Raw genomic sequence first — 1153433 nt, forward strand, 5'->3', positions numbered from 1 at the left:
CTGTTGTTATTTATTATATTTTGCATTATCCTTATGATCTTTCTGGGTAAGAATAAGAATGTATCCTAGGGAAAAAAACCTTATAGATAAATTAAACAGTTAAAACTTTAAATACTTTCCATAGTATTTTAAAACAAATAAAAATGTGATATCTATACTATATATATCATCATGTTATCTATTCTTCCATTTTATAATGTTATGTATTTATACTGCACTTGGCAATGAGGAATACTTTTTTGGTGTTCCACAGTAAGCTGCAGGTTTCAAAAGCAGAAGTCCTGTACCTCTGAAGGCAGCATAAGAAAAATCTTTGTCTGAAACCTCAAGGTGAATAGAGAGCCCAGAAATAAACCCACACACCTACGGTCAATTAATCTTCAACAAAGGAGGCAAGAATATACAATGGAAAAAAGATGGTCTCTTCAGCAAGTGGTGTTGGGAAAGTTGGACAGCCACATGTAAATCAATGAAGTTAGAACACACCCTCTCATCATACACAAAAATAAACTCAAATTGGCTTAAACACTTAAATATAAGACATGATACTATAAAACTCCTAGAAGAGAACATAGGCAAAACATTCTCTGACATAAATTGTACCAATGTTTTCTTAGGTCAGTCTCCCAAAACAATAGAAATAAAAGCAAAAATAAACAAATGGTACCTAATCAAACTTACAAGCTTTTGTACAACAAAGGAAACCATAAACAAAATTAAAAGGACAACCTACAGACTGGGAGAGAATACTTACAAATGACGTGACCAACAAGGGCTTAATTTCCAAAACATACAAACAGCTTATATAACTCAACAACAAAAAAACAAACAACCCAATCAAAAAATGGGCAGAAACCCTAAATAGACATTTCTCCAAAGAAGACATACAGATGGCCAACAGTCACAAGAAAAGGTGCTCAACATCACTAATTATTAGAGAAATGCAAATCAAAACTATGATGAAGTACCACCTCACACCGGTCAGAATGGCCCTCATTAAAAAGTCTACAAATAACAAATGCTGGAGAGAATGTGGAGAAAAGGGAACCCTCCTACACTGTTGGTGGGAATGTAAGTTGGTGCAGCCACTATGGAAAACAATATAAAAGCTCCTCAAAAAACTAAAAATTGAACTACTATATGATCTAGCAATTCCATTCCTGGGCATATATCCAGACAAAACTACAATTCAAAAAGATACATGCACCCCTGTGTTCATAGCAGCACTATTCACAATAGCCAAGACATGGAAACAACTTAAATGTCCATTGACAGATGAATGGATAAAAAAGATGTGGTACGTATATACAATGGAATATTACTCAGCCATAAAAAAGAATGAAATAATGCCGTTTGCAGCAACATGGATGGACTTAGAGATTATCATACTAAGAGAAATAAACCAGAAAGAGAAAGACAAATACCATATATCACTCATATGTAGAATCTAAAATATGACACAAATGAGCCTATCTAAGAAACAGAAACAATGTGGGCGGGGTGGGGAGGGAGATGGATTGGGATTTTGGGGTTAGCAGATGCAAACCATTATATATAGAATGGATAAACAACAAGGTCCTACTGCATAGCACAGGGAACTGTATTCAATATCTTGTGATAGACCATAAAGGAAAAGAATTTTAAAAAGAAGGTATATATATATATATAACTGAATCACTTTGTTGTACAGCAGAAATTAACACGTTATAAATCAACTTTACTTCAATTAAAAAAAAAAACGGAAACCTCAAAGTAGTCTTTCAGCAGTCTATGTTATATATATACTTAAAAAAAGAGTCAAAATGTTTGCTTAGTCTATTTATTTTTGGTGGGGGAAGGAGAAGAGGAGGAGGTTAAAAAGAGTTAGGTTTCTGCTTCAAAGCGCTTTCCCAAGGAATGGTGATTCATTCGTTACACATCATCATGGATGCACACTGTTCTCCTGGCTTTCATGATGGTCTGAGTTCAAGGTAATATGTGTAATGTGTGTTTTTCTGAAAACCAGTGTATTCATTTGGATTTATGTGGGGTGTTTCTTGCGTCCCCATTCTCATATGAAAGGTATTGGCACTTTGGCTTCAAGAACAAATAAAAAATAACATAAATACAACTTTTGTTTGATTTGGGCCTGGGCTAATTACTTAAGGAACTATTTAGCAATAATGATCTCAGATATTTAAATGCCTTATGAAGCTGCAATTAATTAAGGGACTGCTGATCCTAAGAACTATGCAACCAAAAGGGAATGAGGGAAGAATTCCAAATCTGGATGCCAAGTTCAAAGCCAAATATCAATAACCTCCTTCTCACACTTTTGCAATATCTATAAAGTAGAGGGAAAGGATAATAAAAATTACATGAGTAATGATAAATAAAAAGTGCATACAGAACTGGGAAAATATTTTTGCGTTAAATTTGTCACTTATTCCAGTTCAATAAGATGTTTGTAAGGAAAATAAAAACTTAAGGCAGAAAACTAGTTACACTGCTGCTGTTCAGAACTTCTTGAGAGCAAAAAAATGAATACCAATCTACTTCCCTGGTTTAAACTTGTCTTAAGACATGTTATTTTGTAACTTGAACATCTATATTATGCCTTGAAAATTCAAGCAAAAAGTAAAATCATACGGAAAGCCAGAAACTTCAATACATCTAGACAGACGTTTGCTTGTAGTTTTTGGTATCCAAAACCTTTTTTCCACACATAGAGCAGATGCCTAAAACAAACAAACAAAAAACTCATGTAAGTAATCAAATGTTAATAACAATAATACTAATCAAATAGCTAACCAATACAAACTATTTGGTTTATTTAAGTCACTCCTGAAGCTTAAAACATAATTTAACAGCATCAGAAAAGAAAAAAAGAAAATATATACTTTTAACTATGACAAGTTCTAAGTTTATTTTTGCCTTAGAAAAAAGACCATTTGACTAATTTATGAAGGGCTACTCCTTTACTATGTTATCCAAATCAGTATCAAAAGAAGTAGGTTTGATATGAATTCAAAAATGGTATTAAAGGAAACTTACCCTTTTTGTAGGCACAGCCCTGGCAGTAATGAGAACCTGGCTGGTGCACAGAACTTTTACAAATTCTGCAAGTGGAGAACTTATTCTTTCCATATGGATCAAATCTAGAGATTTTTTTTTTAAAGAAAGAAAAATGTACAATAGAAATACTCTTAAATAACCTCACTTAAGTAACAAATGTGATTAATTCAAGCTCTCTGTTCCCTCTATCAAGCTCTACAATTGATAGGCATAGCACTCTTCTAACTGGCTACTCTCTTAATATGTCTCCACACTTCTGCCCCTCCCATGTAAGCTGTATGCTTGTAAAGAGTCAGCTGTACTTAATCCCAAACCTGTTTATAACAGTTGTATTTGTCAATCTATTCATGTGATATAATTAAATATTATGGAAACTCATGAAATGAGAGTACAAAAAGAGTGATTGATTCTATTAAAAACTAAGTGAATACTTTAGGATGACCAGGTAAGTGTGAATCATTAAAACTGCTATGGAATTAGGCATGGGTAAGAAAACTTAAAAATTGAGGAAAAACCCTAAGTGGAAGGACTTGGTACTTTACAAGTGTCAGTTCTTGCTCTACCTTAAAGATACTGGAAATATATATTCTGGTTATGATTTATGTAAGGAAAATTATAAAGTAGACTCATTCAAAAAGCCTTGTCTCAGTGCCAAATGACTGATGAATGCATGTACAGTTACGTGCTTTGACTTAAAATAAGGTATGTGTATCTTTTAATGATTGCCCACTTTAACTGACATTTTCAATTAACTGATGCAATCCCTTTGGATAAAAAAGTTTCTACTAAAAAAAGTGACCTTACAGTGACTGGAGGGCAATATAACTTTAGAGGAAATACTTCCCATTAAATTGGCAATAACTTTTTGTAACCGTACTCATATACTGAATACCAACACTGTCCTAGACCTGGTTTCTTCTCTTGGGTATGATACAACAGCTCATTTTTAAAGGTTAATTTTTCCAAATCCAAAAGAATGTCACTTTACTTCCCACAAGAGAAGTTAAGAGTGGACACTATTCTTCCTTTTAATAATAAGCTCAATGTGTTTGGACCTACATGTCTAGAGATTACTTTTTCTTAAAACCATATTTTATTCTAAAATGTACATTTTAATGTCTCAGAAATCTTACGTACACTTTCCAAAGTGAGATATTTAAAATACCCAAAAGTAATAGCTACTTATTAATGACACTGAAGTAAGTTTGGGAGCATAAAGGAACTGGAAGTACTTAAAACTATACACTCTGTAAAAAATAACAACTTGGTCAATAATAACTGCATGGTCTTAGAAGACATCAATAAGTCAGTCAACAGTACATAATGTGACAATGCACTGAAGTTTAAGTCTATCATGCTATTTTATACCCACTATTTAATAAGCACCTTTATGTGTCGGGCACTTTACGTATTAAAAGCTTTATTATTATTATTAAATACCAAAGATGAACTTGACAGACAAAGCCTCTGCCCTCATCAAGCTGACATTCTAGTGAGAGGAGACAGGTAATAAGAAAACAACCACACTTTTAGGATAGTAATACCTGTTGTAGAGAAAATTCAGAGAGGATACTGTGGTGGACATGAGGGGAAGGAAGGAAGACATTAGTTTAGATGCTGGTTAGGGACCTCTCTGAGGAGGTGACATTTCAGCTGAGACCCAAGTAACAAGAAAGAGCCAGCTATGTAAGCTCTTAGCGATGCATTCTAGGAAGAGGCAGTAGTAAGCACAAACCTCTTCCAATGGGAGTGGGCTTGGCATATCTGATGCAGGAGTTGGCACAATAGGAAGTGAGAGAGGTAGGAGGGGCCAGATCACAGAAGACCCTGTAAGAACATGGTATGGGACCTAGCTTTTATTCAATGTAAAAAGAAAACCAATGCAAGGTTTTGAGCAAAGGAGTTACATGCCCTTTAAAGGACCACCCTGGTTATTAAGAGAATGAACTATAGGGAACCAGAGAGGAAGCAGGGAGACAAAGTTATTAGAATACCCAAGTAAGAAACAATGATGGTTTAGAAGAGGGTAATAGCAGTGAGATGAACAGAAGCAGGTGTATTCAGGCTATATTTTGGTAGTACAGCCAAAGAACTCGCTGGTGGATATGGGAAGTGAGGGAAATTAAGAAATCAGTGAGGGATTCCAGTTTTGCACAGCTAGCTCGGACCATAGAGCAATGATGAGAAGACTATGATTTGACTGAAGGAAAAAGAGGTTGCCTGTCAGACATCAAATTGGAAAAGTCAAGGAAGCAACTGGATATATGTTTGGAGCTCAGAAAAGTCAGGACTGAGATATACATGTGGAATTCATTAACATACAGTTTGAATTTAAAGCCATTGGACTAAAGTCACTTGAGGAGAGATCATAAATTTATAAATAGAAAAAAAACAGGTCTAGGATTGAGACCAGAAGCACTCAATTGAGAAGGAACAGCTAGTGAGTTAAGAGGAAAGGAGAGTGTAGTATCTCAAAGCCAAGAGAATAAAGGGTTGCAAAAAAGAGAGAGTTTTCGAAAGGTTAAGTAAGGTAAGAACAGAGAAGTAGCCATCAGTTTTAAAGGTCACGTGTGATCTTGACAAGAGTAGGTTTAGGAGTGTGGTGGAGATGGAGGCCTGACTAGAGTGGCTGAAGGAGTGAATAGAACTTAAGGACAATGAGAAAGTACTATTTAGATAAGGCTTTTGAAAACTTTTTCTGTAAAAGGACGCAAGGAAATGGGATGGCAGCTGGAAGGATTCATGGAATTTTTAAGACTGGATATAACAGAGCATGGTGTCAAAAATCGTTTTTATGGTGGGAGACATTTTTATCTCCATTCCTAGGTAAAAAAGTAACGTTCAGAAAAGTTAAGAACTGGTTTAACTTGCTTAAGGTTACAGAGCTAGACAGTAACAAAATCTAGATTCAAATTTAGGTCTGACTCCAGAGCTCATGACCTGTCCACATTTCTCTGCGGCCTCTGATTTGCAGGAAAATTAAGAACTAGAAAAAATAAGTCATGCTTTCTGGTGAAATTATAAAAATAATATATAATATCTTTATATATTGATACAGTAAAAATGAACAGGGTGAAATCAGCAGGTTATAACAGACAGCTTGGTTATGCATGCTTGGAACTATCTAACTCTATGTTTTATCACAACAGAATGAGGCAAAACAAATTCATTCCAATACACTTAATATTAAAAAGAGTGGAAATTTATATGACTGCTTTATAGATGCTCTTATACCTACCTTGCTTTTTTTGAGGTCAAAGCTTTATTTTCATTCAGCTTTCTTCCACCACTTTCTGCATTGAAATATACATGTATTTTAGTGTGTTACGTCTACACATTTCACACATGACACATACATGAAACACTTAACAATTAGTTAGAAAGTTCATTTTTTGACCTCCTACCAATAGACTAGCCTATATCAAAATTTTAAAAAAATTTCATTTAGTAGCCAGGTTTCAAAGACACTACTTAAAAAAAAAAACACAATTATTTACTAGGAAAATAAAAATTTGGATAAAAGGCAATCATTTTATTTCTCAGACTCAAAGTAGGACTTTAGGAATGGGTCTATATTTACTCTATCTAATGTAAAATCTAGATGCCGCTACTTTGGTGCCATTGATCTTGAATACAGTAAAAATGTTTCTTTTTCTTCCCTTTGAAAACATCTTCACTGTATTTAATGATTATGAAAGTGAAAACATTTAAATAATTTGTTCAAGAATATAAAAATCAGGTGAGGAGAGGGGGCTTTCAATACTAACCCTAATTAAGCTGAATCAAATCAATTACTGTGATATACTCATTGCTTAAAAATCATTTAAATATTTTGCTATCTCCTGCCTATCAAATTAGGAACCCTGACATGTCACTGAGAGAACTAAATAGAAAAGATATTAAATTGTTGGGGTATCTAGTATTCCTTAATGTTTAACAGATAAAATACATTGTACACATAACAACATATTTTACAAATAATGTAAAAGTGAAAACATTATTCACAGGAAGTATCTGATTCAGTTTCCATGTTCTAAAAGGAAAAATACCTGTGGTATTCCTTGCACCATCTTTCCATGTATCTGGAGTGATAACAGTACCAAGTTTCTTTTCACCTGTTGTAACAAGACAGTAAAAGTAAGGGGGATTAGTGTTTACTATTTAATAAATACACTACATTGTGCCTAAAGTTCCCAATGGCATCGCCAGTCATATTACGTACAAGCCTGTTAATGCTGGGGTCAGGGCCAGTGAACTGAGACTTAAGATATTAACTGTGGGCAATGGATAACTGATTCTTCAGTAAAATTTGTGGATAATAGTATGGCTTATAATAGGCTTCCTCTGTACATGTAGCCTTTAAACAAATCTGATACATCTATTCATTCCATAAATATTTACTAAGCATCTCTGATGTATAAGCCAGTGTACAAAGTACAGATAAAAATAAAATGAATTAGATAAAGCTCTAGATTTCAAGGAATTTATAGCACACTGATTTCTCTAATAGTAGTCCTTAACCTGAGTTTCACAGGTAGACCTTAGGAGATATATGAACAAGATTAAATTGTACACAAACCTTTTGTATATCCATTTTTTAATAGATTATGTTAAGTCTACAGCTTTCATCACATTCTCAAAGGGCTCAGAGAACCAAAAAAAAAAAAAAAGTTAAGAATTATTCAACTAAAATATAAGCTGGAAAGTAAATAGTATGACAATTGAGAGCTCAAGTACTAGGAGAAATTCCATGGAGGAAGAAATAACCTTGGCTAGGGAAATCCAGTGAAGCTTTGTGGGGAAGGCAATAGAGAGGGTTAGTGGCAATGAGACTGTGAAGAAAGAGGAGAAAAGAGGATGAAGGTAAACTGGATAAGGGACACATCCTGCGGAAAGGCACTGAAAACTCAGGGTACATATGGGCAAAATAATTGTTTGGTTTGGCTGAAGTGAAAAGGGTAAGGGTCAGTGAAAATGCAGTTAAAAAGGTAAGCTGAGGCCTCATTGAGGAGGGTCCTCCTGAATGCCAGGTTCCAAATATAGAAATCCCAAATTATTCTCTGCACCCTGAGAATTTATTCAAGTAACCATCCATGGTCATTCTTTCACTTAATATAAAAACTGTGATTCAAACTCAAGGGCATCTGTGTTCAAAGTTTTATATACTATAGGGATATAAACAAAGTGGATCACGTTAATTAGATAATTATCAGGATAAGAGGACTTGAAATTGTCACAGAAGAGTCAGACATATCTAGCTGTAGGAAAAAGGGATTTGGGGATATGATAGCTCTTTTAAAACACATAATCAGTTTGTGAGGTCAAAAAATTATAAGATATTTTCTAGAAATCTCAAGGGTTGGCATTAGAATCACTGAATGGCAACTATAAGGAGGAAAGACTTTTCTAAAAGCCAGTGAAATCTACACAAACTGCTTTGAAGGTGGTGAGATTCTCCTACTCCTGTGCCTCAATCCTCTATGCATTCATGCAAAGAGCATTTAAGCCATTGGATGGGATACTGACTTAGGTTTGTTAGATAAAATACAGGACACCCAGTTAGATTTAAATTTCATATAAACAATAATACTTTTTTTTTTTTTTTTTTTTTTTTTTGGTAAAGAGTGTCCTAAAAGTGCATAGTTTGGGACAAAGCACTTACAGTAGTGAGGAGCAGCAAACAGAGCCAAGTCTCAAATATTGCACAGGACATACTTACACTAAAAATTATTTGTTGTTTTCCTGACATTCAAATTTAACTGGGCGTCCGGTACTTTTATTTGCTAAATCCAGCAACCCCAAATGCTGTGGAAGTGACTTTTAAGATCCATTCCAATCCGGCGGGTTTGTGAAGGGAGGAAGCCCGTCAAGAAGCAGTACAGGATGATACCCGGGGTTGATGGGAAGCAACGGAAATAGACAAAGAGGCGCAAAACTGAGACCACTCTGAATGCAAATACAGGACGATACGGTCGTTGGGGAGTGCAGGAATGGTCAAAGGGCAGGATAGGAGGACAGAGGCTAGAATCAAGGACCTGTGGCCGAAGGAAAAACAAAGAAAGAGCAGAGTTCCCGGGGAACTCCAGTTAGGTTCTCCCAGCCTCCTTCTCCCGCAGAAAAGTCTCCTTAACTCACATTTTTCGCACACCATCCTTCCGCAACGATTCCCTCAGCCGCAGGACAAGAGGCAGCTGGAAGACGTTAACAAAACAGCCAGAGAAGCACTCCCCTTCCGGGTTACGAAAATCCACTTCCGGCCCTTCCGCCCTCCGCCCCGCCTATCCTACACCTGGAAAGCCGCGGGAGGAATAAACGCGAGTGGGGAGGCGGGGCTGCCTTTTTGGCCCGCCTCTCCACTTCTGCGATTGGCTGTGAGGCCTTGGGTCTCCTTCCCACAGGCCTGCGCCTGCGCGAGGCACAGGATTCCGAGTCACGCCTGATGGTAGGAGGTGGTAACCTTCCGTTCTCTTCCGCGGGCGGGAGAGTTAGGTAAGCCCAGCGCGAGCCTCCCGGCGCTGCAAGCCACTTCCGCCAGCTGCCCAACTGGCCGGGAATCTCTGCCCCCGGCTGGTCCGCGCCTGCCGGCCCCTCCAGCGCCGCCCTTCCTGCGTGACCCAGGGGCTGCCCGAATGGACTGGCCTCTTTCGGATCCGACTTTCTGTGTCTGTCTCTTCTTTTCTCTCGATGTCCACGCTTGTGCTCTTTGATTATGCTTCTCAATTCGTCCCTCGTTGCCCACACTCCCGTCGGCTGAGGCTTGGGCAGAGTTCGGAGCTACCCACTTTGGGCTGGAGCCGCAGGTTAAGGTCCGCGATTCCCGCGAAGGCTCCTCTAGGAGCCGCTCAGAAGAGCCTTCTCTCCCGATGCAAGGCTTGAGGACTCGGGCCAGGTCAGACCGTGGAGGCCGGGGCCCTGGCCACCCGAGGAGGCACCTGACGGGAGTCCTCCTGGGCTCGCCAGGGCCTAACACAGGGCTGGTTTCTCAGGAGGGGCAACACTGGACCAACTCTTCGTTCGTTCATTCATTCATTCAGTCATTCAGCAAGCATCCGACTTTGGGTACCACTCACTGTCTTAGGTCCAGATCTGCTTCTGTCAGTTGCGATTCTGAGGGTGGCCCAGAAAAATATCTGAAGGTGTGTCTATTGAGAGAATATATTCTGGATTCCCTTCCCAGCCCCTCAGCTGAGGCTAGGACCTGTGAGAAACATTTCCTTTCTCCTTTCCTGCCATGCATTCTTTTCTCGACCCCCTAGTGCGTATCTTTGTATCAAAGAGGCTAGGTTTTGAAATGGCTTTAGCACTTGGGAGGTTGGGACCTTGGAGTGTTTCCTAATCTGTCTTAGCCTGTTTCCTTATCAGTAAAGTGTTTGCCTTGTAAAAATACAGTGTGAATTAAACGAGGAGAGTGTTAGTATAAGGCGTGGATTCGCCCCTTTGCCCCAGTGGGCGCCCTGTGTGTGTCTATAAAATATACACATATATATATATTTTTTTTTTTTCTGGAATATTAACCACAGTGTAACATGTGGACTACTACTTTAATAAAGTCATTACTTAACATTAGTCAATACTATGTATAAGCTATCTGTTAGGTAATTTGTAAATACATATATAAAATAACATGTTTTATATATAGAGAGAGAGAGAGAGACAGAACGTAAATATTTTTCCACCTTCCATTCATGTTCTGCTTTTGATTGGAATCTGGCAGCTGTAACTGACATTGTCATTTTGGTATTTTTGCAGCACTGGGACTCCTTAGTTTAGCATAATGTTCTTTGAAGCTTCTTGGTAACACTGGCCACCATTTGAGTATTCCAGTGTGTACCTGGTGTTACTTGGCATTTGTTAGAAAATGTGAACTACTGTGATGTTAGATAAGGGTCCATAATGATAAAAAATGCTAGCAGTTCTGCCAAATTGTATTATGGGGTTTCTAGAAAGCATAGCTTATGTTTCCAACAGGGCAAATCATTAACACATGCTGTTTGTTTTCACCTCTGATTTTGGCAAAAAGAAAAAAAACCGAATCACTTAATTAGTCCTAGCACATGACTGTTTTACAGAACTAGACACAAATATTTAAGAAATTAGTAAATTTGTCCTTTTTCAGGCTGAAAGCTGTTTATACTATATTAGTCTATTAGTTTTTACACATATGCATCTTCCTATATTCTAACACTAAGACATTATTGCCCATAGAAAATTGACTTTGGTTCATGTCTTGTTTTTAGACGTTGGAGCATTTAGGACAATGGGAAAAGTCATTATTGCCTATGCTCTTTTCTTAATTTGTTTTTCATTAGATAGCCACTCAAGAAAACACCATGAAAGATACTGACATCAAGAGACTACTGTATGTCCATCTATTATGCATATTTTCAATTATCCTAAGCATCTTCATTCCATCATTCTTCTTGGAGAACTTCTCAGTACTGGAAACACACTTGACATGGTTGTGCATCTGTTCTGTTTCTGTAACTGCCGTCAATTTAGTATTGTATTTAGTAGTGAAACCAAATGCATCTTCTAAAAGAAGTTCATTATCATACAAGGTAAGGCTTATTTCTTGACAACTGATTTTTCGATGTAGGTAATGTTTTTTTTACTGGATGGATAAAGTATTAGTCAAGTACTTATTGGGTTATTTACAGTGAATAAAGAAGCTGATTTTTTTTTTTTTTCTAGTCAGTAGCCTATTGCTTGCTGGAAGACTGTCCACAATGTTTGATAGATTCTTGCCATGTATTAATTGAATATCATAGCATTGTGAACCTATATAGTCATGTTTTATGTCATCATTGAAGATAAATATATCTTCAATGTAGCAATATATATAAATATAAATGTAGCAATCACACCTTTAAATCTTACTTTATAAGACATTTCAGTTTATTTTCATTCATCTTTTGCATTTCTGAAAGACACAATGGGTTTTTCAGAAATTACAAAATAAGCTCTTGTTTCAAGCTTGGCCTTCCTTGACTAAATAGTAGTTGAAGTTTTCAGACATTGGAATCTATTTTCTGGAATATTCACTACAGTGTAACACTTGACTATTATTAAAATTAATAAAGTCCTCACATAACATTATTCAATACTATGTGTATGTTCTTTATTAGGTAATTTAAAACACATTTACTGCCCTATGATTTAAAACACTCATTGTGTGTTTTATTATTAGATCTTGAGCTCGAAATCAAGTAGGTCCCACACACTGATTTGCAGACATGCAGGCCTTTTTTTATGTGGATCATACAGTAACATGAATATGATTTGGGGAATTATTTAATATTGTGCTTTTTTTTGGTCCAATTTTCCTAGGAATTTTGTTTTAAAATGAAAAAAAATTATTATAATCATTATTTTCTATAAATATTTCATGTATCATCACACAAGAAGGACTGTGTTTGTGTTTTTTTGTATCCTAGCACACTTATTGGTAAATATTTCATAAATACTGATTAACAACATAGTTCAATACTTAGCATAGAAACAAAAACATTTTCTGATTCTACTGTTGGTTAGGTGAGTGGAACATGGGGGTCGATTTTTGTCTTGTGGCTTTTTTACAGTGCTGTGCAAAGAACATGTGATCTGACTTCAGGAGCAGATCCAAAGAATATTCAGCTGTTTCACACATTATAGGACTAAGTTATACTTGTAGATAAAATCAAAGCGTTTGCTGTCCTTTAGTCATTCTCTTGATTCTTTAAGTTATTCATTTCTTTTTTAGGTAACCAGATTTTTGAAATGCTGTATCTACTTTCTTATGTCTTGTTTCTCCTTTCATGTAATTTTTGTTCTATATGGAGCACCACTAATAGAGTAAGTCTGAAGTTTTTTACCTTAAGCCAACTATATTTTAAAACGGTCATTTATTAAACCAAGTGCTAATTCTATTGGTGATTAGAGAAAAAACATGGTGTGTTTAATCAGTGGATCACAGAAAGATACTGACATCATTGCCCTTGGCAGTGTTATTTTTTTAAAAGACAATGGAATAACTTAATTCATTAAATGCTTCTATTACATAGCCTTTTGTCACACAGTTGCTTAAAGGGGGAGGTAGATGAGAAACTGTCATATACCAATAGGTGTGTGGCCCTTAGAACCTCTAAGGAAACTGACTATAATGATACATATAAATTAGTTATAAATAGTAAATGTGATTCTGAAGTGCTTGAAAAGAGTTTGTTTTCTTAAGAAAAGTCAATAGATTCTTGTATTTAATTACGTAAAAGCTAATGTTTATAGTTTAAAGGTAAAATTTAACTCAACACCTTTTCAAAACTGAACAATTTTGAATTAGTGAAAGCCAAATTCATTAATATGTCTTATATAATGTTCCATTATAGTTTGGGAAAGTTCAGTTTAGCAGTGATAAATGATCATGTTGAAATGAGTGATGCAATACATATATACACACACACACACACATAGCTATATATATAGTTTTACATATATATATATACCTGGTTATATATACACATACTAGATTAACAGGTAATTATTTTCTAGAGTTGGGAGGACAAGACCTTTGTAATGGGAAATGATAATTTCTCTGTAATCCATTTTAGAGTAGAATGAATGTCTGGAGCAGTGGGTTTCCAAGTGTGGTTCTAAAACCTACAACATCAGCATTTTATCGAAATGCAAATTCTCAGTCCTTAGTCAGAAACAAATTTACCTAGTTCTCCAAGTGGTTCCGATATAAGCTAAATTTGAACCACGGATTGCAGAGAAAGTTCCAGAGACTATTGAGGAAAAAGTTAATGATCTAGAAATGGGTTTTCTTGCAATGGACAGTCTCAGTATCGTATGGCATTTAACACTTCTGAACTCTATCATCAAAGCCAAATATTTGCTAGATTGTTTTTTATAGCTTGCATTTTGGTAGTAACATTTCTTATAGTCATCGTTTTGGTAAGACTCATGTTACCTTTCTAAGTGTAAGAAAATAGTTTTATACTAAATCTATTTAAGTAAAAAAGATTATGCATGTATGTGTACATGCACCTTTAACACTTTAAAAAAAATTAATACAGTGTTTTTTTTCTAGGTTGGCGTTGGAAACATTTTTACTCGCAGTTACTTTGTCCACTTTTACTACTGTACCTTGTTTATGTTTGTTAGGACCAAACTTCAAAGCATGGCTAAGAGTTTTCAGTAGAAATGGGTAAGTTTTAATTTTATATTCTAGTGATGTTTGAAATTTAAAAAAAAATTAACGAGGTACTTTTCTATTCATGGCAGCTTGCTGATTGTTCCTTGAGTGTTTCTCAGCACTGTATCGTTCTTGGTGATGCTGTAAGGGCCCACTGCAGCTGGGGACTGGGGCCAGGGAAGGGTGGCATGCACTTGAGGGGGACCCAAGCAGGCAGAACTATAGGCCTCTCCCTCCACGTTAGCAAGATCAGCTCTGCTTTTTTTTTTTTTTTTTTGTATGGTAGAATTCCACTTAGCCTTTTGCTTGAAAAAAGGTTTCTGTTACCAAAAGAAAACTTTGAAAACCACTCCTCGGGGGTGATTTATCACTGTGATAAAATTGCTGCAGATCAAATTGCTTCCGTACATCTTATAATGTAGAATTGGGGTTCACCATCTAAAAATGTTTATTGGAACAACTATAGTTTCTTGTTCAGCCTCTTTTGTGGTGAGACATCCGAGTGCAGCTTTTACAGGATTTTATTCCCTTAGTATGTATTTTCAGCATCGTTAAGTTAAAATTTTAGCTTCTTGAAAGGCAGTGAAATTATTTGTATCAGAAATGGTTGAGTTATAAAAGAAAACTAGAAAGTTATTTGGTGCCCATGATTTTGCCTTGTTTATCACCCAGCAGCAAAAACTTCTTGAGCCCTTAACTCTGTGCTCTATGTTATGCAAACTCTGTGTGGAGTCTGATGTATTAGCTGTGCTTCTCTCCATGAGGATCTTGGACATTCAAGGGGCAAGGATGAGATGAACAAAAACATAAGACTAAATTTGTGTAACTCAAACAATGAAGTTTTAGGAACTCAGTAGGGTAGGAGACCACTGAAGAATGAGCTGGATGGGGGGATGATCTATGAAGGACTTGGATCAGGAGTAAGAGATCTGGTAAGACTTAAGGGGGAAGGGGAGGCACCCCGCGCTAGCGGGATGAATGAAACTATAGAAACTGAAATGAACATGGTATTTTTGTGTGATTTGGAAGAGAACAGCCCAAGTGGAGCAGAGGATGCTTGCTGGGTAACTAGGCTCCATAAATTACTGACTTTTTCCTTTTGAAATGTTTGTTTGTTCCCCTTCAGAACCATCTTCTAGTGTTCATAAAGTCTCAAGAAAACAAAAGTGTCACATTGAACACTTTTTCCCACATTGTTACCATAGTATCCCAAATGGCATTAATTTCTTTTAGTATTTTAGTTTGACATTTTTAAACAGTGAAAATCAGTTGAAACCTTATTGGTTTGGATTGGTGATTTATCCAGCTTTGAATTCTGTTTCTGATGATAGCATTAATGGTGTACTTGGGGGAGATACTGTCATCTGATTCTATAGTCAGTTCTGCTATAAGATGGCATATGCATTCCTAAAAATCCTTGCGTTATGCAAAACTGGGCAATAAGAAACACTGAACTTATGGGAAAAATGGGATGGGGCATAACACTCAAAAACTTCGTCAGTAACACATTAAAAAAGGTAGGAACTTAATAAAAATGGCAGGACAGTTTAATACATGTTAAATGGTTAAGAATTGCATAAATATTATAATAAATACGGCACTTTTCCTTGGACAAAACCTGAAATTTGCTTTTGGAAGTAAATGTGGGAAGGGTTGCCTCTTGTAAGTTATTATGAAGGAGGGTTGTTGGAAAGCTAAGACAGATGTGGAAGGTGTGGCTCATATACGTGAAGGGAACTGAGATAGCTGGGAGATGGGTTTTTAAACAGTATTGAGATATAGTTCAAACACCATATATGTCACCTATATAAAGTGTACAATTCAATAGTTTTTATTATATTCACAGATATGTACAATAATCATTACAGTCAGTTTTAGAATATTTTCATCACCTCAAAAAGAAACTCCATGTCCTTTACCTGTCACTTCCTTACTCCCCCTCCCCTAGCCCTAAGCAACCACTAATCTATTTACTGTCTGTAGATTTGCCTATTTTGGACATTTCATAAAAATGGAATCATATAATATGTGATCTTTTGTGATTGGCTTTTTTTGTTTAGCATGACGTTTTCAAGGTTCATTCATGTTGTAACGTGTATCAGTACATTATTCCTTTCTACGGCTGAATAATATGGATGGATATGTACCACATTTTGTTTATCCATTCATCAATTGATGGACATCTAGATTGTTTTCACTTTTTGCTATTATAAGTTGCTGTAAGCATCTGTGTACAGGTTTTTGTGTGGATATATGTTTTCATTTCACTTGAGTATATGCTGAGGAGTGGAATTGTTGGGTCATATGGTAACTCTACTTTTAATCATTTGAACAACTGCCAGACTTTTCTAATGTGGCTGTACCATTTTACATGTCCACAGCAGTGTGTGAGGACTCCAATTCCCCTACATTCTCACCAACAGTTGTTATTATCTTTTTGATTATTGCCATCCTTATGGGTGTGAAGTGTTATCTCTGTGTTTTTTATTTGCATTTCCCTACTGACCAATGAGATCAAGCATCTTTTCATGTTCCTATTGGCTGTTGTATATTTTCCTTGGAGAAATATTCTCTTTAGATCCTTTACTCATTTTTGAATTATTTGTCTTTCATTACTAAGTTGTAAGTGTTCTTTATATATTCTACATACAAGTCCTTTATCAGATACATGATTTGCAAATATTTTCTCCCTTTCTGTGTGTTGTCTTTTCACTTTCATGATAGTGCCCTTTGAGGCACAAAAGGTTTTAATTTTGATGAAATCTAATTTATTTTTTTCTTTCATTGCTTGTGCTCTTAGAGTCATATCTAATAATCCACTGCCAAATCCAAGGTCTTAAAGATTTACTCCTGTGTTTTCTTCTAAGAGTTTTATAATTTTAGTTCTTACATTTGGGTCTTTGGTCCATCTTGTGTTAGTTTTTGTGTATGGTATGAGGTAAGGGTCCCACTTCATTCTTTTGCATGTGGCTACCCAGTTGTCCTAGCATCATTTGTTGAAAAAACCTTTATCCCTTTGAGTGATCTTGGCACCTCTGTTGAAAATCAGTTGATCATAAACACATGATCAGCTCTTATTCCATTAATGTCTGTACTTATGCCAGTATGACACTGTCTTAATTACCTGGTAGATGTTTGAGGGATGTGCATGTTTTGTGTATTCATATGCTGCTCAGTTCAACTGGGTGCAGTTTTTGTGTTCACTCAGTGTTTCTCTCAGACGAAATCACTCCTATTGTTCCTTAATATAGCCATCAAATTGGAACAAATTCGAATTTTCAAAATAAGCATTATAGCAGAACTGACTGTATATGTAAATTCCTAATATTTTAAAATTGAAAAAAATCAAACTTTAAAGCTCAAGGGAAACAGTAACTATTCCTAGTTTCTCTTAGTAATTTATCGTGAATTTCATATGTGGACATTTTCTTTCTTTTGATAATTAATTTCTTTTATTGAAATGTAGTTGAGGTACAGTATTACATGTTACAGGTGTACTGTAGAGTGATTCACAATTTTTAAAGATTATACTCCATTTATAGTTATTATAAAATATTCACTGTATTCCCTGTGTTGTACAGTATATCCTTTTAGCTTATTTTGTACGTGATAGTTTGTACCTCTCAATTCCCTGCCCCTATATTGCCCCTCCCCACTGAGAACTGAATGAGATGATGAGTGAAATCAAATAGTAAGTGCTCAAGAAATGTTTGTCAACTGGATTAACAATTGTCAGGGGACATTTTTATATGTCATACTCCCAATCCTGACAGCCATTTGTCTTAGTACTTTTCCTGGTTTAGATAACAGACCAAGGAGTGCTGGGCATGGACAACCACAGAGAAGGAGGAACGGTTTTTTCAGTTCATTTAATGTAAAATTGATTTGAACTTTGTCATGAGAGGGGAACTTAAATCTTCGTGTCTCTACCATACATTAGTGATAGTTCAGTTTCTTCCCTAGCAATTTTTTTTTTATTATTAATTTATTTTTGGCTGTGGTGGGTCTTCGTTTCTGTGCGAGCACTTTCTTCTAGTTGTGGCAAGCGGGGGCCACTCTTCATCACGGTGCGCGGGCCTCTCACTATCGCGGCCTCTCTCGTTGCGGAGCACAGGCTCCAGACGCGCAGGTTCAGTAGTTGTGGCTCACGGGCCTAGCTGCTCCGCGGCATGCGGGATCCTCCCAGACCAGGGCTCGAACCCGTGTCCCCTGCATTGGCAGGCAGATTCTCAACCACTGCGCCACCAGGGAAGCCCCTTCCCTAGCAATTTTATCACACTTCAAGAATTTAGTATAAACATGTCAAAGTTTGAATGAGTTAGGAAATAATTTATTTGATACAGTAACTTGTTTAATGTTAGAGTTAGCCTTAAATGCTCACTTTTATGCAAAAATATTTTAAAAATTCAAAGGTCTGGTGGTTCTGCAGTGATAATATGAAATACCCATGAAAAACAATGACTTGTGTGTTATTTCAAAATTATTTGGGACTTCCCTGGTGGTCCAGTGGTTAACACTCTGTGCTTCCACTACAGGGGGCACGGGTTCCATCCCTGGTCAGGGAACTTAGATCCCACAAGCCACATGGCGCAGCCCAAAAAAAAAAAAAAAAAAGAAATTATTTGAATATATTAACATCATTTATATTGAGTCACAACTTTAATTTAAAAGAATTTTATTATTATTTAAGGAGTTTATACAAAACGTATGAATAATACCTTTCTTCCTACCCAGTAATCATTTACAACAGAAATTAAAGTTCTGATTTGAAGTTCTTATGCTATAGTTCTAATTCATTGAAAGTATTTAAAATACCTTAAAGTACTGATTGAAGATTTTAGAACTTTAAATATTTTTGTCATTCATCCTGTGTTTTAGTATATAAAACACGGTAGAGTTTTTTTCTTCTGTTTTGCTTATTTAAAGCTGGCCCTTTTAGTGTTTTTGAAATATGACTAATTCAGGTGTTCAGTATGAACAGCCCAGTTTTGAATTGGGCTGACATCTTGCTCAGTACTGAACTATTTTTAAGTGAAATATTATTACATCCTAATTTTTAGTGTATTTATTTGCATGTTTAATATTGAGTAGATGATAATCAAATAAAGACTGTGAAACACAAAACCTTTGATTTTGAGAACTGTGCGGAAGATGCATGCCAAGAGTAAAGGACCAATTCTGATACTATTCAGATGTAATATGCAATTAAATGACACTATTTTAACAAGACTTTTTCTTAAAGTCATGTACAGTTATTCCAGATTTTTTTAAAAAGAATGCTATTTTAAAGAAACTTGAAGATAGAAAAGTCATTTGGTTTCCTAAAAAATTCTGCTGACTTTTTGTTTTACCTTATTACTGAATATACTCAATTTGTACTAGGTTACTTCAGTTTGTTGCTTTGGTGTTATAATTATTGTGGGGCTTTTTTTTTTTTTTCATTTGTTGACTTTCTTATAAAGCAAAATAATAATCTGACTACCTTAGTCCTGTATTTTCATTGAAGTTTGCTTTTTCATTTATCAGTTATTTTATGCTATTATTTCAATGTTTAAGTCAGAATCTGATCACTTTTGGTGAAATGAAAAAATTGAATTTCTGAATAGTTTCCTGAATCTGTGGTTATCTTGCCAAGGTAAAGACAGCCTGTAAGCCTGTGTAGCAAAAACAACAGATCTCTTTTTGCCATCTCTGTATTGAAATGGATTTTTTATTGAAAAAACCACTGTGGACATTAAGAGTGAGAGGATGGTGAATGACCAAAAATTTATACATATTAAAATTAGGTAATTTAGCCTTAGTGTGGGTACAAAAATTTAGTGGCAAAGAGGCATTGGTTTTAATATTTATTCAGCGGGGAAAGGGGAAAGTTTATGTAAGAATTCTGTATAATATCTTTAGCCACTAGGAGTTGTTTGGTGTCTCTTTTTTACATAAAGAGATCAACAGTGAAAAAGACCAACTCCATCTAAACAAGTACTGTTTTGATGACAGCCTATCTGAACCATAGTACTTACTGTTAACTATCTCAGGTACCTGATACAGTGTCTGGGACATAGATAGTAGGTATTCAAAATGGTCTATTTATTTCAATTAAGATTTGATAGAATGAATTTCAGTGGAGTCAAATATTGTGGACAGTTACTTAGAACTCATTGTCATGAAGATTGATCTGTAATATTTAGTCACTTCTAAGTTTATTCACAGAATAGTGAACTATTTATTCTATTTTCAGCCCTATTAACTATATGTATACATTTCTTAACTATGAAGAAATTAGCCATTAACCATAGAATTCTGTTGGCTTTATTATGGAAATTTATAAAATGAGAATAAATCAATATCAGTGCTACTGTAAATCAGTGAATAGAAAGGAATTTATGCTTTATTTCTTTTTATTGTGTTTATTACAAAAAAATATATATTTATTATAAAAATTCAAATAATAGAAAAACATCAAAAGTTAAAGATCTTAGAATGCTATGTAAAGAGCAGCCATTACTAACAGATTTTATATATTCCAATTTTATCTATACAAAAACATATGTAAAAAAACAAAAATGGTTATACTAGTTACTGCTTTATAACTTCTTTTTTCACTTATTGGGACTGTCCTTTTCTTTAATTAATTAATTAATTAAAATTAATTAATTTTAATTAATTGGGTCTTCGTTGCTGCACGCAGGCTTTCTCTAGGTTGCGGCAAGCGGGGGCTACTCTTCATTGCGATGTGCGGGCTTCTCACTGTGGTAGCTTCTCTTGTTGCGGGGCATGGGCTCTAGATGTGCAGGCTTCAGTAGTTGTGGCACGCAGACTCAGTAGTTGTTGCTCTTGGGCTCTAGAACGCAGGCTCAGTAGTTGTGGTGCATGGGCTTAGTCACTCCGCAGCATGTGGGATCTTCCCGGACCAGGGCTCAAACCCGTGTCCCCTTCATTGACAGGCGGATTCTTAACCACTGTGCCACCAGGGAAGTCCCGGGAATGCCTTTAATTGTATGTGTGTATAATCTACCCCTCCTTGCACAGTATTCTTAGTTAGTATATCTTCATCTATAAGTAATGGAGATCCACCAGAGGGCAGACAGCAGAAGCAAGAAGAACTACAATCCTGCAGCCTGTGGAATGAAACCACATTCACAGAAAGATAGACAAGATGAAAAGGCAGAGGACTATGTACCAGATGAAGGAACAAGATAAAACCCCAGAAAAACAACCAAATGAAGTGGAGATAGGCAACCTTCCAGAAGAATTCAGAGTAATGATAGTGAAGATGATCCAGGACCTTGGAAAAAGAATGTAGGCAAAGATCGAGAAGATGCAAGAAATGTTTCACAAAGACCTAGAAGAATTAAGGAACAAACAAACAGATGAAGAATACAGTAACTGAAATGAAAACTACCCTGGAAGGAATCAATAGCAGAATAACTGAGGCAGAAGAACGGATAAGTGACCTGGAAGACAGAATGGTGGAATTCACTTCTGTGGAACAGAATAAAGAAAAAAGAATAAAAAGAAATGAAGATAGCCTAAGAGACCTCTGGGACAACATTAAACACAACAACATTTGCATTATAGGGGTCCCAGAAGGAGAGGAGAGAGAGAAAGGACCCAAGAAAATACTTGAAGAGATTATAGTCAAAAACTTCCCTAACATGGGAAAGAAAATAGCCACCCAAGTCCAGGAAGCGCAGAGAGTCCCATACAGGATAAATCTAAGGAGAAACACGCCGAGACACATAGTAATCAAATCGGCAAAAATTAAAGACAAAGAAAAATTATTGAAAGCAGCAAGGGAAAAACGACAAATAACATACAAGGGAACTCCCATAAGGTTAACAGCTGATTTCTCAGCAGAAACTCTACAAGCCAGAGGGGAGTGGCATGACATATTTAAAGTGATGAAAGGGAAGACCCTACAACCAAGATTACTCTACCCGGCAAGGATTTCATTCACATTTGATGGAGAAATTAAAAGCTTTACAGACAACCAAAAGCTAAAAGAATTCAGCACCACCAAACCAGCTCTACAACAAATGCTAAAGGAACTTCTCTAAGTGGGAAACACAAGAGAAGAAAAGGACCTACAAAAACAAACCCAAAACAATTAAGAAAATGGTCATAGGAACATACATATCGATAATTACCTTAAATGTGAATGGATTAAATGCTCCAACCAAAAGACACAGGCTTGCTGAATGTATACGAACACAAGACCCATATATATGCTGTCTACAGGAGACCCATTTCAGACCTAGGGACACATACAGACTGAAAGTGAGGGGATGGAAAAAGATATTCCATGCAAATGGAAATCAAAAGAAAGCTGGAGTAGCAATACTCATATCAGATAAACTAGACTTTTTTTTTTTTTTAAACTAGACTTTAAAATAATGTTACAAGAGACAAGGAAGGACACTACGTAATGATCAGGGGATCAATCCAAGAAGAAGATATAACAATTATAAATATATATGCACCCAACATAGGAGCACCTCAATACATAAGGCAACTGCTAACAGCTATAAAAGAGGAAATTGACAGTAACACAATAATAGTGGGGGACTTTAACACCTCAATTACACCAATGGACAGATCATCCAAACAGAAAATTAATAAGGAAACAGAAGCTTTAAAAGACACAATAGGCCAGATAGATTTAATTGATATTTATAGGACATTCCATACAAAACCAGCAGATTACACTTTCTTCTCAAGTGCGCACGGAACATTCTCCAGTATAGATCACACCTTGGGTCACAAATCAAGCCTCAGTAAATTTAAGAAAATTGAAATCATATCAAGCATCTTTTCTGACCACAATGCTATGAGATTAGAAATCAATTACAGGGAAAAAAATGTAAAAAACACAAACACATGGAGGCTAAACACTACGTTACTAAATAACCAAGAGATCACTGAAGAAATCAAAGGAAATCAAAAAATACCTAGGGACAAATGACAATGAAAACACGACGATCCAAAACCTATGGGATGCAGCAAAAGCAGTTCTAAGAGGGAAGTTTATAGCAATACAATCCTACCTCAAGAAACAACAAACATCTCAAATAAACAATCTAGCCTTACACCTAAAGGAACTAGAGAAAGAAGGACAAACAAAACCCAAAGTTAGTAGAAGGAAAGAAATCACAAAGATCAGAGCAGAAATAAATGAAACAGAAACAAAGAAAACAATTGCAAAGATCAATAAAACTAAAAGCTGGTTCTTGGAGAAAATAAACAAAGTTGATAAACCATTAGCCAGACTCATCAAGAAAAAGAGGGAGAGGACTCAAATCAATAAAATTAGAAATGAAAAAGGCGAAGTTACAACAAACACTGCAGAAATACGAAGCATCCTAAGAGACTCCTGCAAGCAACTCTATGCCAATAAAATGAACAACCTAGAAGAAATGGACAAATTCTTAGAAAGGTATAACCTTCCAAGACTGAACCAGGAAGAAATAGAAAATATGAACAGACCGATTACAAGTCATGAAATTGAAACTGTGATTAAAAATCTTCCAACAAACAAAAGTCCAGGACCAGATGACTTCACAGGTGAATCCTATCAAACATTTAGGGAAGAGCTAACACCCATCCTTCTCAAACTCTTCCAAAAAATTGCAGAGGAAAGAACACTCCCAAACACATTCTATGAGGCCACAATCACCCTGATACCAAAACCAGACAAAGATACTACAAAAAAAGAAAATTTCAGACCAATATCACTGATGAATATAGATGCAAAAATCCTCAACAAAATACTAGCAAACAGAATCCAACAGCACATTAAAAGGATCATACACTATGATCAAGTGGGGTTTATCCCAGGAATGCAAGGATTCTTCAATATACGCAAATCAATCAACGTGATACACCATATTAACAAACTGAAGAATAAAAACCATATGATCATCTCAATAGATGCAGAGAAAGCTTTCGACAAAATTCAACACCCATTTATGAGAAAAACTCTCCAGAAAGTGGGCATAGAGGGAGCCTACCTCAACATAATAAAGGCCATATATGACAAACCCACAGCAAACATCATTCTCAATGGTGAAAAACTGCAAGCATTTCCTCTAAGAGCAGGAAAGAGACAAGGATGTCCACTCTCACCACTATTATTCAACATAGTTTTGGAAATCCTAGCCACGGCAATCAGAGAAGAAAAAGAAATAAAAGGAATACAAATTGGAAAAAAGAAGTAAAACTCACTGTTTGGAGATGACATTTTACCATTGCAACAAAAAGAATAAAATACCTAGGAATAAACCCACCTAGAGACAAAAGACCTGTATGCAGAAAACTGTAAGACACTGATGAAAGAAATTAAAGATGATACCAACAGATGGAGAGATATACCATGTTCTTGGATTGGAAGAATCAATACTGTGAAAATGACTATACTACCCAAAGCAATCTACAGATTCAATGCAATCCCTGTCAAATTACCAGTGGCAGTTTTGACAGAACTAGAACAAAAAATCTTAAAATTTGTATGGAGACACAAAAGAACCCAAATAGCCAAAGCGATCTTGAGGAAAAAAAAATGGAGCTGGAGGAATCAGACTCCCTGACTTCAAACTATACTACAAAGCTACAGTAATCAAGCCAATTTGGTACTGGCACAAAAACAGAAATATAGATCAATGGAACAGGATAGAAAGCCCAGAGATAAACCCACGCACCTATGGTCAACTAATCTATGACAAAGGAGGCAAGGATATACAATGGAGAAAAGACAGTCTCTTCAATAAGTGGTGCTGGGAAAACTGGACAGCTACATGTAAAAGAATGAAGTTAGAACACTCCCTAACACCATACACAAAAATAAATTCAAAATGGATTAGAGACCTAAATGTAAGACCGAACACTGTAAAACTCTTAGAAGAAAACATAGGAAGAACAGTCTTTGGCATAAATCACAGCAAGATCTTTTTTGATCCACTTCCTAGAGTAATGGAAATAAAAACAAAAATAAACAAATGGGACCTAATGAAACTTAAAAGTTTTTGCATAGCAAAGGAAACTACAAACAAGATGAAAAGACAACCCTCAGAATGGGAGAAAATATTTGCAAACAAATCAAGGACAAAGGATTAATCTCCAAAATATATAAACAGCTCATGCAGCTCAATATTAAAAAAATAAACAACCCAATCCAAAAATGGGCAGAAGACCTAAACAGACATTTCTCCAAAGAAAACATACAGATGGCCAAGAAGCACATGAAAAGCTGCTCAAAATCATTAATTATTAGAGAAATGCAAATCAAAACTACAATGAGGTATCACCTCACACCGGTTAGAATGGGCATCATCAGAAAAATCTACAAACAACAAATGCTGGAGAGGGTGTGGAGAAAATGGAACCCTCTTGCCCTGTTGGTGGGAATGTAAATTGATACAGCCACTATGGATAATAGTATGGAGGTTCCTTAAAAAACTAAAAATAGAATTACCATATGACCCAGCAGTCCCACTACTGAGCATATACCCAGAGAGAACCATAATTCAAAAAGACACATGCACCCCAATGTTCATTGCAGCACTATTTACAATAGCCAGGTCATGGAAGCAACCTAAATGCCCATCAACAGATGAATAGATAAAGAAGATGTGGTACATATATACAATGGAATATTACTGAGCCATAAAAAAGGAACAAAATTGGGTCATTTGTAGAGACGTGGATGCATCTAGAGACTGTCATACAGAGTGAAGTAAGTCAGAAAGAGAAAAACAAATATTGTGTATTAACGCATATATGTGGAACCAAAAAAATGGTACAGATGAACCAGTTTGCAGGGCAGAAATTGAGACACAGATGTAGAGAACAAACGTATGGACACCAAGCAGGGAAAGTGGCAGGGTGGTGGTGGTGGTGTGATGAATTGGGAGATTGGGATTGACATGTATACACTAATATGTATAAAATGGATAACTAATAAGAACGTGCTGTATAAAAAAATAAAATAAAATTCAAAAATTGAAAAAAAAAACTGTACATGAGTGTTCATAGCAGTCTCATTCATAAAAGCCCCCCCCCCAAAAAAAAGTAATGGAAAAGTTCAGCTTATATTGGGTTGAGCAATAAGGAAATTGATGATCTCACAGAACACAGGTTGTGTCATTCTAGATACAGATACACAGTGGCTGGTGCTTCTTACTGATCCTCCTAGTTCTTGTCCTTGGGCTGGTAGTGAGATGGCAGCAGCTTGTCCTTCTTGAGTCTTCATAAACTAATTGTTGGGAAAGAGAATGGGATCACCATGATTTAATTAACCTAATCATCAGAGATGAGATGAATCTTGGCAATTAATCATCATTATAAGTATTTCATGTACCATGATTTATTTAACTAATTTCCTATTGAGGGTTATTATCGAATTTTCATGATTATGAATAATGTTGTTATTAACATCTTTGTACTATATCATTTTTATACTTGTGCAGGGATTTCTGTATACTAGATTTCTGGAGTAAAATTCCTACGTCAAAAGAAGTTGATAAATGTTGCCAAACTGAAGTTCTGATTTGAAATATATATATATATATATATATATATTTTTTTTTAATTTTATTATGTACATATTTTTAATTTAATTTTATATATAACACACACACACATATACACACACACACACACACACACCCCTCGACAGTGTGCCAGTTTCCCTGAATCCCCATCAGTGCTATTTATACTTTTTATCAGTCTCCCAGGGCTGCTGCCTACTGGGCTCTACCATGGAGGCAGACTGTGCTACAGTAGTTTCATCTGATTTTTAATGGGATGCATAGCTCTGGTCAAAAATATTTTAAAGTTTAATGTATAGAACCACCATTTATTAAATTTCAGCTGAATATTACCAATTAAATCTCAAAGACAGCATTTCCCTTACCCTGGCTCTCTGCCTCCATTCTCTCCTTCTGACTCATGTCACAGAAAATTTGATAGAAAAGAACATCCATTCCTCAAAATGCTGCTTCAAGACAGGAAAAATTGATGTTGGTTAAGATGGGAAGGCACCTTCAAAGGTAATGTACTCATTTTATCCCAGCAAATGGGTAGTTTGGGCAGCCTGACCATGTGAAGTGTGGGCAAGATGAAGAGAAATGGCATGGCAACCCCTAAAAACACACTATAAAGGAAGAAAAGGCATGTAGAAGATAAGGAATCCAGCCTGGAAGAAAATACTACCCAAGGAGCAAAAACAAACAAAAAAGCTCTGCACAGTTTACCACAGAAAAAATGTTATTAAGGATATGAATGCAATAAAATAAGAGCTCAAAGATGAGATAATTAAAGAAAATGAGGTGGAGAAGGAAACTGCAGAACTAATGAAATAAGTTGAGAATCCAGATCATAAATTAGAAACATAGATACATTAGAAAATCAAGTTGTAGCATAGAGGAAAGGTTTGAGCTAATCAAAATGAATGAAGGCTAAGGGGGGTTGGGAAGAATAAAGCAATTAGAGAAGAAATGATAAATATAGAGGACAGACAAAGGAGATCAACTTAAGACAAGTTAGTGCCCCTAAAAAACAAAACAAAAAATAATTCAATGATATGATAGAAGACAGTTTCCCCAGATGAAGGAATTATTCAGTTTGTACATAAGGGGGCTTACTATATCAAGAAAATAGTTGAATGAATTGGGGTTCAGAACAGAATATAAATACTATATGAATATTATAGCAATGGAAGTTATACAGGGGGAGAAGGGAAGATGGAGAAAGGAAAGATGTACCCCCAACCACTCTGGCTACCCCCAGATCCTGAGCCTATTTGCTACAACCTCTTCAGGAAATAAGGCTTAAATGAAATTCTACATACTAAGCAATGAGTCTTCACCTTATGCCTAGTCCTTTTCACCTGCTGGGCCCAGAACACTGACAGCCAGGCTTATACCATCTAGGCAGAATATTGAAATGATTTCCTTCTGGGAAAAATGGTACCAAAAAAACCTACAGATACTGACATTTGTGGTTTCTCTAAAAGGCAGGGTTCCTACCCAGTTCCTGGAACAGTGAAGCCCACCAATTGAATCATGCTACTTGTGTACAGTGAACATCTAGTAGACTGTTTATAGAGTTTCACTTTTTTGTTGTTTTTAAAAAATAACTTTATTGAGATAATAACTTCATCCCATAAAACTTACCCATTTACAGTGTACAGTTCAATGGTTTTTAGTATAGGTAAAGTTTTGTAACCATCATCACAATCTAATCTTAGAACATGTCATCACCCCCAAAAGAAATTATGCCCATTAGCAGTTGTCCTCCATCCCCACCCTTCTCTCCCACCCACCCCCTCAGCCCCCATCCCAGACAACCACTAAAATACTTTCTGTCTCTACAGATTTGCCTTTTCTGGACATATCATGTATAGTGTTTTACTTTCAAGTAGAATGATAATGAAGAATCACTAGACATTTGAGGAACACCTCTAAAGTGAAATCCAGAAATGAAAACAACAAAAAAGAAACCCCAGTAGAAATGAAAGCAATATAAAGACCAGAAGATAACCTTTAAAAATGTATAGTTTTTACATCCATAAAACATGAACAGGAGGTCATCAAAAGGAATATTCAGAGAAGAATAAAGCTCTTGGGAATTAAAAAAATATGGTAGAAAAATTCAACAGAAGTAGAGGCCGAGTTGAAAAGATCCCTGAGTCAAACAAAAAGGCAAAAATATGGGAAATGAGTTAAAAGGTAAGGAAATCAGAGAATTAATTCATAATGATAATATTCCCAGCAAAAGAGTAAGAAAAACAAAATTGTTAAGGGATCTGAGCATCAGAAAGCAAGTCTTTAAACAAAAGAAAATTTCAAGAACTAAAAACCTGAGAGTCTAAATTAAGAAAGCCCATGTATTTCCAGCATAATGGATGAAAAGACCCACTCCAAGACACATTATTGTGAAATTTTAGATAACAAGGAATAAAGAGATGATTCTAAATTCTCCCAGAGAGGATGATGGGGGTATGGGGGGGGTAGGGAACATGATACTTAATGGAGAACTGGGAGCCAAAATGGCTGTGAACTTCTCAGGAGGGAATCAGAAAACAACGGAGCAATTCAACATTCTGAGACAAAATGATTTCCAACAATTATAGTAAAGTCATTTTCAGACTTTAAACATCTCTAAAATCTGTTTTCCACATACCCTTTCTCAGGAATCTATTAAAGGGAGGTGCTTTAAAAAAAAAAAAGAAAAGGGAAGACAACAGGAAGAAGTCTTGGAATTCAGGAAAATGGAGACCCAAAAGCACTGAGAGAGGCAAAGGGAATGCACAAGATGGTGTAGGGCACTCACAGGTGATGTTTGGTTTCTCTGGAATATTTGACGATGACTTAGTGATAGGTACGTAAGCAAATGGAGGGTAAAAAAGAGAGGCATTCTTTTTTTTTTTTTAATAAATTTATTTTTTGGCTGCCTTGGGTCTTCGTTGCTGCGCGCGGGCTTTCTCTAGTTGCGGCGGGCGGGGGCTACTCTTTGTTGTGGTGCGCAGGCTTCTCATTGCAGTGGCTTCTCTTGTGGAGCATGGGCTCTAGGTGCACAGGCTTAAGTAGTTGTGGCATGCAGTCTCAGTAGTTGTGGCTCGCAGGCTCTAGAGTGCAGGCTCAGTAGTTGTGGCGCATGGGCTTAGTTGCTCCGTGGCATGTGGGATCTTCCCAGACCAGGGCTCGAACCCGTGTCCCCTGCATTGGCAGGCGGATTCTTAACCATTGCACCACCAGGGAAGTCTGAGAGGCATTCTTAATATCCAAAGAAAATTAAAAATTTACTCTAAGAAAGGAATGTAATTATGGTTTGCTGTGTGCTTCAGCTATGATGAATATTTCCATAATCATAATAATGTAGATACTGTGCTATTGATCCAGCTGAGAAGAGGCGATATTACCATCAAAAAGGATGAGAGTTATAGAGAAATGTGTATGTGGGGATGGGAGGCTTGTGGGTAAAGAGTTCTAAATCCTCTTCTTCCATTGTAGAAAGCAGAAAGTAAGTAAATCTGGAAAATCTACACATGTATGTTCTTTTAAATTTGAAGTACATAGAAGAAACAGTGAAGAGTTGAAAGTGTCTGCCTCAGAAGCAGAAATCAGGAGTGGGGAGGGATTATTATTATTAGTCTAATTGTGATCTTTGATTTTAAAGATATTTATATAATTTTAATAAATGTAAATTTTTAATTTAAAAAGATAGGCTACAGATTTCTTCTAATTTTAAAACTAGGTCTTGGCTCCATTTTTTCTATGTTTATTATATGTAAGATTATTAACACTCTTAAAACATCTAACAAAATAGAGAACAGCCTCTTGGATATTTGCACTTATTTTAACAAATATAAGATGGCCACAAGTGTGCTGTAACAGTGAAAAATGTGAAGACATAGATCTTGCCCCTTAGTCCGAGGAACTTGGAGCTTAGGGATTAGATAAGACATGTACATAAATCTTATTGAAACTTAGCTCTTATCATATTGCTGCCTTGATTAAAAACCTTCAGGGACTTCTTTAAGTTTGACTTTTAAGGCTTTTCTAAAATCCTAACCCTAAATCTACCACAATGAGATACCACTTCACTACCCACTAAGATGGCTGTAATCAGTAGTAACAAGTGTTAGAAAGGATGTGGAAATTGGAACCATCATACACTGCTGGTGGGAATATAAAATAGCTTAGCTGCTTTGAAGAACAGTCTGGCAGTTCCTCAAAAGGTTAAGCATAGGGTTATCAGCAAGTCTATTCCTTAGTATACCCCCAAGAAAAATGAGAACATATGTCCACACAAAACTTGTACATGAATGTTTATAGTAGCATTATGTGTAATAGCCAAAAAGTCAAAACAACCCAAGTGTCCATCAACTGATGCTTGGAAAATATAAAATGTGTGGTATATCCATGTAATAAAATATTATTTGGCAATAAAAAAGAATGAAGTATTTTTACATGCTACAAAACTGATGAACCTTGGAGACATTATGCTAAGTGAAAGAATCCAGTCACAAAAGACCTCACATTGATTTCATTTGTGTGAAATGTTCAGAGTAGGCAAATCCATAGACAAAGTAGATTAGTGGTTGCCCAGGTCTAGAGGGAAGGGGAAACTAGGAGTGACTGCTAATGTAAAGGGTTTTGTTTTGGGTGATGGTTGCGCAACTCTGTTAATATACTAAAAACATTGAATTGTGCACTTTAAGTGAATTGTATGGCTGGAAAAGGGTTTTCTGTGGCAAGTTTTTACTGTATTCAATAAAGTTGTTATTTAAAAAATCCTAACTCTAACCTGCTTTTCCAGTTTTGTTTCCCATTCTTCCACTTGGCCTCAACCAATTTTACTTACGTTCTCTTTACCTGCTGTGCAGTTCTTTCTCCAGTTCTTCAAGACCAAATACTCCCCATTCTTCCAAATTCAGCTAAACTTCCTCCTCTTTCATAAAATGGAAAAAGTAAACTCTTCTTAGCAGAAAGTAAACTCTGCTCTCAACCTCTACCAGACTTTATATCTCTAGGCACATCACTTTACATATTGCAACACAAGGAAGTTGTGTGTTAAGTGAAAGGTAGTCAACATTTGTCAACCACATAAAGTCAAAAATTACCTTAGAAAATGCTTTAAATTGCCTGAACAGTACAATTCTCTCTTTACATTCAACTCACCAGTTTTTTCTCTCCAAGATTGGAACAGATCTATGTTCTGTTGAACGCTAGTTGAAGAAATTGACGTGCATTTTTAAGTGTATCACAAAATAAAAAAGAACAATAAAGCCCAGCAAATAACACAAATTTGGATGTATGGTGATTGCCTCCAATCTTCTTCCAGCCCCAGTTTTCAATAGAAACAGGCTAAAGCTCCTAACTTGTGTAGTGGGGGAGGGGTGGTAATGAGATGGACAGGTGATGGGACATTGGTTTATGCACTGACTTGTCATTCAGGATTACTTTAATTCAGTGTACATTTTGTGTGTAGTAATTGGCCTATTTCTAATGAAAGCAGTCATCTAACAAAACAAGTGTTTTCCCCTTTTTGCACACTAGCTGGAAGAAACTGCTTTTCATAAACTTCATAATAACTAAACACTGCTTTTGAAACAGTTGAATATTTGGACTCCAGTTACTGTATGGTGGTGGGGTTTTACTCGACTGTAAGTAGACTCTTATTCCACATGGTTAAGTGATCACACTATGAGGGGCAGGCTGAAACCAAGACTTATTAAGAGACTGACAGATGTCTTTCTGCCTTTACACTCTAAGATGTCTTTTATGTCTACCTTTACACTCTAAGATGTGCACTTAATAAATTAGAATGATAGGCAGAATCACTGGATCTTTTGTAATATTTTGTTCTCATTCTCTATTCCTTCCCCACCAAGTAGAGTTGATTTGCTTTAATGAAATGTGCCGTAAGGGACTAGTTGAATAAATGATGCTTCCTTTGGACAATGGAATACTAGTAAAACTGTTAACAAGGGAAATCACACAGCAAAACTGGGTTTATAACATGGTGCATTTGAGTTTTGTTTTGAAGGATATATACATATATGTGTGTATATATGCAGATGTGCATATATCATTCGAAACAAAATTGTGTGTTTATTTGTGTATGTATAAAATATTTCTGGAAGGATATGTAATAAGCTGGTGATAGCAGTTATTTCCGGGAAAAGGAATCAGAGTTGATGATAAGGGTGAGAGGAGGACTTAGCTTTCATTGCAGACACTGTTTTGTATTGTTTGATTTTCACTATGTGCATATATTACCTTTCCAGCTGAAAAACACTTGTATCTTCTTACCAATTAATTGTTAATGATTCATGGCAAATATTTATGTCAATTTGAGATGCTTATTTTAAATGAACAGAACATATATATATGTATAGTGTTAATTTATGCTGTTTGTTTGATTCCCCAGCAGCTAAGATATATACCACCAATAATTTATATATTTGTGTTTTATAGGGTTACATCCATTTGGGAGAATAGTCTCCAGATCACTACGGTTTCTAGTTTTGTAGGAACATGGCTTGGAGCCTTTCCTATTCCACTCGATTGGGGAAGACCATGGCAGGTTGGTTTCAACTCTTTAAAGCAACAAAGTAGATGTTTGTACAGTGATGGTAAAACTGATGAAGCTAACGAGTATGTATATTTAAATTGTTTTATCGTTCAGTTAAGTAGGGATGCCAGTTCCCTCTGTCACTGTAATCTGGGTGATTTATTGGGGCCTGTCTCAGTGCCACAGGCATCCTGATCAGCCTGTTTCTATCTTCTAACACTATTTTTTTCTACATGTATAGGTGAATAAACAAGCTTAGTTTGAGAATATGTATAGGAGTTTAATAGCCTAGAAGTTGCAGGAATTCCCTATTTTTAACATTGATATACGTTGCCTTTGTAGTCTTAGATTCATATTTTCTTAGCTTGATTGATAGCCAAATTGAATGTTGATTTTGAGATTTTTTTTCTTGAAGCATATAGCAAAGTTGGTTTTGAAATAGGGGTTTGTGATATTAGAGGAAGCTCATGAACATCAGGTTTTTTGTTTTCTATGACAATAGGATATAGCTAATAAGCTAGGGGAAACACTATAAGTGTTCTTTTTATCCCCATTTTACAGATGAGGAAACTGATACCTAGAGGACATGTAATATTCCAAGGTCACTGAGCTAGTGATGGATACATCTTTGTTGTAATTTTTAATGGCTTCATAGTAAACCTTTATATAGTTATTCCAAAATTTACTTAACAAATTCACTATTGATCATTTCGTACTATTTTTACTATTATAAACAGTGCTATGATAAACATCTTTGAATCTATATCTTAATGGATTTTTCCAATTATTAAGATGATTTCTCCCAAGTCAATTATGGTATTAAAAAATAAATATACTTTCTTTTTCCAACATGAAGAGAATTTTTCTCTGATCACAAAGGCAGTATACATTTATTTAGAAAATTTAAGCAATACTAATAATTATAAAAAGTAAGTAAAAATTATCAAATATCCAGCCACCCAGAGACAACTCCCATTTGTGTTTCGGTGGTAATCTTTGCAGCTCTCTCTTCATGTGTGTAACTATTCATAATACACATATTATTTTTAATCTTTTTTTTCCCTTCAACAGCATATTATAGAGCTCATTCCATGTCAGTGAAAATTTGCATATATGTATTATAATACTCCATTATTTGGGTAAAATCATATACGAATTTCTTATGAATGGACATTTAGATTATTTATAGTTTTCACTATTACTAATTTATTATGAATTACTGTGATTATCATAAAACATACATCTTTGCAGATTTGTCCAGGTTTTTAAAAATAATTAATTAATTAATTTATTTATTTGGTTGCACCAGGTCCTAGTTCCGGCTCTCCAGCTCCTTAGTTGTGGCATGCAAACTCTTAGTTGTGGCATGCATGTGGGACCTAGTTCCCTGACCAGGGATCGAACCCAGGCCCCACTGCATTGGGAGTGCGGAGTCTTATCTGCTGCGCCACCAGGGAAGTCCCTCCAGTTTTCTCTTTAGTGTAAATTCCTAGGTAATAAGTGGCTGGGTTAAATCTCTGATATGTATGTCACTTTCCAAAGGCCCTTGAGAGATCTGAATTATATGTCCTGCACTTAACTGCCCACTTTTTAAGTCCATTCTTTGTGCTTTCTATTAGATGTTGTGTCTCCTAGACAAATGCATTGTTCTTTTACATTCAGTAAATCTGGTAGGTTTGCCCTTCTGTATGATGGGTCTTTACCTACTATATGTTATAGAAATCCCTGGAGGTTTGGGGTGTGTGGTGTCACTGATACCCTTCCCAAGGTTATAATATTAATAAAGGTTTCCTTTATATTTTCTTGGCCATCTCAGTGATCACTGGGAAATGGGGATTCATTTGTACTCAAGTTACAATCTTATGGAACTTAATTTCATTCAATAGTGTCAGTGATTCCTAAATTGGAAGACAATCAAAATCATTGAAAAGTATACACAGGAAATTGTATTTTAATTCCTTACTTTCAGATGTATGCAATTAAGTCTAAATACAGAGTATCGATATATAAAGCACCATTGGCCATCAGCTTATGAGTTGGTAAGGTAATATGTAATTAACATGTTAGTTTGCCTATAGATGGAATATTTTGGAATGTAAAAGTTTGATATGTTACACTTGTATAAATCTTCTCTTTATAAGACTATGCAGAAATAGATGTTGAATTATGGAGAGTAGATGCGCCTTTGTAAAATCTGGGTTTAGGTTTCCATAGAAAATATATTTTTTGATTATTTACAACTCAGTTATCTATTTTTGATTGTTTAGGCTTTTAGCTACTGACTGTCATTTTTCTACCTCAGTTCTTGTTTACAATAATAGGTGAGCCAGATCCAAATTAATGGATCAGACTTTTAAAATTAATATAAAATTTCTATTTGAATTATTGACTTTAAAAAAGATTTTCTAACTAGCTAATTTAATATGTAGCAAATGTTGGTCTTCATTAAGAATGTTTCATTCGGGGCTTCCCTGGTGGCGCAGTGGTTGAGAATCTGCCTGCCAATGCAGGGGACACGGGTTCGAGCCCTGGTCTGGGAAGATCCCACATGCCGCTTAGCAAATAGGCCCGTGAGCCACAATTACTGAGCCTGTGCGTCTGGAGCCCGTGCTCCGCAACAAGAGAGGCCGCGATAGTGAGAGGCCCGTGCACCGCGATGAAGAGTGGCCCCCACTTGCCGCAATTAGAGAAAGCCCTCACACAGAAACGAAGACCCAACACAGTCATAAATAAATAAATAAAATTAAAAATTAAAAAAAATTTAAAAAATAAAAAAAAAAAAGAATGTTTCATTCGACTGGAATATTAATGGTTGTTTAATAATCTTTACTGTTGAGTTGTTTTTAAAGTATTCCAAGTTAATGACCCACTTATTCACTATCATCTTTTAAAAATTATGATAGATACTGTTGGTGAAATAATAGAATTGATGTATAATTAATCATCTTTTATTCATATAATAATCACCTGCCCCTCTCCCTTTTAGCAATGATTTACTGATAAACTAGAGAAATGATGAGGTGTCTTTTTTGTTCACTTTTTATTTTCAGTGAACAAGTTTTTTATTCTGTTTTGGTTTTTTTCTTCATAAACCTCACAACAGAATAAGTACTCAGTGTGGCTCATGGTGCTGACAGAATCTTCCAGAGAAACAATAAACCAAATAAAAGATCATGGCGTCACCTCAGAATGGAGATTTTTCTAGAGTGAAATTTCACGAGAAGATAACTACTATATATACTTCATTATCTAAACTGTAATATTATAGTATTAGGAAGAGAGGTTAGTTCTCTATTCCTTATAGCCCAATAAAGATTTGATATGTTTGTGGTAAAGCAAGCTTTTCTGGATTGGGATCTGGTTTTACTGATGTTTCAGTCAGAGAAACAAGGGTATCTGGTTAAGCAATTATACTTTCTTTAAAAACACATACACACCATCCACCTCACAAAAACTTTTGCATGTTTAGTTCCATTTTTTTCTACTTTGAATTCAAATCTGACTTTGTATAAAATTTCCAGAGGCCAAGCATAAGATTATAATGATGTGAGTTCTGTACTGAGCAATTTCAAGAATATTTATATGTTTTAAATTGTTTCATCATTAAATGACTAGAAAGGCCCATTGAAAATATATAACCTCAATGAAAAATGTTATTCACTTACTAATAGGAATTTTAAATAATTTTAAGTAATGACAAATGACGAAAGAGACCAGGCATCTTTATAGTTGGAGGAAGCCTTCCCTTTCTAGGAGGCAGCAAGAGAAATTGGTGAAAGAGAATGTGGTCGGTGGCTGCCCACTATGTTGTTGGTCATCTTTATTGTTTTCTTTAAAAATAATTGAAAGTCATCTTGCTTTTCTTCCTTGCCTTAATTATTACATTATAAACATTTGAATTGTCGATAACCCAGACAGACAGCCTTCTTCAGCCCTAGAGAAAGCTTATAGCTATAGTTACTGACAAAATGAATATTTTGACCATGGAAGATCTTTGTACATTATAATTTGATGCATTATCTGCTGTAAAAAGAGCTAATCAGTAAATATTTGTTGAGTTCTTACCGTGTACAATATACATATTCTGTGTAAGTTATAACAGATACTTAAATATTACCAGGACTGGAATTTAATTGTTTGGTAATGATAATTTAGATTCATATTGTGATTTAGATTCAGATTTAATATGCTCTAAATATTTTGCAGAATAGATGGTTATGAGCTTTTCATCTGGAAAATGTCTTAATTATCAAAAGTCGGCTAGTATTTCATGTTATTAAAAAAATTAATGGGAGGTTAGGAATTGTTGTTGGTTATTCTGAGCAAAGGAAATTTACCATGAAGTTTTTAAACCCACATGTTTTATTAATAGGTAGACAGATAACAGGATGATTAAGAGCTCTGGCATCAGATTACTGAGTTCAAATCCTGGCTCTGCTACTTGCTAGTGAGGATTAAATAATATAATCCTTCTAAAGTACTAAGTTCAGAACCTGACACATAGTTACTGCTTTATTAATGTTATAGGCATTTATGACCTCTAAAAGGAGTAGGTTAATGACTATTTTTTTTAGCATTACCAAAAAACCCTGCAAATTCCATTATTTGAGTTCTCCAAGTGTTAGAGCATGTTAACTGTCTCAGTTTATTGTATTCATTCTGCCCGATAATCCTTAAATTGGTAGGGTGGATTGTTAAATCATCTTTTTGTTTCCCTGGTATTTAGGTATTTAGGGTATTTGGATTTCATGTAATTTTCAATTCTGTCTGACATTTCGGATGGCAATAGAAAGAAAACGTCATATCTGTCTGTGTATGTACCAGGCATGGGCTTGGCACTGTCACACAGGCAACTTAATCCTGGTAACCCTAGTGCAAGGTAGGGTTCAGTCCCACTTCTACACATAAGAAAGCAAAGTGTGAGGAGAGGGGTACACATCTTTTTCAACATTTCTTGGCTGATTAGAGGAAGACTCAGGATCCAGCGCCCCAGGACACCATGATTCTCTTTATCCCTGGAGACTCTGAAACATAGCTTTTCTTTTTAAAAAATGGCCATAGCTTAGATGTTTTGGGGGAAAGGTTGAGTAGTTATTATATTGCGTTTCTTTCCTCACGTGAGAATTTCATTTAAGTGCCATGACCACTCTGGTAGTGTTTGTATCTTAAACCATAAAATTTAATGTATTTGTAGGAGAGTATTTGAAGCTAATATGTGAAGCTTTTGTACCTAGAAAACCAACAAATACCTTTAAACTCTGGACTTCCATGCTACTGTCTCCAAAATGGAATTGACCCAGAGAATCAAATCTCTTCTGAGCATACTTATTTCTTATAAAGTTAAAAAGCAAAATGGATTGAGATTGTCTTTAAAACAATTTTAAGTTGTTTAAAAATATTTGTACTTATTCCTGTCAGATACCGGATAAATGAGGCATTGTTATATTTAAAAACTCTTTTTTGTTTTCTCTGGTTTTATCAGGTTAAAAAATTAATATCTGTGAAACATATATGTTCATTTTTTAAAGTCACAGATGCCACAGATAATACTTTCATAAATTGAAGCTGGAGATCATAAGGATAATTAAATGAATCATTGCAGATAATGACAGAGTGAGGGATAAAGCTAAGATTATGGATTTAATTATTGAAGGGTGCATATTTTTAGGTTAATTGGTGTTTCTGTTACTAAATGTGTTATACAGTATTTTAGACAGACCAAAATAAAATATTAATTTATATGAAATATGAGTTACATATTTCGAGCATGGAAAAAAAAACTATAATACTTAACTGATAGAAAATGGTTTTGGATTTAAAAGGTGGGTTCACTGTAGGGCAATGAGGTTGAAAATGATCTGCTAGCAGGACTTTCATGTGAGGGAGAAGAGTGCTGGCTAAGGTAACTCATTTGCATGGTCCTGCCAAGGACCATTTATCGTCACTTTGACAAGAAGTTCCAGCCTGGAGACTGTGGACCTCTCTACAAATAGCTCTTCCTAAATCTGTGTTCTTAGTCACAGGAGAGTGGTATGGTATACATGGCACAGGGAAGAGTTACAACTAGAGAAATGTATCCAGATGAGTAGATTCATCTGTACATGTATTCCTACATCAGACAATAGCATTTGCTTTAAGGACATCTGGAAAAACACATCACTTAAAACCAAATTCAGAGGAAAATATAAATAATCATTTAAAACCAGTAGAATTTTGAAAGTAGGTTTTTAAAAATGAATTCTATCAGTCATGCAAATGTAAATTTGTGGTAAGCATGATAAACAAAACATATTAAAAAGTAGTTTGTGTGAAATTTAGAACTGCCTGGGTTTTATCTCCCTTTTTTATCTGAAAGAGCCAGTAATCCTAATGGTTGTGAGTTGTTCTAAGTGTTTCTAGGTTTTTTGATCTTCAGATAGGTCAGTTTTCCCATGATATCTATCATAGTACATACCTCTCCAAAAACTATATTGCAACATATTTTTTAAAGTTTGTGTTATTAAAATTTATCTTAAAAATTAAATAATCTTAGTTTGCCCCTTAACTGCTTGGTTTATAGTAGGGGCTCTCAATAAATAGTTTTGAATAAACAGAGCCATTCAAATGGAGACTCTTAAAAATGATAGAAATGCCTACCAGTGGTTGGTTTAAAATCAGTTTCTGTACTTATACTTCTTAAAAGTTATGAAAAATGACAGCTAGGAGCAAGAATCACCCATCTATTTCAGTGGTAAGGCTACATATGGTTAATACAATGCCATATGCTATATAGCTCTTGAGAGTTTTCTCTTGTAAGCTTTATGCTCCCCAGACATTTCATGTGAAGAAAAGCAAGTACTAAAGATGCTTATATTACAAGGGCAAGGGAATAGTTCCTATAGCACAATATAACATTGCTCATAAACTATCAATATTTTATTTGTTCTAAACTGCAGGCTCTAATTATTACCTATTAGAATACCTAAGAAGTACTTCCATTACTGATCATATAAGTTTAATTCTTTTCAAGTTAAAATATATAATATACAGAATGATACTGATGCATGGTACTTTACAGCTTTCATGACAGATTTTTAAGTATTACTTCATTTAATACAAGAGCCCCATGTTTTAAGTACAAGAGGTATTATTATCCCTGTTTTGCAGTTGGGAAACTGAGGCTCAGGTGTTAAGTGACCTGGCAAAGGTCATATGGCCAGTAAGTGGCTGACCTGGCCCTGCATCTCAGATCATTCTCACTCCACTGTCCCATGCCATTTCCTAGAAAAGCAAAGTAAAGCTCCCAAGTAAAATATAAAGTATTTTTAAAAGTAGCCTAATGTTTTTATATAATTAGCTTTTTAAACTTTTTGTTGAATATTTTGAACTAATTTCAAAAAAAGTCACCATTATCCAATCCCAGATACCTGATGAAACCTGCAGCAGCTTATAAACTGCCATAGTCAGTGATACACCAAACTAGCTGTTTTATGGAGTAAAAAGGTAATCTATTTGCACTTGATATATTGTGCATATTATAATTAAAATGTATTTAAACTGTTTACTCTCAATTCACACAAATGCCATCTACATCATTGAAATTGATCCTTAAAATTCTGAAACCAAAATGTGAAAGGTCATTGTATTTCTTTGGCCAACTAGAACAGTTAATAAAAATACTTATTAGGGTAGAGTGATGAGAAGAGTACAGGGATTCTTTTTTTTTTTAATTGTAGTATAGTTGATTCACAATGTTGTGTTAGTTTCTGGTGTACAGCAAAGTGATTCAGTTATATATATGTATCATATTCTTTTGCATTATGGTTTATTACAGGATATTGAATATAGTTCCAAGTGTAGGGATTCTTAACTAAGAGTCCATATATGGGCTTCAGGTCTGTGAACCCTTGAAATTATATGGATGTGTGTATATCCACATCCAACTACCATCTAACGGAATTCATGCTTCCTTCTCGTCAAACATGATCCATATATATGTAGATGTAATTTTTAAAAAATACTTTTAAAGTACTTAAAATTTGGGCAGGATTTTTAAAATAGCTTTAGAGATGGTATATTTGAGGAATGATGGTATTCTAGATTGTAATGACAACTTATTTCATATGTGCCTATTAAAAATATGAACTAAAAGATTATTATCAATTATAACTCACATTAATTGGTCACTTGTACTATGTGCCAGATACTGTTATAGGTATGGTTATAAGTATCACACAGCACATTGTCTCATTTGATCATTACAATAACCCTATGAGGTGAGTTTTACAGTGATCCTTATTTTGTAGATGAGAAACCAAGGCACAGAAAGGTTAGGTGACGTGCCCAGGGTCACATTTTGGTAAACTTTTTTTTTTTTTTAACATCTTTATTGGAGTATAATTGCTTTACAATGGTGTGTTAGTTTCTGCTGTATAACAAAGTGAATCAGCTATATGTATACATATATCCCCATATCCCTTCCCTCTTGCGTCTCCTTCCCACCTTCCCTATCTCACCTCTCTAGGTGGTCACAAAGCACCGAGCTGATCTCCCTGTGTGATGCAGCTGCTTCCCACTAGCTATTTTACATTTGGTAGTGTATATATGTCAATGCTCTCACTTCGTCTCAGCTTTTACCCTTCCCCCTCTGTGTCCTCAAGTCCATTCTCTACGTCTGTGTCTTTATTCCTGTCCTGACCCTAGGTTCATCAGAACCATTTTTTTTTTTTAGATTCCATATATATGTGTTAGCATACGGTATTTGTTTTTCTCTTTCTGACTTACTTCATTCTGTATGACAGACTCTAGGTCCATCTACCTCACTACAAATAACTCAATTTCGTTTTTTATGGCTGAGTAATACTCCATTGTATAAATGTGCCACATCTTCTTTATCCATTCATCTATTGATAGACACTTAGGTTGCTTCCATGTCCTGGCTATTGTAAATAGTGCTGCAATGAACATTGTGGTACATGGCTCTTTTTGGGTTGTTGTTTTTTTTTAAAATAATTCTAACCATATATTGCTTAAACAGGAAAAATTTTTTAAAAAGAATAACACCAAAAATATATCTGTTAAAAGAGTGTCATTGTCTCATACAGTCCCACCCTCTTCTTGAAATTGTAACACAACCTCTAGATTTCACAAAAAGAGAAATCCAAAATGTGGTATCTTCATAAAGAAATGGCACACAGATCTATATGTTTAACCCAGTGGCTTCAATAATTTCTTTGTCTGGGTCAGTATTGGTTTCTGCAGAATTGGAATGCTGTCTGGGATAATGACTGTGGGTCATCTCTCCACTTATACGTTCAATCATATGACACACTTGCTTTTCGAATAACTAGCAAAGAAGAAATTAACAATGAAATCCAGTATTTGCTGGATCTGAGGGGATGACTCTTTTTGAATTATGGTTTTCTTAGGGTATATGCCCAATAGTGGGATTGCTGGGTCATATGGTAGTTCTATTTTCAGTTTTTTACGGAACCTCCATACTGTTCTCCATAGTGGCTGTATCAATTTACATTCCCACCAATACTGCAAGAGGGTTCCCTTTCCTCCACACCCTCTCCAGCATTTATTGTTTGTAGATTTTTTGATGATGGCCATTCTGACCATTGTGAGGTGATACATCATTGTAGTTTTGATTTGCATTTCTCTAATGATTAGTGATGTTGAGCATCCTTTCATATGTTTGTTTGCAATCTGTGTATCTTCTTTGGAGAAATGTCTGTTTAGGTCTTCTGCGCATTTTTGGATTGGGTAGTTTTTTTTTTAATATTGAGCTGCATGAGCTGCATGTATATTTTGGAGATTAATCCTTTGTCCGTTGATTCGTTTGCAAATATTTTCTCCCATTCTGAGGGTTGTCTTTTCATCTTGTTTATGGTTTCCTTTGCTGTGCAAAAGCTTTTAAGTTTCATTAGGTCCCATTTGTTTATTTTTGTCTTTATTTCCATTTCTCTAGGAGGTGGGTCAAAAAGGATCTTGCCGTGATTTATGTCAGAGTGTTCTGCCTATGTTTCCCTCTAAGAGTTTGATAGTGTCTGGCCTTACATTTAGGTCTTTAATCCATTTTGAGTTTATTCTTGTATATGGTGTTAGGGAGTGTTCTAATTTCATTCTTTTACATGTAGCTGTCCAGTTTTCCCAGCACCACTTCATTGAAGAGGCTGTCTTCTCTGCACTGTATATGCTTGCCTCCTTTATCAAAGATAAGGTGACCATATGTGTGTGGGTTTATCTCTGGGCTTTCTATCCTGTTCCATTGATCTAAACTTTTTTTTTTAATTGAAGTAAAGTTGATTTACAATGTTGTGTTAGTTTCAGGTGTTCAGCAAAGTGATGCAGAATATATATATATATATATTCTTTTAGATTCTTTTCCATTATAGGTTATTATAAGATACTAAATATAGTTCCCTGTGCTATACAGTAGATCCCTGTTGTCTGTTTTATATATGGTAGTGTGTATATGTTAATCCCAAACTCCTAATTTATCCCTTTCCCCCTTTCCCCTTTGGTAACCATAAGTTTGTTTTCTATGTCTGTGAGACCATTTCTGTTTTGTAAATAAGTTCCTTTGCATCATGTCGTATCCTAGATTCCATCCAGATTAATTTCCCAGGGTCAGATATTTAACAAGGGGCAGACCTGAGACTCAAATCCAGTCTAATACAAAAATCAGTGTTCTGGGGTTCCCTGGTGGCGCAGTGGTTGAGAAATCTGCCTGCCAGTGCAAGGGACACGGGTTCGAGCCCTGGTCTGGGAAGATCCCACATGCCGCAGAGCAACTGGGCCCGTGAGCCACAATTACTGAGCCTGCGCGTCTGGAGCCTGTGCTCCGTGACAAGAGAGGCCGTGACAGTGAGAGGCCCGTGCACCGCGATGAAGAGTGGCCCCCGCTTGCCACAACTAGAGAAAGCCCTCGCACAGAAACGAAGACCCAACACAGCCAAAAATAAATAAATAAATAAATAAATAAATAAATTTAAAATAATACAGACATACACTTAAAAAAAAATCAGTGTTCTTTTTTTTTTTTAATTTAATTTATTTTTGGCTGCATTGGGTCTTCGTTGCCGCTCCAGGGCTTTCTCTAGTTGAGGTGAGCGGGGCCTACTCTTCGTTGTGGTGCGCAGGCTTCTCATTGCAGTGGCTTCTCTTGTTGCAGAGCACAGGCTCTAGGGCGTGTGGGCTTCAGTAGTTGTGGCACACAGGCTCAGTAGTTGTGGCTCATGGGCTCTAGAGCACAGGCTCAGTAGTTGTGGCACATGGGCTTAGCTGCTCTGCGGCATGTGGGATCTTCCCAGACCAGGGCTCGAACCCGTGTCTCCTGCATTGGCAGGTGGATTCTTAACCACTGCACCACCAGGGAAGTCCCAAAAATCAGTGTTCTAATCACTATTCTTTACTACTTACAACATGCTTTGAAATATATCAAACTCTTTATATTGGTACATTTTCCTTTCTTAAAAAGTAAGCAGAGTTTTTATAGTGATGCCTGATCAGAAGAAAGCAGTGTGGTCTTCAGGTAGAAGTAAGCTTATATAATTTTGAAATGTCTTTCAACCAGCAATAATATTGATTTTTTAACAGAAAAATAGTTATATCTATATCATTTAAGAAGTTTTTTAAAGCTTATTAGGGTGAAATTGTTTTATTTCTAAGAGAAAAATAACTTATTGGTAGTACCATGTACCAAGATCCTATATATCAGGGCTTTGTTAATGCTGATTATTTTAAGAGAACACTGACCTTTTTTTAAGTGCTGAAACATATAAGGAATCATTTGATTTAGAGAAAGGATAATAGTAATACTCTAAGCAAGATACTTTCTTCACATGATGCAGCTACTCAGTTTTTTAAAGTTTTTCTTTTTGACAGTAACTGTAATAATTTTACCCAGTTGCATTATCTTTTGTTGCATTATCTTTTGTCCATATTATCTTTTATTATGCAAGAGGAAGTTTTTCTTTTATTTAGTGATTTAAAAAATTTTAAATTTATAAAAAACTGGATAAAAAGAAGATGGTTGTTTGGTGGTAATCACTTGTGACTTCCTTTACATGAATGTCTTTGAGTTTTCTATTTTCCGTAAACAAAACAAGATAATTATATAGAGCCATCTCAGATTATCATAATTTGGAGAAATGTTTATAGCAACGCAGTTGAATTGTCTCTTCAATAGATGATACCATGTGTGTTTTTTTAATTCTATTTGTGGCATGAGGAACGTTAAATAGAAACATCTCCGTATGTGAGACAATAGTTTTAAATGGAAAACTTCAAGATCTATTTATGAAAATATGTGATTAAGCTAGGATTGTTTGACAAGTCAAAATGAATTGTTGCCATAGGATAGTTTTAATTTTTTTAAAGCAATATTAAGGTTAGCAGGAAATTGCTTGAGGAAAGGTTGTTCGTTGGCAACCTTCCCCAACTCCCTTCAACAGCTCCTTTTGCCATTCCCTATTAAGGAAAGTTGCCCTTATATAAAGAAATTCTCTTTTAGAAAATGACTATGTTACAGTTAAGGACTACTTATTTCAGAAAAAATCAAGCAGGAAACCCTTCTCCATCACTAGCAAACAGTCTCCAAAGCCAGTCCAACATTTTAATTTGCTGATGGCATGGATTCCTTGACATGTTGAATAGCAGGTGTTCCAAGCCTTAACCCCTCTTAAGGCAAAACTTTCTAACTAATATTTACTTCATTTTTGGCATTCCACTGGAGGTGAAGTATAGCAGCTGTTTAAAGAATGTGTGTGTAAATGTGTATATATGTGTTTGGAAACAAAGAGCCACACTGAAATTACAAAGTGATTAAAATAGAATTTAGAAACCCAAATTGGAACTTGGCTGGATTCATGAGGGATTACGATTCTCCCTACACTTTGACAATGTCCTTTACCAAAGTGCAGATGCTCACAGTTGGCCGATGATGCGGAGATCCACCACATGAGAAACAGAGGAAAGAATATTATCCCAAGTGTTTACATAGAGTGTTAAATAAAAACTACTAAGGTAAGAAGGTCAGTGCTTTACATAGATAGTAAACTATGCATATTATTTTATTTGTAACCCCATGTGTTAAGATGGGACACTATTAAAGCAACAATCACTTAAAAAGCAACAACCAACAAACCAGTATTTAATTTGGTACTTAAAATTAATAATTAAAACCAAATGGAAGCAATGCCTAAAGTAACTAAGATAATTCACAATAAAAACCATTAGTGCAGGCTCTACTTATTGGAAATATGATAATTCAACATAGGCTAACCTAAAATGTACCTTTAGAGATAGATAGAATAAGGATATAAGCAAAATATTAAATAAGATTTCAGGAAGCCCCTAAAATTATTTTTAAGAACTTCAGAACTGATTACCTATATGCAAAAAAATATTAACTATAAGTTTAAGTTCATTCATACATGACCTTATTTGAAGCAGTGTATTTTCATTCACTAGCAAAATTCATGTCAGTAAGATATTTTTGAAGTATTTTATTGTCCAGATATTTCACTACTTTGAACTAGTTGTTCCAGTGATTAGCCTGAATTTCAATGGAAACCTAAGTCTTAAATGAAGACATGCTTCTGAAAATAAGGCAACTTTTCTACAATCTGTTTATGTACAGAAAAAAAAATCTTTGGTTTTAGTTAAACTAGCAGGAAGGATTTTGCAAAAAAGAAATACTAAAGAACCAAACAACGAAAAGGCTCTTAATAAGCAATGGGAAACTCCAAACCCCATCAAGGTCAATAGAGTACCTAAGGCACCTCAGGTTCAGATGATACAATCATCTTTGCTTAGAGTTCTAATAATCTATATACAGGATTTTTACCATCTTAAGAACATGAAGCCGAAAAGGTAATGTCCAACAATGATTATTTTAAGAAAGAAGAAAATCTTAAGAGTTGATAAATGGGAGAGATTAGAGATCATCTCCTCTACCTCCCAGATGAGGAAAATGAGGCCCAGTCAAGAAACAGAGGTGACACCAGAGTTTGTGTTTCCAGACTCCTGGTCCATTTCTCTTAGGGCAGGACAAATTCTAGATTTTAACTTTATTGGCTAGGAAACCAAGTGTGAAGAGTTTCAGAGATGTGAATTTGAGGAAGAAAAAAAAAAAATTCCCATCAAATCCCCAAAGGCAAGTTGGAAATAAATGTATAATACTTTACTGTCTTAATTCCTTTATACCATGTGTTGGACAACTTAGCTAATATACTAATTGAGTTATACAGTTCTTTTCAATTCTATCTAAAAATAGCAGACCAAAATTAAATGAGAAAGTTACATCAGATTCCACTTGAGCATACATAAGGCCATGGTACTTAATGCGAACCACCACTTCTTGGGAGAAAGAAGACATCCACTGTCCAATTCAGGAGAGAAAGCTCCTGACCAGTTATCCAGTAGACTCTCTGCACGTCAATGGGGAAGATGATGCTTATTATTTTTTAAAAAATCTCTACAAAGCTCACATACAAGACAGTACATCCTAGATTTGTGACTGCTATGAGCATTTAAGGCTGTCATTTTCAAGTATCAAAGTTTAGTGTTCCATTACCCAATCTGTGCAATAGACATAGCTATAAGCTCAAGTCATGGAAATTAACAGAAGCTCACCAAAGACATAAAGAAATCATAATTTAGGCAACAGCATTTTTAAATGTAGGAAAGGCTGGGAAAAATTTTATGGATTAGATTATGCTTCTCTGAACTGCATTAGTTTGTTCACACTGAAACTTTGTCTAACACTATTGTCTGTTGCATGGCATTTGGAATAAGGTAGATCAACAGCAGACCAAACAAGAAAGCTTAATTAGGTAACAGAACTAGTCATTAAGATGGTTCACCTCTACCACAGTTATACGGCCTGTTTCCCTAGAGAAAGATTAGAAATGGCTCCAGTATACCAAATAAGATTCATAGATAAACATGAGAAAATTTTTTTAAAGCAGGACCTTTCAAAATCTAGGGACTACCATGCACTGCTCGAGGATGAAATAAGTCAACGTTATTTACTTCTGGCTTGATGTAATACTGTGAAACGTAATATGGCTGGAGAAAATGGGTATTTGGAAGCCAGTACGTCATTTAACTTATACTCTAGGTGTGTACATAAGCTGTAGTTCTGTAACTTCTACTGCGGTTCCAATATCTATATCTGAAAGGTGAAATCAGTTTTATTATGAAAGCAGTTGCTTTGTTATAAATTCCATGTAACATGCTTGAATTGAAGGTCTTTTCTCTTTAACACAATTTAAAGTTTCTTGTGGTTTGGTCAGCATACACCCTTTTCGTTTCATTTGATATACAAGCCAATGTGGAAATTAGAAAAACAAAATTACCAACTAGTTCAGAGAGCTAAATTGAGTCCAGGATTATGGCAAAGTCTGACCCAAAGTTTTAATTTGTAATTTCAGCATGTTTCTCATGCAGTTTGGGGAGCATCAAACTAAATCTACAATCGCCAGAAACCTTTGTTACAGTTGAATGCACGTTAACTAAAATGTGTACATTTTTAGTGTTCATGATAAATGCAGATATGACCTTATTACACTTTTGGCATTCTTTAAGAAAGCACATTAAGCTTTAATATAGAAATATTTAGGTTACACTTGTGCTCAAGTAATAATAAAACATTTGTTCTTTTTGATCTCATACATTCTCTCCTCAGGAATGGCCCATCTCCTGCACGCTTGGAGCAACCTTTGGCTACGTGGCTGGCCTTGTTACTTCACCACTCTGGATATACTGGAATAGAAAGAAACTTACATACAAGAACAATTAATTGGAGCAAAGGGAGAAGATATTTCTTTGTGCAGATTCCATAAAGACTGTGCAGACATGTATATGGTCTAAGCCAGGCAGTTCCACTTAACAGCACTGTTTTTTATGTAGTTACAACATGATGTGATTGTAGCTTTTTAAACTATGAAACCCCTGAGAGATTGTACCTTCTAGTTGAAATAAAGTATTTATAATAGATTGTGGCTTCAGATGCTGTTTGTTGCTTCTTGGACCTTTAAGAAACATTCTTAATCAACTTTATAGAATTCTGAGGACAGGGTTTGTTTTTTTTTTTTTCCTTTCAAGTTTTAAATTGCTTCATTATTTATAAGAGGTCTGGGTATAGCTTTAGCATTTCATATGCTTTCTGAGAGAAATGGACAGTTTACTTGGCCACTGAAGACGTTTCTCACGTAATTAAACAACAGTTTATACATCTTGATCCTATTCTTTTTTTTACTGTGTGTTTCTTTGGAGTTAAAATGGCTATGATAGCCTCATCAAAAACAGTCTTCAATCCCTTCTGGGTTAAAGCTGAACATTCCACATAGCAGCACGCACCTATCTGGGAGGGAGAAAAAAAAAATCACAAATATATACAGTCTTTTTTACAACAACTGATACCACACAAACACACCATTACAAGGAAAATCATAAAATGCAAAAAGAATGAAATCATTCATATTTATGATACCCAGAGACAGCTAACTGTTAAAATACTAGTGTATATTCTTCCAGACTTTCTCTATGGAAAATTCTTTCATTCATCACATATTTACTGGGTACCTACTATATGCCAGGCTCTGTTTTTAGGTGCTGGGGATCATGTCAATGAACTGAGCAGAACAGCAAAGTCTCCGCTGTGTGATGCTTACGTTTGCTTAAGTTCTACTGGGGGAGGAACACACAAAGGAATATAGAGCAGATGGTGGCACATGCTACAGGTTAAAAAAAAAAAAGCAGAGTGAGGGAGGGAAAGGGTGCAGAGGACAGTGGTGGTGGTCAGAGAAAGCTGCTCACCAAGGTAAAGTTTGAGCACTGAGGGATACCTAGGGGAAGAGTTTCCAGGAGGACAGAGCCACAGATGTAACGACCCTGATGCAGGAGCATGCACGAGCATTCAGGGGGTGGGAAAGAAGCCAGAGTGGCAGGAGAGGGTGAGCAGGGGTAATGGCAAGAGAGGCAGTCAGTGAGGCAGCCTCGAGGTAGCGACCTCGAGTAAGGACTTTGGCTTCTACTGTGAGAGGGGACCCATCCATCCATCCATCCATTTGTTCGTTCATTGAAAACTTACAGAGCACTCTCATTTGCCAAATGTGAGAATATAGCAAGGAACAAAATTAAGTCCCTAAGCTATTCTCATGAAGCTTATATTTTAGAGGGAGAAGACCATGGACTAATAAAGAGGTAGAATATGTGGTCTGGAGAAAAATGGGGAAGGAGATAGGGAGTGGGGAGAGGTCAGGCAAGGCCTCACTGAGAGAGTGATATCTGAGTGAAAGAATGAACAATGTCTACATCAGGAAGACTATCCCAGGCAGAGGGGGCGGTGAAAGGACAAAGGCTCTGAGGCAGAAGATTGGGGAAACCGCACAGAGGCCGAGTGCCTGGAGCACAGTGAGTGAGGCAGAGAGGGAGCGGGGCCTGTACGCCAGGGTGAGGACTTGGGCCTTTATTTATTCGAAAGATAATAAAGCCACTGGAAGATTCTGAACAGAGCAGGGAGCTGATGGAGCTTCTATTTTTAGTCTCACTCTGGCTGCTGTGTTGAGAAAAGGTTAACAGACACAGCCAGAAGCAGAAAGGTGAGTGAGAAGCTGTTCCAGTAATCCAGGCCAGAGAGGGAGGGGGCCTGAGCCAGGCTGCCAGAGGAGGGGACGGTGAGGAGCGTTTGGATTCTGGGTATATTCTGAACGTAGAAAAATATATTTTGCTGGAGGGTTCACTGTACGGTATGAGAGAAAGAGCAAGGTCAAGTGTGACTTCAAGGTTTTTGACCCGAGTAACTGAGAAGACTAAGCCTAGAGGATAAAATTGGGAGTTCTGTTTTGGACATGTTAGTTTTGAGATGCTTACCACCCGGATGGACTTGTTGCATGACCAGTTGGATAACCAAGTCTAGAGTTTAGGGAAGAGGTCCAGGCTGCAGATAGATATTTGGGAATCTCAGTAGCAGACTGTTCAAACCACAAGACGGATAGAAGCTTAGCAGGCTTAAAGACTGAGTGTGGATATAGAAGGAGAGACATCCCAGAAGCTGAGTGCTGATCCCTGGACCCTCAACATTCAGAGATGGGGAGATGAGGAGATGGAGGAGAGGCCAACGAGCGGGAAGAAAGCCCAAGAGAGGGCGTTCAAGGAAGCCAAGTGAATGTGTTTCAAGAAGGGACCAACTGTGCCAAATGCTGCTGACAGGTCTAGAAATGGTGTTTTGCAACCACTTTTTTTCCCCTTAAACTACATAATAAACATGAACATCTCAGTAAGTAAATTAGTATAAATTTTTAATAGATGCAGGGTTGTTTTTTTTTTTTTTTGCTATTATAAACAAAGTAGCAACTTTATGGCTATCTCTTTAAGCACATCCCGAATAATATTCTTAGGATAAACTCCTCCCTGTGAAATTGCTTGATCAAAAGTGTACATGACTTTAAGCCTTTTGCATGTTGTTGAGGCTGCTTTTACTCAAAGACCAACAGAACAACCGAGTACCCATTTCCTTACACCCTTGGAACAGTGGGTATTCTAATTAATGTCTCTTTTTTTGTGTGCCAATTTTATAGATGGAACTTACATTTGACTACTAAGGAATATGAACATATTTTGTATCTTCAATGGCAATCTGCATTTTTTGGAGAATCCCCCACTGATGTTCTGAGTCCCTTTTCCTACTGGGGTATGCACATGTCTTTTTCTGATTAATCCATATGCAAGGGGTTCATGTCCACTAAGGATATTAACCCATTTTTCTGCCATAAATGTCAAGTTTGTTATACGACTTTTAATTTTATTTCTGGTATTTGATGTCATTAAATTTTTATGTAGTTAAATCATCAATGTTTTCATTTATGACTTTTACCTTTATGAAATTTAGAAATTCCTTCTCTCCTAAGATGACAGAATTTAATATGTGAAATTCCTTGTTAGTAGCTTGTTAGTAAAGCTATTTATCTTTTGCTTTAGGAAAAACTGTTCTCCAAAAAGTTTTCTTGCTTTCTTCTGCCTCCTGATAGTATTTTTAAAAACACCTTATTATATTCCATTTCCACATAAGTCCTGTTAAAGTCATAACATCTAAAAAATAGAATCCAATCATGTTAGGGGCAAATGGAGAAAAAAGTAAGCCTCGCTTTGGGGAGAGGAAGAATATAAGTTAAAAGGTATTTTGTGCATCACAGTTATATTTTTTAAATGGTAATATTTTCCACCTTTCATAAAAATTCTCTTGTGGAAGAGAATTCAACAACACATTTCTTCTCCAACCTAGCCATAATTTTTTGTTTTTAACTGCACACTTAAATTGTCCTCCTATTCCACTCCATTGCCTACTCCATGAGCCTTCACTGAAGACAGGGCCTGATTCAGCAGCCCCTATTTGTGACGCCTCTTTCTACACATGACTTACTAGGAAAATATTGTTGGCAGTGTAGCACAGGTGTAAAGGCCGGAGTGAGGCCTTTACTGAAGCCCAGCTCTGCCATTTACTACCTGCGGGACCTTACAAGTTACCTGACAAGTTACCTGACAAGGCTATGCCTCTGTTTTCTCCCCCATAAAACAGAGGCACTAGTAGACCAACCTCACCTCACTGTGTCGAGGCAAGGATTAAATGATCTAATGCATGTAAAACACTCAGCACAGGGCCTGGCATACAGTAAAGCACAGTAAATATTAGCTTCTATTATTACCTTAGCTTCATTTACATTTATTTTTAAATTCTGTAAAGGTTGCATTACCTCTTTTGCTAGTTTCTGTCCTTGTTCCACACATATAGGTTTTTCCTTCATATCATTCAGTCTTGCTAAAGTTTTGGGGTCATCTCGGAGATCAATCTAGTTAAGAAAGGTTAATAATGTCCCATAACATTATCAGTCTTTAAAGATAAAGCATGTAGTCCCATTTAACCCCACGTATCAAAAAAAGATTACAAAAGAACCTAATCTTTAAAACCAACTAATATAGTAATTGCTTTCTTTGACACTACTTTTTCCAAAAATGTGACAGAATTTATTATAACTAACAACTGAGATTAAACATATATTATCTCATTTGCTAAACCTTAGGGCCATTTGTCTGAGAGCAACACCACAGGCAGGCCACAGAGGTTATTCTTAAATGGGTAAAATCAAAGCAGACATACCTGAGTTCCTATTAATAAAAAGGGTACATTTGGTGCGTATTCCTTAAGTTCTGGTACCCACTCCTCTTTCACATTTTGAAATGAGGCTGGATTTACCACAGAGAAGCATATAAGGAAGACATCAGTCATTGGATAAGATAAAGGCCTCAGACGATCATAGTCTTCCTAAGGAAGAAAGAAAAACCTCATTATTTCCATTTCTAGAGTTTACTAACAAACATGTACATTAGAGTAGATGGTCAAAGAAGCAAAGTCAGGACTATTCCACAAATGGAATGTATGGCATACTACAAAAAACAACATAATTCCATTGGTCTTTGCTATTCTTCCTTTGGAAGCTCTGAACACCACTGGGGTAAAAATATGACAATATCATTAACGTCTACAATGAAACTTTGAGAAAATACATTGTGATGACGAGAGTTGTCACTGGAAGCATTTTTAACTGAAAAGTTTGCACACAGAATTGATTGTAGCTAGATGTTTAAGTATAGTCATTTATAATAATATTATATACTGAATGTTCACTATGTTATTAAACATATGATCCATATGCTCTCTCATGTATTACTTATTTAATCCTTGTAAAAACTATATGACATAAGAATCATTATCTCTATGTTGCATTTGTGTAAACTGAGGCAACAGAAATTAAATAACTTGTGTAAGGAAGTATATAGCAAGTAAAGGAGATGGGATTCAAACCCTGGCAGTTTCACTTCAGAACCTATGCCTTAACCACTATACATCTTCACTGAGACCTTAAATCTTTGCTTTCCCTGTTTATATAGTTTTCTTAATTTTTTTTTTTTTGTGTGTGTGTGTGTGTGCATATGCATGTTTGTGTGAAAATTTAACGATAGAAACATACTGAGTAAATCCACAAAATCCCCCTTCCTCTCCAATTTCCATTCCTTTCCTGAAATGTAGATTTTTCATATGTATCTTTCCAGTTATTTTCTGTGCGTGTATATGCCTACAACTGTACATATTTAAACATCTGTACACAGACGAAAACCGTGCAACCCATGTTGTTCTGCACCTTTCAGTATGTCTTGGACATGGTTCCAGAACGGAATACGTTAGACTGCCATATTATTTTATTTTTTTATTTAAGTATAGTTGATTTACAATGTTGTGTTAGTTTCAGGTGTACAGCAAAGTGATTCAGTTATATATATATGTATGGGTGTGTGCATATATATATATATAAAATATACATATATATATATATATGCACACACACATATCTATTCTTTTTCAGATTCTTTTCCCTTATAGGTTATTACAAAATATGACTTCCATATTTAAACTGCTGCTTCACATTTTATAGAAGGGCTGTACTATTGATGGCTGTTTTAGCATCTCTCCATCACAAAAGACAGTGAAGATCCTGTTTCATTTAGATTATTTCCTATGACACAAAATTCTACTCGCTTACATTTTTGTGAGTGAATAGTCAGGATTCCATTTTTGTCAGGGCTAGCCTCTCATCTGGTTTCAAGGAAACTTTATTTTTGGCCTAAGCCACCACCCCTCTTAAATGACCTGCTTCACTACTAGAACTGCATGAATGTGGAATTAAAGGCATATTAAAAACATCTTCCACTCAGAGTTTCAGGTAGTATTTCTCTCATGGGACAATTTTCCTTTCATGTCATCTTCTGACATTTTTCTTACTACAATGTTACACTCCAATTCATATCATTATCTCAAACTCTTGACTTTGGAGTTAACCCTCCTGTTTTTCTGCGATGCTTTTGAAGGGCACATCTGCAGTTTGGAGCCAAGGGCATTGAAAGATTTCTCAAGTGTTGGCTCAGGACAAGACAGGAAATGCCATCCCCAATCTTCTTTAGCGTTTATTTTTAAAAGTGGAGGCCTCTAATTGGTTTCGAATAAAGCAGTGCTCTGGTGTTAAGAAATGATTAATAAAGAGATCACGCAAAATGGGTATGAAACATGCTGGCACCCCAGTCAGTTACAAGAGGACTATTATCAAAAGTATAACATGTTTTAAAAATAAGTTTGAGTGTTAAATAGTACAATTTGGTGAATTAAGTATACTTCTTGTACTCTACTGCCTATTTCAAACTGCATGCCGAGAAGAATAATTAAAGAGACAGTATTTGATCTTAGCATTCTACCTGGCAACTACCTAGCAGTTTGTTCCTGAGCAAACTTGCACACGGCACGGTCAGGGAATGGGGGGCTCTTACTACAAACCTCTCCTCATCCATATTTCGAGATCCAGTTTTCACAGAATTAGAAATGAGGATACTATCTCATAGGATTATGAGGAATAAATGAGATATTGCAACTAAAGCACTCAGCAGAGTGTCAAGCACATAAAAGAACTCTTCCAACTCTTTAACGTAAATTCTTCATCCCACGGGAAACTCGTTCTCCTATTCTCTGCCAATCCACGCAGGGTCCCATCAGTGGCAAATCAGCCCTGGCTCTGCATTATTCTCTCTCCAACCACAGGGAAGAAACTCCTTTAGTGAAAAATAAAATTTTCTACTCTGGCATTAAAACACACAAATCAAACTGAGGTCTCTTGAGGACAGTATAATTTTCAGATTTATAAAAGAGAATGATATATTATTACTGTACTAATTAGTCATTTGGGGGACTCGAGAGCCTTAAGACTATTTAAAATGTAATAAAAAAAAAAACCACACATTTTTTAAGAAAATCAAATTGGATTTTTTTAATGAAAATTTTACCTCATCAGGGAAATAGAAAGTGCACTCTTTCTCTGGGAGGGTATTACAAGAAATAAAAAGCAAGTGAATGCAAAGTTCTCTAGAAATGCTTAATATTCAAATATTCATCCAAACATTCTATAGAACATAAGTCTATTGTACAGATTCCTTTCATAACCATAGTGCATACTGATTTTCCTTGAGAGACATGTGGGCACAAAGGAAGGGAACTAGACTAATCATTTCTAGATTTGTTAAACTGTAGATTTTTGTTGGAATAGTTAAAATGTGAAGAATTGGGGTTAAAAAAAAAAGACAAGTGTGTTTAGAACTCCTTGGAAAGAAATGTTACTTCTTAAGTCTGAACCATCTAAAATGAACTCCTTCTGCCTGTAATCTCCAGCTAAACAATTGGCAGTGATTATCAGAATGAGACCTTTCTGCTTCCATCCAGCCTGAGTAATTAGAAGTCTAATAATAGATAGCAAATTAAAAAAATAAACAATCCCCTGTGCATACTGTACCCTGCATCATATACAATTGTTTATATCTACTGTGTAATATCTTGAGTGAACTTAATGTGAAATTTTAGATTTGGGGATAAATAAATTGAGGCATACAATTCTTTCCTCCCCAGCTATATATTTAAAATTTGACAACACAAAGAAAGTTAAATGCGGAACTGCCCTTTCTTTTAAAAGAATTCCTCAAAGCCAATTCCCTAGTGTCCTCCTAATTAAGAAATCAATTGTATTTTAGTCCAAAAAAATTTTTTTAAAGGTAGATATTTAAACATTTCAGCCTGGTAACTGAAATGTTCTCAGTGTATTAAAGACAACTGTCTTACATCAAAACCATAAAAAACAATGGTGAATTTGGTCAACAGGATTGTTGAACTGCTTAGTAAAATCTTTAGCTTCTTAGCAATTGGCTAAGTACCAGCGGGATCCATTTTTTTACAGTGTATCCTGGTAGCTTAGTGATTAGGCTCTCCGTTCTCATCAGGAGTGCCTGATCTGTGAGGATGACAAGCTTCACCCTTCAACAATATCACACGCTGACAATCTGACAAGAAGAGTCCACAGACAATAAGAGACCAACGAAATGTGCACTGAGAGGAGACAAAACACCTTCAGGTGCAACAGAGAACTGTAGCAAATGGCCATCAGTCAGGAGACCCCTTTTATGCCCAGCTCAGTCAGCAGCCCAGAAGTGTGCCCATTTCTGTACCACCTTTGTTCCCTTGGCATGGACCTGGGTGCTCCCTCCCACTTTAGTGACTTCTGTTTAAAATACATGTTTTTGTACCACAATATTCATTGCAGCTCTATTTACAATAGACAGGACATGGAAGCAACCTAAGTGTCCATTGACAGATGAATGGATAAAGAAGATGTGGCACATATATACAATGGAATATTACTCAGCCATAAAAAGAAACGAAATTGAGTTATTTGTATTGAGGTGGATGGACCTAGAGTCTGTCATACAGAATGAAGTAAGAAAGAGAAAAACAAATACCATATGCTAACACATATATATGGAATCTAAAAAAAAAAAAAAAAAATGGTCGTGAAGAACCTAAGGGCAAGACAGGAATAAAGACGCAGAGATGCAGACCTACTAGAGAATGGACTTGAGGACACGGGGAGGGGGAAGGGTAAGCTGGGACAAAGTGAGAGAGTGGTAGTGTATATATGGACATATATACACTACCAAACATAAAATAGGTAGCTAGTGGGAAGCAGTCGCATAGCACAGGGAGATCAACTCGGTGCTTTATGACCAGCTAGAAGGGTGGGATAGGGAGGGTGGGAGGGAGGGAGATGCAAGAGGGAAGAGATATGGGGATATATGTATATGTATAACTGATTCACTTTGTTGTAAAGCAGAAACTAACACACCATTGTAAAGCAATTATACTCCAATAAAAATGTTTAAAAAAATAAAATACATGTTTTTAGAACGTGTACACCTATTTAAAATACTTATCCAAAATATGTACTTTAGGCAAAATCACTCACGTTGGGTGGTACAGGCCTTGCCATGCTTTTTGTGATATTCTATCACACAACTGGTCACTGAAAATCAATTAGCGAAGATGTTTTGAGATCACACTGCATGGAAGATGTTCTAAGGACACGTACACACAAATAAAAGAAATGATCGTCCCCTCGTCCCCTTTGGAGCTTATAGTTTAGTTGGGAATTCAAGACATGTACATAGAAAAAGACAGATACAACAATGGGAGAGTGTAAATTGGAGCAGGTGAATATATAAATGCTTAATCAAAGAAACATTAATAAGCACCTACTGAGACAGGTTGGGACCTGGGAACCTTTGCTACAGTGCTGCAATGCTTGCGCCTGAATAAACCTCTCCTGGAGCAACAAGATACAAAGAAACTATATGAGACTAAAAATAACTGTGTGCATGTGCAGTTGGGGCAAATTCTGGACCCAAAAGAGATCAATACAAAGAGACCAAAAAACCCAACTGCCACTTTTGAAGAGCCTGGAGCAAAAACAGGGGGTCAGGAGGAAAAGCAGGGTACTGCGCATGCCCCCTGCACACACCACCACCACCAGAGGGGTGGGAAAAACACCTAAGCCACCCCTCCAGCCCAACCCCTGGACACACCCCTACCCTCACCCCATGTAAGGAACAAGCTCGCCCCTGCTCAGCGAGTGAGCAAGCAAGGAAACCTGTTGTTTGTTCTCGATAGCTCCCTCCTGCTGCAGCAGGGGCCCCAATAAAGCCTTGCCTGAATCTCTTGTTTGGCCTCTAGTCAATTTCTATTGATTGGGGAAGGCCAAGAACCCTGGTTGGTATCACTACTATGTGCCCAGAATGTGCAACCATCAGGGAAATGAAGGAAGGCCAAGATTCAGATCCTTTCTGACTTGTAAAACAATTTAAACATTTGCAAAGCTCTCATAAGATACCTGTATGTTAAAAATATGGCAACGAGCACGAATGAGCAAGAGTACCCATGGTGTGCCCGTGCACCTCACTAGAACTTTGTAGACCTCAAAGCCACAGCCTAGAACAGAAGAAGAAACTGTGGTGCTGATGAGAGAACATGCTTAAAGTTGGCACTGAGGAGGAAGAATTGATAAGTTGGAAGAGACAAAAACATAACGGTTTCTGCTCTTAGGGAGTTCACAGCAAGGGAGACAAATGTATGCAGACATTGTATTACAAGTCAGAATGTGGTGAAAACCAAGGGTAGTAATTAGGGGACTCTAAAAAAAGACTTTTAGAAGAGGTGGCATTTGGGTTGGGCCTTACAGAACGGAGAGGATTGGAACATATATGACCTACTAGCATGTGGCCTTGGTCAAGTCACTTATTTCTTAGAGCCTTTGTTTATCAGTCTGTAAAATGGGAGATTATCAACAAGTGCTTTGAAGACTATAAAGTGCTATAAGAATATATCATGCCTCCGAATAATCCAGGACGTTACTTTGATTCAGAAAGGTTATTATCAAAACCTGTAAGAGTTTTCCTCTGTAACAACCTAGAAAAAGTGGGACCACAATTGAAAAATTCTTTAACAGACAAGCCCCAGACATCTAAAGTCTAAAACAGCTTCTGACTACTTTGAGATATATAAAATGTAAGGCAACTAAGTAAGAATGTCCCTGACAACTGGTGGCTTGTGGTAAATGAATGAGTAGTAATCTCCATCTGAAACATCTGTTTCTGGTGAGAAGCCTAAAATAGGTATCAGGCATGGCTTTTGAATCACTCTAACCCCTAAAAGGTGCTATACTAAAGCCAAGAGGACACATGGACTGAAGCTAGCTTCTGAAGATGAAGTGTTTTGTCAGAAATCTTATAAATTATCAACATTTCTTCAATAATTCTTGGTAACAGTAGTCTATGAAACCTCATTTTTTTGTGTTGTCCTTTTGTCACTTTCAAGTTCATTTTTCATATTTAACTTTGTGAAATATCACCTTTCACCCCCTTAAAAATAACTGTTTTTCAAGGAAGCTGGGTTGGGTTCTTTTGTGGAATATTTTGGTAAGTTTGGTTCAAAATGCATCAATGATGAGTTTATTGAATTTACCTACCACTCTCCTGCTACAGGTGGACTAAAGAAAATTTGGGGAGGAGAATTTTTTTTAAGTGCTAGAAATTCCTAAAAGGTCATTGTTTTTCAAAAACTTTAAAAATATTTAACTTTTTTTCCTTCCTTTTTTCTTTCCTTCCTTCCTTCCTTTCCTTTTTTTAAAATCTCTGTTCAGTTGTGAGATGGTATTTACTTATCATGAGCCTGATTAGCTCTTGGTAAAAGAATTCTTGAAACTGAAGGTTCAGCTTCTAACTTTAAGCAACTGTCATCTTCATATATTTTGATTAGAATAAGTCCATCTCCCAGTTAATTTATTAATTATTTAGCAGCTAGTGGACCAGATCTTTGCCTTCTTTTCCATTATTATCTTCCTTTTGGCTGCCTGACTTATTATAACTCCTGTTTAGGTTAGCTGGAGAAAAAAAAAAAGAGAGAGAGAAAAGTTTAAATGTGCGGTAGCAGAAAGACGACCAGCTGGAGAACTGGTTCTGCCATTATCTAACCGTGTCTCATGAACCTGCACTTCCTCATCTCTAAAAGGAGAGGACTGAACTAGATCACCACGTCACATGGTCAAAAACGCTCAAACTAACACTTTTTACCCTTGTGAGCAGCCCTAGTAACAGATTTAATGTGGGTGGAGGTTTAAACTACTGCATAAAAATTGAGTTTTAGGATACTGTTTTATCTAAGCTGACCCCCCAAGGCAGAGGATCAAGACTTAGCTAAATATGGCCCTTCGGCAAGCTTCATTTCCCCATCTGTGAGGGGAGAATAAATATAGCATACACATGTTAAGATAAATGAGAGAGCTGGTCAAGTGTTTTGAGCTCTTCAACAGACAAGCCTGACTTTCCAAAAAAAGACAAACCACAACTTCAGAGCCAGTCCAATTTCTTTTGTGCATGGTGAGATGACTTCCTTCATTGTAAAGGATTTAAGAGCTGCAAATCTACATTGTCTGGAGCTATAATTGCAAGTCTCTTTCACTAAAACAGAGGTCAGCTGGCCTAAGGCATGCAGAAGGAAGGTCAATGTCAGGTCACACTTCTGTGCAGTGTACTCCTTTCCTAACTTTTTTTGGTACAAATTTCATGTTGATGGAATAGTCATGCATTCTTTTATTTCAACAAATATATGCCCACTAGGTGCTGAACACAGTGTACTCCAGTGAGAAACAGACGTGGACCCTGCCCTCGTGGAATTCATGGTACAACAGAGGAGAGGCAAGTGCCTCCCCACTAGGGCAGGACTACTCTAGGTCCAGGGGACACTGTGGAAATGCGGGAGGTATTTTTGAGCGTCAACACGAATGGGGGAACTCTACCAGCATTTAGGGGTGGGAGCCAGGGTGCTACCTGACCTGTGTAGTGAAAAACAGTCCTGGGTCCTGCATGATTGATGAGTGTACCTCTAGGCACTGAATGACTATGAAAAGCCCTTTTATAATGACCTGAATCTAGGATCTATCTCTGTTGTATATTAGTAGAAAGGTAGATTTACTTGATGTTGTTCAAACATTACAGGAGTTGCTTACCACTGCAGAAAATTGCACACCACTGGCAATATTGCTCTTAGTACCCTAACTCACTAAAACACAAACCCGTTGGTCAACTTTTAGAGCTATTGCATTCGTGGTTGTTCACCTGACTACTTCATTATGATTTCTGAGTACTCAGCCCTGGGAACTTAGGAATTTAATACTGAAATAACTATTTTTATTATGAATTACTTTCCTTTTATTTTTCCTTCCTATTACTGCCAGGATGTTATATTGATTTAAAATGATATATACAGAAAGGTTATATTAGCTATAGATTTCATTTGAAGATGAGTATAGGAGAAACATGTTATAAAAATTGTTATCAAAGGGGGGAATGGATCTAATATACTAGAGGCACTGAGTCAGGTATTTAACAAATTGGGACAAAAATGATTATAAATGCAAACTGGGATAGGTGCTGTGAAGGAAAACAGCCAGGAGAGAGAGAATAACCAGGACGACCAGCTTCAGTCTGGGTGGTCTGGAAAGACCTCTCGGAGGGAGCGACGTCTAACCTGAGATGTGAGGGATGCTTTGAGAAGCCAGATATAGGACAGTAGGGGCAAAAGGCCCAAGGCAGAAAAGCCCTGACAGATGCCTCCAGGGAGACTTCTGGAATAATCCAGGGTTCAGCTTGTGCAGCTGGATGGATAATGTCTTTTACAGGGATGAGGAAGACTGAGGGTGGAGAAGCACATTAGGGAGAAAACTCAAGAGGCCAATTTTGGGCATGTTAAGCTCGAGATGTTGAGTAGACAGTGGGAAAAGAATATCTGGAGGAGCTCTCTGCCTCTGAGTTCCAGACCCAGCTCTAGATGCCTCCTCTTGGCTGAACCAGAAGTATCTCAAATTCAACATTTCTAAACTAAAGTCACTTCTTCCCCCTCAAATCTGCAAGTCCTGTTGAGTTCACCGTCTCATGAAAAGACATCACCACTCCATCAGGATCAAACCATAACCCTGGGAGTCCTCAGTATCAACCCCAAACACAAAGTAAGTCAATCACTTGCCCAGCCAGTCTGTTCTTCCCTCTCCACACTCCTCACCTGGGCAGCTCCTACTCATCTTTCAAGCTTTGGTCTAAAAATCTCTTGGTCCAACAAACCTTCTCCAAACCCCCAATTCAGATCAAGGTCCCTCTGTAACACCTTCTCCTGTCGTCCCATTTCTTACACTGTAATACAATTGCCTCTTTTCTTATCTGTATCCTCCACAGGACTCTGTGAGGGCAGAGGACTACTCTTCAAAGTCTGGTTTATAGTAGCTGCTTATTAAATTCTTGCTGAATGAATAAGGGTAGTGTGTGGGAGATGAAGTCAGAAGGGCAAACCGCAGCCAGATCACGGTGGCCTGCACCTCCTTTACCGGCTGCAAAGCTGGAGATGGTGGATAAAGCGTCTGAATCCTCCACTAACAGATGAATTTCTCAGGTTGTAGTTACCACTTTCAGCCAAGATTCCAACTGCCTCCTAAGATCAGGGCCCTTTCTCTGTCCAACCCACCTTCCTGAATAATAAGGTGAGCTCTAAGGAGCAGAGCCTCAGACTGAGCAATTCTTCCAGCATTTTAGTTCCTGCTACTGTTTTTCACCACCACGTTTTTTCCATTGTCTTGACATTTGTTTTACCTAGGATGGAGGATATCATTGACTGTCTACCTGGCATCATTCTCCTACTTGTTCTTTCTTTCCAAAACTGATTTAGTTCAAGACCCACCACTCCTCTATCCAGACACATACCCCTGGGAACCCTGACCCCATATTTAGCTTAAAGAATTCCTGGTTGGATTTAAGCCAATCATGGAGTTTCATTCCCTACCCACTGGCCAAAGTCACTGGTTCCTAGGTGGGCACATGATCCAAGTAGTCCAATCAGAATGAAGTGGTCCCTGGATTATCCAAGGGGCTCATTCTCTGCTCCCTGGCCAAAGCACAGGCATACCTCATTTTATTGCGCTTCAGTTTATTGCACTTCGCAGATACTGCATTTTTTACAAATTGAAGGTATGTCGCAACCCTGCAGTGAGCAAGTCTGTCGGTGCCATTTTTCCAACAGCATTTGCTCACCTCATGTCTATGTGTCACACTTTGGTAATTCTCGCAATATTTCAGGCCTTTTTAAAAAATCGTTATTATATTTGTTATGGTATCAGTGATCTTTTTTTTTAAAGATTTTTTTTTTGATGTGGACCATTTTTAAAGTCTTTATTGAATTTGTTACAATATTGTTTCTGTTTTCTGTTTTGGTTTTTTGGCTGTGAGGCATGTGGGATCCTAGCTCCTCCACCAGGGATTGAACCCACACCCGCTGCATTGGAAGGTGAAGTCTTAACCACTGGACCGTCAGGGAAGTCCCTGATCAGTGATCTTTGACGTTACTACTATGAACTCACTGAAGGCTCAGGTGATGGTTAGCATTTTTAAGCAATAGTTTTTAATTAAGGTATGCACTTTTTCTTTAGACATAATGCTTTTGCACACTTAATAGACTACTGTATAAACATAACTTTCACATGCACTAGGAAAGCAAAAAATTCATATGCTCACTTTATTGCGATATTCACTTTATTGCATGGTCTGAACTCGCAGTATCTCTGAGGTGTGCCTGATATTGGTTCCTGGGTGAGCACAAGATCTAAGTAGTGCAATCGGCATGAAGTAGTCCCTAGATTACTGAAGGTAGCTCTTTCCTCACCCCTTCTTCTCCTTCTGCTGTTCCTCCTCCCTTTCTCTGTCTCCCTCTCTCTCCCTCCACCCCTCACTCAGTATGGAAGGATTTGCTACTCACTGGCCCCATCTCTGCAGCTCATGGAGACTATTCAGGGATCCCACTACATTGGCCGGTGCTGTGGTCCCTGTATCACAGGGGAGTAGATGCTGCCCAGGGCCAGCTATTTGGAGGCAGGCATATATATGTACCAGGCCTGACACTTCCAGGGGAACAGCCCTCTTACCCTTTTAATGCTTGAGCTACAGAGGACCCTTGGGCACTGTGGATTCAGGTCACCTGGGCTTCCCATGCAGCGAGGGCACCAACATAGAACGAGGAGTTACAGATGGGCCAAATGCAGAGGAAACACCATTTTCCTCCACTGTGGACTAACACCTACCTTCTTTGCCTCTGAGGCTGAGGAAGAGGCTTACAATGACTGAAGTCTCTCACTGGCAGACACCCTTAAACACAGACTTCTAATACACTAAGAACAGGCAGTCAAGCGGCGAGAGAAGCCTCAGGAACTACCCTCTGATTAAGTCTGAAATGCTGGTTTTCTCCATGCCCACTAGAGAGAGCCACACTGCATGGAGGAGTTAACCATGACTAGCAAACCCATTTGGAATCTGAGGTCTTGGACCACACTCCTTGGCCAAAGACACAGGACAGGCAGACGAGGGAGGGAGGCTTCTGGGCAGGTAGGCAAAATCAGGATGACCTAATGCGGTTCACAAATACATTTTCACAGAACAGACCCTTTAGAAAGTACACACAATTTCTGTTGGGGTGATGAAAATGTTCTGGAACTCGACAGAGGTGGAGGTTGTGCAACATTGTGAAAGTACTAAATGTCACTGAATTGTACACTTAAAAATGATTAATTTTATGTTGTGTGAATTTCACCTTAATTTAAGGAAAATACACATAGGTCCACAAGTATGCCAAGTTGGGTCCTCATGGGCACCCACATACATGGCGTGCACAAACACACACACACAGATTTCTTTGAAATTCAGAGAGGTGCTTGCACGTGGCAGAAATACCCTTTCCCTGAAGGGAGTCCCTGGCAGAAATACCCAAGCCATCCACTCCTCAGGACCTGCATTCATCACCGTGACACGCTTCCACATTGTGGAGCACGGCTTACCCTCCTTCGGGCATGTCTCATACCCCCTACTCTGCCTCTTCTGCATCACCCACTTCATCTTCTCCCCTCCAGCTCTGGCCTTCTTGTGCTACAGGAGGCTCCCAGCAGAGCTCTTTTCCAGGCTTATTAACGAGTCACCGCATTACGTTACTCTAGCCTTATTTTGCTTCACAGCACAGAGAGCCTTGCTCCTGGCTTTCACGCTAGCCCAACTTTCCCACCAAACCTTCACCATCAGCCTATGAGATAGGGCAGCTCCCACTTTACTGATGAGGAAATTGAGGCTCAGAGAAACTCATCCAACTTGTCCAAAGTTACAGGACAGTTGGGCAGAAGTGAGGCAGGAAGGCAGTTCTCCAATCAACTAGTTTAGGACCCCCTGGCCCCTTTGCTCTAAGCAAGCAGTAGGTCATAGGTTTTAGACGCAGACCTTTTAAATAAATCTTTGAATCATAGTTTTACTGGCTATGTGGCTCCAGGCAAGTTACTTACCGCTTCCGTTTCCTTCATCTGTAAAATGGACTAAACTATTGGAAGATGAAACGCGCTAGCGTGGAGCCTGTGTGGTGGCTGCGAGCTTATCGCCACGCCCAGTCGTGCTCCTTAGCTCTTAAGTTTCAGCAGATGCGGCAAAGAGGAATAAATTGGTGGAAAAGGAGGACTGAGGGTAAAAGCGACTTTGTGAAAAACACTGAGAAATGTGGTTGCTTACTAAGTGCGTACGTTTCCATGGCGGGCAAGGACTGAAGTCAGGAATTTTATTAACACAACTGAAGAGAACTAAACTAATATACCCCAAATGTATTTTTGTGAAACAATGGTTCACGAGACCTGAGAACTGAAAAAGAATCATCATGCACGTGGGCTTTGATGTGGCCGCCCGGCCCTCGCCGCCAGGCCCGCCCTCTCTGCCCAGTGCTGCACACAGCACGGGCAGTTTTCAGCTGCTGCCTGTAAAAGGTTCACTGGACCCACGTTTGTACGAGCATCCCCGTGCTCCCAGAAGCTCAGCCAATCCAGGAGCTGGACTTCCCACCACAGAGAACCTGGCTAGGAAGATGTGACATTGACCAAAACAAACTGGGAGCCCATGAAACAAAATCAAAAAGAAGCAACACTATGGGCAGACAAGGAAACAATGACCGCGGTCATTCCAGGGGTTTCGAACGTCCATTCTCTTCTGCGTATCCTCATAAAACCCTTGGAGGCAGTGTGGGGACAGCAGCTATCATCCCCCCATCTGGGGTGGAGGGCAGCAGCTGAGGCCAGGGCCGTCGGTGAAGTGCAGGCGAGACTGTGGCTGGAGCAGTTGGGCGGGTCAGGGTGGAGGTGGAGGCGGTTTTCAACCATAGCAGGTGTGGACCATAGAGCCCGGTCAAGCTGCACAGGAACCTGTGAGGTTCCAGCTCTCAGCCCTGCCCGGTGTAACCCAATAAGCTGAGTCCTTTCCAAGCCCACACAGCCCCTTTAGGGAGTCTGCTGCTTCCTGGAAAATCAAACAGCACACATCTCCCTTCAGAGAGCCACTAGCTTAGTTAAGCAATCTAGTAAGACCCTGGCAGCAGGGGAAGTCACTAATTCAATGACTTACAGATCAGGAGCCTGCGGGCCTGGTCTGAGGTCCAGTGCAGCTCTCATGGGCTGCGCGTGTAACTCATACAAGTAATTTCAGTGTGCCTGTTTTCTCATCCGTTAAAACAAAGGCAGGGGGAGGGGTGGATAATATCACCTACCTCAGAGGTTGTTGTTATGATTAAATGGGATAAACAGACCCAGAGAAGGCCTCTGATGTAGGCACGAGATTAATGACAAGAGACACATATGCTAAGTGCCACAGGAATTCACAGGAGTATGTCTACCACCTGAGGACTAGAAAAGGCTGCATGGAATACCTGTTCCACCCATGTCCTGTCCCCACCCCAAACCCACACACTCATGCCACCTCCTCACCTAGGAAAACAGTCCTGACCCTCCCCCACCCCCATCCCCAGAGCTGGAAGTGCCCCTTCCTACCTCCCAATGTCAGTATCTGGAGGTGTAGTTAATAAATATAGGGGAACTATACTAGGACACCCTAATAATTTGACATATGGCTACATGTTGAGAATTAAATTCATGAAAATGAAACCGTAATCGTCATTAGTCATCTGCGATATGGGTCATTACTAAGAGATGACTGAGATTCTTGAAAACACCCAAATCTAATCAAGGTGATTAAAATGTAACTAAAGGAAGCTGTAACCTAATAGAATATGTTTTGGCCTGTCTGAAAAATGTTGACTTAAAAGTTATTGTCTATAGAGACTCTAAATAGAGTCTAGCAAAGGAGAAACTGCCTGATTAGAATATTTGTGTCCATCTAGCTTTGCCCAATGGTAAGACGCTAAATGTGGTGGACAAACAGATCCTGAACACTAGAAAGCCGAGCTCTCGTGTGGGAGGGGCAGTTGACCATGTGGTTCCAGGATCCAGATGAAATTCACATCTCCTCTAAGACCTTTTGCTCCAAAGCCTGAATCCCAAGAAAGCTTCTAATGAATTCATTTTCCTGGGTACCTTATGCTAAGGAAAGGCACACTGGATAACAGGCACTGAAAAGGTATCTATCACTATAGCTTTGATCTTCATATTTATGTTTTCTAACTATTAAAACAAATTGGAGAAGAATTCAGTTAAATGCTAGCCAGTTGAACACATGAATTTATCTTGATCTTTCCAAAATCCTCTGACATGTACAGTCATTAAAAAAAAAAAAAAAAAAGGCATAAAGCCACAGGAAAAGCAAACAGGGAAGGAGATAACAGCCACACAATTTTAGAAGCTAGAAAACCAAAGAGCAAGTACGAACTGATTTAGCAGACCCTGGGAGCCAGATCCTGGGCCAGCAATGAGAAGAAGTTAAGAAGCACCCGGTTCCGCACAACAGAACCCCCTAAAGGTGTGGGAGCTGGAGCAGTGTGTTCTGAAAGTGGGTTGAAGGTGGAGCCACAAACAAGAGGGCAGACTGACAGTCTGCTTATGAAGCAGTTAAACCCCAGATCTGTTTTCTATCATGATAAATACTCTCCCCGGCCCTGATGAAAGGCAGAGGATATTTATTCCCTGGAAAGGGTGGAACAGAGGGTTCCCTGGGTGGGAGGACACAGGGCCCAGTTGAACATACTGAACACACAAGGCCAGGGTACACTGAAAATTGAGATCCTTAACCTGCTGCCTCCCCTCACCTCCCAGAACAGTGGCAGCCCAGCAGGAACCACTCAGGCAGTAGAGTGGAAGATTCTTTTCTGGGGAATATGAACAGTGCAAGAGGAAGGACCAGGTTCCCCAATGAAAAGACCCAGATGAATCACCCTACAGTAGTGGTCCTCAAATGGGGGTAGAAGGAGCAAAGGCTGACGTTGCCCCAAGGGAACATTTGGCAATGTCTGGGACATTCTTGATCATCATGATCGGGGTAGGGAAGACAATAGGGATGCCGCTAAACATCCTACGGTTCACAGGACAGCACTCACAACAAACTGTCCAGCCCAAAATATCAATAGTGCTGAGGCTGAGAAACCCAGACCTTCAGTAAGGGCTAGAGTCACCCAGCCCCATGTATACACAGAGTTTCCCATTCTCCAATGCCACTCTTGTAAATATGAGTAGACACTTGAGGAACTGCCACAAAAGGCAGAGATCAAAATGAGAGACTATGCAGGGAGACAAAAATTTCAAAAAGCTATCATTAATACCCTCAGAGAAATTAGAGAAGATATTCAAACCAAAAGCAAGCCAAACCAAACTTAGAAGATGATAAAGAAAAAAAAAAAAAAGGAACATCCAAAGAACAGGAAAAGGTTCTTGAAAATTAAAAATAGAATCACATTAAAAAAAAAAAATAGAAGGGGTAGATGATAAAACTGAGGAACTCTCCCAAAAATAGAGCAAAAAGACACAGAGAAGGCAAATATAAGACAATTAGAGGACCACCCCCAAACCTCTAATATCTAAATACTGGAAGTTCTAGTGTAACAGAAGAGATTAATTGGAAGTGAAGAATAAACCAAGAAAATAAACCAAGAAAATTTCTCAGAACTGAAGGATACGGGGCCCTAGAATGAAAGGGCCCACAATAGCCAGCTACGCCCTACCCTGAAGACCATGAGTGTGAAATTCCAGAGAGGAAAAACAGGTTCCTAAAAACGAATCCAGAATCAGATTGGCATCAGACTTTTTAATAGCATAAATTGAAGCTGGAAGATGATGGAACAATGCCTTCAAAGTTCTGAAGAAAAAATGATTTCCAATCTACTTTCAAAATGTCAAGCAGGTATGAAGGAAATAAAAACATTTTCAAACATACCAGGTATCAAAAAATTTGCCTACAATGCATCTTTTCTCAGGAAACTAATAAAAAATATACTCTACCAAAATGAGGAAATAAACTATGAAGACATGAAAAATAAAAATAGGCATCTAATACAAGACACAGAGCCAAAGGGAATCCCAATAATGATGAAGGAAAATCCTAGGATGACAGCTGTGCAGTAGGCTCGAGGCAACTAGCCCAAACTGAAGCAGGTCAGTAGGCTCATGACGAATGTCTCCAAGAAGACACTGACAGAATACTTGATATGCTGGAATGCATGGAAAGGTGCGTTTAGGGTGAAATAGACAGGTGGTGAAAACTAAGCAAGGGAAGAAGCAAGATAATTAGTAACTCCAGGGAAACAAAAAGTGGCACAAAGAGGGAAAAAGTAATTATAGTACACTACATGGCTCAGCTATGCTAACACAGTGATAAAAATATAACCACTGATCAATAATCAAATGGAAATTACAATATAGCTACTGGGGATAGATGGATGGGAAGTGGAAGACATATTCAAAAGACAGCTAAAGCCTCATCATTCATGGTGTGAAGGCAATAGAGGATTTCTTTTACCAACATAAACAGCTAAGAACTGAAAGCGGTTGCCTTGGGGGAGTGGAAAAGGACTTCTCTGTAGGAAAGTGGAGAGGGATCTTTTGTTTCTCCACAACAGGATCATATAGAACTGTTGACTCTCTAAACCATCTGCATATATAACTTCAATAAAAATAAAGTGACTTTTTTTTAAATTGGAGAAAAACAGAATAAAGTATAAAGAAGTAAATTTCTACAAGTATTCAATATCACTACCTAGAGCCAACTGCTTTAACATTTTGACAATTTTGTACCAATTTTTTTCTTACACATTATACATATGCAGATTTTTCAAAGTTGTAATAATGCTATATATAGTTTTGATTCCTGTGTTTTCACACTTAACACACCACTAGCCTTTTCATATATCTTTAAATATTTGTTGAAAGCAGTTTTTAATGGCTGTGATTATTCTAATACATATCATGCTATCATTTAACAAATCCTTTTTTACTATGCATTAATGTGTTTATAATTTATCACTATTATAAATACGGTTGTGAAGAATATCATTTTATGTACATCTTTGTGTACAATGAATGTTTCCTTGGCATAAATTCATAGAAATGGATCATTGAAAATTGAAGTGTCTTTGCCAAATTAACCTCCAAATGGATTGTGTCAGTTTTTACTGAACGGTACATAGAGCATCCACTTCCCTGACTCCTGAATATCAATTTTTCCCATGTTGTTCAATTTGATAAGTGAAAAACAAAGTTTTAATTTGCATATCTTTGCATACTGTGTGTTCAGCTGGCTGTTTGCTTTTCTTCCTTGTGAGCTACTGGTTTATGGCTGGAGTCCATTTTTCCACCAAGACCACATGGTAAACAATCCTTCCACAACCTTATTTATATCCAGATCTCTATGAGTTAACACAGATCAGACCGGTGGACCTGATGATATGTGAGTGCCTCAATAAAATCAAGTCTCTGAGTCTTGATGGCCCCACTGAGGCCCTGGCTTCCTGGGAGGCTCCAGGCAAGCAGGCTAGCAATCAGGCACCCTTATGACACTCCTCACACTTTACCTTTTCTTGGCACGCCCCATATTGTTTGCATTTTGGTCATCTGTATACATCTTCTCTTCCCAATGGACTCTAAGCTCCTACAGAGAAAGAACCCTATCTGATGGATCTTCGTGTTCCTCACCTCACCTGTATTTAACAGATACTCACATATTTGATGAATAAAGACATAAGGGTGTGGATGGGGGTGGGGAGGATTATGAACAGAGGCAACAGGAGAACTGGAAGACTGAAAGGGTAGAGGGAGACCAGCCCCTACCCCTACTAGAGCTGGGGTGAAGACAGCACCAGAAGTACATGACCAGTGGTTTCCAGGGTTCGGGCAGAATGTCCATGTAATGAAGATTGACGAAAGGAATAAAAAGGACAGACAAGGATTATTCAGCCACAAAAATAAATAAAGTACTGGTATATTCTACAACACGGATGAACCTTGAAAACATGATGCTAAGTGAAAGAAACCAGACACAAAGGCCACATATTGTATGATTCCATTTATATGAAATGTCCAGAATAGGCAAATCCACAGGGTCAAAAAGTAGATTATTAGTTGCTAAGAGCTGGGGGAAGGGGAGAATGGAGAGTCACTGATTATAGGTACAGGGTTTCTTTGGGGGTGATGAGAATGATCTGGAGTTAAATAGTGGTGATGGTCGCACAACTTTGTGAATATATACAACCCACTGAATATGAATAATAATATCTCAATTTTTAAAAAGGAAAGAGGAGTAAACAAGCAGTCTGGCCCACGAGGAATTTCTGAGGAATTGCTTTGTTTATAACACCAGCTTGCCTAGACTCTGATGCTTCCACACTGCCTGGCCCAGCAGCAGGATGTCAGGGCTCCCGCTGCTTGTAACAGAGGGACACCTGACACAAAACACACTGAAGGAATCCTACAGATCCAGACTTGCTGGAGAACAGCACACATCCTGGCCAATATTTTATCCAAAGAGACCTGGCAGCCTTTCTGCTAATGGACTCCCTGAGTTAAGAAATGAGTTCTACTGTGCCTCAGCAGGCAACGCATTACACCGACCACCTATAACCTGATTTTAAAAACCTTCAATGACGTCAAGACAGAACAGAATTCCCTTTAAAATGAGCTGATGAGAAAACCAATATGGAGGTGATGTAAAGTCATGGGAGATGTTCTTTTCATGATCATCTTTCTAACAGATTCTCCTAAATCCAGCACACACCTGGTTGTGAGTTGTGCTAAGCGCTACGTGCCACATGCAGACCCCCTCTGAGGGCTTACAATCTGGGTGCTGAATAAAGATTTACACAAGAATAAAACAAAATGCTAGACTGTAGCCTATAAACGATTTTCTCAGCTGAAATTCAAAGACGGGCTTCAACCCTAAGAGGGCTGGAGTCTCAGAGGAGGAGTTCACGGGATGCCTCCTCCTCAGGACTGCTCACTTTCTGCAGGCTGGATGAAGACCAGAAGCTCCCTGCTGCTAGACAAGGCCCCTGTCTGAAGAAAGCAGGGACCCTCTCACCTCTACCCCATCCCCCATACCTGCAGAGCCAGGGAGGCCACAAGACACACCTTAACTGTGAACCCTGAACCAGCTAGCTGGGCGGGACAGCCCTTTGAAAATTACGCTGGGGTAAGTGGAATTTTAATTGAGCTGGACAATCAGAATTAAATTCCTTCTCTCAGTGGCAGCTCTTAAAGGGGGGCATACTTTGAGCCAACTCATTTATAATCCCAACCATTAGGCCATTTGAAAGAGGATGGCTTTTCTACACTGGAACAAGTTTTGAATAAAGAGAGAGCAGTAGAAAAAGAAGAAAGGAAGGAAGGGAGAGAGGAAGGGAGGAAGGGAGGGAGGGAGGAAGGAAGGAAGGGGGAATTTAAAAGTGGAGGGAAGGCAGGGGAATGGAGGAGGAGGACACTTACGCAGAAAGCCACGGTCAGCCAGAAAAGTAATCACTGCCGAGAAGGGTGTCAGTAACAGCCCTTCCTCCAACCGTCCCAGTGGGGAGTTTTAATACAAAAGGACATCATTGCCCATCTGTTGCTTTGGAACTAATTTAGCACAAACCAAACCAGCATTGTCCTCAGGGGCAGGCCTGTCACCTCCCAGAGTGCTAACCTCAGCTACGGTGAACAGAGCAGGTCTTGCGTCTCAAGTCCGTCTGGCTGCTTAATGTACGGGGGAGGACATGGCTTGGCACTTGGGCCTCTTCAAGGAAAACCCCTGGAGCCTATTGTGTGCATGGCCTTGGGCCAGACAGCACACCAGTGGAGCCAAGTGCAGCTTAAGAAGTTCTGCTTCCATTTTCTCCTGATAGTGCCTTGGCCCCATCTCCACCAGGCAGGCGAGGAAGGCAGCACCAGTGGTTGAATAATTCAGTTCATTCCAACAAACATGGAGCATCCCAACCACGCATAAAGAACTAGAGATGAGGGTGTGTGGAGGCGTGTTTGGATAGGCAGGGGTTAAAAGATGAATAAGGATTAAAAGATGGATAAGTTATGTACTTGCACTCTGGAGACAGTGTATAAGTAGAGCATGTATAGAGTGTGTGTGTGTGTGTGTGTCTGTGTGTTGTGTACTGGGGGAGGGGAGGAGGGGAGGTGGCTTGCTAAGACAAGGTATATTAAGTTCACATTCACTAATTTGGTGGCTCTGACATTTCGGCCAGTATCAGAATCACCTGGAGGGCTTGTCATACCATAGTTGTCCCAGATTTTCTGACTCCATAGGTCTGGGGTGAAGCCTAAGAGTCTGGATTTCTAACACGTTCCCAGAAGATGCATGTTGGTTTGAGGACCACATCTGAGAACCAGTGCAGTAATTCAAACCCTCACCGAGCATCTAGTACATGTAAGAATCCAATCTGAGCACTTTCTCCACCTAAAATCGACCTGGAGAACCCCAGGCTGCTGTGCCCATTCTCATCTCCTGGGAAGCACAGAACCCAGCCTCCTCTGTGCCCCCGATGAACAGGCACCCTCTCCCTTCCCCCCTCTGCTGAACTGTGAGCTCCTGGGGGCAGCGCCTGGGCCCGATCTGTCTCATAAGCCCCGCCCCTTGCACAGGTACAGGCCCAGATTTGGTGCTCAAGGAATGTTTGCTGACTGACTCAATGAGTGTTTTCATCTAGTCCTGGCAGTCACAGCGGCGGGACGCAGCCCAGGCTGTGGGACGTGGGATGTGGGAGCCCACGCGGAGGTGGTGTCAACAGGATGCTCAGGAAGGCAGGCAAAATGAGGAGTGGGTGGCAGAGGAAGTCTTTGGGTGCATATTCAGGGCATATCCCGTTGGAAGAGGGACAAACAGGTTGAAAATGGCACTTTTTACCTTAATAAGGAAACTCTTAAAGGGAGAAAAGAAAAGCCTGGGGCAGCCCCTATGGGGTGGAAAAGACATCTGCCCGGCAGCCCCCGCACAGCAAGTTCATGTCAAGTCGGGGCTGGCAGGCGGAGCAGGGGTGACAATGCAAAGGGGCGCAGAGCTCCTTCCTGGGAACAGGTGACACCTGCACCAGCATGAAGTTTCTTCCACAGCCTCATTGGCAATGCAGCTACCTGCACCACGCAGGAGAAGTCCTCTTTTTCAGCAACAATGGAGGTTAATGAACAAATGGACAAAGCACCCTTAATCTCCCAGGGTGGAGGTGGGGTGGAGGTATCTTTAAGGAGCCATTTCAGCAGCAGCCCCTAGTGTCCCATCTATAGACACCATTCCACCAACTCTTCTGTCCAGAAGAGCAATGTGCCCAGAATGTACTTTTTAACGAAATCGTCAGCAACAGAATATACGTGATGTAAAGGAGACATATAACACCATCAAGCTGATTCGTGTGAGGGGTTTAACACAGAGAACCCAGGTCTTGGAGTTGCGCAGTCTGGCCTGCAATCTTGGTGTTGCCTTTTACCAGCTGTGTGGTCTGAACAAGTCACTTAACCTCTCTGAACCTGCAAAGGAGGCAACCACGACCTGCTTCCTTTACTCAGAGCAGGTGAGAAGCCTCACGGAGCACCACGTGCAACGTGCTTCACACCCTGTAAAAGCGCCACTCAATGACAAGAGTGTCATTATTAAACCCCAGAGTCTTCCCTGAGTCTGGGAAGGGCTGGCGAGTGTGGGCATCAGGAGAGAGGCGGCTGGGCCTCTACTCCCACCAGTCACTTGAAAAGAAACAGCAACAATAATAGAGGCCCCTTCCCCCATGTTCTGTTCTTTCTATTAAAATCAACAAGCAACACAGCACCAGATTAATATCTCTCTAATTACTAAGTCGTCAGTTACTGGGTGAAAAACTCCATAATTTAGTTCTCATCCCTACTCCACACGTTGACACTGACAGTAGGGATCCGAGGTACCATAGAAAGACACATTTGGGACACCCCGTGCCTGTGCTCCCCATGCTGTTCCTCTCCACCCAGAATATCCGTTCTCCGTGCCCCTCTGCCTGCGTGATCTCATTTAGCCCAACGGTTCCCAAGCTTTCACTTGCTGGGACAGAGAAGAGAGATATGCGTTCAGCACACAGTGGGTGGGGTAGAGGGGCCATGGGCTAAGTGACTGAGGTTAGGCGGCTCAAGCTGGAAGGGACAACCTGAGCCCAGGGCTGTCCATCCCAGGCCCCACCCAGCCGCCTTGAGGCTAAGAAAAATCCCTTACCTGGGAGCTGGGAAGCTCTGATTTGATTTTATAATCCCCATTTTACACATGAGGAAACTGAGGTTTTGAGAGGTCAAGCCCCTTGCTGGAAAGTAGACCCTGGCAGTCCAATGTGGGGACCCACAGTGGTAACCAGTCTATTGTGCTGCCTCCCATCTCTTCCTGCAAGCCTACAGCCTTCCAGAGCTTATCCCTACTACCTCTTCTCAACTGGGATGGTGTACCACTCACTTTTACATGAGGAGTGTTCACCGTTGCTTTCTGCCATCTGATTCCCCCTTTCTTCTCCCACAGGAGGTTGCAACACAGAGGAGGCACTGAATCAACACCAGCTGAACTGAACTGGGGTAGAGCCCCCAAAGCCGGCCGGGACCATCACCCCTGACTGAGCGTGAGGCCATCTGGGACAACTACACATCATCTCTAACTAACCCTGACGGCAACCCTGCAAGGTGGCCATCATCTCCCCCGTCCACAGGGAGGGAAGAAGTTGGCTGCCTGATGGTCTCACAGCTACAGAGAGGAGCAGGATTCAAAAATGTTCCAGAGACTCCAGAACCCACACTGTCACTGCCAAGCTGCCTCCTCCTCAGGGCATCTGAGAGTGAGAGGTCTCAGGAAAGACGCGGGGGCCTGCACCTGAGAGACAGCACTGGGGGACGGGGCCACTGGGGACCACTGAAAGCCCCCAGGTTTTGGGTCGGGGGATAGCACCTGGCCTGCTGCTCACCTCCATGACTGTCACTCCTTTGAAACGTAGAGACTTCTACTAAATTAACAAAGCTTTTTTCCAAGAAAGGGGTTGTGCCAGAAGCTCTTATTTAACAGCAATAACCCTAGTCTGTGGTTAACCTTTTAGCAGAAATGAGTTGACAGCCAAATGCAAATCAACTCAATTTAAGAAACAGTCATTGTAGACCTACCACGCACCAGGCACTGGGCTACGTGCTGGAAACACGGTGGAGAAAAAGAGACACAGTCACCTGTCCTCATGGAGCTTAGAGAGAATCGAGCCAATCCAGCAGGCAGTGGATCTGGAAGAACTGTACCCGGACAGCTGGGTGGCCAGGAAGGGCTCCGATGACCCGCCATGGCCATCCTGCCGCCCCACGCAGCCTCCCTGGCTGGGTCTCCCCTCTCTTCCTCGTGCAAAGCAGCTGCCTGCCAGAAACTAAAAGAGGAACAGCAAACTGCTGAGGGCAAGGAAAGCCGCTCCTTGACCCAAACACACCAAATTAGGGCAAAACCAAGCCCTCTGAGTGAAAGGAAATTCAGCTGAGGCACCTGAATTTTAAAGACATGTGTGGTCTTGGGCTTAGTTTCTTTGTAACAGCCTCTCTTTCCTCCTCCTTGCATATTGCTATTCTGTACCTGAGGCCTCTTGGTAGTACCAGCTGCTGCCAACACGTGTCATTGCTAGAAACCGATAGCCCCATGGAGAACGGCTTTGTTTTTGTTTTGTTTTAATACCATTAGGGCTCATCTCTTGAAACCCCAAATTCCACAACAAAACCACAAACACCCAGTTCTCCATAAGGCCTCTAACCCATGAGCTTTAAAGCAATGCTTCCCACCTTTTTCACATCCTGGCACACATAAAAATGACCATATATGCTCAGCCCCCTGGAAACTACACACTGCCCACCCCCCACTCCCGAGCTGAGCGGATGGCATCTGGGCGCACCTATAACACCATTCCTGATACACCTGCTGGTAAGCTTTGGTTCCCAGAGCGTAAATGTCACCAAACCTCAAGAGAATCATGAGAGAAGTGAAGCCGGATGGATCAGAGGATCACATCCCAAACCCACATCAGAGTGCCAAGAGGGGGGACACAGGGCATTCGGCCACTGCAAAGGCTATGAAGCCAAGAAAGGCCATCCACCTTCCCCACGCGGAGGAGGAAACCAGCATTCCCTATGATGCAGTGCAGACTGGAAATATAAATAGCTTCTAAAAAGGTTAGCAGAATGCACAGATGACAAACCTACAGTAGGTTACTAAGGGAAACCGGGATGCTCAGTGCCAGCATCTCACCTGTTGCAGCTGACGTCTGGAAGGAACCCTGCGGCTCCTCCCAAACTCTGCTCCCGGGGCCCCTCAGGGATGCAGTGTCGGGCTGCAGGGACCTGGAGCCTGGGTGATGTGAGTGGGTACTTCCTGAGCCCTACTGATGCTCCCTGCAGGCCCCTCCAAAGTACGGAAAACCTTTTTCCTAATCCCATCTTGGTCTGGTTCTCATAAGCCCACTCACTCTCAATTTCCACACCTGGGAAGAGTCTACCTCGGAAGGTTTTGTGAGGATGCCTGCCTGAAGGTGGGAGGCGTTCTATGAGTGGCAATACCCTGGGCTTACCCCTCCCCCCTCCTGTTAAACTAGGCCCTGGGGTGCTGCAGGACATTCCAGAAGGCAGGGCATTCCCAGGCTGCCTCCCTGGAGATACCCTTCTGGAGGGGAAGCGCTTCCCTGGGCACCCAGAGGGCCTGCAAGGCAGCCACAGCGGCTGGGCTCTGTCAAGTAAGAAACAGACCTCGCTTGTCCCTGAACCAACCCCAGGGGACACCTGGGTTAAGGTATTTATAGCTCTCTTATATGCATCCTTGAACTTGTGTGTGTTTAAGTTAACAGATATAGCAACAGCACACCCAAAAGCACACATATGGACTTGTACACACTGAGGCAGTGGCTAAATCTGGAACTCTAGGGAACCCAAACTCACCCCCAACACACCCTCCTGAGTGTGGGTATTCCGGGACCTGGGATAAACTGGGCGTCCGTCCTTCCCTCTTCAGGGTATCAAGTTCTGCCTTCCTGCCAAGGATTAAGAGATCAGCCTGGAGCCCGCACCTCGAGAGCAGTTTGCCAGGCAGCTCCCACTGGCTCGTCTGCCAGAGCCAGAGCTCTTCCCACTTCCCCTGAGCTCCAAACAGTGCAGAGTCAGGAGGGAAAATCTCACCCCTCCAGCACCTCCCTGAGCAGACACTGGGGCTGCTGCAGAGCCGACCCTGAAGCCCTGAAAGCCAGGCAAGAAAACAGAAGCGCTGCAGAGGCCCAGACCGGAAGCCGGACCCCTCCAGCAGGCCACAGGGAGGAGGAAGGAGCGCCTTCAACTTCCACTCTGAAATGCTTGGCAGTAAAATGTCGGGCTGCTCCTGGGCCACCAGGGGCTTGGCCAAGAGAGGGGGGGCTTCCCTTTGGCCTAATGCTAGTGTGTCAGGGGTGTGGAGGGATGTGCCCAGGCAGAGAACGTGATGGGACTCAGAACGTGATGCCCGACACATTCACATTCACTATATATTCTCTCTCTCTCTGTCAATAGCAGCGGAGGTTAAGGGGGAAGCAGCCTGCTCCGGAAGGCAAGAGGTTATCTACTACAGTCATCTCTTGAAGTTCCCTAGTATGTTCTTTAATATTTAAATTGGGCCATTGTTACCTATGGCTTTGAACTCAACTGGGGTCAAAGAGGGGACCCATGAGTAAGCACACAGACTAGGAGTTCCAACCCAAGGGAGATGTGCTGTTGTTCAAATACAGTGAAAGCCCAAGTGCATGAGTGAACTTTTTAAAGTGCTGTGAGCTTCTCCCTCATTCCATCTTACCTCCCAAAGTAGAATCGACTGAAACCTACATACCGCACTTGGTTCTCAAGTTCTACGCTGAACTTTTCATTTTTCTGAGAGTTTCTCTTACATCACTGGGGATGCAGGTTCTGATCAAGAAAGGAAACCATCTGACACAACAGGGCATTTAGAGCAGGGAGCACTTGACCATGTCCATGGGTCCAGTGATGGGGACCATGGCAATTACGAAGTACAAAGCTAGCATCGTACCTCCCTAAAAAGGCTCTAGGATCTGGCATCCTAGTAGAATTTCTATCAACTCCAAGTATAATACACTGTCCTCTTCCACGTGTGACCTCTTCCCCCCATAAAACTGCCCACAGTGGAGCACAATAGTTTCTCGTAATATTTATTACACATCTACTATTATGAATGAAGAACAGTGTCAGCTGTTTTTATATACATTAAACAATTTAAGCCGACCTATAACACTGCAGTGCAGATTCTAATTAACCACATTTTTACTAGATCACAGAGAAGGTTAATAATATAGCTAGAATCACAGGACCAGTACAGCAAGGTGGAGACCTGGGCCCAAGCTTATGTGGTTCCAAAGCGCATGGGCTTTCCTCTGCTGCCCATCAGACTTGAAAATTTCTCTCTATATGTATATGCATGTGAATGTGCTTCTTTATCATTATTATTATTGTAAGATTAATCGGATACCAATTCATAGAGGCACGAGGTCTTAATGACCAAGTACAACACAGGAATCTCCTACATATCACACATTGCATCTAGTTCAGACACTTCCACCTATGCTGTCCTCAGACATGGCAGATCTCTATCTTAAATTTATTCTTTTGTACCCCCCTGGTGCTTAGCGCAGTGCTAGGTACAAAGTGGGCACTCATTTAATCTCATTGATGATTACGTTGCTAAGATTGCTTATTAGTCATAAACACTTGGATGCTGAAAGGTGAATTATTGCTAAGAAAAGTCTTAGACGCTGGGAGAAACACCAAGGGGGCCTAACACACCTCTTGGCCAATAGAGTAGGTGATCCACCATTGGGTAAAAACAGTAATATCTGACTCTCACTAATAGGTTGATCCCACTTGGAAGATAGCTTACAATCTCCACTGAAAACAGCACTTGACTCTTTGGACCTGGATTTTCTCCTCTGCAGGGGTGGCATACAACCCTCACTCAGAGAATGACTGTGAAAATTCCAAGGACCTTGTCTACAGAGACACAAGCAACCCAATCAACCCAGGTGGCACCTCAGCACCTCCCATGACTTCCTCTGTATATAACTGCCTCAAACTATGGCAGATTCAGACCCATGTCCTAGTCCCAGCAACACCCCTCCGTAGCTGTGACTTTAGATCAGCAACCTAGCTTCTCTGAGCCTAGTTTCCTCAACTGCAAAGATGGAGGATCACCTATCTCATGGGGTTGTTTAGTGGAGAAAATAAAATAATATTTGCATGTGGCTGCCCCAGGCCTGATATGTAGAAGGAAGTCAGTAGATATTAGCCAGATTTGAATGTGCACAGAACAGCTCTGACATACACACGTCCTGTTGAATAGGGCTCGTGGTCAAAAGATGGCCACGGTGACAAGTAACAAAGAAAAAGGAAGAGGCAGTAGTGAGAGAAGTTAAAATTAGAGACGATTCTTAACCTCTCTCCTTTCAAACAACAATTTCAACCTGCTGTTTACCAGCTGTACTGCTTAAAAGTTGGTCTTATTTGATTGAATGGGTTCTGCCTCTTGCCCTCCATACCGTCTGGTAATGATAGAAGGAGTTAACTACAAGGCAGGTAATGAAAAGGGGCCCTGGAAAGCTAAGAACTCGTACTAACCTGGTTCAGTTTGGTGAAAGTGGGCGGCCTCAGGCACCTGGTGCCTAGCGCTCTGCCAGTGGTTTCTCTATTCTCTGAGGCTCCTCTAACTTCACAGTATAGAAACCAGAGGCCACATCGAGGTGTCCCCCAACAAGACATTCTTCGGAATCTAACCTGGTACTACAATTCTGAAATCCAAATCTACAAGGGCTACAAAGAAAAGCTCCTCTTTATTGACCTAATGTGTGCCTAGTGTGTGCCAGACTCAGTGCTAAGCATCCAGCATATAATATATGCCGAGGGGAATGGTCTGAATTTTTTAAACCCCGCCTTACAGATAAGGAAACTGTACTACTGGACATCCCCTAAAGACACTCTCCAAGGCCCTCAGCCGCTCATATGTTCTCAAGGACTCAAGTCTGGATGACACGTGGAAACTTCCGCCCAAATTTTCAGGTCTAATCACAGGGCTGGATTTTGCAAAACTTCATCAAACAAATCATCTTAGGCCCACAGCAAAAGTGGGTTTGGGAAGAGGGTGGAGCTGGGACAGAGAAAGAGAGGAGACCTTAATCCTTCAGAAGCCACCTCTAATTTGCAAATAATGGTCGGAGGGTGCATTTTCTTTCTGCACAATAATCTCTACCAAAGAAAACCCAGACAAAGTCACCTGGCCTTCCTAGGGAACAACAAAAAAAAGCTCTTCCTCCAAGATTCACACTGAACTCCTAACCCCTCCTTCCCCTCCCTGCCCCTGGGAGTGGCTGGATGGTTGTTGTTTCTTTTCTTTTTTCCCTGTGGTCCTCTGGTAATACCACAAATTACGTTTTCAGGGACTGGAGTCCCAGAGTGCAATGATGTTGTAATAAACATAACCAGGACCAAATGCCTTCCCATCATATTAGATGATGCCATTTCCCACCAATCAGGCTCCTCGGGCAGGCAGACCACTCACCAATGAGGGACCAGACAAAGGCTGTGAGGGGAGACCTGGTCATCTGCAACTAAAAATAAGAGCGCTTCAGGATTGGCCACTGCCACTTTGCAACAGGAGTTGGGACCCACACACCAGGCACCAGACAGAAGGCACACACAGGCAGAAACTTTCAGCCCAGGGGTTCACATGGGGTAGGCTGGTCTGGGTTTGTTGCTGAGGTTTTTTTTTTTTCCTTTTCCTAATGTGACTTGAAAAAAGAAATACTTGATCCAGAGGGACCCTTGCAGACACACCCTCCCTCCTAGACATGTCAGTTTCCAAAGGCCCTTCATAGACACCCTGAATTGGGGAAAGGGCGGGGGGTGCGGCCAGGGGCCAAGACACTCACCTGTCCGGCTGTGTCATAGAGTCCCAGGAGGTACTGCTTGCCCCCTACGGTGACGCTGACTGCAAGGGCAGAGAAGTGGGGGCGGGGAGAGAAGCTCACAATCATCTAGGCTCTGGGGCAGTTTCGTTCCCCACCAGGACCCTTCCCTCCTAACCCAGCTGGAGGCAAGCGGGAGCTCCCAGGAAGATGCCACCCGTTTTCCCTTGTGCCCGGCTCACTGTGAAGTGGCGTGAGGCCAGGGCGATGTGGCCCCCAGCTGCCCACTCCTTTCTCCCAAGTCCCGTAGCCACGTTTCCCCCTCGGGGATTGGGGCAATACGGTAGGCGGCTGTAGGAAGGTCAAGGAGGTCGGCCCCGGGCGCCGAGGGGGATGGGAAATGCGGGGCGCCAGGACGGGGCACCGGAGTTGGGGGTGGGAAGAGGGCTGGGTCTGGCAGGCTAGGGGCTGCCAGAGGGAAAGCCTGGGGGTGGGGCCGGGCGCCCGGCGGAGGGCGCGGCGGGGGAGGGGTGGGGAGCGCGCGCAGGGGAGGCGGTGAGGGGGCTCAGCCAAAGTTGCTCCAAAGTTCCCGGCCCGGGGAGCGGCCCCTTAGTCAGCACTTCCGAGGCTTACCTGCGTAGTGGTCGAAGACGGTGGGCACGTACTCCTCCGGGAAGGCGTCGTTGGCATAGCTCATGAGTAGGCACGTCTTGCCCACCGCCCCGTCGCCGACCACCACGCACTTGAGCATCAGCGCGCCGGGCCCGTGAGCCATGCTGCGGCCGGCCGGCCTCCGGGCATGGTCCCCCCGGAGCCCCCGCCCCGGCCCCGGGCTCAGCCCCAGCCCGCCTGGGGGGTCCGCCGCCGCCGCCGCTCAGTGCAGCAGGGCCGACCCCCCGGCCCCATGCAGCGGCTCCCCCCGCCCGAGGGGAGGGGGCGGCGGGCCCGGGGCGCTGCCGCCGCCTCGGTCGCTGCCCGGATCCCCGCCCGGGCCCCGGTCGCCGCGCCCGCCCGCTGCCCCAGCCGCTCGGCGCCCGCGCCCTCTCCCCGGCCCGGCCTCCCCAAGAGGATCCGCCGGATCATAAGACTGGCCAGCCCCGGGGGAGACGGCAACTTTGGGGAGGGCGGCGGAGGGGAGGGGCCAGGCGGCTCTCCCCGCCCAGCGCCGGCCCGGGCCCCCTCCCCGCTCGGCCCCGGAGGAGGGCGGGCCCAGGCGACTCCCCGGATTGCGGGCTGCCGGCTCTGCGCCCCCGCCTGCCGGCTCCCGCGCCCCACGCCCCGCCCGCGGCCGCCACTCGGCCCTGCCGGCTCACCCTAGCTTGACTCCCCGCGAGGGCTGTGGGGAGGGGGCGAGGAGGAGGAGCCGAGGAGGAGCGACGGGGAGGAAGGTGAGACTGGGGGAGGGGGCCGAGCGACCAGCGCTCGCGAGGAGCCGAGGGCTCCTCGCGAAAGTGCGCGCAGCGCCCAGAAGCGTCCACAGGCTCCGATGCTGGGAGAAGACGTGGAGGCCTCTTGGGGAACCGCGACGACTCTTATGACGCAATAGTCATGAAAAATTATTCACGTATATTTAAACTCCACCCGGAAGGCAGTATCCATTCTGTCGGCCTCTAAGTGCACAACAGAACTAGAAATCGGGAAGGAAGAAAGGGCAAGAGAGTTAAAAAAAAATTTTTTTTTAAGGCGCACGGGGTGATGGGGGAGGGGTGGCGGTGGTCCCTGAGCTGGAAAGTAGGGACTCCTGGCTTACTGCTCCGTCCCGCCTCCCACCATCCCCACCACCCCATGCTGTTCACGGCAGAGCTTGAGTCATTTACTACGAAACTGGTGTCTAAGGGAGTTACAGCATCTTGAACCACTGACGCACCCCGGCACCAGCCAAAAAAAGGAGATTCTGCGACTCTGGATGCGGCGGGTGTACCTGTGCTCCCCCTAGAGGCGACATTCTCTGAGGCCCCTTTACAGTCCCAGTGTCCCTCGAAGGTGTTAGGTTGTGATCCCTGAGGAGTGATACACTCTAGAGCTCTGAGACGTGGCCTGTGATCCAGGCAGCAACCCCTGCCCTCCTGCCTGGGCGATGCTTGGAAACACCTGTCAGGCCAGGTCGCCTTCACTCGCCAACAGTGCTGGTTCTAACTTTAGGCCCTGGGGGAGGGGGGGGGGCAGGGGATACTTCGCACGTTGACACCACACCCTCCCTCCCCTTGCTGACAGGAGATAAATCGCTTCCTTTCGTCAATTCACAGGATCAGAAAATGCTGTGTTGAGAGGCACCGCAGAGGTCAACTGGACCACCTCCCTTAGATCTCCCTGAGGTTGTAGGTAAGCAAATTGAGACGCAGAGAGGTGAAGTGGTTATCTCAAAAGCTTCCAGCTAATTCCAGCATTCAAGGACTTGGAACACACTTTGGGAGATGCTCAGTTATGTCCTCACGCCACACTTCCCAGGCCTCAACTCTCAAACCCCAAATCTGATTTCCACTGTCCTGCAAGACTTCCTGGATTCTTGGAAGTTCCTTGTGGAGTCCCACTGGACGTCTCACCAGACCCCTCCATTTGTGTCTGAGTGTGGGTATTTACATTGCCAGCTGCTTTAGGTTATGCAGTGAATCTGGAAGATATTTTTTATGTACTGAATGACAGGTTAAGGAAGGCAGTTCAGTGCCTTGAAGTCAGATCTTGGTTCAAGACTAGTCTCTGCCACTTCCTTCTAGAGGGGAAGAAAGGAGGACTTGCCCCCTTTGCCTACAGGACTGCTTCTTCAGACAGCATTTGCTGGGACTGGAATTCTGAAAGGAGGGTCTATCAGGAGAGGTTAAGGAGCTACCGGATGCACTCAGCCTAGAGAGGGCATTTGGTTCTGGCTCTGACAGTACTTAGCAGTGTGACCTTGAGCATGCCACTTCTGTTCTCGGGACCTCAGCTTTCTCATCTATAAATGTGAGCTCATCCATAAGGGTGAGATCAGGGCTCACCTTTGAGAATGCTAGGGCTCTTCACAATGTGTCCTGAGAGATCCTGGTAAAAGCTTTGGGCCAGGGGAGAAGCAGTTGCTAGAGACATGGGGACGGCCTTTTTGAGGGATAATGAGGTCTGTCCCAGGACTGGAGGATGGAGGCTTCCCCCACTGAGGACTCCAGCCTCTCAGTTCTCATGCTGCTTTTCAGTGAGGCAGATATTTACCTGGGATCCAGAGAGCTGGAGGATTAGCTCTAGAACCTTGAAAAATGGAAGGGACTCCAGGTTCTGGATGCTTTGGGAGAAGCTCTGGGAATATCAGAACACTCCAAGTGCGGAACTGATGTCAGATGAATCATGCAGTGGTGACTTCATTGATAATGGTGACCTCATCCCTTTGGCACATAGAAAAGCCAAGACTGACTGCCAGGAGTACTTTGAGCTCTGGACTGATTCCACCAGTTGAATGTAGAGTAGGAGGGAGACGGGAGAATTATCCTGGATGCCCAGGTCAGCCCAATGATGGGTTAGCTGGAAGGACCAAACAGATCTCAACACATAATTACTATATAATGTGGTCAGTGCTGTGGTAGAGGATAAAGAACAGTCTTCGGGAAGTGCAGGGAGGCTGTTAGTACCTAGCTCTACATGTGCTGAGGAAGGATTTGCAGAAGGGTGTCACTGGCTTGGGGTTTAAGAGGCCAATAGGAGTAAGATAAGAATGCCTGGGAAAGACAGCCCTGCCCCCCAGCAAGAAGGAACAGCACACAACTTCTTGGGAATGGTGAGCCATGTAGGTGGACAGAGCGCAGGATTAGTGGTGCAGGGGAACTGATTTGTATGTAATTGAGAACTGTGTGATGCTGCCAGGCCATGGGCCTCTGGAAGCCACGTTAAGGGCATGCAGGGCCCCACCCGGGCATGCAGGGCTCCACCAGAACCTTGAAGAATGGAAGGGACTCACAGGATATTCGTGAGTTCCTATTTCTGGTTATCCCTGGGACCCTGTTGTACTACTGGTCTTCAGTTAGTCACTTGATTTAACAAGTCCCCCCTCCCTTTTTGCCTAGTGGGTGTGGGTTGGTTTTCTGTCACTGGTAACCAAAGGAATCTTTGCTATATTAGTATTATCACTACAGTTGAGATAGGTGATGTGCAGAGAAATTCAGAAATTTGCCCAAAGTCTTGTAGCTGGTAAGTGGCATAGCTAGCTTTCAAAATGATCAGTCTTCTGAGCTCATGCTACTTCCCATGTTCCACATGAAGGAGGCATTAAAAGTTTTTCAGTAGGAAATCACAAGTTTAGAGCTGTCTTTTGAGAAGATCATTCTGGGAGTGGTGTTAGAACATGGATTTAGAGGGGAAGAGAGTGAAGGCAGAGAAAGTGAGAGAGGTCACGAAGGTCTGAACCAGGCATGGCTGTGAAAATGAAGAGGAGGCCATGAGTAGCAGGATATTTTAATTAATTAATTTTTGGCTGCATTGGGTCTTTGTTGCTGTGCGTGGGCTTTCTCTAGTTGTGGTGAGCGGGAGCTACTCTTCGTTGTGGTGTGCGGGCTTCTCATTGCAGTGGCTTCTTTTGTTGTGGAGCATGGGCTCTAGGCACGTGGGCTTCAGTAGTTGTGGCACGTGGGCTTCAGTAGTTGTGGCACGTGGGCTCAGTAGTTGTGGCTCACAGGCTGTAGAGCGCAGGCTCAGTAGTTGTGGCACACAGGCTTAGTTGCTCTGTGGCATGTGAGATCTTCCTGGACCAGGGCTCGAACCCGTGTCCCCTGCACTGGCAGGTGGATTCTTAACCACTGCGCCACCAGGGAAGTCCCTAGCAGGATATTTAGATGACCAAGTCCACAGGTCTTGGTAACACAGCATGGGGAAGGGCTGGGATAACTCTGAGGCGTTATCCATTGACGTATGATTCCATTGATGTATTCCTTCTCTCTATTCCTTTGTAATCTCCTCTGTTTTTATCCTCCTTATTTTAGTTTTCTTCCTTACTTTTTTTTAAAAATTAATTAATTAATTAATTAATTAATTATTTATTATTTTTGGCTGTGTTGGGTCTCCGTTTCTTGCGAGGGCTCTCTCTAGTTGCAGAGAGCAGGCGCCACTCCTCATCACGGTGCGCGGGCCTCTCACTGTCGAGGCCTCTCTTGTTGCGGAGCACAGGCTTCAGACGCGCAGGCTCAGTAGTTGTGGCTCACGGGTCTAGTTGCTCCGCGGCATGTGGGATCCTCCCAGACCAGGGCTTGAACCCGTGTCCCCTGCACTGGCAGGCAGATTCTCAACCACTGTGCCGCCAGGGAAGCCCTTCTTCCTTACTTTTAAAAACTTTCCCATCTCCTCTTGGTGCCTAACTATGAGACCAACTGCCTCAATCAAGCTGAGAGTAGATCTCCAGAAGGACATTAAGTGTCTGTCATTTTGTTTGTGTTCCCTCACATTTACCCCCAAAATGGAAAACTGGATTCCAATGGATCATTTGGTGTCATGATGCTTTGGGTTGCAAGTAGTAGGAAAGTCAACCCAAACTGGCTTCAACAGCAAAGGGAGTATATGGACTTCTTTGACTGAAGCATACAGAAGTAGCTCAAGCTTTGGGCATGGCTTGATCAAAACTCTGGTTCTATTTTTTTCTGTACTTCTCTCAGTTTTTCTCTACTCTTTGGGCCAACTTCCTACTTAGGTTGCTTTCTCTCTTGAAAACAAAATGGTTGTGCCAGGTCCAGGCATTACCACCTGTACACCACACTGCCCAGGAGGAGAAAGAGCTTCTCTTGACTCACTGATTACACATAAGTCTTGGACTTCCTCTGATCAGATTAGCTGAGTTCATCATGGTGGCCAGCAGAATGTCAGATGCTCGTTGCCTTAGGCCTGGGCTACTGGCCATCCCTGAAACCATCACTGTGACAAGGGATTGGGACTATCCTGATTAGGCCTATCAGGGCCCACCCCAAGGCCAGGATTTTAATCCCACTTAGATTCTATGGTTCCTGCACAACGGGCGGTAGGCATGGGGGGAATATATGGTGGGGAGGCAACCAGCAATATCTATTACATCTGGATTGTTGCCCACCAGTCAAAGTTTCTAGGCCTCCCCAAGCTATACTAGAAATAAAGAACTTTAGGAAAAGCAGATTTCAAGGGAAGAAGGAAGTGAGAAGGATCGAAGTCAAATCTATGATTTGTTTCAAATTTCAGTCCGTTGGTTTGTCAGTACATGAATCCATGCTTGGTGTGAATCCCTAATTCTTGGCTGATAGTAGGTACACTTTCCCCCCTTGAAATTTCCTTCTTAGAGTTACTGGTAAGGAGGTAAAGTGGTTATCATCCTTTTACCCCGTCCCCTCTGCTCTTCAGTTAAGCTTCTTTTCTCTTTTCAGACTGCAGACTCTTCATTCCCCAGGGCTCTCTTGCTTCCCAGACTCCACCTGTCCCACCTTCATAGCATCATGCTATGTGCCATACCTATTCCTCTTTTCCTTCCCGCCACTAAAACCTCCCATCTGCATCTGCTCAGATGTAATATACATTGCACAATTTTTTAGCTAAGATACTAATGGCTTAAACACTGCAGCAATTTCTTAAAGGTCAATGGTTCCTAATGATCAGAATGATAAAAAAATCCAATAAATCTGGCTCACTTGTTTTTCATTTCTAGTTATGTTTCTAGAATGCATCTAGATCTCTTTTTTCCAGTTCATTACATACCAGGAACTCAGAAGTAAACACCAGCCTCTGAGAATTTGGGCTCAAGCATCTTTAATAATGTTTTCCGATCTTCATTTCTAACTATCTTTTGCTGCAGCCTAGGTCAGGAGACCAGTCATTATAACTGATGGCATTGCCACCATTGCTGAATCATGAAAAGGACACTTCTTTAGAGGTTGCTGGTGCAGAATACTCATATGATCTGGGAGTGACCACCTCTTAAAAGGTCCAAAGGAGGCTGGATCATAGATCCCTCTTCCAGAAATGAAATTAATGATTTTATTCCAGGCTTCAGTACTAAGAGTGCCAGAAAACTATCCAAGACTCATTTATGATTGTTCTTGCATAGTGGATGTTGTGGTCACTGAGTATTATAAGCACATTTTGAATTTGGGAAATCTTCCACTTTGTAAGTCGTGGTAGGAAGAAAAGATCACCCCTTATGGAAGCCGAAAGTTACAGACTCCTGCTTTCATTGTCAGACTCAAGAGCTGAAGTGACTAGAGTTAAATACAGGGCACACTTTCTGGAGGTTGCAGCTTTAGTGTTGGGTACACAACTCAGTACTAAACACAGGAAGTGGTACATAAGGTGGGTGGTGGTGTTGGTTGTGGTGTAACTGAGTTCCTGGTGCAGAAGTGACTGCTGTACACACTGACTATCTAGAATTTGGTGGCAGCAATGATACCAGAAGTATTTTTCTCATCAGAGCAGGTCCTGAGGTGTGTGTTGGGCGTGGTTCCTGTGAAGACAGTCTTGAGCAGCTTTTCTAGCCTGCCCACTATCTTGTGTGCTATGCATGATCCTTGGAGGTTCCTTTTCTGTTCAGTTAGCCACTGACAGCTTCTGTTCCTTGCACCGCAGCCTCTTGAGAAGAGGTTGGAGGAATGGATCACTATATTGAATGTGCTTCACGCAGTGGGAGCAGAGATTCCCACTTCTACCAGACCTACATCTGTCTTAGTCCATTCGGGCTGCTATAACAAAATGCCACACACTGGGTAGCTAATAAACAACAGAAATTTATTTTTCATAGTTCTGGGGGATGGAAATCCAGGATCAGGGTACCAGCATGGTTGGGGAGGGCCCTCTTCTGGGTTGCAGACATGGCAGAAGGGGCAAAGGGACTCTGTTGGGCCTCTTTTATAAGAGCGCTAATCCCACTCATGAGGACTCTACCCTCATGACCTACTCACCTCTCGAAGGCCCCTACTAAGACCATTACTTTGGGCATTAGGTTCCAACATATGAATTTTGCAGGGACATGTTCAACCTATATACCTTCCTAATGTAAGCAATTCAAAACGTGCACAAAATATATGAAATCACTGTTTTCAGATATTGAACATAGCACAGGACTGTGATTCCTGAAAGAAAGGAACAGATGAGGCAAGCTCTACTATTACCCTTTCTGCTGGAAGTACTTTCTGAATTGCAGCACAGTAAGGGGGAACCAAAGTTGACCATGGTGGTCTTGCTGAGTCGAAGAGACAGCTGAGGAGATAGCTGAGGAGACTTTTCAAGGCTGAGTACCAGAGAGGAGGGAGTGTCCTCTTGAGTCTGTTGCTGATACTAAGTTGCTCATGCATAGAGTGAAACTCCACCATCGTAGGCAAAGAACTGCCAGGGAACATGAGCTGATTGGTTCCCAGGGCTCACGCAGGGCTGGGGGATGTTTGAGTTTCAACCAGCCAATGTGAAGAGACCTATTGAGTGTCCAGAGAAATCAGTAGAAACTCCAGAAGGGTTATGCGTTAGTATAAGGGCTAAATTAGCCCTAAAGTAAAAGCAATTCTAGACCCCCAAGCCTCGTATAGAACGAGTTTATCCACTATTATGATAACTGCTGAGCAAAACAAATTTCATCATTTTTTTAAGGACAACAACAAAATAAAGACATTAAACAACATAAATTTCAGAAGGTCAAGAATCACTAGATATGTAAAGAATAGAGAACTGTAACCAGAAAAATCAGTCAATAGAAGCAAACCCAGAAATGACAGAGGTAATGGAATTAGCAGGCAAAGACTTAAAAAGGAATTAGAAATAAACCCAAAGATTTAAAGGAAAATGTGAACATGGGGAGGAAGGAAATGGAAGATATAAAAAGGAACCAAGGGCTTCCCTGGTGGTGCAGTGGTTAAGAATCTGCCTGCCAATGCAGGGGACACAAGAGAAGCCACCACAATGAGAAGCCCACACAACCCAACGAAGTGTAGCCCTCGCTCGCCACAACTAGAGAAAGCCCGTACGCAGCAACGTAGACCCAATGCAGCCAAAAATAAATAAATAAAAAAAGAAAGGAACCAAATCGAACTTCTAGAGTTTAAGAATACAATACCTGAAATGAAAAATTCACTGACTGAGCTTAACAGCTGACTGGACACTGTAGAAGAAAGTACCTGTGACATTGAAGACATAGCAATATCCAAACTAAAGAGAAAAAGACTAATGGAATAAAACAAAACAAAAAACACCATAGCTGTATCCTAAACTCCGCATTCCTGAGACCTTCAGTTAAAGATAGGAATTTCCAGCAGATGTCATTGGGGCAGGACTAACTGTCATCCCCTTTACAATGATAGTGAAATAATTTTTAAAAAATTAATTAATTAATTTTTATTTTTGGCTGCGTTGGGTCTTCATTGCTGTGCGTGGGCTTCTCATTAGGGTGGTTTCTCTTGTTGCGGAGCACAGGCTCTAGGCGCCGTTGTGGTACGTGGGCTCAGTAGTTGTGGCACGCGGGCTCAGTAGTTGTGGCTCGTGGACTCTAGGGCGCAGGCTCAGTATGTTACTCAGTTCAGTAACTATGGTTGTTTTCTAAGGAGGGTGGGTTCACTTGAAGTCAGTGTTTTCCAGATGTTTTGTACGGCAAATCACAGTAACCCATACATTTTCATTTTGAACCAGAATACGTATGTACGTATATATCATATATTTAACAAAAGTTTGACAAAACAACACTTAAACTTACTACCTGTAATGAACTCTGGGTTTTCTATTCCATTTGGTTTCACGGCCCACACTTTGAAAAACCCTGCTCTAGGGGCTCTGCTGAGTGGCTACCTGGCTGGCAGCTGGAGTTGAGTGCTGAGGACCACAAAGTTGTAAGAACTCCTACAACTAAACAACAAAAACAACTTGATTTTTAAAATGGGCAAAAGGCCTGAATAGACATTTCTCCAAAGAAAATATGTAAATGCCCAATAAGCATATGAAAAGATGTTCAACATCACTAATCATTAGGAAAATGCAAATCGAAACTATAATGAGTACCACCTCACACCCATTAGGAAAGCTGTTATCAAAAAACCAGAAAATAACAAAAATTGGTGAGGATGTGAAGAAATTGGAACCCTTGTTGCATTGCTGGTGAGATTATAAAATGGTGCAGCCACTGGGGAAAATGGTATGGCAGTTTCCTCAAAAAAGTAAACAGCATTGCCATATGATCCAGCAATTCCACTTCTAGGTAAGTACCCCAAAGAATTGAAAGCAGAGACTTGAACAGATATTTGTACACCCACATTCAGAGGAATGTTATTCACAATAGCTGAAAGGTGGAAGCAACCCAAATGTCCATTGATGACTGAACAAAATGTGATATGTACATACAATGGAATGTTATTCAGCCTTATAAAGGAAGGAAATTCTGACAAGTGCTATGACGTGGATGAATCTTGAAGACATTATGCCAAGCGAAATAAGTCAGTCACAAAGGACTAATATTAAATGATTCCACCTATATGAGGTTCGTAGAATTATCAAATTCATAGACACAAAGTAGCATGGTGGTTGCCAGGGACTAGGGGGAGGAGGGAATGGGGGTTAGTGTTTGATGGGTACAGAGTTCTGGAGATGTCCATTGCACAACAATGTGAATATATTTAATGCCACTGAACATTACTTAGTGGTTAAACTGATAAAAAACTTGCGTATATTTTATCACAATAAGACAAAGAAAAAAATAAATGGATTTTACTTTTCAAATGGGATTTCCGGCTTCTCTAAAATATCAGATCTTGTGCCCCCCAAGTCCCCATTTCCAAAAGGCAGCAGAAGCCTGGGCCCTTTAGGCAGGGATGAAACAGAAGGGCCTTTTTTTTGCATGTGGGGGGAACCACCACTGAAAACCTTTAGCTATGCGTTTTGTGGCAAATTGCTCTTGGGGGGAACTTGACTCCTTTGAAGTAACCTTCCTGCAGATGTTTGAAAAGGAGAAATCAAGTTGTGAATTCTTTTTTTTATATATATAAATTTGTTTATTTTATTTATTTATTTTTGGCTGCGTTGGGTCTTCGTTGCTGCGTGCGGCCTTTCTCTAATTGTGGCGAGCGGGGGCTACTCTTCATTGCAGTGCGCGGGCTTCTCATTGCAGTGGCCTCTTGTTGCGGAGCACAGGCTCTAGGCGCGCCGGCTTCAGTAGTTGTGGCACGTGGGCTCAGTAATTGTGGCTCGCGGGCTCTAGAGCACAAGCTCAGTAGCTGTGGCGCACTGGCTTAGTTGCTCCGCGGCATGTGAGATCTTCCTGGACCAGGGATCAAACCCGTGTCCCCTGCCCAGGCAGGTGGATTCTTAACCACTGTGCCACCAGGGAAGCCCTAAATTGTGAATTCTTAATGTAAATTATTTGGGGAGAAATGTTTCTGACCCTGCCTGGCTCTAGTGGGCATTAGCTTTCTCCAACCCCAACCAAAGCCTGCTTTGCCACTGGGATGGAGTTCTTAGATTAAAACTGTATGTGGCCCCTTAGTTATCAGCAATTGAAGCAGAGATAAAGCTTTGTGGACACTTCTCTGATTTCCGCTCTGGGTGTCTCCTTTTACTTTCAGACCACATGAACTCTCTGGCTGCTGCTTTCTCTCCCCCCAGCTGGCTCCGGAGGGAGCAGGGTGCATCACACCCGCTTTCCCACATCTTCACGCTGAGCTGAGCTGAGCTGCTCAGCCCTGTGGGTGGAGCTGCAGCAGGTGCTGCCAGGGCCGGTCCCTGAGTCATCAAACCTGCCGGCTCTTGTACCACATCTCCTTCCATCTCGTGTTCATGTCCAAGCCCTCATCCATGCAGTCTCGACCTGGGATTTACTTACAGCCAGGCTCTCCTGCCTCTACCACCACCAGGCTAATCTTTCTAAACCCAGGTATGGCCAAGTTACATCCCTACTGAGAAGCCTTTGATAGGGCTCCTTAGCCTAACGTCCCAGCTCTCAGTCTGACATTTCAAACCTTCCCCAGTTGAACTCCGTCTTTCTAGACATCACTCACTCCCACTGCCACTGCAGGCCTGTCTGCTGCTGCCACACCAATCTGTTCTCTGCACTCAGACCTCCTACACATTCCCAGCACGGTGTCTCTGCCCACAGTGTTCTCCCTGTCTAGACGATCTCACTGTCTCTTCCTGCTTCTCAGAATTGTTTGTTCTTCAGTGCCCATCTGTACTTCTCCCTCCCAGCTTGACCCGTTGCTCAGAGGACGACTCCTTCAGCTGAAGCCTGCGGCCACACAGCCTGTGTACTCTCCTGGCTTTTATCCCATCCCATGTTGGGTGCAGGTACCTTTCCATATTTCTGAACCAAAGTCCTCTCTGGAAACCCCAAGGCATTGCTTCAAGTCAGGTATCCATCACAGCTTGATCGATTCTTGCCTATTTGGATAAATCCTCCTTCATGAGTACTGTCTACTTGCTAACCTTTTCCAGCTGACCTGCCTCCAGTTAAAACATGTGTGGTCACTAATGGTGTGTCTCAAACCACCCACTACATGGTCTACCTGGTTGCAGAGCAGTTCATTATAAAAGCCCATGGTGAGCTTGGGAGGGGGTTTCAGGGATTGGATCCCTTCATTTGCTTAGCTTTCTTGGAACTGCTGATTCCTAACAGATCACACTGTAGTGTGATTTCCTGTTTACCTGTTCATCTCCTTCATGATGTCGTAGGCTTGGGAGGTGGGCTGGTGTCTGCTTGTTCTCTATCTCCAGTGCCTACACAGTGCCTGGCACATGGTAGATGTTCAACAAATATTTGTTGAAAGACAGAAGAGGGAATGCCCCCTTCCCACGTTTATTTATTTATTTATAAATATTTAATTAATTTATTTATTTATTTGGTTGTGGCAGGTGGGCTCCTTAGTTGTGACTCTCGGGCTCCTTAGTTGTGGCATGTGTGCTCCTTAGTTGCGGCATGTGTGTTCCTTAGTTGAGGCTGGTGGGCTCCTTAGTTGTGGCTCATGGGCTCCTTAGTTGCGGCTCATGGGCTCCTTAGTTGCGGCTCGCTGGCTCCTTAGTTGTGGCATGTGGGCTCCTTAGTTGCAGCAGGTGGGCTACTTAGTTGCGGCTCGCAGGCTTCTTAGTTGCGGCTCGCCGGCTCCTTAGTCGTGGCGTGAGAACTCTTAGTTGCGGCATGCATGTGGGATCTAGTTCCCGCACCAGGGATCAAACCCCGGCCTCCTGCGTTGGGAGCATGGAGTCTTAACCACTGCTCCATCAGGGAAGTCCCCCTTCCCACATGTTTAGTATTTAAATTTAGTATTCTAAATTTCCTCGCCCACTTCCTGGGCCCTGCAAGTTGCCCCATGCTCCAAGCTCTGGAAAGCCCCTTCCCTTCCTCACTCTGTAATCTCTAAGTGTCTGGAGGCCCTGATTTGGTGCTGCTTCTCTTTCAGCCAGGGTTACGGAGCCCATACCCAGACACATCCACCCTCAGACTTACTCACAAATCTCAGCTAGAATGAGGAACAGTTGCTTCAGGGTCTGGGCAGGGCTCCAGGGTGACAGACACATTTTGCCCACCAAGCATGCCTGCCACCCCTTCCTCCCTCTAATGGTGATGAGGATTCCCCAAGGTGCACACCAGATCACACAGGTAAGGCCGGGGAAGAGAGATTTCCAAGCCCACACTTCCTCTAAGAACGCCTCTTATGCCTACAAATACAAAATCATCAGTTTTGAAATGTCTTCTTCCCTAAGGTCATAAGAAGGGGTTTCTGGGGATGCTGGCAATGTCCTGCTGCTTGACCTGGGTGCTGGTTACAGGATATTTGCCTCATAATAATTCATTAAGCCATACACTTTTCTGAATGTGTGTTACATTTCACAATAAAAAAGAAAGTACTCCCCCTGCCTCAGCCTCAGGGCCTTAATCCAATCAATTCATGTTTAACCGGTGCCTGTCTGCATCCAGCCCCTGCTAGAGAAAGAGATTCTTGTCCTCAAGGAATTTCCTGGAGGAAGGAAGGTAACTAGAGCATCAGAAGACTCCAAATCCAGCTCTGAATTATATCTGGAAAATAGGCCATGCTGTCATTTTGAGGAGGAGTCCAGAGGTCAAGGAGGTAGTAGGGCTCAAACTGGGCTGAAGATGTAGGTGGGATTTAGGTAAGTGGAGAGAAGCAGAGGAAGGCATTGTAGCTGAGAGAACTGTATGATCAAGAGCTGTTAGGTAGGACTGAGCCTGATGTGTCTGGGGGGCGATGAAGAAACCCTAGTACTGAATAGTTTATGGGAGTAAGACTGTCTTGGAGAGCTCTAGATCTGCCCCCAGCCCCAAACATGGGCGGGGTGGATGCCACTTACAGTGCAAGCCTGCCTTATCTGAGTGGAGAATCCTGTGCCCTCATGCAAGAGCAGACGTGTGTTTCACATTTCTTAGTTCGTTTTGTTGTTTTGTTCAAGCCACAGGCTCAAGTGGGCTCATAATCCCCATCCCAGACAGACTGGAAGTTACATCTGCCAGACACATTACTCGGGCACCTGAGTTCCTGCAGAGACACTTACTTGTTCAATTCCTGACTTTTAGCCCTGCCCCACCCTGCAGCTGCCTTCAAGTCCCAGCACTGATAGACTGAGTAGAAGTGGGAGTCACAGAAGAAGCTTGAGAACTCAGGACTGCAGATTCAGAGACTGTGACAGGCTGTGGGATGACTCTACCGCAGCCTCAGCCCAAGAGCCCTGGAATTCCAGGACTTCACCTACCATCACCAACGATATGGCTGGCCACCTGAGACCACGGGTGAATGTGCCATGAAGTGCTGGGAGGTCCCCAAACTCCATGCAGGGCTACTAATTTTAATATAAGGAAGCAAGACTAGGATGTGTTTCCACTTATTTTAGGGAGTGGAAATCCAATCAGTCATAAGTACTCTGTACACAAAAAGAGTGACTGTGATGAGGCTTAAAGCGAAGGAGAAGAGCTAGTAATAATATAGTAGTAGTAGTACTAGTGATGCTGATGATGACAGTAACTACCAAGTGTGAAGATTAACTTTGTGCTTAGCAGTGTGCTAAACATTCACTTCTTTCATTTAAGCCTCACAATAATCCTATGATGTGCATGCTATTATTATTTCCATTTTACAGATGGAGAAACTGAGGCTTCAAGGCATGAGCTGCTTTCCCAAAGTCATACAAATGTTAAGTGCAGAAGTAGGATCTGAATTCCAGCAGTCTTACTCCAGCAACCATACTGTGGAAGCCGGCGATGCCTCCTTAAGCCCTGTCTGGGCTTGGAGAGGATGTCCTCCCTGATGGACCAGAGCATGCCAGCCCCTGTGGCTGGTGTGGTATTCCTACAGACTGTCTGGCAAGTTTTGCTTGCTCTGGTTTCTCACTAAAACAACCTTTGGATTTGGCTTCCCATGCGACTCACATACAGGAAAAGAGGGCCATGACCTGCCAACATGACAGCTGTATTTTTCACTAGTAACTTAATAAACTGGCTGCCTGGGTTCACATACGTATCTGTTTCTGAGAGCTTGGTTAAGGTGAGCCCACCCCAGAGCTGAAGCCCACCATGTGCCAACTTAATTGAGATTCTGGGCATGCAAGCGTAGCCCCCAGCTGAGGCCTCTGTGCCAAGGAAATTCCTCTTGGCCTCCTTTTGGCTGGTTTGGCCCGCCTTCCCCAGTGACAGTCTGGCTCTTTGGATTCAAGCTGCCTGGTCAAACTGTGAGGGTCTGCAGAAAGAAGGAAGCAACAGTGCCAGGTTCCAGTGCGTGTTCCAAGTTCCACATTCTGCCTACAGACGCCCGGTGCCAGAGCAAAGGCTGGCCCTTGTCAGCGGACTGGTAAGGATTTGTCTGGTACATTTTTTCCTTTACACACTTAACCTGGGGCTTCCTTCATCTCTTACTCTCTCTGCTTTCATTCATGGTGGCTTCCAAAGCTGGTGATTAGCAGGGTTACCCAGAGAGCCCTTTTTTTTAAAACATATTTAATGGACTTGTCTTATTTAGTAGCAGAGAATATTTTGCTCTATTTACAAAAGTGCAGTTTAAGAAAAATTACATCCTAAAATAATGGGGAATGGGTGGGCTAAATCATTTTCTTTTTAACGTCCAATGACAGTTTGTAAGGTTGAACCCGAAGTCTTGGTCTTTGTCACAAACACGGGGTTGTTTTTCCACCAAGCTTGGTGAATGGTGCATCTTTCTGGGACAGCATTCTTTTTTTTTTTTAATTGTAAAAAACACATAACATGAAATCTACCCTCTTAACAAAATTTTAAGTGTACAGTACAGTATTAACTGTATGCACACTGTTATATAGCAGATCTCTTTTTCACCTTGCATGATTGAAACTTTATACCCATTAAACACAACTTTCTAATTCCCCTCCACCTGGCCCCTGGCAACCATCATTCTACTTTCTGCTCCTATGAATTTGACTACTTTAGATACCTCATTTAAGTGTAATCATGCAGTATTTTTCCTGTGACTGGCTTATTTCACTTAGCATAATAATGTCCTCAAGGTTCATCCATTATGTAGCATATGACAGGATTTCCTTGTCATATTTAAGGCAAAATAATATTTCATTCAATGTATATACAATATTTTCTTTATCCATTCAATCATCAATAGACATTTAGGTTGTTTCCACCTCTTGGTTATTGTGACTAAAGCTCCAATGAACATGGGAATGCAAATATCTCTTTGAGATCCTGTTTTCAGTTCTTTTGGATAAATATCCAGAAGTGAGATTGTTGGATCATATGGGAGTCTTTAATCCATTTTGAGTTGATTTCTGTATATGATGTAAGATGAGGGTCCAATTTCATTCTTTTGCATGAGATATTTAGTTTTCCTAGTACCATTTGTTGAAGAGACTATTCCCATTGTGTAGTCTTGGCACCCTTGTTGAAGATTGTTTTACTGTATTTGTGTGGGTTTATTTCTAGGATCTCTATTCTATTATATTGGTCTATCTGTCTGCTAGTACTATGCTGTTTCGATTACTGTAGGCTTGTAATATATTTTGAAGTTAGGAGTGTGAAGCCTCCAGCTTTGTTCTCTTTCAAGATTGTTTTTGCTATTCAGGGTTCTTTGGGGTTTCACATGAATTTTAGGATTGTTTTTTCTATTCAAAAAATGCCATTGAGACTTTGATAGGAATAACACTGAATTTGTAGATCACTTTGAGTAGTATGAACAGTATTAAGTCTTCTAAACCATGAACATGGGATGTCTTTCCATTTATTTGTGTCTTTAAATTCTTTCAGCAGTGATTTGTAGTTTTTAGTGTTCAAGTATTTAGCTTCCTTGGTTAAATTTATTCCTAGTATTTTGTTCTTTTTGTTGATATTGTAAATGGAATTGTTTTCTTAATTTTCCTTTTGGATTATTCATTTTTATTGTATAGAAACAATTGCTTTTTATATGTTGATTTTGTATCTCTCCAATTTTGATGTCTTTTATGTCTTTCTCGTGTCTAATTGCTGTAGCTAGGACTTTCAATATTATGTTGAATAAAAGTGGCAAGAGTGGACATCCTTGCCTTATTCCTGATGTTAAAGGAAAAGCTTTCAGTTTTTCACTGTTGTGTATGAATGATGTTAGTTGTGCACTTTTCATATATGACCTGCATTATATAGAGGTAATTTCCTTCTATTCCTAGTTCGTTGACTGTTTTTTTTATCATGAAAGGGTGTTTAATTTTGTCAAATGCCTTTTCTGCATCTACTGAGATGATCAGGTGATTTTGTCTTTCTTTCTGTTAATGTGGTGTATCTCATTGATTGATTTTTGTATGTTGAACCATCCTTGCATTCCAGGGATAAATCCCACTTGGTCTTGGTGTATAATTCTTTTAATGTGCTATTGAATTCAGTTTGCTAATATTTTGTTGAGATTTTTGCATCTGTGTTCATCAGGGATATTGGCTTGCAGTTTTCTTTTCTTGTAGTGTCTTTCTGGCTTTGGTATCAGGGTAATGCTGACCTCTTAAAATGAATTTGAAAGGGTTCCCGCCTCTTCAGTTTTTTGGAAGAGTTTTCAGGAGTTGGCATTAATTTTTTAAAAAATTTTTGTAGAATTCTCCTTTGAGGCTATCTGGTCTTGGGCTTTTTTTTTTTGGTTGGGAGGTTTTGATTACTGATTCAATCTCCTTACTAGTTATAGATATGTTCAGATTTTCTATTTCTGCATGGTTCAGTCTTGGTAGGTGGTATGTTTCTAGGGATTTATCCATTTCTTTTAGGTTTTCCAATTTGTTGGTGTATGGTTGTTCAGAGTAGTCTCTTACAATGCTTTTTATTTCTGTGGCATCAGTATAATGTCTTCTTTTTCATTTCTGATTTTATATATTTGAGTCTTCTTTTTTTTCTTAGTCTAGCTAAAGGTTGTCAGTTTTATCTTTTCAAAAGCTAACTCTTAGTTTCATTGATTTTTTTCCATTTTTCTATTTCATTTATTTCTGCCCTAATTTTTATTATTTCCTTCCTTCTGCTAATTTTGGGCTTAGTTTTTCTTTTCCTAGTTCCTTAATATATAAAGTTAAGTTGCTTATTTGAAATCTTTCTTTTTAGATGTAGGCTTTTACCGCTATAAACTTTTCTTAGTACCGCTTTTGCCGCATCCCAAGTTTTGGTATGTGTATTTCATTTTTGTTTGTCTCAAGATATTTTCTAATTTCCCTTTAGATATCTTCTTTGATCCATTGGTTGTTCAAGAGCGTGTTGTTTAATTTCTACAGATTTGTGTTTTCCATTTTTCCTTCTGCTACTGATTTCTAGCTTAATTCCATTGTGGTCAGAAAAGATACTTGGTATGATTTCAGTCTTCTTAAGTTTGTTAAGACTTTGTTTGTGACCTAGCATGTAATCCATGCTGGAGAGTGTTAAAACTGTGCTTGAGAAAAATGTGTGTTTTGCTGCTGTTGGTGGAATATTTTGCTATGTCGTCTGTTAGGTCTATTTGATCTATATCATTGTTAAAGTCCTCTGTTTCCTTATTGATCTTCTCTCTGGATAGTTTATTCATTATTGGAAGTGAGATAGTGACATCTCTTAATATTACTGTGTTCCTGACTATTACTCCCTTCAGTTCTGTTAATGTTTACTTTATATATTTGAGTACTCTGATGTTGGGTGTATATATATCTATAGTTACTATATCTTCTTAGTGAATTGACCTTTTCATCATTATAAAATGTCCTTCTTTTACTCTTATGACAGTTTTTGACTTAAAATATATTTTATATAAGTATGGCCACTCCTGCTCTCTTTTGGTTACCTTTAGCACAGAATATCTTTCTCCATCCTTTCACTTTCAGCCTATGTGTGTTCTTAAACCTAAAGTGAGTCTCCTGTAGACAGCATATAATTGGATATTGTTTTTTTTTTAATTTATTCAGCCACTCTATAGCTTTTGACTAGGGAGTTTAATTTACATTTAAAATAGTTACTTATAGAGAAGGATGTGCTATTGTCATTTTGTTCATTGTTTTCTGTCTGTTTTGTAGCTTTTTTTGCCCCTCGCTTGATGTCTTTGTGTTTCACTGATTTGTTTTAGTGACATGATTTGATTCCTTTCTCATTTTTGTTTGTGAATCTGGATGTCTATTTCCTTCCTCAGACTTGGGGAGTTTGGAGCCATTATTTCTTCAAATAAGCTTTCTGCTCCTTTCTTTCTGTCTCTTCACCTTCTGGGGCTCGCATAATACATATATTAATCCACTTGATAGTGTTCCGTATGTCTCTTAGGCTTTCTTCACTTTAAAAAAAATTTGCTTCTCCAACAATAATAGATAATTTCAAATGGCCTGTCTTCGAGTTTGCTGATTATTTCCTCTCCATAATCAAGTCTGTTGTTGAACACCTCTAGTGAATTTTTCAATTCAGTTATTATATTCTTTAGCTCTAAATTTTCTTTTTGGTCCTTTTTAATATTTTCCACCTCTTTATTGCTAGTCTTATTTTTTTCATATATCATTTTCCTGGGCTCATTAAGCATCCCAGTGAGTCTTTTTTTTTTCTTTTCCATTATGGTTTATTACAGGATATTGAATATAGTTTCCTGTGCTATACAATAGGACTGTATTGTTTATCCATTCTATATATAATAGTTTGCATCTGCTGGTCCCAAACTCCCAATCCAACCCTCCCCCGCACCCCCTACCCCTTGGCAACCACAAGTCTGTTCTCTATGTCTGTGAGTCTGTTTCTTTTTTGTAGATAAGTTCATTTATGTCATATTTTAGATTCCACATATAAGTGATATCGAATGGTATTTGTCTTTCTCTTTCTGACTTACTTCGTTTAGTACAATAATCTCTGAGTCCATCCATGTAGCTGCAAATGGCATTATTTCATTCTTTTTTATGACTGAGTAATATTCTATTGTATATATATATATACCACATCTTCTTTATCCATTCATCTGTCGATGGGCATTTAGGTTGTTTCCATGTCTTGGCTATTGTAAATAGTGCTGCTATGAACATAGGGGTGCATGTATCTTTTCAAATTATAGTTTTGTCTGGATATATGCCCAGGAGTGGGGTTGCTGAATCATATGGCAACTCTATTTTTAATTTTTTGAGGAACCTCCATACTGTTCTCCATAGTGACTGTACCAATTTACATTCCCACCAACAGTATAGGAGGGTCCAGGGAGTCCTTTTTAAGATATGGATTCCCAGACACTACTGGCAGAAATTCTAATTCAGTAGTCTGGAGTGGGGCCTGGAAAGCTGTATTTCTGAAAAGTCCCCTAGGTGATTCATATGTACATCTAGGTTTGGAAACCACTTCCAGTTAAAAGACTACCTTCAACCCCTCCCACCTCTCAGTTCTCTCCAGGATGCCACCATCTGCCTATGAGTTTTCTGTCTCTTTGTATCATTTGAGGCTCTAAAAATCTTTCTGCTTCAAGGCAACCTTCCTGGATTTTGCTTCAAGGCAACCTTCCTGTTTAACCACAAGTTTCTTATGACTCTCTCCAGCCCTCTCCAACCCAAAATGTGCCTACACTTTCCATTTTTGTATTAATTTGGCATTTCCATTCTCTCCACTTGCTATCTGTGATTGAGTCATTGCTGACTAGAAATCTTCTGGAGGTCTGCCCTGATCATCTCATTATTATTTGATGACAAAAAGGTGGTGAGTGTAGTAGAAATAGAACTCTGGGAACCCAGGTTTTGGTCTCTGTTCTACTAGGGTATGACCTTGGACAGGCTGCTTTCCCTCTCTGGGCTTCAGTTTCCTCATCTGTCAAATGATTCATGAATAGATGGTCTCCATGATCCTTCCCTTTGGACTCTGACTATATCCTTCCTCCCCTCATGCATTCCACAGCTCAGAACGTGGAACTCTGGAGACACTCCTGAAACTCTGCCCTAAGTCAAAGGAACCAGAGAGTCCACCAGTTCTCCCTCCACCTCCCTTTCCAGGAGCAGCCATGGCCCTGAGTGATGTCAATGTGCAGAAGCAGATTAAGCACATGATGGCTTTCATTGAGCAGGAAGCCAATGAGAAGGCGGAAGAAATAGATGCCAAGGCTGAGGAAGAGTTCAACATTGAGAAAGGACGCCTTGTGCAAACCCAACGACTGAAGATTATGGAGTATTATGAGAAGAAAGAGAAGCAGATAGAGCAGCAGAAGAAAATCCAGATGTCTACCATGAGGAATCAGGCAAGGCTGAAAGTCCTGAGAGCCCGAAACGACCTCATCTCAGAGTTGCTGAATGATGCAAAGCTGAGACTCAGCAGGATTGTGGCAGACCCAGAATTTTACCAGGGGCTGCTGGATAAGCTAGTGCTCCAGGGTCTGCTCCGACTGCTGGAGCCTGTGGTGATTGTACGCTGCAGGCCACAGGACCTCCTCCTGGTGGAGGCTGCAGTGCAAAAAGCCATCCCTCAATACATGACAGTCTCCCACAAACGTGTGGAAGTCCAAGTTGACAGAGAGGTGCAACTGGCTACAGATGCGGCTGGAGGTGTGGAGGTCTACAGTGGTGATCAGAGAATAATGGTTTGCAATACTCTGGAAAGTCGACTGGATCTCTTATCCTGGCAAAAGATGCCAGAAATACGAAAGGCCTTGTTTGGAGCCAGTGCCAACAGGAAGTTCTTTATATAAGCCTCTAGGAAGTGAAGCTCATGTTGAACTTCTAAGCCCCAAAAGCATGAGTTATTAGGACAAAGGAAACCAGTAATATCTCCTCTTTTTTGCTCTGGTATTAGTCTATCTTCATGAAATACGCTTTGACTAGCTAAAGGCATTATACTTTGGAATAAAGCCTGACTTAATGCTTAGCAACCTATTTCCAATTTATCTATACATACTACAGCTTCTTGTCAGTTCTACAGTCTGGGTTGAAGGGAGTAGAGACATCTGCTCTTTAGCTTGTCCTCCAACTGAGATGTGAATGGTATTCTTGACCTATGGGTCTGGGTGTTCTAAAGCTCTTTAATATGTATGTGAAGTTTGTTTTTCTTCTTTTGTCTCAGCTTCTTGTTCTTATGTTATTTAATAAGGTCTAGAACTCTTTTTCATGTGTAGAGGGTCAACTTCATGGGCGTATGGTGAGTGCAGTCACACAGAGCTCCATGTCAGAAGAGCCTGGCACTTGGGGTCTAATGCCTTATAGCCACCGTCTGGAAATTCTTAATTTTATTTTTGCATGTGTGCTTTATAAGTGAAGTCCAATGGGACTTTGGAGCATGTGTCAGGGACTTGGACCTTGGCTCACACGTAGTACTAATTCCCAAAGCCTACCCATCTCCCTGGGATGGGTTCTTGACCACCCACTTCCCAGCGCCCTGGTGCTCCAAGACCCTGCCTTCCCTTCCCTCAACTAGTGCACATTGCTGCCCTCTGCCCCTGGTTAGGGCCCAGTGTGCATGCAGGGAGGGTCTGTATGCTCCGTAGAATCTTAGGGCTGGGCATAATGGTGGCCATCTCTGCTCAGGTTGGCAGCTCCATGGCACATTCAGCAGGTGACTTGGTGAGCGTGGGTCTCTCACCCACCAGATACTGGGCACATCTCAATGTGGAGGTTTAAAGACCCTGGGGTTCACCTGTCTCCTGTGGATTGGATCAGCCAGCCTATTGGAATGGGAGATGCCTGGCTTGGCTTCCCTGACCCCAGCCTCGGTACAACACATAGATCTGGGGGCTGGTGGGAAGGAGGGCCCAGCAGTTGTCAAGGTTGCTGGGCCTGAATCTCGGGGAGGGATCTTCAGGAACTTATAAGGGTCTGCACTTGCCCTGTAAAGTATCCTGTGCCTGATGGAGTCCTCCATTAGACAGCTCAGTGTCTGGGGGGGACTTGGGCTCATCTCTTGTGGCCAGCTGGATGCATCTTCTGGGAGAAGCCAAGAAATAGAGTCATTGTGGTGATTCTCTATATGGGCATTGCACAATATAAAGATAAATGATAAAATTCATGCTAAGGATTTTATATTGTAATTTTTATTTACTTAGATATTAAATAACAAATAAACACCATGACAAGCCAAAAGAGAGACTGCAGAAGAAAAGAAAAAGCTTTATAAGTATTTTAGTACCTTTAACTGTACTTTTTGAACAAAGGATTCCACAGTTTCATTTTACACTGGGCCCCATAAATTATGTAGCTGGTTCTGCATGTGTATGGTGATTTAAAGTCTAATTTATGCCCGAGTGTGATTTATGTATTAAAATAGAAGTTTTTTGAAGAAAAGAACCCCCAGGCAACTCTGCCAAGGGCAGAGGTTGGCTTGTGTGGTCAGGAATTTATAAGGAACAGAAATCCCATGAAGCTCAAACACAGAGTAGGAGGCAGGTTATTAGTAAACAGGGGTGTCTCATAGAAGCTCGGGACAGGAATCTGTCATGGTCTCACGGGAGGGCTGGAACTGGGCATCAGAAAGCTTTCTGAAGTCCTCTAGATGGCTAGTTCATTTTCTTTTTTAAGGAGTGACTTTTTCTACTGTCCATTTTATTTTTTTATTATAATTATTTTTTAAACGTAAGGACTGATACTCTTTTTTTATTTTATCTTTTTTTTTTTTGGCTGCATTGGGTCTTCGTTGCTGCGCGTGGGCTTTCTCTAGTTGCGGCGAGCGGGGGCTACTCTTCTTTGCAGTGTGCAGGCTTCTCACTGCAGTGGCTTCTCTTGGTGTGGAGCACGGGCTCTAGGCGCGCGGGCTTCAGAAGTTGCAACACGCGGGCTCAGTAGTTGCGGCACACAGGCCCTAGAGCGCTGGGCTTCAGTAGCTGTGGCACGTGAGCTCAGGAGTTGCAGCACATGGGCTTAGTTGCTCCGCAGCATGTGGGATCTTCACGGACCAGGGATTGAACCCATGTTCCCTGCATTGGCAGGCGGATTCTTGCACCACCAGCAAAGTCCTCTACTGTTCATTTTAAATGGTGGAGTTTGCATGGTCCCCAGAGTTTACATGTTGTAGTTCCAGAAACAAATTTGCTTTTCTTGGAGTCAGTTCCTCTTTTCTTAGAAGGAATCCATTTGTCCCAGTTCAGATTAGATGTCCACCTACAGTCCAGTTGGTGTCTGGGGCAGTTCTAAGAGAAAAGGGAGTCTTTGTCAGCTGGACAGACTCCTTAAAGGGTGTCTTCTTTGTGGGCCCTTTTGAGTTGTGAATTGCCTCATTCATTGAAAAATTTCTGAACGCCAGCAATGAGCTAGGTGCTGTGCTAGCTCCTGGACTGCAAAGAATACCATCTGGTCCTGTCCTTTCACTAATTATAGACACATACACAGATGATAACATGGTGATGATACAATGTGGAAGTGCTGTATTCAGCTTACTGTGGAAATACAGTAGCAGGTAGAGAGAGAGGTTCACAGAACGCTCTGGGGTGTTGGCAGTTGAGCTGGGAAAGACCTTCAGGCAGAGGTGGGGGATGGGGTGGGGAGAGCATATGCAAAGGCCCTGAGGTGTGAAAAAGCAAGTTTTGTTAGAGGACCTGTGTGTAGTTCAGTGTGATGGAGTGTGAGGGGCGAAGGGAAGTGACATGGATGAGGCTGGAAAGATGGACAAAGCCTGATTACGTGTGCTTCCTGCCCTGCTCAGGAATTAGATGAAATCTGATGTGGGGGGACGTGTGTAGGTGATGCAGGGTCATGGAAGGACTTTATTTATTTATTTATTTTTAAGTTTTTTGGCCGCACCGCACAGCATGCGGGATCTTAGTTCCCCAATCAGGGATCGAACCCACACCCCTTGCACTGGAAGCACGGAGTCTTAACCACTGGACCGCCAGGGAAGTCCCTGAGAGCTGGACTTTTAAAAGATTATTCTAGTGCCACTGTATGTGGAGGACACATCGGAGGGAGGGAGAGACTGCAGGCAGGGGCCTGGTTGGGGAACTGTTTATCAGCCCAGTTGAGAGATGACAGTCTCCCCAGCGTTTTGGTGAGGTAGGTCAAATTCTTTGATACACAGGCCAGAAGAGATCAGAATCAGTGACCTGTGTCCTATCCGCTCCCACCTCCCTGCCTTCCACCTCAATAAATCCTTTCACTTGTCCAGGGCTTGAGGCTTTCCATCACAGTTTCACACCACCTTACAAGGCCCCCTGGACTCCCCCTCAGATCCCCCCCCTTTCTCTCCCAGCCATCATTCCAGACCCAGCAAAGCATTTCCTTCCCACTTGCCTGAGCCCCCAGCCACCTCCCATTCTGGGAACTTGAACCCCACTTCAAGCTGTATAACCCAGGAGTATCTAGCCCCCTGGTCCACCCCAGGTCTGGCCCTCTGAGCTGGCCTCAATCCGTTATTGGGGCCCCCGACAATAATTCGTGTCCCCAAAATTGACATTACTTCATCTCCCCTGCAAAATAGTTTTAATGAAAGGTTTTCTGGGAAGTTGAGGAGAGCTTTACACAGTACATGTGGGACAAAATTTCCCCCAGTCGCACTTACAACACCTCTCTGTTTTCCCAAACTTGTCTCTCTCCCAGAGCTGCCCGATACTCTTTCTCCCCAGCCTCCTCCTCCTCAGCCTCTCAGCCCCGTGGGTTCCAGTCTCCACCCTCATAATGTCCCCTCAGCAAAACAAAAACTGGTGGTGAACCAAGCCTGCCCTCCTAGCCCCTGGCTACCAGGACCGCAGCCCCTGTTGATGAGGACTTTCCACGCATTGCCTTTATTTCCTGTCAGCTGCTTTGTCTACTCGGCCCATCTTTTTCGACACAGATCTTTGTTGGTAGGGACTGTATCTTCATTCTTCTCTGTGGTCCCAGCTGCCTTGTTCTTTTAGTGCTGACGCTGGGTGTGCACGTAGTAGGGTCTGAACAGGCATTTATGTTCATTACATTCTTCATTCCCGGCCTGGCTCTGGTTTCTGGATGGAGGCTTTCTCTTCAACCATGGATTGTGCCATAGAAAAGGGCAGTTATGTGAGGTGAGGACCAGGGGACGGACGCCCACCCTGCAACCCAGCGATGGTTCTTGACAAGAAAATCCCTCTCTACTGCTCCTGGGGGGAAGGCTGCAGATGGGTAGAGCCTGAACTCAAGCAGGACTCACTTCAGTCAGGGCTTATTGGATCCCTTCCCTCCCTGGGAAACAAACGGGAGGGGGTTTGCTTTGGACCTGGGTGTGAAGGCAGGGGGCTGTGGATGGGCTGGGTCGTCCTTAGGGGCCTCAGCCATGGAGAGGCAAATCTTAGCCCTCACCTTTCTGTAGCTCCCAGTGCCACCCTAGACCTGTGGGGTAGGCTGCTGGTCACCATCCTGTCCCTTCTGGCAGCTGCAGTCCTGTTGGGATCTTTGCTTTAGAAATGTTTGCACTGGGCCCTTTATGTTAGTTGTCTGGTACAAATGTACACACATTCTTTATTAGCGTTAACTGTCTTACCCTCAAGAAGGTGTGTTCCTTGTGTAAGTTCCTCAGTCCCCATGAGCCAAAAGGAGCAAACTGTCACAACCGCAGGCAGGCACAACCCTTCCCCACCGCTCTCCTCATTAACACTTCCTCCCGAGGTGCAAGGGAAGCTGTTTGCTGCTGACACAGACCCAGGCAGTGCTTATGGCGAGGCTGCTTCTGCAGGCTCACTCCCTGCCTGGGGAGGGCTGGGGGAAACCGAACATCGGGCAGCCAGGCCCTGCCCCTCACTGAGGCCAGCCCCCCCCGCCCCCCCCCCAGGAAGGCTGTCGGCAAAGATAACTCGGTGGAGGGAGAACGTAGATTTAATTCCGATCCTGAGCTGCCTGGAGAGCCAGAAATGGAAAGGATACTTTGAGCACGCGCTAAAACCTCAGAAAATGCTGCAGGGCTTCCTCTCTGTCCCTAGGGTCCCAAGGTCCCTGGAAGGGGGTCAGCAGACCTATGCTGGGCCAACCCCAACCTGCATGGCTCTGGGGAACCAGTGCAGCCCCTCACTGAACTCCCCAGGGAGATACTCAAGTCTTTGCCCCCTTCCTCTGCCCTCCCCTGTCTCCTTCTCTGTACCCTCCCAATTCATTACCTCATTTCTGACATCATGCCTCGTCATTGACAACGCTGGGAAAGGCTGAATCTCTCCTCCCGCCCTCACCTTCCTAAGCTCTGTTCTAAGGTATGATAAACCCTCACTTTCTCACAACACCCCAGCTTTCCCACACAACCTCACAGCTCACCCTGTGGTCCTTTCCTGCAGGACGGGACCCCTTTCACCGAAAGGCAGGCTACTCCTTTCTCTCCGCAGACGCAGCAGAAGGGATCCCCAGCTCAGAGTCTTGGCAGACCCTTGGCCCAGCTCACCACCTCTCTTGCACACCCGTGGAGTGATGGAATTGGGCACATGTTTTTCTTATCACTGGGAGGTGAGCCCAGAGAGGGTGATGTTTGATGACTCCTGGCTGTTACCAAGCCTGAGTGGATTCACATCCTGAAGATCACACAAGATTTAGAACATGAAGGGATCTTGAAAGCCAAATGTTCATTTGAATCTGAGGCTCAAAGGAAGCAAGGAAGCAGTCCTGGATCATAGCCAGCTAATAAGACCCTTGGGACTGCAAACAAAAAACCTGATAAGACTGGGTTGTTGTCATTCATTTTTATGAAAAACTTAATGTATAAAAGCTCCAAAACCTTGGCTCCCAGCAGGACAAATATGTTAGCAAATACTTGGCTATAGCTGGTTCCTTGGAGAATCCTTCATTTCTCTTTCCCAGGGTGTTCTGTCCTCAGGGCTCAGTCACAATGTAGGTCTACAGAGAAGAGGTGCCGGGGGGTGACTGTATAAGGGATATGACTTGAGGGGGCCCAGGGATAGACTGGGGTCCTGGATGAGGTCAGGGCCCCGGGGGCATGTTGGGGAGCAGAGTGGGTGCGAAGGTGGGCCCACCACACAGCACCTGCCAGAGCAGGTGCTCCTGAACCTCTGTAAAAGAAAGAAGAGAGGGAGGGAGGGAGGAGAGGAGAAAGTGGAAGCAAGTTGCACTGGGGCTCAGTTGGAGAAAGGGAAGCAATGGGGAGTGTGTAAAGATTCTTATTTTCTCCTTTGGAATTTGAGCTCTGGGTTTTCACTCAATTACATTCAAATCAGCAGACCTCTTATTCATTCATTCATTCCACAAATATTTATTGGCTGGTTACCAATGTCAGGCGCTCTGCCTGGCACCGCATCTCTTTCAGTGAACAAGGCAGTTAAGACCCCAGCTTTTACAAAGGAACCTGCTGATGAGGATGGTGGGCACAAGTGAGAGGGCTGAGGGCCCAGGAGGGGACACTCGCTACACTGGGCAAGTAGACAACTGGTGACTTCAGTTGATCTAAGTGCTGTGGAGAAGTAAAAGGTTATGGGCAGGGAGGCCTTCGGCGGCCTCTGCTCACGTAGGGCCCTGTGCACCTAAGGCAGGAGAAGGAGGCATCCACGCAAACAGCAGGGTGGGGGGAAGAGGGCGGAAGGGAAGGACGTTCTGAGCAGAGGGAACCCCAGTGTGAGGCACCAGGCGGAGAAAGCTCTGCTGGCTTGAGGAGCAGAGAGGAGGTCAGTGGGGCTTCACCAGGCGAGTGAAGGTGAGACAGAAGGGGCAGGGCCAGATCCCAGGAGTCTTGTGGGCGGCACTTAAAGGGATCTGAATTTATTCTAAGTACAATGGGAAGCCACTTAGGGCTTGCAAGCATGGAAGGGACATAACCTCATTTTACTGTGTCCCTGCTTCTCTGTTAGGTCCCCAACACAGCATTTGCCCCTCTCCTTTGCTCAGAAGAAACCCCACAGACCGCATGGAAATAGGAAAACAAACACCCCTTCATCATCAGCTCAGACCAGTGGACAGGTCTCTTTATAGGCAAGACTTTTTTTTTTTCCTGAAAAGCCCTTTGTAAATAGCATTTGGGGCCAATGGCATCCCTTTTCCTTTACCTTTGTCTTCAGTAGCAGGAACTGCTAATATTCAGGTATCCCATGCTTTCCACTCCAAGTTGAGGACAAACACTTAAATGTACTGTTCACAGAAATTACCCTATCCAAGCACTTCCACCTCCCTTTCTCCTTACTAGGGACCCTCCCCTGCCATCAGGATTTGTAAACCTAGGCTTCCCTCCCCCTCTTAACTTCTTGTGCATTACCATACCTATGGAATCTTTTGGTTTTCTTTTAGCTCTTTATAGCACACCTATCCTTCTGGACCACTCAAGTCATACCTCTTCCTGACTCCTCCTCCTGGAAGCTTTCCTCACTGGGCTCTGGAATCCTTGGACTTGTCATGGCCCTGGACTCAGCCCATTGGTTTGTTTTCGATGCTTTGGAGTTTGGATTTGTTTCTCTGGAGGGGTAGCTTCTCCCTTGCCTGTGACTTCTTTTTCATCTTGAGTCATGGGAGTCACCTGATCCCCCGGGAGCGTGGTGGGGATTGGGGACAGGGTACTGGGTCTGGACCCATGACATCAGGAAGATCTGGTAAGCTGGAATGGCACTGGTTGTATCTTGAATGAATGAATGAAGCCTGGCTCTGTGGAGTTTGGGCCTGGCCTTTGACTGGTTCCTTTGGGCTTTGGATTGGGTTTACTTCTACTCTGTCTGGCTGTTGTGTGACCCTGGCAAGGCACATCTCCTTCTGTTACATGAGGGACCAGGGCCTGATGACCCAGTTCCCTGGGGTTCCTCAGCCCCCCAGCTCCCCACTGCTGGCTTCACCCACTGTTGCTGACACTTGACCTCTTCTGATCTCTCTCTCTCTCTCTCTCTCTCTCTCTCTCTCTCTCTCTCTTTTTTTGATTGAAGTATAGTTGATTTACAATGTTGTGTTAGTTTCAGGTGTACAGCAAAGTGATTCAGTATTATATATGTGTATATAATATACACATACATATTTCCTTTTTCAGATTCTTTTCCGTTATAGGTTATTATAAGATACTGAGTATAGTTCCCTGTGCTATACAGTAGGTCCTTGTTGTTTACCTATTTTATATATAGTAGTATGTATATGTTAATCCCAAACTCCTACTTTATCCCTATCCCCCCTTTCCCCTTTGGTAACCATATGTTTGTTTTCTATGTCTGTGAGTCTATTTCTGTTTTGTAAATAAATTCACTTGTATCATATGATATTTGTCTTTTTCTGTCTGACTTACTTCACTTAGTATGATAATCTCTAGGTCCATCCATGTTGCTGCAAATGGCATTATTTCATTCTTTTTTATGGCTTATATTCCATTGTGTGTGTGTATATATATACACACACACACACACTACATCTCTTATCCATTCATCTGTAGATGGACATTTAGGTTGCTTCCATGTCTTGGCTATTGTAACTAGTGCTGCTATGAACATTGGGGTGCACATATCTTTTCGAATTAGAGTTTTTGTCTTTTCTGGATATATGCCCAGAAAAGGCATTGCTGAATCATATGGTAGTTCTATTTTTAGTTTTTTAAGGAACCTCCATACTGTTCTCCATAGTGGCTGCATCAATTTACATTCTCACCAATCCTGTAGGAGGGTTCCCTTTTCTCCACACCCTCTCCAGCATTTGTTATTTGTAGACATTTTGACGATGGCCATTCTGACTGGTGTGAGGTGGTACCTCACTGTAGTTTTGATTGGCATTTCTCTAATAATTAGTGATGTTGAACATCTTTTCATGTGCCTGTTGGTTGTCTGTATGTCCTGGTCTTTCTTTCTAGGCTTGCTTGTCTGGTGCCTACCTAGTTTGAGACTGGCCTTTGACACATGCTGGCCTGTAGGGCCCCTGATCCTTCTCCTGTGGGGGCCGTGGGCAAGGTTGTACACTAAAGAGTGTCAGGGAGGATACGCTGCACATCTGCTGGCCTCTCCATCCAAGAGCAAGGCATGTTCCCAGGTGGCCTGCTTTTGGGGACATGGTTGGCTCTGTGTTTAGGGAGTGTGTGTGTGTGTGGAGGGGTTTGGAAGGGCGGGGGAAGCCTTGGGCCTTAGACATTCTCACTCTGAAGACAAAGAGCAGAAATAGGGTAATGCATGCTCCCTGTCTCCAGGCTCTTGCTCATCGAGAGGATATACACTTGGATCTCAGAGTTTGGAGTCTTGTAATAGTAGTTTGTATTCTCTAGGCAGCGCCATGCAGCCCTTCACAGAAAGGAATTGGTGTGGTGTATAGGCCAGAGTTCTGGGGTAGGAGATTGCAGGCCTGGCTTCTAGTCCCAGGGGTTGCCATGCATTTGCTGGTTTACTCCAAGTAACTCATTCACCATTTCAGTGCCTTAACTTTTCTTAATAGATAAGAAAGTGCCTACAGTATTCTCATTGGGGTGTTTTGTCAATGAAATGAGATAAAACAGAAGGCATTCTAAAAAGGCAAAAAAAGATTCCCATGTGCTCCGTGCTAATTTTGATATGGAACCTTATTAACTCAATGAAAATAGTTTTATTAGTATACAAGAAATAAAAGACCTTATAGAAGTTCAGAAAAGTTTTAAAATCACATATAATTTTACCATCCTGATATAGTTATCTTTTTCTTTAATATTTTACAGTAATATTTTCAAATGATCGTGAATAATATGCCTACCATTTTGTACCTTGATTTTTCATATAACGGTATCACTTGATCTTTGTATCCATCATTTTCAATGCCTGCAAATTATTGCACCTAATATGTTTTATAATTCATTTAACTATTCAAACAATAATTGACACTTGAGCTACTTTCAAGTTTTCCTTATAATAAATAATCCCATAATTAGCACATGGCTCTCTAGTGGAATCAGTCTGTATTTAACATTTTGTCTACTTGTTAAATTAATACATATACATTGTATTAATTTAAAAGATTTAGAGTAGTATAAAGAGAGCTTAAATCACTGGTACTTGTACCACTGACAGATACCAGTGTGAAAATGTTGGTGTCTGTCCTTCCACTCTTTTGCTACTCATATATTGTGTGTAGGGGCACATGTGTGTATACATATTACTGGCCTGATGGTGTGTGTGCAGTGTTCATACTGATTTCTTGCTAATTCCTACTGGGCAGGCAGTTAAGAGCATGGGGGTTAAAAGACTGGACTCCAAGACTCAGATTCTGTGAGTTCAAATCCTGCCTCTGCCATTTATTTAGGTTAAACCCTTTGGATAACCGCTAAGCCTCAATTTTCACACTTTATTAGCTAGTCAACCTTAGGCAGCTTCCTTCTCTAGGCCACAGTTTTTAGAAGAGGGATAATAATAGTATCTGTCTACTTAGGTTTTAAGAATCAATCCATAGAAAGCGTTTAGCAGAACATCTGGCACATAGGAAGTGCTCAGCAAATACTCCCTGTGGTCATTTTTTCATACATTTTCCATGTCATGAAAGATTCTTGGAAATCACCATTTTTAACAACTGAACAATATTTTGTTGTTCTTTTATACCCTAATCTATTCAATTTCGTTATATAGTTGTTAATTTCAATAACAAGACAGTGAATTTTGTGTCCCGAAACCTTTGCCCCTGTTTGGATTACTTCCCTTACAAGCATGCTAGAGCTGGAATTAATGGGTTAGAGTATGAGGATTTTTAAAAGACTCTGTAATACATCTGCCAAATTGCTTTGACAGAAAAAGATTTTAAAGAACCTTAAGCACAGTTTTCAAACTGCAGAAGCAGTAAGTGCAGTCTTGGACTTTTTTTTCTCTCCCCCCCTCCTTTCTTTCTATCCCAGCCCTTTAAATTGTAGCATGTGGAAGCCAACTCCTTCAGGGTCCTAGACTTTTGAGACGATCCCTTGGTGTGAAAGGGACCTGAGCCTGGGAGAGGGAGGAGGAAGAGAGAACTGGTTTGAATGTCGCTAGCCCCGACCGGCTTAGTAATTGTACCACAGTTGACAGATGCGGCAGCGGTCACGTGACCCGAGTATGACCTCATAGCTCCCGGCTCCCCCCACCCCTTTCACCCCACCAGCCTGGGCTCGGGCACCCAGAGCGGACTCGGCGGCAGCAGCGGTGGCGGGAGGGGGAAGGCATTTCCATCACCCCTACTTGGCAAGCTATCTAAAGGAGACCTGGGGATTTGGGAACTCTCGTTGATTCCCTGGGTCAAGAAGGGGGACGCTAGGAAGCCCAGACTTCTGTAATCACTGCCCAGCGAGAAAATTCAACAGCACGATTAGCAAGTATTTGCTGAATGCAGCTGGGTGCCAAGTTCTGGCTGCAGGCCAGGCTCGGTGCCAGGCGCTGTTCAAATTTCATCGCGCTTAATTCTTTTTATCCGCCTCTTACTGCTGAGAAGAGAGGTTTGGAGACACAGATGAGAAAACTTATGGCTTAGCTGGGGAGTGAGGACTAGCCCAAAGCAAGAGAAAACTGGAGGAAGCAGTGGGTGCCGCTCGTGTACATGGGGTATTAGACTGCGGCCAGCGAGGCTGGTGGGGGTGGGTGGGGACACTGCCCGCCCGAAGGCTTCTGGGAGAAAGGACCGGTGAGGTGCAACACAACAAAGCAGAACAGATCTCACACTGACCTGACAGGGCATCTGTAGTGGAGAGAATGGGATTTTGGAGGAAAGCTGCAAACAAAACAAGTGAGAAGAGAAAGATGAGGGAGGAAGATATTGACAGGATGAAGGGGGAGCTCCTTGGCCCAGTTTCATAATAGTGAGAGCCCTCACCCCCATGGCAACGCTTTAAGGGTGCCCTCAGGTCCCTCAAGCTTTAGGGAATCTTCAAAGGTGCTGATTTTGCATTCATTGTAGGCCTTCCCCTTGCAGGCAAGAGCCAAGCTCTGTGACCCTGGTGCTCTAAATGTTTTTCTTGTAGACTCCAAAAATTTTTTTTGAAAATATGTGTACCCCTTTGCACATTTTTAGGAGCCAACACACAAAATTTTTCCATAGTTTAAACAGTTACATAGGGTGTACTTTCTGGTGTATGCAAATATTGACATTTAAAGATAAAAGTGTTGCAGTACTCTGAAAAATGTTTCTAAATGAAATACTATAGTGATTGGATACCCACTGTAATCCTTTTAAAAAATACATGAAATTCTCCCTTAACAGTTGGAAAAATTTCATCTCTTTTTCCTCCTTGAATTTATATTTCCTTCTACTTTCCCTACAGAATTTTATCCTAATACATTTTTGTGATTGCATATCTTTTATGCATCACCCTATCATACTTCTCTCCAACCAAGCTATGTATATAAAATGAATTTATTATTAAAATTTCTTGTGACCATACATTCTAGATGTTAGAGAATATTTTGTCTGGATTTGTACCATGACAACTAATATACAGTTAATCAAAACAAATGCTATTAGAAAATCTAATAGCTACTAAGGAAGCATAAAAAATAAAGATTAATTGAAAATACATCTCTTAATGAGAAGAAGCTTTTTTTCCCTACCCCAATTAGTTCATATATCCATGGATGAATATTACTCATCGCTAGAAGGGGTCAAGGTTCAGTATTAATTCTATTTGTTTTGTTTTGTTTTGTTTTTTAAATAGGTGCAAGAGCTGAGCTCAGAAATCTTTTCACATACATAAGTACAAAGGAATGTAAGGAGTTTTGTTGTAGCAATGTCACTCAGTTTTGTTTTTTTTTAAAATTAATTAATTTATTCATTTTTGGCTGTGCTGGGTCTTCGTTTCTGTGCAAGGGCTTTCTCTAGTTGTGGCAAGCGGGGGCCTCTCTTGTTGTGGGGCACAGGCTCCAGACGCGCAGGCTCAGTAATTGTGGCTCATGGGCCCAGCTGCTCCGCGGCATGTGGGATCTTCCCAGACCAGGGCTCGAACCCGTGTCCCCTGCATTGGCAGGCAGATTCTCAACCGCTGCGCCACCAGGGAAGCCCTGTCACTCAGTTTTATAAACTCCTTTTGAGTTAATCTCAAAGATCATATGGGTAGATCATTAAAAACCTATCAGCTGACAACTAGAATAGATTCTCCTTCACTTTGAATGAGAGCAGAGGATTGGAAGCTAGTTGATTTGCCCAGTCATTAGTCACCCCTTTTCTCCACGTGGATGCTGGCATTTAGACGGTCCCTTCATTGCACCATACATTTTTCCCTAAGCCAATGCGCTGTGGGAAGACTTGGGACAGGTAAGTAGTGTGCCTTTCTTTTGGGAAGTGGGAGAAGGGTGATCTTGCAAGCGAAGCAAGAGGGAGAACAAGCAGCATGCCTCGTCCATGTGCTCAGACGGGACAGCTGTATAAGAGAGCGCTTGTGGAAGTTGAGGACTCGTCATGTGAGGCTCCTAAAATGACTTACACCAAAGTACGTACCCTTTGGAGGGTCTTCATGTATTCCCAAGAGCACCTGTACCTTAGTTTGTGCTGGTCCATTACTGGATGGATGAGCAAAGAAAGGGAAGGTGATGGGGCGAGGGGTCCCTGCAGGGTCTGAAGGTCTCTTTGTAGGAGGAAAGGTGCTCTGGGCAGAGGCGACCTCCCTGAGGGGTGACCACCTCTCTGTAGGGTCTTTCTGAGGAGGGGATGGAAACAGCAAGGATCTGAGCCAGGCACACTGGCTGCTGTCTGTCTCAGACCCAGACTCTTAGAGCTTTCCTTCTCCTTTTGGTTCAACCTACTTTGAGCTCTTGAAAGACCTTCCTTCTCATTCTTCCATGTGGGGCCTCTGCAGAGCAGGGGGGCTGGGGGGCTCCCCACAGAGAAATCAGAGTGGAGAGGAGCATAGTGGGACCATCGAGGGCCCGAGAAAGCTAGAGTCCCCATCAGTCCCTGACAGAGGGCTGGCTACTTTCCTGGCTCTCTATCCTCTCCATCCCAAGGCGTGCTCATTCGTGGGGTCTTGGCTTGCTGCTGTGGCACTTTTGTCATTAGAAAAAGGCCTTCTTTGGGCAGTACAGCACCGTGAACATATGAGGTGGGGCTCACAAGTCACCTCTGTACTAAGAAAAATTCTCCCCTTCCTCTGGACTGATGCAGCCCGGTGCCAAGGGTCATGGCTTGGCCAGGGGAGGGTGGGCCGCATTTCAGTGCCCACTTGTCCCCTCGACTGGGCACCTTTTGGCATTGCACAACCTCATAACCATGTGGGGCACGCTGCTTGTTCTAGCCTCTCTGTCTTCGAGCATACTGTCTCCCCTCTTGGAGTGCTGTCCTTCTAGCTGGATTCGCCAAACCCTACCCACCCTTTGAGGACCAGTTCAGGTGCTGCCTTCTCCTCCAATAGCCAGGCTCCTCCAGCCCATGATCATCTCCCCCTCATGCGGCTTCTTGCAATTCTCTGTCTATAGACATTAATGATACTGGAAATGATGGGGGGGGTATTTATACTAGAGCAATGGTTCTCAACTGGGGGCAGTTTTGACCCCCACAGGACATTTGGCAGTGTCTGGAGATATTTTTCGTTGTCACAACTGGGGCCGGGAGCCTGTTACTGGCATCTAGTGAGTAGAGGCCAGGAATGCTGCTAAGTATCCTACAATGCACAGGACAGCTCCCCCTCTCTCCAAGCAAAGAATAATGTGGCCCAAAGTGTCAACAGTGCCAAGGAGAAACTCTGGACGAGATGATCTCCAGTCTTGAAAACGCTTTATGTCACACCCTAAGTTATGTTTTGGGGTTTTTATATTGTGTTTTAATGATCAGTGTCAGTGTTATTTTGCAACCAGATGGTAACTTCTTGGAGGGCAGAGACCGTGTGTCTTGCAGGTCTGTACCCTAAAGGCACTAGCACAGGATCCCCCAGAGTTTTTGGCCATCAGGAAGATACAGAGGAAGGATGAACAGATACTTTCTGGCCTGCCCCAGCCCTGCTCTCAGATGTTTCCCATGAGCCTCTGCTAGAATTCCTTGCCAGTTGGACTCTATTACATTATATCCTAGAGCAACAACAACAAGACTGAAGACAAGAGAGCCAGACAGACACGGATTCCTTAGTATGGCTCAGGGAACCACCCAGTCTCCAGCCTGCCCCTCACTACATGCCTAAGCCATGGGCTAAGCTGAGGAGACGTTGAGAGAAATCATTAAACTTCAGGGTTGTGGGCAGCCAAGTATCAAGCTTTCTCTTTAGCCTGGAGCGAAGAATCTATGAACTGTTTCCTAAATCAGTAAATGCAACCTGGGAAACCCCACAGCAGGATTCATTAGAAAGAAAAGCTCTGATAGATTTCTCTCAAGTGTAGCATCTCTCAGCATCAGATCTTTATATCTGAGGGGGTCCAGAGCACGAGGACAAAGGGAGGTCCACAAGCCATGTGTTTACGTATCTTACAACTATAAAGCGAGCTAACAAATTGTTAAATATTCCAGCTTCCTATCTTGAAAAATACATCTTCATAATGACCTAGAAGGTAAAGTTTGAATTGAGAATGCTCATATTCCTCTCATCCCCATGCTGGAACATGGTGGTTTTGGGGAGACCTGGCCCCAGGCCCTGCCCCCGCCGCCACCCTGCACTCATGGCCCATGGCCTGTCCCCTTCTCCTTCACCCCCCAGCTCTGCCTCACCCTTGGAGGGGCCTGATGTGGGCATCCAGCCTACATATGCAGGTTCCAATCACACCTCTTTTATGCTCACCACCATTTCAGTTTACCCTGTGGAGGATGGACCTGGAGAAGAGGACTGCAGGCTGGAGAAACAGGTTTGGGACCTTCTGGGCAAGGAGTTCCTTGGTCCTGTATGCCTAGGGTATGTTCTTGGAAGGTGTGAGTGTGGTGGGCACGTCCACTTGGCCCTACAGACTTTTCACCCTGTGGGGAAGGGTGAGACCAGATAAGAATCAGAGGGGAGCCCTCTTAAAGTGCTGGCCCAGAGTGAGGTCCCTCTTATTGGATCGAAGGGCACACTCTCTCCCAGAGTAGCAGGAGCTACATCATGTGCCCTGGGCCTCCTGGAGGCCAACCCCCCACCCCTACCCCTGCCACACGCAGACTGGGCAGGTACCTCAAGAGCCATTTTGGAGGGTAACAGCTTTATTGAGATATAATTTATATACCATACAATTTCCCCATTTAAAGTGTACAATTAGATGGCTTTTAGTATATTCAAGTTTTGCAACCATCACCACATTTAATTTTAGGACATTTCATCACCCTAAAGGAAACTGTGCGCCCCTAGCTCTCATCCCCCAATCCCTCTGTTCCCCTAGCCCTAAGCAACCACTAATCTCTCTCTAGAGATTGGTGTATTCTGGACATTTCATATGAATGGAATTATAAAATACGTAGTCCTTTGTGATTGGTTTATTTTACTTAGCATGATGTTTTCAGAGTTCAACCATGTGGTAGCATGGATCAATGCTCCATTCCTTTTTTTTTAAAATAAATTTTATTTATTTATTTATTTATTTTTGGCTGCATTGGGTCTTCATTGCTGCATGTGGGCTTTCTCTACTTGCGGTGAGCGGGGGCTACTCATCGTGGTGGCTTCTCTTGTTGTGGAGCACGGGCTCTAGGCCTGTGGGCTCAGTAGTTGTGGCTTGTGGGCTCTAGAGCGCAGTCTCAGTAGTTGTAGCGCACGTGCCCAGTTGCTCCGCGGCATGTGGGATCTTCCCGGACCAGGGCTCGAACTCGTGTCCCCTGCACTGGCAGGCGGATTCTTATCCACTGCACCACCAGGGAAGCCCCTTCATTCCTTTTTATTGCCAAATAATATTCCATTGTATGGCTCTCTAACACGGTAGTTATCCACCCATCGGTTGATGGACACTTGGGTTGCTTCCAGACCTTTCATGGTCTTTTCATGGAGCCTTTTGTGAGTGTACAGACTATGCTTGTCTGTGGTTCCCCACTGGCATCCCCTCTCAGCAAGGCCCTACCACCATTTCCCTTGGCACAGACATCAATACCTCAACCCCTCATGGGGCCAGAGCAGGGCTGTTTTCCCTCCAGAAGTGGAGAAATGGCTCCCTTTCCACATGTGAGTTCTCATGTATGCTCCTAATAGCTCCACTTCTCCCCATGTCTCTCACACTCCCTTGTTTAGGTTCATCCCCACGGCTTTCTCCGGAGGACAGGCTGGGAACAGGTGCCAAATCACCTCCATTAGCTATTGCTGAGCCCACGTTCCAACTCATGTAATCCTCTTCTCCTTAGCCAAATGGGAAAGCCCTTGCATGATTCAGAACTCTTGGTTCCAAGTGACAGAAACACAATTTAAATCAAAGTTAATAGCAACTGAAAAGCTTAGGGATGTCTCTATTTCAGGTGGATCCAGGGGCTCAAATCATGCCAACAAGGACTCACTCTCTCTCCTTCTCCTCCCTCCCTCCCTCTCCTTCCCTGAGTCTTCTCATCTCTTCTTGGCTTTGCTTTTCTTCACGTCAGCTTTATTCTCAGTGAGGCCTTCCCCAAGTGGAACAAGACAGCATCCAGTAGCTCTGGACATTTATTCTGCTTGCTTAGTACCCAGTGGAGAGTTTATCTTTCCCAGGAGTTCCAGCAAAAGTCCTCAGTCTGAGACTCATTGGTTAGGCTTGGGTCATGTGTCCACACCAGAACCAATCATTTGGCCAGGAGATGGAATGTTCTGATTGGCCAGGTCTAGGTCTTGGGTCCACCCTCGATTGGAAGTCAGCCCACTTGAACCTCATGGACAAAGATTGATGAACAGGGAGTTCCCCAAAAGAAAATCAAGGGGAAATGAACGTTGAACACACATAGCAGATGTCACTGGAACCATCCTATGAACTGGCCTGTCTGGGGTCTGCCCTACTAATTTATCATACATGTTTAGATATGCCTGAATCCTAGTAGTGGACATTCCTAGGCTGAAGCTGAGATCCCTACTACATGTGATAAATTAATTTATGAGATTCTAGAAGTTAATATCCAAGATATTACTGTTCCTAAGGAGGGTTTGTAATTGAACATGAACAAATACTTAGTCCAGGAAATTTTGCCCTAATAGTAGAATTGTAAGCTTTATATAGCAAGACAGTGGAGAAAATATTTTTGAATTCAAGAGGCCTTTTGGAGACCCAGATGCACCGTAAGTAGGTATCTGTCCAGACCACCCATGTATAGGATCTAAATGTCCTTGACGTAATTTCATAGTACTTTATCCATGCCAGGGATGAATGGAGTCAGGTGGGGGAGGTGGCAGAGGGCCCAGGGAGTCATAGGCAGGGGTCCTGGGTGGAGAGGAGAGAGCTGGTTGTAGCAGCACAATATAGCTCTTCTCCGAGATTCCCCCCTCACTCTTTCCCCCCCCTTTCCTTATTCCTTTGTCACCATGGCAACTAACGATGCTCCCTCATCCTCTTCCCCTCTCCAGCTGGCTCCGATCCCCAGGACCCACCTCTCTGTCTCACCAACTTCACAGAGCTGTTGCCAGCTTCTCTCCACGTCTCTCAGTGAGGGCACCCAGCTTTGCCCTCCACCCTCAATGCACTCTCTTGCCTCATTTCCCCACCCCCAGGCCCCTGCCTTGCCCCTTCTTTAACTCTGATCCAGGCTCAAGCCAAATTCCCATCTTCCTTCAAGAAGTTGTGTGAAAATTGGATTTTGGCCACTCTAACCTGATTTGAAATGCATTAAGAGATCTGCCTCTTGAAACACCTCAAGGTGAGGCTATTTGTGAAGGGAAGAAGCATCCTTTACTGCTGCTTCTGTGCTTAAACGCGGTGCTAGAGTGAATCACGTTCTATTTTTGTAACTAGGAGTGTTTTCTGTTTGAAGAAATCCCCCAGCATGTCTCTGAGTGAAACAGAAGACTCTATCATAAGGGAAATCACATCTCAAGTTCAAAGTTTGTGAACTGGTGGGCCCACAGACTTTTGTTAGGTCCATAGAGTGCTTAAAAAGATGGAACCAACAGTTAAAAGATGGAACCAACACATAAAAAGACTGGATTCCTGGATGCCCTTGAACAACTAGACAGGGAGCCTGCATCCTCACACGGTGGAAGTGGGAGGGAGGGAGGGGAGTGGGGGGCTGTCTTTTTTACACTGGCTCTTCCTTTCTTGTTAGCTACACCTGGCCAGCTCCCCTTTTTCACCTGCCCCACCTGGGTCCTTCTGGCATCCCAGTTTTTGACTCCCACCCTAGCTGATCTGTTTTGAGAATCAGGATGGTCCTGCAGTGTGTGGTTTGCTTAGGGCAGCTGTCTGGGGTTCCACCGATATTAGTCTGATATCTGAGAGCAGGTGGGCTTTCTACACTTCTCTGTGCTTCCAGAGTCTTCCAATCAAAGCTCATTGTTTTCTAGGAGCCCACTCGGGCCAGCTCTGATACCAGGGGAGGCTTTGTATATGTGAGGATACAGAAATTGTCCAGAAGTGAAGGCAATGAGAGTGAACTGTAAGATTTCTCTCTGGGTCCGACCACCTCCCTTTCATACACCTGCTATAGTATCCAGGTCTTCAGGATGAGCCAGGCATGGCTGATTCAAGAGGGAAGACCCCCCCAGGCCAGTTACAGACCCACTCACATGACTGGGTGAACCCAGCAGAGGATGTTGGGTGGGGTCCAGAGGAAGATATCAAGGGCTTTGAGTATGGATCTCCCTCTCGCCAAGAAAATGGCAGGTGTGTGGGGTTCCTGGACTAGTGAGTGAGGGCTTACGTCCTTGTCCCCTCTCAGAGACATTTCCCTCCACAGCCTTTGGTGGGAGGAAGGGAGAGAGTGGGTGGAATGAAACGGTAGATTTTTGAGCCAAGTACCTTTGAAGCCGCTACCCGTAGGTGTGCACAATATAGAGAGACAGAGCGGACCGCACAATACCATGTGAAATACAGGAACAGTACTCTTCACATACGTTATCAAAGCAGCTCTGAATCTTCATTCACAAATACAAATAAATGAGACATAGATTTCTTAGCTTTCTTTAAAGCAACTTTCAGCTCTGCGCCACACTTGGTCTCTGCCACCTTCTTGCTGAGGGAGCTCAGGCAACTCCTGAACCTCTCTGAGTCTCGTTCTCATCTGCAAAGTGAGGATGGTTATAGTACTCCCTCAGGGGGTGGCCGTGGGATGAGATGAGTTGACATAAAGTGTGTTGCACGGGGCAGAATATCCAGTAGGTACTGGGGAAGCGTGTGCTCCCTTCTCTCCTCTCCAGCACATCTTCACAGAGGCTTGAGCTCGGGATCCTCTCTCAGGTTGTCTAGTGTATCCTTTAGTTCATTGGTTTGTTCATTCATTTGCTCCCCAAGTACTGATTGAGCCCCCAGCAGTGGGTTAGTCCCTGCAGCACACAATTAGCTGCTCTGGCATCTCCTGGTCAAAGAGAGTGCTGGGAGGAGAGCGGGTCCATGGTAGAGAATGTCAGAGACTGCCCTCCCCCGCCTCCCTTCCTCCCCCCCCCCCCACTGCTTAAACCAAGGGTTGCCTTGCTCAGCACTTTCTGCCCGGCTTCCTGGTGGCTGTCTTCCAAGGCCTGCTTTCTGCCCCAGGACCCTACAAAGGCTCCTTTGATGAAAAGTTTGAGGCAAAGTGACTGTGTCATTTGATACAAATGAGGCTCATGAGGGTAAAAAGTGTAGCTTTATTCTCCTATTTTGGGATTTTCTAGCCCAGAGAAAAACGAGCAGCTGAATGGGGCTGGGGGCGGAAGCCAGGAAGGAGGGGAAACGCCAAGAGTTGGAGAGCTCTATGCTTCTGTTAGCCCTGGGATTAGCAGCTGCAAGCCTGGGGCGTGACCTGCACACCAAGAGGTGCCTCCCGCTCAGCCAGACTCTGCTTCCAGAGCCGGTGGGTGTACGAGGGGCACCCCTGCATTGCCTGGGAGGGGACCTTTTGTCCCCCCAGGCCACCAGACTCAGCATCCTCCGCTGCTGGGCCTGCTCCCGTGGTCCCCACCCCCTTTCAAAATGCATAGCACCTGCTCCCCTTCCTCCAGCTGATGAGGTGCCGAGGACCAGGATGGGATTTGAGGGGATCCACAAAAGCCCCCCACCCCAGAGGGTCTCCTTCATCCACCTCGAGGGCTGGCCTCATGGGCGGACTGCCACGGCATTGGCACCGGGCCCCAGGCTCAGGGGGACCCTGCGCTCAGGGAGACCTCACACTTGGTTTCAGGCTCTGCTGTCACCACCTTGGAATTCTCAATAGTTCTTGAGCAAGACACCCTGCATTGTCCTTTTGCACTGGGCCTCACAGACTCTGGAGCCGATTCTGATCCTCTCCACTTCTCCCAGTTCTTAAAGTCAGGTCGGTGATCCCTACACATTCTTTGCTCATCTTTTACTAACACCTCTCATTTGTATAGCTCTGCATTTTCCATGAGCCTGCACGCTGTTATCAGACCTGTCACCACGAGTCCCTAAATCACTGACTCATGCCAGAGTTGTTTGTGGGATTTGTCTCATGACCCCAGGTCCTTTGATGCCACCCTTTTGTTCTTGAGGAATAAAAATGCCTACCTCCTGACCCTATCTGCGATACCCTCCTACTTAAGTGTAGGAAATTTGCAAGTCCAAAGCTGATCCTCCACTTGGCTCTTCAGAGCCTCGGACAAGCCCTCTGGGAGCGCTTAATAAATACTGACTAATGAACCTGCAGCTGCTGCTCCTTTGGCTAATTAAATCTAAATAAGTCACAGGCTTTAAATTATGCAATAAGGCTTGGCCAAAACAGCTTAAAAATGCGGGAGCCCTAGTTTTTCTGCTCTGCTCTGTGGAAAAAAAATCTCATCTTTTAATCATGCTTAACCTTCCTGAAAGAACAGTGGCAACCTTTAAATAATGAATGAATGTATATTAGCGAGATTTTTTTTTTCCCCAAGCTACACACAATGGAGCTAGATCATAAAAGGGACAGAGGCAGAGATAGGCCTGGGGGGATTCCGGAAGTTTCTGGTGAATCGCAGAGTGCTGGGAGAAATCACTTGGTTGCTCAGAAGCCCAGAGCAAGGACTGGTGAAGAGCACGGAGGGAGGAGGGGCGGATGCACTGCCATCCAGCCTGCGCCTGCCAGCTGTGATGGAGGCTCCCACAGCACTTGTGGGGGCTACACACTCAGTTATCCTCTCTCCACTCCTTCCTATCTTGCCTCCACGTACCCTCCCACCCCCGAAGACCCTCCAGGCCAAGAGCAGTGTCTTCACAACAGAGCAAAGGTTGAATTGAGTCACATCACCTAGAGCAGTGCTTTGCAGACTTTCAGGTGCCCAAGAGTCATTGGGGATATTGTCAAAAATGCAAACGATCAGTGGGTCCAGGGTGGGGCCTGGGATGCTGCATTTCTAAGATGCCTGGGGCTGCTGGTCCTCAGATCACGTGTAGAGTAGCCAGGATTTAGGTTTTGTAATGAAGCTGAACATTACAATCAACTGGGACACTCTTCAGGTGCTCCCCGGACACCATCTCAGATCAGTTAGATAGGAATTTCTGAAATCAGACCCTAGGCTCTTTGGTCCCATTCTCCCCATTCCCCACCTTTTTTTTTTAAAACTGAGTTAGAGTCTAGATAATTTTCAGGTCACCCAAATAAAGCCTAGAAAGCTTAACCAATTTGCTTGCAATCACCGCCTAAAGTGGGATTAGAAACAGATCTGGCAGGGAAGTGGCCTTGGAAACCAAGCCTGCTCCCCCTCCCCCACTGCAGATCTCAGCATCTCCAGGACTCTAGCCCCGTCCCTGGGCTCAGGGTTGCAACCTATGTGATTCCATTTGGGGAGCAGGAAAGATTCTTCTATCTTTCTCCTCCTAAGCCTTCCTGAAAGTTCACTATTAGTGCTTAATTGCTTGGGCTGAAGCTGAGTGTAATGTGTAGGATCTGTTACACTCTGTCTTCAGCATCGCGGTGTGAATGGGATGACAGGACAGACATTGGGGGCACTGGGCTCTGTTCTGCGGGATCTGGGACTCAGGAAGGGGAGGGACTCTCAGGGCAGACTCACCTCCTCCTGCAACTTTGCTGAGGGCACCCAGCACAGAGGGGTGTGCCCTTCTAAGTCCCCAGGCAAGGCTGTGGCCCCAGTTGTGTAAGATACTGGGGCCTCAGGCAGAGGTCAGGAGGATAAAGGCAGAGCTGTTCCAGTTGTGTATCGGGAGAAAACCATGACCTTCCTGCTGTGGTATGTGAGCCAGGCCTTAAGGCAAAAGTGCAGCTGTGGGCCAGGCCCAGCTTGGCTACAGCTGTGCCCTACCCAATTGTCTCAACCTGGACCATGACTCTGGGGCAGGGAGTGGGAGCTGGGCTTAAGAAAGCAGCAAGGTACGGTAGACACAGTTATTTGCTTATTCAATATCCACCCCTCCCCTTCCCCACCCCCACCATATTATCAGAATCTTAATTTTGTTCAAGGCTGCAACAGTGTCCAGGCCAAAAACTTACCACACCTCGTATGTCCTGAAGCTAGGAGCAGCAACATGACCAGTCTGACCAATGAGATGTAAGCAAAAGTCTCTAAGTGGATCTTTCTGGAAAGCTTTTAAAAAAGATGGCCCCGTTTCTTTTCCCCCTCTGCTGACCTGGAGTTGATACCTGGAGCTATAGCAGCCATTTAGAGATTATAAGGCTAAAAGCCATGGGGTGAGGAGGATAAAAGCCTTATGCTAAGGATGGTGGAACAAAAAGAAGGATCCTCTATGACTGAGTTCTCTGTGACTTCCTTGAGAAGTTTCACCATCACGGACGGCCCAACCTGGGACTTCTTAGTATGTGAGACACGTAAACCCCTATTTGGTTAAGCCACTGTGGCTGGGTTTCTTTTACAGCTAAATGCAGTCTTCACACTGGGACCTTAGAAAGAATGTTCCGGGATTGGAAATGGGAAGAGAAGGTCAAGGCAAGAACATGGCCCCCAGGAGAGGGGAGGGGGGAGGATTTCCCCTCTTTTTGGGGGGAGGGTCACTATCTCACTCTACAATCTTAAGGGATTCCTTGTTTCCCAAGGGACTAAGTTCATATTCCTCAGGTCAATATTCAAGACTATAAAATTTGGCTCCAAATCAGTTTTCCAGGCCTGTTACCATTCACTGGAGCAAGGATGTGCCCGCTTCTTCTTTGAGTGTAGATTATACGCTCCCACCCTGATCTTAATTCACGGGAGTTCTCCCTACTCCTTTCTACCTGTCCCAGGCTTACCTGCCCTTGTGGGCTGCTCTTTTGAGAAGACTTCCTATCACCCTGGGCTCCAGGGACCTCTCCTTTAATCTCCTTCATCACTGAGGTCTATGTGCCTGATAGTTTCTTTATACTTTAGTGTGTATTAGCTGTATCTCCTCAGCAAGGCTGTGAGATCCTCCAAGGCAGGATTTTGGGAGTGTGGAAATACAGAAAGATCACTTTGGAGTCAGACGTGAGATCTAAGATGATCTTGGGTACATCACTTAACCTGTCTGAGCCTCAGTATCCTTGTCTGTGAAATGGGGATAATGTACATGTCTGCCTCCCAGGCCTCCATAAAGCATGTAGCCAAGTGCCTGCACATTGGAGGTGCTCCAGAAGGGCTTGTATGTTGACTTGTTGCCCGCTTGGTAACCCTAGGCTGTGCCTTTTTTCTATCCTTTGTATCTCTCTCCACTTTTGTCTCTTCCTTCCTTCTGATTTTCTGTGTTGCATTTGAACAGTGAGGTCTGTATCAAGTTTGGGGAGTGACCATGAGCTGTTTTCATTTTTGCTTAGGGTAGATCTTCGGCTACTGGCTTCAGTCTTCTATCAGAGTAGGAAGTAAGGATAGAGGGGAGATTTCACGGCCATTGCTAAGGGGGTGAGAAGACATGCTAACTTAACTGAAAGGAGTTTACTAATCTTTCTCTGAAGATTTGTAAGGAAAATGGGTGTATTTAAGTCCAGTTTTACCTGGCAACGGGATGATGAATTGAATGGCATTATAGCAGGTTTTTTTTTTTTTTTATAAACAAACTCCCAATTCTGTTTGTTCTAGTGAATTAAACATCTGGGCCTTAATCTTTTTGATATCCTGATCTCCTCCTTCTTTTGCCTCAATCCCACCCCAGAAACCCAGATCAAATTAGATTGTGAGAAGTGACCCATAGCAAAAAAATTCTGCCATTGAAAGTTTAATGAGAAATGACAGTTTTATTACTTCCAAGTAAATACCTGTCACGCGCAGCTATAAATGGGAATGAAAGCATTGAACTGGGTGGAAAATGAGAAGTCACCGTGGACTGAAATGGCATGATAATGTGTACTGACAATGAATCCCGCGGCGCTCTTTTCTTTTCATGTGTTTTCACTCTGCATCACTCAGAGAGCCCAGCAAGACAGAAACGTATTCCTTTGTTCCTCTTAAAGCAGAGCCTTATGTCCAGGAAGAGGAAGGGTCAAAAAAGACTTGATTGATTGCAAAGCTGTGTCCATTCAGTTTGCTGCGTTATCCTTAAAGTCTCCCGTGCTGGCCATCATTCCTGGGCAAGGCTGGCGAGGTGGGGGCAGCTGACAACCTGCTCTGTGTGTGTGTGTGTGTGTGTGTGTGTGTGTGTGTGTGTGTGTGTGTGTGTGTGTGTGTGTGTGTGTGCGCGCGCGCACGTATGTGTGTAGAGGATGGGGGAGTTGAACTCCTTTCCCTTGTTACACTGGGCCACTTCTGTGCCTCCTGTGAGTCCCCTAGTGCCCAAAGTCTGTTCCTTTTGGTTGTTGCTGCCTGTTGTGTATATCTCTACTGTAGACAACTATTTGCTATGTATCTCTGCGTGTGTGTATGTGTGTATGTGTGTGTATGTGATTTGAGGGTTGGGTGTGTGGCCTGTTTAGTTTTTTTTTCTCCTTCTATTTTTCCACTGGAGCAGCATTGCTGACTGCACCTAATCAATCAATGCCTCCTTACCAGTGCCCCTAGGAGTATGCCCAGATTTTGCCCCCGCCTCACCCAGGCATGTGCTGCTCAGTGATCAGGATATCTGATAGGCCTGTCCTGGGTTTCCTGGAGCTTCAGCATCTCTCTTCTTGAATTGCATGTTGCTGAGGGCAGGCTCCAAGCATGCATGATAGACTGTGTACAGTCCTGCTCAGGCCCAGGGCTAGATGGACCCTTGCCAATGCCTTGGTGATGCCATCTTGACATGTCTGCAGAGCTGGAAAGAGCTTGAGGAGCCTTGGCTCCTGTATTAGTTTCCTGTATTAGTGTTGCTGCTGCAATAAATTATTACAAATGCAGTGGCTTAAAACAACTCAGATTTATTCTCTTACAGTTCTGGAGGTCACATGTTTAAAATGGGTTTGGCAGGGCTGCATTCCTTCTGGTGGCTCTAGGAAAGAACCCATTTTCTTGCCTTTTCTAACTTCTATAGGCTGCCTGCATTCCTTGGCTCGTGGTCCTGCATCACTCTACCCTCTGCTCCCATGGCCACATCTCCTTCTCTGCCTCTTACCCTCCTGCCTCCCTCTTATAAGGACCCTTATGATTACATTGTGCTCATCTGGATAGTCCAGGATCATCTCTTCATTTCAAGGCCCTTAATTTAATCTCGAAGTCTCTTTTACCATGTAAGGTAACATATTCACAGGGATGTGGACGTCTTTGGGGGGCCTACTCTCAAAAGCCTACCACAGCTCCCCACACCTCAGGGAAGATCTATCTGAGTAGATGTGGTGGATCCCAAGTCAGCCTGGTCATGGTATGATTTCTGTGATTCTGGAAAGGCTTTCTAAACCCTTCTCCCTACAGATACTTCCCTGGCCTGCTACCTTCTGAAATTCTCCTCTTGGGGAATAAAGCATCTTCATCCACAGTGGGAACTCAGGCTTAGTACAAGGCCTGAACATGTTTCTCCACACTAAGGTGTAAATGGTTGACAGCAAACCTTTCCTAACAGCAAGTTCTGATGGGAGGGAGCCACAGGTGAGGGAAGGAGGTGCCCAGTGATGGAGAGAGCAAAGGCACTTGGAAGTATGACCATAAAGTTTTAATCAAACAGAGCAAAATGGCCGCGATGCAGAACAGGTAGTGCTTGGAGAAGAGAAAGAAGATCATCTCCTTGGTGACATAGATTATGTGTATGAAGATGAAGCAGTACAGGAACATGGCGAATTGGTTCTGGGGGAGCAGGAGGTCCTGCAGGCCTCCCGAGAACTGTGGGGGAAAGAAAAGAGTAGAAATGGCAAAACCAGGGCTTGGGTACCAGGCAGACCTGGGCTTCGATCCTGCTCTTGTCCCTTCCTGAATGTGACCTCGGGCAGGCTGTCTTCCTCACCTAAGGTGAGGGTAATCATGCCCACCTCACGAGATGATGAGGAGGAAGAGTGAGGACAAGAATGAAAATTCCAGGCAAGGTCACGGGCACAGAGGGGACTCATGAGTTTTCACTTCTTGAGCCTGGTCTTAGCCCTCCTGAATCAGGCCACCCCCTTCCTTTCTCGGTACACTCCATGCAGCCTCTGAGCCCACATGTGGGCAGTCTCTTTCCTACTCGAGATCCCCACATCTGGACGCCGGGTCTTGGGCGTGTTCTCTGGACAGTGTCCCCAGATACTCCACCTTGTTTTCTGGATGGTGGCACAATGAGAGGGGGTCCCTTGGGCACAAGTGACTGTGTCTGACTCTCTGGGCCCTAGTGCATGTCACATCAGGTCAGGCTGTGGTCCTTCAGCCCAGGGCGTGGTCTCTCCTGCAGACAGGTAGTAAGAGACAGGTGATGGGGCCTCCCTAAACTCTCAGGGTTTTGGGTGTGGGGGAAGGCAGCTTGAGCTGTCTGGCTGATTCTGCCTGTGTGCTGCTCTTTTCCAGAATCTATATAATTAAAGTTGAACAGACCCCCATTTTAACTGTAGAAAGCATCAACATATAAGCAGAGTAAAAGCTGATATAACTATTTTGATCTATAGTTAAGAAGGCATCACCCATGGTTCATTCTTTAAAATATCTTTTCAACTCATGCCACATTTTTTGTAAGCAGGCATATGGCAGGAACTGTGATGCCCTAAATTCACTAGAAACATATTCATAGAGATATTTTTCAATACAATGACAATTATCTACCCACCCACCCAGAAAAAGAGAGGTGGGAGGCTTAAAAATTAAGTCAACTCTCCAAGTTAATGCAGAGGAAGTAAAACACTTTTGTAAACTATTGTTAAAGACTGGGGTTTTGGACATACTATGGTTGAACCAACTACGTAAAATGTGAGGGTAACTAAATAAAACTGAGGGGGCAGGAAATGACTCCAGTGATGCCACCTCTAAAATGAATAGTAAGGAAGATGGAAGACCAGAGGAAGAAACCCAGTGTTCTGGTGGGACTGGAGGGCTGGACAGATCTTGTGTTTCTCTGCAGACTCGGTGTGGCTCTGGTTCCATGGACTTTCTGCCACTGTTTGTGGTCTACGTGCTAATGGCTGATATTTGTGATTTTGATAAAAAATTGTGCATTTGTGAAACCTTTTAGACTTTTCAAAACACTTTCAATGGTCTATTTTTTTTTAAAGCAGAAGACAGAGAGCAGATAGGACTATACACCAAGGATTTCCATCTCCTCCAGCAAGGAAAAAGATTTTCAAGCTAAAAAGCAGGTATTTTGTGAGCAAGAAAAACAAAAGATAATTGTTAAGAAGGCAGCATGTGTTCATTGAGAACAAATCATGCAAAACCAACCTAATTTTCTTAAAAAAAATGGACCAGTCAATTGGGGAAATGCCATAGCGTAATATCTTAATTCTGGGAAACCATTTGACAGTGTGTCTCAGTACAGTTTTCTGGACAAGGTAGAGAAATGTGAGCTGGAGATAATGTAACTCAAGGGTGCTGATTAATGGAACATTGCTAACCTGTAGGGAGATCTTTTAGTGGTATTTACTTTAGGTCATATCCTCCTCAACAATTATAGCAATGACTTGGATAAAGCCAGAAGGCAAGTTTCTCAGAACTGAGGATGACTCAGAGCTGGGAAGCGTAGCTAATACATTACATCCTGATAAAATTGAGAAGTGATGAACGTAAGTTGTTGCATTTGTGTCAAGAAGTGAATTGCATGAGTACACAAAAATGGTAATAGCTAACACTGAGTGCTGACCTCAACGTGCCAGGCTCACTGCAAAGTGCCTCACATGCATTCTTTCTATTAATCCTCACGACACCCCTGTGAGGTAGGTATTACCTTACAGATGAGCAGACCAAGGCCCAAAGAGGATCAGTAACTTGCCCAACGTCACACGATTTATATGTGGTAGAGCCAGGATTTTAACCCAGGACTGTCTGATTTTAAAGCCCAGACAGCGTTGCTTTAAACAATAACATCTTCCATTATTTAGTGCTTATGATGGCCCAGCCCGAGTGCTAAGCATTTCCCATCCCATTTAATCCCAAGCAGGCTTTCTTATCCCCATTTAGATTAGGGGAGAGTGGTCCATTTCTTGCCAAAAGATGTCTAAGTTTTAGTTGACAGCAAGGCAGCGTGATCCAACAGAACGCATGCAGTCCTGATCAGGGGAGCAGGGGATGACGGTTCTATCAAAATCCACTGGCCAGACTGCAGTGGGAGTTCTGGGTCTAGTCCCAGGCGTCCTATTTTAGGAGACGCAGAGAGGAGTGGAGAGTGGTGGAAATCCAGACATAGAGGAAATGTTGAAGAGTTTTCCCTGAGGAGGAAAGCCATGGACAGGCAAGTGGACGAGGCGGCTTCCGGGTCCCTCCTGGGGAGGGTTGATCCTTGAAGAGTTGGATCTCAGCTTAACATGGAAGCTGTAAAGCAGCGCGCCGGTGGGCGTAGGGCGGGGCAGAGCCGAGAAGCGGGTCAGGTGGGCTCCCCTCGCCCCTGGTTTCCCCGCCCCCGCCGCCTCCCGGTTGGGACCTGTCACCTACCAGGCGGGGCGTCGCCTGCTGCTGCAGCTGCTCCATCACCTCTTCGTGCTGCCGCTGCCGCTCGTTCTCCTCGTGCAGGCACTTGAGCCGCTTGAGCTCGAACTCCATGCGCACCTTCTCCAGCTCCATCTCGGCGTTTCGCTGGGGCCCTGGGGTCCCCGGGGCCGCCGCGGCTGGGGCCAGGGGCAGCTCTGCGCGCTCAGGTCCATCGCCCGCCTGGCCCTTGGTGGTGGCGGGGCCGGCCTTGGACGACAGTGACTTAGGTGGCCCCGGGCAGCCTCTGTCCTCACAAGTTTCCATCTCCTCAAGGTAGTCGTAGGACGAGTCTGGCTTGGGGGACTCTGCCTCCTGGGCCTGGGAAGGGGGAAGTGGGGGGTCGGGAGGAGTTAGCATGGGGCTGCCCACCCCCTACCCCACCAGGCTCCTGCAGCCCCAGGCACAGCGCACTGGGGTGCTTGAAAGTGGTGTGAATTGTAAACATCTAGACTGAGTTCTTCCGAGAAACTTCGACGGAGTTATCAGGACCTGAGAGTTAAGAAGAAGGAGAGGGCAAACTGACACAGAAGAATGGCGCCCTAAAGTTGCAAGTGGGACCTTTGGGAGGGTTGAATAGAAGTCTGTCTTCCTCGTGATCTTCAGATCACTGTTGGAGGTAACTTTCCCACCTCTCACTCTACTTTGAGGCCAATTAGACATCCAGTCCTCTGGGGGCCACAGAGGGAGGAAGAAACCCAAGGTCTGCATTGAGAGAACCTCAATATATGGGAACCAACGATAGGGTTATGGGGAAGCCTGGTCCCACCTGCAGGAGGAGGAAAGGGCCCCACATGGAGAGCTAGATGGGGGAGACCAAAGCCAGCTTCAAGTGACTTCACAATCTTACGAAGGGCTACCTGGTCCCCGGTTACAGCTGGGTGCCAGTATGGGGATAGGGTGCACGTCTCCTACTCTTCTTAGCAGTTCTCTGGGATCTAACAGCACTCAGCTCCTATCTTGTGGTGTCCCCATCATGCTCTTCCTCGCCCTGCTGGGACAGGCTGGGGCAGTGGGAAGAGGCATCCTCCTTACCAAAGAAGCCCTTGACTTCCCTTCGGACATGGGGTCATCAGGCACCATCTTGGGGAAGGTTGGGCAGCTTTCTCCTGCCCCCCGGCCTTCCATCATCTTCCCGTCCTCTGTTGCCATCCAGAAAACCACAGTACTGCCGGTTGGGGCCAAATGACATCTTTTGAGGTGTTAACATTTGGCCTCACAAGATTCCACCAGTTTCCACAAGATTCCGCCCGGCCACCATCACAATCCCCTGTCCTCATAATAACCCACATTCCACCAGTTGCTAAGGCCCCTTTGGCAGAGGGTGTGATACCTTTGAGGTGCCATTATTAAGAACTATAGGATGGGCCTTTGCCACCCCTAGGGACTGCTGTGAAAACTATAATTCCACCACTTGAAATTCAGAATTCCATCATTTGAAATCTGTTCTCTTGAGTTCCTCTTTTAAATGCAGCCTGTATTGAGATGAGTCACGATTAGCTCCACAAACCCTGTTATGGGCTGAATTATGTGCCCTCACCCCGCACATTCATTTGTTGGAGTCCTAAACCCCAGGACCTTAGAACGTGACTCTATTTAGAGATAGGGTCTTTACAGAGGTGATTAAGTTAAAATAAGGTCATTAGGGTGGGTCCTAATCCAATATGACTGATGTCCTTAGGAGAGGAAATTTGGACACAGACATGCACAGGAGATGATGTGGAGATGGGAGAAGATGGCCATCTAAAGACCAAGGAGACAGGGCTTGTATTAGTGTTCTCCAGAAAACCAATAGGAGCCCAGCCTTATAAATTCAAATAGAACTTATAAAGAACTGGCTCATGTGATTATGGAGGCCGAGAAGTGGCACGATCTGCTCTCTGCAAGTGGGAGACTCATGAAAGCTGGTGGCATAAATTCCAGTCTGAGTCTGAAGGCCTAATAACCAGGACTGCTGCTGGTATAAGTCCCAGTCCAAGGCCAGGAGAAGGCCAAGATCTCAGCTCAGACAGACAGAGAGAATCAGTTCAGCCTTCCTCCAGCTTTTTGCTCCATTCCAGCCCTCAAAGGATGAGATGATGCCCATTCACACTGGATAGGGGAATCTGCTTTATTCAGTCCACCAATTCAAATGCTAATCTCTTCCAGAAGCATCCTCACAGACATACTCAGAAATAATGTCTAACCAGATATTTGGGCATCCCAGGGCCTAGTCAAGTTGACACAGAAAATTAATCATCATAGGCCTGGAACAGATCCTTCCCTTACAGCCTTCAGATGGAACCAACCCTGCCGACACCTTGATCTTGGACATCTAGCCTCCAGAACTGTGAGAAAATAAACTTCTGTTGTTTAAGCCACCCAGTCTATGGTACTTTGCTATGGCAGCCCTAGCAAACTAATACAACCTCAATTATTCATTGAATGGATTCAATGGGACCAGTAAATAGATTGGGGGCTGGGGAATATACTTTGTTGTCTTCAGTTTTGTGGAAATGACAAAAAACAATTTTGGTAGTTGGAGACAAGGTTGCATATGGAAAGAGAAAAGGCTGCATTTGAATTCTAGCTTTGCTACTCTCTCTAGCTGTGTGTCCAAGGGAAAGTTATTTTACCTTTCTGCCGCTCAGTGTACTCATTTGTAAATGGGGATAAAGATTTGGCCACTCCCCTGCACTGCAGCACTGATGTGAAACTAAGATAGTGTCTTTGCATAGTATCTGCCTCTACAGGGGCTAAGTAAATGAAACCATCATCATCATTATTATAAGGGGCTTTGTCACTGGAGAGAAGGAAAGTGCTCAAGATCTATCTTCTTGCAAATTTTTTTTTTTTTTTTTGGCCACGCCGCATGGCTTGCAGGATCTCAGTTCTTTGACTAGGGATTGAACCCAGGCCACGGCAGTGAAAGCCCGGAATCCTAACCACTAGACCACCAGGGAACTCCCTCTTGCAAATCTTTAACTGAACCACGGATTTTCTCTCCCAGAATTATGATGGTGACCGTGGGAACTATCTCACAGTTTTTGTGTAAGATGTTGATCCTGCCTCAAGTACTGGGAGTAGGATTGCCAGATAAATATATGTAAGCGTGCCCAGTTAAATTTAAATTTTAGACAAATAAGTTTTAGTATAAATAGATTCTAAAAATTGCATGGGACACACTTATACTAAAAAATTCTTCATTGTTTATCTGAAATTCAAATTTAACTGGGGATCCTGTATTTTTATTTGCTAAGTCTGATGATCTTAATTAGGAGAGACCTGCCCAAGGAAACAATTATATATGACCAAATAATGAGCTGCTATTAAAAATCACCAAGTGCTATAACGTATAAGTTGTAGGGGTAGTTGTATCAGCTATATATCAAACAACCATAAAATCTCAGTGACATACAACAATAAGCATTTATTTAGCTCAGACGTCTAATAGTTGACTGATCTAGGCTGGGCTCATCTAGGGGGCTTGGCCAATGCAGCTTCATTTCATGTGTCCCTCTTCCTTTTCTTGGGGACAGTGGGCTAGCCTTAGCATGCTCTTTTCATGGCAATGGAAGAAGCACAGAGGTCTTGGAATTGGCATACCACCACTTCCATCTTATGCTATTGGCTTTGGCTTTGGCCAAACTCAAAGCCAAAGGATTCAGAAATGTTCTCCATCCTTTTAGTGGGAAGAACTGTGAAGACATAGGGTAAAAAGTACAGATATGGGGCAGTATGAAGAGTTGGGGCCCATAAAGCAATCTACTATTGTAGTAAGACCAACATTAGCTTACAGTTATTGGGCACTAACCATGTTCCAGGTATTGGTAATTTTTCAAGGATTATTTTATGTAATTTTTCAGAGCAACCATATGAGTTAGGTACTATGATTGTCTCTGTCTTCCTAGAAGTGGTAACTGAGTTTCAGAAAGGCTGAGTCGCCTGCCCATAGTGACACAGCTAGGATCAGGTGAAGCCAGGACTTAAGCACCAATGTCCCTGTATTAAATCCCTTCCTGCTGGAAATACTGAAAGTGTTTTCTGTTTTCCTGACTGAACCCTGGCTGATACAGTGGGTATTCAAGGGGAAGAGGTGACCTAAATGCCCAGAGGATTTGCTGGGGAAATCTGAGTAAGGAAGGAGCAAGGAGCTGCTTGAGGACAGCCCCTCCAGGGAGTATGCAGGGATGTGTGTGAAGGCATGTGTATGGTCAGGCCACTCGAGATGGCTGTTCTCTTGCTCTCTGTACGTCCCCTGCTCAACCAGTCTCTGCTTCGCCTGCACGCTACTCACTTGACTATCCGAACCTCTTAATCATAGAACTTAACCAGTAACTGCCTACGTGTTTGCCCCCTGCCCCAGCTAGTGACTGTTCTAATCCTTAGTCCAGAACGGCTCCAACTGCCAGTTTATTAAAGGGAAACGTCTGCCCTCGTGATGGTTGTTAACCAAAGGGGCTGTGAAGGATGAGCCCCAGCAGCTGGTTTTCCCGGTAACTGATGAGCCACCCTGACATCAATTCCCCCTATAAATGGTAGCCTCCCTGGCTTCAGGAGTGTCAGATCCCCTATCCAATAAACCATTGATAGCTCTGTCGCTGTTTCCAGCCTCTTCCTTTGGCCTCGAGGCTGGGCCATAATAAGGCTTGCAGGCCTGTGGCGTGCTGCCCAACAGCATGTGTATGAGCGTTGTATCAGTCAGGGCCTAATCAGGAGACAGAAATCACACAGTAATTCCAACAGGGAAGGTAGACTATAAAGAAATATTAACTAGTGACAGGGGATTGGCTATTTAGGGGTAAAGAGAACTCTAAATAATACAGGAGTGAATTTGGGAGAGGTGCTTCTTAGAGGCTGAAATTCAGATCTCACTGGAGAGAGTGTGGCTGGAGCCACTGAACCATGTAAAAGTTCACTGAGGTCAAGGTCAAGCAGGAAACTGTCCACTGTGTTGCCAACAAATCTCACCCAGAAGCTGCCTAGAAGTTGGTGTTAAACTTTCCGGAAGTCATTGGAGAACCTTAGCTGGGAAACTGGTTGGGACAAGCTGCCCCCAAGGTGCCCCTGAAACCCTCTGAAGACGAGTACCACTCCGTGTGCCAGCCCAGCATTGTGAGAGTAAGAAAAAAGGAAAGTGTACCAGAGCCGGGAAGAGAAGCCCCTTCTTCTTCTGATGTCTCTCCAGCACCCTCTACTGACAAAGCTTAACATCATGGGCTGGCAAGAGAAATGCTTATAGGGCTTTGCTTCTGTGTCAGGAGCTGGGCAATTAAGGATTTACAGCTGAGAGGCAGTAAACTGATAACTGACACAGCATGCATGTACTAGGAATTCAGTTCCCTTTCAACGCACCTGCCTCAGTGCCCTGGGCGAGCCTTTTGAGAAGTTCACCCAAAATGATACATCACAAGTCCCTTCCAGGTTCATGACCCTGAACTAGGTACTGAGGGGAAGACCAAGGATCGTCATATGCACTTCTTACCTTTGTGGAGTATACAGTCTAGCTGGAGAGAGAGAATGCTTCTTGATGTTCCCTAGGTACACCCTAGCTCACCTGCCTTCCTGACTTTTTGCTGGTGGTTTTCTCAGCCTACAAAATGCTTTCTCCATTATCTCCACCTATGAAAGTCCCTCCAGCCTTCAAGGCCCATTCCAGTGAAACTGTATGCTTTGTGTCTCTCTGGCCGCCTTGTGTTAAATGACCTGGTGCTTGTCTCATCCTCCCCTTAGAGCAGTGGCTGGATGAGGGCAGGGCATGCTGCCTCGCTCTCAGCAGGGACCAGTAAAGGGTCAGTGTAGCCGATGGCCCTGGTCAGGCTGTGACTCCCTTCCGGCTAGTGAGTGTGACATAGGCAGGCAGACCAGAGGGTCAAGGAGCTACACCTTCTCCTCTTTGTCCTTACACACTCCAAGTAGGACCAGAGGCCTCACTTTCTGACCACTTTCCTTGTTTGATCCCTCTACTCCGATGTGAGTGAATTAGCAGCAGATGAATTCCCACAAAGTTGGGTATAAATTAAAGGCTTGTAAGTTTAAGTCTATTTTAAATGCTTGGGAAGTAGGGTGATGAGTGTGAGAACCTTGCTATTTAAAGGAATTTTGTGCATCATTTCACAAAGCTGCTTTCCCCCAATCTATAATTTCTGTAAGTCCAAGGGCCATTTATATACTGGGCTTATTAAAGCAAAGCCCACCTGTGGTGAAGCCTGAATACAGGTGCCCTTATGCTCTACCCAGGTGGGAGCTCCTGATGGGAGGAATACTTCAATGAAGAGCCGGTGTAAGGCTGAAATTCTGGACTTCCATTATTCAGAACTGGAAGGGGGCATGGAGACCCTCTAGCCTGGGCCTCAGGGGCTCTCAGTAATGACTTTTGAATAACTCATCTGGGGTTAGAGGAGGGGCCCAGCAGAGTGCAGCAGAAAATGTTCTGCCCCGAGGATCGGGGTCCTGGGGTCCTGGGGTCCTGTGTTAAGCTCTGCCATTGGCTAAGCCAAAACCCAGGCAAGTCATTGGAACCCTCCAGGGATGCAGCTTCTGCACGTAAAACCTGGGGCCATGAAACTTGCCCTGCTTCATACTGGCCTGTTATCCTTGTTCCCACCTTACAACAGGTGGGCGTGGAGCCAGGTGGTACATCTGCCCTGAGCTGGCCTTCTAGAATGTGCTGAATGAGGTATGGAAGGTCTCCCCTATGACAATGCTGAAGTCGCTCTCAAAAAAATCCTCCTTGAATGTTTCATCTGAAACTCTTTTTTCATTTCATGTAAGTTAACATAAAATAAACTTATTCCTGTGAAGAACTTTACTCTGCATCCTTCCCTCTGCCCCTACAACAGGAGGGTGACCGTAACTCAGTGAAGCAATGTTGGCCGACACTGCCCCCTGGTGGTCCGGTTTGTCCTTATGGGGCGGCTCTCAGGCTAGGAGTTTTTCCCGAGGTTCTTGCTCCTGGTCGTTTGCAGAATTCTCAGGTCACCCCAGACACGCTAAATCCATAAGACCCCTGGGAGGGATTCCAGCTCTAAAAATGCCTGATGTTAACCCAAATCTGCAGAACTGGCTTTGTGGAGTCTGTGTTCCATGGAGGAGATTGAGGTGGGAGGAATACATCATAAACAGAAATACCCACCAGCTGAGCTTAGACAGAACCACGGGAATGAGACCAGCAATGGAAGGAGCCATAAGGGGGACCTTTGGCCGTCAGGACCTCTAGTGGGAAGCAGTTGGTCCCAGCAGGCAGGAGGCATAGGAGAGCTGTGATAGAAGCATCTGGCTTTGTCCTGGGCCCTGGGGTACAACTTCCAGTCCTTGCAGGGGTGAAGGGCCAAGGGATGCAGGCCCCAAGGTGGAATGACAGGCAGAAAACTAAGACACTAGGATGGGTGAATCTGGCAGGGAATCAACTTTTGGGCTTAGGAAATAAGGTGATGGGGCAGGACCAAGCACTCAGGTCTTGGACCTGGGGTAGCAGGTGGCTCGGTTTCCAGAACTGGGGGCTAGGTTAGAGCAGGCCTGGCCCCGAGTCTGACCTGTGCCTGTACATGCCACGTAATCCCGCAGTGACTAGAGGTCTCTGGATAGATGGAAGTCTCCAGAGGGGAGCGAAACCTGTGGGAAAGGATTAAGTGCCTCTAGCTGTGCATGAGGGGCCATCATTTCAGGCCTGTGTTTAGATTTTTACAGGATTCCAAGTAAGGCCTGGGCTTGGCAAATTCTGAAAGAGCTTAGCTTGTGTTTCTTCTCTGCTGGCCCCAGCAGGGCCCTGGCTCCCCTCTGATGGCTCAGGCCTGCTTCCCCCTTCAACTTGTGCACCTGCTCTGAGCCTCAGAATAACTTCCCAGCCAAGAAAACAAAGGTGCCACCAGAGCTGCCACCTGAGAGGGGTCCCATCTACTGACTCACACCACATGGGGGTGGCTGATGGAGGCTCACGAGCCAGTCTTTTTTTTTTTTTTAAACCCTACATTTGTTTATTTATTTATTTTTGGCTGTGTTGGGTCTTCGTTTCTGTGTGAGGGCTTTCTCTAGTTGTGGCAAGTGGGGGCCACTCTTCATCGCTGTGCGTGGGCCTCTCACTATCGCGGCCTCTCTTGTTGTGGAGCACAGGCTCCAGACGCGCAGGCTCAGTAGTTGTGGCTCACAGGCCTAGTTGCTCTGCGGCATGTGGGATCCTCCCAGACCAGGGCTCGAACCTGTGTCCCCTGCATTAGCAGGCAGACTCTCAACAACTGCGCCACCAGGGAAGCCCTCGCGAGCCAGTCTTTATAGGCATATTTGCACTTGAACTAGTATCAAGGCCTCCACACCCCGATGATGGAATTTTAGGTGCAGAAGCAGAATAATGAGAGAGATGGCTGGGAGTTTGGGGAAGGCTTCTGAGAACCCCTCACTGTGCCGCAAGACGATGAACACCCCATCAGCTTAAAATCCCAGCACTTAAAGTGAGAGCCTCCCTAAAAACCCACACGTGGGCCACGGCTATGCTATCTCTGCTGGTTAAGAGGCTGCTTGCATCGCTGGCAGGATCAAAAATGGTTCACTCTGACAGGGACTGGGTTAGCATCTGAGTCTTGCCTGTGGTTTATAGGAGTTTTTGATGTAATTTTGCTTTCAGGTGTCACCTTAGAGCAGCTTTTCCTAGAAAGCCAGCCCTAAGGGATGCATGTGAATATCAAGTTTCCATGACCAGATGGGAATTGGGAAGCCATCCCCCAAGTAAACCACCCCCCCTTCCCCCACTAGAAATCTCCAGTTCACATCAACATAATAAATGTCTAGCAGTGAAAGAGCCTGTTTAATGCGCAAATTTATTTGATCTAGACTCATTTTCCCCTGTGTGCTGTGCTTCCTGCCCTTAGAACTAGTTTCCTGCAGAACTCACAGGGACCCTGCCTTAGGGACTCTGGGATCATTATTAGAGAGTGGATTGAAATGAGCTTTGACCTGCAGAAGCTGCCTGAAAGTCTCTGACTTTGGTTTGCCTGAGTTCCCAGAGGCTTCCAGGGGCTTCCATGGCAGCATCAAACTACTTCCATTATCTGTCTTGGCTACTACCTTGGCTTATCCCCCCAAACATGGGATTGGAAGTGGGGTTGCCAGATTTAGCCACTAAAACTACAGGAGGACCAGCTAAACAACTAATTATCTTTTAGTATAAGTATGTCTCATGAGGTGCGCCAACCCTATTTGGAAGATGCCTGAGAGGTGTGGGGTGCTTCCGGGAACAGGCAGACACAGAGCTCCACGGAAGAACCACACTAGGGCCTCAGCGTCATGCCCCGAGGTCTCCACAGCCAGTCACTGACTAGGACCTCCAGGTGTTAGGCCCTGGGCTAGGGCTCCACGGGCGTTGCCTCATTTAAGTGCCCTCAGCAGGGGTTGCTATTACCCCTATTTATATGTGAAGAAACTGTGGCTCAGAGAAGTTAAGTGGTTTGCCCATGTCACACAGCTGTTAAAGTAGCAAAGACGAGATCCAAACCCAGTTTTCTTTTACTCTGAAGTCTGGTGTTTTACTTCCTCTTGGCCACAGCAGTTACTGTCTGTCCCACACCTGTGGACTGAACCAGTGTCTCTGCAGCCCCCCACAAGTCATCCTGAAAAAGATCCCACGACCTTTTGCCTCTCTGCCTTCTCTAGACCCTCCAAGGTTCCCACCAAGGTTCAACAGCCTCTAAGGTTCCCAGTGACCAGTGTTCTGCTAACAATGTTGCTGGCCAATACAGAGAGGGGAGGAAGTGGTGAGAGTTTTTGACTCTATGAGACTTACTTGAGCCTTCCCTGCCCTCCCTTTTGGCTGCTCACCATCAGTCGAATGTCACCTTGTCTGTTCCCCTTGGACCATTTCCCTTTCTGCCCCAGGCAGACTTCCTCTTTTGGGGCCTTATGGCACGTGGTACACCCCCTCGTGGCAGTGATCACATTGCAATGCTACCATTGGCTCACATGTTTCTGGACCTCTGGACTTCAGGTTTTGTTTTTTTTAACTTAATTTTTAAAAAAATATTTATTTATTTTATTTGGCTGCGCCGGGTCCCAGTTGCAGCAGGCAGGCTCCCTAGTTGTGGCTCGTGGGCTCATCAGTCTCAGCATGCATGTGGGATCTAGTTCCCTGACCAGGGATCGAACCCGGGCCCCCGGAATTGGGAGCACAGAGTCCCAACCACTGCACCACCAGGGAAGTCCCTTAACTTAATTTTATTTATTTATTTATTTATGGCTGTGTTGGGTCTTCGTTTCTGTGCGAGGGCTTTCTCTAGTTGTGGCAAGCGGGGGCCACTCTTCATCGCAGTGCGCGCGCCGCGCCTCTCACTATCGCGGCCTCTCTTGTTGTGGAGCACAGGCCCAGACGCGCAGGCTCAGTAATTGTGGCTCACAGGCCCAGTTGCTCCGTGGCATGTGGGATCCTCCCAGACCAGGGCTCGAACCCGTGTCCCCTGCATTGGCAGGCGGACTCTCAACCACTGCGCCACCAGGGAAGCCCAACTTAATTTTTTAGAGAAATTTTAGGTTCATCCAAAAAGACTCCAGGCTTTTTTTTTTTTTTAACTGAATTTTAAAGAGAAGTTTTAGGTTCATCCAAAAAGACTTCAGGCTTTCTTTTAAGACAGGGACTATGTGATTCATCTGTCTCTCAGCACCTAGCAAGGCATCTGGCTCATAGCTGGGGTTCAAATGCATGTTTGTCTAGTGGTAAGTGAGGAAAGACACACTGGAAATGATTAAAAAACAACAAAGAGCTGTATCTTTACATGCATCTTTGCTGTTGAAAATGAAGTCGGTGACTGTTTTCTAGGCATTCAAGTGTAGTTCTTTTTCATGGCCCTGCCCTGGTTGGTTTTCAAGTTTGCCCTAGAAGCCTCGGCCCAAGGAGAATCCTCCGTCCAAGAAGCCTCTCCCTGGTAGCAGTACCGCGTTCGTCCAGAAGATGGCGGGCGAGTCCAGCAGGCAAGCGTCGCAGGGCGGCCAGAGTCAGGCCTGCACAGGTGACCCCTTTTCACAAAAGATGCGGGCACCTGAAGCCTATTTGCCAACCCTATAAATGCGCATGGGTGAGAAGAACTGGTCTTCGCGGAAGGTTCTCAGGCTGACCTCTGGGAAGAGGAGCCTTTCTGGGAGAGTGTTTTGGGGGAAACGTGGCAGCAGGTGGTGATAAGCGCTGCTCCTCAAAAACCCCCCTTTGAGTAGAGAAAACACTGTGGAAAATGAACTTCCTACAAAGCAGACGCAGCCCTCAAACTCTGCGTGATTCAGGACGACATGCTTTTCGCCTCTTGAAGCTCATTTGCTTTGGAAATGGCTCCTAGCTCCGTGGCCACCTCCCCAGCTGACTGGAAGCTTCTCTCGGGTCATGTTCCCCCTTTGCACAGGTCTGCAAACTCCAAACAGGTAAGGAAAGAGCTTATGACTTGAGCTGACTGGCGAGTGGTGACAACCGAGCGAAATGGCAAAATGGGGAGTTTCCAGCACCATGGGAATTTGCCAAATAGCTGTTTTACAGGGCTGTTGAGACCTCCCCATATTTTCTCCTTAAAGTCGGCCGTAATGGCTAAGGGAAGGCCAGCCAGCCCCTGCCCCTGCCTCAGGGGCGCAGGTGTGACCGTGGGAAGAGGGGAAACGTCTCCCTTCTCTTGTGCTAGACCAGATTTTAAGGCTGCAGCCACCCCCGCCCCCATTTTCCTTCTGACCTAAATCTTCCCTGGAGCTGAGCTGGGCTCTGGGCCAGGGTGTCAGCTGTGGACAAAAGGGCCCTGTTTGGAAGGCCTGGCTACTGCGTTTTCCTACACAGCCTGACAAAGTGTGTCGAACTCCCCCAAGTCAATGTGATAACGCAGAAAGATGCAAAAATGGCAGCGGCCTCCCGCCTCCCTCCCAGGAAACCATAAACACTGCCCCCTCGTGTTTTTACCGTAAGGCAATGGGGCTGTTTATAGGAAGCGGGCCACTCCTCGGTCCCCGGGTCTGGCTGATCACGTGGTGTGTGCTGTGCCGGATGCTTCTGCAGGCAGGGCTTGCCCTATTTTTTCTGGCTGACTGGGGGAGCTGACCATTACTCACGGCTTCTCCTCCACCCCTACACTCCCCAAGCACGGCCCGCTCTCCCCTCCCCCCCGCCTCTTCCTCCTCCTTCCAGCCCCTTGGCTCCTCTGCCTCTGGCTTTGCAGGGGTCCTGGGAGAGGACTGGGCTGGAGACCTGGGCAAGTTCTGCTGAAGCTACCCGCTGCTGTGCGGACTTGGCAGATGGGCCTTTCGGCTCTTTAGGTGCAGGTTCTGCTCCCGCAAGACAGGGGTAATGACATATGCTCTAACTTGCCAGCTGTCTGCAGGCCGTGTTCACATAGACAGTGCAGATGACAAGTGGCGTGTGCAGTCGGGATGGGCGGGGCTCTCTGTGGACCTGGAAGGTGGAAGGAGGAGGGAAGGTCGCAAGGATGAGAGGGATTTCGTTCATATTATGGGGGAGGGAGTGCCAGGCTGGGGAAGTGGTGGGAACAATGGCACAATGACAGGAATCCATGGAACATTTCCTAGGAACGGTGGGGACGTCATTCAGGTTTAAAAGCTCTGTGTGTGCGTGTATGTGTATACACGCCCATGCGTGTGTGCCCATAATGGAGAGACCATTCTGCAAACTTGGTTGGAGGCCCAGTTATGGAGGGCCTTGAAGTCCCGGCTCATTTTTTTGGAGAACACTGCAAGTTTATAAGTGAGGGTCACGTGCGAAGGAGTGTGAGGAAGATGAATGTAGCCGTTTGTGTATGAGAGGGGATTGGAGAGACCACGGAGAGGGGCCCATTTTGGGGACCCCTGTAAGTTCCGGGCCAGAGAGGATGGTGTGGGAGACCAAGATGGCACCTGGGGGACAGACACAAAAGCCATTATGCAGAAAGGATCAACAGTATTTGACTGAGTTTAGGCCTCCAAGACAAGGAGGGTGGTAGGACCCTGGAAGAAACGGACAAGGCCATAGAGGAAAGGCTGGTGAGGGGAGAATGTTCAGCTTTAAAGGTATTCCACCTGAAGTGACTGATATCATTTGGCCAAATATAAGCAGTAACAGGTGAGAAGGAGAGTGGAAGCCCACAGCTGATGGGACTTCTCCAACAGGCTCTCCTCTTACTCTGGTCTCCTGGGCCTTTCAGAATGTGCTCTCCACCCTGCCCCTGCGTCCTGACTTGGCCTCCAGCTACCAGTCGGTTTAAGGAATGGAGAGCAGACCTGGGCCTAAGTGGAAAATCCCTGGCTGTGGCTGGGCTTCACTTCACCAGGGGCTGCTGTTCCTCTCCCTGCAGAACCAGGATGCAGCTGTTTTTGCTGGATAGGTAGACAGCTGAGCCGCATTTGGCAGGCTCTGTTTTGGGAGTAGAGACCAGGGGTTCCGCCTAAGAAGTGGGGAGAGAAACAACAAAGGTGGTAGATCCTTTTCTGGAAGGGCAAAAGGCAGCAGGAGGCATTTTCTTCCTCAATTCAGACCCTTTCAGACAGCTGCTCGTATGATTGATGGAGACGTTTATTTGCTGCAGTTTTCTTGGAATCACTAATCTCTGGTAAATGCTCAGCACCCTGCGGGAAAACACTGCTAGCATTGTGAGGTGTGCATTTTAATTCTAAGGGAGTTACAGATGCAGGCAAGACATTGATTAAATATAGAACAGGCAGGAGCAGAGAGGTGTAAGTGCCCACAGGAGGCCCTGGGTGGGGGAGGGACGACCCTGCTCCGTGGCTAACCAGTCCCTTCCTCCCTCCAGACCTCAGTTTTCTCACCTGTAAAATGCGGGTATTGGGCTGGAGGACCTCCAAGTTCCTTTTGTACCCTAACATTCTGTGATTTATTTAGTGTCATGGTCCCAGCCTGGACCTGGGCTCTGTGGGCAGTGGTGGAGAAAAATGCACAGACTTTGCCATCCGGAAAAGGCCACCTCACAATTGGCCACTTCAAGCCTCTTGAAAGCTTTTGAATCTGTCTTGATCAGCTCAACAGAATTCTGGTCTTGTGGGCCAGTGTCAGATTTCACATTGTTCACAGTTTGCCTCCTACCAAAAGCCAGTTGTAAGAAGTAACTTTTACGAGAGATGGTCAAAGACTAATTTTCAAACATTTTAAAAAGCAATTAAACGCTTTTCTTCAAAGGGAATTTTATGTGGACTTGAGATAAGACGGATAAAACTCTGGCTGTTCTGGTAGAGGGGACCGAGGGTCCCCAGGCTCCTCTGTGAACCCGCAGGCTCCACGGAGCACAGTTTGAAAGTGACCGACCTAAGGGTCAGACAGTCTAATGACAGCTACGGGGACAAGTGAAGTCCCTGGTTCCAGGTCCATGTTATACCTTTGCTTTTAGCAAAAGTGACGTAAGGACCAGCAAGCACATGAACGCCTCCTCTGTATCTACTATGAAGCTTCCGCCGAAGACACTGTATGTCACATCATACAATGTTCTCCATGGAATGTCCTCACGTGAGAACTAACTTTCAGCAGTTCATATGAGGAAAAACTTTCTTTCCCTAGGAACTAAAATGTCCTTCAGTTCTTTGTTCTAAAACAATCAACCAACCAATAAGCAAACACTGTGTCTTCCCTGAGAGGAACTTTTCCATAATAAGATGTGTATCCCTTATTGTGATTTCCTTTTTGTGCTGTGTGGTGGATGCTATGGGTTGGCACTTGGCATCCATTTCAAACTCCTTCTATGTGTCTTCCTGTGCCTGAGAGTCTGGAAAGCTAAAAACATCATTTCTCAGATTCCCCTGCTCCTAGGATTCTGGATTTAAGTTAGCTTCCACTACTAGATGCACTAATACAGTATCTGGAGGTGGAAGTAAAGGGAGGTCGTCTTCATGCTGCACTGGCTCTTGCTGGTGACCAGCGTGATTCTGGGTGTGGATGTTTCTGCAGCTGTGACATCATGTCTAGTCACTAGCTCCATGGGTGTTGGTGGGGTGGCAATGCCTCCCAGATTTTGAAACTGGAGTTTTGGCAGTGTGCTACTGATTCCAGTGATTCTGTGTGTTGAGATTTTATTCTCTGCCATCCTGATTATGGCAGAGGTGGCAGCTCCCCTAGTGGGCAAGTTAGGTGGCAGGTTCTGATTGCCATTTCTGATGGCCCAGCTTAGAGTTCTCTTCTCATGCTCTTTCCATGATCTATTCTGTAAGCACTGAATTCCCTATGTTACAGCATGGTTCCTTAACAAACAAGAATGGATTCTGTTTCCTGTACTTGAACCCTGATTAATGCTCCATGGTTACCAGGATGCTTAGATCCCAGGCTTATTGCTCCTTGTTGAAGCCTGAAAGGGTCTTTGAGCCTCAATTTCCACATCTGAACTCCATGGTAGTAATAATCTCATTATGTTGTAATTGTTTCCTTGAATCTCTCACCATTGGCTCCTGCCTCCCTGCATGACTAAGAGCTGTTTGAGGTATTACAGCTTACCAAGCCCTTTCTCCTATCATGACTTGACCCTCACAACTACCACGGGAGGTCAAAGGGAGGGTTTATTATAATTATAAGACCACAAGGTAATTGCCATGGTGGAGGCATGTACACAATATGGCCGAAGAATGAGTGGAATGCTCTGGGTTGCTTGGGGGAATCAGACAAGGCTTTAGCAGGATGTGGCACCTGAAATTTGAAGAACGAGATGTCTAGAGAGAGAGGCAGGGTGAGACTTTACCAGCAGAGGGAAAAGCATGTGCAAAGGCTTGGAGGCACGCGCAGGCATGCACGTTCAGGGGAGACTGCAAGCATGAGCTCAAGACTGTCCAAGTGGGCTGTGGGAGGGTGGTGGCTGGACGGGAGGCAGTTATGTTAGGGACTGGGACTCCTGCCTGCGGGGAGTTTAGGTTTTCCCCTGTAGATGGCTGAGGGTCAGGAAGCAGCCTGAGTGATCCTGCTGGGACCGCCCAGGGGAAGGGTTGGAGGGGCCAGGTTAGAAGCAGAGAGAGTGAGCAGCCTGTGATGGCAGTTCAAGAAAGGGCTGATTCGAGATGGCGGTGGGGATGGAAACAAGGGGACTGGTGACTGATTGGATGTGGAGGGTGAGAGAGAGAGGGAGTGATCTAGGACGCACCCCCCCGGGTCTCTGGTTTGGACAGTTGGGCAAGTGGTGCTCACTGAGAAAGGGAGCTCAGGAAGAGGAGCAGGTTTGGACACATGGAGTTTCAGATTATCTGGTAACCGGATGATTTACATAGGTCTGAAGCTGGAAAGAGGTCTGTCTGAAGGTGTAAGTTTTAGATCAATGTTTAGGTGGTGGTTGAAACCTGGAGTGGATGAGCTTGTTTAGGGAGAATGTGACGACTGGGGAGGAGGGAGGATTGAGAATGGAGCGGGAGGACCATCGCTGCTTAAAGGAAGAGAAACCTGTAAACAGGGAAGAGTGGAGAGAGATGTAGAAGGAAAATTAAAGGAGGAGAGGGGATTAAGGGGGATGCACTGGTCTACAGTGTCAGAATTGCAGGGATATCCACAAAGCCAAGGCCTGGAAAGTTTCCTTTGGATCACCAGTGACCTTGGTAATTCAACTCACTTTCAACAAACATATATTGAATGCCTACTATATGCCAGGTACTGTTCTTAGAACTTGGGATATATCAGTAAATAATTCCATTCTAGTGAGGGGAGACAGCTGATAAAGAATGAACATTAGCAAATAAGTGTATTTATAGCATGCCAGCAGGTGGCAAGTGCTATAGATAAAAAAGTCAAACATATTAAGAGGAAAATCAGGAACGTTGGGTAGGGGTTGTGATTTTTAATACGGTGGTCAGAAATTTACATGTGAGCAAAGACTTGAAAGTGATGAGAAGTCGACCACGTGAATATCTGGGGAGAAGCATTTCAGGCAAAAGGCAGAGCCAGTGACAGGGCCTCAAGGTGGACTCTGCCTGGAATAGCAAGGAAGCCAGCATGGCTTGAGGCGAGTGGCTGAGGGGAAAATAGTAGGAGATAACATCAAGGAGGTAAGGGGTAGAGTGGAGGCAAACCTTCTAGGGCCTGGCAGACCATTAGAAGGACTTTGACTTTGGGTAGCAACGGAATGTTTTGAGCCAAGGAATGATATGGTATAACTTATGCTTTAAAAATGCAGATTATTCTGGCTACTGCGTTGATGATAGACTGTAGGAGGGGAGGGTAGTAGCAGGGAGACCTCCTAGTGGAGTAATCCAGGCAAGAGGTGGTGATATCTTGAGTCAGGATGGTGGCACTGGAGGTGGTCAGAAGTGTCAAATTCTGGATCTATTTTGAAGGTACAGACAACAGAATTCCTGATGAATTGGGCTACGGGGCATGAGAGGAAGGATTGTTCTGAATTTCTTAGCATGAGCAACTGGAAGGAAGGCATTACCCTCAACTGAGCTGGTAAGGATTGTGGGTGAAGAAGGTTTGGGTTCAGAGATGAGCAGTTTAGCTCTGGACATGTTGAGTTTGAGCTGTCCATGAGACACCTGAGTGTAGATGTTGACTAGGCATTTTCAGAGGCCTGGGAGGGGTGGATGCCAGATTGTCCATGTTGGGGAGTGGATGGGAGGTGAGGAAGTGGAGACTGTCCTATAAGCTTGGCTGTGGAAGAAAGGTGTACTGTATGGTGAAAGTGAGAGGGAAGGGATGGATTGAAGGAGGTTTTTTTTTTTTTTTAAAGAAGAAACATGAGCTTGTTTACAGGAAGAAGTAAAGAATCCAGTAGGAATCCCTAGGCTGACAATTACAGAAGAGAAATTGTTCCTGATGGAGCAAGTCCTTGAGGAAGTCAGTGATAATGGATACATCTGAACATCCAGAATGTCTTGTCTTCTGAAGAAGGGTAATGCTGAGGGCAGACCTAGATAGATTTCTACGTAGTGGTCATGGAGGGGCAGAAAGTTGAGGCAGTTTAATTTATATTTCTCTAAGATAAGAATTAGGGTCAACTAAGAGAGAAGGGAGTTGAGTTGGGAACTTGAGGAGAAACACGAGTGTTAGAAACCTGAGGGGAGTGGGAGAAGTCCAGGAGTTGCTGAGAGTGGTGAGGGTACAGCTGATGCTGTGAATCTGTGGGGCGCCATTCTTCATTGTAGTGAGATGTTTTCCAGCAGTCCTAAAAGTAGCCCTAGTATAGAAGGTGGATATTTAGATTAACCCAGGTTTAGGAGTTTATGGGGTGTATGTGATAGAAAGACAAGCGGATGATGATAACACTGGGGTGAGAGAACAATGGAAGTGAAACCATGTAGATGGGGAATGAAGTGAAGTCAGGAGATGCCGACAGATATGGAGAACCAGGTAAAGTCAGGAGCTCAGAGGTCAGGATGAGGTCAGAGAGTAGGTATAGTGGGAAGACCTGAGTGAGAGCTGGAGGAATCAAAGGTTATGATCTGAGAGTGGAATATTAAGGTTAAGACTGTAAGGATGAAGTGGTTTTGGGTGGTTGTAATATAGGAGGTGGGACCAAGGGGATGGGCAGCCCAATAAGGAAAGGAGGTGAAGGTCACTGGAGCTGAGAGTGTTAATGACCTGGAGACTGGGAAGCTAGATATCGTTTACATGGATTCAGAATTCCCTTGAGATGATGCTGGGAATTGGGGTGAAAAGGAAATCAGTGGGTCTGGGTGATAAACTCCTCAATCTAAGTTGGGGAGAATTTAGGCAGCTCCTAAAGAATCATGATAATGGGGAGTTGGGGACAATGTGATGGTTGGCTTAACCACCAGGGAGGGAGGGAGATTTTTTTCCTAAAAGCTGAAGAGGAATGGCCTGGTAAGTTCATTCCTCTTTCTGAGATTCCTCTGCATATTTTTAGCACCTCTACACAGCGTGTACTTCATTTGGCCTCCTTCTACTGCTGACCTTTTCCAGTCTCCTTCTTTTTCAGTAGTGTTAGGTCCTTGAGGGCAAGTATAATATATTCTCATATTGGAGGTACTTAATAAATGTTAATTTAAAAATGGAAAATTGGCCAGATTATGACTGGTGTTGGGTACATTACTTGAAACAAATGCACGAGTGCTTTATTTTGCCTCCATCAGTGTGTTGTTTCAACACAAGCACCCCATCCCCTAAACTCAAGGTCAGGATGGTTGGCCTCACATGGAAGATACAAGAGCTATGAGATTCCCGTATGTGTCACCTCCTGAGACCTTGTGTCTGGAAGTGTCTTTGAAACCTGAGTGGTGCTTGGGCTCCTGGTGACCTGACAACTGATGGGGGAACACAAGGAACTGGAAAAGATGCCAAGCCCTGAAGTGGCTCCTGGAAACCGAAGACTCTACCAGAAGATCAGTTGTACAATGAACAGCAAACTGTACTCAAAGGCAAATATTTAATTTGAGGTGGGGCTTTATTTTCCTTATATCAGAGTAATACAGACTTTGGATCAAAGCCTCTGGGACTAATGACAAAAAAAATTAAATTATGTGTAATTATATGCCACTCAAAGACTCCTGGGAAGCCATTCAAATATGCAAGTGTCCTTTGTGAAAGGTGGTGTTGGTTCTTCCTGATTGAGAAAGGCAAGCTGAAGAGGAGGTGGGCTGAGTGGAGATAATTTCATTTGATAAACTCAATTACCGCTTCTTAGCAACTGTAATGGGTTCTGCTCAAACAATGGAAAAATGATTATGTGTCCTACCCCTTTGATGATCCAAGCGAATAAAAGAAGAAATAACAAAGTTTCTAGAACCTGGCAACTTTAAGGCAAGACCAGATCCTAAACTGTGAAAGATACTTACAGACGCATTAATACATATTGGATTGACCCATTTAGCTCCCTGGTGGATAGCAGATATTTGAATACCATGGACAGAGGGAGTTTGGTTGCCCCCTGAAGGCAGGTACCACGTTTAACACTCTTTGGTATCCTTCTGCACTCACTCGCCACAGGCCTTGGCCATGGTCAGTTTGGGGAACGCTCTGTTTTGCTGGTTTTTTTTGATGCCGTTGGCTACCTAGTTTTCTCTTTAGGGTGATTGTAAAAGGCAGTTTTATTTCCCACTGTGATTCCATGTTAACCCTTAGAGACTTAGATCTCTAAAAATTAGCAAACAAAACCATAGCTTTAGCCAAAAACTAGTTATGGGTTGAGTTGGATTAGCAATATTCTTTTCATATCACTATGCGTGCTAACAAATGTTTTGCCACCCCAATTTTTAGCCCCTGTCTTTGTCCTAGCCTTCAGACCCACATGCCCAGCAATTTACTGACTGTTCCACAAACACTTCAGATTCAATCCTTCTCTTCTCCTGTCCCCCTTGTCCCTTGCTATCCTCCCCAGTTCCCCTGCCCAACTCCTTGTAGTAACCTAGGGTCACCTCTCTCTCAGTGCAATGGTTACTTCCCAAGCATACCTCGCCCAACTTTCCTCTAAATCTGTCCTCTTTTCTCCAACTCCAGTAATACAGTCCTAACTCATGTATTTGTTACCCATCACTTGGATGGGGGCAGCCATTTCCCTGCTGGTCTCCCTGACTCTGTCTTCTTGCTGACCCATCCTCTGTGTTGTTGTTGGAATACTCTTTGAAAACAAAGGCAAATAAAACCAAACCTAAAGGGATCATATTGCACATGGCGTGGTGGTTGAAGGCACAGACTCTGGATTAAGAGGCCTGATTTGAACCCCAGCTCTACCACAGCTTGGCTGTGAACCTTAGTTGCCTCATTGGTAAAACTAGGACTAAAAATAATCCCTACTTCAGAGGGTTATTGTGACAATTCAGTGAGCAAATTGGTAAAGAACAGTGCCTGGTACAGAGTTAGCATTCAGTAGGGTTAGCTATCTTTAGCCTTATGAAAACCCTTCAGTGACTGCCCACAGCTCACAGCAATAGTTTTCACACTGTGCTTTAGGAGGGCTGGGGTTTGTGGTGTCATTGTGAGTTTTTTGTTATTCTGGGGGAAGGACGGAGCATTGACACACACACAAGACTATTCAGGGTCTACTTTTGTTTCAAAATTTATATTTACATTGTATATAACTCTTTTCCCCTAGGCTTTTAAGTTGAACCTGAAAATTTCATAATTCTATTTGTCACTCTAGCAAATATTTATTCAATAGAATCATGTTGAAGGGGGCCCACTCTAATTTACTCAAAAATATTCAAACTGCCTTTAACATTCAAATTCTATTTTTAAGTGCTCCAACTGTCCAGTTAATCAACACTATCTTCTGAAGTATTTATGTACTTGTTTAAAAGATATGAAATTAAACATATAAATAAGGTAATTCCTGATATTCTCTTTTTTAAAATTCCTGATATGCTACATAAACCTGATGCATCTTAGACATGATTTTAAGTTGAAAATTCTAATACACATTATAAATTAGAATCATAAGCTTAATTTGCTAGATACTGTAATATGTAAGTTCTCTTAAACATTATATGGGACTTGAGTATTAGACTTACAGAGATTGTTCCTAAATTTAACATCTTACCTTTAGTATAGATTTGATTTATTTAATCATTTCTATACTAAGTTTTAAATCTCCTAGTGTTAGAAAGGCACTTATCCAATAGGAAAACAATTGTGTTATTTCAATTTGAGTGACTCAGGGCTTCTGACACAAGTTTCTCATTGATCAGAGAAAACCCTGACCAGGCCACAGGGCTTGATTCTTGCCCATGACACTGGAACAGGGCTCTGGTCCCTGACCTCCAAATGGGCACTGTAAGCCCATTCCTCTACATTCAATATCAATGTACACATGGCCTAATTTTTGTGACAGTTTATTACTTTGCCAAGATTACAACACAGTCTGCCACTGCTTCGGTTAAAGTTTACATTTCTTTGACTTACTTGATATGTTTGAATGTATTTTGCTCTGGCTCTTTATACCCTCACAAAATAATGTTGTCATTTCTTTGAATTTTATCACCTGATTTAGGAGTGGATAAACCTCCTTTTTCTCCCCCATATTTTTCACTCTGGCATGGCTACCACTATAGCAGATATTAAAATGGCATCCACAGTCCTGACTTCCACTTCTGCCCAATATAGAATTACAAAAACTAGATTAACCCTCCTACCTAAAACACCTAAAAACAACAACAACAAAAAAAACCCAGACAAAATATAAAACTATAGCTCTCAAGACTTTGGATATCAAGCAGCAAAGAACAGTAATCCTTGAAAGACCAAAAAATGAGCGAGTCTTGCAGTTTCCCCAGCTTTTACTGCCTGGAGAAAAATTTCAGGCTATAGATTAGGAAAGGGGAATTCAACAACTGTCCACCAGTCTTGAGTTAAGGAGATGGAACTGAAGTCTGGGGAAGCCAGACTTCAAAAGCTAGACTTTTCATACTAGAAAACAGAAGATAACTGCACACAGAGTTGTAGAGATCCGTAGAGGGTTCCCCCTCAAGTATGCTGTTGAGTACTGATCAACGCATGCATGTGAGGAAACTACCTGGGAGGCCTGGGAAAGAACCACCTGAAGGATTAGAGGGGACAGTCACCAGACATCACATATAGTTTAGCATAGTGCTTAGTCCCAATAGCCAGACTAGAAACCTCATAACTTACAGGGTATTTCTTAGAGTAACTAAGAAGGGTTTTCCCTTGGTAATGGGGAAAATGAACCCTAGACAAAGTGCTGTTCTGGTACGTAAAAGAAAGGCCTGCGTGAATCAGTGTTTCCAAGTAACTGCATCTTAGAAAAAATCTTGAAAATATTTGTAAGACTACAAAGTATTCAGTACCCAACAAGATAAAATTCACAATGTCTGGCATGCAATCAAAATCTTCCAAGAATGCAAAAGAAACATGAAAATACAGCACATAATGAGAAAGATCAATCAATTGAAACTGACCAAAAAATGATAGATGATAGAATTAGTAAACAAAAATTAAAACAATTGCTGTAACTATATCCAGTATGTTAAAAAGCTACAGAAAAGATTGACTATATTAAGTGGAGACATGGAAGATATATTAAAAAGACCTGGACTGAACTACTAGAGGTGAAAACTATAATGTCTAAGGTGAAAAATACACTAGATGGAATTAATGGCAAGTTATAAACTGCAGAAGAAAAGATTAATGAACTTGAGACAGTAATGGAAGCTATTCAAAATGAAACAGGGCAAAAAAGACTGAAAAAGAAAAAAAACAAAAAAAAGGACAGCATCAATGAACTGTGGGACAGCTTCAAGTAGTCAAAGTATCCCAAAGGAGAGGAGAGAAGAAAAATCTTTAAAGAAATTATGACTTAAAAATTTCCAAATTTGATAAAAGCTATACATCTACGGAAACAACCCAAGTGCAAAAAACATGAAGAAAGCTAAAGCAATGCACATCATAATCAAATTGCTTAATACTTATGGCAAAGAGAAAACCAACTGGGCAACCAGGGAAAAAGGACAAAGGAACAAAGATAAGAACGATAACAGAATTATCACTGGAAACCATGTAAGTAAGACGACAGTGGAGCAATATCTTTAAAGTACTGAAATTTTTAAAAATGTTGACATAGAGGCTTTATCAGACCTAAAAAAAAGCTGAAACAATTCATCACCAGCAGACCTGTGCTACAAGAAATGTTAAAGGAAGTTCTTCACGTAGAAGGAAAATTATATCAGATGTAATCCTGGATCAACACAAGAAACAAAGAGCACCAGAAATAGTAACTATGTGGGTAAATGTATAGCTTTTTTCTTATTATTTAAATATCTTTAAAAGGTAGTAGAATTTTAAAGAAAAAATAACAATGTATTGTGAGTTTTATAACATGTAGAATTAAAATGTATGACAATAATAGCACAGAGAGCAAGAGGGGAGAAATGAAAGTACTATTGTAGGGTTCTCATTCTCTATGTAAAGGAGTAAACACTTGAAAGAAAATATGCTTATTGGAAGTAACCACTATGGAGTCTAGTGAATGAGCCATCAAAGGAGATAACAGGAGTCATAAGAAATACTCAATTAATCCAAAAGTGGGCAGAAAAAAAAGGAAAGGGAACAAAAGCAGATGGGACAAGTAGAAAACAAATATCAAGATGGTAAGTTGAAACTCCAGCATATCAATAATGACATTAAATGGAAATGGTGTAAGCACCCAAATTAAAAGGCAGAGATTGTCAGATTGGATAAAAAAGCAAGGTCCAATTACATGCTTAGAATAAGAAATTCATTTTAAATATTGATGATTTAATAGGGAGAGGTTGGTAAAAGGCTGTAAGAGGAATAAGGTTTGAGGATCTAATGTAAAACATGGTGACTGTAGTTGACAACATTGTATTTTACAATTAAAATTTGCTAGGAGAGTAGAACTTATGTGTTCTCATTAAAAAAAATAATTAGGTGATGGATGTGTTAATTAACTAGATGGTAGAAATCCTGTCACAATAAATAATATATATAAAAATATAAATCGGTTTATAGTAAAAAAAGAAAAAGATATACTAATTATAGCAGCTATATTAATGTCAGTAGATCTCAGAACAGTGAATATACCAGAAACTAAAGAGAGTCATTTCATAATGACTTCAACTCATCAAGAAGACAGCAATCCCAAACATTTATGCATCTAAAAACAGAGTTTCAAAATCTATGGAACAAAAATTGCTAGAACTGCAAGGAGGAGTAGAAAAATTCACAATTATCGGTAATGACTTCAACACCCACCTCCCTCAATAATGGATAGAACAAAGCAGATAAAAAATCAGTAGGGATATAGAAGACTTGAACAATATTATCAATCAGTATGATTTAATTGACACTTTATATAACACTCCACCCAACAACAGCAGAATACATATTTTTCTCAAATATACACAGAAAATGTACCAAGATAGAACAAATTCTGGCCTATAAAGTATGTCTCAATACGTTTAAAAGGACTTACGTCATATAAGTATGTTCTCTGATCACAGTGGAATTAAACTAGAGGCCAATAAATGAATGATATCTGGAAAATTCCCAAATATTTGGAAACTATGTAACACACTTCTAAATAACACATGGGTTGAAGAAATAAAAAGCAGTATTAGAAAGTATTTTAAACTGAATGGGAATGAAAACACAGGATTTCAAAATTTGTGGTATACAGCTAAAGCAGTACTTCTAGAGGAAATCATAGCACTAAAATGCCTCATTAGGAAATAAAAAGGTCTCCAAATGATGACCTCAGCTTTCAGCTTAAGAAAGCAGGATAAGAAGAGCAAATAAAACCAAAATGTAAGCAGAAAAGGGAAATCATAGAGATCAGAGAGAAAATCAGTGAAAAAGTAAATAGACTCAGACACCATAAATATAGAAAAATCAAAAGCTGGTTCTGTGAGAAGATCAAGAAAAATAAACCCCTTGTCAGACTTATCAGGAAAAACAGAAAGCATGGATGACCAGTATCAGGAATGAGAGGTGATACCACTTTGAAGAGAGCAATAAGGAAATATTATGAACAGCTTTATGTCAGTAAGTTTGATAACTTAGAGGAAATGGAAAATTCCTTGAAAGACACAAAGTACCTTTTTTTCCCCCCACTCAAAAGAAATGAGTAATTTGAATATTAAATAAATTGAATTTGAATGTGCCTGAATTATATTAGAATTATGTTTTTAACTACTTGCTGATTTTCGCTAGGCTGGCTTTCCAGATTTTCAAGCAAGTGTGCATGCTTCTGTGTTCATGTGCATTCGCATGTGCACATGAGAAATTTTGCACGTTTTCTGTAATTAAATATTTTCGAAGTTTCATGGAAAGGAAGCTTCCTTTCCACGAATGCCAAGTGCTTGAGGGGAAAGGTCTGTCCTTCTGACCTGAGCTGTAGACAGAAAACTTCCAAGGACTGAAAGTATGGACATATAAAAATCGAAATCACCGGAGTTCCCTTCCTGATTAGAACTTCATGCTTCTCAGTGTTTGCAGGGATTAGGAGTGTGTGTTGTCACAAGCCCTTAGCTGTGGAAAATCACGAGTACTCATGTTGTAAGGGATCCTCCAAGACACGTGAGAGGGGGGCAGAGTAAGCACACCAAGTCAGCATGGTGACTGGGAGCCCCTGTGTTTCCCGGGCTTCTGCTTCTGCCCCAAGGAAGGGCTTTCAGAGCTGAGGGATGAGGTTCTAGTGTCAGACACATGGGGCAGTTTTCCCCAGAGTCTTGGACAACTTGAATTTAGGACATCTTAGTCTGTCCCACTTTAATTAGAGGAGACTAAGCTTATGGCACTCCTCTTCTCTAGAGGGTCCCTGGCTGGAAGCTAGGAGACTGGGAAAATTCTCACCCCCTACTGCCTGAGAAATGTGTAAACAGGAAAATAGGACCATTAGAGGAAGAGGCCTGAAGGGAGACTCAAAAGGGACACTGGCAGTGAGAGAAGCAGGAGAACTGGAGACATTGGGGTGAGCTGGGGAGACAGAGTGGGCTTCAGGAGGGCTGTGTCTCTTGGGTTGTGTGTGCCCAGGAGGCAGGGAGAGAAGAGGCGGGGCCCACAGAGCCCTGGTGCTTTCTGATACACGTGCTATGTGATATTTTCTGTTACTTAAACTTTTAACATTCCTCTGCGGTTAGAGGATGTATTCCTTATTTCAGATATTCGTAGATGATCTGGCAAAGGGGACTCTGGCTGCCAGCCATATTCCAGAAGCTAATACCTTGGAGAATTTGTATGACAAATTGCTTGATTCGTGTGTTATGGATAAGCTCATGGATGGCATTCCTGTTGGATTATTAAGGGCTACTTAGGCTGTTTGGGAATACCTCTGCTTCGAGTTTAATCCCACAAGTCCCTAGGGAGCACACGCTGTGGGCCTGCATCTTGTGCTGGATTCCCTGGGCCTGGGTTCCGGGCCCTGCCAGCAGGAGCTTTCAGTCCAATGAAAGAAACAGGACGAATTGGAGGAGGATCAAAGGAGACAAGATTGACATTCAGAAGTATGACCCACAGAGGAAGGGCTCAGGCACCTGCAGAGGCAGGGCCAGTGTGGGCTGGAGTTTTGGAAAGGGCCGTTCTTAAGCCGAGTGGTGTTAGGACAGATATCAGAGGGCAGACATTGGGCTGCATGGTTCGTTCGGCCAACACAGGGTGACTTTCCCTGTGTTATGAAATGTTCAACATCTCCAGTGAAATTGACATGATTTATCCCCCAGGTGAATAAAGTTAGTGTCTAGGAGTTTAGGATTTAAGGGACTAGAAATGCCTGTGTGGCTCCATCTGGAAAGATGCCTTAGGGTCACTGTATGGAGGGGACATCAGGCCCTTTGGGGGGATGTGAGTGGCCCAGGGCCCCTGCACATGTATTTCTAGGCACTGTTTTCTCCAGGGAGATGGGAGAGAGGGGTGCATTGGCTTTGGTCTACAACATTGAGGTTATCATTAAAAGTTCTTTAGTTTTCCTCAAAGGTGGGAGGGATCTCTCCAACTGTCAGATTGTGGGGAATGTTCGTGAGGTGATAACTCAGGAACATTGTGGGGCAAGGGTCCTGTTTTGAAGTCCTTCTCTGGCTGTGTGCTCTTTTGTAACAACTGAGGACACCAGAAGATAGGGGTGGGGTCTGGGGATCTCCAGCACACGTTTGCTTCATGGATTTTAAATAATTCTTTCTCGGGGCTGCATAACATTGCAATGCATGAACAGTTCAAAGTTTAACAAGATAGTACTCTTTCATTGTAGAGCTGGGTTGTTTCTATTTATAAACAGTATTGCTATGTCAAATTTAATGATTTCTTGAAGAGGAACGTCTTAGGTGCAAATTATATAACAATTTAAGAAAGGAAATCTGAGCCAAGGACTCCAAAAGTGGGCAAAGAAACTTGAAACCAGCATAAGAGTGGCCGTAGTCAGTTGTCCTGCCTCCTGGGATGCCCTGGAGTTTGTTCTGAATCCCTGCCACTGACCTGTGTGAGGTCCCCGCAGATGCTGTGTAAAAGTGACTGTATTTTATTCTTCTCTGTACAGTACCAGAAGGGTGGGCCCCCTCTATAATAGTCTGATCGGAAAAATGGAAACTTACAATGGCATTTTTCTACTTTGTAAAAGGACAGTTGGCTTAGCAAAACCTTTAACTGATCATCTCTGTGCATCTAAACTTTTATTCCTGATCCCATTGGTGGGACTTCTGATTGGGAGAGGAGATGGAAATTAGGGGGCTTTAAACCAAAAGCCTGGAGTCCCTGCCCCCTCAATGGAAAAAGCAATGAGTACAGTCAAAGCACAGGATTCAGTATATAAGAACTCAGGCAAGTTAAAAAAAAAAAAAATCTAGAAATTAAGGCAGACAATATTTGCTGAGCTTCAGAGTCAACTCTGTGGTAGAATCACAGAATCTCAGCCTTGGAAAGAACCCTTGACCCCTTGCCATGCTGAGTGTATGAGGTCTCCTGGCAGATGGGCAAGGAGCCTTTGGGGCTAGAACATTTCCTGGGGCAGGGAGGTCACTACCCGCATGAGATACTTCTGGATGCTCTTATTGTGGGCAAGCTCTTCTTCCAGTGGTGGTGTCATCTGCCTCCCTCAGGCTTCCTCTGGTGGCGCTCAGTTCTGCCCTGTGGAGCAACATCAAGCAAACCTACCATCTCTGTCCACCTTTCAGCTGCTTGTAGCCGTCATTGTGTTTCTCTCAAGTGCCCTCATTCCTTCTTTTTTTTTTTTTTTTTTTAAATTTATTTAATTTATTTATTTTTGGCTGCATTGGGTCTTCGTTGCTGTGCACGGGCTTTCTCTAGTTGTGGCGAGCAGGGGCTACTCTTGGTTCCAGTGCATGGGCTTCTTATTGCAGTGACTTCTCTTTGTTGGGGAGCACAGGCTCTAGGTGCGTGGGCTTCAGTAGTTGCAGCATGCGGGCTCAGTAGTTTTGGCTCGTGGGCTCTAGAGCACAGGCTCAGTAGTTGTAGCACACGGGCTTAGTTGCTCCACGACATGTGGGATCTTTCCGGACCAGGGCTCAAACCTGTGTCCCGTGCATTGGCAGGCAGATTCTTAACCACTGCGCCACCAGGGAAGCCCCCCCCTCCCATTCCTTCTTGTTCCTCATTAGACAAGGGTCCCAGACCCTTGCCATCCTGGTCTGTGTCCTCCAATCAAAGTCCAGTCTGTCAATGTCTAGCAAAAGTGTGGTACTCGTAATAATGTTTTGGAGACTAGGACTTGATGAGCAATCCCACTTAAAGCCTCAGTGGGTAGGGGAAACCTCCCTGCAGTGACTTTTTCTTCTTTGTGGGACAGTGAGAGTAACAAACAGGAAAAAGCAGACCTACTGATTCCACCTGACTTTAGTTATTCGTTGGCTTTCTAATAATGGGGCCAGTTACTTTTCCAGGTCACGAGGGGTTGTGAGGGGGAGAACGGATAAAGGAGCATCAGAAAAGAAGAGTTGGGCTTGACCTGCCTCTTCCCAGCACAGAAAATAGGGTCTCTTTCATTTGCAGTCCTAGAATGTAAGAGCTGCAAGATTCTTGGAGGTCACTTCCATCAGCCTCCCCATGGTCATATGACAAAACGAATGCCCAGAGAGGTTAAGTGACCTGCCCAAGATCACAGAGATATTTAATGACAGGCCCTAGCCCAGAGCCCAAATCTCTAGGGTTCCTTCTGTTGATTTCTGCTGCCGCTACCTCTCTCCTCTGATGCTCTCAGACTCAACCTCTGTACCTCCCCGCAGGCCACGAAAGCTCTTTGTCCCTCTGACCATTATTCTTACCTGAAAGCTTCATTTTGAAAACGCAAACACCAAAGTCAGAAGATGCCTTGGCACCTTTTTTTTTTTTCCCCATGAGAATATTTTGTACTGTGGTTTGTGGAGAAAGCTGACTTAGCAATCTAGGTGATGTGGTGGTTATCAAGGGGGAGCGGTGGCCGTTGAGATAATGTATGTGTCTAAATACGTCAGCAGGTGCAAGAGCTGTCTTGTCCCACTGGGGCTACAGGAAATATATTCACCCAAATATACAAGTCACAGATAGGTCAGAGAGATAGCACAGTACCCAAGGGTCAAACCAGCCACAGTGTGGTTTCCATAGACATGTGGCCTCTCTAAGGTCAGAGGAACAGAAATGCCCATCTCTAGAAAATGCCTGAGTGTTCATGTGGGCACCTGTAGGGAGAAAACTCATTTAAACAAAATTTCTGCAGAGTCAAGGGCCATCTTTAATTTTAACCTTTGGCCTATCACTGTCTCTAGAATATATCGTGGACATTCCAATTTGTTCTTTTGTTTCTCTATGCTTTCCATTCATTAATTCATTCTATAATTATTTCTGAGCGCCTCTGTTATGCCAGCAACTCTCTCATCTTCGCTGACTATCTAAATTCTACTCTGATTCCTCTAGGATTCAACTGGAATCCCATATCCTTTAGGATGCCTTAGTTGTCCACCCCAGCCCACTGAATTCTCCCTCTGCTCTTGGTACTGCCTGTACCCCTCATCTGCTTTGTACACTTAATGCTCTCAATAGGTAGGCTTTGCCTTACCAATTGGATAACAAACCGAATATTTGTTTAGCCATTTGCAGTCAATCAAATTCATGTGTATTTTCACATTTCATTCTTACAACGTTAGGTTGGTATTATCATTCTCATTGCAAAAGCAAGAAAGCTGAGGGCTCAGAGAGGTTAAGAAACTTGCTTATCACGTGGCTGAAGGTAACAGTGCAAAACTCAAAACTCTGGTTTGCCCATCTGACTCTAAATCTCCTACTTTTTCTCTTTCACCCCATTATACTTGTCTTACATTCCTTTTATTCTCTGTTGAATCTTACACATTGTCAATAACATTCTCACTGATTTAATTGTTCTGAAGTTTTCTATCTAGTTTGATAGTTACAGAAGGACATATTCACTTGGAAACCATCACAGAAATATGGAAATGTTGGATTGTATTGTGGCCATTTTTGTTTCTAATGTTATTCTAATTGCTTGGGCTGAGCCTGGCAGAAGATGAAGAAGAAAATGAAATAAATTCATTACCATTATAAAGCATCTTATTAGTACACAACTATCACATCATGCCCTACCCTCCAGAACAGAAGTTTATTTCCAGGGTGGAGGAGAGGGAGAGTGCTACTGAGTTGGCCTGAACAGAACGGATGACTTGATACCTGACATCTAGTGAAATTCCTCACTTTTAATATAAGTGCCTTAGCATCTATATCAACACAGTTCAAGTTTGCTATTTAAATTGGGAATTTGGCCTTGTTTATTTGTTTTTAATGTGTGCTCTGACAGGTCTCTACTCTAGCATGAGCTTAAGAAATTAGTTCCACTCTAATCTAAAAAAATGATACAAATGAACTTATTTATAAAACAGAAACAGACTCACAAACTTCGAAAACAAACGTATGGTTACCAAAGGGGAAAGGTGGGTGAGGGATAAATTTTTGGAATTAACATATACACACTACTATATATAAAATAGGTAATCAACAAGGACCTACTGTATAGCACAGGGAACTCTATCAATATTCTGATATAACCTGTATGGAAAAGAATCTGAAAAAGAATGGCTATATGTATAACTGAATCACTTTGCTGTACACCTGAAACTAACACAACATTGTAAATCAACTATACTCCAATATAAAATAAAAATTAAATTTAAAAAAAGACCACTTCAGGTTATTTATGTGAAAAGAGCAAAATAAAATACATTAAAATTCTTATTTGTCACAGAACAGAATATAAACAATAGAGCTTTTCTTCTACAGGAGTTTAATTTTTGAAGCCCCCCCAATTTATTTTATCCTAATTTTTATTATTTATTTAGTACATGTTTTGCAAAAAAATAATGCATGTCAATTGTAGAAAGATTTAAAAATATGGAGACAGAAAAATGCTTCTTCCTCATCAACTCTAAATGGCTATATATTATTCCACTGTTTGATGTAGCATTTGTGTGATTCAACCATTAAGGGTTGGATATTTCTCCCCTAGCTGTTAGCCTTTATAAAGAATATTATAATAAACATTTTTGTTCAAGTAAAAAAAAAAAGACATTAGTTCCACTCTCTTGATTCAAAATTATGCCACCAAATTAGTAAGATTCCTTCCTATACTGAGTGCCAGATTGATCTATTTACATAGGTAATCATGTCATCTGTGAATAAAGAGTTTCATTTCTTCCTTTCCCATCAATATACTTTTTATTTCCTTTTCTTGTCTTCTTGCAGTAGCTAGGACTTCCAGTATGATTGTGAAGAGGAATGGTGAGAGTGGACATCTTTGCCTTGTTCCTGATCTTAGGGGAAAAATTACCCTCTTCTCACCATTAAATATGTTAGCTGACGGTGTTTGTAGATGTTTTTTATCAAGCTGATGAAGTACCCTTCTTTTACTAGTTTGCTGAGGGTTCTTACCATAAATGGGTGTTAAGAGTTTGTCAAAAGCTTTTTATAAATCAATTAATATGATCATATGTTTTTCTTTTTTAGCCTATTGACATGGGTCACATTGATTTTTTTAATACGTGGTTGGATTCTATTTGTTAATATTTTGTTGAGGATTCAGATTGATCTATTTAAGCCACAGTCATGAATAAATCACTCCCTTGTTCAAAAGCCTCAATGGTTCTCAAGTGCAATCAACTAAAATTCAAAGCCCTCTGTAATCTGGCCTACCTTTCTGTGCTTCTCTCCCACTACTTTCTTGAGGTACCCTCTGTTTCCCTAAATTTGTTCTATACTTTGTCACTATCTTGTGTTTGAACATTCTGTTCCCTTCATTTGGAACTAGGCATAACATTCAACTTTTCTCCACTCCCATTTTCTGAAATCTAACTTTTTTTCTAATACCCAGCTCAAACTATAACCCTTTTTCCATACTGGGAGTTGTCTTTTTCATCTCTGTCTCTTGAAACAGTGTCTCATATATAAGGTGCTTATGAAAGGGCCTAAAATTCAACTTTGACCTCATTCCTCAGAATCTTTCAGTCTTTGTTTTTGTTTTTTTTCTTCCAGATATTGAGATCATCTAGTTCAACTTTTCATGTAGAGTAGCAGTCCCCTCTATTATCTCAGACAGAAAGTTGTTTCTGTGATGAAGCATTCACTGTCTCATGAGCTATTCTGTTGCTGGATTTTGTAACTGTTAGAAGGTTCATGTGATATTGAGCCAAGTTTTGCCCATCAATGACTTTCATTATTGGTTCAACAGTCACTGGAAGAGCTTGTAGCTTTCATGATGTGCTTTTAGGGATGCAGCATAATGGAGTGGAAAGAACTTAGGTTTTAGCTTTGGGCAGTCTTGGGATCAAAGTCCACTCTGCTACTTACTAGCTGTACTGTCTTGGATGAGTCAATGGATTTGTCAGAGCCTCTGTTTTCCCATCTTTAAAATGGGGACAATAATATCTTTCTAGGAGAATTGTTAGAATGAAGGACAAAATGTTTGCCTGAAATAGATTATGTAAAGCTTCAAGTGCAGCACGAATAAAGTAAGTATTCATCAAATGATAGCAATTATTGAGCTCCCACTGTGTGCACAATACTCTATTAGGTATCATGGGGAATCAGAAGTGTATAAACTAATCCTTCCCACTAAGGCTAATTTGAACTGTGTCCCAAAATTGTTGCTCCAGGTAAAGTGAGGTGAAAACTTTGTCCCTTCACTTGCCCAGGAGATGAGTCCAGCTTGGCAGATGAGGGTTTGATTCCTGATGGGGACAATGTCACAGTTTTTTGGCATCAGGGCTGGTCTGATATATGATCAACTGAGTTGAAGTTTCCAGTGGTGGTTTGGAAAGGCCAGACTGTCAGTGTGATGCTTGTGTGGGAAGGAAAAAGTGAAACAGACTCTCAGGGTTATTGGGTGAGCTGAGTGAGTTGTGGACAGTGGGCAAGAGGGGGAAAAACAAATGAGAATCCCTTAGAACTTTCTTTTCATGTCATCAGAAGACTTTGTGGGGACAAGTATCTATTTTCAAAGACAATAATTCATAGTGATATCCAAACCTTTTCTTTTCTTTTTTTTTTTTTTACATTGGTATACTCTTCCCCCCCCTCTTTCTCATGCTAGCACTCTCATTTTGTGACTTGGAAAGATAACTGTATGTAGCTCATTTTGGTTAGGCCAATGCAGTGTTGTTGTTTTTTTTAATCTGTGAACTGGTTATTAAGAGTCTAAGTGTCCTGGGCACTTTATTAAATGTTTTGTGGACTGAGTGGGCAGTTGGTAATGGCTGCTTTGAACATTTTCTAGGCTAACATGCCAGTGGCTGATTTCTATGATGTACAGCTTTAGGAACTTTGCCGTAGGTTGGAGTAGATAGGGAACTAATTCCTGTGGGAAACTTTGCTGCTCTTCCTGGCCCCCTTCTGGGTGGAGGTTCAGTGGATTTTCATGCCAGCTCCAATGCTGATTAGGCTCTTTGGCAAAAGAGGACATTGGTCCCACCCTCCACTTGGTTTGTGGCCAAAGCATATTCAGTCTTCCTTTAATGGGAACAATAGATTATCTAAACCTCAGACTTTTGCCTGGTAGCTTTAAACTCTGCAGCTCTATTCTTATCAGAAGCTCATTTTAAAGAAATAATGTTCAAGGAGGATTACTTGAAGGAGAAGCCATTCATCTGTTTCTCTATATTCTAAATATTATCCTTGGGTCAAAGGATATCATCAGATGGCTGCAGACTTGGACTGCATTGTCTTGGTCTTTCAGATAATTCATTTGGATGAGTTGAACTTTGACCCATGCGATTAGTCTCTACTGAAGTATAGCCCCTTGAAACCTGCTGTTGTATTCATTGTGGGTCATTGTTGAACGTGGAATTCATTCCAACCCACAACATCGGGGCTGGAAGAAAATACTCCCTGGTTTCAGTTCCAGTGCAAGATGTGCTTCACCTGGGCACCTGTTTTCACCTTTTAGAATCCAGAAGACTTGTAACCAATATTACCCTCTGTGTATTTGCCCTGGGAAGCATACTGTCGGATATGTGCTTCTCTTCTTGCCTAGCATTGTGTCTTACTCTTTGCTTTTATCTCTTTTGCCTGCTTTATTTTTCCTTCAATCCGGTCTTCTCATTGAAACAAAACTCTGGTTGTACTATATGGATATCTGTAACTGGCGCAAATCCCTTTATGAGTAGATCAGGGCAAGTCTAAATTTGTAAAAGCCTATTCTCCCTTAACGAAGGTCAGCATGGTATGTGGGAAATTCCAGAGGAAAGAGCAAAGGGGAGGCATTCTCCTTAAAGAACAAAGGTCAGCATCTGTTTGCATCTCAGTTCCTGCAAAACTCTCCTCTAACTCTCACTGGTTGTGTGCAATACCCTCAGGCCACAAGCTTTAGTTTTCTCAGGAAATCATGGGAGATGTTCCAGAAATGAAAGTCTGGGCTCATTGACCAGAAATGGAGTCATACTAAGTGGATGATTGGGGTCACAACCAAAACCAAACACACCTTTTGTCAAGACCCCATGGCCCGAGTCTGCTTCACCTCTGGGGGGCTCAGCAGCTGTTCTGAACACCCACCCACCCACTGCATGGCAGAGCCTCCAGAGTTCCACGCATCTCTGGGGCTCTGCTTGTATCTATAGGTCTCTAATTATCTTTATTTCACCCACCAAAGAAACAGGAGGGCCAGTGAGCTCTGTATAATCCTGATGAAGAGGCAGGTACTTGGGATGACCCCTAGGAGAAGTCATGGACGCCTCAAGCCAAGAATGTCTTCCTCAGCCACGGCCTCTCCCCGCGAGGTGTCCTCACTCCTCGTGCTCTGTGCCCTTTTCTCAGCCAATAGCGGTCTCCCGAGTGCTGTGCATCCTTCAGGGCTCAATCGAGTCGTTGATGTTCTCTCCACACCACTAACAGTTATCCCTTCTCACCTGGAATTATGGCAGCCTTAGGTCTGGAGCATGCTTGGCCCTTAAATTCTGTTGTCCCTATGGTCCCATTTCATTTGTCCGTGGCTCCACTCCAACTAGATTGTAAACTTCTAGAGGGCAGCATGTATCTCCTAACCTTAGTCTTATGTCTCTCACAGACATTAACATGATTCTGAGCACCAATAGGTGCTCAAAAATTTCTTCTCCTCCCCTCCTATTGTTCTGCATCGTCCTCTTCCTGTTACTCCTGCTGCTGCTTCTGTTTGTGGGGCTCTATATTAATCAATTTCGCTGTGGTAACAGTAACCCCCAAACCTCAGTGGCTTAGAACACAGAGATTTGTTTCTGTGTCGTGAGCACTCCAGGTCAGCTGTGGCTCTGCTCCCTGTGTCTTCTCATCTGGGACCCCAGCTAAAGGGGAAGCCCTCATTTGAGATGAGCCGTGGCTGAAAAAAAGAGCCAGAGAACTGGAAGAAACTCTCACTGTCCCTAAAGCTTTTTCTCTGTCATTTCCATTCACATCCCATTGACTCAAGGAAGCTACACAGCCAACCTGACGTAGGCGAGGATGTGAACCCAACCTGTAGGAAAGCTCTTAAGTCACATGGCAATGGTATGATCATGTTTTAAGGAAGGGAGCCAAGAGCTGGGAACAATGAAACGTTTTACCACGGATTCCTACTAGGTGCTTGGCCCTGCTTGGAGCATAAGGCAATGTATGTATATCCACAGGTATAGTAGTTTTATGGCATGTAACAATTTTAGCCCTATTTTATAACAAGGAACTGAAGCTCAGATAATTTAAGCAGGTTTTTTTTGGTGTTTTTTTTTTTTTAATTAATTAATTAATTTATTTATGGCTGTGTTGGGTCTTCGTTTCTGTGCGAGGGCTTTCTCTAGTTGCGGCAAGCGGGGGCCACTCTTCATCGCGGTGCACGGGCCTCTAACTATCGCGGCCTCTCTTGTTGTGGAGCACAGGCTCCAGACGCGCAGGCTCAGTAATTGTGGCTCACGGGCCCAGTTGCTCCGTGGCATGTGGGATCTTCCAAGACCAGGGCTCAAACCCGTGTCCCCTGCATTGGCAGGCAGATTCTCAACCACTGCGCCACCAGGGAAGCCCTTAAGCAGGTTTTGAATGAAAGAATGCATGAATGAATGAATGCATTTCTTTCAGCTTTCCTTGCAGACTGCTAACGCCCAGGCCCCATCAGCATTTTCCTTCTCCAGATAGTGCTACTGGTACCACTTTTAAAGTTTTCCACGTGAGCCGATAGAAGAGCATTCACTAGGTCTTAAAGATTACTTATAATTTCTCCAGATTAAAATATTTACATTTTAAAGGGAACTTCTGGAGATGCCTCTGTTCCTAATGGTGAGTCTAATGGTGGAAAATTCAAGCACCACCCACATGTAGGACTAAGGGAGCCTTGTTAATAATACATGTTCAGCCTCTCTTAATAAATGTTCCAAACTGCTGTTCTTAAACCATTAGCGGGTCTTGACTTGAAATCAACTTAATGGGTCATTAAAGTATATTTTTAAAAATTAAATAAAATAGAATGGAGTAAAAAGTATTAAACTCTATCATGTGTAGTAAGGATAAGTTTTATTTCATCAAAGTTATGTCTCAGTTATGTGTGTGTATGTGTTATATAACAGATACACATATGCAGAGTTATAATGTAAAATGTGTTCTTTATTGAGTTGCCATCCAAAAAGTTTTAAAAGCCATTGCTTCAAATAATACCTCCTTCAGTTCACTCACTGGGTCCATTCTTAGATCCAGTTCATGTATAGCTTTGAAGGTCGAAGTCCATCTTTATGTCCCATCCTGCCATGGAAGGCTGACCTGGATGACAAGGATGGGCTCTCCCTTTCTTCCAGATATCCAGGGCCTTGCCTAGAACTAGACATGCTGTAGGCTTCCAAAAAAGATGTGTTTGTTATTTTACCTTTTGTCTACAAAAACAAGATGGTTGTCCGAAGAACATGAAAACAGTAATTCGAAAAGATATATGCACCCCTATGTTCTTTACAGCATTATTTAAAATAACGAAGATACGGAAACAACCTAAGTGTCCATCAAAGGATAAAGAAGATGTGTCTCTCTCTCTCTCTCTCTCTCACACACACACACACAAACACACACACACACACACACACACACACACACACACACACACACACACACACACACACACACACACACACACAATGGAATACTACTCAGCTCTAAAAAAGAATGAAATTCTGCCATTTTCTACAATAAGGATGGACCTTGAGGATTTTATGCTGAGTGATTTCACTCATATGTGGAATCTGAAAAAAACAAAAACCAAAACCAATCAACAAACAGAATTAAACAAAAACTGACAGAATAGATCAGTGGTTATCAGAGGGGAAGGGGGTTGGGAGTTGGGTGAAATGGGTGAAGGAGGTCAACTGTAGGATGACGGATAGTAACTAGACTTGTGGTGGTGATGACTCTATAGTGTATACAGATGTTGAACTATAATGCCATGTACCTGAAACTTCTTTTAAAAAGATGGCTGATCAAGATACTCTTTAAGGCCCCCTTCAGCTCTATGATTCCATGATCCTACCTCTTCTGTTGCAGAAAAAAAGCAGTCCACAAAGCTATCTCATTTTTTTGGATAAGGTGAAACCCCAAACATTTTGCATCTTTTGGGCTCTGTCCTCATACCTCACTCCTATATCTGTGTCAGTAGTTGTTTTCAAATACTTGAATGTTTGCTACTTCATGAGGGTAGTGGACACTTGCTGTTTTTGTCTGCTTTGCCTTCTTTCCTGCCAATTCGGCTCCTGCTTTCTACTAACTGCATTCAACCATAGCAGTTGGACCAAAGGGTAGATGTATGGCCCAAACACAGGCTACCAGAAACCTTCCTTGAGATTTTATCCAAGGAAGCTGAGATGGTGCTTTCTCTTTCTCTGGGTTCATAGCTGGATACTTGAAATGACGTTAAGTCTGGAGCCAACTGTGCCTCTTCTGTCGCCCATCTGCACGAGGAGGCCGTATACAGTAGAGAATGAGGGCCACACTCACAGAGTGTTTGTGCGGTGGTAGTTTGAGAGTGAAAGAGAGAGACTACAGAACATACCAGGTTGAAGGTAGCGCTGTTTGAGCTCTTGGATCCTGTCTGACCTAATGCCTGATCTACCCCTTTTTTTCCAAGTCACATGAACCAATATACTTCTTTTCTTATGTAAGCTAGTTTCAACTTGATTTCTGTCCTTTGCATCAGAAGGAGGCCTGATCCATACAATAGATATGACATTTGGATGGTTTTCTAAAAATGCCAGTTCTGATCCAGATCTGTTAACATAGCTTTTGTTTTAAAAAAAATGTGCATTCCTTTGTTCTTTCCAAAAGTATTTCTCAAGCACAAAAATGTGCCAGGTACGATGTTAGATCTGGAAACAACAATTGCAACTCATATCTGTAGCAAGTTGTCCTTCAAGTTTTTCCAATTTTTGTTTAGTGTAAAAAATATATATATAACTTTTCTCTTTGAAAATTCTCTTTAACAGTGTATTTTTTTCAGTTTTCTATGTTTTCATCTAGTGTTCCTTGATATGCAAGATAGTTTTCCATGGTTATAATCATGGTGTACCCCCAATTTAGAATTCTACTTTTTCTCTTAACATGAAATCATAAGGTCTTTATATTAATAACATTTAATTTCTGTTTCTCAGCACTATTGACATTTTGGGGCCTGTATTATTCATTGTAGAATGTTTAACAGGATCTCTGGCCTCTCCTCATTAGATAACAATAGAATTCACCCTCTGATCCCCAGCTGGGACAACAGAAAATGTCTTCAGACACTGCCAAATTTCCTTTGCAGGGGCAAAATTGTCCCCACTTGAGAACCATTGCTGTATAATATTCTTTGACTTGACACTAATTTTCTTAACCAACTCCTATATTTGGACATTTAGATTACTCCCAATTTATTGACGTTACAAATAATGCAGAAATAAATACTTTATGCATGTACCTTTTTATATTATAAAATTGTTTTCCTGAGAATAAATTCATCAAGGTCAAGTGGTAGGAACACTTTTAGGGCTTTGATACTTATTGCCAAGCTGCTTTTCAAAAGAATCCCACCGGTCTCCCCTATGAGGTACAATTAATGAACGTAATCATTTCCCTGCCTTCTTGCTAATATATAGTCTAACACGTTGTAATTTCAATGCAATTTCAGCTTCATGTGGGGAAAGGAATCTAGAATTTGGAGTCAAACTGGTCTGGATCAAAACCCAACAATTAGCACTGATAGCAGGTTGACCTCAGGTACTTTCTCAGTATCTCAGACCTGATGGCCTCCTTGTAAAATTGGTATAACGATCCCTACCTTGCAGGGTTGTTACGTTCAAAAGAAACTATTAACTGTCATTGTCCATTATCAGCTTGGATGGTCAGGATTCCTCTCCCTGTGAGGTAGGCACTGGAAAATATCATTCTTGCTTTATGAAGGCTGGAGAGGGGAAGGAATGTACCACAATCACACAGGAGATCTGTACTCCCCACAGAGGCTGAGGTTCATTGCATCAGAGAGGTTGTTGCTTCATTTTGACCATCTGTGTGTGCTTCCCCAGTGCCTGCCCTGCTGGAGGCTGTGGGGGCCATCAGAGAAAGGGGCGGCAGAGATTACCGTCTGACACCTGAAATTACAGGAGCAGCAGGCAGAAACCACAAAACTGACAGCTGACCTGAGTGGAAACCTGTAATAAAGGCTGTGGGTATACCCAGGAGGATGGGAGTACAGGGGCCCATAGGGTCAGGGGTAGAAGGCTTTATGGGGACTTAGGATGGGCTGCAGGTAAGCACTATGGAGGTAGAGGGGAAGACGAGGAGGCTTGTGGTTAATGAGTGTGTCAGTTAATGGGGACGGGGAGGAGCCAAGAAGAATGAGGAGCCCAAGCCAGCACTGAGGGAAGCAGAAGGGTGCTTAGGGGCAAGCAGTGAGGGGGTAAAGAAGGGCAGGGAGGATGGAGCACGGGTAGAGTCAGGACAAGGTGACAGGACTGGCCCTGCATCCTGCCCTGCTGCTGCCGCTGGGGTGTTTGGGACCAGGCATTTGCAAAGGAGTTGATGGGTTGCTGAATGGACCGGAAAGCTGATTTGACCCCATAACAGCAGTATGCTTAACGAAAGTGACATAAATACAATGTGTACAACTTTTTTAAGAAATTGAAGTATAGTTGATTTACAATGCTATTTTAGCTTCAGATGTACAGCAAAGTGATTCAATTGTACATATATATGTATATACTTTTTTTAGATTCTTTTCCATTATAGGTTATTACAAGATATTGAATATAGTTCCCTGTACTATACAGTAGGTCCTTGTTATCTATTTTATATATAGTAGTGTGTATCTGTTAATCTCAAATTCCTAATTTATGCCCCCACCAATGTGTACAACTTTAAGCAAAAAGAAAATACTACTATCGGCGGTTCCTCAAAAAGTTAGAAAGAATTACCATATGACCCAGCAATTCCACTCCTAGGTGTATAGCCCACAAAATTGAAAGTAGGCTCAAACAAATACTTGTACATACATGTTCATAGTAGCACTACTCACAATAGCCACAAGGTGGAAATAACTCAAATGTCCATTAATGGATGAATGGATAAACCAAATGTGGTATGTACATATAATGGAATATTATTCAGCCTCAAGAAAGAAAGATTCTGATACACGCTACAACTTGGATGAACCTTGAAGACATTATGCTAAGTGAAAGAAGCCAGAGACAGGAGTCACATGTTGTATGATTCCATTTATAGAAATGTCCAGAATAGGTAAATCCACAGAGACAGAAAGTAGATTACTGGTTACTGCAGGGCTGGGGAGTGACTGCTTAATGGGTATGGGGTTTTCTTTGGGGATGATGAAAGTGTTTTGGAATTAGGAGTGGTGGTTGCACAACATTGTGAACGTGCTAAATGCCATTAAAGAGTGCACTTTAAAGTGGTTAGTTCTATGTTGTGTGGATGTCACCTCATTAAGGGTCACTCCCACAGCCTCAGGAAGGACAGGCACGTGGCTGGTCCTCAGAAACAGCTAGAAGCAGGGACTGCAAGGCCTCTAGGAGGCTTCTCTCTGCTGCTTTCCATTCGTCTGAGTCATGCTCTCACTCGTGTAGGAACTGTGGCAGCTGACGGCGCCAAGGTGCGCTGAGCATGGCAGCCTCCCGGTCTCTCCATCTCTATGATGATGTTCCCTTATTGGCCCAGCATCCGTCAGCCGTCTACTCCTGGGTCATTCAAAGGCAGCAGAGAGAGGGTCATAAAAGCCTCCAAGGGATGGGGGAACAGATGGCACCAGTAATGCTGGGGTAAGGTCAACTCTGGGGCCCATACACAGATTAGATTTCCAAGGGAGAATAAGTCCACTTCATAAATGTAATACGAATGTTCAAAGTAAGTGCCACCTTTCTGAGAAGCACCCTCCTCTAGCCTCTGCCTCCCTGCCAAGTCATTACGACAAGTGATTCTCCTCCAGAGAGTCCATATCAGATTTGTGGAGGTCTTTGCTGCTGTGTCCCCATAGGGTCAGCTTTCACATCTGTCCTTCATTCTCAGCACCTCCTCCATCAGCAGATTCCATCAGCCCTGTGCCCCGTATGCATCCTTCTGCACTGTGCCCTCGCTCTCCAGTGGGCTCCCTGCTAGCACCCCTCCTTCTCCTGTTATCCCTCCACAGCCTCCACAAAGCATCGGCCTTAAACTGTTAATCGAATCACGTCACACCTTTCCCTAGACCCTTCAATGCCTCCCCCTGCATTTAGAATAAATTCAGACTCTCTACTAGGGTCTGCAGCTCAGTGGCTCTCAACCCTGCCTAAGCTTTCGAATCACTTGGAATGCTTTTAAACATACTGATGCCTCAGGTTTACACAGACCAATTGAATCAGAGTGAGGAGATGAGGGCCTGGGCATGAGTATTTTCTAGATGCTGTAGAGCCGATTGTATTTTGCAGCCAGAGTTGAGAGCTACTGCCCTATGTGGTCTGGTAGCTGCCTGCCTTTCTGAACTCTCTGTATCACTGTCCCTTCATTCCCACACTCCTGCCACATTGGCCCTCTTTCTGTTTCTCAAGCCCAGACAAGCTCATCCTGACCCCAGGGCATTTGTACCGACTCTTCATTTAACCCGGAATGCCTCACCCTCAAGTCTCTTGACTGGCTCCTTCTTACTTTTCAGATCTCTGCTCAAATTTCACCTTCTCAGAGAGTCCTTCTAACCCTCTGACCATTTTTTCTAAAGTTCTCTCCACCATTTTCTCCCCAGTTGCTTTCTATCAAGTTACCATGTTTTCCCCTTTTCACAGCACTTGTCACCATCTGAAACTTAAAAAGAAGCCTGTTCATATCCTGTCCCATAAGAATGTAAATTCCATGAGAAAAGGGACCTTTCAGAACAGTGTCTGAAATTTAAAATACAACTGAACCCTTGCATCCTGGGGTCCATATCATTTAGACCTGGGCTGTCCATACAGTTATTGAGCACTTGATATAGGGCTAATCCAAATTGAGATGTGTTGTAAGTGTAAAATACACGCTGAATTTTAAAGACTTAGTATAAACAAATAAATGTAAAATATCTTTTTAATAGCTAAACATTTTTTTCCTTAATTGAAGTAGTTAATTTACAATGTTGTGTTTCAAGTGCATAGCAAAGTGATTCAGTTATACATATATATATTTTTATATATATATATTTTTTCAGATTCTTTTCCATTATAGGTTATTACAAGACATTGAGTATAGTTCCCTGTGCTATACAGTAGGTCCTTGTTGTTTATTTTATATACAGTAGTATGTATAATTTAATCCCAAACTCCTAATTTATCCCTCTCTCCCCCTCCCCTTTGGTAACCATGAGTTTGTTTTCTATGTCTGTGAGTATTTTTGTATTGTAAAGTATTTTCTTTTGTAAATAAGTTTTGTTTTGTAAATAAGTTCATTTGTATCATTTTTTTAGATTCCACATATAAGTGATACCATATGATATTTGTCTTTGTCTGACTTATTTCACTTAATATGATAATCTCTAGGTCCATCCATGTTGCTGCAAATGGTATTATTTCATTCTTTTTTATGGCTGAGTAATATTCCATTGTATATGTATACCATATCTTCTTTATCCCTTTATCAATAGTTTTAAAATTTTTATATGTTGAAATGATAATATTTTGGTATATGAGATGAACTAAAACATTAAAATTAATTTCACCTGCTTTTACTTTTTGTAATGTAATTATTAGAAAATTTAAAATTATGTGTGGGACGTATTAAATTTCTATTGGACAGAAGGCAGTACACTTTGCAGTGGTACATTCCCACTAGCCGCCACAATTTCATAGCCCTACACTCAGAGTTCCAGTTCCAGGAATGTTTGGTGACCCTCACTGGTTTCCTTTTTCTGCAGACTACATCCCATGAAGTTGCCAGGCTAATGACCCTTATCTCCTTGGTTTGAGCACTCTCCCTGCTTCTGTTTTTTTTTCTCTCCCTTCCTTGACATTAGTTTATCATTGTTCTCTCCTTGAGTTTTTGCCTCTAATCTTTTACATCAACAATTGAAACTATGCTGTTCGGCAACCATAGTTGTTTCTTGTTATATCTTTTCAAAGAGCCACAAAAACCGTTCAAAAAGAACCAAGGAGTTGTGAGAGCTAGATGGAACCTTAGAGAACATTTTGTAAACTTGGAGACTTGATCCTCAGAGTGTACAATGGCTTTGCTTAAGGTTACCGGTGAGATAATTATGGAGTCCAAACTCAAATGCAAAAATTAATAAGGTGTGTAAAATACAAAATGATGTACAAGCCACAACCACCCCTGTGCTCAGGTTACCTACATTATAGGTGGGTAGACAAGGCATATAAACAGATGAGGACATAGCAATATATATGCTCCAGGACATGAAAGGAAGGGGAGATCCCAGGGAGCTGAGGGCTGGGGCTGGTGCCTAAAGTAGACTCATAATGGGTAGGAGGCTTGAGCTTAAGGTATGGAGGACATCTACTTAAAGCAACTAATTCGGCATCCTCCCAAGACCCATTGTGACCCAGGACCAAAGGACGGTGGTTTGTCCAGGTTTGGACAGCTCTCAGAGTTGGTCATCTTAGCATCCAGATATTTCCAAGGATATGAGTCAAGTCTGGTATTAAAATCCTTACTTTGTCAGGCTGATTGGACTTGTAAGTCTATGAAAAACCAGGAAATAAACCCATTCATTCATTCATTCAATTTTACAAGTACACTTAGAGAATCTACTCTGTGTCATGCACTGTAAATATAAAGTTGGCCAAGACACATGGTCACTTGGTACCACAAGGAGAAGTCATCTGAGAACAAGATAGAGCAGAGAGATGGAAAGGACCTGGGTCTTCCATGGCATTGCTGGGCCTCTGAATATGCCAATCTTGCAGTTTGCTCTGTGTTTGGATCTTATTTTAAGGCATTATTAGTCAAGGTTTCCTGTTGCTTGGAGCTGAAGGTATCCTAACGGATAGGACCAGTGTTCTTGAGGAGACATTTCTACTCCTGGCTATGTCCCTGGGAGACTTTATCACATCACTTCAAGGTCTCCACTGCCTCTGAGTGAGACAAGCTATAGGAAGGTGCAGAATTAGATGACAAAGATGAAGATGTGGTTTTCCTTGGGATATTCACTTTCCACTGATCCCTTTCCCATCTCCCACCTCATCAGCACCTCCATCCTTCTCATCCTACCTTATCCAGCTTAGATACTGTCATCTGCCATTTCAGGATCACTCTTGCCAGTATCTGAAAACCCCATCCCGCCTCAGTTTTACTGTCAGCTGTCTTTGTACGTTCATGCTTTCCAATCTCAAATACATGCTTGGGACTGGTCAGCAATTGTACCATGTTTCTCTTGTCAGCTGTTTTTCTCACATCCCCCAAGTATAATTTAAACACTTTACTGTTACGAACTTCCATTTCGCTCCTCAATATCACCTGTGTTGCTAAGAAAATTGAAGTTATCAGTTGGGAACTTTCTTCAATTCCCATATCAAATCTACAAACCAACCTATATTTACACCCACCTGTTCCTTCTGTCTATCCATTTGAATAGATGAGATGCTCCCTTTTCTTTCTAAAGCCATTCCTTCCACCTGGCTTGGATCTCATCCCTTGAAACAACCATCAACCATTTCTCACTTTTGTAAGCATAATTAAGTCTTTCCCATCTTAAAAAGAAATCCTTTCTTGATCCCATGGCCTTTTCCAGCTATCACCCTATTTTTCATCTCCCCACACAGCCGAACTTCTAGAAAGAGTTGTCTGTACTTGCTATAAGGCTCTTGGGATTTTGATTGGAGTTGCGTTGACTCTATTGATCAATATGGGGAAAAATTATATCTTTAAAATATTGTCTCCCTGTCCATGAGCATGGTAAAGCCTTTCATTTGTTTTCATCTTTACTTTTTCTTGGTAATGTTTTATATTATTCTATGTGAAGGTCTTGCAGAACTTCTGTTGAAGTCCTGGATATTTGATATATCTTTTTGCTATTGTAAATGGTATTTTTAAAAAAATTTTCATTTTCTGTTTCTTGCTTGTATATAGTAATGTAATTGAAACTTGTTTATTGACCTTGTAGCAGCAGTCTTGCCTAATTTGCTTTTTTTTTTGGTTTTGCAATTTTTTTGTATTTTTATTTGTTTGGTTTATAATATAAGTTCTATAAGTATAAGGCATTTATATATAGTTTTACACATATTCAAGAAACATTGTAATAAAAATAAAGATCAACCCTGGGGTCCATCAGAAAGTTTTTATTTTTATTTTATTTTTGTTTTTTTATTAATTTTTATTGGAGTATAGTTGCTTTACAATGTATTAGTTTCTGCTGTACAGCAAAGTGAATCAGCTATACATATACATATATCCCTTCTTTTTTGGATTTCCTTCCCATTTAGGTCACCACAGAGCATTGAGTAGAGTTCCCTGTGCCACACAATATGTTCTCATTAGTTATCTATTTTATACAGAGTATCAATAGTGTATATATGTCAATCCCAATCTCCCAATTCATCCCACCCCGCTTCCCCCTTGGTATTCATACATTTGTTCTCTACGTCTGTGTCTCTATTTCTGCTTTGCAAATAAGATCATCTATACCATTTTTCTGGATTCCACATATACGATACTTGTTTTTCTCTTTCTGACTTACTTCACTCTGTATGACAGTCTCTAGGTCCATCTATGTCTCTGCAAATGACCCAATTTCATTTCTTTCTATGGCTAAGTAATATTCCACTGTACATATGTACCACATCTTCTTTATCCATTCCTCTGTTGATGGACATTTAGGTTGCTTCCATGTCCCAGCTATTGTAAATAGTGCTGCAGTGAACATTGGGGTGCCTGTGTCTTTTTGAATTATGGTTTTCTCTGGGTATATGCCCAGTAGTGGGATTGCTGGGTCATATGGTAGTTCTATTTTTAGTTTTTTAAGGAACCTCCATACTGTTCTCCATAGTGGCTGTATCAATTTACATTCCCACCAATAGTGTAAGAGGGTTCCCTTTTCTCCACACCCTCTGCAGCATTTGTTGTTTGTAGATTTTTTGATGATGGCCATTCTGCCCAGTGTGAGGTGATATCTTACTGTAGTTTTGATTTGCATTTCTCTAATAACTAGTGATGTTGAGCATCTTTTCATGTGCCTCTTGGCCATCTGTATGTCTTCTTTGGAGAAATGTCTATTTGGGTCTTCTGCCCATTTTTTGATTGGGTTGTTTGATTTTTTTTCTGATATTGAGCTGCATGAGCTGTTTATATATTTTGGAGATTAATTCTTTGTCAGTTGCTTCATTTGCAAATATTTTCTTCCATTCTGAGGGTTGTCTTTTTGTCTTGTTTATGGTTTCTTTTCCTGTGCAAAAGCTTTTAAGTTTAATTAGGTCCCATGTTTTTAATTTTTGTTTTTATTTTACTTACTCTAGGAGGCAGGTCAAAAAAGATCTTGCTGTGATTTATGTCAAAGAGTGTTCTGCCTATATTTTCCTCTAAGAGTTTTATAGTGTCCGGTCTTACATTTAGGTCTTTAAGCCATTTTGAGTTTATTTTTGTGTATGGTGTTAGGGAGTGTTCTAATTTCATTCTTTTACATGTAGCTGTCCAGTTTTCCCAGCACCACTTACTGAAGAGACTATCTTTTCTCCATTGTATATTCTTGCCTCCTTTGTCATAGATTAGGTGACCAAAGGTGCTTGGGTTTATCTCTGGGCTTTCAATCCTGTTCCACTGATCTATATTTCTGTTTTTGTGCCAGTACCATACTGTCTTGATTACTGTAGCTTTGTAGTATAGTCTGAAGTCTGGGCGCCTGATTCCTCTAGCTCCATTTTCCGTTCTCAAGATTGCTTTGGCTATTCACGGTCTTTTGTGTTTCCATACAAATTGTAAAACTTTTTGTTCTAATTCTGTGAAAAATGCCATTGGTAATTTGATAGGGATTGCATTGAATCTGTAGATTGCTTTGGGTAGTATAGTCATTTTCACAGTATTGATTCTTCCAATCTAAGAACATGATATATCTCTCCATCTGTTTGTGTTGTCTTTGATTTCTTTCATCAGTATCTTATAGTTTTCTGCATACAGGTCTTTTGCCTCCTTTGGTAGGTTTATTCCTAGGTATTTTATTCCTTTTGTTGCAGTGGTAAATGGGATTGTTTCCTTAATTTCTCTTTCTGATCTTTCATTGTTAGTGTGTTGGAATGCAAGAGATTTATGCATATTAATTTTGTATCCTGCAACTTTACTAAATTCATTGATTAGCTCTAGTAGTTTTCTGGTAGCATCTTTAGAATTTTCTATGTATAGTATCATGTCATCTGCAAACAGTGACAGTTTTACTTCTTCTGTTCCAATTTAGATTCCTTTTATTTCTTTTTCTTCTCTAATTGCTGAGGCTTGGACTTCCAGAACTATGTTGAGTAATAGTGGTGAGAGTGGATACCCTTGTCTTGTTCCTGATCTTAGAGGAAATGCTTTCAGTTTTTCACCATTGAGAATGATGTTTGCTGTGGGTTTGTCATATATGGCCTTTATTATATTGAGGTAGGTTCCCTCTGTGCCCACTTTCTGGAGAGTTTTTATTCTTCAATTTGTTAATATGGTGTATCACACTGATTGATTTGCTTATACTGAAGAATCCTCACATCCCTGGGATAAATCCCACTTGATCATGGTGTGTGATCCTTTTAATGTGTTGCTGGATTCGGTTTGCTCTAATTCACTTATTAATTGTAATAATATATCTGTATATTTTTATGTACAGAATTTACATCATCTGCAAATAACACGTATTTCTTGCTTTCCAGTTCTTATTGGCTTATGTGCTTGTTTAGTACCTCCGATACAATAATGAATAGAAGTAGTGATAGTGTGAAAACTTGTCTCATTTCTGACTTTAAAGGGAAAGCTTTTAACGTTTCCTCATTAATTATAGTGTTTGCTGTAGATTTTTATTTTTAATTTTTTTAAAATAAACTTCATCATGTTAGGGAAGTTCCCTTCTATTCTTGGTCACTTAGAAGGTTTTTTTTTTTCCCCATCATGCAGGAATTGATGTTAAGTTTGTCAAATATATTTTTTATGCATCTACTGGTACAGTCATACTATTTTTCTCCTTTTATTCTATTAATGTGGTAAATTACATTAATTGATTACCTAATCAACCTTATATTCCTGAAACAAAATCAACTTGGTTATAATTTGTTGTCTTTTTGTATATCACTGGATTCTGGATTCAGTTTGCTAATATTTTATATAGGAAATTTTCATCTATGTTCATAGAGAGATTGGCCTGTAATTTTCCTTCCTTAAAACATCCTAGTCAACTTTTGGTATCAAGGTAATGCTGATTTTATAGAATCAGTTTTGAAGCTTGCCCTCTCTTCTGGTTCTGTGAAAGAGTTTGTGTACAGCTAGTAAATATAGTCACTAAATGTGGGCTAGAATTCACTTGTAAGCATCTGTGCTTAGAATTTCTTTGTGGGAAGGTTTATAGATTAAATTTCTTTAATAGTAATATGAATAATTAGACATTCCGTTTTGTCTTTTGTCAGTTTTGGTGCATTTCATTTTTCTAGGAATTTGTCCATTTCATCCAGATCTTCAAATTTGTTGGTTTTAAGTTGTTCAAAGTATCTTTTATGATCTTTTCAGTGCTTGCAGGATCTGTAGCGATGCCCCTTTTTTATTCATAATATTAGGATTTGAGATTTCTTTTTTTACTCAAGTAATGTCACCAGAATTTATCCGTTTTACTAGTATTTTCAAAGAATCAACTTTTGGCTGTTTTTGTCCTCTCTGTTGTAAAGGCCCATCCCAAGCATTTTTGGAGTCAAGGGCAAGAGTACAAATGAAGGCTTACGTTACATATTTTTACACTGTATACTTAAAATAACAAATATATATTCCTCCTTAACAAATAAAACTGTCTAACAATAAAATTGAAAAATATGTGAAAGCTATGGGTTTTTTGGGCTAAAGTTGGTAAAAGATCAAAGATAATTGAATTTCGTTTTTATTGGGCATATCTGGGTGTTCTGACTAATAATGTTTTGATTAAATCTTTATTTTTCTTCTTTTAAATAAAATTAATAATTATGTAGTTATAATCAAGGTTTTTACATGATTTGTGTTTGATTGACAGTAATGCCAAATTAGACATCCTTTCTTGAGCCTTTGTAGTTCTTAATCTTTAAAATTAATTTTACTTGGAGAAAGTTCCCTCTGTTGAGGCAGTAGCAACTGAAACTTTTAATGAGATACCTAAAGTATTAATTCAATTTGGAAATGAACCAAGAATTTTACATATAAGCGCAAGCATTGTAATGGGATTGTATAACATAAATTGTTACTGCAGAAATATAACAACATATCTTTATTTTATCAAAAATCCTTATCTCTATAAACTAAAGCAATATCTGGATCCCTACAGTTTTTAAGTTCTTCTTTTCTAACACTCTTCAATGCTTAGACATTACCCAAAAAACTGAAAGCAGCATTTATTGCTCATTTTTTTCGAATTGCCTTCAATCAAGATTATATTTTGACTATAATTGTCAAAAGATAGATTATAAAAATTGGGGGCTTATTTGTATGTAAATGCTTTTCTTCTTATTCATGCAAATATTTTTATTATTTCAATTTTTTCATACCTTATTGGAATGCCACATTTTTGCATATTTCTCATGCAGTTTCTTTTGACTTTGCAAAATCATTTTCATTAAAACATTTTAAGTTTTTAATCCTTTTCTTATAAAAGTGAAACAGCCAAATCTAGACTTGCCTGGATTTTTTTGGGTAAGTTTCTCTACATTATTAACAGCAAGCAGAAGTTCATACCAAATAACTGTGGATTTGCAAATTGAAATCATCTTCTATCAAAGACCACAATGCACTCTTTATTTGAGGATCTTCTATTGTTTTACTTAACTCATCTAGTATATTTATTATCTTGTCTAAATTAACTCTAAGAACATTTAGCTGGTGTTTCCATCACATGATCTGTCGTTACTGTGAGATCAAATTTGATCTGTTTCACCAAGACACTCCACGTATAATGTCACAGATAGTCTTTGAATTTTACCAGAAAGTATCATTATATTGGCACAGTTGGGTCCGTGTCTCCTAGAAACAAATTCTAACCATGTGCTGTATAGCACAAAGAATGCTTCTGGATTTTTGGCCAATATTCTGGCTTATATGCCTTTTTATTTACCAATCACACTAGTGCCATTGTCATACGCTTGCCCCTGACAATCTTTTAAATCAGTTCCTTCACTGAAAGCAGTTTCTGTAGTTCTTTCTCCTAAGACAAAATCTGTCCTTTTCGTAAGAGGTGAAAACATGTTCCTGGTTTCTCTCTTCTGTTAGTTCAACTATATACATTAAAGATATTGTTAAATGTAACTTTTGTCTTTGTTATAATCTAGTTGAATAAAGTCTCACTTTTATTTTATTATATGCATTTATTTTATGTATGATTTTTTAAAACTTTATTACCTGTTAACATAATCATCATCTTACGCTGATTTCTTCGTCTTAGATGGTGATTGTTTCTTTAAAAAAAAGATCTATCTTATATATCTTGCCACTCTAGCACCAAGTTTCTAAAAAATTTCTACTAAACCTAGAAATTTTCTTTAGCTTGCTGTTTATTCAGGCTTTTTTAAAAAAGTTTTAGTAAATAATGTATGCTTTTTGTGTGCAAATGATGTTTTATTTTTTATTAACCACAAACTTCAGTCTTTCCAGTCTCAAGTACTTTTATGGTCAAATCTGATCTTGAATATTGATTATAAAACATAAAATGGCAGTTACGTAATTTTTTGTCTATAGTCTCTCCATTTGAAATAATTTTGGTGTCAAGTGAAGAGTTTAGATCTTCTTCCATGTTTGCCCAATGGGAAATTGTAAACATCAGTTTACATCAGATTGTGTTTTGTGAGAAGTATTCTCTTGCTGTGAGAAGGATGAGTGCCATTTCCTAGGATCATTGTCCAACAAGTACAGTAAAGCTATAGAGGTTTCTTCTTTCACAGCTAATAACCTAATTTTATGAATGCAATTTTCTTCTTTTAGTGGGAAGGCCAGAGTTTAATTTGTTGCTTCCAAGTTATGAATTCGATCAGTTCTTTTCATTGTCATTGTTTGGAACAGTAGTCAAACCTTTGTTTGTTATGACATTGCAAGAGTTTCATCTGGTGTGTTCAGACTGTAGGTTTGACAAGAGTCATTTTCTTGCTCATTTTTATTGTTTTGATCAAAAAAGTAAGACTTCATTAAGGAAAGATATTCTAATGTTTTTTTCTAAAATTCTGTTTCAGGTCATGTTTGACAGAAATCTGTTAAGTTTCTAAATAACAAAAGCAATGAAACTAAAGCAGATCATCACTTTGAATATTTTTCTATGACTTTTTTTTTTCTATTTTTTTCCTGAGTTCTAATTTTCTATTTTTTATTTTTAGCATGATCTCAACTTCTACACATGCTCAAAGATTTAAAGCATAAAAATTTAAATGTATTCAAATGAAATACAAGTGTTCAATATATAAATATAAAATTGAACATATTTTCACCAAAATTATAGTTAATATTAAAAATTAAAATTATCTTTTATATGTCTTTCAAAAAGTTATTTTTTCTAAACTATGCTAAATTCTTTACTAAAAAAGCAAAATACAAACAATAATTCAACTATCAAAATTTTAAACAATTTAAAAATTGTTTAACTAAATCTGATATATTGAAATATTTTACTATTTATTTAGAACATTAAATTTTTATAAAAAGTTATTCACACTTCTAACGTTTAATGTTTATCTAGTTGCCCAAAGGAAAAATCAGAATTACATGTTGTGCATATTACATCTAGCCCCACATATATACAAATTTGAAAATAATATGAATGGCTTAAAATTGTAAAATGCTCCTCAGTCTTTGTGAACACCTATTGTGAAATCTGTGGAAATTTGTGAATACCTCCAGAACTGCTAATTGGAATATAAAAGAAGCAAGAAAATGTACACTCAGCACTACTGGAAAATAATAAATTTAATGTAAGAATCCATTGAATTCATCCTGAGAGTTAGGATTTGACAGGTTAATTAATTTGTGTTTTCTTTTACCTAAGTGCTTTGTTACTTAAATCCTCCCTTCACTCTAAAGACTTGTCCATCTCTGATGTTGGCAGTGGCAAAACCTATAAATCTTCCCGGTCATCTGATAGGAGGAAGGGATTCTCTGAGATTCTCTGGGAGCCTGAATGGTGTTAGTCATGATAGTGGATATTTAAATTATGCATTGTGTTGACGCTGAGCACCAGATCCTAAGTAACAGAGGTGACCATGCATTCTTTAATAAATTGTGTGTGTGTCGCAGTGTAGGAATGGAGATTCGCTTTTTCTGCACATGGATAGCCAGTTGTTCCAGCACCATTTGCCGAAAAGATTATCCTTTCTCAACTAAATTACCTTTGTATTTTTGTCAAAAATCAACTGACTATGTCTGTATGGATCCATTTATGGACTCTGTTTTGTTTCATTGATCTATTTTTCTGTCTTTACACTGTCTTTATTATTGGTATTTTTTGCAACTTTTTATTACTGTAGCTTAATGATTTCTTAAAATCATGTAGTTCTTCCAACTTTGTTCCTAGTTTTTGAGGCTGTTTGTATTACCATTTGATATTTAGAATCAACTTAATTTCTACGAGAAAGCAAATTGGAATTTTAATTGGAATTACATTGAATCTACATATCAACTTGGGAGAATTGGCATCTAACCAATATTGAATCTTTGGTTTATGAACATATCTGTTTATTTAGGTCTTCTTTATTTTTCTTTCAGCATGTCAATACATTATTTAGTTTTCAAGGTGTAGGTCATAAACATGTTTTGTCAAGCATGTTCCTAAGTATTTCATATTTTTGATGTATTAAAATATTGGAAAAATTTTACAACTGTTTACAGCATAATATATAATAGTACAACTGATTTCTTTTTACCTTCTATCCTACAATCTTGCTAAGTTCATTTATTAGTACTAGTAGCTTTTTTGTTGACTCTGTAGGATTTTCTACACAGATAATCATGTCATCTGTGAATAAAGATAGCTTTACTTCCTCTTTTGCAATCTGGAAGCCTTTTGTTGTGGTGGTGGTGGTGGTGGTTGCCTTATTGCAGTGGCTAAAACCTCTAGTAAAATGTTGATGAGAAGTGGTGAGAGCACTCATCTTTGCATTAAGTATAATCTTAGGGGAAAACTATTCAATTTTTGCCATTAAGATGTTAGCAGCAGGTTTTTTGTAGATGCTCTTTATTAGTTTACGGAAATTCTCTTCTACTACTAGTTTGCTGAGAGTTTTAAAATCAGGAATGGATGTTTAATTTTATCAAATGCACTTTCTGTGTTATTGATATGATAATATGATTTTTCTTTTTCAATATGTTCAAATGATGAATTACATTGATTTTTGAAATGCTAAACCAACCTTGCATTCTTGGGATTAAGCACCGTTAGGTATCATGTGTTATCCTTTATATGCACCTTTGGACTCAATTTGCTGAAAGTTTTTAAAAGAATGTTTGCGCCTTCATTTATGAGGAATACTGATCTATGATTTTATTTACTTGAGTATCTACCTGGTTTTGTAAAAGAATAATGCTGGATTCAAATAATGATTTGGGAAGTAGTCCCTTGTCTTCACTTTTTTTTTTTTTAAATGTAGAATTGATAGTATTTATTTTTTAAATGTTTGGTAGAATTCATCAGTGAAGCTATTGGAGCTGGGAGCTTTCTTTGAAAGAGACAAAGCTATTCAGGTTATTTATTTCTTTTTGAGTGAGCTCTGTATTTTATGTCTTTCAAGGAATTTGTCCACTTCATTTAAGTTTTTGAATTTATCGGTGTAAAATCATTCATAATATTCACTTACTATCCTCTTAATATCTGTAGAATTTGTAGTGATATCACCTCTCTCATCTCTGATATTGGCAGCTTCATCTTCTCTGTTTTATTCCTGATTCATTTGGTTAAGACCTTATCAATTTTATTGATCTCTAAGAACTTGCTTTTGCTTTCATTGCTTTTTCTCTATTGTTTTCCTTTTTCTTATTTCACTGATTTCTGCTCTTACCTTTCTTATTTATTTTTTTCTACTTTCTTTGGTTTAATTTTCTCTTCTTTCTCTGTTTTTTTAAGTGGATGCTGAGGTCACTAAGTTCAGCCATTTCCTCTTTTTTAATGAAAGCATTTCAGTACTATGAATTTTTCTTAAAGCACTGCTTTCACTGTATCTCAGAAACATTGATATATTCCAATTAATGGTTTGATATTTTGTGTTTTCATTTCCCTTCAGTTAAAAATACTTTCTGATTTCCTTTTTAATTTCTTTTTTGACCCATGTTTCTGAATATTTGGGGGGTTTTCTAAATATTTTTCTGTTATTCCTTTCTAATATAATTCCATTGTAGTCAGAAAACATACTTTATATGACTTGAAGCCTTTTAATATTCAGACTGGTCTTATAGCCCAGAATATGGTCTATCTTAGTAAATATTCTATGTGCACATTAGAATAATGTATATTCTATTTTTGGATGGACTGTTCTATAAACATCAATTATAGTTGCCATTTTGTCAAGTTCCTTGAAAGTGTTTTTCGAATATTCTGTGTTCCTGTTCTATCTTCTTGTTCTATCAATTACTGAGAGAGGGATGTTGACATTTCTGACTAAAATTTGGATTTTGCTATTTATTCTCATACTTTTATAAACTTTTGCTTTATGTATTTTGACTCTGTTATTAGGTCCATATACATTTAGGATTATGTCCTCTTTTAAAAAATTATTTATTATTTTCTTTTTCTTTTTCTTTTGGCTGCGTCAGGTCTTCGTTGCGGTGCGTGGGCTTCTCTCTAGTTGGGGGCTCCAGAGCACATGGGCTCTGTAGTTTTTGTGGCACCTGGGCTCTCTTGTTGAGGCACGTGAGCTCAGTAGTTGTGGTGCACGGACTAGTTGCCCCACGGCATGTGGGATCTTAGCTCTCTGACCAAGGATCGAACCTGGGTCCCCTGCATTGGAAGGCAGATTCTTTACCACTGGACCACCAGGGAAGTCCCAGGATTATGTCCTCTTGATAAACTGACTCCTTTCTTATTATGAAATATCCCTGTTTATTCTTGGTAATATTCTTTGCTGTGGTTATTGTTAGCATGGTGTATCTATCCTTTTATTTTTAACCTATTTTTGTCTTTATATATAAAATGCATTTCTTACAGGTAGTATATAGTTAGGTCTTGCTTCTTTATCCAGTCTTGACATTTTTTGTCATTTAATTGGGGATATTTAGACCATTTACTTTTAATGTTATTAATAATATGGTTTGGCTATCTTGTTATCTGTTTCTATTTGTTCCATTTGTTCTTTGTCTTCCATTTCCTCTTTTTCTACCATCTTTTAGATTTATTGCCTATTTTTATTATTCTATTTTATTTTCTTTGTTGGATTATAGTTATAATTCTTTGTTTATTTAGTGGTTGTTTTAAGGTTTATAGTATACATACTTGTTACAGTATACCTTCAAGTTATATTATACTGGTTCATGGATAGTATAAAAAACTTACAACACTTGCACTTTCCTCCTCCTGACCTTTGTGCTACTGTTGTCATACGTTTTAATTCTACATGTGTTATAAGCCTCATAACACATTGCTATTATTTTTGCTTTAAATATTTAATTATGTTTTAAAGACTCTAAACATAAGAAAATAAACTTTTTAATATTTACCCACATTAATCCTTTCTTTATTTCTTTGTATATTTGGTATCCTTTTTCTTCTGCCTAAAAGACTTCCTTTAACATTTTTTCGTAATGCAGGTCTGCTGCTGCTGATTAATTTTTTTCAGCTTTTGTATTCCTGAAAAAGTCTTTTTTTGTATTTGTGTGTGTTTTTTTTAAGCACATTAAATTATTTTATTTATAGCCCCACTGTTTTAGATGTACATTTATGGACTATCCAAAAGCAGTATTTTTTTTAGCAATCCTGGAAATTTTAAATACTCTAAGCAACTCCCAAAGATCAAGTTGTCAAGTTCCTCACCGAGGACATCCTTAGGTCATCTTTGTGCTCCCAGATAGTAAGTAGTCAGCTAGCAGCAGTCTATGCTTCAAGCGTCCATCTTTCACCTGAACGAAAATTAAAACCAACAATGTGGCGGAGGCCAGACCAGGCCTTTGCCCTCCACGTGTTCAGAGACCGGGAGCCTCGGACCCGGCCCAGCTGCGGCGCCAGCCTCACTAGACTCAGGGCGGCCGCGCGCTCCTGCCCTGCACCCCAGCCGTCGGAGGCCAGGCGGCCACAGGCCCGGGACCGTCCGAAACTCCTGCGCCGAACAGGCCGAAAGAGCTGTATTTGTTTTTGAAAGAGTTTCTAGATTACTGGGTTGACAGGTTTTTTCCTTCAGTGTTGTAAAGATTTTAGTCTGCTGATTTCTAGCTCCCATTGTTTCGGATGAAAATTCTGTGTAATTTTTATCTTTGTTACTCTTTATATAGTGTATCTTTTTTTTTGTCTGCCTGATTTTAAGATTGTCTCTTTATTACTGGTTTTAAGTAATTCAATTATGATATTCTTGGTGTAGTGTCCTTCATTTTTCTTTAGCTTGGGGTTTGTTGAGCTGTCTGTATCTCTGGACTTACGGTTTGCATCATTTTGGGAAAGCTTTGGCCATTATTTTTTCAAATAGTATTTCTGCCTCCCTCTACCTCTCCAGTTGAGTGTATTTTATTCACTCAGTTCACTGAGACTCTATTTTTCTGTTTTTCCCCAGTCTTTTTTTGTTTCATTTTGGATACTTTCTGTTGCTCTGTCTTTAAGTTCACAAATCTTTTTTCGGCAATGTCTAGTTTTTTTGTTAATTCTATCTAGTGTTTATTTTATTTCAGACATTGAAGTTTTCATTTTTAGAATTAGACTTGGGTTCTTTTTTTTTTTTTTTTTTTTACATTTCCATGTCTCTACTTACCGTATTCAATCTATCCTCTACCTTCTTGGACATATGAAATATAGTTATACTAACTATTTTAATGTTTTTGTCTACTAATTTTATCATTTGTGTTATTTTCATATTGATATTTCCCCCCTTATGTGTCATACTTTCCTGTTTCTTTGCATGCCTGGTAATTTTTTTATTGGATGCTAGATATTATGAATTTTACTTTTTGGGTGCTGGATATTCTTGTATTCCCACCAGTATTCTTGAATTTTGTTCTGGGATGTATTTAAATTATTTGGAAACAGTTCGATACCATTGAGGCTTGCTTTGAGTTAGGTGGAAACATCATAACCTTTAGTCTACGGCTAACTTTCTCCCCATTACCGAGGCAATACCCTTCTGAGTCCTCTACCTGATATAAGTTATGAGGTTTTCTATTCTGGCTGATGGGAATACAAAGTACTCTTAGCCCTGTGTAAGCTGAAGTGTTTTTTTCCTCTATTTTTTGAGTGGTCCTTTCACTAGCCTCATTATGAATACATTGATTTGTTCCCATCTGAAGGCTCAAGGGGGACCCTCTGCAGATCTTTGGATCTCTCGCCAGCCCCCATGTAGCTCTGTCCTCTGCCCTGTGAAGTCTAGCTGCTTTGGGCTTCCCAGACTCGCAGCTAGCTCTGTCTCCTCAGATTCTCAGAAAGACTGCCAGACTCTGCCCAGGTTCCCCACCCCACACTGTGGCCTGAAAATGCTCTCCAGGCAGTAAGCTGAGGCAATAATGGGGTTCACTTTATTTGTTTCCCATCTCCCAGGGATCCCTGTCCTGCATTGTCTGATACCCAGTGTCTAAAAACTGTTGTTGTTCCACAGTTTTTCTGTTGTTGAAGATGGGAGGGTAAATCTAGTTCTTATTACTCCATCTTGGCAAGAAACAGAAGCTCAACTGGATTTTAAGGCCTCAAAAAGACTAACCACTCTCCTTTGAACTCAGTGGATATTGCCTTTCTACTTCCTACAATGAGCTGTCCCAAACTTAGCCCAATACTCTAAATGACACACAGTAATTTGAGCTAAGGCCTATTTTAAAATTCTCATTGGTTCTAAAACTGTAGGTACAGTAAATCCAGTTGGGCTTCTTAATATGCCTTTAGATTCATTCAGTGTTGACTTATTGCCTACTGTTTATTGCCCTGTTCTAGGTACTGGGAATACAGCAGTGAACAAATCATATGAGAACTCTTGCCCTTCTGGAACTTACATTCTAGTGAAAGATTGATAGATTTGACCATGTAATAGCTAACGTTTATTGAGTGATTACTATGTGCTAGGGACTATATAGGTTCTTTATACACATACATTTATACTATCCTTAAAACAACCCTGTGTGGTAGGTACCATTATTATGCTTATTTTTTACAGAAAAGGAGAGAGAAATTAAATGCCCAGGGTGGCACATTTAGTAGGGGATGGAGCTGAGATTCAAATTCTGTCTTTTCCATAGTTTGGCCTAAGCATCATGCTGTGCTGCCTCTCTATGTACGGTAACTCTGATGGTTTCTGGGGTCAACTTACATCAGGTAGGCTTTTTAGCTCAGAACCTCCATTCATATGCAGCTTTACAAATCAAGGTCAAGAAGACATCTTGTCCCCAAGCCATTTAAGAGCTGCTTAGCATATTGGGATCCAGTCTCTCCTTGCCTTTATCATCTCTACTGACAGTCCTATCTGGTGCTGCCATGTCCCTTTTGGAAATAGCCACTCCCTACCTCGGCTCACCCAAGCCAGCTGACGGAGCATTGCTCCTAAAACGAATGTCAGTTTTTGTGCAATGAATTGTAAACTGGGGCTTCTCTGTCCAGCGTTTTACAAGAGGTGCAGGAAGGCTGCAGGCACAGCTTTTCCACTTTAGACCTCCATTGCCACACCTTGGTGGGGGAGGTGAGGTCAAGAGTGTTAAAAACAGGGCCGTTCGCATTTGATTCTGGACAGAAATCAATTATGGGATTAGGCTGAGCTGCTGGCCATGGCTGAAGAAAGATACCATCTGAGTTATTGAAATGGCAACTTTAAAGCTGTCGGACCTGTGCTACATTATCTTTTATTTTGCTTGGTGTACCCACTTCAGACCAAGCTTCTTGGGAGATGAATCCAGTTAACATTCAGTTAAGGAGAATTCTGGAAAGTGTACTTTATGTATTGCCTGCCATATGCGTGACTATAGCTGGTCCATTCTTGTCTGTTTATACTGGCTGTTTAAAAATCCTAAATAGAAAGACATATAAATAATTAAATATTATTTGCTTAATTGTAAATTATATATAAATTATATAGTTATGAATCAATTAAAATACAATAATAACGAAATACTAAAGTTAGTAAAACCATTTTGGACACTATCATCAACATAATGTGGTGACATGTTTGTCCGATGATTTATTTTATGAAATGTCAAAATAACTTTTGGACTCAGAAAGTCATTCTAAATTTGTAACTGTTGTTTGAAAGTCATAATTTTGATGGCCGTATATGACTTAGAGCAGCTTTTGGCCAATAACCACAAGTCTCTCCCTACCCAAGTTGTGGCTCTTTGAGCCAAAAACTTAAAGGAAATATCAATATTTGTCTGGAGAGTAAGGGTTGGTCTATTTGTTATTTGCACAGTGGGCATATTTATTTTATTTTTATGTTTTCAATCAGGGGCATGAGAACTCTGGGCTTTATTTCTCCCTGCCCTCTTTGGGCTGTTCATTTGGGCGCTTGGCAGAAAGAAGAACTTGGAGAAAGTAGCTGCCCAAATGTGTGATTTCTTGGTCTGCCACGCTGGTCACCAAGCAGGTGCTCCCGGGACATTCACGGGCTGTCCAGGTGCTTGTCGGGGTACAGGAAGGTGCGCACTCTGTCTAGACATTGCGGCAGCATCAGTGTCCGGCCAGCTCCAGCAACCTGGGCCAGTCCGGATTTTTCCAGTTCTCTGTGACGGTTGGCGGCTGCTGGTGATATGTGGGGCTGACAGTGACCCCTAAAATTTGGAGATGAGGGAAACAAGGACACAGGCAGTGCTGTGTGGCCTGTAGAGCGCAGAGGAGGGTGGGCGTGGCTCTGGGGCACCTCCAGGAGCAGATGTAGGGTTAGGCTCAGGGGCACCGTAGCCTCTTCCAGTTCCTCTTGTCTGGAGCCTGTGTGCTGTAGGGACAAGAGCACTGAGCGGATACTGAAGGCCCTGGATTCTGTCCCTAGCTCGTCATGGGGCAAACAGTTTCCTCATCTGTACAACGAGAGGGTGGAACAAATGAACGATCCGTCAGGTCCCTTTGAAGACACACGGTTTATGTTCTTATGATCCCCACTTCTCTGTGTTTTTTCTCTCTCTTTTCTGTCACCACTTTGGGGACCAAACATCGGCGCTGTGTGTGAGTAGAAATAGTGGGGGAAGGGTGGCAGTAGTGGGGGCAATTTCTCCCCCTTTTGACTCTCACTCTTCCTCCTTTATTCTCACTTTTTAAAAAAGAATTGAAGTATAGTTGGTGCTCAGTGTTACGCTAGTTTCAGATGTACTTCATGGTGATTTGACATTTGCATACATTATGAAATGCTCACCACTATAGGTCTAGGAACCATCTGTCCCCGTACAAAATTATTACACTATTATTTACCATAGTTCTTATGCTGTATGTCATATTCCTGTGGCTTATTTATTTTATAACTGGAGGTTTGTACCTCTGAATTTCCTTTACCTATTTCACAGCCTCCCCACCCCCTGCCCCCGAACCACCCGTTTGTTCTCTGTATCTATGAGTCTGGTTTCATTTTGTTTTGTTTTTCAGATTCTATACATAAGTGAAATGTGGCATTTGTCTTTCTCTGTCTGACTTACTTCACTGAGCTTAATACCCTCTAGACCCATCCGTGTTGTGGCAAATGGCAAAATTTCATTTTTGTGTGTGTGGCTGAGTAATACTCCATTATGTATATATATCACATCATCTTTACCCATTCATCTATCATTGGACACTTAGGTTTCTTCCATATCTTGACTATTGTAAATAATGTTGCAGTGAACATTGGGATGTGTGTATCTTTTTGAATTAGTGTGTTTGTTTTCTTTGGGTAAATACCCAGAAGTGAAATTCCTGGGTCATATGGTAGTTCTATTATTAATTTTTTGAGGAACCTCCATACTGTTCTCCATAGTGGCTACACCAGTTTACATTCCCACTGACAGTGTGCAGGGTTCCCTCTTCTCCACCTCCTCACCAACACTCGTTATTTGTTGTCTTTTTGATGACAGCCATTCTGACAGGTGTGAGGTAGTTCTCCCTCCTTTCTTATCCTCTCCTTTTCCTCAAGGTGAAAGTGCTGCAGAAATCTCAGAACTTGGAGCACCCCTTGGTAATTTAAGAAGCTCATTATGTGAATTATTGAACCAGGCGAGGCTCTTCTTCGCTGACAGCTCTTAGGTAGATAACCTGTTGTGCTGTGGAGAGAAATGCCAGGTGCTTCAGGTGAACTTGGCTGGGAATGAGGTGACTCAGGGAGGAGGCTCCTGGGCAGGGAGTAGGGTGTGTGTGTGTGTGTGTGTGTGTTTGTGTGTGTGGCCTCATCTGAGCCCATGACACACCCAAACGGGACCTGGGCCAGCAGCCATTAGGGTTGAGGTAAACATCTTGAGATGCTTTTGTCAACAGAGCCTCAGCCCTGTCCGCGTGTGGGCCTTGCAATAGCCCAGAGAGGGCTGGCGAACTTCCACTTAGAGGACTTAGTTTTGTCTCCAAAAGCTGAGCCTGATCCTTTCAGCTCTTCCCTACCGAAGCCTCTGGGGGAGGAAGGTAGTGCTATCCTGGCATCACCAGGCTCAGGGTGGTTACGAAACCCGTTCCAGGCACCGGGAGAGGGCCAGGCCCTCCTGTGTTCTCTGCGGGCTGTGGGGAGGACGGCAGGGCAAGAGGCCCAGGCCTAGGGCTGGATTCCCTCCCTGCGGGCTGGAGAGAAGGGAGAGGAGGGTGCCTGCTGGCTCCTCCTGGGGAGCTTCCCGGCTGGACCGCTTCCCCCAGGAACCCCCACACATCAGAGCCCCTCTCTCCACATTCAGCCCTTGCCCCTCTCCTCCCGCATTCTCATTCACTCCGGGCCATCTCATCCCCCCATGGCTCTAATGAGCCCTAGCTTCCAGCCCAGGCCCCCCTGCTAAGCTGTGGACATACAGCCAGCGTCTCAAAGGTCAACATGGAGCAGAGGGGCTAAGAATGTAGGCCCTGAAAACCACACCGTGTGGCTCTGATACAAGTTTTCAATCACTCTGTGCCTCAGTTTTCTCAGCTGTAAATGGGGATGATGACAGTACCTTCTCGAAGGGTCCATGTGAGGACTAAATGAAGTAATTCATCCACAGCTCCTAGTTCAGTGCCCGGCACCTCTTATTCTGTTATTCCTCCTCTTTACACCCCACCCCCTCAAGGGGTGTCTTCCTCGTCCTGATGGATGGCTTCCTCGTCCTGATGGATGGCTTCCTCGTCCTGATGGACGGCTTCCTCGTCCTGATGGACGGCTTCCTCGTCCTGATGGCTGGCTTCCTCGTCCTGATGGACGGCTTCCTCGTCCTGATGGACGGCTTCCTCGTCCTGATGGCTGGCTTCCTCGTCCTGATGGACGGCTTCCTCGTCCTGATGGCTGGCTTCCTCGTCCTGATGGACGGCTTCCTCGTCCTGATGGACGGCTTCCTCGTCCTGATGGACGGCTTCCTTGTCCTGATGGATGGCTTCCTCATCCTGATGGCTGGCTTCGGGTTGCCTGAAGCATCCCAGACTTGGCCTGTCCCTCCTGCATCCGGTCACCTCCAGGCCCCAGTGACTCACTTCCTCTCCATTCCTGCTGTCACCACGTTGGTTTTGGACCTCTTTACATCTCTCCTTTCTCTCCCACTAGGCTGCCAGCTGGGTCCCTTACCTCCAGTCTCACTTCTTCCAGTCTAGCGGCCTCATGGTACAGCCCCCAGTCGCTCTCTGTCAGCTCCAAGACCAAGTCCACCCTCCAAGGTGTGCATGGCCTGGCAGCTTCTGGCCTTTGCCCACCTTCCCGGCTTCCTTTCAGCACATGCTCCTGGGTAGCAGCTGTGCCACACCCCAGCCCGTGCTTCCACGTCCCTGCCTCTGTTCCTGCGGGGCCCGCTTCCTGGGACACCTACTTGTGCCCTTCCTCTTCTGCGGAATGCCTGCATTTCCATCAAGACAGTCATATTAATAAATACATTTACAGAACCTAATAGCCGACACTGTTCTAAACATGCTTTACATGTATTAATTCATTTCATCTTTTCAACAACCTCGTGAAATAAGTACCATTTCCAGACTGAGGAAACAGAGGCAGAGAGAGGTTAATAAATTGCCTGAGCTCATAGAACTAGTAACTGGGAGACCCTGGGTGCAAACCCACGCAGCCAGCTCTAGAACCTGTGCCTGATCGCTCCACCACCTTCAAGACCCTCACGGCCCTGCCCTCCATGGCCTCTCCCAGCCCGGTGGGTGCCCAGTACATATTACTAAATAAAAACCAAAGATCCACGGGTGAAGTATCCCCTGCCTTCTTGTTTTCACCAAAGTTTGGCGAAACTCGGTTTCCAAGACATATCTGGGAATTGCCTCCTCCGAGCAGCCTCGCCTACCCTCACTCTCTTCTTTTGCTTGGAATGTTCCTTTCCCCCTCCCCCCAAGGCCCTGGTGTATGTGGTCAGCTCTTGGTGAGGTCTGCTGATGGCCCAGGAGCCACGGGGAGCCAGCGGACTTGGGAGAAACCCTGGTTCTCTTTGTTTTGGGAGAAGGAGACTTGGTGGACTTGGGTCAGAACATGCTGAGCCGGAGGGAGGGCAGAGTGAGGAAGGGGCGGAGCGGGGGCAGGAGACACACAGACCAACAGTGGGTCCCGTTAGGACATCCCTCTGCCTCCACAGCCACCTTCTCCCCAGTTCAAATGACAGAGTAACAAGGAATCCAAAGGCAGAACTAGGGGCCAGCCTGTCCCCACACGGCTGTAATCAAGGTATCCATACACAGAATAAAGGAAATGTCTTTCTCGCAAAGTATTCATTCTGAAACCAAAGCTGTGAGTCAGGGGCCAGGCAGGGCATTTTGAAGTCAATGCAAATTTCCCACAGCACCCAGAAGCTTCCCTCAGTCTGATAGCCTGTGTTTCAGGGGTGCTGACGGGATGGCAGTGGGACAGCGGGGCCCTGCGACCGAATGAGCTCCTTCTGTGTGCCAGGCACTGGGCTGGACACCCTTTACACTTAGTCCCGTGCCATCCTCACTGAGACTCTAGGAGCTGGGTCATGCCCTGTGTGCAGAGGCAGAAACCAAGTCAGGAATTGGTTTGCCCACCCCCAAGTGTCCATCCCCTGGGACGTCTGGTGGCTCTGATGCCAGTCACTCAAGATTTTGGACATGTCCCATCAGGTGGGATGCACACCCCAGCCTTTGTCCCCCAGCTCTTGGGAGGAAGTGAGATCTGTGAGCTTCTGCAGTGTGGGCTCTTCCTCCAGGAAGCCTCCCATCCTTAAACGTGTGTTGTTCCCAGATGCTTCCTGCAGCCTCTACTTCACGCTTCCTGTGGAAGCTGAAGCTCAGAGAGGGCTTGACTGTTCTCTCGGCCACCTAGGTAGAGCCATTTAGGTGTGGATGCATCCAAGTGGCTGTGTCCAAATGTAAAGTCGCTGGTTATTTTTTTTTTTAAACATCTTTATTGGAGTATAATTGCTTTACAATGGTGTGTTAGTTTCTGCTTTATAACAGTGAATTAGTTATACATATACATATATCCCCATATCTCTTCCCTCTTGCATCTCCCTCCCTCCCACCTGCCCTATCCCACCCCTCTAGGTGGTCACAAAGCACCGAGCTGATCTCCCTGTGCTATGCGGTTGCTTCCCACTAGCTATCTATTTTACATTTGGTAGTGTATATATGTCTATGTCTCTCAACCTGTCACATCTTACCCCTCCCCCTCCCCATATCCTCAAGTCCATTCTCTAGTAGGTCTGTGTCTTTATTCCCGTCTTGCCACTAGGTTCTTCATGACCTTTTTTTCCCTTAGATTCCATATATATGTGTTAGCATACTGTATTTGTTTTTCTCTTTCTGACTTACTTCACTCTGTATGACAGACTCTAACTCCGTCCACCTCACTACAAATACCTCCATTTCATTTCTTTTTATGGCTGAGTAATATTCCATTGTATATATGTGCCACATCTTCTTTATCCATTCATCCGATGATGGACACTTAGGTTGCTTCCATGTCCTGGCTATTGTAAATAGAGCCGCAATGAACATTTTGGTACATGACTCTTTTTGAATTATGGTTTTCTCAGGGTATATGCCCAGTAGTGGGACTGCTGGGTCGTATGGTAGTTCTACTTTTAGTTTTTTAAGGAACCTCCATACTGTCCTCCATAGTGGCTGTATCAATTTACATTCCCACCAACAGTGCAAGAGTGTTCCCTTTTCTCCACACCCTCTCCAGCATTTATTGTTTGTAGATTTTTTGATGATGGCCATTCTGACCGGTGTGAGATGATATCTCATTGTAGTTTTGATTTGCATTTCTCTAATGATTAATGATGTTGAGCATTCTTTCATGTGTCTGTTGGCAATCTGTATATCTTCTTTGGAGAAATGTCTATTTAGGTCTTCCGCCCATTTTTGGATTGGGTTGTTCGTTTTTTTGTTATTGAGCTGCATGAGCTGCTTGTAAATCTTGGAGAGTAATCCTTTGTCAGTTGCTTCATTTGCAAATATTTTCTCCCATTCTGAGGGTTGTCTTTTGGTCTTGTTTATGGTTTCCTTTGCTGTGCAAAAGCTTTTAAGTTTCATTAGGTCCCATTTGTTTATTTGTGTTTTTATTTCCATTTCTTTAGGAGCTGGGTCAAAAAGGATCTTGCTGTGATGAATGTCATAGAGTGTTCTGCCTATGTTTTCCTCTAAGAGTTTGATAGTGTCTGGCCTTACACTTAGGTCTTTAATCCATTTTGAGTTTATTTTTATGTGTGGTGTCAGGGAGTGTTCTAATTTCATACGTTTACATGTACCTGTCCAATTTTCCCAGCACCACTTATTGAAGAGGCTGTCTTTTCTCCACTCAAAGATAAGGTGACCATATGTGTGTGGGTTTATCTCTGGGCTTTCTATCCTGTTCCATTGATGTATATTTCTGTTTTTGTGCCAGTACCAAACTGTCTTGATTACTGTAGCTTTGTAATATAGTCTGAAGTCAGGGAGCCTGATTCCTCCAGCTCCATTTTTCGTTCTCAAGATTGCTTTGGCTATTCGGGGTCTTTTGTGTTTCCATACAAATTGTGAAATTTTTTGTTCTAGTTCTGTGAAAAATGCCAGTGGTAGTTTGATAGGGATTGCATTGAATCTGTAGATTGCTTTGGGTAGTAGAGTCATTTTCACAATGTTGATTCTTCCGATCCAAGAACATAGTATATCTCTCCATCTATTTGTATCATCTTTAATTTCTTTCATCAGTGTCTTATAATTTTCTGCATACAGGTCTTTTGTCTCCTTAGGTAGGTTTATTTCTAGATATTTTATTCTTTTTGTTGCAATGGTAAATGGGAGTTTCTTAATTTCACTTTCAGATTTTTCATCATTAGTGTATAGAAATGCAAGAGATTTCTGTGCATTAATTTTGTATCCTGCTACTTTACCAAATTCATTGATTAGCTCTAGTAGTTTTCTGGTAGCAGTTTTAGGATTCTCTATGTATAGTATCATGTCATCTGCAAATAGTGACAGCTTTACTTCTTCTTTTCCGATTTGGATTCCTTCTATTTCTTTTTCTGCTCTGATTGCTGTGGCTAACACTTCCAAAACTATGTTGAATAATAGTGGTGAGAGTGGGCAACCTTGTCTTGTTCCTGATCTTAGTGGAAATGGTTTCAGTTTTTCACCATTGAGGACAATGTTGGCTGTGGGTTTGTCATATATGGCCTTTATTATGTTGAGGAAAGTTCCCTCTATGCCTACTTTCTGCAGGGCTTTTATCATAAATGGGTGTTGAATTTTGTCGAAAGCTTTCTCTGCATCTATTGAGATGATCATATGGTTTTTCTCCTTCAATTTGTTAATATGATGTATCACGTTGATTGATTTGCATATATTGAAGAATCCTTGCATTCCTGGAATAAACCCCACTTGATCATGTTGTATGATCCTTTTAATGTGCTGTTGGATTCTGTTTGCTAGTATTTTGTTGAGGATTTTTGCATCAATGTTCATCAGTGATATTGGCCTATAGTTTTCTTTTTCTGTGACATCTTTGTCTGATTTTGGTATCAGGGTGATGGTGGCCTCGTAGAATGAGTTGGGGAGTATTCTTCCCTCTGCTATGTTTTGGAACAGTTTGAGAAGGATAGGTGTTAGCTCTTCTCTAAATGTTTGATAGAATTCGCCTGTGAAGCCATCTGGTCCTGGGCTTTTGTTTGCTGGAGGATTTTTAATCACAGTTTCAATTTCAGTGCTTGTGATTGGTCTGTTTTTGTTTTCTATTTCTTCCTGGTTCAGTCTTGGAAGGTTGTGCTTTTCTAAGAATTCGTCCATTTCTTCCAGGTTGTCCATTTTATTGGCACATAGTTGCTTGTAGTAATCTCTCATGATCCTTTGTATTTCTGCAGTGTCAGTTGTTACTTCTCCTTTTTTCATTTCTAATTCTATTGATTTGAGTTTTCTCCCTTTTTCTCTTGATGAGTCTGGCTAATGGTTTATCAATTTTGTTTATCTTCTCAAAGAACCAGCTTTTAGTTTTACTGATCTTTGCTATTGTCTCCTTCATTTCTTTTTCATTTATTTCTGATCTGATCTTTATGATTTCTTTCCTTCTGCTAGCTTTGGGGTTTTTTTTGTTCTTCTTTCTCTAATTGCTTTAGGTGCAAGGTTAGGTTGTTTATTCGAGATGTTTCCTGTTTCTTGAGGTAGGCTTGTATTGCTATAAACTTCCCTCTTAGCACTGCTTTTGCTGCATCACATAGGTTTTTGGTCGTCGTGTCTCCATTGTCATTTGTTTCTAGGTATTTTTTGATTTCCCCTTTGATTTCTTCAGTGATCATTTCGTTATTAAGTAGGGTATTGTGTAGCCTCCATGTGTTTGTATTTTTTACAGATCTTTTCCTGTAATTGATATCTAGTCTCATAGCATTGTGGTCAGAAAAGATACTTGATACGATTTCAATTTTCTTAAATTTACCAAGGCTTGATTTGTGACCCAAGATATGATCTATCCTGGAGAATATTCCATGAGCACTTGAGAAAAATGTGTATTCTGTTGTTTTTGGGTGGAATGTCCTATAAATATCAATTAAGTCCATCTTGTTTAATGTATCATTTAAAGCTTGTGTTTCCTTATTTATTTTCATTTTGGATGATCTGTCCATTGGTGAAAGTGGGGTGTTAAAGTCCCCTACTATGATTGTGTTACTGTCAATTTCCCCTTTTATGGCTGTTAGTATTTGCCTTATGTATTGAGGTGCTCCTATGTTGGGTGCATAAATATTTACAATTGTTATACCTTCCTCTTGGATCGATCCCTTGATCATTATATAGTGTCCTTCTTTGTCTCTTGTAATAGTCTTTATTTTAAAGTCTATTTTGTCTGATATGAGAATTGCTACTCCAGCTTTCTTTTGATTTCCATTTACATGGAATATATTTTTCCATCCCCTCACTTTCAGTCTGTATGTGTCTCTAGGTCTGAAGTGGGTCTCTTGTAGACAGCATATATATGGGTCTTGTTTTTGTATCCATTCAGCCAGTCTGTGTCTTTTGGTGGGAGCATTTAATCCATTTACATTTAAGGTAATTATCAATATGTATGTTCCTATTCCCATTTTCTTAAATGTTTTGGGTTTGTTATTGTAGGTATTTTCCTTCTCTTGTGTTTCTTGCCTAGAGAAGTTCCTTTAGCATTTGTTGTAAAGCTGGTTTGGTGGTGCTGAACTCTCTCAGCTTTTGCTTGTCTGTAAAGGTTTTAATTTCTCCATCAAATCTGAATGAGATCCTTGCTGGGTAAAGTAATCTTGGGTTGTATGTTTTTCTCCTTCATGACTTTAAGTATGTCCTGCCACTCCCTTCTGGCTTGCAGAGTTTCTGCTGAAAGATCAGCTGTTAACCTTATGGGGATTCCCTTGTGTGTTATTTGTTGTTTTTCCCTTGCTGCTTTTAATATGTTTTCTTTATATTTATTTTTTGATAGTTTGATTAATATGTGTCTTGACGTGTTTCTCCTTGGATTTATCCTGTATGGGACTCTCTGTGCTTCCAGGACTTGATTAACTATTTCCTTTCCCATATTAGGGAAGTTTTCAACTAGAATCTCTTCAAATATTTTCTCAGTCCCTTTCTTTTTCTCTTCTTCTTCTGGGACCCCTATAATTCGAATGTTGGTGCGTTTAATGTTGTCCCAGAGGTCTCTGAGACTGTCCTCAGTTCTTTTCATTCTTTTTTCTTTATTCTGCTCTGCAGTAGTTATTTCCACCATTTTATCTTCCAGGTCACTTATCCGTTCTTCTGCCTCAGTTATTCTGCTATTGATCCCATCTAGAGTATTTTTAATTTCATTTATTGTGTTTTTCATCGTTGCTTGGTTCCTCTTTAGTTCTTCTACGTCCTTGTTAAATGTTTCTTGCATTTTGTCTATTCTATTTCCAAGATTTTGGATCATCCTTACTATCATTATTCTGAATTCTTTTTCAGGTAGACTACCTATTTCCTCTTCATTTGTTAGGTCTGGTGTGTTTTGACCCTGCTCCTTCATCTGCTGTGTGTTTTTCTGTCTTCTCATTTTGCTTATCTTACTGTGTTTGGGGTCTCCTTTTCACAGGCTGCAGGTTCGTAGTTCCCGTTGTTTTTGGTATCTGTCCCCAGTGGCTAAGGTTGGTTCAGTGGGTTGTGTAGGCTTCCTGGTGGAGGGGAGTAATGCCTGTGTTCTGGTGGATGAGGCTGGATCTTGTCTTTCTGGTGGGCACGTCCATGTCTGGTGGTGTGTTTTGGGGTGTCTGTGGCCTTATTATGATTTTAGACAGCCTCTCTGCTCAGACTCCCATCAAGAAGAATAACCCACGGAAATATCTGCACAGTGTAGGAGATGGAGAAACTGTGGAGTTTGATGTGGTTGAAGGAGAGTTGGTTATTTTTTAAGTTACCAAGTAATATGTCCCACAGGCCTCCCTCAGTTGCCTCTCCCCCACCTCATCTGTCCTTCTCCCTGTACCTCGATCCCCACCCCCATCCCTGACTTCCTCAACGTCCTTCAACCCCTGCTTAACCCTCAGATCTCAGATGATCCAGTAGGAGTCAGGGAGAGAATAGAGCATTTGTACATTACTTTGTAGTTTTTCAAAAGCAAAAAGTTTAGTGTGTGTGCGTGTTGCTGCATTGGTTTTAGGTGGCATTAAAATGTCCCCAACAATGGGACTTCCCTGGTGGTGCAGTGGTTAAGAATCTGCCTGCCAGTGCAGGGGACACGGGTTCGAGCCCTGGTCCAGGAAGATCCCACATGCCGTGGAGCAACTAAGCCTGTGCACCACAACTACTGAGCCTGTGCTCTAGAGCCCACAAGCCACAACTACTGAGCCCATGTGCCACAACTACTGAGCCTGCACTCTAGAGCCCGTGAGATGCAACTACTGAAGCCCGTGCACCTAGAGTCGGTGCTGCACAACAAGAGAAGCCACCGCAATGAGAAGCCCGCACACCACAGCAAAGAGTAGCCCGTGCTCACCGCAACTAGAAAAGCCCGTGCGCAGCAAAGAAGACCCAACGCAGCCAAAAAAAAAAAAATGTCCCTGACAAGACCCTCTTGCAAAGTGTTGAAGCTTGGGGATTTCCCTGGGAGGTGCCCTTGCAGAGGGTGGGGCTTCCTGGTCACAGCCTCAGATCAGGCTGGCCCACAGGTTGGCTGGGAGGTCAGTGTTTTCGGCCCCTGGGCCCTGCCAGCTCCCTTGTTGACAATGGGAGGAGCACTAGGAAACCCATAAGACACAGGGACTTCCCTGGTGGTCCAGTGGTAAAGAATCCGCCTTCCAGTGTAGGGGACAGGTGTTCGATCCCTGGTCCGGGAACTAAGATCCCACATACCGTGGGGCAGCTAAGCCCGCGTGCCCCAAACTACAGAGGCCACGCGCCCTGGAGCCTGAGCACCACAACTACAGAGGCCACACGCCCTGGAGCCTGAGCACCACAACTAGAGAGAGAAAAAACCCATGTGCCACGACTAGAGAGAAGCCCGCACGCAGCAACTAGAGAGAAGCCGGTGCGCAACGAAAGATCGCACGTGCCTCAACGAAGATCCCGTGTGCCGCAACTAAGACCCGATGCACCCAAAAATAAAATAAATAATAAATAAATCTTAAAAAAAAAAAAAAAAGAAACCCATAGGACACAGAGTGGGGCTCAGTGCACAGAGGGCAGGCCACCCATGGGGCCCAGGTGAGACCCTCAGCGAGTTCAGCCAATCCTGGCAGTGGCTGCAGGGCCTGGAGGGAAAGCACTTAGTGAGCCGTGCAGGCTTTGCACCCAGGCCACTGAGCTCCAGCTTTGCCACTTACTGCCGGAGTGATCTTGGACAGGCTCCTCAACCACGCTGAGGCACGTGTCCTCATTCATAAAAGGGGGATAATGGTACCTTTCCCTTAAGTTTGCTGCGAGGGTTAAATACCAGTACGTTGCTGCAGCTCTTTTGCCCTTCAATTCTCATAATTCTATTGGCCTATGTTATCTGCACACTTACCCTTATTTCCTGGTATTTCTTTGTCCTCCTTCACCCCTGCCCTAACAGGACTGGCCTGAGAACATAGCAAAGTAATAATAGTCTTTCTTATTTCCAAAAGGACTTTCTCTAGAACCGTGGTTGTTGCCTGGGTATAGGGATGGAAGAAGGGAGTGATTATAAAGGGCACAAGGGAGGAAACTTTTGGGACAACGGAAACATTCGCTATCTTGATTGTGGTGATGGGTTTGTAGGTGTATGTCAAAACTGATTCATTTGTATACTTTAAATAGGTGCAGTTTATTGTACTTCACTGATATAACAATAAATTTGGGGAGATGATTAAAAAGATATCTCAAATGAGCACAAAGGATGAAAATATGCTTTAATGCTACATTCACATTTCATTAAACTACAACAGAACATTAAAAAAAAAAAAAAGATTTGTCAGGAGTCATCTCAATAGACCATCACAGTTTATCTGTGACCTGGGCCAGTATGTGCTAAACTCATAAGCATTGCAAGGACTGTGCTTATGGTCATATTCCTCATGCCTAGCCCAGAGCGTTGTGCCTAGTAGGCAAGCGAAAAGATTGATGATTGAGTGATTGGTTGAATGAATGAATGGCTGTGGAAACTAAGATTCGGTTAAAAGAAGTGACTGGGCATGCAATCAGCTCCTCGGTTGATATTTCAAGACTACTTTGAAGCAGGAGAACGTTGTCAATAGTTCACTCCTGTGTCCTCTGCCTCCGGTCTGCCCAGGATGCCATGCAGGATCCTTGGTGATTGCCTTCCCTCCCTACCTTGTCACCTGCACCCTCCCCCAGAAAACCTGCTTTTCCTGTACACATTTCCTGGGGCCTTAGCTGCTATCTGACAGCTTCATCTGCACACAGGCAGAAGGGTGACGTTGCCTCCCAGATCATGTATTTTCCATTCTGAAGGAATGTGGACCATGGATATCTTAGTATCCTCATCTGCATGATGAGGAAGTGGACCTGATGACCTCTGAAACCCTGCCCTTCTGTGGTGTGCTATGGTGCTATCATTCCTGGATGCCATCGTGAGGCCAAGACCACGTTTGTTTGGATTGAGTTTACATCCTGACATGGTACAAAATTCAAAAGGTACAATAGGGTAATTCTCCCACCCTTGTGGTCCTGTCTCATGTTGCCAGGTCACAGAGGTGACCACCCCTGCCAGTTCTTCATGTGTCTTCAAGGGACATTCCAGCATATGTAAATCTAGAATGAGGCCTGAGGACATGGGCCAGATTGGGTTGACATTCGTTTGTTTCTAATGCTGAAATGCTATTATTTAGATGCCCCATAATTCAACCCCTGACCTTTAGGCTTAAAAATAATGCTGCAATAAATATCCTTGTACATGTAGCTTTGTACACATGTGGAAGTGTAACTGTAAAAATACTAGAGGTAGAATTGCTGATTCAAAAGATAAATACGGCATTTCATTGTGTATAGATATGACCAAATTGCCTTTCAAAGATGTTCACAACTTATACTTCCATCCACAATACAGAGTGCTCATCTCTCCACATGCTTGCACCAATAATATTTACCCAAGTTTTTTTTTTCCAGTTAATAAAATTTGATTGAGGTATAAAGTTAACGTAGAAAAGCACACAGATCATAACTGTATAGTTAGGTTAATTTTCCCAAAGTGAAACTGCCTTCTAGGTCATAAATAGAATATTAACAGCATCCCAGAAGCCCCGCTCCTGTGCTTTTTTTTTTTCCCCCACTACTGTTCTGCCCAAAGGTGATCAATATCAGACTTTTAATACCATAGGTTAGTTTTGCCTAACCTATGTTAGTACCAAACTTTTGCATGGAATTGTATAGTTTGTAATCTGTTGCTTCTGGTTTCTAACACTCAGCATTTATGAAATTCATCCGTGTTCTTGCATGTAGCAGTAGTTCATTTTCATTGCTGCGTCATACTCCATATTTTAAATATACTACAAACTTATTTGTCCATTCTACCAGTGACAGACATTTGGGTTATTTTTAGTCTGGGGCCATCGGAAATCATGCTGCTATGTATGTTCTTATACCTGTCTTGCAGGACAAATGAACTCATTTCTCTTGGGTATTTCTATGAGAATAGTCTGGTAAGAGAGTATGCTTATGTTCAACTCCCCTAAGTGGTTGAACCAATTTACCAACAGCCAGCCAAGAGAGCCATGTTGGACTTGGCTGAGCAAAGCAATGTGTCTCTCCAGCTTAGTAATGCTAACTGAGATTTGGGAAAGGGCTTGTACAGAAAGACCTTTTCATTTTGTTAGCACCTAGCTTATGCCTTAAAACATGACAGAAAGTTAAATATACTAATTAATTTTTTTTTTTTTTTTTTTTTTTTTTACTACACTCCAATTTATTTACTTCCACCAGTGTTGTATGAGAGTTCCAGCTGCTTCATGTCCTCTCCAGGGCTTGGTGTTGACAGCTTTTTTCAACTTTAGCTATTCTGGTGGGTGTGTAAGTGGTTTCTCATTGTGGTTTTAATTTCATTCTCCTGAGTTTGAGCTCCATTTTATATTTTCATTGGCCATAAAAACGTTTGTGAAGTGTCTATCCAAGTCTTTTGTTCATTTTTCTATTGCTTTTAAAATTGATTTGAGGAGTTCTTTATATATCCCAGACCTGAGTTTGGGGGTCAGATGTAAATATTGCAAATATTGTCTCCCATTCTGTGGCTGGCCTTTTCATGTCAAAGAAGTCTTGCCTACTTTGAGGTCATGAAGATGTTCTCCTATATTACCTTCTAGAAGCTTTATTTATCTTCCACATTTAGATCTCTATTCCATCTGGAAATTTTGAATTTGGTGTGAAGTAGGAGTTAAGAATATAATTTTTCCCCCATATGGATATGTTATTTACTTGGTACATTTGTTGAAAAGACCATCCTTTTCTCATTGCTCTGCAGTGTTACCTTCGTCATGGAGTGAGTGTCCAGACATGAGTGGGTCAATTCCTGGACTGTCTTTTCTGTTTTATTGGTCTATTTGTCTATCCTTACATAATACCACCCTGTCATAATTATTGTGGTTTTAAAATAAGTTTTGATATCCAGTAGTATAAGTCTTCCAACTTTATTCTTCAGTATTGTTTTTGGATACTCTCGGTCTTAGCATTTCCATATAAATTTCAGAATATGTTTCTCAGACTACAAACACAAATATACATGTAAACTAAATTCTAGTATTGTGATTGGGACTGCATTTAATATATAACTAAATTTGACAAAAATTGACATCTTAAATATATTGACTTTTCCAATCCATGAACATGGGATAGCCCTTAATTTATTTTAGTATTTTATTTTTCTCAATATTTTTTGAAGTTTTATATTTAGCACTCATGTACATCTTTTATATCTGTTCTTGGATATTTTATTTTTTATTGATTTAGTACATATTGTCATTTAAAAATGTAACTTTTTTTTTTTTTTTTTGGCTGCACTGGGTCCTTGTTGATGCGTGTGGGCTTTCTCTAGTTGTGGCGAGCGGAGGCTACTCTTTGTTGTGGTGTGCAGGCTTCTCATTGCGGTGGCTTCTCTTGTTGCAGAGCATGGGCTCTAGGCACGCGGGCTTCAGTAGTTGCCACATACAGGCTCAGTAGTTGTGGCGCACAGGCTTCATTGCTCCGCAGCATGTGGGATCTTCCCGGACCAGTGATCAAACCTGTGTCCCCTGCATTGGCAGGCGTATACTTAACCACTGCACCACCAGGGAGGTCCCTAAAAATGTAACTTTTCAGTTAGTTGTTGATAAATTAAAATAGTTGATTTTCGTATATTGTCTTTGAATTTAGTAATCTTGCTAAATTCACTAATAAACCATAATGGTTAATCTGAAGATCCATTTACATTTTTATATACACCATCATGTAGACTGTAAATAATGACAGAGTTTTGTTCTGGTTTTTCTTTCTAATCCTCATACCTTTTATTTATTTTTATTGTTGATTACACTGGTTAGGTCCCCTAGGATAATGTTGAATAGAAGTGATGATAGTTGGCCTCTTTTATCTTGTTTCTCTCAGGGGGAAAGCTTTTACTATTAGTATTAATTTCACCATTAAGTATAATGTTTGTAGTAAGTCTTTTAATTAAAACCCTTTATCATATTAAGGAAGTTACTCTCTATTCCTAGTATGCTGAATTCTTTTTTTTTTTTTTTTCCTAATAATGCATTTCAAATTTTATCAAATAACCTTTTCTACATCTGTTGAGTTTTTTCTTTATTCAGTTAAAATGTTAAGTTACATTAATCAGTTTTTCAGTGTTAAATTAGCCTTGTATTCCTGTAATAAACCCAGCTGCTCACAGTGCAGTTTCCTTCCCATATATTACTGGGTTTGATTGGATAATATTTTGTTGAAGGTATTTGAATTGATGTTCATGAGAGAGAGTGGCCTTCTGTAAGTTTTCTTTTTTGTTAAATGTTTCTCAGGCTTTGGTATCAAGGGTATGTTGGCCTCAGAAATGAGTTCAAAGCATTCCCTCTATTTGCTAAATGTGTTTGAGAAAGGGTAATTTTCTTTTTTTTTTTTAATATATTTTAAAATTTATTTGGTTGCGCTGGGTCTTAATTGCGGCAGGCAGGCTCCTTAGTTGCGGCACATGGGCTCCTTAGTTGCAGCAGGTGGGCTCCTTAGTTGTGGCATGCAAGCTCTTAGTTGCGGCATGCATGTGGGATCTAGTTCCCTGACCAAGGATTGAATTCTGGCCCCCTGCATTGGGAGCATAGAGTCTTAACCACTGTACCACCAGGGAAGTCCCGAGAAAGGTTAGTTTTCCTCAGACATCTGGGAGGATTTAATGGTGAAGCCATCTGGGACTGAAGTTTTCTTAGTGGGAAAGTTTTATTTAAAGATTCAGTTTCTTTAATAAGTATGGAATTATTCATATTTTCTATCACTTCTTGTGTCAGTAATTTTGAATTTTCAAGAAGTTAGTCTATTTCATCTGGTTTAATGGCAAAGTTTTTTCTCATATTCCTTTATAATCTTTTATTTTCTGATATTAGTAATTTATACCTACTATCTCTTTTTCCTGATGCATCTTGCTAGGTGTTTATAAATTTTACTAATCTTTTCAAAGATTAATACAACCTTAGCTTTGTTGATTTTTCTCTGTTTTACACTTGTTTTCTATTTCATTAAGTTTTTCTCTCATGTTTTTTCTTTATTTCTTTTTTCTATTAGGCTTAATTTGCTGTTTGTTTCCTAAATTCTTGATATAAATACTTATATCATTGGTTTTCATCCCTTCTTCTTTTCTAATATAATCTAATAACGCTGTACATTTCTCTGTAAGCATGGCTTTAACTGAATCCCAGAAGCTTTGACACATTGCTTTCACTCATACTTAAAATATGGTCTAATTTCCAACGTGATTTTTTTGACCCATGGGTAATTCAGAAATGTATTGCTCAAAATTCAACACGTGATTCTTAAACTTGCATTCGGTTACTGATTTCTAGTTTAATTTCACTGTGGTCAGGGAATATACTCTGAGTCATTTTAACCTTTGAAATGTGTTAAGGCTTGCTTAGTACTAATACTGTGCCCTCTAGTACATGGCTAATTTTAGTAAATTAGCCATTTTAGTAATTTTAGGAAGCCTGTGTGTGCTTTAAAGAATGTCTGTTCTCTAGTTTTGGGGCACAGAGTTCTGCATATGTCAATTAGGTCTTCTTAACTGTATATTTCAATCTTTTATACCCTTATCTACTTTATTTCTTATTGCAATATAATTCACATACCATAATATTCACCCTTTTAAAGTGTACAATTCAGTGGTTTTCAGTATATTAACAAAATTATGCAACCATTGTCACCAATTTCAGAACGTTTCATCACCCCAGAAAGAAACCTTCCCCATTTTCCCCTTCTTCCAGCCCTTGGTAACCACTAATTTACTTTCTGTATCTATGGATTTACCTCTTCTGAACATTGCATATAAGTTGAATCAGATAATATATGGCCTTTTGCGTTTGGCATCTTTCACTCAGCATGGTGTTTCCATGCTGTAGCACATATCAGTACTTCATTACTTTATATGGCTGAATAATATTGCATTATATACATACTGTTTATGTATTCATCAGTTGATAGACGTTTGGGTTGTTTCCACTTTTGGGCTATTAGGAATAATGCTGCTATAAACATTTGTGTATAAGTTTTTCTGTAACCATATGTTTTCAGTTTTCTGAGGTATATACCTAGGACTGGAATTGCAGGGTCATATGGTAATTCTGTGTTTAAATTTTTGAGGAACTGCCAGATTGTTTTGTGAAGGGCTGTATCATTTTACATTTCTACCAGAAATGTATGAGGGTTGCAATTTCTCCACAGCTTCATCAACACTTGTTATTGTCGTTTAGATTTTAGCCATCCTAGTGGTGTATGAAGTGGTATCTCATCGTGGTTCTTATTTACATTTCCCTAGTCACTAAAGACCTTGAGCATTTTTATATATGCTTTTATGCTTTTTTATATGCTTATAGGCCATTTGTATATCTTCTTTGGAGAACTGTGTACAATCTTTGGCCCATTTTAAATTGGGTTATTTTCCTTTTAATTATTGAATTGTAAATATGCTTTATATATGCTGAAATTAGTCCCTTATCAAATATATAATTTACAAATATTTTCTCCCATTTTGTGGGTTGTCTTTACTTTTTTCCTGCTTGTTCTGTTAGTCACTGAGAGAGGTGTGTTAAAATCCCCAACTATGATGATAGATTTTCTACTTTTCCTTGTAGTGGTATCAATTTCTTAGGCTTATTAGGTGCATACAAATATAGAATTATCTTTCTGTTGCATTGACACTTTTATTATTATGAAATGTCCCTCTTTATTTTAGTAATGTTTCTTCCTTAAAGTCTACCTAGCTAATATTAGTATGCCACACCAGCTTTTTTTTAGTGTTTGCCCTTTTTTTTTTTTGTCCTTTTGTATTCTCCCATCTGTATTCTTATTTAGAAGTCATGTGTCCTGTAAGCTGCTTATATTTATTTTTTAAACCCAGTCTGATATTTTTAATTTAATTGAAATGTTTAACCTACTTATATTTTATGTAATTACTGATATATTTAGATTTAAATTTAGCATCTTTTTTTAAAATTGGAGTATAATTGCTTTACAATGTTGTGTCAGTTTCTGCTGTACAATGAAGTGAGTCAGCTATATGTATTACATATACATATATGTATATGTATATAGGTCCCCTCCCTCTTGGACCTCCCTCCCCCCTTCCCCATCCCACCCATCTAGGTCATCACAGAGCACCAAGCTGATCTAGCATCTTATTTGTTTTCTATTTGTCCCACTTATCCTATGTTCATTTTTTCTATCCTTTTTTGTCTTCTTTTAGAATAATCTCATATTTTTTAAAGATTCCATTTCCCTGCTCTTTTAGCTTGTTAATTACACATTATTTTACAACACACATCCTTGACTTGTTAAAGTCTAATATAAATTAGTACATTTACTACTTCCTAGACAATGCAGAAACTAAAAGTCATTTTACTCCGTTAACCCTTTCCCACCTCTTGTACTATTGCTTTCATATACATTAATTTCACATTTATTTAAAACCCCACAATATATTATCATTGTTATTGTTTTAACTGTATTCACTTAGATTTATTCATTTATCCTTTTCTTTGCACTTTGTTTCCTCCTGTATTTCTTTGTTTTTATCTGGCATCATTTTTCAATTAATTAAATTAAAAACAAATAGTTTTAGGCTTACAGAAAAATTGCAAAGATAGCACAGAGAATTACCATTTGCCCTGCACCTACTTCCCCCTATTACTAACATCTTACATTATTATGGTGTATTTCTTACAATTAATGAACCAATTCTGATATATCATTATTAGCTAAAGTATATACTTTATTCAAATTTTCTTGATTTTTACCTAATGTTCTTTTTACCCCGTCCAGGAAACCACGTTATATTTAATCGTCGTATCTCCTTAGGCTCCCCTGGGCTGTGACGATTTCTCAAGTTGACTTATTTTTGATGACTTAGACAGTTTTGAGCTCTACTGGTGAGGTATTTTGTAGAATGTCCCTCAATTTGTCTGATGTTTTTATACAGTTAGATTGGTGTTATAGGTTTTTGAGAGGAAGAACCACAGAGGTAAAGTGTCATTTTTATCATACCATGTCAAGGGTACCTACAATTAAGAGGCCCCCTCAAAATCTGAATCTGCCCCTGAAGGTGGGTAACTATGCCCATTGCCCATTCCAAGAAATGATCACGCGTCCCTGGGATAGGATGAGGAAGGAGTTGTGGATTGGATGTTTCCTCAAGGAGTACGTAACCACACCCCTCTCAAGGTGTGAGCTTCGTTCAAAGAAGTGCCTTTTCTTTACAACATGGTCCCAAGATGGAAGCCAACTATTTCATCTGGTGCTCATCTGGAGAAACCACACTTGTTCCGACTGACCCTGGAGGAGAAACTGGCTGTGCCGGGCTCAGAGGTGGAGTGCTGGTTTCCAGCACAGTCGCACCTTCCATAGGGGTTCTCGAGGGTAATTTTGACTCAGGTGGTTTTTGCTTTACTCAGTGACTTCAGATGTGACTCCCCAGTATCTCCCAAAGAGAAGCAGTAATTCTTAGAGACCATGCATTATAAATCCATATGAAGAAAAATATTTTAAACATTTAAATTCAACATAATTTGCACTTTCTTCTGCCCAGACAGGAGATAACACTTAAGGGGCAGCGCCAGTTTCCCTCTGCCCATCTTGGGTTCCATGGGGCCATCTATGTCTGATGGCCAGCCTTTATTTACACAAAGACCTGAACAAAGATGTGAAATTATGATTTTTCTTTATCTTTGCCAGATAGCCTTCCCTGGCATTATCCTCTAAATAGCTTTCTTGGGTGATCGGAGTAAAGATGTTATTTCCTGTTATACCGAGCAAGCAAACACTGACACATCAGGAGAGGAGTGAGGTTTACTCTTGAGTATACTTGCATTGAGCTGGACTGTTTTTCTGAACCTACAGGCCTAGTTCTGTCCTATGGGGCCACCCAGAAAAACTCATCTGCAGATATTTGAAGGTGGTCTTTTGAGCTCCCCCAAATCTCTAGGATAATCTGTCCCAACTTCTCCAGTCTATTGTTGTGCTATGCTGCAAGTCCCATCACCATTTTAGTTGTCCTTCTTTGAACAAATTCCTGTTGATCTATATCTCTATTAGAGTATGGTGCTCAGAGAGGCACAGAATATATTGCGGTTGCTGCCTCCTCACGCTATTGTAGAACTATCAGCTCAGCAAGGTTGGTGCCTAACCCATGGGTCCTCGGTGAGTGGGATGGTGGCATATACCACCCCCCCCCCACCCCTCGGCAGAGGCCACCCTGGTCAGCACAGCTGCCACTCCACGTTTTAAGCTGCAGCAGGAGCAGATGCACAAGCCCTGGATTTCCCATACCCGTCCCAGCCAACCTGCCCCAGTCTGAGTCAGCTCTCTTGTCCAGATTTGAATCTTTAGTTGGAGTCCTGCCTTGGCCTTTAAGCAAGGCCCCCAAACGATGTCAATGTTCATGCTCAGCTGCCCTCGCCTCCACCAGGCTAATGAGGACAAGAAAACATCACTTTGTTTCAGGCCACTGGGTCCTCCAGCCGCACTGTCTTCCTTTGTTCCTGCAAGTGCTGGGCCCACCCACAGGGGTTAAAACCAAGGTCCCCACAGGCAGAAAGGGAGGGGGCCGCCCCCTGCACCCTCACACCTGCCTTAGAAAGCAACAAGCCCACCTTACGTTGAATGAGTGCATCCGTATGATGGTCCCTGGGTGCTGCGGGAGATGAGGAGAGCCTAGCCACCTCCGCAGACATGGCGGAGAAGCTGTGTGCCTCCCTGCTCTGCTCCTGAGGCTACGGGAGGGGTCAGACCCCAGCCTGCTGGCTTGAACCCCTAAGAGGCCCTCAGGAGGATACACCATCTCTCCCACTCCCTTCCCTTCAGTCACCTGTGGCAGACTAAGGCCTCCAGGCCACGTGTTACCACCAGGCCCTTGTCCCCAGACAGTTCTGCTCATCCATCGTTCTCTCCATCTCCCATCCCTCCCCACCCTGAGATCCTGCCATGCCCTCTCTGGAGCTCGGTCCCACATCAGCCACCTCCTAGGTCCCCTGTCTTCTCTGAACATGTCATCACTTTCCTCTTTAACTGGAGCCTGGCTCTCGGCTGAGGGCCCCTGCCCCACCAGCCCTCAGGAAGGGGCCGGATTCTCTCTCCTACAGGCAGGTGTCAGGCAGGGCCTGGAGGCAGAGGGCTCCTCCTAGCTTCGCCATGCTGCTTCCAAACCCCTTCTCCTCCCTTTTCCCTCCCGCTCATGGCACTGGACTCTTGCTTCGCCTCACGGCTCTCAGCCTCGGCTTTCGGTGATTTCAGTTCTCAGCTGATGTCTCTCCTTCACCTTTATGCTCCGTGTCAGCGTAACATCCACCTCGAAGCCCTGGCAGCATCCTGCCTACCCTACTTCCTCAGACTTTCTCCTCAGGGTTATTTTAGCTGCCTCTGAAATCTCAAATTTTGCTTTTATTTTTAAAAAAGAAATTTACGTACAGTAAGATTCTTTTTCTGATGTACAGTTCTGTGATTTTTGCCCATGTATGAATTCTCATAACCACCACTACAGACAGGATATAGAACAATTCCGATATTCCAAAGATTCCCTCTGTTCTCCCTTTATATTCAAACTTCTCCCACCCCTAGGCCCTGGCAAGAAATGATCTGTTCTCTGTTCCTATATTTTTTGCCTTTTCCAGAATGTCACATAAATGGAATTACATAGAATGAACCTTTTGATACTGGCTTCTTTCACTCAACACAATACCTTTGCAATTCATCCATGTTGCCGCTTGAATCAAATTTGTTAACGTTCATTGCTGAGTGGTATTCCATCATATCAATGAAATACAGGGGTTTTTTTTTTGTTGTTATTTTTTAAATCCATACCTCTGTTGAAGGACATTCAGGTTGTTTCCAGTTCTTGGTGATTACAAATTATGCTGCTATAAATATCGATGGGCAGATTTTGTGTGAATTAAAAAATTTCACTTCTTTAAGATAAATACCTAGAAGTAGTATTGCTGGGTCATATGTAAGTATAAATAACACCTCAATTTTAAGTTTCCCCTCCTCTGACAATGACTATCTGCATGGTTCCCTCTTTCTACACCTCACTCTGACCCCTCTTTGACCTCATTAAGACCTCTAATTCACTGAACCTACCTTTTTTTTCATTGGCCATCAACCTCTTCATATTTTTTCTTTCATTCTCACACAATTTCGTTTTCATGGTCCATCATAATAGTCATTCTCTCAGAAACATTCCTCTCTGCCGTCACAGTAGAAACATTCCCTAATATAGCTCAGCTTCAAAAAAAAATTTCCCCTAAAAAATCAGTAACTTTACAGTGGAAAAACCTGACAAACACTCCCTCTGCCAAGTGATAAAGATTAACATCAACAGTGATAAGTCACATTGATAGTATGCACCCTTGATATGTGGTGATGACAGTGGCACTTTACCTCTGGTCTTCCTCCCCCAAACCCATAACCTCTGTCTAACCACAAGAAAACCATCAGAGAAATCCAAATTGAAGGATGCTGTTCTGTAAAAATATCTGGGGCTTCCCTGGTGGCGCAGTGGTTGAGAGTCTGCCTGCCAGTGCAGGGCACACGGGTTCGAGCCCTGGTCTGGGAGGATCCCACATGCCGCGGAGCGGCTGGGCCCGTGAGCCACAATTACTGAGCCTGCGCGTCTGGAGCCTGTGCTCCGCAACAAGAGAGGCTGCAATAGTGAGAGGCCCGCGCACCGCGATGAAGAGCGGCCCCCGCTTGCCACAACTAGAGAAAGCCCTCGCGCAGAAACGAAGACCCAACACAGCCATAAATAAATTTAAAAAATAAATTAATTAATTTAAAAAAAAAAAGAATATCTGACTAGCACTCCTCAAAACTGTCAAGGTCATCAACAACACAGAAGGTGTGAATAACTATTATGATGGACGATGAAAACTGTCACCGTTTAGGGAAGCCTAAGGAGACATGACAATTAGATGTAATGTGGTCTCTTGGATAGGATCCTGGAACAGACAAAAAGATGTTAGGTAAAAACTAAAGAAGTCTGAATAAAGTACAGACTCTAGATAATAAAAGCATACCAATATTGGTTCCTTAGTTGTGACATATGTGCCATAGTTAAGTTAGCAATAGAGGGAGCTCAGTGCAGGAACTCTAATATTTTTGCAACTTTTCTGTAAATCTATAATTATTCTAAAATAAAAGTTCATTAAATGTTTTTTAAAAAAACTTCCCCTGACCCCTTCCTCCAGCTCTACTCCATTTCCCTGCTTCCCTTCATGGGGAAACTTTTTTTTTTTAATTTATTTTATTGAAGTATAGTTGATTTACAGTGTTGTGTTAATTTCTGCTGTACAGCGAAGTGATACAGTTATACAAATATATACATTCTTTTTCATATTCTTTTCCATTATGGTTTATCATAGGATATTGAATATAGTTTCCTGTGCTAGACAGTAGGTCCTTGTTGCTTATCTATTTTATGTATAGTAGTGTGTATCTGTTAATCCTATACTCTTAATTTTTTCTTCCCCTCCTTTCCCCTTTGGTAACCATAAATTTGTTTTCTGTATCTGTGAATCTATTTCATAAATAAGTTCATTTATATATTTTTTAAATTCCACATATAAGTGATATCATATAATATTTGTCTTTCTCTGTCTGACTTACTTCACTTAGTATGATAATCTCTAGGTCCCTCCATGTTGCTGCAAATGGCATCATTTCATTCTTTTCACAGGGAAACTTCTTGAAGAAGTTGTGTATTGCTGTGGTCTCTGTGCCCTCACCCCAGCCTGCTCATGCCTCAATCCACTCCCATCAAACCTCTGTCCTTAGCTCTCCACCAAAACCTCTCTAGTCAAGGTCAATGATGATCTCCATGTTGCCAAACCCCAGAGCCATTATTTCCTCCTCACTTTACCTGGCCTTTCAGTCTAGTGTGTGATCCAGTTAACTATTCCTATTTCTTAAGACACCCTCTTTTCTTGGCTTCTGGGATACTGAAATCCTGGTTCTTTTTCCTACGTGTTGCTGTTCCCACCAGCCTCTTTGCCGGCTCCTCCTCTCTCTGACTTCTACCAGCGCTGCCATGACCCAGGGCTCTATCTTAGGGCTCTACTGTTTGTCTGTGCTCTTACCTCCTAGGTATAGTTCATCCAATCTCAGGGATTTAAGTACAGTTTACCTACTGTCAATTCCCAAATTAATATCTCCAGCCTTGACCCTACGAGGTAGGGACGGTTATCATGGTCCTTTCACAGGAAAGCAGACACGGGCTAGCAGACATGAAGGGGTTTCCCCAAGGTTACACAGCTAGAAGCAGCAGAGCCAGGATTTGAACCCTGGTCTGTCTGACTCCAGGCCTGTGCTGTGAGTGGCCAGGCCGCCCCACCGCCCTCTCCTTCCATCCCAGCTCCTGACCCCGCCTGATCCCCAGGGTTTTCTGCACGTGCTGCTCATTCTGGCCTCATGCCTTTGTCCCCCTCGTCCATCCACATGTCCTAGAATAGCCCTCCCCCACCCCACCTCCCTCTGCATCCTCTTCCATCCCAGGGCTGGTTGGGAGGATTTTCCACCCCTGAGGCCCAGGTTGATCTGTCCTGGCCTCCTCTGAACGTCCCCAGGACCTGGGGTCCACCCTAAAGCAACTAAGGGCTCATTTGTATCTATAAGGTTCACGCTTTCTGAACCCAAGATGGGGTCCTTGGCCCAAGTACAAGCGCACCTGGGTGACACTGAAACACGATATCTGTGACTGGGACTGCCTGGGAAAATGTGGGCTGTGGGCCTCCAACACTGTACACCAGCTTGTACGGGCGTCTGAGTTGTCCAGGGTGGTTTTTATTTGAGAAGTACTTCAAAACCCTTTTCTCCTGGGGCCTGGGAGGCCAAGGAAGAGTCAGTCTAGAAGTGAAGTGAAGTTTAGTTTTCACCGAGGTCACAGAGAGGCCAAGCAGTTCCCATGGGGGCCACTGAATTCAAAGGAATATTTTGAAGAAATGGGGTGACGCTTTGATCATGATCATTTTAGAAGAACTGAAAGTGCCCTGAGGGAAGAGACAAGGCCCAGGCCTGTGAGGTGGTGGTGGGAAGGGCCGTGTGTGGGAAGGGCCTGTGCACTGGCTGAGAAATCAAGACCTGATGTCATGGGCCAAGGACGTGGCCCCTTTCACTTATGGTGAGTTCAGCCTCAGTCCCCGTGATGCCGGCCTGGGTTCTGCTCCCAGCCCTGCCACTTTGTCTCCCTGGGCCTCAGTATTCTCATCTCTAGAATTAAGAGGTTGAAAAAATAAATGACGGCGTTGGGCTACGTCATTTCCAGGTCCTTTTCAGCATTGAGTCCATCTGGGAAAATACATCCAGTACTGTCTTACTGGGGACACTCCTGACTCGAGAGAGGAAGAGCCCAGCTAACCTGGTCACTCTTATGCAGGCCTCCCGATAAAAGTTTTTTCACATAAAGCAGAGGATGCACAGGGGCCAGGAGAGCAGGGCTGTAGGTCGTTGAATCTTGTATGTTATGAAGGAAATGGTTCTGCATTGTATCTCCAGGCAAACCCACAGTTCACGCCCCCTGCCCAATTTGAAATGTTCATCAAAGCCCATGCTTCGGGAGCGGGTAAATCTTGGCCTACGTGGATCAGAGGGAGCCAGGGCTGGCCCTTCTCCACCAGGTGGGGCTGTCTCCTTTCTCAGCTCTGGGTCTGAGTGTCCCCACCCCCCCAAAAGACAGACTTCTCATCTGGAGGCTGCCAAGCAAAGCAAGCTCTGGGAAGGTGCCACGTCCCACCGAGGTTTGCCCGCCTGGAGGAGAACATATCCAGAGTCAGGAGGAACCCCAATGGCTGATCTATTGCTAATTCTACACAGGCCACTGCCCCTGCACACCTGGCCATGCAGGCACATACCTACTCCTAAGCCACCTGCATTTTTAAAAAAATTATTTTTTTAATTGAAGTATAGTTAATTTACACTGTTGTTAGTTCCAGGTGTACGTACGGCAGAGTGGCCACCTGCATTTTGGAAAGTGAAATATGAAATCAGGAGCTTTTAAATCAGAGTCTTCACTCGATTGCTAGAGACAAAACATAAAGGAAGCAGGATGACTTGGGTGGGGCCCATGTCTTGTGCTTGAGTGCTTTGGAGGGGCTGAGTTCCTCTAATCCAACAGGGACAACGGCCTCAGTGTGCTCCCCCCCACCCCAGCTTGCTGCACTTGGAAGCAAGAGGAGCTTGAAGCTGCCCTGCACCCCCAAGGGCTGGAGGACACAATCACAGCCTTCAGGTGGTTGTTCAATGGCCTCGCCTAAGGACACCTCATAGACCCACAGCCCACTTAAATTACTGGGGGGTCAGGATAGCACCCACCCGGGTCTGAGTCCTGAGCTTGCCAATGCTTTGAGGCAACTCTGCTCCTGAAAGACGAGCTAAAATATGTTATTCATGGAAGAGCTTCAGAAAAAAAACATGATGTTTTCAGGAAGTCCAAGATGGCGGGCAGAGCCCAGAAAATCCAATCTGAAGATCCAGGCAGTTGGGAAGAGAAGAGTAAGCACAGAACCAGAGGGAGGTCTACAGGTTAAAGTAATAACAACAGGAATGGTCTATTTGGAAACGAAAACAGAGCCCTGCCGTGAACTATACCTCCCAGCAGGCACGGTCGGTGTGATAGGAGAAAGCACAGCCAACACTATGCTTACATTTCTTTCTTCTGTTAGCAGGGTGTGACTTGCCTAAGCCACTTAACATGACCCTCAGTTTTATCTGTGAAATGGGTGCTCATGGATTGCTCAGCCCGAGGATCGAGTGAGCTAACAAGGTAAGTGTGAAACCACACCATGTGGACTGAACTCTTAGGGGAACTAAGTGTATGACTTGGGAACGCTGATTCTAGGACTGACCATTTTGAGCAGAGGCCACTGCTGCGTCCCTCCCCCCATCCCACCATGGAGATGGCGCCTCTTTCCAAGCAGGCCATGACTTGGAAAAGTAAAATTTGAATTAGGGAACGCATCACGCCCATGTCCAATTGGGGCTATTGCCGAGCTCCGTCTCCGTCTGAGGTTATCTTGGCCCTTCCCATGCACATTCTAGCTGGGAGGGCCCGCGTGAGCCCTGCCACCTCCAAACTGAGGTCCCCTCTGAGCCCCAGAGCCCAGGCTGCTCCTTTCCCCTGAGAGCCTTCATCCCAAAGTGCGGCGTGTGAATACACGTAGGCAGCACACTTTTCAGACTGCTTCCTATAATTTTCTGAAGACAGGAACCCTGACTTCTTTTCTCGGGTCCCTCACAGAACATAGAAAAAGGGGCCCGCAGAAATATGGACTATGCAGCATGGCTTCCTGGTCTTAGTTGCCGAGTTTTAACATTAGCTTTTTCTTCCTTCATCCAGATTCCTATCAGCTGGCCTCAGTCGTCTCACAAAGATCAGTGCCCATGTTCGTTTTCGGTAAACTGTTTAATAAACACCTCACTTTACATCAGTGTAGCCCGTGATAAACCCACAGGAAACAAGAGCCACCAGCAGTGGTAGGATCAGAATACTTTAATAAGATAGCAGTGTCAAAATACATTTCCTTATAAAGTTAAGCTCCCGTATAGTAATAATGTTGTCAGTAGGAATTTGACATTTATAATAATGTTCACGAAATCATTATGTTGATAGATAAAGTTAATATGAAGTTTGGAATATTTTTCAGAGTGTTTTAGTAAAACTGCAAGGGTAAAATGCCCTTCATGCTGAGGCAAACACACAGAGAAAATCAAACAAACACCAGCGCTTACATGTCAGTAACCCTTCAAGTTCTGCCGCCTGCCGTACGTGAGGCAGGCCTGTGGTGCTAAAGTATCATTTTTGGCAACACAGTGACTAGGTAATTTTTCTTTTGAAATTTAAATTTTATTTTGTTTTGGGCAGTAAGTCCATCCAGCCTTACCAAATTCTTGGCTTGCAGTGTTTTGCTTTGTGTGTTTCTAGAAACTTCTTCATTGTACCCATGACGGAACAGTTTCACGTGATTGCTATTTCGAACACAAATGGCATCGTCCCTCTTACCTGGTGAGTTACAAGACGCTCTGAGAACACGGTTTTCAGTGCTTCCTGCCTATACACGTCACTTCTGGGGACAGACAGACCTCAAGCAGGGCCAGGGGCTGTCCCCGGAGGTCTGCCTGCTGCACCGCGGCCGTGTAGGGCGATCTGATGGCGTGGCTGAGGAAGGGGCATGAGGAAGCGGCTGGTCAGGACCAGGAGCCCCCTTTGTGCATTCCCTCAGTCCAGCTCCATGGGCTCCAAGGTGGTGAGCTGGGAGGATGTGGACTGGGTCCCTCTACCATTTCCAAATCCTCACTTTCTTTCATGAATTCCCATCTAAACCATCTCATGGTAGTTCTGGAAATATCCAAATGTGCCCCATGAAAGACCATTAGAGTCACGTAGCTCAGTGCACTTGAAGGGCTGGCAATGAAACCTGAAGAAGAGTTTAAAGCGCTTCCCCTCCCTTAGATTTGTCCCTGCCCCCCACCCCTGACGTGCCGTCAGACCCTCTTGGCAGTAATAATAATAATACATACATACATAATACATACAGAAAATGAGGAGAAGACAGCTTGCAATGCTCCCACATAATGATTCCACTTTCTGGACTGTGTGTCACGCCTACGGCATGTCCCGAAAGCAAAAAGGCAACAGAGAGGGAGACCTTGAGCAAGGTTAGTACAGGCCCGTGGAGTTCTGTACAATTCTGCAGTGTCAGCAACACCAGGAAAAAGAAGATTAACAGCTTAAAAAAGATCTTAAAGTGATTTTGTGAGCAGGATTCCATTTCCGTTTCTAAGTTTTTAGATATTATAAAGTACCCATATATATGATAAACACTTAACCCAGATATAAATTTTCTTTTTAAAAAACTCAGTTATGTTTTTGAATAATAATTTAAAAAACTCCACCAAATGCAGGGGAAAAACACCAGTTTAGGAAAAGCCATACTGTGCAACTTTCACAGATAACCACATACAATGGAGTTCACCCTTCACATTTCTTTTTTTTTTTTCCCCAAAAAGTTGTATCAAAATTAGAGCAAAGAGTTGGCTTAAAAAAAAAAAAAAAAGATGACTGAAATTTACAATACAGTGATTAGTTTTACAAAAGAAAGGAGGAGGGCTGAGAGATAGAGGCCACAAATCAAGCTTAGAAAGCAAAATTATTTTGTTTCTCTTTGGCAACAACAACAAAATCCTTTTAGTTAAATGAAGCCAAAGCTTTCCCTAAAGGAGAACAAACAAACATACACCAAACTTGTTAGTATGAATATTGTTTGTATGTGTGTGTGTGTGTGTGAGAGAGAGAGAGAGAGACCCGTGAATAATATAAATTAGAAGTAATTGAAGTTGGGGAAAGAACAATCTTATAAAATTTAAGAACATTTCCATTGACAGAGCAAAACATAGCAGGTAAAACAATTGTATTTCAAAAATATGAATAATAAAGTGAGCATCTTCAGAAAAAGGCCACTACTTGGTGACCTGGGCAAGTTTGCCAGGTAAGTATATCTTGTAAAAAGTGTGTTGGTGTTAGAAATATCTAGTTGCAAAAAAACAGACGGAGACCGTGAAGCTGGTGGGACGGCATGGGAAGGGGTGCCTGTCAGTGGGTGGCCCTGGCTCAGGTGGCCTGGTCCAGGGCTCTGAGGAGGTCCCCTCCTTGGAGGAGCGTGGAGCTTCCTGGGACAGGAACGTTCACCTCACAGTCATATCTGGTCAATTCCGGCAGCAGGTAGGGCTCAAACGAGGGTCCGAGCAGCCGGCTTGTCATGCCTGCAAGAAGAGTTAGTGCCCTTATTTTCAAAACCCTAAATCAAACATTTGGAAAAGGGTGGCCTATTCCATAAGAGGCCAGCATGGATGAGACGTGTTCGGAGAGCAAGGGGCATTTCCAGTTTTCGTGACTCGGGGGCAGAGGTGGGGCAGCCCTCATTTCACTTTCTTCAATGTTGTGTTTCCCTAGTGACCCAGCCCATGCAGAGAGCAGGGACCCAGCAGAAAGCATGTCGTCTCCATCCCATCAGGTGAGAGGGGCTGAGACCCCGGCGGGGGGAGAGTGCACAGTGCAGACAGCAGGGAATGTTCAGGCGACAGGGAGGTTGGATGGAAGGAGCGCCCACGAAGGCTTCGTGGCCTGGGAGGTAGAGGCGTGAGCCAGCGCCTGGGCAAGGCTCGGGGTTGCCAGCTGACCCGTGCCCACTGTGCACTGGCAGCCAGAAGAAAGGCCGAATGGAGAGAGGGAGCTCTGAACCAGCTGGTGCCTGCACGCACTTGCACACACACATTTACATGCACTCATACCACACACACGTACACAAAATGTACACACATGCATATATACATGTGTGTGCACACACACACACGGGTCCTTCAAGGGCCTGACTTCCAGTTTCAGGATCCCCACCCTTGGCAGCCCCTCTTTCTCTCCTGCTGAGAAGGGGAGACTCCCAGCACCCAAAACCCCACTTTCCGGGAAGAGCAGGCCCAGGTTCCTGGAGGCGGCCCCACAAGCCCTTCCTCGGCCCCAGTAACGCGAGGTGCCCGCTCTCCCTTCCCCTGGCTTATTTGCAGCACCTCATCCCCGGTACCCCTCCCAGCCCCCCTGCCTGCCTCCCCCACTCAACCTCGCTCCCTCGTGGACGGGGCGGGTCTCACGCCTCTCTGCAGCACCACAGTAGCAACGGATACTTGCTCACCGGCCCTTTCTAATCCCCCCTTCTTTTACTCACCCTAAGAAACGACCTGAGTTTAAAAAAGAATACTATTCTCCCCCTGAAAAGGATGAGTTTCCACTCAAGGGAACTCCTGGGTGCACAGCAGCAGGGATAATAATGCTGGCTCCCACTTAATGCAAACATATCCACGAACTCTACACTTTGCATGCAAGCCTCTTGTTTAAATGTGTGGCCTGCTCCATCCTCCAGCTGGTAACGAGCAGAATTTTTAGCCCAGGACCGTCTTGTGACTCTAAAGCCTGGACTCGGAAGCAGCAGTTTGCCCCACACCATATTGCTGAGGAAATTACTCTTTTTTAGGGCAGGAGTCCAGCATGTTTCACCCAAACTACAAGTTATGTTCATGTTTAAATAGCAACCTTTCCGTGACAACATCTACATTTCACAAGATGGTGACAGACTAAGGTGGCCAGTCCTCCCAGAAAGCAAGGTCCAGGAGGGTGACTCTTCCCAAACCAGCCTGGCCCCGCTCCCAGCAGCACGTCCTCAGCTCAGAGTGATGCCCCCGGTAGGCGGTAATGTGAAGAACTGAGCATAAGGCAGGCATAGGCTCGGGGGCTCTTAAGGTGGAAAAGCCCCGGCTGTCACCTGGTTAGTGGAGGGTTCCTTCTCGAGCCCTGTGGACACGTGGCCTTCCAGCCCCTGCTGCAGTACTTGGGGGGAAAAGAGGGCTCGCCCTTCTCAAGGCAGCTGCCTTTCATGCATGAGCAAGTTCATCCTCGTGCTGAGCTGAGACCCGCTGCCTTGTCCGTCCCCTGGCCCACACCCTCCCAAACACAGCAGGCCCTGGCACAGTGCCCCCATTCCTGAGCACACCCACCTGACACCTTGTGAGCCGCTGGTAGGCTGTAGTCCTGATACTGGGGGGTGTAACAGTGCGGGAGGAACCCACTCTTGGCGGGCTCCCCGGGTCTCACGGCAGATGGCAGCTGTGGCGGTGTTAAGTGTCTCAGGGGCTGGCTCCCGCCCCTCATGGGATTTCGGATGAACTCATCTGAAAGGCCAACGTCAGACAGTGAGGGGAGAGACCAAGACGCCCGCAACGTCCCTCTTCCTTCACACAAGGAGCCCAGAGATCTGTGACGGCGTCACCCGTGCCAGAGTGGAAAGGGGGAAGGTGGGGCGGAGACACGCTCCTGTCCTAGCAAGGCTCGGGGGGGCAGGTGGGGAGGGAGTGAGGAGCCAGGGTGGGCCCCGAGTCCCCAGCGCCCCAGGAGGCCCAGGCCTGTGCTCACCACTGGGGACGGTTGCGCTCGGCAGCTTGTCCGGCAGCAGAGGGCAGCTCCCACTGCCCCTGAGACTCTTCATCCTTTTCCACATCAACTGTGAAGCGCTGCTGCCTGGCGGGTCCCCCTGGGTGTGGAAGTGCAGAGGTTGAGGGGAGAGGCCAGAGACCCAGGTCCTCAAACTGCGTCAGGGTGGGGCGGGCAGCGCTCACTCTGACAGGCCGCCCGGGAAGGCCCTCTGAGCCCTCCGCGCCAGCCTGGATCTCTGTGCTCAGCCCCAGCCCCCACCCGGCCTCCCCAGGGGCGGCGCTCACCCCACTCATGTCTTGGAAGGCTTGCTCCTCGTACTCCAGCTGTCGCTTCAGCTTCAGCTTGTTGGAGAGGGCGACCATGGCCGGGCTCATCACGTCTGGGCCCTGAGGCCCGAAGCCCTTTGCAGACCTGCCAAGCCCAGGAGATGGGCGTGAGGGAGTCTGGAGCCCCACACACCCAGGGCCCTCCCAGAATGAACACTCATGGCTGTGGCGGCTCTGAGACCCCGAGGGCAGAGTCCTGGAGGAGGGGCGGTGGGCCTGAGGCCCGGGCTCTCCTTCCTTCCTCAGTGCCCTCTACCTGGTGAGATGCTGAGGGTTCAGGGCACCTGCACCTCCCTCCACACGTGCCTGCCCGTACCCGGGCAGCCGCCTGGCCTGGCCTGGCTTGCGGCCGCCCAGCTCCGTGACAGCAGTCTTTGGGAGGGCTGCTGCTGCCCCGTCGCCCCTGCCCGGCCCGGACTGCTCCCCACCGAGAACCAGGGAGGGGGCTCTGTAGAAGGCAAGGGCCCCGAGGAAGCCTAATCCATGGGCCCTGGGAGCTTGAGGTGAGCTCCCAGTGGGTGGAAGGGACTTGTGGCGGCGGGAGACTGGAAGCAGCTGGGGGAAGGCAGGATGGGGAGGGTGTGCTGGACCCCGGCAGCCGACGGCAGGGGGAAGGCACGGGCATCTTTTCGCTTTTCTCAACCAGGCTGCCAAGGAACCATCCCTCTGTGGTGTGCGTATGGGTATTGTGCGGCTCAGCTCACGAGCTCTGCATAAAACGAGGTGCTCTGAGGGGTGGTCCGGAGAGCCACTGGTGCTCAGGGCCCTGGACAAGCTCCTTCTCTCCCTGGCCGCAGGCCCCTCGTGGTGTCCTCCAGCCCTGATAAAACGTGTCCCACTCGAGGCCTCACATACCTAGGGGCGAGTCCCCTAAAGCCCAAGCTCTCAAAGTTCTGAGAAGGGCTGAGTGGAGTATCACACCCCTGTGGAGTGGGAATTGGTGATGGGGCGGGGGGGCCTTTCGGGGCACCTGTCTGTCCCCTCCCTGTACAGCACAGCCTTTGCTGAAGCAGCCAAGTGTCTCTGCCACTTACCTCTTCTTGAACATGGAGAGATGGGGTGCAGTGATGGGGGGCCCCAATGGCGAGGCCCCTAAGGACTCCACGTGCTGATCTTCACCGGGCCACTTCGCGGGCCCCAAGTGTAATGGCGGATCAGGGGGCCACTGTGTGTTGGATCTGCCCCCCATGGAGGAGAGAGGGGTGCAGGTCTGGCCACAGCACTGTGGCAGGGACACCTTGCTCCCGCCGTCAAAGAAGATGAAGGACACAGGCCGCTGCTCGGGCTCTATCTTCTTGCTTTCCAGCTGATACTTGTCCAGGAGGAAGGGGCTGTGAGAGGCCATCGGGGCCAGTGGCTGGAAGATGTTCGACATGGTACTGAAGGAGTGCTGGGGGGTGGACTGGGGTGTCTCCGGCACGAGGCTCTCCTCAGGGCAGATGGGACTGAGCTGGAAGTCCTCCCCATCCATGGGGATGTAGGGCGCTAGGGTCTCCAGGTCTAGCTCATTGAAGTCCGTCTGAGGAGACACAGACCACAGGCAAAGCAGCTCAGCAGCTGGCGCTGCCTCAGGGATACTGTTCCATCTTAGTCCCTCATCCTCACCACCCCACTCCTGCCAGAGGCATTCCTCCCGCACAGCCTGACAACGCTAAGGCCTTCAGGGCCCAGGAGAAGAAAACTCAGATGTGTCCGCTGAGTGTGCAAGGTCTCCCGGCAGGCGCCGGCAGCTTCCCGTGCATTTTCTCCCTTGGTCAGCCTGTGCCACAAATCCCCAGTCATATGAGTCTCCACTCAAGCATCCTTCCACGCACCCCCTGGTGTCACCACCCCCATCCAGCCCAAAATGCTCTCCTGTCTCCCAGTCCGAACTCCGCCTTCACTCCCACACGCTGGGCAGGCACCACCTCTTCCACGAAGCCATCCCTGCCCACTCCGGTGAGCACGATGGCTCCCAGGGGGCCAAGGGCAGCTTTGTCTTCATCACCTCACGTGCCCAGGGTGTATCCGTGGACTGCTCATAGGGTAACCATGGCCCAGTGCTACCCGTGGGACCTTCATTCTGATCAACAAGGACTCAGACATGGACCCTCAGGTTCCCACTACCATGATGGGCACCGTAGGGAATTCTCACAAGCAGATGCAGAAAAACAAATGTTTCAGCCCTCACTGGGAGGATGCAACTGATTACAACCACCTGAAATGGTTAAAGAGCAGAAGCAGCCAGTGATAACCAAATACTAAGTAATAAACCTTACAGGAGTTCAGCGAAGAACGTGCAGGATAGAAATAGGGAAAGTTTTGCAGAACAAAGATACAAACTGAGGAGGCAAGGCAGAAATCTGGATGAATAACCCAGACTAAGACAAATGGGGATGAATGATTTTCCTTTGGGTTTTGTGACCCACATACCCATCCACCCACACCCTAGCCTGTTTGTTTACACAGGTTTTACAAGACGTTTGGCCTTATGTAATATGTTTCTGAAAAGTTACGTGTAAACAAAAATTTGTCAGATGTCATTTTAAAATGCATTTAAAATAAGTTATTTCAAAGAATCCTAAAATGGAAATGTTTGTAAAGGGAATAATTGTTCCCTATGCTTATAAAAGTCGTATACATCTGGGTATGCTTTTTAAATGCAGGGCTCCTTAAAGAAAGGTTCAGTTGTAGTTTTCGTTTTCATGAGCATTAATATCCAAGTTAGTAGGACATAAATATATCGAGAGTTAAAAGTAGAAGAGCTGGATTTGACATGGGTAAAGCAGAGGGCAGAAGTGGGAGAAGCAGACGACCACAGGCTCTGTTTCCCTGCACCCTCACTCAGTTAAGGGACTGTGGCCTTGGCCAAGCATTCCCACTAGTCTTTGCAACCAAGGGCTGAGGCTGCAAGAAGAGACTTCAGCCTTCATGGTAGGCCTGGCCCGCCACTCCAATCTTCCCCACGGCCACCTACCTGGGTGCTGCACGGGTCTTTCGCCTCTGTATCCATGGCAAAGAGCTTTTCGATTGCTTCAATCTTCAGATCATCATCCAGAGATGTGTAATAGTCTCCAGGGCTGCTGGGCTGGGGGCCAGGAAGGAAGGCAACCAGGTCAAGGCTACGGCACTGGTTTCCCCAGAAGTCCAAGGTGGAAGGAGAAATACATTTCTGGACCCACAGATTCAACTCTATTCCACGGAATAGGAATTTGTAAAGAAGCCACTCCCTACGAGCTGTGTGAACCTCTCTGAGTTCAGCCTCCTCGTCATAAAATGAGGCTGTCTTGAACAGCAAACAGGATCGAGGCATGGCTGGCCGGGCTCTGCAAACTGTGTGGCTCTGTGCCCCCAGCAGGATGGTTACTGCCCCGCATGGGGACTGAGCCCGGGGCTCACAGCTGTGTGCCATTCGGCCCCTGTCTTCAAGGACCTTATCACATAGATGGGGGTGGGATGGGTACTGACAGCAAGCACACAGCTCTAATGCGGGGCAAGTAAGTATCACAGCCCCCCTAGGGGGCTCCAGTATAACCTGAGTAGGAGGAGGGCAGGACTTGGGTCTGGCCTGTCCACTCGGCCATCCGGCAGCAGCCAGAGGAGGAGCCCACCCTCTCCATGGCCTCAACCCCAGGGGGCGCTCACCGTGGAGCAGCTGCTGCTTCTGCTGCTGCTGGCGGCACTGGGGGTGGTGCTCCCCGGGGCGGCTGCCTGGGGCACGGTGAAGGCGGGCAGGCTCCCGGCCTCAGTGTGGGCGCCGTGGCTCCTCGGCTCTCCAGCCCACTGCTGGCCTGGGGGCAGGATGGCCTTGCCATAGGCTGAGGACTCCTCAAAGTTCTGGCTCCCTGTGGAGACAAGGGCCTGGCTTGGTTAGCACCCGCAACTGCTGGGCTCACCCCAGGGCAGAGGAAGCAACAAGGACGCACAAGTGATCCGAAAAGGGCCTGCGGCGTGCCTGGGGCTAGGCCCCCCGTGTGCTGAGGCTTCGCTGGGACAAAGGGGCCTTCAACTGGGGCTGGGGTTCAATGTACAGACTCCCTTCAATGGGAACACCCTCCTGGAGCCTTTAATTTTCAGAGACTAAATGTATGAGGAGCCACTCTTCCCTGAAGGGCAATCCAGAACGTAGAGGAGGAGGTTAGGAAAACTGGGCAGTTTGCCTCATGACTGCCACAGAACTGGGAAGCTGCGTGACTCCTTGTCCCAGGGCTGCTCTCTGTGATTCTCTGGGATCACTGTTCCCCTGTGGCCTCTCACGAACACATCTAACGGGGCTGAGCCAGTCCAGAGCAAGCACAGGGAGGTGGAGCTGTTCCTTGAGCGGCCACAGCAAGGCTGGGGGGTGACCGTGGGTTGCAACATGGGGAAAAAGGGGCTTCCCGCGTTCAGAGCACGGGGCAAGAGCTGAAAACTCCGCTGGGGCCACCAGGACTCGCATCCCCGTGGGACAGGCAAATGTTTAAAGAGTGCATTCGAGGGCTTACTCCTGGGCCTGAATCTTTTCTCCATCCACATTTCTGGAAGGATTTCTCCCAACATGATTTCAACCTAGCAGGCCTCTGCCTAAACAAGCAATCTGTCCTTCAAGGCGCAGGTGGAGATCTGCCCACCCTGTGGAAAGATGCCCATGGCCTCGGAGCAGATCCCTTGCTGCCCCACTCTCTCGTCTCAGGCTCCCCCTCCCCACGGTGGAGGATCGACCAGAACACCCCACCCCCACCCCCGCTCAGCGCTTTACGAGGTCAGAAATAGAACGGTCTTATGCTGCGGTGAGTGCACGTGCCCAGCATGGGGTCTGGCCACCAACGGATGATCAGCAAGACTGAAGGCACATGGCAGCTCTGCTTAAGGAAAAGCTGTGGCCAGGGAGGCCTCCCCCCACCCCAAGAGGGTTCGACAGGCCCTGGCTCAGCTAAGAAGCACCCACCGAAATCCAGAGAAATGATGGCATCTCCTGCCGTGGGTGCGAGTTGGGCCAGCTCCTCGGGCTCCTCCTTCAGCTTGGTGAACAGGAAGTTGCTCTTCTCAGACACAGCCACCTTGCCACTGTTGTCAAAGATGCTGTTCATGGTCATCAGGTGCGGCTTGAACGGGGACTCCGTCTGGTCCATGGAGAACACCACGTCGTTCTTCTCAATCTCACTGGTGGGACAAGAGCGAGCTTCAGACCGTCCACATTTTCCAGCAAAACCCTTTTACTCTCCAGACACATGGAAGTCCTGATAGCTAAGCCTCTCAGACAAAAACATGGGTATGGACGGTGTGTTGGCATTCCGTAAAGAACCGTGCAATGGAAGTTTGGAGTCGTGGAGCTAGCGACGCGGGGAGCACCTGCTGAGTATGTATCTGTCTTGGATGCTGTGTTAATATCGTACGTGGGCTGCGTGGTATGCATGAGACTTGAAGGCTTTTGCTTTTGTTTCACCCCAGCAATGACTTTCTCTAGCTTTCTGCCCAGGTGCTACCGAGCAAAGGTGTTACATCTTCTCCCAAAAAGTAACCGTGGTTCTCTTCCCTTGGTTCCCATTCAGAAAGCACTTAAGTGACGGCTGTGTTCTAGCTGCCTCCCCACGTGGGTCAGAGGCATGACAGATGACAGACAAAGGGGGAAGGGGCAGAAAAAGCCTGTAAAGGGGAAATCCCAGTGGTCCACTGTTCCCAGGACGCCCACTGCAAAAGAGCTCGCCCATGTGGTGCCGGGTTCTGAAAGGCTGTGTCCTCAGTCTCAGGAGCACCCTGCACCCCAGCCTGTGGCCCCCTGGCCCTCACACACTCACCTCAGGACGTAGTTCACACACATGATGCACTGGGGCTGCAGGTTGCGAGGGTTGTAGATGACCGTCCCCTGCGTCTCCAGCCACACGTAGCCCCCATGCTTCGCAAGCATCCGGTACTGGCCACTCACCACCTGACCCTTGGTGCACACTAGGGGAGGAGAAATGGAGCCTGAGGTCAGGAGGCGGGGGAGGGAGACCCCATGGGGAGGGCAGCGTGCAGGGGAAAGATGGGGGAGAATGAGCTGGACGGGAGCTTAGAGCGTCTCGCCCAACTCTTCATGCTAAACGTGAGGAAAGTAACCAGAGGTTAACTGACTTCCCTAGGCTGGCTGTGAGGGAGTGGCCATCGCCAAGCCCTTGACAAGCTGGCTCACCCCTGGCTCAGCTGGGAGCAGAAACCAGGAGCAGCACCTGCCCTTCCTTTCCCCCCAAGGTCAATGAGAGGAAGCCTCTCCATGGGGGTGCCCTCTGGATCCAAACGGGCACGCAGGGAACAGGCGAGCCTCCTCTGCCTCACACTACAGGCGGCAGGGTACTTCCAAGCAGCGTGGAGAACGCCTGTCCTCGGGCAGCCACTGGTAGCAGACCCACCATCAGTACTCTGCTTGTGAATAAAAGCAGTTTAAAGAAACCCCCAGATATCCTCGATTGTTCCAGGTCTTCCGTCAGACCTGCCGCCTTTCGGGCCACAGCAAGTTTGTGACCCACAGCAAAGGCAGCAGCAAGCCCCCCGCCAGCCTCTACACACAGCCTCGTCAAAGCCCTGGTAAGTCCTGCCAGCTGCCCAGCTAGGCTGCCTGCGTATGACTTCTTTCCTCTTCCAGAATGTTCTAAATGTTCATTTAACATTTGTTTTACTCTATAAAAACATCGGGGAAAGGGCCCTGCATCCCAGATTGTCCTCTTCCCCAGTCCAGAATGCTCTATCTGCTCCCATTAAAAAAAGAATCAAGTCCCTTCAAATGAAAGTTTACTAACTAATGTTAGGATTTCTGATAGCTTTCTGAACTGCCCATTTACTTTCTTTCTTGGGAATTCATTCTTTTGAATCCCAGTCTCAGAAACCCCCAAATCACAGAGAAAGAAGCATGCTGGCAGGATTAGGAAATCTTGGTTTCGGTTTTCCTCATCTGCAAAATGGGGTATTGATGATAATAACAGTAATAATAATAATTATTAGTACCCAGTGGGGTATTGATGATAATAACAGTAATAATAATAATTATTAGTACCCAGTGTCCCATAGCTGTTTGTACTGAGGACCAAATCTGCCTGCCTGGTTTATCAGGTACAAAAATGTGGCTGAATGTCACTGACAAATGCTGTATAGGAAAAGCCCCTCTGCTCCAAAGTTACTAACATGTACAGTGCCCAGGCCCTGTCACGTCTACAGGACACGTCTGTAGATAATGTCACAAGGGGCCCTGTGGGAGAACATGCAGACACTCTGTAAACGTCGCAAAGCTCCCCACTTTTCCGTGTAGGCTCGGGAATCACTCCCCACTCACCACACTGTGTGGTTGAGGAATGCAGCCCCGTTCGTACTAACCATGCTTGTAATCCTTCACATTTATGTTTTTCTTGGCACATTTCCCCCTGTTCAGAAATTAACAATCCCCTCCAAGCTACAGGAAGCACTGTAACCGTGCTACACATAACTTACATGTGTATCGTGCTTTGCAGGGTTCAAAACCATCTCGTAAGATAAATTCATTTCTGCAAAGGAACTGGAACGGTGCCTGGCACATAAAGCATCCACGGGATTAGTGTCAGCATCACCTCGTTCACTGTACAGTGACACCACGAGGTATCCATTATTCCTGTTTTCCATCTGAAGAAACTGAGGCTTAGAGTGATTTGCTGAAAGGCCCTCTCAGTGGAAACAGTAGACAGGCTTATAGTCCAAATTAAAGGGTCCTAAGTTTTTTTGGTTTTGTTTCCATTTAAAAAAAATCAACTTTGGTGAGGTTTAATTTACCTTCAATAAAAAATGCACCCATTTTTGGGGCTTCCCTGGTGGCGCAGTGGTTGAGAGTCTGCCTGCCAATGCAGGGGACACGGGCTCGAGCCCTGGTCTGGGAAGATCCCACATGCCGCAGAGCAACTGGGCCCGTAAGCCACAATTACTGAGCCTGCGCGTCTGGAGCCTGTGCTCCCAACAAGAGAGGCCGCGATAGTGAGAGGCCCGCGCACCGCGATGAAGAGCGGCCCCCACTTGCTGCAACTAGAGAAAGCCCTCTCACAGAAACGAAGACCCAACACAGCCATAAATAAATAAATAAATAAATTAAAATTAAAAAAAAAATGCACCCATTTTAAGCACAGATCAATGAGTTCTGCCGACTGTATAGACCCTTGTAACAGTCACCACAATCAAAGGTATAGAACTTTCCATCATCCAACCTCCCAAACTTCTTATACCTCTTGACAGTCAATCCCCATTGCCACCCCTGGTCCCAGGCAGCCACTGATCTGTTTTCTGTCGCTATACATAGAAATGATCTTCTCTCCATTCACACGTAAGTGGGATCATACAAGAGCTCTTTCGTATCTGCCTTCTTTTCACCCAGCATGTTTCCCAGAGCCCTCATGTTGTTGTAGGTATTCCTGGTTTGCTTTTCATTGCTAAGTAATATTCCACTGCATGGAGATACCATAACTAATTTATCCATTCACCTGTCAATGGATGTTTGTATTGTTTTCAGTTTTGGGTTATAATGAATAAAGGTGCTATAAACATTTGTGTACAAATCTTTGTATGGACATACAGTGCGAGTGCAACTAGGGGTGCAATGGCTGGGTCATAGGGTAAGTACATGTTTCCTTTATAAGATACGGCCAAGTTATTTTCCAAAGTGGTCATATCATCATTGTCTAATCTTTCAATAAAATCCTGTGCTGTAGGGAAGACAGATACCATCTTTTTTTAACATGAGGGAACTAAGGCCAGAGGGATTGTGACCTGCTTTACATCACACAGGACAACAGTCTGGGTTACTCGACAGCCTGTGGCCCGGAGTACAGTGCCCTCCTACTACATGCCCCCGGGCGACACTTCACTAGGAGGACTGAATTGGTGGTTGCTGCTGTCCTAAACCATCATGGACCCTTTGGCCAAAGAAATAACTCTGTCCTCTCTCATCTCCCTTTATCTACCCCATTGAGGCTCCCGTGCCCGAGAGACATGATTCTTGCACAATTTCAAGTGCCTGGAGTTAACTTATTCATTAACTTATTAACTTATTCTTAATGCAGACAAGATTCAGGGATCTTATTCTTTTTGATTAAACAGTGCAGTGAGCAAAGGTTTTTAACTGCATTTCTAGCGATTGCAGGCGAGGGCCTGCTCTGTCAGTAGAATATAATTACGCCAGCTTTCTAATCATCTGCTCATTAATGCCAGCCTTGGTGAGGGGCCTGCTACTTGGTAGATAGGCTTTTTATGGCCTTTAATCTTGTTTTCCTAAGAGCACATAATGTCCTCACACAACAAAGAGAAACCAACCCCCCTTCCCCCAAACCCTTACCTTCCGAGGGTAACAATGTATAAATTACTAATCCATTTGGAAATGATGGCTTTCAATTATTTAAATTTGGTTTGAGGTCTGAGCTTCCCCAGTAATTTCAATGGTAAACTTTCACAGGCTAAGACACACATACGTGCATAAATTCGGGACGCTGGTGTGTAAACCTGGACGAGCCTCAAGCCTGGGCCTCCAGTTATTCCACAGTATGAGTGTGGGTCTGTGGTGCAACTTTATCTGCATAAACCCAACAAGAAAGACAGAGTCAGAGGGACAGAGAGAGAGAGAGAGAGAGAGAGAGAGAGAGAGAGACAGATAGATTGAGAAAGACAGAGAGAAAAGGAGAGGGAAAGAGAAACAGAAATAGATGCTTCTGTTTAGCTGGCGTTAACCCAATTTCCACCCCATGCAGATCTCCCTTTGCTGGATTCAGGCTGGCTGAGTAGAGGCCTCTGAGCTCAGAGCTGCTTTACTTGGCTCCATCAGGGGAAGAAGGGAACCTGTGATTTCCATTTGGGTTGGGAATTACCTTTAAGTGTGCCTAATGCTTAAAACCACAGATTCAATAAATCTGCACCATATTTCCCCTGGATTCAGCAGAAAACTAATATGACAATTTTTTACCCCAGCTCTTTTTTAAGGATCAAAGATTTTCTAAGAGAAGGAAAAAAAAAATCCTTTTCATAGGCCTAGTGAGAAGCCATCATTTTTGTTCTCTTTGACAGTAGTTTCCTCTACTTTCTCACCCCAGAAGGTAAAGTACAATACTGTCCTGCAAGAATTTCCAGAAACTTTTGCTATTGTCCTCTACTTTGACTCACCCTTGGCTGAGAAGGAAGGCTAGGCTTTTCCCCGGTTTTACATCTAAAGGAGGGAAGCCCCAGAAAGCCAGGCACTGGGAATCAGTGGGTAAGCTGGGCCAGAGCCAGGTCCCTGAGTCCCAGTACCAGGATGACTTTGGGAGCTGAAACCGCCATGGACCAGAAAAGCATGGGGAATCCCAGAGTGGAGGCTGGAGCCACATCCTACAGTTCCAAAGCTGGGGCAGGCTAGAGCTGGGCCACATCCATGGGCGCACAAAAGTACCTCCACCTCCCTCCCGCATCCCTGGGTCCCTGAATGGGGAATCTGGATTGTTTGTTTTTTTGCCGGAGAACACAATGAGAAACTTCTTTGAGATATCATTAGGGGCCCTGTTGCACTGTTGGATCAAACCCGAAAGCCATGAGGATGAAGCAAAGAAACCAATTAGAAAGAGATCTCATTCCTTAAGAGAATATTAACTGTGCTTCTATACAGCTTATGGCCTGCTGATCTGAACTTCAGCTGTCCTAACCTTGGGATAGATGGATGGATTTAGGAACAACGGACAAATAAATGCACTTCCATTTTCTTCATTGCCACTCCAAGGCCACAGCTAATCCTTGGAGTCCAAGACCAAAAGGGCCACTAGGAATCTTCTCAGACTTACCAATTTTAAATCCTTCTGTAATCCTCTCAGCACCCCGATCTGCACTGGGGGCACTTATTTTGAAGCATTCTTTCCCAAATATGTTTTTTTTGCCCTTGGGTGTATCATTCATTTAGTGCCTGTACTGTACCAAACACTATGCTAGATACTGAGGCAGAAGGTATGAACCACCATGCTCCCACGGAGCCCACAGCCCTCCTTCTCCCGCAGAAATGAGATCCCTTAGGGCAGGGATCAATCCTATCAATTTCTGTTTCCCCCAGTAGGCCAGGTATAGGGTTATAGACCCATAGTCCTTGCATGTTGATGGGCTGTACGGATTCAAGAAAATTGTCTTCGATCACCTGCAAATGGGAAGCCTTAATTGGGAACATAGTCAACTGAAATGCACTAGAACTGCCCTGTCCAATATGGTAGCCACTAGCCAAGTGTGGCTACTTAAATTTAATTAAAACTAAATTTTAGGGCTTCCCTGGTGGCGCAGTGGTTAAGAATCTGCCTGCCAGTGTAAGGGACATGGGTTCGAGCCCTGGTCCGGGAAGATCCCACATGCCGTGCAGCAACTAAGCCCGTGTGCCACAACTACTGAGCTCTGCGCTCTAGAGCCCGTGAGCCGCAACTACTGAGCCCACGTGCCACAACTACTGAAGCCCACGCATCTAGAGCCCGCGCTCTGCAACAAGAGAAACCACTGCAATGAGAAGCCCGCGCACCGCAACGAAGAGTAGCCCCTGCTCACTGCAACTAGAGAAAGCCTGCGCACAGCAACAAAGACCCAAAACAGCCAAAAATAAATAAATAAAATAAATTTATAAAAAAAAAACAAAAAAAAAACCTAAGTTTTAAAAATTCAGTTCCTCAGTTGCACTAGACATATTTAATATACAGCATAGGTCACCTATGGACTACGCAGATGAAGAACATTTCCATTGTAGAAAGTTCTATTGGACAGCCCTGTTCTAGAATCCTTTCATAATTCAGGTTTTCTTTCAAGCTGCAAGGCACAATTTCCACACGCCATTACTGGGTTGCCTGGACAGCCTTCCCCAACTGAGTTCTCTTGATTCAGCAAGCAAGCTCTTGGAAAACCAGGGCCCACCTCAACACGTCTATTAGGTTGGTATCGTGCAACCTCTACCTCTGTTTAGACCAATGCTCCCCCCCATCCTTCAAGGTCCAACTCAAGTGCCCTGTCTTTTTTCCTGAACTCTCCCAGCCCTCTTCTTCGAATGGATGTACATGTTTTTATAGAGCATAAGCCAAGTTGATTACATGCTGTCTTGTATTACACTCTACGGGGCTGTTCCATAAGGTTAAGCAGACTGTTAACTGCATAAGTGTGCTCAGTGAGGTGGTAAGTAGGGACTGAGATTCAGCCCACCTTCCACTCTCCAGGCTGTATGGCTTGGTGTGTTTGTGTGTCCCCTACCAAAAGTGCCCTTTTCCTAATTTGCATGAGCATGTCATACAGGATGGTGGCAGCCTTGGTTCTCTAACCATCCTGAGGGCATGAGTCTTGTCTGCCACACAAGATGATGGCTCTGTGAAGGAAGCGACTGGATCTTCTCCTTTCTCACCAGTCACACCCCACTCAAGGCCAGATTCCACAGACATATGGGGCACTCCTGGAACTTACAGTTCTGGTGACTTTTGGTCATGTTCTCTGAGTCCAGTGCATGGTAGAACTCGTAGGCTGAGCGGCCAAGCAGCTCTTCAGGGTGGTAACCAACCAGTTCTGTGATTCTAAATATTTTTTAAAAAGCAAGGGGGAAGAGAAAGACCATATGAATATGAGAAGGGGCTCAAGGACCTGTATGTAGAAGGTAATTCAAATGCACACATTCAGTGAAACACACTCCAAACATCCCGGTCGTACCATTCATCCAAGCGAAAAAAAAACAACAACAACAAACACGGTGGTCAACCTGCAACTATGGGTCTACCGAACCTCCACTCTTCCTGCCCTTCCTGGATTGTGTCTGGGGAGGAAGGAAAAGCACCTGTTCAGGGGCTCCCTACCTCCCACCCCCAAATAGACACATGTGCCTTGCTCCAGTGACCACTGGAAGGGGCTCTCATTGCCCCCCACCCACAGTTTTTGCAGACAAGGGAGCAGAGATGCAGAGAGGGTAGACAATTTGCTTGATGTCTACACAAGTGTCCGGGGACAGAGCAAGAACGAAAACGGGAACATCCTGACTATTCCAGCTTATTCTAGTAGAGGGCGATATAAATGAAAAGTGAAAATTATGTGGTCCCAAGTTGGGAAAAGCATGGAGGCGGCCTTTGCGTGTGTGTTAACCACGGATTGAGGAGGGACCCAGGCAGGTAGAGCCCTGTCTGTGCTTAAACCTTCTCCCCTCGGGTCCTGCCTGGTGACCTCAGATACCTCCTAGACATCAGGTTTGCCTTCATGGGTTCTCCTACTTGTTCTTCCTATCTCAAGGAAAGGAGGGAGGGCAGGAGGTGCCGAGAGGAACGGATACAAAATCATAGTCCTAGAAATGTGCCTCTTTGTTACACTCTGATGAATAGGCAGCTCCCGTGTAAGGTGTCTGCCTTAGATGGGAAGTGGGCAGAGAAAAAGCAAATGTGGAGAACCATGAAGAATCACTTAACTCTCTGAGGACCCTCTGCTCTGTGCTGGAATCATTAAAATAAACAAAGCCCTGCCCAAGAACCACCCGATTAACTGCTTTCCCACGTCATACCTAAACATTATTTCTCATCATCTTTGTTCTCTCACATTTTTTCTAACGGGCTCACTGTCTTGTTTACTTAGCCTATCATGAGCAAGAAGTGATGCTATATCCTCATGATTACAAGCTCTATTTTGGAATACATGACTCCGGGGGCACAGCCCTGTCACCTGTCCACGCTGGAGAGGAACAGTGTGGAGAGGAAAGCAGAAGCTGTGGCTCCTTGGTCTCCTGTCTCTACTCCTCTCTCCCGCTCCATACGGGTTTTGAACAGGTCAGACAAAATCATCCTAAAATATTATTTCCATTCTGTCACCCCTCTACGTAAGCATCTCCAGCTTACCTAGGACCAACCACATCCAGAGTAAATAAACTCCACCTAACTTCTAAGCCCCCAGAGTCTTGTCTCCATCTTCCAAGCAGTCTGATTTGCAGCTGATCGGCAGCATGGCGGGTCCCCCCTCCCCGGTAGACCCCTCTCCTCGCAGTTCCCACCCCTGGCAAACCCATGCTTGCCGCAGAGCCTTGAGGCCTTCTCTCCTCCGAGCCCTGACAATGACAGGGCCAGCTCGAGGTCTCGCCTTGTCCCTGGAGCTTTCTCCAGGTTCCCCTTCTCATCGAGTCCTAACAGGCAAACACAATGTCACAAGGAGTTATGTGTTGCTTCTCTCCACATCCTAGGCTGCCAACCCCTGAGCTCAGGGACCACATTATCCTTTGGCCTCCACTACAACGGGTGCTCAGTAAATGCTAGAGTAGCCGACCAATGGACTGATAGTCTTTGGGGGCCTAAGGTACAATCAGAGCCCTGTCTAGCCCAGCACTGCTAAGGAACCTGGGCACTAATGGTCCACTTTTCTTCCTAGAGCATGGTCACCTGTCTCAGTGCATGATGGTGCACACACACAGCCTTCAGCGCAGCCCTCATGATGTTCAATCCATCCTTTCTCCATTCCGTAAGGTGTGTCTGGTGTTGAAGTGGGCAGAGAAGAGGCAAATTCTCTGCCTAGGTGAGACTTGGGGGTTAAAGCCTTTGTCAAACAACGGGCAACACAACAGAGCTGAGAAGCTTAAATCTCAGTTGATTTAGCCCAGCGGAGATTTCTCCAGTGAGATTCCAGCAGCTCACCTGCACCAGCCAGTTGGTCTCAGACCAGGAGGATCTGTCCCCTCACTTGGCCCGGAGCAGAGAGGTCTCTGAACTCATCAGCAACAGACATGTTCCTCGGCGGCCTACCTCCAGGGCTGGCATTCATGGCACCTTAGCCAAGGTGGAGATTCAGGGAGAACAAGGAGATGGCCGTACAGTGCTGGCCCTTCCTTTCCTACACCCACGTAGCTTTATCTGATGGGTCCCATGCCTTTCAGCCTTAGCCTGGGAATCAGAATTGCACCGGTGGGCTGTGCTGGCAACGGGCTGGCCATTTACAGGCTCACCAATGTGCCAGATAAACTACTTCTGTTCCTGAACTAGGTCTAGAGTTTCCTAGAGACCCTCAAAAATGAGGCTGTTCTGGGAAAGATCTGACTCTACTCCGTGAAGAGATTACACTTTCTTTCAAGATTAGAATCTTTTAAAACGCTCAAAGTAAATGTTTATTATAATCAGCCTCAAATAAAATATTTCTTAATCTAATTAATGTACCATCCATTCAGAGGCACACAATGGGCATGTTTTGGAAGTGGACAAACAAACCTCGATTTCAGAATTGCCAGCTCTCTTCCCAGTAGCAGCCTTCATTTATCTTGTCAACTAAAATAAATATTTAACGTCTCCTTCTTCATGCCTTTAAACAGACGACTATAAAAACTGGGAAATACACATACCCCAAACACAATTGAAGAACATTCGACTGGTCAGACTTCACAAAACCAGGAAACCCCAACTCAAAGCTAATGGTCATTGCCCTCAATCTGCAGGCATGCCGACGCCAGCGGGGAGGCTAACGAACCCGGTTTGTTTATAGGGTTGGCCTCCATGGCACACAAGGGCCCTCCCTGCTCATTTCCCGCTGTCCCAGGGAAGCCTCCGGAGCTGGGCTGTGATAACACCATTTCATCTGCTCTCTTCACCAGGGGCAGGGGAACTATTTTTTTTTTTCTTTCGTTCTTTCTAATTAAGGGGCCCTGACTCTCTGGAGAAAAAAAAAAAATTAGTTTGGGGTCACCCATAAATTTCAAAAGTCAACTCAGTAGTGCTGTTCTCTTTGTAGAGCGGAAGAAAATATAAAAGGACTTAATTCAGCAGACTTCAGAAATGAGAAGCACAGAGGTCCCTGTTTAATAATAAAGTAGGAAAAGAACCAGATCAAGGATGAGGTGAGGAGAGAAATGTAGACATTGACAGGCAGCCCCAGGAGGCAGAGGCAGAAGGAAGAAAGAAAAAAAGAAACTAGAGAATGGAGAGGAAAAAAAGGTGGTTAAAATCTGAAGTTAGTGTCACCCCCAAGGAAATATGTGGGTCAGACAGCTGGGCCCTGGATTTCAGAGTCAGGTCTGCCTCACAATGTAATATGACAGTTACTGCTCGTCCATTGCTCTTTACCCTTAAAAATGTTGCGAGGCCCTTTTCAACATGGGCTACCTGTGGATGAGCGCTAGGAAGAAATGGACTCTCCGGCTGGGCTGCAGTGTCAGTGCCGTGTGGCCTCCTAGGCAGAAGGAATGCGGCGCAGGCCTGAGGCGGCCCCACCACGCGCCCGCCCACGAGGGACGAGGCAGCAAGCTCCCTACTTCACACGCCAAGCCTGGAGTCAAACAAGGTCTGGCTGCAGTTTTTACCCCTGTTCCCTACGAGTACAGGATTCACTCAGTAAACTAATCGTGGACGGTTAGAGAGCATTTAAACTATTTGAGAGGATAGAAGTTTTAAGTACTTCATAACCACCTATTTGTTTTCCAAGGAATGCATTTGCTAATAAAACCATCCTTCTATTAAGGTCTGCTTTCTTTCCTTCCTGCCTTCTGGCAATGCCCTCTCCTAGGCAACACTTAGACTCACCTCATTTTGGTTTCTGTATGTGCTTTTAGCTTTGAAACTGCATTTCCCCAATAATATCCAAACTATTCACTGACACAGATTTCAATGACATTTGTTTTAATATATTTCTATCCAGATTTTCTTGGCTTTAAACAACAATACTTTTGCTTTGTGTTTTCCTCCAGTAGTACACGGTTAAGTGAATATCTATACAACCAGCTGCATAGTTAATGGATAATGAATTTCCATCCTATCAGTGTTATGTGTTACAGTTGGGGTGAATTTATTCATAGTATACATAGGAGGGTAGCCCTGGCTCAATCCTGGACTGACCCTGAGTGCCACCACATGCTACAGCTGCCTTTCATTACCTTGAAACCCACAAGCAGGAAGGGGAAATTTGCCTTGAATTGTAGCAGGAGAGAAGCAGATCATGCAGAGGAATGATTTTTGAATTGTGAGGTCTATTACACTTTGAAATAAATTCCAAAGAGGATTTGTAGAGCTGCCTCTTCCAAGGAGTATTTCAAGCAGATTAGACAGGATGATATACAAGCACTTCTCATAAATCTGTTCAAACTTTCTTAGGGCTGATTTCAGAACATCGTCGTTTGGAGAAGACACAGATGCACAAGGAGAGCACTTAAAGTTTCTTCTAACTCAGGGATTTAAAGAAACACACTATACTGTCTTACATAAGATAGGTAAAGAAAGACTACTATGTATGTCTGCAAAAAAATTTAGAATACACTAAATATGAAACTAAAAATGACATGTAATATATCAGTCTGAAAGATCACTTTGAATTAAAGATGCCACTCATCCTCTAAAAAAAAGTAAAATAATTTGTTAAATGTATCTCAGTACACAATGAAAGTATATAATCTTTTACTATTAATTTGCCCGAAGTCAGTCTATTTTCTTCTCCGACTTTAATACTGTTGCTTTTCAGGTGTTTTGATGTGTGTGTTTTACAACTCATGGCTCTATAATGTTATTGACAGCCTCTTTACAATCCTCAACTATCTCCTCACTTTTATCATCATCACTACTACCAACTTCTTCGTATAAAAAGAATTCACCGCAGATTTGATCCACAGAATTTGAAATGCAGGCATCTTAACTTATCAAACTGTAACTCCTGATATTATTACACCCTACGCTGCCTTAACCCAATGACAAAACAGGGTTGCCCTCAAATTCTTTATCTGTAAAAATTACAGGACCCTCCGTGTTAATTTGAAAAATTTACTATTATGATAACTTTTCCCCCAGTGATACTTCTCTCATCCACATCATTTGCTTTTATAATTTATTTCTAACATACAGGAAGACTCATAAAACACACAAAATCACAGTGGGATTATATGCATTATAGATTTGCCCCACTCTCCTTGATGGCTTGGCTTCTTTCACAGTTATTCTCTTTCTCCACTAGATGGCGCCTCCACGTGAATTTAAGAACCACCGCATTTTATTTTATTTTTTTTTAATTTTAATTTTAATTTATTTTTTGGCTGCATTGGGTCTTCGTTGCCGCGTGCGGGCTTTCTCTAGTTGCGATGAGCGGGGGCTACTCTTTGTTGTGGTGCGTGGGCTTCTCATTGCGGTGGCTTCTCTTGTTGTGAAGCATGGGCTCTAGGCACATGGGCTTCAGTAGTTGCAGCACGTGGGCTCAGTAGTTGCAGAACACGGGCCCTAGAGCGCGCGGGCTTCAGTAGTTGCGGTGCATGGGCTCAGTAGTTGCAGCGCACGGACTCAGTAGTTGTGGCTCGCAGGCTCTAGAGCGCAGGCTCAGTAGTTGCGGCGCACGGGCTTGGTTGCTCTGCGGCATGTGGGATCTTCCCGGACCGGGGATCGAACCCGTGTCCCCTGCATTGGTAGGCCGATTCTTAACCACTGCACCACCAGGGAAGTCCCAGAACCACCCCCGTTTTAAAGTTAAACTACTTGAGAACAATTTTTGTCTTCCTTTTGGGGGAATGGTTCATTAAGTTGCTCATGTCTCAAACTCCAAACTCTTGGAGATCAGGAATCATCTCTTTTCTTCTTTGATATAATTAGTCTCTGGCACTGGGTTAGACATATAGCAGATGCTCAATAAATAACAGTTCATTAACTGGCTGCTCATTTTAGGAGACAGAGTATAACACCTCTATCTGAATTGTAAATGGAGATGAGATCATCCATTACACTGATAATCAGGATATTCTTCTTTAAACCTGCTACTCAACTTTACTCCCCCTATCTAGAGCAATTGACTGTATATACACATAAGTGTGACTGACATATAAATTGTTATAGAATTCACTTCTAACAATATTTGCTGTTTCAGATCATTAATACAGGACTTGACATGGTCCTCTGACCCTCTGTTAAGAGGAGCAGGATGAATGCATTTTGAATCATCTGCATTCCTTTATTCAACTTCAGATGTTTCAGAATAAGTTGTTTCAGGTTCAGTTGATTTTGGAAACCTGAGACTTAAACACAAGATTAGAGTACTCTTTTCTATTTTATTTGTCGCTCCCCCTCCTTTCCTCTCTGTTCTCCCCTTTTTCTCCATGATCCTTCTCTTTTTTTGTTTGTTTATGTCTATGGTCTCAATACATCTAAGAAAAAGTACCAAACAGCCTCAAAAGTGATTTTGTGGGTTCTACTTGCCTTACATTTTCATCAGATTCTTCCTAACTTTCCCATTGGGAAAATAATCCCCTTTATGGGAAATCGCAGCCCCTCATGTGTGCCAGATGTCATTAAATCTAGTGAATTCCCTGATTAAAATGGAATGCCCCCCACCCCACCCTGCTATGATATGTAAGTGTGGGTTTTTGAAGCATTGATCTTGGAAGAGGTGTGTGTGTGTGTGTGTGTGTGTGTGTGTGTGTGTGTGTGTGTGAGAGAGAGAGAGAGAGAGTATGAATATGTGTATATCCTTCCCCATCCCAATACAAAAAGTGTAAACAAGACAAGCTACCAAAACCAAAAAATCCTAGTCTTCATCAAGGCAATTGAGAAATAACACATAGGTATTAAGGACTTAAAACAGTCACTTTATAAACTGTCTAAGCCATGTCTGTGCCCTTGTTAACTAATCTGCTAATCCGTTAAACACAACTTCTGTGTGGCACAGCATTCTGTGTCTTTAGATGCCTCTGCATCCATCTTTCCAGCACCTCTGAATTCAGAGTTTGGGCCATGTAATTAGGTTTCTTGAAAGGCAAGATTCTGCTAAAAGTGCAATGTGTCTAGCAAACCTTATAAAGCAATATCACCCTCCACACTCTGAGTCACAAAGCCCTAAATCACAGGTTCCGTCAAGCCAGGATCGACTCTGCCTACCAGCCCTGAACCAAACTAAGAAGTCAGTGCAGGGCCCCTCCCCTTTCTGGGAAGAGGGTCTTCTCCACTCTTAGGCACCCAATTGCTCATGTTATTGTCCCCTCTTCCTTTTACCCAAAGGTTAGATGCTTTCAAGAAACGACCTGAAATTCATTCAAAACAAGATAATGAATGAGGGATAACTTCAAATTACCCTTTCCAGAGGATTTTTTTCCCTTCACATTAACAAGGATCAAAGTCTTAAGTTTAAAAAAAAAAAAATCCTTCTTTTCTGTTATCTAGGGATGAGGAGTGATTTTCTAGGACAGTAGGGTTTTCCCAGCGCTTCTGGGGTCACATTAGGGCTGTGCTTCACATGCAGCTTTCCCTGCCTGCACTGCTCCAGCCGCTCCAAGGTTAAGGCATGCGGAGCACCGCACCGCCCCACCCCACCTCGAAGCTGGAGACACGCGGGCTACGCGGCAGAATTTCTCTTGTCTCAGAAGATTACGGAGAGGGGTGCACATTACAAAACTGTATCTTCGGGCTTCCCTGGTGGCGCAGTGGTTGAGAATCTGCCTGCCAAAGCAGGGGACACGGGTTCGAGCCCTGGTCTGGGAAGATCCCACATGCCGCAGAGCAACTAGGTCCCTGAGCCACAACTACTGAGCCTGCGCGTCTGGAGCCTGTGCCCCGCAACAAGAGAGGCCGTGACAGTGAAAGGCCCACGCACCACGATGAAGAGTGGCCCCTGCTTGCCGCAACTAGAGAAAGCCCTCGCACAGAAACAAAGACCCAACACAGCCAAAAAAAATTAATTAATTAATTAATAATTAAAACAAAAACAAAACTGTATCTTCTGCCCAGGATGGTTCTTGGAATACAAAGACTACCTCTGAGAAATAACCTTACACACAGCATGGATTTCTCAGGTGCCTGCCTTTGGAATAATCTCTCTCTCTAATTATCCTTGTATCACAAAAATGACAATCTGAACAGCCATGATAAACGCTGACTGTGTCAAAGTTTCAGGACACAAGTCTTCACACGTGACATTTTCTCCCTATGAGGTTAGAGCGCTTCTTTCTACATCTGGAACTACGCACTACCTCCGAGAGCCTTGAATCCAGCACTCTGGGGACAGGAGTGACTCAAGGACACTTTTTCAAAAGTTCTTAAACCTGGAGTGGCACCAGCCAACACCAGGTCAGTCTAGAATCAGGGGAGAGAAACTCAGCTGAGCCTGGAAAGTAGGGCCGCACCCATGAAGAAATCCAGACACCCATGGGACATCCAGCAGAAGAGAGAAAGGTGGGCAGGCCTGGGGGGCGCTGAGCAGGAGCTCTTTCCTGGGGTCTTTGGCTTCCTGCTGGCTGGGAAGGTGAGGCAGTTTCCTGCTGGTGGGTCTCTCCTTCTCCCAGGCCCCCAGCCTCTACATGCCTCCAGAAGTGGTCTTGGCCCCTTGAGTTTAGTGGGGAGACTAGCTTTGGGGGAGGACAAAAACAGGGAGCAAGACATCAGCAGGAACAAAAAGCCTCCCATCAGTTACGGGGTTTGTGGTTTTCAAAGCGCTTCCATAGCCATCATCTCATCGTACACTGATCCTGTGAAACAGGTGCAGACAGTATTCTCATCTGCATTATAGAGAAGGGGAAGCTGAGATCTCAGGGTTTCTGGAGAAACCCTAGAAGGTGAGAGGGGAGAGGTTGGAGCAGCAAAGAGCTGCCACAAAAACTATGACTCTGGACAAACGTGGTGACTCTGGACACTGCTGAAATTGGGGTCAGGTGGCGAGATCCCTGAAGGCCACCTCTGGTCATGCACTAGTCAGCAGGCTGCAGTGGCAGCTCCTGGAGCCAGGCCTGCCCGGCCCAGCCACTGCTCCTGGCCTGTCCTTCCCTCTCTGATGGCAGCCACTGCCCACGGCATCTATCCTTCCCTGTCTTCCTCCTTCCACCTCCCGATCCGCCCATGTTCCCAATGCCCAGGCACAGAGGGGAGGGCAGAGGACAGGCAGGGGGGAGTCAGAACCATCCCTCCCGCCCCTTCCACAGCAACCCAAGCCTCTTCCCCACCTGTTTCGAGCCTCTCCTCAAGCTGAAACTAGAGGGACATGGATTACATGTGCAGCCTTAGGTGCTCTTTCAACTACTCTAATAAAGAAGCAATTTAGGGTGAGGACCACAGCTAACACCGAACACTTCCTATTGGATTGGATCTTAGGCTGTCTCACTGAATCAAGGCTCTTAACCACTACGTTCTCTCCTGAGAGAATCTCCAGTTAGGCCTGGCTTTGGGGGTTAGGGTCTGGCTGAGTTCCCTTCCTTGAAAAGCCTTCCAAAGTAGACTGGACAGTGGCTGGAATGGAGGTGACACAGGAAGAGCAAAGGCCGAGGAAAGAGCTCATTCACTGAAAAGAACACACACGAGCCACGCGGCCGTAGGGCAGCTTCCAGGCCAGAAACCAAAGCTCCCAGCTGGCCTCTGAATTGGGGGTGCTAATGGAGATCTCTAGACCCTCGTCTCCTGGGGAGGGAGAGTGGCCTGGAGACTTCCTAGGAGCCTGACACATATGTGGAGGAATATGTACACACCACCGCGATCCACCACGACAGCAGCGGCACCCCAGATCAGCTCTGCTGTGACAACAGGGGACAGCCCAATATGGTATGAGGAACCCCTTGGTGGCACTGATGGGATGCAACAGTGACCTGCACCCAGCAATACAACATTAATGCCGCAGACCCACACCCCGACCACAGGCACACACACATGCACACACGCATATGCGCGTGCCCCGCAAGGCCCCACCTGTCATCACAGTAGGTGAACTTCATGTCCATGCTGTGGCGGCTCAGGAAGGTCTTGCTGTCCAGGGGGATGTCCATGTGGGACGGGTGCTGGATGGGCTCACACATGATGATGAGGCAGGACAGCAGCGGCTCCTTGCAGCCGCAGAGACTGCTGTGAGGGGGGCAGTTGTTGTAGACCTTCACCTGGCCCGTGCAGTGCAGGACCTGGAGACCAGCCGCGGAGGGTCAGACGTGGAGCCGAGAGGCAGGGGCGGGGGGTGGGGGGCGCACTCGGGACTCCAACCCAGGCCTGACGTCCTACCTTCCAGGTGGCCGACTTGAGGTTGACGGTGCGGCCTCTGTTGGTGACTGTGCACTTCATCCTCATGAAGAAGTCCCGCTCTGTGGACATGTCTTTGCTTTTCTTCCCAAAACCAGAGCCTGGATAGGGAAGGGTAGGGGAGCCAGCTGAAGTTTCGTGTTTGTATTCAGAGGGGGGGCAGTTTTTCAGGGCAACACGTGTGTGTGTGTGTGTTCCCCGAGGAGCGGCTCTCTGAGCACGCGCAGCCTGCCCTGAATGCTCCGTGCCACCCTGGCTGTGGACCAAGGCTCGCTCATCTCCAGCCTGTCTCCCACTGCTGAAGGGTCGGGGCTGTTCCAGTGTGTTATCTCCCACTGCACCTCGCACTCCAGAGCGGCCAGGTGATGAGTGACCATCGGCCATGATCTCAGCAAACCTCTCCCGGGGCGGGCCCAGGTTCTGTAGACGGAATTCCAAGGGACAGTCTGGGCGAGACCACAATTACTCCAAGGGGATAAGCCTCTCGGGTTGGAAATGTCCCTTAGACACCCCTGTCTTTTCTTCAGTCCTGCCCCTCCAGTGCCCTAGTTTCAACCTGTAATGGCTGCATTCAGGATCCTGCACCATTTGCTTTCTCCCTAAAGTGACACAGGTCAAGGCTCAAGAGAGACTGCTGGTCCAAATCCCCTGTGGTGAGCAAGTTCACCTTGAGGATTAACTCAACACAGATCATATCCTTTCTCAGCCAGAATTAAATAAATCACCAAGACAAACAAGATTGCTTCCTTCCTTATAGTCTCCAAATAGCCTGGCCATTCAGAACCTCTCCCACTTTTTGTTTAAAAAAAATAAAAAGTGATGAATGCAGTAAGTGCCAGCTGACCCCCCTGTCCATGTCTAAATTCTGCCATCCTGGACCTTCCAAGGTACACTCCTGCCCCCTGCCCAGCATCTCAGAACAACCCAGAGCCTTGTTTCAAATAATCACACCCCTCCCTCTGGCATGGCCACCAGCTTCTGCACCTGAACCCCCAGGGGGCTGTGACTTATTTGGGTGACACAGCCCCAAACCACTGTGTGTTGAATGAATTGTGGCCCCTTTGAATTTATCTTAAACATCCCTACGAGAGCCCACTAAGTAATAGACCAGATGGTGAATTTTTTTTTTTTTAAAGAGAGAATATTCCTCCATCATGATTATAAAACCATCTCTCCCATACACAATTATGTTTCTTCCTACAATTCTAATTCCCACAAGTGGGGTGTGCACATCATGAGACATTCCTGTATCTTGGGGCCTGGACACAGCACCAGCACCAGCTCAGGTGCTGAGAAGTGGGCTGGAGGGACTCATTTGTGGCTGTGACATGGGTTAGGGCCGTGGCCTCCAGACCTGTTAACTTCTGAGTTTTCCCCATTCTGCCATTTGGTTAATCTTTCTAAACACAGCTCCAACCAGATTACTCCACCTCTGCCCCCAAACTTCCACCAGCTCCCCTCTGTCTACAAGGAAGAGGATTGAGGCCCAATTCCTGGCCTTCAAAGCCTTCCACAACCAGCCTTATCTTTCTCTGGGTGCTCGCACTAACCCTGTGCTTACAGATCATTCAGGTCAGCACCTTCAAAGGCTTTGCTGATTCACTGATTTGGATCCCAAGTCCTCAACACAGAGACCAAGAGATCTAAAGTTCTACTCGGATCAACAGAGTAGAGTCCTGCTGAATCATGGCACTTGGGAGCTGGAAGGTCCTAGACTTTGCCTGGTCCAATACTGTCACTTTGAAAAGAAAGACTCCCAGGAACAGAGCAATGAAGTGACTCGGTTCAGGTCACATGATCAGATTGAGACTAGGGTCAGAGGTTGAACTAAGACTGAGAACCCAAGGGTCCAAGGGTTTCCAGAGTAGAGAAGAAATAAAGAGACTTTTTGGTTTTCTCGGGCTTCCAGCACCTGTTTCAGAAAGGGATTCAGAAGCTCTGGCAGCCCCTTCCTCACAGAACCAAACAAGAGTTTCTCAGCAGCACAGAGAAGACAGTGAACAGCCCAGAGCGCTCCCCAGCCTGTGTACGCCCGGAGCCAGGTGGCCTTCGGGAGGGAGAGCAGAGGCGCTGGGCGGGGAGGCCGTGGTGGGGTGGGTGGAGGTGGTGGTAATCCTGCGCTTTGCAGGCTCTGTCTGTAACAAGGGTAGAAGTGGGCCAATGAAGTGTCTGCTTTTGCAGCATGTGCGGTAATAAGAGCAAAACCTTGCAGGCTTGATACCACTGCCTCTGTCATTCAGGTTGGACAAGCACACACTCCATGGCAGTGACAGGTGAGAGACAGAAAAGGGGATGTCTAGACTCGGGCACAATCTGCCCAGGGCAGAGATCGACTCTGAGGTTCAGAAGGGACCTTGAAAGTCATTAAGTCCCCTTCTTCTCAAAGCTTCAGTCCACTTGACAATATGCCCACCTGTGCTTTTGCTTGACTGTCCCCAGTTACAAGAGATGAAGCAGCAAGCTCTGATTGTCACTGCAAAGTGCTTTCTGCTTGTATAGGCCCTTCAATCCACCGGCATCTGCTGGAGGCCCCACAGGGAGGGTGCAATGCACGAGACCTTATAAATCTCTTCTCCATCAAAAACTACCTGTCCCATTTCTGATCACCAGGAGGCCAGATTCCTTCCTTGGCTCCCAGGGTAGCTAGTCTCTAAAGGTGGTCCAGATGAGCCACATCTCCTAGTATTCAGGGCCTCCTGTAGTTCCCTCCCACAGTGAATGGGGCTGGCCTGTAACTCACTCTAACAGCAGGATGGGGCAGAGTGGTGCTGTACCAGTTCCAGGACTAAGCCTTCAGAGAGCCTGGCAGCTTCTACTTTTGCACTTTGGGGGAACCCTGAGCTGCCGTGTAAGAAGTCTGGCTACCCTGGAGACCCCACGTGGAGAGGGAGAGGCTCCGATACCTCACGGAGTGAGAGGGTGGTCCAGCCGTGCCGGCATCCCAGCCGAGCCCCAGCCTCCAGCTACCGGCCACAGGGTCCCAGAGGTGTGGGTGAGCCCTCTGGTCATCCCACCAAGCCCAGCCTCCTGACATCACACGGGGCAAAAGAACCACCCACAGAACCCGCAGACTCATGAGAGCTAATAAAAGTACTGTTTAAGCCACTATGTTTGGGGCAGTCTGTTACACAACTGTCTTAGGGACAACCACAACAGTTCCCATGAACATTTTGGCACAGATGAGCTGATTGGTTTGGGTGGTGTCATTTGGCAGAGATGCTGGATGCTCAGGTGATGAAACCTTCTGGAGACAGTGTCCTAACCTGAAGGAGTGCCCTAGGAGTGTGACATCAGGCCCTAGGAAGAGCCAGCAAGAGATCCTTCTGAGTACTAGGTCCTTCCAGGGCCCTCGATCTCATCTCCTAGGCTCTGCTGGGTTTTTTATGGATGTCAGTTTTTTCTGGATCATGATGGCCATGTTCCAACCATCCTACATTTGTAGACAAAGGTAAGGCAGATCCCCTCCCAGGTGGTGTGAAAAGGAAAGAAACGCAATGAAGAATACATTACCATTTTTGAGACTCAGGTTCTCACGGATCTCCTCATGGTCACAGGGATGAGTGAAGTCAAAGATACTGTGTCCTGTTAGCTCCACCTGTTTCAAAAACAAGGTTGGGCTTCATTATTCCTAACACTGAAGAAGAGGTCTCCAAGAGGAAGCTGGGCCCCCTTTCATATTTGGAGAGAGGGAGGAGGCTAAATCAGGTCTTCTCATATTCCACTCCACAGGTCCACAGACACACCGGTGTAACAAAGTTCATGACGATGTGATTCACAAGGGTGGGTCTGTTAATCCAGTCGGCAGAGCCGTCCACCAGGGTGGCCATCAGCAATGCTAAGCCCAATGCCAGGGGTTCTCAGTGTGTTCCTGAGGTTTGAGGCTTGAAATCAGAGAGAAGCAGGGTGGGCACATGCAAGGAGAGGTCAGGAGGGATGTGATCAGAACCTTCCACTAATGTCTAACCCCAAGTGGAAACGTTTTCCCTTTCTGAAAGAGCCAGAGGAGGGTGTCACCTGTGTGAGTCCCATGAACTTGCTGATGTTTTCCGACAGAAAGATCATGTCGCCATCTTGGGTCACGACGGCAATGAAGCCCTCCAAGGCTTTCAGGTACAAGTTGTCCATCTGCTGGTCAGCCTCAGCTTCAGGCTCATTTTCAGAGCAAACTGGAAAGAGACAGGGGTTGGACGGCTTGCATCAATGAGCTAAAGCAGATGTGACTGGCATGGACGGATGTCTGCCAGGGATGGCTCAAAGGCATTACGTGGATTTTTCTGGAAACGCACACTGCCAACCATCTAAGTGCCCACCACAGGCTCAAGCGGGAGGCATTTGATGAACACCACTGCACAGAGGACACCCTGACAGGAGCTTTGCAGGCAGTACGGTTGTTGTGGCCACATACGTGTGGTACCAGTGGCAGTGGCAGCAGTAGTGGTCACAGATGCAAAGGCAGTTACAGGAGTAGTCAGAACAATAATTTTCCCTAATGGATGTTGAACAGTGACAGCATATCAGGTACTGCACTGAGCATGCTATATAATCTTCAAGACACCTGTGGACAAGTACTATTTTTTTGTCTCATCTTACAGATGGGGCCTGGAGAGGTTAAGTCATTTGCCCAAGGTTATAAAGGTTGTAGCTCGTGGACTCAGGCAGCTGAATCCAGAAGCCACACTCATAACCATTCATAGGCTTTGGACTATTCCTCCTATTAGGCTATTATGACTCTGAATAAGTAACAGCCTCTTTGAATATTAGTTTCCTCATCAGCTAAATAGAGATAATAATTCCCATCTCTGAGTTGTAAGGATTAAATACATATGTAAAATGCCTAAAACGTACCAACTATCATGAATTCTCTCTCCCTTCTGCCCCTCTATGACACTGTCACTGCCTTCAGATTGCTCAAAACCTGGACGGGGGCTGCGTGGCACACAGAGACACAAATCTAAGTAAAAAATTCAGGTTGACAGAACTGGGCACCCAAGAGGCATATAGACAGTAAGTGCTGAAGGGTTCATAGGAAGAGGGGGTCGCTCTGGGGTGGTCAGAGACAACTGTTTAAAGAAGGGCATTTGAAGACACTCATGAAAAACAGGGCTCTCACTCTGTTAAATGAAAGAAGGGCTTTCTGGGCCTAGTGGGTTGGGCCGACACTGGAAAGCATGGAGGTGGCAGAGCCCGGAGAAAGCTCCCTCCAGGGACGGAGAACAGGTCCACCTGGCTGAAGAGGAGGGTCCATTTCCCAGACTTATCGACTGGCCTCATGAGGTGGGTCCAGTGGCCTGGAGCAGTGGCATCTCAGACCACTGCTTTGGGGAGATTCATCTGGCAATGGCGTGCAAGGCGGTTTGGAGTGAGGACCAGAGGCGTGAAGCCACATGAGGAGGCTGCTGTGCTAGTGGCAGGCTGCAGAGGTGGTTGCCAGGGGCAACCTGGGAAGGCATCCACTCCCCAGCCAACCACTTTGAGGAGCCCTGGCCTATGAAGTATACCTCTGCTATTTGCAAAAGGTAGACTCAGCTCTTGTCCCAACAAATAAAGCTCTCAGGCCCCAGACCCTTGGCTGTTATGGCTCAGACCACAGACTTTATTTCAGCCCTGCTTCTCCTAGCTCATTATTTAACTCCAAATATACATTTACTTAATACAAATTTGTATTCATCCAGTACAAACATCAAGCCAAGTATGCCTCCCTTAATCTACAGAACAAGAGGATTAGAGAATAATTTGTCACTTATAAAAGTTAACATTCACTTAACTAAAAAAGGAGTCTTTCAAATTGAGACTGTTCTAGGGAATGTAAAATGCAATGCATTTATGGGCCACTTGGCAAGGGACACATGGATGCTGTGAAATGAGGTTCAAGGGCCTTTCTGCAAGGGCACTGGATTTATTTGGTTCTCTTTTCTCTTTCCCCCTGAGCTCCTAAATTTAAGTTCTGGGCCATATGCTGTTATTCCTCAAGAAGAACAAATCCAAACTAGGAGATGTTCCTACCAAGGGGCCTCAGTGGCACCACTGTGGACCATCCACCTTCAGGACACAGGATCAGTGAATGTGCCGAGGTCACTGATGCTGCCTAGGGACAGGCCAGCCTTTAGAGCCAAGAGTTGGGCCGTACAGAGTAGTAGCCTAGTGACGTCCCTCTGTTTTGCTAAAATGGTAGAATGAAATGAGGGACATTCTTTCCTCTTCATAACCTGATTCAGGTGGCTAGCCTATGGGAGGGGAGACAGTCTGGGAATGGCCTTTTTACCACACACATACCCACACTTGATCCCTGCTTCGGGTGCCTGCCAATTAACTGGTTAGCTGAACTGATGATAGTGAACCAAAGTTCCAGGTGTGGGTGGTGCCTCGGCCAATGTTTGCGCTCTGGGTTAACACCTATATTTAAACAAGGGCTTCAGGAGAGACCATGACTTGACTCAGTGCTTTCAAATTGGAGCGTGTACCAGAACCACCAAGAAAACTTGCTAAAACAAGGATTTCCAAGCCCAGTGCAAAGTAAGACTGTGGGGCCTCTTGTTGAAACACTAAACCATGCCCAGGGCCCTTCTGTGCGGGACCGCACAGGTCACACAGAGTCATGGAGCCCACCCTGGATGTGCCCCCTGTCCAGAGTTCCTGAGTCAGTAGGTCTCAGGTTGGGGGCTGAGAATGTGCTTTTCTAACAAGTTCTCACGTGATGTGGATGCTGGTGGCCCTAAGACCACAGGTGGAGAATCACTGCCTTAACTCAAGGTCCTACGAGTGACCCTAATGCCGGGAAAACCAACCAAGTTTGGCAGGTGGTGACCTATTTGGGGGATGGGTGAGGAGAGGTTTTCAGCACTGTTAAAAATCACACCAGAGAGGTGAGCACCTTCTCCAGGCAGCAGAGGCCAGCCCTGTGATTTCTGGCCTATTGAGATTTTCTTCTCTTCAATGTCTTTGATCTCGGTGGCAACACTGACTTCAAAATCTGGAGTAATCCCAAGACAACCCTATTTGGGTTAACTAGGCCCAGAGGAAATAGTTCTGCTTAAAATTTCCTGTTTTTTAACAGTTCCGCCACAGCCAAACTGGTTTCCATCCGTGCCCAGTACACTTGCTTCCAGGAGGTGGCGAAATTGGCTGTAGCAGCTGGCCAGCTGGCCTCCAGGAGGGAGGGAGAGGGGTGCACAGGGCCCACGAATGGAAACAGAACAGCTTGGAACTGAAGTCACAACGGCTGGGGGGCCAGGAAGCCAGCAGGCCGGCCCCCAGGAACCCTGGGACAGCAAGGCCTCTTTCCTCTGTGGAAGGCTGTGCTCTCGCAGCACCTGCCTATCCTCCTGGGGGCTTCGGACGGAACCTGGCCAGCATGCTGTCAGCTTGGAGCTGAGGGTGGAAACTGCGGGGCCAGATGCAGCCCTTCACCGGAGGGGCCAGGGGCTCAGGCACATCATCCGGCTGAAGACGGCTCTACCTTTTCCCCTGCTCTTTCTCGGGAGCATATCTTCTGATTGGATCATTAATCTCTGACTCAGTGCTAAGCACACAGAAAATTCCCTCACTCACTACGTAGATATTGCGCTCCTGCTACATGTCTGCCCCATGCTGGGCACGAAGCAGGAAATCAGTCAGGTCATCTGTCAACAGGTGACGCTTACTAGATGCTCAGTCCTGTCCTAGGGAAAGTCAGGTGTTAAGAGCATCCTTTCCCTCAAGGAATCTACAGACTGGTGGGGAAGAGAAAGATAAACCGCCGTAAGGCTGCACAACAATCCAGAAGAAACCCTTGGTGCCGAATAAAGAGGGACCCACAGTAGGTGCTCCATAAACCCTCAGCAGGGTCTTTAAATTGCTTTGGGCTCCAGGTCTCAGTTACTTGCTTCCCAGGACCCTTCAGGGTCTGACCCCAAAGAAGAGAGGTGGGTCATGCAGATCAGAGGCACTCTGCAGAGATGCAGCATGCTGGGCCCAAGAGCACAACAAGGTTCTTTAATGCTAAAAATAGCCCCGGTAAACAGGCTTTGATGACTCCCCACAGCCAGGATATGCGCGGGCTGAGGTTTCGGAGCACTTTTTCCGGAGCACCGCGCATTTCCTTCAGGCAGCACCACGCGGGGGGTGGAAGGGGGACGGGACCCGAGGGGCAGCAGGAGCTGGGCGTCTGGGGCGAGCGGGCAGGGTGGCAGGGCAAACGCTCCTGACTGGGCCTCTGGGACCAGATCATCCCAGGGCTGCTGGTCAGGGTGCATTTTTATTCCACCAGGGTTATTTTACCTCTGTTCCTAGTCTGAGAAGTTCCAGGAGTGTTTTGACTGGTCTTCGAACCACCCTGATGTGATCCTCCTGGTGCAGATGTGCTGTGCAGATGTGTCCCTGGGTAGTTATCAACGAAAGGGCTTTCCTTTTACACCAATTCTTCCCTCTGGCCCACAGACCCACAACTACACCCGGCCCTGGGTGTGCTGACTGCAAAAGCAGACCCAGTCAAGCCATGAGGAAATTATTTTTGAATCACTTGCTGGGTCATTAGCCCCACCTTTAAACTCCACCATTGCCTGGTAGTAGGCCTGGGCTACCCTCACATCTTTGGCAGAAGGCACTGTGTTTTATCTGACTTTGCAGGCCTCCCAAAGGGCTTTGAAAGTCCACCATTAGAAATTCATTTCTTTATTCTGTGCATAACTTACTATCCTATCTCACCCTCTCTGTGTTACCCTTCATAAGATGTCGCGCTGGGCTGGGGTCAGTACACACCTGCTGATTGACCAGACTTTTTTGGTTTAAGTTAAGGAAATGATCTGAACAAAGCATCTCTAGAAGAGATTGTACGATTAGCTGCTCTCAGCCATTAACATCCTAGCATGAATCAGCCTCTCAGCTCTTCACCAAACAGGACAGAAAAAGGCCTTGGTTTGGAGGATGAGTGGGGCAAGGGGGTGAGACAGTAAAAAAAAAAAAAAAAAAGTAGAGGTGAAAGCCTGGGAAAAGAAGTCCGAACGGGGGACCTAACAGGGCACCAGAAACCATATCTGCCTCCACAATTTTCCCTCTGGTCTCACTCTTTCCTGCATGAAAAGGTCACGGCAGAAAACTAAAATCACTTGTCCCACATTTTAATGTCTTTCCCTTAGTAGTCTAGAGACGAGGAAATCATAATCTCTTATTAAGACTGATGTCTTCACTAAGCAAATGCCAATGAATTAATAATAAACCTGACATTTGTCTTAGAAAGCTTGCTGCACATTGACCTCTAGCTCTCATGTAAAATGAATTTGATTTTACCTCATATGAGTATGGGGGAAGCCAAAAATCAATTTTATAGTGAAAAGCCAACTCTGCACATCTACCAGTGTTTAAGGCCGTCCGAATGCAGGAGTGAACCTCATCTGGTTACAGTTTGCGGAGCTCCTCTTGAAAGAGGATTTAAGACAATCAAGTGGTATTTCCACTGATGTTCCCGTCAGAGTGTGTTCTGTTCTCGGCCCAGCGTGGAAGCTAATATCATAAAGCTATTGTTTCAGTTTGCTTCCTGTGATACAAATCTCAATCGGCCGCCCAGACTCCCAGCCTGAATTTCTCAGCGTTGAGGTTTCCTCTCCAACATTCCCACACAGAACAGCCTACTGTGAAAATCAAAGGGAAACGTGTTACTAAGTAAAGAAGAAACTTTTCTAAAGCAAAACCTGGTCTTTTTTAGCCTTTTGAACTCTGAGGTATGCAACCAGCTATTTCCTATCATAAAGTGAGCCAACATCGGCACTCACCTTTGTTAGAAATGCTTCAATAATGGATCTGTGGTTTGTTTTGACTTGGGAAAGCTTGGCAACTCTGCATTTTGCTAGAAATTGCTAGAAGGTGGTAAGAGGACAGTAAGGGTTTACACTGGGTTTTCATTTACGTCATTTTTTCCAGAAGACTACTCTTATTATAAATCAATTTGCTTGTTCATAGTAAGTTTTATCTCTTAAGTTATAACTTACTGAGAGCCCATATGTGGCAGGCAAGAGGAAAAGGGCTTTCATATCCAATGTCCACAGTAAGTACTGGTATCCTCTTTGTGCAGATGAGAAAGTAAAGCTCAGAGGTAGTCAAGAGGTTTTCACAAGGCTGCAGAGAAGGAAGGCAGCCTGACTGAGGTTCCAGGGCAGGTCCAACTGTCCACAAATCCTGAACTCCTTTTCTCTGCATTGCATGTTTTGAAGAAGCAAAATGTGATTTAAAAAGAACAAGATCCTGTCTCGCATACAATTCCTAAAAACGATAACAACAATTGGTCTAAAGAATGTGTGGCAGCAGCCTGGAAGAGAAGGTACAGAAAGCCATCCATCTCCTCCTCCCCCAGGTGAAGCATGTTTTATGAGAACTGCTCCTTCAAGGACGCCTGGACCAGATGGCCAAATGTGGACACTTTTTATCCTTTTCTGTCATTTCTTTCCCTGGGACCGAGAGGACCAGAAGTGACACACTGAGGGCTCTGGTCAGTCCAGGGCCAAGCCCAGCCAGAGCACAGGCACTTTGCTCCCATACTTGCAACCGCCCTGGGAGGGGACATGTTGATGTCTCACTGTGGCCACTCTGGTCCTATCTCCCTGGGCATATCTGGCACACAAGGGGTTCACGCCAGCACACATGCAGGCAGATGTGCTCAGAGCCTCCAATATGTATCCTGTCCAAGCCAACCCTGAACCACTGAGGGGGACGGTTATGCATGGGAGAGCTCGGAAACCAAGGCCGTGCACCAAGAGCAAGGGTAGAAACAGTCACTGAGTGTGTGAGGACATCCTGCAGACCCCAATGCTCAGGGCTAGCCCCTGGTGACTCTGTTTAACTTTGGTTCCTCCTCCAAGGGAGAACCCTCCCCTTCCCCCAGTCCTCAGCCCTCATCGACATCTTTGCCTGACCAGGTTTGCAGAATGCTCCTGCCCTCCATGTCTCTCTTCCCATGGATTCAAAAGGACTTGAACTCCAGGTGCTAAATGTGTGACTTGGAGCAACCTTAACTTTGCTGTGCCTCACTTCTCATCATCTGTGAAATGAGGGGAAACATCCTACAAGTCCAAATTCAATCAGAGAGATGTCCCAGGATTGATGTATTACTCCTTTCGGGGCTCCCTGCTGGTGGAGGAACAGGGGTGGTGATGGTGGAAGGAAGCAGCGACGAACCCAAAGAAATCAGTGTCTAAGAGTAGAATCCCAAGTATTGTAACACGGAAGGTGAGATGCTTCTGGGTGTGGGGAAGGGGTCTCCATCTAGTCATTAAGTCCTCCACTCCCTACTCTGTGCAGATGTAAAGATGATTCCAACACTACCGGACACTGCCCTCACCTGTCCTGGAGGACAAGCTTCTTTAAAGGAAAGAAGTACACACGTGTCCTGCGATGGCATCTCCAAGCCTTTCTTATACTTCAGCCCATAGTTCCCTCTTCCTGTAGCATCTAGGATGACAAGTCTGCCATTGCCTTGCACTGTTTCTTTCAAAGTATTGATAGAGCAAGTCTTCGCCCTGGGTTCTCTCCCTCCTGTCTGCTCTTTCTTGAGACTCTTTAGATTTGCAGTCCAGGGTTAGCCCTCCAACCCTTGGACCCACTGAGCTGTCATCCTACTTTCTGAAAGTCTTCCCCCCATATCCTTCCTGTGCTCCAGGGCCCAGAATAGCACATGCCGGTCTGGCCTCCCCGCCTCACACTGGATTCCCTCTGCTCTGGGTTTCTTTCCCAGAATAGCCACTTCATAACAGGATGGCAGAGTCAACCGCACTCCAAGGCACACGGCTCACTCAGGAACACTGAAAAGCCAGCACAAGAGAACCTTCCCTTGCCCTCCCTCCTCCGCTCACCACCTTGGATGCTGCCACCTGCAGTGCCACAGCCAGGTGGGGTGCGGAGGGGCACTGCCCGCTGCCTGGTTTTGTTGAGAAACTGGCAGACTAGAGGGGACTGTCGCATCAGATCTGACACTGGCAGAATCCCCAGGCCACCTCTTTCTGGTCAGGACTAACAGGAAATGGTATTTTGAAGAAGGTGAACTCTGAGGGGAAAAAAAAGTTTTGTGAACTTGAGACTTGCAGAGGTTATCAGGGGAGGTGAGAATTAGTTGGTCCTGAGGGGAGACTATTACCTGTCAGGGGCTCCCCGGTGTGAGTAGCGTGGCTGGGTCTGGTGCTTTACAGACGTTCTCTCAGTTAATGCTTAAAGACACCCCATGCAGTAAGCATTTTAACCCCTTTTAACAGATGAGGAAACTAAGAGCAGAAACACTGAATACTTTGCCTGGCATCCTGGCTAGTAAGAGGGAAAGATCCTATGGGCACATCTCTGCTTTTGGAGAAAGTGGCCGGCGGATAAGCACTAAGATGCTTCCTAAGGATTCCTTCACCCTAGACTGGAGTGTGGGTCTGACAGCCAGAGCACGGGAACTGGGGAGCCAGCAAAAGCTGCTCTCATTCTCCCAGCCCTCTCTGTCCCCTCAGCTTCCAAGCACTCCCCTGGTCCTGCCCTTGCTCTTCAGCCCATGGCTGTATTCACTGCAAAGGCCACTGCTGGAAAGACGTTCAACGAAAGAGAACAAAGCGCCAATGACGGCGTTTCTATGGGTGGAAGGTTTGCAGAGTGGGCGTTCCTGGGGAGGAAGACCTTCCCTCTGTGCCAGTGGCCTTCCAACTCTGGCCCAGTGGCGCCTCCTGCGTGCGAGGACACGTGGGGAAGGGGCCCGGGGGCCGCAGCCTCACCTGAGGACAGGAGCTTGTGTGTACGCAGGAAGCTGATGGCCAGCCGCATGATGGAGGCCTTGTCCAGGTGGGAGCTCACGCTGTGAGGCAGGGGCAGCTCGTGGGCCAGCTCGTAGAAGACCTCCGTCTCCTTGCTCCGCCGGCACCTGGCAGCATCTCGGGACTTCTCCTTCCTCCTCTCCGAGCTGCTCCTACATCAAGAGGCAGGGGTTAGTCTCTGGCACGTCACTGTCATCCCATCACACCCCTGGTCACGACATCCCCGGGACTCCCCACCCACGGCACAGCCAGACCCTCCCGATGAGCTGCCGCGGGCTCAGGCCAGTCACCGGAGCCGCGGGGAGTCAGCTCTGCCTTCACGCGTCTTGTGTCTTCTCAGCCGCCTTCCCCTCCTGCGTGCCGTGGAGACCACAACAGGGCTTCACACGGGTGGGGTTTGAGCAAAGCCTTGCCGATTGAATCAATCCACTGGCAATGCCTGGGACCTGGTCCAGGGCTATCTGGGGACTGAGGTGAATGCCCAGGGACGGAGAGGGAAGGGTGAGGAAGCTGTGGCCAGGGCCCAGATGGCTGTGTCAAAGCCTCTGGAGAACAAGATGAAGATCTGCTGCTGGATAAAATGCTCTTAGAGACAATGAAGCCCAGTACTGGACCTTAGATCCCATTTCGTATCAGAGAGTGATTTCCACCGTAAAAATCGAAAATGCCACTAGAGCCCAAGAACCGTCAGCCAGACACCTGTCAGTCTGATGTCCCGACGTGCACACCTGCTGAGGGTTAAAAAGGACTGAGCACAAACACGATTCCTCTTTAATCCTGCCAGGACAGGCTACCAGCAGGCCTCATCTTCCTTCTCCTTGCAGGACAGAGGGCCACTCGCCAGCTCTGTACGTTTATATTATTTAACCTGATTAGCCTCAGTTTTCTCATCTGTAAAGTGGTAATACAGTACTTGCCCCACAGAGTTAATGTGAGGATTGAATATGATAACTTCAGTAAAATCTTTTTTTTAATATAAATTTATTTGTTTTTCATGTATTTATTTTTGGCTGTGTTGGGTCTTCGTTGCTGCATGCGGGCTTTCTCTAGTTGCGGCGAGCGGGGGCTACTCTTCGTTGCGGTGCGCGGCTTCTCATTGCGGTGGCTTCTCTTGTTGGTGGAACACGGGCTCTAGGTGCGTGGGCTTCAGTAGTTGTGGCACGCAGGCTCAGTAGTTGTGGCTCGCGGGCTCTAGAGCGCAAGCTCAGTAGTTGTGCACGGGTTTAGTTGCGCTGCGGCATGTGGAATCTTCCCAGACCAGGGCTCAAGCCCGTGCCCCCTGCATTGGCAGGTGGATTCTTAACCACTGCGCCACCAGGGAAGCCCTCAACTTCTGTAAAGTCTTTAGTGCCAGGCCTATCCCAATGCTAAGCAGTCAATGTTAGCTAATATCAATAACAAATATATTCATGAAAAGATAATCATGAGAGTAAAAATGTTACAAAAGAGTACAGTATAATCCTATTTTCATGGAAATGTATTATACATAACACTTATATAGGAAAAAGTCTAGAAATATAATAAATAACTGTTATTCTTACAGCTATCATGTATATGGTACTTATTATGTTCCAGGGACTGTCTTAAGCACTACTGCACTGGCTTCTTTAATTCTCACAACTACCCTTGGAAGTAGTTGTTATTATTACCCCTAATTTACAGATGAGGAAACGGGTCCATAGAGACTAAGTACAGTAGTCCCCCTTTATCCACGGGGGATTCATTCCAAGCCTCCCAGTGGATTGCCTGACCCCGTGGATACTACCGAACCCTACCTGTACTATGTTTTTTCCTTTACTAATGGGCAGGTAGTGTATACAGCACAAATACGCTGGACAAAGGGATGATTCATGTCCTGAATGGGATGTTGGGACACCTCATCATGTTATTCAGAATGGCATGAGACTTAAAACCTATGAATTGCTTATTTCTAGAATTTTCCATTTAATATATTCAGACTGGGGTTGCCTGTGGGGAACTGAAACCATAGAAAGTGAAACTGTGGATAAGGGGAGACTGCTGTAATTCACCTGCAGCCTCTCCGCAGGTAAATGGGGAAGTGGGGCTTTGCACCGGGCAGCTGGGCCCCAGAATCCAAGCTCTTCTCCATCAATGATGTCCTGCCTCCCCAGCCTCAAAAATGTTAGTGTCAGGTCAGTGAGGTTAGGAGGAATTTTTTTCTTAGTGCTTCTCTGTATTTTCTTATGTTTCTATAAAAAAAAATCTATATTGCTTGTTTAATAAACAAGTTTGTCTTTCTTTTTTTAAAAAGGTGTCCAATGCAGTTCACGGCTCTCAAGGCCTCACCCAACCCGCTCCAGCTTGCTCTGTCTATCCTCTCTCCTGAGACTTCCAAAACCAGGGGCTGCTTCTCCTTTTGTTTGGCTTTGCAGCCTGTTATCTGGACTGAAAATTCAGTATTTTGGGATTCCCGGAATGTTGACACGCCGCCTCTCAAACCGCCAAGATGTGGGGCAGAGGCACTGTTTTGACTTTACCACATGCTTCATTTTAGAAAAACATAACAACCAGCTCCTTGGATGGATCAAGCATCATAGACTCAGACTGCAGGAGGAAACTCCAACAGCTGTTGATGGTCAGGAAGAACCTTCAGAAAAATTGTGAAATGAGTGAAATTGTTTTTCTTGTCCTATCTGCCTTTTCTGTTTCCTTTACCCAACTCCCGTTTCCTCCTCTGCGCCTGACTTCCAGCCCTCAGAACTCTCGTCCCTGCACCCCACGCCTTCAGAACCTGCCCTTAGGATCATTCTGCTCTTGCTCCGGCCTGTAGTGGCAGTTTGTATACTAGTCCCTCTCATTTGCATTTTAATCCTGACCTCTGATTGTGGAGCGAAAGCAGTTGTTCGAGGTTTGCACGCATCCTGGCCCAGGAAGGGAGGGTGGGAAGGGGACAGGATGCTACAACTGTACCCATCACACCTGCGTGTCATGAGAGCCAGCGTCTTTAGGACACTGGATTCCACTCTCCAGCACAACCGTCGTGCTCCCCAACAGAAGCATCATGAACGCGTGACCAGCCGTTAGGGGCCTCTAGAGAAGGCCGCCTGGGTGAAAGAGATACCAGCACATTTACATCGATGTGACATTTACATCAATGACTGCATGCACAGCGCTTCCCTTTGCCATTGCCCCTTCTTTGAAGTGGAAGAGCAGACAGAGAGGAAGAGCCAGGGAAGGAAAAGGCCGTCTGGAGTCGGTGCTCTGTCTGCCAATGGCCTTTGAGATTTGGCTCCTACTACGTTCCCTTGGCCACACAAATGTTTATTGACACCCACTTTTGTGTCGGGTGCTGCACCGAGAACCTTACGTATATTACCTCATTATAATCCTCTTAACAACACAATTATGGTAGGTATTGTGAGCACATTTACACACGTGGGAACTGAGGCTCAGACATCATCCGTAACTTCTCAAGGTCACAAAGCAAGTGCCTACGTAAGCTCTTGGAGGGTGTACAGTCAGTGAGCAGACACTTAGAAGTCCTGAGACACGTGGGTGCCTCCCTGTCTAATTCCATCCTCACCCCCTGCATATGAGATGGGCAAGGCAGGCACTGCTGTTGTCCCCATTTCACAGATCTGGAAACTGAGGCCCGACCAGGTTAATTTACTTACTTAGGGCAGTTCTGCTAATTAGTGGCAGAGCTAGGGCTAGAACCCATCTCTTCTCAGGCCAATACATACTCTTTCTACTGCTTAACAGTAGGAGATAGTGGCTTTAGCAAGAAATAAAGAAACAGCAACATTTTAACATTTAGAAAAAGAAAGGTTGAGAATCTCATGCAGTCTCTTGGTTTAAAAGTCTGAGCTCCACTTTAGCTACCTTGTTTTTGCAGTTGTGCTCTGGGACCAGCGTGACTTTAATTGGATTATCTAGTTAACCTTGACACAGCCCAGAGATATCTGTCTAACGTTGACTCTGGGAAGAACAGACAAACATGTGTAATGCTGCCATATTGAATTAGCAACATGGAAGAACAAGAATAATTAATGCTAAGTGTAAAGGTGAGACCTGCCTTGGCCTAACTGATGCACCCAGTTGACTTCCTCACCCCATCTACCACAGGTTGGGCCTCTCAAGCCAACGGATCAGGGGACGGGAAGTTAGGAGGACTGGTGTTTTAACATGCTGGCCACACACTATCCAGCTATCTGATGTTGAACAAGAAAATGCATTCTCGGTGCCCTGATTGCCTCATCTCTGAAATGGGAGCCATCTCGTGTCTTCTTTGTCAGGATCAAACGAGATGAGGGTAGAAGGGTTGGAAGTACTAGAAAGCTCTCCACCAATGAAACCCTCAAGACAGATAGTAATGATCCCACTGCCAGGCTAATCTGAGCATTAGTCACAGTCAGACTTTGGCCCTACAGCTGCTCATTGCCAAGTCAATGCTGTCTCAGGGCTGCAGGTGTATTTGTTGGTCAGGCTGATTTTGATCAGTTTGTTGGGTAATGCAGCTGACCCTTCTTAGGTCAATGAGGCTTCATTTCCTAAAGTAATTGTGCCTTATTTTCTCTCCCTAGATGGGTGTTAGAATTCACTGCAATAGACCAGAATTTTTTTTTTAATGATAATTCTAGACATGGCATATTAGAATTCTCTGGTTTTTTGTAAAAAGATATTTTATCTAAGTTTTCTGGATCATCAGGAAAGACTCAGAAATGTATTTCTTATTCCAATTGCTCTTTCTACAAAGTCCCTGCTCCTGTCTTTCTTGGTGGTCCTCCTGAGACCACAGGGGGTTCCTGCACAATACGTGGTATACGGAACACACCACATGAACGTGGCCCTGGTTGACTGTGTCTTGTGTGGACCCAGAAGTGTTTACTGAGCTCCGTTCTGGACCTTGTGGAGGAGGTGCACGTTCCTTGTTCTCGAGGAGTACACAGTCTGTTTGGGGAGCCAACAACTTGAAACATGCCCATGAACCAGAGAAATAAACACAGGCAATAAGCACGATAGGTGGTTAAGATAAGAAACAAGCTGATGTCAGCAAACAAGGTCAGGGCAGGCTATCCAGTGAGGCAGGAGTCCAGCTTATCCTAGAAGGACAAGTGGCAATACCTTACAGTGTTTGAGGGGTGCAGAAAGCACATTTTTTACACTTTATCTCATGTGAGTCTCACAAAACCCCTGAGAGATAGAAACTCCTATCCCCATTTAATAGATGAAGAAGTGGAGATTTAGAGAGGTAGAGTGACTTGCTAAAAGACATTGTCTCAAACCTAGTTCTTCTGGGTCCAAGATCAAAGGTTTTCCCCTGGCAGCAAGGGAATTGCTATTTATTGTCTACCTTCAACATGGACCAGGCTGTGTTAGATACCTTCCCACCAACTGGATGTCCATGTATACTACAGGAAGAAGAGAAGGGTGACGATTTGGAAAAGATCCAGTGACATAAAGACTCCATGGTGGGGTGGGGGGGGAGATGCTGCCCTTAGGTGAGCACCCACTCACCTCGGAAAAAGACCTGGAACCTTACGTGTAGGATTAAGAACCAATACCCGAGCTCAAATGGAGTGCGAGTAGGAAGAAGGGGAATCGGTGCAGGATGCAGTCTGTGTCACGCAAGGCTGGGCGTGTGGTGCAGTGCCATCCAAAGTGACTCCACAGTGCCCCATAAAAGCTGCAGGTCCAGCCTGCGTGAATGTCTCTCTCCAAGCTACAGGTGGAGAACAAGCGGTCTCTCTCATTTTAGGGGGACATTTCATATACACAAATTTATACGTATTCTCCCCAAGTTAAAAACTCAAATTCTGAAACACTTGATCCCAACTAAGGGAAAAAACCACTTAGGGACCAGGCAGCCAATCAAAAGATAAGACAAAACTGACGGTCCTAAAGCTTCAGCATGCACATGCTATAACTCAACCAGGGAAAAACCGCTTTGCCCAGAGCTTCATTATCTTAAAATTTTCTCCTTAACTTTGGGGTTATTGCTCTTAGCCTGGCTTAGGGATCCCTACTAAAGTCAGTAATGGAACCATTATCAGCTCTTGGCCAGCCTGGCTTGCGGCCCCCAAGATGTCACCCACTGCCCCAATGGGGTCGCTTGCTTAATTAGCCATAGTCTCCTGATCTTTTGCGTGATTAGGGCTCTCATGCCTAATGCCTATGGGCCATCAGGGTATCAAAACAATACACCTGTTCCCTATAAGGTTCGAAGGCTTAGAAGCAGAATGGATTTCAGCAGGTTAAGGAGAAAGACTGAAGCTAATTAAGCCACCTTGGATCAGTCTATTGGCTGGTGGTGAAATTCTAAGCTGGTGCCAATTCGCAGAAGACTGTAAATGGACGAAATGAAGGTCAAATGCAATGGGGAGGGGGCTTTTGTGACCCTTCACTGAGGCTGTGCCACTGCTGCACGAGGGCTGCCTGAAGGACAGAACGTGCCAGCTTCAGGTCCCAGATATCAGGACGAGGGGCTGCCCTACACCTAGGGGTTGATTGCTTCATGGATTAAATTAGAGAAGAACAGGACTTCCCTGGTGGCGCAGTGGTTAAGAATCCACCTGCCGGGCTTCCCTGGTGGCGCAGTGGTTGAGAGTCTGCCTGCTAATGCAGGGGACACGGGTTCGAGCCCTGGTCTGGGAAGATCCCACGTGCCGCGGAGCGGCTGGGCCCGTGAGCCACAACTGCTGAGCCTGCACGTCTGGAGCCTGTGCCCCGCAACGGGCGGGGCCGCGATAGTGAAAGGCCCGCGCACCGCGATGAAGAGCGGTCCCCGCACCGCGATGAAGAGTGGTCCCCGCTTGCCGCAACTAGAGAAAGCCCTCGCACGAACCGAAGACCCAACACAGCCAAAAATAAATAATAAATAAATAAAAATAAAGTAGCTATAAAATTAAAAAAAAAAAAGAATCCACCTGCCAACGCAGGGGACGCAGATTCGAGCCCTGGTCTGGGAAGATCCCACATGTCGTGGAGCAACTAAGCCCGTGTGCGCCACAGCTACTGAGCCTGTGCTCTAGAGCCTGCGGGCCACAACTACTGAAGCCCGTGTGCCTAGAGCCCGTGCTCCGCAACGAGAGAAGCCACCACAATGAGAAGCCCACACACCGCAACGAGGAGTAGCCCCCGCTCGCCGCAACTAGAGAAAGCCTGTGCACAGCAACGAAGACCCAACACAGTCAAAATAAATAAATAAATAAAATAAATTTAAGTAAATAAATAAATTAGAGCAGAACCAAAGCTGGTGCTTCTCAATCTTGGCTGCTCACAGCAATCATCAGAGAAGCCTCAAAAAACTGATGCCTGGGTCCTACACCTACCCCCAGAGAGTCCTATTTAATAGGCCTGCGGTGCAGCCTATTAAGGGGTTTTGAAGCTTCCCATGTGATTCTCCTGTGCAGCCGGGGCTGGGAACCACTGTTGCAAAGCAGTCAGCTTTGAAATAAAAAGGCTGTTTTTTGTGTGTGTTGTGTTGTTTTGTTTTGTTTTTTTTGGTGGAAGGAAAAGGAAACTGATATTTACTGAGCACTGGGGCTAGGTGCAGTTCATAAACATTCTCATCTGATCCTTATTTAAATTATGCAGTGGTATTGGTCCCAATTTTGCAGAGCAATGGATCTCAACTTTAGCCTGCAGAAGAATCACCTGGAGGGCTTAGTAAAAGGTTTCTGAGCCTGTGATCACCTGTCTTTGGAGTTCTGAAACCCAGATCTACTTCTTAAACCTAACCACATCTCTCCCCCTACCATGCACTGTGTCCACACTCAGCAAATTTGGAGTCACCATCATAAACCAAACAGTTATTTATCTAGGAGCTCATGTGGCCATCACTGTCCCAGAGGCTATGACTGACAGAAAGAGGGAGGTAAAAATAAGGAGACAGACTTGAATCGAGGCCACATAAAAGGCAGCTACCCCTCAAAATAGCCACCTCGGGAGAAGGTACAAACTTTATTCTGGTGAAATGGCCACTGCTCTAAGTATTTTGGGAGGTCCTTTAGAAAGAACCTCAGAGTCACACAAAAAATCAATCATAATACTTCATAGAACATACATCATTTTAAACCCCAAAAGACATTATCCTGTGTAGCCACCCCCTTTAGTCACCAGACTTGGCTGTGGATGGGTCTCAGTTGTTTGAAAGAATAAAATATGCCCTCAAAGATAAGGCCTTGCCACAATTGAAGGTATTGAAAAGAAGAATGGTCTTTGGCTCTGAAGGCAGTTCCAAAGGAGTGGCAAAATATTTTAAAAGAGGGTGGTGTTGGCCAACTTTCTGGGATATTCTGATGTTTGCCGAAGACAGTAGTGATGCGTAGGGGAATCTATTATATAGATTATATATTATATAGGAGAGGAAAGGGCATCAAAGTTAGCCAGTCAAAATGGAAGAAATTACATTAGCAAATTCAGGAGAAACTGGGCAGATCAGACAGAACTCCACAAGGGGGAAAGGCATCAATATGCATACCTCTGTGAGAGGTCTGGTCTCTGCCCTGAAAGAGAGCACAGCCCAACTGAGAGATAAGACTAATACTCCAGACTAGTGTATCAAAAGCCCTAAAAGAAGGGATACAAAGAAGAGGTGAGGGCTGGAGTGGCTAAAACAAGAACAGATATTTTCACTCAGCCCTGCCCTGAAGGAGGAATCCTGGGAAGTGTCTCATTTCTCATCCTCCCCATCTCCCCTCCCCTGGGGCTAAGCCCCCAGCTCCCTGACCCACTCCGGTCGTCTGTGCTCCTGAAGACTGGCCTGGACTGCATTCAGAGCTGACAGTAATGTCTGAGGCCCACCCAACACGGCCCTCTAATGGTCAAATCTGCTCGGGGCCCACTGGAGATGCTTATCTGGTGGCCTTCTAGGCCCCAGGCAGCCTTGGGGAAGAGAGCAGCAGACCCAATTACCAAGCAGCCCCATAGGTATAGCCCATCTGGGGCTCCAGATAACCCAGCTCCTTACGTCATCTGAGGACATGTGCAGTCTCCAGCCCAGCTGGGAAAAGTGTGCATGCACAGGAGCGACAGTGACGATCTGTGTCTATGCTTAGCTTCACCAAGCCCAAACCTTAGCGGGGTTCTCTACTCAACATATTAATGAGTAATACGGCCTTACATTTGTATCACTCATTACACCTTATAAAGCACTTTATATGTTAATCTGTAAATCTCGCCCGGTAGGATACAAAGAGCAGGTACCGTTATTCCCATTTTAGAGGTGAGGAAAATTGAGGCTCAGAAAGGTAATGGGAATGTGTGGAGCTGGAACCAAACCCCCGAGCTCTGACTTTTTCAAGGACACGTGAACAGAGAGCCCATTGCCAAGCAGCACTAGATGTGTCACACAGTTGGAAATAGACCTTCATTATGCATTACCATCTCATAACCTAGTTTAAGATATCACTTTTTAAAAAGGCTTTGGTGGAATAAGGGTAATGCATATTTAGTGCAGGCAATTTTGAAAATACAGAAAGGTATAAAGAAAAAAACTGAGCTCTCATTGGATTTATGCTTGTTACTTAAAATTTTATCACATTTTAGAGAACTCTTTAAAAATATTCCTAACAGCCAGCAATATCATATTGTATGGGTGGATCGCAATGCGCTTGACAGATGTTCAGAAATGGTTTCTAATTTCCAGCTGTTATAAATAACACTATGATAACTACCTTTGTATCAGGTGTTGCTTTTTAATTTATTTTTATAACACAAGATGACACATATCCAGCTTGCCGCCAGCTCCCCATGGCTTCCTCACCGTGATCGCCTCTGAAAGTTGAGAAGATGAATTTGGTAACAGCATCTTCAGGATCATGGCCACCATTACTGAATGTGGAGCCCCAGAGAAGTGCTTCAGAGGGAGATACCCGGGGAAGGAAAGCGGGGTGTGCATACTGTCTCAGCAACTTTCCCTGCCCTCTGACCAGCTCTCTCGGGCTTCCTCTTCCCCTCACGCAGTGTCCAGGTTAAAACGTCTGAAGAAAGATGACCAACTGTACTGAACCTGGAGAATCCAGTTCTGCGAAGATGGCCACTCTTGTTGGTCAGCAGGACCTCATGCCCCAGTGTAAAAATAAGGTTTTCTTTCCACCTACCCCGATCTCAGCATGTCTACTGATAGAGAAGACCCCCCATGAAGAGGGGAGGAAAGCGCGCGTCCACAAGGAGCATTTGCCTGGCTCCCCACTGTTCTCTCCGGCCTCTGATGCCCGCTACTGCCCGAACCCCTCCACTGTGCAGACTCCAGCTGAGGGACTAATTAACCTCAGCATGCTGAAGGGCTGCTGCTGCTACAGCTAAGAAAGAACCACACGCAGTGCTTGTCGTTTGACAAAGAACTCTCATCACACTGCCTCTGACTGAATCCTGAAACAACCTGGGGAGGTAGGCATGTATCGTCCCTATTTCACACATGACGAAACAGACTCCAAGGATGTTAGTGACATGCCTGGTGTCACCCAGTGATGGAGCTAGCACTCAAACCTACCATTTGACCCTAAATCTTATACTTTTTAAAAAAAATTAATTTATTTACTTATTTATCTATTTTTGGCTGTGTTGGGTCTTCGTTTCTGTGCGAGGGCTTTCTCTAGTTGCGGCAAGCGGGGGCCACTCTTCATCGCGGTGCGCGGGCCTCTCACTGTCGCGGCCTCTCTTGTTGCGGAGCACAGGCTCCAGACACGCAGGCTCAGTAGTTGTGGCTCACGGGCCTAGTTGCTCCGCGGCATGTGGGATCTCTTCCCAGACCAGGGCTCGAACCCGTGTCCCCTGCATTGGCAGGCGGATTCTCAACCACTGCACCACCAGGGAAGCCCAATCCTATACTCTTGATGGCAATCAGGCAACCTTCCCCAACATGCCCATAAGCAGATCCCTCTCGCAAGTTCAAAGGGTTTAGCTGAGCCGGGTGTATCGGGGGTGAAACCCTCTAAGGATACTTAATTTGATGAGCTCTTGGTCTGGGAAGCAGCAGAGGGGACATCCTGGTCACCCTCTTGTCCTAGGTCAGCCCCACAATGACAACAAACCAGGCCCAGCGGGATCATTTGTCTCTGCTTGGAGATGTCTGTCTCACAAAGGAAAAATGTTCCTACTTTGCTCTCAGCATCTACAGACACCACAGGCTACAGGTTTCACTCTCACTAGACTCTTTTCCTTGGTGCCACTTCCCTGGGCGTGAGGGTGTTTCCCCACACCCAAGCTGGTACCCGATCTGATTTAGGGTTTTCCTTAAGGCTTCTATCCGTCAGCAGCCTACTTCCTCTGGATCCCACAAGCTTCCAACAGCACAATCTACGGTTTGGCTCAAGCCATTCTGCCTATGCAGCCATCCTGTTCCTACAACACTGCCTTCAGCTAAGAGAACTGACAAAGAAACTGCACAGCAAAAGGATAAAGAAAAAAGTGCCCTGCCCCAGATGTAAAATGGATTTCCCAGCATGAGGCAAGCACTTTCTCTAGAGGGAGTGGGGAGCAGCTTAGTGTCCCCTTGGTGGCTAACACCTAGCGCCCGCTCTTCCCCTCCCCACACCGTTCCTGGAGGACACAATCTTCATCCCTCGGCCTAACTGCACTCATCTTCCAGGACCTCCCACCGTCCGTCTTCTCCAGGAAGGCCTCACCTGTGCTGACCTCTCCGCATCCCAGTTCAGAGACTCTGTGCTGCACCATCCGGCCCTGTGTTGTTCTTCACTCACTTCACTTCTGTAGATTTTGTCCCCCTAACTAGACCATCTATTCTGGAGGGAAAGGACCCCATCATCTGTTCTTCTGGAGTCCTCTAAAGCATAATTAGTACAAAGTGGTACAAATTGGAGACATTAGATAAAAACCACTTAAATGATTTCTGTTCTGCGAATTCTTCAAAGTCGCTTGCTGTTCTAGATCATTCATAAAAATCTAGGACTTCCCTGGTGGCTCAGTGGTTAAGAATCTGCCTGCCAATGCAGGGGACATGGGTTCGAGCCCTGGTCCGGGAAGATCCCACGTGCCGCGGAGCAACTAAGCCTGTGCGCCACAACTACTGAGCCTGCGCTCTAGAGTCCGTGAGCCAGAACTACTGAGCCTGTGCTCTAGAGTCCGTGAGCCACAACTACTGAGCCTGCGCTCTAGAGTCTGCGTGCCACAACTACTGAAGCCCGTGCACCTAGAGCCCGCGCTCCACAACAAGAGTAGCCACCGCAATGAGAAGCCTGCGCACAGCAACGAAGACCCAATGCAGCCAAAAAATAAATTAATTACAAAAAAACCCAAATAAACAATGGAAGACATAAAAATTCTAATCCAATTCCTAATTAGAATAAAAGATTTCCATCTGGGAAGAGCTGTAGTTCAGAGACACTCAAAGATGTTTGTGTGTGTGTGTTTCCCCAGCTCTTTGAATCAAAGTTGGGGTCTGAACTAGCGCTGCTGACAGTTGCCAGTGGAGTCACACAGACTAGAACTTCTCAAACTTGACTCCGCCCACGAATCACCCCAGGATCCTGTTACAATGCAGTTTCTGACTCAGTAGGTCTGGGCTGGGGCCTAAGGTTCTGCATTTCTAACAACCTCCTAGATAATGCTGATTCTACTGGTCTGTGTCCACAGTTTAAATAGAAAGAGACCTGGGGACACATGAGATCTGGAGACCAAGGACATGAGGGAGATACCAACGTCTGGCTGGGTCAGTGCTACCCAGATGCTGTCCTTATCCATCCACAGCCACCCAAAGTCTAACAAGTCAGGTCTCCTCTCCTGCCAGGAAGCATCTTAACTTTTCATATTTCTTTATGGGATTTCACTAAGCCCTACTTTGGTGTCCCTCTCTCCCTTCACATCTTCCCCACCGCTATCATCTCATCCCTTCTTATCTCTTAAAACTCCATGCCTTGGGGCCAGTTCCAGCCCTACTTCCCCCAGCCACTTCCCTGGCCACCTTCACTCCCTTCTCCAAGGTGCTTCCTGCCCAAGTTTCTCACTGGCCCTCATTAAAGGGTCTTGCTGGCTTTTCTATGCAAACCTCCTGCTGCTATAACTAGACTGTAAGTACCTTGGCGCCTTGGTGGGGTGGGGCACAGACACAACATCTTCTACTTCTACGCATCCTTCGTGGGACCTTGGACCAGGGCAGACAAACTAAGTAAATATTTGCTGCTTGACTGTAAGGACAATTCAAGTGTGCCCTTTACTCTTCTCCTTTCCCTCTCAGGGAGGAAAGAAAAGGTGATCCCTGGTGCCTTGGCCTCCATTCCCAGCCCTGGGCCTTGCTCCTCTCCCGGGAGCTGCAGCTGGGTCAGCTTAGACTGTGTTTCGTTCTCTGCAGCTCCTCTCCCCTTCAGGGAAGAGTTAAAGCGCTGGGAAGTCTGCTTCCCACTTGGAAATCTCCATTTCCTCACGCAGCGTGAACAAGAGAACATCTATGGACAGAGGCCGAGTGAGCCAACTGCACAGGGAGTGAACTCACTCTGAATGGGGCTGTTCTAACGCCCGCCAAGTCAAGTCATTAAGATGCCATCCCTGAGGTGCAGCCCCCAGCGTCACCTCGAGATAGCCCCTCAAATCTTGTCGGCAGAGAGGATGAATGGTGAGCCCAGAGCCTGGTGAAAGCAGGCTCTTTCATGAGCGGTGGTGAGGGGGACAGGACCCCTGTGCTGCCACCCTCATCGGGGCCGGGGTGCTGCAGAGGAGGCAAAGGAGAAGTCTTCCTGTCTCCCACTCCCCCTGCTCACCACACGGAACTAAAATTAACCCCCTGCTTTACACCGAGTTGCCCAAACAATTGCTCCTCAAAAGGCAACCAAGGGCTCGGGGGGGGGGTGGTGGGGGGAGTAATAACATTAGAGAAAATATGTGCAGTGCCAAAAATAATCGCTGTGTCATGAGAAAACAGAACTGGGCTGCCTCAGGGGCCAGCGCTGGGTATATTCAGGAAGGAGGGGGCAGAAATTCCCCTGGCAGTGTCGTCAGACATTCTGGCTGAAAAAAATTTAAAAAGCCAAAACTGGAATAGACAGTTGTCAGAGGGAACTCTTCTCAAGTACTGAACATGATTTTAAGGGTCAGTTCTCTCTTCTTTATTTTAGACGCTTTAATTTCAAAGGAAACAACATTTGTTTAGTCTTTTCATCAGGACTGATGCCTGATCATATATTAATAGTGAAACACCCATAGGATCTGCCTTACTAATCCCAATTGGATGCCAGAACTTCTGGTGCCTGGTATTTAAAGTATTTCAAAACAGCAAGAGAAGGGTGGGATCTGAATGGGATCTCTCATTCCTCCCCCCATCCCATAACCCCTTCTAGCCTCCCTGTCTACAGAATGAAGAAAGCAAGCAGAGGCAAAGGCAAAATGAAAGGAGAGAGAAAGGAACCCAGAGAGAACTCAGAGACCCTTTCTCTCCTTTAGAATCACAATTTTCAGCCTGTTTACATGGTCACATGTCAAGCCTTTGCTTTGTCCCATTTCTGCCCTGTCATACTACGATGTGAAGTGAGATGTTCACACACATTTAAGAAGCTACGCTCCATTTTTTGGTAGAGAAGTCATCAAAAACCATGGGAAATGCCAAAAAGTCTTCCCCATATTACTATCACGCTCTCAAATGATAATATTGAGCAATCTGGGAAACAGGGTTGTGGCTTTTTTTCCCCCAGCAATAGCTTTTTCTCTCCACTCATTCAGCAAATATTTGTGAATCTCTTTTCATGTGCTGGGGCTGTGAACAATAGAGTGAAAGATGGAACGACCACTCCTGACCTCAGGGAGCTTGCAGAGAAGTGAAGAGTCAAGTCCCAAAGGACTGGCCCAGTGGTCAGTGGATGCCACAGGAGTTTGAACAAAGAAAGTCTGCAAGGCTGGACAACATGGGGGGAACCCGGCACCAGAGGGGGCATTTGGAGGAGGAGCAGGTATGGGGGGCAATCACGAGGGCAGGAGGAATGAGAACAAAGACACTGCTGGGGAATGAGCAGGGGCGCCGGTGTTCAGGAGACGGGCTGGAGGGGAGGGCGCAAGATGGGAAAAGTCAGAGTGGGGAGAATGCCTTCACTCAACACACATGGCTGAGTGACCACAAGATGCCAAGCACAGAGGAGGGCTGTCAACAACAAAAGAACTGGGAAATAAAGCTGATGATCAGGTAATTGCCTACCCCACTGACTAGTTAGTGGCCGAGGTACCAGGTGGTGGGCAGCGTAGAACCCAGCCTGGATCCCTCTTCTGCTGGCTGTGTTTTTGCCACATGGGACAGCAAATATGAGAACCCCTCTTCCTTGGGAGAAAAGCCAGGGGAAACAAGTCCCTTTGTTAAGAGCTCTAAATATGGCAGCAACCCTTGGGCCACCACAAGCTGGAGCCTCGGCTCAGCCCACAGAGACCTCAGCAAGGCATTCTTGCTGAATAGTAACTCAAAACACTACCCATGGGACGAAAAACAAACTTGACCAAGGGTGCACGCCTCCTCTGGCTCCAGTGGTGTTGCATTTATTTTCAGACTTTAGTCCCCGTCCTCTAGCTGTTTCCCCTTGCCCCTCACCTCCTTGACCACTAATCAAGAAGAATACACTTCCAATCAGACCTCAGAGAGAGGAACAGCACACCAGCCCACCCCCCTTTTCCCCCAAACCATTTCAGCATGTCATTCCCCTGTTTAAAAAAGAGGAGTGGCCCCCTACTGCCCTCACGATGAAGTTCAAGCTCTAGATGCCCCTCAAGGTCTACCAGCCCCGGCTTTGCTTTCCAACCCTAGTTGCCACAAGTCTGCAGCACACCCCCTGCTCCAGCCAGACTACACTCTACACCACCACCCATAACTCAGCTCCCCACCTGCCACCCAGCTATTTCTTTCCCATCTGAAATGTGATCCTTCCTTTCCTACATTCCAAACCCTATACTTTCAGAACCAACATAGGCCCACCACCATCAGAGGTTTTCCTGATCACACTACCCAGCCCACATTGATCTCCCCTCTCACCCCTGCCCTGAACGCCCGGAGAATTGAGCTGTTTCACTTAACTGCAAGGTAGCGTCACCTTAGTATTCCTCATCTCAAGGATCTTCTCTGAGGGCAGAGGCAACATTTCAAGCTGCTTATGTATGACAGAGGCTGGCACTGCATCTTACCCCAACAATAACAATTTCGTCTAGCTCTTTCAGATACACATGGCGAGCTGGATGAAGGCTAAGCCAGCCGTGATTCCCCCAGCAGTGGGATTAGGACTGCAGAGTTATAATGCTTTGCTGCTTTCTGGGTAGAAAGTGGGTTAATAAAGAGGTGTGATGGTGGCTGCATTCATCATCAGGTTACCTAATATCCAATGACTCCTCGCCGTCCCCGGGAAACAGATCCCCATACCCTAAGGATGTTTTCATACGAAGCTGCTGGCTGTGCCTGCTGTCCAATCACAGGGGGTGTTCAGTGAGCCAGATGCCAGTCAGCTTTCACTGACACTGGTGAACGAGCGCGGACAGCGGTGGCCCCCTCCTTCCCTACTCCCCCCCTTCCCCTCCTCTCCCTCCTCTTCCCTACCGTCCAGATGAGACCAGGGAGGTTTCTGCCTCTGACCCCACCTCCCTGACACAACAGAACAGTCTGTTGCCCAATACCACCCATTGCCCAAAGCCCTCATGTCATATGTGTAGATGACCTTCTGGGAGTCAGATTTCCGGCAGGGAGGATGCCAGGGCTTGGCCAGGGTTCCACCCCTTCGGTGATGTAACATGGAGGTGAGAAAATGGGCCAACCCAAGAAAAGAAAAAGAAAAAGAGCTACCAAACACAAAAATCCTAAGGGAAAAGAACCAAACAATTTAAAAACCCAATACAACCCTAAAGGTAAGCAAGTAGGGTTGGAGAATAACCCACACTTTGGAATAAACCATTAGCTAAAACGTCAATGTTTAAAAATCTAGTCCCCTAACCTCAACCCCACCCCCTAACACACACACACACGCACGCACGCGCGTACACACACACACCCCCAGACCAGGAGGGGGTTAACAGAACCCAGCTGCTCCCCTTATCTGACTAACCTGCTAATGGCAAATCTCTGGTACTGAGATTCTATCAGCGATTGCTGCAAATCACTTTTATTAGAGATAATGTCATTTTTACTTCATTATCCAGCCCAGCAGTCAAAGAGAAAATAAGTCGATATTATTTCTGTGAAACACCAGTTCTGTCCATTAATGCTGACAGGTGACAGGGAACTGAAACCCTTGCCTACACTTTTCAGGAGGTTTTGGTCAAAAGACTGGGAGGTTAACCCTCAGAATCCTGGGCCAAGCAGAGCGCCCCCAGCAGCCCTTTCCCCACAGACTCTAGAGCAAAGGCTGGTTTCTGTGTTTGGGACGCTGGCCCCCTGACTGCTCGGGAAAGGGCCGGGGGCCGCACAGCCGTATAACATCCAGGCGGGCGAGTGGGGCAGCGCTGCTAATTCCGCTCTGCGGAAAGCAATAATTAACATGTGAGTCAGCAGTAGAGAAAGACTTTAAGCCCAGGGAAAAAACAGCCCCAAAGTCCCTGTAGCCTCAAAGGCCACAGTGGGTTCGAGTAAACCATTTAGAAGATTAGCCCCCATGTGGGGAGACCTGAGTGGAGGGGCGCTGTGTAACCCTGGTGGTGGTTCTCATGACTTGTCTCTCAGCTGTGCCTGGGACACTGCAAATCCTGCTGCCGGTGCGAAGGAGGATAAGGTTCATTTCTCCAGAATCAACTAAGAAATGCTCTTTCCTGTGTTCCTGCTTGGTTGTTTCTCCTAATTATTTAAAACATGCCAGATGCAGCTCTGGTTTCACTGGAGTGACTTCTGATCGCCTTCGAGATTGTGACAAACCCATCTGTCCTGTACACACTACATCCCCTAACTCTGCGGCATGTAGAAGAAAGACCTAAAGCAACCAGGGTTCTAAAAAGGCACCATCACTGAGCTCAAAGAGCAAGTACTCCTCTGCATTTTAGCCTTTTGGCAAGAAGTCTGGCTCTTTGGAATTTAAATCCCATCTGGCATTTATGTTTGGTGATATTCTGCTTTCATTAAGTCAACATTCATTGAGTGTCCACTCGGCACTGGGGGATACAGAAGGAAAGACAGGTCCCTGCCCACGATGAGGTGACAGCCTAGTCAGGGAGATGGACAAGCAGGCCAGGGCATGGGCCAGATGGACCACCTGGGCTTGGGAGCTCAGACGCTTCCTCTGTGACCCAGGGCAAGTCACTCAGGTTTCTCTAAACCTCGGTGTCCTGTAAAACAGCTGCTCTCTAAGTCCCTGCCTCCTGGGCTCTTGGGTGGAATAAGTGCTACACACACGCAGTGTGCTTAGAACCATGCCTGACGTGTAGGATTGAAACTGTTGCTGCAGAAAGCAGTAACCAGAGCTCTGGGAGCACAGCGGGTGCCCTGACCAAGGCGAGGAGAAAGGGAGACTACAGAGGGCTTCTCAGGGAGATATTAAGGACAACAGGAGTGAGCCAGGACAAAGCGGGCGAAGGGGTTCCCAAGAAGATGGTGCAGAATCAGGCCTGGTGAGGCCTGGTAAAGAGGCGCTCAGCTCAGGTGTTAGGAGCATGGGCCTTAACCAATCAGGGCCGACCCAGAACAACGGGTGGGACTGTCCCTCCCGAGGTGTCCCAGGGTGCCCTCAGCCAGAAGCAGAAGCCTGGGTTAGCTGAACCATGGGGCAACCCTGTTGTGGCATTTCTTCTATTTTTGCATTCCTTGTGCTTTGACAATGAGATGATTGTGTGGTTATTACAGGAGGTGATTATCTCCATGGGCACTGCGCCTGTTTTGGCGCAAAGACCTTGCCTAGCCAGAGCCAAGGCTTCTGAGGTCACAGCTAAGTTGCCGATTCTAGAGAACCTCCAACAAACCCCAAGGCCACCAAGGGAACTTGCTCTTTGCAGGATGGCTTATTTTAAAAGCTAAGCTGCACTAAGCAGGTGCAGGACAGGAGGCAGCCTGTTCATGGGGTATTTTCAATTCAGGGTCTGTGTACTAAACTTCCCCGTGCGCAGGGACTGGGGGCTGGGGTGCAGAGAAAGGCAGCCTCTGCCACGAAGCAGTAACAGGTCAGCAACAGACATCCACATTGCTGGGCTGTGTTTATAAAGCCCTGGTACTGCAGATCTCTGTGGGACTAGGGGTGCCCGGTGCAGTTCATGCCATCACAGGGATGGGGGAGCACGGAGCTTATTGGTCATGATTAAAAGCATGAAGATAGAAACTTGGAGGAAAAGTTTCAAGAAAAGGGAAACAATTAAAATATCTTCTACGTGTTACAACAAACCCAGGGCAGCACAAATGTTCTGGGACCTCAAGCAGAATATGTTCAGCAGTTACACATTCCTAATTGGATATAAGTCCTTCTGTGAATGATGCACCTTGATGTCTATAGATGAACTTCTTGGCTTGTGAGGGAATAGCTAGGGAATTAAAATGTCTAATAGTCCATGTGAGTCAGACAGAGACTATAGAGATAGCCAGTGGTGTTTTATCCTCAGGAAAGTTTTTTTTTAACAGAACTCTTATTATTTTCTTAGAAACTGAAATAGAGATGAGCACAGGCCAATGAACAGGCAAGGTATCCAGAAAAAAAGCTCGTCTTAGTGGGAGGCCTCCTCGGCCCTATCACCTTTTAGCTACTGGGTTCCCTGAACATCTCCCTGTTCTGTTCCAGGCCTCCCCTTACCTCACCCTAGGATAGCCTACATGCTCCTCTCCTCCCTGGCAAGGACCCAGAGAGTAGGGGTTGAGACCTAGGAAAGTAGGAGCATTCTGGAAACAGTGCCTCCCATCCTGTTGTTGCCTAGCACCCAGATGACAATCCCCAAACCAGCGTCAGTAGTGTAGGTCTCCGCTTTTGGACATGGTCTAATCATCCAGGAAGGATTTCTGGAACTGCCCTTATTAAGGAAAAGAAATGTAATATGTAACTTGACTTAAAAAATCCAGGAAGCTCTAACACTCTATCAAGTTCTTAAGACATTTTCTTTCCTCCGTAATCCTTGGCCAAGTTCAAAGGTGAGCACTTTCCCAGAGGCTCATTAGGAATAATGTTTATTTCATACATTTGGAGGTTGCAAAGTTTGATTCCATCTTGCTTATTTGGGAAAAAATAACTTTTTATGAAAGTAAAGGAGTGGGAAAGGGAGAATGAGAGAGGGTACAATTTGGGAGAGAAGAAAGGTGCTTGGAAAACTGGCCTAGAAAGCAGACCCGAGTTCCAAACCGTTTTCATCTCCGATTTTCTCCGAAGGGCTATAACAGCAAGTCACTGCACCATTCACCCTTCTGAACCTCCATGACCCCATCTGTCCTCCCTACCTTGGTGGGTGCCTGTGTGGAGGTGTGTTTTTGATGGCAAATATGACATATACTCCTGCCTTCACAGAGGGTGCTGACATGTATCACAGGATTTCTGGGTGCCCTACTCTGAAGGAAATTTGGCCGAGAGCTCTGTGAGGGTTTGTGGTCTGCTCATCTGAAGCCAGGATGTCATGAACTGGCCTATCAAGCCAGGCCATCGCTGACCACTTGGGTGATGAGCAGAAATTCTCAGTGACTGGTTGAGGCCAGGGGGATCATGCTTGTGCCTCATCTGTCCTTTCTATCTCGCTTCCTTCCCCCACACCTAACTGGCTTTTCTGCCTCCCATGTTTGTTTAGCAAGGAGTAGTTGCGGGGGACACTGGTGGGGGAAATGGACGTACCTGGTGCCTCTACCCACCTTATCTGCCAACTTGACCTGGCCTCCACTCATTCTCCAAGGCCCACTCAAGCCCCTGGCTCACCCCTTCCAGGAGGTGTCCCCAGTTTCCTAGACAGGGTAAACTTACTGTCTATACCAGTCTTTTGGCACGCATCAATCTGCCAACTATTGTTAAGCGTCTTGTCACCTGTGTAGGCCAGGGTCACTAATGGTCTAATCTGCACGTCTACCTTGAGAAACTATGAGATAGTAGGGCTGCAGGAGGCAGGTTTCTCAAAACCTAAGTGCAAACACTGCTGGAGAGAGAGGGCCTAGAGCCCCTAAGGAGGAGGGTGGGGAACCTTAGGAGCAGAACTCATCCTTGATAAGGAGGCATGAGGAATACTAAGCTCTACCAAAGCTGTGGCTGGAGGGCTCTGCAGGGCCACCTCTGTGTGCTGCCCTCTAGAGAAGGGGCTGAGAACACTGCCGTATGCCCAGGCTGTTCAAATCTGAGGCATGCAAGTGAACTAACACTATAGGTTCTACCAGAATGACCATCCAGGAATACATGGAAAACCAGTGTGCGCCTCTTTATAATTTCAGACCATATTATTGCTTTAAGCAAGGAGTTTTACAGATCTTACTCCATCTAAATCCTAAATAGATAACTGTTGTTTTTCTACAGTTTAACTTTTTTTTTTAAATTAATTAATTTTTGGCTGTGTTGGGTCTTCATTGCTGCACGGGCTTTCTCTAGTTGCGGCTAGCTGGGGCTACTCTTTGTTGCGGTGCGCGAGCTGCTCATTGCGGTGGCTTCTCTTGTTGTGGCACACGGGCTCTAGACGCGCGGGCTTCAGTAGTTGTGGTGCACAGGCTTAGATGCTCCGCGGCATGTGGGATCTTCCCGGACCAGGGCTCGAACCCGTGTCCCCTGCATTGGCAGGTGAATTCTTAACCACTGCACCACCAGGGAAGCCCCTACAGTTCAACTTTAACTTAAATATTAATGCAATGTTCCAAGCTTCAGAATTCTGGGATTTGGTGAACAAGCCTGAGCTCCTGTCTACAGCCTTTCTAGTTCTATATATTGGACTGATCGTTGCTGTCAAATCTCTTGACTGTTCTGGTCCACCCTAAGCTCTCTATTTCTATTCTCTCATACCCATAAGACCAAGTTTTTAATTTCTAATATTCTCTAATTCTCCAAAACTATCCTGAATATTAATGTCCTCTCCTCATGTAGATTATAGCTTCTTGAGGGCTGGGAGCACATATTCTACCTTTTCTCTTTCCCACCGCGCTTAGCACAGTACTGGGTACACAGCAGGCACTTAATGTACACACAATCGCAGAATAATAAAATTTTAGAATAAATAAAATATTAGCATTTATCCAGTCCAACCCAGTCCCTTTAATGTACAGATGAGGAAACTGAGGCCTGGAGGTTGTCAGTCACTAACTTAAGGTCAGCACAGGCCCTCCTTTCTAGTCTTAGAGCTAAAACCAACTTTATGAGCATTAAAACATAGCCTCTGACCGTACTATAATGACTCCCACTTTGCAGTTGAGGGAACAGAGGTACAGGGTGTTTAAGGAACTTATCCCAGATGCCTCAACAAATAAGGGCAGATCCAGGGCTTGAATGCAGGCTATCTGGCTCCAGGGCTATGCTCAACACCATCTATCCCGCTTCTCCTCTGCAGAAGCCCTTGAAACCACATGCCCCGCTTCCCCGTCATGGCATTCATCATCTGCCTTGGCTGCGATCGCCTGTATGCTTGTCCTCCCCTCACCCAGCCCCCACTAAACTGTAGCTCCTATGGGCAGAAACAGAAATGCCTCACTTTCTCTTGATGCTCTAGGGTCTCCAGCCCACTGCCTTTGCTACAGTGGGTGTTTGTTGAATAAAACTCCAAGAAACTACAAATAAAGTATGCTAGGCTAGATAAGGCAATCGATTTCTTCCTCCTAAAGTGCTGTGCAGAACTTTAATACTTGTTTGCCCCATGGAGGAGATAGGAATCTATTAGGAGTGCAAACGCCTTTGCCAAGGCCTCTCCACCCTGGCCAAACGTTGCCCAACTCTTGCACAACCATGACGTCCTGTGGGAGGTTCGTCCCCCCAGGCAGGTGACCCAGCCACTCCTTTCCGCAGCCTATTCATGGTTTTTATTCCCTTATTCTTTCACTCTGTACAGAAGACTTCATCCTGGTCCACATACTTAAGTCTTGTTTCCCTTGATATTAGGTAGCTGGGACTGCAAGCCAATGTGAAAAGCAGATTCGCCACTCCCCCGGCTTCTCCCAGGAGCTGCCTGTGGGAGTCCTAGCAATGACTACTAGATCCAAGTGTATCCCAAACCCACCAAGGAGAGGAAACTGGGCTATCCCAAGGGGCAACTGATGCTTGGAGGGAGCTAGCCCAATCCCAGCAGCGCAGAATCATTTCCATTTCACATTGAATGTCACTCTTTTCTCAAATATTCAAAATAGCATCCATGCTATTCCAAGGCTGCCCCTTATGAAGACTAACTGGGCCCCATAATTATAGTTTTCTTTGCTGGAAATAATCTCTACAGCTCAGCTATTTTCTCTCTTCAGGATTTAAATGGGGTGGAGGTGAGGGGCTTTTATTAACCTTATACATAGCTGTTTTCTGTTTCTTCTGTATTTGGTGTCCTTGTCTTAAAAGTCAAAGGCCCTAACACAAATTCTGAAAATGATCATGCTAATAAAGTTTTAAGTTTTTCACCCATGCAGCAGCTATGGTTAACTGTAAATAAAACATTCTGGAAGTGAAGGTGCACATCCTGATGGAGTTTTTCTGTAACAGATGGCAGAACAGAGAAGATGGTTATGGAATCTTCCTCCAACGCCTGCCTGATACCACTGGCCCACAAGCCAGAATTCTCTTGCTGAGCAATAGAAAGGGTGACCAGTGACTGCACAATTACCCCCTACTGATCTGATTCACCTGGATTCTTAAACTGGTAGGAGGTCACCACCCGAGTGAATCGTGTCATCCTTCACCTGCCTATGGGACATTCTTACATTGAGACTATTAGGGCTTTTACCATGAAGGAAGCACACCCATGGTGCCTCTTCCAGTGCCTCACCCCAAGGAAACACCCATATTAGCAGAATTTTTCTTTATGCTCTGTCTTATACGCTCCTCTCCCATCTCCAATGGATGGGGCAAAACAGAACCCTCCCCCTCAAATAACTTTCTAAAAATGTCAAGAAACATTAATACTCTAATATAATACAATGCTTATTTTAAAACCCTTTATCATTTAAGACTCTGACTTAGAACATCCAGAAGCACTGCCCACTGGAGAGCACTGGGACAAAAAGGTCTAAGGAAGCCTTCTTCTCTGTGCTTTCTGGTAGGAAAGTAGGTTCTTCCCAGGGGCCTGTCCTTAGGGGGCTTCTCTGCTCCATCTGGAAAGGTCCACTTGACCCTAAGGATTAACTGGATCTTTTGTCTTCTCTTTCAATGTTATACGAGCTACAGAACATACCTAAACTATTAAGCAACTTCTCTGTCAATGGGGAATTCCCCAATCCAACACTATAGCTAAAGTCTCTACCCACACTAGGCAGGACAGATGTATGGCTCATACAGACTGCGAGACTGGCTCCAGCTAAATACATTCCCAGGGCAGAGCAGAAACATTAATGGGTTTTGGATTTCCCTACCCTTGCCATTTAACAAAATAGGCTCCAAATGGAGGACTCTGCCTCATACGTAAAGCCTTTTATAAGGTGCAGTTAGTTTCCCACTTACGTAGCTGGATTTAATACATGCCTTTAAAACTTATCCTGGAAAAATCTTGTCATCCAGAAGCTGCCCAAAGATGACCATTTTTCATTCTAACCAGCCTCAGTCTTGCCCACCGCAAGGCATCGTCACAACCAAAGTGGTCAGAGATGATGCCACTCCTTTTTTTGAGCACAATATCTATAGGCTATTCCCAAACCAAGGTGGATTTCTCAAGGCATGTATACTATTCAGCCAGAACAGGGGACATCATGAAGGAACCTCTTTTTTTCCTCTGGAGGCCCTATGTTCAAGTTTTTTAACCATTTAATAACCTGTACTTACTAATCTATTTCATTTGACCTGCATGGCCATGGTCATGGCTTTCAGTGGCCAGTTGAGTCGTCCTTGTGTGTCTGCATGAGACTGACTTCCAATCCCATAGATGGCTTCATCAAAGACCCATAGAGCATCTTGGAAAGTTTTCTTGTCTCTGGACATATTGTTGGATGAAATATTCCTTCCTCCTTTTGCCAGTTGGGCTACACAGGAAGTCTCATTAAACAAGAAAGAAAAAGAGCATGACTATAAGCATGCTCATAGAGAAACACAGGCATTAGGAATGTGCAGAGAGAGTTGAGTTTTCTATATAAAGGTGGGGATGCTAAATACCATAAAGTCTTTCCTCTCAAAACAATCCAGAAGGCAAAACCCAGGAAGGCCCTTCAAGGCAATAAATATAAATGCTCCCTGTCATTGTGTCCTGGTTTGGCCAGAGACAGCCCTGGACCAGTTTGTTCTCAGGGTTATTTTTCCCCACCTCCAACATACACCTTCCCTATTCATGCACTTTTCAACCCTGGCACAGATAAGCACATCTCTAATCTTCCTCTCAACCCCATCACGTGCGCAATTCAGATCTGAAATGCAAATCACTTAGAAAAATACATGCACACAAACACCCAGACACCTGCTCCCTCTCGTTTCAGATATATAGGGTAGATGCACACACAAGCACGCCTTACATGTATGCATATGAACATTAATTACACTGTTTCTTTTTCCCAAGGTTTTTAAAAAAGATCTGTAGTATTTTCAGATGATGAATATTTGTTGAGTATGTACTAACATAGGCCTTGCTAAGTACTTTTATACGTCTAGAGCGGGGCACTCTAGATGTATAAAAACTTAATTCATCCTGCTCTTGCTTTTAAAAAACAGCAGGTGAGACAAGAGATCTCCCTGTACACACACTAGCAACAGACTAAATATTTGTTGTTAGTGGTGATGAGGGTCAGACATTGTGTGGGCTAGCAGAAACATGAAAGATAGTGATGGATTATTCTAGAAGACAGGAGAATCACACCTGACACAATCAGCTTCCATGGGTCACTCACACACATAGTTTAGAAGACTCTTGACCTCTGTAAAACTCTGCTTTGTTGTCCATTAACTCCCTTTGGAAAATATATAAACAAGTGTCCAAGGGATATAACAAGGACGATACCTCATATAATTCACAATTTTTAGAGGAAAAAATTAATTATTCCCTTGACCAGTTTAATCAGTTTTCTACCAATCTCTCATTTCATAAAAACACAAGGAAGATATAAATCTGTGGATGACTTTGGGAGTCAGAGAAGCTATGTAAATTCAAGGTGTTATCCTGTTCAATCTTACTTATTTCTGCTGTCCATTTGTTAAAAGACTTCATCAGGCGAGGACACAGTTGCCTCTGGCACCTACTTTACCTTTCTTAAGTATTTATTGAGCAATATTTTCTATTCATCACTGAACTTAGTGCCAAATAATGGAATAATTAATTTTTAGAATAACATGTAGTAGATATAAATTAGAAAAATAATGGCAGCTTAAAAAAAAAAATCGCCTTATTAACGTCCTCTAGATTTAGAACTTCTTAAGGGTAAGGGCCCCTACTCCTGCCCTGCCTGAGTGCTGAATGAAGAATCTAGCTGATGACCCACGAGGTCCCAGCACAGTTTGGGACACCTATGCTTCCCATAGCTCCCAATCCACCAACCGCTTCCTTCCTAAGCAGAGCAGACTTGAGCTCAGGTTAGGGCTCTCTTTAGATGTTAATAGATTGCTTTTTGGTAATGTCTCTATTTTAGGGAGGATGTATTTGTTGGTACAATAACTCATTTCAGCGCCCACTGATTGGTAGGTATGGCTATCAGGAGCAGTGTAGGAAGGATTCCAAGGCCACCTCTGGGTTCAGAGGTCCTGTGATCGATTAATACTGCCTGTCCCCAGGGGTGGATTAGATGAGGGATGCTCAAGGGCTGTGCGTCTACCACTCCTGATATAACGGGAAGAGCAGAGGCTTTGGAGTGAGAGCCCCCAGCTTCAAATCTGGGCTTTGGCACTCTGTCTATAGGATCTGAGAAAAGTCACTTTGCCTCTCCACAATTCAGCTCTTCATCTGTAAATGGGAATAATTTCTATTTCATAGGGTCCATGTAAAGCAGTTGTTCTCAAAGTGTGGTCCTCAGGCCAGCAGCATCAACGTCACCTGGAAACTTGTTGGAAAGGCAGAATCTTAGGCCCCACCCCAGACCTCCTGAATAAGAAATTCTGGGGATGAGGCCCAGCAATCTGAGTTTTAATGAGCCCTCCAGGTGGTTCTGATGCCTGCTAAAGTTTGGAACCCTTACTGTAGAATCCCATACTAAATGATAAGACCCATAGTACTTATTTTAAGGACAGAAGTCAGGTCTTTCACCTGCTACACACTGTCCAGCAAAGTGCCAGTCTTACCACAGGTGCTCAATAAATTCTAATTTCTTTCCCTTTCTTGTCAAAATATAAGCTGCCAACACAAGAACCTATGGGGTGGGGAAGAGCAGGGGTGTGCATGTTGTTTCAGGTGGAGAAATTAGACAGTGGGGTGGTTCAAAGACCTAAGCAAGCCTGTGGCAAGATGTCTGGGGGATTTCCTCCCCACGGAGAGGAAGGAGGATGGGCTCAGGTCTCTGGAGCTGATGACAACAATGATATTCTCAGGGATGAGGGTGAGTTATGCCTACACAACACGCTAAAGCAGGAAGGATCATACACAGCAGGCTTGTCTTAGTTAAACCTCATCCAAAGAGTTGCCGTTCCTTCAGTCCCAAAGCCCTCTCTATTTTTTTTTATTGAAGTATAAGTGACTTACAATTTTCTATTAGTTTCAGGTGTCAAAGACCTCTATTTTAAAATTGTTTCACTTGTTCCACAGTACAAACTTTGACAACAGGTCTACTGAGGTGGCAGTACTGGATATAATAATCACACGGTGCTCCCCTCCCTCCCGCCCCTCACCCCCAGCAAACATCACTGCACTGACAGTTTCATTTGCCTCACAGGTATAAACAATGGTGCAATGATTTCCATCCCCACAGGCCATCATGCATGTGGCAACGTATTTATAAAGACAAATAAACTGCAAATCATTAGGGAAATGCAAATTAGAACCACAGTGAAATACCACTTCACATCCACTAGGATGGCTTTCATGTGAAAACAACAATAACAACAACAAAAACAGAAAAAATGGCAAGGATGTGAAGAAACTGGAACCCTGGCGGGAAGGTAAAATGGTACAGCTGTTGTGGAAGACACTAAGGCAGTTCTGTAAAAAATTAAACATAAAATTGGGACTTCCCTGGTGGCCCAGTGGCTAGGACACTGTGCTCCCAGTGCAGGGGGCCTGGGTTTGATCCCTGGTCAGGGAACTGAATCCCACATGCTGCAACTAGGAGTTCGCATGCCGCAACTAAGGGTTTGCATGCTGCAACTAAAGATCCCACATGCCACGACGAAGATCCCGCACGCAGCATCGAGGAACCTGCATGCAGCAGCTAAGATTCGGCACAGGTAAGTAAGTAATAAGTAAGTAAGTAAGTAAATAAATAAATAAATAAAATTACCACACGATCCGGCAATTCCACTCTTAGGTCTATACCCAAAACAACTGAAAGCAGGGACTCAAACAGATATTTGTATGCCCACGTTCCTAGCAGCATTATTCACAACAGCCGAAGGTAGAAACAAACCAAATTCCATTTATGGAAGAATAAACCAAATGTGGTATATACATACAATGTAATATTACTCAGCCTTATAAAGGAATGAGTACCATTTTCGGAAGCAGCAGCATAGCACAGGGAGATCAGCTCGGCGCTTTGCAATGATCTAGAGGGGTGGGATAGGAAGGATGGGAGGGAGGCTCAAGAGGGAGGGGATATGGGGACACGTATATGCATATGGCTGATTTGCTTTGTCGTGCAACAGAAACTAACACGGTATTGTGAAGCAATTATACTCTAATAAAGATCTATTTTTAAAAAAGGAATGAAATTCTGACACATGCTACAACACGAATGAAACTTGAAAACACTATGAAAAGTGAAATAAGCAAGACAAAAAAGGACAAATATAGTATGATTCCACTTATGAGGTACCTAAAATAGTCAAATTCATAGAGAAAAATAGAGTAGTGGTTACTAGCAGCTTGGGAGAGGGAGAAATGGGAGTTATTTTTTAATGGATATAGACTTTCCAATTTGGGATGATGGAAAAGTTCTTGAGATGGATAGTGGTGTTGGCTGTGCAACAATGTGAGTATACTTAATGCCAGTGAATGGTACACTTAAAAATGGTTAAAATGGTAAATTTTACATTTTATATATACTTTACCACAATAAACAAAAGAGTAGTTAACCACTCTCACCCCTCCACGGCCACAAAAGGAAAAAGACATCACAATATAAACCTTCTACATCTACAGTACTCCTAAATTCTCACCAAAGTAAATGTCCTGAATAAAAAGGACTCTAAAACCTCTGCATGCTTGAAAATCTAAACTGATTAGGGCAGCAACACCCTTTCAAGACAAACAGTATTCTCAATTTACTTTGGCTTGCCATGTTATGAGCACATCTGATGTGAAAAGGAGACACAGCTGAAAATGGAGATTTGGCTGTGACTCTCCGATGTGTTCACTCAGAGGCTTCAAAATCCCCATCCTTCTTCCCGTTAATGAAGGTTTGCTTCGACCTTTCCATTAGCCCACAAACTACTATTAAAAAAGCCATTTATCAGATTAACACTGAGTACTGCAAAAGTCATCTGCAAGCGGCGTGCACTTTTCCACGTAGGGGTTGCCATGCCAACGGCTGCTCCATGTTCATTGTACAGGAGTATCAACTTCAACAAAGTCCTGTTTCATAATTCTGAGGACCAATTCCATCTTACTGTCCCTCCGCACTTCCCAAATGTGCACACATGACAAAGACCCCACCAAAACCAGGTAATGACCAAGAAAGGGAGCAATTAAAAAATTGACTTGCTAAATGTCCACATACCGAAAATGTTGCAAGGCAGACAAACATTATATTATTTCCTCTCTCTCTTATCCCCATCCCAAAGAAGTACAATCAAAGAATTTGATGTAAGAACAGTTTAGCCAGTAATTCTCAAAAAAGGAATCCTGGGTGAATAAATTGAAGGAGAGACTATAATTATGCAAATTGTTATAATAGATTGTTTGCCTGGAGAGCACACAACTATCAACAAAATGGGGTAAGATACTTGGATTTTATTGGTGCTAAATTTTGTTGCAAATTTTTGTTTTAAACAATGCCTGCAAAATTTTAAGTAAATATATTTAAACTGACTAGCAGTATCAAGTGTTTTGATTTAGAAGAAATGTCTGAAACAGAGAGCTCTAGGAAACAATTTGTCTTGACTCAAAAGTAAACCTAACAAGCAATTTCCAACCACAGACAATGAGCCCAGCCTCATACCTAAAACTCCTGATTAAATCAAAGAAATATCCAATCCGGTTTAAAAATGATTCATAGGAAACAAACAAATGCTGTGTAGACAACAGATTCCCAAACGAACAGGAGTCATCGTTATGTTGAAGTCTGCTGTAAATATAATGCCACACTTCCAACCAGGATCAGCAAAGGAAGAGAAAAAGCTCATCACAACTCTTAAACATATACAGCTTTCAGGTATGGGATAGAAATGTATTAATAGCATCTACCTCAGCTAAAAAAAATTTTTGTTTTTATCTTCTGTCGCAACTCTGAATGATACTGTGTATGCATTAAAGTTTTCAGTATCATGAATACACTATTGTGTAAAGAAGGAAGGGTGCTTTTTACAAGATACGGATTGTGTCACAAAATTTGGGGAGGGTGATAACCAATTAAAATTTTAAATGATGCTTATTTGAAATCTTGGGCACAGGAACGACATCACTGAAGAAAAACTCGTTCTTCTAGCTAGTGGCTCCTGGCTCAGAGCAGACACATGGGCCACACTGGGAGATGATCTTACCCAAAGTGACACCCAGCCCTGACAGCCCTCGTCACCACAGCCTCTTCTATCTAATCTCGTGAATTACTCTAAGCCTAGAGAAAGGCCTATGTGGATACAAAACTTTTAATTTGTAGTTATTTCTGGGACACCAGAGCTGACACATTGGTCAGGCGTATACAAGAGATGCCGCTTTCTTAGTTTGCGAACATCTCTGGGCTGGTTAGAGCTTGTTTTCTGAACCAGGATGTGTCGATGAATCGGAGTTGTGTTATGATACATCTATAAGTGGAACTAAATACAGCTTTATTAAATCTATATACCGTGATAGCAAGAGAGAATATTGATAAGTTGCTGTATGAAAAATGCATTTTCCACAACAGTATATAGTAATGATTATACTCTGCAATTACACGTACTCTATAGAAGAAAGTATGTTCACCAAAGTGTTAACAGTGGTTATCTCTGGATGGTGGAATTTTGGTGATTTTTAGTTTTATCTTGATGCCTTTCTGTATCATGACTTTTTTTTTTTACAGGAACATGTATACTTTTTATAATCAGAAGAAAACAACTATTTTAAAAATAATTTTACAGGAGAGACAACTTATAGGGTCTGGGGGGTGTGTGTATGCACACATACTCTTGCATAGTCTCCCTAACTACCCTTATGCTAAAAGCTCCCTCCAAGCCACTTGGGGAGCACTTCCCTCCTCCCTCAGGCCCAGGCATCCCTGGGTGACGTTTGCACAACCCTATCCTCCCTCCACATCCAGCTCTCCGTCCAGCAGCGTCAGGGAGCTGCCCCCGCACTGGGGGCAGCCATTCAAGAAGCAAGGAAATATTATGCAAGAGCACAGGAAGTCAGAGGAGACAGGATTCTGGGCAGGCCTGGCAAGGAGTCTGTGTGAACTCCAGTGAACAAGTGGACTTTGCTCAGCAGGGCCGAAGCCAGCAGAAAGCCTCCAGGGCGGCAAGGGAGAGCCGTCCACCTCAGGTCTCTGGCCAGTGGGCGGTCATCCAGAACTTGATGTACCTGATGTAAGGCAGATAAACCCAAGTCCCAATATTTCTACTTTTTTGGCCCAAGTTCAAGGTGACTCCCCAACACTCACGCACCATGACTCACCTCTGTCCCACATCGCTCTCCTCCTCCCCCCAAACACAACATGACTCCATTCAGTAATTTCCAGGCCTGTTCCTCTCAAGGCCACCAGCTTTCTAACTCAGTTCTCTCTCTCACTGCCTCAGACTGAAGGACTCAGTACTTTCAGCTAGCTTGTGTCCATCATCTCATGTCAGTATCAACCCTGAGCACCCTGGATATGTTTATTTATATGCGCGCACACACACACACACACACACACACACACACACACACACACACATTTATATGTGAATCACAGAAGTAATAACCCCTTCTTTTACAGTAGTTTATATTTTCCAAGCCCCAATCCAACTGGCAGGGCAGGGATTACACCAGCCATCTGACAGTTGTAGAAACCGAGGCTCAGAGGGAGTGCATGACGGCTGCAGCATGATGCTATCAGAGTGCGGAGCCAGGTCTCCTGGTTAAGGATGCTCTCACTCACCCGAGAAGCCTGCCTCCTTCCCTGGCATTAGGAGATGAGACACCGCCCTGCCTGGTAACACAACTGCTCCCTTTTGTAGAAACTGCTGGGCAGCACACATTCTGTCCCACCTCAACCCACTTTCTCCTTAACGGGGGGGTGGGGAGGGGGTCCTGCTGCTGTCAGTGAAGTGGGTCCGGCCCCTGCTCTCTGGCATCATGCCATGTCCAGTAATGACTCGCAAGTCTCTGCCCCTCTCCACTTTAACAGAACCTCCTCTTGGAGAGGGGGAAAGTACAGGGGAATTGGAGATGCTTTCTCCAAATCTCCACTGATCACCTTTAACCTCCCATCTTCCTTCCCTAAGGAAGCACCTGGAAACAGGAGTCAGGACCAGGTTCCACCTGGACTTCATTTCACAATGGAACTGGTTCCCACCTACTAGCCCATTTTAAAGATGGAGAAACTGAGGCCCAGAGGTCACCCAGCTGGTTAGCACTCCTGTTTCCTTTCCACCAGGCCGCAGGAATTCTGCTAGACATACAACAGGACATTTCCCAAGCAGAAAGGCCCTAGATGTAAGTAGTGGGATGGACAGGACTGGGCAGAAATAGGACTAGGTACCCCCACTCCCCCACCCCCCTACTCTCTTTTGCCTCTGTCAGGAGCAGGCAGTGATATTTTAACACACAGAACCAGCCACGTAGGGAACAACTCCCACCCAGTCACTGCCCCTGGCCCGACAATTGCTAATTGTGGTGAGGACCGACAGTGGCATTCTCCTGGGACTCTGCTGTGTATTTCCAGTCGCCACCAACACACAATGGCCCCTACTCCTCTGGCGTAAACATTGCCAAATAAGACAAACAATAACATCACCACGACAGAAAAATAACGTGCCCAGAGAGACAGCACCAGCCAGTGGAGAGAGGCTGGGGTCAGGGCTCTGCTACCATGGGCTCTTCTGCTCTCTGACTTTGAGATCACATTTTTGTGCCTCGCTTGTTTCATCTATATGGTGAGAATTACAACTACTTTAACCTACATCATGAGCTTTGGGAAAAAATTAAGCACTGACTGAACAAACGCAAGAAATGATAATGCCAGGTTGAGGACAAAGACCCGGCAACCCTGGAATAATTATTTCACTTAACAAATATTTAAGGAGCATCTCATAGGTGCCCAGCACTGCCCCAAACGCTGCGGGTATGGTGGCAAGGCAGCACGGCCCCCGCCCTCAAGGAGCTTACAAACTAGGAAGCAGCAACAGATAATAAGCAGACAAGTGAATGACAGCATGTGGGGAATGCCGTCTTTCAAAAAAAAAAAAATGGAGAAGAGGGTTGGAGGGCTGGCAGTTAACTGAGGGAGGTGGGGATAGACTTCCCTGAGGAGGTGATATTTAAGCTGAGCCCTAAGGCCCCAGCAGCTGTCCAGCCCTGAGATGGGGCTGAGGGAAGGGCCAGCTCAGGCACAAGAGATGTCAGGGATGCTGCAGGTGACAGATCTGAGGTCAGAATGGAGTGACCTGTCAAGTTTCATGGTCACTATGTGGCAGAGCCAAGCTCTTCACACCCAAAGCCTCTTCCCACTACCAGCAAGACCAGGAAGCCCAGGCATCTCGAGGCCTCAGTGTGCCCCTCATTTCTACCTCTCCCAACAAGCTGCCTGACCTTTTGAACACCTTGGGCCCGGCACTTAGTCCCTTTGGGGGCCCACAGTTAATTAGGTTTTGCTTGTGAGAAACCGAGCAACAAGTGGGACCCGAGCAGAGGTGGTGCAGATACAGCTCTTTAGGTCTAGAGATCTGGGGGTGCTGAATTGAAGGGCAAATCCCCACTTGTAACAGGATGGCAGCAGCCACGGACCCTCATCTCCACAGGTGAGGGGGAGAACAGGCCAGGCATGGAAAGGGACACATCCACAGTCAGACCATTTTTCAGGAGTCCTGGAAGTTTCCTTGGTCTCCTGGTGTTATCAGATTTCCTCCCATCTCAGGAGATGGGAGAAATACAACTCAAACTTGAAAATCATGATTGGCAAGAGCACATAACCCTGGGGGCAGCTGTGGGTAGCGGCAGTTAAAGGCTGGAGAGCTAGCGTCTCCTTTCAGCGTCTGCTAGGATTCCCTCCCAATTGCAGTCAAATCGCTCCAACAGGTAGTGATGTGCCAAATGGTTATATTGTTGTTCTTGTTAATAATGCTGCCTTAATGGTCTGTACTTTATACTCTTCAAAGGTCTTTCCATTGAGATAATGGTTGCAAAAATTATTTTCAAAGTGCAGTACGCTCTTAAAATGCATGGTTTTACTGAAATTCTAGCTCATTTCAAACTTATAATAACAGTACTCGTAGAAAGCAGTTAGTGTATCTAACCCCCATTTAGGAATAGGAAACAGAGAGAGGTTAAGTTACCTTCCTAGGTCACACAAGTCTGAAAAAGATCTAGAACAGTCTCTCAGAGTCCTAGAGATTTTTGAGAACTCCTCTGAACCTATGGAGGCTGGCTTTGCCAGGGACACAAAAGAAGTAAAAAGTGGCCCTAGGGGCATTTACAATCTGTTTGGCAAAACAAAGGGTAAGAAATATGGAATGCTGTGGTCAATCCCCTGACACTAATTTTGGAGGCAAAGGAATTCAAGTGGGTGAAAGTTTGTCCCTTTCCAAAATAAACATGTACTCTGCCTCGGCCCAGAAAATCTAACTCCAGGAGAATTGTTACGTCAGTTACCCTTGTAACATTTGGATCCATACAAGGAGCTACAGGTGGCCCAGCATCCCAAGGCTTATGTTGATCTGAGTGTGGAAAATGGTTCAAATGTGCCCAAATGAATGGCTTAGGAAAGAACGAATCAACGTTCATGGTCATCTCAGACTCCTTTCTGCCCAGGTGCTCTGGTCACCAGGATTTCTCAAGGCCCAACGCTGGCCAGAAGCTTCTGTGACTACACCACCACCAAGTGTGCCCAGGTCCCATCACCGAACTGACCCAGGTGGGGCAAACAGTTTGCTAGGAGTTTCGCAGAGGCAAAACTGTTATTTTCAAAAGTACTTTTACTTTGGAAAGGAAGAGAAAAGAAAAAAAAAAAAACAGAGAGGAATAGACATGGTAAGTTCACAGGTTTCCTACCCTAATGGTGTCGTCACAGATTAGCTGGGTTAGATCACCCTCTTCTCCCTTCCGGGGGCCTATCTGGAGCTGTGGGCAGGTGGATGCTAGACTGGGATTCTAGCTCTAGCTCGATTAAGGTAAACACCACTTCCTGGCCTATGGGGTTTCTCAGGACATCCCTGAGGCCACTTCCCAGGGACTGCCCAAGGCCCCAGACAGCCCCTGTGTCTGGGCTGGCTGCACTGAGCTCTGCGGCTCTCCACCACCTGCAGTCCCGGGGGAGGAAGCCTCCATCCACCTGGCTCCAGAGGGTCCTTCCTGGGCTCAGGCCCAGATTTCAGCAGCCTGCACAGAGTAGGTGTGAAATGTGAGCACACCACTGAATAAAGCAATCCTCCCTGGGGGGGGGAACAATTTCCCAGTTCGACAACCATTTACGAATTACTGAGGGGCTGGAAAAGGAAGCAGAGACGGGACATGCAATTGTCACAATGACATTAAATTCCAAGCCAAGAGCTATCAGGAGTAGCGGCCTCCCTCGAAGTACCATTGGACGGGGTGCGCTAAAGTGACTTGCCTGGCCTTTGCTGGGCCCTGGTGTGGGAACTTCTTCAGGGATTCAGGATCTCTGCCAAGGCCCTGCTCGCAAGTGTCCAGCCATGACCGCAAATGCTTCTAAATACCTCCAGGAGAAAGGTTATACCTGCTGTGGGTATAACTACCCTACCCCAGCTACCCTACCAGGTGACTCCAGAAAGATGGCTCCTTTTATCTCTGGCTACATCTGTCCAAGAACACCAGAGCTCAGGCTTTAGGGAATGGTGTAGCCACACAACAGGAAAGGAGAAGCCAAGGAACAGCTCAGCTGCCACTTCACGCAGGGGATGCAATTCCCAGTGATCAGTAGAGACTGACAAAAAGCATGGCCATCTCTCTCCCTACAAATAGTGGGGCGTTGAAGGGCCTGTCCTATCTTTCTGTAATGATCAGACTCAAAAACCTAGAATCTACAATGACAAAGGGCAAGAAGGGATAGAACAAAAGCCCCTATCACGTTATTAAGGGGACAGAGGCTTCACCATCAAAATGAGAACGTGGAATGAGCACCACTGCACCCGTCCACAGAGCCCGATGGAAGCTATTTTAGAACACAGTAAGCTGTCCCCTTCCAGCCGCCTACTCTGGACACTGGGAGGCATTTATTACCCTGAGGCGTAGTACAGTCCAAAAAGAAATATATTCTAGAGTAATTTGGGCACATTTGCGGATGACTGATTTCCTAAGCAATACAGAGGAACATTCTTAGCCTTATGAAGGACAACCATGGCACCCTCCAACCACCCTTTGGTGCTTACACTAGAGCCAGCTGGAAGATAACAGATGTGCCCTGAGCAGCTCCCAGTCCAAATAACTCCCAAGAGAAGCAGGCACTGCTCCTGTGGCCCCAAGGCAGCCCTAAGATTCCATCACATCATGACTCAAAGAGGAATCATGATGTCCTCAACTTCCCAACACCAGCCTGGGCTTGGTCCCCCATCTCCCATCTTTTAACACAGCTCCAGATTCAGCTCTGGAAGGAGCCGGCTCACCAGCACTGGCCTGTACACCCTCATTATTCCTACCTCCTCATTTTACTCCAGCTGTTCACCCCCGCTGGAATGCCCCGAACCCATCTGCCTATCCAAATTCTACCTAATCTTCAAGACCTACCTCTTAATGCTCCTCCATTAAACCTCCCTCTAATCTATGCTGATCAGTTCCTTTCCTGAAACTATTCACAACACACAAGATCTGTTTACCCTTATTCGCACTCAGTTACTATCAATCTTCCACAGTTGCTCAATGTTTTATCTGAGCTAGTTCTGACTTCCTAACAAGATAGCAACATCGTAAAGATGGGGCTTAGACAACCATTAACGTAAACCATCTTGCATTGTTTTAAACAAATCATTTTAGGAATTCCTTGACTCATCAACTAGACTCTAAGCCTCCTGAGTGCAGGGGACTAGACTCTAATGCCTCTTTGTAACCTCACTACATGGCATGGCACCTGAATTTAGTAGGTAACCTAGAATGTTTGTACACGGTGATGATGACAGTATCCACACAAACTTCACTACATGCATGGTGGGTGACCAAGGAGGATGGGTAAGTTGATCTGAGCAAAGGTTTCTGCCTAAATCTCTAACCTGCTGCACTAAGCCCAAAGTTCATGACATAGATCGAATTACTGAGTCTACAAACAATTACTGGGCACCAAATGTGGGCCTCTGTTCTGAGGGCTGTGGGAAGAAAGAACAGAAAAAGATAACTGGGTTTCTGCTCCTGAAGGACTTACCACCTACGTGGTGCTCAGGGACAGATACACACACATACACACTGAAAAGCAAATCGTAAGAGCATCATACAAGTAATAAGACACAGACTGAAGACCATATAAATGCAGGGGTAACCAATGTGCTGCGAATCAGGAAGGCCCCGTAAGGAAGAGGATTTCTAAACTGAGAGTGGGTACTCCCCTACACACACTTTCCCACCTGGCTTTTTTAAACTTTAACCTAGAGCAAGTAAGTACTTTGTTGTTTGGCTGGTGCTTGCCTTGGTGCATTGGGCAATCTTGAAGTGAAGCACTGACTTCACAATACTAGCCTAATGTTTGCATTTGATGTAAATCATGTATCAACCAGACCTGCCTATGGTCTTGTGGGTATTTTTTTCTTTTTCCTCTCCCTTCTTCTTCTTTTTTTTTTTTTTTAAAGGAAAATAAAGGGCTCAAATCTACATGAAAAAGAAAAGCAGAGCCCAAGAGCCAAGCTTTCCAAGTGAACCAAGAGATATTGACAAAGCAATTGTATGATTTTTTTTTAATTAAGCATGATTTTGGGGACTCAAAATATGCACGGTGTTTACAAGGCACATTAGAAAATTAGACATCCTTGCCCTTGAGCAACATGTAATGTTGCTGGAAAGACAAGAACACAAGAAATGTCATTAGATAACAAGGAAATATAATCAGACGGGCTCTCTCGTGTAAGTCACCAAGAGCTAGAAAGGAGTGCAGGGGGAGGTGCTGGTGTGGGAACTACTGCAGGAGGTTCTGTAGGACTTGGGGGACTCAGGCTCATGCTAGGAAAGTGGGAGATACTCGAGTACAAAGAGAAGTCAGGAGAGCATCCTAGATGGAGGGACTGGGCTGAGGGAGCAGAGGTGGGAAAGGGACCTGTGACATGGAGTGAACCAGCCCTTGTGGCAGAGCGAGGAGAATGGCACATCTGGGGTTCAGGAAGCACACTGGGTGATGGGGAATGGGGTCAGAGGGCTGGAGTGGGGTCCCTGATTGTCAACGAGATGAATTCCCACAGCTGTGTAGGCTGCCCTTGGGAAGAAAACTGGACCAAGGATCCATGTCCTCATTCAGGTTTTGTGTGTGTCTAGCTAATCCTTGGAGATCTTTAAGAGAAACACTCAAATCCACAAAAGGAACCCCTTCCCCACCCTGAAGACTCTCTGTGCTCCAAGGACATGACAACCCTGCCTAAAATAGGGGCAGTATCAGCACCATGCAAACCTGTTCTGAGAGGCTAGGAAAGCTCTTTTAGCAGCCAGGCTGCTTCCCAGCCAGTCAGATAGCAGGGAAATGCACGGGGGTGCTAATTTCCAGAGAATATCAGAAAGCGCCAGAAAGTGGGGCAGCCACACAGTGGACCAGGATTTCCCCCTGACTTCTTGACCACCCCAAAGAACCTCACCAAATGGGAGGGGCTGTGTCGGCTGTGCCAGGACATGCAGAGTGAAGGCAAGGAAGCCAAAAAACTGTGAAGGGGCTGGCTCCCATGCCCCACCTACCACTAATTCCCCTGAATCCCTGGTATAGAAGAAAAGACAGACTCCTGTGGCATGGCGATATGGTTACATTTATAGAAGCTCCCTTGTCACCAGCAAAATGTGACCTTCATACTTTTCTTATCTTAATATCTGGATAAACATTTGTTGTGCAAGCACACAAATAAAGGTTCTAAGGGTGAAATGTGGTGTGTCCAGTAACACCACGCAGCTCTGAACCCAGGCACCAGAAAGTCCTTTTGGCTCTGGAGATGACTTCTCTCTCTCTTTACCCTGGGCACCAAAATTAGCTTCATCAACCTCAGCCACTGCTGGAGTGAAGGCTGCCATGCTAAAATAGTATCTGAGAACTCTTGGAAACACAGGAGAGAAACACAAGGTTACGGTGGTTTACAAACACCGAAGAAAGCAATTTCACTGGAGTGCTTCTTAAACCAGATATAGAGGGAAGGAGCATTATTGGGGTTTAGCCTGGAATCTTCACAGAGCGAATGATATTCTTCTAGCTCCCTGAATTCTCCACATGGCATATTTTATATACCGTGATATAGTCAATTAAACATGAGTATTTTCATTCAGAAAAATAGTGTAGAGGTTATATGTTCATAAAAGAGTGGTTATCAAATGATCTGTGCTTTACTTGCACGGTCCTATTATTTCTAGAACACTCTGTAGAAACATCACAGAGTCCCATTTCCCCATATATCTGACCGTCCAGAATTGTTTTTTTAAATTTTGTTTTGAAGTTCTGAAGAATGGGCCCTCGAAGAGCTCCTCATAGGCACTATTTTCTGCTGTTTCCACATGGAATTCATAAACAGAGACAAGCAACTGATTTTGTGTGCGCACATAAAGCCATTCTTTCCTGCAACTGCGTATGACGTATTTTCCAGGACAATCTTTCTCAATACTCCAAAGTGCTTCAGCAACAGGAAGCTGTAAAGGTAGGAAGGAGGCCTGTAGATATTTGCTGTAATTACTCATTAGTAATGAGAGTAGCTAGCACTGAAGTTTGAGTCACCCCCTTTGGGCTCATGCTCCTTCATTAGCTTATAACAGGTGCCCAGGAGGACACCTGGGTCCAGTTCTAGCTTTCACTGCAGGTGACAGGGTTTGCTTCTTTTCACAGCTCAATTTCTCAAACATAAAATTAGGATAATGTGTTACCCTTCCTTCCCCCTGCCCTCTACCCAGAGGCAGTCAGGACAAATCTTATTCCAAGTGGTAACAATATGAAAAATTTGTATCAAGGGTAAAATATACATATTTGTTAAAACGAATACAACATCAAGAGACAGAGAGAGAGAGAGAGACAGAAAGAGAGAGAGAACTGTACGACTAGATACCCAGCACAGTGATTTAAATGATTATTACCAGAAAAAAAAAAAAAAAACATACACTTTAACCAATGTATTTTTAAAGGATTTATAAAATGCTTCTGAACACAGATTGAGGCCATGTGTCCCCTTATTCATAGTGAGCCACTGACTCCCCAGTCATAGGTCAAGAGCAGGGAGACTCAGACTGAAAACGAGATCGAAAGAGTCAACTAAAGCTGTTACAGAATTGATGAACTTCTAAAAAGACTATCATATCAGCTGTACCCCCAGCATCTGTGGGCAGCCAACACCGCGATGGGGGTTAGTTAACCTCCAACATTACAAGTGTGAGTACAGAAAATGGAGTCATTTTCCCACTCGTGTGCTTTATTATACAGCTTCATCCAATAAAATCACTCATCTGTTATGATTCCTAGCACTAACCTCTCAGGTTTGATTTTTTTATTCAAAGGTACCATGGATATGGGATGCAGAAAGTCACTGGAGGAATATAAGAAGAGATTTCTAACAATCCACTTCCTTGGCTTTGTAAAATTGGGAAAACGCCAGATGGGGGCATGGCAAATCAATATATATTTTTTAATGGGGTCATTTTCCTTACTGACAAACCACCTTTTCTGAAATATCTTTCCACATGAGAAAAGGACCTGCTTCCCAGAGTCATTATCTCACATAGAAGTTACTTGTAACTTTAAAAGTGAAGACTTTTTCCAAGTGAAGGGGGGAAAATGTGCCTCCTGGGAACATGTAAAGGTTCTGATGGTCATGCCCTATTATAAGTTTGCTGATGTACAACTGGCCCCTGGAAACAGTCTAAGGAGGTCAAGCAAACCGGTACTCTTGAGAATTCAGGAAAAAACAAGACCACTTAGAGGTAGATAATATTCTGGTCCATTCCACACACCTGTCTTCTTGGCTCCAGAGAGCTCACAGGGCCCCAGCACTCTTCTTGATCTTATACTTGCAGATCAGTTCTGTGGCTTTCCATAGCGGGACCAGACCACTGGGGACAAACTGCACCAACCTCTACTCGAAAATCGCAGATACTGGCACGCCATGCATGGCCATCACACATACAGTGATATGCAATTGCCAATATGGCTTGCTTCTCTCTCCATTATGATATGTTCATGCAATTGTGTTTTACAGCACTAGGAAAACTCAACAAGCCCTTCGAGGTTCACAGTGCAGAGGCCAATGGTGTGATGGCTGTGAAAGCTTGGGGCTCATCAGAGAAGGGCTCTATAAAAACGCACCATACTATTATTGCAATGATCATAGCTATTCTTTATTTCCCCATCCATTCTCTCCTTCCTGTGCTCACAATTTCAAAAGATCAAAAGGGCCAGAGGCAGTCTTGTGCAACTTGATTTGGAGATGGCTCTCCAGAAGCCACGGAGGAAGAGCTTCGAACAGGTTCTTCTGCACAATGGAGTCTGAAGATTACAGGAATTACTTAAGTCTTGCCACCTGTTAAGAGTGGGAGGTGGAAAGCTTTCAACTTCTTGGGGGCAGTAGAGAGCCACCTCCTGCCACAGTGGAGGAAAACCCATGAAAAGTTAAGAGTTTCCAGGGCTTCCAAGTCTACCGTTCATATCTTCAATCCCTGTCTGTGTGTGAGGTTCCATACAAGTGATGAGTCACAAAAGAGAAAAGTAATTATAATAATTATAAATACAACAGCAAAAGCAGTTATCATTTATAGAGTACTTTCCATGGGTTGGGCATGGTACTAGATACTTTATAGATATCTTAGGTAAGGTAAGGCAGTGTGGATCACTGGTTAAGAGTACAGACTCTGGGGAAATCAGCTCGGTGCTCTGTGTCCACCTAGAGAGGTGGGATAGGGAGGGTGTGAGGGAGACGCAAGAGGGAGGGGATATGGGGATATATGTATAGGCATAGCTGATTCACTTTGTTATACAGCAGAAACTAACACAACAATGTAAAGCAATTATACTCCAATAAAGATGTTACTAAATAAATAAATAAATAAAAGTTTAAAAAACATACTAACAACAACAACAAAAAAGAGTACAGGCTCTGGAGGCATTTTGCCCCATTCGAATCCCAGCTCCACCCATACTACCCATTTGACCTTTGGCAATTCACCTTTCTATACTTTGGCTTTCCCATCAGTGAAATGGGGATAATGACAGGGCTTATCTCACAGGTTGTTATGAGGATTAAAAGAGTTCACCCATGGAAAGTTCTGAGGACAGTGTTTACACAAATATGTGTTCGAGCTTTTTTGTTTCGTCCTATTGCAGATATAATTTCTATTAAGGACACCCACATTCCTAGTACCTAAAAAGACCTCCAATAACTGTTTGAGGACGATGGAAAACATGAGGATAAGATTTCATGGCCATTTTAAGAAGCAGTAACAAAATGAACCACACCATACATGTACACAATGGAATATTACTCAGTCATTAAAAAGGAACGAAAGTGTGCAATTTGCAGAGATATGGATGGACCTAGAGGCTGTCATACACAGTGAAGTAAGTCAGAAGAAAAAAATGAATATCGTATAATATCACTTATATGTGGAATCTAGAAAAATGATACAGATGAACTTATTTGCAAAGCAGAAGTAGAGACACAGACATAGGGAATGGATGTATGGATACTGGGGGAGGTGGGTGGGGGAAGGGAGGGGTGGGATGAACTGGGAGATTGAGATTGACATATATACACTACTATGTATAAAACAAGTAACTAATGAGAACCTACTGTATAGCACAGGGAACTCTACTCAGTATTCTGTGATGACCTAAATGGGAAGGAAATCCAAAAAAGAGGGGATATATGTATAGCTGATTCACTTTGCTGTACAGCAGAAGCTAACACAACATTGTAAAGCAACTGTACTCCAATACAAATTTTTAAAAATTACTAAAAAGAATGAACCACACCAGAACTAAGCCTGTGCAGGGCACTCGGTTCCCCTTCCTCCCATTACTGAGGGTAGACATGTGGGTGGACAGACAGGTGGGTACAGGTAAGGTTAAGCTGCACTACAGAATCAGACATCCAAGAGCAAGGGCTTGCCTTCTCCAGATCACAGAACTTTGGAAAGCCTATTAGAGCTGAACTGACTTCCCTTGGGGAAAAATATGCTTTTATCCATAATACCAGCAGCCAGTTTCAGAGGCTCATGGACCACCCCTCTGAAGTCCATTCACAAAGCCCAGATTAAGAAACTCTCTCTCCCTTCTTGGTCTTCCTAGAATCATAGCTATCTCCACGATTATCCTCAGCAGGACCAGAATCTCTATCCCGAGCCTCCCTCCATGCCCCTCACCAAAGCAAGTGTTCAAAGAAGAGTAAACATTCAGCTTTGGGGGCCCTTCTGTCTATGGTGTCAGACAACACCACAGGGATACCCTTGAACCCCCCCACTTTTCATTACTCTCATTACCCTCAACACTGACTCCCCCTGTTTGACCTCCCTCAGAGCCAGTCTTTATGCTGGTGATCAGGGCCTACCCTGTGTGATTCCAGGGAAAACTAGGAACCCATTCTCCCACTCCCCAACACACAATACTTCTCAATAATTGTCTGTGCTTAAATGTGTAGTTACTGATTGAAATGCTATTAAGAACTTCTTATCTTTAGCTTCAAACGATTTGACCTCAACAGAAAAGTGACAGGTAAGCTGCCAGCTACTGTATTTTTAGTTAAGCTTCCTTGTGTGTCCTTCCCCTCCCCACAGACAAACTAAGCAACTTGAAGACCAGGACCACATTCCCTTATTTCTTAATATCTCTCCAGCATTTTATCCAAAGAGGGAGTAGGTGTTCAATACACATTTGTTGTCTTTATTGGTTTACATCATGAATAGCAGAGCTGGTTTTCATCATGAAACTAGACATTGGTACTGGGGACCCTGCGAGCAAACATTGCTAACTTTACAATATTGGCAAAAGCCCTACCTGCTATGAACTATCAATGATGGTCAGTACCAAATACAATAGGGAAGATTCATTAGGCTAAAATGAAAACTCATGTTGGTATGGGACAGAACTGAGGAAAATACAAACAAAAAAAGGCCAATACCACTGGAGAGATTTCCTGAGAAGTAGAAAAGCCTAAATCTTGAGATAATTAATGACAGCAAATATTTTCAAATGTATTGGGCTGAAATCCTGGAGCACTAAGAATTATCTAATTGGTTCCTTCTATTTGTAAACATTTTACAGAATAGATTCCTAGAAATTTGAGGATCACCCTACACACACACACACACACACACACACACACACACACACACACACACACAGAAAGAGAGAGACACAGACTGACTGATTTACATTCAAAGTGAATTAAACAGTTTTGGTCTCCTGGTTTTCACTCCTAGTAAAAATGCTAACTTATTCAATACAGGAATCAATCTATCAATAGTAGCTGCTTGAATGTCTCTGCTGACAGGTAGTTCTCTGCCTCATAAAGCAATTTGCTCCACCAGAGAACAGTCCTTGCATAAAATAATTGTAAGCTTCCCATCAGCAATGCTGAAAAAAACCTGTAGTCATAGCATTCTTTTGAACTCCATGAAAGCTGTGTGAATTAAATTTTATTCACCTGAAACTATAATGTGTTCCACCAATTCCTTATCACACCTGCATTCTGGTAATGCAATTGGAAAGAGACATCAAATGTTGAAGGAATATTTATAGTAAATATATTTAAATTGAGAAAAACCGTCCAGCAATACTTTTGCCTTCCGAATAGAAAAAAAGGTGGGCTTTGATTTTATTTTAGCAGAGGAACCACTACATCCAGTTGGCAGGGGGAGCCGGAGATAGAAAACTTCTGATCTGCTACCCCTGATCTTCCTCCCACCAAAGGCCCCACACTAAGCAATAGAAGCTTTCTGGAAAGGAGCTCTGAGCTGGGTCTGGCTTTGGGAATGGACTTTGATCCCTGATTATCCAAGGATCCAACTTATATTTACCCAAACCACTCTCCAATCCCCATGTACCTAAGAACTTCCAGACTATTTTCTCTTCCAGGGAAGGGGCTCAGAAATTGTTTTATCAGGAAGTGAGTAGCCCAGACACTTTCTAGCTCCTCACAGAACCAGGAACCTTGATTAATGAGACCTTCACTTCACTCCTGACAGACGAGTGCAGAAAGTGAGTGAGTGCAGCACCCTTAGCAAGCTCGTTTCTGGCCATCTCTGATGTCACTAGGAATTCCCACCACCGCTAAAAGAGCACACTTTGAAACCCAGTTGGCCAGCCAACGTTTAGAAAGCAAACTCTTTTTTATTAAACATTAACATCTCCATCGATGCATGAACGTTCTGGAACAAAATAATCCTGCCCACTTCTTGGAAGACTGTTGTTAGAAGGAACATTGCAAATGTTCCATGAATCTGGAATTTTGGGGAAGAAATGGCTCTGCAGAACCAGAAGAATCACATCTTAAGAACCTATACACAGAATCCTAATCTGAAAGCCCCCATAGCAGGTGTCACACCGAACTTGTGAGGCACTCTGGCAAAGCTAAGGACCGCCACTTACATGACACACCAACTTTCAATGCATTGGTTCACATATTTGAATTACACCTTGGTCCTGCAAGGAGCATGCCCCCAGCAAACAGAGCCAGACTAGAAAAGTAAATACGTCTCAAAACAATTAGCCCAACAGGAATTGGACAACCTCTCTTAGGACTCCGGATGGTGAGGGACACACTGTTTGCCCTGCCAGTCTGCGACATAAAACCAAAGGCAAGGCGCAGAAAGCAGACACGCGGGGCCACCGCCTCTGGCCTCCTAGGCATCTCACAGGCAATCCCCACAGTGGTTCTTAAACCTGCCGCTCTAGCGAATAATTCGGAGTCTGATTGCCCAACTTTTTCCTGCTCCGATTCTGGCTCCCTCTATCTCTAACGAAAGAGGCACTACAGCCAGGTATGTCGAAATAGTTCTGCCCCTGCTCCCAAGTTTCTTGCGACGATTAACATACATAATAGCACAGGACCCGCGCAAAGCCGCGCGGGAGAAGCTGACACTTCACACATCTGTCAAGATTACCATCAGGCCCCACCTCCGCGATTGCAACATTCACCGATAGGCATCACAGTTGTAAAATGTACAATAAGTTCCCTCGCCGGCTCCAGAGCCTAGCGCGCGCAGAGGAGCTGACTATAACTTTGTCTTCTAATCGTTCAGCCATTACTATTGGCAGGCTATACTGGTTTAACAAAATGCGTTGGAATCTTAAAGTCCCTTCCCTGCTTTGCTGTCCTTCAAAGACACAGGACTCCAGGGCTGCTCCGAGGCCCCCGGGGGCGAGCGACGGCTGCAGTCTCAGGGCCCAGAACGGCCAGGGCAAGACTCCCTCAGCCGTCTCAAACCTGGGGGCGCCACCGTGACGCGGGAAGGGAGCTGCGGCCTCAACCCGGGAGCCGGGCTCAATCCCCTCCCCCCAGCGATCCGGGAGCGAAGGGCCCGGGCGCTCGGCCAGAACGGGCGCGATTCGCTCCCGTTTATCAAATCCTTATCGGTGCCCCGAGGTGGGAACCGCCGCTTTCGACCAGAGGATACACGGCTTCTGGCTCCGGTCCCACAGTGGAAGTCGAAACAAGAGTAAATCGACCCAAGCACTGAACTCTTCGGGCTCCCCGGCTCGAGGCCGGTCACCCCAGCCCATCGCGGCTGGGTCCCCATTCCCCGAACCACCGCACAGCCTCCCAGCAGCTGATCTCCAGCGGCTCAGGCCCTTCAGCCGGCCGCGCGTTCGATTACAGTTCTCCGCACACCAGCCCCGCCAGCCGCCGTCGAAAACGGGGCTGAAAGCTCCAGCCCGCGGGGCAGCACGAACGGAGGTTGGGAGGAGAGGGGGGCCAGGCGGCAAGCCACGCACGACTGCGGGAGGCAAGGCGGTTCCCACGTCTGCGCGCCACGCCGTGCGCTCTCACCCTCGCCGGGAGAGGGCAGTGAGAGTTGGCCGGGGTTGCCTCTCCACCAGTGCCGAGACGCTGGAGAGGGCAGGCGAGCAGATCGTGGCTGCCCTTCTCTGTCCTCTTGGGAGAGAGACACCGGGACCTGCCGGGAGCGCCCGGTATCGCCATCCCCTCCCCACACACCAAGACACCTGCCTCCGCGAGGCAGCCCGGCCCACTACCCACTCTCCCGCCGAGGCAAGGTGCGGGATCAGGAAAGCGGCTTCTCCCATCTTCCGTGGGGTCTGGAACCCTGGAGTGTGGCCCTTTGCTGCGTCCTGGCCGCTCTACCGGGGCCCTTCCCAGCGCCGCGCTCCGCCTCCGGCCCCTTGCCAGTTTGGGGAGCAGCACGGGCAGAGCTCGTTTGGAAGAACCCCAAGGGTCCCGAGGAAAAGAGATGAGTGGGTGCTGCCCCTCATGCGGGCCGTGAGAAAGTCGAAAGTTGACCTGAGCCGAGTCAACCAAGAAACATTTCAACATGCTGGCCGCGGGGGTTTGGTGCGGGTGTGGGCTTGGGGGGATGGATTTTGGAAGGTACCCCGGGAGCACCTCCGACCTCTAGGGCCATCTCCCTCGGCCTCCTGGCTTCGCTGCCCGCGCAGATTCCCGACTCCTTCGGGTCACAGAACTCTCAACCGCGGAGCCGCAGCCGCGCGTCCCCAGACGGGGCACCTGCCCTCCCCTGCCAAACTTTCCAAATCTATCCCCCGGCCTCAAAGACCGCTCCGCGCTCCTCTCCCAGCGGCTCGCGGTCGCGCCGGTCCCGCGAAGCCCCGCCACTCCCACCCCCCACCCTGGACCAGCTCCGGACGCCCATTTACCTTTTCTTCTCCTTGTCAGCTGTCATTGTCGCGGGGGCCCTTTGAGACGCCGAACACCTGAGCTCCAGGGCCGGTGGGGGCTGCCGCCGCTACCTTCGCTGTGGCCCTAGCCCACTCCTGGAGGCCCGCGCCTGTGTTAAAGGTCCCGAGCACCCGCACAGTCAGGTTGAAGTTTGCGGGCGGCTGGCTAGGTGCGGGGGAGGGGGGTGGAGAAAGGTGACGGGGAGGAACCTGCACGCGGAGGCGGGGTCGGGGAAAGGAGTGGGAGGAGGCTGTCACACGCAAAAAAAGGGCAGCGAGAAGGGGGCCGAGGTTCCTTTTTCCTTGGAAAAGGAGTCGGGAGTCACTCTTCTGGGTTTTCAAAAAAGAAGAAGCGGCTCAAACGACGGGAGTTCGCAGAGTCTGGGGCCGAGCGGACGCGGAGGCTGAGATGACCATACAGTCTCAGGACACTGCCGAGGATTGTACGGCCGCCTCAGGAAAGCTGGGGCGGGAGGCGACGGGCGCCGGAGCTGTGCGGCGGACCGCTCGCGAATGTCGAGCTCGCGGGGCCGCCAGCCCACTTTAAAAACTCCGGCGGCCTGCGGGGGGGTGGGGAGGGCGCGAGGGGCGCGGGCGCAGCGGGCGGGGGCGGGCGCGCGCCGGAGGGCCCCGCCCCCGCGCGCCCCGCCCCGTCCCGCCCGCGCCGCGCGCCCGGGCAGCCCACGGCGTCCCGGCCAATAGGGAAGCGCGGCCGCAGCCTCTGCCCTGACCCCGGCCCGCCCCACTGCCCCCGCGCTCCGCTTGGTTGCGGCCCGCCCGCCCGGCTTCCGCCCTCTGCGGTTCCAGAAGTTGTTTATGAGGTCTGCGGGGTGGCGGGGAGCTAAGAGGGACTCCGCACCGGGGAGGCGCACCTTAAGTGGGGCTAGGCGGCAGCGAGGAGTCGGTCTCCGGGAGTGCTGCATGAGCGAGAGTACTCCCGTGCGCCGGCGTCCTCCCATCTCTGCCCTGCCCTGGGATCAGGGCACAACCGCGAGCGCCGAGGGTCCCGCGCTTCGCAGAGCCGCTTGGCGGTGCCGCGCTCCCGCGTCCTTCGCCTCGCTGCGAGTCCCATTGGGCCCGGTGACGGTAATTCCGAGGGCCCCAGCGGCTGCGCTCTCGGCCTGGGCGATGCGCTTATTTTTCCGGCAGAACGCAGCTGGCTTTGCCATCCGGAAAGAGAGAGGCTGGGAGACCGATCCCCTGCGCCTTTGGGTCCGCGGGAAACAGTGCAGTGAAATTGAGCTAGTGCTGCCTCTGCTCTTCTCTTCCTTCAGCTGGCACGTCGGTTGCTTGCGGGGTTGTGCTGAGCTAGCGGGGTTGCGGGAGAGGAGGTCCTTCGAGTGGTCTGGCTTGCCGCAATCCTGCTCCCAACACCTGGCCACCACCGCGCGGGTCCGGGCCGGTTCAGAATTGGAGAAGGCAGTCTGGCTTTACAATGTGATCTTGGGATAAGAGTTGACAGCGTGTCCTCAAATCGCAGAATTTCAGGGCTGCCCAGTGTATTTCCACGTTCCGATTGAAGCCCTGGTAAGGGACTGCAGGTGTTGGGTGTGGGGAGATCGTAGAGATCCAGGGGCAGGCCGTTAGAGCGCAGGGATTTTTCCAGCTGCTCTTTAAGCGCTGTTATGGACCCGCGCCCGTTAGGGAGCCTCTGCTCTGTCCTTCGCTGAGCTGCTCTCCCAAGAATCCCACCCTATTCCCTACCTACATGGCGCCGATCCAGCAAGGATATTTCTGGAAGGGACCGGGGGCTCTTAATCTTTGAAGCTCATTTGAGAAGGTCCCTGCAGGCTTCACAGGTATGAGTTGAAGAGAAAGCATGGGTGGCACCCTGAGACCCTAAGCCTTGCTGTTCCTTTTCCCCCTTAGTTTCCCCACACTTTATATAAAAATAATCTGCGTAATGAACCTTAGGACTGTTTTACTAAGTGAAATAAGCCAGTCACAAAAAGACAAACACCGTGTGATTCCACTCTTGAAGTTTCTAAACTAGTCAGATTCATAGAAAACAAACAAAAAAACTAGAAGGGGGTGGGGTGAGGGATTCGTGTTTAATAGGCATAGAGTTTGTGTTCTGCAAGATGAGAAAGTTCTAGACAATGAACAATGTGAACATATTTAACAATACTGAACTGTACGCTTAAAAATGGTCAAGGTGGTAAATTTATGCTTTTTTTTAACCATAATACAAAAATAAATGTAAAGAAAAAATAATATACATAAGAAGAATTTTTTTGGTATAAGTCTGTGTCACCACCAAAATACAAAATAAACATGTGTTTTTCCCTTGCATCCTGTAAGAGGAGTGGAGATATTTTTCAGGAGCTTTTGGAAGGCACTGGAAAGCAGAATAAGGATAGGCGAAAAAAGCAGCGGAGAACTGAGGAACCAGGCACATTTTCTCATTTTCCTAGGGTTGCTGAGCACTGTGACACAGACTTTGAAACCAAATATCAGGCCTGACAGTTAAGAAATTCAAACAAAAATTGCAAATCCCTCTAGGGAACCATTTCTTGGTGCCGGTGGGTTTCAGGAATGGGTTGATTTTGTATAGGGCTTCTCCAGCCAGCCAATCCTAATGGACACATTTACTTGTCTTAATGCAGAATTCAAATTTGTGAGACACAGTTCTCTATTAATTAGCAATAAGCTTACTCACCTCCCTTGGGACTGGAGTGGGAGAAGAAACAGGTGCTTTGATGGCTTTCAGGTGCCGAAGGCCATGCACTGCCAGAGCAAGGAGAAACCTCTGAGTCCTCAGCTGTGCTTGCCAGTCACAAAGCAACACCTCCAAACCAAAGAGAACATTTTAGCAAGGTTGAGCTTATGAAATTAACTTCTTAGGTGTTAAAAAAAAAAAAAAAAAGTGGAAAGGTAAAGTGTCAGTCAAGAACACATCAACCCTATTAACATAGATCCTTCTCATGGCCAGCCTGCCCATGTTTCTAATCGGGACTTTTGCCCTCTAAGCGAAAGGTCCCGAGCTAAAGTAAACAACCACGCAGATTTTGTGGAAATCCCAGTGAGTAACTTTGAAGAATCTGGGATTTTGGCAGTGAGAATTTCGCTAAAAGCCTATATAATTCTCAGAAGGATTGGAGCCAGCAGAGCTGAGGGGCCCAATGACCTCTTAAGATTTCTTCTAGGATTCAGTTCAACAACCTTTGCAGGAAGGAGCTGAGAGTGTAAACCAGATGCAGGCTTGTGGCTAGAGTGTCCCATCTTACTTTTTAAAGCCCATGGAGAACTAAAGGAGAAAAGCTTTAAAAGATGATGGCAGGGAGAGATGGATCCCAGGATTTAGTGTCTCTAGAGACCTTGATGTTTTGGCCACAGAGGGCAGCAGAGGGCACTGCTAGGCAAAGCACCCAAGCTGCTTAAAATGGGAGCAAACTGCCCATCTCCCAGCAAATCGTCCCACCTTCTCCCAACTATAGACCGAACTGCTTGGTGACAAAGGCTGTTGCAGCAGGGAAACACCCATCTTGTTTTAACAAGGAACAAGACTGGGTCTCTAGCTTCCTCTCCTCTATAGAGCACACGCCTAGGAGGATGGGATAGACACAAGGAGTTAAGTTACAAACTTGATAGATAGCAGGCACCTGGGATGCAGTGTGCAGATGGAAGAAATAAGACCTCAGTAATCCGTTAAAGTAACAGTATGGTCCAGGATGTGGTTGGAAATTATGTTGGAATGGTGGGATCTCCCAGGAGAAGAGATATTGGAAGGCTGGGCTATTTCTTTAGTATTTTACAACTTTCAGTGCATTATCATATATCAGGGCTGAAACTCAGGCAAGGCAAGAGAGGCTCTCAGAGTCATGCAAGACCCTGCACTAGTCCTGGTGCTACCAGGTATGTTGTGCTACCAGGTATGTTATCTCAAGGATTACCCATCTGGCCCTCATCTGGCCATTTAGTTGTTTGGGGGTTGGGAGAGCCTGCAGGCTTGGGAGCAGAGATGGGAGGAAGGGCAATCACAGAGGCCAGGGCTCTTTCTCTGTTGAAATAACACTTGAAATAACAAGTAACACTTGCATGTTACTCCCTCCAAACGAAACCAACTCTTAAGTTGTGACTTTACAAAAATCTATCCTCACACTTCCCGTCACTGAACTCCAGCACCAGAAAACCATACCCTACCCCTCCCGTGTCTGGCTTCAGGCCAAAGCTATGGGATAGTTCACACAGACATATGCCGTATCTAACATTAAATGTTGTGACTTTTGACACCCCCAATCCAGAATCTGTCATCTTTCAAAAAGAGTTCTGTGATTTTTATGGAGGAAAGGGTCAAGCTTTTTTTCCTACTTGAACTCGTAAGCGCTTATTGATAAGAAGGATCCAGTTTTAAAGAACCACAGATTCCCCAACACCTCAAGTCTGGATAATCAATGACTTAGAGACTAATGGCTTCCATTTCCAGGTCTAGGGATGAGGTTTTGCCCATGAAAGGTCCTGTCTGTCTATCATGCTGTCCTTAAACTAGTAGCAAAGGAGTCATTGGTCCATGGCTACCATGTATCCTGCTTCAGGGCATCAATCTGGTGGAAGAGGAAGAGCCAGTGGTTCCCTTCCCTCCAGGAGGGGACAGTCTATTTGTGCACACCCTGCATTTCCAGATAATGAGACACACATTTACTCACTTTTCAAGGCTTCTGAAATCAATAAGGATCTTTTAATGTAGTAATGATTATTGTTTTCTCCCCAAAACGATTTTTAAATTGATATATACAATTTATATATTCTCAAATTTTTTTTAATACAAGAATTGAGAGAAAAATCATAGAGTCTAAACAATAAGTGCTGTAAGAATTTGGTGATGGAGGGTGGGAGGGTAGAGAGACTGAGTGAAAAGGTAGAAAAATCTAGAGCCCCAGCCATGGAAGCAGCTAGGGCCCAGAGAAGCCCCACCTAGACTGGCCCATCTGCCAGGCTGGTGGGTGCCATCGCCAGGGTGGTAAAATCACACACATGTGGGAGGAACGGCCGATAGAAAGGACATACCAGCCCCACCTCAGAAAAAGGCACAAGCAGAAATGAAGGTGCTACTGTCACTAAAAATGATGATATTGGTCACCAAACAGCACTACCCTGGAGCCTGCATAACTAAGAATGACACAGAATGGGGGTCAGAGGCACCCTCCCCACTCCTGTAGTGTGGCTTTGGCCTATCACCGGGTGTTAAAATGGGACTTTTTCTAGCTCAGTTTCAACTGAGGTCCCAAGACAAGAGGAACCAACTCCCCTTCCTTCCAAAATACAGAACCGGAGAAAGAGCTTTCCGAAGATGGTTTTGCATGCTTTAGCCAATGCTTACCTCAAGGGGGCGCCTGGATTGATATGGATGAGGGCTAGACGTTGGGTCTTGAGGGTAGAGTTGTCAACGTCATGGAATTCCCCCTTCCCGTACCACGGAGGAAAGCAGGACCCTCCTGACCACTCTCTCCAGGTCTAGTGACTGGGGCTTCCTGGAGACCATGTACTGAGGTTGATACCTGTCCCCTAGAGCTTGAGGGACACAGGGGATTGCCTATGGGTGAGAGGCCGGCTGAAGTGGCTTGTTGCAGCCAGGGGGAGGGCTGGGTTCGGAAGTTCCTCCCTCTCACCTACATCACAGCGATGGTGCATGTTGCAGGTTGGATTCCCTGGAAGCCAGCGTGAGGGGGAGGTGAGCATAGAGGGAGGTTTACTAGGGAGTGGTCTTGGAATCAGCACCTGTGGGAGGAAAGGGAAGGAAGCAGAACTGGGCAGAGGGAGAAGTGGAGCCTCAACAAAGACCTCATCCAGTCCCTGCCCCCAGGAACCTCTGAAGCTGGAATGGCCCTTCACAGTTGCCCCACAGTGAGTTGGAGGGGCCAGGACTTTATACCTCTGCACTGATCAGCCATTGGTGCTGGCCGCCCTTGGGGAAGAGGTATGACCTTGGGCAACAGCACCTGGGGGAGTATGCCCTTCATTTCTGAAGGGGGATCTGGGCAGCCATCACTAGGTCTATTACCTTGCCCAGTATTTACAGATTGGATGTGGAATCCACAGGCTTAACCATCTAGAATTTTAAGGAGGATACTGTCCAGATGCACTTCTTCAAGGAGATCTCAGCAGAAGAAAGTGGAAGTGCCACTGGAGGAAGAAACTCTGGGAAGATCACAAGTGGCCAGCTGCAGGAGCCATGAGGGCTGCAATTGGAGGGGACCATCGGGGAATATCCAGCAAACACACAAAGATGACGAAAGGAGAACAGCTGCCACAGGGAACTACACCCATGTTAGTTAAAAAAAAAAAAAAAAAAGACCTTTCCTACTCTTTACTTTTCCTCCCTCCTATACTAGAGAGACAAAGGTAAGGTAGTAGGGGGATGGGAGTAAATGTGCCAGGTGAGGAATATCTTAGTATCCTCAGTACCTAGCAGGGCACCTGGCATAAAATGGGCACTCAGTAAATGCTGACCAAATGAATACATGAATGTATGAACGGACAAACGAATGAATCTATTAAGTCAAGATTCTACGTTGCAAGCAACAGACACCATCTATCCTCCGTCCACACAGGCTTCCAGGCTGAAGGAGGTCTGAGTTGAGGAGGACAGAGCTTTAACTTAGGATGAAGCTTGGAGTTTTTATTATTACACTGGACTTAGACTATTATTTAGTACGAGCAAAGGAATTTCCATTTTTACTGCTTAAGAGTGACTGGAAAAGTCTTCGGACCTAAAGGAGGTTTTACTCAAAATAGGAACTAAATAGTCCATCAGAAGTTTAATGGAAGAAAATAATAATGTCACCTTGTAATTGTACCATACAAATCCCACTTGTTCAACGTAACTGTTTTAGGGGTCTTTGGGTCCCTTCAAGGCTGTGCATGTGGATGACATCAAAAGCCACAGTAATGTTGGAGACTCACTGGAAGAGAGTCAAGAGGTGGCCCAGAAAAAGAAAGTGGGCCCAGGAGGCAGTGGCAAAAGTACTGACCCAATTTTGAAGGAGGACTTAACTATGGAAATCACAGGAAGTGCTGTAGAAGGCTAGGAAGAAAATGGCAGCGACAGAGAGAACTTGTGGAAAATGCTCCAGGGACTCCCAGAAATAAGTGATAGGGACATCTTAAAGCAAGAGTCAGCCAAACGGGGCAAACAGAGGCCAGAGTTAGCCAAATGCACCACACATTTTCTTAATTCATTCATGGTAATGGACATTCTTCTTTCTTCTTAGCCCCTTGGCATCTAAACCTTAGCATCTTTCTATGTTTGGGGAGTTCCTCATTTACCTTGTGAAGCAAAGCCTGCCTTTCACTATAGAAAGTAAAAATGCCAGATGCCCTAGGCCTCCCTGGAACTCAGGATATGGACATGAGACTCAGGTTCTTTGAATCAGACACATCCGCCCAGACTTTGAATCTAGTGGTTGAGGGAAGCAGGCACCTTGCAAAGTGGGTGCCACCTTGGTGACAGCATCTTGATGCTAGCAGTGCTGGCATCAGCATCCAGAGTCATGAGTTCGTGCAAACTACAGTCATCTGCAGTGGCAACTATGGTTCCAGTTTGAGGCTTTGTTTCTGGTAGCTGAACCTCTGAGGCTGGCTCTCCAACCCTCCCAGAGATTTTGTGAGGTACCCAGAACTTTTTAATGAACCATTTCTCCTCAGATTAACTAGAGATCATTTCTGTTACTTGCAGCTAAAAATCTTGGCTGATGTACTCATTCATTCATTCACTTATTCATTCATATGCAGTATTTACTTGATCAGCATCTCTTGACTGCTCACTGTATGCCAGGCACCCTGCTGGGCACTGGTAATACCAAGAGCAAAGAGACATATTCCATTCCTCAAGGAACCGACAGTCTGGTATGAGTTCCTTGAACAACTTTTCCTTTTAACAACTAGCTCCTTTTCTATCTCTGGGCCTCAGTTTCCTTTTCTTTAAAGTGAGAGGAGGGCTTCCCTGGTAGCTCAGTGGTTAAGAATCCACCTGCTAATGCAGGGGACACGGGTTCGAGCCCTGGTCCGGGAAGATCCCACATGCCGCAGAGCAACTAAGCCTGTGCGCCACAGCTACTGAGCCTGTGCTCTAGAGCCCATGAGCCACAACTATTGAGCCCGTGTGCCACAACTATTGAAGCCCACACGCCTAGAGCCCGTGCTCCGCACCAAGAGAAGCCACCGCAGTGAGAAGCCCGCGCACCTCAATGAACAGTAGCCCCCGCTCGCCTCAACTAGAGAAAGCCCGTGCGCAGCAACGAAGACCTAATGCAGCCAAAAAAAAATGAATAAATAAAATAAGTTAATAAAGTGAGAGGGCTGGATCTTTAGAATTCTTTAAGCTCTGCCATTTGATAGTCTATGCATCACTGAATTACATGGTGGTCTCTGCCCCATTAGCCTAGGCTGGCAGAGATGTGAGGCCATCTCTGGGCTGCTTAGGGTCAGGCCATAGACTGTATCCTCAGGGCTTCCATTTCCTACATGGGAAGATAACCATTCCGAGCATCTTGTCTAGGCAGATGCTCTGCTAAAATGTGAGTTGGCAGGAGTTGGTCTCCAGCATCTTCTTGCCTCACATCCTCTTGATCTCCTTGTCCTCCTGCCATCCTCAGAGCACTCCTGTGGCAGACAACGGAGCACCAGCAATGTCTATGAGGGAGCTTAGACACAGAGAGATCATAGTTATGTCTGGCCCACTCTCCAGGTTTAAATCTCAGAAAAGGAAAATGGGAGGAAAGGGCCTCACAACCTCAGAAATGGCTTTCCTTCCAAGTCATCATCATGTATTCCCAGCAAACCCCCTGCAGATCCAAGAAGTAGTTAGAGATAGCAAGAGACAACCGAGGCTTTGGACCTAAGCTAACTGAGAAGGATAGTTACGTGGCATTTAAGGGATCTGGACGCTGCAGGAGTTTGATTTTGAAATATATTAATACACAAAGAATGAGGGAAATTTTTGCCCCTTTATGATTTCCAGTGGCTGTGCAAAGGCCTTTTCTATCTGCATGATTCTGGGGTCTGGAGTTGGGTCCTTCTGTAGTGTTGGTGTTAGAGGGGAGAACTTCAGGGGCACCTCCTAAAGCACACATTAACATGCCCCCCAAATACACTCGCACGTACACACATATACATGCACGTGTACCTCCCCAGGTGCCAAGCCAAGAAATAAGTTCTCCATACAGACCTCATTTTAAACGTTTCATTTCTCTCTAGTGCATACCTCTGTCTTTGCCCTTTGAAGAAAACCAGGGATGCAATGCTGAGAATGTGCCTGTAAATACTTAAGATTTTAAACTCTGAGGATTTTCTCTTGGTCTCACTCAGAAGATTGTAGTCTCTAGTGCATGAGTGCTGGGGTCGCAAGCCTAGCTGTGATCAATGTGCTCAGTGATCTACCCCAATAGAAGGAAGAGGAAGCACAGATGTTTTAAAGCTTTTAGACAATGAGGCTTGGCATGCCCTATCTTAATTGTTATTTTTATATCATAGCAGATTAGCCCTCTTAATTATTCTATCTTAGGCTAAATTAAAGAGGCTCCTGATCAGATAGTAATTTATGATAGAGAGATGCCTTCTGACCTAGAAATATGCTGATGGTAAAGCTCTAAGTAAATGACTCCAAGGCAGACAGCCCAGAGTTCATTGTGTACGAGAGCATTACAAAGAGAAGCTCATCTGCCTGAGGTTTAATAATTAAGGCCAGAATTAGAAATGTACTGGAAAGACCCATAGACAATTCCACACTGACTTTACCTGTTAAGAGTAGAAAGCGTTTTAAAAGTTTTAAAATGTAATAAAATGATAGTGTTCACAAAATGCAAGTTTCCAAATTCCCTCTTCAAACTGCATTGCACTTGAGGCATCATCCTCGTTGGCTGTGTGTATTCTAACCTCTGTTTAATTAATTAATCTCATTCATTCATTCACTCTTCCATGCTTCAGCATTTATTGAGCATCCAGCTCATACTCATCGATGTGGTTGAAACCTAGCTTAGAATGATGAATAAAACACGGCCCTCCCCTCTATAAAGCTCACAGTCTACTGCTGGAGACCAACTTGTAAATAGATGAAATACCACACCTAAGAAGTTAAAACCCTGTTTTTCTGGGAGTTCAGAATGGGGAATGATCCCGTCTGCCTGGTTGCGGGTGAGGGATGTTAAGGAGAGCTTCCAGAGAAGGTGACATTTTGGCTGGATCTTAAAGGGTGATGAGGAATTTGCTAGAAAGAGAAGTGGCAGGAGAGCATTCTGGGCTGAGGGTAGGCACTGAGTCCTCTCTACAGTTCTCAAAGCAAAGGGCAGGGCATACGGAAGCAACACAAAAGACCCCTTGAGGAGGTTTAGTTATTCTTGTCCATCTGAGATTATCAGCTATTACTGGTTTTGCAGAGCACTTAGAACACATGAATTAGTGCCTCATAGGGCCTTTGGAGGAGGACAGTGACACGTGTGCTGGTGAGGAATGGGATGGGACCCTCACCTTTTAGCCATAACATGCCAGTTTTCCCACCATGCGTTTGTTCCCAATAATTAGGTAGCCATCATGGCAGTAATGACATCAACGTACGGTGGTGAGTATTTCTCTGCAAACTCTAGGAGCATCTGTGGAACGGAGTGTGGATGCCTTGACCTGGGTAGCCCTTGGCTCAGGTTACCAGGTAACTTCTTCCAGTGCTTCGGAAGAACAGTTTATCTTTCTTGGTCGGCCCAATTTTTTACAAAACCTTCATGCCCTCTTTATACTGAAATTTTGCACAATAGGCATTAGCATCAGAGCAAAATTCCTGTGGATTCTAGAATCTCCTGAGTATGCCCCTCTAAACAAGGAGCCAATTATTACAGCCCTGACATGGGAGGGAACCCTGGTCTGTATGTGTATCCCTGGAAGTACAGACAGGTGGCTGTGGAGGCCGTAGCATCTTGGGGATGTTAAATAGGGTCAAAGGCAAATTGAACTCTTCCCCACAGTCCAACTCGACTTATTTAGGTGGAAGCAGCATGAGGAGATCCCTGGAGCTGGGAAGAGTGGATTTAGAGGGAATCCCTGGGCCCTGCAAGTTTCCACTAAATTTCTTGCACTGGTCATTCCCATCCCCCACCTGCCTTCTGTGCCTGTTCCTTTTCTTCTTCTTCTCCTTTCCTCTCCTTCCTTTCTCTTTCCTGATGAATATATCTTTTTTCTCCAGAAGATTCTATGGAGTTTAAGAGAAGGTGTCAGGACAAATGGACCCCAAACTGAATCACTTTGCTATACACTTGAAACTAACACAACATTGTAAATTAACTATACCGCAATTAAAAAGAAAACAACCTAAATAGATAACTAATAAGAACCTACCGTACAGCACAGGGAACTCTATTCAATACTCTGTAATGACCTCTATGGGAAAAGAATCTAAAAAAGAGTGGCTATATGTATATGTATGACTGATGCACTTTTCTGTACAGCAGAAACTAACATAATATTGTAAATCAACTATACTCCAATAAAAATTTTTTAAAAAAGAAAAGATACATGCACCCCAATGTTCATTGCAGCACTACTTACAATAGCTAAGACATGGAAGCAACCTAAATGTCCATCCACCAATGACTGGATAAAGAATATGTGGTATATATATACAATGGAATATTACTCAGCCATAAAAAAGAATGAATTAATGCCATCTGCAGCAACATGGATGGACCTGGAGATTATCGTATTAAGTGAAGTAAACCAGACAAAGACAAATACCATATGATATCACTTATATGTGGAATCTAAAAAAAAAGATGCAAATGAACTTATATACAAAAACAGAAATAGACCCACAGACATAGAAAACAAACTTTTGGTTACTAAAGGGGAAGGGGGGGAGGGACAAATTAGTAGTCTGGGATGAACAAATACACACTACTATATGTAAAATAGATAACCGACAAGGACCTACTGTATAGCACAGGGAACTATACACAATATTTTATAATAACCTGTAGGGGAAAAGAATCTAAAAAAAATAGATACATATGTATGTATAACTGAACCACTTTGCTGTACACCTGAAACTAATACAACGTGTAAATCAACTATACTTCAATTAAAAATAATAAATTGTCTTTGCTTTGCATGATAGTGTGAGACTGTAAAAATTGATCATGCAACCTGAAATCAAGCAAAAAAAATCTTAATAATTAATGGAAAAATTATGATCATTCCATCACCTTTAAAATTTTTTGTCAAAACATTCAAAACCCTTTTACTGTCAGTTGTAAATATATAGGGAAATTAAAAAATAGTAAAACTAAAATTAATTTAGCACATTGTCACTTAAAACAGTAGAATCATCCAGAATTAAAGTGTTTTAATTCTTTGTAAAAAAAACAACAAAAAAAAATAACCTCAATCTTGCACACTAGGACACTACAAATTCTGTACATTTAAAAACTTAGTTTTTCTAATATCGTATAGGAACGCATATATGTGGAACCTAGAAAAATGGTACAGATGAACCGCTTTGCAGGGCAGAAATAGAGACACAGATGTAGAGAACAAACGTATGGACACCAAGGGGGGAAAGTGGCGGGGGGCGGGTGGTGGTGTGATGAATTGGGAGATTGGGATTGACATATACACACTAATATGTATAAAATAGATAACTAATACGAACCTGCTGTATAAAAAATAGATAAAATAAAATTCAAAAATTCAAAAAAACCCACCACTTAGTTTTTATTTGATATCATTGAAAATCAGATTATTTTAAATCAGTTGAGTCAGGAAAGACCCCTCTCCCCTGCTCTTTGCCGTTGTTAAATTAGCCTCCTTCAAGGGGGGGGGGCCGTCCTCCCCATCCACTAGCAGAGGGCTGCTTAGGTAAACGCCCTCCCCTCCTCTGCAGCAGATGGGCAGGGACGAGGTAAGCCTCTGGTTACATTTTTAAAATAGTGTTGAGAGAGAGGGAGGGAAGCCAGCAGGGAGGCCCACCTGACAGGAAGGGCAGGTTCTTCTGCCTCCCTACCTGCCTCCCGCCTCAGCTGAGCCCGTCACCCCGTCACCTCGTCACCCCGGGGAGCCATCAGCCCAGCCGCGCACATTCGAGGGCACTATGCTGTCCCCACACAGCCTTTCCGTGAGAACCTGTCCTTCCCACTGAGTTTCTCTGTTCCTCGGGGACCTCCCCTCACACAGAAAGAAATCCCTTCTCCTAGCTCAGTTCCTGCATCCAGGCCCTGGGCAGCCTCGGCCACTCAGCCAGTCATCAGCCAGGAGCTGGCAATGCCGAGGATGGCTCTGTGGGGAAAATGGACAATGGGTCCAGGGTCTGGGCCGGGGTCACTTGAGCAAGGCGGAGAGGTGGGTGCTGGGCCCCCCCAATGGCCCTTTCTTGGCCTTCTTCTATGCCCCAGAGGGATCCCAGGCCCTGGAAGGGAAGCAATCAGGCCCTCTGGCTTCCCGACAGTGGCAGCTGAGCCCATGGCACTGCCCTCTTCCATCCATCTGACCTGCCTCACCCTCAGCCCCTGGTCAGCTCCTTCCTCGGTGGCTGGCATTGCCCCTCCACTGGGCACAGACGTGGCTGTGTCTTGCTCTTGAATTATTCTCAGGCTTGCACACCTTCTGCCTCCCTTGCCAGACCTCTCACCCAGGCCCTCAATTAATGTTTGCTGGCTGATTATTTGTCTCTTGATGGATTGAATGACAAACCAGTCCCAAGAGGTCTGAGCTTGTCCTCGATCATCTCCGGCCTGAGGGGTTCCCAGGATGTCTGGAGTGCTGACCTTCGTGGAAAGAATGATGGAGAGGTACACTGAATGCTTTAGGACCGTAAGCCTGAGGACTGGGGCGCACAAGGCCTTGGAATCAGGCTGACCTGGGCGGACTTCCAGCTCTGCAACTCACCTGATAGCCTTGGACAAATTTATTACCTTTTCTGAATATCAGTTTCCTCATCTGTAAAATGGGGATGATGATACCCACTTGGAAGGATGCTTGAGGATTAAGTGAACTTTAATGCATATACAACACTTAGGCACAAAAGTCACCTAACTATCACCCAAAGTATATGTGCAGATGGAGTCTGGCTTCTTGCAGTTGTTTGTTTGTTTTTCTCTTTGTGCACGTGTGTGTGTGTGTGTGTGTGTGTGTGTGTGTGTATGTTTTTAAATGCCCTTTCATTCAAACTCAGCCTGCAGGGCTGGGCAAAGGGTGACATGCTGGAGGAGCACTAAGGTTTTTCGCAATGTGTCACAGGTCCTTTCCCAATCCACTAACAACAGAGGTAATTTCTCAGCAGCAGCAGCAACAACACTACTAACACTCTGACCTTTCCCCAGGGGTTTCTGTTGATCTTACTTCCCCCTGTGAGGAAGCCAGCACCAGATTCTTATCCCTCTTCTCCTTAAGGGGAAAGTGCCTTGGAGGAAAAATGAAGCAACTCAGCAGCAAGACAGCTGCAAGCTAGTCATCAGTCCCAGGTGTCGCTCTCGTTTCCTTGCACAGGGGCTGCCTCAGCAGTGGGGAAGGTCACCAGCAGTGGGGCGAGTGGTGACCAGTAACTTCCCATTAAAAGCGGTCTGATCAGGTCATGGCCTGGGAATGGAGGGAAAGGATCTGGCTGGCATTGGGGTTACTCAGTTGAATTTGGCCCCATGGACCAAATTAACTAACCAGCCCCTGTGCCAGTGAAGTCTCAGAAGCCACAGTGTTCGCGGAGAAAATGAACTCAAGTTACTACTATATAGACCCCACCTAATCAGTTGAATTTAGTTGAGTGTCTAATATACCGAGAGGCCAAGAAGATACCACAGGCTTTGCTTTTGTGGAGCCCTTTGTTCTTTAAAAGTAACTTTTTAAATGATCTAGCACCATCTCCATGTCACGATGACATAAATAGCATAGATACCACTATTGGCATTTTACAGACAGATAGCACGGGAGAGAGACTAAGTGAAGTAGCCAACATCACGCACAGCATGTCGAGGAATCCAGGGCTCCTATCTCTTGGCCCTTTGTTTCTTTTTGTTTGGTTTTCTCTTGTCACTGCTCCAGGCTATTCTTCACACAACAGCCGGAGTCGTCTTTTAGATCTCAAAGGAGACCATTCACTCCCTTGTTTCCAGCCTCCCATGGCTTCCATTAGAAGTAGAATACAACCCAGGAGCCTTACTTCTCTGCTGCTGGGTTGTATTCTCCAAGCTCCTTTCTTGTCCACCTCTCACGCCATGCTGCCTTCCTTCCGCTCATCCCCAGACCTCTGCCCATGCTATCCCTTCTTCCCCTTGGTTCTTCACAGCCTGCCTCCTCGTCGTCAATCACAGGATCTTCCCAGACTTCCAGGCCACTCTGACCCACTGGCCTGGTTTTATTCTCTGGACTTGTGTTTTTTTCTTGTCTCCCACCATCAGAATATTGGCCTGCTGGAGTCAGGGACTTTGTCTTGTTCACGCTGCCCTCCCAGCACCTAGAATGGGGCCTGATATGCAGCAGGTAATAAAGGTTTTTTGAATCAATGGATGCTATACTGCATTTATAAAAGAAAGAGAGAAAAAGTCCTGGAGAGAAAAAGTTCTGGGAGAAAGAGGTTATTAACTATGGGAAAGGATATGCCTTGAATAATGTGAATTACTGCCATGAGAGACTGCAGGAGCCCTGCTGGAACAGCCCATCCCCACCCAGTCTAATGTCCTCTCCCACCCTACAGATCTGCACAACAAACCAAATCCAGCAGTAACTCTAAGCAGACTCTAAATCGGCCTTAACCCCAGGCCTACCTGGTAGAAGTAACATCTCTAAATTTACCACACCCCGCCCCAGTCATCACCTGAACTTACTACTCTAATTGCAATGCGAACCCATAACCACAGTCTCCTCTACCTGATGGGCCCATTATAGAACCAGCTAACCCCACTCCCATCGCAGTTCTGCCATAAGTAACCCTAACTAACTATGCCTCAGTTCCATGACTGGATGCTGACATGAAGGTGTGAACTAAAATCAGAGACACCGAAAGCTGGGAAAGCCCTCAGGGATCATCTAATTTCTTCCCTCTGTGGACAATATTACAATTAATAAGTGCCATCATTGATTTTCCATTTTTCCCCTCGGTTCCTTGTTCCTTTTTCTGGCCCTCTTTTAGGTTAACCACTTATTACTTGGTATTCAATTTTACTTTCTTTTTTGGCTTTTTAGCTAAACCTCTTTATTTTATTCTTGAAGTATTTGTTCTAGGGATTACAAAATGCATCCTTAATTTATTACATATAAGAACTTAAACCAGTATAATTCCCTTTTACTATTCCCCCAGCCTTTGTTCTACTGTTTTCACGTACTTTATTTCTTGACGATGTTACAAGTCCCAAGATACATTCTTGTTTTGCTTTAGACAATTGTCTTTTAAAGAAATTAAGAACTGAAAGATTATTCTGTTAAAGTTACCCATATACTTATAATTTCTGGTGCTCTTCATCCTTTTCTGTAGATCCTGCAGAACTTTACAATTCTCTCCCCACCACCATGGATACTGTGGCCTCTCTACCCTTCCATCCCCCCTTTCACAAAGGCTTCAAAATCTTCAAGTTTCCTTCCAGTTCCCAGAGTGCGGTTGACTGCCAAGGTAAAATTTTAAGCATTTCCAAACTCCCTAAGGATGGGTCCAGATGGAGCCATGAGAGGAGTGGGCAAGTAACAAGGGGTTCCCCCTCTTCCTCCTTCCTATACCACCTCCCCCTTCCTTGCTTCTAACCTCGCTCTAAAGGTCATCTGTCTGATCCCAGAATGCAAGATTCAACTACTACATTTATTTATTGCTTTTACGTCTGTTCCTTCCCGGGGGAGGGAGGAAAGCAGAAACCCTTTCGGCAGAGTCTGGATCCCCTTCAGTCACCCACAGGCTCTTAGACAGCCCCGTCTCCGAGCAGGCCCTGTGCCAGGTGAACAGATAGGCGGAGGTGGTGAGGGCTGCGTGGAAGACAAGGAGCTAATACACTGGTTGGGAGACCACGTGCACCCGTCCTCAGGAGACTAGTAGCCCAATCTTCTCTGTTTTTCCTTCTTCTCCCTCCTCTTCCCCTTTCTTTCCCTGCCAATCAGCAAGGATTGGTAGAAATGTCGGTTGGAATAAATGTAACTGGGTAAGAAAAGAGAATCAAAGAAGTCCTCAGATTCTGGACTCTGCTGAGGATGTTGCCTCCAAGGCCCCTCTCACCTCTAAATATCATTGGGAGAGATAATAAGGAGTTTCTCAAAGCCTTGGGAACATACAGGTGAGGACAAACCAAAGGCTGTGCTGATGAGCAAGGATTTGGAGACGATACGGGTAAATGCTGGAGTGAGTCCTCTGAAGGGTTATGAAGGGATAAGGGATGCTAGGAGCATGTTCTTCTAAGCTTGGAGGCAATGAATGGAAAGATGCACAGCTGGCACCAGGCCAAGCCCCTTCCTGGCTTCCAAGTCCCCCAGCGCTTTGTTCCTCCTTCTCCTCCATATGTGTTCCCAACCCCTACAACAGCTGACTTCTACTCATCCCACAGAACATACTCAATACCACCACTAAGGTTTCCACAGTTACTGTTACCATTTCCTCTCCTCTTCTTATTTTTTTTCTGATCAAGAGTTCTGGAGTCAGTAAGACCTGTGTTCAAATCCCAACTAGACCACTGCCAGTTGGGTGACCTTGGATAATTCACTTTCCTCATTGAATTTGGGTTTACTCATCTGTAAAGATGGACATATTTTCTTCTTTATTTGGAAAATTCTTTATGAATGAATATAATAGGCATAAAATTCATATCCTTAAAATATAAAGAGTTCATCTAAAACAAGAAATACACAAAGACAAAAACAATAAGTGAATGGGGTCATGAACAGATAATTCCAAAAAATGAACTGAGTAGCTAATAAACATTTCAAAACATGTTTAATATCATTAATCATAAAAGTGAAAATTAAAGAAGTGAAGCATATTTTGCTTATGAAAAGCTATTGCAGTTTTAATCTAAAATAATATTTCACGGACAGACATGTGAAGATGGACAATCTCTGCTTGGTTGTTAGGAATGCTTTTTGGGACACAATTTGGCAATATGTACCAGTGGCTTTGACCAGGCTGGTACACTTTGGCCTAGTAATTTCACTTCTAGAAGTCTGTTTGAAGGATATAATCAGAGATGAGGTCAAAGATGAATATTCACAGATGTTCAGATATTCATACCAGAGTTATTAATAGGAAGTTTTTGAAAACAGAAATCTAAATGGCCATGAGTATAAGAATGCTTAAATTTGTATGGTGCATCCTTAAAGTGGAATTGCGCAGCTATTAAAAATAATATTTTCAAAGATAATTAATAATATAATGATTATCATACAATGCTTGCTCATAAGTAAGATATAGCATTGTATAAACTGTGTAATACCAATTTTATGCAGCTATATTTATTTACACTTATGTTGTATGTCATTGGAAAAAAGACTGAGAAACAATCACATCAAAATGTTATAATAGTAATTTGAAAGGTTGTGGATGATGTTATTTTCTTTCTTTATGCGATCTATATTTTTCACAATAAACAACTGTTACTTTTAAAATCAGAAAATAAAAGTGTTATTTAAAATCACAATTACACAGTTTGACTCAATAACTTCTCTTCTTCAAATCTATCCTAAAAATGAATCAGAAATTCAGAGAAAGATGTTGGTACAAAGATGTTATTGAACTATTATTTATAATTTCAAAAGATAGAAAAGCAGATGTCCAGCAGTTGGGGAAAAGTTAAAAAGCTAGCTGTATATCCATATAATGGGGCATCGTGAAGACACTATAGATGCTTTTTTAGAATTTTAATGACATGAAAATATTTGTTATACAGGTCAATAAAAAAATAGAAAATTGTATATACCATGTTATATCACATGTTTAAAATGAATTTTTAAAACTGCAATATACACACATAAATGCTAATCATCTGTTGTTACATGACAGATGATTTTTTTTCTTGTACTTTTTTATCATTTTCATATACCATGTCTATAATGAACACTAATTACTTTATGACCGGAAAAGAAAAAACAAAACAGGAAAAAGAACAATGGAGAAAGGGTGTGAGAGGAAATAAACTCCTGTGTTGGGGAATGCAGCTAATGACAATTATCTCACAAGATCGCTGGGAAGATCAGATGAGGTAACAGATGTGAATGTGACTAGCACAGTGCCTGGCACACAATAGGTGTTGAATCAATACAGATTCATCCCTTCCTCTCCCCTTATCCCCACACCCATCTTTCCCATTCTGCACTCTATGCGCCACTGGCAGCCTGTCCTGCGCTCCTCCACTCGAGTAACATTTGTCTCCCCAGTGGTCTGTTGGCCCAGCTCTTCCTTCCAGGCAAGGAGCTCCAGGCAGAGACAGAGGAACAGAGACAGAGGAACAAGGATGACCAGAGACAGAGGAACCAGAGACAGAGGAACAAGGATGACACCTGCTTCCCTCTGCCCACACAACCCACACATGAGGTCTCTTCTCAGGGATGACATCTAGGGAGGGCAGGTTTGCATGGAGTAAAGGTGTGAGAGGTGAGTTTCCTTGTAAATGGATAGTTCCTTTCTCCTCTTTCTACTCCCCAGTCTAGAACTGGCAGGCAGAACACCCAGGCAAAGAAGGTAGGGGAAAAGGGTATTGGTTGAATGGCACCAAGAAAGGTTGCCATGCCAACCATTCCTCCCTCGCCGATAATGCTGGTCCATCACTGGAGCTAAATGATGGTTCAGTAATGCTCTTTCTGGGCACCTGCAATGCAGATTCCCTTTGGGGGACAAATATATTAAGTCTCTAATCCCCCAATATGCATGTATTTATCAGCTCCCCTTCAGAAGGCACATGTGTGACAGCCTCAACGTATGGCGGCTGAGCAGGGAACTACCGAGGACAGGCATATGTGGGGATGGGGGTCTGGAAACTTTCCATCAGCAAACCTGTAATGAGTCTCCTGCCATGTGCCGGCCACTACTATATCATAGAAGATACAGACTGACAAAGGCAAGGTCTGGTCTTCAAGTGTCTTACTCTAAAAGTGAAGAAGGAAGACAAATTTGTGGAAAATAACAGCAAAAACACATGGTCAGAATAGAACTGCATGACTGACGGGATCTTCAAAGCTCTCAAGGTCGACTGTCTAATTGATTACTAAATGACTGTTATAGGTAGTAAGCATAAGTGATACAGGGCTCAGAGTTGGGTTGAGCCAGGACTGTCTAAGCAGGCTTCACATACGGAAAGATTTGTTAGCACTGGATGGGTGGAGAGGCTGGGGCTTCAAGACAAGTGAGGCACAGAGCTAGGCAGGTACTTGAGCAGAGGGGCGGCGAGCAGACTGTTGGCAGGAGGTCGGTGAAGGGGAGGTGGAAGAAAAAGTGTGCACGAGTGAGTTGGGGTCAATTTTCAGAGGACCCAGGACACCAGGTTTGGGTGTCCGGACTTTGTCCTTGGACAGTGAGAGGTGACTTGGAAAACAGAAGTTTCTGAAGACGATTCTAACACTGGCGGGAGAGGGTAGGAACTGATAGGAGGTGGAGACAAGGCGATGAGCCAGAAGACATTCCAGGCCCAAGTGTGAAGACGGGGGAGTGGATGAGGACTGTGGGCGTGGGAGGGAGAAGAGAAGGACAGGGACATTCAAGGGGAGACTGGCAGGCCTTGGGGGCTGAGGGGTGGCTGGGCCAGTCCACTGCACCCTTTGTAAGTGCCGCTGCCCCAGGAGGACTCAGAGTCCCCAGGGGCTGGAGAGGAAGCACACTTCTGACCGGGGTTTCCAGGAGTTGTGTAGCCAGCCACAGACTGGCACCCAGGGCAGGGGTGGAGTCAGGGAGAGGGGCGGCCTCTCCTATTCTCTCGGACAACAATACTCCTCAGCCAGCCATTTTCTGTGGTTGAAATGAGGGCCTTTCTCCTGCCAGTCCCTCACCCACAGGAAATCTGAGTCCCTGGAGCCCACAGCTGTGAATACAGTCTGGAAAATATCCAAGGGTATATTTAACTTAGGCCCCCTGGGACCCTCTCACCGGACCAAGGCAGCCAAGCACTGCTCAGTCAGTCAACATGGCTTTATGAGCACCTACTCCGTGCCAGGCAGGTGCTGACGGCTGAGGACACAGCGGTGAGGGAGACAGGGCCATAACCGCAACGCAGCCAGACACCTGCCAGTCAAGGTCTGTGCCAGGCGTCACACAGCAGAGGATGGGGCTGGAACATTCAAGGGGAAGTAAAAAAAAAAAAAGGCTCCATGGAGGAGGTGATGATGAATAGAATCTTGAAGGAAGAGTAAGGGCTTGTCAGGTGGACACAGGTAGGAGGAAAGTGGATCACATTCCAGGAGATGCCACAGGCCCAGACCTGAAGCAACACGGTGCACCCGGGGAACCACCAGTCCTGGGTCAAGCTGCAGGGGCGGAAATGGGACTGGAGAGGGGAACAAGGTCCAGATACAGAGGATACCTGTGGGCATCCCAAGGCGAGTAAATGTTATCCTGCAGATCCTGGGGAGCCACTGGGGCACAGACATGGCCACCTGTGCTTGGACCTGCCTCTGGGAGACTGTTTTCCCTCCAGCTGAGCTCTGGGAGTCCAGGTGAGGCACAGGTGGATGAGGGAGAAAACCATCTCTGTGTAACTCCCCCTCCCCCAGGCAAACTCCCACTTCAGGGCTTCACACTGCCTGTTTCCTCCACCTGGAATGCTCTTCCTCCAGATAGCTGCCCCTCCCCCCATTATTGATTTCCTCACCCCTTCTACTCTTTCTTTCCATAGCCCTTATCATCTCTTGCATAATATACTTCCTTATCACATCCATTATTCACTGTCTGTCTGTTTGCTAGAATGCAAACTCCAGGAGGTAAAGATCTTTACTTAACTTTGTTCCCAGTCTGCATCCCAGTACCTAGAACTGTGCCGGGCACACGCAGCCGCTCAATACGCGGAACCAGTGAATGAGTGAGTGAATGAATGAAAGCAGAAACTGTCTTTGTAATCCCGACGCCCAACACAGAGCTTGGCACTAAGAAGAGCTGGATGATTAGGAGAAAGATGTAAGGAAGGAAGGGGCCAAGAAGTGAGTGCACCCGGGGGGGGGGGGTTTCCACGGCAAACCCCAAGGCCTGGTTTGGACCCCAGCGTGGCGCCGCACCGGACCCCCCCCCCCATCCGCCCAGCGGGGCACTTGGCAGGGCCCGGGGCGAACGTGCCACTCGGAGAATCAAGGATTCCTCGGCGGGGCCGCCTTGCCAGGCTGCCCAGTCTTGCATCCCAGAAAAGCCCCTCCACCCCCTGAACGCTGGCCCGGCGGGTCCCAGCACGGGCACAAAGGCTCGCAGCAAGGCCGCGGCAGCGGAAGCCTGGGCGGGGTTTTAGAGGAAGCAGCCTCACCTCCGGACCTCCTCCCGATCCCGCCCGGAGAAAGAGAGAGAACTTGGGGTCGACTGCACCCGCCACCCATCCAAGCAGCTGGGCACGCAGGCCACGCCTCCACGGCGCTGCCGCTCTCTCTCAGACGCCAGGGACCCCCTAAATGGGGCCCCTAGCCCTGGAAATAGCACGGTGTCCCGGTGTCTTTTTGTAATTTTAGAACTACATTATTTTTATTTAGATAAACAGAAAGCTACATAAACTGAACAGAAATGTAAGAATAGGCTTGGGGCATGGATAGAAGGGCACTTGCCTCTATCTGAAATGTTTATTCCTTACAGAAAAAAAATGATTGGAAGCAAAGGTGAAAAAAATCTTAGCTTAAATGAAATTAGGTGGTGAAAATGTGGGTGCTGGTTATATTATTCTTTTTACTTTTCTGTAACTTTAAAATATCTCAAGATTCAAAATCAAATCAACATGAAGAGGAGCAACAAGATTCATATTTTCTTTTCCAGGATGACTATTTGGAGGTTTGCTGAATTAATGAATATCCTGGATTCCAGCCTCGGCACTGCTGTTTCACCAGTTGGGAGATCAAGGCACCCATGACAGCTTTGTGGGAAGACGAGATCTGTGTGTGTGTGTGGGGGGTTAAGGTCTGGGTAGGGTGGGAGGCCAAGGCGCTTTCTTAGGATCTTTCAAGTCTCCCCACACAGGGAACCAACTTCTCTTCCCACTGAAAGGGCAGGCCTACTTCCTTGGCTTCCTGCATGTTTTATTTTCTGCATCTGAGCTAGAGGTCAATTGTTGCCACATGAATTAGAGGGTGGAGGAGTTTGCTGAACAGAAAATGACACCTCAGAGGTGGACTCCTACAGGAGGGGTCCAGCCAATGTCATCTGGTCACTCAGGTCTATTTCTGTCACTGCTGAGTGAGTGGGGAATTTATGAGGATGCTAATGGAGTCCTCGGATATGGTGAAACCCAGCACCCCTAAATAGCAGCCTCCAGTTCCCAGGAAAACACATGAAAAATCTGCAGATTCCTATTCATCCACAATCCATTGAAAGTTTACAAACCATAGAAAGTTTTCTTCCTGTGTTTTTGAGGAGATAAGCGAGAAATCTTTTCTTGCTTTTTTATAATGTTCTGAGCATCTCACAGGGTCTCAAGGTTGGTGTAAACTCAACCCCCATCTCTTGAATCTCCATGAAATCAATGACTCTCTGGTGATGTCTTAGTCAGTTTGGGCTGCTATAACACAAACCCATAGACAGTATGGCTTAAACAACATAAATTTCTCTCTCGTATTTCTGGAGGCTGGGCAGTCTAAGATCAAGGTGCTGGCTGATTCAGTTCTTGGCGGGTGCCCGTTTCCTGGCTTGTAAATGGCCACCCTCTGGCTTCATGGCAGAGAGAGGAAGCTCTGGTGTCTCTTCCTCTTCTTATAATGGCACTAATCCTATCATGGGAGCTCTACCCTCTCTAAACCTAATTACCTCCCAAAGGCCCCACCTCCTAATATCATCACATTCAAGTCAGGGCTTCAACATATGCATTTGGGGGGACATAACTATTCAGTCCACAACAGGTGGGAAGTGACTTGGTAGCCAACCCTCATGGGTACATAAACATCCCCTCTGACTGATGCATATGCCTCCCTTTGAACTTGCCCAGCGGCTGGAAGCTCACTACCTGCATCCACCAGACACAGGTCTGCTCTTTGGGGTGTACTGTATCTGGCCTTTATCCACAAGGCATCCCTTCCCATAGTTATAGACTGCGTGTTACTTTCTCTAGGCTGAACGCCCTGGCTCCTCCCATCGGGTCTCCCACTCTCCGATTGAATAGGTCTGTGCAATGTGAATGATGCTCCCAGACTACTTTGAAATTCCAAAAGATTGTCAAGTGATCAATCCACTAGCCATGGAAATGATGGTTTGAGGTTAACTGGGCTATAAAACCACCCAGAGCTGTTTACTTCCTGCTCAGCTGGGTCATGGAGTTGATTGAAGATAGAGTTGAAGATAGACCTCCTAGAATTATTTAACTTGGGCCCCACATTGGGCTCAGAAATTTCAGCCCTTCTTTACAGGAATATTCATCCAACTACTGCTCCATGAAAGTTGTCAAGTGTCAACTCCTCAGGGCAATAGAAGGCAAAGGAATCCTCCACGATGAATTCAGAAAATGGACAATTTAGTCTGACCTAAATCCTTAAAATACACGTTATTTTTTAGGTTCAGGTGGCCCTCCGTATGTCACCATTTTAGGGGTTGGGCACAGAATTCAGCTCAAGTGAATGTTTGCTATGAACTGGAGGTATTGGCCAGTACTCCTGATCTCCAGGGAATTGGGCCAGAGCAGAGAGCTACATTGGGGTGGGCAGGGCAGGGGGAAACTCCAATTAAGAAGGAAGAATGGGTGCTGGGGGGCCCTGACTTCCTGCCTGAAACACCTCATCATCCTTCCTGCCTCACCTAGACTCTAGGCCAGCTCCCTGGTGGCTCTTCACTGTTTCCCCTCCCCTCCCCCCAACTTCAGAGATTTCCTTCAGAAGGCTGTGGGTACAGTGAGTGAGGGCCTGAGTCAGAAGCCATAGTTTTTAATCTGGGTTGCCTGCTGACTCAGCTTTAAGCTGGATAATTACACTGGGCAGGGCACAGTGTCTAATTCAACATTCCGAAGCTCCTGGGACCCAGCCAGGCATCTATACATGTCAGGAGGCCCTAGGGACATAGAACAACAGGGAAGGGATTTAAAGACCCAAACAGCTACTCCTTAAAATGGGGTGCTAGGCTCTGGGCACCCAGCTTACCATATGCCTCTAGGGCATGAGACACTTCTTGAAAAGGCCTGGGTGTTTTCTTTCTGGGCCTGATGGGGCTTGAGGAGGTCCATATACAACACCCGTGTTTTCCCCACCCAAGTTCTGAAATACAGACTCAGCAGATAGAGGGGGGAAATGTCAGCTCCATTACCTGCCCTACTTCTGAATTCTTTTCTCAATTCACACAGTTCCCCTCTGTGGGGAGGGATGATGGGTGGGGAGCAAGCAGCCAGGAAGGTACAGAGAACTAGTCATTTATTTCCAAGGAAAGAGGGTTGAGATGCGGGGTAAAGCATTTTGGTTAGGAATTGGCTGGGGAAGTTGGAAAGGAGTTGAGGGAGGCCATTAAGTCTCCTGGGCAGGGCAGGGACAGAGCATTTGATTTAATTCCACCACATTTTGTGAGCATCCGCTTGTAACAGGCACCATGCTCGTGTTCAAGGTCCCACCTTCTATGTTCCCCACTGCCATACTGTGCTGTCTGGAATGGAGACATGAACAAAGTGCAAAAACAGAGGAGGGACCAACATTTCCTCAGGGGGACATTGTAAAGAAGGTGAGCAGATAAAGGGTGGCCCTGATCAAAGGAAAAGCAAGGAAGCATAAACAAAAAAACCCACATAGCATAAATGACATCCTATCCAGAGGCAGGGGACCGCGCTAGTTAGAGCACACCTTACAATCCCAAATGAACCGTGGCGGTGTTTATGTTTAGAGAAATAATTCCCCAGGGAGAGAAAAAGCAGTCCCAGAAAAGTCCCAAGTCTGTGCACCTGCACCTCTGCACAGGCCACAGCTGCTTTCTGCCAGGCTGGAACTCTGCTTGTGTCATGCTGTCGCTGGCATTCTAAGATAATCTTCTCCCCAAGTGTCCTTGCAGAAGTTCTGGGGGCCTTACATCAGCCTCCAAGGAGCCAAGGTTGTCTTACCTACCCCTCTGTAAAACTGTTCCACACACGAGATCTTGAAACCAAATGGCAGGTCAGGTTTAGAGAAATTTCTCAATGTATTATTAGTCTTCCCCCGTGAGTATTAGAATTGTCTGCCCTTTGGGGCAACAAGTGCTTTCAGCCTTGAGAAGGGACTGACCTTTTCCAGCAGCTTCTCTCCATCACAACAGTCCCACCTGCCTGACAGCGTGACTGACCAGATCTCCCAGGTCCTGACAGCTGCTCTGAGCTACCACTGCTGCCACCATGCCCAGGCAAACCAAGGTGCTGGCTTCTGTACCCAGAACATGATCCTGCCTGGCTCTGCAGACGTTACCTTTACCAGCACTCACAGGCCAATTACGGTCCACCCTGATTTAATAAGACATTAATGCTAAACAATAACAAAGGATTAACTTTGTTAAATAGAGAAGCCCACAAGCTTCAACGCTCCGTGTGTCAGATTGATTTGGCCCCTTTGGGGCCAGGGCTGGGTCCCACAGGCCACAGGGTTGGTAGAGGGAGTTGTATCTTTTAAGGATGACTTCTGCGGGGAGGTATGTACGGATTGTTCACAGGGCCAGGGCGGCAACTGCGGCTTACATCTGCCCAGGGATTTGTCTGGTAGAGTAAGTCTGAAGCTGGACCTGAGGTGGTTTCAGCCACGGGAGTGTGGGGCAGGGCCAGAGGCCGGACCTCTCTGGGGCTTAGTTTCCATTTCTGGTCTTTGAGCAGAAAGACACACCAGAGAAGGTCATGCAAATGAATATGACCTTCGGGCCACAGGGAGTAAAGGGTGCTAATCTTTCCTTGAATCTTCTACACTACTTATCAGAGTATTCAGCTCTCAGAAACCACTCAGCAAAACAAATATTTGTTAAACAAATGAATGACTCTGTCTCCTCCCTGCCAGAAATCCCCCATCCCAAAAGGGAAGCAAGTTTTGGGTGAGTCACAAATATTCCAATTGTATCCAAGACCTTACATTTCCATATCGTCTCTAGTTCTAGGAATTTGCTGAGAAACATCAGCACAGCAAGGCTTTGCTTTATAATGAAACAATGCTCCCGAAAAGTTGCGTGGAAATCAGATTTTTGGAAAAGAATTAGTATTTTAAATGCACAATGGGAATTGGTTATTTTAGGAATGCTGTGAATTTGTACAGAAAGTGAGTAATTTGTTAAATTAGCGTAAGGTGAAATCAAGCTAAGTCACAGAAATCAGGCACACACATGGATACACACTCACTACACACTCCCACATCTTTCTTTGTTGCTAAGGGAGCAATCTTAAATAAAGATTACATTACTTTATTCAAAAAGAAAAAAAGGGAAGAAAAATCAGTGGTACTACTGCCCTTAAAAATGCAACCAAGTGATAGGGATTCTCCCTATCTTCCAGGATTACAGCCACTGATTCCCAGTAGGGGAAGCGGGGAAAATAGGCTGGTGCATCACCAATCACCAGTTGGCTGATTAGATTCTGGGAAGCCAATGAGTCACACTGTGGCCCCTGTGGGCAACCCACATGTGCTCCTCATCGATGACCATGAATCTGCTCTCAGAAGGAGAGGGTGGGACCCTTGCACCCCTAGGGGCAGACCCAGCCTGGAGCATGGGAATGGAATAGGAAATGAACAGACATGGAGAGGACCAACTCCAAACCCCAGACAAACTCCACTAATTGGGCTTTGCAGCCTCAACCGCAGGAGGTAGAGGCATTGAGGGTTCTTTCAGAGGGCAGCGTGTGTGGGGTGTGGATGGAGGTGGGGATGGAGTTCCCTCCAGCCCCCAAATTTCTTCCTCTAGTGGTGAGGGAAGTGCTGGGGGGCTCGGTGAGTGTGGTAGACTAATTTACTCTTTCCCAATAGTTAATGTTCTCCCTGAAGGAGGATTTTAAGTCATGCTGGGCCATCCCACATGCTTTAGACAATGAAATGTGAGCAGAAGTGACCTGGGTCATTTCCAGGCAAAGGCTGTAAGAGCTAGCACCCGTGGTCACCGCAGTGTTCCCGATAGTGACAGCGGTATCATCCTGGATCCCAGAGGGACCATGACACAGAGAAGAGCCCAAGCCAACTGGTGCTAGACGTGCAGAATAAGCAAGAAATAAACAACTGATGTCTTAAACCACTGAGATTTGGGGATTGTTTATTACCATGGCATAACCTTGCCTATACAGATGGGTGTATGTATAGATACAGATGAGTGAGCATGAAGCCTGTAGGAAGATCCCACAGAACCAAGGAACACACATAATTGGGCTGACCCCTCAGGGAGGTGGGGAAGGAAGATGGAGGGCGAGTGTGCAACTCCCAGGTTACTCCTGAGCCCCGAGGAACCAGACCTCAGAGATCTGAGGGCAGGCTTGTCTTGTCTCTGGGAGATTAAGATAACTTTCAATGGAACCTTGTTAATAGTTTTCCCCAAGCGAACAGAATTTTCGTTTTTGCACTCTGACCTTTCCCAGCTGTCCATCCATATCTGTGGATTAAGCATGAACTAATACCCAGTCCCGGGGCTCTGCCTCTCAAAACAAGCTGTGTTCCAGATGCAGATCACGTGAAGCCCTGTTGGGAAGAAAAGCCTAACATGCAAGATATATGTAGAAGCAAGAAAGTGCAGAACCGAATGATAAACTCTGCAGTCCTTGTTTTGGTTTTAATTATGGTAAAATATACACTACATAAAATGTACCACCTTAACCATTTTTTCAGTGTACAGTTCAGTGGCATTAAGTTCATTCAGGTTTTTGTGCAACCATCACCATTATCATCATCTCCAGAATGCTTTTCATTTTGCATAACTGAACCTCTGAACCTATTAAACATGAACTCCCCATCCCCCTCCTTCCACCCCCCAGCAACCACCACTCTGCTTTCTGTCTCTGTGACTTTTGACCACTTGAGGTATCTGCCATCTTTTTTGCTCAGGCTGAAGGACAGTGGTCTCCAAATCTTTTTAACCACGAACTCCCATCAGGTAAATAAGTTGGCACACACACCACCAATGTATCTATCATCATTAATTTATAAATTAATACATTTATATCATTCTACTAATGCATTAGATGTATTTTTTGGGGGGGTTGTGTTTTTTAATTTTTTAGTAGATCTTTATTGGAGTATAATTACTTCACAATACTGTTAGTTTCTGTTGCACAACAAAGCAAATCAGCCATATGCATACACATGTCCCCATATCCCTTCCCTCTTGAGCCTCCCTCCCATCCTCCCTATCCCACCCCTCTAGGTGGACACAAAGCATCTAGCTGACCTCCCTGTGCTATGCTGCTGCTTCCCACCAGCTAACTATTTTACATTCGGTAGTGTATGTATGTCAATGCTACTCTCACTTCCTCCCAGCTTCGCCCTCCCAACCTGTGTCCTCAAGTCCATTTTCTATGTCTATCTCTTTATTCCTGCCCTGAAACTAGGTTCATCAGTACCATTTTTTTTTTTTTTTAGATTTCATATATATGCGTTAGCATACGGTATTTGTTTTTCTCTTTCTGACTTACTTTACTCTGTTTGACAGACTCTAGGTCCATCCACCTCACTAGAAATAACTCAATTTCATTTCTTTTTATGGCTGAGTAATATTCCATTGTATATATGTGCCTAAACATATAGAGAGCAGGAAAGCTTTCAGTCCTTCTTTTTAAGAAAACATTTTACTTCGAAAAAAATTTAGACTTCAGAAAAGTTGCAAAAATAGTATGGAGAGCTCCGCTACTCCCTTCTCTCAGTTTCTCCTAATGTTACTATTTCACATAATCACAGGACAACTATCAAAACTAAGATAGCAACATGGGTACAAGACCATTAGCCAAACTACAGACTTGATTTGGATTTTCACTAGTTTTTCCACTAATGTGCTTTTTCTGTTCTGGGATCTTGTCTGGGGCCCCACAATGCATTTAGTCCTCCTGCTTTCTTCATCTCCTGGTCCAGAGTGAGATAGTTTCTGTCTTTCTTTGTCTTTCATGATGGTGACATTTTGTAGAATTTCCCTCAATTTGGGTCTATATGAGGTCTTTTGATGTTTACATTGGGTTATACATTTTTGGCAGAAATACCAATATGCTCTTTTCCCTGTAACCTATCAGGGGCTCCATGATGTCCATATATCTCACTCCTGGTGATGTTCACTTTGACAAGTTAGTTAGGGGGGTGTCTGCTGGGTTGTCCCACTGTCAAGCTATGATTTTTCCCTTTGTAAATGATAAATATCTTGGGATAGATACTTCGGGATTATGCAAATATCCACTTTCTCCTGGAACTTTTGCCCACTAATTTTAGCAGCTGTGTTCAACAACTATTACTGTGGCGTTCTAATGGTGACTTTTCTATTTCCTTCATTCTTTCTACATTTATTAGTTGGATTCTTCTGAAAGGAGGGGCTATTTTTCACTTCCATTTATCTATTTATTTGATTATTTATCCATATCAGAGTGAATTCATGCATAGTTATGTGGTGATAATATAGGATTATTATTATTATTAATTTTATTTCCCAAATTGTTCAGCTTTGGCTATTGGGAACTCCTTCAGGCCGGCTCCTGTGCCTTTTTTTTTTTTTTTTTAAACATGCTCCCAACCTTTTAACAGCATTTTCCTGCTCTCTGGCTCCACAAGATGCTTCAGGCTCATCTTGCATTTTCCCTGCCCCCAGGCCTGGAATCAACCACTTCTCCAAAGATGCCTGGCACCTTTTATTGGAGAATTGTATTTAGAAACCAAGATCTGGGTGCCAGGTGTGTTTATTTCTGTAGCTACCTCTCTGTACATATATTAAAAAAAAAAACCACAAGTGCCCATCAACAAATAAATGGATCAACAAAATGTGATATATACATACAATGGAACATGATTCAGCCTTGAAAAGGAATGAAATTCTGATAAATGCTACAACATGGATGAACCTAGAAAGCAATATGCTAAGTGAAATAAACAAGACCCAGAAGAACAAATATTGTATGATTCCACTTACGTGAGGTACCTAGAACAGTCATATCCATAGAGACAGAAAGTATAATGGAGGTTAACAGGGACTGGAGGGAGGGGGGATGGAGAATTATTTCATGGTTACAGCGTTTCTGTTTGGGTTGAAGAAAAGTTCTGGAAATGGAGAGTGGTCATGGTTGCACAACATTACGAATGTAGTTAATGTCACTGAATTTTACACTTACAAAAGATTAAAATGGTAAATGTTATGTGTATTATACCACAAAAACAAACACCCATGCGTTTGCGCTGATACCTCTGAATCCAGTCCAACACCACAGAGTTCATTTGGGCCTTCGCTCTCCCTTGTCTGTAACTTCTTTCTCTGACAGCGAGAACACAGGCTTTCCTTATCTATAATGTGTTTACTTATTTGTTCACTACAAGTATATCCATTTTCAGAATTGCTAATGCAGACCCCTGTGAGAAACAAATGACTAACCACATTATCTGTGTGGCTTATTTTTTCTTTAGCCTTATGATATCCAGTCAAAGTACTATTTTCCAGAATTATGTGGGTTAGTTCTTTTCTTCTCCACCCCCTTCAGTGTGGTGATCTTAATCATTTGTAACACAGTTACATTCACTTGTTACAATTTGTATTTCATTTTGAGTTCACCCCACATCCTGGTTGGTTTTTTTCTTAATTTACATACTGTAAAATTCACTTTTTATAACATTCTCTGCTGTGGGTTTTGAAAAATGCATAGAGTAGTGTATCCACCACCACAAGCACATGATACAGAACAGTCCCAACACCTCCAACTTCCCTCATCAACTCCTGTTATCAACTCCTCCTAAACTCTGGCAACCACTGATCTGTTCTCTGCCCCTACCATTTTGCCTTTTCTGGAATGTCACATAAACAGACTCATGATATGGAGCCTCTTGGCTCTGGATTCTTTCACTTACAAAATACATTTAAGGCTCATCCATGTTATTGTGTGAATCAATACTTTGTTCCTTCCGTTGCTGAGTAGTACTCCATCCATATTATGGATGTACCATAGTTTGTTCATTCACCAGGACATCTGGGTTGTTTCCAGTTTGGGGCAACTATGAATCAAGCTGCTGTAAGCATCTACACACAGGTTTTCATGTGAACATAGGTCTTTGTTTCTCTTAAGTAAATACCTAGGAAAAGAGTTCCTGGATCATATAAGTGTATGGTTAACTTTATACAAGACTGCCAAACTGTTTTCCAAAGTGGCTGTGCCATCTGCATTCTCACCAGAAATACATGAGGGTTCCAATTGCTCCAAACTCTTACCAGCACTTACCATTATTAGGGTTTATGGGTATTTGCATTTTTTTGTTTTTGTCTTGTTTTATTCTAATGTGTGGTGGTATCTCATAACGGTTTTAATTTAATGGTACTGAATTGAACTTTAGCGGTGAGGAATATGGGGTCAGGCAGAGACCAGCCCACTGCATTCTGACTCTCAGCTTCTGGGGCCCCCTACTCAGAGTTCTTCAGGTAAACAGGAAGACAGCAACAAGCCTAAGAAACAGTACTGTGTCTTTACCAATCCTTGCCTGATTCTCACAACTAACTCCCATCTATAAGGTGCTTGTACATTTGACACTCATGATTTTTAAGCTTCAAAACCATCCTTTTGGGCTTCCCTGGTGGCGCAGTGGTTGAGAGTCTGCCTGCCGATGCAGGGGACGCGGGTTCGAGCCCTGGTCTGGGAAGATCCCACATGCCGCGGAGCAACTAGGCCCGTGAGCCACAACTACTGAGCCTGCGCGTCTGGAGCCTGTGCTCCACAACAGGAGAGGCCGCGATAGTGAGAGGCCCGCACACCGCGATGAAGAGTGGCCCCCACTTGCCACAGCTGAAGAAAGCCCTCACACAGAAACGAAGACCCAACACAGTCCAAAGTGAATAAATAAATAATTAATTAATTAAAAAAACATCCTTTTAGGTAAATAATCGTTAGGATTGCTCCCACTTTACAAATAAGAAACTGACTTGGAGAGGTTAAATAACTTGGCCAAGATTACCCAGTTACAAGCAGCAGAACAAGGGCTCATGTCTGGATCAGCTCATTCTAGATCTTGGGCTTTTACCATTATCTGTGCAGGATGGAAGGGGGGTGCCATTGTTTTCACAACTCAATCCTGGTTTTACTTTCACAGACAAATATATCCACATATTCTATAAATATTTACTGAGTCTCTACTATGGGGAGGCAAGCCACTCCTAGGTGAGGTGAGGGTTCAAAGATTAATAAAATGTAGGTTTTGCCCTGATGGACCTACCCAAACACATATAATATAAATTTGATGACTCTCAAATTTAAGTCTTTGGCCCGGACCACTTCCCAAAACTGCACTCACATATCCAACTGCCTACCTGACATCCCCACCTGGATGTCTAATAGAAATCTCAAACTCAAAATGTCGAAAGCCAAACTCCTCCTCTTCCCCAACTCTCACCAGACCTCTTGCCTTCCCCCTCACTTCATGATGACCCCACCCTTCCGGTTGCTCAGTCCTAAAGGGCTGGAGTCATCCTTGACTTCATTCCTTTTTTTACATCCATGTTCAAAGACTTGTGGGCTTTGCTTTGGAACATATCCAGAAGCTGACCTTGTCTCACCAGCTACAACACAACTACTTTGGTCCAAACTGCTGTCATCTCTCCCCCTGCCCCCTACAGTCTCTCCTGAGCACAAGTGACCCTGTTAAAATGGAGTCGATCAAGCCACTCACCCTCTAAAAAAAATAAAAGCCAATGTTCCTACGATGGCCTCTGGGGCACTTCACGATGTGGTTCCCTATGGCTGCTCTGACCTCATCTCCCACTAACCCACCCCACTTCACTCCACTCCAGCCACACTGGCCCCCACTGCTCCCGCTGGCCTTTCTTGCTTTGGAGGCTTTGCACGTGTAGTTGCCTTTGCCTGGACCACTCTTTCTCCAGATGGCCAAGTGGCTCACTCTGCAACTTCCTCAGGGCTTTCTCAAACCCATCCTCACTGAGGCCCCCCAACCCAGCCCCTGTCCTCCGTACACACACACTTTTGCTCCCCTTTCCAACTTTGCGTTTCTCCATCGTATTCATCACCATCTGACACGTTATAAAAATAGGATGCTTTCTTTCTTTCCTTACATGCCTGTCTTTTTCCACCAGAATATAAGCCATATAAGGCTTATATTCTATACCTGTTTTGTTCATAATGTATCCCTAGCCCGTGCCTAGCACATGGCATGTCCTCAATAAATAAACACTTGTCACATGAAGGAAATAACTAATACAAGAAGAAAGAGAGTCTTGTCACACATGAGGAGCAGAATAGGTGATACAGGATTGCCTCAGAGAAGAGATCCCATCAGAGCGGGTCAGGTGGAGAAGGGGGAATGGTAATTATTTGAGGAGTAAAGGACTTATTTTGTAATTTTGCATGCATACCGACACAGCCTGCATTTTTCTACTACGTCTTCCCAACTCTTTGCTTGTTTTGAAGCATTTAAGATTAGGATTTAGACACTTACATGTGGAATCTAAAATACAACACAAATGAACATATCTATGAAACAGGAACAGACTCACAGACATAGGGAACAGACTTGTGGTTGACAAGGGGGAAGGGCAGTGGGGGAGGGAAGTATTGGGAGTTTGGGATTAGCAGATGCAAACTATTATATATAGGACGGATAAACAACAAGGTCTTACTGTAGAGCACAGGGAACTATATTCAATATCCTGTGAAAAACCATAATCGAAAAGAATATGAAGAATAATATATATATGTATAACGGAGTCCCTTTGCTATACAGCAGAAATTAACACAACATTGTAAGTCAACTATATTTCAATAAAATTTTTAGAAAAGATTAGGATTTAGAAAAAGTAACTTAAGAGTAAAATCACTCTTATCACAAGTGTGTGCTTACACACATGCAGAAAAGGGTTCTTAAAAAAGCTCATTTCAAACAACCACCATCTAATGCTCTATCCCCCTTCTCTGATGCTGCAGGAAGCCCCATGTGCTCAGGGGGCGGGGGCTGGGGGAGGGGGCTGGGTTAGGAGAGCCTCTTTCAGCACCCTCAGTGCCTGGTGCTACCCCCCGAGCCCCACGCCGACCACTCATTTTCTCATCTGTTTCTCACCTCTTTTCTTGTCGCTGGAGTGCTTTGCGGGCTTGAGAGTCTTTCTTCCTGTCCACGTCTTCCCCACACCAAAGAAATTTCAAACAAACCCGAAGAGTGAAATTGAGCGGCTTTAAGGTGAAGCTGTTTTCATTCCGCCCACTGAATCCAAGAGTGGTGGCTGCAGAGGCCCCTCCTATCAGGCCACAGGGCAGGTGAGGGGCTTCTTAATGACCTGATTACAGACCATAATGAACCCACTCTATGCTGCTCAGCTGGCTCCCAGGTCAGCAGGTGTGAGAGAATAGAAGCTGCCCAAACCAGAGGCTTCTCCACACAGCAGAGTGGAAGGCCTCTCTGTCCTTCAGCCCCAAATCCAGAACCTTCCTCTCTACCCTCTGCTGTGTAGAGCGTGGCTGCTGGTTCTTTCCTGTCTCCTTCCTTCCCCCACTCAGGCAGGGCCCACCTACATCCCTGAGTCACTCACTCATTCAGTCAACAAACATGTAATATGCTCCCACTTGGTGCCTGGTCCATGGCAGAGTCATGGGCTGGAAAGACGGGCAGGCCCACTCCTGCTCCTGTGGAAGCCTGAGGCTCAAGTGTCCTGGCCTCATCTGTACATGTTTCGGGGCTACAGTCTTCAAGGAAAGCCATTCCTGAAAGTTTCAGGAACTCCAGGATGGAGCAAAGAAAAGTTTGGAGTAAGGAGAGACAATGGCAAAAAAAAAAAAAAAAAAAAAAGGACTAGATGATCTTGGAGTGGGGACAATGTCTCTAGGGGGAAAAAAATTACAAATATTCCCTAAATAGTAAATAAATACATCTCAGTACTCCTATTTTCCAAAACCTTCCTACCTATTATTCTCTCATCACAACATTCCCTGTGAAGTAGGCAAGGCAGGGACAATTATCTGCAATTGATCGATGAGGCATGTGAGGGCTCAGAGGGGTTAAATGCCTCACCCAACCTTGCAGAGTGAGTCAGTGGCGAAGCTGAGACCAGCATCGGGATTTTCTTTCTCTTCCACCAGTGTCAAGGACATTATCCTATTATGATGATGTCATATGAAGCATGTATATGTGTCCCCTAATTAGATTCATCTTAGCCAATTAAATGTCATAATCTTCTGTGAGGACAGGAGGCGTTGCTCTTGCCCCAGCCTGCTTTGATCTGTGATTGGTTGGCCAGGACGATGGGTACCATGGTGATGGGTTGGCTACCAATAGCCCACAGGCTTTGGAGCAATATATTTTATTAGGAGTCGTCATTATGGATGTTGGTGTGGTTGAGATCCCTAAAATCTCAACCTGCTGAGATTTTAGTTGGGTGCCCGCTGTCAAGGCTACATGCCCTTATTTCTCTGGAAATAACATAAAGGCAGAAGCCTATGGTCTCTGCTCTCATGAAAACCCCTCATTTGGTGAGGAGAGGGCCCTGAGAGGACCCCCAGTCTGAAAGAGAGGCTCAGCCCCCATCCTCCATGAATCACCTGTCTGGGAGGAGGGCCATGATCATGCTGTTAGGGGCTTCCTGGTTTGATTGGCTGTGTTGGCAACCCCACCTACTCTGTAGGTTTCTGAGGGCTTCTGGTCCAGGATCCCTTCCTTCCCCATGTACACCTGGGTGTGCAAATTCCCCATCATCAAGGCTTTCCTGGTCAATGTCAGGGAGCGTAAGAGCCTAGGCATGCGTCCTTGGAGTGGGGAGACCCTTTAAAGTAGAAGGAAACCACTCAGCAGCACCAATTGCTGCCCTGTTGAGAATATGGGCTTAGTGTGACCAGATTTGATAGTTCTTCAAAAGAAACTGGAAGTAAAAATTTTAAGTGAAATTCCTCAATTTTTAAGTACTGGCTCAATTTTTAAAAAAACACTGCGAAGTTCACTTGTACCTTTTTATGGGCTAGATTAAATGATTTTTTAAGTTTTATTTTTCCCAACTTTACCATGTTGAAAAATTTTAAATCCAGGAAAGTTGAGAGAAGAGTAAGATGAATACCCATATTCCAACTTCACCTAGACCCACCTATTGCTAGCATTTTACATTTGTTTTATTTCGCTCTCTTTCTCTTCACATACATACACACTTTCTTTTTTGCTAGATGTTTGAGAGTAAGTTGCAAACATATGATCCTTCATCCCTAAATACTACAGCAGGTATCTCCTAAGAACAGGCTATATTCTTATGCAAACATAATATGATCATCACATTCAAGGAATTACACATGATATAATAGTATCTAACATATGGTCCATATTCAAACTTCCCCAATTATCATAATAATATCCTTTGTGACTCTTTTTTAAAAAAATACATGATCTAATCCAGACTCAGACACATCTTTAGTGTCCTTTATTTAATGGGTCCCCTGCCTTCTTTGTCCATGACAGGGCAGTGTAGAAGGGTCCCAGGTCCATTGTTTGGAGACGGTCTCTGGGTTTGCCTGATTATATATCTTTATGAGTAGAAGGTCAGATATTTTGGGCAAAAATACCACATGGATGACACTGTGTCCTTCTCAGTACATCACATCAGGAGGCACATGATGTCAGTTTGTCCCATGCTTAGTGATGCCAAGCTTGACCACGTTGTTAAGGTGGTTTCAACCAGGTTTCTCCATTGTAAAGTTACCTTTTTCCCCTTGTAACTAATAATTAATATGTGGAGTGATATTTTGAGACTACCATCTTTGGTTTATTTAGCATCTTTGCAGGTGTTTTGGGAACAGAAAAAGAGACGATGGTACAGCCTGGGTTCTCAACACTAGTCTGAGGCCAGGAGCTTTGGAACCCTTGGGGAACCCTGCAAGCTGCTGGCCTCTGGGCCTGAGGGTTGTCTGTAATTATTGGAACTGGGGACTGTATTTTTCACAAAAAGCAGAGCACTGTCAGTCCAAAACACACATGCAAACTAGCATAAGCTTGAATGCAGCTACTTTCTCCCACTTGGCCTTGGTTTCCTCATCTGTACAATAAATAGGTTGTACTACATTATTTCCAAAAGTCCATTTCAGCTGTGATATTTTTATTTTTAAAATTAGTGAGCATCTACTGTGTGCCATGAGCTTTCCCCTATTGTATCTCATTTAAGTCATCAAGAGCTCAGTTTTTTACATATGAGGATTCTGAGGCTGAACAAGGGTGAGTAACCTCCCTACAGTCACAAGCCTAGTCAGTGGGTAAATCAGGCTTTGAATCATGGCATTTCTGAGTACAAGGATAGTGTGCTTTAATCCATACAGGTAGAAAGCAGACTAGTGGTTGTAGAGGTTGGGAAGAGGCAGGGATGGGAAGTGACTGAGTAATGGGTACAAGGTGATGAGAATATTCTGGAATTAGATAGTGGTGATGGTTGCAAAACATTGTGCATGTACTAAAAGCCACTGAATTCCACACTTTAAAATGGTTAAAATGGTGACTTTTATGTTACGCAAATTTTTCTTCAATAATTAAAGAAAAAGAAAAGAAAAAATAGTGTGCTTTTCTCTATACTATGTTGACTTCCTGGTCAAAACAAAACTAAAAACTTATCAGAAATGTGAGCAGACCTGTGGACGGTTGCTAGTCTCATTATTCTTCATTAAAATGAAAACTTGGAAATAACCTAAATATCCAACAATAGGAAATCAGTTAAATAAATTATGAGACAGCCAATGAGGGAATGTTATGGATCCATTCCAAATCATGTCTTAAAAGAATTTTTGATGACATAGAAATGTGTTCATGATATAATGTTAAGGAAAGAGAACAGGATGCAACACTATATATAATCACACACGGTGCACGTGTGTGTTCTTAAAAAAGAGTTCTCTATGGATATATGCCAAACTCTTAACATTGGAAAGCTCTGGGCTCTGGGATTATGGGTTATTTGTTTTCTTCTCTATACTTTGTTGCATATTCCAAGTTTTCTCTAGTAAGCATTTGTTACTTTTATAATTAAAAAAAAGTACAGTAAAAGTTATTAAAACAAATTTAGCAAGTTTTCCCTGTACTCTCTCTGGCTCTGGGCATAGTTCCCAGGACCTCTGCTCCCCGCCCCCCGCCCCCCCCCCCCACCCCGCGCCCTGTCCAGATAAATAACAAGCAGATAAATATTTCAAAAGGTCTTGATCTCAGATGCTGCCCAATTCCAGCAGCAAATTAAAGGGACACTGCCCCGCTCCCAGGCCCAGAGCTAGTTATGGCCCTGGAATGCCCTGTTTTTCTGGTTGGAAGGCCTAGAGCGCCATCTCAGGAATCCAGATGGTCTTATTATAGGGGGCAGCTACTATCTGGAGCGATAGAATGGGGCATGGAGGCAGAAGGCCCCCAGCTCACGTTGAAGGCAAGGGATGTCCTGCCTACAGGCTAACTAACACTTGAATGTTACCAGTCATTGACACCTCAGTGTGACTGAGCTTGCCAGTTTCCTGAGAATAGGTGGATAAGAAGAGACGACAAAACCCCAAGAAAAATGACAAAACTGAAGTTAAATTTCTTTAGCTTCTTGGACGCTGACTCTGAGCAGTGACTTTTATAAATATACAAAATGAGCAAGGATTGAGGTCATTTTAGGGGCAGAGACACTTAGCCCTAGCTGCTCACAGAAACAGCTGGGAAGCTTTTTAATAAAGGGCAATTCCCAGCACCCTCCCCGCCCCCCATCCCCAAGATTCTGATACGATGGGTCTCAGGTGGGATTGGATCATCAGGATTTTCTTAAACTCCCCTAAGACTCCAGCCAGGCTGGAGAAGCACGGGATTTAGGGATCTTTTTCCAATGGCTGTTTGCTGTTACAAATAAAGTAATTTAAAGAGTGCTGCTAATAAAAGTATTCACAAGCACCTGACAATAAGTGATGCCTTCTTTTCTGAGAAGTAATTCAAGAAGGGGAAAAAAACCAAACACCTGTCTCACACTAGGGCATCATTGGGATTCACAGCCTTACACTCAATCATTCTGCTGTTAGGAAGAAAGCCAAAGGATATGATCAGAGATGCAAAGAAAGATTTATTTGAAAAGATGTTACCTGTGACATAAACATTTTGAGACAACATTATCATCGGTTGTTTTTGATTCCCTGAAACCTGGTACAAGTTGAGGTTGGTCAAGAAGTTAATCAGGCAAATAATTTTAAACTTAAAACTGAATTTTTAGACTTGGCATGAGGATGGGTCTATATCTCTCTGTATGTTAGGTCCTGTATTTGCAAAGAGAGGAGACATGTTTAGGCTTTTCAAAAAAACCTAATAGGAAACAACCTCAAATGTACTAAACAGCCAAGTCTCAGGGAGCCTGAACCATCTGCTGGAAAATATTTCATTGTTTGGGATACAACACAGCTGTAGTGACATGGTCATTTAGCCATCTCCTTAGCAAGGACGCTGAAGCTCCTTCTGTCAGACTCCATCATTACGGTGACTGGGCCATTCTCTGTCCTCTGGCTGTATTGAATTTCTGAGACTTTCCAGGGAAGATTCCCAGGAAGGAATCTAATGGGTTCTAATCCTTTTTTAATTCATTAATTCAACAAATATTTATTAAATATATATTTTGTACCAGGCTCTTTCTAGGCACCAGAGATATAACAGTAGGCAAAATACACAAAATCCCCGTGTTCAAGGTGTTTCCATTTTAGTGAAAGAAGACAAAAAAATTACACACACACACACACGTAACACACACATATATATGTGTCGAATGTCAGGCGGTGCTATGTGCAGAGACGAATAAAGCACTGTAAAGGGAGAGAGAGTGAGAGAAGGTGCCATGCTTCACAGAGCAGTAAGGGAGGACTTCTCTGACAAGGTGAACTTCAAGGTGAGATCTGAAGTCAGCAAGGGAGTGAAGCAAGAAGACAGCTGCGGAAGAGCTTTACAGGCAATGGGAAGAGTAGGTATTGATCCCTGGGCTGGGGAGGCAGGGAAGTGTGCTTGCTGTATTGGAGGAAGAGCAAAGAGGCCACTGTGACTGAAGCACGTCGAAGGGGTGAAGGAGAGGCTGATGGAGGAGGTTAGAGACCCCATTATGGGTTGTCTTGTGGGTTATTGCAGGGGTTTTGCCCAACCCTCCCCCTGCCCCCCGCCCACCCAAGGTGAAGTGGCAGCCCCTGGATGGTTTAGAGCACAGATGTGATTTACTTTTCTCCCCAAATTTAATAGACTGCTCTTTAGAGCAGTGTTAGGTTTACGGGAAAATTGATTGCCAATTACAGGGTTCCTACATATCCCATCCCCAAATTTCCCCTATTGTTTACAGTTTATATTACTGTAGTACATTTGTGACAATTGATGAATCAGTACTGATACATCATTATTAACTCAAGTCCATAGTTTATAGTAGGGCTCACTCTTCCCGTTTTGACAAATGTATAACATGATCTACATATTATAAAAGGATCTCTCTGGCTGCTGTGAATGGAGGAGGGGGACGGGGGGGAGCAAGGAGAGCAGTAGGGAGGCTGTGGCGGGTATCTGAGTGACCTGGGTCAGGGTGGTAGCTGTGGCGTTGGTACAAAGTGGTCAGGCAGAGCTGACAAGAGGTGCTGATGAATTACATGCACAGAATGAGAGAGAAGACTCAAGGGTGACTGCAAGGCTTTAACTTGAGCAATTGAAAGAATAAGGTGGCTAAGGCAGAAAAATAAGAGAGGGCATGGGGAATGTCAGGAGTGTGGTTTTCAACATATTTAGTTTGAGATGCCATCCAAGTGGATATTTTGGATGGGAATTGAATATACGAGTGGCATTTAGGGGAAAGGTCTGGACTGAAGTATACATTTGGGATGATCAGCTTATTCATGGTTGATTATGGGACTGAATGAGCTCAGCTGGAGAGCAAGTATAGACGGTGAAGAGAAAGCACTGAGGGTTAAGCCCTGGGATCTTTCAACATTCAAAGATCAAGAAAATGAAGCAGATCCTACAAAAGAAATCAAGAAGGAGCTGCCAGTGAAGTTGGAGGAGAACCAAGAAAGAGTGGTTTTGGACATCAAAAGCAGAAATACCGGGCTTCCCTGGTGGCGCAGTGGTTGAGAGTCTGCCTGCCAATGCAGGGGACACGGGTTCGAGCCCTGGTCTGGGAGGACCCCACATGCCACGGAGCAACTGGGCCTGTGAGCCACAATTACTGAGCCTGTGCGTCTGGAGCCTGTGCTCCGCAACAAGAGAGGCCGCGATGGTGAGAGGCCCGTGCACCACGATGAAGAGTGGTCCCCACTTGCCACAACTAGAGAAAGCCCTCGCGCAGAAATGAAGACCCAACACAGTCATAAATAAATAAATAAATAAATAAATAAATAAATAAATAAATAAATGAAAGAACATGAATTTCTTAAAAAAAAAAAAAAGAAGAAGAAGAAAAACCTCAAGGAAGAAGGATCAACTGTGTCATATGCTGTTGGGACTTAGAGGAAGATGGGGATGAGAATTGACCATCAAATTTGCAACATAGTGGCCACTGGTGGCTCCTTCGAGAGTGGAAGGATGGGAGCAGAAGACTAACTGGAATGAGTTTAAAAAATAAGGAGAGGAGTTTATTCCCAGGTATTTTATTCTTTTTGATGTGATTTTAAATGGGATTGTTTTCTGCTTTCTCTTTCTGGTAGTTCATTATTAGTGTATAGAAAAGCAACAGATTTCTGTATATTAATCTTGTTCCTGCAACTTTTCTGAATTCATTTATTAGTTCTAAGTTTTTTTTTAAACATCTTTATTGGAGTATAATTGCTTTACAATGGTGTGTTACTTTCTGCTTTATAACAAAGTGAATCAGCTGTACATATACATACATCTCCATTTCTCCTCCCTCTTGCGTCTCCCTCCCACCCTCCCTATCCCACCCCTCTAGGTGGACACAAAGCACCAAGCTAATCTCCCTGTGTTATGTGCCTGCTTCCCACTAGCTATCTATTTTACATTTGGTAGTGTATATATGTCCATGCCACTCTCTCACTTCATCCCAGCTTACCCTTCCCCCTCCCAGTGTCCTCAAGTCCATTCTCTACGTCTGCATCTTTATTCGTGTCCTGACCCTAGGTTCTTCAGAACCATTTTTTGTTTTTGTTTTTAGATTCCATATATATGTGTTAGCATACGGTATTTGTTTTTCTCTTTCTGACATACTTCACTCTGTATGACAGTCTCTAGGTCCATCCACCTCACTACAAATAACTCAATTTTGTTTCTTTTTATGGCTGAGTAATATTCCATTGTATCTATGTGCCACATCTTCTTTATCCATTCATCTGTCGAAGGACACTTAGGTTGCTTCTGTGTCCTGGCTATTGTAAATAGAGCTGCAATGAACATTGTGGTACATGACTCTTTCTGAATTATGGTTTTCTCAGGGTATATGCCCAGTAGTGGGATTGCTGGGTCATATGGTAGTTCTATTTTTAGTTTTTCAAGGAACCTCCATACTGTTCTCCATAGTGGCTGTATCAATTTACATTCCCACCAACAGTGCAAGACGGTTCCCTTTTCTCCACACCCTCTCCAGCATTTACTGTTTGTAGATTTTTTGATGATGGCCATTCTTACCAGTGTGAGGTGATACCTCATTGTAGTTTTGATTTGCATTTCTCTAATGATGAGTGATGTTGAACATCCTTTCATATGTTTGTTGGCGTTCTGTATATCTTCTTTGGAGAAATGTCTATTTAGGTCTTCTGCCCATTTTTGGATTGGGTTGTTTGTTTTTTTGATATTGAGCTGCATGACACGCTTGTAAATTTTGGAGATTAATCCTTTGTCAGTTGCTTGTTTGCAAATATTTCCTCCTATTCTGAGGGTTGTCTTTTTGTCTTGTTTATGGTTTCCTTTGCTGTGCAAAAGCTTTTAAGTTTCATTAGGTCCCATTTGTTTATTTTTGTTTTTATTTCCATTTCTCTAGGAGGTGGGTCAAAAAGGATCTTGCTGTGATTTATGTCATGGAGTGTTTTGCCTATGTTTTCCTCTAAGAGTTTTACAGTGTCAGGCCTTACATTTACGTCTTTAATCCATTTTGCGTTTATTTTTGTTTATGGTGTTAAGAAGTGTTCTAATTTCATTCTTTTACATGCAGCTGTCCAGTTTTCCCAGCACCACTTACTGAAGAGGCTGTCTTTTCTCCATTGTATATTCTTGCCTCCTTTATCAAAGATAAGGTGACCATATGTGCGTGGGTTTATCTCTGGGCTTTCTATCCTGTTCCATTGATCTGTATTTGTGCCACTACCATACTGTCTTGATTACTGTAGCTTTGTAGTATAGTCTGAAGTCAGGGCACCTGATTCCTCCAGCTCCATTTTTCTTTCTCAAGATTGCTTTGGCTGTTCGGGGTCTTTTGTGTTTCCATACAAATTGTGCAATTTTTTGTTCTAGTTCTGTGAAAAATGCCATTGGTAATTTGATAGGGGTTGCATTGAATCTGTAGATTGCTTTGGGTAGTATAGTCATTTTCACAATGTTGATTCTTCCAATCCAAGAACATGGTATATCTCGCCATCTGTTTGTATTGTCTTTAATTTCTTTTATCAGTGTCATAGTTTTCTGCATACAGGTCTTTTGTCTCCTTAGGTAGGTTTATTCCTAGGTATTTTATTCTTTTTGTTGCAATGGTAAATGGGAGTGCTTCCTTAATTTCTCTTTCAGATTTTTCATCATTATTGTATAGGAATGCAAGAGATTTCTATGTATTAATTTTGTATCCTGCTACTTTACCAGATTCATTGATTAGCTCTAGTAGTTTTCTGGTAGCATCTTTAGGATTCTCTATGTATAGTATCATGTCATCTGCAAACAGTGACAGTTTTACTTCTTCTTTTCCAATTTGGATTCCTTTTATTTCTTGTTCTTCTCTGATTGCTGTGCCTAAAACTTCCAAAACTATGTTGAATAATAGTGGTGAGAGTGGGCAACCTTGTCTTGTTCCTGATCTTAGTGGAAATGGTTTCAGCTTTTCACCATTGAGAACGATGTTGGCTGTGGGTTTGTCATATGGCCTTTATTATGTTGAGGTAAGTTCCCTCTATGCCTACTTTCTGGAGGGTTTTTATGATAAATGGGTGTTGAATTTTGCCGGAAGCTTTTTCTGCATCTATTGAGATGATCATATGGTTTTTCTCCTTATCTGTTAATATGGTGTATCACATTGATTGATTTGCATACATTGAAGAATCACTGCATTCCTGGGATAAACCCCACTTGATCATGGTGTATGATCCTTTTAATGTGCTGTTGGATTCTGTTTGCTAGTATTTTGTTGAGGATTTTTGCATCAATGTTCATCAGTGATATTGGCCTGTAGTTTTCTTTTTCTGTGACATCTTTGTCTGGATTTGGTATCAGGGTGATGGTGGCCTCGTAGAATGAGTTGGGGAGTATTCTTCCCTCTGCTATGTTTTGGAACAGTTTGAGAAGGATAGGTGTTAGTTCTTCTCTAAATGTTTGATAGAATTCGCCTGTGAAGCCATCTGGTCCTGGGCTTTTGTTTGCTGGAGGATTTTTAATCACAGTCTAAATTTCAGTGCTTGTGATTGGTCTGTTTATGTTTTCTATTTCTTCCTGGTTCGGTCTTGGAAGGTTGTGCTTTTCTAAGAATTCATCCATTTCTTCCAGGTTGTCCATTTTATTGGCACATAGTTGCTTGTAGTAATCTCTCATGATCCTTTGTATTTCTGCAGTGTCAGTTGTTACTTCTCCTTTTTTCATTTCTAATTCTATTGATTTCAGTCTTCTCCCTTTTTTTCTTGATGAGTCTGGCTAATGGTTTATCAGTTTTGTTTATCTTCTCAAAGAACCAGCTTTTAGTTTTATTGATCTTTGCTATCGTTTCCTTCATCTCTTTTTCATTTATTTCTGATCTGATCTTTATGATTTCTTTCCTTCTGCTAACTTTGGGATTTTTTGTTCTTCTTTCTCTAATTGCTTTAGGTGTAAGGTTAGGTTGTTTATTTGAGATGTTTTTTGTTTCTTGAGGTAGGACTGTATTTCTGTGAACTTCCCTCTTAGAACTGCTTTGCTGCATCCCATAGGTTTTGGGTCATCATGTTTTCATTGTCATTTGTTTCTAGGTATTTTTTGATTTCCTCTTTGATTTCTTCAGTGATCTCTTGGTTATTTAGCAGTGTATTGTTTAGCCTCTATGTGTTTGTATGTTTTACAGATGTTTTCCTGTAATTGATATCTAGTCTCATAGTGTCGTGGTCGGAAAAGATACTTGATATGATTTCAATTTTCTTAAATTTACCCAGGCTTGATTTGTGACCCACAGTATGATCTATCCTGGAGAATGTTGCATGAGCACTTGAGAAGAAAGTGTATTCTGTATTGTTTTTGGATGGAATGTCCTATAATTATCAGTTAAGTCCATCTTGTTTAATGTATCATTTAAAGCTTGTGTTTCCTTATTTATTTTCATTTTGGATGATCTGTCCATTGGTGAAACTGGGGTGTTAAAGTCCCCTACTATGATTGTGTTACTGTTGATTTCCCCTTTTATGGCTGTTAGCTTTTGCCTTATGTATTGAGGTGTTCCTATGTTGGATGCATAAATATTTACAATTGTTATATCTTCTTCTTGGATTGATCCCTTGATTATTATGGAGTGTCCTTCTTTGTCTCTTGTAATAGTCTTTATTTTAACGTCTATTTTATCTGATATGAGAATTGCTACTCCAGCTTTCTTTTGATTTCCATTTGCATGGCATATCTTTTTCCAACCCCTCACTTTCAGTCTGTGTGTGTCCCTAGGTCTGAAGTGGGTCTCTCGTAGACAGCATGTATACGGGTTTTGTTTTTGTATCCATTCAGCCAGTCTATGTCTTTTGGTTGGAGCATTTAGTCCATTTACATTTAAGGTAGTTATCAGTATGTATGCTCTTTTTACCCTTTTCTTAATTGTTTTGGGTTTGTTATTGCAGGTCTTTTCCTTCTCTTGTTTCCTGCCTAGAGAAGTTCCTTTAGCATTTGTTGTAAAGCTGGTTTGGTGGTGCTGAATTCTCTTAGCTTTTGCTTGTCTGTAAAGGTTTCAATTTCTCCGTTGAATCTGAATGAGATCCTTGCTGGGTAGAGTAATCTTGGTTGTAGGTTTTTCCCTTTCATCACTTTAAATATGCCCTGCCACTCCCTTCCGGCTTGCAGAGTTTCTGCTGAAAGATCAGCTGTTAACCTTATGGGGATTCCCTTGTATGTTATGTGTTGCTTTTCCCTTGCTGCTTTTAATATTTTTTCTTTGTATTTAATTTTTGATAATTTGATTAATGTGTGTCTTGGTGTGTTTCTCCTTGGATTTATTCTGTATGGGATTCTCTGCACTTCCTGGACTTGATTGACTATTTCCTTACCCACATTAGGGAAGTTTTCAACTATAATCTCCTCAAATATTTTCTCAGTCCCTTTCTTTTTCTCTTCTTCTTCTGGGACCTCTATAAGTCGAATGTTGGTGAGCTTAACGTTGTCCCAGAGGTCTCTGAGACTACTCAATTCTTTTCATTCTTTTTTCTTTATTGTGCTCTGCGGTAGTTATTTCCACTATTTTATCTTCCAGGTCACTTATCCGTTCTTCTGCTTCAGTTATTCTGCTATTGATTCCTTGTAGAGAATTTTTAATTTCATGTATTGTGTTGTTCATCATTGTTTGTTTGCTCTTTAGTTCTTCTAGATCCTTGTTAAATGTTTCTTGTATTTTCTCCATTCTATTTCCAAGATTTTGGATCATATTTACTATCATTACTCTGAATTCTTTTTCAGGTAGACTGCCTATTTCCTCTTCATTTGTTTGGTCTGTAGGTTTTTACCTTGCTCCTTCATCTGCTGTGTATTTCTCTCTCTTTTAATTTTGCTTAACTTACTGTGTTTGGGGTCTCCTTTTCACAGGCTGCAGGTTCGTAGTTCCTGTTGTTTTTGGTGTCTGCCCCAAGTGGGTAAGTTTGGTTCAGTGGGTTGTGTAGGCTTCGTGGTGGAGGAGACTGGTGCCTGTGTTCTGGTGGATGAGGCTGGAGCTTGTCTTTCTGGTGGGCATGACCGCATCCAGTGGTGTGTTTTGGGGTGTCTGTGACCATGTTATGATTTTAGGCAACCTCTCTGCTAATGGGTGGGGTTGTGTTCCTGTCTTGCTAGTTGTTTGGCATAGGGTGTCCAGCACTGTAGCTTGCTGGTCGTTGTGTGGAGCTGGGTCTTAGTGTTGAGATGGAGTTCTTTGGGAGAGCTTTTGTCGTTTGATATTACGTGGAGCCGGGATGTCTCTGGTGGACCAATGTCCTGAACTCGGCTCTCCCACCTCAGAGGCTTAGGTCTGACACCCGGCCAGAGCACCAAAACCCTGTCAGCCACACAGCTCAGAAGAAAAGGGAGAAAAAAAAAAAAAGAAGAAAAGAAAGAAAGAAAAAAGTAAAATAAAATAAATAAAGTTATTAAAATTAAAAATTAAAAATAAAAAAATAAAAGTAATAAAAAAAAGAAAGAAGAGAGCAACCAAACCTAAAAACAAATCCACCAATGATAACAAGTGCTAAAAACTATACAAAAGGAACCAAAACCAAACCAAAACAAACAAAACAACAACAACAAAAAAAGACAGACAGACAGAACCCTAGACAGAACCTTGGGACAAATCCCAAGTCTACAGTTGCTCAGAAAGTCCACCGCCTCAGTTTTGGGATGATTCGTTGTCTATTCAGGTATTCCAGAGGTGCGGCATACATCAAGTTGATTGTGGAGATTTAATCTGCTGCCCCTGAGGCTGCTGGGAGAATTTCCCTTTCTCTTCTTTGTTTGCACAGCTCCTGGGGTTCAGCTTTGGATTTGGCCCCGCCTCTGCGTGTAGGTCGCCTGAGGGCATCTGTTCTTCGCCCAGACATGACGGGGTTAAAGGCGCAGCTGATCTGGGGGCTCTGGCTCACTCAGGCCCGGGGGGAGGGACGGGTATGGAATGCGGGGCGAGCCTTTGGGCGGCAGAGACCAGCATGACTTTGCAACAGCCTGAGGCGTGCCGTGTGTTGTCCCAGGGAAGTTGTCCCTGGATCACGGGACCCTGGCAGTGGCGGGCTGCACAGGCTCCCGGGAGGGGCGGTGTGGATAGTGACGTGTGCTTGCACACAGGTTTCTTGGTGGCTGCAGCAGTAGCCTTAGCGTTTTATGCCCGTCTCTGGGGTCCGCACTGATAGCCGCGGCTTGCACCCATCTCTGGAGCTCGTTTAGATGGTGCCCTTAATCCCCTCTCCTCGTGCACCCCGAAACAATGGTCTCTTGCCTCTTAGGCAGTTCCAGACATTTTCCTGGACTCCCTCCCGGCTAGCTGTGGCGCACTAGCCCCCTTCAGTCTGTGTTCACGCAGACAACCCCAGTCCTTTCCCTGGGATCTGACCTCCGAAGCCCAAGCCTCAGCTCCCAGTCCCCACCCGCCCCGGCGGGGGAGCAGACAAGCCTCTCAGGCTGGGGAGTGCTGGTCGGCACCAATCCTCTGTGCAGGAATCTCTCCGCTTTGCCCCCTGCACCCCTGTTGCTGCGCTCTCCTCCATGGCTCTGAAGCTTCCCCCCCCGCCCGCCCACCCCCCACCTCCGCCAGTGACAGGGCTTCCTAGTGTGTGGAAACTTTTCCTCCTTCACAGCTCCCTCCCAGAGGTGCAGGTCCCATCCCTATTCTTTTGTCTCTGTTTTTTCCTTTTTCTTTTGCCCTACCCAGGTACGTGGGGAGTTTCTTGCCTTTTGGGAAGTCTGAGGTCTTCTGCCAGCGTTCAGTAGGTGTTCTGTAGGAGTTGTTCCACATGTAGATGTATTTCTGATGTATTTGTGGGGAGAAAGGTGACCTCCATGTCTTAGTCCTCTGCCATCTTGAAGGTCCCTCCCTCTAACAGATTTTGTTTTTTTTTTTTGGTGGAAACTTTAGGGTTTTCTATATATAGTACCATATCATCTGCAAATAGTTACAGTTTTACTTCTTCCTTTCCAATTTGGATGCCTTTCATTTCTTCTTCTTATCTGATTCTTGTGGCTAGGACTTCCAATATTATGTTAAACAGAAGTGGCAAGAGTGGGCATGTTTGTCTTGTTCCTGATTTTGAAGGAAAAGCTTTCAGCTTCTCACCATCGCGTATGAGGTTAGCTGTGGGTTTGTCATAAATGGCCTTTATTATGTTGAGATATGTACTCTCTATACCCACTTTGATGAGAGGAGAAGATCTCCTCCTCACAGGAGACAGCAAGTTTAGACAACTCTTTCAAGGCGTTTTGAAATAAAGGAGAACAGAAGAATGAGGCCATGGCTGAACAGGGTTGTGAGGTGGAGGGAAGATTTTAAAGATGAGGGATAGACCTGCATGTGTTGTGGATCACTCAGTCAGCATCCAGTAGATCACACCACTGTGGGGCAGAAATTTCATACTTACTACTTTGCCAGCCTAGGGTTGCCTACACTTATTTCTTGTCCTTTTGGCTATAGCCAAAAGGAATGTCACATGGCACCAAGCCTGATGACCCTGTAGATGGGAGTCTCTCAGGGTGAATACCTAGGCTTCCCTGTAGGGGACAGTATTTCTGACCAGCATCTTGTATGGCTAGTCTGGAATGATCACTTTCTTTAAAGGAAATGATATATTTTTAAATTAATATAAGCAAAACACCTTTTGTGTCCTTTCTTCTGAGGTATTATAGTCTCCTCTTCATAGCTGTAGAGCAATATCAGTATTGATCGTAATGCCTTGCTCTTTATATTCTTCCAAGTCCCTTCACAGTCATATGCCATTCAAATCTCTCAACCTCCCTGAGGTTACAAGGGTAAATATTATTTTCCTCATTTTACAGTTGAAGCCCAGAAACGTTAGAGACTTGACCAAAGTCATAGAGGAAGCTGGTATTAGGGCTCAGGGGTCCTGATTCAAGGTCAATGATCTTGATCTTATTGGGTTGCCTGTGTGGCCAGCCTACTCCAAAGTCTGAGGTGTAAAAGAAGATGTTTTGCCTACACTGAGCTTCCTGGCAGAGTCTGGGCCTCAAGAACCCTGTGTATGATCCATACACAGTGGTGTGACGGATGTCGTTCGGGGTCAAATCAGTCATCATCAGGAAACTCCAACCCAGGCAGAAGACCCTGCCCAGAGAGCAATCAGACCAACACATCATCTGCCACATGGGAACTTGGAGGCCAGAGAGTAGAGTGACAGCCAGCTCAGTGCCTCCATTCCCAATCCACTTGCCTCTTTTCACAAATTCTCCTCACTCTTACTGTGGAGTTTCTCAAAGTTTTGATAGCAGTGGTGGTGAGACCTTGACCATTTTTTGGTTCTTTAGGCCCTGTCACTATCTCAGGCCTTGAATCCTACCCTAGGGAGGTTTTCTCCCTCACAGGGGTCCAGCCTCCTTAACACTCTACGCTGGATGCAGTCCAGCCTCTGGTGTTACCTTCACCCTCCCTCTCCTTTCTAGGCCTTTCCAGCTTGCTTCCCAGGACTCTGGGAACTCAGGACCTGCCTTATGCCCTGAGGCCCTCCTGCACTAGCAAAGGGCAGCTGCTTTTTCTCTTGGGGGAAATCAGCGCTCAAAAGGGAAAAGCTCAGAAAGGGCATACTTTCTAACGAGGGCACTTTGGCTAGCTCCCAGGGGCTCTCTGGGGGCAGAGGGCCTTCACTGTAGGCTTGCATACTCTCTCTCTCCTCATACCTCGTGTACCGAGATCTCCTTTCCAGCTACCCGGTCGTCCTTTCTGAGCTCACTTTCTCTCTCTCCCCTTTCTCAACCTTTTCCCGGCACATCACCAATCAAACTAACTGAGTCACTCGGAAAATGTGAGAAATCACTTCATAAAGAACTGCCCTGGGGAAATGGACAGGTAAAAAGACTTTAAATGATTTAATCTCATGCTTAATTTAAGAAGAACTATGCCCACAGTATCTCCACTAGTGAGGAAGATAGATGGCAGATAAGTGGATGAACTGAGCAAGCTGTCAGCACTGGGCATGTAATCTCCATGAGTCCGAGTTTCCCGCTTGGGATGCAAATGGGGCCATGCCAAGGGAGGCGGCTCTCTGCCCGGCCCTGTGGAGAGGAGGAGGGACCGGGAATCAAGCCAACCTGATGTCATAGAGAACTGTGTGACTTTGGGTAAATTACTTATCTTCTCTGAGTTACATCTAGGAAATGGGGGTGACAATACATGTTTAACTTTATCCATTTCACATATTTTATATATATATACACACACACACACACACACACATACATACACACACACATACATACCAAGTGCCAGGCACCATGCTAAATTTGGGGGATACTCAATAGGACCAGTATGTCAGGAACACCACCGGGCAAGGTGAAATGGCGAGCAGACAGCCATGGTAGGGCACGAGCAGGTTCACAGAGGGGCTGGTCAACTTTTGCCATCAAGAGCAAAGAGGTGCTATTGGCATTTGATGACACTGTGGTCAGGAATTCTGGAAAGTCAGAATCCTACTCTGCTGATCATTTCTTCTCTCTTCCTCTCAGCCCCAGAAAGTTCCCAATGGAAGGAACAGGAGCCAAACAGGAATCAAAATGACAATTACTAGCTGTACCAGTGCAGATCTTGAACAAAAGCTGGGCTGAAGCATGAAGCTTAGACTCTAAGTTGAAAAAGACTTCCTGCTTCCCTCTAGGCCCAAATCCAAAGCTTGTAAGCTCACCAACTTCTGTCTTCTTCTGGGGCTGTATGGAGGAAACCAAGGACAAAGGGGAGTATATCGGCCAGGTTTGTGGAGTAAGATATGGCCAAATCTACTAAGCCAACTTGCCTACCCAGCTGGATGGAGAAAGACAAGCGGTGCACACGACCCACGAATGCATAGCACCTCCGCCCGCTTCTCTATGCTGCTAAATCAGCAGTTCTCCACTTTAGGCATTCAGGTTACTAACACTCCTCAGAGGAGAGCTAGAAAGAGGGTACACATGGAGGTTATAATTAATTCTCCTTTCTCCTAAACGAGTCAAGTTGGGAATCCAGAAGCCCAATGGGAAACCACTGAATGCTCTTCAGCCAGCTGAGTGACAAAGTAAGAACTGCATCTCTAAGCAGCACCACTGCTGGCTCTCTTCCTCCAAGATCAGCCCAGGGGAACTGTGAGATAGAAAACAGTGAGAACCCCCTGGGATGATAGGAGCTATTTTTATTTGTTGTGTCTGGTGGTGACTTTGGCCTGAGGCTACAAGCACTCTGGCTTCTAGCACTCCCTGGGAGGATCAAACAGAACGGGAAGTGTTGGCAGTCTGCTCTTGCTTCTCTACCACCGTTTCTTTGAGTCAGACAGGGCCTGTCCCTATCCTGGTGCCACAGAGGTGAAATCAGGGCAGTGCAGGAGCCCTGGGCTTGAGAGGAGCTGACAAAACCAGGTGGGGAACAACTGGCCTCCTTTCTTATCCCATCTCCTTCCAACCCCCAGGGCTGGTGAATTACTCTCTAAGGAGTGTCTCCTCCTAATGCACTTCTCTCTCTGGGGCTGGAAGAGAGGGAGAGTGAAGACCAGACTTGATCAGAGAGTTGTTTTGTAGAATGAGCAGTGATTGACTGTGTTTTATAGGTTGGAGATGGAGCTGCATTATGACTTCAGTGGGTCCTGGGCATCCTTCCTTCATAAAAAATAGTAAAAATTATTTGATGACCACATTACTATAAAGATTAATATAATCCAGACTAGATTCATTATTATGTAGTCATTATTATTATATTCATTTTTTCCCTTACATTAAAATAAATTAGAAATAACATATTTTTGTGGGCCCTTAAAAAAATCATGGACCCTGGGCACCTGGCCTGCTATAGCTATGGATAGGGAATTGTGGTTTCCTGGTGCCTGAGGCTCTCTCTACCTTGAGGTTTATTCATTAGCCATCCCTTGAACCTTTTGGAATCTTCCTGGACTAGGGTCTGGCCCACCCGCATAATTATTGCCTGACATAGAAGCCAATACCTCTAGGAGAAAATGAACCCCAGCCAAAATAGCTGGCCATTCAAAGATCTCATAAAAAAAGAACCAAGTAGAAATATTAGTCATGAACATACAATGTTTAAAATAAAGAACAGAATAGATGGATAAATAGCAGGATGGTTACAACTGAGAAATGAATTCAAAACCAGAAAATGAAATTGAAAAAAAAAAAAGCCCAAACAGAAAAAGGAAATAAATAGAAAATATGCAAAAAAAGTTAGGAGATAAAAATTTAAGAGGTGGAAATGCTAAGATCTGAATAATAGAAGATATCAGAAAGAGAGAGGAATAAAGAGGGGTAAGAGAAAATACTTTATAAAATAATAGAGATATATAACCTGAAGTTTAAAGCAACAAAAGAACTGAGAAACCTCAGATTAAAAGGATCTAGAGAGGGCCAAATAGGAAAAAAATGGAAAAGTTTAAACCTATCCAAGTGCAGCAAGATTTAAGGTTATTAAAGACAAAAGTTACAAAAGCCTAGAAAGTTGACTGAGGTGCCTGGATATAAAAGCAATACTCAAAAATCAGTTGCACTTCTATATACTAACAGCAAATAACTAGAAAATGCAATTGAAGGGAAGGTATCATTTACAATAGCATTAAAGAATATCAAATACACAGGAATAAATCTTAAAAAAATACTGTGTACTTATTTGTCAAAATAAAGATTCTCACATAATGCTGGTTTTAAAAAAAAGATATTGATGACCAGGGGAATATTATTAAGAGATATCTAAAAAGCATAAATAAATAGAAAAAAATACTACGTTTATTGACAGGAAAGCTGATTATCATGAAGATGTCAATTCTTCCCAATGTGACATATAAATTAAATATAATTTCACTGAAAATCCATTAAGAGATTTTTATGGAACTTGAGAAAATAATTCTATTTGGGTTTTATTTGAAAAACTATAGGGCCAAGAATAGCCAGGGCATTTTTTGAAGAAGATAATCAAGGAGGGAATTACCTTACTGGATATTAGGACTTATTTTGAAGCTATTGTGATTAGGACAGTGCACTTCGCCTGTGGTCCAGGGTTGGAGAGACTGACCAATGTGATAGAACAGAGAACTCAGAAACAGATCCATGCAGCGTGGGACTCTGGTATATGATAGATGTCATACATTCAACCAACAGGGAAAGAGGGCTTGTAAATAAATGAAACTGGAAAAAAATGTATTCTAATTGGAATAGATTAAATCCAGTCCCTTCTTTATAATTCATGTGGATTGAGGACTGAAGTGTCAAAAACAAAACTTTAATATGCTTAGCAGAAAATACATGTGAGTATGTTTTATACCTTGGAGTAGGGAAGGATTCTTAAAACACAAAAAGCATTGGCTAAAATATGAAAGATGAATACATTTGATTATATTAGAATTAAGAATTTCTGTTTTTCAAGAGAACACCTAAAGAGAGTGAAGAGACAAGTTGTATGCTGGGAGAGGATATTTGCCATATACACAACTGACAAGGATTAGTATTAAGAATATAAGCCCGTGTGCCTAGAGCCCATGCTCTGCAACAAGAGACGCCACCGCAATGATAAGTCCGCATACCGCAACAAAGAGTAGCCCCTGCTCGCCACAACTAGAGAAAGCCCATGCACAGCAACGAAGACCCAATGTAGCCAAAAAAAAAAAAAAAAGAATATATTCATATATATAACACAATCATTTAAAATAAGATGTTGGACCCAGTCAACCCTACAGAAAGTTGGACAAGAGACATGAACAGGGATTTCATAGAAAGGAAACATAAATGGTCAATAAACATATAAAGGGATGTTCAACATCACTGGTGATTGGGAAAACACAAATCAAGACCATAATGAAACACCATTTTGCACCTAATCAACTGGCAACATTTTTTCAAAAGTCTGACAATACCACTTTTGGACTATGTGTATCCACAGGCACTTGCTTGTACATTGCTGGTGGGAGTTTACACTGGTGAAAACATTTTGAAAAAACAGTCTTACGTGTTATTTCCTCAAGTTGAAAATTAACATAACCTATGCCCTAGATTTTCACTCACTCACAAATACTCAGGAAACATGTGCAAGAGTATTCATAGCAGCCCTATTCACAATAGCAAAAACTTGGAAACAACCCAAACGTCCATCTACAGAGAGCGGAAGCTTATGTTGTGGTATGTTCTCACATAGGGGTTAAAATAAAGAAACTTAAGATAGATAACAATATGAATAAAAGTCAGCAACATGATACCAAGTGAAAGAAGTGAGTCCCCCCAAATTGCATGCATTGTGACTTTTCATAAAGCTACAATTTTTTAAAACAGCATTTTAGGAATTATGTAGATACAGCAAGACTCTTATAAAGGAGTACAAAGAAATGAAGAATGCAGGATTCAGGACTATTATTTAATGTGGGGGGAAGGAAAGAAAGGTTATTTGTTAGAAGCAACCATATCATTAGACGTAAATTCGTAGAGACAGAAGTAGATCAGTGCTTGCTAGGGACCTGGGGGGAAGGGGAGGGATGAGGGTTATTGCTAATGCATATAGAATTTCTTTTTTTGGTGATGAAATGTTCTGGAATTAGAGAGTGGTGATAGTTGCACAACTTTGTGAATATATAAAATCCATGGAATTGAATACTTTAAAAGGTGAATATTATAACATGTGAATTACATCTCAATTAAAAAACAGGGAAAATCTTATAAAACTACAGTAATCAATATAGTGTGTATTGGTTTAAAGACAGACAAATAAATCAATGAATGGTATAGAGTCCAGAAATAAAAATAAATCCACAGATATGTGGCCGATTGATTTTTGACAAAGGTGGAGAAAGAATAGTGTTCAACAAATGGTGTTGGAAAAACTGGATATATGTATACAAAACAAAACTTTGATCAGTACCTTGAACCAAATACAAAAGTTAACTCAAAATGGATCATAGACCTCGATGTAAACTCTGAAATTATTATGAAAGTTCTAGAAGAAAACATAGGAGAAAATCTTTATGACCTTGTTGTAGGCAAAGATCTTTTAGATACCAACACTAAAAACATACTCCCTTTTATTTAAAAAAAAAAACAAAACTATTTTAAAGAGGGAGGAGAATAAACTGGACTTCAACAAAATTAAGAACTTCTCTTTAAAAGACATTTAAGAGTATGAAAAGATAAGCCACAGACTGGGAGAAACTATTTGCAAATCACATTTCTGAGATGGGACTTTTTTCCAGAATCTATGCAGAAATCTCAACACTCTGTAAGAAGCAACCAAAAACTCAGTAAAAAAAAATGGGCAAAACATTTCAACAGACACTCTACCAAAGACAATATATAGATGGCAAATAAGCATATGAAAATGTTACACTTCATTAGTCATTAGTGAAATGCAAATTAAAACCACAATGAAATGCCACTACTAATTTCAGTGTGCCTAAAATCAAAAAGACTGATCATATCAAGTGTTGGTGATCAGGTAGAATAACCAACTCTCATATACTGCTGGCAGGAATGTAAATTAGTAACACCACTTTGCAAAAGAGTGTGGCTGTTTTCTAAAATGTTAAACATATCCTACCATATAACTCAGTCATTCCACTACTAGATATTTACCCAAGAGAAATGAAATCAGATGTATATACAAACACTTGTACATGAATGTTCATAGCAGCCTCATTTGTAATAGCCCCAGACTGGAAACAATGCAAATGTACATCAACAGGTGAATGGATAAACAAATTATAACATTTCCCTACAATGGAATACTACTCAGCAATAAAAAAGAATGAACTATTGATACACACAGCAACATAGACGGATTTCAAAATAACTAGGCTGAGTGAAAAAATCCAACAAAGAGGAGTATATACTTTATGGTTTCATTCACGTAATATTCTAGGAAATGTAAACTATGTTATAATGACAGGAAGAAGATCAGTCGTTGCCTGGGGATGGGGTAAGGCTGCCTGGGGATGGGGTAAGGTGGGTAAGAGGTAAGGAATAGATTACAAAGGGGCACAAGGAAGCTTTTGGTCATGAAGGATGTGCTCATTAGCTTGACTGTAGTGATGGTACCATGGGTGTAAACATATGTCAAAACTTATTGAATTGTGCACTTTACATATGTGCAGTTTATCATATGTCATATATGCCTCAATAAACCTGATAAAAATATTGGCCTGGTTTCATAATTGTTCACAATCAGCAGCTGGATGATGGGTGTATAAGGGTTCATTATACCATTCGCTTTGCTTTTGCAAATGTTTTACGTTTTCCTTGTTAGAAAGAAAAAATGTCCATAACTGTGATGGCTTTAAAATATTTTCACAAATTCTCTGATACTTCTCCCTTCCATAGGTGAAGTCTAATTCCCCTCCCCCTTAAATGTGGGCTGTACCTATTGACTGGCTTCCAATGAATAAGAACAGAGGATGTGATGGTGTGCAACATCAGAGACTAGGTCGTCAATGGCAGTGCAGCTTCCTCCTTGCTCTCTCCTTCTTGGCCCACTCCCTTTGGGGGAAGCCAACCACCACATTGTGAGGACACTCAAAGACGCACATGGTAAGGAACTGAGGCCTCAGGCTAATAGCCAGTGCAGAACGGAGTCCTCCTGCCAATAGTCAAGGCAGTGAACTTAGAAGTGGATCCTCCAGCCCAATCAAGCCTTCAGATTACAGCGCAGCCCATGCCAACTTCATGAGAACTCAGAGCCAGAACCACTCAGCTAAGCCACTCTAGAACTTAAGCCACTATGTTTTGGCATTGTTTGTTAGGTAGCAATAGATAACTAATATACTAACATAAAAAAATCAAAAGATAAGCAGAAAAATCACCCATATGAAACATGATTGGACATCTTAACCAACCAAAAGTTCTATTCAAGTGCCAGCTTCTACAGCAAGTGTCTCCTGGCTAATCCAGACCTCAGTGGTGCCCCTTTGACAAGCTGCTGCAGCCCCTGCTGTCTGGCCCATGAAGTTAGTCCACACTGCCCTGGACTGTGCCAAGGCACAATCTTGTCTCCCCAGAGCCAATGTCCGTGTCTCCAGGGAGCCCTGCCCATTCCAAAGGCCCTGCTTCCCTTATGACACACAACACTGGGCAGAGCTCATGGAAATAAATATTTTTTGATAGATAGAAGTCAGGGAATCCAAACAGTACTGTTCTCCACTTCATTTAAATTAGAGAACGAATAGACATTCCCTTTGAGAATACTCTCTCTCTCCAAAGAACGATGAAACAAAAAGTCAACAACCTTCAGAGGTTAGAATTTTCATCGCTGTTTTACAGATGAAGAAACGGAGCCTCAGAGAAGTGAAGTAACTATCCCAAGTTCGCACATCTAGAAAATGGCAGTATCAACATTGGAGTCAAGTCTGGGCACTGGTGGCTTCTCCACGCCGTTGGGGGAGGTCAAGCCCACCCACCAGTTACGGACTAGTGTGTGCAGTATCCTCCCCCTGGTCGTGTTGCTCCTCCCCACCAAGGATAACCTACCCGATCCTCTGAGCCTCTCCCTGCCGAACTGCCATCCCCACTTCCTCTCACTGCGCTGCCTTCCGGGACCCCTCTGACCCATCACGCTCTTCCCTCCTGAACGTAATACAGCACTGCTGGTACCCAGCACTGCTTTCTGAAGGTATTACCCCTTTCCTTGTGTGAGCAGACTGGGTATATGTAGACCCTCCACCCATGGAGCAGGAAGTGCATCTCAGAGATTTACCCCCAGTGGCAAGTGCTTACTGTGCCCTTGGTTATTGGATGAAACTGCGGAGAATACGGTCCCATAGCCCCCCTCTTAGACGGTAGGACTCTGATTTCACATAAGTGGAGACGTCACAGCCCAGACCCTGTGGCTGCAGTCAGGCACCTCCAAGGCGGCTGTCAGGTCCAGACCATCTGGCTAGGCTGCCCGCAGGGCGTCAGTTCCACCTAGGCCATGCCTCTGTGGGGATGGGATTTCTGAACATACTGGAAGGACCACATAGTTTTGCACCAGAGCTGCAGAGGCAGGGTGGAAGGGCCCCCCTCCTACCGGCTTCCTCCCCACCCAGGCCTGCAAAGCCCAGGGCCCTGGGGAGTCAGGGGTGGGGGATTAGCCAGAATGCAGGCTCGAGGGGGAGCGAGGGAGGTGCCGTCTGCGCCGCTGTCCTCAGGGCTGCAGGAGCCCTTTGGGATCCCCAGGCCAGAAGCACAGACTGCCCAGAGCTTCTCCTCCCAAACCAAGAAACTCTCCTACAAGGGACACAGCTTCTCCAGGTCACACAAAGGAGGAAAGCACACAAAGCCGTCACTGTGACCTTGTGGCCCAGAGACAGGCAGGGGGGAATCACTCACCATCATCATCAACATCATCTTGTAGGTGTGAGGAGCTGGGGAAACAAAGGGATAAAAGGACACAGTCCCTACCCTCAGACACATAATCTAGTCAGGGAGGTAGGTGCAATGTTAAAAAAAAAAGAAAAGTATATATTTTTAAGATACCAGCTAAGGGTATGAATTCAGATGGCCACTGTGCCCACTAGGACACCAGGAGCTGAGAGCAGGGAAAGTAACAGCGGGCTGCAGAGGTCAGAGGCTGACCTGAGGTTAGGAGCATGGGAGCCTGAGGGGCAGGCAGAGCTGAGTCCAATCCTGATTGTCTCAGTCAGCTAGTGAGGCAGTGTGACCTTGGGCAGGTTCGTGGACATTTCTGAACTTTGGTTTCCTTGTCTCAAAAACTGGGATGTTAATAATGCCTACTTCATTAGACCGTTGTGAGACTTCAATGAGATTGTGTGTATGATAAGCATCTAAACACCAAGGTCCACGATGTGTGCAATCCACCCTTCTACCACGTTGGTGCCAGGTGAGTGCTCTGTAGTGGGTCACTGCTGCCACCACTTATAGCACAGGTGGCCCTCGGTCTTGAAGGATGGGGGAGCACACCGTGAGAGTGGGCTGAGCAAAGATGCAGAGGCAGGACGTATCTAGCAAAGAACAAACAAGCCCATCATGTTCCACGTGGGTAAGTCTTCAGGAGGGGTTAGGGATCTGCCCGGGGTCTCCCAGAGATTCCCAGGCAGAGGGAGTCTAAGCCCTCCATGTAACAGCTGTGCCCTTTTCCCTGGCCCATGTTGGTACCAGAGGGGCCCAGCCCTTCCTTCCAGAGAAGGGAAAAACAGAAGCAGAAGATTAGGAGGAAGGCTGGGCCCAGCATTGGTCCACTCACTCCTGAGGCTAAGCTCCACCCTGCTCTGCTGAGGAAAGGCTTCACAGAGCGTGGGGTCCAGCTGGGGAAGATGAAAAATTAGGTAAGCAGAGAAAGCCAACAGAGAGACGTGCAGGATGGTGAGGAAATAGCCGTCAGGGCCGCGGGTGCACACGTATACAGGCTGATACACATACGTATTGCCCCCCATGCCCAGGCGTGGCTACAGAGAGGTCCACCAGAGCACGGACACTTGCACAGAGGGACACACTGGCGTCATGTGTGCACACAAGCAGTACAGAGATGCACACATCTTCAAGATGCTCCTTGAAGGAGCTTGAGTGCTACCTTCAAGGGTAAGAAGGGCTTTCCTGGGCTGCTGTCTCGAGATGTGCGTTTTGTTCAATGCCCAAGGGTGGCTGGCTTAGCCAAGGGAGGTGGCATGGGGCTGAAGTCCAGCCCCTGTCCCCACTTCCGAAGCTGTGGACCTTCATTTAGGGCTGTGTCCACCAGGAAGAAAAGGCTCCTTTTTCCTTGTGTAAAAAGCATCATTTATTCAGCAAGCCGTACACCCCGGGACTGCACCTTCTGCTAAGGGTAGCGTTTCCTTATTTGCGCAGATTCCCAGTGCACTAGTACTGCTCCTGCATCTGCCTTGTTCACAGCTGAATCCCCAGCGCCCAGCGCGAGGCCTGGCAGGTAACAGGTGTTCAATACATACTTGCTGAATGAACAAAAGGTGCATTCAGAGGGTAGACCCAAGTGCACACACAACACACACACACAGACCTACAGACAGGTATCCTCACAGACGCAGGAACAGAGAAGGAGAGTTGCAGGCAGAGGAGCGCTGAGGGGGGAAGCATGGGCAGAACCTGACTATTCAGAGAAGGCGGGGAAGGCAGTCAGGGAGTGGGGATATTGGGGCAACAGGAGGAGAGGCCCAGAGTGGGCTAGGCACCCCAAATCCAGGAAGCTGCAGGAAAAATCCCTTGCTTGTGTGTCATGCTTTACAGTTCGTAGATGACTTTCCCAGCTCACTTCACGTTTGAGAGAATGAGGCCCGGAGGGGAAGGAACAAGCCTGAAGTCACAGTCTCTCCTGTCTGTGCCCAGTAAGTGTGGATGATTGTGCCAGAAAGGCCTCTGTGTGCCAGGCGTGGAGGACCTTGAACACCAGGCTAAGACATTCGCACTGAGGAATAGGGAGCCATGGGTGGCTTTGGAGCCCTGTGGACACCACACCCACAATTCACAACATAATCCTTGTGCCTCCAGATGCCTAGAGACTAAGGTACCCCATTTCCATGTAACAGACAATAAATCCTAGACAGCTTTTTAAAAAATAGATGCTCTGTGACATGGATGTACACACAGACACAGATCCACACGAGCCCGCACAGAGGGACACATACACAGAGACTCCCAGGAAACTGTGCTGTTGACCAGAACCTCCTCTGCCATCACAGAGAGGCCTCCGCCTGCACCCTAGCGCACAGACAGGCGCTCACAGGCAACACAGAGGCCCACAGGCAGGCCACAGGCAGCACAGCAGGGGGCCCTTTGGTTTGGGTGGATGGCGCATAGGGGTAGATTGACCGTTTGTCCTTCTGTCTCAGAGGGGTCCACGAGAAGCTTACAAGGCGGTCAGCGAGCCAGACCCTTGGCCCTGAGCTCTCTTGGGCGAGTCCAGACCCTTCCCTGCAGCACAATGTGCCTCAAACAATCCCTTGGGCTGAACTTCAGCTTCTGCTTTGCCAAGTCCTTTCCCAGTCTTGGTATCATCCGAGCCTCGGCCCAGCCCTGAGAGGCAGTAATATTATCTCCCCTGGCAGCGGAGAAGACAGGCCTGGCCTGACCAAGGTCAAGCGGTGAGCTAGCAGGCCTGCATCCCTGAGCTAAGCTCCCCAGTGCAAGGCCTCGCTCTTGAAGGGCTCTGCCAGACCCTCTGCTCTCCTGTCTCCCAAACCCCTCCGGTGACAAGCCTCACAGAAATGCTACAAGGACGTGGGGTGAAGTCTGTGGTGGGTGGAGCATTCCCAGGAGAAAGAGCCAGACACAGGGGTCTCTGCGGGAGCTGAGAAGAGCAGAAAGGAGGCAGCTCAGACGCCCTCTCTCGATCCCTCCTTTCTACTCCTCCATCCCCTAGCACTCACGTGCTTAGGACTGGGAGGGGACTGTGGCGACCTGCCCCCCCTCAGGCCTCAGCACTTTGGGGTGCCCTGCAGGGCAGAAAGCTGATGAGCACCCTCATGCACATCGTTTGTATAAGGCCAGTGGTGAACTTGATGTTGGCTATACTCCAGCAGGCGAGACTGAAGTTAGATGTGAAGAAGGACTTTCTGTCTCTGAAGCGGAAATAGTCTGTGGGTCCAAGGAGAAGAGGCAGGAGTCGTGATTCTGAAATTTATTAGGACAGACCAACTAGGGTTGGGGTGGGAGGTGAGGCCTGTGGACTGTCATCTAATTCTCTGGCTCTCAAAACTTGTTGATAGAAATGATAACAAGCACCAATTGCATTGCACATCTCTGTTAACAAACTACTGTCAGCTATAGCTCATTCTTGTCAATTAATGGATCCATCTGGGAAAAAGAATGGTATAGAGGATCAAGAGCCTGAGCCGTGAGCGGCTGCCTACAGGCAAATGTAACTCCATCATGTTCTCATTGTTTGGCTTGGGGCCAGTCTTTTAATTCCTCTGAGCCCCAGTTTTCCCGTTTGTAGAATGGGGATAAAAGGTAGTACCCACCCCCGGACTTGAGGGTTAAAGGAAGTTGTTAGCATGATGCCTCGCCCCCAAGAGAGTTCAGTACATGCTAGCTATTGGGTCAATCAATTAATTGATTGATGCCCTCTCTCCGTCTATAACGTTGGCTGCAAAATTGGCTTCAGTCCTCCCAGAGGCCCTGGGGATGTCGGGGCCGAGGGTGACCGTTACCATCCCCAGTGCAGAGCTACAGATCCCAAGACACCAAAAGAGTGAGTGACTGCCCCAATCACATCGCGTAAACCCAGGGCCCTCGCCCATGTCCTCTGTTCTTTCCCTGCACTGTTTGTTGATCCCGCTGTCCTGTCATGCAGCACCTGGGGCAGGTGTGGAGTGGGGATGCTGGGAAGGAGGGTGGGAGGAGGCCCCTTAGCTTCAGAACTGGGTGCTGCTTGGCAGTTTCTATACTCACACAACACAAAGTCTGGTGACATCTCTCTCCTCTGATGCAGATTTAAAAGCTGATCTATGGTTACATAAATGAGAAGGGTGTTGAAAGGGGTGTGAGGGAACTTTCTGGGGATGTGGGGGAGATACTGGACCATTTGGGTGGTAGCTGCAACCAACTTGTCAAAAATGGTCAAACTGAGATGTGCATTTTATTGCATGTTAATTTATCAAATGGTACCAAGTTTTGATATGGGGGCTCTTTGAGCTCTAAAGGGGCTCAACTTGCTCTGCAGTGGGTATAGAGACCCCCGCTGGAGTAGAGATGTCACCCGCATCTGCTGGCAGAATGCACACACAAGCACACATGAACACACACAAACCCAGATGTGGGAAAGTGATGGGGACAGGGCTGGGAAGCGTAGGACACTAGAAGCTGGCCTCCCAAGGTCTGCTCCAGGCTCCTGTTTGCCCCGTAGAGCCCAGCACCGTGGAGGGCACCAGAAGAATGTGGGGTGGGAGTGGGGGCGGAGAAGAACTGCAGCTGGAGTGAACTGGCCGTCACTCCAACTTCACTGCCCCCCAGCCATTTTCTGGGCCTCCCCTTCCTGGGAGCCCTCCAGAAACCCTGCTGGGCTGAATCGGCTCTCTGTCTAGGACCAGGGCATTCATCCACGAATTGAGATGCTGGAGCTGAGTCAGACGACAGGGGAAGCTTCAAGGACGTGAGGGAGAGCACGCTGGTGCTGCCCACGCCTCCCAGCCCGCCCGGGCCCCAGCAGCGGTCCAGCCACATCCCGGGCTGCCCTGGCAGTCCCTCCATGCAGAGCCCATGAGCACACAGGCTCCTGGGTGGCCCACGCTGCCCTCACCACAGCCTGCCCGCTGGGACAGAGGGAAGGACCCTGGGTCTGGCTGAGGAGGAGCTGGTGCGGGGTGAGATGCTGCCGGGGGTGTGGGGGGCGGTGGGGGCGCGGTGGGTGGGGATTGAGCTCTCAGGGTTTTAACATCTGTTCTTGGCGTTTAAAAAAATTTATAAGATGCATCATGGAGAAAAAAAAAATTGGGGAATCATCTGCTATGCTGGCTTATCCAGACCGTTTATTCATTTATTTTTCCAACAAAGTATTTAACTGGAAGCTTATTCTATGCAATGTTCTGTACTAAGCACTTAGACTATAAACAAAGATGGATAATAGGATCTTCATTTTCATGGTGTTTACAACCCAATTAGGGAGACAGACAGGTAACAACTCACAGTAGTTAAAGAAAAGGAAATCAGTGCTAGCTGAGCTCGAGTGCTGAGGAGGCAATGAGGTGGCCCAGGCTCTGAGCCCCTAAACTGTACTCCAGCCTCAGGGACCCTGACCCTGCTGTCCACCTTGGTCTTTCTTGATGGCTTTTCCTGGCTTCTGCCAGGTCTAGCCACATGGTTGAGGTTTGCGTTGCCCGATTTCCCTGTGCTCCTCACCCACCTCCCCACCCCTGTTGCAGGAGGCCACCTGATCCTTACAACAAACACCGTAATGAAACAAGCACCTTGGAGAGCAGGCTGAGAAGCTGGAGTGCTAGTCTGTGGGCAGCGAGGCACTTGGAATATATTTTGAGCTGTTTAGGATGCAGTATGGAGAGTGGGATAGAGCAGGGCAGGGCTGGAGGAGGGGACAGCAGTCTGGAGGCTCTCTCTGGGCCCAGCAGGGAGGACCTGAAGGGGAACGGGGCGGTGGCTGTGGGGTAGAGCCCCGTGCATGGACTTCAGAGACCTTATGGAGGTGAAATCGATCAGATCTGGTTATAGGCAGATGGGGTTTGGGGGTGAGAGGAAACAGTCAAAGACCCCTGGGTATAGAAACCATGAGGAGGAATGGGTTTGGGAGAGAGACTGGGTTGAGTGGCAGGACTTTTTATGACATTCAGATGGAGCTCAGGAGGGAGATCTGCATCAGGACATGGAAAGATGGCAGGTGTGACGAGCATATTTTCAACCACAAAGCATGACCAACCTCTCAGGTGGGATGAGATGAAGCCATAAGCTGAGTGACGCTGTTTGGAACTCTGCCCCTCCTCTTGGGTCTAGATAAGGAGTTCCCAAAGGGTAGAGGCACAAAGACATCCAAATGTGATTGAGATGACCCAATAAAAAAGTGGGCAACAGACTCGAACAGGAACTTCACAAAAGAGGACCTCCCAGCCAGCCACCAGTAAACACATGAAAATGCGCTCACCAGGCCCGCCTCTGACATTTACGGGACCCAGAGCTCATAAGTCTAGTGACAGCCCAATTAACATAAATTTCAATATTTTGGTTATAAACTGAGTCAACAAACTATTGAGTGAAATATATTTTATCCTCCTAACTCCACAAATGCACTTTCATGGTGACCTGGAAGACCAGGTTCCAATTGAGAACTTTCAGATTCCTGGGAGTTCATGCCCGAATGTGGTGGTCTGAGGCCCCAGTCCCAGGCCCTCAGTCCACTCTCGTCTTCTTGCTACTCCCAGCAACATCCTGCATTGCAGAGGACCTCACACTCATCTGGGGACACTCCAGCCTACATGTCCAATGTCCACCCACAGCCAGCAAACTTCTGCCCTGAAGCCAACCTTGAGACTAGAGATAGTGTCCATGCCTGGTACAGTCCCCCCTGGGAAAACAGGCCTGGGGAAGTGGCCCGTGCAGGTTCTGGAACCTGGTCTGGGGACACTGGGGCAAGAAATTCCAGTCCTAAGTACCGGCTTTATCCCTAACTGGATAATTTAACCTGTATAAGCCTCAGTCTGGTCATTATAAGGACTCAATAAAACCTCCTCTACTAGGTTGTTATGAGGTAAGAACATTATGTAACTCTAAATCCTCATTCAAATGTTATTCCAATAAATTTAACGGTGCTAGACTGGGCACTAACCTGACAGCTTGGCCCGGGCCTGCAGGGTGTCACCCGGCGTGGTGACAAGCTGAGAGGGGGCAGGGCTCCAGCCAAACGCCTCTTGCAGCCCCACTGGGGAAGGGAAGGAGGCAGCTACCAGCACCTGCCACAGCCCGAGGGCCAGATGGGCAGGAGCCTCTGTGCCCCCCGCCCCCCTCAGGCCTCAGGCTGATGCACGGCCTTGGCTAGGAGGCCTGACTGGACTTGGAGCTCTGGCCCTGGCCGTGTGTTCGGTAACAGGATTCTGGCCTCCGCAGAGTATCTGCCAACTGGGCTGGCTTACAGCTTGGGGAGGGCGGTGTATGTGCCAGAAGCGGGGAGACCTATTTTTGCTTTAGCCACAGGCCACTGGGTCGAAAAAAAGGTTAAATTAAGATGACTGTTTTTTTTCTTAGCGTCTGAAGAGTGCAACTCGCCTACTTTTTAACAGAAGTGATTAAAGAATCTCTTCAGGGAGAACAAGGAATCCGAAATGTGTGTAGGTCTGCATGAGGCAGGCGAAGTGGGAGACAAGGTAAAGGGTTGTGGACGGAAAGAGAAGGAGGCAGGGAAAAGGGAGGGAGAAGGACAGAGGGAGAGAGGGAGGGGAAAAGGGAGCGAGGAAGAGAAAGCCGGGACAGACAGACAGAGATACACAGAGAGAGAGGACAGAGGCAGAGACCAAGAGAGACAGCTGGACAGAGAAAGGAAAGATTCGGTGGGTCTGAGGACCGAATCGCAGGAGGTCAGGAGGTGATGTGTATTCAGACGCGACTTCATCCTGGATAAGCACTATTCTAGCTCCCCAGTTACTCCTCTCTGCAACCCCACAAAGGGTCCATTCTCAGTGAACGAACCGAGCAGTCCATCAAAGAGGAAGCTATTCTTTATCACCCCAAATACTGTCTCAAGCCAAGGGGCTCACTCTCCTCCACTGTCCCTGTCATTTCCATGAACAAGGGCAGGAAGAGTGTTAACCTGGGGAAGACTGGTAGACAGCGCCCAGCCCACCTCGTGGTGAAGATAGACAAGGAAAGGTATCTTCTTCCAAAGAACTTTCCAGAACAGCAGGGTCCCAGGCCCAGCCAGGGCAGACCTAACACCTGGGCCCAGGGGGCAGCTGCTTCCCGAGATGAGATTTGAGAAGCGCCAAGGAGACAACCTTACCCCAAAGGATCTCCTCCACTGCCTGTGAGGGCTTTGACCCTGACAGCAAGGTAACAGCCCCCAGTGGAGCCAGAGTCAGGAAGCCTAGCTGGGTGTCCCCAGCAAAGCTTTCCAAGTCCCGATTTCCCATCCTAAAGAGGGGTAATGTTCGTTTCTTGCCCATTTCCCAGCATTGCTGTGAGAACCAAGCTGCCAAAGGACGCGCAAGATCATAGCCCGGAGTTTGAATTTGACTCTGCCACTAACCAGCCAGGTGATTCTGTTCCCTCACATATAATAAGAGAGAAAACAGAGTTGTTGTGACAATGAAAAAAAGTAATGTTTGTAAATATCTTGCACGAATTGGCAGCCAATAGAAAGTATGTCGGTACTTCTCCTAAAGTAAGCTGTGAAACTAAAACATTATTATGATTCCTTTGTGTGTAGGGACACATATCACCCTCTGGACCCCAATGCATATATTCCTGGGAGGGAAACACACCTAACCTGTGGTTAACATCTTTTCACAAATATTTTCCAATAGGACGGGCAGTTGAGGGCAAGTTTCTGATTTTTTTTTTTTTTCAGGAAATGAAAATAATTTAATCATGAAATATCAGCTTGGTAGTGATTATCAGTATCGACCGGTAATTAACTGTGTTATCCAAAAAGCCTAACAAATCCTAATTAGTATGAAAAGGATATTGAATTCATTAATGATTTATACAACTATTTTGAGCATACAAATAATCTCTGGTTTTATACCCATGACATTTCAGAATTCTGTAAACCGTGAGGCATTCAATGTGATTAATGTGGCAGTAATGTGTACTACAACACAGCACAGGGAAAGTTTGATAAAGATGGGTCAGAAATTGGTCCAAGGTTGGGCACTGCCTGGGTTCAACCAGGTAAGCAGTCAATTCTTCGCCTGGCAAAATCTAACACATTCGTTAAGACTCAACCCAAATGTCACCGTTTCAGTGATGCCTTCCCAATCAGAGAATTGTCCCACCACTCTTCATCTATAACCATTCTATTGCATTTCTCACATTTTATGGCAATTATTAGTTGCATCCTCTACCAAACTGAATTCTTTGAGAGCAAGAATTGCATCACATTCGACTCTGGATCACCAGCCCCTGGCATGGTGCCTGGTCCAGAAAAGGCACTCAAGGTTAATTGAATAAATACCCAGGCTTGCCTCCCTTCTGGGGAAACCAGAAAATAGAAATATGTAACCTCTGAGAGGATCCCCTCATTATCAAAACAAAAGCCCTTTCACTTTTGTAGCCTTTACAAATTATGAGTTTGTATGCCTATTATTTCATTTACACCTCAAAATAATCCCATGCGGTAGATAGGAAAGGTACTGTGCCCCATGTGACAGCTGAGAAAAAGAACTAAGAAAGGCTAAAGGATTTACTCAAGGTCACACAGCTAGTGAAGAGCTGAGCCAAGATTGGCACCCAGGTCTCCTGAATTCTAGTCCAGGATAAATCTGCTGAGGTCTTATCGGGTCAGGGAAATCCAGGCCAGCTGGGGAAAGAAATGGGGGATATTATTTTCTAGGGTTTGTTTTGTTTTGTTTTTTAGCTAAAGAACTACATACTTTTTTTTTTTTTAAAGAAAGCATGGTTAAAAAAAAAGAAAAGAAAGCCCAATAGGTGAAACATACAAAACATCTAAAAGCACATGAGAATGTTATAGGAATTTATGTTTTTAAGTTCAAATGTATTCTATTTCATCATTAAGTCGATGAATGAGGACAAAAAAGCTGTTGCACATCACACAAAAATGTAAAGTCAAGATTAGACATGACCTCTGCAGCCAAGTGAGCCTCATTATCAAATGAATTTTGTATTTTGTTTTGAATCACAATCAAAAGCTGTTTAGTTTGACAGCTTATGTTAGAGAAGGTAGCTAAGTACTTTCTAATGACCATCAAGTAGGTGCCAGGTCATTACAAACATTACTTCTCTCCATCTGTCATACAATGGACTCACACTATAAATACTGCTAGAAACTTTTTTCTATATTAAAGTATCTTGCCCTCTTCGGTATGAGCACATACAGAGCAGTCTCTCTTCTTAATGGTGCAGAGTATTGCATGTGCTTATATGGACTGAATGTTTGTGTCCCTCCAAAATTCACATGTTGAAACCTAATCCCCAATGTGATGGTATTTGGATGTGGGGCCTTTGTGAGGTGGATCAGGTCATGAGGGAGGAAACTTGATGAATGGGACAAGTGTCCTTATGAAAGAGGCCCCCAGAGAGCTCCCTCACCCCTTCTGCTATGTGAGGACCCAGAGAGAAGACAGCTGTCTGTGAACCAGGAAGCAAGCTCTCACCAGACGCCAAATCTGCCGGTGCCTTGATTTTGGACTGCTCAACCTCCAAATCTGTGAAAATAAATTTCTGTTCCTTATAAGCCACCCAGTCTATGGTATTCTCTTACAGCAGCCCGAATAGACTAAGATACCATGAGAAGGATGTATCATTATTTGTCTAGCTAGTCCTGTACTGAGAGACATTTGTGTGATTTCCAATGAATACCTTTCAATACAGAATGTGTACTTGCGACGTATGTATGAAGAATAAACTCCCAGAAGAGGTGATGCTCAAACAGCAGGTGCATTATACATTTTCATAGATATTTCCAAGTTAGCCTTCAACAAATACTGCCCCAATTTGCACTCCCACCTCCTGCTGATCTGCCCCCACCTTCACCAATGATGAGTACAACTTTTTAAAATTCTGTGCCAATATGCTACAAAAATCAGCATGGCAATGCTTTCATGTGCATTTCTTTAATTATGAATGAAATGGAGCATTTCTTCCTGTGTCTACTGAGGATTACATTTCTTTTTTCTGTAATGTCTATTCATATATTCTTTGTCTATTTTCCTCTTGGTCTTATCTTTTCTCCCTTTTGTATTTATGCATCTCTTTGAATATTCAGGGGGTTTCCACCCGTCCTGTCAACCAAGACCTCTATAGCCAGCAAAACTGTCCTTCAAAAGTGAAGGAGAAATCAAGACATTCCCAGATAAATAAAAGCTGAGGGAGTTCAGTGACCATCTGAGGGGCCATCTTGTGGGCAATGTCTATGTCAAATTCTGGCATGAGGAGGATGCAGCTCAGGGAGTGGCTGAACTCAATAACCATTGGTTCAACAGCCAGACTGTGCTTGCCAAGCTGTCTCCTGTCACTGACTTCTGGGAGCCATGCTGTCGGCAGATGGGGGAATGTACCTATGGTGGCTTCTGCAACTTCATGCACTGCAACCCATCTCCTGGAACCTCTAGCAGCAGCTTCAAGGGTAGGGACCCAGGCACAGGTGCCTCAGGACCAGCCTTCCAAGACTTCTCTTACCTTAAGGTCCTTATACCCAGAGCTGAACCTAATTCTATGCCCCAATAACAATGTCTCAAACGTTTTGTACCCTAAGACTAGCCCTGAGCTCCATCCCAAGACTAGCACCTAAGTCCAAATTTAAAAAACCCTTTTAAGGTTTTCTATCTCTTTATTGATATTTCTATTTTGTTCACACATTGTTTTCTTGACTTTCTTCAAATATGCCTTTGGTTCTTTAAGTATCTTTAAGTTGGTTGTTTTAAAGTCTTTGTCTAGTAGATCTGCCTTTAGGTCTTTTGCAGGGATGGTTTCTGTTGATTTAATGTTTTCCCTTTGAATAGGCTATACTTTTCTGTTTCTTTGTATGCCTTGTGATTTTTTTTGTTGAAAATTGGACATTTGAATCAAATAATGTGATAACTCTGGAAATCATATTCTACCCCCTTCTCCAGAGTTTGCCACTTTTAATTATTATTTTTGTTTGTTGTTTTTCTTTTTTAAGCAATTGCAGGCTGTCTCTGTGCCAGGGATCTGCCTGAGGTATAAACTTAAGATCCTCTCAGGTCTCTTCTGAGCCTTCACCTTTCCCTGTGCATGTGTGGTCACTTTCTAACTTTCCTCATTTACAAAGTTGCTTTTTAATATCATAGTCTTTAATGTCTCTGGTGCCCAAGAGGGGAAAAGAGAAAAATGGAAGGGAGGAAAAAGAGGATGTCAGCCCTTTAAATCTCCTGGAAGTAACTTAAGTTGGAGGGAGAGGGTCTTGCAACAGTGGGAGGAGATGCAACGACAATGGGTGGCAGCCTCTTTGTCTGCACTTCTATGATCAAAAGCAGCAGTCAGCTATGGGGCACAGAACCCTGATGTTTGGGGGGCACACTCTTTTTTTCTCACCCTGGTTCTCACAAGCTACACGCAGGCTTCTCCTGGAATATGTGTTCTGCTGCCTGCTACGGGGCTGGGAGTCGGGGATGGGTCACTGCAATAGCCCTAAGAGTTGAACTTGACTGAAATTAACAGTAATTTACTGTTCAACCTTTTCCTGGAAGTTGCATGCCTTCAACAGACTCCAGAGTTCCAAAATAGTTACATCAGGCAGATTCTGCCAGTGCAATTGTTGTCCAGGTGGGGAGACAGATTCCTGGTGCTCCCTACTCTCCCATCTTCTCAGAATCCTTTCTATTTAGTTTTATTTTGATTAAATTTACATGAACATATTTGGAAGATTACACTAGTTATACAAAGCTTATCATGAAAATTAGCACCTCTACCCCCATATCTTCCATGAATTGCTGCTTCCCAGAAGCAACTAGTTTCAAACAACTTTAGTTGATTCATTTGGTATTTACTTCCACATTTCTGAGTAACATTCTTATACTGCTGTTTATTGATTTTTCAGTTCTAGATATTATCTGTTGATTTCCCACTACGGAAAATGAGGATTTAGCTCTTTTTTAACCCCTGGCCTGCCCCATCACACTTTTCATTCTTCTGTCCTCCCAATATAGTTACATTATAATTTAGTTAGGTCACTATTCTGTGTTTACATTTTTTGTGAGTTTGTAAATGCCAGTTCCAGCTGAGACATAAAGTAAACTTTGATTGCTTTACCTTTTCCTACATAGTGTCTTGTTTTCTCTGGGATTAATACTTGCTTTATCTTCCTATTATTTTACTTTTTGACAAATTCAACTTCAAACTCTCTCCCAGTTGTGTAAATCCCTTATTATGTTCAAACACATTTTGTGTTCTATAGATTTAATATTCTCATGGAACAATATTCTGAGTTCTCTGATCTGTTTAAGTCAGTCCTTTTTGCCCTCTGCACTTGGCACACAGCTGTTGTTCTTGGAATTCCTTTCTCCATCATTTTGGGGATTTCCTTCTCCTTTTCCTTGTATTGAATCCCTTGCTTCCTGGATCTTCTGTTTTCCCAAAGTTTCTGAGAAAGGGTGGGTGGGAGACAATTTTTTAAACTTGAATATCTAAAAATGTCTCTATTCTACATTAAAACTTGATTGATGGTTTGCCTTGGGTATAAAATGCTATGTTTAAAATAGTTTAATAGAATTTTGAAAACACTATTATATTTTGTCATACAAACTTGCTTTTGAGGATTATGAAGTCATTCTGATTCTAAATGTTTATATGTGACATATTTTTTCTTCCTTTCCAGAATCTTGGGAGATTTTCTCTTTGACGTTCACTATTCTGAAATTTCATGATATGCATTGGAGATGGTCTATTTTAATCCATTGTGCTACAAACTTGAAGAGCCCTTTAATCTAGACTCTCATGAGCTTCCTATCTAGGGAATTTTCTTCTATTAGTTATTTGATTATGTTTGCCCCTTCTCATTGATCATCATCTCCTGGTATTCATGCTCTTGTTTAGTCCCTCCAAAACTGAAAGGGATGACTTGTGTGACCTGCTGGATATTGTAGAAGTGATGAGGGATGATATCCGAAGCCAGTCATGAAAGACATTTCAGCCTTTTCCTTGGTATCTTGGATGACTTGCTTAGTGAAAACCAGCTGTCATCTCAAGAAGACACTCAAGCTACCCTATGGAGAAGCTCACATGGTGAGGAACTGAAACCTTCAACCAACAAAGACCACAAACTTGCCTATCCTATCAGGGAGTCACCTTGGAAGCAGATTCTCCAGCTATAGTCAAACCTTAAGAAAACTACAGTCCTAGGCAATATCCCCACGAGAAACCCAGAGCTAGAACCATTCAGCTCCTGAACTCCTGGCCACATAAACTAGGCTGTTCTCATTCATGGGATAAAGTTTGAAAAGTCTCTAAATTAGACATCTATTGTTTCACTTGTCCAGCATTTCTTCTTCTGATGAAAGAATATCTCTTCTCCTCTGGGGAACCATTTTTGTGGGTTGCAGGGCTTTCTCCCTCCCCTGACTCCAGCTCAAAGTCAGACCTGATCAGTGAGACTCATTTCCAGGACTTTGCTAGAACTATCACATAGTGAGTGATTACTCAACCCACAGAAGGTAAAAGCTTGGAGCTGCTGGTATCCACCCCAAACTGTGTGGAGAGAGCCTGCTCGAAAATGAAGTCAATAGAACAAAGCAGAGCCAGTAGAAAGGCAGTGTCTTGATGAACTGCTGGAGGCATGGAATCTAGCCAGTACTAATGTTATATCACCTCTTGAGCCTCCCAGTTACCTGAACCAATACATTTCTTATTGTTTAAAAAAAAAAGTAGGAGATCTATGTCTTTGAAGTGCTGTATCTGCCTCTTTCCTGCCTCACTTGTTAGGTGTTTTATTTTATCATAACTGATGTTTATTTTTAACAAACATTTTTCTGCATCTATCAAAATTATTATATGAGTTTGGCTTGTAATTATTAACATGATGAATTATACTGATTGATTTTGTAATGTTAGTTTTCAACCATGGACAATTTTACAGGAGACATTTTTGCTTGTCAGAAATAGGGGTGGTGGTGCTACTCGTATGTAGTGACTACAGGCCAATGACGCTGCTAAACATTCTACAATGAACAGGCTGGTTCCCCACAACAAAGAATTATCCAGCTCCAAATGGCAATAGTGCCCAAGCTGAAAAACTCTGGGTTAAATCAATCTCACATTACTAGTATAACTCAAATTGTTTGATATATTTATTTGATATATGCAGCTGGGTCCAGCTTGCTTTTATTTTGTGCAGGACTTTTGCATCTGTATTTCTTGAGTGAGATGGGCCTGTAATTTTCTTTTTCCAACTATGTTTATCCTACTTGGATATCAAGATTTTCTTAGTCTCACAAAATAAGATGGAGAGTATATACTCCTCCTGTTTTTCAGATGTATCTATAAGATTGCAATTATTCATTCCTTAGATGTTAGGTAGAACTCACCAGTGACATCCACAGTTTGGAGTCTCTTCTGTGGAAAGATTTTAAACCGCTGATTCAATTTATTTTACAGTTCTATGATTGTTCAGAATTTCTATTTTTCTTTAAGTAAGCTATATTTTTCTAGGAATTCAGTTCGTATAATTTTCAAATGTAGTGAAAAAATTTTCATAGTATCACTTTATTATTTTTATAATGTCTACAGAATATGCAATGATGCACCCTTTTTAATTTATAATATTTGTTATGTATGCTTTTTTCTTTTGTTCTTGATTGGCCTAGCTAGAGGCTTATTATCTTTATTAATCTTTCCAAAGATTAATCTTTCCACTTCTAAGTTTTTAACTCTTCTCTTTTGCATGTTTGTTTTCTATTTTATTAATTCCTGCTCTAATTCTTATTCTTTCTCCCTTCTACTTTTATTGTGTTATTTTGTCATTCTTTTCCTGACTTCTTGAGATGGATGGTCTATTTCTGTTGTCTGTTGTTTCTGTAAGTTTTCATTCACTCGTTTCCTTGTACACCTGATTATTTTTTTTTATCAAAGACTGGTAGACTGTATGTAAAAATTATTTTGAGGAACAGTTTTACTCCTAGAATGATGCTATCCTCCTATACAATGGATCTTTGCTTGTTGCTCCTGTCAAGGACCACCTTAATCCAAGTTAAAGACTTGAGATACCCTAACCTCCAGATAATGGGAAGGAGGGCTGCAAATTGGTGCCACAGCTGAGTTATTTCTGGTTTATTCTACCCTGAAGACACAGTGAGGAGTGCTTTAACCAGAGCTCCTGATAACTTCTGATAAGCTCTTGGCTCTGACTTTTGTCCCCTTCTCCTGACTTCATGAGGCAACTAGGAGTTCAGGTTGTCTTTATAGCTGTTTACCCAGGTATATTATCTCAAGGCAAACATGGCTTAAAGCGGCTTGTCTTAACTCTCTGGGTTGTCCTTGTCTCCCAACAATTCTTTAGTATTTGTCAAATTCTTTGATGCTTCTAAGATAGTTTTAAAAAATATTATCTTACTTCTTCAGCTGTTCTCAGCAGGAGGGTAGGTTGGAGATATCTACTTCATCATCAGAGGGGAAGTCTTACTATATAACTCATACCTTTTGATTTGTAAGCCTTGTGAATGCCTCATCTATGTAAAAAACTTTTAAAAATAGAGATTGCCACTTCTGGTGTCCTGTTTTGCATGTAAGGAGCTTGGAAATTGATACTCAATCCTAACAACAAACCAATCCTTGTTGGATACATTAGAGAGGTGAGGGCACAGGGCAAACCACTGCCCACAGATTAGAGGGACAGACAAGTGAATACAGGGAGTCTCTGCTTACCAGAATAGAGACTCATGAATGGAAACATAATGAGACCCAACGCTGGGGTAGGAAAACGTGAACTGTAATGAACAAATTGCTAGAGTCTCAGTGCAGACAAGTTTGAGGGTTAAAAAATCCGGGGGGACTCAGTCATGGGGTGATCCCACACTTTTGTAAATTTTACTTCCAGGAGCTTGACCAGGTTTTCATAGCAAATATCAGAGAAAAATAATATAGGTCAGAAACTCTGACCTACATAAAGAAAGGAAGTGCACTGAAGAAGGAATAAGTGAAAGTAAAATAAAAACTTACATTTTTCTCATTCTTAATTGAACTGACAGATAACACTTTGTTCAAAATAAAATTATATATAGTATGTATAATGTATATGTTACTCATGTATGCTTAAACATAAATGAAATGAATAACAGCAATGATACAAGGGATGGGAAGGAGAAAATAGGGCTATTTTGTTATAACATGGTTCTCATACTACCTGTGAAGCAGTATAGTGTTATTTAAAAGTGGAATTGGATTAATTGTAAATGTATATTGCAAACTCTAGGGCAACAACTAAAAAAAAGCATGCACACATAAAAGGGTGTGCTAAAAAGGGAGAGAAAATAAAATAATATAAAATGCTCAATTAAAAGCACAGAAGGCAGAAAATGAATAGAAGATAAAAATGGGGGAAAAGAACAAAGGCAACAAATAGAAAATAGTAACAAATATGACAGATATTAATCCAACTATATCAATATTCACTTTGAACATTAATGATATAAATGCATCAATTAAAAGACAGAGATTGTCAGAGTGGATCAAAAAATATGAATCAACTATATGTTGTCCAAAAGAAACCCATTTAAAATACAAAGATACGTACAAATTAATAATAAATGGATGGAGAAAAATATACCTTGCTAACACTAATCAAAAGAGAACAGGAGTAGCTATATTACATTCAGAGAGAGCACACTTCAAAGCAAGGAAAGTTATCAGGGATAGAGAAGTGCATTACATAATGATAAAGGGGTCAATTCTCCAAAAACAATAACAATCCTTAAAGTGCATGCACCTAAAAACAGAGCAACAAATGATGTAAGGCAAAAATTAATAGAATGGCAAAGAGAAATGGGAGAATCCACTGTCGTAGTTGAAGATTTTGACACCCCTCTATCAGAAATGGACAGAACCAGCAGGCAGAAAATCAGTAGGACATAGTTGAACTCAACAACACCATCAATCAACTGGATATAATGGACATCTATAGAGTACTTTATCCAACAACAGAATACACATTCTTCTCAAGCTCACACGGAACATTCACCAAGGTAGACCATATTCTGCACCATAAAGCACAACTTAACAAATTGAAAAGAATGGCAATCATATAATGTCTACTCTCAAACCACAATGGAATTAAACTTGAAATCAATAACAGAAAGATAACTGGAAAATCCCCAATTACGTACAGAATAAACAACACACTTTTAAATAGCACATGAATCAAAGAAGAAATCTCAAGGGAAAGTTTAAAATATTTTGAACTCAATGAAAATGAAAACCCAGATATCAAAATTTGTGTGATGCAGTGAAAGCACTGCTTTGAGGGAAATTTATAGTATTGAATGCACATATTAGAAAGAATAAAAAATGCTAAAAAAAATTGAAAACTTGAATTCATTTCTAGAACAATATAAATAGTAATAATTGATTCATGAAGAAAATTTTTTAAACAAATAAATAAGCCAGTGAGACTAAAAGAAGGTGAATCAGTAACAAAAGCCTCCTTCTCTCAAAAGATACCAGGCCCAAATGGCTTTATAAGGAAGCTTTGTTTCAAAGAACAGAAAATATACAATTTGTTTCAGACAGTAGAAAGAAAAGAAAGGGACTTCTCTGGTGGTCCAGTGGTTAAGACTCTGGGCTTCCATTGCAGGGGCCATGGGTTCCATCCCTGGTTGGGAAATTAAGATCCCACATACAGCAGGGTGTGGCCAAAAAGTAAAAAAAAAAAGAGAGAGAGAAAGAAGAAAAGCTATCCAATCTATTTTACCAAGCACATTAGTCAGATTTTGCTGTGATAGTGCCGTGCAACAAATAACACCTCAAATTCCAGTGATTTACAGTTATTTCTTACTCATTTGTCTACAGTCACTATATACCATATAGTTCTATCAGTCAATACAGAAAACATATTTAATGAAATCCAACACTCACTCCTGGTAAAACAGACAAACAAACCAGATCTCATAGCAAACTAATATTAGAAAGTAATATGAAAAGAGATAGCTTTCAAAAACCTATAGCAATCATTATATTTAACATGGAAGCTATAGGTTTGCTGGTAAACCAGACAAATCAAGACTGTCCACTACAATGAATTCTATACAAATTGTCCTAGTTGTCTTTACCATGGTAGATTTGAAGGTGGGAAGATAAGGAATTCTTTGACTAATGGCTTTTATTTTCTCCGTTAAGCAAAAGGCAAAGTCATAGCTGTAAGTGGCGGGGTAGGAAGAAGTTGTCAGGGGTTTGGTTGAGAGGGGAAGGTAATTAACTAATCATTTTCTAGAGTGAGGGAGCAAACCTATTTGGGAACCATCCAAGGATTGCCAGGAAGAGTTAAACGCCTACTGTGTTTGTGGTCATGAACATAAAGAGAAATTTGTGAGTCAGAGTTTGTGATTTTTCTCAACCAATTTTCAGCTGCTCAGGGGTAAGCTCAGTGAAATTGTTGGATTTATAACCAAGTTTGGGATTTTGCCAGACAAGTAACACTAAGTCCCAAGGAAGCTGACAGTGTTTGAAAGGTACAACGATGATGGAATCTAAGCTAGGTAGAAAGGAGTGGGAAGACAAAAGAAGAATGATAGTGGAAAAGTGATGCGCTCAGTGGATTGGAAGTCGAAGACTCCTTGAGGGGATATAAAAGTAGGTGTGGGCTTCCCTGGTGGCGCAGTGGTTGGGAATCTGCCTGCCAATGCAGGGGACACGGGTTCGAGCCCTGGTCTGGGAGGATCCCACATGCCGCGGAGCAGCTGGGCCCGTAAGCCACAATTACTGAACCTGCGCGTCTGGAGCCTGTGCTCCGCAACAAGAGAGGCCGCGATAGTGAGAGGCCCACGCACCGCGATGAAGAGTGGCCCCCGCTTGCCACAACTAGAGAAAGCCTTCGCACAGAAAGGAAGACCCAACACAGCCATAAATAAATAAATTAATAAATAAATAAATAAATTAATTATTTAAAAAAAGTAGGTGCACTTTGGGCTAGAAGGTTGTGGTGAGGGTGTGAGGCTTGTAGTTGAGTTTCAGAGGTGCTGTAGTTGCCGGTGTTGAATAGGAATGGGGTGACCATAGGGGTGAGGGTGGTGGCTGAGTTGGAGTTGGCGCCAAGAGGGGCAGGGAATGGGGAGATCAGCGTGTTAGATGTGGTGCCACATGGATGTTAAAGCCTCTTAGAATGAGGGCAGGAATGAGAAACAGTGAGCCAGGAATGAGAGTCTTCAGTGAACGAGGGGAAGCTGGGAGGTCAGCAGAGGGACAACGACGGCAGACAATATTGGTGAGATGGATTCAGTGTCGCAGGAGCTGGGATTTTGAAGGAAGGAATAAAAAGGCTTGGGAATGTCAGTGGAGGGCAAGGAAAACACCCACCCCAGTTTTAGACCAGTGGAAACCTGTCTCCACCTGAGAGGGCTGCAGGGGACAGGCAGAATTCTGGGAGGGCCTGAAGGGATAAAGGTTGAAAACATAGTGGAGCTCACTAAAGGTGGGTTTGAGGTGATGGAGGTCCAATGCGCGGGCTTGGGAAGGAAGGAACAGAAGAGGATTGGATAAAACTGGGCCCAGGAATAATCAGAGCAGGAAGACCCTTGAGGACCCTGGTGATGGCTGAGGTAAGCAGGGATTAGTGAGTGTCTTGGGAAGGACTAGCAGAAGAGAAAACATTAAAAAAAATTAAAGAAAAAATAGTTTTAACATGCCTTATTTATTATTTAAGTTATTTGGCCGCACAGTGTGGCATGCAGGATCTTAGTTCCCCGACTAAGATCAAACCCGTGCCCCCTGCAGTGGAAGCGTGGAGTCCTAACCACTGGACAGCCAGGGACTTCCCAAGGGAAGACATTTTAAAATACTCTCTTGATTCCTTGGCTTGGGGGTTTGGAGGCCTGAGGTGATAAGGGCTTTATCAATACAAATGAAGGTGGATGGTGGAAGTTGAGCTGGTTTGGGGGGATGATCCCCCCCCCACAGTGGGTCCAGAGGGAGAGAGTAGGCAGGAAGGGAAACTTCTTGGAGGTGGTGTGGGTCACAGGCTCACAGCCCAAACCACCTCTTCAGGCTGCGGTGGCTTCAGAGGGCAGCAGCCTCAGGGGCAAAAGTGTCTGGGCTGGCTGTTTTGAACATCCCAGGCAGAGATAAGCTCTAGAGGAGATGGTTTAACCAGCAAGTGGTGTCCTGTCCTCTTATCCCTGCTCATAAACAATAGATTCCAGGAACGCTGCTTGCTTGGGATGGGCCCAGAGGAGCAATCTTGGTGGGTCACATAAATAAGAGTTCCAAGGAGCCCCCTTAGGCCAAAGCTGGGGAGGAAAGGCACTTAGAAATGGTGGATGCTGGCTCTCCCTAGGTCCTGAAGACAGGCTGAGAGGTTTCTCTTTGCACACCGTTCTTGGGGACTCCCCTTCGTCCTGTGAGGGACCATCCTAGGAACGTTTGGCATCGCTGCCCTCCCAACAACCCTGCGAGGCAGGGGTGTGTCTCTACTTGGCCTGTGCAAGAAACTTGCCCAGTGTCCCATAGGAAGTGGCAGAGCTCAGAACCCGTGCTCCTTGCAGTTTCTCCCTGCCTCTCACTCAATTCTTCGAGCATTTATGGGGCACCTACAATGGCAGTCACTCAGCTAGAAATCAGGGCACCCTGTCCACAGGAGGACAGTTTCACAGCCCTGGTTGTGCACCAGATCACCTTTAAAACCCCCACCCTCAGATCTGACTTCACAGGTTGAGGGGTGGAGCCCAAGAATCCACATTTTTACTTGAATGATACTTGGAAATGACAATGCCACTTCCCATTTACATGGGGGCCTCTTGGGCAGGTGGAGGAGACTGGTTTCCCTTTCTAGGCAGGCAAGAAAAGTGGAGTGATCTGGCTTTGATCTCCTGCAGCTGGCCTCAGCCTTAAGCAGGGGTGGAAGAGGAAGCCATCCCCCATCTCCTCCAAGGTGCCTGGAAGTCCACACTCAGATTTATTCCTTTGGGTTAGGTTTTATCTCCAGCTAAAATGGTCATCTCTTTGTTGGGGGTTGGGGGGAGCACATCAGCTATTACCAGTTGAATATGGGTGAGTTTGTTGAATCAATGCACTGGGAGAGTAAACAACAAGAAAAACAAATCCTTAGTCAGGACCAATTGTGCCAGCTCACAGCCCAGGCAAGTAACAGCGAGAAAACCAGACTGGGACCCACCCTCGGGAGCATCTAGAGGAAAAGTGGGGAGAAAAAAGGAATAGGCTCAAAACCCAGGGGACTGCGCTGGAGTCGCAGGGGAGGGCCCACAGGCAACTGGAGACCCACTGGTGCACACAGGAAATCCAGAGGGTCAGAACAAGGATGGTTCAACCCCTGGACTGGCTACTGGGGCAGGTGATGGCAGTCCTGAGGAGGGGGTCCCAGGGGAGGGGGCATTGTGGACAAAGCTCTCCCCTTGGCCTGGGAGTGCCACGGAAGGCTTCCCAAAGACCTTTTGAAGGCAACTTGAAAGAAGACTCTGATTCAGTGGCGGGTGGCTGGGAAATGAAGGGCTTGAGCAGAGGGCCAGCAAGGGCACAGGCAAGTCTGTGCAGAGGCCCCTCCGTTTGGGGGAGGGGGCCGCCTAGAGGTGAGGCCGGGCCTAGCCATTGTCTGAATTCTTTGCTAGCTGCGCTCCCTTCTGCCGCTTCAGAGGTGGCAGGAAAGGCGGGCGGAGGGCAGAAGTGCTGAATCACTGGGCCCTGCAAACCTGGGGCACTGCCCTAGCCGGGCCCTCCCTGACCCCCAGAGAAGTCTGCCCCGAGGCTGCAGGGGCGGGAACATTCTCCCTTCTACCCTTCAGGTTTCTGTGACTGGTCTAGGAATGACACTGACGTAAGACAGATTAACAGGAGAAGAAAACACTTTAATTATACTGGTACCTACGCACAGGAGCCCCACAAACATAGGAGACTCACGGCACGGACAGTTGAGGCTTATATACCATCCTGAGCTAAGGAAAGGGACAGGGGCCTGGGGCTTTTTGGGGGGAGGAGGCAACCCGGGAAGGTGAGAGGGGACATGTAAGGAAAACTAAGTTTGCCCTGCTTTGCAGTTTCTCAGGTGGGAAAATCTCTCTCTGGTAAAGGCTCTCTTCTGAGTACTGAGAGTGGACACCCTCGCAAAGGGAGATTTCCTATACATTTCCCTACCAAAGAGTAACTTCTACTCTGTTTTTACAACTTCTCCCATGTCTCTGTTTCTCAAAATAATCAGGTCAACATGATCCTGGTGCCCAAGACACAAATTTTGGGGAGGCCGATTCCACTCCCCTTCAGGCCTCTTTCCCTCCCACCGCCCCTCACTCTGAACATCTACAAAATCAGCTGGGGGTTTAGAAGGATTAGTTTATCTTGATGGAAAGAGGAGCTGATTCCCCAGTCCCAACTCCTGGGCACTTTTAACTCCAGCCAAGCACCTGGCCTGCCCTGGCAGGTTATTTTCTCCCCCTCTCAGACGTAGCTGGGGACCACAGTGCCTCCCCGGGCAAAATAAAAAGTCAGATTAAAGAATTACAACATTAAAAAAAAAACTAACTAAAAAAGAAAAGTCCAAGAACAACAGGAAGCTGATCAGGAAGTTCCCATAGAAGATGATAATATTTGAGAGTCGTGCTGAAAGCAGAGGCTGAGGGCAGAGGGCGTTACGGGGACACACAGCCACGGTAGTGGTGATCGTGCCACCCAACCCTCTACTGCCCCTTCTCCTTTCGCAGGGTGTCCCTGGGCCTGCTGGCCAGGCCCTGCCCACCCCCAGGGGCCCCAGGCACACCCCTGCTTAAACAGGCACACGCACACAGGTATGGGCACGCACACGACAACTTTTACACGTGCTTGCACAGATCCACCTGTGCACACGTGCTCACGCCAGCTAATGTTTGTGCATGGGGAACCTATCTCTGCACACAGACGCAGAAAGGGCAGACACTCAGAGATGCATTGTGTGCAGAACTGTAAAGAAAGTGAAAGTTAGACGGTAGGCCCTTCCTCTCACTTGCTCTTTTTTAACCACCCCTTTCCCAGGCAGCCAGGCCTCTGATGGCGTTTGGCTGAAAGGCTTCTCACAGTGTGTCCTCCATCCCCTCCCCACCCAGGGCGGCCCTCCTTGGGCAGGATCCTAGCTCTATCTTTCCAGACCTGTAGTCCTCAAACTTTTTGATCTCAAGTCCTTTTTATGCTCTTAAGAACTATAAGGACCCCAACGAGCTTTTATTCATGTGGGTTATATCTACCACTATAGTGGCATTGTTTTCTATTTGTACAAGTTTCGTTACTGTGAGCTTGACACAGGACAGCTGGCTTCTTATATGTGCTTCTGCATGAAATCTCTTATGTGTTTTGGTTGAAGCATGGGAAGAAAGTCAAGTATCCCAGAGGTAGGAAGCTGGAAAGAAAGACTCTCGCAGATGCCCTGTGTCAGGCAGCCTGTAAAGTGTCTCCCAGGGTTCCCCACTGCCTGATCTTCATACCCTTTGTAATCCCCTCCCCTTGGGTGTAGGCTGGGTCTGATGACTCACTCCAAGGAAGTGAGTGGTACAAGTGGTATGGCAAGAGTGATGGCATGACACTCTGAAGATTAACATCCCAGAGAGACTGTGGCTTCCGTCTAGAAGGGACCCTCTCTTGCTCCCTTGCTCGGAGAGAAGTCAGCTGCCATGTTCCAAGCTGCAGGATGGAAAGACCCACTTGACAAGGGACAGAGAGAGGCCTCTGGCCAAAATCCAGTGAGGAACCGAGGCCCCAAGTGAGGAAGTTCCTCACTGAATCTTGCCAACAACCATGGCCTTGAGCTTGGAAGCCTATGCTCCCCCAGGTGAGTCAGATGAGACTGCAGCCCCAGCCGTCACCTTGACGGCAGCCTGTGAGAGACCCTGAGGGGAGGCATCCAGCTAAGTCCTGACTTACTGTGAGATACTGTGAGGTGATAAATGTTTGTTATTTTAAGCTGCTGAGTTTTGGGGGTAGTTTATGACACAGCAAGAGATAACTAACACATTCCCTGAAAAAAATCTTAGAGACCTCCAGGAGTCCTCAGACCTCACTTGGAGCACTGCTACTCTAGACCTATCAATCTTCAGCTGCTCCGGTGGATTTTCCCAGTCAGTATCTGCTCTTCTTTCAGGGTCCTGCTCTCAGCCGATGCAAGGAAGAGTGCTGGTAAAGGACGTAGGCCAGTGACAGGTGATATGCAGGTGATGTGCACATAGTGCCTGTTCTTGACGTTGCTACTTCTTCATAACAGTAGACTTTCAGGCAGTGGGCGGTGCATGAGAGATATGATGGCAGGTGGGGACAAGGTTTTAGGTAATAGTCTGTTCCCTCCACAGTCATCCACACTCTGCCCACCGTCATCCCAGTGCCCTTTGGGGAAATCAAACGGTGCCAGGCCCTGGGTGATCTTAATCATAAATCATCCTATTTCCTCTAACATTTAGGTTAACACAAAGACAGCCAGAATCTTTGCTTTCCAGTCAGTGAAAAGTCTTCTGTCTGAATCACCACATGTTCATACAGGCCCCTCTGTTTGCCTCCAAAGTTCCCGAACTGCTGGTGTCACAGCTCGTTTTACAGACGGAAAAGCTGAGGCAGGAAGAAGAACCAGTGGTGTCCAATCAGGGCCCCACTGTCTGTAGTGGAAGCAGGAAACCAGTGTTCAAACAGAGGAGGGATTCCGTGAATCCTCATCTACCACGCGGAAGGGAAGGTGCCTGATTGCCTGTATCTTCCCGAGTCTGGCTTTCCTACTCGCAAGAGTAACACCAACCCTAGTGATGATGCCTCACATCCTAGACGCTTAGGGTGGTCTAGGCTTCCACCATTGGCATGTGCCATTGAGGACTGGAATCCTGGACACCATCTAGACACACCAGCCCACTGCAGAGGAAGGCAGAAGACCCTGGCCCAGGAGGTGATGTGACCAACCCAAGGTCACCCAGCAAAGTTGGAGACAGTGCCGGGGTGTCAGACAAGCCTCTGCTTACCCTTCCCCCCAGCTCACAATCTGATTAAAGCTTGTGTGGGGCCCACCTCCTCCCCCAGGCTGTAGGGTCTGTGAGGACTGTGCTGGGCTCGCAGCACATGGAACTCCACAGAAGCTCAGTGATGACTGTGAATGGATGAGGAGGCTGGCAAGCACTTGAGTTTGGTCTGTGCCCAGGGTTAGAAAGCTTTGCTGTGGCTAGTATTAAAGGTTAGCTTCTGACAAGGTCAAGGTTAGAGGGTCAGTCTAGAGCCAGGATGGGGTAGTCAACTATAGGAGAGGGCTAGGAAGTCAGGCTTTGTTGGGGGTCAGCCAGTCTCTGACAGGGTTTAGAGATCCATCTGGTGGGGATCAGCGGTCAGCCTTTGGCTGGGGTGAGAGCTCCGTCCATGGTCAGAATCTGCTCCTTGCAAAGCTAATGAACCTCTGTGGTGCTTCGCGCTGTATCCCTGGAATCCCGAGCCCTCTTGCCTGGTCCAGAAGGTCCAGCGTCCTGAGCAGCGGATGACGTCAGCTCTGGCTCCAACAGTAGAGAGGGCTTTTGAGTGGCACCAAGGATCACGCTCTCGGTGCTGGGGGTTGGGATGACCTTGCTTCTAGGGCGTCGTCCTCAGCAGCTGGCCTGGGATGCAGACCCTGCATGGAGGGCGCAGGGACTAAAAAGACTTCAGACCCTTGGAGGCATTTCCTGTTTTCCAGTGAACTGAAAACTCGGCTTCCTGCTTAGAACAGTCCACAGGGATGGTTTCTTTTTTTGGTGGTGGGAGGGGTGTCTGAGGGTAGAGGATGTAGGCTTTGCTGGGCTTGAGGACCAGCTCTCAGAGCCCTGCTAGGAGGTGGCACAGGGAAAAGGGTGGGAAAGGAGAGTAACAAGAGTCCCCACATGCCTCTGCCCGATTTCCCAGCCGCACCTTCCTTAGTGCTCACGTCCATAGTCTTTAGAGAGAGCAACACACTCTAATGCCATCAAACAATCGTATCATTTCACAAGGAGGTGGAAATTCTTCAGAAGAGGGAAGCCAGAAGCACACAGGACCCGTGTTGGGACAACGACCAAGAGCCCAGTGGGAAGAGCAAAGTCTTTGGCCCCAGCTGGATGCAGATATAAATCACAGGCTTCGTCCTGGATCTGCCAGGGGCTGCCTGCATGGCTTGGAGAATTTCCTGACTTTGCTGTGCCTCAGAACCCTCACTTCCCAAACGGGGGAACCTAATAATGACCACCTCCCCAGTGGAATGGTGCCCAGCTGGCCCAGGGAAGGCACATCGGCAGCCAGTCTCCTTCCCTCCAATGGAGCACAGAGGGCAGAGGGGTACCCACGCAAGAGAATAGGGGCACATCTGTTCCCAAGCAATCTAATCAGCTCCACTTCTGCCAAAATAGTTCTCCTAGCAGCTGCTGTTGGCTCCTCCCCAGGCCCCTGCCTCCCCTCCCTTCTACCCCTGCAGGCATATCCTGGTCTCTAGCAATCACCCCGCTCTCCTCGCTTCTTTAACTGCCTGTTGCCTAGTGATTTGGTGATCTGGGAGAACAGACTCTCCTGCTTGGCCCCAGCCCCCTTGCCTGTGGCGGCATTTATCCTCACCAGGCTGGACTCTATCTGTTCTTCTTCCCCTGCCAGGGATCACCCAGGAGCCCTCACCTCACCCCAATATCCACATGAGAGACAGTTTAAACACCCCCAAGCACAGCTGCGATGGGTGGAATGCAAAGCAGGGCCATTTAAAGAAGGACATGAGCATGGACCACGATTTTGAAGGAGGTATTGACCAGAGAAAGGCCCTCTGATCCCACCCCTACGGTGGGGCTGAGCTCTGGGGAGAGGAATTGGCCTTGGCAAAATGGGAGGGCTACAAGGGGGGGACTACCCAGTCCCCCCCTTGCTCTGAGTGCATATGCTGTGTCGTGGGTCACTACTGTTGCCTCTTAGTGAACAGTGCCGACTAGGATGCGCCTTCAGGAGTGGGACCTCCTTAGAGTGGCTGACACGGCTGGGGGCACAGAGTCACGGACTCACGTTGCCAGGGCAGTGAGCCACTGCCCACTCCTCCCTCCGGGTCTTTCTCCTCCTTTACGAGTCCCTCTCCCCCCTCGTTATCTCCTCCCACTCTCCTCCTGCTCTCCAAATTCACACCTTGCCTTCCACGTTGTTAGGATGGTGTCTTTGTCAAGGGACAAGGCTAGAGCATATTTTATTTAACAATAGCTTGATTTATAACCAAAAATATTCAGCCCTCTGGTCTGGACCTCCATGTGTACCTTTGCTTCAAATCTTAGGGGTGGCCTGGATCTTCTAACACATTGTATAATTCACATTAATGGTCATGTTTCTTGCTTATTGTCTGTCAATAACCCACCCCCACATAAGCTCTGTAAGGATGCAGATTTTTGTTTAGTGATGTCTAGATGAATGGCTGGCATGTAGTAGGAACTTTATGAACATTTGTGGAATAAATTTATTGAATAAATGAGTGAATGAATAGTTCTGTCATCTGTCCTGTGTGTAAATACTATGTCCTGTCCAAACAGCTTCTACTGCATCTGAGAATTTGGGCAATTGATTTTATTGTAGAATGGGCATAAGAATACAACAGTTTCCTGGAGTTGTAAGGACTAAATAAGTTATATAATTTCTGAACCTCAGTTTCCTCATCTATATAATGGGGATAACTAGAATATCTATTCCATGTGCTTTTTTGTGAGGTTTAAATAGATGACTTACATGAAGTACTTAGCACAATGTCTGGAACAAAGAAGATAATACATGTTACACTTAAATGATTAATAACCTAAAGAAGGAAGCATGAAGGATGAAAATCTACAATTGGTGTCCAGAAAGGGCCCTTTCAGAGCCTCTCACGACAGCCAAAGAGGGTAGCTGCTCCAAAGTGCAGAAAGCCTGAGAAGCAGTGAGGTCTGCAATTGTTTACTCAGCATTTGGGTCCTAGAACTGAGGCTGGTCTGATCTCAACCCTCAGGCAGTGTCTACCTGACCCTGAGAAAGAGTAGGCAGTGAAAGCTGAACACCCCCATCCTACACAAAGACAAGGGGGTCTTTACGCAAGAGGAGGGCTGGGCCCTCTCAGAGATTGTACCACCTGCAGAGACCATCACACTACTTTAAAGGATTCCGGGACCTTGACAATCCCCTGCTGAGAAATGATGTGAGGGTTACTACAGCACTGCCCTTCTCGATCAGAGCACAGCCTGCATCCTGGGAAGAGCGACCTGGTATAGACAAGAGCCACCTTTCTTTTTTCTCTCTGACTTGTGTTCCCTTCATCATCCCAGCGTCCTGCCCCTCAGCACTCCTGGGCCACCTGATACACCCCATGCCATGAAGGACCCTGTCTGGGGCAGCAAGGGAGCACAAGCTACAAAGACAAGGTCCCCACTCTCAAACTTACAGCAGGAGACGAGACCGGGCCTGATACAGAAGAGCAGCGTAAGGCAGACACAAGGGACAAAGCCCTGCAGATGAGCCCAGGGAAGTCCAGAGAAAGGGGTCAGGTTTGCGTTATCCAGGTAGGCTTCCTGGAAGAGGCAGTGGTGAGAGGGCACTGAAAGATGAGAAGGATGGGAGGAGGAGGAATAGTAGCAATGAGACAGGAGGAGAGGGATCAGGGCACAACCTTGAAAAGAACCACAAAGCCATTGAGGACACGACATAAACTGGTTAGAATCAAGTAGGTCCAAGATGGCAGAAGGTTCGACTTCCTGCAGACCTTGAGCCTCATTATATGCTCACTGTAATGCATTAGCATATACTAAATGACACCCCCCCAGGGGCCATGACAGTTCTGAGGCCGACCATAAAAGGCAAAAAGTGGGCAGTGGCCCAGTTCCTAGAAATTCCTACTCCCTTCCCCAAAATAGTTGGAATAATCCTCCCACTCATTAGCCTATGAAATTACCCAGCCCATAAAACTAACCCCATATTTCGGGGCCACTCTCACTTTCTGAGACGGACCACATTCTGTCTATGGAATGTGTATCTCTCTAAATAAACCTGCTTTCACCTTACCACTATGACTCGCTCTTGAATTCTTGACCCTTACTTGGTGGTCCATCCCAGGGGCTCACCCAAGACCTGGGACATGACCATCCTCTCAAGCCCCGTTTTTTTTTTTTTCCTGCAAAGGCAACAGTACTAGGCACAGCGCTTTGGAGACTTTTATCTCACTGACATTTCAGAACAGGTCTTTGAAAATTCAGTCTTGTTACCGCCATTTTATAAACGTGGAAACAGGTTTAGAAAGGTAGTTACCTGCCCAAGGTGAAAGCAATGGAACCAAACCTTGCTTGTTGTGGACTGCCTAAGCCAATTTTGTGATGCATACCCTGGGCTCTTTGGGGTAGATCTCAGTAGCTGCCAAAGGGGAAGCCTAGCTGCCCCCTAATGACCTCACAGACCACATTCAGAGATATGTAGACATTTTATTAGCAAGCAGGCCCTGAAGAGTCTTGGGGCCACTCTGAAAGCTCCATGAAGTTCCAGCTGTCTGTTTGGATGTTTCCAATAGTGTATCGCAGGAAAGGTCCACCCAAGGCAAATGCCACTCTATTCCAGCCATAGGATCAGGCTGTCTACGGGAGTAAGACAACCAAGATGCCTCCCGGACAGCAGGGAGACGCAGGCAGCTTACAGATCCAGCCTGGGTGCCAGCCCTAAGGGTGACAGACCAAGGGCATTCTAGATTTGGGGGGGGAAACTTTTTTTACTGACATACAATACATACACAGAAAAGTGCGCAGATCATAAGGGGACGGCTCAATGATTGATCACAAAGTAAACATACCTGTTTGCCAGTTCAGAAAACAAAACTAAAGCAGCTCTCCAGAAGCCCTTTCACGCCCCCTCCTAGTCATGGCCTCTCCTCCCCCAAGGGCAACCACTAGACTGATTTCTAGCAGCACGGACTGTCTATTTTGTATTTTATGTAAATGGAATCACACAGTCTGTACTGTGCCTGGCTTCTTAAACTCAATACTGTGTTGTGAGGTTCATCTATGATGTTGTGTGTAGTTGTAAATCATTCATTCTTATGTCTACCTACTGCTCTATTGTATAAACATCGCAAAATTCATTTATTCACCGGATAAATTTTCTGTTGCATCAAGGGTATACATATTTAGCTTTAGTAGATACTGCCAAAGTTTTCCAAAGTAGTTGTACCACTTTATACCCAAACCTGAGACACTGAAAGTTCTGGTTGTTCCACATCCTTAGTAAACCTTGATAAGTCTGCCTTTTTGATTTAGTCATTCTGGTGGGTGTGAAGTGGTATTGCAGTTTGATTTAAATTTGCATCTCCCTGATTACTAGGGAAATTGAAGACTCTCTAGTTTCTTATATCTTTTTTTTTTTAATATGGAGATTTGTCTTAAAATATCTTTGCCAATCTACTTATCTCAAACATCACTAATGCCACCTTTCTGACATCCTTTATGCTAATTAACAAGCTACCGGTTTCTTTAAGAATCCTTTTCTAGCATTCTTTATGCTAATAACAAAACCCCCAGGAGTCGATGGGAGTTAAAAGAGAGCTGAAGCACTTGCAGTACCTTCTGAATAAACACTATTTATTCAATCAGCGGTCCATCCCTGGAGGGTGTATTCCTGATTAGGAGAGCTGATCATCCTTCAGGTCTAGCTTAAGACATACCACACAAGTTGTATCATTGTCTAGGCTAAAGACCTTCAAAGTGAAAAACAGACTTCATGATGTGGCTTCTATGCTTTCTTTTCACTCCATCTCTCTGCCACCGTAAGCACTGTGACGACACATGCTCTGTGGTTCAGTAATTTTATTGCATGGAGATCTTCAGGCTCCTAGTAATCCAAGCACTGGACTGTACTCAGGTACAAGGAAATAGAGGAGGACCAATCTTCCCATAGATTCCCTCTGCAAGAAATCTGTTAGACCTGCCGTTTCTCAGTTCCGGGGCAAAGCCACACAGACAGGCTTTCCTCAAGTAGCTCTGGAGCCACCTAACAACCCTTGTCAGGGACCAGTGGTCATGGCTTTCCTGCAATAGGCATGGCAGTGCTTGGTTTCCTCTCCCAGAACATGGTTGGGATTGAGGGAAGAGGTTCCAAACCAGGGACTTTGATCAGCAACTGACCTTTCTTATAGTTTCTGTGTGATTTGTGGAGCACACAGATTTTGGGAGGATGGATTTCCTCATCTCCAGGACTTTGGAGCTGTCTCTTCTGGACCACTAGGCAAGGGAGGTGTAGACTGGTCATATTTCATTCAGTGAAATGCTTGGAGATGTCTTCTGACCTCCTAAGAACAGCATCTTTTAATTCAGTTCTCTTTTTATTTAAACTCAGCCACACTGGTGGGAAGCTTGCTTCTCCTGGGATGGTCACTTACTTAGAAACAGCTGCCTGAATCAGAGAGAAAAATAGATAAATACAACCTTCTTCTTGGAGTGGGTCTGAAGGTCCATGCTTACATCTCCAGGTAGGCAGACGATGTTGCTGGTGGGGGTGGGAGAGGGGACTGAGAGGCGAGTACCTTCAGGATGATATAGCAAAGTCATGGGAGGGCTTTTGAAATGACTGTAAGGGCTGAAAGGGTGATAAGTTAGTCCATCTCCTTAGGATGGCCTGAGGATGACAAATCGTAAAACTGCAATCGTGCCCATAGCTCTTAAGAAACAGGGAGTTCTGGTTACTTGAAATTTCTGGTGTACTCTAGAGCATCCTTTTGAGTTTCAAACTTTCTTGAAAATTCTATGCTGGAGAAAGAAGAGGAGGAGCCTAGCAGGAGCAGTGCAATATGAGTGGAGGGTGAGAAAGGAGCCCCAGCGTGAAGGAGGAACCTGGAGAGCTCAGAGTCACTGTGATGGTCATGAACGCTGGTTGAGTGGCGGGGAGGGCACAAGCCAAGCATGGAGCCCCACTGGCTAGCCTGCACTCCAGGCCCAGCCTCCAAGGGGCTCCCAGCCTCGCAGGGGTTTCTAGGACTCCCAAGGCCTAAAGTTCTGAGCAGCCGGTCAGAAACTGAGTCCTGAAGACGCTTGAATGGGTTGCAAGGAGATCCAGCATTTGCTTCTCTAGAAAGATGAAAACCAAGTGCTCCTGGTGTTGCTTGCCCAACTGCTGGCACTCCAGGGCAGCTCCACACCCAGACAGCCCAGAGCCACATCCAGTCCGCTCAGGCGCCCTCCACGCCTCTGGCTGGCAGTCCCCGAAACACAGAGGCCAGGCGGGGGTGGGCATTGGGCATTGCCAATATGGTCATTTGCATCCTTTGTGCATCTTCAAAGGGTAAGAGAAAAGCTGAAACCACATCTAGGTTTGGGAATTAGGAATCCCTAATGTCTAAAAGGCAGTGAGCTTCATTAGTGCCACCTTGACACTCACCAAGGAGATAAAAATGTTCATCAGGACTGAGAAATAAGATTTAACGTCATTGTATTTATTAGGTTCTGAAACAATACACATTCACATCCTTTTGAATACAGTACATTTGGCACAATAATGTTTACAATGAAATAACACTAACGAATGGCAAGAGATTAAAATTACATCCAGAAAGGGAAAAAATGTACAAATAAAGCATCACAATACAAAAAAAAAAAAAATCCCTAAAATTGAATACATTTTATATTTAGCCAGACTTATTTTGCACATAATTTAAAAAGAGGTAATTTTTTAGCCTTCTTTTTTTTTTTTTTTTAAAGCAAGAATGCATTGCTTTTTCACCTTTGGAGGAAAAAAAAAATGTTTCCACTTCACAAAATCCATTATGAGAGAACACAGGAGAACAGCTATCCTTCATATACTTTTTTGGCATTTTTTTGCACTCCCGTCCCCCCCTTTTTTTTCTTAAAAGAAAAAAAAAAGAGAGAGTGAGTGAGCGAGCTGGAAAGATTAGAAAGAACTGGCAGAAATGAAACAGTGTGGCTGCTTCCAAACTCTTGTGAAAGCTGAAATGAAACAATGACTACTCACGGAACACACAAGCCTTATTCTATAGACTACATGGGATTTGAATCTGCCTGTGTGAGAACTTGATGAGCTCCAGCCCCAGACAGGAGGCATCCCAGCGAGCCCAGCTTTGGGGGCTGGAAGGCGGCATCTCTGGGCCAGGCAACCCGCTGAGTGATTGCCTGGAGCTGCCTGGTGGAATGTATTATTATTTGACTTCCCAACAAAAATGCCAGTTGTCCTTTAGGAAGGCCCAACCCCTGCTGACATGGGAATACCTTGGACAAGGCCAGTTGGCATTATAGTCAGAGTTTGCTTGGTGTTTCAAAGTCCATCAGGGTGAAGGAAGCAGAGGAGAAAACAGAGAGCAGTGGTGATGCACGAGTAAGATGGGCAGTATTGTCATGTCTTCCTAAAAAATGAGATGATGCCACCATGAAGATGTTTCTGTGCTTGTCCTCAACTCCAGAAGACAGTCTCTCCCCAGTATGTCAAGTTACCGAAGATCAATTAATCTACTGTTCTTCATCTCTTCACTGGTATGCCAAACACACAAATTGATAGAGCATAATATTTGAAATTATCATAAGAACAGTTAATAATTACACCTGAGTTTTTAAAAAATCAAAACAAAAGAGAACTGAATGGCATCACTAGTAACCAAGGCTACGTGACCAGCCAGATACAAATATGGACACCAGCTAAGGGGCCCCAGCTAGTCACTGTCAAAACTTTGAAACCACCATCCAGAACATTCCTTTCTCTTTCCCATCTCTATCAGGGCATAACAGAGCGCAGGAGAACTATATGTGAGTTTACATCTTTTAAAATAAACCAAAATGAAATCAACAATACAAAGAACACCCCTCCCCCCCGAGAAGAAAAAAGAAAGAAGGAAACACACCTTATCTCTCGGTAACTTGAACCAATACACTCAGAGAGTATTGCACCTGGACATTATTATAATTATTCTTTCATAGACTAAAGTTTTATAATATGCCTGAACATGCAGCAGTTGATACCTCTAAATTCAATGAATTAATTCCACAGGCCTTGCAGCAAACACTATATACAAAAATCTCAAATGTACAAAAGGCAAAAAGCTTCATTAGTGCCACTTTGCCACTCACAAGTATATATATTTAGGGGCAGCTGGGAAATCCACGTGCAACAGTTGGAATGGATTCCATTCCCTGCTAAATCAGTTCAGTAAAATAGATAATCAAACGACCTCCAGGAAACATGTACACAAAGCCACAGAGAACCCTTGGAAATCAAAGAATGTAACACTGTTAGCATATCTACAGGAGGTAATGTCACATCCATTAAATAGTGTCCACATGAGTTGCCATTGCATGTCACACAGAAACAAAACTCCGAGCGCATCTTGCCACCCTGTCAGTTTTCAAATAAGTCGCTCTTCAATCTCCTGATACCCTCTGCATAACCCACGTTTAGCCTCACTCTGCTTGTTCCAAAAGCAGATATTTCATATTTAACTTTACACGTTTAATGTTTAAAAACCACAACACAGTAGTACTACCATTTGGTAGAAGTGCGCAAAAATTACACACTGCTGCAGAAAATAAATAGAGTTGATGCTGGGGACTTAGGACGAAACTGGAAAGAGAATTTGGGAGGCGAGTTTTGCTAGGACCCCAGGGCCTTGGCCATCTCTGCGGTGGCCTTGGAGTTCAGGCAGAACTTGAATAACATAGAGCACTGCTAGTTTCCTTTCCTCTCAATTCACGGAGCCCCACGTGCCACGAAAGCATTCAGAGCATAAACCTTGGACGATGATTTATTAGCCCTTTAATATCTACCTGTATTAACACTGGAATTTATATCTTTTGGCCAATTAGAAAGCAAATTTGATAATCTATTTTTCAAATGTTAACAGAGTTCAAAATCAAATTTCTTCTTCTACGGAGAGCGATTTCTTCCACAAGACACATGCTTACACAACTTTGGCATGCCCCAAAGCTAAAACCAAAGCAAGCGAGAATTAGCCATTCCAGAGCAAACCAACACAGGGAGCCAACCCGGGCATCTCCCAGCCTCTCTCCTTCCTGGGCATGCCTTGAGGGTGCCCATCTTTGGGCTGAAGAAGCACCAGTCTCTTCTTCTGGATAGAATGGCAGAGGGTGGCAGGCGGGGAGACCGGAGGGATGAGAAGCAAGAGTTGTCAGGACTCTGCGTCCACGAGCAGAGCCAGAGTCTCGTTAGGTTTTTTTTTTTTTTTTTTCCTTTTCTTTTCAGTAAAAGACCTGAAGTTGCTTCCCTGCCAGAAGCCCCCGTGGAGTGAAGAAGCCAGGCTTGCCAACAGACCAGACTCGGCAGTGGGTCCAGTGAACTGCTGACGCCACACGATTCTGCATTACTGGTGAGACAAGAACCAAGAGTGCCTTCTGGTCACCAGGTGGGAAGAGGGAGGAGCCGGCCTGGGGCGAGGGAATGCAATAAATAGAGGGTGGACAAGGGACTGGGGCTCCGGGGAGGAGAAGTAGTTCAAGACCGTCCGACGGGAAAATAGGAATCTTCCCAGCGCCCCTGCTTGCAGCATCACCAAACTCCACCTGGAGCGGCTTCTCAGGGCATCAGGTCTTCACCAAAGTAGGAGAAGCCTTTGAATTCCTCCTGGTTGATCTGCTTCACAATCGCTTCGTCCACGAGCGTGAGTACCGGCTCTTCCCGGGTAAAGTCTTGGTCAAAATTATTGACGTCTCTTTTGGTTTTCTGTGGGAAGATAAGAGAAAGCACTGACTCCAGGCTGACCTTCCTCCCCAGGGCCCCCCGCAGGGAGTGGGCATCGCGCTGACCAGCCTCTCGCCAAAGCAGACCTCTAGCTACTGAGAGCAGACATCGAGCTGTTCCAATGAGGTAACGATGAATGGCCCCAGGACCGGGAGGTGATGGAGGACTTGGAGAGGAAGAATGAGTCCAGGTGAGAAGGAAGACGGGGTGAGAGGTATGATGGAAAAGCAGGGAAGTGGGATTCCCATAGACTGTGTGTGTGGGGTCGAGTGTGTGTGTGCGTGTGTGTGTGTGTGTGTGTGTGTGTGTGTTCCGGACACTCCCCCTTCCAGCATCTGCCCTAACCCTCTGGCTCCACTGAGACCTCCCTTCCTGTGATCCAGGAAATGAACTTGAATCCCCTACCACAAGGTCTCCAGTGGTCTTTCTTCCATAAAGGTAAATCCCCATTACCTTGCCATGTCTGCTCCAGATGTCATCTTCTCTATAAGTAGGAGGATGCATGGGATGGGGGGGTGGGACCATCTTCTGGGAAACCTGCCTTGATCCTCACCTGCTATTTTGTGTTCCCACGTTATCTCTATTATTATACTCAAGACACTGACTTGCAGTGAATTGTTAATGCTTTTGTCCTGACCATGAGCTCCTTAAAGGCAGAAGCCTTGTCTGACTCAGCCTTGGGTCCCCAGCAGTCCCCTGCACTAAGCATCTACTGAATGAGTGAATACATCAGCAAGCCCACCACTGACTTCCCAGCTCAGAAAGACCCATACCCAGCCGGAGGTTCAAGTTACCAAAATTGGGCTTATGGTCTGTGGAGGGTGGAGGGCAGCAATCAAACACATCCTGGGTTTTGGAGAAAATCAGGAAGTATGAATAATGGTCTCTGCCTCTGGGGGTTCACTGCTGAATTGGGAATCAGTATTTCTGTCTAGAACACACTGCAATCATTAGAAAAACTTTCATGGAGTAGTCAGGGCCCGGCTGAGACTTGAAGGATGAGTTACAATCATGTTGGTAGAGATGGGAGGAAGGCACCTTGGCAGAGAGGAAGATGGTTAAGAAGATGGGAGCAAAGTTCTGCAGAACATGGTTTGGGAAGTGCTGCTTTACAGTTTACAGCATCTTCAGGTTTATTTGCTCACTGATCCTTGGAGCAGGCAGGTGTTATTATCCTGATTTTACAGATGTGGAAACCGTGGCTCACAGAGGTTTGGTGACTCGCCCAGAGTCACCCAATGAGTTCAGAGCAGAGCCAGACTCAAATCCAGCTCTCAGCATGATGCCTCCCGTGGTGTAGAACGTCTGGAAAGCTGGGTACTGGAGACGTGGGAAGACATGGCAAGAGTCAAATTCAAACAGGAGACATTTAGGTCAAACCGCTAGGCTGAAGCAAAGCCAGAACAACTTGCTGGTAAGCCAGCATGGTGGGAGAGGTCTGTGGGTTGGGGAGAGAGTGGTGACATGGTGAGGTGAGCTCGGCAGGGGAGTCTGTTTTCGAAATTCCCCAGATTGAGATCTGAATCAGATGGACAGCACAGAGCGGAGATGAGCTAGTCTTTCCCATCTTTCAGCGCTCATCAGTCCTGCTTGGCGTCTTCTCTCTGGCCTTGAGCTGCATAGTTCAGTAGGTCTCAGAGACCTTGGAGGGGAGACAAAAGGGGGACACAGAAAAGCCCAAGGGATGGAAACAGGACTTGCCGCAGCAGGAGGTGTGTGTCGCCCCTTGAGATGGGAAAACTGAGGAGTGGCTTAGTCTTTTCTACAGGAGGGCTGGCCACAGGCAAGAGGATGACACGTCTCCATCTCCAGTGTGTACAGAGCACGAGGAAAAGGGGGGCCCTCGTGGAGAGGGACTCCAGAGGAGAGCCACAAAGCCCAAACCCAAGTGACGCACGAGGGACACGGGAGGGCAGGTGCCTGGGGAAAGGGTGTGGTGACGCCTCTTCTGAAGATCCCTATCGAAGGAGGGATTGGTTCACTTTGATTGAAGAGGGCTTACAGAGTATGGGCGCGTGGTGCTGGCGGAGCAGCAGGATGGGAGAAGGTGGCAGCAAGACTTTAAGACTTGGGAAGCGCTGAGTATCATCCCAGAAGGCGACCAAGGGGCACCCTCAGTGGGGGCAGGAGGAGAGGGGGGAGCAGGGGCAGGAGGGGCGGGAGTTGGTGAAGAAGATTGGCAAGGAATAGGGCAGGAGGGAAACTCAATTGGTAACACCACCAATGGTGGGCTATGCCCAGGTACTTTCAGGGGCGGGACCACCTCCTTCCTGCCTCCCTCTCACTGGTCACTAATGGGGGAGGGGAGCCAGTGTATAGAGAACCTCGGGAAATCTGTAAACACTCTGGCATCGGCTCCCCTGTTTAACTACTTGTGCTTCACCTTTCAATCATTTGTGTCCATTAGTCATGGAAACTGGTTTCCTTTCCTGAGGTCAAATAAGCATAGTGACGGAGCTAGATTCCACAGGATGTCTGAATGTCCCAACTTGCTGACTGCTCACCAGGGAATCGGGTTCAGTCAATACAGTTAGGGACGTCATTTCCAGAGGGCCTCTAGCTCCATGGCGGGCTGGCTTAGGTAGCAATCTAGCTCAGCTCTGGGCTTTCCAGTGGTCCCAGAATCATCTGTGGCATTGGAGCGAGTGTGCCACTCTTCAAGAGCTCTACAGAAGAACACACTTGGCTCATGCAACCCTTATGCAACCCGGCACAGGCCCTAGTTCCCCTGGAGACAGCTTAGGTGCATGTCAGTAACTCATTCCCAATTCAAATAACTAACAATTCCTGACTATTAATTAACCTTAGAGGCTTGGGGAGTTTTCCAAAGCAAGTATTTCTGAGAAACCCCATCCCCTGTTAATTGCATGTAGGCAGCACAGCATCCGCATATTTAGAGAGGACTGGGGATTTTATCCTTTACTCACTGGTTTTACTCTTTGGAAAGCCGCTGTCTCCCTTACAGAGTTGGCACGAGACTCCACTCCAAGGTTCTGATGGGCAAACTCCTAGAGACACCCCCTGTTTAGCTGGATCTTTAGTCACCCCATGTGCCTCTCCTAATATCTAAATGCCTGACTCTCAGCCCCCACCGCACAGCCTGAGAGGTGACACTGGGACAGTGGAACAGCCTTCTAACTCTTCGCACCTTATCTCCTCCATTAAGTCCTTCCCACGTCCTCTGACCCACACGGAAGGAAGGCTGCATGCAGGAGGAGAAAGAGCACTGGCTGGCCTCCCATCCTGGTACCGTCCCCCTTCCTGGTGAGATGACACTGTGAAGGTAACCTCTTTGAGCCTTGGTCTTTTCATCTGTAAAATGGGGGTGGTCACAGGTGCCCTACAGATTGCCTTGAGGACTAAATGAGATGCCAGATGTGAAGTGCCTCCGTGCAGACCCCAACACACAATGGGCACCCAATAAATGTGAGATCCTACCCTGCCTCCGAGTCTTAGCACCGTGTGCTGCGGGCATGCCTCACTCTCTTCTTGGCTGTGTTCCCCGGCACAGCCCATGTGACCTGCCCACGGGTGCCACGAGCTCCGTGAGGGCAGGGCCTGAGCTCACAGCTCTCTGGATGCTTTCAAATCCTGAACTAGTGCTGAGCCAGGGCCTGCCTGAACATCCCGTGCTTCCTCCAGCCACTGAGATTCTTCCAACGGTGGCTTACTGCTCTCGGAAAAAGCCCCAGTTTCTTACCCACTTCTAAGGCCCTCTGGGATCTCGTCCCTGCCCACTTGCCCAGCTTCATCTCCTGGGCCCGGGGGAACCATGAAGTTCTCTGGACTCGCTGGCTTCCTCCTGCATCCGAGCCTTCGCTCAGCTAGTCCTCGGCCCGGAGCACCCGCTCCCCTCCTTGCCTTCTGCCCCATGTCTTCATCACCGAGCTGACTTCTGCTCACCTTTCCCATCTTGGCTCAGATGCCCTGCTTTCAGGAAGCCTTCTCTGTCCCTCCAGGCCTCTTATGGGGGTTCTATCACCTCTCCTAACTCTCATCACGGCACTTACCACCCTGGGTGTCCGCCTCCTTTTGCAACTAATCTGTGCGCTCCTGGGGGCAGGGACTGGGTTGAACTCGCCATTCCATCCGCGGGATGGCGCACTGCCTGGCACATAGAGAGTGCTCAAGAAATACCAGAGGAAACAAATAACTGAATGCACGTCTCCTGCTGCTGCTTTATCTAGAGCCACTGAAGTGATCTGGGTTCAGAACCTGTGGCACTCTTGTGCCAGAGGGTGTTTTTGTTTGGAGAAGGTTGAGGTCTGACTCAGAAAGAGCCTGGAGCAGGGCACCCCAGCCCATGGCTGCCCCACAGAGCCCTGAGAGACAGGCAGGCTTAGGTCTGGTTAATGGGGTTTCCTCTCCCTGCAGTGGTCAGCCTGGGCCACTAGGGTTCCTTGACTGCTGGTCTGAGAAAGAAAGAGGATGAACCAGGGTTTGGGCAAATTCTACCAAGACAGATGGGCTAAGAGAACTTTACGGACTTGGTGGGTATTTGCAGTTGGTGTCAGGGGAAAACAACATTCCTCTTCCCTTTGGCTTCATTGAGAAGTAAGGTCTTGGATTTGAGAGGTCTGGGGCTGACCCTGGGGGGAGGGCACACTTCTGGCATCTGCAGCGGGGGAGTGAGGTAGAATTTATGGAAACAGAGTTACAGGTCACTCCAGATGCCTCTGAGAAACTGCATTTGAGAGGCAAAGGTAGGCGACCTGCCTTTTAAATCGCCCTGAGGCCACTGAGGGCTGGAGGCTCAGCCGGCTGTGGCAGTGTTTGGACCCCAGTGTGGACATGGGCAGGCTGCCTGAATGCTCACTTCCTGTCTGGCTGGAGCAATTCTTTCATAGCCCTCACTGAACTGAAGTCATAAATACAAGCTTTTAGAGGAGCCAGCGATTTCTGCTTCTGTCTTCTTCTGATTACGAGATCAACAGATGACTTTGTTCTAAAGCACCGAGAAAACTCCCTGGTCTTACAGGCCGGGGCACGGGGCTGTAGTCACCGTGCTGGTCCCAGACCACCTCTTCATCTGTGTCTGGCGTGACAGCAAGGGCATAGGCAGTAGAGTGACCACAAGCCAGGGTCCCCGGACCCATGTGTGTGACCATAACTTTCTGGGGAGACATGCTGTCTTCACGTGGTCTCCAAAAATCCAGCTTTCAGGTTCCACCTCCCTCTTGAGTCTCCCTGACTCCAGCCTCCCTCCATCTCACCCTCCCCTGCAGTCCCCCACGGCACTTCCTGGAACATGCATTTGCTCCCTCCTTGTCATGTTTTTATGTGTGTCACATTTTCCTCTCGTATCCCTCAAGGTACCTACTGCAAAGCAGGGCACACAGCAATCCTTTAATATTCATTCGCTCAAAATCCTTTTATTCGCCGCAACAGTCAAACTCAAGATTCCTCTTAGCTCTGAAATGTCAATATTCTTATCTAAGCTCTTTCTTCTTTTAAATATCTTCAAAGAAAAAGTGAGAATTTAAATAATTAGAATGCTTGCTTAACATCAATTAACTGGATCTTTACATATACACATATATTCATTATACCCATATATTGACAGAGTACATGTGCATATGCTTATACACACATGCTCACCCATGAAGTTAAATGAAATGAGAAACGTATAACTGCATAGTGTTTTGCCTGACAAAAACGAGGCTTGGAACAGAAATTCAAGTCAACTATCATTTGCCTAGAAATCTCTCTCAACATATTCTTCTATCCCTTTCCCCCATTTTTAATTTTGTTAACCATGAATTGATCATACTTTTGGATTTTCCTTATAGAAAACAGAGCGAGACACATAAAGGGTTTGTCTAGGCTGCCAGTGGAAGCTTTCACAGCACCTATCTTGCCATGGTGGTGCCCTACCATTTTTTAATCCATTTCCTTCTTAGAATGTGGTGGCCAGAACTGACAGCTCGATTCCTGACTCCGTGGTCTGAGCAATGCCAAGGGAAGTGGTATGACCCTCTACTTGGTGGAAACTCTCAAATTAAATCAATGTCTAAGACGGTGTCAATGTTTTATCATTTCTGAGGTAACTGTGATAAAACAGTGATGCTCTTACAGTTTTATCAATCCAATTTAACCTTGTTATGTGTTGAACTGTGTCTCCCCCAAAAGCTATGTTGAAATCCTAACCACCAGCACCTCAGCCTTATTTGGCAATAAGGTCTTTGCAGATGTAAGGTCATCAGGGTGGGGCCTATCCAGTATGACTGGTGACCTTATAAGAAGGGGAAATTTGGACACAGAGGCAGACACGCACAGGGGGAGGACCTGATAAAGAGACACAGGGAGAACCCACATGAAGAGCAGAGTGATGCCACCACAAGCCAAGGAACATCTGGTGCCACCAGAAGCTGAAAGAGGCAAGGAAGGATTCCTCCCCTACGGGTTTCAGGAGGAGCGCGGCTCTGCACGTGCCCTGATCAAAGACTTTCGCATCCAAAACTGTGAGACAATACATCTCTGTTGTAGGCCACCCGGCGTGTGGAACTTTATGGTAGTCCTAGGAAACTAATACAAACCCCTATCTTCTGAAATGGATTTTTTGCATCCAGATGTAACCTCTGACACTTAACCTTGATTTCTTCTTATGGTGGTACTTATTTCTAGGTTGTTAAGATTACCATAAATAATGATTCTGTAATTTACCTCTCTGAATCTCAGTTTATTTACCAAGAAAGTGGGGATAATAAATCTACCTAGCTTGCTGAGGATTGCATGAGAGCATATAAGTAAACCTCACGTAAACTCTAAAGTACTACATGAATGCCATTTTAACTCTGTCATCCATCTTTTCTGCCATATTCTTCAGATTTTTGTCATCCTAAAATTTGATTGGCATGCCTCCCATCTCTTTAACAAGATGCATATAAAAATACTGTATAAGGGAAGTTCAGGCTCAGAGCCCTCTGACCTGCCCTCTGCAAAGAGCTCTCTCACAAAGCTGACCTACCCAGTCGTACCAGCACAGTTTGGGGGTATGGGTGTTAAATCCACTGTGAAGCAACCAGCCATGGTCACTTTTTCCATCTTGTTCAGGAGGATGCCATCCGAGACTTTCAATTGTTTTGCTGGAATAAAGATACACAATGCCTGCAGCATTTCTCTCATCTATTAGTCTAGAGGTGAAGTTAATTGGCTCCAAGCAATTACCATTTTCCCCTAAGTGTCCACAAACTATCTTCTCATAAAACCTTCTAGAAACTTGCTATAATCACATCTATCTCAGAGTATCCCAAACCTCATTTTCCCTCTTTCTGAATACTGGGAGGCTGTTTGCCCATGTCCCATCATTTGGTACCACTGCTCTATTCCATCAAATCCAAATAACCAAATAGTGGGCATGGCTGATTCTTCACTAACCTGAGAGATAACTCACCTGGGTCTGGCACGGTGGCTTTCAAACTCGGCTGCACAACAGAACCACCATGGAACTTTAAATGAGAGTGACGCTACACCCACCCCAGAGACTCAGTGTAACTGCTCCAGGATCTGGCCTGGGTGAGTTATAGCTCCCAGGTGACTTCATTAGATATAATTCATTAATTCACTTCTCTTGGGTTTCAGTTCACCCAAGAGTGGTTTTTGCCCTAATCTTTGTACTTTGAAGACATTTCTCTTTGGGGAAAAGTTAGAGGCAAAATAACAGCCTTGCTATTTGTCATTGTTTTCAGTCAGTGGTTCTCCATCCTGCCTGTGCATCAGAAACAAACATGCATCTATATGGACACCTGGGCCTCAACCCACACCTCGTGAACTGGGATGTCCAGGGGTGGGGCCCAGGCCTCTGTATTCTTTTTATAGCTCTGTGAGTGATTCTGATGTGCAGCCTTGTTGAGTCCCTCTGTGTAAAGGAGCAGTGGATCTCTTCCTTCCTTCTTTTTCTTAGCAGTTTCAAAGGGACCACACAATATATTGGTATTCCTTCTGAATTTCATGCCATTCCTTAGTTATTTTACATCGGTCTTTATAAAATCAGGATACCCAAGAGCTCACTGGCAAACCACACTGGTTTCTTTAGATGTCGCCCTCTGAGAGGCAGTGTAGCCTAGTGGTTTAGCATGCACGCTAAACTTTGTGGCCTTGGGCAAATCATGAATTCTCTCTTGTGCCTCAGTTTCCTCATCTGTAAAATGGGGATATTAGTAGTCCTCCCCATATACTTGTTATAAGGATTAAGTGAAATAATACATTTAAGTGATGAGAACATTACACAGCAGAGAGTAAATGTAAGTTATTAGTATTGCTTCTTTGTCAATATTGATCACAACAGTATGGTCAGAACAAAGAGCATTGTCTTTGGGATGATCCCTGATCTCAGTTCACAGAATAATCACTGTATCACCGGGGTAACCTGTGTGCTTTCATCTCCTGTGTACTCCAAATACTAGGACTAACCAGTCTTCTCTTAAAAGCTAAGAGCCAGAATTGTGACCCACCCAAGAGGACATTCCTGATCCTTTTATTGCCTTCCTAACCTTGTTTGTCTTTCCCCATTTTCACTGCCATTACATTTACAGTATGTGCTTTGTATATCCTAGTGGGCTATCTTTAAACTTTCTGGAATAAAGCAAGATAAGAAAAACAAAAAGGAAGAAAGAAGATGAATTTTACTTTTAGCAGTGCTGGCTATGACATCATTTCTTCTTTTCTCTGTAATGAGCCAGAGGGTGTGTGTGTGTCCACAGGGAGCTGTAGAGCTGGGGGCAAAGTGGGCAGTGCAGGCCTCAGCAGCTGATGTGCTCCTTCAGGAACACAGACCCAGGCAGGGTTCCTAGGTCTTCTGAATTCCCAACAAATACCCCAGACACATTTTCATGTTAGAGCTCCTAATTTTTGCCAACTAATTCAATTAAAAATAGAGCAGCCTGGTTGAATGGGTTGCGCGGTCCTCCAGTTTGTGACCTCTGTTTTAGTAAAGCTGTTTCCACCTTTTAGGGAAAAAGAAAATCAAGACGCATTTGCTTTTTAGGCACAAATGATTAGCTTCATGACATGTAAAAATGGGAAGTCACTTGGTTCCTGGTCATTCCCTGGTCCGCAGGAGAGAATCATGGCAGCAGGCTGGCCTCTGTTGCTAGCATACAGAGATGGGGAGCCACCCAAGCCTCAGGTCGAATGCCCCCTCCCCCAGAATCTGGTCCACCGCCTCATCTAAACCATGTCTGAGGGAAAGCCGCTTCACTCCTGAGGCAGTCTGCATATGTAAATGTATTTTTTAAATGGACTAAGTCCCTCAGACCAACAGGCATTCTGAACAACCAACAACAGCTGAATTCTGTCAAATCCACTGCTTGATGGAATTCAACTATTCCCCCTCTCTCCTTGTCTCCTCGTAATTATTTCCCAGACTATTAAAAAAATCCACATTTTTACAAAGTCCATTTGAAGAGATGCTTTGGATTTGGGAGTTGCTCCTCCCTCACACCTAGAAATACTTCAGTGATCAAAGGAGTTCAGCCAACTACAATTTGTCTGTAAATCAGTGGTTTATAGGGGTCTATAGACTCAGCCCTCTGGGATCTCCTTTACAGGGGAGGGCAGGTATCCCCGTTATAAAGAAGCTGTTACCAAACATGGAACATTTGTTATGGTGCTTTTTAAACAAAATTTTGGTGCTTCTACCTGAAGGTTCATTTGGAAGGCAGGGCCAGCTTAGAAACCTACAGAAGCTTGAAAGGGGAACCCAAGATACAACTCCCTGTATCCCCTGCTCCCACAGAAGCAGGGAATGTGGTCCTTGATAAAGTGGGGAGCTTGTTGAGGGGATTTCCAAAGCTGCTTCTACCTGTATATTCCATGGCGCAATCATTTTAAGTAAAACTAAAATATTTCAAACAAGACTTCTTGACCTGGGTTCCCACTCTCAGAGCACGGATGGCACGTTTTCTGTGAAAGGCCAGCTAGTAAATATTTTTGGTTTTGTGGGCCATGGGGTCTCTGTCACAACCACTCCCCTCTGCTGTGTAGCACGAAGCAGCCCTAGACAAAGTGTCAGTGACTGTGAGTGGCTGTGTCCCAGTAACACTTTATTTATGGACACAGATATTCGAACTTCTTATAATGGTCAAGTGTCACCATTCTTCCTCAACCACTGAAGATAAATGTAAAACCCATTCTTAGTCTGAGGGCTGCACAAAAAGAGGCAGTGGGTTGGATCTGGCCAGTGGGTCAGAGTTTGCCAACCCCTGTACTAGACGAGGGATTTCAGGGCTTCCGGGAACCTCGTGAAATACAATCCAGTGTGTTGTATGTATGGGCACTTTTGGGTTTTCCTGGAGAGAGTTCACCGCAGCAGATTCTGGAAGGGGTGGCAACTTCACTGCTAAGTTAAGAATCACAGATTTCAAAGTTTCCCCTCAAACAAGGCCTGAAATTCCCTGTGGTACAGTAACTCTGAGGAATCCACAGAGAGGAGAAAGCCCTGAGAAGCAGTCTCAGGGCCGGAAATGTCCCCTTTTGCTCAAGTCCCTCGTACCATGGAGGCCCCCAACATGGGGTGTTACCTTTGGCCTGTGTGGTGCTCCATGGGAAGGCTGAAGGGTCCCTGTGAAAATGGTTGGGAAAAGTCCCCCGGACGCAGGCTCTCTGTCTAAGGTTATTTCAAGACCAGGTGGAACCACTTGTCTCGTGACTTTAGCCTCACAGACACAGCATTTCGTCATTCCTTTTAGGGAAGGAGACATTTCTGGGCAGTTCTGAAGGGCGGTGCTGACACCTGCCTCCTGAAACCCTCCCAGGCCTGCCCAGGTCCACACGTGGACACACCTTTGGCTGTGACTATCTGCTGTTAAAACTTGGTAAAAAAGTATAAAGCATACATTTCAGCCAAGATTCATTGTGGGCCGTGTGGTTAAGGACACATCCTCATAGTCTGTACAGCACTCACTGGCCCTTGACGACGTTCAGTTTGGAGTTTTAAATGGCCTAGAGGTGTCTCCAAGTGCCCCAAGAATCTTGGCTCCTTGGCAAGGCAAGTAGCATCTCAGGGCCACCTGCATCTTCTGTCACTCGCAGTACCCAGCTCACAGCCGGGCCTTAACTAAGTAGACCCTGCTGAGTCCCCAGGTGACGGCCCAGAGCAAGAGCTCTTCTCACACAGAGGAGCCCGCCCCTCCGAGACAAGACATGAGAGGAAAGGAGTGCCCGTTTCCCTCTCAAATGCTGCAAAGGAGCTCGGAAACCGTTCCTGAGGCCACAAGGCCTCCATCCTGCTGCTAATAAGAAGGGTCTGGAACTGCTATGTGGGAAAGAAATGCCCCTTCCTGGGGAACCATCCTGAACCCAGGCTGGTCCCCCTCACATACCTTGATCGCCCTGTGCCTCTCTTTCCTGGTCCTCCTTGTAACTGGGGCTAAAAAGTGACTTACTCAGTAACTGTCTCCTGCACAGGCTAGAGGCTCTGCTCGGAGGCCTGCCGTGTACTTCCAGCAGCGGCACGGCTCAGTCCCTCCGTGTGGACAACAGAATAAAGCTCAGGGATGGAGACCTGCCTGATGCATTTAACCTCACAGTTACCACTGCAAAGACTAGCAAGCAGCTGCCCAAGGTGTGCCCGCCCGGGGTGGAGCCAGGACTGGATTCAGCCTGTTCTGACCCTGGGCCGGGCCCCTGGTGTGTGCCGTCCTGCCTCCCACGGACAGGCGTCAAGGTGGTCACCTGTGCAAAAGGGCTGAAGCGCTGAGCCCAGCCCAGGTGGCCAGCCACTGGCTTCCGCCAATAGCACAGCTGCTGCGTTAAAAACCAACCAACCGACCAACCAACCAACCAACCAATCAGCCAACAAGCAAACAACTGCCTTCTGCCCTGCGTCCCTCACAATGCATGAGGCCGCCATCCCCACTAGGCCCTTTGGGGTCATTTCTTAGACAGGAGGGGTGAAAGGGAATACAGCCCTTCGAAATTCTTCATTATGACCAAGAGTAAGAAATACATGTTATATATGACCTAGTGGACATCACCTCATTCCACCATCCCCAAGAAAAGATGCAGCTCGCTACACTTTACCCTTACCAGATGTGATGCAGTCTATGTTCTAGTCTCTCTACTTTGTTCTTTTCTTTCCTTTTCTCTTCTTCTCTACTCCACCCAATTCTACCCTATCCTAGTCTTCATTAAAAATGTTTTCTGCACCTGACCCACTAAACTGATTTTACAACCCACTGATGGGTAGACCTGGAAGTAGGGTAAAGGGGCACCCAGCAGGGGTGTCTGGAGCTGAAAATGTGTAGAAAATACCATGTCGATATGCAGGAATAAAAAGCCTTAGGAGGAGACAGCACCCTGCCTGCTGTGGCCTGCCCAAGGCCTGAGCCCCTGTGCCAGGCTCTGCAGCGAGCTGGCCCCATGCGGTGGGACGTGCAGCAGCGGGACCCGTGGCTGTTCCCGCTGAAAGTGGGCAGACACACAGTGGCAAAGCCAGCCCCGCTCTGCCTCTAACCGGGGGGCCCTTTTTCATTTATCATCGACTTTTCAAAGCAGTGTCATTGTTGACAGCTGTTGAGTTAAGCTACTCTAGGGATGCTTTTGGGTACTCAAAGAAGAAACTTTCCAATCAGTCCTGGCAAAAGCCCTGATCCTGCACTCAACAATCCCCCACTCCAACCCCCCGCCCCGTATTTATGAACATGTCCTGGATGGAGATCAAGCTCTCTTGGCCTGGGATTTATTGTTGCTCTGCCTACTGGCTTTGAAACGGGAACCGTAAACACTCTAATAGATGCCTCTCAAATCACGATGAGGTCACCCACCTTCTCTTACCATTCAACAATTTCAGGTTTCCTAATGCAGGATCTTATCACCCCAAATTCCCAGGCACATACTGGGATAGATCTTGGGCCATAAAAGGTGAGAAGAGAATTTTGAGATGGAACTAAGAGAGAAACATTCTCTGGAAAAGCACTGTAGATCTACAGAATTCATTCATTCATTCCACACAGATATATGAATTACTACTATGTGCCAGGAGTTTTTGCTGAGGACGCAGCTGTGAACGAAACAGACACAGATCCCTCCCCTAATACATTAAGCAGAGCTCGCTAGTAGTCTTTGCAGTTGGGTGATGGGCACATGGGGATTCCACTTTTCTCGCTACTTTTGTACATGCTTGAAATTTTCCATAATAAAAAGTTAAAAATATAAGTCTCAAACACATGATGCTGAGTGAAAGAAGCCAGACACAAAAGAGTGCATACAACATGACTTCATACACGTGAAGCTCTAGGAAAGAGAAGTCTCCTTTCCAGGGACAGAAAGCAGATCAGGGGCTGCCGGGGGCAGAGACACCTGGGAACTGCTTGGGTACAGAGATGTTCTTTACATTCATGAGCCGGTGGTTACGTAGGTTTGTTAAAATGCATCAAAATGGACACTTTAAACAGGTAACTTTTCAGCTCTGTAAATGTTACTATAATAAAGTTGATTCAAAACCTGCACACATCCCTGCCCTCATGGAGCACGTTTACACAGAGTGCCTGGGGCTGGGAGAAATCTTAGGGACAATGCAAGTCCCTCACCTTACAGGAAAGGAGCAGAGAGATTCAGTGCCTTGTTCAGGGTTTCACAGACTCTCACAGCAGGGACCTGGACCCAGCCCCGTCCAGTGTTTTCCTCTCAGCTCACTGCCTGTGATACAGCGTCAGGGCTAAGTTCTGAAATCTCCTGTTCTGGGGTGAGGGTATTCTGCATCATTCAGTGGAACACCCACATCCTAGGTACTTGGGTACCTGTAGCCTGAATCTGCCACACCTCCCCGGGAGGATCATCAATCCTGTCGCTTCCAACACTAGGGGAGGTGCCAGTTGCTCGCGGGGAGAAGGAAGGCGCGGCTGAAGCTCCCAGTCAAGGTCTGGTTTATTTTCTAAGTCATCTCAGCTGACAATCCCCACTCCAGTCTTATCTGCCCATCTCCCTACTTCAGGCAATGATCTTATTTCACTGTCCCCGTCATTCTGGACCCTCCTCCACACCTAGCTGGGCTCACACACCTGAAATACTCCACTGACATCCAAGCTCTGTGCTCAAGAAAACCCCTTTGGGGGTGGAGTAGGTCTCAGAACGGAGGAGCCCGAATAACATGCAGTCTCGAAAAGATGCAGGCCCGTGAGCCAGGTCTTCTCTCTTTGAAGAGACTGAGGTTGATGAACAACATTAATGAAGCTTCACAAACCCAATGTGTGTTTGCTAGACCCTGGAACTCTAGAATAACGTTTGAGCATCTAGCTGAGGCCAAATCCAATTCTGTTATCACCCCTTATCCCAGCACAAACAATGGGGAGTAAACAGGGCACTGATCCCCCGAGATGCAAAACTGGGTTTCCAAGAGCTTCTCTCCGCTATGACAGATGCAGCCCTGGAGATTCAAGGTCCTGGACTTGTAGGCTGGTGTGGACGGGGGAACCCTGTCAGCTGGCAAAATGTCCCTTGGTGCCTACACCCTTCAAAGAGCAAATGCTGGCTTGAGGGCTGGAGGACGGAGCCCCGCCATGGGAAAAGCTTGAGATTCTATCTGCTTTTACTTTGACGCACATTATCCAGCCTCTGACCACTATGCCCGCCCCCCTGGCTGCAGGACCACCCTGTAGCCTTCTCTGCAGAGACAGGCAGGAGGGCACTGCTCATCCAGCTACGTGGCCCTCCTGGACAAGATCTTCTATGAGACCTCGGGTGGGAAGTGGCTCCTGTGACCCACAGAGGCCTGACTGGGGAGGCCATCTTCTTCGTGCCATCTCTCGCGTTCTGTCCTCTAACCTCGACAGGCAAACCTCAAGACTCCCCTCCCAAAGTCAAATCCTGAATTTTATCCCATTGCCTGGTATTCCTCAAGTATTCCGTGTTCAGTATCTCCTCCTGCCATCTAAGCTCCTCACGTCACACGGTGATGTGAACGTGTTTGTGTTCATAGGGGATTCTTTTCTTCTGTTTACCTTCCCCTCCAGGGCTTCCCAGAAGGCACAGAGCACATGCTCACTAAATACCCATTAAAAAGAGCTGATCTGAATCCTGCCTTTCCCTTTTCCCTTTCATGCCTTGTCCTGCGTAGTTCTCTCTTCCTAACCCTTCCTGGCTTTCTCTGCCAAGATCCAGCAACTCTCGAGAACCTTCTCTGATGGCTCCTGCTCTCCCCACTTTCAATCAGGCACAGCCTAGTAGGTCCCATGCTCCCAGGTAGGATGTGTGTGTTACCTTAAGTGTTGATGGGGCAGGGAGGAGATTAAATTCAATATACACTAGTTTGGTGAATCCATGAAGGCGAATCCCAACCTCACAGCTAGTTAAGTCATAAATAAAAACTTTGGAGCTTATGGAAATGCCCAGCCTAGGGCTCAGATCCCTCCCCTGGGGTGGGTGCTGGGAGGACCAAAGTGAATCACATGTGGGCCCTCCAGCCCTTGGCCACAGGGACGCTCCTGCAGTCAGAATTCCCTGATGGAGAAATCTCTTGTGTAGAGTCAAAGACGCCCCACTGAGGCTGTTTGGCTTAGAAATACTTGGGAAGCTGTGACTGCTACCACTTCAGGGCTGGGGCACTGAGAGTCACACAGCCGTGCTCAGCAAAAACACTGTCGAGACCAAAGGCAAGAAGAGTAAAGCTGGTGAGCAAGTTCACAGAATAAAAGTTGGGGAACCTTGGGGGTCTTCCAAGGAGCAAAGGACTGGGAATATTGGCATCTGGGGTGAGTAACTGTCTTGCAGCACCTCCCTTCTAGTAGTCCCCCAGCTCAGACCAGTGGCTGTGCCAGAATTAAGCCCCAGGAGGCTCTCGGGCAGAGTCTGAACTGTGTTCTCTGCCAGTCTCTGCCTTTCTGCCCTGTAATGGATGGCTGCTCCCCTGAGCACAGGGTGTCATCCCTCATCTGAACTCCTGGCCCCTCCACCCCTTTGGGACAGAAATATTGTCCAGACCGGCCTCCCTCAGCTTAGACCCCCACTGTCTCCATCACTATCAGCATCAGCGCCATCCCCAGCACTCACTGTGTATGAAGGGCTCTCCTAATCATCTCACATCATTAGCTTTTCCTCTCCTCACAGCAATCCAGTGTGGTAGATTTTATCATCCCCATTCTATGGATCAGCAGACTGAGGCTCAGAGAGATGAGGTGACTTTCCCAAGATCCTAGAGCCCCAGTCGGAACCTGGCTGCACCTGATTCCACACCCCAGACTCCAAATACCACACCACCTCCTGCAATCCTTAACTCTTGATTCTTGGAGTCTTGGGATAAGAGGGAGAGGGGCTTCAACAAGCTGGGTTGGGGGTGATGAATGGAGAGACAGGAACTAAAATTTATTGAGAATCTGTAGTATGCGAAGCATCTGAGGTTTGTAAACTAACCCTGTAGTAATTCTGTGAGCGGGTATTCTCAACCCCATTTTACACATAGGGAGGTCGCGGCTCTAGGAGGCTGGAAGTGAATTCCCAGGTTCACAGGACTATCCTGTGACAGCAATTTTATTCCTACCCAAGTCTCTCTGGGGTGAAAGCGAGTGCCCTGTCCACTTTTCCATGCCATCACCTGGGCCAACTACTAAAAACAGGTTCCTGGACTTTTCCCATGCCCTCCAGCCCCGGGCCAACATCCTGGCTCTTGGCGGGACCCTGCAGCCTCTCGGAGGCTAAAGGCTCTCACTCTGGCATGGACACAGGCCAGCGGGATATCCTCACATGTCTGCAGGGACCGACTGGGCCCCATTCCTGCTCTGCCAGGTGGAAGATGAGGACAGTCTCTCATGGTCCCCGGGGCTCTGTCTTCATGGTTCACGCTTTCAGGAGGTCCCAGGTCCCTGGGCCAGTGGGCTGGCTTTAGGGGAAGGGGCTGCCTGTTCGGCAGGGCTCCTCCTCCAGCCGCTGAGTTGGTGAGGGTGTGAGGGTCTCAGGCCCACTTCCCAGTTTTCTCTCAGCACAGCCCAGTCATGCAGGAGCATGCAGGAAAGGCCTCCCTTGGGGGTCCCGCCATGCAGTGTGGATGGCTGGATGGAACAGATCATGAGGTTGAAAGGGGCCTCCATGTCACCCGGTCTGAGGGCTCACCTACCTGGAAAGACTCCCCACTCTGGAGGCCTTACCTTAAAGAGGGACATTCACACTGAAGCAAACTTGAAAAGAGAGAACACGTACACAAAGAGAAGTTTACTTGGCTGGCATTTCCCTCATTATCTTTGGCTTTCACTGAGGACAGCTAGGCTGCTGGGGAGGCAGACCTCTCCCTCCTCTGCTGGCTTCCCCCCCATTCCAGCGCCGAAGCCCCAGGAGCCATAATCTCAGAGCCTAATGCGTTTGGGGCGGGGGAGGTGTGTGCAGGAGAGAAGCTAGGAGTGAGCAAAATACCTCCAAGATCTACAGGGTTGGATGATGCCCTTCAACCACACCAAACACATCACTTCTCTCCCCTACAGTCCCCAAGGAAGGCAAGCCCAATGGCAACACAAAAGCTAAATGGGCTACTTTTAACGGCAGCAAATGATGCCGCCATTTTGGAACCAAATCCCCAGTGGGATAGACCAGTGAATTCTATGCTTGGCGACTTTTTCCAGCATCAAAGGCCATGGATCCAGCCTCGCTGGCTTTCCTATTCCCCCACCCGTCCACTGCTGTATGCCCTTGCTCTGAAGCAAGCCACCCCCAGAAAATTGATTTGAGCGCATGATGGCACCAAGTCTCTGGTTTGGTGTTGATGGCACATTGCTTGTGCAACATCAGTCGAGTATGTGGGTGGATAAAGGGTGGACAGGAGCATAAAAAGGAAAGTGGAGGAGGGAGAATATACAAGATAAGATAGCTGGGAGGAAAGATGAGAAGGAAATCTCCACGCAGAAGCAAAAGCCACTGAAAAATGCCCTGGGGTGGGGTTAGTGCAAAGGGATGAAAAGCTGAAGGCAGGAAACCCAGTGGAATACTGACAGCGGGCGAGTCAGGGCAGTGGTTAGACACGGAGGCTCAGGCGCCAGGGAGCAGAAATCTCAGCTCAGCAAACATCTCAAGAAGGCGAAGGCCTGGAGGGGACAGCAGCCAATTGAAGTATGGGATGGAACCTGCCCAGAGGCCAAATTCCAGCTACGAAATCTGGACAGTCTCCTGGGTGATATCTTTAGAGGGGCGAGGCTTCCTGCAGAGGCGATGGAAACCAGGCCTGGGAGCTGTTCTCCTGCCATATCCTCAGCCCCTGTGGGGGGTGATCCAGGGACCCCAGCCTCCAGCTGAGCCAACCTGGGCAGAGTGCAGGCTGGCTGTGCCCACCAGCTGTGGAGGGGCTCCGTCTGTGCGGGGGAGTGGGGACGGTCAGGAGCTGTGGAAAACAGGCCACTACGTCTTGTCTCTTCATAACTCCTAGACTGGATGACATGATCTCACCCAGTCTCCCCCCAGCCAGACAAAACCAACTCCTTCCTGAATCAGACAGGCAGGATGCCCCCCAGGGTGCTCAGATTCAGTAGGGCCAGCTGAGGAGTGGAGAGCAGCTATTCAGCAGGATCCTGGGGACTAGGGGTATCCTGGTGTGGCATCAGCGGGGCATGGGGAGGGAGCAAGAGGAGCCCTGGAGTTCCCTCACGAGCCCCAGGACCTTGACCGAACGCCCTGGGGATCTTCAGCCCGATGAGATAGGGGAGTCTGTGCATCGCTTTCCTTGCTGCTAAAACTCATGCCCAGTGTCTTCTCCAGGCCACCACCAAGGTGCAGGGCTGGAGATGCTTGCTCATAGACTTGTCCCCTTCCTTCTCACAGTGGCTCTCCTTTGACTCGGAGTCTGTCCCTAAGATCTAAGAAACTCACACCATCCCTGACTGCTTGCGACCCACCATCTTGGCCACTTGTTCCCAATGTCAGGCTCCGAACCAGTTTTCTTTCCTCTCTCCGACAAAACCTTTCTTCCGCTGCTCTCCTCGGAAGGCACCTGATGTGTCCTCAAGTCATGTGATACCTGAAGCCCACGGGAAGCCTGTCCTGTGTTGGAACTCCCTGCCCCGTGAACAGAAGATGACTTCCGTGGAGACATACCTCGGCTTCCCAGTGTCTCTCCAATGACCTCTAGTGTGTGGCCATCTATTCTGTCTGGGGGTGAGGCTGACCCTGCTTTTGGAGCACAGAGCCGTGCTCACCACTGGCATCCGAGCCGGGCAGGTCCCACACCCCCGTGGTGAGTCCTGAGGTGGTTAGTGGGGGTGATGGCTTATAAACGCCTGTATGAGTTTTCACATTGGTGTTACAGGGCTTTTAGAGATGAGAAACACAGTATGTCTGCCACTGCAGTGGGCTTTAATTCAACTTAAAATCTGTTTCTCTTGTACACAAGCCCACAGATGACTCAGGGTGGTGCCATGAACATTTTTCAGAAACAAGTTTTCATTTAAGGGACAGATTTGGGACACCTTTCCAACCTGCTAACTGGATGAAGACTATTCTTTTCCTTTCTGATTTTAGTATTTCTCTGGAGAGAAATCTCTAGTCCCAAGGATATAATTGTGATCAGAGATCTAAATAACCTGAATACTTCTTGAATGACCTATAGCCGAGAACTCAGTAAGGATCAACATTACTCAGCTCCAAATATGACCAGAAACACCTCTTGTACACACACATACACACAAAGTTTCCCTTCTTACTCTTCCTTTGGATGTTCTAATTCTCTCCTCCAAACTGAATTCAAACCAACCAAATAAACGCCCTCTCCCCTGACCCCCAACAGTGTTGAGGATGACTCTGGAGGTCTGTGGGGGGCGAGTAGGAACATGCACAGAGGATGATTTCCAAGGCAATGATGAACTCAGTCTTTAGGAACGCTAAGACAGTTTTGAACTTGGTGGGAGCTCCTGGACAGCCCCTGGAAGCCTACTTGAGCCCCTCAGCGAAGGAAGCAAGCAGAGTCCTGCCCTCTGGTCCCAGGCTGGGGACCCTCGAGAGGCCCTGGGAAGGGAAGCGCAGAGCTCTTGTGCTCTAGGTAGAGAGGTAGTCCCACCTGACCCACAGGATGGGCTTCTACTGCTGGTTCCTGGGGGCCGTCACCCCCTGACCGCAGGAGCACCTGCACCCCTGGCCAGGGGCAGCTCTATGGTAGCGGACTGGGTCACCTGCTCGGCCTCCTGGTTCACGCTTCATCCCTCCCCCTTCCTCTGTCTGGTTCCTTGCCCATCCTGCAGGTCCACAGAAATCTCACACTTGTCCTTCCTGCCCTCGCCTTACTCCAGGGAAGCCAGGGACCGCTCAAAGTGTCACTCCGCTCAGGTCTGCATTTTCACTGGGCTCAGAGTTCAGGAGGGTGGAAGCCCCACTGAGGAGCCCCTGGCATGGCTAGGGCTTTGGGAAGAGCTCCTGGAGACCAGAGCTACTCGGGTCTTTGGCCATCTCAGAGGAATCACCTCCACTGGATCTGAGTGACGATCTGCCACTCTTCTACCCCAGTGAGAGACCCTTCTCTGTGAATCCATCCTTTAGAGCTTCCTTGCGCCTTTTATCACAAAGAGCTTCCCGAATTCCTTGCTTCCCTGTGGCCTCTCGGCAAAGACTCCCTGCCTGCCTCTGCCCCACCCAGGCCCCCTCTTCCCTTCACACACTTTGCTGATGGTCCCCTGGCGCTTGTCCCCTCCAGGCTGCATCCCCGGGAGAAAGCTGCTCCGCCACTCCTCCCCCTCCCCCCACAAGGCTCGTGTCCAGTCCTTTTGTTGAGCTGGTGTCTAGACTGGAGTTCAAGTCATCTTGCAGACCTGCACTGGCCGACTGGTCCCTGCTCTCGTCCCAGGTTCCTGTTTGTTGGGCCCGGATTCCTTACTCAGTTCTACTTCTCAATTTTCTTTGGATTGATTAAGTTAGATTGAACCTAAAATAACATTTCACCTTCAGATCTGAGTCTTCAGTTTCTCCTCCCCTGCCTGGCCTCTGGCCTCCTGCTTCCCCTCACTTTGGGGAACCCTGTCGGCTCATCTTGTCCTTAAAGGCCACCTTCAGAGACCCTCAGGATGGGGTGGGGCGGCCTTCAGGCAGGCTGGCACACGCGGTGAGCCCTGTCCCGAGCCCACAGCACGGGCTTTTGGCACAACAGGCCCCAGAACTGTGGGTGATGCTAACAAAGAAAGAAGGTAAACTTGAATTTAGCCTGGTCCAGGCTGTGTGCCAGCCAGTGAAAATCATAAAAACCCAAGAAGGAAGCAAACGAGGAATGGAGACCGGACTGAGTGTCCAGGGACCGTCCACCTGCCACGTTCTCATCTGGCTGAGGCCCGGACCACACCCTTCAGCTGAGAGTTACCCACAGCATGAAACATTTCACTCTCAACCACTGCCCCCCAGAAAATGTCTCGGAATATAGTAGATTTCCTCTCTGATGATTCCCAAAGCACAGGAGGGTCTTTTCTGTACTTGGAAGTGAGGAAGAAGGGGTCCTCTGACGGAATGTGGGGCGACTGAGGGCCGACTGGATAATCTCAGGTCTTCCCTGCCCGAGACCCCAGCCCCACGACTCTGGGGCTCTGCCCTATAACCTCCTATGTTACACACCCTCCCTCGCCCCCAGGATGCTACCCAGTCTAAATGACTGCCTCCTTGGGCTAGGATCCAACAGAGCTAAGAATTTCCCCCCTCACACACACACACACACACACACATGCATACGTATGCACACCCACACCCACTCTCTCTCTCTAATTTTAAGGAGAGCACCGCCGACCCTCTCCCCTTCCAGCAGAAGATCACTGCCACGACACAGTCTCTGAGTTAAGCCCGGAATCGACAGGCCTATTCTTTTTTCCAACCTCTGAGCGTCAAACACCCTTTACTGCACCCTCCTCCGACTGGCATGAGCACAACAGGCCCAAGAACCTGGAAGGAGTGTGTGCTGAGGCTGGAGAGAAGGCAGAAGGGAGAGCGGATCAGAGAGGGCAGAGATGTGGCCTAAAGAAACAGCATCTTATAGAGCCAGCACCCATGGGCAGCCCTGGGGACAGTCTTCCTCAAATGGCCATCTCTGAGTCTCAGCTTCACGCTCTGTGCTCGCTCCACAGAATGACTGCGACAATTAGTTACTTAATATTTTTCTTTAAATTGACTCATTAAAAAAAAAGCTTATCTATAAGGAAACCTTATATATTGCTACCACACATGGAAAACCGGTATCATGTATAATTTTGATCAAGATAAATAAAATTTGATTAAAGTACAAAAGGTTCTTCTGTGTCCCATATAAATCATCACCTTGGTTACCGCTATCGGTTATGTGTTTTCGACAGTAAACTCCCAGGGCCAAGGAGACTCTCTTTTAGGGGGCCTCTTGGCGACCTCCTGCCCTTGTCATCTTGGCTGTAAAATGTGCCCAGAACCCCATCTCTGCGGACGGGAAGCAGGCCCGCCCGCGCCGTGGAACGAGCTCAGGGTCTACTTACAATTCGAGGTTTGAAGGGCGGCTTGATCTTCTTCTGCTCCAGGAGCAGCCAGTCGATCTCCTTGAAGAACGGGTGCTGCTTGATGGCATCCTCGCCGTTCTGTGCCGCCACACAGCCCAGGCGCTTGTGAGGGTTCTTGGTCATGAACTGCGGGGATGAGGAGAGAGACGGAATCGGTGACAAAGGCCCGGCAGGCACAGGCTGTGAGGGGAACACGGAACTCAGCCAAGGCAGCACCTTTAGCATCACCTCCCAAGCCCATTTTCTACATTTTCGGGGGCTCTGCCCCTCAGGGTGCTCTTTAATTCTTACACAGAACTTACTGTGCGCCAGCCACTGTTCTACACGTAGTGTTACATATACACGCATTGATTCATTTCATCCAGCGTGACCCTCTGAGGTACTATCATGATCCCTACTTTATAAGTGAGGTAGTTGAGGCACAGAGAAGTTAATTAACTTGGCCAAGGTCAAACAGCCAGCAAGGTATCAAGTCAGGATTAGGAACTCAGACTCTTTCTAACCCTCTGATTCCCCCTCAGATTCTCAAGTCTTCTCATCAGGGAGACTGAGGTCTGATAAACTCATACTGAGAGGTCAGCAATCCTTTTTGAGGGAAGGAAAGAAGACCAGATATTCATGCTAAGGTCAATTATCAAAGGCACCTCCTCCTCTTTCCTTTTCCTGGACCTAGGCCCTCCTACTTCTTAAAAAAATTTGACTTTATAATCTCTAGCACAAAACCCCACACAGATTAACAGATAAAAAACAAGAAAAAGAAAGGCTTATTGCTTCTCAATGCTTGTCTGTAAAAAACACATTGATGTGTTTTGTACTTTTTGGCTGGTGTCTTGTGATCTCACAAACCCAGGTGAAATGATTATTCCTATTAAATGAGTCAGTCCTGATGGCAAATGTTAATTTCATTGAGCAGATGTATAGTAACATAACCTTGAAACAAATCAGTGCTGGCAGGTGGAAATATTTCTGATAGCCACCCAGAATAAAGGTAGGGGTGTGTGTGTGCATGTGTGTCAGAGACTGAGTATTATATTTCATGGGGTGAAGGCTGAGAGTTTAGACTTAAACAAAGGAACCTAAGAGGACAAATTATAATCCAAAGGGATAAATCTATAATGATAGCATTTTAGGCTTCATCAGCAAGGGAGGTTCTCCTGGGCAGTAGGAGCCTCCTCTTGCCTCCTGCCTGGCACCCCTGAAAGGCAGGGGAGCCATGGACGAGAGAGTGAGGGGTTAGGAATGGTGCCAACACACTTCATCCTTCTAATCGAACAGCTGGCAGAGGTCACTCCTGCTTACACACCCCCGATTCCTATCGCCCACAGGATAAAGTCCATACCCCTTAGTTTGGCACACACAAACTACTCAGTCTGTAGCCAGTCTCTCTTGCTCGCCATCTGCATCCTTTACTTGCCTGGTCCAAGGCCCCTCTCTAGCCCCTAACTATCCTCTAAGAACCAGTCAAAATGCTGCCTCCTCTGTAAAGCCTCCCCAGATTCACTCTGTGGACATCTAAGACCCCATGCTTCTCGTTTATTTAAATTATAATTTGTCTAAACATCTCTTCTCCTTGGTGAGCTCTATGATATAGGAATCAGTTCCTTCTTCCCAGCATCTGGCTCAGTGCCTGGCTCCCACTGTGCACTCAGTACATTGAGATGAGTGAACAGCGGGTTGACGGCTGGGCCTCAGGGCACAGTGCTGAGGAAGGGAGGCAGCAGGACTGCCACTTACTGTTGCACAGGTTGTGCACTGCATAACTCTCTGGTGCAGATGGCTTTCTGGAGAGTTCTGCATGTAGGCAGCAGCCCTCAGAGACACAGATCAGTGGCCAGAGTCATGGAAAACCTGGCCTGGCCCTAGAATCAGGTGACAATGTGAGGAAGTGAAGTGTTCCAAGGCCAAGGGAGTAGAAGACTTCTCCTTGCTTCCTCAGCTCTTCCTGTCCTCCCACTTCTGGGAGGGGAAGTATCAGGGCTACGGATAAACACACAGGCTTTAGCGTCTCAGGAAGCTGACTCCGAGCCAGAGGCTCTTCTCTTTTCCCAGACACTTCACCCTCACCAACCAGCTGACACAGGCACGACCTCTTCTGAATCTCTGTAGGCCAAAGTTTCTCAGCCTCTGTGCTGATGACATTTTGGACTGGATACTTTGGGGGCTGTCCTGTGCAGTGCGGGATGTTTAGCAGCGTCCCTGGGCTTCACCTCCTAGATGCCAATAGCACCCCTCCCCTCCAAGTTGTGACAACTAAAAACATCTCCAGACGTTGCCGAATGTCTCTGGGGGATGATGGGGGACAAAATCACCCCTAGTTGAAGACCACTGCTCTAGGTCATCCATAATGAAAGGGCCCACCTGGGGTGCCGGCAGGGGGCTCACAGGAAAGTGTGTCAGGCTGGGGTTCAGGGCCCAGGGTGAGTGACCAGCTCTGCTGGGGGTGTTCTGGTTGCCTCGGGTGCTGCAGGTTTTTCCTTAGCCAGCACCTGGTATAGTGTCTGGCACATCCTAGATGCCCAATAAATACGTGTTGAATAAATGAATGAGTGAATGAGCATACTCTGTTTGCTTCCTTCACTGCTCTTATCCCAATTGTGACCACATATGGATGTGTTTTTTATTTATTGCCCACCTTCTCCCGCTGGATCACAAGCTCCACGAGGCAGGGATGACGGCTGTTACACTCACCAGTGCTTACTCAGCATTCTAGCACAATGCCCCGCACACTGGAAACACTCAACAAATGGTCGTTCATTGAATCAGTGAATGGGAAGGAGGGAGGGCAGAAAAGAGAAATAGATGCAGAAGGGAGGAAAGAAATGATGTGAGGGAAAGAAGGGAAGAGTAAGGAAAAAATGAACTGCAGAAAGAAGCAACATGTTTTGCTGTGGCATTTTCCAAAATATGATACATGTCCCCTGCCAGATACCTGCGAAATGATTTTAGGTCATTTTTACCATTTTCATTGGATAATTTATGTTAATTAATTATGACAAGTGATACTCTTTCCATTTATGATAGTTACATAACATTTCTTTATAAAATACATATAATTAGGTAGATTTGGGGACTTGATTGAAAAAACAAGAAAACTAAATCACGGTACAGCAGGTATTTGGATATGGCAAATTCTGTGACTGAGGCATGCCGACTCTGAACTTTGGGGCATTCTGAAGGGCGAAAGGAGCCAGGACCGGAAGTCAAGATTCCTGGGCTGTCGTGGCCTCAGCCCAGCGGGGTGACCCTTCCCAGGTAAGCTGGTCTGCTTACCTTCCGTGCACCTCAGCTCCCCCAGCATTCCAAGGGGGACAGGTAACTTCACTTACTTGCCACAGTACAAGTGTCTTACAATGCAGCAACGGGTGTGCTGAGCAAGTACTAAGCATTGTCACCTGTGAGGGATTATTTGTTGGCGGCGGGGGGGGGGCAGTCTCTCTATTACATCTGAATCCAGCGGGGCCACAGGGATCTTAAGTGGACACATCTTTTTTGATCAGCGATGCTGTCGCGGACACAGGTGCACAATGCCTCCCTTCCCTCCCCCACTGCAGGCCCCGGAGGAAGACAGGCCATGGGTGGCAGGTAAGGAAGGAGGGTCCAGCCCCCAGAGTGCAAGCAGCAGGGGTGACCCCAGTGCAGCAGGGGTTGGCTCTGCCCCATCTACAGCACTGGAGGACCCAGGTGCATGGAGCCTTCCTCGGGAAACACAGACATGGTGTCCCTTTCCCACAAGAATAGTAATTTGTCCCAGACCCCATTTCTGGCAGGAGCGGGTGCAGTGGGCCTGAGCTCCCAGCGGTGACTGCCCTCCGCCCCTTCTGTTCAGCAGTGAGCAGAGGTGGGACAGAGAGAGAGAGAGAGAAAGGAGAAGTGGGCGGGGAGAGAGAGAGGTGGGAAAGCCAGGGGACCAGAAAGTGGGTGAGGGCCAGTGACTCACTGCTTTCAGGATGCTGACGGCCTCCTTGCTGAGCCAGACCGGGTAGAGCACGTCGTCATGGAGGATGGACTCAAACAGATCGTCCTCGTTGTCGGCCTCGAAGGGGGGCTGACCAGCCATCATCTCGTACATCAGCACCCCCAGGGCCCACCAGTCCACCGAGGGGCCGTACTCCAACTCCTGCAGGATCTGTTTGGGAGACGGGCAATGTCAGGGTCCAGCGAAGGCTGCCCTCTGTGGCTACACCTGCGCCACAAGCGCCCGTGGGAAGACGCGCGTCTCTATTTCCAGCTTGCTCCTCTGTAGGGCGGAGCTGCCTTACATAAAATTAGGTTCTAAATCAGCAAGTTGAGTGACAATTGAGTTTGGGAGGCACCATGTTGGGGGCCAGCTTTCAAAAACCAATATCCACAGTCTGTCTTCCAGGGGGAACAAACTGCTGCTTCTTTGCCTGAGCATCAGATGAAGTTCCTGACTTGAATTGAGGGCCACGTAAAAAGCTGTGCACATTTTTGACACTAAAATCGGGGTGAGTGCGTGCAGCAAATTTGGGTCTCCCATTGCACGCTCAGCCCAGGGCACGGCTCACTGAGTGGAAGGGTGAGCAGAATCTTAGTCCTCTTTAAATGGTGACAATGCTGAATTTATGGAGGCCTGTGCTCTTGGAAAAGAAACTAGAGTTAATAAATCTCCCCACCCATTTGTGTTCTAATCATAAAGGATCACTATGCTCTTGCATATTCTGAGAAAAGACCCGTGACTTTCCTACGGCTCGCTGATGAATCCTTGTTTTCTTGCCTCTATAAAGCCCCAGACCCCCTTTTTATTTGAGGTGTTCCAAAAACGTTCTCCCTATTCCAAGAGCTCGAATCAAATCCCCTCCTTGGTTGTCTGGTGCATTTTATCTTTGACGGTGGCCATTTTTCTTATCTATGTTCTCTGCCTCTCTCTCTTTTCTCCCTCTGACCAAGTGTGTGCAGTCAAAGTCACTTAGGTTACATGCACGTATGACATGATGCTGAATACTCAGCACCATCGGCTTCCTGCAGAATGGTGTGTAAGGACTGCAGTTTTACAAACAGAATCAGAATGTCAGTGCACAAGAGGAATTCTATTCTGAGTCAAGAAGCTGCAGAAATTTTGAAAAGCAAGTAACTGCCCCATCCCAATTTTTCTTCAGCGCTGGCCATGTGCTGGAAGGATATGGAAGATAAACAAGGTTGCATCCAGTTTCACTCCAAGTTTGATTTCTGGGTGATCTCAAGCCAGTCACTTGACTTCCTCATCTATCAGATGAGGCTCAGATTCTCAGCTTAACCTCACAAGATTAATTAAGGTGGAAGATTTTGAAAACCTACTGCAAAATACAAAGCTCTGTATAATTAGAAGGTGGTACTAAATCCAGTTTTTCTTCTATAAGGTTTGGTCTCCACGTTTATATAGAATGTAGCAGGTCATTGATGTGTGTTTGGCTCAGAGCAGAAATAATGCTCAGTCAGAGAAGGACTAGGCATGGTACTGCCCAGAGACAGGCGGGTGGGTGGGAGGACATCTCTGGCTGCTCTCAGCGCTGTCATTCTATAAAGAACTCCAAAAGGTGAAGGCTGTGGAGGAGAAGCACGGCTGGAGTGCATGTACCCAAGGGGGGTGTATTTTGAGGACTCTCCCCCCCAAAATGGCAAGGGCCACTCCAGCTTGCAGGACACCCCAGGCAGGTAACTTCTCAGTTAACTTGTTACAGAACAAGGCTCCAGCTCAGTTCTCAGATTCCAAGATGGAAGAGAAGGCTGAACCCAAGTATCTAGACTGTCTCGGGTCTACTCAAAATGCCCTTCTAGAGGTTGTAGATTGCTTGGGATTAAATCAAAAGATGGGTAGAAGCATTTTGAAAACAGTAAAAACATGCACATTTTAGGACTCTTCAGGATTTAGAATGAAAAGGAATGTGAGCAAATGCAGCCAACTTTAAATTATTTGGGGCTGGTAAAGCTGCTTGGTTAGGACCTTTGGTCTCAGCCCAGTGGTCAGCACAGGGTATCTGTAAGGTCAGAGCTATAGGCTCCACTGAGGAGCCAGTAACTCTGCTCTGTTCCAAAGGCGAAGGGAAAGCCAAAGCCCAAGACTCCCTCAACCTTGAAAGACCCAGCGGCCCAGCCTGGCTCACCGTGGTACCACCTTCAAGGTCATGGTTATCACCCATCTCCTCCAGAAAGCTTTCCTGGATTTCTCCAGCTTTTCTCCTCTCCTCTGACACCCTAAGACCCTTGCCCTAAGATCTGGCAGGCACTTTCCACATACTACCAGCAGTTGAGCTACTTTTTTCATGGTCAGCTGTCTCCCCAGGGCATCCATAAGCCACCAGAGGGTAGGGACTCTACATTTTTCTGAATCTACCCCTGTGACCAGCCCAGTTCCAACACTCAGGGAGACTGGCTGCCAGGTGTGCCCACCGTGTGTATCTTCCTGGGCATGCCCCCTTCTCTCCTGGGCTCTGAGGGCCTTGGTGCTAAGGAAGCCACCCTCCAGCCTTGGGGAGTGGCACAGCTGGGTTCTGTGCCTCCTCAGTGTGGTGGGGAGGTGGCCTCCGGGTAGCCCTGTGTGTGCTCAGACAGGATGGCGCTGGGTAAACCACAGAGCAGCCCTGCCCACCCTTCCCCAGGCCCCTCCAGAGCCTTCCTATTTTGGGTGGCATCTTTTCTAAAATTCCCCTTAGGCTTGGCCCTAATTATCTGTTTCCTAATCACCTTGTCACGGATGGAGCTGGTGAGAAGGGCAAGGCTTCACATGCCATGGGAGGGCACCTGGTGCAGCAGCCAACCCCTTGATGGGTCAGAGCTGGGGTAGAAGAGCAGGCATTGGTCCCGATGACACCAGGCACTACCCAGGGCTGGCCGCCATTTGATGGGGAGCGGGGGCTGGGCATGGAGAAAGGAGAGGGGGGTGCCATGGAGGTCAGCCAAGGGCACACTGTGGGAAGAGAAGCCCCAGGGCAGAGCTAATGCCTCAGAACGTGTCTCTGGTTTCGGGGTTAGCCAGGTGTCTCACAACCCCTCCTATCTGAATACAGGCTTATGCTTTCTGAAGCATTTCCATGCTCTAATCTCATTAGATTCTCAAAATAGCTTGATGAGGTGGGTAGGGCAGGAATTATTTTTCCATTTGAAAGATGAGGAACCTGAGGGTCAAAAACATTTTGCCACTTGGTCAAGATCACATGGGGGCATTAGTGGTTAAGTCTGGCCTGGGATCTCAACTCTCAGGCCTGTGCTTTTCCCACCCCACTGCACAACCCGACGAGCATGATGACTGTGATGGAGCCGCCACTGACCCAGCACTTCCTGTGCGCCAGGCACTGTGCTAAATGCTTTAGCGGCATAATTTCATTTAACCTTCCCAATGACCCTTTGGTAAAGGTAGCGATACCCTTATCAGCTGTAATTTGCCTACAGTAAGACCAGGGATTTCATTTCGCGTGGAGTGGCGATGCTGCAGAGTTGGCACAAGTGTAGAATGGGAAGGAAGAGTGTCTAGGGCCCACTCTAAACAGAGACCAGAGTTATTCATTGTGAGTTTCACCAATGGTTTGCCTTTTGGGAAAGTTGTGTGGGTGTTTTGTTCATCATAAAGTGAATGTTTATCTTGGGCTGGGTCCTTGACTAGTACACTGGGCTGTCAACCCTTTGACTCTGGCATCAATTCACAGAGGGCCTAGAACCAAGCATTCTGATGATAAAGAGTGAATGAGGAAGGTGGTGGAAAAAGCAAGTCTCAATCGAGAGCTCTTACTTTCAATGATTTCTCCTTGGAGGTTAAATTCCCAGTGTCCCTGCTAAGAGAACATACTAGTAGAGACAGACTGAAATCTCTATTCTTCAGATCTTTTAGAAGATGGAGGTTCCAGTGAGAATTTACCTATTACCATCCTTACTCTATGACCCTCCTCAGGCCCCCCTGTGTCTTAGTCTGGGCTGTGGAAAGACTCTCAACCATCCTTCCCTGACCCTCTGGCTTCTGATCTACACTGCTGTTGCCCGTCTTCTTTCTGGGACAGGTCTGATGATGACCCTCCTTCCACTGGGAAACCCTCAGTGGGTCCACAGATCCTACAGAATAAAGGCCACTTTCCTTGGTCCTTTTTCTTAATCTTGTTCATCACTAAGAGCACTAAGAAATCCTCTGTTCTAGCCACACTATCTTCCTTTCTAAAAAAGGCCAAGAATGTTCTCATCCCCTGGTCTTTGCTCATGTTGGAGTATCATAAGTTCTCATTCCTTTATTCATTCAACAAACCATTACTAAGAGACTGACTAGTGTGCCGGAGCTTGGGAGTACCCAGATTAGAAACATAGCCCTGCCTTAAAGGATTCAGAGCCCAGGGATACTGAGCCTCCTTGCCTGCCCCACGCCCACTCCAGTCCTTCCTGCTGTTTTCAGGAATGCTCCCTACTCCATACCACCAAAGGAAATCCTGCTGATTCTCTACAACTCAATTCATCCACCAGGTGCTCTAAGAAACCCTTCCTGATCCCTGAGGTTACTGTCTTGTGTTGTGTACCTATTTATTCTGCTTAATTCATTGTTTACTTATCTGTCACTCTCTTTAGACACAAAGTCATTTTAGGAGAGCCACCAGGGTCTTAGTCAATTCTTCATCCCCACATCGCTTTGTGTCTAGCAGGTGCTCAAACAATGCCCACTGGAAGGAAATGAAAACTGGTTGTGCTAACCCCTACCCACCATGGACAATGCTTAAAGGGGATTGGTACTTCCTGCTCATCTCACACGTGTCAGAACACATAGGACCATTTTCATTAAGTATCTATGACAGACTGTGTCTTAAACCTGAATCATACCACACTAGATATCTCTCAGTCTAGGCAAGACCGACCTGCAGAAGCTGAAGGCAAACAAACACTTTATGATGAACAAAACACCCAAGCAGCTCCCATGAAAGGCAACCTACTGGCGAGGCTTACCATGAACATCTCTGATCTCTATTAAAATGAGGCCCAGGCACTCTCCTCTTCCTGTTCAATCTGTGTGCCTGCTATGCGGAATCACTGCTGCACTAGAAATGGCAACTACTTCTTGGTTCCACTATAGGCAAATTATAGCTGATAAAGCTAATCACTGCCTTTATCAATGGCTCTCCGTTATTCTGGTTATTAAAAATTGAAAGCAATCATACAAGTCAACAAACGTCTCTTGGTCCTAGTTTCGCTGGTAGTTCTGGACTGGGATGAGAGGATGCTCCGTGAGGGCCTGGCCAGCTTTGGGGAATGGCCTGTTACTCTCAGTTCACCATTATCTCCCCATCACCACCACTTCCTTATGGAGAAGTCGGCAAGCCTTTTACCTTTCCTTTTCTCCCTCCTCCCTGGAATCCATTCTGGTTTTCCAGAGCCTTCCCCAGCACCGCTAGATGACCCTGGCATATGGGGATGGACTCAGGCCTCAGCCCTGGCAACAGGAGGAGGTGGCCCTTTGTCCATGGTCTTACCTCGGGAGCAATGTAGTCAGGAGTCCCGCAGAATGTGGTGGTCGTCACACCGTTCAGAATCCCTTCCTTGCACATTCCGAAGTCGGCCAGCTTGCAATGACCTTCTGCATCCAGAAGGATGTTGTCCAGTTTCAAATCCCTATAAGATGGGCCAGAACCACATGGTTAATGCTTCACTCAGCCCAATATGACCTTTTTGAGGTGGAGAGGTATGCACATCTCAGGGAAATCTGCTACAGAAAGGAAAGTCTTCAAGGAGGCTTGATCTGCCAACAACCAACCCCAGTCCAGGGCTCCTGCCCACAATGGCCAACCCCCAAAAGTGCCCCCCATTCATTCCAGCCTGAGGGAGGAGCTTCTGTAACCTCAGGAATGTCTTAACACTGCTTTGGTTTAAAGAAGTCGGCAGCTATTTATTGAAGCCCTACTATATGCTGAAATCCATATTATTCAGATCTTGATAAGAGAGAAAGAAGGAACTTATGCCCCTCCCTTTATGAGTTAATCATGGGGATCAGGTGGTGGGACAAGACTAACACATATTGGCACCAATGAAGCAGATAAACCACATAAGAACTAGGTGCTACTTTATAGGGCACTATGTGAGCTGTTGTGTTTTGGGGGGAGCGGGGGAGGGAGACCATTGATGGCTGGTGCAGGCAGGGAGGGCTCCCAGGAAACTGACTCTCAAGAGAAGCTTGGCTAGGTGGTAAGGTCTGGACAGAGCATGAAGAGAAAAGGTGGGAGGGAGGGGAAGGCCAACACAGTACATGCAAAAGGCAGTGAAGAGACCAGAGAACTGAGTCCCAGTAAATGGTGAGGCAAGACAGACATGTTGAAACCAAACACGAAGAGCCCAGAACGCCAGGAAGAGGGGTCTAAAATTCATGCTGAGGGGCTGAGGGTAACTGAAGCCCCAGCCTGCACGAGCACACACGACGCATTTGCAAGATCAGTCTCTTAGGGGCAAGCAGGCCAAGCAGGGGAAGGGTCTGGGTGCAGGAAGGAAGGCCCATTGGTTGCAATAACCAGGCCCCATAGAGCTGGGTGGTTCTCAGGCCTCAGCCAGTGCAGCTTCCATGTGGCCTATTTTACAGTTCGGGTTTCCCCTAAGATCTCGTATAGAATCTAGGGTTCTGGATAAGAATTCCCCAAGTCTGCAAATTCCAGACCTGTCCCATATAAAGATCTCGATGGAGGTCCTCACCCTGGGTCTCTCTCAGCAGTCACTCTGGGGTGGGGGGGTCTTGCAAAGAAGGCCGACTCCCCGGCACACAGAGCAAGAGGGGCCTTTCTCACAAGCCTGCTGGCGTCTGGACTTGAACTCCGGCCACCGTCAGGAATCCAGGCCTGAGTGCAAAGGTGGGGCAGGAAGCACTCTAAGGCCAGCCTGTCTTGCACCCGTGGCCCCATTTCCTCACACAGCTGGGACTTCTTGAGAAAAGAGAAAGCACATAAAATGTGCTGCTCTAAGCAAATGCTTGGGAGCTACAGAAAGAAGAGTGCGCCCGAGCCCTTGGGACCAGGGCTCCCCGAGTCCCCACCCTGGCCACCGTGTGTGGTCAAGGCTCCGCGCTGGTTGGTGTGCGGGGGGAGCAGTGAGGGGAACATGACTCGGGTGCAGGCGGCCTGGGTTGCAATCACTACTGGGGTGTGGTCCTGGTGCAGTCATCTTGCTGGTCTGTAACCCCATGTGCTGGCGTGAAGGGTTACTGTGATGAGGAGTGTGAAAGTAGCCAGTCTTTAATACCCTAACAGCTGCTTCCTTCACGAGGAAACTGAGAGGGAGCAGCGTGTCCTGCAAACGTTTGAGTGGTTGAGAGGCTGACCCACGGCCCTGCTGAGTTAGGGCCCCTTACATGCTCTCCAGTCTATAAAGTTGCCTTTCCAAGACCTACCCTTGCCCACCATGATCACCATGGCAACACCCACGCTAATAGTAACCACAACCTGCGGAAAGCACCTGGTAGTCTACAAACCACATTCGTATTCTGAACAACCCTGAGAGTAAGGAAGAGCACACTCTGCACGACGGTGGCAGAAACAAGCACAGGGAGACTGGAAGAGGGCAAGTGACTTCCGTAAGGTGACAGGGTGCTGGTGGGACTGTGACCTGAACTCAGGTCCCTGGCTCTGAAGGCTGGCACCGCCGCCTCTGTGCACTACACTCCCCTACCTTCCTGCCTTCTCAGTGGTGGATGACTTTCAGTGCCAGCCACCAACCCCAAATATATAAAGGACCCCGCATGTCATCGCTCAAGCACTCTCTTCTAAAGCCTTTGTTATGTCATAGGAAGGACTCGTTCTCATTTGTATGAATGGAATAGGTTCAGAAGATTCTGAGCCAACCCGAACCTTGCCCTTGTGCTGAAAATTGCGACTCAGTGTTTCCGGCCCATCAGGCTCAGCCTTTCCTTCTGCTCGGGGGGCTCCTACTCAGAGCAAGAGAAGGTGGACCACCTAGTTTCTCCCCACCTCCCGCTCTTCTCTGCCTGCCCTGGCCTAGGTGCACACCGTCCCTGGGCTCCCTGCCCCTCTGCTCCCTGGAGAGAGAAGTCACTCCTGCTGAAGGCCCAGGGCGGCCACCAGGGCCGAGCATGTTTTTCAGCAGCTGCCCCTCTGCTGTAGCGAAGGGAGGCCCCAGGCCAAAGCATTTCTTCCCACTGTCCTGTCTATGATGCCTGACATCTTCCTTGGAGTCCCCCTCCACTGCCTGTATTTATCTAAACTCCAACTCCCCATGGGAAACCAAGTCCCAAGGAAGAGTGATTTATGTTCCTTTCCTTTTGTAACAGGAAAGATTAGCACAGCTTGAAAGACCCCTGGGGGCCAGAAAGGCCGCTACTGGAACTTTATTTCTCTGGGGGTCTTCAGTCTCATTAAAAAGAAAAATACTCATACCACAGAGACCAAATTTGTCTTGTCCCGGGCTCTGAGTGAGTTCCTGAGTGGGGTTTCAGGGGATGGGAGCACTCAGGGAAGCCCAGGGCCATGCTTGCTCAGGTGGAGAAAGAGAGAGGAGAGAGAATGCCCTTCCCTGCAAGGGAGAGGGGACGGAGCCTACAGAAAGAAGGTGGTACCCCCAAAGTTCTGCTCGCTGCACAGCTGGCTGAGAGTGGTGGTCCCCTCATGATTTCCCTTGCCTTCTCCTACCAGCACTGCTGTGCCAGGACCCCTGCCTTTCTAGCTCCCATTCCTGCCCTAAGATTTCTCTACCTCTTGACTTTTAGTGTTGTCTCTCCCCTAGGGGTCCCTCAGCCTCCCTGGGAAGCAGGGTCGGGAACAATCATTTCCCAGCCTTGCCTGCTCTGAAGCCCAGCTTGCAGGGCAGGGTGACTGGACTTTTCTTTTTGAGAGAAAGTTCCCCTGGCACTCGGGTCATGGTTGTGCACACAGTAGGTACCTGTCAAACTCGTGGACTGACAGTTTTGCAAAGAGGGGCTCCTGCCTAGACGTCAATCCCTCTCTACTCAGTCCCCAAATACAAGGCCAGGGCACTTCTGAGGACTGGGACATTTTTTAAGGAGTAGGGTTTTTTTCCTTTTTTTTTTTTTTTTTTAATAATGGAAACAGATACAGCAACATCCCTTTCCCTTTGAGCCAATGTAACTAGCCTTTATTTATTAAGTTGATCTATTAATAGTTTTATTCAATCTTTTTCAATAGGTTAATACATTCATGTGTTCATAAAGTCCAAAGTGTAAAGGGCCTACAGGAAATATTCTCCCTCCTGCCTCTGTTCCCCAGACACCCCTTTCTCCCCCTACAGGCAATTGCTTTTTACTCATTCCTTGTGTATCCTCTTGGTCACACTTTATACGTAAATAAGAAAATGTGGGGCTTCCCTGGTGGCGCAGTGGTTAAGAATCCGCCTGCCAATGAAGGGGACACGGGTTCGAGCCCTGGTCCGGGAAGATCCCACATGCCACGGAGCAACTAAGCCTGTGCACCACAACTACTGAGACTGCGCTCTAGAGCCCACGAGCCACAACTACTGAGCCCGTGTGCCACAACTACTGAAGCTCGTGTGCCTAGAGCCCATGCTCCACAACGAGAGAAGCCACTGCAATGAGAAGCCCGCGCACCACAACGAAGAGTAGCCCCCCCTCGCCGCAACTAAGAAAGCCCGCGCGCAGCAACGGAGACCCAATACAGCCAAAAATAAATAAATAAAATAAATAAATTTATTAAAAAAAATGTGAATGTACATTCATTTCCTCCCTTTTAACTGAATGGGAGCTTGTTATATGCACTCATTCATACCTTATATCTTCTACTTATATATTGGCTATATTGGAGATCTTTCTGTCTTGGCACATGAAGAGTCTACTAATTCATTTTTATGGCTGTATGATACTCCACCATATTTTGGGGGGGCCATTTAAGGTGCTTCTAATATTGTGCTATTATAAATAGTGCTGCTGTGATTAAGTTTGTACATATGACATCTTGTGCGTATATGAAAGTAACTGTACACATATCGTAGAAATTTCTGAGTCAAATAGTAAAAAATGTGGATTTTGATGAATGTTGTCAAACTGCCCTCCTTAGAGGTTGAACAGTTTACATTTCCATAAGCATATATGATAGTCCCTGCTTGCTACCATGGTGTGCTACCAAGTTTCTGGTAGTGTGATAGGTAAAAACAGTATTTCAGTATATCCCTAGGTTTCTCTGTAAGTTTGGGCATTTTTCCTATATTTAAAAGTGATCTGTATTTTTTTTTTTCTGTGAACTGTTACCTATTTTCCTTTGGTGGTGTTTGTTTTTTATTGATTGTTAGGAGTTCTTTCTATATTAGGAAACAACCTTTGTGTGGGCTAAGAATTGCAAATGCTTGTCCCAGTTTACTCTTTGACTTTTGACATTGCTTATGCTGGTTTTTGCCAGGCCAATCTTATTTCTTTTGATGTAACTGAACTGATGTTTAATTTTATGGTTTTTGGAGTTTATGTTTTCATTTGAAAGTCTTTGTTTTACCCATTTCAAAGTTATAAAAGCATTCTCCCAAGGTTTCTCACTAGTACTTTTATGCTTTCATTTTATAAACATAAGTCTTTGATATAATTGGAATTTGTCCTGATAAAAGGTGTGAAGTATAGATCCAACTTTGTTTCCAGACTTCTAGTAAGTTGCCCCAATCCAATATGTTAAATAGTTCATCTTTTCCTCATTGATTGAAATACCACCTTTAATAAATACTGGTATTAAATGTCCATATATATTTGGATTTATTTCTGTACCCTTCACTCTATAACATTGATCTGTACCATACTTTTTAAATTATTGTAGGTTTAAAATATGTTTTAATAGCCAGCAGGACTGGTCCCCTTCTTCTTTTTCAAAATTTCCTGGCTACTCTTGTGTATTTACTTTTCCATACGAACTTTAGAATCATCTGTGTAGTTAAAAAAAAAATTCCTAGTGATGTTTTTTATTGGAAACGTGTTTAAAGTTATAAATTAACTCAAGGAGAATTGATCTTTCTATGATGTTGAGTCTTCCTATTCAATAACATTGTTTGTTTTTCCATTTGTTCAAATCTTGCCTGTGTCCTATAGGAGCATTTTAAAGTTCTCTCCTATAGATCTTGTAATACACTTTTGTTATATTTCATGGCAGCCTGCCAGTTGTCCCAATATTCATTCTCACTTTCTTCCTTAGTGAGAGAATGTTGATTTCTTTTAAGCCACGCACACAGTGATGCAGCTATAAACTAGAATTCAAAGCCTTCTTTAGGGCTGGGCATGGTTATGTGACTAAGTTCTAGCCAATCAGATGTGTGGAAGTCTCCTTGAAAGGAAGAGCCTTACACTTCTTCTTTCCTTCCTCTATCCTATTGCCTGAATGAGGATGTAATGCCTGGAGTCTTAGCAGCCACCTTCGACCATAAAGATAAGGACCACGCCCCAGGAATGGACTACCTATACTTCCAGATAACATTCATATGAAAAAGAAAAACTTGTATTGTATTTAAAGCACCGTTGTCTGGGTTTTATATGTTAACTGCTACTGAATCTACTTCTAAATAATCCAAGTTATTATTTTATATTTCACATTCCTATTGTAAATAGGATCTTTTCTTCCATTATATCTTCTATCAGGTTACACATATTTGTACTAACTATTGATTTCTGCTAACCATTCTGTGCCCTGCTGCTACACTGAATGATCTTTATTTTTGTAAAGGAGTTTTTCCAGTTGATTCTCCTGGGTTTTCCAAATCATCTGTAATTAGTGATCATTTTTACCTCCTCCTTTTCAGTGATTATATTTCTAACTTATTTCTTCTGTCTGATTGTGTTGACTAGAACCTTGAGAACAATGCTAAAGAATAATGGTGGGAGTGAGCACCTTTGGTAGTCCCTGATCTTAGCGGGTGGGGCTCCCAGAATTTCTTCCTCAGGCAGAATACCTTTATTATAGCCCCTGTCACATGGCACCTGGATCGAAGACTTCCTTACTGTACTTCTCCACTAGGCTGAGGATTGTGAGAACTTCCATGGAACCTCCCTGACTCCCCGAGCTGCCAGATGTCCCAATGGGCTGTGTGGGGGCTGGAGAGAAGTGGGTAAGGAGCAGGTCATGCACTGTCCCTCTGGTCCAGGGTTTCTCACCCTTGGCACACTGGAGCTGGACTGGCACTTGGGCTGGATACCTCTTTGTTGTGGGGAGCTCTCCTGTGCACTGTAGGATGTTTAGTAGCATCGCTGGTCTCTACACACTAGATGCTCTTAGCAACCCCCAACCAAGCTGTGACAACCAGAAACGGCTCCAGACATTGCCAAACGTCTCTTCGCAGGACCTCTGGCGGACAACTACTTCTCTGATTTAAGTCTTAACAGTGATCAAAGCTCCAAGACGGCCTAACCCAGATCATTAAGCCAAACAGGGATCTGGGAGCCATGCTCTGGCTATCAGGAAAGGGTGCATCTGCCTACAGTATCCTCTGCCATTATCCTAGGAGACAAGAACCCTGACCACACCAACCCTGCCGACATCTGCTATCATCAACCAGCTTTTTAAATGTATGAAGAAATGGAGGCTCACTTGCCCAAGGCAAGGCAAGTCACTTGCCCAAGGTCACAGGGCTGGTAAGAAGCAGCGCTGAGCTGACTCCACACAGCTGCCCGTGATCACCTTACACCAAATGTAAGGCCCGTGAGCTGGGAATCTCCATCTGCTGATTGGACCCAAATTCCTTTGGGCTGGATAAGGAAGGCTTCGTGGTGACAAGGGGAATACAGAGGCCAAGAGGTCACAGTGGCTGACAAGGAAGGATTGATTTAGATGCAGGATGGTATGACCAAGGCTCCCTTGGGGCAGGAGCACAGATCTCTTCCAGAAACTCAAAAGGCACCAAGAAAAGAAACTCCCTAAACAACATACCTTTAAAAAAAAAAAAATTCTATAAAACCTATCGGGGTAGGGGTGAGACCTTGCAGTTGGTTTTAAGGAGGGAAAAAAAAACGCTTTTCTTCTATGACCAACTGCACTACTTTATTGGGTTGGAAAATGGGAAAGGGATCTGTGAGTGAAAGCAAAGATCCCTAAAGTGAGTTTGCTGTGAGCTGGGGAAGAAATGGTCTTGTCCTGAGGATAAGTGAGGTGTAAAGAAGGTCTTCGTATCAGGGACATCTGTTACAGATGGGCCGAAATCTGCAGTAGATCAAATTACACTTTTACTTTTAACAAAAGTTTACTTTTAACATGACATGGAATCAGCTATTGTTATCTCTAGAAATGTATCCACAACAATTTGAAATACATATTTTGTCTTCTAAGAATTGTACGCCCCTGCCCCCCACGGCTATCTATGCACCTAATGGCTATTTCTAAGACGCTGTAGGTGCCTCTATGTTTTGATCTGAGATGCTGGCGGGGGGTGGGGGTCCCCCAACTTGTCTCTTCCTGATAGGCAGTGAGGCAGTTCTGAATCTGAATCCTAACTTGGCTTTCAAGCTGGATGATGTTCGGCTGGTCCAAAATATCGTTGGGACTCAGTTTTCTTATCTGTAAAATGGGAAGAATACTGCCATGATTGACTGATGTAACCGACATGAAAGCTCTAGCACAGTGCCTGAGACATGGCAGTTACCCCAGAAATTCTGTCCTCTCCAGGGATCTCTAACAGTCATTTCTTAAAATACACCTGCCACATGATGGCAAGTCACTAGAATTTTTGAAAAATACTTATTACCTCTTATTGTGTATGAGCCACTGAGAGAGACACTGTGGGATGAAAAATAGGAAGCATATGCAACTGTAACATATGAAAGAAAGTGATGACTGATACTTAAATGAAACAGACAGACAGAGATAGAGACTGAAACTTTCAGTCTAGTCCAGTGAGAAAAACCACAGATTCCTTTCCACTGGGCCTGGGAGAATGACACCTGATGGGAACACCTAGAGCCCCAGGGGAGAAAACAAGGGGTGGGAGGTAGGGAGTGGGGGGTGGGGGTGGGGTGGGGCAATACAGGTGTTTCTAATCAGGATTGATGTGACAGCTTCCAGACCCTTAGTTAGCAAACTTCTCAGGACCTGGATCGCCAGGTTGGGAGTGGGGCCTGAAGGGTTGCTGTGGTTCGCAGCTGTAACCTGTCCCTAAGCTCCAGGCTTACACACCTTAAGGCTATCACACGCCTTATCTCTCTTACCACACAGCCCTGGCAATGAGTAGCACCATCCCCAATTTACAGATGAAGAGCTTGGAGGGAAATAAAGCCTAGGGAGGTGAGCTGGGGCCTGCACTTCAGAAGTTGGGTGAAGTCCTCCATTCCTCCCATAGCACCTCAGCCATCTCAGCTGAAAATTCATCCTTTGCCATTTGTAAAATTATAGTGTCCCAATTTGACGGTAGATTCCCCGAGAATAAGGGCCAGAAAACTCTTCTGTAAACCACAGAGCAGTCAGCAAAGGGGTGGCACCCGTGAGATCCTTCACACACAAGAAAAAAGTGAAAAAAATTTTGTTTTGCTTGACTTGTAAACTTGACCTAAAGGAAGAGATCCATATGCTCCTGTCTCCTTCACCCTGGCTCCATTTTTTTCTTTAATGTCCTCACTTCCTGGTATGCTCACCCCACTGGCAGGCTAATTCCACAAAGCTCAGGCCTGAGTGCCACAGAAACGACAGCAAATTCTTCCATTTACTTGAAGATAAGAGATGAGAAAGATTACTTCTCGGGATGCCAAGTATTTGGATCACCAGAGAGCAGGCCCTCGGGGGAGGTTATGAAGAAACTCTGCTTGTTTTTTGGACAAGTAGTGGAGACTTGCAAATGACTGTGGTTAATCAGATGGGAATCCAGGCTCTTCTGGCAGATGATGTCAAACGCTTTCATAAATTTAACAATATGTTCAAGAGAAAGACCATTTGCCCCTTCAATGCAGTCAGACTCCCCTCAAGATGGTGGCCAATGCTGGTGACGAGCCATCATCCTTTCTCCCAGCTTTCTCTGCGGCAGCCACCTCCCATCACTCCCAGGAAGGCCATGTCACTCAAGTACGACCCTACGCCAGACGGGATGGCAAGCGAGAAGCCTAGGAGAGTGTACCTCCTGCCTCTCCATCAAATAGAAAAGCATAATTTGCTTTCAGAACCAAGGTAAATGATTAAAAAATTCTCCGTATCAGTGCTGATACCTGAGAGTTGATGATAATATTTCACTCTGGGCCAGTCTGCAGAGAAATCTTTCTCCAAGTCTTTTCATAGGAAAAGCTCAATCATTTAGGAACAAAATCATAACCACCATTTTTCTTTTTCAAATGCTTTTACATGCCAGGCTCAGGGGTAAATCTTTTATATGCATTATCTCATTTAATCTCACAAATAGCCTATGAATCTGGTAAGACTATTATTATCTCCATTCTAAAGACGGTCTCAGGGGTCATTGACCTGGTCCAGAACACACAGGTGGCGAGTGACAGAGCTGGTGCTGCCTGACATCAGCTCCCATGTTCTTAATCACTTTGCTATGTTGCTTGGGGAGGAAAAAAAAAAAACACTGTAGCACGTTTTTGCCCTTTTGTGGGACTGGGAACACAACTGTTGCTCTTGGAGGGTGGTTGCTTTTGACTCACAGCAACATGGTTACAAGATGCAACTGATAAGCTAGACGCTGCTGTTTTGACCAAACAGATGACCCCTTGTCTGAAGACAGCAGACTTTAAGCTACCACACTGACAGCTGAAAACCTGAGGTGTGAAAGAGCATCCCTGTTCACAGCCAAAATACATAGCCTGCAGCTGTACCTGGGCATTAAGACTTGGAATCACTGCAGGATCACTTATCTGATAGCATGATTTTCCAATTACTTTTTTTTCTTTAACCCACAGTAATTAAAGCAAATCCTTATCCTTAATACTCATGGACAATATCCTGACCTCCACTGATGGGAAATAGGCCTTGACTTGTGTCCCCAGCAAGTAGGATGGGCTGCCCTGACCATGATACTTACACCTAGTCCCCTCATTCCTCTCCAGGTCATCAATCAACTTGGCTTCGAAATGGCTATTTGGGATTCAGTGTACAGACCAGGACCAAGGACAATGGCGACCTCAAGCAAGCTGCTTTTCTGAGCCTTACTGTCTTCAAATATGAGATACGATGGCTGGATAAATTAATCCCCAAGGATCCTTCTCGTCTAAGATCCTGGGAAGCCAAGGCAGCTGGAGCACATGAAGCTTGAACTTGCAGTCCTAGCTGTTGGACACCAAATGTTTCCCTTTCCACTTCGGAGCAAACCTTTGCCAGCAGGCGTTTTTATACAAAATGTAAATCAGATGACGCTCTCCTCCTGCTTGCATTCTTCCAGGGCGCCCCATGAACTCGCTTCCTAACGTGGTGCGCAAGACCCTGTGTGGTCTCCACCAGCCTGGCCTTTTAGCCTCATCCCTCACCCCACTCCCTCACAATCCAAACCTGGGGCCTGTGGGTGGCTCCCAGATGTGTGAGGCTGTCTCCTGCCTCAATGTCTTGGCAAACCCAGGCCCCACTGGGAGTATCTGTCTTCCACAACGGCCCACGCCATGGGGGCAGGGCCTGGGAATCCCCCCGGTGCCTGAAGCATCCTAGCTTCTCAATACCTGTCGGTCAAAGGGATGAAGGAAGGAGTGAATTTGTGGATCACGGCCCCTCCAGCCAGATGACCTTATTTTCAGGTAATGTATGGAACTACTAAAATATATTATTATTAAAAAATATTAAAACTAACGCCAAAACCATCAGAGGCAGCTGAATCCGGTGCTCTCTTGCACCTTCCAATCCATTCGCTGGTTATACTCAGGAGGAACCCCTTTTTGACCCCAGCAGCTTCCACGGCAGTCAGAGTAGCATCTGAGTGCCTTACTCTGGCCCTGGGGCTGGCCCTTCCCCATCTCATTTGGAGTCACCTTCCCCTTTGTCCAGCCACAGGGGTGTCTGACAGTTCCTCAAGCTCACCGAGCACTTTCCTGCCTTGAGACCTTTGCCACATCGCTGTTCCCTTTCCCTGGAAAACAGACTCCTTGCCATCTGAGTCTCTGCCTCCAATTCCTTTCCTCAAAGACGCCTTTCTTGGCCATCCTGTCTAAAGTGTCCCACCACCACCAGCCCCCGACCCTTCCTGTATTCTCAGTAAACGTGGTCATTTCCTTTGCAGCAGTGATCACAATTTGTAATCACTTTGCTTGTTTATGCCCTTGGATTTACGGCTTCCCTCACATGAGCTCCATGAGAACTACGTCTTTGTGTTTGCATCTCGGTCCCCAGAGCCCTGCAAAGCACCTGGCACTCAATGTTTGTTGAGTGCCTGGATGAGCTAACGAGCAGGATATGTATTAAGTCCATTCTAATGACAGTCTAGTTAACGGCATGACTACAACTCCTAATACATCCGTTGCCTACTTGGCCCTATTACATAATGCTCCACAATACTTACTGAGTTGCCACTCAGGGTCTGCTTTGGTGCTAGGAGGATACTGACAGAGGACGCAGTCCCTCTCCTCAAGGAAGGGTCCCTGTCCTCAAGGGAGAAGTGAACATGAATGAGTCCGGAATACTTGGGATGGTAAGTTCTACACCAGAAGGACAAACAGGACACCACCACTGTCCTTAGAAGGCAAGGGCTGCCGGTCTCGCCTTTTTTGGGCCCAGCGATTTGCAGCTCGGAACCCAGCCAGCACTCTGTCATCACAGAAAGGGCCACTCCAGCTAAAGGACCAAGAGTAACCTTTCTGGGGGCGTGCCTGGAGCCTGGCGGAAGTGGACTATGGAACCCTAGGCAGGGCCCAGAATTCCCGGACAGGAAGGCCAGAAAACTACTCCTCAAGCTCCTTTGTCAGTACGAGAAGCTGCCAGAACCAGTAAGCGTAGGGCTTCCGTGTGCAGCCACGCAAGAAGCCACGTGCTAAGAGAGTGGTCAGCCCCTTGCAGGTCAGCCCAGCCCAGATAGAGAGCTGAGGAAACGCAAATGTAACCCCGACAAGTTGAGGGGGATGTAGGGAAAGCACGTCTTCCTGCAAAGCGGGGGTCACCCAAGTTACTTGGAGGGTATCAGAGGCCTCCGGCAAGGCCAGGGAGCTGAAAATGGACTGACCTCTAAAAGGACAGAAAACAGATTTTATTATTCTTAAAAAAAGAAGTTGTACATTTATATTTGTTTAATTTGGCCACGGAAGGTATTTGCTTTGAGACCGAGTGGCGCTTTTCAGCTGATCAGAGATGTGAATGCGCGTGCGTGTAGGCACACATGCCGCTAGGGACAGGTACACGGTGTGTTCATGCCACACGTGTGTTCGTCGGCTCAGGTCGAGGGGGATGCACAGGTCCATGAGGATGAGGCAAGGACCTGTGAAAGCTTCCTCTCTTTCATCAGGGAGGACACATCTGGTGGAGTTTATGAAACAAAGACGATTAGAGCTAAGAGCACCTCCAATGCTCCACTTGATAAATATTTACGGGGCACCTACTATGTACTGGTGAGGTCCAGGTTGTGGAGTGAGGGCAGGGATTGACCAGTAGTTCAATTTGCATATGCTGAGTCTTAGATGCCTTGGCGACATCTAACTGCACATGATGGCCAGGTGATGATATATGAAGGTTTGGGCTGGAGAAATAATGAGTGTGGGTGGGATTTTCTGAGAAGATAGATAGTATAGTGTGAGAAGAGAAGAAAGCTAAGACTGGTCTGTGAGCAAGCCCAACGTTTAATGGGTGGGACTTTCAACGAAACCACCAGAGAGGAAACTCACGAGCCTGGATGTCCAGGAGGCCCAAGGAGGAGGGACAACCTCAACCAAAGGGCATGGCCAGTCACTGCCATGCTGCTGAGGGGTCTCAAGTTTGGTGATTCAGTAGCTCAGAGTTCTTTTTATCCAACTGAGGCCCAGGAGGTAGAGTCACTTGGCTTTATTTATATTTACTGATATTTTCTCTTTATGATTTGTGATTCCAATTTAGAAATAATAATAATAGTAGTGATAATAATAATAATAAATTTTACATTTCAAGAAACGACTTGAGGGGCTTCCCTGGTGGCGCAGTGGTTAAGAATCCGCCTGCCAATGCAGGGGACACGGGTTCGAGCCCTGGTCCGGGAAGATCCCACATGCTGCGGAGCAGCTGGGCCCGTGAGCCACAATTACTGAGCCTGCGCGTCTGGAGCCTGTGCTCCGCAACAAGAGAGGCTGCGATAGTGAGAGGCCCGCACACTGCGATGAAGAGTGGCCCCCACTTGCCACAACTGGAGAAAGCCCTCGCACAGAAACGAAGACCCGACACAGCCATAAATAAATAAATAAATAAAATTTAAAAGAAATAAGCAAAACATTCTCTCTATAAATTTGATCTTTAAAAAAAAAAAAAAAAAAAAAAAAAGAAACGACTTGCCAGATCGACAGAGGTATCACGTACCAGGGCTGGCCCGGTGAACAGCTTTAGTAAAGAAAAGAAAATGTCAAAAAAAGAGAAGGAATTTCCAGAATTCCATTCAGGGGAAAAAATAAAGCAGTAATTCTGCAAGTGACACTGGGAGACATGTCTTTGTATAAGACGGTCTAGTCTCCACGTAGGAAGAATCCCCATTCAGAGAAAACCCACTGGAGCTCCATGTTTTCCAGAAGCCTTCCAGTCTCCAACCAAGAAGGACCTAGCAGCTTCCCCTCCTCCTCCTCCTCCCCCTCCGGGTGAGTGGGTGCACTGGCGCCCCAGCTCAACAACAGCCCAGCTTCCTGGGTCCCTCCCTCCGCTCCACCAGCCCCACTGCCTTCTGGCTGCCCTCTCTGGCATTCCCTACCTACTGCTCCATCTGAAGGGGCAATTGTACTCAGGATATTTCTTTACTCCCTTCCCTTTAAAAATCACTCTCCCCCAAACTACAAGCCCTTCTGAATGACTTGCAAATCTGTTCAATGTCACTAAGATAGGCATTTATGGCTTGATATGCAACTTCCCCCAGGAACCTGCACAGACTGGTCAGAAGACTCTGGAGAGCTGGTGGAGGAAATGGAGCAGGGGCACAGCCTCAATACCACTTCTCAAATCCTGCCTGGAGGGGGCCGAGGTCCCCTCCAGGGCTCTCCTAGTGGCCACCCCCTCATCCCTGCCTCTGAGTCCAGCTTGAGTCAGCTGCTTTTTTTTTTAACCCTAGGACCCTTCTTGGAGCAGGATTTGGATTTTTCTGATGTCAATCAGCTAAAATTCAGAGTGCTGCTTATTCCCTGACTTGGCTGGCAATCACTAGCAGAATGTATCCTCACAGTAGAGCAGGTTGTTTGGCCATAGCTGTGGATGAAATAGTAGTAAGTTACATTCAATGGAGGGAGGTACTTATAAAAGGTTGGTTCATCTCTGCCTTGGGAAAAAGTGATACCTGGCTTTTGAACAAAGTCTCTTTCAATTACAGTCAAGGTCATGGAAGTGTACTGAGGGCATGGGCTACACACACAGAGCACAGCAGACCCTCAGATTTAGCAGTTATAGCTTTCTATTCTTGAGGTACCCTGAGGATCCATGATAAGTAGCAATTTCTACCTACACAGGGTACATATTTTAATTGGTTTCTTAATGAAGCCAGTGCGTGGGGTCAGCCAGTGGGCCAATGAATGAGCTCAACCCAGTGGAGACAGTGACGAGGTCTGGGAGAGGAAGAGTTCTCAAACAGAATGCAAGTGCTTTGACCAAATTAAACACAGGAGTGTGCAACGTGTTGGGGATTCAGATCTATGACAAGTCCTCCAAATACTCTATTCTGCAATAAAGAAATCAAGATTTGTGAATTTTGTTTTAGCAAGTGCTGTGGCAAAGGTGGAAACTTTAGCGAAAACTAAAAAGGTGGCTAACGTGCTGTAGGATGTGCCCAGACAATATATAACTCTCAACATCTCTCCTTATATGTACATTTCTATGTCATATTAGTCATGCTATATACTTTATTACATGCATACATCAGTATATATTTTTGTATATGTACTTTATTATATATGTAATAAAATATATATCCATATTATAGTTAGCATAGAGAATATCAAATTAATATATAGAGAGACATAGATATATAGAGAGAGATTGAGAGTTATGTGTTGCCCTGCAGTGATTATAGATATATATTTACACATATAAATATATATATAATGAAGTATGTATGCCAAAAGTAGTTAACATGTAGCGTGAGAATGAGCTCAGGCAACATATAACTCTCAATCTCTTTCTCTCATATATTAATCATACTAGATACTTTATTGTGTATATAATAAGGTATATATAATAAAGTACAATTGGCCCTTGAACAACATGGGTTTGAAGTGCATGGGTCCACTTATACATGGATTCTTTTCCAATAAATATGTACTACAGTACTACACACTCCATGGTTGGTTGAATCTGTGGGTGCGAAAGGCTGACTGTAAGTTATACATGGATTTTTGCATGGAAGGCTGGCTCCCCTAACCGCTGTGTTGTTCAAGGGTCAACTGTACATATATATAATAAATATACAGTAGGATTAATACATACCATATATAGAGAGAGATGTTGGGAGTCATATGTTGCTTATATACACACATGCAATAAAGTATGTCTATGATAAAGCTTCTAGTTTAACATATATGATGAATATTTGGTATGATTATTTGGATATATGTATTTATATTCTATATATTATATGCATATATAGTATAATATATGTACATATAGCATGTGCTTTACATAAAATCAGTAGAAGTCTGTGTGACTTCTTAGACTATATTTGGAGTTATTGGTCGCCTCCCAATTTTGCAACTTATTTTTACCTACTGGTTTATGCTAAACAGGGATAGAAACAAAAATTACTCTTGAACCTTCAGAGTATACAAATGCAAAATCTGTCATCTTATCAGGCTAAAAAAAAAAATCACTATCTTCATGCACTAACAGCTTCAAATAGAAGTTAATTAAACGAATGCTAATTTCCTAATCTGTTGATAACTGTCAGTTTTTATTGCCAGAGATCAGCTGTTAAGATATATGTATATATACCCAGAACCACATCAGCTCTTTTCTGAAACGTAAATGTTCTGATTTAAAGGAAAATTACCGCAGGGCACAAGTATAAACTATAAAACAATTAAAATCATAAATCCAAATGGCAGCAATTCTCAGTGAGTCTTACAACATCAAACTAAGCAGCTGCCAATCTGGAAAGCTCTGCCCTGGGCCCCACAGGTGAGTTGGCTGGAGCTGGGGCGAGAGGCAGGCACAGGCCGCTTCCCATGGATGGCCTCCAGCAAGAACGCAAGGATGGCTGGAATCCCTGTGGGACAGTGGGATGGTCAGCCCAGGGCTCAGGAGGTTCCAGGGCAGAGGCTGCCCACAGGTTTCTAGCCAGCTTATTTCCCTTACATAGAAAAGACCATTTATTCAGGCACTCAACTATTTACTGAACTACTGTGTAACGTGTACTGTTCTTGGCAGGGAGGAAACAAATTCCCTGCCCTGCCCTCATGGAGCTTACATTCCAATGTGGAAATTGACAATCAATTAACATAACAATAAATAGTAATGTTAAGAAATGAAAGTGCTATGAGCATTTAGGCTGGGATGAATTCTGGTCCATGTCCTTGTTTCTTTTCCATTAAGTGACAAGTATTTATTGAGCACCTTCTAAGTGCCTGGGCCTTTGTGAAATGACTTTCAAGGGACAGAATTCTAAGACTTGGCTTCTGCCATCTACAGGTGGAGCCAGGAGAAAACCCTAAAGACACCAGGCTGTACCTCACGTGGATGATCTTATTTAATTCTCTTCCAAATTCTCTGAAATGGGACTACCATCACTCCCATTTTATGGATGACAAAACTGAGGCTTATAGAGGGTAAATATCTTGCCTAGAAGCAAGGTGGGGGTGGGAATCAAGACTTGCACCTTGCAGAGCAAGCTCCTAACCACGTGTGTCTCCACTGGCTGGTGGAGACCACCTGCACTAAAGGAGCTCCTGAGAAGCTGTAAGCTCCCCCGAAGAAGAAGCCACATCCGCTCCACCGTCCACATCCTCCCCAGGTCCATACTGCCTGCTCCAGTGCACGTGCCAGGAGAGGTCAGTAAACCAGACAGCCTGGTCGTTCTCTCATGCTCTCACTTCAGGATCACCCACCCAGATTTCCAGACCAGAAGGTCTTTGCGTGTGTGGTCATCCAGCCCTGACTTCCCAATAATGACATTCCATTGGCTTGTCAATCTTATTTTTAATGGTCTACCAATGATCTAGATTTGGGGCCCTTGGAAAACTGGTTAAAGACCAGTGACATAAGGATTAGGGGACATTCACCAAAACAGGGACTCTCTGTGATACCACGTAAGGATTAGTAAGGCAGAGAACCGGAGACCGAGCAGGAGAGACTGTGATGTCTCACAGATGTGAGTTTGAAGATTACTCTGGCTCTGACTTATTATCAACAATATGTGAGGACAGTGAGTGATCCTCACTGAGCCTCAGGCCCCTCGCCTGTAAAATGGGGATAACAATAACTCATTTCAAAGGCTTACTGTCATGCTTAAATGAGATAATATGTAAAGAATTCATTACAGTTCCTGGCACAGGGTGGGTGCTTGACTACTATTAGTTCCAATTCCCCTTCAAGAGCAATTTCCAAACCTGATCATTCAAACCACTAGTTTCTTATTCCTCTCTCACTGACCAAAAAAATGACTGTCTACCACACAGATTCGAATGTCTGCTGGTTTTTTTTTTAGACTGATTACATTTTAAGTGACACTGTAAGGGAGCAACACAGTGGCAAAGCACCACCGCCACGAACAGAAGGGGAAAGCAGAATGAGGACATAGAAATAGGAATTGTAGGATGGAGGCTGTGTTCTTGTGGCTCAGATTCTGTCTTAATTCGCCACTGTAGCTGACTTGTTATGGGTGGATGGGCAGGGTGCCTGGGGTGTGAATTGTGGAAGGACATGGGACACTCACACATGGCCATTTCGATACTCCTGTGACTTCTGTCTGAGGCAAGGGCACAAAGGTGAAGGAACCGTGAGCTGCCCACTCTGGGGTGCGCCCTGGTCATGTCTAAGAGGCATGGCTGTGTCCAGCCTCCTTGGTCCCTGCCCATTTTCCCCTTGATTTTCCAGCTTGCCTGTTGGATCTGTGACCTACCTCTTCTCTGTCCAGCAAATTCCTCTTCTGTATGAGTTAGCCAGAGCTATGCTTATTACTAAGACCCCTGACTAACCCTCCCAGTCCCAGGCCAATCTAAAAACCCCTCACTCACACAGGCTGCCCGTGATGACAGCTGCTCGTTGTCAAAGGCTTACAAACTTGGAACTAGCTCAGGAGCTAGGCTAGTGTATTTTGAGAGGAGAGAGGCCCTGCCGGCCACCATACATTCACAACTGCCTGTTGACCACCTACTCTGTGCACAGCACTGGTTGGGAGCAGAGACCAACACTGAGAAGAGCAGTGAGGACAAGCAATGCCAAATGCATTGGTCTCCACGCTCTAAGAGAAGGTCGGGGCAAATAATAGCTACGCGGTGTATGTTGACATGACCCAGAAACTCTCTTCCTTAAAAAAAAAAAAAAAAAAAGTCTATACAGCTGTTTCTCCTCGAAGTTCAAAATAAGGGATATTATTAAAACCTAGAGGAATCATCGTGCGGGACACTGTATTAAGAGATTAAGAATCTAGGGTTACTAGATTAGCAATATGGGAAGAAAATATCAATGATGAACTGTTTAAGGGCAAGGATCAATGAGTTTGAACTGAACAAACTTGAAAGCTAAATAAAGAATCAAAACTGAAGCAGCAGCAGAGCTACTGGGAAGGCCCCAATCTCTAGGCTTTCTGGCCCTGAACCCTTGCTTTTTCCATACTTTGCCCTTCAACTCCTAGGCTAAGGGTCTGGAGGCTTAAAATAACACAAATGGACTCTAGTTTTTAAAGCTCAATGACAGCACCCATATTTCAAAGGAGCTCATCTAGGGTAAGTCTATTAATGCTGGGCCTTAAGAAAACTGTGATGAGTTGGGAGACTGGGATTGACATATATACACTAATATGTATAAATAGATTACTAATAAGAACCTGCTGTATAAAAAAATAAATAAAATTCAAAAATTCAAAAAAAAAAGAAAGAAAACTGTAAATGAGTGAGGCGTGTCTTCACCATCCGGAGCTTTCCTCACCTCACCCCTGTCTGTCCTCAGTGGTGCCCTCTCCCTGGTCCAGGGCCTGCCGGCCTCTCTGCTCTTCCCGCTCCTCCCCACCAGCTCCCGCAAGAGGCTGTGGCAGCAGTATTCAGCCTCCAGTGTGAGTGCTCCAGGCAAGAGGGAAGGGAGCTCACATTTGTCAAACTCTTACCAAACACCAGGTTCCGTGGCAGCTTCTGTGCGGGAGACCCAAGGGCACTAAAGAAAGGGTTTCCACTGGGAAAAAAGCTTTTAATCTGACACTAAAATGGGAAATATAGATTTAAGTATCAAGAAACATGAAGTAAAAGGTATAAATATTGAGTGTTCACGTTTAGGTTTTTGCAGAAACTGTTTTCTCTGCCTGTAACACTTCCCCACTCCTCACTGGTCACCGCCCATCACTTCCTTCAAGAAGCTTTCATGGGCTCCTCCAATTAGGTTCACTCCTCCAATTAGCTTTCATGGGCTCCTCCAATTAGGTTCACCTCTTAGGTTCCTAAGAGGTGCCAAGGTACCTGGACCTCCCCTGCCACAGTATTTGTGACAATGAAACGTGAATGCCTGTTTGTCTGTCTCCCCCACGGGGCACTAGGAGGGGACAAAGGGACCCAGTCAAGTTCACCACTTCATCCACGCAGGACCCTGCACAGCGCCTGCGATGTAGCAGGCACTTCGTAAATGTCTGATGGCTGCCTTCTTAAGAATGAACAGAGGCACTCAGAGGAGACCCGGAGAGAGCGCTGTGGGCTGAAGGGGGTCAGCTTCCTAGACAGCCAGCACCTTGGAGTACTTACTAAGGAAAGATCCATGAAGTAATTTTCTTCTGGAAACTTAGTATTGCCTGTGCCACAGCTTGGATGGCTGTGGCTAAAAGAACACCGCCTAACCCCACACTACGAGAGCCAACCTGCTGGGCTATTAGTACCCTGGCTTGGCGGCCCCAACCCTGTTGCTTAAGTTCACTCTGCTGTTTGCACAGATTAACTTGCCTTAAATAAGTTTTAATCATTTTAAACAAGTACTTCACTTAGATACAATGGAGACACGTACAACTTGATTTTGATTCACACTCCATTTTGTTATGGCAGTAATTATGTAGAGAATGGACTTTGATTTTCATGCTTATTTAATCCTAATGTGAATTAGGAATGACTCACTGTCATAGGCTGAAACATTTGTTTTTCTCAGAGGGTGATTACTTACATACCTACTAAATATTCTCGCACTGTTAATTTTTTTTTTTTTTAAGGTACGTATTTATTGGCGTGGGTGAACTTAGGAGAAGGGAATTATTCCAAGACACTAAAAAGTGGAAAAATTCCATCAGTTAGTTGTATTTGGCTAGATGAAGTCAATGACAAATTCATTTCCCTCCTGATGATACATAGTTAACCACATCCAGGAAATTGACATTCTGGCCCCCCACCCCCACCCTCTTTAAGCCCTGCATGGTAAGAGCCAAACTCTGGTACGATTTACCAACTTCAGAAAAGATTCCTCTGTTCCAGATAAATTGATTCCCATAAACTCAAACTTTTATTTTAAACTCAGTCATTGCTACCTAAAAATGTTCACCAAAAGTCACCGTTCTGTTCACTTATTGGCTGGTTCCAAAAAATTTTCTAGAGGAGCACAGTACATCAGAAACCAAACAATCCTCTTTGTCAACCCCATAATGGGGACCATGCCTATTTTTCCTTTCTATTAGAATTTGGATCACTGAGTTCTATAGAATGTGTGAACTATGGTACAGGCCATCAATTCATTTTCCCAACTACTCTTTCCAAAGACATTTTTACTAACATTTAGATAAATATAAATGCGAATCAATTAAATTCCAGTTTTCTAAAGTTTGTGTACACATATATAACTAAAGCATGGCAGTGAAGAATTCGAGAAATTGCTACAGGGAGAAAGTACTGGGCAATCAGTGGCTAAAGTAGGCAAGACAAATAATTACCGAAGTATCTTATTTGTGCCCCAGTGAGAGAATCCAAGTGTGACATCCCTTTCTCCAGAAAAGACTTAACTGTGTGTAAGGAGTTCTTTTCAAGACTCACCATATTTACCAATTATGTGGAGGCTGCTAGTAGAGAAATATTTTTAATTGTTCAGGGTCACCTAACATTATATAAACATGCAACACAACCATCCTTATCATTTACCACATGGACTACATAAAGATCTTTGTTAGATATAGTGGAAGATCAGAGAGATGTAAGACTTGTTCCCAGTCCTTAAAGAGTTTATAGTGTGTCAAAGTTATATCAATGAGTGAGGTACTGGGTCCTATGTATATGACCTCTTTGCTCTACTCAGAGGCCCTAACATAAATGTAGAGCTGTGGATTTATTTACATGGTCAATTTTTTTTGACACAAGTAGGGATTTCCAGTTGGGGAGTGAACATGGAATTATAGGCTAGTGTCATGGGTACTGATCAAATAAGGTTTCATAGAGGAGGAGGGACTTGATTCTATTAATATCAGCTGATTAGATTGGAACTATTCCTTAAGAGGAAATTCTCCCTAGAAGGTTATTTATTCATACTCCTTATGATATCTCAGAAGGCAGCAATTCCATTTTAATTAGAAATAAGAATAGTGTCCACTGCTTGATGCTAACTAACGTTTCTTCATATACAAGCAAACATTTAAAATCACTTTTCAAACTGGGAAGACTTGACGAAATCGCTTGACTACTGCCAGTTGCTTGGACTCAGCCATGCCTTGAGCTTGCTTCCCCTTCCATCAGCATGTACCTCATAAACATTGGTCTCTTCATTCATTGTTGGGAACCTGATTATTCTGTGCTTGGAAAGGCACTAATCCTTACAACCTAAGAGGGCTGAAGAAGAACTAAAATACAATGTAATGTAAAAACCAATACATTTGCTTTGGATCTATGTGATACAAAACAGAACTCTTGAATTAAAAAAAAAATCTCACAAGGAATCAGAGGCAAAAAATATACAAATCAATATTCACTGCAAAGTAAAGGAGCTGTTACAGTGGAGGATTACTGGACTGAATGTCAATATTATGACATAGTATGAGTGTGTTTCGTGTTTGGTAATTGCAATCATTGTTGCTTTTGTTGTGGTCATCCATTTACAATGCTTGGTGTCAGTTTATTTATCTCTTGTAAAAATAAAATACAGTGTGTGTGTGTGAGTTGTGGAAAAAAAATATATATACACACTACTAAATATAAAATAGATAACTGAAAAAAAAAACAAACAAAAAAACCCAGAACTCTTCAGGATCCTGAACAGTAAATGAGAGAAATCATTTCATTCCCCCAAGAGAAGTAATTCCTTGCCTTTTGACCGCCCCCCAATTCTTTTATCCTCATTATCTCACTGAACCTTATTCTAGTCTCACTACTTCCCAGTAACTGTTCCACAATTGGAGGTAATAGTTTAAGACATTAAAGTGTGTGACTTGCTTATCTTTTTACTCTGAGTTTCCTTTGAGCAGTATGTTGACAAAAAAAGGGGAGTGGGGGCTCGAGTATTTTCCTCTGTAAAGCTTTTCCTTTCCTTGTATTTGCACATTTTTGCTAGTGAACTTGAGTAAACTTATTTCTTGAATTTAAACATACATTACAGAGAGAGGTTTCAGACTCTGACCACTGTGCAGTAAATATCGCCACAATAACCAACAGCAAGGTGGTCTGGCAAAGTTTTCTAGAATCTCTTCTCCAGCTTTACTAGGGAATATTGAACTCAATTTTATAGGAAAAATAATTCGGCTTTGCTAGCTTTTCTAAGTATAACAGAAGCGAACGCTTGTTGGCACAGTGCTAAAGAATACAGACTATGGTATCAGATACAGCAAGGTTCCAATGCTGCTCCCCTACTTCCTGGTTCTGGAAACTTCTTGCTTCCTGTTACAACTTGAAGTCTCAGTTTCTTCATCTGTAAAATGGGGACAATACTGTCTACCTCACAGGCTGTGTTCCCAGGGGTTAAATGAAAGAACAGATGGAAAAACACTTATTGCCAGGTACAATTTAACTCCTCAATAGTTATTATTAATAATTTTCAAAGTGAGGAGCTTCACATACCAACCCAGACTTGGGCAAGGTCAGAGGGATACAATGAGGGCTATTTAGGGTATTTCAGCACTAAGGTCAGTTTTAAAGAGACCTAAATATAAAACTTATTTATGGTCAGAAAGGTGCTTACCCCTGGGGCGGGGGGTGGTACTGACTGAAGGGGCATCAGCCTGCTGGGATGCTAGAAACAGTCTCTATCTCAGTCTGGGTTACACAGATGTACATTCATGTAAAAATCTGTTAACATCTGAGAACTGTGGGCCTATTATACCTCACCACGAAAAAAGAAATAGAAAGGAAGGAAGGGAGGCAGAGAGGAAGGAAGAAAGGGAGGAAAGGAGGCAAAGAGGGAGGGAGGGAGGGAGAAAAAAAGAGGGAAAAAAAGGGGGGACAGGCATAAATGATGTTTCCTGTAGTCTACTTTGCTCTTTTTAAGCTACCCACAAACCCAGTTCGGGAGAGGCCTATTCAGTGAATGAGCTGACTGACCGGAAAGAATTGTGCTCTTTCCTCCATGATCAGATCCTAACTCCTGTTCCGAGGCATTCACGAGTGTCATTTCTGGTATGTATTTAGGTGTATGAGGCCATGGGGGTAAGTGTTCAGAAACTGCATGCTGGTCTGTCTTCAGTCTGAATGTGCCTACTGACATGTGCCGAACACCTAGTGTCATATGAGCCTCATACTGAAATTGATAAGCCTGACCATCATCCCAGAATTTCCCATCGACAAATTGGACAAATTTTCTAGCCATCCCCTACAAGCCCAGTACCCTTCCAGGTCCTGTAAATCCCCTGTGGGCACCCATACCATCTCAGAGCCCACTATGCTATGCTGTACAGACTGGGCAGGTATTTGCAGGCATCCACCTGTGGGTGTCAAAGTCAGGGAGTGCATGCCCTGGGCACCCTGGTGTCAGAGAGAACAGACCCAGGAGACTTCTCTCAGTGTGCAGGGTGAGGCCCGTCCCAGGGCACGGGGAGGGTGCCTCCTCAGTCTGATCTCATGCCATAATATGTTCAAGACAGTCTGGTCCCAAGAGCCATAAACAAGGCAATGTCTACTTTACGATGGGTGCACCGAAGTGGAAATGAAAATTGTCTGCCTGTGTATTCTTAATCCTTTTAATCCCAAGAACACCAAACCATTACTGGCATAAACTTCCCCATAAAAGACACTGAAAGGGTGGGGTAACATGAAGGTGCTCTGGTTAGACTGAGTTGTGATGGTAAAATGACTTTTGAAAAAATTTGTTTTTGAAATAAAATTTATCTGGAGAGGAGTGGATTTAGTTTGGAAATGGATATTGCCACACGTTCATGTGAAACATGCAGAAGAATCACAGAGGTGGGAAACTGATTTTAATGCATTAATAAGAAAAGATCATATTTAGACTATTCTAGTTTTTATAATATGAATAGATTAAATATCTTTCTTGATTTAACATTTACCAAAAACAAAAAAAAACAAAAAAAAAAACCCCAACCCAACAACCTTTGGTTTTTCAAACATGGGTGGTACCCTTTGAAAGAAAAGCCAGTACAGTCTAAGAAGTTAAATTGTAGAACCTTGTTGAGTGGAGAAAAGGGAGAGGAAATGCCTTCCTCTGTCTTCAAAAGGGTTCAAAAAGCCTGATCTGCTTTCTTCAGGGTCTCAAAAGCCTGCAATTCTGGCTGTACCCCACTTAAGCTGCATAAACCTTACCAGCCAAAACAAGGGTCCTGTTAACTCCTGACCGCTCCAAGCCTTAGAGTTGCATAATCATAGAACTCTGGGGCAGGTTTATCATCCTCGTGCTACTGACAGCCCTGTGCATGGCAGGATGTTTAGCAGCGCCCTCGGCCTCCAGCCACTAGATGCCAGCAGCAGTGCCCCCTCCCCAGCTGCAACAACCAAAAATGACTCCAGACATTGTCAAATGTCCCCTGGAGGCAGAAGCACCAGCTGAGAACCACTGTGCCAGAGGAGCAGCAGGGATCAGCTGCTCTAATCTCATCAGAGGTGAAGAAACTATGGCCAATGACAGTGTTCCCAGCCTGAGGTCAGTGCTTTTCCTCCTAAACAGGGCTGCTGTGTAAAAGCCAAATCCTCCTTTTTGCCTGAGCACCACGCTAAGGAACTGAGTTTCATAACTCTGTTGTCCAGAATGACAACACCTCTTGGAGTCTCTGGAACAAAGGAGCCTCATGGCCCTACCCGCGAATCACAGCATCTCCTGGGCAGTGCCCCAGTGAGTTTCTCATCCGCAAAATCCTAGGGTACCCCCAGATGAAAGCCAGGGGAACCCACAAATTCCCTGGTAGCATTATAAAACACACTGTAACTACAGATTTCCCCTGTTCGATCCAATTTCCAGCCACAGAAATTGAGAATCCTAAAGCCAAAATTAAGACATGTTAACTGAATTCCACTAACAGACTGGGTGGGATGTTGCTTGCTAGCTCCTGGTTAGTGAGAATCTAGCTGTCTCTCTGCTCCTGGAATATTGTGTGTCTCTTAGTCCACTGGCTCAGAAGGTCTCATTGCAGTAGTCTTCAATTTGCTAAAAAGTGATGGTTTCTAGGAAAAGAAATTGCTGGAAACAGTATTACCTCTCCTAGCACTAATGTAAGTCACACTGCAAAACCAGGCACTACACTAAAAAAACTAAATTCATCCTGTTCAGCCTAGAGAGATTAGAAATTGGAGGAAATTCAGAAAACATGAGCCCCCAGGACCAATAAACCATATTTAGAACCATCTGAATGTATTTTATATTTACAGGAATTGTATTTATGATAAGAATTTGAATGTCTTCTTTGCCCTGCCCTCCCCCTTATTCATAAAGATTAAATGACATCATTTAGCTAAAGTAAAGAATGCCCTAAAAAGAACTAATAGGCCAAGTTGTTTCTACCGTTTAGGAAAGGAAAAAAAAAAAAAAAAGGCAAAACCAAACCAAACCTAACAAACCCTGTTTTTTTCTCCTTCACAAAAATAACAGAAGGAAAGCTGCTACTGTAATCAGCAGTGATTGCAGGCATTTCCTGTATTTTTATATCAAGCTGGTTGTTTTTTTTCCATTACATACCCAGTGAACTCCATTTAGGTCAAGACTAGAGAAAAACAGGACCAATTATGCCTCCAAACCCACAAATCTGCCTACTTAACGCTGCTAATTTTACTGTGTTGACTCCATGGGTCCAAGGAGCTAGTGAAACGAAAATCTCATTCACTCTCCTCCTCCAGTCCTATCCCAGGTAGTTTCTAGCATCCCAAGAAGCATCCATCCCAGGCTGGGATTCGATCAGGTTGTTAAAATCAGAGGGTCTTGGGTCAAAAATCTGCTTTCTCAGAAGTTCCCGGGCTCCCTGGGGCCCATGTTCCAGGCCTACCTTTGGACAGGTCAATGCCTGAACCTCCAGGTCCATCACTCTTGTCCATCACTAGGATCTTCATTTTTATGTTTTATCTTCAAGAAGGGCGAGAAGGTCTTCTTCCACATGCCTCACCTTGCATCTCTTTGGCTTTAAGTCAATTTCTCCCTGATTTGTCTTCTCTGGTTACAAGATCGCATTAGGAGCTTCCGTAGTGAAGTCAGTTATAATGCAGTAATAATTAAACCACCTCATCGCCATTTTTCTTTTTTGTTACTTCAAGGCGTTCCATGAATGGGATACTCTACTGTGTCTCTGCCTCCCCCTGCCTAATTTTAATATCTTGCTTATAATACCATACACACACTGGGTTTTGCAGTCAACACAATGTTTTCATAGCTGCCAGTATCTATTCTCTCTTTCAAATCTTCTGAAAAGCTGCGAAAACCTTCTTTACCAACTTGAGATCATTGTAAAAAGGTGACAAGCTCTTTGGCCAACCTTGGGCACTCTCTCTTTCCCCACCCTGTCCCACAACTCCCCAAGGGCTCACTCTCCTTTGTTTGTGGAATTTCAGGTAAGTTTTCTTCTTGGCAATGCCTCTCAGGCCCAGGTTAAACAAATTACTTCATCGTCTTAAGTGACGAGGCCACAGAGGAGTCTTTCCCGTTGACAATTCCACTAAAGTGTCCTAAGTTGGTTTTTCAAGATATTTCCCCCTAAGCTGTACCTATAAAGTTACTTGACTCTCTGACAGTTTATTCTTCAATTGTCTGTGCTACTTAGCACTTTTTCTTATTGTTCATATTAATTCCATTATCTGATGTAATAGTCAATTTCATAGACTATTAGAGCTGGGATGGACCTTCGAGGTAAATAAAGGCCATTCTGGAATAGTTTTATGGGATTAAGGATTAGAAATGTTTTCCTAGCCTTTCTGCAGTTACCTCAGACAACCCCACACTTCAAGTACAATTGTACTTTCAAGTCAAAACCTGACATATTCAGAATCAACCTTGAAACCAATCGACTAATATTTAGTGATTACCTACCATGTACTTGGCTCCACATTAAGGTATTATAAGGGAATATAATAACAATAAACAATTACTAAGCCTTTCCTATGTGTTTTTCAAGCATTACCTCATTTAATAGTCACAACAATCATACGTTATCGCAGGATTTAAATGAGGACATTGAAGGTCAGAAGGGAAGAAGAACTGGCCAGCATGCAGAGCCAGGATCCCATCACCCCAGGTGTGTCTGGCCCACAGGTGTGTAATCACCCAGCCATGCTGCTGCATGTCGGGTTCCCTGGAGGTTATTGTGGAAAGGACTGAGGCTGCTGCCTCTGCCCACTTGCTTCCTGGACCATATGTAGAATGTCTTTCAGAATCCATCATTTCACGGCCACTCAGAGAAATCAGGGCTTTTCCATCATAGGCACACATTATTTTTGGTACAAAACGATGTTCAGAAACCGGATTTATCTCCAAAGCAGGATGATTAGACACAAAAGAGGCTATTCAAAGTAAAATCTAGAGAGGAGTACAAAAATATTCAAAGGAAAAGCCGTATTTTTGCCCTGAGAATAAAGTCTCCCAGGAGCACTCTTTTAAAGGAGATGATAATACTCATATGGATGTGTAAACTCTGCTGTGTTTGCTTAAAAAAAAAAAAAAAAGTCAGTCTATTTCCTTATGGCAGAATTGAGAAACTCCCAGTCCCTGAAGTCCTCACATGTTTTCTGGAAGAGCTAATTTGACAGGATTCTATAGCCCTTTTGGATAGTCCATTGTTGGTTTTTGTTTTTGTTTTTTTTTCTCACTTTCCTTCAAACATTAAATTGGGTTCTTAGCTAATAAAGATAAAATCCTTTGTTTCATGTTCCTTCTTCTATGAAATTTGACCTATAATTTTCTTTACTGATGGCTTCCTTTTAAGCAACAGCAAGAAAAACCACCACAAAATTCTTTAGATTCTCCAAGCAAAAGGTCTTTCTGCTACCCATGGTTTCGTTTTCCCCTCTTCAAATCTAACTACCGAAGTATGTCCTCTTTTTGCTACTCTTTCTCCTTCCTCTAATTTCACTGTAGGATGTTTGTGTTTATTAAATTATTATTTGTGATGGTTAAATTATTGTTGCTGGCCAACCACAGGGCAGAGTGGGGACAAACGCATGGACCATAAACTTGGCTAGTAGGCACGAGAAGGCTGTGGTTTTAGGATCGTTATCAGCACAGACCAAATCCCATCAAATAAATGGCTCACATGGTATCTTTTCTGTTATATTAATTCGTTTGTTTTACTTTTTAGATTCCATATATAAGCGATAACACAAAGTATTTGTCCTTCTTTGTCTGACTTATTTCACTAAGTATAATACCCTCCAGGTCCATCCATGTGGTTGCCAATGGCAGAATTTCATTATTTTCTATAGCTAAGTAGTATTCCATTGTATACATATACCCCATCTTCTTTATCCTTTCATCTGTTGATGGACACTTAGGTTGCTTCCATATCTTGGCTATGGTAGATAATGCTGCTATGAATATGGGGGGCATATATCTTTTCGAATGACTGTTTTTGTTTTCTTCCACTGGTTTCTGCTAAGGGTAAATGGAGGTGGGGGGTGGGAGGAACACCATCAGAATATCCCAGCCTTCTTATTTCATAATTGTTCCAAGGTGTCAACAGCACTGGGTCACCAGCAGCTCACCAATCTCCTTTCACATTTTTCATCATCATCTTATTTTATTTGAAACTAGGATGAAAGCATACAGGCAACAGTTACTGAATTGCTTATCACTCTGGATGTTTTAGATTAGAATCCAAGACTTTTCCTGTAGGTTGTAGCTGCCAAGCAGTTCATATCCATGTGCATACACTGTTCTCTGAGAAGTTCTAAAAGGCAACTCTCATTTGACATTCTCCATCTGCAGGAATGTGCCCACCTGCCAAACAGGGATATCCTCCCTGAAGTAGGCTTACCTCATATACAGCCTAATGCTGGGCACCTTGGAGGACCCAAGAGGAGGAGAGGTCATGTTCCCAGACCCCCAAGGGCTAACAATTTAAATTGGGAGACAAGACTAACAAAAGTGAAACATTTTGAGACTGAGCAAGCACTACGTCCCTACCTACAGTCTGAAATCCCATAAGCCACTGTACAAATAAATACTCATTCATCTTTTGGGGAACTCTCACCCCAATCCCCCTGCCCCTGCAATATTATAAAGCAAGTTCTCTCTTTCTGCAACTTTAGGCCTTTGGTTCCTAATAGTAAGGAATTTTGTTTGTCTTATATTGAAAAGAAAAGCAAAGATGAAAACTTATATGCAAAGATAAAAGAAAAGAAGGCAAACGATGGGAAAACTCTCTCTGAGCTGCATTCCCCAGCGTACCCTCTGTGATGGGGTACTAATTACAGAGGGGTAAAGGAGCCTGTGCCTGATTCCAAGACGGTTCTAAATATAACTCTGTATCTTGCTTCCATCAAAAACACTGATTTATAATTCAGACAAACACACAAATAGAACCCAGTAGCTTTGAAGCAAGCACTGATGCACATATAGATAGCTCCCAAATCTGGCTTCATGCCTGCAAAGATATATTTCTCATTGATGGCTGGTACCATGTTGTATGCCTTTGACAATAAAGGGTCCCCACTGGAGAATTCCATGACATCTGCAGGAAAGTGGGGCTTCTGGATTCCTTACACCCCTCAGCTTATTCTTCTAGCCATGTGCTTAGCAGCTCAAGTCTCTGGACAAGACACACTGGGTGGACGTTTTTCACTGGGTTTGGGGTCTAATGATATGTGTATTTCTTTGTGCAAGAAATAAGTTAGGTTTTCAGACTCTCACAAACAGCACATACCTCCACTACCTCACAGAAACCTGGAAAGGATGGGAAACAGAGTCTAAAAACAGACCTGTCAATGGAAGCTTACAAGGTTGGGGGCGAAAGTCCTAGGTGACTCACTCAGCTTGAAAACTTTGTTCTGCTTTGGGTAGTTGACAGCTTGTGAAATAATACGCCCCTGACCCCTTACCAAGTATTGATATAACCTTACAGTGCTTAGGACTGAGGCTTGAGTTCCACTGTGGTCCAGGTGGGACACGGCATGGAGAAATTCTCCAGGGGTGTCATTCATGTAGAGGCCGACCCAGGACAGACTGGAAGCTTTGTGGAACTGTCGCTGACTTTCCTCAGCAGCCCAGCCCAATGGGACAGGATTTCCTGGGATCTTCTAGAACATATAATCTTGGAAAAAGGGATTCCCGAATATATATTATTGAGGCCTGAAATCCTTTTTCTCCAAATCCTGCCCTTTTCTTGGTTTGGGTAATCCAGATAATTGCTCTAATTCACCCTGTTGTTTTTTTTTTAACTCACATCAGTACATCACAAAATTCTCACTGAATCATAAAGCACAGCAAAGTATCTCTCTTGAGGTTAAGAATTTCAGATCCTTCTAGAAGCCTTGGGCTCTGGAAGGGCACTACTGTTTCCAGCCATGTTGGCCAGGCGATGCCCGGCCTCTGGGAAAGCTGCAGCCTTGACTCAGAAAAACCATGAACAAAGTCCCCCGACCACACAAAACTAGACAGACACAGAAATTTCCTCTAGGCGGGACTAGCTCTGCCCATGTTCAGTTTGATGCTGTCCAACACACCGCTACCACCATGAAACAGAGCCAAGCACTATAGAATCCTTCTGTCACTGTGCATCTCCTGCTCATCTGGGTCCAGAGGCCCGGCCTGGTGTTGTTCAGACACTAAAAATGTGTCCGGGGAGTGAAGAGACAGGGCGGTGGGTGATCCATTCCCGTTAAACCCAAACTGCAGATTCAGGAAACAAAATTAAGAAAGCAAAGGAAAATGAATAAATAGCGTTATCTAGAATATTCTTGAGGAGAAAACTGCCTAGATGAAGCACAGTCACCCACCTGGTGTCCCCACAACAGCCAGGACCAACGAATACACAGCCGGCGTTCCATCAGGATGCACTGCCTTACGATGGATGTGAGAAGGGTGGCTGCCGTCATGTTGCCCCTGCTGTGCTCGCATCCATCGGGAACCTCTTTTTGCCTTAAAGCTGAGCCTCTCCAGGGCTTAGAGGGAACCTCCTATGTGAGGCATGCTAGGAAGCAGCCCCACCCCCTTTCCCCACTGCCAAATCTACCTGGAGAGATTGGTCCCTATGGTTCAAGGCATTTCCCCTGCTAATGTTTAAATTCTTCTATGCACTCATCAGGTCCTGCCTAGAGTTTCCAGCTCAAAAAGGGATACTGAGGCACAGTAAGCATCTTATGTAGAGAAAGAGATAGGATGACAACTGATAATAATAATAGCTATGATTTGGGCGCCTGCTATGTCCTGACCACATTCTGTAAGGAAGGTATTAATATATACATTTCACAAGTAAGGAAACTGAGACTTAGAGAGGTTAAGAAATTTCTCAAGGTCATGCATCTGTAAGTGATGAATCTGGGATTCAAATATGGGGCTGTCTGACCTCAGAGTTCTGTGTTTGACTGTGGACTACAGAACAAACAGGCCAAGAGAACATATTTGCAGTGAGTGACCACAAAAAACCTCAGTGCAGAACCATATGCCTATGCATTTAGGGCAATTATTCTCAACTGTGATGCAGTGATGGAACTGGGGTGTCTAGGTCAGCTGTGAGGTCCACAGAGTAACTGGGTAGGACTAATATAGTAATTATGGTAATGGTTAATATCTAGTGCTCACTGCCATACCAAATACTGCACCAAGTACTTTGATGCACAGCCCTATTTAAGCTCTACAACCTCCTTATGGGGGGCGGGGTACTATGACCATGGTTCATAGATTCTAGAACACACTTTTTAAAAAATTGTTTTTACATTTTAACAATTTTGAAGTTAAGATGCATCTTACAATTACAACTGGCAATTTTTTTTTTTTTAGTAAAAAAGCAACAGAAAAAGTGGGGGAGAGGAAACAAAGAACAAATATAATGAGTAAAAAGTAGTTACAAAAATAGTAGATATCGATCCAACTCTATCAATAATCACTTTACATGTGAATGCTCTAAATACACCAATTAAAAGACAGAGATTGTCAGAGTGGATTAAGAAACAAACAGGGCTTCCCTGATGGCGCAGTGGTTAAGAATCCGCCTGCCAATGAAGGGGACACGGGTTCGAGCCCTGGTCTGGGAAGATCCCACATGCCGCAGAGCAACTAAGCCCGTGTGCCACAACTACCGAGCCTGTGTTCTAGAGCCCGAGAGCCACAACTACTGAAGCCTGCACGCCTACAGCCCCTGCTCCACAACGAGAGGAGCCACCGCAAGGAGAAGCCCGCGCACCACAACAAAGAGTAGCCTCTACTCAATGCAACTAGAGAAAGCCCGCATGCAGCAACGAAGACCCAACACAGCCAAAAAAAAAAAAAAAACCAAGACCCAACTATATTTTGTCTATAAGAAACACACATTAAATAATAAAGATTTAGATAGATTAAAAGTAAAAGGATGGAGAAAGAAATACCAAGCTGACACTAATCAAAAGAAAGCTGGACTACCTATATTAACTTCAGACAAAGCAGACTTCACGGTAAGGAAAATTATCAGGAATAAGGTACATTACATAATGATGAAGGGGTCAATTCTTCAAGATGACCTAAAAATCCTAAACAGGTATGTACCGAACAAGAGAGTGTCTAAATACAGGCAAAAACTGATAGAACTCAAAACCACAATTAGATATACATCACATCCACTTGGATATATAATCAAAAAGGACAGACAATAACAAGTGTTGGTGAAGATGTGGAGTAACTGGAACCTTCATAGGTTGCTGGTGGGAATGTAAAATGATGCAGTCACTTTGGAAAGCAGCTTGACAGTTCTTCAAAAAGTTAAACCATCTGACCCAGCAATTCTACTCCTAGGTACATAAATGAAAGCGTATGTCCACTCAAAGACTTGTACAGTAATATTAATAGCAGCAGGTGGACAATCCAAAGGCCCATCAACTGATGAGTGAATAAACAAAATGTGGTATACCCATACGACAAAACATTATTCAGCCATGAAAAGGAATGTGAAGCATTGATAAATGCTACGATATGGATGAACCTTGAAAACATGCTAAGTAAAAGAAGCCAGTTACAAGACACCACATGTTGTATAATTCTATGCATATGTAATGTCCAGAATAGACAAAGCTATAGAGAAAGTAGATAAGTGGTTGCCTAGGGCTGGGAGTGAGGGTGGGGGAGGACTGGGGGATGATGGTTAAAAGAAATGGAGTTTCTTTTTGGAGTGATGAAAATATTTTGGTGATAATTGCACAACTGTGTGAATATACTAAAAGCCACTGATTTGTACACTTTCAGCGGATGAACTGTATGGTATGTGAATTAAATTGGAATAAAACTGTTAGAAAAAAGACGATTGAACTGAAAGGAGAAATGCACAAATGCCCTTTTTCAGTGATATATCAAACAGGCAGAAAACCAAGAAGGGTATAGTTGACCCGAACAGCACTGCCCAACTTAATCTATAGATTTCATTTTACAGTGGTGTACTGGTAAATATTTAACAATAGTTTTCCAGGGGAAACAAACTTTGATCTGTAGCATTTGCTGAGTTCCATGGTACAAATACTCCCACCATGGCTGACAACCTACCAACAAAATGTCACTGACCATGGAGCTGGGAAGAGACGTGCATAGCTTTCCCCCTTTGGTGCCAGCTCACAGATCAGATTGCTAAATTTTCAGGAGCTTTGTGAGCTGATTGTGAAACATGGGTAGCTTGAAATTTCCCCCCGGAGGGAATATTTACACCATGGAAATCAGCTACAAACCAGGTGCTTCTGTTTGTTTATTTGGAGTCAGTTTATCAGCCCACACTATCAAAAAACACCAGAGCCCCCACCAGTGGTTCTGTCTGCATCATCAGGAGACTGAATGACCTTGGACAAGTCATACCACCTCCCTAATTTATTCATCTATAAAAGATGGTGTTGGAGTAGCTGACCCCCAAGTTTACTCACACCTCTAAAATTCTATTAAATAGTAGGCCCTTCTTCCACAATTCCCACATATAACACAACCTAACAGCACAACAGTGTGCAGTCACGTGACTTCGGACAGTCATTCCATGGCCCCTCAGGATGCGGTCTGTGGTCTCCCCTCAGGCCTCACTGCTCACCAAGCCTCCCTTTGTGCTTTGAGATCCAGGCATGTAGAAATTCTTTAGACCCACAGACCCCTTCGGCATCCCGCTTACCCAAGCCTTCACACATCCTGATCCCACTCCTTGGTACACTCTCCCATGACCTCTTCCTCTGGCCAACTCTTACTTACCCCATTGGGCCTCTTTGGGAGAGGTCAATTCACCCAGAAAGCCTTCCTTGATTTTCCCCATCCAGCTGAGGTATCTGTGCTATGTAGTTCCCTGGCACCCTATCCTTTCCCTATCACCATCCTTATTAGTTTTTTATTGTTATTGTTCATTTTATTGCCTGGCATCCCCACCCAAACTTAAGTGCCAAGAGGGCAGAGAGTGTGTGTCTCTTCCTTTTCATGGTATCTCCAAGGCCTACACCTGATACACCAAGGAGGCTTAACAGTCATTGCTGACTGAATAAATGAGCGTCTGCTTAAACACGCAGCTCTCTGAACAACAGAGCGGTACTCTTCAAGAAATGGTACAAACCCAAACTGAAATCCCTTTTGGACGAATGCTTTTGCATTAGCAGATTTCCCACAATGGAGGGAATTTCATCTGAGAGATTTCCTACTTCAGAGAAGGTTCTGAATCCTGGGGAGTGAGATTCTCAATCTTGATGGGACCATGACTTTCTAAGCAAACAGCCTTGCTCCTCAGACAGGAACTCTTGCCCATATGGTGGGTTATGGCCCTTGGAGGAAGCTCTGCTCACTACAGGGATAAACACTTAACTTGGCAGCATCAGACCCTTGAGAAACCATTTGTTTTGATTAAGAGGGGGGACTGTGGATACACTGGAGAGGGGGATCCACAGATGGCGATCTGACATTCAGAGCGCAGAGCATGGGACCACCTGCCAACGAAGTCTCATGTTCCAGGACCTCTAAACTCTCCAGAAGGCACCAGGCAGTTAAATACAGTTACCTCTGGAGCCTCACTGAGGTCATTTGCAGATACCATTTTTTGAGATTCATTTTCAGAGTCTGTTCAAGGGATTCCCAGACCAACAACCTTAGGCTCACAGAGCCAGATCCTCCAATGCAGCCGTCATGTACAGAGCCGAGGTCCAGAGAGGAGAAGTAATTTGCCTGAGGTTACCCAACTGAGGCAAAGCTTTATCAGAGTTCTGGCCTGATTCCTGGCCCCACGTTCTTTCTACTGCAGCACTTCATCAGCCAGACACTGTGAAGAATAAAAAGACCGTGGAATGGGGCAGTGTGCACAGAAAGGAAGCCCAGGAAAATGTGGGTCCAGCAGGAAGTCCATTAGAAAGCGCATCCCTGTGGCCAAATATATTTAGAAAGTCCCCCTACCTCCTTGGAGGTGTTTTGCTTGATCCATTTGAGTAGGTTGGCCATGAACTCAAGGGCGATTGGGTTCAACCTCAAGTTCAGCATAACCCGCAGAAGCTCTACAAGATCATTCAACCAAGAAACGGTTGTCAGTACAATGTGAGAAATGCTAGAATATAATGGAGTAGATGCAGCGTTAACGGGAGGAAGAAAGGACCAACTTTGCTTGAAAGGGCCCGGGGAAAATGAACTGAAGCTGAATCTTAAAGGATGGGAAAAAGTTAGAAAAAATAAAAAGTGAAAAAGAAGGTCTGGTATTCTAGGAAAATGTACGGTATTCCTAGGCAAAGAGAGGAGTCGATGTTGGGATCTGGGTGATAAACGCACAGTGTGTGTGGCTGTGTTGATGAGGACACCTTCCAGGGAGGAGCCCGGTGGGAGAAGCACTTGGGAAGGCAGGGTGGGTGGGAAGAGACCTGTGTGCAAAACCTGGAGAAGAAGTTAGTGAGAGGGTCAGCTTGGGGATGGCTTCAGGTAAGAGGTGGAAGAGTCTGGACAATATCCTGAGACAACATGGAGTCACTGCAGACTTCTGAGCAAGGAAGTGCCCCAACTCCTTATTTTATGATAGTTAATCTATAGGTATGGTGGGAGAAGAGACCCAGAAGCAAGGAGAGAGAAGGTGGCAACAACCACCAGGATTAATCCATCAGCCTCTTACCACATGACCAAAGAGAGAAACAAAGCTAATTAACTGTGGCCCCTAATGCTTCCATGGGCTGAGGCGCGCCCCCAACAGCCTGAGTCATCTTGGACTCAGCCAGGGCTGAGACCGCGGGATTCACTCAGACGTTCACACAGACTCTGCTTACCACGTGGCAAAGCCGCCCATTGTTTGCTAAAACAGTTGCCATTTTTTGCAGTTCAATCATTAGCCAAAGGCATTGCAGAAACAAAATCATAAGACGAAGCCCAGGAGAATTCAGGCTCTACTGTTGAACACATTGCAGTGATACATGTTCCAAGATGTCTACTGTCTATAGAACACTGCATGGTCATAAAAGCTACATATACCGAATTCTGCTTCATAAGACAGGTCCCAAGTCCTCAAACTAGCCTTTGTTTGGGAGACTCTAACCTGACAAGGTGTTTTCATCAGTTTGCCAGCTAGCAAGATACATTCATGGTAAACTTTTCGCGATGGACAAAGTGAACCTGACCAACTGTCTGCTCAGCCACTTGTGAAATAGAATAATGATGACAGTAGCAGCAGCGAGCATTCAGTGAGTGTTTACTCTGTATCTGACACAATCGTAATGATTTTACACATATTAACATGTATTTGATTCTCACAATCTCTCTTTGAGGGAGGTAGTTTTACAGATGAAGAAACTGAGGGTTAGAGAAGTAAGTCCCTTGCCGAAGATCACATATCTAATAAGCAGTGGAGACAGAGTTTGAGCCAGGAGTCCTTACCCACTACAATGTGTTCTCAGCTCTGTGGTAGGTATAATGAGAGACACAAAAGTAGATGACAGGGTCCCTGATCATTTTCTCTCTGAACACACACTATTAGCTGAAACACTCAGACACATTTAATCAGGAATTTCCCTCTGGTTCCAAACTTCCTGTTTGCTCTGAGCCTCCAATGTCAACGGAGTCAGCATTCTACTTCTGATCTGGTCGGCAATAACATGGCTTCCTCAGAAGAATATAAACTTGGCTTTCATCCCAACCAGCTCAGGCTCTGCTCTCTCTTCCCCTCCCCTTTATCATGTCACAACGACTTCACCCTACACTGTCATTGGCAGGTGACACTGCATGAAAGGAGTTTGGGGTGAACATGGTCTCACCTAAGTAAACCTAGACCCACAAAAAAGTGACTACCCCTGAAACCCCACGATTACACTTAGTATTCCTTTATCAGGAGACAAGTCCTTCAATTATACAACATGGTAGAGGGACCAAATGACTCTCATTACCAAAATGCACATTTTTGAAGTCAGCTTTTTTGCTGAAGGTGGTCATGTAGGGACTGGGGGACGGGGGTGGGGGGTAGAGTGGGAGCTCATGAAGATGGCAGATCTCCGTCAAGGAGGCCGAGGCACGGAAGTCAGACTCCGCAGATTTCCTATGCAAGCACACCCGCCGGCTGTTCCAGCCCATTGGACACAGTTAGGTGCATTTCTCAGTACTCTCTTACCCTGCCTCAGGGTCCCTGCGTGCTCACAGTATTGGAATAATGCCAAAGAGAGGCTCCCTTCCCCGGAATACTGCCTGACCCTGAGATCTAGGCCCTGCCCTAGACAGGCCCTTGACCTGCATGGGGACAGAGCCTCACATGTCCACCACCCTGCTCCCCACAAACAGGGTGTCATCGTTCCTGGGGTGTCTGAACCTCCCCACACCTCGCTGTGCCCCACATTAGCTTATTTAAAGCTTTCAATTTATGACAAGGCTGCAGGCCTGGCCATCTTATTTTGATGTGATATTTATTATCAGCTCCATTTTACAGATGAGGAAACTGTGTATCAGAGAGATTAGGTCATTTGCCCAGGGCTACACGGTTAGTAAGTGGCAATGTTGGGACTGCAACGTGCGTTCTCTATATTAGTTTGCTAGGGTTGCTATAGCCAAGTACCATACTCTGGGTGACTTAAGCAACAGAAATGTATTTCTCACAGTTCTAGAGGCTGGAAGTCCCAGATGGAGGATTGGTTTCTTCTGAGATTTCTCTTTGGCCTGTAAATGGGTTTTCTGGTGTCTTCATGGTCTCCCTCTGTGCATGTCTGTGTCCTAATCTCCTCGTCTTATTAAGACACTGGTCATATTGGATTAGGGATCACCCATGTGACCCTATTTTACCTCTTACCTCTTTAAAGGGCCTATCTCCAAATACAGCCACGTTCTGAGGTACTAGGAGTTAGGACTTCAACATACGAATTTGGAGGGGACAGAATTCAGCCCATAACATCCTCTGACTCCATAACCCTCCTCCCACTCATTCATCCAACCAATATTTATGGAGCTTCCTAGGTGCCAAGAATTGCGCTCGGCACTTCAGCAAATGTTTTCTCATGTATTTTTCCACACAGTCCAGGGAGCTTTGCATTCTAATTCCCATGGTACAGTGAGGGAACTACACTTCAAACAGTTTAAGTACTCTGCCCAGGAAAACACAATAAAGATGAGACAGACACTGGATTCAGCCCCAGTTCCCCGACTCCAAATTCAGCACCGTGTCTCCAGCATACAACTTTGCTTCCCACGCAAGACCGCAGCTGGCAGCAACGGGACAGGGTGACCTGACAGTGGCGGCAGTGGGGTGGGATCTGGCAGGATCTCCTTCTTTGGAAATACCGTAAATCCCATGGATAATAGCTGTATCTACCGCACAGGGCTGTTGTGTGATGATTAAATGAGTTAATGGGTGCAAAGTGCTCAGAATAGAGTCTGACTGGTAACGCAGGCTAAATGAGTATCTTGCTATCGTCACTGCTGTTGCTGCTACTGCTGTGGTGGTTATTATTTTTGTTATTGTTATGATTATTATTATTATTGACTTCTAGATATAAAATTATTGACTTCTCAAATACCTACAAATTATTTTTCTCTCCATCCCAAAATTACACACAAAGGCCTAAACACACAAAGATGGGGGCGAACAAGAGAAGAAAGAACAATGATGTAATTTTGGAATCTGGAAAGCAGAGGGGTGAGTGGGACATGACTCAGTAGACCTGAGAAAGAGCTGAATCCTGAACCAGCAATGGGGAAAGTCAAGAATGATCAAATTTACGCTGTAGAATCTCCCACTTCCTGCTCTAACAAAGCTCAGGAATTTGCAGTAACCGTTACCTCTGGAGATGAGGATGACGTAGAAAGAGATAAAGTGAAGAGATCTGGTTGAAAAGCAATTATAAACTCACATTCTCTTCTTACTCTGCACAGCCCCTTCTCTACCTCAGAGATTTATTCTCTGCAGGGGAGAAACAGAAAGTCTCCGGGACCAGGGTGGAACGGGGGAGAGGGCAGGCACCAGCGTATAGAACTAAAAATAGGGCAACTGGATGGATATATGTATTCTGGGAGCTGGGCCTTCAACCCTCTTCTTTCATTTGGCTCACCTGGCTGCCAAGCCCTGTCTCTTCAGACAGGACTCTGGAAAAGTCTTCCCAGGGTAATCTGAGGACTCCAAGAGAAAAACTCTAAAAATACTGATAGTCAGAAGTTTCCCAAATAAGTGGCCCATAGGATGATTCATTGTAATGATGCCCAAGTTGACTACTCCAATATCTGAATGATAGTTACAGAAAGAGAAGAGAAGAGAAGAAATCATTAAAGAAATTAGACATTTCCCAGAACTGAAGGACATGATTTTCTAAATTAAAAAGGTTTATCTAAGGCCCAGTGCAATGGATGAAAATGGGTCTACACCACATCATTAACATGTAATTAACAAGCTTCCAGAAAAAAGAAATAGGTCCATACGAAGGATCAAGAACAAAATAGTTTTGGACTTCTTAATAGCAACACTGGGAGTTGGAAGGCAGTGGAACAATACCTTCACATTTTGAGTGAAAATGGTTTTCAATCTAGAATTCTATACTTAGCCAAACTCTTTATCAAGTTTGAGAGTACAATCAAGATGGTTTTAGATATAAAAGGAAGGTCTCAAAAATTTACTTTCCATACTCTTTCTCAGAAGGTACATCACCACATCAAGAAAGTGTATCAAGAAAGAGGAGACATGTGATATAAGAGAGGAGCTCTCACATGGAAGAGGCAAAGACGCCTGGACAACAGTGAAGGGAGATCCCAGGGTGACAGCTCTGCAGCAGGCACTGAGGACAACCGTTCAGACTGGAGCAGTTTAGAAGGCACTGGTAGAAATTTATCCAAGAATATTGATAGAATGCCTATTGCACCTAGCCACCCTGAAGGGAGATGTGGACAATCTGGAGAGCATCTGTGTTATCTCCAGGGAAAACAAACAGAGAAAATGTATAGGAAAGGAAAAGTAATTATAGCTTATCAAGTGGCTTAGTTCCAAATAGTATTTCACAGTCATAATAATGTATACAATGTACATTCATTTAACAAAAATTACAGTAAAGTCTGTTGAGAAGATGGGAGGTTTGGAAGGCTATGTGGATGTGATGGGGTGGTAAGTAGGTAGTAGGTGAGGAAGAGAACTAAATTCTCACTTCCATATGGAAAGTCACTAGATAATGTCTAAAATAAAATTTAAAAAATAACATTAAAACATGTTATTTAGTACAATGAGGTATCACCTCACACTGGTCAGAATGGCCATCATTAAAAAGTCTACAAATAACAACTGCTGGAGAGGGTGTGGAGAAAAGGGAACCCTCCTACACTGTTGGTAGGAATATAAACTGGTGCAGCCACCATGGAAAACAATACAGAGGTTCGTTAAAAAACTAAAATAGAGTTGCCATATGATCCACCAATCCCACTCCTGGGCATATATCCAGAGAAAACTCTAATTTGAAAAGATACATGCATCCTAATATTCAAAGCAGCACTATTTACAATAGCCAAGACATGGGAGCAACCTAAATGTCCATCGACAGATGAATGGATAAAGAGGATGTGGTATATATATCAATGGAATACTACTCAGCCATAAAAAATGAAATGATGCCATTTGCAGCAATATGGATGAACCTAGAGATTATCATACTAAGAGAAGTAAGCCAGACAGAGAAAGACAAATGTCATATAATATCACTTATATGTGGAATCTAAATTATGATACAAATGAACTTATTTACAAAACAGATACAGACTCACAGACATAGAAAACCAATTTATGGTTACCAAAGAGCGAATGGGATGAAGGAGGGATAAATTAGGAGTTTGGGATTAGCAGACACAAACTATTATATTTAAAATAGATAAACAACAAGGTCCTACTGTACAGCATAGAGAAATATATTCAATATCCTATAATAAACCATAATGGGAAATATGAAAAAAATATACATATGTATAATTGAATCACTTTGCTGTACACCAGAAACTTACACAACACTGGAAATCAACTATACTTCAATTTAAAAAAAACAAAAACAAAAAGAAACATGTTATTTTGAAATACAAAGGTCCATATCAGAAGTGTCAGCTAAAAGAATTCTAAGTGGTTGTCTCTGTGGAAGGGGAAATTGGTGGGGAGGAAGGGCAGAAAATGGCTTCTCATTTCTTTAAGCACTGTGTAGAGCTGTTTGAATCTTTATCTATGTGAATATCTTGGATTAAAATAACATCTAAGCTTTATAACACCTCACTGCATAAACTCGAGTGAGATACTGCCCGATTTTGGTTTCCAAGTTCCGCATCTATAAAATGGAGTTGGACTAGACAGCCTCTGAGGGCCTCCTTGATCTAACATTCACACTGAGATTCCTGCCACGGGAACTGGTGTCATCTCATTACACACTCAGCCCCTAGGTCCTTAGGAGCTTTACAGTAAAGTATCATTTTCTACAATGGGTGGGGGAATGCTGACGGCTGAGAACAGCGCTCTGTGGGAACAAAGATCCCCACGTGATTTTCTAAGGGCCAGGTCCTAAGAAGACTGAGAAGCAAAGTGGAAAGGATCACGCCAATTCCTCCTCCCCTGCTATGTATGAGCATTACTTACATCGGAAATGTATTGAAAGAAGATGAGGCTCTAAACAGTAGATTTTCCAGTTATTAACACAGCCTTTAACCAGAGACCTTCATCAACTCAGGAAACGCCTAACTGCCTGTGGCAGGAAAGCTTTCCAGGGATCAAGGCAGGCTATCATTCCCCAGACCAGGCACACAATCCCCTTAGACCACCAGGAAGGCAAGACTACGGCGCACATCACAACTCTGTATGCATTTCCCAGGGAGGCTGGGCTTGGAGAGCACAGCCAGAGACCTCTGTACGTCTTCAGCTCTTTCTAGGGAAATCCCTCCCAAGTCCCTCCTTTTGGGCTTTGTCCCCCAGCCCTGGAGAGGACCAGACATTTCCGACTCAGGCTTATCTGAGTCTAAACGAAATCTTTGCTCCCTGCTCTTAATTCTTAATTGACTTTTTATAAACATTATCATCAACAAGGAAAGCCTTTTCTAAGCACCTCTAGAGTACAGAGTGATCTAGATGGGGCCAAAGCAGAAATGCCCTTCTCTCTCTTCCTGTCCCCTTACTGCCCCTCAGTTCTGGCACCAGACACATAACAGGCACCCAGGGCGGACTGACTTTTGGGGGGTGATGATGATGGCTCATTAAAGATTGAAAATCTTGGAGAATTAAAGGAGCAGGAGAGCTTTAAAACTTACAACTTCCTCTCCTGCTGGTTAAAGGCCAAATTATAGTGCTTTAAGTGAGGAATGTTAATCATCAATCATACTTGACATAAATAAAACACCTTGTCATTCCCCACTTGTTTTTATATCCCTCACTTCTACCTGTACAGTCCAACTAGCCATGGTCACTCTCAACTACTTTAGAAAGGAGACAAGGCAGGTACTATCCGAACCCCACAGGGAAGCCAGTCATGAAGAGGGTCAGTCACTTGCTCAAGATTTCTTGAAGGATTCTCTAGCAGCTGTTCAACTGTTTTGTCCTGGGTACCTATGAGGTCGGGGAAGAGAAAACTGACTTTACCTTTCTTTGCTGTTTAAATTTTGATTTTTTCCTATGACTACTACTTCTATAATTTAAAAAAAGGAATTCAATTTTATAAAAATGAAGGAAGGAATTCATTCTTCTAGTGTTAAGACACTTGGCCAGAGTGGCAGAAGCCATGTTCTTTACCACCCTCTGCCGCAGTACGTGTGACTGTGAAAGAAGAAGATGCATTCCTGTCTGCCAAGCCTCTGGTTCTCCTCCCAGGGAACCCCCGCTGCCCTCTGTGTCTGAGGTGGATCCCACAGTCTCTCTTCCATGTCCCATGGTCACAGGAGCATCCTCTGAGACTCAGCTGCTGTACCGAGCAGCTCAGAGGAAAACAGACAAGCTCTGAGCATGATGTAGAGTAGGAGAAAGTTTCCTGAATCAACTTTCGGAAGAAAGTCCACCCCTGAAAACCTCCCCCTGTCATGGTATGTGTGAGTGCGCAAGGGTGGGGAAGAGATTTTTAAAAGCCATAGTTAGGAAGCGTGGACACACAGTAAGCTAACGCCTGCTCCCACTGAAGCACACAGAGGATTCTCAGGAATGCTGGGCAGGGGACACAGAGACAGTGCCCTGTGCCGCCCATGGGGGGAACCTGACCAGAGAGGGCCCAGAGGAAAGGGAGCCTGTCAGCCTGGGCTCGACTTCCAGTGTGAGCCCCCAGTCAGGGAAACGACTTCTTCCCTTAGTTCCTGAACCCTGGCCAATTAGCTGCTAATTAGTTTGTGTATAAATTCCAGCAGGAAAGCTGGAAAATTCGATCTCAACTTCAGCAATGAGGTTCCTCCTGCAAAATTTGGTCTTGCCAATCTCCCAGATAAACCCCTGTACCACCCAAAATATGGTCTCCACCTGGGCTTCGGAACAGCCAGAGGCGAATGTGCGGAGACACATGCCATATAGCCCGTGTGCTGGCAGCTTCAAACAAAGCAGCATGGGAAAGAGAGATCACATGGTCCTCATTCATCTATGAATCGGGAGAGATAAAGGAAGGGGGACTGTTCAGGGTCAAAAAAAAAAAAAAAAACTGTGTGTGTGTGTGTGTGTGTGTGTGTGTGTGTTGCAGATGCTTCCGACACAGACTTTCAAAAGTGCACATGTATGAGGTAGCAACCCCCTAGATGGGAAGGCTCTGGAGCATTAGAGACTAGAACAAGTATTTAGTGAACACCTACTACAAGCAGGGTACCATCCTAGGCCAGCCAGGTCAGCACACTTGCATGGAGTTCTCAATCACAGAATAGGTATCTCAGTGAAAATACAAGGTTGGCAAAGGGAACCAGCCTGATCCAGAGAGATTCTGTTGCTCAGGGAAGGCGTGACCCCCACGGCAGGCTGGGTGGTCAGGGGAGGCCTCCCAGAGCCGGGGAATCTGACACAGTTCTGAGGGCAGAACAGAATTTTTCTAGACCCGTGGTCCCCAAATCACCTGAGGAATGTTTTAAGAAAGTACAGATTCCTGAACCCCATACCAGACCTACTGAATCAAAGGCTCTAGGAATGGTACCCTGGAATTGCTATTCTTTTTAAAAAAAATTATGATTATTTTGACAAATTCAAAACATACGAAAAAGCAGACAGAATAGTGAACCCCCGTGTACCCATCACCCAGCTTCAGCGATCACCAACTCATGGCCACTCTTTCCTCACCTATATCCTTGTCTAGTCCCCTTGTCCAGTATTCTGGAATCTACCTATTTTTTAAACCAGGGACTCTAAGGCAGTCAGACCATAGATGTGACCTGGAAGCCACTCACTGATCAAGACACAGATTAGGAGCAAGGGAATTCCAGGGACAGTGGAGACAAAGACTAGGAGAAATGAAAGAGAAGGGTATTTGGGGGAGAATGGCCTAACTTGGAGGGCCTGGAGGGTGGGATACACGGTTGGGGGAAGGGGGATAAGGATCAAAAGATCGTTGGGGGCCACGAGGGCCCTGTCAGCATGCATGGTGTCTTTGTAAGAAACACAAAAAGACATCTCCTCTGGGTAGAAAAAGCACCCCTTTCTGTGCTTTATCTTATGAGGGTTGAAGGATGCTAAGAAGGGGACCCTGTGACGATCAGCCTGTGCTTTGAAAGAACACTGGGCAGCGATGAAGAGGGAGGTGGACAGAGAGAAGGGCAGAAAACCGAGAGGCAGTGAGTGAGTTAAGTCAAGAAATTCTTGCAAACTAGCCAGGGAAGAAGGAAGAAGGCCTTGGAGGTTGTCTTGAAAGAGAGAGATCTTGTGCGGGGTTCTGGAGAGAGTGATATGGAAATCATGGGCACACAGGTGTCATTTGGAGGCATGCAAATGCTGAAATTGCTCAGGAGGAGTATTTGGGGATGAAGGCCGTGGGAAAAACCAGCATTTAGAAGATGGGGGTGGAGGGGAGAAGGACAGGCCAGGTGATATAGAGATTGAAGAGAAATGGTCAAGGAGATGGGAAGGAGAGAAAGAGAGGGGGCATGTATGGCTCATAGAAGTCAATAGAACAAAAGTATTCAAAGGTGTGATGAGAGGGAAGCATTCAAAGAGGGAAGTAGAAAGGAGAAGAAACCAGACATGTAAGAAAAAGTCAAGTTTTGGAGTTCCTGGAATGACTAGTAAGGAGTGTGGACTTGGACCTGATGAGCCCCATGACAAGTGTCATGATGTGTAGCACGAGCTTGCTGATCAGTTACACTTCCTAAGTCTGTCACTTACGGCCTGGGGCAAATTATTTAAGAGAAGTCTCTGAATCCCTGCTGGTAAACTGTGGATGATTATACCCACTCTAATAGGGAGGGGATGGGGATGATATATCAATGAATGACAATTCTTCTTGTCACTGGCACCTATCAGTGCACTCACTGCCTTGTAGTATGGGTGATCTTTTCACATATCTAACCCCGGTATCTCTAACTAGCCTGCAACCAGTTTTGGGGGCAGAGATTAGGGTTTTAAACTAATTGAAGCCAATGGTCGTTTGTTGACCATTTACTATGTGCAAGATAAGAAGAGGATGTAAAATAAGAAGATCGAAGGGTTAAAAAGAAGCAGCCACGGCCCTAGAGGAGAGGGTGTGACTTAGTGAAGGACCCACATGGATGCCTGACCCTAACACAAGGTGAAGAGCGGCAGGTGCAGCAATTAGTTTCAACTTGCAATTCATTCCCAAATTGCAAATAAAGTGTGGTGGATGGAGAGACTTGCTCTGGTTGGTGGGACCAGGCTTCGAGCTGGCAGGCAGTATTGCATGAGGCTTCTGGGCTGGACAGAAGAGGTGGAGAGGAGGGCAGAAAAATGAGGAAGTTGGGAATTGGCAGGTGAGTTTGAGGAAAGCTAAGAACCTTGGTAGGTTCAAAACAAGAGATCATGGGAAGTGAGGGGAGAAAGGTGTTCTGGGTTGTAGTAGACATAACCTAAGGTGACCCCCAAGGTGTCACACTCTGGTATTATCTCATACCTCCTCCCCTTGTATACGGTGGCGAAACTGTGACTTACCTCCAACCAAAACAATGTGGAAAAGGGATGTGATATCACTATTGAGATTATATGACATTAGAGGGCAAGGGCCAACGGATTTGCATGTATAATTAAAGTCCCTAAGTCATTTGACTTTGAGTTAAACAAAAGAGAGATTAGCCTGGCTGCGCCCAATCTAATCAGATGATCTGTTTCAAAGAGGGTCCAGGTCTCCCTGAAGTGAGAGGCTCAAAGCAGGAAAGACTTTCTCTCCTGCTGGCCTTGAGGAAGCCACGTGAATGCTCCAGCTGCAAGGAAATGAATTCTGCCCGCAACCATGTAAGCCTGGAAGAGTAGCCCAAACTTCAGATAAGAATGCAGCCTGGCTGACACCTTGATCACAGCAGAGAAACCCAGGTGTGCCTTGCCTGGACTCCTGCCCCTGGAAACTGTGAGATAATCAATGGGTGTTGTTTTAAGCCACTGCATTTGTGGTATTTGTTATGCAGTAACAGGAAACAAATACATAGACTCCTGTCGTGGAGGGCCAGGAAAGCAGGCTGAAAAGTATGGGCTTTGTTATGCAGGCCATAGGGAGCCACTGACTATTTCTGAGCAGAGGGACTTTAGGAAGCTGGTGAGGGTTGGTCAGAACCCCTGGGAGAACATTTAGTCAGGGCATTGCTCCCGGGAGCAGGTCAGTGAAGTTCTGGTGAGGGATTAGTTCTGGGTTGAACCAAGCCAGCTATTCTTCTACCCAATTTAAAAAAAAAAAAAAAAAAAAAGGAGGAAGCAAAATCTGAGTAAAGAAATTGACAGTCATTGAAAAAACCTTAAGGAACCTTAGTGTCCTTGTTGCTAATTATAAATATTTACTCCTCCCAGAATTCCTGACCTCACAGAAGAGCCTGCGTAGTCTCGCTCTCTTACTGGAAAATTTTTGTGTGTGTGTGTTCGTTCTATGTTTTCTTGGAAGGGGGACAAGGCAGTAATAAGGGACTGGATGATCTGTAGAGAGTCACTTCCTGTTGGATATTGTCTAGTTCCCCTCGCCTCCTCCCCCCAAGATCATAAACCCTGAGACCCGCAAGGAACTCCTCCTTCTCCGATTCTATCTACTGGAGACAACTAAGCCAAACAAACTCAGGAAGTGGCAAGAGGTTGGGAAGGGGAGGAAGTTCATGGCACAGAAGGAAAAAGTAAAGAGAATGCCCTGATGTTCAAGGAAGAGGGTAGGGGGTGGGGCAGAGAGAAACGAAGGTCACCCCAAGGTTACTCGGCGCCGAGCCTTTAAAATGTTGTGCTTAAGCTTTCAATCAAAACTGGCACAAACAGTGGGTCAGATCTCCTGGGGCCATTCAAATATTAACATTCACAGTGATAAACAGCCCCCAAAAAAGCCCTCTGTAAGCAAATTGGAACAAACAACTAATCTAAAGCGGGTTGCTAAGAGACCAGTGGGGCGGGAGCCAAGTCAGTCCAAGCATCCGGAAAACTCTTTATTTTTTCGCTTTTGGGGAAGAGAGGAGGAGAGGAGAGGTACCTGTAGATGACTCCATGTTGGTGGAGGAACATGAGGGCTGACGTAACCTCTGCAGCATAGAACCGGGAACGAGGCTCGTCGAATTTTCGGGACCGCTGAATCTGGAACATGAGGTCTCCACCATTTACATACTCCATGACGAAAAAGAGGCGGTCCTGAAAGGAGAGGAGGAAATGCCATTTAGCGAATTCCACTGCAGCTGCCCACACAGGCCAGCAAGCATACTGTGAGTCCAAAGTAACAGAACCGGGACTCAAGAGCCCTAGTAGCACATGTTCCGGAGAGAAGACAAAGGAGTTAGGATACAAAGTGCTATTCTAAAATCTTTCTGTCTTACTTTCATAGGCGTCAGCTTGGTCTAGTGGGAGCAGCCCAAAATTGACAGAAAGGAGATCTGGGTCTCTGTCTAATTTCTGTTATGACCTTGAAGTGTGACCTTGGACAAGTCTCTGTCCCTTTGCAGGCTCCAGTTACCTTGGTATGTGTGGTGGGTTATATCACGGCCCCTCCCGCAAAGGTATCCATGTCCTAATCCCTTAATGTGTGAATGTTACCTTAGATGGTAAAAAAGGACTTTACAGTTGTGATTAAGTTAAGGATCTTGAGTTGAGGAGATTATTTTGGATCACCAGAGTGGGTCTTAAATGCAGTCACAAATGTCCTTATTTTGGATCACCAGGGTGGACCCTAAATGCAGTCACAGATGTCCTTATAAGAGGGGGGCAGAGGCGATTTGAGAAGGGAGGAGAAAGCAACGTGACCAGGGAGGTGGAGATTAGAGTGATGCGGCCACGAGCCAAGGAGGGCGGTGCCAACAGAAGCTGGAAGAGGCAGGGAAGGATCCCTCCTAGAGTCTCTGGAGGGAGCATGGCCTGGCCGACACTTTGACTTCAGCCCAGGGACACTGGTCTCAGACGTCTGGCCTCCAGAACTGTGAGAGAACAGATTTCTATTATTTTAAACCACTAAGTTTGTGGTGATTTGCTACGGCAGTCCTAGGAAACTAATGCAAAGCAACATGGACTAATGAGACAGTGAGAGCCCCTCCTATGAGGGCCATGTCTCACTCTGGAGGATGCTCCTTTTGGGATTCCCACCCTGGCGTGCTTCCTATGGATTCTGTCCTCAAGAATGGCCAAACCACAGTCATACCTCATTAGGGGTGGTGCCTTCTCATCTGCCCACCGTTATGAGGTGGGAAGAAGATGGACTGAAATTCACTTTTGCACAGTTTCTTGCCTACAGTTTGCGGAACCCGTAGAGTGTGGGGTGCTGTGCTAGGCAGGAGGCAAAGAATTATAAACCATCACTGTCCTGAGGCAGCGGGGTGGGGGGGTGGTTAAGATCCAGGGGCAGAGATGGGAAATGGGTAGAATGATGAAAACAAAATAGGAGCAGAGTGCCTTAAAGACACTGGGTGCTGAAAGGATTAGGAGAAAGGGGAGCTCTCTGAAGTGGGGGGGGGGGGTCCATGGAGGATTCTAGAAGGAGCTAGGCCCTCCCTTAGAGGAGGAGGAGGTGCGGGAGGCGTCAACAAATACCAGGACATGGGAACAGAGAGGGCTTGGGGACCGGTAAACTGACTACGTCAGCCGGGGAGGAAGGTTCATGGAGCAAAGGGGAAACAGCGAGGTTTGAGAGGCCAGAGGGTCAGAGTACATTCTTAACATACAGATACAGTCTCAGCGAAGCTGCTAGGAGGATGTCAGCATATTGTTTTCAATCAGAATTAGTAGAATCATTTCCATGAAGACTGAGCAAAAATCACAATGACACTTTATTCATGCAGCAGCCTTGACGGCATATCTAGTTTATAATTGGCATCTCTTTGAAAATAAGTCCATCCTTAAGAATTGTTTATGAATTCAGACTACCTTCTCCCCCGATCACAACCTCCAGAATTATTCAAGCTTTACTGGTATTCACCAAGGCCCTGAGGTCTAGCTTCTCTTCCATTTGTCTTGACCCTCCCCTTCAAAGCCTGCCTTGTTTTCTCCCCCAAGTACAATTTTATACTCAGAAGTATTCAGAAGCCAACCATTCATTTAATCATCTAGTCCCCATTCAAATCCTTATTTCAAAAATCAAATGATCAGGCCAACCCCAATCCAATGAAACCAGAATTTCTGAGGATGGGACTCAGGCATCAGTAGTTTTCAAAGGTCCTCCTGTGATTCCAGTGGGCAGCCAGGCTGGAGAACCACTCTTCCATCTGGTTTCTGCCAAGGTGAGATACATGGATTATAAGTTATTGGAGTTTTCCTCTTTTTTCTTTTCAAGGATCTCCCAAGAACACAGGTTCTCAAACTTGTGCATCAGAATCTCACAGAGGCCTGTTAGAACATGGATTCCTCCCCCACTCCTCCCGCCCCGCAGAGTTTCTGATTCAGAAGATCTGGGTTGGAGCCTGAGAATCTGCATCTCTTAGTTCCCAGGTGATGTTATGCTGCTGGCCAGGGACCCCCACTTTGAGAACCACTGCCCTAGAGCACTTGGGGCAAGGCTTTCCCATGGCAAGAACAGCTGCGTCATGCATTCAACGCTGCCCTAATCTAGCTGAACCACCGTCAGAACAGCTGCTGCAATGCCAGTCCATGGTCACCAACTTGGACTTGGGCTTCAGCAACAATGGAGTATTTCCTTGCCTGTGTCTGAAAGAATCCAAATTTCTAAAGAGGAAACATCTCCCCTCCCCATCCTGCCTCCCTGGCTGATTTTTATACTCCAACACTGGACACATGGCATTTAAGGATAGGGGCCGTGGAGTGAGAAAGAAGAGCTCCCACGCTGATGTCATCACTTACTGGCTGTGTGACCTCAGGCAAATGACTTCAGCCCTCTGTGCTCAGTTTTCTCATCTGTGAAAATGAGGATGATAATAGGACCCACCTTACAAAGTTCTTATGAGGATTAAATTACATGTTAAAGTGCCTGGCTCATAACTGTTGCTCCATAAAGACTGTCTGTTTCTACTGTTACTAGAGTATTCTAGCTAGAGTATGATAGTTAATACGGTCATTATCAAGTCTTCGTTTTCCCTGTCCTTTCAGCAGTATTTTCCCCTGATCACCTCCTCTCCCAACAAACGCTTGCTCCCCTTAGCTTTCAGCTGGTTCTTCCCTGTGATTCTGGCAGGTTTTGTTCTGCCTTCTCTGTAGGCTTCTCCTCTCTCCAGCCTAACTTAAAGTTAGGTGTTGGAATCCCACAAGGCAGTGTTCTAGGCCCTCTCCTTTCTGTACTCGCTGAGTGATCTCATCCACACCCACGGTGGCTTCTGCACCTTGACACCTATGACTCACAAACGTCTCCCTCCATCCTAGACCTCTCCTCCAATCTGTGGACCCATTTACCCAGCTGTGTTTCTGACATCTCCCTCTGATGCCTCAAAGGCACTCAAACCCAACATGTTCAAAACTGCTTCATAATCTTCCCCCAGCAAACTGGTCCTCGTCCAGGGTGCCTGTCTCAGGGCAGGGCTTAACCATCCAGCCAAGTGTATAAGTCAGAAACCTGAAAGTCATTCTCAATACCTCCCTCTCCTTTATCCCTCATATCCATCACCAAGCCCTACTGCTTTTACCTTTTGTACCTTTGCACTTATTACCTCCGTACCTGCTACGTTTGCCTTTCTGTTGTCACCACCATCATGGCCACCATTCTCGCCCAAGCAGTTATCATCTCTTGTCGAGATTCTTGCAAGTGCCTCTTACTGATGCTCCCTGCGTTGATTCCAGCTCTCCCCCGCCCTGCCCCACCAAACGCTCATCACACTATGGGCAGAGTTACCCTGCTGAAATGAAAATCTGATTACAATGCATCCCCCCCTTCCTTCCCTCATTCTACTAACTCTTTCAAAGGTTTCCTGATACTCTTGGATAAATAGAAAACTCCCTAATATGCCTCACGGCCTGTGTGATCTGGCCCTATCTAATTCTTCTGAGTAAGAAGCACTTTCAGCTGTTCCCTCCACCCCAACAGCAAACTCCCTCCTGCCACAGGGCCTTTGCTCATGCTGCTCCCTCTGCTTGGCGTGTTTTCCCCTCTCCTTTCAGCTAATTAATCCCTCCTTGTCCTTCCAATTTCAGTGCAACCATCTTTTCTTCTAGGAAGCTGTCCCTAACTTTTCTGACCAGGTCAAATCCCCCTATTACATGCGACACTCTCCAGTGTGGCTTTGATTTGTGTCACTGATTTATGTCTTTCTCGACTAGTAGTCTGTATACTTCATGAGGGCGGGAACTATTGGTAATTCTGCCCTGTTGGTTTTTAAGGGAATTAGCCTAACCCCAAAGAAAAGTGGCTATAATTCCCTTTAAAAACAAGCATCATGTGGGGAGAAGAACTAAAAAAGTTTAGGGGGCTATAAGAGAGAAACGAAACCAAAGGCTGCTCTGATATTTGTATCTGCAATTTCTTACTGCTTAGGGAGTTAAAGGCTTCAAGATGAGTCAGCCTACTGTACTAGGCCTACTGCCTGCAGAATGTGCCCATGAGTGCCCACTCTGACCATTTCACCCTCAGGGGGTATGTCTGTATCAGCACCCAATATTTGGTAGAGCTTTGAACAGTTCTTTCGTTCCGTGGACAGATGTCTTCACCTCCCCGTGAGATGGTCAGTTCCTTGAGGAACACACCTTATACCTCCCAGCAATCGCCATCACCACTACCAGCTCAGAGGCGCTCAATAAAAATCTGCTCATCCAACACTCACTCCATGTTAGCATCTTGAGGGAGGGATTCTCATTGGTTTAGTTCCTCATTGTACCCCCAGCAACTAGAATGGAGCCTGGCACAGAGTGGGTTCCTAGTGTATCTTTGTTAAATGCATGAGGTCTTAAATACCCACTGCAGATGAGGCCCTGGTTGCTGGAAATTCAACAGTAAACCAGAGTTGGTTTCCCCATGTTATTTCTATTGTTAACCTCGTTTCAAGTTATTCTAACTTTAGCCCATCTGAACTTCAGTTTTAACTTGGTTTTCTACTCAATACAGCTCAGTATGCATGGTCCCAAAGCATGGTCAACCCTTTTGACAGAGGAGGGACTGTTTTTAAAGCAAGAGAAGTTTTTCACTTCTCCTCCCTCCATTCAGTGAGTCTGGATTGTTTCTGACCTCCACACCTAACACATCTGAGAAGCATGTTTTGATGCAGAGTGAGAACCTCAAGTCATTCTGGGAACTGCTTAATTACATAAACTGAAATCAAAAGAAAGCTGGCAAACCCAGCAGCTACTCATTAATCCCCTCTTGGCATCAGTAGGAAACAAAACAAAACAAAACCCCAACTTCCTTGTAAAGTAAGCAAATATGTTTTCTGAGGTAATCAAAGATTTTAAAAGCCTTATTCTACCTCCTCCTCCCTTAATCACACCTGAATGTCTGAAAAGTTATGGTCTTGTGATAGCAAGTAAAATAATAAAATTAGGAAAGAGATTATATGTCATGGCGATTTAGGGTAAGAATAGTTAATAATGACCTACAAGCCGGAAGGGCCACGCCATGTGTTTGAAATTCCCATTGGGCTCCATTTTCCCAGAGTGCTAACCTTTCCTGACTTTGAAGGGAAAACTAGGCCCTCCCTGTTCATCTTTCAAGGTGTGATGGATAGCCAGAGGCTTCCTCTCAGCAGCACGGCATGTCCTGCCAATTGGGTTTGTTTAGACACACATTCTCCATCGTTTGTTAGCTGTTTATATGTGCAAAGATTCTATCATTTTTGAATCAATTTCACAGGAATGCCCAACAAAAGACTGGACTTGGAACAGTCCGCCTTTGATGTGCCAATGACAGGATGAACGATTTCTCTAAGGTACCATCTAAGGGAACCATGGGGCCTGACCTCACACACTCTGTAGCATCTCCTTTTCTCTCCATGTCTCCAGCATTTAACCTATCAACTCGACAGGTCTTTCCTGGGTGCTCTGCCCTGAGGTAGGTGACTGGGAGATATGGAAGATGATACAAGCCATGGCTTTGATTTTTGGGAGCTAGGAATTGAACACAGGAAACCACAGAAAGCAACACGAAATGCTCTATCATTATGTGCTAAACCCTTCTGTATCAAATCAGATTGTGAAACCTATGTATCTGGGACCTTATCTTCTTAGGCCGCTAGAGAAGAACTGTCTGTCATCCAGGCCTTAGCACTTACAGAAAATCATTATAAGAAACACTCATAAGAAAATTCTTTCTGTATTTTATTTTCCATAATACAACTGGTATTGATGGAACTAGCCATTGCTATAGGAATTTGGTTGAGACAAATCTGAATTAGGGAAAGACCACAATTGAGGTCTTGAACAACAGAAGGTGGAAGGAGTAGAGAGCCTGGCAAGCTAGAAGCACAGCCCTGAAGGGCAGAGGTAAGCAAAAGTGGCCATTGCATGTAGGGATGAGGAGGGTAAGAGTGAGCCAGTGAAAAAACTTGGATATAGGAATGAAGGAGACAGATTCGATGGTGGGGTGAGGCCAGATGGTTCTGAAAACACAGGTGGGAAGTAAAGAACTCTAGAGATCTTTTGAGTTGTAAAATGGCATAACTAAAGCTGATTTAAAAAAAACTATTCTAAAAGCAGAGTTTATGATGGATTGAAGGAAGGTTGCTTGAAGTTATTCCATCTCTTCCCTATTTCTACTGTGTTAAATGTTTTATTATCTTTGAGAAAGACCAACAAGCAACCCTCCCTCTTCTCTATTACACTTCCTGGATCGAACGAAAGGAAAGATCCAACCACTTTGGGAAACGTAACCACCTCAATTTTATTTCCCCACCAAGACGGAACAGCCAACATCACAATAAACTAAAAACAGTCAATCATGAGTGAGACTCTACAGCTCTCAGGCAGACGTACCATATGTGGACTACAGGGAGAGCCTTGTTCAACTGGTGTCACAGACCTTCCACTAAGTTTGGTGAAAGAGAGCCGTAGATAATAAAAAGGAAGGATTTTTCTTCTCACTGAAGACTGCCAATTAACAGAGAATGAGAGTCTCATCTAAATAATAATTATGATCAGTGATGTAAATTTTCTTATGCAATAACACTAATAATTATCACCCAAAAAATATCGTTTAAAAAAATTCATGTTCACACATTCTCAGCCCTTCTCAGCTTTCTCCCCCTTTCACCTCCCATTGTGCAAGGCCTTACTCTGTTGTGGTCTTTGCCAAATTCAGATTTATCTCAACCAAATTCCTACAGCCATGGCCAATTCCATGAATGCCAAGAGTGGAACGGAGAATACAGAATGGGTTTTCACATCGCTGTTTCTTATAATAATCTTACATAAGTCACAGATGGTAGAGTCTACCCTCCTTTGGGTAAAAGGGGAGAAGTATTTTTTGTGGGGGAAGTATTAACCTAATCAGAATTCGCCAAACAGTAAAAGTTCCACACAAAAGTCTGCTGGTTGAGAAGGTATAAACTTCATTCATGTCCATCTGATATTTGTTCCCAACTGCTTTTAACTCTGCTTATTGGAAGTACACAGGACACCTCAAGTCTAAAGTGACCTAAAGCTGTACTAAACTGACTCACTCGATAAAGCTCAAAATAAACATTTCCTGCCTCTGATTAGAGCTGCACTTAGCCCAGGGAAAAACTTCAAGTTACTGCCAACCTGCCCCACGCACACTGATCTGTGTGTGAAAGCCAGGGGAAAGGGGGAAAGGCTTTGGTTCAATACATCAGAGAACACTTGCCTTTCATAGGGTCATCAACATCTTAGGAAAAAGAAGTTTCTATCACATGATATGATAGGACATAAAGAATAGCCGCCAAGGGCTTCCCTGGTGGCGCAGTGGTGGAGAATCTGCCTGCTAATGCAGGGGACACGGGTTCGAGTCCTGGTCTGGGAAGATCCCACATGCCGCAGAGCAACTAGGCCCATGAGCCACAACTACTGAGCCTGCGCGTCTGGAGCCTGTGCTCCGCGACAAGAGAGGCCGCGATGGTGAGAGGCTCGCGCACCGCGATGAAGAGTGGCCCCCACTTGCCGCAGCTAGAGAAAGCCCTAGCACAGAAACAAAGACTCAACACAGCAAAAATTAATTAATTAATTAATTTAAAAAAAAATAAGTGTGAGCTACTAATAATAACTACCATCCTGTAGGAAAATACAAATGAATGTCTCCATTATGGGAAAAAAAAAAAAAAAAAAAAAGAACAGCCCCCAAATAGGCTACATCTCAATGATGCTGACACCAGAGTGACCTCATGCCATGAATAAGAGCAACATCTAAAGGTAAGTAGGAATAATGGTTTGTTGTTAGTTTTCTCTTTGCAGATGATAGAACCAAGGGGGTTTAGATGGGGAACATGGCAGTGAAATGTGCAACGGTGTGGTTTTGCTGAGGCTCCTTCTTTTATTCCACTGCATTACCAGAGCGTCAGTATCACCTCACAGCACCAGGCTTCGTCCTGGTTGTTCACCCACTGGCTGCTTTCTCCATCAAGTGCCACTCCTGGGGTGTGGCTTCTGGCTACTGTCCTCTGTCCCTGGCTGTTGACCTGGACTCCAGGAAAGCAGCAAGGCATCAGGAACCTTGCCCCTCACTCGTCTGCCCAACTTAGCAGCCTGGCCATCTTGTAGACGTTTCACACTCTGCAGTGTGCCTGTTGCCCACTGAGAATCTGGTCTGCCCATTCTGGGCAAGATGGTGACACAGGCCAAATCTGTCTTTGATGATATCAAGAGTTAATTTAAACAGAAAGAAAACACTGTCACCACTGTCACCAGCAGTCAGCTGTCTGAAGCCAAAGTTAAGAACTGAATGAATGTTCCTTGTAAGTGTTTTTAAGCAAAGGAATGAAAGTATTCTTGTTCTAAGCCCATTTCCCCATCCAGCCAAGGCCCATGTGGTAGTCTTGTCCTTTACCAACACTCTTTTCATGAGCTCAGGCTTTCCCTCTCAATCCAGTGTGTGACTGCATCAAACTCTGACTGTCCCGCCAATACTTCCTGTGTCTCCAGCAGGATGTAAGGCCCAACAGGTGGGCCTCAAGACTCCCCTTTCTTGTGTATCTCCATCTTATCTAGGCTTGGTGCATGTCTAGCTGGTAAAGAAGAACTAAATGAGTATCTCTGGTCTCCAGCTCAGATGCTAGAGATGGACCCCAGGCAGAATGGAAGCAGCCCATGTAGCTGCTACTCTGATTCCAGAAACTTCAGATGTCACCTTCTTATTTCCCGTGCCCAACACAAAAAGAAGCCCCTACAGAGGTCACACTTGAGGTCTGATTTCCAGGAGGCTAATGCACCTACTGTTGTAAATAAAGCCTACAGTCCTGGGTCAGGCCAGCCATGAACTGTGTTACGGCTGCAATTGTTGTTGCTGTTTTCTCTCTCATTGTTTTTTGTTTCTTTGCTTGCTTGCTTGCTTAATTCGATTTAGAATGAAATCCTGCTAACCAATCCAGGGATTAGAATGTGCCCACATCAGTGTTAAAATGACCAGTCTATTCAGTGAAAAGTAATCAAGGAAATGTTCTTCCGATTTTACACATGTGAAACAACCGTTCAGTTAACTGGGTTTCCAATGAAACATTATTTCTCCACTTGGAATGCTGGAAGGACGGCACTCTCTTCCATTCCAAAGCTTACCCATTCACTAGGACCTGTTTCACGCCCGATTCAGTCAACACTGACCTTTTCCCTTCCTGATCTGCTCCGGAGCTTTCTGTCTGCACCAGTTTGAGCTCTTGGTTATTCTTACAGCAGTCTTTAGTAGAAGCAGGACACAGATAGCAACTGCTCCTGTAGCAGTTGGACTCTGCTGGTCATACCACATGGTCAGTGTGGTATCCGATTCTGGGCACCATATTTGATGCTGACAAACTAGAGTTCTTACAGAGGATGGCCAACAGGAGGGTGTGGAGAAGCCGAGACCTATAAGAAGCGGCTGAAGGAAGTGGCAATGGTCAGCCTCAAGAAACCCACTCTTAGAGGATGCTGAGAGTCCGAGCTGAATGAATGAATGAACAAATGAATTAGCTATCAAGCAAAGGAACAAACTGAAGAGGAACTCTCTTCAAACATCTGAAGTATTGCCATGTTGGTAATCAACTGCAGGACTGCCATGTTGGTAAAGACAATCTGTGTTATTGCAGATTAACTAAGACCAATGGGTAGAAGATAAACTGAGGCCCCTTTTATCAAAGTCTAGGAAAGACTTTAAAGAACTCCAGCCTTCTATCTGGATCCTGCTGCCTTGTTCTGCAGTGAATTCCTTCCAACCTGAGGATGCCAGCCTTGGATGGATTATCACTTTGCAGGGTTGTTAACAGAAACCCTCTTTGTTCATTGAGGGGATGGGCCAGATGAGCTGGCTGAGCCACAGAATCCCTTGGGAGCATTTTAAAGCATACAGATTTCCAGGCCCTCTGATCAGAGCTTCCAACTCTGGCTGGGCCCTGGGAATGTTCACTTCGTTTTAAATTCCCCAGGTAGCTCCAAATGCTCCGTGAAGTTTGGGAACCACTGGACTGGACAACTGTCCTGGCTTCTGACATCAAGATTTGGTGATTTCATTGCATTTGGTTCTGAGTCTTTTTGTGAGAATTTCATGTGTTGGTAAGTCCAACCAAAGTGTAAATTCTTGGACCAGTGGTTTCTAGCTTTCCTTCAGCCCAGGACTCTGACAGACAAGGTGTACTCTCAGGAAAACCATGGCTTTCCACAACAGGAGGTATCTCCTGGAGTGACCAGGGCCATGTCTCCTGCATCTGGCTGCATCCCTACAATGCTTCATACCATGCTGGGCTCATCCAAGCCACTCCACTAATGCCATAATAAAGCTCTTATGTGTAGTTGATACCATGCTGTACCGTGGTTTTGCAACTGCGGGGCCATATGAAAACAAATCAAGGGCCTGAAATTCCCACCCGCGGTTAGAGAGCTGCGGTTTCACCACATTATTGTATTCTTTGTCTTTTCCTTTTTATCAGTCCCACTTGGCTTGACTTGCAGTCCTATAGACACCTTGTTGGATTCATATGCGTGGCTGCCCCAAACCAAATGAACCACACCATGATGGCAAGAAAGCTCTGCTGACGTCTCCACTGTGCTAAATTCCCTTTCATGTTCTGACTCCTTTAATAAAGCCGAAATGAAAATGTGCTAATCTGGGGGAAATTGGCAACTTGGAAATAATACACTAACGTATGCATACAACTCAATCTTGTGGATTCTGAACACTTGATCACATTGTTTTAAATCTTAAGTGGCATGGCTGGTGGTTGCAGGCAAGCTGAAGAGGATTTCCATACCACTTCACTAATACTTTCATTTGATGACAGATAGAGCATGAATAGAGGTTTTTCATTATTAAATTCTTTGATCTCCATACTTCCATCCAGGTTTACTCTGAACCCCAGGCAGTGTGGTGAGATAAACTTGTAAGTATTTGGTGTAATAGCACAGTGTCCTCTCCAAGGAACTGTTTAACCTCGGCTGGATTCCGGCATGTGTTGTTTTTTAAAAAAATCCATGAGTACAGACTCCAATCAACACTATGCAGTCTACATTCAGCAGGTGTAGGTGTTTGTACAAGCAGAACAAAAACAGCCTGTGTTTAATCTGTTCACAAACCTTTTGTTCTTAATGACCTGAAAAGGTGGTGAAATAGACAAAGCAAGTGAGAGTTTCAGGACCAAGTCACGGCTCTGATACAAACCGAGGGCCGGCAATTCCGAGGGGAGGCTGGTTTCTCTAAATGTAGAAATCCATGATCTAAATGGACTTGTTAATGACACGAATGAGAAAAAAGACTTGGAGAACCTCAAATGAAATGTTCATAACTCGACTGTAGTCGGTCCCCGTTTGTAGAACTCTGCCAGTGGATGTTTTTGAATGTTCTGATAGCTTTCTCCATCCATATCCTCACCTGCATGGTGTAGTGGTCCAAACTCAGCCTCTGGACCCAGACTGCTTGTGTTCAAATCCTAGCTCAGCTACTCTCTGGCTGTGTGAACTGGACAATCAGGGGTGTTGGTTTCCCCATCTGTAAAATCAAGATTTGATAGTAGCTACTTCTTGGAAAATTATAATAGATTATCCTTATCGTAGGTGCCTGGCCCCCAAAAAACTGCTCAGGAAAATATTGGTTTCAATTTTTCATTCACAAGCCTCCATTCAGTGGCTTCATATGGCTCAGTGATGAACACATTTCAAATCAGTCCATTAGTTTGTATTTATAGAGGGCTTTCAAAAAGGCTACAGTCTAGTTGGAGGAATGAGAAGCTCTAATGAAATAAGAGTTGACACCACAGGAGGGTATTTTATTATTTGTGGATTTATGATGAAGAAATAGTGAAGGAAAGCTCCATGGAAGAGCTGGGACTTAGAGGTGGAAGGGAATCAAAACGAGGAGAGTCTGGGTCTTCCAGGTGTAGGAGAACCATGAAGTCACACAGATGGGATGCATTTGGTAGACTTTGGGAATGGTGAGGAGGTCTAGCTGTTTGAAGCAAACCATCTCTATCTCGGCCTTTTTTTTTTCTTAGAAAATTATAATCTAAGATTAATGTGAGGACACAATTAACAAGTGGAAACTGACAATGGCTATAATTTATTGAGCACCTACTACCTGTGAAGTATGAGCTACTTTACCACTGATGCAACAATCTTGAAAGCAGGTGTTAATATCCCCATTTTCCACGAAGAAACAGTGGCTCAGAGGAGTAAGCTGACTTGCCTGAGGCTACTGGTAAGTAGTACAGGTAGAATTTGAACCCAGATCTGTCTGCCCCAAAGCCAGGGCTCTTTCCGTCACCCTCAGCATCATTCAATACAGCTGACAACAGAGTTCACATTTTATGTATCAAAAATAATGGTGCGGGGCTTCCCTGGTGGCGCAGTGGTTGGGAATCTGCCTGCCAATGCAGGGGACACGGGTTCGAGCCCTGGTCTGGGAAGATCCCACATGCCACGGAGCAACTGGGCCCGTGAGCCACAACTGCTGAGCCTGCGCGTCTGGAGCCTGTGCTCCGCAACAAGAGAGGCCGCGATGGTGAGAGGCCCGCGCACCGCGATGAAGAGTGGTCCCCACTTGCCACAATTAGAGAAAGCCCTCGCAGAGAAACGAAGACCCAACACAGTCATAAATAAATAAATAAATAAATAAAAGAACATGAATTTCTAAAAAAAAAAAAAAAAATAATGGTGCTTGGGGCTAAGGTTAGAGACTCTGTGTTCACGTCTGCACATTAAACCTCTGCTCAGGCTGTATTTGTAGAGGTGGTCTTGAATCTCTAGGACACAAATTCTGGTGCTTTTTGAAGCAGCATGACAGGGATTTGTTCCTCTCTCTGGGACTCTTGACCCTCTTTAGAGTCAACACAGAATCTAGGTGAATACAACGTCATGTCTTTTATGCAGTGGTCTGCTCTTTGGCAAATTCCACCATCTGGACCACCACTGTGAAACTGTAAGTGGAAAAATGTCCCCTGAGTGGGGGAGAGAAAACACTGGTGCCAAGACCCATATTATCCATGACAACAGAAGCTAACACCACTCTCAAGTCCACGGGCCAAGGGCTACTTTGTGATACTTCAGGCAAAATTAAGGTTAGGATTTTAACCTTAAGAAAACTCCATTCTTCCTAGCTTATTGGAGCAGTAAGGTGGGAAATAAAGATAAAGGAGAATGCTAGAATTGACCAAAAAATTGCCAATCTGGGGCTGTTTAAAGTAGGAACAGCAGTCCTAACTTCTTATAGCCCTGAAGGTGTTATTATACCAAAGTCACCAAGTAAAACTAAAATAACATTCAAAACTCTTTCTACCAAGACTTAAAAATATGTGCTGATTTTATTATTACAACAGTAATTCTATTGGTATTAGTGATAATACAATGATATAGTCTGGAAAAAAATTTTCCATCAAAAAGGTTTACTGGTTGACAAGAGCTCATATTACCTTTGTAACATGGAAATCTGAATTTCCTGATAAATGCCAGATAAATGAACTGATTTCAAAGTAGTGGAAACTAATTTTTTAAATGGTCAGAAAATATATGAACGAATATTATGTTTTAAACTGTAAAGCACCATATGTATTTGTTATTGTTGCTGATTCATATAGTTCTTGCAAAGCACACACTTAAAAAAAAAAATCTCTACTTATAGAAACATACCACAGATGCATATCACACCGTTACCCAGACAAGACCTACCCTTAGCCTTCAGAAACCACTCCAAAGAACAGTTATATGACCTTAACTTTACCAGTTACATGACTGGCAATTTGGAGAGATTTCACCCGGCAGGTGGTGAGCTGTAGGTAAGGGAGAATTGTAAGTGAGAGTTCTAAAGAGGCTTCCATGTAAAAGACAGTATCCCAAATGCTCTAATTTGTTGCCTCACTGAAAAACATGCTACTTCTCCACTTAAGAGCCTTCAGTCACTCGGAACCAAACCCAAATTACCAGCAGTAGTGCTTTTCAAACTTTAGCATGCATAAGAGTCAACTGGACACTTTTTAAAAAACACAGATTCCTGGGCCCCAAAATACTGAGTCTGTAAGGTCTAGGTTGGGACGTGAGATTCTGCATTTCCCAGAATGAGGAATGAGCTTTGTCCCAACAAGCTCCCAGGTGATGCAATGCTGCTAGTCTAGGATCCCACTTTGAGTAGTTCAGATTAGAACCGCCCCCAGTCTGGTGGTAATCTAAATTTCAGTCTATCTCACGACTTCCCACTTGAGTTGATTTCTCTTCATATAGCAACCACTCCTTGCTCTTGGTCACTTCCGAACCATCCTGGCAACTCTGCTCCAGGTCCCTCCTCTCCACCTATCAAACACTTCCTATTCTCTTCCTCCTTGGTGGTGCCTTTTCCAATGAAAACAATATTGAGAAAACTCTTCCTCCTGTGAATTCATGGCAGTACCTAAACTCATGTGATGATTAATCACACCCTGTACATTATAACCTTATAACATTGGCTTACATTGTTAGGACAGAGAGGTTTATTTAACTCAGTGTTATTTTTTTTTAACCCCACTTCTTCAACTGGACTTTCTCAGTCCTTGAGAGCAGGAATTATACCTTTGCATATAATAGTCAAGCAATTAATAATGCCTGATTGGGCTTCCCTGGTGGCGCAGTGGTTGAGAATCCGCCTGCTAATGCAGGGGACACGGGTTCGAGCCCTGGTCTGGGAAGATCCCACATGCCGCGGAGCAACTGGGCCCGTGAGCCACAACTGCTGAGCCTGCGCGTCTGGAGCCTGTGCTCCGCAAGAGAGAGGCCATGATAGTTAGAGGCCCGCGCACCGCGATGAAGAGTGGCCCCCACTCGCCACAACTAGAGAAAGCCCTCGCACAGAAACGAAGACCCAACACAGCCCAAAAAATAAATAAATAAATAAATAAATAATTAAAGGTGCTAAAAAATAAATAAATAATAAATGTGTTAATGTTAAAAAAACAAAAAATAATGACTGATTAATTAGACTTACCGATCAATATAGTTAATATAATTTTGGTTCGACTTAGGTAAGGTTGTCTAAATTACTAAGATGGGTGAGTATCATTACTCTAGACAAGCCAATTCAACACTGTTTCGTGGTCTTGGTTCTCAGAGCGGCCCCTGAGGTCTCTTTCTGAATCCTTTATTGGACCTAAGAGAGCAGGCATGCTCAGAAGTTAGGTGGTTGATTACTTGAGTGGCTCACCCAAATGGACTAGTTCTCTTCCTCCTGGATACAAACCAGCTTAGGTTTATACCCATTCATGACTCTACTTTTAAGAATCCCACTGGGGAATCTACCCACCAATGATGTAAAGTACAGGCAAACCATCAGAGTCTCACATGGACGACGAAAACAAAAGATTTTTCAATTGCCTTCTGACTAATTCCTTACTTAGTGAAATAATCAGTGAGCTGGTGAGGAAACCCTACTTTCAACCACAGTATTATGTAAAAAATGTGCATTCTCTTGCAATACTGACTTACAAACAATCCAATGCCAGGAAACTCTAACAAATGCCTGGAAAAGGGGTATATTTCCAGATTCACATGACTTTTACTGTTCCTCTGTGTTGCGTCAGATTCTTGGTTTGCAACGTGGGAGGAGAGCTAAGAAACTATTACGAAGTTAACTGGCTCCATAAGGACGGGCAATCCTGCAACTCTGGGCTTCCAGGCTCTGCTACACTCACTGGAAGTTTGGTTCATTCATTTCATAAAAGGCAATCAATCTCTGGCAGATACCTACTAGATGCGAGACAGTCCAACCCGTAAACTGCTCATTCTCCCTCTCTCTCTCCAAACTACAAGACGTTGTCTACCCTTGAAATTATACATGTGGTTTCATTTTGTACCATGTCGGCTGGGCCTACACCTGAGTATCTGAATATGTAGATGAGATGAGCATGACTTTAAAACAGCACACAGCTCACTGCCTTGGGCTGAGAGATACCCTTTCACCTCTGCCTCCCAGGCATGGCCGAAACTGCTTCTCAGGGCTCTAAACCAATACTTTAATACCATGCTTTGCTCATGAAACCACTGCACCAAAATATTTTGATGGACAAGGACTCACTATCTAGTACACTTCATCAGTCTGGCATTTGTTCAAATATGAGATTGTGATAGCTTGAACAGGAGCAAACTGGAAATATATCTTTATAAAGAAATACATTGCTTAGCCGATTGATAGCCAAGTCAAATGCTCAAATGTACAAACCTTTATAATTAATTTAAGAACACACATTTTTAAGTACATCAACAGCACCCATCTATTTGGCCAGTGTGCTAATTCAAATTACCCTTATCTTTTTATCAGGGAAGGTTCTGAGGAACCGCTACCTGGCGACAATCTGAGCAGTTCTAACTCCTGTCATCTTTTTGAACACATTCCATATATTTCAGGTTTACCACCAATTCTAATTGCCCAAATTAGTTTTCTTTTGCTATGCATCTGTTTGGATAAGATAAAACTCTGCCAACTTGGTTAAAACAGAACCACTGACAAAAGAATCATTAGCAAGAGCTCCCCACTAACCCAAAGGCAGACCTCACCAGGACTAACTCTCCTCTTCTCTGTGAAGCCCTTGACCAAGTTCCCACGTACTTACAACCCAGGGTCAGCCAGTGGCAACAGTTGCCTGTAGCCTAACAGCACAGCGAGAAACTTCTGCCTTGCTCTAATCATCCAAATGGAAAATTTACAAGAGATACAGACAGATCAGTTCACAGACTATGTCCTGAGCACTAGAAATAACTTATTTTCACAATTTATTTGAACAACATGTACTGGGTAACATAAAGTTGTTAAGTGAATATAAGCCTAGGATTTTCAATTGGAGTAGATGGTTCCCTGCCCTCTTTCCCAGAGACCAGACTATCAAGATGCAACCTACAGCCTTGGCCACTTCAACCTCGCCTTATCAACCTTCATTCATAAATTTTTGGGAAAAGAAAGGAAGAGCAGGAAAGCAAGATCTGAATAAAGGTAGGTGACTCTTACTACTTCAACACTTCCTTTGGGGTGACTTAAGCCAAGCCGACACTCAGATGGGCGTGCTGGCAGAAAAAGAGGGGAAACAACAAAACACAAGAAAGGAAATTTACTAACGCTTCCCCCTCACCCGATATTGCACTGGGCTATCTCATCTCCCTGAAGACCCGTGAAGCCCCTTACCACTTGCACATTCTTCCCCTAGGTCACAGCCTGTTACTCCTATATTCTCTCAAGGGAAATGCAAAGATTAAAATGGCTGAGCTATTGGCAGCCAGCCCTTTGGAATGCCTGTGAAATAGTAATCTCTGGAGGGTTGCTGCTGGATCTTTATAAATGGGTTGGGGGGTGAGGGCAGTGGTGCTGTGCAATACAGCCCCAGAAGAGAGAGTTAAGACAAATTAAACAGCAGCATTCCACCAGCCCCTTGTGCATAAGGCAAGGGTGCCTTAGCTCCCCAGGGGACAATGCCATCAGCTAAAGTATGAATCAACTGGTCTGTTCTATTTTCTAAACTTGCGCAAACACTTTCCTGGAATCGGCAACATGACTCAAAGCACCTGTGATCATTTATGGCTTGGAAATATAACACAAATACTTCAGGATAATTTTCCAATTGGAAAATATTTAAATTTTCTTTTTTTGTATGTGTTTCTAACCTCCAGTGACATCAGATCTTGATCATTAAGATAATGCCAAGGCCGGTCAGAGGTAGCTAATTCTAGAATAAGAAGGTAAAAGGGATTCTGCTAAAATCTGAACAGCAATTTCTCCAGATTACTACAGTTACAACAGATCTTATCTGAACTGTGGTCCTCACACACAAATAACCGCTGGCTATTCAGATGGGAAGAATAACAAATTATTCACCAAAACGGGTGTGCTTCTCTTTTTTTGTTTTGATTGTGAAGCTTAACTGCACAGACCGTAGCATGGAAGGCCTGTTGGTGGTATCAGAGAAACTGTGCATGAAATGATGTCTGCTTTCGTTATTTCCAGAGTATGCGAGAAACTATGACAAACCCAAAACACTGCTTCTCACCGAGATTCTTGGAGGAGTTGTTTAGTTCACCCACAGACACATTCCCTGCTCTGGGGAGACTAGATAAACAGCATTCTTTCAAGGTGCAGGTCTTAAACAGTTGCTTCCCCCTTTTCTCTTCCCCTCTTAATAGTAGGCTTTTAGGTTTGAATAAGCCAGGAACTACATCAACCCCCCACTCCTTTACCCGTCTGAATACAAGAAGCTTGGAGAATTATTATCAGACACTCTATGATCCTAGCTCTGAAGTGGGGAAGAATTTAAATATTTTGAAGGGCCAAGAACGCGCAAGGGTAAAATAAGTTAAGAGCATGGTTTTGCAAGTTAGAAAGTCAATATTTTCTCCTCCATACTCTGGTTAAAAACGAAGAGCCACATCTGCAGAAAACATACGCTTGCTGTCAGCAACAACAGGCCTCCCCTTCAATCCCCCCACAGTAGTTATACTACTAACTAAGGAGCCCAAAGGAAGAGCCCAAGGGAGTTAAAAAAAAATAATAATTTTGCCACCTGTAGTAGTTTATGTGCTACCAGTTTTTGACCAATGAGGTACTTTCCAATTCCCATAGTTTGTACCGTCACCCAAATCAGAGTATAACCAGCCTCAGAAAATGTTTCCTTGTATCTCCCCAATTCTTCTTTCTATCTAATCTAGAAAAGAGATAGCATTCAGTAAGACTTTGCTTCTGCTGCAGGCTGCTGATGATAATCTAAATCCCTTGGGCTATGGTTTAAGCATTTGTTGCCAAGACTGTCCTTTCCATTATCATGTAATACCATGTTTTAAAGAAACCATCAGTGCAAGGAAATCTGATTAACTTGGGGTTACCTATCAGCCAGTATTAAGAAATACATCATTAACTGAAATTCATGTGAACTTCATTTATAAATATATTTAGATGATTTTGGGGTGTCAAAGGAATAACACTATATCTTAAAGGCAGTTAACCATTCTTATATTCATCAAAAATTGGCAAATTTGAGGACTAAACCACATTACAGTCGACAACTCTCAGGGTCAGGGAGGAACTAGGATTCTGTAAAGTCATCAGAAATGAATCTTCTACGCTCTTCCCGAGTTATTGAACAATTCGCTTCTCAAATGAATTTGATAGGAAACTGCTACTCCAATTTAGAAGTCACCAGTAAGGATTATTACAGCACAAAGAACGGAGACTGTTACTGCTCTATCTGGCAAAACTGCAAATCCTTTCCTGCCCCTTTTAAGATGGTCACAATGGTAGAATCCTCTGTCCTGGGAGCATGCTTGACTTCCATTTTCAAATGCAGGGGAAAACAAACAAGCTTGGGCTGCTTCACAGAGCCTCAAATAGCTTTTTCCAAAGATGAGCTTCATCTCTCATCAGGTGGGTTTTTGAAGGCCCAGACCACAGAAACCGTCTGGGAGTCTGGGCTCAAAAGTCCAGAACAATTCAGAAATTATTTCAGCTGTTCTCAATTTAGAAGTAAAACAAAAACACCAAGTAGGAACAAACAAACACATGCTTCTATGTATCTATTTTTAAAAGAATAGCACAGCTCTGCCCCTGACTTTTTGTCCATTCTTTTCTGCTTAACTTCAGGATCTTGCTCATAAAAAAAAAGTATATAGCAATTTCAAAATCTCTTCTCCTGGAATATCACAAATTCTCTCATCCAGCTAAGCCAAAAGCACTTTAGGTCTTCAGGCTGCTCTTTCTAGCCCTGTATCCATCAAACGTAATAACTAACCAGTTGCTATTTCGTCAATATTCCCTGGTTCAATATTGACCATCTCAGCTCTACTTTTCCGACTGTGATCACCCTCTAGTGGCAAAAGATGTTAACTGCAAGCTACTCGGCAACTGGATCCTAAAGGAAAAAAATGATCAGCTTTACTCCTCTGCTTTCTGATTTCCAAGAATATACTTAGTTAAGTGAGACACATGTTTGAGGGTTATTGTGTGTTATTGTTTTCAATGTAGGAAAACCTTCATTAATAAGCTGAATTTTTATCTTTCAACCCCTAGTTAAAAGAATAGGGGTAGTAAAGTGGGGGCAGGGGGAGGGGTTAGTCAATCCAAAATAAAGAAAACTGAATGGTATTACATTACAGAGAACCTCAGCCCTCATTCTGCCCAATTTTCCTATTTACCTCTTAGTCCCCATAGTTTGTGTGCAGTCCCTACTTCCCCGGGATAGTTTTAGAATCACAGCAGGACTTTCTTGGCATGCTGGGCCTCTCATGGCTTCCTGATGAGGGGAACACTTTGCTTGAGGAGGCCGACCAGATCGGGTAAGACACATCGGCCCAGGGAGCACCCACAGGATGACCAGTCACCAGGACATACTGACTAGCCTGCGCACTGGGGCAGATTTCGTTCGTGACAGTCTAAAAACCCTGCCCTCCGCAAGAGGGTAGGGGCCATGTCTAACTTACTCATTTCCATGTCACCAGCGTCTGACGCAGCGCTTTATACCTAGTAGGAGAGTGAGAAATATTTCGCTTATGCATGAATGAGAAGATGCTGCAAGCATCACACTCAGGAAAGCAAGTGTGATGCTAATCTCCAGGAATCTCTGCCAGTCCCGATTTCCCCCAACAACTAAAAGAGGGGATTGAAAACTCTCCTCCAGGGATCTCACATGCCAAGGAGGTGCACTGGGGGCCAGCTGCCAGGAAGCCAAGTCCCACGGCTCCCTTGAATAAAAGGGGCTTCCCCTTGTATAATTTTACAGAGTGCACTGCTCTGCAGGTGTCATTCCCTTACTGTAACCAGCCCGAAACCACCGCTCGGGGACACTGGCCTCAGCAGAACAATGTACCAGAGAGAACTGGTTCTCTGCACCAGAGAATAATGCTAAAAAAGAATATAGAAAAAATTAGAACGAATAGGATACAATTAAAGAAAAAAAAAAAAAATCTGACCGTAAGATTGACAGGACTAGACAGAGTATTCTTTTGGTCACTGAGATGGTCACTTCGATGTGAGCAGGGTTGAACATCTTAGAAGCATATAGAACTTTCCTGGAGCCCTGTTCCCACTGGCCCCCTGTAACTCGGCAGCACTGGAGGGAAGGACTGCTCTATGCAGCTTGTGCTGCACAGAGTGGGTGCTGTTTGCCTTCTCTGCTCTTGCCCACTTCCCTCTGGATGCCGGCTCTGTCTGTATGTGTCTGTGGGCTGCCTAGGAGCAGTAGAGCTCTGAGACTTTACCCTCTGCTGCTTTGCCCACCCAAAATCTCATTCACAGCAGGTATCATGAAACCTTGGACAGAGTCACGCAGGTTCTTGGACTGTCCAGGCAGTGGACATGGAAGGGAAGGGCTGTCTGATCTTATGTGTAATGATTGTATGTGAACTTGCTTCCTCAATCATTCATTTTGCTAAGCTCAGTTCTTGGTCGGGGTGGGGGGGTGTTGGGGGAGCTGAAAATGCATTCCTAAATTGAAGTGCGCAGTATGTTCTTTAGAGAAAAGATACACAGCAAAACCATTCTTCTCCCAACATTTAACAGCACACAATTCAAAGACAAAAATATGCTCTGAAGTTAAAATACAGAATAATTCACGTTCAATTAATTCAATGCCTATTTTTTCTTAGTCCTTTAAAGTTTTTAATTTTGTTTGGTTTCCATTTTTACCGTATACGTGATAATAGTGCAAACACATGACCTTAGCATAAAGCAATACCAAAATGTCAAGTCAGCAGTAAGAAACACTCTTGCTGGCTAATCTCTAAAAGGTCCAACATCTCTTGAATTTTAGTTTATTTAAAAGAAATAATTCAGATACTGTCTTAATGGATCACATTACAAGTGGTGAGCAGATGGCCCAAACCAGGCCCTGGGCTTGGAGAAGATGCACAGGCATAGCAGGGGATAACCAAGATGATGAAATGCCTCTCCCACTGGCTGGGAACCATTGGCAAAATCACTAATCCCTGCAGAAGCAAGATGAATCCCAATGGTCTTGAAAATGGCTTTTTTTTTCCTGAATCAGATTCTGGGTCATTTGATTTATAAGAACTAACCTATCACTTACAGCCAGGCTTACTTGAAGGAGCTGAGGTGACAAGGATCGCCCTGGTTGATGGAATGATCTATGGACTGAGGCCACTATGCCCACAAAGTTGCAGAAGAGAACTTTAGAGGCCAAAGGAAAACAATTAAAGTGCAAGAAAATAGGCATTGATACTATTTTATTTCATTTAAAGGTATCATTTCAAGTAATAGAATGAAGGATCATTCCATGTGACTGAACCCATGGCAGGTGGTAAAACTGTTGTAACATCTGGAAAACTGGCAGCACCTCGGTCTGTCCTGCTTGGTGGGAGGCCAAGTCCCCTCTCACCAGGTGACGTGCAGACACCTGGACACTGTCGTGTCCTGCATTAAGATCTTTCCCACAATTTTCTGACTGGAAACAACTCTCACCTCCTCTTCCCTGTTCCCTCCAAGCTGGGTTTGTGGGACTTAAAATTCAGAACCTTTGGCTTCTTCAGTTAAAGTTTGGATGGATCAAATAAATATTTAGCATCCTAAACAATGAGCCAGTTCCTCTGGAAACATTTCATTTCATCCCCACACAATGAGCACCTGGACCCCAGCCAGTCCTGGTCCAGCTTTCCAGAGGCTCCTCCTCTCGTCCTGACCTGCTGCAGGCCACTTGGCTCAGGACATTTGCCTCCTGTCAGAAGAGAAAGCTAAAGTCAGCTGCTCCCTACAGAAGCTGCAAACCGTGGCCCTCCCTCCAGCCACGTCTCCTGTCTGTGTGAGCTGCAGAAGGCCACTGAACCTCACAGGAATTGAACTACACGGTCTCTGAGGTTCCTTCTAGCTGGAACTGCAAAACACTGAGAAATCCATGAATTCACTCACTATTTTAATGTTGAAAGCCCAAAAGTGAGGGCAAAGGGGGAGCAGAAGAAAGGGAACTAGGTTAGGAGGTAACTCTTGAGGTCTGAATCTAACTGTTGCATTTCATCTGCCCGTCGGCTGCTGAGTGGACTTCTGCCTCTCCTCTGTATCGGCCACTGTAAGAAGAGCACTGTGAATACTCCTAACGCACATATTCACACTCAGATCTTTTCATAAGCTGTTGCTCTTCTGATCCTCACGACAGCTTGCCCCCAGGGACTTCAGCTCCCTGCCACCCTCACTGTTCCAACCACCCTCTGACTGCCCTGCACCAGAACCAACCGGCTGAGCCTCTAAGTTTTGAGGTGATCTCTTGCAGCAAAAGCAATCAAAACAGCTCCAAGTCCCATCTTTCAGTCAGAGCAGAAATGCTTCCATGTGTTTTATATACTTGGGTTTTTGTATTAGTATTAGAACTATTTCTCATTATTATTAGAACCATGGATTCCAGCACTAAAAATGAAAAGTTTGAAAGCCACCTTTAATAATGGGAGAAGGTGGGGCTTCCCTGGTGGCGCAGTGGTTGAGAATCCGCCTGCCAATGCAGGGGACACGGGTTCGAGCCCTGGTCTGGGAGGATCCCACATGCCGCGGAGCAACTGGGCCCGTGAGCCACAACTACTGAGCCTGCGCGTCTGGAGCCTGTGCTCCGCAACAAGAGAGGCCGCGACAGTGAGAGGCCCGCGCACCGCGATGAAGAGCGGCCCCCACTCGCCGCAACTAGAGAAAGCCCTCGCACAGAAACGAAGACCCAACACAGCCAAAAATAAACAAATAAATTAATTAATTAAAAAAAAAAAAAGAAGAATGGGAGAAGGTGATTTCAGCTCTGCCACCACCCACTGGAAGCATGGTATGATGAGGACAAACTCTAACTCCACACTTGACTAGTATCCAATATTTAATTTTAGATAAAGAGATAGTTACTCATAATGCATAGTAAAGTTTCTAATGAATAGTGATTCAAAAGGAAAGGATCTAAAATCTGGAAACACCTAAATTCACTAATTGCTGCCAATTTCTATCTTAACACAATACCTTTTAAGAAAGGAAAGAAGAGAGGGTTTGAGGAAGGCAGCACACAACCCCACCAGGTAATACACATGAAACGAACAGCTTTATCAGAAGGCTTCATTAGGACAAATAAACCCCATCTAAAAAGTACTATGTGCTCTACTCACAAGCAGGCGTGGTCAGATGGGTCAGGGGTTATTGAGCTCGGTTCTGGCTTCTGTTTTTTGGGGACAGATATTTGAAGAACCAGGGATACTAATAGTGAAGAAGTAAGACTGAGATAGAATGTAATTACTGTTTCCAACTATGGTAACAGTGAGCAGCTACTGAGCTCCTGCTGATGTGGATTAACTGACACCTCCTCTAAATAGCCTGTTCCCATTTTACAGATGAAGAAACTAAGGCCTAAGGTTACAGAGCATGTTTGTGGCAGAGCCAGGATTCAAACCCAGGCAATCGGACTCCTGAGTCCTGCTTTTAACGACAAAGCCCTGACATGTAAAAATTAGACATACTGAGCATTGTTCCAGAGGGCAAAACCAAGGTTAAGAATGCAAGTCACAGCAACGCCAATACCGACCAGTGCCCAAAAAGGAGAATTTTCTAGCTAGTAGGTACATCAAATAACTGACAGTTACAAGGTAGTGAATTTCCTATTGCAGAAAATACACAAGCAGAAGCTACAGAAGAGCTGTTGATGAATTTTTAGCCCTGATAGAGAGACCGAACTAGGGGATTTCTAAGAGAAGTCTTTGAACCCCAGGATTCTGTGCATGGTTGAAATTGCAGAGATTCTAAACTGGGATAGGAGTTGCACTAAGGGATGAAGGAATGAACGAAGATTTTCATTCTCTTGTAATTCTTCTCTACTAAACACCTTACCTATGAGGGCTGTGTGTTCTTAGTGGGGGACTAGGTGAGCACATGATGCAGAAGCAAAACACTAGACAAAATGACACAGAACTTGCTGTTCAACCCTGCATAATCACTTAATGTCCCTGCACTGCAGTTTCCTCAATTACCAAACACAAGTGATAAGAGGCGGCACTAGGCGTGGAATGGTCAGTCCTGTAATCACGCTGCCAGAATCTGTCTCCCAGCTCTGCGTCTTGCTAGCTGCAAGTCACAAAACCACTTTGGCCTCAATTTCCTCATCTGTAAAGTAGCAGTGATAACAGGATCCACCTCCTAGGGCTGTTGTGAGAATCCAGTGTCTTAGTAATTTGTAAAGTGCTGGGAGCAGAGCATGGCACATGGCAAGCATGAGAGAAACGTTAGCTAAAATGAAGATGATGGCAACTCTTTTCCTACGTCACCAGGAGATTGGGGTGAGGGTGGGGGGAAGCTACACATAGGAAATAAGAAGAATTTGAAATAAAAAGTAGCTATTTTATATTAAAAAGTAAGCTTCCTTATAACATAGTAAGGTCCCTTATTGAGCCCAAATTTCTTAGGCTGCAAATGACTAATGGAGTCTGAACAGTGACAGAAGGATGCTTCCTCCTCAGAGCAGGATTTCTCACCACGTTTTCACTGTTTTTTTCTCTCACACGCAGTTATTTCTTTGAAATCACTGAAGTTCTTGACAAAAAGATAATCTTACTGATACCTCTTCTGCTGGTGCTCCCAGCCTTTGACATTCTCAGCCTTTTAACTTCACAGGAAGTTGTATGACAAGCTCTTGTTTTTAGGTCCACTTTGAGTTAATTTTAGTGTATGGTGTGGGAAAAGAATCTAAATGTTCATCATTTATTGGAAAGACCATCTTTTCCTCATTCAATGGTCTTGTCACTATTGTGGAAAATCAATTAGCCATAAATGTAAAGGTTTATTTCTGGGCTCTCAATTCTGTTGCATTGATCTGTGTATTTTTATGCTAGCACCATACTGTTTTGGTTACTGTAGCTTTAGAGGAAGTTTTGAAATCAGGAAATGTGTATCCTCCAGTTTTGTTCTTCTTTTTCCAGATTCCTTTGGCCTTTTTGAGTCCTTTAAACTTCCATATGAATTTTAAGTTCAGATTGTTAATGTCTGCAAAGAAACCTAATGAGATTTTGGTAGGAATTGCATTGAATATGTAAACCAACTTGGGGAGACATGCCATTTTAATGATGCTGAGTCTTTTAATCCATAAACATGAACTGTTTCTCCATTTATTTAGATCTTCCTTAATTTCTCTCAACAATGTTTTGTATTTTTTAGTATGTAAGTCCCCAGCTCCTTTGGTTAAATTTATTCCTAAGCATTTAATTCTTTCTGATGTCACTGTGAATGGAACTATTTTCTTAATTTCACTTTTGGATTGCTCATTGCTAGTATATAGAAATACAACTGATTTTTGTATATTGATCTTACATCCTGTGGCCCTCCTCTACTCATTTATTATTAGTTCTAGTAGGTCCTCTGCGTGTGTGTTTGTGTGTATGTGTTCATTAATATTTTCTACATACAGGATCATGTTATTTGCACACACTGCCTTTTGAAAAGAGGCTCAAACCTTAGATATACTCAACAACCAGAGGAAAGAGGGGATCATGCTGACAGTGATACAACCTTAGATTACATAGCTTCTCTCCTCCCTCTCTCCGTACACTGGAAATCATCCCTGAGTATTTGTGTCTCACTTTACTCTGGTGATGCCTTAAAAAAAAAAAAAAATACAGACCATAATGCCTGCAAATGGTAAAGCACTAAAGAGACAGAACAGCCCCTAGGAAACTGATATGTAGCGTGACTTCAAATATCAGAGCCATCTTAAAATCCATGGCTGGTGAGAAGAATAGCAAGGATAGTGCCGCATACTCAGGGGATCGGCTATGACACAGGCTACATAACTTCTCTGAACCTCTGTTTCCTCATCTGGAAAAGTGAGATAAAGATTCTGCCCTGCTCATGGTTTCCCAACCATTATGATCACAGCTGAGAGAGAAAGTGATAGCACGTGTGTGATACACTGAGGAATGCAGACAGATTCCTGCTACCAGGAACCACCAGCCCAGGGTCCCACCACCCCGGGCTACCCCAGGGCTATCCCCAGAGCTGACAGGAGGAGCCGCATCACAGCCTGCCTCTAATCCGTTCTCAGTACCCTGGTTGGGAAGGTCAGATCTGAGCGTCAAATGACATGAGCTGAATGTGTCTTGAGAACTGCAGTAGCAAAGAGAAGCTGACACCAGCGTAGCTCTTGTGGGAGGACTTGAGGTCATCTCAGCACTTATTCGTGGGCTTGCCACAGACAACGGCATCCAACCTCCCCGGCATGGCACATCAGCTGTTCTCCCCCTTCCTCTCCAGTGGGCACAGGCTAGAAGTGCAGGGAGGGGAGAAGAGGATCATTAAGAATCAGGGCCTTCATGGGACTTCTTGGATGACGCACAGAGGATGCTGCTGCCCGTGGCGGGCATAAATCACTGTGTTGTGTTGTGTTGTTTTCCTGGAGAAGAGTGAGGCTTTGACAAAAAGAGAAACGGGAGAAGACACACCCAAAATGTGCCGGTGAGCCCCCCAATAACCCCTGGGACATTGCTGGAAAAAAAAAAATTAAATATATACCAAGTTATGTTCTTTCCGGGCCCTGGTGGCTATGTCCTGAGATCACCCCATTACCTTTGGAACCTCATCAAGGAGCCCTTGCTGGGGGAGCAGGAGGGAGGGGGAAACTGAAACCTTTGTTCCTTCCTACCCCCAAGGTCACACCTAACATTTTATAATCCACCAGCTCACGAGGGAGGGGCAAGGAGAGAGAGAGGAGGTGGGGAAGGCAGGAAAGAAACCAAATGACTAGAAATGATGTTTTCTCTTGGCTGCAACCCATGTGGTTGAAAGCCATTAAACTCAGAGGTGATTACAGAAATTAGACACCTTTTGACGGGCAGAACACCAGAGCCTAGGTGTGCCCCGGGACAGGCATGCAGGGATGGCAAACAAATGCTCAGACAGCTTCTCACGGCTTGGGGATTAGAAGGAAGACTGGTGACTTAAATTTCATAAACTTGACAGTCACAAAAGGCTCATAAGAAATGACCAGTGCCGGAGTCTTGGTGGTAGTGTTTCTGTTAAGCTTTCCTGCTTCAGCTCTTTTCTTGTGAAAGGTAAACACGATTGAAGGGAAGTGGCTTTGTGGATTTGGGACTGTGCACCCCAGGCCGTGAGCTCACCTGAGCCATCCCAGGAACAGGACGGCGGAGGGAGCACTGGGAGGCCAACGGAGGAAACGCCAGGCCCTGAGAGCCCCTGCAAGGGCTTGGCACTTCCCTATCAGGTGCGGCTTGGTTTTTACCCTCCGGCCTCCAGTGCTGGCCCCGAGGACTGTGCTTCAGGGCCCTCTCACGGCAGGCACTTAGGAGCCGGTGTGTGCTGGAGTCAGCAGACACGAGGGCCTGGTCTTTGCCCCAAGGGTCTTCTAGGCATGATGGAGAATTAGAAGTCACAAAACATAAAATGCTACATCCTCAAGAACTAAGTTGGCAAAAGGAATGAGGAATTGGGCAGAGGGAAACCAATGAAGGGAGATCAAGACAGACATTCTAGAACAGGTGGGGCTTACAAGAATTCATAGAAAAGCAGAGGTGAGGCCCCTCCACCCTTGGTGACCTACAAGGAATCAGGTAAGTGCTTTCCCACAGCGACAAGGAGACCAGAAGGTATTCCCTGCAGCAGGCATAAAACTCACAGATGCTCCTCCCTGACCAGAGGGCTTCTTGGGAGCCATTCAGGCTTAAACTGGCCTGGCTCCTCAAAGTCTGATCTGGGCTCACAGTTCATTGCAAAATGTGTGTGCAAAAGGCTCTGCCCCCCAGTCTGCTGCATGCTCTCCCATCTCACCCTGTCTCGGACCACTTTAAGTCAACAGAGGCTTAAAGGATCTGGAGGCCTGAGAGAGGGCTGGGCTGTGTGCACTGTCAGGGCTGGAAAAAAAGCACAGCAGCATGACCCAGGAGTGGGCGCTTCCATCACACTCTAAGCCTAGTGACTGCCGGCCAAGCTTCTAAGCGGAAACCCCCAGGGCCCTGGAGACCACTAAATAGGGAAAGGGATGGGGTCAGTAAAACTCCAGCAAGGACAGGCTTGGACAGACAACCCTGCCCCAAGGTCAGTTCAGAAGGAGAAAGAAAGAGGCTTGTCTCATCCTTCTGCCCTTCAGACTCTGACTATAAAGGTCAATAATCTCTATCAGGGGACTCCAAGGAAAGCCTTGGGAATGCAGATAGCAGGGACGAGCCAATCAAATTGCTTTTAGAAACTCTGTTGAATTCCCCCTACCAAAGTCAGACATCCGGCATCACTGGAGAGTTATATGACCCACAGCCAACTACTACACTCTGGTCTTTGCCATGGGGAGGTGTGAAAAGGGAGAGTGCATTCTCTCTGGGAAGGAGGAGGAAGAGGGCAAGAGTCACATCGAGTTGGGTCTTGCAGGATGGGCAGAATTTGTCCAGGTGGAGAAGACCCTTTTGTATTCAAAGCACAATGCATTTCCTACCAAAAGGAAAAGCTCACCTGTCAGACACTGGTTTCCTTCACTGCCACCAAAATCCCCATGCAGAGCCGATCACCTGCCTCTCCCTGGAGAAAGGCCAAGTGTTAGGAAAAAAAGGGATCAAGGACAACTGGGCAGATGTCTACACTGGGCAAACCTGCCCACCCCTCTGTGCCCCTTGCTCAGAAAGCCAGCTGTTTCATGGGAGGTGCAGGCAGAGGGGTACTGGTGGGACATAGTGCAGTCATCCCCACGTGGGTCCCTATTGAAGGTGAGGAAGTGAAAAGTGGATGGGAGAATATAAAATACAAAAAAAACACAAGGTGGGAATTTTCCATTTTACGAATACCCTTAGGACTTTTCAAAATGCTGCTGTTTAAGCCTCAGGACAGCCTTGAATGGAGTAGGCAAGGAATGTTGAACCCATTTCACAGATGAGGGAACTGAGGCTCAAAATAATCATCATGTAGCTGCCTTAAGGGCCTACAGCTAATCAGAAAAAGAACAGAACACAGAACTTAATCTTCCTCTTCCTTGTTTTCCCCATGTGCCCTTAAAGCAAGTCAGTAAACCCTGCTGTAGTGGGGAGTTGGGCTCATCTGTGGAATTCTGGCCCATTGTGGAGAAAAATGACTTAAATTAAGAGACACTGATTTCATGACTGTTGATAATAGTTAACATACATATGTTGGCCTCCTAATTTTCAAAGCACTTTTTACATTTAATGAGCCACCCACCTGGTCTGGGTGAAACCAAGAGAGAGAATTATATTTTAAAATCATGTTCAGTTTTCTAGGATTTGTTTGGTACTTGAGAGAAAACATCCTGTATGCAGGTCAAAGGTCAGAAATCAAAATGGAGATGCTTTGATGGGATTTTTTTTTTTAGGGCAAGATAGCCTCTCTCTTAAAAGAATGTCCGGGACTTCCCTGGTGGCGCAGTGGTTAAGAATCCGCCTGCCAATGCAGGGGACACGGGTTCAAGCCCTGGTCTGGGAAGATCCCACATGCCGTGGAGCAACTAAGCCTGTGTGCCACAGCTACTGAGCCTGCGCTCTAGAGCCCGCGAGCCACAACTACCGAGCCCGCGTGCCACAACTCCTGAAGCCCACGCCTAGTGCCTGTGCCCTGCAACAGGAGAAGCCACTGCAATGAGAGGCCCGCACACCACAAAAAAGAGTAGCCCCCACTCACCGCAACTAGGGAAAGCCCGCGCACAGCAACAAAGACCCAATTCAGCCAAAAATAAATAAATGAATTAATTTAGAAAAAAATTTTCCCCCAAGTTTTTGCTTTTGAGTCATCCAGCATTCTCACTCAAAAATAAATGAGCAGAGCATTGGCCCCTCTTGGAAGATCAAACTTCTGGAATCGATTTGGGTCCAGAATTGCATTACCCAAGGAATGTGGAGTATGCACAGTCCTTGACGGCTTGTGAACCACACTTCCTGAAGCTGGCCACCAGCCAGAGCTGAGGCCATCAGCATCTTCAAAATGAATTCTTTCTGAGACAAAGAACAATCCACCCGATTTCTGAAATCACTGAAGTAGAAAGCTTGCCTGGCTCCATGCTGTGAACTCATGAGAATGAAGAAGAGCCAGGCCAAGGGGAACCAAGGAGCCCAGGATGCAGGACCCAAAAGGTCTTCTGAGGAAGGGCTGACCTGGCCTCTATTTTAGGAGGCACCTTCAAGATGGCGGAGAAGTAAGACGTGGAGATCACCTTCCGCCCCACAAATACATCAAAACTACATCTACATGTAGAACAACTCCTACAGAACACCTACTGAACACTGGCAGAAGACCTCAGACTTCCCAAAAAACACCCTCAGGCGACCTACATGCAGAGGCGGGGCCAAATCCAAAGCTGAACCCCAGGAGCTGTGTGAACAAAGAACAGAAAGGGAAATTTCTGCCAGCAGCCTCAGGAGCAGTGGATCAAATCTCCACAATCAACTTGATGTATGCTGTATCTGTGCAATACCTGAATAGACAACGAATCATCCCAAAATTGAGGTGGTGGACTCTGGGAGCAACTGCAGACTTGGGGTTTGCTTTCTGCATCTAATTTGTTTCTGGTTTTATGTTTATCTTAGTTTAGTATTTATAGCTTATTATCACTGGTAGATTTGTTTACTGATTTGGTTGCTCTCTCCCTTTTTTTAATATTTATATATATATATATTTTTTCCCCTTTTTCTCTTTTTGTGAGTGTGTATGTGTATGTGTATGCTTCTCTGTGTGATTTTGTCTGTATAGCTTTACTTTTGCCATCTGTCCTAGGGTTCTGACTATCTGTTTTGTTTTGTTTTTTTAGTATAGTTTTTAGCTCTTTTATCACTGGTGGATTTGGTTTTTGGTTTGGTTGCTCTCCTTTCTTTCTCTCTCTTTTTTTATTACTTATTTCTTTATTTTTAATAATTTTTTTTCTATTTTAATAACTTTATTTTATTCTCCCTCCCTCCCTCCCTCCCTCCTTCCTTCCTTCCTTCCTTCCTTCATTTCTTTCTTTTTCTCCCTTTTCTTCTGAGCTGTGTGGCTGACAGGGTCTTGGTGCTCTGGCCGGGTGTCAGGCTTGAGCTTCTGAGGTGGGAGAGCTGATTTCAGGACATTGGTTCACCAGAGACCTCCCTGCCTCACATAATATCAAATGGTGAAAGCTCTCCCAGAGACCTCCATCTCAACCCTAAGACCCAGCTCCACTCAACGACCAGCAAGCTACAGTGCTGGACACCCTATGCCAAACAACTACCAAGACAGGTACACAAACCCACCCATTAGGAGAGAGGCTGCCTAAGAGCATAATAAGTTCACATACACCCCAAAACACACAACCAGACGTGGTCCTGCCCACCAGAAAGACAAGATCCAGCCTCATCCACCAGACAACAGGCACCAGTCCCCTCTACCAGGAAGCCTACACAACCCACTGAACCAACCTTACTCACTGGGAGCAGACACCAAAAACAAGAGGAACTACAAACCTGCAGCCTGCGGAACAGAGACCCCAAACACAGTAAGTTAAGCAAAATGAGAAGAGAGAGAAATACACAGCAGATGAAGGAGCAAGGTAAAAACCCATCAGACCAAACAAGTGAAGAGGAAACAGGAAGTCTACCTGAAAAAGAATTCAGAGTAATGATAGTAAAGATGACCCAAAATCTTGGAAATACAATGCAGAAAATACAAGAAACATTTAACAAGGACCTAGAAGAACTACAGAGCAAACAAATAATGATGAACCACACAATACATGAAATTAAAAATTCTGTAGAAGGAATCAATAGCAGAATAACTGAGGCAGAAGAACGGATAAGTGGTTTGGAAGATAAAATAGTGGAAATAACTATGGCAGAGCAGAATAAAGAAGAAAGAATGAAAAGAATTGAGGACAATCTCAGAGACCTCTGGGACAACATAAAACACACCAACATTCAAATTATAGGGGTCCCTGAGAAGAAGAGAAAAAAAAAAAGGGATGGAGAAAATATCTGAAGAGATTATAGTTGAAAACTTCCCTAATGTGGGTAAGGAAATAGTCAATCAAGTCCAGGAAGCACAGAGAGTCCCATACAGGATAAATCCAAGGAGAAACATGCCAAGACACATATTAATCAAACTATCAAAAATTAAATACAAAGAAAAAATATTAAAAGCAGCAAGGGAAAAGCAACACATAACATACAAGGGAATCCCCATAAGGTTAACAGCTGATCTTTCAGCAGAAACTCGGCAAGCCAGAAGGGAGTGGCAGGACATATTGAAAGTGATGAAAGGGAAAAACCTACAACCAAGATTGCTCTACCCAGCAAGGATCTCATTCAGATTCGACGGAGAAATTAAAACCTTTAGAGACAAGCAAAAGCTAAGAGAATTCAGCACCATCAAACCAGCTTTACAACAAATGCTAAAGGAACTTCTCTAGGCAGGAAACACAAGAGAAGGAAAAGACCTACAATAACAAACCCAAAACAATTAAGAAAATGGTAACAGGAACATAAACCACCATCACCCTGATACCAAAACCAGACAAAGATGCCACAAAAAAAGAAAACTACAGGCCAATATCACTGATGAACATAGATGTGAAAATCCTCAACAAAATACTAGCAAACAGAATCCAACAGCACATTCAAAGGATCATACACCATGATCAAGTGGGGTTTATCCCAGGAATGCAACGATTCTTCAATATATGCAAATCAATCAATGTAATACACCATATTAACAAACTGAAGGAGAAAAACCATATGATCATCTCAATAGATGCAGAAAAAGCTTTCAACAAAATTCAACACCCATTTATGATAAAAATCCTCCAGAAAGTAGGCACAGAGGGAACTTACCCCACATAATAAGGGCCATATATGACAAACCCACAGCCAACATCGTTCTCAATGGTGAAAAGCTGAAACCATTTCCACTAAGATCAGGAACAAGACAACGTTGCCTACTCTCACCACTATTATTCAACATAGTTCTGGAAGTTTTAGCCATGGCAATCAGAGAAGACCAAGAAATAAAAGGAATCCAAATCAGAAAAGAAGTAAAACTGTCATTGTATGCAGATGACATGATACTATACACAGAGAATCCTAAAGATGCTACCAGAAAACTACTACAGCTAATCAATGAATTTGGTAAAGTATCAGGATACAAAATTAATGCACAGAAATCTCTTGCATTCCTATACACTAATGATGAAAAATGTGAAAGAGAAATTAAGGAAACACTCCCATTTACCACTGCAACAAAAAAATAAAATACCTAGGAATAAACCTACGTAAGGAGGCAAAGGACCTGTATTCAGAAAACTATAAGACACTGATGAAAGAAATTAAAGACAATACAAACAGATGGAGAGATATACCATGTTCTTGGATTGGAAGAATCAACATTGTGAAAATGACTATACTACCCAAAGCAATCTACAGATTCAGTGCAATCCGTATCAAACTACCAATGGCATTTTTCACAGAACTAGAACAAAAAATTTCACAATTTGTATGGAAACACAAAAGACCTCGAATAGCCAAAGCAATCTTGAGAAAGAAAAACAGAGCTGGAGGAATCAGGTGCCCTGACTTCAGACTATATTACAAAGCTACAGTAATCAAGACAGTATGGTACTGGCACAAAAACAGAAATATAGATCAATGGAACAACATAGAAAGCCCAGAGATAAACCCACGCACATATGGTCACTCTATCTTTGATAAAGGAGGCAAGAATATACAACGGAGAAAAGACAGCCTCTTCAGTAAGTGGTGCTGGGAAAACTGGACAGCTACATGTAAAAGAATGAAATTAGAACACTCCCTAACACCATACACAAAAATAAGCTCAAGATGGATTAAAGACCTAAATCAAGGCCAGACACTATAAAACTCTTAGAGGAAAACACAGGCAAAACACTCCATGACATAAATCACAGCAAGATCCTTTTTGACCCACCTCCTAGAGAAATGGAAATAAAAACAAAAATAAACAAATGGGACCTAATGAAACTTAAAAGCTTTTGCACAGCCAAGGAAACCATAAACAAGACAGAAAGACAACCCTCAGAATGGGAGAACATATTTGCAAAGGAAGCAACTGACAAAGGATTACTCTCCAAAATTTACAAGCAGCTCATGCAGCTCAATATCAAAAAAAAAAAAAAAAAAAACAACCCAATCCAAAAATGGGCAGAAGACTTAAACAGACTTTCTCCAAAGAAGATATACAGATTGCCAACAAACACATGAAAGGATGCTCAACATCACTAATCATTAGAGAAATGCAAATCAAAACTACAATGAGGTATCACCTCACACCAGTCAGAATGGCCATCATCAAAAAATCTACAAACAATAAATGCTGGACAGGGTGTGGAGAAAAGGGAACCCTCTTGCACTGTTGGTGGGAATGTAAATTGATACAGCCACTATGGAGAACAGTATGGAGGTTCCTTAAAAAACTAAAAATAGAACTACCATACGACCCAGCAATCCCACTACTGGGCATATACCCAGAGAAAACCATAATTCAAAAAGAGTCATGTACCAAAATGTTCATTGCAGCTCTATTTACAATAGCCAGGACATGGAAGCAACCTAAGTGTCCATCATCAGATGAATGGATAAGAAGATGTGGCACATATATACAATGGAATATTACTCAGCCATAAAAAGAAATGAAATGGAGGTATTTGTAGTGAGGTGGATGGAGTTAGAGTCTGTCATACAGAGTGAAGTAAGTCAGAAAGAGAAAAACAAATACAGTATGCTAACACATATATATGGAATCTAAGGAAAAAAAAAAAAAGATCATGAAGAACCTAGTGCCAAGATGGGAATAAAGACACAGACCTACTAGAGAATGGACTTGAGGATATGGGGAGGGGGAGGGGTGAGATGTGACAGGGTGAGAGAGTGGCATGGACATATATACACTACCAAATGTAAAATAGATAGCTAGTGGGAAGCAGCCACATAGCACAGGGAGATCAGCTCGGTGCTTTGTGACCACCTAGAGGGGTGGGATAGGAAGGGTGGGAGGGAGGGAGATGCAAGAGGGAAGAGATATGGGAACATATGTATATGTATAATTGATTCACTTTGTTATAAAGCAGAAACTAACACACCATTGTAAAGCAATTATACTCCAATAAAGATGTTTAAAAAAAAAAAAAAAAGAGTCATGTACCACACTGTTCACTGCAGCTCTATTTACAATAGCCAGGACATGGAAGCAACCTAAGTTTCCATCGACAGATGAATGGATAAAGAAGATGTGGCACATATATACAGTGGAATATTACTCAGCCATAAAAAGAAACAAAATTGAGTTATTTGTAGTGAGGTGGATGGACCTCGAGTCTGTCATACAGAGTGAAGTAAGTCAGAAAGAGAAAAACAAATACCATATGCTAACACATATATATGGAATCTAAAAAAAAAAATGGTTCTGAAGAACCTAGGGGCAGGACACGAATAAAGATGAAGACGTAGAGAATGGACTTGAGGACGTGGGGAGGGGGAAGGGTAAGCTGGGACGAAGTAAGAGAGTGGCATGGACATATATACACTACCAAATGTAAAATAGATAGCCAGTGGGAAGCAGCCACATAGCACAGGGAGATCAGCTCGGTGCTTTGTGACCATCTAGAGGGGTGGGATGGGGGGGTGGGAGGGAGACGCAAGAGGGAGGAGATATGGGGATATATGTATAGCTGATTCACTTTGTTATACAGCAGAAACTAACACACCATTGTAAAGGAATTATACTCCAATAAAGTTGTTAAAAAATAAATAAATGAGTTAACTAATTAAATAAGAGGAGGAGAGAAAGGGAACTGCTTTGATTTGAAGCTCTAAACAAGTGAAACAACAGACATTGCTGAGTCTGTCCTAAGCCACTTCAATGTTTTGAAATGCACAGCTTCTCCAACATTTAACATCTAAAATGGGATTAATGGCCTGAGCTCTATGGCAATCTCTGACTCAGTAAGTTATCCAGGATGTAGCCAGCAAAAGCCCTCCTTGTGTTGGTGATAACAGCACTGTGAGCTCCAGGACTTGCAGAAGGGGAGGTGACTTCACAAGACCACGTCTTCCAAGACATGTGTTGTGTCTTCTTCTTGTTCCAGCCACTAGTCTTCGTCACTCTATAAAAGAGCACTTGCATCACCAGGTAAACTTGTATTTATCAGCCCCTAACGAGATCTTGTCAAGTCCAAGTGCCCTGGGTTCCCTTGGCCAACTGGAGATGAGATTTCTGTACTCTTTCTCTGATGAGTTTTTAGAAAACAGTTCAGCGAAGTGTTATCAGACATGGTCCAGCTCAGGGAGATCCGTTGGCTTGCCTGGCCCAGCCTCCTCTTAATCCTGTGCCTTTAAACTTCTCTAACTAGGGATAGATACAGCCAGGAAGGCTGGGTCTCCAGGCAAAAAAAAAAAAAAAAACAGGCCACAGAATCTCTCCCTCAAATAGTCCTTGGATATCAGATACATCTCTCCTGACCTAAGAAGAATTCACTGCAGGAGAAGCGACAGAGAACAAGGCTGAGAAAAGCCCTTCCATGCTGAGCTAAGGAAAGAGGCAGAAGGCTCAGTGTCAGAACCACGACGGGCTTTTAAGAGCTGTTAACTGACAGACGAAAATGGACATAGGGCTCTTCCAACAATATTCACTCATTATAGAAATAAACAGAGAATGTGGAATACCTCTTAAATCCCATCCAATTCCTTGTTTATCAGAGGGTATTTTCAAGAGGATTCCTGAAGGGGTCTTGCCCAAGATGTAGGCATTTAGAGCAGTGCTATCCTGCTGCTGCTGTAGATAAACAGTTGACTTTTTCACCCCCTTTTAAGTTTTCAAACAGTTATGTAAAAACCCTGACCAAGAAGAATAATCCCAAATTAAACCGTACCAAAAAATTAAAATGTAACACACCCTTCAAGCTTAAGTTTTTCCATTTTTCAATGTGACGTGTATATCAAAGAAACCCTAAAGCTGAGATTCTCAAACTTTAATGTGTAGAAGAATCTTCTGGAAGGCTTGTTAAAATCACTTGGGACTGGGACTTCCCTGGTGGCGCAGTGGTTAGGAATCCGCCTGCCAATGCAGGGGACACGGGTTTGACCCTGGTCCAGGAAGATTCCACATGCCGTGGAGCAACTAAGCCCGCGAGCCACAACTACTGAGCCCATGTGCCACAACTACTGAAGCCCACGTGCCTAAAGCCTGAGCTCCGCAACATGAGAAGCCACCGCAATGAGAAGCCTGTGCACCGCAACGAAGAGTAGCCCCCACTCAATGCAACTAGAGAAAGCCCGTGTGCAGCAATGAAGACCCAACGCAACCAAATAAATAAATACATTAATTAATTAATTTAAAAAAATCACCTGGGACTCAGCCCAGAGGTTCTGCTTCAGCAGGTGACATTCATGTGAAGCCAAAGTTCTCTGGGCTATTCTTTGAGAAACACTGCCCTGTGGAGCTAGATATCACAACATATTGCTGGGAAGAGTCATATCTAGCCCTGGAGGCCAGACAAGGCCTGGGCACACACCGGATTGTTGGAGAATGCCAAGCCAGCCTGGAGACAGAGTCTGGCTGATTGGCTGACCTTTGAGCAGCCGGTTTGCTTGGAACAAAGGATGGCAGCTGATCCTTTAGGAATAGGGTCTGCCCCATGGCCCTCACCCCAGAACTTCCACTAGGAAGGCATCCCAGTCATTGCTTGCTGGGTGAGGGGGCGGGCACTGATCTCTCTAGAAGAAGGGGAGGCATTTCACTGACCATCAGACACCATCTTCCCGTGACCGGGGTTGGGCGGGGGGGGGGGGGGGAATCCTCTGGGATTCAGGCCTTCTTCCGGGAGTTGTCTTTGCCCTCTAGGGATGCTATTTTGGTCTCTCACCTGCTGACTCAGTTCCCCTGGCCAGGGCCCCACACTGTAGGCCAAAACCCACGTACACATATAAACAGGTGACTGAAATTAAGTTTCCCAAGATAACCCTTATCTTCACTCCATGTAGAAAATACAGGTACACTCTCATATTTTCTATCCTATTCTATTTCACTAAAGAAAAAATGCTCATAGAGACACACTAAGTGAATTTCATGACCCACTAGTCAAACATGACCTGGAGTTTGAAAACTACTACTTTAACTTGCCTGTAGAGTACAGGATATATGGTTTTGTGTATACTATTCTGTAAAATAAAATGTGAGTACAAATATACAACATATACAATAAAGTACACAATAGGATAATCAGATACAAGCACAGGATCTAACATACACTAGAATCACTCAGCGTAGAGCGATGCCCTCCTCCTGAGGAGATCCCCCCTGCTTGAGAGGCAGGGAGGAGCTGAAAACCCCTGAGCACGAGCAGGTCCACAGGTCACTCGCCTTAATTTATTTATTTGCCAACCACCTATAATTAAATGAGCATAAGCAAAAGCTTTGTGTATCGTGACCCTATGGCATTCTTATTGCTTTCAGGAGCTGCTGGGAGTTCCAGGTTTCTACAGGACTTTGCACTGAAAATACTGAATGATATAAACCCCAAATTGAATAACCACATGCTAAATCAGCAACCCCCTTAGCTCCAGAGCAAGAACATGAAGAGAAAATTCTGAGCACTGGCTGGCATCAGAAAAGGGACCATGTCACAGCTTAATACAATAGTATTTAGTATACGGAATGGCTCCAGTCAAAAATTAAGCTGTCACTCTGGAATCAAAGCCCCTTAGCATCATGTGAGATCACCTAAGGCCATTGTTAGCCTTCTTTGACATGTAAAAACAGTCTAGGGACCAGCAGATGCTGGAGGGGCGGGGGAAGAATTGGTAGAGCCATTGACCTGAGTATTTTGTAAGGAAAGATGCTGGAACCACTACACGAGAATGACAAAACCATTACATGGTGCCATACACCCATGAAGACACACAGCTGTGGGGCGACCACTCAGAGATGGAGCTCTGGACCCACTGATGGGTTCACATCTGCTCCTCCAGCCAGGGGAAGAAAGTGGGTCAAACACATTCCTGCTTTGCCTGGTGTCATCCAATGAGGCAGCGTTTTCTCACAGTGGGATCTATGGCCCCTCCATTGTCTGGTCCCAACCTATCCACCCAAACTCTTCTTCCTGCCCCCCACTGTCCAGACAGGTGAGTGCCCTCATCGTCTGGTAGATTATTTACCATAATACCTTAGAGGCAGCAACTGCTTTCAGACTCACACATCTCTAGGAGTATACTACATAACTGCCCCCTGAGTTAAAATTTTTTAATGTAATATGTTACAAAAAGATATCAACCAGGCATTTCTAATATTACTTAAAAAAAGAAACAAATAGGAATAACAACCACGTGTATGACTCCTCCTCTCCATTGTTGGACTGAAAGTTGTTTTTCTTGCCATATAAGCACATCTATAAGAAGTCCAAACAAGCTCTGAGCTATATAACATATTTCACATTTTTGGGGTCTATAATTAGAGCGATAAGATTATGGCAGTAATCCTAGAACAGATTAAGGACATAATTGTGATGAAAGAGGGCTTTGGGTCAGTAAAAGAACAGATCTGAAACTTTTATTTGACATGATTTTGGCACAAGGAGGTGTAATAATCCCATATTTACACAACACCTTTCAAGAAGTGTTTTTCTGAAGGCCCCACGAAGTTTTCCTACTTCAAATGTTTAATTTGGATGGGCAGTTGTCTTGTGCGTTTAGAATGAAATTATAAAACAAAGAGAGTCTCTCAGGAAACCACCACAATTTGAAAAGGCTTGAAAAGGCAGGAGCTTCAGAGAGGACAATATAGTTTGTGACACTTTACTATGTTCTCCTTCTATTAAAAATCCTACGTACAAAACAACAGCATCAGTAGAGTGATGTCTGAAAATCAAAATGCTGACCAGGGCAGTGCCTATGAATAAGGATATATATGAAGAGGCCCAGAGTCAGGCTGCAGTAACCAGACTGGTTAACCTGAGAGAACTAGGAGTGAGCCCTTGCCCCTCGCCTCTGGGATTTTATAAGATGGATAGAAGACTCCCACGGAGAAGGCCTGGAGGAGATTTCTCCTCCCATTGGTTACTTAACAGTATACTGCTCAGGGCTCATGTCACTGGTTGAAGTTAAATAGAAGGACCAAGAGGGGGACATACCATGGGCTTTAAAGGGGGGGCTCTGGCCCTGGTTCTCCAGAGGCAAAGGGAAAAGAACCACAGGGTGGCATACGCACCTCTTAAGCCTGGCTGGCCATTCCACTCTGTGGCTAGACCTTGACCTTATTTAAATTTGGAACAGAATCTTGGACTCTAACCTCTCCTGTGTCTGTTTGTTTTCCCTTCTTGTTCCTTCTGAAAAAACCCCAACTCATCTAGGTAGTAAACAAATGGGAAAAACTCTGTTCCTCACCTCAATAAGAATAAAAGGGGGCAAGATTATGTTTTTGGGACTAGGACAGTAGAGGGAAAAAGTAAACAGGAAGGGGGAACTCACAGAGACAGAATGTAGGTCAGCCGTGGAAGCCACCGTCCTTCTTAGCTGGAGAAATCAATGAGCTGCACACACTATAAAGACCAGCAGGTACAGGTCCTTAATAAACAGCAGATTTATCAATTTTGACTCTCTTTTTCACATTAACCTACTATTTTCAATAATGTTAATATTAACTGGCTGGTATTCCTAGCAGTCAGCTTTTGGAGTTTGGCAATAGCTCATATATTAAAAAAAAAAAAACACAACAAAAAATAAAAATGGGATTCCTGGAAAGGGGACTGTCAAATCAAACTATATTACAACCTGTGATATAGAAGTCATACATTTTGATAACTAACAATCAACCACAGAAAAGCTCAATGTCCTATAATGTCTTTAGTGAGAAAATAAGAGCATTCAAGCTAAAATATTAAAAATGGAACCTGGCTTTTCCAACATTAAATTGTTGGCAGTGTGGTGCAGTTTTAGGGGAAATTCGTCCAGCTCAAAGAATTTTGCATTTAACTAAACAATGTAATGTACTCTGATCTCTACTTTGCTATGATGCATATGGAAAGGTTTCACAAGGAAACACTTCAGTACCGTGTTATTCATTCCTCATTAAGCCAAAAAAGCTCTTATTTGTGACTTGGCAGTTAGTTTGGTAAACAAACCCAAAGTCGCTGGCTTCATGGTTACTCAGGCCAATATTTGCTTGCCCAAGATTATGTGCCGAGATTCCTATAGCTCCTACAAATGCTACAACTTTCTGCACTGTAAAGTTTTCAGCCTTTCTTCTAGAAGCCAGCAGGGATATGACCAGAGTTCGGACAGGTGTAGGGAGAAATATGCATATGTGATTTTCTCCTTTTAACACCCAATATGTTCCCAAAGGGGTATGTATGCTGTATTAAGTGTATGTGACTTAATGAAAGCCCAAGCATCAGGTGATGACTTACGGAAGGAAAGACAGATGAATGGGTCCTTCCATGAGAAGCATTTTGTTTTGTTTTAATACTGCTTTAAAATTCTTACATAGGGCATGGGCATACCCAGGACTCCACAATCTAGGGTGATTATTTGCTAGTTTAAGTCCTATGGCTCAATGACTGGTACCAATATGAGACACACTTGAGACTGCGTCCTTGCCATGAACTTGAACATCTGCAAAACCTAAACCTATTTAGGAAACGAACACCTTGTGTCACTTATGTTACTCATGAACAGAAATGATTTTTAGAAAGTCAGGATACAACAGTTAAATAGAATGATTTATTTTTAATACTGGAAATATAAACAGCACCCTAATTGACTCACAAACTTCTCATTCCTGATACATATAGTGACTTTTGCTGTGACTTAGATATAGGGTGAAATCTGAACTACACTTAAAATTGAGATTCATCAGTTTGCAAGCGTTCAGGAAATTAGCAATGTTCAGAGTGCAAGGGTTACAATTAAGGGAAAGTAGGGGTAGTGAAGTCTTCAGAAGTCTGTAGCACTGCCCGCCCTGATTTTTACTAGTCCTTATTGATAATTCTGCCATGTCATCAACAGATCTCTTTCACTGATTTTTTTACACAATTTTTTCTCGATCACTCTAAAATTCTAAACTCCAGCTTGGAAGATTTAGAGGCAGATTCCGCCATTTCCGCAAGACTGTTAGCAATTTATAGTAAAAGGGGACTCCTGGTGTGGGACTCTCAACACAGTCTGTAAAGTGTCCCTAGAAGCCCTAAGTCAGTGGTTCTCAATTTCCCCAGGTCCCACCCACAGGGATTCAGTTTTAACTGAATTAGGGTGAGGCCAGGAGGGTGTATGTCTTTAAAGTAGCCCATGTGATTCTAACCTGAAGCCAGAATAGGCAACATTGTTCTAAGGTATTCAAAGCACACAGCCATCAGCCTGCCCTCCAATCACTCTCATATGCAACTAAATTGCCGTTCACCCCCTGGTAGTTCCCGCTTCCCACCTGTCTCTTCTTTCCCATAGAAAATTCTCCCTGGAATACCTCTAGCTCTCCAGTCCTTCCAGCTAAATCCTCGTCATCCTTCGAGGCCCAGTTCAGTTCAATTTAGTTAACATTCTGTGGATACCCACCGGAAGCCAGACCCTGTGTACAGCTCAGATGCCCAAGACACAGGACCTGCCTTCAGGGAGCTTCCAGCCATGGCTGAGAAGTCAAACTTTCCTGAGGTATCAGCCCAGATCAAATGTCCTACCTTCGGTAGCTAAAAAATGGCAATTCTAGAAACAGCACAGGCCTGGAAGCATAACAGCCCGGAAGCAGAACCAATTCGAGTGGAGGATGAATAAGTCTTGATTGCCATGGAGACCCACAGAGAATCCCAACGAGAGGAGACGGTGGCAGGACCCCAAACATCCTCCTCCTGAATCAGTGGTGAGCATGAGCCACAGAGGGAACCAGCAAGCTGAGACTCGGGGCCTCATCGAGGCAGCCTTATCGCAACTGTCAGCATTGTCATCCTTAACTATTTCTTGAATAAAAAATAAATAAGAAAAGAGATACTTGAAAGAATACTAGCCAGAGCAGTCTTCTGGAAGAGGAAGGCTGAACTAATCCAGTGATTCAACTTAGACCCTGGGAGCCAAGTTGGTTTTATTTATCCTTTTTTCTTTTTTTTTTAAATTAATAACATGAACCTATCATGCAGCCAGAGAAACACGGTCAGTAGAGATAAAGGGGACAGCCTAGGTCGAGGTTTATTTGAGGCGAAGGCCTTTTTTCCTACGTACCAGGTAAGCAGTCTGAGGAGAGCATGCGTGTCATTTCTGTGTTGGTGGGTACCTTGGTTGGGGTAAGATTGGGACTTAGATAAGATTCCCCTTGGGACATCCTTATGTTTATTAGCTTCTAAGAAGTGCTGTAAGCACAATGGCAGAATTTGGAGATCTCAGTTCTCCTGTTCCCATCTTTTTATTCACTGTGACTAATAAGACTGTTGTTGATTTACCAACAGATTTTAGGAACATCATTGTGGGGACCTGAGGCTCTGATGAGGCAAGTGCAATTGTGAAAAGAAAATGGCGGCAGAGCTGACAACTGTTTTCCAAGCTCCCTGTAACTACTGCTCTCACAGAGGAAGGTGTGAGAAGTGCAGAGAAACTGGTATAAGGCAGGAGAGAAATGGTAAATTTGAAGAGAACAGTAATAAATATCACAGCAAATTATACGTGTCATATAGTTTACTAAAGACTTCACATGATTCATTTATTGAATCCTCAAAAGTAGCTTTATTAGTTACTGTTATCTTCATGTTGCTGATGAAGAAAATGAAGCACAGAGAAGTTAAGTCGCTTGACCAAAATCACACAGCCAGTTAAAATAGAGATGGGATTTAAGCCAAGGCCATGATCTTACTACCACTAAACCGCATGTTAACAGTAGATATGATGCCTAAGGAACTAGATAAACTGCACCTGGAAGACATTTTCTGAATCTGTACTAGAAGCCAGGAATAATGCTGACACTTCAAATGTTGATTAGTAAGACCTAGGTCCCAACTTGAATACATTCATAGTTGCTACAGCAAAAAGCATGAAAATTCAAAAACTAAACCCGCATTTACGAAATGAATCCAAATAAATCATCTATTTTTGTCAATTCACTGGAGTTGGCAGAGCTTTTCATTATAAAGTATGGCTAAGCCTAGAAGCTTGATGTAATGGAACAAGAACTGTACTCCCAAGGAAGTATCTGGAAAAAGTGTTGAGAGTGAGAGTCTGCACTGGGGAGGGAGAGAGTTATCACCATGCCCTCATCTCATCTTTCCAGATTATTTAACACCGGATCCCCCAGGACTGTGGCAAGTATTGGGGAACGTGTAGGAGGCGGGAACATTTGTGGGTCAGAGCATTTTTCGAGCCACTTTTGAAGCTGGTTCATTTGAAGTTCACACAACACTTGGGAGCTAACAGTAGTTTGAACTTCTGGCCTGCAAGATATCGTGCCCATTGGTAAGTAAACATGCGGTGGGGACAAACAGGTTTTATACAACTCTTCATTGTACAATGATAAGATCTGGGGAAACTTCCACCCCACCCTCCCAGTTTAGATTTCTTTATTCAAAAATCACACTCAGAAATTCCCCATCCCAGTTTGCCAAGACCCAACATTTGCTCCCTTGTCTGGGAACTTCAATAATTTGGCAATTGTTGCCAGTATGTTTGTTTGTTTGTTTTTTAAAGACTTTTAAATGCTATGTAGCCTCTTAAATTTTTTTTTCTCAAAATTATACCAAGAGTATAATTGGCTTAAAAAGAAGATAAATATAGAGGAAGGGCCTCCAGCCACTCAGTACCACACCCAACTGCCCTCCTTCTTGATTCCCCAGCTGATGCCAGCCAGGAAAGAAGGAAACTGGTATTATTTAGTCACTGTGTTAGGCACTTTTGTAGACTTTTGCACATCCAAACCTTGAAACAACTCTACGAGGTGGTCATTATCACCCTATCCCCATTTTTTTCCCCCAGCTTTATTGAGATAATAATTGACACAACACATTGCATACAACCTGTTGATCTGATCCACTTACACACTGCAAAATGATTACCTCCACAGCGTTAGCTAACACCTGCCCACTTTTTTTTTTTAAGATGAGAAAACTAAGGTTTAAGGAGTTTCAACAATTCGCTCAGAGTCAACCAAAATGAGAGGTCACGCGTGTCTGGCTTTGAAGTCAGTGATCATCCTCTTTGCTAGAGCTAGGCTGCCATCTTTAAGACTCTCTAACTCCCAAAAGCCTCCTAATACTCCCTGTAATCTGACTGTAACCCAGAGCAGTTTCTGTAGGTTGAAAGGTGGCCTAGGAAGGAGCAACAGCCTCTCCACATCCTGCCCACAGAAGTAAGGTTTGGGAGTTGTGGTTGTTTCCTTCAAAATTATTATTACTGGGCTGAATAATGGCTTGTGTATTTTTCCTCCCTCTTTTGAAAAATGGCAAGTAAAACAATACTCAGCTATAGTGTTACCAACCTGGGGACGTAAGCATTAGCTTGGGGGACATTTGAACTCCTCCAGAGTATTTTATGTAACAATGCATCTCTAAACCAAATGGCATTAGCGGCTAATCCCTTTTTGCCATGTCATATGGCAACAACGCCTCCCTGCTTTTCTCACACACAGGGCATTACTGATGGAAAGAAAGAGGTAAGTCTCAGGGTTTGCTTGCAGATAAGCCTGACTTGGAGTTGGGGATCCTTATCTTCAGCTCTCACATGCCTTTTTAGTCCAGAAACTGAGCAATACTTTTCATAAGAATAGCTGCCCACCCTCTGCGTGTGGGAATCCAGTGGTTCCAGCAAGATGGAAAGAGAATTCCAGACCTCAAAGATTTATGTCTGCAGAGGGTGTCTGTGGTTGGGAGGGGACCTGGTTTGTGCCCCTGGCAGAGCCATAGTCATCCCTGGAAGGGATACAGGAAAGTCTGAGTCAGCACAGAAGGGATGAACCCGAGGCAGGGCGACGGGCCTGGGCCGGGGCAGGGTTTGGGAAGATTTTAAGAGCCGGCATCTCCACTGGCCTGGGCCAAGCTGCCTGCTTGGTAGGATGGAACGTGGGACAGGCAGGCTTCTGTTGATTTTTCACAAGTTTCCTGTCCGCCATCCAAGGCCCTCTAAACACAGCCTCCACCTCTATGTTCCACTTTACCTTCACCAGGCCCCTATGCAAACTCTACTCAGAGCATCCTTCACATTTCTCCTGCCAGGAACATCCTCAGCCTTTACCTGGGTGCACTGTCCTTCCTCTGGTCAGTTTGAGTCCTAGTTCTTGCAGGGGGCCTTCCCTGACCACTCCCCAGCCCAGAGAGGATGCTCTCTCCTCTGTTTTAAAATCGACAGGGTCCCTTAGTCTGCACTTACCACATCCCGCCTTGTCCCATTACCCAAGTTTTTATGAGACTATGTTCTTTCTTTTTTAGGATGATCAGGGTGCCTCCCCTCTGACCCATCTCCTCCTATCCTGTCCTTAGCTCACTCTGCTCCAGCCATGCTGGCTTCCTTAATGTTCTTCAGAAATGCCAGGCACACTCCTGCCCCAGGGCCTTTGCACTGGCTGCTCCCTCTGTTTAGAATACTCGTCCCCTAGGTAAATGGCTCACACTTTAATGGCCCTGCTCAAATGTTACTGTAATTTATCAGAAAGGCTTCTGTGAACACCCCAGATTACAACAAATGAACAAATGCCCTTTCCCAGAACTCCACTTTCATCTTCCCTTGCTTTTGTCCCTTGTTTTGTCTTATCACCACCTGACATCATGGACTTTTTAATCTGTTTATTGCCCTTTTCCCCCTACTTGAATATGTTCTATGAGAGCACAGATTTCCAGCTGTTTTGTTCACTGCTGGATCGCCAACACTTAGAACAGTGCCTTGTATGTAGTAGACACATGAGAAATGGGTGTTGAATGAATATCTCTATATTATTATAGCCCTTTTGCTTAGCATAGTGTTGGGCTATATGTCCTGTGTGTATTTGTCATATACATATGGTATATATCATATACAGACATACCATATATATGTAATTTACATTTACCATTTACCGTTTATATATATATGAGCATAAACGCTCAACAGATACTTGTTATAAATGACAATATTATTCTGTCCTTGGGTTCAGACCCCTATTGGTCTATTCATTTCATGTGCTCCTTCCTCAAGGCTGGGAGGGCACGCCTTGGTCTGAAGAAGGGAGGTACTGCGGGAGGGGAGTGAAGCAGGCAGGGACTAGGAAGGACCAGGCGTCCTGTTATCACACTGTCTCCAACATTACAATCTTGCAGCCAGGTTGGGCTCGTGCTCACAAGAAAACAGGAGAGTCACGCATTCGACACTTGGTTCAAGGATGAATTCCTGGCTGGCAGCCCTGAGAGGTCAACGGGGAACTTTTCAGGTTAGTCTGCATCTTTCTGAAGGGAGCCTCAGTGAGAGGCATGGACCAGTTGTACCAAGCCCTGGTACTTGGTACCTCTGTGCTTCCTGCTACCCAGGAGATCTGGACCTCGCTCGTTCTCTGTGAGAAAGGAGCTCAGGTCCTTAGGGCCACAGGGAAGTCCCCGGGCTTTCAGCTCGCTTCAATTCTGATGTTTCTACAGAAGTACCAAACAAGCCCTCAAGTGTGGTCTCGTGACCTGAGGTGTGGGCAGGCCTGCTGGTGGGCGGGGACCTGGAAGGCTGGCTGATGGAGGCTGTGAGCACTCTCTGCTCGTGAGCCCTGAGATCAGCGGTCAACCTGGATTTCCCCATCTCTGAACGTGGAAGTTGGATAGAAGACCTCTGACGTCACTCTTTTTATGTACATTAACTGAGGGTACTTCTCTGCCTGGCACTGGGCTCCTCTAGGGTAAGCAGAAATGAACAAGTCATAGTCCTGGCTGTCAAGGAACAGCCTGGAGGGATCCTCTCCAGCCATAAAATCTGAGGATCCATCTATAAAGGGCCCTTCTAGGCTGCCTCAGGGAGTCTGAACTCCTCGGTCAGCTCTCCCAGCTCCTTGAAGTCAAGACCCAGGCTATTCTCCATCTGCCGGATTCATCTGTGAGCACCAGCCTCTTCCAGCCTCCCTGCTGGGGCTCATGCTATTTCCTAGCCCCACCCAACATTCCTAATGAAGCAGCAGCTCATCCAAAGGACCAGTCTCCCCACCTCCTTCACAGTATCTGCACTTCCTCTTTTTCCAAACTCCTCCATCATTTACTGCCTGGCCCATCCCACTTAACACATCATTACTTATTGGCATATGTGTCTCTACTTATCTTGTATGTTTCAGCCTTGTTTCCTGGATATGGCTTATACTCTTTGACTTCCCACAGCAAGTAATGCGAAACCATGCACGTAAAAGAATTCAGAGCTTGTCTACAAGTTCCATCGAGGTTGTCTCTTTGCCAAGAAAGGGGTTCTAAGTTAGACAACCTTGTCTCAAGTCCACTCCTCTCAAAGGTGAGCTGTGTCACTTTGGGAAAGTTACTTAGTTTTTTCCAAGCCTCGGGTTCTTCATATATAAAAAGGAAATGGTAATAGCACCTTCTTCATAGAACTGTGTGAGGATTAAATGACCAGTGCCTGACAACAGTGAAAGCTCAATATCAGCTGCCCTTATGACTGTGGTAGGTGGTCTCCAAAGATGGCCCATCAGTCCCCCCTTTCCCTGATGAGCATATGCTCCTCCCATCAAAAGGTAGAGTCTGCTTCCCTCTGCTTGAGCCTGGGCTGGCCTTGTGGCTTGCTGTGGCCAACTGAATGCACAGAAGTGATGGCAACTATGCCAGTTCTGGGTCTAACTTTTAAGAGGTCTGGTCGCCTCTGCTTTTGTGCTCTTGGGGGCAGCCAACTACCATGCTGGAAAGCAGCTTGGGCTCAGCCAGCCACCAAAGGATAAGACCTCATGTGGAGAGCACCAAATATGTGGGTGAAGGCACCTGGCACCTTCCAGCCCAGCCCAGCCCAGCCCAGCCCAGCCCAGCCCCGCCCCACCCAGCCACCAAGTGAATGCAGCCAAGCGCGGGACACGGGCTGATGACACATGGAGCAAAAAAACCACCCAGCCCAGTTTCCTGAGTTCCTGGTCCACAGAACAAGGAGACATAATTTATTGTTGTTTTAAGCCACTAAGTTTTGAGGTGGTTTGTTGCACAGCCATAGATAACTGAATCAATCAATATAACCATTGTAATTCTTATGATTAGGTAGACTGAAATCAATCAGTAAGTTCACACTGAGGGGCTACTAAGTGCAAACAAGCATTTTTATCCATTATGATCCTAAGAGCCAAAGCAGAGGAAAAAGAAAAAAAGTGTGACTACTATCTAACTCCTTGCCTCAAGGTTTTTATAGTCTAGTGTGATGGGAAATACCATCACAGACATAATTACCATATAAAGAAGCAGAGGGGACATAGTACTGTAGAGTAACAGTCTTAGGGAGATAAAAGGAAGAAGAAATTAGACTTGTTTAGAAGGAAGTGGGGGGGGGTCACAGATCACGAAGCTATTTGCAAAGAAAGAGACTTGAAGACCAATAAGAGAAGAAATATTTTTTTTAAAGAGACAGAGCTTTAAAAATGACTCTAAGAGCTCTGGTCCTCTCATGCAACCTTTCTCAGTATGGGCCGCAGGATAATCTTAGCTGGGGGTCACAGGGCCTGTACAAGAGACTCAATTCCACCCCATATCTCTGTGAGAATTTCAAGAACACCCCACCTGTTTTCTTACCCATTAAAGGAGGTGACAGTCCCCTAAGTCCTACCTCAGGATCATGGAGAATTGAGCGCTTTGAAATTTGGAACATATTTTACAAGCAACATCAAGGTATAAATACTGAGGTTCTGAACTCTCAAACACCACAATCTATGGTGACCCCAGATACCCTCTATTTCTGAGCAAAATCTCCAAAAGCCCAGTGTTGTTTGTCATTTCCAGCATGGTCTGGGCTAAGTCCTCACCTGCTGATGGTGGGCTGGGCCACTGCTCAGACTTGGTGCCTGTTCCAGGTTCATTAACACCAGATTTCAAGGAGCCTTGGCCAAACGCCTGCTAAGCCTATGACTTTCTCGAAACCGAGACATAGGTTTTCAGGCAGGTGAAGTATCAAGCTCAAGGCTGCCTACACACTGGTAGCCCCTCATCAGAAATGCCCTCTTTCCCCTCTGAGCCATCAGTGCAAACCCTGCAATCCCCCAGGCCCAGTGGAGCCCCACCACCCCGCCCAGCGGGCCCTGACTCTCCAGCCCTCTTGGTACCCCAACAATGTCCTGGCACCTGATTCTGGCAAATCCTGCGCTTCCCACTCCACTCCTAATATACTCTTCTTAAGAATAAGGCTCATAGCATATGAATCTTTTGCAAATCCCAGCAGGCCTAGGACACTGCCTAGGGCAGTCACTTGGTGATTAATTTTAAAGCCAGCTGTCTCCAAAAGTAGGTAACGATGCCACTATCAGGCAGTGTTTCTCAAAGTGCTGCCAGCACCCACCTTGCATTAAAAAATGCTAATCAGGGTCCTACTGAATCTGAATCTCCAGGGGTGGGACCTACCATTTGCCATTTAACCAGCTCCTTGGGAGACGCAATGCACACTAGTACTGAGAACCCTGCCATAAGGGTGATGCACTCATTCACTCAGACAGCAAGATCCATGTCTGACAGCGATCATAACACAGAACGTGGGGTTCTGTTGTGGAGACCAAGGAGATCTCCCACTTGGGGGGGACTTCCCAGTATCCTGCCTAGTGAAAGAGATGGGGAGCAATGGCTCCCTGACCTCTCTCTTGTCCCCAAATGCCCACGTGGTGACATGTTGTCATTCCTGTTGCTGAAAATGATCTAAGTCCATAATTAATGTTTGGTTCACCTTTTCTCCTCTCTAATCCTCCCAGAAACGGCTGATCTTTGTAAATACATGTTGACCTCTCGCCATCGCATCATGAGTGGAGACCATCCGATCCATGCTTCTACACCCTTCGTGCTGTCTGCGCACAAGAATGGACCTTTCTCTTCCAGCTGGATGGCTCCAGTTCTATAAATGAAACCGTGACCTTTAGCAGCAGCACTGATGATAAATGCTTCATTTTCCATACTTTCCTGTTTCCAGTACATGACGAATTCTTGGCAAAGAGTTCCTTTCTCACTGATGAAAACACTGGCAGACCGCAGATGTGGAAGCCTGAGCTGGGAAACCTGAAATTTCATTAATATCCCGAAAAGCACACACCTCAGGAGAGAAACTTTACCCATGACTGGTGAGAGTAATGAGGAGACTACGGAGAGGATTAAGACGCTTCATCCCTTTCTCTCAGCCTCCGGATTAGGAGCTTCTAGGGTTACAGGGCTTTTCCTAAATCACCCCTTGCTTAGCCAGCCCGCCTCCAAGCATCAAGGCCTATCACTCCCTGAGCATTTTTCAGCCGAGCCCATAAAATCTCCCAAGTCATCCTGGAACTTTCTGGGATAACTAGGATGTAAGACAAATACACAGTATTTTAACCTTTCACAAATCCTACTGCTGGCCGCAAGCAGAGGGGAAGGTTCCGGAAGGCTGGGGGTGAGGAGGCAGCCTGACCATAATGACGGCAAGTCCTGCCGACACACTCACGCCCACTTTAAAAGACGGATGGTAGCTTCCTCAGCAGAAGCCAGGGGCTGGGGTTCCTTCCACAGGCGAAGGCTGCCCTCTCTCCCGCCACCCCACAACGAATGCTGCCAGGAGGAGGAGCACTGGAGCGGGCGGGGAAAGCCCTCAGATCCAGACCCAGCTCTTCATGAATCACAGGCCCCGAGCAAGTCCTTTCACTGATCTGTGCCTGTCTCCTCATCTAATCAAAGGAAAATATGCTAGCACCCTGTCCGTCTCATAGGTTCTGTGAAGATAAAGTGAGGCCATGATGACGTACAAAGGACTCCGGAAAGCAATTTAAGAGTTGCGTGCGTGCTACCTGCCAGGCACTCTGCTAAAGGCCATGCAAGTTATCACTGAATTCTCAGGGCAGCCCCTCTGAGGGCAGCGCTGCTACAGTCATCCCTCGGTATCCAAAGGGGACTGGCTCCAGGGCCCCCGTGGACACCAAAATCTGTGGATGCTCAAGTCCCTTATATAAAATGGTGAAGTATTTGCACATGAACTACACACATCCTCCTGCATACTTTAAATCATCTCTAGATTACTTATGATACCTAATACAATGTAAATACTATGGAAATAGTTGCTGGCGTAGCAAATTCAAGTTTTGCTTTTTGGAACTTTTTTCCGAATATTTTCCATCCGTGGTTGCCTGAATCCATGGATGTGGAACCCAAGGATGCAGAGGACCAACTGTACTTCCACTTTGTGGAGGAGGAAACCAAGATTCATGAGCAGTCTTAATATCTGCTGTAAGTTTTCTAAAAACCAGACAAAGTAATAGGTCTCTGAAAACTAAACGCCTGTTCAAAGTGAGATTCCCTGTCTCTAAGGGGCTGACAGATGAGTGTGTCTAAGGTGAGAAGCAGTTAAAAAAAAAAAAAAAAAAAAAAGGTTTGGATTCTCTCCCATCCTAATTGCAATCAATCAGTAGGAGCTGTGAGGATCATTGTGGCTAGAATAGAATAGAATCCTATTCAGGATTCTACAGCCATATGCTGAAAGAGGGAGAATGATGGATTAGCTGCAAGACAGTCACTGTTAAATCAGCTGATTTTAATTCCCCAAACGATTCCTGCTGGGTATAATCACACTAGTTCTCACTACCGTACCCGCCACAGGATGCTTTTACTGAGCACTTACTCTCCATAAGTAAGTGGGCTTCTCCTATACATGCCTACACATGCACGCACGCACGCACGCACACACACAGGAAGGGCACAGACAGGTAGAAAAGTTTGTGTCGGCCTTTGGATGTTTATAGTTGGCTTGGGGAGATAAGTCGTTGGTGCATACAAATCTAACAGCCAGTCATGCTGTATATTCTGGGTGCCAAGTGAGAAAAGTCATTAGTAAACACTAAAGGGGTTCGAACGAACTGAAGGAGTCACAGAAGAGGGGGGATGTGAGAGTAGCAGCGGGAGACGTGGATAATCAGAGAAGCGGGGCTGCGTCATCCCAGGCAAGGGGAACAGGCAGGAAGGCAGGGATCTGCCTGGCAGTATCCAGAAAGGGGGCAGTGAAATTGAAGAGGGCAGGTGGAGGTCGGACAAATGACATTTTATTTTACAGGCCGTGGGCGGTGTCCAAAGTCTCAGAAGAGGGTGGCAAAAGTGGGCAAGCTCTTTTGCTGTATTTGTAAAACTCCTTCGAGGAGCGGTTCATTTCAAATAAAACTCAAACAGTTATCCCACTATAATCTGTTGCTCCTGTTACTACCCAAAATAGTATTTAAGGGAAGCCCATTTAAATATTTATCCTTACACACATGGAGCTGGCTACATCACTCACAAGAAAGCTGTATAAAACTAGGAGGCCCTACAGCAGTGGTTCCCAACCTTTTTGGCACCAGGGACCGGTTTCGCGGAAGACAATTTTTCCACGGACCAACGGGGGTGGGGCAAGGGTTCAGGCGGTAATGGGAGCGATGGGGAGCAGCAGATGAAGCTTTGTTTACTCTCCCGCCGCTCACCTCCTGCTGTGCGGACCAGTTCCTAAGGGTCCAGTCCCTGGACCGGGGGTTGGGGACCCAGCCCTACAGGTAATGAATGCTAGGGCAAGTGCAAGATACACACCCCAGAGAAGTTCCCACCTAGCGGAAAAGGAAACACAGAATGAAAACTACTACTCTTAGGGTAAAGAAACGTACTTATTCTATGGATGACAAAGATACCAAGGATCCTAGGGTTTGTGGGGGGGGCGGGTCAGGAAGAGAGGGACTGTCCCACATCATGCGGGACCAGGAGAAACAAGTGGTGGATTGGAGGGGGAAAAGGGCAAATTCATTTAAGTGGGTAATCCCTTTTTGCTGGGACATAGTTACAGTTTGCTATAGGAAAGCATTACTATAGCAGCAACTCTAGGAGACATTCATTCCGGCAATCCTAAAGGCAGCAGCTTTATATCTTCTACATCCCTCAATCACCTCTGAAAGATGCAATCGCTTTTCAGAAGTAACACCGATGGAAGAGGACGGATAGCACTTCAGAACCTTCGGGGTGGGCGCATGGTTGGAAAAACCCACAGGTGATTTGGATAATTGCATCTTCTGCGCTTCTGGTCACCCCCACAGCCAAGTACCACCGCTCTGAGCGATTCTGGGTTGACATGGAAAGCTAAAGTCAGGCAACCAGGAAGGCCCTCCAGAAAGTCCTAGTGTGAATTTAAAGGATGCGGACATTGGACAAGGTGATTTATGGCTGGGGCACTGGTGTTTTCTCAGCAAGTCTTCTGTGTTTCTGACTGTATCCTTATCTGGAAGGTTCTGCAGTGCTGTATTCTCAGTGCAGGGGGGTGCCTAGAATTTTGTCCATGTTCTTAGACAATGGAGACAGAGATAATCATACATGTTCCACCCCCAGGATTCAAGGACCACAAACAGCTGTCAGCTCTATCACCCCACTCAGCCACCTAGCAGTTTTGCAAGTGAGGACTTTTCACCACTCCCTGTTGGGAGGTAGCTTAACTTTCTAATGGGTTTAGAGAGTCTTTTGGCCATGCTTTCTGGGTGTACTTTCTTCCTTACATCACAGCGAGGGCGTTGAGAAGAAAGCGTTTACTCAAATATGCAGCTTGGGAAGAGGGCTGTTATTCACAGAGCCTTCTGTTACATGGACCCCAGCAAATCCCCCTAAACCTCATTTCCTCCACTTATATTTTTAAAAAAGAGAGAGAGCGAGCTGGAGGAGTTTGATATTTTCTTACAGCTTCCTTTTTCCTGACTCTCTCTGTACAGGATGATGTAGTTGTTTACTTTAAGGCTCAGGAGTCAGCCAGCATTGTACGAAAAGCTTTCCCACCAAAAAAACCCCACAGTAAGACAAACTCCTTTCCATGATGTTTAAGCAATTAGTAACACATGAACGGACTTGCTCACCCTCTCACTCTGGGGTCTGCTCTTTCCTCCCGCTGCAGGGGCCACTCACCCTGGGATTGGGGGAAAGGGAAGACTTTCCATTTCACGGGGAGGTGAAGGGGGGTTGGTGTGTGGGGCTGTGTGTATGAAGGAGTGGGGCAGGGGATGAACAAAGGAGATCTTCCTTGGTCCCATCTCCAACGCTTCACTTCGTGAAATGAAATTCCAAACCTTGGTAGGCTTATCCATAAAATGGGGGGATAATAAAACTGTAAGAGATGTGGTAAGTCAATCACACCTGCAAAGTGGGTAGCATGTCATGTGAGGCGGCACAGAATAGGGAGCGCTAGGAGAACAGAGTGGACACTGCCTGGGTTCAGATCCCAGTTCTACTACTTATTAGCTGTGTGACTGTGACAAGGCATTCTACCTCCCTGTGCCTCAGGATACGCCTACCTCGTAAGGCCCTTGCAAGGATGATATCATCAATATGTGTCAAGAGCTTTGCAAACGGTCCATTGTAAATGCTGTAAAAATGTCAGCTGCTATTATTTTGGGCTTATAGAAAACATTCTATGAATGTTTGCTGCTGGTGATGGCAGCAAGGAAAGCTATTTTCAACCTGTGGGAGGGGGGAGGGGGGAGGGAGGCACAGGAAGGGGCATGTCCCCCACAGAGGATATGTCAGGATCTGGAGAGAACATGTATGCATATGGCTTAAAAGCGGTTAATTTATAACATAATTTTGTAGATGGAAAATGAAAAGATGTCTATGGTTTTCATAATAAAAGTCACCAAAAAAAATGTTTGACGACATCTTCTTGGCTATAAGACAGGATTTTAAAATGTTGAGAAACACTGAAGTAGTGGAGAGTAGGAAAGATTTCTTCCCTAGTCAGAGCTGCGTGCTGAAAGGGTGAGGCTGAGTGGGGTTACTCCTTAAGAATTCGCAACCTGTGAACGGGAGGACCCAGGCTGGGCAGAAGATGGGCCAGCGCCTCTGTGGATAACCCCTAGACTTCAGCTCCCTCTTGGCCTTGGTCTTGGCAAGGGGATGGGTCCTATGCTTTATCCTTCCAGCTAAACAGACCATGGGACCAGTGGCCACACTTCCTGTCCTTGAGACAGACCTCACTGCCAAAGACAACAGGAAAATCAAGACTTTAGTGGCAAAATAATGATATGCAGACATTGTCCTCAAGCTCAGTTTTTACTACAGTGAGAATTTTGGGGTTTTTTTTGATGGGATATCATCACTTAAAATGCTAATGTCTATGGCAGTTAGGATACTTTCATGATCTTGTTCTCCTCTCCCCCTTTTCATTACATAATATACCTACAGAAGAATATGTAAGATATATATTTTAAAGAATAATCAAAACAAACTTCCTTTTAGCCATATGCATCTTGACAAAAAAGAGATGGCTGCTGGTCCTCAAAAGCTTCTTTAACCTCCTCTGATTGCATCCTGTCCCCCACTCCCCGCCCAGAGGTAGGGGTAACCACCAAGGTAATCACTGCCTTGTTTTTCTTTATAGTTTCATCACCTACATGTTTATCTCTAAACAATATATTGTTTAGCATTTCCTGTTTGGGGACTCTATGTAAATGCAGTTATGCTGCACAGCTCTTTCTTGGACTGACTTGCACTTTTGGTCTGTGTTTCCTCCTTTTTAATCACCAGCTCTTCTGGATGAGGTCTCAGTTCTTAAGGGTCTCACTCTTTCTCTTTTAAAAGTGCCCTTAAAAAACATCCTTGAAACATTCTCCCTAAAATACCATGACACAACAACTGAACTGGGTCATTCTTTTCCCTTGGATGTGAACTGTCTGCCACATTTCGGTAAGCTGTGGCCAGTTCCTCAACTTTTGGATGAAAATATTTCCTTACATCAAAGTGACATTTTTGGTAGATTTAAAGATCGAAGAAATGCATTCAAACCTTCCAAATGATCACCATCTTCCAAAAGGAGACATTTTCCCACAAGCACCATATTCCTAATATTTTTTGCACAGTCTTCTATGTTTCTCTCCAGTTTTGTCCAACAGCTCACACTCCTATTCTTGTCCTTCCTTACCTATGAAATCTAAATGTCCCTTTTTATGGAATTAGGATTTTAAATTTCACATCACTACCATAACCTTTGAACAACTTGTATAGATTTTCACAAAGCCCTCTAACTTTGTATTTTTCCCTCCCACAAAAATACCTATTTGGATCAAGTGGAATTTTTACTCTCATAGTCCTGCAAACTGTTAGTACGATTTCCTAAAGAGGAGGAAGGAGCATCTGAATGTCTGCATTTTGTGCTGAACTTAGTGTCTTCAAGATCCAGGAATTAACAAGTAGCTCAAAGAGCTAAATAGAATCTGCCTTTCAGGAGATGTAGATGCAAGGTTTTTCAGCTGGAAGCAGCCATATATCATTTTAAGTTTTTGGAAGGACCTGGTTTGTTCCTGCCTGTGGCATCCGCAAGATACTGACTTCCTGTGTTTACCCAGTGCCTAGGACACTGGGCTCTCTTTAGTTCCCATGGCGATGGGCTGATTCCCCCTCCCCCCCACATAGGCTGCTGTGGTTTAAAGCTGCAGAGATCAGCACTGGGTGGGCAGCTGGATGGGAGGAACTGAACTACATCAACACGCAGAGCTGTCTCAGTCAGGGTTTGTCACACAATGTCACACAGTGACGGGACCGCACTGTGCCAATCCCATAGATTCTAATGGGCTCTCACCACTGTACTCCCCTAGGATAGATGGGACCCAGGGTTCTTACTCCTGTGACAATGTTCTTTGTATGTGAGAGGAGAGTGCCCCTCCCAGCTGTAGGAGTATGCTTACTCCTCCCGCCCACCCACAGTGCTTCTTCCTCTAACTTTCTAAGCTAATTTCTGCGCCACTCGTTTTTACACAGAATCATATTTCATTTTCTGGCTCAACTGTGCTAGTCTTACCTCCCTAGATAAACTAGAAGTTCTTGGGATAAAGGCTGTGTCTTTTTCCATCCCTGCCACGAAGCTGAAGACATACCAGGTTCTGGGAAAATACTGGTTGTTGACTGTTTACTAAAGCAGAGCACTTCCTCCCTGATAGATGGGATGTGTTCCCTGTGTCTTTCTCTCCCTGTACTGCTCCTCTCCTGCTGCTGTTTTTAACACTTCAGGTTTGTTACTCTGCCTAATACATCTACCCCTCAGCCACCCCACCTGGCAATCCAAATGGGTCTTGCCAACCCAAAGTGGTGAATTCTTTTATGAACATTTTATAAAAGGAGTTGGCTTTTGCAAGGTGAACCACCACACCTACATTTATAATTATTATTTTTGAAAGCCAGATTTTATTTTCAAGTTTTCTTCTAGTGGACCTACTTGTACTTCTTTGTTACATTCCCTTTCAATTTATATACATCAAGAAATACTTCCCACATCTCTAATCAACTCCCCGCAAAGAACAAAACTCTGGGTGAATTAGACTATGGAAGTATTTCAACATGGATGGCAACGTGTTTCATTTGGTTGCATTTGTGTGGTTTTAGTGTTAACACTGGTGCACCTAGAAAACGTTCATAAATTAGGGCTTGATAAAGGAGGTTGAATTTAAGTTATTAGCTGAAAACAAAACTGGCATGGGTTGGATAAATGGTGGAAGAAACATCGAGAACAAAGACATCAGCTTCTCCAACCACTCCCATCCTCAGACCCTTACTGGACTGCACCTTTTGGAGGATGAGGTAAGGCCACAGTCCCCATCACCACCCATGTCATTCACTATCAGTCGGTCAGGTTCAAACCAAGCTGTAGAGCCAGGAGGCTTCAGCTCTAAGAGGCAGGGCCAGGTAATGAGCTTAGTTCCCTAGCAACCTGCACACAAGTGTTCCAGACAAAATGGATTACATACTGCTGCTGAATTCCAAGTGAATATCCTATTGACCCAACAAAGGAGTTAACTTGTACCTCTTACCACACTACAGGGGTCAACTAAGAGAATTCTTTTTGTCTGTGATCCCTCCTGGCATTCTCCCTGGAATGTCATGGTAAAATAAAATGCTCTGATGGGGTCAAAAGTGGATGGTTCAACTTCCCATTGCCTCTGGAAAAAAACGTCCTCATAACAGGAAGAAGAGCGTCTGTTTCTCCTTCTATTGCTTTCCTAATACAATCTGGATTGCCTAAAATAATATCCCCAAAGGGTTATTCCAGGGACCCTGGGTAACAGGCGTAAATATCTGGTCACCCCACTATAAATTAACCAACTGCCATTTTATTGTTTTATTTACACCTTGGTCTCTTGAGATTTTGATTTGTGTTCATTAATCCTCAGAAGCCTAATCTCCCCTGGGCACTCAGACAAAATGAAGTTTCTGGAAGCCAACTACCTGGGTTTGAATCCAGGATCTGCCACTTCCAGCTGTGTGACCTCTCTTTGGGATAATAGTCCTACTAGAAGGTTGATGTGAAGATTAAATGAGTTAATACATGTAAAATGCTTGACATTAAACCTGGCATTTAATACGTACTGTATACATTTTTGTTCTGGTTGTTATTATTGAGCCAAGGATGACCCTGAAATGGTAGCTGATGAGTAGCCCACCTGGATGACCCATGTCTCTCTCATTTCTTGGCTTAGGACAGCAGCCTCCAAAGACAAACCACCAAGGGGGCAGTTCTAAGATGTTCTTTACTGGAACCAGAAACCTTTTCTTCTCACGATGGGGAGTCAGTCCTAAATATGACCAACCCCCCCACCAGTGAAAACAAGGAGACAAAGGGTCCAGCAAGAATTCACCGGAATCTTGTGGATGAAAAAAATCATTCAGAGGAACCATGCAGAAGCCAATGTCACGGTGACCCACTTGTACTGGCCCCAGTTCAATCTATGGGTCAGGCAGTCAGAAGGACAAGCTACCTGACTCCTAGGGACACAAAATCAAAGTCATGTTCTTCACATTAACTACTCCCACTTCTAAATTCACTAGATTTTATAATTAAGATTTAAGAATCGATTTTGTAATTAAGAAACAAAAATGATATAATAAGGCATTCATCCTCTGGTTGGGCATAGATTTCTTCCAGGAGAAGAGATGGCTCTTGGTAATCTTTTGCTTGATGCCCTCCTGATATACTTGTGAGATGACTAGACAGGTTAAGAGGTTGGGCCATAGCTGTAGTTAAGGACATCTGGGCTCAGGTTAGGGGTTAGGTAATATATATTTTCACTTTATGAAGCTAGTGTACCTGGGGGTTCAAACCTACCAACAATGGTTTCTCAATTTTGTTTCATGAATGTTTGGCCAGCTGGTCAGAAAAGGTCATCCCTATAGGCTAACAGAAACATGGCAAAGCTCTCAGTCCAGCTTGTGGGCAGGGGTGGAGTATTTATATAAAGCATACTGAAACTGTTAACTGGATAAGACAGAAGCTAAAATTTATTGTGCCTGCTGTGTGCTAGAAACTGTGCTGTGCTTTAGTAAGACAACTATAATACCTCCCGGTAGGCCTCCTGATGCATGACCATCAGTCGTTCAAAGTGTGTTTGAATTTGGAACCGTAATGTAGAATGACAGTCTTGTGAACATAAAGGCATTGCTTGAGGTGGGATCATTTTCTGAATTGAGCTTTGAAAAATGAACACTAAACAGAAGCACCTTCCATGTGATCTTATCACTGTTCTTTTCTCACTCATGCATCAGCAACAAGTCAGTCTGTAATGGTCCCACGTATAGTTCCCAATGCTGCATTTTCACAGATATTTAGAATCAGATTTAGGAATCTTATAGATCATGTCGTCTAACTCCCCTCTCTGTGCCCTCCCTCATCTTTTATTATGAGTGAGGAAATCAACGCACAGAGAAATGTCTCAGCCAAGCATCTGTGGCAGAAGCCAGAGCTAGAAGCAGAGTTTCTTGCATCACAGTGCCCTCTTTCCTGGATCCCGTGTTCCCTACCAATGAAGAGGGCACACATGAACACAAGTAGCCAAATGGGACATACCCGCCCCTTGGCAAAATCTTCAAAGCCAAAGAACCAAGGGCCAGCAGAGTTATCAGAAGTATCTGAGACCATTGGAAGAAAAAGTTCAGGTTATATGAGGAAAGCCCATTGCTTAAGCTGAATAATCTCAACAGCCTGGGTAGAAGCTTCTCTACAAAATGCCCCACGTAGAAAACAACACCAGTCCACTATCAAATTCAACTAGGATCTAAAAATAGACACAATAAAAAACAAGGTAAATCCTGAAATCGAACAGATGGCACTGGGGGGAGATGGGAGGTCTGATGTTAACCAATGAGGAAACTGGCTTTGTTCCAAGAACAGGTTAGATAACTTGGACCTCTGGTTTTAGATTTCAAGCTGAAACTTTTAATTTAAATTCGATCATTATGTACCAATTGACTGTGGGCAAATGACACCGTAGAAGTGTGCAGGTCACTTAACCCAACTGGCCGCAACCGCAGTTCTTGTTTCTAATCAGCTCGGGGTTGTACGATTGATATTTTCCAGAGGATTAAATGCAGTGCTCTACTTCCTTCTCGGGCAGGCCCGCCTTCCCAGATGCAGAGGGGAAACAGAACGGTCTACAGCAATTCTTCCTTCAGAAATTCTTCCCCCACCACCTCCAGACTTGCAGGCCGTTGAAATACCCTCCACACAGATAGCTAGGCTTTTTATTTTCCCCTTTAATCCAAACCACACAGAGCTGCCACACTATGCTTCCTAAGTCATCACTTCCTGTAACACCTTCAAGGAATCTGTTACTTCCAGGATAAGTCCAAACTCCTTGTCTGAAATTTTAAGAACTCCACGGCTTAGCCAGACTCTCCTTACAAAGTGGTCTTTCTCATGCCTTCCCAATGTAAGCCTGCTTTTCTGGTACATGTCATTACTCCCCCTAAATTTGGGGTCAAACTCCTCCCTCCCTCAGACTTGCTGTGCCCTGCTCCTCCCCATCTCCTGCAGTGACATCATCCCCCCAAACTCCCCCACCCAGTACACATTCCTCATTCACAGTGGTCCTTCTCTCCCATAGGAGGCGAGGGTGGGGATGGTTGATCTGAATCCCACCACTAAACTATCTGTGTGACCCTGGCCAAGTTGTAAAGCCTCCCCTAGTCTCAGCTTCTTCCTCTGCCCAGAGAAAGGACAATACCTATACACCATGGGATTTGGGTAAGATTAAAGAAATTGGTCCTTGCACCAGGCTTGCCACTTAACAGGTGCTCCATAAGTCTTTCCTTCCTCTTTATCACATACCACCTTTATTCTAAGTTACTGTTTTATGTATGTTATATCATCTGTTCTTGCACATAAGAGTCCCAGTTCTGACTATCTCCCAGTGGCACCTAATAAGGTTCTGGTACAGAGCAGATTCTCACGATCAAATTGCTTGTCATCAGAGTAATGTTATAACCCAGCTATATTCTCTCTACCTTACTCTCTCTATGGTGGAAAACCTTCCTCAGCGAGCGGAAGTGGTTTCTATTAATGAGCCAACCGAACTAGAGACAGCACTCACAGAGAATAGGAGAAATGTTAAGTTTTGAATCTGCTTCCAAAATTCTATCTCTACCTAAGTCTCAGGAATGTGCCCATTTTAATAATGGAAGGACATTTATAATGGAAACCTTCAAGAAATGACATCTGCGTATATATATCCGATTATACATAGGTAGGTTAAAACCATCAAGACTTACTCCAAACTGTCAGCGGAAGTTGCAGTGGCTTTAAACTTTTTTTTCCCAAAGTAAAATCCTTTCTTCAAATGACGTCTTACTTGGAATACTAACACGAGAAGCAGCTGAAGGTGGGGACTGCTCTGGGTGGCTAGAAAGAAGAGTGCGGAAGTCCTCTCTTCATAGCACACACAGGGTCTGTTTGCCCAGATGTGTGTGTGTGTGTGTACATGTGCACACACACACAGCAACTCCTGAGGCATCTCCACAAAACCTAATTCAGAAACCACAGCTTAGCAGAATAAGCAAATCGTTTAGGAGGACAGGTAAATATACTCCACACTGGTGAAAAAACATCTACTAAACAAACATATATACATGTACATGATGTCAAAGGAATTTAACTCTTGTTCTACAAGATGCCAATGTCAGAATATTTACAAGCTGTACTCAAGTTTATGTTACAGAAAGAGAGAAACAAAAACAGAAAGAGGCTATTCTGCTGCATAGAGGCAAATGGTATCTCTGCGCAACACTGGGCAGTGCTTTCTGGTTCACTTACTGCTAACATCAGCTCCATGGGAAGCCAAGCATTTACTGGAGACCCGCAACCCTCAAACTCAGGATTTCTCTACAGGAGGCCCTCGGATACTGTGAACCTTAGAAATCATTTGGTTAAAGAACACTTAGTGACAACAGAAATAGCTACAATATATCTTTGGTGAAACAGTTGAAAGTATGATATCAATTTTTAAAATATATATGTATAAACAGATACATATTTTTAAACTGGAAATATACACATCAAAATGTTAGTAGTAGTCATTAGAATAATTCTTTTTGTCCTTTTCTGAATTTTCCAAATTTTCTACAATTAACAAATATTCTTTGTGATTAAAAAAATATTATTATTTTTTAAAGGCCAAGGCCAACAGTTTCTGAAGGCAAACAAAGCAATGAGTTCACCATTAAATTGCTGTCAGGTAGCATGGCGTCCCATGATGCCCATGGCACAGTACACTGGGTACATAGTAGATGGTCAATAAACAGTGGCTGAATGGACAGGTGTGAGGGCCTCGTCCTGCTCCAGCCCATTTTGGATATAATCCCTATGCCCATGCCCCCTTTCTCCTCTCTCCTCTCTTGCACTTTCAGAAAACAGAAAAGTTTCCAGAAACAGGCTGAAAGATCTTGCTACTCTCACCACCTTAAGGGGCATTAATTTTTTAAAAATTCCAATCTCACTGAATCCAGGTAAAACAGAGCTGTCACTCAGACCCTTTCTCATGTGTGTGACAGCAAATGCGGACTGGGGAGAGAGGGGCTGGGGGTAAGAACATGTGAAGTAGAGAACTTGGACAAGAGGGAGGTGTTGGAGACAGAAGAGCACCCTGTGAACAACAAAGGCCTTCAGCACACCTTGCTTCCAAGCTGGGTTCCATTACAGACAAGCTGTAAGACCTCTCTGGGCCTCGGTTTTCTCATCCATAGAAGGGAGTGACCTTACTTGTCTCACAGAGACATCTTTAGGAACGTGTGGTAAGGCTGATCTAAATGAAATGAAGGCATTTGTAAAAGTAACTGTCCTATTCAAATGCAAGGTTTCCTTGGAGGCAAAGAAGTTTCCTGGGGCAGCAGCACCTTAGATTAAGAGCCAACACACACACACACACACACACACACACACACACACACACACACACACACACACACACACACACACACACACACCCCTCTCTGCCCCCCAGGGGGCACATGAGCAGTAATTAACTCTGTAACATTTCCTTTCATCATGCAGAATGCATCCTGTTATGCTTCTAGACCTGGTCCTCCACCTCTGTGAAGCCTTGCTTGCTTATGAAAACGGTGGTCTCCTCTCTCCAACTGGGTTGGGCACCCCTGGTAGGTCTGTGTGATCTCCTCTCTCCAACTGGGTTGGGCACCCCTGGTAGGTCTGCACATAGACACGCCCCTCCCCACCACACACACACTCATTCACATACTCTTTTTCTCTCTCTCCCTACCAACCCACCCCCCAGCTCAATCCCCACCAGCCCTCCACAGGCCTCAGCCCATCTTCCTCAAGTGAATAGTGATTATAACCACTACTTTGACAGAGGTCCTATCATAAAAGTCTTGTAAAGCCTCGCGGTGATTTGCACGCTGCAGGCCCTTGCTGAAGATGTCTTCTTGGCTGATTAAAAGCAGTGGCTCTGCTGACCGGCTTGCTCTAGGGCAGGATGGTCTTTGGAAGTAAGGAGATAGAGTCTGCTGGAGTCTCATCACTTTGACAATGGCTTCTGCCAACGGTAAGCCTGTATCCTCTACCATAGATCTCATTTCACTGAAATCTGTTAGAAAACTACGGAGGCTATCTCTTTTACTAGCAAGCATATCGATTCCCAGGTGGCTGCCTGACCCACATACCATCTCACGGTGTTGAACGTCTCAGTCTATGCTCGTGAGGCACTCGTCAAATCCAATCAAAGCCCCTCCAACCCCTCAGACACCATGCTGCCTCAGATGGTGTGCTCTAGTACAAAAGAGACCCATACTTCATTCTCAGATTTTTTAGATTTAATCTGACACAGTCACCTCTTTTTTTTTAAAAAAATCTACCAGTGCCCTAATATTTACTCTGTTTTTGCTTTCGTGTTTGCTGCTCTTCAGAATTGACAGTCACAAGAATGTCCAAGTTCCTTGAAACCACAGTTTTCCCTCTGCATAGTCAACACTCCTTTCCCAGCAGTTTTCACTCCCTGCTCACACAGCTTATTAAAACTCATTTGAAAAATGTCTCCGGTTGCTTTTTAAGGATTTTTCCATCCTGCATTTCCCCCAGGGCAGCGAGGGAGGTTGGCCAAGGGAGATTCTCTAGTTCACCCTCTGTTTCCTTCTTAGCGACTCACACTGACCAAGCCCTCCAGGAGTTGTCTTCCCAGGCCTGGCAGGAAATGCCAAAGAGTGGGGGATGAGGACAATTAGGTAGAGACTCATATTTTTAAAGAGGAAAAATCACAGATGAATTTATTCAAGTCGGGTTTAGTTGGAAGGGATGATTTCACAATGGGGATCACATGCAGCAGCTCAAAATGCCTGAGAATTTTATTTCTTATAACTAGAAAAACAAAAGCAAAAACAAACCTACCACTCAGTGGCTCTCCCATCCCCAGCCTTCCGTGGATGAGTGGGAAGCCAGAAGAGGCAATTCCTGAAATCACGCCTCCCCCTAAGCCCTGACATTGAGCAGCCCATAACTTTTAGAGCCCAAAGAAGCAGGCTCCCAGTATTATCTCCCCTCTCTACCACTCAACATCTGATCTTGCAGACGCAGGAAGCTCCCTCTTTATTTTCCAAATACCCTCCTCCCTTTCTTCTTCTCCTTCCCTGTGGTTGTTTAGCCGTTGACATTTCCTTGGAAGAAGCAGGACACAGATTGAGGTAGGAGTTCCAGTGTTGGAAAAATAACAGTGAAAATGAGAGTTGGAGATAAGTTCTAGGCTTCATCAGCATCTCTTTGCCTTTATCCTTTTCCAAATGCTGCCTGCACTTCAAGGCCCAAGTTAGGTGCCACCTCTTCCAGGAAGCCTTCCCAACTGCCTTCTGCAGAGCTTCAAATGAATCACCTACAGGGCTCCACTAGAAGAGTTACAATGCTGTAGAATATCACTCATTGCATGTCTATCTCCCCACTAAACAGCAATCTCCATGCGTTCAGAACTGGTATGTTTTGAGCTTTGTAGCCCCAGAACCTAGCAGTGTCTAGCATATAACAGATGCCCAATAAATACTTGTATATTCATTGAATTAATTACAGGCCATACTTTTTTTAACCAAGAAAAAATTATTTTGTGTATGGAAATATTAAGTGTGCTGTTAATTTAACATTATCCATTAAAAAATCAGTTTAAAATATGAAAATTTTAGTTTCTCATCCATATCAACAGATAGTACAATGTCTATAATTCTTTATGGCTATGTCAGTGTTGATGAGCATAATGCCTTTATAAAATAAGAATTATGCCCAGGGTTTTTTTTGTTATAAGAGGGAGGGCCTGAGAGAAATGAGACTACTCCATCTCTGCTGGAGTGGGAAGTCCCTTTGCCCCCCTTTTCATACCATATGTTTGCTATTTAGTCAAATATAGTTTTGTAGATTTCTCTAGTTGTTTCAGGTGATTCCAGCATTCCAAAGAGCACACAGCATAGTGGGAACTCAAGTCAAACATACTGGTGTGAATTTGATTGAAATTGAAGTTATTGGCTTAATTTGGGGGGCTTTCTGCCTTTTCTCACAAGCACTGGAGCCATTTCATTTGCTTTTTCCTTCTAGATCCCATGGAGAACAATCAGAGTACAGAAGCCAAGGGCAGGTGGGCTTGGCACAGAAAAGGCCACATCCTTCTTTAACTGTAACTTGGTCATTCAGTGGGCTGTGCTAACCAGACCTAACTCATGACCTGACGTCACGATTGGCGCCAGTAGGCTTACACAATCATTGCCATTGGTCACCATACCAGACATGGACCTCACACACTTCCAAGTCCTGTCAGGCAATCTGCGTAGTGCGTGCCCGGAAGCCATGTGCAATCCCTCAGGAACTTCTCAAAGGAATGCTTCCGTAGGGGCTGTTTCTTCTACATACCGAATAAAGGCCCATCTAAAAATAATCAAACCTGACTTAACATTATTGCTGCTCTCTGTGTCATAATCAAACAAGAATGAAAGAAATCTTAATAGGATTGCAAGCAGGTCTTGTGTTCCTTAATCATGTATTAGAGTCTTAGTCAAAACCAGGCTTAACGGTGGCTCAGAAACACTGTCCTTTCTTTTCAGGAAAAGTGAAACTAAAGCTGGACTGAACTATGGCCACTGAACTCGGCTCCCATTCCCACCCAAGTCCTGTCCCAGTCCTCCCCACTCTGCAGAGCCTAGATTGAGCTCTTTCTCCACCTCCAGACTCTAAAGCGCACCCCCTCCTCTGAGTCCTCCCAGCTCGAACACCTCCACCTAGAATGTACCGTCTCAAGGCTGTTTGCTATAGAAGTTAGTATAACTCCCCACCCCATCCCTTATTTATTTATTTTACATCAAAATTCGACTAGTAGTTTCTTTTTTTAACATCCTTATTGGAGTATAATTGCTTTACAATGGTGTGTTAGTTTCTGCTGTATAACGAAGTGAATCAGCTATACATATACATACATCCTCATATCTCCTCCCTCTTGCATCGCACCGAGCTGGTCTCCCTATGCCATGCGGCTGCTTCCCACTAGCTATCTATTTTACATTTGGTAGTGTATATATGTCCATGCCACTCTCTCACTTCGTCCCAGCTTACCCTTCCCCCTCCCCGTGTCCTCAAGTCCATTCTCTATGTCTGCATCTTTATTCATGTCCTGCCCCTAGGTTTTTCAGAACCATTTTTTTTTTTTTTAGATTCCATATATATGTGTTAGCATATGGTATTTGTTTTTCTCTTTCTGACTTACTTCACTCTGTATGACAGACTCTAGGTCCATCCACCTCACTACAAATACCTCCATTTCATTTCTTTTTATGGCTGAGTAATATTCCATTGTATATATGTGCCACAGCTTCTTTATCCATTCATCTGTCAATGGACACTTAGGTTGCTTCCATGTCCTGGCTATTGTAAATAGAGCTGCAATGAACACTGTGGTACATGACTCTTTTGGAATTATGGTTTTCTCAGGGTATAAGCCCAGTAGTGGGATTGCTGGGTCGTATGGTAGTTCTGTTTTTAGTTTTTTAAGGAACCTCCATACTGTCCTCCATAGTGGCTGTATCAATTTACATTCCCACCAACAGTGCAAGAGGGTTCCCTTTTCTCCACACCCTCTCCAGCATTTGTTTGTAGATTTTTTGATGATGGCCATTCTGACTGGTGTGAGGTGATACCTCATTGTAGTTTTGATTTGCATTTCTCTAATGATTAGTGATGTTGAGCATCCTTTCAAGTGTTTGTTGGCAATCTGTGTATCTTCTTTGGAGAAATGTCTATTTAGGTCTTCTGCCCATTTTTGGATTGGGTTGTTTGTTTTTTTGATATTGAGCTGCATGAGCTGCTTGTAAATTTTGGAGAGTAATCCTTTGTCAGTTGCTTCGTTTGCAAATATTTTCTCCCATTCTGAGGGTTGTCTTTTCATCTTGTTTATGTTTTCCTTTGCTGTGTAAAAACTTTTAAGCCCCATCCCTTATTGAGTAAACTCTTCCACTTGAGAATCACCTTCCTTTTTGCTGATAACTCCATACCCAGCACCTACCTCAGAGTCAGGTGAACAACAGCTCCTTTTTAAAAACATGATGACTGGTTGCCATAGGAAAAGCCACATTTTCTGATGGTTAAGCTGGGGGGTTACAAGATGATTCCTCATAAGATTCCTTTCTAGTAAGCAGAGGTCCTTCGGCGAAGTTAAAATATGATTTGCTTTAGAAAAATTAGATGAGCGTACATCTGTCACGTAAAGTGAGATGTGCCATGTTCTACTGAGCAACGGTGGTCTGGGACTTGCTCCTGTAACTGTCGCTACCTGACACTGGCCTGAGAAAAGAGTTAGCAAACCTCTGAACTTCAGAGGAGAGTCCCTTCTCTCCCCAACCTCACCCTCTGCCACCCAGATACCGATCTCCATGTCACTTTGGTCACTGTTCTGCCGTAAAGGAAACTCATGGTGCTGTACGATGCCATCTTGTGCTCCAAGAGCAGCCACACAATGAGGACCCTCAGCCTATTCTAATCGCACAGAAGAGAACACTGCTGACGCTGAGGACATCATTCCTGCTCCCTCACTCATTCACCAAGAGGGCAGGGAAGCACAGCCTCCGCTCTGGCTCTCCAGGTCCACCACGTACAGGGGGTTCACAGGGTCCCTACAACTGGACTGGATCCCTCCTGGGATGTCAGACCTCTTGGCAATGTGTCCAAAGAAAGCAAGCTCGTGTGGATCCCTGCCTAGGAAACCAGCTCAGTGGGTGAAAGAGACGGCACAGCTGCTAGACGCAGGGGAAGAGGGGGGGTCTCCCCACAGAGGGGATACAACATGATGTCAGAGCAAGTCCCCACTGGACTGGGAGTCGCAGAGATAAGACGGTAAGTTCAACTTGGCCAATACCAAGTATCTGTGGGCAAAAGACTTACTTCTCTGAAATCTGACTTTCTCACTGGTGCAAAAAGAAGACTAGAAGAGAGAATTTTTAAAAAATCTTCCAACCCTCCAATTCTGAGAGTGACAACCTACCGGTTGTGAGGCCCTCTGACAGGTACCATGGAAGATAAAGAGATATAGGGTACATTTCTCATTAATCCAGGATCATGCTCATGTGGAGAAAAGAGGAAAGCTGACCTCGTGACTGACCCTCTATTATCACACTGGATTCTGCGTGTGTACACATACACACACATGCACGGACCCACAAATATCAGGCAATACATACTAGATATCCTTGTTTTGGATGTGTGTTAAGTGCTATACTTGTTCAGAAGAGGGATTTCCAGATTTTCAGGAGATATTTCATATTCTCCTGAGAGATTTCAGAGGGTTAGGAAAAATTTCATTAGATCAGTGTTTGGAATGGGTAGTGACAGTGAGGTAAAGCTTGGGATCACATCATTGGGAAATAGTAGATTAAGTAAAGGTAATATATATATTTTTCCATTGCAGGTCTCCTCAGCAACTTTGACAAGCAAATGTATGTTGAGACACTCTAAAAGAGAGGTCAAGACTGCAGTGTCCCAAATTATGGGCCAGAGAGTCTTTCATTCTTTTTTTTTTCTTTTAACATCTTTATTGGAGTATAATTGCTTTACCATGTTGTTAGTTTCTGCTGTATAACAAAGTGAATCAGCTATACGTATACATATATCCCCATATCTCCTCCCTCTTGTGTCTCCCTCCCACCCTCCCTAACCCACCCCTCTAGGCGGACACAAAGCACCGAGCTGATCTCCCTGTGCGATGCAGCTGCTTCCCACTAGCTATCTATTTTACATTTGGTAGTGTATATATGTCCATGCCACTCTCTCACTTCGTCCCTTTTATTCTGAAAAGTTTCTCAAGTGAGGAAGGTTCAGAGAAATACCCTTTGGGAAACAGTGTACCAAAGAGACTGTAAATTCCCTGAGGTCGGGGACTGGGCCTTGCTCACCACTGTCTCTCCAGCACGTGGCACGACACTGGACACATGGAAAGGGTTCAATAAAATATAATAAAATAAAAATTGGCCAAATGACCAAATGAGTAATTGTTGAATTCCAAGTGGAAAGACTGGCATTCGCAATGACATGGTGGTGAGAGTATGCCAAGGAGCAAGGAATCATCTGTCCAAGGTGGAACCCGTCACTGTCTGGGCTCCAGATGGATACGGGTAAGCGTTTCAGGTGAGGCTGCCTTTGCCTCCTCAAGGAGCCAAGGGCTACAAATCCTTAAGGCATCCTGAAAGACTTTCACTCATTTTATTCCCCAAAATGGGGTAATAAAAGAGCTTCATGAAGAATGTTGGCATTTCTCTTCTTTACTAAGAATAAGTAACAAATGAGTTAAGGATACTCATCGGTCAGACTCCATAATGTACTTACAGATTATTTTCATTTCTTTACTGCCACCTTCTGGTCCCCAGGCACCTACTTGGTAGTTTTAAAATGCTACCTTATATTTGTGGTTCACGATGGCATCCTATTTTTTTTTTTTTTTTTTTGGCATGCCACATCGCTTGCGGGATCTTAGTTCCCAGACCAGACATCGAACCCGGGCCGGCAGTGAAAGCGTCGAATCCTAACCACTGGACCGCCAGGGAATTCCCCACGATGGCATTTTAAGCACTTGTTCACATCCTTTACCTCATATGACATTAGACAGGTTAGATGTGGTTCGGGTAGCCTTTACTCTTTTTTCATTTGATCTGAAGGCCATAAAGAACTTAAGGGATTTGCCTAGTGACAGAAAGTTAGGAGCTGAGAAAGGACTAACCATGCCTGTTGTTTTCTCCAAGGAGCAAACACCGGGGTTAGTCATTCGGCTTTGTCCAGCTACATTCGCAAAGACTTCTATCGCCCTCTCATCCCTTCACAAGCACAACCTGGAATGGAAAATCCCTTGCCCTTAAAAAAGAGAATACTGTTCAAATATACCTTGATCTTTTCAAGGGTAAAATCCATTCCACTTTACAAGGTCTTTGAGAAAAGAATGTAGGGGATCTATGATTGATATTTTTATCTCACAGTCAAGATACCATAGTGTCCTACAGCACAACCCCAAGATGGAGGTCCACCAGCTTCTTCTGAAACATACCTTGGTCTGGAAGCAGCAATAGAGTTGGGTTAGGTACGGGTGTTTCCGCGCCAGAGCCAAAATCCTCTTCTCTGTCATTGTGCAGTCTACATCATCATCCTGAAGGATGACATCCTTCTTCAGGACCTTCACAGCATATACTTCATCTTTGCCTTTGAGCTCCGCCAACATGACCTGTAATCAACCAAAACCACCCCGTAAGTCTATACTTGTAGGGAATCAAAAGAAACCCAAGTCAACATCAAATGCTTTAAAAACTAACTCCTTTTTTAAATTTTAAATAGCATAATAGTATTTAAAATGTAAAGACTACCCATCCTAATACAGCTACTACAATTTATTTATTTTTAATCTCTAACAGTGTCCAGGCAAAGAAAAGTTCAATGCACATCTATTAAATAATTACTCATATGTTCATATAATTTGTCATACTTGCAATTAGAGTACAGCAAATAGATTTGTTTTTAACTGAACATTATTTCATAAGCATTTCTGTACATGGTCTCCACCATATCATGGTTGCTGATACTCAATTCAAGTATATCAGCAACAGTTAAACCATTTACCTCATATTAGACACTTGAGTTACATCTAATTATTAAGTATTATATAAATAAACTGCATCAAGCATTTTTATACGTATAATTTTTTCTTTCTTTTATACCACAGTTTTAAGATGGAAAGCCTTAGAAGTGGATTATAGAGTGAAATATTTCGCACATTTCCTAACTGACTTTCAAAGAGGATGTACAATATAATCTGCCACTAGCAATGTAGAAGTGCTTTAGTTTCATGCAAATTTACCAACAGTGGGTGCTTTCACTTAAAAAACATTTTTGCTCATGTCACGGGTGTGAAATGTTACCTCAATGCTGTTTTAACTTGTAATGAAACTAAAAATATTTGTTTTCTAATTATATTTATTTTTTGTGCGAATTATTTGTCAATTTCCTCTGTCTAGTTATCTATTTTCTTACACATCTGTATGAGCTTGGTATATAAAGTTACTACCACTTTACTTTTTGCAAATGTTTTTCTAAGACTGTTTTATGATTTTCTGTTATCTTTTTCTATTGAACAGGGTCCCGTATCTTATGTAGTCGAATCTGTCCTTGTTTACCTTTATGGTTTCCTCTATAGCTTTAAAGCTGGGAATGTGATTCCTTCTCTAGAGAGCAAATTAACAGTTCTATTTTCTTAAAGTTTTCCTATCATTTGATATTTTTGCACTCATTTCCCTATAAATGTGACAAGACTTTCTCCCATTAAATAACTCCTAAGTACAGTATTCTAGTAGAGCTAAAGAACAGTAACTCAGAGGCTTCACGAGGGTGTTCAGGATGTTACCCTGAAGACCTTTGTCGCCCACATATAATACAAACTCTTTAAAACTGGCTCAAACTTTGGCTGCAATTTCTCTGAAGAAGCAACCTAAATACTCCAGAGTCATCAAAGTTCCCATCCTGCTTATACCCTATGGAAACCTGGAAACTCTGAGCCTGCTTCTTTCCCCTTGAATCTTGCTTAAAATTAAACCAGGTCCTGCTCACATCCCAGAGTTATGCCTCCTCAGAGGACTGGGGTCTGTTTCTTATTTAACCAGTCTCCAAAGAATGTGATTGCTTCAGCTTTTGCCATTTAAGCCAATCCCAGTTCCTTTCCTGCCACTGCGATCTCAGGATGAGATGGGGCAGGTGAGATGGCTTAAGAACCGGGTCTCATAGCCTGGGGGTTCCAGAGAGCCACTCCCTTCGGAGAGAAGTGGAGCAGGTCTGCAGCTCAGCCTGCAAAAGTCCAGGACGCGTGAGGGCATGGGACCCCTGGGAGCTCCCAGAGCCAGGCACCTGGGCCCCAGAGCACTGGCGCTCTGCTCTGGGAGGTCCGAGAAAGATGACTCCCATCGACCCCTAGGCATGGCTTTGTGAAGAGCAGGAATAATCAGGGGTCTGAACTGAAGTGTTAACCAGCTTCCTAGGCTCTCTGCCCTTCCATCTTCTTTCTAAAATAAACCGGGATTATTTTTCCATCTCACCCCACCTTCAGAATGCTGGCTGATCACTGCAAATGCTTTAGTGGGCACACACTGCACCCACGCCCCACATCGCTGTGTCAGGCTCGGGGTGAGCAGGAGAGGGAGAATGGAACCGAGGGCAGTGGCCCCTCATTCAAGACATGAGACAGTTGTGCTCAATCTCTTGCCAGGTGCAGAGGATAAACAAGACATTTAGTCAGGGGCAGAAAAGTCAGTTGAATAATATTATATTTCCAAAGTAATACATGCTAAGATTTCCTTTGAGCCCCAAGTTCACTGAGGGCAGAGATTCTAGAGTTCATTTCCAAAGTCTTCATGATGAATTAAAACCAGAATTTCAGGCGGATCTCTGAAGGGAAGAAAGCTATCGTTACTATTATCGATAATGGCATGCCAAGCACACGTAATGCAATTTAAACCGTTCCAAGTGCTTTCTCCCCCACTCTCTCACTTGATTCCTATCCCCATTTGACAAACGAGAAAAACTAAATCCCAGAGAGGTGTAATGACTACACTGAAGTCCCACAGCTAGTTAGCAGCAGAACCCTGGCTCCTGTCTGCTTGGCCTCAGGCCATTTGCACTCAACAAGGAAGGAAAACATAAGCAGACTAGGCTGAAATGTTCATCACTTAATCTTGGATCAAACCAGCAGCCCTGCCCCTGCATGTCACAGACCTTGCCGAAGCTGCCTTTGCCCAACACCTTGATGAAGTTGAACTCATCCAGGCCCAAGCGCTTGGCCTGGCCTTGCCGGACTTCACCATTCTCGCCCGGGCTCGCCAGCTGGCCGTCGGTGGATGCTGCTGCCCTGTGCTCCTCCCCTCGGTTGTCAAATGACAAGGCCTTCCGGATGTTGTTTTCAAGTTCTTTTATTTCTAGGGCCAAGGGTGACAAGATATTGCATTAGCGCATACCTCACGAGCCCTTCCCATTAGGATTTAATACTCAGAATTTACCCCCATGAGCTCTCAGCCCTCTTTCTGGTTTTTCATAGCAGCAGACCCAGTAGGGCATCCCTTTACGTGCCTTCATTTGCTCTGCACACTTTCCTTGGCACCTAACGTAGAGCAAGGCCTAGGCATGCAAAGAGGAGGCCGTCCCCGCCAACCAGCTCCTTCAGATCTTCCTTTTACTCTGGGATCAGGCCACCTCTCTGAAAGCCCCCTTCAGCCAGTAGCCTGTTTATTCCATTATTCTAGGTGTAATGCAGGAATCCTGGCCTTCTCTGGAACCTCGCAGAGTCCCAAAGGCAACAGGTACCCTTCAAGGTTCCTTTGAAAATTAAGACAATGACTAATGGAGAACCATTGTTACAGTAATTATTGGTGAGGTAATTATTTCAATAGCTGGGACTAAGAAGCCTTTACCTTCTAAGGGAGTTTATTTGGCCTTGTTGCTGGGTTTATTCTAAACACCCATCTTACACAAGGTTATTTAACAAAATGAGCAATGGGCTTATCATTACCAAAAGAACTGCTTCCCAAGAGTGACATGCTGCAAATTTATCTTGGATGGGACAGGGATTCCTCAGTACAATTTCACAACTATGACACAGCCTTGTGCCCCTCCAGAGTATGTGACCTGAATTACCTGGGGATGATAAGGCTGGATGATCCTTTGACCTTTTCTATTTGAGGAAGCTTTATTGTTAGCTATATATTCACCAAGACATACACTCCTCTGTGTAGAAATGGGCATCTTAAGCATAACCCATTTTTAAAAGATGCTCGTGAATAACTGGGATCACAGGAGGGGAACACAAACTACTGACCCTTGGGAATCAGAATCACGCATTAGTGACCACGTGCTGCTTGACATAAAGACAACTTCGGCGTCTTTTCAGAAGGACTGAGGCCCATGAGAGCTCACTCCAGGAACCTGGAGATCTTCCTTAGATCTGGAGTTTGAGTCCTCTGAGATGTGTCGGGACAGGGTAGAGGGGAGGGGTGAAGACAGCTTCCGAGTCTACAGATATGCCCACGCCAATTCTGCAGTTTTCTATCTCTTACTCTTAACTAAGTATAACTTTTGGTCTCAGCACAGAGCTTCTCAGCATAACTTCCAAGGCAAGTTAATAAATGGATTTTGGAAGACAGAACTTGGATGCTTGGGGATATTAAAACTTGAAGACAATGTCTTTCTATGTGTTCTTACAACAGAGGGAAGAGGAATAGCGCCTTATTTCTGCTCTGCAATAATGCCATGTCTTGCTAAGAGGGTTTTCACGTCCCTTTGTGCTCACAACACTGCTGGGGAATGCCGTACTTGCACTGACTGGGGCCAAAGAGAGGTCTTGAGGGGCACGGTGTCCTGCCAAGGCTGGACAGCACTCTGGGCAAGGACCAGGCCTAGAAACCCGGGCACCTCATCCCTTACTTGGGGTCTCTTTACCACATGACGCTGTCTCCTTGAAGCTCTCAAAGGAGCTCTCAGCATTAAAAAAGGGAAACATGAAAATACCCACACTGGGCCGGGATAGTACCTGCTTGCTTGGAGGCCCCAGAGTACCGTCAGCTTACTAACAGATGGGTCAAACCTCTTTTGAAATGAAGCAGAGTATAAAGATGCAGAAAGTAAACCAGAGCAGCATGAAGAGGGACTCAGACCAATTATTTTGTGGCCTCAGGACTGGCACACCCCCTTGCAGCTGGTAAGAAGGGCTGGGTCACAGTGATGACCCCCAGGGGGGGTTCAATGGCATGGATTCTGAGAACGGGGTCCCTATGCCAGGAGGGGCGCAGTCTCACCCTTACCACTGACTTAGTTCCTGACCTTTGGACAAACCTTTTCAACTCTCTGCCTTCCACTTCCCACCCTGTAACCTGGGGACAGTAAGGGAGCATGGACAAGAGAGTTGGCGTGAGCATAAAATTAGGATAAGGAAGACGAAAGAAAAGGGGCTACAGAACATCAAGGCACTACTGTTATGATTCATTAATGATTGTGAATGTTCTGCCGATGCAAAAATCCCTTCCCAGTGAGATCTGGTTCTGGTCACCAGAGGGGAAGGTCTTAAACGTGTAAGTCCCTCCTCAGCCTCGGCATCCTTGGATGCCTGTAGAATTCAGAAACCTTTGATGACTTTCAGCACCTTCTGACAGGGAAGGAAATGTCCTGAGCTGAGCTCTAGAGGGGATTCAGTCCTAGAGCTGGCTTCCTCCCCACTGCTTCTCCCAGACTCTTCGCCAGCTTCACCTTCCTATCCCCACCCATCCCCCGACTCCTGCCCTGTTCTCAGGTTTCGGGTACCATGATGAGAGTCAGGGAGGAAGGAAGTCAGACTCAACTGAGCAGTGCTGACGGGCCTGGGAGCAGACGCTGGGCAGCGGGGTAAGAGAAGGGCTTCTCCCTCTCCTGAACGTGGAATCAGGGAGAGGCAAAAGAAAAGAAAGAACCACAGCACCCCAGCTCTCTCTCTCTCACCCTGCCTGGGGCGGGGATTTCAGGCTGGCACAGCCATTTAGTACCTCACCCTCAAGAAAGCCTTGTAGAGGGAAAGCACAGCTAAGGAGTCAGCTGGGAAAGGTCATCTGGAGATGCTCCAGGGCTGCTGGCTGTTTCTGCTCACAAGGCCATTCTTGGATGAAGAGGCCTCGGGCTCCCTCGTCCTTCCAAGGACAGAGCTCAGAGGTAAAGAAGCAAATCTGAGAGTCTCACCTTGGTCACAAGGGGAGGTGGGGGCCGACTTGGATCGATCTTCCTCAGACGGTGAGCTTCCAGAAGCAGGCTGTGGGGACTCAGCACCAGCAATGAGCTAGAGAGAGGGAGAGAACGAGGGGAGAGAGGGATCAGAAGGGAGTGTGGGGAGTTTCCCTGAGGTCAAAAGCATCAAGAAACGATGCCAGGGGCCCTAGGAGTCCCTGGCGCACAGTAGCAGTTGCTGAATTGACAATTTGAAGGCAGAGACTCAAGGTTTCATTTGCCAGTTAAAGGGAAGAACACAAGAGATGTCAGTTTGCTTGATTTTTATTCTATCCAAATTCAGCTGACCTTTCCAAGCAAAGCCTAACCTTACCCCTTCCATGAAACCTCCTCTGCCTACCCAAGAAATGCAAGTTACCTCATCCAGAGCAACTTGACACTTGCCTCTAACAGCCGCTTGCCATTTACTCATTACCTTGTTCAGCTTTATTTAGTTTGGGGCTCTCTACTCAGGTAGACTGTAGGTTCTTTGAAAGTAAGACCCTATCTAGTATTTGTATTGCCCCTGGTGATTGCATAGAGTGATACACATAACAGAAGCTCAATAAACATCTTCAGGCGTATCGGTATTTGTCGGCAATTGGCAAATTTTAGCAGGACACCCCCAGTGAAGTCTACTTCCTGGCATAGATGCTGGCATATCCATTTTAAGTTCCCATTTAAGTCAGAGGTTTAGACTCAGAGATTGCAAGCCCTTCTGCTCCCTTTTACTCTTGATCTACCTGCTGTGCACACACGTTCTTTCTGGATGATGGACTACTTGCAAGGAGCAATGTGAAGGGAACCAAAGCTCTAGCAAGCCTGATGCTCCTGCAAAAAAGCCCTTTAAGCTTCTGGCCAAGGGCACTTGTCTCCCATCCTCTTGTACTAACTTGAGCTACTATTTGGTTCACTTGACTTTTTCCAGCTTTTGCATTAGAAGCATCAAAGCAATAAAAATATCAGGACTGAAGTCCTTTAGTCTTTGACTTTGTTCCTTCCTAAATTTCTCCATGTTGGCTTCTTACCTCCAGGATCTCCCAAATCCAGGACAGATAGACAATGCCTGGCTACTGCCATTATGGCCCATGTGAATACAGGGGAGGGGGCAGGTACTGAGTTTTCTCTGAAATGTTTCAGGACAATAAGGATTCTGCCTCAGTTTGCTTCTAGCAAGAAACCAAACCATGTCCCCTGAACAGGGCTCTCTGTAGAGCTCATAAATGTGTGTGTTCAACACTGTCATCGCAGGGTGTTCGTCTAACCCGCCTCCTCGGTGGGGCCCCAGCATTCTGGGTGCTGACATTCTGCTTGCAACTCCAATGTCTTGGGTCAATAACTGAAGTCCTGTTTCCACCAGTGGGACTGACAGAGCTGAGAAGAGCCCCCAGAAGCACAAAATCTCACAGTTAACCAGAGAAGAGAATGGTTTTTTCTCCAATCCTTAAAAAACTGCTTTGTTTATTAGAAAGGTAAGGAAGAAGCAGTCTAAGAAGATGGAAACAACCCAAACCTTCCCATTCAAGGGAAAAGGCTCCTCTGAGAGGCAGCAGGGAAAAGGTGTGGGCAGCTTCTAAAATGCCCTTCAGAAGGTATTTCAAGGGAAAATTCAGGGACAACATTTAGGAGTCAAGTTGGAGAGGCCCCAGAGTCAGGCTTGTTTTCTAGTAAAAAAAAAAAAAATGCCTGATACTGGGCAACAAGGGCCACCCACCCCCACCAGGATTTCTTGCCCAGTTAACATGGTTCCAATTTTCTCATAACTTAGTCTTTCAGAGAATTCTTACATTTTCTAGGCTAGGAGCCAAGGCTAAGAAGGGCCTTCAAACAAAATGCTACGGATACCTTTAGCTCTATTTACATCTGTGGGCCCTGACTTACCAAAATAACATTTTAGCAAATGGATCTCTTCCTACTGACATTCAGAATGTCACATGGATAGAGACAGGGCTTTGGTCTCCAAAGACAGGCCCAGATGTTTCATGTCGCGGGACATAACAATATTCCTCGGGCAGCCGAGTGCTGGCACTATCACAAATCTTCTTGGCTTGCTCCCTAGAAAAGAATGTGGTTCCAGCTCTTCATCCATTTATCCTCATTAAAGTGATACCAGAGGCAAAGTCTGAGCACTGACATTGCTTTCATGCCAGTCCTGGAGGCAGATCAGTCTATTTCCCTGTCTAGAGTTGAGTCTCTTCTGGAGGGAATTCCAGAGTTCTCATTTTGAAGCTGACGTTCCCCTAAGAAACACCACACTTGAGACTTGCTTAGCTTTTCCCCACCTCTGGAACCGAAGGAGACTTTCATGTTACCTGCCTGACCTTTTCTTTTTTCTTGAAGCACGTGCTGCTTCAAGTCCAGTGTCTCAAACCCAGCAGTCTCAGAACTTCGCTCCAAGTGACACTCGGGAAGCCAACACAGAGATGCTGGCTCACAAAGAGCTCCAGAAACACCACCAAAGAGCCAGTTACCTTTTTCCTCCTCTGGCCACTATTGGTGATTTTGTCTGGAGTGACGCCCAGGTCGGCCAGCACTTTGGCAATGCCCCTGGCGTCCACGCCACAGTTGGGGGCCACGTTGGTCTCGCAGCGCCGGTGAACGTTCATCTTGCAGACTGTAAGGAAGCACAGAGGAGAGGCTTCCAAATGGTCACAACCTAAAACATTACCTTATTTTGTGCTGCTTGTAAAAGGAACACATGTTCATTCGTTAGAATTTGGAAAATGGAGAAAGACAAAAAAAGAAAAATGAAAGATCACCCACCATCCCCTCACACAGAACTAAAATCATCCATCAAACCACCATACGGAGATAACCAGTTTATGGATAAATAAAAATCACATTGAAATTTCCTTTCAGGGAGTAGAACACTGACCGTAGAACTTAATTGGTTTCTCTGAAGGAAGTTCATTTGGATGTTGAACCCAAATGGGTCCCCCGTACTCAGTTCACTCTATTACTCTGCTGAAATGTGGGAATATTCCCGAGAGAGGAATGCCCACAGTACAGCCTATCAAGATGCTCATCTGAAAACAAGGAGACTGAATGAGGTGACCTCCAAGGCCCCTTTCAAATCCAAAATCTGGGTTCAAAGGCACAAAGGCCATGCTTGGATGTCTTTGTTTTGTCCACATCACTTCGTTGTCCTTGGTGTAGGACATCAAAGGCGAAGACGTAAACTGTCTGGGTTTCCAGTCCAGCACGTAAGGAGCTTGGAAGTTGTTGGTCTGCCCTAATGAGTAAAAAGCTGAACAAACTGGAAAATCAACAACTCTTCTTAAGATTTATCAGAGAAGTAAGGTCACAGGGCAAACCGCTGCCCTGAGGGAGAGACAGACAGGTAACTATATGAATCACAACTTAGTGGAGCAGAAACTCCCGAGCTGCAGCCCCGTGGAAACCAGCGCAGGGTAGGGAAGCTGGCACTGAAATTGGCGAACTGCTGGGGTCCCAGAGTGGACAGGTCTGAGAGTCAAAGACTCTAGGCTGACCCCGTCATAGGGGTCCCCGCACTTGGGGGAGCTTTACCTCTAGTTGTCTGACCAGGTTTCTCACAGTGAATACTGGAGAAAAATTCCCTCCTGCTTATGACAGGGGGAGAGGGAAAGGATTTTGAAACAGACCAGAGCACCCTGTTCTTAACAAGGCCTACTCTCAGGAGAAGCTATTTCGTTCGCCACAGACTGAACTATTGTAGTTTTATCAGATCCTAAGCAACATGCGGGAAGAGAAATACCCAACTCCAGTCCATGCTAGCTATCCTGTCCCACATAGGTGGAGGTGGGGGGGGGGGACCCTGAGAAACATGTCTAAGGCTCATAGTTCAGAGGCACAGGCTCACAGAAAGACTAAGATCTAATCATAGGACTACAGAATGCTTCCCCTCCCCCAACACCTTAGCACCATGTTACTAAAGGCCTTTTATTGCAGTTCCTGTTACCCAACACATCATGTCTGACGATCAGAAAAAAAAAAAAAAAAATTACAAGGCGTACTAAACGGCAAAAAACAGTTTGAAGAGACAGGGCAAGCAGCAGAACCAGACTGAGACATGGCAGGGATGTTAGAATAACCAGACCAGGAATTTACAACAACTATGATTGATATGTTACAGGCTCTAATCAATAAAGTAGACAGCATGTAAGAACAGATGGGCAAGCAGAGAGATGGAAATTCTAAGACAGACTCAGAAGGAAATGCTGGAACTCAAAAACACTGTAACAGAAACGAAGAAGGTCACTGATGGGCCCATTAGTAGAATGGACATAACTGAGAAAAGAATCTCTGAGCCTGAGGATATGTCAATAGAAACTTCCAAAACAGAAAAGCAAGGGAAACATACTGAAAAAAAAGGAAAAGAATATCTAAGAAATGTGGAATGATTACAAAAGGTGTAACATATGTGTATGGGAATACTAGAAGGAGAAAAAAGGGAAAAATGAACAAAAGAAATATTTGAAGCAAAAATGACTGAGAGTGCCCTCAAATTAAAGTCAGACACCAAACCACAGACCCAGTAAGCTTAGAGAACACCAAGCAGGATAAATGACAAAAATCAAAACCAATAACAAACTACACCTAGGCATATCATATACAAGCTGCATAAAATCAAAGATAAAGAAAAATAATCCTGAAAGAAACCAGAAGGAAATAACACCTTACCTACAGAGAAGCAAAGATAAGAATTACATCTGACTTCTTCTCAGAAACCACATAAGCAAGAAGAGAGTACAGTGAAATATTTAAAGTACTGAGAGGGAAAAAAAAATTGCAGAATTCTGTAGCCTGTGAAATTATCCTTCAAAAGTGAAGGAGAAATAAAGACTTTCTCAGACAAATAAAAATTGAAGGAATTTGTTGCCAATAGACCTGCCTTGCAAGAAATGTTAAAAGAAGTTCTTCAGGCAGAAGGGGAGAGGCAGCATGTGGAAAGGAGGGCCTCTGGAGTGTGGAGTTCCCAAGTTTGGAGGCTATTAGCAAAAGATGGTGGATCGCTTGGCAAACAGTGAAGCTAATACTAGATGTAAAAATATAGTAGAAAACTGTTTTGGAGCTGCTGGCCAACCCTTAACTATACCTGGACGGGTTCTTATTGGAGAAGGAGTATTGACTAAGTTGTGCAGAAAAAAGCCTAAAGCAAGGCAGTTTTTCTTATTTAATGATATTCTTGTATATGGCAATATTGTCATCCAGAAGAAAAAATATAACAAATAACATAGTATTCCCCTGGAAAATGTCACAATTGATTCTATCAAAGATGAGGGAGACTTGAGGAATGGATGGCTGATCAAGACACCAACTAAATCATTTGCAGTTTATTCTGCCACTGCCACTGAGAAATCAGAATGGATGAATCACATAAGTAAACGTGTTACTGATTTGCTCTCCAAAAGTGGGAAGACACCCGGTAATGAACATGCTGCTGTCTGGGTTCCTGACTCTGAGGCAACTGTATGTATGCGCTGTCAGAGAGCAAAATTCACACCTGTTAATCGTCATCACCACTGCCGCAAATGTGGTTTTGTTGTCTGTGGGCCCTGCTCTGAAAAGAGACTTCTTCTTCCCAGCCAGTCCTCTAAGCCTGTGAGGATTTGTGACTTCCACTATGACCTGCTTTCTACTGGGGACGTGGCCAGGTGCCAGCCTACTAGATCGGACTCTTATAGTCAGTCATTGAAGTTTCCTTTAAATGATGTATCTGATGATGATGATGATGATGATGATGATGATGATGATAGCAGTGACTAAAGGCATATTTTGAAATATTTAATCGGATGTGACTATCTGAGAAATCAGCTCTGGGGGGAATGTAAAATCCTGAGCTTTCTGTCAATTTTGCTCTAGCCATGAATTTGCCTGAGAAACTTTTAACCTATGTGCCTCAATATATTCTATAGAAAATAGGTCCTGTTACCAATCCCCAACCCCAACTGCTGCTGCCACTCTCTCCTCACCTCACCCAGCTCCCTATTCTTCTACAGGGATAGACTATTGCGAATATATCAGAAAAATTTTTGGTTTCTTATTCTTGTTTTAATTCTACACTATTTTCTTGAATGGTTGGGAAAAGATGTTTATTTAACATATCACGTACTATACTGTTGTTTATTATATGTTCTGTAATATGGAAAAACTAAAAGCAAAGAATGATGGAAAAGGAGTATGACGTGGTTAGCTAATAATGTTATTAGCTTTTTTCTAACCATCCTATCTAAAGGTTAAGACACCAGTTACAGAAATACATGCTTTGGAAATACTTTGTTTGACTTTTTCATATAGCAGGTGGTGCCTTATCATAATAGCACTGTTGCATGTAATAAGCCCCTACCTTCTCACTTTTTAGTTTGTTTTAAAAATACACTGGTGCTCTTTGAGGTGTAAAATGAATGTTATAAATGGGTGTAATTAGAAAATACTTCTCATTTGACAGCTACAAATAACTAAATTTAGAGGTTCTTTATTCCATATGAATAAATATTTTTCCATAAAATAGTTGTGATTACTGTATATTTTTACTTTTTGTAGGTACCAAATTATAATTGTCATTCTGAGGAATTTGGTTTGAAATTTATCAAATACAAATTGTCATTGCATTATTTCTACTTTTAATAAGACATATTTTTAGGTGTAAATTCATCTGCTTTAACATTGTTTCTAGAATGAAAAATCTTATACAACTTCTTGAAATTAACCAATCTCTTTTAAAAAAATCTCATGCTAGAGCACAGATCTACTTAGGCTGAAGATCTGGAAGAAATGATGTATGAGAATGGTTAGGAGAGACCAGTTAAGTTTGACTAGACTTCATATTTCTGGAAGTATTTTCTATTTCAGTGTGCAACTATCTTGAATTTACAAATATTGTGTTATATTTTATAAAGTTTTGTAAAGTCCCAAACAATATTTCTATTTTTGTAAAACAATTGTATGTTTAATCTGTTTCTGAAATCATTTTGCAATCTATGGAAATAGAGTAGCAACTGATCTTTCTAAATTGTGAACTTTATTGAGTCAGTCTAGATTGCTTTTAAGAAGACGTAATTTTTCACTCTTTGCTTTTGAAGCAGCCATTAGGTTGAAAGTATATTTATCATATAAAATGGTGCATTTTGCACTACTCTCTCCATTTGTATGCTGCAAATAACTGTAATCTTTCAAATATGAAAAATCAGTCTGAAGTTTGTTTTAAATTCTAAATTCTTTTGTTTTAAAATCGTTAAATCTGGATATATTGCAAATGTCATGAGAGGTTTGATTTAGTAACTTGTGATGGAGGATTCTTTGGTTTGGTTAAGGCACTAACTTTACTTTTAAATTGTGAAAGCACCTGAGACATATAGATCTCCCTTTAGGAAATGTGAAAGAAAGGCACAACAGGTTTTTTTGTTTGTTTTAATATCATATGGACTTCTGTTTCTAAGCAATATTTACATACAATCAATAAACATATCCAAAAAGGACCATGAAATCTGAGAAGTGCTAATGGAGACTTGCTGGTACATAGGAACCTAGCAAATTCAGGAACCAAGGGGAAATGTTCTGAGATAACATTTATGTTGTCAACCTCTATTGACTCTGTTTTTACAATAAAAAATATTTTACAACTTAAAAAAAAAATAGTTCTTCAGAAAGAAGGAAAATGATATCAGTCAAAAACTCAGATCTACATAAAGAAAGGAAGAGCATCAGAGAAGGAATAAGTGATGCTAAAATAAAAACTTTTAGTTTTTAAATTCTTACTTGATCTAACAAATAACAATTTTTCAAAATAATAATAGCAACAATGTTTTCAATTATTATGCTTATATATATGTATAGAAAATATATGCTTATGTATAAGTGAAATGAATGACTACAACAATATAAGGAGTGGGACAGAGGAACTAGGAGTATTTTGTTATTATAAGGTACTTGCACTACCCATGAAGTATTAGAGTGTTGTTTGAAAGTGGACTTGGATTAGTTGTAAATGTATATTGCAAACTCTAGGGTAAGCACTAAAATAAGAAAAAAGGAGGAGGAGGAGGGGGTGAGGAGGGGGATAAGGGGGAGGGGGATGAGGGGGAGAGGAAGGGGGAGGAGGAGAAGAACTGATATGCTAAGAAGAGAAAATGGAATCATATAAAATGTTCAATTAAAACCACAAAAGGTGGAAAGAATGTGGAAGACAAAAACAGGAACAGAGAACAAGGGCATCAAATGGAAAACAATAGCAAAAAAGGTAGTCATTAATCCAACTATGCTGATAATCAATTTAAATGTCAATGGTCTAAATACACCAATTAGAAGACAGGGATTGTCAGAATGGATCACAAAACAAGACCCAGTACGTATCATCTACAAGAAACACACTTTAAATATAAGACACATACAGATTAAAATTAAAGTTATGGAGAAAGATATACGATGTTAACACTAATCAAAAGAAGGCAGGAGTAGCTATATTAATTTCTGACAGGGCAGACTTCAGAGCAAGGAAAGTTATCAGAGACATCAAAGGGCACAATGATAAAGGGGTCAATTCTCCAAGAAGACACTAAAAACCTTAATATGTATGCACGTAACAACAGAGCACCAAAATACGTAAGGCAAAAACAGCGAACTGCAAGGAGAAATAGATGAACCAACTATTATGGTTGAAGACTTTAACACCCCTCTATCAGAAATGGACAGATACAGAAGGCAGAAAATCAGTAAGGACATAGTTGAAGTCAACAGTCACATTAATCAACTGGATATTTATTGACTGCCTCATCCAACAACAGCAGAACACACATTCTTCTCAAGCTCACATGGAACATTTACCAAGACAGAGCACAATCTGAGGCATAAAACACATCTTAACAATTTTAAAATAATAGAAATCATACAATATCTGTTCTCAGACCACAGTGGAATTAAATCAGAAATCAATAAAAGAAACATATTTGGAAAAATCCCCAAATACTTGGAAATTAAATAACATACTGCTAAGTAACACATGGGTCAAAGAAGAAATCTCATGAGAAATTTTAAAATATTTTGAACTGATTGAAAATGAAAATACAACTTTTCATAATTAGCAGGATGCAGCAAAAGCACCCTTGAAAGATACAATCTGCCAAAACTCACACATGTAATACAGTGTAAAAGATCTATATCTATTAAAGAAATAAAATCAGTAATTAATAGCCTTCCAAGACAGCTAGTACCAGGCTCAGATAGGTTCACTAGTGAATTCCAGGACCACACACTTAAGGAAGAAATTATACCAATCCTCTACAATATCTTCTAGAAGATGGAAGCAAAGGAAACATTTCCTAACTACTTTTATGAGACCAGCATTACCCTAACACCAAAACCAACAAAGCCATTACAAGAAAAGACAACTGCAGACCAATATCTCTCACAAATATAGATGTAGAAATCCTCAACAAAATACTACCAAATTGAATCCAACAATGTATAAAAAGAAATATATATCATGACAAAGTGTGATTTATCTCAGGTATGCAAGGCTAGTTCAATATTTGAAAATCAGTTAATGTAATCCATCACATCAACAGGCTAAAGAAGAAAAATCACAAAGCCTACCAATCAATGCAAAAAAAAAAAAAAAGCATTTGACAAAATCCAACACCCATTCATAATAAAATCTCTCAGCAACAAAGAAATAGAGGGGAACTGCCTTAACTTGATAAAGAACAAAAACCTACAACTAACATCACGCTTAATGGTAAGAAACCAGAAGCTTTCTAGTTCCAAGAACAAGGCACGGATGTCCCCTCTCACCACTCCTTTTCAATATTGCATTGGAAGTACTAGCTAATGCAACAAGACAAGAAAAGGAGGTAAAAGGTATAGTGCTTAGAAAGGAAGAAATAAAACTGTCTTTGTTTGCAGATGACATGATTATCTATGCAGAAAATCTGAAAGAACTGACCAAAAAACTGGAACTAATAAGTGATTATAGCAATGTTGTAGGATACAAGGCTAATATACAAAGCCAATCACTTTCCTATTTATCAATAATGATTAAGTGGAATTTAAAATTAAAAACATGATATCATTTGCATTATCACCTAAAAAATGAAATACTTAGGTATAAATCTAAGAAAATATGTACAAGACTATGAGGAAAACTACAAAACTGATGAAAGAAACAAAAACAGAACTAAATACATGTAAAGATATTCCATGTTCATGGGTAGGAAGTCTCAATGTTGTAAGGAGGACAGTTCTTCTCAGTGTGATCTATAGATTCACTGAAATCTCAATCAAAATCCCAGGAAATTATTTTGTGGAGACTGACAAACTGATTCTAAAGTTCACATGGAGATGCAAAAGACCCAGAATAGCCAACACAATATTGAAGAAGTGTTGGACAACCAACACTACCTGACTTCAAGATTTACTGTAAAGCTATAGTAATCAAGGCAGTGTGTACTGGTGAAAGAATAGACAAACAGATCAATGGCACAGAATAGAGAACCCAGAAATAGACCTCCATAAACATACAACTGATTTTCGACAAAGGAGCAAAGGCAATACAAAGGAGCAAAGATAGTCTTTTCAACAAATGGTGCTGGAACAACTGGACATCCAATGCAAAAAAAAAAAAAAAAAAAAAATGAACCTAGACACAGATTTTACACCCTTCACAAAAATTAACTCTAAATGGGTCATAAACCTAAATATAAAACTCAAAACTATGAAACTCCTAGAAGATAACATAGGAGGAAATCTAGGTGCCCTTGGTTATGGCAATGACTTTTTAAATATAACACCAAAGGCATGATTAATGAAGGAAATAATTGATAAGCTGGACTTCATTAAAATTAAAATTTTTTGCTCTGCAAAAGACACTGTCAAGAGAATGAGAAGATAAGCCACAGACTGGGAGAAAATATTTGCACAAGACATATCTGATAAAAGCTTATCCAAAATATGCAAGAACCCTTAAAACACAACAATAAGAAAATGAACAACCCAATTAAAAAATAGGCAAAAGACTTGAGCGGAAACCTCACCAAAGAAGATATACAGATAGCATACAAGCATATGAGAAGATGCTCCACATCATATGTCATTAGGGAACTGCAAATTAAAACAAGATACCACTACACACGTTTTAGAATGGTCAAAATCTAAAACACTGACAACACCACATGCTGGTGAGGATATGGAGCAACAGGAATTCTCATTCATTCCTAGTGGGAATGAAAAATGTCTTCCACTTTGGAAGACAGTTTGGTAGTTTCTTACAAAACTAAACATACTCTTAGCTTACAATCCAGCAATCGCACTCCTGGTATTTACCCAAATTAGCTGAAAATGTATGTTTACACAAAAACCAGCACATGGATGTCTACAGCAGTTTTATTCATAATTATGAAAACTTGGAAACCACTAAGATGCCCTTTAGTAGGTGAACGGCTAAATAAACTGTGGTAAATTCATACAATGGAATATTATTCAGCACTAAAAATACATTAGTTATTAACCCATGAAAGATATGGAGGAAACTTATGAACATTACTAAGTGAAAGAAGGCAATCTGAAAAGACTATATATATTGTATGATTCCAACTATATGACTTTCTGGAAAAGCAGAACCACAGAGACAGTAAAAAGATCAGTGATTGCCAGGGATTGGGGGGAGGCAGGGATGAACAGCCAAAGCACAGAGGATTTTTAGGGCAGTGAAACTAACCGTATGATACTATAATGGTGGATACAACACACTGTACATTTGTCCAAACCCACAGTATGTCCTACACCAAGAGGGAACCCTAATGTAAACTGAGGGATAATGATGTATCAATTTAAGTTCACTGATTGTAACAAATGTATCACTCTGGTGGGGACTTGATAGTGAGGGAGGCTGTCCCGTGGCTGGGGATAGGAGGGTATATTGGAAATCTCTGTACTTGCTCCTCAATTTTGCTGTGAACCTAAAACTGCTCTAAAAGTTAAAGTCTATTAAAACACACACACACACACACACACAGTTTCACGGCCTGGTCCCTGACCTAGAGGGAGGGACAGTGCAGACTCCACTCCCCCTCCTTCCCAACCCAGGCTTGAAGAGTTCAAGTGAATTATGGAGCTGAAGATGCCCACATAACCAAAGGCAGGGGTGTGGGGATGGGGGAGCATGTGCGCTGATGGGAGGGGAGCTTTCTCAGACAATATAAACAAACGAGAAAGCTCCACCACAGCCTGGTCATGGTGCCAAATCCATTAACTGAGTTATTACTAACAATGCCTGAAAATCCTCAGAGCCTCCCAGACTCCAGGCAACAGCACTCAACTCTGAATCCTCTGTCCCACTCCCCTTAGCAACAGCTACCCTTGGACACACAGCCCACCTCACCTGCACCTGCCCACCAACTTCACGCAAGTTGTCTTCTGTCTCTTCTTGAGGTGACAGAAAGGACAAGAATGAAGCAACCAAATGAAGAGAGAGAATTTCTTAGCAAGGGCAGCTTATCTAGGTGATTTAGTCACTGGTGCCCCCTGGTGTTGTAACGCCAGACCTGTCCATCCTAATGAAACAATTAGCTCAGGTTGGCTGGTCAGCAAGATAGGATCAGTCTTCGGAGACTTTTTCATTTTTTAAAAAATTCTGTTATTTCCCTAGGAGAACTGTGTAGTTGTCCCAATAGGTTAAGTTTAAAAAAAAAAATGCAATAACATGTCAGTTAAAATGGACCACATGAAAAAGCAACTTTGAAAATGCTTTGAAAAGTCTGGAAACAAGAGGGCAAAGTTGGCTGAGGGAGGGGAACTTGACATAATTTAGGCAGCCACAGCGGGGCTCCTGGAAGCTGTAAGGTGACACCCAGAGGCTGCAGATCAGTAAGAGAAAGTGGATGTGCCAGTTGGAATCAAAAGTAAGGGGAAACGTTTGGGGCAGACAAACCAGCCAAATCACCCCTTCTGCACTCCTCTGCCCCATCCCGATTGGTGAGCACCCAGGCCCCGTGGCAAGGCTCCCAACCCCCTCATAGCCTGAGGCTGCCCCTAAGGCTTCCCTTTCCAGGCAGCTTCATATTGTTCATTTTCAACTGTTCCACCTGGATGAAGTGCACTGGGAAGAAACAGAGCTGCCTTGCTGGGGCTCTTCTAAAAGGAGGATCATTATAGTACTACTACCCAGTTTTTCATCACATATTTGTTGAGCTCCTACTCTGTGCTGGGGGGTACTGCAGCAGCAGTGTCATCCTCAGGACAGATGGGGGCTCGAGCACTCTGACCTTCATTTTGGTTTCCATGTTTCCACCCTTTTCATAGCTGAGATTAAAGCGAGGGTTGCAATGGGGCGAGTCAGGCTGTTGGGGTTTCTCCCAAAGCAAGCGGATGACATTGTCAGAACCATGACAAAGGGAGATGGGCAGGCCTATGTGTCCTGCAGAAATCTCTCTACATGAGGGTTATTTGGCCCTAGAGGGTAAGCCAGGGCAGTGGTTTGATTTCGTAACAGATTACAGTCAGCCATGCCATACTCAGAGGCAGAGCACACACAATTTTGAACAGGAAATTGTGTGCTTGTGCCATGGAGGTTGGCAGGGGCGGGAGAGTGACTGATGCAGAGTCCTGGGCAGAAGATGAGAACAGGAGGTTAGAGGGGAGCTCCTTGGGGGTCACACTGGGCACCAACTGTCGCCAGATAGAGACTGGGCACTGGAACCACCATTCAAAGCTTTCCAGAAGCAATGACTGGCCAACTGTCTGCTACCTGGCATTCCTCAGACGAAAACTCTGAGTGAGTCTCCCACTGACCTTCCACTCATGATGTGGGGCATTTGTCATGATCCCCAGGCATTGCCAGCTGCTACTGCAAGGATTCAGAATCAACCAAGGAGACTCCTGTGGCATTTCAGTGCTGAGCAGGGAACTGCTTCTTCCTCCCCTGCCCTCTAGGTATAACTCGTTACCTACCTAGAACATCTTCCCTTGCCCTCCTTTCCAGGTCCTTCTCCTCCCTCAAGGTGTAGCTCAAGCCCCATCCCCCCCAGAAAGCCTGTCCTGACCAAGTTCCTGTTGGCCTCTCTTGCCCTTGAACTGCTCACACGTATTTCTGATTCACTGCTTGAATTATTGTCTATATTTAACTTATGTTTTAATGCCCAAGTAGAGGGCAAGTTTCTAGAAAACTAAAGTAATGTTTTATCTCCAAGTTCTCCCTGATGCCTTGCACAAACCAGGATGCCATGCTTTTCAGTGTATTCTAACTCTGTGGAAATTAGTTAACACATAGGCGGCAAAAATGACCAGACCCCAGCAGATGACAGGTAACTGAAATCCTAAAGTCACTACGTAGGCATTTTCTGATCATGCAAAATTAAACGTCAAGGCACAAGAAGGTGAAGCAGTCAGTGAACATGACTTATGTAAAAACAAACAAGCAACAAACAGACGAAAAGTGTCCTTATGTAATTCCCTCCTTATGTGGTTCAACCACAAAAGATAGGGCTTGAAGTTACTACAGGACTTCTACGAGCATTTCTTCATAATTATTCATACAAATGCATGAAGATGCATATATGAGGATGTCTGCAGCAGCATTAAATGGTGAGGACACAGAAACAAGTAAATGTCCATCAAGAAGGTAAGCTTTAAATAATGTATGGAATGGCCCATGATGTGGAGTATTAAGCAGCCAGTAAAAAGAATGATGTAACCTTATATACGCTGACTTGTAGGAAAAGCAAATTACAGAACAATGCATATAGCATTTAATTAACAAACATTTGTTGAATGCTAATGTGTCCAGCACTGTTCTAGATGCTGGGGAAACAGCAGAGAACAAAATAGACAAAAAAAACCTCTGCCCTCATGGACCTTACATTCTGATTAGGAGAGAAAGAAATAAAACATAAAATATAGGTAATTTAAGTTATTAGAAGGTGACAATTGTTGTAAAGACGAAAAAAAAGCAGAGGAAGGTGAAGGAAGTTAAGAGATGGGAGCTTCAGTTTTTAAAAGGGTAGACCTCCCAGAGAAGGTGATCATATTTCTGTGTGTGTGTGTATGGTGGGAAGGGGGGTGGGTGGCTTCTAAGTTGGCTTATAATAAATCTCCACCTTCTGGTATCTGACCCTTCACACCATTCCCTCCCATTAAATGGAGGGCTGGACGTAGTGATTCTCTCTTAACGAACAGAAAATGTCAAAAGTGATGGGATGTCATTTTTGAGATAGGTTACAAAACAGTATGGCTTCTGTTTTGGGCATCCCCTCTTGCTTTCTTGTTTGCTTGCTCTGAAGGAAACCAGCTTCCATGCTGTAAGTTGCCCTATGGAGAGGCCCATGTGGCAAAGAACTTATGTCCCTAGCCAACAGCAACATGAGTGAGCTTGGAAGGGATTCTCTTCCAGTTGAACCTTCAGATGAGACCAAAGCCCCACCTGTCAGCTTGATGCAAACTCATGAGAAAACCTAAGTCAGAAGCACTCAACTAAGCTGCATTCAGATTTTTAACCCAGAGAAACTCTGAGGTAATAAATATTGGTTGTTTTAAGCCACTAGGTTTTGGGATAATTTGTTATGCACCAATAGATGCCTATTACAGTGTATATGTGTGTATATAAGTATTCATGCAACAAATGCACACAGAAAGGCTTAAAAGGATCCATAGCAAATTGTTAGTAGCAGTTAAGGCTGGGGATGGACGTGGAAAAAGAACACAAAGGACTTTAATATTTTTTATACATATGCTTAAGACTTAAGTCTTGCTTGAATCTTTTCTAGTGAGAATTATTTATGTATTATTTGTGGCTTTGTTTGTTTGTTTGTTTGTCTTTTGGCCATGCTGTGCGGCATGAGGGATCCTAGTTCCCCGAGCAGGGATTGAACCCATGGCCCCTGCCATGGAAGCGTGGAGTCTTAACCACCTGACTGCCAGGGAAGTCCTTGTGTGTGTTTTTTTTAATTCTAAAAATACAAATAAAAGTTGAAGATATGACAAGGAACCTAGTTGTCAAAAAATAAGCAGGCTCGGATCACAGCTGTTCCTAGGATAGGATCTGAGAGAGAGTCAGGCAGCCAGGAAGGAGATTCTTCAGGAATTTCCAGGTCAGAACTTTCCCAGCTGTACCTATCCTCCACCTCGGTACAGAGCTGCAGTCAGAGGGGACAGGACGGAGCAGGGAGCCCACCGCAGATGTGGACGGGAAAACCAGGGCTGCCGCAGGGCCCTGCAGGGCACACCGTAAATTGTGTAAAGAGGTCTGGCTTTCTGTTAAATTGCCCCTCGGTGCCTGATGACTTCAGGGCAGCTGTGCTGGAGACATGAGTGTGAGCTCATGGGCAGAAGAGAAGTGGGCGGTGAACCACAGGACAGGTGAGAACCCCACATCTTCTTTAGAGAAGGAAACAAAAATCGTAAGGTATTGGGAGTCTTCACCTCCACAGGGAAATAACTCCATGAGTTAAGGGAAAAACAAAACACAGGTGCAAAAGGACCCTAGGGGGTTCACTGTGCAGGTGGTCAGGTTGGGGAAGCAGCACAGTTCAAACAAAGAGAAGAACAAAAAGGGTTCAAATGCCTCAGTGACGCTAATATTTGAATGTTTGAAGCTAATTTCTGGACTAATAGTGGCTGAGTGCTCAGATAGACCCTCAGCGAGCCTGGAGAGAGACATAGAGACTGTGACAGCACTCAAATCATAAGATAAAAGACAGGAGGGAATTCCCTGGCAGTCCAGTAGTTAGGACTCCGTGCTTTCACTGCCGAGGGCGCAGGTTCAATCCCTGGTCGGGGAACTAAGATCCCGCAAGCCACGGGGCACAGCTAAAAACAAAAACAAAACAAACAAACAAAAAAGGACAGGGATGAAATATTTTGCCTTATCACTTAGTGCTGGTGTTTTTCTGCCCTGATTAAGGACTCAGTTACTGAAAACAGCCCATGAGCATCCTCCAAGCATCTGCCCCCTCTGGGCCGTGGGAGGGAGGTGGCAGCCCAGAGGACAGAGGTGTGTCCCACGGGCCCCTTGTTGTATCCCCTTGTGCACATTGTTCTTCATTCTCCACCGGTAAAACGGGGGTAATTATGTTCCCTCTCCCTGGCTGACAGAGAGACGATCCCTGAAAGAGTATATGCACCACACTTGAACCCATGTGGCTCAGGCAATTTTAGGCTGAAGGGAGAGTGACCAGGACAGTCTCATGGATCCTTCCCTATAGACCCAGGCTTGAGAGAAACTGGTTTCACTAAAAATACCTAAACCGATTATCGCCAGGAGCGGGACGGGCAACAAAGCTGAAGCCAAAGACCAGCAGGCCAAGTGGCTGGTGTCCCACCACGACCAGGGGATAGGGGCTCCAGCCCAGGAGGCCAAGCCAGCCTGATCCAGCAGAGGTGAGGATCTGACGGAGTCTCCCCGAGCCGGAGAGGGTGTGGAGCACGGGTCAGATCCAGGGCAGGAGCCCGCTGCCTGGGTTTAACTCTAGCTCCATGGAGACTTGCTCTGGGACCCTGGGCAGGTAACTAAGCCTTGATTTCCTTTTCTTAGTAATCATAGGAGCGGAACCAGGCTTAGACCCAGACACGAGGGGCCCCTGCCCTGGCCCTTCCTGGCCTCTTCTGGTCATCAACCTCTCCACAGGGTAAGGGGCCTGCAGGGGCAGAAAGACTTGAGGTTGAAAAAGGATCAAAAGCAAGAAGCACAGGGTATTGGGGGGGGCGGGGCGGGCAGTGAAACCACTCTGTATATGTGTCATCATACATTTGTCAAAACCCATAGAGTATCCGACACCAAGAGTGAAATTAATGTAAATTATGGACATTGGGTGATTATGATGTGTCAATGTAAGTTCAGCGACTGTAAGAAATGTATCACTCTGGTGAAGATGTTGATGGTGGCAGAGGCTCAGTGTATGTGGGGTCAGGGGGTATATGGGAAATCTCTGTACCTTCAGTTCAGTTCTGCTGTGAATCCAAAACTACTCTAAAAATAATAAAGTCTATTAATTGAGAGAGAGAGAAAGGAACAGCAAGAGTAGGAAAGGAACAAGGAGGAAGTGGCCAAGTCATGGTGGCAGACGAAAAGGACAGGGAAGATCTGTGAACTTTTGCTGGGGGCCCTAAATTCTGAACAGCCTTTACCCTCTTGTCTCTGTGTGGCCTGACCCCCTCACGTTCCCCTTGGCTCCAGTGAACAGGAATCCTTGCTCTAGGCAGCCTCGTTCACCCCATCCTTTACTTGAGCAGGCTTGAGAGTGTTTCCTGCCAAAACAGAGCTGAATACACTGTCCCTGGGTGGGCCCTGCCTTCTCCCGGGGTCATCCAGGGACCCACAGCCCTAGTTGCTGCGTCTGGGCATCTAGGCTGCTTTCTTAAGATATCAATATTTATGATATGACGAATCTTCATTTAGATTCTCCAGATAGATTAATAATTAATAGATTTACTAAAAACCAGACATGGCTTCATCAGAGTCCCATCCAAAGCAGGCACTCTGCTTCCCAGCAACCCCACTCAACTTTCCAAAAATGCAGCACTCCTCTGAAAACATTTGAGATTCCTGCTGCATTTTTTTCTTTCTCTTCCTTTGTTTTAATGTCACGTAATGGCAAAAAGGATTTCGGGTAGGCCCTGTTTCTTTCAGGTCATGTGCTAGAATTCTAGAAAGGGAAATGTGAATGTCTGGGAAGCTCACACAGGACACGAGATGTGTCAGCAGCCAGCACTTCCTCCTGTCCTGGGGCAGGTCGTCCTCACTTCCCGCGACAGCTGTTTCCAACCCTGCTCACGCCTTCTACACCACCCCCACTTCTCACCTCAACTTTGAACAGGATCTCCTGTTTCAGAAATAAGGGCACTTATTTTTATTTGCAATGCCCTCAAAAGATTCAGAACTTAAATGATCACTCTGCCCAATCACCTCCTCCTGGACTGCCTTCCCCAACATAGGACACATATCTGTACCCTGGCCTGGCCTTGAGGCTTTCCCTCCACTGGGAGAAGGGGTATCCATCTCTCTGTCCCTGTTCTGTCAATGGTCCCCTGTCTCTCCTGGCTCACCATTTCCACTGTCTTTTTCCTGATTATATAAAATAAGCTGAAAATACTTCACCCTCCATTCTCACTTCAGCCTCTGCACTTGGGCATCCATCCCCACTGCCCCACCAAGACAGCTCCTGCTGAGGGCACTAGTGACCTCCTTGTTGTTAAATCCAACCCCATGTTCGAATTTTTTTTTTTAATTTTTATTGAAGCATAATTGACCTACAACACTATGTTAGTTCCAGTGAATATTGAATAGTGATTCAATATTTCTATACATTACAAAATGAGCACCACAATAAGTCTAGTTACCATCTGTCACCATACAAGGATACTACAGTATTCTTGAGTCTATGCCCCATGTTGTACATTTCATCCTTGTGACTGACTCACTTATTTTGTAACTGGAAGTTTTTACCTCAATCTCCCTTACCTATTTCACTCATCCCCCCCCCCAACCCCGCCATCAACCACCTGTTTGTTCTCTGTATCTATGTTTCTGTTTTGTTTGTTCATTTGATGTTTTATAGATTCCACATATAAGTGAAATCATACAGCGCTTGTTTTTCTCTGACTCATTTAACTTAGCATAATACCCTCTAGGTCTATCCATGTTGTTGCAAATGGCAAGATTTAATTAATTTTAATGGCGGAGTACTATTCCATTGTGTGTGTGTGTGTGTGTGTGTATACACACCACCTCTTCTTTATCCATTCATCTATCAATGGACACTTAGGTTGCTTCCATATCTTGGCTATTGTAAATAATGCTGCAATGAACACAGGGGTGCATGTATCTTTTCAAATTAGTGTTTCTATTTTCTTCAGGAAAATACCCAGAAGTGGAATTGCTGGATCATATGGTAGTTCTATTTTCCCATATTCTACTTCTTACTTTAAATAACTTCTTGGAACCATTTGGCACTATCCATCATTTCCTTCTTTAAATTTTTAAAAAAATACTCTCTACTTTCTTGGCTTCCATGAGGCCATTCCTTGCTACTTTTCCTCCTACCTCTGAGGTCTTTCCCTCCCAGTTCCTTTGTACGCTCATCCTAGGATGCTGGTAACCCACCGCACCCCCCAGATTCCCAAGTTGTTTTCCTCTTTCTTCACACTCAAGGTACTTATCCTGGGGATGACATCTACTTTATAGGTTTAACTACTACTTAGACATTGACAAATCCCAAATCTAAATGCTCAGTCTAGACTTCTCCTCTGAGTTTTGATGAGAATGTCCAACAGTCAGACAACTCCATGTAAACTTCCCACAGGCACCTCAAAGTTAACATGCCCCCAACTCAACTGCACCATCACTGCCTCCAGCCCTGCCCTCCCTCACGTGCTCCCTGTCTCAGCGAGTAGTGTCGCCATCCTCCCAGTTGGATCTCGTCACTACAGCCAATAAATCACTCGATACCTCTTAAGTTCGTTTCCTTCTCTATTCCCACTACAGCCAGTTCCTTATTTCCAGTCCTCATAATTTCTCATTGGGATCCCTTCAATGACCAATTGGTTCATGGCTTCAGCTTTCTTTCTTACACTGTACCTCTTTCTCCAATTTTTCCACAATAGGTATTTATCAATAATACATTCACTAATAATAAAATAGTGTTTTTATAACATAAAATAATTTCATAAAGTTTAATATGTTTTTCATTTTTAAATTAAATTTAAAATTTAAAATAATAAAACACTGTTTTTAAATAATGTCCATGAGACATTCCTGCCCAATAGTTCGTGGTTGTCCAACTCTGTGAGCAGGTTGGGACCAGCTTGTGAAACTGGACACTCTATCCAGGCCCCCAGGGTATGTCCCCACCTCCCCATATTACATGCCATTACCTGTGTCACTCAGCACACTCATTTGAGCAGAAATCAATTCACAGGCAGGACAGCAGGAAACAGAGGAAGAAACTCAAGACTTAGAAGTCAAGGTTCAAACCCTACTTCTGCTCACAAGCTACATGACATGATCAAATTACTTAGTCTCCGAGCCTGTTTCCTCAGGGGGGCCATGGGCATAATATAACATCTATCACAGGCCTACAAAGGATCAATAAGATGTGACAGTGCTTTAGCAGTGTTCCTTCCAAGAGTAAGCTCTGAACCACAGATGGTGACAGAAAAATCTCTATGACTTATTTCAGGGCCTAACTCCAAAAACTTTTCTTCCCTTCTACTCTATTTTTTCCTTAAATTTCTTCTGCACTTCCATAGACTCATCTTGTCTCCCCAGCTTGTTCACTATCTTAAAAGATGGAGCCGTGCCTTCCTTCTTCTGGTTCCCTCTACAGAGTCCCTTGAATGGCCTCTGCACAGAGACTGCTTAACAAATGCTCGGAGTTACTAATAAGGGCTTAGCGAGGGCTTGGGCTCAGTCCTCTGGCCAGGCCTGGAACGCACTCTCAAGGCTACGAAAAGATTCTTTAAGAGGAGGGACATCGGGGCGCAGGAGCGGGGGGAGGAGGCCAGGACCAGCGCCTTACCTTTGCACTGCAAACCCTGCCGCAAGAGGCCCCAGAGCAAGGAGCCGCAGTGGTCGCAGAAGGTGGGAACCTTGTAGTTGTGGATCCCGAACTTGTGGGGCATGTTGACACTGAACCGCTGGGAGCCCACCTGCAGGGACGGCAAAACACAGGGTCACCGCTAAGCTCCTTGCTCTGAAAGCTGCCCTGGGAAGGAGGTGAAGAGAACCTCCCTGCTGGGACCCTTATCCCACTCTCTCTGCTGCTCTGCTGGACTCTGCTCCCCCATCAGTCCCCTCTGGGACTCCAGACCTCCAACTCCCATGGCACACAGCACTCAACCTGTACCTCACATTTTGACCTTAAAGAATTGTCATTATGTGCTTTTAATGCTGCTTGAGCACCAAAGCCTAGCCAGGCAGAGTCTTTTTGCAGCTTGATGGTGGATGTGGGATTCTGTGAACACCCAAGAACCCAGCACAGCCGTGGAAACTGTAGGTCATCAGTTAGGACAAACAACCATCACGATGGAGATGGCTAACACGGAGTGGTGACCACTAAGGGCGCTAAGGCGTCGGTGCTGACCACGGGCCAGGCACCACCAGCTCAGTTAAACCTCACCAGCACCCTATGGGGTAGGCACGAGTTTACAAATGAGGAAATTAAGGAACAGGGAGATTAAGAGATGTGCCTGCAGGCGGCTGCGTGGCAGAGCCAGGATTTGAGGCCATGGGTCTGAATTCAGGGCCCAGGTTTTTTAACCACTATGCTGCCACTTATTATTTAAAAGGAGTGAAGAGAAGGTGGCAAGACGGAAGGGCAGAGGATGGGGGAGAGGAGTCCAGGCATCTGATCTGCAGGCCTGGGTCTGCCACCAGCCCCCTGTGAGGTCTCAGGAAAGTTTCCTGACTTCTCGGGGCTTTGGATTCCTTATCTGGCAAATAAGGATGGCACCCCCCAACCCACCTAATATGACAGGATTGTGGGGTCCATGAGACGCTGGGGGTGGAAGAGGTGGGAAACATTAACTGAAGCAAGAGGTCAGCAGGGGTCTCCCTCTGCCCTCTAAGAGATGCTCTCCACCTACCGATACATCTCTGGTGGAGCAGCCACACGAACAAAATCTGCCCCTCTCAGGACAGCAGGGCACCATCACCTGAGAGCCCCTGGGCTCGGGAGAGCATCACTCTTGCTACTCCAGGCATTAGGGACAGCACACAGCAGAGGAGCTGTCCTTGGCTCACTGCTGCCCGGTGAGTGAAAAGCCCTCACGGCGAGGTGAGAGCTGGGCACGGACGTGAACGTGAACACAAACTCCGAGGTATGTGCACACACACCCTCAGGGTCACTCAGCTTCATAACAACCTCCTTATCACCCGGCAGCAAGGAGTGGCTCATCCTGCCGCTGCACCAGCATCTTACTGAGCCCTGCTTGAGGTGCATCAGCCGTCTACTACGCACTTACCCCAGTACCAGCATCCCAGATTTACTGAAAACAATCGTGCCCACCCCTCCGTAGATCTGTAGCATAGGTGTGCCTATTTGTGAATATAAATAAACCTGTAGAGGTTCGCACTTGATAAGATTTACGAGATTTTTTTTTTTTTAAACTTACTGAGACTTATGAGATCCTTGAAAGCAGGAATCATGTATTCCTCTTTATTTCATTGGGACATGGAACAATTATCTGGCATACAGGAAGTGCTCAATAAACACTCAATAAAATGTCCATAAGAAGGAAGACAGACAGACAGCAAGCTAATCATCTTTTTCTTTCATTTACTTAAACTAATGAGGGTAACAACATACTTCGGGTTATGATCCTAAACCAGGAGCCAGGAGACCCGGGTGACCGTGACTTGCAATTTCTACCCTGTCAGTAGAACCTCTGTAAATAATTTCGGTGCTTTGTACTGTCTGCCCTCCAGGGACACGGGACACTCAATCTAAGCCTCGTCCCTTCCTGATTTCCAGAGATGGCGTGAAATCAAAAGGAGATAAAAGATGGAAAATGCTTTGGATGTTGAGATGTCACTTGGTTGAATTATTCTTAAGAAGCAGGTAGAAGATCTCTATAAGCAACTCCTTTTAAAAGCCAAAGTATAAACCCATTTGATTATAAACCCAGTTGATTATAAATCCACCCAAGGCCTCTCTGACTCCCAAATCTAATGGCCTATGATTATACAGTATTTATTTATTTCACCGAGAATTAAAATCATGTCTTTGAAATCAATTGTCATGAACACAGATAACTTCTCTACTTAGATTCACACCTGTCATCTTCCCCAAAAGGTTTTTACATCTGTTAGTGGAACCACTCTTCTCCTAATCACTCAGTTAGGAGAAACCTGGCTTCAAGTCGAATTTTCTCTCTTCCTTACCCGTAACAACTTCTCTAACAGTCAATCTAACACTAGTTTCTAAGATTAAGAGAACATAGTGGTCAAGGGCTCAGACTCCGGAACTGACTAGCTGGATTTGAACGTGGCTTTTTCACATACTGGGCTGTGAGGTTTGGGGCAAGTTAATTTGACCTCTCTATGCTCCTATTCTCTCTGTTGGAAAGTGAAGGTAATAACAACATGGATCTCGTTAAGGTTGTTACGGCTTTAAATAATATACGATAAAGTGCTTAAATCAGGGCACGGCAAGTACCCAATGAATGTCAGCTATTATTGTTATTATTGTGGTTCTTTCAGGCTCCTAAGTGTTTCTTAGATTTGCTAATCCCACTCCATTCCCCCATCACCTCGTAAAGATAAGGTTCCTGCTTGCGTGTTGTGTCTCTTACTATTTATGAACCATGTGGATCCCTTGACATGTCAGTGAGCCCCTTCACTGTTCCGATGAGATAATGACATAAAATAACTCGCATTTTCCTTGTGGGCTTTCATTTGGGGATCACACAGCTCTTGGCATCCTATTCACACACCTAAACCCGACTCTGAGCCGCACTCATTCCGTAGGCTGTACCTCGTATCGGAAGACTGTGGACAACTCCCTTCATTTTTGATCAACACAATAAAGACAGCAGCGGGACCTCAAAGAGATAAGGTTTCTCTTGGGGACCACAGAGGAGGCAGTGGAAGGTGGGGATGGCGGTGAAGAAAGCCCAGAATTTCAATGTTATAAATATTTACCTCGTCGGGAGTTTCCTGTTTCTTTAATCCAGCGCACTTCGTAATTATGAGCTCATGGCATCGCTTGTGGACCACGCAAGTGCAAACTGCAAAGAGCAAAACACGAGAGGGCTGAGCGACAAGCAGGGGAAGAAAGGTTCCAACCTGAGATTCATTCGATTAGGTCTCTGCAGAGGAGGGAGGGGAGCCGCGCCCTTCTGTCTCCGTAGCCGAGTCTCAATGTAATGCCCTACCTGAAGCCCTTTATGCAGTCATTTCAAAGCACTCTGCCATCAGAGCCATTAGGGTTTCCTAAATGCTCTGGAGAAGAATGGACCATTTATATCCAAAGGACATCAGCAGTTTTCTCTAGTTCCAGGAGTATCAATCAATTTTCTTGTTTCTCTATGCCAAGGTCAGGGAACAATGGCCCAGCCGTGAAGCACTGTCTACCCAGGGAACTGCTGCTCTGAATGTGCTCCATTCAGGGTCCCACCAGGGTTGGCTGGGGTGACAGGCAGGCCGGCCAGCCGGCAGCAGGCAAATGGATGTTTTGTGGCACAGAAGTGCTCAAGCTTCTTGATCTGGTTGTGCCCTTCTGTGCCAAAGAAAAAATTTCATTTAATGTAATACTTCCCCAAGAAGTGGCCTATAGCTCTGTCTTTAGTGTCATGGGCCAGTTTGGGCAGCAGGTGGCTGTAAGTAACCTAAGAAGTGTCACGTGTGTAACTGCGTACATGCTACCCCCAAGACACAGCCATGTCCCACAGAAGCTACCCCAGTCCCCCAGGGGTGAGACCCAAGCCAACCAGTGGCTGGGCGAGGAGACGGGATGGTCTCCCAGCTCCAACCACAGAGAAACCTCAACATGACCTCATCACATACCCACCATCCAGTTCTGGACAACTTAACCTTACATCTGTAGTCAGTTAACTGGGGAAAAAAACCAAACCCTCCCATACTTTCAAGTGACTGTTAAATGTTTAAGAGCTAATGACGGCACTGAAGAGACAAAAAAGAGAACCAGCAAGGACCATTAGTGATACTGAATAAAACAAGCATGCGAGGGAGCTTCTTCAGGGAGTGGGAGAGTGAGGGAGCTGACAGAACACACAGAACCCGGCTCAGGACACAGGCGGCCTCTAATGGGCATCTTACTGAAGTTTTACATTTCACGGGGAAAGAAGAAGGTGCACCAGAAAGGCTACAAAACAAGGCTGAGACTCCTGGGACACCTGCAGATGGTGGTCCCGCACATCTGCTCCCACACAGTTATGGGGGAGAGATGGCCAGGCAGGGACAAAGGAAAATCAGGGACTTGCTTTGTGGGGAGGGAGCGTAAGCATGCCCAGCGTACAGAGCTCTGGATGTCATCCAGCCCAGCACCCGCCTCCCACGAGCAGTGGTGATCTGGATCGACCTGTGGGCCCCAAGGATTTACTTCATACAATACCCTCTTACCTTGACATTGGTATCCCTGCTTTCCTATGACACCCCTGAAAAGAAGAATACGGCCCTTTAAGAAAATGAATTTCAGTAGGTCAAAAGCCACGCAAAGCCACCCCAGTGCCATCATTCTAGTCGCTGCCCACAATGCATCAGGCACACTGGAGTCCACCAGCAGTGGGGTAGTGATCTCACTCCCAATTGCAGCGTGCCTTAAAATGACTCTCTCTGAAGGCCACTGAGGGCAGCCCTAGCTCTTGGAATGGGTGCAAGGTTTGGTCAGTGTCAGGGCTCAGTTTCCTGTACAAACAACCATTCCAGGGGCCCAGCTGTGCTCTGGAAAGCCACGAAGACTCTGCTTGCTTTCCACAGGCCTCGAGTCGTCGAGTGTGTCCTTCTTCGTGGATAATCGTGGAGGAGGGCTGTCGCTGGCAGGCACAGTCCCTGAGCATTCCAGAAGCAGCCAAGGGTTATGGGGCAGTCTGTGGCCAGGACTGGGGGCTCGATCTACCATGTGAAGGTCAACATCAGAGAGTCCTTCCATGGCCAGAGTAGGGTACCCTAGGGCAGGTATAGGGTCAGCCTGGACACAGAACAATCCAACCCGCCTGGCCTGAGCCCTGTCCTCAGGGCACCACCACCAAGTGGTCAGCTCCCTGCAGTGCCCAGCCCAGTGAAAGGAGCCAGAAGTCACTAGGGCTGCAGCTAAGGAAACCTAGAGTTCAGTGGTGCTGGCCATGGGTTAGAGAAGACCTGAGTCTCTAAGACTAAGCTTTCAGAACCTCCTCCCCCTATTCTTGACCAAAATACAGAGATGGAGGTCAGATGGCTGTCAGCCCCAGGAATGAGACATGCCTGCGGGTGGAGTGGGGCATTATTTCTGCTTCAGTCAGGTTGACTTTGCTCTAAGCTGTGTCACCTCAGATGTCCACGCCAACCTCTATGATTAGTTCTAGAACACCATGAGGATGAGATGAGGCTTTCCTGGATACCATGGGAATCCAGGGGGTCCTCAGTGCAATTCGAATGCCCCCCTTCTGGGTTCATGTTGCAGTGTGGCCTTGTTCACTCTCCCCTGCAGGATCCCAGGGTGTTGGCAAACTCCACATCAGTTTCAGAGAGGTTGCCAGGAAGACTGAGCATGAGCTACTAGTCGTGCTCGCCAGGGGTGGAATCAGGCCTCTGACACTTCCTAGCTGGAGGGCCGTAGAGTGGTCTCGTTTCTGAGCCTCAGTACTGTTGTTAGTGGAATGGGGTTCATAATACATAGCCCATAGGATGCTGGGAAGAGTTAATTAGAGATTTCCAGAGCCAAAGAGAGACCCTGGCACATGGTAGGTATTCATCAAAAGTTCCCCGCTTATCCCCAAGGCCAGTGTTCCTTATGTTTCTCCACCTCCCCCAAAGGTCTACTACTTACCTATCTCTGCCTATCAAAATCCTAGTCATCATGAAAGGAGAAATGCCACCTCCTCCAGGAAGCCTTCCCAGGAGCACTCCAGCTCCTCTCTCCCTCCTCTGAAATCTTAGCATCCTATCAGCACCAGTGTTATGACAGTTACTAAGAACTGCTTTGTATTATAAATATTGGCAATCAAATATTTTAAGCTTATTATGGAAAAATTCAAATGTATATTAAAATAGAGAGATGAATATAGTGGACCCTCATGTACCCATCACCCAGCTCCAACAACGATCAATACATGGCCAGCCTTGTTTCATCTCTACCCCTGGCCCCTCACACCCCTCCTTCCAGCTTATTTTTTTCCTGAACAAATCTGAGACATCCTATCATTTCATTTGTAAATAATTCAGCTTGTCTCTCTAAAAGATAAGGATTTTTTTAAAAAAGCAAACCACAATACCATTATTGGTTATAAAATCTTAACTCCTTAAATATGATGTATGATATGATCCTAAGTATAGAGGCACCAGGAACCATAGTTTCTTCTTTCCATCTATCCCCCCAAGCACCACTCAGCCTTCCAGAAAAGTCTTCTGTAGTCAGAAAAAGAAATAAAGCACATCAGCATTTTTTACATAAAGTTTCTAATCTCCTGACCCATTCCCCCCACCTCTCATCGCCAAGAAAGCATAACTAGAGGTTTCCAGGAAAGAGGGCCTTACCAGATAAAATCCCTGCAGTGGGAACAGTAGGTGGGCTGCCGAAGGTAGGTAGCCATGAACTTGTGGCCGTTGACCTGGTGGACCCTGCGCCTGACAGCCCCCTGCCGCTTCCTGGGCCGCATGCGCTCCCGGAACACGCGTTCTTCATTGTCTTTGGGGGCTGGGGAAGGATAAGAGCACAGGAGAAAACACAGTCTGGATTAGCGTCCCTTGAAATAACCTCCTGCAGGAGAGCTACTGCAGCCTCGGGGATATGGAGGTAGAAGGGGGCGTGGGGGCAGCCTCCACTGGTAGAGGGACTCAGGGGCCTGAGGTGCTTCACCGCTCAGCTCCAGCGAGCAAGCACCATGTGACGGGAAGGCCCAGACTGTGCACTTTGCCATGACAGCTGCACTCAGCATCCATCCCAACCCCGATCCTGCCCCAGGTGTGGCCGCTCCACTCCTCCCCACACCAGCTACAAGTTGCAAGGGTGCAGGGTCAGAAGGCTCAGGGTTCAAATCTCACTGAAACTTCTGAGCAGCGTGACCTTGGACTGCTGGTGTTCCTGGCCCAGAGCCTCTGCGGGCACTGTCCTTTGTCAGTGGGGATAACACCGACGGGCGTGGCCTGGAGTCAGTGGTGTGACTTCCCTCCACGCCCAGCTGCCTAATAAACCTGACTTTTCTTCCTTCTCCCTCTTACCTAGACTAGGACAATAAAGAGCCTTTCCCCAAAGGTTAAAAGGAGAGGGAAATAAAACACTGTGAAAGCACACAGTTTCCAGATGGCTCAAGAACCACCACCATGGGCTTGAAGACCCTACTGGAGACAAAAAGAGCTTCCTCATTTCTTCCTTCCCTCCCCTTGGAAGACTGTCCCAAACCTAAGAACACCCTGCAAAGGGACAACAAAAATAATCATCTTGTTATGGACTGAATGTTTGTGCCACCCCTGCCCTCCCCTCCCCATTCATATGTTAAAGCCCTGAACCCCAATGCGATAGCATTTGGAGGGGGTGCCTTTGGGGGGTAATTAGGTTTAGATGCAGGCATGAGGGTGGGGCCCCCATGATGGGGTTAATACCATTATAAGAAAAGGAAAAGTGGGACTTCCCTGGTGGTCCAGTGGGTAATACTCCACGCTCCCAATGCAGGGGTCCCAGTTCGATCTCTGGTCAGGGAACTAGATCCTGCATGTATGCCACAACTAAGAGTCCGCATGCCGCAACTAAGAGTCCACATGCCGCAACTAAGACCCGGCGCAGCCAAAATAAATAAATAATAAATAAATAAATAAATAAATATTTAAAAAGGAAAAGACCTGAGCTGGCTCACTCTCTGCCATGTGAGGACACAGTGAGAAGGTGGCCGTCAACCAGCCAGGAAGAGAGTCCTCACCAGAACCCAACCATGCTGGCATCTTGATCTCGGACTTCCAGCCTCCAGAACTGTGAGAAATAAATATCTGCTATCTAAGCCTCCCAGTCTATGGTATTTTGTTACGGCAGCCTGAGGAGACTAAGACAGTGATGATAACGGCTAATGTTTGTTGAGGGCTTACACTCCGGCAGGTGCTATGCGAAATGCATGACACGTGTCATCACAACAACTCCACCTGAGGGGTACTGCTATTACCCCCCTTTTGCAGGTGTGCAAGCTGAGGAATGAAGAGTTCAAGTAACCTGTTTCTGTTAATACAGCTGTCTAGTGTTGAAGCCCAGATTCTAACCCAGAGAGGGAGACGTCAAGGTCCCACCGGCCACATGCTGCTCTGAGGGACAGCCCACTCTCCCTACAGGAAGTCCCCAGAGCTCTCACGGGGTGGCTCTCGTTAAGGAAGAGCTGAGCTGCCTGTGGCTTTCCCGAGGGCAGAGGATGCAGGCTGTGGGTCTCCTACCAAGCTCCTGTCACTCTCAAGTATGCCCTGGAAGGTCACCTGCATGGCACAACTGAAAATGCACTGGGAAGGCTCCGTGCCCCCCAAATCCCCCCTGCACCAGCCAGTGCCCAACACTCCAGCGTAACAGCGTCAGTCCTCAGGGGAACAAGCTTTGCTCCTCCTGGACCTCTTTGACAATAAGGTTCCCTGCAGCGGAGGTCATGTGTGTGAGCCAAACATCTGTTTAATCCAAGGGCATCTTGTCAATCCAGAGAGGGTAGGGGTGGAGAGAAAATCAAACTGGAGGAGGAAAAAGGCAAGAACAACGGGGAACAAACGCCTAGCGAGTGCTTTTAGAGGGACGCAGCCTGCAAGCAAACAGGCAGGGCCGTCGACTGGAGGCTGCCCTCTGCGCTCCCAGGCTGCATCCTCAGCACTGCCCCCGATGACCCAGATGGGGGTCTGCCTGCGGACCTCCTGCTTCACAGCCCCCACCCTGCCTGGGTTTCCTTTTTAACCGGTGCTTATTGTTTCAAAAAGTCTCTGACACCGACTACCTCTGGGTATAGAAAGCCCACCACCTCCTACTTGGCCACAACCTAGGGGGTGAGACCCAGCTGAGCAAATTCTCACAGGAAGATCCCAGTTCTAACTAGAGACATCTACACACACACACACACACACACACACACACACACACACACACACACACACACACACGCATGCAAAAATATGACAATCATCACTCAACTGTACAATTAGAGGTGACTTTCTCCTTCATACTTTTCAGTATATTTAGACTATTCTATTTTTATAAGCTGGAAAAAATGTGGTATTTTAAGAAAACAAATCTTTTCAATAGCCCTTACTTGCTACAAACCTGATCTACAAAAATCCAAACCCCAAAACTCAGCCCTGGGCAGCTCAGGCCAGGGGATGGGGATTCTCTTTGTACAAGGCACCCTTCAAATTCTTTCAAAGAAGGATTCACCACGGAATATATGCCAACAGTAAGCCCTAATGTGTTTAAGATGCAATTTGATTTACGAATCTCTCAGATTTGTGAGTCATTTTAATCCTGGAAATTGTGTTTTCAGTTAAAATGGTGATGAGTTCAATCTAGTCTTCTCAAGGGAGTGCTGCTATAACGGGGGTTATAGGGCTCCCTGAGGGCCTTATTTCTCAACCTTTTAGAGAAATGACTGCAGCAACCAAACTGAACATTCTAAACTGTGTTTACACTGATTTAATAGATAAATGCAGCAACCAATTAATTTAATTCCATTTACTTTTGAAGACCTCTTGGTGGGGTGCACTGACACCGGGGGAGAAGCTGCTTCAAGCCTGCAGAGGGTGGGGGCTGGGGGAGTCTTGGGCGCAGGGTAGATAGAGAGCCAAGGACAGCTCCTGCTAAGGTGGGGTCTCTCTGATCTAACTTCCCCAAAGGGTTCCGTTACCCTGCCCCAAAGCATATGCGCACTGCCTTTTAAAAGTCAGATTCTGCATCCAAGATGTGGGGAGACAAAAGGCTACAGGAGAGGAAGAACACAGGTAAACTTCATGCTCCAAGGAGGCCTGCACACAAAGCTGCAGGAGAAAGGGGGTGGGGCCCCTGGCTGATGAAAACACCCCCATTCCACACACCTCTGCACAGGGGGGCCATGAGGTTCCGCAGCCCCAGAGAACCTCCCTGCTGGGCCTGGAGTCACTGCTAGCAATGGATGCCTTCAGCATTTCCCACTGATGTGAAGGGTCTCTATTAAAATGCAGCTTCCACGGGGAAGGGAGTAACGCACTGTGTGTGTGTGCAGGCACACTCACGCGTGGGTAAGAGAGTGCATGGTGCAGGGGTAAAAGATTTATAAATACATATATATATTTGTGTGTATAGTATCAATTAACATATATATCAAATACATCATGCATAATTTATATACTAGATACTTACATATAATATAGCATAATATATTAATATATGTACGTCATTAACATAATATCATTACGATATATTATATTATGACATTATTATAATTATATTAATTACAATATATTATTGCATAATATGAAATACATGATAGACAGATGCATAGTTTTGCCGAACCATTTGAAGCAACACTTCACCCCTAAATACATCAGCCTTTATCTCCTAAGAACAAAGACATTCTCCTACATAATCACAGTATCAAAGTCAAGAAATTTAACATTGACATAACTATCCAATATACAGTTCATATTCAAATCTCCCTGATTGTCCCCAAAATGTCCTTTATCGTTGCTGTTGTTTTTAAAAGTTTAATCCAGGAGCTAATTAGAGTTCATGCATGGCATCTGTTGCCATGTCTCTTTAATCTCCTAATCTAGAACAATTTTCTTGACATTTTTCCTTTTTATGATACATTTATGAAAAATATAGGATATTGTCTTATGGAACATTCTACAACTTGGATTTGTTTGTTCCCTTTTGATTAGTTTCCAACTCAATGGCAAGCATACCATAGAGATCTACGTATCAACAAATCCAAATATATTCATCAAGGGACTTCCCTGGTGGCACAGTGATGAAGAATCCGCCTGCCAACGCGGGGGACACGGGTTTGATTCCTGGTCCAGGAAGGTCCCACATGCCGCGGAGCAACTAAGCCCATGCGCCACAACTACTGAGCCTGCACTTGAGAGCCTGCGAGCCACAACTACTGAAAGCCCACGTGCCTAGAGCCCATGCTCCACAATAAGAGAAGCCACCGCAATGAGAAGCCTGCGCACCGCAATGAAGAGTAGCCCCCGCTCACCATAACTAGAGAAAGCCTGCGCGCAGCAACGAAGACCCAACGCAGCCAAAAATAAATAAATAAAATGAAAAAAATGTATTAAAAAACACAAAAAAACAAATATATTCATCAAGATCTTTATCTATAGATAACTGTGTAAATGACATGAACATAAAATTTATAGGAGGAGAAATATAAAATATTCACTCTTACTAGGAGTTCTTAAAATGCAAAGCAGAGCAGTCTAGACATACCACTGACATACCGTTTAATGTCTAATAAAGAAACAAATTTGTTTTAAAATGGTATTATCAGCTATTTGGAAGGCTGCTGTGAAACTGATTTATTCATTCACTGCTGGAGGCAATGTCACATAATATTTTCAGAAGCAATATTACAGTACATAGCAAACATCACAAACAGATTCATAACCTCTGATTAAGCTTTAATTCCTAAGGAATTGCCAAGTCAATAATTAAACAGAAACTAAAAGCTATACACTTATAACTTATAGATGTTCCCCATGGCATGTCTAACCGGCCATCAAATAGAAATAACTTGATTGTCTCACATTAGGAGAATGGTCTAATGAATTATATTACATCTATAGCAATTTAAAAACGGTAGGGAAAGACTATGTAGGAACATAGGGAAACAGAAGGCACAGAAACACAACCCTACGTAAAACACATTTGCAGGTTGAAGGTAACATGAAAGTAAGAATTATGTTACACGAGGATGATGGGATTATGTATTTGTATATTTGAAAAAATGTTCTCTAATGCTCTTTAATGACTTTTAAAAGCAGTTCTTTCTGCCTAAAGCATTAGGTAATGGAAGGGTCCCTCGTCTTGCAGGAGTGGGGGGCTGCATGGCATGAATGAGGAGGAAAGGGCACCAGATGTTGGCATGGACATCAGGAGAGACAATATACATTTTATCGGCTTCCCCAATTGCCTGTGGTTCTGAACTGAGTGAAGAGTCACCCCAACTGCCCCTACATCTGTGACTTGCTCTGAAGGATGCTCTTTGCCGTCACTGGATGCATTCAGTCACACCCACCTGGGGCAACGTTTCATTTGCCACAGCCCATGAGGCAAAACCAATGCTGGCTTTCCTCCCAGATGGCCCTTCCTGCCCTACACAGATCCTTTGTTTTATGCCTGCATCTACCACACAGTAGAAGGGGTGACTCAAGTCAGGGAGAGGCCAACACAAAGTTGGATAACTCTTGTGAAACTTTCTGTGGAAATGAAGATCTTGGCCGGTCAGATACAATGACAAGAACTCACAAAGGCATAAAGCTAAGCAGAAACCCTATGAAGCAGCTGTGAGATCCTCAGCAATTCCAATCTCTAACAACATTCCAGGAATGTTTTCTGCTTGGTTTGATTTGCCTATAAGCTCAAACTCCTAGGGGCTTCTACACCAATAGTTATCTTACAGCCCCAGTGCTCAAAAGAATCTATGACAGGTTGCAGGCAAGTGGCAGGAGAAGCACAAAGAACCCACACCTCGCAGTTATTGTTCTGTTGATCAGTCTCAGCTGGCCTCTTTTCCTTGGGCTGAGACTTCTCAGTCTAGACCAGAGGGACACTCACAGACACAGGGAGAGGCAGCCCCTGGCACCAAACCCTATGCCACCTCTTCTGGCCAGTCTGATTACTGAAGGTCTCACTGCTTCATCATCACCTCCCTCACCTCATCTCATGTCCTCCTGCACAAAAAGAGGGCTGAGCTGACAGGAATGAACACAATCCCCCACACAAGGTCATGGGCACCCTTAACCTCAGTGCTCTTGGAATGCCTTACAGTTAAAGAATATCCAGCAGGGAATTTCTAATAGGCTAACGCTGACGAACTCCCAGATGCCAGAACTTCCTCCCCGGGTATGTGTAACAAGGACTGCCAAACCCAAGGATCAAGCTTGCCCAAGACCCTTGACCTGGGAGCCTGGACCAGTCAGAAGGACCAATATGCATGACCGGCCACCTCTGGGCACCAGTGTCATTCCTCACTGCAGGAAGGTCACCTACTCTTGATGTTCAGGGCACACAGGGGTCTTTTCCACAAGCAAGTATGTCATGGGTGGTCTTCTTTATTTTTTCTGACCTCCCTCTTTTGACCTTCTCTTTCTACCAGTATGGTTAAAATAGGTGCTGGGAGACTGGACAAATTTTGCCTTTGCCCCAAACTTGCTTTATGTCCTAGAACAAGTCATTTAACCTCTTTGGGCTTCTGTTCTCTTATCCATCAAGAAGAGCTAGTGCAATGGCTCTGCCTAAACACCAAGCTGGCACATTCTCTCCCCCAGGTGCCAACACGGCACCTCCTTACTGAGAGGGAGTGAAACTGCCTCATCCCCTGCCCAGCAAAACCTACCCCTGCTGGGGTCCGGCTGCCTCCAGATGGTCCACCCAGGCCGCTGTGAATAACAGAGAGAGTCGTCATGGCCTTCCCCAACCCCATCCATCAGAGGCTCTGGAGAAGCAGACTCCATCTCCAGACTTGGAGAACTCTCGGGAAGACTGGGCTGGGCAAGGAGCACTGACTCAGCTCTAGGACAAAAGCAGTAAGAAATGTGACTAGTTCGAGAAAAGGCTGGGAACGTCCTCGGACGGCTCGTCTTGGAACCCAAGCAAAGAGTGAATACAGTCTTCAAGGCAGGTTGTGTCACAACACAAAGAAAACAACTCAACCATCCCGGTATTTTTGTCTAAATAACTGTCAAATCTTGGGTAATTCTGAAGCTGAAAAATAACAGCTAGCATGTATGGGCATGTGCTAAGCACCATTCTAAGCATCTTACATCTATGAGGTATTATTCTATATACGAGGTACTGTTACACATCTATGAGGTACTATTACAGATACATGAGATATTATTACGTATACATGAGGTATTATTACATATGAAAGCAACTTACACACACCCTCCAATATCATGAGGTGGTATTCTTCTTGACTTACAAATGAAGAAACCAAGACCCCAAGACGTTAATAACTGATTTGTTCAAGGTCACACAGCTAACAGTGAATGTCAGTTCAGGAATTCTCACCCCGGCCCGTCCATCCACACCTCCCAAGGATGGCGGAATAGCCTAGATCCCTGGTACCCAACTGTGTGTATGGAAGTCTCTTCCCGGCTGCTGCCCACCCACCTCTCCACACATTCATCCTGCTCTCATCTAGAGACTTAGAAAAGAAAGCTAAAGGGGACTGATTAATTCATAACACACCCACATAGTAAAATTTAATGCCGTGGATTCAAAAAGCAGACATGCTAAGTCCACCTATAAACAATAAGTAGAAAAAGAAAACCAGGAAACATGTGTATAGTGTATATTTGAATAAAATAAGAAAGAGAGAAGGATAAATACCCTCGAAGAGCATAAGGAGAAATACACATTGAGGCTTTCTGAAGGGTAAAAAACTGTACATCCTGAAACATGTTTATTATGTGGATACTGGCTGGAAGGCAGGGCTCTGAGCACAGACTCTTGGCCACAATGGAAGGGCCATAGCCACTCTCTAAATTATTCTTCTCAAATACTTTGGATTCGGTCCTTAATAGATAAGTCTCCACTAACAAAGCAAGGAATTACCATCAAAGTCCAGACAACAGTGATTATGACTGGGGTGTGGGGAGGAGCTCCTGACAGAGACTAAATGGAATTTTTCCCACTCAGTCTCTGAGGAGTTTACTTAATTTTCCCTCTCAGTAAATCTCTGGTTTAACTTTATGGACTTACTGTTAAAAATGCAAGATCACGGAAACAAAAGAAAACAAAACTAGGTACTGAAAATCAAAGGAGCAGTGCCTTTTCATTTTATTTTCCATGAGGAAGATGGATTATAATATTTTCAAGTTGAAATCAATGTTACATGACAGTGAGTTTTAATGATTTAGTAAATATTTATGTGGTGCCGAAGACTATGTTCTACATGTTGTACTCACACAATAAAGAAAATTTCTGTTCAAAACAGGAAAGAGGAAACAGCAATTAATTCCACGAGAGAGATTAGTCTGTGCTATCTATGTCTTCCCAAAGAGCCACACAATGTGAAGCAGAAATGTCTAGGAGGAGAGGTTTGGAATTGTCTGCATGTGTTATTCTGTGTGTAATCTAATCAGAAGAGCACTGGTGGCATTTCAAGATTAGCATCTCAAATTTAATGTAAACCATTCTCTTCTCTCTCATCTTTACTTTCTGAATGACCTGTTTTGTGTTCATGGCAGGGCGTATGCTCTGTCCACTTATTTAAAATAAAGCTTGAGCTAGTTTGTGCTTTGTTGGGGGAAAAAAAAAAACGTGAAAAATCTGGACACTTGACAGGGTAGGGAGAGTAGCGCTAGGGTAAACTAAGGTCAAACCCAGTGGTGGCAGGACAGTGGGATGGTCACTGAGGGAGAGCACCCCAGGGAGAAAGGGGGCGGGCAGCCCCCCAATCCCACCACCCAGGCTCCGATGCAAAGCACATGGGGACATGGAGAACCACTGGAGAACAGTGATCATACTTAAGCAGGAAGTCTCCTTGCCTCCTGCCTGTCCGCATTTATTCATTCCCTCCCTTCCTCCCTCCTCCATCCATTCAAAATTACACACTGCAGTCACATTGCAACTACTACATGCTTCTGGTACCCAGGAAAAGTCACTACTTGCCAGGAGAAAAACCGCAGAGCAAAACCCCTCCAGGCAGACCTGCTAAATGCTCAAAGAGTCTTCTCATCCAGGGAAATCAGCCAAGTGCAGCACCAGCCAAGGGCGGGGCCAGAGACCTCACTGGTGCCAGCGATGGTCCTATGATTCATATCACAGGAAACTTAGCTGCTGCTGAATTCCTGGGCACCTGAGCCCTGTGGAGCTCATGTCCATGAGGTCATGTCTGTGGTTCATGTTTCTAAAATGCTCTATTAAAAAATGCCTGTGGGAAAGCAGTGGCAGAAGTCTCAGCAGAGCATCTGTCCATTCCCAGGTGCTAGCTGGTGGTCATGGGTGGAGGGGGGGGGGCGTCAATGCCAAGTGAAGGTTGACACCCCCCTTTTCAAATATATCGTAAGCCTTTTAATGACAAGGTAGCCCAGCCAAAAAAGGTTATGGGATTATTTACTGAAAAACCCACACCCATCAGTGTTGTTGCTATCAGCCGTTCGACATCATCCAGTCAGCGGCAGGCAGGATTCGGAAAGGTTCAAGTACAGTGACCTAAAAATCACACCCTCTAATGCCCAAGTGGTCCCCTTACCTAGTCATACCAGTCTCCAGAGACCTTCTCAAAATTAACTGCCTGCACAATTTCCCAAAATACCACAATGAACTCACTCTTTATTTTCCCCAAACTCCTCTGTTTGCTAAGGCAGTTTTGTACTGTCACTAATATTTTAAAGTTAAAATTAAAAAGAAAAACCATAGCCTTTCCCAGAGAGATCTGAAGTCCTGAGCAGGGATCCCAGGAAGTTGGCCAGATGGGTATTTACCAGGCTAACTAGGAAAGAATAGTTTCAGGGAATCAGAAGATAAAAACAAAACAACAACAACAAAAATAGGCAATGAAAGACTTGTAAGACAAAGGAGATGGAGAAAGAAGATTAAAAGAAGTAAAGATGATTACTAAGTCACAAAGTCCAGGCTGGTACTTGGCCAAGTGAACCCCACACCTTTCCAGAAAGCAGATGGATTTGTCTTAAGTCACACAATCTATTCTCCCCATCCCTTGGACCACGAAGTGAGCTCACCTTCCTTCCATTGTCCCTCCAAGTAACCCAGGTCTAGCCAGTTTCCAGGGCAGGGTGTTGGGAGGATGGACTTTCCTTGGGAAGCTTCACATAGGTGAACAAGCCCCAGGTCCTTCTACAGATACAGCCATCATGGCCATAGTGCCCGTGGAACTTACATCTTTTCCCTTGGCTTCAAAAACCTGCTTAAATTAAACTTTTTCTGAAAAGTTTTATGTTCCATGGAGACTATGACCAGAATTCTGCATGTAGAGAGAGGGATAACGAGGTCAAAAACAATAATGCTTTCAATAACTGAAAGCAAAGCAATCCAGAATCCAACCCTGTGCTCCTTCAAGGCACACAGGCTCTAACTACACACACACACACACACACACACACACACACACACACACACGCAATGTGTCCCACCCACCCGATGCTGACACCTCTTTCCAGGGAACACTGCAGTCTGGAAAAACTAATGAATTTCCAGGATTGCTTCTTAGGGCCTCAGAAACTCCTCTCTCTCCATGAAATGTCTTCCAGAGAGACAGGAGAATGTTGGGGAAAGAACAGTCACTATGTGAGGAGAAAAATGTATTTCTAATAGCTCTACAAAACAACAGAGACATCTGCTAAATTTGGGGTCTCATATCTATAAACTCCCATACACAGAAAATGAAAAACATCAAGAACAAAAGATGGGGGTGGGGGAGGGGAAAACCTTTTTTTCTTTCCACTTTAATGAACCTAAGAAAATATTCTGAAGCCATAGATGCTTAAGGGAGATCCAGCTAGCTTAGGTCTTAGTGCTAATGAAGTACAAATGGAGATCAGTTCCCCAAATGAGTAAGTTATCTCTGTCCAGAGGGAAAATATTACCGGCCACAGGCCCTGCCTTGAATCTCAGCAAACTTCTTGCACGTATCCATTCTTGGTCACCAGGGCTCTGGGGAAGAAGTAGTTATGGCCAAATATTACCCAACTTCTCTCCTAAAAACCCAACTCCCATCCTATACCTTACTCCCTCAGGGCAGCCCCAGAGCTGTGTCTTTACTTACAGAAGATGGCACTTTCCTAAACTGGAAATCTGGGCCCTGAATACAGTGCAGTCACCTGCCCACCCTTTCAGTAGGTCTTGGCTTAAGCATTAACTGGGACTAGACAACAAAGGTTAAGCTGCAGTTAAGGTCTACCACAGTCTTAAGAGTTCAAGAATCCCTAGTGATGTTTTAGCACTGGCCCTGGCCAAAGCACATCCCTGCAGTGCTAGTGAGTCTGGCTCCCCCTAATAGGTCGTGAGATGCCTAGGAGGAGAGAATTGAAATCTACCGAGAGGAAAGCCTTGAAAAGAAACTTCATTTTCTGGGAGAAAAAAGAAAGGGTTGAATGAGAGGTATGGTGGCCAGTCTCCACAATGACCCCCAGGGATCCCTACCTCCTGGTGTTAACACCTTCAATGTAGGCCCCTCCTACAATGACTAGAGATGCCCTGCTGACTCGTGTGACCAAAAAGATTTTGCAGAAATGACAGAGTGTGACTTCTGAGGCTAGGTCATAAAAGACATTGCAGCTTCCGCCTTGCTCTTTCTTGGATCACTCTTGGAAAGCCAGCTGCCATGTTCTGAGGACATGCAAACAGCCCTACGGAGAGGTCCATTCGGTGGGAAACTGAAACCTCCTGCCAGTCAACACTGACTCCTGAGTCAGGTGTGTCAGCCATCCTGGAATCGGATCCTCCAGCCCCATTTGAGCCCTTGGTCAGCCACAGCCCTGGCCAACATCTTGACTGCACCCTCACGAGAGACCACAGGCCAGAGCCATCCAGCTAAAGCTGCTCCTGAATTCCTGACCCACAGAAACTGTAAGGAATAATACCAATTTCTTATTGTCTTAAGCTACTAAATTTGGGATAATCTGTTACTCAGCAATAGATATCTAATTCAGGAGGTAATAGATAAACCAAGCAGGAGAGACTTAGGGTAAACAGCAGAAGGAAAATGTTTTAACTGTGAGAACGGTTCATTCAACTCATCCAATATTTACTGAGTGCCTCCGGGATGCTAGGTACCAGGCCTTTGTGTTACACATTTATCCTGCCTATGGGGAGGGACAAAGGAAAATAAATACTGAGAGGAAAGATTATATTAGAACCACTATCACATGGATCCTAGCGCCTATGTAAAAGTGAGTTAGGCTGACCTGGCTCCTGAGAGCTGGAAAGTCAGAGGTACTGGTGTCCTGAAAACCAAATGATCCCTGTTACTTTCAGCTCCACTGTGTCAGCTTTATCCTTCAAGCTGGAGGCTTAAAGCCCTGTTAAAACACAGATCCTGTGGGAGGGCCATTATGAGTTTAGTATGAATGAATTTCAGATCCTTTTTGGGGAGGTTGTACTGGGAAGCTAGAAAAATCATGTAGAACCTGCAGGGAGAGTGGTGTTAGGAGATAAACTTTGGAAATTTTACAGTCTAAAGCAAAAGACAAAATCCATTTGTAAACAAATCTAATAATAGAAATAATAGGTACCATTTACCGTACGGTGTGTGATTAAAACATATTTTCTCTGTTTCTTGAAAGGATCCTACAAGATCAGTATTATTCTCTCCACTATGCAAATGAGGAAACTGGGGCTAAGAAAATCTCGATAACTCACCCAAGGCTGTATCGTTATTAAGTGGTAGAGCCTGATTTTGTACCAAGGACTGTCTTGCTCCAAAGTTCACAAGTTCATGGTTTCCCCACCATGCTACACATAGTAAAGAAAATAAAACGGACATTTTTCTCCCCTTTCTTCTTATATAGAAACTGGAAAAAAACACTCAAGAAAATTCAAGCATGCTGTTTCTGTTATTCTAACGGTGGTTTATAGATTTTTTTTTTAAATGAACTTTCTTTCTCCAATGCTGTAAATGAAAAAGCTATGTGAAAAATTAATAGCAGATTGGAAGGAGAGAGACCCATTTCTTTTAAGTGAATGTAGGGTTTGATGAGAAATTCTGAAAGTTGTTTTGGAAAACAGGCAGCTGGCAAAGTAACAGAAAATGAAAATTCATAGAGACGACAGTCTCTCATCATCACACAGCACACACGCCAGGGAGCTCAGGGGAGTGACAGGAATACGACCAGAGCCCCTGCTTTCAGCCGATTTGTACTGCTTCCAGGCATTTCCTACAGAATTGTGAAAGGCAGGAGGAGACGTGAGGTATGATGCAGGAGCAGATATACTCATCACATAGGCAACAACCTCCTGGAACAAAAAGTTTCTATCTGCTTGAGCCAAGCAAGGAAGAAAGCTTTAGGTCAAGGTGTTCCCTAAACCTGCCTCAAGCCAGCTTGAGGTCGGCAGAAACACGGGGTCAAGAAGGAAAGCGTATTCTCTTTTCCACCTCAGTCCCCTACTTCACTCCTGAGGCTACAAAAAAATGAGAAGTGAGAAGCTAAAATAGCAAGTGTGCGTGTGTGTGTGTGTGTGTGTGTGTGTGTGTGTTTAAGGTAGAAGTATTAAAATGACGATATGACATTATATCTTTTATTCTTTCAAATCATCTTCCTGAGAAAAAAAGACTGCAGTGTTGAAGAAGGCAAGGCATCCCTCCTTTATTCTGGAGCTACTCTGGTGAGCAGTCTGGCCCAAATGATCTACTGGAAAGGAGAGCTCTTAATGCATCTACTGCTGGTGGGTAGAACAGGACAACAATTTTGTTCTTGCACTAGGGAAGCTTGGGGTTTTTTTAATAAGCTCGCACAATATTCTTCCCCCTTATTTGCTGCTCAAGAGGACGCCAGTTGATTTCTGGGTGAGAGCGACCTGAAACTTGACAAATCATTAACCAGAACTTCTGGTTGATTCTCAACCTATCAACCTGAAATGTACACCCATTAGACCCCCAACTTGGCTCTCTCTCACGTTGATGCCCCGCTTGAAAACCTATCTAGGTATCAGAAATGGCTTCTCACTCCTCAAGGGGACATCTCATTTCCTGTTGGAGTGTGATGGCAAGGGAGCTCAGAATAAAAGGCCAGAAGGAATGGAAAAAAGGTTCTTCTCTCTTTCAGATAAAGCCACAGTCAATGGCCATTGTCAGACAACGGCCACAGTTTCTTATCAAATCTGAATTAGAGGGACTTCCCTGGTGGTGCAGTGATTAAGAATCCGCCTGCCAATGCAGGGGACGGGTTCGAGCCCTGGTCCGGGAAGATCCCACATGTGGCGGAGCAACTAAGCCCGGGCGCCACAACTACTGAGCCTGCGCTCTAGAGCCTGCAAGCCACAACTACTGAGCCTGTGTACCACAACTACTGAAGCCTGCACACCTAGAGCCAGTGCTCTGCAACAAGAGAAGTCACTGAATAAGAAGCCAGTGCACCACAACTAAGAGTAGCCCCCGCGCGCTGCAACTAGAGAAAGCCCATGCGCAGCAACAAAGACCCAACGCAGCCAAAAAAAAAAACAAAAAACAAAAAACTGAATTAGAAAACAGAAGAACCCAAATTAAGTCCAATAACATAGTTCCATCACTGTTTTCTTCTAAATAACCTAAATTCACCTCCTTAAAGTCTCAAACTCCAACATGCACCAGAATTGCTTGGAGAACTTCTTGAAACATACTGCTGGACCCATCCCCAGAGTTTCTGATTCAGCAAGTTTGGGGAGGGGCTGAGAATTTCGTTTCTAATAAGTTGGCAGGTGATCCTAATGCTGCTGGTCCAGGACCAAATTCTAAGAACAGTCTAGACCACATTATCCCTTATCGGAATCACCTAAAAGTGATACACTTATTTATTCAAAAGAAATTAGGGCCTTGCTTAGGATGTAGAAAAAGCTGGAAAGACCATCACTTCCACCATTACAACAAAAAATAGACAAATAAATCAATGGACCAGAACAGAGTCCAGAGATTAGTCTACACATACAGTTTCAACTGATTTTCAATAAGGTAGAAAGGCAATTCAAAGGAGAAATTACAGTCTTTTCAGCAAATGATGCTGGAATAATTGAATATCCACATGCAAAAAATAAGCACAGTTTCATACCTTGCATATTGTACAAAAATTAACTCAGAATAAATGACAGAAAAAATGTGAAACCTAAAACTATAAAACATCTGGAGAAAAATGTTGGAAAAAAATCTTTGTGACCACAAGGTTAGGCAAAGCTTTATTAGCTATGACACTAAAAGTACAATTCATAAAAGATTGATAAATTGAACATCAAGATTAATAACTGCTGTTCAAAAGACATTGTTAATAGAATGAAAAGATAAGTCCCCAAATGGGGAAAATATCTGCAAAATACATAGCTGGTAAAGCAGATATCTGGAATATACAGAACTCTCAAAACCCAGTAATAAGGAAACAACCCAAATTTTTAAAAATGGGCTAAATATTTGAAAGTCAGCTCACCAAAAAAGATATATGGATGGCAATTAATCATGAAAAGATGCTGAACATCACTTTTAGGAAAATGAAAATTAAAACCACAGTGAAACCACTACATTTGTTAGAATGACTAACATTAAAATAACAACAACAATAGTATTAACATAAAGCTTGAAAATATCAAGTGCTGGTGAGGATGCAGAGTAATTGGAACTTTCATTGCTGGTGGGAAAACAAAATAGTTTCTCCACTTAGGAAAACAGTTTGCAGTTTCTTATAAAATCAAACACACGCTTACCATGCACGATCCAGCAGTCCCATCCCTAGGTGTTTACTCAAATGAAATGAAAATTTATATTCACATGAAAACCTATATGCAAGTATCCATAGCAGCTTTATTTGTAATCATCAAAAACTGGAAATAATCCAAAGGTCCCTCAACTGGGGGACAGGTAAACAAACTGGTGTACATCCATACGGTGGAATTCTACTTAGCAAAGGAAGGAACAAATTACTGATACAATCATCAACATGGATGAATCTTAAACGTACGCTAAATGAAAAAAAAAAAAAGCTAAGCTCAGTGGGTTACATACTGTATAATTCCATGTGAATGACACTGTAGAAAAGGCAATACTTTAGGCACTGAAAAAGAATCAGTGGTTGCCAGGGCTTGGGGGAGAGCAAAGGGTTTGACTATGACAGGGAAAGATAATGGGAGAATTTTGGAAGGTGGTGAAACTATTCTATATTTTGATCGTAGTAGAGGCTACCTGACTGTATGTATTTGTCAAAACTCACAAAACTGTATGCTAAAACAAGTGAATGTTGCTGTATCTACATGATACCTTTTTTTCCCTAAAAAAAGGGAAAAAAATAATAATAGGGAGGACCTACTATAGCCTCAGCTCTGTGTCAAAAGCTACTAAAGATACAAAGAACTGCCCTGAGGACGGTTTAGAGTGAACATCTGCCTAAACAGGTTTTACAACTAAGACCTCAGGTGAGCAGAATAGACTGTAAACATGAGTCCAGAGAAAGCCGGGGTATCTGGTATAAACAGGGTCCCCTCCACTGTCTGCTTCTGCCTTTAATCCGTGGGCTTTTCGTTCTGCCTTCCCCTCTCTCACCACCCTAACCAGGTGGATCGCCCGACTGCCCCCTCACAGAAGTCAATTTAATCCTCCCTCCAAGCTTCTAATTACATCAGCTCTCCTGTCTAGGACACAGCTTTCTCCCCTCTCCTAATCTCAATCTTTCCCATCCTTTAAGATCTAAACCTTCCATGAAACTTTCCCTACCAGAGCAGGGATCTCCTCCTTTTTGAAGCACCTTAGGACTTGGAGTCTTCACTATTCAATTTGATATTCATCCATTAAACATTCATTATACACTTTGCGTGCTTGAAGTGGTTTTCCTATTGTTTCCTATTGTAACTACACTGCTAGTTACTTTAGAAGAGGAAGCCCTTAAGATTTCTCGTGTCCATCTCCCCAACCTCACCCCAGCACCTCCATTGCCTAATTCAAACCATCAACTGAATGAAATATCAACCACAGTAGGTAAGAGATGCAATGTGGTATTAAACATATTGCAATTCATCTGCTCATGGCTCAAAATCTTTGTAGATTTTTTCCTTGCATACAAGGTGATTAAAATGTCTTTTCACAAAATAAAAGCCATCCCTGGTACTAAGCAATTTAACAATCCCTAACGGATCCACAATAGCACAGTAAGTACATGCATTTCTTGATGTGTAATTGTTTCCACTGTATTAGATTCATTTCCTGATGTCACATTAAAATGAGGGTTGGGTTATTTTCTTTTTTTTTAAACAATAATCAAATAAATTCTATACATTTATTTTTTTTTCTTCTAGAAGTCTTTGGCCAAGCATCTTGAGCTAATAGACTCCCTCTACAGATGTTTCCAATTTTCATGCATGCTTATGTTTAACTTAGATAGGCCAATTTAATTAGTCTTTTAATCCTGCAGAACAGTGATGCAAGAAGAACGTCATGCTGGGTTATTGCCATTGTATTCCGAATCTCATGTTACATTTCATTATTTGTCCTTTGCTTAGTTTATGGTAAATAATAAATGGAAAATGCAATATTGATAAAGAAATTATTTTTTCTTCAGAAATTTTCCAGCTGGCATTTAAACTCTTTTGACTCTGTATTGAATTTCTGGCAATAAGGAAGCCATCAGCCTTCACTTCGTTTGGATATACAGACTCCATTCAATAATATCATAGTCATGTGTGTGGATGAGTTTGAGAACTGTTTTATTCCCTGCCCAGAATCACTGGGGCTGCACAAAGATCCCGCGCCCCACTAAGGCCCCCTTAAAAGTGGAAGGGAGCATTGAAAAGGCCTGGAAAGTTGACGAGATCACTGTCCAAGCTGATAATTTTGCCAAAGGCCAGCCCTTTCTAGTTATAGCCTAAAGGTTCGCGTTTAGGTATTACGACCAGGTAGACAAAATAAAATAGACATGCATGTGCTACTATACCAGTGAATACAAAACAAAACCACTAGGCCAGTGGTTCTCAAACTTTAGCCTGCATCAGAATCCCCGGAGGTTTGTTAAAGCACAGGTTGCTGGGCCCCACCTGGGTTTCTATTCAGGAGCTCTGGGTTGGGACCCGAGAACGTGCATTTCTAATAAGCTCACTGGTGACGCTGATGCCGCTGGGCCATCAAGGGGGTGCACTTTAAGAATCACGGACTGCCCGAGACTATCTATGGTCCTGTGGGTCACCAGAATTATCAGAGAATTCTGGACTGAGAGATAGGAAATAGCCCCAGAGAAAAGAGGAGCAACAGAGACTTCTTTAATCCATCAGTGCTCTGAACCATCCCTCCATCAAGACAGCCCCAGGGGGCCCCAGGGAGGGAGACTCCAGAGGCATTCTTTTTTAATTGAAGTATCATTGATTTACAATATTATGTTAGTTTCAGGTATAAAGTACAGTGGTTTTTTGGAGCAGATTATATTCCATTATAGGTAATCACAAGATATTGGGTATAATTCCCTGTGCTATACAGCAAATCCTTGTTGCTTATCTATTTGATATACAGTAGCTCGTATCTTTTAATCCCACTCTCCTAATCTCTCCCTCCCTCTCCCCTCTGGCAACCATAAATTTGTTTTCTACATCTGAGTCTGTTACTCTTTTGTATATAGATTCATTTGAATTACTTTTTGGGCTCCACCTATAAGTAATATTTCAGAACAGTCATCATCAAAAAGTCTACAAATAGTAAATGCTGAGACAGTCTCAAAAGCATTGTTCCCAGGGAGTCTGCAGCTCCCACATCTTGTGAATCTCTGATAGAAGCTTCTAGGAGCAGAACTACTGGGTCAGCCAGGAAGCATCTCCTGAGAGCAGGTGACTGAGACTAGGGACTTGATTGGCCGTCGAGCAAACAGTCGTGTGAAGGATATGTAGGTTCAAAAGGGAGAGCAGCACCACCGATAGGAGAACCCTGCAATTCCATGTCCACCCCAGAGCGCCTGCTGTGCCCAGAACTGAGCCTGGCTCTTCCAGAGGCTGAAGGAGGGACTGTGGGGAATGCACCTCACCCCCAGGAGAGGGCACTGAAGGCTGCACACCCAGATCTGCATTCTTCTGGGGTTTCACCACCTTGGAGAAGCCCTGGTTTAGGATTAGCTTCTTCCTATGTTCTCCCAGCGAGAGACCCTGGGGACTTTAAGCTTTAAAACACACGGAGGCCTTGGCCCTACCCTCAGAGACTCCCATTTAAATGGGGCTGGCCCTCCACAGGGAATTTTTAAACGTTTCCCAGGTGATCTTAACCTGGAGTCAAAATTGAGATCCACTGGTGAACCAAATCTGGGCTCCGTGGCCCAAAAGAAGCCTGTGTTCTTCTTCTCCCTGCCCTTCATCTGGTGATAAGAGCATTTCCACAGCCAAGAGATTTGTTTTATTGCCCAAACCAAAAGAGTTATAGAAAGTGGCATTTCAATATGTCCTTTTAATTTTTCTGAATAGGCAAAGGCACTAGGTAAGACTGCAGGGGAGGGGTGGTACAGCTTCTGTGCCTTGTTAGGAAAATAGACAGCTTTGGTGAATCCATTCACCTCCTTAAGTGTGCTGCACCCACATCAACTGGCAAATGAGGGTCAGCAGGTACACAAAAATAACTAGACCTAATACTGCATGACACGCACCCTCAATCCTGCCTGCGCATTAGACTCACCTGGAGAGTCCCGAGATTTGCTGGTGCCCGCGGCCCACCCCAGACAACTGACTCACAATCTCTGTGGGTGAAGCCCAGGCACCAGTACTTTAAAGCCCACCAGGAGATTATAATGTGCAGCCAGTGTGGAGAAACACCCACATTTTTAATGGTGGGGCCATTAAAAATCAGGAGAGGCCCAGGGGGACATCAGCATTGATCAAGCCAGCGGCTTCTGACTCAGCAGCTGCCAGTGACACTGAACGAGGGTTTGGGTTCAATGTCTTGGGGCATGACTCAGAAATGGATATTGCAGGGGAGGTAGTCCAAGAGGGAAAGAGAGGGAGAAGGAAAGGGAGTTGGTATTCAGGGAGAGGGAAGGAGAGTAGAAGAGGGAGGGACAATTTTAAATTGCCCAGGACTGAGAGCCTGGTGATGGAAGATAAAGTCTTGGATCTGACACTAATCATATATGTGACCCCGAGGTGAGCCATTTCTCTTGCCTTGGCCTCAGCTTCCTCCATATTACATGGATAGCTGTGTGTTTTCAAGTCCCTTCTGCTTCTGAGATTCTCCAGGTGTGTTTTACCAACATCACTTGAGTGTTCAGTAGACATTAGCTTGGACCTCACAGCAAAGGGGAAGAAGAAGAGGCATCAGAGCTGAGTATCGTCTAGGCAATTGAATGCAAAGGCTAAAGTTTGAGGACAGGTGGTGGAGGGTTATTTTGGAGCTCTCAATTATTTGAGAATTTCATCATCTCAAACATCACTCAAAAATGTCAAAAAAAAAAAAGGCAGCTGACTTGACCTTCCTCCACCTTTAAGTGTGAACTCAGCTTCCCAAGTAAAACAAATTCTCATTCTGTAATCTGTAGGTTTATTTGGTTACTGTGTTTTGTCCTGTTAGTTCATAAGCTCCTTGAAGCAGGAACTGGTTGTCTAACAGAACCTTTGCGTCGTGGGGCAGGGCTTAAACACAGCACTCAGTGTTCTTACTTTTTCTACAAAAGTTGTGTTCCTAGAAAGCTGTGTGTCAATGGAATTTCCATCAATCAAATTCTATTTTAAATGTACATATAAGTGCTATATAAGGGAGCCTTGTGGTGAGTGCTTTTGAAGAGTGACAATTTTGGGGGTAATGCTAATAATTGTACCTTAATTCAACTGTTTGGTAAAACTAAATTTTAACATAGCAATTTCAATGTAAAATAGAGGTTGTTTTATGTTCCCTTAATTTGAACCCTTAAGGGGTTTGGGGTACGTTATAATAAATTCTGCTGTAGTTCATGTTCCTTCAGAATATCTGCAGCAAAAGGAGGGGTGTTTTATTGGTTTAAACTCTACTGCGCTTCTTTGTGTTGAGCCACTTACATACACAGAACAGAACAATGATGACTTGCCTGTGCTTACAAAGGCCCAGGAGCCACATGGTGCAATGAAATGAGCTGAATCATTATGGGTTGGGGTCCGAGGTCCTTCTGCTCACCACCGGCTAGTTGTGTGCCGTTGAGGGGGTCCCTTTCCTTTTCTGGGCTTTAGCTTATTTATTTGTGTGTCAGAAATATTGGACTAGGTGATTTTTAAAGTCCTTTTCAGCTCTGGCATTTTAGAATTTTAGGCTTCTTTGAAGAGTCTGGATCATCCAAGGTTGTCAAATTTTACAGTCCTAGAACCACTCTATTAGTGCTTTACTCAGAGGATGAGGTGTGGCAGAACCAAGATGTGTGCGGTCGTGCAGGTTGTACACTGCACAAAAGTACTCAGCCTTTGCAACATCTGCCCCCAGCACAGGGCTGTATTAGCTCAGTTGGGGATCCCCGTTGCATTAGGTGCTGCATGCTCTAGTCTGGCCCTGGTGAGAGCAGCTCCTTTAAACCTAACAGCAGCAAAGCACAATTCTTGTGGTTAACATCAAAGTGGGGTCCCATGACAAAAGGCTATCCTTCTGGGCCCAGAGGAGGTGTGGAGATCATGTACACATAAATATCACCTAGTTTGAGTGCAGAAGTCAGGGTTAAGGGGGATTTATGGAAGCCCAAAGACTTGCAAGGCAGAGGGACATATGTAAAGAAATGACTGTAACTGGAAACATTAGTCACTGAACAGTCTTTATGAAGCTGTTTCCTAGATGACCTGGTTCCTTCCTAGAGTCCTAGGTTAAAATTGTACAGAGCAGTGGTTCCCAAAACCTGGATGCTTATTGGAGTGACCTGTGAAGTTGGTGCAGCCACAGACTCCTGAACCACTCCCCAACCCCACTGAGTGAAGCTTAAAAATCTGTAATTTCAATCAGCTCCCCAGGGCATCTAGTGCCACCAACACAGCACAGACGACATGGCAGTGTTTGAAGAACACTGGTTACAGTGATTGTCCGGGCCCCAAATACTAGTTGTGGAAGGATTGGAGAATAATTCACAATCGCGACCAGGGATAGATGATACCAGGAGAAGTGCAAGGACACCGCTTGGGGCTTTCTGTCATGGTGGCCAAGTGAACATGGTCCCAGGCAGACAATCTGGGCCACCCAGTGGGCAAAGAGAGACCAAAGAAATGAGCCTGGTAGTCTGAGGACATTTAATTAAGGGAGCCGAGTTCTCAGAGGTACTCAAGGAAAGCCAGTCCTCCCACTTGCCCTCCAGCTGCTACTCATCCACGAACACCTGTCACCTTGAGGCCAACAGGAGTTTGAACCACGGAGACAGGGCAGACACCGCGCTGACCTGCATCCCGCCCCCTCAGCACCCATCCCTCTCTGCCCTCTACGTGCTTGCAGTAATCTCTTTTACTCCGTTGCTTATGAAGACACTTGGCCTGGGGCATCATCAAACCAGGCATCTGGTAGTCCCTGGGGAAACTGGGGTAGAGTCAAGAGAAAGCCCAGTGATGACCTTGAAAGCTAATTTCTCCTCACCCAGCCAGAGCTCCCCATGCAAATGCGCTGTGACATCTTTAACAGCTACCCTCGAAATTAGAAAGTGAGAAGCAGAAATACATTAACTCTCAGTGAGTGCAACTGAAATTCTGCCAGCAAATTTCAAGATAAAGCTTTTCATAAGAAAATATGAAAGTCAAACGCACTCATGTAAAGATCAGAGGTTGGCTGATGTTTACTACGGGGTAATAAATTATCTGATCTATAAAGCAGTGATGTGTGTTTATGACTAGTGTTAAAACTAAGCATTCGTTTTGGGTAAGTATATTGATTTTAGTAAAGGCAAAACCCAACTTAGCTGAAGATAGTTTCAGTCTTTGATCAAAATTGCATTCACAGAAAGCCATCTTTGTTGTGTTCCCCAGGATGCTAATTAGGAAAATATTTTCCAAGAATTTATTTTAGGCAAGTGTTTTGCTTCATAAATTTAACACAGGAAGAAATTAAAAACCTGAATAGATCTATAATCACTTTTTAAATCAGTATCTCAAAAATTAATGCATTTAAATCCCAAAAGGTCTCTCATGGGATTTGAGAAGCTGATCCTAAAATTCACAAAAGAAAAATGGCCAAAAATTGCAAAAAAAAAAAAAAAAAACAATTGACAAATAAGAATAAAGAATGGGAGCATGCTCTACAGGTACCAAGATTTGTTTCATAGTTAGAGCAATTAAAACAATGTGTGTTGGCTCAGAGATGGACAGACAGACCAAAGGAATAGAACAGAGATCTGAAGCAGGAGGATCAGTGGAGAAAACAGGGAATGATCACAACCTGAACCTAGGTCCACAGGTTGTCAAAATGGAAAAAGAAAAAAAAAAAAAAAAGAACTAGATCCAAGTGTAAAAAGCAAAACACTCAAACTTTTACTTAAAAAATACAAAAATATTTCTGTCATTTAGATACAGAAGTATTTATTCATCAGAATGCAAAATGCACAAACTAAAAATATAATATTAAAATGTAAAACTGCACAGCAGAAGACACCAGAAATAAATTATAAGGACAAGCCAGAGACACTATGAGAAGACATCTGCCACACATAATAGACTCAGATTTGGTAGTTCAGTATGTATCAAAAACTCCTACCATCAATAAGAAGATGACCAATAATCCAAAAGAAATATTAGCAAAGGATATGCACAGTTTCTTCTCAGTGGACATACAGTTAGCCAATAATCCTAACAGGGTCCTCAAACTTACAGGTAATCAGGGAAATGCGGATTAAAACAATAATGAGTGCCACGTTATACTTATTGGTTGGTAAAAATTAAAAATCTGCCATTCCTAAGTTTTGATGAGGATGTAAAGAAGCAAACTCTTATATACTGTCCCAAGGGGGTGCGAACTAATATAACCAGGCTGAAGAACAATATGGTAATAATGAGCTAAGCTGAGAATGTACATAGCCTACAACCCAGCAGTTCTATCCTAAGTACATACCCTAGGGAAATCTGCACACATACACCCAATGAGATGCACACATACACCCAATGAGATTCACACAACGACGTTCACTGGAACACTGTGGTAGTTTAAAAAAAAAAAAAAAAACCTAAAAACAACTTGAATGTCCACCAACAAGTGAATGGATAAAAACTGTGATATTGTCATACAAGGAATATCATCTAGTAGTTAAAATGAGTGTACTAGATGTACTATGTCGACAGAGACAAATCTTCAAAACACGTTTCCTTAAGAAAACAAGTTACGAAAGAAAATGTACACAATGTTACCGTTTATATAAAATCAAATTCACAAAACATTTATGGACACACACACGTTTTATATAGTCTATATATACATATGTATATATATATACACACATGCACGCACATGAATAGGCTAAACACCAACTTCAGCCCAGTGGTTACCTCTGGGGAAAGAGGAGTAGAAATCCCTTCTCAAGGGAATTCCAACTGTATCTCATGTCTTTAACAAACAATGAAAAAGATCTGAAGCAAATATTACATTTTTATATTTGCTAACTAGGGGTTGTGAGATTGCCACTAAATTATTCCTGCTTTTTCACCTAACCACAGCTGTAGTTACTAGCCAGGGTCTAACATGTAGACAATAGACACTTATACTGAGCAATGCCTGAACACTGTCTAGGATTGGGGTGGGAGAGGGAGTTTTATTACTGCTTAACAAGAACACTGCTGACCTCACATGTCCATTGTGCTCTGACTTCCTCCTGCTTCACAGGCATTTTTACATCTCCAAACTTTATTGGGTAAAACAGACTAGAAAAGGAACATAAATTTCATTGCAAGGAATGTTGACTGAATAGTCCATCTCCAAAGAAATAATCCTGAAGACATTTTTTAGTTCTACAGAACAGAAACACTGTCTATCGTAATCACCACTATCGCAACAAATCTGGAGCCATGAATGCCTAGCAATTGGAAAATAATTAAACGAGATATCAAACTGATAGAATACAAATGATAATTATAAAGACTAAGTAACAAAATGGACAAATGTTTGCTAAAAAGAACAGTGAAAAGAGTACATTGAGGCTATAACCACATAAAAAGGTGTTTTCAATTAGCTGAAGATCAGAAGATAGGTAAAAATTAAAACAGTTGTGTTAGCATTGTATTATTATAAACATTATTTTAATCTTTTAACATGTTGATACATTCATTCCTTAACTATCTTTTTTTGGTAACAGCTTTATTGGGACATAATGTCCCAATATCATGGGTCACTGTACCACTGTCCCACTTAGAGTGTGTCATCAATGGTCTTTCATATATTCACAGAGTCCAACCATCTCCACAAACAATCTTAGAACATGTTCATCACACCAAAAAGAAACCCCCATACGCTTTAGCAGGCATCCCCCATTTCCCTCCCTCTGTCCCTGGCAATCACCAATGTACCTTCTGTCTCTATGGATTTGCCTATTCTGGACGTGTCGTACAAATGGAATCATACAGTATGTGGCCTTTTGAGTCTGGCTGCTTTCACTTAGCATAATATTTTCAAGGTTCATCCATATTGTAGCATGTATCAGTACTTCATTTCTCTTTATTGCTGAATAACGTTCCATTGAATGGATATACCACACTTCATTTATGTGGTACTATCTTCACAATAGCAATAAGAACTCTATGTGATGGAAAGAGGTTCGGAGCGTTTTCTGTCTACCCTATTCTAACATGAATTACTTTTGGTGGCTGAATGATGACCTCAGGGTAGTGAATGTCTCATAGAGTCTAGGTCTACTGGGTCATAATTGGGACCTGGCTGATGGGTAGGACAGGCCAGACTGGAGGGGCTGAATCCAGGGACCAGAGTCTCTAGAGGGGCAGAGTTGACAACTAGTGCAGTCCGGTAGAGAGAAAAGGAAGCAACGGGGGCGGGGGTGGGGGGCAGGGGTGTCAGCACAAGTAGGAAGGGCTGGACAGGCGGGAGCTGGGAAAGAGAGTGCAGGGCAGAGGAGAGGCAGAGGGGCCTACAGGCGACCAGCTGCCTGGGGAAATCCAGCCACTGGAGGAGGGGCCCAAGCATGTCACTGGGCTCAAGGGCAGGCCCAGATGCATGGAAAGTCCTGGGACACTGAGCAGGAGGCCAGAGCATGGACCTGGCTGTGGGGTCAGAGCAGCTCCCCGCTACAGAAAGCCTGGTCAAGGCAGAGCTGGGGCTACTCAGCCAGGAGTTTGAGGCCAGAGAAGCACCAGAGGAGGCAGAGTGAAGAGGACGCTGTCCCCTGGGTCCTAGAGACTGAACTTGACCTAAGGATTACAGAAGCCATGCAACTCAAGGGCCTAGGAGGGAGGAAAGGATTCAATCACTGTCATAACAGCAGGCACCACTGATTACTTGCTATACACCCAGCATGGTGACAGGTGGTTTAATGTATATTATCAGTAATCCTCACAACCACTTACAAGGAAAGTACCCTCACTACCCTAATTTTACAGACAAGTAGACTAAAATTTACAGAGGTACAACAGTGATACAACAGAAAGTGACAAAGCAGGCTTTGAACCCAAGTCTGATTCCAAAGTCTACCCCTGCAGTTCTGAGGGTGGCGGTGACGATTTGCTGAATCCACAGCAGACAGCAGTTTCTGGAGCACCAGACCACTGCAAAGCCAAGACAAGTTCACTCTTCAACCCATGGTGTGTAGGAGTTTCCCCCTTGGAGGGCGGTGAGAGCCAAGGTTTGCACTGGGGCAGCATTCTGAACTACTCAAGAGGGTGGTCACACCCCCTTTCATCCAGACTTTCTCGCCTGGGAAACTCCATGAGGCAAGCAGGGGAGGATTAACCCCGCAAATCATGTTGGTACCTTTATCACCGTCTTGGTTCTGCCGACCTTTAATTCATCTCTTCCTCCACGGCACTCCAATAAGAACCTCTTACAACTGTAACTGGCTATTTCCCAGGGTGCTGGCATGGATCTCAAAAAGATTAAGGGGCAGTGAGCTGGCAGGGTGACTCCCCCCATCTCTCACCATCGCTGACCTTCTTCTTTGAACAAGAGCTCGAGGCTGACGTCTTTGGGATTAGACAGCTCTGTTCTCCAGGCCCTCGCCTTCTCTCCGCTCAAGCGGGCAGATGTGTCAGCTGTCCCTGCTTTCCCTGCAAACCCTGGGAAGAGCTGAGCCAGCATGTCCCAATGTTCTGACTTGGGTCGCTTATAACTCATTTCATTTCTATAAAATTTAAATGGAAAATAGATTCAGGTGAAGTGATCCAGAAGACAAATAGGCCAAGTGGCCTTACTGCACGGCCAGTCACAGGGTGATGATGCATGACTCACAGCCACGGATGATCTGATCAAGGGTCCCGAGGGCAGGGAGCCCGGTGGAGGGCAGGGGTTTGAGAGACACAGGGCTCCTCGGGGCTCCTTTGCAGAATGGGTCTGCAAACTCTGGTCACCTTGGTTGATATTCAGCCAACATCCTATACCCTGGGAGGGCCTCTGTCAACTTCACAATAAATCCTGGCCTTGCAGATGGGGGGGGGGGCGGTTAATGGCAGCCCTAGTTGTTTTGTGTTCATTAACGACTTATACATGCAGAGCACTGAATCCAGTCCATTTTTGGGTTTGGCATCACTGCCATCCAGTGTTGGCCATACCCATAGATATAGGTGGCTATTCACGTGGTCTCACTCAAGGAGATGAAAAAGCCCTTCACCAAAGGGTCTTCCTCACCAGTGCCCGACCCTCTACTGTGAGCAAGTCATTCTTTCCTCTCGAGCACAGGGCCTGGCACACAGTACGTGCTCAACCAGTGCCAGCTGTGCAGTGTGGCCCTCTTAGGTCCTCCTCTGAGACTAAAGTCCTCCCAGAACACACCCTACTCTTAGTGCTCTGGTGTGGCAGTCCTTTCCCTGCCTGATGGGACCAACCTATGGCAGCTGGAGGCCCATGGGAGGTAGGTGGAGGGTTGGAAGAGGAGCAGGAAATGGAAAAACCATTCCCGGAGAGGAAAAGGTCAGTGAAAGGGATGGCTGGGAGCAGAAGACGAGAGCCCCCACTTAACTGAGTGACACCTCTGTAACCACCGCAAAGTGGTTCTGAAGGTAGGTGGAATTTACCCACCGAGATACCCAAGGATCTACAAGTGAAGTCATTTGAATGTTGTTGTTGTTTTTTTAATTAAATATTCATTTACAGAAAGTAGAAGGCGGAGATCGCAAGTGTCAAGTCAATGAGTTCTGACAAACGTATACACCAGTGCAGCCAGCATCCCAAGCTGAGCTGTCTTTTCTGTACTGGCTTGAAGGCGTTCCACGCACAGCTCACGCATCAGGAACGCCCACCGGGAAGACACAGACCTTCCCCTACAGCCTGATGCCTGCAGCAATCCATAAGGTGCAGAACAAAAGCGGCACCGAGAAGCCTAAACGGAGTAAGTGGAACTAGTGAAGCAGAATGGGTGGTAGAACTGAGTCACCAACTAGGTGATTCAATTCTAAAGGCTGTGGTATCAATGAATCCAGGCAAGAATCTACAAGCAATGGCCCTGTGGGAGGACCATGATGGCTGAGCACTGGAACTGATTCATGACACCCAGGTTCTTTCCCACACCTGACTCAGCCATCTCCTCCCCATCTAACTGTCTTGGGGTAAATCACATCACAGCTCTGTGCCTCAGTCTCCAAACCCTGTAAAACAACGCTTTTGTGGACCGAACGCTCATCTGTGTCTTTTCTGGCTCTAGCAACTTAATTCTGTGTTGATGATCTAGATAAGGCAGTTTCACTGCATGGGGACTCCAAATTCTCCCTTGTTTACTCAACACAAGACACAGCTTCCCCTGCAGTTGTCTGGTTCGTTCTGCAAATGGGGACTCTTCATAAGGAGGACCCAGGAAAGCAGGAGTGGAGACTGGGTTTATGCCAACGTAGTGTAACTCAGCTGACACATTTTTATACCGTGGTGTCATCTGGTGAGAACTTTATATTACTGTGTCCTCCTCAAGGTCATTTGGGGCAGTGGAATTCAAAAACATTTCAGAAAGAAAAAAGGAATCTGGAAAGAAGAAATTCTGGTCTGTGTAATCTCAAAGATTTCAAGTTTTGTAGAGAAACTAGTTCTCATCTTGTATGTCTTAATTCTAACTCACCTGCAAGACCCAGGTCAAATGTCACCTCCTCCCAGGAAGCCCCTGGCTAGAGGGGTCCGTGGACAACTCCTGTGGCCCTCTACCCACACGCCTCTTTACACACACATCCCGGTACTATATATAGTTACCAGCGTGCAACTCCTATCTCCCGGCTGAGATGGTTATGGTCCGTTTAATCTTTCATAGGCTGGTTAAGTGCTTTGTACATGGTAAGTGCAGAAATCCCTTTTTTAAATGGAGGAATAAATGAAGGAGTGTTAGGTTTAGGGGAAACTGAATGATGTCCTTTAACAAAGGAATTTGCCTCCTATAATAAAAGTAGACAAGTAGAAAATTACCTATAATGAGCTCTTAAATCCTCCTGAATCTTCGTTGCTATGTCCTAGCTCACAAGATGTAATCATTCTCTTTGGCTAAAATGATTTGTCAATTTACAAAACACTATAAAAGTTGAAAGATTACCTGAAATAAATCATAGTCACATGTATCTGTGTAGCACTTTGACATATATAAAAGAAAGGGACAGCAGCTGACTTCCGGGGAGGGAATGCGAGAGGTCAGGCAACTTTTACTTTACTCCCTAAAGCATTCCTCCGTGTTATTCAGTCCTTTCCTGTAAGCGCATATGGTATTTATTATTTAAATAATCTGTAAGACTAAAGTTTACAGAGAGTTTTGACATCCATGTACTCATTTAATTACATGTGTATTATAATACATACAATGCATTTTATTGTCAAAAAACTGAATCTCAGGGAGATTAAATGGCTTGCCCAGGAATTAATTGTAGAATCAGAAAACAGTGTGCTTCTGTAACAAAGGACAGGGAAGAAGGGAATTCGTAATCCATTCGTGTTCTAAGCTTTCCTATGAGGACCTGATCATCAGGCCAACACAATTCACTAAGTGCATGGCCTTTGCCAGTCCCTGCCGGTCCCCTCCTGAGAGCTATTGGGACTTTTCACATCACAAGGGCTGTTCCTCTGTACATGACACATGCATGAAATGTACACGAGATGGGCTGAGTTATATCACCTAAATGGATTCTAAGAAGGAAATGTTGCCTATATACAATTTGGATGCCATCAACCAAATGATGTTATCATGGTAATTATCCCTTCCCACATGTAAATCTTTTCCAGGCATCTCAGGGTACACCCAGAAAGGCGTTGTCTTTGGCTGAAATGTTTCTTTAATTGGTGTCTTTGGAACTTAACTAGTATAACAATTCATTCTGTCAATATTTAACAGGTAGAAACAGAATCGTATTAATCTGCCTCAGATGAACACGACAAGTAAAAAATATTTGTTTTTCACGCCTGATTCCTACACTTCTCTCTCGAGGCAAGATCGCTCACATTCCATGGACCAGGCCAGGGGTGTTATGCCCCAAGAAGAAATAAGTTCCGAACAGCAATTAGGTTTGGTTTCTAAGAGTTTGCTTTGATAACTATTTGGAAAGACGGACCCCACTCAGACACAACTTCCAGCTAACCGCAGCAGCCTTTTGCCTGGACCTCCTGTTTCAATCAGCATAGAAGAAGTAAACCTCTCCAGCAACAGGGGTCTTTTATCCCAAAGAACGACCTCCCCATAATCAGTGAATTTATCACCTTCTTAGCCAGAGCCAGCCAGGAAAGATTGTCATGTCATCATAAAATCCCAGGGCTCAAGTGAACCTTAAAGGGTGTCTAGCTCAATAACTTTCCATCACTTGAAATCCCTCTAGGCTCCTCCAGTGCACGCTTGAACTGCCCAATGACCAGGGGGCTACTCACTTCAGAATAAGTGACTTAAGCTCCCCTGATCCTCAGCCCCTCAACAGACAGAACTGTGCCGGCTGAATCTTCCCTTCCCTCTCCCTTTTTTTTTTTTTTTTATAAATTTATTTATTTATTTATATATTTATGGCAGTGTTGGGTCTTCGTTTCTGTGCGAGGGCTTTCTCTAGTTGTGGCAAGCGGGGGCCACTCTTCATCGCGGTGCGCGGGCCTCTCACTATCGTGGCCTCTCTTGTTGCGGAGCACAGGCTCCAGACACGCAGGCTCAGTAGTTGTGGCTCACGGGCCCAGTTGCTCCACGGCATGTGGGATCTTCCCAGACCAGGGCTCGAACCCGTGTCCCCTGCATTGGCAGGCGGATTCTCAACCACTGCACCACCAGGGAAGCCCCCCTCTCCCTTTTTAATTCAACCATTCATCCCTCAATGCCCAGCAGGAGTTCTGCTTTTTCTTCAAACCCCTCCCACTGACTTCCTGTCCCTCCTTCCTCTTAACTGCTTCTCAGTCTAAACACCTGTCAGTGCCTAGTTGACATAGGTCTGTATAATCTCCCAATCCAGATACTAAGTGTCTTTAAAGTCTAGAGACCGTGTCTTTCCCTCTCACCTGCCCTCATGTCACCTGATCTACAGATGACTACATTGATGGTGTTGAATATGCAGAAGATGTCCCGGTTGCTAAGCTTCAGCATGTGCGTGCTGGACACTGACTTCCTGAGGCTCAGGTCTGATGCCAACCATCAGAATGAGTTACGTCAGGCAGCAAGTGGCCACTAGCGTGTCTCCAAGGGATTAACCGTGCTGCTTCCCCTTGGGAATAGGTGTCTATTAAGTTTATTAAGCAAAAGGTGCATTGTGTTTGACAGCATGTGGTGTATGTGTGTGTATGTGAGTGTGAGAGTTGGGGGGGAGCATGGGAGTTTGTGTTTGTGAATGAATGTAAGTGGGAGTGAGTGTGTGCAGGAGTGAGTGAAGGTAGGTGTGTATCTGTGATACACATGTGGTAAGTGGGTGTAGTAAGTATGAGTGATGTGTGTGTCAATATAATCATGTGGGTGTGAGCACATGCGTGAGTGTGCACATGCAAGCTGTGTGTATAGCTTGTGAGTGCATGAGTGTGCATGCACAAGTGTGTGTACATGACCCTGAACACAAGTAATCACCTTCGCTCTTGCTCTGATTAACATGCTCTCTGCTTCTTCCATTCGTTGGACCTATTTGGATCGACTAAGCCAAAGGTCTCCAAGTATTTTTGGCTGCAAGTATCAGTAAAAACTTTGACATATAAGTTTATTTTCTTATCAATTATAAACATGTAGCCCTGGCAATCCATATATTAAATATTAAAATGAAATCATTTTCTTGTTTCTTAGGTAATAGATACAAATGGAAGGACTATTGTTTGTTTCCCATTTCCCAGTGGCTCATCTGGCCTAACCCACACCGTATACAAGTTCTACATTGGAGGCCACGCCTCTAAACCATAATGGCCCCTAATCCGGCTTCTCACCCCTTTCTTAGGCACACACACACACACACACACACACACACACACACACACACACCCCTTGCTGAGGGTTAGCACTGGATTATTCAAAGCAAATGCCAGGCTGGAAATGGGCTCCTTTGCACATGAGGACAACCGCCAATTTGCATTGCTGATGCTACTTTCTAGAAGCCAGTAAGTGAGGGACAAAAGGAAGCACCCAGGAAGATGCAGAGATGAGTTCTAAAACATGAAGTCAACTAAGCAAGGAGACTCTTTAAGGTTATATGGGGCGAGGGCGTGTGTGTGTGCCTGTTTTCTGAATGTACTTGCCAGCCCAGCATGGTGAGGGGATGGGTTACACCCACATCTCAGAAATGACAGCAGATTCCCGCAACAATTTACAGCAAGCATGACTTAACACTGCATTAGCTAACTGGCGCTAGAATCACTTAAGGAAAACAGTTTTGTTTTTTTTTTTAAGTCATTGCATTTTCTCTTAATGACATGGAGTTGGAAATGTCGCTTTGAAAGCCTTAGTAATCTAGTGAAAGAGAGTGCCCAGATTCTACTCTCCAGGACAGTGGGATATAAAATGATGATAGACCAGCAAAAAGGTCAGCTCCAGGGCCTGACCACCTGACAGCAGGGCTGCTTATTAGGGAATGTAAATGGTGACCCCTGAGGAAGGCAGTGGTGCTGACTTTACACAAGCCCGTCTCCTGTCTGTCACGATTGGGGTGCTACCAAGATAAACTCTTAGGATGTTTAATAATAGTATTTCACACTTCTATCCAATTTCTCTTTCTGCAGGTACTCTGATACCGATTATTTCACTATGGACTCACAGTAACCGCAGGAAGGAGGCTCAGAGGAGTACGATGTATACAGGGGTCTGCTTTCGTTTGTTGTTTTTTTTTTTTTTTTTTCACCTTTTCCAGGAGAAGAAATAACTTGGTAAGTGACAAGCCAGCACCTCCTCCACTCTGGCGGGGTGCTCTGGGCTGGATCTCGCTGGGGTTGGAGCCAGTAGGGAACTAACCTGCTGCGCTGGATTCCTGAGTGCTGACTCAGCCACAGAACTCCGAGCACCCAGGCAGACAGGCAGAGCTACAAGCGCTAGGGCCCATGCGGTGCCCACCACGCCTAACTGGGCAAGAGGACCAGCCTCTGCCCCCGGGGGTTTGCAATGTCATGTACCATGAATGGGGCGGATATTTTTGAGATTGTAATAAATGAGTGAGAAAGAAAAGTGTCACAATTTCATAAATATATGCTTACTCAGTTTAAGCAAATTTGTACGTCTGTTCCTTCTGTTCCAAAAGTTGCTGAATAAGGCATGATACAACGAATTTACAGTCAAATAATCAGGAAAAGGCAAAGCTTAGGCAAAAGAGAAGGGGTCTATAAGTTAGAAAAGAACAAAAACTGGAGGCCAGAACAAGTTTGCTCCCTGAATAAACGGCTGTTGTAAGGACTGATGATGGCGAGAAGAGTAGGTACCAAAATGTTAAAAGGGACCCAGAGGCCGATCATAAAAGCAGCGTGAGAAATACAGGACAGGTATAGAGCAGGAAGGGAGAACGTAGGTTCTGGTTCACCCAGGAGAGTCCTGGGATTCACCTGTTTTCCCGGAGTCATCACGAATAGCACCACTTCTCCCTCTCAACTGTGTTCTTCTTTGGAGGATAAACTCCTCAACCTTGTTCTCAAAGCCCATAAGATGCACTGAATTGCCAGATAGCACCCCTTTCAGCCAAGCCATCTACACTGGCTTCTACATTTGCACAGCCTCTCCAAGGGACTGAAAATTGCCCTCTCAGCCTGCCCTGAGGCAGGGAGAGCTCCCATTTCTTCCTGAACAGATGGTAATAGTGTGAGGTTCCAATTCTTTACTTCTGGGGCCACACTGGCTACTGAGGACGCGAGAGGAACAGGGTGAGGGGGGCTGGTGAGGAGGAGAGAGAGTAGAGCTGGAAGGGGAGAGAGACAGTGGGGATCTGGGGACTGGAGCCCTCAGAGGGGCATGAATGGAGCTCGCTGTCACCATGGAGAAGCCAGCAAGGGGGGAGAGAACAGGGTCTAGCGAGACCTGGGTTCTGCTCCAAATCCCACAGCCATTTGCTAAGTCTTCGTCTCCTCATCTCTAAATAAAGGTTAATAACATCTGCTTCCAAAGTTAGTGTGACCTTTACAACGCACTCATTATAAAGTATCAGGCACACAGTAGGCACTCAAGAATGGTAGCTATTATTGGAATAATGATGTAGACCTAAGAGGAATTTTCCTAAAATCAAACGACCTACAACGGGGGCCCATCAGGTTTTAGCCCCTACCCCATAACATCGTGGCTTAGGTCACCTCAGGCGGAGAGACATGGGAAGTCACAGGGTATTCTGCAGATGACCTCAGTGGTAGGTCAAGGAATACAGCCATGCTGGGGCACCAACAGCATCTGCTAACCATCTCCCCAACACACACACAGGTATTTTTACTGAAGTACCATTATAAAACTACACACAATGGGAAAATTTTTAAAGAAGCAGATTTTTTAAATGGATGGAATTTGAATCTTCTTCCCAAAGAGGATCACATTGCTCATCCCTTGGGGAGCACATCTCCTCTCTCGTCATCACTGCCCGAAGGATCCATAAAAGAAGGTCCAGACCTCTGTGGAACTCAAAATCCAAGCACTGGGAGCCTTGTATCCATACTAGGCCCTGGTCTCAATGCTGGAAATTCGATAGCTCGGCCCTAGCAGGTGCGAACACCTGCTGATTTATTATAGCCTGAAAGTGTAAAAGGGACAGGCAGAGCTATAGCTTTTGTTCTTGTCCCTTTTTAATAAAAACAGGCACCAGTAATAGGCTGCGGGTTGGGGGAAGTCTCCCAGAATCGGGAGGGGGTGTTGCCTACAGCTACAGAAAATCTGCAGGCTCCAAAAGCCATGCCTTGTAACTCGAGTTGAATAAGACCTGAGGATGCTTAACTGTTAAGAAATAAGAGCAATAAAAAAACTCTTAAAAAAAAAAAAAAAAAGCTCACCTTGACACTACTATGACCAAGTTATGATTATAATAAAATCACATAATTTTTCATAAGAATCAACATATTCACTAAATTAACCATTATAATTTAAACGGCTGAATAAATTTTGGAAAAATATAATAGAAATAAGCAATCAAAGATTATGCAAAATGTCTGCTTTTGTAAGGTGTGTGCACGGGTCGCAGGCTGCCCGATGCCTTCTCCGGTCGTGGGGAAAGGAAAACCTGGCCGCATTTTCCAAACCCGCCCACCATGGCCACACGGGGGCGCGCGAGTCAACGCCTTGATCTGGGCTTCCCGCAGGCTTCCTCTCCGGAAAAGTCAGAAACAACGTTGGAGGAGGAGGACGATGTCGGTGAGCGGAGAAGCGCTACTGGATGATTCCTGCCTTGGCGGCAGTGACTCAGGTTGACTGCCCCGGGTGTTTCAGAACTGTGTGGGCGCCGGCCCAACAGGTTTCCCCTCGCTTCCTAAGCACTTTCCCAGCACCGTGGCCTGGGGCACCGGTTACCCGTTATTACACCCGGGGAGGGGGGCGGGGTGGGGTGGAGGAGAATGGAACTAATAAATGAAATTTACCGGTAAAATAACCACCTACCCTGCCACCGGAGGGAGCAGATGAATACACGCCAAAGGGGAGCCTTGGAGGGCGGGGGTTGGGAGTGGGGGGGGGGAGCGGAGCAACAGACTGTTTTTCAGCGTGTCACATGGTGTCCTTGGCGTGAGAGGCATGCTCGCCCTCTGTGCCTGCCAGCTCTGCTCACAGGGGAGCGAATCCAGCCTGAGAGGCAGGACAGCAGACTGGCCCCCCAGACAGTGCATTACCGAGCTTCTGGAATGGAGGGGCTCCCGCACCCACAGAGATCAGCATCCTCACCGCCGCATACACGTGTCCACATCCCGAGGGCAGGACAGTGGCCCCGACGCCCAGCTTCATCAGGCACCGCATGGCACGGGCAAGCCCGCATCCCAGGACTGCAGGGCACGGGCATGGTGATGCCAGAAAAATCACCATGGATTCCAATGGCACTGATCCAGCAGATACATTAGAAGGCGACTTGAATCCCCAAACTCCTACTACGGAAGAACTCAGCTGAGCTGTGGTTTTATTTGAAGATTTTGAAAAAGAAAAATGCTTATTTTTATTTTGTTTTTAAACATGGAGTAAAATGCAAATTGTGAAGTATTAATACTTTTTTTTTTTTTTTTAAGACAAAACAGTACTTCACAGAAGTTCCTAAGCTTGAGGATGGCCGCGGGAGGGGAGGGATTCCTACCCCTCCACCCTCTTATCTATGATGAAAGGAACAGCGCTTAGTTAACAAAGAGTCAATTAAAGCAGAGACTCATGCAAAAATAAGACATCTATATACTTTAAGTATTTTAACTGACAGCATCCACCCAAACTTCAAACATTTATCTGAAAATATGCACACCCATGGGCCAGTAACAAAGCCAAAGACTTTTCTTGAAAGGATGCTCCCTGTTTCGCGTTCTGCACTCTCTCTCCCGGATAATGGAGTATCTACCATTTCTAATTTTGATTTCTTTATAGTGGAGCAAAAACTTAAAGATAATATGAACAATATGAATTGAGAATCTTTTTAGAGCTTTATTATCTGGCCCCCTCCCCCTTTTAGGATTCTATTGTTTTCCCTCTTGCACATAATTCAACAGCGATTTTATTAGCAGTTTATCTTCAGTGACTCTTTCCAACACATTCAACTTAGTTTTCATAGAAACATTTTCTTTCCGTGCTCCTACTTCATACGTGAAATGAGATTAGATCAAAATTATGTAATTACAAGAAGAACAACAAACAAGTGACTTTTGACAAATATACAACTAAAATGATGGAGACAGAAGTGCAGGGAGTTCTAGAGAGCAGGCTGCTGTGCCGTAGATGAGAGTTTTCAAGTGTGCTCCTGGGGGTCAGAAGGAATGGGAGGTACAGTGAGTCTAGCAAGTCTGTAAAGCAGAGATGGGTAGGAGAATACCTCCTAAACTTTGGTGGAAATGTCTGAAAAGCTGCAGACTTGACCTTTATGATATGGCCAAAATTGCTAGATAGAATTTACATGTAACTCTTCAGAAAACAAACCTGATGCCCAAGCAAGGAAAATCTGCACCCATGTAGGGTTCTACCAATCACCTGAGCCAGTTACCACTTGCCCAAATTAATGTGGTTTCACTATAGTGCTGCGAACTAGAATGTTCATAGCAACATCATTTGTACTACCTCTAAACTGGAAATAACCACGTTGTCTATCAATGGTAGAATGGATAGATATTCCCACAATTCCACAGCAATGAGAATGAAAGCAAACTACACACAACAACATGGATGAATCTCATCAACAGAATGTTGAATGAAAGAAACCAGATACAAAAGAGTATACAGTCATCCCTCAGTATCCGCAGAGGCGGCTGGTTCCAGGAGCCCAGGAGGATAGCAAAATCTGAGGATGCTCAAGACCCATAGTCATCCCTCTGTGTCCATGGTTCCGCATCCACAAATTTAACTAACTGCAGATTGGTAGTACTGTAGTATTTATTGGGGAAAAAAAACCAAAAAAACACAAGTGGACCCGTGAAGTGCAAACCCATGTTGTTCAAGGGTTAACTGTATATCATATGAATCCATCTATTTAAAGTTCAAAACCAAGGAAAACTATTCCATGCCCTTGGAAGTCAAGATGGCAGGAGAGGGGGACAGGGACAGGAAGGCAGCATGCAGGAGGCTGGTCATGTTCTGTTTCTTCATCTTGATGCTGATCACATGGTGTATTTGCTTTGTGAAAATTCACTGAGCTGTACACTTATATGCTATGCATTTTTCTGTGTGTATATGTCACTTTAATTTAAAAGTTGACATAAAATAAGAAAGTCAGTCATATGCAGCATTGCATATAATAACGCATTCAATTATGGACTATTTAGGACCCAAGAGTGTGGGGAAGTCAAGCCCTAATGGAACATTGGTGGAGCGAAATATAAAGCACCTGGCTTCAACTAGAAGGTAATTCACCATCAGGGAGTCATTTAGGAGTGGGGAAAATTCGGATCAACGAGCTGATGGCACCAGAAGGTGCCCTTAGGGCATTTACCACCTATGTCATTCATCTTGGCATCTAATCACATGGTGCGTTGTTTTGTTATGTAAAGGTCTGATGAGTATTCACCTTAACTATAAGCTCCCTGAAAGCAGGGACTCTGGTGCTATTTCTCTAGTATAAACCAGAACCTAGCACAGGGCCAGGCATGCCATAAGAATCAAAACCACTTGTTCAGTAATAATATACAATACTAGAATTACATGACAGTGATATAGTAAATATTAAATGTGTTGTCAGCTAATGTGGGGACTTAGAAATATTAGACTATGTATCCGGGGCAACTTCATAATAAAGGAAGAGCTTTGGCTTTGAAGCATGACAGATCTTGGGCAGGTGTATATAATATCCCTGGCCTGTGCTTTGCAACCTCCAAGTGAGGATAGTAGTGACCTCATCAGGCTGGTGTAAGGATGAGATAAATTATATGAGATAAAGCTGAGGAAATGGGGGAATCCGGGACACATTTACGTGCCCAGCAGCACACAGGCAAGTACGGCAGTTGTCTTCTCCTAAAGCCTGTGTAGACTTCTGATCTTAAGCAGAAAAGAAGGTGGAATCTAGATCCTTCTTCATGCTTCATTTCCTCAAATCTTCTGGAAGCCGGCTCCCAGGGTTGGGGGACTGCACATCACGCCTTTCTGACCTATCCCCTGGAACCCTTTTGCATCCACACATTTTTTTCCATGAACCAGACGCCTCTTTATTAATTTCACAGTTCTAGTCTTAAGGCCCATGACTCGTGAATAATTTGATACCCCAGTTAGGGCAGGGGTTGTTTATAAAAAGCCTTATAAATTTCTAAGTACAAACATGTACCCCATGCTACACTTAAGTGTTACAAGTCCCTTCTCCAGGTCTCCCTCCATCAAGGCCCTTTCCTTTCCCTGACCCAGCACCTGCTGAGAGCCTCCTACTGTTGGAGGAGCAGGTGTTGGGATCCCACAGCCCTGCTGTGATTCTCAGAGGGGACACTGTGGACAGTGGGTGGGGAACCCAGGGACTGAGATCCTGTCCAGTCTCTGCCATCCTCTGCCTTTGAGATGTGGGACCACCAAACTCCCCTCTTTGGACCTCAGTGTTCTCCTACCTGAAAAGTGAGGAATTGGATGCTCTGCTTCCTTCCTACTCCAATGTTAGATCAGTTCAGCTTCTTTCATTTGCAAGTAACAGAGACTAAAAGAAGCTGCTTCAGCGCAAAGGGGAATTTACTGGGAAGACCCATCTCATGGAGTCCAAGGAAGACCTGAACCCCAAGCCATAGGAAGAGCAAAGCAGGGCTGCCCAGGGCACCCCAGCAACGGAAGGCTGTGGAGTGGACCTCTCATCAACGTGACTCAGCTCTAGGCAGGCACAAATTTTTGAGTCAGCCAAAGACGGATGAAGTAGATTCTAGGTGGAATAAATCACGTGAGTGATGGTGATGGGCTCCCAATGACAAGGCAGCAAGGTTCATTACAGAGTAACTGCTATGCCCTCCGCAGAGCAAAGACAGGCATTCAAATTGAAAGGTGGGCAGCGAGAGCCTTCCCTGGAGCTACCTGTGTGTGGGGGAGGGCGGCCCAGCATCACGGATCAATGGGTGTTTCCGTTCTCCCCCGTGAGGGGCACAGTGGTGTCCGTGGAAGGCTCTGAACTTGGGTTCCAAAGACTTACCCTGTGCTTGTTTGTAAGATTTATTAAGCAGCCAACATGAGCCAGCAGGCACTGGCCTGGAACTGCCACTCACTAACCATGTCATTTTGGCCAAATTTTCTGAACACCCTAGGTCTCCATTTTCTCATTTTAAAACTGATCAGTAGTACCAGGTCACCTCCAAATCTTTAATCAACCCATATGCTCTCCAAACACTACATCTTGTTCAGCTATCTTTAGAGTCCTCGTGTCCTCATTGTGGGGTGTCACACAGAACAGTCATCAGGTGACGGATGAGCTAGATGAAGTGTCATCTGACTGTCAAGGAGACCAGCATCAGATCTGAATAAGAAGAACAGGGTTCATATCTTTCACACTATATTTTTCGGAAATCATAACACATCCCCTTTGGTTTGCCCATTCACTGATCCATTGAATGATTGATTTATTCAACAAGCAAGGATTTGGTGCTCACTTTGGACCAGGCATTGTACTAGGCCCTGAGCCAGACCAAGGCCCTGCCCTCAGGGTGCTCTTGCTCTATAGGAAATGCAGAGCCTAATCATTAATCACACACAATATAGCACAATAAGGGAGGACAGAGCATGTTGTAGGCAGAGGGGAAGCCAGGAGAAAAAGCAATTAGAGATGCCAAGAGAAGGAGAGGAGATAATTGACAGAGTGAGGACCTGGGGAGCAGGGAGGTGCAGATGGGGATGGAACTGGAATAAAACAGTTATCTTCTTCAGTTTTAGAAAAATCCCTAATGTTAATTTCCAGAGCAGAAAGAATCCTTTGATAATTTGAGTCTTCTGAGTGTTTGGTTTTGGAAGCTGTCAGAAGCAGGAGATCTATTTACCATCTTAACATCTGGCCACACCCCTAGACACCACCTCCTCCTCCTGCTCTGAAGGGGCAGAAGCTCTCTGCATCTTTTCTTTGATGCTCCCTTAGTCTTGGTTTCTGCTGCCCGAATTCAGTCTCGTGGGGGGATGAGTGGGAACTGAACACGGTTGAAAAGCCACAAAAAGGAGAGTACGCACAGAGTAAAATGATTTATACATGGGCATCTTCCGCTGGGAGAAACTGCTTCCCCATCACTCTTTGGTGTCTCAGACTAAGGCTTAAGCGCAACTCATTTTTCGCTTTTCCATTCCAATTAGCTACATATTTTTAGCACGTGTTATATAAGGCTCATCTGCCCAAATTCATTGGCTTGGGGCCTCTCCTTCCTTTCATTTCACTGGTGGATTGACCCGCATGGTGGGATGACAAGTCTGTAAATAGCCTGCTCGAGGAGGGGTGGATGGAAAGAGCTCTCGAGATGAAGTGAGGGTTTGTATTTGGCATGCCAGGGCTAAATCCAGCCCTTCTAAAAGGGGAAAGCAGCAAGAACGCACAATTCTGAACTGAACGGTAACACATTAGGAAGGGCTGCTCCGCCCTGCAAGCACGAAGAAGCAGGGCTCAGACAGGTAGGGCCGGACTCCCACCGAGAGGCCCCTGATGCGCCTGAGCCAGGCCTGAGGAGGCCGGCCACAGGTCCCAAATGCGCCGAGGGCTCTATCAGCTGCAAAAGAATCCTCTAACGCTGGCTGCACGTGTAACTATGCACGAGTTGCAGGGCTTTCTAGGAAAAATAAAAGCTCATCAGCACTGTCGCTGGGAGGCGGGAAAGAGCATGAAGCGGGACTATGAAAACCCTGCTCTCGCCCCATCCCTGCCGTCAACTCTTGCCGTCCCAGGGAAAGCACTTCACCTCTCTCGGAGTCGGCCGGCATCCTTGTGTTAAAAATATCCACATCACTTCTATACACGGGGTGTGGGAGGACTAAAATGGAACAATAAACATGTCCAGAAAAGTAAAAGGTTATATTCAGATGTAAAGCATTATTGTCATGAGTCTGACCTGTAATCCATGATTACACACCCCGAGTAAAATTTGCAGAGGGCACGGGGGCTAAGCCACCTCCTCCCAGAGGTCACAGCACAGGACAAGTTCCTCTAGAAACCAGAGCCCAGAGAGGAGGAGAGAGGGAGCCCTAGAAGTCAAGGGGTGTAGCGCTGGGGTATGACCTTAGTGTCCCCAAAGAACATACAAAAGCCAGACAGCCTTCCCCAGGTCCTGGGCTCATCAAAGCTAAGTCCACGTCCACTGGGATCTTTCAGCCCATCCATCCTCCTCCTTCTCCTCCCAGGACATGTAATGGGCAACAGTTACTATGGAAGGTGCACACCTGAATGAAACCCTGGATATCTCAAAGACTGTCCAAAGTCACTACAGAAAAGTCTTTCCAGAGCTAAAGAAAAATAAAGCCGTATTCTTCCTCAGCCTACACCAGCAGTTAGCAGTTATATGTTTACCTATTTAATGGGAAGACAGATATTCAAACCCACCGCAGGAAAGAGGACCAGCCTCTATGAGATAGAGGTGACCTCCTGCTGATTTGCAGTTCTGGAGACGAAACCCCGTCTCCAACGCCCCTCAACCTGGCTGCAGAATCATTAACACACCCCAGGCTGCTGACTTTCGGGCCGGCAGCTACACCCCACACTCAGCATCCCTGGTAGAAAGTTAGGACCCGAGGCCTGGATTCGTGTGGTTTTTCTAGGTGACTTTGAGGAAGGTATTTATTTTGTTTATGTGTCAGTTTTCAACTCTATAAAGTGGAGACAACAGTATCTGCTTCACAGGGAGGTTGTGAGGATTAAATTAGGTAATATATATAAAAGGACACATTTTTAAAAGGTATATAAAAAGCACAGGACCTGGCACATTGAGCAGTGTTCAATAAATATTAACTTCCTTCTCTTCTCTGGGTTCCAATTCCAGAGAAATCCAACACGATTTGTAAGTTCACAGATTGTATCTCTACTTTCTAATCTCCCTTTTCTCTGACAACCCCCCTGCCCCCAACACACACACTCACACATGCACATATATACATTCTAACACCTTCGACTGTTCCTGTGTCCTACTTTTCAGCCAAAACTTCTAAGCTCAAATTCTAGTTCCAGAAACCCTTTCTGGTGGCTCTGGCCCACAGGAGCCCTTCTTTGTCTGAACACTTCTATCTATGACTGTCAATGCTACTCATCTGACACACACTGGCAAGAGACACAGTGATGTAAAACAAACAAACAAAACAACAACCCTGGCTTACAAATTCTCTGAATCCCAGCCTGCGTCTTTCAGTTGGCAATAACAATACCTGTTCTGCCTACCTCACAGTTTTGCTTTAGGCGCAAGTAAAATTACCTGTATAGAAGAGCTACATAATCTGCCATAACTATGTAAGTATAAGGTCTCCACTGCTTCATCCCATCACTGTCACCACTATTCCCACCACCACTCCCACAACTGCCATCATAATCATCACCACCACCACCATCATGACTATCACCATCACCTCCATAATCACCACCATTATCATCATTACTATCATTATCACCACCATCACCATCAATACTGCTACCACCATCACCACCACCGCTACCATCATGATCACTACTGCTACCACCATTGCTGCCACCAACATCACTGCAACTACCACCACCACCATCACCATCATCATGACACACAAAGGATCCTTAGGATGTAGGTACTCATTTAACTCATTGAATTCACTAGCTCCTTCCTGACTTGCTGTGTAATGGAAATTTGTATCAGGCTTTTCTTTGAAGAAAGTGCTTACGGATGGCAGTTGCCCTGAAGCAAGGAGGATAACCCCTCTTCCCTAAACATCCTTGGCCAGGCTCTGGAGAAAGGAGAATTCAAAATTAGCCAACCAAGTTCCCATGCATATCATTGCAAGCCCCAGCACACGCAGCTGCTGAGCAGCCGACTGAAAATTTATGCCTGCCAACCCTGTCACTTCTCAAAATTTCTGAGTTATTTATACTGTACCAGTCTGTGAGATTCAAATCCCCAGTTTCCTGAGATGTAGGAGAAACTGGCAAAATGCTCTTCTAGAAATTCCCAACCCAAAGTGGATGGCACCGAGGCACTGCCTACTGAATTTCTCCTAATCTGATCCTACCCACTTAAATTAGCCTTGACCACCCCTCCCCCACTGAATCCCACTCTCATGGTACCCCTACTTGGGGGCCAGGAGTGTCTACCCCATCATTCTGTCTGCTTATGAAGACCCTGACGTCCATGCCCAAGTCCCACCTTTGCTGGAAGTCGGCCCCGGCTTTCCTAGCCCTCAATGATTGACAGCAGCTTTCTCTCATCAACATCACAGATCTTCGTTCTTGAGAAAAGTAACTTCCGTCTAAGTGATCCTTGACCAGCCTGTGAGCTCCCTGAACTTGGGCTCCAAAATTCTTCCTTGGGTTCAATGCTAGCTTAGGGATGTATCTTAGGGACACAGTAAATACTTGCTGATAATAACTGATGATAGAAAGGCAGGATGCTTAGCAAGATCAGGTAAAGTAAGTTACCAGGACAATTTGCCTGTAAGAAAGGATAGGAGAAAAGCCCCACCCTTCAGTACAAGTCATATGTGTCAAAAATGAGAAACTGGACATCTTAAAGAATAGTCCTCAGGTCCTGGTTGCCTGGTATCAGGCTCCAGATAGTTCTCTCTACTTGAAGATTTTAGCAAGCTTACCCTTGAGGCAGGACTGGATACCTTTAAGACACCCTGCCCACCCTCGTGTGCCCTGATCCTCTTCAGTGTTCCTCAGTTTCCCTTCACTGGGCTACCCAAGGGCTCTGGCTGCTCAGCCCTGGCTGCCACGGGCCCTCAGGCTGGTCCCTTGTCCTCTGTGCTCCGAGCTGTCCACATCCCAGCTGGCTGAAGCATCCAGGGCTCTGATGGTTTCTGCACAGCCCGGGTCAGGCCTGGCTTTGGTCACTGGCCTATGCCCTCCATCATATCTGTGCTCAATCCACGTTCTGCATTCAGCCTCGCTTCTCCCATCAATCAATTTCTGTGGAACTCTTTGCTGCAACCAACACAGAATGAAACACCCGTCTTTCTCAGCGTTGTGTTTGAGGCCAGTAATAAAACTGCATCTCTTACTAACATTTACTTGAGCACATACTATTTGCCAAGCACCCTTTCAAACGTTTTATATGTGTATTCAACCCTGTAAGGATTACAACAACTCCATGAAGCAGGGAGGTGGGTACTGGTATTTTCCCTGGTGAGTTAAATAATCAGCCGAAGGGCCCCTGCTGCTGGGAAGCGGCAGAGCCCCGATCCAGTCTGGAGAGGGAGGCTGCACTCCCAGCCTCTCTGCCATCCTGCCTCCACAGAACACCCACTACAGTGAAGAATGCTTCACTGACCCCAGCAATCACACTTTTCTTAATGTCTCCCCTGCCTTCAGTCCTTCACCTTCCTGTTCAGAAACAACTGGTCTGGTAAAGCCTCAAATTTGGCACGAGGATTTCTTTCTTCTGGCAGTGGACGTATTTGCTTTAACCTTTGTTTCCCTTTGTTACAATGATCAAGAAACCAATTACTTAGCAACTGAATAGCCAGGCGTGAAAGTCAATTCCACCGCCTGTTTCCCACCTACAAGGAGAGGCTCCTGTGGAAGTTTCTGCAGGCTTAAGTCCCAGGAGAGAAGGGAGAATGTGGCCCAGTGGGTCCATTTGTTTAAGGGGAATCAAGGTTTGCGGAGGGACTGCTCACACCCACGTCCCCTGCCCCAGCACCTCAAGGAGCCAGGACATAGCAAACTCATGTTGAAATGTTGATTTATTTACGCCACTCTTCTCAAAGCTTCCCATAACTCCCTCTCCCCGCATCGCAGGCTGCCCCTGAGAATATTCGGCTCAGGTGAGCTCGTTCCCACACATTCCTACTACATTTCAAGCTCACTCCAACCACTGCACCTTTGGTTACCAAGCCCCTCCTGCCTGGAATTTCCTCCCTCCATCCCCTCTGCTCATAGAAATGCATCCTCCATGGCCAGCTCCAGCCCCACCTCCCATGGAGCCTCCAGAATCCCTGGAATCCTGAGGGCAAGCTCCCTGCTGTGTTCCTACCTGCAAAGTCTTTGCTGCAAAAGTCAGTGCTTAATTATACACCGTCACACATTGGTTTCACGTGTGTCTTCTCAACTAGTCTGGGGGCAGAAATCATGTGTCTTGTGCTCCTGTATCTGCCACCGCATCTGATATGGGGCTGGGAACACATAGAGGTGATGAACACACTTGGCTGGCTGATGGAAACTGGAGGACTCCCTGGGCTTCAGCTGCTCTACCTCCAAGGCCAGTGTCAAATGGACAAATTGCAGGCCAGAGTCGCAGATCCTACCAACCCCCTGTGGCATCTCCTCCCCAAACCTCCAGACCCTGGCCTGTGAGCCTCGGGGCTGTCAGTGGCTCCTCCTGGACACTGTTCTGGGCGCGCGCGCACACGTGCGCGCACGCACGCACGCACGCACACACACATACACACTTCTGGCGGAACGACGGGTTAAATCCTGCCATATCATCCAGCACTCCTATCTCTGGATCTGAAAGTTGCCAATACCTCAAGAAAAGGTAAATGTGTCACAGCATCAGCCCAGGGGTCCAGGGACCTCTAATTCCTGCATTTTCTAAAAGATTTGTAGTGCCAAAGTCTCTCCCACAGGAACTTTCTGAAATGCTCTCCACTCAGTGAGGCCTACTCCTCTAATTATTGCTCCCCCTACAAATAAATAGTGACTTTGAGGAAAATTCAAAAGCACTGTTTTCCTCCCCTCCATTATAAGCACAAAGGCTCAGTTTCTGTTTCTTCCCTTTATCCTGCTTTACAGAAGACATGTGTTATTATATCGCTCTCCCCTCTTATATCCTGAAGAATTGCCGATCCCTATAAACCCAGGGGTATCAGAACATGATCTTTTGTGCACTTATTATTTCCAATGACTAACATGTGAAGGATGTATCCTCAAGTTCCAGGGATTTAATGTAAAATCAGAGCTGCAAAAGAAAGGTTTGGTGGTTCTTAGGCGTCCAAGCACATCCCAGCGCAGAATGAGACACACATTTCCATCTGCGGTCTCGACTCCATGATAATCTCCAGGCAACCAAAAGCCAGTGCTTAGCGACACAAGCTGGAGGATCAGCCCGTGTATTTCTATTAAAGAGCGGCTCTGGCCTGGTGGGAAGCACAGATCTGAGCCGGTGGCCCCCAGGCAGAGACCAGCCACGTGGGTTTGGGGTAGGGCAGGAGGAAGGGTTTAATAAAGACAGTCAGTGGGAACGGAGTGGGTGGCAGGTTGTCCAGAAGTTAAAGGAGGCACAGGGAAGGCAGTTAACCCCCTCGGGGGAGGCCTGAAGCATCTCCTTGCACTTAACCTCTTACTCCCCTCTCTCCCTCTCTAGATGCTATGCCCCTTGAGGGTGCAAGGAGACTTGGCTTAATTCCCTGGTGGGCCAGTGGTTAGGACTCTGTGCTTCCACTGCAGGGAGCACGGGTTTGATTCCTGGTCAGGGAACTAAGATCCAGCATGCCACGCGGCGCAGCCAAAAACAAAACAAAACAAAACCAATACAAGGGAGCTTGGCTTCAGAAATTTGAATTTGGGGACCTCTAGTCTATCTTTCCCAATGAATCACACTAAATATAATAGGAAAGCTAACAGAGATTCTTGAAGTCATGATCTGACAGATTTTTATGGAGCTCAAGCTTTCCCTGATGCTGTGAGAGACAGAAACAAGAATCTAGGATCAGAGAGCATGTGGCGATTTCGGACCTAGGATACATGGGCTGGCTAGTGACCTCCACTAACCAGCTCTGGAACTGGAAAAAAGTACTTCCCAAGCCTCATCCATAAAAGAGGGATAATAGTACTTGCCCTGCTCGTCCCCGGGTTGTTGATCAGAGGAGAAAATTGTGTGTCTGGAAGAAGTTTTGCCTGTCTGTGGGGCCAGTGTATTAATACACTGATACCCTAGGAAGGGGCTAAACTGGATAGAGAGAGGCCAACGCATCAAACAATGCAAAACAGTAAACCGGTGCAGGGCAGAGCTGCAGGACAAGGGAACCAAGAGACGGACTCTCCTTTTCATACTGCCCAGTTTAGTCACCTCTTGCCTGAAAGCTGGGCAATGGGAAGTATAGGAAAAGCAATTCACACCAATCCAGAGGGTTCCTTGGGGACAGCGCCTTTGTAGTAGGTCTTAACTGGTGTGTCCTGAACCAGTTCCATGGATTTTAATTCTCCAGGCCACAGCAATCCCCCAGGATCAGAGTCAACCTCAAACTGATGTCAACAGAGAAACACTCATGCCATCTCCACCCCAGATCTTTCAACTTGACCTCCCAGAGGGACATCAGCTCATTAGCAACCACATTCACACCATGGGGTACCCTTAAGAAAATCAAGTCCCAAGGAGGAAGAAGTCCCCGATGCAGAAAGGGTTTGTTTTTGAGATCTCGGAGCACCTGCCCCCTGTAATCTCATTTGAACCTTAGTCATTTCCTCTATATAAGGGCATATATGGATAAATATTTTTATAATAATTCTATGTCCACTACTAAACCAAATATCAAAAACAATGTAGAAATCAGTTAACTGCCTCCATTTATTATACATCCAAATTAACTCAGTCCAAGGCAATAAATATGTATTGAGCCCTTTCTATAAGCCGGCAGGCATCACACCAGGAGGAGAGATCAAAATGAAGACAACCCTAGGTCTCCCCTCAAAGGTCTCACAGAAGGGCTCTGGCGTTCTGTAACTCCACCCTTGTTACAGAATGGGGTGTGTGAAAAGTGATAATGTTTGATCAGCACATAGAGGTAACTGAATGAAGCTGCTCACAGTGGGCCCAGGGGCTCTGGCCACTAGGACCACCCTGGCAATTTCCTCCAGTTCTACCACTTACCAGCTGTATGACCTTGGGCAAGTGACCCAACTACTTGTGACTGAACTTCCTAATCTAGAAAATGGGGATAGTAATAGCAAATAACTCATTGGCTTGTTGTGAGGAACAAATACGCTAATACACACAAAACTTATAAAACCGTGCCTGACATGGAATAAGTGCTCAATTAATGTCAAACCATCACCATTTTCCCCATCTTTTCTTTTAAGAGGACCCTGTTAACCCTTTTTATGACACTGTACCTTATTCATTTTTATTTTCTATAATCCTTGGCCATAGTTCCTCTCAGAAGCTGTAAGAATTTCAGCAGCTCCAACTCTGCATACATTTCTCCTGGGTACCAAGTCTCCACAAGAACTTCAGGAATTCTACTCGGGGCTCTGCAGTGTAAAGTACCCCCTCCCGACACTTTGGCCATATTCTTCAGTCTCCTTTGGTTCACTGAAGACCTCTGCCCAATCCATCTATTGTGTGACAATATTTTTAGGTTAAATTTTTTAGGGCTGGGCTACCTGTAGACTTCCTTGCATTGCACTTATGTCTTATAGTGAGCGAGCCTCTTGTCTCCTCAGCTCAGCAGGGAAGAGCTGAGAGCCTGGCTGGTGGCTGGAAAAGCCTAATTACAGGCATGTGCATGGGGTAGGGGAGGGGGAGTGGGGGCAGGACAGAAGGAGTAGGATGGACGCAGGGACATTTGGTTGATTTTTTTAAAAAACAACTTTGAGATATACATTTGTCTCTCTGTATTCATGTAGGATTGGTACCAGGACCTGCCACAGATACCAAAATCCATGGATGTCCGAGTCCCTTATGTAAAATGGTGTAGTACGGTTGGTCCACCATATCCAGGGAGTTCCTGCACCTGTGTATTCAACCAGTTGCAGATGGAATTTCCAATTGCTTGGTTGAGTCTGAAGATACAGAACCCCATTGCACCCCCATATGAAGAGCCAACTATAATTCACATACCATGAGTTCATTCATTTTAACTGCACAATTTGGTGGGTTTTGGTTTTTTTTTTTTCGGTATATTGACAGATACGTGCAACCATAACCACAGTCCATATTAGAACACTTTCCTCACCTCAAAAAGAAACCTACCTTTTAACTATCACACCCAACCCTCCAATTCCCCACCTCCAGCCTAGACAACCACAAATCTGCTTTCTGTCTCTATAGTCCTCCTCATTTGGGACGTTTCATATAAGCCAAATCATACAACGCATGGTCTTATGTGTCTGGTTTCTTTTATTCACACACAATATTTTCAAGGTTCATCTATGGTGTTGTACGTATCAGTACTTCATTCTTTTCTACAGCTCCATAAGAGTCCCTTGTATGAATATTCCACATTTTATTTATCTGCTCAACAGCTGTTGGGCATTTGAATCATCTCTGTTTTTTTGACCATTATGAAGAATGCTACTGTAAACATTACAAGTTTTTGTGTGAACATATGTTCTCATTTCTCTTGGGAATATACCTGGACGTGGAATTGCTGGGTCACACGGTAACTCTATGTGTAATCGTTTGAGAATGTTTTCCAAAACAGCTGCCCATTTTACATTCTGCCATTTAGTTAATTATTGGACAGTTAGAAAGTCTCAAGCTGAGGCCTTAGTGTATACTCATCTTCTAAATTTTTAGCCTCAAGCTAATGTCACTTTACTCTCCCCTCCATGAGATCTTAGGGGCAAAGTTTTTCTCTTGTCAAAGAGAAACTTGATTGTGAGATTGCTCTGCCCCTGCTTGACTGTCAAAGAGTGAAGCTGTGTCCTTACCTTCCAGGGGGGGGCTACAAGTTCTTGTCCTACCAGCCTCGGGGCTACAGGAGATTAAGAGGGCAAGGCTATATCTGCACTGGCCGGGCCCACCGTGCCTGCATGTGGAAACGAGGAGGAGGAGATGCGCCGGCCAGCCCGAGGTCACTCAGCAACGGGCAGGGTCCGGATGAGTGGAGCCGATTCCTGAGTCCTCCCTCCACCCAACCACCCGCCTCCTTTCCATACCTAAAGGTCTCACTAGTGCTCGCCTGAACAGCGAAGACGTCACACACGTGTTTGTTTACCTCTTTTGGAGAGGTTCTTTCATTTATTTCCTCTGCTCTCATTTGTCAGAAGGACCCCACACAGGCTGTGACAAGTGTCCACAGGCTGTTTACTTCGTGCTTTTCTCAGGCCCTCGCCCTACAGCCACAGAAGGCCTGGATTTTTTTTTTAAAAAAGGCAGTTCCTGACAACAATCTGTGTTCTCCTGGGCTGCCTCCTTACTCTTCCATGGCCTTTGTCTTCTGCCTTGCCCACCCCAGATTTTCTCAGCGTTATCCAAAGTGTGAGCCTGACACCATGAGCACCCCTGGGTGCCGGCTCACCCCAGGAAAGAGGGAGGAGAGGCGTGGGCTCCCCCAGAGGAGGAGGGTCCCCCAATTCAAGCCAGAAATGAGGCATAAACACAGACGTCAGTGGAAAGGTAGCAAATCAAGTGAGACTGGAGGGTAGAAGGCAAACACCTTCACAAACACTGGCTTTCCTGTGGTCTCCATCGCCAAGTAATTTGGAGATCCCGAGCTCTGGCAAGGAAGGGGACCTCTGAGGCCAAGCCGGGCCTGGAGGACCCGGCTCAGCCTGCCCATGCCTGGTCTTCTCAGCTAAACTGATGCTGACACCTGTCTGCCTGCCTTCACTCCCCGGACAGGCTGCCTGCACTGCCTCACCCCACGAGCCCAGCTCATCGTCTCTTCTCCCCTCTGTCCACCCACCTCCCCCCTCTCGTCTCCCCAACCCTGATGTTCTCTTGTTTTCAGTTAAACTAAAGTGAAACCAGCTGTTTCCGTATAACACCCTTCATTTACATAAACCGCCTTATCAAACCCAAATGGGCTGGCTCCAGGCCTAACTGTTCCGACACGCTCTCTGGGTGGCTGTCCAGCCCAGCTGTGACACTCCGGCCGCTGCCATATCCCACCAGCTCTGCCCAGGCGAGCGCCTCCACGCCCCTGAAGCTGCTACGCTCTCCGCCCGCCGCCCTTTCCGCCCCGGCCCACGTTTCCCGTCCACAGACGCCTTCCCGGGCTTCAGCCCACAATGGCCCCGGCCCACGCACTGTGCGTGCCACCCTCTCTGGTGTTCATTTTCATCTGCTGTGACATCTCTTAAATAGCTACCTTTTAATAGTCTTTTCATCATAAATACTATACAAGATTATTAAAGAAAATCTGGCAAACTGAACAAGAATGAAAGAAAAATCATTCAAAACTCTACCATCCAAACACAACACTATGTATTCTGAAGTATTTCCTCTCAGGGGTGTGTGTGTGTTCACATCATAGATCTTGCCTTGTTGTTTAGCTTTTCAGTTCTGCCTCCCCTTGAAGACAATGACTGTTTGACAAGAAAGGGGAACATAACTTGGGCCCTGAAAGGAGCTGTGAAAACTTCCAACCTCAGATGTTCTGTATGACATAGTCCGCAAAACACAGACGGACTCATACGTAGGCCAGGCTCTGAGGACTTGGCTTCTGCCTTCCCTGTCCTGCCCCCTTGCCAACCTGGGCCCCCTACCATGTTCCTGTGTGCCTCACCTCTCCCCCCAGCCTTCGCTTGCCCACCATGGAGGACTCAAGCCAGCAATAAACGTGGCCCACAGAAAGTAATTCCTACAAGTGCCTTGACTTTCCGGCTGGTGGGCAGATTGGTTTACTATACACAACCATGAAAGCTTCAGGGATCTGAGCTGAATTTGAATCATCTGGTTTTAAAGGAACTATAGAAACCTAAAAATAATTTATACGGTGAGTTTTCTCTCCTCCAATTGCACTTATTGTCTCAACACTTGTCGGGTCTTTAATCCTACGTGGTCTTTTATAGCTGTCATTTAAGCCTGTGTTTTGCAAGCACAGGCCTTAATAACACCAACGGTAACAGCTACCTTTACCTTGACCCTTTAACAAGTCCAGGTGCTTCTTGATTCTGGTCCTGTTTTCCTCCACTGTCCTTGCAAAATGTTAGCTGAATAGGAGAGGCTTAATCTCAAATGTGTGTTGTTGATAAGCACTGTCTGGTACAACGATCAGAGCCTCACTAAAAATAAATGAGTTACAATTTTGAAAAAGAGTCAGAGAAGTCTTGTTAGAGACTAGACATTAAGAGATAAAGCTAAAGCCATCCTTACAAACTTCCCACTCACGGTGGGGAATGAAATGCTCCACCTACCTCTTCTACAGCTAGCATATGAAGTTTTATCTGCAATATTAAGTAAATTTATGAATAACAGACACTCTGTAATGAGTCTCTACTGTGTTTGGATATGATGCTCCTTTAAAAGAACAGAGCATCTAAGATTCTCTATTTGGCTAAAGAAACCCTCAATGTGAAAGGATGTGAAAATTGCCCAGATAAAACATTATTCCTACAGACTTACCTTTCTAAAGTAAGAAATTTCCTCAATACAAAGAAAGCTATTGCTCTCTCCTGTCCTAAGAACTCTGCATCCTAGATAACTTTAAAGAAAAAATAAGTAGCGACAGACAAGATCAACACAAAACCCACCAGATACCACATCGGTTGTTCTCTGTGTCCACAGAGCTCCTTCTCAATAAGACCATCTCTTCTCACATGAGCCCCAGAACCATACCCTCCAAATTCTGCCCTCTTTTCACCGTAAGTGGTAAGCTCCCTCAGACAAATTCAGAAAATCGTCCCTACTTTTTCCTGGCTGATGTCAATTTCGTTCTAAGAGGGTGCAGGTGCTGCAGAAGTCACCACGGGGGTGGGCGTGGGACATAGCCCGCCGTCCACCCACATCTCTTGCCATTTCCCTCTTGAGACCAAGGTCACACGTAACTGAGTGACACCAAAACAAGGCCATGACTTAGCCCCACCAGCACCACCCTCTGCCGAGCTAATCGGCAAACGCGGAAGAGCTCGTGTGGGTTTAGTAAAACCTGGGGGAGGCTTGAACATCTACATCCACCTCTAGGAGGCTCAAACGCCTTTCATTTGTCCTTTGTTCACGTGTCAGGTAGAAAGCACTTGCTCCTAGAAAGGCCCCCAGGGAACCTCACTCTCTAATGAGGAGGAGCTGAGTTCTTCAGGGTTCACCAGAGCTTCAGTGAATTCTAAAATGCTCATACAGAAGAGCCAATTCCCAATCTTATTAATATTTAAAACCTTCCTTCTTGCAAATTCATGCCCTGGATCCCTAAGATGTGCTTAGAGGCCAACAACAACAGATGCACTGGCTGGACATATTTTTTTAAATCTAATTATTGCTAAAACAAAATAAAACAAAAAATGAAGACTCTCATTGGGCTGAAAGGACAGCATGCCCTAGTCTTCCATTACTTTAAATTATTTTGCATAAGACTTCAAGGTAAGGTAAGAACAATAATCTCTTCAGTCTAAAACACACTATGGTAAATTCTAGCAAAAGGATACTTTTTCAGGGGCTGATCATAAGGGAAAATAGAAATTTGAGGAGGGAAGCCCAAGAAAGGGTTCTCTATTGGGTGTGCATGTGTAATCCCTAAGAGCTGGGTGCTTCTGGAGAGCTATGCGTGGTATTCATTCCTTCCCATGTGTGACAAGCCAATAAAAGCAACACTTGATTAAATTGCCATCAATGAAAGACCCTATGGACTCTCAAAAAATTCCTAATCTGATTATGGCTTGTTGACTTTAACATGAAATGAGAATCATATTTTCTGTTGAGAGCCATTTACCCTCCTTCCAGTTAATGCTAAAACCAGAACTTTGTAAAGTGGGTCACTCAGCCAAGCAGCCTCACTAGACAAATGAGGAAACCCAGGACCAGAGAGACGAGGTGGCTTGTCCAGGGTCACATCACTGGTTCTAACAGAAGTGGAACTCCTGGCTCACAGCGCTGTTTACACTGTATTCAGTGAACTGTGTTCTCCTTTCGACAAAAGAGTAGTTCAGAGATGCTAAAGTAGGATGAGGAAGAGTACTGCTACTGTAACCGATAAAGGACGCTTTAAGACCCTAGAATTACTTCGCTTGAGAAAAGGAAGCTGTAGGAGAAAATAAAAGCTGCTCTTTAGTCTCTGAAGGGCTGTCAGTATGGAGGACATGACAGATGTGCTCTGTAGAACTCCAGGGGATTGACCACTGGAGCCTGCAAGAATGAAAGCTGCGGGCAAGCTGGGTTTGGATCAGTCCCCAGAAGTTTCTAACGAGAAGGCACATCCCACAAGGCCGGGGCTGCGTGCTGTTCTTCGGGGAAGCGTGCTCACAAATTAGGCTCCTCATACGTATGCTTGGTGTGAACAGGGAGAGAATGCTGGCACCCAGAGGCTTGAGTGTCACCTGCCGAAATAATATTAAAGGGCATCCTCCTTGGGGTGGGAGTTTGAACCACACCAGCAGATCTTAAACATGGTTGATGGTTGGAATCTCTGGGAATGCTTTCAAATACAGATTACTGAAACCAAAGGGTGGAAATTGGCCTGGAAATAGGTAATTGAAAAACATTCTATGATTTCAATGATTCTATAAATAGGGAACCACTGAAATGGATCAGTGGCTCTCATACTTTTTGACAGTGACCCGTAGGATGGAAACCATCTTTGCACTGAAACTCAGGATATGCACATTTACATAACTGAAACAGAAGTTTCACAAAACATTTGGTGCCCCTACTGCAGGTGATGCACTTTGATATGTTCTATTTCATTTTGTATATTTTTTTAAAACATTGGTTGAGACTCACTAAATTCATTTCACAACCAACTCATGAAAACACTGAACTACATAACCTCCAAGAAACAGAAAGTAAAGGTGAGAAAAAGAAAGTGTGCCCACAGGAAGAAGGAACCATGGATTTAGATTCTCTTGGCGTTTGGCATGTGGTTTGGTTGTTTTAGGTACAGGAGAGAAGGGACCAAACAGAACCTTGAAGGGAGCACTCATTCAAAAACAAGTATTCAAAGAGCAGACTGCTGTAATTAAAAAACATCACAGGTAGGCAGTTACTGAATCCTTGAGAAGCAAAACATCTGAGCAAATCTCCATGCATGTGAGTTATCTTCCCTTGGAGAGGGAGCAAAGATCAGACTAATCTATGCAGCTTAATTATGCTAGCGATTGAAAGGGTGTTTCGCTTCCTTTGCATCTGCATTATTATTTGGAGAAAATGGCTGTTAATTAAAATGTAGCAAAGCTTACTCAAAGCCCAATGTGCTCCATCATCCTATGGTGAAGCAGGCCCCTCCCAGGCTCTATGGAAAGCCTTAGGGGCCAGTGGATGCCCTTCATGGTGAAGATGAGCTTTAGAAGGTCAGCTGAGGACATGCAGATGTCTTGTGCCACTCAGGAAAAGGAGGAAGTTGCATGCCTCTCCCACCCATTTCTCTGCTTTTCTGTCAACTTGGTAATTCATGTCCTCCTTACCTGATACCTGGATTACTAAAACATGGTAGAGCGGAAAGCCCAGAGCGGTGCCTCTCACACTTCAATGTGCATGTGCATCACCTGAATCTTGTTAAGATGCAGTCTGAGTAGGTCTGGGTGGGATATGAGAATGTGCATTTCTAACCAGGTCCCAGGTGATGCCCATGTTACCGGCCCCCAGACTACATTCTGAGTAGCAAAGACTTAGACTTCAGAGCCAGGTATATTAGGATTTGAATCCCCACTTTGCCACTTTCTTTTTTGTAAATGTTTTGGAAACATTTTTAATAATAACCTTTATTGGGGTGGAGGGAAGTTTCTGTTCATAATAGTAATGTAGGTAAGGGCAAATTATTTCACATCCTGAAATCAGTCTCCTCTGTAAACAGAAAATAACCCCCACCTTTGGGCTGGGGGTTGGGGAGGGATATTGAAAGCTCTCACCCATGCTCTCTCCTGCCCTTACAGTCCTAAAAGTGGGGTCTTCCTACACTTTCCACTCCTTCACTGCCCCTCTTTTCTAGTGCACTCTGGCCTCTGCCCTTGACTCCCCCTTGAGACTGCTCTCCCCAAGGACGCCAGGATCCAACAAGTGCTGCAGCTCATTTTGATCCCTCTTGAATATGAGACTGTTAACAACCCCCTTTGTTCTCAAAATGCTCTTTGGTTTGGGGACCAGCCTCCACTGCACTCTAGCATCTCACACCTGCTCCTCTGGTCAGTCTCCCTCTGTCCGTTCCATGCACTTGGAGCTTCCTCAGGCTGTGTCCTTGGCTTGGGTTTCTGTCGTATTCTTTCTACACATACTTCCTTGACCATCATGGCATTGTATCCTCTGAATGTTAATCCCCAAATTGAGATCTACAGCACAGAACACTCCTCCCAGCTCCAGGCCCAGAGATCCCCCAGCCCTCTGGTTATGATGTCCCCAAGGCATATCCAACACTCTGTGTGTCCAAACAGAACTTGTCACTTCCCCTTGTATTCCCATAGGCAGCCCAAGGACCTACCATCCACCCATCTTATTAGCTATTCTAGGCCTTCTGTCATTTACCCTCCACCGGGTTTGCACCATTATTTTTTGAATTCACACATGGATTTATTATCTCCCTAATAATTATATAGTAAATGCCTTAATGCCCTCACAGCACCTAGCATGATACCATATGCATATTTGTAACTTAAGTCACCAATAAGTTATTTCAGGACCAGAATGTGAATTACACTTTGCTACACATGCAAAGAAAACTGCATCCACTAACAGCTCTTGACATTGTTAATGGTTTCTACCCAGGAAGAAAAGTACTAGACTCCATTAAGTTTGTAGGCCACAAATTAAACCTCCACAAATTCTGCATCAAAAAAAATGGGGTAGAGGGCTTCCCTGGTGGCTCAGTGGTTGAGAATCTGCCTGCCAAGGCAGGGGACACGGGTTCGAGCCCTGGTCCGGGAAGATCCCACATGCCGCGGAGCAACTAAGCCCGTGCACCACAACTACTGAGCCTGTGCCCTAGAGCCCACGAGCCACAACTACTGAGCCCACGAGCCACAACTACTGAGCCCACGTGCCACAACTACTGAAGCCCACGCGCCTAGAGCCCATGCTCTGCAACAAGAGAAGCCACCGCAATGAGAAGCCCATGCACCGCAACAAAGAGTAGCCCCCGCTCGCCGCAGCTAGAGAAAGCCCGTGCGCAGCAACGAAGACCCAACGCAGCCAAAAATAAAAAAATTAAATAAATAAATTTTTTTAAAAAATGGGGTAGAGGGAAGAATCCCTGTTTTTCTAGCACTTGAGGAATAGACACTCAAGTTTTGGCTGGCTGGCATTATCAGGAAAGTCATGGAATCATCATGACAGAGATACACACTGTATTGCACTATAACCTTTATACATCTGGCTCCTCTCCTTGACTATACACGAAGCACCTGGGCGGCAGGGGCAATGTCTGCAGGTTATAGCCCCAGAAGTCTAGGGCTGTGCTCAATATATTAGAGCTGTTGAGTGAGTGAGTGAGTGAGAAAATGGACAGGTAGACAGAGAAACTAGTCTACTGATCCTGAAGTAGGTCTTTCAGCCACAAGTCCTGAAAACTGGGGCTGATGAGATTAGGCTGGTCCTCAAAGACTTTAAGCAGCTCTCAGTGAGAATCATCTAATCCAAGGAACACCGGAACCCCAGTGTGCCACTGAGCAGAGTCTGGACCAGTAGCCAAGACTTCTTGCCTCACTGAATAAAAGCAACCACTTCTCAGCAGCGCCTCCTTGGTGTCTGACTGTGCCTTCTCCTTACACAAAGCATTCACAGGCTCTGTCTTACTTCTTCTCCATGAACCCGTGGGTCAGACAAGACACCTATGATGAGGGTACTTGTCTAGCTGCCTCATCAAGGCAAGCGGTTCCTAAGCACCAATCCCACACATTTTCAACAATGCCGTCATGTTACTGCTGTGTCCCCAGAGTGGCCCAGTGAAGTGTGGGCTTGAACTTCAGCAGGACACTCATTCTAGGCTCTGGCATGGGTCGGTCAGTGACCCCCAGGAGGCTTCCAGGAAGCAGACTGCCAATCTCCACATGGCCCCTTTCCAGATTTCTGAGCTAAGTTAACCTATTCTGTCATTTCCAAACCCTTCATCTCACAGACTCTTTTCTCTTCAAAGCTTTCCCTTTGAAATCTACTCTGTGTTAGAAGCCTTCAAGTTCCATCTGGCTGAAGCCAGAGGCCAAGAAGGGGTCCCGGCTGCTCCACGTGGTGGTTTCTGACAAGAGATGCTTCTAAGGTACATTTCTGAGGCCACTCCATGCCACCTGCAAAGCCTGTCTCTCACTGTCCCCAGAGAGGCTCCTAGCAGCCTCCTGAATTATCCCCACTGCTGGGAGCTGTCAGACGCCTTCTCCCTGACAATGGCTTAGACTCACCCTCCGCAATCAGGGTCCTGCAGCATGTGGCCCTCCACCCACCAGGCAGGAGGCTACACTCCCAATGCGGCAGAGCCCCTGCTCCACACACCTGAAGCACAGTAGACACAGGGTGACGGCCATGTGTGATGTCTTTCCTACTTCTTCCCTTATCCTGCCACACCTGGAGCTCACTCCGAGGGCAATGCCACTGCAGCTGCGGAGGCATGGATTATAGGTCCTCCATCTGTCACAGACTAGTTGTGTGGGTCCCAGCAGGACACTGACCTCTCATCTGCTCTCTGATCCAGGATCACACCCTCCCTGCCTATCTTTCAGAGTACCGTAAAGATCCATCGAGACTACGAAAGTACTTTGGAAAATGCTTGCTTTTATTACTGGTATTATTCTAATACTACCACCAATATGTCCCCCCACCCAGGAAGCTGCTCTGGTGGAGAGAGAAAGAACCCAAAACACACTCACTCCCTTGAACTCAGTTACCAAAAGGTTTGAGCAGGATTCCCCTGGCTCCCCAGCAAACTAAAGATTCTCTCTTTTTCTCTAGTTTCTTTGTCAACACCTCCACCTGTAACCACTGCACCACACTGTCTCCAGTCCTAGAAGCCAGACAACATGAGCGGTCCAGTTATCCTTTGGCCTGGAGGGTTCCTGAAGTCTCAGGAAACTGAGACTGACAGACACTCTGAGTGCTCATCTCATCAATCCACCCTCTGCCTCCACGCAGGGCTTGCAAAGAACACTCTTGCAAAGCAGTTTCTCATACGGTCTCCAGGGTTTAGGGGAAATGAGACCACGTGCAGCCCAGGGGCATGGCCTCCTGGAGATGGAGAGTCACAGCTGCTCGGGCCACATTTGGGATTCACTGACCTGTCATCCCGAGAGACCGCCACGCTCCGGGTGCACAACGCAGCGCCTCTGGAAAGCAGAACACTCATCCTCTGGTGCTGGGCAGGCGTCGTCCACGCCGCAGCCCATTTCCTCAGCAATTCGTGTTTTCAGAAATGTTGGGGAGAGGTGCATAGTGGTGGGGCTGGGGAAGGCGTTTATAGGAAAAGACACAGCTTTTTCTTGTTGGTTGGTCTTAAATGACCCATATCTTCTTAATGTTGATTGAGAAGCATTTTCCCTGGATTCCCGTCCAGGGCAAGTTGTAAAGAAAACTGCTTTAGGCGGAAAATGCCAATGGTCAGTACCTCTTGGGACACTGAGGCAGAAGACACAAGCCCTTCCTTAAGACTGAACCGCGGCGCACACACGTGAGCAGCCCACAGCGATCGGCCCAGCTCAAGAACACTGAAATCATCCACCCATGCACAGCAGTTCCGGTTTTCATTCTGTGATGGGCATCGCTTCTTGCCTCAGTCCCCATTCCCTCCCCACCCCCCCGAGAGCCGTGACCTCGACAAGCTGCCCTCAGCACACACTCCTCACAGGTCCCCACGCCACGTGGGCTGCTGCTGGGCTGGGAATTCGCAGTGGGTCTCTGCCCAGCATCTGCAGGGACTGCTCACTGTGCCTTCCACACCCACAGCTCCGGCCCCCAAGCCCTGGCTGTGCTGTCGCCCAGCCTCGGGACCTCCCTGCCCACCCCTCCACCCCTGCCCCACCCTCCTTTACGGGTGGGAAGGAGAAGACTGAACTAGCATCCACTGAGGACCTGCTTCGTGCTGGGCTCTTCGACACACACCAGATCATGTGATGCTCGTGACCACCTTCCTGAGGAAGGAGAAAGAAGCTGGGGCTCTAAAATATTAAGAAACTCACCCGAAGACCCTGAGCTGGTAAGTGAAAGAGTCAGGATCTGACCCGCAGCCTGCCTCTGCGCCCGGTGCCCCCGTGCCCCTGCCCACCGAGTGGCCTGAGCCCCAAGGCAGCGCTAGAATCGGAAAGGCATGTTCGGGCCCCATTTCAGCGCTCTCCAGATTCCTCACCACCGCCTCCTCCCACTTCCCAGTTGCTCCCGGTCCAGGACTAAGCACGCAGCCCCCTCCGGACTCCAGAACAACCGGTCCATGGTGACAATGGCCTTCAGAGACTGTTTTGTGGGGAGGCTCCCGTTGTGCGTGGTGACATTTTTTTTTTAAACAGCAACTTAGCAGTGGCATTCCTAGAATCATTAACTACACATGGAACTTAGAAGTGATTATTCTCAGGTATTTTGTTTTGCTTTGTTTTTTAAGTACCCTGCAGCGTGAGTTTGGGTGCCCTGCTCACACATTCTTGGGCACTTGGCTGGGTGGAGGCGGTGGGGGGAGTTTACTGGAAAGGGCCATTTACAGAAATGCCGCTCTGTCGCTTCTACCTTGCACATAAGCAGAAATGAGATTCCGGCTCTGTCTGAGGGAGGAGGCAACAGACGGTCTCCATGGCAACCCTAAGCAGCCTGTGGAATAAGGACCTAAAGAAGGTTTGGGGGAAATTAAGTTGTGGTTGTCCATGTGTTTGGCCTACCTTGTCACGGGCAGTGGCTTGGACTGCCTGTCCGAAGGAAGGACACAGGTATGGTGACCCAGAGGAGACGTTCCAGGAACGACTTCAACAAGCACTGCACGACTGATCTCTGCCTGGATGGCTTTTCTAAATGCTTCACTGTGGAAGGTTAACCCTGCCAGGAAAGCTAACGCTAAGCAGAGCAAAGAGAGACAGAGAGAGAGAGGGAGTGTGTGTGTGTATGTGTGTGTGTTTGTGTGTAGAGGAAGAGAGGAAGAGAGGAAGGGAGAGGTTGAATAATTTAAAACACATTTTCTAGCTTATTTCCCTATGGTTTTATTTGTTTGTTTTTGCTGATTTTGTTGGCTTTAGTTGCTATTTTAACACTTCTTAAACTTCAGAGCATTCTCAGCTACGCACTTTAGGAACAATATGGCCAACATCATTTCAGGAACAGTCCTAAACACTCAGCTACGGGTTGACCACACCTCAACAGTCTTCCTTGGTATGGAATCACAGTGTTTGGGATGAGGCAAATTATGACCCGCAGCGTCGGCAAGTCTATGGAACTGTCAATATCACTCTAATAAGATGTGCACGCATCCCAGTTCTGTTAGCCACTGCCCTATGACCTTTGGCAAGCTCCTAAACCAATCTGAGCCTCAGTTTCCTGAAGACGATAATCTCCTTTCATCTCATAAAGGCAGTTCGAGTATCAAATAAGATAATGACTGTGAACGTGCTTTGTAAAACATAATCTACAAATGGAAGAGAGTGGTATTATCATACTATTAATAATTACAGGATTTAATGCAAAGAGGTTGTATTACTAATGACAACATTATTTTGGCAAAACAATTTGCTGTTTTTCTTCCCTCATCTTTCTCTAAGTTCAAAGATAGTGAAAGACAGAAGCCTGCATGGCTGGCTGGCTGGCTTCAAGGTCAAAACTCAGTCATGCATTTTTACGTGGCACAAAGAGTGGCCAATCGATTGGACACAGAAATCAGAGTGCTAAGTAGAAAGCTGCCTGAACAGATGACTGCAGGGCTCGGAGGAAGGAGGAGGGAGGCACAGCCTGCCTGCTCCCCTCTCGCCAGGGTTTTGCCAACCCTGGAGAATAGTCCTTTCCTCTCGGGGAAAGCAACACCTCAGAGAGGTTCTCCACTTTGCCCCGGTGGGACCTCATTAGCCTCACTCAGGCTTGTTCCCATCTGGCTGGTGTTGAGAAACCTGTGAGCGTGAGGAGGAAAATAGAGCGCGTGCACAGGAGGGAGGGCTCTTGATGGAAAGACACCCAGGCCAGGCAGCGTGCCCTCTAGATGCTCACTTCTCGACGAGGTCCCTGAACAGCAGCCTCAGCAAGACTGGCAGCCGGGTAGACACACAGAATCGGCGGCCATACCCATACCCACTGAGTCAGAACCTGCATGGTGACGCGATGCATACTCCTGTGCAGTTAACATTTGAGGAAACGCTGCTCTGGTACCCGAGAGCCAGGGAGTGGGGTGGTGGTGGCAGGGGTGAGACTCCTTGGTTGGGTATGTGGTGAACTTTTACCATCTGCCTTAATCCTGATGAGTTACTGTAGCCCCTGCATCCTGATCGTCTGGTAAGGAGCAGGATCCCCACGCAGGCCATGCCGGTTTCTAGCAAGAAACCGATAGGCTAGATGGGCCCCTTCAGATGACAGCTTTCTCCTCCACTCCACTCAGGACAACCTGTGGGTCGGCCCCTTTGGCACTGTGGGAAATGTGTCTTTCCAGATGCTAGGCCTTTGTCCAAAGGGCATGAGTGGCTGGAGTGGCCACTTCCGGTCACACTTCCTTAGCACTCAGAAGTAGGCTGTGCTCTGAGCTTTCACACCGAGACCCTGGAGCCCTCCCCTTCCCTCCTCCCTCCAGGCTGTGCAGCAACTGGCCTGCCAGCCTCCTCCCATGGCCAGGGGCCCGGCTGCCTCCTCAGCACTGTTTCTTCCCAATGCCTAGGACTTGCTTTATCATCTTCATCCTGTGCCTGAGAAGCGGGCCCCTAGGGCCAATGACAAGACTGGGGAATGGAGAACAGTCGGGGCCCCTCAACTCTAATGCAATTCCTTCCCCTTCTGAACCCAGTTCTTGGTTTTCCATCCATTAACCAACCACCTGCACTCAGAAAATGTACCCAAAGTCTCCTTGTGCTTTTCCTATCCCCAAAATAAGGTGATAATCACACCTTAGAGATTAGAAGATGAAACAGAATTACAGAAGTGAAAACTGGGAGAGACATGAGATCATTTTGGACAATGTTTTCTTTATTAATATAGATGCCAGGCACTGTTCTCAGCACTCTATAAATCCTAACCCATCTAATCGGCACAAGGCTAGAAGCAGATACTACCAGTGTGCCCAGTTTAGGATGAGGCCCAGGGACCCAGACAGGCAAGGAGTTTGCTGATGGTCACCCAAGTGGGGAAGTGCCAGAGCGATGCCGGGACGCAAGCAGGCTCAGATCTGCTCTGCTCAGCCTTGGGAGCAGGCCCAGGGCAGATCTGGGCCTCGGAACCAAGCTTCCCACTTGCCCTAGGCCGCTGCTCCTTCTCCAGGATAGAACAGTTCGTGATGCAATCAAGGCCATGCAGACTGGCTTTGGGGGAAAACACAAGGCGTGTGCATGACAAGAGTCAGCCACACCCTCGAGTGCCACCTCCACAGCAGGGAAAGTCTAGTAGGACAAGCGGGAAATGCATTCTACCGTGGTTACCTTCCCGCCAGGGATAAATCCAGTCCAGTCTGATTTTTTCCTAATTCTGCAGGAGAGTAACCCCAGAAGCTCTTCAGAAAACACAGAAGGGCCTCAGACATTCTTAGCCTCTGAAACCAAACATAATCCAGTACATTCAAATGTTTCCTCAATATCCAGTCGGTCTGCCTCTAATTCCTGAAAGTAGCTCAACAGGGGCCAATTCATTTCTCCCTTTTGCCAACTTAAAACCCTTTCACTACCAGTCAGATGCTCCGTGATACTTAAGACTCAATTTTCTTCTCTCCCGCTTCCTCCTCCATTGCTGATCCAATCACTTCAAGGGTTTTAACCTTTGCTCTTCAGCAATTTAATGCACTCGGGGCCCCTCTGACTGCCTTTCTCCCCTCTTCGCCACACCTACCCCTCCCCTCCCTGGTTCTGGAGCTGACCAGGGGCACCACCCAGCACGGTGCCCACAGGGGGCGTGAGAGGGATGCCATCTGTGCGCCCTCATCCACCCAGGACCCCCACCAGGTCCTCTGGGCCTGGACTGATGAGAAGCCCAGTGCAGCCCTCCAGGCAGACCCCCTGCCGAACACTGGCCCAGCCAAGCGGGGGAACCAATCTCCAACAGTGCTGCTCCCTTCCCCCACCCCATTCCCCCAGCCCTGGCCTCAGCAGGCCTTGCACACCCAGCCAGGCATCTCAGAAGCTGCTGGAACACTGACACCCAGAGCTCCTGCCTGACAGAGGGCGGTGGGCCAGCGGCAACAGATCACGGCCCCTGCTCCCGCCGCCCCTTAACCCGGGGACACGTGGAGGAACACAGCACCCTGCTGAGGCAGAAGCAGCTGCCCACCACGCCCCGGCAGAGGGTAGGACTGAGGAATGACCCGGGGTCACACCAGCCCGGCCTGTGTTCAGAATCAGATGAAAGATATTCAGAGAGAACGTGGGAAACCCTAAAACCCTCCCCCGACTCAAACCGAACGGAGCAGTGCACAGCACCACAGGGAGAAGGGACTCACCTTGGTTTAATTGTGGATGTTTGGGCTTTGTTTTAGTAAATGCACAATTTTAAATCTCCAGAGTATCTCAGAGCAGTTCCCCAGCTGGAGAGCTGTAAGGGCTTAACTAACCTAATTACCTGCAACTTCCTGCCTCCAGAAACCTGTTCTCCAAAACTTGACAGTGTCCTGGCCCAAGCTATGCCCTATACGCAGCACTAGACCCCCAAACTCAGCATCTCTATACCCAGCAGAAGTCCAAAGGAGCAGGAGATGCCCGACAGGCCAGGAGCTCGAGACTCTTCAACTTGGCCTTAGTGACCATCTGACCAGCTCTGGCCCAGCTAATTAAGAGGAGAATTTATATTAGATTCCAGTGTGTTCCGGGAAACCATGTCATGCTCCATACCTGGGAAGTGTGGGTGGGGAAGGAAGGCTGAAGTGCTTCACTGAAAGCACCCCCCCTGCACACACCCGTGCGTACACACACACTCAAACACCATACTGCACACAAACACAGCCTTCCTCCTACTGAGCCTCTTGGATAAAAAGACCGTAAAGGGAACTCTTTCCCACTGTGGGAACCACAGCTCACTCAGTTTGTGACCTGTGTGTCCCGAGAACAGAGCTGGGTCAGCAGTTCAGGTCGGCATGTGTGTGCACTGACCACAAGGGCCAAGAGCCAGTCCTCACGCACCCTTCATGAAGCACACATCGTGTTTTCATATCACAGCTGAAAGGCTTACCCCCTTGCCTCCACCCTCCCTGCCTGTCTCCCTCTGTTCATCCCAGCACCAGTGAAGGCTTCAGCAGGGCCCTGGTCAGCCCATCTGTCCCTTAGGAAGAGCCCGCAGGGCCATGATGCAGGGCCCAGTGAAAGCCCTGCTCTGCCTGGCTTTCAGGAAAGTACACGAGGTCTCTGATGTGCTGAAGCTGTGTTTTACTGGATGGCAGGATGTTTTTAGCTGATTATTAAAGTCACAGTCTACTATAGCCCATCAACAACCAATTTGGTCCCAGTAAAATGGATTCCAAGTCCCTCAGCACTAGTCTCCTAGCAATAAGCTCATCAATATACATAATGTTTAGAAGCTGGATATTGATTGTGGAGTTTAATGGACTCATTATTCAGGGTTCTGCTTGACCTCTGGAATAACATTTTATTGGAGCTTCCCTCTCCTCCCACTACCAAATTCCAAAACTGGGGAGCTGGGGGGAGGGGTAGCAGGGATGTTGGAGAGGAAGCAAAGAGGTTCCTGGGGCTTGGCCATAAATCAAGGATGCTCATGACCTGGGCTCACATTGGTTTTGCCCAGCCAATGTGAAGTAGCCTGTAATACTGCCTGCCTCCAGCATCACTGAATTAACAAGGAGCTACTGTTGCCATAGGATACAGCAAGCACCCGTGGTGTGATTTACTTTGGTGGCAGCCAGTGATCCTCTGTGCCACAATGCCCGCAGAGGCACCTTAGAGTCCCTGCCAGTGTCTGTACAACGGTCAGCAGAAGCGCCAAGCCCTGCTCTCAAACACAGCCCCCACGGCCCAGCTCCCCAGCACCCTGACTCCTCCGCCAGGATCGGCGGACACATTCACAGCACAGGGGCTGCCCCCATGCTCCCCCCAAGTCCCTGCTCTCAGGAGCATGTCCCGTGCAGGGCTGGGGGAAAGGTGAGCTTCTGGGGCAGAGAGGAGAGGGGTGAGTCATTGAAAAGAAGAATGCAGATGGGACGGGCGGTCCAGCCCCCCAGCAGGACACAGGGAGACTTTTTCCACAAAGAGATTAGCTTGATTCTTTTTCCTCCCTATGAGATCCCTGAGCAGAGCCCGCTGGTAAGCCCTGGCCACTTAGTAATCATCACCGAGTGTGGAGCTAAGACATTTCACCTCTTGGCAGGGAAAGAACACCCGGAACCTCCCGTACCCCAAACAAGCCCATCTCTCCCTTGCAAAACTCTCATCTCGAGTCAATACACAAAGATAAATTTTTAAACCATTGCTTTATTTTCACATGTGAGGTTATTCGGTGTCCTCAATTACATTTTAAATTCCAAACCGGGAGGGTGGGGTATTCAGAAACCCTATCTTCTTCTCTTCTCCCCCACCCTGACATTTGCCCTGGACTACACTGGGCCAGCCCTCACTGTGTTCACTGCAGGCAGGAAATTTGTAGTCCTTCTGGGTTCAAGATTTCTAGGTTCAGATACAACTGGCTTCCTTCTATGAAGCTATATGCTTTTTGCATTTTCCAAAGAAGCTGAAAATCTGTGCCTTTTTTTACCCAAAGGTGAAGTTTTGGACCTTACATTTGTTTGTTTTTTAAAAGTGTGTGAGCCAAATAAAATACTATCCAGGTTGCAGCCTCTCGTATATAAACTCTCCCAAACTGAGGGAGATGTAATAAAAGTGAATGGGAGTGGAGAGGGAACTTGAGGATGTAGTGACCCATCTCCCAGGAGAAGGACCCAGGCTCTCAAGAACTCGTAATAGATCCGTGCTACCTTGCCTTTACATTTTAAGTCACTTTCTGGTCCACATGTCTAGGTTTCCCAAGCATTCTGTGCAAGGGTGTCAGATTTAGAAAACAAAAGCACATGATGTCCAGTTAAATTTCAATTTCAGATAAACAATGAATACTTTGTCTTAGTATGTCCAGTGCACTATCTGGGACATAGTTAATATTGAAAATGATGCAGAGTTGATGTGAAGTTCAGTGTGACTGGGCAGCCTGTATTTTTTTCTGCAACTCCAGTCGGGCCGGCTCTGAGTTGTACCTTCACTAACGGCCCCACCTGCTGTGACCCAGGGTTCTGTCCCCATGGTGAGGCTGTACTGTTGATGCAAAATCCTTCCCCGTATTTCAAGAGAAGGAAGGATATTAACAAAAATAGTATTTTTTTTAAAGCCAATGTTAAGTGTCTCAATATACTGAGGAATAACTTCTGAATTAAGATGGCCCCAGGGTATTTTACTCCAGTCTGAGCTCTCCTGGAGGACCACTCACATTCACTGGTTTCTTTAAATGAAGTCCCTCTAACTTCCTTCCAATCAATCCCCTTGGGCTTTCAGACCACTGAAAACATGGCTCTATTGCTAGTGACTTGCACTAAAAAACACATTGAAATAAAATCATTTAGGCTAGCATTTCCCCAACTCAATTATACTTTTTGGAACTCTATTCCCACAGGATCCTCCTGGAAAAAACATGGTTCTGTGGCTGAATAAGCAGGAAACTGCACGCTGTCTATGCCCATCTGGGAAAGTCACTGTGGACATCAGTGTACGAAAGGCCTGAGGAGTCTTGCAGGGGAAACTCTGAGCTGCTTATTCCAGCACGATCCAAACTTACTCGACCACAGAGCACACGGGCTGCCACTGCCCCCATCTAATGCCTCTTAACCCTACAGATAACAACTGGGATGCTAGAAACAGGTGAATGTTTTTCAAACAAAACTAACCCTTTAGATAGTATTTCTTTCTATACCCTAGTTTAGGTCTGGGGCTCTGGGTTCTTTAGAAGTGTTCCTGTCCCTGATCCAAGACCCCTTCTGTCACCATCTTCCTTCAAGGCCCACCCAAGCTCCACCTGCTCCGTGAAGCCTCCCTGACCTCCTGGCCTCTCCAGCCACACTGACCACTTCCTTCTTTGTTTCTCTGACTTTTCATTCAGCAATTATTCCCAGCACACCAATTCACACATCCCATGCCCTCAGGACATTAATCCAAGTATGTTGATTTGATTCTTTAGCTATTGTTTTCTGATTCTTTATATGTTGGCTCCTCAACCAGGCTTGAAGCTACTTGGGGTGACACTTTTCCTGCTTCACCATAGCCCCTTATTGCAAGACGGGCCGGGCATCCAGTAGGCCTTTGGTAAATGCTTTTTGACAGAAGTATGTCTCTTCATGCCCCCGTGTTCTAATCGTTACAGGTTTCAGAAACAACGGATGGTTTTCCTAAAAGAGTCACGAGCTGGCTTCTCTTGTGCGCCAGGAAAGGTGAAAAGCTTAACCTCAGAGTTGCCTTCTGAGCCATGCATTGTGTGCCCCCTCGCATCAGTCACCACCCCCCAGCAGACACCCTAACTCCAACCCAAACCAGTGGAGGAGGGAAAGACCTGCAAAGACCAGAGATTTCCATGAGGGTCAAATAATTCCCCAATTAGTTTATAGGTCAAAATTCCCAAATATGATAGGATCTGCAGCTTTGAAATTCAAATGATTTCAATTCTTCCATCCTGGGAAATACCATTTCACTATCCTAAGGCAAAGATGGCCACGTACTCTGATAAAAAAGAACAGATTGCAAAATGACCTACTCTCCAGCAGTGAAGTCACAGGACTCTTTTATTTAATGTGCCTGGCAGGGCTTCAGGGTTTTACAGACATTGCGCTGTGAGCTCCATCATGAATCAAGGCCTGTGCAATGCAGATTTCTAACAATTCCACTGCATTTCCATAGTCTTCATGGAGTTCTCATCTTCTACGCTGAGACTCTGATTTAAAAAGAAAAATCTGGGCAACAACAGGGGAGTCTCTAAAATACATAATCGGAAATCTAAACACATCATACAAATCAACTGTGCACACACTTCATTGTCCCAGAAGCATATTTCTTTCCATCTCAAGCCATAATTTGTATACAAATTATACAAAAAATTTCAAACTCCACACTCAAAGCTTTAAATAAATAGCCCTGGTTTCCAAGGTGAAATAGACTTATCTCCTTTTGAATGATAACAAGTGATAAAAATATCAGTAATAAACTGATTTTTGTAAATCAGTGATTTTCTAAAAAGCATAAAAGGCTTTCCAAGAAGGCCCATGGCAAACTTCATTGGATTCAGTTCCTGGAAAAATATGTGAACCAGCTATCACATTTCCTGGGTGAAAACACTGCCAGGTCTGAGCACTTGGTATTTGGTAAAAAACACTGTAACATTCTAGACTGCTAATGCCTTCTTTGTCCCCATCTCAATCCTCAAGCAATCAATTAGGAATAGCAACACAGACACTCTTGTTTTGCAAGCACAATTCATAGTAAATTTTGGATTTTGTAGCCATTTCTGTATCTCAGAAATCTCAATGAAATTTCAGGTAAAATGGGGTCCAGATATATTCAGTAGTTTGATCAAATCATTTCTCATCATTCAGGACTTAGCCCAAATATCAACTCTTCAGAGTCCTTCCCGGGGCCACCCCAGCTGAAGCCCCCCCACCCCACCCCACACACAAGTACGAGACAGCTCTCTACCACATTCACTCCTGATTTTATGTTTCTCAAAGTCCTTATAGTACCTGTATTACCTTCCTCATGCTTTAAATGTTTATCGTCCATCCCCCATCAGTAGAAAATAATCTAAAAGATCTCCTTGCAGTCAGGTCCTCTGCGTGGCTCAATGTTGTATCCTCAGAGCCTCATTCAGGGCTGGTGATGGCAGTGCAACTATCACCACCATCCATTTCATATTCCCAAACTGAAACTCTGTACAATTAAATGCTAACCCCTTCAACCTCACCTCCCCCATCCCCTAGCAACCATTATTCTACTTTCTGTCCCTACGAATTTGACTACTCTAGGACCTCATATAAGTGGAATCATACAAGATTTGGCCATGTTGTAGCATGTGTCAGAATTCCATTGTATGGATATACCACATTTTGTTAATCCATTCATCTATCAATGGGCATTTGAGTTGTTTCCACCTTTTGGCTATCATGAATAATACTGCACTGAACACTGGTGTACAAATATTTGTTTGAGTCCCTGCTTTCAGTTTTTTGGAGTATACACCCAAGAGCAGAATTTCTGAATCATATGGTAATTCTATGTTTAATTTTTTGAGGAACCGCCATATTGTTTTCCATAATGGCTGCACCATTTTACATTCCTGCCAACAGTGCACAAGGGGTTCCAATTTCTCCACATTCTCATCAACATTTGTTATTTTCTGGCTTGTTTTTTGTTTTGGGATTTGTTTTTTTGTTTTTTGTTTTTGTTTTTGCTAATTGAATTTATCTGAAGCAACAGTTCCCAGTTAGGTCTGTTATAGATTAATGGTTCTAATGAGAAAAAACTTTGACTTGGTTTACCACCTAAGGCACAGTCAGAAGTCATGAACAGCTAAATAAAAATAATTTACCTTTCACAGTTCAGCCTAGGCTCACAGAACAAGGATTATTTCTGAATATTTAGAGTACCTCCCAGTAGAAATATAAGCAAGTAAAAGAAAAGAGAACCAACTACTGGGTAGCTTTCTCACCATACTGGTGTCAACCTTTTCTGCAGAGAGCCCCAGCTGACAGCAAGCGGAATCTCAGGCAGGAGCTGCTCTGTGCAGCACTAACTACAGGCCCTGCCATTTCTGGAAGAGCATGAAAGGGCCTTTGGAAACTGTGTGGTGTTGGCCATTAAGACTTGGAAGGAAGGAGGAGTGGAAATTACAGCCATCTGAATGCAATTGCCTGGCTTTATCTTTGCCCAACACTCCAAGAGCCTATAAACATCAGTGGAGGGAAAAGGGTTTAATCTCCAAAGACATAAAATTTTCAGAGCTATGTGACCTCTGAAAGAATAAGGCCATCTGAGAAAACTATTTCCTGAAACTCAAATCCAGGCTTGGGGAATGAGGCCACCAGCCAAGGCTTAGTCTTCAACTTTTCAAAATGTTTGCACATCAGCCTTTCCGGCTGGATTTGGATGCTGGGGAGAAAAAGCTGTGGCCAGTTTAACTGTATCTCCCTGGCCCTTAGCACAGGGCTTGGCACCCAGCTGGGAATGAATACACAGTTCCTGAAACAATGAATGAATGCACGACACCAATCTAAGAAGAGTGAGGACTTTCTGATCCCAGAGACTGGAGAATGTTGTCTTCTTGACACATTCTACCCTGGTAGTCGCCTTTCTCATGGACTAGGTTTTGTGTTCTGTAAGGACCCAACACGGCACTCCTTCACAGAAATCCCTATAACTGTCATGGCCTCATGTGAGTTCATGGTCGAGACAGGCCTTCTCCAGCCCTAGGAAATACTCATCTGGCTAGAATGGTTTTCAATTCCCTTTCTCTACTCCCTAATCCATGTCTGTGTCCCACTCTTCCCTGACTCTCACACGGGTACCCCTTTCCAACAATAACAATAGTGGGGGTAATAGTGTCAGCAAGAGCCAGCTTCTTTTACTGCTTTACAGTTTCCATAGGGCTCTCAACTGCATTAGTTTATTTGACCCCCAGCACAACCTAATAGGAAAAACCGAGTAGACACCTGATTTACCAAAGGTATGCGAGCAATGTGTGGTAGAACCAAGTCTCTAGGCTCGAAAAACCCAGTCCTCTTTTGGTGAGTGGCTTTCTGTTCCTTAAACATTACCAAGCACATATTAATCTCAAAACCAAAACTCTCACCCCTTTAGGACTCTTCTCAATTACCCACTGAGAGGAAAGACGGCTCCTAGTGGATAGATCCTAACCATGCTGATGTGTTAATGATCGCAAATGACTTCATGTTTGTGATTGTATGAATATATGTCTACAAATTCTTTCATGTTCCTCTCTTCAAGAGGTGGAGCTTAATTCCCCTCCCTTTGAGCATGGGCTGGACTTAGTATCTTGCCTCTAAGGAATAAAAAAGGTGAAGTGATGATGCGTGATTTCAGAGACTAGGTCATAAGAGCCACTGTGGCTTCATCCTTGCTCTCTCCAATCACTCTCTGTGGAGGAAGCCAGCTGCCATGTTGTAAGGACACTCAAGTACCTCTATGAACAGACTCACATAGCAAGACTGAGGCCTCCTGCCAACAGCCATACGAGAGAATCATTTTGGAAGTGGATCCTCCAACTCCAGTGAAACCTTTGGATGACTTTACTACCAGACAGAAGACTGACTGCAGCCTCATGAGAGTCCTTGAGCCAGAACCACAAAGTTAAGCTCCTCTGGAATTCCTGACCCACAAAAACTGCAAGCTAATGTTTATTATATAAAGCAGCTAAATTTCAGGGGTAATTTGTTCTGCATCAACAGGTACCTAATACAGTTTTCCATCACTTAGGAAATATATATACTTTAAGAAGGTTTACCTTTAAAAAAACTTTTTTATACTATTAATCTATGCTTATTTTACTAAAATTTTAAATATAGGTAAAAACAAAGACAAAATTTTTAAATTACTCATTCTCATCCAGATAACTAATTTTATCATTTTGATATAACTTTTCATGTTTCCTACTTGTGTGTGTTTTTTGGTGCTGTTTATTTTTCTTACAAAAATGAGCTCATATTACTTAGAATCTGCTTTTTGCCATTTAACAATACTGAACTCTATTTCAAGTCATTAAAGTTAAAATTACAACAGTATTTGGAATAGCCACATAGTATTTTATTAAGTATATCAAAATATATTTAAGCAATCCTTTTTTTTTTTTAAATAAGTGATTTAGGCTATTGTCAGTTGTCTTTATCATTAACAAGGCTGCCGTGGGAAACTGTCCATGTGCTTTTTGTGTGCTTGTTGGCTGTGTCCTTAGCATAAATTGATAAACGTGGAACTGCTGGATAAGAAAAGGTATATACTTCTTAAATGAGTGCCATACACACTGACAAATTATACCAAAGACTGGGAAAATTTATATCTTCCCAACAGTTTATCAGGGTGTCCCTCTCACCAAACTCTGGCCAGCCAATTAAAAGCCAATTCTTAACTCAAAGAATTGAATCTCCAGTGATGGAGTTTCTGGCAGCTGGCAGACCAAAAAAAAGATATTTGGGTGGCTGGGGAAGCTTTCCTCTCAAACCATACACCATATTGCAACGTTCCCTCCATCTAAGTCACCACTGAACTGACTTTGACTCCTCTTTCTTCAGCCTGACCACCCAAGAGAGAAGACAGATCAGCTTTGCCATGAAAGGCACCAAATGCAGTTGCAGAAAATGTGGCACCATCTCCTGTACACCACTCGACATTTGGCAGTTACCTTGGGCAAAAATGCCATTTATCCTCTAACGATCCTCAATTGCGTTATCTTCTGTAACACTAGCTATTCATTCATCCCTTTGACCTATGTAAACTTTCCTCAGGTTTTTAAAAATAAAAATATAAAATAAAAACCATCAAATGACTTATTTCTGTGAGCATGGACCAAAATGGGCAGCCTGACTAAAAAGAGGAGCCTTGATTCATCAGACCCACTGGCACACTGCCTTGAACAGCAATTCCCGAGCTGTGTTATGAGGAAAAGCAATGTCCTACAAATGGTCTGAAGGTATCACCTTCCATGAAATAAGAGTCTAGGGGATGGATGAATGGATAGATGGATAAGCCAGACACTAATGCCTATACTTCTTCTTGAACTAAAGAGTGGACAGTTCTCTATTTGAGTGCATACTTAATACAAGTTTAGCTATTTCAAAGGACATATTATATTTAATGAAACCACCAATCCAGTTATTAATGGTCATTATTTTTTCCTCATACACCCCTGATTTTAAAAGCCGCACATGAAGCTCTGAATCACAAGCAGGTTACCTCTGGGTTTTAGGAACACGTATATATTTTATCTCAGGATTATTTACCAACTGCATATATTTTCTCTATAATCCATTCAAATAAAAGTATTTGTGTACTTCACTCCTTTGATGGGGGTATATTGACTCAAAATTGTCTCTTGTCTTAAAAAGGAAAATATTTACATTATGCTATTTACAAAAAAACAAAACTAATTACCTGATTCAAATAGGTAAATCCAATCTATAAAAAGCCAAGGAAGGGAAATGCAGAAAAAAGGCTGAAAGGGAAAACCAGGCATTCAGGTGGTCATATCATCCTTGTAGGAGGACTGGGAGATGAAACTTCCAGGAGAGAGGATGGAACAAAGAGCTCTCTCTTAGCCATGGCCACTTAAAGCCCAGGACTTCAAATTTCTTCCCCTGGAGCCTATACAGACCACCTATAGGCAGGTTGGGGATGACTAGGACCACTGAACCAACCTACAAAGAGCTATGTGCCCCTGAAAGAGGTTAAGCGACTTGGACAAGGTAACAGAGCCAGGTCGAAGGTGAGAACCAGAACCCAGATCCTCCCACACCCACCGTGCAGGGGCAACACCAAGGTAACACATGCTCCTTCGTGGATGACCGCCCTGGTTTAGGCACGTCCAGGACAAGAATCGTAAAGAGCTGGGACTCTGCCTGAAGCGCCCTCCTCCACCTTCCTCAGTGAGCCGCAACCACAGCCCAAACACCAGCTCCTCTGGAACCCCCAGCCCGTGCCCCTCACCCTTCTGTATTCGTGTCTCCTCCCTCTGTGGTCCCACAGCACTTCCTCTACACCTGAGCAGATCTCACCTTGCTGAGATGATTCTTGCTTTCCTAATACACTGGGATGGGCACCATGCCCTCTTCTGCTTGGTTTCCCCAGCCCCTAACACAGATACCGAAGGGCTCAAATTTGACTCGGCTGAGATGGAAAAGCTGACATCATCAACCCTGCATGCCTCAAGAGTGACTTCGACCAAATGATGAATAAAACATGATCACTTTGCATAAACTCAGAAAAGCATTTTTTTCCCCTAGCCAAACTAGAGAAGTAAAGAATGAATTAGGCTTTTCCTGGTGTCCTGTTAGTCCTTCTAAAATCATCACACAACTGTCTTGCCTTAGTTGGCTGTACCATTTATCCCCACAGTCTAGGGTCCAGCCAAATGACATCAGGGTGCAAAGTGACAGCCAGACCTCTGTAGAGCAAGAGCTTTTTTTTTTTTTAAAAGAGAAAGTCCCTCTTCTATTGTTTGAAATTTCCCAGAGTTAGTATTACCGGCATCAGGCTCACCCTTGCTAGGAGCTACTGTTACTGTGGCTGTCTGTGTTCCAGGGGAGCACACCTAGTGACCATGAGTGAAAAAAACAGAAATCAACTGGTGAAAATGTATCTGATCAACACCATTTGTCCTGGAAAAAATTTCATTTCTCAGCAGACATTCTCCTCAGCCTGCGGCCAAACCCTTACAACTAATGTCCTCAACAAGCACCTCTGTCTAAGTCCCTAGTTTACCCAGGGAGAGATAGAAGGATAGATGAGACTGATGAGCTCACTTTTAAAATGAACATTTTTTTTTTTAGAGGGAAATGGAAGGGGACTCCTGTGTGCCAGGCAACACGGCGAGTGTTTCACATATGCTGTCAAATCCCGTCTTCACCAAATGGAGCAGACTACGTGCAACGAGAATGACTCTTAAAACTTCATAAGTAAAGGAAGCCAGCCACAAGAGAATATGTTGTCTACGATGCCATTTTTATGAAATCCTAGAAAATGTAAAGCTTTAGATTCATAAAGCAGATAACTGATTGCCAGTGGCCAGAGGTGAAATGAGGGAACTGACTGCCAAGGGGCATAAGGGAACTTTTGAGGATGATGGCAATGTCGACATCATGATTGTGGTGGTGACTAGATGATTGTATACATTTGTCAAAACTCATCAAATTTACACGTAAAATTGGTAAATTTTATTATACGTACATATTTCAATAAAACTTGATTAAAAAATTTTTTAATCTCATTTTCACATCAACTCTGCGAAATGGCATTATTACTCCCATTCTAGGGTTAAGGAAACTTCAGCTCAGATGCTCTGAGTAACTTGCAGAAATCTGCCCTCCCAGACATACTGCCAGGCTACCTCCCCTTAGAAGATCCTTGGGTGTTACTATAACACTTTCTCACTCCAAGGCATTCATCTATTTCTCCCCTTAAGTTTCCCCTATTCATTTTTATTGTTCCCTTTATTGGATGCTTAACTTCCTCTCTCTTAAGATGTCTCTATCTGGCATTAGCCAGACATTCATTGCTCAGCAATTAGTTGCCTTAATCTTCCTTTATCAAACAACCTGTTTCTTTAATCACTCTCAGTAAGACAAGTTCCAGGATTCCCCTCAGCAGTTCTAGTTCTGAATGCTTGCAGGTTAAAAGCTGAGCTCTAAAGGAGACCTTCACAACTGGTATCACGACAACTCTCATCACCTTTAATCTACAGACATGTATTGATGAAACAACTATAACATACCGATCCTGTGTGGCAACATGTATGGGCTGCAGGATATGGGAGGGTGGTCATCCAGACTGTGTTTGCTGGACGCTGAGTGCCAGCTATGTCCGGGGACATCACACATGTTACCTCTTTAATCTGAGATATGTTTTTATCTATTTTACAAATGCGCAGACTTAGGTTGGAAGTCCTTCACCGAGAAGCAGGGAGGAAGGATTATGGCCCTAGAGCCCCAGCCCCTCTGGTGGTCTCCCACTGCTGCTCAGGGCAGTGCTAAGGGCCCTAGGGTCTATACAGAACAAACCAGCCCCGGGCTCAGAGCTCCAGCCTAGCTGTTCAATAGAAAAGCAACCTACAATTCAAGCGAGTGTTTGCAGCAGGATCGATGAGTGTCCCAACAGCAGTGGGAGGAGATGGCACTTAGGGAGGCTCCGAGCAGGACGTGAGCCAGGCTGTGATGACGGGGAGAGAGGCTGACCCCGACGGCCAGCCTTTCCTGAGAGTCCCCAGCACGCTGACCCTGCCAGACAGTGGTCATCTTCATGGGGCGTTCCCTCCTATCACCAACTCTCCACACAGTCTCTCAAGGCACAGGTCACTTCCTTCTTTGTTTCCGCCAAACTGTCCAGCTGAACACCCTCCAGGTGCCCCAACCCTTCCCAACTCTCCCTTCTCATTCTTTTGTACTTGAATCTGTAGACATGGCCTTCAGGGTTCTGTGAACCCTGCAGAGAGGCAAACAGTAGGCCCAAATCGGGGGCCCCTTGCAACATTTCTCTGAACAGCTGAACAAGGCTGACGGGATAATGGGCAGGAGGCCCAGGCTGACTTGCACAGTGATGCCCTGAGCCGTCTGGGGATGCTGCCCTAGAGAAGTCCTCAGTCAGGAGCAACCCCAGGGGGTGCATCCCTGACCGTTACACATTTCTGCTCCCTCTTCCTGCAAAGCGCACAAGGATACACATCAAAGTGCCACGCGGGTGCAAGCTGTGAGGACAATCCATCTGCCATCAGTGTGTGCCGGGAAATCCATACCCCATCAGCAGCCAAGGCTGCTCCAGCACCTGCCACTCTTACTGCTATTTACACAGACACGCGCTCGAGTCTCCAGAAATCCTTGCTGTTTGACTGTTGGCCACCTCCAGACCATCCTTTTAAACCAAGTGAGCACTCGTACACCTGGGAGCATAGAACCGAAGTGTCTCCATCTGGTTTACACCACAGAGCAAATGCCTAACCAACCACTCCATCTTCCCAAACTCGCCTCCCACTCCGGCTTGCCTCCGTCCTCAACTCCTCAGCCTGCTGACCTCAACTTCTGACTTCAGCATTTCTACCTCTGTATTTTGCATTTAACCGTCCCTATTTCTAATTCCCTCCCTGTTCTCTCCTTCTATGAAAAAAGGAAACCTCAAATATCTAGTGAGCTCCCGTATGCCCAGCCCTGTGCTGGCACAGGAGAGAAACACGCAGACGTGCAGCAGGTCTACATAGACAGATGCCAGGGCCGAAAGGGCCTCAGAGCAAGGCACACACGTGCCACAGGAGTGAAAGAAAGCAGTCACCTCTCTCCAGGGAGGTCAGCAGAACGTGAGCAGAACAAGGATTCTGTTAGGAGAGGGGAGGGCCTCCAAGCAACAGAGCTACCGAAGAGCAACGCACGGAGCTGGCGAGGCACAGCGTGTGCCTGGGGACCTGCTTAGCCAGAGACGAGGGTTTCTGGAATGACAGATAAGGCTGAAAATGGAGACCAGGTGTCAACTAGTGGAAGGCAGGGCCAGTGTAAAAAGTTAGCCTTTGTCTTCCAGGCAACAGGAGGATATCAAAGATGTTTTGAGCTGCCGTGCTGTTTTGGTGGAGATGAAAGCAGTGGCAGCAGCACTATGTAGGCAGGAGTGGAGGTGGGAGCGACTAGAAGCAGGAAAACTGCACAGGAGATGCTCTGGGGCACCTGGGCGCTCGCAGTTGCCATGGGGATGGGAAACCGGGAGCAACAGACGCAAATGGCTTTTTTAAGGAAAACGAAGACCTTGTCTGTGCTGAAAACAATGGAGAGGAAATAGTCTAAGATGACGGGGATGTTCAGAGTGGACCCTTATCTTTTTGGGCGCTTAGGATCTAAAACCCCTTTATGTCTGGGAAGACCCCTCACTGCATGCTTCTTGCTGGAAGGCAGAGCCCATGTCTTCTAGAGAAGCTAAAGGTGACAAATACCTGTTCCTGTCTCCCCCAGCCCCGACCCCGGGCAGCCACCGTTCTGGTGTGTGACCTACTCCTCCAATCAGACGGTCTCATCGGGACTTGGAAACTTGAGGGGTGACAAAGACGTAGGGACAGTTTAGGATGCAACCCTAGAGGAGGCATCCAGCAGCAATGGCCAGCCTCAGACATAGTGATGGAGCCAAAGAGCTCTTGTGGTACAACTTGGGCTGAGCTTCCTGTGGTCTGGCAGCCACGCTTCAGTCTGACGATTCCTAATTTAGTCGCCCAGTGGGCTCCCAACAAATTCCTGTAGTCAGAATCGTGCTGATAGCAATATCCAACCCAATCCATGCTCTGTGCCCCTCCTCAAAATCTTCATCCCCAAATTCCCAGACCACACAGTCCCTTGCTCTGCTGAGCCACCCTAGCACATCTGAACAGAGATGCTCATTGGGCACCTAACCTGTGCTCGCTCAGTCAGCCTGCATCCCAAGGACCAACTGGACTGCAAGGGTTATCAGAGCAGAGTCCACAGCTTCTCCTGAGTGTGGGCACATCTGCTGCCTCACTCCCCCGCCATCCAACAAAACCTGACCCGTTCCCACACCTAGCACAGCACCCTGTGCAGGGGTGCCACTCTGTTTATGCCTGCAGATCCATCTGGAGTACATTTACATATTCAAGGCAAAATCTGAAAAAGTTAAAAGTCCTTATTGCTGCAATGTTTAGAAAATTATATAAAAATACTGAGAAACAGAGTAGAGAAATCAGGGTAGAATAACAAAAATATTTTTATGATTTTTTTTGTTTGTTTCAAAATAATGGGGGAGAGGAAACAAGGCTGGCCAGGCATGAGCACATAACTCTTAAGCTAGGAATAGGGACATGGGAATTTATTACACTATTCTCTCTACTTTTGATACTGAAATTTCCCATAATTAAAGCTTTAAAAGACTGAATAATAACTATCAAAAATTTAGTTTTTATAGCCATTTAAGACTATCCCTGAGAACCTTAGAACACATGGAGAGGGGATTGAAATCTCTGGTGACTGTGTGATAATTGCTTAGGATAGACAGTAAGCACCGAACGCCATGTTTTTAGGAAAAGCTGGGATTTAGTAATAAGTGTAAAACCTCCATTTAATAAAGTGCTTACAGAGAAAAACAAAAGGCGCTTCAATAAGGTAATCAGCACAGAGGGATTTGAGTCCAAAGAACACAGCAGGCGGGAGGGGTAGTGATACCCTCCACTGCACGGCTCATGCCCTTCCCACGCCCATCCTCCTCTGGACGGGAACTGGAGGAGGAGAAGCAGTCGACACCATGAGATGCCTTTGTATACACAGGACCCTGGTAACCAGCCCGTAACTTCAGGTTCACTCAGTCAGAACACAGAAAAACTTAGGGAGTCAGAAACATGCTTGTGATTCTGTACAGACATAACTCCCACCTTTCAGCAAACTAATTTAATCGTCTAACTCCCATTTCCTGGTTCCCAGGAAGGCTGCACATAAATCCACTTAAGGCATGTCTGATTGCGTTCCTAGTGTTGAGACACAGAGGAGCACACCCAGATTTGAGTGCTTTTTCAAACGGCCAGTGCTCTGTTTCAGTGCTTAAACTCAAACTTCAAAAAGATTTGCTTGAGAATGACGCACACATGCCACAAACTCTTTGTTAGATGGTTAAGGTAGAAAATTAAAATCAATGAACGTATAGATAACTAATAAGGACCTACCATACAGCACAGGGAACTCTACTCGATACTCTCATGGCCTATATGGGAAAAGAATCCAAAAAAAAGTGGACATATGTATAACTGAGTCACTTTGCTGTACATCTGAAACTAACACAACATAGTAAATCCACTATAGTCCAATAAAATTTAAAAAATAAAATAAAATCAATGAACGATGCACTATATGATCTAAGTTCATCTCTGAAGGTGTCTTCTCTTGCCTTCCTCTGCAGCACCTGATTTTTGGAAGGTGATTACTGACTACTGGTTCGATTCTCATCACTATCTCTAGGCCTTTGCCGTCATGGCTGCAAATCCTTCCAAGCAGGAGTCTGCCTTCTCCTGTCCTCATGCATTTCATGCTCTGCTCCGCTGTGGTTGTCACTCACACAGAAGTCTCCTGCACTCACACCCCCACTGTCCCCTCCTCCACTCAGGACACTCTCACCAGAGAATGAATTCCCTATCCTGCTGCCCTTGTTTTCCTTGAGCTAAACACAGTTCCTTTTCTGTAACACCATCTGCTTCTATAACAGATCAACACACGAGATATGGTCAACAACTGATTAATACCTTGTTACTGTTGTAACTTCTACTAGTGATTACAAAGCTACCTCCTTAGAGGTCCCTAAGGATGACTCTCAAGCCATGTGGATTCCTAAGAGAACCCTCTGTCCACACAGGCTCATTTCACTGGGCAGTGTCTCTTCTTTTTTAGTCCTTCTTGAAGGGCAGAGTGCTATCCTCAGTATAGAAAATCCTATCATTTCAATGGTAAATGTGCCCGATCGAGGTCACTGAAAAGGTCAATTCCTTGGAAATAAAACAAACCTTTCCTCCAAGTTGCTCCTTGGCTTCCTCTTTGAAATAGCATTTCTCACGTATATTGGGAAACAGTACTTCTGCAGCTTTTAGAAGTGGGGCTTTCCTGTGGCCAGATAAATTTGAGGAACTCCTGCATGCTGCATCCCCATCTGGAAAGTCACATACATTAGCATAGTAAAGACTGCAATTAAGACATGTATCATATATTTTTATCATATCGTTTCCCCTAATAACATCCAGTGAGAGTTGAGTTCTCTAGAACTCCCCCTTGGGATGCTGCAGCTATAGCTTAACCATCCCAAAGAAGCTAAGCAGAAGCCAGAGGGCAAACCCATGGCCTTTTGCTACTCTTAACTCTTTGTTGCCTATTATCTGGGGTCATCGACACACAACCCCAAAAAGATTCCCAACCATTCCATGCTCTAGCTATAACCTTAGTTCTGTACTCTTCAGCTGACTCTGGAAATCAAGGTCCGTTTCTACTAACCATCGGGCCTAGGGGATACGACGGATTTGTTTCCAAGAATTTCTAGTGTGTCCACCTGCCCTGCAGGGGTGAAGAGCTAAAACCACATCCCCCAGATGTCTTACAGCGAAGGTTCCAAGTGTGAGTTAGGTTTGGCCAACCAGATGTACTTTTGTGAAATTTGGAAAGAAAACTGAGGCAGAGATCATACTTCTGCAGTTGCTGCTCTTTCCTCATCAAGCAAAGTCCAGGAGGCACCCGATTCTTCTGTGACAGTTTTAGCCAAGGTGCCAGCATCCAGGTGCCAGCTCCATGGCTGCCAGGAGGCAGGACCAAGACACCTGTTTGCAGGCCTGGATCATAGCGGTGTGGCATGGTTCTGATCATGGGAGCCTCTCCATCATGGCCATCCCCACGTGGTTGTGGAGAAGCTGCTTGATGATCATGGAAGCAGCAGCAGCTTCCTGGGTGCTCCAGTTCCTTAGCGTGGCGTTGAGACACTCATTCCGGAAACCTCCGCTAGAGAGTTGTGTCTTCAGAACTCTCCATAAGCCTTCAAGCCATTTCATATCCTACAATGAATCCCTTCCTCCTGAATTTTGCTCGAGTGGATTCTGCTTTCTTCGACTGAATCCTGACCAACACTCCGACTCAAGTGGTGTTTCAGCAAGGATGATCGAACCTCTCAGTCTCACCTTGATGGCTGTGGGATTCCAAACCGAGTCACTGCCCATACTCCATCCAGGTGGGGAGCCTCCCGTACGGCAGACTGTAGCCAAATGCTGGAAACTTACAAAGCTGGCTTTCGGCAGCCAAGCATGCATCTTGGGTCAGGTCAACATAGATGTCTGCCTCCCAAGCAGTAATGATGCCCAACTCCTTCTGGAGCAGCAGCTATACATGGAAACCATGTAAAACCCAAACAGAAGGGTTTCCAGGAAGGAACAACATGCCTGGGTTCTAATTCCAACCCATGTCACTTAAACTCTGAGTTGCAGACCTGTTCTTCCAAGCGGGGACGGTGACATCATTTACCTCATGGGAGGGAGGAGGGTAGACCTCGAAGGCCTTTGGGGAAAGAGTGTTCTATTAAAAGGATAGCATTACTATGACTGACTAATATTATCACTAGCATTCAGAAATCATAACCAAGAAAAAAAGGCCTTTCTTTCCATACTCTTAAAGAAACTTGCTAAATTTAATACATATAACTTTTTAGCACATTGCATTTAGAGACAGTTTTTTTTTTAATGAAGATTATTTAAAATACGGTTTTATCAAATGTGAAAAACCCTTTGAAAATGACAGACCTCAGTGTGTTATTTGTAATAAGATTCTATTTTTTAAATTTTATTTTTTTATACAGCAGGTTCTTATTACTTATCTGTTTTATAAATATTAGTGTATACATGTCAATCCTGATCTCCCAATTCATCCCATCTCCACCTCCACCCCCCCGCCGCTTTCCCCCCTTGGTGTCCATACATTTGTTCTCTACATCTGGGTCTCTATTTCTGCCCTGCAAACCAGTTCATCTGTACCATTTTTCTAGTTTCCACATACATACGTTAATATATGATATTTGTTTTTCTCTTTCTGACTTACTTTACTCTGTATGACAGTCTCACATTTAGAGACAGTTTTACGAGCTTCATTAAAAAATCAGAGCACTGAAAGTGCAATACTTCCTTTAGATTATAGCCAAGCACTGGAAAGGTTTAAAAAAATCATTTCACTTCAACAGGATTGTCAAGACTCATTGCAAGGTTATTGTTTTCACGTCAGTTGTCCTTTCGTGCCGTCATACAAGATGGCTGGAAGATTTCCTGTACCCACATAGTTCTGAGTTTTTGTTGTTGCTGCTGCTGTTTGTTTTTGTTTTTAAGCAGGCATCACTCCTGTTTCTTCAGTTTTTGACACAACAGAAAATCAATATGGCAGGTTTGTTTCACTGCTAGCCTTAAAATGCCATGTCCCCTGGAAGCAAATCCTCTTGACACAATCTGTAAGCACTGCTCTAAGCTAACAAACAGCCACAAGGCAGGGGTTCTCAGGAAGAAACAGTCTAAATAGGCAGGAAAGCAGGCAGCAGCCAGACCAAAGGGAGGAGCTCGGAGCTCTCAGTGTGCAGAGGGGGAGGGGGTTAGGAATTGGGACAAGTGACAGGAGGGGAATTGGAGTCACCAACAGCCAGAGCTCCCGGGGCTGAGGACAGCTCTGCAATCAACTCACCATGCATTTCAGAGCCCAAAACAGAAGACAGCCAGCACGTGGGGCCCAAAGCCCATGAGCCAGGCAATGTAAGGGTGTTACACCTGTCGGCAAGAGCTGGGTCTGTGGCAAGAGCCCAAGCAGGCCTTTTGATTAAGAGGAGGAGGGAGAGGCCACTGATCTGGGAGTCCTGAGGGAAGGACTCAGGCCCTCAAGAGGGCTGGGCCCAACATCCCTTCCACACCTGATTCTTGGGTTTATAGGACCAAAAAGCCCTCATTAAAACAAAACAGAACAAAACACTTAACTCCACAGGATTCCTTTAAGGCTCCCTAGTGCATTTAAAATAGAAGATTTAGCTTTCTAAACTGTCTGATGCATAACATTTTGGGAAAACAGCAACATTAAAAAGCACCCAAACCCCACAAATCTGCGGATTTTTTTTAACCGTAAGAAAAACCATTTCACACTGCAACATGAAATCCGAGGAGCTGCTCTAACCCCAAAATACGCCCTTTAGGGTGTCTGAAGTGTTTGCTTTATCTAGAGAACTAAACCCCATTTGTCATCAACAACAGGCAAAGAAATCTGGTTATGGTTTGATGATGCACTGCCCAAACAGCATTATCAAAGGGATGTATGAATTCATGTAGATTAGCTGCTTTTTAAAGTTGGCTGGGCTTTTTTTGTGTGTAGGAAGACATATTTTAAAAAATACATAGCCACCCTCTGCAACCCGATTAATGACAACAGCTTCCTCCAAGGACAGTAAAGAGTGAGCTGCAAAATAAAAACATCCCAGGCAGGAGGGCTCTGAAAGCAGGGTCTTCGGAAGAGAGCTTTGCTGTATTCTCTAGGATCTAAAAAAAGGGAAGCTTTCTCAGGTCCCTTCCCTCCAGACACACACATCATTTTATCTGGAAGTCACATGGTGTGATTAAATTTAACTGGGTGGAGTAGTGGAAAACCACAGAATTAACAACATAATTCTTTTTGAGGAGAGATTCTGCCAAGTGCAAGAGAGACCATTCTGAAAGCCTCGAGCTGCTAGGCACTGCTTTCACCATTTGTTTTAAATCCAGGGCACCAAGGTGGAAGTGTGTCTCTGCTCACTCTGCTGTTGCATCTAATAACCGAAATACTAGAAACTACCTGGATCTTGGCCATTCGGGCTTTTGGTGAAAAAAATTATGACCCATATATAATCGATTACATGCAGCATATATACATATATACGTACACATCTGTGTGTATCCATGTGTCTAGGTAATTACTGGAAGGTTACACAAGAAGTAAACAGAAGTCATCTCCGGGGAGTAGAACTGATAGAGGGAAGGGTGTCTTTCACTCTACACCCGTCTGTCCTAGTAGACTTTTTACCATGAATATTACTTTTATTAATTAGAAAATCTAGCCATGAACACATCACTTCAAGAGCCCACAGGCCAGGAACTTTGAAGAGCTCAGTGTCAGCCCTGCTCATCACCAAGAAGCTGTAATGATGGAACTGTTCTGCAGCTATAAAATTCCTTACAGTTTATAAGGCATAGACTGCCTCCCTTTATTCCTGTAACGTTGTCATAGGCGTCAAGATAAGACACTCTGGAGACACTACTCCCATTTTACCTCTACAAAACAGAGGTTCTGGAGGCTAAATGTCCCGCCTGGGGCCACAGGGGCTGTACTGAGGGCACCTGGAATTGATCTCAGGCCTCCTTCCTCACCACTATCCTGTCTTTACACTGTGAACCTTGGTCAGGTCACTTCTGGGTCTTGATTCACCCATCAATAACATGGAGACACTATCATAGGCATCCTTTCAACAAATGAGTAAACAGTATTCTATTTTACCAAAGAGGATACTGAAATCAGAAAGGACAAGTAACCTGCCCAGTGACACACAGGACTTGAACCCAGAAACCCTCTCACTCCACTTCCTGGCTGCTATTCCAGGCCACCTCTTCAGCTGTCTCCTCCACCTAAAACAGTGCTGGTTTCAGGCCTCCAGATGTTCACAATGGTCTTGATTTGTGACAATTTGCAAAAACATGTGTACTAGAAACTGTGCGGCGGGAACAAGGGCCGACGGGCAGTCCACGGAGCCACCCACTCTAAGGGCAGTTGCCAGAACACAGCTCCCGTGCCCCAGAAGGCCTGGAGCAGCCTCAAGGATTCCAAGCTGCTCTGCAGAAAAGATTAGAAAACCAAAAAAAAACAAAAAAAACCCTCAGTTCTGCAGAGCACTGACAATTAGGGAAGCGACTTCAAGGAAAGATTCCCAGGCCCTTTCCCCAAAGCTTGAGCCTGGGTACCTCCCAGGGCTGGTGTGGGGTGTAAGGGAAGGGACTTCTCCCGCCCACCCCCTGCCGCCTGTACTGTGACCCCACCCCGTTCCCACACTGGTTGTGCAAAATGGACTTGTTGGTCCAGCCTGCCCTTCCAGCAAGGAGGAGGGCAACTCCTTCCTAAGGAGCCTTCTGACGCCATCCGCCCAGGGGTGGTGGAGTGGCACTGTGGCCGTGAGGGCTCACTTTCAGCACCTGCGCGAGAGTAACTATAAATGCGAGAAAAGAGAGAGTATGAATTTAACTCCTCCCACCCCCCAAAAAAAGCAACACCCCACAAGGCCGAGCCGGGAGGAGGAGTTGATCCGAATGGCAGAGGCAGCCCTAGCACCTGGCCCCAGGAGCCTTCCACACAGGCCTGGCTCCCACAGGGCCTTAGGCTCTGGCCATGGGGTGGGGTAACAGGCCTCGGGCACTCACCCACATCCCGGAGGCGGCCGGCCAAGAGGCACCCCTGCAGGGCCCTCAGAGTCCTGTCTGGAATGCTCTGCTGCCTTCAATCAATGCAAACTCAATGACCAGTTAATCTCTACAAAATCAGAATCCATACTTGGCTCTATTCAGGACCAGTCTGTTTAGGGCAGCCCTCACATGGCAGGGCTCAAAGGCAGTGGACACATGCGACGCTGGCTGGAGAGCGAATACCTAAAAACAGTGCTAAGACGTGGATCTGAATATGTGAGGACTTTTGTTTTAAACCCCACTGAGATTTAAGGCCCAGAGAGCCAACTGTCTCAGCAGTGACTGGTCACCACCACACACTGCTGTAGAGTGTGGCTTTAGTCCAGCTTTGCCAGGTGAACCAACAGCAAACCTTTACACTTCTGAGAAGTGGCCGCTCTATTAACAACTTCCAAGTCCTTCAGAATGGAGCCTGCCTGTGCTCACACAGGGTCATCCGGCTGGCGGCAGGGACAGAAGCCAGAGCTGTCCTGGAATGGGCAGACTCAGAGGGGCCACGTGAAGATTTAAAAAGAAAAGTTCGGCGCAGGCCCAAAGGGGCAGGCGGGATCAGAAATTCCAGCTCGTCAGGCAGGCTCTTGCTATTCACTTCCTTCTTCAGCATTCTCCTCCATTTGTGGACAGGTCCTCAGGGTGAGGGAGTCATTGAGAATTAGGCCAATTCTCTGGGTAATTCAGAAAAGAAAAATGCCCTCCAAATATCGAGGGAAAAGCATCTGCGAAGAGACCAATCAACACCTTATACTGCAGTGATAACTTTCCAAACATCATTTCCCCAGAGTCCTTGAAGGCCAGTCCCTAACACCTCTTCATATTCTTCAATCCCAGCAGCTGACCCAACAGCACAGGATAACTGACCCACGAAGCAACCCCCAAGAGGTCACCGCCTCAGACCACTGTGTGACTGAGAGCATCGGGCAAGGGTGTCACATTAACCCACAGGCGCCCCTTCACAGCTTCTACAAGGAGGTGTACCAACAGGACAGCCTCTCCCCTAAATTCAGAACCTGCTCTCCATATATTATTAATTACGTCACCATGAAATAGCAAGGAAGTAGGTGAGACAAGTCACCAAAGAGAAGAAACAGCTGTAATAGGGCAATGTCATCTCTGAGCTTTAAAAAATATTTCCATATGTTTGGTTTTTTTCTCTTTCCACAGAAACGCCTTTCCCCTTAGCCAGTCAGATCTGGCATATCAGCTTTCTGGAAATAATTCATAAATCCAGCAGCAGGCAGGGAACAGTCCCTACAGAGGCTGTGGTAGAACGATGCAAGGAGCTCCCTATACCCAGAGGTCTGCCAGCTAACACCAAGCTTCTGGTCAACCTGCACAGCTGCACGTAGCCCTGGGTAGCCTGGAAAAGCCACTTATCACTCAATCTTGCTCCTTGTAACAGTAGAGCATAAGATTAAGAACACAGACATCAGAAGCCAGGACAGCTGTGCTCAAATCTTGGCTCTTCCTCTCTCTGTGTGACCTAGTTACTCCATCACCCTGGGCCTCAGTGTCCTCATCTGTAAAAATGGGGATGATAATAGGACCCACCATATAGTGCTGCTGAAACGATTAAATGAATCACTTTACATAACATGGCTAAAATAATTATAGGAATGCAGTAAGCGCTGAGTTGGCTATTATTATTAATGCACATTTACTGAGGACCTACTAAGCACTGTGACTAAAAGACTTTTAAATTGCAACAAAAATTTATTACACTCATAAATTTCTAACTTAGGTACTTAAAGGTTATCTGTACTATATATTATCAAAAATTAGTAAGAAGGCCTGGAAACTGTCAATTTAAAATGGGCACACCTAGATATTTTTTAGCGTGTACACCTAGTTCACAACACTGGCCTCATCCTCGATTTTTCAGTATGTACAGCACAAAGTTAAAACACAGCACGTTCTTATATATGATTGCCTTAATTCCACGGTTCTGCTTCTTCCGAAAGATACGGCACAGAGCACGGGAAGGTGAGCGCATTAAGATGTCAGCTGCAGTCCCTGAAGGCAAAAAGCACCCTGAAATCTTGAAAGAGCTGTTGCAAGCCCTTAATATCTATTTCTCACTTACTGATCTATAAAAATGGGACAATTTGTGCTTCTTTGCAAAACTGCATTCAAACCACCCTAGTCCTTTGCATCTTGCCAGGCACCTACTTATCAACAAATACTCTGCTGCATTTATCTTTTGAGGGACCAGATATTGATTGTGCCCTTAGTGAGAACTAGCCACTATGCTAGGCACTGGTCCACATATACTTCCTGACCTCACATAGCCATCGAGGCAGTAAACAGAATCTTTAATCATAAAGGTATAAATTGAGATAAATGTCATGAAGGAAAAAAACAGGGTTATGAAAGTGTATAACAAGGAATCTTAATTAAGACTGGGCTCAGCCAAGTCTCGACTGAAGAAGTGGCATTCAAAGTGAGACCTCCAGTTTCTCGCAATCAGACTACATTATTTGAGCCAACTGTACCACTAAAAATAGCCCAGAAAAAATGCTGGATAAAACTGTTAAATTCTTCTCTAAAGTATCAAAGTATAGACAAAATAGTAGTGAAGAACTAGGGAAATGGAAGAAAAATAGGAACCCAGGGAGGCACTTTTGCCCTCGGGGCATTTGCCAATCCTAGAAAACTAAAATTTGGAAGATTTTTCAAGATCAGGAGGACAAAAATAAAAGATTAGGGCATGCTCAAAGAAGAGATCCAAATGAGAGACCCTCCTCTCAATATGCTAGGACCCAAAAGGTCCCAAGCCTTAGCATAAGGGTAGACTGGAAATAAACCCTTATATAGATCTGTGACTTGGGAGACAGTTACAGACTTCATGTTTATGCTGCCCACCACCCCCATCAAAATTCAAATGTTAAATCCTAATGCCAGTGTGATGGTATTTGGAGGTGAGGACTTTGGGAGGTGATTCGGTCATCATGGTGGAAATATCATGGATGAGATTAGTGCCTTTATAAAAGAGATCTCAGAAAGATACCTTGCCTTTTCTACCATGTGAGAACACAGCAAAAGAACCAAGAAACAGGCCCTCAACAGACACTGAATCTGCTAGCACCTTGATCTTTGACTTCCCAGCCTCCAGGACTGTAAGAAAATAAATTTCTGTTGTTTATAAGCCACCCAGTCTATGATATTTTGTTATAGCAGCCCAAACAGACTAAGACAGAAATAGCAGCCCGGATGGACTAAGACAGAGATTCAAGCCCTAAATTTGGCTTAAGTTGGATCTGGATACTAGGCAGACGCAGAAGCAAACACTGGAGGAAGTACTTTCATAACAGGTCACAAATAAAAATTTCAGCACAATGAACCCAAGATAACCAAGTCTGCAAGGAAAGAAGGTACCATGTGCAAGAACCACCTGAAAAAGCATATTAAGGACAGAACTACAAAACCTTCGAGTACTGAAATTATCACACTGTAAATGATGCTTATAATGTCAAATGTTTAAAAAAAGGAGAAGTTTGAAAATATCTGACAGGAACAGTAAACGTAGTGACCTAGAAGATTTTTTAAAAAACCAAATAGAAATTCTGGAAATTAAAAAAACACAATACCAAAATTTAAGAACTCAAGAAGAGTTTAATATTAAATTAGATACAGCTGGCGAGAGACTTGAACAGTCAAAAGAAACCATCTAGAGTGTACCATGAAAAGACAAAAAGATGGAAAATACAGCAGATAAGACAGAAGATGTAGAAGAAAGAGTGAGAGAATGGAGTATATGTAATCAGGATCCCAGAAAGAGGAAAAAAGGATGGGGCAGAGGTAATATCTAAAGAGACATGACTGATAATTTTCCAGAACTTTTGAAAGATAATAATATGTAAGTTTAAAAGTCCACTGGAGTCTGAGAAGGAAAAATAAAAAGCCAAACCTAGACACATTGCTATGAAAATGTACACCATCAAAGACAAGGAGAAAAATCTTAAAGGGGTCCTGAGAAACAAAAACCATATTACCAGGCTTCCCTGGTGGTGCAGTGGTTAAGAATCTGCCTGCCAATGCAGGGGACATGTGTTCGAGCCCTGACCTGGGAAGATCCCATATGCTGCGGAACAACTAAGCCCGTGCACCACAACTACTGAGCCTGTGCTCTAGAGCTTGTAAGCCACAACTACTGAAGCCCACGTGCCACAACTACTGAAGTCCATGCGCCTAGAGCCCATGCTCCGCAACAAGCCACCGCAATGAGAAGCCCGTACACTGCTAAGAAGAGTAGCCCCCGCTCGCCGCAACTAGAGAAAGCCTGCGCGCAGCAACGAAGACCCAATGCAGCCAAAAATAAATAAATAAATAAATGTATTTTTTTAAAAAAAATTACCTTCAAAAGAGCAACAGACTGGCAGATGACTTCTCAATGACAACAACCCAAGATAGTGAAATACCTTTAATATGCTGAAAGAAAATAACTCCCTACCTAGAATTCTATATAGCAACAACAAAATCATTCAAAAATAAAGGTGACTGACAATATTTTCAAACAAATAAAACTAAGATTGAAAAATATTTTCAAACAAATAAAACATCAGCACACTGAATGTGAAATGCAAGGGAATTTACAAAGGATGTACTTTAGGTAGAAGAAAATTATCCAAAATGGTAGGTCTAAAGTATAGGAAAGAATGAAGGGCAAAGAAAGTGGTAAATATATGGATATATCAATATAAAAATTAGCTGCATAAAACAAATATAACGTTTTATAGAGTGTCCCTCAATATAATTAAAATGTTCATCAACACTAGTATGTAAGATGAGCATGGGGAAAGTAAATATAATTAATTATTCTAAGGTCCTTATATTATCCAGAAAGAGTATAAAAGTTTGATTAATGTTAAAACTTGATAAGTAGGCATAAGTAGGCATAAATATATTTAAGTGGTAACTTCCAAGGTAATCACTAAAAGAATAGAAAGAGAATACAGAAGAGGAACCAAGATGGCGGAGTAGAAGGAAGTGCTCTCACTCCCTCTTGTGAGAACACCAGAATCACAAATAGCTGCTAGACAATCATCGACAGGAAGACACTGGAACTCACCAAAAAAGATACCCCATATCCAAAGACAAAGGAGAAGCCACAATGAGACGGTAGAGGGGCGCAATCACAGTAAAATCAAATCCCATAACTGCTGGGTGGGTGACTCACAGACTGGAGAACACTCATACCACAGAAGTCCACCCACTGGAGTGAAGGTTCTGAGCCCCACGTCAGGCTTCCCAACCTGGGAGTCCGGCAACGGGAGGAGGAATTCCTAGAGAATCAGACACTGAAGCCTAGTGGGATTTGATTGCAGGACTTCGACAGGACTGGGGGAAACAGAAACTCCACTCTTGGAGGGCACGCACAAAGTAGTGTGCTCATCGGGACCCAGGGGAAGGAGCAGTGACCCCAGGGGAGACTGAACCAGACCTACCTGCTAGTGTTGGAGGGTCTCCTGCAGAGGCGGGGGGTGGCTGTGGCTCACTGTGGGGACAAGGACACTGGCAGCAGAAGTTCTGGGACATACTCCTTGGCGTAAGCCCTCCCAGAATCTGTCATTAGCCCCACCAAAGAGCCCAGGTAGGCTCCAGTGTTGGCTTGCCTCAGGCCAAACGACCAAAACAGAGGGAACCCAGCCCCATCCATCAGCAGTCAAGTGGATTAAAGTTTTACTGAGCTCTGCCCACCAGAGCAACAGCCAGCTCTACCCACCACCAGTCCCTCCCATCGGGAAACTTACACAAGCCTCTGAGATAGCCTCATCCACCAGAGGGCAGACAGCAGAAGCAAGAAGAACTACAATCCTGCAGCCTGTGGAACAAAAACCACATTCACAGAAAGATACACAAGATGAAAAGGCAGAGGCCTATGTACCAGATGAAGGAACAAGATAAAACCCCAGAAAAACAACTAAATGAAGTGGAGATAGGCAACCTTCCAGAAGAAGAATTCAGAATAATGACAGTGAAGATGATCCAGGACCTTGGAAAAAGAATGGAGGCAAAGATCGAGAAGATGCAAGAAATGTTTAACAAAGACCTAGAAGAATTAAAGAACAAACAGAGATGAACAATACAATAACTGAAATGAAAACTACACTAGAAGGAATCAATAGCAGAATAACTGAGGCAGAAGAACGGATAAGTGACCTGGAAGACAGAACGGTGGAATTCACTGCTGCGGAACAGACTAAAGAAAAAAAAAAGGAAAAGAAATGAAGACAGCCTAAGAGACCTCTGGGACAACATTAAACACAAAAACATTCGCATTATAGGGGTCCCAGAAGGAGAAGAGAGAGAGAAAGGACCTGAGAAAATATGTGAGGAGATTATAGTCAAAAACTTCCCTAACATGGGAAAGGAAATAGCCACCCAAGTCCAGAAAGTGCAGCAAGTCACATACAGGATAAACCCAAGGAGAAACATGCCAAGACACATAGTAATCAAATTGGCAAAAATTAAAGACAAAGAAAAATTATTGAAAACAGTAAGGGAAAAATGACAAATAACATACAAGGGAACTCCCATAAGGTTAACAGCTGATTTCTCAGCAGAAACTCTAAAAGCCAGAAGGGAGTGGCATGATATACTCAAAGTGATGAAAGAGAGGAACCTACAACCAAGATTACTCTACCTAGCAAGGATCTCATTCAGATTCAATGGAGAAATCAAAATCTTTACAGACAAGCAAAAGCTAAGAGAATTCAGCACCACCAAACCAGCTCTACAACAAATGCTAAAGGAACTTCTCTAAGTGGGAAACACAAGAGAAGTAAAGGACCTACAAAAACAAACCCAAAACAATTAAGAAAATGGTCAAAAGAACATACATATCAATAATTACCTTAAACATGAATGGATTAAATGCTCCCACCAAAAGACACAGGCTTGCTGAATGGATAAAAAACAAGACCCATCTATATGCTGTCTACAAGAGACCCACTTCAGACCTAGGGACACATACAGACTGAAAGTGAGGGGATGGAAAAAGATATTCCATGTAAATGGAAATCAAAAGAAAGCTGGAGCAGCATGACTCATATCAGATAAAATAGACTTTAAAATAAAGAATGTAACAAGAGACAAGGAAGGACACTACATAATGATCAAGGGATCAATCCAAGAAGAAGATATAACAATTATAAATATATATGCACCCAACATAGGAGCACCTCAATACATAAGGCAACTGCTAACAGCTATAAAAGAGGAAATCGACAGTAACACAGTAATAGTGGGGGACTTTAACACCTCACTTACACCAATGGACAGATCATCCAAAATGAAAATAAATAAGGAAACAGAAGCTTTAAATGACACAATAGACCAGATAGATTTAATTGATATTTATATGACATTCCATTCAAAAACAGCAGATTACACTTTCTTCTCAAGTGCACACGGAACATTCTCCAGGATAGATCACATCTTGGGTCACAAATCAAGCCTCAGTAAATTTAAGAAAATTGAAATCATATCAAGTATCTTTTCTGACCACAACGCTATGAGATTATAAATGAATTACAGGGAAAAAAACGTAAAAAACACAAACACATGTAGGCTAAACAATACATTACTAAATAACCAAGAGATCACTGAAGAAATCAAAGAGGAAATCAAAAAATACCTAGAGACAAATGACAATGAAAACACGACGATCCAAAACCTATGGCATGCAGCAAAAGCAGTTTTAAGAGGGAAGTTTACAGCTATACAAGCCTACCTCAAGAAACAAGAAAAATCTCAAATAAACAATCTAACCTTACACCTAAAGGAACTACAGAAAGAAGAACAAACAAAACCCAAAGTTAGCAGAAGGGAAGAAATCCTAAAGATCAGAGCAGAAATAAATGAAATAGAAACAAAGAAAACAATAGCAAAGATCAATAAAACTAAAAGCTGGTTCTTTGAGACGATAAACAAAATTGATAAACCATTAGCCAGTCTCATCAAGAAAAAGAGAGAGAGGACTCAAATCAATAAAATTAGAAATGAAAAAGGAGAAGTTACAACAGACACGGCAGAAATACAAAGCATCCTAAGAGACTACTACAAGCAACTCTATACCCATAAAATGGACAACCTGGAAGAAATGGACAAATTCTTAGAAAGGTATAACCTTCCAACACTGAACCAGGAAGAAATAGAAAGTCTGAACAGACCAATCACAAGTAATGAAATTGAAACTGTGATTAAAAATCTTCCAACAAACAAAAGTCCAGGACCAGATGGCTTCACAGGTGAATTCTATCAAAAATTTAGAGAACAGCTAACACCCATCCTTCTCAAACTCTTCCAAAAAATTGCAGAGGAAGGAACACTCCCAAACTCATTCTATGAGGCCACCATCACCCTGATACCAAAACCAGACAAAGATACTACAGAAAAAGAAAATTACAGACCAATATCACTGATTAATATAGATGCAAAAATCCTCAACAAAATACTAGCAAACAGAATCCAACAACACATTAAAAGGATCATACACCACAATCAAGTGGGATTTATCCCAGGGATGCAAGGATTCTTCAATATACACAAATCAATCAATGTGGTACACCATATTAACAAACTGAAGAAGAAAAACCATATGATCATCTCAATAGATGCAGAAAAAGCTTTTGACAAAATTCAACACCTATGGGCTTCCCTGGTGGCGCAGTGGTTGAGAATCTGCCTGCCAATGCAGGGGACGCGGCTTCGAGCCCTGCTCTGGGAAAATCCCACGTGCCGCGGAGCGACTAGGCCCGTGAGCCACAATTGCTGAGCCTGCGCATCTGGAGCCTGTGCTCCGCAACAAGAGAGGCCGCGATGGTGAAAGGCCCGTGCACTGCGATGAAGAGGGGCCCCCGCTCGCCGCAACTGGAGAAAGCCCTCGCACAGAAACGAAGACCCAACACAGCCATAAATAAATAACTAACTAGCTAACTAACTAAATAAATAAATAAATAAAAATTCAACACCCATTTATGATAAAAACTCTCCAGAAAGTGGGCATAGAGGGAACCTACCTCAACATAATAAAGGCCATATATGGCAAACCCACAACAAACATCATTCTCAATGGTGAAAAACTGAAAGCATTTCCTCTAAGATCAGGAACGAGACAAGGATGTCCACTCTCACCACTATTATTCAACATAGTTTTGGAAGTCCTAGCCATGGCAATCAGAGAAGAAAAAGAAATAAAAGGAATACAAATCGGAAAAGAAGAAGTAAAACTGTCACTGTTTGCAGATGACATGATATTATACATAGAGAATCCTAAAAATGCAACCAGAAAACTACTAGAGCTAATCAACGAATTTGGTAAAGTTGCAGGATACAAAATTAATGCACAGAAATCTCTTGCATTCCTATACACTAATGATGAAAAATCTGAAAGAGAAATTAAGGAAACACTCCCATTTACCATTGCAGCAAAAAGAATAAAATACCTAGGAATAAACCTACCTAGGGAGACAAAAGACCTGTATGCAGAAAACTATAAGACACTGATGAAAGAAATTAAAGATGATACCAACAGATGGAGAGATATACCATGTTCTTGGATTGGAAGAATCAATACTGTGAAAATGACTATACTACCCAAAGCAATCTGCAGATTCAATGCAATCCCTATCAAATTACCAATGGCATTTTTTTACAGAACTAGAACAAAAAATCTTAAAATTTGTATGGAGACACAAAAGACCCCAAATACCCAAAGCAGTCTTGAGGGAAAAAAACGGAGCTGGAGGAATCAGACTCCCTGACTTCAGACTATACTACAAAGCTACAGTAATCAAGACAATATGGTACTGGCACAAAAACAGAAACACAGATCAATGGAACAAGATAGAAAGCCCAGAGATAAACCCACGCACCTATAGTCAACTAATCTATGACAAAGGAGGCAAGGATATACAATGGAGAAAAGACAGTCTCTTCAAAAAGTGGTGCTGGGAAAACTGGACAGCTACATGTAAAAGAATGAAATTAGAACACTCCCTAATACCATACACAAAAATAAACTCAAAATGGATTAGAGACCTAAATGTAAGACTGGACACTATAAAACTCTTAGAGGAAAACAGGAAGAACACTCTTTGACATAAATCACAGCAAGATCTTTTTTGATCCACCTCCTAGAGTAATGGAAATAAAAACAAAAATAAACAAATGGGACCTAATGAAACTTCAAAGCTTTTGCACAGCAAAGGAAACCATAAACAAGATGAAAAGACAACCCTCAGAATGGGAGAAAATATTTGCAAATGAATCAACAGACAAAGGATTAATTTCCAAAATATATAAACAGCTCATGCAGCTCAATATTAAAGAAACCAACAACCCAATCCAAAAATGGGCAGAAGACCTAAATAGACATTTCTCCAAAGAAGACATACAGATGGCCAAGAAGCACATGAAAAGCTGCTCAACATCACTAATTATTAGAGAAATGCAAATCAAAACTACAATGAGGTATCACCTCACACCAGTTAGAATGGGCATCATCAGAAAATCTACAAACAACAAATGCTGGAGAGGGTGTGGAGAAAAGGGAACCCTCTTGCACTGTTGGTGGGAATGTAAACTGATACAGCCACTATGGAGAACAGTATGGAGGTTCCTTAAAAAACTAAAAATAGAATTACCATATGATCCAGCAATCCCACTACTGGGCATATACCCAGAGAAAACCATAATTCAAAAAGACACTTGCACCCCAATGTTCATTGCAGCACTATTTACAATAGCCAGGTTATGGAGGCAACCTAAATGCCCATCAACAGACGAATGGGTAAAGAAGATGTGGTACATATATACAATGGAATATTACTCAGCCATAAACAGGAACGAAATTGGGTCATTTGTAGAGATGTGGATGGATCTAGAGACTATCATACAGAGTGAAGTAAGTCAGAAAGAGAAAAACAAATATCGTATATTAACACATATATGTGGAACCTAGAAAAATGGTACAGATGAACCGGTTTGCAGGGCAGAAATAGAGACACAGATGTAGAGAACAAATGTATGGACACCAAGGGGGGAAAGTGGCGGGGGGCGGGTGGTGGTGTGATGAATTGGGAGACTGGGATTGACATGTATACACTGATGTGTATAAAACTGATGACTAATAAGAACCTGCTGCATAAAAAAATAAGTAAAATAAAATTCAAAAATGTAAAGAAAAAAAAACTAGTACTAAAAAAAGAAAAAAAAAAGCAAGAGAATACACATTTTCCAAAGTAGTAAATGGGGAAAACAAATTTTTAAAAAAAATTCAGTCCAGGGCTTACCTGGTAGCGCAGTGGTTGAGAGCCCACCTGCCAATGCAGGGGACATGGGTTCGAGCCCTGGTCCGCGAAGATCCCACATGCTGCGGAGCCGCTGGGCCCGTGTGCCACAGCTGCTGAGCCTGCGCTCTGGAGCCCGTGAGCCGCAACTACTGAGCCCACATGCTACAATTACTGAAGCCCGTGTGCCTAGAGCCCATGCTCCGCAATAAGAGAAGCTACCACATGAGAGGCCCGCACACCGCAACAAAGAGTAGCCCTGCTTGCTGTAACTAGAGAAAGCCCGTGAGCAGCAACAAAGACCCAATGCAGCCAAAAATAAAATTAAATTAAAAAAAAAAATTCAGTCCAAAAAAAAAATCAAGAAAGGAAAGAAACAAATGCAGATCAGGGCACATGTAGAAGGAATAAAATGTTAGATTTAAATCCAAATATATCAGTAATTACATTAAATGTAAGTAGACTACTTATTTAGTTAAAAGACAAAGACTGTCAGACTGGATTTTTAAACATCCAGTGGTATGCTGTGTACAAGAGACAAAGTAAACGATAAGGAACGAGAAGCTGTCAACCTGGCCAAGAACAGTTTTCCAGGTGAAGTAACAGCATCTGCGAAGGTCCAGTAGTAGGAAAGCATAACTGATAGAAGGTCAGTATGGTTAAGGTGTAGAGATTAAAGGAAATATGGCCTGAAGCAAGTCTGGAGGGCTAGTCTTGGCCAATCCACACAGGAGCAAGCCAAAAGAGAATCACAGAATGTATCCTAAATGGTTGAAAAGTATTAGAAGAGGTACAGGGGCACCATTTATGACCTCAAACTGCAATACAATAACTAGACTTAAGTACAGATAATAAACAGCAACTTGGTCTATTTGGGAAATGATGTGGCTAAAGCGTGAATTTGGAGATGAGGATAAGCTGAAGATGACCTGAAAAGAACCACAGGGGCCAGATGATAGACGGTTTGTATTCTGAAAAGGAATTAACATTTATATTTTGCAGATGATAGGGAACTGCTAAAGGATTTTAAACTGGAGAGTAATTTGATGAGATCTGCATTTAAAGCCACTCAGGCAAGGCTGTGTAAGATGATATAAGAGGGACATTGGAAGGAGGGAGACCACTTAGACCACTGTTGATTTCAGAGCCACAGTCAACATACTCATTGATGTACAAGAAGCATGGATTCTTATTCCCTACTCCCCAGATGGAAACACCAAATTCTGGGAGGCAGAGGTGGATTTTTCAGCACCCATAGAAGGTTACTGCCACCACTGTTATCAAACTCTTCAAAAATCAGCTTAATTTTGAAATTCCAAAATCTGCTCACTGTACTGTTAACCGGTAAACAGTTATTTATTTAGCATTTTCTAAGGACTGGGTATCTCCCTAGCACTGTGGGAAATACAAAAAACTCAGCACTTTTAACTAGGAAGATATATCATTCATTTTCTAAAAAGTCTATGATGAGTTTACAAACTCATTTAGTCCAACCTCCCAGGCATTGCTGGAATCCATTTTAGGCAGAAAGTAAGCCGACATCTGCATGAACAATCAGGGTGATGGGAGCTCACCACCTCCACAAAGCAGCCAATTTAACTGTGGGAAGTCTTTATCGTGACCTTACATTTTTACCCCACTGGTTTTTACTCTGTTTCCCTGATCAATGCAGAACACACTGAACTTATATCTATATAACCACCCTTCCCATGGAAATGACTGACTTGAGGGGCTTGATACGTGCAAGGTGTCTCTTCTATAGACCCTCCTCCATCAGAGCCTCTGGACCCCTCTCCTTGTTCCTCCGGAGCTGGGCTCTGTTATGCCAACATCCTCCTTAGTACGTGACACCAGAACTGACCCCCAATTTGAAGAGTCTTCAACACAGTTGTGGACATTGAATCAGTAGGCTTTAAATCATAGCACCTTGAGGCAACGGATGAAAATGCTAAGACATGGAATTAGATATGCTGAATTTTACCACAAATATTGATGGCTGAACCTTGGACTTAAATGTACGACTTTCTCTTTCAACAGACAAGGAAATCTGCATTTGCTTATTCTTTCCTCCCAGATTCTGCTGTACCATTTCTGCTCTGAGTCTCACCTGGAGGAGCTGGTTGAAGGCCTGTGTACTCCCGTCCCTCATGCCTGTGTCACCCACATGCTCGATCCTGCAGCATCTAAGGGGATTCAGGGAGACCAGGTGCACCTGTTTGAGATGTACTCTCTCCCTCTCCATACACATATGCATATATATATACACACATATATTTCATAATTAATTCACATATCTGTATATATTTCCTCTCAATGAAATAAGAAAAACAGGACACTCTTACCTGCTTGAAACATAGGCCAAATAGATTTAAGCTATATCCCCAAATTAAAAGAGGCCAGAACCATACAAATAGAATGAGGCACTTAATTCCCAAATATTCCCAGTTACCATCTCTTCAGTGGCATATTCTGAAATCTCTGAGATCCAGGGCCAGCAGTGAGCAGAAAGCAGGAACCCTCCCTCTCTGTAAACAGTGGGATGCAGCTTTGGGAACGATAAGCCATCAGCTGCATATTAATCACCGGGAATTTAGAACCTGAAGGCAAGGGTTACCCTAAATGGCACATTAATAAGAATAAAACAAGTGAGGCCCCCAAGCTTGATGTCTGCCATGCCCTGCCCAATGTGACTCTTCCAAAGACCCAAATCAGAGAGTTAGGAGGAAGGAGGCAGGGAGCCCTGAAAAAGTGGTAATTGGCAACCGTCTCAGAGGCAAGTGACCAGTGGGAAAGACAGCTCTGGGAGGCTTTGCCCAACTGGAGGGAGGACCTATCCCATCACTGGCAGCCCGCTCTAGGCTGAAGAGCCTCCTCCTTCATTCAGCCTTGAAGATAGCAGAGTAGGAGATGAGAGGACAGGTACAAGTTCAGGGCGAGCCAAGGCAATCGCCGAAGCCCCTACAGCCTCCTCCTTTGGTCACCAGCAGGAATGGAGCCCTGTGGAGTTGTGGGTGAATATCCTACATGGCAGCCTGTCCAGCAACTTGGGATCCAGCATATGGACCACAGATCCTATAGGCAGACAAGGCAGGGAAGGGAGGGACAGGGAAAGGAGGGTCCCAGAGTGAGGAGTCTGAGAGATGGAAGACTGGAGCAAGTCTGGATCCTAAGGAGGAAATTATCCCCATGGTGTGACTTGATAGAACTTTCACTGACAATCTCTTTAGCACCAGTTCCTCTACTAGGCACCTTACACCACTATTTCATCTAACCTCCCAACATTGCTCTGACCTGCAGATTATTGCCCCATTTCTAGAGAGGGAAGGATGAAACGCAGAAAGGTTAACAATGTCGGCTGTCCGAGGTCTATCTCCCTCCAAAACTCCTATTCTTTCTACAATAGCTCAGTGCCTCCCTCTAGACTGAAGCCAAAATATATCTCCTCCCTTGAAATGCCAAGATGAGAGACTCAGTTCTTGGCGGCTACACGCATGCCTTAGTGCACAACGCTGGGGTCACCTGCCACCTGCCCCTCTCAGTGTTCCTAATGTGACCCCCCCAAGCCCTAGTGGTGGTCAATGTGGCTAGTTCCTTCTCAATTAGTGGTCAGATTTTAGAAGCAAGTGCACAATGCTTGTGTCGTTGGGAGAACTGCTCTCGGGAAAGACTGATGAACACTGAGCTGAGAAGCATGCTGTCTCCAGGGAGATGGTTATGGTGCAGCCACAGGCCCTCCAGGAGGAGAGAGGAGAAATCTGAGATGCCTCGAGGGCAAAGGTAATCTGCTGACTTCATCGTTTGGCAAAAGATACAACCTAAGCCTCAGACAACAGTAAAAGGAGCACAAGATTCTGAACATACATCTAACAAGCATTTACTGTTTTCCTCAGCAGGCATCATGCTGGGGCTGAGCTTCTCAAACTACCTGGGGTGACAGACCTGTGTTTCTTACTTATTTGTTTGCAATCTAACACATGGTCCTACTATGCACAACTAATAGGCAGCCCATACCACGAACGAGTTATCACCGGAGATCAGCAACACCCAAACCTGTCCCCACCCTGTTCGACAAGGTGAGTCCACCGGTGTCACCCTTGGATGCTGTGGCGATGTTGAATTGTCACGAGTTTCTAATGCTTCCCATCAATTTCTGGTCTCATCTGTCACCGCCAGCAGCAGACAGCTCACGGGCAGCACCATCCCTGAGCAGCACTCTAGAGCTTAGGCTGGAAGACTGAGGAGTGGCCGCCCCACATGAGGACAGCGGAGTGTGTCATATGTGGGAGGGCTGCCTCCTGTCACCCGGACTTCAGCAATCACCGCCAGCTCTACAGCTCCAGCCAAAAACCTTGTAAAGAGGTGTAGCTGGGTAGGCCTTAGCAGACCCAGGTTCTAAGCCAGATTTTCCACCGACTCAAGGTATAGCCCTGGGTATAATCCTTAACTTGCAGGTGATTGAGTTTCCCTTGAGAAGATGACCAGTTTGAACCAGGCAGCTACTAAGGACCCTTCCAGCTCCCAGGTGCCATGCTCTCCTCCAGACTCACAGCTCTCTAGCCTACCTACATGCTCAGGACTCTTCAGTTTATGTCTCCAGCCTGGACCTCTCCCCTGAACGCCAGAGCCATACATCCAGCTGCCTACTTAACATCTGCCCTCAACACCTCCCAGACATCTCAAATTTAACCTGATCAGGACGGAGCCCCAAAACAGGCCCCCACCCCTCACAGTCTTGCCCCATCAGTTAATGGCAACTCCATCCTTCCAATTGCTTAGACCAAAGATCTTGAAGTCATCCTTGATTTCTCCCTTTATCTCACAACTCACTGTGAACATATCAATACAGCTCTCAACTTACCTGCTCAAATATATCCAAAATCCAACTTCTTCTTATTATCCCACCACCGCTATCTAGGCCACTGCCATCTCATCACCGGCCTGGCTCATGGCAGCGGCTCCTAATAGGCCCCTCCGCCGTCCGCTCTTACGCCGTGGCCTGAATGATCCTCCTAAAACCCAGATGGGCCACTCCTCTGCTCAGAATCCTCCGGGGGCCCCGCCTTTCTTGAGAGCAAAGGCCAGGGTCCTGCCTGTGACCTGCAAAGCCCCGTGCCCCGCACACCTGAGCCAGCTCCCTACCGCCTCTCTGACCTGCTTTCTGCCCTTTGCCTCCCTATCTTCTCAGCTCCAGTCACGTTTCCTTGCCTGCAAGGTCTTTGCACTTGCTGTTTTCTCTGCCCAGAATGTTCTTCTTTCATCCCTGCATGGCTCATTCCCTCATTTCTTTCAGGACTTTCCCCAAAGGTCTCCCTGGTCCCCTAACATCTCAGGGTCCTCCCTCCCTACAGTTCATATCCCCCTTTCCTGCTTAACTTTTTCTCCCTAGCAGTTATGGTGATGTAACAGTTACTTATCTTGTCTGTGATCTGTCTCCTCCAGCAGAAGGTAAGGGCCACGAGGGCAGAGATTTCTGTGCCTTTTGTCCATGTGACAGCCCCAGTGTCTGCCCCAGTACCTGGCACACAGGAGTTCAGTACATTTGTGCAACGAGGGAGGAGTTCTGTGGGTCACTGTCTGGCTGGTCCGAGGTCCTCCGGTTGCCCCTTCTCCACTTGGTCACCAGACCCAGACAGCAAACATCTCAGCATCTAAGGGGATGACTCCAACAGGTGTGAAAGAGGCCTGTGTCCCATCTCTGGGCACTGTCTCTGCAGGGGAGTGTGGAAAAGTCTGCTCTTCACCATTGACCTGCCTTCCAAAGCCACTACTTTGCACCCTCATCTCTCCAAAGCAAAATACCCTCTAGGAGGGCTTTTTTAAAAACTCCATCCCATGTAAAGCCTTCAGCTGTTTACCTGAATTCCATTTAATCTCCTATAGAGATGCCTCTAAATCATCTGCTCTCAAGGAGTCAGGGAAAAACTAGCTCCTCCTCTGAGATGGTTTTATCACCCTTGCTGCTGAGAAAACACACTTTAATTCCTATCAAGAGAAGAAGCACAAAGCAACAGAGCAATTATTGACAGTTTTTTCCCCCCCGTGCTGGATTCTCTAACCACAGGTCTCACAGGTAAAGGGTTTTATCCATGTAAATACACCTCTGGACAAAGATCCTGGGTCCCAGATGCAGGTGCATGTGTCGACCTGCTGGACCTTCCATTTGTCCCACCAGGGAGGGTATAAAATGCTCTCAAAGCCAGAGCCATACACAAATGAGGTTCTCCTCTCCAGGGACAGGGGTGGAGCCAACAGGCCAGGCCAGCTACTTGGAGGTGGGGGAAAGAGGGTCTCTTCCCATCTCGGTGGTTAACTGAGGTGACTGCTTGATCGTTCCACACCCAACCGCAGTCCCTCTGAAGGAACAGGACATCCCGGATTCTGTGAAGACAAGAAGCATCTGGAGGCCCCTGGAGCATGCCACTCTCTGAGAAGTCCCTTCCACGATGCCCCTGACAGCCAGGCCCCAATGTATGCCCAAATGATTCTGGGGACAGAGCAGTCCCTCACTGTCTTCTGGGAAGCCTGCTCCTCCTAAGTGCCATTGGTCCCCAGGTTCATCCTCTTCAAAGATCTCGGGTCTTTGTAATCACTGACTCTCACTAGGCACCCAGCATTTAACATGCTTTCCCTCATTTAATGACCAGAGCCCAAGGAGAGGGGGAGAGAATTATCATCCCCATTTCCCAGATGAGGAAATGGAGGCTTCCACTCCTTCCCACCCCTTCAGAGCCACTCTCCTTGTGACATGGTTGCTAACGTGGCATTTTATTTTTTGAGTGTTGTAACCATTACCTGAATCTACGTCATTCTTATTCTAGAAACAGGCTACCACTTTACAGAAGTACAGATCTATTCAAGGCCCCAAAGACACAGAGGAAAAAGCACGGCGTGTTTAGCCTAAACACCGAGAAAGAAACTAAGGAACACCCAGGTTCATCGCATGATCAAATAATCAGGCAAGTCATTCTCTCATCTGAGGGAAGACTCAAAATGTGCCGACCAACCTGGGCATCTTCATTTCACCAAAGCCCTCTATCAGTGTTTTTTTAATTAATAGACTATTTTAGAGCACTTTTAGGTTTATAGAAAAATTGATCAGGAAGTACAAAGTTCCCAAATACTCCTTGCCCCTCCACAAACACAGTTTCCTCTGTTATTTACATCTTGTATTAATGTGGTATGTTTGTTACAATTGATGAACCGATATTGATACACTAACATCCATAGTTTACATTAGGATTCACTCTGGATCATACGTTCTATGGGTTTTGACAAATATATCATGACACGTGTCCATCATTACTGTAAAGAATAATTTAACTGCCCTAAAAATCCCCTATGCACTACCTATTCATCCCTCCCTCCCTCCCTCCCTCCCTCCTTCCCCTCCCACAACCCAAACCTCTGGCAACTGCTGATCCCAAATAATTGACAAAAAAAATCCTGGAACTAATAAGCAATTGGAGCAAGGTTGCAGAATACAAGGTTAATATACAAAAGTCAATTGTTTATCTATATACTAGCCATGAACAATTTGAGTTTGAACTTAAAAACACATTAGCGCACACACACACAAAAGCCCACACAGGCACATGATCTGCATGAGGAAAACTACAAACCTCTGATAAAAGAAATCAAAGAATATCTAAATAAATGGGCAGTCCTACACTGAATTTTAAAAGCAAACTCTCCAACTCTGTTAACCTGATCTCAAATCAGAGGTTTAGAAATGCGTTCCTTCACAATGATGGTTAACAGAAATATCCCCTAAATGAAGGCAGTAGCCTCATGGATGTGCAGCTACAAATGAAAACCTCAGGGCCTCTACCCACTATGGGCGCAAAGAGGTGCCAACATACCGTTTCCAGATAAAATACAAATAAGTGTTTAGTATATGTATGTCCCAAATATTGCACGGAACATATTAAAGAATTTAAAAAGTATTTGTAGTTTAGCTAAAATTCAAATTGAACTGGGTCTCCTGTATTCTTCTTTGCATTATCTGGCAACCCTACTCTAAGGCCTCACTGTGGTAAGACCTGGAACAAGGAAAAGCATCAAACCTCTTAGTGTATTCAGCGCTTGACATTTTTCGAAGCCTTTTCAACCCTTTTCTCTCCAGATTTTACTACGTCTGAGAGGCAAGCAGGACAAATCTCTCCCTACCCTCATTAACCAGAAGAGAGAGAGAAAAAAAAGGTACCAAACAATGGAGTGAAGGCTATGCAGGTCAGGAACACAGCTGGCTCTAATCATTCTTAAGCCCACCTGTTCAATTAGCCCAGGGTCAGGGGTTCAACCCTGGCTGAACCTTGGAATCACCTGGGGAGCCGCCAAAACCCCACTGATGTCCGGGCCCCCACTCCTAATGCCTGAGCATCTTTTTAAAACATTTTACCAAAAAAAAGTAAAGATATATAAAAGTAGACAAGAAAGGAGAATGAACCCGCAGGTACCCAGTCACCCAGCTTCAATAATTATCAACTCCTAGTCAATCTCGTTTCATATACCAGTGCTGCCCAATAGAATTTTCTGCAGCAATGGAAATGTTCCATATCCATGTCGTCCAATATAGCTGCTAGCCACATGTGACTAATGAGCACTTGAAATGTGCCTGGGGTCCCAGAGGAACTGCATTTTCAGTTTTTAAAAAAGGTTAATTAATTTCGATTTAAATAGCCACAGGTGGCTGATGGCTACATACTGGATAGTACAGATCGATACTCTCACCCATTTCTCTTCCCACCATGTTATTTGGAAGCAAATCCCAGACATCATATTATTTCATCCATGTATCAATATCTTTTCAAGCTTTCCAGATGATTCAAATGTGAAACCACAGTCGGAGGCCAGTGATTAGTCAATCAAATATTTAATACTGTGACTCTCCATTTAATTACAGGACAGACTTTCAGCAACTTCACAGCCTTAAGAACAAGGTTCTCAACCTTGAGTGCACATCCAATCACCTGGGCAGCTGGACCCACGCTCAGGCTCCACCCCCAGAAATTCAGGTTTTTCTGTTTGGAGACATAACTTTTTTTTCTTTCCCTCCTCCTCCTCCATCATTTTTCCACAAGCTCGTCACGTGATTTGAATGTGTGGTCAGAATGGAGAACCACTGCTTTAAAGTCTTTCTATAGAGAGCAGGATCCACAGATCAGCATTACCAGCATCATCTGGGAGCCAGTTAGAAAGGCAGAATCTCGGGGCCCACCCCAGACCTTCTGCATCAGAATTTAAGTTCTGCCCAGGTTCCCCAGGTGACTTGTGTGCACATTCAATTTGAGAAAGGCTATTTTATAAGAGTCGTTCTCAAAGAGCAGAACTTGTTAGGAATGCAAATTCTTGGGCCTCACCCCAGGCCTACAGAATCAGAAACTCCGGGGGTGGGGCCCGGCAGGCTGTGTGTACGTTAACCAGCCCTTCTGGTAACACTGATGCACGCTCAAGTTTGAGACCCACTACTTTGGCGTCTAGAACATAACTCCATATTGCCCAAGCAGGAAGTAGTGATTATAAGCACAGCAATTCACTTCCAAAGAGACGCTGAAGCCACCCTCAGGCTCCCACGCAAACAATTACACATCAATTAAGATCTCTCTTTATAACCCATGACACAGGACAAGTAAGTAGGAGTGGTGGGGAAGAAGTAAAAACAAAGCCACCTGGGGTCCTCAGAAAACTACAGGCTAACAACTGATGTTCATAAAAATGTCCAAAATACTAAACACGTCAGCTGTGTTCAGTACATTCTCCTTAAGGAGGCAACCAAGTTTACATTTTAGAAATATTTCTATTACAACATTTTACATTTCTTTCAAGTGAAAAATCATTGCTAAGAACAGTCTATTGTGTCAAGTATTTCATTCCTAAATATTTGGGGGGGTCGGAGGGGGCAGAAACAAGAAGGTTACACCAGGGTGGCATGGTAGGACCCGAGACCATTTTCCAAAGCAATTACCGTTAAGATTTTTGAGGTCCTGAATTCTTCTGAAACTGGAGCAAAGCTATAAACTTTCTGCTCTTAAAATGCGTGTCCAGAATATACAGAAAACCTTTTATGCAATGTCAGAGGAGTCAAGGTCCCTAGGCCAAGGGGTCTGATGCTAAGGACGCCTACTGTGACCTGGAAAGCAGGCCAGGAAAACAGAACGCAGCTCTTTTAGGGGTCCTGTCTTCAGGTAGGAAATAGCAAGAGCCACATTAGTAGGCAGCATGGTGGGTGGCCCTGAGACCCTCCGTTTTCCTAAAGAGTCGAGTTTTTTAAACAAAATTGGCAGTAGGATCTAGGCCCGATGCTATTGGTATGTCAGGCCATGGGGAGCCTAGCTCGGTTTACCCTCCTTCCCAGAACCCCCAAACCCACAATAACAGGACAAACTGGGAGTCTGGCTGCCCCTTCCCACAACCCTACAGCCACTCAAACACCACATTCTGTCCCGAACCACTCCCTTCCCCCCGGCAGGGTCCCAGCAAACTGGGGAGAGCGGGGCTGTGGAGCCTTTGGCACCAGGGACCAAGAACAGAGAACCAGGAAGGCTGTGTTTCAAAATGGTTCTCAGCCAGAACACTCAATCTAGGGCAGGAAGGTACCTGAGTTTCCAGCGCCGATGTAGCATCAGTCGAGCTAGGAGCCCAGGAGCGGCCGCACAGGTCATCACGAACTCACGTGTGCGTGTGAACGTGCACGTACGTGCGTGAGGACGGGTGCAGCGCATGCGCACAAACAGCCTTGCGGGGGCGGGGTGGGCGGGCAGAACAGAGTTAACTTTGGTAAATGAGCTACCTGCCCTTACCGCAGCACCCAAAGCCCTGGGCCTTGCACCCTTATTTACATCACCTGTGGGGTGACCTAGACATAGGTTTCCTAGCCCGGCAGCCCTTGGAAATGGGCCGTAAAATCAGTGGCTCAGACTCCAGTTCCAGGGACACGGGAAGCCAAAAGAGCCAGGCAAAGAGACCCCTACCTCTCAGACTGCACAGGTGGCTAGTACCTGATGCCGTCTCATATCCAGTACCGTCTTCCCTCCTGACAGTCTGGTTGGCCGGTAGTCGACACCACCAAATAAGGAAGAGAACGACCTCAGAGAGGCCTAATGCATTGCTGAGTTGTATGACCAGGGAGTTCTGTGGGGCTTCAGAAAGGAGAACAAACCACACCAGGGAGGGTCCAGGAGGTGTTATGCAGGTGCTGAGGCCCGGAAGGGAGAGGGAGGAGCAAATTGTTGGGGGAAAGGTAGTCATGTATACTAGGAGGCAATATAATGAGGAATTCAGAAGAACAGATTTAAAATATTTATAAGCTCAAGGGAAAAAGATCAATGAGTTCAAAGGACATGGGAGGAAAGCAAAAGTCCTTTGGTCTGCCTTCCCACTTTTCAGAGGTAAAAGTTTTTGTGTACATAAGTCTAGTGTGTGTGTATGTATGTGTGTTTCTTTTTGCACAAATGACATTACACACACTATTCCAACTTTATTAATTTAACCATTTATTTTGAACATATTTCCCCATTAATATATACAAATCAGCCTTAAAAATTTATAAGTTGCTTATTATTCCATTATAGGGAGGTACAAAATGCTCCTTAGCTATAGACATTTACCTTGTTTTCTACATTTTTCTGTTTCAAATCTGGTGATTTGTCTTTACATCACCTCAGCAGGTTTGCCAGTGGGATAAACCTGCAGCAGAATTTCTGGGTCAAGGGAAACTAATTGTATTCCTATCAACAGTTCAAGTGGCACTTACTGAATACCTACCATATGCAAGAAAAACAAGAGCTCTTATTTTAATGACACTGAAGGTAAACTGATCTTGGGCACCTGACCTCAAGTAGGACGAGGCCATTTATTGAGGGATAGGTTAAGGGCATTTCTACTCTTCTATGTTTTTTCTATTGTGTATACGTGTATTTTTTATGATAAATATTAAATGTGCAACGTAACACATGGGTTATAAAACATTACTGCAGAACAGGTAATCACATGGCATATTTATCCCAATCTATTATATATCGTAAATTCTTTTCACTGTTTTCAGCACAACCCAGTGTGTGATAAATTATATGCATAAAATAAAAATCACCCTGTGCTTTTTCAGAATTATCTCCCAGGGGTTTCAAGGATTGCCTGCGGAGGTGAGAACCAAATTAGTCTCCAGCCTCAAGCCCACCCCCAACCTTAATATCAGCCCCAGCTTGAAGGAGCATTAACATTAGGCAATAGCTCAGCTTGCTGTTTTCTCAGCCAGAAAACCAGTGAGCAGGAAGCAGGGCTCCCTGCTTAGGCTCTGATTTCCTGAAAAGCCAAATCCTCATTGCTTTCCCTACACAGACCCTTTCTCTGCTCCCGCCCTTTTAGCAAAAGTGAAAGTCTTCCTGCAGCAGCCCACAAGCCTTGGCATCAAAGATCTGCGTTACTCACTGGTTCCCAAAAAAACGCTTGTCTGGGACACGGGTTAAGGAGCAGCCAAGAAGAGGTCATTGATCGCTGTCTCCAGGGCTCAGCGACTCTGGCATGGGGAGGGACCAAGGCTTTCCAGATGTTCCACTGAAGGGCTGGACTGGAGCCAGGGGAGCCCTGCAGATCTACAAAGAGATGCCTGTTCCCCAAGTGTGCACCATTCGAAATCAAAAGCTCTCTGAAGAGAGTTACTGCCCAAGTGGGCAGGGCCTTCCCAGAGACTTCTGTCTCTTCCTGCTGTCCTCACTTACTCCATGTCCATGGCCACCACCCAGCTCTGGTTCTCCTCCACTTCCACAACACACCCCTCCCCCAGCACTCACGTGCACACATATTTCCCCCAAACTACCAGCTCCGGTTTCCATAGCAACAAAGCAAAAGCCAACTGGGTTTGAAAAAGCAGCAAATTTGACAAAGACCATGCAGAAGGAGAAAAAAAAAAAAAATAGCCTGGGAAATTCTGGTCTCACCCTAGAAATCTGCCCTCAGAGGAGTGCCAGCCCATCAGGGGGCCCCAGCTATAAGTCTAAAAACTGAGCTCTCAGATTCCCTAGGGCACAATTCCCTTCCTCTGGCTCCACCCACCCTCTCTGGAAAGGAAAAGGCCGGAGATACACTGAACAATACACTGCATCATTTTGAAAGTTATTTGAACAGGGAGCAAATCCTAAAAACAGCATTTGGATGATTACATAGCAATGGTATCATGACTACTACTAACACCACTGGCTTAGTCATTCATTGAACAAATATTTTTTGAGCACCTACTATGTGCCAAGCACTATTCCAAGTTGCTAGGGATGCAGTGATAAACAAGTAAGATAAAATTCTTGCCTTCTGGGACTTACATGCTAGAGGGACAAACAAATAAGTGAACAAACAATTTTAAAAAAGCACCAAGTGCTATTAAAAAAAGCAGCTCAAAAACAAAAAATAGTCCCAAAGAGTATGTTTTAGTATAAAAATGGCGGCAGTATGATAATGTAGAAAGAAAACTAGACTTTCTATATACGTATTTGGTGTTTTACTTTCAAAATGTGCCTTCCTGCATATGAACCCATTTTACCATCACTCACTGTTGGGTGGGATGCATCAGTGTGCTCATTTACCTAAGCAGAAACAGAAGCCCAGACGTGAAAAATGACTTGTTCAAGGTCCACCAAGTTTCATTCTTTGGATTTCTATTTATCAGTTGGCTGTACAGAAAGTGAAAAATTAGCTACAAATTAGGGGGAGATGTTTGCAACAAATATAACTGCCTCTGAAGCAATAAGACCAAAAGCATAACAGAAAAATGCACCAAAGGAATGAACAGATATTTTTCAGGAAAGATCAAAAACCTGTAGATACATGAAAAGATTCTCAATTTCACTAATAATCAGAGAAATACAAATTAAAAGTATAATGACACACCACCCACCACGCTGGCAGAAATTTAAAAGTCTGTTTTAAAGTATTTGTGAGGATATAAAGTAACAGGAAACTGCAAACTAAAGTACATTTATGTCTGGTGGTAGCATCCACTGGTTTAGTCACTTTGGAAAACAATTTATCATTACCTAGTAAATAATTTATCATTACTTAGTAACGTTGGACATGCAAAGACCTTTTGAAACATCAGTTCCACACCTAAGTAAATAATGTAGAAAACTATAGGTGCAAGTGTGCCCCAGAATACAGTATTGTCCCTAATAGCAAAAACGTGAAAATAACCCAGATGTCCATGAATAGGAAAATGGATAAATGAATTTTGATCTATTAATAAATGGAATGATATGAACTACAGTCACACATCAATATGGATGAATCAAAGAATTTATATAGGATGGTACTCTTAAAAAAACTAAAAAGTAGGTAAGACAAAACAATATATTATTTAAGAAAACGTGCATATAGGTGGTAAAATCATAAAGAAATGCAAAAAAAAATAATTTAACACAAAATTCAGGATAGTAGTTACCTTTGGGGAAGAAAAGGCAAAGACAAGGTCAGTGAAGGGCCCCGGAGGCTGCAAAGGCACCGGAAACGTTTTTTCTTAATCTGGCTCATAGGTACATATGACTAGCGGGAGGGAGGGAAAGTAAGGCTGATTTAGATTAATCCCAAAGGACAGATTGATTCAAGGGAAACAAATCACCGAGGGTATTTTTTCCTTAAGTCAAACAAAAGCGTTATCATTTGTTGGTTTTCCAAGGCAAGGAAGCCTGGTGAAGGCCTCATGCAGTATAGGAAGTGAGTGTTAAATCCAAAGGACATTGGTTTGATTTCTGTTTTAAAAAATTAAAAATAAAAGCAAAATAGGTCCCTCTCTAGGCAGCGCTAGGTGATTCTAGTTGGCCTGGCAGTATAGTGGCTACAAGGGCCATAATTACAGCCAGGGAGAGGTCGAGCAGCTAGATGGCCATCTGTAATTAAGCAGGTGAAGTCTGTCTTCCAGGCTCCAGGCGCACTGCCGACGGCCCTGGTGACCCCAAACCCACCTATTACAGGCAGTTCTTGACTTTCATACTTTTCGCCTTCAAACAACACACAGGCCAAAAAGGGACACTCGCCACCAGCCAGCAATGACATTTCACAGCAGTGCTCTCTGCCTGCCAAACCCCGGTGCCGCCTCCACACCTTCGCCACGTTCACCTGGACAGTGGTCACTCATTAATTCCTGGAACAAATATGTCCTAAGCACTGCTGTACGCTGGCACTAAGGCCAAGAAAGTCCAGCAAAGACCAAAATAGACACAGTCCTGGCCTTCTCAGAGTTTAGTCTAAAGAAAGCGCTTGTGCATTTGTTGAATATTTTATTGCTCCTGCCCTTTTTTGTTAAATAAAAATGATGGGTAAGGAAAAAAGTGAAAATATTGGCCCCTGTGATAAGATGCATCTTTTCTCCTTTAGAGAACAGAGCAAATCAGCAAAGGGTCCTCAGGGGGCTGCAAAGGCCCCTATTTAGCCTCAGCTGGATCCTCCTAGCACTTAAGCAGGTTGACACGCTGCCCATATGACCAAATGAGAAAAAAAAGATGCTGGAAATATTACTAAAAATTGTGTCTACACAATGAGACATGATGAGAGGATTTTGTAAGATACTTTCATTTTCTGGGAATGGAATCTCCCATTGTAACATTTAACTCAGTTATTCAAACTTTCACTCCTTTGCCCTTCAGACATGTTTTTTTAGAAAGCAACATGCACAAAATTAGGGGACTGCAAACCTGGCTGCTGGTACTTCATGCATGAGGAGGTTAAAAAGACAGGATTTCATCTTTCTACAAGGGTTTGTTCTTTGGGTTTGGTTTGTTTTTGTTTTGTTTGTTCTTGTTTTTGTTTTTTTGAGGGAAGGAGGAGTTAACTACGTAATGGCATCAAAAAACAACAACAGTGTGAAAGCTCTGAAGGTAATTTCAAGCATTAGGTAAAAGGTAGGTCAATGGTTGGGGGCAGGGTGTCAACTACCTTCCTGGTACCTCCACCTCACATAGGCAGTAAATGGTTTAGCCTGTTCATGGCATCATCACCCACCATAGTGAGAAGCTATCTACCCAAAATCAAACCCTTTCTCAGGGCAAGAGGCTAAGAGGCAAAGAAACCTCAGTTTCTTCCCACTTCTGTAGCTTCCACGCAATACCCTCATAAGTTTAAGGAGAAAATCCTTACCTCCCAGCAGACATGGACAAGCATGACAAAATGATGTTTTCCCTCGAGTCAGGGACCTCTGTTGCCCTTTTTCCTTCCCCCACATGGGCCTGCTCAACCAATGGACCACTCTTTAATTGAACTCCACGTGCATCCCCATGTGAGAGAGAATTAAGGAGCGAGATTGGTGTTACAAGAGATTATTCCACTTAAAAAAAGGCTTCCAGGAGGGGTTCACACAATTTGGGGTCCACTAAAATAGAATCCTCCCCTAGATCTTTGGAAATAAGACTCAAGCTTCAACACTTCCATTTTTGACTAAATTTTCAAGAAATAGAACTATTCTGTAAATAGATGCTGCGATCCAACTGATTCCCTTTTCCCATTATTTCATACACTCTTTTCTCTACCTTTTTTTCCAGGCAGACCTTGGATTTTTTTCAAATAAGATAAACAGTTACCTTATCCTCCATTTGTAGATACTTATGGAAGTTGTTATTTACAGATATTCACATCTTACAAAAGACTATTAGAAGAGGAATCTTTTCTACAATTTTTTAAAACGCTCGTTCAGTATCTGAATACCTGCAGAGATGGAAAGCTCCCTACTTACTGCTCAGATGTACTTAACTGCTAACGAGTAGTTACTAAACTAAGCTTAAAGTTGCCTCCCTGTAACTTCTACCCCTCTGGTCCCAGAGCTGCCCTAAGGAGCCACAGGATAAGTTCTCTCCCTATTTGTCTTGGCAACACTTTAAGTTCTTAAGATACCCACCATGCCTCACCCACTACTCAGGGTCCTGTGCTTTGGTGAGGAATAACTGAGTCTGGCTCCCTCATGATAAGTATAAAGAGAGATTAGGAAACCTTCTCATTGGCTCACACCTGTATTCAGAGAGTCTTAAATCTGAGAATCCAAAATCCTGAGCATTCACTGAATCATAGCATCTTAACGCCTTTGATGCAATCCAGCTGAGGGCCAGAAACAATCATTTGTTCACCTTCAACCGGCCGGTTAGAAGCAGGGCCAGGAACAGAATCCAAGCTTCTGATTTCAGTAAAGAGGTTGCTCCCACTACACTTCATCAGAAGGCTGCTTATGCTGAATTCAGTGTAACTAACTGGGGGCCTTGTGCCCAGCACTACAAGGCCCTGTGATATCAGGACTCCCATGGACTTTGTCGGTGCCGTCATGATAGCCAGGCCCACAGTGGCTTGGGGTTGTCTGGCTCTCCGGTGGACAAAGAGGCCCCAGCTACAGAGATGGCCCTTGTTCCCAGTCTGGCTTTGTGTAGTCCGAATGGCAGGACAGCACCCTGAGCTCAGCGCGGCTATATCACGAGACCAGCCGGGAGCCTCATGTGCACTGGACCAGCTCTCAGCTCGAAGCCCATGTTCCAGAAGGCTCTGCCCTTGAATAACTTGTGGCTCACTGGGGTAGGCAGGGTACAACCAGGACTCTAGTTATAGACACAATGTAAATATCTGAGTACATGCTTGTACAGAAAGACACAGAGGAGTGGAGTGTGGGAGCACAGTGTGTGAACCAGCATGCTGGGGTGGGTGGGCCGGCGTGGGAAGGCCCCCAGGAGGAGACAAACTTGAAATCAAATTCTGAAAGAACAGAGAAGAAGTTGAATTAACAGGAAGGGGACAGGATATTATAATAGGGGACTTGGTGCATGTGGAGACCCTGAGGTGGCCTCAGAGCGCCCCTAATAAGTACCAGGCACAGAAAGTAATCATGCAGGCCCACGCCCACCCGCGAAACTGACTGTACACTGGAATATGAAACAACAGGTTATCCAAAGCAACATCAGTCCCAACATCTTGTTTATCTCCATAATTTCCTTTCATAGTGACACTTCTGTTATTTCATTTAGTCACGCATTCATTTATGCGACAAGTTAAAAATTATGCCCCTACTGTGTACCCAGCACCTAACCCAGAACTCCCCCTGCGTTTCCCCATCCATTAAAGGCAGGTGCAACTTGCCTACCTCAGAGGAGGATCACGTAGAGGTAAGTTTTAGCAAGGTCCCTGGGTGAGTTATTTTAATTAAAGCCCCAGGAACCAGGAGAAAATTAGCACAGTGGAATCAAATTCAAGCACCACTCAATACTTGAGGGTATTTATAGAAAAACAAACAAAAAAATCCAATACCCTGACTGGTTGCTTTTTGGTTTCCTGGCATAAACTGGTGCCTGTTCTCCTAGCTGAAGAACACTGATGCTATCCATTTTGACCTTCTGCGGATGATTAAAGCCGGGACTGGAACACCAGGGCCTGGACGTTGCCTACCTCCCTAAGAATATGCCAAGTGCCTTTCTAGCCCTTTTCCAGAAGAAAGGAGAAGGTGGGGGGAAGGATACTAAACAAAAAGGGATTCAAAATTCTTGACTTTGAGAAAGACTAAATGATTGGAAGTTGGGGAAGAGAGAAAGCAGATTTCCCTCTTAATTTTCAATCCCATAGAAACTGGTTCAGAGGGGAAATCACAGGTCTTAAGAGTCTCTCACTCCTCAAAGTGTTGTCCCCCTCAGACCCCACCCCAGGCCCACTGAGTTGGAATCTGCATCTTCACAGGATCCGGGTGATTCACATTCTTAAAACTCTTTAAGCCTCAGTTTTCCCATCTGTAAAATAGGGATGATAAAATGGCAGATCCATTTACGCTTAAATAAAATAATCTCTGTACAGAGATTTGGCTTAAAATTTTTGTTCTCTCTCCCTTCCTCCTTCCAGGTGCCCAGCTCTATGCAAACTTCTCTTGGTTTTAACTCAGCACTGCAGAGAGCCAAGGGGCCGTTAGTCCCACCTCCCTCTCTATGTACCAAGGAGGCCACGGAGGTCCAAGTGGAACAGATGACTTGTTGCCCAACATGCCCTAGCTTGGGAGCTCCTCAAGGGCAAGGCCTATGTCTTTAACATCTTTGTTTCTCCAGCTCTTGCATGGTGCCGGGCAGGCAACAGACTCTGCAGATACATCTGTTGAATCAATCGGTACATTCAGTAATTAACTAACTGTGGAACAAAAGCTAAAATCCAGGTGTCTACGAAATCCTAGTCCCAATAACACACAGATACACCTGAAAGCAGACTTAACTTCCCCTGACTTCATTCTTCCTGACAGTTCCCAAAGAAGTTATACCTGGCTAATAGTCGAGACCATGGGTTTCTGCTGCAGACAACAGCTCTCTGAACTAAACATCACCATTATTCTCAGTGTCAGGAAACAGGCAAACTTGAGTGTCTGGAGAGTAGGAATAACCCACTGACAGCCAGTGCGCCCTGCTTAGCTGGGCAGAAGGGACCCCAGCTAGTTAAGCCTCTCGGTGTGTGGAGATGGCCAAGCTTGGGACAGGAGCAGCTGACCCTAAACGCTGGAGAGTGCTGCCTGGCACTAGTAAAAACACCCACGTGGGATTGTCCATCCAGAGGGGTGCAGCCTCTCAGCAGCAGGACTGGGCATGCAGAGGCCAGCGGCTCCCTGGAGTGAACGCTCTGTGTGCGTCGTTCATCCATCACTTGCTCCATGGAGTCTGGCTACCTAGCGCCCCTGCCTCTCCATGTTGGGAGCATTCAGTCCTCGGTGACAGGCACTATTGGAGGGAATCCTGAATTTCAGTATTTCCCACTCGAAATCAGAGGTGTCTTGAGCGATGGAGGACATGAAGTGGGCCATGTGCATTATTTCTGAGCTCCCTGCCCTTAGACGTTCATGCTGTGGATTAAGCCGGTCATTCCTCTCTGCCTGGGTCTTCTGAAACCTGTCATAACCTCTGGCCATGGGCAAGTCATGGTCTCCGTATGTATGGGAATGGTCACATTTCCACCTAATTCATTTTGTTTCAAATTTTCTAAGTAATCGTTTTAGCAGCTCATACACATCAATGGGAAAGAAAACCAAGATTATCGGCATTGACAAGAAAGGTTTCCTCCTTTCTAAATTCACCCTTTCCCTTCCCCAGAGACAACTGCTGTTCCCAGTGTGTGATGTATCTTGAAGAGACAGCTGACACACAGGCAAGCATGTCCACTAGAATGGAAGGCGCCTAAGGACAGGAATTTCCATTTTCACTGTTCACTTCTGTGCCCCTAGTACTGAGAAGAGTAACTGGCAAAGGTGCCCAATAGCTCTATGTTGAATAAATTAATTTATAAATCAGATGTATTCCTGGAAAGTTCACATTTTGGTAAATCAAGTCCTACTCTTCCTTTATTTTATCTTTTGATCGGATGCACCTTCAGTGGGCAGCGGCTCTGTCTCCTCAACCAAGAAAAGAGGATAACAGTTATTACCTGCCTTTCAGGGTTGCCATGGAGCTGATGAGAGCACGTGGAAGGAAGTATCGGTGCTTGTCAATTACTGACTGCTACTCTAGAAAGAGCAGTCTCTGTGGCGGTCCCACTGCACCCTGTTCTCCCAACAGCTACCCAACTGATAAAACACGTTACTGCGCTTTACTGGTCTAGTGCCTGCCTCCTTCTGTAAGAGTACAGATGCCCTAGAGCAGGGACCATCTTCATTAACTCTATACTCCCAGGGCCTAGTACTTCTTAGATAAGTAAATAAATGATGACTCCAATGAGGGACAATGAGGACGAAGGGGAGCTAGAATAGGAGATTCACAGATGTTCGTTCTCAGCTCTATGTATATGGGCAAAAGCACACACCCTCACAGGCCCCGACAAGCTCACACCAAAGATTTATAATAAAGGAGGAAAATAAAAGCCCCAGTGTTAGCAGCTTGAATAAGATGGTGAATGCACTTGATTGTGAAAATGTGAATGTTTCAACGAAGCTAGGTAATAAGGAAAATCAATAAAACTGTCAGCACTGGCCAATTTCAACTGGATAAAAGAATAAAGTAATTGGTCCTGAAAGACAACTCTCTAAATTAGGTTAGATGAATGGAAATACCCTTTTGTTTTAAGCCAAATCACAAGGACATCAACAACAGTAAACAATTAAATTATAAGCCACTTTGACTCAGTACCATCTGAGATGCAAACATGAATTTCCTGAAACGATCTTCTTTATAAGACACAGAAATGATGTATAGCAAGACAACAGAGACAGAATTGGAGGCCACGCCAGGAAACACGGGGCTCACTTCTTGACTAAGGATCTATTATAAACCCACCCTCTCTATAAGCTTATTTCTTCAACGTGAGTATTCCTCCTTCAATTACTTCATTAGTAAAACAGGCACACAAGTCAATAGAAAATGCACATCTACGCTCCCATAATGGCCGAGAGGAAGGAGGCTTTGGTAGTGATCCTAAAGGGCTCTCCAAACACTCAGGATTCAGTTCTGTTTTTCATCTGCTAATGGTTGGCATTTGGTGTTGTTAACTGTGGATGATTCATTTCAGAGGAACTGCCGTGCACCTCGAGCCTATCTGGAAGGAAATGAGGGTTTCTTGGCTTATTTCTCATCAAGCATTTTAGCATTGTCTCTGTGACATTATAAACCTCTTGATGGGGGTTCACTACTCATTGCTTTCAAGCTGACTCCCCCTATCTCATCTGGTGCATATGGCCACTTCCAAGAACAAGCATTTATTCTATCAGGGCAAAGGATGGAGACAAAAATCTGTAAAAAAGAGGCCCACTCCCTGAGTCTGAGTATCAACGGCAAGTAGTGATGCTGGGTGGGGGGAATGCGGGGTACACATTGCAAGATCAATGTTTTTGAACATCTGACTTTTGTTATTTCCACCCTTATCAAACTGAGGTTGTTTCTGTTCCCCACATGCTACTGGAGAATCCAACTTGTCCATGGATGTCTGGGGACCCTGTGGGGTGAGCAGGACCACCGTCTTATTGCCTGAGGCACCTCACAGGAGGCAGACGCATCAGCTCCTTGGAGCAAGTGCCTGACTTTGAAATCCCCGATTTGGGAGGGTAAGGGCTCCCTTTAACATGTCAAGCAATGTTTCTCATTAGAGACTGGACAGAACTTGAAAAGGGTGGGAGTGTCAGGGCTTGATGCCGGGACACTAGCTAGATAGTCTGGAGAGGAGGAGAAGGTTGAGGGTGGTGGAGGGCTTACCATGGGACTCCATAAGACTGCTGAGGGAGAAACAAGAGAGTGCAGAAAAGATATAAAGGGATGCCTGTACCAGGCTTGACCTAATCACTTAAGTCCCATGCTTATAAAATGTGCTCTACTCAATGTCCCAGACTTGACCATACTTGACCTAGAACATCCCTTCTCCCTGGTGACCAAGGTGAGTGAGAAGCCTTGACCATGAAGACACACCCAGAAAGAACTGCCTTCAGTCTTCAAATACAGCTTAATCATTTAAGGTATTTCATTTTCTTGTTTGAAAATGTCTGTCCGCCACACTGATGACTGTCTTTGTTTGGAAGCTCCTTGAGAACACAAAATTGCATCTATTTAATTTATCGTGTCTCTCCAGACTTACCTAAAAATAAGAGCTTCAAAGCTGTCTTTGATAATGATGACATGATCCCCTCTACTCAGAATGGCCTCCCTGGGACTTTCCTGGTGGTCCAGTGGTTAAGACTCTGCGCTTCTGATGCAGGAGGCCCGGGGTTAGATCCCTGGTCAGGGAACTAGGTCCCACATGCCGCAACTAGGAGCCCACATGTGGCAATGAAGATCCCTTGTGCAGCCACTATGACCCGGTGTAGCCAAATAAATAAGTATTAAAAAAAGAAAAAAAAAAAGAATGGCCTCCCTGCTTCTTCCCTGTCAATCTGGTCTACCTAACTTTTCCTTTTCAGCCCAAGCCCTGCCTCTTTCTTGAATTTCCTTGGGTTATTCTGGCTTCAATTTATTCCCATTTGGGGAACTCCTGGTAACACCAAATTAGGCACTCAATGTGATATTGCCTTGCTTTGTTCCCTAATGCTTTTGTCCTTCAGGTAAGTCTAGGATTCCTAATTGAATTGCAAGCTCCTTGAAGTCAAGGGCCATGTGTTCTTGTAAATGCTGTCTCTCATTTTCCACTTCCCTGTCCCCCAATTCAGCATGGGCACCAAACTGGGCACATTTGCTAAAGTGCATTAGTGACGACTTTTCATTTGAATGAATGGTTCTTCTTAATTATCTGATCATCAGAAGGCATTGGATTAAATGATGCAGAAATTCTAAGGAAAAGGGTAGAATTCTTATGAACTGAAGCTTCAGTGGGACTCCGGAATCTGAAAGATGTTATCTAGATAGAAACTACCAGTGGCAGAGGGTCAAGAGGAAGGCCTACCTCTCTATTTCAACCCTGAAGGCAGTGCTCTAATGCCTGCCATGGACACAGGTAAGAAAGATTACTAACCTGCTGGGATGAGTCCAACCAAGACTTAGTTATGGATCCACCTTACAGAGAGCCTGAGAAGGAGCTGACCAGTCCTGAACTGGGACCATGGAAGTTTTCATTTCAAAGAGAGTGGAAAAGAGATCTGCTTATTTATGAAAGGGACTTTCTGGGTCATCTTTGGATTCAAAGCTATAAACTTTACCTTCCTATTTCTGTAAAAAGCTTCCTGAAGAAAAGAACTAAAATGTTAAAAGCAGTGAGGAGGTCTTTGTTGGCAAACTCATTATTGGGGCCATGATTAGGGCCATGATCCAGGCAGGGCCCTGGATGGTAGCCTAGGGTCTGGACCCAGCAGGGCCTTGTAATCAACTGTTTGGCCTCAGGCACATCACTTGACCTCTCAAAGTCACCATCTCCCACCAGGGGGGTAATACTTGCTATACACACATTATCATTTTAGAACGAAGCAAAGCAGGTTTGATCATGTCTACCTGTCTGTGCAACTTGAAAAAAAAGTCCAGAAGAGAGCTGCAAAGATGAGATAAGATTTCTAAACTCTCTCTTCAGAAAGGTTAAGGGGTTTGATTGATTCAGCCTGAAGAAGAGAGATTTAATAACTGCCTTCAAATATATGCAGGGCTTTTACCCAGGACCGATGAGAGTGTAAGGACAACATGTTCTGTCTGCACTGAGAAGAGAGGGCACAAGCCCAGGCTCTGACACGGAGACATTTCTAACATTAAGGGCCACAGGACACAGACAAGCTAAAGAATGTTCTTCTGGGAAATACATCAATGGGGGAAGGGTTGGGAAGAAAGAGAAAGACAGAAAATGGGGCAAAACTATGGGAAGGTCTGAATTCTGCAAAAAGCAATCTCATAGCCCCTGCCAGATATAGATATTATTCTATGAATTGCCTCTTTGTCACCTTGCTCTGTTCTTGGACCTTTTGCACATGCCACACCCCAGAGTCAGAAACCTGCCCTCAGACCGCTTCCCTGGATACCCTGCCTGCTGCTCCTTGGCACTGGGTTAGAACGTTGCTCACCTCCCTGCCCTCAGGTCTCCAGGGCCTTTAGGATATTTATTGAGCATCACCTTTATGTGAGGGCACTGTCCTTACAGCAGTCCTATCACAGTACCTACCATACATCCCATTATCCCCATTGATGGGTGAGAAATCTGAAGCTCTAAACTAGTAGGCACTGGAGCCAGGATTTACATTCAGGACTGACGGACTCCTAAGGCTCTCTCTTTCTTCTCTCTGCTGCCGCTCCCAGAGAGGATACTGAATGCTTTCTGAAGCCTGTGGCTATAGAAAGAAGGGCAGAGGGCTGGATCCTGAGCCCACCTCTTCATCTTCTGCTTCCACAATATGCACTCACTCATTCCACGACCTGATCTAACCACAGTATTTGTGATGGACCTGCTGCAAAAACCATTCCAATTACTTTGTATCTTTGGCATTTTATTGGAGAAACAGTTTGGGGACCCAAACATACCACTGAGGCCCACTTCTTGTTCTTTCTATTGTTGTCTAATACTCTGAAAAACTCTCCTGGGTGAACACGACACCTGGATGGAAGGTGGGGGAAGAAGAGCCTAGAAACCCCTGGGTCAGACCCTGACTGCCCCTCCTCTGGGAGCCTGCAAATGATGGTTCACTGTCATATTACTATGAAGAATAGAAGTAATATACAAATTACATCACAAAAAAGGAAGAAATATTAACTAATGTCCACAACAGGAAATAATAATTTGCACAATTGAGAACTACATCCATTGTTGTTTATGCTTCTGTTGCCTGGGCTAATTATGCTCTGATTTAAGTATCTGGTGATCCTGTAGTGCCATGTTTACGAGGAAGCCCCATGGTCATTACTTAAAGCAAACACTAAGAGGCACCCGAGCCTGGAGCAACACACAAAACATCCTAAGAAGGTTTACTACATGGGATAACATAGGTAAAGTTCCTGGCACTGTACCTGTCAATCCCTTCTACTGGCTACAGATATTAGCCAGCCTTCAGCCTTGAGCTCTGATAGATGTCTATTCAAATTATACCGATGATCAAAATTGCATAACCAGAAATGACCTTAACTGTCATCCAGCCTGACCCCTTACACCTGGGGTTAGGTTGCCTGGTTTAGCTAAAGCACACACCAGTCAAATCCCATTATGATGAACTGCACAGGACATGAAAGCAATGGAATTTTATTAAATAGTTAGAAAGCACATTAACTCCAGCTCTAGCAGACGTAAACATCCAGGCTTTCTACAGTGCGTAAGCAAGAAAAAAGAATCCTTTAGCACATCCCAGAAGAAGGGGGTGTATTCACACAGTCTCACCCCCATATCTTTCTCTGGGCTCTTTGGTATTTGCATGTGGTGTAAAGTTTGTGCAACTGCTACGAATATCTTTTTTTTCCATTGATGGGACTGACTGGAGCACTTGAAATAGGTGAGCTGAAGGGATGCTTGATGGCAGAATAATAGAGCGGTGAAAATGTCAGCTGTGCCTCATTTCAATTCTCTTTTTCACCCTTTCTCAGAATAAGAGTTAGGAATTTTCACTAAAGAAAGGGACCTAAATAAGAATCAGTGAATGTCCATAGTCTGGGTGTGACAACCGTGTTTTGCCCTGGACCCTTCCCATGCAATCCAGGTAGCAAATGTTGTGGCTACTCATTCTCCCATTCCTCTTCTTACCCTCTCATTCCTTCCAAAAACAAAGCCACCTCTGGGCCAGGAGCCCTCACAGTCCCAGCAGCAGGAGTGGGAGAACAGATGTGTAGAACACAAACAGAACACACCAAGGTCAGCTTCTAGGAAGAGGTTACTGGAAGTCCTTCCCACTATCCAGAGAAAGAATTCCAAATCCAGAAACAGCAGTTAAGAAAAAGCAGAAAAACTTCTTTTCTTCAGAGCAACACAGGCTAACACTTTACAGAGTCTGGCATGTGTCAGCATTTCTGAAGTAAACTCTATTTTCTTTAGATGAAAGAGATAAAAAAAAATAGGCTAAGAGTTCAGTCCAGTGAAAACTGCTTTGGTCATTCACATGCAATAAGCTGTAGAAGCAAGAAGAAAAAAATCAATTGCTTCTGATTTATTTATTCATTCATTTGTCCATATCCTTTCCCTCTAATGTTAAAAAGGATGTCTTCTATAATTTTGCAAGTCGTTAATCTTTTCAAAGAAAAAAATAATCCAAGCCTCCCATTGATTGCCCAGCATCTTGGCACAGGGAATACATATTTAGTTAATTATCCTGTTGCATATACATTATGTAAGGAAAAAGGGGGATTGATTTTGCTCAGCAAATGTTTCACCAGTATCAACAATCAGGAGATCACTGTAATATTGTGAAGTCTGGTAAATTTGGGATCACACGCTGTGTTAAAAGTAAGGCAAGGCTTTACATTACTGGATGCTTTATTTCTTAATCTGGGTGGCGGGTACACTGGTACCCATTTTATTATACTTTAGGCCCTTTTGTACATCTTGAATAATTCATACTAAATATTGTTAAATCTCCAAATCTTCTACAATAGTTTCTATTCTGGGCTGTTCAGAGCTGAGAGTAGAGAGGGAAAGTTGGAAACGCCAAAATGTAATTGCAATAAAGAGCAGAAAATGTTAAGAGACCAATTTTGGAAGGATGTTTAAAGTTTTAAACCTATGCCAAATAATTGAGATCTATTAAGAGAGAACTGAATTCCATCATGAGCTCCATATACATACAATTATTGAATTATTCTGAACACCTGTTGAAATCAGGTGATTAAATTAGTTAAATGAAAGTCATCAGGCCCCACTGTCAAGTGCATCATTTGACCAGCTCATTTAAATTTGCTTACATAGTCCCTCCTCCATTATAGAAACTTAAACTAGAGCTTCACCCCCAAAACTGTGGGGTTGTGACTTTGTGCTTATAATCCCCAGTATTCTGGGGAGATGCTGTAAAAGGCCCAAATCTCCCAGCCAGGAGCTGTGCCTTTCCCTTTGGGCCACAACCTCTAATCCCTATTTTTTCTCATTGCCAAGAAGAACCCGCCTGGCTCGTCCCATCTTTCTGCCATGACATTAAAGCCAATTGTTCTGTCCCCTGCCCACAGAGAGAAGAGGAGAAGAAAGATGGTCCCAGTAACTAAACTTTAGTCCTAGTTCCCAACCTCCCTAGAGCCCAAGTCTGCCACCATCTCCCTGTTTCCACGTGGAGAAGGTTTTATTGTCCAGTCTTCCCTTCTACCCCGACTGCTCAGCCCTCACCACGCGGCAAGCCTTGAAAGGTAGTAAGTGAGCAAAGACAGGATGGAGAGAAGAGGGTGTAAGAAGAAGAAAGAAGGAAAATCCAATGATCAGAGAACATTTATACCCTACTTAATCAGCTAGTGGGAAGCAGATATCCTCACCCCATTATTTCTCTTTAAGAGCAGAGCTTTTGCCTGGGTAAAGAACTGGTAAAGAGAAGTAACACTTCTTTATTTTTATTTTTTTGATTCAGTTATACACACACACATATACATAAAAAAAATGTATATATATGTATATATACATATATATATATATGTATATATACATATAAATTCTTTTTACCTTATAGATTATTACAAGATACTGAGTATAGTTCCCTGTGCTATACAGTAGGTCCTTGTTGGTTATCTATTATATATAGTAGTGTGTATATGTTAATCCCAAACTCCTCATTTATCCCTCTTTATAGAAGTAACATTTCTGATTCTGAAATTTGACACCTCATTTGTTTCATTTCTGAATACCGTGAGACCAACTGGTGTTACTTCCTGGCCACCACACACACACACACACTGACCCCACGCGCACCTCCGGGGAATGCAGCCGCCCCACCGAAACCTGCCTGGGCAGCCGCGCGCAGGAACGCCTGCTTTACTGGCCTCACTCCGTAAGTCGAAAATCTTCCCTCTGCTCCACCAAAGCTAACAGATGGCTGGTCCCTTTTGGTACACAGGCGTAAGCATCTTCAAAATAACCTTTTCCTTTAAAGGGTGCCAATTAATTAAATGTCACTGTAATATGTCTCAGCCAAGGAGGGAAGGGAGAGACCAAAAGACAAAAGGGTCAATGGACAAGAACAATGACGAGAGCTCACACTCTCCTACCTTCACCCGATGACCCCGAGAGATCAATGATCACATACACTCTTCCTTCTGGCTCCAGATCAATCTGCAATTAAGAAAATGACAGTGACTCTGTTAGTGCATTGTAGGGGCAACCCGAGAGTTCATGGCATTTCCACCCCAAACTGCTAAAACCTAGAGTCACAGCTTCATTCAATCCATGAATCTGCAACAGGCCGAGTGCTGGGTGAATGAGGGATGAAGGAGAATCAGCATTTGTGGAATGTCTACTATGTTCCGGATGCAGTAACAATGAGGTCTGATGCATACCCAACAGGTAGTGTCGTCCCAGTGGTTCCCAACTGGAAGCAATTTTGCTGCACAAGGGAAACCTGACATGAGGAACTACACTGGGGACACCTGACATAAGGAACGTTTTGGAGGACACGAAAGTATCTGGAGACGTTTTTGATTGTTACGATTGGAGAGGGAGTGGTGCTACTGGCATCTAATGGGTGGAGGTCAAGGATGTGCTAAACATCCTACAGCAGACAGGACAGTCCCCACAACAAAGGATTATCCAGCCCCAAATGCCAACAGTGTCAAGGTCGAGAAACCCTGTGTTAAACCCCGTTTCACAAATAAGGAAACTGAGCTCAAAGTTCCAAGGTAAATGGCAATGCTGGGATTCAATGCCAAGACTGCCTACAGAAGCCCCTGTTCTTTATACTACACAAATTGCTCACGGGAGATAAGAAAAGCATAAGACATTATTCCCACTCTCAAGGTGTTTACAATCTCACTGGGGAGTCTAAAAACAAAAACCAAAAAACAGAACAATGCTGAACCCAGCTTAATGATGAGGGACAGAGAATAACTGATAAAAAGTATCTGGTGGACCTGAAATCAGTGTGAAAGAGCAGCCTGGGAAGACTTCACGAAGGCAAGAAAGAGAAAGCACTCCAGGTGGAAGCAACAGAATAAGCAAAGGCTGGGCATGTGAGTGGTGCTTGTGGGGGACTGAAGGGCCACCATGCTCAGGGTATGCTGGCGCATGCGTGTTGCAAACCCCGGACTCTACCAGGGTTGTAAGGAGAGAGCCGATGTCGCTAAATTCTCACCACCAACCTTCTCTACCCACCCTCGTGCCCTCCCTCCCCACCTCCCAATCCAGCAAGCTACTGGCCCAATACAGAAGCAGGATGACGAGGAGAGCCAGAGGGGCTGGGCCGCTTACAGTCGACACCCTTCCAAGGTCTGCACTGTCCTCACAGAGACCATGTTCTCCCTGAGAGAGTAGCGACTCTGGAAACCCTGGATCACTGAGTACCCCTGTACCCACCCCCGCCTCCACAGTCCCATCTGTCTGTGCAGAGCTCCAATTGGCTCAGATGTGCCAGGCTGGTCTCCTCAACAAGCTGTGAGTTTCTTGAGGGCAGGAGCCACGAGCCCCTCCCTTTCTTTTCCATGGTCCTCAGCAAGAAGCAGGCACACATTTAACAAGTACTGCTTGGGAAGAGTTAGCCTGGTGAACACCTCCTGCTCCTCCAAGGTCAAGGTCAGTTATTGCCTCCTCTCTGAAGCCTTTCCAGATATTCCGAGTCAGAATTAACTACCCTCCCTTGTGTTCTTATAGTACACATACATATCTCAACCGCGGCTCCCGTATGTCTCTCTCCTCGGCTAGACAGAGACTATGACAATCCTATTTGCATCCCTAGTGTTTAGCGTACTGTCTGTTGGTCAGGAGACACCCAATAAACCTTTGTGGAGGTTCTGTGGGAAAATGTTCTGTGTCCCAGAGCCTATTCTGGGATTATTCACTCCTGCAAGCCCCTTCCTTAGGAAGGAAGGAAGGCAGGGGATCTGTACTAAAATGATGTTCCAATGAGGCAAGAGGGGAAGAAGAGGCAGCTATACCAGGAGTACCATATACTCCCTATGAGGTAAAGACTCACCTTGAACGGATGCTCTCTGTGTCCCTCCCCCCGACATCTCACTCCACTCCTAATCCAGATTCCCTGAGCCATTCGTGAGCCTCTCTTTATTTCCAGACTCAGCCTCTTAGTGGTTGAGAGTGCTTATGGTTTCCCTCAAAATTATAGTTCCACCAACACGGGTCTTCAATGCCCCCCAGGTGAGGTCCCTGTGATACTGCAGGTACTCTGTCAGGGCAGAGAGTGAGGGAGGGCAGGGAGCTCTCAGGTAGCCCCACAGGGACCGCTCACCTGGGTTTGGGATCTTGAGCTTGGGATCCAGATAAGAACCAAATAACACACTGGTGATGCCAAAGAGTCCACGATTTCAGGTTTCTGGGTAAAGAAAATGTTCTCCACCACCTTCACCACTAATACTGTCCCGTGCCACAAGCATAACCTGGCCCCTGCACTGTATTACAAACAGGAAAAACAACAGAGCCCAACCAGAATCCTGCCCCTGCCACAGTTCAAAAGTATCAGGGGCCCCCTTGTCCGAAAGCATGGAATTTAAATAATGTGTGCCTCTTAGAGATTAGGTCATCCCTATTAAACCCCGCCGGCAAAATGAAACACTTTCTCATATCCTCCAAGCCAAAGATTTCCCACGACTGTGGATTTCACTGGCAAAGTACAATGGTATCTGAGAAAAGCAGGGAGGGAGGCAGCAAAGGAATGAGATGGGCCGCGAGGCCTATCGGAAGGCAGGCAGCGTGCCTTTCTTTGCAAAAGGGGAGTGAGAACTCGTGGCGGGGGACAGGTCATTGATGATAAAATGTATTAGGATATTAACATTCAAGATAGCAATCAGAAACCATTTTAGCACCCTCTGCTGCCTCAGTGCCGATGAACTGCATTTTCAAACAGAAAAATAGAAATTAAGCTATTAAACATGCCAAGAGCAACAAAGAGCTTTGCAGCCTGGGCAGATGGCCGCAGAGCACTGGCTGAGCGCCAGCCAGCCAAGTAAGGAGGCTCTGAGAATCCATGCAGGGTGGTGGGACTTCAACGTGGATGACTAGAGGGGTTATCAGGTACAAAAGGGGGTGGAATGCCTGGTAACTTCATGGCCAAATTAACTTAATCACAATTCTGTTCACAATTATGTGGCCCGGATAATGAAGCAATGTCGGTGCCCAGCCCTGCACAACCACTGCAAGCTGATAGCTGGCATCACCACCAGGCAGCTGGCACTACATAAAAGCAGGCCTCCTCCCTCCTCCCAACCATTCCCAGGGTTTCTTCTCAGCTCCTTCTCCCGGGCTTCAGGTTCCTCCCAATTCTCCCAGATGCAACCCCCTTTATCAAATCTCCTTGAACCTCATACCTTTATTTGATGCACTTTCCCAGATACTATCTCTGTTTTTGACTATGATTCTCTTTCAACCTCCAGCTGAGGCCAGAAGCAAGGCAGCAGAACCATGGGGGAGACAAACACAGCCTTTGGAGTCACACCAGGGCTGAATCCCAGTTTTGTCACTTACAGGTCAGGCAATTATTTATTCTCCCTGAACTTCAACCTCTGTCTCTTCATCTGTGAAACAGGTTATTGTAACAATTCCATGAGACACACAGGCAAAGCACTTGGCACTTAGGAGTTACTCAGTACATGGTGGTTAACAGCAAACTTACTGGCTCTCTGGCCTGAAGCAAGCAACTATCTTCTCTAAGACTCAGAATGCTCCTCAGTGAAAGGAGCTAATAACAGGTCCTGTGACACTGGGGGCGTCACAATGTAAAATGTGAAAATCTACGTACAGTGCATAGGATGGTGCCTGGCACAGAACACTCGGTCATTGTTGCTGCTATTGTTATTAAAAAGCCAGGTCTTCAAATCTGTTACTTAATCCGATGTGATGTTCTTTCCACTCTAGGAAACTTCCCACCCACCAAAAAGCATTTTCTTGCCCCAGATTGATGTTATTACATATTATTTCAGGACATCTGATGATTTTACAGTGCTGTGAATATCAGATGTAGAAATAAGGTGAGAATTTCTCACCCAGCTCTGGAGGAAACCCAGTGGGAAAAAAGGCTATAGCCCTGGTCATCAGAGGGTCATGAGGTGATTACGAGAGGAGAAGCTGAGGATGACCATGTATTGTCTGAGCACCTGCTAGGCCTGGGACACTGTATTGAGGTTTCACCTGCATTAGTTCATCTAATCTCCTGGGAGGCCAGCAATACATATTCCCTACTTTTCAGATAGAAAAACTGGGGTACAGAGAGCTTTCAGCCGGATTCCCACGCAGCGCTGCTGCCTGGAGCACACAGGAGAGATGACTCTGACAGCGGGAGCTCCCATCTCAAGCCCCACAAAGCCTTCTCTGACAACTCAGTCTCAGGGTTCTCATAACTCTAAGCCTCTGGCTGTCCTCCGTGGGTTCATTCTCCTTCTCAGGTGCAACTGGCTCCCCAGCCAGGCCGGTTTAAGTCAGAGCAACGCGTTGAACATCTTGCCCACCCTTTCCCACCCCCCCCCACCCCCCCAGAGCCCTTGAGGAAGGTCTGGGCATAAACAAGAGCTCCATTCCTGCGAGTTAGGTACAAAGCAATGGGGAAAGAGCCCAAACCACAGAAACCAGGAAAAAGCCATCTCTGAAAAGCAAAAAGACACACAGGCACTTTTTGGGGTGGTGCCTGAGCATTCACAAAGTCCTTCACAAGCATTATTTCATTGATTCCTCACAATTAACCTGTAAGGTAACAAGTATCATTAGCAACATTGTACGTACGAGAAAACTGAGGTTAAGGAAGATAAGCAGGGCTAGTGAGAGCACACACACGGCACAACTGCAGGGGCACCATTCACACGGTAGTCTCTGAGGACAAGTCCTCCGGAGCTGAACAGCCAGAGGTAAGAGGCAGAGTCATAACTGGCACCCTTAGCTCCTGATTCTCAGAATCCTATCCTCCTCCCAGCACACCACACCTGTCCAGCAAGAACCCTGACCACTGGACTAGCACCCCAGCCATGCAGCCTGCTTAGCTGTCACCGCTGTGTGTCACTGTGACCCATAGGTGTCTGTGTGCCTGTGTTTGCGGGTAATCGAGTTTGAGACAAAGGAGGCAAGAAATTCATAGTCAAGCTTCCTCCTGACCATAGGCTCAACTTTCACTGGGGACCTCTAGGCAAACCTCTCCTCAGAACAGCCCGCGAGGGTCACACAGACCCAATTTGAGCTTCACTTCCTTTTCCATCTGTTGTCAGGCACCAGGGCCTAGAAAGAAGCAAAAGGGAGCGGGGGGGTGGGGGGAGGTCAGAAAAGGATGACTCCAGAAAGGAGGAGAAGGAGGAAAAGAGGCTGCACTGCCAATGTTGCACCCATTAAGTCCTAGATAATAGGCTGTTTCTTTTTTTTCCTGGAGGAGGGTGGGGAGTGAAGGAGGAGGTGGGAAGGAGAAGAAGAGAGAAGACTCAGAGCTTCTTTCCCAAGGCAGAGGACCCGCTTCCCAAGGTCTGCACCCCCTGGATTGCTGGCTATTTTCCCCTGGAGGCCTCTCAGGCACGTACTGTCCCCAGAGGTGCCTGGCATGGAAGAGGCAAGCCAGACAGAGCAGGAGATCTTCAAGCAGCCCCAGCTGCTGCTTTTGGAAAGCACAAAACGTGCAGGCGCTATGATGGGCAGCTCTTGAGCAGCTGCTGGGTGGTGATTTTGGAGCTAGCCACCAATTACACTAAAGACTCTTCATTTGAGGAGTTGCTACTAGATCTATTGGTAGAGTGCACTGGCTAGTTAAAAAGCAGAGGGTGCACATGTAATTAAATATTTTAAGAGCTCCACTCGGTTCACAGGCTTCGAATAGCACTTACTTTCATAAAACAGGAGGAGAGGAGGATTGCTCCTTTCTCATATGCCTTCCATGGTAGTGCAAAGACGTTATGTGGGCTTTCATTCTGCCCTGAAGGGCAGAACCCTGTCTGTCTAGCACATGGAAGGGATTTAATACATATTTATACATGTTGGCTCAATGGACGAATGGCCCGATTTTAAACTGGACCTGCACAGCTGAATTATGGAGATGATTTACTTGGGAAGCCATCAACCTGTACAGAAGTGTTCCTAGCAGCTTCATTCATAACAGCCAAATACTGGAAACAACCCAAGTGTCCAAGAACAGATAAATGAATAAGCAAACCATGCTGTATCCATATGACAGACTTTTACTCAGCAGTAAAGAATGAACTCCTGGTACATGCAACAAAACAAATGCTATGGGAAAGAAGCCAAACGCAAGAGATTACGATTCCACTTACATAATGTTCCAGAACAGGCAAAACGAATCTATCGTGACAAAAAGCGTATCGGTGATCTCCTGGAGGTGGACATGGGAAATGGATTCAAAGAGGCACAGGGGATGATTGAATGATTTTGAGTACTGTATTTTACAATAGTAAAGTATATATTCAATAAAAAAGAAAAGAGGCACAGAAGGACTTTTGGGGAAGATGAAAGTCTTCTGTATGTTGATTGAGTGGCGGTGACATGAATGTATACGTTTGTTAAACTGAATAAAGCCACACACTTAAAATGGATGCATTCTTTTTTTTGCCTGTAAATTATACCTCAATAAAGTCGCTTTTGAAAAAGGAAAAAAAGAAGTCATCATTTCACATAAGGATTGCTCTACAATTTTCCTTTAAATAACAAATCATCTTCCCACCCTCAGGGCATTTAAGATTTCATATTCCATTTTTAAAAATAAAAGGGTTCATTCAGAGTTTTTCAAGAACACATCTGTCACCCAACATAATGTACACCTACCTGTGTAGGCACACATTCACACACCCACCCACGTGTGCAAAACACACTCAAACCCACCTTCTCTTGTCTTCTGTGATCAAAATACGGTAATAGCAAGAAAAACACATCCAAAATGTAGGTTCCCTGCTGAATTATTTAAACCTTTCTCTGTGTGGATCTCAATTTCCTCATATGCAAAACAAAAAAAATTAGGGCGAATGCTCTAGAATGGCTTTTAACAACCTCAAGGACCTAAATATCCATGAAGAGGAGACAGCTTAAATAAATTATGGGACACCGTTTGGTAGATCTCTATGCAAGCCCTAAAAAAAGAATAAAAAGATCTAAATGTACTGGCTTATATGAAACTATCTCTGGCATATATTAAGTGGGAAAAAAGTATGGTGTAATGTGTTTCTTATGCTAGGCTATCATGTGAATAAAATGGGTGTGCATGTGGGTAAACACACACAGACACACACACACACTGTCACACTTGTTTGGCATAGATTATCTCTAGAAGGAGTCTTAATCAACAGGAAACAGGGGTTGCCTCAAGAGATGGAAACTAGAGGATCGAGGGGTGAGAAATCAGAAAGGGGCATTATTCTTCACTCTATGCTCTTTTGAACCATTTGATTTTTAAAATCGTGTCCTTGAGTGAACTTGTCACAATATTTGTCAACACCTTTTTTCACTACCTATTTCTAACCCAGTCCCCCAGAGAGCAGCTTGCTTCGGTTCCCAGACACTTCTTAAAGAAACGCCCCTCAAAATTGGCTGACACATTGCTTGTCCATCCCCGGTACCCAGGTCCCAGACACCAACCGAGCAGCAGCCATCATCTCCACATGAAAGTCCCGTTGGCTGGACCGGATGCCTACCTTACAGATCCCAGCTCCCCACAGGCCACAAATGGAGTAAACTCAAGCTAGTACCTGCTTCCTCTTTTCAACAGGCGCAGAATAGACCCAGAGAGCTGGCTCCCTCTGATGACAGAGGTGGCTAAAAACAAATAAGTCTGTGTACGCAGATGCTTTTCTGAGCTGAGAAAACATCCAGAAGTGCCAAACCTAATGTCAAGAGTGTGCAATGGCTTACGAAGCATTGCCTGGTCATGGTGTCGTTTTCGTTTTCCTCTCTTCTTTCAGGGAAATGGCAGTACATGACTGTACTCCCACTGACTCCCACGAGGAGATGCTGAGTGCAAACAGCAGGAAATGTAGCCACTTACCCTCAGTGTTCTGAAGTGAAAAATACCCACTACCCATGCGCACTTTGCATTTTGCTTTGCAGTGCTCTCTGTCACTGGGTGCACTTTTATCCATGTGTTTTATTCCACGTTTCCTATTTTTTACACTAAGCCAATTGCGGCGATTGAGAGTCAAGGCTCTGAAGCTAACCTACCTGGGTCCAAACCCCAGCTCTGCCTGTCACAAGCTGTGTGGCCCTTGCTTCGATTTCCTCATCTACAAATTGAGAATGTCATTGGCACCTGCTTCAGAATGTTGGGAGGATCAAATGAGAGGGTGAAGCACTTGGAGCCATGCCTAGCACACGGCTAGCATCCTCTAAATGTCAGCTGTCAAGTCATTAGGGTTATTTCCCGCCTAGACTGTGAGCTCCTCTTGGGAAGAGCCACGTGTCCCTTGGTGGGGAGGTTTCCACAGTTCTTGATCCACAGCTGGGCGCATGGCAGGGAATCAGTAGAGACTCCAAGTGGAACTGAATGGATCCACGTGGAGCAGAGCCGAGCTCAGTCGGGAGCTCAAGATTGTGCAACCAGAAAAATTATCTCCAGACCAGGAACTTTTCTGTCTCTGTTATATCACAACCTAGCAGGACCTTTCACCAACAGCTGCTCACAAAGACATTCAGTTCCTGACTCCCTTCAAAACCTAAGACATTATAATTGTTATTCAGCACTTTGAGCTCCTCATGGAGACTCTTTTATTCATAATAATAATCACAACTCTAATAAACACCCTTTATTGAGCACTTTACATGCGTTATCTGAGTGAGGGAGGCCATATCCTTATCTGAACCATTTCAGGAATGAGAGAACAGAGAGGCTCATGGATTTGAGTGGCTTGCCCACATTCTCACAGCTTGAAGAAGAGCAGCCTGAATTAAGGCAGGGCTCTCCGACTCCCAACCCGATGCTCCGGTTACCTTGGACCCAGCCAACGGCACGGACTCAAGGAGATCCTGCGGAAAGAACACATCGTGAGCTGTTCAAGGAGTCCATGCTGTGTGCGTGATGGTGGAGTCACTTCTTGGGCACAAGAACAATGAAAGTAAAGCTTTTTCATTGTCCTCCTGGAGCTCATAGTTGAAGGAATACTAATCCCACAGCAAAACAACTGGGAGGCTCAGACTATGAGACACAAACACAGGGTAGGACGCCCAGCTTCAGGGAGTAAATGCCCTCTTGGAAATATTGCTGTATTGGGATTTTCTGTATAGCAAGTCCTATTTGCCACTGCTTTGCATCGTATAGTTGGAAACATGTCCAATGAGGAAGAGTTTTATAAAAATCACAGAAGCATGAAAGCTAACAGTCATAAGCAACTTTGGAATCACTTGGTTCAAATAAGCAAAGAAATACAAATTTAAACAAGGGTAAGAATTTTTTTCTTTTGCCTAACAATTTAGCCAAAGTTTCTTTGGGGCTTTGTATCCTTGTGTTATTTGTTTATTAATATATAAACAAAATTAAGTATCATGATGTGTTCGGTTTTTAAAAATCAAAACTTACAATGAGAGGCAGCGTCTCTTGCCCTATACTCCCCAGAGGGAGCCAATTTTAATAACTTCTATTTGGGTTTTTCTGGTCATCACTGCCATGTCCTTAAACAAAATGTTTATACCTCAATTTCCTGATTTCTTGTTTTAGACATTCACTCTTGCCCTGCTGCTGTGAGAGATGAGGATTTAGTTCACTCACCACCTCACTCCACTTTCCTCCCTTCACAAAATAATTACACATCGCAATTCTCAGTTCCTTCTCTATTCTTCTTTACAACTGCAAAAAAAAAAGCAATCTAAATGTCAATTTCTTGTTCCATCAACTATAGGCAATATCCCTTGACCCTACACATTCTAACTGGAGGACATGAGTGCTTCCCGCCCTCCCCACCCTCTGCATTTTTACTGTTATACTATCAACATTGACAAAACTGACATTTTTTTCTAATTGTAGTTGAGTTCCATGCTTTGTGTATATGCTGGTTCCAAAATCTGAGGATGAATTAATCGTGTTTACTTAATATTATAACTTTGTAAATGATATCACATATACTTTCTTTTCCACAGGTCCAATGTGACAACTCATCTACCACTCAATGGAGAATATACCTAGCAGCAAATTCGAATGGATTCTTTTTTTTTTTTTTTCACTCTACCAATTGCCTTTCTCAGATCCTCAAGTTTCCCCTGGGTCCCCTTCTCTCAGGGTCTGCCCTTCTGGAGACCCTCACTGTCCACTTTTCCCTAATCTGGGCTGACTACTCTCTGGTCTCCTGCACAGCTGTAGTACCGTGACTTATTTTCACTCCTCTGCTGGAAGCAGTCACTGTTTCTGGAATCCATCATCTTCCTTGTTCTGGGTTATTCCCTTGTTTTTGCCAGTAAAGTACATTCTGATTGAAATATTGATTAAGAGTGCATAGAAAGCTAGCTTTCTAAGACCTTGCATGCTTGTCCTCACACATGATTGATAGTTTGGCTGGATATAGAATTCTAGGTAAAAAAAAAAAAAAAAAATCATTACCTATCAGAACTTTCTTCTAACATCAATATTGCCTACGGACTCTGATGTCAGCCTGGTTACTGTTGTTTAGTATGTGACTTTGTTTTGTTTTCACTCTCTATAAGTTTTAGCATCTTTTTTATCCTCAGCGTTCTGAAATTCCAACATGATATGTCTCAGGGTATCTTTTTTTGATTCATTGTACTTGTTCTTTTGATTCATTGCATTTGTGGGAGATATTCTTCTAATTTGTCCTTTGCTATTGGCCTCTTCATTTTCTGTATGAAACTCCCATTATTTGGCTATTGGACCAGTAGAATTAATCCCTATGTCTCTTACTATTTGTTATATATATTTCCATCTCTTTTCTCCTTTTAGTCCATATTCTAAATTTCTTTGAGTATATCTTACAACCCTTCCACTGAACTTTTATTTCTGACAATAGTATGTTAAGATTCCAGAAGCACCTTCTTATTTTCTGCAGCTTCTTTCTCCTCACAGCATCCTTTTCTTTTTTTGTTTTATGGACACAACCTATTTCTGTGAACACAGGGTTACAGAGTGGGAGCTGGCCATGATAGCAGGGGTCCCCACCATCTATGATAGCTCTCCCCAAACCATTATTCCGTTGCTTTTTAAAAGAACCTTCCACTTTCTGACCCTGGGGGTCAGGGTCTGGCTCCAGGTCCTTCAGCAGTGAGAAGAGTGAGTATACTCACTACACATGCCACATACAGACTTTCAAATAGTCACTTGCTTTCAGCTGCACATCTCACTCCTGCCTCTGGGGTGACTACAGTTTCCATGCCCAGAGCTCCTTAAGGGTCCTGCAGAACAGCTGGCTCTAGGCTAGGCTCCGGTAGTCCCCCGCACATGTTCTGGGCTGTGGCTCCTTTGTACTTCTATTCTGCTCCATAGTTTCCACGCTGCCCTCTCCTTTCTTTTCCCAGAAATTCACTGAAATAGCTTAATGATGGCATCCTTCTGCTTACTTACTAGTTATAAAATTGTATCCCCCCTGACCTTTTTCCTTTTCTGTTATCTAAATGGGATCTTGAGTAGGCAAAGCAATAAACATATTTGCTCCTAGACCACCTTGAATGAAAATTCCAAAAACTCATCATCTTAAATGATATTATCCAGGGCTGGTAAGAGTGGAGGAGAAATAGGCCCCCTTACACACTGCTAATGAAGTATAAATTGGCACAAAATTTGTAGGGTAGTTTGGCATTATATAACAAAAATCCTTTGACCTAGCAATTCCATTTCTGGGAATTTATCCCAAATCACACATGTGCAAAAAGATTTAAATACAGAGATCATTATTACAACATTTTGAAGCGCGTAAAATTAGAAACTAATTGTCCAATAATAGCAAACTATTTAAATAAATTGTAGCATATTCAAATCATTAGATACCATGCCATCACAAAAAAAATCTTGCAGAATTATATTTAATGGCATGGAAAGATATTCAAAATATGGTATTAAAAGTGGAGGAAAAATGAGATTATAAAGGAATATATTACTATGATCCAATTTTTAAAAAATGTGTGTAAGTAGGTACATATACAAAGGAAAAAACCAGTTATCTACAGGAGAGTAAAATAATGTGATTTTTTTCTTTGTGCATATCCATAGTTTTTCTAAACTGTCTTTTAAATCTTCTACTTTCTATTATAACTTTTGTGATAAAAAAAAAAATCAAACAATAAACTTGTTGCTTGAAGGACATTATGTGGCTCAGTCCCCTCATTTACAGGTAAGGAAACTGAAGCACAGTGAGGTCAAGCAACCCACTCAGGCATCTCAGTAAATTAACCATAGCTGGAAAGAAAAAAAAAAAAAGATACTCAGTTGTCCCGATTTTCACTGCAGAATTCTTTAAGGTGCAAGTTAAAAATGGGACAAATTATGTTAAATTTACTTACTTCTTTAAAAGTGTAATTTTCTGGTCAAATGGTTCACAGCACTACTCAATCCTAATCACCAGTTATGAGGGGTTAGTAGCCAGGCATATTCCTCAGTTGAATACAGTTAGAACATCTTAAGAGAAGCTTCAATAGCTCAACCAAATAGAACACATTCATTTAAAAATCCTTTGCTTTGATCAAATCAAAGCAAATGCTTTGATCGTACCTTCTCTGTATGATGCTCTTCCTCAATTTTTGTGGGGTGGTGTGGCCCACATTTTTATACCTTATACGCGGTTAACCTTTAAACTACCTTGTATGTGATAAACTTCCATAACAACATAGACTTTGTCAATCAGGTAATGAGCAAACATTTCTGCTATGACATAACCATACTGTGCTCTCACTTAGCCATGCAGTGTCACCATCTTTGTTTTTACAGGAGTTCTTTGGAATATATTCTCCCATTTGTCCTCAGTGTGCTATAAAACGTATAATTTTTTTAATTTATAAAAAATTTCAAATGCTGGTTCTAAGAAAACCAAGCATAGGTCTCAAACATGTAATATAGAGGAAAATGGAATTTATTAGGCAGGTCAACATCAGCAAAATCTTACCCTCAATTAGATGTTCATCAGTTGACTCTGTTGAATTTTGAAGGAAAACATTAAATTTTTAAAATTTTTAGGTTTTGTATCAAAATAGTAAAGATATAAATATAAAGTCTGACATAATTTCCAGCTTTCTGGGATAAAGCTTACCTTAACATGTAACCTAATGAGCATGTGTGAATGTTCAACTGGGTTTTTCCTATAGATAAATGAATACATAGGTTTTCAGGTACAAGTAATATATGAAAGCAGGGACCATCTATTCTCTGAAAATGGGCAACTCTCCTTATAATTCTCTGCTTGGTTTCTACACCTTTATGAAGTTGCAGGCATTGTAAAATGAACAGGCTAACGAAGCTGGACTCACAAATCAGATTTACATGTGCTGAAACCCCACCAATAACTGAACTAGAAGGGAAGATATTTCCTGAAGCACATAGCAAAGGGGATCAGAAAATTGTCCAAGCTCTGACTGTCAGAATAGTTCTGAATTTGTGGCTTTCTCTTGTGGACATCAGATTTCCATATATTTTGGACAAGCACAGAAAAGACAAATCACAAGTATGTCATGTTATATACAGACCATATGGGAGGGATTCTATGAATTCCATCTACTTTGTGAGGATAGTTTAGGGCTATCTATAATCATTAATTAATGAAGTCAGGGCTTGAAATAAATAGAAGAAAGCACAAAAAAAGTCCAAGCACAAAAAACGTCCTTGGCCTTTCAGAGGCATCAAAGGAAAATAAAGTTTAAATTTTTCAAGTCTATCCTTAGAATAGTCAATGCTCTGTTCATTGTCCAGAGTAGACGTAACTGGAACCAAGTTTTAGTTAATAGATCTTTTCTAACGTGTTGAACCTTTTGTTGGTTTCCCTTTAGAGTATTTCATGTCTTGTTTGTCAAAAGGCAAATTTCAAAGTTTGGGTTTGGTGACTGAGTGTTCATTTATCTAAGATCATCAAGGAAAGCCTTCTTGATACTCAAGGAGTCAGGCCTGCGGATTTCTGGGAGGATACCAGGAGCGTAACAAGCAGAGGGAAGGGCAAGTGCGAAGGCGGGGAGGTGGGAGAGGACTTGACCTTTGCCAGGGTAGGAGATGGAGTGACAGGAGCAGAGTGAGGGAGGTCACCGGCGACAAGGTCACAGAGGTGGAACACGGTAAGGACTGGACTTTGGCGCTGAGCGAGATGGGAAGCCAGAGGTGAGTTTGAGCATAGAAGTGACGTGCTGTGACTTACACTTTGACAGGATCAGTCTGGCTACTGTGTGGAGAATAAATTTTAGGGGCGAGTGAGGAAGCAGGAAGGCCACTTATGAGGCTATCGTGATAATCCAGGTGAGAGTTGGAGGCTATCATAATAATCCAGGGGAGATGATGGTGGCTAGGAAGGGATGGGATAGTGGAGGTGATGCGAAGTGGTCAGTTTCAGAATATATTTTGAAGGTGGAGCCAAAAGGATTGCTGGTGGATTGGACGCAGTGTATAAGATAATGAGAGGCCTCGAGGCTAGCGTGGAGATTTGGAGCCTGAGCAAAACATGAAGCTGTCCTTGGCTGAGCAGGAAAGGACTGGGAGGGGGGCAGGGCAGGAGTGGGGCACCCAGAGCAGGGTTTGGACAGGTACGGTTGGAGACACCTCTGAGACAGCCAAGGGCAGGGGAAAGGTCCAAGCTTAAGATCTGAATTCGGAAGTCACTAGCAGAGAGACAGTACAGATCCGAAACCCCTGACCCACAACACTGACATCCAAAATGCTCTAAAACCTGGACTCTTTTTGAAGTTTGGGTCAAACTCCTTTGGCCACAAACCCTGACCCAAGCTGACACATGGCTATTTATTGTCTCCATTTATTCCACTTAGTGTAAATAGTCATACAATTGGGTTATAAAAATATTAATTTGTTTTCTCATAAAGGACTGCCCCAGAATCTGCTGGAGATGTTATGTATTCAGTAATATACAGAATAACCTTCTAGAACAGGGGTCCCCAACCCCTGGGCCGCGGACCGCTACCTGTCCGCAGCCTGTTAGGAACCGGGCCGCACAGCAGGAGGTGGGTGGCGGGCGAGTGAGGGAAGCTTCATCTGCCGCTCCCCATCGCTCCCCATCGCCCCCATCACCGCCTGAACCATCGCTCACTTTACCGCCTGAACCACCGCTGCCCCGCCCCGGTCTGCGGAAAAATTGTCTTCCACGAAACTGGTCCCTGGTGCCAAAAAGGTTGGGGACCGCTGTTCAAGAATACAAAAAGTCTGAATTTCTAAATAAATCTGGCCTTGGGGGTTTTGGGATAAGGGATGTGGATCTGTAGTTTGAGCCAGGAGGACACATAGAGACTGGGAAGACCAGAGGGACCTGCCCAGATGTCAGAAAGACCTCGATACAGAGGTCCAACCTCGACCACCCTGGGTGGAGTCTGCTTTGACTTCCCACCTTCCTCCCTCCAAACCACCACCACCAAACATGCACACTCATCCCAGACTTGGGGATGATAAAAGCCTTGTTTTTTTTAGCTTTCTCTATGTCTTCAAAAGAGAAGGCAGAAAACCTCTCTACCTGCGCCCCCTCAACACACACACACACACACACAGAGTAGTTTTTGTTAAGCCTGATGTGACGCTGACTTCATGCACCACTGAACTAACTGGCTGTATCTGTTGCAAGGTGGGGTTTGTGTGGTGAGAAAAAAAAACTGTAGAAAAACTGAAATAATGCTTTAGGTTCGCATAAAGGCATTTCCTGTTTCTGGGAAGCCTGTCTGTCCGCTGCTGCTGCTCTACCAGATTGAGTATCCCTCCCCCCACCATTAAACACACCAACTCTAAATTCAGTCAGGACGTTGTGGCAGGGGGGCTGTGGTGGGGCACCCCAAGTCCCAGGCCCGGTGCAAGAAAACAATGGAGCAAGAGGTTGGGTGCCTGAACCCCCGTCCAAGGTGCCCTCTTAGACTACAGAGGCACAAGATTCCCATAGAGGATCCTTTGTGCGTTCTAAGGCAAGACACAGGAAAGGGTTGAGAGGATTTAGAACCTCAGCCAGGTAAAGGTGAGGCTAAGGTAGCTGCTCTCATGGAAGCTATTATTCCTATGTTCATTCCTGTGGATAAATGTGCTCCACGGTGGGCGGCTTGGCTGCAGATAAGTGGCCTTGTCAACAGTTAAAAATAAAAATGAAAAGATAGTTCACTCACCCATCCTTCTAGCCCACCAAATGGACCCAGGTTCTGTTGTCTTCCCAGGCCCCACGACCCAACCTCCCTCATCCACTTCTCCTGCCCTGGATGCAGCTTCCTAGGATCAGAAAACCTCCGTATCAACTTAAATTGTTGGCCCATTTGACCTCTAAGGAAGAAAAAAAAGAAGAGACAAGAAATCTCTACGAGAAATTCCGGGAGCCCTATCATTCATAAACAGATGAGCAACACACAATGCATAAGAAAAGTCTCCAGAGAGGCAGGGGGTGGTGATAATTAAATATCATCAACTGGAAAACTGGTCGTTGGTCATGATCACTGTTGAAACTAGGTGGTAGATACACAGGAATCCATCATTCTACTCGGTTTACTTCCGTAGGTGTTTGAAATTTTCCATAGTAAGAGATAAAGAAGAGGAAGAGGAGAAGGAGGAGGGAAGAAAAGAGGGAAAGAGGAAGGGAGGGAGAAAGTGGACAACTTCTATACCCCAACTGGACCGATGTCCCACAGCTCATCTTAGCCTTTCTTAAAGACCTTAACTGGGGAGCGCGGTACCTCACGTAACCCAAGCCTTTCCCACCTCCTGTTCCAACCGGTCTAAGCCAATGCCCCACGGGGGACATGGGATGAATAAACCCAAGCCACAGCTGTCCATTTGGCCCTTCTCATGCCCCTCTGAAGAGACTCCCCAAGTCCTTTCCCTGATCCTCTCATGCACATACAGTAGGCGGTGGCTTTTTTTTTCTTTAGTCAGGATTCACAATGATAAGTGCTTTGAAGAAAAAAGGAGTTGATCACTTCATCCTTTCCTTTCTTCATAGAGATGTTTTCCCTGACTTCAAAAGCCATCTGTTTACCTTAGATGATTAGGAAAGATTAATGGAACTAATTGTGTTAACAAAGTGACTGTCCTGCTGAAGCCTGCAAATTATCCCTGATTTGCTTTGATTGCCTGGAGATTACCTCACCACCACTAAACCCAGTAAGCTTGCATATGACCACACTAGGCTGTGCCCTGGTAGTGAGCCAGGGTGCAAAGTCAGCCTTCTGCCGGGACGGAGGCTGTGGTAGCCTCCAGAGTATGAAGTAAGCCTGCCAACCTCCCGGCGGTGCCCAGGGAAAGCCAGCGATCCGATGGGCATATATGCTCTGGGAGTGCAAATCTTGGGCCATGTCAGCCCAAGCCAGACACCCTGCCCTCCTGCACCCCTCGGGCTGTGACCCTCTGGCTGGTATCTACCGTACAAAACCTCCACCAGCACAAGAACAGAAACAGCTGCCCAGAGCACACACATCTCAGATGCCTCTGCGGCTGCCGGCAAGCCCTCGGAGGTGGAACTGGGCTCAGAGGACAGCCTGGGAAATAAGCAAAATGCAGCCAGAGGAAGGGATGGAAAACCTGAAGTTCTCTGTCACAGACGGATGGAAGACGCTCCCCTTGGAAGCCTGCAGGGAGCATCAAACCAAGCAGCTGGGGGATGGCGGGGTGGGTGGGGAGGTGCCGCCAGGGCCCACTCATGGCTGCCTTGCGACCCCTCCCCCGACGACTTTGTCACTGTGGGTAAATCTCCTGGAGTGTAACATAGACCCTAGCACCCATTTAGTCAAATATGAGAAAATCCACCACTTGCTTCTCGCAAGTCAAGTTACTCTGAGTCTTTAATTCACAAACCTAAGGGCGAATCACAAGTTTCCTAACTTAAGGGACCCAAAGCTTGCCAGAGCCTTCCTGAGAAAGTGATTTCAATGGCTCAGCCATTTGGTGTGAAATATTTTCCAACAAATTACAACTTCTTTTCATCCAGAGAGAGCAGAGGATCAAAGTTACTGCTGAAAAACCTGGCAGTCCCAGGGGTGTTGCTTAAGGCAGTGGGAAGGATGTGGTTGTCCGGCCAGCTTCTCAAGCCTTAAGAATCACCGTCCTGGGAATTCACTCCAATGCTCAGAGCCCTAATGGAGCTCACCTCACTCTTTGCCAAGTCACCTGGGGCGCCGGGCTTGACAACGGAGAACCACCTCAGCGGGAGCCTGGGCTCCTCTGGGACAGTTTCCCATGGGTCTTTGTCTCCCCAGGCCCAGCATGGCACCTGGGCAGCTGGGGTGGGGTTGGGGGGAACAGGCGTCAGTTACAGGGAAGTGACTACCAGGACCCAATCAGAAGACTCAAGAGGAACTTCACTTACCTGGTGCTACATTTTGTTTGGGCCATTAACTATCAATCATAGGACCTCTTAGAGGGGACAAGGATAATTATTAACATGAGTTTATGTTTTGCATAAGGGAATCATTGCCAAAATTAAAAGAAGCAACTCTCCTCACTGAGAGAGAAGGTTATAAAGCAAACACTCCTAATCGAAAGAGAAAAGTCAGTCTTATGAGAAAGATTTAACCCCTAATTACGCAACTCATTCAGTGAATGACATCGATTTGTATCTCTTACCCACAGTAGCCCCAGCTGCACCCCTACCGCCACCTCAATGGCCAAGCCACCTGAGTTAACCAGGTTGAAGGTGCAAAGCCCAGTGGCATAAAGCTCTCTACTGCTCAGAGTACATACAGGGCATCCATCCCCAGGAAAAAAGGAAGAAAGTAGCCGTGCAGAGTTGGGGATCCCTAGCGGTTATCCTCTACTTCCAACAACAAACTCATCCACAGGCAACCCCAACTGTGCAGGCAGGAAGGGGGAGCTCCAGCAGGCTTGCACCTGCTTACAACCTTATCTACTGGGGCCACTCGTGGGTGCACGATTTGGGCTGCCTTCTCATTTTTCCCAAGAGCCACAGCGCTTCTCTCCAGGGTTGGCCCAAGTTTCATCCTCTGGAAACCAGCTGCTCTTAAAATGCCATGGGCCTTCCCCAAACTACAAAATTACTCTTCTCCCCTCTGGAGATGACAGGAACATAAGCTTTCCTGTCTCCCTGTGCCTTTGTATATACACGTATTTCATATACACAATAACTGATATATGCTGACTTAACACAATAACCTCTGAGACGATTATACAAAGAACTGGGAAAGAGAGAGCGCTGGACAAGCGCCCGAACATTTTGCAGTCCGTTCTCCCAGGCCCTTCACTTGGAGCCGTCTCCAGGTCCTCCCACACTCTGCCCCTCCTATCTCATCAGTCACTGAGCCCCAAAACTTTCTTCATAAGCTTCTGTGCCTACACTTTGGCTCCATGCTCACCCCTGGTGCCAGTCCTCATATTGAATAGAATCCACCCAGTAGCTCCTAGATCTTCCTTATTCTCAGCACTAATCCACCCTTCTGGAAACCCAACCCATTGATGTACAATACAGTCATCATAATGATGCCTCTTTCACCAAAACTTCCCTCTGCCCATAGGATGACATTCAGTTCCTCAACATGGCAGCCCACTTCCTCTACGCTGTGCCGTGTTCCTCTTATTCCTTATTTGCCACCGCAGATGCCTGGTGCTGCAGCCAGGCTCACGTAGCTACCATCCTGCCCAAGCCCCCCAACACGTGCCTTACCCTGCGCTCCAATGCGTTCCTTCCTGGGACCCAGCCTGCCTCCTCCAGGCTCCTCCTGTGCCCTTCTGAGCCACTCCTTTGGCATGGAGTGTCATTTAGGTTGTCAGGAACTCTCTTCTCACCTATATTACCAGTCCCCAAAGGTACTTTTTCAGGGGCATCGCCTTCGCCTTGTATTCCTTCTTCCCTAACCCCCACCCCTATCCTTCAGCTTCTAGGACCTAGTAGAGCAGCCCACAAAGGAGCTCTTCAATAAACATTTATTTGTTGCTTGCTTCCACTCCAGGCTGTGGTGCTCCATCTTTTCCTTTAGCATCTGTAACTTAGGAGAGATAATTCCTTCAACTTCTAGGTGTTCGATGTTGAGTAAACTGACTCTAGACACAAACAATAATTTTTAAATGCTATACCTCCTGTCCATATGTCAACCAGTTTCTAAATAGCACAAAAAGGTAGTGTGTCTACTACAGCCTATGAGGTGACCACAGGGTATGGGCTGGGGGAGATGGGGAGCTTGAAGGGGTGAATTATCCCAGACTAGCCTTAGAAGTTCTGAACCAGAGGCTCCCCCGTTTCCCTACCCTGAGCTTGGCTCCCCCAACCCTTGAGGCTCAGAGATGCTGGCTCTATGCAGTCTTGTGTAAGATGATCTGTCACCAGGCCTAAACAGGCTCTCTGTAGGGGAGGGAGCTAGACCTCATAGGATTTCAGTTCGTCGTCATGGGGGAGAAGAGCCCGAAGGCCAAGTTTCTCACCCTGGCCTCTGCCACTAAGGTCCACATGACCCGGGACAATCTCTCGGAGCTTTAATTGCCTCAACTGTAAACTCCTACAGGGGCAGGGAAGAGATCTGCCACAATCATGCATAAACCAGAATGTTTAGAATAATCGAGAACTCAACAAATGAAGAGAATGAAGCTATCAGTTTGAAAACTTCAAAGGCCTTTGGGTTCTGAATCAAGACTTAAGGATAGAAGGCCCTCTAGGAAACTCACTTCCAAATAACAAAGTTAAAATCTTCAACTCTGTAATTCCTACTGCCGCAAGTCACAACTTCTCTTGCTGGCACTTAACATTCTTTAAAACTGGGCCCCAACTGGAATTTCCAGCTCTTTCTCCCACCCCCTTATGTTTCAGCCATATTGCTGTCCTACTGTACCAGGCCTTTCGCATCCCACTCTCTCTTCCTCAGCACACTTTGTCCCTTCCAAACCACCCCTCATCAAAAGCCCAAATAAAATCTACCTAAACTTTCAGGGCTATCTCCACCTGAATCTGCTTCCCCTCTCAACACTGGGGTCCCTCAAAGGCAGGTCCTCTCCTATATCCTTTTTTTTTTTTTTCCTCCTATATCCTTGTAGCTCATCCCTGGAGAGTCCCCTCTCCCCACCGGGAGCACATGGAACACTGCTGAAAAGTGCTCAATAAACCCTTGTTTGTTAAGTGATGTAACACCCAGAAAAACTGAGACTCCGTGACGTTTCCATTACATTCAGCTGGAAAATCCCATTGAAGATTCACGCCTTGGGTCCAACCCCCTGAAAACATCCTCCTTTATTTTGCTGCTGAGCTCATCTCAGTCCTGTAAAAGTGCTGCATCCAACTTCCATCTGCATTCCCCAGACCAGTGATCACTTCCAACCCCCATTAAACTCCCTATTACTTTTCAAAGAAGCAGCCACCCCAGATCCATACATTACAAAGGCAGTGGGCTGTGCAATGACACGGCCCACACCCATCTTGATGCAATTATTTCCTTGTGTGGTTGCTTCTCTGCAGTCTTACCATTGTTCTTCATTCACCCAGAGAGCTAGGTCTGAAGCTTTATAGGCGAAATGAAGTATGACTTGCTTTATATTCCACGCTCCCCAGCTCACCAACATGGGTTTCAAAGCTTTCGCTGGTGACTCTCGAGCCTCTGTGGAGAGCAATTTCACAAACCACCTTGCTATACGGTGTCATCCAGAACTAACCTCCATCCTCCAACCTCCCACATCCCATCCGTACTATGTGTGTGCTGCCTTTCCATCACCTGGACTCTCATCCCCAGTCCAGGAACAGGAAAAACCACATGCTGACGACCAGCCAGCCTGGCAGAGAACGAGCTGGAAGAAGAGAATCATCCCTGAAACCCCAGGCTTGGAGGGACAGAATGGCCACTCAGCTCCATGGCGGTAACTGACAGTGTGTCCCTTTGGATCAACTCTAGATCTGGACTCACGAGAGTGGTGTTCTCCCTGACCGGCCCAGAGGAAAGGCAGCATTCTGAGCCAGGTGAGTTCTTAAGAAGTAAAGCCATAGCACATGGTGCAGGAAGTGGACTTGGGAGCCAGACTTCCTGGGCACCAGCTCCATTTAATAGCAGTGTGACCTTGGGCAAGTCAATTATTCCTCACTCTCAATCTGCAGACTGGGGATAACAACATTACCTACCTCATAGCGTTGTTGTTAATTTATATAAAATGCATAGAAACTATGCCTGACAGAGTAAATATTTATTATTATTATTATTATCATCGTCATCAGCATCATTGTGGTTATTATTATTAATTCCTCTCCTTTGCTTTATTTAGGCACAAAAGCAAATGCCTCACCCTCAACACAGATTTTCCTGTCACTGGAGACTACGTTCCAAATCCTTTTTTTTCTATGTCCTTTTTTCACCTCCTATATCTCAAACATTAAATATCCATTCAAGCATTCAAACCATCACGGTGAACTGATCTCACGTGCTTCCTCTCCTCAGCCAACACCCCACATTTCTTGTGAGCTACTGGATCCGCTTGGTGGCAAATACAATAATGCTTATACAGGTTTTTATCATTATACGTGTTTTGGAAACATGTGTGGTGAGTGCTGAAGCAGGGCAGAGGAGAAAGCAAGGCATTAAAAAGATCAAAAACAGGTCTCCGCCTCCTCATCTTAAAACTGCAGTGGTCAGTCTCCACCAAAGCCACAGGCTCGCTGAGTCTTTTGTTCTTCCGAATTCAACCCGTGGGCCCCAAGAGCCGGCCTGGGAAGGAGATAAGGCAGATGGGAAAAACTGAGGATGAAATCAGGGTAAAGGGTTGAACCCCAAAGTGTAAGATGAACCCTTTAGATGTCCTCATTTAATAACATAGTTTCTGAGACTTGCCCATCAGTCCTGTCCTTCCTGAGCAAAACATCTGTTATGGTGACTGAGACTCAGGGTAGTTTATTCTTTCTTTGCTAAAACTTCCGTTGGGGTGTTGATCTCGTAAATGTTATTCTTATGGCTCAGATGAAAGTCAATGTTCAAATCCAGAAGGGGGTGTGGGGCAGCCAGACTATCTATCCATCTTCTGAAGCCAAAGAGATAGAAATCTACAAGTCACAGGATTGATTTTTGTTTACGCCTTCAATCTCAAATATTTGGAATGACCACTTTGATGTAACAAAAACATGTCCTATGAATGCCAAAAAATAAAAACAGAACCTCCATTTCTATGTAACAGATAATCAAGGTTACCTTATGGACCGACTGCTTATGCAAAATGATTGTGAAATTCCTACTGCACCCAAAGGAAGAAAGTCACCAAATCAATGCCTGACCTTCTTTTCTCCTTTCATACTTGAAAGACCAAACTGATTTAAATTCTGCAGGACTCCAGGGTTAACAAGGAGAAATTCCAAGGAGACTGAGCCTCTCCTGATTCCTAACACAGCTGGATGAAACCCTGCCTCTTGCTTGCCCAGAACCCTGAAAGCAGGCGGGGAGCTGGCCCTGCTCTTCCCGGCTCTCTGCAGGCAGGTAGAGCAAACACTGCCCTTGCCTTAAGACACAGGGCTCCATTCCTGGCTTCTCCTCTGTTAAGGGTGGAGTCAGACAGGCCACTAAACCCAGTTAAGCCTCAGGATCAGCAGAGTTTGAGGGTTATTTGAGGAATTTAAAAGATAAGATATTTGAAAGTTGGTACTTGGCAAACTGTAAAGTCCTATTGCATGTGACCTGCAACCCCCAATAAGAAGTTAGCTACTGCTATTATTCGAAAGGATAGTGTTGCAGCTGGTGGTGGAGAGGAGTGCCAGAGGGAGGCCTGTCCCTCCCCTGGGGCATATTCCTACCCAAAACACACACACACAGAGACTCACACACACTCCCTGCAGACATTCTGTCACTTGAGTAACTTCCTTACAGAACAATCATTTTTCCCCCACTTTCTATGCCCCTAAGGATTTTAGTAGTTCTGTTATTACAAAAGTTCACAGTAGTAACTGTAAAAAAGAGAAATAAAACAGAAAAAAAATTTACCATAATCTCACTACCCGTAGATAATTTGCAATATATTCCTTCCAGCCTTTCATAGCTGTTTGTGTGTATATGTATATGTGTGCATGAGTGCCAGGTACAGAATTAACCACTTTACATGTTTTTAGTCATATAATCCTCTCAACAATCCCCGAGTAGGTACTGTTCATCCTTTATTTTACAGATGAGGAAACTGAAACTCAGAGAAGTTAAGAAACATGTCCAAGGTCACACAGCTTGTAAGTGGCAGAGCCTGGGTTCAAACCCAGGCAGAGTCCACTGAGTCACCAAACCAAACATAAGATATGACCTGCAAACTTTGCCACTTAATATATATTGAAAATCTTTGTATTTTATTCATTATGTTTTCTACTGTCATGATTACACACTCTTCCATAGTATGGATGAGCCAAGTTTTAATCAATTGTTTAACTTGACTAATTCTGAGTATCTACAACATACTCCTATTTGGGATATTTATTTTCTAGCTTTTCAATAATTTAAGCAACACTAAAAAGAACACCCTTTATACCTATCTATGATCATTCTTACCTAGAAGTGGAATTGCTGGGTCAAGAGAAATGTATGTTTTTAAAGTCCTTGATATTTTTTGCCATATTGCCCTCCTGAAAGATTTTGTAAATTACACTTTCACTTGCAGTGTATGAATAAATTCTTACATTTTCATCAACACTAAGTAGTATCATTATTTCGTTTTTGTTTTTGTTTTTTTCATATTGCCCTCCTGAAAGATTTCATAAATTACACTTCCACTCGCAGTGTGTGAATAAATTCTTACATTTTCATCAACACTAAGTAGTATCATTATTTCGTTCTCTAAAACATTCTCTTTTAAAGTGCAACAATTCTGAAGGGAATTACACTTACCCCCTGGTTCACACCTTGGGCCAGTTCACCCTCTAACACTTAGGGAGAAGGAAATGGAGGCTGACAGGAAGACCAAGGAGGCATGGGGGGAACCAGAAGGCAGGGAAGGGGCATCTGATGGATGCGGATGGGGACACAGTACAGCATGCGGAGGGGCCAAGGACGGGAGAAGGGGTGTGGAGGAGAGGACAGAAGAGAAAGCAAGAGCATCCCAAAAACAAAGTCCTGGCACTTGAAAAATAATTATAATAATAAAATGGCAGGAACCTAAGGATAAGGAAAGAAAGATTAATTGAAAACAAAACAAAACAAACAGAAGCCAGAAGGTTCACAAGAAGTTTGGAGTCTGGCCAGCACGGCATTGCTTCTGTCTAGTTGACACAGAAAGTCAAGTACGCCTCTAGGTGTGAGGGATAATGAGGTCCTGAGTTATCCACCTGTGTTCTACATCCTGGACAAAGTGCACCTGGTCTCATCCCCAAGACAAATCACTGAATGACTTCCTAGGTCCAGAGGGCACCCCCAAAACATTAAACCTTACCACAGTCCAAGGGAGAGAGCACAAATTCCATTCAGCCTGGTCATTAAGGACAAACTGTCCTTCCCCATTCACAAGTCGGTCTGGGACTCAGGGAAGAGGTAAATGGGGCCTTTAAAGCAGAATCCTGAGGTCGTACATTCACGGGGGAAGGTCACACAGCAAACCTCTGTATTACGCGGTGCCAGGCGATGACAGTAGTAGAAATTTCAGTAGTTGTGATAATAGGCAAGCAGATGAATAAATACAAATATAAATCAAGACGTGTCTTTTCAGTACTCCTCACGGACCAAGAGAAAATGGTTAAATGAGAGACCCATCTCCACCTGGGATGTGTCTTGCCTTAATTGCCAGATTCATGGAGGTGCTCATGTTAACACCCTTATCTCACTTGGACTATAAGCCTTCACATCCATCATGCCAGCGCAGGCACTGGATTGGTGGGGCGGATACCATCACTGCCATTTTTCAGAGGAGAAATCAAAACTTGAGGATGATTTACCCAAGATCATCTAACAGGAAGCAGAGGCACAAGTTCTACTAGTAGTAACAACCAGGAGGGCTGATTTCCTACTCCGACTCCATGTCACCCCTCAGCCACATCGCCTAGTTCTTTCTTATAAATAAAATAGAGAAAGTGGTATATTTGCTGGAATATTCTATCAATAAAATGCTCTCCCTGCACAGGGGCTGGAGGCTCTGGCTGAACTTTGGGTTACTTCCAATTGCCTGAGGGATTTTCACTTAGGCCACCTCCCCTCTGAAGTGACTGATAAGGATGTGATCTTTGGCCAGTGGAGGGAACCCAGGAAGAAAATGACAGAGCATCCAAGGTTTGAAAGCTGAAAGGAGGCAATGAAATGCAAAGTAAGAACAGTATCCAGTAAGACTCGGTTAAGGGAGAGGATGGACCTCTTGGGGAGTCCGGGAAGACTCCACCTGCGCTCTGGGGCAGAGGATTCAAAACTCCTGGAATCACAGCCCGCCTGCTATGGTCACACCTCAAAGAACACACTGCTTTCTTTTGGTTCTAGAACCAGCACTTGACCAAACACATTTCTTGTTGAACATTGTTAAAAAAAAAAAAAAATTCGTATTCTTGACCACCGAAGAGAAGAGAAGGCGGGGGTGGGCGTGAGGACTTCTGTATCAAATTTCCTGCATAATCCTCTTATGAGATTAGTGCCTTCTTAAATGGTAATGAGGTTCTGGCTTGGGAACTAAATTATACCACTGGGTAATTCTCCTCTGGGGGAGAGGGGGATGCTTGATTCTATGACGCAGGGTGGAAACACAGACCTGTGATCCCCTGCTCTAAATGGGTGCGACTGGAGCCATTTCAAACCAGGAGCATGGAGCTTTAGAGCCAAAAGGAAGTAAAAACCTAACCCAATGCCCTTGTAGGTTCATATGCGGAAAAATCATATCGCCACAGCCTCCAAGCCTGGGACGTGGGAGGGCGTCCCCACACCCCTTCTTGGGTCTCTTCTCCTTAGGGGCCATCCGGACAAGTGCAGCTTGTAGCTGAGGTGCTACGAAAACTCTCCTCCCTCTTCCCTCCCACTTCTTCCCTCCCGCCTTCTCCCTCCTCCCTCCTCCCCCCTCCTCCTCTCCACTCCTCCCTCCAGAGAGTGTAAAGTGCCCTGCAAGACACTGTCCAGGGCTAGGACATTTCAGCAACTCTGCTGCACCAAATATTCTTGGCGCCTAAGCCCCTCCTGAATGTGCCTGAGGCCTGAAAGAATCGAGATGCTTGGCTTGCACCCTCGAGCAGCCCGGACCCCAGGAGAATTGGGGCTGCACATTTCCTTTCAAACTGGTGGGGATGCAGAACTATCCATCCCTCCTTTTGCACATACAGCTACATATTTTCTCCATGAGTTTTATTTGCCTTCCCGGTTTTCAGCATGAAAGATTCCTAAAATCCCACTGGAGGAGGAGTGAGCCCGGACCCCAGCAGTGGTGCCAGGAATGAAACTGGAGATCTGGAAAGAGGCAGGGCTCTGACCTCCCCAGCTGTCCCCTGGAAAGGCTGGCTTCCTTGCAGGGAGCACTTCTGCAAAGTCACCTGACAGTCCCTGGCTGCAGGGCAGGGGGACAGGGACCGCCGGGTTACTCAGGTCTGCGGGCTCCGCATCCTTCCTGATGGGCTGAATTTGATCAGACCCAACCAGTTTGCCATTTCCAGCCTCCAGCTCTGACTTCAAGATTCTTCTCAACCTGGTGGCAAAGTCACGCCCGGGTTCCTGGCCACCACAAGCCTCATCACAATGGCTGGGGGGGTGGTTACCCTCTACTCACTCCAACCTGCACTCACATCTCATTTTTTTCTCAAATTAATCTCCTGGGGGTGGGGGGCCAGGACGGGCCCTTTCTGATTATTCTGCTTACCATGGGGGCTCTGTTCCCTGATAAGTGTCAATTGAAATGGTTCGTGTTGGATTCACAGAAACTATACTCATTTTTGAGTTACTGTACTTGCTCTTGGAGGTTTAGATTTCACAAGTAGGCAGCTAAACTCAGCTGTATTTATGCCCTAACAGTAGAGAACGAATGCAGACATTCTGGGGCATGTAGTCGGCGAGCCATATCAGGTACTTTACACCATCTCAAAGATTCCTGACACACACCCTACGGGGTTATTTCTATTTGCAGAGGAAAACTCCTGACTGGTCATCATCTGGTCCCTGATCTGCCTGCTTCCCCACCCGCTCCCCGCCCAGACTGGGACTCTGAGGACCGGAGCGCTGGGCCTGCTTTGGCCCAAGTTTCTGGGTGACCTCTTCGCACCTCCCTGAGCCCCAATTTTCTCCTCTGTAAAAGGGCAGCGGTGGCTCCTGAGGTCCCTTCATGTCCCACATGCATTTTGCTGGGGGCTGGGCACAGGGAAGGAAAGAACGAAACTGCCCCTCCCCCTCCTCTCAGCTCAGGGACAAACCCCGTCCTCATTAGCACCTGCATCTGCTTCGTGCCAGAGTCGCCAGCGAGAGCCATCTGCACCCCTCCAGCCATTAACCCCAAGAGCCCCTTCCTGCTCGTGCAGCCGGGGGTCACTTTTAGGCCCTTTTAAAAAATGACCCGTGACTGGCCAGCCCTAAGGCCCTGGCAGAGGGAAGCCTGTGAGCCCAGCCCGGGACCTCAGAGAAACGCTTCAGGAAGGTGCAGTGGCCTCCTGGCTGGTGGTCAGCACACTGGATGAGATAATGCCAAATTCCCTGAAGTTTTGCAGCCTGGAACTAGACGCCAAGAGCTTATTAACTCCATCCCCAACGAGGCTCATTCCTGGGCTGCGAGCGGGGCCAGGAAACCCAGAAATGGAATTTCCAATAGCCATTTTCTTCTAATTGCCCTTCGTGTTTTTTGCAACCAAGCTAAAAACTCTCCTTAAGAGAGTTAAGTAAACCCTCCTTGTTACCCTGACAAAGCTTCATGACTCTAATATGCCCGCTGGACACTAAAATACTCACCTGGTATACTGTTATTTTGCTAGTGTGCGTTGTTTCACAGGAGTCTTTCCTCCACTAGACTGTAAGTCACACAAGAGCAGAGAACAATGCTATTAACACTTCTGTGTCTTCACTCCCACCACCACACTTACCGTGAGGCCACCCGTGGGCTTCAGGCCCTGCGCTGGCTACTTTACAAATCAATAGCACATTTCATGACCATCACCTGCTGAGGCACAGCATTTCATAGCACTGACCGTGTGCCAGGCATGTTTGTTATGTGTTTTCATACATCTATTAACTCATTTAATCCTCAAAATGAGCCTATGCGGTGGGCACTAATATTACCCCGATTGTACAGGACACTGAGGCACAGAGAGGCTAAGTCACCAGCCTGAGGTCACCCAGCAGGTGGGAGGGGAGCCAGCAGTCCTGGAGTTGGCGCTCTTCATCATCACACTCCACTGCCCCACCCCCTGCTGTCCTTGACACAGGGCTGACACACACCAGTGCTCCATAAATACTAGTCTTACTGGCAGACAGTTCCTCAGTTCACTCTTCGGCTTCATGTTTCAGACAGCCTCTCTGCTGCCTACGATTGAATTTCCTATCTGAGATCTGAGATCCGTGGCTTCTTCTGTCAGTGGGTAATAATAGTCCTTTGCACTTGAACAATGCTTTACATTTTTTACAAGCGCCAACAGATCACCTCTCCCCCAAACACAAATCTGAGAATGTTCCTGTAACGTAAGTAGAACAAGTGTGTGTAAGCTTCTTCTGATGAGGCGGAACCTTTACCCAGAGAGGTGGCGTGACTCATCCAAAGTTACACAGCTTTTCTGGGTTGAGGCTGAGGCTAAGGCTAAAACCCAGGCTTCCTATCTCTTGGTTCACTCTTCTTCCCACCTTAGGAAGAGATGACTACAAACACTGACAGGGGATTTGCTCTGTAGTGGAATCCCCCAGATAGGAATATATGGATATGGATGGGGATGGGTATAGAGATAGAGATCAAGATAGAGATAAATAGGAGAGGATGTGCAGAGGTGTGGAGATAGCTGTAATAGCTACCATAATTTCAAAATTTTATTTAAATTAGTGCTGATGGGGGTCAAAAGATTTAAACTTTTTTCCCAATATTTTTAGATAGCATCAACATTTTAAAATAATATTAAATCCAAGTGGTTCAAAATTCAAGAATCACAAAAGGGTGTGCAGTGAAAAGACTCCCTTATCATGGCTTTTTATTCAAGGGCCCATCTTCTTCTTCTCCAAGCCTCCCTCTTCTTTTCATACTCGGATGACCTACTGTAACAATTTAGAAACCTTACCCCCTCCCAGCCTCAGACCAACTCCAATTTTCCTTCAAGCCATACATGATGGGGACTTTTATTTTATTTTGTTGACAATAGATAATACATGAACATTGCTCAGGTTCAGAAAGTACCAAAAAACAATTATAATGAAAAGTCAGACTCCCTTTTTTCTCTGGTCCCCAGTCACCCAGAAACTGTTACTCCCTTCTCTTATTCTTTTCAATGAGAATCTAAGTATTTACAAGCATATCCATAGATTTTTTTTCCAACTAAAATTGTAGACTTATGCACACTTTTCTGTATGTGTTTTTTCACTGAACAGTCTATCTTGGAGATCTTTACATCTGTACTTATACAGCTCCCTCCTTTTAATGGCTACATAATATTCCATTGTATGGATGTACCACAAATTATCTGATGGACCTTTAGTTGCTTCCAACTGTTTGCTATTAAGAACAATGATGCAACAACCATAGATAACGGCTGAGGCAGAGGCTGCTGGGTCTCCCCAATATCGGGGTTCCCCTTCTTCCATACGAGAGAATTTTATAAAGGCCACATTTCCCAACCTCCCTTGCAACTAGGTGTGGCCACGTGACTAAATTCTGGCCATGGATGTAAGCAAATGCATATGTGGCAATTTTTAGGAACTTCCCTTGAGAGAAAGCAAATGTACCCCCTTTACTTGCTTCATCTTTATCTTGCCAGGAAACATTGTGAAATGAACAAAAATAATTACTGGTGTCCTGTCTAGGGCCCACTTCTGCATTATATCAGACTTTGGTTGGCTTTGAGCTACTTTACAACTCTGTGAGTGGTCAAATACTGTCAATAATACATATGAGCCCCATTCATAAAAATGCAAATTATGTCAGTGGAGATGAAGTTGATATCGCAGTGAATATTGATCCATTTTGCATCTAAGTTCACTTCAGCATTCTTGGTGGCCTTTATATGTGTATGTGTTCAGCTCTCCTTTGAACCAACTATGACATCTTACTAGTTCCCTCATTAATTGAGTTAAATAACATCTTTACAATGTGTTTATTTTTACTTTTGTATGACAGTTATGATTTTACCTTTAAAAACATTATCCTTTAATAACCCTTTTCTCCATCCTGCTGCTTGGAACACAGATGGTTCCATCTTGGACAATAAGATTGAGGCCACCCTAGACAGAAGGAGCCCGGGTGCCTGAGACCTGGGAGCACCCCACCCACCTTGGACTTCATCTAGACTTTTATGTGTAAGAAAAACACATGTCTGTCTTGTTTAAGTGACTGTTATTTGGAATTTTCTGTTAGAGTGAAACCTAACAGTGAAATGACTTCCAAGAGAAATTTTTACTAATAGAATATGTTGCGATTTCATCTTTATGCAGCTGCAAATTCTCCTTTAGACTGTTCTTGGCAGACATCGTTAATCAATCCCCCCAGAGCCCTTACTCAAAATGCTTCTTCAGGTCACATTCTAAGTGGTCATTAGTATCAAAAAGAGTCATGAATGACATTTAATTACTATTCCTGCTACAGGGTAACAAATCAGCACAAGTTTCTCAATTGTCTAGGTTCTAACACAAACTTATTGATTTAGACCCCATCTTATTCCTGAGAAGATTTAGATCAGAAAACTATAGGGACCTATGTGAAGGCCTGTAGAGTTTCAGGATAGGGGGTGGGGGGCGTCTCAGCCCTTCCCATCAGTCCAGGATGCACCCAGACTGAGGTCCTGGCCTGCGATGAGTTCACTCACAATCTCATACCCACAAGGTCACAGAGGGAACAAGTCACCTGAATGGATGAGTACCACCGGTGCTAGATTCTGGGTAGACTGGGGCAGGGTACAGTCATGACTTAGAAATATTGGCCTGCCAGTGGGTAGGGGGCAGGATATATAAAGAGACCCCAAACTATAGTTCTACACGTGCCAATCCAGAGTACAGTTGGAGCAAAAGCACTAAGCTAGGATCAGGGAAGAATCATCCCTTTCAGCTCTGCTCCTAATTAGCTCTCCTTCACTGGGTCTCAGATTCCTCAGCTGAGACTGGACTAGATGATTCCCAGGCCTAAAAGTATATACTTCTTTCAGCAACACACAGTCTCTGCAGCCTCGAGAGCATCTTCAGCTGAGCAGGGCCAGGTGCAGAGACAATCCTCGCGCCCACCCCCAACCCCAGGCAGCGGGGGGGGCTCCAGTCCTGGCAGCTCCCTGGCAGCTAGCTCAGTGGTAGAGGAAGGGCTGGCGGAATTGGTGACTTCGTTCTCTAGACCGTACACAAACAGGAAGCCAGGGAGGGGTGATAATTGTTTAATCAGCTCTCTAGCAACACCTGTTGCGTTGAGTTTCCTCTAATCACGCGAAAAGCCGGGCGTGCAGGGAATAACAGTTTCTTGCGCTGGTTAATGCTGATCGCGATGTACCATCAAAGATGACAGGAACAGTATTCCCCTGACAATTTTCTACAGTTCCTTTTCTCAAACTTCTAAACCTACAAATGTCATTGATCAAGTAGGTATATTTTGAGTGTCTACCACCGGTGCTCACCAGGATAAAACACACATTGAATGCTGAAGGGGAAAGAAAGAACTGGAAGTCTCACTCCTTGCCAGCCAGCCACCTACAACTCAAGTTTGGGACAAGACCAACCTCCAGAGAAGTTAACCGGCGAGAAAAGCCGAGGAGAGTAGGTAGGGTGCTAAGGGTTACAGATGATCAGAGAGGGAGTGACCACTCCAGGCTGGCGTGACTCAGAGAACTCTGGGTGAGCTGAGTTCTGAGGGCAGCCTTGCAGGATAGATAAGATCCCAATTAAGTAAAAGAAAGAACATTCCAGGTGCAGGGAGTGGCACAGCAAGGGAGTGAGAGTAGAAATGTCCCTTGTATTTTCAAAAGGGAGACTAGTCTGGCTGGACCAGAGAGTTTGTGTTAAACAGCAGGCGAGAGAAAGCAGAAATGCGGGCTCGGGGGAGGGGCGCAGCTGGAGCAGTGGTCCTCAAACTTGTGTGTCACTAGCGGGCTTGTTAAAGCGCAGCTCGCTGGGCTCCACCCCCAGGGTTTCTGATTCAGGATGTCTGGGGTGGAACTTCAGAATCTGCCTTTCTAACAAGTTCCCAGGTGATGCTGGTGCTGGTGCTGCTGGGCCGGGGGCCACACTGTGAGAGCCACTGCACCAGACTGTAGAGGGCCACGAATCCTGAGCAGCTGCAAGCTCCGGGAGACCTTTCCCCAGGGGAGAGATGGAACGGGAGCGGTGCTTTGTTTAATTTGTATCCTGCTCTTTTCCATTTCTATGAATAGCTTTCTGCCCTTTGCTATTGTCTGTTTTTGTAGACATAGGATCACTAGACGTCAACCACTACCTACCACCTCTACCACACTCCCACTTCTCATTTCTGTGTGAAACACATTGTTTTAAAGAGAAATTAGCAGTCATGATTCTGGGTCACCAGCAGAAACCAGAAAACACTGTCCAGGTGAAGAGTTCACCTTCTTTAAAAATGCCGAGCGAGTATGAGAAGCCCAGCTGGGATCATTCCAGTGTTACTATTTGTGAACGCCTACGTGCCGCACACAGTACTTCACGCTTTACGTACATTATTGCAAGGTAGGGATTATCGTCCCCATTTTACAGATGAAAAAACTAAGGCTGAGAACAGTTAAGTGGCTTGCTCAAGATCACAATATCTAATATGGGAGTTCCCTGGTGGCCCAGCAGTTAGGATTCCGGGCCCTCACTGCCATGGTCCAGCTTCAATCCCTGGTCATGGAACTGAGATCCTACAAGCCACGGGGCCAAAAAAAAAAAAAAAAAAATTTCACATCTGATGAAAGACAGAGCCAGTATGCAAAACCAAGGTCTACCTGCTCCCCAGCCTGTGCCAGGCCTGCACCCTGTGGCCTGTCCTGCTCCATCCACCCAGACCTGCGGAGAGCTCTTGGATGCTGTTTCAGCCCCTTCTTGTCAACCTCAGTGAGAACTGTCTACGGCGGCTCTCCGGGCAAAACGTCCGCAGGGACTCAACTTTGAAACCAGCGTCTCAGAAGTTCTGAGTGTCAGGCCCTCACCCCTCTGCACAGGCCCCTGGGGTTTCAGGGCTTCCTCAGTCCCTTTCCTTAGGCCCCTGACACACACATGGTCTCTCCTGGCACCCTCTCCTTCTCACCCACCTCGGGTCCTCCCTCACCTTCACTCAACCTGAGAACAACTGAGAGGACATGAATCAAGTCATCTGAGTCAAATAAGCCAGTCACAAAAGGAGAAATATGGTGTGATTCCAATTATATGAGATACCCAGAGTAGTCAGATTCATAGAGCCGGAAAGCAGAATGGTGGTTGCCAGGGGCTGGAGGGAGGGGGGACGGGAGTCAGTGTTTAATGAGTGCAGAGTTTTAGTTGGGGAGAATGAAGAGTTCTGAAGATGATGGTGGTGATGGGTGCACAACAATGTGAATGTACTTAATGCCGCTGAACTGTGTGCTTAAAAATGGTTAAGATGGTAAACTTTTTTAAAAATTTTATTTATTTTTGGCTGCGTTGGGTCTTCTTTGCTGCTCGTGGGCTTTCTCTAGTTGTGGCGAGCGGGGGCTACTCTTCATTGAGGTGCGCGGGCTTCTCATTGCAGCAGCTTATCTTGTTGGGGAGCACGGGCTCTAGGCACGCGGGCTTCAGTAGTTGTGGCCTTTGGGCTCAGTAGTTGTGGCTCGTGGGCTCTAGAGCGCAGGCTCAGTAGTTGTGGCACATGGGCTTAGTTGCTCCGCGGCATGTGGGATCTTCGCGGACCAGGGCTCGAACCTGTGTCCCCTGCATTGGCAGGCAGATTCTTAACCGGCAGGCAGATTCTTAACCACTGCGCCACCAGGGAAGTCCAAGATGGTAAATTTTATATTTTGTGTATTTTACCATAATTTAATAAATGAATGAATGGGAGGATCCAGTGATAGAAGACAATGGGATCTCCTGAGTCCTGCTCCAGCCAGCCTATATCTCCTGTATCCACTGCTCACAGAGGTGCAGCAGGAGGTGGAAATGAACATGAGCTGAGGGAGAGATAGACATGCTTGAGCCAAGGGAGGGGTGCGGGGCGCAGTGCTGCTGACGTGCCAATCGTGGAATAATAACGCCGTGTATGTGTAAGGTGCTCTTCAGTCCACAAGCTTTCTCACACACATGAGCTCGTTTGGTTGATGACCTGGCCAGGGTCCCCAGAGCAAAACCCTTCTAGAATCTACTTTCTCAGTGATGTACATGTGGAGTATGAACTTTCCCCTTGAAGCCTGGGATGAGAGGCCCAGCCTCACCTCCTCCTGTCCCCTGGGGCTGCTAAAAGCCCTTGAGCTCAATTCAGCAAACACTGACTGAGTGGGACATGGGAGCCCAAGGGCATGGGCAGGGACACGCTGGATGGCTGTGCAACCTTGGGCAAGTTCCTTGGCTTCTCGAAAGGTCATTTCTTTCCGTGTGACACAGGAGCATTGTGATAGGAGCAAGGAGATAATGCATGCAAATACTCAGCACAAGCTCTCGATAAGCGAAAGTTCTTTGAGGATCTTTAATTGCCAAGGCCTGTTCTTTTTAAGACCCAGTCCTGTCCTCCAGAAGTCATGGCCCAGGGAGACAGACGAGGAAAGGGCAGACACAGGTAAACACATCATGGTGGGCTGGGTGAGTGGGCATGAGCGCTGAACGCAGCCAAGAAAGGAGGATTCATCCCTAATTGTGTAACTTCTCTTCACCAAGTTCTAAATTCCTTAAGAGGCCCTATGTACAGTGGTTAAGTGCTTACAACCATGTGGCTAGCCTGGATTTGAATCCAACTGTGTGATCTTGGACAAGTTACTTACCCTCTCTGTGCCTCCATTTTCTCATCTATAAAATAGGGATCATAAACATAGTGTCTAACTCATAGGGTTCCTATAAAGATTGGATAAATTAATGCTCAGAACAGTATCTGAAAAGGAAAAAGAGATATTTATGGCTTAGCTAGTCTAATTATTGGGTCTTTGACTTGTCTTTTGTATTCCCTTCTCCTTTGCTTCCAAATACCTAACCTCATTCTAGAAGGATTTAGGCAGCAGAACTGGGAACATACACTAAGTGCTCAAAAAACAGTTGATGAAGTTAAGTGAACAGAGAATTTAAAGGCTTAATACAAAATCTCCCAAAGAAGCAAACAAATAGAGACGTCTTATGAAACAATCAAATTTGATTCCTGGTCGGCCTTCCTATGCTAACTTGCCCTAATCTCTGATTTCCGACATCCGACGTCAACATGGTGGAGTCTCCTGCCAGAGGCTTAAGTCCCTGGGTCGCCATAGTCACTGGGTGGAGGAGAAGGCAGAAGAGCCATCTTTTCTCTCTCAATCCGAGAGCTGAATTGCTTTCCAAGGGGAACCATGTTCCCTCCCCATAGCACTGGTCTCCGTGAGGAGCTGGCCAACTCCAAAGCCCATAGAGCTTTAGGTTTTCTCAGGGCTTGGTCCTTCCCCTACCCACAGCCTTCAGCAACTCAGAGTAGAAGTTATTCCTAATCAGGACAAAGCCCTGGAAGACCATTAGAATAACCTGCAATTACCTGGACACTACATGCCCGGGTCCTTTCCTCCAGATTCGGTTCAGTAGGTCTGGGGTGGGGCCTGGGCATCTGTATGTTTTAATGCTGCTCCAGATCATGCTGACGCTTAGCCAGGGTTGAGACCCACTCCACTATTTTCCCTAACAACTCTTGGCTTTAGCTACACTGCATTAAGCTTGCTGTACCTTGCTGCACCTTCATAAAGCTCTCATGTGGGTCATACACTAAGCGCTCATGGCAGGCAAGACATTGAACTGAACTCTATGGCAGTGGAAACAAAGATGAATCAGCCACAGACAGCACCCCGGGACCCCCTGTCCAGGAAGGGAGATATGGGTTCCCGCAAGACAGTGAATCTGATGCTAGGCTCAAACTTGTGACCAAAGGTCCTTCTCCCAGGATGGGGTGAGGATGAGGACCTGGGAATCCTGACTTCTAGCTCTGCCCATTTAAATAACATTCTCTCTGCAGAATCTCTGCAAGTTTAGATAGACTGTTTTATGGGACTACCCTCCAAAAAACCATAATACATTGTTTGAAAGTAAATTTATAGTGTATACAATATTTTGGGGGGAAGCACTCTGTTACTAAAACATTTCAGAAACAATTTACCAAACATTTATTCAGTGTAGCCCACAGTGGCTGAGCCAGCACTCATAACTGCTAAGGATGGTGACAAGTCCAGGACTGTCCAAATCCAAGCCATCAACAAATATTAAAGGCCAGTTTACAGCTCGAAGCAGAGAGGGATTAAGGTTAAAAGCCTCCCAATGACCACTCTCTTAAGTCAAATGTGACACGCAGGACCAAAGGGGTTCTAGGGAACCCTTCTCTCTATGACAACGCCAGTGGGAAAAGCATAGCCACAGGCCACCTTCTGATGGTAACCCATGGCCAAAGGCAGCTGACACTGCCCAGGGGGTGAAATCCCAGTGGGGAGGACAAACTGAAACTTGATGATTTCAGGGTTAGTACCAGCTCCTATAACCTCACACAGACCCCGAAGCACTGTCCAACATTCTTGTTCTTGTCTTATTTTGCAATGCAAAATTGTCACAGCTAAGGGACCACATCATCTTGTACAATTCCAACACCTGGGCATACACCAAATCTTGTTCTCTTGCTTCTAAACACTCCCCTTTTGCTCCAGGACATGTAGTGGTGATTAACATGATTTCTCGGAGATCCACCACTGTCTGACTTTTTAAATTTTGAATTTTTCATCAAAGTAGCTTTGGCATATTGTTTAGAAATTAGGTTCCAACTTTTAAGCCACATTTTACTTTTTACTTTAAAAAATATGCATCTCTGTCTACATATCTGCATTTTGTAATATTTTTCATAAAATTAATTGACTTCCACTCTAGTTGGACTACAGTTCACCTAACAGTTGAGCCTTCCTCAATAAACAGGTGATAAGAGTGATACTGCATCGTATACAGATACCAGTTGTGTTTCCAAGTCAGGGACTAACCAAATTGAAGTAATAGTCAAAATTGTCCTAGAAAGTCTTAAATCACCCACACCATGGAGTATGTATATTGTTTATGCTTATGTTTCTGTGTCCAAGGATCTTAATTCACCTTGAAGTTTGAGAACCACTGAACTGGATCTTTTTTTTTTTTTATAAATTTATTTATTTTTTATTTATTTATTTTTGGTTGCGTTGGGTCTTCGTTGTTGCCCGCAGGCTTTCTCTAGTTGCGGTGAGCGGGGGCTACTCTTCGTTGCAGTATGCAGACTTCTCATTGTGGAGGCTTCTCTTGTTGCAGAGCACGGGCTCTAGGCGCGCGGGCTTCAGTAGTTGTGGTGCACGGGCTTCAGTAGTTGTGGCTCACGGGCTTAGTTGCTCTGCAGCATGTGGGATCTTCCTGGACCAGGGATCGAACCCGTGTCCCCTGCATTGGCAGGAGGATTCTTAACTACTATGCCACCAGGGAAGTCCCTAAACTGGATTTTTATGGAAGGAACAAAAGGAAAGCCCCTATGTATTCACAAACCTTTCTGCTTTTACAGAGCTATCAAATCCGCTGCCATGAAAGGGGGCCCAGTGGAGTGTTCTGAAGTGTTCCAGCTTCCCTGGAGGGTTTACTGCCTTTGTTTAGAAGTGTGCCTTAATCCAGTTTAATTTGTTTGTGAAGATTAAGCCAGAAGACAGCCTCATCTTCAGTGGGAGGTAGGCTGTCAAGGGCCCTATAATAGTCTTACTCTGTTGAGATTTTCGAAACACGCTCACATTAATGACAGCAGTCCATCTAATCTCAGACACCATCACTTTTAAGATAAACCATTATTTTATCTATCATTAAGAAAGCAAAAAATGCTGCCAATTAAAGTATAACAGACATTTGTAAGATGTATCTGGAATTCATAGATGCCCAAAGGCACAAAACTGCATCTTAGACTCAGTGAAACACCGTAATGCTTTTAAACCTGAACCTAGATGGTAGGTATTATTATCCACATTTTCCAGAAAAGGAAAGGAGGAGAGGTGCAAGATTGGCCCCAGTCCCAGGGCTGGTACATGCAGCAAAGCTGGGACCCTGACTCGGTTTCCTGACCAGTTCTGGGCACCATCCTCAGATCCATAGTGGCCTCGCTCCCTCCCTCGGGCAAGGCAGCTTGCCTGGTGACTGCCAGGAGACATCAGGGAAGGACATCTTCCCTGGGACCTCACTTCCTTTCCCCCAGAACCTCCACTCTCACTGTGCGCCCCAGGCCTTCCACAGACCCTTCTCCACCAGCTTCCAAACTGTACCCCTCATCTCCCCTCCACCACCCCTAACACTCATCACTAGGTCCTGTGGATTCTCCTAAATATTTCTCCAGTCTGCCCACTCCATTCCAATTAACATGCCCCAGTCCTGTTCATGCCACCTTTCGCCTGGATTCTAGACAGCCCTCAAATTGGTTCCCTCCTCTGGTCTTCTGCTCTCTAAATGCATCCCTGATAAATTCATTTCAAAATCCAATCTCTAATGAGGCACTAAAAATGGCCACTCTTCAGCTTCAAATCCTTCCATCATGGCCTCTGAGACCACCAAGGAGGCACCCAAGCCTAGCAAGCCAGGCCCCCAGGTGTGGTTGACCTTCTCCAGCTTCACCTCCAACCACCCTCCATCAAACCTGGTACACCCTACCAGGTGTACCCAGAACACTCCAGCGTTGTCACTCACCTCTCTGCTTTTGCTCGCGCTGTTCCCTCTTCCCGAAATCCCTTTACCGGCTAATTCTTATCCATCTCTGAAACTTGCTGAGGAATCTTTTCTGACACAGGTCAGCAATCCATTTCCTTTATGGCTGCACTGGTGTCCGTGTACTGTCATGGTCTCTTCTGTCTACCTCTTAGGGTGGATTTGAATCACCTGGTGGGGAGGAGCTGGGACCCTGGCTCACTCATACTTGTGTGTGAGTGCCTAGCATAATGCACAGTGCACAGCAGACAAATCATGAATATTTGTGGAAGGAAGAAGGGAAGCCAGCTTTACTAGTTCTGTTCCACCCTCCTTCCCCAGTTTTAATGATGGGAGTTTTATTTTGTTCTTCTGCCTCGAACTCCATAGGTTAAAACTCCCCACAAGGCTTAAGGCATTCTGCCAAATCGTGGCTCTCTCTTGTCCTTTTCTCTAGTCCTTAGTCCTTCCAGGGAACGGAGGCTGCCCTTGGACCTGAGTCTAAGACCGGGTTCTCAGTGCCTGTTGCCAGAGCCTGTAGCCAACTGCCTATTAAAACCTCCTTTAGTACCTGCCAGGGCCTGCGGGTCTGCTGGGGGTCTGGTCACCCCAGGCCTGGTCTGAGATCACGGCCAAAGACACAGGTGACCTGACTGCTGCTCTCTGGAGTGGTCGGCCTAGGGTGGGGCTGTAGGGAAGGGCTCCTGCCTGGGCAATGTGATTCAGGCCGGGATTCCCCATGTTCTCAAAGTTGACATCCCATAGTGCTCACCTTTGCCTAGTCTGTTCCTTCCTGTCTCTTGAAGGCACACTACCCCACCTCACCTAGCGGCCTGTCACTGGACTGAGCAGAGTTTACAGAACTGCTTCATGCATTTGCTGTAACACAGCACCCAGTCTGGGGCAGCTTGCCTCTTCTGCACCCACTCCCACCCCACCTCCTGCAATTGTATTTTCATCTACTCAACGTTATACAGCCGAGCGAACCAGGTAGGAAATCCCTGCCAGCTTGGCCAGCCTGGAGGGAACTACCCACAAACCTGTCCTCCCCCTCCCCAGGGCCACCAGGGGGGCAGTACCCCACTCCAGCTCTCCTCGCCTCGTGGATGAGAAGTCCAGATATCCAGATGCTAAGGGCTTACCTCCCTCAGCTGCAGCCCAAAGATGCAATGCCAGCTCCCAATCCTGCCTCTGCTGGACAGCCCTGGCCCGGTCCTGGCCCAGCCCTGCTTAGAAAGCCATGCGTATCACAACATACAAAAAAGTTTAATTTATTAAAAAAGCACATGGTGTTTCTGTTGCTAAGGAGCCAATGCACAGTACAGAGCCAGCGCGACACATTACCCTAAACCTCTCTCTCGGATCAACATAATTCAGGCCCCAGGGACATGTTTCCCCACATTTCCTGTCCCAGGTCCTCAAAACCAAAGACGACTATCCAAATGCCAGGAAGATGTGTGTGTGGTGCTGCTTCAGACAGTGGAGACCAACCTGGCTTTGGCGTGTAGGGAGATTTGAGGGATCTAAAGTCAGAGAAGCAGCAAACTAATTAGTCTGAACAAGTCTTCCTTTCGTACCACATGACTGAATGCAACAGAGTCTTGCATAACCAAGTATATTTTTCATCAGTGTCAAGAAATCACTTTTGGGCTTCCCTGGTGGCGCAGTGGTTAAGAATCCGCCTGCCAATGCAGGGGACACAGGTTCGAGCCCTGGTCCGGGAAGATCCCACATGCCGCAGAGCAACTAAGCCCGTGCGCCACAACTACTGAGCCTGCGCTCCAGAGCCCACGAGCCACAGCTCCTGAAGCCCACAAGCCACAACTACTGAAGCCTGCGCGCCTAGAGCCCGTGCTCTGCAACAAGAGAAGCCACCGCAATGAGAACCCCGTGCACCGCAACGAAGAGTAGCCCTCGCCCGCCACAACTAGAGAAAGCCCGCGCACAGCAACAGACCCACCGCAGCCAAAGATAAATAAATAAAATAAATAAATTTTTTAAAAAAATCACTTTCTTGCTTCTCTTTGTGTCCCAATTCCTTGTTCCAGAGATACTCATGAATTCGTGTGGCATTGGTAGTTGCAATGGCAGCTGAGGAACATTTTGCAATATCGATTCACATTACTCTTACATGTGTGTAGACTTAGGTCTAGACATAGCAAGAGAAAAGTGATACTGACTCTGTATATTGACAACTAAATGGATTAGAATCCTAAAGCTGTGAATAGTTTTATTTTTATAAAAACATCTAATGAGATTTAATTAATTTTTCAAGTTAAATTAAAATTTTAGCTTTAAGTAATTTTAATTAAAATTTAATATTCATTAAATTATATATTTTTGCCTTTTAATTTCATGGATAATTTTGAATATTGTAGAAGAAAAATAATTTTTTGAAAACAATTTAATTTTTTAATTTTTATATTTATTTATTCCAACTTATATATTTGATTAAAAATATATTCAATTTTTATACCTTGAATATAATTATAATTTATTGTGCAATTCTTTAGATCACCGAGGATATGAGATCACAATAGAAACAGAAAAGAAAGTGGAGCTCAGAGAAAAGAAAAAATAGAAAAGAAAAAAAGAATAGAAAATCAGTAATGAAGGAAAATGTTACATTTTTTAAAACTGCAAACAATGAAAGAAAAGAGACTTCTGTTGAGCATGGCCTACCTACAATTTGAAACAGAATATTACAGATTCTTGATTTAGTAAAGATGCAAGACTTAACTACTGATCAAAACAATGAAAATTAGGGAGACAAATATTCCCATCAAATGTGCAAGTTGAACTTAACATTTTGCTAATAACTTTCAATCATATAAAACTCTGGCTTTACACATTTTTTTAAATAGATCATTATTGGAGTATAATTGCTTCACAATACTGTGTTAGTTTCTTTTGTACAACAAAGGGAATCAGCCATATGTATACATATATCCCCATATCCCCTCCCTCTTGAGCTCCCTCCCACCCTCCGTATCCCACCCCTCTAGGTGGTCACAAAGCACCAAGCTGATCTCCCTGTGCTATGTGGCTGCTTCCCACTAGCTATCTATTTTACATTTGGTAGTGTATATATGTCGATGTTACTCTCACTTTGCCCCAGCTTCCCACTCCCCACCCTGTGTCCTCAAGTCCACTCTCTATGTCTACGTCTTTAACGAAAAATCAGAAAGAGAAATTAAGGAAACAATCCCATTTACCATCGCAACAAAAAGAATAAAACACCTAGGAATAAACCTACCTAAGGAGGCAAAAGTCTTGTACTCAGAAAACTATAAAACACTGATGAAAGAAATCAAAGATGACATAAACAGATGGAGAAATATACCATGTTCTTGGATTGGAAGAATCAATGTTGTGAAAATGACTATACTACCCCAAGCAATCCACAGATTCATTGCAATCCCTATCAAACTACCAATGACATTCTTCACAGAATTAGAACAAAATTTTACAATTTGTATGGAAACACAAAAGACCCCGAATAGCCAAAGCAATCTTGAGAAAGAAAAACGGAGCTGGCTTTACACGTTTTAAAATTTTGTTATTCTGAAGATATATTTGTCAAGCTAGGAAGTTAGCACATATTTAACAGTTAATTTGTTTCAATATTCAGATACATGGTATTCAGTTAGCACCTACACCACGTCCCATGAATGTTGGGGGCAGCACGTATATGAGCCTAAGCAGGAAGCAGTGTGTCTCAGTGGTAAGAGCGTGGACTTTCAAGTTCAAATCACTGCTCCGTACTTACTAGCTAGATGACTTAACTTCTGGGAGCCTCAGTTTCCACATCTATAAAATGGACATGGTAAAACCTAGCTCTTATTATATGTTCCATAATGTAAATTTCCCTTTCATATTCTTTAATTCTTTATTCATGTTTCCCATCTGCCTTTTACAATCTCATTTAGCCTAATCCAAAGCAACAATAGTTTCAGCCGTGCACTTCATTTGCACAAATGACTCTGTTGCTCCTTGAGATCCAGCTGGGACAAAGTACTTAAAGAGATAGCCCTGGAAACCTCATTAAACTTGGCCTCTCCAAGGATACCAAGGAGCTGGTTCCCAGGTTTATGAGATTATGCATCCCCGAGAATTCTTCACAGGAATATAAGATGAGGAAATGGGGACAAGGCTACATTCCTGTTTTTTGGCAAATCCAGGGGCTCAGTAAGCCCTGGCAATTTGCTGTACTGGCAATTTGCATTCTCCTTCTAACTAAAATCCAGCTGAATACCAGAGCCCCGTGAGGAGACCTAGACCCTCTCGGCCTTTACCGAGATAAAGCACGGCAGCATTTACCCTAAAAGCATAACACCAAAGGTGCCAAGGCAGTCCCAGTTCAGAAAGATGGGACTTAGAACAAAACGAAATGATGAAGTGTAAGGCAGCCCTTCCTGAGGGTATGGAGTCTCAGCTGTCCGTTCCAATGGGCCTCTGCCCTAGCAGGTGAGGCCCTCCAAAAGGACCTGGTGCAGGGCCTGCTCAAATGCTGTCTCTCTGAGGGGCTCCGCCACCTTCCACAGCATCAGTGGGCTCAACTGATTTGCACAGGGAATAAATTGAGGAGAACAGTGATTTCAGCCCTGTTCCCAGAAGATTACAAACTAAGGCATAAGAGGTGGCCCCCAAGCTCTGGAAAGGACACTTGTGAGAGTCAATAGGTCTGCTGTGCACCATTTTACTCGGTCCACAGGTGTAAACTGGGACTGTCCAGGGCACGCTGGGATGCGCTGTCACGCCAGTCATGGAGAGCTGAACCACTCCAGTAAGGACGTGGGGATCCATGGCTCCGCTCCCCAACCCACCCAGCCAGCTGTCTTTGGTCTGGGTTTGGCTCAAAGAAGACTGAGCAATGTGGCCAAAGGAGTAAGGTGACAAGATCTTGAACTCCGCAAGTGACCAGCTGTGTGATGTTGGCTAGAGTGGGTTTGGGGGCAGTTTCTCCACGTGGACAATAGGCTAAGAATACCCGCTGGACCTGTTACACAGAGGAGGTAATAGGCAGTGTGAAACTATCACACACTCTACTCCTCTCTCCCCTCCTTTCAAGTCTGCATTCTCTGAAACACCTTGGACCCTCCTAGGCACATACTCTCCTGCATTGTTATATCTCAAATAAATAGCAAATAGAGCTATGTGACCTTGAATGATTTTTTTTAAGCTACTTTGTTATCTTTATTTGTAAAGTTTAAAAAAAAAAACAACTCATGACCTTTCCAGCTCTACAATTCTTGACCTGAGCCTGAGCGAAATGCCCGATAACTAATAACGATGGCTCACCCTATTGATCACGACACACCAGGCACTGTTCTCAACACTTTACCTCTATTTACTCATTTCATCTCACCAGCTACCCAGTGAAGTAGATATTATAGTGACCCCGTCTAGCAGATGGAAAAGCTACGGTCAGAAAGGTTAAGTTGACTTGCCCGGCATTAGACTGCCCAAGTTAAGGCAGTTGCCTCTTCTCAGGTTCAAGGTTATTGATAATATCAGTTTGGTAAATACTAAACGGTATCATAAGAAATCAGTAATAGCCAACCCTTACGTATGTGGCATTTACTATGTACCAGGCATTGCTCTCAGTGCATAACATATAGTAACATTTAATGCTCATTACATCTCTAAGCAATAGAAATTATTATTATCACCTTGTTTACACACAAGGACACTGAAGCGTAACAGAATTAAGTAACCGCCCAAGGTTCCAGCTAGTAAGCAAGCTAGGATTTGAATCCAGGCAGCCTGGCTCCTTGGTCTGTGTTATCAAGCACATTACATTAACTCCACCTGGACATTTTGTGAACATAGAAGAGGGACAACTAACCTGAAGCAGGGGTTGGGGTGGGGATCCTGGAGAAGATGTCAGAGAACTAGCTGGAGTTAGGCAAGTAGAACAGGGAAGGGCATTCCACACTGAAGGAATAGCATGGGCAAAGGCACAGCGGTACGAAGCATTACGGCATTCAAAGAAATGCAAGTAAGGCTAGAGTGAAGGGAGACGAGGATGGGAGAATTCCTTAGAGAAAATGACCTGTGTTTCCTTTTCTTTTCAACTTTCCTGAATGCCTGAAATTGTTTGTAATAAGAAAAAATTTTAAAGCACTGTCACGCCTCGGTAGAGACCATGCAAAAAAAAAAAAAAAAAAAAAAAGGCATACATCTGCAGTGGACAAATGCATGGAATCCAATGGCACTGCCCAGCTCTGCTCGGCTCCTAGTCCCCTGGGTGGGGTTGGCAGGCAATGAAGAGAGAAAGGGCTCAGAGCATAGCGGCCGATTGCCGGAAAGCCCCTAGGGAGGGAATCAGAGCCCAGGGAGCCAGGGTGTATGGTTTTGAAGTAGCTGACTATGATCTTCAGGCCAGGCAGGGAATCTGGTGCAGCCAAGCAGCAGATCACAGGCTGAGTAAATTGAAAATGTTCAACCATTCAAGGTTCGAGGGAGAGCATGTGTGTACAGAAAGGGAAGACGTGGAAGGCAGGAGTTCAGAAGCCTGAGGTCGGAAAGCACCTGTGCCACAAGATGTCTCAAGAGTAGAAGCTCCAGGTGCAACCTCAGGTCCCTGCGGCAGACACACCTGCCGGAGCAGGACCGGGAACTCTGAGCCCGGGCACCTGGCTGGCTCATGAGCATGGGTGCTGCAGTCTCTGGAAACCCCAGTGGGGTGGGACCTGGAGGAGAGGAAGAGGGGCTGGCCTCACCTCCTCAGGAAGGTGGAAATCGGCCCCTCGACCTGGCAGCAGCGAGGGAAGGGTGGGTGGCACAGAGAATAAAGAAGAGAGTTTGGAAAGCAACAACAAACCAACAACAAAAACTGGATCTGAATTGTTCTGCTCTCATTGCCTCTGTGATCTTGAAATTTCTACTTCTTTGAGGTTCTGCTAAAAAAGAAATGGGGGACTCACAGCCCCTCCGCCATATGGTTCCATGAGAATTGACTGACACCGTACCACCCAGCACACTGACCAAGCACATAGCAGGTGACCAGTACACGATGGCTCTAGTTATGATTACGATTGCAAATGATTAGAAGTGGAGAATGATGGCACTTCAACCACCCAAAATTGGCACCATGTAAGGAAGACAGGAAGTCAGAGACCCTCAGAAGGAAAAGAACAAAGCTGTGAACGATCAGAGACCAGTCACACTTCTCCCCGCCCCAGGGATGGCCTTGTTGGGTGATCGTCGCGCTCCTCCTAAGATTTCTAGCAACAGCAACGCCGAGTTTCTTCCCCAGGCACTTTGAACCGCAGAAAAGTTTTGCACCGGGGACTGTGCTAGAATAAGGCAGGAGCTGGGAAGATGAGCTTCTAGATTCATTCAGGCTGATTAACCCTTCCCTAAAAGATAAGAAGAAACACAACCCTGAGTGCAACCCTTTCCTGTCTGGCCTGGCAATGCATTTGCCATTTTCAAAAACAAAAACCTCTCCCTGAATAATTCATTATTCAAAGGAAACATCAGCCCAGAGAGCGCCACTCCATTTATTCTGGCATAAGCGCTAATCTTGGGCCCTGTGTGTTTTTGAAAAGGATCCACAGGAGAAATCACTTTTTAAAACGTCGATATCTGAGAAGGCAAGCAGAGAGTTTAAAAGGGCCATAATTCATAAATCAGTGACGCCACCCTCCCGAGGAAGCGTTCTGCATTGACTGCTCAACAATTCCATTTGCAACAGGCTGAAACATCTGCGGCCCCCGAGTCTCCAGCCAGAGTCCCAGAGCTGCTGCCCCTCAATAATGAGGCAATGTTTCAGTGACCATCAGAATCTTATGTTCTTTGGGATTCAGGCACTGGGCTGTGGGATTACTCTGAGTTTTATCTAAATCTATTAGCTTCTGTTATGCACCAATAACCACAACCAATCTGAAGCAAGCAAAAAACCAACAGTTTGCACAGTCATGACTCAGCGCCCTTTTTACCTGGCTGTTTAGCAAGACCGTTCACATGTTGGTGTGAGACCCTGTCCTCATCCATCACAGGCACCTGCACAGGTTCTGGCTGAGCCCAGATCCTGGACCTAAACCTACAGGAGTCCCTTGGTATCCGCCAGGGAATTGGTCCCAGGACGCAACCCCCGCCTCGCCCAGTGGATATCAAAATCCACGCATGCTCAAACCCCATAATCGGCCCTCTGTATCCTCAGGTTGCACATCCACGGGTTCCGCATCCGCAGATTCAACCAACCACAGATCTTGTGCTATGTTTTCATCAACGGTTGGTTGAATCCGCGATGCGGAACTCGCAGACACCGAACCCGCGGATACCGAAGGCCGACGGTATCTGTGGGGAAATTTAAACAATTGTTCCTATTATTGATGGTTCCGGATGGCCTCACCAAAGCACGGAGGTTGGCGCTGATCAGGGCTGTGGAAATAGAGCCCCACACCTGGCACTGGCTAGCTACCCAACATATGCTTATTCAGAAGTAAAAGCGAGAGCATTAGAGAGAAAATCAGGAAGCCGAGGAGGCCGTTTAGAAGTTGCTTTTTGACACAAACCTCACACTGCTGGAGGAATACAGCCCGAAGCTATTGCTCAGGAATTCTGTGGCAGAGAAACAAGAGACAGAACACCTGAGCGCTCTCAGGGTCTCCAAAGAGCAAGGCTTGGGGAAGTCTAGATACAATTTCTTCTTCCTTCTTCCTCTCTCAGCTTGCTTCCCTCCCCCAGAACTGTCTAACCAAACACAGAACACAGGCTAGCAGCAGAAGAAAGAGAACAAGTGAGAAAGAAGAGCAGAAGCCCAGGAAACAGACCAAGAACCAGTGGGATTCAAAGTGGTACATCTTCACCATTCACCCAAACGCAACAAATAGGAAGGATCCTTCACAGCTCTCTCACAGTCATCAGAGTTTTCCAGTACGTTTTGTTTATTGAGTACCTCTTCTGTGCCCTGTTTTAAATCTATTCTGGTAAAAGGGAAGGTAAATAAATGGATTATACCACCTACCATTTATCAGTTCTTATGATAGATGGACAGATACATTAATAAGCATTATCTCATTCAATCCTAAAAACAAATATAGGATTATTGGAGGATAACCCCATTTTCCAAGTGAGAGACCCTAGGCACAGAGAGGTGAAGTAAATTGCCCCAGGTCACACAGTCAGTGAGTGGTAGAAGTGGACATGAACTTGGGCAGTCTGGCGCCCAAAGCCGCACTCAGCCACCACACTCTCTGGTGTCTTAGAGCTGGAGGAATAAGCTGAATAGAGGTGAAGAGGCGGAAGGGGCTATTTCTCTAGCTTTGTGTTTAGGATAGTGATGGGAAGTGCTAGTGACAATAACAGTTAAGATTTATTGAGCCCTTACTATGTGTCAACTGAACCCCACGTGGTCATTTACAACACCCTACAAGGTAGGCACCATTATCCTCATTTTATGGATGAGAAAACCGAGATCCAGAGAGGTCCCGCAGTGAGCTTGCACTAGAGCCAGGATTCCCATCCACACAGCCGGTGGCAGAGTCTATGCTATCAACCACGGTGCTCTGCTGGAGTTGGAGCTGGCCGTGAGTATCTGAGCTTCAGTACTGCTTTAATATCAGCAAGGGCAGATCTGAGCACAGTAACCCCACATCAAGACCAGGCTGTCTTTAAGGAAAGTACAACTGCTTTGTGAAGCTACCCATAAGATGGGGGGTCAAATTAGCTATCAGGTTTCAATTCAGCAGGTATTTACTGGGTTTCTACTTGGTTACTTAACTGACTCCATTCTTCAAGAAAGAAATGAAAGAAAGAAAGGATATGGAAACAAATTAGGGCATTATAAAAGTACAGTGTATGTGTCACTACTATATTTAAAAAGGCTAACCAACAAGGACCTACTGTATAGCACAGGGAACTCTGCTCAATGCTATGTGGCAGCCTGGATGGGAGGGGAGTCTGGGGGAGAATGGATACATGTATATGTATGGCTGAGTCACTTTGCTGTGCACCTGAAACTATCACAGCATTGTTAATCGGCTATACTCCAATATAAAATAAAAAGTTAAAAAAAAAAAGTACAGTGTATGTGGATCCAATTGGCAAAAAGGGGTGCCTGAAAGAAGGAAGCAAGACCTCTTGGGTACAGGACTGGGCTGAGGGGCTGCTATATGGGCTCTGCTGGGCAAAGGGCTCTGGACTGGTTCCTCCACCTGCTCGGCTGTGGCCTTTCCCCCATTGGAAGCCTCAGAGCCAGACTTACAGCTCCTGGGGTCTTTTCCATCTCTAGGGTGAGTTATTCCAAGTAGTGGATTTCAGTCTTTTAATAGCAGGATCCTCTTTATCAGAAAGTCCAATATCTAAAATGGACAGAGGGAGCTGATCAGGTGGGAATGGGGGGCTGGGGGCCAGGAGAGTGTAGGCCACCATGACCTATCCCCGCCAAGCCCATATAGGTCATGGGCACCTCTACAAGCCAATTTCTAAACCTCCTCTTGTCACCAAAGTGAGCTGGCTGTAGATGACAAAAGGGGAGGGAGGTGGACCTGGCCTCCTCAGCAGGCCAAGATGCTTTTATAGAGGTCTAGAATCGAGTACAGGCCACAGGTCTCCTGGGGCTGTGCCCCATCCTCCACCCCCATCCCCCAACCACCACCATCACCACACCATCAGGACCACAAAGTTATACTGTCAGCTGCTTGGTTAGAAAATCAACAAGCTTGAAATCTTCCAAGGAAGGCAGAGAAAGAGATACAAAGTGTGTTCACAAATCAACTTTCCCAATGCCCAGAGCTTAGTACATCCCTCCTTAAGAGTGATAGCCTTCAAAATCTGCAGAAGATTAAAAAGGAGCAGAAAAAAGTAGAGGGTTACCCAAGGTTGCAAGCACAATGGCCAGAACGTGTGTAAATACTGGAGTGGCCCTGTGCTGCTTTGGATCCCCTGATATAACGGCCATTTCCTGGAGCCCCATTTCCTCTCATTGTGTTTCAGTGGAACAACAATGTTATAGTGAGAAGCTGCTCAGTCACATAGGTTATTTTAATAGATACATCCTACAAGCCTTGAAAACCTGCTCTATGCTCTGATAACAAGGCTAAATATATCACAAGCCCTAACAGTGAATTTGAGCATCAAAAACAGTGAGATTGGAACACACACGTGTGTGTTTTTTTCTCAGCGCATCCTGCAAGTTTTCTCACATTCTGGCCTCCTCGACACGGATTCTCATGATTCTTCCCCCAGAGCTCGGTTTAAGTCACTGCTCTCATGCAACACTGGAGAATTTTGTTGCATTGATTTATCTCTTTGGCATCCCTTATGGATATGTGCATTTTTGCAAATACAAACATGCAGGTGAGAAAACACGGAAGAGCTAGTTACACACAGCCATCTGTCCAGGCGGCCATCACAAAAGCTGATCCTTCCACAAACGATTTGGGAGCCCTGCCAGATCTGTAATTCATGGCTGCGCTTGGGATTTCCACTCTCAAGATCAGAGACAAATTTGTGGCATCCCAGGTGTTTGATCAAAGTTCTCCTTTCCTTCCTATCACTCCAACATGAGCAAATGCTACCGTTTGGGTGTTCGATTTGTAAAGCTAATCTAAAGACAAAGGTTGTCATTGTCTCCAGAAAGACGCTGATGCATTAAAAAAAAAAAGATATCCAAGCCCTTCAGAAAACACAGACTTATAAAGAGCAATATTGCAGGCAAAATATCTTAAAGCAGTGTGGTTCTCAACCCCGACTGCTCATTAGAAGCACCTGGCAGCAGGGGCGCCATCAAACTGTTCCTACCTCCTCCACATGGGTCTCCTGTGCAGCCCTGTCTTAAAGGAACACAGGTCTTTGGTGTGATGCTTTTGCAGGGATTTAAATCAGTGGTTCTCCGTCCGGGTTGCATATTAGAATCTGCAGAATATTTTTTAAAACATCAATGTTTGGGACTCATCCCCTCCAATGATCCTGACTTAATAAGTCTGGGATGGGGCTGAGCCCTGATATTTGAAAATTATTTGAGAATTCAGCCAGGGTTGAGGACCACTGGTCTAAGTCACTGCACTTCTCTGATTCACTTATCCTCAAACACATGAAGGTGGAGAAGAACTCAGGAAATTTATCTTCAGACCTTTTTTCAGATCTAAAAATCCAAAGAACAGCACTACTTTGCCTACCTTACATAGAAAGCAAGTAATAAAGGCATCTGAGTGAACAACTGAATTTGATGTCATGATGTCCACGTACATCTTTCAGGCTGAGTGTCCCTCGGGCCTTCATGGGGAGCTTGTTCATTTCATTTCATACACCGTTGAAACAAGATCATTTATCTGGTTTCTAAACCAACAGCAGATTAGAATCACGCAAATTAAAAGTGATAGAGGGGGCAGGTAGAAAAGAGGAGAGAGACTATTAGAAGCAGGTCCCCTGACTGCAGTGAGAAGTGAGTGCTAATAGGGAAGAGACAGAAAAACTGAAATCAGTAGACACAGCACAAAAAAAAGCATGAAAGTCAGGGTTCTTTAATGAAAGGACACTGTGGACATCAAGGTGCCACATCACTGATAATCCTAAGAATAGTCCAGAGTCACTCAGTACAAGTTAAATTATGCTCATGATAAAGTGGTTATGGAAGCTGAAATATATATGATGATTTCTCTCAAAAATAGTAATAATAAACAGCAAGTGCGATGAAAGGGATGAATCTTGAGCTCTTTGGAAATTGCTGCCACCCACAATGACTCATTTCCTGAGGCTCCCAGGTAGCCACAGACTTCTGTAGCAGACATTTTAGCAGGAAAAGCTTCAGCTTGACCAAGAAGAAATCCGCCTCCCTATCAGATTCAGGAGAAAGTGAGGCCGGAGAGGGGGAAATGGTAATGGATGCTTCTGACCCTCAGGGTTTCCAGGTACCGGGGCACAGACACAGTCTTCTGAGCTCTCACTGACAACCTAAGATCAGGTACAGCTAAGTCCCAAGGCATCCTTCTTGGCTGGTAGAACCCGATTGCTCTAGCTGGGCCTCCCATTAAATGGATCTCCAATGCACAGGGTCTCCAGGCCTGCAATTCCTTGCTAAGAACGTTCTCCCTGGAGGCCACACTAACCACCATCTAGACAATTCTTTTAAATGCAAAGCCCTGGGATAATACCTGAATCCCGACCACTGTTTATATTGTAAGGCCCTTGTTTTCACATTTTCCCCTCTGCAGATGAAATCTTATATGGAACCCAAATATATTACAAAGATAAAATGGGACACCCCTGGTTGAAGGGCTCTTAGTAGCTGAAGTCTTGTTACTCCTCCCTCCCATCAAAATTCCATGAAACACCATTAGGAAACCATTTGGCAAGGACTTACCAGGTCCCCCACCCCAGACCCCCCCTACAGGCTAAGTCCGGCTCTACAGCCAATATTGCCCAGTGTTAATGGCTAGTGTGGAGCCCCCCAGCAGCTGCTATTCTGGTACAGGTGAGAACTCCCTTCTTACATTTTATCTTGTTAGGCCCTCTATTTGTTCCCCAAATCCATCCCCAAACCCATCTATGTCTGCCAATTGAGGTCTTTTACCTGGAACTTCATTTTGACCAACCTCCTAAGTCCAGGCTCTGTTCCCAGCTAACACAGACGTCAGGAAGCCACCTGCCAGCAGCTCTGCTCCCAGCAAAGCCTACAACCACAGCCTGACTCCTCCCAGCTGAGGGGACAGCACCTCACTTTCAAATATCCTGGTGCAGAATTTCCTAAACCTACCAGCAGGTAATTCACTAAGGGCCTCTAATGGATGTGTAGGTTTCTAAACCCATGGGATCCTAGTTCCCGATGGAACCATCTGGGTTCCATCACGTGAACCAAAGCCTCAAGTGATTCCTATAATTGGATGAGTTTGAGAAACATTGGCTTCACGGTTACCTGTAAGGCCCAGGAACCAGACTGCCTGGGTTTGAATCCTGCTCTACTATTACCATGCCGTTTCGTGCAACTGACTTAAGCTGTCTGAGCCCTCGGTTTTCACATCTGTAAAGCAGCGGTAATGGCAGCGGCTTCCGTGCTGGGTTGTTGGAGGATTAGGTGGCCTAGAGGGCGCAGAAAACACTTAGAGCCCACCTGGCACGTGGTAACCCCCCAGGAAGGTTCGCTGCTATTGATAACGAACTTAGACACTTGCCACCTCACCCACCACCTCCGACTTCTCACACAAAATACTCTGCCTTCCCACTGAACCTCCAGCACCCAAGATCACCATTTGTGCCCCGGAGGCCTATCCCGTCCCCGGGAGCAACCCCTTCAGGTCTACCTGGTCTTATTGCAGTGAAGTAAATTGTGTGCAGATGGAATCTAAAGATAAAATGGCTGAAAGGAGATACGAGGAGCAGCCAGAAAGAGTGGGGTGTGTTGACGGTGTACAGATGGAAGACGGAGCAGGGACACAAACTTTGCTGATGTCACAGTTTTCTAGGAACCCCATGGAAGGAGGTTAAACAGCATCTGTCACTTGAACTGTCTCTTCACTGTAAGCCCCCTCCCGCCCCCAGAGATGCGGGATGAATTCTACCGTATTCACAGAGACATTGGGCAGCTGTCCAGGAGAGCCCGGGCTCCCCAGAAACCAGAGGACAGGGGCAGCACGGGGCGTAAATAACACACTGGAGGAGCGCAACCCATGTTCCCTGTACGTTATTTATTTCAAACAAAGATCCCAGCGGGTGCCACTGCAAGGCCTCGGCTCCCTGGAGAGAAGGGGCATCTATTCGGCCCCACGATGAGCCAGCAGGGCTGTGAGACTCTCAGCCCTTGGGCAGCGTCAAGGCAGCCTGGCCGTAACCTGCTCCTGTTCCTGCAGCAGAGCCCTAGAAGGCACCGGACACAGTCACAGGTGAGCAGGGAGAGGGTTCAGGGCAGGTTCCTCTCTGTCTCATTCCAGTACACAGCGCAGCCAAGCCTCCCAGCGACCAGGCGCTGCCCATGGGGTGGAGGTCAGAGTTTTGCTTCCGGTGGAACCACTGACATCTGCTGTTTCCTCTAGGCCTCACAGGGGGCTAACCCTGACGGCCGTCTCTCCACGCTGCCGGTTCTGCGGCGAATTGTCACCAGGAGTTCAGAAAGCAAAACCAAGCTCAGCGAGTAACGTCTGAGTGACACTGTAAGAACAGAGCACTTTCCAGTAAGACCCTTCTCATCTGCTCTACAGGGTGTCTCCCCATTCCACCGAGGGTCCTCGAATGTCTGCCAGTCACCTCCCACCTACAGTTTTCACTCTATATCCTCGCCACTTAGCTCTCTTCTTAAATAATTTTATTTTTGAAGAACAAACATTATACTACTACTTAGGAAAGTTAGTATCAGTGATCATAAGCAATTATTTTTTAATGCAATAAAAACAGTATTCTTCTGAGGCCTTCTACTCTTGTTCTAAAAGGGAGATAAATATTAGAGACATATTACTGATACTCTGGCCCCAACCTGAGAGTTCCTCCTTGATAGGATCAGAAGGACTGAAAGAAAACTGGGAGAAAAGAAAAAAAAAATATTTTTTGGAGGTAGAATTATACGTCGTGCAATGCCCAGGTCTTAAGTGTACAGTTCGCTGAGTTTAACAAATGGATACGCCTGTGTCACCGATGCCCCAATCAAGACAAAAAACATTATCATTATCCTAGAGAGGTCTCTCATGCCCCTTCCCCTGCAACCTCTCCTGACGACCAGAGGCCACCACCATTTTCATTTCTATCTTCATAGACTAGTTTTTTCTGTTCTTGAGCTTCATGTTATTGGCTCACGGTGATGGTTTTTTCATTGTTAAATAAAAGTTATGATAATGTCATACTTTTGTACGTGCTTGAAATTTTTCATGATAAAAATAATTTTTTCAGTTATGGAACACCCTGTCCATAACTTTACTTACAGTCTTCTTCAGAGACTCCAATGGCATGCGACCTACAATTCGGGGCACCCTGAACTAATGAAAGGGGACGATGCCAAATTAGGAAATTGGATTCTGACTTGGCAAATCCCAACATGATGCTGATTATAGCGTTGATTTGCCAAATCTTCTCCCCTAAATCCCAATTAATCTGATTATCTTTTAAGCTCCCCATAAAAAGTCTTCTCCTAGACTTGCATTCCTTCACAACCAGCCCCATTCTTCCTCCTTCTTTGGTCAGGTTCTGTGCCCCTCCCCACCCACATGTGCCCCTCATCCCCAAAGTGGACCACTGCTCACGCGGCTCCCTCTGAGGGACTGCTTTCCCACCTACCTCCTGCCCTGTGCTGTCCTTCCTCAGGGTCCCGCTCAAGGCCAGCACCCCTCCTCTCCTTTAAAAGCAAGTTTACACTACACATTTGCACTTAGCCTTCCTTGCCTTCTGTTGTTACTTATAATATGAACACACTTTATCTCTTCAACTAGACCCTGAGCTCCTTGAGGGCAAGCACAGAATTATCTTGGCATCAATGAAAAGATACTGGAGATAGAGGAGTACCTATGGATGAATGTATGAGTGACTACCTACAGGTTCAAAGTCATAGTCCTAAAGAGAAAGAAAGGAAGAAATGGTGGCAGCCCCAGTATCTTCAATGATGGCATTTTATATACAGACCAATACTGTTTCTGTGAATTTCCTATCACGGATTCCTGGACCCCAGTCTTAGAAATTTCAGATTTAACAAGTCTGGAATAGGGCTCAAGAGTCTGTACCTTCCCCAGCTCCCGGAAGATTCTAATGCCGGTGGTTCTGGACCATGCCAAGAGACATACCACCTGTGAACAGAGAACAAGTTGGGATACTGAACATCCTCACACCTAGAAGACCAAGGAAAATGGTGTTCCCGGCTGGCACACAGAGCCTAACTTGAGTTCTAGTTAATTCTACCTCTGTCCCTGGAGGTGGGATTAAACAATAAGAAAACTACTTGCATACAACCAAAGGTGGCACGAAGTAAAAAAAATGCAGAGAAAAGTAGATTCCTAGTGAGGGCAAAGCTGAACCCCAGCAAAGGAAACCACAGTTCCTGACCTGGGACCTTGTCCTGTTTTCCTTATAACATTACACCATGGTGTTTTTCTGTTCCTGGAAGGAAAACCAACAGTAAGGTAAACTTCAGGGTACAGCCTTGGGTGGGTGGGGCTGTATGTGTGCACAAATGCATAGAATGATTCAGAAAATGTTTTAAATGAAAAGGCTAACACCACAGGACACCAACCAGCAGGATGATGCCAAGGGAACCGGCATTCTTACCACAACCAATAAAAACCCCAAGTATCTGTCCTCTGCAACCAGAGAACAAAGGCGGTGTTGACATGGCTGTGTGTGAAGGAGGGGGGAGTCATTCCAGCACTTAGAGCTTCAATTGAAAATAAACAAACAGCCCAGGCTGCCCAAGGACCCAGGCTGCCAAGCACCAGCCTGGGAGCACAGGCTGGCCTGGCCCGGGGCTAGCACATGGCTATTTATATCTGTAATCCAATTTGGATGGGGAAGGCGCATGAAAATAAATTGATTATCTTGAAACTGTAAGAGCAAAATTCTCTGGGACAAAAAGTAATGAAATAATAAAGAGGAAGTACCTGAGTAGGTCAATTGAGGGCATGTTTCTTATGAACTGTTTCCGACCCAGTTTGCTTTCTGGATTCAGACATGAGGAAACCATGGCTAACAACTTGCCAGAAATCACATGCCAACTTGCAGGTGGAGGTTTGCTGAGTTTCCCCGCTTGCTCTGTGTGTGTGTGTGTGTGTGTGTGTGTGTGTGTGTGTGTGTGTGTACACGTATATGTGTATATAAAATCAGTCAAACAAACAAACAAAAAAAACTCAAGAGGCTTTATGACAGAGAGCTGATTATCTCGATACAGTTTTTAGCTTGTGAGGAAGAAAAGGGGGTAGTTCATAAAAAACAACCATCTTTTCCAAATCTCAGGGTCAGACAAAAGCATACATTATCCTGAAAACACTGGCCTTCTATCTTAGATCTCTCTCCTCCCTGCTTCCCTGAAGGCTGGATTCAACTCTGCCTCTCCACGGTTACAATGGTGACCATTTATTAAGCATGTGGTATTTACCAAGGGCTGGAGATGTACAGTCTGGAATGGCCATGCCAGTCCTGGGATTGGGGTTGTCAGCCCATTTCAGAGAGAAAGAAACTGAGGATCATAACCTAAGTGACTTGCTCAAACACCACATTGTTACCAAGTAGGATGTGAACCTAAGTCTGTCTTGGGTTTGTTTCATTAAACCACACTGCCTCCATGCAAGGATGTACATACAGTCCCCCAAATCAGCATGGATTCTTAGGAAGCGGGCAGCTGAGCCTGTGAGTACTTGCTAGGCCAGAGTCAGAAGAAGGATGTGAACAAAAGGACAATAAGAAGAGCCCTGGTGAAGCATTGGTAACTTAGTCAAGAAAGCATCCCTCCCTTAACTCAGCTCAAAAGAGTTTATATGTCATATTTTAGAAGGAATAATCCCCAATTCACAAACTGCACATATGAAGGATGTCCTTCATTATGGACTTTACCTTGTGGGTAAATCATAAAAAATATAAGGATTTTGATAAAGCTCAAACAGACATAACCAAAGACTAGGCCCAAACCTCACCTCTACTTATTACCTATTGATTCTGAGAGATGATATAATCCATCTACGATTCAGATAATATATTTTTTTAAGTGAAGGGGCAGGGGAGGGGATGGATCAGGCAGAATCCCGTACCAGCTTATTTCCTGTGGTCCCCTCCAGCAAGGAGGTTGATGAATCCAGTTTCTAAGAAAAGTAACCCCATCCTCTGGTACCCCCGACTCCTAGGAGCTCCAGAAAGTGATGATGAGAAACTATCTTTAATATTTCAGAAGGCCCAAAGAAAAGCATACATTTTACTGAGATAAGACTACATAGAAAATTAAGTTATCAAGTTTATTTGCTTTAATATCATGTCAGCGTGGAAGCTGACATGATACTAGCAAACAAACTGTCTTTAAGAAATGCAGTTTAGGGCTTCCCTGGTGGCGCAGTGGTTGAGAATCTGTCTGCCAATGCAGGGGACACGGGTTCGAACCCTGGTCTGGGAGGATCCCATATGCCGCGGAGCAACTGGGCCCGTGAGCCACAATTACTGAGCCTGCGCGTCTGGAGCCTGTGCTCCGCAACGGGAGAGGCCACGACAGTGAGAGGCCCGTGCACCGCGATGAAGAGTGGCCCCGGCTTGCCGCAACTGGAGAAAGCCCTCGCACAGAAACGAAGACCCAACACAGACAAAAATAAATTAATTAATTAATAAAAAAAAAAAAGAAATGCAGTTTATTTCCATGGTGGGGGGAGGGGAAGCTAATCAAAGGTATCGGAAAGCTCAGAATGATCACTGAAGAAAAATGTGGCTGAAGACGGGCTTCTGGGGATGAGGTGGGAAGGAGGATTTAGAGATTGTCATTTAATTTCTAAATTAAGCGATTCTTCTGCAGGAGTTTGTGATACAATGTGTAAAGCATTTCAAGAGCACGGGCAGTGTCTGTAAACACTGTCCAGATTTTTCCTAACTCTGAGCTGAGGCAGTTAAGCTGTCCTCAGTGGGTCAGCAGTGTCAACTGGATGAATGGGTTGAGAAGAGGAAAGAAAAGCATTTTTATGGTGGTGTGTGTGGGGGGGGGTGGGTGTGTGTGTGTGTGTGTGTGTGTGCTTTAAGTGGAGATCTACTGCTTATGGGAAGAAGGGAAGAAAGCCAGGGCAAAACCACAGGAGGGGGAAGCCATAGGCTTCCACTTGTCATGAGAGCCAGTTGCTGGTCAGATGATGGGATCTGATGGCCCCAGATGCCCCCCGGAAGGCGCTGATGAGATGCAAACCACGCCCCGCCCTAGCAAATGAGCATCCCAGAAGCCAACCCTACAGAGGTTTGGGGGCACCCCTGCCCTTTGTCTCCTACCTGCACCTAGGAAGAGCAAATCAAGGGGGTGACTTTGGGAGGCCCATGAAGGGTCCCCTTCTTTCCTAAAGCCACCACTCTTACTCCTGGTCACCTCATTCCCCTACCTAAGGAGCTCCAACCTTTTTGCCAAGAAATCAAATCTGATCCTGCTCCAGCTCCTCTAACTAACCACCTGATTATAAGAAATACAGGAACAGAGGAACAGGTTAAAAGACACAATGCGGATACAATCAGCAAAATTCGGAATGTGGGAAACTACAGGGCACATGACTCATTTCTTCAACAAATACAGGCAAAAACCAAAAAAGGAAAAGGAGAGAATAGAAATCTATGAATGAAAAGAGACTTAAAAAGCATCAACCAAATGCAATATATGGATCTTATTTGAATCATGATTCAAACACATCAACTGCTAAAAGGGAAGTTTATAAGACAATTGGAAAAATTTGAACACTGACTAGATATTTGATGATATAAAGGAGTTCATGCTTTCTTCAATGAGATAGCGGCATTTTGGTTATTTTTAAAGTGTTCTTGTCTTTTGAGATAGATACAGACATATTTACAGATGAAATGTTTGATGTCTGGAACATTCTTTAAAATAAACCAGTTGGGAGGAACCTACGGAGACAGGTAGAGGTAAAACAAGATTGGCCATACACTGACAAATATTGAGGCCGTTAGAGTGGATTTATTATACTGTTTTATTTTTATATATGTTTAAAATCTTCCATAGTAAAAGACTATTTAAAAAGCTAAAAGATGACCATAATATAGAGTTTTTATAAAATTTAAAACTTGTAGCTAAAATAATCCTATTTAAAATTACTCATACTATGAATGCGTGTATTAATTTATGTATATATGAATGGGCATATATATCTATATAAGTTTACAGACATAGGAAATCTTCTGGAAGCACATACAGCAAACTTTTATCAATCCTGTTTTGGCGGGAGGATAGAACTGGAGGGAGGTATTCATTTTTTACTTTACATACTTCTGCATTATTTCAATTTCTTCCATCAAGCATGTCCCACTTCTCAATTTACAAAGGCAGTGTGGGAGTAGACACAGTGACTCCCTGGAGTCCCCAGCCTAGCTCTCAAGAGCTCTGCATCCTGGGCCTCCATCCATGACATGAGGCTCAGCTCTAGACTGGCTAATATTCCTTACTCACAGACAGCCCCATTCCTGTGCTACTTCTGTGCCCTCATTCACCAAACGTTTTCCTCCCATTCAGACTTCCAAATCCCAGCTCCAGACCCACCTCCTCCATCCAGGAAGCCCTGCTGGACTACCTCAGGGCACAAGGGCCTCTCCCTCCACAAGATGGCCAGGACCTGACAACACTTTGCCACTGTGTCTGGATAGTACACTTTTAGAGGAAAACAAGCCATAATCCGCATACTACCTAGGAGGCCTACTACACAGTTGAGTTAAGTTACTTAACCTTTCTGAGCCTTGATTTCCTTGTTTGTAAGTGGGGATACAGGTACCTACCTCATTGGACTGCTGTAAAGATTAGCCACGGGAAAGTAGATCAAGCTCCCTGTACCTATTTCAAAGGCTCTGTCTGGTATACACAAAACAACCCCTCTGAGACTTGCAGCTGCAAGTTTTAAGAGAATGGGAAGGGGACCTGAAATCCATTTGAATCCATACACTGGGAAGAACACTGTACTCAGAACTGCTCCTTAGTTTAAATTTTAATAATAGAAATAATGTGCTGGGGTCAGGAGGAGGAGCTCTGAAGGTCACACTCTGAACTCCCACTAGGTGGCAGTAGCGTTTTCTTGCCATTATGCAAATAGAGAGGAGGGCCATCCGAAGGGGAAAACATTCTTCTGATACTGATACAAAGGAGAACATTTCTATTAATTTCCCCATAATACTAAAATAGAGGTTAGCAGAAGAAAATGCACCGACTTAGAAGAACATCCATCAGTACCAATGATGAAACCCCATCCAGGATCCCTTAGTCTCTCTGTAGGGGTGGGTAGGAATGTCGGGAATAATGGGGGGAGGGGGAGGGGAGGGGCAGTGCAGGGCATGTGGAGTGAAAGTGGAGGTACCATCGCAAAGAGGGAACTCCAGTTGAGAGTGAGAACTTGCTAGTAGTCCAAACCATGACTCAACCTTCCTCATCTGAAGAGGAACATGAATGCGACCAATGACAATGAGTCCCCCCTGTCAGGGACTCCTGGGAGCACAAACTCTGTGGACCTAAGCAGCCAGGCATGTCCTCTTGGGAGATCAGTCTCCAGAGAAACATAGTTGGAAGATAAAGCCCTCTCCGGTTTTCCTTCTTCAGGTCCCACTGCCCAGAACCTCACACTGGCACCCCAGTGCCTCAAGACCAAGTCTGAACTCCTCTGCTAGTTGACAGTCATCAGCCACTGGTCTGAAGTCCAGCCAGTGACCTACCAGCCAATGGACTTCAGAGAACATTATATCACCCACCCTCACTCTTCCTCAATGTTCCCAATGAAGAAAATTAATCCCAAGAGGTGAACTGACAGGCTACTTCCAAAGCCGACCCTTCCCCCAGCTGGGCTTTCTCATCTGTGCTGTATTGAAGACACCTTTTCTCTCCAAAAAGACTGTAGTTCCATGAGAGCAGGGAAAATGTCATGGTTTAGCAGAAATACTGCAAACCGAGGTTCTGGTAGGAGGAAGTGCAGGGTGGTAGTTAGGAATGTGGGGCGTCTGCAGTCAGGTTGGGTTCAAATCCTGACTCTCCTGAGCTAGCTGTGTGACCTTGAGGGAGTACTTAACCTCTCTGGGCATCAGTTTCCTCATCTGTAAGCAAGAGATAATATCACTGACTTAGTACATAGAGATGTTAATGAAGATTAAATATCAAGAATGTAAAGCACTGGCACTATGTCTGGCACATGACAGGGGCAAATGCGGTGTGTGTTCCACTCCAGGTCCTGCTGTTCATCAGCTGAGAGGCCTGGGCAAGTCACATTATCTCTTGGGCTTCGTTTTCTTCATTGGTAAAATCGAGGAAGTGAGGGTGGGAGACGGTGGGTTATGTATTGTTCTCTGAAATCCACTGTGGCTCTGAGGTTCCACGATTCTCTGGAACACTTATCTCCCACTCGCCATAGGACATAGCTAGTGTATGAGTATGAGAGAGAAACCCAGGTACTGACTCTGTGTACTTAAAACTAGCCCTTGCAACAACTGAAGCCCTCGCTCCTAGAGCCCGTGCTCCGCAACAAGAGAAGCCACCACAGTGAGAAGCTCGCGCACCGCAACGAAGAGTAGCCCCCCTTCGCCGCAACTAGAGAAAGCCCGCACGCAGCAACAAAGACCCAACACAGCCAAAAATAATAAATAAATAAATAAATAAACAAAAGAAAACATAAAAACTAGCCCTCTATCAACACCCAGCTCAAACATTGCCTTCTCAAGGAAATTTTCCCTGAACACCCCACTCCCACCCCATCCGCCTTCAACTAGGTTAGGTCCCACTGTTTTATGCTCTCATAACACTCTGTACTTCGCTTTGTAATACATACCCCAAATGTCAACTGAATTATTGGTTGTGGATTGCAATCCCCATTTTGCAGATGAGCAAACTGAGAGTCTGGGAACTTTTGCTATTCATTCAAGACCCCCCACAGCCCGTAAGTGGCAAGACAAGATTCAAACCTGGTCAGTTTGACCATAGCACCCGCAAGATCTTTTTTCTATACCCCCATGTAGCTTATTATTTAATACTTGATATCTATAAAAGGATATTTATATGTGTGAGTTATGGAGAAGAATTCTAAGGAACCCAAAATCCAAACCAAACACTGGAATGGAGGCTTGAAGCTGCCTGTGCACGGCTCTCCAATACCACCTCCCTGCCTTCCCCCACCCCAAGGGAGTGCTACCCTAAATTTGTGTTTGTGATTTTCTTGCTTATTTTCTCTTCTTCTTAACTTTGGATTGAAGTGGAATATATTTACAGAAAAGCGCGCAAGGTGACAGCACCTGTGTGACCGGTGCCCAGATCAAGAAACAGTAAGTCTACAGCATCCAGAGGCCCCTGGTACCCCATCAGGTCACAAGACCTGCACTCTTCTCCTGAGGCCACGCTGCTCCTAAGGGCTGCTTATAAAATGAAATAATAAAATGAAATTTTAATTTCTAATTTCTACATTTTAATTTCTAATACATTTCTAACGCAATGAACAATATCATATTAAGGCTGGGATCCTTCTCATAGACGAGATAATCAGCAGAGAAGGTTAACATTCTAGGCTCTTGGGAGGAGTTTGCCTGGAGAGTTCTGGTCCAGAAAAGAACCAGAATCAGTCATCTATGAAAAAAGGCCAGTGGGGATGTCCAGCCACGTGAGGCTGGCCTCCTCTGGCAGTTTTCTGCAAGGCACTCAACCATCCTTGGACTTCTTTAAACAAAATCAGAGTGTAATGGGGGTGGGGGTAGGGCGGAGGATGAGGAGGAGCTCAGGATGAGGAGTAGCATCATTAAAGCCTCATGTGTGGTTTTGATTAGATCATCTGTATTAATAGTTCTCACAGGCAGGGCTTGAGGCAAAGTAAATAAGTTTGCAAGCAGACCACCTACTGGAAAATACCAAGCCTGGTGCTGGAGTTAAGATTCAAGTCCCCTAAGGAAAATCCGGCCAGATTATGTGGATGAGATTCTAGGCTTGGTTAGTTTAAGATGCCCTGAGAAAAGTCGTTCTTTGTCCTCTAATCTGCAAGTTCCTGGTTATTCATTCTCCTCAGTGGGCAACGGCAGTTTCCATTCCTCTCAAGTCAGCCGCATTTATTGAGGGTGTGTGAGGACGAATGCCTTGTATAATGTCTGATCCCTGACCTCAGGGAAAACGCCAAAGGAATGGCTAAGAAAACAAGCAGAATCTAAGTATGGTGGAGCTGGTGGCCAAGAAACAATGTCTTCTAGAAGAAGGGCTGAGTGGGGGAAGTTGGAACCAGGCCTTAAGCAGGGGTGGAGTCTCCATCAGACTGTCTCTTCTCAGAAGCTTCACTCTTCACTCCCACAATAAGTGCTGAATCCATTGTCTAATTAAAATATTGGAAGGCAGAATTATAATTCTATAACACTCCAGTGGTAAATGAAATCCAAACACTCCAAGAACTAGTTCAATCCTACTGGTCTCTGTTATAACCCTTCAAACTTTCCCCTACAGTCCATGAAGATCTGAGGCTGAGGGAAAAGAAGCAGCTTGGATCCCTTGGTACCTAAGAGCACGCAGGGATGAAATGCCCTTAAATTACCACACAAAGCCTAAGTGAAGCGTTCCTGTCTCTGTGGAAACTTCCAAACCCTTCACTTCATTGGAACTCAATGTTCTGAAAGGTGCGCTCAATGTTCCTAATTATCACCCTCTCGGTAGCCAACAGGATTTTTTTCCTGGCCATTCTGGGCAAAAGGGATACCTACTTCCAATGAACATACGCTACTATAACCCAAGGCCTAGCTTGGTGTATCCTGGCCCTTCATGTTCAAAGATGACGCTACCTCTGTCACAAAAACCTACAGTTACATGTGCACCCACATTACATGGGGATTAACTCTCTATTTGCCATATTTCCACACTTCTCTCTTTCCATTTTTAAGAATACGTTATAGTTATAGGTTATATAGTGCTTTTCACTTCCAAACTACCAATTGAAGAAACACCCCTCTTCTGTGCATTATGTTGTCCCTCAAAACTGCCCTTCCATGCAGGAGGCCTGTGGGGCTCAAGGGGCCTGGTCAGTCAGCTGGGCCCCGCTATTGGGCCTCTCAAACCACAGGTCGAGTGGAAAAGTTTAATAAAGGCTTCACGTCCTTCTTGAAAAAAAAAAAAAATCCATAGCACTTAGCTCATTTACGTTCCTGATTCGTGGATTTGTCATGTTAATTATTTTATATAGTATGTATATCTAATCTCCATGAGTAGAACAGAAACTTCTTGGGTGAAAGGAATGAATTCACCTCTCACTGTATCTTCCTCGGCCCCCAACATGATCTGGATGGTGAGTCCCTCTAAAATAGACAGGTGTATGCTCATCCTGGGTGGCTTTCAAACCTGTTCCATGTTGGTTCTCAGAAGCTCGGAACCCCAGCCTGGAGGACTGGGGAGGAGCCTGCAGGGGGACAAGAACGCAAGTCGCAAGTTGGTCTGGATCACACTTCCCTGCAGGCTCCCTTCACGGGAACCTACAACTAAGCTTGGCTGGAGAGGAGGGGAGGGCTGCAGTGGTGCCCGGGCCCTGGAAATCAGCCACCAACGTGTCCTTCAGTGAGTAGCCAAACTCTGCCATGGCTTTTTTGCAACCTCCTGGCTTACTTTAGCTGATACATGGCCAAGCATCAGGACCTGACGACGAGGTCTGCATGACGACCAGGACTGCATATGAATGTGGTCCTGGCCACCCAAGACCTCCCAGGAAAGGAAGAGCAAGACAGAGACCAGCCCACAGGAAACTGGGGGAGGGGAGCAGGACCCAGACATGTGGGCTCAGCATCAAGTCTGGTTCTCTGCGCAGCTGGCAGGAACGTGAGGGCCAAACAGCTAGCTTATCAGTGCTGTTTTCTCCAGGGAAGAATAGGAAAGAGGCTCTGAGGCCAGACAGATCTGAGGTTAAACCCAGCTGTATCTCTGAGTAGCTGCGGTCATGGGCACATCATTTATCTTCCTTGAGTGTCACTTTCCTCCCGGGAAAGAAAGGCAGACATGTGAGATAATGCATACACGGTACCTGGCACATATCTCATGCACAGTACATGTTGATGCTCTTCTGCTTTCTATGCCCATGTTAAGTTTTATTGTAAATATATATATATGTGTGTGTGTGTGTGTGAATATATATATATATAATTGTTCTAACACAAACACTTGGGGGGAATCCTTATCTAGGGAGTAAAACACCAGGTTCTAGTCATGAGTCCCTCACTAACCTGATATGTGATTTCATTCATTCATCAAACATTTATTAAAGCGCCTACTGTGTGCCAGGCACTGTTCTAGAAGCTTGGGCTATATCAATGAACAGAAGAGGGAAAGAAATCGCTGTCCTAGGAGCGTCTACATACTACCAGTAAGGAAAGTAAATTGTATGACATTTTAGAGTGTGATAAGTACTCTGGACAAAAAAAATAGATAAAGCAGGGTAAGGAGGATCAGGATGGGGAAGGGCGTGGTGGTTTTAAGTAGGGGATTCAGGACCGCCTCATGGCCGGATCATTGGAGCAAGACTTGAAGGGAGAGGTTCAGATATCAGAAGTGATCCAGGCAGAGAGAATGGCCAGTACAGACTGGAAAGTGCCTCGTCCGTTCTAGGAACAGCACAAAGGCCAGTGGAATGAGTTGGGAGAGAAAAAGATAAAATGAAATCAGAGAGGTAGGGATGGGGGTGCAGAGCATGCAGGGCCATGTGGGCTGTTAGAAGGACTTTGGTTTCCACCACGACGAAGACCCATCGTGGGAATCCAAGCAGAGGAATAACGTAACCTGAAGACCGTGTTGGCTGGGGCAGTGGGGAGGGAGCAAGGGTAGATGCAGAGAGACCAATGAGGAGGCCACTGCAATGCTCCTGGCAGGAGATGGTGGAGGCTCAGAACAGGGGGTGGAAATGCAAAGGAGGGGTCAGGTCCTGGATTTCTTTCCTTCTTTGACCCTCAATTTCCCAATCTGTAATGGTCTCAGCACTCCCTTTCCATATTCCAGGGAGGTATAAAGATAAGTGGAAAACAACAACTATCTGGAAATGTTTGGGGCCACCTCGATTTAAAATGGCCCTGGAAACTCATGGTGGGATGAATAAATTCTTGCTGGTGGGAGGACTCCATGAGCCTCAAATATACTGCAGGAAGCATGAGGATGGGGATGGGGGGAGGGGTCCTTATGGAGTCCATCTTTCCGTGTGTCTGCCCACACCCCCCCCCCCCGTACACTCAGGGTAGGAAGACATAACCCCTGGAGAAACGCAGACCTGTCAGGAGCCCGGATAGGACACTTTTTAACCGTGTAACCATGAGCGACTTATTTAAAGTCCATGAGGCTTAATTCTTCCTGAGCAAACAGGATAAAACAGGGACAAATGAGGTTTAGGGGACAATGACAAGAACAAATGTGGGTAAAGTGCCTGTCACAATGCCTGGCACATAGTACAGTCTCAATAAACCTTAGTTCCTTCCTTATTGCTAATCCCCCCTAGGAACCAATCCCACCCTGGGAAGAGAAAGCCGTGGATTATCCAGAATGCAGATGAATCCACTGGTAAATAACTGCGAAGCATCTACACTGCTATTGTTGTTTTACTACCCTGTTTACCATGAATGAAAACAACTTCCTTCACCACACCCTGCTGGGACGGTGTCACTGTGCTTCCTCGGGTCAGCTGATACCCTGGACTTGGAGACAGCCTGGGGAATGGGGGGAGCAGGGTCGCTGCTCAGAGGCACAGGGGGAAGGGTGTGTGCTGGCTCAAGGGATGCAGCCTGGGCTGGCCTCTCCACGAAGGGGTCAAAGTCAGGGTGGCCAGGCCTCCTGGCTTGGATCAGCTGTCAGGAGTCAGGGATGGAGGGAAGATGGTCCCAGAGGCCAAGGCCTGTCTGTCTCCCCAGAGGCCTGCGGCTTCAGAACAACCCCTGGGCAGAACGCCACTCCTCCCCCCGCCCTGCTCTGAAGGGGCACACAGAAATCCACGCCTGATTCCTAACATTCAGTGCTCCCGAGGCAGATAACCACGCGGGGGGAGAAGGGGGCACACAGTGCTTTGGCACAATGGAGAGAAGACAGGAGAGATGGGGAGGAAAGGGATTCGGTGAAAAACAACCAAAATGCAGCACTCAACCCCTGAGGCTGTGCCGAGGTTGCCTTTGTAAGCCCGGCTGGGGTTCTGCCTGGTCCTGTGTTCATAAGTCAAGTTCAACACGTACTCAGGGAGGCCCTCCACAGCGGAAGGCTGGAAGCCGCAGGCGGCAGGGTGAGCCTGCCAGGCCAGCGTCAAATCACCTTCCCGGAGCTTGAGAAGCAGCTGCTGAGAGAGGGGAGGCCTGGACATTGTGAGCCCATCGCAGGGCCGGACCACAGGCTGGTCATCCCAGTGGGGCTGGCCCTGGAGCTCCCAGGCTGACACATCCCTCGCTTCCTCCAGCCCCCTGCTCCCCCGAGAGAGGCCTCACCAACTAAGGCAGCACGGGGGGCCCCCCAGAGGAGCGGCAGCAGCGGGAGGGGAGGGCTGGGGGCCCGGCAGGGAGCTTCTATTTCTAACCTGATGTGGCAGCAGCGGCAGCTGTGGGACGACGGCGGCAGACAGCTCCGACTGGTGAGCAGCGCTTTCAGCGGGGATGGTGCTAAGGACCCAGCCCGCGACGGGGGGAGCCTCAGCCATCCCACCGCAATGCGCCTCCTCCAGGGATGGGCGGCTCTGCGTAAAACAGCCCCTAGAGTCACCGAGTGCTCCCAGCAGGGCAGGTGTGCTCAGGGCGGCCAGCGGAGAAAGAGCTGAGACATTGGCCCTAGGCTGCCGTGGGGCAAACGGTCTCAGCAGCTTGGGTCTCCTCCCCATCATTGCGGAAGGACCGTCGTTCCCAAGGCCAACGCCTTTACAGTGTCCTTGCGGACACCCTTCCCTAAAATTCTAGAATGATGGTGCCCAGAGGGGTCCAAGTAGTCAGTTCATTCAAGTCCTCATCTTGAGAGAAAAGAGAGGCCCGGGGTAGTAGCTAAGGGGGCAGTATGCCCCAATCATTAGGGCAGCATCTCGGGAGTCAGGAAGAGTGGGCTTGAATCTCAACTCTGCTTCCCAGTGCCCACGAGTTCCATGAGCTTCCGCTTCCTCGTCTGCAGGAAGAGGGTAAAGACAGCACCCCCTTTACACAGCCATTGGGAAGATCAGACGAGTTGTGTCTGTGATGTTCTACACAGTCTGGGCACAAGTAGTGGTGACTATTGCTACCTTCATCATCGTCATCTCCACCTAAGCCACACAGCTGGCCAGGAGCAAGCCTGGATCTGGGTCTCCTATTCTCCCCACTCCCGCCTCGCCCCACCCTCCTGCAGCCTGGGTGCTCCTCTCCTGGGGGCATCCTGGGGACAGTGACACAGCCTCTCTGGCTGGCTCATCCATCAAAGGGCAGTGTTGGAGGGCTGCGGGTCACAGGTGCTAAGGCAGTTTCTTGGACTCATAGCCTGGAAAGAAAACCCCTTCCAGGGGCCAGTCAGCCAGTGCCCAAGGTAACCTGAAGGGGAATGCCCAAGGTAACCTGAAGGGGAAGGGACAGAGGAGCCAGGAGGAGAGCACTGGGCAGGGCTCTTGCCTTCCCGGGAACGACAAAGCTCCGTGCTTTCAGAAAGGCTTTATATCCAGCCCAGACGTCTCACCGGCCACCTGCCATCATCACCCCATTCAAGCAAGCTCGATTCTGAACACCCAGCAAATAGGTCACTCGATAGGCTGTCACAGGTGCAGAGCACCGTCTGGGGTGTGGCGCCAGCACTGCCCACTTTACATTCTCCAGGGCCTTTCCCCGAGAGCGGGAGGAGCCCCATTCTCTAGCTCAGGCTCCTCTCCCCTGAGACGGCCTCCCTGACCGCCTTTCCCACTCAGATTCTGTTCCTCAGAACCCACGGCTTGGTCCTCAATGGAGCCGACCACACAGCAGATGCTCAACTCACGTTTCTCCATCAACAACCTTTTGCTACACTACTTAGCGCTTCCAAGCATGATGGTCCAGCATAGGCTGCAAGCTTACTGAGGGAACAGCCTGTCTCTCCCCAGTCTCAAGTGTCCCCAGAGGGCTCAGGGCCAGGCAGAGTGACCAGAAGATGATCAGTAAGCTTTTTTTTTTTTAACTGATTAGTGAAAGTGATCAAGAAATAAGAGGGCAAGTGAACAAAATCTGCATTTACTGGCAGATGTGTCTACTGCATTTCCTTCTCGCTGCGACCCTTGCAGGCAGACAGAACATCGCTCACTAACTTAGGAGAGTCCTAACATTCCCTTGGTTCCACCAGCTCCCTTTTCTCTGTCCTATAACTCTCTGTTTCCCTTTCTCCCTCAGTTACTTTTACTGCCCTTGTTTTTCCTTTGCTCTCCAGCTTTATGCAAAAGCACTCAATTAGGCACCAGCATGTCTAGGGGCTAATTCTGACTCTACTGCTTAACCTGGTCAAAGAAGCCACTCAGTCTCTCTGGGCCTCAGTTTTCCCTTCTGTCAAATGGAGACATTTCCAAGAGCTGCTGGGAGAACGAAATGATACAAGGAGGGGTTGCCCTCCCTTCCTGCCCCTTCCACCCATCTACCGCGTGCTTCCAGAGGGTAGGGGCAGTGGTTGGGCCCTAATGGCAATGACTGAGCATCCCAGCCAGGCAGCTGGAGATACACACATGGTTCTAGCTCTATTCTCTTCTCGCCACCCCTGGCAGCCTATGCAAGATTTGGAACCCTCGGAAAAGGCTTCCAGCAATGGCAGAAAGGGGCTGGGGGCATCCAGAAGAGGAAGGGGCACACCCTGCCTGCCCCTGGTGGTGGGCAGCCCCCCCACACCCACTTCCAGAATCACCCCAGTTAGAACCACCCCACTTCCCCTGTGTCTTAGGCAAGTGCAAAAGCGGAACGAAAGTTCTGACAGAAGACAAAGGGGGAGGAAGGGGAAGATAGCCAGGATTCAGTCCACGTCACAAAGGGCTGCTCGCAGGAGGAGGAGAACCCTGGGCGGCAGAGCACCGGCGGCGGCATCGTGCCTCAGAGGAGGCGGCAGCTGTGGGGAGAGGTCAACCTGGGGCCGCCAGGTTCCCTGTCTCCGCAGGCTCGCTCGGCAGGGAGGCACTGGGGAGAACCAACCTCTCGTTGGCCTTCTGCGAGGCTCTTCCCCAGCCCACCGCGAGCTGCAGCTTCTGCCAGGAAAAGGATCTGCTTAATGCAAGCCCTATATAAACAGATCACGCTTGTTCCCTTTTGCTTTGCCTTCTTCCTAAGTCCTTCCCTTTGTCTTCCCTTTAGCTTCCAAATCTTCTAGGGCATCTCCATCTTGGCCAACACAGGACAAGAAAGAATGTCAGCCTGGGGAAGCCTGAAATGACCATCCTCTCCCACCCCCAAGCTCCCTGTTCACCCAGGGTCCCCCTAAACACTGTGGCAGCCCCTCCTCATCCCTGAGTTTGGGGGTGGCCTGATCCAGTCCCGGAGTACTCCAGAGCTAAGTGGACGCCTGGAGAGAACAGTACAGTGGTTTCCAAAAGTCCATTCCTAATGCAGCCAAACTGGCCAGCCTAAACAATGACCAAACTTAAATATTTTCCACTCACATTAATCAGCTCAATAATTCCTTAATGACTTCCTAAGAAAAGTGTAAAAAAAAAAAAAAAGCCCTTGTTTGTTTGGATTTGGTTGGTCTTTTTCAACCATGGTTGAGGATTTCATTGTCTCCGCATGGCCAGAAGCAGCCTGGATTTTTAGGAAGGAAGAAATAATTGGCTGCCAATGGGGCCGGTTCTGGCAACCCACAGGTCAAGAGAGAGGGTGCAGTGAGAGGGCTGGCATCTCGGCCCCTGGGCTTCTCACTCTCTCAATTTCATCATCCACCTATGAAGTAAAGATAATCACAACGGCCACCACCTGTTTTTGTGGGCTTGGGGGCGGGACCACGGCTGTGCCAGCCTGGTCCTCCTGTGAAGGTATAAAGCTAAAGCGATATCCAGGCTGCTGAGAAAACAGAAATTCATACTCCTGCTGGCCCCAACAGCACTGCAGAAGGGATGCCATGCACCTGACATCTCAGACTCTACCTCTAATGTTACCATCTCCGTGACTGCAAACAGGACTCAGACACCACAATCTTCACGAACATAAAAGGCTTGGGCAATACTCATACTTTGGAAACAGAAGAGCAACATTATGTCCCTAAAATAAAAAAGCCACAGCCAGGGTTGTGTTTTCCAGACAGAGGAAGCAGAATTTCCACCTTCCAGATGCATCTGGATAGTAATTCCAGCTCGTGCCTGACTGCTCAGCTCTTGACCCTAGGGAAGAGAAGCAAGCAATTCCACAGGGCGAGGGGCATGGGGGGCAGCTGAACATCGCCCACCGGGAGGGCGGTCCCTGAGAGCGGGTAGGAGCTCACCCCCAAGCCAATGCTCGGTGTCCCCGATATACGAACCACCTAGGAAAGGGGAGAGAAGACCCATGAGCACAAGAGGAGAGGGTTTCCTAGCCCTACCTCTTGCAGAATTGCAAATCCTTGGTGGTGACCCTGCGTGACTATTTACCCAGGCATCCAGGAGTGAGGGTGTGCTTGAGTGACTGAATATGGGGTAGGCACACGCCTGCTGCACCCTGGCAAGAGCAAGGAACCATGGAGACTGGGGTTGTGTCCATGCATCTGTCCATCTGTCCCTCCCTTTTCCTCCTACGGTTTTATCCAGGGCGCTGGAATATGAGGGTTTGGAGACAAGTATGCACTTAGCAAAGGCTAACCATCCACAGGTTAATCTATATCTGATTGATCCTAGACCCTAGGTATGACCCCAGCTAGCAAAGCACACCAAAATACATGAGCACCGTATACAAATTTCACGCTAAAGGCAAGCTGGCTTAAGCCCAGAGAAAAGAAAATAACTTACAAACTCAGGAAACAGAATCCCTCCACAATTCTGTACCACTGGTTAAACAAACTTAATGTCAGTGAGGAATAAACTACAGTCTCTGAGGGAAAAAAGTGATTTTGTTCACTTTGTTGGGGCCCTAGATCCTACTCACTTGCCATGTCAGTCAGGTAGGGGCTATTCACCAGCAAATGTGCGTGACTGTGTGCACACACAACACTTAGATACACACACCGAAACCCACACACATGTGTGTACCCATAGGTGTGTGCAGATATACACACATATACATACATATGTGTGCACGGGTACCCACACAGACACATACACAAATGCAGATGGACACACACACAGACACACACACAGACACACACACACTACTTCCAGTCAAGCTAAAGGGGAGGGAGCATGACTGTGCAGTCACAAAACCTAACAAAAGGGGTAGGAGAGAAAATGGCAGCTAAAAAGTACCCATGAGGAGGAAGGAGAAAAAAAGCTCCTCGAAAAGCAGTTTGACTCATAGTTTTGAAGGCGCAAGGTGGGCGAGGATAAAAAGACCTTCCTCAGGAGCGACAAAGGAAGTCAGCGCAACAGTTGGGCCTTGCTGGCTCCTACACAGAACAAACCCAGCCAGACTCCAGATGATTAAAACGGAGCTAATCTGATTAGGGAATTGTAAATGTGGATGGATTGCCCAGTTCACTGATAAATGGGAACAAATAACTTAAATCTTGCCCCACGGCTCTGCTGCCAAAATGGCCCACAATCTGCTAAACACTGAAACCAGGGCTTGACAAGACGAATGTGTCCGAAGGAGGACAATCAGATGATCGATAACTATCGGTGGCTAAGCCCTGTCCTGGCAACGTGGTCATGTAAAGATGTCCAATCAGTTCCAGGCCACCAATAACCTACTGCGAGGCGGACACACACCATTTGAATATGAGAAACAGTGTCAGTGGGCGTAAAATTTGTGTTAAATTTTGTGGTAAAGACCATAATTGCTGCTGCTATTTAGAGAAGGGACAGATAACTGAAAGTGAGGGTGGGCTTTCCTTCATCTTGGCATGTGAAGGACACAGAGGATTTGGAAAAACAGAGGGAAGACAGCATCACTGCTCAATATCCATTCTCCTGCCCATCTGTTGGGAGCATTATTCAGTTGGGGCTCCAGGTAAGAAGGAAAAGAATTATCTATTATTATCTCCCAACCCTGACTGTCCCCATTCAAACTCTCCCCTATCCTCCTATCCCTCTGGCCAACTATCAGTTGCTTAACTTTTTGTGGAAGGAAAAGAGGGAAGGAAATGCTGAAATGTCTTTCATTTCTCGACCAAATTGGATCGCGCCTGCAAGAAGGGAGCCAGCTAATGAAATGCGATATGGCTCCTTCCAGAACCCATCCCCATGGGACTCACACATAGACCATGTCATTTGGAGTTAATGGGATGTCTCTACAGCTAATTAGAACCAGGCCAGGATAGGACCAAGGAGAAAAGCACTCCCACAATGTACATTTAGCAATGTAATGGCTTTTGGAGGTTCTATCCTTGTTTTGACTTTTTTCTATTAACAAAATTGTGAAACGTCCTCAGAGGTGGTTTCTACCTATCGGAAAACATCTGAGTGAAAAGGGTGTGAAAAGCTCATTCCCTCAGGGTTCCTTTTCCATGATCTCAGACATCTGGGCTTGGGTAACTATCCACAAGGCCTGGCCAGTATTTTTGCTTCTCACCAGGGCACTGGCACTGCTGTCAAGGAACAGCCCCTCTCCAGAAAGCTTCTGGAGGCTCAGCTCTCAGAGTTTTAACTCCTCTGCTTGGTATCAGGCTAAATTTTGCACTTTAGGTTATTTCTGCATGAATCTACTATTCCCACAAACGTTTCCTATCCCTCGGTGTTTCTACTTCACCAAGCTCCGGGAGGCAAACACCTGTGACAGCTGGAAGGGTAGGGTTAGAGAGTTCCTTAACTCCTAAAATAAAGCCCTAAGTCTTCCTCCAGTAAAATCATCCAGTAAGGAATCCAACTCACGGATCCTTCCCAGCGGATGCCCATGCCAGATAGCCAGCAAGTCAATAGAACTTCTGCTGAGAGTGAAGGCAAATTCTCTGTAAGGCAGTTTCTTTGATCCTTAATAGAACCTGAGGGCAATGATTAGAGAAAAAGTATGCTCCAGTAGTTTAAGTGTGCTGGATTAGAAAATTCTTCTGTTAGTTATGTATAGCCCTCAGTATCACAAAGACTATGCCAGAGTCTTCCTGTATAAACTCTCTCTGTAATAGGAATTTGATTGATGACATACTCTGTTTCTACATACATGCCCTCAGAATGAGAAGAGGCAGGAAGATCAAGACTTTTGGATAAACACAACAAGGATGCTGAGATGATACATATTCCTGACATCAGCACTCTTCCAAATTCTGAAAGTGCTTAAAATGGCCCATTAAGAGGCTGATTAAAAGGAGACAATGTGTGGCACTTGTGTGCTCACAGAAGAGATGGACAGCCAACATAAAAAACAAATATAAAAAAACAAACAGGGCCCCGTGGGCCAAACCCTGCCCCCCACCTGCTTTTGTAAATAAAGTTTTATTGCAAAAAAAAAAAAAAAAAAGGAGACAATGTGGTACAGACATTTTATTTCCTTGTTCTTTTTTTTTAAAAAAAAAAACAATTACAAAGAGCATCAGTGTCTTGAGTGAGGAGGGCTAATTCCACCCTCCTTCCTGCAGGGAAGTATTTGAGAAAACTGTTGCCTTCATCTTATTTTTGTGATTATTTGTGCATATTCCATTCAAGTAAATAGTACATCTCCAAGGGAGGTAAACATAAAGACCAAAGTAGGTCAGGGGTATGCCATTTTCACAAATTTACTCACGAAGTCAGACCTTTTTTTTTTTGTCCCACTGCTAGGAACTTGAATGTAAGTGGAAGAGGCACCTCTATGAAGCATGATGTAAGAGGCTCAGGATATGCTGTTCAAAAAATACCCTCCATCCATCAGCCCATCCCAGGGTCTGAAATTCCATCTTTAAGATTCATTATAACTGGGGTTAAACAGTTACACCCCAGGCTCTTTTTTTTTTGGTCTTACTGTGATTTGTTTATCAAACTTCTCTCAACACCTCTTCTCTGCCTCTCTCTGTATCTCCATTAATTCTCTAGGAATTTCTCTGATTTTATTCAAAGTAAACTAGAAGGTCTGCAGGCTGGAGAAAAAGAAGAGAATAGAACCAACCTGCAAGTGGCCACAGGGCTTTCTCTCTTACTCAAGTGAGAAAGTGCTAGAATGGCCTCTCAATTCTTTCAGGATCGACAAAGATCTACACAGCACCCTGAACCAAAAAGGTAATAGTACATTGGTGTAAATCCTTCAGATTAATAAACAACCTCCTCTTCTCCTTCTCCCAGTTGATTATCTTGGCCCAAAGCTTGGGGATGAGCAGGAAATTTAATTGACTATGGAGCCTGCAGAACTACACACTTCTATCCACCGCAGTTCAACACTGCAAATCCCCATAAACACGGATAAACTTGGGTACCTGCCAGCAACACAAGGGAACTACTATGCTTGCCAGAGTCCTGAGAGAATCTCTCCCATCTCCATTATTTCTTTTAAGTTTTCTAGCTGCCGCCTGGAAGTAGGTGGTTGGGGGGTGGGGCGGGGGTGGGTGGTGATGTCAGGTTGGAACCAACCTCCGTACTTGCAAGTTCACTGCAATAAGGTTCTTGGTTATTTCAGCTACCTACATTGACCCAATGTAATTCCCTTTTCCTAAACTTGGTCGAGACTGGCTCTTCTGGCTGGAAGTGGGAGGGGGGAGGGTGGCAGGAAAAAGGGGAAATCCCCTTCTGTGCAGTAATGCTCTGAGTTCTGAAAGGCAAACTCTGCCAACAGCCCAGTTCTGGGAAGCAGCTCTGGGGGCAGCCCGGGATCCTGCTGGGTGGTCTCATCTGTGGGCCTGGGGTGTGGGGGGTCAATGCTCCAGAGTTCTATTATTTCCATCACCATCAAAACTCCAGCCAAGATATTTGATCTCTTTTCACAAGCCCTTTCCACCAAATGAAAGGGAAAGAGAGGAGGAGGAAGAAAGAAGTAGAGGAGGATGACCACAACACTGTGGGGAGAAATACTAGGTACTGAATGAAGACTTTGGCAGCAAACCACAAAAGGTATTGCTACACAGCATAGCTGTCCTGTAAGGAAGGAGCAGAGTTTGAGAATGAGGCCAGTTTGGAGGTGGGTACCCTGTGACTTTGATGCAAATGGAGCATCTTCTCAGAACTCCATCCACAGGTCACACCTGAGAACCCAACCTGCCTATTCCATAGCCCTTGGCCATTAGTTGTATCTTTCTATAAACATATTGTTTTTGTTGTCAATGAAACCTCTTCAGAGAGCTTAATCTCCAGGCTTATTCATCATGTGACTTCTTCTTTTAAAAAAATGAAGAGAAAAAAACCCACTGAAGAATTAGGTGCAAATTAATTAGAAGCACATGGCTAAATTTCTCAGTAAGTTATACATGGCTTAACAACATGTTAAGGGGAAAACATTTCCTCCATCCAGGCTTGAAGATTTGCTGAGAGCAAGGTCCATGTCAGCGGGTGGGTTTTGAGGATCTGACATCTAGAATTGCCCCAGGCCAAGGCCACAGGGAGGAAGGCTGGTGGATCAAGTGGGGTCCAGGTTCTTCAGCATGTCTGCTCCTGATGGCAAAGAGAACCAAGAGATGCCAGAGGTCCCTCTGTCTCTAAAGCATTCAAATCAACACATTCTGTGAGATATAAGGGCAAGACCACAAAGAATAAAGGGACGAATTATACATATTTTTGCTATATGATTTCAACTTTTTTTTTTTAATGTAGGCTAATTCATCTCCCTCAGATGGCAATTTCTTTCCACTCCAAAGGTAATAGTAACTCCTTCCTTTAGCCTCTGGCATGGACATAATAATTTGAATTTACTTCTAGGTGGGCTTACTAAATGAACAGCTGAATTGTTCTCAACTTTTATAGGTTTTCAGAAAATGGATAAAGAAAAATTTGGAGAGTTTAAACTTGCTGTCGCTCACCTCTTTCACTCAGCCTCAGATCTGAATTTCTCTGTTGGGTTTAAGGGCCCTGACCGTCACACTATACACTCTTTGAGCTGCAGAGATATTAACTTCCATGCACGCGTGTACATACAGATCAAGCCTAAAGAGTAAACCCTAGTGACAACAGAAGCCGGTTAGCAGATTAATTAGTTTATCACTTAATTATCCCTCAAGTAAGGTCCTATTTTGGCTGTAATTGTCAACTATACTCATTTCTTTCTTTGAACTAAAATCTTCTACCTCCATTTACAGGCTCTTAGTAAAACATGTGCTTGAATTTCCTCAAGCAGATTAAAATTTCATCCATCTGGTACCGCACAAGTGTAACTTAAATGAGTCAATAGTTTCACCCATTGACATGCATACAGGTGGGCTTTGCTTTAAGAAACTCAGAATAAGAAAATCAGCATTTTTTTAAAAAGATAAAAGATGACTATTCTTGGTGTGGAAGTCCTCTTGGTTCCTCCAAAGAGTCACCAGTAATAAGAACTCCTGGGGTATTATAATTGAAGCACTGACCTCAGTCTAGCGGTGGGTGCCCACAAGCCTTTCTTGAGAATGAGGAGAACACTGTAAATGGTCATCTAAAGCATTTGCTCTGAAGGGATCGCACTTCATGACCTCAAAGATTCCTTCCAGCTCTGAGAGTCTGTGATTTGATACTAAAAATCAGAACCAGCCTAGAACATAAGCAGGATGGAGGGGTATGGGGAGAATGGGGTTAATTCAGTAAAAGGATTTCAGATCTAAGCGGAGAAATCCCAGGCATGCAGGAAAGCATCCACCAGAACAAACAATACACAAAGCTCCCAATCTGTTCACTTCAGTTTGGGATTCCTTCAACAAGGGGGTATAATTCTTCCCTCTGCCATGAAAGAGACACTTTCTGCTCACTGATGAAATGAGTAGATTAAACTACATGCCCCTTAGGTCCTTCCTGACTCTGGGGCTCACTGAGTCTAGGCCAGAGGGCAGCAAAAGGGACCGGGGCTGGGGGTTGGGCAATGACTGAAGCAGTGTGAGGGGTTGCTACCAAGGGAGACTGGAGAATCAAGCCCTAGACTGGATATTACGGAATCCAAATGCTGGGACTTTCAGAGAAGAAGGGAAGTCAATGAGGGCTGAGGTCATCTCCAGAGGACATCAGGGGAGAGAGATGGGACATGGTCGAAGACTTGACATTTCCTGCACTTGGCTGTGTAGCACTGGGTCTGGGTTTGGATGATGGGGATGAAGGATGATATGAAATCATTTCAGCCCTTACCCTTTGGCATAAGCTTCTACCAGACAGGTCTCTGCTGTTTTGTACTGCAAGGGTTCCTCATCTGAGGAGGAAACACCTCTCCCATCCACACGCCCAAGCCAAAGCACAACCAAGATCTCCAGGGGCCAAAGAGGGAACCACCTCAAAGGGCTATTGGACCACTCTGGGCCTTACAACCTGAGGGCCTCCTATAGCACAGGGTCTTCCCATTCTGGTCCTGCTATTTTCTCATCTGTAAAATGGGCTAACAGGTATGTGTTAGGTTGCTGTGCAGATTAAACAAGTAATACCCTTGAAGCACTTAGTGAGCACTCAATAAATGGCAGCTATTGTGGTGATGGAGAAATTAAGCCATCAGTGCACTTTCAGGTGTAGAGTCCCAGGTGAGAGCTGCTTACAATGTATCTTTTATTTATTTTTTTCATGGAAATGCAACTTTATTTGAAAGACTGACCAATATACAAATGGTGGTTATTTGGACTTGGATAGTCAACTGATATGTTCTCCAAATTTAACGAAGTGACTCTACCATACAGTATATCTTTTAGACAGCCACCTTCTTTGCCTTCCCAGGCCAGCCCTTCCAGAGACAGCCAAACACAGGAGGCCAAGTGGATCCCATTGAAAATACTGTCCTTCAAAAGCTTCAAAGAATAAAAAAGAGTCCTGGTGTTCCAAAAGGTTCCCTCTGAGCCTCTGAAGACGTGCATCTGAGGCCACCCAGTTCATCTCATCCTGTTCCCAGTGACAGAGGTCAATGGGAGCCGAAGAGAGACTGAACAGAGGCAAAGGCAGGAATTTCAGCCTAAACCCGAGTTACTCAGCTGGTTACCAGCTTTCCCAACACAGGGGGACCAATTTGCCATCATCCCCAGATACACAATCTCTTCCTACAGAAATAAATGCACACTGATCCTGGGGTCCAAAGACAGCAAGAATCCCAAATCTTTCAGAAGTAAGACAGCTTGGGACTTTCCTGGTGGTCCAGTGGTTGAGAATCCGCCTTCCAGTACAAGGAACACGGGTTTGATCCCTGGTTGGGGAACTAAGATCCCACATGCCACGGGGTGACTAAGCCCATGCACCGCAACTACTGAGCAAGCATGGTCTGGAGCCCCACGCGCCACAAGTAGAGAGAAGCTTGCGCACTGTAACGAAAGACCCCGCATGCCACGATGAAGTTCCCGCGTGCTGCAACTAAGACCCAAGGCAGAGAAAGAAAAAGAAAGAAAGAAGAAAGAAAGGAAGGAAGGAAGGAAGGAAGGAAGGAAGGAAGGAAGGAAGGAAGGAAGGAAGGAAGAAGGAAGGAGGAAGGAAGGAAGGAGGAAGGAACGAAGGAAGGAAGGAAGGAAGGAGGAAGGAACAAAGGAAGGAAGGAAGGAAGGAAGAAAGGAAGACAGCTTAACAAAATGCCTTCCTCCTCCATTGATGAGAGTGCAAATCTTAATGCAGTTTTCAAGTATTTTTGATATGAGACAATGGCACTGACACATGGCAGCTATGCCCCTGGAGAGTGGCTGAGCAGAGAGTCAACCAGGGGAACCCAGGTGAAGGGGTAGAATGGAACCAAGAGCCAGGCTTCACCCTCCCTCAGTCCCTGATCCGCGGTACCCCTGATGGGTAGCAGGAATTTGCTGGAACAAGGGCTGTAAAAACAAGGAGACCTGGACACTGCTTTTATGATTCTTGGAAGGGACTGATGGGACGCAGACAGAACTTGTTCAAGCATAAAGGATGAGAAAGGGTGTGACTCTAGGGACAGACGTGGCAGCATGAGGCCCAGAAGAAGAACCTTTGAGGTCAGATGGGGAAGTGCTTATCTCACACAAAAGGCCAGGGACTAGCAGGATACCCCGGACAAGCTTGAAACAGAAAACCTCTGCCAGGCACGATATGGGAGAGGAGGAGATCCACGGCCAGGGATTGGTCAGGCAGCCAAGACTCAACCCACAAGATCCCAAAGTGAGGCCAGCTGGAATCTTCCTCAAACTGGAGGCTTAAGAGTATATCTAGATCTCCACAAGCCCCAGTCTCTCCAATAAAATGGAGATAATAACAGCACACACCTCAGGAAACTGTTCTGAGGATGATATAAAGAGAATGTAGGTAAAGTGCTTGGGACAGAGTAAACACTCAACAAATGGCAGATAGTGATAGTAGGAATAGTTACAAAGCCAACCTACTAGCATGTAATCTCTTCTGTACTCGTGCCTATCTTGGATTCATTTTTTTTAAGTAAAACTACCCTTTCTAGACTTCGAACTGCTTGAGAAATTGTCAGAGACAACAGCCAGTGCTTTACGGCCTCAATTAACATAGACCAAGGGATAGTGTACTAAGGGGTGCTGGTAACAGAGACAAGAACAGCTCCAGACTCTGGAATCAGACGTGTGTTTCCTTTTGCGTCCCTGGCCGCCAGGACACTCAGCACCAGATCTGATCCCCAGACAGGATAATTATATGCTGGACAGTGGGAACCCAGGGAGACAGGATCCACATCCTTTCCTGGGTATAATCTCACCAGGACCAAGGAGGTTTCCCCTCTGAATTTCCACTAGAAAGGCTCCATCAGGATTTCTCCTCTGTCTACTCTTCCAGCGAATGATTCTCAGTGCATTTTGCGTCAAGTCAGAGCCCCCAAAGCCACATAACTGGATCTTGCCAGCTTAGCCACTGGCCTGATTACCTTCACCGGGTCACACCTTGGCATTCAATCCTCCACATTCATAAAGGTTTTTGCTGCTGATGGATCAATGTCCGTTACGCCCCTGTGTCTTTTGTATAACCTCCTACATGAGAAAATGATTTCGGAAAAATGTGCCAGGAAGAATTTTGCCTCCCCTCAGGAGATGATAGATTTTCCCCTTTCTGATCAAGAGAGCTATGTAATTAATCTGGTTTTCATTCTGGCCGGGCTGCTCAAAACCAAATTCAGGGCGCCATCAGAGCCACTAGATTAGCCACTTCTTTCTTTTTTGTGGCCTCAATTTGCTATTTATGTTTGTTAACTTTCTTGTATAAGGTGCTTCCACCCTTAGTAGACAAAGGCAGGGCGAGGATCAAGTTAAAGCAAAACATTCTGTCCCTAATATTTTCACCTTTCACGTGCTGCTTCCTCCAGGAAACATTCTCTGACTACCCAGCCCACAGGATCCCTTCCTGCCCGGACGCTAACAGCTCCTACTGCCCCTCGCATGCAGTGCTTTCAGATGCAGCCTCTCACCTGTGCACAAGTGCTGGTCCTCTTAACTGGCACCTAAGCTAGGGCCCAAGGGCTGCGTCCTGCACTTTTTAGTACCTCCCATAAAATCCAACCCCACTCACACACTGGGGACTAAAAGGATATTAAGTGCTTGATGGATCACCCAGTACAGAAACTCTGAGGGATTTAACCCAGGATTTCCCTAAGATCTTCCACCTCCCCTCCCCCAACCGTAAATGCCGAATGCCTGACATTCACTCAAACTTTGAACAGTACATGATGCCATGGCAAGGATGATCCCTGTGAATGCTTTTAGAAGATTACTCACCCACGCTGACTAGCTATTTCTGTCTTACTCCTGAGAGCATAACCGAGGCGATTCTATACTTAAATCAAACAAGTGTAATAACTGACATTTCAGATTACAGCGAAGAGGAGGTCTGCCCTGAAAGAGAGTGCGCTAATTGCTGAACTTGAGGAACAACAGGCGTCTCCCAGCCGCTGCCGCCCCTGCTTCCCCAGGGAGCTCAGGTGCGAGGGCAGAGGCCCAGCCTCCCAAGGGCCCAGAGGCGTGGAAGCCTCCAGGCAGCGCCCAGCCAGCCTGGGCTCCTTCCCGGCCCGGTCCTGACACGGATAAATCTGAGCCATCTGGCTGGCCCCTCTTCTGACACATGTGTCAGCGCCTCTCCCAGCCTCCACGCCCTCTCCGCCTAACGCGTTCCTTCCGCACAGAACCCGGAGTCCTCTCCCCTTCAAAACGGAACAGCTCCTGACAGAGTAAACCGATGACCCCACGTACCTCTCATGTGGCACCAACTGATGCTGCCTTGCTCTGGCATATTCATTTCCTGCATGTGTCTAGAGCTGGGACTCACTGTGAGGCGTGAGCAGGAGAGGGCACCGTGCCCAGTGGGAAAAGGAGAAAGTTTGGAAAATCACAAAGTTCCCTTATTTATTAATTATTTTTTTAGTGCTTAAATATGCTTATTTGCTTTAAAAACTTCAATTTGGAAAAACTGCTCTGAAATTGTTTATAAAGTTATGATGCAATACTTGGAATAATTCTGTAAGTTTTTATGTTCAAACACTGTAATGGGGATAACACTTGAAAAATTAACACTTCACAGAAACTATTTCAAAAATATTTAATTTAATTATATAATTTTATATTACTGATACGAAGATTTTTACCATTTCATAGTGCAACATCTAGAAACATACATGCTTCTTTGACTCGTTTCATTGCTAGGATATTATAAAGAAAATTTAAGGTAGCAATATGTGCCTTGCTTAATTTACTCAACTCTAGTCCATCAAGAACATACCTTGAACTTATAACAGCCAGAAACCACTATCTATACAAATTAGTTTCAGTATGATTTGTATGTGAATCTTCTCCCTTATAGTTATGCAAATATTTTAATTTTCTTAATTTCTTCATATTTTATTAGAAATTCAATTTTGTTGCATATTTCACATGAAGTTTTTTTTAATTAGAAAAATAATTTCCTCTAAATTTTGAACTAGTGTATTTTAAGCTGTCTAAAATTAAAGTATCCAAATTAGGTTTGTTTACCTTTTTTATTGAAGTATAGTTGATTTACAATATCGTGTTAGTTTCAAGTGTAGAACACAGTGACTCATATATATATATATATATATATACACACATTTATGTGTTCTTTTTCAGATTCTTTTCCCTTACAGGTAATTACAAAATATTGAGTATAGTTCCCTGTGCTGTACAGTAGGTCTCTGTTTGTTATCTTCAAAGTTACCTTTAAATGACTGAATTCACTTTGTCATTTCAAACATGTGGGAGGCAGAACATGCTTAAGTCTCAAAAAGTACGAGCTTTAAAGAAAAGGAGGGGAACAAAAACTTGTATGTAAATGTTCACAGCAGTTATTATTCATAATAGCCCAAAGGTGGAAACAACTCCACCGTCCATCACTGATGAAATGATAAACAAAATGTGTCATACGCAATACAGTGGAATAGTATTCAACCATAAAAAGGAACAAAGCTCTCTTGATACATGCAACAGCATAAATGAACCTCAAAAACAACATACTAAGTGAAAGAAGTCAGTTGCAAAAGGTTAGCATTCAAGGTCCTGCCCAATAGCAGATAATGATAATAATGATGATAAGGATAACAGCAGCAGCAATAACATTTATTGAGCACTTAATATATGCCAGGCATGGTTCTAAATACTTTTTGTACATTAATTTGTTTCATGTTCACTGTAATCCTATGAGAGCTGGACTATCTCTCAGATGAGAAAACTGAGGCTCAGAGAAGTTAGGTAATTTGCCCAAATGCTGCCCAGCTTCTAAGTGTGTGCATCCAAGACACACAGCCAGGCAGTCTGCATACATCCCCTGGGCCCTCGGCTACCAGCCCATGCAGCCCTACTTCTTGATATTAGCCCTTCTCAAACTGCACCATTGGCCTTCCTTGTATGGTCTCTTCTTTGTAATTCAGCACAGCTTGTGGATTCTATCTTTTAGGCCTGCTCATTTGGCACCTCTGTGCTTTTGACATTCTCTTCATTCAGTGAAGTCCATCTTGGATCCTACACCCACCAGGAGCTTTCCCTGACCAATTCTCAAAGGCAGTTCCTTTTGTTTTCGCCAGTACTAGCTTCCATCGAGGCTTGCCTTCATTGTGCTCAGTTTTAACACTGGCTCTTTCTTGCCATCCTAACCTCCTTGAAATTGTCCATTCTTTCTCTTCTCATTTCCACTGAAATGAAACAATTCTAGTTCAGGAATGGGTAAGTTTGCAATTATGACTTGTTTGAACTGAAATGAAACTCTCAATCACCACTTTATTTGTAGCAGCTTTACAGCGGTATAATTAACAGACAATAAATTGAATACCTTTAAAGAGTAAACTTTGATAAGTTTTGACATATATATACACCTGTAAAACCATCACTATAATCAAGACAATGAACATATCCTGCAGTCCCAAAAGTTTCCTCATCCGTCTCTGTGATATCCTCCTCCTGCCCCTTCTGCTGTTTTACTTTCTGTCACTATAGATTAGTTTGCATTTTCAAGACTTTTATACGAATGGAATCATAATATGTATTTTTTTTAAATCTGGCTCTTTCCATCCAGTATAATTATTTTGAGATTCAGCCATTTCTTCCTCTTTATTTCGCAATAGTAGTCCATTGTACGGACATACCACAATCTGTTTATCCATTCAGCTCTTGACGGACATTTGAGTTGTTTCCGGTTTGGGGCTATTACAAAGCTGCTATGAACGTTCCTGTACAAGACCTTGTATGGACATATGCTTTCATTTCTCTTGGGTAAACACCTAGGAGTGGAGTGGCTGAATCACATGGTAGGTTTATGTTTAGCTTTTTAAGAAACTGCCAAACTGCCAAATTGTTTTCCAAAGCAATTGTACAATCACCACTTTTCTAAGCCTGAAACTTTGCTTCTTTCCATCGTCTCCCACCCATCTCAGTATTTCTTTTCCAGCTAAACCACCAAAGCCCTGGGGCAAGAGCCCTTTTATCCTCTTCTTCCACCCTGCTCCATTATCTGGTGTTTGGGTCCACGCTTTTTTCAAAATCCAAGAACTTAGATAATAGGGTGGCTCTCCATCTGATAAGTGAATGTTTATCTCGGCTTCAACCTGACTCATCCCCGTCAGTCTCACCAGGAGCTTGGAGTGAGCATCATGTTTTAAAAATTTTGTAGCCACCCTTCCCTGTGGTCAGTCTATATAGTTCTTGGCAGTTCACTGTGTGTCTGGTAAACACCCAGAACTCGGTGGTTTCAAGCTAGTTAGCCACCCCTTTTCATTACACCCAGCCATGGAGATTCAAAGCCTCCCCTGATCTTCCCAGCACCGAACCTGCTCTCTCTCCTTCTCCTTCTCCTGCTCCTCTCCACCTTCCCCAATTCTCCATGTGCCAATCAGTTCCAACTCCCTATAGGAGGGTTCTCCTGATGACTCCAGCGCCCAGGGAGCTCTCCCTCCCCTAACTCAAAAGAAGCCTCTGTCTGAGCCATTTCTTTAGCACTCCCAAAACACAGCCTTGCATGTCATTGGGCAACTAGATTTAGTATGTCTAAACCACAGTGTCAAGGCTAAGGAGGATGAAAAGAGAAACCAAGCATAAATGCCACCCTCATGCACCGTAAAGTACAGATCACGGGTAAGACATAGTTACAACTGCAATATTTCTAAGCAGCCTGGTAACGGCCATAAGACATTTGAGTCAAATATCGTGCGGGTTTGCCAGGCAGGAAAAGGTGAGGAACAGGACGTGGTTAAGGGTTTCTCAGCAAGATGGCAGCCAGGAGCAGTCACGTTAGAATGAAGCCCCATGTCTTGGGCAGGTTAGATGTACTATGATATTCAGGACCATCTCTGACTTGCTTTTGTACTGTGTGCGTCACCTAACTCACCACAAAGACCCCTCCCTTCTCTCCATTTCCTGGGCTGCAGTAATGTGTTTGCTGCACATTTATTGAGTGCCACTGTGTGCCAAACGGCAAGACGGTGAACATCACTGCCCCTGAGGACCTTCCTGTCCAGAGGAGGGTAAGAATAAGGCAACAGCCCTTTATAATCCAGTTTGGTTGGTGCCCTGATGAAGCACACTGGGGACCACAACAGATGCACAAAGGGGGCCGTCAGGGGGTCGGGGAGGCAGCACAGGGGCTGAAATGAGGCCATGAGCCAAGCTCTCTCCCCTCTCCTCCAGGCCCTCCTCGTGGGTCATCTAGGGCAGCTCCATGCATAGTGTTGCTGCTTGGTCCCGAACCTTGAACCAGTGGTCCAGAGCCCCCGGAAGCCACCGACAATCAGGTCCCTGTCCAGAAGGGCCCTCCCCTCCCGGCAGCCTCATGATTCCATCCTCAGCCCAGCTTGAAGTTGGCAGCCCCTCTTAGCACCAGGCTGTGGCCCATATGGCAGTACAGCGGATGCTGCGTGATGCAGAACAGCTCTGCTTTCCAATCCACGTCAGCCCCAGCCACGGGTACACTGTGGCATTTAAACTGCAGCGAGGGACCTTTGATTTCGATGCGGAAGTTAAATTAGAAGCCTGTAACATGTTTGAAACACCTACGTGGAGGATGAGCATGGAAGCAGGGATGCAGGGGGGCCAGCCACAGCACATCAATATTTATTCCTCGTACCTCTGGCAAGAAACCAGGCCACCCAAGGGAACTAGGTGTGTGTGCGAGCTCCCAGAGCCTGCAGCTCCAACGAATTCTTCCCCCCCGCAAAGCCTGGATGGAGACTGGATTATTAACAGAGGGAGAAAGGAAAGCCCGTGGAGAATAAAACACACATCCCAGACACTCAAGAACACCCACAGCCAAGAGGCCTTGGGGCCAAAGACTCTGTTGCCGACCCCGGGCAACTTAGCTGCTTTATAAACATCTTCTAACAGATACATATTCCCACATGAAAGCAATTCACGGAGCTGGAAGTCACACGCCTGGCCTCCTTGCCTCTGAAGATCAAAGAAAAGAGAAGAAAGTTAAAGAGCATCTGTTTCTAAGACAGAGACGTCTCTAAGCCCCTGCAAGAGAACTGCGCTCTTCTCACAAAGCCTAACTCAAAACCAGCTTTCCCTACTTTAGACACACTTCCTCAGTTTTCGGTAACTAGGAGCAACTATCTATCCCCAACTCCCCACAGATCCCCTGACCCCCCAAAATAGCAAATTCGAAGGGAAAGGTACCTAACAGTCAAAGGCAATGCGGACATAGACCTTTTTTGCATCCTGATTCAACTGGAGTTTTTTGAACAACTGGGGAAAATCTGAATATGGTTTGAGCGTTAGATGATACTGAGGACTTCCTATTGGGTCTGTGAGTTGTGATAATGGTCTTGTGGTTGTGCAAGAAATGTCTTTATTTTTTAGAGATGTAGTTGGAAATATTTGAGAGGGGAATGTTACGATGTCTGGGATTGGCTTTAGAATACTTCCACAAAAAAAGATGAAGCAAAAATGTTAAAAATCTAGATGATGGGTATATGGGAGTTCATCGTTCTACTCTCCTGACTTTTAAAGGGCAGATGTTTTAATAAGAAAGTTTTTTTTTTTTTTTAAAAAAAAGCTCCAGGCAGGGAAGAATGCTACAGGCACACCAGCCAGCATGACCACCTGACCTCAAGGGAAGAGTCAAAAAAATGTCAGATGCAAACCAGCAACTCAAATAGCCTGGGCCAACCTCCAGAGGGTCTAGGACATCCCAAATGACAGTCAACCACAATAATGAATAATCATAATTATGACTATCGATATCAAGAAGATATTCGATTACTTTTTTCAGTATACTATGGATACAACTGAAGGATGTTTACCTAAAAACATGGACAGAAATATTTTCGTTTCAATTTAGTACTTAAAGAAATGTAAAGCTTCAATTCCCTGGTACAGTTGGTTGCCAAGGTGTGGTCCCAGGAGCAGCAGCTTAAGCATCACCTGGAAACTTGTTAGAAATGCAAATTATCAGGCTCCACCCCAGACCTCCTGAATCAAAAATTCCAGGATGGGGCCCAGCAACCTGTGCTTTAACAAGCCTTTGGGTGATTCTGATGCTCTTTAACCTGTGGCGCTAGGTGGGCCAGACTTTACTCTGAGCCTGTTGTATACACAGCAGTGGTGTAAACACACACACTCCTGCTCAGACAAACCCCGCTCTACAGCCACTGCCAGGGCCAGAAAGCTGGTAGTGGAAGAGAAACAAAACGACACAGCCCCCATTAAATGCCTGCGCCCTGGGAAGCCCCATAAACCCTGAGGAGCCTCCCCCTAAGTCCATGCTCCAGGAAGCCCCATAAACAGAGGCGCCCCATCTGCAGTTCAAAGGGTGCACACTCTATTAAAATGGATCGTAAATGGCTTACATAACCCGCTAAATCCCAACCGCTGGGCAAACCCCACTGACAGCATAGGGGCCAGCTGGAGGCTTCTGCAGGCACACAGAAGTGGGGGGAGGTACCTGGGTCAGGGTGACCCGACTGGATGGAAGATAACATGCCTGCAGGTGCAGAGATGAGGAGGCGGGGAAGGACACACACCAAAGCAAGTCCCTGCTTCAGTGTTTAATTCATAAAATCCCAGAGTGTTCTAGCTGAATAACAGAGATTGCTGAGGCCAGTTCCCCGATTTATAGGTGAGGAAACTGAGGCCCAGAGAGGCAAAAAGTGATCGTCCTAATGTCTTACAACCAGTGAGTGCACAGAGGAAAGAAAATCCAGCTTCCCTGAGTCCCAGTGCTGATTTGTTCTGTTAAACATGGGGGAGGGGACATCTCAAAGGGTATGGGGGGGGGAAGGTGAGTAGAGACCCTAAAGTCAAACTGCTTGTGTTTCAAACTTAGCTCCTCTACTTATAAGCCTTGTGACCTTAAATAAGTTAACTTCTTTGTGCCTCAGGAGGTTCCTAGTCTATAAAATGGGGATAATAATAACACCTGCCTCACAGTGGGAATACATGAGTTAAATCAGATGGATAGTCAGCAAAGGGCTTAGCACATAACAAGCAGTCATTAATTATATTATTTATTACATACAATATTAACTTGTTTTAATGTTAGTAGTGGTAGCACTAGAAGTGAGATTACAGGTAATTTTTTTCTTTTTTGTATTTTCAAAAACTTGTAAGGTACACACATGTTGCTTCGTTAATTTTTTTAAAGTTAATTAAATTCATCAGGTATGTATTAATCCTATTCTGTCTGTGCAACCTGGTGCTGAATGCCATGGAAGATCAGAGAATAGAAGAAGCCAAAGGCCTTCCTTCAGAGATCTGACTCACATCTGATTAGAGAAACAAGAGGAACTGTTTGGGAACTAAATCAGTACGTGATGTCAAGTGAAGATTTCATATATATATATACATACACACATATATATACATATATATATACGCACACACATATATATATACATACACACACACACACACACACACACACACACACACACACACACACACACACACATATATATATATATATATATATATATATATATATATACATATATATATACACATATACAGTTGTCCCTCGGTGTCTGCAGGGGACTGTTTCCAGGACCCCAGCGGGTATCAAAACCACAGATGCTCAAGTCCCTTATATAAAATGGCCTAGTATAGTCGGCCCTCTGTATTGGCAGATTTCGCATGGGTAGATTCAACCAATTGCCGATTGTAAACATAGTAGCTGAATACGCAGATGCAGAAAGCGTGGATACAAAGAGCTGACTGTATTCATGTATAAGTGTGGATATACACACATACACACACACACGGACTCATGAAGAAAGGAGAATCAAGGGCAGTGATAACAAACCGGAAGTCTCCATGAAGGAAGTACTCCACACAGGGAAGAGAGTAAACAAAAGCACAGAGGGGCAGGCCTCCTTCCTGGAGGAATCTCCAGAAACAGCACCTGAAAGTGCTTTGGGGTCAGAATGATGAAGGGGTTTGCTAAAGGTCACACCGTTAATTTGTGGCACTGTTGGCCCCTCTTCAGCAAGGTGGTGTTGATCAGTGTCAGACTAATTAGCCATTTACCTACCACAAACCTGGAGAAATGCTAGGACACAGAATGGGTACACTCTGAAGTGTGGAAGGAAGGAGGGAAAGGCCTAAATCAGGAAAAGGGGGCCTGGCTAGGGCAGCCCTGTGAGAGGGTCGCTGGGAACCCAGTGGCAACATGGGAACACTGGGTGCCAGGGTGTAGTCTGGGAGCCTGAAAGGTCAAAAGGGACAAACTCAGCCTGTTTCCACAACTGGCTCTGACTTCATTGACAACTGATTTCTTCCCCTAAAGAAAACAGGGATTGGGAAGAACCACAGAGATCTCTCATTTTAATTCAATTTAATACATGATTATGGAAACTCTATATGCAGGCTTCCATCTAGACACCCATGGGGATATAAACATAAGATATGGCCTTATTCTCAAGGAATGTGCAGTCTAGCTGGGAAAGCAGGTGTGTACAAACAGTCCTCATAGAATGATGTAATGATATGATACGAAGATAATTAACACATCCTGAACAACTACCAGATGTCTCCCACACACGTGTGCTTTTTATCTCAGTTAACATTATTATGTACCACATGTCATCTTGGTCATGTACTGATATTATGTCAGATGATTTCAGAACAACCCTATGATGTACATACAATTATGATGGATGAAAGAACTGAGGGGAAGAAAGGAGCATAGCCAGATGATGATGAGTGGAAGGGCATTCCCAGCAGAGGGAAGAGTAGGAACAAAGGCACAGAGGCTGGATAGCCCAGGGGGCCCTTGTGAACCAAGGGTGGTCCAGCATGGTGGCAGGGAAAGGGTTCATGGAGAAAAGGATGGGAAGAGAAACCAGAAAGGAAAGAAGTGAGATGCAGAGGGTCTTAAACACAAAGCTAAGGAATCTGAACTCTCCAGGTAGTAGAGAGTCTTGGAAGTTTCCTGAAATGAAGAGTGAGTGACCAGCGTAGCTCTGGTGACAACGTTCAGGCTGGGTCTGCAGGCACACAGGCCACTGAGGGGCCTCCATTATTATTCCAGTGTATGATGTCAGGCCTCGTCTAACTCATGCCACCAACCAAGCACGTGATACTAACACATATGAAGCCATTCCCATATGCAAGCGTCCTTCTACATACTTCCATGTATTTCCTCATTTAATCCTCAGAAGAGCCCCATGATGTATATATTATTATATCTTCATCTTATAGGGAAAGAAAACTGGGGGAACTAAGTGTTAAATAACTTGCCTAAGGTCAAGAACAAGGAGCTTTACATCATTTCACTTAATCCTCCAACAACCTTGACCAGCTCAAAGTCATATAACTTGCCCAGCTCGATCACTCTGATCCTGAAGCTGTACCCACCTTGGGACACAGCTCCCCACTAGAGCAGTGGGGCTGCAAATGTTGGTATGGAAAGGAGGAACCATGAGTGATAAAATTGACAGGACACACACAAAGCCGCATACTATAGGTTTCCATTTATATGAAATATCTAGAATCAGCAAATCTATAGAGATACAAAGCAGATTAATGTTTGCCAGGAGCTGGAAGAGGGAGGAATAGGGAGTGACTGCTTAATAGGTACAGGGCTTCCTTTTCGGGGTGATGAAAATATTCTGGAACTAGATAGTGGTGATGGTTGCACAAAACTGTGAATTTACCAAATGTCATTAATGATATATTGTATGTATTTTATCACAGTTAAAAAAAAAAAAAAACCTAACAGGAAAGAAAAACCCTTGGGGTATAAGGACAAGGGAATTGTTGAAGTTGGTATATTATTCACTACTTAAGAGCCAAGAGAAATCAGCCATGCTGAAAGAACTCAGGCTGCAGACAAGTAAGTTTTCCTTTAATACAGAGTAGATATTCTCCCCCCAGAATTCCTCATTCTTGTACATGGTTTTTGATCCTTACAAATATCTCTGGAAGAATGCTAAGTGTGGACAAAGGTAAGAGGCATTTCTATTGACTTCCTTTTTTCAACTGATGTCCTATCTTCTGGTAGCACATGTGATGGAGAGGTGGTTTCGTGCAGCATTTGAAAGCAAAGACTTGAGAAATGAAGCAGAATCATGTTAAAGTCTGGGTTCCATCATCTACCAGTTGTGAGACTCAGGAGAATTCACTCTGCCTCACTAATAATAGTACCTGTACTTCATAGGATTTTTACAAAAAATAAGTGAGATTGCATTCATAAAGTAGTTAAGTGCTCATAATGTGGGTTATAATTTTATAAGTGCTAAAATATGCAATTCACATCTTATGAATGCCATTCCATATCTGGAACTGTGGAATCCCTCTTGGAGGCTGGTGAAACCCTCTCTATAATGACTTGCCTTAGTTTTTGTCTGGTGTTCATCTAAGTGGTTGGTCTATGTCCTGTAGCAGAACTGCATCCCATAAGCTTTGAGCCACATGCCAACGACACTCCGGGGTAGACATTCAATCCCAATGAAACACGAAGCCCAGGGAGATAGAAAAATGCATAATCCAAAGACGGCATCTCTTAGCTTTGGACTACACTGTGTAATTTGTTTGTAGCATATTTCCTTCCTGAATATATTTTGTTCAGTCTGACATTGAGCAGGTTGGCTTTTCTGAGCACACTCCCACAGTGGGTCAGGGAAGATGATTCAGGAACACATTAAAATCCTGTTCCCTCCCTGTCTTGGCGCCCTGACAGTCTGCACTACACCGTTTACTTGGCTTTCAAAGGCACATCTCTCTTTGCTCTAGAGTTGCATTTGCCGCGAAGTCCAGCCTCTGGGGTGTCTAATCCTTCAGGGTGGGACTGTCTTCCCATCCCCCTATCCCAGCACAAAGCCTCCTCTGCCCAGCACTAACTTCCTGTTGAATCCAATTGATTAATGCGTGTGAGCAGCTCTGAGAAGTCCTAAGCTAGAAGCAGGCCAGTGGAGATAATAGATCGGAAAAGCCAGAGTATCTGCCCTCCCAGTGAAGACTGGGTAAAGGAACACCAGGTATTTGAGTCAGGCGGAGATCCAAATGCAGGGAGGGATCACATTTTGCAGAGTCAGGGGTGCTGGCGGTGGCTTGCTTGCCAGGCACAGGGGTTTCTTTAATGAAATCCAGAGAACGAGAGTGATGAGCAACACATGTGTGAAGCTCGCTTGCACGCTCTCACGCGCAGCCCGAAGGCCCAGGAGGTGAGCGGAGGCAGGCAGGCATGGCTTCACCTCCCGCTGATGCCATTTACTAGGCTGGGGGACCTTGAGTAAATTATTTGACCTCTCTGAGCCTCAGTCTCTTCATCTGTAAAATGAAAGTGATCTTGCATACCTTACAGGATTGTTGTGAGTTTTCTCTGAGAGCGAGTGTGGAAAATGCCTGGCGTGTATCCACAGGTCAAAAAAGGTCTTTCAAATTACCTGCCAGCTGGCATTTCAGGACCTTCAAATGCAGACTCCTATAATACTGTGTGAATGGTTAGCAATGAGTGCCCAGTCAAAATTACCCAGTTGTTGCAAATCATATATCGGATAAGGGGTTAATATCCAGAATATATAAAGAACTCTTCTTACAACCCAACAAGCAAAAAAAGAAACCACCTGATTAAAAAATGGGTAAAGTACCTGAACAGATATTTCTCCAAAGAAGATAGGCAAATGGTCAATAAGCACATGAAAAGGTACTCAATATCTCTAATCCTTAGGAAAATGTAAATGGTGGCTACTATCAAAACAAAGTATTAGCAAGGATGTGGAGAAACTGGAACCCTTGTGCACTGCTGGTAGGAATGTAAAATGGTGCAGCCGCTATGGAAAACAGTATGGTGGCTCCTCAAAAAGTTAAACATATGATCCAGCGATTTGGCTGCTGGGTATATACACAGAAGAACTGAAAGCAGGGTCTCTAAGAGATATTTGTACACCCATGCTCACAGCAACATTATTCACAAGAGCCAAAAGGTGGAAGCAACCCAAGTATCCTTTGATAAATGAATGGATAAACTCAATGTTGTATATACGTACAATGAAATATTATTCAGCCTTAAAAAGGGAAGGAAATTCTGACACATGCTACAACATGGATGAACCTTGAGGACGTTATGCTAAGTGAAATAAGCCAGCCACAAAAAGACATTAATTGTATGATTCCACTTATATGAGATACTTAAAGTAGTCAAAAATCATAAAGGTGGAAAGTATAATGGTGGTTGTCGGGGTCTGGGGACAAGGAAGAATGGGGAGTTGTTGTTTAACAGGTAGAGAGTTTCAGTTTTACAATGAAAAGAATAATAAAGATGGAGGTTGGTGACGGTTGCACAACAATGTGAATGTACTTAATACCACTGAACATTACACTTAAAAATGGTTAAGATGGTAAATTTTATACTATGTGTATTTTACCACATTTAAAAAAAATTGTCAAAAATAAAAAATAAAAGTGCATAGTTGTTTCATGCTATATACTATAGGGATGAAAGAGAATGAGAAACAAATTGTCCTGGCCTCAAGGGTTACAGTCTCTGAGGAAAGAAGATAAACACATGCAGAATGAGGCAGGGTACCATCCAATGTGGGTCAGTACTGGAGAAATCAGAGAAGCAAGTAATCAGTGCAGCTGCAGAGTCAGGGGGACTCAGGTGGTGGGAACTAAAGCCTTGAAAGGTAGGAAAAGTCTAGAAGGTCTTGGGAGATAGAGGAGGGCATTCCAGGCCTGGGATTGGGAGAGGAGCAATGTGAAAATCTGTCATCTTGGAGAGAAGAAGCCTGTTGAGAAATCATTTGGGTAGACAGGTTTTGATAGAGATGTGTAAAGCAGTCTTGAAGAAAAGCTGGGTTAAATGTCCACGTGATGCTGCAGGAAAAAGGGGGGGCACTGAATGCTCTGGGGAAGGTGTATAGTATAATGTCTTGCATTTACCCAGCACCACTCTCTCATTATGTCCTGGTACTTCCACTACAGATAGTAATATTATCCCCATTTTAGTGGGATAGAAACTGAGGTAGGGAGGTGAGCGACTCCTCTGGTGACACACATTTCATTAGCAGCAGAGTTCGGAATGGAGCCATCCATTCCTGACTCCAAGCACAAAGGTATGAACTCTTCATTTTCTTGTTCTTTGTTCTATAAATATTTATTGAGCACTGACTACCTGCCAGGCACTCCCTCTTCTTGACACAGAGGATGGGAAAGACTGCGGAAGGAGCAGATTTGGGGAGGAAAGCCAGGACCTCAGGTTTGGACATCTGAAGTGTGAGAAGACTATTAGATGCCCAGGCAGGTGGATACATGAGTCTTAGAGGGGAGGTTTGGACAGACGTAAAAATTTAAGAACCATCAGTATATAAGATGTATTTGAAGCCTTGGAACTGGATATAGCTGATAGTCTTCCCTACAAATACAAATAAATGCTTGAAAGAAAGAAAGAGTGGAAAAAGAGAATTTCTCAGAAATGAGAGACAGGCATACTTAGGATTGCTGCCTAATTTCCTTCAGTTCCACTGCCTGGTTTCTCTTAACTATCACATGTGGGCACACAATAATTGACATTAATTTACTAAAGAGAAAAAACATCATAGTACAGTAAAAGTCCACAGGTTTGTGGCTTGATGTATAATGACCTCTTAGACCATCCATTTAAATTAGCCCAGTGACTCAGGGCTACAGAGAGTTGAAACAAGGTGGAAAAAAAATTAGATGCCAACCCAAACAAACCAAAATACAGAAACTTAAACTCTGATTCTCAGAAAGAACACCGATATTGTTCTGGTTTCCCCATCTCACCACTGTTCAGATATTGGGGATGCTCTAAGGGGCTGGTCCACAACCATGATCTCCCTGGGAGACAAACTAATCAGGCTGGTCAGAGCCAACTCTCCATCCCCCAGGCATCCCATTAACCACCAGAAATAAACTGACTGGGATTAGAAGTGAGATTAAAATTTTCTTAATGCCATATCCACTTCTGTTTGGGGGAGGTTATCTATACAGACCATAAACACAGAAAAGGAAAACCTCCATGTCTTTCAGTTTAAATGAGAAAGCTTCCTCAAATTACAGCAAGATCCAGAGGTCAGATACCCTCAGGGCAGAGTGAGTGATGTGGGTAGGGCATGAGAAAGAAAAGTTGTTTAAAACAGGGATGAGAAAGGTAAACACACCAGAGCAGATGGGGAAGGGAAGCCTCAAAGGCTGTGATTCTAGGCACAAGTTCTGAGGCCACTGCAGGGAGAGGGGCAGAAGGCCTGTCAGAGCACAGTGAGACACAGGGCATCTGGGTACCAGGGCTCCCCCATCCCAGCCCCACCACTTCCACCACCATCTGTCTCCATTGCCTTGGGAAGGGGCGGATTACGCAGAATGGAGTGGTTTCTAGAACCCCCAAGAACAGACAAGGACAATTATAAGAAGTGGTTGATCTCAGAGTCCCCAGAAAGTGGCCATCTTTCCCTGCAAACCTCCCCTCTTTGCACCAACTACACTGCACCCCACAGCAATATCTAAAATTCTACTGGGGCAATTCATTCCTTTTGGTTCAACCAGAAAGCACATCAAAATCACCTGGAGAACTTTGAAAAATACAGTTTCTAGGGCACCACATGAGACTCACAAATCATATTGCCTCTTTTTTCTCATATCAAACAACACAGTTGGTATCTCTATTCCCATTTTACAGATGAGGAAACTAAGCTCAGAAACATTAAGCAAGTAACTCAAGGTTACCCAGCTTGTGATGGTTGGGATTTGAACCTAGGGCTATCTGCCTCTTTCCCATACATTATTTATTAGATGCACTATCTGAAAAAACAACCGCCGAATCCACAATCAACTTAGCTCTCAGGAGTCAAGCTCCTTCCTGTACATTCAGGTCTCCGCACCCTTCACCAGGGCCCAGCGATGAGGTCATTCTGGCCCTCAGGCTGTCTCTGGCCAGGCCAGCTTCCTATTTTGATGGCCCAGAAGCTGAGAGAACATCTGTAGGGACCAGGGCCGGAATCAAGCTCTCTGCAGAGTCTGCTAATGTGGGTGTGTTGGCTCAAACTATTTGGACTAAACAGAATCTAAGACCTCATGCTTGGGGCAAGGTTTTGAAAAGAAGCAGTGGGGGAGTGGGAGGGGGGATACCCACGCCCACAATACGGATGTGAGGAATAAGTAAATGTACACAGATGTAGCCAGGCAGGGCAGGATCTGAAAGATAAACCAGAATTGGCTCAGTAGGAAGGGATGAGCTAACTTCCGACGTCAGCTTCTCCTGGTTGCTTTCTCCGAAGCAACTTCAAAGGCAGAAAAGCATCAGTCTAGTCTGGAAGGCTCCTGGACCCATCTGTGAGGGGTAGGAAATAGCAGGAGAGGAGAAAGACTTCCATCAAGATGCCCTTGGCCGACTCCTTATCCCCGATTCTTAGAATTTTTAGTGTTAATAAAGAGAAAAAAAAACCAAGGATATTCAGGCTGTTGAACTACACCCCCTTTCCTGGATATGTTCTAAGCCTGCCTCTTTGAGACCAGGACAGCCTTGGCTATGTCCCCAGGCATGAGCTGTCAGCCTCCTGCCTCTCAGACCCCATCCGGCTCCTGAGTCTATACCTCCTTCAAGGAGGCAGATCCAGAGGCTCACCCAAGTCTATCGTTGCTATAGCTCCAATATGTGTCTTAAGGCACCTGTTTCCATCCCTGAGAGGAGGCGGGGAGCATCCAGAAGCAGGAACACACGAGTCCTCTGCACGCTAACCACAGGCTGTCTTCCCAACATCACTACAGCACGGCGTACCCGCCGGTGCTGTCCGAGGCGGAGCAGGTAACTAGCATTTCGGGGGATTAACTGGGAGACCCTCGCATCTTATGACCTCGAGGATGGTGCCGGAGGCGCAGAGCCCTGCTGCGCTCTCTGGCCGCAGTGGTGATGGTGCTGACAGCCTTCCCGGCTAATCCAGCACAGGCTGTATTAGCTTTGAGCTCCCTCCTGAACCTGCCTTTCGAGACCACAGCCCACAGCCCGTCAGCAACTTGGTCCAGCCGAGGCACGAGCCCAAAACGTGCACATGCCCATCTGCTGGGCTGGGCTGGCAAGATCTCCGACGTGATTGGTGGACCCTGGCTGGGGACCTACCATGTCAGAGCAGGAGAGCAGGCCTCGTTCTACCAGGGCAGTGCTGGCTTCCCCCAGAGAAGCCCCTGGTCTCTCTCTGCCAAAGCCAGGCCCCATTCTTCTGGCACTACCTGCCCCAGGAAGACCCTGATGTTTGTCCCCAGTGGGCTCAAGCCCCTGTCTCACTCCCTATAACTGACTGAGTATTTTTGTGTAACTTAACTGGAAAGTGTCAGACCCATTTAGCTAAAAGCAAACTATAAACAACCGCCAGGAAATGTTTCTCAGGAGCTTTATTACAACTAGAGTCTAGGCTTCAGCCTTGTTTCCAGGGTATGTATTTCAATCTGATTTCCAACTCATCAAAAAAATCCTTTAGGCATGGTACTGGAATTCCCAAGGCACGAGTGTTGGCATGTATCGTTCAGGGTGGCAGGCATGTAGCTATACACAAAGAGGAGTTAGGAAACAAGGGTGAAAAGGCAGACCTTTCCATTAGTATGTTTACCTGGGTCATGACCATACTAGTTAATTAACTACTGCTTTACGTAGCAGGGTATAGATCTTGGTATGTGGTAGGGTGAGTTCACCCATATTGTTCTTTGAAATTATTTGGCTCTTCTTGCCCTTTACGCTTCCATGTCAATTTTAAAATCAGGTTGTCTAATGCTGTAAAAAATGCTAGTTTAGATTTTGATTAAAAAATTGAATTATTGACCTTATCAGATTCATTTGGGGAGAATTTCTATTATGTTTTCCCATTCAAAAGCATGGTACGTCTCTCCATTTATATAGCTCTTACATCGTTCAATAAAGTTGTATAATTTTTTCCATAAGAGTCTTTCACGTCTAAAAAATATATAAATATATATATGTACATATGTGTGTGTGTGTGTGTATATATATATATATATATATATATATATATATATATATATATCCCTTAGACGCTGAACACATAAAGGTCTACTCTGATCACTGCTCTTACCTGCAGCTTAGCACAAACCTGCCTCCATAATCAGTAACTCCTTGACAGGCAGAGATAGAAGGGATCCCACCTGGGATTGCTGAGACAAGCTTCCTAACGCCTCAATTCCACCACTAGAGCTTTCTCTATTTTAGTTTGTAATCGGCAGGCAACATTTTTTTTTTTTTTTTGGCAAGAGCATTATTTCAGAAAAAATAAAAATGTTTGCAGCTTATATATATTTTTAATGAGATGCTTTAAATCAGAAAATGTGATAGATTTCTACAGCTGAAAGTGTTTCTAATTTCCCTGTCAGTAGAGACTTCCACAGAACAGAAGGCTACTAAAACTTCAGAAACCATCTGTTGTTTGTATATTCTATAGTATCACCTGGTAACGCCTCACCTTTGAACAACTGTGGTCTAAGATGAGACCGAGTTGCGATGAGGCAGGGAGAAATCAGAACATTTGGGGGTGCGGAAGGGAATAATCAGACAGGAATGTTAAAGTGAAATGCCCCCATTGTAATGAGATGAGCTAAAAGAGAGAGTGGGGAGGAGTTTGGGAGAAGAGGGAAGACACAGACTGGCATGAGACGGTCTCCTGGGGACACTCCTGGAGCCAAGGACAGGGAAGCTGTGTGGGGAGGACTCGCAGTGGGGAAGGGGAGGAGGCATCTAAATGGATCCTAAAGAATGAATAGAGTGGCCAGGGTGGCAGAGCAGCGGGGAGGGGGATGAGGGGGGTAGATGTTAAACACTGTGAATGGTCTTACTTACTTCCCCCTCTCCTCCCAACTGACCAGCCTCTGTCACCCATGCTGTGCCCTAAGCCCTCTACACCAATCCCAGATCCCCCTCATCCCCTAGAAAGCCTCCACCCCTGACTCAGCCCAAGGGAGGGGAGCTGGGACACAGCCTCCCTGTTCCAGTCAGATGGCGGTGGCAGCAAAAGAGCCACTGATTCACTCAGCTCGGGGAGGGCTCATTCCCTTCCCAGGGAATGCGAGTAATTATTCTTTTTTTTTTTTTTTTTTTTTGGCTGTGTTGGGTCTTCGTTGCTGCACGCGGGCTTTCTCTAGTGGCGGTGAGCAGGGGCTACTCTTCCTTGTGGTGCGCAGACTTCTCATTGTGGTGGCTTCTCTGGTTGCAGAGCACAGGCTCTAGGCGTGTGGGCTTCAGTAGTTGTGGCTCGCGGGCTTCAGTAGTTGTGGCTTGCAGGCTCTAGAGCGCAGGCTTAGTAGTTGCGGCACGCGGGCTTAGTTGCTCCGGCATGTGGGATCTTCCCAGACCAGGGCTCAAACACGTGTCCCCTGCACTGGGAGGCAGATTCTTAACCACTGCGCCACCAGGGAAGTCCATGAGTAATTATTCTTGAATGACTCAAATACTTTGTGGTTTTTCATTCTTGCTATTAGATTGTGGTGGTATCTCAAAGCTACTTAGTCCATCACAATCTAAAGTTTTGATGCTCATTAAGACGCAAATCTCATGGTCACTCAGGCTTGAATAGGATCTAAGATCAGGGGTTTTTGTTGTTGTTGTTGTTTTAATTAAGGTATCATTTACATGCTGTAAAATTCACCCGTTTTTGTGTGTGGTTCTGTGAATTTTGACAAATATATACAGTCTTGTAAACACCACCACAATCAAGATATAAAACAGTCTATTACCTCAAAAAACTTTCCCCATGTCCCTTTGTAGTCAATCCCCTACCCCTACCCTTACCCGACTCCTGGCATCTGTTTTCCAAACCTGAAGTTGCGCCTTTTCCAGAATGTCATATACACGGGATCATATAGTATGTAGCATTCTGAGTCTGGTTTCTTTCATTAAGCATAATACTTTTAAGCGCAATATCAGGTTTTTAAAGAGGATAGGAAGAAAAAGGAGTAGAAGGAACTGGGCATTAGCTGAGTCCTCAAATAGGCCCAAAAAGGTCCAGACAAAGGAAAGTAGGAACCCCCAAAATACAATCTGCCACCTTTGCAGCTAAGGGCTACCCCTAAATAAAAAGGGCTCACACACATAGAAAGACACTGGCTGCCTGGGAACAACTTAGGCTAATTTAAAGAACATGAACTGTGGTCAGAAGACACATACTTCAGTTCGCTTTGTGATCTTGGGTAAGTCACTTAGCCTTTCTGAGAGTCACAATTTCCTTCTGTGTCCAATGAGGCCCAGACCCAGCCAATCAGAGCACCACATCTCCTTGGCCACAGTGATGAACTCGGGGACAGACCCTCCCAGTGACTACTGCTGAAGCTATGAAGAAAGATACCTCCTCTTATCATTCTGTGGGTTCCTAAAATATCAGTAGTTGAACTTAGGTCAGGAGCTGCAGGCGGCCATTTTTGGGAAGAACTTGTCTGCGAATAGAGCCAGCCAGAAGACAGCAGCCTAGAAGGACAAGACAGCAATGTGATGACACCAGCGTGTGAGTACCCTGATCCAACTTTGTTTCCATCTATCCCTGGACCGGGACTGAACCAATACAGTCCCTTTATTTGCTTAATCAAAGTAATACACAAGCAACCTCACTGCTCAGAGATGTTGGAAGGATCATAAAATAACACCTATGAGGGCTTCCCTGGTGGCACAGTGGTTGAGAATCTGCCTGCCAATGCAGGGGACACGGGTTCGAGCCCTGGTCTGGGAAGATCCCACATGCCGCGGAGCAACTGGGCCCGTGCGCCACAACTACTGAGCCTGCGCGTCTGGAGCCTGTGCTCCACAACAAGAGACGCCGCGATAGTGAGGGGCCCGCGCACCGCGATGAAGAGTGGCCCCCGCTCGCCGCAACTGGAGAAAGCCCTCGCACAGAAACGAAGACCCAACACAGCCAAAAATAAAATAAATAAATAAATAAAAAATTAAAAAAAAAAATAACACCTATGACAGGGCCATATAAACTACACAGATATATGATGTTAAAATTCTTCTATTTCAGACTCTAGAAACATGATTCCCAGTCCTGCACCTTTAAGAGCTATCACATCTTAATTCCCAATAACCCTAAGGCCAAAGGCAAAGCATTTGTTAGGCCACACATTACAACCAAACATCCAAGACTTCTCAGCATCAGTTTTTTAGAGACTCAGGCTGGCTCTTTGCAAGATGACCAAATCCAGTACAGTTGAGCCAATACTTCTGAGAACAAGGTACAAGGCTAGGATCTGTGGTTATATAAGGCTTAATAAGATATAGTCTTTATCATGAAGGCAATTCAAAGGAGAGAGAAAACACATCTGGTTGGGAAAATCAGAATAAGATCCTTGAAGACATGTTATTCGAAAAGGGATGGGATTTCAAACAGTGGAGAAGAGTAGGAAGGCCAGAAGCAAAGGAAGGCACAGAGGAAGGAAATACTCAGCTAATGCAGAAAACAGCAAATAAGCCCCTTGCTTCAGGTGTCGTTTATCTACAGGTACGAAGGAATTAAGTCAGAAAGACTGAGTGAATACTGAAGACTATAGTTGCTAGGCAAGAAGTCATTATTTAATTCTGAAGCGAAGAGAAAACCCTGAAAGATTTGAGCAGGAAAATAACATAATTAAAACTGTGCTAATTAATGATTTTAATTAACATAATTAAAACTATAAATCTGGTAATAGTGTGTAGGCTGAGCTGGAGATGAGAGAGGTTGGCAGCAGGGAGGCCAGTTAGAGGAAACCACAGGAGTCCAGGCAACAAGTGACACGTGCCCGCACCAGGACTGCGCATAGGAAGATTTGGGTGCCAGAGGCTGTCAGCACCAACAGACAGGACCTTCCAGGAAGTACTGAGGGAGAACAAGGAGGGAAAGGAATGATATAAAGGGTGCAAGCCAGGGAGACCAGAAGAATGGAGGTGCGGTTACCATCAGGAAGGGAAGCTAAGGTTACGGAAGGGATTTTAAGTGCATTGCTGGATTAGTTGAATTTGGGATGCTGGGGTAATGTCCGATTGAGATGTCCAAGAAGCATTTGGAAATGCAAACAAGTTAGCAGATGGGGAAAGTCTCGGGACCCAGAGGGAGGAGAGAGGAAGAGCTGTGGGGTGGACGAGGTCCCCGAGCAGAACACGGACAGCCTTCGAGAGAGGATGGTAGGGAGAATCGGCAGAGGGCACCTGGTTGGACTTGACTCTTCCAATCCTGACTTTCTACAGCTTATGGCTCCAGGGTAGAAGGGGACCAGTAATGGCAGATGCTGGGGCGCATCTACACGTCAGGGATGAAAGGCAAGGCACCCATGAAAGAGGCAGAAAAGGAGCTGAGAAATCAGAGGAGAACCAGTATCACTCTGCCAGGCAGCTGAGAGGAGCCATGAGCCTTGGACAAATGGGCCTCCACTTGGGGCCTCAGTTTCCAGCTGTGTGGATGGACACACTGCTTCCTGCCCTGCCTCTCGGCCCGCCCGTGTGAAAGGTAGACAGGTAACACGTGTATGAGTGTTCCAAGGAAGAGCACAGAGTGTCCCACGACTGGCAGGCCTTGATTCTGCCAGGGCAAGGAGGGGGAGGGGGAATGACTCCATAAGGAGTGTTTGGGGGTTCCTGATTCATCTAAAAGACGAGAGGAAGCGCAAGCAAGCAGGCAGCCTGTAAGCGAGCCAAGACGTGGGCCAGGGGTAATTCATGCTCGGTTGCTCACCCACCTCCCATCAGGATTTCATTTTGAAGACAGCTGTGTAGGAGGAACATTTGGTCTCAAGTTGGCAAGGCTGGCATATCCACACTCCCCCAGGGGAACCGTCCAGCCCCCTGTGTGGCGGAAGAGACACTGGTCACCAGGTTCGGCCCTGACAGCACACAGCAGGAGAGGCACCCACAACTGACAGCTGCCCCTCCCCCAAAGGTGACAGCTCCCCCTCAGAATGATGGTGCCCCTCTTTCCTCTGCTCAACCCATCCCTGAATTGTTCCCATTCTCCAGGATCTGGGTTTGGGCGTCACCTCCTCAGAGAAGTCTCCCCTGACTCCCCGTCTCCAAAATGACCCTTATATCCATCGGATTTCTAAAACACCTGAGGCTGCAGGACCCAGTCACTTACTACCGTCTAGTGTTCCTACTCGTCCATTCCTTCCACGAGACTTCCCGCACACTATGGAGGATGCTAGGGGACAGGCAATGTGCAGGGCAATGGAAGGAAAGAGGTTCAGCCTCCTATGTTCCCTAGAAACTGGACTGTGTAACAGGACTGAGAATGGCTCCTCAGGTAAACGCAACACCTGGCAGGAAGTGAGAGGAGCTTTAAAGCTGATGGAGATACCATCAGCATCAGAGAAATCAGAGCAAGGGGCAGGCTCCAGGACAAGGGAACTCAGGAAAGGCTTCCTGGAGGAGGTGGCTTCTCCGTCTGATTTGCCTAACAGGTTGATTTATCCTTAAGCAACTGATTTCTTCTCATGCCCTTCTAGCCCTGGCACATGACAGCACTGAAGCAAAATTTTTTAGGCAGTGTGATCTAGCCACAAGAACACGGGCCCTATTGTCACACAGACCTGCCTTCCAACCCTGCCTATCACATAACAGCTCTCTAATTTGGGGCAAGCAACTTAATCTCTCACAACCTCAGTTTCCCACCTAGGAAACAGGAATGAAAGTACGTATGTCAAATGGAAACGGTAAGGAATAAATGGGAAAATATATGGAAGGGCTTAGCACAGCACCTAGCACACAGTAGGTGCCCAATTAGTGTTAGTTCCCTTCCTCACTCCCTCCTTCCCCCAACGCTAGAGTCTGAGCCCTGGCTTTTATGAGAAGTGTCTCCTGTCCTTGCTCCCATCCTCCTCAGGATAAGGGTCTGGCCTGCCTTCCTCATTCATTTGCATGTGCATCTTCAGACAAAATGCACAAAATGGTCACGTTCTAAGAGTTATTTCCTCTTTGGCGAACATTTTACTTTTCTGCCTCCTCCCATCTCCCCTGAGCTCCTTTCCCTTCCTATTACTCTTCCAAGAGCCAACACTCACACAGGTATGTGTCATGTACCCCCATAACTGCTTTAGAGGCACTACTTCACTTAATCTGCAAAACAACCCTATGAGGTGAGCACCATCATTAACCCCGTTTTCCAGATGATGAAGCTGGGTACAGAGAGGTGAAAGGACTTGCCTGTGGTCACCGAAGCTAATATGTAAGGGGCTGAAATGCAAACCCAAGCAGCCCCATTCAAAGTCTACGTCCTTAGCCCCAGACTGCACTGCCCCCGTGTCTTACGGTTTCGTTAGGTTACTTTTAGTAGGGACTAAATCACTCTGAGATATTTGTTCATACTGAGGTGACAATCTCTGAGGAATGCATAGAGCCACAGGAGAGCCTGAAGCAAGGAGCACATTTAACTCAAAGACATAAACGTCTAGTGGGGACAGCGATGGTGGACAGCCTTACCATAGACCCCCAAAACACCCCCCAGGGTGATGGACCACAGACAGCGTGGCAGTCATGTCTGTCCCTACGGCTCCAGGGATCTGCCCACATCACCGGCAACTGCTTCCACCAGAGGCTGGCCTGGCCTAGTGTCACAGGTTGGGTCCCCGGAGAGCCAACTCTGAGATGGAGATTTGTGTGCAGGAGGTTTACTGGGGACTGTTCTCAGCATCAACCCCTATGGGAGGAGTGACGGAAGTGGGATGGGGCCCAATGGACCGTGATGCAGCCTTAAAGGTCTTAGCCAAGTCTCAGGGGTGCTCTGCAGCGAGGATGGCTTTACAGAGTTGTCTCGCATTGAGGTAAGGGGGCAGGGTCTTTTGACTCCCCAGAAGCAGGTCATTCCACAGGGGCTGCCCCCAGGGAGGGGTGGACCTTGGGCCAGAAGGCTCTCCTCCTCTGAAGGCAACAGCCTGGAAGAGAGGGGGCTGTGGTGACTGTGAGCCGTCAGTCATCCCTCCCGGCAGCTGGGGGAATGAATGCTTCAAGCCTGTAGGGGCTCCGGGCACCACGGCATGCACCACTACGCTGAGGCTCACGGGTTATCTTGACACTAAAGGCTCAGGCCAAAGTCCTGCTGCTCCCAGGAAGGTGGGAGCACAGACCTGGGCGCCTCCCTCCTCTCCCACGTGCCAGACTCCAAAGATGCACCACAGAGCGGGCTGTTCCCCAGACACTCACTCACTTCCAATGCCCAAGCCATGCAACACAGGCAACCGTGCACTTGCCCGGAGGAACATGCTGCCTTTCAGGATTGCACTCATTGCCTAAGATGAGGGTCGACTGTAGACCAGAACCGAATTTCAGTTTAATGTTGTCCATCGGGCTGCAATTCCAACCCGAACAACCTAAACTGGGCACTTTTTAACCAATTCACGATTACCCAGCCTCGATGGCACGTTCCGCGCTGTGCCGTCTGTTGTATGATATATGTCCATAAAAAGTAGGGGATGGCCCTGCCTTCAAGGAGGTTTTCTTGAGACCACCCCAAGAACTGTTACACAGTAACAGTTACACACTGGATCGCATGAGACACTGGCTCGCCGTGAAATCGGAATTCTGAGAAGGCAGGTTCAGCAGGCCTAGGGCGGATCATGACTCAGCAGACAGAGACCACAGGGTGACAGGCAGGGTCACCTGGAATCCACAACTCCCGAAGCCCTGAGCTCTACCTACCAACTGCCTGGGGTAAGAGAGAAGGATGGCACGTGGGGATGTGGAAGGGAGGAGAAATGGCATTTCAGGCAGCTACCTGGCCGACTCCGCGACCTGCTTCAACTCTTGGCTCAGACCCCATCCTCTCAGTGAGGCCAATGCTGACCGCATGTACTACTGACTAATCATACCCCAGCCTGCCCACTCCCTCAGCACCCAGGGGCTTCCAGTGCCCCTTACCCTGCTTGGCATTTTTTTTACCATAGTTTTTATGATAGCGTCACATACTATATCATTTACTATTTACTCCGTTTAGTGTTTATTATTTGTCTTCCATTTAAGCTCCGTGAACACAGGCATCTCGGTTTTCTGTACTGATGTATCCAAAGCTCCTTGAATGGAGTTGGAATATAGTAAACACTCAATAAATACTTGTTCAATGAATGAATAAGAGCTAGTATCTGTTGAGTACTTGCTATGTACGGAGGCAGGCGAGCCACCAGGGAGATGGTGGTGAGTGGCCAGAATCCCTGCCCTCGCCAAGCTCACCATCAATCTAGTACTTCCTCAAACAAGCTCTGAGAGAGGAACAAACCCTAATGCCCTAAGCCATGGGGGTCAGCAAACTATGGCCCCTGGGCCAAATCCCAGCCACTGCCTGTTCATGGACATAAAATTTTATTGAAACATTAATTAATTTATTAATTCATTTATTTGCATTGTCTATGGTTGCTTTTGTGCTACAATAGCAGAGTTGAATTGTTTTGACTGAGATTGTATAGCCCACAAAGCTTAAAACATTTCCTATCTGGCCCTTTGTGGCAAAAAGTTGCCAACCTCTCATCTCGGGCATCTATTAATCATAGTGAATTAGTATCTCTCCTGTTCATCTAGTTGTACTAGTTATGTACCGTCCTTGGGAGGATCGAGAAAATAGTCACTCATGTCATTTTTTTGTTCTGTGGTCCAGATGTGGAATTCTACTTGAGAAAGAAAAGAAACAAACAGGAAAATATCAAATAGTGTGTTAGGTACTGACTGGGGGAAGTGAGGCAAGATACCACAGAAGCACATAGAAAGCTGCACATAGCCTGACATGGAGGATCCATGAAGGCTTCCTGGAGGAAGTGACATCTAAAATAGTATTATTGGACTTCGCTGGTGGCTCAGTGATTAAGAATCTGCCTGCCAATGCAGCAGACATGGGTCCAAGCCCTGGTCCGGTAAGATCCCACATGCCACAGAGCAACTAAGCACGTGCGCCCAACTACTGAGCCTGCCCTCTAGAGCCCGTGAGCCACAACTACTGAGCCTGCGTGCCACAACTACTGAAGCCCGTGCGCCTAGAGCCCATGCTCCGCAACAAGAGAAGCCACCGCAATAAGAAGCCCGCGTACCGCAACGAGGAGTAGCCCCCGCTCGCCGCAACTAGAGAAAGCCCACGTGCAGCAACGAAGACCCAGTGCAACTAAAATTAGACAAATTAATTAATTAAAAAAAATAGTATTATTATTGTTACCAGCACTACTACTGCCCAAAATAAGCTATTTGTAAAACGTGTAACAAAATAGACTGTGGTAAACCTAAATAACATGGGCTATGACCAATAATACTGTATTTGATTACTTAGTATGTAATCTTCTGGTTGTATGACAGGTACTCAGAAGCATACAGTTGCCTTGTGAGTTGATATCAGCACACAAAGGGCCTCAAACTAGCCAAGACCTTAACATTATCAGTCAGGGTAGAATGTACTTACATTGGCATTCAGGGTTCACCTACAGAAAAAACCCGATTCCTGGGACATATCTGTCCTCAGCCTCCTCATGTGGGGCCTCTTGTCTGCCCTGGGGTGACCAGAGCCCCTATATTATCTCCTCACCTTCCATGACAGTCTGTCCCAGGTAAAACTCTTATAAATTTCATTTCTACTGATGTTCAAATGACTGATAAGATGGTGTGGTCCTTCTCTAGGACATCTGTACTTTAACCTAGTCATAAAAAGGTTTCAGTTGCAGGGCAGACTTTCTAAAGGCAGAATTTCAAGGACTGTGGTGGAAGGTAGGACAAGCCTCTGTGGAGTGGGAAGCCGTCTCTAACGCTTAATTTGCATCACCTATGGCAGCCTGCTGTAGGAGGAAAATCCAGGAGTTCAGAAGACCTCTGTCTTTAGGCTTAGGCCTCCCTCTTACTCCATATTCCATGACATACTCCATAATTATGACCATGACACTTAATGTCTCCAAGTGTCTTTCCTTCATTCATAAAATGAATGTGAGAACTAAAGAAGGAAAACTTAATTATTCCCAACAGCCACGGCAGGGAAACAACCTCCATTTCCCTCAACAGATGAATGGCTAAAGAAAATGTGGTATATGCATACAACGGAATAGTATTTGGCCTTTAAAAAGAAGGAAATTCTACCATGTGTGACCACGTGGAGGAACCTGGAGGTCAGTACACGAAGTAAAAGAATACAGACACAGAAGGACAAATACTGCATGATTCCACTTATATGAGGTCTCTAATATGGTCAGACTCATAGAAACAGAGAATAGAATGGTGGCTACCAGGGCCTGGAGGGAGGGGAATTAGGAAGTTGCTGTTCAATGGGTATAGGGTGTTAATTATGCAATATGAATGAGTTCTAGAGATCTGCTGTACAACGGGTACCTATAGTTAACAACACTGCATGTGCACTTAAATTTTTTTTTAAAGAAATCTGTAGAAGTCTTTCTTTTTTCTTTTTTTTTAATATATTTATTTATTTATTTATTTTTGGCTGCAGTGGGTCTTCATTGCTGCAGGCGGGCTTTCTCTAGTTGCGGCGAGAGGGGGCTGCTCTATCTTTGCGATGCATGGGCTTCTTATTGCGGTGGCTTCTCTTGTTGCGGAGCATGGGCTCTAGAGCGCAGGCTCTGTAGCTGTGGTGCACGGGCTTAGCTGCTCTACAGCATGTGGGATCTTCCCAGACCAGGGCTCGAACCCATGTCCCCTGCATTGGCAGGTGGATTCTTAACCACTGTGCCACCAGGGAAGTCCCTGCACTTAAAGCTTTTGTTAAAAGGGTAGACCTCATGTTAAGTGTTCTTACCACGATTTAAAAACAAAACAAAACAAAACAAAAAACCTTAAGACAAACTCAGTCAATGAGAAATCTCCAGACAGACGCTTATTACTCTAATAATACTCATCTCCCCACCCCTTTGGGCATCTCTCCCAAAGGGGTACATTTACACATCAGACCCACATAAGTCATAGAACTGATGGTCCTGAAATATTAACCAGAAAATCACAGGGGCTGCTCTTTCAAAGCGAACACTCTGGGTCCAAGAGGCTGAGCTGTGAAAAGTAGGCAATCTCTTCAGCAAGTGGCATCCATCTTTAAACCAAGGGAAAACACCACGTGTCAATCAGAGGCAAAGATTGTGTGTCTCTCAGTGAAGTCATGCCTTGCTCCCCTGACGGTAGTTGTAACACCCCTCTTCTCTAAAAGCAAAGCAGAGCGCTCACTAACCATGGTAATCAACTGGCCCTAAAATACCTTCTTACCAGTCCCTAGACTAATGCCTGAGACTTCTTCCTGGTTCAAAAGCACCCAAGTTTCCACCATTTTCCACATTCCTATTTCCTTCATCTCAAAATTTTCATTAACAGTCTCCATGTGTCGTTTCACACCAGTGGGATTTGGTTTCCTTTCAGGAATATCTGGGGAATATCATTTTCATGGCCCATGAATGTAAAAGTTTATTTTTAAAACATTTTACAAATAATAACTCTCTGTCTCCTATGATCTGTTGGGCATACACACAAAGTTGATTTCTTTTTCTTGGGAGAAGTGTCTCTTAAGAGACAGAAAAAAAAGTGGTGGTGATGAAAGCTCTTGACAGTTAAAAATGTTGTGCTCTGTTAAGCCCCAAATGGCAATTTAGGCTCGCTGTCCTTGGCAACACTACTGTACCCCCAGTGCTGTTCTTCTGATGTGTGGTTCCCATTTTCTTCCTCTTTTCTAATCCAAGGTTAATGAAGGGACTCAAAAGCATCCATGCTTGTCAGTGTCATTGCACTATAAAATTATGACCTTATATCCTTTAAAAAAAATGCAAAATATGCCCGTGACCCAAAGATCTTCTCCATAGTGATCTGTTTCTCTCATAAGAACCCAGAAGGGTCTAGAACCCTGCCTCCAGTTTGGTAGACTTCTAAGCCATTGCCAAGTCTATTTTCCTTGGGGTGAGGTGAACGTACCAGTTTTATCCCTGTGAAGGATGACCAGAGCATCCCTCAGCCCCCACTCTGTATCAGAGTCAGCATGCAGTCTGATCAATTACACGACCAATGTCCCTTGGACTATTTTCTGCTCAAACTTGAAAAATAAGCCCCATAGAGGATGAAGCCTCTGGCACAGCCTAGAATCTCTAGTACAGATTCAAAAATGGCTACATTCTTGAGTATACATGTCCCTCCAATACTGTGTAAAAATTCACGTAAGCCAGAGGTCATAGCCTTATGGGGTGTGAGTAATATCCTTCAGGCTACTGCTATAAGAAGGGGAGAAGAAAGACAGAAAAGAGAATGAAAGGGAGAAACACAGATGCAATGGTGGAAGATGCAGGCAGGAGCCCCTCAGCTAGCTTAGCGCCACATCTGCACTGGTATATCCTAGGCCATCCAAATTGGGAACATACTCTTTGACAATAAAGATGATGCAACTGACTCCAGCTAAGGGGGCATGTGTTTGAGCTGGAGGTGGGTTTCATGGAGACTTCCATCCACTTTCTCTCTACTATATCTTGCTCAGGCTCTTACAAACCAATGCAATAAGGGACTGCATTATGCCCTCCACTGCCCTAACTGCCTCCCTTAACCAGCCCAGGACTCCTGGTATCAGTGATGTGATATCAGCCCCTTTACATGCCCAGGATGAGGATTCTGAACCATTGAAAAGGCTCTAAAGGAAGGGACCCAGGCTCCTGAGTCATCATGGCGGCCATGTACCATCGTACCATAGTAGAGAAGGAGGTCCCCGGTGGGACAGGGGAAAGGAGAGAGGGTTGGAAATGGGGGAAGAAGTGAGAGCAGAGAGAAAACCTGACAGGAAACCTTCCTTCATCAAAGGAAGCTACGTGCACAACACGTAGTGGAGAGTGAGTGAGTGTGTCTGGCGTGGGAGTGTTGGGGGAGGGGTGAGGAGGGCGTGGGGTGCCGCTGGTTAACCACAATGGGCATTGCTTGCATTGTTATTCTTGGGTTTTCTAGACCAGCAGCTAGAGAAGTTTCTGGCCATCTAGGTACCAAGCAGGCAATTCAGGACTTGTTAAAAACAGTTTCCCCTGACATCAGGAGAGAGAGATATCTCTTCACCCTAACCTTGATTCTTTGTCCTTTGAAGCCAAAACTCAAAGTGCCTTTAATTTATATAGAATGGCTTCTCACCCATGACCTTACTCCCTTGATGGACTACAAAAGGCTTTCAGAAAGGATGTGAAGTCACACTTTAAAAAATACACTTAAACAGAGAGCGAGGCATGGTGTTTACACAATACTCCCCCTCCCTTAGCCTAGTTTAAACCAGTCAGGGCTTCAGCATCAATGGTGTCCTTCTTGGCTTCCCAGAGTTCTGATACAGTGTGAAAATACATGCCCCAAGCGTGGAGCCAGGAAGCAGAGACCACTGCAATGGCAGGAAACCAGTATCATCAGGGCTTAAGTGACAGCCAGCACATCTGGGCGGAATGACAGATGTTGCACAAAAGCTTGGCCAAATCCTCTAAGCTACTGGGAATGCCCTCCCTCCCAGTCCAAATCCTCTTATCCTTGAAGGCAGAGTTCAACACCCCTGCCCCCTCCTCCTGGAAGCCTCCACTGGTAATACTGCACCCAGTGTCTCTCCCATTAGGGACACCCGCTCACATTTACTGCTGAGCATTCACTAGACATACAAAGCACTCTGCCATTGCTCGTTTTCTGTCATCCAAATACACCTCGCGCTCATGAAAGGACTTCCAAAGGGTTTTATTTTATCTCCCATTTCACCTGGCACTTGGCTCACACGGAATAAATAACTGTGGCTTAAATGTGTAAGTAAACCGTTCTTAATGTACACCTAATTCTCTTCTCAGGAGACGATAGCACCATTGGCCTAATAAAGATCAACTATGCCCAGTCATAGAAAATTAATTTCACCTTGGGCAGATAAGTAACTGTACTATGACACACATCTGGGAATATATCCTCACCTAGAAAATTTTCTCAGTGAATGGCAGGTCTATTAATAAGAACTCTAAGGCCAAATTTTAAACTGAATGGAGCTTGACAATACTAAGCCTTCTCATGCACTCTTATTCCTGTTTCCCATCAGGAAAGTGAGGCTCAGAAAGGTTAAGTGGCTTAACCAGGGTCACCCAGCCAACACACAGGAAAGTCAGCACTGGAATCCAGTTCCAATTCCTTTTCCACTGCCCTACAGCCACTCTACAAGGCCTTTCATGTCACCTGGGAAAACAGGAGAGCTGAAGCACAAGGCACTATCAGAAGCCAAAGGCTCCCAGGACATATCTGATTCGTTAAATCAGTGATATTTGGTTTAAGAAAAATAGATCCTGAGAAGCAAAACTAGGCAGTGGAGACCCCAGCACACTGTCCAGGATCTGAAGCCAGGCAGTGGTAACTAGAGATTCTAGACTGTTTAAACCGCTCACAAAACAAGAACTAAAATCAGGATCTCCTAAAAGAATGTAAAAACAGGCCATGTCATCACAGCATGAAGAAATTAAAAGAACATGTGTTGGAATGTTCAACTCAAAACCAGTAAGCTATCCTGAGCAGCAGAAACTCCACAGTGGGCAGAAGTGAATGGTGAATCATGACCATCCACGGGACAAACTGGCTAGGAAAAAGGATGGTCCCCTCCCAAAAGACAGCAACAAGCAGCACACACTTAACCTAGAGCACAGAAGCCCAGAAGCACATCTGTGCTGAAAATTAACACTTAAACCTCAGGCCCCGAAAGATTCCTGGGGCTCAGGCAGGCACCCTCTAGTTACTATCAGGAAAACACATGGGAACTGGGCTCTGGGCTCACCGGGGCCTCTCTTCCCCTATTGCATATTTTAACAGGGAGGATTCACAGCATTTTCTCCCAAGAATCTCTAGGGGTAGAAAAAACCACATGTGTAAACCATGTGGACTGAAAGCTCCGAGAGGGTAGAAGTTGCCTCTCATACTCTGCTTGTTTCCCACTGTTAGGAAATGGAGAAGAAATGCTGTGAATTTAGCTTCTAACTGACGACAGTGTATTCCTGGGTTTCTATGAAGAGAGCCATGAGGTGCCTTTGTTACACACAAAAGGTGAGATTAGAACTCCAAATGGAAACAGGCCAAATCTGTCACCAGCACTGAATCACACCTGGTTAGTACACTCAGATTCAAGAGTCAGACCACACGATCATTCCAGGAAGTGAAAGGATGGTGTCCCATCTGCTTTCTTTCTTCTTCCTTTTCCCAAGGGAGACTTACCAAGACCATCATCCCAAGTGCAGCACCCTCTTCTGCCTACTTGTAAGTTCTACTGATTCCTAGCAGTGGTTCCCAAAGTGTGATCCGGGGATACCTGGGGGTCCCTGAGACTTTTTCAGTTGTTTTGCAAGGTCAAAATTATTTTCAGAATAATAAAAACACATTCTTTTTGGTCTCTTTCACTCTCATACTCTCAAGAGTGTCCAGTGGGGTTTCCAGGGGCTACATGACGTGTGATATGGCAACAATGCAAAAGCAGATAGAAGAATCCAGCTGACTTCCATTAAGCCAGACATTAAAGAGATTGGCAAAACTGTAAAACAATGCCATGCTTCTAAGATTTTTGTTGTGGAAAATGTAGTTAATATTGCACAAAAATATGCTCTTACATTAACATGAAATGGGTTTCTTTTTAATTAATTAGTTTTAAAATGTATTGGTTTTAATCTTAATGTGGTAAATATTGATAGATATAACCCACATAAACAAAAAATTCTCTGGAGTCCTCAGTAATTTTAAAATATTTAAATTGAAATCACTTCAGTTTTGCTCTTGAGACCCAAAAGTTTGAGAACCACTGGTTCATAAGAAAGATGCTCGCATCCCATCTGTTTCTTAAGAAACTAAATCTGAATAACCCTGACGCTTTCTGCCCATCAGACCCTACCCATCCTTCGGGGTCTAGTTCAAGTTCCATGTTCTCCTTCAAATCTTCCAGATGACCCAGCCCTCTAAGGATTCCACCCTCTGATATCCCTGACAACTGGTTTTTCCATACCACCTAGCATTTCATTACACTCTGCCCTGTGATCCCCTGCATTATTGTCCTGTGTTATGTAACTCCTGTTGTTATTTAACTTCCCCCAAGGGTGTGTCTTGCATCCCAAGGCAATGTGGAACTGTGAAAATGGGTCCCAATCCCAGCTCTGCCTCTTAACTAGCAGGCTGACCTTGGTCGAGTTACAAAGCCTGTTTCCTCATTTCTAAAACTCAGAGTAGGCAGACTTTCTGTGAACCACGGGCAATTACCTGCTCTACCAACACCACATAACTTAGGATTTTTCTGAGAACGAACAACTGTAACGATCTTGAGCTCCAAGCAAGGTGCTGGCGTGCAGGAGGCTGATCAGTCTTCTTCCCAACTGTGTTGCCATGACAGGCAGAAATGGCCTTAACTATCACCCACACTTATTAAGTGAATGAATGAATGATGCATGAATCAATGCACAAAGTTGGGGTCTCACCGGGGTACAGTATGCCCTTCCTAGAGGGACACTAGGAAACAAGGGAGGGAAAAGAGGGCTACTGGCTTTTAGTGAGCATGAATTATTGGCATTTAGTGGGCAGGGACATACCTAAAACTCCATCCACCCAAATGCCACAGATTTCTATCTCAGACGTGAACATCTTCTCAGCATCCTGGTGCCTCATATTGTACCTCTCAGGATCATAAGCTTCTCCCTCACTCATAGAAGAGGGGCCCCAGTGTTCCTGCCCAAGCCATTCCTGGGGGGCTCTCCGGGGTATCCTCAAATCCCTAGGAGGAATGCCAGTTCCTCCAACATTCCAGGTGATTAGTTCTCTTACCAACCAATAGGCTGAAATGATGGTGCATCACTTCACTTACTCTCAACTCCCAGAGGGGTGGGGAAGTGGCTACTCCCAATTTTGGGGGTGTGTCTCCTTCACCTAGTGCCCCTCATCACAGTTCTCAGCCCTCCGGCCCCACTCCCTCACTCACTCTCTGGCAGGCAGCCTGCAGCTCTGTCAGAGAGAGACAGGAAGCAGCCAAGGAATGCTGTTACTGTGTGAATTCGGATTCCACTGCTTTGGACTGTGATCCCTGGGAAGGGACTTCAGCAAACAAGCCCTCTGTGAACTCAGGACAGGCAATCTGAGTATTTTAATTGTTTTACGGGGAGCCATGATTTGTTTGATCCAGATTGCAAAGGAGTGAGAGGAAATTTCTTCCAAGCCATAACCACATGCTACGTGTGTTTAATGACTATATATTACGTATTGTGCACATGTATTTCAGACATATCACACCTTGAAATATTTGTTAGATAAAACCCTGACCCTGTCTTTCAAATGCAACTCACCATCAGTTCATCCATCCATCCACTCAGTACACATTTCCCGAGTGCCAGTGCCCACCATTGCTTTCCTGAGAGTAGGTAAGAGCTGGAGGAAACAAAGATGGGCAGATGCCCAAACAGTTCTTCCCGTGGTCTACAGGACACCCTGGGGATATGGCCTAAAGGGGGGTCAGCCCTCTTGACTCCACTGATATCCTCCTTAAGAAAAACTTTAAAATAAGAAACACAGTTTGCACTCCAACAATAAAACTGTAAGATCAACACAATCATGAATCAGCATAAAAATTAAAAAGTCAGTCACTTAGAATAGATCTCAATCAGATTCAACACTTTAACATAATCTCAAAAAAGTAAGAGGCTGGGATGGGGCTGGGGCAGGGGGGACCAACAAAGAGAGCAAGGGAAGAGGGAAATCTCAAAGCATACAATGACATGACGGTGCCAAGCCCAGCACTGCCCGCAGGTGAGGGGATCCTGTGGTGGGAATTGATGCCTCAGGCCTCCCCCACCTGTTGCTGATAAACCTTTTTTTCAAACTTTAGACTAACATCCTATTCTCCTTGTAACGGGATGAACTGACACCCCGACATTATACATCCGTTGCAAACACTCGGTTACCATTAGCTTCCCCAAATACCTGGAGCCTCTCTCATGTTCGAACCTAGTGGGTCCCAACTAGGGGTGTTTTGCCCTGGATGGGGGGCATTTGGTAATATCTGGAGACATATTTAGTTGTCACAACTAGCAACGAGATATTATTATCATCTAGTGGGTAGAGGCCAGGGATGGTGCTAAACATCCTATAATGCAGCGGTCCCCAAACTTTTTGGCACCAGGGACCAGTTTCGTGGAAGACAGTTTTTCTGCGGATGGGGGGCGGGGGGGTGGATGGTTCAGACGGGAATGTGAGCCATGGGGAGCGGCAGATGAAGCTTGGCTCACTTGCCCGCCTGCCTCTCCCCTCCTGCTGTGCGGCCCGGTTCCTAACAGGCCAGTACTGGCCCACAGCCAGGGGGTTGGGGACCCCTGCTATAATGCATGGAACAGCCTACACAATAAAGAGTTGTCTGGTCTGAAATGCCAACAGTGCTGAGGTTGGGAAACCTATAAACCCATGGTCTTGGTCTGCAAGGTTGAGAATCTTGATAAATTGACCAAAACAATGAATGCTACCCCAAAAGGACTGTTGACAACCAGCCATCAGCCTCTGCAGGGGGCCATCTCTGCTCACCCGTACAGAAGGAGACTTTCCTTTAATGTCCACAAGATATACAACCTGGGGATGGGCACAAAGGCCAGTCACACACAGAGTGACCCTGTGATAAGAGGTCCTCGGCCCTGTCCTCCACCTACTCAGTTCACGGACACATGAAGCCATTTACACAGCTGGAATGTCATTTGCTCAACAAGTAATGACCAGCTAGTGGAAGCAGCCAGGCTAGCGGGTACTGAGCCCCTCAGCTGCCTCCTTTCCCATCACAGGGGAAGAAGCAAAAGATGTGAACGTCAGTCGCAGACAACTTCAGTGGACCGAACACTGTCATCACCACTAAAAACACAAGACATTAGGAAAGAAGCCTCGGTATGCTCTTTCTGAAGTCGAGACAGATTAAAGACCTCAGACAGAAGGGACACACTGTGCTCTGTGGGACCTGCAGATATGCACAAAGACCAGATATGCTTTAGGGGGAACCCAATGCTGGTTTCCTTATGCAAGCAAAATGCTCCAAACTATGGATGTATCTGTGTTGACACACATGTGCCCTTGTGTAGATAGATAGAAAAAGACAGATGATGAATAGGTAGATAGATCGTTGATGGATGGATTGAGAGATTCCCAAGTGGTTGGTATGTAAGTGCTGCTCCTTAACTCACAGGCCCAGCTCTCCTCCCTGTCCAATGACACAGACAAGCCAACAACCTGCAAGCCGGAGAAGCTGCACTCTGGGTGACAAATGAAAAGATTAAGCTCCTCCTCCCACAAGCAGTTATGTCATCCTCACCTGGGCCCAGCCTGAGCTGGGAGGTGGAGGACACAGTGGGAGCCCCATCCGTTCCCTCAAGGACCCTGAACAGGTTGGGGCAGCTGGACTATCACCACGGCATTGGCCTTGACCTTTGAAAGCCAGAGAAACAACCCTTCCGGAGGATTCTAATTCTGCCTGGGCCTCTGTAACAGCTGAAGGTGGGTAAGAGATGAGTGCAGAGAGGGAGGGAGGGGAAGGGAGGCTTTGCAGGCTTCAAAAGGCACTTTCCAGGTTAAAAACTGAAAACCAGATTTGGGCAGGTGGGACTCAGCCGAGAATGTGGGGCACGGCCCTGGGAGGAGAGGCCTGGGTACCTCTCCCCAGGAGGGAGGGCTTCAGGGGTGCTTTGAGGTGAGAGGCTCCAGGGACAAAGTGCAGAAAGGGAGGACAGGCAATAAAGACGGGCTTTATGGACTTCGTTTGCCTTCAGCTAACACTGCTCAACCTGTCCCAAACCATCAGACCCCATCCTGTCCCAAAAATAGGAGCGAGAGGAAATAACTGAGTCACCAGAGACAAGCAGTTTATGTGGTGAGGAAAGATGGCAAGAAGGAAGAAAAGTTGAACTAGCAGACAAGAGTTCAAAGTAGGAAAAACAAGACAGCTTAAGCCACGTTGATAAAAAGTGAGCACTCCCAACACACACACACACACACACACACACACACACACACACACACACAGTGCCATTATTCGCCAGGAACCAGTGAGAGCGCTCAGCTCAGGAAAGGAGTCACCATGGTAGAGTGGTACATGCATGGGCTCCAGAGCCCAATAGACCAGGCTCAAAGCCTGGTTCCACCACAGAGAAGCCGAGTGATCTCGGGAGAGGTGGTTTACCTTCTGAGACACAGTTTCCTGCTCTGCAAGATGGTGACAAGGCCTTCCTCCTACAGCTGTGAGGCCCGAGATGGTGCAGTGGTGCACTTCCCTGGTGGTGCAGTGGTTAAGAATCCGCCTGCCAATGCAGGGGACACAGGTTTGATCCCTGGTCTGGGAAGATCCCACATGCTGCAGAGCAGCTAAGCCCACGCGCCACAACTACTGAGCCCGTGTGCCACAACTACTGAAGCCCTCATGCCTAGAGCTGGTGCTCCGCAACAAGAGAAGCCACCACAATGAGAAGTCCGTGCACCGCAACGAAGAGTAGCCCCTGCTCACTGCAACTAGAGAAAGCCCGCATGCAGCAGCGAAGACCCAACGCAGCCAAGAAATTAAATAAATAATTAAAAAATAAAATAAAAAGAAGTGACATTTGAAAAAAAAAAATCCATATCCATCCATCCATATATGGATGGATTCTGAGGGGGCGCTCAGAATCCATCCATATATGGTCCTCCCTTTCCCCACTCACCCCATCTTCACCCCATCTTCATCCCCTCATGGTGGGATCTGCACCCCACCATGCAGACTTTATTTTTGAAAGAGATCCAACTCCTTAGAATATACTAGTCTGTTTCTATGGAGACAGTAGACAGACACTCCTAGAAAATTCCAGAAGAAGCCAAGTCTTTGTGGGAGACAGCAGGAGTCCCTCGCTCCTCGGCAAGGGACATTGCTCCATGACAATGAGGGACAGTGGATGGATGAAAGCAGGATGTGAGGGTCTTCCTCCAAGAGGAAGAGCTGGAACTGGTCAGAGAGAAAACCAACCATGTCCTTAAGGACACTGATTTCCCTGAGGATCTGAAGGCGGGTGACACAATTTAAGATTCACTAGCTCCACCTGGGGGTGTCAAAGGGCACCAGGTGCTGAGGGGGTCAGAACAGAAGATCAAGAGACGCTTCCTCCTGGCAGAGCTTACGTCTGGCAGCCCATACACTGGGGAGAGTCCATGGCAAAAGACGACAAAGTGCAGATCAAGGGAGTCCAGTGGAGCCACATACACAGCTGCACACAGTCGGCACTCAAAAAATATTTCTTAACTGAATGAATGACTTATTCACTCAATTCACAGCTTTGAGTCGCTTGCCTTTGGAAAAGCTCTGTGAAATCCCATCTCATTTTCTGCTAGGGAACAATTCCAGCCTGTTTCAGGGAAAACAACAAAGTCTGGGGAGGAACCTGTAAAGGCTGGAGACCGTGAAGCCGAGAGGTGAACTGCCTTGCGGTTGTCAATGCCACCCAAACACGAAGACCATGAGGCTGTAACCAGCTTACTCACAGATGTGACAGATACTAATACCCTCAGGCCAGTGGCAATGCCTCAGGTCTGCCTTGGTTTTAGGGACACAGAAATTACACTCCAAGAACGCCAAGAGATTCCAGGACAGGCTCAGCAGCCTCAAGGCCCATCCACTGAGTCAGGGAGGTCATCTGTTAAACCTAACCTTGATCCCCCAGGCTCCTCCCCCACATGATCCGCACTCCCCACATGGAAAGGACATCGCCTCTTTAACAGGCTTAACAGTGGTGAGACAAGAAAACCTTTTACTAGGCCACAGCAAAATGAGGCAGGAAGGGAGGGAGGAAGACAGAAAGACAGACATTGTTTTGAGTTTTTCATAACACTGAATATATTTCATTGAAAGAGCCATCCTTTATTCTGAGATATGTTTGTCTTACTTTTTTGATTTTCTATCTTGAACACACCAAGTCCTTTCCCACCTCAGATCCTTTGCACACGCAGTTTCCTCTGCCTGGAACACTTATCGCCCTTTCCACCTCCAGCTCCTTCTCTCCCTCTGTGCCTCAGTTTCATTGTCCCTTCCACGGGGAGGCCTTCCCTGACTATGCCACTGGAAGGCAGCCTCCTCTCCTCACCTCGATCTTAGCCCCTTGTTTTTCTTCAAATCCCTTCTTAGAACCCGCACTTATTAATCGGCTTGTTTCGTGCCAATCCCCCACCCAACTCTTAAGTCCCATTAGAGCAAGGGCCATTCCTGTCTTGTTTGCCATTAAACAGCCACTACTTAGCACAGCATTTGGAGCACACACGCTCTCAATAAATGCTTATCCAATCATTGAATGAAAATGCTCTGTTTATGAAATAATTACGATGGCAAATTTATTTTTTAAATTCTTACTTCGTAAAATTAAAAGAGCATAACTCTAGGTTGGTACCTTCCCCTTTTTCAGGGGAGAAAGGTGGAGGGAGAGGAGGCATTTTGTTGTTTAAAGAAATGAAAAGTTTGCAAACCAATGCTTTATAGAGTAAGTCCTTTCGTGTAAGCAAACATAGTATGGGGTCCCTCTGTTAAAATCACAGACCTACTTCTGAAACAGATACCTATAAACAAAATGTATGCAAATCCACATCTATTTCCAAAGAGACTCACTTTCTCAGAGGTGTTTTATCTTCACTTCTCATTCCCCAACAGTGGTCACTAATATCACAGCTTTAGCATCTTCTGGCTTTCCCTTTCCTTACCAAGCTCTTTATTATGTAGGTTTTAATTTTTCAACCCATAAATATTCATGGGTTCCTGCTTAAGGAAATACCAATGGATCCTTTCTTTCAATGCAGAACCATTTCTGATTGCATTAATGATGTCCCAGTGTTGTATGGATTTGGATGTTCGGATACTGAGTTTTCTTACAGCAGGGTTCACCTGTGCACTGGCTGTTTCCCCGGGGGGCCAGCCTCCGGATCAGTAACGCAGGAAAAGAACACTTATCCCTGCAGCTACACGGGACATAATGAGTCTTTACAGCTCTCCATTTCCACCAGACACTGCACAACTAGGTAGGGCACAGAAAAACACACATTAGCAGCCACGCCCAGGCTCTCCTGTAGCTGTTCCCATCTGGCCAGGCGATCGGCCATGAAGTCCAAGGGCGAGATGTGCAAAACAGTGATGCCCTCCGTATGTCTAGAGCTCCATCCTAAACAAATTCTTCAGTAAGCATCCACTCACTTCTACAAGATCCTTGATATGAGGGCGACTGCAGGTCATTTACAGGTAGAAAAACTGAGGCCCAGGGGATGAGCTAGCTTACTGAAGACAGCGCTGTAAGTCAACCCCAGAGTAGGACTAGGATGAAAATGCAAAGGTGTCAGAGCCTTGAAATCATGATGTGCATTGGAGATGCAAGGCAACAGTGCTGTAGTTCTCATCATTATGTTTCCACTCAAGATCTCTGGGCGTTTACCATGTGCCGCAGGCTCTCCCAACCTCAAGGAGGTAGGCATGTGGCAGGGGCGGGGCGGTACAAAGATAAATGATGCATGGTCCCTGCCCATCAAGGAAAGGGCAGTGTACTGGAGGAGCTGACCATCTCTTTTAAACAAACCTGTACCACACAATGGAATTCTAGAGCCACGCAGCTAGAAGCCCAGACGAGGACAGCCTGCCTGTCTGTAGGAGCAAGGAGGAGGGGGCATTTGAGCTACAACCTGAAGGAGGGCTTCGCTGGGTGGAGAAGAAGCAAAGGGCCATTCCAGGCTGAGGGGACAGTGTGCCAAGGCCCTGGCGGTGTGACACATCATGAAGGGACTGCAGATGTCTGGTGACATCAGCCAGGGCCAACTAGCCAAAAGCCTCACAGGTCTCACTAAGGAGGGGAGATTTTCCAGAGGCCAACAGGACCCGCCTCCATCAGAGGTGTTAAACAGCAGAACAGCACGAACAGATCTGGCTAGAAGTTAACAGGAGCACCTGGGGACACAGATCAGTGAGAAAATGTAATTGTTCAGGCAAGTGACAGTGGGGGAGCTAAGCAGAAGATCTGCCCTTGTCACTTAACCTTTCACCTGAAAAGTGAAATAATATTTGTCCTGCCTCCCTTATGGGGCTATGATAAAGTTGTTAATAATAATGAAAATATAATAAAAATAATGACCAACATATATTGAGAACATATGTATTTTATTTAACAAATAGATAGCATTTAGATAGCGTTTGATAGGTATCAGGCATTGTTCTAAGTGCTTTACAAACACTAGTCCATTTAATCCTCATAACAATCCTATAAAATAAGGATTTTAATTATCCCCATTTTACAGATGAGAAAATTGAGGCACAGAGACGTTAAGTGACTTACACCAGGTCACGCAGGCAGTAAGTAGCAGAGCTGGGATTTATATCCAGGCAATCTGACCCCAGTCCCTTCCTTGGCTCTTGGTCACATTCATGGCCTCTTGCTTGTCATGTCCCAGCACTGTGGTAAGTGCCTTATAGTCATTGTTTATTACTTTGGTCCTCACAATGATTCCATGAGGTAGGCACTCTTTTTGTGCCTGTTTTGCAGGTAAAGAAACCGAGACACAGAGAGAACCAGCACTTCACTCAAAGTTACACATTCTAGTAAGCGGTAGAGTTACAAACTGCACCCTGCAGTCTGCTTTTAACACCCTGTGTGACTGCTTTTAACTGCTCTCTCCTCTCCCTTCATTCTAAAAGTACAAAAAACAGAAGGAGCAGCAACCCAGAGGAAGGCTGAATGCTGAGAGGAGTGGGCAAGCAGCCGGAATAGGTTTTTCTACCCAGTGTTAAGCAGAGAAGAGAGAAGGCAAGTTCCCCTCTCTCCCAGCACCCCTGCTCAGCCTGGCATACAAGTCAGACCCTGTCAGCTGGGCAATAAAACACTCCGATCCCTTGGGGGTGAGGATCTGCAGGCCGTGGCACTGGGAACGGGGCAGGGGGGTGGCAAACAATGATATCTCAGTCAGGTCCGGGCTTCACTGATCGGTCTTGGCAAAAACAAGATGTCAGTTAGCAACAGCTGTAAATCCTGGTGACAGCAGCGCCCCAGGCCCCAGGCACACTCTGGGCCATGCTGGAGCCGCAATGTCCAGAGCCTTCTCCTGCCACTTCTCGGGACTGGGAGTCCTGGCCTGGGGCCTGGCCATGGAATCATTAATCTATGGACTGGCTTCCTACGGAGGAAAACATGCAGGAAATTTTACCGAAGGAAACAGAGCTAAAAAATTCACCAGGGTTTAGCTAAGACCAGACCATTTAAGGCAGTGATTCTGAAGCAGGAGGGCAAAACCGCCAGGAGGACATCTTAAAGGTTCTGTGGGACTTTGAAGGAGCACTTATGAGAGGCTGCGTATCACAGTGGTCAAGGGTGTGGACTTTGAAGCCAGACTCCCTGGGTTCAAATCCCAGCTGGATCACTTACTGGCTTAGAGACTTGGGCATGTTCTTTCATCTCTCTAGGCCTCAGTTTTCTCCCCAGTTATAGGAGGATAATAATAGTACCTGCCTCATCAGGTTATGGGGATTCAATGAGTTAATATATGGAAAGCTCTGAGAACAGTGCATCACACCTAGGCAGTGCTATATATATGTTTGTTAAATAAGATAAATGGGCTGGGGGAAACATGAGACATCTCACGTCTCACGGTGGAGGATACCATCACGTACAAGTTCATGGAGGCCAGGGATGGGGATGAGATGTTTCTATTTCTTCTAAGAGTTTAGATTTTTTAAAAGTTGGAAGTTACTGATTTCAGGTCACAGGGAAAGTTGCAGTGCAATTCAACAACGTGCCACAGCAGCTATCCCAAGGCAGAGTCAGGGCCTTGGAATCCAGGATGGGGTGGCATGGCTCAAGAATGCTAGAAATTCCTGGGGTGTAGTTTATACTAAAGCTTTCAAAATTCACACTCAGAAATATCCAAAATCATCCAGTGCACGCCCAGCCCACTGGGCAGGAAAAGAATCATGCTGAGGGCCAGAGAAGGGTCTTGTCCAAGGTCACGGTAGCTGGCTGGTGTGGGAAAGGAGCAAGAGCTGAGCTGAGGGCTGTTGGATCTGGAGCATCTAGGTCTCGGCATGGCTGAAGCAGCTGCCACCCCGGGCTGGCAGGGCCGGCCGTGCACTGGCCCCAGTGCAGGCTGTTGCAGACCAGCACCTGCCACCAAGCTCTGGCAGTCCCTAGAGACCTCAGGCTCGATTTCCTCTTTCGGAAGTGGGGATTGCGAGTCCTCACCTCCTACATGTTCACACTGGAGGTGGCTCCAGGCCTGGGCACGAGTCTAGAAGAAGCAGCCCAAAAAGTTCCACAACCTCACTTGTCTCATGCAGACTGATTCCACGTTCCTGACTCAAGCCAGCATCTCTGTTGGTAAAACTGGCCTATTAGGGAAGCAGGGAAATCCCCAGATCTTCAGTGGCTCAAGGCAATTGAAGTCCCACCGTGTGCTGCCATCCACATGGGATGTGGAGACCATGGCTCCTTCCTCCTTGTGACTCTGCCACCTTCAACTCACGGCCCCCATGATGACTACAACTGGCTGATGCAAGCCAACGGAGGTGGAAGGCGCATGGGGCCTGGCCCTGGAGGGTTTACAGGCTAGCCTAGAAGAGCCACTTATCCTTTCTTCCATCTTCCACTGGCCAGAATTTAGCCACCTGGCCACACCTGCCCATAAGGGAAGCTGGGAGGTGTAGTCTAGCTGTTTGCCCAGGGAACAGAAGAAACAGGCTTTGGTGGACACAAAGGCCACCTGCTGCCATCGACCTCACGCCTTTGCTCTGTGGCACTTGATGGTCCTAGACTGGAGCCCCAGCTTAAGTTGGCGACTTGCTCTGCCCAGGTGACTTTAAAGGGAATCTGATGGCCCTCAATGTCCAGGCTATGACATGCAGGGAGGAGCGAGAGGGACAGATTGTAGCAGACCGGGAACCCATCGAGGGCAAGAACCGTGTGGCGGCTCGTGCGGCAGCCCCACGTTCCTCGCACGTGGCCCGTCACAGAGCAAGGCCCCCCGTGCATGTCTGTTGAACAGGAGGAGGGGAGGACTGGGGCCTGCAGGGGTGCCAGGCACCAGCCGTCTTGCAGGAACGCCACGGTCTGACTCACTGGAGCTTCATGCCTGGGATTCCCTGATCCACTTTGCAGGGGGGGGAAGCAAGGAGAAGGGGACAGCCAGAGCCTCCTCTGCCCCCATACCCGCCCCCATGCCCAGCTCTCACGTCAGAGGCAGACTCTCGCCTCATCTGTGTGGGAAGGAAGAAGGAGCTGTTTCCATTTTCTTTCATATTCATCACGAACTGTGTCCCACAGACATGAGAAGCCACAGAAGAAGCATTCTCCCTCCCCCACTGCAGCATCTCCAAAGCAGGGAGCCAGGAAAAAACATCGGTGAGAACACCCTTGACTTCAGGGGACAGACAAAGCCCCTCTACCACCAAAGGGGCCAACAGAGGGGAAAGATCAAAAAGCAAGCACAGCTATTAGTTGGCTTTGTGACCTTGGGCAAGTGACAGATTCTCTGTCTCCCTTTTTTCCCCATCTGTCAAATGGAGATAATAAAAGCTGTTCTGAAGTTAGAATGAGATAATCAATGTGTAAATGGCTCTGGAAAGTATAACGCTTTCTACGAGAATATAAGGTGTTATTATCCACTCACCCTTCATGCCTCTCCAGCAAATTCAGATGTTTGATAACAATTACAATCTGGCAAAGGCTCCGCCTCAATGAGTCGAAGCAATGTGGCAGCCTCCACATTTAAGAAATGGGTCCTGAGGCAGAAGCCTGTGCCAGACATAGGCCCGGTATGTTCTGGGATGCACGCTCTAATCAAGAAACATCTGTATGTAAAACAGTGAACTGTGATCCAGGAGGATCACTTCCACTGCATAGAAGCCGACTCTCGCAGACTCAGGTGTGGTATCTTTGAACTGCAAGGAACACACAGTCAAAAAAAATCACAGACTTCTACACTTGGTGCGGACCCCAGTCCTTGAGGGAAACGAGCTAGTTCCCAAGTAAAAGTGGAAAACTGACTCATGAAAGGCAAAACAGGTTTCTGTCTATCATCACTTATTTGGTTTGGGATCTTCCACAAGTTATTTAACCACCCCAACATGCCAGTTTCTTACTCAACAAGAGTACAGAATGGGGAAGCACTTTGGCAACTAAAAGACACTGATCAGATGAAAGGTATTTCTTCCCTATGAATCCCCTACAGTGTTCTCAGATTCTCTCACACACAGAAGACAGGGGTTCCCATTTTCCTTCTGCTGGAATTTAATTCACTGTTGTGGGTCCCATCTCTCCTGCAGCCAACACAAAATGCTACCTCGGGATGAACAGAAGAGAAGACACTGCTGGGATAAGACAGTAGAGGTTGTGACACCTGCAAACTGTTCATTCAGAACAGAAACAAGAGCAAAGATCATTCTGGATTCTAGTCTGACTCTTGCCAGGGCTGAGTCCAGGTTTCCAGATACCTTTCCAGACTGGTTGACAGATTGGGTAAGGCCTGAAACAAGGGCAGAGAGGATTCAGGGAAAAGAAGGGAAAGAGGAGAATGAAGAAAAACAGGACACTTTCAGAGACTTATTTTCTCATTACCATTACCGTGTACTTATTTCCTCTGTTGGAAGGGGAAAAAAGTTTTCCATTGAGAGTCTAGAGCGATTCTGTGTAATATTTCACTTCATAGCCTACTTTTCTTGCCAACTATGACAGCAGCTGTTAAGCCCTAGCCTCCCCGCCAGCCCTGTGGCATTTCTACCCCAGCATCAACTCAGAATCGTCCCCCATCCCACCCCCCAAATCCCTGGGCTTCCATTTCTTCTCCTTCTACCCCACCCCCACTAGCTTTCATCTGGACACGTTTCTGTTCAGGTGAAATCCCTGGTAGAAATAGTTTCCAGTCCTCAAACAATGGAAAATTCAAGGAGGACCAGAGATCCCTTTATCTGCAAAATGACCTGTGGGACAGAGTGATCAGAGCATAGAAAGCCAGGCACAGAGCTGCAAAGCATACATCTAACTTGACACGTCTGATAGTTATACAAGCCGGCTCAGCACCCAGCCTCAGAACCATCTTAAAAAAGCCCCTCACGTCCCACCAGCCAGTGCGCTGGACAAACTGATTATCCTCTGCTCCAAGGCAAGACAAGAGGCTTAATCAGGTCAGCAGCATTTGATCTGAAAATAAGAACCTTCTTTTAACACTCCATGGATTATAGGAATTATGCCTGGTAAAGCCACCTATACCACCATCATGTCAAAGGATATTCAGGGATATTCAGCAGAGAGGAATAATTATAGAGTCAAATGCTATCAAAGCCACAAAATGAAAGCGAGCCCACCCATCACTCCAGAAGCTAGAGACTTGAGGTTGATCTGACAGTGGAAAAAACAGACAGTTCTTAAGACTTTTCCTGCCTCCCCCCCTCCTGTGGAGCCTGTAACCTATACTCAGGGGAGGGCAGGGGATGGTATGGTTGCAATTACACCCAGCCTTCTCTGATGGGGACCTATGCCCCCCTTTGCAGTCACTCCTATGTTTTCTGACAAGCCATCGTTTCCAGCTAAAATTTTCCACTCCTGGATTCAATTCAAAGGTGAATTTATTTTGGAAAGTCTGAGCCAAGTTTTTCTGCAACTTAGAGTTTCAAGCAGGTGAAAGAAAGGCTGCTACTTCCCCCCACATAAAATTATGTCCTGTGACTACAGCAATAGTTCAGGCCCCTAGGGTTACATGGGGCCAATCCCCACAGATCCAGGGACAAAGTATGCATTAAATGTGGTGTGAAAAGATACGCCTCCAAAAGTGATAGTGAATGAGGAACTCAAATTTAATTTCGACCTATCCAAATAGTGATGATAGTGAATTGCAAGCATTTGTAAGCTTTAGACTTCTCAAAATACTTGATCCCATTATCTCATACATGCCACACGGCTGCCCTGGGGCTAAGAGGGGACCCCCCCTCCTCAGCTTCCATCTGACAGATAGTAAAATGGGAGCAAAAGAGGGGCTGAGAATGACTTAAGGTCACATTACACCACAGTTGGTAAGTTCAAGACCACCCTCTTGACCCCTGGTCCTCCCGGGCCAAGTTTTATAGCCTTTAATGGTAAGTACAGGAGTTCCAACAGAATCTTAAAATATGGCACTGAACTATGTTATCAAGGTTCTTCAAACATTGTTATCTTGTTTGGTATCTTCACAAATTAGGAGGAAGAGACTGACATTTACTGAGTATCCACACTTTCCAGACACAATAGCGGGCACCTCATTCTCACCAAACTTCTACAACACTGGTACCACGATGCCCATTCTTCAGAGGAGGTAGATGAGATACCCAGACAGTACACGCAGACCTCAGAGATATTGCAGGTTTGGTGCCAGACCATTGCAATAAAGCGAATATTGCAATCAAGCAAGTCACGTGAATTTTTTGGTTTCCCACCGCAAATGAAAGTTATGTTTCCATGATACTGTAGTCTATTTACTGTGCATAGCATTATGTCTAAACAATAATGGACATACCTTAATTTTAAAGTACTTTATTGCTAAAAAAAATGCTGAATATCATCTGAGCCTTCAGCGAGTCATAATCGTTTTGCTGGTGTAGGATCTCACCTCGATGTTGATGGCTGATGACTGATCAGGGTCTGGTTCCTGAAGGCTGGAATGGCTGTGTCAATTTCTTAAAAGAAGACGATAATGAAGGCTGCCATACTGACTAACTCTCCTTTCACTTGAACACTTACAGGCCACTGTAGGGTTATTAACTGGTCTAATGTCAATATTGTTGTGTCTCAGGGACTAAGGGGGCCTGAGGAGAGGGAGCGAGACAGGGGAAGAGCCAGTCGGTGGAGCAGTCAGAACACACACATTTATTGATAAAGTTCATCATCTTATACGGGCATGGTTCATGGCTCCCCAAAACGATCACAACGGTAACATGAAAGATCACTGATCACAGATCACTATAACAAACTAATAATAATGAAAAAGTTTGAAATATTGTGAGAATTAACCAAAATGTGCCACAAAGACAGGAAGTGAGCAAACACTGTTGGAAAAATGTCACCCATAGACTTGCTTGATGCAGGGTTGCCACAAACCTTCAATTTAAAAAAAAAAAAAAATCTGGGAAGTGTAATAAAGCAAAGTGCAATAAAACAAGGTGTGCCTGTAATTGGCAGAACTAGTACTTCCCAGTGGGTACTTCAAGTGGATCTGCTGGCAAAGGCCATGTCTTCACACCAGAATGCCAGGCTCAGGAAAACTGCAAGACCCCAAGTCACATTTTATACAGAAAAATCACTTTAGGATTTGCTAACAAAATCTAAACTAAAGACTTGCCCCTCCTTTCCTGTCCCTCCCCAACCGCCCAGTCTCTGAAAAGAGACGGTCATAAGATCTAAACAGACAGTTCTCCAAAGAAGATATACAGATTGCCAACAAACACATGAAAGGATGCTCAACATCACTAATCATTAGAGAAATGCAAATCAAAACTACAATGTGGGATCACCTCACACCGGTCAGAATGGCCATCATCAAAAACTCTACAAACAATAAATGCTGGAGAGGGTGTGGAGAAAAGAGAACCCTCTTACACTGTTGGTGGGAATGTAAATTGATACAGCCACTATGGAGAACAGTATGGAGGTTCCTTAAAAAACTACAAACAGAACTACCATACGACCCAGCAATCCCACTACTGGGCATATACCCTGAGAAAACCATAATTCAAAAAGAGTCATGTACCAAAATGTTCATTGCAGCTCTATTTACAATAGCCAGGACATGGAAGCAACCGAAGTGTCCATCATCGGATGAATGGATAAAGAAGATGTGGCACATATATACAATGGAATATTACTCAGCCATAAAAAGAAATGAAATGGAGGTATTTGTAATGAGGTGGATGGAGTTAGAGTCTGTCATACAGAGTGAAGTAAGTCAGAAAGAGAAAAACAAATACCGTATGCTAACACATATATATGGAATCTAAAAAATAAAAATAAAAGGTTCTGCTGAACCTAGGGGCAGGACAGGAATAAAGATGCAGATGTAGAGAATGGACTTGAGGAATGGGGAGGGGGAAGGGTAAGCTGGGATGAAGTGAGAGAGCAGCATTGACATATGTACACTACCAAATGTAAAATAGATAGCTAGTGGGAAGCAGCTGCATCGCATGGGGAAATCAGTTCGGTGCTTTGTGACCACCTAGAAGGGTGGGATAGGGAGGGTGGGAGGGAGGCGCAAGAGGAAGGGGATATGGGGATATATGTATACGTATAGCCGATTCACTTTGTTATAAAGCAGAAACTAACACAACATTGTAAAGCAATTATACTCCAATAAAGATGTTAAATAAATAAATAAATAAATAAAATAAAAATATTTTCTCTGTAATAATTTCTCTGGGCACCTCTTTTTCAAGTTTTGGACACTTTCTTCCTTGTGCTACCACTGAACCTTGCATACTTCGTATGCATTTGTTTTTGTACTTCTTACACTGTTTGGTAATTAAATGTTTGAAGTTCCATCTAAAAAAAAAAACAAACAAAAAAAACAGACAGTCATAGTCCAAAAGTACTATGGAATATTCAGAGGGTGGGAAAAGAATGAAATGGAACAATCTACAAGCCAGAAAACCATCCCCTACATAGTAATCCAGTAGTGTCCTTCAGATATACTACATTGAAGAGGCACATAGAGTTGTTTTTCCTATACTTAATTCTAAAGACAATGAAAGAAATTAAATGGAGGTAAAATGTTAATAATCTCAAATATTATATGCTGCTCCCTGCCATGATTTCCTTGGCCTTTTTCTATGCAGGTATGTATCACCCATGTGTCTCTGGGCCTGCCCCAAGTAAATGCTCAATGAATGTTAGATGGATGGATGGATAGATAGATGAATGGATGGAATAATACTGTTGTCAGTAATAATGCCTCCCAATCTAGGTGGAATTTAAATCTGTACTATTCCAGTCATTTGATATTTGGAGACATGTTTGTCATTTTAATACTTGTAACACGAGCTATTTTAGCTTTATCTTCTGTGAGCATATGGAGGAAAGAATATGAATGTTTTGTTGCAAGTGAACAGGCTGCATAGTTAAAGATAGTTTTCCAAAGATTGTGACAGAAGCCCAATTATTGTCTTTTTAAAGACAAAACAAATGTTCTAGGAAAGAATCTTTACAAGCACAAGTGGAGCTTTCTATTTAGGACAATAAAAGAAAATCCAAAGAAGAATCATTCCATGAACATGAACGGAGGGCCTCTGTGTGTCCTTCGAGTGGGAGGTGCTCAGGAAATTCCAAATGAGCCCTGCCCTCCAGGAGCTTCAAATCGAGTTGTTCATTTACAGGCTAGAGAATAAAACTTAGGAGGAAAGGAAATGGTGTTGTGGTCTTTAACTCAGGTAGGGAGAACATAACAACAGTCAGCAGGAATGCAAAAAATAATTACACAGAAGCTGAAGCCCAACACATTCCACCCTTACTAAGAACAGCTAAATTTTAAGATTTTTAGTTAGGAGTAAGGACTGACTTCCTGAAAAAGCAAAAAGCAAAAATCCTTTCTGGTTTCAGTAGAGTTTTCAGTCCTATGGTCAGTATAAGGTTTTCAAATTGCTCCTTCTAGGGAGTTGTCTTAGGTAGGGTGAAGGAAAGGGAATGGGGACAAAGAGAGGTAGCCCTTGCCCTGTGTTCAACAAGAGAAGCTCCTCTTGGATTTACCGTATGTGCTGGGATTTCCCTAGAGCTTTATTTAGGGAAAAAAGGAGAGGAGGATTCCTACTACTAAAATATAATAATAATTTGGATACCACTGTTGTAGAACATTGGCTAAATCTCATTCATTAGTCATTCAATAAATATCTACGGAACCAGGTACAAAACTAGGTGCTTTAAGTAGCCAAGCTATGGAAACTACCTAAGTACCCATCAACAGATATGGATTAAAAAAATGACATGGAAATGATATGACCGATAAGGGGTTAAAATCTAAAATACATAAACAGCTCATACAACTCAACATCAAAAAAACAAACAACCCGATTAAAAAATGGGCAGAAGACCTCAACAGACGTTTTTCCAAAGAGTTCATGCAGATGGCCAACAGGCACATGAAAAGATGCTAAACATCACTAATCATCAGGGAAATGCAAATAAAAACCACAAAGAGATATCGAACGGCTACCATCAAAAAGAACACAAATGACAAATGTTGACAAGGATGTGGAGAAAAGGGAACTCTCATACACTGTTGGTGGGAATGTAAATTGGCGGAGCCACTGTGGAAAACAGTATTGAGGTTTCTCAAAAAACTAAAAATAGAACTACCAAATGACCCAGCAATTCCGCTTTTGGGTATATATCCAAAAAAAAAACTAAAACACTGATTTGAAAAGGTATATACATACAATGGAGTACGACTCAGCCATAAAAAAGAATGAAATTTTGCCATTTTCAACAACATGAATGGACTTGGAGAGTATTATGCTTACTGAAATAAGTCAAACAGAGAAAGACAAATACTGTATGATATCACTGATATGCGGAATCTAAAAATTACAACAAACTAGTGAATATAACAAAAAAGAAGCAGATTCACAGATACAGAGAACAAACTGGTGGTTACCGGTGGGGAGAGGGAAGGGGGCAGGGGCAATATAGGGGTAGGTGATTAAGAAGTACAAACTATTATGTATAAAATAAGCTACAAGGGGGCTTCCCTGGTGGCGCAGTGGTTGAGAATCTGCCTGCCAATGCAGGGGACATGGGTTCGAGCCCTGGTCTGGGAAGATCCCACATGCCACGGAGCAACTGGGCCCGTGAGCCACAACTACTGAGCCTGCGCGTCTGGAGCCTGTGCTCCACAACAGGAGAGGCCGCGATAGTGATAGGCCTGCGCACCGCGATGAAGAGTGGCCCCCGCTTGCCACAACTAGAGAAAGCCCTCGCACAGAAACGAAGACCCAACACAGCCATAAATAAATAAATAAAAAAGAAATTAACATGTTTAAAAAATAAATAAATAATAATATTTAAAAAAAAAATAAGCTACAAGGATATATTGTACAATGTGCGGAATATAGTTAATATTTTATAATCACCATAAATGGAGAGTAACTTTTAAAAATTATGAATCACTATATTGTATACCTGTAACATATAATATTGTACATCAGCTAGATTTCAATTTAAAAAAAGAAAAAAATGTGGTATCTATACAGTAGTCCCCTGTTAGCCTCGGTTTCACTTTCTGCAGTTTCAGTTACCTGTGGTCAACTGTGGTCCCAAAATATTAAATGGAAAATATCAGAAATAAACAATTCATAAGTTTTCAATCACACGCCATTCTGAGTAGGGTGATGAAATGTCACGCTATCCCGCTCCATCCTGCCCACTTGGCCAGCACATCTCTCCCCTTAGTCACTTAGTAGCTGCCTTGGTTATCAGATTAACTGTTGCGGTATCTCAGTGCTTATGTTCAAGTTACCCTTGCTTTACTTCATAGTGGCCCCAAAGCCAGCAAGAGTAGTGATGCTGGCAATTTAGATATGCCAAAGAGAAGTCGTAAAGCACTTCCTTTAAGTGAAAAGGTGAAAGTTCTCAACTTAATAAGGAAAAAAAATCATATGCTGAGGTTGCTAAGACCTATGATAAGAATGAATCTTCTATCTGTGCGAAATTGTGAAGAAGAAAAAAAAACGTGCGCTAGTTTTGCTGTCGCACCTCAAACTGCAAAAATTACAGCCATAGTGCGTGTGGTTTAGTTAAGAGGGAAAAGCATTACATTTGTACAATAAGATATTTTGAGAAAGAGACCACATTCATATAATTTTATTACAGTATATTGATATAATTGTTCTATTTTATTATTAGTTATTGTTGTTAATCTCTTACTGTGCCTAATTTATAAATTAAACTTTATCATAGGTATGTATGTATAGAAAAAACATAGTATATATAGGGTTTGGTACTCTCCAAAGTTTCAGGCATTCACTGGAGGTCTTAGAACATATCCCCTGTGGATAAGGAAGACATACATATAATGGAATATTACTCAGACACAAAAAAGAAGGAAATCCTGACATTTGCAACAACACAGATGAACCTGGAAGACAGTATGTTAAATGAAATAAGCCAGACACAGAAAGACAAATAGTGTATCATCTCACTCATTTGTAGAATCTAAAAAAGTCAAACTCATAGAACCAGAGAGTTGAACTATGGTTGCCAGGGGCTGGGGGTGGGGTGGGGGAAATGGGGAGATACTGGTCAAAGGGTACAGTTATAAGATGGATAAATTCTGGGGATCTAATGTACAACATGGTGATTATAGTTAATAACACTGTATTGTATACTAGATATTTGCTAAGAGAGTAAATCTTAAGTGTTCTCACCATTAAAAAAAAAAAAAAAACCGTAACTATGTGAGGTGACGGATATGTTAATTTGACTGTAGTAAGCATTTCACAATCACTTCACAATGATCACAATGTATACGTATGTTAAATCATCACATTGTACACCTTTAAAAAAATCATTGCATAACCTAAATACAGATGGCCCTGACTTATGATGGTTTGACTTAGGATTTTTCGACCTTACGATGGTATGAAATTGACACGCATTCAGTAGAAGTTGTACTTTGATTTTTGAATTTTGATCTTTTCCCAAGATACCAATATGCAATATATACTCTCTCGTGATGCTGGGCAGGGCAGCGAGCTGCAGCTCCCAGTCAGCCGCGCGATCACAAGAGGAAACACAAAATAGGCTTTGTGTTAGATGATTTTGCCCAACTGCAAGCTAATTTAAGTGTTCTGAGCACATTTAAGGTAGGTGAGGCTAAGCTACAATGGTCAATAGGTTAGGTGTATTAAAAGTATTTTCGACTTGATATCTTCAACTAACAACAAGTTTATCAGATGTAACCACATTATACATCAAAGAATATCTGCATATATAATTTTTGTCAACCATATCTCAACAAAACTGAAAAAAAAAATAGAAAAAAGAAAAACTAGATCCCAGAGATCAGCCTTCAGGAGGCATAAATCCCACAGCTCAGAGTAAACACAGCAACAACTGACTTGGCAACTTACTGCTGCTCTCATCTGATCACCAGCGGAAGGACTGCATGCAGTGGTAGGTACTATCATCTTTATCTCACAGATGAGGACGCTGACACTGACAAAAGGCAAATAGCTTGTCCAAGGGCTGGGACTAGAACCCCAGGCCACCTGACACCAAGGCCTCCTTGCCAGCTACCAAAACCACGTTGATTCAGCCTAACTCCCCATTTCAGGTTTACTCACCTTTGTATTTGCTTTGTGATTTTGTATTGCTAGGTGAGTCCTAAATTTCAGATACCAAGGAAGGAAGGAAATAATCCAGACCCATCGATGTCTAAGAATTCAGATGTTTTCTAAAACACCGATGTAAAAGATGGGCCTTTATCAGCCTGGAATGTAAGTGCGAATGGGAAGCTGCCTGGACCAATAGGAAGAATTCCGCCTTCACCTGGGGCCATGCCTGGGTTAACCTACAACGAGTTGGGCAAAACTTTCTTTCTTCACTGTGTTATCCCTTCTGGAATGGCCTCTTCTGTAGTTCAGGCCTTTATTGCCCTAGTAGGCTCTGTGCTCTCCCCTCTCTAGATCAAAATTGTCCCCAGAAGATGTGAGGAATCAATCATTTATCCACTAGTGCCTCTGCAAGTCACTGTGACCTACTTCCAAGGGCACCTGCATTTTAAAGCTCTGTCCTCTGATAAAGGGCCAGAGATCTTACCATAGGTGGACTGACCAGGGCATTTTTTTGAGCATAAGGAAGTAAAAGATTCTCTACCGTAGCTATCAATAGTCTATCTATATAAGGCAGCCCGATTTAACTTTTGAGTTCTTCCAGTTTTTACAAAAAGAAACACAAAGTATGTGTGCATGCATACACACACACACACACACACACACACACACACACACACAGACACACACATAAACCTGAAAAACAAAATGGAATTTACCCAATAAGATAACAATAGTTACTGGAATATATTATTTTTCAGGTCTTGTTCTAGGTATAAATATCTTATGTTTAATCTTCAACACAAGCTCTCATTTTCCTTTCTTCCTCACTGTATTAGTTTCCTAGGGCTGCCACAACAAAGAACCATAAACTGGGTGGCTTAAGACAACAGAAATGTATTCTCTTGCAATTCTAGAGACTGGAAGTCTGAAATTAAGGTGTTGGCAAGGCTGTGCTCTCTCCAAAGCCTCTAAAAGAGAACCCTTCCTTGCCTCTTCCAGCTTCTGGTAGCCCCAGGTGTTCCTTGGCTGTGGCAGCATCATACCAACCCCTGCGTCCATCCTCACATAGCCATCTTCTCCCTGCGTCTGTCTTTGTGTCCAAATTCCCCCTTTATATAAGTATACCAATCATATTGGATTGGAGGCCACCCTAATGACCTCACCGTAAGTTGATTACATCTGCAAAGACCCTACTTCCAAAGAAGGTCATATTCTGAGATACTAGGTCAATACCTAGGTATTCTGGGTTAGGAATTTAACATATCTTTAGTGGGAGAGGGGGACACAATTCAACTCATAACACCCACCTGTGAGAAAGTGATGACCTCAAGGTCCTACAAGGTCCTGGTCATCGCAACGTTCAGTTTCATTTCCTAGATTATCCTCAGCCAGGTGGAAGTGCAGACTCAAACACCGTGAAGGAGTCCATGACATCAAAGATCAACAGTGCTGTGCTTCTCCTGCTGCTCCCGCTGCTTCAGACCTCCTCTCCCCCACTCTTTGCTCAACTCCTCCAAGGAGCTCAAGCACCTGACCCCAGGGAGCCTTCCCTGACCTCCCAGACCAGGTCAAAACCCCCTACCTCAGGATCTCTGCACACCATCTCTCTCTCCCTCATCGCCCTCATCGCTGTTGCAATTTTCCATTTGTTTTGGGATTATCTGATAGGTGTCTCTCTCCGCTATCCAACCGCGAGCACCTCCCTGCTTTGCTCACGGCTGTCTTCCTGACTCTTAGCACAGCTCCCGGCCCTCAGGGGGGGCCCAGACCTTAGTCCTCTGTCCTTGGAAAGAAAACTCAGCTAGCCAGTTTATCCTCAGCCCCAAGCAGCCTGGTTAGTTGAGGGCAGTCATTAGCCTTGTGACCTAAGCCTTCCACCTTCACAGGCTGGGCCCAGCCTGCCTCCCCGCTCCAGCCCAGCCCATGGCTGGCAATCCCTGAGAACCAAAGGGCTCTCACCCAGCGCTACCCCCTCAACTCCACAGCTCCCCGCACCCTGCATCCAGCCCTCATCAGTGTGGGAAACACATGTCTTCACTCCCCACTAGACACAAGAGGCGACATTGGCACTAGAGTTTCCCAGGGCCCTAAGGGGTGTTTCCACTTCACACCTTCCTCGGCGGCTGCCAGCCACACACAGTCTCCTCAAAGCCACTACTTTCTGAGGATTTAATTTCGTACTTTTAACACCCTGCTCAACCCTGAACACCACACACACCTATATGCTTCAGAAATTCTCCAGGACCATCAAAAACATGGCAGGTTTCCTTGAGATCAGCTTTAAACAGTCACCATGGCTAAAGCAACCTTGGCCTGTGTATTGATGAGGACAGCAGAGCTACGCCTATAGTGACCCAGCATGGGGACTGGTCCTTCAGCCCCCATCAGCAGCCCCTGAACCTGAGGAGCTCTGTGTGGTACCACGCAGGAAGGCCATCTGGCCATTCCTTCACTCTCACTTTGTAACTCGTAACTCATTCACTCCCTTAGACAACTTTTACTGAATTCTTACAGTGCCAACGGAACAATTTAAGACAACGGGATTGATAGAGGGAAAAAAAAAAAACAGAGGTCCATCTTGTTCCTATCTTAGAGATGCTGGAGAGAGAGAGAGACAAGGAATCAGATAATGAGAAGGCAGATAGGTAAATGCCCCAACAGAGTTAAGTGCAAAAGGGCTACAGGGGGTGAGTTCTGGGGCTTTGGGGAAGCCCCTCCTCTACCTGCAAAGGCCAGTAAGACAGGGAGGAGGGTGGGAGGGGGTCGGGGGCGTAGGGCAGAGCTTTCAAGCAGAGGCAAAGAATAAGATGTTATGGCAACAGCAAACCACACCACTTGTCTGTGGTGTAGGGTATCCAGTAAAAATAGAAATAGATGAAGCTAAAAAGATAAAACGGGGGGCAGTTCATAAAGGGTCTTATAATTAGCTGACAAGGCATAATTTGTTACCACTCCCTGGACAATACATAAATCTTAACCTAAGACTAATAGTGAATTTTGAAGGTCATGGATGTTCATTCTCTCAAAAGGGGTGTAAGCACCTATTGCCTCTCTATATGATGCCTGTTCGGTTCACCTCTACATGCACAACCAGATCCGAAGAAACCCAGAGGACTCCAGGCCACACGGCTGCCCTTGGTCGCCCTCGGGGGCTTCCTCAGATTGGTGGGTTTTCCAGATGGATTCCTAAGCTCCGTGCATTTGCAATCATGCCCAGATACAAGAATTTGGATTTGAAAGATGGAATCTCATCCTTGTTGTTTCCTGCTCACATTGCTGACCTCCCTCCCCTCCTCTTCCGCTCTTTCCTCTTCCCTTCTCTCTTCCTCTATAATATTTTTTTTTTTCCTGTGCTCACTGCTGTTTGCAACAGCTGCTGAATTTCACATATCTGGGAAGTCCATTAACGTGCTGTTTACTTGAGCACCGCATCATTAGCAGAGATGTTGGGCAAAATCAAGGCTGTCACCTCCCCCAGCCTCCCCCCAGGGAGCCATATCCCCACGCTGACTTGGGGGGTGGGGGGGGACGCTCCCCCCAAACAGCCCCTTCCCTTCACTCCTAGCCCCCAACTGGAGATTTCTGTTTTATATCAAGCCAGATTACATTAACTTTACTAAAATAAGATTCAAAATACAATTTGGGATTCTGGTAGAAAAAAGATTCCATCAAATTCACCTACCCGTAATCTGGTCACTTTAATGTACATCTATGAAGTAGATAATCACACACAAACTCCTATTTTAACCTCTTGTCCAGAAGCTTGCCCACAAAATGAGTGGGGACTGCTCACATTTGTATGTGGCACCCAATGGAGCATTTGTGGAAGATAAAGCCAGCACAGGCTTGATGTCCACACCGATCGCAGATGCCTGGAAACTGAAAATAAGTCTACAGGGAGATGACACACGCTCACAGCTCTTTGGAAACAGGTCTCTTTCTTCTATCTAAAGGCTGCACTCCATTCACACTGGCTGAGAATGAAGTCCTCAAGAGTTTTAATGTTCTGAGTTTCTTTCAAGGTAGAAAGCGAATCCACACACAATTAAAGAAACTGGGGACAAAGTTTACCTTCCTGCAGGAATATCTGGGTGCTGGTTCATCAACAAAAATCTCGCTGGGAATTGGGGTGGTGAGCTGGGCTGGTCTGGAAATTCATTCAGCCTGGAAATGGGACCCTCAAGGGAAGGGTAGGGCTTAGAAACAGGAAGCTCCTTCCGGTCAGCTCCTGGGAATGGAGGTAGGTGAGGTCCTTGGGCCTCCAGGTGAAGCTGGCACCTGTAGGAAGCCACCTAAGGCATGAGGTAACCAGGGCCAGAGTGAAAAAAGGGGGCTGGAGATGTCCCGTACATGTGCCAACCAGCCCACATGGAGTAAAGAGCGGAAGACTCTTCTATGTTGGACCCCAATTTCTTCACTTTCGGGGGCGGTTCTGGTTGCCATTTCCACTCTGGTTTGGTTTGGTTTTGTCTGTTTGCTTTGGGTATTTCATTTTGTTTTTGACAGTAAAAGTCCTTATCTGTCCTGGTTAAATGAAGAAGAAAATGGATTTACATCCATATTTGGCCAAAACCAATAGAGAATCAGAACACCATTAGGAGGCACAGAGGGCAACAATGTGAGCCAGACCAGAGTTTTCCGAAACTCAAAAAAAAAAAAAAAAAAATCCTCAGGACCAGAGCCAAGCAGAATGTGGGCAGCCAGGAGGATGGGGCAAGGCCAGGGGTGACAGTCCCCTCCCCACCTCCCAGGCCCTCCCAGGCAGAGCACTGGCTTTGAAAGGAGAAAGTGATCACTTGTCATCTTCACCAGAGCATTTCATTTTATATGGAGGCATCTTCCTGAGTATTAGAGCGAAATCCACCTTTGATCTCAGTGGATAATCCCCAGTATCACCATGGGCATGAATGGAAGAGTGGTCATAAAAGGACTTGCCTTCAGCTCTGTACCAAACATGGCCCTTTTTGGCAGGTACAGAAGGCAAGGGGGAACGGACGTTCAGAATAAAAAAGGAAGTGGGGTTCAGAGTTCCAGGGGGAGAGCAGGAGATCTGTGTCTAGGGAGCTGTGGTCACATGATCAGTCACATGACCAAGCCGTGTTCTGAGCAATCACTGCCTGGTCCTTACCTGCACAGGTAAGGGCATTAGAGCTCTTCAAGTTCTGTGATGAGTCTAGAAATGTAATGAGAGGTCTGATGCTGGAACATCACACAAAGACCGTGTGGAACAATCTGACCATCAGCATTCTCAGCTTCCTGTGAGAAGATTCTAGCTGGGTGGGAAAACTGAGATCCAAGTTCTCAGGTCTGCACTCACCCCACCGTCTTGGCAGGTCCCTGTCACACCTTTTGCTTATTCCAGAAGAGGCTTACATTTTTCAAAGAAAATGAAAAGAGGATGCCAAGTGGCACCTTCCTCTGCCCTGTGGCCCTGTGACTTCTCTCCTGAGAGCAGTGAGAAGATGGAGAAGCAGAAGCAAACCCGAGATGGGAGATGGAGAAATCGAAGAAGCCCTCAGGAGAGCAAAGACACACAGAGCACTGCAACCAAAAGCCGAAACGTGAGGGCAGGAGGAGAGGGGGTGTGCTTCGTTGCCTCCTGCCAGAATTCCCACAGGGATCCGGAAAAGCAAGGTGTCTCTTTGTGGCCCCAGCAAATCTATTGCAAGGAACTGCAGCTGATATTTAACAGGGCCCCCCAAAAGGCCTTTCTCATAATTTAAAAAGTAATTATTTTAACCACTGATGTGTATAATCTCGTCAGCCTGACATTAAAATCTGTTTCTTTTCTCTGCTCCCTACCCCCTTCCCCACAAAGCCCTTGCTTCCCACAAGCGTGGCACATGTTCTATTATTGTTATTTTAGGATTTCTTCAAGGAGCTCTGTGATGGGCAGTTATTTCATTAAGTGGTGATGCATTTATCTAACACACACGCCATCTCCCCACAGGAAAGGTGAGACAGACTGAAACGCAATCGGCCTCTCCACCTCCAGTCCGGGATTGGGTTCTCTTCTGGGAGTGGTGATGGTTTCAGAAAACTCATTGTGGGAATAGGAAAAATCCAATTAAGAATGTTGTCAAGATCCTCAGAGGCTAAGGGCAAAAGACCAATGTTGAGGGGGGAAAAAAAAGAAGAGAAAAATTGAAAAACAGGTTTTTCTCCTCAAGCTTTACAGTAACCTACATTCTGCAGTTTGGAGGAATGAACCCAAGCTCCCGGGGGATGTTTCCTAACAGAGAGAGGAGAAACAGGAAGGAGGAAGTGTCCTTCCTGTAGGTGAGTTCCACAAGGGCAGGGAACACAGCCAACGCATCTTGCATGAGCCGGTTAGCTCTACACAGCCAAACTGAAGTAGACAGGAGAGGCAATTCTTTCTCCAAAACACTGACTTGCCCATGTGACCCCTACTCTATAACGTTCAGCAGCTCCCACTCACTCTCAGGAAAAAGTCCACACTCTTCAGCCTTATACTCAAAGCCCTCCAAACTCCAGCCTCCTTCCTATCTGATCACATTCACTCCCAGATACAGTCCCCTCTAGTCTGGCCAGTCTTTTCCTTGTCTCATGGACACGCCACGTTGTTTCCAGCATGTTGGCCATCAACCTGGGATGCTACTGCATTTCTTACCGATCTATGCAATCGATCCATCATTCAAAGTCCCACTCTTGTCTTCTATGAAGCCTTTCTCAACCACTCCAGCCAACACCGACCTTGCTTCTCCTTTCTGAAACACAAAACTAGCACACATGCATTTCTCAGGGAACTCGTGTCTCCTCTACTAGCATTGCACAGGCTCTAAGTCCCATGGAAGTCCATGAAGGCAGGGAACCCATCTCTCTTTTATCTGGGAGCACTTAGCACAGGGCTGGACTGACTGATGCCTTTGGTAAAAATAAGCATGGCAAGGGGTTGAGGTCACTCACTCCAGGCTTCCTAACCCCACCCCCATTCTCCTGCTCATTCCCTAGATCCAGATCCAGATCCAGATCCAGATCCAGAAATTCAGATCTAGAGAGAGGTAGGGTGAGGAGAAAAGCATAGTAGTTCCTCTGGATGGTGACAGAGGGAAAATGGATATTTCTAGGTCAGGCTCCTATAACAATTTTGTTTACCCAGATGACACATTAGTTCTTGGGTCAGAGAAAGACTATCTGGGATGGCGGCGCTGTCCCTTGGTTTCGGAAACAGCCATAAAATGACAAAGCTAGACACTCTCTGAGGAAGTTACTGGAGCTGGGTGTGACCCTTCAGTTCCCATGGCAGTGGGGCGCAGCAGAGGCCAAAAATCACAAAATTCTGTGTCCACAGGTCAACTAGTCCATTCTCTAGTCTTCAGGGAGCCCCCCACAAGAATGATCCTCACGGATTAAAAATCCCCACAAGGTTCACACTGCAGTCACACAATGACTCCTTACATTGTTCTCAAAATTCCCTTGAGAGTCTCAATTAAACTTCTCTCCCGGCTACACATCCCACAGCCTGCCATCTTTTCCAGAACTCAGTTCACCAACTAATGATCCTCTTTTCTATCTTCCTGACTGACTATTCCTTCTTTTTACTCTGCTTCTTCAGGTGACCTGCCTTCTCTCTTCATCCTGCCAAGAAGTGACAGTCTACCCTTCTCTCCTTTTCAAGAATGACAGTCCACCTTCGCTGCCACATCTCCCACTGATCTCCTCAACCTCTTGCAATTTGGATTCTGCCCCCATCACTTCACTGAGAGGGTTTTCTCCCAATCAGCCTTCAGACAGAACATCAGCTGTCAGCTCTGACAGTCTCCTTAGTTTCCAGTCTTCTCGGCTAACGCAAGGCCGCTGCAGCCCTGCTGGGTGTACTCTCTCCTCTAAACTCTCCACTCCCTCCCTGCCTTTCGACCTGCACTGTCTCTTACCCCTTCCATCCCCCGGGCATTCCCCAAGGCTTGGGCCTTGCCCCTCTGCTCTTCTGCCTCTGTCCCCTCGCTCTCCAGGTCACTTCATCCATTCCCATGATTCCAACTAGCATGCTGGCATTCTCACCTCCAACCTGGACCACTTCCTCCAGAGTGCTAATCTCAAGTTTCAGAATTTGTGCTGAGCCTCTACACCTAGAGCTACAATGACCTCAAACTCAACATATTTACAAACAAACTTATTATCTTCCCTTTCAAATTTGCTTTCTTCCTGAGCTCTCCCTCCTGTCGAAAGGCATTACCCTCCTCCCAGTCAATCCCACCAGAAGTCTGAGGGTCAGCTCTCCCCTGACCATCTCCCCTACCTGTCCATTGCCACCTTCCAACAACTCCCCGGCTCCCAGCCCACTCCTCATAATCTGTCCCTGACCTCTCACCCCACCACCATTTCCAAGTTCAGGCCCTCCAGAGCTGCCTGGGGCTCCTATAGAATCTCCCAACTGGCCTCCAGTCTCCAGATCTCCAATCCTGCCCTCACATTTCTGCCGGAAGCATCTTTCTTCCCAGGTCTAACCAAGTGTGCTTTCATAACTTTGCTTACACTTGGTTTATTTATTTATTTATTTGGGTGCATCGGGTCTTAGTTGCGGCTCTCCAGCTTCTTAGTTGTAGCATGTGGGCTCCTTAGTTGTGGCAGGTGGGCTCCTTAGTTGTGGCTCACCAGCTCCTTAGTTGCAGCATGTGGGCTCCTTAGTTGCAGCTCGCTGGCTCCTTAGTTGCGGCTCACCAGCTCCTTAGTTGCAGCATGCAAACTCTTAGTTGCAGCATGCATGTGGGATCTAGTTCCCAGACCAGGGATCGAACCCAGGCCCCCTGCATTGGGAGTGCAGAGTCTTAACCACTGTGCCACCAGGGAAGTCCCTGCTTACTCTCAGTTTGAAATGCCCTTCACTGCCTTCTTCTCTAGAACTAAATCCCATCCTTCAAGGCCACATGCCCGGGAAAACTCCTCCACAGAGCCTTTATAACTTAACCATTCCACATCATGCCATAGGTGCATGTTTGGTATTGGGAGTGTGTGTATCCTTCCTTGGACTCTTACAACACAGTGCTTGGGGCTCTTATAGCACTCATTTCACCATCCTTTTCCATCAGTTTCCCTCATGAATTGGAAGGTACCTAAGGACAGGTGGGGTCGGGGGTTGAGTTGTGTCCCCCAAAAAGGTATGTTGAAGTTCTAAGTCCTCACACTTATTATGAATGTGACCTTATTTGGAAATAGAGCCTTTGCAGATGTAATCAGGTGAAGATGAGGTCATTAGGGTGGGCCTTTTATCCAATGACTGTTGTCCTTATAAGAAGAGAAGACAGAGGGAGGGAGACAGCCATGTTAAAGACAGAGCCAGAGCTTGGAGTTCCGCTGACACAAGCCGAGTAAAGCCTGGGGCTACCAGAAGCTGGAAGAGGAAGGATTCCCCTCCAGTCTTCAGAGGAAGCATGGGCCAGCCAACACCTTGATTTCACACTTGTAGCTTGCAGAACGGTGAGAGAATACATTTCTGTTGCAAGCCACCCAGTTTGTGGTACTTTGCTGCCGGCAGCCCTGGGAAACTAACACAGGTGGGAACTACATCTTAATTTCTCCTTGTGAACTCTCAGTATCCATAGAGTCCTTGAAACTCATTAACTTCCCGGTGAATTCATGAACAAAAATGAACCACGCACACCAAGGAACTCTGGCCACGAATGCAGATTTTTCTAAAAATTAATCCCTTAAACTTGAATGTATATTCACACTTAAACCATAATTTCCTAAGACAGAATTACTAACCCATAATTGCTAGAACCTCAGCTCTGTGTTTTGTGTCCAGAAAGAAAAAGAGATGGGCTGAGTTTAAGCTACCTGTACCCTCTTCACCTGGCCTCCCCATACCTCATGGAAACGTGGGCAAAGCAGCTGGCGGGGCCTGCAGGTGTCCTCCAAGGGAGAGCAAGGCTACCCTCTGTGCAAAGCTGTGACCTTGGACTCATTAGCACAGGGCCCTGTTCCACTAAGCTAATGACCTCAAATACCAGCCAGCAGAAACGAGACTCACTAAGAGGGGCATGGGGAGTGGAGGCTGAAAAGGACAGCGTCTCTCTTCACACGCAAAGTAAAGCAGAGTGTAATTATCAAGATGTCCATGCTGACACCAAAATGCTTGCAATTCAGCCAAGTGGACCCTTGAACCAAAGGCCTTTGGGAATGAACAGGGTGGGGAGAAGGTGGCTGAATTCACCCAAGAATGAGTTTTTTCTCTTTTCTCTTTCTTGAACACTGAAAGCCAACATGCTGGGGGCGTTCCAGAAAAACCTCTGAATGGAAAGAGGGGAAACACTCTCTGAGCTTGTGTCACTCCGTCTGTGTGTCTCCACTGGTGTGGTAGCCATAAATAAGGCTCATGAGTCACAGTGAAAACCCACAACCTCTCTGGAGACACAGCAGAGCAGCGGCAGGTGTGCCCAGCCCTGTTCCTGTGAGGAAACCAGGTCTGGGGGGGGGGGGTGGCAAGATGCCCACCCCCCGCCCCGCAAATGCAAATGGTCCATTCTTCCCTGCCCGGCTTAGAAAGGGGAACTGCCCAGCCTGGTCACGGACGGACACGGCTCGCTGGTTTCCAGAAGCCCCCTCTCGGGCCTGGTTACAGCGTGTAGATCCTCAGTCCTAAAAACTCAGCGTTCCCCACGTGTGTGATTTTAAATAAAACAAATACTAAGCCATAAGAGGAGGAAGTCCAACAAAGTTCAGGCTTTTCCCATGATGACTACTTTGAAGCTTTTTGGTAAATACTAAACATAAAATTCTTTCCAAGATAAATGTGCTGTGTCCCCACTCTGCCGGCACTTCATCTGCCTGGGGCTAGTCGAGCAGGGCCCACGCTGCCACTGTCACTTGTTCTGCAGCTCGGGAGCACCTGGACAGTCCACGATCGCCTTTCCACTGTCCCCTCTCCAACCCTGAGAGTGCAGGAGTCTCGTCACTCAGTCATTAGACACAGAGGGAAAATCACGCCGCCCTCTACCTCCCTAACTGTGAACTCCCTTACTTCGGGCTCCCACACCACGTGCTCAACCCTCTCTTTGAGAGGTTCTTCGGCAACCCCAAATTCTTCTTTTAACTTTCTGAAATGCAAAATCTCTAACATGTATTTATCATTTTAAAAGGCAGTGAAGTTTTGGTCTCAAATCTGATTTACCCGTTTACTAATGAATGACCCAGGTGTCAACAGGGGTTCTCACTTGGGTAAAAATGACAGTGCAGGAGGCCCACCCTGTGGGAATCAACATGCTTCCTCTATCTCCGGCCTCCGCTGATGTAAGGACTAGGGTTTCATCTGCCGCCTCACTCCATACACACCTGTGGTCAAGGACTGGTAACAGGTGGGCTTTTATTGCCCAAGAGGAGCAGTACATGTGATTTGTAACAGCTATCTTTTTTTTTTCTTACTCAGATATCTTTTCACCAAGATGTTAAAGCCATAGGAATTTAGAGCTATAGGGAGTCGAAGGAAAGATCTATGAATATAAACTGACTCTTCATCAACAAGACATTAGTTAAACTAATGACTGAACTATGGATTATCATACTGTAGAGTCTTTAAAAGGAAGAAAGAAAGTAGATGGAGCCTATAATTACAATTCCCAAAACTGTAAAGTAAAAAGTTTGCAAAATTGTTAAGTAAAAAAGACAAGAAGCAGGACTGTGTATGACAACTATGCCATTCGTTCTCAAGAGATATATACATAATACGCCTATAGAATATTTTTGGAAGGATATACAAGGAGCTAGTATAATGGTTGCCTCTGCAACCAGGGAGCTGGTAGTCTGGGATAAGAGGAAAGGTCATTTTTCGCCATCTGCCTTTTTACTGTTTGAATTCTTTACAAAGTATATTTATTAAATCTTTTTAAATATTATACATATATAAATGTATAAACACAAATAAAGCATTGATAACACATTTTTTATTTTTAACAGGGAGAGAGACCTTGAAACTGTCTAATACCTTCATTTCAACAATGAGGAAACCGAGGTCCAGAAAGTGGCCTGAGGGTGGCTGGAGGCTGGACCTCTGGCCCTTCAGTTCTTGTTGCTCTTCCACAGCATTTCCGTATTCATGATCCTGTTCCGGTTGCCCAGGGTTACCTGAAATCTACTCCCCGGGCAAATGAGGCGTCACTGCTGTTTATTTTATTTATATGACATGCTTAAAACAGGGAATCTGTGATCTAGATTCTCTTTTAAATCAAATTCTATTCCCAAGATGCTACAAGTTGTGCTTAAATCTCTCCCTTCATGAAAAGCAAAGAAATGATCCCTAACTCATTTACGTTTCTTTCACCCTGTTCTTCTTGTATGAGGTTTGCTCTAAACAGAGCACGCAGATGGCTCATCTGTGCCTGCAACATTTGGTTCATTTTCCTTGTGTTCTTAGGTTCTGCCCACATCAGTGAGATCTGCTTTGAAACATGAGCTCCCAAAAGGTCATCACCAATTCGCTTATGTTGTTGATGCTCAACTTTTGAATTTTGCTTCATGCAGGCATTTCAGAAGCCTTCTGATACGACAGTCTCTTCAGCTAATGCCCTTGACCCCAGGCCCAAGGTGCATTTGCTATCAGGGCAATTTATAAAACGATCATAACAAATCATTAGAGTGTATTCTTCCAATCAGATAGGAAGCTCTATTTGAAATCCTGTTCCCTGTGCCTTATTTTTCTTGACTTTTAACCAATGCCCTAGCTGAAGTGTTACATAAGTCAGACAGTTTCTAAATGCTTGGTCTCTTTCAAGAAACCCACAAAATCAACACAATCATTTGGTGGTTTAGGCGTTTGCCATTAACAAAGCCCAGACCGATGCTCTATTTTTTATGCATAATGTATTCATCCAAGTTAAATTCTCTTTGTTTTGCTAAATTCTAGCCTCTGCTGTTTATAAACTCCCAGAATGGTTATTTTTTTAGGCCTTATTTGGGGGTTAAGGGAAAAAAAAAACAAGGAAATATAACAAGGTACTTTTAAAATGATATTTTAAAGAAGAAGAGATTAAAATCAAAGTTTGAGCATCCATGAATTTCAGCTTAACTTCTTCTAGTATATACCCTTTTCTGGACAGATATGAGCTATAACATCTTATTCTAGGACGTTCTTATTTTTTTAAATAATAAAAATTTTCACCTGTCCACCCATTAATTACTTGAAAATATTTCCTTCTGGCCTCCAACTGCTCAGGGACCTCCCTTAGCAATTTCCTTACCTATAATTATGCTGATGGGCTGTGTAACAGGTTGCATCATTATCTGTGTCAAATTAATGTTGGTGTGAAAGTGATGTCAAATCTGAGGGCTCTCCACATGCTGGATCCAGGAAGACGGCCCTAGGAGAGCTTCCATCTTGAGGCATTCGGGAAGGTCGGGCCAGATGTCCCCAAGTGGTGAGGCGTGCTTTGACCCATTGCTCCATCTCTTGAGGCCCTGTGCCAAAAAGGCTACCAGCCATTCCATCACGCTGGCCTCCAAAGGCCTTTCAAGTGCTTCCAAACACAACTCTTGATGCCAGAGTAGCGAAGCAGGTGTAAACCTAGCATGGCTGTGCTGGCTTTGCCCTGGTATTTCAAAGCACAGGTAATCGCTTTATAATTGGGACCGCTTTTCTCAAACACCAGAATAATGTCCTAAATTTAAAGACTACCTTTCTTCTTCTTTCAGGCAGCCTAGCTTGTTTCTGAGATGTTCTTATACCAGCCATTTCAAGTGTCAGGAAACTAGAATCATTATTCCCACCTCACAGATGAGCAGAATGAAACACAGAGTGATGAAGACATTGAGATGAGGGAATGAATCTTCTCATACATATCTTTACACATAAATATTTCTGAAGGATAGCATTTCTGGAAGTGGAATTATTGAGTTAATGTGCACTTTTTATTTTGATAAAAGATTATCAAAACACCCACCATGGAAGTTGTTCCAATTTATGCTCCCATTATGCATGAATGTCTGGTTCCCTTCACTCTCAATGATAAATTTTTTTATCATTCTGATAGTTAAAAATATTTTAACTACCATTCTGATAATTAAAAACAAACAAACAAACCCTGTTGTAGGTTGAATATCTTCTTATATATGTGAGTAACTTTACTTCTTTTTTCTGTCAATAATCTGTTCTTGTCTTTCCCCATTTTTCCATTACGTTGCTGATCTTTTATTAATTGATTAGAGCTCTTTATAACGGATATTAGTCCTTTGGTGTTTTTTTTCTTTTTTTAAAAATTTATTTATTTATTTATTTATTTTTGGCTGTGTTGGGTCTCCGTTTCTATGCGAGGGCTTTCTCTAGTTGCGGCAAGTGGGGGCTGCTCTTCATCGCGGTGCGCGGGCCTCTCACTATTGTGGCCTCTCTTGTTGCGGAGCACAGGCTCCAGACGCGCAGGCTCAGTAGGTGTGGCTCACGGGCCTAGTTGCTCCACGGCATGTGGGATCTTCCCAGACCAGGGCTCGAACCCATGTCCTCTGCATTGGCAGGCGGATTCTTAACCACTGCGCCACCAGGGAAGCCCCTGGTTTTTATACATAATTCTCTGTTCATTGTTTGTTTCTTGACTTTCTGATGGTCCATGAAGCTGTCAGGGACCTAGCCTCAATGAGGCCTGGGTTTTTTCAGTTTTTTGAAATTTAATATACAAATCTTTTTATTTATGATTTCTAGGGTTTGTGTTATACCTAGGAAGACTGTGTTACCACAAGACTTTTAAAACTTCTGTCTTCTACTACTTTTAATATTTAAATTTTTATCCATCTGGCATTTATGTTGGCATAAGAAGTGAGGTATTGATCCAATTTTTGTTCTTGCAGATGGCTATCCAGTTGTCCCAAACTATTTATTGAATAATCTATCATTTTCCTTACTGATATAAAATGCCACCTTTATCTAAAGACAAAGTTTCCATATATATATCGGTGTCTTAGTTCTGGATTCTGTTCTATACTACTGATCTTCCTGTCTATTCAAGTGTCAGTATTATACTACTTAAATATGTATAATATCACTTAAAATATATAATGTCCTATAAAACTAGTTCATCTTAATTATTCTCACTTATCCTTGCTAGGAATGGAGTCTTCGCTTCCACTCTATTTCCTATTTCTACCTGGTTGTTTTTCTCTAAAGCTATTTTTGTATATTAATTTCGTGTCAAACTACTTTACTGTACTCTCTGGTTTTTTATAATAAATAGTATATCATTTAGTATATAAGCATATCATGTGCACATAATGATAATTCCACCTCTTGCTTTCCACATGTATACTTTCTCTTGTCCAGGTGCCTCAGAGAGTACCTACAGAACAATGTTTAATACAGGCAGTGGTATTAGACATCCTTATTTTGTTGGCAGCATGACCCTTAACAATCCATGTAATCCTGCTTGGCTCTGTATTCTGCAGAAGCTTAAAGGAGAAAAAAAAAAGGGAGAATATCAAACTGCCGATTTCCACTCTGGGATGTGGGGGAAACAGAAGCAAGGAAATTATGAAGAAGGAAAAGCTTTTCTCTAGGACCATCCAACTACACTCCCCCTGCTGGGTCTCTCTGGATTTCGGCTTGCCTTCCCCTCCCTTTTATTTGCCATGCTTGATAGGGTCAGGAGTATGTTTTGTGGATGACAAAAAACAAGGAACTAAGATTCCATTCTAAGAATGTCCAGGTGTGATTTCCTATGTTATACCTACAAAATCTCCTGTACTTAAATTTTTAAATAACAATAATAATCAAAACATGCTAAGCTACAACTCGACTCTTGGGACTACTGGGTGGTCAGGGCTCTACCAATGGACAAGTTGCAAACAAGCTGCCAGAGGAGGACCTTCGCAAGCTCTATTACATCTGCCACAGCAGAGGACGGGTCTAGTGTACAGTGAACAGGGTGTCAGCCAATCTCATCCAAATACTACCCAGTCCATGAAAGCCTGTGTCACATCCCACCTCCTTTACAAAGCTTTCCCACATCCCTGTACCCCATGCTTGGGGAGAGGCTGCTAGTTGCTTACCTTAATATCGAGTCTCCCCTTCTTCCTTAGTAATAAACCTCCTGAATTTTAGCTGTGCATATGAACTGCCTAGAATAAAGACTATATTTCCCAACCTTTCTTAAAAGGGAGAAAGTATGCCCTCCTTCTTCTCTTTCTCTTAGAATGACTATGGCAGCCACATTGGAGGTGGAGCTCTGGCAGCCACATTGGACCATGTGAGAGAGGACCACACACTAAGGATGATGAAGTGGAAAGTTGGATGGACCCTGGGTCCCTGAAAGCATCTTGGAATACCATATCAGCCCTGATCAAAACTTCTTACCCTTGAAAACATAAAACTTTGTCTCTTTAAGCCACTGTTAATTTAGGTTTTCTATCACATGCAGGCACACTTAATCCTAACTGGTACACACTGAGTAGGACCCTTAGTGATCCCCATATAAGGGGGTCTCAGGGCCCTTTCTTGCTCATTAGTAAGCCTTACCTTCCCCTCAACCCTGCTCCCTGAGGTCAAGGATTTCTTAGTCCTGCTTCATGCCAGGTGCCTACTCAGTGTCTGCAACACAGTGGATATTCAGTAAGTATTTGCTGAATGAGAAACTCTGAGTGACACAAAAGAAATGCCTGTTAGTCTTCTATGCTTTCCATGGTGTAATCAAGAACACGGGGGAAAAGAAAACTTTTTCTTACCCTAGGAAACCTGGCAATGGCTTTGTTAGCTTTAATTAACTCCCTGACACTCCCTCCTGGCAAAATGGTCATTATTTGAATAACAGTAGTTGGGTCTCTTCTGTTTTCAGGAAATTTATGCCTAGTGACTAGCTAGAAATGAAGAAAAATCATAGAATTCAAATGAGGGCACTCATGCAGACGGGTAAATCTCATCTTTTTTCAAAAGAATTTATTGTGATCCATGGTGACTATAAGAAGTTATTTAAACAATGTAGTGTCTGATTCAGTCTCTGGTACAGAGAAAGTTTTCAACAGACATTTGCTGCATTTATTGTTTATTTTCATTTTTTATTACATATATTTTTTCCTTATTGCTCTTTCCCAATTTTTCCATCACAGAAAGAAATTTAACTCCTCCCTTCAGAGAAATCTAAGAAGCAGTGGCCAGTGTCACATGGGCCCTTTTCTCCTTGTCGTGGTTCAGCACCTTCCTGATCTTTTGACCACAAAGTGAATGGGACGTGAGGAAGAAGCCGGGAACAGATACAGTTGGAACCTCCATATCTGCGAATTCAACATCTAAGGATTCAACCAACCACGGATAGAAAATGTTTGAGAAAAAAATTCCAGAAAGTTCCAAAAAGCAAAACGTGAACTTGCTGCATGCTGGCAACTATTTACAGAGCATTTACATTGTATTAACAATAATTTACATATCATTTACATTGTATTAGGTATTACAAGTAATCTAGAGAGATTTGAAGTATGCAGGAGGATGTGCACAGATTATATACTTCAAATACTTCACCATTTTAGATAAGGGACTTGAGCATCCACGAATTTTGGTATCTGTAGGGCGCTGGAACCAATCCCCCTCAACTGTACTCTCACCAGTGCCAGAGCCATAGCAGGCATCCTTTCTCACTCTGGATCTCGTCTCTCCTGACCTGTAACTTTCTACCCTCTCTTTCTTCTGCACAGTGCCTACTGCCAGGACACTACCAGCCACAGAGATCTTATTTGTAAATTACAAATGGTGTTGGGTGGGGCACACAAGTCCCATGCATACAAGTCTTGGGCACAAGGATCACTCCATGTACACATTCTAAAAGGCACCCCTTCTTCTGGAAGACCCAGCCCCAAGTCTGGGCACCCGCTTGGCAAGAGAAATGAGAGTCAAGGTTCAGCCCACACCAGCCCCCTGACTAGGCGCCCTGGTATAGGAAACCCAAAACTGCAGCTTGGCCTGGCCCTGTAACTCACATGCTACTTGTGGGTAGTGAAATCAGTTTAGTAGATCCAGTCAACATTATTTAAATTAAGCCATAGGTTATTAAAATGGATCAGGTGCCTCTCACATAGGAAGGTAAATATCATTCCATTCCTCCTCATGTGTGCGCCCTGTGTCACAGGCAGAAAGTACTTCCTACTGTGGGTCTAGCTCATATCTCCGAAAACCCAGGGTGAAGCTTGCCCGCGGTGCTCTTCTGAGTGCATATGAGGCAGGCCTTCTCCTCGCTAGTGTCATCTCAGAATCGGGCCTGCCCATTCCTCAACTCCTTATGATTCCGTCACCAGAAACCCAGGCCTTTCGGTTCACCAAGAAGACCCAAATTCAAAAGGCAAATTTCCTAAAAATGGGAACCCACAGGCTTATAGTCATACTGGGGTCTAAATGGCTGATAGCAGATGTGTCTGAGAGCAAGTTTTGATGAAGTGACTATCAAAACCATCGCATTACTGAATGGAGGGGAGGGGAATGAAGATATCCCCACCTCACTTCACAATTTTGTCCAGCTCTGGCATAACTTCTCACTTCCTCCCACCCCCAAGTCCCCCAAGACCAAGCCAGTTGTACTCTGAAGTTGCTTGTGGTGTTGGATGGCAAGGAAGATTGAAATTTCTGACTAATAAGGCCTTGGGTTGACTTGGGGCTCTAGCTTCCCACATTATTTCTGTCCCCCTAACACCACAAATGATTGAGAATTGGCTGCAAATTTAGCTGCCCATTAATGGAAACCATATGCCTTGCCAAGGGATGGGAAAACAGGAGCATCTACTACTACAGGCAGGCACTGGGTCCCCGCTGAGTGCGGCTGAAAGGGGAGGGAGCACTCAGGACTGTCTGCAGACTGTTCGTTTTCTTAGACTTTATCCTTTTGGCAGCAGCATCCAGTTCCAGCTCTAATGACTTGTTCAAGGTAAGAAAACGCCTTCTGAAATGTCCATAAATACTGCTCCCAAGAAACATTTCCCCAGCTCCCATGAAACATTAAGGCTTGATTACATCCCATCTCTCATTCTTTCCAACTCGACTGGCAGGTACTTGAGTGCAAAGACCTTAAGCATCTTCTTCCTGTTGTACTAAGCCCACAGCTGGGTTTAGAGTGACTATTTCCTGGCACCTGTCTCCTCAGGTATTTCTTTTCCTTATCTCACTTCCTCCCTATTCCTGAGAAAGGCAGGACTTGCAGAGACAGAGCCTGAAAATAGTTTTGCCTCTTGGATGATTCCAGAGAAAGATGTCTCACCTTTCCTAATGCTACTTGGCTGACTGCTTGGAGGGAAAAAAAAAATTGTTACAGTCTATGGGGGTGTTAATTAGAATCAATTAACACTCAGCTGGCCTGCCCTGGCACTCAATTCCCTTGCAGGACTCGCTCAGCCCTTATGAAAATCAAAGAAGGATCCAGAGAGTAAGAGATTCTGCAGCGATAAGAATATCCACCTACTTTCCTGACTGAATCTTCCAACCAAGCCTTGGCCAGCCAGCATCCCTTCACTCAGGAAGTAAAATCATTGCTGGATTTGTCAAGAGGATAAAATGTCCTAAGTTTCTGAGGGCATTATAAACAATCCTCCATTAAAAAAAAAAGTAACTACGTGAAGTGACAGATATGTTAATTAACTTAATTGTGGTAATCATTTCACGATATATAAGTATATCAAATCATCACGTTGTATGCTTTAAATATATCCGTTTTTATTTGTCAGTGATACCTCAATATAGCTGGGAAAAAATAAATTTTTAAAAACTATCCTTCCTTAAAAAATAAACAAATAAAAGACATAAAATACTGCTTTTTTAAAGGGCACAGAGATGAAGACTTTACAACTACACACAAATGACCTTCAGTGAGCAGGATTTATCACATGTCCACTGCGTGCCATAAGCACCTCAACTCACCAAGGCAGAAAACTACAATTGGAAAGTCATCTGGGCACCAAATCACCCCCTCACCACCACACAAGTGTCACTTTGAAACTTCCTACCTCACACTCTTAGATTGGCAACTTACACAAAGTCGCTGCTTACTGAATTTTTTTTGAAAAAAAAAAGTTATCGAGTCCAAACTTATCAAACTGTACACTTATCAACTGTACACATGTAGTTTATTCTATGTCAACGATGCCTCAATAAATCTGTTTTTTAAAAGTAGGCTCGATTAGTCAATTTATAATTGTTTGAAAAAAAAAAACTTATATTTTAATAAATCAAACACCCCTATTTCATAATAAAAACAATCATCAAGTTTGCTCCCCATAAAGAGCACTGGTAAAGAATTTGAATGGGGAGGAAAGCCTGTATCTACACCAATGGGGCAGTGTAGCTGGGGAGGAAAAAACAGATGCATGCAACGGTTGCTAATAACCCAAGACAGGATGTAATAAGTGCCAAATGAGTGACCCAGACAATACACGTTATAGGAGTAGTGACTGCTGACTGTATTCACTAAGGGGAACCCAGCCCCTTTGCTGATTTAAATACAGGGTGTGCATTCCTCTCACAGTCTCAGTGTTTGGATTCCCATAGGCATTACCCATTCCTGTCCACTCATGTGGGCCTGGCAGTTGTGTCACCAAGAAATGACCCTAGCTTCTGGTATCCCTGGTCTCACCCCCAGACCGAGGAAGGGATAACCAACAAAACTAGACAAATTTTGGAATATAATAACACAGATGAAATTGCCCAAGGAGTCAAATGGGGCATTAACCACAGGTAAAAACACTAAAATCAAAACAGATCTGATTGGCCTTTAGTTATGTACATAAATTCCTACCTGGTCACTCTGAAAACTTTATGACTTGGTTTACAGATAAATATAACAGGACCAATTTCTAAATGGAAATTTAAAAAAACACCTGGCTAAAGTCTAGAATAACTATGTGGCCCTCGATACTCAATCACAATCACTTCCTATCATGAGAAAAATGAAGAGTGGTTATAGTAAGTATAGGAAGAAAACACTATGTCTTTAAATGACATTTTATAGGTTGTAATGCCTAAGTTACTTAAGGTTTAAAATATCTAACCTCTAGCACAGTGCCTGGAACACAGTAGTCAATAAATGTCTCCTGAGTGAAGAACAAATATGATGTATAAGAACTTTAGAGTGTTTAGGACAAAGCTCTGCTTTATGTGTATCAGTCAGATTTTTGTTATAAGCACCTTGAGACAACCATACCTTCTCATTTATTTTCACAAGCTGAAATGTAGAAGGCTATTGGCAAGTCTCTATAAAATGGACATTTGTTCAAAGGTTTTTCTGCTTCCTGAAGATCATTCAACAGCAAGATGCCTTGGTTATAGATGTATGTATATATCCAAGAGTGTGTGAGTTCTGGTCTAATGGCAGAAGTGGGCTGTGCTTTATCAGCTTGTCTTTATTTTACTTTCCCAGTTTGGCTCCCCATGTCCTGAGCATATAAACAGCATGACTTTAATGTTTAACCCTGGGCACCATAAAACTATCAGTCAAAGGAACAGGTTTGAGCCTAAAGGGCTGGGGTGAGCATCCCTACAGTGTATTAGCTCATATTTGGGATATCAGGAGCATGATCCTCTTTTTCCATTCTCCCTCCCAGTGAGGGCAGAGAGGGGTATGCAGAGTCCATTCTATTAGCCTGAACACGCCAGAATCTCCTAACTTGGAAAGAACAAATCTTGCAGTGAGGCCTCCTGTGATGGCTAGCACTCACCATTTAAACTCAACAAAGTTGACAGCCTCTAGAAATTTACAGTCCCAATACCAATCTACCCCCTCATGATTTGTCTGGTGACTTTTATTGTTTCTAGGACAGCCAGCACCACATCTGTGAATGTTAGCTTCAAACCCGTACCCTCACCCTTCATCCCAACACACACCTGTTCATCTCTGATTCTCTTCGCCTCTCTCTCTCTCAGTATACACTCTCTCTCAAATCCTCTATTAACATCGAGAGACGCTAAACCTCTTCCCAGATCTAATAACATGGAATAAAATTGCAGGAAACAGGCAGAGCCTGGATTTGGAAAATAGACTTCCCATGACCTTTGCCCTATTAGGACTTCACCTTCACGTTGCATAGTCCTCGGGTAAGACCCAGAAGGGCTGAGCTGAGCCAGCCTCTCTGTCCCAGCTGGCAGGAACCCAGATGACAGAAGGGCAGAGTGTCTACACAGGTCAATCAACAAACCCATAGCAGAGGGCCACATACACCCGCAGGCGCCAGGCTCCCTGCTCTTCGCAATCACACGCTCTCCACACCCTCTTCGTTGTGTAAGTATCGCACATGTGCCTCAATCCACCCCATCTTTCAACCTATCACTCAAGTTACACTTCTCCTAGGAGGACTTCCCCAACTATTAGAGCCCGTATACCCATGAGCTTGACCTTCTTAGATCTACAGTACTTCCTGTCTCTATCACATCCTTGGCACTTATTACAAATGGACTTAGATTTTAATATATGTGCACTTTATTTTCCAAACTGGATTGCAAATGCTGAGGGCAGAGTTTTCCCTAGCAAAACCACCTTTTGCATAGTAGACATGCTATAAAAATGAATGAATGAATGAATGTGGAATAAAAACGAAGTTGGGGCCTGTGCCTACCCCACTACAGGTCTCAGAAGAAGTCTCAGTTCCAGTGGAAATGCATAATTAGGCTTCCAGTACTGTGTTTTCCTTTTGGACCTAATATGTGTGCCTGAAGTTGAGTATTTACAGCATGAGATTTTCTATGGAAGTTCAGGGGCAGAGTCTATTGTAGTCACATTGCCATTTGCTGCTTACATATTTATGAAAAATTATCCTTTTGGGATGAAATTTTCCATGACTGGCTTCTGACCCAAAATAAGGGTGTTTCTTTCTTTTTTTTTTTTCTTTTGGAAAATTTGAACAATATCCAGTCAGCCATGTAGGAGTTGGGCATGAGTGAAAAAAACAATGACATGTTTTGTCTTTCAAAATCAATGTAAGCCTTTCTTTGGCGTGACCAATTAAAAAACAACTAAACTTCAAAATGAGAAACTTTCCACTTGTCTAGGCTTCATCAAGGATGAATCTTGCTGATAATGAGACAATGGAAGGAGAATAAAGCAGAAACAATTGAAATATGTATCTCTTCATTTTATTTGCACCAAGTTTCACAAATGCCCGCAGATGCATGACTTCTGGAATTTAAAAATACATTGTATTTGTGAAATCTGAGTCCACCGAGCCTCAGCTTACACTCAGAGAAATGAAAAAAGTTTCCAGATAATTCCAGGAGAAATTTCTGGATGGTAAATAATTTAATTATCTTGGAAGAAGAGTTCCCTCCAAATTTCCCTTAATATAAACTTTTTTGCCTTCTAACTTCTCATCTATAAAATTTCCTCACCTAATACTTGTTTTAACACTCTGATTTACCCAAGCTTACTCTGTGCCCTTAAAATCAGAAAGAAGTTTAGAAACAATTGGTGCCCTTAACTAGCACATGCATTTTTTATTTGGCAAGAGCTGTTGCAAAACATTTGCAATCTGCAGAATGTAACAACATTGGAGAGATTTTTAAAACCTGATCCTTCACTAAAATTATACATCACACTAGTAACAAATACCAAAATAAAATTTTAAATCTTAACTTTGGTTTCTTTTATTTTTTTTAATTTAAAAAAAGGACATTTTAAGAATATTTTGCACTATATAATTCAAAAGAATTATACTGTATATTCTGAATGCATGTGAACATGGGTAGAATATTAAAAGTTTAAGCAGAAAAGCCCAAAATTTCAATATGAAGTATTTACATAGACATATAATCCAAGAAAACCAAAAAGAAAGACATGAGGAAGGCAGAAAAGCCAGGTAAGTCAAAATTCCCTTGTTACAACAAAGAAACAAAGCTTTTCTCCTGGATCAGTGGATGAACCACCAACTTGGTTGATTTGGTCCTAAAGGATATTTCAGACTCATGTAAAATAAGGTTGACATTTACGCTGTGCGGGCAGAGAAGAGGGCAGGAAAAGCTGGTGATATGCTCGTCTCACTTCCCACTATCTCTGCAGACTTTCTATCACTTAATTCACCTTTCAATTGTCCTCATGTTCACTACCTTAAACAGCCTGATCTATTCCAAGATGAAATTCCCCAAAGCAGATCTAAAGCAGCCATCAAAGACCCCAGCGCCCACAAAGACACCCATTCCTCTGAATTACCCATCTCAGTAAAGAACACCCAGAGCCACCCCATGGCTCAAGCCAGAAACGTGAGGTTCATCCTAGATCCTAGCCACCCTCATCCCCATGTTCAATCCACCACCAGCTCTGCCTTCTCCAAACACTATCAGCCCTGCCAATTCCCACTCCAGGTCACCAGCATCTCTAACGGGCTAACTACCACAGTTCCCTAATTTTTAAATCTATCTCTGGTCCATTCTCCAGGGTGATAAATTTCAAATCTGGTCTGGCTATTTCTCAGCTTAAAACTCTTTCCCTGGTTCCCCTGTTACCCCCAGAATAGAGCCCAAACTCACAAATTGCTATGCACGAAGAGTAGCTCCTCATGATCCAAGGATTAATTCTTAAGGAAAGAAGGGAGAGAAGGAGGGAGAAAGGGAGGGAGGGAGACAGGAAGAGAGGGGGAGGGAGGGGGAGGGAGGGGGAGGGAGGGGCCAGCTGACAAAAAAAATCTTACTCTTGCCCACACCTCCAACCCACTCCCATCCACCACCCCGCTTCACATTGCAGTCACGTTTTTAGTTTCTCATTTTAGGTCTCTGCTTAAATGTCATCTTCTCCCAAAAGCCTCCCCCTGCCCCACAACCTAGTTCGAGGCCCCTTTTAAGTGGCATACATCACAGCACTTCCATACTATGTAATTGCCCATTTGCTTATCTGTCCCCCAATCTGACTGGAAGCCCTCTGAGGCCAGGGCGCATATATCTATCATGACCTAGTTATAACCCTAGGGCCTGGCTTGATGCCTGGCACAAGGCAGGGGCTCCCTAATGATTTGTTGAATGAATGAGTGAATGATCTAGAAATGAGGAAGAACAAAGGAAAGAATGGAGATGCTTGACACCTCCCTCCTTCAGCAACTAGCAGTGACTAACCACAGAAGGATGGGCGTGTGCTGCCTTTACTCCAAACCTCCCTAGAACCTGGACTGAGCTTTTCACTACCCTCTTCATTACAACAAATCTTTCATCACAATGGAACAATGTGTGTGTCCGGTAGAGAATGAAAAGGTTATGGTATCTGCACCCCCTGGCGCCACTTCCTGGCTTTCCTTTGGTGGGTGGGTCACAATTTACTTCAAGCAGAACCATCCTTCTCTCTACCTACACTCCAGCCTTGAACTGAGTTCTCCTCTTAATGTAAAAATATAGTCTTTATTGATGTCATTCTGAACTTCATGTGTTAAGCGAGGAAAGTGCTCTGCATCCTTTAAGAAATTATTAAAATGTTTTAAATGGTTTTGTTGCACTTGTTTTGGTTTTTAAAAATCTCCTTCACAGGGCTTCCCTGGTGGCACAGTGGTTGAGAATCTGCCTGCCAATGCAGGGGACACGGGTTCGAACCCTGGTCTGGGAAGATCCCACATGCCGCGGAGCAACTGGGCCCATGAGCCACAATTACTGAGCCTGCGCGTCTGGAGCCTGTGCTCTGCAACAAGAGAGGCCGCGATAGTGAGAGGCCCGCGCACCGCGATGAAGAGTGGCCCCCACCTGCCACAACTAGAGAAAGCCCTGGCACAGAAACGAAGACCCAACACAGCCATAAATAAATTAATTAATTAATTAAAAAAAAAAAAATCTCCTTCACAGAGCAACACTTCAATCACTGTAATGCTTGCCCTGTGAGGCAAACAATTATCAAAATACAGGCTACTGGGGGAATCTGCTCAGGTGAGCTATGAAACGTCGACAGGGCTGAACATCCAGCAGACAAGCAAGGGGAGGTGGTGGCAGACATCCTGAGATTGCGGGTGATTCTGGTAATGATCCCATCCAGTGACGCTGTCTTGGGGCTCCCTGAACTTCCCATGACCCAGAAGATCTCCCCACTCCGGTAGTAAATAACTTCTCCAAAAAAAAAAAAAAAAACACCAACACACCTGGCATCCATTAACCACCATGATTATAGAGCCAAGGCAGAAAGTCAACGTGGAGAGGCTAAAGCTGCTCATGTCAGAGCCTGGAGTGGAGGCAGTGACTTGGAGGAAAAGAAGCAAAATGCTGAGATACTTTCATTTCCATGATCAGAGTTTTGCCCCCTCCCCTGCCCCGCATCTGCTAGCTGGAAGCTTCCTGGTGGATGGCGGCCTCTCACCTGGGGCCCTCTGCAAGCTGAAGGCCAGCTCCCCAAGACCCCTGGGAATTCCCAGCGGTGCTGGCTAACAAGCAGAGACCTGAATGCTTCTTGCATGACCTTCAGCCCAGCCCCTCCCCAGTCTCCCCTCCTCCCTACTCAGATGATCAAAGATAACCATGCCAGGTAGACCAGCTTGCTGAAAAGGAACAAAGTTGGAGGGAAATAAGGGGTGACCAAACGAGGAAATGCACCACTGAATTTCCCCAAACCACATGGACCTTAAAACTCGTCTGACCGGTTTAAAATTAGCCAATACCCAGGAGAATATATTAAATGCAACTGTTATGATTCATTCAGATTCACTCCAATTCTGAAACAAGAAATGACAGTGAAATGACTGTATCTACTCCCCCCATACGGTCACAATCCCCCCCACTGCTCCTGAGATGGGATAAAGGCATGAAAGCAAAGACTTACAGCATCATGTGTATCCACTGTCAGAAAAGGACAGCTGAAAAGAGTTGAAGGCTTGGGTTCAGATGATACAGGGCTTGCTGGATCTTCCTAGTTTGAGGAAACATTTTCTAGAAAGGAGACTGCTTCACGTATGCGTACAAAGTGCTTTCTTGTGCTGGTTCTACTTTGTTTTGCAACATACAATGTTCTAGAGTGTTCTGTTCGTCTGTAATTTATGACGAAGTCCAGCCCCCAGGATCTGTCTGCTTTCTCCCTGGTCAGCCAGCCTCAGAAACTTCCACACCACCCCTTCCTTTCCTTCTCCAACATTTAACAAGCCTTGAATTGGAATCAGGTGTATGAATGACCTGGGGAATTCTTTGCCTTGCTGAGGCGAATGTAAATTAAGATACTGGATCTACAGCAGGCATAATCCAAACACAAAAATCTTGCTACCAAAAATAATCACTTTTCTCGCCTACTTTCCAATCAGTTCAACCACCTGCTTCCCTTTGCCTTCAAGTTCATCAGTTTGAGGCCCAGAGTGCTCATAAAATCCTCAGGGGCACCAGAAGATGGGTTTCTACAGACTAAGTTCAAGTCCCTTATCCCTCCACTCCCCCTAGGCAGTGCCTCCCTCTTTTCAGGAAGCAATCTCTCTTTTACATTTGACTTTCCATAAAGAAGCTGGAGTTTTGTTTTTCCTTGGCTTCCAATCTGTGCTTTGGACAGTGCCATAAAATTCCGCAGTAATTTATGGCCTGTTTTTCCTTTAAAGTGGAAAAGCACTAATCCCTCACGGACGAGGGAGACAAGCATTTCAATGCGAGGTAATCTAGAAATATGTCCACTCAGCATAGGTGAGTTGGGTCCTGACCCACTGCTGAAGGTTTATGTGGAGACCCTAGCCCTTGACATAGTCTCAGTAATAGCCTGGTCACAGGACAGTACCTGGTTTGAAAGCTTCCTCTCAGCCAAAAAAGCTCATCTTCACCTATCACTGACATCTGAAAACTCCAGAGGTAGAGATATCGCCCTCTGGGTGAAGGATTGCTCCCTCTCCAGCCTGTATAACTCATTATGTGTGGACACCCCAATGTAAATGAGTTTATCAGCCAAGAGGAACCCAGGAACCCTGACTGGGCCCCAGGCTAGGAGGGGCCCTCAAAGACATGAAAACCTGAAATCAATCTTTGCCTCCCTCACTTTTTTAACTGCAGGTCAGCTCCCACGATCACACTCAGATCTTTGCATGTAGCTTTCCCCCAATCTTTTCTAATAAACACAAGGAAATGAAATATTGAAACATGCCTCCACAATAGAGTTGATTGGAAGCAATAACCCAGTAACAAGTGATTTCTGAAGAGAAGGAGCAAGAGTTAAATTGCACTTGGATACTATTCAGCCTGACCTGAGTCAGGAAGGAGGAGGAACCATGGGCTTCTGACCTCAGCCCATGTAATTCTACATGAATGATCTCAGGAACCATAATATTAGCTTGGCGACTGCTTTATAATGTCACTGGCTAAAGACAGAACAAGGATGAACTACTAGAATATCATGTAGAAAATCCTACTAATAAGAGCCCTATTTGCACTCCTTTTTTCATATAAAAACAACTGTCCAGCCTCAGCTTCTCTCCCTTTAGGGTCAGAGGCCTATAAACAACACTTGGGATCCTATTTTTAAAAACAAAGGTTTAGACTTAATGATTAAAAGATTAACAAAAACTAATAATGATCCCTTCCTGCTCACCACATCAGTCTCCCTTGGTCAACAGTCCCAAATATGTAGTATTTGCTTTATATGGTAGAGGCCAGATTCTCAGATAGTACTTCCTAAATGATACTACTTCAAGATATATAAGGACTGTCCCCAAAACAGTGTTGTATGGCCAGATGAGTTTGGGAACACTATTCACTCAATTGCCATCCTGAAGACTAACGGAAATCAGCATATTGAAGGCTCTGAAAAGTCCTACAGTAAGTTCTTTGCTTTATTTAATCCATTGTTTGCCAAATCTACTTGACACAGCATTCCTTTTTTGAATGTATATGATCTATTAACTTCTTTTATTCTGCAGAACACATTTTGGGAACTCCAACTTGAAAGGAAGGATCTTGTCAGTACAGTAGGCTGAATTACAAAATCAATGCATCCTGACACTCTAGAGAATTCTGGAAGTCGGGGGAAGAAAAAGCGAACTTATTTTTTTTAAATTACCCCTCATCACGGTTTTTACCATCCCCTTGACATGTAAAGACCAACCCCAGAGAGAGAGGCAAATGGTCATCTCGTCAAACAGGCAAGTTTCAACTTTTGTCAGCCCAAAGGTGGTCTGATCATCTGCCCCTGTCAATAGCTGAAGAGTAAACTGAAAAGATAAATAAATAAATCAACCTCCCTTACTAAAAGTTCTAGACACATGGTATTGGCATTAACTTATGACCAATAAATGGGATGGATGGAAAATGATGGATGATGGAAGCCTGGTAGGTGGATGATGGTTGGATCCAATGTGGTATAGCTATACAATCACCTTGATAGGAATGAGGAAACCTGATTTCTCATATTTTCTCTGTCTCTACTGGAGTTTTTACTTTGATCAAATCACCTACGTTCTGAGCTCTTTGAGTTTTCCATCTATACGTAAGGGTTAAGTGAATATCTCCTATTAAATAGCAGTTTTTGCATAATTTCAGCTGTTGGGAAAATGTTCCATGGACCTTTCCTCCATCTAATCATTCCTAAGAGAAAGAGAGAGAGAGAGAGAGAGAGAGAAGCAAGAGGAGGGAAAGAGAAAAGTAGGAAGGAATTTTGATTCATCTGAATGCCTTTTGAATACAGCTTAAATGTACAAATATATAAAGGTATTAAATGTATAATGGTATTGATATCAATACCTTCTGGGCCAGGCCCTGGGTCCCCTAGGTCAGTGTGTTTGGGAGACTATATACCTCTACCTGTGCAGTAAATAGCCTCATCCTAAAAACCAAGAGACCCAGGTCCTCATTCATCTGCCCCAGCCTCCAATTCATCATTCAACTTCCCTGGGTCTTGTTGTCCTCAAATGTCAAATTAAGAGGGAGAACATCTATTTACTACCATACAAGTTTGATGGGAAAATCAAGAGAAACAGTACAGGTTTTTGAATAAATGTATTAACCTTGTGCAGTGCCATGAGGGGTGAGGTCAAAACACATTATTTTCCAAAGACACCACATTCCTGATGAAAAAGTGCAAAACTATCCTGTGCTGGCTGAAGTGTAGCTAGTGCTAGAGAAACCCACCACACATCACAGGGCACAAACTGAGCTCTCTAACCTTGAACTTCGGATAGTTCAACACATGAACCCTGATGCACCACTATCTGATACTGAATGCCATTTGCAGGGGTGTCAGGAGATGGGGGCTCTTGGAGAACATAAGGTATTTCAGTTCATCAGGTCACTTTTGCATCCTACATTGTTGTGAACTTGTTCACTAAGGAAGACTCAGGCAGGTTTTCCAGAAGCAGTCTATCCCACCCATTCTTCAAAAGCCACCACCTTTATGGAATTTTGGGGGTGAGGAAATTGGAAGCTTACTTTTTTTTTTTTTTTGGCTGTGTTGGGTCTTCGTTGCAGTGCGTGAGTTTCTCATTGTGGTGGCTTCTCTTGCTGCGGAGCACGGGCTCTAGGCTCCCGGGCTTCAGTAGCTGCAGCATGCGGGCTCAGTAGTTGTGGCACGTGGGCTCTAGGGTGCACAGGCTTCAGTAGTTGTGGCACGCAGGCTCAGTAGTTGTGGCGCACGGGCTTAGTTGCCCCGCGGCATGTGGGATCTTCCCCGACCAGGGATCCAACCCTTGTCCCCTGCATTGGCAGGTGGATTCTTAACCACTGCGCCACCAGGGAGGTCCAATTGGAAGCTTATTGAATGCAGGGAACCCTATCTTCTTTCCTTTCTTATCTCCCTCTTACTGGTACTCATCAAAAGCCTGTTAAATTAGAAATTGTGTTCTACGCCAATGTTTCTCAAATTTTTAAAAATTTTTACTGGGACCCACAGTGAGAATTAAGATCATCATATAAATAATACTCACATAAAACTGAAGCAGAAGTTTTCTAAAGTAACATTTACGCTTACTGCCTGTGATGCATTCTGGTCATTTTGACATTGTTCTATTCTATTTCCATATTTAATATCGCTGTTTGAGAGCTACCTAATTGATCTCATGACCTCAATGGATGGGCCCTGACCCATGGTTTGAAAAACTCAACAAGATGTACCCTTATTCTCTTTTCTCATGTCTTTCCCCATCAAAAAGAAAAACAGATCCTCCTACAAAAAAATAGACAAAAGTTCTGAAAGTTCTTAATCGACTTAAATTTGAAAGGGTTAAATGATGCTCACTTGCCTAAAATCCCAATTCCATCAGAGAAGCCACATGGCAGTCTTAACGGTATGTGGGCAGCCACAGGGCCACCCCTTCAGCCATCAGGGACAAGCGATGGTTTGGATCTCAAATAGTATCGGTGTAACGTATCCATATGATTGATAACTAACAATGGAATTAATTATAAACATTATCTGGATTATATCTTGATTATATACATTTTGGTTTTTACAGATACTACCGGCCAGGCTGCTCTCTAAAAATAGGCTTCACTAATTTATACCTTCACCAATAGGTTAGGACAAGACCCAGTTTCCTCTCACTCTGAAACTGATGTGAGCGGTCTTTTCAAGTGGGCATCGCTTTGCCCTTTCCTATTCCCAGGGGGCAGGCGCCAAGGCCTCTCCTTTGGAGCCTCCACTGCACCTAGCACGCCCCAGGCACAGAGCAGGGCAGGAGGGCATGACTTGTGGATCGTGTGCTCCATCTGGGTCCTGAATCTCTCCCAGCACAGGGAAGGGCTTTAAAACACATTCACGACAGGCCTAATTTACTCTCCAGGCACTCAGGAGGCCTTCTCAGTCTCAAAAACTGCTGTACATCCCACCCACAGGGGACGACCACATGACTCCACTTTCCTGCTCGTTTCTGAATCACTGTCTTATCTGTCTTCCTCCCCTTTTCCCCTTAAAATAGTTGGCGTTCGGTTGTCTGTGCCCAGTCATATGATAAGCCGTGATAAAGACAAAAATTTAAAGAGCCAAGAAGGGATAAGGAAGCAAAGAGAAAGAGACATGTTCTCTTGCTTGTGGGGGTGGGCTTCTAAGACGCCAGTTTCCTAGAAACAAAGCCCGCAGATCAATTTTAAATCCTCAGCCCTAACAATGTGAGGGTAAGGCAGACTGTTTGGCTCAGAAACCCAAATGCTGCTCACCGCTCAGATTTATCAGGGACTTTGGGGAGATAAGATCCACTCTAGTCCCTGCCAGGGGACAACCTCTATCCTCAATTTTCCCATCTGTAAACTTCACATGAAAATGCCACACCCCTCCCCCAAATCCCAAAGTGGTTCATCATCGCTGCTTAACATGTGTGTGGCATATTTCATTTTTCAGAGGTATAGTAAATGAGTCTTTCAACCCCATGAGGTAGGCAGAGCCAATACGACTATTCTTATTTTACAGTAGAGGAAACCGAAGATCAGAGAGGTTACATTTCTTCCCCAAGATCACACAGCTCATTAGCAGCGGAGCTGAGTTGATAAAGAATAAACAAGCCACTGTGAACACAGCACTCTGTGAATGTATGCTGGTCTATAAATGCCTGATGCAGACAGCAAATACAAGCTCGGCAAACCACAGTCATTTCCTATGTCACTTATTACAACACGAACTACAATCTATCAGAGACACGGCCCTCAGACAAAAAGCAACCCCCAAGCCCAAGTCACCCTCCGACATACAAAATCAAACCAAATGGACTCTGACGTCGTAAGTCCCAAACCACATAATCTACAATTTATTTTTTACAATAGAATTAGAATAATAATAATAATAGCTAACATTTTAAAGTGATTATCATGTGACAAGCACTTTTCTAAGCACTTTCTATGCATTATATTATTTATTCCAAACAACACAATAGTAATAGGTAGATATTACTGACCTTGTTTTACAGATGAAGAAATGAAGGCTCAGAGTGGTTACCCAGTTTGTCAAAAGGTCACACAGCTGGTTCCGTGGTACAACCAGGATTAGAACCCACCTCCCTCTAATGCAAAGCCTCTGCATTTAACCATGACACCACCTGCCTCAATTCGCAGTGGCTGTGTTGCATCTTTCCCCTGCTTTTTTTCAAGTCAAAATATATATAAAATAATAGGGGAAACCTGGGGTGGGGGGGACAGAGGGAGTTTATGAGACTCTCTGTACTGCCTGTTCAATTTTTTCTGTAAACCTAAAACTGCTCTAGGAAATAAAGTTTATTAATTTTTTAAAAAATGCTGAAGTAAAAGTAAAAGATAAAAATCGTCCCCATGTATCAGCAGTCTCTCTTGCCTTTTTCTTTTTTAAAGCACATACAGATGTGTGTATGTGTGTAATTTTTAAAATATGACATTCTTTTCTGTCATAGAAGGAAGGAGAACACCCCAGAACAAACATCTAAAGGACATCTTTTTTTAGGTAAATCTTACTGTATTTAACGTTAAAATTTTTTGGCCCAGCAAGTATCTATTATGTTCAAGGCAATATGCCAAGTGTTAGCACAAAATGGCACGAGTTTTTCCTCTCAGAGACCTTTGCTGCCTCTGTGAGAGAACAGAGACAGAGGGTATGGGGTCGTCAACACCAGACAGCAATACTTGTAAATGGAGGGCACAGATGGGAAACCTCACCAGGATTCCAAAGGCCAAAAGAGCAGTAGCCTGAAGAGTTCTAGGAATGATGGCCCAAAAAGGACGAGACTTGGTTGGGTGGCAGGAATATCCCAGGAAGATGGACATGGGGCATCAGAGCACAAGGAAACACTGGGCACAGAGGACAGAAACAAGCCCTCGTGGAGGAGGTTCCCAGCTCAGAAGATGCGGGATCCGCTAAACGGGCAAGGGGGCGAGCCACGCAGGGTCCTGAATGTCTGGCAGGATGATGGGGCTGGACTCTATCCTATAAGCTCCTGGGGTGGGGGGAGACTATCCTTGGTTCTAAGCACCCAGAAAGGGGATTTAGTGCTACCATACAACTCTTGCACAAATCCTCTGGATTCCGGAGAACCAGACTAATAAAGATACGAAAACCAGTCCTAAAGCTGTCGTCCTGAATTAGTACTCAGGCACCTGTAACTTAAATGAGATAGTCTTCTCTAAAATGAAAAATAGTACTAACGCTTTTCATAAACTAGGAAACCAAAGTTTGAGGATGTTAAGTGAATTTTCACGAAGTCATAAAGCTACAAAAGAACCAGACCTGCTGCTCCTGGGTGAAGTCTGAAGAAGGATTTGAAGGAAGAAAAGGACTTTTATGACTGAAGAGAAGAAAAGGCAGTTTCTGAGAACTGACCCATAAAGAAGGGCAGATGAGCTATCTGCCACACTTATTTTTGTTATTTCAATATAAATTATCTAAAATGAAATCTGAGCTGAAAGACCAAGGGTCTCAACAGAAAATTAACAAGTAAATGTATAGTTCCTTATGAGCACACAGTAATCTTTTCAAAAGACTGGCTATTCTTCAACTCTTGGTACTCCTTAGCAATTCCAGTGCCTGGGTCAAAAGCAAAGTCCTACTCTCTAAATGGAGTGGCTTTGGGTGCTGCCGGCATTTGGGCTAGGAAAACAGAGCGATCGGCATGCACTGCATCAGAGGCTGGGCTTACAGAAGACATGCATAATAGGGAAATGAAGTCAGATGCTTTGGCCCAGAGAAATGGGACATACACCTGGACCACAGCAAACTGGGCTGTTAAAAAACCCTCAAACCTCAGTTACCACATTAGGCCCACAAACTGATGCAGGTGTTGTTCAGGTCAAAATGCAACACTGTCTCTGCTTTTTAAAAAGGCAAGAGGGAGCAATTTGTTGGGAAGGTCTGTCCATCAGGACCAAAGAGAGCCCAAGGGCAGGTCATCTATGTTCCCTGTACCTCCCACCCCAAGGGGTCACCTAAGAAGAGTTAAGTGTGGGATTCTAGTTCTGCACACTTGGAATTAGCAAACCCTGAATTCCTGTTGCTAGCTCATTTCAGGGAGGGAGGGAAGTAGGGACTGAAAAAGGTTTTGCTTAAGACTCCTTAGCTGGGAATTACTGAACAAAATCTTCAGACAAAGCACAATTTTACCTGTATCTAGTAATAAATATTAATTGCAGATATTTCCCAATAATAATTAACTACCATTTTTTTAAAAACTTGCTAGAAGCTGGGCACTTTTACATTTCTCATCTAATATTACAATAACTCTACAAGACAGCTATTATTCCCCTTTATAGATAAGAGACTGGTACAGATATAAGTTAAATAATTTGCCCAAGATCATGCGGCCAAAACTGATAAACCAGAATTCAACCCAGGATGGACTGACTCCAAAGCCCACACACAATTTTTTTTATGTTCATGAATTTGGACAAGTCACCACTCAATTACATGAAGGATGCTACAAAGCTTTTCTCCATCTCTATTAGGCCTATCAAGAAATAAACAAAGGAAAATTAACTGGAAATACAGGATGAGAGATTGAGGTTAGCCCTCAGGATAGATTTCCTTGCTAATAAAGAGTTCAATATATCATGAGTGATTTTGTTCAACACTGTGCTCTGAGCAAAATTCCTAGAACATAGAAAGTATTCAATACATATTTGTTGAATGGCTGGCTGGCTAGTTGGCTGGCCGGCTAGATGGATGGATAGATTAATGAATGAATACCCCATGCTACTCACTGTTCCCTTTCTTTGGATATCTTATTCCTTGGTGGTTTTTTTGTGTATTTTTTTACTGAAGCAATTATTTTTGGAATGCATTCTTACTTTAATCTCACTGATTTCCTGACTGCCCTCATAACCCAAAATGCTAGAAACTGCCAGTCCAATATTCTTTATGCTCTCCTTTCAACTTAGAGGCTCCCTTCCCTGTCTATTCAGATTCCATTTTCTATAAGGACTGGCTCCAGATCTTACCAAGAAGCCTCTGCCAACTATCAGAACCCACAGTAATCCCCCCCTCCTGTGAAATCCCACAGTTCCTCAAGTTCACTTTCATAAAAGGGTGTTACCTTTGAATCCCCAAGTGACCCACTTGAGGAAAGTCCATTCCTTCTTTTTTCTAATTATAATATTTTGCAAAATATGTGCACAAAACACTAGCTCTATAGTGCTAATAATTTTTAACAAATAAGAGCATTCTATGACAAAATAATTTTGGAAATAAGTGGTTACATACAGAGTTATACAAGTCCCTTTGCTACAGGCGATCTTGGAGTCTTTAATATACTAATGTGCATTTGACTCTGTAACATTTCCCAAACTCTTTGATCACAGCAACCTGAAAATATTACAAGGCTCCTATACTTTGAAAGATATGCTGGCAAATACTGGTCGATCACATGCTCCATTCTTGCTGGCTGATTGATGATTCGATCAGCTGCCCAAAACATTTTAGGTAATCATCAGTCTGGAAGGTAGAGAGATGGATTCACAGACCCTGTATTCTAGAAATTCTGCTTGCTTGTTTGTTTGTTTTTAGCATATTCTTTGAATGGCTCAAGGATACAGAGAGAGGACTCCATTTTAAAAATAAATGTATTTTTGTGGGCCTTGAACACTAGGCGAAGAAGTGAGCTTTCAAAAATACCTTTGTGATTTTGATCACAACAACAAAGAAGGATGAGGAGGGGAAAAGGCAGAAGCTGGAAGTTTCTCAGGAGAGACAAGACTTAGCTACATGGAGAACAATAAAGATAAAATACTATCAAGTGCTAGGTTGAGCACAGTCAAGGCCCCAAATGCAGACAGCCAAGTCAGGATCATTGTTCACACAGGCCTTACTAAGCCTCTAGACTATGCAAACTCCTGCTTTCACAGATGTGGAATTTAAGGTCCAATGCCACTTGGTAATAGAAGTCACCTGACTCACCATTCAACAAATTTTTCAGGGAAAGAAAAAGGTATTAGCCAATCCAACCCTGAAGAGGTGAGGTCTAGGTGTCCCCAGGCTCTGAAAGTTTTGTGAAGAGCTCTCCTTCTTAGCTGTAATTTTACATACCAGGACATTTGTGTTATTCCTTGATTAATATTGTGTCTCCTACTAGACTATACACTCCATGAGATCGGGGACCAGCTTCTAGCATGGTGCCTGGCATATAAGGTATTCAATGAATATTCACTAAATGGCTGAAAGGATGGCTGGAACAATGAAGGAAGACTCCTCTTTGTCCACTGGTTAGAATCTTTTGTGGGTTCCACCATCCTTCTTTTCAGCACTGTACTGGATGATGAATTTCTAAGAGGGGCAGAAGCTAAGTTAGTCTGATGAAAGAGTGCTGCCTGTTTGAGATTCTACAAGACAGACTCCAAAGAGGCAACCTTTTACTCAACCCACGGATGAGTGAGTAGGTTACATGCACCTTCTGAGTGGCTCATACTCTGATTGGCGTTGAAGACACGTCTGCTCACAAGATGCTTACATCTGAGAATTTTTAGGGCAGTGAAACTGCTTCATATAATACTATCATGATGGATATATATTACACATCTGTCCAAACACAGAATGTACAACACCAAGAGCGAACCCTAAGGTAAACTATGGACAGTGAGTGATTTTGATTATGGTATAGGTTCATCAGTTGTAACAAATGTACCTCTCTGGTGGGAGATGCTGATAATGAGGGGGCATATGCGTACATAGGGGGTGTATGGGAAATCTCTGTATCTCTTCTCAATTTTTCTGTGACTCCATGATTGCCGTAAAAAAAAAAGTCTTTTTTTCCCTAATATATAAATAAACACAGAATTTATTTTAAAAAAGAAAACAAGATGCTTACATCTGGCTGCAGAAAGACAATGGGCACCAAGAGATGCTCTAGTCTGAAGAAAACAAACAAATCTATTCAAGAAGGACATAAGCAAACTCCAAGTCAATTTTTTCGTCAATAATTAATCATAGATGCACCTGCTAAACCCTTCTTGAACCTGATTGATTACACCTTGAAGCTGGGTCAGTAGCTCAATGAGTTTATTCCTTGCTGGCAAATGAAAGTGACTTTTCACTAGCTTCAAAACTAACTCTCTGAGACTTCAAGGTGAGGTAGAGGGGAACAGGACGGGGGATGGGGGGGAGGTCCTCATTCCTTAACCTGGATCTGGTGACAGGCTTGTGCCCTTCCTCCTCCCAGGCAATAGATACTACAGAGCACAATCTTATTCTGTCTGGAGTTTCCATTCTGTTTAGAGGTCGGCGAGGTACAAGGACAACAGTCCGTCCCTGTCCTTCCCGTTCTCCCAGCACAGTGCAGAGTTTTGCCCACTTTGCATGGTTTCTGCCAGAAAATTAGATTTCAAATAGGTGCAGCCTGCTAATTAGCATTATAATAGATTGTAATTACTTAACAAGCCCATATATACCCGAAGGGACTTGAAGAGAAATATAATGTTTTGCCAAGTGTAGCGTTTATTTATGTAAAATACTGCAGGCCTGCTCCAGAGTTCTTTTCAACTAAGTGAAACCCCTGGAAGCTTTGTCTGCGTGTGCTTCAATGAGCTCTGTGAGTTCAGGTGCTGGAATGTAAAATTTCACTTCTTGTTGCTGCCAATTACAAAGGGTGTTGTATCTAAAGCCCTTATGAGAATTTAAACTTGGTTTTAAACTCTGCAAAGGGAAGACAAGTGGGCCTTTTCCTTCTCCCCCTATCACAGCACCTAGCATGGGCCCTGAGCACCCACAGGGTATACAGTTCCCTCTTTTAGAAACCTCAGACAATCATTTTGCTCCGTAATGGTTATACAGCATTTGTAGCCTTTATTTTTTTTTATTTTAAATTTATTTTATTGAAGTATAGTTGATTTACAATGTTGCGTTAATTTCTGCTGTACAGCGAAGTGACTCAGTTATACATATATATACATTCTTTTTCATATTCTTTTCCATTATGGTTTATCACAGGATATTGAATATAGTTCCCTGTGCTATATAGTAGAACCTTGTTGTTTATCCATTCTATATATAGTAGTTTGTATCTACTAATCCCAAACTCCCAATCCATGCCTCTCCCACCTCCCCTCCCCCTTGGCAACCACAAGTCTGTTCTCTATGTCTGTGAGTCTGTTTCTGTTTCATAGATAAGTTCTTTTGTGTCATATTTTAGATTCCACATATAAGTGATATCACATGGTATTTGTCTTTCTCTGTCTGACTTACTTCACTTACTATGATAATCTCTAGTTCCATCCATGTTGCTGCAAATGGCATTATTTCACTCTCTTTTTATGTCTGTAGTACTCCGTTATATATATGTACCACATCTTCTTTATCCATTCATCTGCCAATGGACATTTAGGTTGTTTCCATGTCTTGGCTATTGCGAACAGTGCTGCTATGAACATAGGGGTGCATGTATCTTTTTGAATTATAGTTTTGTCCAGATATATGCCCAGGAGTGGGATTGCTGGATCATATGGCAACTCTATTTTTAGTTTTTTGAGGAAACTCCATACTTTTTGGAACCCTTATTTTTTTGTGACAGCTTCCACCCTTAAAAACGGTTTGACAAGGACCTGCTGTATAGCACAGGAAATAATATTCAGTATCTTGTAATAACCTGTAATGGAAAAGAATCTGAAAAAGAATATATATATATATGTCTGTCTGTGTATATATATACACATATATAATTTTTTACAATGTATATGTATAGTAAATCATCACACTGTACACCCTAAATGTATATAATTTTTATTTGTCAATTATATCTCAGTAGGCTGGAAAAAAATAAAAAATAAAGAAACCTCAGACTTGATGGAGTTGCTTCAGCTTGGTGCAAATTGCCTCATGGAAATAATACAGCATTCTCTCATAAAAACATCTTCAAGGATCCCATAGAGTTTTATAAAATAAAATATCCTTTTCTTCTGCCTTCTCCTTACTTCTTTCAACCATACAGAAAGATCGTTTAAGGAATTCACTCAACTGCTTATCTTACTGGTCTTCCCAACTATACTTCCTACTCCTCAGAGGCAGGAATGATACCATACACCACTTTTGTTTTATCAAGCCCCCAGTATCTACCACAGTGCTAGACCACAGAGGGTGCTAGGGGAATACATCTTTGTTTGACTAAATTCATTCTTTAATGCAACAGTGTGCCAGGAATTGTTTTGAGTACCAAGAATAGAGCAGTGAACAAAAACCTCCACATTTATTGAACCTCTGTTCTGGTGCTAGAGATGAAGACAAATAAGAAAACTATATAATATATAGGATAGATAAGAGCTAAAAAGCAAAAATAAAGCAGGAAAGGAGCATATAAAGTTTCAAGGAGAAGAGTAAAATTTTAGACAGGATTGTCAGAAAAGGCCTTACTGAGAATGTAACAGTTGAGTAAAGACTTGAACCATGAGGGTATCTGAGGAAGGAATGCTCTAGAAAGATGGAATAGCAGGTGCAAAGACTGAGGCAGGAACATAGTGAGTAAGTGTAAGGGTGTCAAGTGGGTCAATATGACTGGGAGAGGACAGAACGGTAAGGAGTACTGGGCCATGGGGTCAGAGAGGTCATAACAGGAGGCCTGACCATGGTGGTCTTACAGATGGTGATAAGGGTTTTTACCCTGAGAGGTCTGTGAGCAGAGTGACATGATCTGATGAAGCTGGGGCAGGGGGTACCACTTAGGAGGCTGTTGAAATAATCCAGGCATGAGATGACTTGGACTTGGGCCAGAGTGGCGTCGGCAGAGGTATGGAAAGCTGATCAGATTTGGGACATATTTTGAAGGCAGAGACAAGAGATGTTGCTGAGGGACTGCATACAGGGCGGGGTGCATGAGAATGAGAGGCGTCAAGAATGGCCTGGGCAATTGGAAGGATGGAGTTGCCATTTCTTGAGATGGGGAAAACTACGAGATGCTTAAACTGGGGAGGGGGGACATCAGGTTGGGACATAATTGAGTTTGAGATGCCCTTTATACCATCATATGGCCATGACAAGAAGGCAGTCGCATATATGAGTTCTGAGGCTCAAGAGCAGGTATGGGCTGGAATTAGGAATTTAGAGTCAACAGCACTGAGAATGTATTTAAACCCATGAAACTAGATGAAATGGGTACAGCAAAACCGAAACAGCAGCTCCCAAATATTCCTATTTCCAATTACTCATATGCTTCAATAAATAATTAACCTTTGACTCCAGTGGTCACAGTTCTAGACTTCCCAAAACAATCTCATTTCAAGTAATTCTAATATTTCCAAAAAGGCAATTGTTAAGTGTAACTAAATCAACTTTATTTTTAGACAATGTGAGACTTCTCATATAAATACATTCACAAATCAAAGAGAAAAATATCTTTCACTGGACAATATGTTCTGATTTAAGATTCTAAAACTATAAATACACGCACATAACCCTTCAAATATTAATAAAAATTGTTAGAATGTACTGTAGCCTGGCCCCTTGCTAAGAACTTTACATAGATTCCCTTATTTCTCACAGCAACCCTAAGAGGTAAGAACTATTATATTCCCATTTTACAAACAAAGAAACAGACTTAAAGAGCCTAAGTCACGTACCCAAAGACACACAACTAGTGACTGGTCCAGGCATCCTGAAGTTCGAGCTCACAGATTCAGGGTGAGGGGCCCACTGAGGAGCTAGGGAGCTGATGGTCTTAAATATTCACCAGATCTGCTGCTGGTCAAAGACACAGAGAAAGAGGAACAGGACAGACAGGCAAGCCCTGACAGCCCATGAGGCTCGAGGCCCTTTAACTTCGGGCACACAAAGTCAAGCAGCTCTCTATGATAGCACTGGGTCAAGAATCAACTCTTAGGGTAGTTGTTAAATAAGTAATTATGTACCATGGGGAGCAATATTTAATTAGATGGTAAGTACTATATGAGTCGGTAGGAAGTAGAGCAGGGAGAGATCTGGAACCTCAGGTGCTGGGGGACGAATTCAAGGCATAGGTGCCCACAAAGTGGGTGTGGACCCTTCCCAGGGCTTCGGCGCCCCTTTCCAGACCATCCCACCTCACTCTATTTAAATGATAATAGAAGTTTTCAGAAATCCTCCGAAAGATTGCCTGACCAGAGTCCTGAAGACAGAGGAGATGGGCTTTTAGGCAGCGTATATCAACATGTGCTCAGGCCACCAGCAGAACACTCAGCTAGGGTAGTTTCCCTGGAACACGTGTCCTCAGGCTCTGCCCAGGGCACCACCATCTGAACCACTAGGCCCCTCTGTTTGGCTTTTGCATTGTAAGACTCTCCCCAAGGGCTTTGGGGCCCAGGGGGAACGCCAGCCCCCCAAGCCTAACCTCTCCAAAAGGGGCATCGGCCTATCCCCCAGGGTCAGCAGGGTGGGATAATTTTGAGAAGCCCTGTCAACGCGCTACTTTGGAAAAATGAAACAGAAACACTAGAGTCCGATTCCTTGCCAAATGAGACTCCCCGAATGAAAAATACTTTGGAGGCTAAGAAAAACTGGCTTCCTTAGGTCCTGTATAATAATCAACTCAGGAAAGAACCCTCTCAAGGGCCAGCCCCATGGTAGGTTTAGGGGGACATAACAATGATAGCTATAGTTGTTAAACATTCACAGAGCCCTGACTGAGGGCCAGGCATTGGCTTATGCACTTCATGTGTTCCTTCTATCCCCACGACAAGCCCGTTTCATTAGAGGTAGGGACTTGTACTATCCCCACTTTTTACAGAAGAAGAAACAGAAACAGGTTAAATCACTCCCTAAAGGTCTCGAAAGTAGTCGGTGGTAGAGGTGAGATTCAAGCCCAAGCAGCCAGGCTCCAGCGCTCTGCCCTTAGGTGCTCTGCCGAACCACCTCTCAGACAATGACTTTCTGTCATTAGCACTGTTATGAGTGCCTCTTCCACAGGATGAAGAACGGGAGTGACACCAACCAAAGATATCTTCAGAGGCAGGAAGGGGAGAACAGGAGAGAACTGAGGCTAAGGATATAGACTACTGGGGTGACAAAGAGCAAACTCCAGAGTGTGACAGGACCAGCCAGCTGTAGCGGCACGCTCCACCCACCCTCTCTGCCATCCCCCTGCTCCCCCATCATCTGTCCTAAATGCAAGCGCTGCTCCAGCCAGCATTCATTCAGCCTCTGGTTCTCACGGGAACCCCAATACTTCTAGTCTACCCAATCCTGCTTATAAATCTTGCTTTAGGAATGATAAAAGTCCATTCAAAAATCTCAGGACATTTCTACGTACAAAGTCTTGGTACATTAATTATCTGGAGACTTCTCCTGCCCACAATTTCTATTCTAATTCAGTGTTTCTTAAGGTATGGTCTGGTCAGAATCTCCAGGACATCTTGTTAAAAATGAGTATTCCTAGCACTCGTCCTAAATTACAGAATGAAAAGCTCTGAAGGTGGGGCAGGAGAACCTATATTTTTAAGCCCCTCAACCAGTGATTCTTCTGCACACCAAAGTCTGAGTAGCGTCATTATCTAGTTCTTGGGAAACAAGCTATGGCAATAGTATTTAATGGGATTCTGCTTCAAGTACAAATGAAATCTTCCCCTCTCTCTGTAATAAGCTTTCTTTAAAGCAATCCTTTTTGTCATCATAACTGATACATCTCTCATGGTCTGGAGAATAATGATCTCATCCTGGTTTTAAACATTCTAGAATCCACCTCAGTTTTCTAAACTTTCTCCCACTCCAGTGTTTCCAGAGGGTGGCCCCCGTGGCACTAATGATTTTAAGAGGCACCGGAGATAAACTTTTCTTTTTCTTTTAGAGGCCCAATGTTTATGTTAATATAAATGAAGAAAAATTGTAACTACAATATCCAAACCTGTGATTTCATGAATACTGGGGCTTCAGTGGGAAATAAAAGCATCAATGTTTAAAAATATTAAGTAAATATGTAATAGTACAGGCAGCACTCAGATAAAAGTCTTAAATTTGGGAAACTTCAAATTTGCCTTTGTCCTTTCTGACAGGCACCCTCAGTTTCAGCCATGTGTCTCTGACCACAGGCATCCTCTGCCTTTATTCCAGAGTGTCCGTGCCCATGGAACACTGTCTCCTCTTATAAATATCTCTTTAAATGTTACCCATCATTTCACACCCAATTCATGCCTCCTTCCAGGAACCTCCAGATTCTTCCAGCCATCCCAGCACACTCCCTTTTGGAACTCCTGTAACATACTTAAGGTACCACTCATTTATAACATAATTGCTACTTAAGTGTCTATATGGATCTATTCATTTCCCTAGTGAAACCGAGCCTCCTGAGAGTAACCCATGGTCTCTTTTACTCCTGGATTACCCAGAGAGCTAAACGTCCCTGGTTGGATCCGAGCACAAAACCAGAACTCAGTGACTACGTGGGAATTCATCATGTAGCTGAATGAAATGTTCCACAGCAATGAGAGAAGCGGCTGTTGCATGCCCTCTGCATCTCCTTACTCCAGGTCAGATTTCTCAGCCACATCTCTTTATCACTGTCAGGTGAAGAGCACAGAAGCCAGAGCCTAGGAAATTCTACCCAAAGGTGTGATTCTGTGGGTGTCCCCTGGCCGACGGGGATGGGAAAGGTGACCTTAGCCATCCCAGTTGCAACTTGTCTGTTTCCAAGGGCCAGTCACCTCTGCTGCTGCATCCTCACCCTCAGTCTGGAAGAACCAGAGTGGCCAAAGAATCCTCGTGGAAACGACCACAAATGGGCAAACAGAACAAGCTCCACTACTTGATTCATCCTGTGACTTTGGCCTTTCTGTATCTCAAGTTTTTGAATCTATCCAATACCTGTCATACCTAATTCACACTTGTTATAAGGCAAAAGAGACAGTGATTTTGAAAGCAGTTTAAATTATCATGTACAATAAAAACATCAGGGACACAGCACATGACTCTGCAAGGAGAATTAGACTGGGAGGCCAGAGGGGCCCGTTCTCCACCGGGCGAGCCGTGAGCAATAGGAGGTGTGGTCCCTCCTTCCAACTCTGCCACCTTTGCTTGTCACATGACCTCAGGTACCCACTTAGCTGCTCTGGGACTCAACGTCCTTGTCTGTGAAATTTGCCTGTGCACTAGATGATCTGGTCTAGGGCCAAGTTCAACGTGAATTTGAGTACCTTAGAGAATGATAGCCAAACAAGACTAGTGCCCAATGCACACTTCACTGGACGTGCTCCGAAGTGGGGATGGTGCCCCAATGTGCCCAAGATTTGGGTGGGCCCCAGCAAAGCATCATCAGAGACACTCAGACACCTTTCCCTCCAACCAGCATCTGCATGTGGATAAAAGCAGACCTGCTGTTCACCCTACCTGCTCTCTGCCTCACTGTCCAACTCCTTCATCTGAATACACGGCAAAAGGCCCCATCTCCTCACTACCAGAGTCATAGCTTTTTCTTCCCCTTCCCGTTCTAACAACAACAACAACTTGAAAACCACAGGTTTTCGGTGTTAAGATCTGGCTTTGAAATTAGTTATACCTTCAGCTCCCCCTCAGACATGCATCGCTTTCATGAGTGAAAGGACTGGAGGCCAGTGTGGAGAGGAAAGGGGGAATGCATGGGAACGCCAGTGGTGGGAGGGAGGCAGTGGCAAGGGCCATTGGTGAGCTGGAATGGAATGGAATAGCACTGTGTTCTTTGGGATTCCATAAAGGTTTGCCTGCTTCCCAAAGTGTAAGCCACAATCTTCTAGGGCTGTACTTGGTGTGGTTTGTTGGAGCTTCCCTGTAAGCCCCGTAACCATGGTTTCGGGCAGACTACATCACAGCTGTGAGCATAAAGGGAAGAGGCTTTTTCCTATTTCCCCCTAAAATTCCATATCCTTAAAATATATATACATTTATATATGTATACATATGGGTGTACATATATGTATTTGTATATGTATATATATGTAAGGCAACATGCCAAGGTGATTCGTGTGCAACCTTTGACCATAGGACAATCATGAAGTTATTCATTTTCAATAGTTAAACATCTCTCCATGAGGATCAGATATCTCTCTTTTTGGGTAGACCAAAGAACCCTGAAAACATATATACCCAGAGCCACACCTGCTCTCGGTGGAAACATGTAACAAATCTGAAAATAAAGAAATACATTTCCTTATTGAACACCTTCCCTCTAAAAAAAGAGCTAAAGCAAGGTTGCTTCTCCCTGCTTCTCCAAATGCCAAGGTTTAATGCATTTGGCTTATAGTATGTGCACAAGGCCTGTTTCCAAGTCCCTAATATTTTGACGATGTAATCAATTAACTCAGTCTCAGACTTAGTATCTCATTGCACAGTGTCTTGAAAATCAAAACAGGGAAACGATATAACTTGAAGTCGGATTCAAAGCATTGACTTCCAATTACTCACTAGCAGAACCATTTGTAGAATACAACACTCGTTCCGGATGGATAGGCAATGCATTGGGCAAAACCAGCTGGGCCGATGTTTCTGGGACCCTGGAGGGGACTAGAGGAGAAGACATTTTTCTCCCCGTATGTCAGAAGATGAGCTAACTGCCAGGCAACAGAATAGAAACAAGCTAGCTTCCTCCCGGAGGGAAAGAGAAAACAGTCCCTCAGGCTACGCAGGACAAAGCCAGGACGTGCACGAAGCCTTCAGTCTAGGGCTCCACGTGCCTCTCCAAGGACGGAGGAACCCCCACGCACACAATCACACACAGCCAGCCCACCGCGCGCCTGCGGAAGGCGCCGGGTTCTCGGCCAGCCTTCAGCATCGGCGGCTCGGGGCTCCCAGCTTGCGAGCTCCCTGTAGCACCCGCTGTCTGGAGGGGGCAGAGGGCCGTACCCTCTTTCCAAGTCTCTTCTTCCTCGCCCCAATGCCTACTTCTTCCCAACTACGAAGTGGAGTGTGCTTCCCCAAGGTAATTGAGACATACACACACACACCTCAGAGGGCACTAAGACCCCGCGCCCAACGACCAAAGCCAAGGCCAAGAGTCTTCCCCCGGAACCCCAGAGCCGGGCTCCTGGACCAGGAGGCGCCCAACTCACCCAGTCCTCGAAGTGGCGGCTCCCGTTCTGCAGCAGCTCCTCAAACTGGATGGTGCAGTTGGCCACGAAGTCGTCGTAGCCGATGGGGGCATCGTGGAAGACGGCCAGCTCGATCTTGCGCCCGTTACACACATCGGTGACGAACTCGTCGTGCCAGGCCGGGCTGTTGGTCTTCTGCTTGGTGGCCGTTTGGCCGATGCGCGAATCGTCCACGTTGAGGGCGATGTAGGGGTCGAGAAGGAAAGTCTGCGGCCGGGGTCCCACCGCATGGCGCAGCGACCAGGCTGTGGGCTTCAAGCTCACGGCCTCGCAGATTTTGATCTTAAGAAGGCCATTGAACACTACCATGGTCGGGGCGGGGAGTGGGGGCCGGGGTCACTCCGTCCGCCCCGAGGGCAGGAACGAAGAACCGACGCCGCGGCGCTCCGAGCACGGGGACTCCTGGGTCCCCTCTCGCCCCACCGCACACTCTCCCTACACCTTGTAGCGTTGCGCCCTGGCGCAGGCGATTCTCAGCCAGTGCATGTATTTCCTCGCCGGGTTCCTAACGGAAAACAGGGAGGGGGGGAGAGCTGGGGGACGTCCGTGTTTGGAGCAAGTCTCTCCCCCCCCCCAACAGCAGCACCTCCAGAAGAGGAGATGAGGTGCTGGCTCCGTTGCAAGCCGCGGGGGCTGTGTCGTCGCCTCGCCGCCTCACTGGGTCCGGGCTGCGGGGAAGCGGGCGCCGCGCCCGGCGCTTACCTACCTTTCCGAAACATAATCCCCGGGAAATTTCGACTCCGGGAGGGGGAGGGGGCGGTGAGACGGGGCGGGGACGAGAACCGGGGGCGCAGATTTCAACCCGGATCCTCTTCGCACACCCAGCGCCTGCCTCTGACCGCGCGGGGCGGGGGATGGACCAAGGGATGTGCAGTCTATCCGGAGGGATGCATGTCGAGAGGAAATGGTCCTCCTCGGAGCCAAATTTTTAAAAATCCACAAGCCACACGGCCAGCCCGGCCGCCTCCTCCTGGGCGAAGCCGCGCCGCGCCGCAGTCGGCGATCGGGAGGCGCCAGGAGTCGGGAATCTCACATCCGCGCGGGCTCGGGAGTCGGGGTGGCCGTCGCTAAGGCTTGGGGCGCAGGCCGGCACCGAGCGGTGCGCAGCGCGGCGGCGGGGACGGGACTGCGACTCCGCGCGGCCCCACCTCCCGGGCGCCGGCGCCCGCCTGCCGCGCTCCCCGCGTCCCAGCTCTCGGCTGCCGCTCGCTCGCCGCCCGCCCGCCCGCCCGCTCTCCCCCTCGGTCTCTTCTCCCTCCGTCGGTGTGCGAGCGAGTCTCCCTCCCTCTAATGCAGGAAATGCGCAAAAGACGTCAGTGTGTGTGTGTGTGTGTGTGTTTGTGTGTGTATGTGTGTGTGTGTGTGCACGCGCGCGGGCGCGCTCCTGTGTTTGGGGAAATAGAAAGTTTTGCCGGTTGGGGGAGCAATACGGGAAAAGTGAGCCGAGGAGAGGACGATCGAGAGCGGGCAAGCCTGCCGGGGTCGCGGTGGCGGGCGGAGGAGCCAGACCGGGACCCCGCGCGGGACCCCGTGGAGTGGCGGCCTTGGGGGCTGGGGTGCGAGCCCGCCGGCTGTCGATACCTGGTCTGTGGTCTCCGCCGGTAGACGAGCGGGCCGCGCATCTCTCCAGGCTCTGCGGCCAACACTGTCTTTTAGAGCCGAGGGTGGATAAGTGGCAGGGGTCGCGCAGCCGGCGAGGACTCGGGACCCTCCCCCGGTCCCACCCCTCCTCGGACCGTGGCTGGCAAGGGCAGCCTGCGGAGTATTGGTCGGTCTGTCTGTCATTCTGTCCGGAGACGCTCTGCTCCGCGGTGGTGGGGGAAGGGGGAAAGGGAGGGGCGTGCAAGGCTCCGTGTGAGCTTTAAAACATTTATTCTCTCTTCCCTTTCTTTGGGGGCATTCTCCCTTTGGGGGTCTGTCCCAGACTTCTTGGGCTGCGAGAACTTGTTGACAAGTGAAAGCTTAGTAGCACCCCGGCTCGGTTTGTGTGTTTGTTTGTTTATATTTTACGAAGTGACTTCATATTTACTCTGGACCTTGCCTGTGCCCTTCTGGGGGCTCTGATCAGCGCGCTGACAGCGGCCGTCCCAGCTGCGCGAAAACGGGGTGCGTCCTCCGAGGGGCGAGGGGCTGTGTCCGTGCTAATTTCCTCCGTAACCTTTAAACTCTCGCTGGAAGCCGCGGCGGCGGCTGATCACGTGAGGCGAGCCCTGGGCTGCTGGGGAAGAATTTCCTCCGCGGGGAGCCGAGGACGGGGAAGGCGGCCCGGCGAGGGACGGCCTCGCGCCTGGGGACACGAACCTGGGAGGCCGGGGCGGAGAGCGCGGAGGTCCCGGTCGCGGCCCTGGCTGGAACAGCAGAAGGACAGCGCTGGGAAGAGGTCATCTCCGCAACCTGCGAGCCGGGGGGTTGTGCAAACGGAAAAAGAAAACCTCGGCCCTGTCCCGTGTGCCAAGTCAAGTCAGGGAGTTTGTAGGAATCGTGGTAAGCTGAGTGTTTCTCTCTCGAGTCTGGTTAGTGTCGGCCAAAATTTGAAACCCACCTCTCGATCACTTTTTCTCAGAGGAAAAAAGGTTATCATTGTGGCTTAAAGGCTTCAAAAGGCTTAAAGGTGAAGAAGAAGGCAGGCCCCTGGAACAACAGGATACCAAGTGCAGCACACAGGTCGCAAAAATGATTAGAAAAGCCCCAGGCAGATCCTCTCCGAAGGCCTGCAGCCACTGCGCTCTCCTGAATTTAGAAGTAATTTCTCGAAGCCCGCCCTGTTGGATTGAGCAGCAGGGTAGAGAGAGAGCTACCATGCAGTCTTAAGGACAGTCGAGACCGCTCACATGTAAAATGTCAAGATATAAAAGTTATGCCTTCCAGGGCCACTCCCACCAACTGGAGGCATATTTTAAAATCTGTCCATTTGACAAAGCACAGGTGGGATATCTCGTTGCTGTTTAACTTTATTTCTTTGATCATCAGAACTTTTTCCTCCTTGTTTCTTACTGCCATCATTCTGTTCTTATTAAACACGTTTCCCCCTTCATGGGGCATGTGATGGGCGAGAATGGCAAATAGGGCTTGATCTTCTAAAAATGCATTTGGAAGCAGAGCAAGAGCTAGAGAGAGATGACTACGATGCCTGACAAAGAGGCAAAATTGAAGGGCTACCAACAAACTCGGCCATCAAGACAAATAATATTTTAATGCAATATTTTTTTTAAAAAATCAAAACGAATGTAGAATTCCAGGGTGAACATAATATCCAAATTTTGAATAATTTAAAATATTGCATTAAAATAGTCTTTGTATTACTGAGTTTATTGGCACCCCTGAAATTTTGTGCCCGAGATGAGGGCTTCACTTGCCCCACACCAGCCCCAGCCCTTTGGAGCAGTGGAGAAAGGCACAGATTTTGTGAAGTTAGGGATTCTTGAGTGTTTCATACCTTCTCTCTACTCTTTCTCTGGGAGAGTCCTATCTTACCTGCAAACAGAGAAGTACAAGGATTGAAGGACATTGGTCAGAATCCCTCCTCTTCTGTGTGCTCAAGAGGAAATACGTTTAGAATTAAAGACACACTAAACTTGCACTTTTGGCATGATATTATATTCCCACCACCTCCCCAGGCAAGAACCCCAATGATATTAAATAGGGTCTGTTGCCATCCCAGTGACCAGGCGTTGTTAAAACCAATAAGTTACAAGTTTCTAATACCATTTCCTTGGACCTGGGTAAGGTTACAGGAAGGCAGCATCTGCCTCTTAGCAGAATGTTTGTTACACCATGTGAATAAATCAGCCTGCAATCCTCAGATGCAGCCAAGCCCAGGGTCACCTTTCCTTTCAATTACAAGTCTTTCTGTCTGGGGGTGGAGGAAGGTGGGGTAACTAAAAAACTTGGCCAAACAAACTTTCTGTTTTGTGTTGGAAAAATATTTAAATAAAAAGGGAGAATGCTGGTTGTCTACATACAAACATTGCTAATTTCCTGCCCTTATTACATCCTTATTTCTAAATAAATCTCTCACCATCCTCCTCTCAAACTTGGCTGAATGAAAATATGTATCCTCCAGGGGCACCATGGAGAGGCCAGATGTGAGCCTCTTTCGGGGGAAACCCTTAAATTTACCTGAGGAGTAGGGGCAGTGGGTCTAAAATGACCCTCTGCTCCAGATTTCATGTGAAAAGAAAAACAAGCCCTTGCAGGGCAGAAGTTTTACAATGTAAAAGTCCAATCAATAATTATTGCCTATTTCATCCTTTTCTTGGCCCCTGTATAGTCTTGAAAGACAGGACAGCCATGGGTATAGACACTGAGTAAAACACCCTTTGGATTCCAACTATGGCCTAGTTGTTTTGTGATCTTTGGGAGAGGGAAGAAAAGTGATAGAAGAATTTGACAAAAACGATCAGGATGGTGACCTTCTCCTTTTAAAATTAAGGCTCATGGAAAAAAGACTGATGGAGCAAGAGTCCCCAGGGCAGTATGATAGTAGCCAATGGAGGGCTGCACCAGCCTCTCGGAGAGCACGGAAGAAGGATCAACGCTTTGCCTGGGGCTGCCTGGGAAGGCATCACCAGGCAGGCCTAGGCTTTTCAACAGGAATTCCTTCAGAGGCAAAGAGGAGAGGAAAGGGCATTGGAGGCAACGGGAACAGAGTGTATAAAGCACAGGTAGGTAAGAGCATGGCTGTTTGGGATGAGTAAGGGACCAGGTGTACCTGGCCTGTGAGGTAAGAGGAGGTGAGGTAGGTTGGACTGAATAATTAAGGCCTTGTAGAGCCTGCAAAGGAAGTCTGAACTTCCTCCTTGAGAGACAAAGATCCCTCTAAAGTGGAGAAGCATTATAACTGGAGTTAACACTTTAAAAAAACCATTTTTCAGGGATGGATACTTTTCTCTTCTGTAATTTTTCCCCAGAAGACTCACCCCAAACACAGGATGTCAGAGAAACAGAAGCTCCAAGTCTGAGTATGCTTTACACTCCATCTGATCAAAAATGAAACGGTCTGTGGATATTGTTGAACTGGGTAAAAGGAAGCAGGGAGGGGCGCCAGAACCTTAGACTAGCGCGTTCAGATTCATGGCCTTGTTGCTCTGCTGGTTGTTGCCATTTACAGGATGTTAATGGCTTCTGCAAAGGTCTGCCTGGTCAGGGTCTCTCATACATTCCACACATGCTCCGTGAAACAGAGTCCAACCACCTGGGCCCTGTGATGGAATATGCAGGAGCACAGCAGCAGAAAACCTTGCAGAGTTTTGTTGGCCCTGCCCTGGCTCAGTCCCCACCTTAGTTCCAACCCCAATTCTAACCCCACCCTAGGCCCACCCTCCTGTTTCTGGCCCATATCTGGCCTGCCATGTCTGCTTATTTGGGCCCTGTCTCTGCTCTAAACTCTGTTGCAATGACCCAGAGACCAAGCTTCACTCACACCCTGCAGAGAGATGGAGGGATCAGAGGTAACCCCATAGAGCTTAAAGGTGGATGTGGACAGGAGAGGGCCTGGTGCCCCTCCCTCCTCAGTTCCTTTGACCCTGAGCCCCACTCTCTCAGGTGCCATATGGAAAATAGTATCACATACCACATCTTCTTTGGCTCTGATGTTGGGCTGCATCTTGGGACTTTTAAATCCATGAATTAACCCATCCGTCTTTACTGAGTACCTGCTATGTTCAGAATACTGGGGCAGGTGCTCTAGGGAGAACAAACAGATACGTGGATGATTCCTACTCCAGTGGGGGAGATAGAAAGATCAATTCAGGCAGTCATTCATATATTTAGCAGTCGGTATTGAGTGCCGTGTCATCTAGAGCACTGAGGAAATGAAGATGATGACACACAGTGACCCTTTATTAGTTGGGATGGGCCAGTTCATGCTGCTCTAATAAACAGTCCCCAAATCTCAAGGTCTAAAAATAACAGAGCTCTCTTCTCACACTGCTGTAAGTCCATGGCAGGGTTGGCTGCAGGTCTGCCTCCATATCAGCATCATTGTCACTCATTCACGTCATTCTCACTTTCTGGAACATAGCTGGTCACAGGCAGAGAGCAAAAGAACCTCTAGAGGGTCTTACTCAGGCAATTCAATAGCCCACCGGAAGTGCTAACCTCCATTTCTGCTCACTAGTTGTTGGCTAGAACGAGTCACGCGGCCTCCCTTCCCCAGACATGAGGGGGCTGGGAAGTTCTCCTACCCGCAGAGGTGAGGAGACTGGACTATTTGGTGAATAGCACTGAAGACTGCCCTAGACCCTGTCTTCAGATAACTGGTGCCTAGAGATAATTCAAGGTAGCACATAGTAAATGGCAGATAAATGGCACAGTCAGAAAGAGCTATAGTCATTTAGGGAGCGCAGCTATCACAGTCAGAGTGGGACCGTTTGATGCCCAGTGGCCCTGGGCCACCGCATACAGAAGACTTCCGGTGACTGGAGAATCCTACCAAGTGTCAGACTAGCAACCACCTAAGCTCCTCTTCCCCTTCCCTCAATATGTCTAACTTCACAGGACCTGCAGGTCCTTCAAGCGACTTCAGAACCAAATCAGCACTAAGGAGGCATTTGGACTCAATAGAACTAAAACTTGTTTGTTTCACCCTGCAGGATTTGAGAGATTACCTGGCCTATATTCTTAATCCTTATTACATTCCTCTATTAAATGAGGAAACTCAGTTCTAGAGAGGTTAACTGACTTGCCACACAAGAAAATTTAAAAAAATAATCATAATAACCAAAACACTATTTAGAGGTCAAAACCAATGCTTGCACTTACTAGTTTAAGTTCACCTTTTTTCTACATTGTCATGCTGGAACCAATGCAATGCCATGTAATGATAATAACTCCAATTCCATTTTAATACCTCGGAAACAAAATTTCTGTAAATCTAAGGTTCAGGTTTGTTTTAATGTATTGGTTTCAAGTTTAACTGGCCTGGGTGAAATACAATATTATAGACTTACAGTAATTCTCGGGGGACTATGATATTGACAGAGGTCTTCCTGAAAACAAAAGGACTTTATTGTTCCTCAACTTCTCTATTTTTACCTCTTCTCTCCTAACACCAATCAGATGTATTTTCGGCAGATGGTTTTATGATAACTGCACCAAGTATAGCAGCTGTTTCCCGAGGCTCCCTGTGGATATTTTATCAATTAGCAGAAAGACTGATCTGACTGTTCAGATTAGGTTATAGATCTCTAACAAGTTCTGGACATTTGATTAATCCATTTCTACTTCTAATTTACTTTTCAGGATCAAGGAGCTGGGGCTCCAGGGCAGGGAACATTGCTTCTCGTTACCAATAAGGATCATGTAGTTATAACAAATGTAAAACCAGAACAGGTTAAATTCACGGGTTTTGTTACAACCAACATGTGATGCAGGGTGGCAATTCTTTCTCTCCTTTAAGGCCCACATCTTCCGCGGGCCCGGTCCTTATTCCCCCAGCTGAAGCTCTGCATCGTCCTCCCTGAACTCCCCTACCACCTCCTCCTCACTTCTTATTGCCCAGTCAGCTATAAGTCTCTTATTTGGTACCTGTCTTAACTCTGCCCCTTCTCTGAAATATGACTCATCTCCATACCTGCTCCCCAGTACCTTGGACATGGTAGGTACAAGTTTGCGCTCGATAAATATTCGTCACAAGGATGGCCCTCTGAAAAGAGTGTCACAAATCTTGTTAGCCTCTCCCGTCCTTGCCCAGATGAGCGCCTTGGCAATGGTTGGCTCGCTCCGCTCCAAGGCAACGAGGGGCTGTAGTGATAAGTCAGTGGGGCTGCTGGGTGGCGTCGCGAGGGCACCTCGGGGCCTGCGGCCGCCTCGCCGGGCTCCGCGAGCCGACAGCGCCCTCTGGCGGACGCGAGCGCGCCCAGCCCGGTTTTTCCGGCGCTCTGACCGCCTCTGCTTACTCTTGTGTCCGCGGACTGGGGCTCCAAACGCTGGGAGCTCTAGGATTTCTTTAAAAGCTGAGGTCAAGGGGCAGACCACCTGGCACGGGACCATTGGCTTTACCCACATGCCCATCGGGAGCAGGGGACAGATGCAGTCAGCGAGCACCTGCGGTATGAAAATACTGTTAATAATGTTCTGTCTTTTTTCTTTTTTTTTTTTAACAACTAGTCTTCTCAAAGTGAAGAACTATGTTCCTATCATTGCATTAGAGCAATAAGCCATCAGTTTGCCAGTTAAATCCATGCTGGGTCCAGGAAAAACAGAAATGAAGGAGTTGCGGTCCAGGTTTTTGAGGAGCTAGAACTCAAAGGGCCTCCCTGTGGGCCACAGAGACCAACCCTGCTTTTTTCTTGATTTAAGATGGCTGGTCAGTTTCCAAAGCTGAGGTGAGGGTTGTGAGAAATGGCCAAGGAACCCTGCTGGAGAAGTCACATTCAGAATGGGAAGCACTGGGAATGGCAGAGGATTGGGGTCCCCACAGAGGTTGCTCCCCTCATTCCAGCAGATAACTTGGTTTCCTTTTATTAAAAAACACAGAAGCCATCAGCTGGGGGCTGACCTGACTTTGCCACTTAACCCGACAACCACTTAGGAAGGAAGAAAGGTTGAGTGTCATTTCTCCATCCCACCGGTTGTCACGGAAGCGGGTCCCTCCAACTTAGGCCCCCACCTGTGCCTTGGATCCATTACCCACCCCTCTGTTTCAGGGACTCCACTGCTGATCACCCCTCACTCCTCACCTTCAACCTCTCCCTCTCCACTATTCTTTCCCATCAGTAAGTCTCACCCATCCTAAAAAATATTTTCGTCACCACACATCTCTCTCCAGCTACCTCTCAAACCTCTTCTCCTCCCTCCCTAAAGTTAAGCATTACCTAGTCTCACGTTCTCTATTTTCTTACAATCCACTCCCTCCTCAGCCCATGCCATGAGGCTCACTGAGCCCTCTCTCATGGAGGGGACGAGTCACCTCCACCCTGCTAAGCCCAGTTTTGGAGTGAATACCTCGCTTGGCCACTCTCTTGGCAGCATGGGATGCTGTTTCCCCTCTGTCCTTAAAATGCTCTCTTCCCCTGGTTTACATGACATCTGAGCTCTCCAAAATGTTCTCCCTGCCTCCTTGGCTTCTCCTTTCCAGTTTCCTTTGTTCTTCTCTTCCTCTGCCCATCTCTTAAATGCATCATTAATTACACTGCAGAATGCTAAGACAATAATGCAAATGTTTTCTCGATGAAAATGTCAGGTGAGTGACCATAGGTGCCATACACTTTGAAGGAAGGAAAGATCACTATGGCTTAGAGTGGTAAGGGAAGCCCCCGTGAAGAAAGAGAGATGGAAAGTGGGCGCGGACATAGGGTAGAATATCAGAGAGAAAGAGAAATGACATTCCTGGTGGAGGAACTTCCCACTAAATGCACAGAAGGAAGAAAAGGTTTAATCCAAAACTATTAAGCATCTCTTTGCTAGGCATGGCATAAAATAAAAAAGGAAGACATGAGTCCCTAGTTTAAATTTCAGCTTACGTTCCTGTGAAGTGATCAGAAAGCAACATAAGGTAGCATTTGATAGAGGTATAGATGGTGCAAAGAAGGAAGAGATTAGCACGGGCTTCCTGGAGATGGCGGGACTTGTGGGCTATATTGCTCTGTTTCAATTAGTGTAGGCTAACTGCTCTAATGGAGATACAGCCTCAAATATATAAAAGCTCAAACACAAGAGACATTTATGTTTTCTCACCTAACGGTATTGAGTAGGTGAATAGGTCAGAGGGGTGGCCCTGTTCCTCTCAGGCTTCCACAGTCACCCTGGGGATTGTAGCCAATGGACCCATCCAGAAAGAGAAAAGATCATGAAGGATCGTGGAGTCAGAAAGGTATTTATGGGCCAGGTTGCTCACATCCCATTGGCTAGGACTTAGTCACATGGCCACATATAACTGCAAGGGAAACAGTCTGGTCAAGTGCCAGGAGGGTGAAGGGAGCATGGCTTTTGGTGAGCAAAGAGCTGTTTCCCACTTGGTCCTTTCCTCTTTGCTGGAGATTAGGATGATCCATTTGGGTTAACCTATAGTACAAATTTGATCCATTCTTCATTATCCTCATTCTTTCCCTACCTTATGTGTTAAAAAGAGCTACAAAGCCTCTACAGTTGTGAAGAGAGATACAGGTGCAGGTGCGAGTCAAGATAAAGGTCAAGAAACAGGAGAAAGCAGTGTGCTGGGCTGCAGTGTCTAGAGAGGACAGCGTCTTCCAGCCCCTCCCTGTCCCTGCCCATTAACATGCCAAGTTGCCCTTATCTTTGGTGAAAGTTGTGGCGTGGTGGGAGACACCTGTTATTTCCTGGGGGGGGGAAATTCTCAACCCACAAGTGAACTTGGTCAAGGTCCTCCCTCCAGGTAACCTGGGAGAAGCTGCAGTGCAGTGTGGGGTGAAAGTGAGTCACCAGGCGCAAGCATCAGATGTAGAACACTATTCTGTACTTTGAACTTCTAAGGAAGAGTGTACCTCTATCCCTCCTTTACTACTCCCTTCTCAACCACAAGTTCAAAGCAAATATTATCATCCCCCATTTTACAGATGAGAGTAACTGGAACTCAGAGAAGGGAAGGGACTCAAGTGGACACAGGATCAGGGCCCAGAGCAGAACCTGGCTCCCTAGATGGGGCCTCCCACAAGACCAACCTTACCCCCTTTATCTGAGTATGATCAAGTCACTGGTGGGTGGCTCTTCTCCCATTTCCCTGGAAACTGAGTCTCCAAGGACGCCTCATTGCCCTGCAAGGCAAAGGCTGCTGCTCCAGCTGGTGGGTTGCACGGAGACATCGGCTCAGACGTGCAGGCCGTTCTACCCACCCTCAGCTGCCTAAGTGGCCTGGGCGATGTGGGTGTTAGTTAACGAAGGAGTGCTGGCTGGGGCACGTTTGCACCCTGGTCCAGCGGGGAAGGCGCTAAACACGCCCTTTGCCCCCTGAGGAACTGAGAGCTACTGGGCACCCTGCTGATTGCTTTTCCTGGGATGGGGTGGTGGTGGAGGGCTGGGGGGCACTACCTGCACCCACCTCTGGGTGAGGATAGCTATCTCTCAAATTCTTACCTCACTGAAGGATTTTCTTATAAAAGTCAGTCTTTGTCTGCTTTTTTCCCTTCCCCTCCCCTATCTTTTCTTTCTCTGAACCTGTTGCACTTCTGTCCTTAACTTCTAACAAAGGAAGCTTTTCTGGATTGTTTTATTCTTGCAAATGCAAACAAGCTAACCAGGAGAGTCAAGCCAGGCCCAGCCGAGGCAGGCCTTTGTTGGTGGGGTGCAGGAACCAAGCATGGGAGCCCTCTTCTGGGACCTGAGATTCCCCAGGGAGCTTGGAGGAAAGGTGGAAGCCCTGCCTGGGATGGCATCCTGTTAACCTCGAGGTTGTGGCCCCCTCAGGTCCCTGCGCTGTGGGAGGGTCGCTGAGGCCTGGGGTGTAGTGAAGGAAAGAGAAAGGACATTTCCCTCTTAACTCCCTGAAAACCACGCCAGCTCCTTTTCCTGACCTGAGTCCTGCACCCAGTTATTCCCTCTGCCAGGGCTCCCTGCCCCATCCTGTGGGTCTCAGCTTAGACAGCACTTCTTCCCAGAGAAATGCTCCCCCATCAGCCCTGAATACATGTTGTTGTTAGTGCTGGTCTACTTGTTGGTTTTCACCAAAGGCAGAGTTACAGCAAAGCTAATACAGTTTAAATTTCAGGGCCCCTCCCTTGCTCCTTCCAAGGCCCTGTTCCTAATTTTATATTCCTAATTTTGTATTCTTTTTCCTAAAGGGGGCTTTTCAAATGTTTAAGCTTCAGGCCACATGCAACCCGGGTCTTCCTGTGGTATTTCCCATTGCTCTGCAAACTCCCTGGTTCAGGGACTGTATGTCAGATTCCCTGGGGTACTCCTAGGTCTCAACAGACAGGCTACGCTCTCAACAAACGTTTGTTAAATGAAAAAAATGAAAGGAAGAAAGGATCCCTGGCTAGCGTTTAGCAGACCAGGGGTTCTCATTAAGTGCCCTCAGCACTGTCAACTGGGCGACCTGGACAGGCTGGCCTGTCCCTTTAGCGCAGTGCAGCGTGGAGTGGAGTCCAGCTTGGAAGCTCAGGGACTTAGTTCTGGGATCTGGGGCAAATTACCTGCCTCTCAGCAGGCCCTGGTTGATTCAAATGTAACAAGGTGTTGTAACAACTGCCTTATAGATTAACAATGGGCGTTGTGCTACAGATGGGTATACAGTGCCTGACACTGACTAGGTCTTAGGAAATGCCTTTATAATACTCACTCCCTAAGGCACATTTTTAGAAAATCCTTTTTATCTCTAGCATTGACAGCCCACTCTCCCCATAGCCTTTTAACCATGGCTGCTGGATAGTGGGGTTTTGGTGTGAAGGGTCCAAGCACACAAAGGGATTTGCCCTGGGCCCAGCACCCCACTAAGAATGGCCCTGAGACCAGGTGTGGGGTACCCCTTCTACACTGCTCCTTCCTACGATAAGATAGAGGACTGCAGGAAACATTCAAGGAGCTTGAATAAAAATGTAAATAATAAGGAAACAAGTCATGTGGCTAACCAGCTTCCGTTTGCAGCTGCGGTTAGTTTTCCAGCCATTTAACCCAACTGGAACCCTCAGTGGCTGTAAAGTAGTAATTATTTATCTCTGTCTCTCAGAGAAGAAACAGACTGAAATGGCATGAAGCCACCTGCCTAACTAAGGTTCCAGGGTGGGCAGGCGGCAGACCCAGAACTGCAGACAAGGTCCATGCTCCTGCCACCCTGGACACGGCCTCTGGTCCCCTGTCCCTCGGCGCAGGATTGGCACAAACCCTGCTCCATTCGTTCAAGTTCCCACTCTGACTCCCTCGTCTCGTGGGAACCAGGGCACAAGCCAATGCAAGAACTGACCTTGCCAACACAGCCCGGAGTGTGTCATTGTGGTTTCTCTCTAACAAGAATGGAGAAGTGGTAAATGTTTCTCACGTTTTCCTCTGGTTTCGTCCCACATTCTGTGTTTGCTTGTGCCAGAGCTTGAAAATTCAACAGCAAAGAGGGTAGTGGGTGCAGAAGGCAGGGTGGAGTGGGAGGGGCAGTTTACCATTTACTGCAAGCTAGTCTCCCGCTCTTCACTTCTTAAAGTAGTAATAGGAGTCATAGTAACAATAGTAGCAACATTAATACTAATGACAGTTAACAACTACTGGTTGAGAGCTGTGTGCCATGCATTAACATATAACAGCTCTTTTAATCATTTAAACAGCCCAATGAAATAGGTATTACCATATTTCTCCAATTCTAAGACATTTTTAAAAATCACATTTTAGGGAATTCCCTGGCGGCCCAGTGGTTAGGACTAGGAGCTTTCACTGCCAGGGCTGGGTTCAGTCCCTGGTTGGGGAACTAAGATCTCACAAGCAGCGCAGCGTGGCCTAAAAATAAATAAATAAATAAATAAATAAAATCACATTTTAACATTTTATAATCCATGGTAATATGTCATATTATAATGGCTGGTGAAATTTTTTTTTAATCTCGTAGTAGTACATAAAATTAGGGTGCATTTTACAGGTGAGGCAAGTAAAATGGAGAAAAACTAAGCGATGTACCCAGGGTCCTACTGCTAGTAGGTAGCAGAGCCTGGATTAAGACACAAGTAGCCCAGAGTCCACCTGTTTGTTTGTTTTGCAACCTCGGGCATCCTGCAAACATCTCCCCATAGGTCTGCCTATCAGGAACCGGGCTCATGCTGACTGCATACTCGGTAAAATAGGATATATATTTCTTTCATTCATACTGATTTTGTTTTAACTTGTACACATAACCATGATTCTGTCTCTCACAGAAAACTCTGAATTTAGAAACTGCCTGAAGAAAAACAGAAGCCCAGTTAAACCTGGCTGAGCCTGTGGTAAGAAACAGGCATCAGAGATATTTCCCAAGAAAAAATCCACCCCTGTGGCTGCTTTGTAATTCTTTGGGGCTTATGTTACATTTGCCTTCTGGCCTCAGTCTCCCCAACTGTAAAATGAGGGGCCCACACCAATCCCAAACTTTTTTTGATGGTGCATCCTTAGTATTTTAAACATTTGAGCACAATGTCTTCAATATATGTATCCCCTTTTTATTTACAAAGAGTGACGTGTACTTGGATGTGTACGTATGTGTGTGTACAGTTCTGAGTTTTAACGCATGTATAGATTTATACAACCACCACCCTAATCAATATAGAACAGTTCCATCACCCGCCCCCCCCCACCCCGCCCAACCAAATTCCCTTATTTTAGCATCGGTGAAATTCTGCCCCTCATGCCTAACCTCTGGCAACCACTGGTTTGGTCTTCATCCCAATAGTGAATTGTACACTTTAAAATGATTAAAATGGTGAATTTTATGTAATGTGAATTTTATCTTAATAAAATAATCTGTCTTAAAAAAATGAATAGATCATATTTGTGAGGATCTATTTCTAGAATCTTATTTTGTTCCATTGATCTATGTGTCTAAACTTTCACCAGTACCACATTGTCTGGATTATTTAGCTTTAGGATAAGTTTTGAAATTGAGTAATGTGAGTACTCGAACTCTTGTTTTTCTTTTTCGACATTATTTTGGTTATTTTAGGTTCTTTGCCTTTCCACATATATTTTAGAATCGGCTTGCTTCTATCTACCAAAAATCCTGCTGAGATTTTGATTGTTATTCCATTAAATCTATAAAATCAATTGGGCCTTGTAGAATTGCCATTAATATGTAGGACATTCAGTTAAATTTGAATTTAAGATAAAAATAAATTAATATTTAACATCATAGCATTCCAAATATTGCATGGGACATAATTATACAAAAAATTATTCATTATTTATCTGAAATTCAAATTTAACTTGGCAGCCTGTAATGTTTTTTCCTAAATTTGGCAACTTTAGTTGGGGGAGAATTAACACTTAACTATTTGAGTGTTCTAATTTATGAACATAGTATTTTTCTTTATTTATTTAGGGCTTCTTTGATTTCTTTCATCAGTGTTTTGTAGTTTTTATAGTTTTTAGCATGTAGATCTTACACATGTTTTCTTAGATTTATACCTAGGTGTCATTTTGGGGGGCCTATTATAAATGGTATTTTAGAAAATTCAGTTTTCAGTTGTTCATCACTAGTATATAGAAATACTATTGATTTTTGTATGTTGACTTTGTATTCTACAACCTTGCTCTACTCAATTATTAGTTTTAGAAACTTTTTTTGTAAATTCCTTGGACCTTCCTTTGTAAGCAGTCATATCAGTTGCAAGTAGGGACACTTTTATTTCTTCCTTTCCTTTTTTTCTTGCCTTATTGCACTGACCAAGACTTCCAGTACAATGCTCAACAGGGATCACATGAATGGACATACTTGCCTTTTTCCTGATCTTGAGGAAGAGGTCGGTTTTTGTAGATACACTTTATTAGGTTAAGGATGTGTCCTTATATTCCTAGTTTTATGAGACTTTTTTTTTTTTTTGTCATGAATGGATGGGAATTTGTCAAATGCTTTTTCTGCAGCAATTAATATGATAATTTTTTTCTTTAGTCTGTTAATGTAGTGTACTACATAGACTGATTTTAAAATGCTGAATCAGCCTTGTCTTGGTCATCATGTATTTTTTTTTATATATTGCTAAATTTCATTTGTTGATATTTTGTTAAGGATTTTCACTTCTATATTCATGAAGGATACCAGTCTGTAGTTTGCTTTCTATTCTCATTTTCTAATTTAAGCATTTAGTGCTAAAAATTTCCCTCTAAGCATTATTTTAGCTGTATCCCATAAATTGACGTGTGTATTTTCATTTTCATTTAGTTCAAAAGACCTTCTAATTTACCTTGAGATTTCCTCTTTGATTGCTTTCAAGACTAGATAATTTCTATTAATCGATCTCCAAGTTCACTGACTCTTTTGTCATTTCCACTCTGCTACTGATCCTCTGAAGTGATTTTAAAATTTTGCTTATTGAGTTTTTCAGTTCTAAAAACTCCATTTGGTTCTTTTTCAATGCTTCCATTTTTCTTCTGAGACTTTTTATCGTTCCATTTGTTTCAAGAGTATTCACACTTACTTACTGGAGCATGGTTATAACAGTTCCTTTAAAGTCTGATAATTTCAACATCTGTATTATCTAGAAATTTGTGTCTGTTGATTGTCTTTTCCTTTGTTAGTTATTGAGCTGTTCCTGGTTCTTCATAAGTTGAGTACTTTTGGTTTGGATCCTAAATGTTTAAATTGACATTTAAAATATCATATTATAAGAATTCTGTGTCTCATTTAAATCCCATGGAGAATATTAACTTTTTGTTTGTCTGTTTAACAGGCAATAAGCCTGTTAAGTTCAGGCTGCAGGGTCTAATTTGCCTTCTATGAGCTATGATTTCAATGTCTGTTCAACTTTCAAAGACTTTGCTGTGCTATTCAGATCTGTTGCACATCAGTGCCATCCAGTGACCAGTCTGAGATGTGTCTGGGTGTTCTCCTCTATAGTTCAGTTCTTTAAGTCTTTGGTATGAATTTAGGATCATAGCCATGCATGTGCAGCTCAGGTGTGAGCCCCAAAATTGATACATACTTTATAGAATCCCTTTCCTGAGCTGCCTCTTGTCTTGTTTCCAAGGCTCCCCTTTCCTGGTCTTCTGATTAGAAATCCAAAGTTTTAATTTCCCAGTTCTGCCATTTACTTCCTGCAACTGAGTCTACCTCTGGGGCCAAACGGCAGGATAATATATAGAGAAAAAAAGCAATGGGGATTCTCCCTGTATTTTTAGGATCACATTCCAATTGTGAGAGATAAGCAATCCCCTCCCTCTAGGTTTTAGGTGCCTACTGGCAGCCACTGCCATTACTGCCCAGATGTCATCCATCCATCACAGGACTGTAGTTTTATGTCTGGGGCTTGCCTGGGGCTAGAATGGGAAAGAAAGTTAAAAAAGAAAAAAAAAAGGTTGGGAGATTTTCTCAGATCTCTGTATCCCATAGGGTTCCACTTCCTGCTCCTCAAACTTCCTAATCTTAGAGGAAAAGCTTTCAACCTTTTACCTTTGAGTATAACGTCAGCTGTGGGGTTGTCACATATGGCCTTTATTATGTTGAAGTACATTCCTTCAATACCCAATTTATTGAGAGTTTTTAATCATGAAAGGAGGTTGTATTTTGTCAAACGCTTTTTCCGCATCTACTGAGATGATCATATAATTTTTATCTTTCATTATCTTAATGTGTTGTATCACATTTATTGATTTGCATACATTGAACCATTCTTAAATCCCAGGGATAAATCCCACTTGGTCGTGGTGTATGATCTTTTTAATGTGTTACTGAATTTGGTTTGTTAATATTTTATTGAGAATTTTTACACCTATATACATCAGGGATACTGGCCTATAGTTTTCTTTCCTCGTAGTGTCCTTACCTGGCTTTGGTATCAGAGTGGCCTCATAAAATGAGTTTGGAAGTGTTCCTACCTCTTCAGTTTTTTGGAAGAGTTTGACAAAGATTGGTGTTAATTCTTCTTTAAATGTTTGGTAGAATTCACTAGGGATACCATCTGGTCCTTGGTTTTCCTTTGTTGGGGGGTTTTTGATTACTGATTCAATTTCCTTACTCATTATTGGTTTGCTCAGATTTTCTATTTTCTCATGATTCAGTCTTGGTAGGTTGTATGTTTCTAGAAATTTATTCATTTCTTCTAGATTGTCCAATTTGTCGGTGTATAATTATTCATAGTAGTCTCTTAAGATTCTTTCTGTTTCTATGGTATCAATTGTAACGTTTCTTCTTTTATTTCTGATTGTATTTATTTGAATCTTCTTTTTTTCTTAGTCTAGCTATAGGTTTGTCGATTTTCTTTATCTTTTCAGAAAAACAGCTCTTAGTTTTGTTGAGTTTCCTTAAAACAGTTATTTTGAATTCTTTGTTGGGTAAATCATAGATCTCCATGTCACTGGGGTCAGTTACTAGAAAATTATCGTGGTCCTTTGGTGGTGTCATGTTTCCTTGATTTTTCATGTTCTGTGAAGTTTTCCATCACTGTCTTGGCATCTGAAGTAGCAGTCACCTCCTCCAGTCTTTACTAACCTCTCCAACGTGTCCAAACTTGCATTTTCTTTGCTCCAGCGGTGTCCTGGAACACCTCCACTGGAAATCTGGACTTCCACAAAGCCTCTCTCATCCACGGGTGATTGTCTAAGACAATGTTTCCCAGGGGCTCTCAGTCCATGGTCAGGAAGGGTGGAGTCTGTTCATGGCTTTGAGGTCTGTATGCTTATTACTTGATGCACAGGTGGGCAAGATTACTCCCAGGCTCCTTGGCGTGACACTGGATCCCACAGCTCCCACAGGCACTTTTGTCCATGGATGGATGCCAAATTGTTGCTGTTGAGGGGTGGGACACGATGAGGGACACCTTATTCAGTTTTGATGCTGATGTCACCCTGCTGGAAGATTTTTGCACACAGAAGCTAGGTCCTCATCAGACTCCCCTAGTCCAGACAAAAACACCTCAAGTACATTCCACACATGACAGGGCTTAAAACCCTAGGGACCTCCTGGTTGTCCTTCTTGGGACACACTTAGGTTTTTCAGTGTCCCTTAAAGTTATGTATTAGTCATCTATTGCCATGAAACTAATTACCCTAAAACTTAGTTGATGCTTTAACTGTATATTATTTTATATCATTTCTGAGTGTACAACTCAGTGATTTTTAGTATATTCACAAGGTTGTGCAACCATCACTACAATGTAATTCCAGAACACTTTCATCATTCCGAAAAGAAAGAGTCAGGAATCCTCTAATAGCTTAGGTGGGTGGTTCTGGCTCTGGGTCTCCCATGAGGTCCCAGTCAAGAGTCAGTCATTTGCAGGCTTGACTGGAACAGGAGGATCTGCTTCTAAGAAGGCCCATTCACATGCTTGGCAAGTCATTGCTGGTTTTTGGCAGGAGGCCTGAGTTCCTGGAGGCCTTAGTTCCTCGCCATGTGGAACTCTCCATAGGGCTGCTTGAGCGTCCTCGAAATATGGCAGTTTGCTTCCTCCAGAGGTAGTGATCCAAAAGAGAGAGCAAGAGGGAAGCCATAACATGTTTTATGTCCTAATATCAGAATTACACACTATTACTTCCTTCTTATTCTATAGAAGCCAGATACAAAGCACAGCCTACACTCAAGGAGGGAAGTTTGGCTTCACCTTTTGAAGGGGGCAGCATCAAAGAGCTTGCGGACATAATCTAAAACCATCAGTGTGGTTTTCAGAACTGGCCATGATGGCCAAGATGAAGTATGATTAGTGTAGTTGGCTGTCAGCCTATCACCTTCCTTGATCTGGACTTTAATCTTTTCTTTACACAAGTATGGTGCAGTGGTCAGGTACATAGTTCCCAAAGTCAAATAAACTGGGTTCAAAGCTTGGCCCTCTCCTTCCTAGTTGGGTGACCTCGGGCAAGTCACTTAACATCAGATTCCTTTTCTGTAAAATGAAGATAATAACAGCCACTTACAGAGTTGTTCTGATGATCCTGGAAATGCTTGGCCTTATTCTCAATATGTTCTCAGTAAGTGTTAAAAAAACTCAAGATGGCGTACTTTCTTAAGCAGCCATTTCAGTCTGTTGATTCAATTAAGAGCTCACAGCCAACTCAGAATTGCTGTTTTGTTTTCACCTTATTAAACTAAGAAGTCTGGTCTCTCATACTGATTTTCTGTAAATAACTTTTAAATTAATTTTTATATTAAGATATAACTCACATGCCATAAAATTTACCATTTTCAAATGTACAACTCACTGGTATGTAGTTTATTCACAAGATTGCATAGCTATCACCACAATCTAATTCCAGAACACTTTCATTATCCCCCAAAGAAACCTCATACCTATTAGCAGGCATTCCCCAATGCCCCCCACCACACCCCCTGCCAATCACTAATCTACTTTTTGTCTCTATGGATTTGCCTAGTCTGGACATTTCATATAAATGGAATCATATAATATGTGGCCTTTTGTGTTTGTTTTCTTTCACTGAGTATAGTGTTTTTAAGGTTCATCCATATTGTAGCATGTATCAGTACTTCATTCCTTTTAGTGGCTGAATAATATTCAATTGTGTGGACATACTACATTTTATTCACCCAATCATCAATTGATAGACAGTTGGGTTGTTTCCCTTTTCTGCTCTTACAAATGCTGCTATGAATGTTCATGTACAAGTTTTTGTATGAACACGTTTTCATTTCTCATGGGTGTATATCTAGGGGTGGAATTGCTGGGTCATATGGCAGCTCTATGTTTAACTTTTTGAGGAGCCACCAAAGTGTTTTCCACAGCGTCTGCACCAATTTTTACATTTCCACCAGCAACGAATGAGGGTTCTAATTTCTCCACATCGTAAATGACTTTTTTTTTTTTTTACAATCAAAGTAGAGGTGTTCAAGATCAACTTTACTAAATTTCCTTTTATTGATTTCAGGCACATTTTCAGTAATTTGAGGTGATTTTGAACAGTGGTTTTCCCAATCTTATGTTTTTTTTGATTTATTCATAAACCTGTTGCATAGAAATGTCAGCCTGATTGGAACTAGATGGGAACCTAATCCATATTTCTTCATCACTTCCACAAAGATATCATGAAAGACATCAGACATTTTGCTTACATCAAAAAACTCTTGATCTTTCAAATTTTCTAGATTATAGTGATAATATATAGTTATATGTAATATAGTTATAACCAGATTATAGTTAAAATGTAATTTACAGAAAGGAATTTAGGAATCAATAAATGAAGTCTCCTTATTTTAGATAAGGAAAAACAAAATGTGTGACTTTTCCAAGGTTAGTAGGTAGCATCTGAGACAGGACTTGAATCCAGTTCCATTTCTTACCTTGTTGTTCTTTGTAGTGTGTCACTCAGAGCACAAGTGAAGGGAATGTTCCCTGACTGTTGGCAGGGCAGTCGTTTAGTTTGCTGGCAAAGCAAGCTTCTCTTCAGCTCCTTCCCCCTCACCATAGCCACAACCTAGCCATGGCATAACATTTCTAGCGAACCTATTCTGGTTCCTTTTAATCACCTCTTTTTTTTTTCAATTTTAAAAAATAAGCATGACATTTTTACTTTTTAAGGGCTAATAAACCATATTTTTAATAATGTATTTTAAAACTTATGAATGGGAAAATTTGCTAGTCTGTATTTCCTGTAATTTTCACTTTTGTACAAATCTTTTACCACATCTTCAGTCACCTCTTCTTTCCTTCATTATTTCACAAAAATTCCCCCAAATGATTTTGTCATGTCTGTGTGTTTTAGTGCTGTGGTTTCTATTTGTTCGGGTTCAGAGGTTTTAACTCCTATAAACTATCTAGACATCATCTTACTATTTTTTTTTCTTTTATGGCAAACTTGAGCTCTTTTTTCATGATATCTATCCTACACTTTCCAATTTGAATATCTTTATCCTTGGAGAAGAAACAAGCAAAATAAGGGTTATTATGTTTTTTTCTTTCAGTCATCTGCAGTTTATTCACTATCTTTTCCAAAGAGTGTCCTATTCCTTCCTTTTTCACTTTCTGTCATAGAACATACTCGTTAAAGTCCTCTTTTCACAGTTCTCCCACATAAAAAAGGAGGAGGAAATACCTTATGTACTGATATGAAATAAGCTCCAGGATGTACTGTTGAGTGAAGCAAGCATAATACAGAATCATAAACATAGGCTACAATCTTTTGTGTAAAATTTGAAAAAAAGAATGTAAGTCAGACTTCATTGATTCTAAAATGCACATATTTTCACACTTTGGATGTCTCTGAAATCAGAATTCATTGTATAATAGATGGCGAATCATAGTTTAATTGACAGTGCTTCTTAAAAATTTTCTTTTGTAGTAGTATAGCATACTATAATTATAGTATATGTATAATACATACCATATAATGCAACACACCATATAATATATATAGTATATATATGTATATATACTATATATAGTATATATATATAGTATATATACATATATATAGTATATGTATATTAATAATATATAAACATAATAATGGCACATCTTGCAATCAATGGGATCCTAGGTTTGGTAAAGTATATTATTTCATTTGATTGCATATGCAAAGAATTTTCTCTAGGAGAATTTGCAAGAAACTGGTAAAAAAAGATTGCTCAAAGGGAGGGGAACAAAGTGACTGGGGAGCAGAGGTGACGATTTCTGTTGCATTCCCTTTTGTATCCTTCACATTTTGAATCACATAATTATGTTAATAAATGAAACATTTGAACAATAATTCAAATTCAAAAAGTGCAACTGGACATGAGTCCTCCTGACACCACTACTTCTGTGCAGATTTGTACACGGTTTTGTGATTGTTCTTAGTAATGGCTGTGCCATCACGTGCCCCAATCTCAACCCAAGTCCAGCATTGTGCCTGGCTGGACACTAACTCCAACTGACATTGTCCCTTTCTCCCAAGTTTTCTGTTACTTGTAAATCATCAACCAGATATTTATTAGCTAAAATTAAGTTCACTATAGCTGTTCCCCTCATTGCTTCCTTCACATTTCTACTGATGAAATTGTTCCATAAGGTAAAGCATAAATATATCAGATGCTCTTCTTTTATAAGACATTGACTTTCAGCAGAATCATGTAGCAGTATCTAGGGTGGGTGGGGAGAGAAACGTCTTGAAAAGTAAAAAAAAAAAAACAGTTTAATTGGCACCAAAGCACTTGGCAACCATTGGGTTACCATGATAGCTCATACATAGTGTTTGCTAAATAAACCAGGAGGCAGCTGCAATGAATGACTCTAAGATGCTGGCAGTTATGTGTGTCACTAAAACAGCATTGCTGATTCATTTCTGTTGATGATGATATTTAGAAATGGAAGTAGCCACTTCCCAGACCACTCTGAATGTTTTATACACACAAAAGTAGTATTAAATCTCAAGTAAGCAAAATCAATCCTAGCAATCCCAGATGGCAAAGAATAGTTACCAAGTAGGGCCAAGCTGAGATCTCAGGCCTATTCCAAAAAGAACTCAAAAAGTTCAATACAGAATAGAGGCAGAATTTTCAGGGCCAGAGCTTTCAAGTTTGACATAGATAGGATCCAACCAGTGCTGGTTGGATGTGGATAACAACAGGTTCCAGGGTGATTACCATCAATTCTTGTTGGCATTTATGGTTCCCTCTCATCAACAGGCCAGTTTGAGGTGAAGAAAGCTTAAAGGCCCAGCAGTAAAATGAACAATTTTCAGTGATTTGTGTGTTGGGGCACAGAAACAATACTTCCTAGAATTAGGACAGACTTACTTTTACATAAATTTACTTTTTAATAAGGTAGATTATTTAACATGCAACTGACATAAAACATTTCCTTCTTTTTTTAAATTATTATTTATTTATTTATTTATTTGGCTGTGTTGGGTCTTCGTTTCTGTGCGAGGGCCCTCTCTAATTGCGGCGAGCGGGGGCCACTCTTCATCGCGGTGCGCGGGCCTCTCACTATCACGGCCTCTCTTGTTGCGGAGCACAGGCTCCAGACGCGCAGGCTCAGCAGTTGTGGCTCCCGGGCCCAGTTGCTCCACGGCATGTGGGATCCTCCCAGACCAGGGCTCGAACCCGTGTCCCCTGCACCGGCAGGCAGATTCTCAACCACTGCGCCACCAGGGAAGCCCAAAACATTTCCTTCTGATAACTCTTAAGATCTACTCTATTAGTAACTTTCAAATATACAGTATAATATTGTTTACTACAGTCATTATGTTGTACATTACATTCCTAGAACTTATTTGTCTTATAACTGGAAGTTTTTGCTATATCATGAAATAGTTGGGACATTATTTTCAATATATCTTTGAATATGCACTCTTACTTGACCAGACTCAGTCTCTCTGGAATCCAGTTCATCCAGTTTATTTACCAGGAGGTTATTTAAAATATTTACAGCATGAAAAAAATATTTCAGGGTAATGTGCTATGCAGCAATAGATAAATAATATATAAGCGTTTAGTTGAAGTAGGTATAAAACTGTTTTGCATAAAACTACTTTAGTTTGTGATACATTTATTTAATAGTGCTCTGTAATTTTGGGTGAATTTGGGTGAGTGCTCTAAGCTTCAGTTTTATCATCTTAAAATGGGGATAAATATATCATCTATCTGCCTCAAAAAATACTTTAAAAACAAAACAAAAAAGTATATAATTACCATAATATCTTACAAATATTAAGCAATCTGTAAGTATAAGTTATTTTCAGTTAATAAACTATACCAAAATAGTCAGTGTGGCTAGCAGGAACTATCTGGTCTACCTTTTGGAAGGTGACGTTTAAGGTTAAGCACCATAAAACACTGTAGAAACCCTACTGCTACAGCTCAGTCGTCTAAGTTTTCTAAATCAAGTACATGGTAAGAATTAGGCCAGTTCTTCCAGTAATGTATAAACACCCCATCAGAATCATCCAGTGTACTGATATACATGTAGATGCCATGGTAAACTCATTCAGTTGGGATTTTGGGTGCTAGGGGCTGGAAATTAGCATTTAAAAAGAAGTTCTGCTGGTGATTCTTATGTGCATTAAAATTTGAGAAGCACTAGCTAATGATTTCTAGAAACAGGCCTGAAAGTTATAGGAATTATAGATCTGGGTCTCCTAACTAACAAAAGCTCACAGCAGGGACTTCCCTGGTGGCGCAGTGGTTAAGAATCCGTCTGCCAATGCAGGGGACACAGGTTCGAGCCCTGGTCCAGAAAGATCCCACATGCCATGCCGCAGAGCAACTAAGCCCGTGTGCCACAACTACGGAGCCTGCGCTCTAGAGCCCGAGAGCCACACCTACTGAGCCTGCGAGCCACAACTACTGAAGGCCACGTGCCTAGAGCCTGTGCTCCACAACAAAAGAAGCCACTGCAATGAGAAGCCTGTTCACTGCAATGAAGAGTAGCCCCTGCTCGCCGCAACTAGAGAAAGCACGCGCGCAGCAATGAAGATACAACACAGTCAAAAATAAAATAAATAAATAAATAAATTTATTAAAAAAAAAAAAAAAAAAGCTCACGGCAGAAAGTTATGAAAGGCCCTTATATATGCAGCACCTACTTCTGCTAAACTCTCTAACTTTCAGAATCCAACAGGAGTTTCTTGGTAAACTGTTTGGATTTTCTTATACTCAGGTCATGGTCCAGTCTAAACAAAATACCCACTTCTGCGGTATGAACATTATGGTTTAGCTAACTTTCCACATTATTTGCTAAAAGCTTGTGCATGCCACTTTCTCAATTTTAAAGCATTCCTTTAGGGTGACAATTGCTTAGGGTATTTTAAGCTCATACTTGTATCATCCTTCACTGTGAAGTTAGGCCATTTTTCTACAAAGAATGTTTTCTGTCTGTGGAATGGTCGTTTCAGGAAAATTCATGCATGTAAAAAGGTTGGTGGTTTTGATACCATATGTTAGCTAGTCTCTTGAAGGACACTTGGCTGTGGTAGAGTTTTCTTCATGGTCAGAGGAGGAATCATTTTTCTGTGTGCTATTATGATGGCAGCTGCCTGTAATAACTCACAACTCTTAAAGCCAAGTGTCATATTTAATAAAGAACTAGTATCCACAATATATAAAGAACTCTCATAATTCAACAATCAAAAAATCCAACTAAAAAATGTCAAAATATTTGAACAGACACTTCATCAAAGAGGATATGTGAGTGACAAATAACTAAACATTAGTCATTAAGGAAATGCAAATTAAAATTCTAATCAGATACTCCTACACACCTATTAAATGGCAAAAATCAAACAAACAAACAGACAAACCTGACAATATCAAGTCCTTGTGAGGATGTAGAGCATTTGCAACTCTCATGCATTGCTGGTGGGAATGCAAAATGGTACAGCCACTTTTGAAAACAATTTAGTAGTTTCTTATAAAACTAAACACTCACCATGTGACTCAGCAATCCTGTTCCTAGGTATTTATTTACCAAGAGAAATGAAAACACACGTCCACACAAAAACTTGTACGTGAGTTTTCATAGCAGCATTGTTAACGAGAACCAAAAAGTGGAAAGAAAACACCTAAATGTCCATCAGTTGCAGAATGGCTAAACAAACATTCACACAATGGAATGCTAACTGGCAATAGAAAGAAACAAACTACTGAAACATGCAACAACATGGATTCATCTAAAATGCCTTCTACTAAGTGGAAAAAGAAAAAGAAGACTCAAATGGCTACATAGTGTGTGATTTTGTTTACATGATAATCTGGAAAAGATGGAATTATTGGGACAGAGAACAATGAATGGTTGCCAGGGGGCTGGCATGGGGGAGGAGGTTGACTACACAGGGGCATTTTTTTTTTTCCTTAGGTGATGGAAATGTTTTATATTTTGATTGTGGTTGTGTTCCATGCCTGTATGTGTTTGTCAGAATAAAAAAGTTGAGTTTTACTCTATGTAAATTATACTCAATAAACTTGACTTAAAAACATAAGTATACACAAACTTGGACATAGACTGATTTGACACATGATGCTTTTCTAAATTTGAATTTCAGTTAGTGTGTGAAGCTCCTAGTATTAAAACTCTGACTATAGGGTTTCTGGATGAGTGTTTCAAACAAGCACCTTGCAGATAGTTCCAGTTTATTAAACTGGAATACGGGACTCAAGGTACTGCAAACAAACTACTAGTTCTGATGTATAGAGTCTTCAGACATGGCTCCCTGTGGTGATGAACAAAATAAATCTGGTCCCACTATACTGCCTTTCTTTCCTTCTCTGCAACTCAACCAGCCATGCCATCATTAGAATCCTAATGAGCTCTCTGCGGTATCTATGCCTGGATCTCAGGCTAGTCAATGGATATTTTAGGCCTTTGAAGTGATCCCTGGACACTACTTGAGGATGAGAAACTCACCAGGAGAAAATTTTGCAATACGTCTGCTCATGAGTGCAACTGATTGAGTACCAGTGATTGAGCCAGTGAATTTGCCAGGCAGATGATAAGTGGAACAGTGGGCCATGCAATAGATACAGTAGTTTGTCAATGATTCAGACTTTTTTCCCCCTTAATATTGCTTTTAATTACATTCATTACAAAAATACTTTGAGGATTTGTAAAAGATTAAGTGGACAAAACACTGCAAATTTCAGTTTTCACCGAAAGATTAAAATTATATTCTAGCTCCATATGTAAATCCCACAATTTTACTTCACGTAAGATAAATTTAAATGTGTATAATCCTTTTGAATGATGCATGAATATCCATTTCCTTGAAAAATCTGTACAATTAATTTCCTCACGCTTAACTGATGCCTTCTCAAGATCCATTCAGTATTTTTGGCGGATACTGCCCTAGCTTTTATTTTCCCCAGATGTCTGATGTCAAAAACCTCACCAGGTTATTTACTTTAGCTTAGTAATCTTTTTTCTTCCCCAGTTGAAAGACAATTCTCCCTGGTAGAGGAGAGGGGAATCAAGGTCCAACACTACGCTGGCCAGGCCCTACTCTTGTTCTCACTGGTAATGTGGCTACTCCCATGTACAACCTAGCCCTTGAACCTAGACTGTCTTGTCTGGGCCTCTGTCTCTTGTGGCTGTATCTAGTCCCCAGTCTTGTTTGAAAATTCCTTCAGGACAGGAATTTTGTCAAAAGATTTTGTAGCATATTGGTTAAACTTGACCCACCCGTACCTTAAACCTATGTAGCACAATTCGACATCAAAAGTAGGTGAACGATAAATTGTAAATTGTTGTTGTTGATTATTATGACCTGGTTTCACTTCCCCATATCCTGAACTATAATGTGTTCTCTAGAATTCTTTCAGAACTAGAAATTGTGGAGCAGACTGTGATTGCAGCAGAGAGTTCCAGATCTACTGGAACCATTGCAAAACGCAACATAAGCCTGCAAATTAAGAAAGAAAAAACAAATCCCTAATCAATCTCAGAAATGGATCCTTATCGCCAAGGATCTTAGATATAGACGAAGAGACCTTAATAAGGTTAAGGAGTCCTGTTTTCCTCCCCATTGCAAAAATTAGCCAATAAAATTTATGTTCATTGTGGGTGAATCTGAAATGACCCAAAGGGTCATTTCAATAGCTTGCTCAGCTCTTCAGCATTTAATAAGAGTTCCTGGAAATGATTCAGTAGCATGGAAAGCTGCTCTTTAGAGTCTTCTAAGATGAATCCATGGGGTTTTGATTTGCTAAATTCTAATCTAGACTAACAGCAGCCTTATTTCCCTAATTTTACAATGTAATTTCTTTGGCGCTTAGAGTTTAATGTACTCTGTAAAAAACACACCACCAAAAAACAAGCCATTTTTCATTTCCAATGAGAACTGATTTTGAGAAAATATATTAAAGGGAAAGTGAGAGAAGAATTGTTGGGGAGCCCTTTATAATAGCTTTTAAGTTCCGTTAGTGAAAAAAAGTGGGGCTTAGAGTATGGAAGTGGGGTTAAGATACTTGGCCTCATCAAAGTAATAAGCAGGAGCTATTTTTATGTTTTGTGGGAAGGGAAATGGAACTGCTGGATATGGAGGATAGCTCACCTAGGTTACTAGGTGATCAGGACTTAAGACACAGCACTTTTCAAGAATCTAAAAATGAAATGGATTTTTCCATTCTTGCCCCAAAAGGTTAGGTAACTGGGACCTGCATTTGCCTCAAGTAAATTAATTCAGTGAATATTCACCCTTAATATGTGCGGGGTACCTTATCAGGTAAGGAGTGAGATGGAGGGGTAGGCGGTGGAAATAAATCCAAAGACATGAAGTATTCGCCCAGAGCACGAGGCAGTTCCTGAGAGAACCGGGTTTCCCAATCAGTGTGCTTGGCAGTGTACCAAGCTGCCTGAGATTCCGTTTTTTTTTTTTTTCTTTTGTCCTACCTGGTCATGTGGAGATCTTTCTTGTGATTTGGTGTGTTTGAGCTATTTTGCCAGCGTTCAGCAGGTATTCTGTGAGAATTGTTCCAGATGCAGATGTATTTTTGATGTACCTGTGAGAGGAGGTGATCTCCCCTGTCCTTCTATTCCGACATCTTGATGGGAGCCTCCCCCAAGCTGCCTGAGAGACCAACGTAAGACAGTAATGACTCTAGGGCTAAACTCTCCCATAAACCTCAGGGGCTGCGTGAGGGCTTAACAGAAAAGGCAAAACTGGGATAGTTCCATAAGCCTAGAGCAAACCCTTATCTCAGGGTTTAGGAAACACCCTTAGGGAAGTGAATTACTGACATTTAAAAGTGACGTTAGAAAGAATAAAGCTTGATTGTTTTTCATTTTTCCACATTTGCAAATTACAAATAATGCAATAAACAGAAACATTCTTGATTAAACTTAAAAGAGAAGAAAATACAAGCAAAGCGGATTAACAGAAGATAAAGAAATAAAAACAGGGAAGCGGTAGACCTTTGCAAGAACCTCACGATAACCTCCGCCGGATGTGGGTAAATGGAGCTCCGCCCCCAGCCGACGAGCGGGTCCCGCGGGATCCTCGCTTTAGTTCCGCCTCCGCTTGGCTCGGCTCCACCCCGCTCCGGTAGCTGCGCGCCTATGCGGCGAGTCAGGGAAAAGCCAGGCGGGACTTCCGGCGTTTGAAAAACTTCCGGCGGGAACCGGAAGATGTGGTTGCACACACAGAATCCTGGGCCTTCTGACACGCCGGGCGGGAAGGTGAGCTGAGCGTCCGCCTTGGCGGTCTTCCTGCGGACTCGCGGGAGCCCGGCGCCCGGGCTCCGGTATTTTTGGGGCCATTAAGAAAGTTCTGAGCGCTCATTTGGGAAATAACATCCCTTTTTAAAGTGAGAAGCTTCATTACATTGTACTGTCTGCAGTCTGTATCTCATACCGTACCCTCGAAAACCCCTCCTACCTGCTGCGTTGTCACCTGGCGCGTCTTCTCAGACAAGCTCTTAGCGCTTAGGGGCAGACGTGGGAAAGCCCGGGCAGACCTAGATTGTTTTCAAACCTCAAATGATCGGAGATGGGGGAGGAAGCGCCCTTTTCACTATCAGATGATAGCCCTGGCAGAATCAGCTGCATTCTCAGTAGTGTGCTTGGCGCGTAGGAGGTACTGAATAACTGTTGAGGAAAGGAACGAATGGGAACACTCCAGGCAACTCTTCTCGAGCCTCCCATTCGCCAGCATGTCATAAATATACTGTATGTGCAATGGGAAACGAGCCTAGGCTTTGTGTTTGGGGCTCTGGGTTCTGGTCCTTATGCCACATAGATCTTCCCTTTGAGTAAACCGTATCACTTCACTGCATCTTAGGCTTCTTATTCATAAAAGAGAATAGCAGGACTGTCTGATTTCTGAGCCTCTTTCCAGCTCTAGTATTTTATTTTTATTACTTAGGGATCTGTGCTGACATTCCAAGGACTTTTGTTAGTACACAGGGAAACTTCTTTAGGTGCCTCTTAAAAAGTTGTTCCCCCCGTTTTCCTTTAAGTTATCTAATTGTTGTTTTTACAGTTTTAATGTAGTATTTGTGTGTGTGCAGGTCTTTCCAGCCCCTCCCCCGCTTTTCACTTGCCCTGGCTTGGTGCCTCCTCTCAGTAACATCATAGCAGCCTCCAAGTTATTGATTCTGAGTCGGCTTTCATACCACAGAGATAAGAGAGCTTGGAGGAGTGAAAATCTCAAGCCACTAACAATAGGGATGTTCTCTTGTACCATCACTTTTTCAAGAAAGCAATGAGTGCCATGTGTGATGTTGCCTAATAGTGCTGGAGAAAAAAATTTATATTCCTGTGTAGAGACTATTTTTATATATATATTCTTATGTTCATTTAAAAATAGTTATAGAGCAGCTATTAAGTGCCAGGCTCCGTGTGATACAGAAGTGAAAAAGACAAATGTGGTTTCTTCAAACTTTATGGTGCTTACCGCCATGAAGTAAACATGGGGAATGCAGACAATAAACAAGGATAATTATAGATTATGTTACATAGTACTGTATAAAGGGAATAAATAGGGTCCTATAATAATATTTTATCTGAGAAATGCATGTTAGGCCTAAAATATTGAGATCTAAGCACTGAGAAGGAGCCAGCCTATTGATGAGCGGGGGGAATAGTGCTCCCGGCAGAGGGAACCTGGGGTGGGGAAGGATCACGCTTGTTACACGGACTGAAAGAATGTTGTGACTATGGCTAAGGAGCTACAGGGAGTGGTAAATGTGGTTAGAAAGGTAGGCAGCGGTCACTTCTTCAAGGCGTTCTAGAAGGCTATGGTAAAAAATATGATTTGACTCTAAGTGGAGGATGGAATAGGAAGTCATTGAATGGTTTTAAAGCATTTTCTAAATGTTTGATTGAATGGATTTGTGGAGGATGGGTTTTAGGAGCAGGAGTGGAAGCAGGGAGGCCAGTTAAGAGGCTATTACAGTACTCCAGGTGAGAAGCGTTTGGGACTGAGGCCTCACTGGAGATCATCAAGATTTAAGATACATTTTGGAGGCAGAATTTATGTGACTTACTTACAGACTGGATGTGGGAGATGAAAGAAATAACAGATTTGCAAGGTTTTGGTTTAGCAAGTGAAACTTTAGAAGATGATGGTTATGTTCAGTATCTTGATTGTGGAGATAAGTATACATATGTCAAAACTTATCAAATCTGTACACTTTAAACACGAACAATTTATTGTATGTCAGTTATAGCTCAATGAAGCTGTTAAAATTTTTCCAACGTTCTGACTTAGCAAAGAACCATTCATCTTAGGTGGATGGTGGTGCCATTTACAAAGATGGGAAAGACTGAGGTCTGAATGGGTTTTAGGACAAGGAATGGTTATCAGGAGTTCCATTGTGGATATGTTAAATTTTGGATAACTGTGAAGCATCTAAATAGTTTCATAGGCAGGCAGTTTATTATGTAAATCTGAATCTCAGAGGTGAGATTTGTGATGGAGGTATTAGGTTTGTTAGTAAGTAGGTGATACAAGTATTTAAAACCATGGAAATGGATTAAATTTTGGTTAATCTACAAATCCTATGATAGGAAATAAGAGAACATGGGAGGATTGGAGATGGACAAACAGTTCCCAGAACATTGGTGGTAAAACTGGAGTATGGATACCCCTGGGAGTATGGATACCCCTGGGAGTATTCATACCCCTGGGAGTATACCTAGATAGGTACACAGTTTTTAAGAAAGAATTTCGAAGACCTTACCTTCTGTATATACTCTTTCCAAAACTGATTTGCCTGTAATAGGCCTATGTGTTCATGCATATTCTCCTTTCCCACCTCCTTTTTCAAATTCATATTTTTTTTTCTACTTGTCAAAAGACAAGTTCACCTCTTTTAATGGCAGCATTGCCTCCAGGGTGCCTGATAAAGGAGCATTTGGAAATATTTGTTTTAGGAAAGTCTTCTCCAGTGGTTAATTAAAATTTTATGAGCTTCCCAAGGATTTGTCTATTCCTATTTATAACACATTTCTGTTAAAGCTGAAGTGTGGAGTTAGAATTGGTGCATGGTGGTCTGTGTGGGAAAGTTCTGAATTCAGGTATAATGTAGAAGGGGGTGATGGGAGTGGATGATCTGGTTGGGTTGTTTGTCGAGGAGCTTAGCACCTTCAGCTTTTTATTCTTGGGCTGGTCAGATTCTCCAAAGAAGAATCTTCCCATGCTCCTCCCAAGAGGGTAGGAATCTGACTGGCAGCCTTTTTAGGAGCATAGTGGGGGAAGGGGGCCGGGAATCTCTGTTTAATGTTCAGCCTGTATGGTTCCCATGTCCACAACTGTACTTCATGTCCTCTAGTCTAGAGACTTGTTTTACCTTCTCCAGAGAATAACCTCCAGACTTTTTCCTGGGGCAGTTGTTAATAGCACAAAGTGGAGTAGGGCATCTAGAGATATTCCTTTGCTTCAGACAGCTTACACCCAGCCCTGACTCCCTTTACCCTTAGTTCCAAGGTATCAGGTACCATGTCCTGTCATTTTTTTTGGAGGATACTGCAGAGTAAATTGGTTTGGTTCTGAAATGCTCCCACTGCTGACTTGGGGTTTTAATTTTTATATAGTAAAATTTGCTAATCTTTTTGGCTTTTGGAATTTCGAGTCATGCCTAGGAAAACCTTAATTCTCCCACCTCCACTCAGAATTATCAAAACAGTCTTCTTTGCCTTTTGTAGTACTGTAGTTTTATTTGGTACATTTAAATCATTAGTCAGTGTGGAATATATTTTAGTTCATGGTGTGGCAGCAAGAATTAAACACTTCTTTTCCTCCAGAGGGATAGCTGATTGTCTTAATACCACTTATGCAATAATTCATTTCTGGACTTCCCTGGTGGCACAGTGGTTAAGAATCGCCTGCCAATGCAGGGGACACCAGTTTGATCCCTGGTCCGGGAAGATCCCACATTCCCCAGAGCAACTAAGCCTGTGCACCGCAATTACTGAGCCTGCGCTCTAGAGCCCGTGAGCCACAACTACTGAGCCCACACGCCACAACTACTGAAGCCCGTGCACCCTAGAGCCCGTGCTCTGCAACAAGAGAAGCCATCGCGATGAGAAGCCTGCGCGCCACAACGAGAAGCCCATGCACCGCAATGAAGAGTAGCCCCCACTTGCCACAACTAGAGAAAGCCTGTGCACAGCAACAGAGACCCAACGCAACCAAATATAAATGAATAAATAAAATTGATTGAAATGCCACCCCATCATACACTGATTTCCTCTGTTTCTGTTTTTGTTTCATTGTGGTAAAATACGTACAACACAGAAATCACAAATTATCCGTTCCTTTATGATCAGTATCTAGGAGCACTTATTTGAGGAATGATGACCTTGATAAACATAAAATTCAGAAAAGGCGGTGAAGGAAAAGATGGAAGAATATCCTATCTACTTCTTTTGTTGTCCTGGTTCCCTCTGGGCACTCTCCTGTCCAGAAGTTCTGCACCCACTGGACTGAGTTGAGCTATAGCTGCCAGGGGTACATGTTCCCTTTTGTGACAACCACTTTGGTATTTCTGTGAGGTGTTTGTTCCTTCTCCAAGTGGAAGTTAGAACGGAGGCATTATAACATATGCCTGGTTTAGGAACTTGTTTAAAGGTTTACAAGCATGTCAGAGTCTAATGTAGTTTTTATGGTTTGACATACAGTCTTTAGGTAATAAAATTTATCAGCTAAAGTAAATTTGTTTACTTCCTGTATTGTATGATGTCTCTGGTTATTTGAGTCCTTTTTTTTTTTAGAGCTGGGCCTTTGAATTTGGGAAATATTTTCTAGTGGCATTTGTGATTAATTATTTTACTTAAAAATTGTGAGCTTTTATCATAAGGGACTAGATTATCTTGTTTTAGGAATAGCCTGGCTGCTTATTCAGTCAGTCAGCATCGCTTATTTGACTGCCAACTTTGTAGATGGGCCTCTACTTATACTGTAAGAAGATAAAGAGGAAGGAAGGTATTTCTTGTCTTTGAGATAGAGGACTTTATAATTTGCTGTCTGATAAATTATCAAATAATACTTGCAGTATACGCAAGCATATAATTCTAAAAAATGAAGAATTCTCACCCTGCAGGAACTTATATATATGTTTCCAGAGATGGCCCATCCTCATCAGGCTTTTGAAACCATGGGAAGGCTGTTAGCTGCCCTTATAATTGGCAGCCACATAGGAGGGGAAACAAGCGTTGAGGCTTGTGAATGATTGTCATTTTTCCCCCCTATGGCATTTTCTAGCAGCAGAGGTATTGGAGTTAGTTTTGAATGGCACATCATTTTGTAGACAAAATAAGTGATCAGTGATTTAAATCATACTGATTTCATGTTGTATTTCTTCTTTCAGATGTCATCATTGCCAAGAAGAGCAAAAGTAAAGGTCCAGACTGTGGTATCCAAAGATGAATTCTCTTCCCTCTCTGAGTTGTAAGCATATTGGTTTCATATGGGGTGGGAGAATGATGTGTATTTTAAGGAGATGCATTCTGTCATTTACTAACTTATGAAGTCATTTGTGTTGAAGAAGGCTGTGTCTTTTTCATTCATTTATGTAACAAATATTTATTGAACTCATGCTGTGTCCCAGGCTGTGTTTAGGTGTTGGTGATAAACTATTGAACAAGGAGAAAGTGACCAACTAAATATAAAATATATACACTAGAATATAAGGTCCATGAGGTCAGTGGAGTTTTTTTTATTGCTTTAGAGCACAGTTTCTCAACTTCAGCACTATTGACCAGATAATTCTTTGGTACGGGGACTGTTCTTTACATTGTAGGATGTTTAGTAGCATCCCTGGTCTCTACCCATTAGTTGCCAATAGCGTCCCCTCCCCCACCTCAGTTGGGACAATCAAAAATGTCTTTAGACATTGTTTAAAAATGGAAAACCTCACTATGACTATGGTGTGACATGACCCACTTATTACTTAAGGTAATACATGATTTCCTATGTTTTGAGTGTACGGGTGTGTGTATTGGTTAGGTGAGAGGAGAACAGATGGAGACCTGTGATTTATAATGTATTGGAGGGTATTTCTGGTCAACTCTCTTGTTTCAGTTCTTAGCAATATCTCTTCATATTCTGTGTTCACATCACTCCGTTTTATATTAAACACCTCTACCTTATTCTTTTTTCAAGAAGCAGATATCTCTTTTTCACCTTTAACATTTGGCTTCATTTTTTCTGGAAATTTTCCTGTCGTTTTACTTTTAGATCATCTGCCTCTGAAGATGACAAGGAGGATAGTGCCTGGGAGCCCCAAAAGAAAGTCCCCAGAAGCCGTAAGCTGCCTGTTTCCAAGGAATCCAAACCGAAGAGGGCGCCACGGGTGAAGAAGAACACCCTACAGGCCAAAGATGGCTCAGAAGGTGTGGCTGTTAAGGAAGAGCTGGTAGGTGCTTTAGCTGGATAGAGGGAACACTGCCGTGCCTTCCTAATTAGCGATGCTGCTTTCTCCTTACATGGACTAGGACAAAGCAAGTAAATGGCAAAAACTGTAGGGCAACGGTGCCTTCTGCCAGAGGCCTTAATAGTATTTACCATCAGATCCACCGTGTTGGAGCAGAAGGAATATTTATCAACTGGCACATATGTATATCTTGCTGTAAGCAAACACTGTAGCTACACCAATCTGGATTAAAAAAACCAACAACAATAAATCATTGGCTCTGTTGCAGTACCGAAAGGATTATGCATTTCCAAAATCATTCACTGTGGTATTCCTTTAAATAACAGCTTCCCTAGTTCATTTAAAAGAATACTCTTTTGATATGCAGTGGATGCCTGACTTCCCAGGGACTCATTTATTGTGTATAGAGGGGACATTACATTGTACCTTGCTGTGCCCTTGGATAGGGCATTTGAATCGATCTTTTCTCCTATCAGCCGGCACCTCTGTTTCTTCATCTTTGCATGCAAGCCTTTCACTGAACACACTTTTAGTGGGTGGGTGGGTAGGCTTTACCTACAGCTGAGAAAGTATTGACTTGTTGGCAGAATTTGGAGGTTTTTCATTAAGCATGGCATAGCTGCACTTAAGAGTAGCTTGACTGCTTAATTAGGAAATATCTCTTAGTTCCGGGGTTCTTTGTATTGGGGTCACAAACCCTTTGAGAATTTGATTATAGTTATGAACCTTCTCTTCAGTAAAATGTACACATAAGTTTTAAAGTATGGTTCAAGAGCATACAGCTTAAGAACCCTTGTCATGGTGACTTCTTGATCCTTCCCATGGTGATTGGTATATGTATATTTCTTTTAAAGGGAAAAAGAGAATTCACATGGAAAGTCTCTCACTTAAGAGATATTCCACAAGTTTTCTGGCTCAATCAAAGCACATGGAACATGTTAGACTATTTCATTTCATTGGTTTGGCATCTTGTTCTCGTGTAACCACCACCAAACAAAATAATTGAAAACCCTAATTAGGTGGAGCTAGAATTGGTTTTGGGTGGAGATGGAATTGGTAGCCTCTTAATAATTTTAAAATCTATTGTTAGCAAACATTGTAGACAAAATCCATCATTACTCAGTCTCTTCCTCTCCATGTTGCTGTAATTTGCCAGTCCACTGGCCATTCCTCTTCATTCTTTGAAGACTTTAGCTCCTGCTTTGTATCTTCCTCTCTGCATCTTCTGTCACTATTCTCAGTGATACCCACCTCCACTTGAATGAACCTTCTAATACCCTGTGTTCCTGGTTCTTTAACCTCCCCACCTCCAGTGCCTTTTTCTTCTTCTCTGCCTTCACCACACCTCTCGTGAGCTCAGCCTGAATCTTGTCATGACCAGAAGCTGTGCTACTGCTGACATTTCTTTTCCATCTATCTCACTTTTGTACCATCAGCTCACCATTTCCTGTTTTTCCAGCTTACTTGCTCAGGTGCCCTTACTAATGCAATTTTGCAAATTTGTCACAACTTCTCATCAGTAGTTCTCAGCCTAGGGAACTTGAAAAAAAAAAAACCAATGCCTAGGCCCCTTTTCCAAACCAATTAAATCTGGAAAGAATTCTGGAGGTAGACCTTGGCACCAGTGGTATTATTTTCTTAAAGCTCCTCATGTGATTTTTATGTACAGCCAGAGTTGAGATCCATTACCTAATTCTTTGACTCTAGGGCTCTGTCACTGTCCATCAGCCCTTTTCTTTTCCTACCTAATCTAGCCTAGATTACATAATCACTTTTTATTGAATGGTCTCACCATTTTGCCCTTCTTTTATTCGATCCTACATGGCTGATTAAACCCCAGCACTGGGTGAGCCATAGCCTCTCCTGCCTGCACTGAGCAGCTAACCATTGCGGGAAGCAGTCTCACCAGTGACCTAGTTTGTTTTGCTTTAGATTCATAATCTCAGACCTCAAAATTGCTTCAGAAATACCTGGTAACCTCATTATTTTTCTTCAGCAGGTTTGTTTTTCCACCTTTTTCTCTTTTCTGAAACTTCCTAAATTCCTTTCTGTTCTCTCACTCAGCTGATGACATTGCCTTTTATTTATTTGAGAATATATGAAGTTTCCGGTTTTCTCACGACCAAGCTATCTGTATTTGTGTTCACCTTCTGTCCTATTGCCATGGAGGAAATGTCATTCCTCCTACCAAGGATTGGTTCGCCGCTTGGGCTTACGATCTCATCCACTCTTGTGCAAGGTCTCTGTTCCCTCTGTCATCTCCTTTCTTTTCTCTTGTCAACTTTTCTTCCTCAGTTGCTACAGGGTAGAAAATGCTCTTTTACATCTGACTTTTAAGAAGCCTTCCCTTGACTCCATATCCCTTTCCAGCTATCTGTCAAGCTCACACAATACAACACAAGGTCAAGGCCAAGGCCTGCTGATTGATTCAACTGGTAAAGATATTTACAATGAGCCACTTTTTTGATTTAGACAGTTTACAACTTTCAGAGATAGCAAAAAGAAGAATGGTCAGATTCTTCCTGGAGTTCTGGGTTTAGTTATAGGCTACATAATTACCATTTGAAGTGTTAAGAGTGATTTAAAAACCCATGAAGGCAAAAGATAATGAACTGTGATTTTTCAGCGTGTCAAAGATTCAGGTTAACTATAAGGAGGAAAAATATTTTCATGGCTTATTAAACTTGAGTATGTCACTGAGGAAGGCTGTAGAATCTTAGAAGCTTTAAAAATGGAGGGCTTCCCTGGTGGCGCAGTGGTTGAGAATCTGCCTGCTAATGCAGGGGACACGGGTTCGAGCCCTGCTCTGGGAAGATCCCACATGCCACGGAGCAACTGGGCCCGTGAGCCACAACTACTGAGCCTGCGCGTCTGGAGCCTGTGCTCCGCAACAAGAGAGGCCGCGACAGTGAGAGGCCCGCGCACCGCGATGAAGTGTGGCCCCCGCTTGCCACAACTAGAGAAAGCCCCCGCACAGAAACGAAGACCCAACACAGACAAAAATAAATAAATAAATAAATAAATTAAAAAAAAAAATATGGAGAGTTATTTCCATATTTTTGTTTGTTTATTTATTTACTTTATTTTTGGCTGCATTGAGTCTTCGTTGCTGCACACAGGCTTTCTCTAGTTGCAGCGAGCGAGGCTACTCTTTGTTGTGGTGTGCGGGCTTCTCATTGCTGTGGCTTCTCTTGCTGCAGAGCACGGGCTCTCGGCGCATGAGCTTCAGTAGTTGTGGCTCATGGGCTCTAGGGCGCAGGCTCAGTAGTTGTGGTGCGTGGGCTTAGTTGCTCCGCGGCATGTGGGATCCTCCCAGACCAGGGCTCGAACCTGTGTCCCCTGCATTGGCAGGTGGATTCTCAACCACTGCACCACCAGGAAAGCCCTTTCCATATGTTTTTGATCTGTGTTTTGATCTAAACATGTTTGGATTCACTTTTCTCAAAATTTTTGGTTTTTGGACTCCTTCACACTTTTAGAACTTACTGAGGACCCCAAGGAACTTTTGCTTAGGTGGGTTATATCTGTAGATATTTACCATATTAGAAATTAAAAATGAGAAAATATTCATCAATTTAAAACTAATAATAATCCTATTACATGTTAATGCAAATAACATGTTTTAATGAAAAATAAGTATATATTTCCCCAAACAACAAAAAAATTAATGATGAGAATGACGTTGTTTTACATTTTTGCAAATGTCTTTAATGTCTGATTTACTAGAAGATATTTGAAATAAAAAAGAAATCCCAGCCTCCACACAGATGTGTATTTGGAAAAGGGAATGGTGTTTTAATAGCCTTTTCATATAATTGTAGATATTATTTTATACTATACCAAAACTCAGTAAGTGGTAGTTTAAAAGGTTTCATTGTGGAATCTGTAACCATACTATATTCTATTACATTAAAATCCATTGGTCTGTGTTGTTTGAATGGCTCTTTTACCTGTGCCTGATTTTTTTTTTTTAATAAAGTTATTTATTTATTTATTTATTTATTTTTGGCTGTGTTGGGTCTTCGTTTCTGTGCGAGGGCTTTCTCCAGTTACGGCGAGCGGGGGCCACTCTTCATCGCGGTGCGCGGGCCTCTCACTGTCGCGGCCTCTTCCGTTGCGGAGCACAGGCTCCAGACGCGGAGCACAGGCTCCAGACACGCAGGCTCAGTAGTTGTGGCTCACGTGCTTAGTTGCTCTGCGGCATGTGGGATCCTCCCGGACCGGGGCACGAACCCGTGTCCCCTGCATTGGCAGGCGGATTCTCAACCACTGCGCCACCAGGGAAGCCCCATGATTTTGTAACATTATGTGTTGGCCATTTGGAAAATACTGGTTCACTAATTGATTTACTGTGAGACAACCACTGCACGTCAGTATGCATTGGCCTGCAGCAGAAGTGCTTTATGTGTACATTTGTGCTTTATGTACATTTCAGTACAGACTATGAAAAAAGTGTGCTTTCAAGGATTGAAATTTTAAAAATTAAAAACTTTTACTGCTTCATTCTTAAGTGAAGCTGACATTGTTTTATTGCAAGTGTGTGACAGTGAAGGGAACAGTGATTGCTAGTACAGCTTGGTGCCACTGCCTTGTTTTTTTGCTACCATTGCTCTTGCACCATCAGTGAAATGTCAGACAGTGCCTTGGCATTATTATGAAAATAGTTGTGACCTTGCAGACCCCCTGAAAGGGTCTCAGGGGTCTGTGAACAACACTGAGAAACCCTAGGTAAATTTTGCCTGAAGACTCCAGAGAAGATACCTTTAAGTGTCTAATTTTTGACTGCTGGCTTTTCTTTTTTTCCTCTTACTTTAAACCCCCCACCTTTAGTCATTTTACTTTTTCTTTATTTCTTCATCTACTTCCTTTTCCCTCTCCTGAGAGGTAGTCTGGGTGTGGTAGTCATGGTAATGTTGGTGGTAACAGCAGATTTTTGATTGCTTACCGTTAGCCAGGCGACATGTTCAGCACTGCATTTGCGTGATATTACTTAATCTTCACAACAATCCCTTGAGGCAGGTGCTGTAATTATCCTGATTTTATAGACCAGAAAGCCAAGGGGAGAGATGTTAAGTGACTTGCTCATGAATCACAGATAGTAATGGAACTGGGTTTCTAAGTCAAGAACATGATTTTGTCAGCATTTCAGGAACCAATATTTCTCTCGTGGGTGTTTTTACATCAGCCATGCTCATAAGAGTGGTGTATAAAACCAGAGTGCTGGTTTAATAATTAATAGTTTGATATAACCGTCGCAAGGAGTTAAATTCTTATGACTAGCACTGTCTCTCGTTGGAGGCTGAAGTAAGTAGGGAATTAAATAATAATCAGAAATTTACTTGATGAGCATGGGCTCAGAATAGGAGAATTAGAGAAATATTCATTTGGGTTTATTGAATGCCTTCTGTGGTCAAGGTACTGTGCTTGTCACAATGAGAACTGAATGTTTTAACTGCATGAATCTAAGGTAGTCTGATGTATCCATCTCACAGGAGGGCTGTCTTAACCATTGGGAGCAAATTACTCAGAATTTGTTTGCTAACCTTTCCTCTTCTTTGTATGTTACTTAGAATGCTGCTCCTATTTGCTTTCTACAGTTCTCCTTTTTCTGTTCCTCTAGGGCTGACAACTCTCTGTATGATTGACACATTCTTTAGCTATGTCAATTAATTTGATCAGGTTATTATCAACTCTTATGGACTTGAGGAGGCATTCTATTTTTATACCTCTGTTCTTATCTGTTATGTTCCAATTAAAAATGTAATACTTGGAGGGCTATTTAATGTATTATATATCATTTCCAGGTTAGGTGGTGATGGGTGGGCATTAGGATGGAGGGGTTGTGCTCTTTATTATAGTTCCCAGTATTTTCAGTAGTCAGTAATTATGGAAAATTATCTGATAGGAGAGAAAATTCAATACTGACTGAAATTTAGTTTGGGAGCAGTTCTTTTGTTTGAGTTTGTGCCATCTACATCACTTAGGTAACTAAAAACAGGCTAGCTTGCGAAATGGTGAACTCCATGGGGCAGGGTCTATATCTTATTTACTACTCTAGTCTCAAAATGAGTGCCAGATGTCATTGCTTCACACCTGAGTTGTCACCTGGGGGGAGGGGTGGGTGGTGCAGAGAGCAGCCCTTGGACACCTGCATGTACTGCTGTGCAGCCTCTTACTAAGGAAAAACGCCTGGTACTACCCTGCTGTCCTGCCACGTTTTCTGTTCTCTTTCTGCATGAACTGGTGGCAGGCGTAGCATGTTGAGTTCTATGAACCTCTGAGTGTTACTCTTCTCCCTCCAAAGTGTTGACTTTTGATTGCAAGTTTTAAATCTTGGTTTTCCTGCCAGGTGTACACCTATTCTCCACTTATTTAAAAAAATTAAACCTTCACCTGCAGTTGTGAAAAATAATACAGAGATATCATGTACCCTTTATCCCATTTCCCCCTGTGGTCACATCATGTAAAACTATAGTTAAATATCACAGCCAGGATATTGACATTGATAAAATCCACTGATCTTATTTAGATTTCTCCAGTTTTATTTGTATTCATTTATATGTGTGTATGTATATGTGTATATTTAGTTCTATGCAATTTTACAATATGTGTAGGCCTGTGTGTCCACCACACAGGACAGTCCTATCACAAGGATCCCTAGTATTGCCCTTTTATTGTCATACCCACCTCCCTCCCAACCTCCACCCCCATCTCTGACCCCCAATAACCACTAATTTTTTCAGGAATATTGTATAAATACAATCATATAGTATGTAACTTTTTGAGATTGGCGTTTTCCCTCCAGTCAACATAATTTCCTTGAGAGTCTTCCAAATTATTGTGTATGTCTACAATTTGTGCCTTTTCATTGCTGAATAATATTCCAGAGCCATTGGTTTTTATCATCTAATTCTTGTGTGATCTCTTCATGATTTGATAGAATAGCTCTGTGCCTATTGCTGATGTTGATATGGAAGACAGAAAAAATAAATTGGAGACTGTGCAGACTCTGAAAACAGCAAAGATGAAACGGAAAAATTCAGCTCAGTCACCTTCAGCTCGGAGGACCAAAAAGCTGAAAGCTGATGAAGAAACCAACAAAGCCAGCAGCTTAGAGAGCGGGAGTAACAGCACAGAGACACCGTCCACAAGCGCCACGTGGGAAGGTGGGTGCAAGAAGGAGGAGAGTGAAGACGACTTCACATGCAGTCAGTCCCCTTTGAAGAAAGTGAAGACAGAAATGTGTCCTCAGGGGCAGCCTGTCAGGTTTCCAGCAAATGCCAACAATATTAAGGAGGAGGTGGAAATGAACTGGGACATAGTACAGGTATGTGCAGCCTCTTTCTGTCACTTCAATTTGTTTGATCCCTTTCTTTTTGACTGGGATGGGGCTAGGGAAGGGCTGGGAGTTTTCAGTTCTCTTTTCACTTTTGCCAGTGGTCTCTGGAGGCTTTGCCCACTGGTTCCTTTCCTGGGTACGTGGTTTGGTATTATTGCTTATTGTCATCAGTTCTTTAGCTAAAAGCTGTGACCTCAGGCAAGGTAGATCTCCGCCATGGTGTTCTAGTGAACATGTCCTATATAGACAGATTGCATCAACAGATTGGGCCCTCCTAAGTTCTTTGTTAAGTTTTTGCTTTGCACTTGGATTGTATTGCCTATAAAAGCAGTGCAAGTGATTAAGTCATTGACCATTAGTACATCTGTTTAACTCTTAGTGTAATGTTGTAATAGACTATGAACAAGGCCTAGTAATTTCTTAAAGGAAAATTTTATCCAAATTCTAACTTGAGCTGCCATAATTATATTTCTTACTACAGGAGAAATTGGATTTCTCCCAGTTTCTTTGGCTGGCTTTGGGGATGGTAGAGAAGACCTGAAGAGTGACTCTTAAACAGTGATTCTCAACCTTTTGTCTGCCCCAACACACTCTGGGAACGGTTCAAACTTAATCATAGCAGTGCCCCTCAGTGTAAATGGGGATAACCTCCCTCCTTATTGTCTGTCCCATGGTGATTTGATGTGTACTCCTTCCTCTGCTGTGAATTACTGCTCTAGAGCTTGGTGCCTCTGCTGGGTAATACTACTTCTCAGTCTGGGATTGTCTGTGTGTTACCTTTTTTTCAGAGGAACTTCTTTTTATCCATGCTGCCTTTTCTATTACCTATTAGTTGAACATCACCAGTAATTTTTAATTATGATATTTTCTTCTTTCTGACTTATTAAGGAATAGAATGTTGCCTCATATCTTTCTTCTCATTCTTGTTCCTGAACAGTTCAGAGTTTCCTGGAGAAACGGTATAATTAGGCTCCTTTCTATGCCTTCTTTTTCTTTTTTCATTTAGGCCTACAAAGAATTGTTTTAAAAGGTTGGTTCATGGCAGCCTGAATCAGATTCACACGGAAGGCTTTCTTAACAGGCAGACTCCTTGGTTCCAGTCCAGACCTACAGGGACAGGTGGACGTGTCCCACTTCCCTTCTCTTCTCCTTTACTTTTAAGCTTACTTCTGCTGTTGACATAGATCTACCTTTAGTAGTTGACCCTGAGCAGGAGGGAGGGAGAGAGGAAGGTTTCAGAGCCCAGGAAATCTCTTGAACTGTGGAAATAAGTTTTACAAAAGGAAGTCACGGGCTACTTATTCTATGAAACTTTGCTTCACACCCCTATCTCCTAATCTGTGTAACAGAGAAAGAGATGAAAATGACCCTACCTTTGCCAGCTGTCTCTTAGTTACAGGTAATAGAAACCTGCTTCTAATGAGCTTAGGAAGAAAAGAGTTTATTACCAAGGACCAGGGCCCTTTCAAAGATGCAAGGGACAAAGTGTGATTGAGTCTCCTAAAGGCCTTGAACCAAAAATTGGAAAACTGAGGACTTGAGGAAGTCATTTTCTCAGTTTTCTCTCTTTCAGAGGTTTCATGATCACCCATTTTTGCCCCTTCTCTGTTTGTCTGAGTTGTTATTTCCTCTCAACAGACCAGATTTCCCTGCTTCTTCACTGAAGGTGGAAGATGACAGCTCCACAATTCATTTACCATTAGTTTTAGCTTGTGAGGAGGGAAAAGTGTACGGAGAGAACAGGTTCCCAACTGCCAGAGGGCGAGTGGCAGAAGAAGAGCAGCCAGGAGTAAAAGCTTCATTTGTAAATCGGTAGCAGCAGTGTCCATGGTTGTGTTGTTTGAATATCAAATGGAAGCAAGTTTTCAGGTCCTAGAACTATTTTTATGGCCTTTGGCCATATTATTTGGGTAATATTGGTGTGCTTGTCTTTCTTTTCAATTCCAAGCATTTTTTCTCCTCCTCCTTATTGAAAGTGATTTTTGACAGCTCAAACAAGCCTGCACTCAGAATGTGGCACTCCTTGCTTGTGAGTTGGGAGAAGTGGTTGCCTCAGCTGCCGCCCTCGCTGAGCACCCTGAGGACAACTAGTATGCTCAGCATTTTCTAGATCGGTTTAGGGAAATTGCCTGGGGAACTTCAGGTGTGATTTACATGTTTGGGTTTTTAAAAAATTTAACCAGATACAGTCATCCTTGTCTAACCTGGAGTTACTTTTACAGACAAGTCTTTTAGTGTATGTGGACTTCCTGTCCTATACTTTTTATTCTCTATAAGCAGGAGAGAGAATCATTCTATCTTAGCACTGCATTCCTGCTTCCAAACATGTTTGAGAATAGTGGCAGGTGTTAGGGGGAAAGGGGCTGAGAAGAGCGAGAGTCAGCAATGCCAAGTCAGACAATCAGGAAGGCTTTGAACATTTGAGTGAGGACCAGAGTCAGTGAAATGCCTGTGGTATGCATTTTATCTGTCACAAAATGAAATGTATGTCCAAGTTCTTTGGGGAAGTCCTAACAAGTTCCTAGTTAGTAAGAAATAGTCAATGGAAATTAATTGTATAGGAATTATTATTACTAATTGAACATGAGGGAAATGTCATTTATATTTCCTTCATTTTGTGTGCTGTTCCCCTTGGACCCTGCCCACCATGACACTTCGATCCTCTGTTTTTTCTCTTCAAGGTGTGTTTCTCATTTCTGAAAAGTCCACAGCCTTTTCAGGAATATCACTGTCTTGTTTGGGGAAGGAAAACTACATTGTCAATACTTAATTTATTTGTAGACTTTACATATAAACACACTTTGTGTCTATTTCCTAATCAGGTTTGGCGATCACCAGACTCCTTGAGAAGCAACCTACTTCAGCCCTTCCCCCAAGCCACAAATGTGTGGTTGCCATTAGAAACTAGTTTTTGTTAAAGTATATTTTATCATTACACAAATATATTGTGAGTACCATAACCTTTGTAAGAATTTGAAGAGGTGACTAGCTACAAGCAGTTTTTGAGAAAATTAAATGCTCCCAAGTGGTGATTGTTGTTACGTAGTGTCTTTACTTTGAGGGGGGTGGACGTGGAGCAGCCATATAGAATATCTTAGTAATGTTTGCTAAATTAGGGAGGAAAAGCAAGCAAAAACCCCTTTATTAGCTATTTTCCCCATTCTTGCAAGAAGATGATGTGGGATTATATAGGTGAAGAAGAACATGGGATGAAAGTATAGGGGAAAGAAGAGGGACGGGAAGGAGGCGAGTGTCTCTGAGTTGGCTTTTCTCACTGCACTTCTACTCATAAGCATGCGCCATCCGTTAGGTCAACCTGTGTGTTCCAGGAGGGATTAAGTAAAAGAAATTGTATTGGCCCTTTTTTATTTTTATAACTTAGCTCGTGGTATTTATTATGGGCTTAAAAAAAACTTTCTGAAATATATATATGTATACATATATGCATATATATATAAAATTGTACTTAAATATGCAACTCATGAATGTTCAAAATTGTAACCATGTAACAAGTTTTCAGATCAAGAAACAGAACATTACCAGCACCCTACAATCCCTTCATACCCTTTTTCAATCCTCCATCCCCTTGCCTAAAACCACTCTTCTGACTTCTAACAGCATAGTTTTTCCTTTTGCAGTCTTTAAGGAAACTTATGTGTGTGGTAAAATAAGTGATATAATAAAATGAATAGGTAAGGGTAAAGAGAGCAGCAGTAATCAAAACTGTTTTAGAAGGGAGGTGTCCAGTTGCTGGTTTGATTTTGGATAAAAAATTCTCTCTCAATGTACTCATTTGAGTGTCATTTAATTTAGATGCTAGTTCTTTTAAAATGCTGCCTGGATGATTAAGGCAATAGTTTAGCTGTTGATACCCAGCAGTTTTCTTTTATAACTGAGGAAATGGGAATATAGATTTTGAAGCAGGAAATTCTCAGGCCACTTGCGGAGAAGGCCATTTTGTTGGAGGTTTTAGACAGTAGAGGACAGTATGAAGGCACCATGTCTCATCGCAGTTGGATTCAGGACGAAAAGTAAGGCGATTGATTAATTTGTATTGATACTTTTGCCTGAAGAAAATCATCTTGCTTTGCACACAAATCAAATTTCTGAAAAGGAAATACAGCTTGTGGGACTTTGGGCAATTTACTTAACTTCTTTGGGTCTCAGTTTTTGTATCTGTAAAATGAGTTACTATTGAATATGTAAAAGTGTGTAGAACATAATAAGCCCTATACAGGTATTAGCTTAAAACAACAACAGTCACAAAAAGTGTCTGTCTATTTAAGTCTTAGAGGTGAAAAAAATATCGAGACTGCCTTCCTTTTTACTTTACCCTCATTCCTATTCACCAGTTAACTATAAAAATTATTTAAGTAGTAAGTGTAATAATTGAAATAAGTAGTAGTTTAAAAGTAAAAATTTTAGTAGTTCCCTGCCCATCCCTAAGGTTTGATCTCTACTTTTAACGCTTAGCTGTTTCTTTGGCGTTTGCCTCATCTGTCTAAAACACAGATGCTGGGCCCCACCCCAGAGGTTCTGATTCAGTTGATCTGGGGTGGGGCTCAAGAAGTTACATTTCTAATAAGTTTCCTGATTATGCTTATGCTGCTGGTTTTGGAACCACATGTTTTGAACCACTGCTCTAGTCCCCAAATCTCATTGACTCATAAAATGTCAAGGGAGTTTACAGGGGGAGTTGACTCAACAGCTGAAATCAAGTAACGAGCAGATCAGTCATTGAGTGGCTTGATATTAAGTACAGGATAAAGTTCCAACTTTTTTTAGAATTCACCATCTAGCTCCATCCACTTTTCCATTTCTCACTCATCTCAATATGCCTTGTACATTTTAGCATTACTGAACATAGAAATTTTTAAAAATGTGCAGTGGTTCCTCATCAGTGGCTTTTGATATGTTCTTCTCTCTTCCTAGAATTCCTGCCCTCATTTGGCTGCCTGAGATACTTTCATTCCCTTGTTGCTTTTCCATTTCTGCAGAGGTAGATGTTTCTTCCTCCCACGTGCTCTCAAAGAGCCTGTATATGCTTCTGTCAGAGTACAGATCACACTGTATTTTAACTGTCTACTTGACTGTCTTTCTTCATTCTAGGTTATAAGCTTCTTGGCAAGAGGGACTTGGTTTTTTACATTTTGTTTATTACTGGCTTGGTATGGTTATTGGCATATAATATGAGCTAAAATAAATGTTTGACTAAATTAAGACAGAAGAAATTGGATGATTTGGAGGCCCCAGAGTTGTGACTGCTTGTATGTAGTTTTATTATCCTTAATTTCAAGAAGCAAATTTTCATAAGCAGCAGTATACACTGTCTTAACACATATGATGCTTCTGGATTTGTCAGGACCTGGTACACTTCAGATGCGGGTCTGGAGTATTAGCTGTCTTGGGCCCCTTTTAGTTAACAATCACTGAACTAGTTTAGGATAGTGGGAGCCCATGGGTTCTAACAATCACTCAGTTCCAAAATAATGACCATTTTTGTCATTTTCGTGTCTTATGTCCGTCTTTCAGAATCTGGCCTTTCAAGGGCCAGCTGAAATGCTGCCCCTGCAACAAGCCTTCCTTGATTACACCAGGGAGATCGTTCTCTTCTCTGAAAACGTTATACCACATATTCCCTGGCATATTCTGTTTTATTTGTACTTATTTATATTAATGTTTTATCTTCTGTTCTAGATTGTTTATTCCGTGAGGACAGTGAAATTTGGGAGCAAGCTTGGGAAAGGATTTTAAAACTATGCTACAATGGTTGGACTTTTACTACTAGTTAGGAAAGAGTCATTGAAGCTTATGTTCAAAAGAAGAAAAAGAGGAAAAAAATAAGGGACTTATTATAAATGTGTCTTAGAAGTATAATCAGTAGTAATGCAGAAAGGTTGGGTGGAATGCATAGAGAACAAAAAAAATGCTCTGTGGTTTAGATAAAAGAAGATAATAGAAAGGGAGCTTGAGGGGAAAGAACAGACATTTTAGAAGTTCAGTTTGCTTCCTTGGTGACAGATTAGAAGAGCGAGATAGAGAACACACAGTGAAACTGAGGACATTGATTAGAATACTTTTGGTTGCAATAAGAGAAAACCTATCTTGAACTAGCTTAAGCAATAAAGGAGATTTATTGACTTAGGTAACAGGAGAGTTACCTAAGTGCACTGCAACAGTCTCTCCACAATTCTCTTAGCACTGCCATCCAACTTCAAGATTCTACTTGTATAAACCATATTTCTCCCGAGGAAGAAATTGTACCTGGGTCCAGAGTTCTAAGCCAGATCTTGAGCTTCCTGCTCACTGGACTCATCTCTCTGTCCAAACTCTGGCTGTTGTAATTCTAAAACAACTGGTTACTGAACAAAATGCTGTGGAGGTGGAGTTGAGGTCAAGTGTTCTTCAGCCACAAAGCTGCTACATAATGGGGAGGTATTGTTGGGGGAGATAACCACAATATCCCCGAAGGTTTCTGTGGTAGGAGATAATGTTAACTGGAATAGGAAACAGGAAGAGGTACAGGTTTGAGAGAGAAAATACTAATGAACATGATTTTGTAGGGGTCAGGGATGATATCAAGCAAGAGGAGCATTTCTGCATGATGGAGCAGCCTCATGAAGGCCTCTGAAGAGGGAAGCAACTGAGCTTGTTCTAGGAAGTGAACATTGTTCTAGGAAGTGAACATTGTTCTAGGAGCAGCCCATTGGGGCTGGCTTCTAATGAGGGGAAGACTGGATAAGATGAGGCTGGAGAGGGAGGCCCATGTTTTTTGGGTCATGGTAAGGACTTTGGATTCTAAATGCTATGGGAAATCATTGAAAGGTTTTGACTAGTCAGGTGACATGATCCAATATAGACTTTGGAAAGATAATTCTTGTTGTTTTATGGAAATTGACATAGATGAGATTGCTATGGATGCGAGAAGAATAGTAAAAGGCAGTTGCAGTAATCCTGGCTTGAACTAGACTGGGCTATAGGGCAGAAATGAAGAGCAGTAATAGACTAAAGAAATATTTTGCCACTAGAGTTGATTGATTCTTATGATAGTGTAGATTTAAGAGTTAAAGGAGTCAAAAGAGTTGAAGACTCTTAGTTTTCAGGCCTAAACTGGTACTTGAATGGACATAATAAGGGGAAAACTGGAAGAGGAAGAAGTTTGAGAGGGAAATCACTTTTGCGAATGCAAAGTTTGAGATACCTAATAGGATTTCAAGAGGTAGGTCAGGTAGCTGGCTAAATGAGTCCAGAGCTCATGCAGAAGAGAGCTAGGGCTGGAGACGTAAAGCTGGCATTCTCAGAATGGGTGATAAGATGTAGGCCTTAGGATATACAGTGCACAGAGGAATGAGGGTATCCTCAATAGTCTCTGGAGCTCAGCCATTTATTTCATCTGTAGTTTTGAAACTCAGTCTATTTTATATATTGACTTGATTTTGTTAAGCAGTTGACCATGTTAATGCTTTAATAATTTTTGAATTTTTTTCTTACATTTTTGGCATATCTTGAGCATCAAGATTGAAATAATAATAAAGCTTATGCCTTTCATGCTTTACTTTAAAAAAATCGGCTTAGGTTTTGAGGACAGTTACTGAAATTGCATTTTATTCTTTCTCTTCTCCAGGCTGACTTCTCTAAACTTTTCTGCTTACATGTACATTTTTGCTGAAACCTGTAGACTTGTTTTTTAAAAAATAATTATTTTGAATATGTAGTATATGGGAATGATACAAAATTCCAAAGACACAGAAGGATCTTCCTGCCCTAGCTGTAAGCCAACCAGTTACCTTTCCCCAAAATAAGCCATGTTCCAAGTTCTTGTAATTCATTCCATATCCGTTCATGTAAGAGTAAGTTGAGTGGTATTCTGCTCCACGGGCATATCATAATTTATTTACCAATTCCCCATTGTAGACTGTTTTTTGCTGACTTCTACCATACTGGAAAAAATTCTTCAAAAAATATCACTGTAAATAATATCATTTTCCAGAGGTATGACTATATCAGAACAAATTTCCAGAAGTGTAATTGGTGGGTCATAGAGTTTATGCATTGTAAATTTTGATAGATATTGCCAAACTGTTCTTCCTCCAGAGGTTTTACCATTGTACTTTCTCACTAGCAGTAGTTGAAAGTGCCTTTTCCCATCACTTATGCCAGCATAGTGAGTTACCATCTCCTTGATCTTTGGTGCCAATCTGAGAGATGAAAAATGCATATCTCATTTGAGCCCTGTAGAATTGGGGTAATGCAGAGTGGTTTCGATTGGATTTTATTGAATGAGTGAAATGACTATTCTATGATTGTCTATATATATATATATATATATATATTTCATACAATTTCCTTTTCTTTTTTTAAAACCACAGCAGTTTGTTTCTAAGTGGCTGGAGAACATTATTTAATTGCTGTATTTTAAACCATATGTTATAATACACATGTTTAATTTTCAGAGTTTTAAATCACTAAATGTTAATTTACAGGTTTTATCTGAGAGAACTGATATTGAACTTTGGGTTTGTGCCAACATTATTCGTCTCTTTAATGATGATAACACAATTCCCTTCATTATACGTTATCGAAAAGAGCTTATTAATAACCTTGATGCTGATTCCTTGAGAGAAGTTCAACAAACTCTAGAGGAGCTACGGTAAGAAACCTGGGAAGGGATGAGCTTTGTGTAAGGGGGAAGAGGGTGTGTGAGCCAATGAGGCGAAACAGTGAGGAAGTGAGTGATAGTATATTTCGACAGTTCCAATATTTTGTTTTCTTGATTTATTGTAATCTGGATATAGTCCCCTTCTGACAGAGGAAGCCAGCTCCAGTTTACTTATTTAGGGGTGTGCAGAGTCCCTCTGCTGGTGTGTTCATGCATAGCTTGGGCATGTATCTGCAAAAGGTGGTTTGCATTATTAAGAGTCTGTGCCTATGAGTTTGAATGTCATCTTCTCTCATAGAAATGATTTTGCATAACGGCAAAATTAGAACTACCAGCAGGTAACTCAGAAAAATACATTTTAGTCTAAATCTTCAATAGCTTACATAAAACTGTCCTCTTAATACTGTGAAGTCCCTAAATGGAGAGTTCTTTGGCTGTATAGAGTTTGGTAGGAAATATGTATATTTCCTTTTTCTGTTCTTTTATAGGGCATGGTAATTTAATGTTAGTGGATTGTGAGTTTTGTATGGTTGTAGAATGGAAAGCACTCTTTAAAAAAATTATTCCTCTGGATTTATTGTAATAACTCAGAAATAAGCATATAAAGACTATAAAACTAACTGTATCAGTAGAGTTTATTAAGACAGTCTTTACCATTCATTTATTTATTGCATGTCTCCTACATGCCAAGTGCTGTGTTGTTGCTATGTGTGTTCTTCAACAAGGATATGATTTAAATTGGATATAATCTTACCATCAAGCCATTCTAAAAGCACTAAGGGTTACTTTTAGAACAAGCCTAATAAGCCTCTTTGATTTTGGAGGAACTTGCCTCTCACTAACATTTCTACCCCTTTTGTTGAACTTCTTTTAGTGCCAGGAAGATTTAAATGCTAATACGTGGAAAGTTATATTTCATCAAGAGGCAAAATCAATTAGCCAACCCAGAAATATAAATGACTAGTTATTCAAGTGGTTTCAGATTCAGATCACCCAGGGCCAGGCTAGTATAATCAAGCACAAAGGGACGCAAACTGGAGATCACAAGTCCTGTCTAAGAGGGGCAGCTGCTACTCATCTCCATCAGATTATAACATGTGGGGTTCTCTACCCAGATTGCTGTATCTTCCTATATTTGAAAAACTGATAATCTGAATTTTTATGTAAAAAAATTTTGAGGTCAAACAAAATCATCTACAGGCCACATCTTAGAAGTCCAGCAATTTGCAAATTCAGAAGTAAGCTTTCTGTTTGGTTGAAGGCAAAGTAATGAAGAAAATCTTAAGGGTTTTGGGATCTGAAATTGGGGAAAGTGTCACAAACAAGCAAGAATAGTTTACTTAAAAAAATGAAAGGTATTCTACCAATTTTTGATTGGGTGGGGGACAAATAGGAGCTTTATGTCAAGATTAATATTATTATTTTCTTTTTCTCTGAAAACACACTTCAGCTGCAACAGAGTTCATTCTCTGGGTATCTATTAATAGAGGAATACATTAAATATTAGTAGAGGACTATTTCTCCAAGTAAGTGGTGGCACTGACTAGGACTTAGAAGATCTTTTTATATTGTACAGAGATTTCTTTTTGGTAATGAGGTATGGTCTCTATTTTTCTTGAGCTCAGCTTTTTCTATAACTAGAGCATTGGTTTTCACCCTGTTAATTGCTACTCATAAATGAGTAGTGAAACTAATTTAGTAGGTCATTACCACTTTAACAAAAATGAAATAGAGAATAGAAAATATGAGTGCAGCTTCTGTGGTAAAGGTAAATATTGTTTCATGAAACTATCATATGTTTATATAACTTTATTAAATATGAAATTATGTATGTGTATATACTGGGTTGCAAGGTAAAATATATTTCTTACTGAGGGTCACTTAAAAAAGTGAATTAAAAAATGATTATGATTATGGATAGTAAGAAACTTCCTGTATTTTCTCTAAAGATGCCTTTCCTCTCCCTTATATGCAAGCCAGTAGGTCATTGGCCTTTTGTCGAAATGACCCTGGTAGGCTTCAGCATCTGAAAACAGTCTTGTGCTACCAGGAGTGTAGAAGACACAGAGGTGTGATCTAAGGACTGCATATTCTTCCTCATTAACTTATAATCTTCTGCCTTTCTTTTTTTTCATAAGTAGATTTAGTTTTCTTTTCCATCAATCATTTTTAGTAATTTATATTATCATCTCTCTAACTTTTGCCCATCATTTTAGCAATACCATTATTAGGCAGAAATTATAAATAGTAACAGGTAATGAAATAGGATGAAAGGCTGTAATAATAATACATTCTAAAGTATCAAGGTTTTGAAAATCGAGGAGAGACTGAAATACTGTTTCAGCTTGAAAGAGACTGTAGACACATAGCAATTACATAAAACCCATTCTTAGCTGAATTCACTATCAAGGACATGTATAGGAACAATTGGTGAAACTTAAATGAGATCTGAGGGTTAGAATATATCAATATTATATCAATATTAATATCAATTTTAATTACCTGCTTTTGATGGTTATAGGAGAAGATTCTTGTTTATAGAAAATACATACTAAAGTACTTGGGGATGATGATAACTTATTCTCAAATGGTTCAGAGGGGGAAAAAAGTTCTTTTTACCTCACCTACAACTTTTCTGTAAGTTTGATATAGCTTCAAAAAGAAAGTTTTAACATATAGGTCTTGTATATTATAAAAGTTTCTATTTTCAGGGCTGTTGCAAAGAAGGCTTATAACACAATCCAAAAAATTAAGAAGGAGGGGAAGATGTCTGAGTGCTTGTTAAAAGCCTTGCTGAACTGTAAAACTTTTGAAGAACTAGAACACGTGGTAAGGAATCCTTTTTATCTTTTAATGTAATACTTACCTGAGTATATTATGATTTGGGTCTTATAGTTAAAGAGCTGGAAATAAAAAGCTAAAGTCATCAGCCACCATCATTATTTAATTCAACAAAATATTCTTTATTCAGTAAATATCTATTAAGCGCTTTTTTGTGATAGGCACTTGGATTTATTGGGTTGGCCAAAAGGTTCGATCGGTTTTTCCCATAAGATGGCTCTAGTAGCACTTAGTTGTCTTTAACTTCATTCAGAACAATTTTGTTAGATTGTATGTGACATCTGTCATATCAGCATGCATTTAAAAAAAGGACTTATCACAATTGGTGAACTTTTGTGTAGCCATTTTAATATTAAAGATGGAAGGAAAACAGCATTTTCAACATATTATGCTTTATTATTTCAAGAAAGGTAAAAATGCAACTGAAATGCAAAAAATATTCGTGCAGAAAAAGATTTGTGCAGCATATGGAGAAGGTGCTGTGACTGATCAAACGTGTCAAAAGTGGTTTGCGAAGTTTCGTGCTAGAAATTTCTCGCTGGACAATGCTCCACAGTCGGGTAGACCAGTTGAAGTTGATAGCGATCAAATCGAGGCATTCATTGAGAACAGTCAACATTATACCATGCGGGAGATAGCGCCGACATACTCAAAATATCCAAATCAAGTGTTGAAAATCATTTGCACCACTTTGGTTATGTTAATTGCTTTGATGTTTGGGTTCCACGTAAGTTAAGTGAAAAAAACCTTTTTGACCGCGCTTCCACATGCGATTCTCTACTTGAACGTAATGAAAACGTTCTGTTTTTAAAACAAATTGTGACGGGCAATGAAAAGTGGATACTGTACAACAATGTGGAACGGAAGAGATCGTGGGACAAGTGAAATGAACCACCACCAACCACACCAAAGGCTGGTCTTCATCCAAAGCAGGTGGTGTATATATGGTGGGATTGGAAGAGAGTCCTCTATTATGAGCTCCTTCTGGAAAATCAAATGATTAATTCCAACAAGTAATGCTCCCAATTAGACCAACTGAAAGCAGCACTCGACGAAAAGCGTCTGGAATTAGTCAACAGACAACGCATAATCTTTCATCAGGACAATGCAAGACCGCATGTTTCTTTGATGACCAGGCAAAAACTGTTACAGTTTGGCTGGGAAGTTCTGATTCATCCGCCATATTTGCCAGACATGGCACCTTCGGATTTCCATTTATTTCGGTCTTCACAAAATTCTCTTAACGGAAAAAATTTCAATTCCCTGGAAGACTGTAAAAGGCACCTGGAACAGTTCTTTACTCAAAAAGATAAAAAGTTTTGGGAAGATAGAATTATGAAGGTGCCTGAAAAATGGCAGAAGGTAGTAGAACAAAAGGGTGAATACGTTGTTCAATAAAGTTCTTGGTGAAATGAAAAATGTCTTTTATTTTTACTTAAAAACCGAAGGCCCTTTTTGGCCAACCCAATACAAAGATGACTAATACATAGTCCTTGTCTTCAAGGAATTTCCAGTCGAGTGGGGAAAAATGAGAGTAGGTAACAGAAGCGTAAGCTTATGGGAGAGTGTGCTGAGCTGTAGACATAGATGTGTCTGCAGCATGTAATTGGTATTTGGAACCATGAAAATGGAAGATTTCACTCAAGGAGAGATCATGGGGTAAGCAGGTCAGGATAGACCACTGAGGAACACTAACTTTTTTTTTTTTTTTAATTTATTTATTTATTTTTGGCTGTGTTGGGTCTTCGTTTCTGTGCGAGGGCTTTCTCTAGTTGCGGTGAGCGGGGGCCACTCTTCATCGCGGTGCGCAGGCCTTTCACTGTCGCGGCCTCTCTTGTTGCAGAGCACAGGCTCCAGACGCGCAGCCTCAGTAGTTGTGGTGCACGGGCTTAGTTGCTCCGCGGCATGTGGGATCTTTCCAGACCAGGGCTCGAACCCGTGTCCCCTGCATTGGCAGGCAGATTCTCAACCACTGCGCCACCAGGGAAGCCCAGGAACACTAACTTTTGAAGCATGGGTGGAGGAAGGGAGAGCCTAAGGAGGAGACATGGAAAGAATAGTCAGAGAAGTATGAAGAGAATCAGGAGATGATGATACCCATAAAAGATTAAGGAAGAGAGTCATAGAAGGAGGTAATGATCAATGGTTAAGTAATTAAATATAGCAGGGAGTTTTGGCAAGATAAGGACTGAAAAATGTATATTTGGTAATTAGGGGATCATTGTGGATCTTTGTGATACCACTTTCAGCAAGGTGTGTGGAAAGAGAAGCCAGGGGGCAGTGGGTTGAGGAGTGAACGTGGACTAAGAAGTAGAAGCATTGTGTGAGGACATCTTTTAGAGGAGCTTGCTTGAGTTGAGGACTTGCAGTCCTGGCAGTCCAAGCACTGAGTTTGTGGGATGAGTGAATCCAAGCAGATAGCTAACTGTAAGTGTGTAGAAAAGTAGACAGTCTGATAAGGAACAACTGTTTTCATACAACTTGTATTCTCTGTTAGCATTAATCTTTTTTTTTTTTTAATATTTATTTATTTATTTATTTATGGCTGTGTTGGGTCTTCGTTTCTGTGCGAGGGCTTTCTCTAGTTGTGGCAAATGGGGACCACTCTTCATCGCAGCGCGCGGGCCTCTCACTATCGCGGCCTCTCTTGTTGCGGAGCACAGGCTCCAGACGCGCAGGCTCAGTAATTGTGGCTCACGGGCCCAGCTGCTACGTGGTATGTGGGATCTTCCCAGACCAGGGCTCGAACCCGTGTCCCCTGCATTGGCAGGCAGATTCTCAACCACTGCGCCTCCAGGGAAGCCCCTAGCATTAATCTTTGAAGGAAGAGGAAAGGGTTGAGAAGAGGATGTCTTTAGCATTCTCACATGTCCTCTAATTTTGTGTCCTAATTTTAACTTTTGCTTTTTAAAACTGAATAATTTGGTATGTTTTCTGACTTTTTTCCCTAGTCAGCACCATATAAAACTGGGAGCAAGGGCACCAAAGCCCAGAGAGCAAAGCAGCTGGGATTAGAAGGAGCAGCCAGGACACTGCTTGAGAATCCAGGGGACCTCAATCTGCTCTCTTACATTAGGCCCAATGTTAAAGGTACCAGCTTTACTTAATAAAGAGGTCGTTTCTGTGTCTTTCCTTTTTTAATTTGAAAACTTAGGTTAAAAAAATTGTTTCATTAAGTAATGATGATACAAAAGAATATTACAGCATATAAAGAGTAAATAATTCTAATAAAACAAATCCCAGTATACCTCCTGCTTAGCCATTCAGCTTTCCTCTTTTGATGAAGTGCCTGTTCTACTCTTCTGCTCATTTTTCTATTGTGTTGTTTCACTTTTTCTTATTAATTCATAAGAATTTTTTAGATATTCTTGCTCAGTTACATGTGCTACAGATCTTTTCTCCCAGCTTGTAACTTCTCTTTTCACTTTCTTTATGCTGTCTTTCGGTAAATAGAAGGTCTTAGTTTTATCATAGTTAATCTTTTCAATTTTGTTAATCTTTTCTTTTTAGATAATTGCTTCTTTTTCTTTTTAAAGAATTTCCTTTATATCCAAGGTTATAAAGATCCTCCTGTATTGTCTTTTAAAATTTTTATTCTATTTCTAAAAACTTATTTAATTATAAAAATCATATCTACTTTTTAAAAAGAACTTCAACAATTCGGACAGATATGGATTGTAAAGTGAAGTCCTACTTCCACACTTCTACTCTCCACGAGTAAAGTGTTTGTCTTTTTCTTAAGTGTATCTTCCTTTCACTTTGTGTATGTGCGTGCACAGGAGAGAATGAGAGAGGAAGGGGGTAAGGGAGAGATATTTCTAAGAAGAACCCAAGGAAAGTGTCAACTGATACGTGTTAGGGTATATTGGTTTTATTGTCAAAATGAGCCTTGGAGTGAGAGCTTTTTGAGTAAGAGTGGCTTTTTCCAAGGAGTGCTCTGCTAGGATTGAAAGGGGAGATTGATGCTCTGGTGATTACTACTCTCATTCTAGTTCCTTTTAGCCTTCCTTCCTTTAGGCTGGGAGAGTGTCTGTAGGGGGCAGTCTCTGACAACAAAATCTACAGGATGTACTAAACTGTAGAGAATCAGCATACCAAAACCTGTGTTTATTTTATATAATCTGGCAAATGTGAATTTGCAATTAAAAAAATTAAGTATGTGTCTGTGAAAATATGAATATCTGCTCATACACAAATACACACATCCTAATATCTATATTGAAAAGGGCAATAATGAAAAGAAAAAGCAAATTGGTAAATATTTGAATTTAGAGATGGGTTGAAATGAGTAAAATTCAAGTTTGTTTTATTTTTTTCGTTATATTTTCAAATGGTTGCAACTTTAATATTTTAATATTTACTGAGAACATATAGCCAAGCATTAAGGTTAGCCACAGTGGGAACTGTCTGTGCCCAGTGATGGTATGTTTTATTATCAATAGAATCAAACATTGGAGCTTTCAGAATGTTAGATGCATAATGATTTATGGTCAGTTTTTATTTTTCTCTTCTGGTCTATTTTCTTTCCTTCCACTCTTCACCTCCTCTGGTACAAAGTTTTCCTTAGTTCACACACATACTGAGTTCCTACTAAGTAGGTTTGATAACATAAGGTTTACAAATTGTATTCCCCTGAATGATGTGGGCTTTACAAAAGCCCATTGTTATAATTGCAAAATCTATAATTTCCTCTTTCTAGTCTCTCTCATTAATTGGTCTCATTGTAGGTTCCATCTTTACTACTGACTTCTCACCCTGGTATTCTCATTAAACTTCGGGTAATGATGCTGTGAGGTACTTTTGGACTCCAGGAATGAATGCATAGTGAGTGGTTTTCTAGGATAAAGACTGATCTAGTGAGAAAGCTAACACAAGAGCAGACACCTACTGACTGCTTACTATGCACCACAGCTGTTCTAAGTCTTTACATATACAGTCTTCCACCTCTCAAAGGTAATTTGTTCCTGAAAATTCCCTCATAGGGAAACTCTCTTAAAATGTAAACAGGATTCCTATTAATTTCAGTGGCCAAATTTCTTTCTTTAAATTTCTTTGAAATAAATGCAGTTACATCATTAGTTAAGATCAGTTATCATAACACAAGCCAACAAGGCATTTTCTCTTTATTAATTACTCTGTAAGTCTGTCCTCCTGTCCTCTTTGTCTTCTGTACTTGTTATTCACTAAAACCATACCCTCAGAAAAACATATTTATGATACTCAGTGCTTGTGTAATTCAAGTTTTAATGGAAGAAAAAAAAAGAAGCTTTAATGGAAATAGAACAATAAAGACAAAAGAAATAAATAATGCATTGCAAATGATCTCTCTCAGTGTATAAGTTGGTATTGCAGGGGCCATAATGTACAAGACACACTGCTGTAAATTAGCAAACTGAAAGCACTTGGAGAGAACTTAAGGTACCATTGGTAGACAGTTCAGCTGTGAAGATGAACAACCACATAATGGCTCTTGTTTTGTGCTCATTTGAGGTTTGAGAAATTCACATAGGTCATTGAAAATGTGAATAAATGCCTCATAAGCCAAAATAGGGATATTAATAAAATTATTTGCAAAAGAGAATTTTTGTAACTGGAATGAAATAGTATACCTTGAGATATGACTCTATTAATATATATTTCCTATAACCTATAATGCTTAATCCTATAATGCTTAATCTTTGTAAATACTTCATGAGGTAGATACTATTATTATTCCATTTTTATAGGAAACTGAGGCACAGAGAGAACAAGTAATTTGCCCAGGGTCATGCATTTAGTAGATGGTGGAGCCAGGATTAGACCAGGCAGCTGGCTCCAGAGCTGCATTTTTCACCACTAGGTTACATGGTATGTTAAGGTCCTGTATTATTGTTTTTGGAGACTTGATTTTGTTGCTGAGGGAAGCTAGTCACTACTATGATACTTTTCTGTCTTTTTGTTTGTTTGTTTTTTTAATTTTTATTGGAGTATAGTTGCTTTACAATGTTGTGTTAGTTTCCACTGTACAGCAAAGTGAATCAGCTACATGTATACATATATCCCCTCTTTTTTGGATTTCTTTCCCATTTAGGTCACCACAGAGGATACTTTTCTGTCTTAAGTTTGTCAACTTAAGGTTTTATTTTGACTGGAATAAATTTATTGTGATTTAATTATAGATTTAAAAACCAATCTGTAGTTCTTGCTTTTGTTTTCCCTCTTACCCTTCTCCTAAAGGGCTTTCAGCACTCCAGGATATTGAAACAGGAGTGCAGCATATTTTAGCAGACATGATTGCTAAGGACAAAGACACGCTTGACTTCATTCGGAAATTGTGAGTAACTCTCAGTTTTCTGCTTTGTGGACTCATGATGTTAAGGGTCGCATGGTTAGTGCTAACTCCAGTGTTCATTAAAAACTTTATTTTCAGACTTTTAAAAATTAAAAAATTTTTTTTAGTAGCACAGCTCTCTGCTCAAACAACAGAACCCGAATACATAAAACAGATAAAAGTAAAGTTGCTTTAATTGAATTCTGGGCAGGGAGCCTGGAACTCTGCCTGTTCATCCTCCTTACCCTGAAGCATCTCAGCAGAGACCTCTGAGGAACACAGTTTTAAAACCACTGCATTGTGCAGTACATGCTAGAGAGAGATTCATAACCATTGAGAATGGGTGGCATTGCTTTTTAAACGTATTGAGATGTATGCACTTAATTTTATAGTGTTTACCAGTGGTTGGGTTAACTTGAGAATGTTTAATATCAGGTATGGATAAAAGTGCTGATCTCAAAATGAATTTTAGCTGATGGAGAGAGCAGCTTATCCATAGTATCATAGTCCCAATTTATAAGAGAGTAAAACCCTTTGACCTAGACCCTACTTGGGCTTATGGATTTTACGCCTCATTAAAAAAAGATATTATTTTAAAAACCTTATTTTTAGGTACTGTGTCCTTCCTTTCCTTCTGTGTATCAGAGGACTGGGTTTGGCAGAGGTCTACTCTTCCTCTCTCTCCACATCTCTAGCTGTGTGAGCTGTGCAGAGGAGAGTAAAGGTGAAAATGAACCGGTTGACTACTGTAGCTTGTCAGGGTTTTTGTTAATGTAAGGGAGAGAATTTTCCTTTTTTCTCAGTGGCCCTCACAGGAATGAGTTGAAGTAGGAGAATTGTGCAGGTTTTTAAATGTGTTTTTATAAGTAATTATACTGCTGAAATTTGGTTCAATTTCATAAATTGTCATTGGAAGCTGTCCTGACACATCATCTTGTTTCCCTTCTTTTTTGCTTTTAATTGGTTCTGACTCCCTAACTCAGTGGTTAGAAAAGGATGATATCTAGGCCAGAGTTATTAGTCTCTCGCATAACTGCAGGTAGTATCCGAACTCATTTAGGCATTTTATGGGAGGATTGGGTTGAAATATAAATAGATCTGGAACACCTATGCTAGCATGAATAGGCGAGGAGTCCCCTTTTGATGGGTCAATAACGTTTTTATAGTTGAGCATCATTAAAAAAAAATCTCATTTGGTAAATCTCATTTAGTTTTTTGTTAATCTTCTTTCTATATAATGTGTTTCTTTACTAAAGCACATATTAATAACTACTTAATGTTTGAATATTTGTGTATCTGAACAGGTGCCAAAATAGATATATTTGTATCCAATCATCTCTGGCAAAGGTATCCTCAAAAAAAGTAAATGAAAAAGATGTTGATAAGTTTCTGCTCTACCAAAATTTTTCGTGCAACATAAGAAACATCCAACATCATCAGGTAAATAAGAAAACTGCTTATGCATGCTGATAGTAGTAATAATGATAATACCTCAGATTTGTTTATTACTTTATTTACTAAAGAATTTTCAATCAACTATTTTCTTCCTTCATATAAATTTTTATAATTTTGTTATATCCTCCCCATTTGACAAATGGGGAACTCAAGACCCACAGAAGTTAGTAAATGACACTGAGACTTATTAGCTGTGCTAACAGTATAACACTTCGGTATCTTGACTCTCTGGCTGGTGATCTTTCTTATTAGACTTTCCTTCCCAGTATGCTTGGATTTGAGCTCAATTCTGGATCTTTTCCATGTGAAATACAAAATAGAGATAACTGAATTAGAATAAATAAAGATAAATAAAGTATGAGAGATCTCAGTTATATAAATCGTAGTCATTATATCTCAGTCTTTTTTTTTTTTAATTTATTTATTTATTTATTTATTTTTGGCTGTGTTGGGTCTTCGTTTCTGTGCGAGGGCTTTCCCTAGTTGCGGCGAGCGGGAGCCACTCTTCATCGCAGTGCGCGGGCCTCTCACTATCGTGGCCTCTCTTGTTGCGGAGCACAGGCTCCAGATGCGCAGGCTCAGTAGTTGTGGCTCACGGGCCTAGTTGCTCCGCGGCATGTGGGATCTTCCCAGACCAGGGCTCGAACCCGTGTCCCCTGCATTAGCAGGCAGATTCTCAACCACTGCGCCACCAGGGAAGCCCTCAGTCTTTTAATTTCACATTTCATTTTATTAATTTTTATCCTAATTGTAGTTATAGGTTATATATCTACATTGTGGAATGTGGCTTTAAATCATATGGAAAAAATTTTTTTTACAAACCAAAAATACAGTAATACTGGCTTTTGTATTTACCTGTGTAGCTACCTTTACCAGTATTCTTTACTTCTTTGTATGCTTTTGAGTTACTATCTAGATTTTATTTCAGCCTGGAGGACTTTCTGTAACATTTCAGGTAGGGAAAGTAAACTCCCTCAGTTTTTGTTTATCTGGAAAGTCTTAATTTCTCCTTATTTTTTAAAATTTATTTTTAATTGTGATAAAATACATATAACATAAACTTTACCATCTTAACTTTTTAAGTGTACAGTTTAGTAATGTTAAGTATCTTAACATTGTTGTGCAACCAATCCCCAGAATTTTTTTATCTTGCAAAACATAGATTTTCTGAATATAGAATTCTTGGTTAGCAGTTTTTTCTTTCAGCACTTTGAATATGTTACCCCACTATCTTCTGGCCTTAATGGTTTTGATGAGAAATCAGCTGTTAATCTCACTGAGCCCTTGCACATGATGATTGCACTTGATTTTCTTGCTACATTTAAGATTCTCTGACTTTTGACAATTTGATTATAATTTGTCTTGATGTGGATCTCTTTGAGTTTATTTTTCTTGGAGTTTGTTGTGATTTTTGGTGGTGTAGTTAGATGTTTCTAATCAAACTTGGGAAAATTTTGGCCATTATTTCTTCAAATATTCTTTGAGCCCTTTTCTCCTGGGTCTCCCATTATATGTGTGTTGGCATGCTTGAGAGTATCCCACAAGTCTCTTAGCCTCTGTTTATTTCTTTTTTTCTTTTTTTAAATTCTTCTCAGACTATGTAGTCTCAATTGATATATCTTCAAGTTTGCTGATTCTTTCTTCTGATTGTGCAAATACTGAACCCCTCTAGTAAATTTTTCATTTCAGTCATTGTACTTTTTTGCTCAAGAATTTCTCTTTGGTTCTTTTTTATAATACCCAGCTCTTTATTGATATTCTGTATTTGTTGGGATAACATGCTCATGATTTCCTTTAGGACTCTGTGATTTCCTTTAACTTTGAGCATATTTAAAACAGTTAGTTTAAAGTGTGTCTAGTAATGCCAAAGTCTGAACTTCCTCAGAGATGGTTTCTGTTAATTTCTTTTTTTCTGTAAATGGGTCATATTTTCTTGTTTCTTTGCCTGCCATGTAATTTTTTGTTAAAACTTGTCATTTTGAATATTATAAGTTGGCAACACTGAAAATCAGATTCTCCCCCCTCCCCGGCATTTGTTGTTGTTGCTCTTGCTGTTGTGGGGTTTTGTGGTTTATTTAGCGACTTCTAAACTGTTTCTGTAGTCTGTATTCTTTGTCATGTTTGGCCACTGAAGTCCCTGGTCTATTAGCTTAGTGGACAGCTAGTTACTTGACAGAGATTTCCTTCATTCCTAGAGCCAAAACAAATAACAACTTTCCTGGTCCTGCGTATTTGCTCTATGTTGGGGCATCCTTCAATGCTTAGCGAGGCTGTTTACAACTCTACCTTAGCCTTCACTTTGTCTTTGTGTGGAGCTCAAAGGTCAGACAGAGGTGAAAACTTAAGGTCTTCCCAGGTCTTTTCAGAGCAGGTGTCTGTCTAGTCCTGAATGCGTGCATGACCTCTTAGATTTCCTAAAATATGCGGAAATTTTAAAAAGCCCCTTTCCTCTCGGTTATCTCTTTTACTAGCCTCTTCCTTCCCAGGTTTTTCTGGTCTGTCTGATGGTTGCCCTGACTGTAATCCCTTATCCCCAGGTGTTATCCCTTACCCCTTGAAACTGCAGCTAACACATTGCCTTTACATACTTTGAACAAATGTCACCCAGGAGCTTCCTGGGGAAGCTCTGAGACAAGCAAAACAAAGGCAAGCCCTTGAGCCAAACCGTCAGGGAGCTATGAGACAGATCGAAACACATAATCACAAACTTTTGAGAATAAGGTCCATATTGCTCCCTCTGGTACTAGCGGACTGCACCAGAAAAGTAGGCTGTTATCTTCACTGCCACTGCTGAACTGCAGAGTGGAGGATGGTAAGTGGGTAAGTTAAAAGTGTTCTTTCACCAAAATTCTGCAGCTTCTTCTTGAAGTGTTCCTCTGATTATTGTAAGTTTTTGATTAGATTCCAGAGTTCTGAAAAAGCTGAATCTGGCAGTTTTTGCCAGTTTTTTGCTTTTGTAGAGGTTTGGAGTTTTGGAATTCCCTACTCCACCACTTTGGTCATGTCACACCTAACAGCATCTTTAAAGTGTGGTGTGTATTCCCCTGTTCTATTCCAAAACCAGCATGTGGACTTAACCTTATGAACTGTCCTTCTTTATCTTGTTTAATGGTTTTTAGCTTGAAGTCTACTTTGGTATCAGGATTGCAACCTGTATTTTCTTAATGGAAATTGATTTCACCCTTATTTTAATCTTAGCCCTACAATTATATGAAATGCTTGCCCTTAGTCCTTTTGCCAAAATTTTCCAGTCTTCTTTTAAGCTGGTTGAAGCTTATTCTCTAGTCTAGTATGGAGTTGGCAAAGTTTTTCTGTAAAGGACCAGGGAGAAAATATTTTAGACTTTGTGAGCTAGATGCCTCTTCCTGCAACTACACAACTGCCATTGCAGTACAAAAGCAGTCACAGCTAATACATAAATGAATGAGCATGGTTGTGTTTTAATAAAATTTTATTTATGAAAACAGATGTTAGATTGGATTTGGTCCGTGGGCCATAGTTTGCTGGCCTCTGCTCTTGCGTATTTCTCAAGAAGATTTTATGTGTACAGTACAGGTGTGCCTTATTCCATAGTGCTTTTTGCTTTATTATGCTTTGCAGAATAAATGTGTTTATTCTGCAAATAAATGCAGAATCTGTGTGTTTTACCGATTGAAGGTTTGTGGCAACTGTGTTTCATACAAGTCTGTTGGCACCATTTTCCAACAGCATTTGCTGACTTTGTGTCTCTTGTGTCACATTTTGGTAATTCTCTCAATATTTCAGAATTTTCCATTATTATTATATTTGTTCTGGTGATCTGTGATCAGTGATCTTTGACGTTACTATTGTAATTGTTTTGAGGTGCCATGACTGCACCCATATAAGACAGCAAACTTAATTGATAATGTGTGTTCTGATTGCTCCACCGACCAGCTGTTCCCTCCATCTCTATCCTCCTTGGGCCTCCCTATTCCCTGAGACACAATAATATTGACATTAGGACATTTAATAACCCGACAGTGGCCCCTAAGTGTTCAGTGAATGGAAGGAGTTGCACATCTCTCACTTTAAATCAAAAGCTAGAAATGATTAAGCTTAGTGAGGAAGATACATCAAAAGCCAAGATAGGCTGCAATCTAGGCCTCTTGTGCCAAATAGGTAGCCAAGTTGTGAATGCAAAGGATAAGTTCTTGAAGGAAACTAAAACTGCTACTCTAGTGAACACACAAATGATAAGAAAGTGAAACAGCCTTATTGCTGATACGGAGAAAGTTTCAGTGGTCTGGATAGAAGATCAAATCAGCTGTAACACTCCCTTAAGCCAAAGCCTAATCCAGAGCATTGCCCAAACTCTATTCAGTTCTATGAAGGCTGAGAGGTAAGGAAGCTGCAGAAGAAAAGTTTGAAGTTAGCAGAGGTTGGTTCGTGAGGTTTAAGGAAAGAAGCCATCTCCATAACATAAAAGTACAAGGTGAGGGACTTCCCTCGTGGCACAGTGGTTAAGAATCCGCCTGCCAATGCAGGGGACACGGGTTTGATCCCTGGTCCGGGAAGATCCCACATGCAATGGAGCAACTAAGCCTGTGCGCCACAACTACTGAGCCTGCGCTCTAGAGCCCATGAGCCACAACTACTGAAGCCCACGTGCCTAGAGCCTGTGCTCCGCAACAAGAGAAGCCACTGCAATAAGAAGCCCGCGCACCGCAACGAAGAGTAGCCCCCACTCGCCGCAACTAGAGAAAGCCCGTGCACAGCAATGGAGACCCAACGCAGCCATAAGTAAGTAAGTAAGTAAGTAACTAAATAAATAAATATTTATTAAAAAAAAGAAAAGTACAAGGTGAAGCAGCAAGTGCTGATGTAGAAGCTGCAGTAAGTTATGCAGAAGGTCTAACTAAGATAATTAATGAAGGTAGCTACAGTAAACAACAGATTTTCATTATAAACAAAACAGCCTTATACTTGAAGAAGATGCCATCTAGGACTTTCATAGCTAGAGAGGAGTAAAATGCCTGGCTTAAAGGCTTCAAAACTTCAAAGGATAGGGTCTTTCTTGTTAGGGACTAATGCAGCTGGTGACTTGAAATTGAAGCCAATGCTCATTTACCAGTGCTCTATAAATGGAACAACAAAGCCTGGATAACAGCACATCTGTTTACAACATGGTTTGCTGAATATTTTAAGCCCACAGTTGAGACCTACTGCTCAGGAAAAAAGATTCCTTTCAAAATATTACTGCTCATTCACAATGTACCTGATCACCCAAGAGCTCTGATGGAGATGTACAATGAGATTAATGTTTTCATGCCTGCTAACACAACATCCATTCTGCAGCCCATGGGTCAGGGAGTCATTTCGACTTTCAAGTCTTAATTATTTAAGAAATGCATTTCATAAGGCTATAGCTGCCATAGATAATGATTCCTCTGATGGATTTAGGCAAAGTAAATTGAAAACCTCTAGAAGGGATTCACCACTCTAGATGCCATTAAGACCACTTGTGATTCGTGGGAAGAGATATGATATCAGTATTAATAGGAGTTTGGAAGAAATTGATTCTAATCCTTATGGGTGACTTTTAAGGGTTCCAGACTTCAGTAAAGGAAGTAACTGCAGCTGTAATGGAAATAGCAAGAGAACTAGAATTAGAACTGGTGCCTGAAGATGTGAAAGAATTGCTGAAATCTCATGACTAAACTTTAATTGATGAGGAGTTACTTCTTATGGATGAGCAAAGAAAGAGGTTTTGTGAGATGGGATCTGCTCCTGGTGAAGATTGTTCAAATGACAACAAGTGATTTAGAGTGTTACATCAACTTAGTCAATAAAGCAATGTCAGGGTTTGAGAGGATTGACTCCAGGTTTGAAAGAAGTTCTACTGTGAGTAAAATGCTATCAGCATTGCATGTTACAGAGAGATTGTTCCTGAAAGGAAGAGTCAGTCGCTGCGGCAAACTTCATTGTTGTCTTCTTTTAAGAAATTGCCACGGCCACCCCAGCCCTCAGCAGCCACCACCCCATCAGTCAGCAGCCGTCAACACGGAGGCAGGATCCTCCACCAGCAAAAAGATTATGGCTTGCTGAAGGTTCAGATGATGACTATGATTTTTTAGCATTAAAGTATTTTTCAATTTTAATTTTTAAAATTTATTTTTAATTTTTTATTGAAGTATAGTTTATGTACAATATTATATAAATTATAGGTTACAATATAGCGATTCACAATTTTTGAAGGTTATACTCCATTTGTAGTCATTATAAAATATTTGCTACATTCCCTGTGTTGTACAATATATCCTTGTAGCTTATTTTATACATAATATTAATAGTTTGTACCTCTTAATCCCCTTACCCTCTTTGCCCCTCCTTCTTTCCCCCTCCCCACTGGTACTCTAGTTCTCTATATCTGTGAGTCTGTTTTTGCTATATTCACTAGTTTGTTGTATTTTTTATATTCCATATATAAGTGATATCATACAGTATTTGTCTTTCTCTTTCTGACTTATTTTACTTAGCATAATACTCTCCAAGTCCATCAATGTTGTTGCAAATGGCAAAATTTTATTCTTTTTTATGGCTGAATAGTACTCCACAGTGTGTGGAGTACTATCTATACTCTACACACTGTGGATAACAGCACATCTGTTTACAACAGATGTGGATATCTATCTATCTGTCACATCTTCTTTATCCATTCTTCTGTTGATGGACACTTAGGTTGCTTCCATATCTTGTCAATTGTAAATAATACTGCTATGAACATAGGGGTGCATTTATCTTTTCAAATTAGTGTTTTTGTTTTGGGTGTATACCGAAGAGTGGAATCCTGGGTCATATGGTAGTTCTAGTTTTAGGTTTTGTTTTGTTTTTTAATTAATTAATTAATTTATTTATTTTTGGCTCTGTTGGGTCTTTGTTGCTGAGCATGGGCTTTCTTTAGTTGCGGTGAGCAGGGGCTACTCTTCGTTGTGTTGCACAGCCTTCTCATTGCAGTGGCTTCTCTTGTTGCGGAGCACAGGCTCTAGGCGTGCAGGCTTTAGTAGTTGTGGTGTGTGGGCTTCAGTAGTTGTGGCTCGCGGGCTCTAGAGGGCAGGCTCAGTAGTTGTGGCTCATGAGCTTAGTTGCTCCGTGGCATGCGGGATCTTCCTGGACCAGGGCTCAAACCCATGTCCCCTGCATTGGCAGGCGGATTCGTAACCACTGTGCCACCAGGGAAGCCCTAGTTTTAGTTTTTTGAGTAACTTCCAAACTGTTTTCCACAGTGGCTGCACCAATTTACATTCCCAGCAACAATGTGCAGGGTACCCTTTTCTCCACATCCTCTCCAACATTTGTTATTTGTGTTCTTTTTGATGATAGCCACTTTTAAATTCAGGTATGTACATCTTTTTTTTTTAGACATAATGTTATTGCACACCTAGACTAAAGTATAGTGTAACATAACCTTTATATGCACTGGGAAACCAAAAAATGTGTATGACTTGCTTTATTGTGATGTTGTTTTATTGTAGTAGTCTGGAACTGAACCTGTAATATCTCCGAGATATGCCTGTAAGTCTCTGAGTTTTGACACAGTCACGATTGTTTCCTATGTCCTTGATACTTGAAGGATAGCTTAGCTCAGTAAATATATATATTTTTAATAATCCAATGATTTTTTAAAAATTTATTTATTTTTTATTTTATTTTTGGCTACATTGGGTCTTCGTTGCTGCGCGCGGGCTTTCTCTAGTTGTGGCAAGCGGGGCTACTCTTCATTGTGGTGCATGGGCTTCTCATTGCAGTGGCTTCTCTTGTTGCGGAGCACAGGCTCTAGGTGCATGGGCTTCAGTGGTTGTGGCTCGCGGGCTCTAGAGTGCAGGCTCAGTAGTTGTGGCTTGCGGGCTCTAGAGCGCAGGCTCAGTAGTTGTGGCACACGGGCTTAGTTGCTCTGTGGCATGTGGGATCTTCCCGGACCAGGGCTCAAACTTGTGTCCCCTGCATTGGCAGGCAGATTCTTAACTACTGTGCCACCAAGGAAGCCCAGTATAATATTTTTTGTTTGCACTTTCTTTCCTTAAGTTTGTCAAACATGTTGCTCTGTTGTTGTCTTACTTTGCAAGTTTTTTTTTTGTTTGCTTGTTTTTGAAATCAGATGCCAATCTAATTCTCTGTTTCTTAGAAATGCTGAAGATGTGGGTCCTGTGTTGTTTTATTTATTCACTTTATTGGTTTTATAGGAGGATGAGGCGGGGATTTAGAATGAGGGGCCTGCCAGTGTTCTTTAAACCTGAAATTCCTCAATGAATCATTTTTTAAATTTATTTTTTCTTCCTTCCTGAATTTTACTGTTATAAGGAGAGGATAATGAAAAAGACTAGAATGTGTCACTTTTCATTGATAATGTTTAGTTATCTTCATTAAAAATGTAATTAAAAAATACGGTGGTATAGATATGAAAAGGTATGTTATTATTCTGTGTGTGTGTGTTTAACATAAAATGAAGAGTCTTCAGTTACGTTACAAATACTTCTTGAACACTTATTATGTATTGGTGCCTGCTTGGGGTATGTAGATGACATGGTCCCTGCTGTTGAACTTTTGAAGTGTTTCACTAATATCTAAGTTGTTCTTTTTACTTTTGTGTACACTGTATCATATGGGGCGAAATGAATACTTTTGATAATTGGAAAAATTGTTAGAAGAGTGAAATTTTACTTACCTAGCTATTGTCTACTGATAGAGCCTAATGAAAAGGAATTTTTTATAAAACCAGTGACTAAAATACTAAAATTCCTTTTGCAGAAATGACTTTGCTACTGGATTTTGCCTCCCTTTATTTGATTTAATTTTATTGCAACTTCGGAAACATATGAATACTTTTATTCTATTAAAACTTAGTCTTTCTAGTATTTGCTTGAAAACATTTTGGTCTCTGCATTTTAACTAGTGTGCTTATTAGCACATGTGGCATTCTGAGTTAGTTTGTGGTTGAATCTAAGTTTGTGATTGACACAGGCTTCTAAGTGTGACAGTCCTAAGACCTGAGAAGGTAGAACGTTTTGGGAATGTCAGTTTTGAAAAACAGACCTGTGTTTTGAGAAGAACTTTCTAGTTATCTTGTAGGCTAGAGTGATGATATGCTAGCTCACAAAGATGGGTTTTTAATCCCTATAGTGCTAAGGCCTCATGTCCCTGACTCCAGACTCTGTTTTTCAGCTTTCACCTAGATAGCCCAGCATATAGCATCCCAGAATACAGAAGTGAGGGAGAGTGATGACAGACAGTGGTAAAGGAACAACGGTACCTGGAACTCCTTCTCCAAATGCTGTGGGAAGAGCTGTTATAGCTGTCTACCAAATTAATTCTTCTAGCTGCATCTTGTTTTCTTTCTTCTCCACACTGGTCCTTAATGTGCTCCTTTCCACCACATGAATTTGTAACTCAGCCTTCCCATTCTTTTTTGTAGCTTCTTTCACTGATGTCTCACTTTCTTTTTCTTTTACAATACCTGTTTAACATTCGGTGCTGCCATCTACAGTAATTCTGCTTTAACTCTGTATTCACTTTCAACCTCACTTTTTGCCCCAAGCTGTTTCTGCTACTCCACTCCCTTTTCTACCATGGATCCTCTATGTTAGGATTTTTTAAAGTTTGACCTATGACTTTACTAGGTATGGTGGAAAAAAAAGCACCCTCCAATAATATATTTTGATATAATAGTGTATTTATATTTTTATTTATTTGGGTTTTTTTTTTTTTTTTGGCTGCATTGGGTCTTCGTTGCTGCGCGCAGGCTTTCCCTAGTTGCGGCTAGTGGGGGCTACTCTTTGTTGCAGTGCGTGGGCTTCTCATTGCAGTGGCTTCTCTTTGTTGTGGAGCACGAACTCTAGGCGCATGGGCTTCAGTAGTTGTGGCACGCGGACTCAGTAGTTGTGGCGCACGGGCTTAGTTGCTCCATGGCATGTGGGATCTTCCTGGACCAGGGATCAAACCCATGTCCCCTGCATTGGCAGGCGGATTCTTAACCACTGCACCACCAGGGAAGTCCCTAACAATGTATTTATATAAATCAGAATTAAATAACTCTTTTTCCCCTATAATATTGTATTCTGCATGAATGAATTTATTACTGATAAATTCTTGGATGAAGAACTTTTATTTACTCTTCAGTGTTCCTTTCAGTATTTCAGAGAGCTGGCAGACATTGAAGATTTTGTCCAGCCCAAACTGAAGTTTATTTTGTATTAAAAGTTTATTTTTAAGTGATTATTTTATTTCTGCCAATGTTTACCTTGGAAATTTCTCAAATATATTTAAAGAATTTTTTTAAAGTATCTGTAATATTTTAAACTTTGAGGATTTGTTCTATATTTAACATTTTACTTGAAAATACCTTTAGAATTTACATAAATTAAGGTTGCTGTTTTCCAGAGTGGCTATACCATTTTACCTTCCCACCAGCAGTTTATGAGAGTTCCGTTTCTTTATATCCTCACCAATACTTATTGTCTATCTTTTTTTTTAATATAAATTTTATTTTATTTATTTGTTTTATTTTTGGCTGCATTGGGTCTTCGTTGCTGCACACGGGCTTTCTCTAGTTGCAACGAGCGGGGGCTACTCTTCATTGTAGTGCACAGGCTTCTCATTGCAGTGGCTTCTTTTTGTTGTGGGGCACGAGCTCTAGGCACGCAGGTTTCAGTAGTTGTGGCACTTGGGCTCCATAGTTGTGGCTTGTGGGCTCCGTAGTTGTGACTTGTAGGCTCTAGAGCGCAGGCTCAATAGTTGTGGCACACAGGCTTAATTGCTCCGCGGCATGTGGGATCCTCCTAGACCAGGACTTGAACCCATGTCCCCTGCACTGGCAGGTGGATTCTTAACCACTGCACTATGAGAGAAGTCCCTGTCTATCTTTTTGATTATGGCCATCTTGGTATGAACTGGTTTCTCATTATGGTTTTGGTTTGCACTTCTCTTCTAACTAATGATGTTGAGCATCTTTTCATGTACTTATTGAACATTTCTATATTATCTTTGAAAAATATATCTCTTTGGACCTTTTGCACATTTTTGTTAGGTTGTGTCTTTTTATTGTTAAGTTATAAGAGATATTTGTATGTTCTAGATATAAGTCCTTTATGTGATATATGATTTGCAAAACTTTTCTCCTGTGCTAAGTGCTTTCTTTTCAATTTCTTGATGGTATCCTTTGAGATATAAAAATTATAATTTTGTTGAAATCCAATCTATTTATTTTTTTCTTGTGTTGATTATGCATGTGGTGTTTTACCTAAGGCCTTTTGTAACTCAAGGTTATGAAGATTTTCTCAAGTATTTTCTTCTAAGCATTTTATAGGTTTGGTTTTTATATTAAGGTCTATGATCAATTTTGAGCTAATTTTTGTGTATGGTGTGAAGACGCTGTCCAACTTCATTCTTTTGAATTTGGCCATCCATTGTACCAGCATCACTTGTTGAAAAGACTGTATTTTCCCCGTTTAATTTTCTTAGCACCCTTGTTGACATTCACTTGATTGTAGATGTATAGATTTATTTCTGGACTCTAAATTCTATTCCATTCATCTGTATGTTTATCTTTAATGCCAGTACCACACCGTCTTGATTACTGTAGTTTTGTAGTAAGTTTTGAAATTGAGAAGTGGGAGTCCTCCAGGTTTGTTCTTTTTTTACAAGATTGACTTAGTTATTCTGGGTCCCTTGCATTTCTATATGAATCTTAGAATTAGTTTGTCAATTTCTGCAAAGAGGCTAGCTGGGATTTGATAGGGATCACATTGAATTTATGAAGTAATTTGGGGATTAGTGCCATTTAGCAATATTAAGCCTTTTGATCCATTGACCTGGGATGTCTTTCCATTTATTTAGGTCTTCTTCAGTTTTGTTAAAAACAATATTTTATAGTTCTCAGTGTATAATTTTGAACTTCTTTTGTTAAATTTATTGGAAAGTATTTTATTTGTGCTGGTGCTATGGTAAATGGAATTTAAAAAAATTATTTTTAGGATGTTTATTGCTAGTGTGTAGAAATTAATTATCCTGCAACCTTGCTGAACTCTATTAGTTCTAATAGTTTTATAGTGGACTCCTTAGGATTTTCTGTATACAAGATCATAGTATCTGCAAATAGAGATAGTTTTAACTTCTTTCTTTTCAATCTAGAGGCCTTTTATTTCTTTTTCTTGCCTAATTTCCATAGATAGAACCTCCAGTACAATGTTGAATAGAAGTGCAAGAGGAGACACCCTTGTAATCTTAGAGGGAAAGCATCCAGTCTTTCACTATTAAACATTATGTTATCTGTGGAGTTTTTGTATGTGCCCTTTATCATTTTGAAGAATTTGCTTTCTCTTCCTAGTTTCTTGAGTATTTTTATCATGAACAACTGCTGGAATTTTCTCAAATATTCTTTCTGCTTCTATTGAAATGATCGTGTAATTTTTGTTTTTTATTCTATAGTTATGATGTATTACTTCTTTTTTGGATGTTAAACCAACCTTGCGTTCCTGGAGTAAATCCCTTTTGATCCTTGTGTATAATCCTTTTTATATGTTTCTGGGTTTAGTTTACTAGTATTTTATTGAGAATTTTTACACCTATATTCATAAGAGGCAATGGTCTTTACTTTTCTCTTGCAATGTTCTTGCAAGAACAGGGTAGAGTCAGGAAGTTTTTTCTTCTATTGTATTTTTGGAAGAGTTTGTGAAGAATTGCTATTAATTCTTCTTTAAATGTTTGGTAGAATTCAGCAGTGAAGCCATATGAGCCTGGGTATTTCCTTGTGGGAAATTTTAAAATTACTAATTCTATCTCTTTACTTGTTATAGATAATTTTGAATTTTTCTATTTCTTTTTTATTCTAGTTTAGAAGTTTGTATCTTTTTAGGAATTCTAATTTGGCATACAGTTGTTCATAGTATTCTCTTTTGATCCTTTTTATTTCTATAGCATTCATATTAACGGCCCCTCTTTCATTCCTGATTTTGATAATTGGAATGTCTCCCTTTTTTCTTTGGTCAGCCTAGAGAAAGGTTTGTCAATTTTGTTGATATTTTCCAAGAACCAACTTTTGGTTTTGTTGATACTTTTTGTTGTTTTTCTATTCTCTATTGTATTAATTTTCCCTCTGTTCTTTATTATTTCCTTTCTTCTTCTTGCTTTAGGTTTGTTTGCTTTTCTTTAAGGAGTGTTTTTAATGTGTTTTAAAGCAATTGTTCTTTTAATATATTAATTAAAAGTAGAAACAGGTCAATCTGAATTTAAATTCCTCCTTTGCTACTTGCTAGCTTTGTGATTTAGGACAAGTTAGTCTTAGAAAAATTATCATATAAGAGTAAGATGTTAATACATACATCACTGGTGGCTTTGAAGATAAATGAGTTAATGTATTTAAAGTGCTTAGATGGGCCTGACAATTAGTAAGTGCTCAATAAATGGTAGCAATTAGTAGTTATTAAATATTCCACTTAGAAATTTCCATGTTTGTATTTATCTTAGTAATGTTTTTTCACAAATATAAAAAGTATATCCTTCTAACTCTAGGTGATCAAAAACTTTCAATTAGTAGAATCTGAAATGAGATTTTTAGATCAACACTATCTCTTCCTGTGAATATCATAGGCTTTGTACCTGTATTTTATTTTGAAAATACTTGAAAATAATATAAAGAAATGATTATTTTTGAATACATTTTTGGTAAATAAATGAATACAAAATTGATATAGCTCTAGACTGGATAACCACCCAGTTTGTTTCACAAATATTGACTGGTTAAATTGATCATTTATATATTTTGTGGATCATCAGTCTTTGCCATATATGTTTGCACTCAGATTCTGGCAATTAACCGTGGAGAAAATTTGAAGATACTGACGGTCAAGGTTAACATTTCTGATGGAGTGAAGAATGAGTTCTGTAGGTGGTGCATCCAAAACAGGTCTGTTTATAGATTTTTACAGAATATTCTTTTTTTTGTTTTTAAAATGCTATATTGAGATCTATATGTACTGATAATGGAAAGATGTCCATTGTGTTAAAAAAAAAAAAAACAGTGACAGGCAATGGATATAGTGTCTTGTAATGAGGTGGATGGACCTAGAGTCTGTCATACAGAGTGAAGTAAGTCAGAAAGAGAAAAACAAGTACCATATGCTAACACATATATATGGAATCTAAAAAAAAAAAGGTTCTGACGAACCTAGGAGCAGGACAGGAATAAAGACACAGACATAGAGAATGGACTTGAGGACACGGAGAGGGGGAAGGGTAAGCTGGGACGAAGTGAGAGAGTGGCATGGACCTATATACACTACCAAATGTAAAATAGATAGCTAGTGGGAAGCAGCCGCATAGCACAGGGAGCTGACCACCTAGAGGGGTGGGATAGGGAAGGTGGGAGGGAGACGCAAGAGGGAGGAGATATGGGGATATATGTATATGTATAGCTGATTCACTTCGTTATAAAGCAGAAACTAACACACCACTGTAAAGCAATTATACTCCAATAAAGATGTTAAAAAAATTTTTTTTTAATTTAAAAAGTACGTATGTTGTGTATGTTTAAATAGGAAATATCTGGGAAGTACATAAGAATTATTAATAGTGGTTATTTCTGGGGAAAGAGACTTTTACTGTAATCCTGTACCATATGAATCTTTTATAAAGAGTATATTTTCTTTTATGAAAAATGAATTAACAGAAACATACTGTATATAGTATATCTGAAATGTTTTGTTCATTAAGGATAATTGAATCAAATATTTAATTTATCAGATATTATATAAGTAACGAATGAATGACTGAGGCTGGCTACTAGCTTTTTTCTTTTTTAAAACTAGCTTTTAGTGCCAATGTATGGGATAGTCTTGTAAAGTAAATTATTCTGTTCCCAAATGTCTGTCACATCACTTTGAGAAAATGCTACACTAAAATGGTGCTGCTTTTTTCTTGTGGTAGATTTAAGGGGAACTATATCCTGTATCCATTTCTATTTTAAATGTGGGAAAATGAAAGCTAGATGGAGAGAGCCTATCTTTATCTATAGGTACCGAATGGGGGGGAGCATGTTTCTTTGCCAGAGTGAAGAATATTTCTTTGTCTGTAATGGGTGAATAAAGCATGTCTCTGTCAAAAACATACATATAGGCCCTGGGTCTTATTCATTTGTTTACAGTACTTTCCTGACTCCCCGTAGGTATTTGAGTTTGTGGCCTCTGTCTTAATTTGTATGCTTCATTGTGCACATCGCATGTATTTTGTATTGTGAAATTTAGTTAAAGTGAGGTCCTTCTTAATTTTATTCAGCAGTGTTTAACTATTGAATTAGAGGAAGAATCAAGTTTTAAGATGATACCCTGTAAGGGAAACCCATTGTATTTCCTTTAAGTTTAGAAGTAATAAGGTCTGTGACTTCGCTGTACTGTTTCAGGTCCCTTCGAGTGCTAAATGAATAGATCACAGGAAGCCAGTCAAGAGATAGAAATTGCTGTGGGGTGAGGAAGAAAAAGGAGTTTCTGTAATGCAGGAAGTGAGTATAGCTGGGTCTGTGGTCTAAAGGTCACTGTGAATGAGTATAATTGAGGCACCCTTAGGTATAAAATAGACCCACAGCACTCTGTTCCAGGGAGGTGAGCCGTCACGCCACAGGAGAACCTTGAGGTTTAAGGAAGGCTACTGGGGCTTCCAGAGAAATTGGGTATCTGATGTTAAAGATTTCCATTTTTTTCCTACAACCAATGTGTAAACCTTGGTTTGGCTTTAAAGGGAATGATCCCCCAGCAGACATCAGATACATTCATTATAAGAATCACTACATTAGGGCCTTCCTGCCTCTAAGGACTCTTTTCCTAGTGTATTGTCCCATGACCCAGGGCTATGTTCTCTCCTAACTGGCCAAGCTCCAGAGTATGGTGATAAGGGCCTCAGTAATCTGGCTACTGCCATATTTTCTAGCCTCATCTACCCTGCAACCTGATCCTGCAGCTTTATGCCCTTGTATGACTAATCTGCTTCTAGTTACTCGAGCTTATCATGCTCTTTAATGCCTCTAAGCTTTTACATATGGTATGGTTTCTTCCCAGAATGCTTTTATTCCTTTGTCTTATTTGGTAAACCACAATTCATTTTTTTAAAGCCATCTCAGATGTTTCTTCTGGGATGTCTTTGTTTGCCATTGAATTTCCCCAATTAATAACAACAACAGAGCTATAAGTTTTATTGCACTTTGCTTTATTGTGCTTCGCAGATATTGGGTTTTTTTGTTTTTTTTTTTTTACAAATTGAAGGTTTGTGGCAGCCCTGTGTTGTGCGTTATCTATTGGTACCATTTTTCCAATAGCATTATTTTTTGGTTAAGGTATGTACATTGTTTTCTAAGACATAATGGTATTACACACTTAATAGATTACATTATAGTGTAAACATAACTCTTATATGCTCTAGGAAACCAAAAACTTCATGTGACTCACTTTACTGTGATAATCACTTTATTGTGGTGGTCTGGAACCAAACCCACAGTATCTCCAAGGTATGCCTGTAACATAACAAAATAATAATAATAATAATAATAATAATAATAATAATAATAATAATAATAACTGTCTAATTCATATCCTAGTTCTCCCTACGTTTCATGCCCTAAGGTGTAGATGACAGTAGGGAGAAACAAGGATTTGGATGGAAGGAAGGATGTACGTCCTGCCTAAAAGCACTTTCATTCAAATTAAAAAACAAAACTATATTCTACTCAAATAATACCCTTCTATGGAAGGGATTCAATTAGTTATTATTATGTAGCCTTTGGTGTATCACATTATAAGTAAGGGAGATGACAGTGTCCCTAAAGTATATTAATGGTTTATTAGGAACCATTGATAAAATATTAATGTTTTCTATTCAAGAGCCAATGAAGGACATGGGCAGAGATGCTGTAGATGTAGGGAACACAGAAAAGGGGTAAGGCTGAATTTGTTTGTCCTTTTTAGCTTGTGTTTTTCTCTTACTGTTCTTTTTCCAGTTTCTACTAACAGTGGGTTCTCTGGCATTTATATTTATCAGTATGTATGCAGATACACTGCCTAGTAGAACAGTACAACCTGAGGAATAGAGTGAGTTCTACTCAAGGATGACAAGAGGCAAAGGTTAAAACAGAGTTTCTCCTTTGCTCAATCTACTTTAACTCTCAGGAAGAGATTAAGAAATGGGAAAAGAAGGACATAGTGCTTGTCTTAGCTTCAGTTGCCATAACAAAATACCATAGACTAGGTGGCTTAAACAACAGAAATTTATTTTCTCCTTGTTCTGGAGGCTGGAAGTCCAAGATCAAGGTCAGGCTGATTTGGTTTCTGGTGAGAACCCTCTTTTTGTCTTGCAGACAGCAGCCTTCTCATTATGTCCTCACCTGACGTGGGGGTAGAGAGAAGGGGGTATCTGATATTTCTTCTTTTAAGGGCACTCACTAATCCTATCATGGGGACCCTACCCTCATGACCTCATCTAAACCTAATTACCTCCCAAAGGCTCCGTCTCCAAATATCATCCGATTTGAGGGTTAGGGCTTCAACATACTAATTTTAGGGGACATAATTCAGTCTATAGCAGTGGTTCACTAATTTTTTGGTGACTTTCTTATATCTTAAAAATTTTGACCATTATTAATGCCTTGGGGACTCTCCCCAGAATAGGAAAGTTTTTTCCTCCCTTAAGTTTTATGTGTTACCATGGTTACCAGGTTTTTAAAAATAAGAACTCCAGATGTCATAGTAATAATTTTCAGACATTACTGTCTCTTCTTACAGATTATGTTACTTTGGATTCAATAAAATATCTTCCCCCCTTTTCTTTTCCACTTCCTCTCTGCTCTTCCAGGAGCCCTTTTATGACCTTATTATTGTTACATCAGTTTTAGTATAGGCTTTTCTTTTTTGCAGGTGGAGACCACGTGGCTTTGCAAGGCCAGAGTTAATGAAGATCTTATACAACTCACTGGATGATTCCTTTAAACGCCTTATTTATCCTCTCCTTTGTAGAGAGTTCAGGTATGCATCTTGTCTTATTTAACTTTCTGGACTGTTTATTTTTATGTATGGTAATAGGCCCATTAAAGTGTGTAGTAAATATTTGTTGATCCATTAACCAATCCAAAGAACTGAGTCAGAATCACAAAGTCTTAAATTTAAGCATAGATTTCAATCTGTAGAGACATTCACATGCATAGATCACAAAACATTTACGGTATACTTTTCAAATCTTGACCACTTAATGTGTACCCCTTCCAGTTCTGCAATACTAGTCTTGCAATTTGACAACCAAGCCAAACAAATGGTTTTATTGATGAGAGATTTGGCTTGGGAGAAACAAACTAAGAAGTTAATGGAGAAGTTAGTTGGCAGCAGTTTTAGAGGTAAGAGAGCCAAAAAAAGCATAAGGAAATCAGAGGAGTACATGATGAATGTATTACTATGAGAGAAAGCTAATATATATTAGCAAATGGAGTTGTTTCAATGAATAATTATCAGCAGTGATGAACAAATATTAGGAGATTATTAAGGTGACCATCTAAATGGAGTAGCAGAAGAACTAAAGGTTACAAAGAACTGCAAAAGAGGTGAGGTACCGAATTGTTTTTAGGGGAGGAGATGGACAGACATTGTTGGGAGGCAAAAACCCTCTTTCCTGCTTCTCTCTAGCCTTTGTCTTGGTAGTCAATGTTTAGACACCAGCCATGCCTTCATATATTCCTTTCTATGTGCTATAGATTTTCTTCATTCCCATTTATTTAGTGTTTCAGCAAGGGTCACCTGGAAACTATAGATTTCTAGCCATCTCTTCAGCCTCACTAGAATTTATAGCAGCCTTTATGTTTGTCTGTTTTTCTTTTACTGGACTTGGCCGTTGACTTTGGAGGCATTTAGAGTAGGGAGTGAGCAGGTACTAACAAAAAAGATATATAGCTCCTTTGTCCAACCTCTTTTTTATCAAAATCATTCATTCTCTTGATTCATCCTTTTATCTTGTTTTCTCATGTCGCATATAATGTCCAGTGGTACATTTGACATTTTTACATATATTTGATGTGAATAGCTTTACTGCTTGTGGAATAATTTCATTGAGATTTAATTTGTGCAGTTTGCTGTGGGATTATTTAATGTATAATTCTTCTCCGACTTCCATTAGCAGTGGCAAGCAAGAGCACTTTCCTCCTCTTTTTCTAAAATGCCTGTGGTTAAAAAATATCTTATTTCATTCCATAAGTTGGTTTGCAGACGTTGTCTACAGATGTGTCTCTTCATAGAAATACTTGTAATTACCTGAACAGCAGTTGAGGGAGAAAACCCTCAACTGATTTATTTTTTAAAGAAAATTACTTTAATTCTCTAATTAAAAAGAAATTTGTCCAAATGCAGAAAAATTGAAAGAATCAGTAAAACACAAAGGAAAAAAAACCCATATAATTTCACCACGTAGAGATAACCATTGTTAACTAGACTTTTCTCCATTCATGTGTGTGTATTAAAAGAGATCAAATAGACTATATTATTTTGCAGCCATTTTATTCAGTTGACTATGTAAGATTCAGAGTCTACTTCTGCATTTTTGTTTCCATGACTGTCATGATCATTCATCCCTGTGTCATTTTTCACACATACCTCTTTCATCAAAACTACATTATCAGTATTACCAAGTGCTGTCTATTATGCCATCTTTTATTATATCTTGAATTTTGCCTCCTCTTTATCTCCATCTTTACTAGGAGAAAGTATATCCATGGTTAGTTCAGGTTATCATCATTTCTTGTCTGAATCACTATACTAGGATCATAGATGATCTCTGTCTTGTATTTTCTAATACATATTCCACATTGCCATCCTTAAATTCCCATCTGATTATTTCATACTCTTCTACTTAAAATCCTTCAGTGGATCTTCTTTGTCTCCAGGATAAAATCCAAGCTCTTTAGAAGAACCCTTTGTGGTCTGTTTTTTTCTTCCTCTGTAGCCCTTTGTCTTGGTATTTCTTCTTATTTTATCATATGAAGTTAACTTGCTTTTTCTATAAATGAGCCATGAGCTTTGACATCTGCTGCTTCTGTTGCCCAGTGTTTTCTCAATGCTCTTCAGCTACTATCCCTGCCTTTGTTTGCTTAACTATTACTTATCCTTCTTGATTCACCTGAGAAGACATCTCTTTTAGAAAGTTCTCCTAACTTAGCTATCCCTACCGTGTGTTATACTCGTCTGTTTATTTTTCTGTTTCTTCCACTAGACAGTGATCTTCAGGGTAGGGATTTTTTCAGCTTTGTATCTCTTACATCAATCACAGTACCTTATATAAGACTGAGTACAGTGCTCACTCAATAAGTAAAGTTAAACGTGACTATTTAGAAATACCTGTAATGATATCTTCATGTTGCTTGGCTGAATGCAGGGAGAATGACAGTGAAATATTAGAGAAGATGAGAGAAAAGCCGTAAGAAGCTGAATTAAGCCAGGAAAACAAATGTTGATTAGCTGTATGTACCTTTAGATATGTAGATAATTCTACCTCAACGCTGATAGAAATGTGCCCTGAATTGCTTTGTTCTTGTGGCCATTGGCATGCACTTTTTTTTTAACCTGGTCTAATAGAGAAGACATACTTTTAATAAATTCTTTTGAGTTTCAGGAGATAATATGTTAAGAACTCTTGTTAAATAGGCAAATGGTGTAAAACTTAGTTTCCAAATGCCTTTAAATCCAATATAGACATATTTTTTTATCCTAGAAAAAGTTTGAAAATTAGACTTTTAATAGCTTCTCTGGATAAAATTGGGAAGTTATTTATGTGAGGCAGGGTTCTGGACTGGTATTAATATCTGTGGTCATGTCACATCACTGTGAGAGTGACGAGGGGGTAGATGTGGGGAATGGAATAGAGTGAGAAGATGGCCTTGAGATATATATAGGTGAGGGTGTAAAACTAAGCATTGTTGGAGGAGGCTACTTATGATTCAATAATTGACCACTAATTATGTGTTTATATTTTTAATCAGCTGATAAACTTTGACATCCCATGTAATGTCCAAATCTTTATACACCCTGTCTCTCTCGTATACACAGATACTTATACATGTAGATTTCTTATATAAGGGTGAGCAGATAGAGAAGGAGTGTAGGTATGACAAACTCAGCAGGTTTGATACCACAAAATTGTTTGTGGTATCTGTATTACTGAGCTTAGCAAAAAGAGACTCAATATAATTTTGTATGTGATTTTTTTTCTCTTAAGTTATTTTGTTATAATGAATGCTCCAATGAGGAATAATTGTGTTCTTTTTCTGGAAGAAAATTGGAATGAATGAAAACTGAGTACTTTTTCTTTTTTCTTCTCTTTTTCTATTTCTAAAGAGCCAAACTAACATCAGATGCAGAGAAAGAATCAGTAATGATGTTTGGACGGAACCTTCGTCAGCTCCTTTTAACAAGCCCTGTCCCAGGGCGTACCTTGATGGGAGTGGATCCCGGTTATAAACACGGTTGCAAATTAGCTATAATTTCTCCTACCAGTAAGCATACCCTTCAGCATTTTATATAGAAGTTGTTTGGTTGGTCATAAATTTCACTTCATATACTCCATGAGGATTTGGAAATAATGCTAATTTTCAAGGAATAGAAGATGGTTTTCTCACAAAAAGGGATATAGGAATCAGGATGAAGCTTCCTGTTTGGCCTGTTTGTTGACTCAAACAGTCAACATTTACTATCATTTATGCCCTTTCCTATGTCACAATGGATGTATTGAGGATTAACTGGGCTCAGACTTTAATAACTCTGTTTATCCCCCATCAACTTCTGTTTATACTGACTGCATTTATATATGATACATTTTGATTCTGTGTATATTTTATTTATTTTTGTTTTTTAAAAAATATTTATTTATTTATTTATTTGGCTGCATTGGGTCTTAGTTGCAGCATGCAGCATCTTTTTGTTGCGGTGCACGGGCTTCTCTAGTTGCTGCGCGTGAGCGTCTCTCTCGTTGTGGCACGCGGACTCCAGAGTGCGCAGGCTTAGTAGTTGCAGCTCGCGGGCTTAGTTGCCCTGTGGCGTGTGGGATCTTAGGTCCCCAACCAGGGATCGAACCTGCGTCCCCTGCAGTGGAAGGCGAATTCTTAACCACTGGACCACCAGGGAAGTCCTGATTCTGTGTATATTTTAAATACCACGAGACATTTTTATTGTTTTGTCCAGTCAGTATTTTTTTTCATGTTTACTCATTTATTTGCCCTTTCTGTTATCTTCATTTCTTTCTGCATTTGTGTGTTTCCATTTGAGATCACTTTCTTTCTTCCTAAAACTCTAGTCTGTTACTTTTTAATGTGGATCAGCTAGTGACAAATTGTCTCGGTTTTTTTGTCTGAATGTTTCTGATTTGCCTTCGGTTTTGAAAAATATTTTTGCTGGGTGTAGAATTCAAGATTGGCAGTTATTTTCAGTGCTTTAAAGATGTCATTTCTTTCTTTCTTTTTTTTTTTTTCCTGGCTATTACAGTTTCTGTTGAGAAGTCAGACAAAAATCTTATTATTGTTCCTTTGAAGGTGATAATTTTTTCCTCTGCCTGCTAAGATTTTTTTCTTTGTGGTTTTCAGAAGTTTTCTTATATGCTTAGCTGTTTGTGTGTGTGTTATTTGTTTGTTTTGGAGGGAGGGGGACATGAATTCTGCTTGAGGTTTGTAGACCTTCTTGCATCTCTTTCTGGAATTCTAATTATGTGTATTTTAGACCATTCAATTTCCTCTTCTATTTTCAATTCTTTTATTTTTTATTAATTGTCTTTAAGTTAATTAATCCTCTATTCTGCTATGTCTAATGTGCTATTAAATCCATCCATTGAGTTATTTATTTAAGTTATGTTTTTAAGTTTTTGAATTTCCATTTGGTATTTATAAAAAATAGATTACAGTTCTGTGGTGAACTTCTTCACCTTTTAATTTTTTTGATTACATTTTTCTTATGTTTCTTTTGGTTTAAGTTTTCATTCCTAGAATAACTTTTTCTTTCATATTTAATTCATTCCTAAGTTCTTTGATCTTACTTCTGACATTTTCTAATTCTGATTTATTTTATTCTCATTTTCTCTAATCTTTTTTTTTGATAGCTTGTTCTTATATATTAGGTTACAGTTTTTCTCTGTTTTTGGGCACATCTTTCTGTAGACATCATACTAGTCTTTTTTATTTCCTATTTGAAAAATAATCATTCTATATGAAATTTGACTATGATCCTTTTCTGTTGCTTACTTTTACATAAAATTAGTTTTTCTCAGCTTTTAGGATGGAAAGCTAGCTGTATATCTCTAGAACTATCATTTCTACTTTTTCCAAATTATTGGGAAGAAAAACTTTATCTATTTGGATAGAGAGATAACCTTATACTCTCTGAAATTTGCTTTCCTATTGCTTTCTTCCCTTTTATCTAGACATTTTTTCCCCTTTGTCCATACTGTTCTTACCTTGCTCAATGTGGATATGATGCTCAACAGTTTTTTCTCACTGTGGGGTTTTGTCTTGAAAAGAATGTTCTACTTGTTAATTTCAAGAGTTCAGAGATCAGAGTTTTCCAGTCCTTTCTGAACTTACTGTGCAACCTTTGTACTGACCTATAAATTAGAGTAGAGTATGCAAAGGTCTTTTCCAGTTTTACTTTCTAGTCTCAAACGGGGCAGTTTTGATTTCCAGGGAAGTACCTTCTGACATTTTGAGGCTTCCTCCAATCTCAGGTCCATGAGATACTCCATTGTTTCTCTGTGCCTCCTCCCACAGAAATGCTGATGTACATTGGTCTTGGTGGTTATTGGTGCATTGTTCCCACCTGCTCACCTTTTGCATTTTGTGGGGATACTTGTTTTTTATAAATACAGTCATGGGCTTTTGATTTTGCTGTCCTAAGTTGCTCTGTTTTCATGCTGTGCATTTTTACAATAGATGGGAAGTATATTTTGTCAGTGTTTTTTCCTGCATCTATTGAGCTATCATATGGCTTTTATCCTTTACTGTATTTGTATTGTTTATAGAATGGTTCTTTTTAAAATTTTATGCACACGTACATACATACATGCATATGTATTTTCAGTCTGTTTTGGTAAGACTTTTCCAAGAATTTATCCATTTCATCATTTAATCTAAATTAACATCAAGTTGTTTATAATAATCTCTCTGTATCTTGTAAATTTGTGCTGAATCTCTAGTTATACTCCCTTTTCATTTCTAATATAATTTATTTGTGTCATCCTTTCTTTTACTTGATTGGTATAGCTAAAAGTATGTATTTTTCTTAACAGGTGATTTAAAATTTTAACCTTCATTGGTCCTCTCTGTTATATGGGTTTTTTTTTCTATTTCATTAATTTCTGCTTTTTAAACTTTATTATTTTCTTCCTTCCACTTTCTTTGAGATTATTCTGTTGTCCTTTTCCTAACTTCCTAATTTGGTCACCTAGATCATTATTTCTATTCTTTAGGAGTTACCCTCAAATTTTAAAATATATTTCTGGCTGAAATATAGTACAGAAAAGCCCACATTTCATAAGTATGCAGCTGAAAAAAATTACATAAGGTAAAGAGATTTACATATCTACAACCCAAAGGAAGAAATAGAATAGTATTACAACACTCACTGATATACAGTAAATATTCAGTAACTGTTAGCTTTTACTATTTTTTAAAAAAATTTTATTTATTTTTTGGCTGCATTGGGTCTTCGTTGCTGCCTGCAGGTTTTCTGGCTTTTTCTAGTTGCGGCGAGTGGGGGCTACTCTTTGGGGGGCTACTCTTCGTTGCGGTGCGCAGGCTTCTCATTGTGGTGGCTTCTCTTGTTGCCGAGCACAGGCTCTAGGTGCGTGAGCTTCTGTAGTTGTGGCACGCGGGCTCAGTAGTTGTGGCTCACGGGCTCTAGAGCACAGGCTCAGTAGTTGTGGTGCATGGGCTTAGTTGCTCTGTGGTATGTGGGATCTTCCTGGACCAGGGCTCGAACCCCTGTCCCCTGCATTGGCAGGCAGATTCTTAACCTCTGCGCCACCAGGGAAGTCCCAGCTTTTACTATTTTTGATGTTAAGTGTTATTAAAAATCATTTCTCTTTTGGGTATCATGGCATATTATCTAGTTGATAATGATTTTTGTATACCAAAATAGAGTTCTAATAACTTTGGAGGTAACAAAATTTCAGAATGCTTAAGGGGGAATCTGATTAAGGAATATGAAAGATTCAGACTGCATTTTAAAAGATGAACCAGTTCCTTTTTCAGTTTCAACTTGCTTAATCAAATCAGTGGTGTGTTATGTTTCGTAATTTCTTACAAAATGGCCTTTTCTTTTCATTTTTTCCTAAGGTCAGATACTTCATACTGATGTGGTATACTTGCATTGTGGACAAGGCTTCCGAGAGGCAGAGAAAATAAAGAGGCTTTTGCTGAATTTCAAGTATGAAAATAAGTAACCTTTTGAGTATTTCAGTGGCTCAGCCAATCAGAGATATCTTTGAAGTCCCTAATTTGGAGGGAGGGATTAAAGGAAGTGCCTTGGTGTTAGAAAAGGAACCATGTAAAACAATGCTGGGGCAAATTGCTGGAGAACTCTACATTTGGAGACTCTGGAGGAATGCTACTCCCTTCCTCTGCCACCTTCGCTAAACAAAGGTGGTAATATGACCAAAAGTGAGATTTTAATTCTTCAGTTTGGGCCTTTTCTCTTTCTTTCTTTCTTCCTCCCTCCCTCCCCCTCTCTCTTTCTTTCTTTCTTTTTCATGGATCTGAGGAATGGATGTGGCAGTAGTTAGAGAAGCTTCAGAAATTACTTGAAAACATATTACATAATTCAGTCATAATTCTTTATTATGGCTTAGAATGTTCCAGAGTTTACTTATTCATGTCTAAATTTCATTCCTTCTAGATGGGAAGAAAGCTGACTATTCTTGAGATTTTGTGACCATAAGACATTTCTCCACTGCCTCCTGTAATACCAAGTGCAGGAGCAGTGTCTTTTATTCTACATAAGTCTGCGTGGCCCCTGTGAGATAGTGGAGAGATTGCTTGGATATATGAGAGAATAAGAGCATCATATAATACTGTTCGTGCATTCTGTCCATTTTCTGCGGATTGATTTAGAAGCATGCCTTGATCTCATCCAGTTTCTCATTCTGTTTCTCCTTGAAGCTGCAGCACAGTGGTGATTGGAAATGGAACTGCCTGCCGGGAAACAGAAGCTTACTTTGCTGACCTGATAATGAAAAACTACTTTGCACCACTGGACATCGTTTACTGGTAAGGATGTTAGGAATGTTTGTTTTCTTTGAGAGGCAAAGGAACTTCTGAAGTTCCTTCTGTGATAAATTCTCCCTTGTCTTTTTAAGATGTACTTCTTGTTTGCCCTCATATCACCTCTTCCTATTCATAGGAGCTTTGCAGGACAATGTAAAGTGTCTGCCTCTTGGAGAAATTGGCATTTCAGTATCCTGAAACCACTCACAGATGCAGCAAGTTAGGGCTTACTTGAATTCATGGGATTTTCCAGGCAGTACTTTGTGTGATGGCTCTAGCTAACTAGTGACTAATAAGTAGAATGGTGTATAGGTCTAGCAGCTATAGACCGTTGATAACTTAGCCTTCTTCTCCCAAAGTTTTGATGACTATGAATCATTGGCCTTCAGAACTGAGAGCCAAGGTAAGTATTACAAATTAAAAGTGTTTCTTTTTTTTTTATTTTATTTTATTTTATTTATTTATTTATTTATTGGCTGTGTTGGGTCTTCGTTTCTGTGCGAGGGCTTCCTCTAGTTGCAGCAAGCGGGGGCCACTCTTCATCACGGTGCGTGGGCCTCTCACTATCGCGGCCTCTCTTGTTGCGGAGCACAGGCTCCAGACGCGCAGGCTCAGTAGTTGTGGTGCACGGGCTTAGTTGCTCCGTGGCATGTGGGATCTTCCCAGACCAGGGCTCGAACCCGTGTCCCCTGCATTGGCAGGCAGATTCTCAACCACTGCGCCACCAGGGAAGCCCTCTTTTTTTTTTTTTTTAAGCATTTCTGATGTTCCTTTCTTGTTAGTCTTCATCACACGCTCTCATTTTGTATAGGCATACAGTTGACTTATAAATAACTTTGTATTAGCATGACCCATTTCTTTAGTCCTGCTCCTAGATCTGTAGTAGTTTTGCTGTCATCCACCATTGTTTCCTTACTTTCCCTTTGAACCTCAAATAGCCACCTTTACCTTTTCCAAAGTGTGGTAGAATGCTAAATCCTAAAGGGTTTAATTCTAGGAGAGAAGATAGTTATAATAGATGATATCTAGGGTAGAGCATTTAAGAGCCATCTCCCACTGCTTTTTGAGAAACGTAATAACTAAGTATAGTCAACTGATAAGTATGGGATCAGGATCAACAAAACAAAACCAAAAGCCAACACAGGAAGAAGAATTCTAGGATCCATTCAGATAGGCCAAAAGAGAGGGGTCTTGTATTTAGTGTAATATTCCGTGTGTCAAGAGTATAATCAAGAAGTTAGAAAAACAGACGTAGAGTAACCAAAGGGGATTAGAAGGTCAGGGACAAACTGTAGGTGCCATGGGATCATGGTTCAGGAAAGGATCAGGTTGAATAGTTTGGCTCAGCTTTTTTCCCTCTCCTTCTTATTCAGTTTGGTCTAGGAAATACTGTGGATCTTGTCTATTCTGGGAATTGCACACATGTACCCAGTCCTTGTGAGAACCTACCACAAGGACCTGACATAGCTAATACAGTTTATTTCAGGCAACTTCTTTGATTTCTTTTTAACTTGTTCACATTAATTGGATATAAATATCTTGGATACATTTATAGTGATTATAAATAGAACCTTCAAATTATTAAAAACATTAAATAGTGAAGACTTGTTGGATTTCATCTGAATTTGCTTACAGAGGCTCTCTTTCTTGAACTTGCAGCAATATATGGTAGTAGAAAGAGGATGAGCTTTGGAGCCAGACAAATCTGGGTTCATCTTTTGTTGTCACCATTTACTAGTTATGCAAGTTTGGAAGACTTACTCTGCCTCTCTGAGTTTCTCTTTCCATCATTAAAATGGGGAATGCTTTTGCTTTCAGTAACATTTTGAAGTTTTCTTTATAATTATTTTTCATATTCAATATTAAAACTTTCTTTTGTATTTCTCTCTTTTTGTGTTTGTATTAAGAATTACTTTACTACGTTACTTTATATCTCTATGAAGGAGCCCTTTTTTAATGTTAGTTTGGTTCTCCAACCATAGTACAGAATTCTTTCATTGTTTATAATTAGTTTTTCAGTTCATTTTCTTGGATTTCAAGAGATATGATATGGTCATACCATCTGCAAAAGATGATGAATTTATCAGTTCTTTTTCTAGTTTTATACCTTTTTATTTTCTTCTCTTTAAAGGTATCATGCAGTATCTTTGAAAGGCTATTAAATAGTAGTAGTGATAGTGGATTTTTTTTTTCCTCCTTTACTTTTATTAGAATGCTTCTAGTGTCTCCCTTAAGTATGATACTGCCTTTTGTATATTTTTTTAAAAAATCTTTTAAAGGAAATAGTTTTTATTTATGAGTGTTTTAAAAATACTGATTCCTATTTTATTATACTTTAAAAATCAAGAATAAAAGGTAACATTAATGCTTTTTCAGAATTTTGCCATAATAATTTTTCTCTAAAGAGGTTTTTTTATCCTCTTTTGATCAATATGCTGAATCGTAAAAGTAGTAGATTTCCTACAGTTGAACCATCTCTGCAGTTCTGAGTTGAACTTTTCTTTGTCATAGTGTATTATTCTTTTAATAATGTACTTTTGGAATATATTTGCTAGTATTTTATTATGTGCTTTTGAAATCCTCAATGATACAAATACTTAATCAGAAGTTACAGTGTGTGCTTTAGGAAATCAGCTGTTCAATTTCATTTTGTTATCATTTTGCCAGTTCAACATGCCTTTATGAAGAAACCATATTTTCTCATCTAATGGCTTGAAATTACATCGCAAACTACACTTAAGTTGAAATTTCCATGCTTTCTCTAGCAGTCATTTTTAACACTCTTAAACAGATAATCTGATAGGCATTCCTATAGTTCTGCTTATCCTGGAAAACCTTTTCCTGACATATCCACCAGCACATTCCTTCTTATCTATTCCTTCTAACACCTTTTGCCCTGACCTACTTGCCATAGGTTAACATACACCATGATTTATCTTCTCACTTATAAACCCCATGCATCCTGACCCATCCATCCAACTTCTCTCTCAATCATTTCTCTTAAAATACCTTATAAACTCTGATACTTATATCTCCTATGGAGGAAGTCATCCAGAGCTTCAAATCTCAGTTACCAAAGGAGAAAAAAAAATGGATTAAGTTGTAGAATATAACTATGCTAGATCTTAGTTTGTCACACATGTTTAAAGTTGCAAGTGTTTGTGAAAAGAAATTCTACAGTATTATATGTGTCATTTGTTTAAGTATGTGCTAGAATGATCTGTTCTTTAAAATCCTCTGGCCCATAGTAGGCGGTCACTTTATTTTTTTGAGTATCTGAATATTTGTTTCCATTCATTTTAAAATGTCACACTTGATTATTTTCTTCTCTCTTTTTTTTTTTTTTTTTTTTTTTTCTTTTTTTTCCCACCTCCCTCCAATCCTGGTTTGGTTTGCAGAACGCTATGGAAAGCTTTATCGACCCTATCATGCACACTGGCATTGTTGGAATAGGAAATACCACTTTGAGATTTAACGCTATCCTCTCAGTTCTTTTATGAGGGTGATAAGTGTAGCCCCTTCCACATTGATATCTCTTGCAGTCTCCTCCTAGTTTCACTCCATTCCAGCCACCTCCTGCACAATCACCTTAAAACAATCTGTGCCCCACAACTAGTAGTGGTGGCTATTATTAGAGAATGCATTCTTAGCTTTGGTACTTGCCCTTGGAGATTTCGTGTAGAACATGTTAATGTTTTTCTTGGGCTCTCAGCAACCCTGGATGTGCAGCCCCAACTAACCAATTCCTTTAAAGCTCCCATCTGGATAGAGTCACTTCTGGTATTTCAGCCCCAAGATACTGCTCAGAGTTGAAGTGCTATCCCCAACATCTTGACGTATTTGTACACCTAGATAAGAGGAATGCCAAGCTTACGTGTACCTCTGTTTTTTTATGTTTTTTTTTTTTTTTGAGGATTTGAAAAGAATTCCAACTCCAATAGCACATAGTAGGTATTTAATAAACATTTAGTGAATACGTATTTGAAATTATGGCTAAAAACTTCCCTAACCTGAAGAAGGAAACAGATAATGAGATGCAGGAAACACAGCGAATCCCAAACAAGATGAACACAAAGACTCACACCAATACATAATTAAAATGACAAAAGTGAAAGAGAATTCTAGGGGGCTTCCCTGGTGGTGCAGTGGTTAAGAATCTGCCTGCCAATGCAGGCGACATGGGTTCAAGCCCTTGTCTGGGAAGATCCCACATGCTGTGGAGCAACTAAGCCCATGTGCCACAACTACTGAGCCTGTGCTCTAGAGCCCGCGAGCCACAGCTACTGAGCCTGCGCTCCACAGCAAGAGAAGCCACCGCAATGAGAAGCCTGTGCACTGCCACAAAGAGTAGCCCCTGCATGCTGCAACTGAAGAAAGCCTGCATGCAGCAACGAAGACCCAATGCAGCCAAAAATAAAATAAATAAATTTATTAAAAAAAAGAATTCTAAAGGCAGCAAGAGAAAAACAGAGTCATATATAAAGGAATCCCCACAAGGAATCCCTATAGCAGCTGATTTCACTGCAGAAATTTTGCAGGCAAGAAGGGAGTGCCACTGATATATTCAAAGTGCTGAAAGGGAAAAACCTGCAACCTAGGATATTCTACCCAGCAAGATTACCGTTTAGAATCAGAGGAGAGATGAAGAACTTCTCAAACAAAAACTAAGAGTTCATAATTACTAAACCTACACTAAAAGACTCTTTTTTTTTTTTTAAATCCATTTTTCCTTGGTAAAAAATAGTGCTTTCTTTTGTGTAGCAGTGGTAAAATTTATTGAAATATAGAAATGGCTAGCTCCTTATGAGACATTTGTGTTTATATGCACTGTATCTGGTTTCTCCTACATTGATACCTTCTTAAATCAGGGTACTATGTTTTACTTATCTCTGCCTCCTTTACATGCATATTTCTGTACTTATAGATGCATCTCAATAAATATTTACTAATTTGAATTGTCAAATATTAACAATAAAACTATTTTTAATCAGATAAGTCTTTTCAAGGCTATAGACAGGAATTAATGTCTGCAACAATTATGGAAAATTTCCCCTCTGCTTAATGCTTTGGTAAACCTATGATGTACTGTTTTCTGTATTTTTTCATTGATATAGAAATTTGCATTTGATGGATTATAGACTTATATTTTGCCAAAGATAAATGATGATTTCTGAAATAAAAGTATTGTATGGTTAGAGTTATATATTTATTAATGAACTATGAAAGAATTATAAGTAATCTCTAATACTTGCTGTCTTATATTTCAAACCATGATTGGCAAGATTCATGCTGATAGTGGAAACATTGCTAGAAATCACGCATTATGTACATTCTGGAGAATCACAGATACATGAAACCCCTCAAAACCTGGGAGCAGAAAATGGAAAATAAAATTTTGTCCTGTTAATTCAGACCCCGTGCTTAATGTTTCTACTCTAAAAGCTTCAATATACGAATGACTTTGAGCAGGCAAATATAGAAAATAAGAGAAATTAATTTTGCTTCCTAATGACCTTATTCATTAGGATAGTGAAAAGAATTAGAAAATGGAATGAACTGAGAAAGTGTGGTATGTGACGACAGAATGAGGAAAGGGAAGGGGAGCTGTAGTGGAGGATTGGAGTTGTAATATTTGAGGTTAGGTGTATACCAAGGGGCCTGGCCAGTGAAGGTTAAGCAGGTAGCCAGACCCTATTAGGAAAAAAGCGTTGGTTTTGGACATCTGTGGAATACACACTGGACCTCTTTCTTCTTCTTTTATTTTCAGAAGCATACCAACCATTTAACAGAAGGAAGATATAATTTTTTTTAATTAATTAATTTATTATTATTTTTGGTTGCATTGGGTCTTTGTTGCTGTGTGCGGCCTTTCTCTAGTTGTGGCGAGCGGGGGCTACTCTTTGTTGCAGTGTGCGGGCTTCTCATTGCAGTGGCTTCTCTTGTTGTGGAGCACGGGCTCTAGGTGCGCGGGCTTCAGTAGCTGTGGCACGCGGGCTCAGTAGTTGTGGCTTGCGGACTGTAGAGTGCAGACTCAGTAGTTGTGGTGCACAGGCTTAGTTGCTCCACGGCACGTGGGATCTTCCTGGTCTAGGGCTCAAACCCATGTCCCCTGCATTGGCAGGTGGGTTCTTAACCACTGCGCCACAAGGGAAGCCCAGAAGATATAATTTAAGGAATCATAGCTCTGTTGCTTGAGATAACTTGACATACCTTTCAGAGTATAACTTAATTGTAGGGAATAGATTGATCTTCAAAGGGTTAACTCATTTGTGAAAACTGTGTAATAGTGAAGCTAATGAGAATCTTTTGATTAAAATTTTAAAAACATACATTTCTTTAAAGATAATAATATTTATTATCATAGATTGATTGGAAAATATAGATAAGTGACAGGATATTCTATTATCTAAACTGTTATTTATATTTTAGAGCATATTTCTAGATTATTCTTGTGTGCGTGTGTGTGTGTATTATAAAAAGGAACTCACACTGTACATGGTTTATAACCTTTTCCCTACTTAATATATTATCATCTTCTCATACCAATAAACCTGTCTGTATTTCAGTTTCATCATGCATAAAGTGGAATAATAATAGTACGCATCCTATAGAGTTATCATTGAAGGTTAAATGAGTTTATATATAGTATAAAGTACTTAGAACAGCACATTATTATTGTTATTAGTAATGAAGTCAAATATCTTTTTATATATTTATTGGCCATTTCTGGATTTTTTGTGTATGTATGGGTGGCTTGTTTGTGTCCTTTGCCCATTTTATTTATTCATTTATTTATTCATTTATTTATTTATTTATTTATTTATTGGCTGTGTCGGGTCTAAGTTGCGCCACATGGGATCTTTCATTGAGGCACTGGGCTTCTCTCTAGTTGTGGCACGCAGGCTCCAGAGTGCGTGGGCTCTGTGGTTTGCAGCACACCGGCTCTCTGGTTCAGGTGCCTGGGCTCACTAGTTGTGGTATGCAGGCTTAGTTGCCCCACGGCATGTGGGATCTTAGTTCCCTGACCAGGGATCAAACCCGCATCCCCTGCAGCAGATTCTTTACCGCTGAACCACCAGGGAAGTCCTTTGCCCATATTTTTTTTCTTTTAGAGGTTTTCATCTTGTTCATAATTGCTTATCTTGTTCAGATTTGTAAATGTCTATAGTAATGATTAATCTGTCATAATTTTTGCAAATTTTGCTAATCATTTCCCCTGTTTTTGTGTTTACAATTTGAGCTGTATTTCATATCGAATTTAAAATATTATTTTCTCAGATTTGTCTGTCTTTTTCTTTATGGCTTTTGAGTTTTGTATTATTCTTGAAACTTTATGTCTGCTGACTTTTTGTTTTGAAACCACAAAACCTCATTATCCTTAGTTACTTGTATGGCTGCTTTGAAACTTTATTCTCCAAGAAACGAAAAATTAATGAGAGAACTTCAATCAGCTTAGATAACAGAAACAGAGAATAGAAGGCTGTTAGATAACCTGAGGGTAGTTTTGAACAAGGAATGGGTGCCGATTTCCCCCATTCTTTCTTAAGGCCTCTCTTTTCGCCAACTCTGGTGTTTTGTAAACAGCAGAGACACCTGATTTCTTCCCTTCCTTTTCCTCCTCTCCTCTCCTTTCCTGTTTCCTTTCTCCTTCCCTCATTTTTCTCCTTCTTCCCTCCCTTTTCCCTACCTTAATTCTCGTTTGGTTATACCATATTTTTGACATGTCCTGTTGTTTGACAGCTGGATTATTTCCAATCTTTGATGTATCTTTAGTTTTAAACCTATCAGTACAGACTTATTGACCATAATTTCAGTATTTATTTATAGGCATGTTTAGTATGGTATTTGTAATGAGCTGAGGAGAAAGGGCATTTCTGTTTCCAAATTTGTCATTGACAACTCAATCAGAAGAGTATAGCTATGTTGATAAGAAATAAAATATCAAATTGTTTATTGTTCCTTTTTGCTATTAGGTAGCATTTATACTGCTTTCTTTATTTATTCTACTTAAAATTTATTGGGATTCTTGAGTCGGTAGAGTGATATCTTTTCGTTCTTCAAAATCTTAGCCATCATTTTTCAAATATTACCTCAGTCCCATTTTTTCTCTCTGTTCTCTCTCTGAAATTCTAATAATATCTATTCAGGCTTCTCACTCTATCCTCCATGCCTTTTAACCTCTCTCTTTTCATTTTCCGTTTCTTGTTTCTCTGGGCTGCTTTGTGGTTGATTTCTTCAGATCTTTTCTCCAATTCACTAGCTTTTTCTTTAGCTTTCAGACCCATCCATTGAATTTTTTATTTCTAGAAGTTATATTTTTCACTTCTAGAAGTCCTATTTGTTAGTTTTTCAGCTTGAAAGATAATTGGCATATAATAAACTGCACATATTTAAAGTTTTCAGTTTCCTAAGTTTTGACATATGTGTTCTCCCATGAAACTATCACCACAATTAAGATAATGAACATACCCATTAGCCCCCAAATTTCCTTGTGTTCCTTTATAATCCATCCTGCCTTCCCTGACCCCTCTGTCTCCCAGGCAACCTCTGATTTGCTTTATGTAGCTATAGATTAGCTTGCATCATCTAGACTTGTATATAATTGGAATCATACAGTATATATTCACACAGTGTAATTATTTTGAGGTTCATCCATGATGTTATATATGCCATAGTTTGTTCTTTTTGTTACTGAGTATTCTGTTGTATGGTTAAATCATAATTAGTTTGTTCATTTACCTGTTGATGGATATTTGGATTGTTGCCAGTTTTTGGCTATTACAAATAAAGCTGTACGAACATTCTTGTTCAAGTCTTTGCATGGACATATGCTTTCATTTATGTTGGGTACATAAGTATGAGTGGAATGGCTATGCTGTATGGTAGGTGTATGTTTAACTTAAGAAACTGCCAAACTGTTTTCCAGGGTGGTTTTACCATTTTGCATTCCCACCAGCAGTGTATCAGAGTTCCAGCTTCCCCATATTCTCATCCATCTGCTTGGTATGGCCGGTCTTTTAAATTTAGCTATCTTAGTGGATGTGTAGTGATAGTTCATTGTAGTTTTAAGCGACATCCTTAGCAATAAATGATGTTGAGCACCTTTATTTGCTTATTTGTCATCCATGTATTTTCTTTGTAGTATCTGTCCAGATCTTCTTCCCATTAAAAAAAAATTGGATTGTTTTTCTTCCTATTATTGAGTAAGAGTATTTTATATTTATTCTGAATACAACTCCTTTGTTAAATACATGTTTTGTAAACATTTTCTCCCAGTCTGAAGCTTACCTTTTCATTTTTTAACATGGTCTTTGGAGAAGCAAACATTTTAAATTTTGATGAAGTCCAGTTTATCAATTTGTTTTATATATTCTTGCTTTTTGTCCTGTGTAAGTAATGTTTGGAAAAACTAAGGTCACTGTGATTTTCCTCTGTGTTTTGTTTTAGAAATTTTACAGCTTTAAATTTATTTAGGTCTGTGATCCATTTAAAGTTAATTTTTATATATGATAAGCAGTTCTTTTTTTCTATATGGCTATGGATTATTCCAGTACTATTTGTTGAAAGATTTTTCCTTTCCCCATTGAATTGCCTTGGCATTTTTGTTGAAAATCAACTGCTCATATATGTATGGATCTATTTCTGGAGTCTATTCTGTTTAATTGAGCTGTATGTCTTTACACTAATCTTTTTATCTTTAATACTACTCAGTGCTGATTTTTTTTTTTTTCTCAGTGCTGATTTGTGTAGCTTAATAAGTGATGAAATTAGATAGTGTAGTCCTTCAATTTTGTTCTTCTTTTTCAAAATTGTTTTGGCTATTCTAGGTCCATAGCACTTCTACACAAATTGTAGACTCAGCTTTTCGGTTTCTTCTAATGAGCCTGCTGGGATTTTGATTAGAATTAAGTTGACTCTATAATTTAATTTGTAGAAAACTGACATCATCCATTTAATTTTTAATTTCAGTTATATTTATTATATCTAGAAACTTTATATTTTTCAAATCTGCTTGATCATTCTTACAGTTATTTTACTTGTTCCTGAATACATTTTTAAACCTATCTTTTATTTCCTTAGTCATACTAAGCATTATTATTTTGCAGACTGTGATAATTCTAATATCTAAAATCCCTTTAATTCTGTTTCAGCTATCTGTTGTTACTGCTGGTTCTGCTTTCTTTCCTTTTCTGTTCAGTTAATTTTTACTGAAAACTCCTTATTTTCACGGAACTTTGTCTGTGGGAATTCATGGAGGCCTGGATTGACTGTGAGTCGCTTGAAAGTGGATTTGCATTTGCTTCTGCCAGGCTCCTGTAGACACTACCAGTTTGTGATCACTTAAATTCTCAGCTTGAATTTTTTCCTGGCCACCCAGATCATGTGAATTTAGGCTGCAAACGAGAGAGATGGCTTATGGTTCCATATTCTCATCAGAGATTCCTCCTGTGACAAGGTTTGAGATAGTCCATTTTCATTGCAATATCCTGGAGTTAGGGTACAGGGTATACTTTGACCCTTATACTGCAGGTTTAACCCTTTGGGATATCAGCTTTATATGTGGGAGGGGAGTTGGGGGAATCATTTGTTACTATGATCTTAGGTGGACCCTGGGTTTTGTCTTCTAATCCTCTAGTTCTGTGAAGCTCTCTGAGGCCATAAAATTCACCTGGCTCAGCAATGCCCTCAGGTGAAGGTCAGCTTCAGAAATCAAGGTTCCCATGTTCTTCTTATTTTTTAGCTTGAGTATTTTTTTTTCTTGCCAACTCACTGATACATCTAAGAAGATGTATTATATCTAGTATGTTTAGTTGTTTTCAGTACGCTGTTGATCCAGGTAGCCAATCGTCCCTATTACTGGCAACAAGATCAATACTTGATTTTCTACTTTTAGTCTACTTTAAATTTAAAATTTGGCATTTTCAGACAGCAGAGACATAAACCATAAGGGAAAATTAGAAGATGATCATTTTAAATAATTTTGATTTACACTTTTTTTTTTTTTTTTTTTGGCCGCACTGCTTGACTTGTGGCAGTGAAAGCTCCAAGCCCTAACCATTGTACTGCCAAGGATTCCCTCAGTTTATACTTGTGAATTAGGAATTACTTGTTTCTTTTACTTGGTTCCTCTGGGTATGAATGCCTGTGAAACATGTGCATGACATTTTTCTCTGTCAATTTAATAGTCTCTTTTTTTTCTTTTAAGCATGCTCAAAAGAGTTTTGAAAAATCTAAGAAAATACAAAAAGGAAAATAAAAATAATTTGTAATTCACCACTCTGAGAATGCTATTAATATTATATTTTATTCTAGTTATTTTACTTATGTATTCATTTATTTGACAAATATTTATCACATGTAAATGATTAATTGACTGAGGTAGACTCAGTAAGGTACAAGAAGAAAACTTAATTTCTATCCTACTCCATAATCATGTTTGGAGTAGTTCTTTTCATCCTTGGCTGAAATAATGGAGAGATCTCAGCTTCTTCATTTCCTTTTAGTCATTAGAACAGTCTCATTTTAGCAATCAAAATATCTTCTCTAGTGTAATAATCAAAGCTCCAACATGAGATAAATTAAATTCCATGTCCTTCTGGGAAATACTACTTTACTGTAGGGCTTTGCAGGGGGCTTGTTTAGCTTCCTCTTTCTTCCCTTCTTGTTATTTTTCTCTTCCCCCCAATTCACTAGCTGAATTTTCTCCAAGTTTAGTCCTCAGAGTTGAGACTAGGGAAAAGGAGCATAGTCTTAAAAGTGGGGACAGTTGCAGTCTAAGGATAGAGTCCTCTCGGTGGCCCATTTACCATTGCTGATTCATTCTTCCATGGGCTGCTTTTGAAAAACTTTTGTTTTTGTTTTCTGAGATTTTCACCAACAGCATCCTTGAACTGCCAGCCGTGTGACTTGGCAGATATCTTCTCTGGCTGACTGGTTATGACTCTCCTTCTTCAGATCCAGGCTTCAGACAGGCTGCTCTTCTCTGGATCCCTTTGCTACTCAGTCCTCTTGGACAGAATCTCTTTCAAGCTACCTCCCACTTCCTCCTGCAGGCCTGATTGGTTCATACATCCTTGTCTACTCTCAAAGGGGGAACAGCAACTTATCCTTAGTGCAGCTCTCCCCTTTTTCATTCTCTTTCTCTCCTATGCTTGTTCTTACCTTTATTCTCTTTCTTATATTCACATATTGGTCCCAGTGAAGCCCCATCACTTGGCATGGGGTGAGTGGGACACTTTCACATGAGGTATTGGGGCAGCCGGAGAAATGCCACAGCATTCCAACTATCTTCTTAAAGAAATTGTCTCTTTCAGCTCTAACTCCCTCCTGTCCCTCTCCTCAAACACGTACCCATTTTATAGGACGAAGTTGGAGGATTGCTCACGTTATTAGCAAAACAGGCTTTTGGGACTTTAGCCAGAACAAAACCATCCCATGTGCTCTCCTACAATCAGCAAAGTACTGTTAGTACCAAACTGTATGGCAGGCACAATACTATGTGCTGGGAGTAAGGGCAGTGAACACGACAGACAAGGTGCCTGCCTTCTTGAAGCCTTTATTCTAGTGAGGAAAACAGATGAAAAGATGTGTGTGTGTGTGTGTGTGTATACTATGTCAGTTAGTGATAAATTCTATATAGAGAATTAAAAGCAAGGTAAGGGGATAGAAAGGGACAAGAAGTGACATTTTTTGGTAGATATAGATATAACAAATATTCTTTTCTTTTAGTGATAGGAATTCTATTTGTGTGGTATGGTATATGAGATATATTTTAAGGAAACCACCCAGGCTGAAGTAAAGTGTGATGAATTTATATCCTCATTTATCTACATCATCCAGATTCATGTCCTTATTATCCTCATCTTTTCCATGTCACATGAGCTCTCTAGGGCCATGTTTTTCAAATTGTAGGTTGCAATCCATTGGTGGAAGGTGAAGGCAATGTAGTGGGTCCCAACAGCGTTAAAAAAAAATTCAATAGAAAAGAATAGGAAATAGAGTTCATTTCATATAGTAAGGCTAAGTATTATTTCATGAATATTTGTTTTAGTTACATACATGTATTGTGTACTGGGTTGACATGTAGAGGGTATTTCTTATTGTCAATTCTTTTGGGTTCCTTGACCCAATTTCAAAGTGTGTGTGTGGCGTCCCCCTATATATAGTCTCCCATGTATAACAAGCAGTGCTCTGACACCAGCTGGGTGTCCTACCATTCAATTCAGTTCTTATACTATCTACCTAGAAATAACATCAGATTCCACAGGTTAAGGGCTCATTCCCACAGGACTGTTAACTCCACCTCCACCCCCTACACTTCAGATGCCAGTCCCAAGCCCAGGTTGTCACCTGGACTTCTGACCAACTAACTGGCTATAGATTGGAGTTCCCAATCGATTAATTCCTATTAATTTGCTAGAGTGGCTCAAAGAACCCAGGAAAACCATTTACTTACTTAAGTGGTTTATTATAAAATGATACTATACAGGATACAGATGAACATGTAGATGGAAGAGATGTGTAGGACAAGGTGAATTAGCTTTAGAACTGGGACAGCCTAAATTGTTTTTTGGATATTAGTTTGATTATTATGCTTAATGACAAGTTAAGGTGTTATATTATTTGTCTCACTTCTTTCTACCTCCATGGCTTGAGAAAATGTGCTGTGATATTCTAGGACTTTGTTTTCTTTCACCTACTGATAATCCTTCCTCCATTTCTTTGACTATTATAAACACTAGACTCTTGTTTATAAGGCTTACTTTCTGGGATGTTTGTGACATTAAGTAAATTTAAAAATAAAATTGTTTTACAACCAGTATAATTTATGTTCATTTTGTTGAAAGGGCCAGAATATTTTTAAAAATATACCTGTATAAGTAGACCATTTCAGTGAGGTATGTTGGAAAGGAGACGTATGGAATGAATAATTATGGTGTGTGTGTGTGTGGTTTTAAAATACTATTTGGATTCGGATTCAGTTTGACAGTTTTTGATCAAAATAAAATATGTTTTAGCAGTTTGTAACCCATGTGTTTCTGCATCTCCAAGTCCAACTTAAGTATCTGCAGGAATTACCCCAGCCTCCCTCTCCCCCCCTTAACTCTTGCAGATCTTTGTTTATTGACTTAGATTAGAACTGGCCTAGAGCCCAGTGATGGTCATTTCACGTCTTAAGGTTTTTGGTTACAAATCTGCTTTTGTTGCCAGATCCAATAAAGATTCTTGGTTGTTTTTGTTAGTTTTATTATAAGTTCTTGCCAAAGATACAATGCATTGTAACCAAAACAGATGTTCTGTTTAGACAAGTGTATTTGCTATAACAGAACCAAAAATATATATTAAATATGTTCAACATTAATGTAAGAACTGATGAACTTTGGAATGTTATGAGTGTTTTTGATAACCTTTAGAAATGGAAGGAGCACTGCCTTATTTTGAGCAATTGTTTTATATTTTTTCTCCATCCATATCAGTTTGTGTATGTACAGTCTTATATTCTTAGATCCTCCTCTAAACTAACATTTTACTGTGATCTTGAAAGTAGAGTGGAGTTCACCAATTTCATATATACATATGAAAATACAAATAACATAGTTCTGTTATTTCTTAAAGTACGTGCATAAGATAGATGCTGTTTTGTCATAGACACATCGTTGAGTAGAAAAAATCATTTTTAAGATTCTAATGCTTATAAATAGGTAGGTGAAATAATTATACATTGATCTTTCAAAAAATCGTGTATTTGGTGAAGTTAGCAACCATATTATAGGGTTGTAGTGTAGATATTTTGGAACTGTAAGTGACCATCTCTGTGATTAGAGCCCAATTCAGTCCTGATTTATGCTGAATTCTGTGTTATAGTGAACACAGATGCATAGTGAATACAAGAAGAATGTATTCGTATTATGTAATTTTACCTCTTTTTTTGATCATAGTTCCTAGAATAAATTAGACGTGTAAATGCATTATCAACAAATTACTAACGGAATGAGTTTTGCCTTGAGATTGTCAACTCTTTGGCCTATTCTGATTCATATTTTTCTCTTTTCTTTGGCATTAAACAGCTTGCTTTTCTCCCTCACCTTTGGCCAGCACTGTATTCAGTTGATTATTTGGGAACATTAAAATTTTTTTCCTTATGAGAATTGTTTGGGTTGTGCAGAGTCACTGTGGTTCTGTTTCATAGTTCAGTTGCATTAGAACAATGCAAAACTGCTAGAATTCTTTGTTGTTGACATCTTTTTCATTTGGTTATGTAGAACTTGAAGATTCTGGGGCCAGAAATTGGTATTTGTAAATAGTTTTTGAATCCACCTTATTTGTGTTTCATATGTTTTTGTTTTTTTTTTTGAGGGGGGCACCTTTTGATTCTCATGTATTTTATGTGGCTAAATCTTTGTGTTATGCTCTCCTAACATTGAAATACCACTTTCAAGTTCCCCACATCTGTACATTTCTAAGGTTACACCCAGCTTAATTCCCATTACTTTTCCGCTTCACAGCACTTGCATTTTGAAGGGACCCTAACATTTGGGTTCACATTATGATAATTAGGTTTCAGGGGCATAGGGGATTAAAGATGTCTCAGGTCTAGTTGCAGAATAAAGTTCAGAAGCACTTGTAAAACTTGCCTGATTGGTGGGTAGAAGAGCTTTTATTTATTCACTACTCATGCAGCATTAATCTGTATTTCATCAGGTACCTACAGTGCTGTAATTCTAGATGTGACCTTGGGACTTGATTTACTTCAGCTCCGTTTTCTTTATTAATGTGCCATGAAAGAGGTACATGAAAGATAGCCAACATCAAAGTACCTTTTAAAGTAAAATGGTTGATAGGAATTCCCTGGTATTTAACACTGTCTGTCAAATGTTTCAGCTGGTTTGCATCCTTTTACAAGCTATCGCTTGCTGCACTAAAAGAAATTTAAAGCAGTTGTTTCCAGTCTTGGAGGGGTGCCTTACGGTGGCAGTGGTGGTGGTGGTTGGGTGGCAATGGTTAGCTAGAGAAGAGAGTAAATGAAAAGTTAAGGACATATTCTTTTTCACCTGTGCTCCTCCCACGATGGCTTGTTTTTGTGTTTTTCTTTGGGCTGGGAAGTGTTTAGTCCAATGTGGTGCTTATGATCAGAGTGATGAGGCACTCATCTGGGTTATAAGAAGACCGAAGAGGGTGACCAAAGAGAATTCATTAGACCTCTGTGAAAGCAAGAATAAAAGCCAGTGTCAGTATCTTATTCAGAGATTGTTTAATTAGTTTAGTTTCACAGCCTGTTTATTCTTTACTGAGCCAATTGAGAAAAAGCTTTTAAACATAGTAATGTGGGAAACTGAGTCTTAAGAGAACAAAGGAAACAGGACTCAGAGGAGGTTTGCCATATATATTGTGGAATATTTATTTTCCTGTAAACGCCTGTTTTAGAGGCTATTTATTATCTCTGTTCTAGGCTGAATATATGGGGTAGAACTTCTTATAGCTCAGTTTTGAAACTGATTCCTTCTTTGTTTCACAAATATTTGTTGGATGTTTCTCTTACTTAAGAGAAAATATTTAAAACCATTTTTGCTTTTTAGATAATCACAAGCATTGTCTGTGGATCTGTTCCTATCATCTTTACCATAGAACTATCTTAATCAGAATAGTGAAGAATAGAAATTGCAGAATGTCTTATAGAATGAAATTTACTTGTTTTCATATTTATACTTTATTTTCAACTTACTAACATAACCTTGACTTGTGGAAGTCTTTTAAAATCTATTGTAATAAAAACTTTTTTTGTAATTAGTATTTGTTAAAATGTATTTTTGTAGTATTAAAATGCTTTAAAAATAGCATATTCTCCTGATATTCTTTAATTTTGTTTGCATTTACATGCTTAACTTTTTTTTCATATATGGTGGGAAAATAAATTATAACCCAGACCTGGTCTTGGTGATTTATTGAACTAAAGTGTTTGGCCTATAAAGTATAAGAAACCAACACTACAGTTGACACAGAGGAGTTTGGTAATGGCCTTTTCTTTTTAAGGAAAGCAGATATTTGAGACAGACTGTCAACATAGAATGAGCTACAGAGGTCTCCTGAAGGGAGATAGTTTCCTTAGTATATGTCGGAAGTGAGCAGTGTATTTAGTTTACATGGCATTTGAGTCTGTGATTAAGGAAGGAGGTGGGAGAGGTACATCTTGTCCATTTGTTGATATAGGAAATCCAGAGCTTGCTGCCATTGCCCTAAGCCATATATGGATCACCCCTGGCATTAGAAAGACTGGCCTCTGGGGTTGAGAGAGGTGGAAATTAGGAAATGGGTAGTAGAATGAAAGCTGGAAGATGTATAGATTTCCATTCATGCCACAATTTTCTTCAACCCCTTACCCATCCCCCCTTCACAGTTAACAGCATCTTCTTTTGCATATAAGATATGTTCCTTTAATAATTTGACATGACTCATCATAGTCATAGGGAATTGGGAGACAGTGAAGCATGACACTGCCTAAAAAAGTCATCAGGATCTTCTTTTGCAAGGATTTTAGCTTTTCTGAGGCAGAGTTGTGGAGTCTTTTGGTTGACATAGTGACTCATGCTTTGACTTTTTTTTTTTTTTTTTTGAGGTTTTGTGTATCCTATCTAATTTAGGACTAGTACAGTTAAAAGCACATGATTTGGCCCTACTATTGCATGTATTATTATTCAATATTATTGCATGATACTCAAACTTATTAACTATAAATTAATGTAAAGCTTGATTGATAAGAGTCAACATAGTGAAGGGTTGTAAGTGACATTTATTAGTTACTTAGTGATAAGCAGTTTGAGCTTGCAAGTGAGTCACCAGCTTAGCAGTTGATCAGTATATTTTTGACTGATTTTTATGTTTACTTAGTTATCTCATTTACCCAAAACTCCTACTATTCTTCGAAGTATTTTTATTTTTCCTTTCAACATAATTTTCATGAACCGCAGAAGGGGCCACAAGAAGTTAGACTGCACTCCCGACTCCCAGCAGGTTTAAATTCAGATAGTTCCATGGTTTAAATCATGATGCTGCCATCATTGTCATTGTCATATTCTACTTGCTATTTTAGGCGACACTTAGTAACATATTGTGGATGTCTCTGGCTCAGAATTCAGACGTTGGTGTGACCAAAATGCAAAAACTTTGAGGAAAGATATAGATGTGCAGAAGCCTCTATAATGTCTTCAATGTGTAACCAGAAATACTTTAAGGATGTTCATTTCTATTCAAGCCACATCTAATTTCTAGGATTCAATGATTTCCTTCTCTTCCAGGTCCTAGGTTTATACTGAATTAAAATTCACTGGTTATATAAGAAGAGCCCCGATACCTGTTTTCTTTCTTTTCTCCACTCCTTTGTTAGGGGAGCCCTACCTCTTAAGCCTTTTGGGAGATTCTATTTCTGGTTCTAAATATGAAATGCTACTTTTAGGTGGTTTAGACTTTGGTGGGAAGAGTTATAATTAAAATTTCTATGAAGAAATTGGTCTTTTTTCTATTTTAATAAAATTTTGTTGGGTGCAGAAAGACTGGAAGGATGTTAAGGACCTCTGCTCAAATTTTTCAATTTGGGACTCGACATTTTTCTCATTCATGGTTTTTGGCAGGCAGGTATGAGAAGTGGATAGAGAAAACTGATCTGAGACTCTCTCAGGAACATGTTGGACTTTTGAAGTATCTTAGATTTTTCAGGTTTGATTTCTTCCACTCTTTCATTTTCCTACTGCTTTTTTTTTTTTTTTCTTTTCTGTCTTCCTTCTGACTACCTTTCCTTAGTGAGAAGTGACAGGTTTTTGTTAAGTGGAAAAATGTAAACTGTATCTGTTCTGTTGAATTTAATATCTTGAGGGGGAGTTTGTCTCCAAAATCTGGTGTATGCACAGCATCCTTTTTTTGTTACTACATAGAAGTGAAATATTTCATTTACTCTTCGGTCGAGCTCATCTGGACTCCTCCTCAGTTTCGTATACTGATATTTCTCCCACTGCTTTTGAATGATCTTACTTCAACTTCTGCTAGTCATCCTTTCTATGCATCCTTCTTTGCTCTTAGACAGCACCCAAATATTTTCTTCATTCCCTTTATCTTCTCTTCTCTTTATCTTCCTGTATCTTCTTTTCCTTGATAATTTCTCCATCCACTTCTGGGACTTCATCTTTTGCATCTCTGGGTTCTAAATCTACATCCTTAGTTTCAGGTTCTCTCCAGAGATCTGGACTCAAATTTCAGTGGCTTGCTGCCAGTCTCCTGAGTATCCCACTGTTTCAACCAAACTTAACTCCTTGCTTTGGCTCCCAATCCCAGTTTTCTTCATGTGATTTTGTTCTTTTTTAAGCCCCTCCTTCACTGATGGGCTAGCAATTCCTTGGGCCCAAAATTGGTAAATTTTATTTCTTTTTCTGCTATATACTCCATTCAAACTGTCAGCAAGTCCTGTCAATTCTCCCTCTGGAATGTTTCTCCTGTTTCTTTCTTTCATTGTCTCCTGTTTGCTAGTCTTCTCCCTTTGAGGGTTAAGGCTTAAGCCTTTCATGAGCTGGCCTCAAGCTACTTTTCCAATATAATCTCTTATACTTCCTTTCAACCCAAGACATGATATTCATCATTCAAACATTTGTAATCCAAGTCTACATAGTTATCTTTTTGGTATGCCATTGATGCCATTCATTAAGGAATCATATAATTTAATCTTATAATCAACAGTTGATTCATTATAAGAATTAGCACAGTTATAATTTATAAGTCTATATTTTATTAAATGTAAGCTAAAATATATCCATTTTCAATATTTTATTTTGCAAGGTAGTCTCATTTAAGTCCTCCCCTGATCTGCTCCTTTATTTACAATGATATTTTGGTTCTTGTTTTCAGTGGATTCCACTTAAGTGCCCTTTCTCCTCTTACCAAGTATCCTCAGTTATCAATAATTGTTATATGCCAGGTAAATTGGAATATTTGTTCTTTGAACATGTGTGGTTTTCTTTTTTCTACCTCTTTTGTAGTTGAAAGAACAGGCTGTGGAGCCAGATTCAAATTACAGCTTGATTTCTTACTGCCACAATGACAAGTTATTTAATCTCTCTGTCTCTTCATCTCCAAAGTGGAGATAATAATAGTTATCTACCATAGGATTTTGGTTAAGATTAAATGGGGTAATACATTTTAAAATACTTAGAATAATGCTTGGCACATAGTATGCAATTAATAAATATTAGCTGCTACTATTTTTATTATAACTACTAAAAAAATGGAATACCCTTTCCTCATCCTCTGCCTATTACAATCTTACCTATACTTCAGGGCCTGTCTGAGGTGCCACATCCTCCATGAAACTCTTCTAGGTGTCTGCGGTTGGAATTAATCTTGTCTTCCTTTGTATCCTCATAAAACTTTCTATGTACTTCTACTATGACACTTAAAATACAGTGTTCTTTGTACTGTTCCTACTGTGTAACTGTTATCTGGAAAATTCCTTGTGTCTAGGGAGGCATTGTTGTCCATGCTTTTAGAAGAGTACCTTGTTCAGTGTTTTGCCTGTGCTGGTACTCAAAATTGTGAAATGATTTAAAACTGGTTAACCCCTCCCTCTACCTGCACATATGTATGTGGAGAGTACGTATATATATTTATGTGCATACGTAATTCTTTTGGGCATCACGTACTCCTGTAAGGGCTGTGGAGGATACAAAAAATAAAAGGTGTGTTTTCCAGGTTAGAACCAAATGTTATCAGTACATTAAAAAAATTTTTTTTAAATATACCTTACAAACAAAAGAAAATGTATAATTTAAACGATTATATATTGTGTCCTCACCATTCAGCTTTCAAGACATACAACATTATCAGTACTTTTGAAGCCCCCCTGTCTGTCCCTCCTTCAACACATCTTTTTTCTACCTCTTTTGTAGTTGTCTCCCTTGCCAGAAATAGTCACTCTACTGAACTCTGTGTTAATAATTCCCTTCCTGTTTTTCATGATGGCTCCTTTATAGAAATAGAATCCTACTGCATGTATTCTTCTGTGAGTAGTTTTTTCTTTCTTACTCAAGATTATTTCATAGACTCGTTCATTTTGATATATATACATATATAACTGTGAGTCATTACTTTTTAGTGTTGCATTCCATAATTATACAGTATTTTTCTATTCTAGAGTTGATGGACATTTGGGTTCTTATTAGTTTTGTTTGTTGTTTTTGGAAGCCTCAATTCACTTATTTTGTTTAAATACCACCTTTATTGAGATATAATTCACATACCATGCACTTTATCCATTTGAAATGTACAATTCAGTGATTTTTAGTATATTTACAGATATGTGCAGTGATTGCCACCATCAATTTTAAAACATTTCATCATCTCAAAAAGAACCCTGTTCCTTTAGCTATCACTCCCCATCCCCCTCCTCCCAGCTCTAAGCAACCATTAATCTACTTTTTGTTCCTATAGATATCTCTGTTTTGAACATTCCATATTAATGAAATCATAGCATATATGGTCTTTTGTAACTGTCTTCTTTCACTTAGTATAATGTTTTCAAGGTTCATCCATGTTGTAGCATGTATCAGAATGTTATTTTTTTATGGCTGAATAATATTCCATCATATGGATATACCACAGTTTGTTTATCCATTTATCAGTTGATGGACATTTGGGTTATTTATACTCTGGCTATTATGAATAATGCTGCTGTAAACATTCATGTACAAGTTTTTGTGTGGACATGTGGGGAATTGCTGTGGTGACTCTTATGTCTAATTGGCTGAGGCACTGCAGACTGTTTTCCAAAGTGTTGGTACTGTTTTACATTCCTAACAGCAATGTATGAGGGTTCTGACTTCACATCCTCACCACACTTATTATTTGACTTTTTGATTTATAGACATTCTAGTGGGTATGACGTGATGTCCTTGTGGATTCAGTTTGAATTTCTTTGATGACTAATGGCGTCCAGCATCTTTTCATATATATAGTGGCCATTTGTATAAATTCCTTGAATACATACCTATTCAGATCCCTTGCTAATTTTTTTTTTAGATTATTTGTCTTTTTATTACTGAGTTTTAAGAGTTCTTTATAAATTTTGGATACAAGTCCCTTATCAGAGGGATGATTTGCAAATACGTTCTTCCATACTGTGGATTGTCTTTTTTACTTTCTTGATGATCACATTTAAAGCACAAAAGTTTTAAATCTTGCTGAAATCCAGTTTATCTTTTTTTTTTTCCTTTGGTTGCTCATGTTTTGAGGTCATCGTATGTAAGAATCCTTTGCCAGATCCAAGGTCATGAAGATTTACTCATATGTTTTCTTCTAAGAGTTTTATAGTTTTAGCTCTTATATTCAGGTCTTTCATCCATTTTGAGTTAATTTTTGTATATGCTGTAAGGTAAGAGTCCATTTTCAGTTTTTTGCATGTGGCTATCCAGCTGTGCCTGTGACATTCATTAAAAAGACTATTTTTTCCCCATTGGATGATCTTGGCACCCTTAACGAAATCAGTTGACCAAAGAAGTGTAAGTTTATATGTGGATTCTATTTCATTGATTTATTTGTCTATCCTAGTGCCACTTATCACACTGTCTTGATTATCATTGCTTTAGAGTAAGTTTTGAAATCAGGAAGTGTGAGTCCTCTGCTTTGTTCTTCTTTTTCAAGGTTGTTTGGGCTATTCAGGATCCCTTGCAATTCCATATGAATTTTAGAATCAGTTTGTCAGTTTCTACAAAGCAGTCAGCTGAGATTCTGATAGGGATTATTGAATGAGTAGATCAATTTGGAGATTATTGGAGATTGTTATTATTTTTTAAACAATAAGTCTTGCAATCCATGGAACATGTGAGGTGTTTCCATTTGTTTAGATTTTCTTTAATTTCTTTCAACAGTGTTTTACAGTTTTCAGAGTAAAAAGCTTTATACTTCTTTTGTTAAATTTATTGCTAGATATTTTATTCTTCTTGATGCTACTATAAATGGAATTGTCTTATTTCACTTTTGGATTGTTCATTTCAAGTGTATAGAAATACACCTGATTTTTGTAATCTTCTATCTTACAACCTTGCTGAACATGTTAATTAGTTCTAACAGTTTTTTAGTGTATTCCTTAAGATCTTCTCTCTATAAGATCATGTTGTCTATAAATAGAGATAGTTTTATTTTTTCCTTTCCAGTCCGAATGAATTTTATTTTATTTTACTTTTGCCTAATTGCCCTAGCTAGAACCTCCAATACAGTGTTGAATAGAAGTGGCCAGGGTAGAATCCTTATCTTGTTCCTGTTCTTAAGGAAAAGCATCCAGTCTTTCACCATTAACTATGATGTTAGCTATGATGTTTTCGTTTTTTTTTTTTTAAACATGCCCTTTATCTAGTTGAGGAAGTTCCCTTCTTATCCTCATTTTTTTAGTGTTTTTATCATGAAAGGATGTTAGATTTTGTGAAATGCCTTTTCTGTGTCTAATTGAAGTGATCATATGAATTCTGTTTTTTATTCTGTTAATAAGATATATTGCATTAATTGATTTTTGGATGTTGAAGCAATCTTGCATTCTTGGGGTAAGTCCCACTTGGTCTTGGTGTATAATTCTTTTTAATATGTTGCTAGATTTGGTTTGCTAGTATTTTGTTGAGAATTTTTACATCCATATTCATAAGAGATATCAATCTGTAGTTTTCTTGTGCTGTCTTAGTCTGGTTTTGGTGTCAGGGTAATACTGGCCCCATTGAATGAGTTGGGAAGTGTTCCTCCTTCTATGTGGAAGAGTTTGTGAGGAATTGGTGTTAATTTTTTTTTTTTTTTTTTTTTAATGTTTGGTAGAATTCAGTCATAAAGCCATCTGGTCCTGGTTTTTCTTTGTGGGCAGTTTTTTGATTACTGGCTCAACATCTTTATTTGTTACTGGTCTATTCAGATAGTCTACTTTCTTCTTGAGTCATTTTCAGTAGTTTTTGTCTTTTCAGGAATTTGTCCATTTAATCTAAGTTATCTAATTTATTGGTATTTTTCTTATTATTCCTTTAAAGTCATTTTTTATTTTTATAAAGGTGGTAGTAATGTCCTCTTTACATTTCTAATTTTAGTAATTTAATTCATCTCTTTTCTTCTTGGTCAGTATAGCTAACAGTTTGTTAATTTTGTTGGTATTTTCTAAGAACCAACTTTTTATTTCATTGAATTTCTGTATTGTTTTTCTGTTCTCTATTTCATTAACTTATGTTCTCATCTTTATTATGTTCTTCCTTCTGCTTGTTTTAGATTTAGTTTGCTCTTCTTTTTCCAGTGTCTTACATGGACATATAAGTCTTTTTATTTGCAATCTTTCTTTTTTTTAATATAGGCATTTAGAGCTGTAATTTTTCCTCTGAGCAATCCTTCAGCTATATTCCATAACGTTTGGTATGTTTTGTCTTTATTTTCACTCAGAATACTTTCTAATTTCCATTTTTGATTTTTTTCTTTGACCAATTAGTTGAGTGTATTGTTCAATTTCCCTATATTTGTGAATTTCCCAAATTTCTTTCTCATTTCTAATTTTATTCCATTTTGGTTGTAGAACGTGCTTTGTGTTATTTCTGTCCTTTTAGTTTTTATTTATTTGTTTGTTTATCACCAGCGCTGCTTTAACTTTTTTTTACTGTAGTAAAGTATACATGTTATTTATCATTTTAATTATTCATAAGTGTGCCATTCAGTAGTATTAAATATATTTGCAAAGTGTGCCATTCAGTAGTATTAAATATATTTGCAATGTTGTGTAACAATTGCTACCATCCGTCTGTATGCAAAACTTTTTCATCATACCCAACCCAAACTTTGTATCCATTAAATAATAATTTGCCCTACCACCTTTCTGCCCACCCCTAGTAACCTCTTTCTCCTTTTGTCTCTATGAATTTGCCTATTCTAAGTACCTTAAATAAGTGGACTCACATAATACTTATCCTTCTCTGTCTGGCTTCTTTCTTGAGCATAATATTTTCAAGGTCCATCCATGTTGTATCATATATCATTCCTACCAGCAATGCACAAGGGTTCCAGTTTCTCCACATTCTTGTTAACACTTATTATTTTCCCTGTTTTTTTTTATGATTGCAACCCTAGTAGCTGTGATGCGGTATCTCATTGTGATTTTGATTTGCGTTTCCATAATGACTAATGATGTTGAGCATCTTTTCATGTGCTTATTGGCTGTTTGTACGTCTTCTTTGGAGAAATGTCTGTTCAGGCCCTTTATTCATTTTAATAGGCTTGTCTGTCTTTTGTTATTGAGTTGTAAGAGTTAGTTATATATCCTGGAACTGGTGCTCTCTTCCACTGCTTCTCAAGCTCTTTGCAGCTTTTTGCCTGCATCCTGGTGGTGAATGTGGAGATCTTGAAGCTGTCATCAAAGATGCCAAAAGCAAACTGCTCTTTGGCAGTGTGAACAGTTGTGAATCTACTATCTCACAAGGTATCCTGGGCTGCCAGGGGTATCTCTTCATGATGCTCTTCAGTCAAACCAGATTCATAACTTGAACAGATATACTTCTGCAGGCATGGGTCTGACTGAACCCAGCAATAGCACAGAAGTACCACTGGGGCCACAGAACCTGCTGCTCCTGATTCTGCCCTGCCCACTGCGGACTGCTTTTGGGCGCTCCTTGACTGACATCTGGAAATGCTTTCTTTTGATTAGTAATTTCCTGGGATGTAATTTTCCATTCTTTTACTTTTGTCTTTTCTGTGTCTCATGTTTTAGATACATCTTTTTTAAGCACGAAGAGCAACTTTATAAGATTGTTGCAGGGATTAAATGATTAAGTGTTTTGAAGAGTACTCCACTACTGTGTAGCGAAGGCAAATTCCATCCTCTCTGAAGGGAAACCATGTTAAACTCAGACATCAAAGATTTTTCTGGAGTTAAAATTCCAGAGAAAATTAATACATGCTTAAAAAAAAAATCACATAATACATGTGCCTGAGTTAGCAGAAGTAACAAATTTACTTTTGAACCAACAAACATGCAGTTGTTGGGATTATCACATAAGGAATATAGTATAGACATGTTGAATGTATTTAAGGAAATAAAAGAGAGTAGAATGGAAGGGAGGGAGAGCACAGTGAAAATCAAACTTAACCAAAGATAACCTTCTAAACTCAAATGGCCACCTGGGCCCTTGGAAGCACAACAGGCCAGATGAACTTTTTGTTTCTTTTTTGCTTTGGTTAAGGTGTTCCTTTCCGTGTGCCTGTGGAAGTCAAGGTGTAATTTGAAAGAGATGTGAGGTGAGGTGAGGTGGTAGTGAGGGCAAAGGGGTACCCTTGTTGTACTGTTGAGCACCCTTGAGTATGGTAGTTTGGTAAGGACTATAAAGTTGTTCCCTTTGTCTTTCCAGGAATAACTGATACTTTTACTTATCTGTATTTGAGAAAACTAAATATTTTGTTTCCTTTTTCAGTGCCCTCCTAGGATCCATCCATTCCTTACCTCTTTTTTCGGCCTTGTTCATTTTCAGGAGCTCACATTGAGAAAGTCATAGAGAAAGCCCAACTCTGTCATCTCTGAGCAAAATGAGATTGAAATAAATTTTTTTAGTTGTACAAACAAAACATGCTTTGGCAGTTTGTAAATTGGCTCATTAAGGTGAACAAAATAATCAAATCAGATATTTGTGTTTAAAGTGATTTATTTGCTTGAATACAACTATGTTCTTCATATAGAAAAATTTGGGGTCATTATTCTGTGATCTGTCCTTTTCCAAACTGTTCCTTTATAGTGTGTCAAAAACATACAGAAGATGATTCTTAAGAAAGCCCCGGGCATGTTGTAAAAATGCAAAGTGGAAAATTACTACCTACCTCATCCTTAGCTGTGGTTTTCCAAACAAAATATTACCTGTGTTCAGGTAATGAGAGGCATGACCTGGGGCTTTGAGGCTTCTGCCAGTACCTCAGTTCTTTCTTCCCTCTTCCACTCTGCTCACAAACACCTGGATTGACTAGTGCTGCCAGCCTTGTTTGTAAATTACTACATAATACTGTTCTGTTATTCATTCTGCTCAAAATAATCTCATGTAGCAGGGCTCAAGTAAGTTAGGAGGTGGTGTGGATAATTACTTAAATATTCGGTAGATTCTTTGAAGGGTCAGTATTGCATAGAAGAGTAAGGTTAACTTTGATATTTTATTAGTTTTATATACTTGGGTGATTTATTTAGGCTTTCAGTTTTCCTACCTGTAAAGATGTTCATGATAATAATACTTAACTCATAGGGTTGTTGTGGGGGCTAAATATATTATTGTATTTTAATGAATCTAAGATGTTAGCAGTTTTAAGACACACCATTTTTTATGTACCTTTAAGAAAAAAAATGACTATTAAATTATGACATTTTGCTTTATCATCACATAGAAAGAGCTTTTTGAATTACCTAGACTTACATTTTTTTACCATATTTTACTCTTGTATGTACATAAAAAGTAAAATATCAAATTGATCAGGTTATTTCTGAAACTATATTCAAAGGCTTATAACTTTTATGTAATGTCATCAGGAAATTTCTGACAAATTAATGCTCAATGAATTCACTAGACCTACTCAAAGCTTGTCACACCAGCCTCTCCTTTCTCTGAAACAGCTTTCATCTATTCTGAGGGATTTAGCACTTTTACTGCTTTTAGTTGCCCTGCTGTAACCTACTTATTTTTTAGACTTGTTTGTGATCACAATATGTTAAAATGAAAACTCTCACTAATGTAAAAGTTGAGTCCTACATTGAAATTAAACATATTACAAAGCATTGTGACACTCGCAAAAATAGGAATAGAGATCACTAAATGCAATAGAAAATGCCAAAACAGGGCTATTTAAAAGATAAAATAAGCATAGCAAAACAATGGGAAGAATATATGTTTAATAATGTTTGAATTTATTTTTTTTAATTTAAGTAATAATGCTGACGAGTGTGTAGCGAGATAGATATCCTCATATACTGTGTATGAATTAATATAACTCTTCTGGAAAGCTGTTTTTTTGTGGAAGTTTGTATTTTTTTATTGCTGTGGTATACTGTGACTCAATATCAGTATATATATGTTTTTTAGCTATTGAGTTTTATACATTTTCAATTTAATAATTAGTAAATATTTACTAACATATAAGTTCCATGGGCACAGGGAAGTTTGGCCATTTACTCTTATTTCCTCCAGATATAGGGCAGCATGTAGCACATGGTACTTACTCATGTATTCTTGACTAAATGAATGGATTCTGTCTAACCAGAACTTAATGGGTTCTAGTATATCTTATCTTGCATTTACATTAACAAACTGCCTTACCCTACAGAACGATTTTAAAATCCCTTACAGCATATATATGGTGAAAGTTCTTAGTTTTTTTTTAAATTAAGGCTTTATCTTTTTTTTTTTTAATAGCAGTTTTAGGTTCACACCAAAATTGGGAGGAAGGTACAGAGATTTCCCTTCTTCTCCCTGCACCCACACACCACACACTCTTCCCCAGTTATTAACATCCCCCACAAGGGTGGTATATTTGTTACAATTAGTGAACCTAAACTGATAACGTCGTAATCACCTAAAGTCCAAAATTTACATTATGGTTCATTCTTGGTGTTGTGTAGTCTGTGGGTTTGGACAGATATATAATGACACTTATCCACCATTGTGGTATCATACAAAGTAGTTTCACTGCCTTAAAAATCCTCTGTGCTCCACCTGTTTATCTCTCCCCCCCACCTCCAAACCCCTAGCAACCACTGATCTTTCTACCGTCTCCATAATTTTGCCTTTTTCAGAATGTCATTTAATTGTAATCACATAGTATGTAGGCTTTTCAGATTGGCTCCTTTCACTTCGTAGTACGCATTGAAGTTTCCCCATGTCTTTTTATGGCTTGATAGTGCATTTCTTTTTAGCACTGAATAGTATTCCATTGTCTGGATGTAGCACAGTTTATCTACTCACCTGTTGAAGGATATCTTGGTTGCTTCCAAGTTTTTGGCAGTTGTGAATAAAGCTGCTATATATAAACATCTGTGTGTAGGTTTTTGTGTGACTGTAAGTTTTCAACTCCTTTGGGTAAATACCAAGAAGCATGACTGCTGGACTGTATGGTAATAGTATATTTAGTTTTGTAAGAAACCATCAAACTGTCTTCCAGAATGCTGTACCATTTTGCATTCCCACCAGCAATGAATGAGAGTTTCTATTTCTCTGTATCCTTGTCAGCATTTGTTGTGGTTGGTGTTTTAGATTTGGGCCATTCTAATAGTTTTGTAGTGATAGCTTATTATTCTAATTTGCATATCCCTGATGACATATCATGTGTAACATCTTTTCATAAGCCTAGTTGCCATCTGTGTATCTTCTTTGGTGCAGTGTCTTTGGCTCATTTTTAAATAGAGTTGTTTGTTTTCTTATTATTGAGTTTTAAGAGTTCTTTGCATTTTTTGGATAAAAGTTCTTTATCAGATAGTTTTTGCAAATATTTTCTCTCAGTCTGGACCTTGTCTTCTCATTCTCTTGACGTCAGTTTTCGCAGAGCAGAAGTTTTTAATTTTAATGAAGTCCAGCTTATCAATTGTTTTTTTCATGGATCATGCCTTTGGTGTTGTATCCAAATACTGTAAGTCATTTCCACACCCAAGGTCATCTTTCCTATGTTATCTTGTAGGAGTTTTATAATTTTATATTTTATATTTAGGTCTGTGATATACTTTGAGTTAATTTTTGTGAGGGTGTAGGGTCTGTGTCTAGGTTCACTTTTTTACATGTGGAAGTCCAGTTTTTCTAGCACCGTTTGTTGAAAAGACTATCTTTGCTCCATTGTATTGCCTCTGTTCCTTGTCAAAGGTCAGTTGTCTATATAATGTGGTTCTATATCTGAGCTCTCTATTGTGTTCCATTGATCTATTTGTCTATTCTTCACTAATACCCACTGTCTTTATAGTAAGTCTTGAAGTCATGTAATGTCAGCCTTCCAACTTTGTTCTTTTCTTTCAGTGTTATGTGGGCTGTTCTGGGTCTTTGCCTCTGTATAAGCACTTAACCCAGGAATAACGTAGGGGTTAGGGATGCCAACCCCCCCAATGAAGTGGAAACTCCATGTATAACTTTTGACTCCCTCAAAACTTAACTATTAATAGCCTACTGTTGACCAGAAGCCTTAACATAAACAGTCAGTTGACACATATTTTGTGTTATATGTATTGTATACTGTATTCTTACAATAGAGTAAGCTAGCGAAAAGAAAATGTTAAGGAAATCATAAGGAAGAGAAAGTGCATTTACAGTACTGTACTATATTTATTGATACTATACGTTTATGTCATCTGTTTCTAAGATGAATCATCCGTCAGTACCTACATCAATATTGTCTTATATGATATAAAACACTGTAGATGTTATACAGTTAGTATTACTAACACTAGACATCAAAAGCGAAAAGGTAATGTAAAAAAGAAATTCATATTTATAGATATAATGATTCAAGCATTGATAATGAAGAAGTAGCAACGTGATTGCTTTATGGTAGCCTAGTGTAATTGATAAGATTGCTTCATGGTGGCCTAGCCTATACACTAGTGAATGAATCGTTATAAAATTTTTGTGGCATACAGTATTACAGTCATATTTGTAATACAGTATCAGAAACACATTTTTTTTTTTTAATACCACTTACCTGTAATGGTAGGCTGATACACAGTTTCTCCAGTTAGGAGAAAGAGAGGCACACTGTGCAATAATGAAATTCTTTGAAAGCAAGGTAAGAAAACTAACACATTATTAATTTTATACTAAGTATCACTCACTTTATGCCTATGTAAGGCTAGGCTGTCCACTTCAGTACAAGTCTTGTGCACAATGTTATACACAGTGATTTCTTAGGTGGTGATGATGATGATGACACAAAAATGTCTCAAACAGTTTTGCTGTACAGTTACTATATTTTTTTTTTTTTTAGGTGTAAGCTTTTTTTTTTAAACTTTGGGTTTATTTATTTATTTATTTATTTATTTTTCGCTGTGTTGGGTCTTCGTTTCTGTGCAAGGGCTTTCTCCAGTTGCGGCAAGTGGGGGCCACTCTTCATCGCGGTGCGCGGGCCTCTCACTATCACGGCCTCTTTTGTTGCGGAGCACAGGCTCCAGACGCGCAGGCTCAGTAGTTGTGGCTCACGGGCCCAGTTGCTCCGCGGCATGTGGGATCTTCCCAGACCAGGGCTCGAACCCGTGTCCCCTGCATTGGCAGGCAGACTCTCAACCACTGCGCCATCAGGGAAGCCCCAGTTACTATATTTTTACACAGACACACATACACAACAGATAAGTTTATTAACTGTATGGCATAATGATTATTTACTATTTATTAAGTGGAAGTGGATCATCGTAAAGGTCTTCAGCCTCATTGTCTTCATGTTGAGTAGGCTGAGGAGGAAGAGGAAGGGCTGGTCTTGCTGTCTCAGGGGTGGCAGAGGCTGAAGAGGTGGGAGAGATGGAAGGGGAGGCAGGAGAGGCAGGCACACTCAGTGTAACTTTACAGAAATACATTGTAATTTCTGCCTTTTGCTTTTTCATTTCTCTAAAAATGTTGCTATATGGCACCAGTCCCTCTTCCACTGTTTGCTTTAGTTTCAGAGCCTGTATCATAGAAGGTCCGTGTTGTAAAAGAAGTCAGAAGCAGTGTTGAATAATCGGAACCCTTATGTCAGATTGTATAATGTCAATCAGTTTTCTGGTGCTGCTGCTTCTACATCTTCTTCCTTGTTGTCTGGCACTGGGTTGGAAGCACTCACCTCCATCAAGCCTTCTGTTAATTCCTCTGGTATGGTGTCTGTTTTCTCTTGAATTTATCCAAGATCCATATCTTGAAACCCTTCATCCCCAACCTTTTTTTTGCCATATCCACAATCTCTTTCATGATGTCCTTGATTGGCTCTGTTGTAAATCCTGTGAAGTCATGCACAACATCAGGACACAGTTTTCTCCAGCAGGAATTTATCGTTTCGGGCTTAATGGCTTTCATGGATTTTTCTGTAACATAGTCATCTTCAGTGGTGTCATCCTTCTAGATTTTCATGATGTTCTTTCTATTGGGGATCTCGTCCATAGTGTTGACAATCCTTTCCATAGAGTACAGCGTGTAGTGAGCCTTAAAGGTCCTTATGGACCCCCTGGTCTAGAGGCTGAATTAGAGATGTTGTGTTTGGGGGCAGGTAGACCACTTTGAAACATTTGGTGTCGCACTGGTGGGGTTCTGGGTTGCCAGAGGCATTGTCCAATATCAAAAGAACTGTAAAAGGCAGTCCCTTACTGGCAGGGTACTTCCTGACCTCAGGGACAAAGCATCCATGGAATCAATTCAGAAAAAGGGTGCTTGTTGTCTAGGCCCTCTTCTTGTACAACCAGAAGACTGGCAGCGGGTGTTTATCTTTTCCCTTCAAGGCTCAGGGGTTAGCAGCTTTATAGATAAGGGCAGTTTTGTTGCACAGAGCAGTAGAGTTAGCCTGTCCCTTTCTGCCTTAAATCCTGGTCCTTGTCTCTCTTCCTTACTAATAAATGTCCTTTGTGGCATTTTCTCCCCAGAATAGGGCATTTGGGTCTGTATTAAAAATCTGTTCAGGCAGATATCCTTTCTCCTTAATAATTTTCTTAATGGCTTCTGGGAACTTGTCTGCTGCTTCTTGGTCAGCAGAAGCTATTTCTCCTGTTATCTTGACATTTTTAAAGTCAAACCTCTTTCTAAAATTGTTAAACCATCCTTTGCTGGCATTAAATTCTGTCTTTCAACTTCCTTTTGTGTAAAGTTGTCATATAATGACTTCATTTTTTTCTCAAATCATTTTAGAGTCTATAGGTATGCCTTTCTTATAGCAATCCTGCATCAACATAAAAGCTACATTTTCAATACGAGAAAGAAAGGTATTCTGCAAAAAGCATAAGGTTTTTGTGCCTGCTGGCATGGCTGCATTGATGGCTTCACAAATTTCCTTTTCTTTTTTTTACATTGGTCCTTATGCTAGACTCATTTGTCTTGAAGTGGTGGGCAACCATAGTTGCAGACCTCAATCTATGGTACATATCAAGTAATTCAACTTTTTCTTATAACATCATGACTTCTCTGCTTCTCGGGAGCACTTCCGTCATCACTAGTGGTACTTCATGTGGGTCCCATGGTGTTATTCAAGGTTTACAGTATTGCACTAAATACAATGAAAAATATGTGAGAACCACAAGAGATCACTTTTTACTGTGATATGCAATTTACTAGAGAAATGAACTGCTCAAACAGAGATGATTAGCATCACACAGTGTTTTAAGCAGATACTTGCAACACTTGAGCTTAGCGCAGTAGCAACAGGAGGTGGCTATGGAATTATTACAGTAGTACAGTATGTACTGCAATTAATTATATACAGCTCTGATTTAATGCTGCATCTTTACATTTGTTTATATTTCTCTTGACCAGGATAGCACCAGGAATACAGTCCTAAGTGTTTGTGTGAGTAAGTTTTGATAAATTTTAACTTTTCATGATAGATTTGTATATATTTTATGATAATAAATGATAAAATAGACTAGTATCTACATATATTTTATGCATTCATGACATATCTAACTTTTTCTTAATTTTTAGGCTATGCAGTTCAACTGTGAGTTTTTTTAATTGTTGCAAATCTCCAAAAAATTTTCCAATATATTTATTGAAAAAAATCTGTGTATAAGTGGACCTGTGCAATTCAAACCCATGTTGTTCAAGGGTCAACTGTAAACTGTAGATTGTCCATATCCATAAAATAACTTGCTGGGATTTTGATTGAGATTGTATTGAATCTATAGATCTTTGGGAAGAACTGACACCTTGACAATATTGAGTCTTCTTATCCATGAGCATGGAATATCTCCCCCTTTATTTAGTTCATCAGTGTTATAGTTTTCTTTTTTTTTATAAATTTTATTTATTTATTTTTGGCTGCATTGGGTCTTCTTTGCTATCTGCGGGCTTTCTCTAGTTGCAGCGAGCGGGAGCTACTCTTCGTTGCGGTGTGCGGGCTTCTTATTGAGGTGGCTTCTCTTGTTGCGGAGCACGGGCTCTAGGCGCGCGGGCTTTAGTAGTTGTGGCATGTGGGCTCATAAGTTGTGGCTCACGGGCTCTAGAGCACAGGCTCAGTAGTTGTGGTGCACTGGCTTAGTTGCCCCACGGCATGTGGGATCTTCCTGGACCAGGGCTCGAACCCGTGTCCCCTGCATTGGCAGGCGATTCTTAACCACTGTGCCACCAGGGAAGTCCCCAGAGTATTGTAGTTTTACTCACTTGTACATAGATATTATGCATGTATTGTTAAATTTATACCTAAGTATTTCATTTTTGGATGATAATGTAAATAGTATTTTTTAAAAATCTATCTATCTATCTATCTATCTATCTATCTATCTATCTATATATTGTTGAAGTATAGTTGAATTACAATATTTTCACATGTACAATATAATGATTCAATATTTTTATAGATTATACTTCATTTAAAATTATAAAATATTGGCTATATTCTCTTGTACGTTACCTCCTTGAAGTTCATTTTATACCTAGTAGTTTTTACCTCTTAATCCCCATCCCCTGTTTTGCCTTTCCCCCTCCCCCTCTCACCCCTGGTAACCACTAGCATGTTCTCTGTGTCTATGAATCTGTCCAATCAAAAGACTAGGGTGAGGGGGAACGGTAAGCTGGGATGAAGTGAGAGAGTGGCATGGACATATATACACTACCAAATGTAAAATAGATAGCTAGTGGGAAGCAGCCACATAGCACAGGGCGATCAGCTCGGTGCTTTGTGACCACCTAGAGGGGTGGGATAGGGAGGATGGGAGGGAGACGCAAGAGGGAGGAGATGTGGGGATATATGTATATGTATAGCTGATTCACTTTGTTATAAAGCAGAAACTAACACACCATTGTAAAGCAATTATACTGCAATAAAGATGTTTAAAAAAAAAAAGACTAAGGTGGCAGATTGGATTAAAAAAAGACCCATCTATATGTAGCCTACAAGAGACTCCTTTCAGAGCTAAAGACACACAGATTGAAAGTGAGAAGATGGAAAATGATATTCAATGCAAATGGAAACAAAAAGAAAGCTGTTGTAGCAATACTCATATCAGACAAAGTGACTTTATTTTTTTTTAATTTATTTTCTTTATTTTTTACAATTTTTCTTTATTTTTTTTTTGGCTGCATCGGGTCTTAGTTGTGGCACACGGGCTCTTCGTTGTGGCGCGAGGGCTTCTCTCTAGTTGTGGCATGCAGGTTTTCTCCCTCTAGTTGTGGTGGGCTCCAGAGCACTTGGGCTCTGTAGTTTGCAGCACGCGGGCTCTCTAGTTGAGGCGCACAAGCTCAGTAGTTGTGGCACGCGGGCCCAATCACCCCACAGCATATGGGATCTTAGCTCCCCGACCAGGGATCGAACCTGTGTCCCCTGCATTGGAAGGCGGATTCTTCACCACTGGACCACCGGGGAAGTCCCCAAAGTAGACTTTAAAACATAGTCTATAATAAGAAACAAAGAAGGGCATTATATAAAGATAAAAGGATCAATACAAGAAGAAGATATAGCATTCATAAACATATATGCACCTAACATAGGAGCACCTAAATATATAAAGCATATGTTAACAGAAAGGGAGAAATTGACAATAATACAATAACAGTGGGGGACTTTACATCCCACTGAATGATAACTGCATAGACTATGCTAGATTGTCAGGTTTTTCGTTTCATCACTTTGAATATATCATGCTACTCCCTTCTGGCCTGCAAAGTTTCTGCTGAAAATCAGCTGATAGCTGCAATATTCTCTTGTATATAACTCGTTCTTTTCTTGCTGCTTTTAGAATTCTCTTTAACTTTTGACATTTTAATTATGATCTGTCTTGGTGTGGGTCTCTGGATTCATCTTGTTTGAGACTCTGTGCTTCCTGTACCTGGATATCTGTTCCCTTCTTCAGGTTTGTGAAATTTTCAGCCATAATTTTACGAAATACGTTTTCTACCTTTTTCTTTCTTCTCCTGGGACTGTATAATGTGAATGTTAGTATGCTTGATGTTGTCCTAGAGATTTCTTAAACTATTCTCATTTTTTAAAGTTTGTTTTTCTTTTTTGCTGTTCTGATTGGGTGATTTCCATTATTCTATCTTTCGGATACCTTATGTGTTCTTCTGTATCACCTAATCTGCTGTTAATTCCCTTTAGTGTATTTTTCATTTCAGTTATTGTATTCTTCAGCTCTGTCTATTTCTTTTTTATGTTTTCTAGTTCTTTGTTAAAATTCTCATTGTGTCCATCTATTCTTTTCCCCAGTTCAGTTACCATTCTTATTACTGTTGCTTTGAACTCTTTATCATGTGAATTATTTATCTCTGTTTCATTAGGGTATTTTTTTCTTCTCTTATTTGAAACATATTCCTCTCTCTTCTCATTTTGTTTATCTTTCTCTGACTCTGTGAAATTAGGTGAAACAGTTACCTAGCCAGGTCTTGAAGGTGTGTCCTTGTGAGGGAGTTTTCCTCTGCAGGATATATGTGCCCTGTGGCTTTGGTGTGAGAGCTAGATCTGAAGTGAGCACGAGCTGCATCTTCCCCTCCGATGTGCTGGCAGCCACCACCTTGGTGGGAGGTAGGGCTAGAGTTGGAGGACCTAGAGTCAGAGCTAGGTGCAAGTCAGGGCTTCCCCTGTGCTCAGTGACCGTCACTGCCCAAGTGGGGGTGGATTCAGGCCCAGCGGGCTGGGCCTGGAGCCCTGAGGGGATTTGAATTTCTCCCGCCTGTGATGCCGCCTCAGTTGGGAGTGTCCAGGGCCCGAGGGCTTGGACCTGTACTTCTGAGCTGTTTCAGCTTTTTCCCCCAGTGTGTGCACCTTGGTTAGAGGCTGGGTTGGGGCTGGAAGGGTTGGAGCTGCACTACTGAACTGGTTCTGCTCCTTCCCAAGTATGTGCTTGCACATGGCCAGGCACACCAGCAGTTACTGCCTCTGCCCTGGTCATAGGCAGGTCTGTGGCCCAAGCCAGCTCCATTCCCTCCAAGTGTGTGCACTACTGTTGGCAATGGTAGCCTCTGCCTTACGGGGGAGCAGCATCAGAACAGGAGGGTCAGGAACAGGAGCCCAGTATGGACTCTGGGGCCATCTTGGCAAGCTGACCAGAGCACCAGGCAGTTTTCAATCTGCTGCCTCTGTGCTAGGACTGGGAACAAGAACGTCAGTGTGAGCACTCTTTAAGAGTAGAGTCTTGGTTTCTTACAGCTGTTCAGGAAGCTCCACTGGTTTTCAAACCAGCTAAGGGGGTTTGTTTTCCTGGTGTAGGACCCCAGGGCTGGGGTGCTTAATATGTGGCTTGAACACCTCGCTCCTCAGGGAGGATCCTTGAGCCTGTGATATTCCCCCCTCTTCTGGGTCACCTGCTAGGGGTGTGGGTCCCGACTAGATCGTTTTTCCTCTCCTCTTACCAGACTCTGTGTGGTTCTTTCTTTATAGCCTTGGTTGTAGAAGAGCTGTTCTGCTAGTCTCCAGGTCATTTTAAGTGCGAGTTGCTTTATATGTAGTTGTAGGTTTGTTTTTTGTTTTGTTTTGTTTTGTTTTTTTTGTTTTGTTTTTGTTTTTGGCCATGCCACATGTCTTACGGGGATCTTAGTTCCCAACCAGGGATTGAATCCGCACCCTCAGCAGTGAAAGCATGGAGTCCTAACCGTGGGACCACCAGGCAATTCCCTGTAGTTGTAGTTTTGAGTGTTCATGGGTGGGGTGGGGGGTGGGATGGGGGGGGTGAGCTCAGTGTCTTGCTACTCTGCCATCTTGATCCTACCTCCCTGCCATGGTATTGTGTTTTTAATTTCAAATTTAACTTGTTCATTGCTAGTTTATAGGAAAGTGATTGACTTTTGTACATTAACCTTGTATCCTGCAACCTTGCTATAATTGCTTATATGTTCCAGGAATTTTTTTGCTGATTCTTTCAGATTTTCTACATAGAAAATCATGTCATTTGTGAACAAAGTCAATTTTATTTCTTCCTTCCCACCCTGTGTATCTTTTATTTTCTTTTCTTGTCATGTTGTGTAAGATAGAATTTCCAGTGTGATATTGAAAAGGAGTGGTGAGAGGGGACATCCCTGTCTTGTTCCTGATCTTAGTGGGAAAGCTCTAGTGTCTCACCAGTAAGTATAATATTAGCTGTAGTTTTTTTTGTAGATAGTCTTTATCAAGTTGAGGAAGTTTCCTTCTATTCCTAGTTTACTGAGACTTTTTATCATGAATGGGTATTGGATTTTGTCAAATGCTTTTTTGCATCTATTGCTATGATGATGTGACTTATATAGCTTGTTGATATGATGGACTATATTAATTGATTTTTGAATGTTTAAGCAGTCTTGCATTCCTAGGATAAATCCTACTCATGCTGTATAATTCTTTTTATACATTGTTAGATTTGATTTGCTAATATTTTGTTCAGGACATTTGTATCTATGTACAGGAGAGATACTGGTCTGTTGTTTTGCTTTCTTGTAGTGCTTTTGTTTGGTTTTTAACTATATATTTTGTGAATTTGTAATGTGTCTTCTCTATGTGTACAGTAAGTACTGACAAATTAAGAATACTTTTATTGTTTTTGTGTAAATATGTACTCCTATAAGCAGTTCAGACAGTATAGAGTAGTCTAAAGAGCAGTGTAGAAAATTATCTGTACTCCCAAAGGTCACAATCATTATTTTGGTGAACATGAGTCCAAATATATCTGTGTTGTGTATGTTATATAATTTAACATTAATGAATACCTATCTTTTTCCCCACTCTTTTATGTGTTATAGATAATATCATTTTTTAAGGACTGCTGAATGCTATTTTATTGCATGTGCATATTTTATGGTTCTTTTATAGAATATGGATTTTTCTTTCCAGGGTTATTATTAAGCACACGGCTTCCATCTGTGAAAACAACTCCAACTACTAGTTACCCCTAGTACTTATTTTTGAAAAAAAGTAGTGTTCTGCCTTATAGTTTTGTTTATATTGTATAGTGTCTAATTTGCTCCCTTCCTAAGTGTAAAAGATTCTTATTTTAACTCTTGGTACAATCTGTATATTTAGTAGTATATCTCAAATCCTTTTTTTTCTAATTGAACACAGTAAGTTCTGGCACTTTCAAGTGAACTTATTAGATCTCTCCCTTTCCTTTTCCCTGTGTTTAGAGTCAAGGTTGAGTACTTGATTAAAGTGTTTTTTGAATGGAGGAAAAGGTAGGCAACAAAAAGGACAAGACAGGGTTTGCTAAAAAACATCACAGTTACACCCAGGGATTCCCTGTAGTGTGTCTCTGGGACTCATCATGGAGCGAATCAACTAGCATGCACAGTGATTATGGAAAGGAGATTTTATGTTCTGCCTCTTGATGACATATTTAAAAAAATTGGTGATGATGGTTTTTCTGAATATAGAGGTGACTTAGAAATATCACAGTACTTAAGTGATGTTTCAGGTCTTTCTCGGCTGCTCATTTTCCTTCTTCACATAATTTATTTTAGTTTTTATACTTACCCTTTTATGGCAGTAGTTGGGTGAGCTATAGGAGTAGAAGTATCACAGTGATTGGTGAGGGGTTGTGGTGGTGATGTAGTCACTGCCTCCTTAGTAGGTGGTGTGTACAGTGCTAAGTATGAGAGCATAGACTTCAGAGTCCTACAGTCCTGGGTTTGAACCTCAGCTCTGCCTCTTGCTAGCTGTCTGACTTTGGACAAGTTTCTTAATCTCTCTGAGCTTCAGTTTTCTACTTAGTAAAATGAGAATAATAATACCTGCCTCTCAGGATTATGAAGTTTAATGAGGTCTGTACTGTGCTGAGTATAATAAATAGCTCAAAATAGTGGTTAAGAATATGGGCTCTTGAGTCAGGACTACCTGTGCTCATATTGTAACTCTGCCCTTACTAGTTGCATAACCTTCAGCACATTAGCTAAACTCTCTGTACCTAGGTTTCCTCAGTTGTTATATGGGATGATAACAGGGTGGTTATGAAGATGAAAGACATTAATATGTATGTAGCACAACAGTGTCTGACCCTGTAAATTCTAACACTCATTATATTATTATATTATTATGGCTAATAATGTCTTCTTTCAACCTGAAGGGGTTTTACACTTTATGTCCAGTAGGATAAAATTTCATCTACTCTCTTGTTCCCAGATTCTCACTGAATTTACTGTTCTTGAGCTTGAAGCACTGTTAGTTTCCACGTGTCATATTGTTTAGTGATATGTTTTCTCATGAGATTGAGAAATTCCTTTTAAAATTAAAGAGTGACATACAGTGATTAAAGGACTGAATAAGGATATTTGATAAAAAATGTGGTTTGTCGTAGCTGTTCATAATCTAAGACAGACTTAGAGTTTTGGTTGAAAATGCCTTGAAAACTGTTCGTGCTATAAAATTTGAAGTTATAAAAAAGTTGTTTATATAAGGTATAAGTGATTAATAATTTTTAAAGCAGTTTAAATGAGAATTTGAACACTTCGAAAGGCATTTGTTCCAGAGAGACTATGATAAAAATAAATATTTTCTCTGGAAAACCAGAGTCTGACTCTTCATTGATTTTGATAATGATGGAGCCTGTAGGTGTCAGATAGTCCCAACACCTTCCCTCCCCCATTCCATTTTATTCTTGCTGAGAAGGGTCCAGAAGTGTGACATGTATATGTTTTCATTTCAGTCATGGATTGTGTAAGCATGTGAGAAAATTATTTTGCTACCTAATTTTACCTTGAAAGTTAGCTAAACTAAGTCATAATTAAATTGTCTGTGTTGGGATGTGTTTTTGAATGGTGCTTTTGCACTTTCAGAAATAACGTGTGGCAGTAAAGTAATCGTTTTTCCTTTTCTTTCATAGGTGAGTTGCCAGATAAATTTTATTTCTCATATTTATTTTTGTTGAGATTCATACCCATTAACTTGTGAAGTTATATTTGTATTATTTAGTACTGCTGGTTATCCTGCCTGCTACCTCTCCACAATAAATTATCCTGGCTTCTGTGCTTTTATCAGTAGGTCACTGACTCATAGAATGTGATTTCATAAACTGGGAATTTGTGAAGAATTAAGTTACAGGAATTAAAACTCTCAGTAAGAATTTAAAATAGTTTGTTTTTCGTAAAGAAAAAAAATGGGGCGGGGGGGGGGAGTTACTCCCCTCAAAACTCAGGAACCGGGCTTCCCTGGAGGTGCAGTGGTTAAGAATCCGCCTGCCAATGCAGGGGACACGGGTTTGAGCCCTGGTCCGGAAAGATCCCACGTGTGGTGGAGCAATTAAGCCCATGCACCACAACTACTGAACCTGCACTCTAGAGCCCACGTGCCACAACTACTGAGCCCGTGTGCCACAACTGCTGAAGCACATGCGCCTAGAGCCCGTGCTCCGCAGCAAGAGAGGCCACTGCAGTGAGAGGCACGCGTACTGCCAACGAAGCGTAGCCCCCACTTGCCGCAGCTGGAGAAAGCCCGCGCGCCGCAAACTAGAGAAAGCCCGCACGCAGCAATGAAGACCCAATGCAGCCAAAAATAAATAAATAAAATTAAAAAAAAAAAAAAAAACCAGAAAAGCAACTCAGGAACCTTGCCTTCAAATATTGACTTTAGGAGTTTTACTTGGGAAAACTCCTATTTTTACTTTATAGTAAATCACTTTGTGTTATATTACGTATTTCTAACTTAAATCATGATGTACTTTTCGTAGAGTTGAGTAAAAGTAGATTTTTTGTGTGTGTGTGCTGCGCAGCACGTGGGATCGTAGTTCCCCAACCAGAGTTCGAACCCATGCCCCCTGCAGTAGAAGTGGGGAATCTCCACCATGGGACCGCCAGGGAGGTCCCAAAGTAGATTTTAATAAATTCTTTGATTCAGAATTCTTTGGAATAATGTCCCATGTATTTACTACTGCTTATCAAGTGCCTTTACACCTCTTTTTATTTATCTCTCATAGTAAACCCCTGGTTGTATTATTCACATTTTACAGATTTGGAACCTGAATTGCAGGTTGATATGAATGAAAGAATTAGTGGAATGGGGACTCAAGTCCAGGTTACCTGATCTTAAATCTCATGCTATTTCCAGCACATGTGCTTTGCACCTCTCTATTGTTTAAATATGGTAGGTGTTTCCAGAAAGTTTGGCTTAAGGAAATAAGCTTGCCTATTTTTAACATTCTTAATTTTACCTTTTACCTTTGATTGTTCGTTTGGAGATGGTGGAGAAAATAGCAAAAAACGTCTTAACAAAACTGAGTTTATATTCAGATTAATCCATTTTCATCTGTTTTTTAGCATTAAGGAATTTTCCTAAGTCATACATGATGTAGTATTGGAGGTAGAATACCCTCAAAGATCTAGTCTAACAACCCGTGTTCCAGAAGGGACTTGAGGCTGCGTGATCAAGCGAGCCACATTTTGTTCTTTGTGGGCCCTAAAACTCTTTTAGATAGTTTTTGTAAAGGTAGTGAAACGCAACACCCCTTTTGAATTTTCCACCTTCTTCAACTTTTAAATGTTTTCAAATTCAGCATGAACTAAATTTGTCTCAATGCTAAGTTGAAACTAATTAACTACTTTATTAACTGGTAAGGTTTTTTTTAAAGGGAGCATTCTGGAGGAGTAGAACTCTCCGGGGGTAAACCGCCCTTGTTATGTAACTAGACTGCAGACTGGTCATATGTTCTCATCAGCACCCAGATGAGCCTGAAATCTCAACAGGTGACAGGAAATAATCACTTAGGGATTCCCTTTGGCCTAACGTAGTTTTATATGATGAAGAAAGTGGAGTAAGAAAGAGAAGATCTCTCCACCACTTCTAGTATGCTATCCTGGGGGTGTGACCTTGCTGGAGCAATGGGTTAAATGATATAGAATAGTAGTGGCATGACCAGGAAGGAAAGAGTTTGAAGGTGGAGCTTGATTTCTTGGGTTTGTAGGGGAGGAAAAACTCTTCCTTGACTCTCTTGAGGTCCCTGGCTGGACCTGAAAATTAAACTAACAAAGACAAATTAACAGAGAAAAGCATACAAATTTATTTAATTATGTTTTACATGGCACAGGAGCCTTTATAAGGAAGTGAAGATCCAGAGAAACGGTTAAGCCTGAGTGTTTTTATTCTAGGTTTGATGAAGAGTAGAAAGTTGTGGGAAATCATGATAGGAGACATAAAGGATATGAGCTAAGGGTAGTAAACTGGGGGAAACAGCAAGCCTGTGCTTTCGGGTTCCTCTCAGTATTCCCCCATCTTTGGAGATAAGGGTGCTCCTTTCCTCCAAGTATAAGGAGGACACCTCTCACATGAGAGTCTTACGACCTGCTTCAGGGTAGAAAGGGAAGCGAGTCCTTCCTATACTTGCCATTTCTCAGATTCCTTCAGCTTAAAATAATTATTCTGTCAAAGTGGCATATTTTGGGGTGACATATCCTGATTCCCTTTACTTTCTGATTTTGCTTCCTGTTAGCTGAGGAGTGTACTCCAAGGGTAATTTGTGAGTGGTTATTGTATTCTTGCTTGGTCCTTCTCAGAATGACGTTTTTAACTCTTCCCAGTTCCCTTGGGAACATAAACTAGATGTACGTTAAGGGGATAGACCTATCTTTCCTCTAACAGTAGAACATAGAGGTCCATGTTTCCATGATTAACATAGGTGCGGTACAGGCTTAAAGAAAAGTATTATTCACTATGCAAATTCTAAACACAAAATCACAAGTTAAAAGCTCGTAATTGAAAGGATGATCAGTTGCTTTACCAGTGTTCTTTGTACTGTAAGAAGTTCGCTTTGTAGTTCCTTTAGCTCATGAGCTCTCTTGTTGCATTTAAAATGCAGTTAAAATGGAATTTGACTTATGAAAATTCAGGTTAAGAAAGGATTTTAATAAGTCCACCTACACATGAAGCAGAATCATGGTTTTTTTGTTCAAAGCCCCAATTGGTTGTCATTTGGAAATAGTAAAGACTTGGATATCTACTCTTGGTATAAATGCCTGAATTTGGTGTGCCAGAAAATTGTATTATTCTTTGAAATTTAAAAATCTCTCCTCAACGGATAAGTATAATTTAGTTTGTTGATAATATTATTCTTTATAGATTCAGGTTTTCTTTACATTGGGTTAAGGGATGGGCATTCTTCCTGAATAGACAAGACTGAAAGTTTCTAAGTCCAGAATTGTGGTTAGCAATAAGGATCTGGAAATTAAATATACTCAGGGCATGCAAATGTATGTAAACTAAGGAGGTATAGCCTATAGGCAGAGAACTTGGGGAAATGAGAGTCAATTACATGAAAAGTTTCTTTTCCTTTCTTTAAATAGCTTTCAGGTTTACAGGCATACTTAGGAAAATGTTTTAACCATGAAAACTGCTTTGTTCAAGACTTAGGTCTTGACAAAAGCATGTGGGTCTGCGTATTACTTTGCTTAAGAGATGGTTGGTAGTGATGGGGGAGGAGAGAAAGGATTCAAATGTATTTCAGCAGCTTTGCAGGATAGGGCAAAGCCAAGAAAATAGCCATACTGTGTGTCTTAAAGGGCCCTAGCCTGGGTATTTCACCTTGAAAGGGGATTAGCATTGGAAATTTGTGATCATGTCAAACATTTGAAATTGAAGGTGGCTGCTGAAGATAATTCTTAACATAACTGGATTCTAGAAGTCTTGTTGGTGATGAAGTAAGTGGAGGGAACAGGAAATGATCTGTTTGCCATCGCTTGAGCCACAAAGCCAAGAAACTTAGTGTTTGGGAATGGAGACTTTAAAAGGCAGCAATATTGGGAAATGTTTGATAATTCAAATCAAAGAGGCTTTTTGTGAAAAGTGCAAAAGGACCGTATACATGGGAATATATACATATCGTTGAATTTTTGCTTTTAATGTCCCTTGCCACAGTTACAGTTGAAACTTTTGATTACTTCAGTAGCCACAGGTCATATAATGATTTTTGCCAAACTGTAAGCCTAGGCAACTTACGTACATGTCTCATGTAAACAGTCTTATTCTGTGAGTTTGTCTTGTTGCTTGTATTTCTGTCCTTTGAAATCAAGTTTCAGAACCTCTGGGGGGAAGTTCATGGACAACCAATAGCTCTTTCTAGTACATGAACATGGCTCATATTTCTGTGGGTAGATTACAAATGTTGCACTGTATAAATTCATCTGGACTATCAGGTAAAAAAAAATACAGTATGATTTGGCTGCCAAAGAACATCTATTACCTCTGCACACTTATGCTGCTAACAAATGAACACTTCAACAAGGCAGCCTCTGAGAGATAGGCAGCTTTTGGTAAAAAACCAAGTGAACAGGAAATGTTTTTCTTGGAGGATTTTAATAGAGAATATTAAATGATTTGTGGTGGATTTTATTTTCCTGAAGCACCTTCTACAACCTGAAATTCAGTCGTATATTGTGCTAAGGGATGGGTGCACTGACCTTGTCAAAAAAGTGAGCAAGGATTTCATTTGACTTTGTTTTGTTAGTTCACAATACTCATGTATATCTGGATCTCTAACCTTGGCTTTTTATTACTCTGTAATCCTAGGCAGTCATTCACTGTGAAAACTCTCGTGTTTCTCTTTTTTCTTTGTATTTGTTCATTTGAAAAGCCTTTCAAAAGGAATTGCAGCCTGCATGTGATTATAGCTATCAGTAGCACTTAAACTAACTGCTGAGATGAAACTTTTCTTTGGGGGCCCTGCTAATTTCAGATATCAATAGAAAAAGAAAAATTTTCCCCATTAAAACACCCGACTTTACTAATTGGTAGCTGCTCTTTGGGTTGAGCTAGATTCCTCAGGGACGGCATTTGATAGACTAATTTTTGACATTTTAATTTGACAAGAAACAATTCAGGGAAACAACTTAGGCATGTGCCTAAAGTCTTCTCTTGCTATGATTGTGATACTCAGTGCAGGGAATGCCTTTGAACGTCTGCAGCACTTTGTAAACCCTGTGATCCATTTAATATGATAGCGCAAGCTCCTTGGCAGGTGTTTTCTTAGGAGCTTCACCTAAAATACTCCTACACGGTTGAAAGAATTTTTTCTGTAGATGTTAGGATGTGGGGCTAATGCAGTAAATACTAATCTTTGTGACAAAAACAGTGTTCCATAAGGACAATAAATTTAGGTATAAAATGTGTAAATTTTTTGGCCTCTTTAATTATGTTATAATCTACATCTTTCTAACTCAGAAGCATTATTTGCTTTAAAAATTTTCCCCATGGCATTTGAAAATGGTGGAAGAGACTAATTTCAGTACAAGTTATTTGGTGTGTATCTCTTTCTATATAATGGAAAATTTACATTTTTAAATAGAGAAGTTAAAGGTTGAAGAAAATATAGAGTGCATACACAATACATAAGCATGCATGCTAATTTATTTCTGAAAAATTATCTTAGAAACCTGCGTTTCTCCAAGTATTTTGGAGAATATTTAAGGGCCAAATTGAAACCGAAGCATGTGTTTGAAAAATATCTGCTGACAGAAGCCTGGTTTCTATGCCTGGGAAATAGGTGAAAGAACAGAAAAGAGTGCTTTTTAGTTTTTTCTTTGTGTGTGTGTTTCTAATATGTGAGGTTTTGTTTTTTAACCAGTAGATAAGGTTAGAAATGGATACTCTCAAACTTGCTCATGATGGTAGTGATTTATTCCAGGTGAGGAAAATGCATTCATTTCACTACCAGTGTATCCCCCTGAGATTGGGGTGGGCACATGATTTGGAGAAGTAGACTGCTTAGGGTCGATTGGTTATGTTCTGTTACTTCTTTACAAGTCATTATTACTTTGTATCCTACATAATTTAGTGAAAAAAAATGTTTTAATAGATTTGCCAGTCATATATGTGTATGTGTGCACTTGCTCACTCTTTCCTGAAAACATTTATCTGTTTCCCTTCCCTTCCCTTGCCTTCCCTCCCTCCCTTTCTCTCTTCTTTTTCTTCCCCTCCCATTTAAATAAGAGAAAAAGAAGGAAAACATCTTTCATATCATTGTTAAGAATGCCTATGACTATAAATAATTTGTTTTGTTTCATAAAGACTTATGATTTAAATCACTTTTATATCTATTTTTAGTAAAATCACTTATGACATCTAGCAATTCACTGTTTATAATTTCTCATAAAGAAGAAGCACCACTATTCAGTTTTCCTCTAGGAATAAAAAGTCAGTGTTACATTAACACATGTACACTGGAGTTTGTATTCTAACATCTTTTTGTTTTTGTTTTTTTTAACTTTCAGATGAAAATGATGTTGGAATATGACACCAGGTGTGTGATGTGAAACATTAATATTACTTTAGAGATTGTAATTTTACTTCTAATTGTCCTAAGTTTGAGTTACTACACTAGAAATTAACAGGAAAAATTCACTGGAGCCCTTTGATATAAAATGTATTTTCAGAACAACATCAAATCATTTAAAATTTACTTTGGAATGGAGACTTCATACTTAAAACAAACTTAGGGGAAATGAAATAATTTAAAAAGTTCTTTCAGCCATTGTGCACAGTTACTGTTGGATGTGATTGCTAGCACTGGGGAATCAGGAAGTCTGTAGTTTAAATTCTTCAGGATCAGATTATATCGCAGATTTTCTTTACACATGGTGTTAAGTACATATTAAGTGACTGCTATAACTTTCTTTTCCTTTCTTACCTTTGGGAATCTCAAGAACACAGGTTTAGCTTTCTTCTTATTTGTGTTATCTTTATATTTGTTTTTAATTTTCAAGAGTTTATACCTTCAAGCTACAGCATGACTAAGTATCCGAACAGCCTTCTAACTTTCTGTAGTATATTGTGTTTTAAAAATTGTATAAATATCTACTGGCCAGGTTTTAAGAATTTGGGGCAGGAAACTTTATGAAGGGATAGGGGAGATGTCATTACTTTTAGGTAAGATTAGACCAGGAGATGATGTTTTTTCATTTGTTAGTTTGGGGATCTTTTTCCCCCCACTTATGATTTCATCTTAGCATTGTTGAGATAAAATACGTTTGCCCAAAATAAGGCCCAACAATTAAGATTTAAAATTGCCAGGGATACCAAAAGAGATATTAGAAGATTTTAAGTTTTAGAGAATGTTCAGTGACTTTTAATAAGCATGGGCTTAATTAAAGAGGTTGCGGTGAATGTCATTAACGAACTAACGTTTAAGTGCCCTAGCTTGTACTCTTGCTTTTTTGTGGAATGAAAAAAAATGATGACTTAGTATGACTCTTTACAATGACATTGAAAATTATGAGCTATCTGTTTCTGGCTTGTCCTAGCTCTGCTTTTATTTCAGTTGAAATGTATACTAAATCTGATGCCAGCACAAAGCTTGTCCATTTCATGTGTCTGTTTATCATTTGCATGATTTTGAGCAATAAACATTCCTTGACAACAGCATCACACTTTGTTTTTACCAACACTCATCTTTACTCCAAACATGAACACAAATTGGTTTTTATCCATGTTAATGAAAAAAACAAATCCCTCTATTTCAGTGAGTAAAACAGAAAAGCATGAGATGCTGGGGAGTCTGGAATCAATTAAGTTAGCAAAGTGTGTAGAAAAAAGACAGCAGACATGGAAAATGATCATATCAAAATGACTTGTTTTATAGAAATAGAAACTTGCAGACTAAATGGTGAATAAGAAATTAATTTAGGGAATTTCCGTTTATTTAATAATTTTATTTAATACATTTGATTTTCAAACTGTAGAATATGTATGTGAGAATACTCTTAGTCCTTATCTGAATGTGGGTCTGTGTTAATTAGTATTTACTTTGATCCTTTCTGTGCTGTATATGTTAATTGGCCTTAGAATAAGATCTGAAAATACAAAGATGAGAAATTACTTGAGCCAGCTGCACAGAGTTGAAGAACAGTACCTTCTAGGTGCTTAGAAGGCAAGACAAGACAATGCAGACTCCAGTGAATTGTTTTAGTTTGAAAATATGCACAATTGTGTGGCAAATTAATACATTTCAGTGGTGTAGCCACAGGGAGTAAAATGTTAAGGAAGAATCCGATTTCTTTGTGCAATAATTGGAAGATCATGCTTGTTCTGGATGCTTCCAAATGTCCTCATTTTGACACTATTTTATTTTAAAATACTGTTAACTTCAAGGAAGTCCTGGCTCTTGTTTGTGCTTTGTCTTTTGAGGTATGAGAGGAAATCAGGTGTTTTGAGGTATCAATCCTTGGCCCAGGGGTCCCTTTGTATATTCCAATAGAGTATAAAGACCTAAATGATATTGAATGTTCTTTTCCATGGATGGTTATATCATTAACTATGTACTGTTTATCTGAATGAATCCTGATTTGTTTAGTTTCTGATGTATCTAACCAGATGACTTGACAGTGAATGCTCCTCCCTAAAACAATAACTTGTTCTTATGCTTCTTCGGCATCTCCTGCTTTGAGTTTTCCTCAGAAATCATTACTTTTTCATAGACTCAAATCTGAGGAGAAATAAAGTAGATCATCATGCCAGTTATGTTAACGTCTGGGAACAAAAATGCTTATTGATTGACCTTCACAAACAACTTTCAAAAAGCTCCAAAGCTTTCTAATTATTGGGAAAACCTGTGAAAAGATGATTGGGAGGCGAGAAGTGGGCAGAGGGTAGGCATCTAAGTAGAAAGAAGCCTGGCCTAACAGTACAGAGACCAGTTTTTCCTTTTTGAGTCTTAGTTTCAGATGATCTTGATTTAATTTTATTTACCTCTTTGGTTCTTTCTAACCCCACAGGTAAAATGAACAGGGTACTTATGATCCTGACTTCCTTATAGGAGTTAGTAGATCTTAAAGCACTTTTAGAAAGCTATAGATATTATGGAAGTGCAGGAGATTCATAATATTTACTTCAGATTAACTGAAAATGACCCTGAGGAAATAATACTCACTTGTAGACTAAGCAAAGAATTCTATGGCAATTTTTCATCTCTGCATTGAGCCAGTTTGACCAAATTATCAGACAGGATATGGACAGGTGCCATTGCACTCAGCTATTTTCCCTTTTGTGAGAGCTCTGAGTTGGATGTTTCTCTGGGCAGCTTTGAGAATGTTTCTCACTGCAGCTTTTTCTCAGAATGGCATCTGGCAGTAGATTGATTTAACCAAGTCTGAGGTTTGCTCTTTTCAGAATGTGCTCTCTAGGCAGCTTCTATGTGGCTCTGACATGACCACATACTGCTGCTGCTTTTCCTGCCTTCCAGCACCACATGTGAGGCTAAGGCATTCTGACACCTGCCATTTGGAACCTTTACTTGCTGAAAAATGTCAAGGTTTTCAGACAAGATGAAGACAGATATAACTGATCATTCTTCCCTTTCTCAGGAATAGGCTGAGGGCATTTGTTCATAAATGGATGAATTGCTGAAGTGGTATAGTTCTGTTAGTTTGGAGAGAGGCACACCAATTTTGTACAGAAGAGTCAAAGGTGTTTGTTTATGTGTTCTTATTCACCTTTGTACCTATTTGGCATGATACTAATTTGCTGTTAGTATAAGCAAAGGTTTTAGTGATTATTTTTTTGGATTTTATGGGATAAATGGTAAGAGTTGGGGGCAGGGGGTGCAGTTCTCCTTGCACCTTATTGTTTTCAAGAACCTCACTAGGAAATTGCAGATTTTGGAGGATGGGCTTCTGTTATGATCATATTGTCATACAGATACACACACCGATGACTGTTAAATTTTAAATGGCCAGGAGTAAGACCTCCTGCTTGAGGTCCTTGCTGCTGCTTCTTCCTTTTTTTTTTTCATTGAGCCTTAGTGTTCTAAGACCAGAGGACTGATTGCTAAATAAGGACAGGAAAAGTAGTGTAACCTGCTGAGTTTGTTCCTCCTAGTAACTGGTATCTAACTGGTTGAAGAAGGGACTTGAACACTGTTATAAAATGAAGGCTTAAAAAACTATTAACATTATTTTGCTTATTCTTACCTTTCAATCTTATTGATAAATTATAATTGGCTGTATGCTCTTGAGTAAACTCTTTCCTTTATTTCTTATATCTTGATCTTTATCTTGGATCTCAGGGCCAGTAACATAACAGAGATGATGATAGCTTAATTTTGTGTAATTTGGGAAAGATGTTCCAATAACTTTAGTTATTTTGAATTGCAAAAAAGGTAAAAAGGTTGGATGATATGCCCTGTAAGTTTTATTAGGAGCCAGACCATATTGAGAGACTGTGGATCACTTGTGAAACTGTATTCTCTGACATCTCTTTGGACAACTTCTTAAGTGGCTTTGAGTGGCTCAGTGAAAAAAGGAGAATGAGTTTTGGCCAACAGGCTTCTTCCTTGTATTGTAATTTATGAAGACTAGTAGAATAATAAAATCCATCTCCAGCAACTGAAAGGCAATGAGGACTAACGGCTTTTATGTTATGAGCAGGGTCCATGAATTAGAACATAAATATTTGAAAACATTTCATAGCAGAAGCATGGGAATTCTTCAGTATAAAAAACTTCTTGCTTTGGGTCCTAGGTTGACTTGAATTATATAAAGAAGGATTGTTGTTGCAAATTTAAATGGGTTTTCTTTATCTTTTAACTGGATCCTTCTTATTGTTATAGTTTATCCATAAAATCACAAAATCTGTATCTTAGGTCATGGTTATAGAAATAGTGTTCATATAAGCTTCTTTTCCTTATGATTTGTTTTTTTATGATTTGTGGACATGGATAATCATCAAGAGGTAAATGTGTAGTAATTTGGGTTTCACCCTGGAAATGAATCATCTTAATATTGCTTATACCTGAATCAAACATATCCTATATTTTCCTGAAGTATGTTTTATACATTTGCAAGTTATGGTCCTAGACAAGATTTGAATTTTAGCTGCCATCTTTGGCTCCTCTTCACTTAAGGTACAGTAAATTTTCAACAAAGAAAGGGCTGTACTGGTATATGAATTGTTTTAAAATGCCCTGACATGAAGACTAATAAAAATAGACAAAAATATCAAAATAAATCAAATGTATCTTTCAGGTAATATGCTCTTTTTCTATAATATCTTCTATGGTGCACCATTTATCTTTATTCCCATTAGTTTGTAAGGTGGACATATTTCTTATATTCTTAAGAATGGTGTCAAAAGCCATGGACTGACCAGTGCTTCTGAAAATGCTGACACAGAGGTCCATGTTCTTTAATGCCAGCATGCCACCCAGTGTTCCCAGGTAGGCCCACCTGCAGCTGAACAGAAAAGCAGATACTATGCGTGACATTTACATATTGCTTATGCAGATGGAAACCACTAAGCTTTCACATTTTTCAAGGGTTTACTATTTCTTTTGAATTTTTGAGGCATTTTTGTTGTTGTTGAGAAAAGCCCGCATAAAGCACTTGTATTGCAATAATAAAACTTGAAACTCATATGTAGTGTGGAGGTAGGGGAGTAGGCAGCAGTTTCTCTCACCACATCACTACACAGGACAGCAGAGGGGTGAGAGGGAGAAGCCAGGAAACTCTGAGATCAGCAGGGAGAGCTGAGCATCAAAAAACAGGAGATGCTGAAGCTATGATGACCAGCATCATTTTCTTAAGACAACACTCAAGGATTTGTCATGATGGCTGGGCTTTCATGGGTGTTAAGTGTCTACAAACAGCGCCTTCAATTTAACTTTTGATTAAAGTTCTTAAAATTTAGGAAGTGGAGCTTGGATAGCTATGAGATTACGAAAGTCCTGAATATCCATTAGAAAAACCACAGGATGGAAAGAAAAAGAAAAGCCAGGCCATGAAGAAGGCTTCAGAGGTCCCTGCTAGCCCAGGGATAGACCCTGTAGTGTCCAACATCTCAAAGAAAATGATCTGCTTTCAAAAGGCAGAGGGTTAAGGGGAGGGTGGGGTGGGGCATTGGAGGCCACTTTAGTATGGGGTCAGGCTTTTCATTCAACCCGAGGACATCTCTCAACTTGGAGAATAATTCGGCCCTCAAGAGCGCCTCAAATCAGCTATGGCTCTGCAGCGCAGAGCCATATATATATTATATATTATATAATATATATATATAATAGATAAAACTTTCATCCAAAATAAAATAAAAAAGATTCTTGCACCCCACACACCAGTTCCTATTCTGAAGTCAACCCATTACTTGTGCTGTTAACACTTGACTAGTACTTAACTGGAAACCTAGATCCAAAGGACTGAAACTCAGTCTTCACCCCAAAACGAAAACAAACTAAAATGAGTAACTCGAGGTTTATGTAATGTAGTTCAGCTCAACATACATACCAGGAGAAAGGGGAAGAGCAAAGCTGGTGACAGAACACATTCAGCCAAGGAAGGTGCTTATACAAAGAGTGTAGTGGAATTTCAGGAAAAGCTCCATATGGACTCGCTGTGCGCATCTGGAGGCGCCCGATCCTTCCATGGCACATCCAAGAACGGGGAGTTCAGGGAGGAGGCCATTCCTGTCATTCCAGTTTTAGAAGCTCCACGTCAAAGATGAGAGTGGCATTCGGTGGGATGACGCCTGGGTGCCCAGCGGCAACTTATGCATAGTCTGGGGAGACAGTCAGTTTGGCTCTCTGACTCACGCTCATCTGGGCAACCCTTTCTCCCCAGCCTCAGATCACCTCCTTCTTGCCCAGCACAAACTTAAAGGGCTTGTTTCTGTCCCTAGAGGAATCGAATTTCTTTCCATCTTGAAGCATCCAGGTGTAGTGCACCACGCAGGTCTGGCCGTGCTTGGGGAAGGTGTGCCCATCTCTGGGGAAGATCGTCTCCCCCCCTCCACTGCCATGGCGGAGGAGGCGGCGGACGCTGGGCGGCGCGACGTGTGGAGTGGACAGAGAGTGGGCCTGGCAGCGGCGCCGCCCCTCTACTTTATCCCATTGCGCAACGGCTCCGCACTCGCGCGCCGCCGCATGCCCCACCTGAGGCTTTAAAACACTGGCTCTCAAAAGTGTAGTCCTAGACTTCATCAGTATTTAAAACTTTTATGTTTCAAAAGACCATTAGGAAAATGAAAGGACAAACCAAAAATTTGGAGAAAATATTTGCAAATCATGTATCTGATGCAGGACTTGTATTTAGGATACATAAAAACACTTGTAAGTCAATAATAAGGAGACAAGCCAAATAAAAATGGGCAAAGATTTGAACAGATATTCTACTAAAGAAGATTAGGAAAGGCCAACAAAGGCATTGAATAAATGTTCACATCATCAATGATTTAAAAATGTAAAATAAGCCAGAAGTACATACCACTTCATAACCACTAGAATAGTTGTCAAAAAGGCAACAGCAAGTATTGTCAAGGAAATGAACAAACTGGAGCCCTTATTCGTTGTACTTAGGCAGTTTCTTAAAAAATTAGACATGAATTTACAACCCAGCATTTCCACTCCTGGGAATCTATCCAAGAGAAATGAAACATAAGTCTACACAAATATTTGTAAATGAATGTTTATAGCAGCATTATTCATAATACCAGAAAACTTGGACCAACCCCAAATTCTATCAACTGGTGAATGGATAAACAAAATGTGGTATTTCTAGAACAGTGGAATACTATTCAGCAATAAAAAAGAAGTACTGATACTATAGCATGAATGAATCTCAAAAACATTATGCTAAGTGAAGAAGCCAGACAGAAAAGACCACATATTTTATGATTCCATTTATATGACATGTCCAGGCAGGTGAACGTATAGAGACAAAAAGTAAATTAGTGGATACCTAGGGTTGGAGATGGGAATGAGGACTGCAAATGGGCACAAAGGATCTTTTTGGGATGGAAATGTTCTGAAATTGGATTTTGGTGATGATTGTACAACATTTGCTAAAAGTCATTGAATTGTATGCTTAAGATGGGTGAACTTTATGAAATGTAAGTTATACCTTAATAAGACTTTAAAACCTATATGGTCCCAGCAGCATCAGCATCACCAGTGAACTGGTTAGAAATGCAAATGCTCAGCGCCAGTGAAGCAGAAGCTCTGGGGGTGGAGCCTGGCAATCTGTGTTTTAACAACCTCCAGCAGATTCTGATGTAGGATTAAGTTTGATAACCACTTGAGAATCAAGGAAGGTTAAATGGAGATGTGAGTAGTTTTGGTACAGCTTATGTACATTCAATCTACCCTGTTACTGTAACTGTAGGAAAGGTTTGAATTAAGGACTGTTGTAGTAGAGTTAAAGAAAATTACAGGGCAATGGGAGTAAAAATAAACTGGCCTTTCATGTTCTTGATATGCCCCTATGAGAAGCTTTATGATTGTGATGTTTGTGTACCACATATATTAGTAAATTCCTGTGTTCTTTTAGGCTTGCTGTTACTTAACGAACATAGCATAAACAGGTTCATTTGCCATAACGACAGTGGAAGTTTAGATCCTAGAAAGGAATTATTTCTCCTAAATATTTACACAGTGTAATATAGCAGAGCCAGAAATGTGCAGTGATCCCAAGAAAGTAAAGATCTGACCATAGATAAAGAAGTAAATGGAGCAGCCAGCTGAACTGAACAACTCATTCTCTCCCTCCATCTGTTCAGTGTACTTTTGAAAACCACGATTAGAAAAAGTGGTTGATCTAGAGTCGTCATCTTACATTTGGCCTGTGCTTTCAGAGTTTGTTTGGTTTTTTTTTCCCCTAGCATTATCTGGGTGGCCAAAAGAAATTCTAAAGTTTGAGGCTGCCCCAGAAAAGAGCCTGATGATTCAAACTGGAGACTGCTGGTTGGTGAATGTGTTAAGTGAAGTTTGTAGATAGGGTCCCTTAAGTGGGGTCGGGGCGGGGGGAGCGGGCGGTGATGACTTCTGCAGAGGTATAAGTTCACATCAGAGGAAAGTAGAGGTTGGCAGGGTGGGGGGTGGGAGGCAAAAACAAACATCAGACAAGGGAGAAAAAGAGGAGTGAGTAACAGGATGTGAAAACTGATAAAATGTACGTGATTTATTAGTGGAGTTCACTGAGATTTTTAGCAGTAGCATTTGGAAGAATATTAGGGAATGTAGCACAAACCATTGTTATTTCCAAAACTTTATTAAACTATTCAACTGTAGGTAAAAAGAACTGGGCTGTTAGTTGCTGGCAAAGTGTATCTTGGCTTCTGCCTCTCTCTTTAATTATTTTATTTCTCATTGTCTTTTTCACTTTGCTTCTCTCCTTTCTTTTTTGTTCTTTCTTAAAACTTTTAATAATTCACATTTTATTATTCAGCACTTATTATTAGCAAAATATTAGAATATTATAACCCTCTAAATTAGTAATTCTGATTCTGACTTCTGTTATTGGATGGATAATAAAGGAATAAAATATCTTGCAATAAGTTTCATTCTGAAAAGTCTATGCCGTAGCAGTCTGAATTCCACTTATTTATTAGTGGATAAATTCCTATAGATGTACTTAAGCTTAAAAAAAAAAATAGGAGGGATAGAAAAGAAAAAAATAAACTTCTCCCTTAGTTAGAAAACTCTGCAATTCATACTCTTAGATTTATATCTAAATGTAGAGTTGCATTTGAACAAGAATAAACAAACACAGATAATATGTTATTCTATGAGTAAATGCAAGCTGAGTACCTAAAAATTTGAGTTTTGGAGTTAACTGCAAGAATCAGAAGAAGCATACTTTTTGGTATGTTTGGGGCAGTAGGGATGGCAGGTAGGTTGACATCATGTTCTTTAAATCAGGACATTTCAAAATGTTGACGAAAGCACAAAAATTAGATCAGTATTTCTTCCTTGCCCTCTTAGTTTTTGGGAACTTGTTAGTAGCGAACGTGGAATGTTTACAGTACTGCTGCAAACAACAGCCTCTTTCACAGTTAGTGTTCCGCTCCTTTTTTTTTTAAATTAATTTTATTTTTTTGGCTGCGTTGGGTCTTCACTGCTGCACGTGGGTCCTCTCCAGCTGCGGCGAGCTGGGGCCACTCCTCCCCGCGGTGTGCGCGCCTCACATTGCGGTGGCCTCTCCCATTGCGAAGCACAGGCTCCAGGTGCACGGGTTTCAGCAGTTGTTTCTCACGGGCTCCAGAGTGCAGACTCAGCAGCCGTGGTACACGGTCTCAGCTGCTCCGGGGCATGTGGGATCCTCCCGGACCAGGGCTCGAACCCGTGTCCTCTGCATTGGCTGGCAGACTCTCAACCACTGTGCCACCAGGGAAGTCCCAGTGTTCTGCTCTTCAAGCCTGCTTTTCGTGTCTTGGTTCAGTGGGGCCCTTGTCCTTGTGCCTAGTCTAACACCACTTAGGCATCAGGCCTTGTGGTTGGTTGCTCCTGTGACTTTTTTCCTTGAGCTCCCTTTAGTGGTATTGTGCAGTACTTGTAACAACTTCATGTTGGACTCAAACATAGATGGGGGGAAAAAAATAAAGGAGGGATTTTTGTTTTTAAAAGGAAAACAGAAGACAGTGAAGGGAAGGGAGAAAGAAAATAAAAGGAATGCTTACCCTGGAGAGTGGTGGAGACCGACAATTTCTGCTGGTTCCATTCTTTGTCAGAAACTGCTTCTACCTCAGCGGAGGGACTCAACCTACAAATAGAGAGAAGCTGTCCATCTTTGTCCTTCAGTTTGTTGATTGGCTTTCCCCTTGATGGCATTTGAAGGTACCAGTGATTTTGTCAAATTGAGTGGCCCACTGACAGCAGTAAAAGTGATTTAAGTGTAATATTTTGGCACATTGTGGTACATCGTAGCAGCTCAGCATCATTGTGAACATAAACCAGAATCAGATTCTCATGTGGAATGAATACTATTGTTATGTTTATGGCCCAGAAGAGTTGGTAGCTGTTACTTTGAGGAACCCCAAATTCCAAATTACAGTTCTGTTTGGTAGTTGCCAATTTGGGTTTGTCCTTTTTAGGTTTCTTTTGTGGCTAGAAAGTGTTCATCTGATGTGGTATGAGACACTGAAGGAAAAGTAGCCAAGGGAATTCTATATTGTTGAAATACTGCTCTGTGGATGTGATAAGATGTCGATCCCGGGATATACTCACCCTCTGTTTGGTAGACATTTTAAGTTCTCACAGGATTGTTATGGGTCCTCTGTGTAATTACTGTACCATTGCTAGACTCGTTCTCTTTGGAAAATGCTCATTCTTTGAAAGATAGCTTAGAATTTTTTTAAAAAAACTGTGATAGTTGGAGAATGGCTTCTAACTGGTCTTCCACCAGATGGTGCTAGTGTTACATACCTACATGTAAATTTGGTGCCATTGAAATCTTGAGGTGGTGTATTTCTGCTCTTTTTCTTTTTCACCATATTTTACCTTTAGTGTTTTTTTTTTTTCCCACACACACTACTTTCCTGGTATACAACTGTGTCACCTCACACCTTTTCTGTTGTGGGTAGTGAATTGATTGTGCCGTGGTGTTCATGAAGAATAACATGGGGGTTGGATTCACAGGCCAAGGACTAAGTACAACTTAAAAATGTATATTATATGTACTTTCTTATAAAATTTTTCATTGTGCATTTGCTTTTTATATGACCTGTATGTACAAATCTAGAGTTATTCTTGACCTTTCTTTCATGTTATAAAACAATATCATAAAATATTATTATTTGAGGTCTCCTAGGAGTCATGTTGGAAGTTATTACTAACAAATGATATATTTACCCACATTTAAGTTCAAAATAACTTTGATAACTTTAAAAGAAAGTTTGGTAAAAAAAAAAAAAAAAAAAATGTTGGCTATTACGCAATATTGGATCTCCTGGCCAGGTAAAAAATGGTCATTTGAAACTTAAATTTTAAACTTTTTCTTTTTACAAATAAATATTATAGTTATTGCAGAAAAATTTAAAGAAATAAGAATTCTTTTAAAGGAATAACTCATAGTTAAGTACTATTAATATTAACATAAACCTTTTTTTCTTTTGTATATACCTATATTTTAAAAATATCAAAGTTGGTCTCATGTCTTAGTTTTATAACCAGCCTTTCCAGTTAATACATTACAACAGTAATTTTTAATGACAGTATAGGTTTTCATTAAAGAACTCTTTAATGATAGGCATTTTGGTTTCAGTTTCTTTTGGTCGGAGCTATGCTGTGATGAATAACGCTGTTTAATTTTTTGTGTAAATTAAAATTTCCTTCATATAAATTCTTAAAAATATAATAGCCAGTTCAGAAAGAATGCATATTCTTGTGACTTTTGATCTATATTTTCAAATTACCATCCAAAAGAGTTTTACAGTTTAAATATCTTTAATAGTATAGAATTTTATTTGTTTCCCTGCATCCTTATCATCACGAGATTACTTTAGTTTTTATTTATTTTTAATTAAAAAAAATTTTTTTTTGGCTGTGCACATGGCTTGCGGGATCTTAGTTCCCCAACCAGGGATCGAACTCGTGCCCCCTGCACTGGAAGCGTGGAGTCCTAACCACTAGACTGCCAGGGAATTCCCACGTTAGTTTTTAAAGTGACTAGGTATTGCTCATTTGAGGCTCCCTGAAATGACAATTCATCACTAAATAAAGGAATTTAAAATTGCTTTGATGTTTTTTTAGAAATAAGTATCCTTTAAACATTAAATCCTAGAGCCCCTTTTATTTATGGTGGTTTGGTTTTTGGCCTTGTCTCCTATCCCCAAAATACAAACAGCTATCCTTTCATACTTCAAAACAGGTTCTCATATGCAAAGCAAAGAATTAAGATCTGTGTTGATTAACTTTTTATAGCATTTTCTGTTACTTGTTGAGAAACTTAGGTCATTTACCTACCCTCTCTTCATATGAATGTTTCTCAGTCTGAAAATTTGGAAGAACTCTTTTTAGATAAATTATTTTTAAAACTTTAGTGAAATGAGCTGTGCATTTAGTATCGGAGCTTTTTAGTACCTATTTTTTTTGGTGGGCAGAAGGAAAAGGAAGCTTCTAGATATTGGTGGAAGCTTCTAGATATTGGTAACACTTAAGCAATTCTAGTATACTTTTATAAAAAATGAAAAACATCAGTTTTTATTAGTTTAAGCAAATATATCCTGGCTGATTTTTGATAGCTTAATAAATATTAATTGTGTTTTCATTTAAGTAGGTTAACTTTGAATTGAATTTTCTTGTTAACATAGGAAGCATGCAATTTATTTTAAAATAAGAAAAACAAAAAAGCTATTTTCATATTTGGGAAATAAGAAGGGGGAGGAGACTCATACAGAGGCTTCAAGCAATCTTGTAAATGAATGTGAAAACTATTAGCCCAATAACTTAAAAAAAAACAAACAGCTAGTTTTCCTCTCTCATAAAAAAATTCTCCCATCTCAATTTGGCAAAAGAAATTGCCATTCTTTTACTGTCAGAATGAATAGGCACTGTAAGAAAAGTACTTGCAAACGTGGTTTTAAAAGATTCATCAACATATAATTTATCTTGGTAGAAGAGACTTATAAACTGTGGAGATATAAATTCTGTGGTTTAAACATATATTTGTTTAAAAAATAAAGTACGTTATATTGATAAATGATCAGATTTATGTAACAGCATTGAATTTTACTTGAGGTAACAAAAATTGGCATTTTTAACTTGGAGAGTTTTTGTTAAAAATTTTTTAATGAATTTAAAAGTAAATGCATCTATATTGTGGGCATTTCACTTGTGTTTTAGGTTATGAGTGTGTGGTTTATATGTATATATTTTCAAATTAAAAAACCTAGAAAGACTCTAGAAAAGTGCTGAATTAGATAAAGTGCTTTAAAAATTATCAGTTTAATTCTAGAGAATTAGCACATTAACACATAGATCTGGTAAAACGTTAAGTCCGGTGGTAGCTTCTGAAGTGTACTTTCATATATTTAAAGTTTGATATACCATATGTATCTATTTAGGCATTTGTCTAAACAAACAATTTGAAAAGGCTTCAAGTACTGTAATAATCTCAAAACCTTTGAGTTCAATTAGAACTGTGTCAGTTAAATTCCCCCAAAATTATCAATTTTACTGAGTCTTGTCTGCTTTATGGCAAAGTAAATAAAATAATCAAATTGCTAAGATTATGAGCCAAATTAGTTTACACCTGAGTGAAATTTGTTTTGTGACATATAATACGTATTAAATGTTAGATATCTGTATTTTGTGCAAAGTTTACTTTTGCTTTCCTCAAAATATACTAGAGATAATTGGAATAATTTTATAATAGTTTATTGGGAAACTTCCTAATAAACAGAAGGTGCCTTGTAAAATCTAGCATACTTTCTACTTAATGCCTATCCTTGAACTCTAAATAGGAAAGAAAAAAAGGAAGGGGGGGAAAGTTATAACTTTTGTTCTTAGCAACTTCTCCTGGAAAAAATCATCACCACTCCCAGCTTGATTTCTTTCATTTAACTCTTGCCACATATACTTCTTATATCCTTATATGTTTTATATTGAAGTAATCAGTGTTGAGCTTTTTCTCTTCATTTAGATTATTTAAGCATTCTGATCTGCACATAGTACTGAACAGTTTATTGGACCCATGCTGTCTAGTAACTGAAGCATATGAAATTTACTGCATTTTGTATTGATTTAATATTAATGTTAATCTAAAATCTTTGGGTGCAGCGTGTCACATCTGTTTTGTATTCCTCTGTTTAAAAGAAGTGGCAATATGGTATTTGGAGGAATATTTATTATCTGAGTGTTTTTCTTTGCAACAGTTTCCCTCAGTCTTTTGAGAATTATAACTTGCAAGAGACAGTGAATCACCCAGCAAATTCTCAGGTACCCAACTGCTGAAGCCCACGGTTAATGGGAATTTTTATTTACCATTTAAGTTCCTTTGCTCAAATAGAGATAATTTTGGAGGCTTCTGGCAATGACAGAAAATAGATTTGTGGTAAGATTTTTTAAAATGTTCTTTTCTCTGCACTTCACAGATACTCTGGTTTTTTAGAAAAAAATTTGTTAGGCTGAGTGTTGTTCATTTGTGTTTGAAACCAAATTTTCCATGGCTGATGGCTGACTATTCTTATTTATCCTAAGTTTCATAAAGGGGTTGGTTTTGTGCTTTGTATATAATATGCACCTCTTATTGTATCCTGATGATGCTGTTGATGAGGAACAGGATGAGCAGCCTTGCTTTTCAATTGCAGAGTGTTCATTTTCCCTATTATGAAGTTTGGGTTAGTAGATCTTGGTTGCAAAAGATATAAATCTTCTCGTTGCCCCCAAATAATCTTCTCAAGTCTCTGTGGTTTATAATTGTTGTCAAAGTTCAATCAAGAGTTCTTCAAAGAACTCTTTGGAGTAGCAAACTAACCGTTTCACATTTTACTTATCAGTGTTGAGTTGTTACAGTGGGGCAATATGTTAAAAGTTATCTGCTCAACTTGTCTCACACTTGAAGTAACTACTGAAGAGCAGAGAATGGGAGAGGTTTCTAAGAGTGGATTAAAAATTAGCACTAACATGTTTCTGCTTTTGAATTGTGACATCTAGATGGTCACATGGTAGAGAACCAAAGGTATTGTAAATACTTAAAATAGATGATGTTTCTTTACGTATAATGTCATAAAGAAAGGCTCTAATTTTAAAATGTTTGGTAAACTGTACAAATGTCAACCACTATACAACCGTCATCTGTAAGAGAGTGCTGCCATTGTGGATTGTAAAGTATATGGAGCCAAAGAAGAAAGGAACAGGATGATATGTCTGATGCTTTGATTAAAGAAATGATGAAATGAAGTGGTTTAACACCTGCCTGAAGTGGTATGTTTCAAGTTCACCAAAAGGATGATTTCAGACCCTCCTGAAAAGAAGTGGGATCCTGTCTGATCCCCTTCCTTTTCACATTGTGGTTGTTAATTATAACCAAGTAATAATAATGGCAGTGTTTATGGCAATGGTTTTTTGTGTATATCTGCATATGCACATATCCACACACATGTCTGTGCTTCCCAAGATGCTTTAGAATGATTAATTCAGAAGGGAGTCATAAATGTCAGTCAGTAATGGATTATAAACACAAGAGGAGCTAAGTATTCTGAAAATTTTGATGTTGGCATCATGGAGGAGGAGTATCCATGGTGTTCATTTAAACAGAAAATGACTGAATGAATTCATTATGGATTTAAGCCTGTGTATTTCCTATGTGTAGAAAACAAGCATTGCTTAATCACTTTAAGTTAATGTAAAATTAAATAGTATAGGTATCATTGAAATATAAAGAGAGTGCTTTGCCCTGCAGTTTTCTTTTCTTATAATACCTAGTCTCATTCATTTATTTTCTTTGGGCAGGTAGAAAGTTTGGAAAATGATATTCCCCTTTTCTTTCTTTTCAGTATCGTCAGTGAAGCAGGAGCATCAGTCTACAGTGTCAGCCCTGAAGCTAATAAAGAGATGCCAGGACTGGACCCTAATTTGAGAAGTGCAGGTAAGAAACTGTGCATGATCACTAAAGCGTGTGATTTTCATATTTTGGATTTGTATTTGTAGCAAGCAAAATATTTAAATATCCAAGAAATTTTAGAAGATATATTGCAGTCATGTTAGAAAGAAAGTGTTTGATTGGAATAGTGCTGGGAATTATGGAAAAGAAGTGGAAGAATACTACTTTTAAAGAACACTGCATAGTATTCTAGAGTATGGTGAAAAATTAGCCCAAAACATATTTAGTAAAATTAAATGCTAGAGAGTTAATAGTAAAAACAATAAAATATTCAGTTCTCTTATTATTATTGCAAAATATTACTTATTAGAGCTTTTTGTTGGAGGAAAGTAATATATTAACATAAAATATTTAAAGTGCAAATGTATAAACATGCACAGACTTTCAGGCTATAGCTAAATATTTGTTAAATGACCGGTTTCTCTTGCCTTGCTAATAGGAATTGTCATTACTGTATTGTTTAAATCAGCCTGATTTGATATTAGTTGTATAAAATTGCTTTGATTTCTGTGATGTGGAATAGTTTAAATCTTGTGTGTGAAGAAGTTAAAGATATTTTGAGGGCTTCCTGGTGGCACAGTGGTTGAGAATACGCCTACCAATGCAAGGGACACGGGTTCGAGCCCTGGTCCGGGAAGATCCCACATGCTGCGGAGCAGCTAAGCCCATGCTCTACAAGTACTGAGCCTGTGCTCTAGAGCCTGCATGCCACAACTGCTGAAGCCCGTGTGCCTAGAGCCCGTGCTCCACAACAAGAGAAGCCACTGCAATGAGAAGCCTGCAACGAAGAGTACTGCAATGAAGAGTAGCCCCCGCTTGCTGCATCTAAAAAGAAAGCCTGCGCACAGCAACAGAGACCCAGTGCAACCAAAAATAAATAAATAAATAAATTTATTTTAAAAAAAGATATTTTGGTACATCTAATGACAATAATTGGTATCACAAGCAAAATATAGATCTGGTCAGAGCATTTTTCTGTGTAATAGGTGGATATTTAGACTACTTTGTTAGAAATGTCTTGTGTATGTGTGTTTACTGCTTTATTATTTTTTTTTTAATGGATGTATAGTTGATTTACAATATTATATTAGTTTCACGTGCACAGCATTGTGATCCAGTATTTTTACAGATTATACTCCATTATAACTTCTTATAAGATAATGGCTATAATTCCCATTGCTATACAATATATCCTTGTTGTTTATCTATTTTATATATAGTAGTTTGTATCTCTTAATCCCCCAATTTGGGGAAATTCCAAATTAGGGGAAATAGACTTTTTGTTTAATTTTTTTTCCTTAAATATTCTCATCAAATTTCATTGACTGTTCTTGAAATCTACACCTGGTGATATGTATTTGAAAATTTTTGCATTAATCTAAAGTTAAAAACTTCTTTTTTGATCCAAAAGAACTTGTAGTTTCTCTTCAGTTGTTCATTCCATGACACAGTCCCCTGACTAACATGATCATCTTTTCTTTTTTCTTTTTTAAATATTTATTTATTTTATTTATTTATTTTCTTTTAATTTCTTTGGTTGCTTCGGGTCTTCGTTGTGGCACGCAGGCTTCTCTCTAGTTGTGGTGTGTGGGTTTTCTCTCTCTAGCTGTGGCACTTGGGCTCTGTAGTTTGTGGCATGCGGGCTCTCTAGTTGAGGTGCGAGGGCTTAGTTGCCCCAAGGCATGTGGGATCTTAGTTCCCCAACCAGGGATCGAACCCACGTCCCCTGCATTGGAAGGCAGATTCTTTACCACTGGACTACCAGGGAAGTCCCCTAAAATGGTCATCTTTTCAAACTCAGATCCCAGCTCAAAATCTTGCTTCTTCAGTGAAGCTTTTCCCTGTCACATCAACTCAGTGTGGTCTCTGCCTCCTTGCCATGTTCTCTTTTGGTACTTGCCTTGTAATAACAGTAGTAATAATAATAATAGGAGGAGTAGGGAGCTGCTAACACTAATCTTTTTTAAGCACTTAATATATATGAAACATTGTGGTAAATACATTACCAGGATTATTTTATTTAATCCTCACAATTGCCCTATGAGTCATTTATTATTCGCACTTTACAGATGAGGAAACCAAGGCTTAAAGAGGCCGCATAGCCAACTAAGTGTGAACATAATATTTATGTACGTAACTTCTGTAATAAAGGGATACTTTTCTTTATAAAAAGTAAAATTCAGAGCCTCCCAAGTTGGCACTGAAAGGTAATCATCCAACAGGGCATTAGAAAAATATTATATAGGAGGTGGCAGTCCCTCAGACTTCCCTTTGCTAAGGGGGCTGCTATTTCCTCTTCACCACTGGCCCATGTGGGTGCATAACTGCCACAGTATTATAAGGGAACAAGATCACAACATTCTAACAAGATTCTATGAAAATAGGAAATAATAAAAAGGGGAATTGGTATATAGTCCTAATTACTCTGATTTCAAAACCTAGCTGTGTCTTCAGTTTGTGATTCACTGCAGGTGTGCCATTTTTCTTTGTCTTAGCTTGTTTCCACATTGGCAGTGACTATGTTTGACCCATATCAACTCAAAACACCTACCTAGACATTCTGAGTCTTCAAAGTCTGGTCCTGGAAGCAAATATTGAAATTAACTGAGAGTCTCCACTCTTGGCTTTCTAGGCCCCACTTCCATTTCAGTTCCTGTTTTCTCACTAGGAATCTTTCTCTTTCCTAGTGATTGATGCCTGGGATGACTTCATACTTCATCTGAGACCTGACCTATCTGTGGGTGTGGGTTTTACCTTTCAACCCTCCATAAGTTTACCATATCAAATATAACGGAACCTCAACATTCATACAAGTGTTAAACATATGTAAGAAAATGACCTTTATCTTACTACATCTTCTTGACCAGTTTATCAGCTTATTGAAAACGGAAGTTATCCTTATATATGCTTACATTCCCTTCATAATAAATTCATTGTACTGAGACAGTTTAAATTGGATGGATAGAATAATAGATAGTTGGTATTAAAACGTTTATTATGGATTTCTGATTTAAAATGAAGATTAAATATACCTGTTACTCCTTCACTCTCTTCTGAAATCTCATTAAAATGACAGTAACTTGATAGAATGAAGGCATAAACTTACTAGGACAAGGAGAATGGGAGAGGAGATAACGGCAACAATAGTTTTGAAGCTGGAAACCGGATGAGATCTAGCCAACTTGAGAAAGTGGAATACTGAGACAGCATTGTAGAAAACAGAGCTAACCTGAAATAGATCGTAGAAACCCTAAAGACTCAGGAAATGCACTAAGCACCTTTAGAAGTATCTTGGGAGGGCTGAGAATGGGTCTAAAATAGGAGGATTGATTGAAAGTCTGTTTAAAAAGCAGTGAGATCAAGTTAAACATAGAATATCATATAACCCAGCAATCCCACTCCTTGGTATATACTCAAAAGAATTGAAAACAGGTACTCAGCAAATACTTGTACACAGATGCTCATAGCAGCACTATTCACAATAGCCCAAAACTGGAAACAACCCAAATGTCTATCAGCAGGTGAACAGATAAACAAAATGTGGTCTATCCATACGATGGAAGAGTATTTTCAGCCATAAGAAAGAATGAAGTAATGATACGGGCTACAACATGGATGAACCTTGAAAACATGCTAAGTGAAAGAAGCTAAACACAAAAGGTCACATATTGTATGATTGCATATATATGTGAAATGTCCAGAATAGGCAAATCTACAGGCACAGAGAGCTGATTGGTGGTTGCCAGGGGCTGGGAAGAGGGGACAATGAAGAGGGACTGCTTAATGTGTACAGGGTTTCCTTTGGGAGTGATGAAACTGTTTTGGAACTTGATAGAGGTGGTGGTTTGCACAATGTTTTAAGTATACTAAGTACCACTGAACGGTACACCTTAAAATGGTTAAGTTTATGTTATGTGAATTTCACATCAGTAAAAAAAGAAGAAATGAATTAGACCTCCCATTCCACACACGTTGAGTAACTGTCCTTCTTCCACTTTTGCAGAAGACTGGAGAATTGTTCTCTAGAGAGGGTTAAACCGAAGGTTTCTACACTGGAGGACATGGGTTATAAGTGAGAGTGGGAATACCTACTAAAAAAAAAGAAAGATTAAATAATTATTGACATGCTGTTGTAGGTACCTTAGAGAGGACTAAATCTTCCATGTGGGAGACTAGGGGATTCTGGCTAGAACACAAGAGAACACAAGAGAAAACACCTAAAGAAACTGAGATCAGAGATTTCACAAAGAAATGGCCAAATCACCCTATAGTGAAGCCCACAGTTGACAAACCTCACCTTTGAGCAAAGCACTTAACAGTCAGCTTTTTAGTACCCTACCCCTGATGGAAAGTCTAGGGTCACTTAACATGTAAGGAAAACTTATGCTATTAAAGACAGATGCCAAAATATGGGGTGGGAGGTGGGGTACACTACATGGAAGAAGTAGAGACTATACAGAAAGAAGAAAAATAAAGAAAAAGTTTGATATCCTTAGAGAAAAGATATTTCTTTCAAATTTAAGGGTATATTTGCATAAAGTAAAATTCACCTTTTTTAGGTACACCATCTATGAATTTTGAAAAGCTTGTACTAGTCAGGTAACCACAACCACTGCAATCAAGATATAGAGTATTTATATTAGGTCAACAGATTTGTCAGCTCATTATTGAAAAATGTAATTACTAATTAGAGGATCAAGATTATAATAAATTTGCATTAAGAGCATTAAAACTACATTTTAATAAGCTTTTTAGTGAAAAAAATTCTAATTAGGAGTTGTTGAATGAAATAAGACAGCATGGGGATTCCTCTGTTGCTGTCTGATGGCAAGAGGAAGTATAAAAAAGGAGTATTGGACTTTAAAAATAAAGATTTCCACTTTGATATTCTCAGATAACAGAGTAAGGCAAATTTTAAAGAGAACACAGTTTAGTACAGTCTTTTAAGCAATACATTTATTTGCTCTAGAAGCTTTAAGATTCTATGTATTTCATGGAACTGAAGACCAAAACCAATAGAACCCCTTTTGTCCTTTGGATATAAGATACCTTATGAATGAGGGGGAAATGTTGTTTTCAGTGCTACTGCATATGGCTGTAGCTCTGGTTGCTTACCTTTTAGGATGATAATCTTCACTCAGTCGAAGCTCCTTTTCCCTGCTTTTCCCTGCTTTTCCCTGCTTTTTACTGTCTTCCTTTACACAATATGTTTCATTACCGTTTAACAAATTACCATTTATTAAAAACGAAATTCCATGTAAAAAAAAAACACAAACAAAAAACGAAATTCCTATATGTACTTTTTTCCCTTTTTCCTTGGTCTGTCTAGTCTGCTACAACGCAAGACTCTTTCAATTACTGTGGCTTATAATATGATTTGCCTTAATCTTTTTTTTCATTGCACTTGTCCTATGCATTTCTTTCTTTCTGTATAAACTTTAGAGCCATTTAACTAATATTTTTCAAACTCTGTAGAAATACAGTGAAATTCCATTAAATTTATACCTTCATCCAGGTTATGCACATTGTATTTTTCTTACTCACCCGCAATACACACACACACACACACACACACACACAGACACACACAGAGACAGTGAATAGATTCTCCTTCATGATATTTTCTTATTGGTTGTTGATGGCATATGGTGGAGCATCAGTTTTTGTCTGGGTGTCTTGAAACCAACCAACTGATTGAAATCTTATTAGTTCTGATATTTTTTCAGTTGACTCGCTTGGGTTTTCTAAGTAGACAGTCATCATCTGCAAGTAATAATAAATAATCTAGTTTCTGTCTTTTGAGTAATTATACCTTCTTTCTTTTCTCTTCCAATTGCGTTAAGTAGAACTTCCTAAACAGTGGTAAATAGTTGCAGTGATACAGAGAAATGTTGACATTACATGTGGGCAAAATAGTCAATATTTGCCATACATTTGGACATACTGCATTTAAAAAATACATAACAACTTCATTGAGATATAGTTTACATAGCATACAGTTTACCCTTTTAAAGTATATGTCATCATTTTTTAGTATAGTCAGAGTTGTGTAACTATTGCCACTATCCAACTTTAGAATATTTTCATTGCCCCTAGAAACCCCATACCCATTAGCAATCGGTCCCCCTTCCCCTCTTCTTCCCAATCCCTGGAAAACACTAATCTACCTTCTGTCTATATGGATTTGCCTATTCTGGATATTTCATATAAATGGAACCATTACAATATGAGGTCTTTTGTGATTGGCTGGCTTCTTTCACTTAGCATAGTGTTTTCAAAGTTCACTCGTGCTGTAGCATATATCAGTACTCCATTCCTTTGTATTGCCAAATAATTTACCATTGTACAGGTATACCACATTGTATTCATCCATTTATCAGTTGTTGGATATTTGGGTTGTTTTCACCTTTTTGGCTATTATGAATAATGCTGCTGTGAACATCCATGTACAAGATTTTATGTAGACCAATGTTTTTATTTCTTTTGAGTATGTACCTAGGAGTAAAAACTTGGGGACATAGGGACATAGGGTAGCTCTATGTTTAACATGTTCCAGAAGTCTTTTTGACTTCTTTTGCTTTACTTTCCTCACCATTCCTTCTCTGCCTCTTTCACCATTTCCTCCTTCTCTTTTCTGTCTCAAAATATGAATGTGCCCCAAGTTTCGGGCCATGATTCTTACTCCTTCTTCTTTTTTTTTTATCAGCAATCTATTAAAGTCCTTTTGCCTGAACTACTTATCTGTCTGTTACTTTCAGAAATCTGTTGTCAGCCTGATCATTATTACTGTTTATTGCATAACCCTTCTCTTGATTATCCTGCCAGCAGGAAAACAACACCATCTTTTCTCCAAAGCCTGAGCATACTACTTTTCGAATTCTACTTTAAACAATGTTCATCTCTCTCCCTCCTCCTGCCTCCCATCTCTTCCATGCTTGGGTTTCTATGCTACACAGAATAAACAGCATCTGAAAGTGAAATGCCAATTCTAGAAATATTAGATCTATGTCAGGGGTTGTTTACGGGGTACACTGTAACTCCAGAAGCCATTGGGACTATTGTAGAATTAATATGTCATCTAGAAGCCATCATTTTTAATCCATTGTTGCTAATATTTAGTAATATTAGGATGAACAAAGGATACACTGGCAGTGAAATGTTAGGAGGGAATCCAGTAGAAAATAGTTTAAAATCCTTTTGTGTATTTCAGAAATGTTAAAATATGGGATCTACTCACACAATTTCTAAGTTTAGGTTTTCATAATGTGGGTTTTCCTGAAGGTGTAGATTTGAGAGATTTACCTATTATTGATATACTGTTATTGAATTTCTAATATTGCCTTCCTACACAGCAAACGTTCTGATGCCTATTACCTTAACTTGGTCTACTGTTGTGGGTTGTTTTTTTAATCCGAAAATATTTTGGCAATGTATGTATGTGTTTGAAAATCACTCTTATTGTATAATATATGTAAAGGCTAGAATAAGGAAATAATACAGTTGAGTTGTCCCTTGGTATCCACAGGAGATTGGTTTCAGGACCCGTCTCAGATACCAAAATCCAAGGATGCTCAAGTCCCTTACATAAAATAGCATAGTATTTGCATATAACCTATGCACATCCTCCAATGTACTTTGAATCATCTCTAGATTACTTATAATACCTAATACAATGTAAATGTTATGTAAATAGTTGTAAGTGCAATATAAATAGTTGCTGAGAGCATCAAATTCAAATTTTCCTTTTTGGAACTTTATGGAATTTTTTTTTCAAATATTTTTGATCCATAGTTGGTTGAATCTGTGAATGTGAAGCCCACAGATATGGAGGCCTGACTGTATTTGGTTTTAGAGGATATCAGGTATTTCTCTGGTGGCATATGTTTTCATATGACTATAAATGTGGTTATTAAAGGAAACCATTTCTCCTATAACTTGGCATGCTTGCACTAATTAACTTTTTATGAGATTTGATGAGAAAGGTGTATGTGAAGGCCTTGGAATCCCTATCTCTTCTGTGGGAGAAATAGGCAGATTGTAAAACATCAGCTTATTGCTCTCTAAGCTTGCTTTGCAAGCTGCCATTGTCACTGTCTGTTGGCAGTAATAATAAAAGATATGAAAAAGACTTGAATGTGCAGTAAACTTGATGTTCACAGTAGATGTTATCTCTGATGAGAGGTGGCACAAATCAGTGACTGGAGAATCTGATAGTTACTTCTAAGAAGTGGCTTCTTTTACCAGACCTTGAATAGTTTAACACGAAAACAGGCATGGGGTTTCCTTTAATGGCCTTAATGTTTTTACTTAATGAATTTATATTTCATCCAACCTTCTGTATGAGTAGGTGACACTGACTAGCTTTCATGTGTTTAGAAAATAAAAGCTGTTCATTTGTAAACACTCAATGCAACTAAATTTCTTTTCTCTAACTAAATCTATCTTATAAGCTAAATTAGTTATAAGATTTTGTTAATAACATACGGCTTTTAAAAAGATGATAATATATGATGACTAAGTAAAAATCATGACACAAAGGATGTTTAAAGTTAACTCTCAAGTATCTTAAAAATGGAAAGTGATGGTCAAGAAAGGGATGTAATTAGGACTGTCAGGAACAAGCAGTTGGGATGCAGATCACTTCTCAGACTGATCTTGCAATCGTATTCAAGGTGATTCAAGAGTATTCACTAGTCAACTAACTTGATCTCTGATTGCAATAAGATATAATTCTATCATTTACTCATCTTTATCAGGATCTAGTCCTAATAAGCATATTTAATGTACAAATGTGTATCATGTTTATAGCAATGCAGGATTATTTAAAAGTAAAACAAATATCTACTTGTTCTTTAAAGTGTGAGGTGCCCTACTATACTATATTTAAAGAACGAACAGGTAATTGTATAAATATAGCAACTAAGTGTTTTATTTGTTTTTCCAAATGTATAACCCTTTCAATGTGTTCGTGCTCAGGAACACCTAGGAGTTCTGGTGACATAATTAATCCTGAAATTTTGCATTCACTTTTTGTGTGGAAAAAAAAAGGAACTCTGAAACTTGGTTAAATTGTTGGCCTCCTTGGGGGAGGAATAACGAGGGATAACTATGCATTATGAGGAACTAAAATAGTAATTATCTGCATACTGCTTTTCACATTAAGCCATACTTGTTTTCTGATTCTGTTTTTTCAGTTTCCATAGCAAGGCGTGTACAAGATCCATTAGCTGAGCTAGTGAAAATTGAGCCGAAGCACATTGGAGTTGGAATGTATCAGGTAAAGCAGTGTGGATCATTTAATTTGTGAAATCCATCAATACAGAGACAGTACTCAAACTTGCTTGGCATAGTAATTGTCAGTGGGAATAAGTTCCCATTTTCAAAGGTTTATACAGTTTGTGGGAAGGTAGTTAGGTATTATAAATTATTCAGGAAGGAGAGAATTTTTTTTTCCTGGTCTTTATGATTTTGATCAAAGGTTATAATAGACTATAATCAGTTTAAAGACTATTAAAACTCTAGATACGACTAGTAACTTAATCTGAAGAGCCTCTCCTTTTAACGTCGCTATAAAAATGGAAGGGGTGTGGAGAAAGGGGGGTACGTTGGCTCTTTTTGTAAACCAGTATGAACTATTGATCTTTATTGATCTTTCAGGAAGAAACCTTTGGTACCTACTGTGATTTTTTTTCCTGTTTTCATTCCTATTTGATTATTATAGTTAGTTTTTGGTCATTTCCCAGTATGAGCTAAAACCTTTCATTTTTGTTACTGTGTAGTAGTAATAGTAGTAATAGTGCTTCTTGGTGTTGCTGCTGTATTTCCAGTTCTTGAGATTGTGTTCCTTAGGCAATTGAGAGCAGCACTAAATCTTGGCAAAATGAATCCATGTTGGCTTAAGTGGTCTCCAGAAACCTCAAGTTGAATTATTTTCTCTTTGATGAAAGTTCTTCTTAAGTCTGAAATAGAATATTACCCTCTATATAATTTTCATGAGATTTGAGTGATAGGTACTATACTTTCTCTAAGGAAATATATGAGGTCATGGAATCTGTGGCCACTAGAAATGGAAGAGACCTTTGAGATCATACAACTCTACCCTCCTCATCTGACAGGAAAAGAAGCTGTGTCCTAGAGTAGTTAGGATTTTTACCCAGGCTCACACTGTCAAAGCCTGGACTAACCGGTCATATATTGGGACTTAACTGGAGTTTTCCCATTTTAGAGCAAGTTAGACCAAGAGGCATCCAAACCTTTAACTGGACTTGTTCACTGGTGAGGATGGTTCCTAAAGGGACTGATCTAGCTACAGATAGATAAAATGCCTAGTAACTAAAGAGTATACCTCTTATAGCAGTTTTATGATATAGGCATCATAGTTAAGAGAAATTATAGTTATATTAATTCAAGGTGAAGTTATGGAAGTTATGGAATACCTCAGTTCCTTAGTGGAACAAAGGAAAGAGAAAGTCAAACTTATAGAACCCAGGAGGCTAATAACCTGTTGGCATCAAAGTGGTCTTTAAGTAAATAGCAGGGACCTAGTCTCCAGATTTGGATTCTGAGATAGCATTTAACGTGAAAACAGTTTGGAATTCATTCCAACAGCAATGAGAAGTAAAGGAAGAGTTTTAAGCAGAGGAATGCCATGATCTGATTTGTATTTTTAAATGTTGACTCTGACTACTCCAGGTGAAAGATAATGGTGGCTTGGACAAAGTTAATGGCAGTAGAAATGGAAAGAAGTTAAATCTATTTTTAGGGACTACTTGGTGATAATGAGGGAAAAGGAGTTGTGAAGAATTTGCTCCAAAGGTCCTGAGGATGCCTGAGTGGAGCAGATTTGGTGAGGATAAGGTTAGCAATTCAGTTTCGAACATGTTAAATTTGTGGTGCCTGTAAGAAATACAGGAAACTAGGAGTTGGATATACAAGTCTGAGATTAAGAGATATGGCCATATTAACATTGGAGTACAGACTGTTTAGCAAATAATGACACTAAGAAAATGATCAAAATGGTAGGCAGAGCTCATGATATTCTAACTACATTACCACCACCACTGGCATATCCACAACTCCAAATTCCGTAAGATGACAGAAAAGTTGTGCATATATATCTGTACCTATGTAAACACTCACTTATATGAATCAATTGATAATAGTCTGGGAAAAATAAGAAAGGGTCCCATCAGTGGGTAGAAATTTCAGGAATTCTTGAAAGATATTAAGCCTGAAGAATCACATCCACAGAAAAATGAAACATGGTGGAGCCACACCCGAAAATATATAGATCAGTAGGGTTCTGAAAGCAGAGTCATATTCAAGTAGTGGGGAGGGGACCTGCAGGACTAGATAAGCAGGTGTGTATAGAGCAGCTAAGCCTGTGGTGACCCCCCTCCCTCAATATTCTGTGAATCCTAGCTAAAGCACTGAGTATAACACAGAGGCCAGAGAGGCTGGGTGATCCCTCAAGTAGCTTTTGATTGTCAGGAAGCTCAAGGAGTCTCTTCCTGGCAGGACAAACTCCTGACATGTACATGACACCTGGCATCATATCCCACATTATCACTCGAGGCACATGGTGCTGAACAGAAACAGCATACACAGACAAAGAGGGACTCTGAAACGATCTTGATGCCAAGAATCACTAAATGTTTGAGGAAAACCTATGGTAGAAAAATGAGGCACCAAACTTAAAAAAATAACACCCAAAGAAACAATGAACAGGCAACAGACTCTGAAATAAGTTAAATTAACATTCACAGAGAGATAAGTGGTTACTGCATTTCTGAAACAAATATGGGATAGAATGAAATTAAACCGATCTAAGAATTTTAAAATATGATTGTTAAGATTTAAAAAAAACACACATAAACGGGTGAAATAGAGTGGACACAGCTAAAAGCAAATTAATGAATTGGAAGATTGAGCTAAGAGATTCCTTAGAGTGCAGTCTTAAACTGAAAAAGGTGGGAAGCATGAACAAAAAGTCATATGATGTAGAGCTCCTTCTAAAGCTTCAACATTCATCTAACAGAAGGTTCAAATAAACAATGAGTGAAGGGGAGTTATAATCACAGAAATAATAGAATGAAATTTCTCCAGTTGACAGGACAAGTCTTTTGAAAAGGCCTAATGAATACTGCATAAAAGAGTAACAAAAGACCTACACTCAGATGGCTTCCTGTGAAATTTCAGAATGCTAGTAATACGGAGGAACTAACTAAAAGCTTCCAGAGAGCAAACATAGTTTACCTACAAAGGAAAGAATCAAGTTGACATCAGTCCTATTATTGGTAAAAAAAACAAGTAATAAAAGATAGAAATGCAGTAGTTTTGAAGTTGTGAGAAAAATTTTATTTTGAACCTATAATTCTATATTCAGGCAAACCAGCAATTCAATGTGAGAGGAAAATGAAAGCATTTTTGGATCTATAATGATTCACCTTCTCTGGTTGTTACAGACCTTCTTTGAAAGAATTATTTATGGAATTACTCCTGCCTAAAGTGTCGGAGGGTCGGGGGGGATGGGGTGGGGAGGGGGAATGGAGGTCCGAAGAAGGGAAAGGCTTGTTGTGAGGAAACAGGATCAAGGTAAGAAAACAGTGGAGAGCTTTACAATACACACATATCCAGTAAAGTGTATCTGTATTGTTGAGTCTCATAGTTTTTTAACTATAATGTTCATTTTTAAATATATTAGTCTGGATCAGATCAACTCAACATGAGAGGGTATAAGAAAAAGAAGTGATGAAGTATTAGGATTCTTTCTCAGGAAAAAGATTCAGATATAGATTAACTCTACAATTTTTTAGAAAAACATAATCTGAAATATATGTATAATAACCACAAATAGGACATTTAATATAAATCATGAGAGTAAAAAATAAAGTTTATCATTCCAACCAAAGGCAGAGAAAAGAAAATAAGAAAGTATAGTAAATAAAAAAAGTATATGATGAGAGGAATAAGTATAGTAATAGGTAAAGGTGAAAGTATAGTAATAGGTAAATTCCCCTATGAATAGAATCTCAGACTTTTAAAAATAAAATATAGCACTAAGATGTATATGTGCAAGAGGTACTTCTAAAGAAAAAAGCAACCTTGATATTTGAAATTTGAAGAAAAATATTCCACACGAATGAAAAAATCAGCAATGTTAACATGAGATGAAATAGAATTTAAGGCAAAATGCATTAAACAGGTCAAAGAGGGATATTTCATGTTAATTACAGATAGAGTATCCTAAGAAGGTATAATTGCCCTGAGCATTATAGAATGCTAACAACATAGCTTCAAAAAATATGCAGTATTAAACACTTCTAAAAATTAGAGTAAGAGACAAGTCCACTTTTTTGGTAGGAGCTTTATAGACCACAACGTAGCAACACATACATTTTAAAAACAGCTTTATTGAGATATAATCACAAACCATACATACATACATACATGAATAAATCCACCCACTTAAAGTGTACAAGTCAAAGGTTTTTAGTATATTCATAGGGTTGTGAAACTGTTACCCTTAATTTTTGAACATTTTCATCACCCCAAAAAGAAACCATTAGCAGTCACTCTCCAGTGCTCCCTTCTTCCCCAGCCCTAGGGCAACTACTAATTTATTTTCTGTTTCTATTGATTTATCTATTCTGGATCTGTCATATAAATGAAATTATACAATATGTGGCCTTTTGTGACTGGCTCCTTTCCTTTAGCATAATGTTTTCAAGGTTCATCCATAGTGTAGCATGTATCAGAACTTCATTCCTTTTTATGGGTGATAGTATCTCATTGTATATATATATACCACATTTTGTTTATCCATTTATCAGTTCATGGAAGTTTGGGTTATTTCCATTTTGGGGCTATTATGAATAATGCTACTATGAACATTTGTGTACAAGTTTTTATTTTATTTTTATTTATTTTATTTTGGGGGCATAGATTTAGCATTTTATTTTTAAATAGGTATTGGTTAATGAGCAACAAGAAATTACCATTAGATATTCAGTTCTTAGGTGAGCTAGCATTGTTCAGTGGATCCATCCAAAACTAGTCTATTGGCTTTTTATCTAGAGAGATATGGATGTATAGTAAAACTGTGTATAAGTTTTTATGATGTATGTTTTCATGTCTCTTGAATATATACCTAAGAGTGGATTTGCTGTGCTATGTAACATAAGTTTAAAGCCAGATGATGAAGTAGGGAAGTTATTGGCCACAAATGTACATGTACATGTAACTAGTACACATTTTATTATTAGAGTTTGGTATTTTCTTGTTGATTTGTATACATTTATATATTGGTTTATATAAAACATTTACAAAACATTTACAAAGAGCCTCTACATACCATTCACCATGGATGAAATATAAATTTCTCTCTTTATCAAACAAACCCAAATTAGACAAGGGGTTATTATTTCAACCTAACAATCGAGTAAAGTTGTAATAAAATGATAAATATCTGTGCAAGTAAGAAGGGTACAGTGAAATGAGCATTCACAAACACTGCTGGTGGAAGTGTAAATTGTTATTTCTAGCAAATAGTTACTACCAATCAAGATGCACTTTAAGAAAAGGCATCCCTTTGACCTGGTAGTTCTTCCTTTAGGAGTCTCTTCTCAGGCAGTAATAAGAACTATTTCTAAAATTCACATACAAGTTTGCTGTTACAGCAAAATGTTGGAAGCAGCTACAATAGGAAAATAGTTAAATGAGTTATGGTATATCCACCGGTTGAAACATTTATACAACCATTAAAAATTTAGGCTTTCAAGGCCGATTTAATGACATGAGAAATTGCTCTTGACATACTTTTAAATTGCAATAAAGTTGTTGATACAGAATTAAACCAATTTGTGTTTTAGAACTAGAGATGTGCATTTACATTGAAGAAAAAAGTAACTGGCTGGTGACATATTTATATCTTTGTTGGTGTGATTAGGGAATCTTTTTTCTTTTCCTTTCCTTTTTTTTTTTTTTTTTTACTTATTTTCAAACTTCTTATAGTGATTATGTATTAGGAAAAATGTGCTGTAAAACAAATATCTGTTTCCATTTCCCAGCCGATGGGCCACTTAATTTTAAACCTTGATACAATAGACTTCCGGTACAACCAGAGTGGGGCTGGATTTCTTTTTAGTTGGGACCTTTAAGTGCTTTTAGTATAAATTTAATACTTATATTTATTCTGACTTAAATTGTGAGTGGCCAAACAGTGCTGATTTTAAAAATGAAAGCTGTTCAAAGAATGTTAAATAGATGAAATAATAGAAGCTATAATATTATTTCAATAGAAACTAAAATACTTTTGGTTTAATAACAGCTAAAATGCTCAAGGCAGCACTCCAGTCCTTGTCTTAGAAAATGGGGAGGGCTGATTTCAAAAACACATGCCTGTCATTATTTCTGGAGTGAGAGGCAGCCAGTGTGGTCGAATGACAGCATATCCCTAACTGACCCCTAAAGACTTTGCTGGAAAGTGGCTTGGTGTTACTCCCAAGAAAACACTCCAGGGTGAGAGCAGGATGATGCAGGGTTGGCTCTGTTGAGTTCTGTGGGACATGGGGAATGATGGTTTAGCTTGGCCTTGTCATATCCTGAGAGTACAACTTGAGTAAGTTGGATTTACTTGCTATTTATTTCTTCTTTGGACTGTGTTTTAGATACTTCCATGCTCATTTACACCTGTATTTGTTAATGAGCATGCACAGTAAAGTAGGAAAGACAGGGCAGTCCCCTTTCCTCCTTTGTGCCTCTCTGTTAGATCATTTGATGATATTAGAGAGTGAAATCGTTTTCCAAAATGAGTTTCTGGAACCCTTAGTGGATTTTCTATATCCAGGCCATCTTTATTCCTCATTATTATGTATAATGAGGAGTCACTGTAAAAGGAAAATCATCTTCCCAGCTGCAGTTTTTCATCGTAAAACCTCAAAGGTGGGAATTTGTATTTTACTTCCCCACCCCCTCTGTGGGATCAGTTCTGGATAAAAACTAAACAAAACCAAAATAACCCAACTCTTCAGTGGTGACATTACTCTGTTAAAACCTATTTTATAGTTAATATTGTAGGGATCATGAAATGTTTTAGTTTAGGTATATAAAGGGTAATAAGGATTCTCATCTGTCCTGTATTGTTTGTCCAAATCTTTTTAAACATTTTAATCCTTTAATTATGTGTTATTGTAGAGTGGGATATAGAAAAGAGTCTGTCCCATGTATATCCACTTAGATGACTTTACCTGGATTTTGCCCCCTATACTAAAGCAATATTTTGAAATCGATAAAACGCAAAGGTGAAGGAAACATAGAGGAAGTTGTTCTAGAAATTGGGCAGTATTCACATAGATGAGTTCCTTGACAAACGTTTTTACAATCTTGTCCCTTAACTGTAAATCCCAGGATACGGGCTGTACTTGAATCCCTGATTTACCAGGTATTTATGCATGAAATTCAAACTTAGCCTTGCAATTTAGGTATTTCATTTATTTATTTATTTATTTATTTTAAAGTGCTCTATAAATGTTAACTGCTATTATTATTTTATTTTATTTTATTTATTTATTTTAAAGTGCTCTATAAATGTTAACTGCTATTATTATTTTATTTTATTTTATTTATTTATTTATTTATGGCTGTGTTGGGTCTTCGTTTCTGTGCGAGGGCTTTCTCTAGTTGCGGCAAGTGGGGGCCACTCTTCATCGTGGTGCGCGGGCCTCTCACTATCGCGGCCTCTCTTGTTGCGGAGCACAGGCTCCAGACGCGCAGGCTCAGTAATTGTGGCTCACGGGCCTAGTCGCTCCGCGGTATGTGGGATCTTCCCAGACCAGGGCTCGAACCCGTGTCCCCTGCATTGGTAGGCAGATTCTCAACCACTGCGCCACCAGGGAAGCCCATTTCATTTATTTTTGACCATAACTGAGCTGTTTCTATAATTGAACAAAAACAAGTAATTGACCTTGACTGGGAGCATGAACTCATATATTAGAATTTCCTGGTTATTACTAAATTTAAAGTTTTAAAATGTCTTTTCTGGGTATGTTTTTTCACTTCTGGTTGAATTATGCTTCCTATGTTGAGGTATTAACTATAGTTTTCTCAGGTTCTTAGAAATCACTGACGATGTAATAAGCCATGTACATATACACACACCCTAGTATAACACCATTACTTATCTTTAAAAGAAATGTGAAATGTTGGTGTGGTTTGAAAAACCTTTTACCAATAATACCTTAAATTATTAACAATGAAATAGCTAATTTCCTTTGTCTTTTGTTTACTTACTCCTTGTATGTCATTGACCTTGGACAATGAAACTAGATCAATTTCCATTTCTACTTAAGTTCACCTTCTGGTTTCATACATTGGCACAAAAATCATTTTTAGGATTTCTAAAACTTTAAAGTATTTTAAACTAGGTTTATCATGAATGAATGAAAAAAAATTACACATGACACTAAAGGTACTACCTACCATAAAGGAAAAGATTTTTAAGTTCTGCATTAGAATCTAAAACATCTCTGAATCAGAAAACAGTACATAGAAAATCCACAGACAGGGAGAAGGTATTTGCATCACATAAAACCTACAAAGGATCCATAATTTATAAAGATCTGCTATAAATTAAGAGAAAAAAACAGTTCCACAGAAAAATAGCAAGGGATGTGAACAGGCAATTGACAGAAGAGGAGACACACACACAAAATAAAAATGTGAAAAAAATTATCACTCTGATTAATAGTTGGGGAAATGCAAACTAAAGCCACGATGGGAAACCTTTCAGGTTGTCAAAAGTTAGTCTGACAATTTGGATGTTAGCAACAATGTGGAGCATTGGGAATCTTACACATTATTTGTAGAAGTATAAACTGGCACAACCTCTTTGGAGAGCAACTGGAAACTAGTAAAGTGAGAGACTGGGATTCTCTTCAACTTAATTTCGTTGCTAGATATTCATAGCCTTGAAAAACTCTCTCATGTGCACAAGAAGACATGTACAAGAAATTCACTGAAGCACTATTTATAGTAGTAAAAATTTGGAAACAGTATGTCCCTCATCTGGAAAACAGGAAAATAAAACTGTAGTATACTCAGATGGTAGAATATTACATAGGAGCAAAGATGACCCAATTAGAGCTACCTATATTAATATGGATAAACCTCATAAGATACAATATTAAGAGAGAAAGCAAGTTGCAGAATATGTATAGTATTTTATGATTTGTATAAAAATTTAAAATATGAAAAATAATACTATGTACTATTTATGAATACCTATGTACAAAGTAAGAATATAGAAATAAGTACTGGAATCTAAGGTAGTGGTTACCTTGAGTGAGGCATGAGATGGGAGGGGAACGGGAACTGGGAGGGGTACAACAGGAGTTTCAACTCTATATTGTATTTCTTAGACTGTTTGGTGGGTACATGGTGTCCTTTATACTTTATAACTTTTTTGTTAAGTAAGTCAAATTTTATAAAAAGATGCAAGAAAGCTGGGTCAAATGATAAATGTGTTTTATCTCAGGAACTTTGGCTTTCAGTTGGTTTTAATTTCTGCCTTATACGTTTGTGTGTGTGTGTGTGTGTGTGTGTGTGTGTGTATTTTACTGTGAGGATTTATGTAACCAGAAAAATAATAAAGCTGTTTTCATTTTCCAGTAAAAATGAAAAAATACTTTTAATACTAGGTTACATTTCTCTTCATAATATTCTTTCAAATTTTCATCTTTAAGACTAATTTTGCAGCAAGTCAAATACTCTTTAATGCAGAGTTTTAACACTATCTTTATATTTTTTCATTTCACAAATATTGGATTCTTCTCTGTGAATTTTAAGAATTAAATATTATTTGCTTTGCTCCATTACCTGAAATGGTCATTTCAGAGACATGGCCTAGGACAAACCTGTAGACCATTATAACTTCTAGTGTTTATTTACAGGGCAGAGTTGGGTAGAACAGATGTTTAAGAGGTTATAGTATAATGTGTTATAATAATGTTACCATAATATGACTAGCATTCATCCTATACTATTTTCTTTTCACCACTACCCCCCCCCCCGCAACCAACACACTCCTAAATTACCTAAATTAGAAACCTTAAGATTAGGCAAGGGAGCTTTTAAAAATCCTATCCTACATCACCTCCCCAGATATTTTAGTTTAATTGGTCTGGGGTGGGCCCTAGACATCAACAAACTTTTTAAAATTCCACAGGTGATTCTAATGTACGGGCAGGGTTGAGAACCATTGCTTCTTAAAGTACAGTCCCTGGACCAGCAGCATCAATATCATCTGAGAACTTGTTAGAAATGCAAATTCTTACACCCCCTTCCCAGACATATAGGATCACAAATTCTGTGGGTGGGGCACTGGAATCTGTGTTTTAATGGCTAAGGTTTGAGAACCACTGGTCTCTAATGCTTTTCAAGCTTGAATGTACAGTAAAAAAAACCCTTCATGAGGTCTTGTTAAAATGAAGATTTTGATTCAGTTGGTCTAAGGTGGGGCATGAGATTCTGCATTTCTAATAAACTCCCAGGTGATACCAATGCTGTTTGTCTGAGGATTATACTTTGAGTAGCAAGAGACCCTACTGAAAGCCTCTTGGACCATACCCGAGACCGGTTGAATCAGAATCTGATTTTAACAAGATTTCCAGGTGTTTTGAATTCACATTACAGTATTTGTAATGTAGAAGGAAAATCAGAACATGCCAGTATCTAAGGAGGATGAGAGCTTGAGAAGCAAAAATCAATATTGTAAAACACTGAAAAAAATAAAGGTAGGATAAGAATTGAAAATGTGTCTTTCATGTTTTTTTTTTTTTTAATGTTGATGGTGACCCTAACAAGAATAATTTCATTGGAGTAGTGGAGGCAGAAGTCAGAAGTAGATGGAGGACTGAATGAAAGGTGAGCACTTAGAGACAGGTATATACAGATCTTTAAAGGAGAGAGTTTTCAAAGGAGGTCAGGATTTAAATGTGTTTAAATGTTTATAGGAAGGAAGTAGAAACAGAGAGGGAGAAGTTGAAGATGCTAGAGAGAGAGGAAGCTAGATGCCTGAGGAGATGACACCCACAGCTTACCTAAGAAATAGGCTAAGGAAGGAAATGGACAAGAGTTCAGAAGAGAGAAGCTCCTGGGGTGGTGGGTGGCTGGGAAGAAGTGGAAGAGAGCAGGATTGGGAGGGGTTGCTCCTCTACCTGGAGAGTTTTATTTTCTCTTTGAAGTGGGAGCCTAGTGTTTTAAACGCCTCATCCCCCACCCCAAAAAAACAGCCACTAGTTTTAAAATTTCTGAAATCATAGTATTCTTTTGTTTACTGTCTCTCCTCTAATGGAATGTAAACTCTCACATGAGGACAAGGTGTTTCCACCTCTATCCACAGCTCCCAGGACCTGGCACACATAGATACTCAGTAAGTATTGTATTTGCCGAATGAATGAACGAATGGTAGATTATCAGTATAGTTGTTCATTTATTATATTTTTCACTCTGTTGTGAACGCACCATAAAATTTTATACCCTCTCACTTAAAAATTTTGGTAAACTTGAAATGTTGGTTACTAGTATTTTTTTTAATGAATCTCTTTTCGGGAAAAGTGAGAACTTAAGAGCAGAGAACATTAGAATAGCCATGTGGAGTGAAAATGGCTGTGGAAAGTAAAGGATTGCTGGGGATGAAAGAACTAGTCTTCATAGCACGTATCTCTTCATTTCTTTCTCCCCGACAACACACATGCTTTTCCCTATGGAAATAATTCTTACCGGGACAGATCAGAGGGAGCGCTTATATAGGAATGTTCTTTGATTGTGATTAAATTAGTAAATCAGTATTTCTAAGGATCTATGATTAATACAGTATAATATCCTTATCAAAGAAAAATCTTTGTTGCCATGGAATTCATCAGAATAGACTCTTTCCTTTAAAGTGAAATTATCTATTAAAATGTAAGCTTATGGAAATTCTTTAAAATTTCATCTTTGTTCTCCACAGAGCTCTAAGGAGGTTTTTAGTATACTGGTTAAGTCTGATATTGGTTGTATGTGGATGGATAGTCTATAGACTAAAAATACGATTATTGCAAAAATGTTTAATTCTGGCATTCATATAGATATTACTATTTATTTTGCTGAATATTTGTATATAATTATGTGTGGATAATTGTTTGGCATACTAAAGAGAGAACCTGAGATGTAATTCTTTACTCGGTGCAAAAAACTACTATCTGTATAACATAATAATGTTCATATTAGAAAGAATTATTGAAAACTCAAATGTAAGATTGTGCTAGATAATTATAGCGATTGGGAAGAGAAATAAAATGTGTAAATATTAGGAAGGCCACTTCCGAGAACTATGTTCTGTATATCTGTATATCTGATATTGTTCAGGAATGTTGATCAATTCATTCCTCTAAATATGTGTGTTGGAGGTAGGTGTTGATCGTGAGCTTTAAGAATAGCACAGATAAATTTAATTACTAGTAAGATTATATTATATTTTAAATTCAAGGGGAAGGCTTCATCATTATCATAGTAATAATATGCATTAAATGCATGATCCTATAGAAAGGACTGTGAGTTTGATAGATTTAGGTCAGAAATGAACTGCCTGCAAAGTGATTGTAATGTGGTGCAGAGACAGGAAAACTGGCCTTGTTCAATTATGGTATGAGTTCACTCATGGCACATTTGTCCAGCAAATCTCTTATGCTGTGGACAATTGTGTTACAGTGTCTTTCTTCTGGTGATCATGGAAAGGAATTCTAAGGAGAAGAGTCTGTATTGAGGAAAAATTATATCGATGAGAGGTCTTTTTCCCTGGGTTTTTCTCAATAATTTTAAATCGCATTACAGGTAAGAAAAACTAATTTGCCTGGATTTGTATAGAATGAAGATTGTTTCTCACTTCCACAGAAATAAACACGGGTTGTTTTTCTTTTTGAACAACTAACTTTAGAAGATATCTTTGGTTTTGGGTGAGATAGGCTAGTTGGCTGCCTTCTTTGTGCACTGTTAACTCTGGTGATGTATTTTCTTTCTTTTTTTTTTTTTTTTAAATAAATTTATTTATTTATTTATTTTTGGCTGCATTGGGTTTTCATTGCTGCGCCCGGGCTTTCTCTAGTTGTGGTGAGCGAGGGCTACTCTTCATTGCCGTGCACAGGCTTCTCATTGCGGTGGCTTCTCTTGTTGCGGAGCACAGGCTCTCGGCGCATGGGCTTCAGTAGTTGTGGCTCGTGGGCTCTAGAGCGCAGGCTCAGTAGTTGTGGCGCACGGGCTTAGTTGCTCCATGGCATGTGGGATCTTCCTGGACCAGGGCTCGAATCCGTGTCCCCTGCTTTGGCGGGTGGACTCTTAACCACTGTGCCACCAGGGAAGTCCCTCTGGTGATATATTTTCTTTAATAATCTAGATCAGGCTACCCAAGCTGTTTATTGTACAGTATTATTAAAAAAGATGTATTTTCTTTTCAAATGTTTAATTGAAAGGGAGAATTTTCTCCTGCCATATACAAGGCTTTTGTTCATTATTTATTTGGAATAAATGGGGCCAGAGAGTATGAGTGCAGTTAGATTTCGTTGGAGGGGGGATTACAAAGACTTTTTGAGGCATGATGTGCAAGTGAGTGTTTTTAAATCTCAGAGGTGTGATTATGTCATAACAGCCATAACCTCTGGGCTTGCTTTATTACTTTTATTAAAACAAATCTGTATGGGGGTGCTATGTATATTTTGGTGATGAAGGAAATGAGGTGGTTAATTTATTATGTGAACAGCACTTTCAACTAACCACAGCGTGATTCACTGAGAGAGCGGTGGAAAAGCCTAGCTCTGTAGAAATGACTGCTTTTTGATTTGTGGACCTTAACTTTCAACACCAGAGCATGAAGTTTATCTACAAAATGGTTTCTTCCTTTTTTTCCCTGTAAGGTTTTTGTCCAATTTTAAACTTGAAATTTTTTCCTTTATTTTATTTTGAGTATTTAATGAATGTGAATGATCTAAATAGTCCTGCAAGTTAAGTAGGGGGGAAAAAAGAAGGGGGCTCATGTGTTAGGGCATTAGGGAAGTGGGTAACATCTTTATGGTTTCCAGGTAGCCCACATATACCTCAGAGGAGGACTCCATAAATAAATCAATCTGCTAACCCCTCCACCAATGAGGATAACTATCTGGTATCAGATATGAGTTAAGAAAAAGTGAGGCACCTGTTGTTCTTCCCTTTTGTTGGATGCATTTATAAACAAATGCTGTAGTAGAAAAGGAAATCAATCTTAGGTAAAATAGTCTCTGACAAATGTTTGTTTGGAAGTGGGGGGTGATTATGGGAGAAGGTGAGGATGTCATGCCACCTAGAAGTACACACACTCTAGAAGGAAATTAACAGAACAGGCATCCACCTGATGAGCTTGTAGGGTTATAAAGCACTTGTATACTCATAACAACAGCCACTGAGAGACCAAGAAAAGGTTGTTTTCTCTGGAGTTGTGCCATATCCAGCGTCATCTGGTGATGTGAACCTGATGGAAAATAGATCATCTTCCTGGCAATATTTTTGACAGACCCCTTCATTTTCCAGATGTGCCAAGTATCAACCACTTACAAACAGAAGGACTCAGAAATCAATCAGTCTTAACTGATAAGAATTCATTAAAGCATTTTATACCTGGCATATTACAAGGCTCTATGAAAGTAAGGATGACAATCAGTTTTATATTTTCTCTCTGCTTCTTCGGAGCGACACACCACGTATCTCTTCAGAGCCCTAAATTTGCTCTAAAAATTATGTCATTCCCACATAGCGCTTCCCCAGAGAGTTGGCAAAGGCCAGGAGAAACATTATTTGTATAGTTTAGAGACAGTGTAGAGGAGGGAGGTCCAGGCCTGTGGTTTATGTAAACAGGGTGGACTGGGAGGGGACACTGGCACCCCTGGTTATGTTGTTATTTAGTCATCACATGCTGTCAGTCCTGGTGAGAACGTGTCCACTTTGAGAATGATTCAGCCATGGTGATTAGTTATGACCATCCATGGTCACAGACTATGGAAAGAATTTAATTTTAGAAGGAATTGGATTGTAGGCAAGACTTAATTTTAATGACATCGATTGGGCTTCTCAAACTTTCAGGTATCCTTACTAGTAGAATGAAACCATGTTTTGGACATTCCAAGAGACATTATGTTTGACACCATGCGGATTTGTCTTCATCATGGTTTGGTTACTTTTTAAAAGATTGAGATTTAAAAATTATTCTTGGGGATTGGCTTTAAAAAGTCTGTGACTCTTCCTTCACCTCCTGAATGTCCATCTCAAACCAATGTGGAACATAACAGTTATTTTAGAAGCATGGATAATGGAGAAGTCTGATTCCAAATATGCCCTCCATTCTTCTCTGCCTTCCTCAGCATTTTCTCCTGCTGTGTTCTCTTGCTTATGTGTCTCTTTCTTTGTCTCCCTTCTACCCTCCTATGAGCTGCTTTTTGCAGAGGTAGTCTGTTCCTTAGTCCCTTACTCAGGTCCCCTCTATTCATATGGTGTGAAATACAACCAGACTTTTCTAAAAAGTGATTCTGCCCTCGTTTGTGATTTGAAACCTACTCAGATGTGTGTTGATAAATTTAAGTAACTTTAGGAGCTTTCCAAAAAACAAATTTATGGGCGTGCTCCTAACTGAACATAGACCCCACTATGGCAGCAGAACACAGAAGACATCCAGCCCAATTTGCTAGACGGTAAGGACGTGGTTTTAAATAAAATGGAACACTGTAGTTGAGACTGAGACAGGAGATATCTTCTTGTAGAGAAATTCTGTATTTATCATTAAGTTTGCAAAGGAAATTTGAATTCTAGATTAAAATACTTGGTTAGTCATACCTAGGGCGCATAACTATGCTCTTTGACATATGCCCCCCCTTGCAGTTGGGTAGTTATAATTCAGGGTGTGTTTAAAGGGAACTTACCTTAAACTGAAAATGTATAAACGTTCTCACTGGTCCTTTCCTCATTTCCGTGTGGTTCAGTGAAATGGAACACAAAGCCCCAGTGCACCAGAGGGAGCTGTGGTCTTGTTTTGGTTTAGCTGCATTTGCTTTGTGACCTTGGGAAACTAATTTTACTTCTTCATGCCTTGTTGGAAAATAAAATAAGGTTATCTGTATGGTTTCTGAATGTTAAAAGGAATATATATATTTCACATATATATGAAAATGCCTGAAGGTGCATTTTATTTCATATGATGGAACCATCAAATAAACAGATTCCATTTATGTTGGTGGGGTTTTTTTTAAACCTTTGTGTTAAGGTTCTATTTATTTCTATTATTTATTCATATGCTAAGCTTCTCAAGTATTCCTAGAATCATTTAATTTCAAGTCACAAGGGACCTTAGAGGTCATTTAGTTCACACTAGCAGGTATAAGCATGTTCATTGCCTTCTGCGAAAAGGGAGGATGGAAGAATCTGCAAGGAAAACTTCCAGAACAAAGGATCAGAGTGGCGGCATTGCTGTGCTCATAATCCAGGAATGAGGAAACAGGCCCATTGCCTGAGATGCCTCATATAAATAGTAATGACAGGACGTGTTGCACAGGGAAAGATTGGCATTTGAAGTTGAATTAGAAAGTACACTTTAAACTTCTGTTAGTTATTACCTAGAGAATGTTTTGTAAGTCTGTAGTACTTTACTTGTTATCCTTGCATATCTGATTCTTCTGTTGTGGTTCACATCTAATGTTTAAATTGACTCAGTATTTTGGAGGTGGGAGGGGAAGAGGGTGGAACAGTCGAAAACAAACACAACAGCAACAGCAGAAACAAACTCCTCACTTGGTTGGGATGCATGATCTGGTTATGGATTGTCAATAAGAAACAGCTGTTTGTTTGTTGACAGCCTGCCTTGCCTCACCCATAATCAAGCTGTTTCTCATCATATAATTACCAAGTCTTTAGTATTTGAGGCTTGTTGTAGATTTATAGTTGGTTATATAGCATTTGCCAAAACGTCATAGTTTAGATAAAAAATTAGTGATTCCCCTGTAGTGATTCTACTGAAATATGAATGTGGGTTGTAATAAAAGAAAGATGCCTGAAGAGGTTTCTGAAATTCATTTCAGGCTTGAGGGAATGTAGAGGGTGTCTTGTGTGTGTTTTCTAATGAGGGAGTTTCAGTGTAATTTCCCTGTCTTCTAGACTATTGCCAATCAGAAAAGGGTTCTGTGTTCTCTCATTGTCTCTCTTCCTTCCTTCCTCCCTTCCTTCCTTCCTTCCTTTCCTTCCTCCCTTCCTTCCTCCTTTCCTTCCTTCCTTCTTTCCCCTTTTTTCCTTCCTTCCTTTCCTTCTTTTTTCTTTTTTCTTTTCCTTTTTCTTTTTCTTTCTTTTCTTTCCTTTGTTCTCTTTTCCTGAGTGTAGTTAGGCAGCACTGATGTGGGCAGCAGGATAGATTTTTTTTTGGTGTGGAAGGACATGGTTTTGTTCTTTTGTTCCTTCTTTTTCTGTCTTCTTACAACCCTGTTCCAGTGTCGAAGCCAAGAATGAAAGGAAAGTTAAGTTCTCTGAGAGTCCAAGGTGATGTTTCAGCCTCCTGGGTAGCTTTACTAGCTGAAAAAAAAAAAAAAAAAAGCTGAATGTGCCTCTTACCCTAAAGAGAACCTATTGAGGACATTTTATAAACAAACCCCTTTCAATCTGGATTATGCTGAGTGAGGTCCATTTTGAAATAAGAGTAACCCTGGGTTTTAAGAAAGCAAGCCAGAAAGGTGAGGTTTCTATTGCTTCATTTAGTTTTATTCTTCAAAATAGAGCAAAAAGGGTTTCTAATCATGATTAAATCGCAGCTTCTCTAGGAATGGAAAAGTTTCTCTCTTAATGAATCTTTTCACAGTGCGGTTACTTCAAAAAAAATCCCTTTAAAAACTACAGTGCCACGAATTTTTATTTTCATAAACTCCAAAGTAACGTCACAATTTCTTCTTCCTTTGATAGGTTTAAGATTAAAATGGAATTTAGAATATTTTTAGTAATTTTTTCTCTTTGATCTCAAAGGCATTACATAAATGATAGTCTTTCTCTATATAAATATGTATTTTTAAAGATAAAGTAGTGTGGGAAGAGTGCTTTTTTGTTATAGACGGTGTGACTACGAAAGGGAATACTTTAAAATTGGTAAAAAGTAAAATTTTGAGAAAAGTATATGTATATATGTATAGTTTTTATTTCTATTTGCATGTGTTTATGCTCTATTTTTCATTAGAAATCCACATATACTTTTTTCTAAAAGCATAAATCCTAGAAATAGTTTACTTTAAAAGAATGTGTCAAAATGCTTGATCTCTCGTAGCCAGATGATCCCAAATGTCAGTGGGAATTTGACTAACAATGATTTCACCAGGTGGCTAGTGGTCAGTACTTAAGATTATTACCAGAATATGAAATGTTCTGAATTTGCATGTGTGTTTTAATATACCATGAGAATGACATTTCATTTTCCAATAGCTACTTTAAACTATTTAATTACAATTAGTATCAGGGCAAGACTTAATTCTTTATCTTAACACATGAACTATACCATGAAGTTGGAGTCCAAAATTAAAAGGTTATGTCCGGCTTAACTGGAACAGGTAGGATGTGGTGGGGTATAAAGATGAATATTTTTATATGTGCAGCTGTGCATATATTCTTAGGGCCCTATTAGCCAAAATCTGTTGTCTTAGTAGTACTCAGGTACATAATTCGATCAAATGAATCACAGATGATCCATTTTAGAAGTACCTTACTATTTGGGTGTCAGGGGAAGAGAATTTAGTTGTAATTTTAAGAACTTCATCCCCAAATTATTTAATGGTATATTTAATTTTAGCTGCCCAAAATCTATGTGGACAAAAATTATTGTTATAAATAAAAGATGTGCAAATTCTTATTCCAGCTGCCTTTTAAGGAGGGAAGGGAGAAATTTAGGAGATGTTACAGGCTATTATTACAGTTTTTTATCTTGTTTCTCTGTGTTAGACTTTTTCCGGTGAAGCTTTCTCAAAAACTATGCTAAAAAATCCATTATTATAGAACTATTAAAATTACTGTTTTAGTATCCAGTGATTAATACCCATGACCTTTATTTTTGGATCAGCTTCATAAATATATACATTTTTCTGTGTCAGTCATTGTCTAGAATTTCATTTTTGTTCTGCTTTCCATTACATACCATGAATTATATGAAATTAATTTAATCGCTACTGCAAACAGAAATTAAATGTGCCCTAATCCAGAGTTACGTTGTTTGCTTTTACAACTGTAAGTCATAAGTAATTAATTTTCCTTGGAAAATTAATTCACTTACCATTCCCAGTAGCATCATATGTTGACACAGGGTTATAGATAGTTTAATATTTTTCTTTAGCATGCTGGCCTCAACTTTAGAAGACCTTAAAGGAAAACAAATTAAAATTTACTCAACTGTATATAATTTGGAGTTATTTAAAATAAGTGTTGTTGTTATTGCTATTATACAGGTGATGACTTGAAAATTATATTCAAACTTTACAAAATCTCCATTAGTATATTAACAAGTATGAAATTATATACTTTTTAAAGTTGTTCATATGACAGTAGCCATTAAAATTTTTATTCCTCAATTCTGAATGAAACAGTTTACTTGACAGCCATCTGACAGCAGTAGCATGAAGAGTTTTACCATCACTTAATTGATGAGGAAGCAAAGCGAGTAACTTACTTGCTGAACATTTTGACCACTTAGGATAGCAAGCCATCATGTCTGATTCTTATAGAGCTTATTTTCAATATTTAACCCCAGTCAGTAGAAAGATTTCCATCAAGGTCATCTTAAAACCTAGACTATGAAAGATATCTAGTTTTAAACCCCCAGATATTTTTTATTATACTGATTGCTCTTCTATACTTCTTTCATCCTTTCCTGTTTCATACTTTTTTCCCCTTGCTTTCCAGAAAGGCTAATGTGGAAAATGAAATAGGTAAAAGTCTTTCAGTTAAATAAGTTAGGTTTCCCCTAAGCTGCTTCTTATATTCTGGGAACTCAGAAAATATGGGCAAACCAAATTTAGCTTTTCTTTTGCATTTGCCAGGAGGTTATTTTGTAAGGTGATTTTTTTTTCTTTTTGCTGGTTCATAGAACTCTATAAAACATATCGTGTTTATTACTTTATTTATATTTATTTAAGTCACTTAGGTGAAACTCTAGTGATGGTGGCAGTGTTACAGTTTTAACAAGTGGGGGCTTATTTTATAAATGTGTCTTTGTGGCCATAGCTTTAAAAAATGCGGGGAGTTAGCAGTGAAATGCTCTTTATGCCTTTTGGAAAGAAAATTTGCTGTTTAATTCCAGTATAAAAGTACTACCAGAATACAAAATCACCACCATTATTTTTTGTTACTATTCATTGTCATACTCAGTTTTTGGATCTGTACTCTCAGGATTGAACTACATATATTCCAAAGCTGTATCAGGCAGAAAGTGTTTTACTTGCTACTTCTGTCATAAGGAGGATGACAGAGGAGTCCTCTTCCCTGTACTTTGGAGGGTTTCTCTGTCTGAGTGGCCTTCAGAATTATGATAATAATTTTCTTTTTTATCATCATCAGACAAAATGAAAAAACTACAGGTGTCAAGTCATGTACATTTATGTTTGTGCTCTGACTCAAATATGGATTGTTTCACAGTCAGGTTTAAGGGAAAGCAGGCTTTCAAATATAATTTATGTAGGCATCCCAGGCAATGGTTATTTTTAAAAACTATCCCTAAGTCTATTACCATATACCTGCAGTGTGATTATGTATAAATATGTATGATAATTCTGCATGCGTTCTTACACAGTTTTTAAAAATGCCTCTGCCTTCTTTCTGAAATGAACACTACAGCTTTAGTTTATCCTTGTTTTGAGTGGAAAAGTAAATGTGTGTTTACGGAAAGTTGCTATTATCAATCTGCATTTTATTTCACAATATATTCTCTCAAAAATTACATTTAAATGAGAAGTTGGTCACATTGTTCTTTTTTACCTTTTGTGTCAAAATGAATATCTTAGAGAAACATTTCAGTTCATAGTGAGCTAAGGAATGTAGAGGGGTTGCGTGTATGGTATGTGTACTAAAGAAGGCTGCAAGGGTGTGGAGAAAAGAAGTGCTGAACTTAGGCTACATGGTATTTTCCTCAAAGCTGGCAAAGGAACATTTTATGTTAAAATATATGTAAATTATGGATTCAAGAAACAGAATTTGGAGAAGCAAAATTTTTTATTTTCCATGATTATTTTGTTGATTCTGATTATAATAGAAATGATAAGACTTGATGGTGGAAATATGAATTTTTTAAAATTGTATAATGTGGAGATAGTACAAAGTTTATAATTTGCTGCATAATAGTTGTGATATACATTAAAAAACCATGCTGTTTGTGGCAAGTAGACACCAGTGCATGTGTCTCATGAGGTTCTGAGGAACTTCGAGCAGACTCTGGTTTGAGTTTAGTCAATAAGATTTTATTTTTAATCTTTAAGCAGGGCGTAAATAATCTTGGTTATTCCCAAATAGCTCCCTGAAGTCAGGTAAAAGTGGAGTTTGCAGACTGCTGATACATGTTGAAGAAAGATTCAGTAGGGTCCCTAGCAATGCCACTGGGCAGAAAAGTAAATTTGTACCTAAAGAAATGTACAGCTATTAATTCGCATTCTGTTCCGCACTATTCTCTCAAAAGACTAAATTTAAATTAGTTTGTACTTCTATTCACAAAGGTAATAATTAAACTAAGGTGATATATAGAAAGGTAAAATGGCAATTTACCAACCATCTGAGAGTGACAGAACTCTCCCAGGTCCTTCAAAGTTGAAATCATGTTCCGAATCATTATCCCATATGACCTTAATCTTACACATTGACAATGGGATAAATTGGGTTATATTTTTGCTTTTACTAGAAACTCAAATCAAATTACAGTCAAGGTAAGGAGTACTGCGTTGGAATATCCTGCTTTTATGTTTCTGTTAGGTCCAAACGTTAACCTTTGGCTATAAAAAACAGCTCACCTAGATACTGGCCTTTTCTTTTTTAGCACCATTCATAGTTTGGGGCCATTTTCAGTCTGATGTTTAAGAACCGTGCTTCAGAAGATGGTGTGTCTGTATAAAAAATGTGAAACAATTTAATGGCCCTTTTATGATGAGTTTAAATGAACTGTTAATTGCGGTGAGTGGATTTCCACATTTGTCATACTAAACCTGCTAATCAGAATGTGAAAATGGGCAGGAGAACCTTTAAATAATGACCTGTCTCCAAATTGTTGTTTCATGTTTCCGTATTAATCCAGAACATTTTTTCTCTAGTATATATATTAGAAGAATCATTTCTGAATTGAGGTTTTTATTAAATTTGCAAAAACTCAAAGAACCTCTTCTCAATAAACATTTACTACAGTAAGTTTATCATTTAAAAGAAAGGTACACTAGTTAGAAGCTATTTAATTTTTTGGAGTTTTAGTATGTACCAAATTCTTAGGAACCCTCAAAACATTACTGTTTTATCTTTTTCCCTCATATATGTAAACAGAATGAAATCAAAATTAACCAGTGATTCCTCCTCTGGAGTGATTAAAAGAAAAGTAATGTATTGTTGTGTTTGCTAATAAAAAGTCTGGACTTACTTTGTAGTTATCGTACATTCTATTATGCTATAATGTGGGGGAAAATACTCGAGGAATATGGAAAGAAAGACTGTTCTAGCTAATAAGAGAACTTCATTCTAGAGAGGCCAGCAAGGAATCTGTCACGATTGACAAGCATTCTTTTCTCTCTCTGTCTTTCTCTGTCTTTCTCTGTCTTTCTGTCTCTCTGTCTCTCTCTCTCTCTGTTTCTCTCTTTTTTCCTGTAGCAGTGTTGAAGTCAGTCAAAGTATATATACAAAGCTGAGTGAATACCAGTTTACCCAGTACAGGGGCTATTTTTTCAGGAAGTCTAACTCAAACCAGATGTTTTGCCTAGACCCGGAGTTTGTTGCTGCCAAGCATCTCATCAGAGGTCAGAGTTCTGGGCTCGGGGCCCTGCTAGAATTCTTTCACAAATTGCTATTCGGTGAGGTTTTAATCCTAATGGAAAGAATAATGTGCTTGTAAAATCTGCAGTTATTACAAACACAATATACATATTGTGGACTTCAAATGACTACATATTTCATTCCCATAAACAGGGAACGCAGATGAATGCCTTGTGTAATAGCTTTAGACATTCTAACTAAAATCTAGTGTACAGTTTATACCACATTAACCATTTGCATTTGTAATACCCCAATAAAAGTAACTGTTGTCTTTGGGTGACAACTGGTTACCAACTCATGCCCACCCCCCGCCCAACAATTTTTTTTTTTTTAACAAGCTCTACAACCTCATACAGCTGTTTGAACACAAGAATTAAAAGCATTCGGAACTAAATATTGGATGTTCTCTTAGGAAGACCTATGGATGCTGTAGTACTAAGTGAAAAAGTTCTTAAAGTAAAGCAAAAGGTACTATTGTGCCAAGGCTTAACTATCACATATTTGGAAACATATGTTAAAACGGAATCATTTACTCAAATTCAGATAAAGAGGACATATTTTCTCTTTATAATGGAGAATGTGTGTAGTATATAGCTGAACATGAGTGTAGCTCTTTTGGAAAGATTAAGAGAGATTAGTGAGATTTATAATATCTCTGCTTAATTTTATATACAAATATTGTTAGATGTTTATTTGAAGGCTTTGCTGTTGTTGAGTCTGAGCCCAAGAGAAATTCTCAGGTATACAAAGGTGAGTGAAACCAAGGAATCACAATTTGGGCTAGAGATAAGTATGTTAATGAGACCATACCTACTAAAATTAAATAAATCTGCATTTGGGATAGATGTGTGTTAACTTTTGTGTCAACAAAACACAGAAAGTCCAAATTTCTGAAAATGAGAGATACGACCTTTTTTATGAAGTAAAGGAAGACAGATTCTAGTGTCCCTGAATTATCCCATACCATATGAAAGCACTTTTTGGTTTGAACAGTTTGTAGCATTTATTTGGGGTTGGGAAGTCTGATTTCTAAATACTGCTTTTTTGTTTTCATATTTAAGTGACAATAATATGGGGTACAAAAAATAAACAAGACTCAAACAAGTTCTCTAAATCTTACGAATAGATAAAAATTGGTCAACTATGGGAGCCCCCAGAATTCGAATAGAACCTTATGGTATGGGTAGTGCCTTTTAAACTAGTTTTGATTTTACCTTTCATTTCTATAAAAGAAAATCAACATTGATATCATCTCTACTGCACAGACAATTGCATTGGTATTGAGAGGAGTCATCATTTCTATGAACTTGAATTCTCCTATTAGCTTCCAACAAATTTAAAAAAAGATTTGTTGAAATGTGTGATGTGAAAAAGAAAATGGGAGGGTATTTGTGTTGTATCACTTTCTTCAAGTTGTGGAACAATTTTTTAAAGTTATTTTCTGATTAATCTTCACGCTATCTTATGCCTCTGGAGGTCTAGCATGGTGGCAGATCTTCTGTAGAGTTATTTTCTAATGTGCATCTCCCTGAGTAAGTCCTATCTCCTTCCTATATAAACTCTCATAGTATATCATATTTACTACTCTGTTATTTAGTTTCACTTTATTACATCATGCTTATAAGGGAATTTTTCTGGGAAGAAAGGTGCAATATTAATGCATAGTATTTTTATTATCTTTGACATTCTGAAAAGTGAAATAATGTTTCTTTTTTATTTGTTCATAAACTATAATTGGTGGATTTTCCCCCCCATAAAGTCAGGTGATACCCTCATCAATTTCTATAAAGAAGTTGAAATAAATGTCAAAACTTGAGGCTACATTTCATTCTGTATGGCATAATCATTCAAGGGCAATTAAAAGAATAGTCTGAGACTGTGATCAGTTAATGAGAAACAAACAATTTCATATTAATGAGTTCCCATTTGCCAATAATTCTGTCATTTGTAACTTGAATCAGTCATCACCCCTGCAAATAGCCCTTTCAAGACATTATTTGCAATTTTGTCCTCTGTTTTCTGTCCTTGATGTTGTGAAAATGGCCGTCTACTGTTACAGGAATGAAAAGAGATCCCATTCAAACATCTTTTGTGTTTCCACTTTCAGTGAAAAATGTTTTTCAAACCTGCAGCTGGTTATTTCTGCAGGAGTTCCCACTTATGCTCAGATTTGATTGACATTTTGAAATGGCAGCTTTTCATGAAAAGCTGTTAACTTGTAGAATTCAGTTATGGTACTAAGACAGACTGACTTTGTTCTGTGGCTGGGACCTGTCCAAGCTAAATAGAACCCTGCATCTGAATTTAATAGTGCTACTCAGCCAAGATAGGGCACTTTTGCCTTTTTTTCCCCCTCCAAAACTCTGATGCTTCTTATGTGTTCTAAAACTAACTTGATGGATATTCATCCCAACATCTTTCTGTTCTATAATTGCTTTAATTGACATATATAGTCATTCCCTTGTTCCCTCCCTTGAACATCTAATGGACTAGGACAGTGCTTTACTTTATGATGCTAATTGAGAAGAACTTATTTTTCAATTAATGTTACAGAGCACAAAAAATTTAGGAATATTGCTATTGTTTCTCCCAGTGTAGAGCATCTAACATGTTTGTAAACATGTTGCTACAAGGACTTATAGATTCATTCATTATGTGAAAATATTTTGAAAAACATTTTGCATATACTATACAAATATAGTTTATTAATATTATTTCTTAATTTATCTAAAAAATAATTATACCTTCAATTTCAAGGGCAATATACTATAAACCATAGGAGTCACAAAATACATGATTCCCGCCTTTAAGGAACTTTGAATTCAGTATCTTCTTACTATAGTTAACTGATAATTAGTGCTTCAAAATGCAATAATTTATTAACATCTAATAGTAATGATTTTTAGTTTTTCAAATGCCTAGCTGTTACTGTATTTGATTTTCATATAACAGTCTTATGAGATAAATAAGAAAATTTAGTATCCTTGGCCTGTGGGTTTTTTGTGTCTCATGCTATCTGTTGGGAAATGGAAAACTCTGGTTTCACTTCCAGATTTTGGGGCACTACTTGTGCTATGTGGAGCTATTAACCCTGAATATCTATACGTGATACCTGGTTTCACCTGTCTTAGGACAGGGAGCTGAGACAGGTAATCACTATAGATCCTGATCACTTTTATAAAGCTTTGATCTTCACCATCTCAGCTCACACCCCTGCACATTTAATTTAAATAGCTGACTCAGGATGATTATGCAGTTTGTATTAACTGTAGCTGGCATGTTGCTGCTGCTTTGCTTTAGGTAGATAGACTACATTCTGTAGCATATACACAAGAGTGTGAGCTAGTGCTGGACAGTATGCCCTCTGAGAATATTGTTGTAAGATTCAGTGTTTTAACTTATAGCTCTGAAACAGAGAGAAATTCAGGGTTGATATTGGTTGAAATTATTGGCTAAAATGATAATTTTGATATTATCCCTAAATTTCAATATCTCACCCTGGTTTTGCTCCCCAATAACTTAGATAATTGAAATAAAATCATGCCATATCCATCTGTATTAATATAGAGGATTTCAGAGGATCAATACATTATAACACATTATTAGTTAAATAATATAACTTTGAAGTCATAGTGGCATTAATTTCAGAATCACTTTTTAAATAAGAGTTTAAATTCTTTTCCCCTATTTTGATGATGTGAAAGGAACAGTTTTGGAATCTTAATTTGACATAAGTGTTAAGAATACCCATAGACCCATAGTTGGTGAACAGGTAGCCAAAAAGGCATTCCTCTGTCCTTTTGAGGGAATGTCATCCTTTGTAACTATTTCAGTGTACAGATTGACACTATGTATAAAGGACCTTAAATTGCCCTCTTTTGTTTTGAACAATTCTTTTTTGGGGATTGTATCCCAAGGAAGCAAGTTAATTTAAAATTTTATGCATAAACATATTCTTATAGTATTACCTATAAAAACTGAACTGAGAAAGAAAAAGAAAATGTTCAATTAAAAAAAAAAGACTGGATTAACTAAAGTGTGTCTATATAATTGAATCATCTACAATCGTTTAATGTTGTTTCCAAAGAATCTTAACTAAAATTTTCAAATAGTCAAAAAGCTGGATTTGTACTTGTATTATGGAAGAAGAATATGCCTAGGAAAAGTTGAAGGAAAAGTCCCTAAAAGTTGAGTTGCTCTGAATGATAAGATTGCGTATATTATTTTCTTCTCCTTTATGCACATGTGCACTTTCCTAATTTGCTATAATTAAAACATGTAACTTTTATTCACTGGAAGAAAAACAGGTTTATTAAATGCGAAACTTAGAAAAAAATAGTAGTGACACATTGGAGTCTAGGAATCCTGTTTTCTAATTTCCTTCAGGGCAGCTTAAGGGGTTGAATAATGGTCGTAGTTCACGAGGTGAAAAACAATCACCTATGAGCCATATTCCACCAGCAGAGGATTTTGCTTGGCTAGCACTGGAATTTTATTTTACCTTTTTTTAAAGAACTTTAAATATACATATATATATATTTATTTATTTATTTACTTGGCTGCACTGGTTCTTAGTTGCAGCACGCGGGATCTTCGTTGTGGCATGCAAACTCTTAGTCGCGGCATGTGGGATCTAGTTCCCCCACCAGGTAATGAACCCGGGTCCACTGCATTGGGAGCGTGGAGTCTTAGTCACTGGACCACCAGGGAAGTCCCTGGAATTTTAAAATAATTTAAGTTTGGATGCCTTTAGGAGAGGGCACAATCCTCTCCAGTGTACCACCAGCCCCTACCCATCTCTGTCTCATTCCTGGCCTGATTCATACATTTATGTAACCTCTCAGGCCTCTGAGATGCAGATGTTTTTATTTGTACAGCTTTGTGCCTAGTGCTGAATTCTTCTGTCAATAGTAGAAGGTCCACTTCAGTGCTTGGGTTTTGTTTTTGGTTTTGCTCACCCAGCACGTGATAATAGTGGTAGTGGTGATGATGTTGATCATAAGTTACCATTTGTTGAGCCCTTAGTATGTGCCAGTCTTATAATAAAACTTAATCATGTAATCTAATCTTCACCGTTCTACAAGGCTGGGTGCGATTTTTCCCCCATCTTTTTTATTTATGTATTTATTTTTGGCTGTGTTGGTTCTTCGTTTCTGCACACGGGTTTTCTCTAGTTGTGGCGAGTGGGGGCTACTCTTCGTTGTGGTGTGCAGGCTTCTCATTGTGGTGGCTTCCCTTGTTGCAGAGCACAGTTTCTAGGGTGCGCGGGCTTCGGTAGTTGTGGCGCGGGCTCAGTAGTTGTGGCTCGCAGGCTCTAGAGTGCAGGCTCCGTAGTTGTGGTGCACAGGCTTAGTTGCTCCGCAGCATGTGGGATCTTCCAAGACCAGGGCTCGAACCCATGTCCCCTGCATTGGCAGGCGGATTTTTAACCACTGCGCCACCAGGGAATCCCCCCCCCCCAATCTTATTGATGAAACAACTGAAACTCAAAGAGGTTAAGAATCTGCTAGTAATAGTAGTAGTATAGGCAAGTAGTAAATAGTAGTAGTAAAGGCAAGATTTGAAGCTAAGTCTACTTGGATTCAAAGTCAGTGCCATTAATAGTTAAGTTGTATGCATAATGATTATACTTTAGCATCACTGCAAATCTTTAACCATCCTGCTTATATTATTGAGGAGAGGACTCTACAGTAACAATTGCCATTCTTGATTATGCGTGTCACAAACAAAAGGAGAAAGGGTTTTTAGTATTATTCTTGATACTTTATTAAACAATAAACCATGTTAATTTATTTTTAGTTTGTAATTGTACATTATGTGTTAAGATATAGGGAGGAAATACTGGTGTATACCATGGAAACTTGGTATAAACGTTCTTCTTTATACTAAGGAATAGTATACCTATTTCTCGTAAAATTATGTTGACTTCAAATATGTTAATTCTGATATACTCAGTTTCTGTTACATAACATATTCAGGAACATAACATAACCCCTACAATAACCATCTAAGTTTATAAAAACAAAGCTCTCTGTTAAATACTTTGATATACACCTTTCATAGTACTATATGCCTAATGACTAATATCTTAAATATGTTTTGTTTTACCCTTTGGTTTTCTTTTGACAAAAGAAACCAATGTGGGGGATTCTGATTAGAGGTAGAAAATTGGTTTCTATATGGAACAAAAAATATATGCTCTCCAGAATGTGTAATAATCTCATGAGGGTTAAGTCACTTAACTTTCATATCTGAATCCCATTTAGGAAACGTGATGTGCCATTTAAAAATTATTTACGAGTGATGGGAAAAGGAAGAAAATCGCAAAAGTAACCTCTGCTTTAAACTCTTTAGGGAAAGGGTGTTCATTAGGCAAATACTTTTATAATAAATATAACAAATACATTTATAAATATCTTGATAATTTTATCATAATTTATAACTTTATAAATACTTTGATATGAATACACTTATTATACTAGTAGTACATGGAAAGTTAGAAGACAAAGCAGTAAGTAAAATCCTACCACTGATGGGTAACTGTTTAGAGGTGTGTAAGAGGTAAATGTTCTGAGTTTGTGCATGTCGAAAAGGTGTTTTATTCTTACACTTGAATAATATTTTCACAGGGTGTATAATTTTAGGTGGTTGAGATTATTTTTCTTCAGAGATTATATTGCATCCATTCTTTGTCTTCTATCATCTGGTGGTATTGGTGGTGATCTGAGTCTGATTTCTTTGAGAGTGACCTGTTTTTTGCATCTTCCTTTATAAGCATGGGTGCTTGTCTTTTTCCATTCTTTGGGCTGGATGCTTCTTGTACCTTTATATTCTGAAGATGTCCTTCTACTCTGGGAAAATATCTTGTGTTCTGTATTTGATTTCTTGTCCTTTGTTTTCTCTAATTCTATTAAGGTAGGAATGGGACCTCTTAGATGGAACCTCTCTGTCTCTCTTTTCTAAAATTTTCAGCTCTTGATTTTTGTCATTGTCGTTGCTCTGGTGGAGCCCTCAATTTTATCTTCTAGTCATTTTATTTTAAATATTTCATTTTGATAATCATTTTTAATTTCTAAAAAATGTTTTCTTGATCTCTAATTCCCTTTTTATGTAATATTATATTACTTTTTGTTTTTTGTTTTTTTTTTAGCTATAATATTTTCTTTGATTTTCCTAAGAATACAAACCAAAGAGATTTTCCCCTCTATCCCCATTTCTCCTGCTTTTTTTTTTGGTCATTTATTTTTCTGTTTGTTACCTTGATATCTCTTAGGACAGAGACTTTTTCAGTTTCTTGGGAGAACCTTGGTGATCTCTTCCTGTGTAAGGATAGAACTGAATGGAACTTTGCTATATGCAGGTAGAGTTTGTTTTATTAGCAGGTTTTGCTTTATCATGATCTCTTAAGGGGAGGTAGCTATTCTTAAACTGAGGAATGTGTACACGCCACATTTCAGAAGACTTTTTCCTTGGAGCAAACTTTTTAGTTTCTTTAGTGAAGAACACTACAATTTTTTCTTTTTTGGTGAGAGAAGAAGAAGTAAATATTTGGCTGGAAAGATGGTATAAATATTTTGGATGCTGCTTTTGGTGAATTTGGAGGTGTACTGGGTTGAGTAGCGTCTCAGAATTCATGTCTACCCAGGACTTCAGAATGTGGCCTTATTTGGAAATAGCGTCCTTGTAGGTATAATTAGTTAAGATGAGGTCATACTGGGTTGGGGTGGGCCCTAATCCAACGACTGGTGTCCTTGTAAACAGAGAAAACAGGCACACAGAGAGAACACCATGTGGAGGTGGAGATAGAATGTGAAGTGATGCAGCTGGAAGCCAAGGAATGCCAAACGTTGCCGGCAACGCTGGAAGCTAGGAGAGAGGCATGGAATAGATTGTCCCTCAGAGTTTCCAGAGGGAACCAGCTGCCAGCATCTTGATTTTGGACTTCTATGCTCCACAACCGTGAGAGAATAAACTTCTGTTTGTTTAAGCCACGCAGTTTTTGATAATTTTTTTCGGTAACCCTGTCAAACTAAAACAGGTGTGCAGCAAACAAGCCTTAATGACCTGACCAGTGTACTCACCAGAGCTTTGAAGCAACTATTGCCTCCTAGCCTCTTGCATTTGAGGACTGTACACAAGAATTTCAAAGGACCAGACCACACATTTGAAAACTCAGACTCAAGAAAAGGATTCCCAGTCCCTAGGCTGTGAGATTTTAGGTTTAAGGAGTAGGCAAGGATCATTTCCTCCTCTTGTATAAATAGGGCCTGGGGAGACTCAGTCGTGTTATAGTGTAGCAGAGCTTTTGTCTTCACTCTTGTTATGCTAGCTGGCATTTGTGGTTGGGGGACAAATCCCTGGAATGATAAAGAGGACTGGGTGCTCAGGACTTGCATTTCCAGCACTGGGGACATTTTGAAGTAGTGGCCTGATTCACCAGCCCAACCTTCTATCAGGTTTGTCTTAAGCACTGGACTACTCCTTCCATGACACTCTGTGCTGAAGGCCATCTCCTTTTGTGTGAAGTCAGCCTGCTGGGAATCAGTCTATGGCATGTTAACTCTTACCTCTCTCAGAAGGCAACTGTTTTATAGTCTAACTTTGAATTAACACTCCAGGTTTTATACAATGTGATCTCTGACATATCCCAGGACAGAGCTTCTCTAAAGGTTCTGCCTGACTTAGGACAACTCGTAAGTCCCCCTCAACTGGGTCCCCAGCATGAATGCATCAGCTTGCAACTTCCTCCTTCTGCCGAAAGACACCTTGAGGAAAACGTTCTCTTAGCTGTTGAACTTTCTGTAATAGCAGGTACATCACAGAGGCTTAGGAAAGGAAGAAAGCCCTGGCCTTGTTTCTTTTTGAACTACCTTTCCATTTTTGTTACACTTTCCTGGGGAAAAGTTGTAGAACTCAAGCCTTTAAATTCAATCCCTGTTGAGATTGGAAAAGTTTCCTAGGTGAGTTATCAATAATTGAAAAGTACGTCTGACTTTTCGTAATAGCCATTATTAAAACAAGCATGGGCCCAGGCATGGATTTAAGTCACTGACAACATATGGTTTTCTATGCCATCTATGCACTGGTTTCTGTAATGTGTTTCTAGCTTCATGCATTGGCTTGACTAGCACTAATTCCTTTTCTACTTTTTCTTTACTTCTAGGAAGGTATTCCTTCTGTAGATTTCACATTGTACAGAGAAACTCACCTCATTGTGACCCCTAACCTGTGTAGTAAATCCTCTGAAATTAATTTTGGTTCTTTCTGATCTGTGCCCCCCACATGACTTCCCCCAAGATTTCATTATTAGATTCTGACAGCCTTTTAAATTTGTAAGTGCCACAAATTTGTCACTAGAGATGAATGGGTAAAAAGAAAATTCCTTGCAGTAGAGGATATGGGTAAAATATTTCAAGCGACGGATCTGCATCAATAATGTTAATGTTTATAGGGTGATGAAAACCATATAAGTCTTAAGCCAGAATCTTGTTTCAGCTGAGTCTCAGAAATTTTGACCACAGAAGCCAAGGCACATTCCATTTATTCCAACAACTGTTTTTTTCAAGTTCTTTCCAACTAACTGAAAGACAGTTGTCACTCTTGAATGCCTGAAACCTTAAATGCTTTTTCCTGCTATCTTAGTTAAAAGCAAGGGAAACATTGTCTACTATTCCTGAGATGCCTCTTGTCTTCCTTGAGTTCCTAAAATGGAGAGCAACTTTGACAGTGTTATTTTGCCCCCATTTTTCATGTTCATCCCCTGGCAAGATTTCTGAGAAATTTCACTTCGTTTTTTCTAGCTGACTTCTGGCCTCGCTTTCATGCCAGAAGGCTGCCTTTACTGAACATGAAACAATCACAGAGTCATAGATTTTCCTTGTTTCTTACTGGTACCAAAGGAGTTCCCCCAGTGGTTTCTGTTTCTGGTGTAGAAGAGCATTAGTATTTGGGGAACTGAGAAGGACAAAGGAAATACAGAAAAAACATAACTGAAATTATTCTCAATATGATTCCAGTTAGCATATGTATATTATTATTATTATTTTAACTAAAAGAGAAAGATAAAGAACTTTAAACCATTATAGTATGGTGTTTGGTCCATTTATTTGCATAACATTTGATATTTTTCTCAAAAAACATATTAACTGGAAAAAAAGGATTGATTAAAAACTAAGCTATTATAAAGTTTCCCTGTGAAATTAAAAGTAGTTCTTAGGTTAGGAAAAAGAAGAAAGGAATGTACAGGAAAGAAAAATACTAAGATTAAAAATTACCACCACCCCACCTCCATTCTAAGCCTGCACAAAAGGTTTCCTGACTGTCGGTGTTCTTTACCAAAGTCGTCTGGAAGTGATACCATACAATATAGTAAGCATGATGGTTTTACAATGGAAATTTCACATTACAAGAAGCATTATTTTATTACAAGTTGATTTGAAGACAGGTTTTTTAGAGTGGGCTGTTACATTACATTATCCTAAGTCAATAATAATAAAATAGTTAATTAGTGTTTATGAAGTACTTAATAGGGATAGGATGATATTACCCTCTCCTTTTTACAGTTGATGAGAGTAAGGCAGCAAGATGTTATGTGACTTGCTTGGTCTTCCTCTTTACCTTTCATTCTCATTTGTTTCCTAAGGTTAGGATAGCATAGGCTCTGCAGTCCAGCTGCCTGAGTTCAAATTTTGGCTTTACCATTTACTAGCCTACTGACTTTGGGCAAGTTATCAAGTTTGTCATAGTCTTTGTCATTGTCGTCGCCATCGTCGTCATCATCATCATCATCATCATTCCTAGTGTAGAATTGTAGTCTGTTAGCACTGAAAGTTATCTAAGGACTGTCAAACCCAAACCCCTTAGTGTCTAAGGAAACTGAAGTCTGAAAAATTAGGTGATTTATCCATCACTAGCTAGTGTTTTACTTACAACTAGAGCAATGATCTTTTAACTTTTTTTTAATATAAATTTATTTTATTTATTTTTGGCTGTGTTGGATCTGCATTGCTGCACACGGGCTTTCTCTAGTTATGGCGAGCGGGGGCTACTCTTCACTGAGGTGCGTGGGCTTCTCATTGCGGTGGCTTCTCTTGCTGCGGAGCATGGGCTCTAGGCGTGTGGGATTCAGTAGTTGTGGCTCACGGGCTCTAGAGCGTAGGCTCAGTAGGTGTGGCACACGGGCTTAGTTGCTCCGCGGCATGTGGGATCCTCCCGGACCTGGGCTCAAACCCGTGTCCCCTGCACTGGCAGGTGGATTCTTAACCACTGCGCCACCAGGGAAGTCCCTGATCTTTTAACTTTCATGTCCTTTCTACTCCAGACAGTTGCTATACTTTTGATTTCAGGGCCTGATAAAATAATTTTTTAAAACATCTGTGGTTCTGGTAGCCTGTCTCCAAGATGGCCCTCAATAATCCCTGCCTCTTGGTACTGACACTCTGCTGTAGTCTCTTCCTGCGTTGTACTGGTCTTTGTGACTGTAGGATATGGCAGAAGGAATGGTATATCACTCCTGAGACTAAGTTATAAAAGACACTGTAGTTCTGTCTTGGATGCTTTCATTCTCTTGGATCACTTCCTGTGGGGGAAGCCAACTTCCATGTCATGAGCAGCCCTGGTAGATACTCATATGGAGAGGAATTGAGGCCTCTGGCCAACAGCATATGAGGAACTCAGGCCTTCTGCCAACAATGACGTGAATGAGCATCTTAGGAACGGATCCTTCAACCCACTCAGGTCTTCAGACGATTTCAGCCCCAGCTGACATCTTGACTGTAACCACATCAAGAACTCTCATTGAGAGTCAGAACTACCCAGCTAAGCTGCTCCTGGGCTCCTGACCCTCAGAAACTGTGTGAGATAATAAAAGTTTGTTGCTTTAAGCTGCTAGATTTGGGAGTAATTTGTTACACAGCAGTAGATAACTAATGTAGTAGAGTTGTGGAGAACTGACATGTTTCCAAATTTTTTCCTTATCACAAACAAGGAAAAGGGAACGGACTATTTTAGTACCAAAACAGTAGGAAAGTCATAATTCTATAGTAAAGGACAGTTGCTTAGATTGAATAAATTGATCTTGTTGAAAAACTTTCACATTGTTCTTTTTCTCGTTTTGTTGTTGACCACTGAAAACTTTGTCATGAACTGATATTTGGGAACCATGGTACTTTATCATACTGTGTTTCTATTAGTAGCTTTCAACTTTGCCTTTTTTTGTGTCCTCAGGTGTTTGCTGAATAAAGGAAAATTTGTTGTCTTTTGAAACATGGCTATAGAAACACCAAACTGAGGAAACTCAGGTTGTAGTTATTTTTCGTGGTAGAAGGTATATTAACAGATAAAGTTCATCTGGGTTTAGATTTTCTCATCTGTGAATTGGTAAGTTATACTATATATGATCTCTTATAAACCTTTCCAGTTCTAAAATTTTGAGATTCCAATGGAAGACCTTTGGACGTCATTCTTTTCTCCTGCACTGTTTGCCAACAGAAGGGAGGTGGGTAATCATAAAATCTTTGCTTTTTCCATTTTTAAAAATGCAGTTGTTTACAATCAAATTTGGAACTTGATCAGGACTAATATCGTTACCCAGGAGAAAGAAGGAAAACTGCCAGTGGCTGGAACATACTCCTTTTCCTCTGACTCTGACTTGTGCATACTTATGTCCCAACCTCTATACTTACTGTGCTGCTACTGTGAAGGAACCTAGCAAGAATGGAAATGTCTCAAATTTTTCTTTGAGAGAGATTTGCATCTGTCATTCATAGCTGAGCTGGTTAGGTGGCAAATCATAATTATTTTCAGTCTGTCAAGTAAAATGCTGCAGTGGATCCTTCTTAGTGACAGAAGGATAGAAAAATTAGAGGGAAAGTGAAAAGGAGTAAATTATAGTTTCATGATAGAAAAGACTAGTGTCCTGTCAAAGCAAGTTGCCATGTTTCTTCAGAAATCTCCTTTTTTTTTTTGTTATGCATAGACACTGTTACCATTTATATAAGATTTGTAATAAGAACAATGTGATACAGAATTTTTAAAACATGTCTATTTTGTCAGAACATTTTTCATCATGATAAGCCTTATGAATGAAGAGAAAATATCTTATAAGCAAAAAAATGTATTCCTGATTGATACAAAACTTTCCCTTAAAAAATAAAATAGCTGAAGTCAGTGGGGTCTTTTTGCAACCCAAGTAAGAGAGCTGGAATTTGCATTGCTAGATCAACTGATACTACTTATGTGAAATGGGGGGCATGGTGTTTAGAGCTCCAGCTCAAGAGATAGACCCTTTGCATTCAACTATACCCTAGCAGTGTGACATTGGGCAACTTACTTAACCTCTCTGTGCCTGTTTCCTCTTCTGTAAAATGGAAATAATAATGTAACAATAATAACAACCACAGGGTTGTGAGGATGAATTAAGTTAGCATTGTAAAATTCCCGATACATATTATTAGTACCCAATATAAATATTTTCTGGTGTTATTACTATAAAATGGGTTTTCTTGTACAAGGATTTTGAAGAACTTTGACAGCTTAGTATAGCTTCTCTGTAACACTTTGTATTTGGCTCCCTTGTGGTAATAACAACTGTACCAAATTATGAAAATTCAACCCTTTCACAGACATTTACTTATGAAGTACCTGTCATTAAAGATTACATACCTCACCCAATGAAAATTACTACATGTACATTAAAAAGGATTCTGGGGGCTTCCCTGGTGGTCCAGTGGCTGGGACTCCTCTTTCCCAATGCAGGCTACCGGGGTTCGATCCCTGGTCAGGGAACTAGATCCCACGTGCCACGACTAAGAGTTCATATGCTGCAACTAAGACCTGGCACAGCCAACTAAATAAATTAAAAAAAAAAAAAAAGGGGATTCTGGAGGCAGCATTTCTTATAAAACAAGTAGGTAGTTGTTTAGTACCACCTCCTCTTCTTTTTTAAAGATGAATTTCAGAATTATTTGCATATAGGAACTGCAAAAGGTTTTTGTTTATTTAGCTATTTACAATATGCACATTTCCACTTCTGTTCCTTGATGTTGCCAGATCCTCTCCCTACACTCTGCCTCCCTCTCAAGGTTTTCTATGTTTATTATGTTCCTCCCATTTGCGTGCTAGACAGTTTATACTTAGAATGCTTCACCACAGATCTCTCCCCTGAACTCCAAACTTCATATATCCACCCACCAACCGGAGCTCTCAATTTGGAGGTCTAGTAGACCTCTCAAACTTAATGTGTCTAGCAAAGAACTCTTGTCGTCCCTCTACTAACCTCCCTGCCTCCTCCAAATTTGAAACGAAAACCACTAACCTGTTTTTCTTTCATCTTACCCTGTTTCTATAATGGCATCGTCATCCACCCAAATAGTAAAGCTACAAACCTGTTCTCATTTTTTAAAAATCACTTTTATTAAAATCCTTGAGTCTCCCTTTTTTTGCTTTCTCACCCCCAATATTAACTTCATCTACCTGTTTCCACCCCAGCCACCTGACTCTAGACAACCGCCATCTCCCTCTGGATACACTGAAAAGTCTCTTACCAGGACTCCCTGTTTCCACTTTTGCCTTTTTTCAATCCATGTTCTGTAGTATGCTTTTTTGAAAATGTGTGTCAGATCCTGTCTCTGTTCTCATTGTAGTTAGAATAAAATTCTAACTCCTTGCCATGGGACCTATACGATCCTTGTCTGCTTCTCCAGCCTTATTTCTGACCACTTTTGCCGTCCTCATTGTGTTCTGGCCACACTGCCCTCCTTTCATGAACACTGTAGTTTGTTCCCACCTCAGGGCCTTTGCACTTGTTATTTTTCATCCTAGAATAATCTCTCTGGCTCTTTCCATGACTGGCTTCTTCTCATTCCTCAAGTGTCAGTTTTAATATATTTCTTTAAAGAGTAAATTTCCAGTCACCCAGGTAGCCACCTTTAACTCCTTGGACTATCATGTTACTCTATTTATTTCCTGTATAGCATTTATCACAAGTTATAATTTTTATTTGTTTATTTAATGATATATGCTATCTATCTGTTTGCTGCTGTACTCTCATTAATTAGAACAAGGCCAGGTACAAAGTAGACACTCAGTAAACATTTGTAATGTTTATTGAATGAATGGATGAATGAATGAATTCTTATAGAAAGTTTATTTTTTATTTGCTTGCTTTGAGTCTATTCAGGGCACTTCTAAGCTCATTCACGGTGTTGGCAGAATTCATTGCCTGGCTGAGTGACTGAGAGCCCCAGCTTTTTACTAGCTGCTGACTGTAGCCCGCTGTCAGGTTCTAGAGGTCACTCACAGTTCCTTTCCACATGGGCTTCTTCAGCATGACTGCTTATTTCATCAAGACATTAGGAGAATCACCTTTCCTCTGTGATGTAACCTAATCACTGGAGTGACAGCCTATCACCGCTGCCATATTCCACAGCTTAGAAGCATGTCACAGGTCTTGCTCACACTCAAGGTGAGGGGATTACACAACGAGTGAACAAGAGGAGGTGAATATCACGGAGGTCACCTCAGGGTCTGTCTGCTACAGTAATTAATGATAAAGTGTTGGTTTTCTTAAGTGTAACCTGGGTCAAAGTGACTTTTAAAGAGAGTGAAGCTTACTACTTCTTCCCATTGGAATGGGGGACTTTGGTTGATTCTGAAGTTTTCCATTCAAAACAGCAGATATTTATTACAAACCTACTCTTACGGACAAAAGACACTCCTGCCTCAAAGAGAAGGAAAGAAGTTTTGTTAGAACATTATAAAAGGGAGGCACGTAAAGAAGACAGCTAGACCACCTTTCCCTCCCATTTCTTCTCAATATCAAAAAAAAAAAACCTTTCATACTAAAATGGAAATAAGTTGCTAATTCACTTTAAAACCCAATTTATTTAAAATAAACTGTCAGTTCTAAACTGAGATTTACTCCATCAGAATATTCCCCTTGGTGGTTTGAGGAATGAATAAGATGAATTATTTGCACTCTGGTCTTGCTTGCATAGCTGATCCTATAAGGATCAGTGTTTAATTCTTATGCCCTAGAATTCTTTCCTTGGTAAAGAGGAGTTAGGAACATCTGTCTCCCACTTCCAAATTTTAGAATTCTCTAATTTGTATTTTCTTTAACTTTATGACCTAACCCTTGTCCATGGCCTAGTTACTCTGTGGGTCAAATGGGTTTGATTTTGCCCAATTCTGCCATGACTCAGATATTTTGGGGAAATGAGTCATTATACTACACTGAGCTTTAAAGAAAAGATTATGTATTAATGCAACATTTTCATATCAAAAAGTATTTTCTTCCCCAAACCCATTAGTTGTATCAAGGTATGTATCTAGGTATGCTTTTTGACCTTTCTGCTAGAGGTGCCTAATCAGTTTCTAATCATGTTGACTATGAGATTGTCTATGGTAAATAAATGGATTCCCATAAATGAGTCTCACTAGTCTTGACGTGGGAGCTGGTGAGTCAGGACTTTCTTCCTAAGGGTTTCTTTGCATTCTGAGTCCAAATCTTTCAGCTTCTTTGGTCTTCTTTTATTATATGACAGGATGCTTGTACTTTAGCTCATGTTCAAAATGACAGAAGCTTAAGTTTAATTCAATTCCCAGGAAAATAAATACTTAAGCTTTTCTAATTAGGAGCATCAGCGATTAGTCTGTGAGTAAGGTCTGAGTTAATAGGACTCTTTATTGACCTAGAAACCTACCAGAAACTATTTGCCAGAGGATTTGGTGGCTTGGAGTGAGAGAGCCTGTGGCCATGGTCAGTCTTAACATGTTATGTTTGGGCATCTTAGATGTTCATTTTAAAATATCACCTTCTAAGCTTGCTGTTGATTGATTCCTGCTAAAAAAAGTTTTTCTATAATATGAATTTAAATTGTATTGTTGTAATGCCCTCAAGCAATTCCATGTCACTAATATCTCTTTTTATTTTACGGTAACTCTTTTTTCTTAAACCAAATTCCCAACTTCAGCAAGAAGAATCCAAAAGCAAAACTGCTAGAAATTTGCCCCTGGTGTTCCTCCCTTTATCCAATTAAGTTGTAATTTATTGAGTACCTACCATGTGTTAAGAAGCATGGTGTTAAGAAGTGGGAATGCAGAGAAAAGTCTAAATGGCCAGAAAACTCACAGAGAGATCCTCAATTAAACCAGTTTTCAAGGAAATACACATTAAAACAGTAGTGAGTGCCTACTATGTGCTAAGATACAGCAATGAACAACACATAAATGTTTATTAACTTATACACACAACAAACCTGTGTGAAGGAGATGATAATAAGTACTATGGATAAAACAATAAAATAGGCAGTGGGGTTAAGAGTGGTGTGGGGGGCAGAGTTTTGGATCCCTGTCTTCACTCCCACCAGTGCAGGAGGCTAGGCGTAGAGTAATCATTTCACGTTCCACGGAGCCCTGGGCTCTCTGTTGTCATAGTCGTGTAGAGGCAAGGGGCTTGCAAACAAAAGGGAACCTTACCTTACCATATTAACCTTCTACCCCCATGGAAACACACTGATGTGGATCCTGTGCTGGTGGTGTCAGCCTCAGGTGTGATTGGGGAAAATTTACCGTCTGTAATATTAATGGACCGGAAGCCAATTCATATCTGGCGGCATGTGTGGCCACGAATGAGTATATGTATGTGTATTTGGGGAGAGAAAATGTATCTTTAGACCTTAGTAATTAAATATTAACAAGGAACCTAGTTTCTACCACTTGGGCAGGAGAAAACCTTTTTTATTACTTTGCATTAGTACCTCCTTTTAACGCTAACCCCTGTCCCTCACCCCCAAACAGTTTAAACACCAGGCTGTCAGAATTTCTGTGCAGAAGGATTTCTCTCCCTCTCTCACATATGTACCATACAAACAATAGTTGCAGATCAGACTTTCTACACACCATGTTTTAATTTATTAGAAGGGAAATTTCCCTCTTGTGGCTAATCTTTGCACCCTAAATTTTTCTCAAGTCCATGTTTATGACTAAGCTATAAATCTATAAAAATGGAGATTTACAGTGGAAATGTTGACTCTGTATTATGTTAGGTCAAAATGTCTAGCTAATTGGTATGCATTTGTTCGTGCATATGTCATAAGCCAGGATTATGTTTTAGCCCAGGCCCTGTACATGACCACACATGGGACAGATAAGTGTGGCTTAAGTTAGATGTGTTAATGTTTTTCTTTACAGTAAATTAGATGGTGTGAGGCACTGGTTTGGAAAAGTCTGTGGGCAAGGCAGACATTTAGGATTTATGGACCTTTACTTAGCCAGTATTGCCCATATCTTTCTTCCACCATGTCGACCTGTATCCACTAGGGGACATAGGAGCACCTACTAGCAGACGGAATGAAAGCCTGACTAGATTAAAATTTAAACACTGGGCTATTATGATTGCATATGAAAAGACTCATTTTTTAGCTTCGTGATTCATAAAGAAGTATACATTTTGTTTAAATTTTAGTCATCATGGGAAACTTCTTAAGGCAGGATCAGTATCTTATGTTAATAATTATGGAGTGATAGCCAAACAAGCAGCTAACTAGCATGCTTGAGCCATTTAACTGCATGCTTTTTTTCATTAACTAAGTTCCCATGTGGTCTACTAAAGCTATGCCGAGAATGATTCTGGCTTTGAAAATTACTGTATATAGAAAAGAATTACCTTTTGGGTTCAGGAGGTGAGCCACCTGGGGAGGACCTCTTCTATCAGATTCCAAAGAACAAAAACCCCAGGTACCTGCTCTAGAGTTATGAATCCTGAGAGAGATCTATAGTTAAGGTATCTCCAGTCCCTCCTAAAATGATTATCTGGTCTAATTAGTTTCTAGTTCAGAAACTTAGGTTGGATTTTTGTTTATTTATAGTTTTTTTTAAGTTATCATTTACATACAGAAAAGAGCAAAGTGAAACACTGCAGTGAGTTTTGACAAATGCATAACCCACATCTGTGAAGATGTAGAGCATTTCTATCATCCCAGAAAAGTTCACTCCTGCCCCTTCCCACACACAGAGCACTGTTCTGATTTTTTTCAGCACACATTAGTTTTGTCTGTTCTAGAATTTTGCATAAATGACAGTATACAATTTGTATCCCATTGCACCCAAGTTCTTTCAATTCATCCATGTTTTTGTATGTATCAGCAATTTGTTCTTTTTTGTTGCAGAGTAGTATTCCATTATATGAAAATACACATTTTAAAATCCTTTCTCCTATTGATGGCCACCTAGGCTGTTCCTAGTTTTTGACTATTAATGAATAAAAATGCTATAGACATCCTTGTATAAGATTTGGGAGGGCCATATTATAAAATTTTCCCTTAGGTAAACATTTAGCAGTTGAATTGCTGCAAGTGTTTTGAAGCTCTTGAAGTGATTAGGTAATACACATTTTCTGTTTTGTTTGATATTAGTATAGCTGCTTTAGTCTTTGTAGTCTTAATGTTTGCGTGATACATTTTTTTCCATTCTTTTAATTGTAACCTATTTGTTTGTATTTACTGTGTCTCTTTGGGACAGTATATAGTTATATCTTGATTGACAATCTTTGCCTTTTAATTGAAGCATTTATGTCATTAACATCTCATATAAGTATTAACATAGTTGAATTAAGGTCTACAGTTTTGTTGTTTCTTTTCTTATTTGCCCCATCTGCTTTTCTAGCCTGTGTTTTTTCTTTTCTGCCTTATTTTGGCAAAAAAAAAATAAATAATTTTTAGCTTTCCATTTTAATTCTTCTATGGACTTTTCACCTAGACTTTCATGCTTTTTTTTTTTTTTTTTTTTAGTGGTTACTCTAGGGATTACAATTTATATTCTTACCTTTTCACAGTCTGAGTTAATATTATACCACCTCACTACCCTCCATTCTTTGTGTGATTGTTTTCATATATATAAATCCCAAAGTATAGTGCTACAATTTTTGCTTTAAACGGTCATGTGTCTTTTAAGTAAAATTAGGATACATATACACACACATACACATGTGCATAGTCACATATTTATCCACATACTTACCATTTACCATCTGGTATCAATTTTCTTTAGCCTGAAGAATTTTCTCTAACATTTTTTGTAGTGTTGGTCTGTTGGCTGGGAGTTCTCATTTACCTGAAAATGTCTTTATTTTTCCTTCATCTTTGAAAGATGCAGGATTTGGGGTTAACAGGTTGTTTGTTTTATTTTTGTTTTTTAATGCAACATTTAAAGATGTCATTTCATTGTCTCTTGACCACTGTTGTTTCAGATAAGAAGTTAGCCATTTCTCATATTGTTGTTCCTCCATATGCAATGTGTTCTTTCTCTCTGCCTGCTTTCATGATTTTCTCCTTATCTTTGTTTTCCAGCAGTTTGACTCTAATATTCCTAAGTGTGGTTTTCTTTGTATTTATCCTTTTTGGAATTCACTGAGCTTCTTGGATCTATACATTATGTTTTTCAAAATTTTGAGGAAATTTTAGTCACTACTTCTTCAAATATTTTTCTACCCTATTCTCTCTCCTCTGATTACACATATTTAGATATTTTGATATTGTCTCACAGGTCACTATGGCTCTGCTTTTTTCCCCCCTCTCTGTTTTATCGCTGTTCTTTAGAAAGGATAATTTCTGTTGGCTCTCTCTTCATGTTCACTGACCCTTTCTTCTACTCATCTCTAAGCTGCTGTTAAACCCTTCCAGTAAATTTTTCATTTCAGATACTGTATTGTCAGATCTGGAATTTCCATTTGTTTATTTATTATAGCTTCCATTTCTCTGCTGCTATTTCCCCTCTATTCATTTATGACCTTGTTTTCCTTTAAGTGCTTTAAAGTTCTCGTCTGCTATTTTCAACATCTGGGTTATCCCACATTGGTTCCTATTCACTGACTGTTCTTCACTTTCACTCTGTTATGGGTCATATGTGTCTGCTTCTTTCTGTGCCTAGTTATTTTTTATTATATGGTGGACATTGTGGATGTTATGTTCTTGGGAGTGCAAGTTTTGTCTTCTTTTAGAGTGTTGAATTTTGTTCTGGCAATCAGTTAATTTATTATCAGATCAGATTGAATCTTGTAAGGATTATTATGTCATTTTAAATAAACTTTAAACTTTCTTTAAGAACAGTTTTTAGGTTTACAACAAAATTGAGTGGAAAGACAGAGTTTCCATTACCCCTCATCCCCACGTATGCACAATCTCCCCCACTATCAGCATCCCACACTGGAGTGATACATTTGTTACATTCAGTGAACCTATATTGACACATCATTATCACCCAAAGTTCATAGTTATATTAAGGTTTATTCTTGGTGTTGGACAGTCTATGGATTTTGACAAATGTATAATGATATGGATCCACCATTATAGTATCATACAGAACAGTTTTACTACCCTAAGGATACTCTGAGCTATGCTAATCCCTTCCTCCCTCCTCTCTGACCCCAGGCAACCACTGATCTTTTTATTGCCTGCATAGTTTTGCCTTTTCCAGAATGTGACAGAGTTGGAATCATACATACACAGCCTTTTTAGATTGACTTCTTTTCATATAGTAATAATATTATTTAAGGTTCCTCTATGTCTTTCTATGGCTTAAAAGCACATTTCTTTTTAGTATTGAATAATATTCCATTGTCTGGTTGTACCACAGTTATTTATTCATTCACCTGCTGAAGAACATCTTGGTTGCTTCTAAGTTTTGGCAATTATGAATAAAGCTGCTTTTATCTTCCGGAAAAGATTGTAGAGAATTGGTATGATTTTTTTCCCTTAAATGTTTGGTAAAGTATACCAGTGAACCAGTCTGGAAAGGATTGTTTTATAAAGTTTGTTAGGATGGGTGTAGAGTAGCCCTTACTCTAGGACTAGAGTAACCCCACTTCTAAGCCCTGGCCTTTCTGAGGTATCAACAGAGTATCTGGGTGATCAGTGAGGTCTCCCCACTGTGACTGGTAGAACATCCTATGTCTCCCAGCTCTGTAATCACAGGAATCTCTGTATAGCCTCAAACTTCCAGACAGCTGTTTTTTGCCTGGTTTGTAGAGTCTTGTCCTGGTGTCCTGGGTATATGTAGCTTAGTATTTAGCTAAATACATTAGGGGCCTCATACAGATTTCTGGAGTTCTGCTCTTCAAAGCTCCATTCCCTCTGGTATACTACTCTTAAAATTCCAGTCACTTCAGCAATCTTGAACTCTAGTCTCTGCTTCCCCAGCTCAGTAAAACTGCTGTGATCTGCTTCTGCCACCTCCCTGTGCCACAGTCTATAAAGTCTCTTCAGAAAGAGATTGTGGGCAATTGTGGAGGCTCAACTTATGTGGTTCCCCTCTCTCTAGAATCATAGTCCTGCACTGCCAGTTGTCTAACATCTAAAATTAGTCACCAAATATATTTCACCCAGTTTTATAGTTGTTCATGGTGGGAAAAGTACTCTGGTACCAATTACTCCGTCATAGCTAAAAGTAGAAGTCTTGTTTGTTTTTTTCAAATAGGTCTTCGACAAGATATTAAGGTGCACATTTGTAGGCCAAGACTCCATAATGCCAGCGCATAAAAACTGCTGAAGTTTTGTGCTGAATGGAGATTCCAGAGGTTATACAGTGTCCTGGAAACAGAAATTCTGGTCATCCAGAGTGGGGAGACCTCACTGAACAACTGTGGGGACTCCTTTGAGACCCAGAAGATCTGTGCCTTAGGAGTGGAGCTACTCTAGCCCCAGGGTCAGGGTGGAAGGTTCATTTTTTAAAGAATAGCTTCCATTTGTCTTCTGCAGAACAGAGAAGACAATCATTGTCCTAGGGATCTTTCTGTCAAGTTAGCCTGAATAAATTGATTTACATTAAATGGTATAAGTTAATGCCAACTGGGTGCCTGAATACTGAGTTAGCAATAAAGGATTCTTCAGCATACCCTTCATCTGCTTTATCAGAGGAGGAGGATTTACAAAGAGAACCTCTTCCTATGTTGTTTTTACCTGTTAGGACCACTGGCCGTACTTTAATCTATGTTTCCACATCTTTCAGAAAAGTACCTCGAGTGCTGAAATGCCCTTTGCCATCTTAATCCCAGAGCCCCGTAGGCACAATGAGCTGTTCATTGTACCTATAGTTTATTCATTTAAAAAACAAAAATGTTCTGCTAGTGTTAAAGGAATTTGTTTTTAAAACACTGTGCTTATGAAGAAATATTTTTTCTTTTTCCAGACTTTTTTCAAGAATGTTTGTCTGTTACATGTAAATATGTATGATCCAGTAGAGTTAGGACACGTATGTTTTTAGAAAGATATTATTATGAGGAAAATATGGAACTTTGTTTAATATTCCCTCCCCTAAACATATGTGATTTTTACTTTTAGAAAATTGTGTTAAATACAGTATTTCTATGGTACTGAATGTTGTCTTAATCTTTAAAGGGACTATATAATGACCTCGTATGCTGGATTTGAAGATTTGGAGGAGGAGCTACTCTTAAGCATACATATTCTGCTTTCTCAAATGTTTTCCATTCTTCTGTCAGTCCTGTTTTTCATGGGTCATTCAACCCACACACCTCTGGGTGACTCTTTTAAACTGTCACATGTCAATCAAAGAAAAGTAGATGTAAGATGAGGAAATAAACTTGTCTTATTTGAAATTGGCTAGACTTTTCCTGTAAAGCTTTTTTGCATCTTCAGTTTCCAACTGCGTTTTATATTTTGGCAATAGTAAGGGGTAGGAAGGGACATGAGTGAGTGATAATTGCTAAAGAAAATACTCAAGAATATTGCATCAGAAAACCACTTGGGAATACACCTAAAATTTATATGGAATATGCAAAGTGAAATTTTGTTGCTATAGTCCATAGACAATGTTTCGTCTGGAAGGATTTTTAAAACTAATTGTGAGATAATTTTAGTGCTTAGGACCAAAAAAAAAGAGCAGTTTGGATCAGCAATTCTTTAGAAGTTTGTGGTAGAACAATAATAACAATGTGGATTCTGACCTCAAAAAAGCTGACTAGCATAAATGACTGCTTATATTCCTTTTTAAAAATCTCATAAATTTTAGGTAAAAATCTAATGGCCCAAATAATGTTTCCTTGAATTCGAACAGTCTGTTTATAAAATTCAAATAACTTGCCCTGAAATTCAGAGTTAGGTTACTTTTAAAAAATGGAACAATTCATCTTTCCTGGCATCAAGTCTTTGACAGTTAGCACAATCAGTCCTGGGGTCCTCTTGCCTCTTATACTCATGACTGCCAGTAGAATGATGTATCACAGCCCAGCTTTCAGCAAATGTAAACTGAGCTCCTTGAAGACATGAAATTCATATGCTTTTTCCTGTACTTTCAACACCGAGCACAACTAGCACAGTGTCTGGTACATAATAGTTGCTTAGAAAATGTTTTTAGAATGACAAAATCAATGCCGCTACTTTAATGTCAGAAACATTATTATGAGGACAATATGGAACTTTGTTCAGTATTCCCTCCCCTAAACATATATGATTTTTACTTTTAGAAAATACTATTAACTCTTTAGTACTTTTCTAAGCAAAAAGTTGGAGAAGAATGTAGGCAAAATGCAGGATTATACATGACAGCAGAAATTTTTCTTACATGAGTCTAGCTGGTAGAGGACTTAAAAAGTATTTCAACTCAATATGTTGTTATCTTGGATCGTTTTTCTTACAGGGCATTTTGGTAAAATAGCTGTTCTGCCTTATGTTTTTTAATGACTTCATAATAGTTCATGTTGTGGTTGTTCCATAATTTATTTGTACCAGTACCTTCTGGGTGAATTTTTAGATTGTACACACACACATACACGCACATCTTTGCACATTTGTCTTGCTATTTCCTTAGAATAAATTCTTATATATGAAGATGCATGAAATCATACACATACATCTTATAATTCTTTTGAGGATTAAATTAGGTAATATTGTAGAAGACTTATAACAGTGCCTGACAGTAAAATCTCAAGGGCTTTGGTAGTATGGTTATTGTTAGTTGGTTTTCTTGCTTTAGTCTTCCCGCTGGACTTCAAGCCCCTAAATAAAATGACTGCTTCAGTTAGAAAAACATCAGAGATCCCAACTGCGAATGGCTTGAATGATAAGGAAATTTATTATTCTTTATTCAACAATAAGGAAATTTCATTACTAGAAGGTCAGAGGAAGGGTGAGTCCAGAACTTGTCAATACAGGATTTCAGGAAAGAGGAACCAAAGTCTTTCCATGTGTGCCACCTGTCATACTCATTGAGTCAGCTTTGTCCTCAAGCTGGTCCCAATCACATAATATAATGCTTACTTTGGCTGCAGGAGTCGTACTTGAATGAAAAGAAGAAAAGACCAGCTCTTCATAAGGGTCTATATTTACGAGAGTGAAGTCTCTTTCTGAAGGCCCCATCAGATTTACCCTCACGTTTCATTTGCCCTAATTGAATAAATGAAATGGGACCACTATGATTGGCTTATACCATTATTTTTCATACCTTTTGATCATGACGCACAGTAGGAAATACATTTTATACCATGATCAAGATACTCATCACACATATATTTGTGTATATGTACATGTCTCTCTATACAGTTAAACATAATTCACAGTAAAAGCTTCTCAATATAATACTTATCCTTACTACCTATGATAAATTAGAGTATTTTATTTATATTTAAATATAAGGTTTTTAAACCCTCAAATACAAAAATTTGGAAAGACTTAATATATAGTATAAGCTATTCATGAATTTGTTCCAGTCCAGAACACATGAGGACAGCAAGACTGCATGGTACACTACTGAGCCTATTCTAAATTTTGACTGAGTCAAGATAAATACTTTTTCACACAAATAGGTAATTAATTGTGAGTAGTAAAATAATCTTAATAATAATTGATACATGCAAGAATCATCAGTGAATTCTACACTCAAGGAGACAGGATACACAAATGCATGAAAACCAGGAGTTGGGGATCATTGGGAAGCATCTTGGAAGCTGCCTAGCACAGAGTATAAAAAGATACAACTAAATGCAATGTGTGACCCTGGATTGAATTCTGGACTGGGAAGAAACTGCTGTTAAGTAGAATTGGGGCATTTGATGAAATTCAAGTATGGCCTATGCATTATATAATACTACATTCATGATAACTTACCTGATTTTATTTATCATACAATGGTATGTAATACAATGTCCTTGTTATTGGGAAATACACACTGTTGTATTTATTTGAAGGAAGGCTATAAGGAAATGCTTTATACTACTATTGCAGGTTTTTTCTAAATTTGAAGGTATTTCAAAATTAAGTTATAAAATGCCAACAGAAATTGTTTTTCAACTGAAAAAAAATATGTATCTAGTTCTTGAGTTTATATCCACTGAATGCATGATATGTATTCTATGTCATGGTGTTTAATTCTTTCAATACATTGTTGGATTTGGTTTGCTAGTATTTTGTTGAAGATTTTTGCCCCTATATTCATAAGGAATATTGGTCTATAGCTTTCTTTTCTGGTGGTATCTTTGTTTGGCTTTGATATCAGAGTAATGCTGACCTCACAGAATGAGTTAAGAGATGTTCCCTCCTCATTTATTTTTCTGGAAGAGCTTGAGAAGGATTAGTGTTAATTCTTCTTTAAATATGTGGTAGACTTCATTAATGAAGCTATCTAGTCCTAGACTTCTCTTTTCTGGGAGACTTTTGATAGGTCTGTTAAGATTTTCTTATTTCTTCTTGAGTCAGTTTTGGCAATTTCTTTGTTTCTAGGAATTTTCATTTTTTATTCCTTTGCAGTTACCTAGTTTAATTTATATTGAACAATAATGCATTTTTACATTGTGTACATATATTTGATTCAGTTTTATGTGAAGTTATATTTAAACCATACAAAATAAATCCCCCATACAACTGCCTAGCCTTGCATATCTGACCTAACATGCATTTATCATGATGATATTTTGAGCATTCCAGCTGCTTCACACCCTTATCAATACTTGGTATTTTTCATATTTTTCATTTTAGCCATTCTTGTGGGGATGTTTTTCTTTGGTTTTTAATTTGGAAGGTTTTAAACTGTCACCTATAAGAACATCATAAATGACAATACATCTGGGGTCTGTTATTTTTATTGTTTTGTGTGTTTGTAAAATCATTTTTAAAATCAACTTTGTTCATAGGCAGAACACTCTATGCCATAAATCACAGCAAGATCCTTTTTGACCCACCTCCTAGAGAAATGGAAATAAAAACAAAAATAAACAAATGGGACCTAATGAAACTTAAGAGCTTTTGCACAGCAAAGGAAACCATAAACAAGACAAAAAGACAACCCTCAGAATGGGAGAAAATATTTGCAAACGAAGCAACTGACAAAGGATTAATCTCCAAAATATACAAACAGCTCATGCAGCTCACTGTCAAAAAAACAAACAACCCAATCCAAATATGGGTGGAAGACCTAAATACACATTTCTCCAAAGAAGACATACAGATTGCCAACGAACACATGAAAAGATGCTCAACATCACTAATCATTAGAGAAATGCAAATCAGAACCACAAAGAGGTATCACCTCATACCAGTCAGAATGGCCATCATCAAAAAATCTAGAAACAATAAATGCTGGAGAGGGTGTGGAGAAAAGGGAACCCTCCTACACTGCTGGTGGGAATGTAAATTGATACAGCCACTATGGAGAACAGTATGGAGGTTCCTTGAAAAACTAAAAATAGGACTACCATATGACCCAGCAATCCCACTACTGGGCATATACCCTGAGAAAACCATAATTCAAAAAGACACGTGCACTCCAATGTTCACTGCAGCACTATTTACAGTAGCCAGGACATGGAAGCAACCTAAGTGTCCATCGACAGATGAATGGATAAAGAAGATGTGGCACATTTATACAATGGAATATTACTCAGCCATAAAAAGGAACGAAATTGAGTTATTTGTACAGAGGTGGATGGACCTAGAGTCTGTCATACAGAGTGAAGTAAGTCAGGAAGAGAAAAACAAATACCGCATGCTAACGCATATATATGGAATATAAAAAAACAGTACTTATGAACCTAGTGGCAGGGCAGGAATAAAAACGCAGACATAGAGAAGAGACTTGAGGGCATGGGGGGAAAGGGGAAGCTGGGACGAAGTGAGAGAGTAACATTGACATATATACACTACCAAATGTGAAATGGATAGCTAGTGGGAAGCTGCTGCATAGCACAGGGAGATCAACTCGGTGCTTTGTGACAACCTAGGGGGTGGGACAGGGAGGGCAGGAGGGAGGCTCAAGAGGGAGAGGATGTGGGGATGTATGTATACATATAGCTGATTCACTTTATTGTACAGCACAAACTAACACAACATTGTAAAGCAATTATACTCCAATAAAGATATAAAAAATAATCAAGTTTGCTTGTCTGTTTTTTCCTATTTAAAATGTGGTTCAAATCAAATCAAAGATTGGTGATGGAGTCAACATTTCCTCTCAATTTTGTTGCTATTAATACTTCTAAATCTAGTGGTTGAGCTTGCTTTATTATTATTTTTTTCTTCAAAGTTTAAAAGATTCACTTTAAAGACAACTTGTACTAACTCAGTTTAAATATTACAATTGCTGATAATTTGAAAAAAGTTATACTCAATAGCTTCCTTTCTGAAAAATACACTGAAAGTTTTTAACTAAATCTGGTTTAAAGAAAGCATTTTGCCAATAGATGATAAACTTCTCAAAAATTTTTTTAAATTAATTTTTATTGGAGTATAGTGCTTTACAATGGTGTGTTAGTTTCTACTGTATAACAAAGTGAATCAGCTATATGTATACATTTATCCCCATATCCCCTCCCTCTTGTGTCTCCATCCTACCCTCCCTATCCCACCCCTCTAGGTGGTCACAAAGCACCTAGCTGGTCTCCCTGTGGTGTGCGGCTGCTTCCCACTAGCTATCTGTTTTACATTTGGTAGTGTATACCTGTCAATGCTACTCTCTCACTTCGTCCCAACTTACCCTTCCCCCTCCCTGTGTCCTCAAGTCCATTCTCTACTTCTGCATCTATATTCCTGTCCTGCCCCTAGGTTCTTCAGAATCATTTTTTTTTTTTAGATTCCATATATATGTGTTGGCATGCAGCACTTGTTTTTCTCTTTCTGACTTACTTCACTCTGTATGACAGACTCTAGGTCTAGCCACCTCACTACAAATAACTCAATTTCTTTTCTTTTTATGACTGAGTAATATTCCATCGTATATATGTGCCACATCTTCCTTATCCATTCATCTGTCGATGGACACTTAGGTTGCTTCCATGTCCTGGCTATTGTAAACAGTGCTGCAGTGAACATTGTGGTACATGTCTCTTTTTGAATTATGGTTTTCTCAGGGTATATGCCCAGTAGTGGGATTGCTGGGTCATATGGTAGTCCTATTTTTAGTTTTTCAAGGAACCTCCATACTGTTCTCCATAGTGGCTGTATCAATTTACATTCCCACCAGCAGTGTAGGAGGGTTCCCTTTTCTCCACACCCTCTCCAGCATTTATTTTTTGTAGATTTTTTTGATGATGGCCATTCTGACCAGTGTGAGGTGATAACTCATTGTAGTTTTGATTTGCATTTCTCTAATGATTAGTGATGTTGAGCATCCTTTCATGTGTTTTGTGGCAATCTGTATATCTTCTTTGGAGAAATGTTTATTTAGGTCTTCTGCCCATTTTTGAATTGGGTTGTTTGTTTTTTTGATATTGAGATGCATGAGCTGTTTGTATATTTTGGAGATTAATCCTTTGTCAGTTACTTCGTTTGCAAATACTTTCTCCCATTCTGAGGGTTGTCTTTTGTCTTGTTTATGGTTTCCTTTGCTGTGCAAAAACTTTTAAGTTTCATTAGGTCCCATTTGTTTATTGTTGTTTTTATTTCCATTTCTCTACGAGGTGGATCAAAAAGGATCTTGCTGTGATTTATGTCATAGAGTGTTCTGCCTATGTTTTCCTCTAAGAGTTTTAGCGTGTTTGGCCTTACATTTAGGTCTTTAATCCATTTTGAGTTTATTTTTGTGTATGGTGTTAGGAAGTGTTCTAATTTCATTCTTTTACATGTAGCAGTCCAGTTTTCCCAGCACCACTTATTGAAGAGGCTGTCTTTTCTCCATTGTATACTCTTCCCTCCTTTATCAAAGATAATATGACCATATGTGCATGGGTTTATCTCTGGGCTTTCAATCCTGTTCCATTGAGCTATATTTTTGTTTTTGTGCCAGTACCATACTGTCTTGATTACTGTAGCTTTGTAGTATAGTCTAAGGTCAGGGAACCTGATTCCTCCAGTTCTGTTTTTCTTTCTCAAGATTGCTTTGGCTGTTCGGGGTCTTTTGTGTTTCTATGCAAATTGTGAAATTTTTTTTGTTCTAGTTCTGTGAAAAATGGTAGTTTGATAAGGATTGCTTTGAATCTGCAGATTGCTTTGGGTAGTATAATCATTTTCACATCCTTGATTCTTCTAATCCAAGAACATGGTATATTTCTGCATCTGTTTGTATCATCTTTAATTTCTTTCATCAGTACCTTATAGTTTTCTGCATACAGGTCTTTTGTCTCCTTAGGTAGGTTTATTCCTAGGTATTTTATTCTTTTTGTTGCAATGGTAAATGGGAGTGTTTCCTTAATTTCTCTTTCAGATTTTTCATCATTAGTGTATAGGAATGCAAGAGGTTTCTGTGCATTAATTTTGTATCCTACTTTACCAAATACACTGATTAGCTCTAGTAGTCATCTGGTAGCATCTTTAGGATTCTCTATGTATAGTATCATGTCATCTGCAAACAGTGACAGTTTTACTTCTTCTTTTCCGATTTGGATTCCTTTTCTTTTTCTTCTCTGATTGCCATGGCTAAAACTTCCAAAACTATGTTGAATAATGGTGGTAGGAGTGGGCAACCTTGTCTTGTTCCTGATCTTAGAGGAAATGATTTCAGTTTTTCACCAATGAGAATGATGTTGGCTGTGGGTTTGTCATATATGGCCTTTATTATGTTGAGGTAAGTTCTCTCTATGCCTATTTTCTGGAGAGTTTTTTATCACAAATGGGTGTTGAATTTTGTCAAAAGCTTTTTCTTCATCTATTGAGATGATCATATGGTTTTTATCCTTCAATTTGTTAATATGGTGTATCACATTGATTGATTTGCACATATTGAAGAATCCTTGCATTCCTGGGATAAACCCCACTTGATCATGGTGTGTGATCCGTTTAATGTGCTGTTGGATTCTGTTTGTAGTATTTTGTTGAGGATTTTTGCACCTATGTTCATCAGTGATCTTGGCCTATAGTTTTCTTCTTTTGTGACATCTTTGTCTGGTTTTGGTATCAGGGTGACGGTGGCCTCGTAGAATGAGTTTGGGAGTGTTCCTCCCTCTTCCATATTGTGGAAGAGTTTGAGAAAGATAGGTGTTAGCTTTTCTCTAAATGTTTGATAGAATTCGCCTGTGAAGCCATCTGGTCCTGGGCTTTTGTTTGTTGGAAGATTTTTCATCACAGTTTCAATATCATTGCTTGTGATTGGTCTGTTTATATTTTCAATTTCTTCCGGGTTCAGTCTTGGAAGGTTGTGCTTTTCTAAGAATCTGTCCATTTCTTCCAGGTTGTCCATTTTATTGGCATATAGTCGCTTGTAGTAATCTCTCATGATCCTTTGTATTTCTGTAGTGTCAGTTGTAACTTCTTTTTCATTTCTAATTCTGTTGTTTTGAGTCTTCTCCCTTTTTTTTTTTTGATGAGTCTGGCTAATGGCTTATCAATTTTGTTTATCCTCTCAAAGAACCAGCTTTTAGTTTTATTGATCTTTGCTATTGATTCCTTCATTTCATTTTCATTTATTTCTGATCTGATCTTTATGATTTCTTTCCTTCTGCTAACTTTGGGGTTTTTTTGGTTCTTCTTTCTCTAATTGCTTTCGGTGTAAGGTTAGGTTGTTTATTTGAGGTTTTTCTTGTTACTTGAGGTAGGATTGTATTGCTATAAACTTCCCTCTTAGAACTGCTTTTGCTGCATCCCATAGGTTTTGGGTCATCGTGTTTTCATTGTCATTTATTTCTAGGTATTTTTTGATTTCCTCTTTGATTTCTTCAGTGATTTCTTGGTTATTTAGTAGCATATGGTTTAGCCTCCATATGTTTGTATTTTATACAGGTTTTTTCCTGTAATTGATATCTAGTCTCATAGCGTTGTGGTTGGAAAAGATACTTGATATGATTTCAACTTTCTTAAATTTACCAAGGCCTGATTTGTGACCCAAGATATGATCTATCCTGGAGAATGTTCCATGAGCACTTGAGAAGAAAGTGTAATCTGTTTTTGGATGGAATGTCCTATAAATATCAATTAAGTCCATCTTGTTTAATGTATCATTTAAAGCTTGTGTTTCCTTATTTATTTTCATTTTGGATGATCTGTCCATTGGTGAAAGTGGGGTGTTAATGTCTCCTACTATAATTGTGTTACTGTCAGTTTCCCCTTTTATGGCTGTTAGCATTTGCCTTATGTATTGAGGTGCTCCTATGTTGGGTGCATAAATATTTACAATTGTTATATCTTCTTGGATTGATCCCTTGATCATTATGTAGTGTCCTTCTTTGTCTCTTATAGCAGTCTTTATTTTAAAGCAATTTTGTCTGATAGGAGAATTGCTATTCCAGCTTTCTTTTCATTTCCATTTGCATGGAGTATCTTTTTCCATCCCCTCACTTTCAGTCTGTATGTGTCCCTAGGTCTGAAGTGGGTCTCTTGTAGACAGCATATATATGGGTCTTGTTATTGTATCCATTCAGCCAGTCTGTGTCTTCTCGTTGGGGCAGTTAATCCATTTACATTGAAGGTAATTATTGATATGTATGTTCCTATTACCATTTTCTTAATTGTTTTGGGTTTGTTTTTGTAGTTCTTTTCCTTTTCTTGTGTTTCCTGCCTAGAGAAGTTCCTTTAGAATTTGTTTTAAAGCTGCTTTGGTGGTGCTGAATTCTCTCAGCTTTTGCTTCTCTGTAAAGGTTTTAATTTCTCCGTTGAATCTGAATGAGATCCTTGCTGGTTAGACTAATCTTGGTTGTAGGTTTTTCCCTTTCATCAATTTAAATATGTTCTGCCACTCCCTTCTGGCTTGTAGAATTTCTGCTGAAAGATCAGCTGTTAACCTTATAGGGATCCCCTTGTATGTTATTTGTTGCTTTTCCCTTGCTGCTTTTTTTTTTAATTTTAGAATTTTATTTATTTTTTTATACAGCAAGTTCTTATTAGTTATCCGTTTTATACCAATTAGTGTATATATGTCACTGTATGGGACTCTTTGTGCTTCCTGGACTTGATTTACTATTTCCTTTCCCATGTTAGGGAAGTTTTCAACTATAATCTCTTCAAATATTTTCTCACTCCCTTTTTTTTTCTCTTCTTCTTCTGGGAGTCCTATAATGTGAATGTTGGTGCGTTTAATGTTGTCCCAGAGGTCTCTGATACTGTCCTCAATTCTTTTCATTCTTTTTTCTTTATTTTGCTCTGTGGTAACTTTTTCCACTATTTTATCTTCCAGGTCACTTATCCATTCTTCTGCCTGTTATTCTGCTATTGATTCCTTCTAGAGAATTTTAAATTTCATTTATTGTGTTATTCATCATTGTTTGTTTGCCCTTTAGCTCTTCTAGATCCTTGTTAAACATTTCTTGTATTTTCTCCATTCTATTTCCAAGATTTTGGATCATCTTTACTATAGCTACTCTGAATTCTTTTTCAGGTAGACTGCCTATTTCCTCTTCATTTTTTTGGTCTAGTGGGTTTCTACCTTGCTCCTTCATCTGCTGCGTATTTCTCTGTCTTCTCATTTTGCTTAACTTACTGTGTTTGGGGTCTCCTTTTTGCAGGCTCCAGGTTCGTAGTTCCCGTTGTTTCTGGTGTCTGCCCCCAGTGGGTAAGGTTGGTTCAGTGGGTTATGTAGCCTTCCTGGTGGAGAGGACTGGTGCCTGTGTTCTGGTGGATGAGACTGGATCTTGTCTTTCTGGTGGGCAGGATCACATCCGGTGGTATGTTTTGGGGTGTCTGTGAACTTATTATGATTTTAGGCAGCCTCTCTGCTAATGGGTGGGGTTATGTTCCTGTCTTGCTAGTTGTTTGGCATGGGGCATCCAGCAGTGGAGCTTTCTCGTCGTTGAGTGCCCCTGAGTCTTAGTTTTGAGATGGAGATCTCTGGGAGACCTCTCGCCAATTGATATTATGTGGGGCCGGGAGGTCTCTGGTGGACCAGTGTCCTGAACTTGGCTCTCACACCTCAGAGGCTCAGGCCTGACACCCGGCCAGAGCACCAAGACCCTGTCAGCCACACGGCTCAGAATAAAAGGGAGAAAAAAAGAAAGAATAAATTAATTAATTAAAGTTATTAAATTAAAGAATTTTTAATATATTATTAAAATAAAAATAGTAATAAAAGAAAAAAGGAGAAGAGAGCAACCAAACCAGTTAAACAAATCCACCAACGATAACAAGCGCCAAAAACTAAACTAAGATAAACATAAAAATCAGAAACTAGTCAGTCGCATACAGCAAACCCCAAGTCTATAGTTGCTCCCAAACTCCACTGCCTCAATTTTGGGATGATTCGTTTTCTATTCAGGTATTCCACAGATGCAGGGTACATCAAGTTGATTGTGGAGATTTAACCTGCTGCTCCTGAGGCTGTACGGAGAAATTTCCCTTTCTCTTCTTTGTTGGCACAGCTTCTGGGGTTCAGCTTTGGATTCGGCCCCGCCTCTGCATGTAGGTTGCCCTCTGGCGTCTGTTCTTTGCACAGACAGGAGGGGGTTAAAGGAGCGGCTGATTAGGGGGCTCTGGCTCACTCAGGCCCGGGGGAAGGAGAGGTACGGAATGCTGGGTGAGCCTGCGGCGGCGGAGGCCAGTGTGACATTGCAACAGCCTGGGGTGTGCCGTGTGTTTTCCCGGGGAAGTTGTCCCTCGATCACAGGACCCTGGCAGTGGCGGGATGAATGGCCTTCCACGAGGGGAGTTGTGCATAGTGACCTGTGCTTGCACACAGGATTCTTGGTGGCTGTAGCAGCAGAGTTAGAGTTTCATGCCCTTCTCTGGTGTCCGTGCTGATAGCCGCAGCTTGTGCCCATCTTTGAAGCTTGTTTAGGCAGTGCTCTGAATCTCCTCTCCTCGCTCACCCTGAAACAATGGTCTCTTGCCTCTTAGGCAGTTCCAGACTTTTTCCTGGACTCCCTCCCAGCTAGCTGTGGTGCACTAGCCCCCCACTTCGGGCTGTGTTCACACAGCCAACCCCAGTCCTCTCCCTGGGGTCTGACCTCCGAAGCCGGAGCCTCAGCTCCCAGCCCCCACCCAATCCAGCAGGTGAGCAGACAAGCCTCTCAGGCTGGTGAGTGCTGGTTGGCACCAGTCCTCTGTGTGGGAATATCTCCGCTTTGCCCTCCGCACCCCTGTTGCTGCACTCTCCTCCATGGCTCCGAAGCTTCCCCCTCGCCACTCCCTGTCTCCGCCAATGAAGGGGCTTCCTGGTGTGTGGAAACTTTTCCTCCTTCATAGTTCCCTCCCAGAGGTACAGGTCCCGTCCCTGTTCTTTTGTCTCTGTTTTTTCTTTTTTCTTTTGCGCTACCCAGCTACGTGGGGAGTTTCTTGCCTTTTGGGAAGTCTGAGGTCTTCTGCCAGCATTCAGTAGGTGTTCTGTAGGAGTTGTTCCACATGTAGATGTATTTTTGATGTATATGTGGGGAGGAAGATGATCTCCATGTCTTACTCCTCTGCCGTCTTGAAGGTCCTCCCTAGTTATCTATTTTATACATAGTATCAATAGTATGTATGTGTCAATCCTAATCTCCCAGTTCCTCCCACCCACCCCCCTTTCCCCATTGGTATCCATACATTTGTTCTCTACATCTGTTTCTCTCTTTCTGCTTTGCAAATAAGATCATCTATACCATTTTTCTAGATTCCACATATATGCGTTCATACATACAATATTTGTTTTTCTCTTTCTGACTTACTTTTTAAAATACTTTGCTTCTTAACTCTGTAAAGTTACTCTTTAACCTCTCTATCAATCCGTGGTCAAAGGGACCATCATTTATCAAAAGAGCAAATGAGACATCAGTGAACAAAACACATGTTCCTGGCCAGTTTATGTATTCTTCTCACATGGTAGTCTCAGTTGGCTGCATTTTTTTATTACACTGTTCATTCCATGTTAAGGATATATGCAACAGGCTTGATGTGGTCTATTCTATTTCTTTATTGATTTTTTTAGTGCTGCATGGCAAGCCACCAAATTAACTTTATGACCCACTAATTGGTCACAACCCTCAGTTTGAAAACCATTGGTTTTAACTGGTCATTATCATCTGCTGGAAATAGGGCCAGCTTCCCTAAAGCATGTGGCCTTACAGAGGTTGAGTGGATGCATGAAACACAATCAGGCTTCTGTTTGGAAGGAGGAAAAGGGGGTTGGAGACTAGAGGTAGGATAGGCAACCAAGATTGTCTGCTATAGGGACTGCTACTCATTTAGATATCCTAAGCATCTGGTGTGTTTGGAAGTATGTGGAGTTGTTTGCATTTATTCTAGCGACCCCTAACTATTACTCTTAGTTTTTCCTATTTGGTTAAAGTTATGTCTCTTTCCTCAAATATTTTTTCTTGTTACTTTCATTGTACTTGCCTCTATATTGTCACCCATCTTCCACCCTCTCATTTTGTAAAGTCCCCTTTTCATTTTGCTGATTCTCATCTACTTAGACACAGAAAAGACTATTCAGCTTCTTAAAAGCTGTGGCTCATGAATAATCAGGTTCTTAGCGAGGTCTTGGGTTTTACTTTATGATATTTTTCATGATTATATTTGCTTATTAGCTTTTTATAATTGTGTCTATATTTTTAAGCTGTGGTCTGAGTAGTTACCAACTAGGTTATCTCTGAAAAACAAAAACAGTCTGGCAGATCAAAAACTTCAGGTGTTATTAAATGATAATAGTGTAATCACAATACCTAGAGAGTCTATTTACTATATTGTCTTCCTAAGAGTTTAAGGTTATCAAACCTATCCTTGATTCCTTAAGACATATGGAGAGGAGAAGAAAGCTGAACTACAGTTTCATGTCTGGGAACATTAACGGAGGATCTTTAATTTTAGAATTGTGAGTAACATCAAGTGTTTTGAACCATTCACTGTGGTAATCTGGCTTCAATTAACCAACAAATAGTCATTCAGATACTGCAGTTCATCGATTCTGATATGCATATTTTCTCACATTTTAACACTCTGATAGTAGGATGCATCTTCCAGTTAATGATGTCCTCTGGTTGCTGTTGGCCCTGTGGCAAATCGTGGTGTAGCGTCTGCGTGAATTTGATTGTGAGTCCTGGAGACATGGCTGAACTGCAGACTCTTCACTGTTCTAGTCAATAAACTATTGAACAATGAAACATTTAAGGACCTTTAAGGAAAAGTAGGAGTTTTGTTTCTGTCTAAAATCTCTTGTGTTGAGATTAAGGTAGGACTACAGAATGAGCATCTGACAGCTTGAAAGAAAATCTCAGAAACTATAGAGTATTACTCTTTTAAGAAATGCTGCATTATCTAGGTGCTCAGTAGCGTAAAAGATAAAATGGGTGGAAGAATTTGGACATCTATGACTCTGACTTTAAAAAGTGATACAGAAAAGTTGGATGTTTAATGTGAAGAATTTTAGGAATACCTTAATCAGATTAAATTGCTTATATTTTCCTTTTTGTCTATGCATGATATATGATTTTAAAACTTTCTAAATAAGTCTAAAAGAGTTCTTTTAATTTTTATAAAACAAAAATTCTGAGTAACAGGAAAGCATTGTGTCATGGTTTAATTGGTAGTATATCTTCTTTCTTAGTGGTATATAAAATAATGGTGCTTCTTATAAGCAATAGTATCTTCAGTTTCATGAAATATGAGAGTTTGGTTTACTGTCAAATTTACTGAGTATTCGTGTTCTGCTTCCTATTATAATTCACTCTCTCCTCTTAAGAACAACTAAGGGTCAGAATACATATGCAAGTGAAGATAAGACTACAAAGCAGTGCGTGAATGATAGTGAACAGTATGGCTCAAAGTGTGCTCCCAGAACCAACAGCAACAACATTACTGGGGAGCCTCTTAGAATGCAAATTCTCAGGCCCCACCTCAGACCCACTGAATCAAAGACTCTGGATGTGGGGCCCAGCAAGCTGTATTTTAACAAACCCTGCAGGTGATTTTGATGGCAAGCTATAGTTTGAGAACCCCTGCTCTGGCAGAATTTCACAAAAGGGAAAAATACTGGTGCTGTTATATTTGAGTCAAGTGTATGAGTAATTTAGAGAGTAAGAACAGATTCCTTAAGTTCCGCTCAATTACATTGGCTAACAATGTGTCTAAAAGAAATGAAGAAATTTACTTTGCTGTGTCTCAGCCTGCTAAGCAAAGGGACTAGTCCAAGAACTGCATGTTCTTTACTTTTTTTCTTTTTGGCAGTGTAACATAACTTTGTTGTTTTTTTAATTTTTGATTTTTATTTTATTTTTTTATACAGCAGGTCCTTATTAGTCATCAGTTTTATACACATCAGTGTATACATGTCAATCCCAATCTCCCAATTCATCACACCCCCACCCCCACCCCACCTCCGCCGCTTTTCCCCCTTGGTGTCCATACGTTTGTTCTCTACATCTGTGTCTCAACTTCTGCCCTGCAAACCGGTTCATCTATACCATTTTTCTAGGTTCCACATATATGTGTTAATATACGATATTTGTTTTTCTCTTTCTGACTTACTTCACTCTGTATTACAGTCTCTAGATCCATCCACGTCTCAACAAATGACCCAATTTTGTTCCTTTTTATGGCTGAGTAATATTCCATTGTATATATGTACCACATCTTCTTTATCCATTCATCTGTCGATGGGCATTTAGGTTGCTTCCATGTCCTGGCTATTGTAAATAGTGCTGCAATGAGCATAGGGGTGCATGTGTCTTTTTGGATTATGGTTTTCTCTGGGTATATGCCCAGTAGTGGGATTGCTGGATCATATGGTAAATCTATTTTTAGTTTTTTAAGGAACCTCCATACTGTTCTCCATAGTGGCTGTATCAATTTACCTTCCCACCAACAGTGCAAGAGGGTTCCCTTTTCTCCACCCTCTGCAGCATTTGTTGTTTGTAGATTTTCTGATGATGCCCATTCTAACTGGTGTGAGGTGATACCTCATTGTAGTTTTGATTTGCATTTCTCTAATAATTAGTGATGTTGAGCATCTTTTCATGTGCTTCTTGGCCATCTGTATGTCTTCTTTGGAGAAATGTCTATTTAGGTCTTCTGCCCATTTTTGGATTGGGTTGTTAGTTTCTTTAATATTGAGCTGCATGAGCTGTTTATATATTTTGGAGATTAATCCTTTATCCGTTGATTCGTTTGCAAATATTTTCTTCCATTCTGAGGGTTGTCCTTTCGTCTTGTTTATGGTTTCCTTTGCTGTGCAAAAGCTTTGAAGTTTCATTAGGTCCCCTTTGTTTATTTTTGTTTTTATTTCCATTACTCTAGGAGGTGGATCAAAAAAGATCTTGCTGTGATTTATGTCAAAGAGTGTTCTTCCTGTGTTTTCCTCTAAGAGTTTTATAGTGTCCGGTCTTACATTTAGGTTTCAAATCCATTTGGAGTTTATTTTTGTGTATAGTGTTAGGGAGTAATTCCATTCTTTTACATGTAGCTATCCAGTTTTCCCAGCACCACTTATTGAAGAGACTGTCTTTTCTCCATTGTATATCCTTGCCTCCTTTGTCATAGATTAGTTGACCATAGGTGTGTGGGTTTATCTCTGGGCTTTCTATCTTGTTCCGTTGATCTATGTTTCTGTTTTTGTGCCAGTACCATATTGTCTTGATTACTGTAGCTTTGTAGTATAGTCTGAAGTCAGGGAGTCTGATTCCTTCAGCTCCATTTTTTTCCCTCAAGACCGCTTTGGGTATTTGGGGTCTTTTGTGTCTCCATACAAATTTTAAGAATTTTTGTTCTAGTTCTGTAAAAAATACCATTGGTAATTTGATAGGGATTGCATTGAATCTGTAGATTGCTTTAGGTACTACAGTCATTTTCACAATATTGATTCTTCCAATCCAAGAACATGGTATATCTCTCCATCTGTTGGTATCATCTTTAATTTCTTTCATCAGTGTCTTACAGTTTTCTGCATACAGGTCTTTTGTCTCCCTAGGTAGGTTTATTCCTAGGTATTTTATTCTTTTTGTTGCAGTGGTAAATGGGAGTGTTTCCTTAATTTCTCTTTCAGATTTTTCATCATTAGTGTATAGGAATGCAAGAGATTTCTGTGCATTAATTTTGTATCCTGCAACTTTGCCAAATTCATTGATTAGCTCTAGTAGTTTTCTGGTGGCGTCTTTAGCATTCTCTATGTATAGTATCATGTCATCTGCAAACGCTGACAGTTTTACTTCTTCTTTTCTGATTTGTATTCCTTTTATTTCTTTTTCTTCTCTGATTGCTGTGGCTAGGACTTCCAAAACTATGTTGAATAATATTGGTGAGGGTGGACATCCTTGTCTTGTTCCTGATCTTAGAGGAAATGCTTTCAATTTTTCACCATTGAGAATGATGTTTGCTGTGGGTTTGTCGTATATGGCCTTTACTATGTTGAGGTAGGTTCCCTCTATGCCCACTTTCTGGAGAGTTTTTATCATAAATGAGTGTTGAATTTTGTCAAAAGCTTTTTCTGCATCTGTTGAGATGATCATATGGTTTTTATTCTTCAGTTTGTTAATATGGTGTATCACATTGATTGACTTGCATATATTGAAGAATCCTTGCATCCCTGGGATAAATCCCACTTGATCATGGTGTATGATCCTTTTAATGTGTTGTTGGATTCTGTTTGCAAGTATTTTGTTGAGGATTTTTGCATCTATATTCATCAGTGATATTGGTCTGTAATTTTCTTTTCTTGTAGTATCTTTGTCTGGTTTTGGTATCAGGGTGATGGTGGCCTCATAGAATGAGTTTGGGAGTGTTCCTTCCTCCGCAATTTTTTGAAGATTTTGAGAAGGATGGGTGTTAGCTCTTCTCTAATTATTTCATAGAATTCACCTGTGAAGCCATCTGGTCCTGGACTTTTGTTTGTTGGAAGATTTTTAATCACAGTTTCAATTTCATTACTTGTGATAGGTCTGTTCATATTTTCTATTTCTTCCTGGTTCAGTCTTGGAAGGTTATACCTTTCTAAGAATTTGTCCATTTCTTCCAGGTTGTCCATTTTATTGGCATAGAGTTGCTTGTAGTAGTCTTTTAGGATGCTTTGTATTTCTGTGGTGTCTGCTGTAACTTCTCCTTTTTCATTTCTAATTTTATTGATTTGATTCCTCTCCCTCTTTTTCTTGATGAGTCTGGCTAATGGTTTATCAATTTTGTTTATCTTCTCAAAGAACCAGCTTTTAGTTTTATTGATCTTTGCTATTGTTTTCTTTGTTTCTATTCCATTTATTTCTGCTCTGATCTTTATGATTTCTTTCCTTCTGCTAACATTGGGTTTTGTTTGTTTTTCTTTCTCTAGTTCTTTTAGGTGTAAGGTTAGTGTAAGATTACACTAACCTTAGTGTAGTGTAAGATTGTTTATTTGGGATTTTTCTTGTTTCTTAAGGTAGGCTTGTATAGCTATAAACTTCCCTCTTAGAACTGCTTTTGCTGCATCCCATAGGTTTTGGATCATCATGTTTTCATTGTCATTTGTCTCTAGATATTTTTTGATTTCCTCTTTGATTTCTTCATTGATGTCTTGGTTATTTAGTAACGTATTGTTTAGCCTCCATGTGTTTGTGTTTTTTACGTTTTTTTCCCTTTAATTGATTTCTAATCTCATAGCATTGTGGTCAGAAAAGATGCTTGATATGATTTCAGTTTTCTTAAATTTACTGAGGCTTGATTTGTGACCCAAGATGTGATCTATCCTGGAGAATGTTCCATGCACACTTGAGAAGAAAGTGTAATCTGCTGTTTTTGGATGGAATGTCCTATAAATATCAATTAAATCTATCTGGTCTTTGGTGTCATTTACAGCTTCTGTTTCCTTATTTGTTTTCATTTTGGATGATCTGTCCACTGGTTAAAGTGAGGTGTTAAGGTCCCCTACTATTATTGTGTTACTGTCAATTTCCCCTTTTGTGGCTGTTAGCATTTGCCTTATGTATTGAGGTGCTTCTATGTTGGGTGCATAAGTATTTACAATTCTTATGTCTTCTTCTTGGATTGATCCCTTGATCATTATGTAGTGTCCTTCTTTGTCTTTTGTAATAGTCTTTATTTTAAAGTCAACTTTGTCTGGTATGAGAATTGCTACTCCAGCTTTCTTTTCATTTCCATTTACATGGAATATCTTTTTCCATCCCCTCACTTTCAGTCTGTATGTGTCCCTAGGTCTGAAGTGGGTCTCTTGTAGATAGCATATAGATGGGTCTTGTTTTTGTATACATTCAGCAAGCCTACGTCTTTTGGTTGGAGCATTTAATCCATTCACGTTTAAGGTAATTATCGATATGTATGTTCCTATTACCATTTTCTTAATTGTTTTGGCTTTGGTTTCATAGGTCCTTTTCTTCCCTTGTGTTTCCCACTTAGAGAAGTTCCTTTAGCATTTGTTGTAGAGCTGGTTTGGTGGTGCTGAATTCTCTTAGCTTTTGCTTGTCTGTAAAGCTTTTGATTTCTCCATCGAATCTGAATGAGATCCTTGCTGGGTACAGTAATCTTGGTTGTAGGTTCTTCCCTTTCATCACTTTAAGTATATCATACCACTCCCTTCTGGCTTGTAGAATTTCTGCTGAGAAATCAGCTGTTAACCTTATGGGAGTTCCCTTGTATGTTACTTGTCGTTCTTCCCTTGCTGCTTTCAATAATTTTTCTTTGTCTTTAATTTTTGCCAATTTGATTACTATGTGTCTCGGTGTGTTTCTCCTTGAGTTTATCCTGTATGGGACTCTCTGTGCTTCCTGGACTTAGGTGGCTATTTCCTTTCCCACGTTAGGGAACTTTTCGACTATAATCTCTTCAAATATTTTCTCTGGTCCTTTCTCTCTCTCTTCTCCTTCTGGGTCCCCTATAATGCGAATGTTGTTGTGTTTAATGTTGTCCCAGAGGTGTCTTAGGCTGTCTTCATTTCTTTTCCTTCTTTTTTGTTTATTCTGTTCCACAGCAGTGAATTCCACCATTCTGTCTTCCAGGTCACTTATCCGTTCTGCCTCAGTTATTCTGCTATTGATTCCTTCTAGTGTAGTTTTCATTTCAGTTATTGTATTGTTCAACTCTGTTTGTTTGTTCTTTAATTCTTCTAGGTCTTTGTTAAACATTTCTTGCATCTTCTCGATCTTTGCCTCCATTCTTTTTCCGAGGTCTGGATCATCTTCACCGTCATTATTCTGAATTCTTTTTTTGGAAGGTTGCCTACCTCCACTTCATTTAGTTGTTTTTCTGGGGTTTTATCTTGTTCCTTCATCTGGTACATAGCCCTCTGCCTTTTCATCTTGTCTGTCTTTTTGTGAATGTGGTTTTTTGCATGTTCTTTAGTTTTGATTCATATTTGATCTTTGTCTTTTCAGCACGATGTGTCTCAGACTCTACTCAAGGCAACACTGGATAGTGTTGTAGAAGAATGTGTCAGCTTTGTGGGAGTGGATATTAACATCTGTTCAGAAGTTTTGTTAAGGTGAGACAAGAAGTCTGTGGCTAAACATCACAGAATCTTGAGTTTTACTGGCTATCCAGTTCAAACTCAGCTAGAGCAAGGGGACACGTGTATAAAGTTGTCAAGTATAGAAAATCTATGAGTTCATACATTGCTTTAGGTAATCAGTCAGAGGGGAAGGCATCATTTAAGAAAAGAATTATAACAATTCATGTTATTTTTAATACTGGAAATCTAATGTGAAGAACATATGGTAACTATCGAGTGCATTAATGTCGCTAATAGAATTTAAATTAGGTTAACATGGAAAAGAGCTGTTTCCCACCACAGGAGAGTAGATATTTTTCACTAGTTCAGTCTCTTGCTTACATCTGTCAAAGCTGGCAGTCACCAAAAGATAAATCCTGATGGTTCAAGGTATGGTTACCATATTTTTACCTTGATTCCACAAGTCACATCTCAAAATCTTCATTGTACTGTAATCATGTCTTATATGTTCTTTTTTTTTCCCCTGTGGCTATAGAAGAATTGCTTTTTTGTTCCTAGTCTTGCATTTATTATACAACTCTGCTGATGCAGCATGAAATTCTGGACCTCTGGAAAAAATCTGGATCTTTCTGCTTTGAAATTGGAATAGCAGAAAATATCCCTTGCATTGTAAGGTGTTGCTTTTCTACCACAGCGACAAACATTCCATAATGCCATGTATGGAATTCTGTAATAAAATTACGATTCTCTAATTAACACTAAGCCGACTATGTAATGATAGAGTTTTTATATCACGAATAAGTGTCTTTCTATAGTTCAAGGCTTTACTAATGAGAACAGGCTGATCAAAAAAATAGAATAGTACAATGCAGCTGTAGCTATTGTAACTTCTACTGCTAACTCACTTTGTAAGCTAACCAGGAATAGGCAGAATTATTACTTGATTCAGAAACACAAGGAATGTGAATAGTGTGGAGACATATGACAAGATGTAATTGCAGTTGCTTTTATGATGCAAATGTTTTATATCATTGTCTTTTCAGATGAGATCTTTTCTTTCAGTACTCTTAGAACAATTACATTGGCCACATTACTCATTTTGTTTATTTTTTTAGGCATATTGCTGGACTCAATGCCAACCGAGCCAAAAATATTATTGAATGGCGTGAGAAAAATGGGCCATTCATCAACCGAGAACAGCTGAAGAAAGTGAAAGGGCTAGGTCCAAAATCTTTCCAACAGTGTGCTGGTTTCATCAGAGTCAACCAGGATTATATTCGAACATTTTGCAGGTCATTATTGAAGTGTACACTGTCTGTTCTATTATCAACCTCCTCTCTTTCTGTTACCCATCCTTCTCACTGGCATAAATCCTAGCTGTCTATTTGTTCATTCCTTCATTCAATATGTGTCAACTGTAATCTTTGCTAGGTACTGGGAATACAGCAGTGAGCAAATCAACAAATTCCCTGGCCTCATGGAGTTAAATTTTAATGTATGAGACAGACAATAAATAAACTAGTAAAAATACATAGTTTCAGATGTAATAAGTGTTATAAAAATTAAAACAAAGCAATATGACACTGCCTTTGGGGAGCAATAAACTGCTGTATATGAGTTATTCATTGAAAAGATATTTGAGCCGAGTTTTGAATGAAATGAAGGAGCCAGTCACACAGGGATCAGAAGGAGGGCATTCCAGGCAGAGCAAACAGTACATGTGCAACATCCTAAGGCAGGACCAACTTTGGTGTATTCAGGAAATGAAACTAAGGCCAGTGTGATTGGAGCACCACAAGTAGGAAGGACTGGTATAAGATGAGGTAACAAAGAGGACTTCGCAAAGACCACTTCATACTGACAGCTTTTACCCTAAGCATAGTTGGGTTTCCCTGCTCCTTCCTCACTGAAAACTGGCCAAAGCATTAATTATCAGATGTGTCGATTAAGAGCTAAATCCTTGCTTTCTAATCCTGTAGCACAAATGCAAAGAAATTTGGTAAACTTCTTAGCATTTTGTAATCATGAAAGAATGGCTTTTATGTATTTGCTTTTTGGGACTACCTGATTCATTTATGTGTATTTTTTTCTTTTGACAAAGTTATAATAATATTTTTTTTTCCTGGAAAAGACTAAGGAAAAACCAGCCCCACTGGATAGTAGAATTTATTATAAAGCCATAGTAATTAAGCAGTTTGGTTTTGATGTAGAAACAGGTAGAACAGAATAGAGTCTGAAATACATCAAACCCAGAGGGAATTTAGTTTATGATAAAGATGATATTTCAAATAGTTGGAAAAATTGATTAATTATCCAGTAAGTAGCATTATGACAATTGGAATTTTGTATGTGTAGGAGAAGCTACAGTCCTAACCCATACCTTATACCCAAATAAATTCCAGATGGACCATACACTTAAATGGAAAAAGTAAAACTGTAAAAGTACCAGAAAAAAACATGGGTAAATTTTGCAGACCGCTGGAGTAGTGGAAGTTCTTTCTAAGTAGACCACCAAACCCAGAAGCAAAAAAAAATTGGATTTCTTACTTTTTGTTTTTCTAACACTTGGTTAGAAAATTCAAACAGTATAAAAAAGAATAAAATGAAAAGGGCACCTCAACTTGTCACTTCAAAATAATTTCTTATATATTGCTTCCTGAAAATAAATTTATGTAAATTAATAATGTATTTGTTATTTTTAAATGCATATAGAAGGAGTCATGCTATACAACTATTTGAAACTTGTTTTATTAGTTTCAGTAATATATCTTGGATCTCTTTCCAAATATTACATATTGATTTATATATTTATATCATTATATATAAATTATCATTTATATATAATGACTGCACAGTAATTTATAGATGGACTATAATTTAATCTAATCAGTGCCCTGTTGATGAACATTTGGGTTGTTTTAAAGCCTTAAATTTTTTCAACTGGTAATGAAGGACTTGAAGATTCATGACTATTATATCTACTTGATAGGTCATACTGTTATTCAGAATGACTCTTGCTATCTCATTGAATGTTTTTTACTTTGAAATCTGTTTTGTTTGCTGGCATTGTTGCTATATCTGCCTTTTCAGAATATGCTTGGTATTTTTTATTTTCAAACTTTCTATGACATTCAATTTTTTATGACTCTTATAAACAAATAGATTTTCTAGGTTTGCTCAGTCTTATTAATACATTCACATTTATTATATTTATTGATGTGTTTGGACTTGATCTTCCCTCTTATTTTATATTTTCTCTTCATGCCTTCTGATTCTTTTCCTTTCATGCTGTTTGTTGGATTTATCAGTTAACACGTTTTCTCCCTGTTTCTCTTCTTGTCTTCCTTACTCATTTTTATCTCCTCTTAGTGATTTCAGCTTGTATATCTTGCTTTTATTCTTCTGGTGATTATCTTTAAATTTGATTTTAATTGGTCTCTGGAGTTAATAGGTTTCTCTGTCCTCCTCCTGGAGAAGACTAGAACCTTAGGTCTCTTTACCAATCTTCCTCCCTTCAACACTGTGTGCTATGGTGAGATGATCTGGGATTTTAGTTTCAGACTGTGTCCTTTTAATATATTTTCTACATTATTCATGAGCAGTTATTTAACCTAATAATTTTTTTAATGGTTTCTGTGCTCATCACTGTTTCTCGTAGCCCACATTATCATTTTTCGTGAATTCATTGTTTTTGCTGGAGTATATACTTAAACTCTTTTCAGAGAGGGTATATTATATGGGTTGTACTTCAGTCCTTACATATCTGAAAATGATTTTAATTTGAATGCTACTTTGGCTAGGTATATGATTTTAGATTCAAAATCATTTTGTCTCAGACTTTTAAAATATTATTCCACTGTGTTCTGGCATCTGATGTTTGTCAGTGAGAAAACTGATGCCAGTTTGATTCTAGTTCCTTTCAATAATCTGTTTTATTTTTCTCTCTTAATTTTAAAAATTATATTCTAAAGTTTCCCCATGATATGTCAAAATGTCTTTTTCATTCTTTTCCCATTCATTCTATTTTATACTCAGTAGATTCCTTTGGGGAGCTTTTTCTTCACCTCTGAGAAATCACCTTCTCCTTATTTAATTAATTTTCCTCCATTTCTCTCTGTTCTCTCCTAGAATGCCAGTTATACAGACAGAATCACTTAAGAATGTTTTTGGCTTTAAGTAACAGAAAACCCTATTAACAGTGTTTAAACTAAGTGGTAATTTCTGTGAAGTGAATGGTCAGAATCTGGTTGCTGTTTGTGTATATTTGTATGGCAGAGAAATAAGCACATTTTTAATTAAAGACTCTTTTCTGCCCACCCCCAACCCTCCCCCGCCCCACCCCATATGTTGTTTTGAATGGTTACAGTCGTCAGCAAACTGAATCTGCAGGCGAAATGCAGGGAGTTGCTGTGGCATCTTCAGCAGGTGTTGAAGTCACAAATGAGAAGCAAGGCAAGAAGAAGAGCAAAACTGCAGTGAATGCTGTACTAAAGCCAAATCCTTTGGACCAAACTTGTATTCACCCGGAATCATATGACATAGCGATGAGGTAAGTCTGAGGCCCATGTAAGAGTTTCCTGTGCCCAGAGTGAGTTCTCTACAGCAAATGGCCTTTGTTTTGGCATAATGGAGACTTTAAAAATATGACCATGTTTAACATGACAACATTTTTCAGAAGTTCCACATTGCTGAGTTATGTGGCACATTATTTTATTTCGGTGAGGAATGAAACCATTATTCCTGGAACAATGTCAAGCTCATAAACCCTGGTCCTAATGGTGAAGTGTGTGTAATGGAAATAGCATGGCACTCTCCTCTGTTTGTTTTGGAAATTAACAAGACACAAATGACTAGCACCTGGCTTAAAGCTGTGCTTATCTAAAGATAAAGCCCTTTAGTAAACAGCCTACTCCCAGATTTCTTAAGAAATGTTGCCCTGCTTAGTTATTATAGAGTTTAAGAAATGATGTACTTTTAATGAGCATGCATTAATTAACACAGGGCGAGGTTTGAGTACAAGGGAAAGTTTAATATTAGACATTAAAAGAGAAAACTTTGATACCACATTTGATTAGTTCAAAATTAATCAGTTCAAAAACCGTGACTTCCTACATAACTAAATATTTTAAGGCTTTTAGTGAATTAAATGACAGTGAGTTTAAAAATAGTGGATATTTTAATTTTCATTGAATCTAAAGTAAGATTTTTAACTTGTTTTAAAAATAATTTATATTTGATTATTTTAAGAAATATAATTGTAATTTTAAAAATGTTTAAGATTGTAAAGACTATTGCACATTATAGAAAACTTAGAAAATAAAAAAGGAAGTAAAAAATAATATTCTGTGAACATCAAAAGCAGTCGTATCTGTTTTTCTCCCAACATTTTATTATGAAAAAATTTAACATAGGGAAAAGTTGAAAAAAAATTTTGCAGTGAATTCCTGTATACCCACATCCAGATTTTATCATTTACATTTTACTATGCCTGTTTTTCCACTTATCTACCCATCTGTTTGTCCATGAGTCCATCTCTTTTTTTATATATATTTTAAAGAAAATTGCAGACATCAACACACTGTCAGCTAATACTTTGGCATGTATATCATTAGAACTCAATAATTCCTAATTTTTTTTCTTTTGAAGTAAAATTCATATACATTTTAATTATAAGTGTTCAAGAGCTGAATTTTGGCAAATAAATACCTACATCTGTGTAACCCAAACCTCTATCAAGATAAAAAACATTGCCATCATCCTAGAGCATTCCCTTGTACCTCTTCCTAGAAAATCCTTGCCTAGCCTCTCAGCACTAACCATATGTTCTCATTTCTTCAGCCAAAGATTAGTTTGCCTCTTCTTGAACTTCATGTAAATGATATCACACAGTGTACTCTTTTGTATAAAGCTTCTTTCAACATGTTTATTTTTAATTCATGTTGTAACATGGATAAATATTTTTATTGCTGAATAATATGCCGTTGTATAACTATACCATAGTTTATTCTCCTTATTGAAGGAAGCTTGCCTATTTCCAGTTTTTTGGTTATTCCAGTTTTAGGTTATTATGAGTAAAGCTGCTATGAACATTCTTGTATAATTTTTTGTTGTTGTTGACATTTTTTTTCCTTTATCTTGGAAAATTACTTAGGAGAGGATTTGCTGGGTCATAAATCAGGTGAGTGTTTAGTTTTCTTAGAAGCTTCTAGACTACAATCCAGTGTAGTTGTACCATTTTACACTTCACCAACAATGCTAAGAGTTTGCTTTGCCATCATTTGATGTTAGTCTTTTTAATTTTAGCCATTCTAGTATATGTGTGTATGTGGTAGTATCTCTTTGTGGTTTTAATTTGCATTTCCCTGGTGACAGTGAGCACTTTTTCATGTGCTTATTAGCCATTTGTATAGCTTCTTTTGTGAACTATCTGTTCATATCATTTAGCCATTTTCTAATTGAGTTGTTTACCTTTTTTATTATTGAGTTGTGGGAATGTTAAAAACATATTCTTTTTCTTTCTTAATAGATCTTTATTGGAGTATAATTGCTTCACAATACTGTGTTAGTTTCTGTTGTACACCAAAGTGAATCAGCCATATGCATACATGTGTCCCCATATTCCCTCCCTCTTGAGCCTCCCTCCCATCCTCCCTTTCCCACCCCTCTAGGTCATTGCAAAGCACCGAGCTGATCTCCCTGTGCTATGCTGCTGCTTCCTGCTAGCTATTTTACATTCGGTAGTGTATGTCGATGCTACTCACACTTCACCCCAGCTTCCCCCTCCCACCCTGTGTCCTCAAGTCCATTCTGTATGTCTACATCTTTATTCCTGCCCTGCAACTAGGTTCATCAGTACCATTTTTTTTTTTTTTTTAGATTCCACATATATGCGTTAGAATACGGTATTTGTTTTTCTCTTTCTGACTTAGTTCACTCTGTATGACAGACTCTAGGTCCATCCACCTCACTAAAAATAACTCAATTTCGTTTCTTTTTATGGCTGAGTAATATTCCATTGCATATATGTGCCACATCTTCTTTATCCATTCATCTGTCGATGGACATTTAGCTTGGTTCCATGTCCTGGCTATTGTAAATAGTGCTGCAATGAATATTGTGGTACATGTCTCTTTTTGATTTATGGTTTTCTCAGGGTATATGCCCAGTAATGGGATTGCTGGATCATATGGTAATTCTATTTTTAGTTTTTTAAGGAACCTCTGTACTGTTTTCCATAGTGGTTGTATCAATTTACATTCCCACTAACAGTGCAGGAGGGTTTCCTTTTCACCACACCCTTTCCAGCATTTATTGTTTCTAGATTTCTTGATAATAGCCATTCTGACTGGCATGAGGTGATACCTCATTGTAGTTTTGATTTGCATTTCTCTAATAATTAGTGATGTTGACCCATCTTTTCATGTGCCTCTTGGCCATCTGTATGTCTTCCTTGGTGAAATGTCTATTTAGGTCTTCTGCCCATTTTTAATTGGACTGTTTGTTTTTTTTGATATCGAGCTTCATGAGCTGTTTATATATTTTGTAGATTAATCCTTTGTCTGTTGTTTCATTTGCAAATATTTTCTCCCATTCTGAGGGTTGTCTTTTTGTCTTGTTTATGGTTTCCTTTGCTGTGCAAAAGCTTTTAAGTTTAATTAAGTCCCATTTGTTTATTTTTGTTTTTATTTCTGTAACTCTAGGAGGTGGGTCAAAAAAGACCTTGCTGTGGTTTATGTCAAAGAGTGTATTTCCTATTTTTCCTCTAAGAGTTTTACAGTGTCTGGTCTTACATTTAGGTCTTTAATCCATTTGGAGTTTATTTTTGTGTATGGTGTTAAGAAGTGTTCTAATTTCATTCTTTACATGTAGCTGTCCAGTTTCCCCAGCACCACGTATTGAAGAAGATGTATTTTCTCCATTGTATGTTCTTGCCTCCTTTGTCATAAATTAGGTGACCATATGTGCATGGGTTTATCTCTGGGCTTTCTATCCTGTTCCATTGATCTATATTTCTGTTTTTCTGCCAGTACCATACTGTCTTGATTACTGTAGCTTTGTGGCATATTTTGAAGTTGGGGAGCCTGATTCTTCCAACTCCGTTTTTCTTTCTCAAGATTGCTTTGGTTATTCGGGGTCTTTTATGTTTCCATATGAATTGCAAAATTTTTTGTTCCAATTCTGTGAAGAATGCCATTGGTAGTTTGATAGGGATTGCATTGAATCTGTAGATTGCTTTGGGTAGTATAATCATTTTCATAATATTGATTCTTCCAATCCAGAACATAGTATATTTCTCCATCTGTTTATGTCATCTTTGATTTCATTCATCAGTGTTTTATAGTTTTCTGAGTACAAGTCTTTTGCCTCCACAGGCAAGTTTTTTCCTAGATACTTTATTCTTTTTGTTGCAATGGTAAATGGGATTGTTTCCTTAATTTCTCTTTCTGATTTTTCATTGTTGGTGTATAGGAAAGCCAGAGATTTCTGTGCATTAATTTTGTGTCCTACAACCTTACCAAATTCATTGTTTAGTTCTAGTAGTTTTCTGGTGGCATCTTTAGGATTTTCTATGTATAGTATCATGTCATCCACAAATGGTGACACTTTTACTTCTTTTCCAATTTGTATTTCTTTTTCTTCTCTGATTGCCGTGGCTAGGACTTCCAAAACTATGTTGAATAAGAATGGCAAGAGTGGTCATCCTTGTCTTGTTCCTGATCTTAGTGGAAATGCTCTCAGTTTTTCACCATTGAGTATGATGCTTGCTGTGGGTTTCTCATATATGGCCTTTATTATGTTGAGGTAGGTTCCCTCTATGCCCATTTTCTGGAGAGTTTTTATCGTAAATGAGTGTTGAATTTTGTCAAAAGCTTTTTCTGCATCTGTTGAGATGATCATATGGTTTTTATTCCTTAATTTGTTAATGTAGTGTATCACGTTGTTTGATTTGCATATATTGAAGAATCATTGCATACCTGGGATAAATCCCACTTGATCATGGTGTATGATTCTTTTAATGTGTTGTTGGATTCTGTTTGTTAGTATTTTGTTGAGGATTTTTGCATCTATGTTCATCAGTGATATTGGTCTATAATTTTCTTTTTTTGTAATATCTTTTTCTGGTTTTGGTATCAGGGTGATGGTGGCTTCATAGAATGAATTTGGGAGTGTTTCTCCCTCTGCAGTTTTTTGGAAGAGCTTGAGAAGGATGGGTGTTAGCTCTTCTCTAAATGTTTGGTAGAATTCACCTGTGAAGCCATCTGGTCCTGGACTTCTGTTTGTTGGAAGATTTTTAATTATGGTTTCAATTTCATTACTTGTGATGGGTCTGTTTATATTTTCTAATGCTTCCTGGTTCAGTCTTGGAAAATTGTACCTTTCCAAGAATTTGTCCATTTCTTCTTGGTTGTCCATTTTATTGGTATATAGTTTTTTGTAGTAGTCTCTTATAATCCTTTGTATTTCTGCGGTGTCAGTTGTGATCTCTCCTTTTTCATTTCTAATTTTATTGATTTGCATCCTCTCCCTTTTTTTCTTGATGGGTCTGGCTAAGGGTTTATCAATTTTGTTTATCTTCTCAAAGAACCAGTTGGTAGTTTTATTGTTCTTTGCTATTGTTTTCTTAGTTTCTATTTCATTTCTGCTCTGATTTTTATGATTTCTTTCCTTCTACTTACTTTGGGTTTTCTTTGTTCTTCTTTCTCTAGTTGTTTTCAGTGTTGGCTTAGATTGTTTATTTGCGATTTTTCTTGTTTCTTGAGGTGAGATTGAATTGCTATAAACTTCCCTGTTAGAACTGCTTTTGCTGCATCCCATAGGTTTTGGGTCATCATGTTTTTGTTGTCATTTGTTTCTAGGTATTTTTTTATTTCTTCTTTGATTTCTTCAGGGATCTCTTGGTTATTTAGTAGCACATGTTTAGCCTCCATGTATTTGTGTTTTATACAAATCTTCTTCCTGTAATTGATTTCCAGTCTCATAGCGTTGTGGTCAGAAAAGATGCTTGATAAGAATTCAATTTTCTTAAATTTTCCAAGGCTTGATTTGTGACCCAAGATGTGATCTATCCTGGAGAATGTTCCATGTGCACTTCAGAAGAAAGGGTATTCTGCCACTTTTCGGTGGAATGTTTTATAAGTATCAATTAAATCTACCTGGTCTATTGTGTCATTTAAAGCTTGTGTTTCCTTATTTATTTTTTGTTTGGATGATCTGTCCATTGGTGTAAGTGGCGTGTTAAAAGTCCCCTACTATTACTGTGTTACTGTCAATTTCTCCTTTCATGGTTGTTAACATTTGCCTTATGTATTGAGGTGCTCCTATGTTGGGTGCATAAACATTTTTAATTGTTATATCTTCTTCTTGGATTGATCCTTTGATCATTATGTAGTGTCCCTCCTTATCTCTTGTAATAGTCTTTATTTTTAAGTTTATTTTGTCTGATATGAATATTGCTACTCCAGCTTTCTTTTGATTTCCATTTGCATGGAATATCATTTTCCATCCTTTCACTTTCAGTCTGTATGTGTCCCTAGGTCTGAAGTGGGTCTTTTGTAGACAACATATATATGGGTCTTGTTTTTGTATCTGTTCAGCCAGTCTGTGTCTTTTGGTTGGGGCATTTAATCCATTTACATTCAAGGTTATTATTGATATGTATGTTCCTATTACCATTTTCTTAATTGTTTCGGGTTTGTTTTTGTGGGTCTTTTTCTTCTCTTGCGTTTCCCGCCTAGAGAAGTTGCTTTAGCATTTGTTATAAGGCTGGTTTGGTGGTGCTGAATTCTCTTAGCTTTTCCTTGTTTGAAAAGCTTTTGATTTCTCCCTTGCATCTGAATGAGATCCTTGCTGGATAGAGTAATCTTGGTTGTATGTTTTTCTCTTTCATCACTTTAAGTATGTCCTGCAACTCCCTTCTGGCCTGCAGAGTTTCTGCTGAAATATCAGCTGATAACCTTGTGGGGACTCCTTTGTATGTTTTTTTTTTGTTTTTTCCCTTGAATTTAATTTTTGTTAGTTTGATTAATATGTGTCTTGGTTTGTTTTTCCTAGAGTTTATCCTGTATGGGACTCTCTGTGCTTCCTGGACTTGAGTGACTATTTCCTTTCCCATGTTAGGGAAGTTTTTGACTGTAATCTCTTCAAATATTTTCTCAGACCCTTTCTTTTTCTCTTCTTCTTCTGGGACCCCTGTAATTCAAATGTGGTGCATTTAGCGTTGTCCCAGAGGTCTCTGAGATTGTCTTCAATTCTTTTCATCTTTTTTCTTTATTCTGCTCCTCGGCAGTTATTTCCACCATTTTGTCTTCCAGCTCACTTATTCATTCTTCTGCCTCAGTTATTCTGTTATTGATTCCTTCTAGTGTATTTTTCATTTCAGTTATTGTGTTGTTCATCTCTGTTTGTTTGTTCTTTAGTTCTTTAGATCTTTGTTAAACATTTTTTGTATTTTCTCAATCCATGCTTCCATTCTGTTTCCAGGATTCTGGATCATCTTTACTCTCATTTCTCTGAATTCTTTTTCAGGTAGATTGCCTATTTCCTCTTCATTTATTTGGTCTTGTAGGTTTTTACCTTGCTCCTTCATCTGTGACATATTTTTTTTGCTGTCTCATTTTTTTTTTTTTTTTTTATGAGTGGAATTGTATTCCTGTCTTAGTGGTTATTTGGCCTGAGGCTTCTAACACTGGAATTTGGTGGCTGTTGGGTAGAGCTGGGTCTTGGTGCTGAGATGAGGACCTCCATGAGACCTCACTCCAGTGAATATTCCCTGGGATCTGAGGTTCTCTGTTAGTCCAGTGGTTCCAACATGGAGCTCCCACCACAGGAGCTTTGGCCCGACCCCCGCCTCGTGAAGCAAGATCCTGCAAGCAGCATGCAGTGGCAAAAAAAAAAAAAAGAGAGAGAACAATAACAAAGTAAAAAATAAAATTAGGCTAGGAAACTAACAGATATGTTAGAAAGAATATAAAAATAAAAATATAGGTGAATCAACAACCGGAAGGTACAACAGTACCACAATAGTAAAAAAGAGAAGGAGGGAAAAGAGAAAAAAAAAAAGGCAAGGGGAAAGGCCTTGGTTGTGGAGGGCAGGGCCTAAACAAGGGCAAGGTTTGGGTGGGGGGTGGGGCTTAGGCTCAAGGAACAGAAGGGGCCCAGGCGTGTCCCCCCACCCCTTGTCTCAGAGGGCGGGGGACCTCACCTGGGAACCCAGCAGGCTTCCTGGTCTCGAATGGGCGGGGCATTCCTGCTCCTCCTCTCCTCTCCTGCTCCTCCAGTCTTGGAGGGCCCCTCCCACCTGCCTCTCCTGTCCTCCCGTTGGCGTCCTTCCTATGCCCCCAGGACCAATGTGGCCAGGGGTTAGGGGGTCCTTGGAGGGCAGGGGACCGGCCTGGGAGCTCAGCAGGCTCCCAGGGCCCTAGTGGGCAGGGCAAACACCCTCTGCTCCTCTCCCACTCCTCCTGGAGGGTCCCTCCTGCCTGCCTCTCCTGAACTCCCCTTGGCCTCCTTCGTATGCCCCCAAGACCAATGCGGCCAGGGAGGTGGGGGTGCCTTGGAGGACAGGGGACCAGCCTGGGAGCTCAGCAGGCTCCCCGGGCCTGAGTGGGATGGGCAGTCACCCTCAGCTCCTCTCCTGCTCCTCCGGATGGTCCCTACTGCTTACCTCTCCTGATCTCCCTGGCCTCAGGGGCACTGATCCTGTCTGGCCTCCACTTCTCCTCCCCGCTCTGTCCCCCACGTCCTACCAGTTCACTTGGGGGCTCCTCCCATCTCCTTGGGTGTCAGGGTCCCTCACCAGTGGCTGGCAGGTGCCCTAGTGGGGAGAAGACGCTAACTTGGCATCTTCTCACCCCGCCATCTTGACTCTGCCCCCTAAAAACATATTCTGCATATTAGTCCTTTGTCAAATATATGTTCCACAAATATTTTGTCCTAGTTTATGGCTTACATCTTTATTTTCTTATTAACATCTTTTGATGTGCAGAAGTTTTTAATTTTGATGATGTCTAATTTATCCAGTTTTTTCTTTTATATGAAGTTACTGCTTTCTTTGTCCTAAGAAACTTTTGCCTACCTCAAGTCATGAATCTTACCTCAGTGTTTTCTTCTTAAAGCTTGGTGGTTTTAATTTTGGGTTTTTTTAATATAAATTTATTTTATTTATTTATTTTTGGCTGCATTGGGTCTTCGTTGCTGCGCACAGGCCTTCTCCAGTTGTGGCGCACAGGCTTCTCATTGCGGTGGCTTCTCCTGCTGCAGAGCTCAGGCCCAGTCATGCGGTCTTTAGTAGTTGTGGCTCAAGGGCTCTAGAGCGCAGGCTCAGTAGTTGTGGCACCCGGGCCCAGCTGCTCCACGGCATGTGGGATCTTCCTGGACCAGGGCTCGAACCCGTGTCCTCTGCACTGGCAGGGGGATTCCTAACTACTGTGCCACCAGGGAAACCCAAGCTTGATGGTTTTAACTTTCACATTTAGGTCAGTGATATATCTGAAGTTACATTTTGTGTATGATTTGAAGTAGGGGTCAAGGTTCATTTTCTTTCTTCATTATGAACATTTAGTTATTCCAGCACCAGTTTGAAAAACAATAGCAACAACACAACTTTCCTTTACCCATTGTTTTGTACCTTTGTTGAAAGTCAAATGACTGTGTAAGTGTGGGTCTATTTCTGGCTCTCTATTCTGTTTCATTGATCTGTTTGTCAATACCACAGTATCTTTATTACTGTAGTTTTATGCTAAGTTTCTAAGTCAGGTAGCGTCAGTCCTCCAACTTTGTTTTTTTAATATTGCTCTGAATAGTCTAGATGATTTGATTTTCCTATAAATTTTAGAATGAATTTGTCAATTTACATTAAAAAAAACAAAACCTTGTGGGATTATGATTGGGATTACATTGAGTCTATAGGTGAATTTAGGAACAATTGATGTCTTCATAATATTTATTTAGTCTTTTCATCATGAACTTATTTTCTTTCCTTTTATTTAGATCTTCTGTCATTTCTCTCAACAATGTTTTTTAGTTTCTAGTGTAGAGGTCTTGCATATGTTTTATTAAATGTATTTTATTCTTTTCAGCACTATTGTAAATGGAATTTTTTTTAACTTGTTGCTAATTGTTTGCTGCTAATATGTAAAAACACAGTTGTTTTTTTATAGTAACCTTGTATCCTGTGGCCTTGCTAAATTCACTTACTAGTTCTTAGTATGTGTTTGTAGATTCTTTAAATTTCCCTATATAAACAATTATGTTATCAGCAAATAGATGAAAGCTTTTCTACTTCTTTTTTAACCTTCATGCTTTTTATTTCTTTTCCTTGCCTATTACAATGGCCAGGACTTTCAGTACTATG

General features: G+C 43.1%; 8 protein-coding genes, 2 long non-coding RNA genes and 2 pseudogenes across 22 annotated transcripts in view; 6 read left to right on the forward strand and 6 right to left on the reverse strand.

Moving 5' to 3' along the window:
* Nucleotides 1–1805: 1805 nt before the first annotated feature.
* Nucleotides 1806–9496, reverse strand: CRIPT (CXXC repeat containing interactor of PDZ3 domain). Of its 2 annotated transcripts, XM_082358372.1 has the most exons (5): nt 9190–9343; nt 7104–7169; nt 6293–6347; nt 3034–3137; nt 1806–2717 (listed from the first exon to the last, which is right to left on the reverse strand). In XM_082358372.1, exons 1-5 carry the CDS (start codon nt 9203–9205, stop codon nt 2653–2655), a joined length of 306 nt encoding a protein of 101 aa, XP_082214498.1. In that variant the 5' UTR covers nt 9206–9343; the 3' UTR covers nt 1806–2652. The 2 variants fall into 2 exon arrangements, with proteins under 2 accessions (XP_082214498.1, XP_082214499.1); XM_082358373.1 differs by lacking the exon at nt 3034–3137 and having other exon boundaries at nt 9190–9496.
* Nucleotides 9497–9578: 82 nt separating this feature from the next.
* PIGF (phosphatidylinositol glycan anchor biosynthesis class F) lies at nt 9579–49282 on the forward strand. 6 transcript variants are annotated; one of them, XM_082358309.1, is made up of 7 exons: nt 9579–10190; nt 11364–11612; nt 12794–12885; nt 14120–14236; nt 33199–33307; nt 34605–34788; nt 48972–49082. In XM_082358309.1, the coding sequence occupies exons 1-6, from the start codon at nt 9918–9920 to the stop codon at nt 34773–34775; spliced, it is 1011 nt and encodes a 336-aa protein (XP_082214435.1). In that variant the 5' UTR covers nt 9579–9917; the 3' UTR covers nt 34776–34788; nt 48972–49082. The 6 variants fall into 6 exon arrangements, 5 of the variants coding, with proteins under 5 accessions (XP_082214435.1, XP_082214436.1, XP_082214438.1 ...); XM_082358310.1 differs by lacking the exon at nt 34605–34788 and adding an exon at nt 46204–46306 and having other exon boundaries at nt 9580–10190; nt 33199–33378; nt 48972–49094; XM_082358312.1 differs by lacking the exon at nt 34605–34788 and adding an exon at nt 46199–46306 and having other exon boundaries at nt 9583–10190; nt 48972–49094.
* On the forward strand, nt 20910–29450 carry LOC309612536. Its single transcript, XR_014235259.1, has 2 exons — nt 20910–27264; nt 28590–29450. It is a non-coding gene; the product is annotated as an uncharacterized lncRNA (long non-coding RNA).
* Nucleotides 46405–83742, reverse strand: RHOQ (ras homolog family member Q). The gene is made up of 5 exons (XM_082358344.1): nt 83598–83742; nt 82989–83047; nt 53445–53609; nt 53041–53136; nt 46405–49649 (listed from the first exon to the last, which is right to left on the reverse strand). Exons 1-5 carry the CDS (start codon nt 83737–83739, stop codon nt 49494–49496), a joined length of 618 nt encoding a protein of 205 aa, XP_082214470.1. The 5' UTR covers nt 83740–83742; the 3' UTR covers nt 46405–49493.
* Nucleotides 83743–84215: 473 nt separating this feature from the next.
* Nucleotides 84216–538484, forward strand: ATP6V1E2 (ATPase H+ transporting V1 subunit E2). Its single transcript, XM_082358341.1, has 6 exons — nt 84216–84352; nt 85211–85286; nt 94466–94773; nt 97986–98692; nt 104200–113213; nt 528435–538484. The coding sequence occupies exon 5, from the start codon at nt 104303–104305 to the stop codon at nt 104981–104983; it is 681 nt and encodes a 226-aa protein (XP_082214467.1). The 5' UTR covers nt 84216–84352; nt 85211–85286; nt 94466–94773; nt 97986–98692; nt 104200–104302; the 3' UTR covers nt 104984–113213; nt 528435–538484.
* Nucleotides 131796–145124, reverse strand: TMEM247 (transmembrane protein 247). Its single transcript, XM_082358338.1, has 3 exons — nt 135982–145124; nt 134914–135261; nt 131796–132189 (listed from the first exon to the last, which is right to left on the reverse strand). Exons 1-3 carry the CDS (start codon nt 136096–136098, stop codon nt 131926–131928), a joined length of 729 nt encoding a protein of 242 aa, XP_082214464.1. The 5' UTR covers nt 136099–145124; the 3' UTR covers nt 131796–131925.
* EPAS1 (endothelial PAS domain protein 1) lies at nt 224668–314059 on the reverse strand. 2 transcript variants are annotated; one of them, XM_082358061.1, is made up of 16 exons: nt 313502–314056; nt 265090–265280; nt 256394–256545; nt 255890–255974; nt 252362–252480; nt 252059–252264; nt 241884–241990; nt 235253–235400; nt 234403–234617; nt 233121–233320; nt 232453–232563; nt 230531–231015; nt 229455–229581; nt 229150–229267; nt 228735–228908; nt 224668–226952 (listed from the first exon to the last, which is right to left on the reverse strand). In XM_082358061.1, the coding sequence occupies exons 1-16, from the start codon at nt 313525–313527 to the stop codon at nt 226801–226803; spliced, it is 2616 nt and encodes an 871-aa protein (XP_082214187.1). In that variant the 5' UTR covers nt 313528–314056; the 3' UTR covers nt 224668–226800. The 2 variants fall into 2 exon arrangements, with proteins under 2 accessions (XP_082214187.1, XP_082214188.1); XM_082358062.1 differs by lacking the exons at nt 224668–226952; nt 228735–228908; nt 229150–229267; nt 229455–229581 and adding an exon at nt 229637–230205 and having other exon boundaries at nt 313502–314059.
* On the reverse strand, nt 315555–912418 carry PRKCE (protein kinase C epsilon). Of its 3 annotated transcripts, none has more exons than XM_082358123.1 (16): nt 911897–912418; nt 911152–911695; nt 726809–726872; nt 598868–599027; nt 596756–596790; nt 595316–595401; nt 592194–592323; nt 573183–573325; nt 570688–570784; nt 567706–567905; nt 564998–565171; nt 491651–491805; nt 442419–442557; nt 436919–437107; nt 432961–433107; nt 315555–316310 (listed from the first exon to the last, which is right to left on the reverse strand). In XM_082358123.1, the coding sequence occupies exons 2-16, from the start codon at nt 911497–911499 to the stop codon at nt 316158–316160; spliced, it is 2220 nt and encodes a 739-aa protein (XP_082214249.1). In that variant the 5' UTR covers nt 911500–911695; nt 911897–912418; the 3' UTR covers nt 315555–316157. The 3 variants fall into 3 exon arrangements, with proteins under 3 accessions (XP_082214249.1, XP_082214250.1, XP_082214251.1); XM_082358125.1 differs by lacking the exon at nt 315555–316310 and adding exons at nt 410499–410560; nt 427657–427686 and having other exon boundaries at nt 911152–912415; XM_082358124.1 differs by lacking the exon at nt 315555–316310 and adding an exon at nt 407292–410560 and having other exon boundaries at nt 911152–912412.
* LOC309612429 (pleckstrin homology domain-containing family F member 2 pseudogene) lies at nt 573345–583589 on the forward strand (annotated as a pseudogene). The gene has a single exon. The product of its transcript is annotated as a pleckstrin homology domain-containing family F member 2 pseudogene (transcript).
* Nucleotides 659945–691330, forward strand: LOC309612497. The gene is made up of 2 exons (XR_014235216.1): nt 659945–660334; nt 667900–691330. It is a non-coding gene; the product is annotated as an uncharacterized lncRNA (long non-coding RNA).
* A 28286-nt stretch (nt 912419–940704) lies between the features above and the next one.
* The window catches only part of SRBD1 (S1 RNA binding domain 1), a 227775-nt gene continuing 15046 nt past the window's right edge, over nt 940705–1153433 (forward strand). The window contains exons 1-19 of one of the 2 annotated variants that reach the window (XM_082358018.1): nt 940705–940844; nt 945977–946056; nt 946846–947023; nt 953982–954368; nt 962864–963030; nt 965751–965868; nt 968832–968970; nt 972097–972193; nt 973495–973630; nt 987460–987563; nt 991555–991662; nt 995011–995168; nt 998991–999081; nt 999813–999920; nt 1063206–1063297; nt 1072507–1072589; nt 1139007–1139113; nt 1140196–1140372; nt 1143447–1143629. In XM_082358018.1, the coding sequence (XP_082214144.1) occupies nt 940794–940844; nt 945977–946056; nt 946846–947023; nt 953982–954368; nt 962864–963030; nt 965751–965868; nt 968832–968970; nt 972097–972193; nt 973495–973630; nt 987460–987563; nt 991555–991662; nt 995011–995168; nt 998991–999081; nt 999813–999920; nt 1063206–1063297; nt 1072507–1072589; nt 1139007–1139113; nt 1140196–1140372; nt 1143447–1143629 (2564 nt within the window). In that variant the 5' untranslated portion in view covers nt 940705–940793. Of the gene's footprint in view, nt 940973–945976; nt 946057–946845; nt 947024–953981; nt 954369–962863; nt 963031–965750; nt 965869–968831; nt 968971–972096; nt 972194–973494; nt 973631–987459; nt 987564–991554; nt 991663–995010; nt 995169–998990; nt 999082–999812; nt 999921–1063205; nt 1063298–1072506; nt 1072590–1139006; nt 1139114–1140195; nt 1140373–1143446; nt 1143630–1153433 lie in introns of both variants that reach the window. The other variant, XM_082358019.1, reaches the window with a different exon arrangement.
* LOC309612452 (peptidyl-prolyl cis-trans isomerase FKBP1A pseudogene) lies at nt 1052994–1059831 on the reverse strand (annotated as a pseudogene). Its single transcript has one exon. The product of its transcript is annotated as a peptidyl-prolyl cis-trans isomerase FKBP1A pseudogene (transcript).

Source organism: Balaenoptera borealis (assembly GCF_965194805.1).
Source record: "Balaenoptera borealis genome assembly, chromosome: 15".
Taxonomy (NCBI): Eukaryota; Metazoa; Chordata; class Mammalia; order Artiodactyla; family Balaenopteridae; genus Balaenoptera; species Balaenoptera borealis.

Coding starts and splice junctions, on each gene's coding strand:
- ATP6V1E2 (XM_082358341.1), top strand. CDS start 104,303: ATGGCCCTGAGTGATGTCAATGTGCAGAAGCAGATTAAGCACATGATG.
- TMEM247 (XM_082358338.1), bottom strand. CDS start 136,098: ATGGCAACAGAGGACGGGAAGATGATGGAAGGCCGGGGGGCAGGAGAA. Junction 135,262..135,981: donor GGAAGTCAAGGGCTTCTTTG/GTAAGGAGGATG, acceptor TCCCAGGCCCAG/GAGGCAGAGTCCCCCAAGCC. Junction 132,190..134,913: donor AGCAGGCGACGCCCCGCCTG/GTAGGTGACAGG, acceptor TTTCCCCCACAG/TTCTCGGGAGGCCTGCAGGA.
- PIGF (XM_082358309.1), top strand. CDS start 9,918: ATGCAAGGCTTGAGGACTCGGGCCAGGTCAGACCGTGGAGGCCGGGGC. Junction 11,613..12,793: donor GAAGTTCATTATCATACAAG/GTAAGGCTTATT, acceptor TTTCTTTTTTAG/GTAACCAGATTTTTGAAATG. Junction 12,886..14,119: donor TATGGAGCACCACTAATAGA/GTAAGTCTGAAG, acceptor TTTTTTTTCTAG/GTTGGCGTTGGAAACATTTT.
- RHOQ (XM_082358344.1), bottom strand. CDS start 83,739: ATGGCTCACGGGCCCGGCGCGCTGATGCTCAAGTGCGTGGTGGTCGGC. Junction 83,048..83,597: donor CGTCTTCGACCACTACGCAG/GTAAGCCTCGGA, acceptor CTGCCCTTGCAG/TCAGCGTCACCGTAGGGGGC. Junction 49,650..53,040: donor GACAGAAACTAGCAAAAGAG/GTAATGCAACCT, acceptor TCTCCCTCCCAG/ATAGGTGCGTGCTGCTATGT.
- CRIPT (XM_082358372.1), bottom strand. Junction 6,348..7,103: donor TGGTGCAAGGAATACCACAG/GTATTTTTCCTT, acceptor ATTTCAATGCAG/AAAGTGGTGGAAGAAAGCTG. Junction 3,138..6,292: donor TTGACCTCAAAAAAAGCAAG/GTAGGTATAAGA, acceptor AAAAATCTCTAG/ATTTGATCCATATGGAAAGA.
- EPAS1 (XM_082358061.1), bottom strand. CDS start 313,527: ATGACAGCTGACAAGGAGAAGAAAAG. Junction 235,401..241,883: donor GACCAAAAGTCACCAGAACT/GTAAGTTCCAGG, acceptor CTCCTCCCCTAG/TGTGCACCAAGGGTCAGGTG. Junction 232,564..233,120: donor GAAGCAGCAGCTGCTCCACG/GTGAGCGCCCCC, acceptor CCTGGCCCCCAG/CCCAGCAGCCCTGGAGACTA.
- PRKCE (XM_082358123.1), bottom strand. CDS start 911,499: ATGGTAGTGTTCAATGGCCTTCTTAAGATCAAAATCTGCGAGGCCGTG. Junction 726,873..911,151: donor GCCGCCACTTCGAGGACTGG/GTGAGTTGGGCG, acceptor TCTTAATTGCAG/ATTGATCTGGAGCCAGAAGG. Junction 567,906..570,687: donor CACCTCCCCTTGTGACCAAG/GTGAGACTCTCA, acceptor CCTTGGCCCTAG/AAATAAAAGAACTTGAAAAC.